This window comes from Pelodiscus sinensis, chromosome 6, assembly GCF_049634645.1.
Source record: "Pelodiscus sinensis isolate JC-2024 chromosome 6, ASM4963464v1, whole genome shotgun sequence".
Taxonomy (NCBI): domain Eukaryota; kingdom Metazoa; phylum Chordata; order Testudines; family Trionychidae; genus Pelodiscus; species Pelodiscus sinensis.
The window spans coordinates 60,343,806-61,497,238 of NC_134716.1; the positions used below are offsets into that span (position 1 = coordinate 60,343,806).

A 1,153,433-nucleotide genomic window follows, 5' to 3' on the forward strand; every position below is an offset into this window, starting at 1 on the left:
AAAGGGTAGAAGGTCCTGAGCTTCAAAACCACCAGAGCCTCTGACAAACTTAGTATAGACTGTTTCATGTACCTATTCTATCTTCTATTATATCAGTGGGTGAGGGGTTGGTTAATTTGTTCAGTGTTTATAATCCATGATTTAATTTACCTATTACCTGTTGTACTTTACAATATATTCTTAAATTTGACATTCATGTCTGTGCTTCATTTTGGAGCTGAGAAATCTGCTGGTGATTAGATACGGTAGTTTTCAGGGAGGACCATCTTCTGGGACAAAGGCATTTAACGTTATTTAAGATCGGGCACATTAAATTTAGTTTGCTAGTATCACATACACTCCGAAAGGTAGAGACCCTTTGCAGCGTGAGTATTCTAGTGTTCATGTTTGCACCAGCAGGATTTGAGGAGATTATTATATAGCTGTGACCTAAAGCAGTGGAGTAGACAAAGATGACCAGACAGTCCACTTCCTGCTACTGTCCAATGCTGCAAAAGATTGCAGCAATTCAGTTTAGACTCAGACTCAGACTTTAAGGTCAGAAGGGACCATTATGATCATCTAGTCTGACCCCCTGCACAGTGCAGGCCACAGAATCTCACCCACCCCTCTTAGAATAATCCTCTCAAAGACTAATGATTTGAAGTCATCACAAAGCTAAAACTGAAACAACTTTATTCCAGAAATTCCTTTCTTCTAATTTCAAAACATTAAATGGCTAAAGACAAAATATGAAACTAAGGTCATTTTTAGTAAAATTTAACAAGGGAACATGTAATTACAATCATGTACAGTGGAATCTAATTGCAGGTGATCTAGAAGCAGGTGTGTCAAATTCATACAAGAAAAATTTAAGTTAAATAATAAAAATCTATGCAGAAGTCAGTTGGCATAGAGAATAGCTTTAATCTTAGTTGATGTATATATCAATGTTCCCACAGGTAACAGAAGGCTTTTCTTATTTCACTCTTTTTCCCCGCTGCAAAGGCCACTCATGATTTTTTTCCTCTTGTGAATGTTGTATAGAAGTACAGTCCTTTCCAAAGTTTTAAGATTACATATCTTCCCTAAACAATAATGAGCATAGAAAGGGAAAGTATGCTATCTGTTCAACTTAAAGTTCAGTGAAAGATATTGTTAAACTGCTAGCCTTCTATCTTGCCCATCAAAGAAGTGCACGAACTTCATGTATATCCTTAAGTCAAGTAATACAGTATGGGTCCCTATTTACATGTACAGCAATACAAAAAGCGTATGAGCAGGTCAGGGAAGAGAGCAATTAGAAAATCAGGTCTTGATCAAAAGATGCTACTTGTTGGAAACCAAAGATTTTGCATTTGGCTTCAGCCTTTGAAAAAAAAACTGATCAACTTGCTGTCCAGATGAAAAGCAAGCAGCAAGGAAGGGAGTATCCATTTTATGAAGACAGAATTATGGGTACACAGGTTACAAAGATAGTGGTGACTGGAAACTCCCTGGAACAAGCTTCATGCAAGGGAGAACCTTCTTTTTCTGTTCATGCTACACATTTAAATGCAATTTTTATTTAGCTAGGAGGTATACCATCAGTCCAATCACTTGTCAGCATATATTTGCTGTACCTCAAAAATAATGATGACCCTTGAGCATCATTGAGAAATCTTCAACAACTATGTCTATTTTTTCTATATCTGGAAAATTTTGTCCTAAAAAACTAAACGATAAAATGTTAAATTCTAAAACTGATTAATATTACCGGTACATTAGTTGCTCCAAAACCATCTTTAGCTTGAGCTGCTATGAAAAAATAGGGTCTATTTAATTGCTTACTGTAATATTTAAAATCCACCAGCAACTTCAGTCTGCTCCATTGTTGTAAACTTAATATTTGAAGTTTCAAAATTAAGTGTTTAGAAATAAATTGCACGCTGAATGTTACAAGTAACACATACATCATTTTTCACTTGGTCAAAACCACACTAGCAAAATGCGTTTACTGAAAACCTGTTCTTTTTTATTATGCTAATTTTAGAGAAATAGTATCAGTTCCGACAGTCCATTTCATTACATGGCTTTTCCCTCTTCTATTTGTGCAGGTGCTGAGCAGTGTTGGTTCTAGTGGTTATAAAACAGATGTTTCTCAGCATCCAAAGCTATAAATTCCAGGAAAAACAAAATTAAAATAATCTATACTCTGGTAGTTACCTTTGAAACTGGGGAAAAGACATACTATAAAGACCAGGAAAAGATTACTGATGATTAATCACCAGAAAAATATGACTTTACGTGTTAGTATACTACCTCAAATGTATTACTGTATACTGTCAATCAGTTGTGTTTTTCTCTCCCAAAGGAATACGATCCCAAAGTTGTAGCAACTGCTCACCAACCTGTGGCTCCAATTCCTGCAGACCAGAAAAAAAAATTAAGTGACCAACTGATGGCATTTTATGCTACAATACATTACAGGATGACCACAACACAAAGACACCAATTACAGCAATGGAGGTAAAGACAAAATTAGCAGTATTTGTTTTTCTGTTTTGTTTGGAAGAGTGAATCCCATTTGCTATGAATACAATCTAAGTTCAATCATTTACAGATGTTCAATAGCTATTTTACAGACATTATCTTGTTAAACACTCAAATATAATGACAAACGTGATATAAGTATATTTAGAGTACAATTAAAAATAGAAAAATTCAGTGTACAACCTAGCCTGGCTCTGCCATTAAGCAAAAGTAAAATGTTAATGTGTTCATCTAATAAATTTCTAACAAAACTGGAAGTGGTAATCCAAGTCAATCCCCACAGTTCATGAAGCAGTCAAACTGCCTGCCAGTTCCTTTTTGGCATCATCATTTAAAACATTACAGTCAAGCATATAGCAGAAAGTGTTCAAAAGACATATATTTTATGATTTCCTTCCATTTCATGAATATTCAGTAAAAAAAGGATTTATAATTCTACTTCATGCAGATTTGATTGGTTTAGAGACTAATTTCTTTTAACAACATAAAAGGAGGCTTTACAGTAGGTATAATTCACTATGACATGTACTCCATGTGTTTAAATATATGTGTTAAACACATTGGCTACGTCTAGACTGGCCACAAATTCCGGAAAAGGGATGCAAATCAGGTAAGTCAGCATAGGGAAATCCGCGGGGGATTTAAATATCACCCGTGGATTTAAATAAACATGTCCGCCGCTTTTTTTCCGGCTTGGGGAAAAGCTGGAACAAAAGCGTCTAGACTGGCACGATCCTCCGGAATAAAGCCCTTTTCCGGAGGATCTCTTTCAAGTAGGAATAAGAGATCCTCCGGAAAAGGGCTTTATTCCGGAGGATCGTGCCAGTCTAGACGCTTTTGTTCCAGCTTTTCCCCAAGCCGGAAAAAAAGCGGCGGACATGTTTATTTAAATCCGCAGGGGATATTTAAATCCCCCGCGGATTTCCCTATGCTGACTTACCTGATTTGCATCCCTTTTCCAGAATTTGTGGCCAGTCTAGACGTAGCCATTGGGAATAATAAATTAGTATGGTTTCTGCAATACAGGTTGAACCTCCCAAATCTGGGACTCTCAGTTCCAGCAACATCCATGGTCCAGAAGGAAGGACCATGGATGTTTCTGGACAAGATAGCCCCAGAGGTGGGGAACACAATCCAGCTTGGAGTCCCACAGATGCTAGGGAACCCCAGCTGGTCTGGTCCTGCAGTGGGTGGGGAGTCCAGCCCTGGGGAATCCCAGACTGGGAAGCCCCTCAAGCAGCTGAAAGGAATCCCCAGCTCCGGCTGGGAATCCTGGCGCCGTAGCTGGTGCAGGGAATACCCAGCCAGGAATCCCAGCCAACAGCGGCCATAGGCAATACCCAGCCTGGAACCCCGGTGGCAGTGGGTTCAGCAGGAAGCCCCAGCTCAACTGTGGACCCTGGCAGAGAGGGGCTGGCATGGCTGGGGGAAAATTCCAGCCCGAGGAGACTGACCCGGGGGCAGCAGTGGGGAGGGAAGCCCAGGCTCTGGGGATACCCACAGCCCAGAGAGAAGCCTTGACCTTCCTTGGTCCAGCAAATTCCATGGTTCAGGACCACTCAGGTCCCGAGGGTGCCGGACCAGGTGGTCCAACCTGTACTAGATCATCTGCTTTATACTGAATATCTCAAACTTCTTTTGAAAACAGGCTCCTTTTTCTTCCTAAAAGCTTGGCTGTAGGGTTTGTTAGGTAAGTTAATGGTAGTACAACCCAGTGTGACAATAACCTGAATTAATGTTTACCAGATCAGACAGGTTCAAGTGAGAGAAACTTAATAGTAAAAAAACTCCCACCATGCATTAAGATGGTTATATAAAATGGAGAATAAGGAAATCACAAAAACCACCACAGCAATATCCTTTTACATACACTGTATATTAAACACTGAGCAGTATAAAAATATTTTAAATAAGAATAAATGCTACCTGGCCATCTCTGCTTATTTGTACTTTCTTGTTATCATTCCAAGGGTTGAGTAAGTGGTGTGCAAACTGAAAGGGAAGACTTTCTTTCCGGATCCACTCCACCTTAAACACTCCTCCCAAGCCTGTAGAGCCCCAGTCCTGACTTTTTTCACGTCCTATCTCTGAAGACATTCTAGCAAAACCCTGTTGGAAAATGTGTGTTTTTTTTTTAAAGGAAATGCATATTTAAAAGACAAAGTTAATGAGATTATATATGATCACATACTATCCTTCCATGCTGGAATAAAATAGTCATTTGACATTCTTGAATTAAAGGTGCAAAGTGCTTCATTCGAACATCAATCCATTACCTCACCCCTAGGAGATGCCTATGTATATTTTATTCCTTTTCACTCTATCCCTTCATCCAGTTCATTAATGTAGATGTTGAACAAAACCAGCTCCAGGACCAGCCTCTGGATCGTTCCACTGATACTGGCTACCAACTAGACATTGAACTGTTTATCACTACTCATTGACTGACAATCTAGCCAGCTTTTTATCCACCTTATAGTCCATTCATCCAATCCATAACACTTCAGCTTACTGATGTGAATATTATATATCAAAAGCTTTGCTAAAATCAAGTTTATCATGTCCATCACTTTTTCCATATTCACAGAGCCAGTTTCATCATAAAAGACAATTAGGTTGGGTCAGGCATAACTTGTCCTTGGTGAATCCATGTTGAGCGTGTCTGATCCATTTTGAAATACTTGGAGGAGAGGAAGGTGATTTCTTGAGGACCTGCTCCATAATTTTTCCAGGGACTGAGATGAGGCTGTCCAGTCTATATGGCTTCTCTGCCTTCCCATTTTAAAAGATGGGCACTATATTTGCCTTTTTCTAATCATCTAGGCCCTCCCTTGGATTCCCATATTTTCTCAAAGATAATAGCCAATGGTTCTGCAATCACGAGCCAACTCTCTCAGTATCCTCAAATGCATTAGATCTGACCCTATGGAGTAGTGCATGTCCAGCTTTTCTAAGTAGTTCTTACTGTTCTTTTGCCACAGAGGTTTGTTCACCTTCTCTCCATACTCGGTGTAGAAGTCTGGTATATGACCCTCTCTTTGGGTCAGAAAAAGGATTGAGTACTTGAGGTTTTTTCACATCAGTCCCTAGATACCCTTACTAAATGAGGAAGGCATCCACACTTTCCCTAACCTCCTTCTTATTGCTAACATACTTGTAGAAACCCACATTATCCTTCACAACTCTTGCGACTTCAACGCCAAGTACTCTTTGGCCTTCCCGATTACATCTCTGCATGCTCAAGCCATATATTCATATTCCTGCCTAATCATCTGACTATGTTTCCACTTCTTGTAAGCTTTGTTTTTGTGTTTTAAAATTTTTCAAAGATTTCTCTGTTAAGACTAATTGGTTGCTCGCAATATTTGCTATTATTTCTACATAGTGGGAGTAGTCTTTGTAATCCATACAGAAAATGTCATGGTGACAAATGAAACTAATTGCAATTTTGCTTTAGTTTTTTTCACCTAAATGCCTGAATTAATATATTGATCAGGGAGTCCAACACTGATGTGAATTTTCCCCCAAAGTCTTGATAATTTAAACAAGAAAAAATGACTAGTATTTTATTATTTTCTATACTGAAATGCAAACAACGTTAAAAGTATGGTAAAGCAACAAAGCACATGGCAATAATATTTCCATTTTCCAGTTGGTCTATATTTATATCTAGAACATCTGACCACTGAACCAAACATCAATTGTGTAGGGGCAAGAGATCACAATCTAAATATATTTGTCATGTACAAAGAAAACAGTCTCAACTACTGCTTTTTTTGTAAGAAAAAAAGGTGCCGGTACTCAAGGCTCAAATTTGTTTGGGGGGGGGGGGGGGGGGGGAGTTTGCGCTGGGGATTGAAATGCGGTCACAGCCCCTTTAAGAGCCGAAACGCCACACTGAGAGCAGGAAAAAAACCCGCCTCTTGTCCCGAACAGGCTTCTGAGCCACCCCAAGAACACAAGTGCCAGTATGCACGGGGGAAATACCATTCCTTTTCTGTGTGCTGGGAAAATAGGTGACAGTACACCATTCCGGACAGTACCATCACAAAAAAAGCACTGGTCCTGACCAAGAAGTTAAATGTATTTAGTTTAAGATTAAAATGTTACTTGATCCTGGTGTACAAATACCTGCATGAGTAAATTTCTAACCACTGGAGGCTCTAATCTAGCAGAGCCATAACAAAAGCCAGTAGCTAGAGAGTGAAGTTAGACAAATTCAGACTAGAAATAAGGCACCAAGCTTTTAAGATCCATGCTAAATATCCCTGGAACAACTAGAGATGTGGTGGATTCTATATCACTTACCGTGTTTCAAACACAATTTCATATACTTTAGGAAAATAGATTCCAGCTCAACTACAGGTTTAAACTTTCTAGTCCAGCACTCTCTGGTCTGGCATGATCCAGTTAGTTGGATGTCCACTTATGGGTGTGGCCAAGTTTCCTGTGGTTCTATAAAGTTTGTTTACAGCTACCAGTCTTGATTCTCAGTGTTCTGCACTGTTATTTAGCTCTAATTTACCTCTAAGGCTGCGTCTAGACTGGCAAGTTTTTCCCGCAAAATCATCTGCTTTTGTGGAAAAAACTTGCCAGCTGTCTACACTGGCCGCTTGAATTTCCGGAAAAGCACTGACGATCCCATGTTGCTCCCATTCGGGCAAAAGTCTTTTTCCGAAAGACTTTTGCGCAAAAGGGCCAGTGTAGACAGCACAGTACTGTTTTCCGCAAAAAAGCCCTGATCGCGAAAATGGCGATCGGGGCTTTTTTGCGGAAAAACGCGTCTAGATTGGCCACGGACGCTTTTGCAGAAAAGCGTCCTGCCAATCTAGACGCGCTTTTCTGAAAATGCTTTTAACGGACAACTTTTCCGTTAAAAGCATTTCCGGAAAATCATGCCAGTGTAGACATAGCCTAATGTCCTCTAGTGGCCCAGTACACAGAGGAAGTGTTGGTAATGCTGCTAGAAAATATTGACCTCCTGTGGTCTGCCAAACTTTCTGGTTCAGCACCAGCCAGATTCCGTGGGTGCCAGATTAAAGAGGTTCAACCTGTAGAAGTTGTGGACCTGATGCAGAAGTTTCAGGGTGAAATTACACGGCCTGTATTATGTGGAAGATCAGACTAGCTGATCATAAGATGGCCACACCTTCCAGCCTTAAGATCTAACGATCTAGGACAAATATTCAGCAGAGTCCCTTTATCATTACAAATTGCCAAAATAAGACCACAAATGTACATTATTACATATATGTTTTCAGCAATCAGAAAAAGAAAAGAATGATGATACTCTTAATTATTCCCCCCTTTTGTTTTAAATTGAATTTTAATTGTTTTTTGTTTATTTCCAGAGAAATCATGGAGGACACAAACATTCTAAGACTGAATTGCATCCAGATTTCCTCAGCTTTTCTGTGGACTCAGACTTTTCTATGTTAGGAGAGATCCCAGAGAGATGAAATGTTCTCTCTATATATTATATCAGTTGTAAAGTTTTAAAATTATAAGCAAAACTCCCATTCTATGCATTGGTATTTTATTGCACAGCTATGAGACCCACCAGACTCAGCTAATTTTAAATGTTCATTTAAAACTCACCTGAAAGTGTCCTGATCCTTGAACTGAAAATACCAAATAAACCATGCTGCTTTCCCAAAAAGCTCTATTTAGTTTTCGCTCATTACTTGGAGTTGTAGACCAGATACCTTTTTGTTGAGAAATATCAAGATTTCTCAAGTTGCTACTCTTCATAATGAAGTACCGAACTGGCATATTTGGTCTAGGTGAAGGAGACTTCGATCCCTGCAAAAAAAATAGAGCAAATTACATTTCTAGTATTTAAAATTATCAGAAATTCCTTGCTTAGTCATCTTTTCACTAAGTTCTAGCAGAACTATAGACTTGCAGAAACAGGAATTTCTTACTACACCAGTACAGACTGGATAGATTTGGTTCCCATCATGTTAAAAAAAAAAAGAAAAGCACAACGAGTAACACCTGTAACTCTGTCAGCCACAGACATGCTTCTGTTGATAGAAATGTCAAGTGGTAATGTATTAACTTTCAATTTCAACAAGCCAAGTGACAAGACATGCCAACTGAAACTAGGTATTTGACTAATAGTGACTGAAGGACAAGTGTTGACACAAATCTGCAGACAGGGACTGACATGTAAGAAATTCCCATTTCTGCAGATCAACTGCCACCGCATCAGATTATGAGATAGAAGTACCACTATCCAAAATAACAAGGAGGAAGAAATTATAATAACTAGCTAAACATCCCACTTGAGATGAACCAATTAATCTTTGGCTATTGACTTAGGGAACATTAACAACGTGGGTAGGAGAATAATTCATAGGATAGCCCTAAGTATTCTGCAGCAATCAGAAACTGATAGACCTTTCATTAAAGCAGATGATCAGGCAGGCTACACATTATAAGATTAAGATAATTTATGAATGTCCTTCTCATTTCCAAGAATTGCAGTTTTTGCCCCCTCTGTATTTCAGGGTTAGGACAAAAATACCTCCTAAAAATAAAAAATCTGCCAGAGACAGAACTTGGGGATGGGGGGAGGGGGGGGTTGATATATTGCTATAAACAAGGAGCAAACAGAGCAGATCTAGTCAAAATTGCCTCCTGCCCTAAACATACTTACTGAAATGCAAGAAGCAGACTGGATCAGTATCTATGGGGATACTATGAGAAAGGGGAAGTATCAGTGACTGAAGGCATACTCTCTACAGATGTCAGGGGAGCAGGACTCAACCAGTCCATTGACATATTTGTTCTTGTGGAGTACACATACCTACCACAATGAAGCTACAAGACATAATGAAAGTTCCACAAAATTCAAATGAGAACCAGAGTGTGTCCTTGATGCACTCCATTAAAGGAAGTGGAAAGGAAAAGACACTCATTAAAGAAAGGCCACAATAGCAAGAGAAACCAGGTGCTCAAACTCAATCTACTAAGAAATTGCACACCAACTTCACTGGCAACCTGATACTTTTACTAACAATATCAGCTACAGAAGTTATTAAAATATCTTTTTACCTGACAAAATGTTTGAGTAGAGTGGCTAAATTCTGATTTAGAAAAAATTTTGTAATTAAGAAGTTTAAATTTTTCAGTTACATTAAACAGATAATCAAAGAATACAGTGTAATTCTGGTGGAAAGACCTATTTCCTATAATAGCAAGCCAGAAAGAGAGGCTGATGAACACAAAGGAAGTCAAAGTGGAAGTCACTCAAAGAAAAGGGGAGAATGAGTAACAGGTATTCAAATGCAGCAAAAGAAAATTTCAGTTAAGACAAAGTTGTTAAATTGATTGGCAATTTTACATCCAAAAATATTAATGCCCATTCACAGACACTTACCTTCCTTCCTTCCCCCCCCCCCCCCCCCCCGCATCCCCCTCCTGTTCTGAAATGTGATTTGTCCTTTTCATATGTGTTCACTTTTTTTTAATTGTATCCTTTGGTATATATGGTTGTGACTATTTTCTTCCACTATTTGATCTGAGGAAGTGGGTCTGGCCCACGAAAGCTCATCATCTAATAAACCATCTTGTTAGTCTTTAAAGTGCTACATTGTCCTGCATTTTGCTTCAGCTACCCCAGACTAACATGGCTACATTTCTATCACTATAGCACTAAGGTAATTTATTCTAGAGTGTAAGCTCTTAAATGCATTAAATCCCTTTATATTCTTATATCACTTTATGCATCAAGACCAGAACCTTGAATAGGGTCCACAGATGCCTTTTCAAAACAAATAATAAGATGCTCTTTTTACCGCTGAAGAATATAGGCATGATTACTTTAGATTTTCTACAGTTTTTGACACTTATGAATAAGAGGACACTTTACCTTTCCAGATGATGGAGGAGAAGGACTGGCACATGGACTAGGATAACTACTACTGTCTGTGGACTTCACCGATGACTGATCTGACCTATCATCTGAATTTCGTTTAGAGTGCAAGATACCTCTTTCTTTGTATTTCTGTGGCGGATGAAATGCTGGAGACGTAGATTTCATTAGGACTCTGAGGGAGGACAGTGAAGCTATAAAACTATTCAATATAACAAATGGTTGGTACAAACAGCAATCATAGCAGAAACTTTAAAAAAGCTTCAGCTAAAGTTCCAAAAGCCTGAAGAATGACTACGTGCATTATATTACTTACACAGGTTAAACAATTTTCAGTTAACTTTAAATACCAGTTATTTGTTTTGGATGATAGAGATTCTGCTGCTTCTTTCCAGAAACAAATATGGTGGAAAGGGTGCACTGCTTGCATGCTACCCCCTCAGAGGGCAGACATGTTTAGAAATATATAGTATTCTGTCACACACCGCCATACTTAAGACAGCAAGATCTTTCAGTTGGTCATCCTTCCTAATGATGCATGAGATAAAAATCATGCCCTTCTCTACCCCTCAATTAATCTGGTTCTGAATTTAACTGACTCAGAGTATCACTATTTGATAATTAAAAAATATATTCTTTTTATTTTTAAGAAAAGTTAGAACATTTTACTTTTGAAGAAACTTAACATCATAAACACATACAAGAAAGGGGAGAGACCACTGCAGGAAGCAACATTTAACATAGCAGTGGGAAACCTCAGGCTCGGGGACCAGATGCAGCCCCCAGCTTATCTGGATCCGGCCCTTAGGGCTGTGAAAGTAGAAAGAATTATACTGTAAGAGAAAGATGAATTGTGCTGTAATAATTGAATAAGTTGAAGGAATTCTGTTTGTCTTTTAAAAGGAAGAAGAAAAGTACAGGAAGTCCCCGGGTTACGTACAAGATAGGGACTGCAGGTTTGTTCTTAAGTTGAATCTGTATGTAAGTCGGAACTGGCGTCCAGATTCAGACACTGCTGAAACTGACCGCCAGTTCTGACTTACATACAGAATCAACTTAAGAACCCCAGGCGTCCCCAAGTCAGCTGCTGCTGAAACTGATCAGCAGCTGATTCCAGGAAGCCCGGGGTAGAGCAACTCTGTCTGGGGCTTCCTGTAGTCAGCGCTGGTCAGTTTCAGCAGAAGCTGACTTGGGACACCTGGGGCAGAGCAGCTGGGGTGCTGCTGGGTTGCTCCAGTAGCACCGCTCGGTGCTACTGGACCAACCCAGCAGCACCCCATCTGCTCTGCCCCAGGCGTCCTGATTCAGCCGCTGCTGAAACTGACCAGCAACGGCTGAATCAGGACCTGGGGCAGAGCAGCTGGGGTGCTGCTGGGTTGGTCCAGTAGTGCCCAGAGCGGCGCTGCAGGACCAATCGGCAGCGCCCCAGTTGCTCTGCCCCAGAGTCCAAAACAAAAAAGCCTGGTCTGCTGGGGGGGGGGGGGGGGGAAGCACACTAGCTGCGTTCCCCCCCCCCCCAGCAGACCAGGGACACAGGGAGCAGAGCTGCAGCGGCAGAGGGGTGCCGCGCCTCTGAGGCTTTGCTCTGGCAAAGCCTCAGAGGCGTGGGACCCCCCCGCGGCTGCGGCTTCAGTCCGGGTGCCTGTGGTCTGCTGGGGACCGTCCCCAGCAGACCACAGGCACCCAGACTGAAGCCACAGCCGCGGGGGGGTCCCGCGCCTCTGAGGCTTTGCCAGAGCAAAGCCTCAGAGGCGCGGGGAACCGCCGCTGCTGCCGCTTCAGTCTGGGTGCCTGTGGTCTGCTGGGGACGGTCCCTAGCAGACCACAGGCACCCGGACTGAAGCGGCAGCAGCGGCGGTTCCCCGCGCTTCTGAGGCTTTGCTCTGGCAAAGCCTCAGAAGCGCGGGAGCCCGCCCGGTGCCCCTGGTCTGCTGGAGACGGTCTCCAGCAGACCAGGGGCACCGGAGCAGCTTACGAACGGGGCTTTCTCGCCCCGACCTCCGGGGTGAGAAAGCCCCGTTCGTAAGTGCGGATCCGACATAAGTCGGATCCGCGTAAGTCGGGGACTGCCTGTATGTTAATGTTGATTGTAGGTATGCAGATCAAGGTGCTAGTCAGATGGGCCTAAGTTTAACAGGAAAAGGAACATTAGGTGTTAGGCAGAAAGCAATTCCAGATAATCAGGGAGATATAGACAAGAGATTGCTGTGTGCTTGATATTGAAATGAAGATACTTAACCACACTGATAATGTGAAGTTTTGCCCCTCTTTTGATCCTGTTAACTTGGCCTTTTGACTGTATAAATCAAGGGGTTTGAACCTTGTATGGGGCTCACATTTTCTGGATGCATTTTAGCAGAGCTTTGCTGAAATAAACAGAGCGGTCTGACAAATCTGTGAGTCCTGTCTGACTTTGACAGGGCTCAGATTCCCTTCAGCATTGGGAAGCCCATGCAGGCACTCCAGCTCCCCCACAATCCTCCCACAGGGCTGGAGCACACAAGATCTACTAACATGGGTCCCCCTAAGTTCTAGTATGCAAGAGTGCCTTCCTCTCTCAGTCAATTTTTGTTTTTCCTTTGCTTCTCACTTGTATGCGGCCCCCAACTGATTTTCCTGTGGGTCAGCAGCCCCCAAACCAAAAAAGGTTCCCTACCCCAGTTTAACGCCATCACAATATACCATGTATAAGATGTCTAACAAACACGCATGTATCACGCAGCAAAGTTTGGTGTTTTACTATTAAAGTATACATTTCTCTTAGTATTAGACTTATACAGACACTAAACCTCAGACCAACTATTTTCAAAAAGGCAATTTGAAAAGAGAAGTGTTTGTTTCTCACGACAAACCTATGTTTAGCATCATGATCCACAGGCACTGTGCAACGTTTAAGCAACTGTAAGACAAATTTGAAATTTACCCTTGTATAATTAAAACACTTTTCTACACAGATCTTTGAAGAATCCTTTACAAGAACCAAACCTATAGCACAGCCATAAACGTACCACTACAACAATAAAAATTATACATCTGCTTCAGGCATGACTGATTTCAAATGTGATCGTCTTTGTAAAAGTTACTATAAAAATAGCTGTTAGTCAGTTTTCTCAACCATGCCCTCTAAAAGAATATGGCACTTTAGGTAACATTTTATTTGAAATATAAAAATGGTTACACCAGTAAATTTGATAAGTTGTTCCTGTCTCAACAAAGCACCAGCTTTTCATAGTGCTATTTATGAGTAGATGTGGAGGAAAGAGAAACAAAAACAAAGTGGAGACTGAAGAATTAAAATGGAATAGGGAGAAGTGTGAGGACAGAAAGATGAATGAGCACAAGTGGAATAAGAAAGTAAGGCCTACACAGAATGACTTAATGTTTACTTTGTGAATCGTTGTACTGCAAAAAGTAACATTTTCTGTTTAATACATACATTTGAGCCAGACTTGCTTTCAGTTTGTGCTATTGAAAACTACTATTTCACTCTACTCCCACAATCACCATCATGACTGAGACACAGGTAAACATATTTCCACCTACCAAAACTTGACTCTGCAAGGTTTCTACCAACTTACTTTTCAGCATTAGAAGAGTCATCAGAGAATTCAGTTTCTGCTGAACTTTTCCTACTGCTGTTTGATCTCCAAGAAGAGGCTAAGGGAAGTTCCTCAGAAGACATAGGCCTTGGTCTTTGCCCAATACCTGAAGGTTGCTGTAAGCCTGCAGACTGCTCTTCGGTACTTAAAACAGCTATAATTGCTCTTATAGTTGCTTCATCAACTTGAGACCAAGGTTTAGAAGGAGCTCGCATACGACGCAGAAACAAACTATGCCATTTCTGTCTGAGTTGTAGCAGCAGACTGGCAGCCTGTAATGAATTTCACCTCTGTTAATAAAGGACTGATTGCAGTTAGAAGAGTCCCCTCACTAAGCAGACAATGTGTGACAGTCTAGAGAGAAATGTGTCCAAAATGTAACATATCTTAGTTTTAAAATTGATTTTTCAGTTTTACTCAATCAAATAGTTTTATTTTCTGGATATTCTTCTCCAAGTTTTCTTCTGAAATAATTTTAAACCACTTATTTTGCTTCTCTATTTAATCATTCCTATGAGTTTTTGCTTATGGAATTCAATTTCCTGAGATTTATTTTTTTTAAATAACATTTTTAATGTAAAATATAAACAAAACATAATATTTCCTGAGTTTTTCTTGTTCCACTTTCTTGGCAGTTCTCTAGTTTTTTTTATTTAGAACCTAGTTTTCATTATTCATCTGTTTTACTCTTATCTTATGCCTTTTTTCTGTTAGCTTCTTTCTTTCCAAATACATGCACTCTTCTGTAACAGTTCGATAAAAGAAAGTTTTAATTGAATGCCTTTCCTTAAAATAGATTTATAACTAGAATGGATGGTGTAAGTAGGAGCTGAGTGTGGACATTAAGTGGAATCAAAGTCTTCCAAGCTGATTTTAAAAGCCTTCTGCACACCTCTACATTCATCAGTATTGGGTCTGGGGTCTTATAAGCTTTTTGCCTTGCAGCCCACACTCCTCATTCTGTTTTAGGTAGAATACAATTTTAAGAGAGCATTACGCTAAAATGCCTAGCTCTTTAGTGTATTTTCACCTGCTCCCTAAACAATTTCTTCCCTCTTCCCCTAAACTCCATATCTCACTATTTTCTATTTTTCCTTCCAACAATCTTTGCCTTTTCCTTCTCCTGCCACTCCAAATTGCAGCCAAACATCTCCTCCCTACAGAACTGGTGCCCGGCTTTGCCAAGAGTGCCTAGTAAGATTCTTTTACTCAGATTTGCCCAAGATTGGCACTTCCCAATCATCATTATTACCACTACCACTCGTTCCCCACCTTCTGCATACTCTAGAATCACCCATGGTAGTTCTCATATTTAGCTCTCTCCACTTTCCCTCTTCAACTCCAGAAATAATCAATTTGCCTCCAAGCTTGCTCTAGCTTCTACTACCACCTTTCCTCAGGCTGTCTACCCTGAGCTGCTGTGCAGCACCACCTAGGGAAGTGGAAGTAGCATACCGTCGGAGTCTGATGCTCAATAAGATTCACTTAATGGTCATGTGTAGATAAAACAGGAAAACATGAAAAGAAGTTTCCTTTATGGAAATGTAGCAGCTACCAGAAGAAAACAGCTAAGACTGTGCATTTTCATAATGTTTTGTTGAACTGCCACACATACACTGCATGAGAACCAACATTTATTTACTGAACAAGTTAAGGGAATTCCTCAAATGTAAGACTCATTAACTTCTGTTCCTTATTTTGCCTTAAAGAAAACTCTGATGTATACATCTACCAGGCTGTTACTTTTATAAAAGATTCTGGTGTAAAGAAGGTGGGTAAACAGATTTTGAAAAGTGACACACACTGGAAAAAAATATAACCCCCACACCGAATCCCAGATTTATAGGGAAAATAATATCCAGTGTTTCTGTATTCCATCCATTTATAATAATTTTTTCCTTACCATCTTACTTTTCAGTTACCTGTATTATTATAAACCAGTTTACAACATCAGGTTCTCATCCTGTATTTGAAAATGTACATCCTTGTACCTATGAAACTCCAAGTGACTGATGTTAATGGGACTCATTCATACAAGTATCTGGCATTAATGGCAGCATAAGGCCATTAATTTGTTGCAACAGGAGAAGCGCATTACATTATATTTATTATTTCAGTTAATTAAGGAGAATGAATGTGGTACAAAAGCCCTTCTATCTTATACAAATATGTGATTTGCAAAAGACATTTAAAAAGTGGTGGGAAAGTTAGCATATTTATCTTTATCTAGGATATGCCTTCACCACAGTTACTCAATCCTTTTAAAAAAATAAAATAAAATAAAAATCTTCCTGTTCATTTCAACCAAGTGTTTCTGTTTAGGTCTCCTACAGATGAGTGGCTTGGTATTTGTGTGTGTTTTAAAGAAAGATGCACTACATTTTTCGACTGCTCAAAATTCTGGAAAAACATTTAAAGACGACAGTAAAGGGAGGAAATTCAAAAAGCAAACTGCACTTTCTCCTTGAAAAGGGGTACTAACTGAATAATTCTACATTACCTACCTCAGGATCCAGTTTGAAATGTAGCCATTCATCTAGCTTCAACGCAGCCAGATTAGCAGTAGTTCTGTCTTCCATCTCGCTATCGCTACTATCATTAGGAACACCATCCACTAAATTAATATAATTCAAAAAATAAAAGTCAGCATTTGTATTAAAATAGTGTACTTGGATTTTAAATATGAAAATTAAATTTCTTCCCCTACAAGTCCGGAAACTTTCCTGTTTAACATTTTCTCTTTTTCCCTTGTACTTCGAATTAAGGTGAAAGTTAATATATAACTGTGTAATGTAGGACTAATGCAACTTCTCACAAGAGTGTGTTAATTTAGAGTATCTACATCTACATCAGTATTAGAGTAGAAAATACACTTTTATTCCTCAAGTCCTATGTGGATCTAATGCTGCTAATCCTGGACAAAAGGCATTCATTTTCCTTCTATTTTCTGTTATTCTTTTATTTACTTTTTAAATAGTATATTTTATTAAAAGTCTAGGATGTTTGATATGGAACAATTAACACATTTTAGATGGCTCCAAGAACCATGGTTTTGGCTTAGACCTGACAACTTATCAAAAATTCATTAAATATTCCTGTATATGCAGCACCGAAGTTCCAATATGTCAGACTATTGTTTGGTATTTGAAAATGTCTAATTCCAAGAATGCTGTACCTCTAAATGAGGAGGGCTCCTGTAAAGCATTACTTGGCAACCGAGCTGGACCACAGAAGAGGGACACAGTGACAGGTGTCACAGTTGAACAGCACCTGATGTTCGCTATTCTGTGTGCTCTAGTCATTTCATCATATATAAGCCAGTCTGTGGGGAGTGCTTGAATTGCTGCAGCTTGACCGTTTGCTGGAGGAATCTGTTAGCAAAAGCAAACAAGGCTCTCATACCATTTATTTGTTAGAGAAGGATCAATTTAAAATAAATTGTTAGAGTTGCAGGGTTGTCCCAGCTGTAAGACTGTGATACAATCCACAAATTAAAAACAATGATACTCCGATTTTTCCGTAAGTCCACAACAAATTCACTTTTCAGTGGTGGCTCATGTCCCACAGAGTTGCAATCTAGGGCACGGGGTCATAGGACCACTTACCATGGACAGACCAAAACTGAGCAGCACCATGAGACCCCCATACAGCAAGGAGAGGCGCTAAATACCATGGGATAGGATTAACTGCTGCAGGGCCCTACAGTCCCCTACTGCAGTCCCTCCCCATGGGCAGATCCCATTTCCCCATCCCTACCCATAACTTCCCCTTACACTCTTTAATGGTATTCCCATTACTACACACACAGCATTTCCTCCCAGGCCTGTGACTTTTAATAAATTTAATGACTGTTGGAATTTTTTTTTTTTAAATAAATATGACAAAACTACAGCCCAAAGAACAAAGACAGTTCAGGATTATAAAACAAGGTACAGTAAAAATTAAAATGTATTATAGTTTTATATTATCATTTTATGGCCAAGTTAAAAACACAAATATCCAAAGAAAATCTAGGGTAATGCTTCAGAGTAGAAATCCTTGTTGCTACAGGTTGATACATCCTGACTGGTCCTGGATGAGAAAATTTGCTAGACCAAGGGAGGTCATTTCTGGCTTCCATACCAGCAGTCTCCCCAGACCTGGCCCAGCCACCAGCCGGAGCTTGCTGGCAGCCCTGCTGCCCTGTCAACTGCACCGGGCTTCCTGGCCTCTCCAGGCAGCCTAGTTGCTGGCAGCCCATTGCACCTGCCGGCCACAAAGCTCCCAGCTGCCAGCTCTCTTCCAGGACTCTCTGGTCTGGACCACTGATGATGTCAGACTAAAGAATCTCAGTTTAGAGAGGTTCAACCTGTATTATTTAATGAGTTTTGAATGCCAGTAAACACCAATAAACCTTCAAAACAACTCCATGACATTTTTGTTTGGTAATCTTGTCTCATTCCCCAAGGTAAGACTACTGTGGTTCTGGTCCAGGTGAAGGTGATTAAACATATACTGGAAAAAACTTTAAAAAAACAACAACAACCACCACCACCACCACGCCACCACCACCACCACTAGTCTAGCAACACCTTAAAGACTAGCAAAGCATGTAGATGGTATCATGAGCTTTCGTGGGTACAACCCACTTCACAAAAGCTCATGATACCATCTACATGTTTTGTTAGTCTTTAAGATGCTGCTAAACTATTCGGTGTTTTTTGAGTTTTTCCAATTACAGACTAACTCGGCTACCCCTCTGAAGCTTTTAAATATATAATCTTTTTAAAACCTAAGCTGGCTCCAACCCATTCAGTCAATTTACAACAACATTTTATTTTCCGGATATTGGTAAATTGTGCACACTTTTTAAAGGAATCAGAACCAAGAGGAAGTCTTTTTTAAATTTTTCACAAACGTAATGAAATCTGTTCTTTCTTGTGGGCTATTCATTCAGAAATGTTACCTTTTTATACTGAGGTTGGCTAAGAACAGAGGTAGGATGAAATCTCACTTTCTTCTCCTTCGGGCCAGTCAATACAAGGTTTTCTCTATCCACATGCACTAAATTAGGGTACATCCCAGCCACTAAAGCACCTTTCACTACAGCCCAATTTTCAGAGTTGGTGTTTACATCTCGAATATCACCACCACCTCTGGCTCTAACAAAACCTAAATGGAGGGGGGGAAAGAAAAAAAAAAAAAAAAAAAAAAAAGATTACTGCATGTTTTTACAGATTACACATTTTTAAATTTCCATTTTGAGTGAAAATTATTTGTGCTTTATTTTATGAAATCCCACACCACTTATTATAATTTTCATACTCTGTAACCTATATGTATTATTTTCATATTTAATACATGAATTTGGTTGAGAACCTTCAGTTTAGTACTAAACTGCATAAAGAAGTATTGAGAATAAAGACATTGTACAAGTAAGTTATTTAATGAAACAGAAATCCCAAAGAAATATCAAGCCAGATCCTGGACCATTTTAGCCAGAATAATTTAGAATAGCCATTAGGTCACTTCAAGTTACACCATAGAAGCCAAGTCAGTCCACCAGTTAGGCCCAGAAAAGGAAAGACAGATCAGAGCCATCTTCGACTTCTTCTTAAGATCTGTCCCATTCAAAACTCAACCCGATTTAAGAATCAGACTCACTGTGTGTTAGCTCATTTCAAGCTAAACAAGTTTATTTTGCATAATTCAGTCATCAAACTTGGCTTTCTGAATGACAGAATTAATAACTACTACACAAGTAAGAAGTTAGGATGTCCCTGAATTTCATTCTAGTTAAAATTTGAATAATTTACTTCATAATAAATATAGTTTCAGAAAAAAAAAATTGATTTTTAAAAATAATTAGTTACCTGATGCTCTGAGCTGACCAAGCAACTGTGTTCTCATTCCTATGATAATTTCCATAGTAGCTTGAGAGAGAAAGTTCTTCTCACAGAAGGCTCTCTCCCAGCCATCACTTCGTGCCTTCTGCCATGCCTGCAGGAAAATATTTTTTTCAAATATCTACAAATGTGTTTAAACTCAAAACTTATATGTGTTTTGTTTTATTTTTAGTATAGCGCAATGTACTTCAATTGAAAACAGAAACAAAAGTCTAAAAGCATTAAGCCTTCTGGACTTTTTTCCTGTTAACAAGCAAAATTCTCTCTATTTCCTCAAATCAATATATCATCTCTCAAAATTATTACTTTCTGGTAATATAAATGTAATTTAAATTTAGAAATAAAAACATCTAGAGTAGAATTAGGTCAGCAAAATCATGCTTTAGAGATTAAAAAATTTTATCACATAACATTACTAATGGGTTCAATGCAGAGAGTCTCTTAGGAAATACTGAAACTCTTTAAAGTTATAGCTGGATGACAAGTCCTTTGTAAAGTGCAACATTACTTTTATATTTAATCTAACTATTGCCATTAATATTCCTTCTGTAGATGAAATAATACCTGGAATGCCCTGAGAAGTGCCATATGGTCACTAAATGTTCCTGCAGTAAAACGTTTTCTACACAGCATGGCTGCACGTTTTTGTGAGGCCTGTGTAGGTAGCACAAAAGGATCTCGATATGCAAGAGTACAAGCAATGGTAAGAATAGGATCCAGGCACTTCAAAACAACAGCACACAACACCATTTTACCAAGGTGTGGCTCTACAGGCAAGTCAGCCAGATGATAACCAAGTTCCGTGAGATCTTCCCAGGTATCCATAGCATCTATTGTCTGATTTAAAAAAAGGGAGAGAGAGAAGCAAGGAAATTTAGCACAGTAGCAGGAAGAGAACACCATTTGAGTAACAGGATTAGCAAAACACTATATCCTAAGCAACATGATCAGACCTGCGTTTGGAATGACTTCTTTATTCCTCCTCCCACTTCCTTCAACCAGAAGGTCAAAAAGGCTACTCTCTCTACAAGTAAGCAGTAGTAACAAGACCAAAAAAAAGTGTCTGAAAACAAAGATGTTGCAGCTATGTATTTGTTTATGTCCCTATTTGCCTGTATAACATGGATAAAGGCTTCAGATAAATTATTGTTAAGTTTGGTGAAGAATAAATCAATCTCTTCCCCTTACGCCAGGTACAGTGTTAGCTCAGTCAGCACAAAGTGAAAGCCTGAACAAGACAACTTTCATTAAGCCACTACCAAGATAAAGCCTCCATTTGGGAACAGTGATCCTCTTGAACTTATTGCCTCCCACCTACAGTAAGGTGTGTGCCAACAATAACAGAAGCAACAACCAAAATATTAACGTATAAATCTATTTAATTTACTCACCTTAAGCATCTGAACAGCATTTCTCACAATTAAGGCTGGTGGAGGATCTGGGGCTTTCATCAAGAAGTCAGCAATTGGACAGTTAATTGGTGCTAGCAATTTTGTGTGCAAACAAAGTTCCTATAAATTAAAAATAAAACTATCTAAGAAAACCTCCAATAGATCAGTTTCTTATACTGAATGTGGACTTTACCTATGGCATGAAATATAGGTCATAAGAGAAAATGTGTAATCAACAAAGCAAATGGATAAAATATTATACCTTTTCGCCACAGAACAATCATCATTAGACATACAGTGAATGCAAAATGTGACAGAGTAACTCTGCATCAAAAATAACGGAATATTCTTTCCAATACTTAAGCACCTACACATTGTGCAAGCAAAACAATTTTGGCCACTTTAGAAGTTTGTTGACAATAGGATCAGTTTCATGGTTGTAGCTGTTATATTACTGTATGGTACAATATATCAATTTAGGAAGCTGATGAAATGAAGCCTCAACTTTAAATTTTAACTATAGGCTCAGATCTTGTAGTTTATTTTCTGTATTATAGCACTGATATTGTTTACAGCCACATTAAAGATCCCTGGAAAAAATATAGTAATTTTGACTTGCTGTCTGAACTATCCACCTACATCTAATACTACACTTGTGCTCCTCCAGACGCACTCCAACTGTCCATCTTGTTTTCTCCTCCCATCCTCCACTTTATATTTCAACTATGAATGATTTGGCTTAAGCTGTTTCCCCAACTGACAGATATCAAGCACACATCTATGTTTTTATATTACTTCTGGAACCCATCTCTGCTCCCACGACACCTTTACATTTTCATGGAACCTATTGAATTACCCCATATAAATATTTTTACATCCCTAATGATGTACTCCAGGCTTTAAATATTCAAGACATGGATCTTTTTTTCAGCACTTGTTTTATAAAGCAATATTCAGACTTAAGGTAAAACAACAGAAAAAAATAATAATTCTCAAGTGAAAATCCACCTGGAGTGGCATTCTTAGAAGTTCTGGAGTCTGAAATTCCAACATATTCTGAAATCGCAGCCTGCTGAAGAGTCGGAAACAAATTCCAGGTCGACAGCGTCCAGCCCTTAGAAACAAAATATTACTTGAAATACAGCTGAGAATTAAATACAAGATGTATAAAAAGAAACTGCAAAGAAATGCTCAGAAAGCAACTCAAAAGATCTACAATCAAATCCATTTAACACTAAGATAAATATGCTCCTTTATTTAAACAAGAAAACTGAAATTTTCCAGGAAAATGAAAATCAAATCACTAAACTGGACAATTATGACTCCACTGCCAGTCCAAAAGAGCAGATAGAAATTCTCCAGGACTACCTGATTTAAATACAAATGGATGTGTCACTCACTTATATTAAAGGTCAGTTCTCATGACTCTGGCAGCAGTCGTGATGGTTTGTGATATACAGGTCAGATTAAATGGTCTGGTAGTTTTTTCTGGCCTTTAACTCTATATTATTCTTTGAGTAAGAAGAGGCTTTGAAGTAGGTAAATGTAATTTTCACTCTCTAAAGTCCCTCTACATTCCCAGAGTAGAACGAAGTGATGCTTGTAATATGAATGAAAACAAGGCCCAAACATTAAAAAAAAAAAAAAAAAAAACCAGCAAGGCCGGGTCTACAACAAAAACTTAGATCAATCTTGCTGCATCACTCAGGGATGTGAAAAATTCAAACCCCTCACAAAAAATAGTTCAGCTAACGTAAGCCCTGAGACAGTGCTAGGTCAACAGAAGAATTCTTCCATCTGCAATGTGGATGAGCCCTAAGAACAAAGCAAATAAGTGAATTTCTGTTTTCATCAGACTTGTATATTAGAACAATTTCCCCCAATACAGAACTCTGGTTAGGTGAAATCTTCTAACATTATTCAAGCCTGATTAGAGCCTCAATGTTTTCCGTGTAGTAGTAATTTCAATATAACAGAGATACAAAGTTTTTAAATTATTTTAATTACATTTGGATGAAAGGAATACATTGATAGGTCACAAGATGGATCATTCACATCATAATACTTCCTATTATAAAGGTAATGGTCTGTCTCCTTGCTACATATATAAAGCATGCAAAGTTGATGTTTGTGAAATAAGATGGCATGTGAAATGTACATTACCTGCCTTTTCTCTGGATGGCACTTGCTTTTGAAATCCACACCATTTTTAGCATGGTAACACAGTTCAGCGCATCAAAGGACTTCTACAATATTAAAGCAGAGTTTATATCACAAGAGCAAGGACTGGATTTAATAGGGTACATTAAAGAAAAACAACAATGAGCAAATCTTAACAAGCTTAATTTAACTACAATAATTAAAGCAATTGGACCTGGTCATGTTTAAAATTAGTCAACTATAATCAAAAGTCAAAACCAAAATCTGTTAAATTTTCTTGCTATCTGTAAGATTATTTTCATTTATAATGTATAGTGTAGCACAGAAAGTGATTTGCATTTCCTCTTGCTTTATCATAGGGTAAAGCATAAACATCTTGTTATTGCACTTTGATCAAATGTTTTTTCTTTGACATTTGTAATTTACAATATTTTCCTAAATTTGACATAAAAGTGCTAAATAGAATTTTACTACATGTTGTGACAACTTAAAGAATGTTATAAAGATTTGCACTCAAGACTCTTCAATAAGTTCAGTTACATGAAACGTATTTGATAACGTGCCAGCAATAACCTTGCCAATAAAGGTTTCCTACAGGTTAACATCTTTCTTAAAATATGCACCACTTCACACTTCCCTGCACTATCTATTTCAGCAATATTAGTCCAAAGTTTATACAACCATACCTCTTTCATCTTGCCAGAATCAATAACAAAAACAACATCATTGACTGTGATGCTAGTTTCCGCAATATTAGTAGAAAGAATCTGCAACAATAAAGTTATTTTGTAGTTACTATAGAAGTAAAGACAGCATGAATCAAAAGTGAACAGCTGAAAAAGTAATTTGATACTTGCTATTTTGCGAATGCCCAGTGGTGGAGTTTTTAGCACCTTCTTCTGATCTGATGTTTGCATATTTGAATGCAGCATAAAAACTTGGTATCTAATGGTAAAACAGAAGTGAAATTGTTTCAGAATGAAAACTTTTTTTAAAATGTTGGGGGAAAAGTATCAGGAATAGAAACCAAAGAATTTACCTGTGAGCATTATCAGCAAACCTCTTGTCATCAAAGAGAATTCGATCCCTCAAGCCAACTATCTCATCATATCCAGGAAGAAAAATTAAAACTGCTCCTTTTAAAAAAAAAAAAAAAAAAAAAAAAAAAAAGGAGGATACAGACGTTACATAGGAAACTCATTTTAATCACAGGAAAAAGGTGCACCAATAATATGTATTTGTAATACACAAAGGACTTACATGTAATACATCAGTGTATTTAGTTACTACACAAAGGCTGTGCGTTTGTCTGAGTCTTCTGCAGTGGCTGGCTCCAGGGATGCCTAAACAAATCAGTGGCCCCAGGGTCAGCCACATGGGCTGTTGCTGGGGCAGTTTGGGTGTGGGAGTCTGGGGTGAGCTCAGAGGAGTGTTTAACACTCCGGGGGAGGGGAGCGCTCCTCAGAAGCTGCTGGGATGTCTCTGAAGCTCCAAACCAGAGGCTATGTTGGGGGCTCCTCCCTATGCTGTCCCCAGAGCTCTCATTGGTTGTAGTTCCCAGACAATGGGAGCTGCAGAGCCAGCGCTTGTGATGGGGCAGTGTATGGAGGAGCTTCCCCAGACTCCCATCCCTTCCCATAGGAGCTGCAGGGCATGCGGATTGCTTCTGCGGAACTGTGGAAAGCCAGGCGGGTAGCCTGCCACCAGCCCTCCTCCTCCTACACCTCCACCCCACCCATACATCCTTGTGCCCCAGGATTGTGCACCCCTCGACACCCACGTCCCAATTTTTAGTTAGGTGTATAAGCACATCATAGACAGATCACAGGCCATGAATTTCTCTTTACTGCCTCTGATCTGCCCATGACTTTTATTAAATACTTTTGACTAAAACTTAGCCTTACTTATTACTATTCACAAAAAGGGTGGTCATTGATATATCTGAAACAAACTTTATCCACAGTAACTCATTAAAACAAAAATATTTTAATTTGTGCTTACCTGCATCACAACTATGACAGATGTTGTAAAGTAAGTGCATAATCAGATCCAGATCCACTTTTTCATCATCAAAACTGTGATGATAAGCTTTCAATAGTTCTCTGTCTTCTGCACTAAGGTCACCACCATTTGCTTGCACTAGAGAACTTTCATCCAGATTTCCAAACTCTAATGAAGCACTGAAACACACACATATAAAATAAGCTTAATCCTCAAGCAGCAAGAGTGGAAGCGTGCATTATACTACCAGGCTTTACTGCAGCAATGAATTTAAAAATCAGATAAAAACTAGCAAGTTATCCAGGTCTTATTTAATACTAAAATATTTGAGATGGTTTAGGTAATAACAGAATATTCACAACAGTGGATTAATGTAAAGATTTTAATTATTTAAGTGACAATTCAACTCATACTTAATGAACTGAAATACTGTTTTATTAGGGCCTTAGATGGTTTTAAAAACAAGTGAAATAACCAGACACCCAATTTATCTTTTAAACAATAGTTACAAAATACATTTTTCCACCAACATGTAACTTTAGCCAGTCAAACACTCACAACCACGTTTCTTTGAGTAAGTGGGAAACCAGTTTAACAGTTCTATGATTCTATAGGTGGTGAAGGCCATCAACATCATCCTGATGCAGAGGGTCATCCTCGGTGACGGACTTCATTGTCACTGGTTTTACCATTACAGGCTTCCCCAACTGCAGGGGAGCAATTGACGGTACCCACATCCCCATCCTGACCCCTGATCAACGGGCCCGGACTATATCAATAGGAGGAGATACTTTTCAATGGTGCTACAGGTTGTCATGGACCATCTGGGCCAGTTCACAGACATTTACATCGGGTAATCGGGAAAGGCGCACAATGCCCATGTGTTCAGGAACTCCAGCCTCTTCCACAGGATGCATGCTGGCACATTTTTCCCTGTTTGCACCATCAGGGTTGGGGAAGTGGACATGCCCATGTGCATCATAACCAACGCAGCCTACCCCTTGCTCCACTGGCTAATGAAGCACTACACAGGACAGCTGGACCCCACAAAAGAATAGTTCAACAAAAGGCTCAGCAGGTGCCATATCGTTGTTTGTAGAGGATGCCTTCAGCCACCTTGAGAGGAAGTTCCAGAGTCTCCTCTCTTACCTGGATCTCGGCAACCAGAACATCCCCCAGATGGTGGCAGCCTGCTGTGTGCTCCACAATATACGTGAAAACAATAGAGAGACTTTCCTGCCAGGGGCAGGGGCAGGGGCAGGGGTAGAGCGGCTGAGCCAGGGCTTTGAAGCAGCTGGGCACTGCTGCCATTTGGCAAACTCATCAGGGGGCTGTGCTCATCAGGGAGGTTCTAAGAGTTGCTGAGAGACTCTCCCTCAGGCCTTTCCACAAGGGGCCTCTGCATTGCCGATGTGTGCCTTTCCTCCCACACCCTTCCCTTCCCCTGCCCACCCTTCCCACCTTTCCCCCTTGGTCTGCAGAAAAAAGGACTTTTTGTTTTGAAAAGCAACTGTTATTTTTATATGGGGAATATGTAACAGGGGAGGGATTGGAGAAAGAATCTCAGAGGAGGGAGGGGACACCAATGCCTGCATCAGGTATCTTGGGATACCTCAGCTGCAGGTCCCACTGCCACATGTCTGCAGGCCTCAGAGGCCCCTGGGGGGGCTACGACGAGAAGCCAAAAGGTGGATGCTGGTGCTGGGAGTTGAGGGATGGCAGGTGTGGGGCATGACTGATGGACTAATTGATAGCCACGACCAGGCTCTCCACTGCGGTGGTGATGGAAGAGCACATGGTGTCATGCTGGCGGGGCAGCTGCTGCCAGATCATCCTTCTCAGCTCCTGGTCAGCCTGGCACACCTGGAGCCCATCCTAAAAGTTCCTGTTCAAGGAACAGAGGTCTTTTACTTGTGGCTCTCACGGAGTTAGAAGAATGGTGTGGGAGGTGGTGGATGCGCCACGCTGACAGCTCGTTCAGCTGTGAAGAAAAGTGACAAAGGCAGTCATCCCAGAAGTACATGAAGCCTAGTCCTAATCTCTGAGCCAATACAGAAGGTCTTAGTTCAGATGATGGCAACGTTCTTCAAGCAATGCCATCTGTTGCCTAGACAGCAGACACTTTCCTACAGGGCTACAGAAGTCCCAGGGGAGCCTCACTATCCCCACATCCCGGGGACAAGCAGACATGTGTAGGTGCCAGCCAGGCCAGGAACCTGTGGGTGAGAGGAGGGGACAGGGCGGCTCAGCTTCCTTCTGAATCCCGCACATGCCAGACCAAAAACTAGCAGCATCTTGCAGAGGGACAACTTCTATCCCTGACCACTGGAGAAGGTGGGGAGGATGCTGAGGGAGAGGTGTGTGAGCAGCAGATGCGCCTTGCTGGAGAGCGTGTTAGTGGAGTCCCCTCCTTTTTCTCCCCCCACAAGGTTCCGATGCAGGGGATCGGTGTCCGCTGCATCTCTGAGGTTGAGCGGGAGCAGATGCTGCCCAAGAGTGCAGGCATGAACCTGTAACATGTGCAGCACTACTGTGTTTCCGAGACCCCAGCCTCCTTAGTGGTGGCTTGCGGTGGGAAGGTGTCCTACCACAAAGGCTGGAGTAAGGCAGGTCTGTGCAGGAAGCTTGTGAGAAGGACTGAGGGGTTCCTCTGTGAAAGTGTCATGGGGCTGAGAGTTCCTGTCTGGTGCTCCACATGCACGGGCTGCTTTGCGAGCCCCAGGCCAAGGCGGCCAACTGAGAAATACGCAGTCCCTCGCCGCCCACCCCTGCATGTGTATAGGGAAAGTGACAGAACTCACCTGAACTGCCTCCTCCAGCTTTGCCCGAACCCTGGGAGACATCCTGGGAGGGGGGGAAGATGGGCTCCAGGCTGATGACAACCTCATAGCTAGCAGGCATAATGTCCAGGCTGGCCTGTCCTCTTCCTCATCCTGGCTGACCTCCTCCTCCACAGCCCCACCCTCTTGGAGACTGACAGTGGGCATGCCTTGGCCTGAGTCCACAATAAAGGAGGGGGGGAAGAAGTGGCTGGCCCCCCTCCCAGGATGGCATCCAGATGCTCGTAAAAGTGGCAGGTCTGAGGTGCCGCTCCAGAATGGAAACTCTGGTTCCCTGCCTTTGTGTAGCCCTGCCGCAGTTCTTTAATTTTCATCTGCACCTGGTCCTGGATGTGACTGTGCTACCCTCTGGGTCTGGCTCATGTGGTGCCACAAGCCCTTTCCCTTCTGCCTGAAGCTTTAAAGACTGCAGGAGAAGGGAAGGATTAGAGTTGTCAGGGCTGTGACCAGAGTGGTCACAAATGCAGTAGTGGGAGGCCTCTGGAGACCAATTATTTCAAAACAGCATTTGAGCGTCCACACTAACCCTATTTCAAAATAACAATTTCAAAGTAGGCATTATTTGAAATAATTTCAAAATAATGGGCTTGCTATGTGGGCTCACCTTGTTATTCTGAAATAAGGATAGTTATTTCAAAATAACTCCCCAGTGTAGACATTCCCCTGGAGACATTGTAATAAACGCTGAACCCAAGGGGAATTGACTTATTCCAGAAATTCAATATCTGCACCTGTCTGTTCTGAACTATAAAGGCATGGCATGCAGCTCACAAATTCTCTCAAGTGCAAGAATTGGTTTTGTAACCTCTAATGTGAGAATACTTATCTTGAATCATTTGTGGTTTTTATTGGCTAACTGATTATAACAGCTGGATGAAGAATTATAGGGGGAATGCTTTTGCATTTCAATTCCAATATTTCCTTTTGAAGTATTTGGAATTTTCCATTAAGGTCTGTATTGGGATGAAAAAACTGGATATCATCTGTCTTATAGAAAGTGTTAGGCAAGAAATACCTAGATATCTCACATGATCATGTAAAAAGGCTATTTCAGCAATGAATGGTCCTGTTGTACCTTAAGAGACTTTGGGAAATTCCATTGGATTCAGGCTTAAAAATCTTAGCATCCTGGAAAATTCTGAAATATCTACAAGTCTCAGAGGGGTAGCTATGTTAGTCTGTAACTAAAAAAACCCAACCTTAGAGACTAACAACAAAATACAGATAATATCAAGAACTTTCGTGGGCAAAACTCACATCTTCAGATGAATGGCGCAAGGAGAAAAGTGGGTTGTGCCCACAAGCTCATGATACTATCTATATTTTGTTGTTAGTCTCTACAGTTTGTTGTTTTTGGTAGGTTTTTTTATTTTGCTTTTTTTTTTTTTTTTTTTTTTTTTTTAAAGTTACAGACTAACACAGCTACCCCTCTGAGACTTTTAAATATTTCAGCATTTTCCAGGATGCTACGATTTTTAAGCCTGAATCCAATGGAATTTCTTAATTTTGTAGTTGAACAATTTACTTTCACCCCCATCGAGACCTTTATTAACTTAGGCAAGATTGGGCAAAATTGTCTAAAATTCAGCTCCTATGGCCATGTTTAGGCATCTTGGGTATTGGTCTGATTTTTTTCAAAAGCACTGAGTACCCAGGAACTCTTTTAAAGAGCTAGCACTTCTTCAATTCTGAGAAATCCTTAGGATGCCATAAAATTCTTAAGTAAAAACTTTAATCTTCCTGCTTGCTCTTCTACCAGTTCACTCATGAGGCTGCTCATAGTCCCAATCAGATTATTCAGGTCACATTCAGGCAATATTCTTTCTTGAGTTATTTTGACATCATGCAAGAGAATGAATTGAACTCTTAACATTTTTGCCAATCTTGGTCTTTCTCTACATTGAAAACAAGGACTGACAAGGAGTTTTTCTGTAAGGGGGCTCACTGATGCCATACGGGATAAAAATAATGGATTCCTGAGCTGCGTCAGCTGTTCCATCACTGAAGGACTCAGTGAGTGTTTAATGGGTGATCCTTATGGGTTTCAAACCATCAGTTTAACAAGTAAATTAAAAAAACCTCCCCCACCTGAAAGCAAAAGGGAAGGAAAAGCAAAACAAGAGACTTAAACAGAAAGAGAAGAACTTTAACATGCTATCCAAGCAGAAAAGCAAAGACTGAGTATGTCTTACAGTTTCAGGGCTTTCAAACCAAGCGTTTGAACTGCTCTTGGTTTCTACACAGAGTCACCCAGCAATGGGGAATGCTACAGTGTACGTATTTGAAATACATATTAAGCCACCTTGTACTATTACAGGAGGTATATTTTTTTTTAAGTGAGAATATCTTCTGGAGTTATACATGATTTTGCTAATTGGCTCTTTGTGCCAGATTTTAGAAGCTAGAGAACTAACAATGTTGTATCCATTAAAGATATGCATTAATATAAAGGGCATTTACATGTTGAATAACTGTTTCAGCAAAGCAGGAATATCTTACCTGTAAGATTCCAGAAGATCTACAATCTCAGTCTGTCCAAAGTGTTTAGCCCAATCTAAAGCCATCCTGAAATAGTTATAAATCTTTACTGTCTCATTTTAGAACTAAAAATACTAACGTGACCTTATAATAAATCAACTACAGTTTCAATACACCCCTTTATTGAACACTTGTTAACATCTTGCGCTCTCATCAATGTAGTATTCACTGGATATATGTTTTCACACTTGGAAGCATATGATATCCAAAGAATTCCCCACAAAGTAAATTTGACAGCTCTGTGCAAGAGAAAATACCAACAAGCTATAATACAAAATAATTTTACTTCTTCAGCTGAAAGACAAACCCATGTGGAAGACTAAGTTAAACTTAGTATGTTCAGTGCATATGGAAGCCCTGGTCTACACTAGGGAGTTATTTTGAAATAACTCCTTTTATTTCAAAACAACAAGCAGAGCGTCCACACATTTTTAAATAATGGGCTGGTTATTTCAAAATAATAATTCCTGTTTTCCATGAGGAATACTTCTTACTTTGAAATAGTTATTTCAAATAGCAATAATGTGGACACTCCACTGCTGCTATTTCAAAATACAGTAAACTTCTGATAATCCGGCACCTTTAGGACCCAGGGGGTGCTGGATTATCAGATATGCCGTACTATCAGAAGGGGGGGCTATGAGGAGTCTGGGGTGGGAGGAATGCCACTCCAGACCCCTCTTAGCCCGATAGTCCAGCTCTGCCCCAGGCATCCCCGATTTGGCCGATGCTGGTCAGTTTCAGCAGTGGCTGAATCGGGGACACCTGTGGCAGAGCAGCTGGGGTGCTGCCAGGTTGGTCCGGTAGCGTCGCCCCTCGGCGCTGCGGGACCAACCTGGCAGCACCCCTGCTCTGCCCCAACCCAGCAGCACTCTGGCTGCTCTGTCCCAGGCATCCCCAAGAGCAGCTAGGGTGCTGCCGGGTTGGTCCCGCAGTGCCGAGGGGTGACGCTACCGGACCAACCTGGCAGCACCCCAGCTGCTCTGCCCCTGGCTTCCCCGATTCAGCTGCTGGTCAGTTTCAGCAGCGGCTGAATCGGGGAAGCCAGGCGCAGAGCAGCTCCAATTGTCCGGCTGCCCCAAGCACTTCAGGGTTTCTGATGATGCCGGACCATCAGGAGTTCCGGAGCATTGGATGACTGACTAATGGAGTTTTACTGTAACTACTCCCCAGAGTGATTCAAAGTAATTATTCCCCAGAGCTTCCTGGGGCTCTAAGTTGCGATAGTGTGTCCACATTAAGGGAGCCTGCCTCCGACTAATTTCAAGGCTTCCCTGTAGCGTGGACACATTATTTTGAAATAGTTATTTGGAAGTTATTATTTCAAAATAAATTAAGAGATTCATATGTACAAAAATTTGGTTTTTACAATTAAGATCTTTGTTTTTTACCTCCTCATAAGGCCAACTATATTGTTTCTGATATCAGTATCAGTATCTGCCTGATATAAATCCACTGGTAGACCAAGTCCTACTTCAATTTGTATTACAATGATCTACCATCATCTTAAGTTATCTTTCCTAATAACTAGAACAATGAATTAATGGCTACAGATGGCTGAAAAAAATCAAGGTTATTCTATTTCAGCGGTCACCAATCAGTAGATTAGGATCCACCAATTGGGATCTTGCAGCCTCTGACAGGTGATCCTGACTGGTTTGGCCAGGTAGCTATCAAGTGCTGGCACTTCAGTTGCTCCTCCATCCACTGTCATGTTGCTCCTGTCCCCTGCCTTGGAGCTACCCAGCAGGAGCCTCCAACTTGCTGTGCAGGGTGTGGGAGGGAGAAAAGGGGGGCACTGATGTCAGGGTGACCCTCCTCCCCCCACCTCTGTACCCTTTCTCTACCCAGAGAGAAGGGGATGGAGGAAGCTTGACAATGCAAATCTTTGTGTGTGTGTGTCACACTCACACTCACAGTGAGAGAGTGAGTCATTCTCACAAACACACAGTCCTTCCTTCTAATCTCCTGACACGACAACACACGAGGGGGGTTGTTGTTACTTCTGTTACTGCTTGCAAAGTGTTATGTTTGTTTTTTTACTGGTCTGAACATTTCATCATTTTCATTTCTTTTACACTTAAATTTATTCTTTGAGTAGTGAGTTCTAAAATGCTTAACCTATCCTGGCTAGAGTAATTATCCCTGTGGTAATTGCTGATCCTGGAAGTGGCTGGCATGTCTCACCAGCCTCTGAGAAAGGCAGAGCAGGGGGGTCTCCAGATGTGTCCTGACCTGCAGACACCACTACTGCAGCTCTCACTGATCAATAATGGGGAACTGTGGCCAGTAGAAGCGGGGCAAGGGTATTTGGGTTTGGTCTTACATTGCACTTAAATTGAAAAAGTGATCTTGTGGTTAAAAAGGCTGTACCACAAATCATTCCTGAAGAGAAAGAAGGTCAGAATAGTGTGTAATCTCTTTTCAGTCATGAATACAAAACTCCCCTTTAATACAAATGGAAAGCATTTTGGTCCTGGTCCACTGCCTATTGAAATAAATGGAAATAACTATGTTTACTTCAATGGGTTCTGCTTTAACTCTTAGAAACAGAAGCCATATGCCAGTGCACTTAAAAACCATTCCAAAGCAAAGATTCTACAAGTAAATATTTTGAAAAAGTTTTGAAATTAAGAAATGACACTAGGCAGATAGAGTAAAGAAAACAGGGCAGAATAAAAAAACTACAGTTTGTCAAGATTAAGATAATACCAAAATACACAATTATTTCTGGTTGTAAACAAAAAGCTTGCCTACTTAGAAAATGTAAACAAATTATATGTTGAAAAAATGCAAGTGATTTTTTACCAGCCATTAGATGATTTGCTGTGGACATTCGCTCCCATTCCAATCAGCTGTTCTACCTGACTTAAGAAACCTCTCCCTGAAGCAACCATTAGTGTAGTTGCACTGGTATCACTGTGTCTGTAATCAACTAATAAGGAAAAATTAGAACATTAGTGTTCTGGGCAAAATGGAAATTCTTTAAGCAATGCTACTGACTCCTCCAAACATTATGTTTACCAGTCTTGCTAAATTCCACCCACTGAGGGAGAGATTAGTTTTTTGGATAAAGGAGAAAAAATATTTATTTTTCCATCATTAAGTTTATGAGGATTAACAACGTACTACACAAACCAATTCTATTAAAAAATGTGTATACTTCAAGAAGACTATAATAATAACCAATAAGGATAAAAATATTAATTGTACAGATCTTAAATCAATTCTCAAAGAGGTATTTTAATGTAAAAATAAACAAAATTGAAAAACCGGTCGATGCAGAATTCACAATACTTTTAACTTGTTTCATTATTTTGTAAAGCCTATGTAAGAAACTCTGCATCCCAGTAAGAAAGATAAGTTCACTAAGGTAAGAGAAACCTACCACTGACATTTTCAGTTAAGATAAGGTGAAACACCTGAGCAAAGGCATCGACATCTTTATGCAACCATATATCAGAGAGACAAGAATCCATTTCTTTTATTAGCCATGGTTCCAGGCAATTCACATCTTTTTCAGTCTGAAAAAAGATAACGGACTTGAAAAACAAAATGTATTTGAATCTTCTCTAAATCTACTAATCTAATGTTTTACATTCTACACACACACACACACACACACACACACACACACACACACACACACACACACACACACACACACACACCCTCCAACTCACCCACCTCTCACTATTTTAATAATATGGTACTAGAAGAATCCACTACATTATCACAGAAATTGGAATTGTGGCATACAAAAGTCACATTTCCTCAAATAAAATTATTATTAAAGAGAAAAGAATAGTAAATGTGGGCGCTTTGTGTAAAATAGGGTAAGATCTAATAGAGTTAAATCATTTTCACTAATCTGTAAAAGAATGGAAGAAAATATTTTAAGTAACAACTGAAATAAAAGCTTTTCATTTAAAAGCATTTTTGTTATTCTAAAAAACCTCCATATCAACAATTTCACTATTAACCCATTTTCTACACTTACTAAACACAAAACTGTAAACATCACTACCTCTAAACATGCAAATATATAATCTTACATGTAAACATATACTTGTAGTTTATGTTCAATTCAGTTCTTTCCTAAATATCACACAGGAAAATCTGTCACAAACACGTTTCGGAGCTGAAAGTTTCTCAGATGATCACACACAGAATATTATGACCAGAACTCAATTTCACTTTATCACTCAAGACTGAGACACACACCCATTAAGACTAAACTACAAACAATTCCATCTAAATTAAACTAATTTGGAACTGCAAAGATGTTGTAAACAAAGGTGCCTTCACTTTGCAGCAGTTGCCTGAACAAGACATTCGTTCCCTCCCTACTACTGCTTATAAAGGAACAGTCCCTTATCTATCTATATATTTTAGAAATGTGCATCTGTCTGTCTGAGTCTGTTTATTCAAGAACTTCTAAATGGTAAGAGCTAGGACCAGCAAATTTGATATACAGCTTCCTCTTCTTTTATCTTAAAGTAAGATCAAGATTTGGCTGTGCCAGGAAAATGCAATCTGCCTGGAATGAGCCTGCACTCTCCACCCCTCTACCTCCTGGGCCAGGACCTTCCGCCCCAGTCCAGCGCCCCCTAGGACAAGCTAGCAGGCAGGGTGCACAGTCCCCCTTTCCTACCGCATGGCCAAGCTAGCAGGCAGGGTGTGAACTCCACCATCCCAAGCCCAGGAGAAGCCAGAAGGCCGGTTGGATAACCCCTGTAGCCGGGGGAAAAGTCAGCAGGCGAGGTGCGAGGTCCCCACTGCTTCTCCACCTCTACCCCCCGAGCCCTTCCTCACCTCCCCTCACTCTTGCACATCCCCCAATCCCCTGCCATGAGCTCAACCCCCCACTCTGACTCCTGACCCCCATGCTTCCAGCCTCCTGGCCTGATCCCTCCACATCCTGAGGCCCTGTCCTGACTCCTGCACCCCCACACTGCCAGCCCCCTGCCCTGAAGGACCCAGGTAACTCTGGATCAGTCTTCTATTTTTTTATATATACAGAAGTGTAAGACTTCTGTGATATTAACTAATCAAATGCTTTGGTGATAAGCATTCCCGCTTGTCTACTATATATTAAGCAAAAATGATAATTGCATGATAGGTGCAAATTTTTAATCAAAAATATCTTTAATTGGTACTTTAATACATTTGTCAAGACGGTCTTAAATTTGAACTTATTGCATTTTTCATCAAATAAATTCTGTTAAACATTTAGATAAGTAATATTATTTAAGAAGATTAGCTAAATATGAACATGAAAGATTATCAGTAAATGGTTCTTACGGACCATTGTTTCAAGGACTTCCATATCAGCTTAGCTTAGTTTACAACAAAGAGAAGATATTTTCCAGTACTGACAGTTCTGCTTGAACTCTGAAAGGGATGGGTCATTGCCCAGTATAATTGTTCTGTCACTGAAACAAGTATGACTTAGAAGAAAAAGAAGAAAGCCTGTTGAGTAAAGATTTTTACAGTCACTTTTGAGACCATAATATTTTAATATTCATTTACTGTTCATAGCAATCTGAGGTCTTCTGGAAAATATTCACTCATTCCTGCAACCAACAGATTAAAAAACTCAGACTACCAATATAGATACCAGATATTTGATCATTCAGTTCTGACTAAAAGAAAAGCATACCAGTTGACTGAATACTGTGTCACCACCATCATCAAGCAAGTCATACTCTTCAGCCACACTTGGAACAGTTCTCTGTCTCTGAGATTCTGGTTTGCTAGTGTCATCTTGAGCGGAATACCATTCTGTAAGAGTTGTTTGCTGTTTCTCTTCTAAAATATCGATAATTTTAATAAAGCACTAATAAGTAACCGTTTTATTACCTAATACTTTCATATATTAATAAGTTTAAAATTGTGTTGGGAACATTACCATACATACTGACCAAAACGCATAAATAGAAACAAATATTGTACAGGCAGTCCCCGAGTTACACGGATCCGACTTATGTCGGATCCGCAGTTACGAACGGGGCTTGCTGCCCGTCTCCCTGGTCTGCTGGAGACCAGCAGACCAGGGAGACGGGAAGCAAAGCCTCTGAGGACACCGGCAGCGGGACAGCCGCGGCGCGTCTGGGCTGTCCGCTGTCCGCGTGCTCCGCGGCTTTCTCCACGCCTCCCCAGACCAGGGAGACGGGGAGCAAAGCCATGGAGCACGCGGGCAGCAGACTGCCCAGTCGCGCCGCGGCTGTCCCGCTGCCGGCGTGTTCTGCAGCTTTGCTCCCCGTCTCCCTGGTCTGCTGGAGACCAACAGACCAGGGAGACGGGGAGCAAAGCAGAGCAAAGCCGCGGAGCACGCGGGCAGCAGGACAGCCGCGGCGCGTCTGGGCTGTCCCGCTGCCCCCGTGCTCCGCGGCTTTGCTCCGGACGCCTGTGGTACAGCAGCTGGGGCGCTGCCGGTTGGTCCCGTAGTGCCGCTCTGGGCGCTACTGGACCAACCCGGCAGCACCCCAGCTGCTCTGCCCCAGGAGTCCTGATTCAACCTTGAAGAAGGTTCAAGCCAGAAATGATCAGGACAAAGTACTATTAACTGTAATGGAACAGGAGTTCCAAGGAGGGATGTTAAATAGCAAGTAATTGAATAGTCGTATCAGAGGCAGCAACGCAACGTGGCAGGCGGGAGCCAGTCTGCGAGGGATCTGTCCTCAGGGAGCTCAGAGGTTGCTGCCGTGGAGCAGCCTCTGTCCAAGGCAGGCCCGCGCTTGCTGCAGACAGAAGCGACTCAGTGGGATGCCAGAGAAGCCTCTGTCTGCAGCGAGCTTGGACCCCTCGTGGACGGGGCTGCTGCCGCAGAGCAATCTCTGTCTGAGGTGAGCCCAGGCTCTCCATGAACAGAGGCTCCCCTGCCCCCCTTCACACTGCTGCAACTGATAGAGGCTTTTAAGCCTCCTTCCCCCATCCCTGGCTCCTCTCCCCATCCCCGCCATCTGCCTCTGTAGGAGCCAGTGGGGTGGGGGGAAGGGAGAGGGAGGTCTGTGGAGCCAGCACACATGGAAAGCCAGCTTAAAAGTTGGCTCTCTGCATCAGCTCCTGCCTGCCCTCCTCACACTCAACGCTGCTGCCTCTCTATTAGATAATGCTTATCGGTTAATTGTGTAGTCGTCTACACATTGATATCCCTAGTTCCAAGTAAGGAATTACTACAAAAAGTTTCTTGAAAACTTTTGAAATGATCAAGCAAAAGGAATTAAATGGCTCCTAGCTCAGGTGTCAGCAATAATTTTAGATTGGGGGGGGAGGGAAGGAGGGCCCCACTTCAGAAATTTTTGAAGTTGCCCTGGGCCTCCCCGGAAGGGGCGGGACCTCAGGCAGAAGGGGTGGGACCAGGACACTTCCATGCTTTCCCACCCACAGACCTCGATTAGCCTGGAAGTGTGGGGAGCACATGAAGTCTTTGCCCCAGCTCAGAGAGAACTGCTTGCTGTTCTGAACTGCTGGCAGGTCCCTCTAGGCACCCATGCCCCTGGCAACTGGAGGAGACTTTGCACGCTCCCTCCTCCTCTCCACCCACCAATCAATCAGGGCCTGGGGATGGGGCGAGCACAGGAAGTCTCTTGCTCCCTGCCTCTGCCTTACAAGGAGGCACCATGCTTAGCGTCAGCTGCCAGTACCTCCTAGTATTACTGATGATGAATTATCTGGGGTTCTGCTCCATTAGAAACAGAAAAAAGGGGAGGGGGGGAAACGGAAAAACATTCACCAAGTGGGAAAAAAAAGTTTATTAAAAAAAAAATCAGGAAATTATTTCAAGTTATTACAAAGTGTAAAACAAAAAAGTAAATAATTTAGGGATTATATGGGATCCACTGAAGTTTGTAATGGAAACAAAACAGATTTCTGAACAAAAATGTTGTCATGTTTTGCTACTAAAAACAGTTGCTATCAATGTCTCCTTTCTCCCCATCACAAAATAAGTACACCAACCTCGCAGTTTTTCTTTTTTGTATTTTACCATCTCTTTATTTGAATATCCTGTACTTCGTAAGAGGTCTTCAAGAAACATCTCCTTAACTTCATATGGTCTTCCTTGTACTGAAATTATAAATTGTTCATCTTTAGAATTTTTAGATTTTCCTTGCCTCCATTAGTTATCCTTACATGATGGAAATAAATGCATCTGCTTTTGGTATGGAGAAGAAAACGATTTCTACAGAATTCTAAAGGCTATTTTAAATATTCAATAATAATTTTTATTTAACTTTGGTAAGAGTACTGAGTCAACGGATGTGCATTTTACAAAAATAATTAAAATACCAATTGGGTGCTTTGTCTTTTTAATCTCTTTAAATTTACAGGGCGTTTGTGTGAAGAAGAAATGTGCATAGATAGAGAATAGTTCATTTTCATAAAGCTTCAAAAATTAACTCAGTCATGGTCAGGCTAGCCAGATGAACTTTGATGCTAATTGCCGTTGTCAGACTGATAAACAATGATACTCACGCATCTTAAAAAACCAAACAAACCAACCCAGTGAATTAACTTTTAAATGAAAGTGTAATAGCTCACCAGAGCTCTTAAAAAAAACATTGGAAATTCTAAGCCTGTTTCTCAACAATCTAAAATGAACCTATTTTGACAGGAAGAAAACTAGCTCTAAAACTTCATCCCTTAACTTCTAAGCCACTCTTCCTAAAATTAGAACTGAAAGTCAAGTGTGGAAAAGCAGAGTTGACCACTGTGAGCCAAAGAATGTTTTCAGCCACTATCAGTCTGAGATTCCCTTATGAAGAGCCTCCTGCTTATGAATACAACAAGGAGTCCTGTAGCACCTTATAGGCCAACAGATGTATTGGAGCATAAGCTTTTGTGGGCAAAGACCCACTTCATCAGATGCATGTAGTAGAAATTTCCAGAGGCAGGGAAGAATCAGGTTAGAGATAACAAGGTAAATTCAATCAGCGAGGATGAGGCCCACTTCTATCAGCTGATCTGGAGGTGTGAACACCGAGAGAGAAACTGTTTTTGTAACTGGCTAGCCATTCACAGTCTTTGTTTAATCCTGAGCTGATGGTGTCAAATTTGCAGATGAACTGTAGCTCAGCAGTTTCTCTCTGAAGTCTGGTCCTGAAGCTTTAAATCTGCTATTGTGTGTCCAGGGAGATTGAAGTGTTTTCCTACAGGTTTTTGTACCGTATTTTCCGGCGTATAAGACGACTTTTGATGCTAAAAAAACATCCCCCAAAAATCGGGGCTCGTCTTATACGCCGGGTATACAGGCGGCGGGGCCTGAGCCCCTCCGCGGCTTTGCAAAGCCTCGGAGGGGCTCGGGCTGCCCCGCCGCCGGCTTCCCCCGAGGCTTTGCAAAGCCGCGGAGGGGCTCCGGTCGGGCAGGGCAGCCCAGGCGCGCCGGGGCTTTCCCGCTGCCGGGGCGTCCTCAGAGGCTTTGCTCCCGGTGTCCCTGGTCTGCTGGAGACGGTCCCCAGCAGACCAGAGGCACCGGGAGCAAAGCCTCAGAGGCGCGGGACCCCGCCGCTGCTGCGGCTTTGCTCCCGGTGCCTCTGGTCTGCTGGGGACCGTCTCCAGCAGACCAGGGACACCGGGAGCAAAGCCGGGGAGGCGGAGGGGTGCTGGGGTATAAGACGAAAACCTATCTTTTAACTAAAAAATTAGGGGGTCGTCTTATACGCCCAGTAACCTTATACGCCGGAAAATACGTTATATTGCTATTCCTAATATCTGATTAGGACACAGGCCTTGGGAGGCAGGCCAGTCCTCGCCCACAGACAACCCGAAGCATAGTCTCACCAGCAACTATGCACCACACCACAGTAATTAACTCAGGAACCAATCCCTGCAACAAACCTTGGTGCCAACTCTGCCCACATATCTACACCAGCGACACCATCACAGGACCTCACTAGATAAGCCACACTATCACTGGCTCATTCACCTGCACATCTACCAATGTAATATTCGCCATCATGTGCCAGCAATACTCCTCTGCTATATACACTGGCCAAACTGGACAGTCCCTACGCAAAAGAATAAACCGACAGAAATCCGATATTAGGAATGGAAATATACAAAAACCTGTAGGAGAACGCTTCAATCTCCCTGGACACACAATAGCAGATTTAAAGGTAGCCATCCTGCAGCAAAAAAACTTCAAGACCAAACTTCAGAGAGAAACTGCTGAGCTGCAGTTCATCTGCAAATTTGACACCATCAGCTCAGGATTAAACAAAGACTGTGAATGGCTAGCCAATTACAAAAGCAGTTTCTCCTCTCTTGGTGTTCACACCACCAGATCAGCTGATAGAAGTGGGCCTCATCCTCCCTGACTGAATTTACCTCGTTATCTCTAGCCTGATTCTTCCCTGCATTTTTATACCTGCCTCTGGAAATTTCCAGTACATGCATCTGACAAAGAGGGTCTTTGCCCACAAAAACTTATGCTCCAATACATCTGTTAGCCTACAATGTGCTATAGGACTCCTTGTCGCTTTTGCACGGCTAACACGGCTACCTCTCTGACACCTGCTTATGAATGCAAATAAACTGGGGTTAGCTCAAACATTTTTTGATTCAGGAAGCAGTTCAATTTTTCTGACTGCTTTTATTGTTCAATGATACCTTTATATGCGTTGTATTGATGAAGGATAATATGGTTACTGTTTCCCCTTCTAACTGAGTTTATCCCTCCATAAATCAGGCCTAACACATTCTCTTCCTACTCTAATAACCAGGGCTCGCCGAACCGCGGCGAGCCCCACCCGCCAGCCGCACTGTCCAGCGATCTGCACATGTGCAGATCGCCCGAACCCAGCTCTTCCGGGTTGTAATCTACTCGCCACGGGCTTGTAGATTACATAGTTTGTCGAGCCCTGCTAATAACGTGTAGTAACAATTTATAAGCCCACTATGATAAATATGAGATCTTGCAAGAATGGGAACTTTCAAAGAATAGTATACAGGCAGTCCCCGGGTTACGTACAAGATAGGAACTGTAGGTTTGTTCTTAAGTTGAATTTGTATGTAAGTCGGAACTGGTACATATTGTAGGGGAAACTCTAGCCAAACATTTCTCCAGAGCTCAGTTTTATTCTCACTTCCCTCAGTCCTTTATTCTCAAGCTGAGGTGTCTGCTGAGAAAAGCCGCTCCACGTCTCCCTGGTCTGCTGGGAGGCACGCTAGCTTCGCTTCTCCATGGTCTGCTGGGGGAAAGCAGCTAGTGCGGGGCTGCCTCACCCAGTTTGTAAGTAGGGATCCGATGTAAGTCGGATCCATGTAACCCGGGGACTGCCTGTATTAAGAAGTAGTGGCCTCATGGGATAGTCCTAGTTTGAGGGCAAGATACGGTCTGCGGGCCAGATCCAACCCATGGGCTGCCTCGCTGGAAGCCTCAGGCACAGAGCAGCCAGCTGCTTCAGAGCAACTCCACATTGCTTTAAGATGCTGGCTGCTTCACATGCCACTTTACTCTGGGTGCCGGGGAAAACCGGCCAATGGAAACTGAGAGATTTCATGCAAAGCCTCCCTCTCCCCCAAACACCTGGAGATGAAAGCCACAGGAAGCAGCATGGAGCTGCAGCAGGCAGGGAGCCTGCCTTAGGGCTACTGGCTGGGAGCCATCTAAGTAAGCACCTCCTGGCCACAGCTTGCCTCTAGCACCCCAGGCCGTTCTTCCCCTGCAACTCCCTTCCCCAGATCACCACCCTCTCCTTCCCCAAACCCTCTATACTCCCCTCCTTTAGGTCACCACTCCTTCCCAGATCCTGCACCCCCTCCTACACCTCCTTCCCCGGGCCATAAATTACATAGAAAAATAAAACTATGGGATTTCCTCTCAAAAACCAGCTAAATTTTTTACACTTGGAAGTCTGGATTAAAACCTTATCAATACAACATGGCAGGAATTACCCACTCAAAGTTGCTTCTAATTTTCTCTGCATAAAGCTGGACTTGTTTTCTTGTCTTTTATATCCTGCTTTATTCCTTTACCACTAAACTACACAAAAAAATATAAAAATTTTCCGTAAAATACACTAATCTGGAATGGTTATAGAAATGTTTCAAAATCCAGCAATTTAAGGAATGCAGATCAGAATACCATTTCAACTCTGATTTACTTAAGTATCCTTGATTAAATAAACCTTTATTCAATTACATTATGTTTTAATGTGATACTTTTATTTTCCTAACTAGAATTTGTCTTTAAAATTTGTGAGATTTAATACTTGTGCATACACAATTATTTGACTTACTGTGTATCACTGGGCAGCTTCCAAAATATCTGATAAATAGATTCACATCGAGGGCAGCACTAGAAAGAATCAATTTCAGAGTTGTCTGTTTTTGCAATATGTCTCTTAACTTTGTTAGCAAGAAATCACTGAATCGATCCCTCTCATGTACTTCATCCTGTAATAAGCAGAAAAAAGGACAAATCCCAGATTCAGGATGAAAGTTTGGGAAAACTGTACCTTTCCTAATCTGTACAGTTGGCCAATAAGTTACACAAGTATTTGACAAAAAGGGAATACCTTTTTAATAGCGTTAAGCAAAAAAAAGCTGTAAAAAAAGGCTTTTCCACAGCTTTCAGACCAGAAATTCAGCTGCTAAATCTCATTATTAAAGATAACGCATGATTCACAAAACACAGCTAGATTTTCAGATCTTCAATTACATGTTCAGACTGGCAGTTGCAAAACATCTCCTTCTCCCTAAAGGAATCTGATCTGGAAATCACTGAGACAAACTAGGATCCCCATAATTTTATTTTTGTAAAATAACTTTTCAGAGTTTATCAGTATTTACCTTAAGAACATACAAACAAAAGTCACACAATCTTCAATGAAAGATAATTTAGTCACAGATAGCTGACCTGTACAAAGTATATATACTGTGTAACTTTTTCTAAGAAGTCAAATAAATCAGAACTACTAAATTCTGAACATATCTTGCTCTATGTAACCATGTGTCCTTATGATTGTTACCTCTGTTGTTCTCTTTTATAATATGAAGCAAGACACAAATAATTAGTTTAAGCTCCTTAGCTCAGGGACTTTTCTATATGTTTGTGCAGTAATTCGCACAAATAGGGCCATGGTCCTGAATGAAGTCCTTTAAGTACTACTGTAGTGCTACTACAATTACTTCTACTAATACCAACTCCTGCTTACAGATTCCAACAACCCAAAATAATGAATTTAAGAGATCCACAAGCATTTAACACAATGTTCTACTTAACTCTGTTCTTGCAAGTGAGAAGGATGCTAAAATTATCACAAATCCTGAGCTCTTTAAGGGTACAGCTACACTGCATTGCTATTTCGGGATACCGGAAGTATCCCAAAATAGCAACGCTGTGTCCAAGGAACGCGTCCACTATTTTGAATTTTTTTTTTAATTAACGGACATTCTTTCGCCATCCCTGTAAATCTCATTCTATGAGAAATAAGGGATGGCTTGAAAGAGCACTTTATTTCGAAATTTGGCGCCATGTAGCTGTGCCAAATTTCGAAATAGCCTCTTTCGAAATGAAATTAAAAAATACGCAATTTGTGTAGCGCAAATTGCATATCTTTTTTCAATTTTACAGTGCAGTCTAGACGTAACCTAAATGACTAAGAACTTAGTTCTGAGCTCTCTGGCCTCTAGGAAGAAAAGCTCTTAAATACATACTTAACCGTAAGCATACAAATATCTCACTATCACCACACACAAATTGCAATGGGACAAATCACACGCTTAAGTGATTTGCAGAATAAAGACCAGAATGCTCATCATTTTGAAGTACAGAATACTTATAGAAGTGTTGCTTTGATTTAGACTGCAAATAGAAACACAAGACATGGAATTCAGATATAGATTCATCAGACTCCACAGTTACTATATAAGCTGTCCTAAGACTTACTGTATTTAGCCCCAAAGGATGTTGCAAACAATTCAGGATTCTATCCTCCCTGCAATACATCTGTGTACTCCTATTAATTTCAAACACCACCTGAGCTCAAACTGGCAGGCAGCATTTTTAATGCAGAAAAACATAAGTATACATACTACAAATGCAGCAAATACAGTATTCATTGTTTATATTCTGTTCAGCTGACATGAATATTTGAGGCTAGTATAATATAAAGACAATTAATGAGAAAAAATAAAGCCTGATTTCAAGTTGTCAAGGACTCTGTAATGTCACTCTGTATGAATACCTAAGGGTTCTTACCACAATAACATGCGTCACAGTTGATAGTGTGCTGTCTCCTGCCATTAGCGTGCGAAGTAGTACACCATTAGTGCAAAATGTTAGCAGCGTCTTCGGGGAAACCCTAATTAAATAGTTATGAAACAGACATGTTCTAATTCTCTGAAATATTATAATTTATACATAATTTAAAATACGCATTATTTCATATTCTTATTAAAAATGAATGCAACTTGCTCACTAAGAAATGACTCCTTAACTTGGGTCAGATTCAAAGTAAAAAAGCCTAAGATTAGAACCTGGACAATGTACAAATATGTCAACCTGTTTAGTTATATGGAAAAAATCTACAGAATGGTCTAGTTTGTTAAAAAAATGCTCTTGAACTTTCCAGCTTTTCACGGAATAATATTTTCAACTATCAGTGCTTGAAATCAGATACGTCACACCAGCCTGGCTGGCAAGCCAGTCTTTTTTAGGCTACAACTGCACCAGAGAGCGTACAGTGTGGAGCTGCAGTAATGCAGGTGTACTGCTATAAGCTCTCAATGCGACCACTCTAAGCAGATGGGAGAGAGCTCTCCTGTCAGCTTAACTAACCCAGTCCTACACTGGTGATTAGGTCGGTGCAACTTACATCGCTTGGACAACATAAGTTATGCCACAGTAAGTGATTGTGTAGACATAGCCAAAGGGGGGCTGTATCTTATTCTCCAGAATCTCAGCTCCATGTCATCAGTTCCCATGTGATTATATTATTATTATCTGCAAAACTGAATTGCACTCAGATGTTATTTTGGTGTCCCCAATAGGCAGAGCTAGCTGTGTGAGGAGATTGCACTACTTTTTCTCCCCACCAATTCAAGGCCCAACAAATGCCTGACTAACATCCACCTCTAGCAATATACACAAAGCGCAGCAGCAAAGGGAGACACACAGGATAACAGAGCTGAGAATTCATTCAGCCTCTCAAAAGGAAGACAGCTCATGAAACCAGCCGAAAGGTATATTCTCTCCATCCCTAATCTACTTCTGTTCAGATTCCAAATCTGAAACAGCCTCTTTAACTTCTGATTCTGGGTAGTCCCTAGTCACATACTACCTAACAGAACTTTTAAAAAATTACTTTTCATCTCCAATACTCCCTTGTCTTGTCATTATTGTTGGAAATTCCACTATCCTCTCTGTCTCTTTCCCATTCAAGCTCCTTCTAGAAAACAGTTAGGCTGTGTCTACACTGGCACCCTTTTCCGTAAAAGGGATGCTAATGAAACACTTCGGAATTGCAAATTCCGCGGGGGATTTAAATATCTCCCGCGGCATTTGCATGAACATGGCTGCCACTTTTTTCCAGCTCGGGGTTTTGCCGGAGAAAAGCGCCAGTCTAGACGGGATCTTGCGGAAAATAAGCCCTTTTCCGGAAGATCCCTTATTCCTACTTGAAAGTTTATATTCTGTTTATATTCTACTTGAATTTGCAATTCCGAAGTGTCTCATTAGCATCCCTTTTACGGAAAAGGGTGCCAGTGTAGACAAAGCCTTATTGTTTTAGGAGATATTTCCTAGGAAAACATGTGCTCCTATCTATCCCTGCCACCAAACCCTACAGAAACTAATTGTCCCTCCTCTCAGGTACCGCAACCGCCTCTTTTCTGGCCTGCCAGAAACTAATCTTGCCCAAGCCCTCTTCAGACTGTTAAAACACTAATGCAAGTCAATCATCCATTGTACTTGCTATTTTCATAATCATCAGCCCTTCTTAAAAACCCTTCATCAGCTGCCTGTGACTTTCTGCACCAAATGTATGCCTCAGTATTCACCTTCAAGGTCACCTAGCTCCTTTATTCCTCTACTTTTGTTGCTTTCTGCACTTACCTTAGCACCTCCACTACACTCATGCTGTAAAAAGCCCATAGTGTCCTCGTCCCACTTGATTCCTCACTACCTTCTGTAGGACACCATATACCTGGAACCACCCCATTCTCTGTTCACCATACATCCAAACACTCTTTTTCCCCATTTGAAAAAAACACACACACACGTCGCATAACAGTCTAATAAACCTCCTGCTGAAAAGTACTAGGTAATTAAAATAAAAATAAAAATGAACAAAACATAAAAAAACCACAAGGCAAGGTCTCAACTGATTTTTGTTTCCCCACTGTTTTCTACACTTTTAAATATTATTCAGTATATATTACATAAAATTATTTAGGACAACGCCCTGTCTTCGGCAGAGCTCCTAAAACTTTTAGAACTATACAAATAATGAATAAAATATGTTTTTATTTTCACTAAAATAGATTGAGTTTTGTGCTTGAGAAAAAACTTAGGTCTTCATTTCATCAAATGTTTATTTCCAGATCAAACTAAGGCTCACTTTTTGTGTCAGCAGAGATGTTTATTCTACCACCAGAAAGTGCAATCTATGCAAACAAAATTCTGTGTTTTGCACCTTCATGGTGTCTGATCAGAAGGAACTTGATGTTTTACACTTTACACAATATCTGTGTTTAATCGATCATTTATTATGCAGCATCACATATAAGAATGTTGCTTATGTCACTTAAATTACCTAAGATTAGCCGCCAGGAGGAACTTAAAATCTAACTTTTCTTCAAAGAGTTAGATTCAGGCATAGAAAAATGAAGGAAAGGGTTTGTTTAACATAATGATTAATAATTTTTTACCTGCTTTCTAATCGGATCTGATAGCCAATAGTCTGGCCAATTTTTTCTCTTCTTTCTGCAGCAACCCTTTCAGCCACAGCAATAGCTGCTAAACGTCTTGGCTGAGTGCAAAATATGCGACAAGGAATTCCATTTTTGTAGCAATCATCAAGAAGAAACTGAGGAATCTAAAAGAAAAAGGGTGTTTTTTAATTTGATAATATTGCAACCTTCCTATCTTTGCAAACACAATATATAACTGTGCAGCATTATTGATTAAAGCAGTTTATATTGACCCTCATGTTATAAAGAGGAAGATTCAGTGTGTAATAACTCATTGCAACTCTCTTTTAATTATTTATGTTAGTGTATTTGGGTGTTTAATACGGGTACTCCGCATAGAGGCAGATCGCTATAAACCACTAAAGAGAAGGACAAGTGGTGAAAGGTATAGGAACTCATGGCTGTCTGCTCTCTCCTCTGTCATGTATTATTGAGGGGAAGTTCACAACTCTATATTATAAACCAGGTGTTTATATTAAATAGATAATATTTCAACTGTAGTAGATAGAAAACGTGATTTCTTTTAATGGAGAACATTTCCACATTTATTTTAAATGGAGAACAGGCCAATGAACAGCCGATAGCGTAATAAGAAGAGACCCCAGTTAAATATTGTTCAGGAATTCATTTTGACACACAGAGAACACATACGCTTAGTCCAGCAGTATACACAACTAATTCTGTCCTTTTAATTTCATTAAGCAAAAAGACATACCTGAGTTGTTTTTCCTGATCCAGTTTCTCCCACAATCAGAACAACTTTATTTTCTTTAATAATTCTGACAATTTCTTCCTGTTTTTCAAAAACTGGCAGAGATTGCCTAAAGGAATCAAATTCAGATTCCCCCCTTTTCACGGGAATCTGAGGGATGCCATTGTTAAGTCGCCCACTTGTCTTACTCATTTCTCTGTTCTCTGAGAAAAAACAGAATTAATGGCATAGTGTTAAAGGTGTCCCCAAAAATGCTATAGCTCAATGCAAAGCTGAATACGGACAATTTTAGAATCCTCTGTATTAATAAAATAACACCACATACTGCACTAACATGATCCATTTTGGTCAATTTCATGAGCAAAGGATTTTAAAATCATAACTTTCATGTCTTCAGCTATTTAAATATGAAATTTCAGAGTGTTATAACTATAGCGATCTGGATACAAAAAGGAGCTGTGAAGTGGGCTGCAAGGTTATTGGGGGAAGTTGTGATATTGCTATACCTACTTCTAAGCTGCTGCCGGCAACAACACTGCATTCAAAGCAGGGCAGATGGACAGCAGTGGCTGCTGGCTGGAAGCTCAGCTCTGAAGGCAGAACTGCTGCCAGCAGCACTGCAGATGTAAAGATGGTATGGTCATCCTTATTTCTGTGCTGCTGCTGGCAGGATGCTGCCTTCCGAGCTAGGCCTCAGGCTAACAGCCGCTGATGTCTGATACCTGGATCTGATAACAATGCAGAAGTACCGTAAATTAGCAAATATAACCCGCATCTATGTATAACATGCACTCGTGTATTACCCGCGGGTTTTTTTTCATGAGTAAAAAAAGTCTTAGATTACCCGCGAACGTACATAACCCGCAGGTAATGAAGGTAATAAACTGCTAATGAACCACAGCTGAGGCCGCTGAGCAATAAGTACTACCCTATTACTGGTATGTAAGCCCTATGAACCACACTGTTTTAAAACCTCTTCAGTTTATAACAAAATATTTGTAAGGATGCCTAAACGCAAATCATATACATCCAATATTAAATTATCTGTTTTGACATATGCAAAAGAAAATGGCAATAGAGTAGCAGGGAGAAAATTTTCCGTCAACGAAAAGTCTGTTCGGGAGTAGAGAAAAGAAGAAGCAGAGATTGAGAAATTAAATCCTCAGAAAAAAGTGCGCCAAGGAAAGAAAGCCAAATTGCCAAAACTAGAAGAAAATCTGGTGAAGTGGGTTCTTACATAGAGAGATAGCCAACGTGCGGTGTCAACGGTAGCCATAAAGCTCAAGGCTCAACTTATTGCTGTGGAGATGAAAATCAATGTTTTTAAAGGGAGCTCAGGTAACTGGGTTTACAAATTTATGAAAAGAAACAACCTTTCAGTTCGAGCACGGACATCTGTTGGGCAACGGCTTCCTGATGAATGGAAGAAGATGGGTGATTTTAAATATTTTGTCCATAAAGAAATTAACCAGCTGGGCTTGAAACCAAATAACATCAGTAATATGGACAACATGCCCATGTTCTTTGATATACCCGCAACTCGGTCTGTTGCAGCAACTGGAGTGAAGACAGTCAGTTTAGCAACCACAGGTCATGAACGCACCTGTTTTACGGTTGTCTTGGCATGCACGGCAAGTGGTGAGAAATTAAAACCCACGGTAATTTTTAAGAGGGTGACGATGCCTCGAGAAAAACTACAAGCCGGAGTTTCAGGGGTCTGTAACAAAAAGGGCTGGATGAACACAGATGTGATGAAGACGTGGACAGACAGCTGCTTTTGTGCATTAAAAGACAGTTTTTTTAATCCAAAATCTCTGCTACTTTTAGATGCCTTGGCCGCCCATAAAGAAACTTTGGTTCAAAAACATATCAACACCGTGGGAGCACATATCGCCGTAATTCCAAGTGGACTGACCTGCAAGTTGCTACCGCTTGATGAGGCGGTCAACTACCCATTCAAGTGCTTCATCCATGAGGAATGGGACAATTGGATGACAAATGGGGAGCACACCTTCACTCTGGCAGATTGACAGCACCGTGCAATTTATGTGGAAGTTTGCAAATGGGTATTGGCAGCTTGGGAAAGAATAAAACCGGCTACTGTTCTCAATGGATTTCGTAAATGTAAAATTCTTCCAGAAGTCGACTTGTCTAGCTCTGAATGTGACTACGATAGCGATTCTGACACAGCACCACAGACCTCAACCATCACCGAAGCACGACTAGCCGAGGTTATGGAAGTTTTTCAAGACAGCGAGTATGATGAAAGTTTTGACGGTTTTGAAAACTCAGACGCTGAGGAGGAGGACGCTAGTTCTGACTCAAGTGATACAGAATAAACTTATTCAGCACGCAGCATGTACTATTTATTTTATGACAATGCGTAGATGGATTTTTTTTAAACTTTAATTTTTTAAAATTGTATTATAAATTTATTTATTTTTTAGTAGCTTCACAGTAAGTAATGTTTTAACTTTTAGGCTGTTTCTAGACTGACATGATTTTCCGGAAATGCTTTTAACAGAAAAGTTTTCCGTTAAAAGCATTTTTGGAAAAGAGCGTCTAGATTGGCACGGACGCTTTTCCGCAAAAGCACTTTTTGCGGAAAAGCGTCCGTGGCCAATCTAGACGCGCTTTTGCGCAAAAAAAGCCCCGATCGCCATTTTTACGATCGGGGCTTTTTTGCGCAAAACAAATCTCAGCTGTCTACACTGGCCCTTTTGAGCAAAAGTTTTGCGCAAAAGGGACTTTTGCCCGAACGGGAGCAGCATAGGATTTCCGCAAAAAGCACTGATTTCTTACAGTAGGAAGTCAGTGCTTTTGTGGAAATTCAAGTGGCCAGTGTAGACAGCTGGCAAGTTTTTCCAGAAAAGCACCTGATTTTCTGGAAAAACTGGCCAGTCTAGACACAGCCTTAATGTATTTTAGTACTCACAACAACACTGCCGCTCTTATTAAATTGAAGATGCTGATTTTATCATGTTGGTCTGGTATTCTTTTAATTTGAGTAAAAATCAGCTTGTATAAGATGCAGACATGTATACCCCGCGGTGGAGGGCGGGGGGTGTTGCAAAAATGTGTATAACCCGCAGGTTATATTCGCTAATTCACGGTAATAGTAGCAACCCTCTTAAAATAATGCCCTCCCCCCCCCTTTACAAACTCCTTTTTCGGTTAGATCCCCTGTTCAAGAAACACTTGTCTCCCCTGGGAAGTCTATATACTAAAAGACAAGATTTCACTGAGGGATAGATGAGTTTTCATGCTCTATGATGCATTTTTCATAACTGTGAAACTGGTAGGGCTCTAACCATAAACATGCAAGGATCACAAAAATGTTTCACACAAAAGGTTATTCTGCAAGAGTGCCTAAAACCAATTTATATTGATTACTATTGAATAAACTTAATTCTATGATGGTTTTCATGCATCCTGCAAAACATCAGTTTTAGTATAAGATTACTATGACTGTCACATCTAACTTTTAAGAAACACCCTCATACTAGGAAAAAGTCAGAAGATGCAAATTCAGTACAAACTTGAGCCCTTTATTTCCACTTCTTGACACAGGCCACCAGGTTGACCTGGACAGGAACAAACAATTGGGTAAGCAGGTTCAATAGGTAAATACACTTACTGTTTGTGTACTATTGTATCAAGGCATACACACCCATCCTCATAAAGGACTGCCACCCAGCTATTGAACCATGACTTCCAACCACATAAAACTCATGTCTTATTAACCTTATTATAATATGACCTTAAGACTATCAAAAGACATGCAGTATTTAGAACATAATCCTCATAAAAGCTGAAATGCAAAGGAAGAAGAATTTTCTGTGCACTAGACCAAACCTCCTACACAGAAAACCACCTAAGGCCTCATAGCTGAATACATGTTCAAGTAACAAATCTTTTAAAAAGTCAGTGTTCTGGCATAAGTAATTTATCAAATGTGTGTTTTAACTCGTTCTCTCAGTTAGAGATTTAAGAAGTCTGAATTGTAAACTCTGTATGTTACAGACCATGTCTACAATGGGAATATTTTCAATGGAACACAAATATTCCTTCTTATTTTAATAGGAAACTGTCAATAATAGAAAACAACATTTTTCACATTATGGATTAAGAAACTCTTATCAGATTATACTACACATACCAGCTTCAACAGCAAAAACATTTCCTCGTTCTGTTTTTGGTAGAAGTTCAGTGCGTTCTTTATTGGTCACAGGAAATCTCTGAATTAGGCTTCTAATTGCATGCTTTGTATTGGGTGTCAAACTACATGCCATTACAGTACGAGCCAATTCTGATCCATCTTTCTTCTTAATGGTTAAATATCTATTTGCTCCTTTGCTGAAAGAGATAGGAATTTTTTCATTTAGCTAAGCAGCAATCATTTTACCTATACTTACAGATCTTCTGACAATTTACTCCTAAATTGCATTAAGGTAATCTACAAAAAATGTAAGTCTAATAACATATCAAACACCACAAAAAATACAGAATAAGAAAAACACCCAGCACATTATTAATTTAAGAGATCCAAAAGGATGTCTAACAAAAACATCAACCTGGTTTTATGACCTGTTATTATCTCAGTGGCATATTTCCAAAGGGGTTTTTCAGTTATTATGTGTTGTATTTTGATTCTCAAAGAAACTGCTGTTCTATTTGCTTCTTAATACAAGTTATAAATTCCATATCCTGCCACCTCCCACCCCCAGTGCCCACAAAAATCGTTAGATTTCTGTTTCAAAGGGTTTTTTAATTTTAATGAGTAAAAATATCTTTAATAGTACTCCATATTTTCATGAATCAAAGATCATGATAAAATGTTTAAAACTGATATTATTTCTACTGCAAAATAAATCAAATTCCATCTAATCATTTACATTACTTGAACAGCACATCATACTTACCTCAGAAGGCTAAAACTTACTCAAATTTTATCTAAAAAAGTGGTTAAAAAGCATGTGTCAAGTGAATGTCTAAGTAGCAGTTTAAAATTAAAATAAATGGCACATTTCAAGAAGAAAAGTTAATAAACCTAGTGACTTCACTTTCTCACTGGCATAAATTCTACCATCCACATCTATTTATGAAATACATGATTGCTACTACTACAATTATTTATATAGATACTCCTGTTCAAGGAATTGCTGTGTACAGAATTTTAAGTAATACCAAAAGATACTATAAGTGAATTTTATAAAAATGTTGATCTCCTGTTCTGAAGTATCAATTTTACTGTCAGGATTCAGGAAGACATTTTAAACTCAGCAAAAGCAGTTAAGAGTGATGATTAAGCAGTCGTGATGAGGCTTTTGGACCTTGACGGTTCACCTTCAGAAGTTATTTCAAGAATCGTAGGAAGAAAAAAGACTGAGTTTGAGCAAAACATTTCTTAGGATACTTCCAACAGAACTATCAGCAAATCCAGATTTTTATATCCCTTATATATACTTTGATCTGTTTTTCTTCTATTGGGTGACCCTACAACTTCTGGACCTTGATCAGCTTCTGTTTATCTCTATGTCAAAGGGGTTCTCTGAATGAAGATCTCTCCTTTTCTACTTACAAGGTTGGCATGTGGAACAACTGGGGGAGTAAATCCATCCCTGCAGTACCTACTTCCTCCATTACTCTGTACAGATGCTCTTCTGTAGATACTCCCACAAATTTCTAGGAGGAAAAGAGGTGCTGCTCTCAATAATACTGTCCCTTATCAAGCTCCCAGATTCCATCCAGAATCTTGGTCAGGAGGTAATATAGTTCAGAAAAGAATGACTCCTGGCTGTGTGTGCAGAGTCCTTACTTCGTAAATTTCATGGATCCATAAGGTAGAGAATGGGGGCAAGGCTTCCTAAACCGTACAGGTTACAAATTTCTTTGACTACAGAAATAGCACTCAAAGAGCCCTGCAAGGAATCTCAGTATCTCCTCCCTAACTAGATACTCCTCAAAAGTTGTTCCCTGGAAAAGAATAAATGATCTGGTCCTCCACCCAGGTACAATAAAAATCAGAAGTATAAATTGCCTTTTAAAGAGACTCTTGGACCATCATTTTCAGTAATTAAAATGACTAACTTCACAGTAACTTACCCTTTACTTTTCGAAATCAGACCAAGAGACTGACTGAGTCGGTGAATAAATGCTCTTTCAGTACTAGTCAAAGAAGAAGGAAATTCCATTTCTAGAAACAAAAACAAATCAGCAGATATAACATCACATAACTAACATACTACTTCTTTCCTATTTCAAACAAAATGAAAATATTTGCTTGTTTTCACATGGAAATACGCAATCTCACCAAGAAATCATATGCACAGATCTCTAATCTGCAGAGTTGATAAAAATTGATTTTTTTAAATTTAAATCAGATTTACTGATTTTTTAAAAATAATCATTAAAATACTAAATTTCTAATTTAAAACTAACAGTTACAATTAAATCTTATCACAATCATGCTATACATATGCTTGCAGTCTTATAAAAGTGAATTAATGGCTCTACTGTATCCAGCCTAACTACTAGCTCTTGCTTCTTGAAACTTACGTGCTGTCGATTTCTGTTTCTCAACAGATTAGAAAGTAACATGTTCAAAGAAAGCTACAACCTAGACAGGACTGATTTAGATCTGTGCTTATTTGGTGGAGTTCCCTGGCCACGTATGGTAGAGATTAGTTAAGACATTGTCTTACAGACAATATGAAGGAAAGGACGGAAGCAACGTAGACAGGAACAGGGGAGTGGACCAAAATGAAAAAGGGAAGACATTATTCAACACACCCACAGCTTCTCATATTCCCCCACATTTTTGCCACAGAAAAACTGACACACTATTTGGGAATACTTTGAAGAAATTAATTCCCTGTGGGAAAAAGGATAAAGTATAAGCAGTGCAAGAAGATGATCCAAGGCCTAGCTGCAAGAATTAAAATATCATACGGTAGACTGCATGTTGGGAGAAAACTAAGTGAAGATGTGGATATGGCTGAGTGAATCAGCTGGTTAGTAACGTAAATAATTCACTTTGCAATGCATCATTCTTCAAGAAACTCCCTATGCCTTTTAGAAGAAGGGTGATATGACAAGTAAATTCCCAAGCTGTTTACTGTGTTGGATGTTGCTAGAAAACAAGTTTAGTTAACTAAACAAGCTATAAGGATTAGCTAAACTAGGTTTAGAACCATGGAGTGTCATTTTCTTATTTTGTATTACATAATACATGCCCTTTATGTTGGAATATCATAGCCACAAACCCATAATGGTGATGCCATATGTTTATTCCTATTTTACTTCAGCCTAATTCAGCTTTTCTAAAGGAACCCCATTCTATATTTGTATTCTCAAAAAACAGAAATTGGGCTTACTCCACAATTAAGTGTATTCTAAGCAGTCAGTCTTAGGTTTTTTGGTAACTTGACTTAAATCAATGATTTAAATAAATTCCATTCTGCTAAACTACAACAAATTAATCTAAACCTCCCAAAAGGGGAGGCAAATCTGTACATGTCACTAACGAAATATAACTATATTCCGCTTACATATATAAAATCCATGCTACTACTTCCAGTAGGGATTCTTAGCTTTTTCCAAGCATCTAGTCATTTGCCAGGCCCAGGTCAGATCTTAGCAAAACCAGTGCCAGGGAACCATGTCCATCATTCACCCTTGAATGCTTTGGCCAATATGGCAGTTAGGCAATTCAAGGACTGGGTATAGGAGGCTCATAAACTGGGCTAGAGCTCACACAACTGACTGGGATAAAAGATGCAGTAAGCATCCATGGCACTTCAAAAGGTAACAGGGTGGCACTGAGCTTCATTAAATGGGCAGTGTCTGCCAGTCAAAAACGCATAAAAGCACTTGAGACACATATAGCGCAAACGTGACTCGCTACCAGACCCATCACACTAAATTCACCTCAATAGCGACTCCTGTCAGCGTCAATAGCTACAGCCGGCTTCCCAAAATAAGAGCCCCAGGGTGTCCTCAGAGCGCTTCAGCCACGTGAACGGGGGCAGCAGTGTGTTGTAACATACCTCCCCCGCCACCTCTCACCCGGCCCCCACTCCCCACTCCCCTGCCCAGGTCAACTCACATCCCCAGCCCTACCCCGCCCCCTCAAGCCCTGACCGGGAATCCCTCCCAGGGGCCTCCCCATCAGCCCGGCCGCGGTCACCTCTCTGGTCCCCGTAGCGGAACCGCTCCAGGGCGATGTTCACCGCGATCTTCACCTCCTCGTCGATGCGAATGTCCTTCAGCCCCCTGGCCCGGCCGCTGCCCGAGCCGCAGGCAGAGGCCGGGCCCCCGCCGGACAGGGCGGTGCTGGGCGGCCGGGGGGACACGCTGCTGGGCCGGGACATCTCCCCGGGAGACGCGGGGCCCCTCTGGCGGCCGGGGCGAGACGCGCGCGCACGGGACAGCCGGTGCCGGCGGCGCGGGTCTCAGAGGGAAAGTGAAAGGGGGGGGGCCAGCCGCGCAACAATGACGTACTTGCGGGCCGGGGGCGGGACCAAAGCGGGGGAACAGAGCACCAGGCGCCTGGCAGGCTGCATGGGCGAGGTTACTTGGTAACAGGGGGAGGGGGGGAAAGGAGCGTCAATTCAATAAGCCAATCACAGTCGTAGGGGCGGCGCGCGGACGGGACTATAAAATAAGGCCACCCCTCCCCCCATCCGTAGCCGTGTGTTCCTCCTGCGGGGCGCTCGCTTGTCGCAAGTGATTTCCCAGGGACTGCCTGTGGCTGGCTCCTCCCCACGTGCGCGGGTAGAAGCGCTGCTGCTGTTGTCTCTCGCTGTCTCCGGCGCAGGCGGGGTTAGCTTTATCCGCAGCAAATAGTCCTTGGGCTAGTTTCCTGGAGGGCCCCTTTGATGTACGACCCTTGCCACATCTATAGGCCAGTGGGGTATAGGCGCCTGTGTCACTCTTTAAATTATTCCCCTGGAACGGATTCTTACCACCTTTCTCTGTCCATATACTGCACTGTGGGCCATGGGTCCTGAGAGGGCTGCTACATACTTGTCCCTTTGCTTCCCCCTCCCACGCCCACTTAATGTGGTTTTCATTATATCCAGGTGTTAAAAGTCAGTGGGTCTCAGTAACTGTCATGGACCAGAGGAAGCTAGCTAACATCCACTATTTTCCACTAGCCTTTGCACTTTTCAGTCTACTCTACAGAGTATCGTCAGAAAAACAGCTGTTTGTCTGACAAAACTTGAGGAACCTACATTATGCATTTTTCTGCAAGAAAATCAGAAGAACAGAGGGGGTTTTCTGGCATTGGTAATCCTCATTCTACCAGGAAGACGCCTTTTTGCAAAAGAACTCTCACAAAAAGGCATGTGTGGATGGGGAAGAGGGAGTTCTTTTGACAGAGGAGGAAAAAGCACAGGTGCCTTAGTGGCCATTCTGTCCATTGCAATCACAGCTTACATGTGAGAGAGCATCCATTCAGTCTGGACACACTGGCTACGTCTAGACTACATGCCTCTGGCGACAGAGGCATGTAGATGAGGCCACCAGGCATAAGAAAATGAAGCGGCAATTTAAATAATCGCCGCTTCATTTAAATTTACATGGCTGCTGTGCTGAGCCGATCAGCTGTTTGATGGTTCAACGGGGTAGTCTAGACACGCGGGTGTCGACATCAAAGGCATTTGTCGACCACCTAGGTAAACCTCATTCCAGGAGGCATACCTGGGTGGTCGACAAATGCCTTTGATGTCGACACCCGCGCGTCCAGACTACCGCGCTGAGCCGACAAACAGCTGATCGGCTCAGAGCTGCAGCCATGTAAATTTAAATAAAGCGTCGATTATTTAAATCGCCGCTTCATTTTCCTATGCCTGGTAGCCTCATCTACATGCCTCTGTCGCCAGAGGCATGTAGTCTAGACGTAGCCACTCTTTTGAAAAAGCAGATCACTTTTTCAATGTACTTTGGTTGTGTGGATGCTCTTTTTCAGAAGAAGTATTTTCAGAAGATCTCTTCTGAAAAAAGCTTCTTCTGAAAGAATCCTGTTGTCTAGATGTAGCCCCTACTAAGCCCATCCAAGCCCTTTACAATTAATTATTGGGAGAAGTTTTACAAAATGCTATATTTACTGACAACAAAATAGTGTGACTGCTTTGTTCCCTCTTGCAGATAATTGGTTAATTTTAAGAAAAGAAATATTAAGTTTTATCTGATTTGCTCAAACATCTGTCTGCTTGCTATTTATTGGGCTCATTTTCCTCTAAGTTTTACTTCATTAAATATAGGCTACGTCTACACTGGTATGATTTTCCGGAAATGCTTCTAACGGAAAAATTTTCCATTAAAAGCATTTTTGGAAAAGCACGTCTAGATTGGCAGGACACTTTTCCGCAAAAGCACTTTTTGCGGAAAAGTGTCCATGCCCAATCTAGACGCGCTTTTCCACAAAAAAGCCCCGATCGCCATTTTCGCTGTCTACACTGGCCCTTTTGCAAAAGATTTTCGGAAAAAGACTTTTGCCCGAACGGGAGCAGCATAGTATTTTCACAAAAGCACTGACAATCTTACATGAGATCGTCAGTGCTTTTGCGGAAATTCAAGTGGCCAGTGTAGACAGCTGCCAAGTTTTTCCAGAAAAGCGACTGCTTTTCCAGAAAAAGTAGCCAGTCTAGACACAGCCTATAATGTATAGTAAAATAATAAATTACTAGGATTGCTCATTTTTATTTAAATTGTGCTACCTGCTTCATACCCCTTCTCAGCTCCCCATATTTCATTTGTTCTATTTCAGTTCTAGTCATGTTTTTAGACTGTCATCCGGGTCTAACAAATTCACAGACATGAAAAATGTGTCACTGTTATGAAATCTGGTCTTTTGTGTGCTTTTTACCCTATATTATAGATTTGATAGGGGGTGACAGCATTTCTCAATTTCAGGGTCCCTACCCATAATGGAGTTGTAAGAGGATCACAGAATTATTTTAGGGAATCATGATATTAACATCCTTTCTTCTGTGCTGATTTCAGTACTTGGCAGCAAGAGCTGGGCTTGCAGCCAGCAGCCACTATTGTCTAGCTGCTCATCTTTGAAGGCAATGCTTCCTCCTGCAACTGCACAGAAATAAGGGTAGCAGTACCATATCTCCCTACAATAACCTTGTGATCTCACACGACTCCTTTTTTGGAGCCTTTTTGGGACTCCTGCAAATACAACACAGAAATTTCAGATTTAAATTGCTGAAATAGTAACATTTGCCATTTAAAAAAAATCCTGACCATGAAATTGACCAAAATGGACCATGACCATAAGAACGGCCATACTAGGTCAGACCAAAGGTCCATCTAGCCCAGTATCCTGTCTGCCAACAGTGGCTAATACCAAATGCCCTAGAAGGAGGGATCACATCAGGTAATCCTCATGTGATCCTCCCCTGTCACCCACCTCCAGAGAAACAGAGGCCAGGGACACCATTCATAGACTCATAGACTTATAGACTTTAAGGTCAGAAGGGACCATCATGATCATCTAGTCTGACCCCCTGCACAGTGCAGGCCACAGAATCTCACCCACCCCTCCCAGAATAATCCTCTCACTTACATCTCAGATATTGAAGCCTTCAAATACTTTGAAGACCCCAAGATGCAGAGAATCCTCTAGCTGTGATCTGTACCCCATGCTACAGAGGAAGGCGAAAAACCTCCAGGATCTAATCTCCATGAATCTATCTAGCTCTTTTTTGAATCCTGTTAAAGTCCTAGCCTTCACATCTGACATGGAGTTCCACAGGTTGACTGTGCGCTGAGTGAAGAAAAATTTCTTTTTGTTTATTTTAAACCTGCTGCCTATTAATTTTATTTTGTGACCCCTAGTTCTTTTATTGTGGGAATAAGTAAATAACTTTTCCTTATTCACTTTTTCCACAAAGTCATGATTTTATAGACCTCTATCATATCTCCCCTTAGTCTCCTCTTTTCTAAGATGAAAAGTCCAAGTTGTTTTAATCTCTCTTCATATGGGATCCATTCCAAACCCCTAATCATTCTTGTTGCCCTTTTCTGAACCCTTTCCAATGCCAAGATATCTTTTCTTGAAATGAAGCGACCACATCTGTATGCAGTATTCAAGATGTGTGTGTACGATGGTTTTATACAGAGGCAATAACATATTTTCTGTCTTATTCTCTATCACTTTTTTAATGACTCCTAACATGCTATTTGCTTTTTTGACTGTCGCTTCACACTGAGTGGATGTTTTCAGAGAACTCTCCACAATGACTCCAAGATCTTTCTCTTGAGTAGTTGTAGCCAAATTAGTTCTCATCATATTGTATATATAGTTGGGATTATTTTTTCCAGTGTGCATTACTTTACATTTATCAACATTAAATTTCATTTGCCATTTTGATCCCCAATCACTTAGTTGGATGAGATCTTTTTGAAACTCTTCACAGTTTTCTTTGGTCTTAACAATCTTGAGCAGTTTGGTATCATCTGCAATTTTTCCACCTCACTGTTTACCCCTTTCTCTAGATCATTTATAAATAAGTGGAATAGGATAGGTCCCAGGATGGACCCTTGGGGGACCCCACTAGTTACCTCTCTTCACTCAGAAAACTTACCATTTATTCCTACTCTTTGTTTCCTGTCTTTTAAGCAGTTATCAATCCACGAAAGGACTTCCCTCTCATCCCATGACAACTTACTTTACTTAAGAGCCTTTGGTGAGGGACCTTGTCAAAGGCTTTCTGGAAATCTAAGTATACTATATCCACTGGATCCCCCTTGAACACGTTTGTAGACCCCCTGAAAGAACTCTAGCAGCTTTAAAAAACAGGACTATGTAGCAATTTAAAGACTAACAAGATGGTTTATTAGGCGATAAGCTTTCGTGGGCCAGACCCACTTCCTCAGATCAAATTGTGAAAGAAAATAGGCATGACCACATATACCAAAGGGATACAATCAAAAAAAGTGAACACGTAAAAAGGACAAATCAAATTTCAGAACAGAGGCGGGATGGGGTGGGGGCGGGAGGTAAATGTCTGTGAGCTAATGATATTAGAGGTGATAATTGGGGAAACTATCTTTGTAATTGGTAAGGTAATTATCGTCTTTGTTAAGACCCCTGCGTAAAGTGTCAAATTTAAGCATGAATGACAGTTCAGAGGTTTCTCGTTCAAGTCTGGTGTGAAAATGCCTTTGAAGCAGTATGCAGGTAATCAAGTCATTGAGACAATGCCCTTTCTGGTTGAAATGGCAAGAAGCACTGGAGACATTCCACAGAGATTTTAACAACCTACACCCCACCATCAATCTCAGCTTGGACCATTCTACACAAGAGATCCATTTCCTGGATACCACAGTACAAATCACCAATGGTAAATTAGACACCACTTTCTACAGAAAACCCACTGACTCATACAGTTACCTTCATGCCTCCAGCTCCCATCCAGAACACACCATACGATCCATCGTCTATAGCCAAGCCCGTCGATACAACCGCATCTGCTCTAATCCCACTGACAGAGACCAGAAACTTCAGGATCTCTACCAAGCATTTATAAACCTCAATTACCCACCTGGAGAAATAAAAAAACAAATTGAAAGAGCCAGACGAATACCCAGAAACCATCTACTTCAAGACAGACCCAAGAAAAACAATAGAACACCACTTGTCATCACCTATAGCCCTCAACTTAAACCCGTCCCACACATTATCAATAAACTACAACCTGTACTAGAACACGATACTACACTCTGAGAGGCTCTGGGAGACAGACCCATAGTCTCCTACAGACAACCACCTAACCTCAGGATGATTCTTACCAACAACCACAGGATATACCACACTAATACCAACCCTGGAACTTTTCCTTGCAACAAACCCCATTGCCAGCTTTGTCCACATATTTACTCTGCTGACACCATTATTGGACCTAACCAAGTGAGTTATAAGATCAAGAATACATATTCCTACTCATCTAGACTACCCTGGACTATTGTAAGGCACGGTAGCGCAGTGGGACAGGCGTATCGCCCGCTGTACCGGAGGCAGAGGAACTGCCTCCTGAAGGCCTACCGGCCCTTCCCTGACCCGACGGCAGGTGGCGCTGTGGCGGAGTGGGTAGCGCGCTACAAGAAGCCTCTGCTGATTGGCTGAGCCTTGGTAGGGGGAGGGACTTTTAGGCACTCCAGGGCTTTATAAGGCAGTGAGGAAGCAACCAAGAAGCTTATGAACAGGTGAGTGCTAACAGGGAGTTTAGAGAGGGAGTTGGGAAGGGGGTGAGGTTCTCTTGCCTTTCTTTTTGAATCCCTTTTCCAGGACAGCAGCGATGGATGCTGTTATTACCTGCACGGAGTGTGCCATGTTTGTCTTCCTCCCAGAAGAAAGAATGGATTTCACACAGTGGATTGTTTTTCCACTAACCTGAATCCAGTGCTTGTGGTTGGGTCTCATCTGGTTTGGATGAGGTCGCAAGGCTCTAATACAAAAGCCTTTAAATGCAGTATAATTCTGTGCTGCAAACTGAAATAAAACCTGGATCAAGGTTTTCATATAAACTGGTTGCTTTTCCAGCTATTACAATGCAGTTAATTAATTGGTTCAAATGTACAATGAAACTCTATAAGATGGCAAAGTAAGAATTCAACTTCAATGCTAAGAGTAGGGAACTTAGGGCTATGTTTTGCAGACCTTCCTCACTTTCGTGAGAACTTACACAGATAGTTCCACCGAAGTCAGTAAATGGTCATTAACAGGAGAAATGATAGACAGATATAGATTTTTATAGGATTAGACTAACAACTATGTCTGACTCAGCTGCTCTGTCATTCTAATTTGTTCGAAACTAGAAATGGAGACATTCATTTTGACTTATATTAAACTGACTAAACCAGTGCAAGTTTTAAAAGTTCATCTCAAACTCTAGGTTATTGATTGTGCTTTCCACTGGGGGGAGCAAATACATAAAATAAACAGAATGAAACAATCATTATAAACACAGGTGAAAAATTAAGTAGTGAGCACTATGACAAAGAGAGACCATTAAAAGGGGGGGGCAGGACTTGAGAAAAATTCGAATCAAAATGATATACGCAAAGAATATAGACACTCACTTGTTTCTGCGGGGTTGTTCGTCTTTCTAAAATATATAGCTCAGGCCCCTCATCAGCTAGAAGCTCATCTCATTGCAGGCATTTGCCTGAGGATGTCTATTGCATATCTGTATGAATGTAGGAAGTGTTATACAGCATGGGCCAGTATTCCATCCTGTGTGGCATTCTATCTCCAACAGAGACCAAGTCCCCTCCCCCTCATCAGATGCTAAACAGGAAAATGCAAGAAACAGAACATTCTGGACAACCCGTATTTTCCTAACCCCAGCAATTAATGTTCTCCATCCCAAGGCCTTAGGCCACGTCTTCACTTGCTGTGCCAGAAACTGATCATCTGGAGTTCGATTTAGCAGGCCTAGTTAAAACCCGGTAAATCGAACAGTGAGGGTGGCTCCAATTGGTACCGGTACTCCTCGCAGTCACGAGGAGTAAGGGAAGCCAACGAGAGCATTTGCTCCCATTGGCCTCCCTCTGTGAAGACGGTGACAAGCTCGGCTTAAGGTAAGCCAACTCCAGCTATACATTTTACATAGCTGGAGTTGCATACCTTAACCTGACCTTCCAGCTCTAGTGTAAATCTGGCATATGGCAGGTCAGGGGAAGTTGGGTGGGGACATGGTGTGGGCTTTTGGCATTCTAGACACCCCCAAAATTTCTACAAATGTTGCCACTCCTTGAAATATTGTATAGAAAAGTACTGAAAATGGGCCTCATAATAAATAGAACAATAAACAATAATACATTGAAGTTCTTTAAATTGGTCACTGGGCTGGCCCCTCCATTTCCAGGCAATTAAAATTCTTTGGAGAATATGGTCTAAGCCCAAGGGCACATTCTACCCTCATTCATGCATCTGGTGCTCATTAACTTAAAGATGACCTGCAAAGAAGAAAAAGTTGGCACTGTGCTCTTTAAAATTACTTATAAAGAAGATCAGAAACTTGTTTTAATTTTGCAACCTCAGATCCTTCCTAGACATAAAGATGGTGTGATGATGGAAGAACTAGTGTACAATGGTGAGATCACAAAAGACAAAACAATGAAAATTAAGCTATTACAAGAGAAAAGAATTTTTAGGTAGGCAGTTTAAAACTCTGTTTTCTTGTAAAACCTTTTAATTTGAATGAATAACATTTTGAACTAAGAAAATGTTTCTTAGACAATTTGCTTCTTCAATTAAAATAAGTGCTTGCAATAAACTCCTCTATACATTCAGCTTGATGACTCACAAAATCAGATATGACCACGTTCCTAATATTTCTAACGTACTACACTAAGGTGATTGCTGCCTTTTGCTGTAATGAATCTGTTCAAAACCAGCCATTTTAAATACTCAAGTCTTCAGTACTATGAACTATTAATATCTTTCACTTTTTGCTGTTATATTTTGGTGGTGACAAAACAGGTTAATATGCACAAACGTGCAACAGTTTGTAAAATTACAAGGCGGTATTGTTACATAAATTATATGTAACTAGGACCCCCAAAACTTTCACCAGATTTAATACTTTGTTTTGCACTGTGATAGTTGCTCAATTCATTCGTGGAATATTAGCATTCTAAATGATTAGCACTGTAAAGTAAAGCAAATCTTTGCACAGAAATTATTTAACAGTTTCCACATTCATAAGGAGATTTTCCAGGCTTCCAGTTGTCATGCTAACAAGTTTCAAAGCTAGAGAGATGTTGTGTTTAATATAATGTGTTTAGGATAGTCTCTCTCCTATAACTATGATTTCTCGTTTACTTTCACATCCCCCATATTACTCTTCTCTATGTATTTCTAAAAATTGCTTGTATGTCTGTTCTATGTTTGGGGTTTATCATTTCAATACAAAGGGCTTGTCCACAGCTTTGATACTTGGGGTCAATGATTAGCAGGAAATTTGAGCTTCAGATTGAACCAACAGGATTGGAAAAGCAGTTAAGAATTTCAGGCTTTTATAGAGATGTGCATAGAATTGCAGCAAATTATTGGCTAAAGTGAAGATGTGAATTTATGAGACTTGTGTACCAAGTATCATCTTTGCTTATGGTTCAGAAAAATGGACTATAAATGCTAGGCACATCAAGACACCAAACAGCTTCCATGTGAGATGGTTGTGTATGATTTTGAAAATAAAGTAGCAAGACAAAATACTAAACATAGAGATTCTGGAGTGCACTGGGCTGATCCACTATCAAAAAGAGAAATTAGAAACCACTATGAAAAAGAAATTTGCAACAGCTTAGTTGTGTCAGGGAAGAGACCTTATCCCAAAGAATAATGTGCACAACAATATTTCAGGACATCTCTAGAAAGCAGGGTCATACTTTATGGCAGTACCACATGTGCAAAAATGATACAAAGTTATTTATCATTTATGTACGGAAGAGCATTAAAAATGCTGTCCAATTTGGAAGGGATTTCTGGCACGGAGTATAGCTCTACATCATTATTTCTTAAACTGTGTTCCACAGCATACTGGTGCGCCGCGGAGAACAACAGAGTTCAAAATGGCCACCCTTAAAGGGGCAGGTGACCTTTCCCCCCCCTCAATAACTTTACCCCTGACTTTTTTTTGTTTGCTCAATGTCTTCCCCCCCCAAACCTCCCAACCTTTTTTTTTTTCTCAGCAAAAAGTCCTTGGTGTTCCTCATAAAAAAAAAATATTGTTTGGTGTTTCTCGATCTTAAAAAGTTCAAGAAACACTTCTCTACATGATCAACATGGCTTTGATGCAAGCAGAGTGAGAAAGAAGCAGTATGCTGCGACTTTGGACTCCAACTCAGAGAACACATGGATCTATGAAATTTGTAATAAGCTGTGTCACTCTTCGATTGTCTTGCCAGCCATAAGTGGATTCATCAGGTACCTCATTAGAGCTCTTACATATATACCATGATCCAGTTTGGATGGCTGCCAATAACAAGGTGAAATTGAGAGGCATATCTACAGCAAAATAACTGTTCTGATATAGCTGCTGCACAATAACTATGTGGACACTCTTATGCCTAAACAAAAGTGACTTTATTTAAAAAAAAATTAATTGACTTCAGGAGTGGAGTAATTATTCTGGTATAAACTCATTTTTATTTTGGTCTGGCGTTCAAACAGGGAAGTTATTCCAGAATAGCTAAACTATACTTGAAGATCTATAGTCAAATATCTATGCTGGGAAATTTCCCTCGTAGACAAACCTATAAAAAAGATTATGCAAAGAGCAAAAAGTATATACAGTAAACTTCCGATAATCCGGCACCTTTAGGACCCAGGGGGTGCCGGATTATCAAATATGCCAGACTATCAGAAGGGGGAGGTTATGAGGGGTCTGGAGTGGGGTGGGAGGGGATGCCACCCCAGACCCCTCATAGCCCCCCCCTTACGATAGTCCGGCTCTGCCCCAGGCGTCCCTGATTCAGCTGCTGCTGGTCAGTTTCAGCAGCAGCTGAATCGGGGATGCCTGCAATAGAGCAGCTGGGGTGCTGCCGGGTTGGTCCAACAGCGCTGAGGGGCAGCGCTACGGCACCAACCCAGCAGCATTCCAGCTGCTCTTGGGGACGCCTGGGACAGAGCAGCTGGGGTACTGCCCAGTTGGTCCCGTAGCACTGCCCCTCGGGGCTGCGAGACCAACCCGGCAGCACCCCAGCTGCTCTTGGGGACGCCTGGGGCAGAGCAGCTGGAGTGCTGCCAGGTTGGTCCCGCAGCGCCAAAGGACGGCGCTGCAGGACCAACCCGGCAGGACCCCAGCTGCTCTGCCCGGGGCTTCCTGGAATCAGCCGCTGATCTGTTTCAGCAGCGGCTGACTTGGGAACCCCTGGGGCAGAGCAGCTGGGGTCCTGCCGGGTTGGTCCCACAGCACCATCCTTTGGCGCTGCGGGACCAACGCGGCAGCACTCCAGCTGCTCTGCCCCAGACGTCCCCAAGAGCAGCTGGGGTGCTGCCGGGTTGGTCCCGCAGCCCCGAGGGGCAGTGCTACGAGACCAACCCGGCAGCACCCCAGCTGCTCTGCTCCCAGCTTCCCCAATTCAGCTGCTGGTCAGTTTCAGCAGCAACTGAATGGGGGAAGCCTGTCCGGCTGCCCCAGCACTTCCGGGCTCCTGATGGTGCCAGACCATCAGGAGTCCCGGAGCATTGGATGCCAGACTAATGGAGTTTTACTGTACTCTGTATTCAGATCATTGCTCATCTCCTGGTTGTTATGTTTTGATTTAATTGTTAGAAATACTCAAAAGGCCTGATCTGGCAAAACTTTATTTAAGTAATCTTTAGATCCCCGTGCAGATACAAACTTTGTTTCTGTCTCCACATCCATATCTGCAAAACCGAGCCATGGATGGATGTCATGGATATAAAGTGGACATCCACAAATCTGCAAGATTCTACATACAAAATGTGTATCTATATACACATCTGTATCTGCAAAAATGGGCCATGGATATCTGCATCCACATCTGAAAGCAGTTATCCGTGGATTTGCAGGGCTCTATTCAAGTGACTTTCTCTGTGTGACTATACCTCTTACCCTGCATGTAGGACCAAAGTGCATATTTCCTTGTAACCATTACATTTACTTTTCTAAATCATATCAGAGAAGTAATAATTGGTACCTACATACAGGGCATATGCAGCGTAGCAAAAGAGTTGAAACTCAATTATGATATAAAAACTTATCTACAAGTGGATTTTGATCGCAAGTTTGAGTAGGCATGAGTTTAAAATACGCTTCAGATATTCACAAATCCTACATGTTAAATAATTTAGTCTGAATCCTAGTTTGAGAAGTAGCTGATAATAAAGCTGGTTGAAAACATATTTTCCCCTATAAAATATTGATAAAAATGAAAAAAAAAAAAAAGGATTTTGGACTAGAAAGGCAGGCAGCTGCTTACAGCAGGATCTTGTTGCTGTGTTACATAATGTTTTAAATTAAACAATAATGTTAATACAAGCTATCTGCGCCTTAACTATCAGAACAATATAAGCACCTTTGTGCTCTGACTTATGTTAACTTCTGCAATGTCCACTTGCAAATATAGGCAGCTTATTTAAGTTAAGGCAGCCCCTGAGCCAAAGAAATTACCAGCTGGTAACAGGATAAGTAAGCACAGAGAAGGCAAAAAGCAATCTTCACCATCACCCTAAGTTTTATGCCAAGTTCAGCAACACAGAGTGGCTGACACTCCATAGGATTTGCAATCCCCTTCTTTGTGGATGCTGAAGATCTCACAAAGTTGAAATGCAGGTCTCTGCTGTCAAACCACTCCCACATGAGGTGACTAGTTTAGATTGACATGAAGTAAATATGCCTTTGTTCCCAATGGTCTGCAGCCAGGAAATCTGACACAAAACCTGCAATAGTTAATATTTCATATGCATGAAGAGTAGAAATTAAAAGCTTCCATAACATTTGTAACTTGGCCACATTACACATCATGAAATTGTTAGTAGAGATTATATATTTAAGATAGCAGAAGGTTTTTCATTCTGAGTATCCATTTTGGTTTAACATCCAATTGGCTAAATTACTGTTGCTGCTGAAAATACAACTTTTAAAATTTTTAACTGAGTCTTCAAAAGACAAGTCCAGAAAGATCCAACAAGGATGATTTGGCTTCTTTTAATTTAGCATATAATTCACATCTTCTTCTTGGGCTTCTTTGTTCCTAAAAACATGAAATTGACAGGAATTTTAGTCTTTACAAAAATAAATATTAATTCTGTTATGACTGAGACAACAATGTGAGAAGTTGTCAGCCGACGGTCAGGGCAGTATGTGTGTGTGTTACCGGGAAAAGGTTTAACGTCCGTGACTTTACCACTAGGACCGGGGTCCCGTCGCGGAGGGCAGCCAACAGGCTGACAGACGCCCCAGAGTTTATAGGAAGAGCTTATTACATCTCAGATTTCAGCTGCTAGGATACAGGATCCCTTCGCAGTGGGCAGTCTAGGGAAGACTGAGAGATGCCCCAATGGATCTGTCACCTGGGAGTGACACGATCCAAAATGCCCAAGCTCTTCAGACCGGCTGAAGTTCTTGTAAATTGTGCTTGGTTCTGTTACAGCAACTGAAGGACTCAGGTCACAGCTTAAACAGTTACTATTTTATTGTTACAGGGTAAACTTAGCTGTTAAATGCTACTACTGTGTTACAGATAACACAGCCACTACAAAGAACAGGACAGAAATTACACTAATAAGTCACTTACAGGTACCATGAAACCCTTTTGGTTCTCTGAACTCTTATTAAATGCATTCAAAATAGACACCTAGCAGGTATATATTCTCACCCCTGCATTCCAGACTTGGAGTGGCCAGGGTCTTTCTCTCAATCCCTCAGGAAGAAGTAGGGCGAGGTTGGGCGTCCCACAGACCTCGGGAGACAATCAATACCTGCCAGCAGGTGTAGATGATTGGAGCTCAAATGGGGTGGGCTACTAAACCCCTCTTTATACCCCTTGGGTCACGTAGGCTTCTTCCTGGTCTCAAGTGGCCAATTAGGAAAAATGGCTTTGAACACCAACTTTCCCACGAAGGGTGCAAAGCATAATTCACACCTGGGAAAATGCAGATAATGCGCACCTCTGGTATGTGATGGGCGAAGATTCCTCTCCTGGGACAGTGCAGGCATGTCAATTACTGGTACTAGCCATCAGGGCGGCGGGAGGCCCCAGGGTCGTCAGCTAGCCCATTTACTGTCTAGTTTCTGTTTATGGTAGAGTCAAGGACAGGCAGCACACCTGCGTTCCCAGAGCATCAAAGGCTGACTGCCTTTCTCTTGCTCTCGGGGGAGGGGGGGCAGAAACAAGATGGGGTTCATGTCTGGCTACAGAAGTACAGGTGGGTATGCTGCATTAACTGTTTTAATAACAACTATTTTTCACATTATTGTTAATATGTCCTTAGAGCATCTCTCTCCCTTTTCTTACTCAGGTTCTAAATTATTTTGTGTATTTGACAAAACAAACTGTACCTCAAGCATACAAATCTCTAATTCAGGGATTTCCAAACTTTTTGGACAACTGTGCCAAGTTTGTCAGACTATACCGTACTTTGTGAGTAAAAACAGCCTATAGGTATGTACTCATTTTTGGTGGTGCTTGTGTGGGTATCTTTCAATATGTACTGGATTCTGTTCACAGAATCTCCTACACATTCTGTTTGGTTTTTTATTGCTGCTGCACATTGAGGATGTTTTGAGAGAGGTATCCACAATTACTCAAAAATGTCTCTCTTAGGTGGTAATGACTAATTTAATCCCCATAATTTTTATATGTAGTTGGGATTGTTTTCCAGTATGCATTACTTTGCATTTATCAACATTACAATTCACCTGTCATTTTCTTGCTCAGTCACCTAATTTCTGAGATCTTTTTGAAGCTCTTGAGTCTGATTTGGGGACTTAACCATCTTGAGCAGTTTAGTATCATCTGCAAATTTTGCCACCTCACTGTTTAACCCATTCTCCAGATCATTTATGAATATGTTGAATCGGGTTGGTCCCAGTATAGACTGTGGCGGATACTAGACACCATCTCTCTCCATTGTGAAAACTGACCATTTATTCCTACCCTTTGTTTTCTTTCTTTTATCCAGTTATCAGTTCATGAGGGCTACGTCTACACTGGCCCCTTTTCCGAAAGGGGCATGGTAATTTCAGAGATCGTAATAGGGAAATCCGTGGGGGATTTAAATATCCCCCGCGGCATTTAAATAAAAATGTCCGCCGCTTTTTTCCGGCTTTTAGAAAAGCCGGAAAAGAGCGTCTACACTGGCCCCGATCCTCCGGAAAAAGCGCCCTTTTCCGGAGGATCTTATTCCTACTTCAAAGTAGGATTTCCCTATTACGATCTCTGAAATTACCATGCCCCTTTCGGAAAAGGGGCCAGTGTAGACGAGCCCGAGAGGATCTTCCCTTTTATCCCGTGACAGCTTAATTTACTTAAGAGCCTTTGGTGAGACTTGTTAAAGACTTTATCTGGAAATCTAAGTACACTATATTCCCTCTTGTCCCAAACTTATTGACAACCCCCCTCCAAAGAACTCAAGTAGATTAGTAAGGCATGATTTCCCAAATTATGTTGACTTTTCCTCAACAAATTATGTTCATCTATTTGTCTGACAATTCTGTTCTTTGCCCAGTACTGAAATTAGACTTACTCATCTGTAATTGCCAGGATCACCTCTAGAGCCTTTTTTGAAAATTGGTGTCACATTAGCTATCTTGCAGTCATTTGATACAGAAGCTGATTTAAAGGATAGATTATAAACCAGGTTGTTAGCTCCACAATTTCACATTAGAGTTCTAAAAGAACTCTTGGGTAAATGTCATCTGATCCTGGTGGCTTGTTACTGTTTAGTTTATCAAATTCTTACAAAATCTCCTCTAATTACACCTTAATCTGGGACAGTTCCTCAGATGTGTCACCTAAAAAGAATGGCTCAGGTTTGGGAATATCTCTCTAACACCGTGGTCACCAATCCGTCGATTGTGATCGACTAGTCGATCGCGAGGTGTTTGCGCACCCCCACCTCCCATTTGCCCCCCTACCTACCTCTAGTGTAGTGCCAGCTTCCTGCGGGGTGGACAGAAGTCCTGGGTGAAGCCCGCATCACGTCTGGGGGCTCTGGAAGTGCGCAGGCTGCTCCCCTCCCACAGCTCTGTCATGTGCTGGGAGAGGGGGCATCGGCTCCAGAAGAGGAGTACAGTGGCTTCCCTGGGAGGGGTGAGTTGAGCGCAGGGATTTCCCTGCACCATGGGAGCGGGGGTCGGCCCCGGGGTTTGGCCTGGGGAGGCTTCCGCGGGGGTTTGTCCGTGTGGTGGGAGGGGAGTTTGGCCCCGCCGGAGAGGCAGCTCTGCCCCGGGGCAGGCACCCGCAGGGGTTGGCCGCAATGTGAGAGGGGGCTGTCTTGGTTAGACCGCGCTGCGGGAGGGGAGTTTGGCCCCAGGGCAGGTGCCCGCGGGGGGTTTGGCCCCACCGCAGGAACAGGGGGTTGGCCCCAGGGCAGGCACACGCGGGGTTTCCCTTCACCGCGGGGAGGGAGGGGAGAGTCAGGCCCGGAGAAGGCACGTGCTGGCTTCCCTCGGGGGGGGGGGGAGAGAGGGGAGAATCCTGGGAGGAGGTAGATGCAGGGGACTCTCTGCTGCCACTGGCACTCCGACCCCCGTCTGCACTCCGCGCTCCCCAGACCTCACTCCCCTGTCCCCAGCTACAGAACTCTGTCCCCATTCCCATCCCCACTCCCCAAACTCTGTCCCCATTGGCACTCTGTCCCCTGCTGCAGAACCCTGTCCTCTGTCCCCCTAGGACTCTGCCCCCTCTCCTCTGCCCCCTGCCACAGAACTCTGTCCCCACAAAATGTATAATTATAAATACTTCATTTTAGATTTAAATAGCATGAATAAAAACCAGATAATTTATTTCATAACTATAAACACGTGATTTTAATTTTATATATCAAATACTTTAAAAATAAACTGTTTATCAGAGTGTGTAAGTAAGGGCTATGGATAGCAAGTGATGGACAGGAGGAGAATAGAGAGGGTGGGGCTTCAAGGAATGGGCGGGGCGTTAGATCTTCCCCTGTTCTGCAATTTAAAAAGTGATCTTGGGTGTAAAAAGGTTGGAGACCACTGCTCTAACACCATCAGCTGTGAAGACCAATGCAAAGAATGAATTTAGTTTCTCCACAATGAACTTATCATCCTTGAATGCTCCGTTAGCATCTTGATTGCCAAGTAGCCCCACTGGTTCTTTAGCAGGCTTCCTACTTCTGGGCTGTGTCTAGACTGGCAAGTTTTTCCGCAAAATCATCTGCTTTTGCGGAAAAACTTGCCAGCTGTCTAAACTGGCCGCTTGAATTTCTGCAAAAGCACTGACAATCTCATGTAAGATTGTCAGTGCTTTTGCGGAAATACTATGCTGCTCCCGTTCGGGCAAAAGTCTTTTTCCGAAAAACTTTTGCGCAAAAGGGCCAGTGTAGACAGCAGACATTTGTTTTCTGCAAAAAAGCCCCGATCGCGAAAATGGCGATCGGGGTTTTTTTGCGGAAAAGCGCGTCTAGATTGGCCACGGACGCTTTTCCGCAAAAAGTGCTTTTGCGGAAAAGCGTCCTGCCAATCTAGACGTGATTTTCTGAAAATGCTTTTAATGGAAAACTTTTCAGTTAAAAGCATTTCTGGAAAATCATGCCAGTGTAGACGTAGCCCTGATGTACTTTTTTTTCTATTACATTTTGAATTTTTGGTTAGTTGTTCTTCAGATTCCTTTTTGACCTTCCTAATTATATTTTTACACTTCATTTGATATAGTTTATGATCCTTTCTATTTTCCTTAATAGGACTTACCTTTCATTTTCTAAATTATGCCTTTTTATCTCTCACTTTGTTAAGACACAGTGGCAGTTTTTTTTTCTGTTACTATTTTTTTTTATAATTTGGGGTATACGTTGAGCCTCTAGTATGGTGTCTTTGAAAAGCTTCTGTGCAGCTTGCAGGGATTTTACTTTTGACACTACCTTTCATTTCTGTTTAATTAACCTTCTCATTTTTGTGTAGTTACCCTTCCTGAAATTAAATGCCACAGTGTTGGGCTGCTGTGATGTTTTTCCCACCACAGGGATTTCCAAGCAGTCCAGCTATAGTCAACTCTTGTACCAGAGTTTGAGATCCATTTAGGATTTAGGATTGCGGAAAGATGTGTGTGGAGGGGAGATGGAGGTAAGAGGTGGGGTTTAGGTGGAGAGGATCCATCATGTGGCAGGTGCCCCCTTTTTTGTCCTTCCACAGCAGTAGCCTATGGGCTGGACCAAACCTGAGCAGCACTCAGGTTGCAATGCCTGCCCAGCCCTGTATGAAGGCTCACTGCAGGATGAGTGCTAGGCAGACTTGTCTGAAACTCACACCCAAGGGCTTCCATTTTGTGGAGACTGAAACGCAATAAAACACTCTCTCCACCCCCCACAAAAAAAATTGTCATGGGGCTCTACAAATGCCTATTGGTGGCAAAAGGTTGCAGCAACCTCTGAACATCAGGACTATTGAGCGATCCAGAAAAGAACAGCCTTACAAGGTCAGTCCAATGCTCCCTCCAGCCGCACCTGGCCTTCCACACCCCCGCCCCTTCGCAGGGAGTGAGCAGAACAGGACAGTTTATGGACACAGACCCCTCTTGTGCCCCGGATCCGAACTTCTGGCAACCCCTCCCGGGACACCCGCTAAGCTCCACACAGCTGGGCAACAGGCTGGGCCGCTCCATGACTCGGCAAGGGAAGCGGGCTGGGGTGCGGGAGAGAGTTGGCCTCCGGGCGCCAGCTCCCCAGCAGGCTGCGGCAGGCACAGCTGCAGGGGCACAGCGCCCGGCCGGCGCCCAGAGCATGCGTGGGCAGCGCGCCAGACTCAGGCGTGCGGCAGCGGCTCCGCTTCCCCCCGAGCGGTCCCGGGTTCCCAGGACCGGGTCCCACCGGCAGCGAAGCCGCACCCACGGCCCGGGGCAGCTCTGCCGGGCGCTCCTCCCCACCCGCTCCCCCAGCAGCGGCCCCGGCTCCGGCGCATTCCTCCCTCTGGCGGACGCGCCGGAGCCGAGCTGGGAAGTGTGAGCGGGCGCGCGCTCCCCCGGCGCCTTCCAGGCTAGAACGCGAATCCTGGGCCCAGGAAGCGGGGCGCGTGCGCGAGCGCTGAGCTCGTGCGCGCGGAGCGCCGGGGCTCGCCACCCCTGCGCCGCTGCTCGCGAGCCGCGCTCTGCCTGCACGGCGGGGAGGGCTCGTGCGGACAGAGGGTCCCGAGCACCGCGGGCTGCGCTGCCTGCTCCTGAGCAGAGCCGCATGATGGCGGCAGCGGTGGTGGAGGTGAGCGCCAGCAGCACCGGGAGCAGCAGCAGCGACACGTCCAGCACCGGCGAGGAGGAGAGGATGAGGCGCCTCTTCCAGACCTGCGATGGCGACGGGGACGGCTACATCAGCAGGTAACAGCCGCGAGGGGAGGCAAGGGCTTGTGCAGCGGGGATCCTCGCCCCTCAAAAAGTGAAACCGCAAGTTCTCAGCAAGTTTCTCGGGGAGAGTTTGCGGCCAGTGGCGCTGTGCATTCGGGGCTGCCTCTCCCGTGAGCAATAGGGGCAGCCTGGAGAGTAGGACCATCCTTTCTCAGCTCAGCTTGCGGGACCTTCTTGGCTAGTAGTTCTCATCTTTCGTTTGGGTAGATCTGGGCACCACGTTTAGTATTTACAAGAATCCTTGGCTCAAGCGATGCTTCTGTTTTGCCTCAACTACTTCAGATGATGTAAAATGAGATTGAGCCCTTTTTAGCATAAAAGGAGGTGAGAGCTCCTTTAGGGGGCAACATTCTTGCACTGTCCTGCTACTGTGGGCAGCAGCTAGGAAGGTGAATTCACATCAACTTCTGGAAGTTAGCCCTGTGCAAGTCTAGCTTGTACATCTATAGTCCCACCCACTCAGTCATTCTGCTGGTGCCGTTTCCCAAAGGAACAGCATGATGCTGTCTCACTAGTATTCAAACTTTACAGCACAATATTTGGATGAATCATTTGCCTCAGATTTACAGCTATGCAGCCATATCCGACATTCTCTTCTGAAATGTGTCTTATTTGGTGTTTTCTTCCAAACTTCTGGGTTGGAAAAGTGATATTGGCTCAGCCTGCCTTGCTTCCTTTCTGGATAACTTTCCTTTTCTTTAGAGTAGTGGGGATTAGCCAAAAGTTTAGTGTACTGTATATATCACATCAGTACTATCAAATGGGTGTTTAGGAATCAAGGCGGGTTTTGTACAGACATCATACAGCGCTAATTGCCCAGGGCCAACATCTTTTTACAATATTTTAACAGATTTGATTGTTATTGACATTTCTATTAACACAGACAAGGTAACTTCCAAAAGGCCCACAAAGACTAACCCCTATGAGTCAGATGTCTTCACTCTAACACAGGAGTGGGGAACCCTTTTTGGGTCGGGGGCCTCTGACCCACAGAAAAAATCAGTCAGGAGCTGTACACAAGTGTGAAGTGAAGTGAGAAGCCCCTGAGTGAGAAGGAGAAAGACTCCCCACCTTCCCCTTGCACACCAGAGCCTAGGGGGGCCCAGCCTACTAAAGTTTGTGTGCTCCAGCCCTGTGCGCAGGTGGTAGAGGGGCTGGAGTGCCAGTACAGGCTCCTCAATGTGGAGCCTCAGAGGGACGGATCCAGGCAGGCTGGATCCCCCGGGCCTGAGCTTCTCCACCCCAGCTCTAACATATTAGTTGTAAGTGGTGTACAGGCAGTCCCCGACTTACGCGGATCCGACTTATGTCGGATCCGCACTTACGAACGGGGCTTTCTCGCCCCGGAGCTCACAGGCAGCGATCCGCCACCTCGACCTCCGGGGCGAGAAAAGCTGCTCCCGGTGCCCCTGGTCTGCTGGAGACCGTCTCTGGCGGACGCGCTGGAGCCGAGCTGGGAAGTGTGAGCGGGCACGCGCTCCCCCGGCGCCTTCCAGGCTAGAACGCGAATCCTGGGCCCAGGAAGTGGGGCGCGAGCGCTGAGCTCGTGCGCGCGGAGCGCCCGGGCTCGCCACCTTCCCCTTCTGAGGCCAGAGCAAAGCCTCAGAAACGCGGGAACTCGCCGCTGCTGCGGCTTCGCTCACGGTGCCCCTGGTCTGCTGGGGACCGTCTCCAGCAGACCAGGGGCACCGGGAGCGAAGCCCCAGCCGCGGTGTGGTCCCGTGCCTCTGAGGCTTTGCCAGAGCAAAGCCTCAGAGGCGCGGCACCCCGCTGCCACTGCGGCTTTGCTCCCCGTGTCCCTGGTCTGCTGCGGGAGGGGGGGGTGCAGCTAGTGTGCCCCCCCCCCCAGCAGACCAGGCTTTTGTTGCTGGACCCTGGGGCAGAGCAGCTGGGGCGCTGCCGGTTGGTCCTGCAGCTCCGCTCTGGGCACTACTGGACCAACCCGGCAGCATCCCAGCTGCTCTGCCCCAGGAGTCCTGATTCAGCTGCTGCTGGTCAGTTTCAGCAGCGGCTGAATCAGGACGCCTGGGGCAGAGCAGCTGGGGTGCTGCTGGGTTGGTCCAGTAGCGCCGAGGAGCGGTGCTACTGGAGCAACCCAGCAGCACCCCAGCTGCTCTGCCCCAGGCGTCCCCAAGTCAGCCGCTGCGCGCTGACTACAGGAAGCCCGAGGCAGAGTTGCTCCGCCCCAGGCTTCCTGGAATCAGCGCTGATCAGTTTCAGCAGCAGCTGACTTGGGGACACTTGGGGTTCTTAAATTGAATCTGTATGTAAGTCAGAACTGGCGGTCAGTTTCAGCAGCGGCTGAATCTGGACGCCAGTTCCGACTTACATACAGATTCAACTTAAGAACAAACCTACAGTCCCTATCTTGTACGTAACCCGGGGACTGCCTGTACAATGCTTTAAAACTTCCTTTGCTATTCTAGTGCATGCATATAACTGTAGCTGTGTCTTTGTTGAGATGATATGCTTGCAATTGTGTGGGCATGTGTGGACTCTTGTATCCACACAAAATCAGTTTCAGGATCAGATAAAATCTTCGTGGCAGTGATGGGCGTTAAATGTCTTGTGTGCAGTACTGTGCATGTTGTTGGAAATACATATCACACCCTAGATATTTGTACATCCGTAGCTAGCAGAAATCTGTTTTAAGCAGGAGAGGACTAGTGGCAGGATTTTTTCTGTAAAAGGCCTTCAAATTTTTTTATAAGCTTTCAGAGTCAGAATAGGATTTTCAAGGGTGTTTGGTACCTGTAGCTGCAAATTAATTCAGTAAAAGTGCTCTGCACTTTTGAAAAATTGAGGTGTGAGAGATAGTTACTAATCTATCCTAAGACCTCCTTTGAAACCTAAGAACATGACGCTGAATAGAGGTCAAGTGAGTATAATTCTTGACACAGTTTGAAATTAGACAATTACTGAAAATCTCAAATTCTATGCATCAGTAAATAATGGGACTTTATATCTGTAGGTTATTTAAAAAAGAGCCATTTTATGTTAGCCATTTTGCGGTTTGTTTTTTAATAGACATTCTGAGTATTTTTTCCAAATAGGGAGCTATTTTTAATGATTATTCTGAAATGAAAATAATTAAAATGTACACTTGTATATACCAGTGTATCAATCCAGTATGGCATTTGCCTTTCAGTTTTGTATATCATACAAATTATTTTGCCTGTCAGAAAACTTGAAACACTTGTTTACAATATATGTTGTCTGATTATAATAACTTGCTGATATACCACTGCTACTTTTTTTTTCTATGTAAACTGAAGTGCAGTTTAATCAACTACTGTAGTTAGTGTACTCAAAACTTGCTAATGAAATGTTAATATATTGCTTTATGTGGACAATTAGGGGACAGTAATGAGCCATCAAACCAGAGTGCTGTATTTTAAATTAGCTTTGCTCCTATTTATCTCAAAAGCTGGGAAACAGTTTAATTAAAAAGGAAAAAAATGACACTATGAAGAAGTATTGCAAGTAACATGAAAGAGAGAACTATAAAAAAGATAAAACTTCTAAAGTGGATATCTTCCAGAAAAACAGAATCTCACTGCAGACAGCAATAGCTAAATGGAAATGTAAAGGAGACCAAATTGACATTCTTCACAGAACCCCCGCCCCCCCCTACCAGAAGAGCTAGAAAATAGTTCTCTAAGTTTAGGATTATCAATCTTTCAAGATGAGAGTTGCAAAGAATGATAACTTCATTTATAAGAAACCCACTTAAAAATGTTAAATGAAAGTGCATTTCTAGGCCATTCAAGAGATAATCAGTGAATTGTATATTACTGTCACAGCTCATTCTAAATCTCACCCAAAAATTCTGCGGGCTGAGCTTCTAAAATTCCAAACTGGTGTAGGAGGGGCACTGGAATACATCAGGAAACAAATATAACACAAAAGAAAGGGGTTGAAAGCCAGAGCAAAGGTATCGGGTGACTTTGGGTCCATTATTGATGGTTAATAACCTACTTTGGAAAGGGAAATGTATTTTCAGTTGAGCAATGGTATATGCACTTGGTCCAAAAAAAAGTAATATAGATCTTTTAAACTTAATATTTTTAGGAAAATGATCAAGGTATTTTGTGTATCATTAATTTTTCTGAAGCCTATCAGTTAGGTTTTAGTCCTAAGCAAAAGGCACAGATAATATGTTGATTTCCTTGGACATGGATCTTGGAAATGGAATGTATCCCTCTCTTGGCATTGCATACTGCTCTTTTTTTCTTCTAATGTACTTTACCTAAATTCTGTATGCAGAAGTGGGTATGCTCAATGGTTCTCGTGCATTTTCATAGTATGGGTCATCTGCAGTGAGGTGGTTGTGTTTCAGACATTTCCTTCCCATTCACAATAACACAACATTCATGTGGCACTCTGTTTACATGGAAAAATAATTTTAGGAAAGTGCTTTTGAATTGTATCTCCTTTTAATGTAATGCGTTTGTCCTTTTTGAAATGTTAATTGTACTATCTGCTTTTGCTTTTTTATTTAATCTTAACCTGCTATCTATACTTTCTTTTTGTTGCTGCATCTTTCTCTTCTCTTTCTCTCTACTCTGCTAGACATGCTGCCTGGCTTCCTCTCTTGTCCTACTTCTCTGGATTTTTCTTTACTTTCTTTGTCCACTGTGACTCTAGTTCCCATTGTTAATTCCTGTTTCCTTTGCCTTCTCTCCTATACCTCTAATAGATACAGGTCCTTCCTTGTTCATTGCTCCTTTTGCAGGCCTGCAGTTCAGCTTTGTAATAAAGATTGTGGACATCTGTAGAAGAAGCTAGAAACAAACAAAAAAACAAAGACAGAACCCTGTCATCCGCAGAGAGCTGGTTTGGGGCCACTGATTGTCACAGAGTAGATTCAGAACTGCTAGACTTTTTGAGTATGTCTACACTGCATTCCTCTTTCGAGAGAGGAATTGCAAATGAAGCGCGGATTTGAATTTCCCGCTCTTCACTTGTATAATCGCATCCGGCTGCTATTTCGAAATAAAAAACGCCATGTAGACACAGTTATTTTGAAATAAACCCCTTCTTTCGAAATAAACCCTTACTCCTTAAAAAATGAGGTTTAATGGATGGAATATAGTGGTCAGTTTATTTGCAGGCTCTTTAGAGAGTCTGCTTCAGAATCTACATATTCAGGATGATCTAGGAGACCCAGTAGAACAGTCCACACATTGTTTACATGACAGGGCAAAATAGTCATCTACTGATGTGGCACAACAAGGGTAGTTTAATTGGCAGCTGGAACTACTTGTTCAGCTCGTTTGCATGTTTAAAATAGCCCCAAATTCAAGATGCTAGATTTCACATCTTTCATTCTTCTATAGCAGTATCTGCTGACAATGCAAAATAATCAGGCGTAGGACAGGTAATATATACTATTTCTGGTTTCTGATTGCGTTTAACCTCCCATGCCAACTTAGCCATGCAGGAAGCAGAAGAATCTGTATTAGTTGTGCTCACATTTTCCAAATTAGTTGGTACATCTTACACATGTCAGTTATTGCTGCATTGATAAATGGCTGTCAGCAGAGGGGGTGAACATCATATTGGCACAAAACAAGATGAGTTTATTCACTTTGAAATAAAAATTATACAAAAGACCAAGAGTCAGATGATTGAAGCTTCAAGAGCTTTATCAAAAATTAGACTAGACAACATATTTCCAATTGTTAATTCCATTAGTTGCTAGAGCATCTTATGAGTGAGATTTCTGCATTAGGGAGGACAGTATTGTGGCACAAAGACATCGATAAGACACTGCAATTAACAGCAGTGTCTAGTGAAACCCGCAGCACATACAAATTCATTGACACAGTCATGCTAGGTCCTCTCTTTCATTAAAGCCCTAGTGAAAGCTCCTGATAGTGACTCATTATCCTGAAGTCTCTTTCTTCTTTAAGCTTCGTGTCACTTGCTTTCAACATGCTCTTTTATTCTGCCAGCACAAGTACTGATCTCAGTGCTGCAGCACTTGCAGCTAAGTGCATCGTCTTCACTCCTGCCTTTACTTTTCATGAAAATATCTAAGCACTGATTTTCTTGTTGGTACAGGCAGTCCCCGGGTTACATACAAGATAGGGACTATAGGTTTGTTCTTAAGTTGAATTTGTATGTAAGTCGGAACTGGCTCCAGATTCAGCTGCTGCCACTGAAACTGACCAGGGGCTGACTACAGGAAGCCAGAGGCAGAGTTGCTCTGCCCCCAGCTTCCTGGAATCAGCCTGATCAGTTTCAACAGCTGCTGAATCAGGAGACTGGGACAGAACAGATGGGGGGCTGCCCGGTAGGTTCCCACAGGACCAACCCGGCAGCACCCCAGCTGCTCTACCCCAGGCGTCCCGCAACAAAAGCCTGGTCTGCTGGGGGGAGGAGGGGCGCACTAGCAGACCAGGGAGACCGGGAGAAGCTTTTCTCGCCCCGGAGGACACGGGCAGCGATCCGCCGCCCGTGAGCTCCGGGGCAAGAAAAGCCCCGTTCGCAAGTGCGGATCCGACATATGTCAGATCCGCGTAAGTCGGGGACTGCCTGTATTTGTGCATAGATTTGCATTTTTACCTCATTTTATCTTTGTCTAGCTGTAGCAGTAAGCTCCAAGGAGTTAGGTTCCTGGAGCTCTGTCCCGGGTAGGAAGGGGAAGGCAAGGTCTGATGCAGAGTCTGCTAGACATACCAGACACTAGAGGAGAGAAACCGTGTAGAAAAATAGAGTCCCCTGCTGGTTTGGGGAAGGATTGAAGGCATGCATGTTCAGAGGAAGTGGCAGAGTAAAGTGATTCACATGGGAAACCCCGGGAAGAAATGCTTGCCTGATCAGTAGGGAGTGAGATGCCCTTCCTGGGAGCCCTTGGGGGAGAGAAGCGATTTTGGGGGTAGTCTGGAGCCAGCTATGGACATGGCAGGACTGGTTGTGTGGGCATCCAGAAGAACCATGGGCACTAATGGAAGTAATCAGTGAATAGAGGACATTACATCTCTGTGGAGGGTTGGTTATTTAAATGCAGTGCTATACTAAATGGACTCAAAACCAGGCAAGCAACCTCTCCTTGTGAGTCCGTCATAGTGCAATATTAACATTATTTGATTTTTCCACCATGTGTGTTCTGTATGTTGCACCCTGGAACTGCCTCAGTCTTAAAGTTGCAGGACACAACTGTGTAAAGCTTTAACCTGAAAAAATACTGAGTGATAGATATTTGCGTGTAAATCAGTAAAAACTAAATTTTAATTAAAATAATCTGGTAATTTATCTGTGAAATTCAGTAAAAACTGAAAACAAGGAACACTAGTGATCTGTAAGAGGTAATGAAACCTGCCTATCTGATACATACAGGCAGTCCCCGGGTTACATGGATCCGACTTACATCGGATCCCTACTTACAAATGGGGTGAGGCAACCCCCACTAGCTGCTTCCCCCCAGCAAACCAGGGAGACGCGGAGCGGCTTTTCTCAGCAGACACCTCAGCTTGAGAATAAAGGACTGAGGGAAGTGAGGTGTGGGAGAATAAAACTGAGCTCTGGAGAAATGTTTGGCTAGAGTTTCCCCTACAATATGTACCAGTTCCGACTTACATACAAATTCAACTTAAGAACAAACCTACAGTCCCTATCTTGTACGTAACCTGGGGACTGCCTGTAGTTGGTAAAGCTCATTAAAACCTATGTTGAAAGCTTCTTTTGATAGTGATTCTCAGGATTGCCTTAGGAAACTTGCCTCACTTGTCACATTACAAGAATGGCATTAATAGATCTGTGAACACTCACTGGCCCTTCAATCAGACTGTTACTTAAGTATTTCATGGGCCACAGGAGTCCTGTCTCTTCATTTTGACCCTCATCTGAGTCCCCATAATCACTTGGTAGCTCTGCAAAATCTGTGGTGATGGGCCACATGTACAGTTTAAAAAAGTCTTAAGGGCACTTTGTGACATTCTTAAAATGTTTTAGCTTACTAAAAATTTGGAAATGTGTGTTATCTGGGTTTCTTAACTTGTATGTTAATTTTATTACATATTTACAACTTGTAGCTTAATAACATTTTTATCATGAGATAAAGGTTTAGGGCGAAATTCTACCTGCTCTGAGGTCTATGGGAGTTTGTCAGTGACTTCAGTTGAACCAGAACTTCATCTATAGTGTTCCTTAGTTCTCATGTGTTTGAGGCAAGTAAAAGGTATAGTCAGGCTTGAAAAAGTTCACCAGACAGATGCTGTCTGGAAGGCTAAACCTACTTTACTTGCCTGAGAGAGAGAGAAAATTGGAGGATGGGTGGCTGCCATAAATGATGTCATAAATCCCTACTCTCTCTCCTCAGTGCAACTGGGAAGGTCAAGGGGAGGGGGATTTCTGTTAGGATGGTGTCTCTAGTTATTTTTTAGGGGGCTCCATCTTTTATGACAGCCTCTTAGATAATTTTTAAAATCATCTTCCGCTAATTGCTAGACAATAGACAGAGCTCTGGTCCTATCCAGAGCCACCGCTTTGTTGAGAAGGGAAGGGTCTCCATTACAGTATTCCTAGAATTGCAGTTTTAACTCATCATCATTAGCAGGCAAATTGGCACTAGTTCAAGGAGATCTATTGCTGATCGTAGTTCTTCATAGATTTCCTAGACAACCTTTTTTTTTTTTTTTTTTTTTTTTAAACTGTAATTGGCATCTCTCCATAGAACTGGGGTGGGCAATAATTTTGGAAGGAGGGCCACTTAACAAATTTTGGACGTGGCTGCGGGCTGACTTTGAAGGGGCTGGGCCTTGGGCGTAAGGTGCAGGGTTGAGAACTACCCTGCTTGTTACAGTGACCTTATTTTCTGAACCAGTTGCAGCTAGTAAGAACAGTTTAAATTATGAAACAGATCAAGCGTTTTAACTTTCTCATGTTAGTTTATCAAGCTTCATTTTAAATACAGTAAAATATTATGGCCAACACAATGTTTTCTTTATTTATGGCAGGGGCGGGGAACCCTTTCAGGTCTGGGGTCACTGACCCACAAAAAAATCAGTTGGGGATCACACAAGTGAGAAGCAAAATCTGCTCCAACCCCTCCTCCCCAAACCACATTGATGTGGCCCCAACTGAGACACCTCACTCCTCTGGTGCCCCAGCCTCACGGGGTAAGGGGAAGGGAAGGGAGAAACTGAGGTTCAGGGCTTCCCAGAAACCAGATTTACTTTTCTGGGGTTCTGGAGTTAGTGGATTTTATGGACCTCCTTAGGCTCTGGGGTAGGGACAAAAATGAGGGGTACAGTGCGTGAGACAGGGCTACTAGTAAGTAGTATAGAGATGGGATGCAGGATCTGGGAGGGAGTTGGGGTGCAGAAACAGGCTGGGAATATGGTTTCTGGCCAGGTGGTAAGAGTAGAAACAAGGGAGGATGCAGCATGTGGCCAGGAGACAGGGTGCAAGAATAAGGGAGGATGTCGGAGCAAGCCGGAAGTGCTGGGTCTTGAGGGGGAGGGAAGTGATGGGATTTGGGTGAGAGTTTCTGGACATGAGGAGGAACCTTATCTGGCTTTGTGCTCCCTTGCAGCAGCGGCTGCAGCCACACTGTCTCAGCCACCCCGGAGGGAGGTCCTGCTGCCACGACCACGTGGTCCTGGAAGCCCGAGATACCACTGCTGTGGCCATGTGGTCCAGGGCTGGCCCTGAGGCACCTTGGTCACAGGCCAGACCAGAGGCTGGAGGTACTGCTACCACAGCCACAAGGCCTGTCTCCAGGGACAGTAGCCACAAGCTGCCCCGGAGGCGCTGCCATTCTGGGCTGGCCCCGCAGGCGCCAGTGACATATCTACATGGGTTGGGGCAGGCTCTGGAGGTGCTGCGGCCACATGCTGCCCCCGGAGATGCCGTGGCCATGAGCCCTGCCTCTGTGGACAGCAGCCACAGGCCTTCCTGGAGGCGCTGAAGCCACACGCCCCGGAGGTGCCACTGCTGTGGCCTGGCACTGGCCCTGGAGGCTCCCGGGACTGGCCCCGGAGGCGCTGTGGCCAGATGCCTGGGGTTGGCCTGGAGATGCTGCTGCCACGACTTGGGGCCAGTCCCAGAGGCGACGCTACCATGGCCAGATGGCCTGGGGCTGGCTCCAGAGGCATCGCAGCTGCAGCTTGGGACCAGCCCAGACTACTTGGCTGTGGAAACGGTGCCTTCGAGGCTCTGTTGAGGAGCCTCAGTGCTGCTTCCTCTGCAGCGGACTCTGGGGGATGGAGGGTGGGGCTGAGTTCCCCCCCAACACATACCCATTGGGGGCGGAGCCTGTTATTGCCTCGCGAGGCCAATCAAATCCTAAGGCGGGCCGGATCTGAAAGGCTTTTGCCCACCCTTGCCATAGAGGTTTGTCTCTCTAGCTGTCATCTTGGCTTCTCTCTTATCTCAATCTGGATGGTCATCTTTTTAAATTCAGTCATTAGTATATCTTCTGTGGAGATAAAAGAACCCCACTCTTACCTGTTTTGGTTCTCTCCTCACTTTCTGGCTTTTTTTAGTTTAATTAGATCATGTGCCTGCAATAACTTTACCCGCTGTATCCTCAACTGACAGTTTTAGTACTTGGTTTGCTTAGTGAGAATCCTTCTGTCAATATTCTGTCACCATCCTTTCTCTTCTACTCAAATTTTATACTCACTCTTACTGTCAGGAAGTCCTGAACTCTATTGCCTTTTGGAGGTCTGTAACTCTGATTGTGGAACCCTTCCTTTGCTGAAACTCCTATTTCTGCATTTATGTCTCCTCATCCTGAATGCAATAATTTCTCCTTATAAACTTTTTAGGGCTGTCAAATAATTAAAAACAATAATTGCAGTACTTACAAAAGTCGCAATTAACCACAGTTTAAATTTCACTGTTAAACAATAACAGAATACCAAATGTACAATGCTCACTTTGTTGTTTTTATTATAAATATTTGCATTATAAAAAAGACCAGAGTATTTTTCAGTTTGCCTCATACAAGTACTGTAGTTCAGTCTTTTTATTGTGAAAGTGCAGTTTACAAATGTATAATTTTTTTTTACATACCTGCACTCAAAACAAAAACAATGTCAAACGTTAGAGCCTACAAGTCAGACATGAAGAGGCATATGAATGCTTATGTATCTGCTATGTGAATACTTTGAAATGTGGGCCATAGATGTGCCCAGTGAATGCTTTTTCTCACTTTCAGGTGACATTGAAGATAGAAGAGACTGCATTATTTCCCATAAATGTAAACAGACTTGTTTGTCTTAGTGACTGACTGAACAAGAAGTAGGACTCAGTGGATTTGTATGAGATGAATTGAAAAATACTATTTCTTTCATTTCTTTTTATAGTATAAATATTTGGAATAATAATGTAAGCACTGTACACTTTGTATTCTGTGTAGTAATTGAAATCAACATACACATGAACCTCTTTAATCCAGCAACCCTGGGAAACAGGATATGTTGGATTAAAGAATTTGCCGGGCCAGTGAGGGTGCTGCAGGGTCTGGGCCTGAAGGGGATTGGGGTGGGCACTTACCTGGCACCCTATTCCCAGGGGCACCCGTGGTTCCATGCTGTGTGGCACTGCCCCCTGCTGCTATGAGAGCCGTGAGGAAAAGGCTCAGGGGAAGCACGTCGTTGCGCTGCCATTCCCCCAGTTGAGGGGGAAGGGAAGTAGCAGTGCATGGAGCCACTTCCCCTTCCGCCTGCTAGTACCATACTGTTCCCAGATTAGGTGTATTTGAAAAGGTAGAAAAACATCCAAAAATCTTTATAATAAATTCAAATTGGTGTTCCATTATTGTTTCATGGTGCTATTAAAACTGTGATTAATCACAACTTTTTTTTTAACCTAGTTAATTTGTTTTGTGTAAATGCATGCATTTACTTTGATTAATTGAAATCCCTAATTATTTTTGTAAGCCCCACCTCCATTTATTTCTTTAGTCTACATTTGATGTCCTTTTCATCCCTACTTCTCCTCTGTGCTTTATATGTTGTTGAACATATAGATTAAAACATTTCATTGTATCATTCAGGTTTACAAACATTCAATACTAATGTGCCTATTTTTGATAATATGCTTCAATAGCCCTAGCTCTGAGCTCCTTCCTGCACCCAAATTCACTCCCAGAGCTGAACTCTCTTTGCCATCCCAACCCCATGTCCTAGGCTCAGCACGGAGCCTCCTCCCACACTCAGAACTTCTCAGCCCTAGCCCAGAGCCTACACCCCAACTGGCTGCCTCAGCAGTGTGAAAGTGAGTGAGGGTTGGAGAGAGTAAGTGACAGAGGTTTGGGGGGGATTGAGTGCGTGGGGTGGAACCTCGGAGGGGGGCCAGGAGGCCTTGGAGAGGGGATGGGTTGGGGCAGGGCAAGGGTGTTTGTGTGATTTGACAGTTGGCAGCTTAACTGCAACTTTATTAAAATGGTCCAAATTCATCTGTGTAACTTCCTGTGGTTTGTGGACTTATTCCAGGGATAAAGTTGGCCATTGTATTTAAAACTATTTGAAGTACATTAGATTCAGATTTGTGTTTGATCTCACATACCAATATAGCATGTCAAAGTGACATCCAGTTACAGTTTTTGGGAGATAAATAAATGACTCATGTCTTTGTAGTCCACTGGGAAAAAAAATGAAAAAGTATTTATTTGGGTTTCATGCTGTAATTCATGTAAACCCATGAACTTGATCTATTTATAGGACTGTTGAATTTATTAAGAATTTCTGTAGATAAAAAATATTATAGTATCTTTTCATTTAAACCCTAATATTAATCTGTCCAAAATTGGTGTGGGGATTGTACTTCTAATCTAATAGATGAATTTTTAAATAAAATAATTTTCAAAAATGTGTGCATATTTGTGTATGTGTTTAAATAGCTGTTCTTATTGTGCAGAACCTACAATATTTTCTCTATTGCCAGCAAAGAAGCAAAGGGTTCAGCAGATTTGAGTGGAAAGCCAGCTCTCTCGAGCACCAGCTCCTGCCTGTCTCCCTCCCTGCTGTCTCTGTGGGAAGAAGCAAGCTGTGGGGCAGGCATCTGGGACTGACCCAGCTCCAAGCCTCCAACACCCTAGGTGCCCTTTACGGAGAGTAGGGGAGGAGGAGTTGAAGCTCCTCTCTCCATCACAATTTGTATGGGAACCTTGCTTGCTGTTCTCCTTAATCAAGGAGATGGGGAAAGCGTGCTGTTTGTTGCATTCCTCACTCTAGCTGAGTAGTGTAGGGGGTCAAATGAAACTAGAACTGCTCCAGCTGGAAGACATGCACCCCTCTCCCAGCTGCACCCATTGGAGCCGTAGCAGCCATGGAGAGCTGTTTCTCACTTGGCCCCAAGGTGCTGCAGTGAGAGAGGGCTGGGGTAGTCCTCTCTCCCCAGGGCAGACTGCATACTGCTCCCCTCATCCTCAACCCCATCCCAGACCAATTTAAATGATTTAAATGAAGCATGCACATTTTCATTTTATTTTCCAAAAAAAAATATTAATTGAGTTAAGCACACAAGCAACACCAGGTAAATATTCTAGTTAATAAATAAAATAACACTTCAATGGCAGTGAGAGCAGTCAAGTGGGCTGCATCTATGCTGACAAAAATGGGACCTGGAGTATACCACCTGTGCTTGTCAATGCAGGTCCGCCAGTGGTGGGAAGAAGGCAAGCTGTGGAGTAGACAAGACTCATATGGGCTCTATTGTTACTGTAACTTTATTCCCTTCCTCAGTTTTTGGCCATTATCCAGCAGCTTGGTATATTTAAGTGGGTAGCTGTTCCTACTGCTGTTTGATGGATTGCTGCTGAGAAGATTCCCATGAGAGAGACAGCTAGATCTTTTTCTTGAAAACTTAGTGGTTCACCAGTGCAACAATTTCAGACTCTTGTTGTTCTTTGTGTATGAACACTAATTTTTTGTGTGTACGCATTTGTATTAAACTCTATTCCCAGCTGTCTGTCTGTCGTTAGTTCAGTTCAAGATCTTGAATGATACCTCTCAGATTGTAGTATAAATGTTCAATAGCATTTCTTAAAGCTACTGTAATCAAGCTGCCAAGACATGTTTGCAGTGCAGCATAGGTTACACTCTTTCCAACAATCCCTGAAAACTAACATTTTATGAGAGGGACAAGGTGGATGAGGTAATATCTTTTTCATTGGTCCACCCTCTGTTGGTGGAAAGTACAAGTTTTTGAGCTTTGCAGACTCTGGGGAAGGAAACCAGTTTCTACAAGTTAAGATGTAATAACCCCTTATGCTTAACAACAGAGATATAAAAGTTTAACTGGTTACCTGGTAAGCATTAGTCTTACCAGCATGCTTACCTAGGAACCGGTTAACCTGAGAGCCAGATTGACAGGAGCAGCCCTCCCCATGGCAGCCTGGCTGGCAGGACCCTATCAGCAGCAGGTTTGGTGGGGCCAGAACAGTCCCCCTACTCATGATGTGCTAGCCAGCAAGACCCCTGCCACTGGAGCCCCCCAGCCCTCCACGGTTTACTGGTTAAATGATTAAAAATATATTGTTTAATCGGTTACCTTTTTTTACTAGATATTTACATCCCTACTTAATATCTCCAACTTGTCTTTAGCTCAGTCACTTTCGTATCTTTGGACCAACATGGGTACATCACCTCTGCAAACTACTGTAATTCAGTTATTGTTTTTTCATGAAATAGAAGGGGTAGAGGGCTCATATATTAAAGCAGCTCAACACTCTTAAGACAGTCTACTTAACTTTGGACTCCCCAGGGGCCACAATGATACTCACAGCACATGCTGGGCAACTTAAGTGTGGTTGCATATACATTCAAGTATATATGCAGTTGTATGCAAATAGCTTCTTTCACACTGACGGGCATGAATACAAAGATTAAGGCAAGACTATACAACATGCAGGCCTCATGTAAGTCAGTTTTGCTGATAATTAATAAAATGCAATATTTAACTGTTTTTCACCCATATGACAGCACTTTTAATGAGCAATGACAGACCAGGAATTTAACTACTAGAATGCATTTCAACTCAGGAATATTATGTTGACTTGCTGTTGTGGAGCGTGTTCCCAGTAGAGGCCATGTTCAGGGGATCCTACGCATGGGCAGGGCCGCGTGTTGAGCCTCATGTAAACCCAAACCGCATCACGGGCCACAAACAAGCAGGCTGCATGTGGCTGCATGTTGAGTAGCCCTGCTCTAAGATAATGCCTCTCTTTGCAATAAGCCCACAGGCTTTGCAAATGGATCTAAGATATCTTGATGAAGGAATCCTTCTCCTGCAAATCAGCAGCTGGTTGCACAGCTACTGTGCCTCTTCAGTTGTAGTTTTTATTGATACCTTTGAGATAACTGTGGCCTGTTTCCAAGGCATCTACCATCTGCACTAAGTTGCTGTTCAGTCCAAAGCATGGGATGCAATTATTAAAAAAATGATCATTTGGCTGCTGTCTGTAGCAGTTTAGTTAGAGACTGATGAAGCCCCAGTTGGGGGGCATCTTTAAGGGGATCAAGACAAGCGTTTACCTAATATATTTGATCATAAGCTGAGTTGTTTTGATAAAAAATCATGCTGTGAAGAGCGGGGGTCGGCTTATGATCAGGTCATTGTGCTTCACATTTTTTTTCCCCACTGTAGGGTGTGATTAGCAAACTTCAATTCCAGACCAGCTGGGCAAACCACTGGTATGCCAGGATGTTTTATGTACCTGGAGCATCTGCAGGCATGGAGTCTGTCACCTCCCAGTTGCTGTGATTCACCATTCTGGGTAAACAGGAGCAGCAGGAAGTGGTAGCCAGCACGTCCCTTGACCCACACTGCTTCCTCTGCTCCCATTGGCTGGGAACAGCAAACAGCAGCCAGTGGAAGCTGAAAGGCTCCATGCCGATAGCCAGCATGTTCCTCAGCCTGCGCTGACACTGACGAGCTAGAACTGGAAGTTTGTACACTGCCAATGTAGGGTAGGAGGAGGAGGACAGTAGGGATGTAAAATCCCATTTAATTGGTTAACTGGTTAAACGTATTGTTTAACCAGTTAACCAATTAATGGGTGGGTGGGCTGGAGCAGCCCCTGCCTGTGGGATGCCCGGGGACAGAAGGTGCTCTGGATGTCTGGAGCAGCCTCGACCTACAGCACACCCAGGCCCACCGCAGACAGGGGCTGCTGCAGGGCAGGAGCAGCCCCCCATCCTCAGTGGACCCCGCTGGGCTGGATCAGCCCCTGGCCCACAGCAGGTGAGGAGCTGCTCCAGCGCCCACTAGTTAACCAGAATTGGTAAGCATCACTCATTGAGGGTGATGCTTACTAGTTAACTGGTTAACCTTTCACATCCCTAGGGTACAGTGCAGAAAAAAACCCAACCGATTTATATCTTCAAAGCTTCCATTGAACACCCAGGTGCCAAATATACCAGGTGACAGCAGCAATGAACATTCATGTGGTATTAGTGCTTTTCCAACACAGTGATATAGTGATTTTATTTTTTTTAAAGCCATTAGAGCACTGTGTGAATTGATAATCATCTGGAGAGTGCCTCACCTCAGTGTCTGCCTCCAAAATGACGCTAAAACATCATCAGATCCTCAGTATGCACATGCATGTTTAACAAAGCTTTTAATTTTCAAGCTCATCTGTCTTTCAGGATATACTGCAGTTGCTGTTGGAACATGGGTTTTCCATAATACATCATCATACCAACAGCTTATATTCATATAAACCCATGGTGTCCAATTGGCTAGTCACTAGCCATATGTGACTATTTGGCCAATTGAGTGTGGCTAATTCGCTACTGCTTCAGAATTGGTTGGACACCATGTATATAAACAGTGAAGCACTCTTGAGATTTGACACACATACGAGTTAACGTCCCAAGTGCAGGTATTTTCTAACCCTTTCATGCTATTCTCTGTTGGCTGATAGTGACCAAAACCAAAACCTGTCAGTGGACACAGTCACTCCAAGTACAGCAGTTAGTACTAGTGAGAAACCAAGTGAGCGACAGACACAATGCAAGGAAGAGTCAGCTGTAAACAAACTTTATTGGATTGTGGGAAAATTAGCTGGATGGCCACTCATCATGGGTTTGGTCAACTAAAATCATGCTGGACCACAAATGTTGCCAGAGTAGAGAGATTCAATTTGTATTAGTGTTTTTCTGTATAGGTGTGTGGTATATGAAAAAAAAAAGGAACCCAGAAGTTAAGTGAATGAAGTGCATGGTTGTTGTGTGCATGAGCACAGTCCAGTTTGCAGCATATGTTTCTCTTGGGATTTGCTTCAGTTAGCTGCTCCTCATCCAGGAGCTTTATGAATGAAGGTGACATAATTCCACACATTTGTTCTCTGCAGGTCCTTTCAGACCATTTTAGCCACAAGAAAAAATAAGGGGAAGAGATGGGAGAAGGTAGGCAGGCTAAAGACAACTCTGCTTGGTTTGGGAAGGAAAAAATAATCCTTTTGTCTAATACTGTGACTAGCATTCATACCGGGAATTAACATTTATTTCATTCATTTCGAAATCTGTACTTGTCAGAATTAATGCACAGTCATGGAGAGGATATTTGAACTGACATTTTCAGAATCTTTAATAATTAAATCTAGCGATCTATTCAATTTCTATGTAAACATCAGGATGGTCTTTGAAAACAGCAATATTTCTTTTTAACTGAAGTCATTCATAATTGAAAATTAGTACATATCTATGTGTTTTACCTAGCTTGTTTTATTCCTCTTTCTTCTGAGTGTTATTAATCCAAGAAGAAATTACTTAAATATAAATCTTGGATTTAGGATATTAAGTTTTTTCACTGTTATGGAGAGGCCTTAATATTCACACAGACTGTAATATGAAATTGTACCTCTTTTCCCTGTAAAAAAATCCAATTTACTGAAACAAAAACAATTAACTAACTTTCTACTACTGAAGCTGTTTCTTGTCTTTTAAAATTTGTGATTACTTATTAATAAGGCTGGAAAACAGAACAATATTTTATGTTATTGGTTATTATAGTGTGAGATCCAAACCTATGTGGTTCTTAAGGGACTTTAACTATTCATGGGAAGACAGAGCTGTTCAGCTGAAAATTTTCTCTAATGATCTTGTAGAATGGGTCATCTAGAAAAGCTAAATAATTTTCAGAAGATGCTCAGTTTCGTTTTTTACTTTGGTTATAATGTACAAAGTGAGCCAAGCCATCATTTTGGCTGCAAAAGTAAGACTCTGATACTGCAGTTAACTTGGCACGAGGGTTCTGTGTGGGTGGGTGTGGAGTTTTGTCTGCTTAGAACCAAGTGCAAGATCAGGACGTAAGTAAATTACATGGTTTAGCACAGTGACGTGCAACATAGGCTAGTGAGTGGGCCACATGAGTAGCCGTTCTTCATTTAAGTGGGCTGCAGGATTATTGTAACCAAGACACTCTTCCAGGATAGGATAATTTTGATATCAATGCTTACATACCTAGAATTTGCAATGTACCAATGAACCATAGCAGTGCTTTGATTGCATGCAGGTTTGTGGTCAGTATTGTGTGCAATCAACATGCACCTTGTGTGCGTGTCATGTTAGTAAAATACTAGTAGGAAAAACCCTATGTGGACGGAAACCATTGGAATCTGACAAACTTGTACATGGCAACAGTAAACAAAATGTCTTGTGGGCCATCTATAGATCCCCAATGGGCCCCATGTGGCATGTGGACTGCTGGTTTACCACAATTGCTTTAGCACAAGTTACTGAAGAAATACCAGACTTTTAGGTGGATTCAGAATTTTAACAAACAAACACACGCTGCAATTAAAAATCATCATAATAAAAAAGTGCATTGCCTGTACTGGGAGATACTTAGCTAAGGGAAAAGTCCCACCACTTGGGCAGTTAATTCATTGTATTATATTTTTCTCCCTTATCTTGCCAGATTGTGGTGGGCCACTGGATAACTAAATAGTTTTAAGCAGTTGAGTTGGCTATGGTGGCTGGAAACGAGTCACATTGTTTTAAAAATCAGCATACAGGATGAAGTAACTACTGTTTAAAATAGTTTAGGAAATAGTTCAGGGTCATTGTGGATACAAACTGTGTCTCCTGAGAGAGGCTTTTTTAAGGATGTTCTTAGGCTTTGTCTACACTTAAAAGTTTAAAGCGCAGCGGTGGCATTGCTTTAAACTGAAAGTGTGGCCATGGCACGATCCTTTCCCAACGCTCGATGTAAACTACCCCTTTGAGGGGTGTAACTAACAGCATTGGGAGTGTGGCTCACTGGTTCACACTGGTGCTTTACAGTGCTGTAACTTGCTGCACTTGAGGTGTCTGTGTGTTTTCACACCCCTGAGACAGAAATTTATAGCACTGTAAAGTGCCAGTGTAGACTTAGCCTTAAAGTTATCCAGTCTCCTGAGAGATAATGTCCTTACAAATGCCTTTGTTATCCCACACGTTGACTTCCAGAAGCAGCAGCCTCACTGGAGTTTATTTATCCCTATCCAAATCACTGAACACGTTATAACACAGTGCCCAAATATGAATTCAAAGGTGAATTGGACGATATTTATAGAGTCATAGAAGAGTCTTTGAAATGGCTAATGCACCTACAACTGCATCTACACTTAAGAGTGTTGCTCTGTAGATGCCATGTGCACACAGGAGATTCCTATCTTGTTGGCTAGAAGTGCCTTGCTGGTTTAGTAGTTGTTTTAGATGTAGGACAGCCTACAGCAGGTGAAGACTCAGTTACCTTTCTGACCCTTCACTTTGGAATATCAGTTGCCAACTTCTGAATGTTGAAACTGTTCTAAATTATAAAAAAAACTCACTGAAACATCTTATGTTTCATTAAGTATGGGGTAGGGAATAATGAAGTCAGTGGAGCATTTAATTGAGCCTTATCAACAGGATGGGTTTGTGAGAGAGTTGTTCAGACAAGTCTGGAAATTGGTGTGGAAAAGCTAATTTCCCCATAAGTATATGTGGCTTTTGAAATCTTCTTTATATCTTTAGTGAGAGTGTTCACATGCATCTGCTAGAGTTAGCAGTGTAAGTATGCAATATATCTACTATTCAATTGCTGTTCCCTAGCATTGTGGTGTTAATTAGCATTGGTATCTTTAAAGAGCACATTTAACACATCATTCCTGCTGAGAATTTTATTGAGAACTAAGTTCTTAAATGTAATAATGCAAAATTTAGTTATACTAGCATTGGTACGCTACATCTGGAGTGTGACAATTGAATTCTTTGTACTTTCTGTCCTGCAGTGAATTTGGTGGGCCATGTCAAATATACTATTTTAATATATTTTTAATAATTTGCTGTATTTTAAATAGCAGAATTCAAAACTAGAAAATTAAAACAAAGGGAAAGCACAGAACATCAACAGGTTTTATTGATAAACAGATCTTTGTTTCCCCACAATTAATAAATTACAGTAGTAGTAGTCCTATCACCTTACACAAGATGCAACTAGAGAAGACAAAATACAGGACTATGTAGCACTTTAAAGACTAACAAGATGGTTTATTAGATGATGAGCTTTTGTGGGCCAGAAAGCTCATCATCTAATAAACCATCTTGTTAGTCTTTAAAGTGCTACTTAGTCCTGTATTTTGCTTCAGCTATACCAGACTAACACGGCTACATTTCTATTACTAGAGAAGACAGTGTGTCTTTCCTTTTCCCTTTCCTTAGGCTAAGAGAAGCAGTTTGTATCATTATTCTGAGACAAAGGGTCAGAATACATTTGAAAGGGACATTTATTTTATTTCTAAGAAGTTAATTTTACAAATGTTGGTTTGTACTTACTCTCAAGGAAGCAATTCACTTAACAGGCCTGAAGTCTTTTCCTGAAACACCTTGTTAAGAGATATTGATCTTGCTGGAAAAGGTTAAGCTGTTGACCTACAGGGACAAATGGCTTTCTTCTCCCCCAGAGGTGGGAGTGGCTTTCTAGGGAGAGCTGAGAAGTCCAACAGTAGTGGTACCCTAGCATTAACTGAGCTTGGGCAGAAGGTAATGAGGGGAATTTTTATGCTACTTACAATGTTGTAGAAATATTGGTCTCAGGATATAACAGTGAGACATGTGTGAGATAGTATCTTTTATTGGAGTTCTGTTGATGGAAGAGACAAGCTTTCAAGCTACACCAAGTTCTTCAGGTCTGGGAGGGTAGTCAGGGTCACAGTCAAATAACAAGGTGAAACAGATTGTACAGAATAAGATGTTAACATGGTATAAGAGGATATTTAAAATGAAGTAGGCCGGGGTGGGCAAGAGACTTGGTGCGCTCTCCCGGCCCCCAGGTCCTGATTGGCCTGGGGGTGAGGGGAGTGTGCAAGGTGTCCTTCTGCTGCGCCCCTAGAGGCAACTGTCAGCTGTTTTAAAACAACTGGTGATTCTCTCTTGGGGGTGGGGACAGGAAAGACTTAACACACTCTCCCACACCCAGGCCAATCAGGGTCTGTGGGTGGGAGCATGAAAAGTCTCCTGTCCCCGTTCCTTCCACCCAAGGCCCCGCCTCTTCTGGGGCAGCCTGGAGCCATTTCAGAAATTTATGAAGTGACCCCCTTTTAAAAATCATTGCCCACCCTGGAAGCAGGCAGTTAACTCCTGCATTTGCAGGACAAAAGAGTTAGTGGTTGGTTATTGATTGTTGTATAGAGGAAACATTTCTGGACAATTGCACCACAGAAAACAATGATATTGCTGAGCTACATTGACATGTTCATGCTGTGGACCGATGACCAAAACTCACTCATAGATTTCTACTACAAAGTCAACAACCACAGCCCATCCATCAATCTCTCCCCAGGACATTTCTGCACCGGTATCAACTTCCTATGATTGTTGTTGTACAGTAAACTTCCGATAATACGGCACCTTTAGGACCCAGGGGGTGCTGGATTATCAGATATGCCGGACTATCAGAAGGGGGGGCTATGAGGGGGGTGAGGTGGAGGGGATGCCACCCCAGACCCCTCATAGCCTGCCCTTCCGATAGTCTGGCTCTGCCCCAGGCATCCCTAATTCAGCCGCTGCTGAAACTGACCAGCAGCGGCTGAATCGGGGACATCTGGGTCAGAGCAGCTGGAGTGCTGCTGAGTTGGTCCGGTAGCGCCAACCCGTGGCGCTGCAAGACCAACCCGGCAGCACCCCAGCTGCTCTTGGGGATGCCTGGGGCAGAGCAGCTGGGGTGCTGCTGGGTTGGTCCCGCAGCGCCGCTCTTTGGCGCTACTGGACCAACCCGGCAGCCCCCCAGCTGCTCTGCCCCAGGTGTCCCCAAGTCAGCCGCTGCTGATACTGATCAGCGGCTGACTCCAGGAAGCCCGAGGCAGAGCTGCTCTGCCCCGGGCTTCCTGGAGTCAGCCGCTGGTCAGTTTCAGCAGCGGCTGAATCAGGACGCCTGGGGCAGAGCAGCTGGGGGGCTGCCGGGTTGGTCCCACAGCGCCGAGGTGCGGCGCTACTGGACCAACCTGGCAGCACCCCAGCTGTCCCTGATTCAGCCCCTGCTGAAACTGACCAACGGCTGACTCCAGGAAGCCTGAGGCAGAGCTGCTCTGCTCCAGCTTCCTTGAGTCAACCGCTGGTCAGTTTCAACAGCAGCTGAATCGGGACGCCTGGGACAGAGCAGTTGGGGCGCTGCCGGGTTGGTCCAGTAGCGCTGCACCTTGGCGCTGCGGGGACCAACCCGGCAGCGCCCCAGCTGCTCTGTCCCAGGCGTCCCGATTCAGCTGCTGTTGAAACTGACCAGCGGTTGACTCAAGGAAGCTGGAGCAGAGCAGCTCTGCCTCGGGCTTCCTGGAGTCAGCTGCTGGTCAGTTTCAGCAGCGGCTGAATCGGGGACAGCTGGCGTGCTGCCGGGTTGGTCCCGCAGCCCCGAGGGGCAGCGCTACGGGACCTACCCAGCAGCACTCCAGCTGCTCTGCCCCCGGCTTCCCTGATTCAGCTTCTGGTCAGTTTTAGTAGTGGCTGAATCGGGGACGCCTGCAGCAGAGCAGCTCCAATGGTCCGGCGGCCCGGAGCACTTCTGGATTCCTGATGGTGCCGGACCATCAGATACCGGACCATCGGAGTTTTACTGTATTTAAAATTGTTTGTGTAAATTAGTTTTGGGACTGATAGCTAATTGATTATGGAAGCGAACCTATGAACTGATTCTACATGAAGGGCTATCAAAAGCATTACAAATTTCAGGAATTAGAGAAAAATATTTTATTTTGATAAATTACATTATAAGAATTTATCTTAGGTTTTACAAAATGTTCAGGAAGAATGGAATCTTCAGTATTATTTGAAATAGATCACTAGCTGTCTACAGATTGAGAAATGTATTTTATGCATTAAATATCTGGGAAAGGATTTTTTTTTACACTGCTTTTAGGAAATTTTTTGTGGAAAAACTTTCTTATGAAGCAGAAAGTTGAAAATTAAAGATGCACTTAGTCACTGTCAACACAATAGTCATCTAACTAATTTCCTAGCAAAATAGCATTTTCAGCTGTTAAAAAAGTTTAAGTGGCTCATAATTGCTGTTGATTTTATATAATCCAATAATTTATTGTTCATTATATAAATGACAGGAAAGATGCGTCAGCATACATGCAAGTGACACAAACATTCTTGTGCAGTTAGTTCTTTTCATTCCCCAAATCAATGAGTAAAATAAAGTACAACTGAAGATTGCTTTAAAAATATAAATTGTAGGGAAGATAGTTTTACATAGTTGATGAATGCACTTTATGTATCACGCTACAAAAACTTGCAGTTTTGGCAATTCCATTTATGAATAAAAGGGTTAGTAATGTATATATTTTCCCCAATAATAATTTCTAAAATGAGCCTATAATTTACCCACTCAGTTGTACAATAGTGTTGTCATTCATACCATGTAGTTGGTACACTTACATACATTTTTATGTTTACATTTTCTCAGTGAAGAGAAAAAGAATCTAAATAGTTCAAATTCCTTCTGTATATCAAGTATTAATTATTACAATTAAACCATTTTATAATTATTCATATTTGCATAAATCCTGTACTTGCTAATCTGAATGGCTAAGATTTGGAAAGTTGAGAAACTTACTCCTGTTCTGAGTAGAAAGGCCAAAAAGAACAGCCGAATCATTTAAAAAAAAAAAAAAAAACCACACACGCACACACAACTTGACAGAATAACAACCTGCACACTGATATAATCCTGTTAAGAACTGTTCACCATTTCCTGTGTGTCAGCAGGGGCTCAAACTAGGTTTTTTTTTAACTCTCTTACTAATTGTCCACAAGACGGCCACGTATACACTGGCACCTTTTTCCGGAAATGCTTAAAATGGAATACTATTCCGTGTTCAGTTTTTCCGGAAAAGGAGCGTCTACATTGGCAGGCTGCTTTTCCGGAAAAGCCCTTTTTCCGGAAAAGCGTCTGTGGCCAATGTAGACGCGCTTTTCCGGAAAAGAGCCCCGAGCGTCATTTTCACGATCGGGGCTTTTTTCCAGAAAAGATTACTGGGCTGTTTACACTGGCCCTTTTCCGGAACAGTGTTCCAGAATAAGGACTTATGCCCGAGCGGGAGCAGAATAGTTTTTCCAGAATAGCGGCTGATTTTGTACAGTAGATCGTCGTTGCTTTTCCGGAAAAGCAAGCGGCCAGTGTAGACAGCTCGCAGCTTATTCCGGAAAAGCGGCTGCTTTTCCGGAATAAGTGGCCCAGTGTAGACACAGCCGACATGTGTTACATATCTTGGTTCTGATTGCCAAAGTATCATTTAAACATATTATTTAGTACATTTAAGCAGTTATGGGTCATGAATTTTAAAAAGTGTCTATTGAGGCAGAGGGTTTTTATCTTGCAACTTATGAACTCCGCAATAAATGTAAGTGAGTAGTTGACTACCCGATAAACCTAAGTAGTCAAATCACTATCAGAGGCAGCAAGGGGAGGAGCAGGAGTCAGTGCTGGGGGGTAGGGAGGGAGCTGTCTTAAAAGCACTATCTTTGTGGGGAGGCAGAGGCGTAGCAGGGGACCAGGCGTGAGCGGGACTCAGCTGTCCTGGCTCATGCCCAGTCCCAGACACTGTGCTTCTGCCTTTTAAATGTAGGAAGAGCTGGGTGGCTCTTACTACATTTAAAAGGCAGAGCCACAGCGGGGTCAGCTCCCAGGGCCAGTAGCTAACCCTCCTGTGACTCTTCAGTTTCCCCGTTTATTGACTAATAAAGTAGTTGATGGAAATTTCATCGACTAATCAATTGGCTGATTAAACGCAATTTAATCCTTAATTCTAAAATGGATGCAGTATAGAGCGAAGATATAATTGTTACAATACAGCAATATTTTAAAGTAGAAAATACTTCCCATGGTCTTGGAGGGGGGAAATGACTATAGAGCCAGAGACAAGGGAGTTCCTGCTGGAAGCTGGAGAAGAAGCTATTGCTCCTGGCTGTCTGCAGAAACTGAAAGGGCCCGAATAGTTCATTCTGCTACCTGAGACAGAATGCAAGAGGTGCTCCTTTCTGGTTGTATTGTGAAGGTGGATTGTTGCTTGCAGGGATCAGGGAAGCCATGGAATAGCTGCTGGCTGGCTGCCATTGAAGACATGCCCATAGAAGGGATGTCCATTGCCACTTACCTGCCCCTCCCATGAAGCGGCTGATCTAGATTGACCCAGCTGGAAAGCTGGAGTCAGAGCCCTAAAGGGAAGTCAAAGAGGCCTCAGGGAGGAAGGTGCCATTCCATCCCAGAGAAGAAATCTTCATATGTAATCTGTCCAACAAGGGTAATGGAGCCTGGTAAGGGCTACAGGGTCAGTGTACGTGGGTCAGCCCGAGGACTGAGTCACTTAATATCTATGGGTATGTCTACACTACCATCCTAGTTCGAACTAGGGTGGTAATGTAGGCAACCGGAGTTGCAAATGAAGCCCGGGATTTGAATTTCCCAGGCTTCATTTGCATAAAGCCGGGCGCTGCCATTTTTAAATGTCCACTAGTGCGGGACTCCGTGCCGCGCGGCTACACACGGCACGGACTAGGTAGTTCGGACTAGGCTTCACGAGGAGTAACGGTAGTTCGGACTAGGAAGCCTAGTCCGAACTACCTAGTCTGTGCCACGTGTAGCCGCGCGGCATGGAGTCAGACTAGCGGACATTTAAAAATGGCGGTGCCCGGCTTTATGCAAATGAAGCCCGGGAAATTCAAATCCCGGGCTTCATTTGCAACTCCGGTTGCCTACATTACCACCCTAGTTCGAACTAGGGTGGTAGTGTAGACATACCCTGTCTGTTGAGAGATTCATCTGCCAGAGGGGGCTGCTGAAGAGAGGTGAGTGCTGCCCTGTTGAAAAAAACCTGAAAGGATGGAGATACCTCCAACCAGAGGAGTTGTTACAAGAGGCCTGTGCCAACCTTTTTCAAAGCCAAATCCTGGTCCTTGACATCAAAGCTGCTTGAAATGCCAAGAAGCATTAATTTGGTCTTTATTTCTTTTCTATTCGTAAATAATTATGGTCCCCTTCTCCTTGTGCTTGGTGTCTTTTATGTCCAGATTGCCCTAAAAAGCTAAAATTTTTGAAAGAATATTTTAAAGAATGAAGATGATGGGCCTGTATGATCTCACACTGGCATAAATCAGGATTATCTTCAGAAAAGCCAGAGTTCAGTCGATGTAAAACCAGGTTACAGGTCCTCAAAGTACAAAGTATTTTTTTGTTATATATGGGAAAATGCAATTAAATCCAAAATTGTTTTGGCTCCTTTCTTTTAAGACTCAGTCCTTATCCCTGAGCAACTTAGTTATACCAACTGAATTCCTGGTGTAGACAACACTATGTCACTGAGACAGCTTCTCCCTTCAATTCAGCTACCTCCTGTTGGGGAGGTGAAATACTTATGCTGATGGAAGAAACTGTCCCAAAGCATAGGTAACATTTTTACTAAGCACCATAGTGTCTCAGCTGCAGCACAAGAAGTGTAGACAAGCCCTCAGTTTATTCTGACTAGATACTTAACTTGAATTTTTCTCTAATGCCTATCAACATAGTGTCTAATCAGTGATTAAAATACTTAGTGATTCGAGTATCATAGCAAAATTGTCATGCTAGCATACCAATACATCTCCTCTAAATAGTTTGTACATAATTTATTGCTAAATATTTTTGTATGGTTGTGTTACAGCTGGGATTTTCAAAGAGCCCTAAGGAGTTTAGGCTGCCCACGCTGTTACGCCTCTTTGAAATCCTAGCCCGCATACAGATGCATTTTGTTATGCATGGAGGGAATGATCATATCCTCCAGCATATGCTGTTGATGTTGCCAGTTGATCCTAGTGTGTTCCATCAAAATAAAGGCCTGATGCAAATCACGTTGAAGTCAAAGATTTTCATTGACTTCAGTGAGTTTTGGATTATGCTCGAGAGGAAAGATGATGATAATACCTAGTTCTTAAACTGAACTTTTGTTAAAGACCTAATGACATTTTCAGTCCAGCATATGCATATCTTAGGCTCCAGTCCAGCAAAAATTAAAACATGTTATTGACTTTCCAGAATGTGAGTAGATATGTCTGTCATAGGGCAATTACTGTGCATAGACATTTAGCATTTGCTTTATGTATTTATTTGCCGGATTGAAGCCTGAGAGAAGATCTTAAGCCTTTTTGGAAAATTTGAGTCATCTTAACTATCAATCAGTAATTCAGCTATGTCCTATTTTTATGACTTCCTACTCCAGTAATTGTATTGCTAAGGATATTTTATGACTACAGGAATCTTTATTTCTTTAGTTAAGATGATCTTACTGCTTATTCCACACTTGAAATCATAAGCCTCTTATGTCCCAATTGGTAGCTGTGGAAATTGCAATTTTTATATCATTAAATGTTGTGCTTCAGGGTATCTTTGAGTGGGAATTAATCAGGAATTTAATGGAAAGGAAGCATATATTACCTTTTAGATGTTAATTTCCATGTGCGGGTATTTAAATGAATAAATTCCTATATGTTTTTTAGATAAGGTTTGTGTATCTTAAAAGTACTTCACTGTACTAAAGAAAAAATTTATTATTCTGATGATCATGTAATAATACAGGGAAATGGATAAATGTAATTCCAGGATGGTTGATATGGTGAGGTGTGAACTGGATCAATAATTTCAGTAACATTAGATGTCATCAGCTAATTGATGTGATAATCATAGCATAAAAACAGTTTCTTATAACCGTTTTCACTGACCTCCCGCACTCTTCAGACTTCATTTGGGGCACAGTCTCCAGATTGCAACGAACTAAAAATTATAGATATTGTCTAATCTCTGTATTTAGAGGACAGCTAAGAAAATCACAAGGAGTATATATAAAAATAAGATCATCTCATGATTGCTTACTTTTTAATCCTTGTCTTCCTGTGGGGGATACTCCCACACCTGGTTTATCTTTCTGATCTCTTATTTCTATCATAAGCCTAGATCCAAAAAACAACAAACGCACACTAAAAGCACATGAGTAGGAATTCTGTCTTCTTTATCTTAGGGACTTATATGGCCCAATTTTCTAGTGTCTAAGAACCTTGCAATATTTAATGTGTTTATCCACAAACCCTCCCCCCCCCCCCCCATGTGAGGGTAAGGTTATGGTATTATCCCCATTTCACAGATGGGGAACTGAGCCATGACTTGCCCAAAGTCACACAGAAAGCTTGTAGCGGTGTAAGGGTTTAAACCTGGGACTGTTCAGCACTAACCTACCATCTTAACTCCTAGATCCCATGAAAGACTGGCCAAAAGTCTCCTTTTTAGAGGGAGTGGAATCTGGTGCACCTGTGGCTTATCAGCTGCCTCCCATTGGGGCATTAAAAGAGTGTAGGAGGCATAAAAGTGGGGAGATACTGAGAGGAGAGGAAGTCAGGAAAGGAATAGGTGAGAGCTGCCTCAGGAGGGAAGGAGAGACCTAGGGAAAAATAGGAGCAGCAGAGAAGAACAGGAATATAGTGCCAGGAGTGGGTTTTTTGACAAGGGCAAAAAGTCTGAAAACACACTGCCTATGAATTCTCAGGAGGCTGATCTGGAAATAATGTCTTGGGAGCGAGAAGTGTGGAAAACTGCCATGAATTTGTGGTACTTTGGGGTTTTGGGGAGAGCTGTTTTATCATGAAAGTTCTGTGGATTATCATGTGAATAAATTATATCTAAATATGGCATTTTGAAATGGAGAGATTTTGTTTCTTTCTACTGACAAATGAAGGGGAAACAGAGGTGGTGTGCCATCGTCGGCTGCAGAAGTGTGCTTGAGGAATGGCTACTATGTCACAGCGTTGATATGAATAGTTCTGAGGATAATACTAAAGGGCTATCATATATCAAATATAATTAATGCCCATTTTTGTTCTCTTTAAAATAAATAAAAATATGCCTAAAATCTATAATGAATAATCAGTTATTTATAGTCAATATACATCCTGTGATTTACATCTTCTGTGATAAACTCGTTCTTAAACTAAGTGGGAAAATTGTTGGCTAAAATATACTGTCATCAAGAATGTGTTTTACTATTGTTTTTATATTCTAGTTTGACTGTAAATGCCTGCGCCAGGAGGCCTAGTCAGGCAGTTGTTCTGGAATTACTGATTTATAAAGCTCTAGGCAATCTATAACTTGTTTCTATAGAACAGATGGACATTGACTGTAATATCAAATGGCTGTAGTGTAACACGTGCTGTACATTTATTATATAAAGAATTTCAGGTACTTATGTCATACACATAAGCTTCCTGCACACTATTCAGAATACTATTGGTTTCCTAAGTAATATTAATTTAAATTGAGAGTCTTGTATTTGTACTATATGAGCAAGAAATTTACTTTTTAATCACAAAAACTAGAAATTGATGGCATAGGTCTTTTGCCAGTCAGAGAATTTTCCACAAGTGAATTTTTTGAGCTCTGCTCTAGGGTTGAGTCAGCAAATCATGTATTTTAATATCACTTAACAGAAGCATAGATCATTAATTGGAATATTAGATATTTGAACTGTGTAATTTTTTTCTGGTTAGTGCTAAGCCATCTTTTGCCCCTTGTGACTTATCCTACCTGTCTTTTCAACTGTTAGTGTAACTGCCACTGAGAGGATTTGAACCTGGGACCTTGGGAGCTGACTATAGGTGCCTCTACCCTCTGAGCTAAAAGCTGGCTGGCTCCCAGCCCATGCTGTAGAGGTTACTTGATCTTAACTGTTGCTCTGGTCTAGGTACCACTTGCATTGCTCAGTAACCACACTAGGGCTATGTCTACACTGGCGTGATCTTGCGCCAGAGCTATGCAAATGAGGCTAAGCGTGAAATATCACTGAGCCTCATTTGCATATCTAATGAGACACCATTTTTGCAGAAGAGACCCTTGTGCAAGAAGGAGCTGTCTACACTGCCCTTTCTTGCGCAAGAAAAACCCTTTGCGCAATGCTGTTAAGCTGGTTATTTCCAGGAATAACGACATTGCTCAAGAGGGTTTTTCTTGTGCAAGAAGGGGCAGTGTAGACAGCTCCTTCTTGCTCAAGAGCTTCTTCTGCAAAAATGACAGGGGTTACATACTTCCCCTAGGTGAGGAAGCATGTCCCGAGCTTCTGAGACCCTGTTGAGATCCTGGACAAGCCCCCACTTGTAATCGCCACCGGGCGGGTTTGAACCTGGGACCTTGGAAGCTGAGTACAGGAGCCTCTACCCTCTGAGTGAAAAGCCAGTGGCTTTTCACTCAGAGGGTAGAGGCTCCTGTGCTCAGCTTCCGAGGTCCTAGGTTCAAATCTGCCCAGTGGCGGTTACACTAGCATTTATTATTCTTTTATAAATTGTGTTATGTCTCCTTTTGGAGAAAAAGCAAAAGAAGGGTCTTCAGGATAGGAGACATTTGTGAAAGTTTTCTTCCTCATCACCTCTCATTGACTCAAGGGACTCTCCAATGGCCCTTCTCTCTCTGACAAAACAGGGGCTAATACTAGTGTCCTTGAATGATTTTTCTTTAGCAGAAACAAAATACAGGACTATGTAGCACTTTAAAGACTAACAAGATGGTTTATTAGATGATGAGCTTTTGTGGGCCAGACCCACTTCCTCAGATCAAATAGTGGAAGAAAATAGTCACAACCATGTGTTCTGTAATGTGATTTGTCCTTTTCATGTGTGTTCATTTTTTAAATTGTATCCTTTGGTATATATGGTTGTGACTATTTTCTTCCACTATTTGATCTGAGGAAGTGGGTCTGGCCCACGAAAGCTCATCATCTAATAAACCATCTTGTTAGTCTTTAAAGTGCTACATAGTCCTGTATTTTGTTTCAGCTACACCAGACTAACACGGCTACATCTCTATCACTTTTCTTTAGCAGTGTGTTTAGTTTAATTTACATGCATCGATCTTAATTACATTTCATACCAAAAGATATATACAGTTATACTACCTTTAGAATTGATTTTGTTGCAACTTTCTTACTGCTTTTTTAGATTTGTTAGAATATGTGGATCTGAATTCAGAGTTTTCCTTCCTTATTGTCACTTTCATTGAACAGTTGGAAGAATTAAGATTTGAAAAGGTAGTCAGACTGGGAACAGGCTTGAAACCAGCTATTCAAATTAATATTTCTCCTTTTATTTTTTCTTCCCTCCTTGGGTTTTTAACTTACTGCTTTACCGCTCCTGAGTGTAATGGAAACCAGAGTACTCACCCATTTTCTGATAAATTAGTTATTTAAATATATATTCCTGATACCTACCTCTTAGAACTATCTTACAGGATACTATAATGCAGGGTTTCCCAACATTTTGCTGTCATTTTGAAACTTACTATTTCTTGTGACCCCAGACAACAACATAGCAATCATACATTAAGTATTTTATTTAAAAACGAGAAGTCCTGTAGCATCTTATAGACTAACAGATATAAGATGCCACAGGACTTCTCGTTGTTTATGCAGATTCATACTAACATGGCTACACATCTGATATTTTATTTAATGCTCTCTAATGTGAAATAGAATCATAGAGCTGGAAGAGACCTCAGGAGGTCGTCAAGTCCAGCCCCCTGCCCAAGGCAGGACCAATTCTAACTAAATCAACCCAGCCAGGGCTTTGTTAAACTGAGACATGGGCTTGTATGTTGCAGCACAGGTTCCTGAAATCTGGCAGTATGCTAGAAATTTGAACATCTAATCAGTAGATTGGTACCAAGACTTGATGGACATAAGTGTGCTGTGAATCTAGCTTCACATGAATATGGACTTGCAAATGGAACTATCAGTTTCAAGTCAAGTGTTGAAAGTTCAGAGTACTCATTCCTGACAGTGAACCAGAACTCTGGGAGAATATGTTTGGTCTGGGCATATATTCCTTGCAAGAATCAATCGTTAAGAAATTTTGATGAGCTGTTCAATTTCAGCTGCTGGTAGAGCTATGCTTGCACTGAAAGGCTTGCCCCCCAGCCATACTTTGGCATGTCCATAGTGGGGAAAAAAGGATGCAATGTGTTCAACTATCTGGCTGAGATGCTCAGTCATCACCTGTGGCTATGAGGGATTTGCAGCACAGAGCAAGCGACGAGTGCTAACAGGGTATTTGGCATAAAATCATGGGCCTTGACTTAAAGTACTTACAAGCCTATGCAGATTCATATCTCAGAAAAGGTTAACACAGGTCCTACCAGCATAAGTCACTCTGTTGCGAAGGCTGGCGCCCACAAAAAACTTGATTCAAGTCTCTCACCTGGATGCTTGCACAGCCAGATACACAAATGGCAAAATGGTGTCTGCACAGCTACCTCCTCACAATGAACATGCCTGCACCTACTTCCCAAGTTCCATGAAGCTGCTTTTTTTTTTAATGGACTGTATATGTGCGATCATGCTGTATGGATGCCACCATTTTGTAGATTAAAATGGTAGCTTCTGGCTTGGTGTTTGGGGGCAGATAGCAGTATCTCATGGGCTAAGTCTGACTCATTAGACCTACAATCCCATTTGGGGTATGACCCAGAGTTGCGGGACCATTGGTGTAATGGCACAAGTTTCAGTTCTCATTAGTTCTGTGCATCTCTGGGAGTAGAAATGTTAATATAACTGCAAGTCTGGAGATTTATACAGTAATAAAATTGTTGTTTAATATTTTTCCCCTTTTCTGCTCTTTCTGGGGTGAATTTGCTTCATCATAATGGAATAGGAGTCTAAATCTTTCTGGTAAATATTGTTAAAATCTGGACATACAGCTTCATCAGGGGTTGTCCTGTTCAGCTTTGTTAAGAAGCAATGGGAGTTCATAACTTTATTTTGTTCAGGCATTATTCCTGTGATTGAAATCTGCCAACATCACAATTCCCTTATTGGAGTCACAAAATTCACAGTTGCTGTATTAGATGTAAATGTCTGTGAAAAATAAATGGATTTCCAGATTAGACAGGGTTATCATTATTTTATAAACTAAATTGCTTTTTTTCTTGCCTCCTTCTACCCCCCAGGAATGACTTGCTGATGGTGTGCCGTCAGTTGAATATGGAGGAGTCTGTTGCTGAGATCATGCACCAACTGGGAGCAGATGAAAATGGGAAGATTTCCTTTCAGGATTTTACTCGGTGTCGCATGCAGCTTGTGCGGGAAATCAGGAAAGAGGAAGTGGAGCTTTCTGTGAAATCAGATGACTCTTGTAAAAAGAAGTTAAGGGACAGAATAGCCTCCTGGCCAACGAGTAGTGATAACAGTTTGGGTAGGTACATTTTCAAATACTTCTCCAGGGATAAATAATGAAGGCAGAAATCCTGGCTTTGCTAAAGTCAATGGGATTTCTAAGAGTTGTGCAAATATGTTGTGGCATAAGATCATCAGATAACAGATTGTAATCATTAATGAATAATAGCCCATCATCCATCATCATGGTATTGGGTCAACTTATATGTATCATAGAAAAAGTACAGAACAGCCTTTTCCTAAAAAATTATGGGCACACCGATTATGAGCCTACTGCCGGAACAGGTTCACTTCCCTGAAAAGACATGAGGCACAGAGCTCAGCTGATGACTAAAATGAGAGGAAATGTTGTGACTACATTCAGAGCCGGCTTTAGGACGTGCAGGGCCCAATTCGAACAGTTTCGATGGGGCCCTGGCAGCCAGGATTTTTTGTTGAGCAAAAAAAACCCCACCATACACACACAAAAAGAGTCACAGCCCCTTCAAATCTCCAGCTCTAGGGCAGAGTCATGTCCCGCCAAACCCCAGGGCCGACCCCCTCCCCTCCCCGCTGTGCAGGGAAACCCCTGCGCTTGACTCACCCCTCCTGCAGCAGATGCCCCCTCCCGCAGCGCGCCCGGCACACCAGCACACTTCCAGCTTTAGGGCGTGGGGCTCGATTCGGGGGAATCAGTCGAATCGGCCTAAAGCCTGCCCTGACTACATTGACTGGAAAGCCTGAACTAATATATAGCTAGAAATGTTAAAGACAAGAAGAACATAGTACTGTCTTCTCTGTCTTTCTTATCAAGCAAATCTGACCCTGTTTTAGTTGGTGTCAAATTCTGATTTCCTTTTAATTTAGTATATTTCTGTAGTAACGTGAGAGTTGCCAGCCTGAGTAAAAAATTACTTCATCTAATCCAGTATGTTATGATTGAGGAGAATACAAAATCCTGTCCTTTACTTTCCCATCCTGTCTCAGAATAAACCAAATGAAACAAAATAACACGCAAACATAACACTTGACAAGTTTACCAGTTTTCTACATAAAGTTTATTTAATGCATTTTCCTACGTGGACAATTGAATTAATATCATTCTTATATTGTTGAGATATTTTCACAGCTTTTTAAGTATGTCAGTCAGATGGTAGAAGCAGACTGAATATCTAAATTCCCTGCCCATGGTATTATTTTCCATTCTATTCTGATAAAATCTAGGTTTATATCTTTCACTTTGCTTACATTTTGGTTATATTTTTAGGCCTTTTGGAAACTTCATGATTTCTATACAGTTATCCTGCTTTGATTTTTCTTCCTGTGCTCCAGAGAAGTTCAGTGATCATGTTGCTTTTAAAAACACTTCACTGGGCACAAACATAATATGACCTGGAGCATGCTAGCAGTCCTGACTAATGAGCTGCAATAAGTTTCACTGCCTTTCAGCTCTTCAGGGGCACATATCCTCTTTTTATTTAGTCAGGACTTGAAGAGCTAGTGATGTTATTTGAACCTGCTCCCTATTGCTTTGTAAACATTACTTAAGACAGGAGACATCAAAATGTGCTAATTAATACAAATAAACTTAATGGATGCTAGTTTTTTTGAGGGGGGTACACTGTTTTTAATAACCGGTGTCTTCAAAGACTGTTTATAGGCCTTTCCTCAAGATTTATTTTTATGTGATGTGTCAGCCACTGTTACCCCTTGAAAGTTTCTATCCAACATCCATATGAAGTGCATACATTACAAAAACTCCAAATTCATTTAGCTGCCACTGAGCAGCAGGGGTCCTGTGACCTGCAGCAAAGGAATCTGCCTTCTTTGAAAGGACTTTTACGTTGAGGAGAGTGTTTGGAGATTGTACAAAGAGCACATAGTTCAGGCCTTGTGAAATATAAGGACTTGCAGCTATCTTCTTCTCAAAGAGGTACAAAAATACCTCTTTAAAGTAAAGCTACACACTTGTATTAACAATGCTCAGTGTAAAGCTACACACTTGTATTTACTATACTCACTGTATCCCATTACAAAACAAGGTAAAAGAAAGAGAAAAGTAAAATTTCATAATAAATCATTCTAAAAACAAGTAGTAGTCATGTGGCACTTTAGAGACTAACAAAAATCTGATGAAGTGGGTTTTTACCCACAAAAGCTCCTGATCTTACATATTTTTGTTCATCTCTGAGGTGCCACATGACTACTTGGTTTTAAAGTTACAGATTAACATGGCCCTCAAATTAATTCTGATTGTTTTTCACTCATTGCAGTCATTGAGAATTGTCTTAACATCGCTGCCAATAAGTATTGTTATCCCCATTTTACAGATGGGGGATGTAGCTCAAGTTAGGGAGAAGACTATCTTGAGTCCAGGGAAGAAGAAGTGTTAATCATGATTAGAACTTAGAAATTTCTTGACACTTCCCACGCCCCACGTTCTGTGTTCAATATACTAGACCACAATATTGGTGAGAGTAATTAACCATTAGAACAGCTTACTATGGGCCTGGTGGAGTCTCCATCACTGACTATTTTTAAATCAAGATTGAATGTTTTTCTAAAAGATCTGCTCTGGAAATTATTTTGGGGAGGTTCTCTGGCCTAAGTAATACAGGAGGGTCAGACTAGATGGTGGGAGTGGTCCCTTTTGGCCATAGAATCTATGAAACCTGTTTCTACCATTTCACTTAAATGACACAGAGTATGACAGTGGACTGACGCTTCCATTTGAATACATGACAAAACAGAACACTTTTGAAGTCTCTAGAAAAACATTTTTTATTTAATTAATGTCCTAGTTCCAGAGTTCTCAAAATGCATGTTGGGTTCAGTCCTACACCATTAAAGTCAGTGAGTGTTTTAACAATGTCTTCCAAGTCAGTAGGGCCTAACCCTATGCACACATGAATAGTAAGGTAAGTTGTGTTGCTTAAATATTGTGTGGTGTTGTTTTAACACAGTAAAAGTAATAAAACACAGGTAAAATGAACTTAGAAAGTCAGCTATTGGGAGCTGCAGTATCTGTGTCCAGTCTCAGTCACTAGAATTAATCTTCAGAAGGAAATACTGAGAGAATTTCAAGTGTTTCCTGAGAGACCTGGTGACATCATTCAGTAACCTGTTTTAAATGACCACTCAAGAGATTGACAAATGGATTGCTTAACAAAAGGGACTGTGTAATAATCTAGCAGAGTAATTGTGTGTTTGAGGCTACTTTCTTGTGATTTCTTAAAACAGAAAAGTTACCTAGTACAAGTGGAGTGTCTCATATGTGGTACTGTATTTCTTAAAATTTTGAAAGGTGATTCATATTTTATGGGAAAAGTGATAATAAATGCATGATAGAGTCAGCATCCATCTCTCATGAGCGCTCTCTCTGGTTACATGTGTTTGCACTCGTTTTCCTCTGGTCACCCCTTTCAGAGGTTCTCAGGTGGTTTCTGTAGTCCCACCTGTACTCTGTCTTTAACCAGTCTCTGCCCTAGTATGGAGATATGTATCCCCAGGGCTTCCCCCTTGGAGACACTAGTTTCCTGGGGCCCTCCCACATCCCTGCCCCCTCTCCCTTATCTGTGTTGTGTTGTAATCCTTCTTTAGCTCCCAGTAGCAGCTCAACCTAACAACTCTTTCTCTCTCTCTGTTCTGCAACTCCTTTTCATATGGCCCTTCTGGGCCCTGATTGGCCGTTTCAGGTGCCGCCACTCTAGCTTGCTCGGAGGACCTTTCCTTTGCTCCCATCCTGGGATGGATGTGGCAAAGTGCTACAATCTCCAGCAGGGAGCATTTGGACATAGTCCACTCTTCACACAGTGCTTTACGATTTATTTAAATATATAGGTATGCCTATCATTTTTAAGAAAACCAGTGCATTTACTGGATCTTCAGTGGTAAAGGTATTCTACTAAAAATACAACTAACAGGCACAGCATAATTTTTGAGAGAACAGGTATTATATAAAATTGTTTTATCAGTAAAATCTTAATTCAGTGAGACAAGTGAGTGGTTTTGCTGTCCAACTGGGAGCACTATGGCTACTAAGATGATTCTACAGACCAGATGCTCAGATGGGGGGGGGGGAGGGGGGGAAACCAGACCATAAGCAATTCTGAGCTGTTCTACTTTAGCAGATCATAACTAATTAATTCGTAACCAGTTCTCCTTGTCTCCCTCCAAAAATGAAACTCCCGGGCTTATGATATAATGATGATTTATTTAGATTACACATCAATTATGAGAAAAAATGTAAGGAATAACCAGCATTTCAAACCCAAATTAATCTTATGGATAAGAAAAGAGGGTCATTTGGGTCTGAGAAATCATTGCTTTTTGTTCTGCTGTTCCGCATTTGATCTCCCTGTAAATAAATTGTGTTCAGAAGTTGATGCAGTGATAATTAAAAGTTATTTATTCTATGTTTAATTAAAATCTGTGGAGTGATCGTTCAGATGTACAGTACTATGAAGTAGTGCGGCTTTTTTCTCAGATTTACCCGTAAATTTTCACCCAGGATTTATTTGACTTTTACAGCTATTGTGAATATCTAGCTTATGTACATACACATTTGGGGTAATTAAATTTATAATAATGGATCTGTTTGTTGACTTTGTATACACACACACACCTGTCCTGGAAGAGAGGTGGTCACAGATGACATGCAGGCTAACCTCACTGACCGGGGTTTTCAACTCTGGCACAAATTCCCAGTTCCCAGAAAGGAAATTCATCCCTCTGTTTTTGAGGGAGATACTGCTTCCTAAGGGGTGCATCTAGACTGGAAAGATTTTGTGCAAAACTTGCCAGCTGTCTACACTGGCCGCTTGAATTTGCGCAAGAGCACTGACTTTGTAATGTACAAAATCAGTGCTTCTTGCGCAAATACTTTGACGCTCCCGCTCAGGGATAAGCCCTCGTGTGCAAGAATACTTGTGCAAAAGGGCCAGTGTAGACAGGCACCTTAATTTTTTGCGCAAGAAAGCCCGATGGCTAAAATGGCCATTGGAGCTTTCTTGTGCAAAAGCGTGTCTATACTGGGCATGGATGCTTTTGCGCAAAAGCATCCGTGCCAATCTAGACGCTCTTTTGCAGAAATACTTTTAACGGAAAAACTTTTCCGTTAAAAGTATTTCCGCAAAATCATGACCATCTAGACGCAGCCAAGATGCTCAGGAATAAGTGACTCTGTTTCCATAGGCTTTCAGATTGGACAAAGCCTTGCAATGAGCACCCCTCTGGATATTTCCGTATGTCGTGCACCTGCTTTCTTGACGCTCTGTTCTCTGCAGCCATGTTCAACTGAGGCTGGCTACATACAAGTTGAAAGATGTTATTTAAGGGATATCTTTTTTTCTGACCTGTTAGGTTGTCTGGGGAGTAATGGAAAGTCCCTTTAATCCTCTCTCTCCCGTGATCTGGAATTGTTCTGTGGCCTCTTGTGGCAATAGGGGCATTATTGCTTACCTTGTTGGCTCTAGTTGGTGTTGTGGAGTTCCTTCAGTCAGTGTTCAAGAGGGGTCTTGAGTATTAATTTTTTATCTGATGTGCCATCACTGGGACTTGATCTTTATTCTGCAGATTCAGATGTGACCTTCCATTTGACCCCTTAAGACAGACTTTCATTTATACTGGCCTTTCTATTGTGCTGATATTGGACAGTTGAGGAAGTTAATTCATTTTCATTTTCTCTCCTTAGTACTTTTCAGAAAGCTGATTTTTAACTTTCATTTTGAACTTGTTTGCAAGGTGAATACAGGTTGTACCTCCCTGGTCCAGCACCCTTGGGGACCTAACCAGTTCTGAATGAGGGAATTGGCTGGACCAGGGGAGGTCAATTCTGGCACCTCTGCTGCCAGCCTCCATGCTTTCCTTAGGGGCTGCCAACCTCCTAGCTGGGCTCCCCTCCTGGGCACCAGCCCTGGCTGCTGAACCAGCTGCCAGTTCTGGCCATCAAGCTCCACTCCTGGCCCTGGATGGGCTCTTTGTCCCTGGGCTTCTAGCCTGTCTCTGCTCCCAGCCCTAGGCACGTTCCTGACCATTGATCCCTTGGCCACCAGACCAGTTCTGTTCCTGGCAGCTGGTCCCCTGACAGGGCTTCTGGCCACCGGACTTAGCCATTCTCCATTCACAGTCGTCAGGGCTCTCTGTTCCAGCAACATCCATGGTTCTGCCAGACCTCAAATGTTGCTGGACCAGAGAGTCCCGGAACAGAGAGTTTCAACCTATACCAAATCCACCTGGCAAACCCCTTCTCATCTTCCTTCCTCTGTGCCAAGAGGATGTGTTAGTGCATGGTAAGAATACTATCAAGTTTTACCTTCCCCAGTCTCAAAAATATAAATGGTCAAAGCTGCTGTTGATTTGGTTTGGGAGGTACACCAGGGGCACAAGGCAGTGACAAAACCACCATAGCTTGGGGTTTTTTAGGCTGCATTCTCACAGCACATGACCAGATTGTTGGTTGTGTTCTGAACTTCAGACTCCATTTTGCTAGAGTAGTGCCCTCTTCATTGGAGAATAGTAATAGAGATGTAGCCGTGTTAGTCTGGTCTAGCTGAAACAGACTAAGTTCTTGCCCCCACAGATAGTCTCTTCATTGGAATGACTGCTAAAGCATCCAGTTCCAAGGTTTGCTAGATGGCAGCATGGTCATCTGCTGACTCCTGAATATGGAGTTTAAACTGGACCTCGCTATTTCTCAGTGTGGCTGTCGGGCCATTCTAGTCCCACAGTAAGAGTATCTTGCCTCCTGGACTCCCATTTGAGGTACAACTGCATATGCTCCAACCCCTCAGACAGAGACCTACACCTACAAGATCTTCAACAAGCATTCTGTAAACTACGATACCCACACGAGGAAGTGAGGAGACAGATTGACAGAGCCAGACGTGTACCCAGAAGCCTCCTGCTATGGGACAAGCCCAAGAAAGAAACCAACAGAACACCACTGGCCATCACCTACAGTACTCAGCTAAAACCTCTCCAATGCATCATTAGTGATCTACAGCCCATCCTGGACAATGATCCTTCGCTTTCACAGGCCTTGGGAGGTAGGCCAGTCCTTGCCCACAGACAGCCCACCAACCTGAAGCATATTCTCACCAGCAACTATACACCGCACCATAATAACTCTAACTCAGGAACCAATCCATGCAACAAACCTCGGTGCCAACTCTGCCCACATATATACACCAGCAACACCATCACAAGACCTAACCAGATCAGCCATACTGTCACTGGTTCATTCTCCTGCACATCTACTAACGTAATATATGCCATCATGTGCCAACAATGCCCCACTGCTATATACATCGGCCAAACTGGACAGTCCCTACGTAAAAGAATCAATGGACACAAATCAGATATTAGGAATGGCAACATACAAAAACCTGTAGGGGAACACTTCAATCTTCCTGGACACACAATTGCAGATCTAAAGGTAGCCATCCTGCAGCAAAAAAAACTTCAGGACCAGACTTCAAAGAGAAACTGCTGAGCTACAGTTCATCTTCAAGTTTGATACAATCAACTCTGGATTAAACAAAGACTGTGAATGGCTCGCTAACTACAAAAGCAGCTTCTCCTCTCTTGGAATTCACACCTCCAGATCAGCTACTAGAAGTGGGCCTCATCCTCCTTGATTGGATCTATCTCGTCATCTCCAGCCTGATCCTGGCCTGCATATTTTTACCTGCCTCTGGAAATTTCCACTACATGCATCTGACGAAGCGGGTCTTTGCCCACGAAAGCTTATGCTCCTACACTTCAGTTCATCTATAAGGTACCACAGGACTCCTCGCTGCTTTTGCAGATTCAGACTAACATGGCTACCCCTCTGATACTTGCCTCCTGGAGTTAGTACTTCCCACATCTGCTGTAATTTACAGTGATAGTTTTGAAGAAGAGACATACATGGCAAGGCAGAATTATTCGGCAGTAATCTTTCTTTTCACACTCTTCATCTTAGCCTCCTCCTCACCAAGTGATGTGCTGCTGCTCGTTTTTTCTCTCTCCCTAACTTAGTTTTTTCTTCTCTGAAGGTCTGGAAGGTGCTGTGATGGGTGGGAAAGCTGCTGTTATTGAGGTTTAGTTAATCCTTGGTATTGAAGGGGTTCAGAACTTTTTGCATTCATGTTTCCAGTAGATGTTGTTATAACCTGTCCATCCATTAAGCCACTATTGTTGGATTATAGAAGTAGAGATTATGTCCGTAGAACCTAGCTGTAAGTAAATTTGTTTACACCATACAGACTCTAACTCTCTCTGAAAAGAAACATGTTTTTGAAGCTTCTTTTAGATTTGGGGAACCATTATTGCCACATTCAAACTGAATCTTCATTCTGCCATTCATTTCTCAGAGCACAAAAAAGTCACCACCATCCCTATCTATTCTGGACCCTTCTTTGCATATCCTCTGTATTGCAAAATCCCATATGTTTTCCTTCTCTTTGTACTGTTTAGTGGAGGGATTATTTTGATTGTCTCCTTTTACATATTCCTACAGCTGCCCAATCGCATGTGGGCAAATGATCTGGTTTAATTTTGAACACTTGTCTAGATATTGCCATCTTCTTTTCCACATAACTTTGGAGATAAATAGTTGTTAAACTCTAATCAATCTGAACATTGGCTATAAATTCTATCCAGTTAATTCTTAATGGTTTTGGAGACATTTGTTTTTGAAGTCATTTGCCTATCTGTTGTACCTTTGATAAATTTCAGGTTGTATGTTAAAGTGGAATTAACGTTTCAGTTGAAGACTTGTAGTTGGGGTTTAAAGTTGTAGATTTTCAGTGACTAACTTTTATTTAAGCTGGTGATTATAGAAGATGCCTTGCCAATTCCTTCTGGATAGCACCACTAACATGCATTGCTAAGCAGTGGAAATTCTGCGAGAAAAGTGCTTATGGTAGAGCACAGTTCCCACAATCCTGCCCTCTCTCTGTAGTTTTTTGCTGTGGATAGGAGTGCTTAGAGTGTCTTGGCACTCTGCATATTTGTTACTGTTACAGGATATTTGTAAATTTCAACTCAGAGCTGGGATAGCATTGCTTTTCACTGTTGCTTTTTTTTTTTTTAACAAGAGAAAAATATTAACTTACACAGGTCACTTATTATCATCTTTTCCTCCATTTCCACCTTCCTGAATGGTGTGCACCCTCCTTGGTGTAATTGTCAATGTGTCAGACTTACTGTAGATGGTTTTGGTCACTGAAATGGCATGCCCACATAATGATGACTTCATTTAGTTCTGATGAAAATCCAAACTATATGTAGTGTAAAAAAGGCAGATTATAGCTGTTTAGTTTTATGCATGGGATTTTTTTGTAATGTAAGAGAAAATATTGTTGTCTGTCCAACCATATATAAATATTTGTATTCTATGGTTCACCTATATAGTTTGGAGGGCACATTTGAACTTCATCTAACCTTTGTGTTGTTTCAAGATAAATGCACATCTTTCTTTTATAAACTTTTTAGTAGAGCTAATTAATTTCTGGAGAAAAATATTATTGACCTTTTCAATATAGACTACAGCTGTAATTTTAAACTGAGCTAACGATTCATAGTCATGAGATAGAAATACACTTTTTGCAAGTATATGGGTATTTTGGTCAAGTATGATTGGTTACATAAATATTACTTACCTAATATTTCCTCTGTAATTCCATTCTAAGTTCCTTCTAAGCTGTGTGGCTGGGCGGCCGCCCAGCAGGCTATCAAGTGCCCTGTTCACTTTTCCATTCAACTGAAGCGTTGTCCTGGTTGCACCTTCCCTCTGCTTTGAAGCCTCTGGCCAGCTGTTCCCGAGAGCCTCTAGCTTGTGGTGCAGGGTTTGGGGGGAGAGGGTATCCTGACGTCAAGGTGTCTATGCCCCCTCCATAGAGCAGGTGTCTGTGGGGAGGGAATGACACAATAGGGCTTAGTGGGATTTAGGGGTCTTGTTGGCAGCTGCTGTTGTGTCTGAAGAAGCAGCCTTCAAACTGCTGACTGCAGCATTGGATGTTGTGTTTTTAATGTTTCATCCTGAAGGTGGTGCTTGGTATAACAGTGCACAGCAAAGGAGCTATGGCCTTGTACTCCAGAACATAAGAATAGCCATACTGGGTCAGACAAAAGGTCCATCTAACCCACTATCTTGTCTTCCAAGAGTGGCCAATGCCAGGTACCCCACAGGGAATGAACAGAAGACATTTCTTTCTGAACACTGTGATGATCAATATACTCCTGTAGGAGTTGAATGCTCCTATTTTAGCATACATAAATCTAGCTCCATTTCCAATCCTGCTTTTTGTGACTGAACAAGATCTTTTCCCCAGTTAGTCTTTCTGCATGATCTTGCAGTGAAGTCTTAGTCTTTTGTCTGACATAATTTTTGTTTTTTTCACCAGTTGGCTGAAACCAAAATTGCAGCTCTGAAGGCCCTCAACTTTGGAACAGTTTAGATTTTATGCTAATTTTTGCGATACACAACTGAATCAAAACCTTTGGTACAAACACACCTGCATTTTGGACGTTTTCACTTCTAAATTCGAATTTTTCAGTTCAGGCTTATCTCTAGGTTCATGTTCTTTACTAAGGAAATGACTGTGATGTTCCAAAGTCAACATTAGTAATTGCAGACTCCAGTAGAAGGAGAAAATGAGGTATCAGTGATAAGAAGCCGTTTTTGATGTATCTGATCTCTTAGTTGGGAAAAGAGTCACAGTAACATGCGAAAAGCTTAAATACTTTGTGATATACATTTAGATTTTCATTGTTTGAAAGAACATCTTTAAGGATTTTATTGTCAAGGGGCACGGTAGTATTTCAAAATTCCAGGTTTAAATATCTATGCTACCACAGATTGTGTTTGCCTACAATAACATACCAGTTTATAGTATCCTCTTGTTCTTGCCTGTATACTGTATATGTTGTAGACACTCTTTCACATAGTAGTTTTAAATAATATATTTAATGAAATTCTCTTGTAGCAATCACTTCATGTCAGTCAAGATTAATTAAAGAATACATAAAAATTAGGTTTTGTTTGTTAATCTGATGCCCAGGTCTTAATGTGGTTAAGGCGCAACATGTCACTGCTGACAATATTCTTGGGATCATAAACCAAGTAAAACTACCCAAAAATAAATGTAAAAACATCTCTCAGTACTATCTAACTCAAGCCAGACATATGGTAGTGCTTGCTCTGTGGTGTCCTGAACCAGTTCCAATTTTCAGTGATACTGTTTAGCCAGCTTTTTAGATGTTTGTGCAATAAAAATTGTTGGTTAGCTGGTAAGAAAAGGATTCTCCATTCATTAAGTGATGTTTAATTAGGCATGAGTATCTCATTATCCCTTTTGATCTTTTAAGATATTCACTTGTAGCATTAAAGAATTTCCTAGAGATTTATTTTGTTTACTGCTTTATTACTTATTATACATGTGCAAACCTGTAGCTGTGCATTAAAAGAGGAGAGGTCAAACATTTGTTTTTAGAGTAATTTTAAAAGCTTTTAAGATAGCAATTTAAAAATATTGTTTAATTGAAATAAATCTGAATGCTTCAGACTGAAAACTGATCATCTTCACAGATTTAGAAAGAAACTTTCCCATCCATGAAACTGCATTGGACAGATGGCCAGTACATCGTAGGAAATTTTCCATTCAACTGAAGCATTGTCAAGCAAGGTCACTGCCGGAGTCAGGATACTTTTTTTCTAGGCCAATTATCTGATTTTTGTTTTATGGCAATCTTATGTTTTAAACTCATGAGGCTGAATAGATAACATGACACTTGACTTTGCATGATTACATCATGGTTTTGTTCTTGGCACACCATGTTTATTTTCTTCTGGTTTTCATGTAAGCACTCTGTGTATTTACTTTTCTAAGATATCAGATTAATTTTGCTTTTTGAATATACTAAAGAACTTTTGGATAGTGTGTCTCCCATGCAGACCATCAGCATTACAAAGACCCCAGCTTGTTCCTAGAGAGTGAAAATAAAGATTAATCCTCCCAAAATTGTTGCATACTTTTTAAAAACTGCAATTAGTGTAAGAGTTTTACAAAAGTATATTTCCCTAATTTTAGGATTTAGCAAAAAGAATCTGAAGTGACACAGAATTACAGCAATTGGACAGTTTATCTCAGATTATAGAAATGCTAAGCTCTGGGATGGTAGATTTAGGAGACTTTAGGAGAGTTCAGTGCCAGAATATGAACATTGTCATAATTTGGATAAATATACTTAAAAAAAATTTTTTTTGCATCTACCTGATACCTAGTGTAAAACTTAATATATATAAAAATGCAAGATTTAAAGAGAGAGAAGGTAATATTATTTAAATTTGTTATGAGACTTAATCATAGATATGTATGGCTGCAATGGACCGTGAGAGGTCACTTGGTCCAACCTCACATTCTGAAGTGTGACTAAGTTTACTTAGATCATTTGTGACAATCAGGGTCCCAACATCCCAAGTGGAGAAATGGGGTCTGAACTTCAAAGAAGAAACAATTGAATCAGTGCTGTTGTGTTTAAAAATGTTGGATGAGGTTATGAAGTTCTACACATGATGGTCATTATGAAAGATGTATACAGACTGTTTATAAGTATATGTATTTATGTCTAGAGAATATTGTGATGATGACCGGTGCTCCCATTTCAAATAAATCTCCCACTTGGGAGAGTTTTTTTCCAAGCCAGTTGTTTGCACAAAACTAAATGCAAGTGCTTATCCTTTGTCAAACTAGAAAAAAGCATATGGGCCATTACAGTTAATGAGGAAACTTTGAAACATCTTGAACTGATAGTATGCTTACACTGCACAACTTTTAGTGACAGGGCTCTGTCAACACATCTGTGTCGCTAAAAGTCAGGCGGTTTAAACACTGTCCGCACTTTTGTCCCCTCTCCTGCTTGAGTGGAATTTGCTTTATCAGCACTCTTGCCCGCAAAGCCATATTTACACTAGTACTTGTTGCTGCAAAGCTGCTGAGGTTGGGAGGCAGGGTTAAGCACTGGTCAACGACAAGAGCTTTGTCACTCAATTGCAAACGTAGACAAAGAGAGAAAGGAGTTTTCTTGACTCTGAATCACCATAGTTTGTATGCCTACACGACCAAGTTTTATGGACGTAACTTATGTCCACAACCAAAAGTCGACAAAACAAAATCCCCAAAGGGTGTTCACACTTGTTCCTTCTGTTAACAGATCAGGTCTCCACAGGGTGCACCATCATTGACTGTCTGAGTAGTGCACTGTGGGTACGTATCCCACAGTGCAGTGTTGTGGGAAGGCGGAGCTGATCCCTGCACATCTTAGGATTCTTTTCAGGTTTTTCCACAGCATGCACAGCTACTGGGAATGGCATCATGAGTAGCTCTGTGAACTCTCCATGCCGAGGAAAGTCAAAGCAGCACAGCTGCCTGTCCCCCTCTGTCTGCAGCAGCAGTCTGCATACCACTATGGGTACATCTAGACTGCATTGCTTTTTCGAGATACCGGAAATATCCCAAAATAGCAACACCACATCTTTACAAATGCCTGCTATTTCCCGAAATAGCGGGTGTGCTATTCCGGCATCCCTGTAGCCCTCGCTCCATGAGGGTTAAGGAATTTGTCGGAATAGTGCCTTATTTTGAAATTTTATACAGTCAGATTTCAAAATGAGCTCTTTCGATTTAGACTCGTAATAAGCTATGCAATTTGCATAGGGCAAATTGTGTAGCTTATTCTGACAGAAGGGTGCTGTCTAGACGCACCCACTCTGTTCCTAGTGCAGGGCAAACAGGAACAGTCCAATTATTTGATCTTTGTTTCTTTCCCCAAATTGAGCAGCATACTCAGCTGTCAGATACATTCTGGAACTTGCAAAGGGGAGGGATGGATGCCTGCAGCGTAGCAGAGATCAAAACACTAGGCAGAGTGATCAGGGAAGGCATTGTGGGATATTGGCAAAAGCTATTTCTGTTGACAAAACAAACAGCAGAGTCTACACTGGCTTTTTGTCAACAATAGAGAGCGGGAGGGGACAAGTCAAGAAAGACAATAGTCCCAATTCCCAGTCTTTTCTGGATAGCTGCTTCTGAGATGGAACTGTGTCCATAGGCGGTAGGAAGCCCAGTGCTGGCAGAGATGGCCCACACTTCCTGGGATTCTCTGAGCCCTGCTACTAAGCTACCTACAAACTCTGCCACACTTTGGGGTGGATCTCGTGGGTTTTTCCTGTCGTAAAGCAAATTGCTTTCCCCAATGAAACAATTTTTTCACCAGTAGGTGCTTATGAAGAATTCTTCCCCATACTGAATGGAGAAGGTGTTTTTAAAATAGTTTATTTTCTTTTTTCTACTGTACAGGAACAATTTTTATGACAGTCTTTTGGAGATGGATGTGTATATTTATAATATTTATATTATATTTGTTTATATATATATATTATATTTAAGAACAAACTTTCAAAGTACTGTACAGTAAAACTCCAATGGTCTGGCATCTGATGGTCTGGCACTCCTGATGGTCCGGCACCATCAGGAACCCGGAAGTGCTCCTGGTAGCCGGACCATTGGAGCTGCTCTGCTGCAGGGGTCCCCGATTCAGCCGCTGCTGAAACTGACCAGCAGCGGCTGAATCAGGGACGCCTCGGGCAGAGCCGGACTATTGGAAGGGGGGGACTATGAGGGGTCTGCCCCCCCCTTCCGATAGTCTGGCATATCTGATAATCCGGCACCCCCTGGGTCCTAATGGTGCCGGATTATCGGAAGTTTACTGTAGCTGCAAAAATGCCTTCATGAAAATGGAATGCAGCTTTTGCATTCCCCGTGACATATTTACATGCCTAAATGTTCTTTATGTACATAGTTACCTAGTCTTTATGCATAAGTGCCTATTTTCAGATACCTGGTATAGGCACATTTTGAAGGTCCCTTTGAAAATGGGGCCATTTAAGTATGAGGAAATCAGCTTCTAGTAAATTTGGAGTGCATTATGTTCAAGCTAAACTTCCTGCAAGGCGATGTCTGCAAAAGGTCTCTTTCCTTATCCCCAATTAGTTTGATAATAAATCAATGCAAATGTTGCCTCTTCTTATGTTATATTAACATTCAGCCTAAATTAATTTAACTGTTTAATCAGGTTGTCAGTCCTGCATAAATCTGGCCTTCTGCAGCTGTTATTTTTAGTGATAATCTTGCTCTGAAAGAATGTTGCAGTTAAAAGTTCTCTTTTCAGCCCAAGAGTCAAAGCTTTGTCAGATCAATCCTTTAACAATTAATGATGTGTATGCAGTCCTGACACACTTTACAATATAATAAAATGAATGGTACTGAAGAATTTGATACAGCTTTTCTAAATATATTGTTTTGAGTAACAGTCAGGGAATATGTACAGTGCCTCCATGGAATAAAACAGTCAATTTATAGCCTGGTATTCTAGTGAATTTCTTAATTTTAGGCACATTTTGGTAATCTCTCTTTATATATTTTAGACAGTTTGTGTGTCTGTCTGTCTGAGAGTCCATTGTTCAAGAACTCCTCCTAAATGGTAAGAGCTAAGGCCACCAAATTTGGTATGCAGCTTCCTCTTGTCTTAACTTAAAACAAAGTCAGGTTTTGGTTGTTCCAGGAAAATGGGAAGTGCCTGGAATAGGATTGTTTTCCATAACACAGAAAGGGAGGGAGACGAGAGCATGGACAGTTATGCTCTGCAGTGACCATTGGGGGCAATAAGCATGGGAGATAGTTGTACTTCATAGTGATCACAGGCGGGCAGCTGCACCAGGGAGAGAGTGGCCAGCTCAGGACAGAGCTCTCCGTATTGTTAGCCATTGGCCATGGGTAAGTGGTACCCTGCCCCAAACCCCTCATCCCGGCCCTCGGCCACAGCACCAAATGTGAGAGTACCCCGGCCAGCAGTCCCACCTCTGCAGCACCATCAGAAGTACCACTGAGGTTGGGCAACGCAGCCCCGTGCCAGGAGCCCTGGGCTGGGCAGTGGAGCCCTGGCCCCTCTCTCTAAAGGAACCCCCCCCCCCGCCTTTCCCCTCTGGACTGCACAGACTGGGGCCAGACAGCGCAGCTGCCCTTCCACGTACACCCCGCCCCAGAGGTGCCACCAGGCGGGCAGCATGGCCCTGGTCACCCCAGGGAGCTGCCTTTGCTGGAGCAGTGCCACCCATGCTGCCGTGGTTGGCTCCAGTGAGCCCTCCTAGCCCCAATTCCTGCACCCCCATCCTCTGTCCTGAGCTCCCACAAGGACCAAAGCAACATGGGCTAAATCCTCTAATTTAGAAATAAATTTTGGTGGCATCAGAATTTTTTCACTTGAGTGCACATGCTACCAGCAGGTGGGAAATGTTTTTGAACCACAATGTTTGTGTCTCTCTTTCTAATGCTTTCTCAATTATCTGTTTGTTTTTTTTAATGTTTATAAATAAAGCTAGGTAAAACAAGGACAAGTCCATGCAAAACAAGTGCCTAACTCCAATTCAATTCTCAAGGTACTTGTGGACCTTAGTAGCAGGGCTCAAAGAAGGTTGCTGAATATTTTGTCACAGAGCAGGAGTCTGCGTGCTCTTAAATAGATAAATGCGAGTTTGTTTCCCATGAGATTTGAAAACCTGTTTACCATGTATCTGATCAGAGATTCTTTTTTTAGTAATGACAAGATATCTGAACAGTTAGGGACCAAATCTTCTGGTTTTTATTAAAAAGCTTAAAAAACAAGTGGTCCTATAGCACCCAAGAGACTAACAAAAAGTATAGATGGTGTCATGAGCTTTTGTGCGCATAACCCACTTCTTCAGATGACAAATGTGGAGCAAGGGGCACAGAGATACAAATATAAAGCAGAGAAAGAGGGGGGAAGGGGAGCAGAAAAAACAAACCTGTCAATTAAAATGTCTGTGCTAAATGAGGCATATAGAGTGGGCTGTAAGTATCTGATACTTAGATTTTGATGTCAGCTGGGTGTTGAATATAATGGCCCATCCAAGAAATGTCTTTGTTCAATCCGTGGCTAAATGTATCTAATTTGCATATAAAGGCCAATTCTGTAGTTTCTCTCTCTAGTTGGTTCCTTTAATTATTCTGTGAGGGTATGTCTACACATCAAAGTTAATTCGAAATAACAGCCATTATTTCGAATTAACTTTCCTAGAATCTACACAGGCAAACCACTATTTCGAAATAAAATCAAAATAGCGGGGCGCTTATTTCTATTTGGTAAACCTCATTCTACGAGGAATAACGCCAAATTCGAAATAAACGCTGTGTAGACGCTTATTCCAAAATAGGGCCTCCAGCCCTTCCCAGTTTCCCCTGGTGGCCACTGTGGACCAGACCAGGAAAACTCTTCTTTCTCCCCAGGCCTGGAGTCCTTTAAGGGGTAGACTCTGGCCACACTGTATGTCAGACCCAGGCCTGCCAGCAGTCGCTGCCCTTCACCCAGTGGTCAGAGAATGAGCTGGGCAGCCAGTGCCAGCCAGCTGTCCCCACCCAGTCCCCCAGCTCCCAGAAGCCAGCCAAAGGCTGGAGACGGCGGGCGCCCTCCTGGACTAGTGCGGAGATCATGGATCTCAATGAGGTTTGGGGGGAGGCCTCCAATGTCCATGATCTCCGCACTAGATAGAGGAATGCCGCCGTCTCCGGACGCATAGCTCACACCATGGCCACCAAAGGCCACATGCACACACAAGAACAGGTGTGCATGAAGATCAAGGAGCTGCGGCAGGCATATGCCAGAGCCACTCAAGGCAGCTCCTCAGCAGGGGCAGACACCTGCCCCTACTTCAACACCCTGGGCCACATCATGGGGGGCAGGACGGTCTGTGCCACCCCGGGGGGCAGCGATCCAGGACCGGAGGGCCCTGACCAGGGCGCAGAGGAGGAGCCGCCATGGAGGGTGCCACGCTGGCCGGACCCCCGAGCTGTCTCAGCAGCGGAGTCACCAGGGTCGTCTGGGGAGGCCACACCATGTAAGTGCCATCACTGTCCCCTTCCTGGGGGGGAGGGAAGGAGAGAAGGCGGAGACCAGGGACCGCGTGCGTGGGCCTTGCTTACCACGGATCATGCAGCAACCTGTGCACGTACAAGCACATGCCATGCTACCCCTGGGCAGGTGACTCCAGCCGCGTGCCACACAGGGGCCATGGCCTGATAGCCGTGACGAGACCTGACATGCTCCTGACTTCGGGGCGGGACACAGCAGGATATCCTCCCTTCACAAGCCCCCTCTACATAGAGGCAGGGGGCATCTCCCCCCCACCTCGGCCGTACTATACACAGCACAGGGGCATGGGTGCGGTCTCCGGGCAACTCCCACTTCCGGGGATAGCCAGACATTCCGACCATGGCCTCTGAGCAAGCACAGAGGCTCTGACAGTGCTGGGCATGGTCATCCTCACCTCGCAGAGGGGGGCTGGGCTTCACCCACTGTGTCCCCAGGGAGAACTGACCACTTCTCTTCTTTCTCCACAGCCGCACCAGCTGCGCGTGCAGGGCGCACCACCCCGCCCGGGACATTCTCATGCACCCGAGGGCTCAGCAGGTCCACCGCAACACTGCAGGGGTACCGAGACCAGCACCTGGGGGCCCTGCAAGCCCTGCACCACACCATGGAGCAGTGGGTGCAGGACGAATGGGAGTTCCGGTAGGAGCTGCTTGCCCAGGGTCGTGCCACCTGTGCGCATCTGCAGATCCTGGTGCAGAGTGTGATGCCTCGTGCTGCTCCAGTGCCTGCTGCCTCCCCAGCTCCCACCCCTCCTCCCACTCCTTCTCCCCCTCCCACCTCTCCCTCCACACCCTCCTCCCCATCCCCCTGGGGACGCCGAGGCCCCCGCACCTGCCGTGCTGGGAGACATTTGGCCCAGCGAGACCCCCACTCCTGAGCCCTGAGCTTCCCCTCTCCCTTCTTCCCCTTGCTTCCCCCTTCCACCTCCCTCATCCCAGGTTTCCCCCTCCCCTCTAACACCCTCTCTCCTTTCCTCTCCCGCCTCCTTTCCCCAGTCTCCCTAAACTTTCATATCCCCTCCCAGTTTTGTTAAATAAACAGAGTTTATATTTTTGAAAATACGTGTATTTTATTTGGCATCAGGAAGGGGGGTTAAGGAGGGGTAAGTGGAAGGGCGTGAGGGAGGAATGAGGCACAAGCCCCCAGTGGGGCAGACCAGGGAGGCTCTGAGTGCTCCTCAAGGTGGAAGCTCTCCCGCAGGACCTCCTGGATACTGACAGCCCCCCGATGGACCTCCCGGATGGCAGCCTGTAGAAAGTGCAGCCAGGCCTGCAGCAACGCATCCACGAGAAGCACCAGAGTGCCCAGGGGCAGCTCTGGCTCCATGTTGCAGAGTGCTGTGGTTTCCCGAGTGAGGTCAACCAGAGCACACAGAGACAAAATACTTTGCTGTCCCTCATCGAGGTAAACAAGCAAGCAGGGAAACCTGCCAACTGGCTGTCCGGTAGGGCAGGTCCCTTTAAGCCCAGACCTCAGAGAGCCTCAGGCAGCAGCCCCACACAGTAAGTCTTGACCTGGTGCCCTGCTGGAACTGGTTCCGGCCAGCCTTAAATGCGATTCAGTGTCCACTCAGTGTTGACATGCTATTTCGAAATAGAAAAATGCTATTTCGAAATGCATTTTGTGTGTAGACGTGTTATTTCTAAATAAGATACTTTGAAATAACACTGTAGTGTAGGCATACCCTAAGAAAATGGCCACTTTTAGATCCATTAGTGAGTGTCCGAGCAAGATAAAATATTCCCCAGCAGGTTTCTGTATGTTACCATTTTGAATATCTGATTTGTGCCTGTTAATCCTTTGTTGTAGAGACTGTCCAGTTTGGCCAATATACATGGCAGAGGGGCATTGTTGGCACTTGATGGCATAGATCACATTGGTAGATGTGCAATTGTATGAGCCTCCGATGTGGTGGCTTATGTGTTTTGGTCCTTTGATGTCACTTGTTTAGATGTGTGGACAGAGTTGGCACCGGAGTTTATTGCAGGGGTGGGTTCCTGGGTGAGTATGTTTGAGGTGTGATGTGGTTGCTGTAAGAATTTGTTTGAGGTTGGGGGTTGTCCGTAGGTGAGGATTGGCTTGTCTCCCAACGCCTTTAAGAGTGAGAGATCATTTTCCAGATTAGGTTGTAGATTGTTAATGATGCGCTGGAGGGGTTTAAGTTGGGGGCTGTTGGTGATGACCAGCGGTGTTCTGTTGTTTTGTTTGTTGGGCCTGTCTTGAAGATGCTGGTACCTGAGTACTTGTCTGTCTCCGTCAATCTGCTTTTTTCAAATCTCCGGATGGGCATTTTAGTTTTAAGAATGCCTGATAGAGACCCTGTAGATGTTTGTCTCTGCCTGTGGAATTGGAGTAAATCTGGTTGTATCTTAGGGCCTGGCTGTAAATAATTGATCAGGTAATGTGTCCAGGATGGAAGCCAGACGCATGTAGGTAAGTATAACAGTCAGTAGGTTTCTGGTATAACATAGTGGAAATATGGCCATCATTTAATTGCATTGTAGTGTCAAGGAAGTAGATCTCTTGTTTGGACTGGTCCAAATTAAGGTTGATGGTGAGGTGGAAATCCCTGTGGAATTCTTTAAGGGTCTACTTCCCGTGCATCCCATGCTTCACATATGGTGAAGATGTCATGACTGTAATATAAGTAGAGGAAGGGTACTAGGGGATGAGAGCTGAGGAAGCGTTGTTTGAAGTCAGCCATAAAGTTCTTGGCATATTGAGGGGCCATACGGGTGCCCATAGCTGTGCTGCTGACTTGAAGATATAAATTGTCCCCAAAATGGAAATAGTGGTGGGTGAGGAAAAAAGTCATGAAGCTCAGTAACCAGGTGTGCAGTGGTATCACGGGGATAGTGTTCCTGACAGCCAGATCTGTCATCAAGTAGAGTGTTGGTGTAAAGAGCTTCTATATGCATGGTGGCCCGGATGGTGTTTTTAGGAATATTACTGATGTTCTGTAGCTTCCTCAGGAAGTCAGTGGTTTCTCAAAGGTAGCTAGGAGTGTTGGTAGCATAGGGTATGAGGAGAGAGTCAACATAACAGTATAATCCTGCTGTAAGTGTGCCAATGCCTGCGAAGATGGGATGTCCAGAATTTCCAGGTTTGTGGATCTTGGGTAGCAGAGAGAAAGCCCTTAGTTGGAGATATGGGGGAGTGTTTGTATAGATTTGGTCCTGAGTTGTAGCAGGGAATTTCATGAGCAGATGGTGTCATTTCTTTTGGTATTCTTTAGGGGTCTCAGAGGAAAGAAGCCTGTAGAATCTGGTGTTGGCGAGTTGTCTGGCAGCCTCTTGTTTGTAATCTGTTCTGTTCATGTTGACTACAGCACCCGATGTAGTGTGCTGCTTATTCCAGTGATCTTGGATTAGATTTCTCCATGTGTTCTCTTGACAGTGCAAAATATGTTTTCTGCACCACTGAGTTACATTTCTTCATCTGCGGATAGGTGGAAGGAAGCATTGCCACTTTGTGAAAAGTACTTTGGGCAAACAAGCTCCCAGTCATCCCTGGTTCTGTTATCAAGTTAGTTTTGAAAATCTTGATAGAGACAGGGATAAATAGGAATATTTTAGCTCCATTGCTGCAATTTTGTTAAATAAGTTCCAAGCAACATGTTTCTGTGCAAAACAGCCGTTAGCCTAGATGCTGAAGAGGAGAGTCTGGCAACTGCACTTTCCATCCAACTGCCCGTCTCCCTGTAGCAGCTTCTCCCAGTGTTCTGACCTCAATGCTGAAAGCTTTACTTGTTGGGTTGGTTCATTTTTAAACAGCACAAATATACATTTGGATTGGTGTAGTGAGTGCTGGGCATTAATCTCTAGGTCAGTTGTTTTCAAACTTTTTTTTCTAGTGATCCAGTTGAAGAAAATTGTTGATGCCCACAACCCAACATAATTGTGTTTGTCTAGAGTGCAGGCTTCAAAGTGGAGCTGGTGATGAGAAGTTTGGAGTGCAGGAGGGGGCTCCGGGTGGGGGAGGGCTCAGGGCAGCGGACTGGGGCTTTGTCTTACCTCTGGCAACTCCTGGTCAGCAGCACAGTGGGGACATTCCATAACCTGGTACTGGGTCGTGACTCATACTTTGAAAATCACTGCTCCAGATGAACTTTAATGTGCTGGAGGGAAGTCGCCAGGCTCCTCAAAAACAGGTTGGTATTTAAGTAGTGTTTGATTTGGTTATATGGAAGTGGGTGTTGATCAAACTGTTGCTGCTGCTTCTCAAAGATTTAACAAGTTTTTTTACATGAATTTCTTGCTGTTGGATTTTTTGCAACTATATTAGAAAAACAAATGAGTTCTAATAACATGACGGTGATATGATGCCATGTTATTGTTATATGGTGTCTGTCTCCTTTCAGAAGAAATGGCTAACTGCACAGATACCATAAGTAATTACCTGAGGGCTGGAACCAATAGGATCCGGTGTTATGATGAACAGGTGGGCCTCAATAAGATTTGAATGTGTCTGGGAAGATGAAGCTGTGGCAGGGGTTACAGAAAGGAAGCGTGGGATCTAGGCAGGTGGAAGCATAGGAAGCAAACTGGGCTCTGGCGAGAGCCCTGAAAAACGTCTGCTATAAGCTGGGAGGTCTCCAGGATTCCTTCAACTTCTCCCTGCAGGGGAGGGAGTAGAAACCTGTTAGGAAGAAGAGTCTCTATGGGAAAAGTCTCAGCTCCCACTGCACAGGTATAGGAGTAAAGAAAGGGGAACTTCATTGTGTGGTAGGTCGTGAGAGTTTTGTTACTCTGGAAGGGTCTGAATGAGAAGAGTTAGCTGGCCAGAAGGCTGGCCATAGAAGATGCAGACTGGTGTAGAAGTAACAGCCACCGTTTCCCTTCTTGTCCCCTTTATTCGGTTAACTGGTTAAGCAATATGTTTAACCAGTTACCAATTAAACGGGTTTTTACATCTCTATCCTCCACCCACAGACAATCCCCAGCGATTTTCTTTTTCCCCACCTGCTCTTCTCCCTCATGCCCCTCCAGGTGCTGGTTGAGCCCGAGGATGATGGGGCAGCTAGAAGTCTGTCTCCACATACACCCCAGGTGTGGGGACATGAAAAGGGGGGGGTGCTATCATGCCCCCAGCCTGAAAGAGGCAGCACTGTCACTGGGGGAGGGGGTGCTGTTGAGCCAGCTGGGGAGCAGCAGGGCTGAATACTCCCAGGTTAAGAAAGGGATGAAGGAGTTCTGCCCCTCCTGTATATTAAAAAGGGGGCAGAAGTTCTTTCATAGATGGAATAGGCATAATAGGCTGCACCTTCCTAAAATATGGGGGAAGTAGGGATTGAGAGTCAATCAGAGAGGTGTTTGCGGTAGACTGGCAGGTTTTCTCCATTGACCTGTTGGCAGATTTGAAGATCTATGGAGTTAGCAGTCACAGAATTGGTAGATGAAGTTGTGTGATTTATTCCAGAACTTGAGCAAACCATTTTCGTGTGTGCTTTGAACGAATGACAACTTACAGAGCAAGGTACCTTTTACTGCTCCAACCTTGATATGATTATGTGGAACACTTCTGACCTGTCAGAGATAAAATCAGCTCTGTTGCCATCTGCATTCACTGTTGTAGCAATAGGGGAGGAGACTGGAGGAGGAAATAGAGTTCTAATTTGCATATGCAAATTGTCTTTGTATGTGGATCGCCTGAGATGTTTATTGAAGGGCAGGAGTTATAATCCCAAAGAGAAAAGGGTTTACAATAGTGCAAGAACACACTTGGTTAATGGGTGCATCAGTGTGCTTGAACACAACAAGCTGTGGGAGGCTGGTGCCTTCTTGGTGATTGAAACTAATGCTTAAAATCAACATACTACAATCAATTTTTGAAAAGCTTTTTCTGTTGTCACTGCTGAGAAGAGGTTTCTCTTGAACAAAACATAGCCATATGTTTCAGTTGCCCTTTATTTGCATATTACAAAGAAACTATAGGTTCTTGATGCAAACCATTTACAATCCTTTATTGCTTCCATGCTATTGCAGAGAACGTTATGTAGTCCATTGTAAATATGTCTTTGAATAAATTCACATTCACTGAGGTAACATTGCCACTATAGTCAAGTGCTTTAGATTATGCGCAGCATAATAACCATTGACGATGAAGTTCCATGAAGGCTTTGGCCTTTGACTCCTGCGCTAGAGCTGTTTCCTGATTTGCACAGAGACCATTGTGATCATCTGCTCCTCATTTTCAGTAGGTTTTATTTCCATTACTAGCATGGTTTAGTCAGAAAACCCTTTCAAGAACAACAAGAACATTTATTCTTTCTTTTCCCCTCCTCATTGTATTTTTATAGCTCTTCTGGGAACAGTATTGCAGACAGCAGGATGTGAGAGAGGTTATGTTCCATTATGAAAAGACAATAGAAATAAAGAGTCCTCAAAAGCCCTAAACATGACTGTCTAGGTTTTACTGTCTGAGCCAAATTGGCTGCTTGTAAACTTGACCCCACTTGTTCTTTGCCTGACTTTGGAACACATCTGACCTTCAATGAGCTTTAGTGCTTTAAACAATCAGAAGTCTAGTCTGAATTTAATTTTCTTAAAGTACTTTTGATCATATCAATCTTTGCATATGCAAAATGACAATAGAGGAATTGGGATATTAGAATCATTCTTCTCCTTTCCTTTTTTCTTCTGTTTTTAAAAGGTTAGCCTTGTAGCTTGCTAATCCTTTGTAAATATATATTTTGTTATGGATGGGAGCAGGGGTGAAAATAACTTAATTTTCTTACAGGTATTGTCACATCGCGCCGTCCTGGGGAGAGAGCAGGGCAGAGGGATAGGGTGTGCGATACAACAGTACCTTATGAAATGTAAGTGTGGGAGCTCAGGGCAGGGGTTGGGGATGTGGGGGGTACAGGAGTCAGGGCAGGAGTTTGGAAGTGTAGGGTGTCCAGAGGTCTGGGGGTGTGCAAGAGTCTGGTTTGAGGAGGGGCTCAGAGCAGAGGGTTGGGGTGTGTGGGGGTGCAGGAGTCAGGGTTGAGGGGTGTGAACAAAGGGTTGGGGTGTGAGGAAGGACTTGGGACAGGGGGCTGGGTGGTGTGGAGGGTTCAGGAGTCAGGATTGGAAGCTCAGAGCAGGGGGCTGTGGAGATGGAGTCAGGATAGGGGACTTGAGGGTATGTTCAGAGGTCACTGCGGGCACGGGAGAGGAAGGGAGGGTGCCATTTGTTGAGGGCGGGGTAAGAGAGGCTCTGCAGCTGCACATACTGGGATACTGCTGCTCTTCTTCCTCTTTCCTTGGGTGCAAAAGGAAACTGGCCTTTTCTGTTTCATTTTGGAAGCCTTTCCCTTCATGCTGATAGTGCCTCTGTCATGAGCACTCTAGGGGTGTGGCTAGACTACTTGGCTCCATCGACAGAGCCATGTAGATGAGTTTACTCGGCAAAGGGAAATGAAGCAGCGATTTAAATAATCACTGCTTCATTTACATCAAAATGGCCGTCACGCTGTGCCGATCAGCTGACTGTTCGCACAGCGTGGTAGTGTAGACGAGGATCTGCTGACCCCAGAACCCTTTGTCATCAGATCCTGTAAACACTTTCTTCTGAGTTATACCAGCCTTGTCTTCATCTTGTAGGTTAACAATGGGTACACCCCAGTTCCAAGTCCCTTCAGATCATTCCGTTGTGATATGCAGCCCCTAACACTACCTACTCATACAAAATCTAGATCTTCTGCTCCCAAAGATGCAGTGCACTCCAGTTAGCCTTTTACCTTTAATTCAACACTATTGTAAACCACACAACACTTGTGAGCACTTACAATAAAACAAAAGTATGTTTATTTAAGAAAGGATAATGATTTAAGTAGAAATGAGAAAGTTATGGAAACAAATGGGGTTAAAATATAAAACAAAGTCATAAAACACAAACCTGGGTCCCACTTTCTAATAGCTGCCTTTCCTTTCTAATTAATGTAGGTTTCTCCCCAAAATGCAGTCTATTATAGAGTTGGGTAGTTTCACAAAAACAAAATCATACCATTCATAAAAACATCTCTGCTCCACAAGAGGTTTGAATGAATCCAGAGGCTATCTCCCTCCATTGTGTTGTACTGGAAACAGACTTTTGTTCCTGTTCATAGACAAGCTGAATCCCTTGTCTTATTGTAGTGTTCTTCCCCCGTCCCCTTTTTTTAATCTGTAAGTGGTTTTGATTGCTTGTAGTCGCCTCTGAGAGTTTTCCGTTGAAAGTCAGCATTGTGTAAAGCTAAACAATTGAGCCTTGCTTTGTTTTGCTGGCTAAATAGGGTGGGCTAATAACTCCCTCCTGCCTAAATGGGCCATCTCCAAGACATTGTCTCCTGGTAACTAATTTTTACTCCAAGTCTATAAATCATACTTACAATATAAATACATTGTTCCTTAAATATTACCTGTAGATACATCCCACAATGATTATTAATCTTGATAAGTTAAAACTTTTTGTAGATATCTCGTGTTATAGTCGCCATTGTCATTTTGCTGACCTTTGAAGATTATTAAAAATTGTATTAATTTTCAGTAGTCATACCTTGCCTATTAAATAAAGAATCACCAATGAGCACATTGGCATCTGAAAATAGTCATTTTTACAGTCAGATTATCCACTGGAGGGAGACATGTTCATGAGTCAGCCCAAAATCTCGGTAGGGAAGGACATGTAAGCAACAAATAGGTAAATAAAGGGCAGACTAGATGGCTCAGTTGTTTCTTGATATGATGTGGAGCCTTTTATCTCCCAGCTGCCAGTCTGAACACTATGAATTCACTAATAAGCTAAAGTTGACCCTGACAGACTACAGCACAAGGAATTAATACATTCCTATGTTATAGCCACAAGGGGGGGACAAAAATATATTAATTTGTGCACACAGATTTATTTGTGCCATGACTTACTGAAATATTCTATATTGTGAATTCATATGACAAATGGGACTGCCTTTCCACATTCTCAGCCCTTTCCCCAACACAGCAAGGAATTCTCTGCCTGCTGTACAGATTGCATTCCTAGGATCTGGGCTTCATTCTGGCTCCCAGAAATTGAGAGCTGTATATTATGTCCATTTCTTACCCAAGAATGCAATGCTATTTTCTCCCCCCATCAAGACAGCATAGCATCATGAACCACACTTTTACCATGGAAAATGTAATTGTGCCTGCCCCGTAGAGGGTGGCGGGGCTAGTCTGTATATAAGCATTACAGATATGGGACTATTGAACCAATAAAAAATTGGGGATGTATTGTAATTTGTGTTTGTTTTTCTTAACTTTCATTTATTTAGTTGTTCTTCTACAGAACAAAACAGTCTAAACAATAGTCTGAATTCATATATAAATACAGTACAGAGAATAGGTCATTTTAACTCCATGCAAGCAAGAATATTAATATTATAAAGTCTGCTCTATTAATTGCATGGTCATGTACATGCCCACATGATGGACTTTTTCATATGTTCAGTACATGTGGATCCTGGGAGAAGGAGGGTATGACTACACTATAGAGTTTTTTCAGAAAAACTTAAGTTACGTCCACACTGCAATTGCATTCTTTCAAAAGAAAATCGAAAACAGATGGTTTTTTCTGACATTGGTAATCCTCATTCTACGAGGAAGAAGCCTTTTTCCGAAAGAGTACTTGTGTGGATGGGGAAGAGGGAGTTCTTTTGAAAGAAGAGGAAAGAGCAAAAACAGATGTGCTCTGGTGGCCACTCTGTCCATAGTAATCACAGCTTAAATGCGAGATAACATCAATTCAGTGTGGATGCTATCTTTTGAAAAAGGAGATGGCTTTTTCGATATGCTTTTGCAGTGTGGACGCTCTCTTTTGGAAGAAGTTTTTCTGGAAGATCTCTTCCGCAAAAGCTTCTTCCGAAAGAAGCTTGCAATCTAGACAAAGAAGGATAGAACACAGCCTCTTGCTTGTAAGACAAGGCCTTTACTGCTCAGCTGTAGTCCAGCCACTAGAGGGCAATGGTACCCACGTCTATTACTGTGTGCACACTTTGCATTACCAGAAGATTTATTTTTTGGACTTAGTCTGATGGACAAACGTTTTAGGGCTTGTCTGTTTTGGACAACTTGCACTAGTGTATTATTGAACCCATTACACTGGAGCAAACTTCTAATATATATGCAGTTAAATAAGTGTAAAGCATTCTTAAACTGCATTATCTTAAAGTAGTATCTAAACCTTTTGGTTTCACCTGCACTTTTTCTGTGGAATAGAACAGACCTCACTCCTCTCTTGTGATTTCTTGTTTGGGAGAGTACCATTTGTTTTGATGAGTTAATTTCATTTAATTCTGTTTCCTTTTTTGATGGGATTATTATATATTAACTTTATGGTATATTCCCTTTTGGTGAGTTGAGTAGAAAAATATGTAAATATTTTTAATCAACTCACCATTTATTTCTGCTCCGTGCAAACACCAATATAAAGCTTTTTGTTAACAAGATTGTCACTATCAAACTGCTATTTTACCCACTTTGTACTAACTCTTTATAAGCCCCTTGGTTTTTTTTCCCATCTGATCTATTAACTCCATGGTCATGCATATGCCCACATGATGAACTTTTTCATATTTTCAGTACATGTGGATCCTGAGACAACATAGCCTCTTGCTTGCTTGATTTATTGTTGCTAACTGGCATTTTATTGAGTGAGTAATTCATTATCATGTATTGATATACAGGCAGTCCCCAGGTTACATGGATCCGACTTACATCGGATCCCTACTTACAAACAGGGTGAGGCAACCCCGCACTAGCTGCTTCCCCCCAGCAGACCAGGGAGACGCGAAGCTAGCGCCCCCCGCAGCAGACCAGGGAGACGCGGAGCGGCTTTTCTCAGCAGACACTTCAGCTTGAGAATAAAGGACTGAGGGAAGTGAGGTGTGGGAGAATAAAGCTGAGCTCTGGAGAAATGTTTGGCTAGAGTTTCCCCTACAATATGTACCAGTTCCGACTTACATACAAATTCAACTTAAGAACAAACCTACAGTCCCTATCTTGTACGTAACCCGGGGACTGCCTGTATACCCACTTTGAATGTAAATGGATATTTTGAATGAACACAGTCCATTGAGTTAATCTGACAGAATAATTTATTATTGTGTATGGGCTGCTGTGGCCTAGTGGGTTGAAAATCGCGTCCAAAAGTCAGTAGATTCTGATGTTTACTTTGCCACTTCTTTTTGGGTATGCTCGGGCAAGTCACTTAATGTCTTAATTACCTTAGATGCAAAACAGAATAGCGATACCCACCATTATGAAATGTTTGGGGATCTAGGGATTAAAAGTGTTATGGAAGATGAACAGCTGCTTTTAAAAGGCTTACATGAAAGGTATTGCTTGTAAAGAGCTTAGATTGGTAGGTCTCATTTTCTAAAATAAGTCCATTTGGCACCACTGGAAGGTTGTGCTCTTACTGTGGCAGACTTTGCAAGAGTTTTGCAAAGCATTCAGTCTTGAAGATATTACAGGAAGATCCATTTACTTCCTGGAATTCCCTAAAGCTTTCTCTGTGAGATGTCTCAAATGAGAGTTGTAACTTATTTCTGTTCTCATGGGAAAATTGATTAAATTTAGGTTAGTTCTTTGCAAGTAGTTAGCATCAAGTTATTTCCTAACAGGCTAGTCTTCAGTATTTCCCTGAGGGCTGAAATCACATGAACTGAGATTTTACAGAAATCTATAACTTGGCCAGGTTTGAGCAGGGACACCATGGTAACCCTCCACCAAATTTAAAATTGCTGCTGAAAGCATGGAGACTCTAGCACTTCTAAATAAAACAGTTTACGCAGTTTACATCTTTTTTTATATTACCAAAATAATGTATTTTTCTGCAATAAACAGAAATGGCTAACTTTTATTTGCAATTTACAAAAAATATTGACTCTGAAGCAGATACCCATCATGAAAAAGAGCATGCCCAAACCATTTAAGAACATAAGAATGGCCATATTGAGTCAGACCAAAGGTCTGTCTAGTCCAGTATCCTGTCCTTCTGTCAGTGACCAATGCCAGGTGCTTTGTAAGGAATGATCAAAACAGGTAATCTTCAAGTGATCCATCGAGAAGAGGCAGCAGTGTAGAGTGGGGAGGGACCACGGGAGGCTGCCGGGAAAGCCTCTGTCTGCAGAAGCCCAGGCTCACTGCAGACAGAGGCTGGTCTGCGGCAGCAGCTCCTGTCTGTGGGGTGTCTGAGCTTCCTCTGAACAGAGACTGCTCCAGCATCCCACAGAGCAGCCTCTATCCGTGGCAAGCTTGGGCCCACCGCAGACAGAGGCTGGTCTGGGGAGAGCTCAGACTCCCATGGACAGGTGCTGCTGCTACCCCGCGCTTCTGCCTCTGTATCAGAGGCAACAGCGTGGGTTGGCAGGGAGCGCCCTGGGAGTGGGGCCAGGAGTGCACTAGCTGCCGGCCCCACCCTTGAGGACTATCGAATAGTTGTGTAACTGCTAAGATTTCATGTGGTTACACATAGGATGTTAAATTTAGATAAATTAACTAATCGAATAGTCTATGGGATTTCCATCAACTATTCGATTAGTCTGTAAGGGCACATCCCATACCCTGCCCTGAATCCTGCACCCCTACTCCTGCCCTGAGCATCCTCCACAGCCAACTTCCTGCCCTGACTCCCTGCACTCCCCACACCACCAGCCCCCTGCCTTGAAGGACTGGGCAACTAAGTCTTCTAGTGATTCTGTATAGCAGGGCTACTTGGGGGACACAATGATACTCCCAGCATATGCCAAGGGCAGCAACTTTATGAGTGGTTGCAGATCCATGAAAATATATATGCAAATAGCTTCTTTCACACTGACGGGCATAAATACAAAGATTAAGGCAAGACCACACAACACACAGTCACACCATTTAAGTCAGTTCTGCTATTATTAATAACATGCAGTATTTACCTGATTTCCACCTATATGACAGCACTTTTAATGAGCAATAACTGTCCATGAATTTAACTACTAAAACGCATATCAAGTAGGGCTGTCAAATGATGTGTGTTAACGCCTGCGATCAATGCAGGGAAGGATGAATGCGTTAATTTTTTTAAAATGCATTAATTGCTGGTGTTAATGCTGTGCTGCCCCTTTGAAGTGCTGCTCCGGCGCTTGAAAGGGTCAGCACATTAGGAACCTGGAATCAACTGGAGGCCCCAGCAGACCCCAGGCTCCGTGCAGCGCTTCCCTTTTGAAGCGCTGGTTCGACGCTTCAAAGGGGCAGTGCAACGTGAAGCTGGGGATCAGCTGGGCACTCCAGCTGATCCCCGGCTCTGCATTGCACTGCCTCTTTGAAGTGCTGCTCTGGAGTTTCAAAGGGGCAGCACATTGGAGCTGGGGATCAACTGGAGTGCCCAGATGATCCCCCAGCTCTGCATTACGCTTCCCCTTTGGAGCGGCGGTCTGGAGCTTCAAAGGGGCAGCGCTGCACTGAGCTAGGGTCTGCTGGGGACTTCAGCTGATCCTAGGCTTCCGCGGTGCTGCCCCTTTGAAATGCCGCCACAGTGTTTCAAAGGGGCAGTACGCGCGATTAATCGCGATTCAGGTTTTTAATCGCTTGACAGCCCTAATATCAACAGAAGACCATTATATTGACCACTTATTTTGTTTTGGCTCCCACCTGTGGGCCGTGTGTTGAGCCCGCATAAACCCAAACTGCACTGTGGGCCGCAAACAAACAGACCGTGGGCCACATGCGACCCATGGGCCACGTGTTGGGTAGCCCTGCTATAAGGTAAGGAATACTGTGGTGGATATATGATAAATTACACAGGTGTATAATAAAACTTATCTCTGAATATTTTTTCTGTTTTTGTTATGTTGTGTATTTGGATTTATTTCCACCATCATACTAATAGATAGTATTTTTCTTCTGTTATTAAGAGATGTAAGTAATATTTCTAAATATTGTATGAAAAGCTGTTTTTTTCTGTGACCCATGGGTCTTGAAAATCCCTACCATGTCCCATAAACACTCTTTTTTATTTTTGTTTTCTTTTTGGGGGGGGGGGAATGTTACCCCTTGTATATTTGCCAAGGGATTACAGCTGGATCTCTTTTTTGTTTCTGTGCTTCAGGTGCTTTGTCAGGTGCTAGAGAAAGCTGGGAATATGATTCTGGAGCTAGAGACCTTCAGAGTCCTGATTTGCAGAGTCATTGTACCCTACAGAAGCTCTTGGAGTATGGAGGTAGCAGTATGAATCAACAAGCTGCTTTGCAGAAATTGCTAAGTCAGGCCTCCAGTCGTAGCAACTCAGTTGGAGGAAGCTATTTAGAGCTTGCCAACACTGTAAGTACCCTTTATCTTCACTGTAAAGTTCTTTGGGGTTCCCCCCCAGCTTGAATATAATAAACTTTTGAATCATGATCCACATGGGAACTATTAGGCTACTGTAGTTTTCATCTACCACGTCATTAAATTTTCAGCTTTGCAAATAATGAGAAGTATTTAGAAATTACTTGTATAATTAAGGATGTGCTTTGAACAAAAAGGATTTGGTACACTGCATAATGCATTTAGCTGAAGTTTTTAACTTATGCAGATTTAATTATAAAACATAGCCAGTTTTTAAAAACATTTATTTATTTAAAAAAAAAATGGTTTGGTAGCCCAGTGGCTGACAGTGCAAGTAAACATCTCTCTGCTCATTAAATCAATTTGTGTCATGCAGGAAAACATTTCCCCTTATATTTCAGGATTTTCCACTTCATTTGTTGAGATTTCTGTGTGGAACTCTTTGTGTAGCCCCGTGTTTTACTATTCTCATAGGGAAGCCACATAAGAAAGGTATTCACCACATTATTCTCTGCAGTAAAAATCCAATGTCTTTGTGAAGTGAGTGGGTTTTTTTTGTTTTCAATTAGACATTGATTCATTTGTTTAAGGGCATGCCTACACTGCAATAGGACACCACTGATTGGCCTGTGGCAACTGACACTGGAATGTAAAGCCCAGGGTCACCTTGCAGCGTCCTAGAGCCTGGGCCACAGCCTGATCCTGAAGGTTTGCACCACAATTAAACAACCCTTTAATGACAGGCACAGTAAAGCTAAGTCATCTGGCAGAGGCCAGCTGCATATTTTTAACTGCAGTGTAGACATATTCTAAGTAAATTTAGACCAGGTGTGTTATACTTTTATAGCCATTTTGTAGCTCATTTCTGGTGGTCAAAGGGTCATGCTCCTAAACTGAAAAGAGGGAGCAAGAGCTCAAAATGGCCCAAACTAAAAGCTGTGGGGAAAAATTGAGGAAGCCATTTTAGAATGCTGTGACCGTAACTAGCTTTGTACTGGTGAAGCCAATACTGTTAGTTAATGCTTACTGAGAGTGAAGGGTGGGCATTCAGAAGAAAATGGAAATGTAGTCAGCTGATATGAGTGACAGCAACACGTCACTGTGCCACGTTCCATGGGGTGCAACCTGAAACTTGGACGCCACTGAACCCCATCTTACCAACCCGAGTGCCTGCTCACACTGATAAAATGACAAGCTGCAAACCCCTTCAGGTACTGCACTCACACAAATATTCACAGGCAGGGACACACCCAGCTGAGTTACATGAATGCTTTTGCCAGCTACTCATGAACCAACATAGAGAAGTTCTGTCCAACCACCCAGTTTCTCACCCTAGGACTCCAGAGCTGTACTTGCCTTGTCAGAAGCCTGACCAGCATAAATTCTTTACCCAGTCCACCCCTCTTCAGTGTGATGAGGACAGCACACTGGCCCCTTTCTCCAAGCAGATTTCCCTTTACATGTAAAACAACAAATTGTATTGGGTACACAATATAAAGCAGATATATTAACTGCAGAAAGATAGCTTTTAAGTGATTATAAATAAGTGTACAGATCAAAGTTGGTTACCCAAGAAATAAAAGAAATTCACAATTTGAGTTCTATAAACTTGGAAGGATTGATTCAAGCTGTGCCGCACCCTGATCGCTAGAGTCTTGCAAATCTGTGGATATCTACTTTATATCCATGGGTATCCTCATCTGTGGATGTGAATGTGGATATCTGTGGCTCATTTTTGTGGCTACAGATGTGGCTACAAAATTTTCTATCCATGAAGAGCTTTACTGATGGCACAAACTGTTCACCAATATTCCATATATAGACTGGGATTACTTCTTTCACAACTCTTTGTTTTCTGGCATGTTGAGTTATAAAGGAAGTGAAGCCAAGTGATAGTCACTTCCCCCTTTTATAGCTTCTGCCATGGGGAGGGAACTTCATTGTGACAAAAAAAAGATTTAGCACATTTAATAGAAAAGTATAGGCATGGGATAGAGTTCACGTGAGCTGGTCACATGCCCTTCCATGCTTTGATGAGTTATAGCAGGTGCCATTGCCCATATTCCAGCTAGAATGTCTACAGGATAGTTGATCAAATGGGGATAAGCTTCTTCTACGTGTTCACTGATAGATCATCTTGAATAGTCGATTCACAATATGCTGGCTAGATTGTATGTAAACGTGGGAGTTATGACTAGAGCAAACGCATTTGAAACGTAGGTATATAGTCAATATTCATAACTTCAGATACAAAAATGATACATGTGTACAAATATAATGATAATATGCCGCAAACCATAACATTTCCATTGACATTTCACATTTTGTACAAGATAGATCATAATTTTAACACCATAGTACATGTGGGAGTTCCAACGTGTTGCCTGAGGGTTCAAAGCATCACAATCACGTAATTTTGTGCACTGTTTTAAAATCTGGTTGGTAGCTCCTTAACACCCATATAGAGTGAGCATTGCTTCATTAATCTTTTATTAACATAACTCAACTATGCCTTAAAGAAAAATGGGTGAACAAATATTATCCCAGTATTCTTACTGTCTAGGAAAAATATCTTCCCATCTAGTTTTGGGTTCCAGTGGAGCTTATTTCCATTAAGCTAATTTTTTAGAGATGTTATAGCTGCTGGCTTAAAAGTCCTTGGTGCACATCCTATGCCAGGATGGGTCCACAGTTCTTCCCGGCTCGTGAATCCCCGCAAGGCCACATCTGGGGTCAGGGCAGATCTGGAGACCCACATGGAGTCGACCACATGGCATATTTATACCTCCTTCCTGGTCTCTTCTTGGCTGCAGCAGGTCACCTGGCCCGTGGCCTATCCCTGTGTCCCCTGCTGGTAGTCCTTAGGTATCGGTCACCATTCTTGAGGTGTGTCCTTGGCCTATAGAGGGCTATTGTTCCAGAGCTTTGCTCATTAGCATGTCCATGGGCAAACATTCCTGGCCCGTTACTCAACCCCATACAGAGAAAATTCCAGTCTCCATACATAGTACCTATTCATAACTCCACACACAGACATTATACAGCTATATGAAGAGCATATAGAGAATCAGTAGAAAGTAAGCTTTTGTTTGACACCTCACATGGCCCCCTTTGTACCAACTTTTAGGGCAAGCACCCCACCATGGGTGCAGCAGTGATATGGCTGCTCCCCTCAGAATCTAGTAACATGACACAAGCAAGCAGGGAAACCTGAGAACTGGCTGTCGGCGGGGAGGGGCGGGGTTCCTTTAAGCACAGGCCTCAGATAGCCTCAGGCAGCAGCCACACAAACACACAAAATAACTCCTGACCCGATGCCCTGCTGGACCTGGTTCCGGCTGGCCTCAAATGCGATTCAGCGTCCACTCAGTGTGGACGTGCTATTTCGAAATAGCAAAAAGCTATGTCAAAATGCATTTTGTGTGTAGATGCATTATTTTGAAATAACTATTTCAAAATAAGATATGTAGGGTAGACATACTCCTAGAGAAGGATCTGGGTTAAGAACCTTGCATACCAACTATGATTACTTCAGTAGGCCTGACTTAGAGTAAGTCTACAATACACAGCTTTTAGCAACATGGCCTGCATCATCTGAAGAAGTGGTATGTGCCCACAAAAGCTCATACCATCTTACATGTTTTGTTAGTCTTTAAAGAGATACCAGATCATTTGTTTTTTTAAGTCTAAATACTATTTGTCTGCACTTTTGCCCACCAAAAACTTCCGCCCCCTACCGAGTGGCATTTGTCGGCACTCCTGTTGACAAAGCACTGTTTGTTTACACTAGTACTTGCCTAGGCAAAGCTTTTGTCTTCAGGGTCTTTTTAAGCACCTGTGAACAACAAAAGCTTTGTCTCTCAATTGCCAAGGTTCAGACCTTCAAATTTGCCCTTTGTGAACTGTGAACTTTTCTAAACAACACATTGTTTACTTTTAACAGTAGGAACATCAAAAACATACATCAAAGAGAACAAGGTTTTTGAAAGAAACAGTCAATTTGTATGAATGCATATAACCCTGCCCTCCCATGTTAGCTAAGTGTGTCTAGCATCTTCAGACTGCTTCAGTAGAGGTTCTCTTTGTCAGCCTATATATCTCCTGACTTCTGCCCCTCTGACTTTTTAACTGTTTAGTGTTCTTTTAATCTTAGGTTCCCAGCCTTGGCAAGACAAGCCTTGTAATTTTGCTGGAGCCGAGACAGGTAGGCTCTTCCAACTTAATAGCCCAGTCATTATTCTCTTAAAGACCTTGAACTGTTTTCCCAGGGGTCTTATCTCTAGTCATTGTTTTATATCCTGCTTATTTTTCCTGATAGCGCCTTTAAATAAATTCCTCAGACAGAAAATATTTCTTGCAGCAACTGGATGCCCGTATGGCATACATAACATTCCTAAATTAATGCAGAGCAACCCCATGTCCTTCACAACATTGAAATCAAAGGTTTTCAGAGATGTAAAAGCATAAACAGGCAGCAGTCCTTTGTCCAATGTTTAACTGTTTCTACCAAGTAGAAAAATCCATATGCATTTTTAAAACAGCATGAATGTACAACTCTGCTTTGTGAAGATATAATACCTGCTGTACAGCACAATATCTCTTGTTTATCTCTCGGAGAGGCGGCAGTGTTAGTTTGTAATTTTCAAAACCACAAGTAGGTTTTTTGTTAGTCTCTAAGGTGACGTGACATTACTCGTTATTTATCTCTGTTACGTTTGTCCCCTGGTGCAGTGTGAATTGATTTTTCCCAGTGTGTACAAGTGTCCCTGCAAAAACTTGAAGCTACTATTAGAAGTATGGAGTTTTAATGACTTTTTAAAAAAGGCATACTTCTAAGTGGAAATTGTATGTAAAGTGAGGATGATCCTTTCTTTAGAGACATATTATTCTGGTCTCTTGGAATGATTTGATTAATAAATATCTTCACATTCTGATATCCAACAACAGTTACTGACTACTCACCCCAGAATGTGTGTGTTTTATCTGTTTTGCCTTGATTTATTAACATGTTCATATTTAGCTCTTTGTTTTGAGAGACAAAATCTGTAATTTTATAGGGACAAATCTTGTGGCATTTTCTCCCTGTTCTATCATTAGTTTTCATATGGAGAGCATATTTCTCTTTGACCCTTTTCACCTGGTTGGTAAAATTTATACCTAATATATTGATTCTTTGGTTGACACCATAACCATTTATTATTGGTGCACCTGCTAGAGTCAATAGGTTAAATACTGCTATAAATATTGTATACAGGAGCCATTATATAGGCTCTAAATTTAATCATTGGCAAAGTTTAATTTAACCATACTTGGGTGTAAATAATACAATTTCCTCTTTGCAGATAGCAAAAAATTCCAGCTTTGTCAGGAATTTGGTGTACATATGTCATTGTATTTTAAACATCAGAGTCAGACCACAGTTCTAAATGTGTGTATTCTTACTTGAGTAGTGAAAAAGTTAATTGATTTATGGGCTACCACCTGCATGCCTCCGTCAGGGGCTAATGGAGATGCAAATAGTCTTGGTTCTCCTTTTATCCTTCCTTGTACAACTGATGCAGGATGGGAGAGTTGGTGTTAGGAGTTGAGTGTCCTCCACATGGCAACAGATGTGATATGTAGCCTTTTCTCTGGAATTTTAGCACTTGATAGGTGGAAGTAATTAGGGGTGTGAACTGGTGATGCTTTCTAGGAAGTGGTTCTCAAACTTTTTGGCCCACAGCCTCCCATGCTCAATGCAGACCTTTTTGTGGACCATTGGCCAACCTACCATGATGACGGGGGGGCAGAGGACGGGGGTGTTGGGTCTGGCTGGGAGGTAGGCTGCAGGAGCAGCCTGAAAGTAGAGGGGTTGCGTAGGAGGGAAGGTGCAGGAGCAGCCTGGGGGCCTCGGTGGGAGGGAAGTGCATGAGGGAGATATGGTGTGGGGTCTGGACATGAGGATGATGGTGGGGGGCACTTACCTGGCAACATGTCTCCTGCTGCTCCGAAGCACTGCCTCCCGCTTCTCCCATTGGCCGTGATTCTGGCCATTGGGAGCAGCAGGAAAAGCCTCCAGATGAATAGTTTCCTGTTCTGAAGTTCCCCTAGCTGGGAGAAGGCGGAGTGGCAGCATGCAGAGTCACTTTCTTCCCCCTCAAGCCCTATCTGGACCGTGAGGCTTACCCTCTTTCTCCTCCCTGCAGTGGGTTAGCTGGTATTGACACTATGACCTTGCAGTGGGAGAGGCGGGGCTGGAGCACCAGTGCAGGCTCCTGACTGTAGGGGAGGGGCAAGCTCCAAGCGTGCAGACCACCTGCAAGATAGTCACGGACCACTAGTGGTCTATGGACCACACTTTGAGAACCACTATTTCCAGGTAATGGTTAACCAGTTCTCCAGGAGCAGCTCTCTGACTGCAGCCTGCTGTGAGTGGAGGGCTGCACCAGCCCCACGTGGGGTAGGGAGCATGAGCCCTGCAGGCCTGGGGCTGCTGCAGCTAGCCTGGAGTGGTCCTGCGACTGGGACCCCGTTTAGTCAAATAACCGGTTAAATGTTAGGTTACCCTAACATTTAACCAGCTAACTGATTAATTTGGATTTTTACATCCCTAGAAATAATGGGATTTGGATCAATGTGCTCCTCTTTACCATACTTCTCTCCACAAGTGACTACTCTGGAATAAGGCTTTCGTATGTTTCTACATCGTGCCTTATTTTCAAATCTAGCACCTCTGTATGCACATATATGTATTTTTTGTGCACAAACACCTATGTGCTCACTTTTTTCACCTCTCTCGTCTGCTTGCACTGTCAATAAGACTGTAGAGCACATTTGTGAGCACAATGATAGAACTTACGGACACAACTCATTTGGATAATTTTCTGCTTCTGTATTATTTCATGTGCGCACACATGTCTTAATGTTAAAAAAAGCACATGCACACACAGATGCTACATTTTGAAAATTTGGCTTAAAATATTTTTTAAACTGCTTTCTAAGTTGGTGATGACCAGTGATCCTTTTACTGCTATCATGTAAATGGACATTATCTAATAAAGTTGATATATTTTACACAGTGTTTTCCCTTCAAAGGTCTCTCCATACATATTACAAACTGATACAAAAGCTTTAAACTTAAGACCATTCCATCTGCCACTTAAATCCAGGTACGTCTATGGTGAAATAACAGTTGTTTAACAAGAACACTAACAGACGAGGAGAAGAAATTGTAAATGCGTTTTTTCTTTTAAACATCTGATGATGAAATTTAGCTAGCTAGGATGTAGTTACCAGAGTTAGAGGTTAACTTAGGTGCCAGAACTTCATGCTGACCATTGTAAAAAGCATACTGTGGTGTTTTTCTTGACCACTTGCAATCAGGACTCTGTGTTTACATCTGATCTCAAAGACAACAACTCCAATATACAATATTGCCCGATTGAACATAAGGGTATTAGTTCTTAGCTAACTCAGAGGGGAAAATACTATTTATTGTCACTTTACACAGCATTCTTTGGAGGTTTCCCAGCCAGAGCAAGAGAAAATAATACTGAGAAAAGAGGGGTTATAAAACCCTGTCTATATAAGCTAAGAGACAAGAACTTGGTCTGCTTTCTGTCTGGTTAAATGGTAACTTCTTAGAAAGTGTTCTAGCATACACCTGTCCAAAAGACATAGTTTGTGTAATATTCTTTTCTTAGACCCTGGTAATACAGCTTCATTTTGCTAATTTACTCACCTGTAAGGGCACAGAATTGCTATGATGGAACAGCTGATTTCAGGATGGGAAGAAGTTTATTTTGTTTTTGCTGAAATAGCTTATTCAAGTGACAGTTATCTAGCAGCCAGTATCTCTTGTATTTTTCCTTCTCACCATGAAATCATGTCCCTTACAATCAAAACCAGATTGTAAAATTGCTCATTGTAGTGTGTTCCATTTATATAAATAGATTTTATCTACATAACAACAAATTCAAGATTATCACTGAAGATTTAATTTATTTTTGTCTGCAATGCAGTAGATTCTGGATGGCTGCCCAAAACAGCATTAATGGTCTCTTTTCACTGAATAATGGGTAACCATTTGCCTACTGTGGCATATATATAGCTATAAATTAAGTAGTGAATGGTCAACACTTACAGTGAGTATTGCTTTTAATATAGCAGATGGGGATATGGTATAAAATGACTGTCTGCAAGATCTTAATATTTCAGAACTTCTTTATTACTTTCAAACAGCGCACTGCAGGCCTTCTCAGTCTCAGGTTTTAACTCACACATCACATGCTGTACTGGAAGTAAAGTGCCAGATACAACCCTGGTATTTTTTCCCATTGTACCATGGGAGTCTTTAGTGCTCAAAAATATACAGCGTTTCTGTGCCTACTTTTCCATCTCCTTTTTCCTTTCCATTGTAAGGCATCAAGCGTGTATGCCTGATTTAGTCTCCAAATGACTGATAGGGGAAAAGCTCAACCTATGAACTGGCCTTTTTCTCTTTTACCTCCTCCTGCCTAGTGCAAATGTAGTGGAACAAGGCTGATTGTATCCATTGGTTCCCATTAGCTCTGTGTTGGGTTGCTACACTCCATCACACTAGGTGATTTCTTATTATTAATGTAAGGCTAGGCCCCCAAGTCATTGTTGCTGCAGGAGCAGATAGTCTTCTCTGAATCTCAAGAGCAGGCAGCCTCTTCAGGAGTGAGTGGGAAGTGTATTGGAAGCCTATCCCCTAAAGATCCGGTACATGGCTCATCCCCCTTCTGACACATTTTTCCAAGTGGTTTTCACAGCTATTAGGTAGACAGCAGAGGAATGTTGGGACTAAGGTATACAGGTTTCTGCTCCTGCTCCTGGAATGGCATGTGTTCTAATAGCTACAGGTCCTTCTGTCCATTTTCTCCTCACTAGTCTGTCGTCTTCTGTGTCTCATGCATACAATCCCAACATTAGGGTTGCCAGATGGTTTCAGCAAAAATACCGGACACACTTGACATTACATCACAACCTACATTACATCTTACAGTATTTCGAAAATACAGGACATTTATATTTTCTCAATTTGTTTCTCAAACAGAAAGCTCAAATACTGGACTGTCCAGTTCAAACCCGGACACCTGGCAACCCTACCCAACATTTGTCATATAGCTAGTATTTAAAAATGCAATCTAATGATCTCTGCCAGTGAAACCTGTCTAAAATAGGGCATCTGGACGATGAAATCCACTTGTATAAAATACCTCAGCTTGAGATGAAACTCTCATTTGCTCTTTCATTTCTATCCTATCATCATTTCCATTCTATCAGCCTTAAATTAGAAAATGATTCTATTGAAATGGAAATTGATTATAGGAATATGGATTTAGCAAGTGTGGCTTATCTGAAAGCAGGCTGAAAGTTGTTTTGTTTGACAGACGTTCACGTGTTTGTTTGGGGGTGGGGGAAGCCGTTTGGTTTTTCAGGCTTTGATTCCATGCCAGCATTTGTAATGGAGTTTATTTGTTAGAAGCTGGGCATCAGGTGTAATAGGATTATGTATTGTGTTTATATGACCCTTGCTTTTATATCCCTATAGCACTGCTCAGTCATTCATTTTCTCATATAAATTAAAAGTGGAGATTGTAGATTAGATGTGCCAAGACTCATCTGTGTTATGTGAAATATAGTGTTTCTGCCTCTTGAACGTACTGGATCATGACAGAAATATAGATGAGCAAGAGGAAAATATTGAACTCTTACAAAAGCTTGCCTCTCTGGCAGATGGGTGCCATTTTTGCTTCAATAGTAGATTACTAAATCAAAGCCCCTTTTACATTTTTTAATACTGTATTTGTGTTGTATTTAAAAGGTTACCCCAGCATTTTACCACTGCCTTCGGAGCCCCAACTGGCAGGTTTTGAGCATAGTACAAGGCACATTTGTTCAGTTAGCCTTTTAATAAATGCTCTTACTGGAGGCTTTTAATTGGATCTTTTATATGGCAGTGAGAGGATTTCCCTTATAGGCAAACATCCATGCAGCAAAATGGTGTGTTGTGGCCGCCTTTTGCAGATGGCGCCAGTTGTGTATTGAAAATGGTGTAAGTGGCCAGGTGTTAGAGCAGCGTGTGCTGTATATAAATGTGTGTGTAAATAAAAATAGAGTGTGAAGATTTGGGGCACAGATTCAAGCCTTCTAATTTAATGTAATTAAAAAGGCTTATGACCCTCCCTCCCTCCTCCTCCTGCCATGCCCTATACTGTTTAGAAAGTGTTTCACAAATCTCATTTCTTTCCTCCTAATTAGGAGGCGGGTGCTGGCTCAGATCCAGACTTTCAGATCTGATTTTTTTTTTCAGAACTTTTTTTTCCAGTTGACTAAAATCAAGGGCAATTGGCCGCCTAGACTAAGCCAATCCAGATAGTTAAATAGAATTTTGTATCGATGTTGTGCGAAATACAGTGGTGGTAAGTGGAGCCTGAGGGCCTGGACAAGAACCTTGTAGTACTGTTAACCTGGTGATTTCCAGCCTGCCAAAAACACTGCAGAAAAGCCGTAGCAGCAGGGGCTTCTATGAGCAGAGTTTGATATTTCTTATTCCCAAAGGAATTCTCTGCCTAGCAAGTAAAATGTTTGCACATAATATTTTAAAATTCTGTACATTTTATTTATCAATAAATGAGGAAATGTGGAGGCTCCAGCTTGGCAGTGAGGGGCACAAGCCACTTGCTGCCCTCGTGTGGGAGATGCCTGTCCTACCCCCCCGGCAACTCTGGGACAGAGACTCGGTGGACAGGCTGCACCCACCCTGATAGAGCTGTCAGCCGACGGTCAGGGCAGTATGTGTGTGTATGTTTCCGAGAAAAGGTTTAACGTCCGTGCCTTTACTGCTAGGACCGGGGTCCCATCGCAGAGGGTGGCCAGCAGGCCAACAGACGCCCCGTTATATAGGAAGAGCTTATTACACCTTAGATTTTAGCTGCTAGAACACAGGGGGTTCCTTCGCAGAGGGCAGCCTTGGGGAAAGGCTGAAAGGTGCCCCAGTGGATTGTGCCACCTGGGTGTGACACAAATCCAAACGCCCAAGCTCTCCCTATATCTGTCCCTTTATGACCAGCTGAAGTTCTTTTAAATTGTGCTTGGTTCTGTTACAGCAACTGAAGGAGTCAGGTTAAAGCTTAAACAGTTACAGGTTTATTGAGGAAGCTTATAAATCATATGGTTGCAATGGCTATTCTATTTCTTAACTATTAGCAAAATATAGGTCTTAAAAATGGTTACAAAGAAGATAAAGATAGAAAAATAGAAATAATGGTACCAAGTAACAGCTTACTCTTTCTATGTGTACACTTAAGACAGAGGACCACATCCAGGTACCATTTTTACCCCCTTCTGTGCCTCTCAACTCCAGCATGTCAGGCCAGGGCCGGTCCCTCAATTCCTAGGAAAGACGAAAATACGAGGTGGGCGTCCCCATAGAACCTCGGGAGGTCAAACACCTAACCCGACCAGCAGGTAGTGGGTAGAATGACACTCAAAGTGAGTGTATGCTGGGCCCATCTTATATACCCATTGGGTCACGTATTTTCTCTTTCTTATCTGTAATGCCAATTGATGCTGGTCTGTCTGCTGTGAGACCAGTTCTTACAAGGAAGTTGTGAACTTAATTTACACTTGTAAGAGAGAATTGAGATGATTAAAGTGGAAGTACAGGACATTGTTTTCTCAGTGGGAAATTCCTCTCAGGGACTGTGTGTGTGTTCGAATCAACATAGGTGCCAGCCGGTGGCAGTCTCACATATCCTGATCTCTCCTCATATCTATGTTTCAGCTTCTCAGGATCAGATGAGCCAGCATAGACTATGCTGATTTTATTGCTCCTTCTCTGTCCTGTATGCTTCAGGAAGGCAAATAAGATGGATGATATGGAGGCGGGCTGTCTGGCCACAAGAGCACAAGGGAAAGGGCTAAGCTTGCCCTAGTAGCACCCTGGGCCCTGCCTTCCATGTCAAGTACACCAGGTATGAGAAGCAGACTCAGCCTGTCATGATCCAAGTGTGGGGGATCCAGTTGTGGGGTGGGAGAGTACTAGGTGTGGCAGCCTGGCCCCGGACAGCTCATGGTGGGGTCCCAGTGCAGCAGAGGATGGAATCTGGATGCACCAAGGTGGCTCATTGGGTAGGTTCTGTGTGCACTGACAATGGGACTTTGCAAGGGGTTCAGATGAAGGTGAACATAAGAACGGCCATACTGGATCAGACCAATGGTCCATTCAGCCCGGTATCCTGTCTGCTGACAGTGGCCAATGCCAGATATCCCAGTGGGAGGGAACTCAACTGGTAAGCCTCACGAGATTCCTCCCTTGTCACCCACGTCCAGAAAAACAGAGGCTAGAGCCACCATTCCTACCCATCCTGGCTAATAGCCATTGATGGACCCAACCTCCATGAATCTATCTAGCTCTATTTTGAACCATATTAAAGTCCTTGCCTTTACCACATCTGGTGAGGAGTTCCACAGGTTGACTGTGCGCTGAGTGGGGAAAAAAAAACCTTCCTTTTGTTTGTTTTAAACCTACTGCCTATTAATTTTATTTGGTGACCCCTAGTTCTTATATTGTGGAAATAAATAAATAACTTTTCCTTATTCACCTTTTCTACACCAGTCATGATTTTATAGACCTCTATCATATCTCCCCTTAGTCTCCTCTTTTCTAAGCTGAGAAGTCCAAGTCTTTGTAATCTCTCCTCATATGGGACCCATTCCAAACCCCTAATTATTTTTGTTGCCCTTTTCTGAACCTTTTCCAGTGCCAATACAGGCAGTCCCTGGGTTACGTACAAGATAGGGACTGTAGGTTTGTTCTTAAGTTGAATTTGTATGCCAGTCAGAACTGGTACATATTATAGGGGAAACTCTAGCCAAACATTTCTCCAGAGCTCAGTTTTATTCTCCCACACCTCACTTCCCTCAGTCCTTTATTCTCAAGCTGAGGTGTCTGCTGAGAAAAGCCGCTCCGCGTCTCCCTGGTCTGCTGGGGGAAAGCAGCTAGTGCGGGGTAGCCTCACCCCGTTTGTAAGTAGGGATCTGTTGTAAGTCGGATCCATGTAACCTGGGGACTGCCTGTATATCTTTTTTGAGATGAGGTGACCACATCTGTATGCAGTATTCAAGATGTGGGCATACCATGGTTTCAAATTGAGGCATCAAGATATTTTCTGTCTTATTCTCTATCCTTTTTTAATGATTCCTAACATTGTTTGCTTTTTTGACTGCCACTGCACACTGAGTGGATGTTTTCAGAGAACTAGCCACAGTGACTCCAAGATTTCTCTCTTGAGTAGTTGTAGCTAAATTAGTCCCCATCAGATTGTACGAATAGTTGGGATTATTTCTTCCAATGTGTATTACTTTACATTTATCAACGTTAAATTTCATTTGCCATTTTGTTGCCCAATTACTCAGTTTGGTGAGATCTTTTTGAAGCTCTTCACAATCTGCTGTGAAGACTGTGGCTAGGGCTCAGCAGGGGCTCAGGTCTAGTTGTAAGGGTCAGGGGCTTGGCAGGGTCCAGACACAGAGGGGGCTTGCTGTGGAGGATCTAGGCTCAGTGGTAGGGGCCAGGTGCATGGGCTGAGGCTTGGCAGGATGGGAATTCAGCGGCAGGGAGATTTTAGGGGGATTCTGGGTGAAGAGGGGTGAGGCTTGGCGGGGGGAGGTCTGGGTATGGGAATGTATGAATTTATGGGGGTTAAGCAGACAAGGGAGAAAGAAATTGGAGGACGGGGAGAAGTGTAAACAAGCCCATCAATGGGGGAGGTAAAGGGGCATTTGCTCTGGGGTCTGGTGATTCAAAGGGGCCCACGTCTCCGGCTTCCACTGGTGCCAAAGAAATTGGGAGAACATGCATTCTGTGCACGTGCAGTGGTACAGAATTTCCCCTGGAGTAATTTCCTGGCCCTAGATATTTGCAGCAGCCTCTGTTTACAAGGCCAGAGACTTCTGTTTGTTCTCAGAGCACAAAGGCTAACCCAACACATGTTTAGCCTAGGTGAATTCTCATCCACTTAAATAACTTAATAAAGCTGTGTGCCGTGGCTGGTCTAGGTATGTAATTCCAGGAATAAAATTAAAAGCTCGATGTTCGCAGGGGAAACCACAGTCTAATAATGCTTTCAAAAGCTCCATCATAATGGAGCAGCAACCTTTATGGCACCTTCAGTGCCCCAGTTCTGTGTCTTGCCATCATCCTCCTGGCCAAGGTTTACTGGATAGTGCTTCTGTAGGAACACATCAGTAGTACCACTGCTAACTTGGCCAGAGAGCCCTTGCTGTCCAGGGGCTGAGATTTCTGCTTCTTACACTTAGCCCTGGGAAATCAACTTGAAGGAGCCCTGTGCCAACCCTATGCTTATTTTCGATTATGAGTATTTGTTAATGAATGACTGGTTGGCAATACTGTGTGATTTTCAGAACAGTTTTGGTATCATTGCACGAAAGAAGTCTGTGGAGATGAGTGCTTCTGCACACATCTTTCTTTTTGTGGAGAAACACTTCAGTATGATTTCTTCTTTTCAAAATACAAATTCACATTATGATATCCATAGCAGGGAGACTGATTATAACAGCCATATTTCAATGTATTGGTAAATTCTACTTTTCTTCTTTGTAGGAAGCAAGCAAAATAAACTATTTTAATTTCAGAAAGGGCCATTTCTGTTCTATGAAGAGTTCATAATGGAATAAGAAGCGTACTGATGTGCCTCAGTGAGGGCTGTGCCCTAAGGCTAAAAGCCCAGCTCCAATTTCCTACCCTTTGCATTTTCTATTACTTTTTGCTGCCTACTTTAAGTTATAATCTTAGGAAAGTCATGGCGTGGGAGTATTATATGCCATGTATTTTTTAAGAAATGTTAAGTATTTTTATTAGATGAATCTGATTTTTATATGGAAACTGTATATGTGTGTGTGTTGTGGTAGAAAGAGAGAGAAAAAAATATTATTTGTTTTAACAGCACCCAAAATTACCTTGGGGGATTCCTGAACCAGGTAAAAGGACTTTGCCCCAGGAACCTATAAATTACCTTGGACATAATGTAACTCAGGGTATGTCTACACTACCACCCTAGTTCGAAGTAGGGTGGTTAATGTAGTCATACGAACTTGCAAATGAAGCCCGGGATTTGAATTTCCCGGGCTTCATTTGCATGTTGCCGGGCGCCGCCATTTTTAAATGTCCGGTAGTGCGGACTCCGTGCCCGCGGCTACACGCGGCATGAACTAGATTGTTCGGACTAGGCTTCCTATTCCGAACGAGGCGTACAGATAGTTTGGAATAGGAAGCCTAGTCCGAACTATCTAGTTCGTGCCATGTGTAGCTGTGGGCACTGAGTCCGCACTAGCGGACATTTAAAAATGGCGGCGCCCGGCAACATGCAAATGAAGCCTGGGAAATTCAAATCCTGGGCTTCATTTGCAAGTTCGTATGACTACATTAACCACCCTAGTTTGAACTAGGGTGGTAGTGTAGACATACCCTCAGTAGGAGTTATGCAGCCATACTGAAGGGAGAGACAGAGGAGCAGTACTTGAGATGCCTCTACCCAGATCCTGGTGTGGTTTTACAGGGACTGTGGCTTGCAATTCCCACTTACTGAAATCCAGGCTGGGGGGACCATCCAATGTGAAAGGTGCTTACTGGTGGAATTTCTCAGGAAGCAGGTGGGAGAGCTACAGGAGGAAGTGGCTAGGCTGAGCATCCAAATCCACAAGGAATTCCTATAGAAATGTAGCCATGTTAGTCTAGGGTAGCTGAAACAAAATACAGGACTATGTAGCACTTTAAAGACTAACAAGATGGTTTATTAGATGATGAGCTTTCGTGGGCCAGACCCACTTCCTCAGATCAAAAAGGAATCTGATCTGAGGAAGTGGGTCTGGCCCACGAAAGCTCATCATCTAATAAACCATCTTGTTAGTCTTTAAAGTGCTACATAGTCCTGTAAGGTATTCCTAGAGAGTATTCATGTGGAGACTGCTGAGGTTGAGGAAGCTACTCCATTACAAAAGACTGCTGACACACCACTGGTGTAGGAGGAGATGGCCCTGTCTCGGTGGGGACATTGGCAGCTGGTCACTTCTGGCAACAGGCAGTGCTCCACCCCTGCTCCCAACCCTCCCACGGTGGTACTGGTGAACCATTATGCTGTTCTGGATATGGGAGATAGTCACCCTCTAAAGCAGAAGAGGAAAAGCCTCATACCCCTAAGGCTGGGAGGTCTGCAGCCACCACTGCAAGGAGGAAACATAGGGTCGAGGTGGTTGGAGACTCACTTCTGAGGGGGATGGAGACACCCATCTCTCATCTTAACGTATCATCTTGGGAGGTATGCTGCCTGCCAGGGGCCCACATCAGAGATGTTACGGAGGCTTTGTCAAGGATTATCTGGCTCTCTGACTACTACCCCATGCTACTCATCCATGTGGGCACAAATGATACTGCAAGGTGTGACTTTGAGCAGATCAAGAGTGACTACAAGGCTCTGGGAGCACAGGTGAAGGAGTTTGGAGCGCAGGTGGTATTCTCTTCAGTCCTTCCTGTCAAAGGTAGGGGGCCAGGCAGAGACAGGTGCATCCTGGAGATGAATGCCTGGCTGTAAAGATGGTGTGGCCAGAAGGGCTTTGGCTTCCTTGACCATGGGATGCTGTTCCAAGAAGAACTGCTAAGTAGGGATGGGATTCACTTTTTGAGGCAGGGGAAGAGAGTATTTGGACACAGATTGGCTAACCTAGCGAGGAGGGCTTTAAACTAGGTTCGACGGTGGCAAGTGACCAAAGCCCACAGATAAGTGAAAAACATGGAGACCTTGGAGATAGGTGAGAAATGGGAAGGTGCATCGGCTATAATAGCAGAGATATAGGAGGGAGAGGGCAGAACTGGGAGGCAAAATCGAATCAGTATCTTAGATACCTATATACAAATACAAGAAGTATGGGGAATAAGCAGGAAGAACTTGAAGTGCTAATAAATTAATACAACTATAACATAGTTGGTATCACAGAGACTTGGTGGGATAATACACACAATTGAATATTGGTATAGAAGGGTATACCTTGTCAGGAAGAATAGGTAAGGAAAAAAGGGAGGAGGTGTTGCCTTGTATATTAAAAATGAATACACTTGGACTGAGGTGGAGATGGATATAAGAGATAGACTTGTTAAGAGTCTCTGGGTTAGGCTAAAAGGGGTAAAAATAAGGGTGATGTCATGCCTAGGAGTCTACGACAGACCACCTACCCAGGCAGAAGAGGTGGATGAGGCTTTTTTTAAACAACTAACAAAATAATTCAAAGCGCAGGATTTGGTGGTGATGTGGGACTTCAACTATTCAGACGTATGTTAGGAAACTAACACAGCAGGACACAGATTATCCAGTAAGTTCTTGGACTGAATTGGAGACAATTTTTTATTTCAGAAGGTTGAGAAAGCTACTAGGGGTAAGCTGTTCTTGATTTGATTTTAACAAATAGGGGAGGAACTGGTTGAAAATTTGGAAGTGGAAGGCAGCTTGGGAGAAAGTGACCATGAAATCACCAAATGATTTCATTTAGGGGTTACCAAATGAAATTGATAGGAAGCAGGTTTAAAACAAACAAAAGGAATTTTTTCTTCACTCAGTGCAAAGTCAACCTCTGGAACTCCTTGCCAGGGGATGTGGTGAAGGCTAGGACTTTACCAGGGTTAAAAAAAGAGCTAGATAGATTCATGGAGATTAGGTCCATCAATAGCTATTAGCCAGGATGGGTGGGAATGGTGTCCGTAGCCTCTGTTTGTCTGGATATGGGAAGAATCACGTGAGGATTATCTGTTGTGTTCCCTCTCTTTGGGGCATCTGGTATTGACCACTCTCGGCTGACAGGATACTGGGCTAGATGGACTGTTGGTTGGACCCAGTTTGGATGTTCTTAAGTTCTTAAATCATAGAGTTCATGATTCTAAGGAATGGGAAAAGGGAGAATAGTAAAATAGAGACAATGGATTTCAGGAAAGCAGATTTTAGTAAACTCAGAGAGCTGGTAGGTAAGGTCCCATGGGAATCAAGATTAGGAGGAAAAACAACTGAAGAGAGTTGGCAGTTTTTTAAAGGGACATTGCTAAGAGCCCAAAAGCAAACTATTCCACTGCGTAGGAAAGATTAAAAAATATGGCAAGAGACCACCTTGGATCAACTGGAAGATCTTACGTGATCTAAAAATCAAAAAGGAGTCATATAAAAAGTAGAAACTAGGTCAAATTACGAAGAATGAATATAAGCAAACAATACAGGTATGCAGGGGCAAGACCAGAAAGGCAAAGGCACAAAAAGAACTAAAACTAGCCAGAGACATAAAGGGTAACAAGAAGGTGTTCTACAAGTATATTAGAAGCAAGAGGAAGGCCAAGGATAGAGTAGGCCCATTGCTCAGTGAGGAAGGAGAAACAATAACAGGAAACTTGGAAATGGCAGAGGTGCTTAATTACTTATTTGTTTCCGTTTTTGTCAAGAACAATGATTGTGACGGGATGCCTAACATAGTGAATGCTAGTGGGAAGGGGGTAGGTTTAGAAGATAAAATTAAAAAAGAACAAGTTAAAAAATACTTAGAAAAGTTAGATGTCTGCAAGTTGCCAGGGCCTGATGAAATGCATCCTAGAATACTCAAGGAGCTGATAGAGGACATATCTGAGCCTTTAGCTGCCATCTTTGAAAAATCACGGAAGTTGGGAGAGATTCCAGAAGATTGGAAAAGGGCAAATATAGTGTCCATCTATAAAAAGGGAAATAAGAACATCCCTGGCACAGAAGTTAAACAGACTTGTCTGTAGTTTCCTGGGAAGATAATGGAGCAAGTAATTAAGGAATTCATCTGCAAACATCTGGAAGAAAATAAATTGATAGATAATAGCCAGCATGGATTTGTAAAGAACAAATCATGTCCAACCAAAACAATAGCTTTCTTTGACAGGATCACAAGTCTTGTGGATAAGGGAGAAGCAGTGGATGTGATATACCTAGACTTTAGTAAAGCATTTGACACGGTCTCAAATGACCTTCTTTTCAATAAACTAGGCAAATATAATCTAGATGGGGCTACTATAAGGTGGGTGTATAATTGGCTGGATAATAGCTATCATCTGAGAATGGTTAACAGTTCACAATCATGCTGGAAGGGCATAACAAGTAGAGTTCTGCAGGGGTCTGTTTTGGGGCTGGTTCTGTTTAATATCTTCATCAATGATTTAGATGGTGGCATAGAGAGCATGCTTATTACGTTTGCAGATGATACGAAGCTGGGAGGGGTTGCAAGTGCTTTGGAGGATAGGATCAAAATTCGAAATGGTCTGAAGTAAATAGGATGAAGTTTAATAAGGACAAATGCAAAGTACTCCACTTAGGAAGGAACAATCAGTTTCACACATACAGAATAGTAAGTGATTGTCTAGGAAGGAGTATTGCTGAAAGGGATTTAGGGGTCAGAGTGGAAGCCAAGTTAAACATGAGTCAACAGTGTGACACTTGCAAAAAAAGCAAACATGATTCTGGGATGCAGTAATAGTAGTGTGGTGAGCAAGACATAAGAAGTGATTCTTCTGCTCTACTCTGCGCTGATTAGGCCTCAACTGGAGTATTGTGTTCAGTTCTGGGCATCACATTTCACCGAAATAACTGGTAAACCTCATTGTAGGAAGAATAAGGGTTATTTCAGAAGAAGTGTTTTCTTTCGAAATAACCGCATCTAGACAATGTTTCTTTTTTCGAAATAGCGCTATTTTGAAATAGCACCATAACGCAAATATGCAAATGAAACACGGGATAGTTAAATCCCGGCTTCATTTGCAATTTCGAATGTCTACATTTGCATCCTCTCTCGAAAGAGGGTGCAAGAGTAGACATACTCTATGATTATGTAGTTATTCTGTTGAGGCTACTACACAACTTGATAGAGCAAAGAAAGTATTTTAAGAGGTTTTGTGTGTGTGGAGGGGCGTTTGTTTGTTTTTTGGATGAGAGAAATTAAACAAATGAATAAGCAGTAGATTTATTCAGCAACGTTCTTGTAGATTGTGTAGAAGAAATGGTTCAGGGGGAGAAGGGGCTTAAAAAGAGAAAATGAGTAGCTTTGCAGTCAGGCTTAAGAAAGACATTCCATGCTTAGGCAGATGCATAAAAAAAAAAAGAATGCAGACAAGCACTGTTCCCTGTAAGCTGTACACTTGTGCAGCAGCCTGGGAGAGATTCAAATGGTAATTAACAGAGTGCCCACAGCTAGGGCTTTTTTTCTAACAGTGGTGCACATTCACACATGCCTCAGTACATTTTAAAATTTATTCAGCACATGAATGAAAAAGTTTAGAGGGAACATGGAGAGGAGGACTTGACAAAACATACACTGGAAGAATGGCAAAAGGAGGAGGAGAGCCAGAACAAGACAGTGTTGTGAAAGTTATGGAAGGGCAAGATGTCAAGTAGGATCAGCAATGCTGAAAGCAGGGGAGAAGTCCCAGGATGGTTCTGTTGAATTCAGATTAACCTATCATGCCATCACCAAGCACCTGAGTACAAGGGCCAAGGAGGTGATATTTATAATGTTTTGTATTGACTGAAGGGGTTATGTGGATCTCAGTATCTACCCAACCATTAAACACCCCACTGGCCTGGTGAGATTACTATTGTTGAGAAGTTTATTGAATATACTGGAGATGCTGGAAATCAGAGCAGAGTTAAAGGCAAGGAACGTCAGGCTATGGTTATAGATGTCTTGCTTGATGAGTATGGAGGCGAAGAGAAGAAGGGAAATGGGTGACAGCTGGGTGGGGTTGAAGGAGTCTTGGAGACAGGAGAGGGGACCACAGCATGCTCTTTTTGTGAAGGAAAGGAGCCAGAGGGAAGGGCGGAGAGAGTCAGAGTAAGGGACTTCAGGTAGCGGGATGGAATGGTGACGAGGAATAGGTTAGGCAAGAAACTCCAGTATCAGTGACAGGAAGAAGGAGGAGAAAGTGCTGGAGTGGGGAAAGATGGATGTCATGGCAGTTCTCGTAGCTCAATTCTTGGAAGAAGCTAGTACAATATTGTGCACCAAGAAAGGAAGATGCAAATGGGGAGGGCTTTGGAAGGAATTTAAGGTATAAAGAAACAGGTGTTGGGGACATTGCTGTCTCTTATGGTGGAAAGTAGAGATGTTTGGCGAGAAATTTAGCCAAAGTGAAGGAGGATAGGACCAAATTTTAGTTAAATAAGTATGCAAGATCTCAGGACTGTTTCCAGAGCATGGGAACTCGTGCAATGATATGAGATTAGAAGCTGCTAATTGGGGGCAACTTTGAACTGGGATGAAAGAGCATGTCAGGTGAGGAACGGAGAACTCAGCTAAAGAGAGAGTAGAGAAGAGAAGCAGAAAAGTACAGGCAGTCCCCGACTTACGTGGATCCGACTTACGTCGGATCCCTAGATACGAACGGGGTGAGGCAACTCCCGCACATGCGCAGCAGCATTCCCGGGGCTCGCTCACCTGGGTCCTAGGATCCTCCTCCTCCTCGGGCCGGCTCCGACTGGGGTCCCGCAGAGCTGCCGGGCAGAGGAAAAGTGCCTCCCCACGCCCGCTGCCCCCCCCCCCACACCCCCCTGCCAGCAACAGGCTGCCCCCTCCCCTGAGCAACAGGCTGCCGAACAGCAGACAAAAGCAGCCTCTCTGCCCCTCCTCCCCTCTATACATGCTGGGCTCCGGGAGCGCAGCAGCATCCCGGGGCTCGCTCACCTGGGTCCTAGAATCCACCTCCTCCTCCTCTTCGGCCGGCTCCAACTGGCCTCTGCCTGCAACAGCTGGCCACAGGGACAGGGATCCCACAGAGCTGCCGGGCAGAGGAAAAGTGCCTCCCCACGCCTGCTGCCCCCCCCCCCCCCCCGCGGCCTCGCATCCTGCACGCCTCCCCCCTCCCCCCCTGCCAGCAACAGGCTGCCCCCTCCCCTGAGCAACAGGCTGCCGAACAGCAGACAAAAGCAGCCTCTGCGCCCCTCCTCCCCCTATACCTGCTGGGCTCCCTGGGCAAACAAAGACTCCACCAAAACAAACAAAGTGCTGGCCTCATTGTGTTAGCAAAAAAAGGACCCTCCTCCTAGAACCCTGGGTGGTGTGTGGAAATAAAGCTATTAGCTCAAAGCATGGTGCAGAGCTGTTTGGTATTTGATGAGTTACTCCTTTAGTCCTGAGTTTGTCACAGGGACAGAAATAGATGTGAAATCTTCTGAACAGGGGAACAGACAGCAAAACAAACATTAGAGGGGAGTTAACCTTTCCCTATGCTATCCAAAACTAAAAAAAATGTTTGGCTAGAGTTTCCCCTACAATATGTACCAGTTCCGACTTACATACAAATTCAGCTTAAGAACAAACCTACAGTCCCTATCTTGTACGTAACCCGGGGACTGCCTGTAGTGAATATGAAAGATTGTAGCCCACAGCATGGCCAAATTTATAGAGAAGCAGAAGGTAAGCTGCTGATAGTGAGTAAGATGAGGTGGTTGTGAGGGAAATGGAACTTCAAAATTACCAGCATCTCTCTCTGCTGTATGGTCAGAATAACAGGCATGTGTTTATTTTCTGGTGCCTTGTTTATCATTCTGCCTGTTTCTGACGTACTGCAAGGTTAGGTGGAATCACTGTGAATACATAATAGTGGTGGATGCAAAGACAGTAATTAGGGTTGCTGGTTTTGACAGATTAGTGAGTGGTTTGGTGACATGAAATGTTGAAGGATGATTAAAGAGATCAAATGTAAACTGCAAAGAAAATTTGTCTGGTCAAGGACGTGACATTTTATATAGATTTAGAATCTGGAGAGGGGCAAAGGGGTAAGTAACTGATTGAAGTGATGTTTGGAAATCCCATTACTCTAGATCTACTATCCATTTTAGAATAATCAAGATAGTGTAATTGAAGGGACAGAGACATGAAGTCAACTCACGTTTTTCAGATTTAGTACTTTTTCAGGGCAGGGTTACTTTCCGTTGTTTCAGATGAACTGGACATTCTTATCTTGACACAAGTAGATAACCTTCAGTATCACTGATGGGAATCATTTCCATCAAGAATAGCAGACCATCTTTAAATCAGAATGCATTGGTGCTATTGAATAAGAATTGTCTGAAAACTTTATCCAAGTATTGTATTGAATTTCCTTTTAAGAACTCCACATTAACCTTCTCAGTACTAGTATTCTGTCCCTGGAAATAAAACCACTGATACTAGGACCCCTGTATATTTTGTGTTAAAGTGAAAACAGGAATCTGCTCTAACAATACTGCATAGTGTTCAGAATGAGCTGGAGTTTACAATACATTAGAGATGATCTGTTTGTGCTTGTGACTGTGAAGGGTGCAGCCTTAATTGCAGTAGTTATGTGAGCATTACATTGATAAAATATTTAAGAAATTTCAGTAGTGACATTTAGTAATTTAACTGGAGAGAACGAACCAAAGAAGCCTCATTTCATGCATGCTGAAGTTGTGAAGGGCTAATCATTCATTATCTATATGAAGTGGAATCACTTGCCTAAGCATCCTTTTTTTTACTTGTATATATTATGTACCAATCTGTATATTTATATTTAAGAAATAGCTGCTTTTTGTAGTGCAGTTTTCACTCTGCAGCTAACAAGAATGATAGAAAATCACTTCATGAGTTGTGATTGGGCCAGTTATGGTTAGAAAGTGGAAGACTATTCCCTACTAGTTTTAAAATTATCACAGTGAGGCTACGTCTACACTGGCCCCTTTTCCGGAAGGGGCATGTAAATTTCACTAGTCGTCGTAGGGAAATCCGCGGGGGATTTAAATATCCCCCGCGGCATTTAAATAAAAATGTCCGCCGCTTTTTTCCGGCTTTTAAAAAAGCCGGAAAAGAGCGTCTAGACTGGCCCCGATCCTCCGGAAAAAGTGCCCTTTTCCTATTCGAAGTAGGAATAAGAGCCTCCGGAAAAGGGCACTTTTTCCGGAGGATCGGGGCCAGTCTAGACGCTCTTTTCCGGCTTTTTTAAAAGCCGGAAAAAAGCGGCGGACATTTTTATTTAAATGCCGCGGGGGATATTTAAATCCCCCGCGGATTTCCCTACGACGACTAGTGAAATTTACATGCCCCTTCCGGAAAAGGGGCCAGTGTAGACGTAGCCGAAGACTGTGTCAGTGAAACTATACTTGACTACAAGCCATAGACAACCTCAGTAGTTAGTCAGGGTTATAAAAAACACTCATTGATAGGAATGCATTGTATACATGGAGTAGCTCACCCTTTTGTCTTTGGTTTGAAAGAACATACTTTTTATTATCTGTTTTCTTTCCCTATCAGCTTCAATGACAATGAATCATGTCCAGTCTATTATTATGTATTTGTTTTATGGTAGTAACTACAGGCCTCAACTGAGATAAAGGCCCCACTGAGCTAGATCGTGTACAAACACTTATTAAGTTTATATTTACACTAGGATCTGGGCCGTGATTCCCAGATTGGAGTGCTGAAAGTAGTAGCATTGCCTCCATAGCATTGACTGCAGTGACCAGGTGGGTTTGTACTCAGCACAGCCAGCCCTCATGTCACCATGCTTGCTGCATATGCCACCACTATCATGGCTACATTGCTATTTTTAACACATTAGCTTCTTCAAGCTAGTACAAGTATATCTAACATGAGGAATCATCCTTAGTTCTAATATAGACATATACCTTAAGAGAAAGTCCTGGCCCCAAAGAGCTTACAGTCTAAATAGAGAAGATAGACAAAGGCTAAGAGAAGGGGAACATTTATTATCCCTGGTTTACAGATGAGGAACAGAGACAGTAAGTTTACAGATGAGGAATGGCCTGTGTGATCATGCAGGAAAACCGTGGCAGAACCAAAAATTGAACCCTGATGTGTGAGTACCACTGCAATTCATTAGCCACAACAAGCGTAGGTGCCAACTTCATGGGTGCTCCGTGGCTGGAGCACCCACAAGGAAAAATTAATGGGTGCTGAGCACCCATTGACAGCCCAGCCTTCCCTCCTCCCCCGCCTCTCACCTGCTAGTGGCCCTGCTGATCAACTTCCACAATTCCAGTGCTTTCAGAACACCGCAAACAGCTGATTCGTGGTGTTAGGAAGCCCTAAAAGGGAAGGGGAGGAGGCAGGGGAGAGGTGGAATGGGAGCTTGGGTGCAGGATTGTATTGGGGGTGGAGCACAGGCAGGTCTTGGGGAAAAGGGTAAAAAGGGGGTGGGTTGGGTCAGAGCAGGGGCAAGAAGAGGCAGGAACTTGGGGAAAGGGGTGGGGCACTCCCTGGTTACAGGGGAAATCAGCGTCTGTGGCCACAAGACTACTTCTTCCCTTTGGCAATAAAAAATTCCTTTTTTTTGAAAGTTTTGACTCTTCTTGCCCTTGAAAGCTGCCCGTGGCACAAGACATTGTAAAAATGCACCTAATCTATCAACTAGGGATGCAAGCAACTAGTCAGCTATGGCTATCAGTTGACTAGTCCCTCAACTAGTCGCTTTCGCCCCCCCCCCACTGCTTTTATCAGAGGCAGCAAGGTGGGGGAGCTGGAGCGGGAGCTGGGAGGAGCAGACTTAAATGTCAGTTCCCTCCAGCACTGTCTCTGCTGGGTGCAGGGTAGGCTGAGGGGTAGATGATGATCCCAGACACTGCGCCTCTGCTTTTTAAATGTATTAAGAGCCTGCCAGCAGTAAGGGGGGCAGAGCTGCAGCTGGGGGACCCAGTGTGAGCCGGTACAGCTGATTCCCAGCTTACGCCGGGGCCTCCACAGTGCACCAGCCTTTTCAGTGTATTAAAAGCCAGCAGGCTCAGAGGGGCAGCATTTGGGACCAGGCGAAGGATGTTAAATTTCAATTAATCAGCTAATTGAGTAGTCAATGGAATTTCCATCGATTACTCGATTAGTTGATAAGGGGGGCGCACACTATCCCACTGCGCCTTTCCCTTTGAAATGTATATTTCAAAGGGTGAAACACAGGCCTTCCCCCTGCCTCTCTCCCTTTTCTCTCTCTGAAATGTACAAGAGCCGTGGCAGCTCCTGTATATTTCAAAGGGAAAGAAGTAGTGGGAGCCAGAGCCAGCACCAGCAGAGAGCAAAGCAGTCCCCACTGGCACGGGTTCCCTTCTGTGCCTCTTCCTTTGAAATGTACAAGAGTTGCAAGTGGCGCATGCACATTCCAAAGGGAGAGGAGCAGCGGTGGGATGGACGTGAGTGGGACTGTTTCAATCCCTGCTCTTGCTGTTTCCCCACTGCCCCCTTCTTCCTCATGGAGATGGTGCTGGGGAAGGGGGGGAAACACACTGGGTTTTAAGCCAGGTCCCCCCAACACCGGCTTGTGCTCCACCCCTTGCTGCCTTTCTCGGATAGAAGCAGCAAGGGTTGGGGGGAAGCAACTAGGTGAGTTCCTACTTGACTACCCGATAAGCATTTGCTTATATCCCTAGACCAGGCACAAGCCGGGAATTAGCGAATACATTTAAAAGGCAGAGCTGCAGCGGGGTTAGCTCCCCAGGGCTCCCCCCCCCCCCCCCCCCGCTTATCGACTAATTGACTAGTCAATGGAAATTCCATCGATTAGTTGATTAAACTAAATTTAACATCCCTACTATCAACTGGCATTTATACTGTTCTTATCAACATGGTATTATACTTGGCTTCTCTACATAAATTTATAAACAGGGAGGCTGTCTGGAGGTTTTCAGTTAGCTCTGCCCGTGTGTTGATTTTTGTGCTGTGCCTTACTAATCTACTAGAGTTCTTTGAGGGGGTCAGCAAACATATGGACAAGAGGGATCTGGTAGATATAGGATACTTAGATTACCAGAAAGCCTTTGACAAGGTCCCTCACCAAAGACTCTTATGCAAAGGAAACTGTCACATTATTAGGCTGTCAGAGCTACTCTATCCGATCACACTAATCTTTTTCCAGTTACATTCATCTACTGTATGTATAGTCTGCAAAGTGGCCACATACTGTATGTGAATCTAAAGCATTTCCACAGTGGATAAAATAAATCTCTATATTTAGGACCAACTGATGAGACGATATTATGGGACAACCACATGCTGCAACTGCCTACTATGTAATCTACTTGTTTTCCCTCTCTCTTTTCTGATATGAAATACCTTGCCATATGAAGAGAGATTAAAAAGATTGGGACTTTTCAGTTTAGAAAAGAGGAGACTAAGAGGAGACATGTTAGAGGTCTATAAAATCATGACTGGTGTGGAAAAAATGAATAAGGAAAAATTATTTACTTGTTCCCAAAACATAAGAATTAGAGGTCACCAAATAAAATTAATAGGTAGCAGGTTTGAAACAAACAAAATAGGGTTGTCAGTTAGTGGGAGTTAATGCCCGCGATTAACGCAGGGCAGAATTAATGTTTAAAAAAAAATAACTCTCGTTAATCCCAGGTCAGCAAACCAGCATGAGTTGCTTCCGAGACCCTCTCTGGTGAGGCGCAGTAATGCAAACTGCCACCAGAGGGTGCACGGAAAAACAAAGCAGCCAGAAAGGAGGAAAAAAACCTGAAGCCTTTGTTCCAGCTCCAGTGGAGAAGTAAACAAGAAAAGTAAAGACCCTGAACCCTCGTCCCTCTCTCCTGGGGGAAGGGGGGGGGGGGGGGAGAAGAGCAAGAGAGAAGAACTTTCCCTTCTCTTCCCCCCCATCCTCTGGGCAGGGTTCACCCAAGCCACCCTCTCTTTGCCGCCTGGGGCTGGGACTGATCCTCCCCCCCAATCTGATTCTGGGGCTGAGTCCCCCCTCCCAAACTCTGCACTGCCCATGGTGGGGTATACCCCCCCCAGGCTGGGGGATAACCCCCACCCCTGAGCCCTATGCCACCTGCAGTTGGGGGATGAGCCCCCCCAAACTTTGCACTGCCCATGGCAGAGTCTACCCCCCTCTGGCCCTGTGCCGCCCACAGCTGGGGCTGAGCTAAAAACGAACTCTTTTGAATAGGACACAAATATATTGATTATATAGATGAATTTAAGTTCAGCTTTCATGATAGAATTTGCACTTCAATACTTCAGTGTGGTGAACTGAAGGGTTTTTTTTTTTTACAATGTAAATGTTTTGTAATAAAAAATAAATATAAAGTGAGCACTATACACTTTGTATTTTGTGTTGCTGTAATTGAAATCAATATATAGCTGGTCCCCGACTTACAAATGGGTTACGTACCAAACACCTGGTCGTAACTCAATTTGTTCGTAAGTTGGGTATACATGCTTTTAAATACAGCTGTGCCATTCGTAAGTGTGGACGGTGCGTTCGTAAGTTGGGGACCGGCTGTAATGGGGTTAATGGGAGATTGGTCATAAGTGCGAACGGTCATAAGTCGACGCGTTCGTAACTCGGGGACCAGCTATATTAGAAGATTCAGGGTACGTCTAGACTACATGCCTCTGTCGCCAGAGGCATGTAGATTAGGCTACCAGACATAGGAAAATGAAGCAGCGATTTAAATAATCGCCGCTTCATTTAAATTTACATGGCTGCCACGCTGAGCCAACAAACAGCTGATTAGCTGTTTGTCGGCTCAGCGCGATAGTCTGGACGCGCGGGTGTCGACATCAAAGGTATTTGTCGACCACCCAGGTGTGCCTCCTGGGATGAGGTTTACCTGGGTGGTCGACAAATACCTTTGATGTCGCCACCCGCGCGTCCAGACTATCGCGCTGAGCCGACAAACAGCTGATTAGCTGTTTGTCGGCTCAGCGCGGCAGCCATGTAAATTTAAATGAAGCGGCGATTATTTAAATCGCCGCTTCATTTTCCTATGTCTGGTAGCCTAATCTACATGCCTCTGGCGACAGAGGCATGTAGTCTAGACGTACCCATAGAAAACATCCAAAAATATTTAAATAGATAGTATTCTTATTATTTTTTTACAGTCTGATTAATTTTTTAATTGCGTGATTAATCGCGATTAATTTTTTAAATCGCTTGACAGCCCTAAAACAAAAGGATGTTTATCTTCATGCAGCATACAGTCAACCTGTGGAACTGCTTGCCAGATGATGTTGTAAAGACCAGGAACAGGGTTCAAGAGGGATAAATTCATAGAGGTTAGGTCCATCAATGGCTGCTCCAGCCTTTATGTTGTGGTTTTGGGGGCCTGGCAGTGACAGCCCCCATGCAGCTAGGGGGGCAGTCTCCATGCAGCTGGAAGAGGGGTAGCTGAAGCAATCTCCCACCGAGATCTCGGTGTAATCAGTTAACTAGTTTAACTGGTTAAACCTAGCATTTAACTAGTTAACTAATTAACCAAGATTTTACATCCCTAATTTCAGTGGGTACCTCCACATAATGGGGGTGCATGAACTAAAGGGCAGGTTAGTCTCACATGTTCTGTCCTCCCTGTGCCCAGCACCAGGGCCACTGTGCTCTCTCTGCTGCATGGTACTTGCAGAGGGTGGGAAACCCTATGTCCTCCCGCCATGCTTGTTTCTCTTCTCAGCTGCACCTCACTTCCCATTCTGCAACTCCAGTCAGGTAGCAGGAGCGAGCTGATTTTAATGCTGGCCGCTCCCAGTTGCTGCTCTACAGCCTTGCCCGGTGGCTGCTTGAGAGAGCCTGGCTGGTGAGGAGGCAGCTGTCGAGAACCCCAGCACCCAAGCTTCAGCAGGGAGTGGCAGTCACCTCCCAAGCCAGGCTCTTGCAGGCAACCACTGAGCAGGGCTGCAGAGCAGTTTCAGCCTTTGGAACAGGGGTGGGCAATAACTGTTAATGGGGGGGGGCACTCCAAGATTTTGGTAAGTGGTCAAGTGTTGCACTTTTCTATGGAGAGGCTATGGGATCTGGGATGGAGGTTGGGTACAGAAGGGAGCTTGGGGTAGAGGACTGGGAAGCAGAAGGGGTGTGGGTCTGAGAGGGAGTTTGAATGAAGGGGGGGATTGAAAACTTGGATTAGGGAGGGCGGGAGGTACAGAGAGTTTGAATTGTGACTTGGGGCAGGCGATTGGGGTGCAGGAGAGGATTCTGACTTGGAGGAGGGGTATAGGAGAGGGCGCAGGATCTGGGAGGGAGATGTGATGTGGGGCACGGGGGAGTTTGGGTGGTGACCTGGGGGAGAGGTGCAGGAGGGGTTCAGGGTCTGGGAGGGAGTTGAGAGTTGGGGGAGGGTGGGGTGCCAGAGACAGGCTGTGGCTGGGAGGTGCTCACCTAAACAGCTCCCAGTCATCAGCCCAGAAGGGCCCTCAGGCAGGCTCCCTGCCTGCCTGCAGCCCAGGCTGCTCAAAGCAGCTGGCTTTTTACATGTGTCTCTCTGTTCTGAGAAGCAGAGAGGAAAGGCTTTGCCTGCTGCCTCTGCCCTCCCAGCACCAATCTCTCAGCTCCTATTGGCGGAAACTGGTCAATAGGAGCTGAAAGATTGTGCTGTGGGTGGGGGCAGTGTACGAAGCCTCCCCCCGGCATGGTCCGGAGAGCCAGTTGCTTTGAATGGTGTGAAGCTGCTCTGTATCCCAGGGATGGGGGCTGCAGGCTGCATTAAAAGGCTTGGCAGGCCCCGGGCCATATCTTGCCCGCCACTGGTTTGGAAGGTGCTGGTCCCGCCCCTTCCCCTCCCATTATCTGAGCCATGTATCATCCAGGCCCATCTCCTTTTCTCCACCTCCCATCAGCTGCCATTAGCTCATCTGTTTAGCGACATGATGAGCACAGAGACAAGCTGATCAGTGGAGCCCATCAGTGGCAGGAGGTACTGGGTAAACAGGGGAGAAGAGGCCTGCCAGGAAGTGCTGAGTGCCCAATACTACCATTTAATGTGAGTGCTCCAACCCCAGAGCACCCATGGAGGGTGCGCCTGGACATAAAATAACTCAAGGTTTACACTGTATCAAAATGTTTTATGATAATTCACCATCAGGTGTCTCTGCATTCACAAGAGAAAACATGGGTCTTCTCATTTTAGTGAGTAACTACTCCGCATGTGAAAATAAGGACACATATTCCTCAACACTTGGACTCCCAACCTGTCTGGCACATCAGACTTTACAGAGGAGTGGGGATGTCCATCTTTCTGTCTTCTTCTGGAGAGCTACTGGGATGGAATGGCCCTCCTGCCCGGCCGTGCCCACTACACCGCACTGCGAGTCCCCATTAACCAGTTACACGTAACATTTAACTTTTTAAATGGGGTTTTACATCCCTAGCGTGTACTCTGGCCCTGTCGCTCTGTTTAGTGCTGTTCCCTGCATTAGTCACAGCAGCGTTCTACCAGGAGAGAGCAGCACAGTACGTTGCCAGCAGCTGGGGGAAGGTGAGGAGAGTACACTGGTAGGGGACAAAGGAGATAAACAGGCAAGAATGTAAGAGAGCACTGAGGGAGGAGGAGATGGGAAAGGGAAGGAAATATAAGAAAATTGGGTGCAGAAAATTGAGTGAAAAATATTAGACAAGGAAGAATCTAGGTGAGGAAAACAAATAAGTGAGTATAGAAAGCAAAATCAGGAAGGAAAAGAAAGGATGGAAAATGGATCCACGGCGGGTAGGAAAAGAGAATGTATTTAACAGGGAGACTGCAGCATCTATACCCGCCAGCTATTGGCATGACTGGGGTGGCAAGTGACCCACAGATCCTGATATTATAGCAGGATGTGCTGCAACCCAAAAGGTTTAGTTGCTATTATGTTAATATTTTTCCCTCTGAGGTCTGAATAGACTTTGTGATTGAGAAGAATTATCCTTATCTGCATTAATCAAAGGGTCAGTAATCACTATTTAGAAGTGGGTTTTGCCCACGAAAGCTCATGATACCATATACCTGTTTTGTTAGTCTTTAAGGTGCTGCTAGACTATTTGTTGGGTTTTATAAAGTTTTTCCTGTTACAGACTAACTCAGCTAGCCCTCTGACACTATTCAGAGGGTCTTTTGTAGAATGCTACTCTTGGTAAACATTTTTTCCTGTGTAAATGGATTTGCCAAGTTTTGAGGTTATGTCCTATTTGTCCTCATTTTTATTTTTGCTCTTTATAAAAACTCTTCCCAGGATTTGATAATTTAGAAGTAGGTTGTGAGCAGATACACTTTAGTCACCAGCTGTGCAAAGCAGTATACATTTTTTTCTCTGAGTGGAGTACTTACAGTAGGCAAGGACTGAGGGGAAAAGGTTGTCACTAAATCTTCTGTTGTCTGTTTTGTTGAAATCAGCACATTCTTTATAAAAAAAAACCTATACTCCTAGGAATTTCCTGGGCTACTAGTTAGATGCTGACATGATTTTTAAAAAATGCATCTAGTCATATCTGGCCTAAATTTTGTAAAATTTTCATGTACCATGTAAAATCCCTGGCTTTTAAATATAACTTCAGGTTCAGTTAAAACTTTTTTAAATCATAAAAAGAACCTCATTTAATTGCACATGGAAATAGGGGAAATAAGAATCTAACTACGTGGCTATGCAGGTAACTTTTACTGTTGCATGCTTACCTTGTAGTTTTGGTTGCAGTAATCAGTAATTAGCTACAGAAAGCTGGACAGAAGCCTACAATTCCAAAATGAACTCTGTGTAGCTCTCCTTCCCCCTCCCTTTCTGCTTTGGCACCGCCCCTTCCATGCACCCTTTCGCTCGAAGGAAGACAGCTGTGTTTGATCATAAACCACTTACAACTCCGGGCTTAGTCGAGGGGGAAACTTTAGCGTGAAGTGCAGCATCAGTTTGTCTCGGTTTTTTTTTTCCTTCCTAAGACCTTAGCAGTACTTGATTGTGTTCTCGCTGTGAATTCATGTGAAGCTCACCAAATAGTTGCCAGGTTATGGAACTCTTATGGGAGATTCGCTCAAACCTAGCTTGGAAAAGGGCAGTGTAAAACTAGAGGCAAAGCTGAAACAGATTTCACATGGACTTGGGCAGTTTTAGTATCCAGGAGATCATGACTGACTGTCTGCATTCTCTGTGACCCTGCAATCTGCAGCTTTAATGAGTCTCTTGCAGCAATGGATTGTTTGTGAAATGAAAACCAATTTGGCTCCTTTAGAAGACCTTGCATCATTAATTTAGGCTCTATAAATGTTAAGTGAAAATGGCTGTCTAGAGCAAAATGTGTAGGACAGAAAAATCTTAGAGAAGAAAGGAGTGTTGAATCAATCAAGCAAAGCTTGGAAGCATTATAATCTGTAGAAATACCTGAGCTCTGAAAAGACTAATCTAATCATGAATTCTGGAGTTGCTATGAAATATGGAAATGACTCCTCTGCGGAACCCGGCGAGGTAAGCAGTTTCAATATCATTGGGTTGTTTTTTCCAGTTTTTTAAATACAGTACCATTCCCTTTTTGCTTATAGTTTGGGGGCACTTCAATCAAAGATAGTGTGTATCTTTTTTCTAACTTGCAGTACTAGTCAGAAAATGACCTGAACTTGCTTCAGTCAGAAATAAGTGGCAAATGGTTATAACTATGCAGAGACATTTTATTTTCTGTCGTCCTGCAGCAAGGATTCCCCCACCTTCCCAAGTGCTGCATTTATACACAGCATTCCTCTTTGCAGTAGGTAAAATACACAGCAATCCCAATTGAGCTTAAACAGATGGTTACTAATTTGGAGTGGAGGGTGAAAAGCAAACAGCATTATTCAGCCAACAACTTTGGTAGAATCACATGATGTATTTGATTATGTTCAGCCAACGGAATGTTTCTTCAGATTAGATTAATATTATTTTAAGTGGGGGGGGAAGGGAGAGAAAATAAGCAACTGGGAACTTTTTCTTCTTCTGCAGCACAGGGTAAAAGCCTGTAATATTCAATACTTACAGTTGTAGATGTGTCTGTCCTTTTATGCTCTGACAGCATTATGTTTTTAAGCAGATTTTAAATTAAAGCCACATCCAGTATTATGAACATATTTAAACAGTTTTTCTAAGCTGCATGTTTTTACAGTTATTGAAGTGCCTTGGGCACATCATTTGGGTAGCTTTGATTGGACTGGAAATTGCTGATATTGGTCACCACATACACCCCAGAGTATCTTATTGGGCTTAAAACCTGGGTTTGATGTTCCACAGAGCATACTGTCTTGGTTTTTAAAAAATCATTTTTTCCTCCTTTGGCACACATTTTATGCGCCATACAGTTTATTTCTTTTTTCCTATCTCTCATGAAAAGCATCATACAATGTTTCACAGAAGGAAGGAGACAAGAGTAAATGGTTTACAGAGTTAGGTATGATCACTGTCGTACAGCTAGGGAAAAAACCGATATATCAAGATAAAGAGTGGAAATATAAAATTAATAAGGAAACAAATTGGCATTCTAGCAGACCAGTGAGAGTGAGGGGCTATGGAACACTGTGGAAAAGGCACAAGTGAGGAGTAAAGGTCCATGTCAGTGCAGAATCATGCAGTTCAGGGTAGGAATCCATACAGTATTTTTATTTAAATTCTCTTCCATAATACAATTGTGTCTTTTACTACTCATTCAAATAGTAGGCGTTCCATTTCATTAACTGTGTGTGGATCTTTCAAAGGGGAACTTAAGAATGTAGGTCTTGTTTTCTCAGCATAAAAACTAAAGCTATCTTGATCATTTTTGTAGGGTGGGAGACAACCTTGGTGTCTCTGATCCAAACTAACACACTTCTAGGTTGTATGCAGTGTTCTGTGTTCTTGCTGGTTAATGGAGTCCCTCCTACAGAAGTTGTATTTTAGGGGTTCTCTCTCTCTCTCTGTGTGTGTGTGTGTGGTATATATTTGGGATGAACACTATTATAATTTGATTTTTAAAATGAGAGCGTACTCTTTTTTTGCCTTATCTGTGTTGGTGCAACAGCAGTTTGAATAGCACTTCACCTCTGACCATGCTACTTTTAAGTAGGATCATGCAGTAGGGATGTAAGGCTACTTCTACGTAGCAGCATTATTTTGGAATAACTGACATTATTTCAAAATAACAGTGGGTGTCTACACTACATGCCATTATTTCAAAATAATGGTGAGCTGGAGGACTTCTTACTTGACTCCTGTAACTCTCATTTATGGGAAGTGAGGGAAGTTGAAGGAAGAGTGTTACTTTAAGTCAGTTCCCCAGCACCATCTTTGCAGTGCCTCCTCCCCCATGCTACTGCTGTCAGAGGCAGCAGCGTGGTGGGTGGCGGGAGTTTGGGGAGGCTGCTGCAGGTGGCAGCAGTTTGGGGAGGCTGCTGTGAACAGGGGTTGCTGCTGGAGCAGCCTCTGACGGTGGCCAGCCCTTATTGTGCAGTTCTTACTGGACAGTACTAGAAGCTAGTTTTGTTCCCACTGAAGTGAAGGTGTGTGTTGCCATTGACATCTATGCGAACTGGATTATGTCCCCTTTGTTTTTCAAACTACATCTCAAATGCTTCCTAATTTTTGTGTGTGTTTTTTGGTGTGTGTCTCTTTCAGCAATAAAAGTTTCAAACCAGTGCAGCATCTTGGGAGGGTGACTCTTGGACAGTCATCAAGAGCACACCATTTTTCAATAGCATTTGCATCTTGGTATATTGCTTTGGAATGTTATTACTGATGTGAAGTGCTGTGTAGTGTATTTGGTTGTTTCCCTATGTTTTGTACTTATTCGTAAGAGTCCTGCACACATAGAAATTTGGTATCTGCATCCACATCTGCAAAAATGAGCCATGGATATCCACAGATGCAAAGTGGATATATGTGGATTTGCAGGGCACCTGTTTCTTGGTCTTCCTGTCTCCCTTTCTCTTTTTAGACTCTTCAGGCTTTCTGTCCTGCTTATGGCTTTTGTCTTTGCCCAGTAGAAGAGCGTAGCAAATAATTTAAAGGAAACAAGCAGAATTGGCTGCAGTGGGAATTTTCCAGTCTTAGTGAGTTTTTCATTCTGTAGCTGTCTCCCTGTTGGCAAGACCTGGTGCATCTGGTTTGGTGTAAAACATGGCAGTGGGTCAGTAATGCACATTATTATTTAGGGGAGTTATATCCTCACTTCAGTGCACAAAGTTCCAATGAAGGAACAGTGATCATTAAAATTAATGGGAAATATATATATCACTGAACTTATTGTCTCTAACTCCTCAAAGGGATGTGAATGTTTAACTGGTTAACTGGGGAGGCTTACTGGTTAAGGCTAACTGGTGGAGGCTGGTGCAGCCCCCTGCCTGCTGTCGGCAGGAAGTGCTCAAGGCCTCCTGGGGGTCTGCAGTGGACAGGGACTGCTCTGGCTGTGGTGGAGCAGCCCCTGCCTGTGAAGCACCTGGCCCTACTGCAGGCAGGGGCTGCTCCAGCATCCCAGCTGGAGCAGCCTCTGTCTACAGCAGGCACAGGTGTCCCGCAGGCACAAGATGCTCCAGACTGGCTGGTGCTCCACCTGCCTGCAGCAGGGGAACAGCTTCAGCCCAGTGGAAGGCGGGGGGGCTGCTCTAGCCAGGCTGGAGCCACGCCTTCCTCTCCCCCCACTCCTGTTTAATCAGTTAACTGGTTAAACAATAAAAGGGGATTTTGCATCTCTACCTCATCCCCCGCCATTTATACAAATGTGTGGGGCGTGTTTTGGTTTTGATTTGGGGGAAGAAAAAAAGTTGATCTAATCTCTGATTTATTATAGAAGTAAACAAAATCTTGGTACCTAGTTAGTACGTTCTTTTCCTTTGCGTATTTTCCCCTATGAAGTTCACACAGAAACCACGGAAAACTGATTTCCATGGTAAGCCAGTCATATTTTCATCAGAGCAGTTTGATTTCGGTGGTTGCTGAACTCCAGAGTTGAAGATTGTCATTCTTGGTGTAAGTATCAGCAGTTTCTCTTGTTGACCTCCTCCCTCTACTCTCCCTCCAAAAAACCAAGAGATTCATTCCTTTACTTAATATATATGCTTTAACCATATGACATACTCAGCCTGAGGTAACTTCAGTGAGAAATTAAAAAGATACTGTTCGGATTGCAAAGTAACAAGGCATACTGTACAAAAGATGCTGAATTCAGGGGGGAAAGACATATTAAGAGAGGCTGGTCAGAAAAATCTGGAAATTGCTGACTGCAATGTTGCTGCCACTTATCAGAATGTAGGATTGACTTTGTTAACATTGTAAATAATTAATAAGGTCCCACAAGGCCTGGTTGTAGTGTTGTGAAACAGGCTAGCTGCTGCTAGTGCTGTGATGATGGAGATGTTTGAGGTTTGATCAGTCTGGGATTGGACACCCAGAATTAGATAATCACTGTTCAGGCCTGTGTCATTAGTCCAATGCTACCATTAACTATGGAGAGTGTAAGTTAACACAATGTGTTCTTACAAACGGACATCATTAATACCACCTAAGCAGTTTGTTACAGGCAACAATATGTAGAAAAAGTATTTGCAGTTACAAAGGTAACAGCCATACCCCTCCCCAGTTTTCCCACAGTGTTCCAACTATGTCTACTGCAGAATATTCCCACTTTTTTGCAGCATACTTGAGTGAATGTTCACAATGAGGTGTCCTTATTACAGTTTATTTCCATAGTACATCCTAGAGATGTACTAGGATATCCGTTCAAATGGTTAACCAATAAACAGGCTTATTGGTTACTGCTAAGGGTTACATGCAGGCTCCCAGCTCTGCTCCTGTGGAGCTGGCTGCCACCCCAGACCGATGGCTCTGTATGAGAGCCTGCCACGTGGAGCAGCAGCCAGGGAGCTGGGAGCTGGCTTAAAATCTGGTTTCCGTCACATGCCGGCTCCTGGATCTGGCTGCTGCCCCATACTGCTGCCTACAGTACAGAGGTAGCAGCGCCAGCGCTGAGAGGCAGTTGGCTCCCAAGGAGTGCTGTTGGCAGGCGGGAGCTGTTGTGCGCCAGGTTAAAAGCCAGCCTCCGGCTTGCGCTAGCTTCCTGAGGGCCTGCTGCCGCCCTGAGTTGCAAGCTCTGCAGTATGAAGCGTATACTGCAGAGCCCGCAGTGTGTAACCACTGAGAATTTTCAGCGGTTATGTGGTTACCTAATTAACCGCTTTTTAACATCCCTAATATATATGGTTATTGTTTATCCATGTGCTTAATTGTAATTCCCCACTGAGTAGTCTACAAAGGCTACTCACTGTAAAATTAAGCACAGGCTAAATATTTGCAGGATTGGGGCCTTATCAGGTATATACTTAAGGGCCCAATTTTGCCCTTGGTTATGCATAAATGATTCTTGTCAAAGTCAATGGAAGCTGTGCACATCTGCCAAGAACAGAATTAGGCCCTAAGAAAGGTTTCTGCAGACTCAGGGCTGCAATTTGTGCAAAACATTTATTATTTTAATTGTGGTTTGTTTTGTATGATGCTTTTCTTTTACTCTTTGCAGTGTACGCTGTGATAGGGACATCATTTTTCTAATGGGTATTAGTATCTTTCCAATGCAGCAAATTAAAAATATCCCTTCTTCTCAGGTGCCTAATTTCGTTCCTTTGCTTTTCATTATCTCTGCTTGGATCTCAGCAGTTCTGAAAATTAACATAGTTGCTTTCACTCTTAGATACAGTTGTCCATTTTTTTAACCACTTTTAATGCCAGGAACAAAGTATTTAATATACAGCAATCTATTTAAAGGAGAGAGAGAAATGTCACCAAAGTGGTGTATGAATATTATGTCACCTTAGTCCCCCTCTCCCCCCCCCAAAAAAAAAATATCAAGGCTTTGTTGTTGTTTGGTTTTGTTTTGGTGGGAGGAGGTTGAGGAGTGAAGTCTCTGGAGGAGTGAAGTACATGAGAAGAGGAATGATATAATTCTGTGCATAGTGTAAGGTATGAAGAATTAAAGGGTCAGTGCCAAGTTTGAGAGGTGCAAAACAGGAACCTATGACCTAGTGATGTCCTTCAGAATTTCAGATTTGTATTTCCACCTAACTGCCATCGCTACCCTGATTGCTCCCATTACAAGAAAGTAATGAAGAGGAACAAAATGCAAAGGACGAGACTGCTTGAGTCACATACGGTACCCAGCACAAAGACATTTTGCTGTCTCAGGTGGACCAGAATGTGGGGCAGATACAAGTGAGGGAGCCTGACAGTCATACAAGCCCAGTGTGCAATCCCCACTCTTCTGTATGTGTTCTGGTTTTTTTAGCACATGATTCTGCTTGTGCTAGTGTTGCAATCTACATGTGGGGAACTGAGAACAGGTCTGTACATGATTCAGGTTGGAAATAAATCTTATGGCCTTATTTTTGTCGTCTGAGTTTTAACATCTTGAATTTGATGCAGTGCTGTTATGGGACAGTCAGAAAGAGCAGTGTGAAGCCCTCGCTGGCCAAGCTGCAGTGGGGTTGTTGCAGTCATGCAGTACTCATTTACAGGCATAGTGACTCCATCTCGCATGGGTATCCCTCTCTCACTCCACTGTATAGGTTTACAAGACATGTGCCTGACCTCCTGGAAAGAAAAACAACATTAAAGGTACACAGAGATTGCTATTAAAAGGTGACACATACTGCATATTGGTAAATAGGAGAGATTACAGTTTCCCCCTATACTTTGAAGATCAGCGTTCTGGCACTTGTTGAAAAATTGGTGATAACTGTATATATTCAAGTTGAAAAGGCCTTGGTTTTTTGTTTGTTAATGACATTCCATTGTTGGGCAGTGGCAGACCTGGCAGTATTGAGAGCACTTTAAGCATTGAAGAATTGATTCATACCTGACCTAAAGGGTAATAATAAGCAAACAGCTCATATGGATCACATCAATCCAAGCTAACTGTGCTGCTTTTTGTTGCAATTTAATGTCACTAACGGGCATGTCTGGTAAAAATGACTTTCTCACATCAGAAAGTACCTAATGTAAGATGAGATACTTGTAAGGCAAGGCAGGTACACTGTGTAACCACCAAACTTCAGAGCGTTGTTTTAGTAGATCTGGCCTGTGTTTCTTTGGTTCCCATTGCTCTACAGTAGGGGTGGGGAACTTTTTTGGGGTCAGTGGCAGCTGACCCACAGGAAAATCTGTCGGGGTTGTGCTAAAGTGAGAAGCAAAGAAAGAAAGAAAAAAGCCCTCCTGCTCCCTTGACTGAGAAGCAGAAAGATGCTCTCCACATTCACCTTGCACACTAGGGGGGCCCTAAGCTTCCTTCCCCCTGCCAGGCAGGGCCTGTGGGTCGGATTAGGCTCTGGCTTGCTCGCAAAGGTTGGGGCTCCTCTCCAGCAGTGGGGAGCTGACGCTGGGTGCTCCAAGACTGCTGGGGCTGTGGAGCTGGAGTATCAGCATGGGCTCCCCAATGCTAGAGTGGGAGCCCCACCTCGGGGTCCATGTTCAGGCAAGCCAGGGGCCACATCCAGCCCCCAAACCTTAGATTCCCCACCCTGATCTCTAGTATACACTAGCAATGGGGGGTGCAAATTTTATTCAGATAATCAATAGGGCAGGGGCAGCAGTGTAGTGAGCCCGCTACAGCTCTGCTGCCTACACGTATGTAGGAGACTCATGGCATGGCCATGACAAGCCTGGGTCAGCTGACGTGAGCTACAGTGCTAAAAATTTCTGTGTAGATGCTCTCACTCAGCTGGAGCCTTGCAGCATCCTGCAGCTTGGGCTCCAGCTTGAGCCCAAACATCTACGCAGCAGTTTTTCATCCCTGGATCTCCTGCAAGTGCAAGTGAAATGACCTGGGCCAGCCTTAAGGTGTGTTTGTTTTTTTTAAATAATTCCTGTGTGGACACATCCTCACTCCCATCACAGCTGGGCTTCAGTGGGCTCCATGCAACACCACAAGAGCCATTCAGCAGCGAAGTGTTGTGTCTGGGAGATTCTGTTGCAGCTGCAGGGGCCATGTGCCCTCTCGGAGGTCTGTGAACCTGAGGAAAGGGGAGGGGGAGGGGATATTTCACATACTCCCTGTCCTGCAAAAAAGGCGGCTCCCATTGGCCAAGCTGCAAGACTGTGCTGGCGGTAGGGGTAGTGCACAAAACCTCTCCCCACCGACCCCCCCAAGACACATGGCCACCGCAGATGGCTGCTCTGAGCCATGTGGGGTTGAAGGGCAGAGAGGGAGCCTGGCTGAAGTGTCTATTGGGCCGCAGGCTGGATCCGGTGGCTTGGTGGGCCAGCTTTTACCTACTCCCACAGTTGACAGATGGTATAACTATAGCACCTAAAGAGTTATAGTAGATTTCACATTGTTGCAGATATTTAATTTAAGGAGGGGATTTGAATGGAGAATCTTAATGATAAAGCTCAGGGATGGTAGCCAGGAAGTCTGCATGTAACTTCTAAATCAGATAAACTTTAATCCTGGTTATTCATAATTTTGCTAAATCTAATTTATTTTTATGCTTTTTTTGTGATCATTTATGATGAATTGCAAAGATGAGTCAGTACCCGTTAAAAGAGGGGGAGATGAGACATTCTTGAGATACTGTGCGCGCACACGGGTATTAACAGATTGGCTTTGTCAGGCTGGCTTGATGGCATGTTATCAGGGTGCTGTGCTGCCAATTTAGTAATGTGGGTTAGAACATGAGCTCAGATACTTCTGTCTTGGGGGTTGCATTTTTGGCATGACCTGTGCATGTCATTTCCAGTGTGACTGATGCATGGCATTTCCGGTGTAAAAAACCATACGAACTTCAAAGAACATTTATTTTCTGGATTTGTGTGAGCTGCTTATCAGGCACACAGTGTTTCAGGCTTGGATGTTATTAAATTGAAGTACTATAAAAAGATTACTCAAACGCCCAGACACTGTCAGTGCAGATAATGCCGTTCTCCAGACTCCTAATGAAAAAATGGCAAAGATTATGTAACTTATCTGCCTGATACTGAAATATTTCCAGCTATTAAGACAGAACATTGGAAAAATGCCCCATGACCTGGAGATTTAATAAGGACAAATGTATATTGGGAGAGTAGCATTCACAACATATTGCATTCCCTAAATGTTTTTACAGAGGTTTAATGCTTTTATTCCGAGAGCTATAGTGCCAGTAACTCAATACTTGGAAAAGGTTTTTTAGCTAAAGATCAAGAGATCCCCTCAACCTGGGGTGGGGAATCTCAGGCCCAAGGGCTGAATGCAACCCCCCGGTTTGCCTGGATCTGGCACCTGAGGTTCAAGGCTGCCCCCCAGCATTGGAGAGCTCACGGGGCTGGAGAACACAAAATCTACAAGTCTTGGCCCTACTAGGCTCTGGTGTGCCAGTGGATTGTGAGGGGTGTCTTTTTTCCTCTTCAGTCAGGGGGCCACAAAAGCTAGGATTTTGGGGAGGGAAGTATTGTTTTCCATTGTTTTTCACTTGTGTGCTGCCCCTGACAGATTTTTCTATGGGTCATTGGCCCCGACCCAAAAAAGGTTCCCCACCCCTGCGGCCTCAACCTTAGTGGGAAGAGAAGAAAATCACGGTTTTAAGTGATCAGCCTTCAAGCTATCAAGGCCCAAACCAAAGCTGGAGGATGTTGTGTGTCTTTCAGAAGCTGTTTTTTGTTGCTCTGAGTTGAATGTGGATTTCAGAGTTACCAGTTTGCAGACAGAACTGTGGAGGGGAAGAGTAAGGGTTTGGAGATGGAAATTGTCAGGTTATTATAAGGGTGTCAGTGAGATGTTGATTCTGACATGGAACTGTAAGTAGATGTATGTATTATTAAGATGCAGAATATGTTCCTGCTATTGTTTTCAGTCAGTTAAGAAGTATTATTAAGTATGCGACACTGTGTTTCAGCAAAATGTTGTTTACACTTATGTGCTGGTAACTGTTGATTTCTAAACACAACAGGAAAACCTGTGGAAGCTCCCCTTTAACATACAGTAATAATGTCAGTGCAAACACACACTGTGGGGAGATGTAGTGATCTCTGAATTTGAGGATTCTTGGGGAAGAGGGAGGTAGATTTGGATAGTGTTGGTGAATTACCAGTTGTTCCTGAGACCTAGGGCACAGTGCATCAGTCCTATGTTAAGGTTTGCCATATAAATGAGTCTTCTGTCTGCATGAATTATTTAGATATTGTTTTAAACAAACCCGTGTAAATGTGTTAAGATAACATATTAAGAGATCAATTCTATTGCTGACTTCTAGGATTAAAATTTTGTAGTTAAAATGAAAATAATTGTTTTTTTAATGACTGAAGTAAATCTAGTTCAATCTCACCAAATTAAAAATAATTGAACTAATATTCTGTACATATATCTATATAGAAAAAATTCAGAGTTATGTATGTAGATGCAATGAATTGTGTACTGTAAACCTGAATAATTTGTATCAGCAATTTAAAGTGTATGTGCTACTGAAAATACATAACTTTTTTAACCTAAGAGTTGTAAGGTTGTTCTGTTTCTAGTTCCCAAACAGTGTCTCTGGCTTGAGGTCAGGGCTTACTCAAAATAAGCTACACAAATTGAGCTACATCAATTGCGTAGCTTATGTCGAAATAGCGTATTTCGAGTTTTGGTGCTGTCTACACAGCGATTATTTTGAAATAGAGCACTCCTCCTCCAACTTCCCTTACTCCTTGTACAATGAGGGTTATGGGAGTTGGAGTAAGAGGTCCTCCAGTTTGGCTGTGTAGACATGAACTATGTTATTTTGAAATAATGTTGCTGTGTAGACATAGCCCAAGAGACCTGGGTACTATTTCCTGCTCTCTGCTAGTCTATGTCTGTGAGTATGGATGACTTATTTCCCTTTTCTGTGTCTCTAATTCCTTCTCACCCTTTTTCTTGAACACCCTTAAATTCTTCTGTTGGTATTTCTTACATTTTCCAATATCTTGTATTGGTGATGTTTTCTAAAACAATAATCACTTTGAAGACATTTGTCAGTACATATTTCTGTTTCATGGTTGTATTTTTATTTACTACTGATAAGTTTGTTGGTAAGAGTAACATTTGTTATAAAGAACAGTTAATGTAGTCTTTCCATTGCATTATAGAAAGTGGGGATGTGGGGAGGAAAGTAGAACCAGCTTATTTATACCTATTAGAGATCAGTTTTGTCCTGGTGAATTAATTATTTATAAACATTTAATACCATGTCAAAAACTTGAGAAACTGTATTAATCTTTACAATAGTTTTTCAAAATCTAAAATAAGCAGATTTGGGTATGTATAGTCTGCTATCAACAATTAGCTGTAGTTGGAGTGATAAAAATCTATAAACACTACAGCATTAGGGGCTAGAAACACCATGTATTCTTAAGATTACCTATCACTTCCCATTAGAAGATACTGGTTTCAGTTGCTTGTAACGTTTCTTTAGTTAAATTATTCGGGTTAAAATTTTTCAAGCCAAGTGTCTGCATGAAGCTAAAATTGGAAAATTATAGCCAAAATGGTTCTGATGATTCCAAGAATAAGGCTAGTGAATAATACCTTGTTTTGATCAACTTAACATTCATGTGATCTTTAGTTTTGGAAAGCTCTGTCATCCCAAAGTTTTGGAGCAGGGACTTGAAATCTGTCAGGAGCGTAGCCTTTGTGTCAGGGATGTGCCTTTTGCCAGAAGAGTTCACAAATGGACACTAGAGACTTGCGAGAGCTTAAGAGCTCTGAAAAGAGTCCCATCTGCACTTAGCATACTAGCTTGTGGTTTAACAAGAGTTACTTGTAGTTGTTGCTCTGAGCCAGGTGGAGTCTAGGTACAGGAAATGAAAGCAGGGAGCCTGAGGTGACTCCCCTGGGCCCAGGTGACTCCCCTGGGCCCGGCCAGTGTGTGAGGGCTAGGGATGTTAAATTGCATGTAATCAGCTTATTCAGTAGTGGTTGGAGTTTCCATTGAATAGTCAATTAGTTGATAAGGAGGGAAACTGCACAGCCACAGTGGGGTTTTCTCCTGGCCTTGAAAGTTAACCCCATTGCAGCTCTGCCTTTTAAATGTACTAAGAGCCTAGTGATTCTTAATACAGTTAAAAGGCAGAGGTGGAGTGAGGCACGGGAGGAGGGAACACCAGGTCTGAGCCAGGAATCAGCTGACAGGCTCTTAATACATTTTAAAAAAGCGCAGAGGTGCAGAATCTGGGACTGGGTGTGAACCAGGAATTAGGTGATTCCTGACTCTCATTAGGTCCCAGCTATGCCTCTGCCTCCCCCAGACAGTGCTGGGAGGAACCAGTTTGTAAGCTGGCTCCCACTGGCTCCTCCCCCCCCATTGTCTCTGTCTGATTGAGGCAGCAGGGGGTGGGGGGAGTGACTAGTTGAGTCACTACTCAATTACTGGATAAGCATATGTTTATCAGGTAGTCGACTAGTCGCTTACATACCTAGGGCAGAAACTGTCTGATTCAAATACAGATGGGGTCAGAAAAGGACCTGGAGTGTGTGGAGAACTTGGCTGTGCAAGACACTTTATTAATCTTTATAATAGTTTTTGAAAATACAAAATAAGCAGATTTGGGTATGTATAGTCTATCAACAATTAGCTGTAGTTGGAATGATAAAGTAGTATATGATCATGTAATTAAAGACTGTCACATACCTCATGTACACAGTGAATTAAGGTGGCCCGAGCTCTGGCATTTCCTAATATTTGAGTGCTCCCACCTTGCCCAAGCTGCAAAGTCTGTACTGTTGTTTTTAGTGGGATAGCTTGAGCCTCACTAGCATGAGTTTATTTGTTTGGGCTGGGAGACTCATGCCCAGCTGTGATGTAGACATACCAAGCAGAATCCTCTGCATTATCTTGCCACCATGCTAACTTGTACAGCATGATTAGTAATAGAATATGGTCAGTTGTCAGTACCAATCTGGAGCCTTTTATATAGCCTTTTGTTGCTGCTTCTACAAATATTGGCTCTCCTGTATCACATTTAGCAAAGGTTATGCTAATTAGCGATGCTGCTATTATTGTGATGTGCAGATTTGTTTAACTCTTGTTCAAACAAACTTTTATTGGTCCATCTTTGTGTATCAGGCAGTTCTTTACAAATAAAGCCTTTCCGTTCCCCCAGCATCTGTCTAATATTGTGGTCTCTGCAAGAGCAGTTTATTTACTTCCAGAGACCTAAATTTATGGGGGCTGAAGATATAACACAATCACATAACAATGTTTTTCACTGTGATGTTTCATTGGTGTGAAATTGTTCTACCTGATCTAACACCATTCCTTGCAGTAAAGATGTTCCAAGAAAGCCTCTGGCCCTTTTTCAGTAAAGTATGCTGTTGCTTTCAATATAATGAAATGATTAGGCCATTTTGATCTGTTCCAGTAAATGATACTTCAGGAATGTATGTGTTGTTCCTATCCAGTGATGTTATTAATCTCTTGTGTATGGCAATCATCTGACTTACTATTATCATCTATAGGCAAAATAATATTTAAATAGAAGTAATTTTCAATTTGGCTTCTGTCTTGACAAAATGTTGTTTAAAATGTGAATTGAGTCTCTTTGTTTCTTACCCAAGATAATTTACACATGTAAGTTTAGATACCAAAGCGTCAAAGGTACCTTTCAGCTTCGCTTTATAGAGACCTTTCTTTCCTGAAAGCATACTGTTCCATACAGAGATCGCCTTCCACATTCTGCAGGCATAGCTTCCTGGTTTTGTGCATATCGGTAATTATGTTTGTTTAAGAACTATGAAAGTCTATGCAATTGAGTTTCAATACCTATTCATTTTGCAAATGAAAGAATTATTATAATCACCTTCATAGATTAATTATTCTCTTAATCCTGTGGAAATTGCTTTAAAATCCTGTATTCTCTACTGTTATGTTTCATGCTAAATCCATTTTCTTGTGTATCATAGTATAAAAGTTAAAAATTGATTCTGATCAGGAAAGGGTAGCCATCATTCAGAATGTGACGTAGTAATACTCCCGAGTAATAAGATTTCAGTTTTCATCAGCATGTCTCTAGACACTTGAACTACTGTCCCAACATGTAATGAGCATAGTATACCATTGTGCATGTTAGACCAAAAAGGTGTGATACAGTTTCAGCGAAGAAATAGTGTCAAAAGGGTTACTTGAGACAGCAGTAAGAAGGTTAATTCTGCTAGAAGCATTTCAGTCACAAGGGACTATTGTCATATATGAGACTGAAACTGACAACATAAGAAGTTAAAAATGGAATTTTTAATCTGTTTTAATATTTCCTTTTAACTTAGACTGGTACAATCAGAATCGAATGTGGTTTGCATATGACTTTTTAAACTAATTTTGTCTGCAGTGTAGCACATGACATTTATTGTAGGGATGTTACAACAGTTAACTGCTTTAACTCCAGGCCTGCCACCCAGCTGTGGCCATCGGGTTTTGCCACCATCTCAAAAGGAACCTAAAGCACTCTGCAAACTAGTCTTTTCGTGCATACATATTTAATAATAATAAATATCCACATAAGGCAACCTCTGTTCCCCGCTTCACTTATTCATGTCCTGCAGGTTCTCTGGGAGATCCTAACCCTTCTAGCAGGAGTTACAGTCTGACAAGGCCATTCAAAACTATCAGTCTGACAGAACTCCCCTATGATGAAAGAAAACAATGAATTTTTCCAGAGGGAGAGAGTGACTCAAGACCAGAGTTTCCTTCTGTGGAATCAACTGGTCTTTCCAACAAACCTTTTATGGGTGACTAGCAATGTTTCCTCTAATTTTACCTAACCCGTGTGCTGAATAAATTTTATGTGCACCAAGGCATGTGCAGATGCGCACCATCAGAAACACATGCTGCCAGTTGTGGCACTCTGATAGTCAGTTGGACAGCATTTGAATCTCTCCTGAGTGGCTGTTCAAATGCTCAATTTACAGGGAACACTGGTAAATAGTCTGCATTAAAACATGCTTTTCTAGCTTTTGCTGTATGGTTTGTTTTAAAGACACTCACGGTGTTTAACAAACACCAGTCAGCATCTCCAAACCAAAAGTGGTGATAAAAAAGGGATGAGATTGGATTGAGCCTTCCTGGTGTTTGCTAGCTCCGTTCTGTGGATTCTGTGCTTGTGGCAACAGAAGCGCATTAAGACAGGAATTTCTAGTTACTGTGATCTTACTGCTAATCCATTGTCCAGGAAACCTCCCAGGAGAGGTTTCAGCAATAAATCCAGTCAAAGGATATCTGTACAATTTCTGGTTTGGTTAGGAGAGATCTTTACAATTTAACATTATTTGTTAGAGAGTGCCCCATATTTGAGAAATTGCTGCCTTGACTCTGTCTGTGTAAATATGGGATGGAGCAAAAGGCTCCAAAAAAGGGAATCAGTCACATTATAACATGGGGCAATTTTCTTGATCAAAGAATTTTCCTAACTCTTACATTGCTAAAATGTAATTCAGTTATCAAAGTGACATCAAACCAATGTTTAGATTAGCGGTATACATACCTCACTCTGTACTATAAAACTAAAATGTGGTAATAGATGTCTTGGGAAAAGCATGTACTTCAGTTTGAATTTACCAGACGATGAAAACACAACTCTTTGTTTAAGATGAATGTAGCAAAAATTTGTTTAATTTGAAGAAATCTTCCCCAACCTTTTGAAATACTATTTAACTCTAAAGTACTGGACTAACAGTAAGCTACTGTACTAGTGTTCTGGTAACCAGTTGAGCTCCTTCTTGTCCTGTCATCTCATTCTCTCCTGGGTTTATGAATGAGGCTGTGGGAAAATGGGTTACTAATAATATACTCAAAGCAAGTCCCTCAGAACCAGATTTTTTTGAATGAGTGACAGCTATGCTTTTCTCAATAGTGGGAGTTCAGGCAGACTTTTTTTGGTACAGTACAATAACTCTGCAAAGTTACTAGAAAAATGGCATTATAGGATGTCTATATTGTGTCCCAGTCATCACTAAATCAGATATGCTTATTTTGTAAGTCCTACATTGTTTATTTTTTTTACCTGTCAAACTTCCCAACTCGGTCTATTGTCTGAGAATCAAAATGGACTCTCTTCTTCTCATGCATCATCACCTGAACTCCATTTTATTTATAAACTAATCAAATTCTATATCAAGTCAGAGACATAATAAGCATAGGCATTTATTGTAAAAATGACATTGTGACATTTAAAATAGAACTGTATTTGAAATGCAAGTAATTTAAATCACACATAGGAATTCCGAGATTTTAAATTTTGATTAAAAAAAAAAGTTTGAGACCTTTTTCTTCTCACAAATTAAGAATACAGAATGAGTGCGTAACTGCATTTCTGATCATATGTGCTCATAATTCATAAACATGGAAGGAAGGCCCAGAGCAGAAAATCAGATCTTGTGTGCATAGACAGAACTTAAATGAGTTTCTTATCAAGGATGACAAAGACATTATGAAAAGAGGAATCCTTCATCGAGTAGTGTCCCCGTGGGTGCTCCACTAAAGGTGTCGGGCTCGTCCTGGCGCCGCAGTCCGGAGGGCTTTCATTAGCAGTAGCCCCTCCCTTTTCACCCCACCCCCGCCCCCCGGCCAGAGCGCACATGCGCAGACGCCGTCTCGCGTCGTTCACGCCCTTTCTGCGACGCGTGGTCTGGGCCACCAGTTCCTCCTAACCGTCCACGGCTGCAGACAGAATTGGGCCGAGCTCCTTCCTCCGTCCTGAGGAGAAAGATAGAAAAGCTGTTAGAGAGTAGAAAGTTTGTTTTTCATCCCAGTTTGCCCCCCTCCCTATAGTTTAGTTAGTTCACTTGGTTCCAGTTTAAAAAAAAAAAGAAAAGAAAAGAACAGTTCTTATGTACATAGTTCTTCAGTCTCTTGACTGACTTTATAGAGACTGTACTGGACTTTGCTAGCATCATGCCTGGATCCCCCGAGGTTAAAAAGTGTGCCTCGTGCTGGGACGCCATGCCAACGTCGGACGGCCATTCCCATTGTATAAAGTGCTTGGGGGAAGGCCACCCCCAAAAGTGCGCACATTGTTCAAAATTAATGGCCTGCGCAAGGCAGGACGGGAAAATGCGGCTAAAAATGCTGTTGTTTAACAAGGCATTACAGCCGTCATCAGCAGGCCATTCGACAGACAAAATTGCTGTGGCGCATAAGTCCTATGACAAGAAGAGTTCTGCTCCCGCCAGGAGTGTTAGTGCAGAAGACGCACCGAGCATGTCTGGGTTGCTGCCCAAGCATGCGGCAGTCAAGGCATCCAAAGGCCATAGTACCTTCGTGCTGAGTCCTGCTAATACATCTATGCCGGTGCCAGTGGCACGCACAGCACCGCGACCTGAATCGGCACTGGCGACGGCACCGACTCAAACACGTGCCTCTCTGATATCGGAGGCCCCGGCACCAAAGTGCATGGCACTGCCTCTGTCTCCATCGATACGGGCCTCGTCTGCAGCGGGTCCAGCTTTGCTATCAGCGCCGGCATTACCGAGACCGGAACCGCTAACACCACCTCCGTGCCGAGAGGGGTCAAAACCAAGATCCTTCGACTCCACACCTAATAGTCCCGTAGTCATGGCTTCGCCTCCTTCGCATGCCTCCACAGTACCAACTAAGGCACAGTGGAAAACTAGGCATGCGTGCACACCAACGCCGAGCCCTGAGATGGCTATTTTTTCTCCAGAGCCTTCTCCTCCACCTCCCCATCACTCAGGAAGTCACTGCCATGCACACTACATCTCACCTCCACGACGACATTTCACATCCGCATGTCGGCCCCGCACCCCTCCTCGTCATTACAGGTCCTATCGCTCTTGTTCACCCTCGCACTACACAGTACGATCCAGGTCACCGGTGTCTCCAACTCCCTTCATGGTACTCTCGCTACTACAGGAGGCACTCCCCTGACAATTATCACCATCGTAGCCGGCATTACACTGAACGTCTAGGCTTGCGTACTACAGTTCACTCACCATCCAGATCACCACACCGTTCGGCTTGGAGCATTCCACCTCCTCAACAAGCTCCTCCGACACCCACAGGTACTACACCCTCTGCTTCTATGCACCATGAGGGGGGTGACAGTCTACCCCCCACTCGAGAGCAACAGCACGTGGACTCCCCCACAGATCAATCGTCGTCCTCACCGGACAATGCAGTTTTTCAGGGCGACTCTTCCCCTGCAGACGAGTATAAAAAGTTCCAGGAGCTGTTTAAAAGGGTAGCCCAGTCTCAGAAACTACACACAACGGATATGCCACAGAAGCAACACCATCTCCTGAAAAATTTACAGCCGTCCCAGAAATCTAAATTGGCTCTTCCCTTTGACAAAGCCATCCTGGAAATTGCCAATGATATCTGGCAAACTCCAGCTTCTGCGCCACCTACCAATAAGCATACAGACAAGAAGTATTTTGTTGCCACTAAAGACACAGAATTCTTATTTATGCATCCTCAGCCAAATTCCATAGTTACGGATGATACACAACAAAGGTCAAAGATGGCACAGGGCAGGAATGCAGCTCCTGATAAGGATGCCAAACGCTTGGACTTGTTGGGCAGAAAAGTCTATTCTTTTGCCACGGTAATGCTAGGATGGCTAATTATGCAGCTCAACTTGCCAATCGATTTTAACAATTACTCCAAGCTTGTTGCCCTCATGGAGTACTTGCCTAATGCTAAGAGCCAAATCTTGAAAGCCATGGTGCAGGAAGGCTACGCAGCTGCCCGTACAGGGCTGTAAATCGCCCTCAACATTGCTGATACGACCTCTCGGGCTATAGCTACATCAGTAGTCATGTGCTGTGCTTCCTGGCTCCACCCAGCATCCATTCCAAAAGACCTCCAACCAAAGGACGAGGACTTACCCTTTGATCATCAGTTGCTGTTTGCTCAGAACACTGATCAGGTATTTCATTCTAGCAAAGATTCTCGCACCACTCTGAGGACGCTTGGAATGTATACTCCACCATTCAGACACAAGAGATTTAGCTCCTATATAAACAAAGACCATTCTCCTATGCTGTGCCCCGCTTCAGACCATATGATCAGCCGAGACAGACACAGCGACCTCAGTGACACCACCAACCACCCAGTAAGACATCCAACCAACAACACATTTGGCAGCAGGTTTGACGTGTCCATCGAGGGACTTCGTACTGTCCCCCTTACAGAGGCTCCACATAATGTGACCAAATTATTTCATCATCAGTTGTGACCATACCATCTCTGCTGGTTTGCTATAACCACAGACAGTTGGTTCAGGAACATCGTCACATCTGGCCTCATCATTCCATTTTCTACCCGGCCCCGGCCCACCTCTTCCTCCCCGTCCCTCGTCAGGGACCCCTCTCACGAACCTCTTCTACAGCAAGAGCTCTCTCACCTATTTACCATCGGGGCTGTGGAGAGGATACTGTATCAGTTCAGAGGAAAAGGCTTCTATTCCTGGTACTTCCTCACTCAAAAGAAGTCTGGAGGATGGAGGCCTATCCTGGACCTCTGCAGGCTCAACCGCCACCTTCGAAAACAAAAATTCAAGATGGTCACACAAGCCTCTATCATTTCAGTCGTAAACAAAGGAGATTGGTTCACGTTCCTCGATCTCCAGGACACGTATTTCCACATAACGGTTCACTCAGCCCACAGGAGGTTCTTCCATTTCATACTGGGCGACTGTCATTATCAGTACAGGGTGCTACTGTTCGGTCTCTCGGCAGCACCGAGAGTGTTCTCCAAAACCCTAGCCGTTGTAGCTGCCTCCTTCGACATTGAGGCATCACCATTCTCTCCTATTTGGATCGCTGCCTACTGAAGGCCGTCTAAAAGAAGCTATAGCGGCGGTCAATGCAACCAGAGCAACATTCGAAGCCCTAAGGCTTATCAACCTACCAAAGTCTTCCCTAGCTCCTTCTCAGTCTCCTGAGTTCATCGAGGCAAGATTGGATTCCACAACCGAGACCGCGTACTTACCTCTCCACAGGTCGCTTACCATCCAAGACCTAGGGAATACTCGACTCACCGCCCCCAAAACACCCATACTCATCTGCCTGAAACTTCTGGGGCACATGGCGGCCTCCATGCGAGACTCCATTTGAGGTGCCTTCAGCATTGGGTGCTCACAATATATATGCCGGGCACCAAGAGTACACACAAGGTCTGTGGCTGTTCCCAAACGTGAGAGACTCTATACCGTGGTGGCTCAACTCGAGGAATACCCTAGCAGGTATCCCCTTCCACGGCCAAAAACCAGCGGTACAAATCACCACGGACGCGTCTTTAATCGGTTGGGGAGCCCATATGCACAATTATTGTGCTCAGGAACTGTGGACGCATCAGGAATCCCTCCTGCACATAAACTTTTTAGAGTTACGGGAGGTATTCAACGCCTGCAAATATTTCCTGCGCGCAATAACAGGAATCACAGTGCAGATCCTCACCAACAACATTTGCACCGTCTACTACATCAGCTGGCAGGGCGGTGCCAGATCCTGATCTCTCTGTGCTAAATCCGTCTGTCTGTGGCACTGGGTTATCCGGCATGGAATCATGCTAACTGCTGCATAACTCCCCAACAAGAACAATACTATTGCCAATGCTCAGCAGGTCCTTCCCTCTACAGGACGAGTGGGAATTGCTAGACCAAGTAGCCCGCAGCCTCTTTGAGCACTGGGGATACCCCACCGTAGACCTTTTTGCCACTCGAGACAACAGAAAGTGCTGCCTTTACTGCTCGAGAGCAGGCATGGGCACAGCTTCTCAGGGGGATGCCTTCCTTATCGATTGGGGAATGCACCGCTTTTCCTCCGATCCCACTTATTCCACGCGTACTAGAGAAAATAGATACGGATGGGGCGACCGTGATAATGATAGCACCATTTTGGCCCTGACAGACGTAGCTAACCCAGTTAATGCGGATGTCTGTATCACAGCCGTGACGGCTGCCGCAGTTACGCAATTTACTGTCGCGGCACCACGGCTCCTTCACCCTCACATAGACTGATTTCATCTAATGGCCTGGCTCCTAGCTGGCTCCAAGGTGCTGAAATGACTTGCTCTCAGGCAGCGAAAGACACTTTTATCCATAGTAGGCGTCAGACACCCAAAAGACCTACCTTCGTAAATGACATTGGTTCCAGTCGTGGTGTGAGACGAGGTATTGACCCTCTTTCTGTATCTATCCACAGATTCTCGATTCTATCCTTCACCTGAAGTCAGAGGATCTGGCGATGTCCTCACTTAAAGTCCACTTGGCAGCAATCGTCGCCTTCCGTCCTCCCATCAAAAGCAGCTCAGTTTTTGTGCATCCGCTGACCAAAAGGTTTCCGAAAGGTGTCGCAAACCTATATCCTCCTCACAGACCACCTACAGAGCCTGGGGACCTAGCCCTAGTCCTGGACACGCTGACTCGCACCCCTTTCAAGCCCCTAGCGACATGCAACCTGTACACGGTCACCATGAAAGTGACATTCCTGCTTGCCATCACTTCTGCACGACGCATGAGTGATCTGGCTGCACTCTCCGCTGATTTCTCCCCTCCCCCCCATACCTTATTTACTGAGCGGGGAGTGACATTTCACATTCACCCAGCCTTTATGCCAAAGGTGAATTTGCCCTTCCATATAAATGCGAACCTATAAGTTTACCTACCTTTTACCCAAAACCACATTCCACCGCTGAGGAGATGTGCCTACATACGCTGGACGTGAGGAGAGCACTGGCCTTTTATCTATAGAGAACATGCCCTTTTCGAAAATTGCAGTATCTCTTATTGTCTGTAGTGGACTGTTCTAAGGGCCAGCAACTCTCCTCACAACATATTTCTACTCAGTTGCCTGTATCACTTGCTGTTACTCTTTGCGTAACAGATCGTTACCTTACAGGCAGAAAGCACATTCTGCTAGAAGCATTGCTACTTCCATGGCCTTCGTCAAGGGTGTGCCATTACGTGACACATGCGGTGCCACTACCTGGTCCTCTACCTTGACCTTTGCCAGACATTATGGCCTTGCAAACATGCTAAAGACAGACGCTACAGTGGCTCAGGCAGTCCTTTCCACGGTGCAGAGACCTTGATTCCAAAGCACCATACTACTACCGAACCACTGCTTCATATACTCACCTTTAGTGGAGCACCCACGGGGATACTACTCGATGAAGAAGAAAGAGTTACTCACCTGTGCAGTAACCTCTGTTCTTCGAGATGTGTCCCCCTCTGGATGCTCCATGACCCGCCCTCCTCCCTGCTTCAGAACTACTGTCTTTGTGTTTTTCAGATGCTTCCGGCTAGGAGGAACTGGCAGGCCAGAAAGGGCGTGAACGGCGCGAGACGCATCTGTGCATGCGTGCTCCAGCGGGGTGGGGCTATTGCTAATGAAAACTCTCTGGACTGTGGTGCCAGGACGAGCCCAACACCTTTAGTGGAGCACCCACGGGGGGGGGGACATCTCGAAGAACAGAGGTTACTGCATAGGTGAGTAACTCTTTCATCTGGCTGATGAAAGCTTCAGTTTTGTGTATGTATTCAGCATAATTAATGCACAAGATTCAAGTACTTTTTCATCTAGTCTCTGAAATCAAGTTAAAAACGTAATTTATGTGTCTCAGTATATTTGAGACCGATTTGGTAATATCTCCATTTTACAGATGGTGTAAATGAGGCACACAGAAATTAAGCAGTTTATTTAAAGTCATACAAAATCTGTGTGAAAAGCAGGACAAATCGTTTACCTGATTCTTCTTCTCATGCTTTAAAATTAGCAGAAACACAGATTGCAGGTTTTCCCATACACTGACCTTTCCAGTTCTAATCATCTTCCCTTCCTCCATAGCCTGAAGTCAGTTGGCAGATTGTGGTGCCAGAAACACTGGACTGTATTGTCAAAAGAACTGAGAAATAGGAGACTAAGAAAACAGTATGTCTTAGAAAAGTAAATGAATACACTATAGCTGGAGTATTTTGTTGAAATTCTAACATAATATAAAATATATTGTTAAAAAGATGAGGCTCATACATTCCAAGTTGTTAATTATATTTTATTACAGTCACTGTCAGAAATCTTATTAGCCAATCTGATAACTCAATTCTTGTTGCCTGGTTTGGCATTGTAAAGGCGAGCCCATCTTATCTGGGCATAAAAGTCTAGACTATTAGAAGTTATGGAGATGGAAGAGGGAAATTGATTTGAAATACAGTTAAAGGAATTCTACAAAATCCATTAAATGGTGGATTGAATTTGGACCTTCTTACATCTTAAAAAAAATAATATTGTAAATCCTAAGGAGATTTGATGGTATTGAGTGGTAGAGTTGGAAGCATTGTGGTTTAGTAATTTTGAAACAACAGATAAAATAATGCTTGATTTGCAGGATTTATGGATTTAAAAAGGTATAGTGACTCCCACTAGTATGTTTAAAGAAGAATTACTAGTAAAACCATTACACAATGTAGTGGAACTATTGGTATGAACACTTATCTGCCGTTTGAACAAAAAGTAACAGAAAAAATTTCATTGTACCGAAGTGGAAATTTTTCACCAAGCAATCATAACCCTGTTTTAAATCAACAAAACTATTAAATCCTGAGACATTTGCTCCCCAAATCCTCCCCTTTCCTTAAATATTAAGGTAGAGAGGCAGATCAGAAGCAAGTGTGAAGGCAGAGAACTTCCTGTGGTGGAAGCCAGGGCAGATGGTCGTCATCATCAGTAGTCAGAACTCCTAAGCTCAAGTAACATCAGCATTCTTTTGTTTCCTGATTTGTTGGTGCTGTCAGCCTGTGTTACGTTGGAGGGCAGAGATAGGGTCCAGAGTAACCGAGACAAATTGGAGGAGTGGGCCAGAAGAAATCTGATGAGGTTCAACAAGGAAAAGTGCAGAGTCCTGCTTTTGGGATGGAAAAAGCCCATGCACTGTTACAGGCTGGGGACCATCTGGCTAAGTAACAATTGAGCAAAAAATGACCTGGGGATTACAGAGGATAGGAATCTGGATATAAGTCAACAGTTTGCCCTGGTAGCCAAGAAGGCTAATGGCATATTAGGGTGCATTAGGAGGAGCACTACCAGCAGACCTAGAAAAGTTGTTATTCCCTTTTATTTGGAATTGCTGAGGCCACATCTGGAGTATTTTGTCCAATTCTGGGCTCCCCACTACAGAAAGGATGTGGATACATTGGAGAGCAAAGGGCAACCAAATAGATTAGGGGGCTGGAGCACATGACCTACGAGGAGAGGCTGAGAGATTTGGGCTTATTTAGTCTTCAGAAGAGAAGAGTGAGAGGGGATTTGATAGCAGCCTTCAACTTCCTGGAGGGTGGCTCTAAAGAGGATGGAGAGAGACTGTTCTCAGTAGACACAGAAGGCGCAACAAGGAGCAATGGTCTCAAGTTGCAGTGAGGGAGGCCTAAATTGGATATTAGGAAAAACTATTTCATTAGAAGGGTGGTGGGGCACTGGAATGGGTTACCTAGGGAGGTGGTAGAATCGTCATCCCTAGAGATTTTAAAGTCCTGGCTTGATACAGTACTGGCTAGGATGATTTAGTTTATGTTGGTTCTGCTTTGGGCAGGGGGCTGGACTCCACCTCCTGAGGTCTCTTCCAGCCCTAGGATTCTATGTTTTCTTTTCTTTTCTCTCTCAGCCCCTTTATCACCAACTACATTGTCTATGGTTGTGTTTTTCAATGCTCCCATGTCCTTCACCCCTTTCCGTTTCCTCCATCCCTTCCTCCTGTTTCTGCTTTATACTTGTTAATTCATTGCCCTTCCCTTGCTTTACCTGTTTTTGCATGATAGCTCAAAAACCCCAGTGTGCACCTTACACAACGTTTGACAATCATTGCTGATCATTTTGTTTGCATGTATGTGCCGTTCTCATACCTTTGCCTGCCTTTTCTAATTAAGCCTTAATCATGTGAAATGCTGGGTGTATTCTGTTCAGGCTTAAATTAATTTTTTAAAAAGATTGTAGAATGGGAATGCTAGGCATTTGTACTGGATAAAGCTTTAGATTGTAAACTCTTTGAGATATAATATCTTCCTATGTGTTTGTATGGTGCCTAACACAATCGAACACTTTCAGTTTAAATAATAATTACACAAACTTATGTATAGGTCAAAAATATATGTCTAATAATTAAATTAGCATGGAGGAAATACTCAGATTTTGTTTGAACAAAAATGCATGTTGTTTTGTGTTCGTTCTAGCCAGATTATTTAATCAATCCTTTTTATTACTTTTAATCAGTTAAATGTAGGGCAAGTAAGCAACACCATTTTTAAAACTGAGTATTGATGCCTGAGGCCAGGTCTACACTGGGAGAGAAAGTCAAACTAAGATCCGCAACTCCAGCTACATGAATCATATAATTGGAGTTGACGTACCTTAGCTTGACTTGCCATGGTTTCCCCACTATGCCAGGGTTGATGGGGGAGCCATCAGCAACCAATTCAGCAGATCTTTACTAAGCCCACTAAATCAAACCCTGGAAGATCAATCTCTGGGTAAGTATAGACAAAGCCTGAGGATTTTGTTGGAGGACTTTGCGTGCATGATTGCTGGGAGAATAGATCACTGTTAAATCTCTCCTTACGCATTTACTCTTCTCTCTTCAGTTTGTGTTCTCTGCATCATAGCATGCAACATGTCGTTATGGGAGGGGCCCAGATGGGATAGGGGAAGAGTGCTGTCAGAGATCCTGTCTGCATGGATCTTCCATTTCTCTTTACCTCCCTACTAAGGGGATTTTCTAGGGTCCATTCCTTGCTCTGGCCTTTAAGTGTAAGTTGTGTCCACAGAGCAGCTCTGCAGCTTCTTTTTGCCTTTAACGGGGTGGGCAATAATTTTTTGCTGGGGGCCACTTCAAAAATTTCTGAAGTGGCCCCGGTTGCACCAGAAGGGGCAGGGCCTTGAACGGAAGGGGTGGGGACGGGATACTTCTGGGTTCCCCACCCCCATTGTTGCATGCTCCCCCACCTCCAGGCCCTAATTGGAGGCCCTTTTGTCCACCCCTGCCTTAGGAGGAGGAGGAGTCCTTTCTCCTCCCACTTGTACTTCTCCATAGCACCCAGGCTAGCTACTTGGATTGGGTACGTACTGGGAAGTGAATTACCTCTGAACTACAATATAAGAACAAAGGTGTTAAGGGGAGAAATGAAAATGGAAAATTACTCATTAACATAGTTGTGACTTTGCAGTTGCTAGTTCTCCCATAGTGACTGGTCGTCTCCTGATTTTTAGATACCTTCTGTACTGCTCTCCACCAGGAGCGTTAGTCTCTTGATTTGGAGAGCTTCAGACTGATGACACAGGAACTTTAGGCCACATTTCTAGAGATATGGTTAGAGTGGGTTGGAAAATGGAGGTTTTTCCCATCCCTTCCCCCTCCCCCTCAAATGTGGATACAACCAATTTTATTTATTTAGTGTTTTTGTCAAAATCTTCTGCTGCAAATGTCGACTTTTTGGCCGTATGTTGAAAACCAAACTTTTTAGGTTTTAGGACACTTTTTCAACAGAATTCAATTTCCCATGGAAAAGAGACACTTTTGAGAAAATGTTCTTTAGTCAAACCTCCATATTCAGTGGAAGATTTAAATGAAAAATGTTTGACCAGCCTAAAAAGGGACTGCTCTTGGTACTTTTCCTGTGATCAGAATTCTCCAGCTCCCTACATACAGAAACCCAGCCATCAAATCTTTAACCACAGATCATAATTGGACCATAGTTCCTCTGTGTGACTGTGGAGATACTATAGCTGAAACAGGTCTGGGCAATGTGATGATGCTCTAGTCATATCACTGTGCCCATGGATCCTGTTGAGAATGATGCTCTAGATGTGGTGTCTGTGGTCGTGGAGTTCTGGAGCTGTGCTCAGGAGATGGCCAGAGAGCACCTCCTGTACGCAGTGACTAGAGAGGTGCTAGTTGCAATGGGGCCTGTATAGCAAGAGAGGGCTTTCTAAAAAGTCAGAAGCCGACCTGGCATTTTGTTGGCCTTGTTATATTCTTTTGTTTTTCAGATTTAAATATTTTCAGATTAGACTCTTGGGTCATTATTCTTTTGAACAATAGAGAGAAAACAGTACTGGGTTGGAAACCCTCTTCAAGATCTTTCTTCTATCCTCCTTGTTTGACCACTTTTCAAAAATGGACAAAATCTTCCTTTTTGGTAAATCTTTCACACTATAACTAACATTTGGGAACTGTCAAATGGTAATGAATTTTGGTTCCAGTTGACCTGGACTATACTTCAACAAGTGATATGAGTGTATCTGGTGCCTCTCAAACTCTTCTCCCTCTTTGCCCCTTGAGTCATCCATGTGAGTTAAGTTGGAGGGGAGGAAAATAAATTAGAGAACACTGAAATTTTTTTATCTAAAACTAAAGGAAAATTAACACAATTAATAAATATTAGAAGACTAAAAATGATACTAGACTATAACATAGTTGAGTCCAATCTAGTAGTCAGCTAATTTGTGCTTTGACATTTTACTAAAAATTACAAAAAGCAGTTGAACTGAATAAACTGAGACCTTTATGATCAGAGAACCACTGACATTTTGGCAGTGCTAAACTCATTAACAGTATTAACCCAGGGTATTGCTTTCAGCACTGCTGCATTTTGTGCATAAAATTGTATATACAAAAAGATAAAGACCCTGCAGCTCCTAATTAGCAAATGTAATAAATGGTACACAGTTTATGGATGTACATCAAAAGCACTAATTACAAAGTCACTGCAATTTAATAACTTAATTTGTCAATATCAATAAAAAAAATCCAGCTAGTGATAAGACAGGACATTTTTACAAGGATAAAGAAAAAAAGGTTGTTTCTCATTTTACCACTATAAAATGGATGTCAAAATAAAGGGACAATGTAAAGGAAAATTAAATACAGATTTTTGGTATGGCCGGATTCCAAGCAATTTATTTTGTAAGCCTGACTGTATTGTACAGGCAGTCCCCGGGTTACATCAATCCGACTTACGTCGGATCCCTAGTTACAAATGGGGGGGGGGGGCGCAGCTAGTGCGGGGTGCCTCCCCCACTGTCGCCGCCTCTGGCGGCGCGGGGGGCACTTCCCCCCAGCAGACCAGGGAGACGCGAAGCTAGCACACCCCCCCCCCAGCAGACCAGGGAGACGCAGAGCGGCTTTTCTCACCGCAGAGGACGCTGGCCTGCTGGGGGGAACAAGACACCAGCCAAAAGGGGGCACCCCAGAGCGGAAAAATTAATTTCCTAGGGAGCAGCAGGCAGTGAGACCCATTGTGTTACAATCCCCACCTTGGAAGCAACAGCTCTTTCCCTCTTCAGCACTAGAGCTGCAAGTATCTTGTTAGCATCACATGAAATTAACAAGTCCCTTCCAGCCTGGCAGAGGTGAAGCTGAAAAATTACCCAATGGTGTGGGTGGGCAAGAATGGGGAGGAGCAGGACAGAAGGAAAGAGGGCTGAAGTAGAGGAGGGTGTAAGCCCCGAGGGGATGGGTCTGGTTGCAAAGTGGGTGTGTGGACAATGAGAACCCACATGTGACTAAACTCCTGTTCCCAACACAGAATTTTTCTTTAAAATTAATCCTGTGGATAAATTCACACACACGCTTCACAGGAAGGGATTTCCATTTTCTGCTCAGCAGAATACAACAACAGCTTTGATTGTATCAATATTTCACTGTGCTCTCCAATGACTATTGATTACACTTAATACCCATTTCACTGAACCATCTGCAGCAAATTCTATTTGGAACAGTAATATGCATTGAATAAACTTTTTTTTAGTTATAAAAAACAAAGATTCTGACTATTAAATGAATAACTGGGATCTTTCAGGTACCCCAAAAGGAAGATTTGGATATAGCATGAAACACTGAAACTTATGATCAATTTTTAATTAAAATATCAACCAAAAAAACCTTCATATCAAAACAGTATGTGTTTTTCTTAGAATAAGGAAGTTGTATGAGAATCAGGGTCTTTTCCACCTAACTCCAGCTCCTTCCCCCTTCCCCAAAAATATATGTACCAGTTCCGACTTGCATACAAATTCAACTTAAGAACAAACCTACAGTCCCTATCTTGTACGTAACCCGGGGACTGCCTCTATATGACATATTATGTTCAAAATATGTTTGTTTACAGTAAACTCGGACAACCTGCAATTTCATTTTTCCTCTTGACTTATGTCTCTCTTTGTCAGTGTGTGGTGGTGTTTTTTTTTTTTTTTTTAAGATAAAGCACATACCTAACATGCCTGACAACTACTACTTTTACTGCACTGCTGGGGTAGCTGTATTTGTGTGTTACATACTTTAATGAAAGGGTCAAGGTGAGTGAGGAAATATGGAACCAACTTTTATTGGTGGAAGCTACAAGCATTCAAGCTCCTACAGAGTTCTTTTTCACGTCTGGGGAAGGATGCAAAGGATCTGAGCTAAATGTAAATTGAGACAGATTGTGAAGCAGGAGGGATGAGCATGTTGGCATGTCCCTAGAAATGAAGTGGACAATTGGGGTTAGACTGTTACACATGAAGCGTTTGAATTGGGCAATTCAGGGTAGGAGGCAGTATAGCGTGTTACGAATCCTTGTAATGAGCCATAAAACCAGTATTCTTGTTATGTCCATGGCTTTTTGTGTCTGCAGAGTTATGAAAGTACGTTACCAGGGTCCCATTTTGAAAGTATTATGCAGGTTTCCTTTAATAGTCAAGCATAGTTGTTTAGATGAGATGATATCACATGACTAAAATAATTTTGCAGAATTGATCAATCGTTATAGGTGGCAGCAGCACCTTATTAGCTTAGTGATAGGCTAAATAAGATCATGACTTTGTATTAGCCAACCGGATTGTGTTTTACTACCTTTCCTCTGGGCCAACTTTTGTTAGTCTTTAAGGTGCTGCTAGACTATTCATTGTTTTTTAATTTTTTCCAATTACAGACTAACACGGCTACCCCTCTGAATCTCTTCCCCTTGTGTGTCTCTTTAAAAAAAATTCATTTAATAATGGCTAACATGTTCCCATCTGGCCTTGCATACTTTTATATTACAGTTGGAACAGTTTCCTGATGGCATCTGTCTTAGCCCTATACTTATACAACACCTACAGATTTATACATTGGGGTAGTCTTAGGCAGAAACCAGAGCTCAAATCTGGACCACGAGATGCTTCTGAATGGACCCCAAAATAATTACTGTTATTTGTTAAAATGATCTCTGGAATGTGGACCTTGAATGTAGCTTGATCAAGAAATTTGGACCTTGACAAAAAATTTGTCTACCACTGGTATACGTGAAGGAGGCAATGCAGGCACTAGCTTTTTAAGAATAGTTCTGTGTGATTTCCTTCACTTTAGCACCAAGCAAAACGAATCCTAGGGTTCCCCAAAGCTTCTCATTTCCTGTTACACGTAGTTGTGGTTTTGGAAGTGCCATGGCTGGCAGCACAGAGGGCCATAGGTCCTAGAAGAGCCCATAACATGACAATTGCTGTGTCTTAGTATTGAAATTAACTCTAAGTTGAGTATGCGACGGCCTTCTGGCATTTATAGCATACAGGCAGCCAGAGGCAAAAGGAAGAAAACCGTTAATCTCAGTCTGAAACCTTTTTTGCCTCTCTTTATTGATGCATTTTTTCATGTATCATTTCACTCTTGCCAACAGAAAATTATCAGATTTTCAACATCTCATTGTGGTATTTATACAAAGGTGACTGCAGTTATTTAAGTTCTTCAACCACAGCACTTGTACTTAAGCTACACAATGCAGATGTTCCCTTCAAAAGCATGTAGCATTCATGAAAATATAAATGGCTCTTGACTCTGACTGACTTGGCTCAGCATATTCTGATGTGGTTACATCATCTGCCATTCAGAAACTTGCTGCTTACTCCACTGAACTAATTAATCCTTGTCTGGAGCAGATTTTTAAGGGTTGGAACTTAAAAAATGAGTAATTTTTATTATTTTATATTCTGCGTGTAGTATATTAATTTGCTGAGAAGAGAAGTAGGAAGTTGGATAATATTGTCCCAGTGAAAAACTTGTCAGAACAGCATCACAGTGAAGAACTTGTCAGAACAGTCTATTACAACATTAGTCTGTTGTTTGTTCTTTTGAAAGCAAATTGTGATTTAAGCTATATGAACACTTATAAGTTGTTGTTTTTTAAGATTGGAATGCCTCATGGAGCCCAGGGCCAGCGGGAACCCGCTGACTCCAGGCTCCATGGGGCGCTTTTGCTTTGAAATGTACAAGAGCCTCCGCTGTGCCCCTGTCCTGTCCCACAGACCTCCTCCTCCCCCCCCTTGCTGCCTCTTTATGATAGAGGCAGCAAGGGGGAGGAGGGATGACTAGTCAACTACTGTGTCGACTATCCAATAAGCTTTTGCTTATCAGATAGTTGACTAGTTGATTAGTCACTGACTCTGCATTACAATTATGTTAAATATGGAGTGTTACCATTTTTATTACCATACCATAGTGCATGGATGGGCCACTGGTTCATTGCTGGTGGACCACCAGTTACTGCAGTTATGATGCTTGCAGCTCCTGTTGGCCACTATTCGCCATAGCTCCCATTGACTGGGAACAGCAAACTGTAGCCATACCTGTGGCCACTCAAGTAAATAAAATGATTGGCAGCCTGCCAACGGCGAACTGTGGCAAACGGTATCAAGGCTGCTTGCCCCTGCCGTAGTACCTAGGACCCAGCTTTGCTGATATTTAGCAGAGATCCAAAGTGCTCAAATTGAAAACCACGTTGTCTAGACCAGCTTCTAGCTCAGCCTCAACCCTTTAGGATCACATGTGGACCGAAGTAACTATTAAGTTTGTAGTGAACTAGCTGCTCTTTCTTGACGTAATAGCTTTGAAGCCAATGATTAAAAGAGAGGGCATTAATTGAAGCTTTTTTTTCTTAATATAAGTTTTTTAAAAACATGTTTCTTTACTCCTTTGAAGACACAGCTGAGTGAAATCACTTCCTCTAATAGTAGAATATGCATTTTCGGCATTTCCTTTTGTTTCCTTCCTGGTTGAGACAGACAAATAATTCTTCATAGCTTCAAGGTTCCTTGATTATGTAGAAAATATTTTCAGCTATAAACAGTACACATTGGAGATGGAGAAGACCTATTAAATCATTCACTCTTTTTCTCTGCCAGTCCAAGATTGTTTTTTGTAGTATGTTATCCAGTCTAGTTTTAAATGTTTCCCTTACACAGTCCTCAGAGTTTTGTCACAGATCTCTTATAGTTCTTCATTCTAAACATCTGTTTTATACTATACTTAATTATCTAACTTTTAAAATTTTTAGAGACTTTGATTTAAAATAAAAATGACAAAATATTATGTATTTTTGTTTGCATGAACAGATGTTTGTTTTAGATGAGAGAAAGTAGCAAAGTTCCTGACCATGTATTCTTTGTACAAGTAAGGGTCTTAATCTCAGTGTGCTGGCCAAATTTCAATTTAGTTAATTACAGTCAGCCATCAGGAAATTCCTTCTGGATGATCATATTAATTTTCCATCTTAAACTGTTGCTCTTTCTGGCCACTGCATTCCTCCCCGGATAGGATTGAATTTCATTGTTGCACGTAGAGGTACTATGTAGCAGAACTGGACAACCATGAATTAGGACATAATGGATTTTGGCTTAGTGAAGATGCATTCTACTGTATTTCAGTGCAAATTCATTCTTTTCATACTTAAGGAAAATTAAGCTTAGGGTGATGTTTAACTTCATCTACAAGCAGGTTCTCTTGTTAAGTGTGGTACTAAAAGGGAAATAATACCTTCCTTTAGACTTGACAGCATTGGTCAGAGAGTGAAGATGCTTCTCCAATCACAAACATGAAAGGACATTGAGATTTTTTTCAGCCTGTGTGTAGAGACACTGTACTGAAGGTGCCCTCCCTGTTTAGGAAGACAGGAGCAGGGCCCAAGGATTCTACACTTGGCAAGGCTTTGAATCACAGCAAATATTTTCTTTTGCACAAAAGTTACCATAAAACTTTTCTATCTGTCTGTATAAAAAAAGTACATTGGTTAAACACTCTTGCAATTCCCCCGATTACAATATAAATTGCTAGGGAAGTTAATCATGACTTAAATTCTTATTCTAGTCACTTCTCCCAGCCTCTAAATATAGCAACCTCAGACTCCCATTTTCCGGCTTGAGTTGTTAGCCCCCAAGATTAAAGAAGTCTCTGAGTGAAGGTTGAGAAACAATTTATTTGCTTGGCCTTTTCAAGAAAGTAACACTGCAGGTTAATGTGTTGCGGAGTATTCTGTTTGAATGAAACATTTTCCTCTGGGATAATTACAAAACTACAAGGAAGGGGGAAAACAGATACAAGTACATATTTCATTTTAAGCAGGAGCGTCTTAACTGTTGTCCATCAGAGAATCAAATTAGCAACATACTAGAACCGCTTCTCAGTGTGAATGGATCTTTTTGGAGTGCCTCTCATTTTGGTGCAGAGATGTGGCTATAGAATCTAGGGAGCTATTTTAATCCAGGTGGGTTAGAATTGCATATTAAAGAGGAGGGCAACCTTGGGTTGCATTGTACAACTCTGCAGTTGGCTGGTGTTAGTTAGCTATGATATACTGTAATCCTAAATTTTTTTAAATATAATTTCCCCCACTTTCATAACCTGTTAATGTGTCATATTAGTTTAAAGGTTTTTTTGTTGTTGTGTGTGGGGGGGTTTTTTTTTTTTAATTAAATCTTAGGAGCATCTGTTTGTTGTTTGGCAACTAATGTATTAACTTTCTGAATTAATCTGCCTACTTTTCATTATTCTGCTGAAGCTAGACGACTGGAGGTGGGGAAACTACAATTTGTGTAAACTATCTGAGGGAGAAGCATCAGACAGTTTTAATGAAGCTACTTGATTATAATTTTAGCATTCAAATATATAGCATTGTTATAAAATGGGATATATTAGAAGAGATGAAGAACTATTAAACTGTCTGTGAACACTTAAAATATTTAAAGTGATTTGGCCTCAGTCAGGCAAACACTTATGCAGATTCTTAACCTTGCTCGTATGAGTAGTTCTGCTATAGCCATAGGGGTTCTGTTGATATGCCTAAAATGAAGTGAGTACATAAGCGCTTACAGGACTAGTGTGCAATGTTCTTCATGTATTGTTTTGCTCAGGGCTAAATTCCACCCTTTGAAATAGGAGTGTAGGGCTCCTGTTGCCATCGCTGAGAACTGCTTGCAGCTTGCATACATCCAAAGGCAGGGCTTGGTCTTGACCTTTACTGTGTTTTCTTTATTTTTTTTAATGTATTTACTTATAAAAAACCATTGGACACTTAGAATTTAAGAAATACTTTTACAGTAGAAGCTTCTTTCTGTGAGACAGAGCACACAACAATAGATTTAAAACATAAATATAATAGCTGACTTGTGATTTGCTAATACAAGCCACAGTTTATCCCATTTAAAGTTTCAAATGTTCCTAAAAAAAAAAAGGAAAAATAATCTCTACCGTTGTTAAAATGTAGAGTATAATGCAATTTTATGTGCAGAAGCATTTTTGATTCTGTAACTTCAGGGCACATACATATGGTGCTTTAATTAATGAGGATTCCACACAGTGCATATGTGAACATAACTTTTCTTTCTTGACGCCTGATAAATATTTTTAGCAGCTAGAAATATTTTAACTGTGGTTACATTGGAAGGGAGAAAAGACAGGAAATACTGGGAAATGCATTTATTGTCTCAATCCATTTGATTTGTTGATGTTGCTGAAGGATGTAATTCAGATAATATTGGCAGCACAGGACAGCTGCAGAAGAAGTTATATTTCACTTACCTAAGAATATTTCAGTCTTCTCTTCAATATGGCATACACAGCAAGTGCTATTTCACTCTGTCCGCTCATGACTGATTCATGCATGTTTAAAATGCTGCAGATAAGAAACATTGCATGTGTAAGGATTGATCAGGTGAGATTAAATTATGATGTTGTTCATGGAATTTGTGTGTATGGATCTGGCATTTTGTGTATGTATATGTATGTAAATATATATGTCCTCATAGAGTGTATGATTATATTACTCTGTTGTTTGGTCTCCTTGTCAGATTAGAAACTTCATCATTTTTTTTTCTGCCACTAGTTCCTATTTTGCTATGAAACTGTTCAGTAATATAACACAAAAGCAGTTAGTTATATGTGCAGCAGTCAGAATCTTGTAAGCCTACCATATTCTTGATAGTTCAGTGGCATATAGGATAATTTAAAGACCAGAGGATATAGACAAATGGCACAAATTCTTCTACCCTTTTTTATCTACTGTGAATTAAGAGCAACACAGAGAAATAGATTCACTTTGTAAGGTAATATCTCTCAATAGATAAGTCTTATCTGCTATTTTTCAAAAACGTCTGGATCGAACAACACCATCTAGAACCCATTAAAGCCATCCATAACAAAAGGAAGTTGACACAAATATCTATTACAAAACAGGATTTTTTTTCTCATTGTCATTTCCTTTTAAAATGAACTCAATAATTTATGACCGTGAAATATTTCAGTTGTGTTGGGTAGAACATATAAACAATTGAGTTTGAAGGATAAGGTGCTCCAGTAGAATTAAGTGGAAAGAGAATATTAGTTGCCATTGGTGATGAGCCAGAGGTAAAAGCAACAAAAAACAATGTGGAAGTGCATTTTTTTGGGACTGGAATGCTCATATTTGGTTTATCTGTATGTTTTTTCTGTCTCGTATGGTTTTTGTCTGTATGGAGACATACTGCATGTCAAGCTGGTGTGTAGAAATCTCCAGCATGCACTAAAATACTGTGTGGATTCTGCTGCTGTGTTTTACAAGTTCCCTAGTGTGGTTTGATGGACTTCTCTTTGGAACCATGCTGTGTCAGAGCACGCCACAGAGCTTTTAGTATGCAGGAGCAGGATCCACATGAGCAGTTGGTGTGCTGTTAAATATTGGCTGTAGTCCTTACAACTGCGGAAGTAGCTTTTTGGAAAAATGCAGAGATGTAGCAATTTGAACATCCCTTTCTCCATTTGAAATGAAGATGAAGTCCATAAGCCCTGTGAATGAAGAGGAGGTATTTGAAGCGCCAAACTGTGGGCTTTGTGCTGCTACAGATGTTTGAATGTGAGCATATACAGCTGTGGACTGTAAGGATCTGCAACCTATCTTAACAGGCAGGCCTTTGTAAGAAGTCCAGCCTGACTTGAGCTTGAGAGCTGCTTCTGTCTACCCTGTGCAGTTATGGGAAAGCCCATTCTGCACAGCCAGTAAGGAAGTTAATGCTGCTCTGTTCCAACTTTGCATCCTGGCCAGAGAGGCAGCTTATGCCCTGGGTCAGTGGTCTCCAGCCTTTTTAAACATACAATCACTTTTTGAGTTTAAGTGCAATCCAAGATCTACCTCAAACCCAAATACCTTTGCCCCACCTCCTTTGTACTCCTGTGAGGCCCCCACCCCTGCTCATTCCATCCTCCCTCCCGCCACCTTCCCTTACTTTCATCAGGCTGGGGTTGGGATGCAGGCTTTAGTCTTGGATTAAGGAATTTGGAGTGCGAGGGGGACTCTGAGATGAGCTTGGGACAGGCAGTTGAGGTGCAGGCATGGGTTTTAGGTGCAGGTTGTGTTTGGATGCGGGGTGCTCAGAGCTGGGGAGGGGACTTGGGGTGCAGGAGGGGGTTCATGACTGGGACAGGGCTTTGGAATGTGGGCACCAGCTGGGCACTGCTTACCTCAGGTGGCTCTTGGGTGGTAGTGCAGTGGGACTGAGGTAGGTTCACCCCTGTCCTAGTCCTGCACAACTCCCATAAGCAGCCAGGAAACTCCATCCCAAGTCCTGTTGTGCCCCCTTTCTGCTCTATGGAGATAGGATACAGAGTGGGAGGGGGAGCACCTTGACATCACCACCACTTCTTCCTTCCCTGCCCCGCCTAGCAAGCAGAGACTCCTGAGGGGACAGCTCCCAGGCAAAGGGCAGGAGATGCTCAGCAGTTGGGGGAGAGGAAGAGCAGCTGAAGTGCTGGGATTGATAACTTCTTGGCCAAACCTGTCAGGATCACCTGTCAGAGGCTCCAAGATCTACCTGTAGATCCCGATCTACTGGTTGGTGACCACTGCCCTAGGTTGAGTTCAATCAAGGAACAGGACAGCATGCCTTTCGCTACCTTCTATCTGCTACAAAGAGAAGGCCTGAGAAGGAAGCACATAGGAGTGCAGTTATGGCACCTATATCACGCTTGCTTATTGCAGTATGATTGCACCAGACTGTCCAGACACTGTTACCAGAAATTATGGAATGGGTTGTGTTGAACTCTGGGGGAGGGAGGAAAGTTCAGTCCCAGAGACAGCAGGATTTTTTTAAGGGGGAGTCCAGAGCTAATTTAATGCTGCTGCACTTCTGATTCATTTGGTGCCCTGCCTTATAAAATTATGCCTCTGGATTAGCATAAAAAGGGCATGGTAAAAGGTGCTCTTGATTTAAAAAAAAAACAAAAAAACCCCAGAAGACAAGTCCAAGCAAGCCAAAGGACCATTATAAAATAATTGAAATAACGCTGAGCATATTTCCGTAGTTTGTTTATTAAGATAGTTAGTTGCTTCACAATTAATTTATATAGTTCAAATGGCTGATGGAACTTTCAGATTTTTAAAAATTATAAGATATATTGACTATTCATTTAAGGAAAAAAAGCAAATTAGCTTTAAAAATTCAAAGATGTGAGGCATAAAGAATTAAATAAAAAGCATGTGAAAAATTAGCCAGTTTCATTAAAAAGGACACCACTAGTTAGGTTGACATTAGCTGTTCACTGTCATTTCAATGTAATTATTTATTTACAAAAGAAATCTCTCACAGGATTTGTTTTTATAAGTATATTTGATAGTCATGTAAACCATTCTATTCAAATATGTTCTTGAAACTGATTTGCACACAGAATTTCTGTCCTACAAAACAAAGCTTGATTTATTAATTATACTGGTTTATTTCAGGAAATATTTTCTTTTGGTGGCATGACCCATCTAGATTAAATAAAAAACTTTACAGGGACACTGTTGAGATAAAAATCAAGTAGGTGAAATTCACTGTTCTCCAACAAGACCTGAGTTATCAGGCTTTATGTGGGTACAATGGGGACATCAAAAGCAACTCCTTAATTTGAGATCAGAGCATGGGATTACAGGGAGGTCTTCCTCCATCATGCATCCTGTGAACTGGAATGATGCATACACCTCTCACACAGAGCTTTAGGACCACTGGATCTATGGGTATGTCTACACAGAAAAGTTATTTCGAAATAACAGCCGTTATTTTGAAACAACTTTACTAGCATCTACAAAGCCAATCTGCTATTTCGAAATTAATTCAAAATAGCGGAGTGCTTATTTTGAATTTGGTAAACCTCATTCCACGAGGAATAAGACCAAATTCGAAATAGCTATTTCGAAATAAGTGCTGTGTACACTTATATCGAAATAGGGGGCCTCCGGCCTTCCCAGGGTGCCCTGGTGGCCACTCCAGCCTCAACCAAGAACACTCCTCTCCCTCCCCTCTCCCTGGAGCCCTTAAAGGGATTGACTCTGGCCACAGTGCCTGTGCCAGCTCCAAGCCTGCCAACCCAGAGCCAGCAGTCACTGCCCCTGACCCAGTGGCCCCAAAACATGAGCCCCCAACACTTCTGCACTAGACGGAGGAATGCGGCCATCTATGGCAGAATAGCGGCCAGCCTGGCCACCAAAGGCCACATGTGAACCCAGGAGCAGGTTCGCATGAAAATCAAGTTGGTCTGGCGAGACGCTGAGCTTCCCCTCTCCCTTCTTCCCCTTGCTTCCCCCTCCCCTCCCCCATCCTCTCTTTTCCCCTCTCCTGCCTCCTTCCCCCAGTCTCACCAGAGTTTCATCCCCCTTCCCCCCAGTTTTGTTAAATAAAGAGAGTTTATGTTCATAGAATACTAGGACTGGAAGGGACCTTGAGAGGTCATCGAGTCCAGTCCCCTGCCCTCATGGCAGGATCAAATACTGTCTAGACCATCCCTGATGGACATTTATCTAACGTACTCTTAAATATCTCCAGAGATGGGGATTCCACAACCTCCCTGGGCAATTTATTCCAGTGTTTGACCACCCTGACAGTTAGGAACTTTTTCCTAATGTCCAACCTAAACCTCCCTTGCTGCAGTTTAAGCCCATTGCTTCTTGTTCTATCCTCAGAGGCCAAGATGAACAAGTTTTCTCCCTCCTCCTTATGACATCCTTTTAGATACCTGAAAACTGCTATCATGTCCCCCCTCAGTCTTCTCTTTTCTAAACTAAACAAACCCAGTTCCTTCAGCCTTCCCTCATAGGTCATGTTCTCTAGACCTTTAATCATTCTCGTTGCTCTTCTCTGGACCCTCTCAAATTTTTCCACATCTTTCTTGAAATGCGGTGCCCAGAATACATGTATTATATTTGACATCAGGAAGTGGGATTAGGGAGCAGTAAGGTGGAGTACTGTGTCTTTGTTTCGGTCTTCACCGAGAAGTCTGGAGGTGTGCCTAACGTAGTGAATACAAGCAGAGAGAGAGTAAGTTTAGAAGATAGGATACACAAAGAACAAGTTAAAAATCACTTAGGAAAGTTAGATGTCAGCAAGTCACCAGGTCCTGATGAAATGCATCCCAGGATACTCAAGGAGCTGATAGAGGAGGTATCTGAGCGTTTAGCTATGATCTTTGAAAAATCATGGCAGACGGGAGATTCCAGAAGACTGGAAAAGGGCAAATATTGTGCCCATCTATAAAAAGGGGAATAAGAACAACCCAGGAAACTACAGACGGGTCAGTTTAACGTCTGTCCCAGGGAAGATAATGGAGCAGGTAATTAAGGAAATCATATGCAAACACTTGAAAGGTAATAAAGTGATAGGGAATAGCCAGCATGGGTTTGTGAAGAACAAGTCATGCCAAACTAATCTGATAGCTTTCTTTGATAGGATAACGAGCATCGTGGATAAGGGAGAAGCGGTGGATGTCATATACCTAGACTTTAGTAAGGCATTTGATACGGTCTCGCATGATATTCTTATTGATAAACTAGGCAAATATAACTTAGATAGGGCCACGATAAGGTGGGTGCATAATTGGCTGGATAACCGTAATCAGAGAGTTGTTGTTAACGGTGCTAAATCCTGCTGGAAAGGGATAACAAGTGGAGTTCTGCAAGGGTCTGTTTTGGGACCCGTACTGTTCAATATCTTCATCAATGACGTAGATATTGGGATAGAGAGTACGCTTATTAAGTTTGCAGATGATACCAAACTGGGTGGGGTTGCAACTTCTTTGGAGGATAGGGACATAATTCAAAATGACCTTAGCAAGTTAGAGAAATGGTCAGAGGTAAACAGGATGAGGTTTAATAAAGAGAAATGCAAAGTGCTCCACTTAGGAAGGAACAATCAGTTCCATACATACAAGATGGGAAGCGACTGTCTAGGAAGGAGCATGGCGGAAAGGGATCTAGGGGTCATAGTGGACCACAAGTTGAATATGAGTCAACAGTGTGATGCTGTTGCAAAAAAAGCAAATATGATTCTCAGTTGTATCAACAGGTGTGTTGTAAGCAAAACTCGTGAAGTCATTCTGCCGCTCTACTCTGCACTAGTTAGGCCTCAGCTGGAGTACTGTGTCCAGTTCTGGGCGCCACATTTCAAGAAAGATGTGGAGAAATTGGAAAGGGTACAGAGAAGAGCGACAAAAACGATTAAAGGTCTAGAGAACATGACCTATGAAGCCAGGCTTCATGAACTGGGCTTGTTTAGTTTGGAAAAAAGAAGATTAAGGGGGGACATGATAGCGGTTTTCAAATATCTAAAAGGGTGTCACAAGGAGGAAGGAGAAAATTTGTTCCTCCTGGTTTCTGCGGACAGGACAAGGAGTAATGGGCTTAAAGTGCAGCAAGGGAGGTTTAGATTGGACATTAGGAAAAAATTCCTAACTGTCAGGGTGGTCAAATATTGGAATAAATTGCCAAGGGAGGTGGTGGAATCTCCCTCTCTGGAGATATTTAAGAACAGGTTAGACAGACATTTGTCAGGGATGGTGTAGACGGAGCTTGGTCCTGCCTGGAGGGCGGGGGGGCGGGACTCGACCTCTCAAGGTCCCTTCCAGTCCTATAATTCTATGATTCTATGAGGCACAAGTCCCCAGTGGGGCAGACCAGGGAGACTCTTAGTGCTTCTCAGGGTGGAAGCCCTCCCACAGGGCCTCCTGGATACTGACAGCCAATGGATGGCAGCCTGCAGAAAGTGCAGCCAGGCTCGCAGCAACGCATCCACAAGAAGCACCAGCGTGCCCAGGGGCAGCTCCGGCTCCATGTTACAGAGAGCTGTGGTGTCCCTAGTGAGGGCAACCAGAGCATGAAGAGACAAAATGCTTTGCTGTCCCTCATCAAGGTAGTCAAGCAAGCAGAGAAACCTGAGAACTGGCTGTTTGGCGGGGAGGCGTGTCTCTTTAAGCACAGGCCTCAGATAGCCTCAGGCAGCAGCCACCCAAAGCAACTCCTGAGCTGATGCCTTTCCAGACCTGGTTCCAGCCGGCCTTAAATGCGATTCAGCATCCACTCAGTGTGGACGTGCTATTTTGAAATAGCAAAAAGCTATTTTGAAATGCATTTTGTGTGTAGAAGTGTTATTTCGAAATAACTATTTAGAAATAAAATATATGTAGTGTAGACGTACCCTATGTGATCAGGGCAGCCCTAGACTAGCTGCCAGCAACTGGCGCCCTAGGCGATCCATGCAATCGGTGCCCCCTCCCACAACCCCAAGAGCAGATATAGGCTGAGGTTTTTGGTAAACTGGGAAACATTTTGCCCCTATTTTCCATTTTATGTTTTTTTAAGCATATTTATTTGAACAGACATAATTATTCAGTTTGCCCATCCGTCCAACCACTGTTTCTGAGATCAGATTAAAATAGACACAGGAAATTTTCAGAATAGATTTGTACACGACCGCTAGACGATATTTCAGTACGATTTCAAATAAAAATGCATTATACATTTTAATTTATAGTTTTTATTATTACAAATCCAAAATAGTCCATTACGCTATCCTGCTTTAACTGCCATTACCACCACATCACTGGGGGTGGGTGGGCTAGGGATAGAGTTCTGTGGCTGAGGAGTGGGGAGAGGAAACAGGGTGCCAGTGGGGGTAGAGAGTCCCCGGCACCCACCTCCTCCCAGGATTCTCTCCCTCCCCCCCCCCGAGGGAAGCTGGCGTGCACCTCTCCTGGGGCAACCTCCCCCTTCCTGCGGCGCAGGGAACCCCCGCGCGTGCCCCTCCCGGGGCAGACCCCCTCTCCCGTGGCGCAGGGGAAGCTGGTGCGTGCCTCTTCGGGGCTGACCCCGCCCTCCCGCAGCACAGAGAACCCCTGTGAGCGCTTCTCCCGGGGCTGCCCCTCCCCCCCAGCGTAGGGGAAGCCAGCGCATGCCTCCCCCCAGGCTAACCCGCTCCTCCTGCGGCATGTGGAAACTCCCCTGCGCGTCTCCTCCCCCAGGGCTGACCCTCCCTCCCACGGTGCAGGGAAGCTGCTGCGCTCCTCCTCCGGGGCTGACGCCAGGCGTTATGGGAAGGGGAAGTGGCAAGGAATTTAACTTGATGCCCTAGGCAGCTGCCAAGTTTGTCTATAGGCACGGGCCGCCCCTGCATGTGATTGTGAAACCAAGCCAGTAGTCCCATACTGCTCCATTCCCAGTGTAACCCTTACTGCCAGTTGGGATGCAGTGTTCAGAAGAAGCAGAACATTAATTACAAGGCTCACCAGGAGTCTGTATACTTCGATTTATAAAACAGGTAGGCTTATAAAACATGTCCTTTATGGAAGCTTAATTCTGAGCCTCCAGCAGTTGATGGCATTTCTTTGAAGAAGTGCTGGTTTGATTTGGCTTCTTTGGAAGATTGTTTTGTATTAGTGTTCTTTCAAACGGCCGTTGGAGGAGCCCTTTGCTGTGGTCCAAGAAATGAAGCCTTTTGAGAACCAAGCTGGAGTGGGGAGATGAGGTAAGAAAAAAGGTCAAGAAAGTGACCTCTTAACTTACAAAGTAGTTCACAGGATAAAGCCATGAGAATTTGTCCTGCATATTTTTTTAAAATTTTGTTTAAATATCAATATTTTACTAACAAAATAAAACCTATTACATTTTCACTGTGTTAGTATGTCAGGGTATGTCTACACTACAAAGTTAGTTCGAACTAACGGACGTTAGTTCGAACTAACTTTAATAGGCGCTACACTAGCGCTCCGCTAGTTCGAATTTGAATCGAACTAGCGAAGCGCTTAGTTTGAACTAGGTAAACCTCATTTTACGAGGATTAAGCCTAGTTCGAACTAGCTAGTTCGAATTAAGGGGTGTGTAGCCCCTTAATTCGAACTAGTGGGAGGCTAGCCCTCCCCAGGTTTCCCTGGTGGCCACTCTGGCCAACACCAGGGAAACTCTATGCCCCCCTCCCGGCCCCGGACCCCTTAAAGGGGCACGGGCTGGCTACGGTGCCCGTGCCAGGTGCAAGCCTGCCAGCACCCAGCCAGCAGACCCACGGCACAGAGCCACCCACCCAATGTCCCCCAGCCCACCCCCTCTTCCCGTGACCAGGCTGGCGGCTCCCAGTAGCTTGCCCTGGACCGCAAGAGGCGGGCACCTTCCTGGGCTAGTGCGGACATCGTGGACCTCGTCCACGATCTCCACACTAGGCACAGGAAAGTGGCCGTCTAGGGCAGGAGAGCTGCCAGCCTGGCCACCCAAGAGCAGGTGTGCATGAAAATCAAGGGGGTCCACTGAGACCCCCGACCCTGAGCCCTGAGCTTACAATGGCCGTCCTGGGTCAGACCAAAGGTCCATCTAGCCCAGTAGCCTGTCTGCCGACAGCGGCCAACCCTAGGGACCCTGGAGGGGATGGACCGAAGACAGTGACCAAGCCATTTGTCTCGTGCCATCCCTCTCCAGCCTTCCACAAACTTTGGGCAGGGACACCACTCCTACCCCCTGGCTAAGACTACTCCATGGACCCAACCTCCATGACTTGATCTCACTTCCCTTTCAACTCTGTTCTAGTTGTAGCCTTCACAGCCTCCTGCAGCAAGGAGTTCCACAGGTTAACTATTTGCTTTGTGAAGAACAACTTTCTCTTACTAGTTTGAAGCCTGCTACCCATTCCTTTCCTTTGGTGTCCTCTAGTCCTTCTTTATGGGAACTCAGGAAGAACTTTTATGAATGCACCCTCTCCACTCAACCCCTGATTTTAGAGACCTCTATCCTGTCCCCCCTCCGTCTCCTCTTTTCTAAGCTGAACAGTCCCAGTCTCTGTAGCCTTTCTTCATCTGGGACCTGTTCCCAACCCCTGATCATGTTAGTTGCCCTCCCCTCTCCCAGCCTTTCTCTTCCCCTCTCCCACCTCCTTTTCCCAGTCTCCCCCAGTTTTGTTCAATAAAGACAGAGTCAATGTTGGAAGAAATGTTATCTTTATTTTGTACATCAATAAGAAGGGGGGCTAGGGAAGGGTAAGTGGAAGGAGGTGAGGGAGGAATGGGGTACGAGCCCCCGATGGGGAGGACTGGGCTGGCTCTGCGGGCTTCTCAGGGTGGAAGCTCTCCTGCAGCCCCCCGATTGCCCCCTCTCCCCAGATGGCAGCCTGCGGCAAGTGCCGAGTGGTGTGATGTGCCCAGTGTGGGTACTCCGGGCACTCCAAGCCAGAACTTCTTTGCAAGCGGGGCACCCCTTAGAACTGTCTGTCCGGGGTGGGGGTCGGGACCCTTTAAGCGCAGCCCGCGGCTAGCCTGAGACAGCATCTCCACGCTCTAAGTCCTCCTCTGATGCCCTGCCGGCACTGCTTCCGGCCATCCTTAAGCCCTGTTCAGAGTCCACTCAATGTGGACTTGCTAGTTCGAATTAGCAAAACACTAATTCGAACTAGTTTTTAGTTCTAGACGCGTTAGTTCGAATTATCTTAGTTCGAATTAACTAATTCGAACTAAGTTAGTTCGAATTAACGTTGTAGTGTAGACGTACCCTCAGTAATGATATGAGTTATATTTTAGTGCATTTCATCAAGAATTTTGTTTTTTATAGACTGACATAAAATTAAACATGTAAGAATACTACTCCCACCCAATAAAATGCAGCCACTTCAGTGTGCAACACTGCAGCACTATAGCATATATTGCAACCACATATAGTAAATTTGCACGGAAGTGAATAATGTCATATCCAATTTGAAAATAGAAAGGGAGCATTCCACAAGCAGAATATAGTCACCCAAACTGGAATTTTGGTTGGGACTCTAGAGATGTTAAAATGCATTTAAGTAAGTAACTCTGTAATGCTGACATTTTCAGCAGTTAACTGTTACATGGGGGGAGGGAGGCCGTTAGCTCCATGGGAGCCAGCTTAAAAGCTGTCTCCCTGTGCATAATAGGTCCCACCTGATTGACTGATACAGAAGCAGCAGTGCAAGGGGGAGGGGTCAGGCAGCTCCCTGGGAGCCGAATTTTCAGCTGGCTCCCTGCATGTACTGGGACCCTGTGTGTAACTGTGAAGGTTAATGGATGAGCCCAATGAAGCAATGCTGATTAAATCACCTGAGGATCTGACCCATTGCCTCAAGTAATCTTGGGGGCAATTATGTCAACTCTTGCTACTGAGTAATGAATCTTGGATGGATACTTGGGATGTTAGTTAATGTTTATTTTAGTAATTGTGTAAGTGCAAAAAACATTTAGTTACGTGGTTACTAAAATACTTCTCGTGGGCAGAGCTGGTAGCCAGTGCACTCCCAGCCGAACTCCTTGCCACCCCGCTCTGCTGCCTCTGTAGGTTTAAAAATCTGAGCTCCCCACAGATGGAGGCTGCTCCAGCAATCCTGCCTGCTCTCTCTACTCACCCCCCCCCCGCTGCCCCTGCTTCACAGAGCCAGTGCTCATGGGGAGCCAGCTTAAAAGCTGTAGCTCCATGATAGAGGTAGCAGCGAGGGGAGTGGGGGAAGGCAGGCAGCTCCCTGTGAGCTGATATGTGCAGGGACCCAGCTTGAAAGCTTGCTTCCCGTGTGTATTGACTCCCACCTGCTCCCCTCACTGTCCATGCTGCTGCCTCTCTATCAAAGGCAGGTGCGTGGGAGTAGGGGAGCCAGGCAACTCTGCCGGATCCAGCACCGCCTCCCTTGTTGCTGCCTCTGTGTGTAGTCTTTAGGATTAACCAATTAACCCAGGTGTATCGATTAATTGTTTAAAAGGCTATATGCTGACATCTCTGTTGGATACTACGGTAAATGAGGGGTGTGTGTGTGTGTGTGTGCGTGCGCGCGCTTGTGGAACATTTGCTGTTGGCAGAGTCAGCTTCTTTTTTGTTTTCAGCCAACATGCATTATACATGAAGTAATATACTGTTTGGTAAGAGGCTGGGTGGGGATGTCCTGAATTTCCCAATGGAAGTGGGCAGGAAGACGACTTGACTATTAACTCTAAATGCGCTCTCTACACACGTATTAGAGAAGCATTATTTAGTTCCTGCCTTCCCTGTCTGAAGTAGAAATTCAAGAAATATAGAAAGTTAGAGAAATAATAACTCTGGAGAGTGCAGAGTTTCTTTAGAAACATCTCCTATCAATTGTAAAACACCAAATTCTACAGCTTCTCACTTTATTTTAGTTTGCCTCATAGTGCACTTTCAAGAGCACACATCAGAACTCAGAAGACTGATAACCTTTTAAGGATAATTAATTCTTAAGAAATGCTGCAGGAAATCTTTCACCTTAAAGAGGCATTACATTTTTTAATTGAACCTTAAGGTAAAGCAACATCAAAACTTTTTGTTTTCTTTGACCAGTGTAAATATAAGATTTAGTGGAAAAAGTACCTGCCTGGTTGGCATTGGAGAAGGAAATCTTTTCTTACAGTTAATGCATTCACAAAATAGTTCAAAAACTGTTTTTATTTTGGGATTACTTCTGCAATGCTATTTAGATCAGTTGGACAGTTATTGACCACATAAGTATTGGTTCCACAAGTTTTTATTGTATATTTGTGGGGTGTTTGTTTTTCTGTGAGGGGCTTATTCAGGTTTTTGCTTTTAGGGATAATTTAATTTAGAATAAAACATCCTTCCTCTTCTTCCTTATTCTCTACCCCTTTTTGAATTTCTCCTCCTCCTCCTCCTCCTTTCCTTTTCCTCCTGATCCCCTAAAGAGAATGTATTGGACCTTTGTTCTCTTATGTTGTGATTTATGCTTGTGAACAGCAATTTTGTGTAAATGCCACAGAAGTTAAGTGAATTTTCTTTGTATTTTCATAACTGATGCACTTTGTTTCAATCCCTGGTTTCATTATTATTTCTCATTTTGTCTATTTTAGTGTAGCACTAATGTACTGTTGCCTTGCCACTAACCTCTGTGGGTATGCAGGTGTAAGGTGGCTCACTGTGTGGTCCTGGGCAAGTATCTCACAGTATTTCTGCTTCAGTTTGTCCACCTGTATAAACAGAGTTGTGAACATTAATTGGCTAATATTTGTACACTACTTTTCATAATGGAAATTACTCTGTAAACTCTTAGTCTGGTTGTCATTATTACTACCCACCATTTTTTAATCGTCTGCTGGTCATGGGGTGGGAAGGAAAGATTTAAATTCCAAGCATTTCCAGAACAAAAAGTGCAATGCCAGTTTTATATTAGGTTGATATAAGACCCTTCCTTTGAGTCTTCAATACATCCCATTGTGGATTGACTGTGATAGGGTACATTAATAACCAGGGCTTGCCGAGCGGCAGCGAGCCCCACTCGCCAGCCACGCAGTTCTGTGCTCTGCGCATGCGCAGATCACTCCACACGAGCTCTTCCGGGGTGTAATCTACTCGTCACGCACAAGTAGATTACACTATTTGTCGAGCCCTGTTAATAACCATATGATTCATTCCTTTTCCTGTCACTTCTCTGGCTAGTGGAAAGTGTCTCTTGCCATATTTTTCAGCTTCCTTGGCCAGGATAGACACTATGTCCTGGTCTGCGTTACATAGTGGTGTTAGGAAGAGGTGTGTGATCCCTGGCAAACAGCTGTGCTGGCAAAAAGGCCCTGTGTAGATGCACTTAGGCCACCAAAACAGTTTTTGTTGGTGTAGCTTATTTTTTTCAGTAGGCTGGTATTAGCAATGCGGGCAAAAGTGCAATATTATGGTTAGGGATGTGAATGAGGACCTGTGTATCTGTATCAGAGGCAAAGGGGGGAGAGAGGTGAGAATTGGTACGTGTGGGGAACTGGCTCCTGCAGAGCTGCCTGGCCCTCTTCCCCTGTGCTTCTGTCTCCCACAGAGACAGCAGTGCAGGGGGGCAGGCAAACAGGAGCCAGTGTGTGTGGGGAGCCGGCTTTTAACCTGGGTCACTGCACATGCTGCCTCCCACAGAGCCTCTTGCACCTCCCCCTTCCTGTTGCCTCTCTCAGAAGTAGCAGTGCGGGGAGGGCAGACGGGAGCTGGTGTTTGTGGGGAGCTGGCTTAAAACTGGATCCAACCTACCCCCGCATATAAATGTGTAATGGCTGAAAAATTCAGGGGTTACACGTTTACAAAAAGGTACACATTTTAACATTCCTAATCCCCAGTAGGGTGGCTACCATCAACTTTGAGAGTCATGAACTATAGGTAGCTATCCCACAATTCCTGCTGTCCCTTTGCATTCTGGGTTATGCTGCCAGTGCATCCTGGGACCATTACTGTGCTGTAGGTGGTTCTGGGTACATGTCATCGGTGTCCTATAATGAACCCTCCTCCCCCCGCCCTGGCTTGAAAGCAATGGCAAACAGTCTTTTCGTGCCTTTTTTCCCTGTCTATCTGTGCAGACACCATAGCAGGGTAAACATGGAACTCATCGTGGAACCTGTTCAGCAGAAAAGTATTATGGCGGTCATATTAACCATGCTGTATCTTATACTGAAGTATATTCAGAGCATCTCCGGGGTCCACTGGAATAAGGAAGAATCTCAGGAGGCCATGTTCATGCTCTTCTGTGAAGTACTTGAGTTGAGCAACTGGCAAATGCCACTGGCATTGGATCCCATGGACTCAGTGGAACGTTGGTTCTGGTGCTGTCAGAAGCACAGACGGCTGAGGATGCAGCTATGGGATGGTCAGCAGTGGCTGCAAAACGTTTGCCTACGTAAGGCCACTTTCACGGAAATTTTCAAATTGCTTCCTCCCCCCTCCTGAAGCGCAATACCAGAACGAGACCTGCTCTGACAGTGGAGAAGGGAGCGGCAGTAGCCCTGTGGAAGCTTGCGAGGCCAGACAGCTATTGGTCAGTTTGGAATCAATTTGGAGTGGGGGCTGTTGTGATCCAAGTAGCCAAGGCAATCTGAACCCTTTTCTTAGGGAGAGTAGTGACTCTGGGAAACATGCAAGACCTAGGGGAGTGCTTTGCTGTGATGGGGTTCGCTAACTGTGGTGGGAAGACAGAACACACATCCCTATCTTCGCATGCAGCCACCTTGCCAAAGAGTACATAAACTACAAGGGGTACTTCTTGATGGTGCTGCAGAAGCTTGTGGATCATAAGGGCCATTTCACTGACATCGTCGTCGGGAATGATGGATGACTCATGCATTTTAGGACCTCCTGCCTCTTCAGAAAGCTGTAAACTGAAACTTTCTTCCCAGACTGGAAAAATAACATTATAAGTGTTGAAATGTCAATAGTGATCCTTGGAGGCCTAGGCTTCCCCTGGCTCTCATGGCTCAGGAAGCCATACACAGGCATCCTGGACCACTGTGAAGAGCAGTTCAGCTACAGGCTGAGCAAGTGCAGAGTAGTGGTAGAATGTGTTTTTGGGCATTTAAAGGGAAGGTTTTGCAGTCTGACTAGGTTTGACCTCAGGAAAGGCAATATTCCCATTGTGGTGGTAGCATGCTGTGTGCTCCATAATATTTGAGTTAAGGGGAAAGTTATATGGCAGGATGGTAGAGGGGCAAGCACAGTGCCTAGCCAATATTTTATAAGCAGCCATACATCAGGGCAATAAGGAGAGTACAGCAAGTGGGGCTGTAAATCAGAGAGGCTTTGAAAAATAGCTTTTCATTCTTTTTTATTTTGTATTTGTCAAACATTAGAATTAAGAAAAAAACAAAATAAAGACTGGTAAGGAAGAGGAATGAAAGGGTGCAGAGAAGGAAAAGTGACAATTTTATTTTCATATGCTAGGAATCTAAGATTTCTTAAAAGTCAGACCAAATATTTTCAAATTGTACGGGGTCTGTCTTCTCAGAAACATTACTTGTTGTTTAGCAGCCAGGTCAGCCTGATTACTGTTCAGGTCTAGAGGCAATCTGCTCTTCAATCTAAACAATGCTTTTTGGCTACAAGTCCTGTATTAGAGAACCATGCTTTCTGTGAGTTGGAGAGATTCCAAAATGATGGGATATATCCCAAAACAGAAGTTCTATCAAGTAATTTTAAGGAGGTCTCAATTTATCATATTAAACTTCCTGTTTACAAAAGGATTGTACCCTAGGACAGTCCCAAAGTGAATAAACCCATTTGCTTTTGGGTTTGGGTGCCTGTATGTGAGGTGATAGAAATGTAGCCGTGTTAGTCTGGGGTAGTTGAATCAAAATGCAGGACAATGTAGCACTTTAAAGACTAACAAGATGGTTTATTAGATGATGAGCTTTCGTGGGCCAGACCCACTTCCTCAGATCAAATAGTGGAAGAAAGTAGTCACAACCATATATACCAAAGGATACAATTAAAAAAATGAACAAATATGAAAAGGACAAATCACATTGCAGAACAGAAGGGGGATGCGGGGGGGGGGGGGGGGAGGGGGAGGAAGGAAGGTAAGTGTCTGTGAATTGATGATATTAAAGGTAGGGAGAGTGGGATGTTTGTGAGTTAATGGTATTACAGGTGATAATTGGGGAAACTGTCTTGGTAATGGGTGAGATAGTTCAAATTCTTGTTAAGTCCTTGTTGGCAAGTGTTGAATTTTAACATAAATGACAGTTCAGAGGATTCCCTTTCAAGTGCAGATGTAAAAGGTCTTTGTAGCAGAATGCAGGTGGCTAAGTCATTTAGAGAGTGTCCTTTCTGGTTAAAGTGGCAAGAAACTGTTTTCTCTTTGTGATCTTGTCTGATATCTGTTTTGTGGGCATTAATCCTTTGGCGAAGTGTCTGAGATGTTTGTCCAATGTACATAGGAGCCACTGCTGTACATACCAGTTGCTTTCAGGAGTGGGCCTGCCTTGACTGTCTGGTTGCTCCCAGGGTGGGTGGGACTTGAACCCACAGCCCTGCACTCCCCAGGCAAAGAGTGCTAGGAGTCTAAAGCAGACCTGGCATTCTGGTCACCTAAGGCAGTGGTTCCTAACTGCCGGTCCGCGGACTGGTGCTGGTCTGCGGTAGCTCAGGGGACCAGGGTTGGGATACACAACCCAGCATCTCCCCTCGCTCTGTGGCTGTTGGGAGAGGCATGTCTTGCCCTGCCTCTCAGCCAGCCAGCACCAGGCAGGGGCAGGGTCTCCTCCCAGATGCAGAAGAGTGCTTTGCTGTGTGGAGCTCTGCACAGCAGCCTAGACCAGCTATGACCTAGGCTGCAGCTCTCAGCTGGCGGCTGGGAGGCAGTGCAGGGCTAGGTGAGGGGGTTGGGGCAGGTTCTGGGGGCGGTGCTAGTGCTGGAGGGCTCTAAAGAGGTGGGAGCTCACTCTGAGGGGGCTCTGGGAGCAAAGCTAATACTGGGGGGGGGGATGGGATCTAATATTGGGGACTGGGGGAGGTCCTGGGGGGTGCACTGGTGTTCTGGAAGTAGGAGACTGGCATTGAGGGGCATCTGGCATTTTGTAAGGGGGGCTGGCACTGTAGGTCTTGGAGGGAGGCTGGCACTGGGGGGATTGGGTTCAGGGGACTCTGGGGCTACTGTGAACTAAACATAATTTTCTGTAGAATCAGCCTTAACTGTAGATCAGTTGTAGAGTTTTACAGTTTTGCAAGGCCTTTCCCCATTGGCTAGGATCTAAGTATATACACAGATCTTTGTTCTAGACCTGTGGTCACCAACAGGTCAATCGCGATCAACTGGTCAGTCGCGAGGCCTCGACCAGTCGATCACGAGGCGTCCTGTCCTCCCCGCCCCTATTTCCCTCCCTCCCCTGAGAAGCCCCACTACCTACCTCCAGTGAAAATGGAGGTAGTGTATGCTTCCTGAGAATGGACAGAAGTCGTGCAGCTTAGCGCCAATTCCGGCGATTCTGGAAGTAGCGCTAGCTGCTCTGCCGGGTGTACTGCGGGAGGGAGCATCGGCTCCCTGCACCGCACGGGAGGGGTAAGTCAGCCCCGGCAGAGGCACGCACGGGCTTTCCTTGCGCCGGGGGGGTCGGCCCTGGGGCAGGCACGCGCTGGTTTCCCTCTGGGGGTGGGGGAATCCTGGGAGGAGGCAATACAGGGGACTCTCTGCCCCCACTGGCCCCCCACTCCCCAGCCACAGAACTCTGTCCCCACTCTCCTGTCCCCACTGGCACTTTGTCCCCTGCTGCAGAACCCTGTCCTCTGCCCTCCCAGCACCCTGCCCCCTCTCTCCTGCCCCCAGTCACAGAACTCTGTCCCCACAAAATGTATAATTATAAATGCTTCATTTTAGATTTAAATAGCATGAATAAAAAACAGACCATTTATTTCATAACTATAAACACGTGATTTTAATTTTATACATTGTATAATTTAAAAATAAATTGTTTATCAGAGTGTGTAAGTAAGGGCTGGGGATAGCAAATGATGGACAGGAGGAGAATAGAGAAGGCAGGGCTTCAAGAAAGGGGCGGGGCGGTAGATCTTTGCCTGTTCGAAGATTTAAAAAGTGATCTTGGGTGTAAAAGGTTGGAGACCACTGTTCTAGACCTAGAGAAGGCTGGCTAAATTAGGGAAGGTCTTTGGGGCCAGGAGGTCATAACAAACTCTAGCTGGTTGGGTGAACCTATGAAGCTCTCTGCAAATCATCAATAATTGTTTAAAAAATACAGAAGGGAAAAACCTCAGAATATTGATTTCAAAGAATGTGGTTTAGCTTTTGATCTATTAAGCAACTGATTTTTCCTCTTCTGTTTTTGAGAGGAAAGAACAACGGCTTCTTGCCTCGGACAGCTGGACTGACAAGTTCCCTTTTAATGTTAGGTCCATTGCATTGCAGTTTTAGAAGATGCAACACTGCTCCAGAATAACATTGCATTTTATCAAACATTTTCATGTGCTGAATTTAAACTGAAAAGGCTCTTAAGTATTACACGTCCAGCGTGTGTGTATCAGAGTTAAAGTAGAACACTGTGGGATACAATTCTCTACAACTGTTGTCCTCTTTGACAGATGACACAGACACCTGGAAAAGGCCAGCCTTTTTGGCAGCCAGCTCCACAATCTCACGAGAGTAGACAGCTGGATCGCCTAAAATCTCTCTTGAGAAGCAGAGTCAGCCAACCCATTATCTCCATAGGAGGAGGAGCACACTAGCTGGTGTTACCTTGCTAGTAAAAAGAACTGTTAGGCTAGTGGCTAGTCTGGAATAGAAGTAGAGGGAACTGGTTAGCTAGTGTAGTTTTTATGCACTATATGGTCTATATGGACATAAAAACTTCAGCACATAAATTGAAGGGGCAACAGTGGTTTAGAGAAGGAAAATTTTCCTTGGGTAAAAATAATGGAAATATTTTCCCCTTTAAGGCAGTCAATATTCCATAACTGTGTGTATATTACTCTTGTAACCATAATTACATCTGTTCTTATTTGGCTCTTAAAGGAAGATTGTTTAACAATTTATTTGAAATGAAGTTGCACGTTAATATTAATGTTTTTATGTGTATGTTGTCTCGTTCTATATGACTCATGTTTCAATCTGCATTTTGCAGATTTCTATTTCAAGAATGGACAGCGCAGGATTTTCATGATAAAGGTTCTTTTCATAACAGGATGCCATTTTAATTGTTACTAAAAAAGAACTTAGGCTTTCTTTCTTAAAGGGCATGATCCTGAAAATGCTTATCGCAAGGAATAGTGCTCATGGTGGATGCACTCTTCCAATATCCATCTACATAATAGGTTCTCTCCGTGTGAATTGTCAGAATGAAATGTGCCTCCAAGTAGATAATGGAGATACTCAAAACATGAGCATGTATGCCTCTGGACTCCATTGGCCTCTTGGATATTGGCTTCCCTCGGTAGGCTTGAATATGCCATTTGGCTCCTCCTTTAAAAATATGCCATCATATTTCTGAAATGCTACTTACTTTGTGGCACCAAGGTAAGCTGTCACTTATAGTATTGTATGCAAATCTATAATCTTTTTCCTTCTTTCTAGTGAGGAATGAAATAGTTAACTATCTTCATATTTAAATTATCATGACTGAGCATCTGAGTTAACCCTTCTCTGAGATGAATGGGGCACTACACATTGATCTCCCACAGTTGTTGTTCCAGTCTCTCTGTAGACTACTCATCTCTCTACCTCAGTTAATTTAAAAAATATGAATTGAAAGCTTTTCTGCAACAGTAACAGCTAGAAACTTACTTTTTAAAACAACAAAAGACGTAAATCTGGAGAACAAGCAAGTAGCTTCAGACTGATGCTGGTATGCTGTATGGGATCATACCATATGTTTGAGTCCTTGTGCTCTATTCCATGAATACTCTGTTGAAATTAGCATTGTCCTCTCTGTACAATATTGACTGTAGGATCAAGCTATTAAAGAGCTTTTCTAAGCTTCCCATTACCTATAATCCCCATACATTGTATTTTATGCATTTTTATAAGTTAGTTTAATTTTATTGGAAGTAGTAGTGCTGGACAAACTAAAGCAAATGCCATTTCAGAGAATCAATAAAGTCTACTTGCAGCATCTTTATAGTTCTAGCTGAAACGAGCATGCCACAACTCTTTTTAGCAACAAGTTAAAATGAAGAGATTTTGGGAATAATAGATATCTGAAGACATGAGTTAAAATGTAGCCAGCTGAAGAAAGCAAAGCAGAGGACAATATTCCATTCCTGGCAAAATATAGTATGAAATGCTTTTAATACTGTATTAAGTCAGGAAGGTTCTGAATCGATTTTCTGCAACACAGGAAAAATGAGTTACATATACATTTGCAGAGGAAAATAGACCTCGATTGAGTGGGTTTAAAAAACAAACAAAAAAACTGTGCCCAGCAAAGAAGCAGTAGCCTGTGGGTTGGAATTTCACTTATTGAGTAAAACTGTATCCTCTCCAGGGTCAGCTGTAACGTTTAATTTTTTTCCTATGATACAGATTTTCTTCTCCTTGGCATGCTATTAAAAATGACAAAAAAATCTAAACAATAGATTTGTACCAATGGTACCGTTCAAGTATATGCAGTATCATTTGCACAATCGAATGATTCTGTTTATGTAACTTTGTGTCTCAGAGAATCCCTTGGTGCAACATAAATCTATTGTAATTTCATGGTGAAAATGTGGGCATCTGGCTTCCAATTAAATGTGCTTGTGAAGAACCTTTGACTAAAGATAACTTTTTTCCTGAGGTACAACTCTCATAAACATTGATGGAAATTGTTAACCAAGGGTGGCTTCTGCTGATATTGGGGATGCAGTGTAATAACGTGAGCTTTGTATTTGTTTACTAAATACATTATCGTCTCTTTCTAGCCCTTAGCCCGCTGTATTATAAGAATTGTTGTTAACTGCACTGTTGAGGCATGTGTTTGATTTTCCTTAAAAGCAGCAGAAAGGGTCTTTGTTGATTCATTTATTACTGTAAATACTCAAGCGACCTTTCCTAATCTTCCTCTGATGATTGGTGGACAAGCAAAGTGGTGCTTTCAGTTAAACCAGACTAACTCTATTAACTGGATGTAGAATTTAGCCCAGTGTATGTTGTCAATCCATTCAGGTAATTCTACTACTTTAGTGTTTTTAATGGAATTTCTGGTTACTGTGACAGTAAGTGGAATTTTTAAAATAAAAATTAAAAAGAAATCTAACAGGGTCTACAAGTACAAGATTCTAGGCCATGGGAAAGTTCTTTTCTCTTTCAAAATGCTTATTGTAGTACAGTGGTAGAAATGTAGCTGTGTTAGTCTCTTGCAGCTGAAACAAAAAACAGGACTGTGTAGCACTTTAAAGACTAACAAGATGGTTTAATATGTGATGAGCTTTCGTGGGCCAGACCCACTTCCTCAGATCAAATAGTGGAAGAGTTGTGACAATTTTCTTCCACTATTTGATCTGAGGAATTGGGTCTGGCCCACGAAAGCTCATCACATATTAAACCATCTTGTTAGTCTTTAAAGTGCTACACAATCCCGTTTATTGTAGTACAGAGCACAGTGTTTTCATTCCTTCCCTATGAAGCATTTCTCACTCAACGCGTCACTATAAATACGGTTACCCTGAAAGAAAGGAAAAAGGAATTAGTTAGGAGGAGGAGATCGTACCAGATTCTTCTGTTAGAGGAAAAAAAACTTCAGTTTGTTTTTTTTCTCATATATTCCATGTAGAATTACCAATATTTGGAATTGTGTGTGTATGAGAGCGGAACAAATATATCACTACCCCTTTTGATCTGAGGGGCTAGTCCAGGCCTGGGCAAAATATGGCCCACGAGCTAAATATGGCCCGCCAAGCCAACAGGCCTGGCCCGCGGACACAGCAGGGAGCCCCAGGCAGGCTTCTCCTGCTTGCCCCTCAGGCCCTCAGAAAAGTGGTTGCAGGGCTATTTCTCTTTCAAAACTGTGAGTCCGGAGGGGAGGGTTTCGTGAACTCTCCCTGCTCCCAGCATAATCCCATAGGCTGGTTTCTGGCCAGAAACCAGCCAGTTGGATCTGCCTGTTTGAATAACAGGCAGCAATCGAAGCACCACATCCCCCCTCTCCTCCGGCTGTTATTCACACAAGCACATGGCTGTGCAGGCACGGGGCAGGCAGGCAGAGAAATGTTTTAAGCTCTGCAAGCATTTAGCTCTGCAGGCTGGTTGGGCTTCTGGTAGTCAGTCTCCTGGTCAGAGCCTCCCTCTGGCACCCCAGACCCTCCCTTCCCCAACCCTCTGCTCCCCCCTACTCAACATCTCCACACCCTCTGCCCCCCTCTTACACCCATACCTCCTTCCAGATCTGGCACCCCAATTCCCTGCCCCAAATCTCAGTCCCCCCTGCACTCCAGTCCCCTGCCTTAGCTCACAATCCCTTCCTGCCCTAGATCACATCCCAAACCCCTGCAACCCAGTCCCCTGCCCTAGGTCACAACCACCTCCTTCATCCAAACTCTCTCCCAGACCCCAGTCTCCCTCCTGCTCCCCAATCCCTTACCCCAAGCTCCCTTCTGCACCCAACTTCCATCCCAGACCCCCTGCACCTCCTTCATTAATACCACAGGAGAGTGCAGCCCTCGACCACTTTCCAAAATTTTTGCGTGGCTCACCATCAAAAATTATTGCCCACCCTCGGGTTAGTCTAAATTTAGGTCCATAAGGGTGTTCCAGTTGAAAGTAAAAATTGATAGTCTGGTATTTTCTTTGAGCAGACTTATTTACGAGGCACGTGCAAAGCTGTGTTTCTCTGAACTCCTTTTGTTTGTTCTGGTTTCCTTCTGAGAAGTGTTTTAATTTACATCTCAAGCTTCCTTATACAACAACAGTTCCAAAAGCTTACTTTAGTTTATTCCAGGGTAACACTGTCTACAGGCTCCTGTCCTGCTTGGCTTTTCTTGCCTCTTTTCTCCTGCATTTCTGTGTTCTTGTCTGCGACCTCAGTATCTGCATTCTTTCACACTCCCACACATACCTGTCCAAAAGCTCCTGGGCTAGATTCATGTACTCCTTTTGTCTTTGGGCTTATGTTTCCACTTATGTGAAATGTGAACTCATACTTAAGTTATTCACCTCAATGGCATTTCGGCCAAACCGTAGCAAGGTTTTATGCAGCTCCTAATATTTTGCTGTTTGCTGTATCCCATTCAATATAAAATCATTCACCATTCCTGTTTCTTCAAGAAGTGTTTTCAGTGTCAAATGTTTGCTGGCTGAAGGCTGCATTGTTATAGATTCAAAAGATTTTAAGAATGCAAGGCAAATGATTTGTGAGTGTTCATTGATTATCATTTAAGAAAATATCTTCTATTACCTTTGATGCCCTCCTATGTTTTTCCCCTCAAGTTCTCTCCATTCTAGATGCAGAATACTAATGAATGAGCAAATTTTGCAAAAGCTGAATTTCTAGTTGGTTCTTCTGAGTATATTTCAGTAGATGGTTTTGTATGCTGTATGGTAATGCAATTAGCCTGAGTGACTGAAAATGATCACAGATATGTTAGCTGTGTCATTTAAGGACTGACTAAACCTGAAAGGGGTCAGGTGTTCTTAAAGTTATAAAAATAGATTCCAAGCATTAGCAAGAGCATGTAACTGGATTCAGTAATGGAAGAAGGTAGAAATTGAACTATATATGGTCTAATCAACTGATGCCAGGTTAATTCTAGTTCTGTTACTGATTTCCTTCGTGGCTGTGAATAAATCATTTAAGCCGATCTATGCCAGTTTGCCCATGTTGTAAAATGGAAATAAATATAATTTTCCCTCTTTTTAAGAAGGGGAAATGTTGGCAGTGATGTTTGTCACTCAGTGTGCTCAGATTGAGGGCTTGTCAACCCTTGAAATACTACAGCAATGCATCTGTAGCACTTTCATGTATACTCTACCAAAGCCGATGGGAGGGGCTCCCCCATCAGGATAGGTAATCCACTTTTCTGAGAGCAATAGCTATGTTGACAGAAGAATTCTGTCTTCAGTGTTGTGCTGCCTACAGCAGGGGTTAGGTTAGCTTAACTACACTGCTCAGGGGTGTGGATTTTTCACATCTCAAGTGACATAATTAAGCTGACTTATGTTCTAGTATAGATCAGTCTAATAGATTTCACCTCTTATCAGTAATAATTACAATATTTAGCTCTTGCATAGTGTTTTGTTTTCTGGGTATATAAATGTTAATGGCTGTTCTTAATATGCTAAGAGGTAGAGGCACTGCGAGTAACAATGTTGTGTAGTATTATACAGTACCATGCTAATTATTAATAATTTGGAAGAGGCAAGAATTTATTTATATTAAATTAACATATAGAGCCTAATTTTCAGTGGAGCCTTACGCCATTCTTCATTGGAGTGCTTGCTGGATTCAGTAATACAAGAGGGTAGAAATTGAACCATATATGGTCTAATTAACTGATGCCAGGTTGCTGTCACCTTTTGGACAGTTCATGCGCATACTGTAAACAAGATGTGTACATGTCATTGGATTTGCAGATGTCTTCTCAAATGTCTTTTAGCTTTCTCTTATACCTCATCTATAAAATGTAAGGAATATAGCTCTTGAATCAATGCTCTGCATACAGAACCAGTTCTCTCAAAACCCTTATTATCAACAAAGTAGTGTGGCTACAAGTGCCGTGTAATCATCTGTGCAATTCGCCTATTCAGTTTGAGCATCGGATGAATGCTGGGCAGAGCCTTCTTCTCTTGTGAACTTTTCAGATGCTGTCATTTGCCTTTTTTGTTTACCTTGAACAATATTGGAAGATGATCAGACTGTCATGTTTATTACTCTGCCTCATGCTGCTGCTCTTTCATTAAAAGATCCTTTCCCCTTTTCTATCCTGTTTAATTTGTCTTTAAACATTAGCATCCTGTTCCAGCTGCCGATAGGTGACACATTTTTGGAGATGCAGTGTTCTTATGTCTTTGGCTTACTCTCTTGCTGAGGGATGCTTCTTGTGCCTGCACACATTTTAAGAAAATATTAACACTGGATTTTTTTCAACACACCAATTACATTGCCTGGTGAGTTTAATAGAGTTGTGATTGGCTTTCAATTGGTCCATTTTCTGTTGAATTTTGACAGAAATAAAACTTTCCAAGAAAGTCATCTCTTTCACTGCTGGGAGCACTCTTGTGTGCTAGTCCCATCTTCCACCTTCTGTGCCAATCATATCTTATGCGAGAGTAGTCAGTTGAATACTTGCACTCCCACTCCCTTGCACTCCCTTGCTGCCTCAAGGGGGCGGAGAGCAGGAGCCAGTGCTGGGGGGAGCCGGCTTAAAAGCTGATTTTCCCCCCAGCATTGTCTCCGCTCTCCCCTTCTCCCACCGCTGCTGCCTCTATCGGAGGCAGCAGTGGAGGGAGGGCAGGGGAGGCTGCTCTGGCAACAGGTTCCAGCAGGAAGTTGGGATTGCCCATGGACAGTGGCTGATGCTGCAAAGCAGCCCCTCTCTGCAGCCAGGCGCCACCGGCAGTGGCTGCTATGGGCTGGGCAGACAACCTGTCTCAGTCCCAGCTCATGCCAAGACCAAATAGTGCTGCAGTTCTGCAATTTAAAATGCAGTAGGAGCTGGGGGGTAGGCTGCCCAGCTCCTACTGCCTTTTAAATTGCAAGAGGTGCAGCAGGGTTTGGACCCAGTGCTAGCAGATTCTGGGCTGGCTGCCTTGACTACTCAATTACTAAAATAACCTAATTTTAACATCCCTAGTACCAAGTTCACCACAGTCTTCTGCAGGGGACTTCTTAGGGCTTGTCTACCCTGGCACGCTCTGTTGCCAAAAAATGCACCTGATTTTAGAAGTTAAACAAAAATGCCTTAGGGCACAGTATCTAACACTTAGGAGGGATAAGCAATCCTAATATTTCACACACATAACCATGGTGCTGAAGTGTTGCATGAAAAGATACTTGAACAAATCCCAATGTTTAGAGAGTAGCATGAAGCTTGATGGCATAGGAGCTATAAACCAAATATTTTGTTCTACTCAGAGTGCTCACACGGTGGCATAAAGTTGCTTTCTAAAGACAGAATGTGCAAAACTCTGCCTGATTCTCACCAAATAACAAAAACCATAAAGTAGAGGAATCTGGGAAACCTAAAGAACAGGCCAAACACAGTGTGACAGTGAAATCACTGACAGTCTGGAGGTCCAAGACACATTCTACTCTACTGTCCAAAATGGGAATACATGCCACATTGAATCAAGGTAGCAGAAATGATAAATTATTGAGGACATGATGAGGAAAAATTGAGTAAAATCCTGGGATACAGAGAGAAGAGCGGGGTGGGCAGAGGTATATTTTAGTTACCTCTCACAGAGCAGCCTCTCTCTTTCTCTACTTTAGCAATACTTAAAGACAGACATATAGCATCTCTCCATATTTGGATAGAAAAAAGGTGTTTTTAAATGTTAGCATTAGCTAACTAAAATTACATAGGGTGTAATCCAAAATTCCTAGCACCATAAATACAACCCTGCCACCCTTGCCTTATCTCTGCTCCTGGTTTTTTTTTTTTCATGCTTCTCCTCCCAGAATTTGGGTCACTGGCAGTGTCTCCCCTACCACACTGTTCATGGGGCAGTTCACCCCTCCCCCCCCTGCCATGGGGCAACAACAGAAAAGTGAGGAGGAGGAGTTGTGCTAGTGCTCATAAGGGTTGAGGGAAGCCACTCTAAACTCTGCGATCTTTAGCTCTTCCCCTCTTGTGAAAATGGCTTAGGGCTTGTGTGGACTATAACAGAATTTAAAGAGAAGCTAGATAATTTCATGGAGGCTAGGTCCATAAAAGGCTATTAGCCAGGGGATAGAAATGGTGCCCCTGGCCTCTGTTTGTCAGAAGCTGGAGAAGGATGGCAGGAGACAAATTGCTTGATCATTGTCTTCGGTCCACCCTCTCTGGGGCACCTGGTGCTGGCCACTGTCGGCAGACAGGCTACTGGGCTAGATGGACCTTTGGTCTGACCCAGTACAGCCATTCTTATGGGGTATCTCAGAGTTTTTCCTGAAGCTCTGGTTGCTTAGCCCAATAGTGCAGGTAGCCTAACAGAGAGGGTCTCTCCTTCTCCCCTTCCCCCAACCTCTAGCTATTTACTCAAATGTAAACTGCAAACAGGCTTATTAAAAAATGTAAGCTTTGAGGTTCATCCTGATTCAACTTCATTTAGTAGACAGTGCTTCAAGCCAACTTTCTTCCATGCAAGTCAAGTGTGTGTGTGTGTGTGTGTGTGTGTGTGTGTGTGTGTCAGTCAGTGTCATTTAGCAAATTGTGTTGGACTTTTTTCCCTTCCTTCTGCTTTTCATGCAGAAGGTGGATGAGCTATCACCTAATATTGGATTACGTGCTTTCCAAATTGCTTATTTTTTAACAAAGTCATGGGAGGGGTAGAGCAATGAAGCAGAAGTGACACCTTCACACTGGGCTGGGAAATGATTTTTAATTGGGGGGGTCACTCTAAGATTTTGGGAAATGGTCAATGGGCTGCATTTCTACTGATGGGCTGCGGGGTCTGGGACAGAGTTGGGTGCAGAAGGAGGTGTGGAGTCTGAGAGGGAGTTTGGGTGAAGGAGGGGGTTGTGATCAGGGCAGAATCTTGTGGTGCAAGGTGCAGGTGAAGGTATGAGTGCAGGAGAGGATTCTGGACTGGGGGTGGGGCGTAGGAGGAGGTGCAGGGTCTGGGCAGGAGTTGTGACGTGGGGAAAGGGGTACAGAGGGTTTGTTGGTGGCCTGGGGAAGTTAGTTGGGCGGAAAAAAGGGGGTGGGTGCCAGAGGCAGGCTCTGGCTGGGAGGTGCTTACCTAGGCAACTCCCAGCCAGCAGCTCTGAAGGAACCTTAGTTGCAATCACAGTCAGCTCCTTTTGGCTCTGCTCTGAATGGGGTGGAAGGGAGCAGGCTTCATTGGGTGCCCCTGTCTTCAGCAAAATTTCTCAGCTCCCATTGGTCAGAAATTGACCAATTGAGCTGAGTGATTTTGCTGGGGGCTGGGACAGAGCGCAGAGCCACCCTCCTTACTCCCCAGTATCCAGAGCATAGAGTAGCCACCTTTAAAGCAGCTGCGGATACACTGGGTGAAGCAGCCGTGGGCCAGATTCAGTGGCTTGGTGGGCCGGATCTGAGTCACTAGCCACCTCTTGCCCACCCCTGTCTTAACACATCCTCATATATTTTAGTACAACAAAGAGCATCTAATGCAATATAAGGGAATTATCAAAAGTCAGGAAACAAAAAACTATCTTTCTTGATGAATTATGAATTGAAATTTTGATTAAGCATAAGAACAAGGTACAAATACTTAACATTTTTTCTCAAAGTCTGTCACCCAAATGCAGTTTCTCACTTATTACATTTTCAATACTATTTAGGTTTTTGTATATATCATAAGAGGAATTAATTTATGAGCATTAAATGAAATTATTGTAGTATTAGCCCCCATGTTTAATTTACTTGATCACTTTTGTGTTTTCCTGTGTTGGAATGCTTCAGAAAATTGGAGGGGGGAAAGGGGGCTCACCTATATATGCCCCTCTTATTGTATAAAACATAGGAACCTCATGTAACAAGTATGCAGGAATTTGTGTTTGCTGGAGTAGAAAATCTACATGCAACTGAAGGCCTGTGGATCTACAAGGAACAAATAAAGTCCCACTCGTGTAACTCTCAAGCTCAAGGAAAATATTATGTCAGTGCAGTGGTAAGCTCTGCCTCCTCATTTCAAGGTTCTACTGCAGTCTGCCCTCCCCACCCAGAAAAAAAAAGTGATCTCAGAAAGCAAGAAAAAAATGAAACTTGCTACATTTCAGGTCAGTTAATTCCAAAACTCATGAAAGTATGCAATTAAAATCACACATTAAACGGAATAATAGCAACTTTACTGAAACATAGAATAAACTTCATTAAGTAAATTACAATAATGGATAATGAGTTACAGAAAGTGAAATAAAGCTATATCATTACGACAGCTGAAGCTAAATCACAGAGTTCAACAAATAGCAATAATCAAGCTTTGTTAAATCGTTTCACATTCTTATCACAAAATTGTGATTTAAGAGCTGAGGTAACCTAGATCCCAGTTGATCTTAAAATTTTAATGTTGCTATTTTCAAGCACCCATTTTGTGTTAATGTTCACACCATCCAAACAGCACCATGCAAGCAACCTCAACTTGCCCTCTTTGCTACATCTAATAATGTACACATACAGAAACATCTATAATTTTCAACAATTCACAGCACTCTTTGAGGCTAGGCCTCAAAAAGAGTTATCACAAGACGCTACCTTTACACCAACAACTTTGATAGCTAACGTTTTACAGAAATGTCTACATAATTTCCACAAGTTTCTACAGCTCACATTGTTCTTCATACCAGACCTCAAAAACAGTAATCACAAAACTGCCCTTTTACCCTAACATTGACTGCTAACATTTGAAATAAATTCCTACAAAAACTTTCCATAACATCATTCCATAAGCTTTCTTTAAAAATATGAAAAAACCTGAAAAACACCACTACCACCATTCAACTCAAGATGCCAACTGTCAAAAATACACTAACCCAAGAGCTGCAAAGTTAAAATTGAATACGTGGCATAGTTTGGTTGGTGTGTCAATTAAAACAGAGTAAGTACTTAAAAGTTGCAAAGAGGGAAACCCTACCTCTTAATTTACTAGGTTTGTTTGATTTTACAAGTATAATAAGGAGCTTTAAAATATTAGCTGAGGCATTATCTGGAGTAAGAGTTAACAACTTTTTCAATTTTAAATGATCTTAGAGGTTTTTTTGATGGTAGAACACAAATACATCCCTTCTTTCCAGATAATCTTTGCACTGCTAGTGAGAGAGTGTTTTGTTTCATTTTTATTTAAATCAAGAATAGTGACAACAATAGATACAGCATTTGTATTTAGGATGTTTACTTCATAGAGTCACAATTGTTCCTCTGTACCTAGGAAAAACCGGTTAGTAAATACAGAAGTACAAATTATGTAGCTTGGCAACTAATATTTTAAATAACATTCAGAACACATTGTCTAAAAAGGGATTATTTATTTAATCTAAAACCAGCTAGTCAACTAAAACCAGCTAGTCATCTAGACAAAACATGCATTTTAAATGTTGCTACTTATCAAGGTGAAATCAACATTTAAATGGAAATTCTTTAGTTCCATTGATTATTTTAATTGGCTTCCTCAAAATAGGTAGGAATTTAGTTTAATTCTATATCACATAACTAGCACTGCTGAATATTAAAAGAGGAGTTTATTAAGGTCCTGAGAGAAGGAAGTAGTATAAATAAGTAGCACAAGGGCAACGTAGGTGGTTCAACCTCTTGAGGTTGGCCACAAGAAATCTTGCTGCTTTCTTACATCCTTTCCGGATAGTTCTTGAGCTTGGAACAAGTTGTTGTAGCCAACAAACTAAGAATGTCGAAGTGACTTGTTTACTAAACATAATGCCTAGATTCCTAAATAACTATCAAAATGGCTATTAAGAAATGATAACAGTTAATTTTCATACATTAAACTCAAAAGCCCCCATCTTGTATTTTCCCAGAATGTGAACGTATGAACCACAAAGCATGCTACAAAGGCTGAATGCTGTTTTCTTGGGAGGATACACATGCTATTTATATAAAATGTATTATCTGTGTACTCTCATTACAAAAGCAGTTAGAGAAAAAACCAAAAGGAAGCAGCAGTAAACTGTTGAATCATTGGTGTCATAGTTCACTAAAAATTCTTTTTTACGATGACTAATAAATTGATTGAGATACTACTGCTTTTAAAAAAACTTGTAATAGATGAGAGTAGTCATTCTATTACATTTATTCTTTCAGTGCTTTCTGGTGCAATAGTGATGGAAATAAACCTGCAGAGAACAAAAAAAAAAAAAAAAAATTAAATGCAATCTTTATTATGAAGTTCAAAAGGAATAATTAATATTGCTTTAGTGAACAAAAATAGTTCAACTTTTATTTCCTGTGAGAGATTATTGTATGATTGAATAAATCATACAATAAAGTATTCCATAATTACAGGGATTTCCAAATGCTATTTGCTTTCAGTATGTGGTTCCCCTTTGCTTTTCATACCTCCTTAAAAATAGTTCTTCCTTATTCATTGGGGGCTTGCTTCTTCTCAAGTTGTCCCTACGGCTGGAAACGGTATACAAGAGCTTTAGCAAAACTCTAAAGAAGGTCGAAATTCTGAAAACAAAACCTAGAAACAAATTATTAAAAGCAGCACCAAATTAATTTAAAAATCAAATGACAAAAATATTGTATAAAGACTAATTTAGTCTAATCAAGTCAAGAATTTTCAAATTAAATGAAATACGTATGAGCTGGGAAATGTAAAACTTGAACAAAAGCAATCACCTCTGATACAAAAACCACAAGAAACATAAAAAGTAATAAAAAAAAAGCCATACTTTTAAAAGTCAAGATACCAGAATTTTGCTATGACACCTCACATAGAAAATACTTCATACATTTTAGTACAGAACTCAACAAGAACACTTACAGCAGCATAAACAAAGTGACATATATTACAATATGAATGACAATTTACCGTAACTCATACTAAATTTACCAAACAAATCTCACTTTTTGAAAAGAAATGGAGTGCTCTGGTACTTCAACCATGAACAAATTTATTTGGGCATTACTGTTCATGGGAAAAACCAAGTTAGATAAAGGACTTGATAAACTGGATTTTCCCAAAAAGCGTATGCAAAAAAGAAATCTGTGTGTGCTTGAAGTGCCACATACAGACTAATAATTACACTTTTAGTAATTTTTCTTCAGAATTTAGAAACTCCTGTGGAAGATATCTCTTGGAACAAACTGGGCTGTCAGGAACAGAGCGGTCAAGCCTTCTGTGATTGACAGCACTATAAAGAGATGATTACAAATGAATCAGGCTACTCAAGATGCCAGCTCACAGGACTAGCCAAATGACTAAAAGATGGAGAAATTAGCACACAATCCCTCCTTAGAGGGCTGTCCAGCTGACCAGACTGCCAACAGGCCATGATGCCGAAAGGGCAAGAGGGCAGAGACCTGACCCTGAGTTACAGGGAGGTCACGCTGCTCGGAGTTCCAAGGAGCTCAGTATCCCCCGTAAGCGACAGGATGGTGACTTGGGCCCTAATTGCAGGGGAGTCCTTCTCGCTGGCCGGTTAGAGGAGCATGAGGCCAAGCGGCCAAGAGAGCACGGACCTGCACCCCAGTTACAGGGCGGTCCCGCTGCTCAAGGTGTGAAAGAGCTCCGTAGCCCCTGTGACCCGAGCTTTAATTGTGGGGTGCTCACTCTGTCCACAGTCCCTGTCCTTCTCCTCTGCCTTCCGTGACTTGCTTCCTTTCCTCCTGTTTGCTTGCCGGCTCCTAGAGGCTTCCTTCTTCTCCTCCTCCTCTTCCTCTTCGTCTTCCTCGGTGGTGCTGCAAACGGAGGGAGGGAGAGAGTGAGAGGAGATATAAAGGCGGCCCGAGGACAGAGCTGAGGCCCCGCCCCGCCCCGCCGCCAACGCAAACGGAGCCCGAGCGAGCGAGGCGGAGCGGCTTTCCTCCGCCTGCCCAGCCTTCCCCGGCTGACCATGCTGCCACCAAAATCCTGTTTCTAAGCCAGCATCTCCACATTGCCCCTCAACACTTAGTGCACACCGCAGGTCACGATTCTTAACACAACGGCATCAAGAGTTAGACGATTAAGGGCAGTGGGAAATTACTTGACACCACTGACTTTGTGTGCCCGACAGCGGTACCGGGTTCTGATCCGTCGTCTTTCAAACAAGCAAGGGAACCTCTCTTTGGGAACTTACCAGCAGCTGCTGCACGATGTCTTGTCCCCGGCAGGGAAGCGGGGTAGAGGCTGCGGAATTCCAGATGAGCCGGCAAGGCGGTGCGAGGGGCCGGGACTCTGGACAGAGTTGCTCGGGTAGAGTTGTGAGGGGCGGGGGCACGAGGAATAGTGACTGATGAGGCTTGTGCCCTGCTTACAGGGCCCTCGTTCGGACCAGCGGGCTACGGCAGCGGAATGTCAAGCGACTAACGGGCAGGGGCTCGAACCCTGGTTACAGGGAGACCACGCTGCCCACGTTACCAAAAAGGCCCCTGCGCCCGCCTCCGTAGGTCAAGGAGGGAGGCAGCCTAGACCCTGAGTTACAGGGTGGCCAGTCTTAAGTCACCAGCTAAAGGCGCATGGACGCCGAATGAGGAGGGGCAGAGACCTTGCCCTCAGTTACAGGGTGGCCAGTCTTAAGTCACCAGCTAAAGGCGCATGGACGCCGAATGAGGAGGGGCAGAGACCTTGTCCTCAGTTACAGGGAGGTCTCGCTGGCCCAGGCAGCCAAAGACTCAGTGTGCCCCACAGAAAAAGCGGTGGGGGGGGGGGCCAGGCAGGGAGGAGGGAGCTCGTGACGTGTGCACCGTACTTACGGGGCTGTCACGCCGGCTAGACTGCCAACAGAGACCCGAGCCCTCGTTACAGGGAGGTCTCAGTGCTCAGGGTTCCAAAGAGCTCGATGTCCCCCCAGGAGCCGCGGCCACGGGACTTGCACCCTCATTACAGGGGAGTCCTTTTCGCTAGTCAGCCACGAGCGCATAATAGCAGGAGGCCAAAAGGGCCGACCAGAGCCCTCGCTTACAGGGTGGTCAAAGAGTTCAAGCTACCAGAAAGTTGAATGAGCCTCAGCACTCAGGGACAAGCGACATGCACCCTCATTACAGGGCAGTCGCTCTCACTTGGCAGTCACTAGAGCGTCACAGTATGGAGGCCGCAAGGGCCGACCTGAACCCTCGGTACAGGGAGGTCACACAGTTCAAAGATCCTTCCCCCGCAGAAGCAAGGGGCTGGAGAAGCTCTCTGGTTACAGCCGGATACGAAAGCATTATTGTGAGCGCCAAAAGGGGAGAGACCGGAACCCTGCTTACAGGGTGGTCAGCCAGGCCACGGTGGAAAACGGGCTCTAAGCCCTCGCTACTGGCGACCCACACCCCGCTTACAGGGAGGGTCACGCGGGCTGGACTGCCAACAGCCCACCAAGCCAAAAGGGCAAGGGAGCAGAGACCTGAACCCAAGTTACAGGCAGGCCACGGGATCAGCGGCACCAAAGTTAGTCCTAATCCCGTCTCAACCAGAGGGATTCCACCTGCACCTCAATTAGAGGGCGGCCCGTTCAGACCGGCTGCTTCCTGGGGCCTAGTGCCAAGGACCTAAAGGGCAGAGGCCTCATCCCGAATTACCGGTAGGCCACGCTGCCCAGGAGTCCAGAGAGCTCAGTCTGTCCCCACAAAGGAGAGAGAGAGGGAGGCTCGAGACATGAACCCTCCTTACAGGGCTGTCCAGCTGACCAGACTGCCAACAGGCCATGATGCCGAAAGGGCAAGAGGGCAGAGACCTGACCCTGAGTTACAGGGAGGTCACGCTGCTCGGAGTTCCAAGGAGCTCAGTATCCCCCGTAAGCGACAGGATGGTGACTTGGGCCCTAATTGCAGGGGAGTCCTTCTCGCTGGCCGGTTAGAGGAGCATGAGGCCAAGCGGCCAAGAGAGCACGGACCTGCACCCCAGTTACAGGGCGGTCCCGCTGCTCAAGGTGTGAAAGAGCTCCGTAGCCCCTGTGACCCGAGCTTTAATTGTGGGGTGCTCACTCTGTCCACAGTCCCTGTCCTTCTCCTCTGCCTTCCGTGACTTGCTTCCTTTCCTCCTGTTTGCTTGCCGGCTCCTAGAGGCTTCCTTCTTCTCCTCCTCCTCTTCCTCTTCGTCTTCCTCGGTGGTGCTGCAAACGGAGGGAGGGAGAGAGTGAGAGGAGATATAAAGGCGGCCCGAGGACAGAGCTGAGGCCCCGCCCCGCCCCGCCGCCAACGCAAACGGAGCCCGAGCGAGCGAGGCGGAGCGGCTTTCCTCCGCCTGCCCAGCCTTCCCCGGCTGACCATGCTGCCACCAAAATCCTGTTTCTAAGCCAGCATCTCCACATTGCCCCTCAACACTTAGTGCACACCGCAGGTCACGATTCTTAACACAACGGCATCAAGAGTTAGACGATTAAGGGCAGTGAGAAATTACTTGACACCACTGACTTTGTGTGCCCGACAGCGGTACCGGGTTCTGATCCGTCGTCTTTCAAACAAGCAAGGGAACCTCTCTTTGGGAACTTACCAGCAGCTGCTGCACGATGTCTTGTCCCTGGCAGGGAAGCGGGGTAGACGCTGCGGAATTCCAGATGAGCCGGCAAGGCGGTGCGAGGGGCCGGGACTCTGGACAGAGTTGCTCGGGTAGAGTTGTGAGGGGCGGGGGCACGAGGAATAGTGACTGATGAGGCTTGTGCCCTGCTTACAGGGCCCTCGTTCGGACCAGCGGGCTACGGCAGCGGAATGTCAAGCGACTAACGGGCAGGGGCTCGAACCCTGGTTACAGGGAGACCACGCTGCCCACGTTACCAAAAAGGCCCCTGCGCCCGCCTCCGTAGGTCAAGGAGGGAGGCAGCCTAGACCCTGAGTTACAGGGTGGCCAGTCTTAAGTCACCAGCTAAAGGCGCATGGACGCCGAATGAGGAGGGGCAGAGACCTTGCCCTCAGTTACAGGGTGGCCAGTCTTAAGTCACCAGCTAAAGGCGCATGGACGCCGAATGAGGAGGGGCAGAGACCTTGTCCTCAGTTACAGGGAGGTCTCGCTGGCCCAGGCAGCCAAAGACTCAGTGTGCCCCACAGAAAAAGCGGTGGGGGGGGCGGGGGGCCAGGCAGGGAGGAGGGAGCTCGTGACGTGTGCACCGTACTTACGGGGCTGTCACGCCGGCTAGACTGCCAACAGAGACCCGAGCCCTCGTTACAGGGAGGTCTCAGTGCTCAGGGTTCCAAAGAGCTCGATGTCCCCCCAGGAGCCGCGGCCACGGGACTTGCACCCTCATTACAGGGGAGTCCTTTTCGCTAGTCAGCCACGAGCGCATAATAGCAGGAGGCCAAAAGGGCCGACCAGAGCCCTCGCTTACAGGGTGGTCAAAGAGTTCAAGCTACCAGAAAGTTGAATGAGCCTCAGCACTCAGGGACAAGCGACATGCACCCTCATTACAGGGCAGTCGCTCTCACTTGGCAGTCACTAGAGCGTCACAGTATGGAGGCCGCAAGGGCCGACCTGAACCCTCGGTACAGGGAGGTCACACAGTTCAAAGATCCTTCCCCCGCAGAAGCAAGGGGCTGGAGAAGCTCTCTGGTTACAGCCGGATACGAAAGCATTATTGTGAGCGCCAAAAGGGGAGAGACCGGAACCCTGCTTACAGGGTGGTCAGCCAGGCCACGGTGGAAAACGGGCTCTAAGCCCTCGCTACTGGCGACCCACACCCCGCTTACAGGGAGGGTCACGCGGGCTGGACTGCCAACAGCCCACCAAGCCAAAAGGGCAAGGGAGCAGAGACCTGAACCCAAGTTACAGGCAGGCCACGGGATCAGCGGCACCAAAGTTAGTCCTAATCCCGTCTCAACCAGAGGGATTCCACCTGCACCTCAATTAGAGGGCGGCCCGTTCAGACCGGCTGCTTCCTGGGGCCTAGTGCCAAGGACCTAAAGGGCAGAGGCCTCATCCCGAATTACCGGTAGGCCACGCTGCCCAGGAGTCCAGAGAGCTCAGTCTGTCCCCACAAAGGAGAGAGAGAGGGAGGCTCGAGACATGAACCCTCCTTACAGGGCTGTCCAGCTGACCAGACTGCCAACAGGCCATGATGCCGAAAGGGCAAGAGGGCAGAGACCTGACCCTGAGTTACAGGGAGGTCACGCTGCTCGGAGTTCCAAGGAGCTCAGTATCCCCCGTAAGCGACAGGATGGTGACTTGGGCCCTAATTGCAGGGGAGTCCTTCTCGCTGGCCGGTTAGAGGAGCATGAGGCCAAGCGGCCAAGAGAGCACGGACCTGCACCCCAGTTACAGGGCGGTCCCGCTGCTCAAGGTGTGAAAGAGCTCCGTAGCCCCTGTGACCCGAGCTTTAATTGTGGGGTGCTCACTCTGTCCACAGTCCCTGTCCTTCTCCTCTGCCTTCCGTGACTTGCTTCCTTTCCTCCTGTTTGCTTGCCGGCTCCTAGAGGCTTCCTTCTTCTCCTCCTCCTCTTCCTCTTCGTCTTCCTCGGTGGTGCTGCAAACGGAGGGAGGGAGAGAGTGAGAGGAGATATAAAGGCGGCCCGAGGACAGAGCTGAGGCCCCGCCCCGCCCCGCCCCGCCGCCAACGCAAACGGAGCCCGAGCGAGCGAGGCGGAGCGGCTTTCCTCCGCCTGCCCAGCCTTCCCCGGCTGACCATGCTGCCACCAAAATCCTGTTTCTAAGCCAGCATCTCCACATTGCCCCTCAACACTTAGTGCACACCGCAGGTCACGATTCTTAACACAACGGCATCAAGAGTTAGACGATTAAGGGCAGTGGGAAATTACTTGACACCACTGACTTTGTGTGCCCGACAGCGGTACCGGGTTCTGATCCGTCGTCTTTCAAACAAGCAAGGGAACCTCTCTTTGGGAACTTACCAGCAGCTGCTGCACGATGTCTTGTCCCCGGCAGGGAAGCGGGGTAGACGCTGCGGAATTCCAGATGAGCCGGCAAGGCGGTGCGAGGGGCCGGGACTCTGGACAGAGTTGCTCGGGTAGAGTTGTGAGGGGCGGGGGCACGAGGAATAGTGACTGATGAGGCTTGTGCCCTGCTTACAGGGCCCTCGTTCGGACCAGCGGGCTACGGCAGCGGAATGTCAAGCGACTAACGGGCAGGGGCTCGAACCCTGGTTACAGGGAGACCACGCTGCCCACGTTACCAAAAAGGCCCCTGCGCCCGCCTCCGTAGGTCAAGGAGGGAGGCAGCCTAGACCCTGAGTTACAGGGTGGCCAGTCTTAAGTCACCAGCTAAAGGCGCATGGACGCCGAATGAGGAGGGGCAGAGACCTTGTCCTCAGTTACAGGGAGGTCTCGCTGGCCCAGGCAGCCAAAGACTCAGTGTGCCCCACAGAAAAAGCGGTGGGGGGGGGCCAGGCAGGGAGGAGGGAGCTCGTGACGTGTGCACCGTACTTACGGGGCTGTCACGCCGGCTAGACTGCCAACAGAGACCCGAGCCCTCGTTACAGGGAGGTCTCAGTGCTCAGGGTTCCAAAGAGCTCGATGTCCCCCCAGGAGCCGCGGCCACGGGACTTGCACCCTCATTACAGGGGAGTCCTTTTCGCTAGTCAGCCACGAGCGCATAATAGCAGGAGGCCAAAAGGGCCGACCAGAGCCCTCGCTTACAGGGTGGTCAAAGAGTTCAAGCTACCAGAAAGTTGAATGAGCCTCAGCACTCAGGGACAAGCGACATGCACCCTCATTACAGGGCAGTCGCTCTCACTTGGCAGTCACTAGAGCGTCACAGTATGGAGGCCGCAAGGGCCGACCTGAACCCTCGGTACAGGGAGGTCACACAGTTCAAAGATCCTTCCCCCGCAGAAGCAAGGGGCTGGAGAAGCTCTCTGGTTACAGCCGGATACGAAAGCATTATTGTGAGCGCCAAAAGGGGAGAGACCGGAACCCTGCTTACAGGGTGGTCAGCCAGGCCACGGTGGAAAACGGGCTCTAAGCCCTCGCTACTGGCGACCCACACCCCGCTTACAGGGAGGGTCACGCGGGCTGGACTGCCAACAGCCCACCAAGCCAAAAGGGCAAGGGAGCAGAGACCTGAACCCAAGTTACAGGCAGGCCACGGGATCAGCGGCACCAAAGTTAGTCCTAATCCCGTCTCAACCAGAGGGATTCCACCTGCACCTCAATTAGAGGGCGGCCCGTTCAGACCGGCTGCTTCCTGGGGCCTAGTGCCAAGGACCTAAAGGGCAGAGGCCTCATCCCGAATTACCGGTAGGCCACGCTGCCCAGGAGTCCAGAGAGCTCAGTCTGTCCCCACAAAGGAGAGAGAGAGGGAGGCTCGAGACATGAACCCTCCTTACAGGGCTGTCCAGCTGACCAGACTGCCAACAGGCCATGATGCCGAAAGGGCAAGAGGGCAGAGACCTGACCCTGAGTTACAGGGAGGTCACGCTGCTCGGAGTTCCAAGGAGCTCAGTATCCCCCGTAAGCGACAGGATGGTGACTTGGGCCCTAATTGCAGGGGAGTCCTTCTCGCTGGCCGGTTAGAGGAGCATGAGGCCAAGCGGCCAAGAGAGCACGGACCTGCACCCCAGTTACAGGGCGGTCCCGCTGCTCAAGGTGTGAAAGAGCTCCGTAGCCCCTGTGACCCGAGCTTTAATTGTGGGGTGCTCACTCTGTCCACAGTCCCTGTCCTTCTCCTCTGCCTTCCGTGACTTGCTTCCTTTCCTCCTGTTTGCTTGCCGGCTCCTAGAGGCTTCCTTCTTCTCCTCCTCCTCTTCCTCTTCGTCTTCCTCGGTGGTGCTGCAAACGGAGGGAGGGAGAGAGTGAGAGGAGATATAAAGGCGGCCCGAGGACAGAGCTGAGGCCCCGCCCCGCCCCGCCGCCAACGCAAACGGAGCCCGAGCGAGCGAGGCGGAGCGGCTTTCCTCCGCCTGCCCAGCCTTCCCCGGCTGACCATGCTGCCACCAAAATCCTGTTTCTAAGCCAGCATCTCCACATTGCCCCTCAACACTTAGTGCACACCGCAGGTCACGATTCTTAACACAACGGCATCAAGAGTTAGACGATTAAGGGCAGTGGGAAATTACTTGACACCACTGACTTTGTGTGCCCGACAGCGGTACCGGGTTCTGATCCGTCGTCTTTCAAACAAGCAAGGGAACCTCTCTTTGGGAACTTACCAGCAGCTGCTGCACGATGTCTTGTCCCCGGCAGGGAAGCGGGGTAGAGGCTGCGGAATTCCAGATGAGCCGGCAAGGCGGTGCGAGGGGCCGGGACTCTGGACAGAGTTGCTCGGGTAGAGTTGTGAGGGGCGGGGGCACGAGGAATAGTGACTGATGAGGCTTGTGCCCTGCTTACAGGGCCCTCGTTCGGACCAGCGGGCTACGGCAGCGGAATGTCAAGCGACTAACGGGCAGGGGCTCGAACCCTGGTTACAGGGAGACCACGCTGCCCACGTTACCAAAAAGGCCCCTGCGCCCGCCTCCGTAGGTCAAGGAGGGAGGCAGCCTAGACCCTGAGTTACAGGGTGGCCAGTCTTAAGTCACCAGCTAAAGGCGCATGGACGCCGAATGAGGAGGGGCAGAGACCTTGCCCTCAGTTACAGGGTGGCCAGTCTTAAGTCACCAGCTAAAGGCGCATGGACGCCGAATGAGGAGGGGCAGAGACCTTGTCCTCAGTTACAGGGAGGTCTCGCTGGCCCAGGCAGCCAAAGACTCAGTGTGCCCCACAGAAAAAGCGGTGGGGGGGGGGGGGGCAAGCAGGGAGGAGGGAGCTCGTGACGTGTGCACCGTACTTACGGGGCTGTCACGCCGGCTAGACTGCCAACAGAGACCCGAGCCCTCGTTACAGGGAGGTCTCAGTGCTCAGGGTTCCAAAGAGCTCGATGTCCCCCCAGGAGCCGCGGCCACGGGACTTGCACCCTCATTACAGGGGAGTCCTTTTCGCTAGTCAGCCACGAGCGCATAATAGCAGGAGGCCAAAAGGGCCGACCAGAGCCCTCGCTTACAGGGTGGTCAAAGAGTTCAAGCTACCAGAAAGTTGAATGAGCCTCAGCACTCAGGGACAAGCGACATGCACCCTCATTACAGGGCAGTCGCTCTCACTTGGCAGTCACTAGAGCGTCACAGTATGGAGGCCGCAAGGGCCGACCTGAACCCTCGGTACAGGGAGGTCACACAGTTCAAAGATCCTTCCCCCGCAGAAGCAAGGGGCTGGAGAAGCTCTCTGGTTACAGCCGGATACGAAAGCATTATTGTGAGCGCCAAAAGGGGAGAGACCGGAACCCTGCTTACAGGGTGGTCAGCCAGGCCACGGTGGAAAACGGGCTCTAAGCCCTCGCTACTGGCGACCCACACCCCGCTTACAGGGAGGGTCACGCGGGCTGGACTGCCAACAGCCCACCAAGCCAAAAGGGCAAGGGAGCAGAGACCTGAACCCAAGTTACAGGCAGGCCACGGGATCAGCGGCACCAAAGTTAGTCCTAATCCCGTCTCAACCAGAGGGATTCCACCTGCACCTCAATTAGAGGGCGGCCCGTTCAGACCGGCTGCTTCCTGGGGCCTAGTGCCAAGGACCTAAAGGGCAGAGGCCTCATCCCGAATTACCGGTAGGCCACGCTGCCCAGGAGTCCAGAGAGCTCAGTCTGTCCCCACAAAGGAGAGAGAGAGGGAGGCTCGAGACATGAACCCTCCTTACAGGGCTGTCCAGCTGACCAGACTGCCAACAGGCCATGATGCCGAAAGGGCAAGAGGGCAGAGACCTGACCCTGAGTTACAGGGAGGTCACGCTGCTCGGAGTTCCAAGGAGCTCAGTATCCCCCGTAAGCGACAGGATGGTGACTTGGGCCCTAATTGCAGGGGAGTCCTTCTCGCTGGCCGGTTAGAGGAGCATGAGGCCAAGCGGCCAAGAGAGCACGGACCTGCACCCCAGTTACAGGGCGGTCCCGCTGCTCAAGGTGTGAAAGAGCTCCGTAGCCCCTGTGACCCGAGCTTTAATTGTGGGGTGCTCACTCTGTCCACAGTCCCTGTCCTTCTCCTCTGCCTTCCGTGACTTGCTTCCTTTCCTCCTGTTTGCTTGCCGGCTCCTAGAGGCTTCCTTCTTCTCCTCCTCCTCTTCCTCTTCGTCTTCCTCGGTGGTGCTGCAAACGGAGGGAGGGAGAGAGTGAGAGGAGATATAAAGGCAGCCCGAGGACAGAGCTGAGGCCCCGCCCCGCCGCCAACGCAAACGGAGCCCGAGCGAGCGAGGCGGAGCGGCTTTCCTCCGCCTGCCCAGCCTTCCCCGGCTGACCATGCTGCCACCAAAATCCTGTTTCTAAGCCAGCATCTCCACATTGCCCCTCAACACTTAGTGCACACCGCAGGTCACGATTCTTAACACAACGGCATCAAGAGTTAGACGATTAAGGGCAGTGGGAAATTACTTGACACCACTGACTTTGTGTGCCCGACAGCGGTACCGGGTTCTGATCCGTCGTCTTTCAAACAAGCAAGGGAACCTCTCTTTGGGAACTTACCAGCAGCTGCTGCACGATGTCTTGTCCCCGGCAGGGAAGCGGGGTAGACGCTGCGGAATTCCAGATGAGCCGGCAAGGCGGTGCGAGGGGCCGGGACTCTGGACAGAGTTGCTCGGGTAGAGTTGTGAGGGGCGGGGGCACGAGGAATAGTGACTGATGAGGCTTGTGCCCTGCTTACAGGGCCCTCGTTCGGACCAGCGGGCTACGGCAGCGGAATGTCAAGCGACTAACGGGCAGGGGCTCGAACCCTGGTTACAGGGAGACCACGCTGCCCACGTTACCAAAAAGGCCCCTGCGCCCGCCTCCGTAGGTCAAGGAGGGAGGCAGCCTAGACCCTGAGTTACAGGGTGGCCAGTCTTAAGTCACCAGCTAAAGGCGCATGGACGCCGAATGAGGAGGGGCAGAGACCTTGTCCTCAGTTACAGGGAGGTCTCGCTGGCCCAGGCAGCCAAAGACTCAGTGTGCCCCACAGAAAAAGCGGTGGGGGGGGGCCAGGCAGGGAGGAGGGAGCTCGTGACGTGTGCACCGTACTTACGGGGCTGTCACGCCGGCTAGACTGCCAACAGAGACCCGAGCCCTCGTTACAGGGAGGTCTCAGTGCTCAGGGTTCCAAAGAGCTCGATGTCCCCCCAGGAGCCGCGGCCACGGGACTTGCACCCTCATTACAGGGGAGTCCTTTTCGCTAGTCAGCCACGAGCGCATAATAGCAGGAGGCCAAAAGGGCCGACCAGAGCCCTCGCTTACAGGGTGGTCAAAGAGTTCAAGCTACCAGAAAGTTGAATGAGCCTCAGCACTCAGGGACAAGCGACATGCACCCTCATTACAGGGCAGTCGCTCTCACTTGGCAGTCACTAGAGCGTCACAGTATGGAGGCCGCAAGGGCCGACCTGAACCCTCGGTACAGGGAGGTCACACAGTTCAAAGATCCTTCCCCCGCAGAAGCAAGGGGCTGGAGAAGCTCTCTGGTTACAGCCGGATACGAAAGCATTATTGTGAGCGCCAAAAGGGGAGAGACCGGAACCCTGCTTACAGGGTGGTCAGCCAGGCCACGGTGGAAAACGGGCTCTAAGCCCTCGCTACTGGCGACCCACACCCCGCTTACAGGGAGGGTCACGCGGGCTGGACTGCCAACAGCCCACCAAGCCAAAAGGGCAAGGGAGCAGAGACCTGAACCCAAGTTACAGGCAGGCCACGGGATCAGCGGCACCAAAGTTAGTCCTAATCCCGTCTCAACCAGAGGGATTCCACCTGCACCTCAATTAGAGGGCGGCCCGTTCAGACCGGCTGCTTCCTGGGGCCTAGTGCCAAGGACCTAAAGGGCAGAGGCCTCATCCCGAATTACCGGTAGGCCACGCTGCCCAGGAGTCCAGAGAGCTCAGTCTGTCCCCACAAAGGAGAGAGAGAGGGAGGCTCGAGACATGAACCCTCCTTACAGGGCTGTCCAGCTGACCAGACTGCCAACAGGCCATGATGCCGAAAGGGCAAGAGGGCAGAGACCTGACCCTGAGTTACAGGGAGGTCACGCTGCTCGGAGTTCCAAGGAGCTCAGTATCCCCCGTAAGCGACAGGATGGTGACTTGGGCCCTAATTGCAGGGGAGTCCTTCTCGCTGGCCGGTTAGAGGAGCATGAGGCCAAGCGGCCAAGAGAGCACGGACCTGCACCCCAGTTACAGGGCGGTCCCGCTGCTCAAGGTGTGAAAGAGCTCCGTAGCCCCTGTGACCCGAGCTTTAATTGTGGGGTGCTCACTCTGTCCACAGTCCCTGTCCTTCTCCTCTGCCTTCCGTGACTTGCTTCCTTTCCTCCTGTTTGCTTGCCGGCTCCTAGAGGCTTCCTTCTTCTCCTCCTCCTCTTCCTCTTCGTCTTCCTCGGTGGTGCTGCAAACGGAGGGAGGGAGAGAGTGAGAGGAGATATAAAGGCGGCCCGAGGACAGAGCTGAGGCCCCGCCCCGCCCCGCCCCGCCGCCAACGCAAACGGAGCCCGAGCGAGCGAGGCGGAGCGGCTTTCCTCCGCCTGCCCAGCCTTCCCCGGCTGACCATGCTGCCACCAAAATCCTGTTTCTAAGCCAGCATCTCCACATTGCCCCTCAACACTTAGTGCACACCGCAGGTCACGATTCTTAACACAACGGCATCAAGAGTTAGACGATTAAGGGCAGTGGGAAATTACTTGACACCACTGACTTTGTGTGCCCGACAGCGGTACCGGGTTCTGATCCGTCGTCTTTCAAACAAGCAAGGGAACCTCTCTTTGGGAACTTACCAGCAGCTGCTGCACGATGTCTTGTCCCCGGCAGGGAAGCGGGGTAGAGGCTGCGGAATTCCAGATGAGCCGGCAAGGCGGTGCGAGGGGCCGGGACTCTGGACAGAGTTGCTCGGGTAGAGTTGTGAGGGGCGGGGGCACGAGGAATAGTGACTGATGAGGCTTGTGCCCTGCTTACAGGGCCCTCGTTCGGACCAGCGGGCTACGGCAGCGGAATGTCAAGCGACTAACGGGCAGGGGCTCGAACCCTGGTTACAGGGAGACCACGCTGCCCACGTTACCAAAAAGGCCCCTGCGCCCGCCTCCGTAGGTCAAGGAGGGAGGCAGCCTAGACCCTGAGTTACAGGGTGGCCAGTCTTAAGTCACCAGCTAAAGGCGCATGGACGCCGAATGAGGAGGGGCAGAGACCTTGCCCTCAGTTACAGGGTGGCCAGTCTTAAGTCACCAGCTAAAGGCGCATGGACGCCGAATGAGGAGGGGCAGAGACCTTGTCCTCAGTTACAGGGAGGTCTCGCTGGCCCAGGCAGCCAAAGACTCAGTGTGCCCCACAGAAAAAGCGGTGGGGGGGGGGGGGGGGCCAGGCAGGGAGGAGGGAGCTCGTGACGTGTGCACCGTACTTACGGGGCTGTCACGCCGGCTAGACTGCCAACAGAGACCCGAGCCCTCGTTACAGGGAGGTCTCAGTGCTCAGGGTTCCAAAGAGCTCGATGTCCCCCCAGGAGCCGCGGCCACGGGACTTGCACCCTCATTACAGGGGAGTCCTTTTCGCTAGTCAGCCACGAGCGCATAATAGCAGGAGGCCAAAAGGGCCGACCAGAGCCCTCGCTTACAGGGTGGTCAAAGAGTTCAAGCTACCAGAAAGTTGAATGAGCCTCAGCACTCAGGGACAAGCGACATGCACCCTCATTACAGGGCAGTCGCTCTCACTTGGCAGTCACTAGAGCGTCACAGTATGGAGGCCGCAAGGGCCGACCTGAACCCTCGGTACAGGGAGGTCACACAGTTCAAAGATCCTTCCCCCGCAGAAGCAAGGGGCTGGAGAAGCTCTCTGGTTACAGCCGGATACGAAAGCATTATTGTGAGCGCCAAAAGGGGAGAGACCGGAACCCTGCTTACAGGGTGGTCAGCCAGGCCACGGTGGAAAACGGGCTCTAAGCCCTCGCTACTGGCGACCCACACCCCGCTTACAGGGAGGGTCACGCGGGCTGGACTGCCAACAGCCCACCAAGCCAAAAGGGCAAGGGAGCAGAGACCTGAACCCAAGTTACAGGCAGGCCACGGGATCAGCGGCACCAAAGTTAGTCCTAATCCCGTCTCAACCAGAGGGATTCCACCTGCACCTCAATTAGAGGGCGGCCCGTTCAGACCGGCTGCTTCCTGGGGCCTAGTGCCAAGGACCTAAAGGGCAGAGGCCTCATCCCGAATTACCGGTAGGCCACGCTGCCCAGGAGTCCAGAGAGCTCAGTCTGTCCCCACAAAGGAGAGAGAGAGGGAGGCTCGAGACATGAACCCTCCTTACAGGGCTGTCCAGCTGACCAGACTGCCAACAGGCCATGATGCCGAAAGGGCAAGAGGGCAGAGACCTGACCCTGAGTTACAGGGAGGTCACGCTGCTCGGAGTTCCAAGGAGCTCAGTATCCCCCGTAAGCGACAGGATGGTGACTTGGGCCCTAATTGCAGGGGAGTCCTTCTCGCTGGCCGGTTAGAGGAGCATGAGGCCAAGCGGCCAAGAGAGCACGGACCTGCACCCCAGTTACAGGGCGGTCCCGCTGCTCAAGGTGTGAAAGAGCTCCGTAGCCCCTGTGACCCGAGCTTTAATTGTGGGGTGCTCACTCTGTCCACAGTCCCTGTCCTTCTCCTCTGCCTTCCGTGACTTGCTTCCTTTCCTCCTGTTTGCTTGCCGGCTCCTAGAGGCTTCCTTCTTCTCCTCCTCCTCTTCCTCTTCGTCTTCCTCGGTGGTGCTGCAAACGGAGGGAGGGAGAGAGTGAGAGGAGATATAAAGGCGGCCCGAGGACAGAGCTGAGGCCCCGCCCCGCCCCGCCCCGCCGCCAACGCAAACGGAGCCCGAGCGAGCGAGGCGGAGCGGCTTTCCTCCGCCTGCCCAGCCTTCCCCGGCTGACCATGCTGCCACCAAAATCCTGTTTCTAAGCCAGCATCTCCACATTGCCCCTCAACACTTAGTGCACACCGCAGGTCACGATTCTTAACACAACGGCATCAAGAGTTAGACGATTAAGGGCAGTGGGAAATTACTTGACACCACTGACTTTGTGTGCCCGACAGCGGTACCGGGTTCTGATCCGTCGTCTTTCAAACAAGCAAGGGAACCTCTCTTTGGGAACTTACCAGCAGCTGCTGCACGATGTCTTGTCCCCGGCAGGGAAGCGGGGTAGACGCTGCGGAATTCCAGATGAGCCGGCAAGGCGGTGCGAGGGGCCGGGACTCTGGACAGAGTTGCTCGGGTAGAGTTGTGAGGGGCGGGGGCACGAGGAATAGTGACTGATGAGGCTTGTGCCCTGCTTACAGGGCCCTCGTTCGGACCAGCGGGCTACGGCAGCGGAATGTCAAGCGACTAACGGGCAGGGGCTCGAACCCTGGTTACAGGGAGACCACGCTGCCCACGTTACCAAAAAGGCCCCTGCGCCCGCCTCCGTAGGTCAAGGAGGGAGGCAGCCTAGACCCTGAGTTACAGGGTGGCCAGTCTTAAGTCACCAGCTAAAGGCGCATGGACGCCGAATGAGGAGGGGCAGAGACCTTGTCCTCAGTTACAGGGAGGTCTCGCTGGCCCAGGCAGCCAAAGACTCAGTGTGCCCCACAGAAAAAGCGGTGGGGGGGGGGGGGGGCAAGCAGGGAGGAAGGAGCTCGTGACGTGTGCACCGTACTTACGGGGCTGTCACGCCGGCTAGACTGCCAACAGAGACCCGAGCCCTCGTTACAGGGAGGTCTCAGTGCTCAGGGTTCCAAAGAGCTCGATGTCCCCCCAGGAGCCGCGGCCACGGGACTTGCACCCTCATTACAGGGGAGTCCTTTTCGCTAGTCAGCCACGAGCGCATAATAGCAGGAGGCCAAAAGGGCCGACCAGAGCCCTCGCTTACAGGGTGGTCAAAGAGTTCAAGCTACCAGAAAGTTGAATGAGCCTCAGCACTCAGGGACAAGCGACATGCACCCTCATTACAGGGCAGTCGCTCTCACTTGGCAGTCACTAGAGCGTCACAGTATGGAGGCCGCAAGGGCCGACCTGAACCCTCGGTACAGGGAGGTCACACAGTTCAAAGATCCTTCCCCCGCAGAAGCAAGGGGCTGGAGAAGCTCTCTGGTTACAGCCGGATACGAAAGCATTATTGTGAGCGCCAAAAGGGGAGAGACCGGAACCCTGCTTACAGGGTGGTCAGCCAGGCCACGGTGGAAAACGGGCTCTAAGCCCTCGCTACTGGCGACCCACACCCCGCTTACAGGGAGGGTCACGCGGGCTGGACTGCCAACAGCCCACCAAGCCAAAAGGGCAAGGGAGCAGAGACCTGAACCCAAGTTACAGGCAGGCCACGGGATCAGCGGCACCAAAGTTAGTCCTAATCCCGTCTCAACCAGAGGGATTCCACCTGCACCTCAATTAGAGGGCGGCCCGTTCAGACCGGCTGCTTCCTGGGGCCTAGTGCCAAGGACCTAAAGGGCAGAGGCCTCATCCCGAATTACCGGTAGGCCACGCTGCCCAGGAGTCCAGAGAGCTCAGTCTGTCCCCACAAAGGAGAGAGAGAGGGAGGCTCGAGACATGAACCCTCCTTACAGGGCTGTCCAGCTGACCAGACTGCCAACAGGCCATGATGCCGAAAGGGCAAGAGGGCAGAGACCTGACCCTGAGTTACAGGGAGGTCACGCTGCTCGGAGTTCCAAGGAGCTCAGTATCCCCCGTAAGCGACAGGATGGTGACTTGGGCCCTAATTGCAGGGGAGTCCTTCTCGCTGGCCGGTTAGAGGAGCATGAGGCCAAGCGGCCAAGAGAGCACGGACCTGCACCCCAGTTACAGGGCGGTCCCGCTGCTCAAGGTGTGAAAGAGCTCCGTAGCCCCTGTGACCCGAGCTTTAATTGTGGGGTGCTCACTCTGTCCACAGTCCCTGTCCTTCTCCTCTGCCTTCCGTGACTTGCTTCCTTTCCTCCTGTTTGCTTGCCGGCTCCTAGAGGCTTCCTTCTTCTCCTCCTCCTCTTCCTCTTCGTCTTCCTCGGTGGTGCTGCAAACGGAGGGAGGGAGAGAGTGAGAGGAGATATAAAGGCGGCCCGAGGACAGAGCTGAGGCCCCGCCCCGCCCCGCCGCCAACGCAAACGGAGCCCGAGCGAGCGAGGCGGAGCGGCTTTCCTCCGCCTGCCCAGCCTTCCCCGGCTGACCATGCTGCCACCAAAATCCTGTTTCTAAGCCAGCATCTCCACATTGCCCCTCAACACTTAGTGCACACCGCAGGTCACGATTCTTAACACAACGGCATCAAGAGTTAGACGATTAAGGGCAGTGGGAAATTACTTGACACCACTGACTTTGTGTGCCCGACAGCGGTACCGGGTTCTGATCCGTCGTCTTTCAAACAAGCAAGGGAACCTCTCTTTGGGAACTTACCAGCAGCTGCTGCACGATGTCTTGTCCCCGGCAGGGAAGCGGGGTAGACGCTGCGGAATTCCAGATGAGCCGGCAAGGCGGTGCGAGGGGCCGGGACTCTGGACAGAGTTGCTCGGGTAGAGTTGTGAGGGGCGGGGGCACGAGGAATAGTGACTGATGAGGCTTGTGCCCTGCTTACAGGGCCCTCGTTCGGACCAGCGGGCTACGGCAGCGGAATGTCAAGCGACTAACGGGCAGGGGCTCGAACCCTGGTTACAGGGAGACCACGCTGCCCACGTTACCAAAAAGGCCCCTGCGCCCGCCTCCGTAGGTCAAGGAGGGAGGCAGCCTAGACCCTGAGTTACAGGGTGGCCAGTCTTAAGTCACCAGCTAAAGGCGCATGGACGCCGAATGAGGAGGGGCAGAGACCTTGCCCTCAGTTACAGGGTGGCCAGTCTTAAGTCACCAGCTAAAGGCGCATGGACGCCGAATGAGGAGGGGCAGAGACCTTGTCCTCAGTTACAGGGAGGTCTCGCTGGCCCAGGCAGCCAAAGACTCAGTGTGCCCCACAGAAAAAGCGGTGGGGGGCGGGGGGGGCCAGGCAGGGAGGAGGGAGCTCGTGACGTGTGCACCGTACTTACGGGGCTGTCACGCCGGCTAGACTGCCAACAGAGACCCGAGCCCTCGTTACAGGGAGGTCTCAGTGCTCAGGGTTCCAAAGAGCTCGATGTCCCCCCAGGAGCCGCGGCCACGGGACTTGCACCCTCATTACAGGGGAGTCCTTTTCGCTAGTCAGCCACGAGCGCATAATAGCAGGAGGCCAAAAGGGCCGACCAGAGCCCTCGCTTACAGGGTGGTCAAAGAGTTCAAGCTACCAGAAAGTTGAATGAGCCTCAGCACTCAGGGACAAGCGACATGCACCCTCATTACAGGGCAGTCGCTCTCACTTGGCAGTCACTAGAGCGTCACAGTATGGAGGCCGCAAGGGCCGACCTGAACCCTCGGTACAGGGAGGTCACACAGTTCAAAGATCCTTCCCCCGCAGAAGCAAGGGGCTGGAGAAGCTCTCTGGTTACAGCCGGATACGAAAGCATTATTGTGAGCGCCAAAAGGGGAGAGACCGGAACCCTGCTTACAGGGTGGTCAGCCAGGCCACGGTGGAAAACGGGCTCTAAGCCCTCGCTACTGGCGACCCACACCCCGCTTACAGGGAGGGTCACGCGGGCTGGACTGCCAACAGCCCACCAAGCCAAAAGGGCAAGGGAGCAGAGACCTGAACCCAAGTTACAGGCAGGCCACGGGATCAGCGGCACCAAAGTTAGTCCTAATCCCGTCTCAACCAGAGGGATTCCACCTGCACCTCAATTAGAGGGCGGCCCGTTCAGACCGGCTGCTTCCTGGGGCCTAGTGCCAAGGACCTAAAGGGCAGAGGCCTCATCCCGAATTACCGGTAGGCCACGCTGCCCAGGAGTCCAGAGAGCTCAGTCTGTCCCCACAAAGGAGAGAGAGAGGGAGGCTCGAGACATGAACCCTCCTTACAGGGCTGTCCAGCTGACCAGACTGCCAACAGGCCATGATGCCGAAAGGGCAAGAGGGCAGAGACCTGACCCTGAGTTACAGGGAGGTCACGCTGCTCGGAGTTCCAAGGAGCTCAGTATCCCCCGTAAGCGACAGGATGGTGACTTGGGCCCTAATTGCAGGGGAGTCCTTCTCGCTGGCCGGTTAGAGGAGCATGAGGCCAAGCGGCCAAGAGAGCACGGACCTGCACCCCAGTTACAGGGCGGTCCCGCTGCTCAAGGTGTGAAAGAGCTCCGTAGCCCCTGTGACCCGAGCTTTAATTGTGGGGTGCTCACTCTGTCCACAGTCCCTGTCCTTCTCCTCTGCCTTCCGTGACTTGCTTCCTTTCCTCCTGTTTGCTTGCCGGCTCCTAGAGGCTTCCTTCTTCTCCTCCTCCTCTTCCTCTTCGTCTTCCTCGGTGGTGCTGCAAACGGAGGGAGGGAGAGAGTGAGAGGAGATATAAAGGCGGCCCGAGGACAGAGCTGAGGCCCCGCCCCGCCCCGCCGCCAACGCAAACGGAGCCCGAGCGAGCGAGGCGGAGCGGCTTTCCTCCGCCTGCCCAGCCTTCCCCGGCTGACCATGCTGCCACCAAAATCCTGTTTCTAAGCCAGCATCTCCACATTGCCCCTCAACACTTAGTGCACACCGCAGGTCACGATTCTTAACACAACGGCATCAAGAGTTAGACGATTAAGGGCAGTGGGAAATTACTTGACACCACTGACTTTGTGTGCCCGACAGCGGTACCGGGTTCTGATCCGTCGTCTTTCAAACAAGCAAGGGAACCTCTCTTTGGGAACTTACCAGCAGCTGCTGCACGATGTCTTGTCCCCGGCAGGGAAGCGGGGTAGACGCTGCGGAATTCCAGATGAGCCGGCAAGGCGGTGCGAGGGGCCGGGACTCTGGACAGAGTTGCTCGGGTAGAGTTGTGAGGGGCGGGGGCACGAGGAATAGTGACTGATGAGGCTTGTGCCCTGCTTACAGGGCCCTCGTTCGGACCAGCGGGCTACGGCAGCGGAATGTCAAGCGACTAACGGGCAGGGGCTCGAACCCTGGTTACAGGGAGACCACGCTGCCCACGTTACCAAAAAGGCCCCTGCGCCCGCCTCCGTAGGTCAAGGAGGGAGGCAGCCTAGACCCTGAGTTACAGGGTGGCCAGTCTTAAGTCACCAGCTAAAGGCGCATGGACGCCGAATGAGGAGGGGCAGAGACCTTGCCCTCAGTTACAGGGTGGCCAGTCTTAAGTCACCAGCTAAAGGCGCATGGACGCCGAATGAGGAGGGGCAGAGACCTTGTCCTCAGTTACAGGGAGGTCTCGCTGGCCCAGGCAGCCAAAGACTCAGTGTGCCCCACAGAAAAAGCGGTGGGGGGGGGGGGGGGCAAGCAGGGAGGAGGGAGCTCGTGACGTGTGCACCGTACTTACGGGGCTGTCACGCCGGCTAGACTGCCAACAGAGACCCGAGCCCTCGTTACAGGGAGGTCTCAGTGCTCAGGGTTCCAAAGAGCTCGATGTCCCCCCAGGAGCCGCGGCCACGGGACTTGCACCCTCATTACAGGGGAGTCCTTTTCGCTAGTCAGCCACGAGCGCATAATAGCAGGAGGCCAAAAGGGCCGACCAGAGCCCTCGCTTACAGGGTGGTCAAAGAGTTCAAGCTACCAGAAAGTTGAATGAGCCTCAGCACTCAGGGACAAGCGACATGCACCCTCATTACAGGGCAGTCGCTCTCACTTGGCAGTCACTAGAGCGTCACAGTATGGAGGCCGCAAGGGCCGACCTGAACCCTCGGTACAGGGAGGTCACACAGTTCAAAGATCCTTCCCCCGCAGAAGCAAGGGGCTGGAGAAGCTCTCTGGTTACAGCCGGATACGAAAGCATTATTGTGAGCGCCAAAAGGGGAGAGACCGGAACCCTGCTTACAGGGTGGTCAGCCAGGCCACGGTGGAAAACGGGCTCTAAGCCCTCGCTACTGGCGACCCACACCCCGCTTACAGGGAGGGTCACGCGGGCTGGACTGCCAACAGCCCACCAAGCCAAAAGGGCAAGGGAGCAGAGACCTGAACCCAAGTTACAGGCAGGCCACGGGATCAGCGGCACCAAAGTTAGTCCTAATCCCGTCTCAACCAGAGGGATTCCACCTGCACCTCAATTAGAGGGCGGCCCGTTCAGACCGGCTGCTTCCTGGGGCCTAGTGCCAAGGACCTAAAGGGCAGAGGCCTCATCCCGAATTACCGGTAGGCCACGCTGCCCAGGAGTCCAGAGAGCTCAGTCTGTCCCCACAAAGGAGAGAGAGAGGGAGGCTCGAGACATGAACCCTCCTTACAGGGCTGTCCAGCTGACCAGACTGCCAACAGGCCATGATGCCGAAAGGGCAAGAGGGCAGAGACCTGACCCTGAGTTACAGGGAGGTCACGCTGCTCGGAGTTCCAAGGAGCTCAGTATCCCCCGTAAGCGACAGGATGGTGACTTGGGCCCTAATTGCAGGGGAGTCCTTCTCGCTGGCCGGTTAGAGGAGCATGAGGCCAAGCGGCCAAGAGAGCACGGACCTGCACCCCAGTTACAGGGCGGTCCCGCTGCTCAAGGTGTGAAAGAGCTCCGTAGCCCCTGTGACCCGAGCTTTAATTGTGGGGTGCTCACTCTGTCCACAGTCCCTGTCCTTCTCCTCTGCCTTCCGTGACTTGCTTCCTTTCCTCCTGTTTGCTTGCCGGCTCCTAGAGGCTTCCTTCTTCTCCTCCTCCTCTTCCTCTTCGTCTTCCTCGGTGGTGCTGCAAACGGAGGGAGGGAGAGAGTGAGAGGAGATATAAAGGCGGCCCGAGGACAGAGCTGAGGCCCCGCCCCGCCCCGCCCCGCCGCCAACGCAAACGGAGCCCGAGCGAGCGAGGCGGAGCGGCTTTCCTCCGCCTGCCCAGCCTTCCCCGGCTGACCATGCTGCCACCAAAATCCTGTTTCTAAGCCAGCATCTCCACATTGCCCCTCAACACTTAGTGCACACCGCAGGTCACGATTCTTAACACAACGGCATCAAGAGTTAGACGATTAAGGGCAGTGGGAAATTACTTGACACCACTGACTTTGTGTGCCCGACAGCGGTACCGGGTTCTGATCCGTCGTCTTTCAAACAAGCAAGGGAACCTCTCTTTGGGAACTTACCAGCAGCTGCTGCACGATGTCTTGTCCCCGGCAGGGAAGCGGGGTAGACGCTGCGGAATTCCAGATGAGCCGGCAAGGCGGTGCGAGGGGCCGGGACTCTGGACAGAGTTGCTCGGGTAGAGTTGTGAGGGGCGGGGGCACGAGGAATAGTGACTGATGAGGCTTGTGCCCTGCTTACAGGGCCCTCGTTCGGACCAGCGGGCTACGGCAGCGGAATGTCAAGCGACTAACGGGCAGGGGCTCGAACCCTGGTTACAGGGAGACCACGCTGCCCACGTTACCAAAAAGGCCCCTGCGCCCGCCTCCGTAGGTCAAGGAGGGAGGCAGCCTAGACCCTGAGTTACAGGGTGGCCAGTCTTAAGTCACCAGCTAAAGGCGCATGGACGCCGAATGAGGAGGGGCAGAGACCTTGTCCTCAGTTACAGGGAGGTCTCGCTGGCCCAGGCAGCCAAAGACTCAGTGTGCCCCACAGAAAAAGCGGTGGGGGGGGGGGGGGGCAAGCAGGGAGGAAGGAGCTCGTGACGTGTGCACCGTACTTACGGGGCTGTCACGCCGGCTAGACTGCCAACAGAGACCCGAGCCCTCGTTACAGGGAGGTCTCAGTGCTCAGGGTTCCAAAGAGCTCGATGTCCCCCCAGGAGCCGCGGCCACGGGACTTGCACCCTCATTACAGGGGAGTCCTTTTCGCTAGTCAGCCACGAGCGCATAATAGCAGGAGGCCAAAAGGGCCGACCAGAGCCCTCGCTTACAGGGTGGTCAAAGAGTTCAAGCTACCAGAAAGTTGAATGAGCCTCAGCACTCAGGGACAAGCGACATGCACCCTCATTACAGGGCAGTCGCTCTCACTTGGCAGTCACTAGAGCGTCACAGTATGGAGGCCGCAAGGGCCGACCTGAACCCTCGGTACAGGGAGGTCACACAGTTCAAAGATCCTTCCCCCGCAGAAGCAAGGGGCTGGAGAAGCTCTCTGGTTACAGCCGGATACGAAAGCATTATTGTGAGCGCCAAAAGGGGAGAGACCGGAACCCTGCTTACAGGGTGGTCAGCCAGGCCACGGTGGAAAACGGGCTCTAAGCCCTCGCTACTGGCGACCCACACCCCGCTTACAGGGAGGGTCACGCGGGCTGGACTGCCAACAGCCCACCAAGCCAAAAGGGCAAGGGAGCAGAGACCTGAACCCAAGTTACAGGCAGGCCACGGGATCAGCGGCACCAAAGTTAGTCCTAATCCCGTCTCAACCAGAGGGATTCCACCTGCACCTCAATTAGAGGGCGGCCCGTTCAGACCGGCTGCTTCCTGGGGCCTAGTGCCAAGGACCTAAAGGGCAGAGGCCTCATCCCGAATTACCGGTAGGCCACGCTGCCCAGGAGTCCAGAGAGCTCAGTCTGTCCCCACAAAGGAGAGAGAGAGGGAGGCTCGAGACATGAACCCTCCTTACAGGGCTGTCCAGCTGACCAGACTGCCAACAGGCCATGATGCCGAAAGGGCAAGAGGGCAGAGACCTGACCCTGAGTTACAGGGAGGTCACGCTGCTCGGAGTTCCAAGGAGCTCAGTATCCCCCGTAAGCGACAGGATGGTGACTTGGGCCCTAATTGCAGGGGAGTCCTTCTCGCTGGCCGGTTAGAGGAGCATGAGGCCAAGCGGCCAAGAGAGCACGGACCTGCACCCCAGTTACAGGGCGGTCCCGCTGCTCAAGGTGTGAAAGAGCTCCGTAGCCCCTGTGACCCGAGCTTTAATTGTGGGGTGCTCACTCTGTCCACAGTCCCTGTCCTTCTCCTCTGCCTTCCGTGACTTGCTTCCTTTCCTCCTGTTTGCTTGCCGGCTCCTAGAGGCTTCCTTCTTCTCCTCCTCCTCTTCCTCTTCGTCTTCCTCGGTGGTGCTGCAAACGGAGGGAGGGAGAGAGTGAGAGGAGATATAAAGGCGGCCCGAGGACAGAGCTGAGGCCCCGCCCCGCCCCGCCCCGCCGCCAACGCAAACGGAGCCCGAGCGAGCGAGGCGGAGCGGCTTTCCTCCGCCTGCCCAGCCTTCCCCGGCTGACCATGCTGCCACCAAAATCCTGTTTCTAAGCCAGCATCTCCACATTGCCCCTCAACACTTAGTGCACACCGCAGGTCACGATTCTTAACACAACGGCATCAAGAGTTAGACGATTAAGGGCAGTGGGAAATTACTTGACACCACTGACTTTGTGTGCCCGACAGCGGTACCGGGTTCTGATCCGTCGTCTTTCAAACAAGCAAGGGAACCTCTCTTTGGGAACTTACCAGCAGCTGCTGCACGATGTCTTGTCCCCGGCAGGGAAGCGGGGTAGAGGCTGCGGAATTCCAGATGAGCCGGCAAGGCGGTGCGAGGGGCCGGGACTCTGGACAGAGTTGCTCGGGTAGAGTTGTGAGGGGCGGGGGCACGAGGAATAGTGACTGATGAGGCTTGTGCCCTGCTTACAGGGCCCTCGTTCGGACCAGCGGGCTACGGCAGCGGAATGTCAAGCGACTAACGGGCAGGGGCTCGAACCCTGGTTATAGGGAGACCACGCTGCCCACGTTACCAAAAAGGCCCCTGCGCCCGCCTCCGTAGGTCAAGGAGGGAGGCAGCCTAGACCCTGAGTTACAGGGTGGCCAGTCTTAAGTCACCAGCTAAAGGCGCATGGACGCCGAATGAGGAGGGGCAGAGACCTTGCCCTCAGTTACAGGGTGGCCAGTCTTAAGTCACCAGCTAAAGGCGCATGGACGCCGAATGAGGAGGGGCAGAGACCTTGTCCTCAGTTACAGGGAGGTCTCGCTGGCCCAGGCAGCCAAAGACTCAGTGTGCCCCACAGAAAAAGCGGTGGGGGGGGGGGGAGCTCGTGACGTGTGCACCGTACTTACGGGGCTGTCACGCCGGCTAGACTGCCAACAGAGACCCGAGCCCTCGTTACAGGGAGGTCTCAGTGCTCAGGGTTCCAAAGAGCTCGATGTCCCCCCAGGAGCCGCGGCCACGGGACTTGCACCCTCATTACAGGGGAGTCCTTTTCGCTAGTCAGCCACGAGCGCATAATAGCAGGAGGCCAAAAGGGCCGACCAGAGCCCTCGCTTACAGGGTGGTCAAAGAGTTCAAGCTACCAGAAAGTTGAATGAGCCTCAGCACTCAGGGACAAGCGACATGCACCCTCATTACAGGGCAGTCGCTCTCACTTGGCAGTCACTAGAGCGTCACAGTATGGAGGCCGCAAGGGCCGACCTGAACCCTCGGTACAGGGAGGTCACACAGTTCAAAGATCCTTCCCCCGCAGAAGCAAGGGGCTGGAGAAGCTCTCTGGTTACAGCCGGATACGAAAGCATTATTGTGAGCGCCAAAAGGGGAGAGACCGGAACCCTGCTTACAGGGTGGTCAGCCAGGCCACGGTGGAAAACGGGCTCTAAGCCCTCGCTACTGGCGACCCACACCCCGCTTACAGGGAGGGTCACGCGGGCTGGACTGCCAACAGCCCACCAAGCCAAAAGGGCAAGGGAGCAGAGACCTGAACCCAAGTTACAGGCAGGCCACGGGATCAGCGGCACCAAAGTTAGTCCTAATCCCGTCTCAACCAGAGGGATTCCACCTGCACCTCAATTAGAGGGCGGCCCGTTCAGACCGGCTGCTTCCTGGGGCCTAGTGCCAAGGACCTAAAGGGCAGAGGCCTCATCCCGAATTACCGGTAGGCCACGCTGCCCAGGAGTCCAGAGAGCTCAGTCTGTCCCCACAAAGGAGAGAGAGAGGGAGGCTCGAGACATGAACCCTCCTTACAGGGCTGTCCAGCTGACCAGACTGCCAACAGGCCATGATGCCGAAAGGGCAAGAGGGCAGAGACCTGACCCTGAGTTACAGGGAGGTCACGCTGAGTTACAGGGAGGTCACGCTGCTCGGAGTTCCAAGGAGCTCAGTATCCCCCGTAAGCGACAGGATGGTGACTTGGGCCCTAATTGCAGGGGAGTCCTTCTCGCTGGCCGGTTAGAGGAGCATGAGGCCAAGCGGCCAAGAGAGCACGGACCTGCACCCCAGTTACAGGGCGGTCCCGCTGCTCAAGGTGTGAAAGAGCTCCGTAGCCCCTGTGACCCGAGCTTTAATTGTGGGGTGCTCACTCTGTCCACAGTCCCTGTCCTTCTCCTCTGCCTTCCGTGACTTGCTTCCTTTCCTCCTGTTTGCTTGCCGGCTCCTAGAGGCTTCCTTCTTCTCCTCCTCCTCTTCCTCTTCGTCTTCCTCGGTGGTGCTGCAAACGGAGGGAGGGAGAGAGTGAGAGGAGATATAAAGGCGGCCCGAGGACAGAGCTGAGGCCCCGCCCCGCCCAGCCGCCAACGCAAACGGAGCCCGAGCGAGCGAGGCGGAGCGGCTTTCCTCCGCCTGCCCAGCCTTCCCCGGCTGACCATGCTGCCACCAAAATCCTGTTTCTAAGCCAGCATCTCCACATTGCCCCTCAACACTTAGTGCACACCGCAGGTCACGATTCTTAACACAACGGCATCAAGAGTTAGACGATTAAGGGCAGTGGGAAATTACTTGACACCACTGACTTTGTGTGCCCGACAGCGGTACCGGGTTCTGATCCGTCGTCTTTCAAACAAGCAAGGGAACCTCTCTTTGGGAACTTACCAGCAGCTGCTGCACGATGTCTTGTCCCCGGCAGGGAAGCGGGGTAGAGGCTGCGGAATTCCAGATGAGCCGGCAAGGCGGTGCGAGGGGCCGGGACTCTGGACAGAGTTGCTCGGGTAGAGTTGTGAGGGGCGGGGGCACGAGGAATAGTGACTGATGAGGCTTGTGCCCTGCTTACAGGGCCCTCGTTCGGACCAGCGGGCTACGGCAGCGGAATGTCAAGCGACTAACGGGCAGGGGCTCGAACCCTGGTTACAGGGAGACCACGCTGCCCACGTTACCAAAAAGGCCCCTGCGCCCGCCTCCGTAGGTCAAGGAGGGAGGCAGCCTAGACCCTGAGTTACAGGGTGGCCAGTCTTAAGTCACCAGCTAAAGGCGCATGGACGCCGAATGAGGAGGGGCAGAGACCTTGCCCTCAGTTACAGGGTGGCCAGTCTTAAGTCACCAGCTAAAGGCGCATGGACGCCGAATGAGGAGGGGCAGAGACCTTGTCCTCAGTTACAGGGAGGTCTCGCTGGCCCAGGCAGCCAAAGACTCAGTGTGCCCCACAGAAAAAGCGGTGGGGGGGGGGGGGGGGGCCAGGCAGGGAGGAGGGAGCTCGTGACGTGTGCACCGTACTTACGGGGCTGTCACGCCGGCTAGACTGCCAACAGAGACCCGAGCCCTCGTTACAGGGAGGTCTCAGTGCTCAGGGTTCCAAAGAGCTCGATGTCCCCCCAGGAGCCGCGGCCACGGGACTTGCACCCTCATTACAGGGGAGTCCTTTTCGCTAGTCAGCCACGAGCGCATAATAGCAGGAGGCCAAAAGGGCCGACCAGAGCCCTCGCTTACAGGGTGGTCAAAGAGTTCAAGCTACCAGAAAGTTGAATGAGCCTCAGCACTCAGGGACAAGCGACATGCACCCTCATTACAGGGCAGTCGCTCTCACTTGGCAGTCACTAGAGCGTCACAGTATGGAGGCCGCAAGGGCCGACCTGAACCCTCGGTACAGGGAGGTCACACAGTTCAAAGATCCTTCCCCCGCAGAAGCAAGGGGCTGGAGAAGCTCTCTGGTTACAGCCGGATACGAAAGCATTATTGTGAGCGCCAAAAGGGGAGAGACCGGAACCCTGCTTACAGGGTGGTCAGCCAGGCCACGGTGGAAAACGGGCTCTAAGCCCTCGCTACTGGCGACCCACACCCCGCTTACAGGGAGGGTCACGCGGGCTGGACTGCCAACAGCCCACCAAGCCAAAAGGGCAAGGGAGCAGAGACCTGAACCCAAGTTACAGGCAGGCCACGGGATCAGCGGCACCAAAGTTAGTCCTAATCCCGTCTCAACCAGAGGGATTCCACCTGCACCTCAATTAGAGGGCGGCCCGTTCAGACCGGCTGCTTCCTGGGGCCTAGTGCCAAGGACCTAAAGGGCAGAGGCCTCATCCCGAATTACCGGTAGGCCACGCTGCCCAGGAGTCCAGAGAGCTCAGTCTGTCCCCACAAAGGAGAGAGAGAGGGAGGCTCGAGACATGAACCCTCCTTACAGGGCTGTCCAGCTGACCAGACTGCCAACAGGCCATGATGCCGAAAGGGCAAGAGGGCAGAGACCTGACCCTGAGTTACAGGGAGGTCACGCTGCTCGGAGTTCCAAGGAGCTCAGTATCCCCCGTAAGCGACAGGATGGTGACTTGGGCCCTAATTGCAGGGGAGTCCTTCTCGCTGGCCGGTTAGAGGAGCATGAGGCCAAGCGGCCAAGAGAGCACGGACCTGCACCCCAGTTACAGGGCGGTCTCGCTGCTCAAGGTGTGAAAGAGCTCCGTAGCCCCTGTGACCCGAGCTTTAATTGTGGGGTGCTCACTCTGTCCACAGTCCCTGTCCTTCTCCTCTGCCTTCCGTGACTTGCTTCCTTTCCTCCTGTTTGCTTGCCGGCTCCTAGAGGCTTCCTTCTTCTCCTCCTCCTCTTCCTCTTCGTCTTCCTCGGTGGTGCTGCAAACGGAGGGAGGGAGAGAGTGAGAGGAGATATAAAGGCGGCCCGAGGACAGAGCTGAGGCCCCGCCCCGCCCCGCCGCCAACGCAAACGGAGCCCGAGCGAGCGAGGCGGAGCGGCTTTCCTCCGCCTGCCCAGCCTTCCCCGGCTGACCATGCTGCCACCAAAATCCTGTTTCTAAGCCAGCATCTCCACATTGCCCCTCAACACTTAGTGCACACCGCAGGTCACGATTCTTAACACAACGGCATCAAGAGTTAGACGATTAAGGGCAGTGGGAAATTACTTGACACCACTGACTTTGTGTGCCCGACAGCGGTACCGGGTTCTGATCCGTCGTCTTTCAAACAAGCAAGGGAACCTCTCTTTGGGAACTTACCAGCAGCTGCTGCACGATGTCTTGTCCCCGGCAGGGAAGCGGGGTAGAGGCTGCGGAATTCCAGATGAGCCGGCAAGGCGGTGCGAGGGGCCGGGACTCTGGACAGAGTTGCTCGGGTAGAGTTGTGAGGGGCGGGGGCACGAGGAATAGTGACTGATGAGGCTTGTGCCCTGCTTACAGGGCCCTCGTTCGGACCAGCGGGCTACGGCAGCGGAATGTCAAGCGACTAACGGGCAGGGGCTCGAACCCTGGTTACAGGGAGACCACGCTGCCCACGTTACCAAAAAGGCCCCTGCGCCCGCCTCCGTAGGTCAAGGAGGGAGGCAGCCTAGACCCTGAGTTACAGGGTGGCCAGTCTTAAGTCACCAGCTAAAGGCGCATGGACGCCGAATGAGGAGGGGCAGAGACCTTGCCCTCAGTTACAGGGTGGCCAGTCTTAAGTCACCAGCTAAAGGCGCATGGACGCCGAATGAGGAGGGGCAGAGACCTTGTCCTCAGTTACAGGGAGGTCTCGCTGGCCCAGGCAGCCAAAGACTCAGTGTGCCCCACAGAAAAAGCGGTGGGGGGGGGGGGGGGGCCAGGCAGGGAGGAGGGAGCTCGTGACGTGTGCACCGTACTTACGGGGCTGTCACGCCGGCTAGACTGCCAACAGAGACCCGAGCCCTCGTTACAGGGAGGTCTCAGTGCTCAGGGTTCCAAAGAGCTCGATGTCCCCCCAGGAGCCGCGGCCACGGGACTTGCACCCTCATTACAGGGGAGTCCTTTTCGCTAGTCAGCCACGAGCGCATAATAGCAGGAGGCCAAAAGGGCCGACCAGAGCCCTCGCTTACAGGGTGGTCAAAGAGTTCAAGCTACCAGAAAGTTGAATGAGCCTCAGCACTCAGGGACAAGCGACATGCACCCTCATTACAGGGCAGTCGCTCTCACTTGGCAGTCACTAGAGCGTCACAGTATGGAGGCCGCAAGGGCCGACCTGAACCCTCGGTACAGGGAGGTCACACAGTTCAAAGATCCTTCCCCCGCAGAAGCAAGGGGCTGGAGAAGCTCTCTGGTTACAGCCGGATACGAAAGCATTATTGTGAGCGCCAAAAGGGGAGAGACCGGAACCCTGCTTACAGGGTGGTCAGCCAGGCCACGGTGGAAAACGGGCTCTAAGCCCTCGCTACTGGCGACCCACACCCCGCTTACAGGGAGGGTCACGCGGGCTGGACTGCCAACAGCCCACCAAGCCAAAAGGGCAAGGGAGCAGAGACCTGAACCCAAGTTACAGGCAGGCCACGGGATCAGCGGCACCAAAGTTAGTCCTAATCCCGTCTCAACCAGAGGGATTCCACCTGCACCTCAATTAGAGGGCGGCCCGTTCAGACCGGCTGCTTCCTGGGGCCTAGTGCCAAGGACCTAAAGGGCAGAGGCCTCATCCCGAATTACCGGTAGGCCACGCTGCCCAGGAGTCCAGAGAGCTCAGTCTGTCCCCACAAAGGAGAGAGAGAGGGAGGCTCGAGACATGAACCCTCCTTACAGGGCTGTCCAGCTGACCAGACTGCCAACAGGCCATGATGCCGAAAGGGCAAGAGGGCAGAGACCTGACCCTGAGTTACAGGGAGGTCACGCTGCTCGGAGTTCCAAGGAGCTCAGTATCCCCCGTAAGCGACAGGATGGTGACTTGGGCCCTAATTGCAGGGGAGTCCTTCTCGCTGGCCGGTTAGAGGAGCATGAGGCCAAGCGGCCAAGAGAGCACGGACCTGCACCCCAGTTACAGGGCGGTCTCGCTGCTCAAGGTGTGAAAGAGCTCCGTAGCCCCTGTGACCCGAGCTTTAATTGTGGGGTGCTCACTCTGTCCACAGTCCCTGTCCTTCTCCTCTGCCTTCCGTGACTTGCTTCCTTTCCTCCTGTTTGCTTGCCGGCTCCTAGAGGCTTCCTTCTTCTCCTCCTCCTCTTCCTCTTCGTCTTCCTCGGTGGTGCTGCAAACGGAGGGAGGGAGAGAGTGAGAGGAGATATAAAGGCGGCCCGAGGACAGAGCTGAGGCCCCGCCCCGCCCCGCCGCCAACGCAAACGGAGCCCGAGCGAGCGAGGCGGAGCGGCTTTCCTCCGCCTGCCCAGCCTTCCCCGGCTGACCATGCTGCCACCAAAATCCTGTTTCTAAGCCAGCATCTCCACATTGCCCCTCAACACTTAGTGCACACCGCAGGTCACGATTCTTAACACAACGGCATCAAGAGTTAGACGATTAAGGGCAGTGGGAAATTACTTGACACCACTGACTTTGTGTGCCCGACAGCGGTACCGGGTTCTGATCCGTCGTCTTTCAAACAAGCAAGGGAACCTCTCTTTGGGAACTTACCAGCAGCTGCTGCACGATGTCTTGTCCCCGGCAGGGAAGCGGGGTAGAGGCTGCGGAATTCCAGATGAGCCGGCAAGGCGGTGCGAGGGGCCGGGACTCTGGACAGAGTTGCTCGGGTAGAGTTGTGAGGGGCGGGGGCACGAGGAATAGTGACTGATGAGGCTTGTGCCCTGCTTACAGGGCCCTCGTTCGGACCAGCGGGCTACGGCAGCGGAATGTCAAGCGACTAACGGGCAGGGGCTCGAACCCTGGTTACAGGGAGACCACGCTGCCCACGTTACCAAAAAGGCCCCTGCGCCCGCCTCCGTAGGTCAAGGAGGGAGGCAGCCTAGACCCTGAGTTACAGGGTGGCCAGTCTTAAGTCACCAGCTAAAGGCGCATGGACGCCGAATGAGGAGGGGCAGAGACCTTGCCCTCAGTTACAGGGTGGCCAGTCTTAAGTCACCAGCTAAAGGCGCATGGACGCCGAATGAGGAGGGGCAGAGACCTTGTCCTCAGTTACAGGGAGGTCTCGCTGGCCCAGGCAGCCAAAGACTCAGTGTGCCCCACAGAAAAAGCGGTGGGGGGGGGGGGGGGGGCCAGGCAGGGAGGAGGGAGCTCGTGACGTGTGCACCGTACTTACGGGGCTGTCACGCCGGCTAGACTGCCAACAGAGACCCGAGCCCTCGTTACAGGGAGGTCTCAGTGCTCAGGGTTCCAAAGAGCTCGATGTCCCCCCAGGAGCCGCGGCCACGGGACTTGCACCCTCATTACAGGGGAGTCCTTTTCGCTAGTCAGCCACGAGCGCATAATAGCAGGAGGCCAAAAGGGCCGACCAGAGCCCTCGCTTACAGGGTGGTCAAAGAGTTCAAGCTACCAGAAAGTTGAATGAGCCTCAGCACTCAGGGACAAGCGACATGCACCCTCATTACAGGGCAGTCGCTCTCACTTGGCAGTCACTAGAGCGTCACAGTATGGAGGCCGCAAGGGCCGACCTGAACCCTCGGTACAGGGAGGTCACACAGTTCAAAGATCCTTCCCCCGCAGAAGCAAGGGGCTGGAGAAGCTCTCTGGTTACAGCCGGATACGAAAGCATTATTGTGAGCGCCAAAAGGGGAGAGACCGGAACCCTGCTTACAGGGTGGTCAGCCAGGCCACGGTGGAAAACGGGCTCTAAGCCCTCGCTACTGGCGACCCACACCCCGCTTACAGGGAGGGTCACGCGGGCTGGACTGCCAACAGCCCACCAAGCCAAAAGGGCAAGGGAGCAGAGACCTGAACCCAAGTTACAGGCAGGCCACGGGATCAGCGGCACCAAAGTTAGTCCTAATCCCGTCTCAACCAGAGGGATTCCACCTGCACCTCAATTAGAGGGCGGCCCGTTCAGACCGGCTGCTTCCTGGGGCCTAGTGCCAAGGACCTAAAGGGCAGAGGCCTCATCCCGAATTACCGGTAGGCCACGCTGCCCAGGAGTCCAGAGAGCTCAGTCTGTCCCCACAAAGGAGAGAGAGAGGGAGGCTCGAGACATGAACCCTCCTTACAGGGCTGTCCAGCTGACCAGACTGCCAACAGGCCATGATGCCGAAAGGGCAAGAGGGCAGAGACCTGACCCTGAGTTACAGGGAGGTCACGCTGCTCGGAGTTCCAAGGAGCTCAGTATCCCCCGTAAGCGACAGGATGGTGACTTGGGCCCTAATTGCAGGGGAGTCCTTCTCGCTGGCCGGTTAGAGGAGCATGAGGCCAAGCGGCCAAGAGAGCACGGACCTGCACCCCAGTTACAGGGCGGTCCCGCTGCTCAAGGTGTGAAAGAGCTCCGTAGCCCCTGTGACCCGAGCTTTAATTGTGGGGTGCTCACTCTGTCCACAGTCCCTGTCCTTCTCCTCTGCCTTCCGTGACTTGCTTCCTTTCCTCCTGTTTGCTTGCCGGCTCCTAGAGGCTTCCTTCTTCTCCTCCTCCTCTTCCTCTTCGTCTTCCTCGGTGGTGCTGCAAACGGAGGGAGGGAGAGAGTGAGAGGAGATATAAAGGCGGCCCGAGGACAGAGCTGAGGCCCCGCCCCGCCCCGCCCCGCCGCCAACGCAAACGGAGCCCGAGCGAGCGAGGCGGAGCGGCTTTCCTCCGCCTGCCCAGCCTTCCCCGGCTGACCATGCTGCCACCAAAATCCTGTTTCTAAGCCAGCATCTCCACATTGCCCCTCAACACTTAGTGCACACCGCAGGTCACGATTCTTAACACAACGGCATCAAGAGTTAGACGATTAAGGGCAGTGGGAAATTACTTGACACCACTGACTTTGTGTGCCCGACAGCGGTACCGGGTTCTGATCCGTCGTCTTTCAAACAAGCAAGGGAACCTCTCTTTGGGAACTTACCAGCAGCTGCTGCACGATGTCTTGTCCCCGGCAGGGAAGCGGGGTAGAGGCTGCGGAATTCCAGATGAGCCGGCAAGGCGGTGCGAGGGGCCGGGACTCTGGACAGAGTTGCTCGGGTAGAGTTGTGAGGGGCGGGGGCACGAGGAATAGTGACTGATGAGGCTTGTGCCCTGCTTACAGGGCCCTCGTTCGGACCAGCGGGCTACGGCAGCGGAATGTCAAGCGACTAACGGGCAGGGGCTCGAACCCTGGTTACAGGGAGACCACGCTGCCCACGTTACCAAAAAGGCCCCTGCGCCCGCCTCCGTAGGTCAAGGAGGGAGGCAGCCTAGACCCTGAGTTACAGGGTGGCCAGTCTTAAGTCACCAGCTAAAGGCGCATGGACGCCGAATGAGGAGGGGCAGAGACCTTGCCCTCAGTTACAGGGTGGCCAGTCTTAAGTCACCAGCTAAAGGCGCATGGACGCCGAATGAGGAGGGGCAGAGACCTTGTCCTCAGTTACAGGGAGGTCTCGCTGGCCCAGGCAGCCAAAGACTCAGTGTGCCCCACAGAAAAAGCGGTGGGGGGCGGGGGGGGCCAGGCAGGGAGGAGGGAGCTCGTGACGTGTGCACCGTACTTACGGGGCTGTCACGCCGGCTAGACTGCCAACAGAGACCCGAGCCCTCGTTACAGGGAGGTCTCAGTGCTCAGGGTTCCAAAGAGCTCGATGTCCCCCCAGGAGCCGCGGCCACGGGACTTGCACCCTCATTACAGGGGAGTCCTTTTCGCTAGTCAGCCACGAGCGCATAATAGCAGGAGGCCAAAAGGGCCGACCAGAGCCCTCGCTTACAGGGTGGTCAAAGAGTTCAAGCTACCAGAAAGTTGAATGAGCCTCAGCACTCAGGGACAAGCGACATGCACCCTCATTACAGGGCAGTCGCTCTCACTTGGCAGTCACTAGAGCGTCACAGTATGGAGGCCGCAAGGGCCGACCTGAACCCTCGGTACAGGGAGGTCACACAGTTCAAAGATCCTTCCCCCGCAGAAGCAAGGGGCTGGAGAAGCTCTCTGGTTACAGCCGGATACGAAAGCATTATTGTGAGCGCCAAAAGGGGAGAGACCGGAACCCTGCTTACAGGGTGGTCAGCCAGGCCACGGTGGAAAACGGGCTCTAAGCCCTCGCTACTGGCGACCCACACCCCGCTTACAGGGAGGGTCACGCGGGCTGGACTGCCAACAGCCCACCAAGCCAAAAGGGCAAGGGAGCAGAGACCTGAACCCAAGTTACAGGCAGGCCACGGGATCAGCGGCACCAAAGTTAGTCCTAATCCCGTCTCAACCAGAGGGATTCCACCTGCACCTCAATTAGAGGGCGGCCCGTTCAGACCGGCTGCTTCCTGGGGCCTAGTGCCAAGGACCTAAAGGGCAGAGGCCTCATCCCGAATTACCGGTAGGCCACGCTGCCCAGGAGTCCAGAGAGCTCAGTCTGTCCCCACAAAGGAGAGAGAGAGGGAGGCTCGAGACATGAACCCTCCTTACAGGGCTGTCCAGCTGACCAGACTGCCAACAGGCCATGATGCCGAAAGGGCAAGAGGGCAGAGACCTGACCCTGAGTTACAGGGAGGTCACGCTGCTCGGAGTTCCAAGGAGCTCAGTATCCCCCGTAAGCGACAGGATGGTGACTTGGGCCCTAATTGCAGGGGAGTCCTTCTCGCTGGCCGGTTAGAGGAGCATGAGGCCAAGCGGCCAAGAGAGCACGGACCTGCACCCCAGTTACAGGGCGGTCCCGCTGCTCAAGGTGTGAAAGAGCTCCGTAGCCCCTGTGACCCGAGCTTTAATTGTGGGGTGCTCACTCTGTCCACAGTCCCTGTCCTTCTCCTCTGCCTTCCGTGACTTGCTTCCTTTCCTCCTGTTTGCTTGCCGGCTCCTAGAGGCTTCCTTCTTCTCCTCCTCCTCTTCCTCTTCGTCTTCCTCGGTGGTGCTGCAAACGGAGGGAGGGAGAGAGTGAGAGGAGATATAAAGGCGGCCCGAGGACAGAGCTGAGGCCCCGCCCCGCCCCGCCGCCAACGCAAACGGAGCCCGAGCGAGCGAGGCGGAGCGGCTTTCCTCCGCCTGCCCAGCCTTCCCCGGCTGACCATGCTGCCACCAAAATCCTGTTTCTAAGCCAGCATCTCCACATTGCCCCTCAACACTTAGTGCACACCGCAGGTCACGATTCTTAACACAACGGCATCAAGAGTTAGACGATTAAGGGCAGTGGGAAATTACTTGACACCACTGACTTTGTGTGCCCGACAGCGGTACCGGGTTCTGATCCGTCGTCTTTCAAACAAGCAAGGGAACCTCTCTTTGGGAACTTACCAGCAGCTGCTGCACGATGTCTTGTCCCCGGCAGGGAAGCGGGGTAGACGCTGCGGAATTCCAGATGAGCCGGCAAGGCGGTGCGAGGGGCCGGGACTCTGGACAGAGTTGCTCGGGTAGAGTTGTGAGGGGCGGGGGCACGAGGAATAGTGACTGATGAGGCTTGTGCCCTGCTTACAGGGCCCTCGTTCGGACCAGCGGGCTACGGCAGCGGAATGTCAAGCGACTAACGGGCAGGGGCTCGAACCCTGGTTACAGGGAGACCACGCTGCCCACGTTACCAAAAAGGCCCCTGCGCCCGCCTCCGTAGGTCAAGGAGGGAGGCAGCCTAGACCCTGAGTTACAGGGTGGCCAGTCTTAAGTCACCAGCTAAAGGCGCATGGACGCCGAATGAGGAGGGGCAGAGACCTTGCCCTCAGTTACAGGGTGGCCAGTCTTAAGTCACCAGCTAAAGGCGCATGGACGCCGAATGAGGAGGGGCAGAGACCTTGTCCTCAGTTACAGGGAGGTCTCGCTGGCCCAGGCAGCCAAAGACTCAGTGTGCCCCACAGAAAAAGCGGTGGGGGGGGGGGGGGGCAAGCAGGGAGGAGGGAGCTCGTGACGTGTGCACCGTACTTACGGGGCTGTCACGCCGGCTAGACTGCCAACAGAGACCCGAGCCCTCGTTACAGGGAGGTCTCAGTGCTCAGGGTTCCAAAGAGCTCGATGTCCCCCCAGGAGCCGCGGCCACGGGACTTGCACCCTCATTACAGGGGAGTCCTTTTCGCTAGTCAGCCACGAGCGCATAATAGCAGGAGGCCAAAAGGGCCGACCAGAGCCCTCGCTTACAGGGTGGTCAAAGAGTTCAAGCTACCAGAAAGTTGAATGAGCCTCAGCACTCAGGGACAAGCGACATGCACCCTCATTACAGGGCAGTCGCTCTCACTTGGCAGTCACTAGAGCGTCACAGTATGGAGGCCGCAAGGGCCGACCTGAACCCTCGGTACAGGGAGGTCACACAGTTCAAAGATCCTTCCCCCGCAGAAGCAAGGGGCTGGAGAAGCTCTCTGGTTACAGCCGGATACGAAAGCATTATTGTGAGCGCCAAAAGGGGAGAGACCGGAACCCTGCTTACAGGGTGGTCAGCCAGGCCACGGTGGAAAACGGGCTCTAAGCCCTCGCTACTGGCGACCCACACCCCGCTTACAGGGAGGGTCACGCGGGCTGGACTGCCAACAGCCCACCAAGCCAAAAGGGCAAGGGAGCAGAGACCTGAACCCAAGTTACAGGCAGGCCACGGGATCAGCGGCACCAAAGTTAGTCCTAATCCCGTCTCAACCAGAGGGATTCCACCTGCACCTCAATTAGAGGGCGGCCCGTTCAGACCGGCTGCTTCCTGGGGCCTAGTGCCAAGGACCTAAAGGGCAGAGGCCTCATCCCGAATTACCGGTAGGCCACGCTGCCCAGGAGTCCAGAGAGCTCAGTCTGTCCCCACAAAGGAGAGAGAGAGGGAGGCTCGAGACATGAACCCTCCTTACAGGGCTGTCCAGCTGACCAGACTGCCAACAGGCCATGATGCCGAAAGGGCAAGAGGGCAGAGACCTGACCCTGAGTTACAGGGAGGTCACGCTGCTCGGAGTTCCAAGGAGCTCAGTATCCCCCGTAAGCGACAGGATGGTGACTTGGGCCCTAATTGCAGGGGAGTCCTTCTCGCTGGCCGGTTAGAGGAGCATGAGGCCAAGCGGCCAAGAGAGCACGGACCTGCACCCCAGTTACAGGGCGGTCCCGCTGCTCAAGGTGTGAAAGAGCTCCGTAGCCCCTGTGACCCGAGCTTTAATTGTGGGGTGCTCACTCTGTCCACAGTCCCTGTCCTTCTCCTCTGCCTTCCGTGACTTGCTTCCTTTCCTCCTGTTTGCTTGCCGGCTCCTAGAGGCTTCCTTCTTCTCCTCCTCCTCTTCCTCTTCGTCTTCCTCGGTGGTGCTGCAAACGGAGGGAGGGAGAGAGTGAGAGGAGATATAAAGGCGGCCCGAGGACAGAGCTGAGGCCCCGCCCCGCCCCGCCCCGCCGCCAACGCAAACGGAGCCCGAGCGAGCGAGGCGGAGCGGCTTTCCTCCGCCTGCCCAGCCTTCCCCGGCTGACCATGCTGCCACCAAAATCCTGTTTCTAAGCCAGCATCTCCACATTGCCCCTCAACACTTAGTGCACACCGCAGGTCACGATTCTTAACACAACGGCATCAAGAGTTAGACGATTAAGGGCAGTGGGAAATTACTTGACACCACTGACTTTGTGTGCCCGACAGCGGTACCGGGTTCTGATCCGTCGTCTTTCAAACAAGCAAGGGAACCTCTCTTTGGGAACTTACCAGCAGCTGCTGCACGATGTCTTGTCCCCGGCAGGGAAGCGGGGTAGACGCTGCGGAATTCCAGATGAGCCGGCAAGGCGGTGCGAGGGGCCGGGACTCTGGACAGAGTTGCTCGGGTAGAGTTGTGAGGGGCGGGGGCACGAGGAATAGTGACTGATGAGGCTTGTGCCCTGCTTACAGGGCCCTCGTTCGGACCAGCGGGCTACGGCAGCGGAATGTCAAGCGACTAACGGGCAGGGGCTCGAACCCTGGTTACAGGGAGACCACGCTGCCCACGTTACCAAAAAGGCCCCTGCGCCCGCCTCCGTAGGTCAAGGAGGGAGGCAGCCTAGACCCTGAGTTACAGGGTGGCCAGTCTTAAGTCACCAGCTAAAGGCGCATGGACGCCGAATGAGGAGGGGCAGAGACCTTGTCCTCAGTTACAGGGAGGTCTCGCTGGCCCAGGCAGCCAAAGACTCAGTGTGCCCCACAGAAAAAGCGGTGGGGGGGGGGGGGGGCAAGCAGGGAGGAAGGAGCTCGTGACGTGTGCACCGTACTTACGGGGCTGTCACGCCGGCTAGACTGCCAACAGAGACCCGAGCCCTCGTTACAGGGAGGTCTCAGTGCTCAGGGTTCCAAAGAGCTCGATGTCCCCCCAGGAGCCGCGGCCACGGGACTTGCACCCTCATTACAGGGGAGTCCTTTTCGCTAGTCAGCCACGAGCGCATAATAGCAGGAGGCCAAAAGGGCCGACCAGAGCCCTCGCTTACAGGGTGGTCAAAGAGTTCAAGCTACCAGAAAGTTGAATGAGCCTCAGCACTCAGGGACAAGCGACATGCACCCTCATTACAGGGCAGTCGCTCTCACTTGGCAGTCACTAGAGCGTCACAGTATGGAGGCCGCAAGGGCCGACCTGAACCCTCGGTACAGGGAGGTCACACAGTTCAAAGATCCTTCCCCCGCAGAAGCAAGGGGCTGGAGAAGCTCTCTGGTTACAGCCGGATACGAAAGCATTATTGTGAGCGCCAAAAGGGGAGAGACCGGAACCCTGCTTACAGGGTGGTCAGCCAGGCCACGGTGGAAAACGGGCTCTAAGCCCTCGCTACTGGCGACCCACACCCCGCTTACAGGGAGGGTCACGCGGGCTGGACTGCCAACAGCCCACCAAGCCAAAAGGGCAAGGGAGCAGAGACCTGAACCCAAGTTACAGGCAGGCCACGGGATCAGCGGCACCAAAGTTAGTCCTAATCCCGTCTCAACCAGAGGGATTCCACCTGCACCTCAATTAGAGGGCGGCCCGTTCAGACCGGCTGCTTCCTGGGGCCTAGTGCCAAGGACCTAAAGGGCAGAGGCCTCATCCCGAATTACCGGTAGGCCACGCTGCCCAGGAGTCCAGAGAGCTCAGTCTGTCCCCACAAAGGAGAGAGAGAGGGAGGCTCGAGACATGAACCCTCCTTACAGGGCTGTCCAGCTGACCAGACTGCCAACAGGCCATGATGCCGAAAGGGCAAGAGGGCAGAGACCTGACCCTGAGTTACAGGGAGGTCACGCTGCTCGGAGTTCCAAGGAGCTCAGTATCCCCCGTAAGCGACAGGATGGTGACTTGGGCCCTAATTGCAGGGGAGTCCTTCTCGCTGGCCGGTTAGAGGAGCATGAGGCCAAGCGGCCAAGAGAGCACGGACCTGCACCCCAGTTACAGGGCGGTCCCGCTGCTCAAGGTGTGAAAGAGCTCCGTAGCCCCTGTGACCCGAGCTTTAATTGTGGGGTGCTCACTCTGTCCACAGTCCCTGTCCTTCTCCTCTGCCTTCCGTGACTTGCTTCCTTTCCTCCTGTTTGCTTGCCGGCTCCTAGAGGCTTCCTTCTTCTCCTCCTCCTCTTCCTCTTCGTCTTCCTCGGTGGTGCTGCAAACGGAGGGAGGGAGAGAGTGAGAGGAGATATAAAGGCGGCCCGAGGACAGAGCTGAGGCCCCGCCCCGCCCCGCCCCGCCGCCAACGCAAACGGAGCCCGAGCGAGCGAGGCGGAGCGGCTTTCCTCCGCCTGCCCAGCCTTCCCCGGCTGACCATGCTGCCACCAAAATCCTGTTTCTAAGCCAGCATCTCCACATTGCCCCTCAACACTTAGTGCACACCGCAGGTCACGATTCTTAACACAACGGCATCAAGAGTTAGACGATTAAGGGCAGTGGGAAATTACTTGACACCACTGACTTTGTGTGCCCGACAGCGGTACCGGGTTCTGATCCGTCGTCTTTCAAACAAGCAAGGGAACCTCTCTTTGGGAACTTACCAGCAGCTGCTGCACGATGTCTTGTCCCCGGCAGGGAAGCGGGGTAGAGGCTGCGGAATTCCAGATGAGCCGGCAAGGCGGTGCGAGGGGCCGGGACTCTGGACAGAGTTGCTCGGGTAGAGTTGTGAGGGGCGGGGGCACGAGGAATAGTGACTGATGAGGCTTGTGCCCTGCTTACAGGGCCCTCGTTCGGACCAGCGGGCTACGGCAGCGGAATGTCAAGCGACTAACGGGCAGGGGCTCGAACCCTGGTTATAGGGAGACCACGCTGCCCACGTTACCAAAAAGGCCCCTGCGCCCGCCTCCGTAGGTCAAGGAGGGAGGCAGCCTAGACCCTGAGTTACAGGGTGGCCAGTCTTAAGTCACCAGCTAAAGGCGCATGGACGCCGAATGAGGAGGGGCAGAGACCTTGCCCTCAGTTACAGGGTGGCCAGTCTTAAGTCACCAGCTAAAGGCGCATGGACGCCGAATGAGGAGGGGCAGAGACCTTGTCCTCAGTTACAGGGAGGTCTCGCTGGCCCAGGCAGCCAAAGACTCAGTGTGCCCCACAGAAAAAGCGGTGGGGGGGGGGGGGGGGGGGGCCAGGCAGGGAGGAGGGAGCTCGTGACGTGTGCACCGTACTTACGGGGCTGTCACGCCGGCTAGACTGCCAACAGAGACCCGAGCCCTCGTTACAGGGAGGTCTCAGTGCTCAGGGTTCCAAAGAGCTCGATGTCCCCCCAGGAGCCGCGGCCACGGGACTTGCACCCTCATTACAGGGGAGTCCTTTTCGCTAGTCAGCCACGAGCGCATAATAGCAGGAGGCCAAAAGGGCCGACCAGAGCCCTCGCTTACAGGGTGGTCAAAGAGTTCAAGCTACCAGAAAGTTGAATGAGCCTCAGCACTCAGGGACAAGCGACATGCACCCTCATTACAGGGCAGTCGCTCTCACTTGGCAGTCACTAGAGCGTCACAGTATGGAGGCCGCAAGGGCCGACCTGAACCCTCGGTACAGGGAGGTCACACAGTTCAAAGATCCTTCCCCCGCAGAAGCAAGGGGCTGGAGAAGCTCTCTGGTTACAGCCGGATACGAAAGCATTATTGTGAGCGCCAAAAGGGGAGAGACCGGAACCCTGCTTACAGGGTGGTCAGCCAGGCCACGGTGGAAAACGGGCTCTAAGCCCTCGCTACTGGCGACCCACACCCCGCTTACAGGGAGGGTCACGCGGGCTGGACTGCCAACAGCCCACCAAGCCAAAAGGGCAAGGGAGCAGAGACCTGAACCCAAGTTACAGGCAGGCCACGGGATCAGCGGCACCAAAGTTAGTCCTAATCCCGTCTCAACCAGAGGGATTCCACCTGCACCTCAATTAGAGGGCGGCCCGTTCAGACCGGCTGCTTCCTGGGGCCTAGTGCCAAGGACCTAAAGGGCAGAGGCCTCATCCCGAATTACCGGTAGGCCACGCTGCCCAGGAGTCCAGAGAGCTCAGTCTGTCCCCACAAAGGAGAGAGAGAGGGAGGCTCGAGACATGAACCCTCCTTACAGGGCTGTCCAGCTGACCAGACTGCCAACAGGCCATGATGCCGAAAGGGCAAGAGGGCAGAGACCTGACCCTGAGTTACAGGGAGGTCACGCTGAGTTACAGGGAGGTCACGCTGCTCGGAGTTCCAAGGAGCTCAGTATCCCCCGTAAGCGACAGGATGGTGACTTGGGCCCTAATTGCAGGGGAGTCCTTCTCGCTGGCCGGTTAGAGGAGCATGAGGCCAAGCGGCCAAGAGAGCACGGACCTGCACCCCAGTTACAGGGCGGTCCCGCTGCTCAAGGTGTGAAAGAGCTCCGTAGCCCCTGTGACCCGAGCTTTAATTGTGGGGTGCTCACTCTGTCCACAGTCCCTGTCCTTCTCCTCTGCCTTCCGTGACTTGCTTCCTTTCCTCCTGTTTGCTTGCCGGCTCCTAGAGGCTTCCTTCTTCTCCTCCTCCTCTTCCTCTTCGTCTTCCTCGGTGGTGCTGCAAACGGAGGGAGGGAGAGAGTGAGAGGAGATATAAAGGCGGCCCGAGGACAGAGCTGAGGCCCCGCCCCGCCCAGCCGCCAACGCAAACGGAGCCCGAGCGAGCGAGGCGGAGCGGCTTTCCTCCGCCTGCCCAGCCTTCCCCGGCTGACCATGCTGCCACCAAAATCCTGTTTCTAAGCCAGCATCTCCACATTGCCCCTCAACACTTAGTGCACACCGCAGGTCACGATTCTTAACACAACGGCATCAAGAGTTAGACGATTAAGGGCAGTGGGAAATTACTTGACACCACTGACTTTGTGTGCCCGACAGCGGTACCGGGTTCTGATCCGTCGTCTTTCAAACAAGCAAGGGAACCTCTCTTTGGGAACTTACCAGCAGCTGCTGCACGATGTCTTGTCCCCGGCAGGGAAGCGGGGTAGAGGCTGCGGAATTCCAGATGAGCCGGCAAGGCGGTGCGAGGGGCCGGGACTCTGGACAGAGTTGCTCGGGTAGAGTTGTGAGGGGCGGGGGCACGAGGAATAGTGACTGATGAGGCTTGTGCCCTGCTTACAGGGCCCTCGTTCGGACCAGCGGGCTACGGCAGCGGAATGTCAAGCGACTAACGGGCAGGGGCTCGAACCCTGGTTACAGGGAGACCACGCTGCCCACGTTACCAAAAAGGCCCCTGCGCCCGCCTCCGTAGGTCAAGGAGGGAGGCAGCCTAGACCCTGAGTTACAGGGTGGCCAGTCTTAAGTCACCAGCTAAAGGCGCATGGACGCCGAATGAGGAGGGGCAGAGACCTTGCCCTCAGTTACAGGGTGGCCAGTCTTAAGTCACCAGCTAAAGGCGCATGGACGCCGAATGAGGAGGGGCAGAGACCTTGTCCTCAGTTACAGGGAGGTCTCGCTGGCCCAGGCAGCCAAAGACTCAGTGTGCCCCACAGAAAAAGCGGTGGGGGGGGGGGGGGGGGCCAGGCAGGGAGGAGGGAGCTCGTGACGTGTGCACCGTACTTACGGGGCTGTCACGCCGGCTAGACTGCCAACAGAGACCCGAGCCCTCGTTACAGGGAGGTCTCAGTGCTCAGGGTTCCAAAGAGCTCGATGTCCCCCCAGGAGCCGCGGCCACGGGACTTGCACCCTCATTACAGGGGAGTCCTTTTCGCTAGTCAGCCACGAGCGCATAATAGCAGGAGGCCAAAAGGGCCGACCAGAGCCCTCGCTTACAGGGTGGTCAAAGAGTTCAAGCTACCAGAAAGTTGAATGAGCCTCAGCACTCAGGGACAAGCGACATGCACCCTCATTACAGGGCAGTCGCTCTCACTTGGCAGTCACTAGAGCGTCACAGTATGGAGGCCGCAAGGGCCGACCTGAACCCTCGGTACAGGGAGGTCACACAGTTCAAAGATCCTTCCCCCGCAGAAGCAAGGGGCTGGAGAAGCTCTCTGGTTACAGCCGGATACGAAAGCATTATTGTGAGCGCCAAAAGGGGAGAGACCGGAACCCTGCTTACAGGGTGGTCAGCCAGGCCACGGTGGAAAACGGGCTCTAAGCCCTCGCTACTGGCGACCCACACCCCGCTTACAGGGAGGGTCACGCGGGCTGGACTGCCAACAGCCCACCAAGCCAAAAGGGCAAGGGAGCAGAGACCTGAACCCAAGTTACAGGCAGGCCACGGGATCAGCGGCACCAAAGTTAGTCCTAATCCCGTCTCAACCAGAGGGATTCCACCTGCACCTCAATTAGAGGGCGGCCCGTTCAGACCGGCTGCTTCCTGGGGCCTAGTGCCAAGGACCTAAAGGGCAGAGGCCTCATCCCGAATTACCGGTAGGCCACGCTGCCCAGGAGTCCAGAGAGCTCAGTCTGTCCCCACAAAGGAGAGAGAGAGGGAGGCTCGAGACATGAACCCTCCTTACAGGGCTGTCCAGCTGACCAGACTGCCAACAGGCCATGATGCCGAAAGGGCAAGAGGGCAGAGACCTGACCCTGAGTTACAGGGAGGTCACGCTGCTCGGAGTTCCAAGGAGCTCAGTATCCCCCGTAAGCGACAGGATGGTGACTTGGGCCCTAATTGCAGGGGAGTCCTTCTCGCTGGCCGGTTAGAGGAGCATGAGGCCAAGCGGCCAAGAGAGCACGGACCTGCACCCCAGTTACAGGGCGGTCTCGCTGCTCAAGGTGTGAAAGAGCTCCGTAGCCCCTGTGACCCGAGCTTTAATTGTGGGGTGCTCACTCTGTCCACAGTCCCTGTCCTTCTCCTCTGCCTTCCGTGACTTGCTTCCTTTCCTCCTGTTTGCTTGCCGGCTCCTAGAGGCTTCCTTCTTCTCCTCCTCCTCTTCCTCTTCGTCTTCCTCGGTGGTGCTGCAAACGGAGGGAGGGAGAGAGTGAGAGGAGATATAAAGGCGGCCCGAGGACAGAGCTGAGGCCCCGCCCCGCCCCGCCGCCAACGCAAACGGAGCCCGAGCGAGCGAGGCGGAGCGGCTTTCCTCCGCCTGCCCAGCCTTCCCCGGCTGACCATGCTGCCACCAAAATCCTGTTTCTAAGCCAGCATCTCCACATTGCCCCTCAACACTTAGTGCACACCGCAGGTCACGATTCTTAACACAACGGCATCAAGAGTTAGACGATTAAGGGCAGTGGGAAATTACTTGACACCACTGACTTTGTGTGCCCGACAGCGGTACCGGGTTCTGATCCGTCGTCTTTCAAACAAGCAAGGGAACCTCTCTTTGGGAACTTACCAGCAGCTGCTGCACGATGTCTTGTCCCCGGCAGGGAAGCGGGGTAGAGGCTGCGGAATTCCAGATGAGCCGGCAAGGCGGTGCGAGGGGCCGGGACTCTGGACAGAGTTGCTCGGGTAGAGTTGTGAGGGGCGGGGGCACGAGGAATAGTGACTGATGAGGCTTGTGCCCTGCTTACAGGGCCCTCGTTCGGACCAGCGGGCTACGGCAGCGGAATGTCAAGCGACTAACGGGCAGGGGCTCGAACCCTGGTTACAGGGAGACCACGCTGCCCACGTTACCAAAAAGGCCCCTGCGCCCGCCTCCGTAGGTCAAGGAGGGAGGCAGCCTAGACCCTGAGTTACAGGGTGGCCAGTCTTAAGTCACCAGCTAAAGGCGCATGGACGCCGAATGAGGAGGGGCAGAGACCTTGCCCTCAGTTACAGGGTGGCCAGTCTTAAGTCACCAGCTAAAGGCGCATGGACGCCGAATGAGGAGGGGCAGAGACCTTGTCCTCAGTTACAGGGAGGTCTCGCTGGCCCAGGCAGCCAAAGACTCAGTGTGCCCCACAGAAAAAGCGGTGGGGGGGGGGGGGGGGGCCAGGCAGGGAGGAGGGAGCTCGTGACGTGTGCACCGTACTTACGGGGCTGTCACGCCGGCTAGACTGCCAACAGAGACCCGAGCCCTCGTTACAGGGAGGTCTCAGTGCTCAGGGTTCCAAAGAGCTCGATGTCCCCCCAGGAGCCGCGGCCACGGGACTTGCACCCTCATTACAGGGGAGTCCTTTTCGCTAGTCAGCCACGAGCGCATAATAGCAGGAGGCCAAAAGGGCCGACCAGAGCCCTCGCTTACAGGGTGGTCAAAGAGTTCAAGCTACCAGAAAGTTGAATGAGCCTCAGCACTCAGGGACAAGCGACATGCACCCTCATTACAGGGCAGTCGCTCTCACTTGGCAGTCACTAGAGCGTCACAGTATGGAGGCCGCAAGGGCCGACCTGAACCCTCGGTACAGGGAGGTCACACAGTTCAAAGATCCTTCCCCCGCAGAAGCAAGGGGCTGGAGAAGCTCTCTGGTTACAGCCGGATACGAAAGCATTATTGTGAGCGCCAAAAGGGGAGAGACCGGAACCCTGCTTACAGGGTGGTCAGCCAGGCCACGGTGGAAAACGGGCTCTAAGCCCTCGCTACTGGCGACCCACACCCCGCTTACAGGGAGGGTCACGCGGGCTGGACTGCCAACAGCCCACCAAGCCAAAAGGGCAAGGGAGCAGAGACCTGAACCCAAGTTACAGGCAGGCCACGGGATCAGCGGCACCAAAGTTAGTCCTAATCCCGTCTCAACCAGAGGGATTCCACCTGCACCTCAATTAGAGGGCGGCCCGTTCAGACCGGCTGCTTCCTGGGGCCTAGTGCCAAGGACCTAAAGGGCAGAGGCCTCATCCCGAATTACCGGTAGGCCACGCTGCCCAGGAGTCCAGAGAGCTCAGTCTGTCCCCACAAAGGAGAGAGAGAGGGAGGCTCGAGACATGAACCCTCCTTACAGGGCTGTCCAGCTGACCAGACTGCCAACAGGCCATGATGCCGAAAGGGCAAGAGGGCAGAGACCTGACCCTGAGTTACAGGGAGGTCACGCTGCTCGGAGTTCCAAGGAGCTCAGTATCCCCCGTAAGCGACAGGATGGTGACTTGGGCCCTAATTGCAGGGGAGTCCTTCTCGCTGGCCGGTTAGAGGAGCATGAGGCCAAGCGGCCAAGAGAGCACGGACCTGCACCCCAGTTACAGGGCGGTCCCGCTGCTCAAGGTGTGAAAGAGCTCCGTAGCCCCTGTGACCCGAGCTTTAATTGTGGGGTGCTCACTCTGTCCACAGTCCCTGTCCTTCTCCTCTGCCTTCCGTGACTTGCTTCCTTTCCTCCTGTTTGCTTGCCGGCTCCTAGAGGCTTCCTTCTTCTCCTCCTCCTCTTCCTCTTCGTCTTCCTCGGTGGTGCTGCAAACGGAGGGAGGGAGAGAGTGAGAGGAGATATAAAGGCGGCCCGAGGACAGAGCTGAGGCCCCGCCCCGCCCCGCCCCGCCGCCAACGCAAACGGAGCCCGAGCGAGCGAGGCGGAGCGGCTTTCCTCCGCCTGCCCAGCATTCCCCGGCTGACCATGCTGCCACCAAAATCCTGTTTCTAAGCCAGCATCTCCACATTGCCCCTCAACACTTAGTGCACACCGCAGGTCACGATTCTTAACACAACGGCATCAAGAGTTAGACGATTAAGGGCAGTGGGAAATTACTTGACACCACTGACTTTGTGTGCCCGACAGCGGTACCGGGTTCTGATCCGTCGTCTTTCAAACAAGCAAGGGAACCTCTCTTTGGGAACTTACCAGCAGCTGCTGCACGATGTCTTGTCCCCGGCAGGGAAGCGGGGTAGAGGCTGCGGAATTCCAGATGAGCCGGCAAGGCGGTGCGAGGGGCCGGGACTCTGGACAGAGTTGCTCGGGTAGAGTTGTGAGGGGCGGGGGCACGAGGAATAGTGACTGATGAGGCTTGTGCCCTGCTTACAGGGCCCTCGTTCGGACCAGCGGGCTACGGCAGCGGAATGTCAAGCGACTAACGGGCAGGGGCTCGAACCCTGGTTACAGGGAGACCACGCTGCCCACGTTACCAAAAAGGCCCCTGCGCCCGCCTCCGTAGGTCAAGGAGGGAGGCAGCCTAGACCCTGAGTTACAGGGTGGCCAGTCTTAAGTCACCAGCTAAAGGCGCATGGACGCCGAATGAGGAGGGGCAGAGACCTTGCCCTCAGTTACAGGGTGGCCAGTCTTAAGTCACCAGCTAAAGGCGCATGGACGCCGAATGAGGAGGGGCAGAGACCTTGTCCTCAGTTACAGGGAGGTCTCGCTGGCCCAGGCAGCCAAAGACTCAGTGTGCCCCACAGAAAAAGCGGTGGGGGGGGGGGGGGGGGCCAGGCAGGGAGGAGGGAGCTCGTGACGTGTGCACCGTACTTACGGGGCTGTCACGCCGGCTAGACTGCCAACAGAGACCCGAGCCCTCGTTACAGGGAGGTCTCAGTGCTCAGGGTTCCAAAGAGCTCGATGTCCCCCCAGGAGCCGCGGCCACGGGACTTGCACCCTCATTACAGGGGAGTCCTTTTCGCTAGTCAGCCACGAGCGCATAATAGCAGGAGGCCAAAAGGGCCGACCAGAGCCCTCGCTTACAGGGTGGTCAAAGAGTTCAAGCTACCAGAAAGTTGAATGAGCCTCAGCACTCAGGGACAAGCGACATGCACCCTCATTACAGGGCAGTCGCTCTCACTTGGCAGTCACTAGAGCGTCACAGTATGGAGGCCGCAAGGGCCGACCTGAACCCTCGGTACAGGGAGGTCACACAGTTCAAAGATCCTTCCCCCGCAGAAGCAAGGGGCTGGAGAAGCTCTCTGGTTACAGCCGGATACGAAAGCATTATTGTGAGCGCCAAAAGGGGAGAGACCGGAACCCTGCTTACAGGGTGGTCAGCCAGGCCACGGTGGAAAACGGGCTCTAAGCCCTCGCTACTGGCGACCCACACCCCGCTTACAGGGAGGGTCACGCGGGCTGGACTGCCAACAGCCCACCAAGCCAAAAGGGCAAGGGAGCAGAGACCTGAACCCAAGTTACAGGCAGGCCACGGGATCAGCGGCACCAAAGTTAGTCCTAATCCCGTCTCAACCAGAGGGATTCCACCTGCACCTCAATTAGAGGGCGGCCCGTTCAGACCGGCTGCTTCCTGGGGCCTAGTGCCAAGGACCTAAAGGGCAGAGGCCTCATCCCGAATTACCGGTAGGCCACGCTGCCCAGGAGTCCAGAGAGCTCAGTCTGTCCCCACAAAGGAGAGAGAGAGGGAGGCTCGAGACATGAACCCTCCTTACAGGGCTGTCCAGCTGACCAGACTGCCAACAGGCCATGATGCCGAAAGGGCAAGAGGGCAGAGACCTGACCCTGAGTTACAGGGAGGTCACGCTGCTCGGAGTTCCAAGGAGCTCAGTATCCCCCGTAAGCGACAGGATGGTGACTTGGGCCCTAATTGCAGGGGAGTCCTTCTCGCTGGCCGGTTAGAGGAGCATGAGGCCAAGCGGCCAAGAGAGCACGGACCTGCACCCCAGTTACAGGGCGGTCCCGCTGCTCAAGGTGTGAAAGAGCTCCGTAGCCCCTGTGACCCGAGCTTTAATTGTGGGGTGCTCACTCTGTCCACAGTCCCTGTCCTTCTCCTCTGCCTTCCGTGACTTGCTTCCTTTCCTCCTGTTTGCTTGCCGGCTCCTAGAGGCTTCCTTCTTCTCCTCCTCCTCTTCCTCTTCGTCTTCCTCGGTGGTGCTGCAAACGGAGGGAGGGAGAGAGTGAGAGGAGATATAAAGGCGGCCCGAGGACAGAGCTGAGGCCCCGCCCCGCCCCGCCGCCAACGCAAACGGAGCCCGAGCGAGCGAGGCGGAGCGGCTTTCCTCCGCCTGCCCAGCCTTCCCCGGCTGACCATGCTGCCACCAAAATCCTGTTTCTAAGCCAGCATCTCCACATTGCCCCTCAACACTTAGTGCACACCGCAGGTCACGATTCTTAACACAACGGCATCAAGAGTTAGACGATTAAGGGCAGTGGGAAATTACTTGACACCACTGACTTTGTGTGCCCGACAGCGGTACCGGGTTCTGATCCGTCGTCTTTCAAACAAGCAAGGGAACCTCTCTTTGGGAACTTACCAGCAGCTGCTGCACGATGTCTTGTCCCCGGCAGGGAAGCGGGGTAGAGGCTGCGGAATTCCAGATGAGCCGGCAAGGCGGTGCGAGGGGCCGGGACTCTGGACAGAGTTGCTCGGGTAGAGTTGTGAGGGGCGGGGGCACGAGGAATAGTGACTGATGAGGCTTGTGCCCTGCTTACAGGGCCCTCGTTCGGACCAGCGGGCTACGGCAGCGGAATGTCAAGCGACTAACGGGCAGGGGCTCGAACCCTGGTTACAGGGAGACCACGCTGCCCACGTTACCAAAAAGGCCCCTGCGCCCGCCTCCGTAGGTCAAGGAGGGAGGCAGCCTAGACCCTGAGTTACAGGGTGGCCAGTCTTAAGTCACCAGCTAAAGGCGCATGGACGCCGAATGAGGAGGGGCAGAGACCTTGCCCTCAGTTACAGGGTGGCCAGTCTTAAGTCACCAGCTAAAGGCGCATGGACGCCGAATGAGGAGGGGCAGAGACCTTGTCCTCAGTTACAGGGAGGTCTCGCTGGCCCAGGCAGCCAAAGACTCAGTGTGCCCCACAGAAAAAGCGGTGGGGGGGGGGGGGGGCAAGCAGGGAGGAGGGAGCTCGTGACGTGTGCACCGTACTTACGGGGCTGTCACGCCGGCTAGACTGCCAACAGAGACCCGAGCCCTCGTTACAGGGAGGTCTCAGTGCTCAGGGTTCCAAAGAGCTCGATGTCCCCCCAGGAGCCGCGGCCACAGGGAGGTCTCGCTGGTCCAGGCAGCCAAAGCCTCAGTATGCCCCAAGAAAAAGGGGTTTGGCATGCTCGTGACGTGCACCGTATTCACGGGCTTGTCACGCTAAGATAGACCTGAGCCCTTGTTACAGGGAGGTCTGACTGGTCTGGGTTCCAAAGAGCTCACTTTCCCCTCATTACAGCAGTATAGGTCTCACTGGGTAGAAATGGGTATGTATATTATTCAGTTTCTACAAATAGAAGAATTCCTGTGGGATATTAATACTAATGGTATTATTTTAGCATTTGCTTTCATGGGTGAAAATCACTGCATGATACTGATGGATTTGAAATCCTCAAGTTTAGGATATATTTTCGTACCTGCAGTTGAAAAGAAGGTAGTTACTTAGGAAGAGTAGGACCTATGTCAAGAAGGACACTTAAGTCCAGGTGGATGTGGCCCATTCTCTGTGCAGGATGGGTAGGTATTAGTAAAAAGAGAGGGAAAATTACCTTTTTGCAGGTTAACTGTTCTAAGTCCTTATTCACATCTTATTTGATCATGTTAAATACTTACTCCTAGCCTCACAGCACACGATTGAAACGCTAACCCAGGAAGCTATCTCTGCAACACACCTGATTGCCAACTCTGTCCTCATATCTATACAAGAAACTCCATCACAGGCCTAATCAAATCAACCACACCATCAGGGGCTCAACCACCTGTTTATCTACTACATGAAATACGCCATCATGTGTCAGCAATGCCCCTCTGCCATGCGTACTGTCCTAACTGGACAGTCTGTGTGTCAGAGGCTAAATGGACACAAATCAGATACAAAATATGTAACATAGAAAAACCACTTTGAGAACACTTAACTAACCTGGACACATGGTAAGTGATTTAAAAGTAGTAATTCTTTTACAAAAAAACCAATCTTCAAATCCAGACCTCAGAGACAAACAGATGAGTTGAAATTCATTTGCAAATTTAACATGATTAAATTAGGTCTGAATAAGGCCATTTTCCGTGTCTTAGTATTCTTATCTCCGCATAACTGCTTAGCGTGAGCCACATCCGCTCTGACTGAATTGGCCTCGAAAACACTGGTACTACACTTAAGAAGTAATTCCCTTTTTTGATATGCTAATACATATATATATATATATATATATCCCAACTTCGTACCCAGTGAGAAGGGCCAAGAGACTTTACCCTAAATCATAGGAACATTACTTGTGCCCTAATTACAGGGGAGTCACTCTCAGTAGCCAATTAAAGGAGCATTATGGAAAGCTGCCAAGAGAGCACAGACCTGAACCCCAGTTATAGGGGGGTCACACTGCTCAAGATGTTAAAATGCTCAATATCCACTTTAACTTGAGCCTTAATTATGGGGTGCTCACTCTGTCCACAGTTCCTTTCCTTCTCCTCTGCCTTAAGGGACTTGCTTTCTTTCTTACTATTTGCTTGCTGGTTCTTAGAGGTTTTCTGCTGTCTTCTTTGTAGGTACTGCAAAGAGAAAAAGGAAGAAGTTAAGACAACTTTTTGACAGAGCTTAGTCCATTCCACATCCGCAGTGAAAACATAGTATGAGCAAGAGAGGCCCCTGTAATTCCAGATGCAAAAAATTTCTATTGGATCCTTATATTTTTACAGGGATTCTGCTTTCTAACAAAACTTTATAATAAAATTATACTTCGAAGAGAAAACCTCTAATCTTTCCTTGACAGCTATTTTACTGTGCTCCTCCAAATTCTTAATACAAATTGAATAGACAGTTCATGGTTATCTTTTTGATCCCTATCTCCTCTCCTTCAGTATTTTCTATATTTTCCTCATTCTTTATTCCTCTCCCATGTGAGTATTTTCTCTCACAGTCCTCACTCCTCAGCTGCTTTCCACTTCAGCCTCTGATCCCACTTTAGCCCTTCCCTTCTTAATCCCTCCCTTCCCCACTTCAGAATTTTCTACTTCGCCTGGTCCCCATCTCATCACTCAGCCTCAGCCCCTGGGGGCCCCCACCTTAACACTTCCTACCTCCTCTAACTGAGCCCCTCCCCCATCAACACTTCCTGCCACTTGAGCCTGAGTCCCTTGCCTCAGAATTTTCTACCTCCTTAGCCTGAGCTCCTGCCTTAGTTTCCTGCCACTTCAGTTTAGCATCCTGCCTCAGTGCTCCCCTCAATTCAGCCTGAATTTACCTTGCCTCAGTGCTCCCTGCCACCTCAGGGCTTCCTACCCCCCTACCATAACACTTCCCTCCACCTCAGCCTGAGCCTCTTGCCTCACCTCTTTCAACCACCTCAGCCTTAGACCCTTCCCTCAGCAATTCCAGCCACCTCAAACTGACTCCCATCTCAATTCTTCCCACTTCTTCACCCGGAGGCCCCCCACCTCAGCACTTCCCCATTGTAATCCTGAGTGCCCCCTGCCTCAGCAATTCCCCCATCTCAACTGGAGACCTTTGCCTCACCGCTTTTGTCTTCATCCTGCGTGCCCTCACCTCAGCACTTCCATCCATCTCAGCCTGAACTCCCTCACCTCAGTGTTTCCCCCTCCTCAGCCTGAGCCACCTCACCTCAGTGCTTCCTGCCTCCTCAGCTCTTTCCACAATCTGAGTCTTACCCCTCTTTGCTCTTCCTGCCACCTCAGCCTGAGTGCCTCAACTCAGCACTTCCCACCTCTTCAAATCGACCCTTCTGCACCTCAGAACTTTCCCATCCTCATCCTAAGTGTCTCCCGCCTCAACACTTTTCCCCGCCTCACCGTGAGCCCCTCGTCTCATTGCTTCTCCCCAGGTCAGCCTGAGCCCCTTCCTTCAGTGCTTCCCTCTTCCTCAGCTTGAGCTCCCCACCTCACATATTCTCCCAGCTCAGACAGACCCCCTACCTCAGCACTTCCAATCCCCACACTAGCACTTCCCACCTCTTGAATTTGAGCCCTCCACTTCAGTGCTTCCTGCCCCTCAGCCTGAGCCCCTCTCTTCAGCTCTTCCCCCACCTTGGCCTGAGCTCCCCTGCCTCAGCAATTCCCACCTCAGGCTAAGCTCCTCAGCACTTCCCGCCTGACCCTGAATCTGCTTGCCTCCCTTTGTAATCTCCCACCACTGACCGCTCCACCTTTGTCTAAGCTTCCCGATTTCCTGCCCGAGCCTTCACACCACCCCAGAGCTTGAATCCCTCACCTCAGTGCTTCCTGCACCCTCTGCCTGACCCCCTCTCCTCATCCCTTCCTACCACTTCAGAAATACCCCTTACCTCAGATTTCCTTTCATCTCAGACTCAGTCCCTTTCCCTTAGCACTTCCTCCCGTCTCCACCTGGGTTCACCATACCTCTGTGCTTCTTGTTACCTCAGTGCTTCCCACGAAAACAGCCTGACCCCCCATATCAGCACTTTCCACCCCCTCAGCCTGAGCCCTTAACCTCAGCACTTATTACCTCCTCATCCTGAAGACCCCAACATCAGCACTTCCCTCTCAAAATCCTGAGTACCCCCTGCATCAATACTTCCTCATCTCAATCTGAGCCTCCCCACCTCAGTGCTTCTACCTCAGCCTGAGCCCGTTACCCTTCGCTCACAAGAGCCCCCATCTCTCACTGCTCATCTCAGCACATCCCACCTCAACCTGAGCTCACCACAAGCACTTTCTGTCTCAGCCTGAGCAGCCTTGCCTCAGTGCTTCCCGCCAAAACAGCCTGCCTCCCTCCCACCTCAGCTCTTCCTGGCACCTCAGCCTGTCCCTCCCACTTCAGCACTTCCCGCCTTCTCAAACTGACTCCTGCCTAAGTATTTCCCACCTCCTAAGCCTGAGCCCTTCCGCTTCAGCGCTTCTCCCCACTTCAACCTTTTCCCCCAGCTCAGCCTAACCCTCCACCTCAGCACTTCATATCCCCTCAGTGTGAGCCCCCCACATTAGCACTGCCCATCTCCTGAGCCCCCCACCTCAGTGATTCCTGCCTCCTCAGCCCGAGCCCCTCTCTTCAGGCCTTCCTGCCTCCTCAATCTTACTCCTTACCTCAGCTTTCTGCCATTTTAGGCTCAGGCCCTCCTCATTCCACCTCAACCTGAGCTCACCACAAGCACTTTCTGTCTCAGCCTGAGCAGCCTCACCTCAGTGCTTCCCGCCAAAACAGCCTGCCTCCCTCCCCTATCAGTTCTTCCTGGCACCTCAGCCTGTCCCTCCCACTTCAGCACTTCCCGCCTCCTCAAACTGATTCCTGCCTAAGTGTTTCCCACCTCCTAAGCCTGAGCCCTTCCGCTTCAGTGCTTCCCCCCCCTCAGCGCTTCCTGCCATCTCAACCCAAGGCCCCTCCAGTAGCGTTTCTCAATACCTCAGCCTGAGCCCCTTACTCTTGAGTCGGCAAGAACCCCCTTCTCTCAGCAAATCCCACCTCAGCATGAGTCCCTTCCCTCAGCACTTCCCCGTCTTCATCCTGCCTGCCCCCACCTCGGCACTTCCACTCACCTCAGCCTAAACTCCCTCACCTCAGTGTTCCCCTCTTCCCAGTTTGAGCTGCTTCACCAGAGCACTTCTTGCCTCCTCAGCTCTTTTCACCATCTGAGTCTGACCCCTCCCACCTCTTCTCAGCACCTCAGCCTGAGCCCCTCCTCTCATTGCTTCTCCCCAGCTCAGCCTGAGCCCCTTGTGCTTCCCCCTGCCTCAGCCTGAGCTCCGCACCTTAGCTCTTTCCCCCAGCTCAGCCTAACCCTCCACTCAGCACTTCACATCCCCTCAGCGTGAACCCCCACATTAGCACTGCCCATCTCCTGAGCCCCCCACCTCAGTGATTCCTGCCTCCTCAGCCTGAGCCCCTCTCTTCAGGCCTTCCTGCCTCCTCAATCTTACTCCATACCTCAGCTTTCCTGCCATTTTAGGCTCAGGCCCTCTCCCTCAATGCTTGCCCCCACCTCCGCCTGAGCTCACTTTGCCTCAGTGGCTCCTGCTGCCTCAGAACTTCCTGCCCCCTCACCTCAGCACTTTCCACCACCTCAGCCTGAAGCTGCAACCTAGGTGCTTCCCACCCCTCATCTTGAAGCCCCCCATCCCAGCACTTCCCCATCATAATCTTGAGTTTCCCCTACTTCAACACTTCCCCCGATCTCATCCTGAGCCCCCCACCTCAGTGCTTCCACAACCTCAGCCTGAGCCCCTTACTCTTGACTCAGCAAGAGCCCCCATTTCTCACTGCTCATCTCAGCACATCCCACCTGAACCTGAGCTCACCACAAGCACTTTCTGTCTCAGCCTGAGCAGCCTCACCTCAGTGCTTCCCGCCAAAACAGCCTGCCTCCCTCCCCTATCAGTTCTTCCTGGCACCTCAGCCTGTCCCTCCCACTTCAGCACTTCCCGCCTCCTCAAACTGATTCCTGCCTAAGTGTTTCCCACCTCCCAAGCCTGAACCCTTCCGCTTCAGTGCTTCCCCCCCTCAGCGCTTCCTGCCATCTCAACCCAAGGCCCCTCCAGTAGCGTTTCTCAATACCTCAGCCTGAGCCCCTTACTCTTGAGTCGGCAAGAACCCCCTTCTCTCAGCAAATCCCACCTCAGCATGAGTCCCTTCCCTCAGCGCTTCCCCGTCTTCATCCTGCCTGCCCCCACCTCGGCACTTCCACTCACCTCAGCCTAAACTCCCTCACCTCAGTGTTCCCCTCTTCCCAGTTTGAGCTGCCTCACCAGAGCGCTTCTTGCCTCCTCAGCTCTGTCCACCATCTGAGTCTGACCCCTCCCACCTCTTCTCACCACCTCAGCCTGAGCCCCTCCTCTCATTGCTTCTCCCCAGCTCAGCCTGAGCTCCCCACCTCAGCTCTTTCCCCCAGCTCCGCCTAACCCTCCACCACAGCACTTCACATCCCCTCAGTGTGAGCCCCCCACATTAGCACTGCCCATCTCCTGAGCCCCCCACCTCAGTGATTCCTGCCTCCTCAGCCCGAGCCCCTCTCTTCAGGCCTTCCTGCCTCCTCAATCTTACTCCTTACCTCAGCTTTCTGCCATTTTAGGCTCAGGCCCTCTCCCTCAATGCTTTCCCCCACCTCCGCCTGAGCTCACTTTGCCTCAGTGGCTCCTGCTGCCTCAGAACTTCCTGCCCCCTCACCTCAGCACTTTCCACCACCTCAGCCTGAAGCTGCAACCTAGGTGCTTCCCACCCCTCATCTTGAAGCCCCCCATCCCAGCACTTCCCCATCATAATTTTGAGTTTCCCCTACTTCAACACTTCCCCCGATCTCATCCTGAGCCCCCCACCTCAGTGCTTCCACAACCTCAGCCTGAGCCCCTTCCTCTTGACTCAGCAAGAGCCCCCATTTCTCACTGCTCATCTCAGCTCATCCCACCTGAACCTGAGCTCACCACAAGCACTTTCTGTCTCAGCCTGAGCAGCCTCACCTCAGTGCTTCCCGCCAAAACAGCCTGTCTCCCTCCCCTATCAGTTCTTCCTGGCACCTCAGCCTGTCCCTCCCACTTCAGCACTTCCCGCCTCCTCAAACTGATTCCTTCCTAAGTGTTTCCCACCTCCTAAGCCTGAACCCTTCCGCTTCAGTGCTTCCCCCCCCTCAGCGCTTCCTGCCATCTCAACCCGAGGCCCCTCCAGCAGCGTTTCTCAATACCTCAGCCTGAGCCCCTTACTCTTGAGTCAGCAAGAACCCCCTTCTCTCAGCAAATCCCACCTCAGCATGAGTCCCTTCCCTCAGCGCTTCCCCGTCTTCATCCTGCCTGCCCCCACCTCAGCACTTCCACTCACCTCAGCCTAAACTCCCTCACCTCAGTGTTCCCCTCTTCCCAGTTTGAGGTGCTTCACCAGAGCGCTTCTTGCCTCCTCAGCTCTTTCCACCATCTGAGTCTGACCCCTCCCACCTCTTCTCACCACCTCAGCCTGAGCCCCTCCTCTCATTGCTTCTCCCCAGCTCAGCCTGAGCTCCCCACCTCAGCTCTTTCCCCCAGCTCAGCCTAACCCACCACCTCAGCACTTCACATCCCCTCAGTGTGAGCCCCCCACATTAGCACTGCCCATCTCCTGAGACCCCCACCTCAGTGCTTCCTGCCTCCTCAGCCCGAGCCCCTCTCTTCAGGCCTTCCTGCCTCCTCAATCTTACTCCTTACCTCAGCTTTCTGCCATTTTAGGCTCAGGCCCTCTCCCTCAATACTTTCCCCCACCTCCGCCTGAGCTCACTTTGCCTCAGTGGCTCCTGCTGCCTCAGAACTTCCTGCCCCCTCACCTCAGCACTTTCCACCACCTCAGCCTGAAGCTGCAACCTAGGTGCTTCCCACCCCTCATCTTGAAGCCCCCCATCCCAGCACTTCCCCATCATAATCTTGAGTTTCCCCTACTTCAACACTTCCCCCGATCTCATCCTGAGCCCCCCACCTCAGTGCTTCCACAACCTCAGCCTGAGCCCCTTCCTCTTGACTCAGCAAGAGCCCCCATTTCTCACTGCTCATCTCAGCTCATCCCACCTGAACCTGAGCTCACCACAAGCACTTTCTGTCTCAGCCTGAGCAGCCTCACCTCAGTGCTTCCCGCCAAAACAGCCTGCCTCCCTCCCCTATCAGTTCTTCCTGGCACCTCAGCCTGTCCCTCCCACTTCAGCACTTCCCGCCTCCTCAAACTGATTCCTTCCTAAGTGTTTCCCACCTCCTAAGCCTGAACCCTTCCGCTTCAGTGCTTCCCCCCCCTCAGCGCTTCCTGCCATCTCAACCCGAGGCCCCTCCAGCAGCGTTTCTCAATACCTCAGCCTGAGCCCCTTACTCTTGAGTCAGCAAGAACCCCCTTCTCTCAGCAAATCCCACCTCAGCATGAGTCCCTTCCCTCAGCGCTTCCCCGTCTTCATCCTGCCTGCCCCCACCTCAGCACTTCCACTCACCTCAGCCTAAACTCCCTCACCTCAGTGTTCCCCTCTTCCCAGTTTGAGCTGCTTCACCAGAGCACTTCTTGCCTCCTCAGCTCTTTCCACCATCTGAGTCTGACCCCTCCCACCTCTTTTCACCACCTCAGCCTGAGCCCCTCCTCTCATTGCTTCTCCCCAGCTCAGCCTGAGCTCCCCACCTCAGCTCTTTCCCCCAGCTCAGCCTAACCCACCACCTCAGCACTTCACATCCCCTCAGTGTGAGCCCCCCACATTAGCACTGCCCATCTCCTGAGACCCCCACCTCAGTGCTTCCTGCCTCCTCAGCCCGAGCCCCTCTCTTCAGGCCTTCCTGCCGCCTCAACCTTACCCCTTACCTCAGCTTTCTGCCACTTCAGGCTCAGCCCCTCTCCCTTAGCTCCTCCCTCTACCTCAGCTAGAGCCCCCTCTTCCCCGCCAGTGTTTCCCACCACATCAAGCTGAGCTTATCTGCCTCGGCTCTTCCCCTCTCCTCACCACTTACCACCCTCCCACCTCAGCCTGAGGATGCCTGCATTCTCTTGAAATCCTCAGGACTAACTACTCCACCTTAGTCTAACCGTCCCCATTTCCTGCCTGAGCCTCCACACCAACTCTTGAGCCCCCCCACCTCAGTGTTTCCTGTCCCCTCATCCTGACCCCTTCTCCTCACTCTTCCTGCCATCTCAGCCTTACCCTTTACTTCAGCTATCCTGCCACCTTAGGCTCAGCCCCTCTCCCTCAGAGCTTCCCCCCACCTCCGCCTGTGTTCGCCTTGCGTCAGTGCTTCCTGCCCCCTCAGCCTGAGACTTCTGGGTCAGGGCTTCTCCCCTCCTCAACCTTCAATCCCTCCTCATTTCTTCTTTACACCTCACTGCTTCCTGATACTCCAGCCCATGTCGTGCACCCCTCAACACCCTGTGCCTGCTCTTCATGCCTCAGCCTTGTCCCATCTCTTGTCTTTACCCTCAGCCTGAGTCCTCCTGTCGCAGCATTTTCCACTTCAGTGTATCCTGCAATTTCAACCTGAGCCCACCTGCCTCAGCCTGAATACCACACTGCTTGGTACCCATCTCAGCTTAAGCCTCCCTGCTTCCTGCTTCAGTCCTGTCTCTCATACCAATCAGTACTTTCCTGAGCCCTACACCACTCATTTCTCGCCTTACACTGAGGCTACGTCTAGACTGGCATGATTTTACGCAAATGCTTTTAAAGGAAAAGTTTTCCGTTAAAAGCATTTGCAGAAAAGAGCATCTAGATTGGCAGGGACGCTTTTCTTCAAAAGCACTTTTTGCGGAAAAGTGTCCGTGCCAATCTAGATGCACTTTTGTGCAAAAAGCCCCGATCGCCATTTTCGCTATTGGGGCTTTTTTGCGGAAAACAAATCTGACCTGTCTACGCTGGTCCTTTTGCGCAAAAGCTTTTGCACAAAAGGACTTTTGCCTGAATGTGAGCAGCATAGTATTTCTGCAAGAAACATTGATTTCTTACATGAGATCGTCAGTGTTCTTGCGTAAATTCAAGCGGCCAGTGTAGACAGCTGGCAAGTTTTTCCGCAAAAGCAGCTGTTTTTGAGAAAAACTTGCCAGTCTAGACACAGTCTGAGTGTCCTGCTGCTCACCACCTCAGCCTCAGCCCACCATAGTTCAGAACCCTTTCTCTGCCTTATTCCCATCTCTCATCTGTCACTTGAGCTCCCACTTCTCTTACCCTGTCTTATAGGACTTCTCCTCTCATCTGAGCTTCCCTGTATTATCAGCTGGGCCTCCACACCACCTCGTGAGCTTGAGCCCCCCACCTCTGTGTTTCCTGCCCCCTCATCCTGAGCCCCTCTCCTCAGCTCTTCCTGCCACCTCAGCCTTACCCCTTACCTCATCTTTTCTGCCATCTTAGGCTCATGCCCTGTCCCTCAATGCTTTCCCCCACCTCCTCCTCAGCTCTGTCCACCATCTGAGTCTGACCCCTCCCGCCTCTTCTCACCACATCAGCCTGAGCTCCTCCTCTCATTGCTTCTCTCCAGCTCAGCCTGAGCCCCTTGTGCTGCCCCTTTCCTCAGCCTGAGCTCCCCACCTCAGCTCTTTCCCCCAGCTCCGCCTAACCCTCCACCACAGCACTTCACATCCCCTCAGTGTGAGCCCCCCACATTAGCACTGCCCATCTCCTGAGCCCCCCACCTCAGTGATTCCTGCCTCCTCAGCCTGAGCCCCTCTCTTCAGGCCTTCCTGCCTCCTCAACCTTACTCCTTACCTCAGCTTTCTGCCATTTTAGGCTCAGGCCCTCTCCCTCAATGCTTTCCCCCACCTCCGCCTGAGCTCACTTTGCCTCAGTGGCTCCTGCTGCCTCAGAAATTCCTGCCCCCTCACCTCAGCACTTTCCACCAGCTCAGCCTGAAGCTGCAGCCTCGGTGCTTCCCACTCCTCATCTTGAAGCCCCCCATCCCAGCACTTCCCCATCATAATCTTGAGTTTCCCCTACTTCAACACTTCCCCCGATCTCATCCTGAGCCCCCCACCTCAGTGCTTCCACAACCTCAGCCTGAGCCCCTTACTCTTGACTCAGCAAGAGCCCCCATTTCTCACTGCTCATCTCAGCACATCCCACCTGAACCTGAGCTCACCACAAGCACTTTCTGTCTCAGCCTGAGCAGCCTCACCTCAGTGCTTCCCGCCAAAACAGCCTGCCTCCCTCCCCTATCAGTTCTTCCTGGCACCTCAGCCTGTCCCTCCCACTTCAGCACTTCCCGCCTCCTCAAACTGATTCCTGCCTAAGTGTTTCCCACCTCCTAAGCCTGAGCCCTTCCGCTTCAGTGCTTCCCCCCCTCAGCGCTTCCTGCCATCTCAACCCGAGGCCCCTCCAGCAGCGTTTCTCAATACCTCAGCCTGAGCCCCTTACTCTTGAGTCAGCAAGAACCCCCTTCTCTCAGCAAATCCCACCTCAGCATGAGTCCCTTCCCTCAGCGCTTCCCCGTCTTCATCCTGCCTGCCCCCACCTCAGCACTTCCACTCACCTCAGCCTAAACTCCCTCACCTCAGTGTTCCCCTCTTCCCAGTTTGAGCTGCCTCACCAGAGCGCTTCTTGCCTCCTCAGCTCTGTCCACCATCTGAGTCTGACCCCTCCCACCTCTTCTCAGCACCTCAGCCTGAGCCCCTCCTCTCATTGCTTCTCCCCAGCTCAGCCTGAGCTCCCCACCTCAGCTCTTTCCCCCAGCTCCGCCTAACCCACCACCTCAGCACTTCACATCCCCTCAGTGTGAGCCCCCCACATTAGCACTGCCCATCTCCTGAGCCCCCCACCTCAGTGGAGAGGGGTAACTAGTGGTGTACCCCAAGGGTCAGTCCTGGGACCAATCCTTTTCAACTTATTCATAAATGATCTGGAGAAAGGGGTAAGCAGTGAGGTGGTAAAGTTTGCAGATGATACCAAACTGTTTAGGATAGTCAAGACAGAAGCAGACTGTGAGGGACTCCCAAGAAGATCTCACCAAACTGAGTGATTGGGCAACAAAATGGCAAATGAAATTTAATGTGGATAAGTGTAAAGTAATGCACATCGGGAAAAATAACCCCAACTATACGTACAGTATGATGGGGGCTAATTTGGCTACGACAAATCAGGAAAGAGATCTTGGAGTTATCGTGGACAGTTCTCTGAAAACTTCCACACAGTGTGCAGCGGCGGTCAAAAAGGCAAATAGGATGCTAGGAATTATTAGGAAAGGGATAGAAAATAAGACCCAGAACATCTTACTGCCCCTGTATAAAACTATGGTACGCCCACATCTTAAATACTGTGTACAGATGTGGTCTCCTCACCTCAAAAAAGATATTTTGGCCTTGGAAAGGGTTCAGAAAAGGGCAACTAAAATGATCAGGTGTTTGGAACGGGTCCCATATGAGGAGAGGCTAAAGAGACTGGGACTTTTCAGTTTAGAAAAGAGGAGACTGAGGGGGGATATGATAGAGGTCTATAAAATCATGAGTGGTGTGGAGAGGGCTGATAAAGAAAAGTTATTTATTAGTTCCCATAATAGAAGAACTAGAGGACACCAAATGAAATTAATGGGTAGCAGGTTTAAAACTAATAAAAGGAAGTTCTTCTTCACACAGCGTGTTGTCAACCTGTGGAACTCCTTGCCAGAGGAGGCGGTGAAGGCTAGGACTATAATAGAGTTTAAAGAGAAGCTGGATAAATTCATGGAGGTTAGGTCCATAAAAGGCTATTAGCCAGGGGATAAAATGGTGTCCTTGGCCTCTGTTTGTCAGAGGCTGGAGAGGGATGGCAGGAGACAAATCGCTTGATCATTGTCTTCGGTCAACCCTCTCTGGGGTACCTGGTGCTGGCCACTGTCGGTAGACAGGATACTGGGCTAGATGGACCTTTGGTCTGACCCAGTACGGCCGTTCTTATGTTCTTATGTTCAGTGCATCCTGCCTCATCAGCCTGAGCCCCTCTCTTCAGGCCTTCCTGCCTCTTCAACCTTACCCCTTACCTCAGCTTTCTGCCACTTCAGGCTCAGCCCCTCTCCCTTAGCTCTTCCCTCTACCTCAGCTTGAGCCCCCTCCTCCCCGCCAGTGTTTCCCACCACATCACGCTGAGCTTATCTGCCTCCGCTCTTCCCCTCTCCTCACCACTTACCACCCTCCCACCTCAGCCTGAGGATGCCTGCATTCTCTTGAAATCCTCAGGACTAACTACTCCACCTTAGTCTAAGCCTCCCCATTTCCCGCCTGAGCCTCCACACCAACTCTTGAGCTTGAGCCCCCCCACCTCAGTGTTTCCTGTCCCCTCATCCTGACCCCTTCTCCTCACTCTTCCTGCCATCTCAGCCTTACCCTTTACTTCAGCTATCCTGCCACCTTAGGCTCAGCCCCTCTCCCTTAGTGCTTCCCCCCACCTCCGCCTGTGTTCGCCTTGCGTCAGTGCTTCCTGCCCCCTCAGCCTGAGACTTCTGGGTCAGGGCTTCTCCCCTCCTCAACCTTCAATCCCTCCTCATTTCTTCTTTACACCTCACTGCTTCCTGATACTCCAGCCCATGTCGTGCACCCCTCAAAACGCTGTGCCTGCTCTTCATGCCTCAGCCTTGTCCCATCTCTTGTCTTTACCCTCAGCCTGAGTCCTCCTGTCGCAGCATTTTCCACTTCAGTGTATCCCGCAATTTCAACCTGAGCCCACCTGCCTCAGCCTGAATACCACACTGCTTGGTACCCATCTCAGCCTAAGCCTCCCTGCTTCCTGCTTCAGCCCCATCTCTCATCCCCGTCACTACTTTCCATCTCAGCCTGAGCCCTACACCACTCATTTCTCGCCTTACACTGAGGCTACGTCTAGACTGGCATGATTTTCCGCAAATGCTTTTAAAGGAAAAGTTTTGCGGAAAAGAGCATCTAGATTGGCAGGGACGCTTTTCTTCAAAAGCCCTTTTTGCGGAAAGCATCCATGCCAATCTAGACACGCTCTTGCGCAAAAAAGCCCCGATCGCCATTTTTGCGATTGGGGCTTTTTTGCAGAAAACAAATCTGAGCTGTCTACACTGGCCCTTTTGCGCAAAAGGATTTTGCTCGAATGGGAGCAGCATAGTATTTCTGCAAGAAGCACTGATTTCTTAGGGTATGTCTACACTACAGCACTAATTCGAACTAACTTAATTTGAATTAGTTAATTCGAACTAAGCTAATTTGAACTAGTGCATCTAGACCTAAAATCAAGTTCCAATTAGCAATTCGAACTAGTTTTTTAGTCTGGATCCGTTAGTTCGAATTAGCTTAGTTCGAATTAACTAATTCGAACTAAGTTAGTTCGAATTAACGTTGTAGTGTAGACGTACCCTGGGAGATTCTTCTCCCAGGGACTATGTGTGATCGTATCAACATGGGTGCCAGCTGGGGCAGTTCTCGCAGCCTCGAGGTCAGCTTATTGCCTTAATCGCTCTTTCCTCATATCTATGTTTTCAGCTTCTCAGGATCAGATGAGCCAGCATAGACTATGCTGATTTTATTGCTCCTTCTCTGCCCTGTATGCTTCAGGAACCTCAAAGAGGCAAATAAGATGGATGAGATGGGGGGGGGGGGTCTGTCTGGCTACAGTATTTGCAAGGAGAGCATGACTATTTCTAGTTGACTCATAGATTTGTTTAGCATCTTAAAGCTAAGCTGTGTGTAGATAATGTGCATTTTGGTGTGTTTACTAGCTTGAGTTTTTAGAAATGATGATGATACATATATTCTAATGGCAGTTTCTCCTTGTTAATTATGCCTCATTTAAATATATTTTCTTCCACACCTATGGACTGTTTAAAAATATATATGTTTTTTGTTTGTATTGGTGGTGTACATCTGCACACCACCTCAATATTGGTATTGCACATAAGAAATTTCAAACTGCCTATAAGAAAATTCAACCTGCCCAAGGATAGAAAAGGTTAGAGGGAACAGTGCTTGCAACATGTGTATGAACTTGTACCCACTCAGAAAAACTACACTGGTTGTTCCATGAGTGTTCATTGTACCAAACTGGTTTCAACAACTGGGATGAGATCTTAAGCTCAAATGTGACTGAAACAGTACAACCTACAGTTGTTTCTTCCCACTGTGGATCGGAAGCCAATAGCATTGTTGCTGCACCAATTCTCCATGTCCTCTCCCATAATGCAGTCTTTTGAGTTTAGATATTACACAGAAGTCCCGACTTCCAGCAGCAATACTGAGCTCCTTGTGCTGAAAGTGGTTCTGGAGATTCAGGATGGACTGGTACAGCCAAGATGGTAAGGCATGTGCTTGTTCCCTCCAGAAGAGTTCTATCAAAACATTGTTGCTAAATAGCCACATTAAGCTTGTTACAGGGACAGGTAATTGCTGGGTGAGGTTCTGTTGCCTGTGTGAAGCATGAGATCAGTCTAGATTATTGAGGTTCCTTCTGGCCTTTAATTCTGTCAATTGAGTGCAACTAATCATTACACAAAATCTGTGTCCATTCAGAGTCTTTTTCACTTATCATTGACACTCTTAGAAGCCACTTAAGTCCATGTCTGGCTCACAGTATTGTAGGCAGAAATCTAATTTCTTGTGCTTGAAGGGAACTAACATGGACTATTGTAATAAGCAATAGAATAGCTATTGATGTGAAATAAAGACTTCTTGAAATGACTCTGAAAAGCATAAGTTAAAGGATATAAAACATTTTAAAATCAATTTAAGAGTTACCTGTCCAAGTATCAGTTTAACTGAATCATATAAAAATATATCCCAAGTTAAGCCAGTTCAATTTGTGTGCTTGTCTGCTTTCCTGCGCCATTCCCAGTGCCTGCATTGAGAGTTGGCTCCCCCAACTAGGGTTGCCAGATGGTTTCAACAAAAATACCGGACACACTTGACATTATATCACAATCTACATTACATCTTATTTAGAAAATACTGGACATTTATATTTTTCAATTTATTTCCCGAACAGAAAGCTCAAATACTGGACTGTCTGGTTCAAAACCAAACACCTGGCAACCCATCAGTTCATAAACCCACCCCAGTTGCATACACCCCTGCACCTATTCCTGGATTCAACCTCCTCCTGATAGCATCCCAGAACAGTCTCTGCTAATAATGCAGAATGTGTTATGGGACTTTGTCAGTCAGAGTTAAGTTCTTCCATTGTAAAATAGAGCAGAATTTTGTCTATAGAAAATGAAAAATGTTTTGGGGCAGTGGAATAGCTCCTTATGGCTTATTTCTTAATTATGATAGTTCCTTATTACTGAAATAAATATTAAATTTAATGCATACAAACTGGTGCTTTGTGTGTAATTTTGCTTAAAAACTAAAAATTGTGCAAATGGACACAGTAAAAAAATAATACATTATGTTTTGTTGGAATGGAAGACTATAAAACCCATACTTTCCTCTCCCACTCATAATTTGGTGCAAGAGGGAAACTTATGTACTACTTTATAAAGGAAACAAAATTAAGTCCTTTCATAGCAAAGTTTTTCTTGCAATACAGATTTCTGGGATAACATGAAATGAAATTATATTAACAATTTCCTAACTAATTACAAATATATTCAACAATTCTGTTGCTTATCAAAACTACATGTATTAAGTGGAAATATAAATTGTTGTACGGGGAAGAATCTGTGTCAGTTTTAGTCCTTTGGATGAGTTGATAATTCAAGCTGAGTTACCAGAGTACTACGTTTTCAGTCAGCGTTCCAATACCACAGGAGAGAGATTCAACAACAGCCTTGATAGATATGCATGGACTGTGTTCAGGTTTGGAGTGTACCATATTTTTTTCTACTTAAGGCATTCTGGAGGTTGAGCTACTGCTGGACACAATGCTAGCAACTGACATTCACATTCTTTACACATTTTATTCACATGCACAAGGCACAGTTGACACTGATGCATTGTTGAACTAAGTGAACTTGATTAAAACAAAAGAAAAAAACCCCACCTACATCAAACTTGCAATTCAGGTCTGTCTTATAGCTACACAAGTGAGGTAATTGGGTATTAAGACTGAAGTCACAGGTCAGTTTGCAGGAAATCAGCTCTAGAAGAAAGGGTGTTATATTTCACTCTTTGGGGGCTCAATCCATCCCAGCATGCAGGGAGTTTACGGGATGAGTCAGGAGTTGGCCAAGGGATTGCACAGGAGACTGTTGTTGCTCAACTCCTTTGAAAGCATATTGTTGATTCTTTATATTCTGGTACAGCCTAATGACTCCATATTACTAGGTGCTGAGCAAACACCGAACAAAAAGACAGTTCTAGCCCCAAAGAGCTTAGTCGAAGTTTACTCTGTGTGTGTGTGTGTAAATAATATCACATATTGTTTGTCACCACTGCAAAATCTATCCTCATTTGGTTGAATTTAAACTTTAATTTAGGAATGTCAATGTGTAGTCGACTATGCAATTAAATGATACGCCTGGGCTTATCAGTTAATCCTGTTGACTACATGCACTCCCCCCGCCTTGCTTCCAGAGCGGGGGGAGGCGGGAGCTGGTGCCTATGAGGAGCCAGATCTTAAGCTAGCTCCCCACAAACACTGGATCCCCTGGAGCCACCTAAGCCCTCCCCCATCCCTGTGTTGCTGCTGCTTCTTATAGAGAGGGAGCAGCCTAGAGGGTGAGGGGGAGCAGGCAGGAGCCAATATACATGGAGAGCTATCTGCCCCCCCTTGTTGCCTCCCACAGAGACGGGGCGAGGCAGGCAGAAGCCAGTGCTTGTGGGGAGGCAGCTTTTAAGGGAGCACTGGCTCTGTCCTCTTTTCCCCGCGCTGCTGTCTCTATCAGAGGCAGTGGGGAGGACAGGAGAGGCTGCCATGGCACAGCCTCTGTCTGCGGCGGGCCCAAGCTCACAGCAGACAAAGGCTGCTCTGTGGAATTCCACCACAGTCTCTGTCCTCAGGGAGCTTGGACTTCACAGAAACAAGGACTGCTGCTGCCCCAAAAGGGCAGCAAGCCGGAGTTGGTGTGTGGGGGGACCCAGTTTCAGCAGCGTGAGGTGGCAAGGGCTCCCTGGGAGAGGGGCTGGGAGCGCACTGGCTGCCAGCCCCGTCCCTGGGGACTATCGAATACAGGCAGTCCCCGGGTTACGTACAAGATAGGGACTGTAGGTTTGTTCTTAAGTTGAATCTGTATGTAAGTCGGAACTGGCGTCCAGATTCAGACACTGCTGAAACTGACCGCCAGTTCTGACTTACATACAGAATCAACTTAAGAACCCCAGGCGTCCCCAAGTCAGCTGCTGCTGAAACTGATCAGCAGCTGATTCCAGGAAGCCCGGGGCAGAGCAACTCTGCCTGGGGCTTCCTGTAGTCAGCGCTGGTCAGTTTCAGCAGCAGCTGACTTGGGGACGCCTGGGGCAGAGCAGCTGGGGTGCTGCTGGGTTGCTCCAGTAGCGCCGCTCCTGGGTGCTACTGGACCAACCTAGCAGCACCCCATCTGCTCTGCCCCAGGCGTCCTGATTCAGCCGCTGCTGAAACTGACCAGCAGCGGCTGAATCAGGACCTGGGGCAGAGCAGCTGGGGTGCTGCCGGGTTGGTCCAGTAGTGCCCAGAGCGGGCGCTGCAGGACCAATCGGCAGCACCCCAGCTGCTCTGCCCCAGAGTCCAAAACAAAAGCCTGGTCTGCTGGGGGGGGGGGAGCACACTAGCTGCCCCCCCCTCCCCAGCAGACCAGGGACACGGGGAGCAGAGCCTCTGAGGCTTTGCTCTAGCAAAGCCTCAGAGGCGCGGGGAACCGCCGCTGCTGCCGCTTCAATCTGGGTGCCTGTGGTCTGCTGGGGACCGTCCCCAGCAGACCACAGGCTCCCGGACTGAAGCCGCAGCCGCGGGGGGGTCCCCAGCAGACCACAGGCACCCAGATTGAAGCGGCAGCAGCGGCGGTTCCCCACGCCTCTGAGGCTTTGCTCTGGCAAAGCCTCAGAGGCGCGGGACCCCCCCCCGCGGCTGCGGCTTCAGTCCGGGAGCCTGTGGTCTGCTGGGGACGGTCCCCAGCAGACCACAGGCACCCAGATTGAAGCGGCAGCAGCGGCGGTTCCCCGCGCCTCTGAGGCTTTGCTCTGGCAAAGCCTCAGAAGCGCGGGAACCCGCCCGGTGCCCCTGGTCTGCTGGAGACGGTCTCCAGCAGACCAGGGGCACGGGAGCAGCTTACGAACGGGGCTTTCTCGCCCCGACTTCCGGGGCGAGAAAGCCCCGTTCGTAAGTGCGGATCCGACGTAAGTTATGGAACCGTTAAATTTTGATGTGGTTACATGATTATTCCGTTACACAATATCAGATATCCCTAGTTTGTGAGTTTTCAGTATTTATTGTTTAAAAATCAGAGGCAGGATGTTACTTCAGTGTCAGGAATTAGGACTTGCAGCTGAGCCAAGGACCAAGTGGCTCCACCTCTTTAGTGAGCCACAGAGAATGTGGAGCTGAATCAGGGTTGACTTGCAGCAAAATCACCTGATTGGCCAGACTGTCCAGAAGATGGTTGGAAAAGTCACACTAGTTGTTAAACCCAGCCACAGAAGCAATTCAGTGTCTGCTCAAAGCCCTTAGATGCAATCACTCCTGTGCCGGCTTTATCCCCCCGCCCACCATCAATTTCTGCAGAATCCTTTGTTCAGATATGAAAATACACCTGAGAACTAGGGGCAACAAGTTCCAGCCTTGTTCCTGTCATGTTTCAGCCCTACTCCTTGCCCGATTTCTGACTCTGGCTCCCTATTAGCAACTAGGGTTTAATAGAAGTTTTCATGGGTAGAATTTATATTATTATTTATCTGTGTATATCAATTTAAGAGATTATGTATACTAGTGAAATAAGCTGTTCTTTTGTTTAATATACATATATATGTGTTGGTAATTTTTAATTCCCAGAAACTGCAGTCTTTTAGTCATTGCTGCCTCCACCACATATACCTCTTCTTCCCCCATGGGCAGTCACTATTACTTCAACACTGTCTGCTGGTTTTCTGAGATATAATGCTCTTCCTTGAGTCCACTGCTACTCCAAAAGAGTTCCTTTGTCTGGAGTATTGATGTTCTGGAAGCAAAAATTTATTTTGAATGGAGAGAAAGATTGGGAAACATGTCACAGCTTTGTTCACATTTTAATAACGGTTGGAATCATCACTAGGGAGGTAAGCGACTAGTCACTTGACTAGTTGCTCCTCCTCCCCTCATTGCTGACTCTGTCAGAAGCTGATCCCCCCCCAGCACCATCTCCATGGGGGGCAAGGGAGACAGAGGCATAGTGGGGTACCAGGCGCAAGCTGGGAAACAGCTGATTCCCATCTTGCACCCGTCCTCCCTACTGCACTTGTGCTTTTTAAATGTATTAAGAGCCTAGTGGCTCTTAATACATTTAAAAGGCAGAGCTACAGTGGCGATAGCTCCTGGGGCCAGGAGCTCACCCCGCTACAGCTCTGCGGTTTCCCCCCCTTATCAACTAATTGATTAGTCGATACAAATTACATCGACTAATCAATTAGCTGATTAAATGCCATTAAATGCTGATTAAATGCCATTAGCTGATTAAATGTCATCACCACTGTAAACCTTGCTGCCTTGCCCTAATTTATTCTTCTGTTAATTCTTAGCTTTCTGCAGAGTGATCCAAATGAATTCACAGAAGAATGTAGAGATACAATAGATACAAAAAGAAGAAATTACGTATTGAGTGATTTTAAATAATACATTTATTGTTGACTATGTTCTCTAGACTTCTCCCTTCCTTCCATTACAAATGTCTTGGCTAGCTTGACAAGTCTGTAGGGATTTTCTTTCACTAAAATAAATAATTCAGATTAGACAGTACATAAACTTACTTCATCTAATGACCTTTCAGTGTCTTTTGCTGGCTTACTTTTCATATCTTATTGAACCCACTCTTGCCTTTGGCTGATATGTTCCAACCAAATTTTTGTGTCATGCAAACAGATGGTCTAGCATAGCTCTTCAGTAGAATCAGCCATGTCCATAAGTAGGTCAGCTGGAGCTGCTAACATTGCTTTAATGTATGAAAGCAGAACATCACCTCTTTTAGAGTGCTGGGCAAGGCAGAGGCTTTTAATAAAACAACACATCTTTCTCACTATTGTCTGAGGGAAAGGGACAGAACAATTCCTAATGGTCGTTATTTTTACTGTATTATACTTCAGACACTCCATGATTTTTTGGGAAGGGAGGGAAATATAGTTGATTTATTTTACTTTTTTTAAAGTACTGCTTTTACGGTATTAAAGAACATTTTATCTCCTTAGTAATCTGACCCTAAAGTTTCTTCCACTGGAAGACAAGAAAGGGATTTTGTTGCTGAAACTGAAGGATGAGCTCTGCTACAGAAGCCATTTTTGTGCTTCCAGTCATGCAGGGATCACCATGGTGGTGTTATGTTATTTTTTTTTTTTTTTAGCAATAGGCATCTTATCTTTTGGACCATTTTTTCCTATAACTAATCATGGTTGCCATTATTGGTTGGTAAGCTTCTTGCCCGGCTCTCATGTTGGATATCATCCACTTGAGAGTACCCCCATCAGTAGGGCTGCCTTGCAGTGGACATCAGTGTGATGCTCTGATCAGCATATCTAGTCCTTTCACAGTTCTGGAAGCCCAGTGTTCTTTGGAAGCTGTGCACTTGTGTGGACACTCTGGAGAGATTCAAGTGTGGTCCAGCTGATTAGCGGAGCGCACACAGCTAGGTTTTTTCTCTACTGAGGTGTACATTCACACGTCTCAGTGCACACAAAATTATTCCACACATGGATGGAAACAATTTGAAGAAAAGATTAGAGGGAACTGTGAGTTTGCTTCATTTATGCTCAGTAATTCCTGGAGATAATGAAAAGACCTTGCTATTGTCTTAAACTATATGAAGAAACAGCCAGCTCTAATTATAAACAGGGTGATTGTAGCCATGTTGGTTCCAGGATATTAGACAGACAAGGCAGGTGAGGTAATACCTTTTACTGAACCAAATTCTGTTAGTGAGAGAGATAAGCTTTCGATTCTTCTAAGTTAGCTTTGATGCTTTTGACTTGCAGAGCAGAACCTTGTGGCTGCGTCTAGACTGGCATGATTTTGCAGAAATACTTTTAACGGAAAAGTTTTTCCGCAAAAAGCGCATCTAGATTGGCACGGATGCTTTTGCACAAAAGCATCTGTGGCCAGTCTAGACGCGATTTTGCGCAAGAAAGCCCTGATTGCCATTTTAGTCATCGGAGCTTTTTTGCGCAAAACATTTCTTCCCTGTCTGCACTGGCCCTCTTGCGCAAGTATTCTTGCGCAAGAGGGCTTTTTCCCGAGTGGGAACGGGAAAGTATTTGCGCAAGAAGCACTGATTTTGTACAAATTCAAGCGGCCAGTGTAGAAAGCTGGCAAGTTTTTGCTTTTGCGCAAAATCTTGCCAGTCTAGACGCACCCTGTGTGTGTTATTTGGATCTTTTTTTAGTACAATAATAGCAGAGAGAATTGTTATCTTAAAGTGTATTTGGGGCAGTTTGTGTCATTCTATTGATTTGAGACAGATCTGTTTGTTTAAAATAGCAAAGAAAGAGGCTTCAGAGCATGCAAGTTTCTAGAACTTTTAGAATATCTTGCAGAACTCATACATTATTTAACTCTCTTTTAAAATTTTAGCAAGAGCCTTAGCAAAGTAACTCCACTGGGCTACTGAGAATTGACAACACCAACTGTGGAGGTACAGGCAGTCCCCGAGTTATGCGGATCCGACTTATGTCGGATGTGCACTTACAAACGGGGCTTTTCTCACCCCGGAACTTGCGGGCAGCGGGACCACCCAGACGCGCAGTGGTCCCGCCACCGTGTCCTCCGGGGCAAGAAAAGCTGCTCCGGGTGTCCCGCACCTCTGCGGCTTTGCTCGGGGTGTTCCTGGTCTGCTGGGGACAGCAGACCAGGGACACCCCGAGCAGACCAGGGACACCCGGAGCAAAGCCGCAGAGGCGCCTCTGCGGCTTTGCTCCGGGTCTCCCTAGTCTGCTGGGGACCCCCCCCCCCCCAGCGGACCAGGGAGACCCGGAGCAGAGGCGCGGGACCCCGCCGCCTCCACGGCTTTGCTCCGGGTCTACCTGGTCTGCTGGGGGGGAGGGGGGGCGCGAAGCTAGTGCACCCCCCCCAGAAGACCAGGCTTTAGTTGTGGACGCCTGGGGTAGAGCAGCTGGGGTGCTGCCGGGTTGGTCCTGGGGGGACCTACCCGGCAGTGCCCCAGCTGTTCTGTCCCAGGATCCAGATTCAGCCACTGTTGAAACTGATCAGTGGCTGATTCCAGGAAGCTGGGGGCAGAGCAACTCTGCCTCAGGCTTCCTGTAGTCAGCCCCTGGTCAGTTTCAGCAGCAGCGGCTGAATCTGGAGCCAGTTCTGAGTTACGTACAAATTCAACTTAAGAACAAACCGATAGTCCCTATCTTGTACGTAACCCGGGGACTGCCTGTATTAGGAGCAAAGTTTTGGTAGCTATAATTTAATTTCCCATCACCAGTGTAGGATAGAACAATTTTGCGTACCAACAACCAGAAAGCGTGCTTCCTCGAGCAGTGATGGGCAACCTAAGCTAGTGAGTAGGCTTCATGAATGGTCCACCTTCATCTCAGTGGACAGCAAGATTATTGTAACCAAGACCATCTCCCAGGATCGGGTAGTTGTGCTAATCATGTTTGCGTACCTAGAATTTTCAGGGTGTGCCAATTGAACTGTATGGCAGTGGTCTCCAAACAGTGGGGCATGCCCCACCAAGAAGGAAAAGAGAAACCCATCCATGGGGGGTGGATTGGAACGTAGGGTTGCCAGGTGTCCAGTATTTACCCAGACAGTCCAGTATTTTCTCCTCCGGTCTATTAAAAAAATTCAGAGAATACCAGACACCTAAGATGTCTGGTATTTTCTGAATTTTTCCCCAGCCAGAAGACGAAAATGCCAGGCACCTGGCAACCCTACAAACACTCAGTGCCTGGCCTCCCCACCCCCACTGGCCCCCAACAGCCCACCCTTAGTCCCCATGCTTACCTGGTTCCCCAAGGCTGCCAGCACAAAATGGCTGCCAGCCAAAAGACCTAGGGGACTGCTTCCCCTGGGTCTTAGTGCTGAACCACTCCCCTGTTCCTATCCCTGCACTCAGTATTAAAGGGGACATGCTGTTTTGATGCTGTTTTATTTTAATTTTTTTTTTTTGTGGCTTAAGTCCTTGGAGTCCTTTTTTCCCCCCTTCCCCCTCAATAACTTTGGTCTCCCTCCCCCTTTTTTCCCCTTCAACAGAATTTTTTCCCATGGGGGGAGAAAGGGGGTGTTAAGTATTTTTGATTCAGCCATCTAGCAACCCTAATTGGAAGTTACACCCAGTCCCCTGCTCTGAAAAAGTTTTGGATCCATTGCTTGATAGTCCAGTCATCATAGCACCTGTCAGAGAGGTGGCAGTTCACAGTTCAAATCCTGTCTCAGTAAGTGGAGGTAAGATTTGAAGTCGGGCTCACCCACATCACAGGTGACTATCCTAGCTGCTGGGTTAAAGGTTAGAAAGAAAGGTCTTCTCTATTTCTCTCCCCCAGCTGTTTTGACTGAGGTTAGGTGGCCTCTGAACATGCCTACCAGACTGGACCCCTATGCAAGATAGGTGCTACTCTGTTTATCTCATTTTCCCCTAGTCCTGTGATACTTAGTCCATGGCTTGTGAGCCACATGTTGCTCATTGCCATGGAACCGATGGCTCTTCAAAATGCCATCAGGAGCACCATGAACAGCTGATTCACTGGGAGCACTCTGGGAAGGAGCAGGGCTGGATTAATGCAGGGATATTAGGGACTGCAGCCAAAGGGCCCACAAAAACATCTCGAGGCCACCAAAAGTCCAGATGATTTTATGGGAGCCTCTTTGCCTGGGGCCCTGTGCTGCTGCTCTTAAAGCCCCTGGCTGTGTCTAGACTGGCAAGTTTTTCCTCAAAAACAGCTGCTTTTGTGGAAAAACTTGCCAGCTGTCTACACTGGCCGCTTGAATTTACGCAAGAGCACTGACAATCTCATGTAAGAAATCAGTGCTTCTTGCGGAAATACTATGCTGCTCCCATTCGGGCAAAAGTCCTTTTGCGCAAAAAAGCCCCGATCGCGAAAATGGCAATCGGGGCTTTTTTGTACAAAAGCGCATCTAGATTGGCCATGGATGCTTTTGCACAAAAGTGCTTTTGCGGAAAAGCATCCGTGCCAATCTAGATGCTCTTTTCTGCAAATGCTTTTAACGGAAAAGTTTTCTGTTAAAAGCATTTGCAGAAAATCATGCCAGTCTAGACGTAGCCCTTATGTTAATCCAGCTAGTGAGTGGGCAGGCCTATGCTGCTGTCCCTATGCTGCTGTTCCCTATCCACCCCCTCCAGATGGGCTGGAGCTGTGTAGCAATCAGGGGAAGTGCTGACACTGTCTAATCATTGATCTCACCTGCAGGCATTGCACCTGCAGTTTCTATTGCCAGGAATCCTGGCAAATGAGTGTTGTGAGGGGGATGCCCAAACATGAGAGCAGTGCATAGAGCCACCTGACTAGGGTAATTAGGGATCCTGCTTTGCCCTCGAATGGGAGCTCTCTGAGGTAAGCATCCTGTACTCCAGCTCCCTGCTCTAGGCCTGAGCCCTTTCCCACACCCTAACTTCCTATCCTGAGCCCTCTCCTGCACCACAAACCCCTCATGCCCATACCCTTAGTCAGAGCTCTCCCACACCCTGAAACCTTCTCCTGCATTCTTAACCCCTCTATGCAATGTTAGTTAAATGTGGGGGGGGCGGAAGTATGTGCATGCTTGTGGGGGCTGTAGGACATTCCGTAGTTATGTGGTTTTTTAGGTTAATGGTGGTTGCAAAAATGTGGCTCTCTAATCATATAAATGTGTGTACTGCTGCTCTAGTCTGTAGATGGATCACTGGCAGAGATAGGTACTTATCTGAAGCCCAGACTTAGGCACCTTAAGTGTATGTCTCCACTACTCAGCTTTCAGCAACAAGGCTGTGTCAACACAGCCCTGTCACTAAAAGTCAGTATGTGAAAATACTGTTGGCACTTCTGCTGACAAAATACTTCTACCTCCAATGAATGTATTTTGCCTTGTTGGTGTGAGAGTGCTCCTGCTGACAAAGCAGCATTCACATTTGCACTTGTGGCAGCTGAGGATGTTAAGTATCAACTAACTGAATAATCGAGTAGCTGATGCATTTTTTAATTGACTATTTGATTAGTCAATAGGGCACCTCTGCCTTCGAAGTGTATCAACAGCCCTAGGACTGTTGCTACACATCAAAGGTGAAAGCCCCTCATGGAGCCCAGGATCAGCTGGGGACTCAGCTGACCCCAGGCTCCACGCTGTGCTACCTCTTTGAAATGCCTGGAGGAGCCCAACGCCAGACTTCCCACAGCATTTGAAAGCAGCAGCAGTGCTGCACGGGGTCAGCAATGAAGTCCCCAGCTGCTCCTGGGCTCCACGCGGGGACACCCCAGCTGGCCCCAGGCTGCATGTGGCATTTCAAAGCAGTGGTTGCTGCTTTTAAGTATTGCCTCCTCTTCCACCCCCCCCCCCCATAACTCTTTCTGATAGAGGCAGCAAGGTGGGGGAAGCGATTAGTCAACTATCCTGTTCACTATCCAATAAGCATTTGCTCATCGCGGCGTTTCCCAAACTGTGGTCCGTGGCCCGCCCAGTACAGGTCCTTAGGAAAAAAATACCAGGCCTCAGAAATTTTTTTGCGAGAGATCCCACCCCTCTGCCCGCAACTCCCAAGATGAACGCCGCACTGAACTCCCAGGGTCAATGGAGGTAGCGTGGGCTTCCTGCAGGGTCGGGGGGCAGTTCTGCAGCTGTGCGCCAGGTCCCAGAAGTGCGCAGGCTGCTCTCCCCCCTGCCTCAACAGCTGGCGCGGTACCTAAAACGCTGATCGGTCGCGTGCTGGGGACTTTATTCCCCTGCTGCCTTCCTGTACATGGGGGAGGGGTGGAGATCCGGGACTGCGCCGGCTCCAACTGCTCAGGCAATTAGTCAATAGGGCACCTCTGACCCCAGGCTCCACACTGTGCTGCCGTGGGGAGCGGAGAAGCAAGGTGCGCACTGCCCAAGCAGTTGGGGCTGGCGTGGTCTGGGACTCCCCTCTCCCCCCGAGCAGGAAGGCATCAGGTGTGCAACAGACCAGTGTGTCAGGTACCTTGCTGCTTTTTGGGGGACAGGAGAACAGCCTACACGCTTCCTGGGTCTTGGCAGCTACAGGATCCCCAGGTATTAGTACCTGTCCCCTCCCCCTGCCAAGCCCCCACAAGTACCCTGCCCCAGCACCCACAAGCACCCTGTCCCCTGCCCCAGCACTCATTGGCACCGTTCCCCAGAACTCTGTCCCAGCACCCACAAACACAATTGGGAGCCACATTAGTGAGGTTTGAGGGGTTGGAGAGGTTGTGTTTTTGTATCTCACTTGTGTGGGCCCTGATTGACTTTTCTGTGGGCTAAAGTTGGCACTGGGGGCTTTGGGAGGATGAGAAACATTTTATTTGCATATTCATCATTTGCTTAATGAATATGCAAATAAACATTACAGGTCCTCCAGAAGCTTGTGAAAGGATTTACTGGTCCCCAGTATCAACAAGTTGGGGAACCCCTGGCTTATTGGATAGTCCTTCACCTCCCTATTGGCAGCAAAACTGTAGTTCATGGTGGGGAGGAGTTTAAGTATCTATGAATGACACAAATTCTGTTGGTAAAGTGCAAGTGTAGACCTACCTTCAATAGGATGCACCCCACTTATCAGCATCACTCTCTGATTAGATTAGGTGGCTCTGGTTGTCATTTGTGGTTGTGACTTGTAGGCACTCTTGCACACTATTCAGGGGAGCCTAGGCATCTTACTCAAGCTTTGTGGATTGCAGGGTTATTTCTCTGTTATTCTAGGTGCCTAAAGTTTAGACATTGCAATGATCATCATCACAATGCCTAAATCCTTTGTGCATCCAGGCCTGATTATTCTATAATTATTTGCAGACCATTAAATTGTATATTGATCTTAATCTGTAAATTTCTCAAGGCATGAAACAATAATGACAATAACAATCATTTTTGATGTCTGTACTGTTGATTGAACTACCTTCACTCTCTCTCAGAACTTATCAAAAGAATGGTTTCCTGCTACCATACTTTGGAGGATTTAATGGCATATTAGTTTATCTCCTTGAGCGTGCATTAGTTGAATATTGGTTCCTCCTGTTTGTCATTTTTCTCAGCAAAGGTGTGCATGTGAGACAGGCATTCTTCTGTAACTGCTCTACTCTTGTAGGAGTGGATTTCTTCCTTAGCAAAATGCTTTGTAGTGTGCATATAGCAAAAGAGAGAGAGAGAGAAATATTAGTCTGTGCCAGCAATTATTTACCTTTTTAGTGGGGTTTGACCGTAAAGGTGACAACTGACATCTATCTCTGGACAGGCAGCCTTGTGTGCATATGTCAACATATTGTAAGCATCTGTACTGTGATACACCAATAAATACTTGATACACCAATAAATACTAGGTGTGCTTTGGTGCCATGAAACTCAGAACTATGTTTAGATTCTGTGAAGTATCATTTGAATGGATTTCGGAAGGTGACTCTTGTCAGCAGGGTGCTAATAATGTGTTACATGCTTATGGCATATCTTTGCTTTTGTGTTTATGGCACAGCTACACCAGGAAATAGGTCAGTATAATTATATCACTCATACTGCTGCCCTGATCCAGGCTGTGAAACCGACCTAACCCCCTGTGTAGACCGTGCTATGTATATGAGGGAATTCTCATATTAATGTGGCTACTGCGTCTACTGACAAGCCCGCCAGTGAAAACACTACTTATGCAGACAGAAGTGCTACTGCAACGCAACTGCTGCAGTGTAGCATGACTACAGCATTTCAAGTGTAGACTAGTCCTTAGTCCCTCCTATACAGTAAATGCTCATCCTCTCTTATGCTGTTGTAGAGGCAATTGGCTATCCTTAGATTTCAAGTACAGTATATTTGCACTGAACCTAGCATATTTTGGGTGCTGCTATAATTCTTATACTAAATAACATTCAGTCCTTATTAAACAGAATATGGAAGTTGTTAGTGGTCATACTTTTAATATACACATGCATTGTTATAGGTTAAAATATTTTATAGTGATCACTACTAGCCTATTTAGATTTATATGATTGCCTTGTGAAACCTTTCCCTAAGACTGAAATCTTGGTGTGGTTTTTTTTTTCCCCCAATTAACTTCTAAACCTGTGTCAGGCTTCATATCCCTTTATACTCCATTTCAGAGTGTATAAATTTCATATTGCATATGGTAGTAAATCTGCATAGTAACCAATCTGGGCTACCTAATCAGGAATCTCCTGTACTGCCTGGAAATGAGACATACAAAAGGAAATGCTCTTCAGCCTCCTGGGAAGGTCAACAAGGTGGTGTTGAGACTTAAAGTAATCTCTGGTCTGGATCAAATTGAAAGCTCTAATTGATAAGAGATTAGTCTTGATAAATATGACCTCCTGTCTCACGTGATTAAAAGCAGTGAGATCCACTTACAGTGAATTGTGCTGGAGGGAAGGAAAACTAAAGTGGAGTCTCTTTGAGTTCATTACAAGATATTGTAGAGACTGAGGGTGCAGAAAGATATATGGATTGAACAGTTGTAGGATTTGAGAGGCAAAAATCACTCTTTTCACCACTTATGTGAGGAAGAAACCCTTAAGGTAAGGGCATTGTATTTTAGAAGTAAATATTGGAAGTTTGACTTAAAAGTTACTACAAGGCTATTTTAAAGTGCACATGGCTGTGTTGTGCTGCACTAAAATCGGCTGCTTTGTAACTGGGCATTGTCTGAGAAGCAACTAGAATGAAAGTGCTTTTGAACTCAGGACTGATCTGTTTTTGCTTCATGGTCAGTCAGCATCAATGTTTTTGAACAAAAGGGAGGAGGTTGATTACCCAAAGGTTTCCTGATAATGCGGATAAGAAGCTCTTAAAGGGAAACAGGAAGACAGCGATTTTCAGTAATAATTAGCCATCTTCTGCATTTTGTGATATTATGTATTAACTGTAAAAGAAGTAGAATTAAATATTTGCAGTATGCAGGAGTCTGGTTAGGATGTCTAGCAGCACTGCTGTGGTGGGGGGGGCGGAACATGGACTATAATGCTGAAGTATGCAAAATGCTTTCTTTTATTGGACTCCGGTGCTAAAGAATAATTAGCATGACACACATTAAAAGCCAGACAACTTCCATGCTGGCCCATTATTAACTTTAGCTGTGGATGTGAGGAGGGTGTGGATTTATTTACAAACAATCTCCTGAGTTAAACGTTCTGCATTTTTTTTCCTGTTTGAAGAATGCAGCTTTATTCCTGTTCTGGAAAACAAGCAGGGCATGGCTTGAGACTGGATATAAAGCACTAGTCTCTTCTCTTAAGGACCCCTCCCCCTCCAACAAACAGACACACGTACACACGAGAAGGGCTTGTATCACGGAAGCAGCTGTGAACACAGGCAGATCATATAACTCATAGCTGTGGCTAGAAACGGACTTGAAAGGATTACAAAAGGGAAAAGATCTAGAAGAAGGACACATGAGACTGAAAGGGTAGCTCTGCTGGTTAGTAGGTTAGTAGATTACTACTTGCTTCCCTTGAGACTTAACTTAGGTCATTCAACTCTCCCTCTCGCGCAGTGTGTGTGGAGGGGAGGGGACTAGAAAACCTGCAATCAGAAGTACATATCTGGGTCAAGAACAAACTATCAGGTGAGTTTGATTTTTTTTTTTTCCTGGATGTAGCGACGAACAGTCATTATTTCCTCTTATGTCTCTGTATGCACCAAGACAGACTAATAAAGCTTCTTAATATTTAATCATCCCTCTCCCACCCACGCTTTTATTTTGCTTCTGCTGAATACTGTAGTCAGATAATCATGACTTGCCATGTTTTTCATGACTGTTGCTCCCTTGAATTTCTGGTGTTAAAAAGTTTGGCAAGACTGGCGAAGGGGCTGGGAATGGGGGAAGAGAGTGAGTCGGCCAAGGAGGAGGGGGCTGGGAGGGACAGCCTAGCAGAGGAAAGTCTTAGTATTTACATTTGCTGGCTGCAGTTGGAGGTTCTGAAAAGTCATGTGCTGTGATAGCAGTGATAGATGTTGCCTAAATTGCGGAAGCTGCAAGGAAGATCCAGGAGAGCAGTGAAATAGCAAGTGATAGCCAGCTCCAGATACTTCAGTGTGTTATGTCCTTTTTTATTTTGCATCTTTTCTTTTCTGTGACTAAGGTCATGTCTACACTTGAGAGCTTACAGCAGCACATTTATACTGATGCACCTGCACCCCGTGTAAGATCTGCTGCTATAATTAAATCACCCTCAGCAAGCACTCCCCTGGCATAATGCTATCCATACTGGTGCTTCTGCTGGTGTAACTTATGCTCTTAGCACCACTGTGAGGAAAGGCAGTATTTGTATGCTTTCATGTACCTCTGAGCAACATAAGTTGTATACAGAAAAAAGTGCTAGAATAGACTTAACCTAATGTTTAGTTCTCATCTCTGCTACCTAATGGACTATGCCCAGAAACTTTTACAGATGTGTCAGAGGAGTGCCACCGTGGATGGACAAGACATACCTTTTTAAACAAAGGTTGCTGAAAACTATTCTTGGGACTGCGTGGATTATAAATTTTCCCATCCTGTTTTTTGTGGCTCTATATGTTACATAATATTGCTGGAAGGAGTGACAAGTTAAATTGCTCTCCTGACTCTTTTTTTTTTTTTTTTTTTTTTTTATCCACATTGTAATTACTCTGTTTTATAGATACTGAGGTAGAGTGGCTAAGTGACATATTTAACGCCATAAAAGAGGCAGGATTGTGCCAAAATTATAACTCTTGACTTGGTTCCAAATCCTGTGCCCAGACCACTAGATTGTATTTATGGGTTGATTGTGGCCTAAAATAATAGGTTTCAAGGCTTTTTGGAAAACAAGAAATAACTCATTGGCTTGGAGGGAAAGATTTTCAGCAAAGAACCTGAAATAAGGACAATGCAAAGATGTAGTAAGGGAGCAGAATACGTTGATGTAGCCTTTCAATTCACATATGTAATTATAGTAATAGGAAATGTATGGAGAGAACACTGAGTTGCTGTTAGCATTACTATTGGATCTTTAATTTCTGCATTTCCTTAGCTAGCCTTAGAGTAAAAATCTTTAAGGCAGGGACTGTGCTCATATGGTGCTGAGCACAATAAGGTCCTGGTTCTTTTCTGGGGCTCATAGCTGCTACTGCAATACAAATAATAATGATTCTGAATCCCAGCATGACTTTTTTTCGTGTTGCAGTAGTTATTTTCCCCTTATGATACCACATGTCCTGTAGCAGCTGCTCTGATAGCCTTTTGCCTGCATCCAAAGCTTGTTTACAGTGTTTTTGTGACTCTTTTTTTAACAAAATTTTCCACAGATTCAGCTCAGAGGGCATCATGCTATTGTTGAGAACAGCTAGCAGACATCAGTGCTTTAATCACCATGGCATGTATGCTTGCTTTCAATAGGAACACATTTGAGCTCCAGCACCCTCCTGGAACCTTGTGTAAACAAGAACTTCTACCAGTGTGGTGGAGCTGATGAGAAATTGGCAAAACATACTATTGCTGACAAGGTTCAAAGTTAGAGAAGTGCCTGTCTCTAGGCAGGTTCTATCAAGACCAGATACAAAAGGATGGGAATATGCAATTCACACGTCCCTCTTCCGCAGCCAGGCATTGAAAGAATTAAATCTTCCATGAAGCTTCCAAGGTTGCTTTTAAACCTAAGCACTTTGGTTTGGGCCAGCTTATCTGAGAAATCTTGAAAATACAGGCTGTATTATCCTACTATCTAGTCTCTGCTTGTTTTGGCATGCTGAGATGGGTCATACGGGATTTCTGCCTGATCCTCTTACATATCCTTGGCCCTGTAGCCTAGCAACCCTCCTGAAGACAAGGAAGTTGGATGAGTCTCCCTCTCATCCCCACTAGTGAACCTCAGAGAGTGTAAATTATCTTTTTAACAAATTCTGTTATAAAAAACAACTTCTATGAAAGTCATTGAGGTCTAGTCTGCAGAACAAATGACTTTATTAACAGTAATGACTGGGAGGATGGTTTTGCAGCTTTTTGACATCTTTTAATTTAAAGTAACACTGTGGGCTGGGGGTAGGGGTGCTCCAGTTTGGCTGGGCTGGAGCAGCCCCCCACCTGTGGTGCAGAGCAGGAAGCCCAGCTGGTTGGAGCAGCCTCCCCTGCCTGCTTTGGGTTAGGCGCTGCTCCAGTTCCCCTGGGCTGCAGGGTAATCACTTACCGGTAATTGGTTAACCCTTTACATCCCTAGCCACAGCCAGTCCTTTCCTTTTTCTTGCAAAGGAAGGTTCCTACCATCCTTTCCTAACTTTGAATAACAATTTGAGGGAGGGGGGTAGTAAAAATACCGAACATGCAGGCTAAAAATTTGTCAAGTTAAAAAAAAAAAAAAAAACACACACTGCCATGAACACACATGCTATGCTTAACTTTATTATAAACAGTCTTCATCCTACACCATCTCTATGTAAAGAGATTTAGAAGTAATTGTGCATGCTATTTTCATTGTTTTCTATTCCGCTAAGGCTATAGAAGAATTTAGAGGAACTCCTTTTTATCCTGCAGCTGAAATGATTGTAGAGGACTCCCAGTGCTGATCAGGCCCCGGCTCCCAGCCACTCCCCAACTGGGCTTCTGACGTGCCCAGAGTGGAGATTGCAGCCCCGCCTCCCAGCTGGGACTCCCAGGCTGGGAGGCAGGGCCACGATCCGTGCTGGAAGCCTGTGATTGCGCAGACAGCTGGCGGGAGGAGTGGCTGGGAGTTCCAGCCATTCCCCCCGCCCCTGCCAGGTGTCTGCGCAATCACAGGCTTCCAGCACGGATCGTGGCCCTGCCTTCCAGCTGCTCCCCATGCCAGGCTTCTGTCTGGTGCGCAGCCAGAAAAATCAGAAAATTACATCGCATGTGTCCAGTATTTTCTGACTTCTTTTTGCTGGACAGAGCGCAAATACCAGACTGTCCGGTACACCTGGGAACCCTAATTTCCCCACACTGTCAGATCTCCTATCTGTAGTTGCATTTGCAGTGTATATTGCTATTTTTTTTTGTGAAGCACTAGAAGTGATGCATTAAACACTTCATTAGGGTTGTATCTGCACTGGTAGACGAGAGCAGCAGTGGTGGTGGTGTAAATAAGGCTCAGGGTGGGTTTTTTTTAACCATCTTTTATGCAACTCAGGGCAGTTAGAAGACTGTTAAAATCACCTCAGCCTGATTTCCCTATGGAGTTAGGAAGGAATTTATCTGCCATGTAGAGTATCGCATTGGCTATGCAATTTTTTCCCCCTCTAAATATCAGATACTGCTCAATGTTAGAGACAACATACTGCACCTGACAGACTGTCCTGATCTATTATGGCAAATTTGGTGTTCCCAGTCAGCACATTACCCTGTCATTCTGTAATAGTATGTAGTACACAGGACAGTGTGAACTGACCCACATTTTGTTCATATGTGTCTACTGGTTTTGTAGAAATAACATTTATATTTTCATTTGTACTCATTGTATATTCCACATCTGTTGCTGGGGCACCTTGCCTCTAGCTGGGGAAGCAGATACAAGCATGTTCATGCTCTCTCATCTTTTCTTTAGTTATCTTTCTGTCTTTTGTTCTCACACATATGCTCATAGAGAAGAGAGATTTCTTCTTCCTCACACCTCCTTATAGACTGGATGTTTAAGGTCCCCCAAAACACTCAGAAGATCAGAGTGTGAAATATCAAGTGTACTTCTGGGCTGCTAGTATTCTGCTAGGCTACCAGCCTCTTTTTCAGAATTTTGATGTTCCAGTTTATTTTGCCACATTAATTTTCAAGATAAAATTTAGAAAATTGACAAGCCTGCCAGATTGACAGCTTCTTCCCTGTCAGTAGCAACCCAGCCATAGCTTTTGCAGTGTAGCAGACAAAAATGTCCAGTTAGTAATTGTTCACAGAGCTCTGTAAATGTGCTCAGCACTAAACAAAATTCGGAAACATAAGCTCAGTCCTGCAGTTTATGAACTGACAAAACTGTGACAAAAATAATACGAGACATTTCAAATACAAGAGACTTCATTAAGAAGGTCGCTGTAGGAAAACTTGGCAAAGGAAGTGGGACTTGGAGGATGATAGGTAAGAGAGAGAACACACTTTACTCAGAAAATAGGGAGACAGTTGCAAGTATATAGGGGTCTGCAAAAATACAGTATCTAAGAACAAGACTGGGGGAAGGAGACACGAAGTGTAATCCAGGAAGAGCGTGATGGGGAAAAGTGAAGTCGGTTTGGCAGGTGAAAGGAGAGAGATAGGCATGTTCAGTGTTGTACAGGGGCTTGATGGTCAGGACAAGGAGCCTGTATTTAATGCAGAAGGAGCAATTAAGCCAGTGAAGATATTTGAGAAGAGGGCGAGAAGAGAAACTGGAAAGGTTCCAGAGGTGAATAACAAAGATGATCAAAGCTGTATGAGCAAAGGCTATTTAATTTGGGAAGAAAAGGAGATTAAAGGGGGAGATATGATAGACTTTCAAGTATTTGAAGACCACTGCCATACATTTTTTTTTTTCCCTCTTGCCCCACAGGACAGAAGGTTCCCCATTACTGGTGACGGTACTTGCCCACTTCACCCCATTCCAGAACTGCTCACAAAAACAAATTTGAATAAAAATGGGGGATGGTGTTGCTGCTGTTAGTAGGATGGGGGAGCTTGCTCCATATTTTGGCAACTCCCCAGGGCAGATTAAAGATACTAACTGCATTCATTCTCTTCAGGTTATTGGGTATATAGTACTGATCTCCTTGTATATAGAACAGCAGCAGCAATGGCCTTCACCCTTCTGTCACCATTTTGTTTGAATGTGTGCATGCATAGCACCTATTCTCCAAGGTGATTAGACCTTTCAAACATGTGTGTACATAGCTTTTTTTATAGGAAAATAGGACATGAGGGAGTCTTCTTTCCCTAGAAGTGTTCTAGCTTTGCAGATGTGAGCCTTTCTGTCAGCAGTAGGTACCTGAGTGCAACTGCTGATTTGTCCTTGCCACAGGCTTTCTGGTTAATAGACGAGGGGAAGGGCCTGTTCTCAATCAAGGAATAGGGTTTGTTTTTAAAAACAAACTTGATGTAAAATATTTGTTTTTATATTTAAATGCCACAAACCTATTTTATGCTAGTTTTAAAAGGGTAGGCTAGATGGTGTCATGAGAGCTACACTTTAAACTACAGTCATTGCTATTTTGTTGTATCTTCTGGTGAGAGGATTAAGTAAATTTGGTGCAGTTGGGATTTTGTTGACTTGCTGGAATCCAAATGGCAATTTTCAGTTGCCTTCAGAAGGCTCAGTGTAGTCAAAACATTGGAGGTACTAAGGGTGCATCTACACTGCACCTGGAGCTTGAAATAAACTAAGCAATTTGATCTACACAAATTGCATAACTTATTTAGATTTAATTTTGAAATAGCACCAAATTTCTAAATCAGCTGTCTACACAGCACTTATTTCAAAATAAATCAGTATTCTGAAACAGGCACGCTCAAAAGATACAGTATAGCTATTTCGAGATACTTCTGATATCCCAAAATAGCGGTGCAGTGTAGACGTAGTCTAATTGACCTAGTGGGAAGTGCTTCAGCACTGGGTGGTTTCTCAGGACTTTGCAGCTTGAGGCCTTTGGTGGTGCTCGGGGTGGGGGTGGGAATCCTGATAATTGGCTGGAATTTCTGTATTGGACCAGGCCCTCTCTGAAACTCTGGCTTCAGTTTCACTGTAGCTTTTAACAGTTATAACTGCCTTTGTAATTGTTGTTACTATTAACTCCTGATATAAATTATTTAAGAACTTAAACTCTCATCTGACATTTGTAGTTTTATCTGGGGGTTGTATTCACAGAACTGCTTAGATTTGCTTCCTCAATAGAGTTGGTTTCTTCCTCTGTGGTTCAGCAGCTAGCTCTGCTGTTCTTTGCCCAAATCCTCTTTCCCTTGGCGCGCACATTAGATGCAGAAGTTTTGTCTTTTTGAAGCTGGAAGGAATTTTACAGTAGAGATCTTTCAGTCAGTTTCTGCACCAGTGGGAGGAACATTTTAGCTACACTAAAAATGGTTCCAGATGAATTCTGAAAGGCGACAGTACATCTGGTCCCTTGTGTAGTTATACCTGAAAATCATAAGTATTCATGCCGTAGTAATTGCATATGCAGAATAGAGAGCGGCTTAATATGTGATGATTTTGCAAGTTCCTTTCCGAATCTAGTTGCAAATCCAGACTTGCACACAATCAGAGCAGGGTGGATCCCCCTCTCACTCTCTAGGAGAGAGGCCATCCTGAGAGCAGTCATAAGCAATCCATTCTTTTAAATTTATTTTTAGACACTTTTAAAGTCAGTTCTTCTAGCTTTGCAGGATTTTACTGTATGTTTCAGTTAGATATAGAAATGTAGGGCTGAAAAGGCCTTCAAGAAGTCTAGTCCAGCTCCCTTCACCTTGGCAGGACCAGCTAAACCTAGATGACAAGTGTGTGTCCAACCTATTTTAACTTGTTTTAAAACCTCCAGTGATGGGGATTCTACAGCCTCCTGGAAGCTTATTCTAGAGCAGTGTTTCTCAACCTTTTTTTATAAAGTACCCCTTTAAAAAATGTATAAGTACCCCCAGTACCTATGGTTTTCAGACCCACACAATTTTTTTCTACCATTGCAACACATTTGTTTAAACAACTTAATCGTAGCCGGGCGGGCAATAGAATTTTGGGGTGTAAAAAGTACAAAAAGCGCTCAAACTTAAAACAAAAATTCATTTTTCTCCAAATTTCAGTTTTTGATGTACCTCCCAGACTTCTCTCGAGTAGTTGAGAAATGTTGCCCTACGCAGCCCAGCACTGGTGTCCCCCAGCCTCGGGGGAGGGGTGAAGCTGTGGTGGAAAGTGGTTGCCAACTCTCCTGGACCAGACAGACCAGGCCCCATTTACTGCAGTGATGTCCAGTCTAGGAAAGGACTCTGGAATAGCAGCAGGGAGCTGGCCAGAGAGACGTGGCCCTTTTAAGGGGAAAGCACCACTTCTCTCCAGCTGTCAGCTGCTCCCTGCTCCATCTGAGTCCTTCAACCCATGATGGCTGCTCACCGCCACCTGGGGAGCAGGGGCTGGATGCTGAGCTTGGGGTTGGGGGAGGGCTGTGGCTAGACCAGTGCTGGGCTGGGGGATGATGAGGAGAGGCAACTGGGGGATGGGACTGGCAGCTGCTGACCTGGCGTTAAGTTGGGGGATAGGGATGGGGGTGGCTGGAGCCCCAAATTTTGTGGTATGCTATGCAGCTGCATGTTTTGCGTGTGAGTATGGACTGCCCTGCCTGTAGACTCCAGCCCTGATTGCTAAATCTGGCTTCCCGTTACTGGGTCTTGATCTGCATCCTATTGTTGGATCGCTAATTACATGAGACAGTATAACCTCCCAAATTCTTTTCAGCTGTTGTTACCCAGGCATTTATTTTCCATTAGTATTTATGTGTTTGGTTTTTTTCTCTCTAATTGAAGTAATTTACACTTGCCTCTATTGCATTTCAGCTTGTTGAAACCAGAACCATTCTTCAATTTGTCATGCTCTAATTCTAATTCTGTCCTCCAAAGTGTTTGCAGCCACTCCTAGTATGGTGCCATCCACAGATTTTATGTGCATAACCTCCACTCCATTATGGAAGTCATTAATGAAAATATTGAATGGTACCAAACACAGAACTGATCCCTCCTGTGCTCTCCCAGTTTGCCAGCAAATCACTGATAACTACTTGCAGTGCAGTTTTTCAAACAGTTTTGCACCCACAATGCAGTCATAATTTCATCTAGACCACATTGCCCTAGTTTGCTTATGAGAGTGTCATGTGGGACTGTCATAAGCCTTACTAAAATAAAAATGTCACATCTACTCGTCTCCCTATCTACTAGGCTAGTAACTGTCAAAAAAGGAAATTAGGTTGGTTTGCCATGATTTGTTCTTGACAAGTCCATGCTGGCTCTTCTTTATAACTCTAGTATCAACGAGGGATCATCTAGTTTATTGCCAGAAGATGAGATACTGAGGTAGACTGACTGTTGGTTTGACCCAGTTTGGCCATTCGTTATGTGCTTACATAGATACACTAATAAATTATTAAACAATCAATTTTAAGTATCTTTACAAGTATTGAAATAAGTCTCTGGATCCTCCCTCATTGTTTCCTTTTAAAAGATGGGCACTAGTCTTCTTTCATCCTACATCCTCCAGTATTTCTTAAAGATAATTGCTAATGGTTCTGAGATTTCCTAGGTGGTTCCTTAAGTATGTGAAGATGAATTGCATCAGGTTCTGCTGACTTGAGTACATCTAATTTATCTAAATATTCTTTAACCTGTGTATTCCCTATTTTGGCTTGTATTCCTTCCCTATTTAATATTGTGTTTAGTGACTAATTACCCTTAAACTTTTTCAGTAAATACTGAAGCAAAATAGGTATTGAAGAGCACAGCTTTTTAGATTCTATAAGCTGTGAGCTCTCCTTTCCTCCTAATTAGATGACATGCGCTTACTACCTTTTTGTGTTTTCTAGAAGTAACTAATTTTGCACCTTAGTGGTTTGGGTTTTTTTTTTTTTGCTTGCTACATGCTTGTGGCATTCGTTGGTACTCCTCTTTAGCAAATTGTCTATTTTTTTCACTTTTTATAGATCATTAGCATTCCTGATGGAGCCATATTGTCCTTTTGATATTCTTCCTATATTTCCCTTGTATTGGGTTAGTTTGGAGTTATGACTTTAATTTTGTCTCCTGGAAGTCCTCCTGGAGTTGGTTAACATATGCTTTTTTTTGAAGCCCATTGTCTGTATTCTATCCCTCTTGTTCCTTCCTTTCCTTAAAATCCTGAAACCTTTCTGGATTTCACCCAGACTGCCTTCAGGTTCCACAAATTCCTTTCTGTTGGTCAGAATCAAGTTTAAAATGTCTGTTCCTATGATTACTTCCATTGCTTCATGCAACAAAAAATTGTTCCCAATACATTTCAAGAACTTACTTGACACTTTGTGTTTTGCCTTTTAACTTCTCTAACAGATGTCTGGATAGTTAAAATCCTCCATTACTACATTTTGTGTTTCATCTATTTCTATTTGTTCTAGAAGTATGTCATCTACCTCCCTCTTCCTAATTTGATAGACCTCCTCCCATGGTCCACTACCATTCCTCCCCCTTTATCTTTACTTAGCTGAAAGTCTCTGGTCTCCCACCACCTCCTTTTGGACCTCAGAAGAAACTTACGTATTGTTGATCATCATCTCTGTTTTTACCCTTCTTGTCCTTCCTGGGCAAGCTTCCTGCTATGCCAGCGTTCCAGTTCTGACTTACTCCTACAAGTCTCTGAGGTGCCACTCAAGTAATAATTGATCTTATTTTGCTTCCAAATCTTCTTGTTTATTCCCTACATTCCTCACATTTGTATAGAGATGTATTAGATGTTGATCAGATTTCCTCTTGTTGCTCCTATGACACTATTGTAACTTTCCATGCCCCCCTCAAAAAAAAAAGGGCTAAATCCTTTGTTCAAATCCCCTTTTGTTACACTTACCTGCGACTTTTTTTTACCTGCCCCCCCTTTGACTCTAGTTTAAAGCTCTTCTCACCCAGATTGAGTTGGTGTGTGAAGTGACTGTTACCTTTCTTGGTCAGATGGACCCATGTCTTCCCAGCAGAACTTCTTCCTGGAAAAGCATCCCATGATCAAGGAAGTTAAAGCCTTCCCATTGATACCATCTGTGCAGCAAGTCATTCATCTCCAGGATGCATATGTCCCTGCCTGGGCCCACACCTGCAATCCTGCAACCAGATGGATGAGAACATAATCTGCACCCCTCACCTCTTCACCCTACCTCTAATGCCCTATGGTCTCTGCTGATCTGACCAGGTCAATAATCTGTCAGTATTATTAATGCCCACATTAATGTGTGGAGCAGCAGTGTGGAGTAGTGGTGAGAGGGATGGATGAGCCTCAGTAACCTTTGTGTCAGGTGCAGGCCTCTGGTAGCTTCTAGATCATCATGTCAGATAGATGCTTCAGAAGGGACTCCCCAACCATTAGTATTTTACATCTCCATCTCTCAGGAGTGGTGATTAGGAGCTGACCAGACATTGGAGCAAATGGCTGCTCCTCCTTGGCTATTGGGATCTACTCCTCACCACCTGTTGCCAGTGCTTCATAATGGTTCTTTACTTTAGTGGATAAATAACCTGTAGGGTCATGAGCAATCTTCTTCTCCCAGAGCAACTGATTCTGTTTCCTCTGGTGCTGCTGTAGTTATCTCTGGTTGGCCAGCATTCACCACCCCACATGTCTCCACTTGCATCCTGTTGGTGACATCTCAGCACTCCTGGATGCTATGAAAACAAGCTGCCACTTTTTGTACCTGTGTTACCTGCTTCTTGAGGGTCTCTTATCAATAGACACTTCTCAAACCTGGTGGATCCCCCTGCCAAATTTGTATAGGCAGGAATATGCAGGCCACGTTCCCAACAAGTCAAAACCAGTGTGTCTGTGTACAACTGTCTCCTAGGGGGTCTCTCAGTATAGGCAGAGGAAGAGCTAGCAGTGGTGTTGGGGACACATCATTTTCCTCTCACAGCAGCATCTTCCTTGTAGAGTACCTGAAAATTAAGGAAACAAAAAACAACATACAACCCTGTTTCACTGACTCCTTCCACTGGCAAACTCTGTCGGCTTGTTCCCTTATGGCTTGTCTGCATTGCAATTAAAAACCCGTGGTCGACTCATGCCATTTAACTTGGGTTCAGGACACTCTGGCTCAGGGACTGTTCAATTCCATTGAAAATGAGTAGCTCTATAGCATCTTAGAGGCTAACCTATCTATCTATCTAGGATGTTAAAATGGGGTTAATCTACTAGTCAATAAGCACTTCCGCATTCCTCCTTTGAAAGGTTAGTCGACTAGTCAAAAAACTATCCTATAAGCAAATGCTTATTGGATAGTCGACTAGTCTTTAACATCCTTATATTATCATTACCTCAGATGAGCAGAGTGGAGAGAAAAGGGGGGACCCTCATAATTTATAACAGAAAAAGGGGGAGGGGGGAGAAAAGTACTCAACATGTAACATTCAACACCCAGCTGACATAAAAAATTAAGTATGGGACACTTCCAGTCCACTCAGCCTCATTAGCACTGGCACTACAATTGGCAGGTATTTCTCTCCTCTCCCATCTCCCCCCACCTTGGAGGAGGTTTTGCCCATAAAAGTTTATGATTTAAAAAAAAAAAACTTTGGTTCATTTCTAAGGTGCCATAGGACTTCTTATTTTTGAAGTTACAGACTAAGGCTACGTCTATACTACCATACTCTTGCGGAAGAGGAAATGCAAATGGAGTGCTCATTTGCATATGTCACTCATTTGCATTTCCTCTTCCTTTCCCTTTTGCGCAAGATATTTTTGCACAAAAAAGCACTGTGGAGATGGCACCTTTTTGCACAAAAAAACCCTTTTGCGCAAGAGCTGTTCTTCCTCATCTCTTTCCTCATTTCCTCTTTTGCAAGAGGATCGTAGTATAGACGTAGCCTAACACAGATACGCTTCTGGGACACTCCCACTATGCAGATCCTAGAGCCCAGGCTACTGCCCGAGCATCTGAATTACCACCCAAGTAATTAAATGGCCCCTTAGTTTCAGCTCTGTGAGCCTAAGTCAGCTGGCACAAGCCAGCCATGTGTTTTTAATTGCAGGATACCAGAGACCTTGGTCTCTGTGGTTCCTTTGTCTCAGCAGCCATGTCATTCTTTCAGAAACTTTCTTTGCCCCACTTTAATAAACTGGACTAAAGTAGCTTTTTTGTATTTGATAGGGGCCATAATGTGTTAGTTTTATTATTCCTCTCATGTTCTCATTTGGGGTTTTTGTTGTGCAAGTCTGTGATGTGTTCATTGTAAACAAAAATAATTGGCTCTTAAAAGTGTATCTGGGAAGAATTGTAGTCAGCACTCTGCAATGTAATGTGATGTCCCTTACCAAGAAAGACATCAGCTGTTGTAATTGCTAAGTGCTGTAGGGGATTATGATTGAGTCCGCTTTGACGTGCAAGATGTAATATCGACCAAAGGAAAGATCAGAACTGGACCGAGCTACCCAGTTAATGATTTTAGATGCATTCCTGAAGTGTAATCATTCAATGCTGTGATTAAATCAGTTTCCTAAGGAATCCAGGCACACTCCTTATGCTACTATAAAGACAGGTATTTTAAAAGAGCTAGTAGCCTGTTTGTGAGGTGAGGATATAACATAGTCCTGTGGGGCAAGCGTAGTAGTAATGCTGGCTTAAGTGACATTTCCTAAGGCAAATTAACATTTTGCAAAACTGAAAACACTTTTTTCATTTTCTCTCAAATTTTTTGCCTTTTTGTTTTACTCCTATTTCCCATTTTTCTAAAGAAAGGCGATAAAGGATATAAAACCCAGAGAGATTCTAAATGAATCATTCGAGATTAGCTATGGAGAAGGTGTATCAAGTGGATAGCTTACATGTCTTTTAGTACCTTATCCTGCTTTCTAAAATTCGCAAGTACTGTAATGGGGTTTCCACAACCTCCAATGAGGGCTGTTCACTGTTGAATAGATCTGTCTTAATTCCATCCATTACTCCTAGCTATGTTACTGTGCACCACAAGTCCTATTCCTCACTGGGTTCTATATCCTTTCAAAATGTAGTCTGTTGTTCTTTCTCCTGTTATCCTGTTCCTTAGCCAAAATATGCATCTTGCATGTTAACTTCACAGGTGCTCAGATCTGATATGATGGACATCATATTCAACCCCCTGTACTATAGATACATTAATCACTTCCTTGCTTTAAATATTTTTGTTGTGAATTTCCTCCAGTGCATGAATATCTTCCTGGTATTGAATTTCCCAGAATGGAATGAATTATTGCAGATGACTTCTTACAAGAGTCACGTAGACAATAGTCACTTCCATGCTCCATGACATGATTTCTTTGCCTGTGCAGCCTCAAGGACTGCCAGCCCTTTTTGGTGCCATTTCATTTTCCTCTTTACCTGTCTCAACTTTACTGCTCTCCAGGATTCTTCCTCCCATTGACTCTCTCTCTAATTATTTTTCCCCGGCTATAGTAGCTGGTATTTTTCAAAGTTCACTCTAATTTTCAAACCATCTGAGTCCCTTTGTATTATTTCCATTTTCACTGGCATTTGCAGCAGTTCCCAGTTAAGTATCATTTGCAGATGTTGTTGTCCCATTGTTTAATCCCTCTTCCACACAATAAAAAGACATTAAGACTAGGACTATCAGGAAATGCTTCTGCACCGCTCCTGTGCATGGCTTGTAATCATTCCTGTCAGTTTACTTCACTGGGTCACTATTCTTGTATAAGACCATATTATGTAAATTTGGGATCAAAATTTCTTTAAGACTATATTGGAGGCTTTACTTTAATCCAAATATATTACATGTAACATGTTTCCAGCATTCACTGGTTTCATAATTTTAAAATAAGTCACTTAGCTGTGCCCTGCTCCAGTTCATTCATTCATGAAAAAATAAGTAGTTTGAATTCCAGATGCCTATGAAGGTTTTTCTTTTAGTTATCCATTATTGGTGATGTTCTTAAGCTAAAAAAATAAACCTACACTGCTTTCAATATATGATGCCTTTTCACAGTACTGTTTATCTAACACGTAATTTTTCAAACTGTGAAGTCCCCAATATTTGTTCCTTGTTAAAATAAAAAGTAATGTAGATTGGTGCAGCTTCATAACAGACTTGTAAAAATTGATACTGCTATCTGAGGTTATGTTTAGACTGCAGAATTTTTCTGGGATACCAGGAAACGCATCTGCTCTTCCAACTTTTTTTGTGGAAGAGCAGACGTGCTCTTTCGGAAGCCCTGTATTCCTCCAAAAGAGGAGGTTTTTCCAAATTTTGGCCTAGTGTAGACTCTTTGGAGAAAAGCCTCTTCTGAAAAAACAATTTGCGTATCTTTTTCCGAAAAAAGCAGCAGCCTAGACGTAGCCTGAATGGGTGTTTCTCTGTCTGCTGATACTTGCTTTGTGAAGAACTAATTTGCTTTTGTTTTAAAATGATGAGAAGACTTCTCAGCTGCCTCTGTGTTTTACGGTGCTTGACAACAGACTTCACTGCTATGATTAATGTATAATGGGGAAACAAGGCATTCTGATACGAGTACAGACCTTGCATCAAATGTGAACAAGCTGGAACTAACACGAGCTGTATCTTTTATTTCAATTCCCATCCTATGTGCCTGCTTCTTAACTATAAATAATGTACAGCCCTTTTTTATATCCACTATACTTAACATTGGAACTCAGCCTGGCTTTATATCTTGTTTACTCTGGGTCCCTTTCCTCATGTCCCTAGATAATGGGATCTAACTCAAGCTTGGCTGCAGGTCTGATTTATTTATTTTTTTCCATTTTCTTAAGTTTTTGGCTGCTGAATTACAGTAATCTTAAGGTATACAATGAGCTGTAAAAGCTGGACTTTCTGCTATAGCCTGCAAATCTCAGAGGGGTAGTAGCCTTGTTAGTCTATAACTTACAGAAACTAAAAAAACAAGCAGTCCTGTAGCACCTTAGGGTACATCTACACAGCAGCATTATTTAGGAATAACAGACATTTCAAAACAACGAAATGTGCTCTACACAGCAAGCCATTATTTCAAAATAATGTCGAGATGGAGGATAACTTATTCTGATTCCTGTAACCCTCATTTCATGAGGAGTAAGGGAAGTCAAAGGAAGAGTATTCTTCCTTCAACTTCTTGCTGAGTAGGCAGCGCCAAAAGTCAAGTTAAGCTATTTCGACTTTAGCTAAGCAATTGATGTAGCTGAAGTTATGTATCTTTGACTTTTGCCCTGCAGTGTAGATGTGCCTTGAGGCTACGTCTACATTGTAGGCTTCTTGCACAAAAACTTCTTGAGCAAGAGCACGTCCACACCTCAAAGTGCATCGCAAAAGTGATGTGCTTTTGCGCAAGAGACCATACACACTCCATGGCTGGTCTTGTTCAAGAAAGCTCTGATTGTCTATCAATCGATCAGAGCACTTGGGGTACGTCTAGACTACATGGCTCCGTCGACGGACCCATGTGTGACGGGACGGGTCTGGGCATAGCTGAGGGCATCCACTCAGGGCAAATTGCTCAAATGCGGGGCTCCTTACAGCCTGGAGACCTTTCCAAACAGGCCGCCCACCAGTCCCACAGAACGCTTCAGCTGCCTGCCTGAAGCCTCACAAGCGAAACCCCTTTGACACCCCAGCAATATCCGTGCCTCAGATGGCCCCAGGCTTCATACACAGGTGAGGGGCCTTAGAACCCAATCTCACCTATCCCGAACAAGTTCTGTCTGGTTCCAAGAAACCAGCCACAGTTTCCCAGGTCAATTTACCCTCTGAATCTTACCTACAAATCACACTGGGCCAATCCTTTAGAATCTACAATCTAAAGGTTTATTACTACAAGAAAGAAAAGCATGAGAGTAAGGTTGTTAAAGAATCATACATTACATGCATTGAATCTCTCAGTTCTCGCTGCAGGCTCTAGCAGAAATGTTATAGCTGCTGGCTTAAAAGTCCTTGTTGCACATCTTATGTCCGGATGGGTCCGCAGTTCTTCCTGGCTCGTGATTCCCTGCCAGGCCGCATCTGGGGTCAGAAACTGATCTGAAGACAACATGGAGTCAGTCACATGGCCTACTTATACTCCCCCCCCTGGCTTCTTCCAAGCTGGAGGGAGTCACATGGCCAGTGACCAGGTGTGTCTTTGGCCATCAGAGGCCCATTGTTCCCTGGAGCTTTGCTCATTAGCATGTCCATAGGCAAACATTCCTAGCCCATTACTCAAGCACATTCAGAGAGACTCCCAGTCTCCACACACAGACATTATATGGATACATGAAGAGCAGACACAGAATCAGAAGAAAATAAGCTCTTGTCTGACCCCTCACGTGGCCCCCTTTTGTACCACCCTTGGGGCGAACACCCCCTCCCGTGGGTGCAGCAGTGACCCTTCTGCTCCCCTCACAATCCAGTAACGTGACACCATGTAAACTAGTTTACCCGGCATAGGCAAAGAAGCGGGGATTTAAATAATCCCCACTTCATTAAAATAAACATGGCCGCTGCGCTGTGCCGACGATCAGCTGATCCGGCACAGCACGGTAGTCTAGATGCGGATCAGTCGGCTGGGGAAGCCTTTGCCAACTGATCCCTTATGCCTCGTGAAATGAGGCTTACAGGGTCGGTTGGCAAAGGCTTCCCCAGCCGACCAACCAGTGTCTAGGCTACTGCGCTGTGCTAGATCAGCTGATCGTCGGCACAGCGCGGCAGCCATGTTTATTTTAATGAAGCGGGGATTTTTTTAAATCCCCGCTTCTTTGCCTATGCCAAGTAAACTAGTTTACATTACTCCGTCAATGGAGCCATGTAGTCTAGACATAACCCTATGCTTTTTCCCATAGGGGTTTCTTGCGCGAGATACCCCTCTGAAGCGTCCACACTTGCCTTTTTGCATAATAGCTATAGCGCAAAAGGGAGTTATGCCTCGTAGAAGGAGGTTTACCTACATTGGCAAAAGCCCTGTGTTCTGCCGTTCTACTGTTGATTTACTTGCGCTAAAGCACATTTTGAGGTATGGACACTGCACAGTTTTTTGTGGGAAAATGGCCATTTTTGTTCTCTCAGGCTTGCAGTGTAGATGTAGCCTGAGAGAATAACAAAATAATATAGATAGTACCAAGAGCTTTTGTGGGCACAACCCACCTGCATTAACTCTGACTTGATGTCTCCACAGTTAGCACAGAGACTAGAACATATTAATTTAACATGTCAAGTATAGATTAATCAAAACTACAGGTCCCTTATGATAACTACAGTGGAAACTCTCTAATTTCCATATTCATAGTATTGTAGGAATAAGTGCCCTCTCTTTTTCCATTGGACAGATATAATTGTATTCACTAGCATACTCGTGGTTTTACTTGAAATGATTTTTTTTTTTAAATTAGTACTGCAGGAAAACTTTCTTCGTTCTCTGTATTCTTAAACCACAAATTTAGTAATTGGCACCAAAAAATGTGTTGGCAGTCCCTGGGTTACGTACAAGATAGGGACTGTAGGTTTGTTCTTTAGTTGAATCTGTATGTAAGTCGGAACTGGCGTCAGCCGCTGCTGAAACTGATCAGTTTCAACCACGGCTGAATCTGGACGCCAGTTCTGACTTACATACAGATTCAACTTAAGAAACCCAGGTGTCCCCAAGTCAGCCGCTGCTGAAACTGATCAGCGGCTGATTCCAGGAAGCCTGGGGCAGAGCAACTCTGCCTCGGGCTTCCTGTAGTCAGCCGCTGGTCAGTTTCAGCAGTGGCTGACTTGGGGACGCCTGGGGCAGAGCAGGTGGGGTGCTGCTGGGTTGCTCCAGTAGCACGGCTCCTCGGCGCTACTGGAGCAACCCAGCAGCACCCCAGCTGCTCTGCCCCAGGCGTCCCCAAGTCAGCCGCTGCTGAAACTGACCAGCAGCGGCTGAATCAGGACGCCTGGGGCAGAGCAGCTGGGGTGCTGCCAGGTTGGTCCGGAGCGGCGCTGCGGGACCAACCCGGCAGCCCCCAGCTGCTCTACCCCAGGGGTAGGCAAGAAAAGCCTGATCTGCTGGGGGGGGTACTAGCTGCACACCCCCCTCCCCAGCAGACCAGGGAGACGGGGGTGGCGGGACCGCCCAAGTCCTCCACGGCTTTGCTCCGTCTCCCTGGTCTGCTGACCTGGGAGACGCGGAGCAAAGCCGCAGAGCACGCGGGCAGCGGGACAGTCCAGGCGCGCTGCGGCTGTCCCACTGCTGGTGTGCTCCGAGGCTTTGCTCCCCATCTCCCTGGTCTCCTGGTCAGACCAGGGAGACGGGGAGCAGCTTTTCTCACCCCCGCAGGATGGGGCGGCGGACTGCGGCGCATCTGGGCGTCCTGCCGCTCCCGTCCTCCGGGGCAAGAAAAGCCCCGTTCGTAACTGCGGATCCGACATAAGTTGGATCCGCGTAACTCGGGGACTGCCTGTATTTAATAATAGAATACCAATGTGAGTTGTCCATATATTTGTAAGATTTTAATTACTTACACAATAATAAAATACTACACAATAATATCCTTGGAAACATGTGAATTGGAGATCCAAGCCTTGCTAGCCCTTCAGCACAAGAGCTGCCAATGTGCGGGAAGTGTCTAATCACAATGGATACAGAACCTGACCAAAATCATCCCAGCACTTCAAACATAATACAGGAAGCTGTCAGAACCTTTGCAATCACATACTGTGTTTGCATGTTCTCTGATTCACACAAATTGGTTGTTGGTAATGAATTGCCAAACTATCGGTACAAATTTGGTGCAGGTATTACTGGGCACAGGTCTCTGGCCAGTTTTCTACAATAGTTTGGTCTACATCCGTGGTTCTCAGACTGCAGTCCACAGTGGTCCACCACCGCATATCGGACAGTCGACTAGTCACTTACATCCCTACCTCCTCCTCCTCCCCGCCCCTCCCTCCCCCCCCCCCCCCCGGCAAGACAACCTCTCCAGCCTGCTCCTGCACCCTACCTCCCATCTAGACCTTGCACCCGCATCCCTCCTGCACTAGGGATGTAAAGTGACTAACAGACTAGTGTCTCAGCTATCCAACAAGCTTTTGCTTCTCAGCTGACTAGTCAATCGGAGGCAGCAAGGGGGGGAAAGAGGAAGAGGTGCTGGAGGGAGCCAGCTTAAAAGCCTCTCCATGGGAGGGAGCGGGGTACAGCAGCTGCGTTTCACGTTTGAGTTGTACAAGAGTTCCTGCTGGGGCTCTTGTGCATTTCAAAGGCGGAACACCTTTGAAATGTAGCAGCAGCTGGGCAGGCTCTTGCTGCATTTCAAAGCCAAAGTGCCCTTATTGATGACTCAAATGATCACCTTTCTGTTATCCTCTGTCTTGTCTCGTTATGCAGCACAGAAATTGCATCAGGTAAATGCCATAAACATGTCTTGTTTTGTCACGCTTAGAAGCTTGGGTAAAGGGTGGCTGAGTAAACTGTTTTGTCTCCTTTATTTTAGAACACAGTACATTTCATTATGACCAGTCTGCATGGGTCCTATACTGGTTCCCTGAGCACTTTTTTTCCCAATTTGAGTGGTGAAGTAGGATGGGATAGATAGATAATAAGTAGGGTGTTTGTGGATCTGTTCAGCTAGGAATAAAACCTGCACTTCCTCTGCCTGTTGAGAGTGCAAAAAGATGGTGTGTTGTTTTTTTCTGTGTACATGCTGCATATGGCTGTTAGGATGTTAATTTTTTATTACCTGGGTTTGTGATTCTCACAAGCTATACAATTCTTGTCTTCTACTTTCAATCTTAATATAAATCTCCTCTAATCATCCAGCTGAACATGTAAACCAAAACTTGATTTCCAATTGGCTGATACTGGTACACTTGAATCTGATGCAGTGTATAATCACAAATCTGAGGCATAGGCTAAGATTTAAATAAATACCTGTCTATGCAACCCATACACCTTTTTCTGACTCTCCTCTCAGAGGTTACTATAATGGATCGTATAGTTTCAATGTCCCTTTGTCACGGTGTCAGCTCGCTTATGCTGTCCTTGAATTGTTCTTTAGATCACTATTAATTTCTGATATTTTTTTGAGTGCAAGAGAATATTTGTTAATTAACACAAACAGATTCTTCATTTGTTTTCTGAAGTAAACTTAAAACTGCAGGAAATCGAAAGTGAATCCTTAATTCACAGGAAGCCATCAGCTCTTGCTGGCTGGGCTCCTGGGAAGGAGGCTTCGCTGCACTGCCCTGCTAGGAGCCAGCTGAGTTTAACCGATAAGCATCAGCTTGTTTAAACTCTAACATCCCTAGTGTGTGTGCTGGAGGAGGCTTAAGAGCCTGGCTCAGCAAGACAGGGTTCAAGGATTCCCATGCTGGCAGAAAAGTCAGGCTCGATAGTATCTTGACTCATCAGGTGACATCCTAAAGCAGGGCTACTCAACTGTGGAAGCACTGGGGGCTACAATGATACTCCCAGCACTTAAGTGTGGTTGCGTATACATGCAAATAGCTTCTTTCACACTGACGGGCATGAATACAAAGCACTTCCCGCAATGACCTGGTGCTTCCGGCACCACCTCCTTGGGGGCCAGCACACTGTACACACCTGTTTCAGCCATCCTGTCCACTTGCATCTTTCATTGCTCACCCCACCTGGGAGATGCCTCGCCGTTGTGGAGCATGTTCCCAGTGGAGGCCATGTTCAAAGGATCTTACCTGCGGGCCACGTGTTGAGCCCCATGTAAACCCAAACCGCACCGTAGGCTGCAAACCAACAGGCTGTGGGCCACATGTTGGGTAGCCCTGTCCACTCATCATGCTTGCAGTAGAGTAAAATTTGTTATCCAAGTTTTTGTGGAGGGTTCATCTACCTTCCAAGGATCAGTGTGTCCTCATGAGTAACAGTCACTCAATAATAGAATTCAAGAGTATGGCCTTGTGACTAAGGATGGAGCTGAGAACCAGGGACTCCTGCTACCAGTGCTATTTGCTTAGGCATGTAACTAAGGGCATGTCTACACTGGGGAGTTATTTCAAAATAACTCCTCTTATTTTGAAATCGCGAGCATCCACACTACCAAACCTGTTTTGAAATGATGGGCTTGTTATTTTGAAATAACTCCTGCTTGTGAAGAGGAATACGCTTATCTTGCAATAGTTACTTCAGGAATTATTTTGAAATAAATAACCTGCTAGTGTAGACATAGCCTTAGAGACAAATATTTGAAAATGTGCATTACTTTTTGGTTGTCAGTTATTTGACGCTTGGCTTGAAACACTTTTTGACCGATCTTCAGAGGTGCTGAGTGTGTCCAGATTGCATCCCTCTGTTGGCAGAGGGATGCAGATTAGGCAGGTCGACATTGCAAATGAGGCAGGGATTTAAATATCCCGTGCCTAATTTGCATAGAAATGGCCACCACGTTTTGCCAACTCAGCACTTTGTCAGCAAAATGCAGCAGTCTATAGGAGGACCTGTTGAGAAAGAAAGCCTTTTTTGACAGATCCCTTATGCCTCCCAGACTTTTTTTCTCGACAGATGGGGGAGGGATAGCTCAGTGGTCTGAGCATTGGCTTGCTAAACCTAGGGTTGTGAGTTCAATCCTTGTGGAGGCCATTTAGGGATTTGGGGCAAAAATTGTCAGGGATGGTACTTGGTCCTGCTGTGAAGGCAGGGGACTGGACTCGATGACCTTCAAGGTCCCTTCTAGTTCTAGGAGATAGGCAATCTCCATTAATTTTTTTTTATTTAAATCCCTCTCTCACTTGCAATGTCGACCTGCCTAATCTGCATCCCTCTGTGGACAGAGGGATGCAGTCTAGACATTCCCTTATTGTTCACGTCAGCTGGACTGGCGGGTACTTAGCTTCTCTAAAAATGGGAGAAGACTACACACCTGAGGCACCACAAATTAGCAGGTGTAGGATTTAATGTCCTTCTCTGAGCTTCCTCATGAGTGAATAGGAATGATACCTGCCTGTCTTCTTCACAGAACTGTTTTATATTGATTGATAAAGCTTAGCATTAACTAGATAATGTGTGTGAAGAGCTGAAATTTCTCAAATATGTTGAGCCCGTTTAGTTAGGACAATTAACATGAATCCAATATCTGCTCTACTTCAAGCAGAAAATGGACTACTGTATTGTGCTCCTCTCGGTAAGAGGAATATTCCTATATTGGCAGCAGAGAGCACAAGATTTAGTTCCTGAACATTATGTGGATTTACAGCTATATCAATTACTGTTGAAAGCACAGAACCATGTTCATAAAGGCTATGTCTAAACTACATTCCTCTTCCAAAAGAGGAATGTAAATGAGCCCGATCGAAAATGCAAATGAAGCACAGATTTACAAATCTCGTGCTTCATTTGCATAATCGCATGAGTTCACTTTTTTTGAAAAAGAAACCGCAGTCTAAACGGGGTTCTTTCGGGGGGGAGGGGACCCTTTTTTGAAAAAACCCATACAACTGTTGGAGAAGCTTTTTTTTTTTTATTACTTCATCTGTGACTGAAAGTATTAAACTTAGGCTAAGCTTTTTATCAATATTTTGAAGATGTGAATGCACCACGTACAGTGAAGGTTTGTTGTTCATTAAACAATGTTTCAGAAACATTTTAATCTTGAGTGAGTTTTTTTGACCAAAACACCTGGAAGTATCATCATGAATTGCAGAGAGTCCCAATTAAGATGTACCCTGCAGAGATTAGAGATGACTTTGAATTGGCGAGTAAATTATTTTCTCTGTCTAAAACAGCTAGTACACACTTTTATGGGAGTACCCAAAGACTGTCTTGGGATCAGGGATATGTTGTAGGAAGTACTCTACAAAAAAGGAAGATGTAGTCTCCTCGCTCAGCAGTATTATTATTTAAAATGGCAAAATCAGATCTAAGGTGGGAGAAAGGGATATGATGACCTACAGGGGAAGATCTTAGCATCAGGATCTACCAACCAGGCCTTAGCTTCAAGTTTGCTTTTTAATTAATTGTACCTTCATATGATTATTGGTTGTTTACCAAGTCTTGCCATCAATGTTTACCAAGTATTGCCATCAATCAGTTGGAATGCTATCAGGGGACTTGGTTATAAGTATTTTCCATAGTGCACAGGACTTGGTTCTAGGCTTGGAGAAGCACCCAGAAAAAGTATCCAGATAACAATTCACTAAGGCCATGTCTTACACTACAAGCTAAGGGTGATTCCCGCTTACATACATATACTTTGCATGATGAGATTTAGTGTGTATTAATAGTCATACCTATGGTATTGTGGGTGGCAGTTGTGACAGCACTGTTTAGCCATGCCCAATACCTACTCACCAGTCTCAGGTGTGTCTGCTGCTGCTGCCTGTATTGCTGCAGCTACCTTGCTATGAATACTCCATACTGGCATGATGAGAGCTAGCTCGAGTCTATATATGTGGGCTTAGAATCACATCCCTAGTTTCAGTGTGGAGATGACTTAGAGTATTCCTGCCATTTGTAACTCTGCTCTGCACGCAGGTGGTGTTTGATACCTGCTTCTGGCTCCAAAGGTTCTAAATTATGCCCACACTTGGTTCTAGGTAAACTTGCCTTCACCAGAGCAACAGATCTTAATGCTGCTTGTCACTTTTTGCTGGTAAGATTTTGACTTTTTCAGTGGGGTAGGGAACTTATCACAGTTACTTCAGAGTTGTGGTGTTCTTAACGCTATGACATGGGGTCATGCTAGAAGATGAAAAATATCTGAGGATTGCAGCAAGTGCAGCACTAAACAATGTTTTGCATAGATGGCAAATTGCCCCTGTGTGTTCTATTCAACACATGATGCCAGTTGATTTCTACATGAATTTTAAAGCATTAGTTTTGATCTATAAAGCTCTAAATGGGTATGTCTAGACTGTGGTTCTATTCCGCATCTTTTGAACTAGCTCGTTATTTTAAAATGTGTTTTTGAAATAACTGGCTCGCTATTCAGGTGTCCCTGTAACCCTCGTTCCACGAGGGTTAAGGGACGTTTCAGAATAGCGGTTTAATTTTAAATAAGATTTTGAAAATAGATCGAAATAAGATATGCAATTTGCATAGTTCAAATTGCATATCTTATTTCGACCTACGGGTGCAGTGTTAGATGCACCCTTAGATACTTCCCGCTCCTATGCGCGTTACCCATTGTAGCTGTGAATATCGGAAGTGCTCAAGCTAATAGACCCTTTGGTTTAGTAATAGGGGGCAGAGTGAGAAGGGCATTTTCAGTGAGAGGCCCTGAAACGCTACAACTCGTTTGCTGTCTTTCGTCTGAGACAGCCCAACGTAATGACTCTCACTATACGATGTAAGGCTCTATTTATTATTCCAGACTTTCTTGGGAGGTAAAGAGACTTTGAATGAATTCCTTAAAGAAAGAAATACAGGAATGTATTTGGACAGAGTTATGCAATAGGGTGGAGAAACTTATTTGACTAGGATTGTGGCCTGGAAAAAGTAGAGAGGAAGTTTGTGTAGATCTTGGGAATTTTCTTTGAGAAGGTTATTCTAGCATGTTTTTGACTGTACTTTTTGAGCTGAGGATAAGTATACATCTGAATATAACATACTTTTTCTGCCAAAAAAGCCTGTTCAAGAATGACATTGTATTATTGTATCATAAACAAGCCCTCAAAATAATTCCAGTTGTTTCCGCTTTAGCGCTTCTCTTTCTCAAATGCATACCTTTAACGCTGAGTCACAATCATGACTACCCATGTTAAACAATTATCTTTGTTACACAATATACCTGATTGATTAAAAAGCATATTGCACTAGTATCCTCCAGTTAATAGAAATATAAAGTCATCAGGAAAGAGCACTAGTCTGCCACTGTTCTTCCCCCTAAATGTAAGTTATTAAATGTTTAAGGAAAACTGATGATTCCCTCCTTTTGTATGTTATCTCATTACGTGAGAAAAAGCAGTTAATTTTTAATGTAGTTTATTTATATTAATCTTTTTCAAACTTGTGTGCAGACAGCCGGTGGATTTTGCTATAGCAAGTGATGAGATAGTCAAATCCTTTATTTGTATTTAAGAAACTGTTTGTTAATATTAAGACTATTTAAAATTGTAGTTGTGGAAGCTAAGAATGGGAAGTAATGCTGCGGAGGCATTAGTCAGCCACTGTGTGTGTGTGTGTGTGTGTGTGTGTGTGTTTGATCAATTAGATTAGATAGATACATACATACAACATTGCATGGTTGCCCAGGTACAGTATAGGGTTTTTTTCGTTGTTTTCAGTTTTGTCTGAAGTATCAGATTCTGCCAAAAGCAGGATGCTGGATTGATTGACCACTGGCTTAGCTTACCAAGACAAACTCTGTGTATTTAAATATAGTGTGTTAGCAGATCATACAGGTCATTCTAAAAGACAGTGAACCTTTATGATACAGTGAATGCAGTTTTTTGTAAAATCCCCAGTTGTGCTTTGGGAATAAGAATTAATTTTTATTGCCGAGAGATCTTGAAAAGAGCAGGAGAATTTTTGAATTAGGGATGTTAAATTGAATAGTTGACGAAGCGAATAGTCGATGCATTTTGTATTGACTATTTCATTAGTCGATAGGGCACGTCAGCCTTTGAAGTGTAGCAACAATCCTAGAGAACCCAGCATCAGGCTCCACATGGTGTTTCAAAGTGTCAGTGCCGCCCTGAGCCCAGGGTCAGCTGGGGAATCCCAGGCTGATCCCGGACTCCAAGCGGCGCTGCCACTTTGAAATGCCACGTGCAGCCTGGAGATAACCTAGCTGGCCCCGTGCTGCATGTGGCGCTGCTGCTTTAAAGTACCTCCTCTTGCTGCCTCTATCTGATAGAGGCAGCAAGGTGGGGAGCGACAAGTTGACTAGCCTGTCAACTATCCGATAAACATTTGCTTATCAGATAGTCGACTAGTCGTTCACATCCATATTTTGAATCCATTATTACAAGTAATAGTAATTTGGATTTCACAAGTGGCTCTTAGATCTACAGTTAGTGGTGCAATGGGGGCCTTAAAGAGCCTCTTAGCTCTATCTGTCCTGTCTCTGCCCTGCTTCTGGAAGTGGACATCAGGTCCCTGCAGCCGCTTGGGTGGCCGCATACTAGGAGGCTTTGCACACTGCCACTGACCCCCAATGCCAGCTTTGTAGTTCCCATTGGCTGCAGGGTATACGCAGCTGCAGGGTATACGCAGAGCTGTGTTGGTTATGGCTGCCCATGCGCCTAAAGGGTGTAGGGACCTGGTAACCACTTCCTGTAAGTGCCACTGAGACCCCCTCACCACAAACACCTTATCCACAGCCCCACCCCAGAATCTGCACCCCCCCCCATCCAGAGTTTACCCCCCCCATCCAGAGTTTACCCCCCCATCCAGAGTTTACACCCTCCCTCTCACATGCACACAAACTCCCTGCTTCAGCCTAGAACCCTCTCCTATATTATGAACCCCTAATTTCTGGCCCCACCTGGAACCTGCAATCCAAATCCCTGCCCCACCCCAGTGAAAGTAAATGAGGGTGGGAAAGAGCAAGTGATCGAGGAGTGGGGGGAGGGAGCAAGTGACGGGTGGGACCTTGGAGAAGGGGCGGGATATTGGGCGTAGGTGAGGCCTCGGAGAAGGAAGGGCCAGACATGAGTGTTCTGTTTTGTGTGATTTAGAAAGTTGGCAACCCTACTCCTGTCCCCTTTCTTTATTCATGTTTTGTTCTGGTATTCAGCTTCAGTCAGAGTTCAATGGCTCCTCCCCTTCAAATGAGGGGGTGGGCCTCTAACTATGGGAGGGTCTAGACCTGCTTGTTTCCAGTACTTACAAATAGTTCACATCTTCCAACTTTTAGGGTAAATAAAGGAATTCTGGAAACATCAGAATCCTGAACAATCCTGACTGAGTCCTTGAGCGCCCTTCACCAACTGACTGAGGCAAGAATCCTGGGGAAAAAACAATATGTAATTTAAGTCTGTCAGTGTCATAATACATATGCATAAGGAGGCCAAATGGAGGCAGCCTTAATTCTGGCTCCTAGACTTCACAACCTCAGTAAAATTTTTCTAATGCGGTGTTTTTGTATGTTTTCTCCTAGGAGCATTTTTAAAGGGAAAAGGTTTTAAAACCGTTTCTGTTAAGTGTAGTTGTAACAATCCCAGTAAATTATTCCTCATCTTGGGTGGAGGGCCCCTGAGCCTTCACTACAGTGTGAGCATAAGGACTAACCACATTATCTGTGGAGAGGAGATGGACCATTTTGGACATGAGCTGAGTCTGGGGGCAGGAAAAGGGACAGTTTCCTGTGAAGGTCTTAATCAAAAGTAACCATGGAGGCTAAAAGGAAGGAAGACAGTGTGGAGATAAGAGCTCTCTCTCCCAGGCTGAGCACTGCTAAGCAGGTACTTACAGTACTTGGACATAATGAGTGTTATCTTCCATCACTCTTGAGTTCCATTTAGCTGCTTCAGGGAAACAAAGGCAAGTAATGATACTTAAAACTTTCTTCAGGCTGCTTGGGCTTTTCTTTGATTGTTGAAAACGAACTGTGCCCTAAGCAGATAAAGGCCACACATTCAGTACCACCTTTCAGCTAAACTACACATGGGAGACCAAAGAGCCAAGGACAGTTTATAAAATGAGACAATCATTTGATTTTTTTTAACTGAACTGTAGTTTTTTTAGTAGAGAGACTCAAGCTGTGGAAAAGTGAAATCACTTCTGCTATCTTGAAATGACTCTGTGCTTTTTAGCGCTCATATCTTCAGTCTTGGCTCTTCAGCATGAATAACCACTGTTATAAAAATAAGGTATTTGTCCATTCATTACAATCATGCAGGACAGTGCGTGGACATAATTTTCATTCCCTCCTCCCCCACAACAGTTCAGAAGGTGATTGCTTAGAGGAAAAGAGGTCAAAGACATGCATTGTAAGACTGACCTTCTGTTTACAAATACCCTGCATTTGACCCACAATGAACTTCTTTTGCATCTTTAACAATTACACTTCTGAGCGAATCCAGCTGGGAGCATCAGGTTTTGAAACTGTTGCACAAAACAGTGAACATACCTTAAGTTATACACAACCAGTGAACGATCCACATAACACATTCACAATCTATTGACCCTTCTTGAAAATATATAAGAAGTGGGGGAGCCAAATATTATTGGCTATTAGAGACTGAAAAATATACCAGACATCTACCATTAGTAGAACACAGGCCAGATGTAGAAAGCCACAAGAGAGGGGGCCTCCCAGTGACACCTGGCAGTGGAATGTATGTGGGTGTGCGCCCCGGTGAGAAGCTCAGCCCTCTCCATCAGCTGTGGAAACAGGATCATACCAGCGGATGATCTCTGATTGGAAGAGCAATCCTTTATGGAAGGTGAAGCAAAATGCAGGACAATGTAGCACTTTAAAGACTAACAAGATGGTTTATTAGATGATGAGCTTTTGTGGGCCAGACCCACTTCCTCAGATCAAGTAGTGGAAGAAAATGGCCTATAGGTATCCTATAACAGTGAAACTTCCTATACATGGTTGCTGGAAGGGAAAGAGAAGTTTGTCTCGTCTCTTCCTTCCAGAGCCATCTACCTATATTTGGCCAGTCAACAGCACAGTATCTGGAGCACCTAACAAATATGAATAATTTAATTCTTACCAAATTCTTGAACTTATGGAGTGAGTATGATCTCCATTTTACAGACGGGGGGGAATCTGAAACCCTGAGAAACTGTATAGCCCAAACTTACAGGAAAGTTTGCAGCATAGTCTGGGGAGATCTTCTGAGTCCCAAACTAGAGTCCAAGCCTCCAAGCCACAGGACAACTTTTCCTCACTTCTAACTGCTGTGAGTAGATGAATCTCCACTACTCTGACATGTCAAAGAACCTTCTGGCGAGGGTCACTAGAGAATTCTGTACATCCTTCCCCCCATCCTTTTTGAGCTCTTCACCCCATGAATAGGACTCGTGTGTGTATGTAGAGGGAGAGAAGATCAGCAGCAAAATCTCTAATTTCCTGTAGCAATAATATAAAAATGATGTGATTCTTGATGTGATTCTTGACTGTAGCTCACAGGGTTCTTGATAGCAGTAAAACTGAACAGAGTCATTTTAATTTGCTTGGCACACTTAAACAGTAGGCTTGGTACTGAAGTGATTTCAGAATACTCAAGACGACAGTGCAAGTAGTTTTGATTTTTAGTCAATATGGTAATATCTGTCCCGTGACATGCGTTTTGTGAAAGTAATGACGTTTTAACAATGTGAATTCATAGCAAAGTTCTCATATCAAATCTTTGCTGATAATTGGGGAGAAGACTCCATTTTGCGAGTGCAATTAATAGGTATGACGGGGTTGAATTAAGACAATCTGCATGCTATAAGACCCTTTATAACTCGACTCTTGCTCTGTGAACTCAACCCTTACTTGAGGTGGCAATCAGTGTTCCCTCTTATGTTTTCCATCCATGTACAGACTTTTTCCATTCATGTGCAAAATAATTTTTTGTGGGTACTGAGGTATGTGTGAATGTGCACCACCAGTAGAAACACAAAAGGCAGCTGTGGATGCTCTGCTAATTAGCTGGGTGGCTTTTGAATTTCTCCTGAGTGGCCGCACAAGTGCACAGCTCACAGTGAACACTGTTAAAGTGCTGCACCTCTTCCCCTACTCCTCATTTCCAGTCAGGCAGTGAGACTAGTAGTTAACCCATCAGTCAGGGTGTGTGCGCCTGGCTGGGTGGGCCAGGCCTGTGGTGGATATTGGTATTGAGATTCATGAAGACCATTAATTGTTGTAGTCTGTCTGCAGACACAGGCAAATATTGCTGTGTGGGTTATTCTTGGATCACATTTTCAAGCTTTTATTCACAATTATGGTGGATAGAAACTTTTATTATTAAAGCTGAGATGGTTATATAATCTCACAACCCTTAAAGCTGTTGCACTATGTGCCTATGGTTGAATCTAGCTCTGGTGCAGATTAGTAATGTATACATTAGCTGTTTGCCATTATACTCCATTTGTCCTATGCAAGTTTTAAAAGGGAGATATTTTCCCTTCCTTTATAGTATGTATTTGTTTTATATTGTTCTGATCCTGACCCTACTCTCATTAGCGCCTGAGGCTGCAGCACTGAAAATGTACGTTGATCAGTATTTCAATCCTTTAGGGATTTTGCTGTGTAGTATTTTTTTTCTAATCTCTACCTACTATGACTAGATCAGCAAGAGTAGTCTGGAATTATTTCAAAGTATTTTTAGGAAGATTCACAGGCATATTAAATGTATTAGAAAATGTTAATGTGCATGGAAAAGTGATATTTTTTTTTTCTAAAATGTTATTTTAAAAGTACCATGAACAGATTGCTTTGATTCAAAAAATCTGCAGAAGATGTGTTCAAAGAGCACACATGCATAATAAATTCTTTGTTTTGCTACAATTTGGCTGGCTCCATCCTGGCTTGTTTTGGCATGCCATTTGTTTAATATCGAAAAAACCATATGAAATGACTATGGAATGCCTAATATGACCTAATTACTTCAACTGGAAAGTCACAGCCTGTGTGTTTCATAAGTCATTACAGGTTAAACCTCTAAAATATGGGCCTCTCGGGTCCGACAACATCCATGGCTGGCCAGGTGCAGGGGCTAGCCTGGTGGTGGAGAGTGTAGCCCTGGCCACAGTGGGTAAGCATGGTGGAGAGTACTAGCCCCAGCTGAGGCTGGTGTCAGGGAGCATAAGCCTGCCCAGGCCACAGGCAGCGGAGCTGGCACCTGGGAGGGCAGCCCAAGCAGAGCGGGAAGCACAGCCTCAGCCAGGCTGGAGGCAGTGGGGCCTGGCGCTCCTAGCACAGGAAAGCACAACTCTGTCCCTAAGTGGGAGCACAGCCCTGGCAAGGCTAGGGGCAGTGGAGCCAGTGGGGGATCAGGGCCAACAGCCAGGAGGGAAGCCTTGACCTTCCATGGTCCAGCAAACTTTGTGGTTCAGGACCACTCAGGCCCTGACGGTGCCGGACCATGGAAGCCCTACCTGTAGTAGCAGTTTTTGCGCCTTTGGGGTCTAACATAAAACAATTATTTATTGGGATGTTTTTCTAGAAACCTGCATCAATAATAATGGAAGCATTTTTGAGTGATTTTTGGCTTTTCCTAAGATAATTACTTACAAGGGCAATTGGCTGTGGTATTTCAGGTTTATGCCCTAGAGATTATACAACATATTGTTTTAGGGAATGTTGAGCCGTCCTCTTTTTAATTCTAGACAGTGATTGCTCTTGTAGGATTTTCCATTCCAGCCTTGTCAGTGCACTTGCTGAAATGGACTTTGATTACATTCATCTTACCACTTGGGCGGTAAAATGCATCTTTGCAGAGTATCGGGTAGAAAAACAGCTATTGAAAATAAGTGTAAAAGAATGAAAACTGTTGAGAGAGCTATTCGTTTATATGTCAATCACTTTAAACGAACGTTGATGGGCAAGAAATTCTGTAGCCTCTTGTAAAACTGCTGAAATGTGAATAACAACGCAAATGTCGCGATTTTTACATACAACAAATGGCTACACACAAACTGCAGATCATAAAAGAAATTGTTTTTTAAAAAAATCCCTACTTTTATGATGGACTTTTTGGTTTTCAAAATGTTTCCCTCAGTTGTGACTAAGTTGTATGTATCCTAGCTGCAATTTGTCTTAAATACTTGCTGTTTACTTTAATGTCCTGTCCAGCTGTGTATTAATGTTCAAGGTAATCAAACACGAGCATGGACTAGTGTCCTCCCTTCTGAAGCCTTATCCCCATTTTCCCAATCCCTGCACACACATGCAGAGCGGGATTTGGGCTGGGGAGAAGGCAAGGTGGATGTACTGTTATAGTCTTTTATGTGCATTTCACTATAAAATGCAGATAAATGACAAAATTCTAAACACTAAAATCTCTAAATTTAAAACTAAAAATACCAATGAAAGGAATCTTTGTGTCAATGTTCTTTTTATTATACCAGTGACGTGTCTCGCACAATTCTGCATACTAGTTCACATTGCAAACTGCTTTTCCCATATTGGTAAGTCTTGTTTTTAGCCATTTTTGACAGGCAGTTTGTATCCTCTTTGAAGGGAAGCAGGATAAGCTACCCAAATGTTTTAACCATCATTTATTGTCCTCTTGCCATCACTTCAATTCCTAAATGGTATTCCAACTACATTTTGCATGTCTCTGTAATCAACACCATCTTCACTGCCATGCCTCATAAACTTCCTGGGATTTCAGATTTGTTCTGTAGAAATGTAGCATGGACACTTGCTGGGATTTTTGGAGTGGAGATGTATTTTTATTTGAACATCTTGATCAGAGAGAATATATTAGTTATTTGTAGTGCCTATAATATGCTAGATGTTGTAAAATGGAAAAGAAAACACAGTGCTTGCCCTGAAGAGCTTACATTTTTAAGAGAGACAAGGCAGATCAAGAGATGGAGGTAGGGAAAAGGAAACAGCAAATAATTAAGGTGATCAGGTGGTAATTGGTTATGTCCAGATAATACAAAGTTTTAATGACATCATGGAGTACTTTTTTTACTATATGAAGATACAGTCTGCACATTTCTCATCCAGATCCTGACGCATCTGTGGTTTGTTTGACATGTCACTGGTTTAAAAATTGTAAGAAACAATTATTTCAAAATGAATAAAATGACAGATTATACTACACTATTACATAGTTGGATAGGTTTCCATAGGGCATTCTTAAGAACATAAGAACAGCCATACTGGTTCAGACCAAAGGTCCACCTAGCCCAGTATCCTGTCTTCCGACAGTGTCCAATGCCAGATGTCCCAGGGGAAGTGAACACAACATGTAATCATCATGTGATCCCTCTCCTGTCCTCCATTTCCAGACAAACAGGCTAAAGACACCATTCCTACCCATCCTGGCTAATAGTTATGGATCTAACTTGTATGAATTTATCTAGCTTTTTTTTTTTTTTTTTTGGAGGGGGGGAACCCTATTAAAGTCCTAGTCTTCTCAACGTCCTCTGGCAAGGAGTTCCACAGGTTGACTGTGTGCACTGCATGAAGAAAAGCTTCCTTTTATGTGTTTTTAAACCTGCTACTAATTAATGTTGTTTGGTGACCCCTAATTCTTATATTATGAGAGCAAGTAAATAGCTTTTCCTTATTCATTTTTTCCACACTAGTCATAATATTATAGGCCTCTAACACTCCTTCTCCCCCCACCGCTCGCCTTAGTCTCCTCTTTTCTTAGCTGAAAAGTCCCAGTCTTTTTAATCTCTCTTCATATGGGATCTGATCCAAACCCCTAACAATTTTTGTTGCCCTTTTCTGAACCTTTTCCAATGCCAAGATATCTCTTTTGAGATTAGGCGACTGCATCTGTACGCAGTATTCAAAATGCGGGTGTACCATTGTTTTATATAGAACCAATATGATATTCTGTCTTATTTTCAATGCTTCTTTAATGATTCCTAACAGTCTGTTTGCTTTGTTGACTGGTGCTGCACACTGAGTGGATGTTTTCAGAGAACTCTCCACAATGACTCCAAAATCTCTCTTGAATAGTTGTAGCTAAATTAGTCCCCATCATATTGTATGTATAGTTGGGATTATTTTTTTCTAATGTGTATTACTTTACATTTATCAACATTAAATTTCATTTGCCATTTTGTTGCCCAATCACTTAGTTTTGTGAGATCTTTTTGAAACTCTTCACAGTCTGCTTTGGTCTTTAACTATCTTAAGCAGTTTGGTATCATCTGCAAATTTTGCCACCTCAGTGTTTACCCCTTTCTCTAGATTATTTATAAATAAATTGAATAGGATTGGTCCCAGGAGATACCCTTGGGGGATAACGCTAGTTACCTTTCTCCATTCTGAAAACCTGCCATTTATTCCTACCCTTTGTTTCCTGTCTTTTAACCAGTTATCCGTCCATGAAAGGACCTTCCCTCTTATCCAATGACAGCTTCCTTTACTTAAGAGCTTTTGGTGAGGGACCTTGTCAAAGGTTTTCTGGAATATCCACTGGATCCCCCTTGTCCACATCTTGACCTGCTTAAAGAACTCTAGTAGATTACTAAGGCATGATTTCCCTTTGCAGAACAAATTCTATTCATCTGTGTGTCTGACAATTTTATTCTTTACTATAGTTTCAACTAATTTGCCCCGTACTGACGGTTAGACTTACCGGTCTGTAATGGCCAGGATCACCTCTAGAGCCCTTTTTAAATATTGGCATCACGTTCATTATCTTCTGGGCATTCTTGTATTTGTTTTCTATAAAAGTAACAAGGAGTCCTCTAACACTTCAAAGCCTGACATTTATTTGAGCTAGAACCCACTTTCAAAGCTTATGTCCAAATAAATGTTAGTCTTTAAGGTGTCACTGGACTCCTAGTGGTTTTTGCTGAAATGAATTAACATTGACAATGTTTTTTGTAGTTCATGGTATTCACTCTAACAGGCTATAGATCGTGGCTTTCAGTGGCAAAGTCAACAGAAGTCTGTATTTGCTAAAACTCATCCTGGAACTTACCAGGTGTCAGCACCCATACAACTTACTTATCACACGCACAGTGAAGACTTCCTGTTTTCAACATCAGTGGCTCCATTTTTATCCAGTCCAGATTGACATCCCATCTGTCTTTGTTGTGTGAATTTTGTTTTCAGTAATCCTTAAATATTTTTAAACCTGCGTATCTGCAGATCTAATAAAGCTAATAATACTTTCAGAGAGTAGTAGTTCACAAAGCACAATGCAAACAATATGTTTTGAACACTGTGCAAACAAGAAGTCATTAACTGTTTACCTCACCTCTTGACAGGCAAGTAGGTATTCTCTATCCACATTTTTACTAATGGGGAAGTTAGGGCAGAGACAATGAAGTCTTTATAACCTGAGGTAAATTAAGTCTGGATTAGAAGTCAAGGGCTGGTCTCTCCCAGGTTGGTTCTTGTTCTTTATCAGGGGTTCTAAAACATATTTGATCACCTCCCCCTTTTTGTGTCTGTATTAGTGTATGCTCCTCAGCCATACAAGTACGTATACTGACTATAAAAAAGCGTGATTTTTTTAACTAAATATTTTAAAAAAGTGAGGCATTGATTCAGAGCCAACAACCCAAGGTAACGAGCAAAACTGAGATTGTGATGAATGCTTACAATTAAATGTACTCACTGTGTTGTAGCAAATGGATTAATGTAAGAGTCCTGTGCTTTGGTGAGTGCAGTGGGAGGCTGAACCATGCTGTCTGCCAGATCCCTCTTCTCCTCAGTAATCCCCCAAGTTGCATTGCTTGGGGGAGGGAGCTATGGTAAGGATTGGGGCAGGGGCAGTGCTTAGGGGTGGGCAAAAGGGCCTCCACTGGCTGGATCTGGCCTGCCAAGAGAGTTGATTCTGCCTGGGGAGGCCCTGCCACTCTTCCTATCCCCAGGCCAAGGAAGCAGGAAGCACGCAAAGTCTCCTCTTACCCTGAAAGGAGTGTGCGATGCTTAGAAGTGCCACATGCTCCTGGCAGGGAAGGAAGAAACTTCATACATGCTCCCCTGCCCCCAAGCCCTGGTTGGCTGGGGTGGGGGAAAGCGTGCAAAGTCTCTTCCTACCCTGCGTGGGGTGTGGCGCTTCTAAGCACCACATGCTCCTTGCAGGGTGGGAGGAGACTTTGTGTGCTCCCCACACCTCCAGGCCAGTCAGCTGGTGGTTGACTCCAGTGTGGTGTTCCCTTGCAGGGTGGGGGCAGGGAGCAAGATACTTCACGTGCTCCCCCTCCCCAGGCCCTGATTGATTGACCTAGAGGCAGCAGTGGGGAGCGCACACAGTCTCCTACCTCCAGGGGCATGGCTACCTAGAGGGAAGTGACAGCTGTTCAGAACAGCTGGCGGCTCTCTTAGCGGGCAGTACAAAGACTTTGCATGTTCCCCCACCCCCAGACCAATCAGGGGTCTGTGGGTGGGGAAGCAGGAAGTGTCCTGGCCTAGCCCTTTCCACCTGAAGCCACGCGGAAGTGGCCCCTGGTCAAAAATAATTACCCACCCCTGGCTTAGCAGAAGGGGATTGAGTAGGGGCAGAGCAAGGGCAGAAAGAGGTGGGGAGCGGTGGGGCCTGAGGTGGGAATGTGCAGCGGGCTGCCCCTTTAAAATGCCACCTCTGTGTGATTCAAAGGAGCAGCTGCCGTTGAACCCAGGGTCAGCTGGGGACTCCCCAGCTGAGCCCGAGCTCCCCTGCCTCCCCTCTGAATTGCACAGAGGTGGCAGCCGCTGCACAGCTGTGCAATTCAAAGGGGTAGGGGAGTCCATAGCATGGAGCCCAGGGTCAGCGGGGACTGAGTGTCCCCTGCTGCCCCTTTCCTCCATGGCTTTGAAATGCACAAGAACACCTGCTGGGGACCCTTGTGCATTTCAAAGCAGGCACCTGCATGCAGCCTGGAGTCAGCGGGACTTCCCGCTGGCCCTGGGCTGAATGCGGAGTTCTGCATACAGCTGGGGCTCTTGTAGGTTTCAAAGGAGGAATGCGGAAGTGTCTATTAACTAGTCGGTGGAAATTCCATCAATTAGTCAATTAACCACATTTTAACATCCTTAAAATGTGCAGTTCCATCTTAGGAGATATGATGTCAGGAGGAGTCAGTGTTGCTAGTTATTCCTTGCTGTGGGTAAAATGTGTGCAGTGTGCTTTCCTTCCCCCACTTTCCCCTTTAAAAAAAAAAAAAAAAAAATTCATATCTCTTCCTCCTCCCCAGCTTGAGAACCTCTGTTCTAGATCACATTAACTCTCTAAGTTATGATGTGCTGTGGTCACCATTAATAAGCAGATATCTGCCAGCAGTAATCTCAGAGTAATATTTAACATGTTGCAGTTTTCCCCTATACTAAGGAACCAGTATACAGGCAGTCCCCGACTTATGTGGATCCGACTTATGTCGGATCCGCACTTACAAACGGGGCTTTCTCGCCCCGGAGGTCGAGGTAGCGGATTGCTACCTGCGAGCTCCGGGGCGAGAGAGCCCCATTGGTAAGCTGTTCCGGTGCCCCTGGTCTGCTGGAGACCAGAGGCACCGGGCGGGTTCCCGCGCTTCTGAGGCTTTGCCAGAGCAGGGAACCGCTGCTGCTGCCGCTTGAGACCCGGTGCCTGTGGTCTGCTGGGGACCGTCCCCAGCAGACCACAGGCACCGGGTCTCAAGCAGCAGCAGCGGCGGTTCCCCGCGCTTCTTAGGCTTTGCACTGGCAAAGCCTCAGAAGCGCGGGAACCCGCCTGCTGCTGCCGCTTGGGTCCCGGTGCCTGTGGTCTGCTGGGGACGGTCCCCAGCAGACCACAGGCACCGGGACTGAAGCCGCAGCCGCGGGGGGGAGGGGTCCCGCGCCTCTTGAGACTTTGCCAGAGCAAAGCCTCAGAGGCGCGGCACCCTGCTGCTGCTGCTGCTCTGCTCCCCGTGTCCCTGGTCTGCTGGGGGGGGGGGGGGGGCGCGGATAGTGTGCCCCCCCCGCAGCAGACCAGGCTTTTGTTTTGGACCCTGGAGCAGAGCAGCTAGGGCGCTGCGGATTGGTCCTGCAGCACCCGCTCTGGGCACTACTGGACCAACCCGGCAGCATCCCAGCTGCTCTGCCCCAGGTCCTGATTCAGCCGCTGCTGGTCAGTTTCAGCAGTGGCTGAATCAGGACGCCTGGGGCAGAGCAGCTGGGGTGCTGCTGGGTTGGTCCAGTAGCGCCGACGGGTGCTACTGGAGCAACCCAGCAGCACCCCAGTTGCTCTGCCCCAGGCGTCCCCAAGTCAGCCGCTGCTGAAACTGACCAGCGCTGACTACAGGAAGCCCGAGGCAGAGTTGCTCTGCCCCAGGCTTCCTGGAATCAGCGCTCATCAGTTTCAGCAGCAGCTGACTTGGAGAAGCTTGGGGTTCTTAAGTTGAATCTGTATGTAAGTCAGAACTGGCGGTCAGTTTCAGCAGCGGCTGAATCTGGACACAAGTTCTGACTTGCATACAGATTCAACTTAAGAACAAACCTACAGTCCCTATCTTGTACGTAACCCGGGGACTGCCTGTACTACATTCACAGAAACCACCTTTTCAATGGTGAATACTGCCACTTAAACACTTTCAGTCCAGGCTTGGCGCACAGAGTTAGATTTACATGGAGCCAGCAGATGCCTTGCACATATGCAACAAAATTGTTACTTTTAAAGTTGGCAACAATTTAATAGGGGGGAAGGAATGCTCTGTTCTTCCTGGACCTTGGCAGGCAGAAGAGTCATTGTGTAGCTAGGAGCCTACCAGCCTGAAGAGAGGATAGTAGATCTGAAATTATGGTAGATCTCCCAGCTTTCTTGCTCCATTCTCGTGAGCTAGTGGCACATTGAAACTTATGAGAGTCCTGTACATTACCCTTCAGGCACTTAAGCACAGAGCTGATTGGAAGAATAGAAGAGCATTGTGTGTGGTTTTTGTAGGCGTGAGTCACGTGCTTGTGCATATGTAATCACATTTAAAATGAACCATGGCTTCTAATTGTAAAATGTACAGTATAGCACATTTATCCTCTGCCTCTAATTCTTAATTCACAGGAAGAATTTTGCTTTCCTTGAGCACTCACTGAGAAAAAAGCAAGGGGTCTTCTGAACCTTTTCATTTGTTGTTGTAAAATACATTGGCCTTGCTTACTGTTTTGTATTGATTGGGTGCATTAAATGCACTAGTTTCTGTTCAATAGGAGAAGCCAACACCTACTAAATTGGATCAGTTTAAAAATTTATGAACAATGAAGGCCTTGTCAGAGAACTTTTTTTTTTTTTTTGTGCTCATATAATTCTCCCTGGGAGTTACAGCCTGAGGACTCAAATCAGTATTTACTGCACACTAAAAGATTCACAATGTCTGATTATACAGACTTAATCATCATAAACTGCTGTGTCTTTAATATGTTTTCTAATTTTGTATCATTAAGATGCAGCCCACCTTGAGCATTAAGTGTGAGATTTCAGTCCTGTATATCAGTGATGCTGCCTTCGCTGTCATTGTTTACCAGTGAGAAAGCAGTATAATCCCACTTGACTGCCTCCATTCTCTTCTCTCTAGGTCTCCAGTTTTCATATTCTGCAACTCCTGGATACCAAAAAAATCACAACTATAAATTTCTTGAGTAATAAATTGTCTTTTATTTATAGAAAATCAGTTTCTCTTAAAGGGACACTGTAAAGATAATTACTTGGATTATTTAAACTGAAGATTCTAAAAATACAAATGTTTTTTACCATTTATCCTTTTTGTCCGTTTTATCTTTTCAGCTGCTGCTTGTTTATAATTTGAATTATAGCCGCTTCTAGAGGCCCCATTGTGGCTATGTTTTGCTAAGTATTACACAAGCAGAGTGTGAAACTCAGTCTCTGCCTAAAACAGCAGTCTGAGAAAAGATGGGCAAGTATATGTTACAGACAGTAATAAGGAAAGGGAAGACAAGAGAAACTGTAGAAAAAACATGCGTTTATACTGACCATTTTCACTTGGATGATGAATGCTGCTGCTTCTAGATGTTGCAGGAGTATCTAGGCCTCAGTGTGGATCAGGATCCACTAGATACTTTTCAAATGTATACAGGCAGTCCCCGGGTTACGTACAAGATAGGGACTGTAGGTTTGTTCTTAAGTTGAATCTGTATGTAAGTCGGAACTGGCATCCAGATTCAGCCGCTGAATCTGGACACCAGTTCTGACTTACATACAGATTCAACTTAAGAACCCCAGGCGTCCCCAAGTCAGCTGCTGCTGAAACTAATCAGCAGCTGATTCCAGGAAGCCTGGGGCAGAGCAACTCTGCCTCCGGCTTCCTGTAGTCAGCCGCTGGTCAGTTTCAGCAGCGGCTAACTTGGGGACGCCTGGGGTAGAGCAGCTTGGGTGCTGCTGGGTTGGTCCAGTAGCGTGGCCGCTCCTCGGCGCTACTGGACCAACCCAGCAGCACCCTAGCTGCTCTGCCCCAGGCGTCCTGATTCAGCCACTGCTGAAACTGATCAGCAGCGGCTGAATCAGGACTCCTGGGGCTGAGCAGCTGGGGTGCTGCCGGGTTGGTCCAGTAGCGCCAAGGAGCGGTGCTGCGGGACCAACCGGCAGCGCCCCACCTGCTCGACCACAGGCCCCGGGCTTTGCTCCACATCTCCCTGGTCTGCTGGGGGGGGGGGGGCACTAGCTGCGTTCCCCCCCCCCCCTCAGCAGACCAGGGAGACGCGGAGCAAAGCCGCGGAGGACCCGGGGCCGGACCCGGGGCGCTTCCAGATCAGGCCCGGGTCCTGTGCGGCTTTGCTCAGCGTCTCCCTGGTCTGCAGACTAGGGAGGCGCTGAGCAAAGCGGCGCAGGACCCGGGGCCGGACCCGCGGCCGCTTCCAGATCAGCTGGAAGCGCCGTGGGTCTGGCCCGGGTCCTGCGCGGCTTTGCTCAGCGTCTCCCTGGTCTGCTGGCTCCCGCAGCAGACCAGGGAGACGGGGAGCAGCTTTTCTCGCCCCGGAGGAGGCGGGCGGCGGGACCAGGTGTCCCGCCGCTCGAGTCCTCCGGGGCGAGAAAATCCCCATTCGTAACTGCGGATCCAACATAAGTCGGATCCGCGTAACTCGGGGACTACCTGTAATGGAAAAACTGTCCTGTAACACCATTCAAATAAAGCTTACAATTTGGAGGCTAAACTATTAGAACTTGTTCCTTTTAAATGTTGAGAGGTATAGATCTGAGGTTGAAAACACTGTCGAAATCTCTTGCACTGAAACAGGACATGACATAGTCAGTCAGAGCAAGTTTAGTCTGTGTGTGACTAAAGGTCAAAAATGTTAAATGTTTTGTTTATATTAGGAGTGGGGAACCTCAGGCCCTGGGAGCCGCATGCAGCCCAGCCCTCATTTTGCCTGGGTCTGGGCCCCAAGTCTCAAGGCTTTCCCCAGCATTGGGAAGTCCACAGTGGCACTCCAACCCCTCTGCTACCCCACCCACTGTGGCGCTGGAGCTCACAAGATCTAATAGGCTGGGTCCCCCTACGCTCTGGGGTGGGAAGGGAATGTGGGATGTATTGTCTTCTCAGTTAGGGGGCCATGTCAGCGAGGGTGTGTGTTTGCTTCTCACTTGTGTGTGGACCCTGACTGATTTTTTTTTTTCCTGTGTGTTTCTGGCCCCCCCCTACCCAAAAAAGGTTCTCTACCCCTGGTTTATATGATGTATTACCTCTGTCTATAGAGCACTTGAACATTGGGATTTAAGAGCACTTGGGAACTCCACTCACTGCTTCTCCTTTTTTTCCTAACTAGAATTTTAATTTGTAGCCTCGACCCTGATACAGTACTGTGCTGAAACTTGTGTTTGTGGACCTGCGAGACTGCCAGTGAGCTGGCTGGATTTTAAGGGGAGCAAAATTAGCAGTGATCTTTCTCAAAATCATGAGAATTTCAACTTTCCTTCCACAGCCCTTGCTTCCAGTACAGCAGTTTTTAAAGATATGAATCATTGTGGAGATGGAGAGAAGCTGATTCCTGCCATTGAATATGACAAACTGCTTGTTTACTGTGACTGTTTCCTCTTACATTAAGCAATGTGAAGTAAATGCTGGGGATGTAAAAACCACCCAGAATAGTTAACCAGTTAAAAGATTTATTTCACAGGTTAACTGCCAACTTGCTGTTGCCCCACATGGCAGGGGCAGCTCCATCTGTGGCCTCAAGCAGCGGGGGTAGCTTTGGCAGTAGCCCCAGGTGATAAGGGTCACCATGGGTGAGGACCTTCTAGTTAGCCAGTAAGCATTCCGGTAAGGTATATGCTTACAGTTAACCTTTACCATCCCTAGATGCAGACCCACAATATGAACGTGTATGTAAGTTCTAATAGGCAGGGCTCACTGAGCCGCAGCGAGCCCCGCTCGCCAGCTGTGCTGTCCGGTCATCTGCGCATGCGCAGATTGCCTAAACCCGGCTCTTCCGGGTTGTAATCTACTCGCCACGGGCGATTAGATTACATAGATTGTCCAGCCCTGCTAATAGGTGTTCAACCTTGTGTCCTGTTTTGGCTTGATGTAATATTTTCTAGCAGAGCACTTCAGTATCTTGGGGTTTTTCCTTCCTTATTTGGTATACATTTGGCTTTGTATGATACTAAAGTGTCAATAAAATTAAATTTTATAAGGGAAAGGGGGGTTCTTTGGTTAAAGGAAGCCCAAAATTTAAGTTTTATAAACAGAATAATAAATATAAGGTTTTACAGAATAATAAACATATGTTTTTTAAACTAGTATTAATAGAAATTTAGAACAATCATAACTTTGCAGCATTGTGATACAAATTGACTAAGAAATATGAAACTATTTTTGTTGGTCACAGTGAATTACATCTAAAAAGTAAACAGTATAAATGGTGAAATATGTAATATGCTTTCAATATTGGTACTCTTAGATGTTAACACTGATAAGGAAGCCTGGGGAGTTTAAATGTAAAATTTGAAATGAACAGTGTCTTTTTATGCTGCCATTCAGTATGTGAGCATTGTTGGCCTGTTACTTAATTAGGACCACAGCTGGTAGTCATTGAAGAATTATGTGCGAAGGGGAAGAGATATTTACTTGGCTGACACACACTGATTTTATACAATTTAGGGAATTGTAGCTTGGGAGAGGGGTATGTGTTAAATAGTTTTGTGAGACAGATGCACTTTCTTGTACTCAGTAGTAGTGCTAGTAAAAAACTAAAGATTTTTCCCTGATTTTTTTTTTTAAAGAAGTATGTGTGGTATTACTTTGTTTGAGCACTAATTAGAACAGCCAATAACCTAATACTAAGGGAAAAAAGTCATAAGATAAGAAATGTATAGATGTGACCATTTCTATAGCAAGAGTGTCCAAAGTGCATAGTGTAAAAAGTGTAACCCAGTGCTTGAAAAATCAATTCTCCTGTGTCCAACTGGGCAAGTAAGAAGATTTCCATACTGCATGAAGGGACCCAATTTCTACAGCATAATTAGGCTTTGTGTGTGTGTGTGTGTGTGTGTGTGTGTGTGTGTGTGTGTGTGTGTGTGTGTGTGTGTACACACATACCAAAATTGTGTTTAAAGAAACATTATTAGGGTTGCACAATGCTGGGATTTTCTCTAAGGCTATGTTTACACTACAAGGTTTTTGCGCAAAAAATAGCAGAGCATCCACACCTCAAAACATGTGTGTTGCGCAAGAAAATCGACAAAACAGAGGGCTTTTGCCGGTAGAGTTATTCCTCTCCCCACGAGGAATAACTCCTTTTTGCTCTACAGCTCTTGTGCAAAAAGACAGGTATGGACGCTCCGGAGGAGTTTTTGCACAAGAAACCCCTATGGGGGAAAAAGCACAGGTGCTCTGATGGCCATTCTGTGAATGGCCATCAGAGCTTTCCTGGACAAGATTATCCATGAAGTGTGGACACTCTCTTGCAAAAGCACATCACTTTTGTGATGCCTTTTGAGGTCTGGGTGCATTTTTGTGCAAGAACTCTGGCACAAAAGGCTTCTTGAGCAAAAACCATGCAGTGTAGACAAAGCTTAAGAATTTTTCTACTCATCTTATCCAGAACACTTTGCCCAGTCCTCTGGAATCCAAGAAATCAGTTCAACTCTGGACTCATCACTGGGTGTTCCTCATTGTCATACAATCGAACACTTGAGTTGATCAGGCTCAAGCATAGGAGGTGGGCTCAGGGAATACCACACGTCCAACATACATAATTATGAATTGGCTTATATAGACACTTAACACCATACATCTTGCCCTTTATGGTTGGTCTGCTAATTTTTTGAACCAATCCCTGTACAGATCATGAGCTGCAAAGTGTACTAATAAGTAGACCTGTAGCTGCAACTTATCACCCATTACTCTTATTACTATTTCTTTATCTACTAACGACATGTTATTTACAAGGCTGTTTATGAATTTATGCTTTTTTCATTGTTAACCCGTTTCCTTACTACTATTCTTTCATTGTTCATGCAAGGCCTACATGAAGTCACACACTTAGTTAGGAAATAGCAAACTTAAGGTTGCCTGCACAGCCTTATTTAACCTCCTAGTGCATGTGCATAATGATAGTATTTAACTACAAGATCACATTGTTTTAGTCTACAAGAATTTTAGCTCTACCACACAGACCTCTCTGCCACTTGAGCTACCAGAGTAACTGATAGCAATAGTAAGTTGTCACCATCTACGGCATGGGTGGGCAATAATTTTGGATGAGGGGGCCATTCCAAGATTTTTGGTAAGTGGTCAAGGGCTGCAATTTTCTATGGAAGGGGTGCGGGGTCTGTTATAGAGGCTGGGTGGAGAAGAGAGCTTGGGGTAGGGGTTTGGAGTGCAGGAGAGGGTGTGAGGTTTGAGAGGGAGTTTGGGTGAAGGAGTGGGTTATGGGCTGGAGCTGGGGATTTGGATACAGGAAGAGGGTATGGATGCAGGAGTGGATTTTGACCTGGGGTAGAGGTGTAAGCGGGGATGCAGGGTCTGGGAGAAGAGGTGCACAGGGTTTGGGTGGTGACCTGGGGCAGGGGATTGAGGTGCAGGGTGTGCAGAGGATTCTGGCCTGGGGGAGGATGTAGGAGGGAATCCGGGTCTGGGAGGGAGGCAGAGGGTTTGGGTGGTGACTTGAAGCAGGAGAGGGTGGTAACCAATGTTCCCTCTAAACTTTGCAGCAGCACAGCTTCACAGGTGATTAATCAGCCCCACCCAGTCAGTCAGCTGCATGCTCTGAGCCTCTGACTGGGCAGGGCTGATGAATCAACTGTGAAGCTGTGCTGCTGGGCAGTTTACAGGGAACACTGGTGGTGACCTGGGGCGCAGAGTTGGGAAGCAGGAAGAGATGGGGTATTAGAGGCAGGCTTTGTTCGGGAGGCCCTTACTAAGGTGACTCCTGACTCAACCCAACAGAGACCCAGAGGCAGGTTGCCTGCCTGCTACAGCCCCAGGCTGCTCAAAACAGTTGAGGTTCCCTCTATGTAACACATTGCACAGAGCACCCCTGGTGGGGAGGGGAGAGATTTTGTGTGCTGTCTGTCCCCTTCCTTCCGCCAGCCAATCAATGTAGCACCCATTGGCTGTTTCTTCCCCCCAAAATAAAAAAAAATAAAAGAAAGAGGCGCGTGGCTGTCCAACATTTTGAACAGACTTGAGCTACAGCAGGCGGGCTGCCTACCATGGAGTCTCGGTGGGGCAGGCCGGATCAAAAGACTTGGCAGACCACATGCGGCCTGTGTGCCTGATCTTGCTTTCCCCTGCTCTGAGGACCAGAACTAGAGGGGATGGAATACTCTGCCATTGGCTGCCATAGATATTTCATAGAATCATAGAATAATAGGACTGGAAGGGACCTCGAGAGGTCATCGAGTCCAGCCCCCCACCCTCAAGGCAGGACCAAGCTTCACCTACACCATCCCTGACAGATGTCTATCTAACCTGTTCTTAAATATCTCCAGAGAGGGAGATTCCACCACCTCCCTTGGCAATTTATTCCAATATTTGACCAACCTGACAGTTAGGAATTTTTTCCTAATGTCCAATCTAAACCTCCCCTGCTGCACTTTAAGCCCATTACTCCTTGTCCTGTCCTCAGAAACCAAGAGGAACATGTTTTCTCCTTCCTCCTTGTGACACCCTTTTAGATATTTGAAAACCGCTATCATGTCCCCCCTTAATCTTCTTTTTTCCAAACTAAACATGCCCAGTTCATGAAGCCTGGCTTCATAGGTCATGTTCTCTAAACCTTTAATCATTCTTGTCGCTCTTCTCTGTACCCTTTCCAATTTCTCCACATCTTTCTTGAAATGTGGCGCCCAGAACTGGACACAATACTCCAGCTGAGGCCTAACTAGTGCAGAGTAGAGCGGCAGAATGACTTCACGAGTTTTGCTTACAACACACCTGTTGATACAACCTAGAATCATATTTGCTTTTTTTGCAACAGCATCACACTGTTGACTCATATTCAACTTGTGGTCCACTATGACCCCTAGATCCCTTTCCGCCTTGCTCCTTCCTAGACAGTCGCTTCCCATCTTGTATGTATGGAACTGATTGTTCCTTCCTAAGTGGAGCACTTTGCATTTCTCTTTATTAAACCTCATCCTGTTTACCTCTGACCATTTCTCTAACTTGCTAAGGTCATTTTGAATTATGTCCCTATCCTCCAAAGAAGTTGCAACCCCACCCAGTTTGGTATCATCTGCAAACTTAATAAGCGTACTCTCTATCCCAATATCTACATCATTGATGAAGATATTGAACAGTACGGGTCCCAAAACAGACCCTTGAGGAACTCCACTTGTTATCCCTTTCCAGCAGGATTTAGCACCGTTAACAACAACTCTCTGACGACGGCTATCCAGCCAATTATGCACCCACCTTATCGTGGCCCTATCTAAGATGTATTTGCCTAGTTTATCAATAAGAATATCATGCGAGACTGTATCAAATGCCTTACTAAAGTTTAGGTATATGACATCCACCGCTTCTCCCTTATCCACAAGGCTCGTTATCCTATCAAAGAAAGCTATCAGATTAATTTGGCATGACTTGTTCTTCACAAACCCATGCTGGCTATTCCCTATCACTTTATTACCTTCCAAGTGTTTGCATATGATTTCCTTAATTACCTGCTCCATTATCTTCCCTGGGACAGACATTAAACTGACCGGTCTGTAGTTTCCTGGGTTGTTCTTATTCCCCTTTTTATAGATGGGCACAATATTTGCCCTTTTCCAGTCTTCTGGAATCTCCCCTGTCTGCCATGATTTTTCAAAGATCATAGCTCAAGGCTCAGATACCTCCTCTATCAGCTCCTTGAGTATCCTGGGATGCATTTCATCAGGACCTGGTGACTTGCTGACATCTAACTTTCCTAAGTGATTTTTAACTTGTTCTTTGTGTATCCTATCTTCTAAACTTACCCTCTCTCTGCTTGTATTCACTACGTTAGGCACACCTCCAGACTTCTCGGTGAAGACCGAAACAAGGAAGTCATTGAGCATCTCCGCCATTTCCAAGTTCCCTGTTACTGCTTCTCCCTCCTCACTAAGCAGTGGGCCTACCCTGTCCTTGGTCTTCCTCTTGCTTTTAATGTATTTATAAAAGGTCTTCTTGTTTCCCTTTATGCCTGTAGCTAGTTTGATCTCATTTTGTGCCTTTGCCTTTCTAATCTTACCCCTGCATTCCCGTGTTGCTTGCCTATATTCATCCTTTGTTAGTTGTCCTAGTTTCCATTTTTTATATGACTCCTTTTTTATTTTGAGTTCGTGCAAGATCTCCTTGTTAAGCCAAGCTGGTCTTTTGCCATATTTTCTATCTTTCCTACACAGCGGAATTGTTTGCTTTTGGGCCCTTAACACGTCCCTTTGAAATACTTCCAACTCTCCTCAGTTGTTTTTCCCTTCAGTTTTGCTTCCCATGGGACCTTACCTACAAGTTCTCTGAGCTTATCAAAATCTGCCTTCCTGAAATCCATTACCTCAATTGTGCTGGTCTCCCTTCTACCTTTCCTTAAGATCATGAACTCTATTATTTCGTGATCACTGTCCCCTCTACTGTCTTCCACTTTCAATTTCTCAACTAGTTCCTCCCTATTTGTTAAAACCAAATCCAGAACAGCTTCTCCTCTGGTAGCTTTTTCAACCTTCTGAAACAGAAAGTTGTCTCCAATGCAGTCCAGAAACTTATTGGATAGCCTGTGCCTCGCTGTGTTAGTTTCCCAACATATGTCTGGATAGTTGAAGTCCCCCATCACCACCAAATCTTGGGCTTTGGATAGTTTTGTTAATTGTTTAAAAAAGGCCTCATCCACCTCTTCCACCTGGCTAGGTGGCCTGTAGTAGACTCCTAGCATGATATCACCCTCGTTTTTTACCCCTTTTAGCTTAGCTGTGTAGAGAGTCTCTGGGTTATCTCCTACGTTCATCTCCGCTTCAGTCCAAGTGTGTACATTTTTAATATACAAGGCAACCCCTCCTCCCTTTTTTCCCTGTCTGTCCTTCCTGAGCAAGCCGTACCCTTCCATACCAACATTCCAATCATGCGTCCCATCCCACCAGGTTTCTGTAATACCAATGATATCATAGTTGTATTTATTGGTTAGCAATTCCAGTTCTTCCTGCTTATTACCCATACTTCTCGCATTTGTATATAGGCATCTAAGATAATGATTTGATCTTGCCTCCCTGTTGTGCCCTGACCCTCCTTTCTCCTTGCCATTATAGGCCGTAGTCCCCCCCATTTCCAACCCATCTCCCAGTCCCGCACATTCAGCACTTACCTGTGGGCTTTGCTCACCTGCCCCCGTCGAACCTAGTTTAAAGCCCTCCTCACAAGGTTAGCCAGTCTGTGTCCAAACAAGGCCTTCCCGCTCCTGGAAAGGTGAACTCCATCTCCGCCAAGCAGTCCTTCCTGGAAGAGCACCCCGTGATCAAGGAAGCCGAATCCCTCCTGGCGACACCATCATCACAGCCAGGCATTCACCTCCAGGATGCACCTCTCTCTGCCCGGGCCCCTACCTTTGACAGGAAGGATAGAAGAGAATACCACCTGCGCTCCAAACTCCTTCACCCGTACTCCCAAAGCCCTGTAGTCACACTTGATCCGCTCAGTGTCACACCTGGCAGTATCATTTGTGCCCACGTGGATGAGTAGCATGGGGTAGTAGTCAGAGGGCCGGATAATCCTCGACAATGCCTCCGTAACATCTCGGATACGGGCCCCTGGCAGACAGCATACCTCTCGAGATGAACTGTCAGGGCGACAGATGGGTGCCTCCGTTCCCCTCAGAAGAGAGTCTCCAACCACCGCTACCCTACGTTTCCTCCTCGCAGTGGTGGCAGGAGACTGCTCAACCTTGGTGGTGCAAGGCCTGGTCTCCTCCACTGTGGGGGGTGACTCCTTGTCTCCTGCAGAAAGTAAAGTGTAACGGTTATGTAACAACACAGTGGGAGGGTTAGGAGCAGGGGTGGAACACTGCCTGCTGCCGGAAGTAACCAGCTGCCAGTGCTCACCCTGCACCACCGCCTCCTCCCTAAGTGGCTGGTCAACAGTCCCACATCCTAGGACAGTGACCTCAGTGGACTCCACAGGAATACTGTCCAGGAATTCCTCATGGCTTCGAATGCTCCTCAGCCTGGCCACCTCCTCCTGTAGCTCTCCCACCTGCTGCCTGAGAGATTCCACCAGCAGGCACCTTTCACAATGGTTGTCTCCCCCAGCCTGGAGATCACTCAGTGGGAATTGCAAGCCACAAATACAGCAAGACCACACCAGGACCTGGGTAGAGGCATCCATGCTCAGGTTCTCTGTCTGGATACAGGCACAGGTGGAGGAGACAGGAGAAGTACTGGCACAAGCGCTTCGGGTCTTCATCACCATCAGTCACTCCCTCTGCTCAACTCCCTCTTCAACTCCCCTGTCTGCAGTCCCCTGTCCGCTTCGCTCCCCTGGTCGCACTGCTCTGGCTTTTTAAAGCCTGCTTGCCTAGGTCAGGCAGCAGACTAAGGGTACGTCTAGACTACATGCCTCTGGGGACAGAGGCATGTAGATTAAATCACCGCTTCATTTTCCTATGCCGGGTAGTCTAAATAATCACCGCTTCATTTAAATTTACATGGCTGCCGCGCTGAGCCGATCAGCTGTTTGTCGGCTCAGCGCGGTAGTCTGGACGTTCCGCGGTCGACAAAGGCATTTGTCGACCTCCCAGGTATGCCTCTTGAACTATGAATGGGGTAACTAAATGCAGGAAAGGGGGGAGGATTTTTCAATCTAATTTTTTTAAAGTAGAAATTGAAGTTGATTGCTCATTTGCCACAATTTTCCTAGTAATCGTAAATGTGCACATGACATCAAATAAATTGGGGATATTGCCTTGTATTCCATCTGCATCCAGTTTTTTGTTCTGTTTTTATTGTTTTCTATTCTGGGTGTCTTCTCCATTCTTCAATTTAGTTATTAGTAGCATGTTCTCTATAGCTGGATGTGCTTAATTTTAATTTTCAATATTAAGTTAGGAATTGCATATTTATTTGGGGGGGGGGGGGGGAATGCAAAGAGTCCTTAATACTGATACACAGAAGACATACACGGAAGATTGAAAAGCATTAAAAGAGTATTGGAATTCACACTTTGAAATTGTAAAATATCTCTGGGACCTACCAAATAGCTACGAATTGTAAGGATAGGACTTTGCCTTTAGTATGATCACTCAAGCTAGATAAACTATCTAGAATTGTAATGTAATGCAGGTTAGGTCCTTCAGTTACAATTTCAGTAAAGCTTTGTTTAATGATTTTAAACAACAAAGTGAGTTTTTAGGAAAAAATTCTCAGACAACTGCAAAATAGTAGCTCTGTAAGTGGAATTTGTATTTCTCAAAGTAAAATTATGAACTCTTGAATGCCATATCTGCATTGTTCTCTATAGGAGGGTTACATAGGCTCTTATCAGGGCTGGCCTTACCATGAGGCAAACAGAGGCGGCCGCCAGACTGGGGGTGGGGGCGCCACTAGGACCCAGAGTGTAGAAAATATCTGCTGCTGGTGCATATGTATTCTCTCTGCCCTAGATGCACAGAGATGGAGTGCCATGAGAGGAGTAGAACAGGAAGAAATCAGAATTGAGACCTTTCAAAGTTTTGGCCCAAGCGAGGGGGTGTCGTTTGAGCTCCCTGCCTCAGGTGCCAAAATGTTGTGGGCTGGCCCTGGCTCTTATGTCTGTAATCATTCAAGTGGATGAAAGAACGCTGCACTTTCTTTTATAACACAGGTCTCTGGGCTAGTATCTTCTGGGATAGCTTTTATTCCAACTTATACTACATTATATTTACTTATGTCATATGTGTTCTTTCTCAGTACAGCATATGCTCCTTGTTGGAGTGTTTGCAGGAAAAGGCATTCAGCGGCATGTGGATTACTATATTCCATTTTGTGTTTTAGAAGTTCTCAAATGTGAAAGTTTGCACTAGGCATCACACTGATGCCTCCCAGTAGATTACGGTAGTGCTACATTAAAAGTGGTACATTGGTAGACAAGTTTAACCTGGATCCATTTTGATTGTTTTACAGCTCCATTTAGCAGCCCTGGCATCGCTAAAGGGAGATATAGTAGAGCTTAATAAACGTCTACAGCAAACAGAAAGGGAACGGGACCTGCTGGAAAAAAAATTGGCAAAGGCACAGGTGAGTGTTTAAATATCCTGAAGAAACCATAACAAATATTGTTGCCAAAGATGTTAATTGTTTGTTTTGATGGCATGGGTTAAACTTTTAACTGGTTTCCTTGGTAGCCAGAATAAATAACCAGTTATAATAAGGAACGTTTGGCAATGAACGTTTGGCAATATACTGTATCAGGAAATATAAATTACTGATGGATATATGTGGCTTAGATGATAGAATAAAGGTGTGGGTTTTTTTTTTTTGTGTTTTTTAAATTTCTGTGGCAGGTTTAGATCCAGTTCCGATTAATACGGGGTTGAACCTCTCTAGTCCAGCACACTGTGATCCAGCAATATCCGTGGCTTCCTAAGAGTCCAGTAAGCAGTGGAAATGTTGGTAATGCTGTTAGACAAAATTGACCTCCCGTGGTCCAGCAAATTCTCTGGTTCAGCACCACTCAGGTCCCAGAAGTGATGAATTAGAGAGGTTCAACCTGTTGTGGTCTTTGACCTATTATATGCTGATCTCAGTCCAGTTTCTAGTGAACAAATGTCCATATATCTACAGTTGTCATCACAATGAATGTTAAGTAGAGAAGATCAGTATTAGATTCTTTTACCCTTAGAAATGTTGCTTTCATGCCAGAATAAAAACAAGCAGGAAGGCAGATGTGGAAAACTTGTGATGTTTAAGTGCCTGGAATTACATTACATACACAAATTCAATTCACATGCTACTGGGCTTAATCGAGATTTCGGATGGTGGGGACTTTATCACTGAGGTGCTAACAGCTTTCTGAATGGTATCCTTCCTGCCTTAGCAATCTGTCTACTGACTCTGTTTTTTATCTGCTTTGGTCTAACACCCATTCTCCAGTAAAAAGGAAGGGGGGGTGGGAGACAGAGCATCTTTCTCTACCCTCTCCCCCTTCTTTCCTCCCCTCCGCTTCTCTTCTATTTATTTTGAGTTTTCATATCCCCTACTCATAACATCTGAAGAAGTGGGTTGTGCCCACGAAAGCTCATGATACCATCTACGTGTTTTGTTAGTCTATAAAGTGCTACCACACCATTTGTTGTTTTTTTTGTCCTATATTGTAGTCGTCTTTAGACACAAAACCTTTTCTTTTTCAAATGTCACTCTGGCACCTTTTATATGCCTTACATTTCTAAAATGGCTCAAAATATTGTTCATGTGTTCATAAAGTGTGAAACCAGAACGGATCGTTACCTCATCTAGTTTACCTGTACATCACAAGTCCATTAAGTTTCAGCCAGTTATCTGTGTATTGAGTTTGTTTGGCTAAACCATATCTTCTAGAAAGGCATCCAGTCTGAGTCTCCCACTGGCCCCAGTCTCCATGTGGTGCTTCCACTTTGAAATGTACAAGAACCCCAGCAGGACTCCCTGCTAGCACCAGCCTCCATGCAGCATTTCAGTCTTTGAAATGCACAAGAGCGCCTGCTGGGCTCTTGAACATTTCAAAGGTGAACCTCTGCGCAGCACTTTTGCCTTTGAAATGTGGCAACAGTTAGGTGGCTCTTGCTACATTTCAAAGCAGAAGTGCCCTTATCGACTAAACAAATAGTCAATTTAGTCAAATTTTAACATCCCAAAACGAGCTGTGATTCTTCGATACCTATGGAGGCACAGTTAAACATGGAGGTGGGGGGCCAGCCACGGACAACCCTGTGGACAAGATCTGGCACATGGGCTGGAATTTGCCCACTCCTGCCCTAAATCCATTTGAGTCATTGCCCTAAATCAATTTCAGAGTCATTGCTTTTCAAGGTGCTTTCTATAGGCATGACATGTGTTCCTTGATCATAGGTATGTATCTTTCCATGTGGCTGTTTTGAATGGGACCCAGTTTATCAAATGATCCAGATTGCTCTGTATGACAGCTGTATTGTCGTCATTATTTATCAGTCTGCTGGTCTTGGGGTCATCCATTAATTTTATCAACAGTGATTTTCTATTTACTTCCAGATCATTACTGAAAACATGAAATAGCACTGAGCTTTATACCAATCCCGGGGGAACCCTGCTAGAATCACTACCATTTGATGCTGAATTCCCATTGAAAGCTACAGTTTGTCACCTAGTTCACAATCTATTCAGTGTGTGATCTATCAGTATTATATAAACCTAATTTTAATCTTTACACATGATCTATGTGTTTGCCCCTCCCCAAAGCCCAGCTTCTTATATTTTTGTCCCTCAGTGAAATCAGAGTTCTCAATTGACAATATCACAATTATTTCTGTGGCCACAAACTGTAAAGTCATAGACCGGGTTATAACTGGAGATTTGTGAACCACAAACATGAAATTTTTCAAGTTCAGCATCACCCATGGAAATGGTAGTACAGCTGCAATTCACACACATTTTTAGGTTCCTAAATCTGTAGGCAAAACTGAAACAAAATACATCTTTCTACCCAGACACATATGAGTGGCAGAGTTTCAGGAGTTTGTTGCAAACCCTCATTCCACATGTCAGTGACAGTTTTTTCTGTGTGTAGCTGAGTTCCATAATGTGCAAAGTAGCAAAAGTTTCATATGTTTTCACTATGAAACTTTCTATTTTTGTGTAGGGAAAGGAGGACAGAACTGAGGAAAGGGGAGGGGAAAATAATCTAGAATTACTCCGAGATTTATGTAAAAGGAAGTAATCAATTGTTTGATGCAAAGAAGGGAATAGGAGCCTGATTGAAGAGGTTAATCAAAGCAAAGGTTACAGGGTGAATAAATATTATGAGTATTTTGGAGATGGGCAATAGATACCACAGTAATAGGTCTGATATTAGAACCAGAATAGAATAGGAATTGTAATGGAAAGTTGATTTTTGCAATGTAGAGGAAATAACATGCTTGAAAGTAGAGGGAAATGAGCCAGAAGAAGAAGCAGTTGAAGATAACGGGGAGAGGAAACAGAGTTTTATGAAATAGAACACTGACAGGTGATTGCTCCCATATCCTGTTATGTTTACAGACTGAGGTGATGCCTCTCTTATTTTTTCATTTGAAATTGTGTTTGCAAGGCCTTTTGTCAAGAATGCAGAGTAGCTGCACCACCCCATACCAACACAGGGATTGCCCTAATGGATCAGATGCCAAAGGGCCACCCAGTCCTGTATCATATCTCTGGCCTCGAACAGCACCAGCTGCTTCAAAGAAAGACATAAGAAATCTTGCAGTGTCACTTGGGGGACTTACCATCTAGACTAAGTGAGTTTCCTACTTATTTCTGTTACATAGAGGCTGGTTTGTGCTCTGATGCATGAGGGTTTATAACCCTTCAAAAACATTGGCTTTATTTTTTACTAGCTGGAGATACCCGGCGTTGCTTGGGAAACTGGAGGAACAAAATGTAGAAAAACAGTAGACCGTTATCTTTTTTTGAATGGTAGGAAAGTTGTGCTGATTTCTATAGGGATTAAAATATAGGTCCACGTCATCCCTGGGGAGGGGCTGCAACCTCGGGTGGAGGGGAGGTTACATGTGGGAGGGATGCTCCAGCTCGCGCCCGGGGCTGCAGGGGCAGAGCGGGTGCCCAAGCCGTTGTGCGCAGGGGGTCAGGGCACTGCGTGCCAGCGCGGGGGAGGAGGGGAGGAGGGAAGAGGGTCGCTTATGTAACCTCGTGGGAGGGGGCGAGTCCTGGATGGCGCTGGGGAGCGCAGGCGGTGGGCACAGGGACCTAGGGTGGGCGAGGCGGCCCCTGCAGCGCCGCGGGTTACTTTTTTGTTTTTGTAGCTTGAGCTCGAGCCCGATCGGGTCCTAAATTACCTTAAAACCTTCTCCTGGATGAAAGGTTATCCCATGTAAAGTTTGGTTGTGGTAGCTCTTATAGTGTTCAAGTTATTAGCACACAAATTTACGAACATTCTCCTTTATATATTAGATTATCTGTGATGACCACTCTGCATGTTCCTGTAATCCAGATAAATATTTAAATCTTTTCTTTTTAACTCCTATTAAGCTCCTCTTGATTTCAATGGTATTTTGTGGCTATAAACTCAAGCTAATCGTGTGTTTGAATGTTTCCAAATCTCCATTGCTCCTAATAAAAGTCAGATTGAGGTCAGTAATTAATTGCACTACCTCAGACAATTCTGAGTGAGACTTTCTCAATAAAACACTACTAGTGGTTTATTGCCCTTTTTATTCAGAGAAGGAGAAGCTCTAGGACGAGGTGCTGCTGACAAATAGTACTAAGTCATGAGTGTTCCTCCATACAAACTGTCCCATAACTATTCCAGCAAACATGCAGTGTCCCTTGAGCAGTTCTGGGAGCATGACTGTTTATCTGAACACACACCTTAGTCAGAGGTCTGACACAATTTACAAGTGTCAAAAGCACTCCCTAAGTCTGCTTTGGAAGCAAACTTTGAACTTCCGTTTGTCTTCAGGAACTCGCATTGAATCAGCCCAGGTGTGCATGTTGAAGAAGGTGATCTCTGAGTGACTTCATAGCTCATCTCCTTATTTTGATTCATACTAGGGATGTTAACGTGCACTCGTCTACATAGTTAACCAATAAACCTGGGCTCATTGGTTAACCCACATGGTTAGAGGCAGTGTGTGTGTGAGGGGGGGAGCAGGCTTTTAAGCTGGCTTCCTCCATGTGCCAGCTCCCACAGATACAAAGGCACCAGCACTGGAGGGGGGCAGGCGGGAGCCCATATACGTGGGGAGCCAGCACATGCTCATGCATGTATCCGAGGCAGCAGCGGGGGCAGGGGAAAACAGGCAAGAGCTGGATTTGTCCCCTGTGTATTAACATATTTTAACATCTCTAACTCGTACTGTCAAACTTTGGGGCCAGTGGGGTATGGTACACATTGTGTATGTTGGCAGTTTGTGCCAGTCCACTGTTTTGCCCTCTGAACAAATTTTGCCACAGTTCTTGAAAAGTATCGAGCAGGAGGATAATAGGGCATGAAATTTGTGGCCACTTCAGCATGTACATACACATCATCTTCTAAAAGCACTGCATGTGCAGAATTTCAGTTGTTGTCCAGAGCGTTCTACAGTATGCACCAGGAGTCATCTTGACACAGAACATATCTGTTTACTTATATTTTGACTTTCCTTCAATTTTATGCAGTGCGGGGGAGGGAGAACCTTCAGAAACAGACTGGAAAGAGAGTTCAGCTCCCTTGCGTATTTGTCAGCTGCTTGTGGCTGTAATATGTAGGCCAGGGCTACTCAACTTTAGAAGCCCAGAGGGCCACGATTCTCACAGCACATGCTGAGGGCCGCAGCTTAGGTGTGGTTGCATATACATGCAACCACATCTGTGCAAATCTATGCAAATAGCTTGTTTCACACTGGCGGGCATGAATACAAAGATTAAGGCAAGACTACTCAACATGCAGACCCCATTTAAGTCAGTTCTTCTGATTATTAATAAAATGCAATATATACCCGACTTCCACTCATATGACAGCACTTTTAATGAGCAATTCCGGAATTTAACTACTACAACACATATCAACAGAAGACCATATATCAACATCCTTTTTTGTTTTGGCTTCACAATTTTAACAAATCAAACAAAAACTGCAGATACAGTACTGGAATTTACTGTAATATAAGTACAATCAATGTGAAGATTGTGTCTGCAAACTTTTCACCGGCTGTTTCATATCAGGCTTGTATTCTATTGTAGCAGCATGGAGACAGTGGACCAGATGTCGGTTGTAAGAGAAGCGCGCAGTTTTGACTTGATGATTCCCGTGGAGGAGAATGAACTTTCATAGACACATGTAGACCCAAAGCAAGTTAGCACTTTTTTTTGGCACATTTCAGTAATGCAAGGTACATGTCTTCCTGTGCATAGATCATCCAAAATATTTCAGTGTCCTCATCCATGTGCCTAGCTTTTAGAATACTAATGTTTTGCAATTCTATCATCTCGTCTTTAAATGTGGCCCTTTTAACACCAAATCTCGCTGCTGAAGGTGAGACTGCCTTTACCTCAACTGAAAATGGATTTTCAGTAAATTCAAGAACGGTCTTCAGGGATTTGACATCTGGAAAACGAGAAGAAAATTCAGTCTTCAGATCTGAGATGTACTCCGTAAAAGAAATCCGGTAAAAAAGATGTATGTTCACTCAGCTGTGTCACTTGAGTTGAGGATGGGAAAGTGAGTTAAGTCTTTCTCATGAAGTTGATCTGCAAAAAGGGCCAATTTTGTTTCAAATGCAGAAACATTGCACATCAGAGAAGGCAGGCTTTTTTCCTTTGCCTTGAAGTTTAAGATTGAGTGCATTTAAGTGGCGTGTCATATCAGTGAGAAGCCACGTTTACCAGGAATGTCTCTTGTCTAAACACGACAGTAAATCCTGGCAATCCTTTGCCTCCAAAAACATTTGTACAGCAGGCAGTAGATCCATAAAACTATCTAACACTTTGCTTTGACTCAGCCATCTAACTTCTGCAAGCATTGCCAAGTCACCATACTGTGTTTCGCACTCCTCAACAAAAGCTCAAAATTGTCTGTTTCAAGGCATTTGCAGCAATGAAGGAGATGGTTTTTGTGACACTATCCATTGTGCTCTTGAGAAATCCTCTTTGGTTTGCTGCAGATTGCAATGATATGAAAAAAAATCTGGAAACGGGCTTTTTCTTCAGAAAAGAAAATAGCCCTTTCTCTTTTCCAACCATGGAGGGAGTGCCATCAGTTGTTGTTGAAGTAAGCTTATTCAAATCAGTGCATTTTCCTGGTTCTTCAAAAAATGCCATTAACATAGAATAAATGACCTCTCCCCTAGTTTGACATGTCAAAAGTAGCAGAGTAAGCATTTCTTCTACATACTTTTTGCCATGGAAAAAACGCACCCAAATCATGAGTTGTCTTGAACGACCAGTAGATTTGTCCATTGCCAGACTGAAATACTCAGTGCTTTCAATGTCTTTTAGTAATTTAGAAAACAGATCGCCCAAAATGCTTTCAATTTGTCTTACTACAGTTGAATTGGACACTTGCAGTTTTGATATTTATTTAACTATATCCTCTTGGCTTTTAAATTCTGCAGAAAGTGATTCGCTGCAGTCCAAGAAGCACTGCTTCATCAGTTCTCCTTCAGTAAAAGGTCTTTTTGATTTAGCTATGTGCCAAGCCACTTTGAAGGAAGCTACTGTAACGGCATCGCTGCCTTTAACTTGCGAACGGAGCATATCTTGTTGAGTCTGGTAACCTTCCAATAAGGAATTTTTCTCAAATTGCTGTCAGGTGGATACGAATCTTTGAACTCAGGGTGACAAGATTCATGGTGCCATTGCAGGTTTGTTTTCTTTAACACAGCGATAGTCTTTTGACAAAGAAGACACATTGATTTTCCATTGATCTCCACAAAACCGAATTCCATTATCCAAACAGGATTGAAGACCCTCTGATCATTCAACAAGCCATTTGTTGCCATTTTTAATGCTTCTTATTAAAAAATAAAATTGTATACAAGTGTTTGGATGTTTAGTTTGAGGCCTAAGGTTGTGCATTTCTAGGAGTGATTTTTACTGTAAAAAGAAGTTTCCAAGCCAGAGCGCTCCAACCTGCAGTGGGTGGGGAGCTGGGTGAGTCAGTCTGGAGACAAGAGGCAAAAAAGAATGGTGTCTGGGAGTCCTGTCCTGGATTCCCAGAAAGGCTGATGTCCCCATGCGAGAGTCCATTGCTCCATGCGGAATGGAGGCAGGGTTTCCCAGCCGCAGAGCTGGACCTAAACATAGCCAGTGTGACCAGTCAGCACCTCTCAGGCTCTGCCCACAATGCTAAGCCGCCAGCACTTCCCACAATGCCCTGGCGCTCCCAGCACCTCCTCTCTCTTCCAACACATCTTTCAATGCTCACCCTGCTTGGGAGATGCCTTGCCGTTGTGGAGCGTGCTCCCAGTGGAGATGACGTTCAAAGGACCCCACCTGCAGGCAACATGTTGAGCCCTGCATTAACCCAAAACACACCACAGGCTGCATGTTGAGTAGCCCTGATGCAGACCTTTTGTTTGTCCTTTCTCTCGCCAGTTTTTCCTTCACTTCTTGTTACTTATTTTTTTGTTTTGTTCTGGACTGTAATTCATACTCTAAAATACCTGAGAGATTGGGACCTGGGAGGATTCTCTGTGTCTGGCTGTATTCTCTCTTATCTACACTCTGCTACTGCTTCTTCTAATACTAGTATGATTCTACTTTCTCATCACCATTTCATTGTGTACAATAGGCCCTTAAATGGAGGCATGCACAAATTCTCATCTACTACAGGTTTTTTTTTTTTTTTTTTTTTTTTAAAGGGGAGGGAGAGACTGACTGACTAGCAGATGCTGCATATTCCTTTTTCCCCCACCAGTGATTGATTTTGTATGCCACACAGGATAGTACTGCTGCTTATATAAGTGTAGGAAATTGGGGCACCAGTGCTGGGCATGCCTACTGAAATCAGCACACGCTAGGGAACTCTGGATTTCTGGTTGTGGTGTGCTGGTTAGAGCCAATTGCAGGCCTGGCAACAGGTTTCACCATGTCCCGGCCAGTGTAGGTGCAGAGGGTAGGGATGACATCTGGGGCAACTTCCCCATCTCCCATCAGCAGCCCTGGATAGTTGCCTAAAGCTCCCTTTGTCTTTAATGTATATGAATCCTGTTGGGATTAACCTATGCTTTTTCACCACTCTGCTGTTAGCAAAAAGTCTGTTGGTCAGCATACAGTGTCTTCTGAAGAGCTGCAGTTGTTCCACCTGTCCTCCCCACTCTAAAAACCAGCTCACCTTTGTGCCACAATGGAAGCATTTGCATCTAGTGCCTTGTATCAGACTTATTTTTATGCATTGGTTTCATCAGAGACCACTGGAATGGGTCCTTTAAACATTATATATACATGTGCTGGCACCTCCTCTGACTTACAACTCTGAATAACTTCCTACAAATCAGCATATTGCTGCAAGGACAAACTAAAATCAAAACCACTGTTCTCCCATATTTCTAAAGTGACTTCCCATCTCCCTCAAGTGCAGTCCACTATGTGTCATTCAAAGATAAATAGAGGTCCACTTCTGGGTTTGATTTAAACCAAACTGTAATCCAGGGACAGTGCATGGAATTTAAGTAAAACATAGAGTGAGAAGATAGTTGTGTTATTTGGGGTTCAAATTAATTTGAAACTTCAAGCAAACTTTAAAAGGGGATAAAAAGCCATTTAAGTCAGCACTGAAGAAAGTTTGTTGAGACCTGTGTGAACAGAAACAGCCAATATTTGAAGCTCTAGTTCTTGTTTTAAGTGATGGATCAGGCAAAAAGAGAAATGCGGGAACAGAAAAATACAGCCTGTGTAAAGCTTTTTGTATAAATGTTTCTTTTTCCAAGGTTGATTCAAGGTAGTCTCCTCCTTCTCAGTAGGACTTTTCAGGGACTACAAACCTACAGGACTATAGTCCCAAGATGTGCCATTTGTGAATGTCTGTCTGTTTCTTTCTTCTATAAAACATTTTCCTGTGGGTGACAGAGTAACGCTATCACTTCATCTGCATCTTCATGCCGCTGCTGCCGCAGCCCGCCTCCATCCTCAGCTGCTTGCTGTGGCCAGCCTCAGCATCGTCCCCTCTGGGCATGGGCTGCTCCAGCCCCGGCTCCCGCTTCACACCCTGGAGGTCTGTGCCACCGAGGAGGAGCTGCTGGGGCTGGGTCCCTTCTGCCATCCAATCTGCCCTCCTCCACTCCTGGGCCGTGCCGGGTCCCTTCTGCCATCCGAGCCCGATTCCCTCCAAACACCTTATTCCTTTTGCTGAGATCCCTTCACCCCCTGCCTACTCCTGCTCCTCTCCTGCTCTTGCACCCTCCCCCCTGGCCAAATACCTACTCCCAGAGAGGTGACTGTTGGTGACCATAGCGAGCAGGGAGCGCAGTCCCCTAGGTCGCTTTAAAAAACCCCAAAGAAAACACCACAATAGATGCGATGCTATGATGATTTTGGAAACTAGGGATTTTGCAATTAGGAATTTATCTTAAATTAGTTACTGCTGCTTCCTTTCCCCTATGTTATGGCAGGGGTGGGAAACCTAAGGTCTAGGCCCCGGCTTGCCTGGATCCAACCCCTAAAGCTCAGGAGCCCCCCGCCCTCTCACATGCCCGCGCTGGCACTCCTGTTGGGGCTTGAGTGCACACAATCTTCTAGGCTGGGTGAGTGTCTTTCTCCTCCTCAGTTGTCTTTCTCCTCCTCAGTTGCGGGCCATGTCAGTGAGGTGTCAGTATTGGGGGTTTTTTCGCTTCTGATCTGTATGGCCCCCAGCTGATTTTTTCTGTGGGTCAGCAGCCCCTGACCCCAAAAAGGTTCCCCACCACTGCCTTATAGAATACTATAGCAGTGTGTCTGCACCACATATAATTACACATTTCCATCAGGACTATAATAATCTATTACTCTGATCTGCAGTGATGCAAAGTGGAAGACAAAAGTCTGAAATCCTAGATGAGACAATTCCAAAAGTCAAGCTCTGATCCGCGGGAAAATCAGTTGGGGACCACACACAAGTGAGAAGGGGGAAAAAAAGCCTCAAAACCCCTCCCTGATATGACCCCCCAACCGAAGAGAAGAAAGCCACTCCCCACATTCCGACTGCATGCCGGAGAGCGCCCTGGAGGGGCCCAGACGAGTGTTGCCAGATGGTTTCAACAAAAATACCGGACACACTTGACATTACATCACAATTTACATTACATCTTCTTTAGAAAAGACCAGACGTTTATATTTTCTCAATTTTTCCCGAACAGAGAGCTCAAATACTGGACTGTCTGGTTCAAAACCGGGCACCTGGCAACCCTAGCCCAGGCTAGTAGATTTTGTGTGCTCTCGCACTGTGTGGAGGATGGCTGGGGAGCCTGCACTGGCTCGCCAGCACCCCCGTGCCAGGGAGGAGCCCCTAGCCTCAGCAGGCTGGATCTGGGCAAGCCAGGAGCTGCATCTGGTCTCCTGGCTTTAAGTTTCCCACCCTTGCTCTATGTTCTAGTTACAAGATTCATCTTTGCCATTCTTCTTGTGCTCTTTTGGCTTGCTGGATGACAGGAAATCAAGATCTGAGCTAAGTAAATACTTAGAAATACTGCTTAGAGTTTAAATGGATAGAAAATAGAGGAGGTGGTTTACCCATACTCTCATATAGCCTGAAACATGACACAGATTGCACCACCAAAAACAATTCATTCTTATCCATGTGGGTTGTTAGGAAGGGACTCGGGCCAACAGAAAGCATATAAAAGATACAGGAATTAATTGATGGCATCCTACGAGCTTCCACTTGCCGTAAATTAAAATACAATATTGTTTAACCAAAAATTTTAGCTCCTAATAAACTTGTCTAACAAGTTCTTGTAGCAGATTCAGATAATGACTTATATTCTTCCTGAAATAATGTGTTACTAGGATTACTTCCACCTCATGCAGATGCTTGAGGCTCTGGGGATTTTGTTATTGTAGCACTGAGATTAGATTTTGATCTTATCCTCTAGCTGAGTACAATAAGTGTAATGCACATGTATCTCCTGGTGGTTCTTGTATTGCAAGTTGCTACACGTAGATTATAGGCAGCTACACCTACTTGTGCGAACATCCTGAGGCTGAAGTATTTTCTCTTCCCTCACTTCACAATTTGTATTGGCCTGATGATTGTTTCCTAGCACTTCCCTTTATTGAGGGGATCAGACTAGAACGAGCCAAAGGTGTTCCCAAGCATGGTAACTTGGTTCTGTAACCTCTGCAGTCTTCTCCCAGAAACCCTGGGTCACTTAGGCAAAAAAATTTGTTGGAAACACTTTCTTTTTTCTGGCAGCTGCTCTTGATGTGCAATCCCCTCCAGGAATCTGTGGCTTGTTCTTGTACCTTCCTTCTCTGCCAAATGGTGCCTTTAATAATTCTAGTTAATATGAGACCAAAACAAGGCTGAGAAGAAAGCAAGTATCTGAGGCATTTATTTCGTAACAAGAAGTAATTGATATGTGAGAACAGATTGTAAGAGCTATGTACATACATCTTAGTTAAGAAACAACTATGAGGTACAAGGAAGGAACCCAATTAAATGGGATATAAATAATAATGTGATGACATTTAATGGAAGGAAACTTTAGGTTGCATATTGAGAAACATTTTATCAGTGACCACTAGTGTCAAATTTAAACTCCGAATGTTAAAATTCGGTTAAATAGGTAACCGTGTAATAGGGATGTCAATGTATAGACGACTACATGGTAAACCAATAAGCCTGGGTTTATCGGTTAATCTTGTTGTCTACGTGCCCCCACCTTTCCTCCCCTTGCTGCCTCTGTATCGGAGCAGGAGTTAGTGCCCATGAGGGGGTGGCTTGAAAGCCATCTCCCTTCAAGCACTAGATCTGCCTCTCTCTCCCCTTCTTCTCCCCCCCCCCCTCCTCCCAACCCTGCTCTACTGCCTCTGATAGAGAGGCAGCAGCAGGGAGGGATGTGGGCAGGGGAGGCTGCCGCAAAACTGCCTCTGTCCACGGTGGCCCTGGCTCTCTTTGGACAGAGGCTGCTCCATGGCAGCAGCCCCTTGTTCGCAGGGGGTCCAAGCTCCCGCAGACAGGAATTGCTGCCATGAAGCAGCCTCTGTCTGCCGGGAGCTTGGACCACCCAAGGATAAGGACTGCTGCTGGGGAAGCCACCAGTGTCCATGAGGGGCTTGGGCAGCAGGCAGGAGCCAGTACGCACTGGAAGCTCATTTTTAAAGTGGTTCCCCTCGCGGACAGGCTCCCACCTGCCACCCTGAGCTCCTGTCTCCAATAGAGAGAAAGCAACGCAGGGTAGCAGGGGGCTTCCTGTGAGCGGGCTCAGAAGGACACTGGCTGCCAGCCATGCCCCGGGGACTATCGGAGAGTTGTGTAACCACTAATGTTTCATGCAGTTACACGGCTATCGAACATCCCTACCCTGTAACCGCTGAAGAAATCTTCAGCAGTTACGTGGTTACACGTTGCAGGCTTTAACGTTTAAATGAGCTTTTATACTACAGAGCCCGCAGCAAAGCCTCCCTGGGATTTGGGGCCACCAGCCTCTGCTCTTGGGGAGGCAGCTTCCCTTCCCTGTTGCAGCAAAGCCACCTCCCCACTGACTAATCAGCACCATTAAACAGTTATACAACCGCACTCTAACGTCCCTAATTTAAACCTAAGGATAAAAATTGGCCAATAGAGAGGCAGTCCTCTGTTGAGATGGTTCTTCCATAGAGCCTAAGTTGCATAATAGGTTATATTGTCTCCTTTCACATAAGAACAGCCATGGTGGTCAGACCAAGGGTCCACCTAGCCCAGTATCCTGTCTTCTGTCAGTGGCCAGTGCCAGGTGCCCCAGAGGGAGTGAACAGAACAGGTAGTCATCAAGGGATGATCCCTCTCCTGTCGTCTATTGCTCATACATTTACACTTAGATTATACTCATTAATGCCTGACCGGGCTCGCCAAGTTGTACAAGTTGTCCTTGAAATCATTTGCATTATACCAAGGCAAAGGAGGATGGATCCCCACCTTCTGGCCTCCCTTTTCCTCCCGTTTACTGTTGCCCCCGTGAAGCCAAATACCATTTTAAACAAATACTTGAAGCTGGTTCCAGGGCGCACACTTTTCCTCTGTCTGTAAAACATCCTTTCCTCTGTTAGTCACTACGTGTCTGTCACCAAGTAAAGATTATTGTGAAGAATGGTGGCTGTGCAATGACTTGAGAGTGTGAGGGAGAGAAAGTAACCCTGATGCTGTCACTGAAGTGCATTAGCAAGAGTCAGTATATCTTCAGCCAAGATAAACAACATTTTAGCTTTTCTGTGGTCCACTAAGAGAGATGAAATCTGGTGTGGTAGGCTTTTTATTTATTGTCAAATAGTTATACACTCTGTCTGAATAGCCTTTCAGAAACAGAAAATAATAAAAAAACCCAACCCCTCCCACACTGAGCAGCTAACTCCCTGGGCTGGAGAACGCTGAGACAGTGTTTGTGGGCATCAAAGTGTGTCACAGGAAATTTGCTTTAGAAAAGTGCAGTTAAGCCACTTTCTTTCCATTTTTCCCAGCATTTAATCTGTCTAGCATTTTTGTTAAGCTGATACTTTATTCCCTGTGTTGTTACACTCTGGAGGAGGGAGTAGTTATTTGGTGAAGTATTGAGGCATGGAGGAGGCAGAGGGAACAGAGAAATTAATCCTTTTCTGGGTAGCATATGAGAAGTAAGGCGATACATTGATGTCTGCCTGCAGTAGCTGTGTCAGGTAGACTGTGTGGCCTGCAGGAGTTCAAGAATTTGGCCCTCAGCTTCCGTCATCGCCAGTATGGAGATAATGTACAGGGGGACACTCTTCATCCAAATGGAATTCCACCCTGCAAAAGTTGGAACCTTTTATCTCACAATATAATGGGATCTGTAGTGTCAGCATCCTGTACCTCTATGTTGAAAACAAAGGTAGCTCCATTGTCTGATCATCATACTTCTGGCAAGAAGCTAGTTCAGTCTTCTGGCAAGAAGCTAGTTCAGTCTTCATTTGGACAGAGAACACTGTAGAGTTCTGCACAATTAAATTGTAACATAATCTTGTCAAAGGGAGATTTATAATGTGAAAGTCATTGTACATTTTACAGCAGTTAGAATGAAAATCAACACAACTCTTTGTACGCCTGGAATTTAAAAATATTAAAATGGATTTCTGTTTGTATTATCTGTATTTAAAAAAAAAAAAAAGTCAACTTAACATCATGTTTCAGTTTGGAGGAAGTTTATTCTCATATAGATGATGATGATCCTAAGTCATATTTTATGAACATAAGGGGATACTATGAAAATCTTGTCACACCCCTAACTGTAGATAGGAATTTTTTATGTGTTGTGTATTACATTACTGTATTATAATTCATATAAAGTGATATACAGGACAAGTGACTTTTGATGAAATAATGCAGGAGAATTCATGCAGTAGTTTCTGATATTTTTGTATTTAGAAATGGTTTTAGTAGAAGGCATTGGATATGTTCAGTTGATGTACCAATGCTTAGATCAGTGTTAAGCTGAGATTTTATTTTAACAGGAGCACAATCCCTATTGTGTGGCTGCAGGAGGGGGAGGGGCCTAGCTGATTCCTTCATGGGGACAGAAGCAGATTGGAAAGGGCAAGACTTCTAATCTGCTACTAAACCTAATTAATGTTTACCATAACTAGTGCTATAAATAGAATGCATGTGGCTTCTAGCTCTGGAACCATAATGAGGCCGAACTGAAATGCTGTTGGAGGGAAAGTTAGCCAGGGTTGTGTGGATCATACAGGAATACAAGTAATAGGCTTGTTGTTTCAGCACTCAGTGACAAACTTTTTATTGTGTTGTAAATAATTGAATTGTACAACATCCTTTTTAGACCAAAAAACTAAAATCCTAATGGGAAGGAAAAAGACTTACAGATACTCTAGGATTTGTCTATTTTAAACATGTTTACCTCACTGCATCCTTTCAACCAGAATGATGGAGGAGTATCAGCCACATTTGTTGTCTTGTGCTAAAGTATCTCCTTGATCTATCGTGAAACACTTGGATGCACCTGAAATGTTTGGGAGGCCTAAGACATACATGATAGTGTTAAAATATGCTGCTTGTGTCTGGAATTGGCTATAGTTCTGTCTAATGGAACATATTTGACAGTCACAACTTCATGACATGGTGTCTAGCATATCACCACAGTATGTCTTAAGGTTTTGGAAGCTGCTTTTTTATTATTATTATTATTATTATTGCATTATATCATAATATCTGATGCTACAAAACAGTATCATAATGGGATGACTTAGTGGGCACCAAAAATAATATATTTTTGTAGGGTATGGGAAGGAATGGCAAACCTGGGAGGAGTCCAGGCAATTGCTGTCCGGATGACAATCTTCACGGACTGTAAGTTCCAGGTTATGATATTCCAGGCTTTTCTGAGCAATGGTGAGACTGTATATTCAAGATGAGGGCAGCTGAAATATGGTTTATTTTTATCAAACTTAGATGAAATCCTTAGTCATTTGGCATGTTTCCTGTAAAGTCCCTGGTTTGTACCAAGTTCGAAGGCCACTTGAAAATTGGTGAGAGGACTGGTAGGCTATTAGACATTAGGCAACGCTTTGTTATGTGCATTAATGTCAATATGTTTAGCCTTAAAATCCATCCTCTTCCTTTTTTATTTTGTTTTCTTCTTGCGTTAGTGTGAACAGTCTCATCTAATGAGAGAGCATGAAGACGTACAGGAGCGAACAACACTACGCTATGAGGAACGAATCACAGAACTCCACAGCATTATTGCTGAGTTAAATAAGAAGATTGACCGACTACAGGGCACAACAATAAGGTATGTCAACTCCTGTGGAAGTTTGGGCCCAATTCAGAACTGGAATGCAAGGTGGTGTGTAATAATTGATCGTAAAAATGGTATAACTAGATTTGCTATGACAGAGATTCAGTGAGTGTGCAAAAATGAGTGTAGTGTATATACTAGGGAGTTGGGAACAAGGTACGTGTAGCAAGAAAAGTAATTTATAGAAGTATGTAAGGCAAAGCAACCCATTCCCCATCTCCCTTTATCTTTCTCCTATGCCATCCAAAACTCAACCAAGACTGAATTAATCCCATAATAGAGGCGAAACTAAAATTGGCTCGAAGACTTGCACCTTCTTGCCTCAGCAGTCCCCATGAAATGCAAAGTAAAGCAAATCAAGCTAATGTTGCATACTCAGTGAATGTCAGCATTTGGACACCTCTCTTTTAATACATTACTCAATTAGTACTAGCTAATTCTTCATGCAAGTTCTAGATTTCACCAAAAAGAAACATTCTTTTCATCCATCTGTCCATATCGGCTATTCTTAGCTTATTGTGGCCTTTTGCCATTACTTTTGCCATTACTTTGTGAAGGAGTTTGCTGTGACCTCACAAGCTGTCAAGTTTATTGGGAACTTATCTTAGATTCTTGGCAAGTTAGGAATTTTAAACCTAAATACCCACTTGGAAAATAAAGAGTTCACATCTCTCTACAGCTTATACTTAAAATTTTCCCCATGTAGTAGTATGCAGTTTTTCTTGCTTATTTTCCTGCATGTTTTTCATTAATGACTTTTTTATTTTTGTCTCATATGTACTGGCTATTAAGCCAGGAGCCCTTTTGTTTAAATTGTATGTCCAGGAAAATATATGTGTGTAAAAGAGCAAACTGATGGATCTTAAATTATAGAAGGTAACAATATCCATAATTACAGCATAAAAATATAGTCACATTGTCCAGGTTGAAATTCCCTGATACGGGATTCTCTGGTACGGCAGCATCCTGAGAGCCCAGTGGCAGGGAGTGAAGCTGGGAGCGTGGTGGTTCAGGGCTGGCTGTGGAGTCAGAAGTTTTGCTTCCCAGAGGGCAGAGGATCCCGGCAGCCAGGAAGGGAGCCCGTCTGGGAGTGCCCAGACTCCATCAGCAGAGGGGCAAACTCACTCCTTCAGAACTGCTCCGGTCCTGCAGGTGCCGGACCAGGGAGGTTCAACCTGTATTAATATTGTTTGAAAGGGTAATATTGCAAATTCTGCAGTAGGTAAAGATGATGATAGGGTGCTAAATAATCTCATATTCAGTTTTCCAGAAGGTATGCCCTATTTTGAGAATGAAACTGCCCAAACTGTGTCCCACTCTGTAAATGGGCAAAGACAGGCTAAATAGTAAAGCATGGGAAGAGTCAGAGTTGCCAGGCTTTTCCCATCAAAGAAGGTTGATCGTGTATCAGAAAATGAAGGAAAAGAGTATAAAACTCATCACAGAAATGTTTGGACTGAGACCTTGAAACCACTAAACTAGAAAACATATTGAAATTATGGGATATTTTTCTTTGACAGATGCTGTAGAAGGTTAAAAGCATACATCTCCACACAAGATCAGCTTCAACATCCAGGGCAAAGTGAGACACAGATTTGAATCTGAAATGAGATGTACACTGCATCTTTGAAAGGATGCAAAGTGTGCATGTCCCTGAAGGCCTAAGTGTCTTCAGGGTCTGCCACTGTGACAAAGAACCTAGGCACAACCTCCATCCACTTGGCATCCTGTGTTAGTCCTTTGTGCTCAGATCCCTAGACAATGTTTCTTGCCACTTTTATTTGAATTGATTCTCCTGTTGTGGCAGTGATAAATATTTTGTAAGCAAAGAATTCTTTCTTTTTGCTTTTCTTTAATGCTCACATTGTAGCTAAGGTTTTCTGACAGAGAATACATTTTTTTTAAAAAATTGTGAACAACATGAGCTTAGAGAACTTCTGTTCCACTTCTAAAGATAGTGGGAAGAAAAAATTAATTCTTCACTCCTGTCATTTTCATATTTTCCTGTAACAACATATCAGGCTTCTTCTCTTGCCTTGCTTTATTGGAATCCTGCAGAAATGTAGGTTAATTAATGCCACGTACATTGGGACATGTGTGCCTTATTCTACTTTAACATGAACATGAGAGAGATTCTAAGAGAGGTCCTAGGAGCAACCTAAGGGTATGTCTACACCACACAACTTTTAGTGACAAGACTTTGTTGACACAGCCCTGTTGCTAAAATTCAGCATGTGTAAATGCTGTTTGTTGGCACCTTTGACAACAAAATACTTATCCCAGTGAACTGCTTTCATTTTGTTGGCAGCAGAGTATTCCTGCCAAAAAAGCAGAGTTCATCCTTGCCACAGCAAAACTTTCTCATTCACAAAGGGGAGGGTTTTAAGCACTCATGAGCGACAATAGTTTTGTTGATCATGTACAACTGTAGAGGTAGCCTAAGTCTGGGGAAAAGATTTAGGCCTTCTCTACATTACATCGTTTTGTTGACAAAAGTTGCCTTTTGCCAACAAAAGTGTATATAGAGTGCTCTACCAAAGCATCTTTACCTGCAAAACTCTGCTGTTTTGCTGACAAAATAAAACCACCTCGATGAGAGGCATAAACCTTTTTGTGGCAAAGTTAAGGTGACACAATGTCAGTGTACACTGTCGTTTATTATGTTGACATAACTGGCCTGCCCCCAGCATCCCACAATGCTGGCCACAAGTGCTCTGCTCGCTGTTTTGAACTTTGCTGCCCTGCATCCAGCTATGCAGGCCTGAGTCCGTCTCAAAGCTCCAGGAAGCTTTGACATTGCTCACTGAAGAGCTCTATGAGCTGCTCAGGCTGCTGCTCCTGATAGCTGAGGAGGCTGTGGTATAATTCAGTGCGAATCAGAACTATTAATGTGGAATGTTGCTCTCCCCGGCAGGCAGGCAGAGCAGGCTACTACTACATTGGGGAGAGGGAGTGGAGAGATTGCTCAAGCTTCTGTCTGATCTTAAATAGACAGAATGCTGACACCCGCTCTCCCCCAACATTCACACTTCCCAGCACACACTTTCCCTTTTTTGCACGCGTGCACACACAGTCACACAATTCCCCTTCACGCCTTCACATCCCTTGCTTCAATTGAAAAGCAGCTGACAATCTAGTAGGATGCCCATGAAGTGATGCTATTGAGAAACCTGCATCAGGTGACTCTGTAGTTGCTTCATGAGGCATTGCAAACCCTTCTCAAAACACTCTGCAGCCAGTTGCACATTGGAATAGCTACCCACAGGAAACTGTGCCAATACAAGAGCTACTTGTGAGGATGCAACAGCATAGTGTGGATATACAACAGCCCTTTAATTAGTGAATAACTTTTGATAAAGCTCGGTGTTGTCAAGAGAGACTTAGTTTATGCAGTTCTATTTTGCTATTATTTTTCGAGTAATAAAAATACTCAGGAGCAGGGAATCTTTTTATCACACACGCACACGCACACGCGCGCGCACACACACACACACAATATTAAAGTATTCCTAATGCTTCCAAATTCCACACAGAACAATGATACATTCCTTGTGAAATTACATGGTTGTCCGGCCATCATTCTTAAAGAAGTTACTTCATTCTGCTGAATTGCAGGGCAAATAAATGCATATTCTTGGTGCTGACATGGAAAAGTTGTAATCTGCACTTTTGGCTGATGTAGTATAGAAAGACTTGATTTACTGCTGTTTATGCCACTCTTAATGCTTCCTTTTAAATAAACCATCATATTATGTAGATTGTCAAGAGAGAGCCAAAGTTACACAGTAAATTTGATTGTCTAGAATCTTTAAATTATCCTTTTTTTGAGATTAGCAGTGCATGAGCAGCACAAGGTTTCAGTCTAAAACAAACAATTGCAACAGATTTACGGGAGTTAAGAGGATTGCAAAAGCTAATTTATATTTTCCATTTAGAGAGGGTTTTTTTCCAAACACTTTAAAAGAAAAGGGCAAATGGGATCAGGAAGCTGCCGTTAAGGCTCACATGGTTCAGCAAGCCCAGCTGCAGAGATGTCAAATCAAGTGCCATGGCTGCACCTCTTCTCAGACATACCCAAGTGTTGTTCTTAGTACTTACTACTCCCCCTATTAAATATTTTTAGATGTTTCCAATAAACTTCTGGATTTAACAGGGCGTCCTAGGGTACCGCAGGGTCTATTTGCATGGCCACATGAAGCTAGCTGTTGGTATTGCATTATGTTCTGCCAACACTTGTGATGGAAATGAAATCACAATGGTTATGGGATCAAGCCAACAATCATTCTTAATTGTCTCATCTCACTGATGTTGCTGTAGTTCGAGGCAGCTCATCTGGCTTGGGAATTCAACCAAAAAAAAGAGGAAACTATGAAATACAGCTGCAACCAATTTGGTCTTTGGTCTGGAAGAGCGATGTCTGAATTCATCTAATGTTGAGCTCTGCTTAGTTTCTGAAAGGTGGCTGATGTATCATTTGTCCCGCACTAGATCATAAGAAATAGTTTGTAATTTGAGAGAAGTAGAGCAGAAGAAGGTAACTTGCAGAGAGATGGTAAATTTCTTTCTTATATAGTAAAGAATAGAAATGTTGGCTTTTTGTGTTATCTAAGAGTTTCTCAAATAGGGATCCTAATAAGTTTCACTAAGAAATACAAAGCTCAGATGGGCAGCTACCCCATTTAAAACTTTGCTAAGACACAAGAGCAGTGTTTCAAACACTCATCTTTCTTTTTTTGTAGATGAATGCATTTTGGTTAAATTCATAAAATTTGAGTCACAGCTTTAAGCCAAATTCAGAATAAGATTGTTTAAACTGGAACTGTTATGCAGGAAAGGGGCAGAACATGCTTTCCATACTCTTTTCAATGTAAATTTTCTTCATTGCAGCATCAGAGCTCTGAGCCCCTGTTACCAGTCATTTGGAAGTGGGCAAGTAAAATTGTCACCAGCCTCTATTCCTTCCATTCTCAGAAGACTTTGATACATTAATTAACTGTCTTTTCCTGAACTGCTTTCCATCCACTGGCTTGAACCAAAATCACAAAAGGGCAAAGCCAGTCAAATGGGTAGGTCCAAATGAAGCAACAGTGTGAGTGTATTAAAAATACATGCATATTAGGGTGTGTCTGTTATACCCTGACAAGATCAAACTCTGAGGAATAAAGAAGGTCCCAAACCAAATAAGACATTAGATAATACTGTGTCTGTTTTGAAAGTGAGAATTGTTGGCCAAGAAAAGTTCATCGTAATGCAATATTTTGTTTGTTTTTAGTCATGGCTTCAGTAAGAAAATGCATTTGTCATGCAGTGATTTTAAAAAAAAGTAAACCTCGCCATGTGATTGAGAACAGGATCAGCTACATAGTCATGTCTGAGAGCCCAGCAAAAGAAGGGGAGGGGAGAAGAGGAGAGAGAGAGAGGTTTGTCTTTCAGCTTAGTGCTGAAATAGGTCTATGCAGCTTATGGACTTTCTTGTCTGCTGGTATCTACGAAGGATTCTTAGCAGCTGTCAAAAGACATACAATCTAACCAGTCAACCATTTGTAACTAAATGCTGTGTAGCCATGAACTCTAGGGCATTACTCAACAGAATATTAATCTAGAAATATGGGTTATGTAGAAACCCAGGAAGAAAAGGGGGAAAGAGAATAATGGACATCATCATAAAAAACTAATAATGGTTAGCACTCATACAGTGCCTTTTATCGAGGCTCTCAAAGTGTTTTACAAAGCATTCATTAAAATATAACAAAAGTTGAAAAATGGCCAACACCTACTGTGATGAAACCAATCTCTGCTTGAAACTGAGAGAATCTGTGTGTACACACCTTGGCAACACCCCACCAGAATGCTGTAATGCGGAAGAGGAGGTGCTGAGAATTTGCCATTTTGAGCATTATTAAGCAGGCTTTAAAATAGTTTTGAACCACCTCAACCACACAACTGCTTCATTGTACAGGAGGATCTGGCCCAGTACCCCTTTGTTACTTTTCAATCCATTTTTAAACATTCTGTGTTGGTGTATAACCATTTCACTTCAAAATCCTATTGAAATCAGCACACATCAGTGTTCTAAAAGGGAAGGGAAAAGGATAGAAGAGTGGGATTTTGCATTGCCTTTGAACAGCTGCTAAACTAGAAAGCCCCTATGTTCAAAAATCAGCACCTTAGTTGCATACACAAAATATAAGCATGTATAAAAGTGAATGGTGCAGCTTGGTGTTCTTCAAATACCTACGGTAGAAAAGATAAATTGCACGTGTGAAATATGCTGTTGTGAACACTGTCGTACCTCGGTACCTTAGGTGGTCTGAACTGTCAGTGTCGTCTGGTCAGGGTCGTCCTGGCGCGCTGCTGACAGGACCTCTACTCCATCGGTGATGATAAACTTTCAGCTGCATCTGTAACAATCGGTATCTTTATCTAGAGTGTTAGACCCCGTGCACTTGGGTCAACACAGGAGATCTCTGAGAGGCCCCGGAAATGACCGATGCAGGCAAGGTTTGAAATCAGTCGAGCAGGTTTATTGTCAAATGTGAAGCTCTACCAGTTGGTAACAGAGATCAATCCAATGTTACACCACTGGGCACTATGGCCCGTGTTGACAAGGTACCGACACCAGGCAGGCCTATTGCCATATAACAGATATTAACAGCAGTTAGTCAAAGTTAAGCTACTGTGCATTCTGTTAAGTTTAGGCAATGACACCTGCCGTTCATGTGCCTAGTGTGCCGCCGCCCCCCTCCTTCTCCCCAAGACTGGCCGGAGAGCACCCTTTGTGGTGTCCTTTTATAGACAGGTACAAACAACTTACATTATTTCTTTACGTACTCGGTTGCCACCCTCTGTTGCCTAGATACCACCCCTCACCTTATGCAAGGGGGGCTCTTCTATTTGTCATCCTGTCAGTTCCGACCTGGTCCTGAACCTAGGTTGGTATGTGCCTAACTCCTAGGGAGTTCTTGTACCAGGACATTCCTTAAGATGTTCCGTTACTCCCTTTTGGCTTACAGTGTGTACTTAGTGCTTCCCTGTGACCTTCCATGCTTTAACTTACCCAGTTACAGTTATCAGTAGGGCCTCTTTCTTGGCTCCTGTGTTCCTGAACCAAAGTCTTGCTCGCTAGATTGCAGGCCTGTTGCTGTTTTCATGCTACAGGCCTCTATTTAGGCCTGCTGACTCCACGTTACTGACCCTCAACTTACTACAAACATAAAGTGGATAATATACCATTTGCATTCATTTTTAATGTGCAGTTACATCAGTATAAAGAGGTGTGTTTTCCATGCATATTTCAAGGCAAACTTTGAAAAATTTGTCTGACAACCAAACGTCAATTTGACAATCTTAGCTATTGTCATTTAACCAAGAAAGCCAGTCTCTTCCAGAAAGTGGAACAAGTCAGAGCTGATTAGCGTGTGTGTACAACAATCATCATTTTTATGATCAGGTCAGCCGTTCATGGAAGTGATTCACATTTTAAAATGAATCACTAATTGCAAAGCAGGTTGATGGATAAATTAACAAATAAATTACCCTTTAGACCAAAAGAAAAGAACTCTGAGCATTTAGTAATTTGTTTTTGTCTAAAGCTAATTATCATTGGCTTATGCTATGTCTAATAATTAACTTATACACAGAACATTAACTCACATTTATGTGTCTTCAGTAGCCTGTATTTTAATTCATGCTGTTTGTGGTTTGGTTCTCTCACTTTTATATTGCCTATCACCTATAAAGACCTTGATTTAATCTAAATCCTAATTTGAACCTTACAATCTTAATTTTTGTATAATAATTACTAAGTGCTTATGATAAAGATATAGCTTTCTGTGGTGGTCTGAGTTGCCTCTCGGGGTTAGAAGTGTGCGATCATTCCTATTAAAATGACAGTGGGGTAGTGTTACTACATCCTGCTTGGCAAACAAGAAATTTTTCTTATGGATTGGACTGTTTTTTACAGACTGTAGTGTTTCCCTGTCTATCTTCCTTTCAGCTATTTTTCCCAACAGACATTAACCTTAGGGGCTAATTCCTGCAAGGTATTGAGCTCTCAACTCCCACTGACGTGAATAGAAGTGGAAAGTGCTCATTACTGTACCAAACTACCCTCTTAGACCACAGGCGCCTCCTGCCCAGCTGGAGGTGCCCTCAAAGCTCTTTGCTTTCCCTCCCTCACTAAAGAACTCTATTCCCGCTGGCTTCTTCCTCACCCTAAAATCATCTGCCTCTGCTGAAACAGCAGCAAAATAAACCTCTACAAAATACTTCACTTAATGAGTACCCAAATGAGCGAACAGTTAATTCGTCAGAGGTTTCTGATTTGTTGTTTCTGTACCTATACTGCTGATGTTTTTCTTCTTGTTTAAAATGTACATATCTGAAAGTGACAAAATAATAATTACAAAAAACTGAAGATGGTTTTTCTCATGTTAAAACAGGTCTTTCTAAAGGTCATTTTTAGTTGGGTTAGCAAATTCATTAAAACAGAAAAGAAACATTTTAAAGTGTTTCATTGGGCGCCAATTTCATATTCCACCACTGTCCTTATCTCCATCTCCAATTCCTTGAATTTTAAGTGCAAAAACAGGGAAAGGAGACAACTTTTATAAATCTTGCTGTTGCAGGTAATATCCAATATAGTGCAAACATTTTTGAAGAAGCACACTTGACAAATAACAGTGAAAGCATGTACAGTGATATTCAAGGGGCCCTTTTGTCCAACAGTTCACTGCCATTCTAATTTAATCTGATTAATAGATTTCAAACGAAAACACACTTGACAACAGGAGAGTTTAGAGAGTGACACACAGACACAAATACACTGTTAATCTGGCAGTACATTTTCTAATGGTGAACAATGGTCTGGAAGGATCACAAGAACTTCAGTGACACTTCAGATACAGAAATGCACACTATACGCTACCACCACATAAATGGCAGTTGGGAGTACAATGCAGGAAGTCAGTTTGTTTTATGGAAAGCATACTCTGGTCCATGTAATAGTCTAGTTAAGCTGGAGAAAGTTTGTTGTCAAGTGTGTACCCTACTTACTGTTAGTACAGGACTGAAATGCATTCTATAGAATTGCTTATTCCTTCAGTAATATTTTTTTTTCTTGTGGCTTTCCTTCAGGGAGGAAGATGAATATTCTGAACTACGATCAGAGCTCAGCCACAGCCAGCATGAGGCTAATGAAGATTCACGCAGCATGGACCAGGATCAGACTTCTGTTTCAGTGCCAGAGAACCAGTCCACTATGGTCACTGCTGACATGGGTTAGTGAGTTTCTGAATAGACAGGATGTCTCCTGCTAGTAGGAAGCCATTGTAGCCTTTAAATACTAATCAGAATGCCCAGAGACACAAGAATATAAATCATTCCAGATCTCCTTAATCAAACCAAAAGTGTTGAGAATTTCCAGGAGAATAAATTATAGCCTTTAAAAAAATCTCAGTACCTTGGTCCCAGGCCATCAGAACTAGAATAGCCATATAGAGAGAGAACAGAAAATGAGCTTGTCAGGAAGAACTGAAGAGCCTGACTGAGCGCCCTTTGGGGGGGAGGGGAAATTATGGAGGGGGGAAGCACACTCACCACCTTTAAAATAAGGTGTGTGTGTGTGTGTGTGTGTGTGTATACACACACACACACACACACACACACACACACACACACACACACACACACACACACACACACACCAACTTGACCATATAGTTGACTGATTAGTTGGAAAGATTTTTTTAATCCCATTCCTGATTTATTTTATCAAATACCAAAAGTATGTTATTTATAAATGAATGAAGGTTGTTTTAAATGCTGCTAGTTTATTTAACTATAAAATGTAAATGGTTGGAAATTGCAGAGGTGAAATAAAGGCATCTAGAGACATTCAGTAAGAGGCAGAGCCATGTGCTGTATACTTCTGTCGCCAGGCCATGACTTTTAAGACTTGTTGCTTTCAGAGAGCCGTTAATTTATATACAGGTAGCAAGTTTCTAAATGACACTTACCTATGCTGTGGAGTGTTAAGGATAACGATGTTAACCAGTTACCCAGTAAGCATTAGCTTTACTAGCATGCTTACCTGGCAATTGGTTAACTGAAGGCCGGGGGTGGGTGGATTGCAACCCCTGTTTCTCTGCAGCACAGTCAACAGGACCCACTCAACTGGAGCAGTTCCACTACCGAAAGAGGGCTGGGCTGTAGAGGACCCCCACCATGGGGGGGCCCCATGCTATCCAGATGCTGGTTAAACAATTAAAATTATAGGTGTATTTACAACCCTAGTTAAGGAAGGTTTTTTATGGCAAAGAGTCCAGTAATTTTATTATTTTTCAGTTGTGCTTAGGTTGGGGTTTTCAAACTTAAAAAGTAAAGTATAGTTAGTACTAGCTGTAGAAATCTGGTTCTAAGATCCCAGCAATAAAGATATCAGTATTGGGATAGCTAGAGAGATTACTGCATACTGGCTTGGAGCATCAGTGATGTTAATGGAGGGGAAACGTCTGTCTTACTGGGTCAGATTCTGTTCTCATTCACATTAGGGATATGAAAGACTAGTCGACTCGTCGCTTCCCCTCCCCCCGGTGCTGTCTCTTTCACATAGAAGCAGCAAGGGGGGGAAGAGAAGAAGGGGTACTTCAAAGCAGCAACTCTTGAATCCTAGGGCCAGACCCTGGGCTCCACACAGCACTGCCACTTTGAAAAGCCACGTGCAGCCTGGGGCCAGCTGGAGTGTTCCAAGGCTGCATGTGGCATTTCAAAGTGGCAGTGCCATGTGGAGCCAGGGATCTGCTCGGGACTGCAGTGCTGCCTCTTTGAAACACTGCAGGGAGCCCAAAGAGGCAGCACTGCGGGGAGCCTGGGATCAGCTGGGGAGTCCCCAGCTACCTCTGAGCTTCATGCCGCCCTTTCACCTTTGAAGTGTAGCAACAGCTAGTGCTGTTGCTACACTTCAAAGGCGGAGGTGCCCTACCAACTATCAATCGAATAGTTGATGCAAAATGCATTGACTATTCAATTAGTCAATTACCCAATACTTAACATCCTTAATTCACATCAGTGTAAATCAGGGATATATCCTTGGCTGTAGTTTAGTTCCCCCTTCCTTCTATCATAGGTGTTTATTAGATGCTGGCTACCACAGTGTCCAGATGCCAGCATGCCTTGGTGAAAAAGTTGGACTAAATCCTAAGTCTGGTGTGATTTATCCAAGAAGAGACAAAGATGAAAATATCAGATGTTTTTTAATTATTTCCTTACACTCATACAGAGGGTCAAATTCTGTTTTCAGATAAATGTGCATCAGTCTCACTGACGTCATAGACATTCAGCTGATTTTTAATGTCAGTTGGATGTGTCCATCTGAAAATGCTTGTGTCCCGGTGTAGATTCAATTAATACTATACTTTTTGATTTCACTCTTTTTGTTTGCAATAGCTTATCTGCCACCCTCCAGTTATGCCCTTATCTCAGGCCAAAGATTCTGTTTCAGAGAGAGGCACGCTCTTCCCCATTATAACTTTAAGATTTATCTTGGAAGGGGGAATCTTGTTTGCCATCCCCAAAAAGAATGAGGATCCCTCTTATACCCAGAAGGATTCTGTGACACATCACCTGTCGTACAGTGATTGGGTTGTTGTCGGTATAAGAATTCCTGTGAATAATCCACCCCAGGAAAGTAAAGGATAGTTAGTGCAGGGTGGACCTCCCAGGTCCTGATTGGTCCCGGATGAGGGATTTTGCCAAACCAGAGGAGGTCATTTCTGGATCTTCCTGCTGCTGCCCCCCCTCCCTAGTCCATTGGCCTCCCAGCTGATTCCTCATCTCTTGCTAGCCCAGCTGATACGCAGGGCAGCTGTGCATGCCGCACAGGGGTGCTCCAGGTTCTGCAGGGAAGCTGCACACACGGCACTGGGGCTCTGGGACACCTCCTCCCCCCTCCCCCTCCCCTCCCCCCCGGGCAGCTGCACGCCACAGATCATGCTGGGCAGCCGTGTGTGTCTCCCAAACCCGCTAGGCAGACCTGTACTAGCTATTTAGATCCGATTCTAAGACCCACCACAATAAAGATGTTCAGTATTAGGATAGGCAGACTTACTAAGGGAGGAAAATATGCAGATTTAGTAAGAAAAAGGGGTGATGTCTTCCAGTCTCCCTTCCAAAGAAAGGCTTAATTTAGGGAGTCTGAGAACTGCTCTCGTTAATGTTAGACAGAAGGAGATTAATTTCAGGGAGGTACTCCAGTAATTAATTTGACCCAAGCAGTTGAGGCCTTAATACATGAGGGTATGTCTACACTACCCCGCTAGTTCGAACTAGCAGGGTAATGTAGGCATACCACACTTGCAAATGAAGCCCGGGATTTGAATTTCCTGGGCTTCATTTGCATAAGCGGGGAGCTGCCATTTTTAAAACCCCGCTGGTTCGAACCCCGTGCAGCGCGGCTACACGGGGCACGAACTAGGTGTAGTTGAAATGAGGAGTAACGGTAGTTCGAACTTCGAAGCCTAGTTCGAACTACCTAGTTCGTGCCCCGTGTAGCAGCGGGGTTTTTAAAATGGCGGCTCCCCGCTTATGCAAATGAAGCCCGGGAAATTCAAATCCCGGGCTTCATTTGCAAGTGCGGTATGCCTACATTATCCTCCTAGTTCGAACTAGGAGGGTAGTGTAGACATACCCTGAGTTCCCCAAGACAAGTTCATAGTTTCTGGCTGAAAACCAGGGGTGGGAAATAATTTTTGATGGTGGGGGAGCACTCCAAGATTTTGATAAGTGATGAAGGGTTGCACTTCTCTATAGAGCGGGTGTGAGGTCTAGAATGGAAATTGGGTGCAGAAGGGAGATTGGGGTAACCGATTGGGGTGCAAGAAAGGGTGTGGGATCTGAGGAGTTTGGGTGAAGAAGGGGCTTGTGACCTAGGACAGGTGATTGGGGTGCAAGGTCCAGGAGAAGATAGGAGAGCAGGAGAGGATTTTGACCTGGGCTAGGGATATAGGAGGTCTTTTTCAACTCTGATATTAGGAGGGGGTGTAGAGCCTGGCAGGGAGTTGTGAGCTGGAGGAGGAGGGGTGTAGGGTTAGGGATGGGGGTATGAGTGCAGGAGAGGATTCGGGCCTGGGGAAGGGGCATAGGAGGAGGTGCAGAGTCTGGGAGGGAGTTGTGACCTGGGCGTGGGGGGTGCTGACAATTGGATTAGGGATGTTGTTTACTCAACTAAACAATTAACCTGGGATTATCAGTTAATCTTATTGACTACATGCATTTGCCCCTCCCTCCCTTCCTTTACTGCCTCTGTATCAGAGACAGTAAGACGCGGGGGAGGCGGAAGGCAGTGCTTTTGGGAATCTGGCTTTTAAGCAGGCTCCTCATGAGCACCTGATCCCACAGAGCTGCCAGCCCCTTGCAGACAGGCTGCTGCCACCCCATGCTGTTGGCAGGAACCGGTCTACATACGGAGCCAATTTTTAAACCAAGGCAGCAGTGCGGGATGGTAAGGGGGCTCCCTGGGAATGGGGCTGGGAGTGCACTGGCTGCTGGTCCTGCCTTTGGGGACTATTGAGTAATCGTGTAACCACTTAGATTTTGTGTGGTTACATGTTTATTGAATTATTGATATCTAACATCCCTAGTTTGTGTAGTGACCTGGGCTAGGGAGTTGGGGGGCGCAGTGGGGTGCCAGAGGTGGGGGGAGAGGTGCCAGAGGCAGGCTCTGGCCAGGACGTGCTTACCTTAGGTGGTTCTTGGCCAGGAGCTCTGAGGCAAGCTCCCTGCCTACCGTAGCCCCAAGCGGCTCAAAATGGAAGAGGCTCCCTCCATGTGCTGCTCAGAGCAGCATGCCCCTGGCAGAGGCAGAGGGGAGACTTTGTGTGCTGCCCCTTCCCCCAGACCAGTCATCACTGCTGAACTGGCCAAAGGGAGTTGTGATGATTGGCATGAGCACGAGGGCTGCACATGAAGTATCTCGCTCTCCTCCCTCGGCATAGAGGGAGCCACCAGTCATTTTGAAAAGCCTCGGGTTTCAGCAAGCAGAGAGCCTATCTTGGGATCTTGACAGGATGGGCCACAGGCTGGATCAAAAGGCTTGGCAGGCTAGAAACTGAGGGCCAAAAGAACATGTGGCTTTTCTTGTGAGAGGGACTCCATATTTGTGGGTTTATTTTTTTAATGGTTGAGTTTTTTTATTTTCAATAATTCATGTGCTAGACTGAAGAATATATGTTTTTGGATACGTGCCTGAATGCCACATTTATTTTTTCAATTAAGAATAAAACCTACTAAGGCAAAAGGCTTCAACTCTAAACCTGGAATTTTTTTTGAAACCCATGAAGTCAGACACTTTGATTTGACACCAAAACCTAGAGTCAGGATTTACACAACCATATTGACTTCAGAAGGATTATATGAAGTGAAAACCAGCATTGAATCTGTCCCTGAGTATAAAAACATTTGGTTTCTTTTATAGTGGGATTCCTATTATGTTCAGGCTGTCGTTTCTCTCATTCACTCAGTGAAAACAAAAATTCTGTCCTACTTGTTCATCAATACTCTATTGTAGACTGGCTGCCATTTCTGCCAATCAGGACTATAGATTAGGAGACTAGTATTATCAGAGTGATCCTTATTATGATTTTCTTTCCACGTTAGCTCTTTTAAAAGATTTCTCTTAAGTTTTGTCCCCCCATGGCCGATGCTCAAAAATATTGTATATTTATTAAATACTGGGGCTGTCAATTGACCTGTGTTAATGCCTGTGATTAACGCAGGACAGGATTAACATGTTAAAAAAAATTAACTCCAGCTTGTGCTGTTGCCCCTTTGAAGTGCCGCTTCAGTGCCTTAAAGGGGCAGTGTTGCATGGAGCACAGGGTCAACTGGGGACTCCCATCTGATCACAGGCTCCATGTAGCGCTGCTCTGTTGAAATGCCACCATGGTGTTTCAAGGGAGAATTGTGCACAATTCAAATTTTTAATCGCTTGACAGCCCTTATAAATGCATAACACTTTCTCCCTTCCCCTGCCGCTTGTCTATTAAGTAAATTGGATCTGTGTAACAGAGATAGGTGTACCATATATAAGCACCAATATAGTAAATCATTAAAACATCAGTCTTTTTAAATTCTTGTTGCCAAATTTCAAGCCTGAATCTTTCCATTTGCTTATATAAGTGTTAATCAATGTACAGTATTTGCTTCTCTGTGTATGGTAAACTGTTTAAAAAAAAAAAAATTCAGTGTACTAGGCCTATGCATCTCATTTGTAAGAACATTTCCAAACAAATAATTTGGTGCAATTCTTCTCTGAGGTAAGCTGACCTTTGGACATAGTAATCAGTTGTGAATTCAAATTTAATAATATAAAAAATACTTGGCTCTTGTAAACAGCCGGGAGGGGAAAAATGGTTGTTTTATGTCATTTTACATGTCAGGCTGAATTCATTATTCTAGCTTTAGAGTTAAGGTAGAGCTGATCACAAATACAAGAGTGACTATAAAAGTCTCATGTTTCAATTATCACAGTAGTATTAATAGTAATAAAATAACAATGTAATGCATGTGAAGTATCTCTTACCCAAGGATTTCAAAGTGCTGTAAAATTTTTAATAACACTGAAGTACAGAAACATTACTAGAAAAATTCTGTATTTTAAAAACAATAGGCAAACTTTTCAAATTTGGGTTGTTAATGCCTATTAATTTGTTGCCTGGGTTCAGGTACCCACATTTGAAAAGTTTGAGCTGTATTCTTTATCTGTGTTACTAATAATATTTAATCATAATTTTTGCAATGCAATTTACTTTTCAGTGTTTGTTATTTCTTTAGTTTTACCACTTCATTGGTTGTGGTAAAAGCAAGGATATGAGACATTTAAATTCTTCAAGTGATTGCTCATGTGCATTCCAATTAGGCTGTCGAAACAGCCCAAGACCTCTGCACCGGAGGCCCGGGCCCACTGCCCTCCCCTCCTGGCTCCACCGGCACCACCCGCAGCACCGACCAGCAGCGCATCCCTACCCGCGGTGCCCCATAAGGACGTGGCACCGGATGCACCGCAGTACCGTACCCCGGCACCAGCTCACACAGTTCCAGCACCTACCTCTGCACCAATTTTTGTACCACTGTGCCACCACCATTGCCTCGGCATCTTGGGAAGCCGGAATCTGTGGCCAGGCACGTAGCCAATCTCCAGGTATCTGCTTCGGCTACTCCCTGGTCCACCTTGGAGTACACGTCTGACTCCAAGGTGGAATCTACCTGGTCTTCTCGGGGCTCCCTGTCCCAGTCATGGCACCGCTTCCAGCACCATAATCCACCTCGTCCAGACCAGCAGCAATGGACACAATCAGTCCCGGTACCGGTGCTCCGGCAATCGTGGCCTCCTCAACCTCAGGCCCAGTGGCCATTTTGGATTCCTTGGGCATATCACTAAGCCTAGGGAAATTCTCTTTCCAGGTCGGCTTCGGTTGCATCAGGTCTTTGGGCCCTTCCCTCGGCGACCCCCCCTGTTCAGAATACCAACCTCTGGCCAATCACTGCCTCCCAGCCAGAAGTCTCCTGGTCCTTCAGGGAGTGCAACTCCAGCACTTTCGGGGTTATCTGCCAGAGAAGTCTGAAAGAGATTATCATCCTCCTCCCCTGACGAGGCTCTGGGAGACCCTGGACCATCCATGGCCTCTATGGACACCAGGGCCCACCAGGACCTCCTCCGACATCTGGTCCAATGTTTGGGAGTCCAGACGGATAGGGTATCGGATGACTGCGATCTCATGATGGACATCCTTCACACGGGAGCCCCTCTAGAATGGCCCTCCCGATTAACAAAACGGTGGCCAAGATCTCCAGAGCCTTGTGGCAGACTCCTGCGTCCATCCCTCTTACAGATAAGGGGGCCGAATGGAGATACTTTGTCCCCCAGGAGGGTAATGAGCATCTTTTTTCCCACCCTCCATCGGGCTCTCTTGTGGTACAAGCTGTGAATCAAAGAGAAAAAGGTCAGCTCGCCATTGTCCCTAAGAACAGAGAGGCTAAGAAAACTGATCTGCTAGGCTGGAAGGTCTACACGTCCGGTAGTATCCAGTATCACATTGCAAACCAGCAGGTCCTCTTGTCCCGGTATGCGTTTAATACCTGGGCCTCGATGGACAAATTCACAGACCTACTTCCCCGAGACTTCTGCGCAGAATTCAAAGCTCTCCATGAGGAGGAGAGAATGATTTCCAGGGCAGCTCTCCAGGAGGCTCTAGACAAGGTGGAAGCTGCTGCCCAAGTAATGACCTCTGGGGTGGTCTTACACCGCAGTTCCTGGCTACAGGGTTCTGGGGTTCCCGTAGAGCTCCAGAACTCCATACAAGACCTCCCTTTTGAAGGCCCCTCACTCTTTTCTGAGTAAACTGAGCAGAGGCTCCATGGCCTGAAAGACACCCCTGCTATCCTAAAATCATTGGGCATGGACACCCCGGCTATCCTGATTAGGAATATTCCTAGAGCACCTCCCCAGGGTCCATGTACCGACTTCTCCCGCCGTAGGAGGCCTTCTCCCGCCAAAGGAGGCCTGCATCCTATCCTGGATCTAAGAGCCATCAACTCCTTCATCGCCAAAGCAAAGTTAAAAATGGTAACATTGGTGTCCATAATTCCCTCACTAGCCCCTGGAGACTGGTACACTGCCCTTGACTTAAAAGACACTTTCTTTCACATTTCCATTGCTCCCCACCACCACAAATTCCTCAGATTTACTGTGGGCCCGGACCACTACAAATTCATTGCCCTCCCATTTGGTATTTCCATTGCCCCTTGGGTCTTCACCAAGTGCATGGTGGTGGTAGCTGCTGCACTCAGAATAATGGGTTTCTGGGTGTTCCCCTTTCTAGACGACTGGCTCCTGGGGGGGGGGGGGGGGGGGCTTGCAGTCACAGGTGCGAACTCACATCATTGTGGTGCACGCACTCTTCAACGATCTAGGTCTTTTGTTAAACCTGGACAAGTCCCTAATGCCCACTCTGATAATAGAGTTTGTGGGAGCCACCCTGGAGTCTACCTTGACGAGAGCCTCCCTACCCAGCTCCTGGTTTCTCATGATACACGTGGCAGTCAGGGAGCTCCAGAACTTTCCAGTGTCTACCGCTCGGATTTGCATGCGCCTCCTGGGTCTCATGGCCACATGCACTTATGTAGTGCAACGTGCCAGGTTGTGCATGTGCCTGCTAGAGATGTGGCTATCACAAGCCCACAACCCGGTCGTCCATTCGTGGGACAGGGTGGTGATGGTCCCTGCTCCTGTCTTCTCGTGCTGAACTGGTGGACCAACCAGGCAGAAGTCTCTGCGGGGTACCTTTTTACAGGCAGTACCATCCACCCGACTGTCTTAGATGTGTCGGACACCGGCTGGGGAGCCCACCTGGGAGACCTTCACGCACAAGGTATGTGGTCTGCGGATGAGATCTCCCTGCATATCAACATCAGGGCGCTCCAGGCAGTCCGACTGGCTTGTGCAGTTTTCCTTCCCCACCTCAGGGGCAAGTCTGTCCTCCATCCTATTGGATAACACGACAGTAGTGGTGTATTTAAACAAGCAAGGCAGGTCTTATTCCCCTCGCCTGCGCTTGGAGGCGATTCACCTATGGGAACTTTGTGTCGGGGTGGATATCCACCTGACGGCCTCGTACCTCCCGGGCTCCCAAAACATCCTGGTGGACAAACTGAGCAGGTCCTTTGCAGGATACGAATGGTCTTTGAGGTGGGATGTAGCCCAATCTATCTTCCGTGCATGGGGATCTTCCCATCTGGACCTCTTTGCTAAAGGGCAGAACAGGAATGCCACCGATTCTGCTCCCTCATGGGACAGGGACAGATGTTCTCCTTCTCACCTGGCCTACTATATGCCTACTATATGCCTTCCCACCAATCCCGCTGATCCACAAGGTCTTACTCAGGGATGCCCTGAACACCCTGATTTTAATCGCCTGGCCTGACCCAGGCAACACTGGTTCTCAGCCCTCCTCAACCTGTCATGCAAGAGACCTATGACCCTCCCGCTGCTCCCGGACCTGATTACCCAGGACACGGGCAGGCTCCGCCACCCAGACCTGCACTTGTTGTATTTGACAGCGTGGAAGCTCCATGGCTAATGGCCGAGGAACTTCAGTGCTCAGAACGGGTCCAGGAAATCCTACTGAGCAGCAGGAAGCCCTGCACTAGGACCACATACCTGGCTAAGTGGAAACGGTTCTGTATCTGGGCTGCCCAGAAGGGGGTACACTCAAGGTAAACTGTGATCCCCTTGTTCCTGGATTACCTGTTAGACCTCAGGCTCCAGGACCTCTCTTCCTCTTCCATCAAGGTTCACTTGGCGGCCATTTCAGCCTTCCACCCGAGGGAAGGGGGGAAAACTGTTTGCTAACCCAGTGGTCAACAGGTTTCTGAAAGGGTTGAACGGGCTCTACCCACATGTCTACCAGCCCATTCCCCAGTGGGACCTAAACCTGGTCCTTTCCAAACTTATGAGACCCCTGTTCAAACCATTAGCGACATGTTCCCTTCTGTACTTGTCGTATAAGGTGTCTCTCCTAGTGGCTCTCTCATCTGCCAGGCGGGTATCCGAACTCAGGGCACTCACCTCGGATTCCCCCCTACACGGTGTTTTTTAAAGACCAGGTTAGGCTCTGCTCCCACCTGACCTTTCTTCCTAAGGTGGTGTCTTCCTTTCACACCTCCCAGGACATTTTTCTGCCAGTTTTTTACCCCAATCCACATGTGTCTGGGAAAGAACAGCCGTTACACACTTTAGATGTGCGCAGGGCGTTTGGTTTTGTCCTTTCTAAGTAAAAAGCTTTCAGGAAGTCACTGCAACTCTTTGTGGCCATTGCCGAATGGGCAAGGGGTCAACCCATGTCCTCACAGCGGATTGCCTCCTGGATAACCACTTTTATCAAGGAGTGCTATGCCCTAGTGGGGGGGTATCAGCTCCCCCCATTAGAGCGCAGTCCACGAGAGCTGTGGCAGCTTCCACCACTTTCATGGTGCAGGTTCCCATCCTGGACATCTGGAGAGCCATGACATGGTCCTCTGTCCATACCTTCGCCAATCACTATGTGCTAACACATCAGGCCAGGGAAGATGCTGCTCCAGGCAGGGCGGTCCTCCACTCCTCTGTAGCTTCAACATCCAGCCCTCCTCCATAGGTTCTCCTTTGGAGTCACCGAATTGGAATGCACATGAGCAATCACTCGAAGAAGAAAGAACGGTTACTTACCTCGTAACTGTGATTCTTCGAGATGTGTTGCTCATGCCCATTCCAAATCCCCGCCTGCCGCCCTTTCTCCGGATTATTCCGGTAAGAAGGAACTGAGTGGGTGAGGGGGTCAGCAGGAGTATATGTGGGCCGAAATACTGGCGCCCTCCGGAGGGCTCCCCGCTGGTCCAAAGGGTAATGCTGAGGGAAAATTTTCTGATGACGCATGCATGCTGCGTGCACACACCTAATTGGAATGGACATGAGCAACGCATCTCGAAGAATCACAGTTACATGGTAAGTAACCGTTCTTTTCCAGCACGGCAGGCAAATGTAGAAATACAAAGAAACATTGCTACACAAAACTACCTATTTTCATAATAGGCTTATAAGGTATTCTTCTTTCTTCCCCACACAAGCATCCTTCTGTCCTTCCTTGTTTGGTTTAGGTTTAGTATCTCTTAAAAATAATCGTTGTTTTAGTTATTCACATCAAGTGAATTCACCATGACCTGATAACAACATGGCACTGCATACTGCACTAATGCAGCAAGCTCATTGACTGACCAACTACATCAATGTGTCATGATACACTAATGCTTTTAGATATGCTGCTCTTCAGCTGTAGGCAACAAAAACATCAAGAGCTAACATTGTTAATCTGCTCTGCTATATCTCGTAAATCCTGTGATTGGGTTTACGCTGGCTTCCCTTTGAAATGTGGGGGTCTCTGACATTGTGTTAAAGTCTTATTTTCTGGGAGAAACATTCCTTCAGGGCTAGAGCTTAGCATATAAGGTCTTATTTTGTGAGGGAAATTTGTTATAAAATGAGGCAAAATATATATACAAACATATTACTGAGTTTCAGGAGCAGAAGCAAAACAGGTAGATTTTACAATTAAGCATTCTTGGTGGGGCATCTGTGATTCATAAATGCATGTTATTAATAAATAAGCTTCCGTACAGATTATTAACACTAAAGCTTATTAGAGTAAAACTCCAATAGTCCGGCATCCGATAGTCCGGCACTCCTGATAGTCCAGCTTCAAAATGGCAAGAGCCTAGTGAGTGAGCTTCGGCAAAAAATGAGTCACAAGGTAACAGCGGCAGCAGCTGAACTGAGCAAAAAGGGTAAAAAAGGCTTAAAAAACTAAAACATTACAGTATACTGTATACAGTATATACAATAAAATGGGTTTAGAACACTTTATATACAGTATATAATGTATTCTGTGTGTGTGTGTGTGTATAGATATAGATATAGATATAGATATAGATATAGATATAGATATAGATATAGATATATAAAAAAATAAATAAAATAACCAATTTAGTCCGGCATATCTGATAATCTGGAACCTAGGGGGTGCCGGATTATCAGATATGCCGGACTAAATTGGTTATTTTATTTATTTATTTATTTATTTATTTATCGGAAGTCTACTGTAGTTGTTTTGGTGGGAGAGCTGAGTTTGTGGGAAGTTCTTGCACATATATCTTCAGTAGGAGTTTGCATGCATACAGCTTGCAGGATCTCAGACCCTGCTTTGCCTATCCATATTTATCATGCCATTAATATGTTGATGGATTTGTTTTTAACATGAATTCCTGTTAGCCAGAAGTAATTTCACATTTACTCTGCTTAAAATCTATTCCTACACAAAGAGAATTTTAGAACACTTTTGTTAGTCTCCATATGCAAGGTTGAAAATACTGCATAAAGACAAGGGTCCACGATATTGCTACTGTAACTTAAACAAGGAACAAATTCTGCATTTTGATTTTGAGATAACATGATGATGCTGTTCTGTTCTGTATCATCTTTTATATTATGCTTATCACTGATGAAGACAAACGGAATATGTTAAGCAGTGGTCACCAACCAGTAGATCGGGATCTACTGGTTGGTGACCACTGCTTAACATATTCCGTTTGTCTTCATCAGTAGATTGGGATCTTTTGGTAGATCTTGGAGCCTCTGATAGGTGATCCTGACTGGTTTGGCCAAGAGGCTATCAAGTGCTGGTACTTCAGCTCTCCCTCCCCCCACTGCTGCGCACCTCTTGCCCTTTGCCTGGGAGCTTCCTCCCACCCCTTGGAGCCTCCTGCTTGTGGTACAGAGCAGGAAAGGAAGAGGAGGGGTGCTGATGTCAGGGTGCCCTTTCTTCCACTCTGTATTCTATCTCCACAGAATGGAGAGGGGGACAACAGGGCCTGGGATGGAGGGAGTTTGCTGGCTGCTTTTGAGAGTGGCGCAGGGCCATGGCAGGGGTGAACCTGCCTTAGCCCCACTGCGCCACCACCCAGGAGCCACCTGTGGTAAGCAGTGTCTAGCTGGAGCCAGCTCCAAGCCCCTGACCTATCCCTGAGCCCCCCCCCCGACCCAAACTCCCTTACAGAGCTTGCACCCCCTCCTGAACCCCAAGTCCCTGGCTCAGCTCAGAGCCCCCTCACACTTCAGATCCCTTAGCCCAAGACCAGAACCTGTGTCCCAACCCTCTGCCCCTGCCTGGTGAAAGGGAAGGAGAATGGGAGAACGGAGTGAGCAGAGGCAGGGCCTCGGAGAAGGGGCATGAATGAGGCGGGGCCAGGATATTTGGGTTTGAGGTAGATCCTGGATTGCACTTAAATTCAAAAAGTGATCTTTTGCTTAAAAAGGTTGGAACCCCCTGTAATAAGGGCTTGGGATAGGAAGTGATGGAGAGGAGGGGAACAGAGAGGGTGAGGCCTCAAGGAAGGTATGGGGTCTTAGGGAAGAGATGGGGTAGATCTTGGCTTGTCCTGACATTTAAAAAGTGATCTTGGTTGTAAAAAGGTTGGAGACCACTGTTTTAAAGAGTCCGTTGTGCCAGTGGAGCATAGTTGTTGGCCGTGGTTTTCTCGTGGGGCTTTAGGGGGTCATTTAAATAGGCCATGGATCCATCTTGAAGATAAGGACAGAGACCTTGAGCTTGATATGAAATTCTATGTGTTTCGCCTGTGTAACTGAATGAGAGCATCACTGGCACATTGTAGGACGTACTTGTTTTGATTTTAAGGTTGCTTTTATTTTTCCCTAAACTATGGGGAACGGTCAAAAGAAGATATGCAAATTCTGTGGGAATTTGTGTATCTTCTTCTGATCGTGCTTTCAAAACTAAAAGTAGTTAAGATACGGCTTTTTTTCAGCGAAACCCTCCCCTCCCTCCCCATCTTGTGTAAACCTCCTTTTTTGAGGAAGAGCAGCTTTTCAATGGGGGGGGTGGGGCACTGAAAAAGCCGCATCTTAACTACTTTCACTACTTTAATTCCCGCAGAATTTGCATATCTTCTTTCGACCGTTCCGCATAGTCTAGATACGCCCTATATGTTAATTAGGCCTTTTTTAAAATAGCTGCCTAAACTGCAGACATAAAATGTGTACATTGTAACATAAGAATGGCCATACTGGGTCAGACCAAAAATCCACGTAGCCCAGCATCCTGTCTTCCAATAGTGGCCAATGCTTCATGCCCCAGAGGGAGTGAAGGAAACAGGGAATTATCAAAGGAGTTCCTCTCCTGTCATACATTTCCAGCCTCTAACAAACAGAGGCTAGGAACACCATTCCTACCCATCCTGGCTAATAACCATTGATGGACCTAACCTCCATAAATTTATCTAGTTCTTTTTTTGCATACTGTTGTCTGGGTTTTGCACATGTGTGAATGCAGTTTAAGTGATCAGGTTTGGCAATTTGTGTGGTATTAATCAAAGTGTTAGATGAGAATTTGGTTGTGAAATCAAAGTTTTATTTCATAGTTTCCTTGCATCTCACTCTTTCATAATCAGCTGTTATCCTTCGTTTTAAACTCCGGTTTTCAAAGTGAACTAAGGGACTTAGGTGCTGAACTCCCATTGAATTTCAGTGAGACTTGACTGCCTACCTCCCTTATGCTCCTTTGAAAACATCAGCCTTATGTTTTATATTTGATTGCAAAGTCTAACTTTTATGAGGTCTTACCAGTAGCAATACCATAGGAATAACACCTCATGAATGGATACCGTCCTTTTAAATGTTTGTATCCCCTGTGAAAGTAATGCGCTGTCATGAAATATAAATCTATTCTGTGCTGTATAATGCAATAACTGATTATTGCACAATGCCTTGCTAATTAGTGGCCCATAAATGAACACATCCAAGAAGCATCTGAACCCAAGCATGAGTTCAATGATATGGTGCACATCAGGAACTACTGCTGATGTTTATCACTGAATGTGCGTTGGAGGTAATGCATTTGTGAAGTTAGTTCACAAAGCAATAGGGATCATTTTTTATTTTCACAGAATCAGGGTGAGTGGATGACACCCCGAAACAGAGTGTTCTTCAGTGTGTAGTGGGGGGAAGGGTCCTCTGACCCTTACCTTGTTAGAATTATGGTGATGCTTTCATCCTAAAGGATCTTGTGAATATGATCATGATGTAGAGCCTCAAAAACAAGGGCACAAATATTCCCAGTCTTCTCTTTAGCTTCATGCAAAGAAGAAACAGCTGTGAAAATGAAACTATAGCTCTGTAAAATAATCTCTCTGGGGACTTTTGTGTAAGCTTTTGGAGACTTGGCAGTAGTTTGAGCACAAATCCCCAAAGTCCTTTCTTTTAAAGGAGCATTGGATTATATCATCACTGAGTGAACTGGGCAAAGGACCAATTTGATTCTGACAAAGTTTTGCTGGGCACAAAAATCAGGAGAAGCTGCAGCGATGAAAGAATGATATTCTCCCCCCCCCCCCCCCCCCCAAAAAAATTGGAACAGTGACATAGGAATGTGCTTAAACATGATATCTTTTAAAATGTGGAGAAGGTTTTTCAAACAACAATGGCCACACCAAATATGTGGATGAGAAGATTATTTGTGTGATTTTGAGTAATTTGAGATTTTAGTACAGGAGTGGCCAACCAATTAGAGACTACGAGCCAAAATAGCTATGGATAGTAGTGCAAAGAGCCACGTATTATATCTTTATTTTTATATATCTATAAGGCATGTATTGAATGGTAACTTTCTAGCTTGCGATACCCAGTGTATGTCTAATGTGTTCTTTCTGTTTCATAGATAACTGCAGTGACTTGAACTCAGAACTGCAGAGAGTGCTGACGGGGCTGGAGAGTGTAGTCTGTGGAAGGAAGAAGAGCAGTTGCAGTCTGTCTGTAGCAGAAGTGGACAGACACATTGAACAGCTCACCACTGCCAGTGAACATTGTGACCTAGCTATTAAGGTGCAACATCATTAACTAGTCACTAAATGCATTGTGTACGTACTGGGATACATGATATGTCGTATTCATAGCACTCTTCATTTGAGAGTTTCAGACTACTTCACAAAGATTTACTGTGTTTCAAAACATCGTGTGAGGCAGGTACAGTAGTAGTATACCTACACTGCATATGAGTGCATTGTCACAGAAAAATTACCTGTAGATCTTGTGTATAGTTTTTCATCCATAGATTTCAAAGCACTTTGCAAATACAGGTAAGCCTCACCTTATTTTAAAGATGCACAGACTATGGTACAGATAGGTGAACTGACTTAGAGAAGTTCACACAGTCCATTGTCAGTTGTCTAAGGTCACACTGCTAGTTGGTGGGTGTGGCTGGTAGCTGCATCTTAAAGAATCTTGTATATTGCTTTCCTGAATGTAAACATTGTAAGCCTTTTGCTTTTTATTACAACATAAAACTAGTAGTTTAATACAGACATAGCTTGTACTTTCTATTATTTCTGACAAGATAAACTAAATTTGCTTACAATTTAGCTAGTCCTTCTAAAATTAGATCTTGGTCTTATTTATTATCCATATCACAAAACAATAAATAGTGTCCAAAAGCACAAGTGATAGGTAACATGCAACAAAGAGCCTGGAAGCAAGGGAATAATAGTCTCTCTCCCGTATGTGAGGAAACAGGTGAGACAAGTTGTGTTTTATAACAGATGGAAAATCAAAGAGATAATGTATAAGCATTCAGTTTCCGGAGACAGACTACAGATCACAATATAAATCATACCAACCAGTTTCTTTACCATTTCATTTCAGAGTCCATATATCTTTTTTTCCCATTAAAAACCTTCATTGGAAGTTGTTTTGTGGGAGACATATTTCAGAACAGATAAGTCTAGGTAGATTGTGCTATTTGAATTTTCCAGAAAGAAAATGGATGTTGAGATGTTTTCCTCAATAACATCTTTTAAAGTATTTTCCCTGCTTTGTTTAGCTGAAAGACTCTGATCAGGAAAAGTTAATAAAATGTACTTTATTTAATTTTTTTAATGGACTGCCTCTGGAAAATGTTGTCTGACCTAAGAATCAATAAGAGAGCAATTACAGTTTCCTCGGACAACAGAATTGCCTGTGTCAGGAGGTTTTTTCTGAGAGATTGGGAAAATGTATTGCCATAAAGAGGATTGTGTGTTTGTTCCTACTCTGTCTGTATTTAATTGTCTACATATACCCCAGATATGCAAAACCTTTTCCCTCTGAGAATTGAAAGATTCTGAGTTTTAGACCTTACTTGATTCCCAAATTATTTTATACTCTGCTTGGCTTGCAGTCCTTGTGTTAGCAGAGACCTTTTCAATTCCTGAGCCATCTTCTCAATCGTGTCTTTCATTTTATTCTTCTGCTGTCTTCTTTCTAAGCCTGCCTCCCAAACATGCTATAAAAACTCCACAGACAGAACACCTACCTCACAACAACTGCTTTTCTGCATATAAAAGCCAGGGTTGGTATTCGAAGGTAGCAGGCCCCTGTGAAGCTGTTTTTAATTGAGATTTTGGCTTCATCTCCAGGCGGGGGCGCTTTGGCTTTTTAACTTTGGCCTTAGCAAATCAAATACTGTCCCTGCATGGCAGGCCCCCTGAAACTTGTTCATGGCCCCTCTGGAGGTCCTAGAGCCCTGGTTGAGAACCATTGCTGTAGATGGCCAGTTGGTTGTTAACTGTGGAGCGTTAAGTGACCAAACTCATACTTCATTATCAAACATGTAGGAATTTGCTATTGAGGGAAGCTTGAGTTTTATTTTTTATATATTGTAAAGCTTTTTCCAGTTTTCTACCTAATCCATCTCCTGTACTCTGATCACCCTGATATTTGAGACCTCTCATCATCATCTTAGCCAGAATATAAAGAGAGGGGCTAGTTGCTTTGCGACAAAGACAAGAAAACCAGGCAATATTTTTTCATCTACTTTCCTGCTTATTTCTCCCTACCCCCGTTTGTTTTGTTGTTTGTTTGTTTGTTGTGGCAGTGGGAAAGCTAAACTGTGAAGTGAGCATTACACTTAACGCTCTGAAAGGAGTGAGGTCTGACCTTCTCTACATAAGTTCCAGAGCCTTTAGCCTGCTGCTAGGAAAACTTGATGTCTCCCTCTGAGTTTCATCCTTCAGACTGAGAGTTCCTTAGTTCCTGAGGAATGTAGCTCTCTGGGGGACTGTCATCATGGGGAGAGAGAGAGAGAGAGATCTTAGGCTATTCTACACTGGTGCGATCTTGCGCCAGAGCTATGCAAGTGAGGCTAAGTGTGGAATATCGCCGAGCCTCATTTGCATATCTAATGAGCCGCCATTTTTGTGGCTCTTGCGCAAGAAGGAGCTGACTATACTGCCCCTTCTTGCGCAAGGAAAAACCCTCTTGCCGTTATTCCTGAAAATAATCAGCGTAGCGGCATTGTGCAAGAGGTTTTTTCTTCTTGCACAAGAGCCTTTTCCACAAAAATGGTGGCTCATTAAATATGCAAATGAGGCTCAGCAATATTCCACGCTTAGCCTCATTTGCATAGCTCTGGCGCAAGATCGCGCCAGTGTAGACATAGCCCTAGAGTGTTCCTTGTGGGCTATGTGGTTGTGCAACCGCTCAGGAGAGATTCAAATGCCACCCAGCTGATTAACAGAGCACCCACAACTAGGTTTTATTTTTCCTGATGATGCACGTGCACACTTGCCTTAGTGCACGACAAAATTTATCGTGCACATGGATGGGAAAAAAATCAGCAGTTGAATAGAAAAGATTATAGAGGAACATTGTTTGGAGTGCCCTGAAAAATTGGGATCTAGACTTTGAATGTGATCCAGTATTTTATGGCACATTAAAATGAAGCGCTCACAGTAACTATCATTGTCCAAACAAGGCCTTGATGCATTGTAGATTTGTTGGTGTGCTTGTCCTTGGCTGTATTGAATCACTGAGAGAGCCCTCCTGCTCCTAAGATAGGGTAGGACCTAGAGCTCCTGTAGAAAGTCAACTCAGTGGGATAGCAGAGTAGGAAACAGAAGTTTCATTTTTAATACTTTGTATTTTGTTTTTGTTTAAATGTGTTCTCGTTTGTATAACCAGTGACCGGATGTTTACAACATGAGCAGCAGCAGTTTGTTCTCTTGTCAGTAAGATCTTTCCTCCACCACACTATCTGTAGGCATAATCAATTTGAGGAGACCTATACCCATCACTTGTTTACCTTAGTCTGGGATTGTTGATGTGAGAATAGTAACAGCACCAGGGGTCATGGGCTCTCTGAAAAGAACATTTCAAAGAGTTTCTTTATTATCATGCAAATGCAGGAACAACTGAAGAGTGTGTATGTTTAATGGACAAATCTTGAATCCCAGTGCTGTGTGTTAACCGTCGGCCATATTCCTGGCTGCTCAGAACTTCGATCACATGACATGCAAGACTGGAGTCTGGATTTACCCTTGATGCATCAGCATGCATTATCAAACGGAACTGTAACACTGTAAAATCAAGAATGAAGAAAAACTCAATAACTCATTAGTTCCCACAGGAAATAGTTCCCTGTATGTAGCAATTGCCTTCTATTCATGTGTTAGCCAACGAACCAGTGCTGAAGCAGAGCACGCCACATCCAGAGAAATGCAGATCGTTCAGTTAGCAAATGGATGTTTTCATGTCACTTTTTGAGAGCATAAGGGTAGAATGATAACTTGGGTTCAGTTAATTTTGTACATGGTGGTTATCAACATGCTTGTCAGAGCAGTAAGGTGATTAGGTGCATTTACCATGTTATGCAGCTTTTCCAAAAGGAAGCACTGGAAAAAGGGGCTGGTATCCTTTTACCTTTTCTGCAGGCCATTTTTTATTTTGTTTTTACCTTTGTTTATTTGTAGTGGTAATATAGTGTAAGCAGATTAGCAGTGCTGACACAGGCTATATGTTAGGTGGAAGTTTTCATTGCATGTGAAATGGCTGTTAAAAAGATTTAATTATAAATACAAAACTTCTTATTCCAAATAAGATTTGACTGCTTGAGTAGCTTTCCAGTATGTTGTCTCCATTACCAAGAGAATCTTCAACAATATCCTGTTTTTTCTTTTTACCATATCTCAGGAATTTTTATTTCTTCCTCCTTCTTCTCCCACCCCCACATTTTAAGAATGAAACTCATTCATGCAATGAGAATGTTATATGCTCCTGGAAGCATTATATTATCTTGAAGTGACATGTCTTGTTTTCTGAATCTGATTATTGGAGATCTGTAGATTTAGGTGGAAGGTTCATTCTTTATGAAGGATAGCAACTTGTTCTGTGTTGTGTATTATAAGTAATTGCTAATCAGAAAAAGAGGATAGGAACCTCTGAATGAATAGTGTATTTTTGGTACTTGCTCTAGAGCCTAACTGTGTGAATCATTATATTTATATTTACAACTGTAAACCAATTATAAACCTGATGAGGGAGAAACATGGCAGTGTTTGTTTACAGAAGGAAATTGATAGAATATGCAGGTTCTCTTTCTACTTCTCCATAGACTTGCAGCATAACTTTGAGCAAATCGCTTAACTTCTTTGTGCACAGACTTTGTGTAGGCGTTAGTGTGGCTCTGCACCATCTTGGGTGGAAGCTCTGGAAGGGATTGTGCCTGAGAGAATCCTATCTTCCCTGAGCTCTGAGGTGCACAGAAGGAACACATAGGTTGCACCATCCTAAGTCATAGTGTGCCCCATCCCACTCACTCAGTGTGCCTGGCCAAGACTCTTGCTCCTCCATCTCCCCATGCCCTTCCAGGGAACCCTATGGAAAGAACCATCCTTGGGGTCCCTCAAAGGTGGGATTGCACTTGTTCCTGTCATGCTAATATGTGAGGGTTCCTTGCATCCTTCCCAGCCCAACATGCCCATTGATAGGCCAGGCACAATCTGGCACTGGTGAGTATATCTACAGTGCAACTGGGAGGGTGCTTCCCAGCACTAGTTCTGCTTTGAGCATGCTAAAAATAGCAGTGTAACACAGATGATAAATCAGGTTAGGTTTCTGACAAGCCTGCCTGGATGCACTGGGTATGTATGCATGTGGCTAGACTGAGTTGTCACTTCTGCTTGCCCCCTCCCCCCCTCCCCCAAGCTGGCTTGAACTATCATGAGTCTGGGTACTTGTGCTGGGATGCACAATTCCTGCAGCTGTGCAAATGTACCCTCTCAGTACTCAGTTAAATCATTTGCAAAAGAGGCACAACACTTATCCATTGTGAGGCATAGTGAATGTGCTATACTTTGAGGCCTTCTGAGGAAAGGTGCTGTATAAATGCCAACTGCACACTGTTGTTAGTGTTCAGTAATTCCTCATTGAACACTATAGATGTGTTTCTGAAAATGTTTGTGCTAAGCGAAAACGTTCTATCCTGGGTCAATTTTCCCATTAAAAATAATGGAAAAGGTGGGGGTTGCGTTACAAGTGGTGGTAACAAAGTCAGTTTTTTGTTGGTGCTCTGTCGTCAACGTCAACATTAGATATCTAGCAACACAAGCTATTTAGCAACTCAAGTTACTGCGATTTTCAAAACACAAAGATAAACACATGAGTGAGCATAGGAGCACTGTGACCACGTGTATTCATCCACTCATGCATATTACCACTGTTTTCACCAACTTATACCTCCGCGTGAAGTAGTCCACCACTTGATTATTTTCGTGTTATTTTGGGAACAGTCATGTTGTTTGAAAAAGTTCCCTTAAAAAATTGTGCTATTGAGAAAATGTGTTAAGCGGGCACGTGTTAAATGAGTAATTATTGTATATCTCAGTGGGGTGATTTTCTCTTTATTTATAAAGCACCCATCTTCTGCCCATGAGCTCTTAGTGCTGAAGAGTATAAAGGTTACAAACTATTGTAGTGAAAACAGCTTTCATTGAACTTCAAATAAAAAGTAAATTGTGTGTGTGTGTGTGTGTGTGTGTGTGTGTGTGTGTGTGTGTGTGTGTGTGTATTCCCCTTGTATCCTTTTGTGATGGCAGTATTATTATCATTATTCCTTTTTAATATTCTCCTCTTTTGCTCCTTTCTGTCTGACCATGACTGTGTGTTTTTGCAGACAGTAGAGGAGATTGAAGGTGTGCTGGGACGGGATCTTTATCCAAACCTGTCTGAAGAGAGATCTCGGTGGGAAAAAGAGCTGGCTGGTCTGAGGGAAGAAAATGAGAGCCTCACTGCTATGCTGTGCAGCAAAGAGGAGGAGCTGAACAGGACCAAGGCCACCATGAATGCTATCCGGGAAGAAAGGGACAGATTGCGCAGAAGGGTAAGACTGCCAGTTGTCTGCAGAGTACATACAGGAGCCTTTCTAGTAAAAGGGATCTGATCTGCTCGTTCTAGACCACATAACTGTGGAGAGGTGATACCCTGCACCTTCTTTCTTGCACCTTTTTGTCTTTCTTTTCTTCTTCAGGTAATATGAGTTGTAAAGAGGTAGGAGTGAATGGAAAGAAATTGCAAGGAGTTTCTATGTGATGAGCAGTCGAGGTATACAGAAGCCTCATATCATAGAACATATGTTAACTGAAAGGATGTTATTCGTGGGTGGGAAAGTATGTGTAAGTTTATAGATAAAGCAGATGTTCATTTAGTGGATTTTCCTATGAATACCAAGTAGATCTTTGTCTCTGAGAATTCAATTTGTGATTCAGAGAAAGAAAAAGAGCAGGACTCCTGTCACTGGGAAATAATTCTTTGTGAACTGAACTTTAAGTAGTCCCAGACATGCCCAGTATCTGTCTCTCTATTTTCTAGCTTTTTTTATATCTGGCGATATGATTGCTCTTTATGAAGACTCTGAATTAAGAAAGGAAATGAAATAAAGGAAAATATGAAAGCTTAAAAAATACATTGTTAGTCTCTAGTATTCTTCTACATTATTTGCTGCCTCTCCTTACAAGACAAGATAGGAAGTTTTACAGTGTTCCACGAAACATCTGCATGTGACTAATTTTGGTTTTGAAGAATGTATATGATTTTTCTTCCAAACCTTATGCTGTAAGTGAGTGAAAATTTAGAGATCCGTATTCTTTGTAAATTGTTGAAATTGTTGTTTTTTACCTACTGGCAGCAGAGCAACCTTTTCCTCCAATGCAATCTTTTGAATAAATCAGTGCGCTTCACCATGGCATTAGACTTTATCGTTTGCCATTTCTAGTCTTTGAGTATCCAGCCATAGATCATCTCACTCAACAAAGCTTCCTCTCCACCACAATATAAAGAGTTTATTTGATGCTCAGGCCAATTATAGATTTAATCTTCCATAGTGCTTACTAGATTTTTTTTTTGTCTGAGGCACTGTTTAAAAGTGTGTGTGTGTGTGTGTGTGTGTGTGTGTGTGTGTGTGTGTGTGTGTGTGTGTGTATACATGCATGTATGTATGCCTAAATTTGCGTTTGAGCATTTTCTTTTCCCTTGCAAAATGTTTGTCTCCAGTGTAATCTTATACAGCCTCTCTCAGAGTTACAAACGAGTTAGGGACCAAACACTTGGCCGTAACTCGAGCTGTTTGTAACTCTGACCCCATTGAGTTACACGCGACCACACTGTTCATAAGCGCGGGTTGCATTCGTAACTCGGGGACCGCCTTTACGACTGCTCCATGGGAGCTTTGGTCATAAGTGCGAACAGTCGTAACTTGACTGTTCGCAACTTGGGGAGCGGCTGTACCATATGGTATAAGTAGTTCTCAGCCTTGTGATGTTCAGACTGAGTGAATATTTGACACTGTATTTTCACTTTCACCAGAACTATTGCCACATTTTGAGCTACAGACAAAGTACATAAAAGTGTTTGCTGGTTTCTCACAATAACGAAGATTATAATATTTACTTTTTTTTCCTCTTCAGCTGTGCAAATATACCTCAGCTATGCATAATATAAGGTTGTGTTTCATAAGACTTATTGGGAGAATGTTCTTATTCAGGATGTCTGTTTATGTCAGCCTTTAGGAGGTTTTGGAAAGTACAGTCCTCATGGACATTTGCAATAACTAAACCCAGGCCTACATTTTCTGGTAATAAAAACTAGGAACTACAAGAGGTTGATGTGTTTAAAGAGGCAGCACTGGAACACACTGACAAATTAAAGGGCAGTGAAACTAGTTGGCAAGCATCCAAATGTGTTAAGGAATGAATTTGCTGAGCAGCCACAATAGGCACCAGAGTACTGGAGGATAGCAAATGTTGCATCTCTTTTTTTTAAAAAAAAGTCTGGGGAATTACAGATCGTTAAGGCTGTGCTTATATTAGAGACCTTATAGCAGCACAACGTACCAAGGTAGCTGTGCAACTGTAATATCTCTTGTGTAACCACTCTATGCTGGAGGGGGGAAGAGTGCTTCCATTGACATAATTAAACTAGTGGAAGTTGGTATGTCAGGAAGAGAGAGAGTGTGTGTTTTTTCACACCGTTGAGTGACATACGTGGTATTGTAAACGTGGTCTAAGTCTTAATTGTTTACCTGATAAATTAATGTAAATGATGATTTAATAATAAACGATAAAACATATTTTTTTGTAATATAATAGAACGGTAAAACATTTTTTTGCTAATATAATAGGGTCTAACAGGAACAGTTCTACAAAGGAAAATTGTATCTCACAAATTTATTAAAATTCTTTGAACATGTTCAGTATAATAATGGGCAAAGAAAAACAAGCTGAGCTTTCAAAAAGATTTCTAGAATTGCTTTACAGGACATCATTAAGGAATTTGAGAAATCATGGCGTGAAAGGCCATACAGTCATGGGTCAGAAAACAGATAAATGACAGAAAACAAAGAACAGCTCTAAACGGTCAATTTTCAGCATGGCAAAAGTGCAGTGAATGTGCCTTATGGACCAGGACCATATATATTGTGTTTAATATACTTGCTGCTTACCTGCAAAAGCAGGTGCATTGAGATGGAAAAACTTGCAGATAATATGAATGTCAGAACTGAAACAGTCTTCCACGTAGCTGAAGAGACATATTTGAGATGGCTCAGAAGAAATGGACTAGGGATTAAGAAGTAGGTGAGAACTAGTGGAGGTTCAGAACATGAGATCTGAGAAGAAAAGAGGTAAGTAAGTGAAAAAGGTGAGACAGTGAAAAAGCAAGCAAACTAATAGAGAATTCAGAAGCCAAACCTAGAAGGAAGGAAGAATTTTCAGACCGGAGAAAAAGGATGTGGCTGGGGTGGAATCTGCGGGAACAAGGTAGAATTTGTTTAAGAAAATAAGGCAAATGATTTTTTGCAGTATGAATGTAATGCTTGTGAAAGGCCCACGAGAACACGAAAGGTCACCTCAGTTGTAACCCGAAAGATTTTCATCTAGGCAACTGTGTATGAAAGAAAATATTTGCCACTGTTGCTGACACTGGTTAAGTTCCAAAAAGGGTCAACGACACTGGTAGCCCTAATGTTCATTGCTGCTAGTGTGTTAATGCCATGTTTTATAACCCTACTCAGAGCAGGCCTAATCAGTTAGGAGTTGAAAATGCTGCTGGTGTTGACATTAGGACCTCTAATATCATGAACACCCATGGAGCTGAGCTTGTGTTAGCACTAGTGGGAAATGTATTGAAAATTTTGCTATTGTAGACCCAGATTAGGAATGAGAGCATAGCTCAGTCATCCTATCAGTTCATTTGTGGGGCCTCTCTGCTGGGCATTCTAATAAAGATGCTGCATAGAGCAGCAATTTTTGTGCATGTGTGGAAACCTCTCGGATAGGAACTGAAGATGATCACCTCATTTCACATGAGCCATCATAAAAGTTAATGGATGGTGACAGTATTAAGTTATTTATTGAACTGAATTGGATTCAGATCAGTGACTCTACAGGTGAAAAGCCCTGAATCTCTCAATCCTGTGATCCTTATACCATACTGAACAAGCCAGTTTAAATTCTTTTTTAAAAAAAGCTAAGAAAACTCCTCTTAATATAAATGTAATGGATGTATCACTTGTAAGCTCCCAAATGCAACTAAGTCACTAACTATCCTGTGCGTTAAGTCACAACATAAGAAAATCAAAGACAGACTATAGATTATACACACAACTAAAAATAATTTTCTGCCTCTTTCATTAATTCAATTTTATTAAATATGTTTTGAATTCCACACTTAATATGCAGAATAATTACTTTAATTCTCCTGGAGGAATCTATTTATTATATGTGACCGTGTCAACAACACAATGTAATTGTTGCACTAGAAAGCATGTTTGCATTTATAATGTAACCTATGTCCATAGCTGCCACACAATAAATGTTTTCTTTGACCTGTTAAATATTTTATATATGTAACCCTGAACCCAGAGTCACTTCATATTATTTCCCCAGGGAAGTGGGGGGAGGAGACACTGCCAAAACTTAGTTTTTGTTCTGCACAAATTAAATTGGATAGATAAAATAGTTGGAGCTGAGCTGATCAATATGTCTGGTACTTTAGCCCAATGCCTGTAATCAAACAAAGTGCTCTCAATAGGTTTTCTGAGGCTTGTTAGAGTTTTAATTAAATTAGATATTTAATGCATTCAGTGAACAGTTTGTACCACTTTGCAGAGCAGTAGTTAAGAAATGACATGCAATACGGATTTTTGTTTCTCACCAGTCATTAGTAAATGACACAATTACTTATTGCTATAGGATGGCCATAATATAACTGCTAATTTCACAATGCAGAACTCTACCCTGCCTCTGTGTGATATAGATGTCCTAAAAGAAAATTGTTTAAAGTCTGGAGACAGCTATTGCAGGTAAAAAGTGGTTTTTGCGCACACATACAGCCTCTTTCTAATCCCATTCACACTGGGCAACTCTGTAGCAATACGTGGAGTTGACACGAATAAATCAGATCAGAATCAGGCAAGTGCCATTTACAATTGCTCAGAGGAGCCAGTGGCTTGACATCAGCAGAAAAGCTATTTAGCAAAGTCAAGTTAGTGAAACGGATGGAACACGTACTCTACATGCTTGTTGTTACCTGGCAAGATATTTTAACATACAACATATTAAACATTTCTCTGCTTTACGGGGCATGTCACTATGTAACTGTAACATTTGATACAGGGGAGACTTAAAATTGTTTATTTTTTTGTGAATACTTGTCCACTGTGAACTGAACTGGGTCTGCCAACTCAGCCACCGAGGCCAACGAACCAGGTATCAAATGGTGATTTACTAGCCATATTGCCCAAGACCATATTGAACCAGTGACCTAGACTAGCACGAAGAAACTTTGTGTGTCAGCGTGAATTCCTTTGAGCTGACCAGTTTTCCTGTTCCCTAAAAATAAGTCATTTTAGAAAAGGGACATTTAGAACTTGCTTCCAAACTCCTCTCCTCTGAAAACCCAGGTGGACCTCACAAGTGGCCAGATTCTTGATCCCACTAGCACCAGACCTTAAACGCTCCGCTGGCATATGAGAGTGCTCATTTTTCCTGAATCTCTGTTCCAACCCCCTCCTGTTAGTCCAATGTCAGGGATAGGAGAAGACATTCCAGATGCTGAAAAGACAAAGGAGTAGTGGCCTCTTGGGGACCATTACGTGGTAGCTCCAGTTAAAACAGTTTTTAGGCTGCTTTAATTCTTACAGGGGTTCATTTGTCTCTCAGCCTGCCCCATGAACAGAGGAGAGGGAAAGACAAGTTAAGAGCCACCATTGTTTGCTTATAGAGAAATATCAAGTTAACAATAAAGGACTCTCCTTTTGTTTTCAAGTCAATAGTCAAAGGTTCCAGAATTATTCTGGAAAATGTGGGGAATCAGGAAAACCTTTGGACTTCATACTAGGACAGAGGAAATATAAAAAATATAAGCCTGATATATCATACTCAGCAGTGTCACAACTAGCTAATTTTGCACCAGAGGCAAGAATATAAAATTGCACTCCCTCGTGTATATATTCATAGTAGTTATTTTGTAGAAAAAGGGAAAATACACAATAATAACAACATTTATTTTAGTTGAGATCTGCAGAAACAATCAATTAATACATATATACATATAATTTTAAAATATCACCATGTCAGGTACTATTAGGTATTTGTTTATAATTGTACTTTGCACGTTTTTAATGAGGCAAACTCATCAATAATCACGTTGACATTAATATTATGCGCTACATTGTGTTCTATTGGTAAGTTAGATATCTTTGATGATCTCTCCTGACCTGATGAGCTCTAAGGTAGTTCTTAATTCATTTTAGTTTACTAAAATTATTTTTGCAAGAAGCCACAATCACTGCCTTGTCCTCTTGGTTTGTGTAGCACATTCAAAGCACTTGGCACAGGTGGCTCAGCAGCATGAGCTCCAGTTTTTGGAGGGGAAACCATGACTCCAGTAGGCTAAGGGCCTGGACCCTGACCCATACAACCCAGGGATCATAACTCTCAGGCCCTCAGCTCTAATCACATACTGCTAAGACCTAGAGCCACTCCTCTGGCACAGGTGAGACAAGACCCAGGAGTCCTGGCTCCCAGCCTGACACTTGCACCTCACCCCCTGCACCTCTGCCCCCTGTGCAGGGAAATTTGAGCCCCTTCTCCCCTTGCCCCGTGCCCCACTCCTGGGAGCTGCACTAGGGCACCTTATGGTGGCGCTTGGCGCAGCTGAGCTGTTGCCCGGCCTCCTGTGCTGTTTGGAAACAGATGATGAGTTGGGCAGCCGCCAAGGCTGGTGACTGCTGGATCATGGAGTGGCAACGTGCAGCCTGACATGTAAACTGCAGGCTGGCCGACGCTAATGGGTGGGGGAAGGAAGTGGCGCTGTCTGAAAATAAGTAGCTGTTTTCAAATAGCTAGTTTTCTATATTTTGTCTATGCCCCCTCAGCTATGCGCCCGAGGCAAGTGCCTCGCTCGCCTTGCCCTTGTTACGGCCCTGATGCTCAGCACATTCATGATTCCACATGCTACCTCTCTCTGCTGGCACCTCCTCCTCAACTCTGATTCACACAATCCCCATCCCAGCCAGTGGGCTCTACAGGAGGTGGTGCTTGAAGGCAGGAGCAGCACATAGACGCGTTCCTCTCCCCACTCCACACATGGGGGCTTGAAGCCACACTAGCCACTTCCAGGAGTGAACTGGCAGTATGGAGCCAGGGCAAGCAGGAAGCCTGCCTTAGCGGCTGCCCTGCCCCACCACTGGAGAGCATGATTTACTAGGAGAATGTTCGGGATCAACCAGTCAATTGCTATTGACCAGGTGATGATCAGTGGTTTAAGGGTTCTGCAGATTTGTCAGTAACCTGAAGGATACACACAATTTGCATTTTGCATAAAATTAATCGTTCTCTTCATTATCTTCCTTCTGCAAGGAAGAGACATGCCCCAACACTGGTCTGCAAGGATCAGTATGAAGCATTGTGGGCTGGGACTTGTAGACTTGTATCCAGGATTACAAGAACTACAGAATGCTTAGAAGAAAGCTGCAGCTAGCCTTGTGCACTTGGGCCTCCCTAAGTTTAGAGTCAGTATGTACAATGTTGTATGTATATTTCTGTTCTGAAACTGTTGAGAATATGTTGGCACCTTCATTAAATAACACAGAAGGGTTTTTTTCATTGTATAAAAACATAATTGTGCTGTTCCTGATCCACATATTCAGTCCCTGCTCACACCAGTGCTCCTTCCGCATCCCACTGAAAATTACTAGGACTGGATGTGTCTGAAAAGTCATAAAGACCCAGAGACTAGAAAAGGCACTGACTGCTCAAGATACCTTTAATGGTCAGAAGACTGAGTCATACACTAATGTTGCGTTCTTCCATCCTACCACCTTCAAGACTTGTGTTCTGCATGAATAAATCAGGTGGGGAAATGGTATGCAATTTTTTTGCATGTTTTGCAATTTGCAATTTTGCTTATAGCAGAAAAATAATAATAAAGTATTAAAATTGTAAAATTTCCATTTCTTAGGGAAGTATTGAATGACTAAATAATTAGTCACAAATCAAGGAAGAGGTAGAAATGATTTTGCACCTGACGCACTTTTTATTGAAATAGAATTGGGAATTAATCCACTAATTATCTCTTCATCAAAATAGAGTTTTGTCATATTTTATATTGAGTGTAAATTCATAAATAGTTTATAAAGAGTTAAATGTTTGACTACATGGATAATTAATTGTTACAGAAATCAACAAGTCAATATGTTCACTAGAGCATATGCTACTAATGTACTTGTAATCATCTATGACCCATACTACTCATGTCTCCAACATACTTATGTGTCTAGCAATCATTTTTCTATGCTTTATAAATGATAAATGCAATCTTAATATAAAGTATGACAAGGTTCTCTGTTTCCTATCCTGTTTCCATTTTTTTCATTCAGTGGTTCATAATTTTGGGGGTTTTTTTTTCCTTTGCTAGTCCAATCCTCTGCATTCTAAGGAAAAATATTAGACACGCAATTAAACATATACTGGTTTCATTTTCACTTGTGTTACTAAGGATTACTTAATTTTAATAAACCTAATTAGAAATAAATTAAATTTGTATTCCGATAAGACTAGTAACAACAGTGTGTACTAGCAGAGAATACAACATATAAAACCAGTTTCTCTGTAAATTATTTAGTATTCTTAATACATCCATCAGCCTTGGGATACACAGTTGGGTTGCCTTGTCTTCTGTGTATCATGGAGTAAACTCAGTTAACGTTTTCTTAGGCTACAGCTAGATTACATTCCTCTGTCGACAGAGGGATGTAAATGAGGCACTTCGGAAAAAATGAGGTTTATAGGATCTTTTGAGAGAGCCTGCCATTTTTGAAAGAACTGCGTCTAGCCTGCCATTTTTGAAAGAACTGCGTCTAGACCGCGGTTTTACTTTAGATATGTTGCTTGTTCGAAAGAGCATCATGATGCAATTTTGCAAATGAAGCGCGGGATATTTAAATTGCCACTTCATTTGCACTTTCAAAGTGCCTCATTTGCATCCCTCTCTTGACAGAGGGATATAATCTAGACATAGCCTTAGTGTGGAAACTTCTCCCATAATTTGTGCTGTGTGCACAGTACTTGCCCAGTTTACTGTCTCCATCGATAAATGTGGTGACAGTGCTTCCTGCTTAAATTACTGCTTTATTCAAGCTATCTCATGTCTGATTTCTCCTTGAAGAATGGTGTACAAGATTCTCAACACAGAAAATGAAAAACAGATTTCTTCTACAGACAGTCTCACGTAAGCCACCTGGCATTGAGAGGATACTCAATAGACTTCTGAAGTCAAAGAATGCTACCTCATGCTGTGAGAGAGCATACTTACTACTCCTCAGAGGTCAGAAGCCTTTCCTAAGCTGTTACTTTCTTTCTAAGAGAATGCTTAGTAGGGCCCACCTGCTGCCACTGGAATTCTGTACCTCAGTCAGTAATATTGAAGAATCTCTAAATGGAGAATTCCCAGATGTCATGAACCAGCCTTTGAACAGGAAGACTGCTTCTTGGCCCTTGCCTCTGCCAGGGAAAAGATGGATTGCTGCTTCACAATGGAGTCAGTCATGTTAGACATGTTGCTCATAGCACTGGATTTTAGACCGCACCAGCAAGTACAGCTTCATCTACTCTGCTTTTTAGAAGTAGCTTGAACACACAAGACTGTTGGCTCAGATATTAGAGCCTTTTCTTCAGGATGACAGAAGATATATCAGGATACAGTGTATTTCAGCAATACTGACATCCAGCTGCATGGTATATGCAGTTCCTATCCTATGTCATGCCTTTTATGTAGCCATTCTTATTTCACATGAGGATATCATCAATATATTATCCTAGGCAAAAGGGACTCCTGGTGTGGTTAATGGACATCTTCATTTCCTTAGTGAGTTTCCACTTATGCACATTCTCTCTTCTCTTGATTACCAGAAGAGCTGGGGAAATATACAGGATAATAGTAAATTATCCAAGTACAGATGAACTGGCCTCACAGTCTCTGAATTGCAAACCATGAAAGTGTCAAACTCTGTGAGCCTTTTAATTTTCCCAATTCACAGTACTTTTACCTTAGACCAGGGGTGGCCAATAATTTTTTGCCATGGGCCACTTTGGAAATTTTTGAAGTGGCCCCAAGCTGCACAGGAAGGGGCGGTTCATGGAGCAGAAGGGGCAGGGCCAAGCGATTTCCCACCCCCAGTCAACAATTGGTCTGGGGATGAAGGGAGTGCCTTTGTCCCACCCCACATTCCCCCAAGATACCTATCCGCCTGGCATGGGAGGAGACTTCCCCCGCTCCCCTGCCAATTAGGATCTGGGGGTGGGGGAGCACGTGAAGCTTCCTCTGCTCTCCCCCGTCCTGTGAGCAGTGTCTGGCACTTCAAAGCGCCCTGTGCTCCTGGCAGTGTGGGAGGAGGCTTTTATTATTTCTCTTACCCATTACCTGTTACTTGGATATTTACTTTCTGAGGAGATGGTGAATTCGTCTCTATTAAGAAAGTATTAGTGACCAGGAATAGTTGAGTTGCTTCTGTGCTCTCCAGTAAGTGGGGCAGCTCAGTAATCAGATTTTGGATTGGTGATGTATTTATTATGGGTGTGTCTACACTTCACTACATTACACCGTAGGTTGAAATAAGATACTCTGGTATCCTGAAATAACTCTGTAGTATAGATGTAGCCTTTGAGATCAGCTTGCAAGAGAAATTTGTTATATTTAACGTCTCAAAATTACTGTATTCAATATTACTATACATTCACTCTACTTTACTATAAATTCACTGCAGAATGGAAGCATTCTTCATTTCATTTACACATTTTTTTAAAATAATTCAGCCTGTAATCTACTCACTAAGTTTCTAGATTTGTATATTAAAGGGACATCACAGTCTACGTTTGTTACTGCTCTCTGTTTTCACTTCCTTGTAAAACAGAGTATTGAAGCAGAGGACAGTGTACATTGATAAGACTGTGCTCTTTTTTGACTATGCACTTTCCTTAGTAAAAACTTTTTTCCTGACTCTGTTCTTAAACTTGATTCATTTTTTTTCTATTACAAATAATGCTTTTCAAGCTCTTCAGTTGATTTGGTAATCATTGTCAGTAATTGTTGCTCAATAATAAAGTGTAGAGCAGAGAACATGTCTCTTGGTCAGTGTTTGATTGCACTGAGAACATTGGAACATTCTGTGGAAGGTGGCTTTAAAAATGTATGTGTGAGACTGTGTAAAGAGCATCCTGGGTACAATAGTGTTCACATGGTTAATATTTCAGACCCTTTTCACTTTAACGGGTGTTTTTAAAAGTTGTACATAACTTTGCAAAACTTTCAGCTTTGGGACTGAAATTTCCAGGTTTGATCTCTGGTCAAAGATGTGGCGCACATGCGTGTGCGGGGGGGGGGGGGGGGAATATGCAGAATAAGGCAAAGGAGAGAGATAATTTTCTCATAAATACAGTCATTGTGGAGTTGGTGGGGTTTTTTTGTTTTGGGGGATTTGTGTGTGGGGGGGGGGTTGTTTCGGTTTTTTTGGCACAGCTTTCCGGTCTAAACAATTGGGAAATGAAAGCCAGAGTTTAGTATAGAGATAGCCTTGTGAAGAGAAATACTCTTGCATATGTTGGTAAAATTTGATGGGGATTTAACTGAGGTCTTGTCTGTATGGTAGTTTTTTCCCTCAATATATCTGCATTAGTGTAAAAGTGACATGGGTGACCATGGTTTACCTGAGTGTAACCGAGCCTGAGTTACCAACTGTGCATGACAGCACACGCCCATTATTTCAAAATGTAATCAAAATAACGGGCACACTATTCCAACATCCCGGTAAACCTCGTTCCACAAGGGACTTGTTGGAATAGCACTCTATTTTGAAATAAGGTACAGTTTTTTCACAGCTCAAACTGAGTACTTTATTTGATCTAGTGCCACAGTGTATAACGCACCCTTTGAGAGCTGTGGAGCTTGGGGAATGCCCAAAACCTTAATGCAACAACTAACTTTGGCATTTACTGACTGAGGGCTTCTGCATGAAATCTTAAACCTATTTTGATGCTACTGTAAATGTATGTATAAAATCATAATTGTACAATGGTCTAGAAATTGTAATATGAATTTTACAAGTGGCTGTGAAACAGGTCATATGCAATTTAGGGTTCTTTTGGCCAAATATCATCAATTGTACGTTTGCTGTTCATTGTTCTATCAGAATCCACACACAGTTAAATATATGTTAAAAATAAACTGTCATTCAGGGAATTTTCCCCTTCAAACTGGAGATGATGGTTTTTTCCCTTTTCCTTTGATGCCATGCAGCTAGTTCGGCAGAAAAATGAGCTCTGCTAATTTCCCATGTGGTTTAATTGCTGTGTTCAAGCAGGCCATTTATTCTGTTTAAGTATTATTCTAAAATAAACCCTATAATCTTACACAGCAATTCCATTTGGCTTCTTTAAACCTTTTTTTTTTCTTAGCCCTAAAACTATTTTGAGGTTGATTCTGTATTTATCTGGCATGTAATGAGGACAGTGCAGCTTTTACAAAATATGTGGTTATTGAGAACTTCTCCAAACTGTTGATTGGATTTTTTTCTAGAAGTTTCCATTCTTGACATTACTCACTCCATGGTGCTCTATTTAATTGTAGTTTTGAAAGTATTAATAAATTATTTACATTTCAATTACTTTGGCCTTTTAATGCAGTGAAGTCATTCAGGGATATTTATGCATGAGAAGTATTTCATCAGCTTTAGCGTCTCTCTCAGCCATTGAAGACTCCAGCAATAGGATCTTTATCTACTTGCCATGTTCTTTACACGCGCTAATTTAAGTCTGAAGCATTATCTTAATTTCATTTCAAAGAAGGAGATTCTTATACATGTAATGTTGCATTTAAGGGATTATATGAAACAAGCTGGAAGTAAAACTTGCTGTGTAGCAGCGGATTTGTGTATTTCCACACTGAACAAGTTAGAAGGGGCTGGCGGTGGGAGAGAGTTCTGAATCAGTGTCCAGCCCTCTTGGATCCCTCTTTGTATTAATCACAGGCCAAAGCAGAACTTCCCTGATCTTGCCAGGAATCATCAGCTGGATGCTATAGAAGAGGGGGAAGACCTAGCTGATTATCAAAGTAATGAAAGAATGTTACACTTGATTTTAGGTTCGGGAACTGCAGACACGTTTACAAAGCATCCAGGCAACAGGCCCATCCAGCCCCAGTCGTCTCACTTCCACAAACCGACCTGTGAACCCCAGTACTGGCGAGCTGAGCACGAGCAGTAGCAGCAATGACGTTCCCATTGCCAAGGTGAGCTGTTGTGTGCTGCAGTAATGCCTCTCATTATCTGGAAGACACAGACTTCATTGTGCACAGCTGCTGTGCAGGCATGCGATTAACTGGGAAATATCTAGAATCCCAGGGGTGTTTTCTAGGGCCCTAAGCGGGCCTGTGAACTTGAGCTGCAGGAAGAGATAGAGTGCTAATAATTTTAAGTCTCTCGTAGTCACAACACAGATGCCAGCTTTCGTTTGTCAACTTCACGTGTGATTTCCAAGCATGATGTGTGAACGATGCTGCATTTTGCATAATTGTGCAGAACATGGGAAAAGCGATGCCTGTCTGTAACTTGTGTAGCTTTGTGGCTTTTAGATTGCTGAACGGGTGAAGCTCTCAAAGACCAGGTCAGAGTCTTCATCATCTGACCGACCTGTCCTAGGATCAGAAATCAGCAGCATAGGGGTGAGTGTTAATAATACATCAAAATAATAAACTGCACACACAGCTCATACTAACATGAGTATTGCAGGAAAGAGCCATGGTTGACTGTTATGTTGTTAAAAACAAAAACAGTTTATTACTATTTCAAAGCTAATTTCATGGAAAATATTTAACAGGAAAGACAGAATAAAGTAATACTAATCTCCCAGTTTTACATTAATGTTATCCATGCATTTGTCATCCATTGGTGGCAGAGGACCAGACCTTTGAACTCTTGCTCACCTGAGTAATCCTATTGACTTCAAGGGGACAAGATGAGTGAGGATTACTCACATAAGTAAGGGTTAGGCAGCTGCACCCCGAGGAGGTCAGACATCTCTAGGGCTATGTCTACACCACAGAGTTTTTTCTGGGATACCAGAGGTATCCTGGAAAAACTCTATGTCCAGGGAATGGGTCTGCTCTTCTGAAATCTTTTTTGGAAGAGCAGACATGCTTTTTTGGCATCCCTGTAAACCTCATTTTACGAGGAAGAAGCGATGTTCCGAAATATTTTTTTCTCTGACATTTGGCCCAGTGTAGATGGGCCAAATGTCGGAAAAGCCTCTTCCAAAAAAAGAAGTGGAAAAAGTGACACAAATTGCAAACTTCAATTTGCATAGCTTTTTCCGGAAGAACAGTATAGTGTAGACATAGCCTAGAAGAGAATAGTATACCAAATTCTGCTCTGATAACGCCAATATAAATCCAGGAGAATGCTACTCCTGATTTATACCTGTGTAACTTAGAGCAGTTTTTGGCCTGGAGCCTCTTGCTAGGCTTTCTTAAGTGTAGATGCTCTGCAGAGAGCCTGATTATTTTTTTAAAATCTATAGTATTTTTAAAAACTAGCTGTCCACTCACCGCAGGTTTATTAATCACTCTGTGCAGGTGTCCAGCAGTGTGGCTGAACACTTGGCCCATTCTCTCCAAGACTGCTCCAACATCCAAGAAATCTTCCAGACACTCTATTCACATGGATCTGCTATCTCTGAAAACAAAATCCGAGAGTTTGAAGTGGAAACAGAGAGATTAAATAGGTAAGATGGAAGTTTAGAACCACTTGTAGTGTTTTGCCTACAATTTATTTTGTTTTTGTTTTCATTATTGCCTGTCACATATCTCCTATATTTGACTCCCAGTTCATGGTTGGCAGCTGTAATCTAGTCTAGTCAGTCTAGTATGCCTTTTATTTGTTGACAGATAAAGTGTTAGAGCATGTTTATGAAAATACGTGCTTGGCAGCAAGCTGGGATAAACATCTACTTCACCCCAGCCTGCCTTGCACTAATTGTCCATGTGGATCTTAGTGGGGCACACTAACATTTCTGTAGTGCACTTTGAAGCAGGGTAGATCAGTGCACACTATGGAACTTTTGTTCTTCAACTGCTCGTTCAAGTTCATTCCACTTTAGGCATGCCCCACTGCCAGAGATTTTTCTCTCAGTGGTATCCATTGAGCCATTTATAGTGCTTCTGGTGCCATGCACTTATGCACCTGTATTTTAGTAACACGGTTCACAATCATGCTGGAAGGGCATAACAAGTGCAGTTCTGCAGGGGTCTCTTTTGGGACTGGTTCTGTTCAATATCTTCATCAACAATTTAGATATTGGCATAGAAAGTACGCTTATTAAGTTTGCAGATTATACAAAGCTGGGAGGTGTTGCAAGTGCTTTGGAGGATAGGGTCATAATTCAAAATGATCTGGACAAACTGGAGAAATGGTCTGAGGTAAATAGGATGATGTTTAACAAGGACAAATGCAAAGTACTCCATTTAGGAAGGAACAATCAGTTTCACACATACAGAATTGGAAGCAACTGTCTTGGAAGGAGTACTGCAGAAAGGTATCCTAGGAGTCATAGTGGACCACAAGCTAAATATGAGTCAACCAAAAAAGCTAACATGATTCTGGGATGCATTAACAGGAGTGTTGTGAGCAAGACATGAGAAGTCTTTCTTCCTCTCTACTCTGTGCTGATTAGGCCTCAGAGTATTGTGTCCAGTTCTGGCACCACATTTCAAGAAAGATGTGGAGAAATTGAAGAAGGCCCAGAGAAGAACAACAAGAATGACTAAAGTTCTAGAGAACATGAGTTATGAGGGAAGATTGAAAGAATTGGGCTTGTTTAGTTTGGAAAGGAGAAGACTGAGAAGGGACTCAGGTATCTAAAAGGGTGTCACAAGGAGGAGGGAGAAAAACTTTTCTCCTTAGCGTCTAAGGATAAGACAAGCAATGGACTTAAACTGCAGCAAGGGAGGTTTAGGTTGGACATTAGGAAAAATTTGAGAACCGTCAGGGTGGTTAAACACTGGAATAAGTTGCCTCGGGAGGGTGTGGAATCTCTATCTTTGGAGATATTTAAGAGCAGGTTAGACAGACATCTATTGGGGATGGTCAGTCGGTACTGGTCAGTCGGTACTGGGCCCTGCCGTAAGGGCAGGGAGGACTGGACTCCATGACCTCTCGAGGTCCCTTCCAGTTCTAGTGTTCTATGGTTGTCTGTTGTAAATAGTGTTAGTATAAATATTTAGTGCCATCTCCCCTTATCATTAAGGGAACTTCTTTACTTAGGCAGCTCATCGCCACAAGATGATCTTCAGTAGGGATGTTAGACAGCATGTAATTGAATAGTCACGTAACTGCATCAAATTTTAGTGGTTATATGACTATTCGATAGTCCCCAGGGGCATGGCCTGTGGCCAATGTGTGCTCAGTCCCTCTCCGAGGGAGCCCCTTTACACCCTGTGCTGCTCCCTCTCTATCAGAGGCATCAGTGTGGAGTGGCAGGCTGGAGACAGTCCATGAGGAGAGCTGGTTTAAAAAACAGTTCCCTGTGCAGACAGGCTCCTGTCTGCCACCCTGCACTGCTGCCTCTGATGCAACAGCGCGGGGTGACAGCAGCCCCAGTCTGCAGGGGACCCAAGTTCCCCACAGACAGAAGCTGCTCTGGCCTCTCCCAGCACCAGCTCCTACCTGCCCCTGCCCCCACTGCCTCTGTAGGAGGCAGCAGGGGAGGGGCAGGCACTTCTGAAGAGCCAGCATGTGCAAAGAGCTGGCTTAAAAGCCATCTTCCCTGTGCATATTGGCTCCCGCCTGTCCCTCCAATCAGCACCGCTGACTCTATCAGTGGGGAGCTGGCTTAAAAGTCCGCTCCTCACGGGCCCCAGCTTCCATCTTCCCTCCTCCTTGCTGCCTTTAGAAGCAGCAAGGAGGGGGGAATGCATGTAGACTACAGGATTAATTGATAAACCCAGGCTTATTGGTTAATTGTGTAGTTGTCTACACAGTGACATCCCTAATTTTCAGGCTCTCCACATACAGGCAGTCCCCGAGTTACGCGGATCCGACTTATGTCGGATCCGCAGTTACGAACGGGGCTTTTCTTGCCCCAGAGGACGGGAGCGGCAGGACGCCCAGATGCGCCGCGGTCCGCCGCCCCCGTCCTCCGGGGCGAGAAAAGCTGCTCCCCGTCTCCCTGGTCTGCAGGGAGATGGGGAGCAAAGCCTTGGAGCATGCCCGCAGCGGGACAGCCCGGGCGCGCATGAGCTGTCCCCCTGCGGGCGTGCTCCAAGGCTTTGCTCCCCGTCTCCCGACCAGCAGACCAGGGAGATGGGGAGCGAAGCCTCGGAGCATGCCAGCAGTGGGACAGCCCAGGCGCGCTTGGGCTGTCCCGCTGTGGGCGTGCTCCGTGGCTTTGCTCCCCGTCTCCCAGGTCAGCAGACCAGGGAGACGGAGCAAAGCCGTGAAGGACTTGGGCGGTCCCGCCACCCCCGTCTCCCTGGTCTGCTGGGGGGGGGGGGGGGTACAGCTAGTGCCCCCCCAGTAGACCAGGCTTTTCTTGCCTACCCCTAGGGTAGAGCAGCTGGGGGGCTGCCGGGTTGGTCCCGCAGCGCCGCTCCGGACCAACCCGGCGGCACCCCAGCTGCTCTGCCCCAGGCGTCCTGATTCAGCCGCTGCTGGTCAGTTTCAGCAGCAGCTGAATCAGGACGTCTGGGGCTGAGCAGCTGGGGTGCTGCTGGGTTGCTCCAGTAGCGCCATGGAGCCGCGCTACTGGAGCAACCCAGCAGCACCCCAGCTGCTCTGCCCCAGGCGTCCCCAAGTCAGCCGCTGCTGAAACTGACCAGCGGCTGACTACAGGAAGCCCGAGGCAGAGTTGCTCTGCCCCGGGCTTCCTGGAATCAGCCGCTGATCAGTTTCAGCAGCAGCTGACTTGGGGACGCCTGGGTTTCTTAAGTTGAATCTGTATGTAAGTCAGAACTGGCATCCAGATTCAGCCGCGGTTGAAACTGATCAGTTTCAGCAGCGGGCTGACGCCAGTTCCGACTTACATACAGATTTAACTTAAGAACAAACCTACAGTCCCTGTCTTGTACGTAACCCGGGGACTGCCTGTACTCCTAAAGTGGATGGCAGATCCCAGCTTCTCTGATGCCCACTTTGAAAAGGGCGGAGAAGAAATATTATGTGTCAGGCAGTGAGCATTCGTATGTGTGTACTCCCTTCTGGATCCCTTGTTGTATCAACGGCTAAGGAAAGGGATAGGCAAGGCTGATGGAACTTGACCCTCAAACAGAAGGATTCAAATAAATTTGTCCTGTTAAGGAGGAAACAGGTGGTTTTTCAACTTCATATGTCAAATAATGCGTCTTATTGGGGAGATACAAGTACAATTTGTGGGACTCCTTGGCCAAATTTCAGGATTCTAGGCAGGAGTTCTTAGGTCTCGTACAAGGGGAATAATGATATCAGAGCCTCTCTCCAGGTGGCATTAGATTCAACAGACATTGCGGCGAGGGACACTGGCTTCTGCTGTAACCATGAGGTGATGCTTTTGGCTTCAGTCTTGGGGACTGCCTCACAAGGTCTAGCAATCAATCCAGGATCTTCCTCTTCCAAGTCTCCTTGCTATTTTAGGAGCAGAAGGAAGAACTCGAGGGCACCACTCAGGTCCTTGGGCACCACTCAGGTCCTCAATGCTTTATTTGCTTCTAAGAAGAATTATGGCCACCACCACCAGCACGGCTCTCAGCTCCGCCTCTGAGTCAGGAAGCCTATAAAAGAAAAGGGAGAGGTTACTTGCAGTGTCATCAACTTCTGTCCACCTCAACCTCCCAGTTGATGTCCGATAGGTACCCTGGTGAATCCAGCAGGCCTTTTGAAGGTGTGCCCACAGGCACTATATCAGTTTCTGTCCCATTTATTTTTGGACTGACTGTCACACTTCTGCCCGATATGGCCCTGTATAATAACACTGGCTCACTGCGTGCAGGTACAGTACCAATCAGTTGTGTCCTAGAGTTTTAGGCATTGCCTGTGCCCTCGGAGAACTTCCACCCTGGCTGGAGCAGCCCCTGCCCGCGGTTGGCCGAGGTGCTAGGAAGGAAGGGGGCACTCCAGCATGGCCACAGTAGCACCCGCCCACTCCACATTCAACTGGTTTACCAATTAAACAAGATTTTACATCCCTAGTGCAAGTGTGACCAAAGATAGGAAGGCAAGGTAGATGGAAGATAAGGCTAATAGTGATAAGACCACACTGTTACATAGGCTTGCTGCAAAGAGAAAGCAACAGAGAATTCCAAAAGGGATGTTTTATTCTTTGATTGGTTCTTCAGTTGTTGTTTTAGTGGGTGGAGATGGCTCCAGATCCAAGTAAACATCCTCCAAGATTCTCATCACACTACATGGAACTGAGCAATGTAGCTGTAGTATTTTAAAATACTACTGGCCACATGTTCTTTAGTATTCTAAACTGGGATCGGTTTAGTATTTTCAATACAAATAGACTTCTGGCTAACAATTATTTCCTTCTCCACAGCCGTATTGAGCACTTAAAATCCCAGAATGACTTGTTGACAATAACGCTGGAAGAGTGCAAGAGCAATGCCGAGAGGATGAGCATGCTGGTTGGAAAATATGAATCCAATGCCACTGCACTCAGACTTGCACTGCAGTACAGGTATATAAATACTTGCAGCCTGGGAATTTCAGCCTGGAAAGTGAGGGGACATGACATGCTACAAAAGTTTAGGAGATAAAGCTGCTGTTCTGCAGTTGTAAACCTGCTTCTGTTCCATTATGGTGTAAGTAATGATGCACTGGTTAGATAACTTCCATGAAGCAGTTACGTTTGTTTATAGTCCGGTATGTAGCTCAAATATATGCAGAGGTGTTTCATCAAGAATGTGTTTAACCCAGCCACACTAAAGAGTTTTTTCCTCTTCCTTTTGTTAATACAGCATGCAGGTTAGAATTAGTGAAGATTGTAGTTTTTCTCCCTCTTTCTTATATGTACATGAAAAAAGAAAAAAGTGATGTTAATGTGATAGGTGTTGCTGGGAATATTTTTCTATTTTTTTTTATTTTCTTTAGTTAGACTAAATTAATGTAAAGTCTGTGCCTTGCCCTAGTTGAAGTGCATTGGGTGCTTGCAGTCTAGTGTCCTCATCGCATAGGTAGCCATGATCATTCGATGTCCCAACAAGAAATTAAAGATTCAGTAGATAAAATTACTGAACTCCCCTCTTACACACTTGCAGTTATCCCCCAGGTAAAGTCTGGGGGATATTGGCTCAATGCTGCTCCAGAGTTGTCTGTGATTTAGCTGTCCAGTGGATAAATAGGAGACTTCAGTTTCTCTTACTGTCAGTCTGGCATCGTTCACAAGCGTGGTTGTATAAAGAAAGAATTCACAACTCCCATTGGCTTGTGTGATTTAAGTTGAGCTCCATAGGAACAGTGAGGTACAGTTCTCAGGATTTGGTCCCAGATAACTATATTTACTTTAAAATATTTGTAAAAAATGTCTCCAGAGGGCCACGCGCATGTGTCAAGAACTAGGACCTGGAGGGAGGCATGATGCTGCATGTGCTGCCTATTATTCACACAGGCAGCCCCCATTGGCTGGTTTCCCCCCCCTTGCCTCCAAGCTCACGAGTTTTAAAAAGAAACGGCGCCGCAGCTGCTTTTCTGAGCAGTGTGCAGGTGGCAGCTGTGCAGGCAGGAAGCCTGCCTTGGGCTGCCTGCCACATTCACGGGCTGGATCTGGTAGTACGGTGGGCTGGATCCGGTAATACGGTGGGCTGGATCCGGTAATACGGTGGGCCGGGCTGTATTTTGCCCAGGCCTTACTTAGCTAGTCAGTGAACCAGAGAAGGAGAGAGTGACTCTGTAGCTTGGCATATTCTTGTGGGAATGAAAAGACCCCAGGTTCAAGTGGAAAACATTTCATTTGACCCAAAACAGGCTTTTTATCAATTTATTCTATTCTCCGAATATTTCCAAAACGTTCAGATCTGTCCTGACTAGAACCAGGTTTTTTTTCTGATTTTTAGAACTGCCATCAAATTTTTAAAAAATCAATTACTGGCAGAGCTATAGTCCTGTAATGTCCCTGTTATCTTACAAGTAGAAGGGAATAATCTAGTTCTTCAACTGCCACTTGTCCAGTGTTGATTGCTGATATTGATTCTGCTGTCTAAGTTGCAAATATTGTGTGTGTGTGTATTTTTATTTCAGTGAACAGTGCATAGAAGCATATGAGCTGTTGCTGGCTTTGGCAGAAAGTGAACAGAATCTCATTCTTGGTCAATTCAGAGCTGCAGGCGTTGGGTCTGTTGGTAAGATCTCAATGAGTCGCTCTCTCAATCCCATTCGGCATTTTAGTTAACATTAATCTAGTTGCAACAATGAATCATCTCCTGACTGCATGCTCCCCACCAGTCACGTATTTGCTTATTTTTATGTTTTTAATTGAATAAATAAAATGTTTGACACACACATTAGGACCGGAACTGAAACAAAATATTACAAGCAAGTTTAAAAAAAAAAGTATGGTATTACAAGAGATGCATCTTCTGGGCTTGCGGGGTTACTTTTAATGGGCAATAACTATATACCAGGCACAGTGATTAAACTGATACCTCTGAGCATGCACTTCACATACTACATGCAGTGATTTGGGTTACATAATTTGCGCTTGGCATTACCACAGTTGTGCACATAGCCACAGTATTTGCCCACAAAATTAGTATGTTACCAAATAAATAAATAAATTAAATAAATAAAATCTGGTCTTAAATCAGTGCACTCGGCTATACCATAATGCTGATAAAATACCACATGCAGTCTTTACCTCCAATCTCCCATAATACTCTGTGTTTTAATATCTTAATTCTCATTTTTTACTGACTGGGCTCAGCCTCTGTTTTCTTTCTTCCATTTCATTTTGATACTCAGGAGCAACCACTGACACTAGTTAAAACTGCTTTTGAAAATGTTCTTTGGGGCATAGTGCTATCTTAATGACAGTGTGAGCCTGTTTATTGATCCATTTTCAGCATGGTATATGTGAGTTCCATGCACACAAAGGTCATATTTATTTCCAGAAGATATGTGTTTACACTGTGAAACTAATTCTTAGTTTTACAGAGACTCCGTTTTCTTACTGATGGGAAAAGGTGGTAGTAAGAATCTTGGATCTTGCTGGGGATGGGGGAAGGGATATGAAATTTTCAGACAGAAAAATAGCTTTCCATTCTGTGCTGAGACCTAGACACTGCCTTGATGGTAATTTATAGTGCTGGGTTCTTGAGAATCACTGAAATGTAAACTGAGAGCTTTTAAGGACTAAATGACCAGCTGGTTTCAAAGCCACAAGATAAATGAGTTCAAACTCTTGCATCTGCAGGCTAGACACAGGGATCCACAGTTACTGTGCTGTTTCCAGGCAGTTTACTTTGCATCTCTCCTAGTGGTTTGGGCAAGCCTTTGTGTAGGTGAGTTTCTCTTTGCAGTGTGTGTCATGCAGGAAAGGCCATAGCAAATTTTTTTTTAGTGTTCCCCCCCCCCCCCCCTTTTTCTCTAGAGTCTAGCTCTTCCTTTTAGCAGTCTGGTATTGAATTTGTACTGCTGTTCCTTTATGAAAGGATATTAGGGTATTAGATCTTAGATTTTGCTTAGATAGCTGGTCAAGAAGTAAATCCAAAAGGATAGTGTTAGTTTTCCTCTCCATGTTCAGGTTATAAAAGAGAGGGTGTAACTGACGATAGCTATCTGTTGCCAACTTTGTTTTTAATGTGGCATTACCATTCACACCTTTGCTTTTGTTCAGGAGGTTATAGCTTGTCTGTGAAACTTTACTTCACTATGAAATTTAGTCAGTCTTGGCCTGACAAAAGTTATTGTTTTGCATTAGTTTAAAAATTAGTTTAGTGTTATTTAAAGTTATACACAGAACAACCCCTCTCCCCAGCCCTGGGACCATCTTCTCATATTGGGAAAAAAATGTACATTTTCCAAATTCACACAAATTCCAGGATACATCTTTATTAAAGATTTGTATAGCACCACAAATCTGGTTGTGATGTTCTGTTAATTAAAATAGGATTTGGCACCAAATGTGTTAATGCCCTTACTCGGTCCTTTTCACGTAAAACTGACATAGGCTTCAGTGGGAAATTTGCCTGAGAACTGACCAAAAAAAGTCTGAATAAGCACCTCAGGAGTTGGCTTCTGAATAAAAATGTAGACTAAGATACTGAAGCCATATTTACTAAGTCTTGGATTTACTCTACATCCTGGTATTTGAGAGAATAACTGTGACAGTCTCTGGTGTCGCCCGAAAACCCAGAAAAGGGATGAAGGGGTTGGGATAATATGTTGTTGTTTAAATTTGTTGCGTGGTTGTTTTATTGGGTGTGTGTATAGTGTTAAAGGTTCGATAGCTGTGGAGAAAAGCCAGGAAGTATAGCATGAAATCTTTCATTATTCCTCCTGCAGCTTCCATGACCAACAGTTTGGTTAAAAGAGGGATGTTGCGCAATTCCCCACATTGAATTTTCTGGCATTTTCTTTTTTTTGTTTCTTTTGATATTACATTAGCACCCAAAGCCCAACTCAGAGGCTATGTCTAAACTACATCCCTTTCTCGAAAAAGGGATGTAAATTAGACTCTTCGAAATTGCAATAGAAGCCAGGATTTAAATTTCCCGTGCTTCATTTGCATAATTGCGGCTGCATTTTTTCCCCCGAAAGGGGGCTTTTTGAAAGGAAAACAGCTATTTAGACGGGGATGTAATTTAGAGACTGCCAGACTGTGGGTGTGCAATGCTTGGCTTAAATGAGGATAAAGCACAGTCTTGCACAGAGCAAACTGTCTCTTACTTGTCCTGTCTGATGGTAGCATTGTATGTTTACCTCTAGTACAAACCACATGAATACATGTCATCCTTGTGCTCTTTTTCACTGTATGAGTCTCACTTAAGTCACAAATTTGCTGGCTAGGTGTTAATGTCACAGCAAAAGTGAATATATCTTTGAGTCTGTTTTCTTGTGTTAATTTTTATTATGCTCTTTGATGCTCTGACACTGATTGTTTGCTTCAAACTAGGGGACCAAATAGGTGATGAGAACATTACCCAGATGCTCAAGAGAGCCCATGACTGCAGGAAGACTGCTGAGAATGCAGCAAAAGCCCTGCTGATGAAATTAGACGGCAGCTGCGGGGGAGCCTATGCAATCACTGGCTGTAACGTACAGCCCTGGGAGAGCCTGTCATCCAACAGCCACACCAGGTAACTGCAACTCATCGAACCTATTAATCCCCAGGCCTTTGGTTGCAGACCTAAGTAGATTGTTGTTTTCCATTTATTCAGCTATCCATCCTCACGTCAGTCTGCTATGTTCTTTTTGTTTCTATTTTTTAAATCACTACTACCATGCTTCAGTGAGCTTATTCTCAGACATTGAGCAAGCTCCATCCAAGAAGGGTTTTGTATAGATTTGTTGCAAGCGGGTGATTCTGAACTTTGATCTCTCTCATAAAAGGCAAAACCATAACATTTATTTTACTTCAGCAATTCTGTTTCTAACCCCTTTCCCCTCCTTTCTGTCTCATTGAAACTTGAAGTATGTACTTCTTTTTCACCTCTATTATATGAATATATCACAGATTTCCAGGGAACTGGAAACCAAAAAAATACTCCCATCAAGGTGTTCCTAAGCATTTAGAGCATTTCAACTATTGTTGGTTTTAAATGTCACAGCTATAACCATTTCACTTCTTACAAAAACAGAGTAAGAAGCAAAGAATTATTTTGCCACCAGTTATGATTTTTCATAACAACCCTGCTATCCCAAAAACTTCCCTTTAGCATTTGACACTCTAGACAAATATTGACTAGTGGACACATTTTTTGCAGGTTGTAGGGGATTTTTCCAGAAGGAAAAAATCAGGATATTGGACTTTCTTAGACCTTAGAAATAATAAAACTTAAATGGAAAAAAAATCTAGAAAAAACGTAAACAATGAATAGTCTAGCACAGGGATAAGCAATAATTTTTGATGGGGGCAGCTACTCTAAAAATTTGGGAAGTGGTTGAGGGCTGCACTCTTCCATATTAATGGAGGGGGTTTGGGGTCTGGAATGGAGCTTGGGTGTAGAAGGGAGCTTGGGGTAAGGGAGGGAGTTTGGGTGAAGGAGGCAGCTGTGACCTGGGGCACTGGACTGGGGTGTAGGGGTTGGATTGTGACCTAGGTCAGGGATTTGGGTTGTGAACAAAGGCATGAAGGGACTGTGATCTGGGGCAGGGAGTTTGAGGTGCCAGATCTGGAAGGGGATATGGGTACAGGAGAAGGGCAGAGGATTTCGGTATGTGGAGTAGGGGGCAGGAGTTGGGGGCAGAAGGTTGGGGAAGGGAGAGACTGGGGTGCCAGAGGTAGGCTCTGCCAGGAAACTTACCAACCAGCAGTGGTTCCTGAATCAGCCTCCCACCCAGAAACCAGCCAATGGGATTGTACTGGGGTCAGGAGCAGCTCCTAAAGCTTCCCCGCCCCTCTGGACTTAGACTTTTTAAAGAAAAACTGCCCCACAGCTGCATTTCTGAGTGGTGTGCAGGTGGGGCAAGGCAAGCAGGGAGCTGGCCTGGGGCTCCCCGCAGGGTCCGGGGGCTGGATCTGGTGGCTTGGTAAGCCACATCCGGCCCGTAGGCTGCATTTTTCCTAGGCCTGATCTAGCAGCACCTTAAAGACTAACACAACATGTAGAGATGGTATCATGAGCTTTTGTGGGTACAACCCACTTCTTCAGTTGGAGTATTAAAAATCCAGTTCCAAAATAAATAGGGGATAATGGGGAGGAGAAGGAAGGGAAAAATAGTGAATTAGAGTGTTCATGTTACATGAAGCTGATAGAGAAGGTGCAAATTGTTCTTAAGTATCCCTTGTTTGGTTGGCTGAGTCATTAGGATGTGGAAGGTAGTTGCGCTAGCCACATAATGTCTTCATAGCTTTGTGATGGGTCCCAAAAAGAGCTGACTGGCTGGGTGGGGCTGATTAATCACTTGTGCAGCTACGCAGCTTAGAGGTAACACTAATGGGGGGGCTACTCCAAGAAGCTGGAAAGTGGTCAAGGGCCGCACTCTTTCATTTTATTAATGGAGATGTGCATTCTGGGATGGAAATTGGGTGCATGGAAATTGGGTGCAGAAGGGAGCTTGGGGTGAGGGACTGGGGTGCAGGAGGAGGTTTGGGAGCTGGGAGGGAGTTTGGGTGAAGGAGGTGGTTGTGACCTAGGGCAGGGGCCTAGGGTACAAAAGGCAGTGCTGTGGTTTGGGCTGTGATTTTAGGCAGGAGGGGGGTGGGACCTGGAGTAGGGACTGGTGTGCTGGAGGGGTTGCAGGGATTCATGACCTAAGGCAGGTGCAGGGCTTGGGAGGGGGCAGTGCTTTTTTTGTAATGGTACTGCCCAGTATGCAGTACCGGCACTTCCAGATGCAGTACCAGCACCTCCAGTCAGAGCTCAACAACTTTTCCCCTGGAGTACTGGCACCTTTGCTTTTTTTTGTTTAAAAAAAAAAAAAACCTGGGAGGGAGTATGGTGCAGGAGGAGGAGCAGAAGGTTTGGGTTATGTGGGATGGGGGCAGGAGTTGGAGGGGCAGACGATTGGGGCAGAAGGGGGCTGGAGTGTCAAGAGGCAAGCTGTGGCTGGGAGACTTACCTGGGTGACTCCCAGCCAGTAGCTAAGCACGTTTCTCAGACAGGCTGCTTGCACGACTGCCCTTCCCTTGCACAGGCTGCAGGAGCTGTGTGTTTCTGTGAACAGCTACGAGCCTGAGGGGAGGGGTACTTTGCATACTGCCTGTGCTTCAGGCAGGCAGCCAATGGGATTGTGCTGGGAATGGAGATAGCACAAGAAGCCCCTTCTCCTTCTCCTCCTCCTCCTCCCCCGCCCCCGGGCTTGCAGCTGTTGAAAGACAAATGGCCCTGCAACCGCTTTTCTAAGCAGCATGCGGGTGCTGGGCAGGCAGGAAGCCACCTGAAGCTCCCTGCTGTGTCTCCGGGCCGAATCCCAGTGGCTTGGTGGGTCGGATTTTTCCGAACTTTGTTCTATAGTATAACTGTCCCTGCTAGCAGACCCCTCCCTTACCATTCTATGAGAGAAAATCATATTCCAGGCACATCCTATTGCCCTGGCACAACCATACTCTTACCAAGCTACATACCAAATTTGGTGGTCTTAGATTTTTACCATTCAGGAGGTATTCTTGAACACAGACATGCACACACACACTCAAATATATAGCAGAAGACAGGTGAAAATTTTCTTGATTAATTTACAGTTTCTATCCCTCAGATTCACTTAAAATTATGTACTCAGTTTCTTAAGCAAATTCGTCCTTTGTTTTTATATAGAATTGGTTAGCTATCATTTTTTCCTACAATTCCTATATTGTCGCTGACAAGTCTAAAAAGCAGGAAAAGACTAAGAAATGTGGCCAAATTCTACATCAAATATGAGGATAAATGTAAATGTCTAAAACCAAAACATTTTGATTTAAAAATAACCCACAGTTTCAGAGTTACTCTGAAGAGGAGATGATGTTTGAGTTCATAAATTCATGTAACACCATGTTACTTACTAGCAAATCAATAGCTTTTGATGATGAAAATATTGACTTGCTTAGAAGTGCAATATACAAAACTATTTCAGGTCATTTGACCCTTTCTTTCATAGTCTGGGTGCAAAAATATGTATACATGTGCATTTGTGTGTGTTTGGGTATATGCTAGTATATTTGGCGCACATAGCAACACACCTGTAATTGCTTAAGCATTTATATTCTACACAGTTATTTTTGGTTGTTTATAATCTCAAAGTTTTGTCTTTGAGCAACCAATTAGTCACAGAATCAGGGAATGGTCTCCCCCCCCCCCCCCTTGCGCTCACTGAAAACAATTGAACTGATTTCCAGGAAAGAAGAGAGAGGTGTTTTTTTTTTTTTTTTGGCTACCTTGCTTTGTTGTTGAAAATTTGACAGGGACATTTCCCTAGTTTCATTAGTCTGGTGAAAATCAGATTTCACTTAGTTGAGTGAAAGAGCTGAAAAAAAATCATTCTACAAACATGCACTCTGGGTTTGTGGAGCAAAGCAACTAATGATCTCAGTGTTCCACTGACTGCATGTGTGTGCAAAATTTGCTTTGGTTGGCTAGATGTCTCTGCATGTACACATGCTTAGAATAGAGTGAAATTTCAGATTTAACAGGTAGAAGATTGTAGAATATGATCTGTGAAGGTAAAGGTGCAAGGAGTTTGTATAAATGTCTATCTATACATTTTATGCATATATGTAAATTTGTGTGAGACCTGTTAGCTTGAGTCTGTTCCTCTATCATTAAATGATAAATTCCTTTGATATTGATATCAAATAGTAATATCAGTTCACCTGATAGTGTACTCCTGTTACAGTTGAATGGTTATACACACACACACACACGAGAGTACAACTGATGTTATAGCTGTAATGTCATATACATTCAGTGTTGGGACTGAATCCTTGCAATTTCCTTACAGAGAAAAGTTAACTAAATATTAACTCCTTTTTATAGACTAGAGAGTCTGAGACAAACAGATGTTACTGTCAGTGGCCACCTAAGGGCATATGGCCAGTCAGGTGCAGTCAGAGTCTCAGAATATTTTGATTCCACCAGACCACTCTGCTTTTCCTTATTTAAATCCACATCTATCAAGAGAATACATGCAACATTTGCCCAGTTTAGGGATGTTAAATATTGGTTAATTGAATAGTCGATTAACCTCATGAATTCTTATCGGTTACTTGACTATTCTATAGTCCCTGGGGGTGAGGCTGGCCGCCAGTGCACTTGCCACTCCTCACTGCTGCCTCTGTATTAGAGGCAACAGCACGGGATAGCAGGTGGGAGCTGGCCCACAAGGGGGCGGAGGGCAGTTAAAAAATCAGTTCCCTTCGTGGACCAGTTTCCTGTCATCCCGCTGGTGCCTCTTATACAGAGGCAGCAGTATGGAGTGGCAGCAGCTCCTGTCCACTGTGAGTCGGAACTGAGTTGGGTTGCCTGTCTGCCTGGCTCTTAATGCACTTTAAATGCAGAGTCTCAGCAGGGGTACGTCTTGGACCTGGCACAAGTTAGAACTGAGCCAGGCTGCTGGCCAACCCGCTAAAAAATATACTGACCAGGAGGGCGGGGGAAATGTGTGTAGTCTATTGCATCAACCTATAAGCTTTTTCTTATTGGTTAATCGACTACACTATTACATAGCCCAGTTAAACACAAAATCTCCCCTTTTTCCCATTTTTTACATCCAGAGAACAAAGGCAGTTAGATGATGTAACATAGACGTTCTCAGACTTCTCCAAAATGTGGATCACATCTCAATAAATAGAGAGAATCTTATGAGCACCCTTTCCTATTCATATTCACCTAACATCTTTGTGGCAATTACAGTGTTTGCATAGATGTTAGAAAAATAGGTATATATTTCTGATTAATGCAGTATGCATTTTGTCCTTTATAAAGGAAATTGACACTCGCTCTTTTTGTTCTTCATTTCATCATATGGACATCCGTTCTCGTCCTTTCTCTTTCCTGCTACCTTTCTGCATATGCTTCTGTGCTGCCTTTTTCATCTCATCTTACATGTGCTACCTGCTCCTCCTTTCCACTTGCACACACCTCCCTGCCACTTGGCGTCCTTCTTTTGCTTTCATCCTTCCATGCTGCCCTGGACTTGCTACCCTTCCATACTCCATGGTTCTTTCCATCTGGTGGCTGGCAGCAGCCGCGGCCCCACCCACTATGGGTTGCAATCACTGAAGATGGATTCTGTCTCCTCTCTATTGTGACAGTAACCACTAGCAGAGGCTGTAAGGCTCGAGTCCAGCTGCTTCTGCAGGCTTTTTCTTTGTTGTGGAAGAACATGAGGGCCTGTAGAAGTAGGCACAACTGAGGAGAGGGTTCAATAAGACCAGCAGGTGCTCTGTGGACCACAGTTTGGGAATAGTTCATGGTAATGGACAAATTCCTCACTTGATTACACTTAACCTCTGTAACAAAAACATTTGTCTATTATACTTGAAGATTCACCCGGTGTTGCTCAGGTCCTTAACTCAATTAATTGTTGGTTTTTGGAAAATAAAATGAAAATGTGCATGCTTCATTTAAATCAGGGCTACTCAACTGTGCAAGCCCCGGGGGCCACAATGACACTTACTGCACATGCCGAGGGCCGCAACTTTTAAGTGCGGTTGCATATAATTGTAAATATATATATGCAAATAGCTTCTTTCACCCTGACGGGTATGAATACAAAGCACCTCCCACAGTGATCCAGTGCTCCCAGCACACCCCCTCACTCGGGACTAGAAACACCAACAGCCTGTTCCAGCCAGCCCATCCACTTGCGTCTTTCAATGCTCACTCCACATGGGAGACGCCTCGTTGTTGTAGAACGTGTTCTAGTGGAGGCCATGTTCAAAGGATCCCATCCGCAGGCCATGTGCTGAGCCCTACCTGCACCCAAACTGCACCGTGGGCCACAAACGAACAGGCCTCAGGCCGCATGTTGAGTAGCCCTGATTTAAATCATTGATCTGTGGTGAGGCTGGGGATGAGGTGATCAGTATTCAGGCTGCCCTGGGGAGAGAGAACTACCCTAGCCCCCTCTCACTGCAGCAGCTTGAGGCCAAGTGAGAAGTGCCTCTCCATGGCCGTTGCAGTCCAGCAGGTGCAGCTGGGGGGAGGGGCGCATGTCCCATCTGCCCCCTGCAATCTCCAGCCAGAGTGAGGAATGCAGCAAACTGTGCCCTTTCCCCATGCCCCCTGATGAAGGGGAACAGCCAGCAGTGTCCCTGTATAAATCAGGGAAGGTGGGCTCTAGCCGCTCCCCCCACCTAAAGGGTGCTTGGGGCTGGGGCAATCCTGGATGGGGAGGGAGAATGCCCCAGCCACCCCCTTTCACCTGCCTGGTGAGTTTATCTTATTTTGTATGGTTTTATGACAAGCAATCCGATTCCAGGCACATCCCATTTTCCTGGCACAACACTGACCTTGCTTTAAGTTGTGATAAGAGGGAGCTGTATACTGAATTTGGTGGTCCTGGCTCTTACTGTTTAGGAGTTCTTGGACAGACTGACACACACAGACAAACTCTCCCAAATTATATAGTAGATATAACTGCAAAATAATATACCAGCCTGATCCATGCAAGGAAAAATAGTAATAAGGAAGATCTTCTAACTCAAAACTGCAAGGCACATTTTTCTTTAAATCTTTGTAAAGAGGGAAGGAAAAAAAAACTCCTCTCTTTGGCTAAGTCGTTGTCAATAAAATGAATAATTCTCCCTGCAGTTTGATACCCCACAAAACAGGTTTATAATGGAAGTGCTGACCCAGCCTTAATTTTGGCATCATGAATGAAATGCTGAATGTCAAATCACTGAACACAAGCACAGGCAACCCCTGGTGACAAGGGGGTTAAAGATTGTAAAAGGGAGCATCTGAGATGAAATGAAAAACCAGCATAGAGGTTGTTACCAGCGAAGTGAATAAAATAATAGCTATCATCTCAATGTATTTGGTTGGCAGCCACCCAACTATATTGCCAATTTATTTTTGAAAATAAAAATAGCTTTTTGGAAGTCGTAATTGTTTTAATGGATAGAGGAGCATTCATTTCTAAGAAGATCCAACTGATTGCACCTGTAAAAAGAATTAAACAAAAGAGAGAGATGGAGATTGCTGCTGTGGAATGACTAAGACTGCTGTTTTGTATTCATCGCACTGCTAGTAACTGCAACCTTCCACAAAGGTGCAGGAGGGACAGTATGTCCCATTGCGTGCAAAGGGAATGCATTTCTACATGTTTTACTGCTTACCATCTGAACTTATCCAAACCGAGTGCTAAATCTGCCTATCAGAACCACCTCATGGATTTTGGATAAGTAGCTGAAATAAAGGATTATGTTGGCTGAAAGGTGGAAATGTTGATAAGGAATCATGTTAATGCTTCCAAATCCCGAAGTGTGCGGCATGCTCTCAGTATCACAGTTCAACATAGAGCAAACAGATTTCCTAAGGAGGGAGGTGGTTTTTGCCAATGTGTTTGAAATTATAGCCCAATATACTGTTTGTTCAAATTCTACTGGTCTGAGTGAAGGTGCTGCCCAGCCAGAGTGAGGAAGGGAACACACTGTACGCTTTCCCCTTGCTCACTGACGAAGGGGAACGGCTAGCAATGTTACTGTACTAATTGGGTGGGGGAAAATCTTCAGGCCCCCGTTCCTGCCCTCCCTAAAGAGCATCAGGAGGTTGGGAGGCTTGTGCCTGGGGTAGTCCCGGATAGAGTGGGGGGGGCCACATACCCAGCCAGCCCTTTTCACCTGCCTGGTGATTCTGTCTCTTTTCTGTGTGGTTTATGAGAAGCAATCTCATTCCAGGCACATCCCATTTTCCTGGCACAATCAAACCCTGACCTTGCTTTAAGTTATAAGTGGAAGCTGTATACCAAATTTGGTGGTCCTATCTCTTACCATTTAGGAGGACAAACAGAGAAATGGACAGACAGACTCACAAACTTTCTCTCAAATATAGGTGTGTATATACACGTGTAGTGTGTGTGCAGATATATGTGTACACCTTTTAATATTACACCATGTAACCTCTACAGAAAATGTATATACAAATTAATTGGGCATCATTCAGAAATCTTTCAGATGTCAATGATGAAGGGAGCGGGCTCAAGAGTTATGAGGGAGTTTCATATTTTCCTCCTACCTGTATGTTAGAGAAATGAAAGACATATCATGTATCTGGTTATTTTTTCTGTTTGTGACATGCTGCCTGTTCAGTTCACCTAGGAAGCCTCATGCATATTATCCTGATTTTTCCATCAGAAAACATAGAGGGGCAATGTCTACACTGCAGGCTTCTTGTGCAAGAACTGTTTTGCGCAAGAGTTCTTGTGCAAAAATTCTTGCCCAAGAGCACGTCTATACTGGCATGAGCTTTTGCACAAGAGATGCGCTTTTGCGCAAGAGCATCTATGGCAGTGTGGACGCTCTCTTGTGCAAGAAAGCTCTGATGGACATTTTAGCCATAAGGATTTCTTGCTCAAGCAACCCCTGTTGCCCATCCACACTGCCTTCTTGTGCAAGAGGGCTTATTCCTCGTGGGGAGAGGAATAACTCTTGTGTAAGAAGCCCTCTTTTCCGACACTCTACTGTAAGTTTACTTGCGTAAGAACACACATGCAGTGTAGACGCTTCGCAAGTTTTTGCGCAAGAACAGCTGTAGACATAGCCAGAAGAGTCTGGCAAATTCAGCATTACACAGTATCTCTAGCCTGAGATGTTTCTCTCTGAGGAAGTAGGTCTGGCCTGAAGATTTTTGTGAGAGCCATCAAAGTGTGTTTGGAGGAGCCTCATGTGGCATCATAATCCAGTATCACAAATGTATCACGGCATTGTTTCAGCACTTAGCCATGCCATCTCACACACTGAATGTCTTCTCCACAATTCAGGAGGGGGAAAGGTAGGCATTGGGGCCTGTCTATGCCTCTTGAGTAGGGGAAAAGGCTATATATCCTTTTCCTCTGCTGCCCATATATTGCCTCTGCCTCATCTCTCTCAGTGGGTGGGAGGGATTCAGGCACCAAGATTGGGGGACAAAGGGCAGTTCTCTTTCTCTTCTGTCCTCTTTGTACTTGCTGCCTGTAATTCAGACAGCTCCTCCATTAATTCCTCACCTTGTAACCAGAGGCCTCACTAGTACTTCAGCAGAGGAGCCAGCTCAGTTGCAAGCAAGCAGCCAGGGCTGAACTAAAGACAGCTCTAGCACCATTGGCAGAAACCTGAGTTGCTGTTGCTTTCCACAGCTGTGGCTTAGTTGCCAAAAACTGGAGAGACCTACAGCTGTGGACCTGAAAGGTCAGTTCTGTGCAGCTGTGGCTGGTATGGTAAATACTTGGGGCTCTTGAGGAATAGTCCTCCTAGCAGATTTACAGGGCAGTGCTCAGTTTTCATTCTGAGGGCTCTCTTTCTTTCTAGCAAAGAGAGCAAGGAGCATATTTTTCTCTGTAAACAAAAGTGAAGGTTAACATTGACTAAAATTGTGAGGATGTGCAGGTTGTGTGAACCCTAAATGCTGTCCGAGGGAGGGAGGAGTGTGTGTGTGTGTGTGTGTGTGTGTGTGTGTGTGTGTGTGTGTGTGCGCCGAGGGAGGGAGGAGTGTGTGTGTGTGTGTGTGTGTGTGTGTGTGTGTGTGTGTCTCCCCCGTAAGTTTGGAGATCTTTTTATTTTGCAAGTCTTAGAGATCTACAGCATCACTCGAATATAGAATTGAATACTAATTTTGTTGTATTTCCTGATGTTCACATCCATAGCTGTCTAGTGAGACCTCATTAAATAACAAGCTTTGAGATCTTCTGATGAAAAGCAGAGTATTATGGAGACCTCATTAAAACCTGCATGTATTTTTACCTAAGATGGGCCAGCTGATTTCTGATTTACTGCAGATGGGAATTAGTAGCTGAAAAAAGTGGTTTTCACTTCTAGTAAACACGGCGCCTGTTATCCCTAAGAGAGAGACGAAATCATATGAAATTAGCAGAATGCTGTAGTAAAGCCATGTAACGTGATATTTCATGAGGGGAAAAGACTTAAGGAAGTCTTTGTAGCCCTGCCAATTCTCTGTTTCCTCTCAGGCTGCCCTGGGCTTGGAATCCACTGAAAGATCCACTGGCAATTATCTGATGCAACTTAAAATCAACAGAGTGAGCACAAGCACAATTGAGAAAAAACAGAGAAAACCAACCTGTTTTCCCCTCCTTCTCTTTCTGCAGTGCATAAGTGTGCAAGCCAAGTGTATTTCCATTACATTAGTCTGGCTCCAGCAGGAGTCCACAGAGTGGGGTTTTTTCCTTCTAAAAAAAATGCTGAAAAATAATGCTACTCAATACAGAATGTGATTTATTCCCCTGCTGATAACTGAGATCATCCAGCATTCCAGACAGGCACAGTTAATGGATGACTTAACCCTCACCCAGCAGCTGATTACAGGTCCTCAGGAGACAGCAGGCAGCTTTGTCTGCGTAGGGTTGTAGAAAAGGCAGTGCTATTTCTTTTCCTTTTACTGTTATTGCAATTATATTCAGCAGTGGAATGTTAAGGAACTAAAGCAGCATTGCAATTAACCTCCATAAATCTCTGCTCCCTAGAACACTGAAATGAACATAGATGGAGATGGGGCATTGAGGCGCCCTCCTTATCTAGAAATTGTTTTCCCTTTATGAAAGCTCTTCATTATGTGACGTGTGGAGCGAATACAATTGTCTGGCAGTTTTTCTTTTGAAACGACCTTTGGAAAAAGAATGCTGCCAAGAAGTCAGGTGATGGTGTTCTAGCAGAAGTGCTGTAAAACATGACTTAGCTACCGCCAAGTTGAGGGATTTGGATGTCTTGTGGAAATGAGCATTGGGGTAGCTGGTCATTGTTTCAAATTCAGTCCCAATAGTTGAAAGACAGTGCCATGACATGCAGACACTTTCTGTGTTGCTGCCTGTGCTATATCAGCTCTGTAGATACAGGATTTTAGTTTGTGTTGCTCCCAGCATGACATATTCAACAAGCACTTAATTATAAGTCTAGTGCCAAAAGCAGGTATTCTAACAAAACTAATTACTTGGCTCTGCTATGAAGAAATATTTGACTCGGTATTGTGATATTTTCTATTGTTTGTTTGAAGAACAATCTATTTTATTCTTCTTTGTATTTTAAAGTTGCAGATGTCTGTGTCTGTGTTCTGCATATTGCAACACATGGTCCAGACTAAACTGAAAATGGACTGTCTAATATAGGAGTTTCCAAGGTGCTAATTCCTATAGTATATTTCTGTAAAACTGTTAATACACAACGGATCCTGCTGGCCATTTTAGCCTTCCTTCTGTTGCTCATTATATTCAAAAGTGTTTTCATACTCCTCAGCCATGTCAAAAGAAGGACAAAAACATATGAGCACATAGTGCTCTTAATCTCTCCATCAACATGAAAAGGGGGTACATGCCTCAGCCCTGCCTAACACCCCCTGCAAAGTCACCTGAAAAATGCATGGATTTATGGGATTGAGCATTACGTGGTGCAGTACCATCAACCCTGGTAAAGAAAAGGAGTATGTCAAGAAAGTCATTGATTCCGTGACTTGCAGACATCTCTGTGATATTTTCTGCTTCAGCCCCGGGATAGTAGGGCTGGAGCTGTCAGCTGGTGGGGTGTCCTGGAGCGCCAAACCACTGCAGGTCACAGACAAGTCACCATGGTCATTCACGCTAGCACTACAGTCCTCTGTAAATGTTTGATGATGATGCTGATACAATTATACTCTATGGTAACTGAGAGTGTAAACATGCATGAGTGAATTAGATGTGTAGTGTTAATAAAACAAAGTTGAAATGAGGATTGGAAAGAGGAGGAGGAGGAGGCTAGAGACCTGAACTTTCTCCCCATGAGTGATGCTGTTTTTGATCTTCCCAGCACTACCAGCTCAACTGCAAGTAGCTGTGATACAGAGTTCACAAAGGAGGATGAGCAGAGGTTGAAGGATTACATCCAGCAGCTGAAGAATGACAGGGCAGCAGTCAAGCTGACCATGTTGGAACTGGAGAGCATCCATATTGATCCCCTTAGTTATGATGTCAAACCTCGTGGAGACAGCCAGAGGCTAGATCTGGAAAATGCAGTATTGATGCAAGAACTCATGGCAATGAAGGTATTTTATAACATGCTGTCTGTGCCCCTTATTTCTTCATGGTATCAGAGAAGTAACTAACAGTGATGCTCAGGACCACTGTAAAACTTACACCTCCCAAAGGATATTGTGACAGTAGCAAGAGCGTGCACAGCTTACCCGTCTCTGTCAGGTTATGGCATAGCCTAGCCTTGTTGTATGCCCTGTGCTGTCTCTGAAAGGTGGGAGCATACCCACTACCCTGTATCCTGTGCACCTTATTAGACCTAACTATTTGTTAGGAACCCTAGTACAGTAGACTTCCGATAATCCGGAACCTATGGGACCTAGGTGGTGCCAGATTATCAGATATGCCGGACTATCAGGAGATACTATAAACTGGTTATATATATATATATATATATATATATATATATATATATATTATATATATATATATATATATTATATATATATATATATATATTATATATATATATATATATAATATATATATATATATATATTATATATATATACTGTATATAAAGTGTTCTTAACCCTTTTTATTGTACATACTGTATACAGTATACTGTGATGTTTTAATTTTTTAAACCCTTTTTTACCCTTTTTGCTCGGTTCAGCTGCTGCCGCTGTTACCTTGTGACTCATTTTTTGCCGAAGCTCATTCACTAGGCTCTTGCCATTTTGATGCCGGACTATCAGGAGTGCCGGACTATTGGGTGCCGGACTATTGGAGTTTTACTGTATATACATAGCACTGTGATCCCATTGCTTTCCCCTACCACATCCAATGCAATCAGTTCAGCGTCCTTTGTGATTGTTTATTTTTATATTAAGTTGTTGTGCTGCCCCCACATTTTTCTCTGCTGCTAGGTGTTTGAATTGCAGGACAGAACTGCATTATGGAAGGTGCTAGTGGGGAACTGGGAAGTTATATGACAAGGGGGAGTTTACATCTAGGAGATAGTTGAGTTTTTCCTTCCCCCTTTTTCCCACCCAACTCATCAAACCACTCTTGGCAGCAATCTGTCACTACATTCAAGAGCAAACAAGAAGCATGTTCACTTGACGTTTCTGCTGAAAAGATCAACAACAAAATAGTTAGAGTTGCTATTTTAAGTTGTCATCAGACTTTCCTGGTAACACGCCTGGGCCATGAATAAGAACTACATGAATGAGGGCTGTAGAATCAGCATGCCTGCAAACTCAGTCAGGCCCCACTGTACCTCTTCGTATTTTGATGCAACCCAGATAAGGGAAGAGACTTTTTTTTTCTTTTTTAAAGAATGCTATGATTCTGGAGCATAATTAGCTATATAGCAACTGAACAGCAATTGATGGACAATCCTGCTTTATTTACACACGTTTGCATTAAACATGGAGCCCTTGGCATACTTGCCACTCTCACTATCAGGGCATAGCATGCCTAGTCCCCTTGCTCTCTGAAAGATTGTTTGTTAGGATCACAGTTCTGGAGTGTTGATCAAGACACTTGGGGGTTGGAGGTCACATTCCTCTGGCCCAGGTAGGTAGAGAGGGCATTAGCAGTGCCCATGTCTATGTGCATTAAGCAAGGTCTTCAGTCCATAGGTCTAATTTAAGACACAGTAATCAACAAGCCACATGCTTGCAATAAGGAGATAGCAGCAGCGGTGCTCAAGGGAGACCGAAAGCATGAGACAGCACGTCTAATGTAATGTTTCATTACTTCACTCACAAGCTTGTGCATGTACCACTCTGAGAAAATACTCTAAGGTTTGTGCACTGAGGCAGAACAAAGTCACCTCCGTTTCACATTGCTTCAGAATAGAAGGGCCTGTTAAAAGCTATCATTCTTAAGGCACTCAAATAGTCACCAATTCAGAGCAATTCCTTAACACTGTGCTGCAACATAGAATTGGGGTGGGAGCAGAGGATGGAGATTTTCAGTAGCAGGGCTAAGAATCTCATTCCGTAATTTCTTTGTCAAGCTCATTTTTGTTTGAGCTATAGCCTATTTTTTAGAAAGGTATCTAGTCTTAATGTAAAAACAAGTAGTCCAGTGGCACCTTAGAGACAAAACAGGGTGCCACAGGACTACTCATTGTTAGAGGGGTAGTGTTAATCTGTAATTTTAAGTCCTAATGCAATGATTTCAGGTGATGTAGAATCCACCATGTCCCTAAATAAATCGTTCCTGTGGCTAATTATTACCCTCGTAAAAAAATGTTTACCTTATTACTAGTCTGAATTTGTCTAGCATCAGCTTCCAACTTTTTCTGCTAGATTTAAAGAGAGCAAAAATTTTCTCCATGTAGGTTCTTACTGGCCATGATCAAATCATCTCTTAAACTTTGCTGGTATAAATTAAATAGATGGAGCTTTTAAAGTCTTTCATTATTAGGCCAGACCTCAAATAATTCTTGCAGCCCCTTTCTGGTCCCTTTCTAATTTTCCAACATTCTTTTTGAAATGTGAACTCCATTTTCCAGTAATGGTCACACACATGCTTTGTACATGACTTCCCTACTCCTCCTTGATATTGCCCTCTTTTAAGTATCCGAGGTGGTGTATGAGAGCAGAGCTAGCTTGTGGGTGTAGGAAATGGACACTCTGACACTATATACATGCAACAAGGAGTTTGCCATGAGAGAGATTGCAGCACGATTGTAACAATCTGACTGGTAGGAGAATTATCTGCAGCAGTAAACTTCTAAAATTAATCTTCTTTCATGTCAACAATAGGTATTTCTCGTCTGTGTATCAGATTCAGAGGGGAGACTAAACTAGAACCTATTTGCCGAACTTTTCCAACATATAGGATAAGTTATACTAAAAGACTGTCTTAGATTTTCTCACCTGTTTTCGGCATATTGTTACCGAGCAGCTCTGTGTTCTTAGGGAAACAGGACATAGTATTCAGCTTGACTGACTCATGAAAGACCTTTCCCCCTTCCGTGTCTTCTTGAACCAGAGCTGAACAGAAGACTTACAAAATGCAATGAAAAGGCCAGAGAAGACACATCTAAACCCATCTGCAAACTTCTCTACCCACATGAGAATCAAAGATGCAAAAGGCATCTGTTAGCATACAGAATAGAAAACAAAGTCCAAAGCAAGAATTGTTCTGAATTCTGGGACCCAAAAGGAAGGAAAGCATTGCCTGATAAGAAATCTCTGCTCCAGATGTTAATGAACCTACACCTGCACACTCTCATCAGTCATTATCAGACCAATTCTAGTAATAAATCCTCTAGTAATAAATTCTTCAGTATCCAAATTACTGAAATTGCCCACTTGTGTTGTGAGCTCTCTCAAAGGAATACCACCCATAGCTAGGAATGATCAGTTATTATTGTCCAGCCTGAACAGAACAATTTTGGAATATTCTCTTGAATCGTCAGTTTACCCATAAACAAATCTTGTGTTCCCTTTTGAACCATTTCGTTTCCCTACAAAACCCCTATCCATGCTCAACTAAGGGTTCTAATGCCTGGATCTAAATACTGCATTAGTTCCAATGGGGACTTCGTCTTTTCCTGGTTGATTGTGCTGGGGGCTCTGCTTGCCTGCAGCCCTCTGGACCCACAGCCACCTGGGAACCCTGACTGATTGAAGCGTCACAGATTGGTGAGCTCCAGTGCGTGTGGGCGCTCGCTTGCGCTCTCTTTTTTAGATATAGCCTCCTGGCCCTGCTGTATGTGATCAGTTATGGCTTGCTAGCTCTAACTTTTGTGCATCAGATTTAAGTTAGATTTAATATTGTAACGGTTTTGGTTTTTGGCTCCCCTTGTATGATTACTACCTGGAAATAAATAGTTTTCATGGTTAATTTGGTTGCTTCTCTGTCTCTCTTCATCCCCTCCTCTTGGGGGTGGGTTGTTGATTTTGGGGGGGGATTGGGTTTTTGGCTTCCCCATTTGCTCTGCAGCAGTGGTCCTTGTACCTTAAACTAAAGATTGCTGCAGCACCCACAAATCCTGTGGGATTTGCTCATCAAGTGCGTTACTAGCAGGATGGTTGTGTAATAAAAGTGGGGATTGAGAAGTGCTGAACCTGGGGATATATGAAAGTGGCATCTTAAGTGTTGTTCAGCCTAGCCCGTTGAGTCCAAAGGCACATGAGGGTCAGAGCCTGATACTGCGGTCCAACCCAGTCTGAGTCCAGGGTATAAGGGATCAGCTTGTGAATGCTGATGAGCTGGTCTTCAGACATGGTGTGCGCGCGCGGGTACGTGCTTGTGTGCGTCTGCGTGCATCTGTTTCTAGGGTTGAAAGAATTCAGCTCTGGAAAATTTAGGTTGCTGCAGAATAGCTCCATTGGGAGGAGGGAGAAGTAAAACTCTGTTTGAGAACTCAAGTGACACAAGCAGCACATAGATAGAATTATTGAACCCCTCTCCCTCTGAGGAGTGACCCTAATAAATGAGCATACTCCAAAGTAAGGAGCAAATCTAGTAATAATATCACTTACCCCTTTACATATCCCTGTGAATTTGGTCCTGGGAGTCTTAGCGCAAGCTGGTGTGGCTAAAAGTAAATATATATTATATCAGTTCAGACTTCTCTGTGCCTGGGACCTTTTATGGCTCAAGGGTATAGCTTTTCAAACATTTCCTTGGTTGTTTTTATATAATTACATTCAATAACAATAATGTATTTACACTTGGAAATTCCTTTCTGCTGCCTATGTCTGCAAATGTTCTTTGTTTAGATAATACATTTGAATAATACGAGCAGTTCCTAAATGAAAAATTTATTCAAGCACCATGCTGGCAAGCAGCACATATGTGATTTCATTCACTAAAAACTCCATTTGTGCACAGTGTGTGAAGTGGTATCTTGATGTGATCTGTCTCTCCTAAACAGGAAGAGATGGCAGAGCTAAAGGCACAACTGTACCTGTTAGAGAAAGAGAAGAAAGCCCTGGAACTGAAACTCAGTACTCGAGAAGCCCAAGAACAGGCTTACCTAGTACACATTGAGCACCTGAAGTCTGAAGTAGAAGAGCAAAAAGAACAGAAAATGAGATCCCTCAGCTCCACCAGTAGTGGCAGCAAAGACAAATTGGGCAAGGTCAGGAATTAATGGAAGTCTCCTTAATCAGTGTAAACCTAACTAAAGACATTTCATTTCCCTGTTTTAAGCATGTTAACCTGGCCTGCTTTCTCCCTTCCCATGTGCAAAGCCTTTCTCCCTCTTCCAGATGGCATGTAATAATATATAAGGTTAAGATTTTGACATGGATATTTTTAGTAAAAGTTATGGGCAATAAACAAAAACTCTCAGAAGTCGTTCCATGACTTTTAGTAAAAGTAACTGAGACAGAATGGATGAGAAACCACAAAATGGGGGAAGGGCTGCTCAGCAACCATTGCTGCAGTTCAAGTCCTCCTGTGGTGGCTCCAAGATCCAGGGTCCCCACCACATATGGTGGCTGAGAATGCCAGAGTCCCCATCGCTGCCCCACAGCAGCTCAAAGCTATGGGAACTGCCCAGGGCCAGAGCTCCAAGGTCTCCCCTGCAACCTGCAACTAAGAGTTCTGAGACACATGCTGGCCTCCAGCTCCAGCCCTACCGCCCTGGGGCTGAAGAGGAAAATGTCACAGAGGTGTCTGGAAATCACGGATTCTGGCCATGACATATTTTAGCATTAGTTACATGGCATCTTCCATCTTGGGCTCTCTAGGCACTTCACAGACACTCAAAGTTAAGCCCATGTCCCCTGAGCAAAATGCAGAGTTATTAATTCTGGGAAGATGACAATCGTTCGGCACTAGCACACTAGCTGCTATTGCCAACTTTATTGTCACCTGACTGTTGAATCTCTTTGAAAGTCAACAGTGATGTGATCTGTGCATCCAGAAATAAACCAAGATAAGTGTTAATTTCATTAGGAAATGCCTGGAGGTTTTATGATAAAATCCACTTGCAGTGCAGATAGGTACCAATCAATAGCTGGGGCAGGGGGAATAAGCGTTCCTTAGATAAACACAAAATCTATGCATTACTATAGGTAGGTTTATAATTTTTCTGAGGAAATAGGGGTACCCTAGAAATTCCATAATCCAATGTCTATGCTGCTGTGTCCCTTTGTTCCTATGGTCCTACAAAGCCTCAGCAGCAAACAAAATTACAGAATAGTGTCCTCCTGTGTGTGTGTGTTGTTTTTTTTTGAATACACATCATTTGAATTTTTGCTTCAAACCTGTTGTCAAAAGTGAAATAAGAGAATGTATAGTAGAATTTGGCAAATTATTTACTATTGTGGGATGATTTATAAAACGTTGAATGACTCTGTGGATTTTAATGCATTGACCCATCTCTATGTGCATTGATGTACCTTGATGTTTCTACATGATGCCTGTGTTGTTTTTACTTACTTGATTTTTGGTTCAGTTTTAAAAGCAGTTGTGAGTTTAAAAGTGCTTGGAGTCATCCGCCCCTCCTCTCCGCAAAGATGAGTAACTCTGAGTAAGATGATCTTGTTCATTTCTCAGGAGTGCACAGATGGGACCACACCACCATTAACCCTAGCTGAGCTGAGACCATACAATGAGAGTGAATTAGCTGCTGAACTAACAAATTCACTCAGACGGTAAGCAACCTCTTCCACTTCCTGGAGACCTGATTTATTCCACAATCCTAGGATAAGATTTCATTTTGGGTTGTATCTTTTAATCTGGCACATTTTTAGTGATCATCAGAAGTTTGCCTATGAGAAGGAACCAGGACTAAGGTTTTATAACAATTCCTTTTCTTCTTATTGCTCTTTACTTGTTAGTTTGTCTATTCCTAAATTAGAGAGGAGCTCAAAAAGCGAACATCTCAGAAATGTGAATGAATTATAGCCTCACAAAACCTTTGAGAGGTAGGGAAATAACTATTATTCCTAATTTATTCATGAGGAATCTGAGGCATAAACAGTTTGTGTGATTTGCCCTAGGTCACACAGGAAACCTATTATAGTGCTGGGATTAGAATCCAGAGCTCCAGCTAAACAGGTTTGGCCTCAGGTCAGTAATTGGATGGGAAACCACTGAAGAACTCCTAGCTGCTGCAGGGAATAGTTTTTCTGATTCAAAAACAGCATTCACCATCTGATTGAGTACCACAACAGTGTCCTCTCATGATACGGTTGCTATTTTATACAAAGTTTTGGCTTTCAGATGCTTTACAAACTAAAGTCTTGATAACATTTTTTTCCATGAATAACCAAACTTGTAAAATGAGGGCTATTGCATACCTACTGTATTTTCCCATATGTAGTCGTAGCAATTGTGTGGTGCATGTGGTGACTTAAAGTGAAAATGTTTATTTAGATCCCTTAATGTAATTTGTATGCATCAGGGGACAGCAATCTTTGGTGCACAGCCCATCAGGATAATCAGCTGGCAGGCTGCAAGACATTTTGTGTGCAATGAACGACTGCAAGCACGGCCCCCCCCATAGCTCTCAGTGGCTGCAATTCACCATTCCTGTCCAATGGTGGGCTATCTTGCAGCTCACACTACTTCCCAAACTGCAGCCACTGGGAATTGCGAGGTGCTGTGCGCGTGCAGACAGCCAACGTAAACTAAATGTCTCTTGGCTTGCTGGCACGTTACACAGATGGGCTGTGGGCTGAAGGTTGCCAACCCCTGCTATATATGTTCCACTAGCCTGCAGTTGTAAAGATTTAGCCTTTATCAATCCTGTAGAACTTTTTTGGGGGGCAAGAGACCAGCAGTCTGGCTGCTCCCTATGCTGATTACATGCTACCTACCTAAAATTACACTAACCATTCCCATTTTAAAAGTATATTTATTTGTCTTTCTGGCCAAAAAGCTGCATATAGTGTTGGTGTGGTCTGTCAGATAGTTGCTCTGTTTCATATCCGAGGCCATTTCATTTCAGTTTAAGTATGTAATGTACATAGGGATCCCTGAGGATGAAAGGCATTATATACAAGTAAGGTCATTACTACAATAAAATCAATACAGCTCACATTATTTGCCTCCTACTCTAGAAATTGGAGTTGCTGAATATTTAGCTTGGATGTAAAAACAAAAACATGTAGTAGTTAAAAAATTGTAATGTATTCAGTCCTGCACGCAGGAATTTCTGTGTGGGGAGCCTCGTTACTAGGTGAAGGGGGGGATGGGGGATCAGCCCAAGCCTTCCCCCACTGCCTGGAGCCATGGGGGAGGGAGGCCGGGGCAATGCACCACCCCTATCTTCCCTAGGTCAGCCGGAATCAGCCCCATGTGTACCATGAAAGACTATGGGCGGGGGGGGGGGGGGCATGTTCACACTCTTCTCTTTCCCTCCTCCCCTCCCAGGCCTGTTATTTGTGAGTGTGTGTTCCATTGGGTAAGTGAGTTGAGTAATCATTATCCAAGGCTTTTTTGGCCTCAGCTGAATGGAAACCAGTCCTAGCACACAGAGCTAGGTCAGCATTTTGTGTCTTCTTTCTAGCTGTAGCTTTTGGATTTTATTGCCTTCTGCTTCAAGGACGATTTCCATGATCAGTGGGGAGAAGAATTTGGGCTGAGAACCATGTCAGCCAAACCAAGCCATAGGCTAATCTCCCTATGTAGTCTGGTTTTTAAGAGAGTTCTTAGTCAAAAAGTCTGTCTCCAGAGATGGTAGAAACTATGCTAAACCCTGATGAGTAATGGCTGTTTAAAAATGTATAATTTTTGTTAACTTGGTTTTCCTCTCAATGTAGATAGAAGCTTTGTGATCTAAATAAGATGTATATAGCTGCAAAGCCACAAAAGGACCCTTTTGTTATTAATGCAACTATAAAGATGTTTGTGTGCGCACAACAGCAAATGCCACTGTGAGCTGAATTATGACATTTTGCTGGGGAAGAGATGACTGATGCTGTGAGAGCTGGTATGCAGATTTCTCAGTCCTGCTCCCACTTGCATGTCAGAAGGATGTATTTTCAATGTCTGGTATACTCCCTGAGTCCTATCAATGAAATTTGCGAAGACCCCCCCTCCTCTGAAAAAGCATTGTGCATTAGAATGTAAGCGCTCATTTACAAGGATGTGCTCTGCTGTTAGGTTTGCAAAGATAACCTTCCAAATGTGAGCTGAAAGTGAACTGAAGCAGCATTCTCTTCCTCTGTCTGTGAACATGGGAGGGAAAAGCTCTTGAAAGTTATCTCTGGAACCTAAGAGACATTTCTCAGTGCTGCTTCTATTAGCAGAAACATCCAGTCATTGTGCTGGTTAGACATAATGGTGAATACTGAGGCACCAAGATAACTGGTAAAAGGAGGTCACATTCCTCAAAAATGCACTCACCTCCAAACCTGCCCGCAAGTGAGAGGGAAAGAGGAGGTGCAGCTCTTCCCTTTGGCAAAAAGCCACAAATCCCTTCAGAGTACTATAGGCCCAAACCACCTCCTCCACCTTCCTAGTTGCCAAAAGCACCAACTGTCTCCTGTTGGCTGTCAAAACCTACAGCTTTCCCCTACATGATTTTATGCAGTTGCTGCAGAGCATATGGGAGCCTTCTCTATTGAAGTAATGCTCATTATATTTTAAAATGGTGTATAGCTGTGAAAAAGCAGAAGGAGATCGCCTTGTGCAGGAAAAAAATAGACATTGACGTAATAATTTGGAAGCATTTACTTTTTCATGCCCTGTAGCTGGTTTTGCAGCAGCATCACCAAGGGTGCTGATTGCTGCAGTGTGTGTTTAACGTCTTCCTGCATTCAGACAACTTTGACCCTTGACTTAGCTTCTGAAGTTCACCCAACTGGTCTAGGTGTTCCCTAGAATGTCAGTATAGTGCTCGTAAATGAATGATTTGGGGAGATCCAACAAAAAGATTATATTCTTACCTTACTGTTTTGATGCATATTTGTATTTGTGCCAGTTATTCAGGTTCTCTCATCGCAATTGCTTTGGAACCAACTTGAGAGTTTCTCTTGGCTTTGTACACTGTGAAACTCTGTTAATGTGCTTCCACCGTAGACCTCTTTCCTCTTCTCTTCTATAAACAAGCCACACGCAAAGTAGTAATTATCTGAAAGTTGCATGCTATCAAGTGGTGGTGGCAGCCTGTGGCCCGAGGGCTGCATGTGGCCCATTGGGGTTCACTGTGTGGCCCACAAGACGTTTTGTTTACTGTTGCCCATGCACAGGGTTGCCAGGTTCTGTTTTTCACCCACAGAGTATTTTTTCTACTGTTGTTATGAAAGTGACATGCACATAAAGCAAGGGCATGTGAAGTGAGGTTTGTGCTGATTGCACACAACATTGAGAGAGCTGTGCACCTCCTCTGCATCCAGTTGAAGCACTGCTGTGGTTCAATCCGCACATCCCACAAACTGTAGGAATGTAAGGGCAGTTGGCAGAACTATCCTGTGTTGGGAGACTGTCTTGCTTGTGAATCTTGCGGCCCACTAAGATGGAAGGCCACTCATGTGGTCCACTCGCTAGCGCAGATTGCTCCTCACTTCTATAAAGTCATATTTGGGCTACCAGGTTTCCACTATTGTAGACTTGACTGGCTTGCTTGCTTTGTTTATGCCAAGTTCTGGCCGAATGTAAATCTGCCCCATTTTCCAAAACACATGTTTTGCAATGTATTTCTCTTCTCTCTGTGGTCTCATAGAATACTTTGATGGGTGTCCAAAGTTTGACAGTCTCAAGACAATGAATAATTGTACAAATTGTTGGAAGGCAATGTCTTATGTTTGGGATGAAGTGAAAAAATATTCCCAGCAGCGTGGTGGCATAGCATTGGCACTGTGTGCTGTCTCACCAGAGATGGTGGCTGTAAGAGAGGATTTGTTGGAATTCCCAGTTGCCAGGAATAATGGAGGCTCAGCATAGCAGTGACTGTTGACAGTCTCATAAGTAGTATATGCCTTCCTGCTGTGCTCTTCTTTCAAGCTGTAGGAGAGGGGACTGTAGCTTTGTCCATTTTACTTCATCTTTGATACATGTATTTATTAGCTCATGGATGCTTATGGCAGCAACTCTGCAAAGAGGAGGAAATGAGAAAAATGTCCTGTAGGGAATGAACTTTCCTGAAGGGAGATGGATAAGATGATGTAACTGGGTCTTATTCAGTCTCTAATTCCTATAATTCTGTGAAAAATGGTTGGTTGCGTCCCCTCAGGACCATATATCAATATTCTGATTCTTTAGGCCCTCTCACTTTCTTTAACCATCTGCAACGAAACTGAAGCTATAATACTTTTGGTGTCTGCACAGATTTTTTTTTTTTTTTTTGTAATTCTTTATATTTATTAAAATGCTTGGCCAGAAGGACTGATACTCCAGGGACTAGTAATGGGACACACAGTCCTTCACCTGAGGGTCACCACTTCAAATCCAGACCAGGTCAATGTTGGCCAAAACTCATTATATCTGATGATCATTCAGGGCCCATGTGAAATGAGTCAGTGATCTCAGTCCAGAGGATTGGTGCTCACATCCGAAAAGCTCCCATTCCGCTTTGTGCCCATGGTGACAGCGTTGGCAGAGAAGCCCAGGGTTGAATGGGCATGGAGACTCACCGAGTAGAATGGTGTTGAATTAGTGCAGTGAAGTGGGCAGTGCACTGCATATGCCGAGCTAGTTCTATGCATCATGAGGCTATGGTGTACAGTTTGCCAGTCACTCACCCCTCCTCCAGTGCTTAATGCACTAACAAAAATGTTCTCGACAGAGCTTACTTCTCCTTGCTCAGGATTTATCATTCTTTCACCTGCCTTGAAACAAGGGCTATAGACACTTCTATTAGCATGTTGAAAAGTTGTCTGGTTTCGCTATAGCTTCTGTAATTTCCTTTGTGTCCTCAAGTGTAGTCTTCATAGATGTACCAAAGAGCTCCCTATGCTTGTCGCAGCATCAGCACCCTGGAAATAGGTCTCTCTGATATTTGGAAATTAGCAGTGTCACAGAAAGCTGTGCTGAATCATGAAGGTGGCCATTTCTTCACATACTACCAATTGCATTTAGATCAAATGGCAAAATTTGCATTTAGTCTTCTGCATAGCTCAGGGCTGTTTGGATCTGAGGTTTTAGTTCAGCTCTTGAAGGCAGTTATTTCAAGCCGTCACGTTAGGATCCTGATCTGGACATAAGTGCCTCCAAAATTCAGGCCTATTTTAAACACAAATTAAGCCATCTCTTGCAGACCAAGAAAGGAAAACGAAATTATAGCATATTGTAATGATCAAAAAGAACAGAGACAACTAAAAAAGTGCCACAGTGAAATGTCCCTGGGTGCTATACTGCAGCCCAAAGCATACATGCAGATGTCAATAAAGCTTTTTAGTGTTAAAAAGCAACCTATCACATTTCTTTCCAGAACCAAATTTTGTGGCAGATTGCAATGAAGTCACAATAACACAGCCATCTGCAAAATCCAAGGATCCCTGACTTTTCATGCCTTGACCATTATCCAGTCTCTCACATGTCGAAGAGTTTTCCTATGTCCATTCAGGGATTTGGGAAGTACATCACAGGGTTATGGGAATGTGTCTATGCTATGTAATACAATAAATCACGGCCGACAGAGAAATCCTGAGTGGTAAAGTGTAGTGGCATGCTGGTGCAGACTCCTCAGAAGTGTGAGGGGAGAGATTGCTATTTTGTCATTTTCCACAAATAACCATTATCACTTTCATCTGTTTTTAATTAGAATGAGTAGCTCTGCTGACGACAGGTTAGTCACCCAAGTAGCTAAGCTACTCTCCATCTTGACAGAATTGTCAGTGTGTTCTCTGAGGAGGCCTAGAACTGGAAAAGCTCCAGGTGAGGAACAAAGCTGTGCAGGGAAGTTTGACTAGAGAGTGTCTCCGCTGTGCCTCTCTAATTATTGTGCAGAACCCCTTGCATCCATAAGCATCACTTCTTTGATTTTCAAGGTGCCATACCCCCACAGCTCCCATGGGTTTCTGAGAGCTGTGACTTCTGAACCACTGATAATCAGGCCACAGGGTAGAAGAGTGCAGTACTCCTGCACACAACAGCAAGGCGAGCTTTGAAGCATTTCACACCTTTCCTCCTCTGCATAGCCAAACTTGTGGCAGGAAACAACACTACAGGGGTCTGTTGGTCCAAACACACATGTGACTTGGACAGATGTCAATTCAAAAAGGCTTTTTCTCCCCTCTAGCTTTTTATGGATGTTTCATTGCTGTTGCTATTAGGAAACAAATATTTGTGTGGCCTCCTCTTCTTTTGTGTTCCATATTACCAGTTCCATCTTGCATGGCCTATGTCGCTGTGTTTGATTGGTTTAGGGATGTTGCATGCAGTGCTGGCATTGGTTATTAGTTTAAAATGCTAATGGGAAGAGGATTCAGCTGCATTGGTGTCTGAATCAGAAATGACAAGTGTGTGTCACACTGCCTTCCAGGATGATGTGATACATGCCCTCATAAGAGGAGATTCAGGCATTAGGAGTAGGGTCAGACACCATGGGCCAAACCTACAGCAAGTATGGGGAAACCAAACTGACACACAACTTCAAAAAGTTTGCTGTTTTGTGTGGGGCCAAGGTTTGGGATTTTTCTGCCCAAATTGGATTCACATCATTTGGTGTGGCTAGATGTATGAAAGTAGACACACATTGGGGCCTTGTTAACTACCCTTGCTTCTGAAACCATTTCATAAGCCTGAGCCAAAGCTCTTTAAAGCAACTCAGCAGTTGTCCCCTTTACTTCAACTCCGCAATTGTTTTAGTCTTAAAAAGGAAAGCAAGAGTCTCCAGTAATACTAATTTCAATGAATAAGTGGTACCGTTTTTCAGAGCCTGCACATACTCAGAGAGTAGTTTTTCCCTTCAGAACAAAATGTGCTTTGGGATTTCCCCAAATGACTTGTTTAGTTTCCTGCTGACTCTTCACTGGAGCAGGAAGTTATTAACTGATCAAAACAGAACCACAATTTCTTGTTGGATCTGCTTGCAGGCCTGTTTCTGATCACAGGCTCACTCCTGCAAGTGCACACATGCCCCATTTTTCTCTGCGTACAGTTCACACAAGACGTGAGGTGCTTCTGCTATGTTTTTCTCAACTCCCTCTTGCTGCAGGATCAATTGGAAAAAGGAAGGTGTGGGAGGTGAGAGCACAAAGGCGCTGCTGCTCTTCATCAAGCTAAACAAAAACAAGTTGTAAGGTTGAAACAGCTTCTGAATGTAGGGTGTGTAGAAGTTGTCAGTGTTCCTTTTAAAATAGATAATTCTCTCATTTAAGTTTAAATACAGACACAACAGCCAACATAGATGTGTTCTGAAGAGATGCTGTGTTATAAATAGCACTTATTTTTACATGTGCTATTTCTGTATTTGCTGAGTCTTCATATCCTGCTGATTTATAATAGCAATCAGGAGAGTGAAGCTGTGCTCAAAATTCCATCAATGCACATAGTCCTTTAGTGCATTAATGAAATACACAGTGCACATTCAAGTTCCTTATCTGTCAGATATAAACTACAGAACAATGCCTGGAAGGGCATAAATGTCAGAAGAATTTTCATATGCCAAAATAGCATCTCTTTGCTAATTGGGGAACAGTGGATAGTAAGGAGGCTCTGACGACACAGAGAATATTCTCACAAGATTATAAAAAGGAATAGAGACTGCTAATATACTAGCAGTTTGCAGCTGTGATGAAATATCTAGCATTCTGGTAAAACTGGAAAAAACAACACTTGGGGAGGAGAGAACTTGAGTTCATGTGTTTTGGTTATTCTGCCAGTCTTCAAACAAATCTCAGTTTAACAAATTCCAAAACAAATTAGATGTTGGATGAATAACTCTTTGCTTTTGCTGCTGCTTCAGTGTTTCATATGCCTGAGTAATGCTTTTCGGTAGAGGGCCCATTTAACTCAGTGGAATGTAATAATAATCGAGTACATAGCAGGAACTCAAAATTCAGAAGTGTTGGATCTCTCTGGATACTTGCTTCACTCCATCTAATTGCTGTGAATGTCTTTCATGAGAAGTCTTGCAACAATTCACTGAAAAAAGCATCAAACTAACAGAACTACCTGAATCTGGCTACTACAAATTAGATTTATTTCAGCAGTGTGATCCACATTGAAGGATCCTAGTAAGTGTGGAAGAAGAAGGGGTACAGTACACATTGCATAAAGCCTCAAGAGTCTCCAAGCTGCACCTGAAAAGAATTTGACCAATCTAGGAGGTACTGAGGACTGATCAGGCAGGAAATGTAACAATTCAGTTCCTCTCCCAGGCAGCCTGTCTGTAATAACCTGGAAATGGGGAAGAAAAGGTAGAGGTAGAGAGATTTAATCCATAGAGTGCATTGGTTGAGAACTTCCTTCACTGGCAAAGTGGAGTTTATAAAAACAACCTCACCATGTAACAGAAGCAAGTCAGTTGCTTGTTTGCTCTTAGTGCAAGGAAAGCACTTAAACATCTTTAAAAAACAAAGCAAGCTCCCTTTTATCATTCCTTCCCTAGCACTTTAGTAGCTGTACACTGGGCCTTTGTCACAAGTGATGTATTGAGAACTTTTTAAAAATGAATTACTGCCTTGAGGTGTTCCTCATTGTGTAAGTTGCCGCAGTCTTGTCTTTGTTTCAGTGCAGTGTTTTCTAGCTTATACTTTATTTTAAATGGACCTTCTTTTTAAAAAAAAAAAAAATTTACTTACTGTGTATATGCATCGTAGCTCACTTACTACTCATACTGTGTCACAGGCCAGTATAAATATATCTTCTCCTCTCCCCATCCAAGTCCCCAACCACCCACTTTCTTAATGCAGGCAAGCACTCAATCTCTGTGCTACTCTGTTCAGGTTCTTAAATGGCTCTTTAAGAGTAGTAGTATCAGGGCACCTGTCAGAAGTGCATTAAAGCAATGTGACTAACTTCTGGAATGTCTAGTTCATTCATCTCTGATTCGCTCACAAAGGGGGGGTTGTTTTGGTTAACTAAGGTCAATTATCTGTACACTGCTGTTTGTTCATATTGGCTAAAGCAGGGGCAAAGAAATGCACCTTGCACTTGGAAGCAGAGCCTCACCTCCCCCAAAAAAGGGAGAAAAAGACTAGAAATATAAGAACAGGCATGAGTCTATTCAGCAAAAGAATTAAGACTTTCCTTTAAAAAAGATTCTTTCCACTCTCTCATTTTAATATAACCAGGGTATCTTGACAATAGTACATAGGTATAAGTAACTAGCATGCCGGTTTTCCCTGATTTTTGGTTTGGGAAAATCCTTCTGTTACTGAAGAAGGATTTGAAATTTGTTAAACTAGCATGTTAGATGGCTTTTTCTGTAGTTATAAAATACTGCCACTTTCAGGCCAGCACTGGAATTGTGGTCTGATTGAGCAACAACTCCAAAGAATCTCAGCATACTGAGGAATTCAAAAGGTTTCACACACTGCAATGTGATAACTTGGGATACGTCTACACAGCACCATTATTTTGGAATAACCGACATCATTCTGAAATAACATAGTGCACATCTACACTGCAAGCCTTTATTTTGAAATAATGTCAGGCTCGAGGACTTCTTACTCCGACTCCTGTAACCCTCAAGTTACAAGGAGTGAGGGAAGTTGAAGGAAAAGTGTTCTTCCTTCAGCTTCCTGCTGTAGACAGCCAAAAGCCAAATTAAGCTATTTTGACTTAAGCTATGCAATTGTAGCTTAATTTGATTTTACCCCTGCTGTGTAGATGTACTCTTGGTGTCCAGTAGTTTTTAATAGGGATGTTGGAGTGTTACTGTTTAACTGATAAGCTGATGTTTAGCAGTTAATGATATTGGTTAAACTCAGCCACTTCCCTGTCAGCCGATGGTCAGGGCAGTGCGTGGTACGTGTGTGTTATACACCCGAGTCTTCAACTGCTAGGATCAGGGTCCCTTCGCAGCAGGCAGCCTAGGGAAGGCTGATGGACGCCCCCGAGAATTTGCAGGCAGAGTGTGTCACATCTGAGTCTTCAACTGCTAGGACTGTGGTCCCTACGCAGCGGGCAGCCCAGAGAAGGCTGATGGATGCCCCAAGGGTGTGCAGGGAGAGCTTATTTCATCCGTGTCTTTAGCTGCTAGGACCAGGGTCCCTTTGCAGAGGGCAGCCTAGGGAAGGGTGACGGATGCCCCCAAAGGATGTGTCCTGTGGAGGCGACACGATACAAACACCCAGCTCTCCCTCACTTTGTCTGCCCTATGACCGGATGGAGTTCTTTTAAATTGTGCTTGTTTCTGTTACAGCAACGGTGAAGGAGTCAGGTTAAAGCTTAAACAGTTGCAGGTTTATTAAAGAAGCTTATAAATCATATGGTTACAATGGCTATTGCTCTATTAATTGCTAGCAAATATAGATCTTAAAAATGGTTACAAAGAAAATAAAGATAGAAAATAGAAATAATGGTACTAAGTGACAGCTTAATCTTTAAAGAGCTCTAAGTCTATGTGTATACTTAAGGCAAAGAACACATCCAGGTACAATTTTTACCCCCTTCTGTGCCTCTCAACTCCAGTGTATAAGGCCAGGTCCGGTCCCTCAATTCCTAGGAAAGACGAATACGAGGTAGGCGTCCCCATGGAACCTCGGGAGCCCAATCACCTAATCCAACCAGCAGATAAATGGTAGACTGTTGCTCAGAGTGAGTGTGCTGCTGGACCCATCTTTATACCCATAGGGGCCCGTATCCTCTTTCTTATCTAAGATGCCAAATTGTGTTGGTCTGTCTTTGTGACGCCAGTTCTTACACGGGAGTTTCAACTTAATTTACACTTGTAAGAGAGAGAACTAAATTGTGAGTACTGGACATTCTTTACTGGGCGGGCGATTCCTCCCCCTCCCTTCCCCCCGGACGAGTGTGTGATATCAATATGGGTTTCAGTCAAGGGCACTCCTCTGCTGCCTCTTGGTCAGCGATTAGCTCAATCACCCTCATATCTATGCTTACAGTTGTCCAGGGTCACTGTGAGCTAGCATATCCGGGCCTCCTGTCAAGGCTTCAAAGACTGTGCTGATTTTACTGCTCTGTGTGTGCCCTGTGTGCTCCAGGCATCTAGAAGAGGCAAGCAAGATGGATGTTACAGGGGGGTTCCTGTCTGGCTAGACTCCCCAGGAACCAGGGTGGCAGGGGCTTGCAGCCATGCACCCAGAGAAGCTTTGCTGTGGACTGCACAGTATAAACATAAGCTTTACACTGCAGAGTCCACAGCACGCGTAACCATGTAACTGGTAAGATTTTTACTGTATTAAATTATTTTTAACATCCCTAGTCTTTAAAGTGCGTCGTTCCTCAACTCTAATAGAGTGCAGATTTAGACTAGCCAGGCACCATACAGAAATGCTGTTCTTTGACAAGCCTCGGTTATTATGTATCAAATTTAAAACCATGATGTCCAGTACCGCATGTGGCTATTTGGCCGGTTGAGTGTGGCTAGTTGGCTTGAACAATAAAAATCTCAAATAGATGCATTCAAAACATTTTTCAAATCAAACTACATTTTTCAGAGAATTTAAAAAAAAGTTTAGAAGATCTTTCTAAACTCTAAAGCCACTCACTATCCATTAATTTGACCCATCTGCTGGATGGAGACTTCCGCCAGTTCGCAGAACAGCTTAAATATGCCACTTAGGGCAGAAATCCTCATGCATCATCGTAAGCCACAGCTGGTATTCCCGGGTACTAGTTTTCTACTGGTATGTATCATCGAAGCCTTTCTGAAAGTACTACTGAGTTCTCTGTGTGAAATTATTCTTGTATGAAGCAGCACAGTTTTTAAGCTGGCCAGGCTTGTCCTGGCATTCATTTAAATGGGTTTCTCAAGTGAGTATCTTTCTTTTTAAATTTTCACTGTGCAAGTACAGTACTGTTTATGCTACCTTTGAGATCTGTTTTTGTTTTGAATGGGTGTTTGTGTGCTGGACTCTGGTGATTAGAACAGCTACAATCGGTTGTCAAAAAACTTTTGAAAATACCTTACTTTTTGCCTTAGCCATTAAGCTATTCATTATTAAAATGAAGGCAGGTGAATTCACCCACTTCCTAAAATTGCAGAAAATTGCTGGAGATAGTGACTTTGTGTGTGATGACCTAGATTGTCAGCATTATGTGAGATTAACTTGAAAACCTGGCAATGAAATTCAGCCAATATTTTGCAAATTTTGAAAGCTTCATGATGTTGTTTTTATTCATGAAAAAACCATTTCAGTTCAACATTGCTAATTCTCAAGAACTTGTCAATTTGCTTGGCCTGGACAAACATTTGTTTGAAGAAGATATACTCAAACTTCAAAGTCAGCTCCATCAGTCAAAAAATGAACCTGTTTTGACAATGTGGGGTGCACTTTTGTGACAGAATCAGTTAGCTATTTTGAAAACTGCAGTTTCCAAATCTTTTTCCATATTTAGTTCAACATGGCTTTGTGAATCGTCATTTTCTGTCATGTTGTACATCAAGTCAAAGTATCGGTCATAGTTACTGGATGAAAATATGGAGTCCAAGTTGAGGGGTGCTGCAGTGAAAGATTTGATTTTGAAGGTTTAGCAATGAAACAAAATTGTCCCATTGATTGAATTTCTGCAAAATGTGGTGATCTCTGTTGATTAAAACCCGTGTTGAAGACTTCTGTTGACATTGAGACAAGAATTAATCTTTCCGGAGTCTCACAAAATTATTTGCATTTTCAGATTAAATGTGGCTAGTTTGCTATAGTAGTAGCCACTATAGTGGTTACTGCTTCAGAACTGCTTGGATACCATGGGTTTAAAATTTAAAAAATGCTTGTTTCCTAACTGAACCTTGCAAACCCAGCTTAGGGCCAGAAAGTCAAACTAGGTACTTCTCTTCTGGCACATACATTCCAGCAATAACAGTTCTGCTAGCCAAATTATGCCTTCAGTAACACCTGTTTTAGTGAACATTATCTTCCTGTTAAGCACCTGTGCAACCATATCATAATGAGATTCTGCCATAACTGCAACCTCCAGAGCACTCAGTCGACTTGTACAGGTGTTACTGATTAACTTTATAAATGAAATGTAGTAAACAATTTTGTCGACAATTAGACTAAATTCTGTCTAAACTAAAGTGAACCAAAATCTAGCTTTCGCTCACTTTTCTGTTGGCTCTGCAGGGCTAACAGGAGGAAATATTTATTTTTAGTCACTATAACAGGGATATGTAGAGTAAAGTGGTATTTGCAGTGACCTTCAGAGAGGTAATAACATGGTTCAAATTCAAGCTCTTCTGTATTTTACAGTTGTGTAGGAGAAAGTGTAATCACTAATGTGGGAGGTTGAGTGTACATTTGGTACATAGCATACACTATTCTGTTAAAAAGACTTATATCATGTGTACAATGGAGTTAAAGCAGACAGGCTGTTAAATTGGGTTGTTTGTATCATAGATGCACAAATTGTGGAATATTTTTTTTGGCTAACATAGTAAACAAAAGCATTCTGTTTAAAATTAGATTTACATTGCATGGGGAGCCGTGCCAAACAGTCTTGAGAGTCTAATAACCACTGTCCAATGACCACATTCAGATAGGTGGTACTGGGATCAGTACTGTCTTGTTTGCAGCCATAACTTTTGGATTTCCCTTATGGACTGCATATCAGGATGATGCCTCTAGCATAAATAGCAGCAATTTATAACGAAGTGTGGTTTGTTGATTAAACCCATAACCTTAATTTATGCTATAAATTGCCCACCATGGATTTCCAGCTAAGGACCTCGGAATCATGGACCAGTACAGCCATCCAGAGGGGAAACAAGAGAAGCTTAAATCAAACAACAGATGTGTAAATAAAGTTTAATGGCTGAAAGAAGCTAAGTAGAGTCAAGTTAATGGAATTCATAATAAAGCTCAAAATGTCAGCACAGTTAAAAAATACTGTTGATTAATTTGGGTTGGGAAAAAAGGACATTTACAGCAAATGGAGACTATTTTAGCAGATCCCACATTAAGAGGCAGGCCGGCCCCCGATTAAACACATTCATTACAGTGGCTTTACTAGACGGCATACCCAATCTCTAACCTTGAGTAGGTTTTCTAATATGCATCTGAGTATTAGTGCACTTTATGAATTCAGGATTCCAATCCACACCTTGGCAGCAAAGCTATCTTAATGCAATCCTGAAACTGCTTCAGACGGCTCTTGTGGCTTTTATTCAGAAAAATACCTGTGCACCCTCTAGAAATCACTATAGTGCGTAACTGTGCAGTTTCATTGGTAGCATTATACGTTTATTACACACACACACAGTTATGTTAAAAGAAAAATAAGGTTGCATACGGCTCAGAAGGAAATGCTAGAGTTTTTGCTAATAATGAGTTCTTAATAATGTTTGATTAGCACATTCTCTAGTTCTCCTGCCATGACTGCATTTCAGTTAATTTTTCGCTACATATTAGCTTTAGGTTTAATTTCCCTTTACAGTGTTTTCTTTACTATCTGAGTTGCCCACTTAAGTAATTATAATATATAAAAAACCTGCCGTATGTTAAAGACTTTCTTCCATGCATCTCTTTGTCTAACTCTGTAGATACTGCACATTATTCTGTGCTTCTGTGAGAGAGACGTAGGGTGGACAAGACCATACTAAGTGACAATCTGATTGACCATGTTTCTTTTTTATCCTACAGTCCTGTGTAAATTGTTACTGTTTTGCTTTTTTTTAAAAAATTAATGTAATATAAATTTAACTTCATAAAATGAAATCTTTGCTTACCAAAGAAGCATAAAACAATATTCTCCTCTTTTTAAATCTAACACAGACAGAAGCTTCCTGAATGCTGTTTATACACTGGAAAATACAAATTGTATGGATAACTAATTTCCTCACTCCTTGTGTCCTGGTGCAGAGAGAAGAAACTGAAAGCAAGAGTGCAAGAGTTAGTGAGTGCCTTAGAGAGACTCACAAAGAGCAGCGAAATCAGACATCAGCAGTCTGCAGAGTTTGTTAATGACCTGAAAAGGGCAAATAGGTAAGGAATCTTAGTGAATGGATGCACACATTGACTTCTGCTGCATTACCTATGAGCAATTGCTACATCCTCCTCTACTTTCCAGTAGAGTGTCTTATAGGATGCAATGTTAGGGTTGAGAGCGTAATCTTGGTCACTGAGGGAGGGGAGGCAGGGCAGGGGTAGATTTTATTGTGGTTAAAAATAGCATGTGTTATAAAACAGTTCTGTTTAGTCATGGTTGTGAATTATTACTGTGTTCACTCCTCCCTGGACTAGCTCATGTATCTCTTATTCCTTCAAACTCTATTATCAAGTTTCCTTCCACGCTCCCACTCAGTCCTAGTGCTGACAGTACAGGCAGTCCCCGACTTACGTCGGATCCGCACTTACGAACGGGGCTTTTCTCGCCCCGGAGCTCACGGACGGCAGGACCGCCCAGAGCGCAGCGGTCCCGCCACCGCGTCCTCCGGGGCGAAAAAAGCTGCTCCGGGTCTCCCTGGTGTGCTGGGGGGTGACTCCCCAGCACAGATGGGAGACAGGAGCAAAGCCGCAGAGGCAGCGGGACCTCTGCGCCTCCACGGCTTTGCTCGGGTCTCCCTGGTCTGCTAGGGGAGGAGGGGGCGCAGCTAGTGCCCCCCCCCCCCCCCCCCCCAGCTGACCAGGCTTTTGTTGCGGGACACCTGGGGTAGAGCAGCTGGGGTGCTGCCGGGTTGGTCCTGCGGGGACCTACCCGGCAGTGCCCTAGCTGTTCTGTCCCAGGAGTCCAGATTCAGCTGCTGTTGAAACTGATCAGCGGCTGATTCCAGGAAGCCGGGGGCAGAGCTACTCTGCCTAGGGCTTCCTGTAGTCAGCCGCTGATCAGTTTCAGCAGCGGCTGAATCTGGAGCCAGTTCCGACTTGCATACAAATTCAACTTAAGAACAAACCTATAGTCCCTATCTTGTTCGTAACCCGGGGACTGCCTGTAATATGGACTGTGCCCCAGGTGATGATGTGCATCAATTGGACTGATAGTGAATGGTTGAGTCCTTGAAGAAAAGGCACCAACAATTGTAACTATGTCATTTATCACTCATGAACCGTTAAAGGAAGTCTTGGCAATTGAGGTGATGGGCAAGACTTGATCTACCAGCATCCATTTAGTGTCTTCTGTTGAGTGAAAGGGGAGGCAACAGGTGTTGGAGAGAGGGCATTTGGAAACTAAAATGTCCATTGTTGGACTTCAAAGAAGAACTCTCAAGATCTATCTCGGCACTTATACATCTTCCTTATTATAATACCTGATCATCTCAAGCTCATCAGTGCATTATCTTACTGGGAAGTACAATTATCCCCATTTTACAGGTGGAGAAGCACAGAGAGATTAAATTATTTGTCCAGGTTTATACTTGGTGGGATTTGAACCCAGGTTTCCCAAGTCCCTGTCCCCTTTGTCCCTCCTTCAGAGCTCACCTGCCTTATTATAAATGTGCACACACTCCCCAACTTCCTTTTTGTACTCCATTCACCACAGCCAAATGAGATGCAGCTGTGTCACCTACTAGTTTCAGGCACTCACACCTCTTTATTTATTCCTATTCTTTTTTTGGCATAGGCTTAGGAGGGGGACTAAAACAGTTTAAAAATAATTCAGTGGATGAGGAGTTTTATTATTTACTTAAAGCTTTCATGTTTTATAAATCTTAATTACGTCTAACTTTTGATCATAAACCTATCTGACAGTGCCCCCTTATCACAAAGTGTTTTGGTATGCATGTAGGGTCCAATCCTGTGAGATACTGAGCAGCCTCTACTCATATTCACACCAGAGGGGAGAGGAAGGTGTTCAGCACCTCCACTGATCAGGCCCACAATGCTCAAACATTGTACGATAACCTGGAACTGTGTAGTACATTTGTGCAGCAAGCATAGAGTAATTGATCACAATAAATGATCAGTTAGTGTTTTATAGTGCTTGTGGCATTAAAGCAACATAGCTAAGAGCTCTCCAACAAAGATATTTTCATTCACTAATTAGATCCAGTTCTTGCAGCTTTGTGATATGGATCCCTTGGGCTTTCATTTGATAACTCTTTTTCTGGGAGGATCATTAGTTCCTTTATGGCTGATACTTTAAAAACAAGATCTTGTATTGAGAGAATCATTTTGTAAAGCTTGAAAAAACATGCTCGATGTGATAGTCACATTGAGAGAGGAATCATTTTGCCACATTTTCAAAAGTGGCCACTTATTTTAGGTGAGTCAGTTTCTAGGTGCTTAACTTGAGCATGCTGTGTTGAATGATTTTGTACTGCTGTCTGTTTCTAACAGTAATCTTGTAGCTGCTTATGAAAAAGCAAAGAAGAAGCATCAAAACAAACTGAAGAAATTGGAGTCACAAATGATGGCCATGGTTGAGAGGCATGAGACTCAAGTGAGGATGCTCAAGCAAAGAATAGCATTGCTGGAGGAGGAGAACTCAAGACCTCACACCAATGAAACTTCTCTTTAATTTTTTTTAAATATAAATGACATCTAGTGCCAATTTTTTGGCCTGATTTTAGGTAATGAACTCTATAAAGGATATGAAACCTAATACAGGCATAGATCAACCTTGTAGCTTTGTCAAATCAAGCCAGGAGGAATGGAGACACTATTTTAAGCTTAAGCAAAGGATTGTTTATTGATGACTGCTCGAAATGGACAGTGCCTGAAGGTAAAGTTTCCCTTCACACTAGTTACATTCATGGTATATTTAATTGTGTGTGTATATACACACACATGCAGAATTATCTTCCATCCTCACTAACAGGTGGCAGTCTCACCATACTTTCATTTTGATCGTGATATGTTACATTACTTTTAATATACTCTATGCCCAAACATACACAAGTATTTATCTTAAAGCAGTTTGATAGCTCTCCCAGTTCCAAGCTCTCTTTGTCCTGGAATCTTGCAGTAAGAGCTGCTGTTGCTGTTACATCCATCATATGTGCATACATTTGGTGGAGAAAGGTATCCAAGACAGAAGCCTGGTTTGTACCTTACACCAAACTTGTATTTGTCCACACTGCACCCAGCTCAACAGATGGAGGAGAACTGCTGCTAATTCAGAGTAGTTTTAGCAGGCAAGATTCCTGGTCATAGCAACTAGAAACCCAATAATGCTACTTTTTTATTTCTTATGCTCTTACCACAGGGGTGGGCAAAATACAGTCAGCAGGTCAAATGCAGCCTGACATTTCTGTCCAGCCTACTGGCATGTGTCTGTGCCCCCTTGGTGGAAAAGGGAGGTGGTTCTGCACATTGCACCTGTCTCCCAGCACCTTCCTCCCAGCTCTGACTGGAAACAGGCCCATAGGAGCAGTCCTTGTGGGTGCAGGCAGTGCATGGAGACCCACTACCTTCATCTCCTCCTCCCATGGGACATAGCCTTCCACACTACTTCCAGAAGCATGGGTCTGTATGTCAGGTAGCCTGCATGATCACCCTGCTATGCTGCCACCTGTGGTAAGTGCCTCCTGAACCAAGCCTGCACCTTACACCTCTGCCCCAGGTCAGAATCCTTTCCTGCACCTAAACTCCCTCCCCAACTCCTCATCCCATCAGTTAATATATGGGGGGGAAAAGCATGGCCTAAGATGACTTACCAAATTTGTGGCATGGCCCCCTGCAAAAATTGCCTACCCCTACCTTGCAGGCTGTGTAGGGCATATGCTTTCAGTTTACAGTGAAGGTGGTATGGGCCAACTTTGGGTAGGAAGTTACAAGGAAGTTTTTGTTCATGTTATATGTTAGCACCAAATGTCAATTTTGAAGAAAACCTTGTTTAAAATGTATTTTAGAAAAGGCTGGATTTTGTTTTTCTAAGAGGCTCGAAAGCCTGTATTAGATGCAGAGTATTAGACCAGCACAGGGTTCCATTATACTTGTGTGAGAGCAAGAGCAGAAACCCCCCTCTGCACTTACACTGTCTTGACCAAAAGGGTACGTACTTATCAGGAACATGCCTATTCATTATTAAAACATATGCATGGGATTGGGTGTATACATGTAGATAGAGATGTAGACAAACAAAATGAGTGAGCAAATAGCTGGCTCTTAGTTCAATGTGAGTAGTTCTATGAATATAGCCTGCTGATGGCTGATGTAAAATTACATTTATAGGCTATTTTTAATAAGTTGCAGTTCTGATGTGCGGACTTACCAGTTCAAGCCAGTCTGTCTTTCGTGACTGCAAGTTGCATACAGTAAGGCTGAATGAGTCTTTTTTTTTTTTTTAAGTAAAGGCTGAGTGAAGCACAAAGATCAGCTTGCCACCTGTAGAAAGCAAAAGGTGTAGTTGCAGACATGGCTCACATCCAGCTCTGCAGTGCCTTGATCACAGGATTCTTTAGTTTTCACTATTACTGAGATTGTCTGAGCACTTAACTGACGTTTTATTTTAACTGTATCAGCCAAGTAATGTTACTATCACTATTCAGCCACGTAATGTTATTAATATGTATTACTACAACACTGTTTCATACTGGTCAAGCTTGAAGTGCTTTCCTTGGAAAATTGCTTTTCGGAAGTCTTCTCTCATTCCCACCTGTCTCACAGCATTTAGTTTTTGAAGTATTATAAAGGGCTGTGGCTATGGTTTTATATGCCTAGTAATCCTTGCCTAAATTAAGCCTTTGGCACTTCTAATCAGGGGCAATGAGGGGATTTAGGCTTTCAGGTTTTTAGGATGCAGGTTCAACACAGCCAGCCATGGATAGGATTTAAACTTCTCATCTACGTCTACACTGCAGGCTTCTTGTGCAAGAATGGCTGGTCTTGCGCAAAACTCGCAGAGCATCTACACTGCACGTGCGCTCTTAGGCAAGTAAATTTACAGTATGGTGTTGGAACAGAGAGCTTCTTGCACAAGTTATTCCTCTCCCCCTGAGGAGTAAGCCCTCTTGCGTAAGAGTGTCCACACTGCCAAGGGTGCTCTTATGCAAGAACTTTTGCGCAAGATATCTTCCACAAAAAGCTTCTTGTGCAAGAAACCCAGTGTAGATGTAGCCCAGTGGCTCCTAATGCTAGTTTCCAGCTCTAGCCCTTTCCTTTGACAATTGCTGTTCTTTCCTTAAAAAAGCAGTGAAAGCTGAGTAGCTAGTCTGCATAAATGAAAAAGACTAACATTACTTAGATGCATGATTTGAAAACAAAAGGACCTCAATTACAACTGTTGAATCTGGGTTAGATGGAAAAGCAAGCAGACCTTTAGGGAGTTAAATCCAGCATGCTATACTGCATGTGTTGTATAGTCTGAGTGCTGAGGGGCTAGAGCATCTCACTCCACTGCATAGTAAGAGAGAAGCAGATGGTAAGACCAGAGCATGAAGCCTGCCCTGGATGAACCCCCCAGGCAGAAGGAGTGTGGGCCTGATGGACTACTAACTCCAGTTCTGGAAGTAAGGTCAGAAAACAACTTGAGCTGGGACTTAAAACTTAGGCCCAAGCCAGCCTGTACCCACCTTGTAGTTTGGGTGGGAACCAATCCTCTTTACCCACAGAATTGTAAGCTTTCCTACTTTTAGGCTGCAAAAGATGATTTTTGCAAACCCCATCTGAACAATATTCACATGGATTGTGTATGAGTGCAGCTTTCTCCACTCTAAACTCAGCACGTTTTGTCATGGGACTTTAGTGCAAGCAGGATCAGACCATGTGCCTTTTGTACATTATCCTAGAGAAATCTTTGCTGGTACTAAAAGAATGTGTGCACAACTCAGTGCATATCCCCCTCCCCCCCATATCATTTCTAAGCCAGTTCCCCCAGGTTCAAGGACTCTGTTCCTTATGTCATCAACTACATTACCTCCTTGAGATCAGCCTACAGCTTAAGCAGGATTCAAGTCCTTAGACTTAAACCTCTCCATCAAACCTAAGTAAGTGGCTAGATAATGGGTCAAGAGTTATATTCTGTTTAATAGTCTATGGTTTTGAGTTGAGATTTCAAAGTCTCGTTCTTCAAAATAGGACAGGTTCTATTAGCTCCATATTCTTTCACTGTGCAGGAAGATCAAGCCAACACTGTACACAGCTGTCCACTAGATAAGAAATGTTTTCCAACTAATTTAAAATCATAAATTATATTGTGATTATGCTAATAATAACTTGCCTTTGAGTTTTTCAGCAGATTTGTTTTAAATACGTTAAGACTACTGTAAAGATGTGAATTTACAGCAAATATCAATGATTAAAAAGTGACTGACCAAACACTTCTTCCATAATGTTGGTAGAGATGAGCAAGGCAGTACTATTTACTACAGCCTCTGCAATGTTAAGTTACAAGGGAGAGGTGTGTACCTACACAGTACTGGTTCAGTTTGTTAGTACACTAGAAAAGGGAGTAGGGATAGGATTAATAGAAAATAGTAGTGAAAATAGTTTTAAAACAAACTTTTGATTGGTTTTAATGTTCTAGTGCTTCTTGTAATAGGTTTTCAGTAGCAGTAGCCTTAGTACACCGTTAGTCATGAAAACAGTGACCACCTTAAACAATTTCCAAAAACTTGTTATGCAACAATCGGAAATACCAGCTCGAAGTAGTATGTAGCCTTTATCTGAACTGACAAATGTGCAGTCTAACTTCTTTAGAAGTAACGCACATCAACTGCAACCCAACTCCCAAAATTTAAACAAATACTCCAGCATTGAATAACTTAAGTGGAAGAAGATATAGGTTCTATTTAAGAACCTAGTAAATTCTCATTGTCTAACAGACACATGCAACCATGTTAAATTTGTATCTCAGTCTGACTTTTTTAAAATGTCTGAGTCTTATATAGTGCATGGAAACTTTATATTTCATATTGTTCTGAAAAAGTAATTTTCTAATTAAGGTATAAAACCTTTACACCAGCTTGAATGTATTAGTTATTACAAAGCACATGTGACTAAGTTTGCATTGTCAGTATTCCACTGTTTATACTGGAAGTTTTTCATTTTAAAATGTCATTTAACATTGTACTATACATTGTAATTTGAGACTTCACTTAAATGGATTCACATTAAATGTGTTTTTAGTTCCTTAGCTGCTGTCAAATAGCTATTTTGTGTTTGATATATAATTGTAAAAACGGCATTTATTTATACAGAGACATTTATAATACTTTTTATTTTACAAATGTTCTTATATTCTGAATAAATATTTCTAATGCTACTGTGTCACTTGTTAACCTGACATCGTTGTCATAGTCTAAGTTAATTTAGTCTTATCAGCTTTTCTGACAATCATGAAAAAAAAAAAAAAACTTAGACTGAGTAGAAAACAAAACTCCACTAGAGAATATCACCTTTTTATATTCCACCTACTTTGGAATTTTTTAAAAATAACTTGGACAACCCAGGATGAAGCCTGCAAAGTTCTCAGAACTCCTTGTACAACAACTCTACAAATTTATTTATAAATTAGGCTCTTCATTATACATTAAAGGAAAACAATTTAAATGGAAGAGCACGTACAGTTGCACACATTTTGTGAATACTTTGAGAGGATTTATTGTCAGTGCTTTTAATGTACCACACTGTCAGAAGAACACCCATATATCCTGCTCACATAAATAATTCAGAATCCAGCTCAGTTTGTTTCCTTTACCAATACTTGCAAGAATGTAATGCTCCCATAAGTGGCACTTGAAGAAACAGTGCTACTAATATGCATTTAAGGCAACCTAAGTCAAAATGTTCTACAGTATAAGAAAGTAAGATACCCTGGGCAGCAGAGATGTGAAATTTCAAACCAACCACAGTTATGTTCGTGCTCATTACAATATGAATTTTATCCAGAAGGTCAAATCCTTTAGAGCACTTTTTACTGCTAAAATTACAAAAACATTTAGTCATGGGCTGTTTCTAACTAACAATGTTTCACTTTCTAGATCAGTAATTACACTCAAAAATGCTTCAAACACACACGTAGCCTGTTAGTGCAGTTACAGATCTTACCTATATTTGGAAGTTGAATGGCACACTTCAGGATTAGCTCAGAGAAACTGAACAAAAGAGTCATTTTGCATACTACTACAAAAACTTTAAGCTAGTATGAGCATTTACACCTATCAAAGATGGAGCACATGCTTAAAAGTACCACTCATTCCTGGCCTACTCAATAGAATACTTCCACATCCCAGAACAAATTCTTGTCTTGCAGAAATTTAAGCAATGATAATCAGGAAAAAAACTGTACAGTATGGAATCATTTCCTTTGGATATTGTATGTCACTGTTAAGACTGAGAAATATACTTGTTCTCTAAAAACAAAGTAACTGTTCAAATTTATTAGCATATAAGTTCACCTAAAATAGTTCTCTATGTAACAGGAAAGTTCCCAACTGGCAAGAATAAAAAGATTATCCAAGTGTCCTCATGAGAGTTTACCAGATTCATATTCTTACCACACTCAGAATTAAGTTTTTAATTATAGCATTTTATTTACACAGTCTCTTTGAAAAGAGTGGAGCATCTCTCAATGTGGCACTTCCAACATTTAGAATGTGATTTCTATATCTTATTAAAAAGGTGTGTAACAAACTTCATAGTAGTATGAGAAACTAGCACATTTAAACACTGGTGAAACTAACTTTTAAACAGTGATATGCTGGCTTTGTTTAAAAGTAAGTTTTATATTTAATAGCCAAATTTACCATGAAATTATAAGTTATTTCTACACATTTTCCTGAATTACAAAATAGTATGGTTTTTTTCCCCTATCCATTCAGAAATCATATAATACCTTCAGAAGTAGTTGAGTAAAGCTCTTTAAATCCCATTCTGTTCCTTCCCCAAATACCCTGCATGTTGGTAGCTGGCAAGCTACCTAGAGCACAGGCCATTCTGCAATATAGAGCATGCCACCATTTTGGTTTATGTTTCTCAGATTGTTCTACAACAGAGTCACGTTACAGACCATGAAAATCAATGTTTGTGTTTTTACTTTATTCTAAAAGCTGCCACTGTTAGAGTTAAACACAAGCATTAGGCCAGCAGAAATGCATTTAAGACTGACATTTGTTCTTGCATCATCCTGAATGTGACCATGAAGTAAGGAATTGCTAATAGGCAATGTCACACTCTCAGTAAAGTTCAAAACCTACTTAGAACAGTAGTAAAATGCACACTTGGGAAAGAACACACTGCATTTCTTATCAGTGCTCATCTACAGTGTAGATACAGTACAAATACTAGCTTTTAGCCTTTTTTGTTCTTTCCATTATTGAAGAACATTGCTACATGTATTAAAAGAAAAAAAGCATGACCAGAGCTTACTCATGTTCAGCAGTAGTTAGCTTTCCAAACATTTTACCATAAGAGCCTTTATAGTGCACTACTGTGGGTGAATTAGTTTCATGTATACATTTCACATCTTAAATATTTTGGCTGCTTCAGTACTTTAATGCTGAAGTGGACTCAACTTGGACCAGGCACAGAGTAGTTTTCAACCTGGAGGTTCCACAGACTATGCCTAAGATTTCCAAAAGGATTTGCACCTGCATTTGAAATATTTCTGGATCCATACAATTTAAGAACAAAAATGGTTTTGTCTAGGGTAATTCCAAAAGCTGTGTGTTTTAGCTTCATTGATATAGGTTTAAAAATCTTGTGCCTACATTTAAACTGCAAACTAGTCTGAAAAAGTGAGCTTGAGGAATAACGTCTAACTCCTTCATAAAGTGTTTGGTTTAAAGTGCATCATAAGTTAGAATAAATTCCAGTAAATTTAGTTTTACAAGATTAACATACCTTGGAGTTACCTAGTGAAAAGACACCAGAATACAAGACATTTCAGATTCTAGCCTGAAGTAGTCAGTATGGGTATGTCTACACTACAACGTTAATTCGAACTAACTTAGTTTGAACTAGTTAATTCGAACTAAGCTAATTCGAACTAACAGATCCAGACTAAAAAACTAGTTCGAATTAGCGTTTTGCTAATTCGAACTAGCATGTCCACATTAAGTGGACCCTGAACCGGGCTTAAGGATGGCCGGAAGCAGTGCCGGCAGGGCATCAGATGAGGACTTAGAGCATGGAGATGCTTTCTCAGGCTAGCCGAGGGCTGTGCTTAAAGGGTCCCGACCCCCACCCCGGACAGACAGGTCTCAGGGGTGCCCCGCTTGCAAAGCAGTCCTGGCTTGGATTACCCAGACTACCCACACTGGGCATATCACACCACTCGGCCATGAGCCCGGCTGCACTTGCTGCAGGCTGCCATCTGGGGAGAGGGGGCAATTGGGGGGCTGCAGGAGAGCTTCCACCCCCAGAAGCCCGCAGAGCCAGCACAGTCCTCCCCATCGGGGACTCGTACCCCATTCCTCCCTCACCTCCTTCCCCTCCCTCACCGCCTTCCCTAGCCCCTCTTCTTGATGTGCAAAATAAAGAAAACGTGCCTTCCAAAATGGAATCTGTCTTTATTGAACAAAACTGGGGGAGATTGGGAAAAGGAGGTGGGAGAGGAAAAGAGAAAGGCTGGGAGAGGGGAGGGCAACTAAAATGATCAGGGGTTGGGAACAAGTCCCATATGAAGAGAGACTGGGACTTTTCAGCTTGGAAAAGAGGAGACTGAGGGGGGACAGGATAAAGGTCTCTAAAAGCATGAGTGGGGTGGAGAGGGTGCATACAGAAAAGTTCTTCATTAGTTCCCATAAAGAAGGACTAGAGGACACCAAAGGAAAGGAATGGGTAGCAGGCTTCAAACTAGTAACAGAAAGTTGTTCTTCACAAAGCAAAGAGTCAACCTGTGGAACTCCTTGCTGCAGGAGGCTGTGAAGGCTACAACTAGAACAGAGTTTAAAGGGAAGTGAGATCAAGTCATGGAGGCTGGGTCCATGGAGTAGTATTAGCCAGGGGGTAGGAGTTGTGTCCCTGCCCAAGGTTTGTGGAAGGCTGGAAAGGGATGGCACGAGACAAATGGCTTGGTCACTATCTTCGGTCCATCCCCTCCAGGGTCCCTATGGTTGGCCGCTGTCGGCAGACAGGCTACTGGGCTAGATGGACTTTTGGTCTGACCCAGGACGGCCATTGTGGGCTCAGGGTCGGGGGGTCTCACTGGACCCCCTTGATTCTCTTGCACACCTGCTCCTGGGTGGCCAGGCTGGCAGCTCTCCTGCCCTAGACAGCCACTTTCCTGTGCCTACTGCGGAGATTGTGGACGAGGTCCACGATGTCTGCACTAGCCCAAGCAGGTGCCCGCCTCTTGCAGTCCTGGGCAAGCTCCCAGGAGCCACCAGCCTGGTCCCAGGAAAAGGGGGAGGGCTGGGGGGCATCAGGTGGGTGGCTCGATCCGTGCCAGGTGCAGGGTCTGCTGGCTGGGTGCTGGCAGGCTTGCACCTGGCACGGGCACCGTAGCAGCCCGTGCCCCTTTAAGGGGTCCGGGCCCGGGGCCAGGAGGGGAGCATACGAGTTTCCCTGGTGTTGGCCAGAGTGGCCACCAGGGAAACCTGGGGAGAGCTAGCCTCCCACTAGTTCAAATTAAGGGGCTACATATCCCTTAATTCGAACTAGCTAGTTCGAACTAGGCTTAATCCTCGTAAAATGAGGTTTTCCTAGTTCGAACTAAGCGCTCCGTTAGTTTGAATTTAATTCAAACTAACGGAGCGCTAGTGTAGCGCCTATGAAAGTTAGTTCGAACTAACATCCGTTAGTTCGAACTAACTTTGTAGTGTAGACATACCCTAGGATGTTAAATCAGAATTTGAACCAGGAGTCTGAAAATGAAAAGCTTACTGAGATAAAACACCATACAATTGGCCATATGGCTCAACAGTAACATCTCATGTTCCAACACAGGTACAAAAGTATCCAGGCCAGTCAGAGATGAAGGCAGTGGAGAACAGAGGGCAAATCAAAGTGGAAAAAATCCACACACTTCAGGTCAATGATCACAGCAGAAAATACACTCTTCTTATTAAATGAAACTTATTAGAAACAGCCAGCGTGCACAGTGTGCCTTAATGCTAAAACGCAATAGTTTTTATATATATGGAGCATTTTAAGAGTCAAAGAATAAATACAGTAAAGACTGTTCTTGTAGATCTCAAAAGTAAACTATCATCAATCACACCATGGTATGCAAGCCTGTAGTTTAAGAGAAACTTACTACAAACGAAACATACAGAAAGAGAAGCTTTCAATAGTGAGATAAAACCTTTTCCTCCTCTGTACCAAGACCACCAAGATACAAAACATGCTAAGGAAGTCTGTGGTCACAAAATCCTCAAATTAAAAACCAAAACCCAGTACACTGCATAAAAAAATATGGGAGGAGTGGGTAAAGAAATGCACACAACTGCACTAACAACCTGAAGCTATCAAGAGATTTAAAAAAAGTCATCACAAGATTAATCACACTGTTAAACAATAAGAATACTATTTAAATAATTGTGGATGTTTTCTATATCTGGCATATAAATACCTAACAGTGGCATGTGAATGCCTGTTCCCACTTTTAGGTGACACTAAACAAGAAGTGTCTTATTTGTCTGAGCAAATGGTTGAACAGGACTGAGTGGACTTGCAGACTCTAAAGTTTTACATAGTTTTAATGTAGTTATGTAAAACTAAATTTGTAAGTTGCACTTATATGATTAAAGAGATTTACTACAGTACTTATAAGGTGAACTGCAAAACACTATCATTTTACAGTGCAAATATTTGTAGTAAAAATATAAAGTGAGCATGGTACACTTTGTATTCTGTACTGCAATTGAAATCAATACATCTGAAAATGTAGAACATCCAATATACAGTAAGTTTCAATTGATATTCTATTGTTTAAGTGCAATTGAGATTTTTTCATCGCAATTGAGTTAATCATGTTAACTGCAGTTAACTGACAGCCCTATTAAAAAACTGAAATAAATTGTTTATCTAGTACTAGAGACTTACGTGAATTCCAGATTTCCAGTACCTATACTGATCTTAGTCTGTTAAACAGTCTTCCTCAATTTCAGGAATCTTAACGTCAAGGATAAGAGATAAGCAAGAGTCACAATTTGATTAGTAATGCAGGTGAGTGTTAAAATGGGTTTTATTCAAAGTACAAAAGACGGACATGCTCGTTTTTCAAGCATCTTCATGCTAAACTCCTAGATCTCCGAAGTCCATTTGCAACCAAGTTTGACTAGATTATCTTGCCTCTCTTCAAATACCCACCCACTCTCTTAATGAACAAAAAGCCAGTGGATAAAACTCAATCATTTGCTGCTTCTACAGTCTTACACAGACATTCCAGTAAAATGTACTCCTACACTTTGGAATACAAGTATAAAATTATTAATTCATTCAGCCAACGTTTTGAGCATAAAACACATAACAAGGACATAAAAGACCTCTTAAGATTAAACAATCTGAAATGTTCACAGTGCAGGGTACCTTGAAATCCATAGATAGCAGACTAAATGTGTTGGCATATAACCTGTTTGAGACCTTGAGAAAGTAGAAACTATGACAACACAAATAGGATTTTGAATTCAGATTTCTGAAACAGTACCCTTATAAGAGACAAAGACAGAAATTATTGCATATTTATCACATTTATTTTCAACTCACTTTGATGCTAATTTTCATAAAATCAGGCTGGTTTTCTATACCCTTTTTTGGGGGGTGGGGAGGAAGATTCCTCACAATAACCTCCTCCCCCCCCCCCACACACCCCACTTTACTCAGCGATGCCAGCAAGTAAAGCACCTACATATCCTATTTATACCACTTCTGCTTTTACAATTTCACATCCCAAACTGTCATCAAGTAGAAGTTTAAAATTGACATTGCTCTCTATCAGTCTCCCTTTATTTAATCCATGGTGCATTAAGTGAAGAGGCATACAAAGAACATATTGGAACCCACCTATTAGAAATAAAGGTTTCCTGGAGCCACCTGGAGGTCTGACAACTAACTTTGATTCCTTATGAGCTAGACACAAACGAAAAAGACTGAACAAAGCTTTGCTTCCATTTGGATTTGAATAGGTAAATTCACACATTCATCCCACCCCTGCTTTATTATCTAGCCCTCTCAATTAAATGATAGGACTTTTGCATTTAGGCACAGATCTTCAAAATGTACTAGTACCTAACTCCCACTGATTTTAGGAGAATTTAGGCAACACGAATAGCTTTAAGGTAGGCTATGGGGCTTATTGATTTAAGCAACCATTGAACATTATTTTGGGATGCCAAGCCACCACCACGAGGTGGAAGTAAAATGGTCACAGGTAAGATACCAGCAAGTGAAGAATAATTATTTTAAAAATAAAACTGACCAATTCTAGGACTTATTTTCTAATGGAAAAACTAGAGTCTATTTCTCCTGTTAACTGATATAGTAGTTCAGCTTTCCTAGTGGGAAATATTTTAACTAAAAATTCGTAGATTCCTTGAGCCAAAGGGAGGAAGAGACTAAAGGATAAAAATAAGCTAAATCTTATTTATTGAGAGCAAATATAATACCTATTATAGGGGGCTTGCAAGAAGACAGGGACAGAGTTTTGAGAGATACCATGCCAAAGATATAAGAAGTTGTCTGTGGATGACATACATTCTTGGACCACAGAAGAGATGCTGCTTTGGAACAGCAACTGATAGACAACTGTATAATTTAGAGGACTGAATGACTACATCACACCTACCTAGCTTAATCTGAAAGAACATTCCACTTATTTAAAAAGAGACACACAAAATATAGTTACTGGCTGCTGAGACGAGAGAGAAAGACAAAAAGACAGAGAAAGAAAAAACACATTACAGTAGATGCCTCCAAGGACAACCGTATAGAACACTATAATGGACATTTAGAAAATTATTGCAAACTTGATTATGCCACTAAGTGGCACATGACATTCTCTGGTCATCCATGCATCTACCTCAATTCTCCTCTTTCCTCAGAAGGGCCTTATTTATATTTAGAGACCAGAAACTTATTTATATCCAGCACAATACAAATATTTAGTATATGTAATAATCCTCTTGCCCACAAAATTTACTTTTCCTTCCTCCATCTTAAAGTAGCTGCAAGTGAAAGGTTTTGCATCCTATTTTCTCCTGTTGGAGAACAGTTCTAATCGACACAAAGGAAGAACAGAAAACAAGTTAATGTGAAAAGCCAAATCACTGCAGCAAGTGTATCTCCACAGAAGAGGAAAAAGATGCAAGTCAGGACAGAATGGGGACCCTGTGGATTTAGTTTTGGGCGCTACTGACCATAAGTCATTCTGAAAGGAGTTCAAGCATGACAGAGAGGCAAGAACATAACGTAGATGACAGGAAAGGAGAACTGCAAAACTTGAGGTCAAACTAGAAGACTTGAAATGTATAACTTAAAATAAATGCTCCAATATTTCAACATTGCTAGGCTAGAGAAAATGGGTGTCCTCTGAGAATTACTTTAATTGCTATACTACAGCAAAGTCTAGAAAATAAGCAAACAACTTTACATCTGAGAAGGTTCAAAGTTGTGTGTTAGTACACAGCCAACACTAAAATATTTCAGTTATATTATTAAAAAAAAAGAATGCCCTCTACTGCAAAAGCAGGAACTAGTGAATCAAACACTGGAAAGGTACTTTTTAAATGCAGTTCCGCCTTTATCCACAAAAGCGAGACACTTCACTATGCCACTTCCATACTGTAAAGAGAATAAACCCTTCCAAACCAATCAGTCCCTGCATTGCTTTAAAAACAAAAAAACACCTGAGAAAGAGTAAGGCTGGATTAGAAACCCACTCAGCTGCAACAGGTAAGTCTCTGATCTTTTTTCTTCCACAAAAGGCTTGCTAACAGAGGTCAAAACTTTTCATTATGGCATCATGGTCAAATTTGAAGTTCAAAAACGCTCTTGATGAGAAAGTGACTTTGTAATGACCATTACATGCCACAGAGTGTCCCTCAGTATGTTCCAGCAGGTCTTCAAAGGAGAAACACACATCATATGCTGCATCTGCTTTAAAAAAAAAAGGGGGGGGGTGGGGTGGGGAACAGAAACCTTTACCCATAGAACATTTATTTTAACTGGTAATGTTCAATGAAACAGCCATTGAAAACATGCTACTATTTAAGCCATTGAAAACATGCTACTATTTAAGTTTTAAAAGCTGTATATTAAACTTAATTTAAAATTTACTCACGGGCAATTTTATCAATATGGTGATTTCAAACAAGCAGCATAGCAAGCAATTCCTTATCTTTATTGGCCATCTAGTGGTCAAAACAATTTTTGTAGGAGCTACATTAACAGCAGTTTTCACCCAGTTAATTCTCTTCTACAAAACATACGTCCAACTTTCTTGGTGAAGGTATAGTCAAGATCCAGAGAAGACAACATACGTAAATAATAAGATTTTGCAGTCCATTCAAAAGCATTTGGTGGTCTCGAGTTGGCCCACAATCTGCTTATTGACTACCCTTGAGTTAAAATGACAAACTGCTTGGACACTCTCCCAAAGAAGAGACTGGAGAAGTGGAGGGGGCCGGAGAGCCCCTTGGGGTCTAAGTCAGGTAGTGGCAATTTCAGAATAGTCCTTGCACCTTCAGCAACCTCAGATGCTTCAATTGCCACACTACCATGAGCAGGGCTCGCCAAACCGCGGCGAGCTCTGCTCGCCAGCCGTACTGTCCAGCGATCTGCACATGCGCAGATCGCCCGAACCCAGCTCTACTCGCCACAGATAGATTGAATCAATTTTTTTTAATCAATTGTCAACTATAAGCAATTGCATATTCTACCATCCTACAGATTTCACAGCTAAAGAAAGGGATCTTAAATCTTCATTTAATAAAAGCTCTCTCTTTTTAGAATGAACTGTAATAAGTTGTAGTCTCAAAAAGTTATTTCAAGTGAAAGACAAATGTTTGTGAACACATTAATATTAATATACTTGCCTGTTTCAAAGTTATCCTGAAGTCTTCTTGGATTAAGCTTTTTTTCACATTTCTGATTAAAAAAATTTACATATATTATATTCATAATATGTGCCTTAATTTTAACAGTTCTCACAAGGAATAAAAAAGGTTACTTACCTCATAACTATTGTTCTTTGAGATGGGTTGGTTATGTCCATTCCACTAAGGTGTGCACGAGTTCTGGAAGCTTTTTACTCTTAGCAGTACCCGTTGGGCCAGCCAGGGTGCCGCCCCCCTGGAGTGGCGCCAGCATACTGGCCCATACATACCCCTGCTGGCCCTCGACTCCCTCAGTTCCTTCTTGCTGAATGTTCCAACGAAGAGGAGGTGGGTGGGATTGGAATAAGTATAAGCAACATATCTCAAAGAACAACAGTTATGAGGTAAGTAACCATTTTTTCTTCGAGTGTTTGCTTATGTCCATTCCACTTAGGTGATTCCCAAGCCATACCTACAGGTCGGAACCTAAGGACAAATAGACTGCAGCACTGCTCTGCCAACAGCTGCATCCTGTCTAGCCTGCTGCTTAATAGCATAACGGTTAGTAAAAAGTACGGATCAATGATCACGTAGCTACTCTACAGATGTCTAGGATCAGCACCTGCGCTAGGAATGCTGTTGAGGAGGCCTGGGCTCTGGTGGAATGGGCCACTTCTTGTTGACCTGTGATGTGAAAAGGTCAGAGGAGTGGGGGGGAGGGGGGGGGGGCAGAGTCCTCCTACTGCGGAAAAGAAGGTTTACTACCTCCGACCTAGAGAGACCATTTGTGGGCCGAGAATGCCCTGCTGTGTTGAGGGCCCCCGGGAGGTAGGTAGTCTGCAGGTGAATCCCCTGCACGATGTCAACGTCCCAAAGATAAGAGGTGCTAAGGGCGCACTTGCATAAAGCAAGCCAGACATTCCAGCAACCATCATGGGCGGTAAGAATGAACTGAGGGGGTGGAGGGTCAGCAGGGGTATATATATTCGCCGATATGTTGGTGCCACTCCAGGGGGCTCCCTGGCTGGCCCAGTGGGTACAGGTTAAAAGCTTCAGGACCTCGTGCAAGCGGCACAGGCACATTTAAGTGCAATGGACATAAGCAAGCATTCAAAGATGAATAGATGTAACTGCTAATAAATACCAACAACTGTTCTTTAATTAGGCATCAAATATACATTTTAAATCAAAGCATCTAGCTTATTATCTTTAAAAAGTGAATTCTGTGATACTGTTATAAAGAATTATCTAGCAAGATTACTCATTAATCTTCTGCACGTGTGAAACAGGGCCATTTACATACATACTAGCTCTCTCTCAAGGTTTTAAGCAAATCAAAAAGCTTCTTTGCCTCTAAGTATCCGCTATTACAGCCTGCTGAGAGCTTGAAGACAAGCTATTGAGAGTATAGATATCACATCAATATTTGATAGGTGGAAATTTGATTCACAGACATGCTTATTTGCTTAAAGAAAAAGGGGCAGATTGAAATACATTAAAAAAGCAGAGTCAGAAGTGCACTCTCCAAGAAATTAACTGCTAACCATAATGAGATGTACATGTACTCCTACAGTGAACAAAAGCAGGACCCAGATATTCCATGGAAATTGATGCAAGCAAAAAAACAAAAAACAAAAACAAACAAACAAAAAAAAAAACACACACCACACCACACCCTCTCTGAACCCTAAAGTCAGAACTGTATTTCAAAATCTAAGTTTTCATTTTTTACAAGATTTTTTTTTCCTAACCTAATGGCTGTGAAAACATTTAAAGCCTAAAGCCAAGCATAAATTGAGGCAGAAATACATACCCAAGTTTACACAATGCCTGTAACAATAGCTACAAGGTGTAAAGTGCCCCACGTATCAAGATCCCATGTACTCTTATGCTTCCAAGGTTTTGGAATACAGAATTTTCTCAAAGTTTGCGGAAGTCCACATTTCTTCTCCCACCAACCTCCTGACATTTTGCTCTCTCCCCTTGCCTCACCAGGATCCAGGCTGCAGAAGCCTGTTTTCACTCCCTTGTTTTCCCAAGAGTACATGCTCCCTGAACTGTTTAATGGAATCAACTAGCAGAGAATTAGGAAGTCAGAGTTGAAGTCTGATTTTCAGCAAAGAAGGAAGAGAACCAAAAGTGTATGCTTGACAAACTGAGGCGCCTGGAGATCAGTGCAGCAATTGATCTCTAGGAAGCCATGAAGATGAGCCAGAGAAGATGGCTAAAAATCCCCTCTAGTTCCTGACACACTGGTATTGGGAAGATGGTGCAGTTTTCTGAGCTTGGCCAAATGGAGAATACTGCAAAAGCCAAGAGAGTGTAGAACCAGGCCACCTGGAGAGCACAAGTGAAAAAACCTATTCACAGAAAAATGCCCGTCAAAAACAAATAAAATACATGTTTAACAAGATTTTCCCTGATCAATGTATTGGGGGGGGGGGGGGGTTATGGTGGTAAGGAGATGGGAATTAGTAGTATTTTATGTGACAGAATAAGTTAATGTATTAGGATTTAGGGTTTGCAGAGGTAGAACTTGATCCCACTGTGCCATGAAAATAGTAGGTTTGAAGCCTACACCTCTGATTGTAGCCAGGCAAAAAAGATGGGAGTGACAGGCATATACTTTACATTTTCAAGAATTCAATGGTTTTGCCGTACCACAGTAAAATATCTGTATATTCATTTTAAAGCGGAAGGTATTCTAACATTGCAATGTACAACACTAGACTGTTTTATCAAGCACCTGGAATATTGCAGGAAACCATCTATTGAAGGCTTACTTTAAAATGCACTGGAATTCAGTTAAAAATGCTAATTGGATAAATTATTCAATGCTTTGCAAGTGTACATGTGAGAGAAATGTCAATTTTCTGCAGCAGCGCATATATTGAACACTAGCATTTAGACCTGTTTTCATGGACATACAAATCTAACATTCCATCATCAAAACCTTAGTCCACACATTAACAGATTTTAGTAAAATTTAACAATATGAGAACTATTGCTATCAATCTTACCAATGTATTGTTCTGTTTTGCTGGCTGGCTGTGGACCCCATTTGTCCTCTTCTTTTGGCTAGAAGTATCTTGATATTGCTTTCTACCATTACCCCTCATGTTCTGAGTCTGCCACATCCGGGAAAAAGGTAATACAAATAAAAGCGCTAGTGTCATACCTTATATCACTTATATAGCTACTGTCATTCAAGTACCTCAAATCATTTTAAAGGAAGTTAAAGCTATCATTCAAGGTTACTTAGCAAGCCAGTAGCAGGAAAAGCACTCTTTGCCTGTTGATACCCACTCCCCAGTCTAATTACAAGATTTTCCAGAATATAATGAAGTCCCAACACTTAAAGCAGTAGTATCCCACGTTTTCACATCCAAGATCACTTTTTCACTGCCAGGGAAAGCCAGGATCTACCCCATCCCTTCCCCAAGATCCCACACCTTTCTTGAGGCTTTGCCCTCTCCAAACTTTTCCGTGGACTACCCATTGCTAGTGGAAACTCAGTTACATAATTACACCAGAGCCATCTTGCTAGTGCTGCAGCTGGGGAGAATGGTTTAATTTAAATTATTACACAGATTAAATGTTTTGACTATGTTAGTTTATCAACCTTCATTTTAAATAAAGTAAAATAGTTTGTGTCCAACACAAAAGGTTCCCATGTTTTCTTTATTTATTTAAGGGTGGAGAACCTTTTTTGGATCAACACTGACCCACAGAAAATTCAGCTGGGGACCATACAAGAGAGAAGCAAAAAACCCCCTCTTCCCTCACTGATGTGGTCCCCAACTGAGACACCTCATTCTTGTGGCACTAAAGCCCCCAAAGGGCGAGGGGAAGGGATTGGGAAGACCGAGGTTTAGGGTTTCCCATAGGCCAGATTTTACTTTTCTGGAGTTACAGAGTTAGTGGATTTTGTGGACACAATTAGGTTCTGGGGTGGGAACAAAAATGAGGAGCTCAATGTGTGGGCCAGAATTGCCATAGAGTGGGACAAGAATGCAGGATCTGGGTGGGAGGTTGGGTTCAGGATGGAGTGAGGAGGGCAGGGTCTGGGAGAAAGTTTGGAGGCTGGAGAAATTATGGAAGCAGAATGGAGCTAGGGGAGTAACAAAAAAGGTGAAAGGGTGAGAATGCAGCCGAATAGCTAGTTGGGGAGAGAGGCAAAGAAGTGGGGAGCAAAGGAAAGTGCAGCTTCTGCAAAGTAAAATTATATCTCCAGCCTCACTCCCCTCAGCCCCCTGATTCCCCCCATCATCCCTTAGTGCAACCTCTGCCTCCCCACCGCCACAGGGCATCATTGCTGTGACTTGCAGCCTCCCAAGAATAGCACTGGTGCAAGGAGGGGGCAAGTCTCTTCCCTGTCTGACCCAGCCCTTTGTCCGCTGGCAGCAGGTCCGGGGCTGCGGCAGGCAGAGCCCAGGACTGGCTCCAGCCTGGCTGGACACAGTGGGGTGTTGGGGAAGGGGCTCCCCAACCCCGCACACAGCCCACAGGGAACAGCATGGCATGGCCCAGTCCCCAGCACACTACATCACATATGCCGGCTCTGCGGAACAGGCCCAGCCCCGCCCCCTCCTGGAGCGAGAGACAAGAGCCAGGGATGCACGTATGTCTCTTCCCACCCCACCCCACGCTGGAAAGTTAACAAGTTAACTGCTAGAGCACAGCACAACCTTGGCAGGTTGAATCCGTGGCCAGTTGGCTCGGCAGCTACCCCTCTACGTTTCAGCCCAGCTGGCCATGGCGTTCAGCCCACCATGGTTGTGCCACGCTCCAGCTGGGCTGCATCAAAAGAGGCAGCCACACAGTCAATTGGCCATGGTGATCTACTCCTAGGGGCACCACGATCCACCACTGACAGAGCAATAAACCCAAGAATCTATCCCCATACAACAAAAAGTTAAAAGTGAACAAAGCTACCACTGATTTTAAGAGCTCCAAACAAATCTAATGGATTGGAAAATGAAACCTACCTTTATTTTTAAAGCTTCAGATATCTCAGAATGATTATTGTTATATGGCTTCTGTTGCTGTGGTTGTCTGTATTTTGTCCACTGGTCTCCTGGAGAGCCATCTGGAAACATCTGCTGGCTATAACGAAGTTTGGATCTAACCCATTAAAAAAAAGTTATCTGCAAAAGAACTTTGATTCAAGACTATGATGACTGAACAGAAAACACACATACTGCTCTGCTTCTTCAATCTTACAAGGTAAACTAAAGCTGACACACAATGGATCTTAATATTTTCTCCACTCACTAAACTGGTTATTGGGAAGAGCTATGCACAAAGGCAAAAATAGGACATCATAAGACAACAGTATGTGGCAAAAAATAAAAGATTTATTATATTTAGAATCCTTTCACCTCTAGGGTTGTGTAGATAACAAGATAACACCTAGATACTTAAATGTAAACAGGAGGGTTTCTTAGCAGTTGTGACTTGTCAACTTGGATTGGTTTGAGAAGTTGCTAATTCAGCACCCAACACTGCTGTCGTGTTAAATTTAAGATCCCCTACTTCCAATTTTGTTAGATCATCTCCCAGTGGTTTAACATGTTACAAGATTGTTTTTTCACCCAATTCCCTCTCTATCACCATAACATTGGTTTTACATAAGAACAGCCATACTGGGTCAGACCACAGGTGCTTCTAGCACAGTATCCAGTCTTCTGACAGTGGTTAATAACAGGTGTCCCAGAGGGAATGAACAAAACAGGTAATCAAGTCCATTTCCAGCTTCTGTCAAACAAGATAGGGACACCATTCCTGCCCATCCTGGCTAACAGCCATTGATGGCCCTACCCTCCATGAACTTATCAAGCTTCTTTTGAACCTTGTTACAGTCTTAGACTTCAAAACACCCTCTGGCAAGGAGTTCCACAGATTGAAACCGTGCATTGTGTGACAAAACACTTTTTTGTTTTAAGCTTGCTACCTACTAATTTCATTTGGTGACCCCCTAGGTCTTGCGTTATGGAGGGGGAAAAAAACAACCACAAACACGCCTCTATTCACTTTTTCCACTACCTTAGTCATCTCTTTTCCCAGCTGAGAAGTCTGTCTTATTAATCTCTCCTCAAATGGCAGCCATTCCAAACCCCTATTAATTTATGCCCTTTTCTGAATTTTCAATGCAAGATATCTTTTTTTGATTGAGGCAGCCACATCTACATGTAGTATTCACAATATGGGCATTAATATATGTCCTATCACTTTCTTAATGATACCTAATACAGTAGACTTCCAATAATCCAGAACCTATGGGACCTAGATGGTGCCAGACTATCAGGAGGTACTATAAGCTGCTTTTATTCATTTATATATACACATATACATATACACACGCGCACACACACACACACACACACACACACACACTATACTGTATATAAAGTGTTCTTAACCCTTTTTATTATACATACTGTATACTGTAATATTTTCTTTTAAAAGCCTTTTTACCCTTTTTGCTCAGTTCAGCTGCTGTCGCTGTTACCTTGTGACTCATTTTTTGCTGAAGCTCACTCACTAGGCTCTTGCCATTTTGATGCTGGACTATCAGGAGTGCTGGACTATCAGATTGTTACTGTATTGTATACTTTGACTACTGCTGCACATTAAGTGAATGTTTTCAGAGAATGCACCATGACTCCAATACCTCTCAAGTGAAAACAGCTAATTTAGTCCCCCATCATACTATATTTTTTATTTATTCTCTCTGTTTTCCAATATTCATTACTCTGCATTTATCAGTTAAAATTCATCTGCCACTTTTATCTAACTTTCTTTAAAACTGAAATTAAGTACCATAGCTATTACTGCTTCTCTCTTTGTTCCATCATTTTGGGCACCTCTCCATCCTTTCTGTACTGATTATTTTAGAAAACATATCTATCCATTTTACCTTCTGATAAAAAAAAATTCAGCTTTTATAAAAAAGTTTCTCACTTGATTTTCATATTCCCATATAGGAACTCTGGACATTATCTGTTTTGCCATATTCTAAAGTTTTCTATAGCTTCAAGCACATCAGGGCACTATTAACCTCTCCATTCTACTAACAGTCCTATGAAGTTCTCTTTAACCTATTATAAGACCAATCTGAAAGAGAATGGACATTCTTCAGCTTTGTATAGCCAATGATTTATAAAAATGTCGAGACATGTCATACTCATCTTGTTTCTCACCTTGTTTTCTCCAAGTTGAGCTTGGATGGCGTGCTCCCAGTAGATGAAAAACCATTGTCACTATCAGAGGAGTCTCCATACCTTCGAGAAAGCCACTCTCTCAATGGTCTGTGAACAAGTTTAGATTTTGTTGACAAAAAACTGTGTCCTGAAAACAAGAGGCTAGACTTTGGCTTATCCTGAACATACCTGATGAAGGGAATGGCCATGAAAAACTTGTTAGGCGCCAAACCTAGCTTGGACTTTGGGGTCATGTCATTTTTATGGCATGGTAATTTGTCAATTGAGAACCATTCAATGTTCTGAAACACAGAAAAAAGTAATTACTTTAGTGAAGCCATCAAGGGACTTAAGCTAATGCACATCATGCACAATTTTTTTTTTAATTTTTAAAGAACTACAGCAAAGATCTGAATTACTTAAAATGTTAGGATCACTTTTCTGGCCACAAGCACAAAGTAATGGACACTCTCTCAAATTTGCAGAGTTGTTGTAGCTGTGCTGGTTGCAGAATGAAAGACACCTGCACAGCACTCTGTGCAACTCAAAAGCCTATCTTTTACACCAATGAAGGTGATCCATTAAAAGATATACCACCACATGTGTGTTACAATGCATAAACACTGAGATGACAAAGATCCCTAAAATGTGGAATGCAGTATGCAATCTCTCATACTGAAAGTCAGCCCATTTAAAATAAGGTTGCAACAACATAGTTCTTGATTGTACACAATGAAACAATGGTAATTAGAAAATACAAATAACTTTCAAAGCCTGTTTCCCTGCTCCTCCCCCAACTCTAGCCCATCTTATTTTATGTCTAAACAGAATTAGATCAGCAGCAATCACTCAAGAGTATACCTCAGCATACATTATGTTGAGGTCAACAGAACTGAAAAACACCATTAAGGGTATTGATTCCAGGGTATGGTAGAGGACAAAGAAATGGAAACAAACAAAAGCAAAGAGACAGGCAAGAGGAGGGGGCAGGGCAAATGCCTTTTATATAATGTTGTGAAGATGCTTTTGGCTATCATAATGTGTGTTGCTTACAAAGATGGTTTTGGCTATCATGATTTTAAATTATATGCGAAATAGAACTAAGAAAAAATAATGTGCAAAGACCAGTTAACCCCTCACACTAATCAGTTCAGCTCTAGCATGATTCTGCAATTCATATGACACGCTCAGAGTTTAGCATACTGGAAGGCAGACTGAAGGGCCTTTACCCAAAACATAAAAATGCAAATCAAGGTTTTAACTAGATCAAGTCAATAGGGTGCTTAAACAAGGAGCTAGTAATTTATACCTCTAGGGAGCCAACCTAAGGAGAAAAAAGGAATGTTTAATAAAGGGCTGTCGTCCCTATTACACTCAGTAGTCAAAAGGTATAGCTAAAGAGGGAGTTAATTCTAGTTTTAAAACAAAATAGATATAAAAAGTTAAAACGTTATCTGCTCGAAGACTCAAATTCAAGTTTCAGGAGGCAATGAATGTCACAGGCAGTGACAAGAACTTCACACATTAGGTGCTTTAATTTCCTCTCCATCACAACAGTGTCTAGAAGTCCACTTGAGTTCAGATCACCCACACACTGGCTGGCTCCCAGTAAGTCCCACAACCAAATCTACTCCTGCTCTCAGTCATACACTACATCTGGTTTATACTGTTTACAGAATGAAAGCAAGCCCATTTTACTCTTCCAATATGAAGGTTTACATAGTGTCCAGAAATATTTATAACCTTATAAAAAATAAAGACTTAAGAGGGTTTTTTCATTTCAGTTAGCTTTTCCATATTTACAGGAAGAGAAAGTGGGATGTGCTTTATTGTTAAGAGTCAGCCTGTATACTACAGTGCCAATTTATGATAAATCCAGATGTCATAATGTGCAGTTGACCAGCAGTCTCTGTTAGAGAAGAAACAGGAGATGCAGGAGCAGATGAGGTACACAAAACTGCTTTATTGCCAATGCATGTTAACCTTGGACCCCCAACACATTGTTCTGAGTGGCCATAATTTGGCACCAGTTACACCCTTTTATCTATTTTCGTATGTTAATTTCACACATCTTATCACTGCTTTCCCTAAAAATCTTATTTGGTATTAACTCTACACAATGAATATTAATAAGCAGGTGACAAATACAATTATATCCACCCCTGTTTGATTACTGGTTTGCAGTTGATTCAGCATTACATATTGTCTTAATCAGCAGCTTATAAGGAGGGAGAAAAGCCCTTTGATCCTGAAAATATTTTTACAGAACAAGTGCGAAAACAAAACAAGACACTGTTCAATGCAACCATCTCCCAAGGCTGCCAGGACAAAGGGGAAAAACATGTTTAAAGGGCAATAGCTCCTTAACCACTAACGTATAGCCACCCCAGACTCCTAATACATTTTACATAACCCAACACTCTTCATGCTGCATTCACCACCTTTTGTTTAATATTAAACCTTAATCAATCTTTACTGAGGTAATAGAAATCTGAAAAAAAAAAAAAAGTCTATTGAACATAACTATGTGTACCCGAATTTCTCTTCTGGTTTTGGGGTTGAATTGTGTGTCCTTTGGAATTCCTGGAATGATGTACAAACGTGCCAGTTGATCACTGATTCGTAGTTCAATGAAGTCATCTTTGCAGATGTAATCTTTAATATCAAAACCAGTTTCTTCAAACACCTGAGAATCAGACAGGTCAAATTAAAATTGTGCCTTACAAAAATGTATTTGAAGGTACATCAGAACTTTATACTAGTTCTTTGATAGCAACTGTAATATTTTCACAAATGCATAGACATTTGATTGCTAATGGGAGAAGTTAACCGCTGTACCCTCAGATTTTGTACATTATAGCTATAGAGCATGCAGTGGAAAATAATTTAGACAATCTGTGAAAGAGCAAGGGTTTTTCTGGGAATGCTGAGAAATTAATTTACCCCAATTTATCTTTGCTCTAAGATGCTTCTCCACACTGGCAAGCAAATACAAGGAAAAACAGTGTAGCTGCTTGTTGATGATGCTGGACACTGTGGATGTAAAATCTCAGTTAATCAGCTAAAGGATTAAACTTTAGGTTAACTGGTTAGGTGTTGGTTAAAATCAACTGAAGTGGGATCTGGGTTGGGGACCACTCCAGACCATCTGGAGCAGCCCTTCGCCTACAGAGCTCCTGCCCCCAGCCCTGCGCTAAGGCTTGCTGCCAGCTCCCATCAGAGCAGCCCCTGCCTGCAGGTTGCCTGGGCCCACCGTGGACAGAGGCTGCTCCAGGCGAGAGCTGGGGAGCTGCTCCAGCATCCGCAAGTTAACTGGTTAACCTTTCAGATCCCCATTGGATATGTGGAAAAAAAAAAAAAAAAAAAAAAAAAGTATGTTGCATCAGATAAACGTTAAACACATTGGCTCTAAAGAGTTTAGACATCCAGAGAGTTACAAAAAAATTTAAAAGTTCCTAACTTGATTGCTATATTTTAATTCTCTCCTATCTTTAGTACTATTACTACCATGTGAACCCCCACATAATATTCATTCTTATGTCTATTCTGTATCAAAAAGGCAACAGTACCATAAATTACTCTGAATAACCTGTAGGTTAGCAAAAATATAATATTACTAAATTAAAACTAAGCATTCAAGCTGAAAAAAGGGAAACAGAATTTAGAATTACTCTGTCTGCTGACATACTATAACAACCTTTTGCTCAGAAGGAATCAAAGTGTTAAGTCTTGACACACACACACAAAATAATGGAACAACATTTTACTGGAATATTTCACAATTCACCATTGGAAAATACAAACCTGCCCCTTCAATATGAGCACAAACCAAGTTTAGATGCAGAATTCTTTAAACAAAAAAATGGTTTCATCCACTTCATAATACAGTATTTATACTGTTACCAGGTATCATTACTGAGAAGATTAGAACAATAAGTAATCATCTTGACATTTAAGGCTCTTTGGCTACATCTAGACTGCCCCCTCTTACTCCAGAGACTATGCAAATGAGGCGAAGCAGTGAATATTGCCACACCTTATTTGCATACTTAATGAGCAGCCATTTTCTGCAAGGGGCTTTTGCACAAGACAGCTTTTTTGCGCAAAAGCCCCTTGTGCAAAATGGTGGCTCATTAAGTATGCAAATGAGGCACAGCATATTCACCACTTCACCTTATTTGCATATTCTCTTGAATAAGAGGGGGCAGTCTAGACATAGCCTTTATGTTTTGCAAAGTAATATGTGAGGTGAGGGGACTCCAATATCTCCTCATTCACCAAATAAGTCACTTTAGAAACTAAAAACAGCTATCATTACTGGAAGCTTTTGATCAAAGCTCTGGACAGAAAATATTGTAAACATCTTACCAAAAAACAGCCCTGAGGAATCTTACTGAAGACAAATTATATCCTTTGCACATGTACATCTGTGAACCAAGGTACACACCAAACTGGTTGGAAGCAAAGTCTGTTCAGCATATGACATTTCACTGACATCTGTGCCAACCTTTACATATACACTTCTTGATTAAACAGTTTTCACAGTCCAACTTGTCTCTATGGAGTTAGCATTGTTCCCTCACTTATGATCTTGACAAATACATAAGAAAAATAAATAATTTGTAAAAAAAAAAATCTGTAAATAAGATTTCTGCAGTTGTGGGTAGACCATTCAGAGTACAGATTTTAGGAAGCAACACACCTTCTACTGCTTCATATACCGTGAGAAATTTTCCAAGATTAATAAAAAGGGACCAAAATAAAATGCAGCTGGATGTCTAAATTCCCCTTGTGTGGTAAGACCATATTCACAAAAACAAGCCATTCAGGGAGGCTGTTTCATAATGAGGAGCAGGGTTAGATAATCTCACATAAAAGCCTTTAAAAAGACTATTTTTCCTATGTCCTGATAACTTAGTATTTAATCCATGAAATGAACGACACAGAAAAGTTCTGTGTGTTTCACCAAAAGAAAGTCAACTTGTTTTATAGTCTGGAGACAAATCCAAGAGCTCTGTCTTTTTTCCCTTGTTTGCCTAATGCTTTTAACGTGAACTAGTCTCCTACGTAAAAGGCAAGTGCTGGGTTAGAACAGAAGATAGGGAGGAAATATGAAAGTTTTGCTGAATGCTGTTAAACTAAAAAGACATTAAGGAATGGGTATTTTGCTAATCATGTAGTCGATACAATTTGTACTGACCACACAATTAGTTGATAAGGGGAGGCTTGTTCTGGGACCATTGTGCTTCTGCATTTTAAATGTAATAAGAGCCGGGTGGCTTGTACTACATTTAAAATGCAGAGGCACAGCAGTCACAGAGGCTCAGCAGTCCCAGACCCATGCAAGCTGAGACTGTTCAGTGCTGGCTTATGCCAGGTCTAGCTGCCCTTGTTCGCGGCTTCCCAGCTGGCCACAGGCAGGAGCTACTGCCAGAGCAGTCTCTGGTCGCAGCCAGCCCAGGCTGCTGTGAACAGGGGCTGCTTCACAGCAGCAGCCCCTGTCCACAGGGGTGGGGTAGGGTGTGTGTGTGTGTGTGTGGAGGGACAGGTTCCCATTGGGACCCCTGCAGACAGGAGTTGCTGCCAGAGTAACCCTATTTCCTTAACATATCTCCAAGCAAAAAGAACAAAGATTAAATGGCAAACAAAAACCACCTTTGTTAACCCAGAGTTAAAGGTAGTGATAATAATAGCTTGTGCCCTTTTAGAATGTTAAGTTCAGTAATGCCCCAATTCGTAAAAAACTAGGAAATACAGAGTTACGGTATATGCCTGGATCAATGTTCCCTTCAATTTTTTCCATCTGTGTATGGAAAACATTGTGTTATGTGCAGATGTGCATCACCAGTTGAAACATGCTGCTGGCTGTGGGTGCTCTGCTCGGCATTCCAATCTCTCCTGCATAGCCACCCAACCACACAGCTTTCAGGGAACTCTGCCCTAGATCAATCAATAGCAACTGGGAATTATCTACATATGCTCCAGCTGCATTCACTGTTAACTGTATTAAACAGTGTAGAAATAACTTGAGTATCTGCAAAGACTCAACACCAGTATTCCCTATAACCTGAGAATTTGGGCAACCACCCAAGAGAGATTCAAATGTTCCCCAACTGGTTAGCAGAGCACCCACTGCCAGCAGCACGTGTTTCTACTGGTGATGCACATTCACATATGCCTTGGTTCATATAGCAAAAATTTATTTCACATATGGATGGAAAAAATTAAAGGTAACACTGCTCAAAAGTGGGATGAAAGAAAATCTGATGAGCTGTAGCCTCTTTCTAATCTATCCAAGGGAAGAGGTGCATGGGCACCTCTGGACTTTGCCTTATTTCAGCTGCAGAATACAGTCAGGGCACAAGGCTCTTTTTTCTATGTAAACTGTCAGTTAGGTGAACACAGTCTGTTAATGAAAGATAAGTGGCAAGTATGGTATTTGATGGGATTGTCCAGGGACAATACTATGTGAACTAGTATTTGCATACCTCTCAAATGGGCAACTTTTTTGACAGGGTCACAACCTGAATAAACTTGCCTAATCAGCCCGTGTCATTGAAAGTATTTTCATGGGAAGGGTAAATAGAACAATCTCACAGTAGCAGTACACAACTTCATTTTCAATAGTAAACTCCAAGGATGTTAAAACTAACTCAGAGGTTTTATTCAGCTTCATAAAATTGAATGAAGGTATTGCAGGCTGCATCATAACTGTCAGTCAGTCACAAAATCTTTGTCAAAAATTCGATAGCATTGTACAATCTTGTCACCTGGTGATAGGTATACTTTTTAAAATATAAAAGTAAATGAATGCAGTTTGTACAGTGGCCTTTTCCAGTATGCACTCCCAGGAGAACTCTGCCAAAATGTTAAAATTTCTGCACATAAATAAAAAATGCCAAATTTTAAAATACTGTCAAAGCAACAAATATTATGCCAGTTTCAATTATTTTGGCAATTTATTTCAAAATAAATATCAGCAAGTATGTCTGACAACAAAATAGATTAAGGAACTCTTTGACAAAGATTCCTTACTAGACATATTAAAACAGAATGTAGTTTAAATAAATTATTACTCAAACTACACCTATTTCCCACACTCCCCAAAAGCAATACAGCAGCTTGGGGTAGTCAGCGTAATGAAGAAGCTGAAGGACAGGAAAGAAGCCTGGAATTGGACCTGAAGGGCTACTGGATCTGGGGTGGAAGAATATTACTGGGGTTTATTTGTTTGGGGTGGGGAGTCAGGAGCTGGAGAGTCTTCCCCATGCAGACCCTGGACTGATCTCTAGCATCTCTCTGTCAGGTACATCTACCATTCCTGTCCCTATGTGTTCCTTCACTCCCCCAACATGTGTTTCTGCATCCCCACTTCCATTAGCCAATGGCTCAACCCTGTCACCTCACTACCTCCTCTGCCCTCTCCATAATTTGCTCCCCTAAAAGCACTAGCCCTTCTGAACCACAGTTGTGACCTCCCAGCAGCCTCATGTGTCCCTGTCTGTCCCCTAAACAGGTCCTGTTTTTCCCCACCTGGCCCCTCAAGCAGAGCACTGTGAGGAAGGCAGCCACTGGCCCCTCTCTCCACAGATGGCTACCCTAACCCTCAGCCTCCTGCCCTCTCTTCTGGTGCCACAGCAGATCGGGGATGAGAGGGGAGTGTAGGGAGACATAAGATGTATAACTGCAGCGCCTCCCCGACAATCTATTTTCGGTTGGGGGCGGGGAACAAAATCTGTGAGGGAAATGCATTCTGCGCGTGCACAGTGGCGCAGAACTTCCCCAGGAGTAAGTATTTAGTGCATATTTCCACAGACCCAACGAAAGGGTACACCGCCTGGCTCAGGACTCAGACCTGATGCAATCTGAGGTCTACTCTGAACAGTTATGGAGTGCTTTTTTTTTAAAAAGAGGAAATGCATGGTTTCAAGATTTCTCCAACAGCCAGCTTAGCTGGTGTCTCACACAGAGTCTAAGTCGGGCTTACACTCATCTCCCACATACTTGTATTATTGTTATTTCTTAGTACTTCCTGCAATGCACATATATTTTCTGTAATTTTATTCTTTCAAAGGGAGTTATTTTAATATTTTGACTAGTCTATGCATTTCATAATTTTACTTCATTTACACTTACATGCAATACCGGGATTTTTTGTTTCTACTGGTGGTGCACATCCATACACCTCAGCACACAACATTTATTCCACACATGGGCAGAAAACCAATGTTCATTCTGACATTTTTTAAGTAGGCCTAGATACACTAGTCCGGATTGCTGTTTTTCACATTCCTAACAAATGTAGCTGTGTCATTTGAACTTAATAGCATTGTCTATGCTTATTAGCTGGCTTGACCCTTTAGCTTTGTAAGTTAAAACTCAATTTTAAATTTTTCTTGCACAGGAATTGACTTAAAATGTATAATGCATGTCCCATTTACATATGTTTGGCACTGTAACCAGTGACTGAATTCTGAGCTATGTAGTTTACAGTTTAAAGGAAACCACCAAGTTACAGACTTTGCACCATCTTTATGACAATCTTTATATGGGTCTTGTGGCTTTTTATCTAAATTTAGTTTGATTTACAGCTTTAAGGTATTTTATGATATTCAATGTGATTCTCCATATCCATCGTTTTATCTATGAGCAAAACTGTCTTATACACTCCCTGAGCATTCTTGTAGATTAGAGGCGGTCTAGATGGCATTACTGTGGACTGCTCAGTCCGCTACAGTTAAGATCAAGACCAGTACCCCATGTAAAAAATTCACCTCTTCTAATTATTGGGGATATTAAATTTTGTTTAACTAGTTAACTGATTGGGGGGGGGGGGGGGGGGAGAATAAAGGGGAGTGCTCCAGCTCAGATGGGCTGGAGCACCTTCCCCCTCCATGGCTGCCAGAGCAGCCTCTGTCCACTGCAGGCCCCGTGTGGCTGAAGCAGCCCCTTGCACATGGTGAGCTGAGAGCAGCTCCCGCTCACACTGGTTAACTGGAATATTAAGCAGCATACCAGTTAAGCTTTCACATCCCTAGCTGAAATAGCAGGAAAACTAACATTTCCTCTTCTAGTCTTAAAAAACCCCCCACTACCAAGGAGTTCTAAAATCTTGAAGAACATGAGTCAGTTCAATTAAATACAGATCATAATTTCTGTGATAAATTTTGATAAAATTTCCCATTATGTATCAAGCACTTAAGGTAGTTGTATTTATTAAAAAATGAAAATGCTGTTTGAGTAAACTGAATCTGAATGTCCAAACAGAGCTTGACAAAGAGTGAAATAAAAAAAATCTAGCAGTTAAGAAATGCATGAAGGGGTCTCAATCTCCCAGCCTGTGGGATTTGTGGCAATTGCACAATCTGGCTCAGGACTCTCAGCAGACTCGAGGGGTTAGTCCCACCCTCTTCTCCCCACTGGCACCTCATTCCTGAGGATGCAGCCTCGGAGATTACCAGGAGCGGGGGTCTGGTACTGCATGGTGGTAGCGGTCTCTCACACAGCACAACCTGAGGCAACAGGAGCAGTGGTGAAATGGAACAAGTGCACTTTTCCAGTGTGCTCTGCTTCCCTCCATAGCTCCAGCCACCACTGGGAGTGCAGGGGCTCACGACCACTGCTGCCACATGGCACAGGCAATCCCCAAACTTGCGTCTGTGGAGACAGGATGCCATGTTGGGGGGGGGGGGGGGAGAGAGAGAGAGAAAAGGCAGGGTTTGGAGGCCAGTAATGGACAGCTTCCCTTTCCTCTTGGCCTGCTGGTAGTCCAGGCCAGATTCTATAGTTACTCCTAGTCGGTAGGACATCCCCAACCAGAGCTTGAGACCCCTAATGTACAGACTACGTTTAGTTTCAAATAACATGCTTTAATGGTAACAGCTACTTAAAGCCACCTTCTTTAGGAAAATAATAAAAAGTAGAAATGTAAAACAATTAAAATCGGATTTAATTTAATATGCCCTACTGTGCAGACTTAAGCAACTTTATCTTGAGTGAAAAGTGACCTCTTTCATGCACCACCTTCTTATTTACGGGACCAAATGCTGTAGTGGTAGACACTAAGAATAAGAATAATTTAAGAGGCGCTTTCTGTAGAAAGACACCATGAGATTGCTAGAATTTCCTACTCTCAACATGTGAGAAACTACTTTGTCAAAGAATTTTTTTTTTTTAAATTGTAGGATGAAAATTTCTGAGGCAGACTAAAATATTCTAGACAGGAATAGATGTTCTTGATCATAACTCAATTGATTAGGTCCACTAATGGTATCAGCAGAATGAATATGTGGACAAAGCTGGCAACGGGTTGCTGTAAGGGAAAGTTCCAGGGTTGGTGTTAGTGGGGTATGACTACAAGAACACATATTCCTGCTCATCCAGAAATATAATTTATGCTATCATGTGTGACAATGTCCGTTTGCTATGTACACTGGACAAACGTCTCAGACACTTCGCCAAAGAATCAATGCCCACAAAACAGATATTAGACAGGATCACAAAGAAAAAACAGTTTCCTGCCATTTCAACCAGAAAGGGAATTGTCTCAACAATCTGATTTCCTGCATCAAAAACCTTTTAACACCAGACTTGAAAGAGAATCCTCTGAACTGTCATTGATGCTTAAATTTGACACTTTACACCTAGGTCTTAACAAGGACGTTAGTTATCTTACCCATTACAAAGATAGCTTCCGCATTTATCACCTCTAATATCATTAGCTCACAGGCATTTACCTCCCCCCCCACCCTCCTTCTGTTCTGAAATTTGATTTGTCCTTTTCACATGTGTTCATTTTTTTTTTATTGTATCCTTTGGCATATATGGTCCTGCCAATTTTCTTCCAAATTTGATCTGAGGAAGTGGGTCTGGCCCACGAAAGCTCATCACCTAATAAACCATCTTGTTAGTCTTTTAAGTGTTACATAGTCCTGTTTTTTGTTACAGTACATGATAGTTACCGTCCAGCTCCCTACCCCGCACACCTAGCCCAGGGTGGGAGACAGGACATGACACTCAGTGGTGCTAGGCACAACTGTACCATTGTTAAGTACTCCTAATGGTCTCTGCTTTAATCCCCAGATGGACCACATCCTGAAGAGGAACCTTCTTGAAGCTGACAGACATATCACCACTTAACTGATGATTGATAATTGATGTCTGCTTTGTTTAAATACTTGTTTTACTGGAAATACTATGTAACTTTATATTATTGCTCTTATCTTGCCTTAATATTAGCATCTATCCAGGGAGTCCAAGATCTCCCCACTCTTCCCCCCATCACTTTGATCTGCCCATTGAGCATCCTATATAACTAGTCGTAACCTACTGTTTAGCAGTGTTCACTGAGCTTAACAAGTGACACTCCACCCAGTGCTGTGTATGTAATAACTCTCCTGCTTGCTTGACATAGTGTCCAGATTCTGTTCCTTCAAAATTCAGGGTTAAGCAATTTTTAAACATTCATCAATGGAACTTACCTCTCTAGCAGCACAATCATGTGGAGCCTCTTCTTTATTTACTTTCCCTTTTGGAAATCCCCAGCCAGACTTTGCTAAATATCCTTGAACCAGCAGTACCTGAAGAATCCAAGCAATGCAGTAGTGAATACCCATTCATAGAACCATAGAGCTGGAAGAGACCTCAGAAGGTCATCAAGTCCAGCCCCCTGCTTTAAGCAGGACCAATCCCAACTAAATCAACCTGGCCAGGGCTTTGTCAAGTTGAGACTTAAACACCTCTAGGGATAGAGACTCCACTATTTCCCTAGGTAACCCATTCCAGTGCTTCACCACTCTCCTAGTGAAATAGTTTTTCCTAATATCCAACCTGAACCTCTCCCACCACAACTTGAGACCACTGCTCTTTGTTCTGCCATCTGTCACTACTGAGAACAGCCTTTCTCCATCCTCTTTGGAACCTCCCTTCAGAAAGTTGAAGCTGTTATCAAATCCCCCCTCACTCTTCGCTTCTGCTGACTAAATACACCCAACTCCCTCAACCCCTCCTTGTAGGTCATATGCTCCAGCACCGTAATCATTTTGGTTGCCCTCCGCTGGACCCTCTCCAATGTGTCCACATCCTTCCTATAGTCGGGGGCCCAGAACTGGACAATACTCCAGATGTGGCCTCACCGGCACCAAATAAAGGGGAATAATCACATCTCTGGATCTGCTGGCAATGCTCCTCTTAATGCAACCTAATATGCCATCTGCCTTCTTGGCTACAAAGGCACACTGTTGACTCATATCCAGCTTCTCATCCACGGTAATCCCCAGGTCCTTTCTGCAGAACTACTACTTAGCTGGTTGGTCCCCAGCTTGTAACTATGCTTGGGATTCTTCCGTCCCAAGTGCAGGACTCTGCACTTGTCCTTGTTGAACCTCATCAGATTTCTTGTGGCCCAAACCTCCAATTTGTCTAAGTCCCTCTGGACCCTATCTCTGCCCTCAAGCACATCTACCTCTCCCCCTAGCTTAGTGTCATCTGCAAACTTGCTGAGGGTGCAATCCAACCCCTCATCCAGGTAATTAATAAAGATATTTAACAAATCCAGTCCTAGAACCCAACCTTGGGGCACTCCGCTAGAAACCGACCGCCATCCTGACACCGAGCTGTTGATCACTACCCACTGGGCCCGGCCTTCTAGCCATCTTTCTATCCATCTTACCATCCATTCATCCAATCCACATTCCCTTAACTTGCTGGCAAGAATATTGATCTCATAGATTTGTCGTAGTTCTCAAAGTGACATTTTTGCCTGGCCTTATCATATGCTCCATTAGCATTACAGATTACCAGATTTATCAAAGTTACTAACTCTGTTATAGGATTATATTTTTTAATTAAGCAATAAAATGTGGTGTAAAGACAAAGAAAATACACAACTGCCTTTGGTATAATAGTAATAAAGATAACACCTACAGCCTACCTAACAACCAAGGGATGTACAGAAACTCAACAGAAGTGTGAAGTGGTAATGTTTAAAAACCACATCTTCAGACAAAAGATCATAAAGTACAAAAAATTGCTGGGGCTGTTAAAGCTAGTTAACATCCTTTCTACTCAGCCCTCTTGTTGTACAAATGTTCCCAAATTAATTTTATACTTACATTTTCAAGCATCTCATCAAGAATAATTGCACCATAGGTTGGTACTCCCATTTTATACTCCTTCCACTCATCCAAAACCCTTTGCACATCTTCACCTTGAGGCAGTAAAAAAGGGCAATGCCCAAAAAGTATAGAAACATGTTAAGGAAACTAACTGCACAGAGACCCACCCAAAACAAATGTTTACAAGCACCACTTTCTGTACAGAATAGCATTTTGCTTTTGTTTATCTGGAGCCAAAAATTAAGATATCATGAATAATCCATTTAAGGAGTTACTTTCTGCAGACTCAGAGACCAAATGGTGATTTATCAACTTCTATGCAAGCAATGTATACAATGATTCCTCTTTAAAGTTAGAGAAGCCTTTGTTCAGTGTAGAATACCCCAAATGAAATATTGCTTAAGCCATGTATTCAGGTATAAGAATCTTCATGAAAATTATAAAAATCCACCATAAGAGAGGCTATAAATAATTTGAATTACTAAATAAACACATCATGAAAGAACCATATAGCAAGTAGCATAACCCCTCACAGTTGCATGCCATGTAAAACCCAGAGACTTTATTCTATTTCTAGCAAAATTAACACCCATTTCACTATCTCCACAGAAATCCATTAAGTTAGTGGAAGGAATATGCCACAGAGAGAGAACCCTTATATTTAGCCCCTCCTGGGCTTGACCACGCTGGACACAAAAGGAACTCCTGACTTAACTCTCAATTACGGGATAAAGTAATGACAGGCCCCAAATCAAGCAATAAGCTAATGAATTCTCAAGGCTCTTTGGAAACTGGGGAAAGATAGCAAGTGTTTTTTTTTTTAAAGCTCTTATATTGTAGCAGCAATAACTATTAAGACCTTCTAATTAAGCTAGTTTTGTTTCACTCAAACAAAGGGACTGTTATGCAAACACTTACGTAGAAAAACAAGATTTCACTACCATACCGGAGTACACAGTTTATCCACAAGCACTGAACAAACAATAGTGTACCAATAAAACGGATATCAGCTTTAGCAAAGTCTCTTATCCCACACGGAGGTAATCCTGGTGTGTTCTGCATGTAGAAATCCAAGTAAAACCAATGGGCAAGTTCAATCTGAAAACACACTCTGATTGCATTGTCTCTTTCTTCACTGGGAATGTGTAAAATAAATCGACTGTCAGAGGAAAAAAGGGACAGAGGTTAGATGGTTTAACATTACATTTTCAAAACTTCTAACATTGACAAGGCATTATTAGAGCACGAAGTTTCAAACTATAATGTAGGGACCCCACTAGCAGTGATCTTCCTAGCAGTCTGCACAATTAAAAAGATTTTGAGACTCACATAACAGGGACTTGTAATATTTAGAGGAAAAGCAGATAATTAGATGCTCTCTCTTACAAAGTGGTCTACACAATGAAAAATGGAGGATACTAAGAGCATGAGGTAAAAAAAAGATCACTATTTTAAACCCAACCTTTGAGCTTTGCCAGATTAACTCCACAGGTGAGCATGGCTAAGAGACAGAATTTTTTTTTAAATACGTTTTCATGGTACTGAATAATGAATTATCCCAAATAGAAGATAAATTTTGCCAGCCCGTTGCATGATGGCTTGTCTGCCATAGCATACAACTATTCTGGTACATAACATTTCCAAGATTATTACTCAAAGCACAGGATGTACTTTTGTTACTAACTAGAGAAAAATAATTTCTCTCTAATAAAATAGTTTACTTTGTGGATTTTGCTGTTTGATAGTAAATGTTCTTCCCAAGAGGTTACTTTCTAGAGAAAAAAGCAATAAACAGGAACATCAAAATGAAAAGATAAGACACAGAAGAAGCAGGTAAGGTCAGAAAATGGTCTGTTCAAGTCAACCGTTCAAATCCCTAGTTCTTATAGATAAACCAGGCAGGGGAGTAAAGGTGAAGCAAAGACCAGAAGACAGCCACCATGCCTGCACAGGGGTCAGGGGCCTGCCTAAACAGTTAAACCTTAGCTTTAACTGGTTAACTAATTAACTGGAATTTTACATCCTTAGCTTATAACCAAGCTTCCTACCCCACAAAAACTGAACTGTAACATTATAACTGCAACTTGACAAATCACAGAGGATTTAATGTAAAACAAACATGCCTCAATTCTCTCCAGGAATTTTGAATACTCATGAAAGGATGGCTCTTAGTGAGGCTGAGCAGCAGCTGAAGGTGCAGTTTTAATTCCTCCTAAGAATTGCCACCAGATCTTTCAACAGAAACCGCCGCCCCTCCACCCCCATGTCACAGGCCAGGTCACATAACCTACTTCGGGTCCGAACTCGCTGCCAGACCACTCACCCACCGGCAGGAGCACTCAAGCAGCACGTGAACCGCTCGCCATCCCAAGCCCCCTACTGACTGAGCCCCATTTGAGCTCCTCGCAGGGCGGGCGGGCGGGCGGCAGCGCTCCCCTCCCCGAGGCCAGGCTGAGAAAGTTATAACGGTTTCCTCATTCCTAGCGCCGCCATCGCTTCGTTAGCCAATCGACGTCACCTGGCCCGCGCGCGTAGTGACTCGCTCGGAGCTACCGCAACGGGCATCACCGGGCTAGCCTGGCGCGCGCCCTTTGTCCGCCCCAGTTTCACTTGCAACTTCCCCATCCGGAGCGGGCGGTACCGGCTCCGACACAAAGCGGGGGGAGCGGCGGGGGCGGGAAAGCGGCTCCAGGCGCCCGGGTGCTGGGGAAGCGGCCGCTGTTACCTGCACAGATCGTCCAGGACGCTGCTGGGAATCTCGGCCCGTTTGCTCTCCATGGGGAAACGCGGCTCATCCCGACGCCACAGGGCCCGAGCAGCGCAGGGGGGCGGGGAGGCCTAGCACACGAACCCACCGAGCGAGGGGGCGGGACCAATCGCTTCCGTCCCGCTCCCGCTAGGGTTGGGGGGGCGGGCCCTACCGTGGAACAGGCCAACCAGAGCTCGCAAGTGAGCGTCGCCAGCTTCCCTTCAAACGTCACCTCCCGTCAAGCCAATCATCGGCGGCGTTAATGTGAGCAGTTCACCAATCGTCGGTGGGATTCTGTAGAAAGGCCGGAGTAAACGCTGAGCATGCGCACTTTCAAACGCCTCGGCGTGAGGAAGGTTTGTGTCGCTCTAGTTTCTCGCGGGGTAGGAGATGCGAGGTCTCTCCACGGGCCCCGCCCCCTTGCTCCTAGCGCTCGAGATCGCTGCGCGTGCCCGCCCCCCGCCCGCACTCGGCCTTCCCACGGGCCACGCCCGGGCGCGGTCAGGACAGGACTCAGCTGAGGGTCCCTGCATTGGCGGGCGCGACCGCGTGGAGCAGAGGAATGTTTTAACATAATCTCCCCATGCACGCACGTGTGGTGCCTCTCGCTCCCCTGCCTGGCCATGATGACCCACAGGAAAAGAAACAAAGACTCCCTAAAATATTGCCCCAAGGCATTACACCTGCTGTCATTGCAGTGCTGAGACACTGAGGCTGGGTCTACAGTCTGGGTGCGTCTAGACTGGCAAGATTTTGTGCAAAAACTTGCCACCTGTCTACACTGGCTGTGAGAATTTACGCAAGAGTACTGACGTTCTAATGTAAGAATTCAGTGCTTGCGCAAATACTTTGACGTGCCTGCTCAGGAATAAGCCCTCTTGTGCAAGAGGGCCAGTGTAGACAGGCATCTTAATTTTTTGCGCAAGAAAGCCCGATGGCTAAAATGACCATTGGAGCTTTCTTGCGCAAAAGCACATCTATACTGGGCATGGATGCTTTTGTGCAAAAGCATCTGTACCAATCTAGACGCTTTTTTGCAGAAATAAGTATTTCCGCAAAATCATGCGAGTCTAGAGGCAGCCCCTATGTCTACAGTGGCGGGTTATTGCACAAGAAGGGCCTTTCTTCTGCAAAGCATCCACACTGCCTACCCACTCTTGTGCAAGAAGATTTACAGTAAAGCATGGTAGGAGAGGGCTTCTTGCGCAAGAGCTATGCTCTTTTCTAACAGGTGTAAGCTCTCTTACGCAAGAGGGCAGTGTGGATGGCGGCAAGGATTTCTTGTGCAAGAAAGCCCTATGGCTAAAATGGCCATCAGAGCTTTCTTGCGCTAGAGAGCGTCCACGCTGCCATGGATGCTCTTACGCAAAAGCACATCTCGCACATGGCCGTGTAGACGTGTTTTTGCACAAGAGTTCTTGCGCAAGAAGCCGCAAGTGTAGACATAGCCTGAGAGAACCAAAACCAGGGTAGGGCAGCAGGCAGGACTTAATTTCTGTCTGCACCACTAGTAGCCCGGTCTCTCTCATCAAGTACTTCCTTCAGAGAGAGCTCAGGGTTCCTACACATGACGCTAGTCATACTATAATACCCCCTTCTGGGACCTCTGCATCCCTTGTCAGTCCAGAACACAAATTCAATGCTGCGGATATCTGCAGATACCAATTTTGTATTACAGGGCTCTATACTGATTGTGCTCCTTTAAAAATATATGGCTATGTCTACACTGCAGGAATGGTTGTTCTTGTGCAAAAACTTGCGGAGTGTCTACACTGCACGCGCATTCTTATGCAAGTAAATTTACTGTACAGCATCAGAAAACAGGGCTTCTTCCAGAAGAGTTATTCCTCTTTCCACGAGGAATAAGACCTCTTGCGCAAGAGCTCTTCCACAAGAAGGCAGTGTAGACAGGCAACATGAATATTTTGCACAAGAAACCCTTATGGCTAAAATGGCAATCAAAGCTTTCTTGTGCAAGAGAGTGTCCACACTGCCATGAACACTTGCGCAAAAGCATATCTCTTGTGCAAAAGCACATGGCAGTGTGGATGCTCTCTTGTGGAAGACCTTTTGCATAAGGACTCTTGCGCAAAAGTGGGTTTTACCCATACAAGCTTAGGCCGGAATAAATGTTACTCTTTACGTGATTTTTTAAAACCAGGAATCCTTTGGCACCTTTTAATTTACTTGGTAACAACAGTGTTTTCCTCCAGCCTTAAGAAGACAGATCTTTCACAATTCTCTTGTACCTTCCTGGGGTTTGATGTTGTTGGAGCAAGTTCAAATCTTTATGATAGCAGCATTTGGTTCTCTTAACCCTGTGGCATTTTGACACTTCACTCCTACCATGACAGCAACCATCATGTATCTTGACATCAAGTTTTCTACAAGGCTGGATAATGCCTGTTTTGGAAGTGTTTCTTCTATTCAAGATGGCTTTCTATGTATATTTTCTTTGCGTATTGCAGCTGCCTTTAATAAGACGTAGCCATTTTAAAAAACAATTTAATGCAACCAACTTACTATGGAATATGATTCTAAATCCTTGTTCTCAGCTCCCTGCATGTAAACTAGGTTTCACTGTTAAAAATGACACAGTTTGGGATACTGTGCCTGCTGAAATACTTCCTTGACAGTCACTGCAGTAGTATCTAACAGTTTGCCTAATTTCCCGAAGTTTGACTAGAAGTCTACAACAAGGTAGTTTTTGTGCTTTGTATAGTAAAGGAACATTTGCTCTAGAGACTGTTGAGAATGTTTTGTATTTTCACTCTTTTTTACTACTTGGCCTGTATTCCCCCCAAGGTGTTGAAAATCCTTGGTGATGTTTGGCTAGCACACATCATCTCTTGCTTTCCAGGTAAACACTTCTACTCCAACCTGCTTCTGAAGTATTTGTTAGAGAATTTCTATTAAGTGATCTGGAAATTATGTATCAACTGCCTTTACATACAATGCTATCTTATATGTTCAGACTGCCTCAATAATTCCAGTATTCTTGAGAAGCTGGTGGGGCTTCTCCTCTAGAGTCTAGCCATGGTGACAGAACTATTTGACTTTGTAGCACATCCTGAAAATGCTGTTCTGTTTCTCCACACTGCATTCCTCTGTCTACTGTGAGGAATTCTTACTTAGCTGCTAGGAATCCACTAGTACAACATACATCTAGCTTTTGAATTACCTTTGCTCAGCCTCTCTAGACCACCCATAGGATTCACCTTGAGGAAAAACATTTGATACTTCATTTGCTGTCTTTAAAATAAATATTACACTTCTAATGATTTATTTGTTACTTAAGTTTCAAAATATTTATGGTAAAGAAAACGAAGTTCTGTCCAACTTATGCTACAGATTCAATAAATGTTTAATCCTGGCATTTTAATTAATTGTGAAAATGGAAATATGTATATAATAAATGTAGTCAGGAAAACAAAAACGTTTCAATGCCAAAAGTTCTAAGTCACACAAAACAATTTTTACAACTGCAGCCAATAGAGGGTGTCCATTGCACTTTTTTTAAAAAAACTGTTTACAGATTTTACAAAACAAAACAGGCCACAGTCATGCTTCAATAGCAGGAGTGGGCCCGTAATCATGATCCCCTTGATTTAGAGTAAAAGCCCCTCTCAGCCTGCTTTCTCGGGATTTCTTTTTCAACATTCCGAAGAACTGTGGATTTTCTGTTTGATCTCAAAGCAGCTTGGATAGGTGTGTCTACTTTAATGTTTGCCTGATCTCCCTCAGAGCCCCTACACATCCAAAGCTCATCTGACTATCTCTGAAAAGTTCAAGATTTCTGGCTTTACAAGCTTGTCTTTATTTTAAATGCTATAGCTATGCTGCTGTAGTGCTTCTTTGAAGACACACCCTGCACTAATGGGAGGGATTCTCCCATCATTGAATGTACTCCTTACTGGGATTAGGTAAATTTAGCTTTTTGCTTCCAGGGCATGGCTTGATCACACCCCTGACAACAAAATGTACAGCTACACTGTGTTGTTGTTTTTTTGAAGAAGGTATACAAATTGCACTTGAATTTCCATATCTTCTTCCAATTCTTTTTCTGGAAGAGGCTTTTCCAATATTTGGCCCATCTACACGGGGCCAAATATCGGAAAAAACCCTCTTTCGGAAGCCCCTGTACACCTAACTTTACGAGGAATATGGGGGCTTCCGAAAGGGTGGGGTTTTTTCCGACATTTGGCCCCATGTAGATGGGCCAAATAGCGGGAAAGTCTCTTCCGGAAAAAGAATCGGAAGATGATATCCAAATGTGAGCGTAATTTTCATACCTTCAGAAAAAAAAAACCACAGTGTAGCCGTACCCATACTTAATATTGGCCTAATTTCCTTGTGTAGACAAAGATGTTTGAAGAATTGCCTTTTAGATGAAGAGAGACTGGGTTTACAAAGCCTATAGTAGTGTTGTGATGGGGACAGTTACATTGGACTAACACCTCAACTCATTTCACAGAGCCCTCCAAATAGCCTTCAGATGGTCATAATCTTCTCAGACTACTAAAATAAAATGAATTGGCAGTTAAAATAAGATTTAAAAAAATAGATCAGCACAACCCACATACAAGTCCCTTCCCAAGCTCGCACCAGTGTTTGCTCAATGCATGGTTCACAGGCTCTGGGATTTTTCAAACACTTTTCACTGCCACAATATGATCTATTCATACCTTCACTTGAGAGGGGTGGAGCTCAAGTAAGGTGTGGGAGTAGTGTTTCCCTGCTAAGTGCAGAGAGTTGTCCTTGCCCAGCTTGCACATAATTTAAAATGCTTCATTCTCAGGGACACATACTCCTGCTCCAAGGGGAGGAGCAGAGATGAAGAGGAGACAAGCCCACCATCTTTTCTGAGGGGATGAAGGGAAAAAGAAGCAGCTTTTATAACTCTATCTAATAAGTGTTATGGGTAGGACCCTCCACAATTCATGATCCATTTTGATCAATTTCATAGTCATAGTTTTGTGCATCATCAAGTTCATGATTTCAACTATTTAAATCTGAATTTTCACAGTAGTGTAAATATAGGGGTTCTGACTGAAAGGAGAGTATTGGAAAGATTGTGGCACTACTGCTTGCAACTGAGCTATCTTCAATTTTGGGCACCTGGAGAGCACTAGCTGCAAGTCCAGTGCCAAAGGCAGTGCAACTGCCAGGAGCAGCATAGAAGTAAGCATGGTATTGTATAGTATTGCGGCTGCCCTACTTCTACACAGCAGCATGCAGAGCTGGGCTTTTAGTCAGCAACTGCTAAGTCTCCAGCCACCCAGTTCTGAAGGCAGTGCAGAAGTAAGGATGGCAATATCATCACCCCCCAGCAAGTCCCTTTTGGGTCAGGATCCCCCTAACTTGAGAAATGCTTGTCCTCTGTGAAATCTATATAGCATAGGGTAAAAGTACACAGAAGACCAGATTTCACAGCCTGAAATGCATTTTTCATGGCTGTGAATTTGGGAGGGCCCTATGGGATTTAGACTACATCTATGCTTAAAACACTACAGTGGCACAGCTGCCTTTTTGTTTGCTTTTATAACATTTAATCTTATTTGCATAGTGCCATAACATGGTCAAGCAATATATAGAAACTAAAATTACATCTGCTGTTCTGGTTATATATTGGTCTACCCAAGGGGGAATATGACAGATGTCAAGAAAATCATGAAGAAAGTGTCAGTATATATCAGAGTAGTCAATAGTCAGACCACAGGGCAAATCTGGACTGCCAGAGACTTTTAACCAAACCTCAAAATTGAATGGTAAAGGAGGGACTGGCCACATATCAGGGCAAGCTAGAGCTGCATAGTAAAGTGGTTGGCATCAACACACACCCTGTACCTGCGGACACCTCCAACATCCTCAGGCTCAAGTGAGGAGCAGCAGGAGTGAAAGTGCCTGACTGGTTGCTCCACGAGGGGCACAGCACATGCAAGTGGCCAGAAGGTGCAATTGCAGCTCACTCCCACCCACAATTTAAACCAGTGGTTCCCAAACTTTTTGGCATTAGTCCCCCTTTGGATTTTTGAGAAACCCTCACACCTCCCCACCTCTTCTTTACCATCATCCAACCCCCCTTTTAACAAAAAATTCAATTCGTAGTTTAAAAATAAACACAAAATCTTGGTATAAAATTATTGAAAGCTAAAAATATGCACAAATAGTTTTTCTTGGTACAAAAATTTAATAAAAATGTAATTTAACATAAGAAATAGCAGAAACAAATCAAATTTAATGTGAAGGATGCTGCTGCATCCTAGGTTTGAAATAAGGGAATGAGGGATTTGGGTGTGGGATGAAGGGGTGAAAGGTACAAGCTCTGGGAGGGAATTTGGGTGCAGGAGGAAGTGGAGAAGAGGCTGGTGGCTCAGGGAGGGGTCTCCAGGCTGGAGAGTGTTGGGGTCAGGTGGAGGGTTGGGATACTGAGCAAGCCACATGCTTGTGGATGTGAGGGTGCGGGAGTTTAGGTTGGGGTATATGAGGGGCTCAGGACAGGGGGGTAGGAAGTATGATGGGCTCAGGACACAGATTTGCAGTGAGTGGATTGTACAGTAGTGTTGCGGCAGAAGACTAGGGATGTGCGAGGCTCAGGATGGGGGGGTTCCAGTGTATGATAGGCTCAGGGTTGAGGGGTGTGTGGGAATACAGGGGTGTTATAATGCTGTAGCCAGATGGGGGCTTGGCCCCAATTGGGGGCTTGTTGGCCAGGCTTCATTTTTAAATAAAATATGCCCAACACAAATGTTTCAGCATTGTCTTTATTTATGGGAGGGGCAGGGCATCTGTTTTGGATCAGGGGTCATTGACCCACAGAAAAATCAGTCAGGGACCACACAAGTGAGATGCAAAAAAACAACCCCTCCAAGCACCTCTGAGATGGCCCCAACTGAGACACCTCCTTCCCCTGGCACCCTAGCACCATGGGGGGAGGGGAGGTAGGACTAAGGTTTAAGGCCTCAGGCCAGATTAACTCTTCTGGGGTTCCAGAGTAAGTAGAATTTGTGAGCCCCTCTACACTCTGAGGTGGGGCCAAAAATGAGGGTTCCAGTGTGTGGGACAGGGGATCCAATGTGCCAGTGAGTGGGATAGGGATGCGGTGCAAAATCTGGGTGGAAAATAGGGCACAGGAGCAAGCTGGGGTGGGTGTCTGGCCATTAGGGAGAGGGCAGGAGCAGGGTGCTGGTGGGTGTCTAGCTAGGAGGCTGTCAGCCGACGGTCAGGGCAGTGAGTGGTGTGTGTGTGTGTGTGTACTATACACCCGAGACTTCAACTGCTGAGACCGGGGTCCCTTGCAGTGGGCAACCTGGAAGAGGTTGAAGGGCGCCCCAATAAGTGTATAGAAAGAGCTTATTACGCTTCAGATTTCAGCTGCTAGAATTCATAATTCCTTCGCAGCGGGCAGCCTCGGGGAGGCTGAGAAGCGCCCCAACAGAATTTGCCACCTGGGTGTGACACAAATCCAAACGCCCAAGCTCTCCCTATATCTGTCCCTTTATGACCGGCTGAAGTTCTTTTAAATTGTGCTTGGTTCTATTGCAGCAACTGAAGGAGTCAGGTTAAAGCTTAAACAGTTACAGGTTTATTTGAGGAAGCTTATAAATCATGTGGTTGCAATGGCTATTATTCTATTTCTTAACTGCTGGCAAAGATAGATAGATAGATAGATAGATAGATAGATAGATAGATAGATAGATAGATAGATAGATAGATAGATAGATAGATAGATAGATAGATAGATAGATCTTTAAAAAAATGGTTACAAGGGAAATAAAGATAGAAAATAGAAAATAATGGTACCAAATGACAGCTTAATCTTTAAAGAGCTCTATTCTATGCATACACTAAAACAAAAGGACACATACAGGTACAATTTTTACCCCTTTCTGCATCACTCGGTCCCAGCGTGTCAGGCCAGGATCGGTCCCTCAATTCCTCGGAAAGACGAAAATATGAGGTGGGCGTCCCCGTGGACCTCGGGAGGTCAACCACCTAACCCGACCAGCAGGTAAATGGTAGATTGACACTCAAAGTGAGTGTATGCTGGGCCCATCTTATATACCCATTGGGTCACGTATTTTCTCTTTCTTATCTGTAATGCCAATTGATGCTGGTCTGTCCACTGTGAGACCAGTTGTTACAAGGGAGTTGTGAACTTAATTTACACTTGTAAGAGAGAATTGAGATGATTAAATTGGAAGTACGGGACATTGTTTTCTTGCAGCCTCGAGCTTAGCTTATTTCCTTAATCGTTACTCAGAGTCAGAAACTTGCATATCCTGGTCAAAGCAGATCAAAGCTTAATGGCTATGCTGATCTTCTTATTGTTCCTTCTCTGCTCTGTATACAGACATCTTAGAGGGCAAGCAAGATTGTTTGAGATGGGGCAGTCTGTCTGGCTACAGAGGCAGAGTGCTGGTGGGTGTCTGGCTCCAAGGCACAGGCAGGGTGCAGGTGGGTGTCTGGATGCGGTCTGGGCAGGGAGCAGGGTGCTGGTGGGGCCCTGAGCAGAAGGCAGGGGAGGGCCGGGGGAGAAGGGAGGGGTCCGGGGCAGGATATTCATGAGGGTCTGGGTAGGGTACTCGTGGGGGTCTGGGCAAGGGGAGGGGACATCTAGGCTGGTACCTGGGGGTCCCACAGCGCCAGGTCTGGAGTTTCAGGAAGTGCATGTGCTTCCCTTCCCCAACCAGCCAGTGTGCTTCTTGAAAAGCCAAGTCTGTTGTGTACTGGTGACTTCCTTCCACCTGCTGCCTTCCTGGGTGGGGTGGGAGGGAATCCTGGGTCCACGCTAGCTCCAACTGTTCAAGCAGCATGCAAGGAGCAAGGCACGCGCTGTCTGAGCAGTTGGAACTGGCGCGGACCCAAGACTCCCACTCCTCACCCGCCCCCCACGCAGGAAGGCAGCATGTGGAAAGAAGTCGTTGGTACACAACAGACCCAGCTTTTCAGGAAGCACGCCGGCTGTTTGGGGAAGGGAAGCAGAGCATGCGCTTCCTGAGACGCCAGCTCTGTCGTGCAGCTGCGGGACACTCCCCCCACAACCACCATGCCGCAGGAAGCTGGAGCTACCTCCATTTTTGCAGGAGGTAACACCAGCGCAGGTTCTTTCTTGGGGGGGGGGGAAGGGTAGTTGATGGAGGGGCTGGTTTGCCTCGTGCACCCCAGTTTGGGAATCTATGGTTTAAACCAACTGTGGCAACCCAGCTTTGCATGTCCCTGGTCAAAGGTGATCAAAGCAGGGAGTTGCCACGGTCTCCCACTGTAAGCCCCACATGGAGTTAACAGTGTGAGCCCCCAATGCTTGGTGTTGACACATAACACGGCAGGGCAGGTGCCTCCCTCCAACCTTTCCTAAATGGAGCTGCACAAGGCTGAACCCCTCCCACAGGAGTCCAGACTTTGACTATACCTTGGCCAAGAAATTTTGAACCCCACTGACAGAATGTGGGTCAGCCTCCTCTAGTGACCAGTTCACTTAGAAAATGCTAGCCTAGCTACTGTTACCAATTACTCCTTCTGCTCAAGTGACAGAGATCTCTGCGGTGGATCTAGAGATTCCAACCATGTGTGTCTATGTAGTTTCACATGATGGAATTTGTTTTTTTCAGTTGGCTTTTTTAAAACTTAGATAGCAAAAATAGTTAAAAGAATGCTTAACACTCTAAAGTTATGATATGCCAGAATTAAAGTTGCTTGTAAAATGTTAGTCCCCACTCCTCTTTGTGGTATACATTATGATAGCCTTTAATAATAATCACATTTTTCCACTGGTTATTCCCTTCCTCATTTAATACACAAGGTTTATTTCCTGAGACTCATCTATCTAGCTTGCATGAAGGCAGCTACTGCCTATAAGTTCCTTGCTCATCAGTTGCAAAAGAAGAAAGATGTATAGTGAAAGAGGCAGGGAATTGCAACAAGAACAGGGTTGTACGCTCTATAGGAAGAAAGAGTTAGTAATCACAGGACAAAGACCTCAAGAATATCTAGAAACATGGGGAAAAAACTTCAAAGTAACAATGGACATGAAGAAGGTTAGTGTCAGCTTGAAAATGCACTTGATGAGAATGCTTGGTGACAAAGATCAACCCCACCAATCCCAACTGACAGGGCAAAGAAGGATTGTAGGAAGAATATAGATTTCACACGTCCTATACATGCTAGATGCAGTCTTTGGTTTGCTGCAACACACTTCCTTCCTGTTGGCACAGAAAGGAGGAAACCCAGAAAGGAGGACAAAGCAGTCATAGGCTGTAGCTACACAGAGCAATAGTAAGTCTTGTTACATCATTTCTGTACTCTTTTGATCAGGTATGGAAGCCTTCAATGTATACTATGCATTCTATACAACTGGTGGGGAAAAAGAAAAAAGCTTTGAAAAAATAAAAAGTTTGAGGATCATTGTGTGTTCTCTCCAAAAAATCTTGTTTATGAGAGATACATATTCAGGATGGAAATACAGAAAGAGGAGGAAACAGTAGAGGAGTTTCTCATATAACAAACTAAAAAGCCAATGTAAAATATTAAATGACTTAAAGACTAATTTGTTCTTGGGTGTAAATAATAAAAAGGAGCTCATGAATGGTTATTAATGGAGATGGATGAGAAATTAGAAAGGTTAATATGTATACACCAAGCAGCAGGATAGACAGACACAAAAAGTCCAGAGAAAGACATAGAGCAAGATGACTGAGAAAACATTCACAGAAATTAAATTGGCCATAGACAGGTACTGTAAATTAACGTACATAACCTGCGGGTTATACACGTTTTTACGAACTCTGCCCGCCTGCCCGCACCCGCCCGCCCCTCCTGCCCCGTGGGATATACATGTCCGCAGGGTATACACGTTTATTTTTACTCACAAGGCTGCGGCTGCGCGGGACCTGGGGAGCGAGTGTGGCTCCCCTCCTGCAGGCCAGCCCGTGTGCCTGCACTGTGCTCTCCATTCCCGCATCCGGAGGAGCGTGGATTGCTCCTGGCTGCAGCTGCACGGGGCCTAAGGGTGAATGTGCAGGCCAGCGCGCCTGCACTATGCTCTCCATTCCCTCCACTGGCAGCTGGTATGTGCAATCACCGTGAATTAGCGTATAGAACACGCGGGTTATACTCGTCCCCAGGTTACTTTTCTACACAATCAGGAAAAGCCGCAGGTTATACATGAGTGCGGGTTATACTCGAGTGTAGGTTATATATGCTAATTCAAGGTACACAGAAAGCAGGAAACAATGCCAACAATAGGGCAACCATTATGTGTTGAGGACGTGTCCAGCTTTCAGTCAAATATATAGAAACTGTAATAAGTCTAACCCTTATTGCTAAAATATGCAGGGAAAGCAGGAAATCCATGTATTAGCAGCAAAAATGGATTCTCAAATGAAAAAGGCAGAGCAATTCTTAAAGCACAAGAATAAAAGAAGCTGAAAATTCAAAAGTTACTTAGTTAAAATGTGTAGTGGGGTCACTCACCACTGAGTTATTTCTTCCTGGCTGCTCTGGGGATTAGGTTTTTCCAGGTCTGACTCCAAGTTGTTTGTTTGCATGCTCTACCATTTCTCTTTTTACTTGTGACTTGGGTTTCTCTTGATATGCAGTTTGGTCCTCCAGCCAGATGTTTCCCCTCTTCCAAGGTAAAAAATTCAGGAATTCAAACGTGTTCTGTACTCTGGATTCTAGCTAATGGACCCTCCAGTCACTAGCCAAGTTCTAAAACATGTCAGCTGTACTATCTCAGGTAGTCTTCATCACTAATACAGGGTTATTTGTGCCATCTAATTCCTCTCACATGTTCTCTATCTGGTTAACTGACTCCTTCCCAACCTCAATAATGCTTTCCATGGTAGCCTGGGAGTACATACCCCATCATCACATACACATATAGCATTTGTGTGATTTACAAGATTATAGCATGACACAGTAATAATATAAACTGAAATAGAGAGCTATAAGAAGCAGCTTAAAATGGATGAGTCTAGTATCTGGGAAAGACTATAATGGAGGAACAATTCCAGTGTTGGGAGCATGCACTCTAGTATTTATAGGCCAAGGGAAAATGATAAAACAAGAGCTTGCAATGATACACTGAGACAAGCAATCATCTACACTCATATGAGATGCTTGTCCCTTAAAAGAGAATATATGCTATAGAGCAGTGGTTCTCAACTCTTCCAGACTACTGCACCACTTTCAGGTCTCTGATTTGTCTTGATTTTTCACAAGTTCTACCTCGCTGAAAAAGTACTTGCTTATAAAATCAAACATACAAAAATGCCACGGCATACTATGGCTGAAAAACTTTACTTTCTCATTGTGTTTGCATGAAATGTTAGTTTGTATTGATTTTGCTAGTGTTTTTATGTAGCCTGTTGTAAAACTAGACATATATCTAGATAAATTGATGTACCCCCTGGAAGATCTGCATATCCCCAGAAGTACACATACGCCTAGAAGAAAACTACTGCTACAGAAACACAGAACCAGATATGTAAATATTAATAGTATCACATGAAGATGTATTTGTAAAACACAAGTGCTTCTTAGTAACATATATGATCAAAAGAAGCTGCAGAACCTGTAGTACATGCTACACAAGTTCTACAAAGCCTTAAAAGAAGCTATAAGTGCTCTAAGAAATGGCAGCAAATGATGTTATTCAGAGAAGAACTAACAAATTGGGTTCGTTCCTTAATAATTGTAGAAATAAAAAGGAGGGGAACTATAACTTTCTCCCTGGATTTCTTCCTACATTAGCTAGCCTTCAAACCCATTCCCACAACTCCTATTTGGGACTATTATAGATTTACCTCTCTATAGACATTTAATAAGCCAACAAAAACTAAAAAATTCTTTTCATCTCACTCCTTATATGGGCTTCCTCAGCTTTTGCTCAGCTACCATCTGGGCCTGGCCCAGGCTCAAGGTGCAACCAGGTGCCTTAATCAAACTCTCTAGCTTCAATTATTTTAGTACCAATGTGGGCTACGTAACTCACAGAGACATATTTTAAATATTTTGTACTCTGAACAGCTAACATAACTACAACTACATAAATATCCTAGTCCATATCTAGACTAGGATATTTACATGTTCATATTATTATTGACATATACAAACACACTTTTCTTAGTGTAGATGAGGCCTGTATGTTTCCATCTCTGACTCTACCTTCTTTTGTCCTTTTTTTTTTTTTAATTATTTGTTTTCTCTGCCTTCTGCTGTCTCTGGCTGATCAAGAGTGCATATGTCAATGATCCTACCTTTTAAAATCCAATTAGGTCTTGTTAGTGTGCGCAATTGTCTGGATTTAAACTTAAGGTATGACTTTAACCCATTTAATTAAACCAGGACATTCTTCATTTGGTTTAGCTAAATTGAGTATACACAGGTTAAAGGTAAACTTAAGCAAAGCCTTTTTACATCAAAATAAGTGTTCACACTATGGTTTGCACCATTTTAATTAAACTGGCTTAATTATATTGATGTAAGTTTGAAGATGTGCAATGCCTCAGAAACTGATTGTGGTGACTTGGTACAAACCCCATATACAGGCACTTATTTTAGTTCAATAATATATAATAATGACTTAATTTACATTGTTATTTTATGAGTTGAAATGTATCATAGAAAAGGTAAAGGTAGGTGAGGCAATATATAGAACCCTACACAGATACAAATTTCTATGTGCAGATAGAAATTGGTATCCACTGATCCACTAGGCAAGGCTCTACTCCTAAGAGTCTCAACAGCCAAATGAGAACATGGTGCCGTCATAGCCAGGGCCTTACACCAGCAGTTTCTTCTGGCCATGTGACTGTACCCACCCTAGCCCCACACCCAGCCATTTTTCTTGTTTGGGGTTGAACAGCACCACTGGAGTGGTATAGGTGAAGCTGCGGGTGTGGGATGCTGGCTATGGCGGCACTATGTTATTCTCATTTGACCATTGCAGTTCCTGAAAACAGAGTAATGTAGATCAGCAGATACCAGTTTGTATCTGTGAATATCTAAATCTGTGGTTAGAAATTTGTATCTGTGCTGGGCTCTAGAAATATCTTTAATTGAATCAACTTCTGCTGGTGAAAGAGACCCACTTTTGAGTTTATACAGAGCTCTTCATTGGGTTAGCTTAGTGTAAATTTGAAAGCTTGTCTGTCACCATAAGAAATTGTCCATTAAAATATATTATCTCACCTACCTTGACTCTCTAAAATCCTGGGATCGGCAGCTACAACAGCACTTCATATGTAACATAAAAGGCACTAGAGCAAGTAATTTGTGCCATTCTGTGGTTAATTTTGATCCTATTTTCAGATGGCAATTGGATCCAGAACAGGATTTGATCACTAAAGAGAGAAGATAAAGTTGGAGAAAAAAAAAGGAAGTTACGCACCTTGTGCAGTAATGACTGTTCTTCGAAGTGCTTAAATATATTAGGTTTTGGTTTAGTTAACAGTTGAATCGTGTTAATTTCACTGTGTAATTTTGTAAAGTGTAACTGAGTTCTATTAACTACACCGTGTAAATTGTATAATCTTGCGTTGCGTAGTGGTGTTGTATTTAGGCTAAGTATAAGTGTTAAAAATAGTAACCCAGGAGTTGTTAAGTTGTAGAGGTAGATTAATGACTAACTCCACCAGCTGCCTAAAATAACCATAGAGGGGCTGGCTGTGGACGAAGTTTATATTATCATTATATTGGCTTTGTTTTTGTATTTTTTGCTTGCATGCTGCGCTGCCTTAAGAGAATTAGAAACAAGTAATTTGGTATAGTTAAATTGTAATCAAAGAAGTTTGTAATTAGTTAAGTATAGCTAAGTTTATGTTTTTCCACCCTGTATAAGCATTAGGTAATTGCTTGTTTTTTAAATTCATTTGAAAGCTATTTGGTTTTGATAAAAGAATCATTCCATTTAATAAAAAATCATTTGTTTCACCATCATCCAGTAGTTTTCACTGGGTAGTTGGCTTTAACCCTTGAGGCTCCCACCACATCACTGAATCAAGGTGTAACATCAAGAAGCTTCTGGTACAGGACAAGGGCTAAAACAAAGAGATTTACTAGTCAGCAAGCCAAGAAAGGTTCCAAGATTGCATCATATTTTGTAAATTACATATTGTTGGCAGAGAAACTATTCTAAACCTATGACAGAATTGACTTCCATGGTAAAGTTACAAACTTTTAGTACTACTCTGATGCTGTTGTAACCCACATACCTAAGGGGAAGGGGGGACTGTTCAATGTAGTGGCACTTAGACTGCTTACAGTGAGAGATAAGAATGAATGACCTCTACAGTTTAAAGTGAGAACCAGATGGCTTTATAGCTCAAGCTGGGAAGATGCAGGGGCCACAATAATACTCACAGCACATGCTGAGGGCTGCAACACATGCAAATATATATGCAAATAGCTTATTTCACACTGACGGGCATGAATACAAAGCACTTCCCACAATGCCCCAGCACTCCCCGTACTTCCTCCCTGGAGGCTAGAAATGCCATCACCTATACCTGTCTGTTCCAGCCAGCACATCTGTTTGCATCTTTCAGTGCTTACCCTGCCTGGGAGATGCCTCTGTTGTGGAGCATGTTCTCAGAGGAAGCCATATTCAAAGGATCCCACCTGCAGGCCATGTGTTGAGCCCCACATAAACCCAAACTGCACCATGGGCTGCAAACAAATGGTCAGTCCATGGGCTGCACGCGGCCCAGGAGCCACGTGTTGAGTAGCCCTGTCCTACACGAAGCTCTAGAGGTCCCAGGTTTAGTTCTGCCTGTAGATGGTCACACAGTCATACATATTCCCAGTATTTTTGATCTGAGGAAGTGGGTCTGGCCCACGAAAGCTCATCATCTAATAAACCATCTTGTTAGTCTTTAAAGTGCTATATTGTCCTGCATTTTGCTTCATATTCCCAGTAAAAGTGCATAACATTTGTTCTTCCTCATTTCATCCTTTCTCTAGTGTGTTACCCTGACTCTGTCTCAAATTTATAATTAGATAGTCTGTACTCCCAAGTACTGACAGTCTTCTTTTTAACCTATGAAATCATACACAATGTTGGGTACTGAAAATCCTGTTCAAAGTAAACAAATATAAAATAAGAATGGATTCCAACCAAGAATTAAGATGTAGATCTATTTGCACATAATATCACTAACATTCAAAAAAATTCAAGGCCTCCCTAGTGACAGGTCTTTTGTGCCTTTCAGCTAAGTATCCATTAGTACCAGTTTAGTGATTTGATAGCGCATATACATATATATATGCACATACAGAGAAAGAGAGAGACTGTTAGGGGACACTGTATGCTGCGTTGGGGAGAGAAGGAGGAAAATTGAAGGGGATAATCTCTAGGTCTCTGCCGCCCGGCAGCGCATGCTCACAACACGGTGAGAGCTCTTGGCTGTTTACTGAGGGGTTGACGTCCTGGAAAATGTCTCCCCAACCCCGCCCCGAACTCCCGTCGCCTTTCAGCCCACAGCCTGGCCCTTTTGCCTGTTTTATCCTCCCCAAACACCGCCCTCCGCCTCTTGCCATAGTAACAGTGCAGTCGCCGGCCGGCAGCTCGCCAGAGCCTGCAGCACCCAGCCCGCTGCAGCAGCTGCCGCCGGGGCTGGGCGTGGTGTTTGCAGTGATCTGGAGGGGGAGGGCAGCGAGGCCGGGCTGACGCTCCGCTCACATATCCCATGATGCTGCCGCCTCCTCCTCTCGGCGGCCAGGGTGTTGCAGCCAGCAGAGCCACTGCAGCCCCTGCCGCGTAGTGCCAAGGCTGGGCTGCAGGATCCGGGCGCGGCGCGCTCTCCAGCCACAGGCAGCCGAGCGGTATCGCCATGACGGCCTCCATGAGGCAGCGGTTTGAGAAGTTCCTCCACGAGAAGAACTGCATGACCAGCCTGCTGGAGAAGATCGAGAGCAAGACGGGGGTGAGCAGATCCTACATCGCCATCGGTGAGTGCTTGCCGCGGGCTTGCCGCCGCTGCGGGTCCGTGGGGGAAGCCCGGCCCTAGGGCGGGAGCTGGGATCGGTGCCGTGCTCTGGGTTATGTAACGGGGTTTGGGGGAGGCGGCGGTATGTCCGGGATTGGGTGTCTCTGGCAGCTGAGGAGCGACAGCAATGTTGTGCTCTCCAGTTACACCAGCCCAACTCCTCCTCTTCCCCCCGTTACTGCTCCCCGGCCTTCGTCTTGTGGCCATTTCTGCTGCAGGGACGCTCCTGAGCCGCACTGTGCATTGCCCTGCCCCTCCCCGCAGATCGCCGAGAGAGAGACCCTTCCCCCCCTTCCCTCGTGCATGGCATCTGATCCCGGGCGTGTGCAGGGGAGGAAAGAGGAGAGCGAGCGAGTTACTCTCGGGAGGTGGAAATTGACTAGCCAGCGAGGCTGACGTGTCGGGTTTGCTTCCTGCCCTGATGTACCCCTTCAGTGTCACAGGTGGGGAGCGGCCCCACCGGCTGGCTTTTTTTTGGGGGGGGGGGAAGGGAGGAGGGCTGGTAATAGGCGATTGGGGCTTCGGGGAGCGAGGAGCTGACTCGTTAGTTTGGTTTCCTTTCCACCACAACCGTCAAGGACACGCCCCATCTATCTATAGCTGGTCTCTTTCCCCTTTCTAATGCGCTCTCTGCTTTCTCCCTGGGTAGCTATCATTGGCGTGCTGGCCGTGTACCTTGTGATCGGCTATGGAGCATCGCTACTGTGCAACCTGATTGGATTCGGTTATCCTGCCTACATCTCGTAAGTGCTTCAAACGCACCCTACCGGCACAGTGCTCTCCCCGCACAAACCATCTGAAAGGGGAGGCCTGGAGCACCTTTCTGGAGTGAGATGTGTTCCATTCTTGTTATTCCTTCTGTGGGATAATTCGCATGCAATTCAGTGTTTGTAGCATTTCAAGCTTATGGTGGTTTGGAGATGGTCATTGTTTTCTCCTAATTGAGTTTGAGACAGTCTGTTGGATGAATGTGTGCTAGTGAAATGTGCAGATGGTGAAGCTTCCCAAGGGCCTTATGTTCACAGCTTGCCAAAACATTGCCTGTGGGGCTCTTTTAAAAACAAACAAACAAACAAAAAAAGTGTTTATGGATTTTTGCCTATGAGAATAGAGTTCCTCCCTACAAGGTGAAAAGTTAGTCATTAGATGCTTATATTTGTAGAACTGTGTTAAAGCTAGCCCTTGGTATAGATTCATTATAGCTGGTATAAATTATGATTCTTAAGTTTTAATTAAGTTAAAGACTCACCACTTTGGAACCAAAGTGGGCAGATGTTGTTGCAAAACAAATGAACAATGCGGAGTAAGACTGGTGACTACTGCACAGTTTAGGCTCTGCCCAGAAAGCTAATAAAGGGTTGGAATTCCGGAAACATACATGGGATCAAATATCAGTTGGACAGGGAGGCTAGTGCCTGTGGCTTTAAATATAATTCCATGACTTCTTGTCTTTTCTGTCGTGAATGTTAGCTGATTTTATTTTATCTTTTTTGTATTATTGAAAAGTTATGATAAAACATTAACATACTACCTTATACATTACTTGTTCAGGATCAGTATAATAGTCAAAGAGTGTGGCTTAAAAATTCTAGCTTGCTGGCTAGGAGGATTTCCTCTTGAACATGCTAGAAAAGGTGGCCAAATTTCTAAATGTCTATCCCTCTTTTTGGTGCTTCTCTTGTGTGAGCTGTTCCGTTATAAGAACAATCTGTCTTACTAGTTATCCCTCAATTCCACAGAAGGAAGGAGGTACATTTTTTCCAATTTTAGTGGGTATTTTAAAATATTTTTGTAAATGACCATTGTGAAATTACACTATTAGGATTAAGCTCTTCATAGTGCCTCTGATTGGCATACTCTTGAATTGTATCGTTCCTCTGAATATTTTTAGTTTATGGTAATGGGTTAACTCAATTGAGTTTACATGATTAAAATGGAAATATGAAAATTTGTCATTCTCTACCCTCCGCCCCCTCCATTCCTGAAGATTTTTTTTTTTTTTGCATGTACTAGATGGCAAAGTATTAAGATGTTAGGAAACCTTAATGCTTAAAATCCTGTTCTTATTATGTTCCAGCTTTTGGTTTTGGAAGTCTGATGCCTTTATGAAAGGTTGAATCATATGTTGCATTTGTTTCTAGTGATGAGAAAAATATCCAATATTGTAACAATAGGAATTAAGTCTGATACGGATATTTTAGTTTAGGATACACTTCGAGATATTCATTAGGGCAGTGATCTAGTATAACCATATAACCTAGGCCATGATAAAATAGCAATGTATAAACGATCTGAGAATAGATCCCCGTTTAAGGAGGCTTCCTTGCTTTAAAATGACTTTGCTGTGGAAGATGCTAGAAAAAAGAAGTAGGAATAGCAACTGGAAGTAAATGAGAGGGAGAGAGGGAGGGGGGGTTAAAATATTTTGAAAAATCCACAAGACAATATGGGGAGGCAGTCTGACTGCCTTTGCTGCAGAGCAAGTTCAATCTGTTACCTTTTACAAGCAATATATTAGCTTTAAAAATAGAAAAAATAAAACCTATTTCCTGTTAGGGACAGAATACAAATATTGTGAAAGTTCTTGGAAATGTATGCAAAAACTTCCAAATCTGTTCATAAAATGGCAGTTTTTCTAACAGTATTTATGTGCTTTCAAAAATCTGCTGTTTGCCTTTCACGCAATAGTGCTTGTGTTTTTAAATATAGTGAACAGCATTTGTAAGTGTGCTGTCCATGGCCAGCATATGGCCTGCACCTCACTGGTTTGCAAGAGAAAATGCAAATTATATTGCAATGTTTGTTTTTTCTCTTGACTATTCTGACATCTTGAAAGTTAGCTCAGTTTCACACTATTAGTGGTTTAATGCTACATTCTTGAAACAATGTATGGCCATTATTCTTATGAAAAAGCCTAACTGAATTACAAAATTATTAGGTAAGTTCATAGATGATAGGTCCTATTAAGGCAAGACAGTCAAGGATGCAACCCCATGCTCTGGGTCTCTCTAAACCTGAGGGTATATCTGCACTGCAGTTAGATACCCACAGCTGGCCTATTCCAGCTGACTCAGGCATGTTAGGCTAAGGAACCCTGTAATTGTGGTGTAAACATTTGGATTCTCCCAACTTACGGGGTTCCTAGAGCCCTGGCTCCAACCCAAGCCCAAACATCTGCAACACAATTAAATATCCCTTTAGCCTAAGCCCTGCACGCCTAAAGCAGAACAACTACAGTAAAACTCCATTGTCCGGCATCCAATGCTCCAGCACTCCTGATGGTCCAGCACCAGCAGGAACCCGGAAGTGCTCTGGGCAGCTGGACAACTGGAGCTGCTCTTCGCCCTGCTTCCCTGATTCAGCCGCTACTGAAACTGAGTCAGCCTGGAGTCAGCCGCTGATCAGTTTCAGCAGCGTCTGACTTGGGGACACCTGGGGCAGAGCAGCTGGGGTGCTGCCAGGTTGGTCCCGTAGTGCTGCTCCTCGGTGCTGTGGGACCAACCCGGCAGCACCAAGCTGCTCTGTCCCAGGCGTCCCCAAGAGCAGCTGGGGTGCTGCCGGATTGTTGGTCTTGCAGCGCCGAGGGGTGGCGCTACTGGACCAACTGGACATCACCCCAGCTGCTCTGCCTCAGGCGTCCCCGATTCAGCCGCTGCTGAAAATGACCAGCAGCGGCTGAATTGGGGACGCCTGAGGCAGAGCCGGACTATCAGAAGGGGGGGCTATGAGGGTCTGGGGTGGCATCCCCCTACCCCATCCCAGACCCCTCATAGCCCCCCCTTCCGATAGTCTGGCATATCTGATAATCCGGCACCCCCTGGGTCCTAACAGTGCCGGATTATCGGAAGCTTACTGTACTTTACAACTGAAGTACACCAATACATTAAGGCTACGTCTACACTGCGCATTCTTGTGCAAGAAGATGTGCAAATGAGGCACGGCGATGAATATCACCTTTCCTCTTTGCAGACCTAATGAGCCACCATTTTTGTGCAAGGGGCTTTTGCGCAAGAAGGAGCTGTCTACACTGCTCCTTGCGCAAAAATCCTCTCTTGTGCAGGAGCCATTCTGCCGCTTATTTCAGGAAGAACGGCTCCTGTGCAAGAGGGGTAGACTGCTCCTTCTTGTGCAAAAGCCCATTGTGCAAAATGGTGGCTCATTAGGTACGCAAATTAGGCGCAGCGATATGGGAAGCGACTGTCTAGAAAGGAGTACAGCAGAAAGGGATCTGGGGGTTATAGTGGACCACAAACTGAATATGAGTCAGCAGTGTGACGCTGTTGCAAAAAAAGCAAACGTAATTCTGGGATGCATTAACAGGTGTGTTGTGAGCAAGGCACAAAAAGTCATTCTTCTGCTCTACTCTGCACTAGTTAGGCCTCAGTTGGAGTATTATGTCCAGTTCTGGGCACCGCATTTCAAGAAACATATGGAGAAATTGGAGAGTGCCCAGAGAAGAGCCACAAGAATGATTAAAGGTCTAGACAACATGACCTATGAAGGAAGGCTGAAAAAATTGGGTTTGTTTAGTTTAGAAAAGAGAAGATTGAGGGGGACATAATAGCATTTTCAGGTATCTAAAAGGGTGTCATAAGGAGGAGGGAGAAAACTTGTTTATCTTGGCCTCTGAGGATAGAACAAGAATCAATGGGCTTAAACTGCAGCAAGGGAGGTTTAGGTTGGACATTAAGAAAAAGTTCCTAACTGTCAGGGTAGTCAAACACTGGAATAAGTTGCCCAGGGAGGTTGTAGAATCTCCATCTCTGGAGATATTTAAGAGTAGGTTAGATAAATGTCTATCAGGGATGGTCTAGACAGTATTTGGTCCTGCCATGAGGGCAAGAGACTGGGCTCGATGACCTCTTGAGGTCCCTTTCAGTCCTAATATTCTATGATTATATGATATTCATTGCTGCGCCTCATTTGCATATCTTCTTCTGCAAGAATGCGCAGTACAGATGTAGCTTAAGAGAAATATAATGTAGCTAAAAGGCATTTTAGATTGTAAGCTCTTTGGGACAGGTACCTTCTTTTTTTGTTCGGTTTGTGCAGCACTTAGCACAGTAAGGTCACTGTAATTATTCAGCATTTTTGTAACACAAATATATGCTTGATATTCATTCTCTAAGATCTCTTGGTGAAAAAGTAGATTTTTTTTCTCTTGGAACTCAATTCATAACAAATATCCACATGGGAGTTGTGACTGGCACGTTTTCTAAGATTAGTTGTCACATTGTATATGTCAGAATCAAATCATTTTATGCATGTGAGCAGCATTTGTTTTTATGGACACTTTTTAACAGCATTCATCACTATAGAATGTAAGTTTTTTTGAATGCATCTTTTGGTATGTAAGTATTCAGATATGAGTGCATGGAGAATTACTGCAGGCTGATATCCGAAAACTGATGCTGAGCTTTGTTCAGTGACTCAGAAGAAAGACCTCTTTTCACATTCTTTCAGAGGCAAATAGTGGCAAATCAGATGTGTTCAGTGGCTTGGGGGTTTATTGTTTATTTCCTTCCCTTCTGAATGTAACTTACCCTCTTTTGCTTTCTTCTAGGTAAAGTGAATACAGCTATTTATTTGTGGGGAGAGGGGAGTACAAAAATTCCCAATTCATTGGGCTAAGATCAGGGATGGGCAATAATTTTTGGTGGGAGGCCACTCCAAGATTTTGGTAAGTGGTCAAGGGCCACACTTTTCTGTGGGTTTAGGATCTAGGTTGGAGGTGGGGTGCACAGGGTAAGGGACTGAGGTACAGGAGATTGGGTTGAGGAGGGGGTTGTGACCTGAGTCAGGGGATTGTGGTGTAGGGTCAAGGAGGGAGTATGGATACAGGAAAGGATTCTGGCCTGGGGAAGGCATGAAGGAGGGGGTACAGGATCTGTGAGGGAGCTATCACTTGGTGTAGGGGGTACAGAGAGTTTGGATGGTGATCTGGGGGAGAGAGTTGGAGTGCAGGAAGGGTTGGGGTACCAGAGGCAGACACTGGCTGGGACGAGTTTACCTAAGTGTCTCCTTGCCAGCAGGCTGCAGCACCTCCAAGGCAAGCAGGGCTCCCTGCCTGCTGCAGCCCTAGCCTGCTCCCTCCATGTGGCTCTCCGCTTCAGGTGAGGGAAGAGACTGTGCAGCCCCAGTCTCTCAGGCCAATCTCTCAGCTTCAATTGGCTGGCTGTTTCCAGCCATCTGAGAGATTGGCTGAAGTCACTTCTTCTTGGCCGGTTGTTTCTGGCCAATAGGAGTTGAGGATTGTGCTGGGGATGGGGAGATGCTCTGCAGGGAGGGGGAGACTTTGTACAGAGAGCCACAGGGATTGTGTTTTTAAACTGCGGCAGCTGCATGTGCCTAGGCTTCTGGCAGGGTGGCTGGATCCAGTGTAGTAGCAGGCCGGATCTGGCCCCTGGGCCATATTTTGCTTAGCCCTGGCTAAGGTGGTCCCTTGGATGATGTCGATGCTTTGAAAAGTATCTTATGGCTAACCTGTCCACTATCTTGTGTTTTCAGTAAACTGTGTTGAATATACAAACATCCCTGATCAGGGGGCTACATGCCAAAGCTTAATGTTTTAAAAATTAACTGTCCATGAATGTATATATTGCAGTATACTTATCTGTTACCAGAGTCTTATTTCTTGGACGCTAAAAAGATATTCTGTGGAACAACCTACATCATTGTATGTTAAAAACACACTTTAACATGTACGTCTATAAGTTAGACTTTGTTTCATGTTGAATAGGTACTTACAATTTCATGCTACAGGGTCTTTCTGATCATAAGAAATTTCTGTAAGGATAAACTGCTTCTTGCTAATTTAATGTTGATTAATTTTACTGCATAACTAATTGGACCTTCTTGAGAGCAATGCACATATTAATTTGAGTATGCTGAATAGTATAATAATACTAGCGAAATCTACCTTACAGGGGTTGGATAGAAAAATCCTGCTGTTCACTAAAAACATCTCTTGTGACACTAACTACATTTTTTAAGTAAGACTGAAAGCTGTGGCTCACATGTGAGATGAGAGAATAAAGTGAACTAAATTCAGCATATTGTCACATGGTCTTCATGTGACTGTTATCAAAGCAGTTATCTACATCGGAAAAATGGTTCAGATCTTAGAAGGTGAAGAGGAAAAACAAACTTTTCCCCGTTAGTTTTTTTTCTAGGCCAAAGTGGGTCTGAGTTTAATTTTCATGGGTTGTCTAGTTTTCTCATTTAAAATTACATTTAACAAGGTATTTACGCAAACTGTTTCAAAACCATGCTTTCTTCCTCGGCTGTTCGTTCATGGGATGAGCATGTTGGCCATGTGTATTGCTAGCCATTTGGACCAGAGACCATGTGAGGTTCTCATCTCCAACCCAGTCTACAGCAAGCAAATTGAGAAGTTAACGATTAAGTATATTCCATCTCTAACTTCTGAGATAGTTGATCTTAATGTTGGGTTGCTTCCTGTGACAACCACAGTTCTTCCTCTTTCTTAAAAGCAAACAGCAGACACACGCACACATTGACTGCCTAAAATTAGTCAGTTTCAAAATGCAAGTTTGAAAGTAGCTGTGCATCATTACACAATCCCCCTACCAATTTGTATGGTTTTACAATTAATTGTATTTTTCTGTTAAGTTTTCTCTTTCTTGTTTGTGTTGGCCTTTCATTTTCACTCTATATCTCATTTCTCCTTTTACATGAATGTCACAAAGTAAACTAAGGGATAGAAGAAGGAGAATCTGTTTTTTTCCAGTTAATCTAAAATCACTGTAATGGAAAAGTAGTATAGTTTTGTAATAATAGCAAGTAACAATTTTCAAGGAGTCTGATTTTTTTTTTAATTTTAAGTTAGTGACATCCCTATATGTGTATGTTTATGTAAGCTATGGTGCCATCAGCAACCTGTTTTATTTTATGTTTTTGCTACCTGAGGAAGATTATTTTGTGTAAACTTTATTCCTTTTATGTGTTATGATCAAGGACCCAAATCCTGCTGGTTTTTGTGGCATAACTAAGGGCATGTCTACACTGGCAAGTTTTGTCATTAAAAAAAACCCTTTTTGTGACACAAAATCAATAGCGTTCACACTGCAACACAACAAAAATAATGAAAAACACCCAGTTTTGGCGACAAACTTCCACTTATGTGAGGGACTCTTTTTCTGTCCCCTCTCCTGTTGATAATCTTGCACTGTGTACTACAAAAGGAAGCTTTTTTTGCCTTTATTTAACTCCAGGATTTTTCTCACAATGCCCAAGTAGCCACTCTGGACAGCACTTTGAGATCTGCTGCCAGGTAAATAGCAGTTTGCTCCTCCTTCATGCAAACCCCAGGAACTTCAAATTCCATTTTCTGCTGGTTGGCTTGGCACTGAGTGCTCTAATGGCTTCTTCCAAGCTGATAATGGCTGGCTGTCATTCCAAATGCTCTTGTGCTTGGACCACTACCACGGAGCTTTTGGATCGCAGCAGTGTATAAGGAGAGAAGTCTTTGCAATCCGAGCTGAAAGTGACCCATAGGAAACAGAATACCGATGGCCACGTTTCTCAATTCTTGTGGGTGATCAGGACACACCAAAGTGCAGAGAAAAGATAAAGTAGCTGAGGCAGTCATACTATAAACAATGTCGTTCTGGTGCTGCACTCAAGACATGCCGTTTTTATAAAAAGCTGGATGCAATCTTTGGTGGAAACCCCACTTCCACCACTTAGAGCCCTGTGGATTCTTTGGAGGCATGGATTCATCAGAAAGAGGACTTAACCTGGAAGAAGAAATTATAGATGAAGAGATGGGGCTCACAGCAATGTCGCCTGATGTGGCAGGAAGCCAAGAACTGTTTTCAAGTGCATGGTGAGTCTCAGCAACAGCTTGAGGTGGAGCAGGAACAAGGGAAGAGAGGCAGAGTAAGAGGCTCTACCTTAGGGATTGCAGTACGTGAGAGGTCACAAACGAAGGGCGGTAGCTGTGTTTCTGTGAGCTGGCATAGTTAGACATTATGTCCAATCAGGCTGTTGATGCACCAAGATGTCAATTGAATCCTAAAGAGAGATGCTCTAGAAACTTTTGGCTGAGGTATTTATTTTCTCTCACAGATTCTGTGGCAGTGCTGCTGTGTCCTGTCTCTCCTTACCCCCTGCTATGATATTCTCCCATATCGTTCTTCAGTCAGTACTGAAGGAACCAAAGCGGCATGTAAAGAGCAAAGCAACTACTGTTAGCATCCAGAAACAGAGCCCAAGTTTCTCTGCTTGCCCTCGGGAGTGAGATATCAGAGTGATGCCAGCCTGTGGACAAGTGGGGCATCATTACAATTATTTCCATGCATATCTGCTGCACAAGACAGGGGTGTATTTTCTTATGTGCCAGTATACACCCTTAATTTCCTCCTTTACCTTTCCTAAAACTCACCGGCTGTGTCTACATTGGCATCCCTTTCCGGAAAAGGGATGCTAATGAGACACTTCGGAATTGCAAATCCGCGGGGGATTTAAATATCCCCCGCGGCACTTGCATTTACATGGCTGCCGCTTTTTTCCAGCTCGGGATTTTTGCCAGAGAAAAGTGCCAGTCTAGACGCGATTCTCCGGAAAATAAACCCTTTTCCGGAGGATCCCTTATTCCTACTAGGGATCCTCCGGAAAAGGGCTTATTTTCCGGAGAATCGCGTCTAGACTGGCGCTTTTCTCCGGCAAAAACCCCGAGCCGGAAAAAAGCGGCAGCCATGTAAATGCAAGTGCCGCAGGGGATATTTAAATACCCCGCGGATTTGCAATTCCAAAGTGTCTCATTAGCATCCCTTTTCCGGAAAGGGATGCCAGTGTAGATACAGCCACCGTGTTTACAGTGCCTGCAAAGATGTGTGTCTCTCGTGGGTCACTGGAAAGTGGCAGCGTATGTTGAAAGGTGCTTTTGAGTGAAATGTTTCAACCTGAAGCAGGAATTTTCCAGTCCCTCTTTCATTACATTCTGTGTTGCAGAGGAGGCCTTGAGAACTCAGAAAAACTTCTCCCACTGACAGACTGTGTCAACTGAGGAGGAGACAGAGGCAGAATAGGTAGGAAATTGTGAGGGAGGTTTTGATCCATTCCAGAAAGGGAGGAGAGATGGGAAACAGAAAGGAGATGCCACTGACCAGATGATCAAAGTTATGGAGGAGCAAACAGAGATGCTGAAGTGTTTAACCAAAATGCAGAGTGACCAGAAGTGGCATCAACCTCCCTTGCAACAAATATAAAATTCTTTGTCCAGCAACCCACCCTCTACATTCTCTCACTCTTCACAGTCTGGGAATGCACAATTTCCACCGCACTTGATTCCCTATCAGAATTGTGACTCTGCCAATTGTGAGACTTTACCCTAACCTAAATTCTCCTTTACCAGTAAACAGTCATCCTTGGTGTATGACTGTCATTTGCAGTGATTGATAAAGGTAAACATTATTAATGGAACACTGATTTTATTTTCTGATTCACAACTGAAACCAATTGCTCAGGCCATAGTGAAGGCTGTTACATCTCTTTCTTTCATAGGAATGTGTTACTCTGAATGAAGAGTAGGATGCAGCTGAGAATCCATCCCAAAAGAAACATTTAAGAACTCCTCATTGGCAGAGTGGTTCCTCAAAGCTTCCTTGATGTTAATGGCAGCCCTGTGAGTTCCTCTGATAGCCCTAGAGTCTGGCCGCTCAAATTGAGCGCTCAAGTGCTATGCCTCAGTGCTCCACACATTAACAAACATTTCACCCTTATTTTCATGCAGATTATGGAAACAACATGGGGCTATAATCATGGGGATATGATCCTCCATCAGGTCCAGCCTGCCGTAGACACACCTCTATTTCCCTTTCAGTCTACCAAAGGCACAATCCACTACCATGGAGCATAGGCTCAGACTATTGTTGAACTGCTCCTTGATACTATCCAGATGCCTCCTGTAAGGCTGCATGACACAGGGCTGTAAGGGGTGAGCCAGGTCAATCAGGATCACTATGGGCATTTCCACATCCCACACTGTAATTTTGTGGGTTGGAAAGAAAGCCCCTGCCTGCAGCTTTCTGTACAGTTCAGTGTTTGTGAAGATGCGTCTTCATTCTTTCCAGACCATCACGCATTTATATCTGTGAAATGCCTATGGTGATACACAAACATCTGAAGCACCATTGAGAAGTATCCCTTCTGGTTGATGATGCATTCTGTGGCAAGGTGGGCTGATGCTACAATTGAACGTGTGTGCCATCAATTGCCCCACTTGGTTAGGTAAACCCATTTCTGCAAAGGTCCAATCGTGGTTATCCACATTTCCCAGAATCACAGTCCTCTGCAGCAAAATGTGACCTCCCCTTCCCAAACTGATTTGAAACAGAATTGTAGCAATCAGGAGTTGCCAATTTCCAGACAGCAATTGCCACGGGTGTCCTTGTGCCACAATTCAAGGGCCAGCTCAGCACACAGCTCCAGGAAGGTGGCTTTGCACTTCCTAAAATTGTGGCCACTGGTCTTCATCCCACACTCACATGAGAGTGCAATCACACCATTCAGTGCTGGTTTCCCTAGCCCGAAAGCAACGATCTGTCCTGCACAGATGCTCTGTGACAGACAAATGCAATGCCAGGTTGCTGCTGTGCATGTCACTCAGTGTTGCAGGCAGACAACCCTTCTTCCTCTGTCCTGTAATTTCAACAGTAGCTCTGCTGCAGTGTGTGATGGCCTTACAACATTCAACTCAGCATAGGAGAGAAATGTGGCATGCATGATTTCTCATAGCTGATACTGGAGTGCACAGCAAAGACTGGCAGTTTAATAAATAGCGTGAAGGAGCCAGAAGCCGCTGGAGGGCTAGGAAACAAAGTGCCCGATGAGACACTTTTCACATTCCCAAGATGCTCTGCGTTCCATTCCACATACCTACTGTTCCTAGTGAAAGATGTCGGTAGGCACTGTGGGATGCATATCCACATTGCGTTGTACAGTCTGTTGATGAAGGAGCTAGACATGTGGTTATGCTCTGTTGACAGAGGGAGCTAGCATAAACGTGCTTTGGGAACTTTTTTTGTGACTTTTATGTGTTAACATTAATTGTTAAAACTTTGCAGTGTAGACATGTCCTTAGAAACAAACCTTTTATTTCCAACCGGCTTTAAGTGTACAGAATGGAATATACAGACTACTAAAAGAGGGGGCAAAAGTCAATATTAGAAAACCTGTTTGTTGGCAGTGATTAAATAATGCTGTTAATATTTTCTATGCTCTCCTATGCATTCCAGAACATTAGCCTGTTAAATGTACCCACTCTCATAACCATTGATAGAGAACCACCTACCAAAAAAAAATGTATACTTAAAAAATTGCTAGCTGTGCATGTGTCTTAAAATATAGATATACTTAATAATGGAACAGACAATGTCTTCAGTGATTAAGAAAAGCATCTGAAACATTTTTTAATATGCTTGCTGCTTTTTGTAATTGCTAAAAAAATAAGGTCACTTAGGCAGTTGCACTGCTTCAACTCTTAGGGTGTGTCAAGACTACAGGGCTTTGTCAACGGAGCCATGTAAACTAGTTTACTCAACATAGTCAATGAAGCGGGAATCTAAATAATCCCCGCTTCATTAAAATAAAAATGGCCGCCGCGCTGTGCCAACAATCAGCTGATCCAGCTCAGCGCGGCAGTCTAGACGCAGATCAGTCGACAAGGGAAGCCTTTGTTGACTGCTCGCTTATGCCTCGTGAAACTGCTCCCTTATGCCTCGACAAGGCTTCCCTTGTTGACCGATCCGTGTCTAGACTGCCGCGCTCTGCAGGATCAGCTGATTGTCAGTGTGGCGGCCATTTTTATTTTAATGAAGTGGGGATTATTTAAATCCCTGCTTCATTGACTGTCGGGTAAACTAGTTTACAGGGCTCTGTTGACGGAGCCATGTAGTGTAGACACACCCTTAGTGGTAATGTCAAAAAGCAGAAACAGTTAAGCTAAAGCAGAGTTTAATTATTAATTTATGCTGTTAATATTTTGATCAAACAACATTTTTGCTACATAGGAAGAACACTAACAGAATCAATACTCATGTAATGAGAGGCAGCATAGTGGATTGTGTTTAGAGATTGGGAACCATAAATTGAGTTCTAATTCCAGCACTGTCACTTGAGCATGGAGCATATCATTTAAGCTCCTTTGACTCTATTTCCCATTTCTAAAAGGGGATGATACTTTTCCTAAATTCATTGGTATTGTGGCAACCATTCAGCATTTTGAAAACATAAAGCATTTAGATAATAGGGACGTGAACAGTAGTTGGCAGCTTTGCAAGGAGGAGGGGGAGGCTGCCAGCTCCTCAGATAACCATTAGGACAAGTTGGCTATAACTTGGTGAGAATAGCTTATTTTTTCAAATGCTAAAGCAGCCGTGGCCAACCCGAGGCTTGGGAGTCGCATGTGGCTCTTCTTCCCCTCACCCCCCGGGTGTGTCTTGTGATCCCCCCGTGGCTTGAAAGCCGCCCCCCCCAAAAACACCCCTCTCTTCCCAGCTCCCTGTGCTGACCTGGGCAGGGGAGCCGTCTGGCGCAGCCATGAAAGCTGCAAAAATAAAGATGGTGACAGGCGGTGGAAGCCTGCTGTGGCCAAAAAGCCTCAAAACGCATTTAAATGCAGTTTTTTAAAGGGGCAGAACCTTTTTTAGAGGGTGTTGTGTTGGGTTTTTTTGCTTTGCCAAACGCTCCTTTAGGGGCAGTCTTCCCCCCCCCCCCCCTTTTTTTTTTAAACAACTTTGCCCCGGCTCTTTGCACTGGATCCATTGCTATCTTGGCTCTTTGCCCAGAATGGGTTGGCCACCCCTGGGCTAAAGCCTGAGATATAAAAAGATCCAAAAGCTCAAAAGACCCTAGAAAAGGGAAGGGTATATTGCATGAGCTGAGAGAATGGGGTGGTCTGGATGTTCAGAGAAAGAAGACATACAGAACAAACTTTTTCTCCCTGCCACAGATGGAATTAGCTGCTGAAGTGAACTGAGACTGTGCAAGTGGGCCTCTCTTTACCCCTTGCTTGAATAAAATATATGCTTTGTTTTGAGGAAGCTATTCATGTTGCTGCAAATGTGCTGCCACAGGTAGTATTTTATACCAGTAACAGCTGCCAGACTGATCAATGGCCAAGAATTTTGTCTTTAGGTTTTTTAATAACTATAATGTGCTTGCTGATTTTTGAATGTGAAGCTTTTTGTGAGCTCTCTCATAGTGGAGTGTATTTTAAAATGGTGGAAAATCTTGTGCCAAAAATGGATCTACACTTGAGATTTGTCTTGGCAGATGGGGTGTTTAGAGTTTGCCTGTATGGCAGGTCACAACTCCAAATATTTGCCCCTTCTAACCACCCTAGCTTGCAGCTATAAATTGACATCAGCGGAGATGATACATTTCATCCATTTCCCTCACAACAGTATATTAATAAAGAATAATACTATATACATATTAGAGACAAATGTATTTGGTACTTACTCTCAGCTGGCGTGTTGCACGATACCTTAGAAAGGGTGACAGGTATCTCTAAAATGATGGCAGATGCCATCTTTTTTTTTTTTCTTCCTCAGTGGACTTCGTCCCATAGCATCTAAATAGGACAGCTTCAGAACAGGGTTGTTATGGTTTTTGCTGTGCATATAACTCTACCTGTGAACTGAATGTTGTCAGCTGATCAATAGACAAATACTAAGGATTCACAGTTAATCTCTGTAACTAGCACATGGTTCTGGGCATCTAGGTTAGTCCAGAGCTGTTGGATACATTCACACAGCCTTATTTTGCTTACTGTATTTGCACTTGCCTGTGTATCTGGGGACATATCCCAGGGCTCCTAGTAATGAGAAACAGCCTAAGATTCTCTCCTCCCCCCCCCCCCCCCAGTCTGTTTTGAATTAAGGGAAAAGTTGTGCGTCCTTTAGTAGGGAATTGTAGGAAGGCTATGGGAGGATTACTTACACTAGAGTGATTTTTTTGTTGTTGCTTGCATCCTTTCTGCAAAGTGGGTCGGTTTTAGCTCAAGTTAAAGCAGAGTCTGAGGAAATTAAGCTAACTTTGGGGTTAACTCACTTCCAGACCTAGGGGAGAGGTAATTTTGCTGCCCTGCTTGGACAGTAACTGGAGAGGGGAAGAGTTAAGGTTAAATCTGAGTAAGAGCTCAGGTTAACTGCACAATGTAGATACACCAGAAAGTTGGGTAACAAACCCCTCCTTTGATTGTACATAACCATAAAAAGTTGTCTTGTTTTATAAAGCCAAATATCCCACTTATTACTCATAATTGTGGGGTTTATCTATATGCCTCTATTTCATGTTCATCGTTGCCAATGTACAGCACAGGCATTAACACAAAACATTTGTTCTTAGGAACAAGTGCTTGCTTTCAGCTTTGGTGCAAGGTTGGTGTGGTGGGAAGTACTCTTCTCCCATCAACACCATTTTCAAAGGATTCCTACATTTGTAGTACAGTTTGGGAGAGACTGAGTTTCTCAATACTCCCATCTTCAAGCATTCTAGTTGAGGTTAGCTTAAAAACATAATTTAAAAAAACCCGTTGGATAAAATTTTATTTTCCATATAGTTTGAGTTTTTGTAAAGGTTCATGTTTTTCATGCTCTTATTTGAAAGCAGCAGGGCTAGAATTTTACTCTTTCCTCTCCCTGCCTTAAAAATAAATGCCTTAATTTCTCATATGATCGATTGCATAATTCCAGGATCTCAGGCTTTAAGAGAAATACCTGGATATCTCAAGACTCATGATATAAAATCACGGTGTTGGCAACGCTGTGCTAACGTCCAAGAAAATCAACTGCTTTATTGAGAGTCTGAGCTCCTTGGAGCAAGGACTGCCTCATCCTGTTTGTTTGTGAAGCACCTAGCACCTCATGGTTGCTACCCAAAAACAAATGTTTAGAGAAAAGTGGCCCCCCAGCTTTGTGGCCTAGGCCGTGGTCTGAACTCTTTCTGGCCCTTGAGCTGGGGACTGGCTCCGTTATGTGCAGACTCGTTCTTCCACACATACCGTGTGTACTCCTCCCACTTCAAATGGCACTTGGCAGCCCCTTTGTTTAACTCTTGCTATTTGACCAAACTAGAGCTAATCCAAATATAATTTCGCTTTGTCAGCTATTCATTCATTTTTGGTGTCTCCCTCACTTCTTGGATTTCACATTTCTGTTCTGTTCTCTTCTATTCCTTCAGCTTTCTGTGTGCAATAGTTTCTTCCTGAGCCTGTAGCATGCCTCAAAATTGCTAACAATTAAACAGTTGATTGCTTTAGCACAAATATCCAGTTGGTGTGCTTATCCCACAATCTCAAATGTCCATTTCTAATGTAAATGCAACTATAGAAGAATTTCCAGACTGCAACACTAAAGTGGTGCAAAAACTTTGCCACGATTTTAGGTCCCTTTTTGGCATTAAACTTGCGGAAGGCTTTGCCCTTAGACCGTCCATCAATGCAGTTCTTTTCTCCTCCCTCTCCTATCTGTCACTGCTCCACATCCCCTCCACTCCAAGGAGTGTAATTATGGTGCAGCAGTGGAGTGGAAATGCAATCCTTAACAGCACTCTTTGACAAACCTGTTCTTCCAGTTGCTTTGCCTGCATAGTGGCTTGAGCACCACAACTGTGCTGGGTGGGTCATGGCAGGCATATTCTGTTAATAGCCAATTGTAGGATCTCAGAAAAGTTGAGGATGTTTATTCTGTCCAGATAATGAACAAGTTAAATCGATATCTTTGTGCCATACTGTGCTTCAAGATAATTTGGTTAAACAGTTAAGTCAACCGGGGAGGGTTTTTCCATTGTTTATTCTAACCCGTAAACCCTGTCACATTATTGATTTTTTTTTTTTAAACTTGTAGAACCAGGATCTGAAGCACTATAAGGCATTTAGCATTTCATAAAACAGAGGTGGTATTCAAAGGCAGAACTGTCAATAGCCATGAATTACAGGGGTCAGTAAGCATTACAGACGTTTAAGAGAAAACCTCATGCAACTGATTCTCCTCTCACTCTCAGCTCAATAACAAACAATAGTAGGAATTGTATATGGAAAATTACAAACCAAATTGGGTAAGTACTAGGGGGGTAAGAGTGTAGCCATTTAAACAGGTAATCAGTTACCCAAACTGTTACATGCATCTCCCAAGAAACCAGCTGCTGCTTAAAAGCCAGCTACAGGTGCATACCAGCTCCTAGTAAGCTGATTGCTCCCCTATGCTGTTGCCTCTGATACAGAGGCAGCAGGTGGGAGCCAGAACATGTGGGAGCTGTCTTAAAACCACCTTCACAAATTGTGTATCTGTTAACCTGGGTTATCTAATAACAACTCCGTCTTTGGAACTTCCCTCTAACTTGCCTGAAATAATAACACTTCATAGGAGTTCTCTGTAACACATAGGATTCTTGGATCGCCACACTCTCCTCAGTAGCTGACCCTCTGATGTAAAGACATAAACTCCAGGTTATTATGGTTTGGGTCAAACTGCATATCCAGTTTCTCAAGCACTGTGTAGTAGTTGCTTGCCCTCCATCTAGAACTTCTTTCCACATATTACAGAAACTCTAGATTGCACTCTCTAGAAAATTCAAGGCCTATAAGATTCAATATTTACAACACTTAGGGTGCATCTACACTGCAGGGCTTAACTTGAAATAAGCTTCGCAAATTGAGCTACGTCAATTGCGTATCTTATTTCGAAATACCTTATTTTGAAATAGGGAGCACCTGCACAGCACTCATTTCAAAATAGAGCACTCTTCCTCCTACTTCTCTTACTCCTTGTACAGTGTGGGTTACGGGAGCTGGAGTAAAGTTCTCAGGGTGCCAGTATTTCGACATTATTTTGAAAAACTGCCTGCTGTGTAGATGCGGAATAACTTATTTCAAAATAACACTAATTATTCCAAAATAATGTTGCTGTGTAGAAGAACCCTTAGATGCTCAGATCCAATTTAAAATAAAGGTGATTAACTTTCTTCTCGGCCACAGAATAACAAGAGTGAGTTTCAGAGGGGTAGCCATGTTAGTCTGCATCTGCAAAAAACAGCAAGGAGTCCTATGGCACCTTAAAAACTAACAGACTTATTTGGGCATAAACTTGCATCTGACAAAGTGGTTTTTACCCATGAAAGCCTATGCCCAAATAAATCTTATTATTTTTTAAGTTATTTTTTGAAGAGTGCATTAGTTTATTTTATAGTCAGGCTGTTGTAAGACTTTCTTGAATCTACATGCTAATTTTCTAATGATAGCTAGTTTGTTTAAACCTTTATATTGCATTTCACTAGTAAATGGTGGGTTTTGATATAACATGAAGGTCAACAACATAACTTCATGATTTTGCCTCTAGTTATGTGAAATTTGGGTTTTGCTCATGCAGAATCATTGTATAGAAGAGTGCTAAAGTAATCATTGCACTTTAAAACTGTTAGGCCAGAGAGTTGGGCTTTGGTCTAGGGAACTAGTACAATAACATCAGTAAGCTTTGCACAGATCTGCATTTTGGTTCTACTGTTTACACAAGGGATATGAAAGGCTAACCAGTAAATATCACCCTTAATGGGTGATGATTTCCGGTTCTCATTAACTGGTGGGGCCTGGAGCAGCTCCCTGCCTGCCGGGCAAGGGGCTGCTCCAATCCTGCGGAGGGCCCGCTATGGGCAGGAGGTGGCTCCAGTGTCTGGATCCTGGGTGCCCAACAGGGGAGCAGTCCTTACCTGTGGCAGGGGCGCTCCAGCCCCCTTTAATCAGTTAACCGGTTAATCATAAGGTTTAAGTGGTTAAGCAGTTAAAAGGGATTTTACATCCCTGGTTTAGACTGTAATATTTAGTATGCAGAGGAACTAGGTGCATTCCAATTGAGGGGGGCTAATCCCTGTGCTGCTTTATATGGAACCTGTGAGTAATTTACAGTGACAGGACACTGGGCTAGATGGACCTTTGGTCTGACACAGTGTGGCTGTTCTTGTGTTCCTATCTGGGCAAGTCCTCAGTGTGGAAAAAATTATTCATCTCATCCTCCCATGTAAATATTCACAGGCAAATCAAAGCGATCAGTCTCTCCACTATATCCTAACACATTTGGTACAGATCAGTGTATTTTGTAAATGAGGTGCTATTGCTGACCTACTCACCTATTATGCTTTCCTTTTCAGAATCAAGGCTATTGAAAGCCCCAACAAAGAAGACGACACACAGTGGCTGACCTATTGGGTTGTGTATGGCATCTTCAGCATAGCAGAATTCTTCTCTGACATCTTTCTGTCCTGGTTCCCTTTCTACTACATGCTGAAGGTTTGTTAGTTCAACCCTTTACCTTAAAATAAGAATTTCAGTATATTAGTGTAATATCTACTAAATAAGTAAATGGCAGTAAGATTCTCCATTACTGGGTCATAGTTAACTTTTAGACCAGGGGTTCCCAAACTTTGACACGGGGATCAGTAAATCCATTCACGAACTTTTGGGGGACTGGTAATGTTCATTTGCATATTCATTAGTCAAATGATGAATATTCAAAAGTTGTTTCTGGTCCTCCCAAAACCCCCAGTGCCAGCTTTAGCAAAGCTTTTGATATGGTCACCCACAATATTCTTGCCAGCAAGTTAAGGAATATGGATTGGATAAATGGACTGTAAGACAGACAGAAAGCTGGTTAGACCAGGGTTTCCCAAACTTTTTACTTTAGTTGGAACCCTTTTTTTTTCAGTACTGCTTTTTGCAGCCCAAAAATATAAACACATAAAAAACAAACTGAGAAAATACCAGACATATAACATGTCTGGTATTTTCTCATTAGGTAAGTTGTATTATTACTAGATGTATCAGTTTGTAGTTTCAAACTGCCTGGCTGGTAAATGTGCTCAGGCTGCATGAGTGTGTCTACCAGCCAGACAGTTTGCAACTACTTGAGGGGTGTGTGTTTGGGGGGGGGGGGGGGGGGGGGGGGGGGATGACGGACGACAATAGAATCCCCAGGCTGGACTGATGCTTTGTGGCGGGGGCAACGGGGGCAGTGTCCCAAGATCTACATATGGCTGGGTCAGTTCCACTCCCCGCAGGCTGATTCATTCCTTCCCCCTGCTCTCCCCGCTGCGCCTCTGGCCAGTCCCACTTCCCCCAGCCCCCTCCTGGGCAGTCAATTCTCCCCCGCTTAGCCCCGCTGCCCGCGTCCAGCCCTCCTTCCGGCAGCCGCTTCTCTCTCCCCCCCCCCCATCTTCCCCGGCCAGAACCCTGCCCCCAACCTCGCACCTCCCGGCAGCCCTGCTTCCACCGGCCCCCCAATCTCTCCAGCCTGCCCTGATTCCCCCATCCAGTGCTGCTTCCGGTGGCTAGCTCTCCCCTCCTCCTCACCCCCAGAATCCCCTGGCACCTGCACCCTCCTGGTGCCTCCCCCTTCCCTTACTGCACCTGCCACCTTTTCCCTTTTTCCCTGATACCCACCCCCTCACTGCTCTCTGCCCCATTCCCCTCCTGCTACTCTGTGCCCTCACACATGACTTGCTCCATCCTGGCCTTCCTCATGCCCACCCCTTCTTTCAAGCCTTCTCCTAGCACCTCGTCCTCCAGCCCCCAATGCCCTTCCCCTCTCCTCTCCCAGCATCACCATGTGTCCCCTCCCACTGACACCTCCCTTCCTACCCTTTCCCTCATTGTCTGCACTTGTCTCTCTGGCATTTCTCTCTCTCTACTGCACCCTGTCCATTGGTGCCTTCTCCTTCCACCCCTCCCCCCCCCGCCGCCGTCGCCGCTGCTGCCTCCTTGCCTCCGCCCAAGCCCGCCGCCACCGCCTCCCCCCTCCCCGCCGCCCAAGCCCCTTCCCTACCTTCTGCCTTCTACATTGCAGGGCTGGAGGCCGCGCTGAGGCCAAACCCGGAGCCAGCGTGGCCCCATCACGTGCCTCCGAAGAGTTTTAAAATTCTGGGCCGTGACATCACGTCATGCCCGGGCGTCCTCCCCGCCCACGTGCAATGCCGCACATAGGCAGCAGTAGGCGGTGAGGAGGAGCTGTACACGGTGGGGATGCTCTGGGGGCAGGGTGGGAGGACGCACGGGGGGGGGGGGGGCACGGTGCCGCTCCAGGCAGAGCTGGGGGAGAGACCCAGCTCCACATATTGGTGGAGCAGGGCCCCTAGCTCTGTAACTCACTGGCACTTCTGGGTTCAGGGGTCCGGGGCCCGAATCGGCCTAAGGCCGGCCCAGCCGGTAGCCACCAGACATGCTGAGGCCTGGTATTTTTTTTCCCGTGGCCAAGTACCGGGCCGCAGCCCGTAGTTTGGGAAATGCTGTTTTAGACTGATTAGTATAGCGATTTTCATTTTAACACACTGAGAGCAAACTGCAACGGTGACAGTTTCTTGAGGTTAGCGGGAGATGGAGGAAATTGGCAAGAGTTACTGTGAGGATGAGCACACAGCATGTGTAGCACAGGAAATCTGATTCTCTAACCAAAATTTAGCTAGACAAGGGGACTGTATACCGTGCTGTCAAGGGACTCAAGGCATTGGTCTCCACTTAAGGGATTAGCAGAAGTAACTCCAAAGACAGCAATAAAAAGTATAAATCCGGGGGGGAGAGGGAGGCGCTGGGATGAGAAGGAGAAGATACAGATTTGGAATATATGTGTCTTGTCTTTCTGAAAGAGCAGATCTGGAGCTACAGTACCTTGCCACTGAATTGTAGCACCTTGAATACTCAGCAGGCTGTAAATAATCAGCTACACTTTAACTACAGACTATAACTTCCCTAATATGCTTAAGGTTGTCTTTGCCAACAAAAATGTCATATATTTTTAGACTCTCAAACTGAATTTGTGTGTGTTCATTTCAATAGGCCATTTTTAAAAACACTTCTGGGTGGAGGAAGCTCTACTGGGCAATTGACTGCTATGTACTTTCTGTAGAGCCCTCATATAGGTGCTGGTGGGCAGGCAGTCCTGCTCAATCTTGGCTCCCGAACACTACCCCTGCTATGGTTCTGCAAGGAAAGTATTATTGCAGAGCTGCAGCTAGGATAGCTCCCAGGAGCCAGCTCGAGTTGGGACTGAGCCAGGCTGCCTTGACTGCTGGCTCCTAAAATACTCTTCATGCAGAGCTGCAATGGAGGGTAGTTGCTGGACGTGGTCCAAGCCAGGACTGAGTGCTTGCAGTGCTAACCCTTGTTAATTAATCATGTATTCAACAATTCTTTTGTCAAATACATGATTAACTTCTTTTCTTAACATCCCTAGACTGCAGAAAGATACAAGGTTTGATATTCTTTCCCAGAAAACACCTTATTTTAAAGACAAGTTTCTACACAAATCCCTCAGCTGAACTGTTCAGTTGATCCTGGCTAAAGATTCACAAGGAAACTGTTGTCCCTCTCTAAAAGGGCTATGCTTTTTCCTCGCAAGGAAGTTCATTTATGTAATGTTATGACTGTGCATTCATTGTAAAAAAAAACTTTGGGGAGGGGATGTTGTGGGTTTTTTTTTAAAAATATACCAAGTTAACCATCCATGTAAAGTCCTTGTGGATATAAGACAATTAGTTTTTAATCTGTATGTCCCTAGTTGAAAAACTCCAGATGTAAGATATAGAGTGGATCTTGGTGTGTGGGTAAGGTGCAAGGTGGTGTGGGGTTTTGTGCAGTAAAGTCTAAACCAAAGCCTCAAAAGATCAGGTTGTTCATTAGAAACATGGGAATTGGGAGAGCTTTGAAACTCTACTATAATTTTTTTTTACCTGAAGAAAAAGATTAAAGTTGTCTTATAACCCCTTTGATACTTTCCTAAGGATTATGTCACCATGACAACTTGATTATGAAGACTACAACAGAAGATTTACTCCCTCAAAATAACTGAAAAATTGATTAAAATGTACTTGGTTTCCTTGCCTTGTAATGATCAAACTCTTTTAGGCACTATCATGAAGAGAGCCATGTAACTACCAAAATGATAATTAGGTGTTTTTCCCTAATGGCCATTTCTTCACCAACCTCAGTAAATAACAGCTATAACCATGTGATCTGTTGGAAAATTCAAAAGGAAATCTGAAGCGTAGCAAAGAAAATGGAGATGTGGCACAATCCTTTTATAAAGGACAAGATAAGCGCACAGTTAACTTGAAGCAATGTGTCAGTGTGATTTGGGTTTTGATATGGCTAGAGACCTCTTCAGTGTTTTTAAAGAAATAAATAATACTGGGGATTGTGTGACTTTTTTTAAATAGTCTTTAACTTCGCAGATACAGATTAGAGGACAAGTGCTACTAATAATAGTAGAACCCAGAATTTCCTGGATGTGGTAAGATGACAGATTTTCTTCACTGAATAATTGATGAACCATCAAGAATTGATGCCATTTTAGATTTGATGTTGGTGAGCAGTGAGGATCTCCTAAAAGAACTGGTTGTAGAGGACAGCCTTGCTTTAAGGGAGCATGAGAACATTTATTTTAAACTAAAAGTGGAAGGATAAGCAAAGATAGATCTGCAGCTAGGGTCCTTGATTTTAAGAGAGCTAACTTGGGGGGGGGGGGATTAATTAGGGAAGTAAAGTTAACTGAACTCAAGGATCTGAATGTTCAGGAGGCTTTCACAAGCAAGGGGGAAAATCATAGGGAAGAGTTACAGAGCAATCTTTTCAAACAGGTGATTTTTTTTTTTAAGACAGACATTTTGCTATCCTTTTAAGAATGGAAGATGAGAGGGATTATCAAGGAAGGCTACCTCTTGAAGGTCAGAAAGTGTAGAGATAAAATGAAAAACTTCCAAAAGCCAAACAGAATTGGGCCTTGCAAAGGGAATTAAAACAAAATAGTAAAAATTGCAGGTTTAAGTTAGTATAGATGGTGAATTCTCTGTAACTTGAAGTCTTTAAACCACGATTTGAGGACTTCAGTAACCCAGCCCGAGGTTATGGAACAATAGAGGTTCTGTGGCCTGTGATGTGCAAGAGGTCAGACTAGATGATCATGATGGACCCTTTTGACAAAGTCTGAGTACACCGAAAACCTGTTTGTGAACAGTTAAAGAATATGATCTATCCCTCTTGTTCAGGAGTTTTCTAAAGCTCACTACCCTCCAGGTGTGCTGCTATAAAAAGATCTGTATTTGGCCCAGTTTGTGAATTCTAACCCCTTAATATCAGAGTTTCTATAATCTAGATAGGGTTGTTCCAACCACCAATTAAAATTGCCTGACACTTCCCATTAGAAAGCCCTACTTTGAGTTGGTTTATAACTTTACAAAATTTCAACTCTTGAGGCTGAAATTTCCCACACTGTGTGTCTGCCTCAAACTGAAATAAATAACCTTAAATTATAGCAAGGGAGGTTTAGGTTGGACATTAAGAAAAACTTTTAAACTCTCAGTCTAGTGAAGCACAGGAGTAACTTTCCTAGGGATGTTGGGGAATCTCCATCATTAGAGTTATTTAAGAGCAGGTTAGATAGACATGATCTAGATGGTGCTTGGGCTTGTCGTGAGTGAGGGGACTGGACTTGATTGTTTCTCAAGGTTCCTTCCAGTTCTGTGATTCTCCTGAATCTTATCCTTCCTCTCTTAATGCCAATCTTGATTTTGTTTTTTCTGTGCAGTGTGGTTTTCTGGTGTGGTGCATGGCTCCAAGCCCTTCCAATGGGGCAGAGTTGCTCTACAACCGAATTATCCGTCCTTTCTTCTTGAAGCATGAGGCTCAACTGGACAATGTAGTGAAGGATCTGAAAGATAAAGCTGCAGAAACTGCGGATGTCATTACTAAAGAAGGTGAGACCAAGAATGTAAACTTGACCTCAAGGACTGGGAATTTACCTTGACAATTTCAGGGCTGACACCTTTCAAACCATTTTTTTTTTGTCTTAAAAGATGCTGATTTGGCAGGGGTTTGTTGGGGTGTGTATTGCTTTGGTTCTTGTAGTGAACTTCACTTAAGGCGAAAGTAACGGGGAGAGAGGACTTAGATGTAGAGAATACTTCTTTCATGTGTGTCCATGCTAAGCAACAGAACCCTTGAAGGACATTGCTTGTATGAAATGGTCCAGTTGTTTTGCTTGTCCATACAACTGCTTAGCATGCCCATAAAGTTGTGGTGTTAGGATAGAACACCACAGGGATAAACACTTCATTCAGCACATTGCACAAGGCAATCACTACAACTACAGGTATTGTAATGAATTCTGGGTCACCTGAAGTACTTAAGAATGTGGTGCTGTGGAAAAACTGGCAGATGTTTAATATGACGAATTGTTATTACTTGGAATTCAGCCCTTGAGGTGAAATAAGTGCCTGCATTTTTCCTCTCCCAGAAACCCCATATGCTCAATCCAACATTTTCTTTAATTAAACAGTGATTTACATCTCTGGAGAAAAGTGAAACCCCCATAGTGACTAGATGTACAATTGCTTGAGCTAAATGGTTTGGAGAGGCTGGCATGGAGGGAAGAAGGCTGGTGGCTGTTCAGTCCTTACTTAGCTCCCAAGAAAGCCAGGCAGGAAAACTGCTCTGTCAATGTCTCATGTAAAATACGGATAAATGGGGATGTAGCTGAACTTGGAGTGTTAGCGCCTTTCTCCCTTCAGATTTAGAATTTATTGAATAATTTTTGGAATTTTCTGAAAATTTGAAACACTTTATTTAGTATTAAAATATCTTTGATTTCCTCGTTATTCTCTAATCCTTCAGTTGCCCTACCTGAATGTAAATGACTCATTCCTTATCTGTCGTTCCTATCCTTCCTGAGACAAACACCTCCCATTTGGTAAACTAGGTTTAAAGCACAGTAACTTCTTTCTAGGGATATAAGAATGTAGCCATTTAAATGGATAACTGATAAGCATTACCTTACCAGTTTACCAAATGGTTACATATGGCTCCAGGAGCAAGGTGACCGGTGGGAGCCAGTACATGCTGGGAGCCAGCTGGCTCCCAGGCCTGGCCAAAGAGTTTGTGGGGCTCAAGGTGGCATGTTGTGGTTGGCTGCATCCCATGGCCAGGCGGCTTCCAGCCAGGGCAGCAAGCGAGCAGCCAGGCAAGCGGGGGTAGGCGGGTGCCGGGCAGCGCAAGGCTCTGAAGGTGTGGGGCCCAATGCAACATCCTTGCTCGCCTTATCATAAGCCCAAGTCTGTTGGCTCCTGACATGCACTGGCTCCCAGGGAGCCAGCTGCCACTTCACTCTGCTGCCTCTGTACCAGAAGCAGCAGCATGGGGTGGCAGGCAGGGGCACCGGTATGTGTGGGGAGCCTGCTTAAAAGCCAGTTCCCAGCATGCACTAGACCCCCCTGGTAGATTTTTATATCTCATCTGCAGTATATAGTGATTACCCAGGGTACTTATTTGTAACAGTATAGAAATTTAACACTTTTCCTCCCCTCCCTCTTCCAGCCAAGAAAGCTACAGTGAACTTACTGGGCGATGAGAAGAAAGGAATGTAAATGTTAGCAGGATGAAGAAAGATTCCCCCCCCCCCCCCCCCCATCTCCTTTATACAGCTTCATGTTACTGGAGACTGTGGTATAATAATTTTAATAATGTTGCCTTGGAAACATTTTTGATATATTAAAGGAACGTGCTGTAAGTGTGCTTATTTGATGTTGTCTGTATAGAAAGTAAGCACTTCCACTTAAATGCAGTGCAATGGGCATCATCTAAAGCTTACTGAAAACTTTTATCTTATTCATCTCCATGCAGGGGAAAGACCTTTCAGTAGTCTCTCATCTTGCCATGAACACAAATTTAAATAAAATATCTATCCCACAGACTCGGCACTTTAAAGTTTATTTGTGCATGCATTATCTGTATTTACCATTAACATTTAACTGGTTCTTCCTGTAATGTATCATTTTTGTATGCAAAAGTAATGTGTTTTACATGGATTTTCATGCTTGCATACATAAGAAATAATTATCAGAGGGAAGTGGCTTGATATATGTTCCTCACTGGTGAAGCCAACTGCACTATGCATCTGGTCAGTCATGAAGATTCTATGTTGTTGCATGTACCACTTGTAACCTGAAGTATTTAGTACAAAGTGTGTGTGTTGAATATTAAATGGTAGTTCTTAAACAGAAAAGAGCTCAATAGTGCGAATGATCAGGCTTATACTGGTGGGAAGTTATTTGCCCCAGAAATGACCGTACTGAATAGTTAGTACAAATAGACTACAAAAGATTAACCCCTGCCATGTTTGATAAATGTTATTTGGCATGTGAAATGGTTCAGGAATGGAGTGCCTTACAATTAAAATTACACTAAGAAGAAATCAACTGTAAATGAATCAGCTCTACTGCAATGATTTCTAGAAGTAGCTGATGAAGTTAGTTACAATTTATACTAATCATAGAGCTTACCTCTTTACCTTCTTTGTTCCCAACCCCTTGCTTTCTCTACATGCAAAATGCATTGTCTGCTCTGAATCTGTAAGAAGGATATGGGTGGTCTTCCTGTTAATAATCAAATCAGTCTCCATGAAATGTATGGGCATCCGAAAACCTGTTACAGGGGCAGTACAACATGTAGGTTACTTGATTTGGACAGTAACAGAACAATGCAAATGTGCAAATCAAAATATTCTGGTCCTTCAGAATCTATGCTTGCATCTGTTAGCGTTGCTGTTTTATTATTTGAATGTTGAGGTATATTCACATTGTGCACAACAAAATTCTGTTTTACATCATGTTCTCTTAATTGACCTTGTGTCCAGTGATGTTTTCTTAGCGCTTGCATGCTTTGCAGTATTTTTAAAATATAAATAACTCTTCCATATTTATAATTGTGATCCAGACCACATACTTCAAGGAAAACACATTTCAATTAATGTAGAGAAATCAGTAAAACCTATGAAGGTTTCTAGTTTTCCACAAAACATGTTGAATTCTCCAACTTGAGAATTAGATAGCAAGGGTTAATTCATCAGGATCTCTCAATGGATGAAATAATACAAAAGTATAATACAGCCACTTTGGGGCCATATCTGGAATGGGTTTTTAAATCAAAGCTAGACTAATGAAGAGGTATAATTTCCTCCCTTCCCAATCTGTAATCAAGAGAACAACTTAAAATGGGATGGAGCAAGGCTGCATTGCTAGTAAGTAATGCTAAGTGACTCAGGTGTATTTCTTCTCTGCAGGCCAGGTTTACAAGCTGAATGGAGAACTTGAAATAACACAGCTTGCAGACAAGTATATATATAGTGTGTGTGTTTGGCTGGTAGAACTCGCCATTGCTTTGTGACCACTTTTTGCTATAAGCTGGACTCCTGTGTAGAACAGCAGATAAAGAAAACTGTGCAAGTGGAGCAGTCCCACAGTCCACACTAACTATGACCGACCCTTAAATAACTGCTGGGTTCTGTCATAGCAGGCCCTGCCGCCTTAGTCCTCTAGAATTGTAATAGGAAGGGCTGTTGTAATTTTCAGTTCAAACTGAGTTTCCTGCCCTATTTGAATGCCTCAGAGCAAAGATTCTAGGTAGAAGAGCTCAAAGGATTGGTATTTAACTATTCAAAGTTCTACAGTCTTCTTTCAACTCTTCCAATGCAGAGTGTAAGTTTTTCCTTGAACTCTAAGGACATTGGGCAAAGGAGGCGTAAGATGTGACTGCGGATTAGCTAAAGTTGGGAGGGTTGCAACTGTTTCCTACAAACTATTTTAGCTGATAAAGAAATTCAGAGCATCAAATCACTTAATCCCTGGTGCTACGCATTGGATAGATGTAACTTTGGCTAATTTACAGCACTCATGCAGCTTACAAAAGTGCTTAATGTGAACAGCACACTTAAAAACTTCCTGAGAACTAGAATATCAGTGTGATAGTAACAAAATACTCTGCAGGGTTTCACTTTAACTGCAACATATAGTCTGAGGAAAAGCTTTAGTTACCACCATGAGTGCTAAATTTGAGTGGAAATCTACTAAAATGGATTTGGTGGAATTCGAGGGGGGCCAAAACCTATTTTGTTTTAAGTATTTTAAATCAGCTCTGCACAAGCCTGTCAGCTTATGCCACTAACATTACTACCAGCTTCCTTTTTAGAAGCTGTTACACTTAAATTCTCAAATGTTTACTTCATGGGTATTGCTGCTGTTTAGTACTTGGAAATCTAAATACTGTATAAATAAACAAACTATTCCTGATAGGCCCATTAACTACTGTCCCTATTTTAAAGAGATTGGGAAAACAAGAGTTTATAGATTTTTTTTTTCCAAGGCCCACCAGCCTCCTTGAAGGGACACAATGAAATAGCCTATGTCCTCAACCCAGTTCATTTTTTACTCTCAAGAGTACATCTCTTAAATTTCATCTTAGTTAGAGGCACGAAGCCCTTTAGACAGTTGTAAAGGGAAATTTAGTAGTATTCTTTAAGTACAGGACCTAATAGTTGAATATTTTGTGTTTACAACAACATCTACTTGATCAGACTAAAATGCTATGTTTTAGTGCAACACAACCCTCAATTTTTTTCAACAATTCTTTGTCCAAGTGCACATCATTTGGAACAAACATTAAGTGGCTTTGTGCTGCTTAAGTTATGTGGATTCCTACTAATAAAAGTTGCTGTATGGGGAATTCAAATGGTACAATAACAAAACATTCCCTTAAATTCTTTGAGGCTTAATCAGTTGAATCTTTAGGTGACTGGAAAGATTCTTCAAAGGTGTGCAGATTAAGAGGACCTGTTCACTCCAGTAGCCTTAAAAGGGAAGGGAAGGATTCCTGCAGCAAAAATAACTCCTGTCAGTTCAGTACCATTCTGTAAGCTTTCTCACAGCAGTTTGGAAAATTAGTATACCGTACGTAGCTAGTTTGTCTGTGCTGCAGATGTAATGTACTGAATAGAAAGATATAAATAAAGAGCAGTATCTTATACTACTGAAATAATGTTTTTCAATATGTCTGTCCTCAACTATATGGAAAACTACTGCGTTAAAAGAGCAAAGCATCTTCACAATATACACACTTGTCATCTTTCCCCCATTTTAGCAGGATCTTGCAGAAGGTATTTAATACTTCATGGTTGGGACTCTTAGTTAGTGTGCCTGTGTGTTAGAGGCAGTTTTGAAGCTCTAAAGAGCAGGTATTGGACAGAGGGATAGCAATGGAAGACCACATTTCCTGACTTTTGATCTCCTCTGCTCCCTACTAGTGACCATCAAGCCCTGTGGGATAAAAGAGGCTATGTAGAGAAGAAACAAGGGATTCAAATTGCCTTTTCCTTTCCTATAGGTTGTTCAGCCTTTGGAAGCACACATGCTCAAGTGACATCATGCAGTAATGCAGGGGGCCTTAAATGGCAGATAAGAGCAATCAAACCCTCCCTTCTCTGCTTGCATATACATATTCCATCACTTCCACCTCATCTCCTGTAACTGCAAACACACTATAGCAATCTCTTAAAGAAGGAAATGTGACAATGCTGTAACCATTAAAAGAATTTTTCACACTAACTGATTAAACTGTGATCACTCAGTGGAAGCAAAACTGCTATATCAAGAATCCTAAGAAGCCATTTCTGTTTCTATCCTTTTACCAAATGGCACCTTTTGAAATGAAAACCATAGCTTTGAGAACCCAGCATTTGTTTTTAGGCCTCAACTGGAGTATTGTGCCCAATTCAGGACACCACATTTCAGGAAAGATGTGGAGAAACTGGAGATGGTCCAGAGAAGAGCAACAAGAATTAATAAAGATCTGGAAAATATGACCTATAAGGGAAGAATGAATTGGGTTTGTTTAGTTTGAAAAAGAGAAGGCAGAGGGAAATAATAGCTTTAAAGTACCTAAAATGGCATAACAAGGAGGGGGAGAGAAAATTATTCACCTTAACCTCTGATGATAGAACCAGAAGCAATGGGCTTAAATTGCAGCAAGGGGGGTTAAGGTTGGACATTAGGAAAAACTTCCTATTTGTGATTAAGCACTGGAATAAATTGCCTAAGGAGGTTGTGGAATCTCCATCATTTGCGATTTTTTAAGAGCAGATAGATAAACATCTGTCGGGATGATGTAGGTGGTGCTTAGTTTTGCATGAGTGCAGAGGACTGGACTTGACATCCTCTTGAGCACCTCTTTAGGGCCCTGCCAGTGCTACTATTCTATAAAAACCTCACTTAAGAGGAGTATCAAATGAAAAAAAAGTTAAGTCTGCATTCCAGTCTAAGTTGGTACCTTTGTGCAACTTTTTCATTAATTATTCTGCAAATTCAAGGAAAAATGTTGTACAAATATAACCCATGCACATTCTGGATGTGGAATGCTGTTCCATGTAGTGACACTTAGTCCACTTACAGACAGAAAGAGTGAGTTTCCTCTACACAACCTTAGCTGAGAGTCAGCAGGCTTTATAGCTCAAGCTGTAAAGGCCCATTCACTAAGCTCCATTGGTGCTAGGTTTTGTTTTGCCCGTTGGGGATACTGCAAAGTTAAACTTCTGTGGATCTAGCTCTCTAGTAACCAGTCTCTCCTGAGCAAAAAGGAAGCTACAGTCAGAAGAAATGCATTATATCATAGAACACTAGAACCGGACAGGACCTTGAGAAGTCATTGAGTCCAGTCCCCTAGACCATCCCTGATAGATGTCTGTCTAACCTGCTTCTAAATATCTCCAGAGATGGAGATTCTTCTTTGATGGTCCCCGTGGGTGCTCCACTTAGGTGCTTCAGCCCCACTGTGCTCATGGCCCTAGAGATCTTTCAGTAGCAGTCCCCCAGCTGCCGGCATGTGCTGCACAATTGCTCGGAATGACAGTTAGGCATGCACCGACAGCAGTTCCTTCTCAACTGCCACCAGCATCGGTTGCGTGTAGTACAGTCTCCTGAGAAGCTTTTGAAAAAAAGAGCATGAGGATTAACAAAAGTGCCGCAGAACATAAACAACAAACAGAGTGGGCACCGGCGTTGCTGCTGCGTTCCATTCACCCGCAGTATCTTTAAAAAAATAATTTTTTAAAAAGTCTTTCATGCCTGCATCTTATGATCTCAAAACAGGCGCAGGGTGGGGTGTCTTTATTTTGGCATATGGGTATGCTGAGTCAGTGCCTGTTGCCTAGGGCAGGACCATCTGAGGAGCTCTGGCTGTTAGAGACTCGCCCCTAGCTCTAAAAGGGGCAAGAAACTCACTGCAGCCTGGTTCAATCCGTCCCAGAGACAAGTTACCTGGGATGGAGTATAATGGAGCACTTCCTCAGTGGAACGTGCTGAAGAAAGCTGGACCAGGAGTGCAGAACAAAATGCACCAGGTCCCCCCGCTGACACTGTCACCGAGTGATTAAAGTACTCCAGGCTAGGAGGCAGATGGTGCTTGTCCCGAACAGAGTAGCATCAAGCAGGTGAAGGAATCCTGCTCAGAAAGAGCAAATGATCCCAAAGGAAGCACTGAGCCACTGGCCACGCTTCACGCTCTCCTCAGAACGCTTCAGCGTGTACAGGCCTGCACCTATTCGGACATGTGGCTGTGCCCCATGTGGCTGTGCCCCATGCTCGACTACATATGAGGCTCTTCCAGGCATGGCTCAACTCTGTGTATTGGTAGACACCAACTGTTCCACAAGGCACTCCATGTACCAGGTCAGGTCAAGGCCACCCTAGACTGGCAGACAGGTATACACAATATATGCGGGGGAGCTTCCATTTCGGCCGGCAATGCCATCCGTCATTATCACACTGGATGCCTCACTTCTGGCACTGGGTTAGCTGGGTAACCAGACTACCCTGGGCTCCAAAATAGGGAAGGCACAGCTCGGAAGCAGTCAGCACACACAAGCTCCTGACAACCCTTTAGCCTTAGCCTAAGCCTAAGCCGCTGTTCCGGTATAGGCCAGGCAAACAAATAGGGGAAACGGGCAAAGCTGGGGAAAACACCGCCCGTTACCAGGTGGCAAGTGTGGCGGTCGGACGTCCCCAGGCTTACCAACACTGCTCACCACCGGATTTCAAGCAGAGTGTGCTCAAAAATCTCTGACCCGGAAAAGGATTCTCCCTCCCTGAGCCGCTAGGCCAACATTCAACTGGTGTACTTAAAATCATATGCTATGTATGGCACAGTTCATACAAGTCTGAACTGGGCCCCGGACCCAAGCAAGGCCAAAAATCCTTGTCAGGTCCTGCCATGGTCACCAATTCTGTTACCCAGGAACTCAGTAACAAAATGAAACTGATACAATTTGAACTAGGATCTGATCTCGATTTTGATTTTGTTCCTGACACCAGAAGCACAGGTCCCCTGACAACTGTATCTATCACCAGTGGATTCTTATGGCCCCAATAAAAACACAACTCAGATATAAATTTAGCGAGTCTATTAAAGAATTTGAACAGTACAACACAAACATGTCAGCATGTGACAACACAAAACAAATCAACCCCAGTACAACCAGTAAACCAACCCCACACCTTCAAACCAAAAGAGAGAAGAAGATAGTAAAGGATTCCCCAGTACAACAGGTAAGTTAATATACTTTATAGGTATCTGGCTCAGATGGAAGATGACACTTAGGCTGTATCTACATTGGCAAGGTTTTGCGCAAAAGTAGGAATAAGAGCCTCCGGAAAAGGGCGCTTTTTCCGGAGGATCGGTGCCAGTGTAGACGCTCTTTTCCGGCTTTTTTAAAAGCCGGAAAAAAGCGGCGGACATTTTTATTTAAATGCCGTGGGGGATATTTAAATCCCCCGCGGATTTCCCTACTACGATAGGTGAAATTAACATGCCCCTTCTGGAAAAGGGGCCAGTGTAGACGTAGCCTAGGTGATCCCATGGAGATGTTGGGCTAATCACGGATTCTTTAGGTTTCAGAGGGCTTTCATCGTAAGGACCAGGATTCTGGAATGAGGCAAAGGAACCTAAGAGCTCTGCTGCATGTCTCCTAGACACAAATCCCCACATCCTTTGGTGGAGGCTGTGAAGGGAGGCGCCCACAGCAGCTCAGAGATTCCAGTCCTCAGGCAGCTTCTATCCTGTAGCCGGATGGTAGGCCTCACCTGAGCCTTTGCCATAGAGTGACAGCAGGATGACCAGAAGCAGCAACAAACCAAGGATCAGAGGACCGAGCAGCAAAGTGTTCAGGAAGAGAAGAGCAAGAGCCGCTCAGGTTACAGTTCTTTTAAAGTTCCTTAGGCGGGAAAAGCAGTAAGGGTGCTGAGTGCACTGTCTCTGTGCAGTGTGCAAAATGTCCCATGCTGTGTGCACCGTAGTGCACCCCTGAGGTGATTTCAGCTTTGGTGGGAAAAACCAGATGGTGCTGGTTTTCCAGTGCAGGGCACAATCCAAGATGGAATTTAGTAAGACAAAATGGAGTCCCTTGTCCAAGATGGAGTTTGTTAAAACAACAAGGAGTCCATCATAATAATAAAGAGTTTTAAGTCCTTACACCACACAGATGTCAATAAACTAACAGTTGTAGTTAATTACACACGTCAATAAGAACATAATGTTGCAAAGTCTAGCGCTCATTTTGTCCCCTTGTGGGCATGTATTATGATAGTCTATGCTAATTAGTGTATTTTGTCTAAAAATCCTTAACTCATTTGGTTCTCCATTTATGGTGCTGAATCACAATTGTGTAGGGAAGAACTATTATCTGTAATTATTATCAGTTTCACAGACAACCTTAATTCTGGGCCTTTCTGAACTTTTGCATGTTTGAATAAAAGTTCCTAACTTAGTTTTGTGCATTTACAAGATTTAAACAGTGTTGTCTACATGTGGTATAATACACTCACATGCATCACTACCAACGTTGGACTGCCCTTTGACCAAAGGGGTAACTGCATAATAGTAAGTTGTCATCTGTTATGTGGATCAGCGCTAAAGGAAGATGGGGCACACTGCAGGAGTCATTCATGGTTATTTGCTGACAGCACAGGGATGCTGCGACTCAGGAATCTCTGGATACACTGCAAGCACAGGGAGAGGAAGTAAGGGTGAAGAGGGTGCTGCAGCATCACCAGGTTTTGCACTGGGCATCCCAGCTACTGACACAGTGTACCTGTCGCCAGCTCTGTGCCAGGGTCCCAAGTGCTGTGCTTCCTGGGGGCTCCATGACCAGCCTTAGATTCCACTCGGCCCTAAGTTCTCCCCATCCGCTGGGTCCCAACTGTTGGTGTAACTCTAGGGGATGGGGAGGTGCATGGAGTGGACATGGGGTGCAGGTCAGCATCCACATGCTAAAAACTGTTCTAGCAACACTGGAGAGGAGCGTTCTCTAGCGGGCAGAAACTTCTGGCCCTTTTCTTGACTCTTTCAGCCCCCCTGCTTAATCTGTGCCATGGCTCTGCCCCCACACCTCTTCTGTCAGTGGCATTTAAGGTATGACCTTGCATGCATCATATCTATGCTGAGGACACCCTTGTTATTTCGAGCTCCTGCCCCTCCTCTTTCTTTTGAAATTAAGCACTAGTCAGCCCCACCTCCTCCAACCCATTCCTCTCTCCATCCTGCCTCTTCCCATTCCTAGTCATAGTCCCAATCACACCTCATTAGTCTCCCTACTTCACGCTTCTCATTCCCATTCCCACCCCATGTTTCTTGTCCAGCCATTTCCAGTTTCCCTCCAAATAAAGTGTCTTTGCTAAATCAGTCCCTCATTCCCTTCATCCAGTCTTTCTCTCCCCCTTCTTCCATGTAAACTGACTCAATTCCCCTCCTGAGACCACTCATCCACTCTTTCCTCCACTCCAGCTCCATTTCCAGTCTTTCCCCAGCCAATGCTTCTCCACTCCAGCTCAGATTTGTCTCCTGTCTCCCACTCTTCCCCCCCACTCACCCAACTAGTCTGTCTCATTGTCCAATCAGTTGCTCTCTCTCTTCCTGTACCTCAGCTCTCAGTTTCTCCTGTCTCGCAAGTCTTCACTCCAAATTTCCACATCTAGGCTCCTTGTCCCAATCTGTTCCCCCTGTCTCCCATGGGCCAGCACTTGTCACTTCTGCATTCAGATCACCCAGCTTCCTCCTGTACTCTGCTTAGAACTAGCAGGAGGCACTGATAATACAGGCTCCCCGCTCTCAAGTTACATGTTTGCATCTGATATAGCCCACATCAGCTAGACTTACAGTTGCAAGGAAAGTCATCCTTATCTCCAGCTGGAACTTGATGTGACAATACACCCCATATTCTTCATAGTTATATTATGATGATTATGGCATAATCATGATGTATTTTGTACAAGATGGGTCACATGAGGTGTCACTGGAAAAGTTATGCTTTGCTCAATATGATTATGCCATTTTTCATGCATGTATCGTTTTTGTTACATACCCACTAGATATGTTTTCAGTCTAGCTAGCAAGTTGGGAATGGCCTGTTCTGGGCAATGAGCCATTAGGGAAAATAATAGGCCTTAGGAGAAGCTTTTTTACCACCTGGTGAGCCTTCCTGGGAACACACCAGCCTGTAATGGCTACCATAGCTCTACAAGGGCATGTGACCAGGCCACATGATTCTGGACTCCATCTTGGGATGTCGATATTTTTCCACAAACTGGTCTAGGAACCACGTTGAAACAACGGGTTCCCGCCTTATGCTAAAGCTATATACGGCAGGGAGCAACATCTCCTGGTGTTCAACCCTCACACAAGAAGACTCCTAGAAGTAGCTTTGGAACAAAGACTGAAGTGGGAGAAGTGCTGGATTCAGGCAAAAGGATGATGTATAAAAGACCCAAGGATTCTGAGCTGCACAGCAAGTGATTTGCCTATTAAGAATCTGCATCCAGTTTGTACAATCATTAAGGGTGACAGACTTAATTCAAATCTGCTCTTTCTAGTATCTAAGACTCAGTTTGCATTTTATTTGGTAGGCAATCTGCTTTAATTTGCTTACTATCACTTATCACCTAAAATCTATCTTTTGTAGTTAATAAACTTGGTTACACTATCTAAATCAGTGAGTTAGAGTGAAGTGTTTGAGAATTTTAGCTCAGACAGACTTTTACATATTATCCTTCCACATTGAGAGGGAAGCCTACTGGACAACAAATTCATACTGGTTGAAGTATGGACCAGGGCACGACCATACGACTTTGGGATCCTAGGCTGGAAAACTGGGGATCATTTCGGCTACAGCCTCTTAATTGTTGGTTCTCATGCAATGGCTGCACAGAGAGCCTGTGTGTAATGGCAACTGGGTGTGTCCCTATCTTGTGTATGCTAGTCAAAGTGTAAGTCCAGGAGGGGGTCTGCAGCTTGTCACAGCAGCACAGTGTGAGAGGGAGTCAAAGCTGGCAGGACAGAGAGCTCAGTGGTACCCTACTTCTAGCTGAAACCCCAGGGGAGAATTCATCACATTTCACAAGTGTGGAGTGAATCTTTGGGAATGTAACTGCTAAAATCTCAGAAATCCTTACTGAGCATGTGTCAACTGCTATTTTTCAGAGTTACATTAGTTGGCCTAATTGACATCATCACAGGAGTAGCGAAAGATATATTCTAACACAAAAGTCAAATTCCAAGTCCCTTTTTTAAATCCTGGGACTGATAGCAGGGGCGGCCCGTGAGCCTAGGCGGACTAAGCAGTTGCCTAGAGCGCCGCTGGCTCGGGCGCCTGATGATGACGTCACAGCCATTGATGGCCATGCAGGCCGGGGCGCAGATTGTGGCGCCTGCCTAGGGCGCCAGCTGCCACAGCTGGCCTTGAACCACTCCTGACTGCTAGAACTTTAGACAGACAAGGTCGCAAGGGGTTGTTTTTTTAAATGGTCAAAACAAGCTATTTCCCCCTCTAGAATCAGTTTCCAAAGCATCTGAATTATTCTGGGTAATTTTTTTTTTTTTTTTTTAAACGCACACACCTAGCATGGAAAATTTAATCTCAAACTGTTAAAGGTTGGCAAAGTTACAAGCTACTAAAGACAAGGTCTTGTAATGGAAATGTTAGGTAACCATACTAATAAGCTGTGCTAACAATCCAGCCTGTAACAATGGGATATTTTATGTAAAATGCTTGGATTGGCTTACTTAAAGGAAAAAAGTATCTTGAAGCAGTAAATGTTAATAAATAGCATATTCTTCTTAAGTTTTAGGTATACAAACTTTCAGGTATTCATGGTAATATAGAGTGATAGTTTTAATAAAAAATACCTACAGCTTAGATATTGCTTTTTACCAGAAGATCTCAAAGTATTTTACAAAGTAGTGTGTATCATCCTACTTTTACAGATGACAAAACTAAAGCAGACATGACTTTTAAACCTCTTCACATAGGTACTATGAAAAAGTTGTTTTCTTAAAGTGTGTCTTCTGTGGTATGGATGGAAAGCAATATGTGGGAATTTTTAATTCCCCAAATCAAATGTACATTTTTAAATAAAATATTTGAAACTCACTTACTTTTTTTACATTAAGAGCTCACTGCAAGGTTCTGCATTTCAATTGCAGCAGATTCTGCCTTCAAATCTGAAAAAAGTTAATGAAGTTCCTGTTTAATCTATTAGACTGCTGAATTGTTTTATTGTTAATTTCTTTTCTTTTCTTGTGTGACTTCATTTTTTCAAAGCATTCTTTGCTCTGTGTAATATCAATCATCTGGTCTAAAGAAAATGTTACAGGGACACTGTCAGGTTGGGGAAAAAAAAAATCACACTGTCAGAAATTTTCATTCTCATTCTACTTTAAAGTAACATAAAAGTATTGTTATATCAAACAAGTTATATCCCTTGTAGTCCCCCAAATTGGTTTTTAAAAGTTTGATATATTTTTTTGTAGCTAGATTTCTTTCTGGTCAAAAAGTTTATAATGTTGACATAGGAGCTAGAGTTCTTAAAGAGCACACTAGAAAAACTGCAGCATTAAAAAAAGTTATTTTTAAAAAATAATCAACTGACAGCATTCCTAGCATTCCTAGAACATTAAACAATTAATTAGCACTCAGAGTTCCTCCCTCCCCCAGTATATTTCTTTTACTACTAAAATTCCCATTACTTTACATATACTAAAATAGATTATAGTGTTTATCATGTATATTTTTATATATAAAATGTTGCTAGGAACTGGCTATAACTTAGCGTCATTTTCAAATACAATAGAAGAGAACTTGAGACTTCTAAAGCAGAATAAAGATGATTCATAAGAGTCAGGATATGAAAAGCTTTTAAATGGTACAACTTGTAATTTGAAATATTTAAACAAAATAAAGGCATTGTTATGCTATGGCATCAAAAACTATGTACATATATCAAACCCCTAAAGGCACATGTGTTTTGAACAAACATACAACCGTTTATTTAAAATTCCCTAAAGTAAAATATGTTAGAGAAACTGATTGAACTAGCCTTACATAATGCTTTTAAAAATAAAAGCCAATGAAGGAGAAACTTTGAACTGTTACAGTTGCCTACCTCTAAAATTTTCTATCATTAAACAAATCAATTCAGTAGCTGATTTCCATAAGCACTGAGCATCTTTAGTGCTCATTGAAAATATGAATTTAGGAACTTAACTTCAAGCGACCCTTTTTAACAATCTTGGCTATTCTTCTCAAGAGAAACATTATCTTTAAAATATTCTACATTTGCATGGGACAGAGCCTCAGGCCTTGTCTACAATTGCCAGAAAATTAATGCTGTGGAGCTCAATCTCCCAGGCGTCAATTTAGTGGGTCTAGTAAAGACCCATTAAATTGACTGCTGATCACACTCCAGTTAATTCCAGTACTCCAACTGGTTTGCAAGGAGTTAGGGGAGTTGATGGGAGAGTTTCTTCAGTATACTGCTGCTTATTTTCAGGGAGAACGGCTCCTGCGCAAGAGGGGTATTTTGTGCAAGAAGGACCAGTGTAGACAGCTCCTTCTTGTGCAAAAGCCCCTTCCCCCAAAATGGTGGCTCATTAGGTATGCAAATGAGGCACAGCCTCATTTGCATGTCTTGTGCAACAATGCACGAAGTAGACATAGCCGAGGTGTTTTGATCGATTTTTACCATACTTTTTTGTAGCATCTGACATTTCATTCTAAATATTAAGTTGTTGAAGGCCCAGTCAGATTCTATTATACATGAGTGGTCCATGTTTATTGAAAATTCCATTCTCCCTGAGAAGGATGTCATGGGAGAGAAGACAGCCAGCCAGCCAGGTTTTAGGATCAGTATCTATCACCTCACATAGATAACACTATTGGGTTTTAGAGCTTGCTGTAGTTGAAAAGTTCAGAACAGACGCCTTAGGAGGCCAGAAAATTACAAGCCAACCTTTTTCAACTCACTCTCAGAAAGAAGGGTCAAAGTTGAGATGCTCCTGAATCAATTTATGGAGTTTGAGTTACATATATTAAACTTGTCTTTGCATACAGCAGTGCTATTAAGCTAGTGTACAAAAACACATTCCTGGATGTATTTGGGATTGAAGAATAGCTTCTCTTTTTAAGGCCTTCAACATTGTGAATTTAATTCTCTAACTACCAGCTGTTAGTTACAAGGTGCAGTCAGTTTTGTACTCAGCAACTTTGACCATTTTGGTAGTTTCATTTAATCAAATCAGTTTAGGGAGTTAAGACGGCCAATCACCCCTGTCAAGCATTTCAGCTCCTTTTCAAAACAAATGCATTACAGTGAAAACAAACTACAGGTTGAACCTTGCTGGTCGGGCACTCTCGGGACCTGGGTGGCCCAGAAGGAGGGAATTTGCCAAATCAGGAAAGATCCCTCCTCTCCTGACCCAGGTTGTCACCAGATTAGGGCCCCAGGCCTCTCTGGATGCCTCTGGCCCTGCAGCTGCCAGAGCACAATGGCCAGAGCTCCACTGCTGGGGTTACCTTCTCCCCCTCCCACATACACACGGGGGCTCTCGGCTGAGTCACGGGTGCCCCCTATGGCGCTGCAACCCCACTGCTAGACCTCCCTGTTCCTAGGCTCTGTGCTTCAGGATTGTAATCGCCAGACCATGGATGTTGCAGGACCTGGGAGTCCATTAAGGGATGAACAACCTGTAATACTATTTACTGCATTTAATAACTGAAGTGGCAATATAATTAAAATGCTGTTATTTAATCCAGACAGTACACCAATAGAGGCTATCAAAAACTGTACTCTTGGCCATTTTAAACTGTAGCTTCACATCCCATCGGTATGTAACTTCACATACATACTTTAAAATATCAATTGCCTAAATGTGAACATTCAATTTTTGTTCACAAGGATCAGTCTCTCAAGTCTCACATTGCCTTTGCTTATATCAAAAGCATGGTGCCAGGTTGTCCTCTCTGCACACAACTTTGCAAGGGAAAAAGAAATGTGCCTGGGGCTTTTGTTTTGCTGAAAACCAAAGTCACTCCCTCCTCAACAGTGGACAGGAGTTAGCAAGTGAGAGTGAGGAAGGTATAGCAGTGTGTTGAGCCTAGGTATTTTGGACACAAGTGCTGTGTTTCTCTTTTTCCTAGTATGCCTTGCAATTACACTGTCATTCATTGCCCCTTATAAGTGCACAATCCCACCCTTTTTGGAGGCATATCAAAGGTATGGAATGCAAGTCACTGGTCAGGGTGACTAAAATAATTTCTGCCTCATTTGCCACTTCTCAGGAGACTTGCCACTGACTACACCTCATTCTTGCCATTCATGCTGTTCTGCCAGACATCTCCTACAAGCCCTGCTGTTTAACTTTAACCAATAAGTATTACGCACTAAGGGTGATGCTAACCATTCACATCCTTAGTTAAAAAAAAAAAAGTGGTTCTGTAGCATCTCAGTGACTAACAAAAACAATATATATAGTATCATGAGCTTTCATGGGCACAACTCACTTTTTCATATGAATGGAGCCAAAAAACAAACCACCACCTTTATATTGGAAAAGCTCATAATACTATATACAGGGCTCGACAAACAATACAATCTACTTACACCTTCCTGTGTGCACTCGCTCTCGCAGAGCCACCTCCTCCCCACCCCATGTGTAACATGTAACCACTGAAAATTCCAACAGTTACAGGTTTACCAAAAAACCTGCATTAAAATTAGGGATGTTACAATGAGCCAAATAGCAGACATGTTGTTTTACATGGTGTATCAACCATTAGCTATGTTCTAATATTAGTTGAAGATCAACCTCTGAAATTCTTGTGAGGCTCGTTTTTATGCAGTCAAGAATTAAAACTGCTGCCATCTGTAAAGCCAAGTGTTTGGATTCCTCACAGTGGTATATAAATAGATGTTAGTAACTCTGGCTGAAATGGACTGCGAGATCAGTAAGGTAGAACTGAAATTAAGCAGTATATCTTTGTTTGTGCTTTCATAATCCACCATAGTCAAATCTAATTCAGGTTAAACCCCTCTAGTTTGGCACCCTGAGCACCTGACCAGTGCCAAACCACCAATTTTGCTGAACTATGGTAGATCAATATTGTCTAGCAGCATTACCAACATTGCCACTACTTACTGAGCTCTTAGAAGCCATTTAGGAGTAAATTAGAGCTAAACAGCACAGGGCCAGTAGAACTTTGAGGCTACAGGAAACTTGGCCATAGCTCATTGTCCACTTATCATGGATAACTAAAAATCATGGCAGACCAAGGATGCTGCCAGCCCACAGTGCCGGACTAGACAGGTTCAACATTTAGTCCATACATTTGAACACTGTTTAAACAACTACCACACAAAAGTCGTACGTCAGGGAAGACATCCAGGACAGGAGAAAAATATCATCCTTAGGCAGAGGGCCTGAACCATCACTCGCATACAGGTGTATGGATAAAACTGAGTAGTTTCTAGTATCTGTAAACACAAATTAACAAGTACTAGCATGATTTAATAAGCACTAAGGATGTTAAAAATGTAATTATCTGGCTAATCATATAGTCAATTAGTCATTAAGAACTGCTCTACGGATCCGCAGAAGGGCTAGCAGCTCCAGGAGCCAACTGGAGCAGTCCCGGATTGTCCTTATTGCTGCACCTATGCATTTTAAAGGTAGTAAGAACCATTGGGCTCTTTCTATGTTTAAAATGCAGAGGCACAGAGATCAGCATGAGCCGGGACTGCTCAGTCCTGACTCACACTGAGTCCATCAGCCCCTGTTCATGCCAGACCAGCCTCTGACAGCCCGCATTGACCACCATGAACAGAAAATGCTCTGGCACCAGCCCCTGTTCGGGAAGGGGCGGGGGGAGAGACAGCTCCCCACTGGGACCCCTGTGGACAGGGACTGCTTCACAACAGCGTCCGCTATTCCCTCCCTGCTGCCTCTGATAGAAGCAGCAGGGGATGCAGGAGGCACCCTGGAGATGGTGCTGGGGGGAGCCAGTTTTAAGCAGGCTTCCCCCAGTATTGGCTCCTATCCCCCCCCCCCCATCATTGCTGCCTCTCAGAGGTGGTGGTGGTGGGTGGGTGGCGTGGCTGCAGAGAGCACAGGACAAGCAGGGACTGCTTGAGTCCCTGATAGCCCTGTGCTCCCTGTGGCACTTTCTTTTTTGAAAAGCAGAAGCACCTGCAGTAGGAACCAGCGCTAGCTTCAGTCCCCGCTTGTGCCATTTCCCCACTGTGCCTCTGCCCCCCGTGGAGATGCAGCATAAGAGAAACCTGTGACCTTCTACCTGATAAGGGAAGGCAGACAGTCACAAGCTTTTAATACGAGTGAGATGTAGAAAATATCTTCTCTTCAAATAGGCCTCTTAAGGAAAAAAGAACAAAGTAAGTTCTCACTGAAATATTTTATACAATTAGCTTTTCAAAATGTGTTTTTTCCACCTTTATTACACTTAACATTCGTGAATGATTATGATAACTTCATTTTGAATTTTCCTCGTACAGTGATATATAGGCTCCAGACTTAAGAAATTTTTTTTATCAGCACACATGCATTTTGTACTGAGGCAATGAACTTCAAATATCCTGTCCACATAAAATAAGCTTTTTTTTTTTTAAGCCAAACAACTTCATATTTATCCATGAAAAGGATCATGTTTCCATTTCCAAATTGTCTATGTGGTTTGTAACTTCTAAAACTGATTGCTATTTTAAGATTCGGGCTTTTTTTGAATACCGTTACACAATGTGAGGCACATGCATTCCAGTTCAGTAAAAAATTGAAGACAACTCTGTACAATTTTGCCAGTTTTCTCTTTCAGTATCTCAGTTCAAATTCATGAATAGTAATGTCCCATCCACACCGGTCATAAAGTGCCAGTGACAGGCTCACTTTTTCTTCTTTCCTTTGCCTTTTTTGCCTCCCTCTCCTGGCTGGAGATTTTGGTCACTACCTGCCATTTTTTGTGTCCTTGTTTTCAGTTTTGGAATTGTTTCTGCTGCATATAGCATCACTGATTTACCTAGAAACAAAAGGCAAGGGTTAATTAGCATGAATGTTTGTAAAACTTTTAACAGACTCCCTACCTAATGTTAGGGCCTACCTGGAACCCCCAGTAAGTTGGATACACAAGCTCTGCTTCTTTTCCCTGTACTGGTGGGAAACCAGGTGCTCTATGGAAGTAGGGCACTCACTGTTTGCTGGGGGAACTTGTGCAGAGCAGTTTTAAACTGAATCATTAGAACTAATGGAATAGAACAAAGTCACAATAATTTGGGACCTAATCAAGGAATTGAGTTGCTCTTTATCAATCAGATCATGATCAAGTTTGCAGATACATAAGAGGTGCCCTAGACCTCCCTCTCCGCCTTACTTCTCCCACAGCAGTTACTTGCTTCACAAGTAACACCAGAGAGGAAGATCACGCCTCCAAAAGGCATAATGTCATCTTTATATAGGCTTGGTGTGCTAATATTGTAAATAGCTGGGGCTAGTCTGGACCTCAAAAGGACAAGCGAATGGACAACCAGAACATGTTGCAAGGAGGCAAGATACTGACCTAACTATTTGCTCCCTCCAGAAGACTCCATGACTCTAGCTTCCCCTTTTGATCAGTGGAACTCATGGGGCCATCATACCATCAATGACACTTTCTAGTTTCCAGCAGTTTCATTCTTCCACCCTGTGGATTGATCTTTGCCCTTATCCTTTCTGCACACTAGTCCCTTACTTATCTGTCAACATTAATAAGGCTTCTTTAGTTAGGCCAGTTTTTTAGATTTCCTATGAGCATTCTAGGCAGAAAATTGCAATGTCAAACAGGATTACTAGAGTCAACTGCACTGAAATTTAACTGAGGTATGACAACAGTTTACACAAGAAAAAACAATTTGGAAGCAAAAAAAGTGGTTTTGGAGAGAAACTTTCTACCTCAACACGGTACTTTAAAATAGCGCTGCTGCTTTGTTGGAGATAATGGTCACCCAGTGTGCCAAAACAACGTTCAAGTCCCAATTTTTAAAAGGAGAATGAAGCCAAGTGAGGAAAAACAGGACTAAAGACTAATCTCTAAAATAGAATCATGTTTTCACTAAGGTTCACAACATTTAGCTACCAGTTTCTATGGTTTACAGTGGCCAAACATGTCAAATGGTAGATCTAAAATGCATAACGACAAGGTTCTCTATTAATATTTTAACAGACTGGTCACAATAACATTAGTGTGGGAGACACAAACACAGCTTGACACAGAAAAAGCTAATGCCTGTTACAAGTAGATAAAATGCATAGTTACTCAAGTTTTCTGCACATATGCCCTCAACAAATACTCCACTCACGTGTTGGAAACTGAGGTAAACATGGGTTGCCATCCTCCTGCTTGAGCTGAATTCTCACTCTGCCCCTATATTGCATATCACGGTTCCACTCTCTAGGGTACAACTTGTTCTTCTAGCATGTAGAAAAAAGAAAAACAGTTAAACTAGAGATTGACAGCCAGAAAGTAATTTCATAATATAAGCAGACATTAAAGAAATATGAATTTAAAATTGCTCTGTACTAAAATGTCCATAACCAGTGGACCCTGCTCATAGATGTACAACTTTTTGAGGGAGGGGTCATAGGCACGTGGACCCCAGGTGCATGCTTTGAAAATGAACTGTCTCATATGTTTATTGAGAAAATATGTTCACATGCTAGACTTGTAACTAGCTCAGTTGTATGTATACTAAATTTCCTAAAATTTTGTTCCAAAGTTAAGGCAATCTAGGTATGAGCTGGATTAGTGAGGATAAAGTGAATACTGTTAAAACAGCAGAAAACATTATTTCAAAGGAAAGAATAGCTATCCTTGCCCAGATTTCTCTTGGGGGTGGGGGAAGGAGGAAGAGAACTCAAAAAGCAGGGAGATGCTTGAAGACATACTGATAAAAGTAATTACACATGATACAAAGATTGGTGAAGAAATGAACAAATGATGTGGACAGGACCATCAAAGCCACCTGTATCACTTGATAACCTGAGCCCATTTGCTCAGAAGGCATTTTAAAATACCCAAATGCAACGTTATACATGCAAGAACAGGAACACAGGGCACACATACAAAATGGAGGGGGAACTGCTTCGTGAAAAGCAGCTACTGAAAAAACTTAAGTCAGAACAAAAGAACAACTGAACAAGAGCACCTATTCGGATTCTGTATTAAAGAGTCAATGGGAACCTTGGATGCATAAAAAGGGGACCAGTGAGTACAAAGGTGATTTTAGCATTGGTGAGTCAGATACTGGAATGCCATGTTAGTTTGGCTGTCCATACGACAGTAAAACTCCATTAGTCCGGCATCCAATGCTCCGGCACCATCAGGAACCCGGAAGTGCTGGGGCAGCCGGACAGGCTTCCCCCATTCAGCTGCTGCAGAAACTGACCAGCAGCTGAATCGGGGACCCCTGGGGCAGAGCAGCTCGGGTCCTGCCAGGTTGGTCCCGCAGCGCCATCCTTTGGCGCTGCGAGACCAACCCGGCAGCATTCCAGCTGCTCTGCCCCAGGCGTCCCCAAGAGCAGCTGGGGTGCTGCCGGGTTGGTGCCGTAGCGCCGCCCGTCGGCGCTGCGGGACCAACCCAGCAGCACCCCAGCTGCTCTATTGCAAGCATCCCCGATTCAGCTGCTGCTGAAACTGACCAGCAGCGGCTGAATCAGGGATGCCTGGGGCAGAGCCGGACTATCGTAATGGGGGGCTATGAGGGGTCTGGGGTGGAATCCCCTCCCACCCCACTCCAGACTCCATAGCCCCCCCTTCTGATAGTCCGACATATCTGATAATCCAGAACCCCCGGGTCCTAAAGGTGCCGGATTATCGGAAGTTTACTGTATAAAGATATGGAAAAACTGTCGAGGGTGAAGAAAAAGCTACAGAAATTATTCAAGAACTGGAAAAAAAAATCCCTTCTGTGAAATCTCAATCTATTTAGCTCAACGGCTCTCACCCTGTTCGAACTACTGCATCCTTTTCAAGAATCTGATTTTAGTTTATCCAAAAAAATTGAAAGGTGACTTGATTATAGTAAGTAAGAAAAAGTACTGTGTAATAAAAAGCTCCTTAATCTAGTGGAGAAAAACATAAGAACAAATGGCTAGAAATTAAAGCCAGACATACTCAAATTAGGAAAAAAAAACCCTTGAGGGCGATTTACTACAGTAACATACCACCAGAGAGAAGTGGGGGATTCCTTTCTTGTAGACTTCAAATCAAGATATGTTTAAACCAAACCCATATTATCAGTCTCAACTCAGGGTAACTGGATGTAATGAAGTGACCTGTGACATACAGAAGGTCAGACTAGACAATCTAATGGACCCTTCTGACCTTAAAACAAAAAGCCTTGGTTTAGACATATGGAAACCATACATGGGACTTAAAATTCTAAGTATTGTGAATTACTATACTTACTGAAGAATCTCAATAATATTTTCATCTTTAAATAGATATATTACCATCAGGTAACTATGGTTTTCTATTTTGTGCAAATTTTGTTTAGGATTTTTAAAATGCATTTTAATGATGGTTAATTGTGCCATGTATGTAATAGCAGTTATGAAAGGAAAATTAATTACATGCAACTTAGCTGCATACTAGGGATGTGAAATGATTAAACAGGCTCATCAGTTACATGTGCACCATTCCCCCATGCTGCTGCCTCTGTTAAAATGAATTCATTTAGGTAAGTGTGTAACCACTGAAGATTTAAGTGGTTAAACATTTACATGGGGCAGAGAGGCCAGCTCCCCATGTGTACTGGCTCCTGAGCTTGTAGCCCCTTTCCTCCCATGCTAAATAAATGCATTCTGCATACCTATTTGTGTTAAACATACTGGTAAAGTCAATGCTCCCAAAGTTCCAGAGATGAGCCACATGCCCTGATGGAAGTTATTTGAAAGGAGTATGAAACATTACATCTCAGTACTCTATCAGCACTGCATTTTGATAAATCTGATTAAAGTTTAGTCAATTTTATGTTTGAAGCTTGTAACTTAGAAATGAAGGTGGCATCATGAGAGCAATCCACACACAACACAAAGGAAAGAGTCTCATCTAGAAAAAAGGGAAAGATATAAATCTTTGACATTCTTAAAGACAGAGAACATTGCATGTTGCACCTCTAGTGCATGAGGGGAAAGGTATCTTTAAAAGCCCTGGGATTCTAGATAGCTCAAGAGTGACCTAGTATAATTTAGGCAGATAAAGTTACAACACATGGATGCCTCTCAGCAGCTCAACACCACAGTGTTAAGGCCTTATATCTCCATCATACTTCCCATGCTTAGAGAGCCATAGGCTGTGTTAAGCAGAAATCACAGCTGAAGAACTCTTCCTCAGGTGGCTAAGGGGCTTTTATAGCTTCCATACAGCATACTAGGGGCAGGCCAATGAATGTTGATATGCATCAGAGATTCAGAAGGCTATAAAGGGACTACTGAAATCATAAGACAGAAGTACTTGAAAGTCCCTTTCAAACAACCAATGTTCTAAAATTTTCCTTGACATGCTGATGAAACCAATTTAATGATCTACTTCTTAAACTGTTATCAATACAAAATGCGAGGCTCATTTGAAAGTTATGAAACCCTTTGCAATGCTTAGTAAAAAGTTCTTCTTCTCTTTCATTTGGCTCTGCTTCCATTTCACAAGTCACGACTGCTATTTATGTTTCAAAGGGACAAGAAAAAAATAGAGCCAGCTCTCTGAAAGCATAGTAATAAAGGTATATATGCTTGGAAATAAATCAAGGTCCTTAAATATAAATTTTTCAATTTTAATTACGATATTATAGACTATTACAACTGATTGTACGTAAAAAAAAAAATCTGATTTTTGAACATTTAAGATGGTGTGTTTGAAATCTGTATCCAAATGGTCAAGTTTTAGGTATTATTTTATACTATTAGGCATTTCATGCACCAGAGAACAGCTGAAGTGTTCTTTACCTCTCAAAAAAAATCTATTTAAATTCTTTACATTACAAGGATAATCATATTGATGAAAATCTAAATGCTTTTGTGAAGATAGAAGCTTTACACTATTCACTTTTAGGTTAAATGTAAGGTAATTACTCTTTTCTGCTGTCAAAATGCACTGTGTGACAATGCAGTTAAACAATTTTAAAGCAAAAAGATGACACACATTCAGGAGGTAAAACTAGAATTTCACCCTGTTACTCCTACACGAAGCTCAATAACTTGTATTTGGCCAACACATCTGCAAGAAAGGCACCCAGTTCTGATGTGAAGATGCCAAGAGAAGAACAACTTCTCTTGCTAGTTAGTCCTAAATGCAAATTACTTTTAATGTTAACAAAATTTAAATTAGAAATTAGGCACAATTGTCTGGCTTCATCTTGCAGAGACTGTTTTTTGTTTCTCCAATAGGTTAACGAGCCCTTCGGTACCTATATTTTCTCATCACAGCAGTTAAACACTAAAAGACACCTGTTGTACTCTGATAAGCTAAAAAGACTGAGCTCAGTAAATCTACTATAAGATGCTCTCTAGCCCTCATACTTCAAAATTTTTGTACTCAATTGTGCCAACATCCACTTAACTTGTAAGTTTACTTACAGTCAAAGAAATCAAAGGACTTGGTTAATAAGTTTGCATGACAATGTTTTTTCTACATCACATTTTCTTGAATATGTGAAAAATTAAGTCTTTATCCAAATGTATTTCATATTACCTCTATAAGCACATTGAGTCCAACTGCTGCACATACATCTTGGATTTCTGTAGATGTGGGATTTTCAACAGCCTATTAAAAAAATTAAATTACTATATTTTCTTTTAAAAATTACTTACTGCTGAGAAACAAATGCATACTAATTAGGTTTTGACTGGATGGGTTCCTGACATCCCTCAGGGGAAGAACCAGTTAGGGAGAGGGAGGGCATAAAGAACAGAGAAAACAGATCTGCTTGCTTCTCCATTTATGAAAGTTATTTGTGAACCAGAACCTGTACATTTCCTGGAATATATAAAAAAGAAAGGAACCAAAGGAAAGCAGCAGCATGGATTGAAATATTAGCTCTAGAGAGGCCTGAGTAGGAACTCAGGAAGGATGGGGACAGATTTAGTACTTTCATGGGCTTATGCAACAGTCTCACTTGGGCTGACACCTGGGCTCTAAGACAAAAGGCAATGTCTACTCTGTTATTATTAGCTCATAGCACAAGCCCAGTCTGAGACCCAGGTGCAGAAACTTGCTATTGCAGGTGTGCATGGGTGTTTGCCTGTGTCAGAGATTGAAGAGAAAGGAACAGAAGACCAGGAAATCAGTTATTGGAGAGGTAGGGGCCTAATCACTCAAATGACAGACTCAGCTACTAGTTCAAGTTAAAATTGCCTTTTTGCTATCACAGAAAAAAAAATCTAACAAAGCATATGGAGAATATGGATGTTTTAGTAGCCATTGTTTAATCTATGGCACTTCTCAGTAAGTTATATAGTGTATGTCTATTCCATTATCAGCAGGTTTCCTATTGGATCCTGAGCACTAGTTGTGGACACAGAACAAACAAGAAATAGTACATTTAGTTATGTAAATGTGTTCTATTGTCAGACAGCCTTGATATCACAGAGGCCTCTACAGTCAAAACAAGAGTGAAAAATACTGATATCTAAACTACTTAGATCACCAAATTACAAGCAAATTATTAAGGTAGCCTTATTAAATCCTTCTTGTCCAGGTGATCAGTATTTGTTCCCCTCATCACTGCAAGATTTTGTCCTGGGCTAGTAAGCTTTCCAGTTTTTTGAGGTTGCATCCAGTCTTGCTGTGTTTGAGCCTTGTTCATGTGAAAACAAGAAGCTGCAAACCCAGTCTTTCCCATGTTGAATTCACATTTTAACACCAATGCCCAGTCTTCATATAGGTTACAGAATTCAATTTTCTCCCCTTCTCATCAAAAAAAGCAGCGGTGTCCTCAATTGTTAGTTCCTTCCCAAACTCCCTCCAAGCTATTGTGATGCATCTTAGTTTTCCCAGGCCACCCACAAATTACTTTGTCCACAGGTATTCTTCTTCCTTCTGCTATTGTCTTCTTGTTATTTAAGTAAGCTGGATAGATGCAGATGAATCTAAAAAAAAGTAATACAAATTTATTGGAAAATACTGGCTTATAGTATCTTCTAAAGTACATAAAACCCCCTAAAGGAGGGGTGGGCAATAATTTTTTGCCAGGGACCACTTAGGAAATTTTTGAAGTGGCCCCGGGCAACACAGGAAGTGGCGGGGCATCAAGCAGAAGGGGTGGGCCCCAGATACTTCCGGTTCCCCACCCCCAGACAATGATTGGTCTGTGGGTGAGGGAGTACCTTTTCCCCCCACCATGTTCTCCCTAGGTGCCCATGCCCCTGGCGTGGGAGGAGACTTCCTGCACTTCCCTGCCCCATGGCCAATCATGGCCTGGGGGCGGGGCAGCGTGCAAAGCCTCCTCTGCTCTGCCCTGGCCCTGTGAGCAGCACATGGCACTTCAAAGCAGCATGTGCTCCTGTCAGGGAGGGAAGACCCTTCGCACGCTCCCCCACAGGCTGGATCCACCTGCTTGGCAGGCTGAATCCAGCCCACAGGAGGTCCTTTTGCCCACCCCTGCCCTAAAGGAATACCCATTTCTAAAACTTAGAAACTGTTACACCAAATCATATCACGGTTTTACTTCATAATAGCCAGACTGTGCAAGTACCAAACAATTCAGGAGAAAATGCAAAAAATAAATCAAACAAAAAAAAAAACCCACCCACCCACCATACTGTGGATAATGATGTAATGATCATAGTGAGAGCTTTTCCCTCCAGTATAAAATTAGTGCATAGTTAAAGCCCAGAAATATGAATTTTTTATATCCCTTACAATTTTGTCCTATTTTAAGCAGATATAAAAGCTATTAACTTACAAGGTTTGAAATCTTGCAACAGAACTCCATTAGCTAATTATGCAGCTTTAATTAGTCATCTTCCAATTTCATTTGGAAACAAATTCTAGTTTTATTAGAATAAGCAGGACTTTCTTACTAACCTTCACTACATTGACGATTATACTAGGGATGTTAAAATTTGTTTAAATAAATGAGTAACTTCTGAAATGTTTAGTGGTTACATGCAAGGGGTTGGGAGGGTGACAGTTGGCTTCCACCTGACCCCCCGCCCTCATGCTGCTGCCTGTCATACAGAGGTAGCAGCATGAGGAGGTTGAGGAGGGGTAGCTCCTCTTGCGAACCGAGTGCGCCTACATGTAGCCGTGAAGGTTACTGAACAGTGTACAGGCAGTCCCCGAGTTACGTGGATCCGACTTATGTCGGATCCCTACATACGAACGGGGCTTTTCTCGCCGCGGAGAACGGGGGCGGCGGGACCGCCCAGATGTACCGTGGTCCCGCCACCCGCGGCCTCCACGGCGAGAAAAGCTGCTCCACGTCTCCCTGGTCTGCTGGGGGGGGGGGGGGGGAAGCTAGTGCTCCCCCCCCCCCCAGCAGACCAGGCTTTTCTCACTGCAGAGGACACGGGCGGTCCTGCCACCCGCGTCCTCCGCGGCAAGAAAAGCCGCTCCGCATCTCCCTGGTCTGCTGCCCCCCCCAGCAGACTAGGGAGACACGGAGCCAAGCCACGGAGGACGCGGGCAGCGGAGAACATGTGCTGCTTCTATTTGCAAGCACTCTCACTGATGATAGCCTAGCTCCTGGAAATGAGAAGAGGAATGTCAACTACATGATTAACCAATAAATTTGGGCTTATCGGTTAATCCTATTGACTATAAAAGCACTCCACCCTTCCCCACCCCCAGGTGCCTCTGTATCAAAGGCAGAGAGAAGGAAGAAGAGGGAGGCAGGCAGCAGCATGGGGTAGAAGGTGGGAGCCAGTTTTTAAAACCAGCTCCCCTTGTAGGCTGCTGCCATCTCTGATACAGAGGGGCAGCAGCGCTGACTGGCAAGGGGCTCCCCAGGAGCCAGGCTAGGAGCACACTGGTTGCCATCCCTATTGGTAACCACTAAAATTGTATGTGGTTACACAATTATTCAATTACACAGTATCTAACATCCTTAGCTGAGAAGAAGATCTGGCCTGTGGAGGCCTTGCTGCTCCACCCCCACCCTGCGAGCAGCACACAGTGCTTCAAATCACCATGTGCAGGGCAGGGGCAGAGTGGAGAAGACTTCATGCAACCTGTCTCCAGACCTTAATTGGCCTGGAGAAAGGGGAGCACATGAAGCCTCCTCTCACCCTGACAGGTGCATGTGGCACTTTGAAGCACCACGCCTGCTCCCAGAGTGGGAGGAGAGGCGAGGCTTCGCACACTCTCCCGCCCCCAAGCCAATCAAGGCCTGGGGAGCTGTGTGAAGCTTCCTTCACCCTGCCCTAGCCCTGCAAAGAGCCCTTGGCACATCAAAGTGCCACATGCTCCTCGGAGGGTAGGAGAAGGAGTACCGCACTCCCCCACCCCCAGACCCTGAATGGCCTGGGGGTTGGGAGCATGCCAAGCCTCTTCCAGGGCATGGGTGCCTAGTGGGGGGTGGGGTGGAGAGAAGGGGCTCTCCCACCCTCCAGCCAATTGTAGCCCAGGGCTACTTCACAAATTTTTGAAGGGGCCCCTGGGCAAAAATGATTGCCCACCTCTGTTCTACAGGCACAGGGACAGCACCTGAAGCTGCCAGACTCTCAGCATCAACTCTCACTCTGCCTCCCGACCTCCCTTAATGTTGCACCCTCTCCCCCCAGCCCAAAGGCTTTTTCCCACCCTCTCCGTCTACAGGGTCAGGACTCAGAGGACAGTAGATAATTAGTTCAGGCACCCTGAGCAGCTCCGCAAGCGAGGTGGGCAGGTATAAACTCTTCCTTAATTTCTTTACAGGAAATCATTCCCTACCCCCAGCTCCCTTCCGCAGCAGCCTCCATCCCAGACCCCGCAGCCCCTCCATCAATATCAGGGCCCCTGACTTCTTACCAAGCTCTCGGAGCGGCCCCCTCCGTCCAAAGTTACTGCCCGCCCCCGGCTTAGGGCCGCACGCTGAAGTGCAGGCCCCCGAACGGGCACAGCCCCTCCTGCAGCCTGAGCGAGGCACCGCCAGGTCACCCGGCGCTTCGCTCGCTGCCCCTGGAGCAGCCTGCGCGGCCCCACGCGCCTTTGCACCGGGCCGGGACCACTGCGCCAGGGAGCGCGGGGCAGCGCCGAGGCGTCCCGGGAACTTGCGAGAGCAGCTCAGGGGCCCCCCAAGCCCGGCGGCGCCACGGGACCGAGCAGCCGGAGCCTCCCGGGGCGGGCGCTGCCCCCGGGGCTCCCCTTACCTCTCCTTGTCCGCCGGGGAGGTGGCGGCCCAGGCCATAGCGGTTGGGGGGGGAGGGGCAGCACCACCTCCCCCTTCCAGTCCACCCGCTCGCGCTGCTCGCTCCCCACAGCAGCCGAGCGCCGTCCTGCCAGAGCTGCAGCGAACTCGAGAGGCAAGCCCGCCCACAGACTCGCGCAAGCTCTCGCTGCCACATTGCTATTGGACGGTAGCCCTGTCGCTCAGGCAAGACGCTACACGGGGCGTCGCGTGTGTTGTGCTCCAACTCTCGCGGGAGTTGAATTGGGCTTGCCAGCCGGGCGGCCAGTTGCCGTTTAGCTTCGTTCTGTAGCGGTCTAGGGTGCTCGTCACCCTTTTACGTCGTGACTAGCGGCCCCCGCGCGTGGCGGATAGTGCGCAGCTGCGAGGCCGGTGTAACCGCAGCGTCGTAAGGCAGGGCTGGGAGAACTAGAAGGGCTGTAAAACCAGCCCCCTGGTGGCACCTTACGGACTAACAAAGGCTGGGGCACTAGTGGAAAAAGTACCCAAAAAGTGACTTGAGTAAAAGTGCTGCTACTTTGAAAAAACTGTATTTAAGAAAAAGCCAAAGTATCCTTCTGGATACTTGAGTACAAGTACAAAAGGAACACATTGTACTCAAGTACCCACAAGGAAAAAGTAGCTGCCCTGTGGAAATCTATGTGATACACATAATAGGGAAGAGCAAGGCCCTTGCCAGATTACCAAATTCTTAGAGTGCTCCCCCCCCCCCCCTTCATCAAAAGTTACTGGCCACCCTGGCTTAGGGCCCTATGCTGAAGAGCAGGCCCCCAAACAGGCACAGCCCCTCCGCCAGCCTGAATGAGGCACCACCAGATCACCCTGCCTCTCACTCCCTGCTCCTGGAGCAGCCTAAGCCGCCCCACATGCCTTTCTAGCAGCCTAGAATCACTGCCATCATAAGTCTTGCTAAAACAAAAGGAAAAACTATGTAGCACTTTAAAGACTAACAAGATGGTTTAATAGCGCTTTCCTGAGCCTGACCCACTTCCTCAGATCATATTCTGAAAGAGAATCGCAAGACCATACATACCAAAGGAATACAATGAAAAAAGTGAACACATTATTAAACTGACAAATCAGATTTAGAACAGAAGGTGGAGGGGAGGGAAGGAATAGTTGTTTATAAGTCAATGAATGGCTAATTAGAGGTGATAAGTAGGGAAGCTGTTTTTATAATGTGTAAAGTAATTAGCATCTTTGTTAAAGCCCATTCATAAAATGTCAAATTTAAGCATGAATGAAAGTTCTGAAGTTTCTCTTTGTAATCTGGTGTAAAAGTCTCTTTGAAGCCCTGATTAGCCATTCATTGATTTATAAACAGTTATTCCCTCCCTCCCTCTCTCTGGCCCCACTCTCTGTTCTAAATTGGATTTGTCAGTTTAATGACGTGTTCACTTTTTTCATTGTATTCCTTTGGTATATATGGTCATGCCAATTCTCTTTCAGAATATGAGCTGGGTCTGGCCCACAAAAGCTCATCACCTATTAAACCAACTTGTTAGTCTTTAAAGTGCTACATAGGTTTTCTTTTTGTTTTAGAAAGATCAGACTAACACAGCTACCTCTCTACTATTATCATAGGACTTGTCATGGTGTAAAGCTTGAGCTGCTTGCTTGTGGAACCAGAAGTGTAGTCTGGCTTCCTCATTCTCTTTTGCACAGTAGAAGTAAACCTTGTATATTTCTCCATCTTACTGGGGTGTTTTCTTTGCAAAGAAAATACAATCCAATACATTTTCATTTAATATTTCAATTAATGACTTCTACTTAGAGATTTAATGGCTAATTTAGCAACAGTAAGAGGGGAACACGTGTAATGCTAAAGGCATGAAAAAAGCTGTAGCTTTTTAAATCTGAGATATTAGCTCTGTTTTGTTCCAGATTCCTAGTAAAGAAAAAAGTTTTCAAAACTATAACAAGCTACTTAAATATGAAACCTAAATAATTAAAACAAACCCAAAACAGGGCTTGGTTTATTAGTGCAGGGTATGCAGTGGGGCGAGTCTTGCACGCACACTATCCATTTCATTTAGGGTCCTCATACCACACTCAGGAAGGTGTGTCAAGAGCAGAAGAAAGAAGATCGAAGTTCCAGGGAGAGGACCACTCACTTACTGAACCTTGAGGTCCATTCCTGCCTCCGCCACAGTTTTCCAGATTGAAGGCATCCACTTACCTTCCAGTTCCAGACGTCGGGATGGTGGTTGGATTGTTCTGTTGTGGGGTTTAGGGTTTTGTCAATTTTAACTTATGACAACCGGATTTATTTTATGTTTGTTCCTTAGATTTGTAAATAAACCAGTTATTGTTTAATCTCCCCTTGTCGGACTTGACTAAATACACAGTGATACAGATACGAAGCAGGTGGAGGACCTGTATTTAGCAATCAGGGCCCAGTCCTGGTCTAACAGTAGGGCATTGAAAAGTATGAAGTAGTAACTTTGAAATATATAAAATATTATTTCAGTTGAGGGTTCTGTCAAATTAGCTTGTAGTACCTACATATGTCAGCATAGAGATAGCCTCCCACTCAGCCAGGAATGTACTGTTTTGTCACTATGAAAGAATGTCACTATTAAAGACAACAGGAAGGAAAATATACTACAGTGCAATCAAGATTCTAGAGAGTTGTTAAAGAACTTCTAATTTCTGTTCCATTTTAAATGCTTACAGAATTTAGAACAATTACATTATTTAAAAAGAGGTAATATTTTCAGCATGCTAGAGCTTGAGCTTCTCCAAAAGTATATATAATGCAAATCACACAGGAGTGATATGTTGAGAGAAATACTTGCTCTGCTGAAGTTTTGCCATTAATTTCAATTGGGCCAGGATTTCACCCATGATCTTGAGAGCTGTAATTTTTCACAGAATGGAGTGAAGGGAAGGCCAAAAGAAAAGAGGTAGATATTAACTGAGTAACTGTTCCTAATGCTGTATTAAATAATGAAGTTAGAAGTGGACATAGGAGTTAAATGGAGATTTTAGAAAATCGTGCGTGTTAAGGAGAAAAATGCTCATGAAGATCTAGGCAGAATTGAGCAGAAGCTTTAACTTTATACAAGAAATGAGGGTAAGATAATGCAGAAATTGAAGATAGGAGATACAGTCAAAGCTTAAGTATTGTCATTTTAGAAATGCAAGGTGACAGGACTGAAACCCTCAGTACAGAATATGCAGGCATAGATGGATATGTAAACAGGATGATGTTCAATAAGGACAAATGTAAAGTACTCCACTTAGAGAGGAACAATCAGTTTCACACATACAAAATGAGAAGTGACTGTTTAGGAAGGAGTACCGCAGAAAGGGATTTAGGGATTATAGTGGACCACAAGCTAAATATAACTCCACAGTGTGATATAGTTACAAAAAAGCAAACATCATTCTGCAATGCAGTAATAGAATGTTGTAAGACAGACATGAGAAGTAATTCTTCCACTCTACTCTGTGCTAATTAGGCCTCACCTGGAATACTGTGTCCAGTTCTGGGCATTACATTTCAGGAAAGATGGGGAGAAATTGTAGAAGGTCCAGAGAAAAGCAACAAAAAGTATTAAAGGTCTAGAAAACATGACCTATCAGGAAAGATTTTAAAAACTGGACAAGTTTAGTCTTGAGAAAAGAAGACCGCGAGGAGACTTAACAAGGACAGTGATAAATTCTCTGTTTCCACTGAAAGCAGGACAAGAAGTAATAGGCTTCATCTGCAGCAAGGGAGACTTACAGCAGATAGTTAGGATTTCTAACTATAGGGGTAGTTAATCTCTGGAACAGGCTTCCAAGGGTGACTGTGGAATCCCCCATCATTGGAAGTTTTAAAAACATGTCAGGGATATGACCTAGGTTTTCTTGGTCCTGCCACAATGCAGGCAGCTGGACTTGATGACTTTCTAATCCTACATTTCTGATTCTGTGTTTGAACTAGGGATGTGAATGACTAGTCACTCCCCTCCCACCCTTGATGTTTCTATCAGAAAGAGGCAGCAAGGGGAGGAGAAGAGAATGGGGTGCTTCAAAGCAGCAGTGCCGCGTGAAACTTGTGACCAGCTACACGCTGCGTTTCAAAGCAGCAGCTCCGTATGGAACCCAGGGTCAACTGTGGACTCCCCTGCTGACTGCAGGCGCCATGCTGTGCTACCGCTTTGAAATGCCGCAGGGAGCACTGGGCCAGTGGAGGACTGCTTGTTCCCTGCAGTGCTTTCGCCTTTGAAGTGTATTAACAGTTCTCAGGCTGTTGCTACACTTCAAAGGCGGAAGCGCTCTTATTAACTAATCAAATAGTTGATGCAAATTGCATTGACTATTCGATTAGCCAATTAATCTAAATTTAGTTTGAACTAGATATAAATAGCCACAAATGAAACCACATAGCCTTTTTAAAGCATCAATTCAGGTATCCTTTGGCATCTTCCAAGTGCCTCCCCAGCAACTGCCTTTGCAATTAAATCATAATACTGACAAAGGAGACAGATACCTGGACCTAAGTAAATGCTAACAGAAAAAAGTTCTGCTCTGACAAAATGTAATAAAAATAAATTTTATATAGCACCGCAAGTAGTAAATAGTTTTGCATAGCAAGACTAAATCCAGAATTTGAATGTTAAACAAAATATGCGCAAATACTGTTGAAAGAAGGGTACATTAGAGTTAGGACATCAACATCAAAAGCAAGTCTCAAGCAGAAGCAAAAAACAAAAAATGAAGGGAAAGGTTGTGGCTAGAACTTGTTAAAGAGTAATAGAATTTATAGATGGAGAAATGTTCTCTGAAGTTGAAACTTGTTCCTGTGCAGAGAGCCAGCACAAAGCTTATGAAGCACTTAATTCCTACTAAAAATCTCAAAATAGGATTTTAGAGATAGTTAATTGGTGTTTAAGCCTTGTACCGGCCCTCTGCACTGGAGCAAATTTCACAAGCTCTCAGTGGGATCTTTATAGCAGTCCCCCAAGGGATATAAATAACATGTAAAAACAATAGCAATGTAACCAATTAAAATTCTGCCAGTTACATGGTTAAATATCTAACCAGGGAACTAGGGATAGAGAGGGCGCTGTAGCACCCCATTTTATCCAGGGATCCCTGCTGCCAGTCCTGTGTGCCCAGCATGGTGCCCTGACAGCTGGTCCCAGTTCTGACACCAGTGATCCCAGCATCCTGATGCTTGCCAGCACCGTGGACAGAGTTTTATAGTTACAGGAAACCAAAAAAGCATCAAGTTTATCAGTTAAATTCTCAACCAATTACCCTTTTACATCCCTAAATCCCACAGCTACAAGCAAAAGGATTCTTTGTCAAGCAAGGAACAGTTCCTCTGAATGCTGCAGAAGCCTAAGTACCTATAATGCTTGGAAATTATAACATATCAACTAGATTTTTGCAAACCTGTTCCAGACGGGGATTACCAATTTTAGATGTGGTCTCCTGGTAGGGAATAAAAAACGCAGACAGTTCAATTAAAGCCCTGGATGAGAACAAACAGTAGATGAATGACATCATGTAATGAGAACTTATCAGATGACCTTTCACCATCAGAATGTCCATCCAGTGAAGCAAAATGCAGGACAATATAGCACTTTAAAGACTAGCAAGATGGTTTATTAGATGATGAGCTTTCATGGGCCAGACCCACTTCCTCAGATCAAATAGTGGAAGAAAATAGTCACAACCATATATACCAAAGGATACAATTAAAAAAAAAAAGTGAACACATATGAAAAGGACAAATCACATTTTAGAACAGGAGAGGGATGCGGGGGGCGGGGAAAGGAAGGAAACATCCCACTCTTCCCACCTCTAATATCATCACTTCACAGACACTTACCTTCCTTCCTTTCCCCCCCCCCCCCCCGCATCCCCCTCCTGTTCTGAAATGTGATTTGTCCTTTTCATATGTGTTCACTTTTTTTTTTAATTGTATCCTTTGGTATATATGGTTGTGACTATTTTCTTCCACTGTTTGATCTGAGGAAGTGGGTCTGGCCCACGAAAGCTCATCATCTAATAAACCATCTTGCTAGTCTTTAAAGTGCTACATTGTCCTGCATTTTGCTTCAGCTACCCCAGACTAACACGGCTACATTTCTATCTCTATCCAGTGAGTAATATTGTTTTTACAAGGGAAAGAATTTTTTCTCTGAAAAGCTGGCTTGAAATGAATCCACACCAGGGCACACAAGCTAAAGTTCCTTTACTAGCAGGGCAGAGAACATTTTTACTATGTTTTTTTTTCTTACTATATATTTTTAAAAATGTGCATCTGTCTATGAGTCCATTTGTTCAAGAACTCCACCTAACTGGTAAGAGCTAGGACCACCCAATTTGGTACGCAGCTTCCTCTAATCATAACTTAAAGCAAGGTCAGGATTTGGTTGTGCCAAAACAATAGAACATGCCTGGAATTAGATTGTTTCTCATAAAATGGAAAGGAAAGGATCTAGTAGGAGGGACTTTGTACTGTAGAATTACCATAGGGGGGCAGCAGGAAGGGGCCAGATATGGGGAATGCGACAGCTATAACCCCATGGGGCCAGCAGGGAGCATGGATAAAGAAAGGGACTGCTATTTACTATATATTTCAGAGAGTGAGTTTGTCTGTCTGTCCCCCAGCTGGGGTACATGAAACCCTCCCCTGGTTATGCCTGCTGTAGCAGCCATGAACAGGTGCTTCTCAACTGGCCCCAAGCTCCTTCAGTGACAGAGGTCTAGGGTTGTCCTCTCTCCCCAGGGTAGCCTGCATACTGAACCCCTGATCCCCTGTCCCACCCCAGAAAAATGATTTAAATGAAAAAAAAAACTAATGTAAGGAGCAGAGCAATGGTGGGTAAATCTTCTAGTTATAAATAAGAAGCATTGCTAGTAGGATACAACCCTCCAGCTCAGCTCTGACCATGACAAAGGCTTTTGCTCACAGGACAGCAAGAAATAGGGAAGAGAAACAGGTACACAATAATTCTTATATTCTTAGTTTTCATTCTTCCAACTTGAATTTTGGACTGTTTACCTCTGGAAGACTTCCTTTCATCAGCTGAGGATGACTGCAAAACCTGATTTTTTTTTTGCTGTCTCAAAATCTATGGCAGATAAGCCTGAAACTTCTCATATGGAGACACTAGTTAATATGGAGATACTAGTTAATAAAGTCTCTTCACAAGAAACATATGTTCAATATCCTCTTGGCTGCCTTCATTTTCCTTTCCCTCATCTGGGAAAAACTAGCTAGGAAAATTCTAGAATGAGTAAGAAAGGAACTCAGCAGTCAGTTTAGCAGACCATGGGTGCATCTACACAGCACCCTAAACTTTAAATAAGATACGCAAATTGTGTATTTTATTTCAAAACTATTTCAAAATAGCTTATTTTGAAATTTGGCATATCTACACAGTACCAAATTTCAAAATAACGTGCTATTTCATGCCATCCCTTATCCCTCGTGCAACAAAATATTTTTTGAATTAACACGTAACCTAAATATTCTACAGTTTCATGGCTCATGTGTTAACAAGCAAATGTTCGTTAATTTGTGGACTAACTTTGTTCTTCCTTGTGTGTAGTTTATAAAATCTATAGGCGAAGGTGAAAAATTCTCAAATCCCATTCACTACACAAGTTTGGCTATGAAGTTTAATTTTCTAATACCACCTTTGAACTTCTTAAATTCTGGCAAACCTGGGGTTCATTGTTTAAATCACTGGTAAGCTGGTGGAAAGGCTCAGTAGAAATAAAACAATGGTAACAAGCAAAAATAAACCTATAGCAACATACCTCAAAACAGATTACGAAACATACATACATAAAAGAATTCTCCATTCTGGGGTTTATGTTGCATATGAATATGCTCCCCACAGCTTTACTCCTGATTTTCTCTCTCTCCAATAGCTTTTACAGTTGAGCTATAAGAGGAACTGAAGCTAGGGTTAATCCCTTGTGTACCAGAAAAGAGTGTTTGCTTGAATCCTTCATGGGTCCATAATGGATGCTGATCATAATCTATATTTAATTACACATATATTTAAAGTTAATTATTTTCATAAAATGCATAAGAGTTAATTTAACATTGGACTGGTGTAAACTGAACATCTCATACAACTGTGGCATACCTTGAAAGAGCTTACTTCATTAAAAGGCTCAGACACAGAAATTGCATCCTTGATATGAAAAGTGGTCTTGCACCTAAAATTCTAGACTGGAAAGTCTAGGTTTTATTCTAAGGCTTCCTGAGTGACCTTGAGAAAGTCATTTAACCTCTCTGTGTACCTCCATTTCTTTATCTGTAAAATGAGAATACTACTTACTTATGTCACAGAGGTGTTGTGAGAATAGTATTTTAAGATCCTTACATTAAGAGTATTAGCAGAAACACTTCTATATAGATGACATCTCTAGAAATGTTACAGCAAACAAACGGGATGAGAAAGTACAAAATAGTGAATTAAAACATTACCTCTATCATAGAGGGCTTTTGGAGTCTGCATTCAGTGTAGCCCAGATTGACTTTAATAGCAATACTTTGTTTGCAGTGGCTCGTATGCTTTGAAATGGTACAGGAAATAAGTAATACAAAATTGAAGATAAAAATGGATTAATTTCAACATTAGACCAAGTGCAACAGCTGTAGATACCATATACTCAATACAAAATTCCCATATACTGTTAAGCTGCATGTTTGTACGAATGCCTCACTGCTAGGCACTTGATGTCAGGAGATCCTGAATCCTGGTACCAAGTAGTTAGATTGATGACTCTGTAGTAACAAAAACCAGTTACATTTCAGAAAAGGAGAGTTGTTATTTCTGGTTTGATCAATTGTGCATAAACATGTTGCTGTAGTTGTAGAGAGGCATTTAACTGTTATTTTATCAGTGTTTCCCTCAGAAACAGTTTAATAAGTGTCTTTTCAAAAGTCTTCAGGCAGCAAGTATCACAGTTCAGGAACAAATCTGATTATTTATTATGGCACTGAAGATTTAATCTCCTAGAGCTTATCTTTCTCTGCCCCCTTTTTTCAAATGTATCCAAAATGTATGGAAGTTTGACAGCTTTTTATTCTGATTTCAGATTCCCAATTTCATATTTCTTAATTCTTAAAAAAACATATATATCATAAAACGATTTTTAAAAATCTCAATTTTATACACACAATATTCCAGGCTATGCAACTGTGAAACAGCTACACTTGGGTCTTCTAGATATACTCTGCCTTTAGCCTTCTTTACACACCTGCGATGCGTGAAAGTCTCACAACTGCAAATATAGTAGAGAAGACCTGTGGCCCAATTCAGAAACCCTTAAATGAATTTGTAACAAGCCATTGATCAATGATGGATAAAAGCCAGAGAGCATGAGGCATGTCTAAGATATGCTAGGTGAGGCCTTAAGTCTAAGTGCATTATACAACACATTTTAAGGTAACATTTCAAAATGAAATATTGATTTCTTCAGCAATGCAGAAGTAACACACAACAAGATTTACGTACAGTAATAATTTATTCTGAAATGTTCATTTTAGTTTCTTTTGAGACATCACCCACGTCTCATTAATAAAAGAGCAGCCATCTCACCTCAAGTAACAGAATATACAACAAGTTACAGCATAGCAAAAATTCTACCTACTTTCAGATAAAATCTAGTCCAGGTAAAATAATTCTGTTCAAAGTTTTACAGTTACACAGATTTCCTTTTTTGCAGAACACAAAGTGTAAATTGTTACATCATAGCTATCTATGCACATTATGTGACCACAGAAATGTTAATCATTACTTCAGAACATGAACCATCATTTCCATTCATGCAGAAAAGCAGGCTAGGAAAGCTTGTTCAGCAGAAACCATATTACTGTGAATTTCACAGCCACATGATTAATTACAGGGTTAGATGGAGTCACAATACAGAGCATATTTTTTGCATAAATAATACCAATTTTTCCCTGATGTAGTTAGTCAGTTTGTAATCTAGAAATGATTGAAACAGCAATTCAATTTTATCACCTCTATCTGTAAATGTTCATTATTTCAAGACAAGCAATATTTAAAGGATCATGGGATGGGATGCTAATTAAATACATGTAAAACATACTGTACAAATATACTTGCTTGTAGCGATTTTATTCCAAATTATCAATCAAGTATCCCTCCAAAATATTACCAGTGAAGACAAAGTATACTATCAAATATGGCTTCCAGAACAAGAACCCTCTACAAGAATCAAACCTATTTACAAAAACAAAAAACCCAACCCCCAGTCTTTTAAAGTTTCATTTGAAACAAAATTTCTACATAGAACTTGTAAATAATACATCAGTTTTTTAAAAAAAATATTTAAACAGAAGTCACTAGGTAAGACCCAGAATGACGTTTAGGACTTTGAGTTCCACTAGAGTCTGTATTTTCAGTCTTTGAATCTCGCTTCTTTGTGCTGTTATTTACTGGTGTTGGTATCTGTGATGGCCGAGCAGAACCGTTATCAGCACTGCTCTTTCGTGGACTTGGATTGTAGTTGAAAGGAGTCACTCTTGCTGCAACAGCTCCACTAGGTGAGCTGTGTTTGCTTGAACTGCTGGAACTGAAGGGTGTACGTTCATTAACAATGCTTTCATTAGTCTCCGGTGCAGAAACCGGATTGCTTAGCACAGGTTTTGTTTCAGGTCCCTTCTTATCGGGACTATCTATCTGAATGAATGAATTCAGGCGATTTTCTAAACCCATTGTGCGAACAGGAACATTTCCATTTCCTGCATTTTGTTTTCCCGGAATATCTTTAGACTCTTTACCATTCACATTCCCCTTCTCTAAAATACTGTCAATAACTGGAGGAGTATTTCCAGTAGGTGATCGTCCAGATCTAGGATTATTAATAGGGCAATCCTCAATCCTCACCCACACGTCCTCAGTCTTAGAGACAGCAGGTGCCATCTGGTAAATTAAAGTTTTTGAATCAGCACCATTTGTAGCACTTGAAGAGGAATTATGAGCAGGATTACTCATCATCTGAGGAATTTCATTTTCCTTTATCTTTCTCCAAGTCCCTTTTGCTTGTACTTGACTTTCTTTAGTTTGTATGTGTCCAGAAAAAGAACTTCCATGTTGCTTTTCATCTTCACTTTTTGCCTTTTCACTGGATTCTGAAGAAGCAGACAGAATTGAGGAAGAACTTCCAGTTCTGCGCCAAGTGCTAACACGAGGAAGTGATGAAGAATGTTTACTGTGCTCACGCTTCCATGTTCCTGATCTATTGATTGGAAGTCTAGATGGACTTTCAGAATGAGAGCGAGCTATATCATGACGTTTTGCTGGTCTTCCATCATTATAGTCTACAGAAGGGTTAAGATTAGGAGGTAATTTTCGCCAACTACTGCCCTGTACAGTTGAATGAGATAAGGACATATCAGGAAGTGATGGGCTTAAAACTGGGGTCTGTATTTGGGATCTAGTGGGAGAATCAGGTCTAGAAGGAGACAACGATTCAAATGAAGCAGACTCTTCTAATTTCCTTCGTAGAGTTGGACTTGGAGCTTCTTTAATAAAAGTTGACTGACGCACTAGAACAGGTCTCTCTGATCTGTCAGATTCACTTCCACTGGATTTTGTGGATGACATTCTAGATAGGTCAACCTTTTTGTTTGAGCCACTGCTACTAAGAATTTGGTTCAAACCTTTGGAGGCAGACTCACTTCTGGGAATACCACTGGCACTTTTGGGTAACCCTGTTTGTTTTGCAAGGTTTTGCTGGCTCATCTGTCTGCCTGGTGATGTGTATGACATTCGTCCTGAACCTGAGGACTTAGTTGAAGCTGTACTGGGAGATGAAGTCCTGGGCAGTTGAGAAAGTTTGTTAGGAGGGCTTATACCATTTCTGCCTGGGGAAATTGAGCTTCGACCCGGAGACTGCAGAGGTCTACTTAATGGCTGCTGTTGAGGTCTAGAAGGAGTGGAATCTCTAGATCCTGACCTAGAAGGTCCTTTACTTGACCCACCCTGTTGAGATGGTTGTCTGCTTACAGGACTTGACTCTGATTTCACTAATGATTTGGCACCTCTTGGGGAACTTGTGGAATTCTGGCCTTCACTGGGACTTTTGGAGGTTGGGTTTTTGAGCGTTGGCCCTTTTTTTGAAACTGGACTTGTACTGGAAGAGCTATTTCGAACTCCGGGAATATGAATCATTGTTCTACCTCGTGAGATGGAAGGCATATTTGTTTGCTGGGGCTGCTTCAACTGACTTGAAACTTCTGAATTAGAGCGAACTTTTCCTGTAATCATACTTTTATACACTTTCTTTCCTCCTTTGATTCCTTTATTTTCGGACTCTACCTTTTTGGTTTCCAATGTACTTTTCTCCCCTGGCTTAATAATTCTTGGACCTTTATTATTAGTAAAGGGTTTTTCTTCTTGGTCTGGAGTAAGATGAAATGGCGATCCCAAAGAAATTCCAGATTTTAGTGACAAGATGGAATCAGAGTCTGATGAAGCTTGTCTAGACAGTGAAGCAGCAGCAGCAGCTTGGTGTAAGCTACTAACTATAGAATTTGCACCTTCTTGAATAGCTTTCCAATCAAAGTTCTCTGAATCAGGTGAGAAACCATGCTCTGAATCAGGCCTCTGTATATCTCGCAAATCTAGTGTCAGGTCTTCTGCCAATATACTGCCCATGTTTCTGGAACTATTTTTTTCACTTTCACTCTTGACTCGTGTGGGCTTTTTCTTTTTAGGCATGGCAGAACTAATGCATTCCTGCAAAAGGTCATCTTCTGAATCAATACTCAGCGAGCTAAGAGAACTGTTTCTAGAAAAACACACAGGCGTATCTTCAACATGAAATGATTTGGGTGCGTAACCACAAGTCTGTGGTCTACTTGATTCTATCTGTGAATCAGGAGGTTCAGTTTGTTTTGCAGGTTCATTTTCTTTGTTGTTGTTTTCTTGATCAATATCACTGAGAGAACTCAAAGATGAATTGCGAGAAAAACAAACAGGGGTATTTTCGATAGCAAAATTCTGCATTTTTTCATCTGTAGCTGCACCTCTGTCCGGGATATCTTTGGATGGTTGAGCAAATGGGGTTTGCTTCTGCATCAAAGTTTTAGGCTGACTTCTGCCTGTTGGATGTTTCTGACAACCTTGTGTCCTACTAGTTGACTGCTGATTTGAAGTGCGTTCTGTATTAGTGCAAGCTTTGGTTTCTGTTTCCTTAGTCTCTTTTCCTTTTCTTAGTTCAGCCTTTTCCCTAGAAAGGTCAACATCATCATCATCAAAGTCTAGTGAACTTAGTGAGTCATTCCGTGAAAAACAATAAGGAGTCCCCTCAATAGGTGTGTAATGGTGAGGGGAATCAAAAGCAAAGCTTCCTCTTACACGTTCCTCGTTATTTGGAAGTTTATCATTGACGTCTCTTGAGTTATTTTTGAAATTCTGTTTCTTTGTATCTTTGTTATCTGAATAGGTTCTTTCACTACTAAGATTATTTTTTGGCTCTGTGTTTTTTCTTAAGCGTGCTCTGTACTCATTACTTTGAGGCATAGGCTTTACTGGAGAGGTTAACTTCTTTTTCTCGCCTTCTGGTTGGTTTTTACTACTTACAGATGAAGATGCTGATGCTTGTTGAATCTGATCCATTATCTTTTTTACCCTGAAAGGCTTGTGGCTTTTTCCTTTTGGCATAGCAGAATTAATGCATTCTGCAAGAATGTCACCTTCTTCTGTTTTATCATCCAATCCTGAGGCAGACACAGTTGAGTCTTTCCCTCTTTGAGTATCATCGTTGCTTCTACCTTCAGTAGGAATGGTATCTCTTTTTTCAAATTCACATGCTTCTGCCCTTGTATTCACATTCTCCACATTGGCCAATTCATTTGGTGGTGATTCTATTGTGAGATCACTCAAAGATGTAGCTGTTGAAAAATTTATTGGAGTACCTTCAACACAATACACACGTGGCATATCATCTCCATGTGTAAAACTAACATGCTTTTGAGACTGCAATCTGTTTTGTGAAGGAAGGAGTTTGTACACTGGCAAATGGCTTGGCTTCCTGGCTACAGGTGGAGGTATTTTTGAAGCAGTTGTTTGAGAAAGCTTTTTGGCTTTGCGTGAAGATTTTGTTGGCATAGCAGAAATAATACATTCTTCTAATATTTCAATATCATCATCATCAGAATCATCTAATATATCTTTTTCTGTTTCAGTAGGCTTCTCTGCTTTCTTCTCTTTGTTATCTTTTGTATCTTCTGGCTGTTCAGGTTCTGCTTCATTTCCATGGTCATTTTCATGAACAGGAGGCATTATTCTTAACTCTACATCTTTTTGTATAAATGGCTCATCAAGACTCAGAGCACTTAGGCTGGAGGAACAAGAAAATCCATCTGGTGTACTTTCTGTAGCAAAATGTAACAATGTATCAGCATCTGGCAATACCTGAACTCTTTGAACAGCTGCATTTACTGCTGCTTGTCTAGATCCAGATTCCCTCTTTTCAACATTAGATACTTTACCTTTAGCCGCTTCTCTCTTTATCGGAACTGCTTGAGCAGGGGGTGGGGTTTTACTTCTACTTGGTGGCATTGTTTGTCCAGGGCTATCTGGAAGATCACTGGGGCTTATAATACCACTTACCATTCCACTGCAAGGCTCACTTTGAACAGAACTAGCAATGGAACGGCTCTCAAAACTATCCAATGAACTTACAGAAGTACATCTGCTAAACATGAGTGGTGTCTCCTGTACATAATGTTCTGGTGGGCTTTTAGGAGTCTGAGCTCCACTTTTTGAAGGAGATTTGGCACCTGAAGAAAATTCAACAGCTTTATGTCTAGATGAATCAGAAGGGGATAAACTAGAAGCCTGAAGTCTATTGGATTTTGTTCTAATATGTTGTGATGTTGATGGGACTTCACTAACTGAACCTTCAGTTGACAGAGTCACACTGTTGTCTTTCAGTTCCGCGATCTGCAAAGTATTACTAGCATCTGTTACACGGGTGGCTTGATCACGCCCTATTTCATCTTCAGCTGAGGACAAAGATGACAAAGAGCTACATCTTGAAAAACATATTGGTGTATCTTCCACACAATAAGTCTGTATAGTTTCCTGGTTGATGGAGGGAGTCTTACATGAGGCAGGCTTTTGAGCAGAACTTGGATGAAGCTGGTTCTGTCTCTTTGAGCTAGATGAAGGGGTTGATGTGTTCCCACTACTTGATGAAATATGATCAGTTTTAGTACTTTGTACAGATGAACTCTTTGAAAAAGAAAAAGATGGCTTTTGAGAAGACGGAGGAATTTCTGTTGAGTATTTCAGACTATAATCAATAGGCTGATCTACATGGTGCTCCTCTTCATTGTACTTAATACTATAATTAGTTGGTCTGTCTTCTTCATCTTCATGTTGTTCTTCCTCAGAGTAACGCTCACTGTAATTGGTTGGCTTATCGTCATCATAATCATCAACCTGGCACAAGGACTGGTTTACTTTCTGATTCATTCCATGAGTAGTACCTACTCTGTTTTGTTCTGAACTGTTGGATCCTCTTGATCTGAAAGGATCTTGCTGTCCAAAAGGTGATGGGTATTTTATGTGATTATCATCACCACCTTCAGTATATCCAGGATAAGTTGTACTTTGATTTCTTGACTGCCTTTGTTCATTTTGTTTTATTTCATCTTCTATTATATGTTTAGGTCTTGCCCATCTTTCATTCTGTGAGGGGCTTTGCCTTCCAGAGTTCAACTGTTCATCTGAATATTTAAGACTGTAATTGATTGGAGTGTCTAGTTCTCCTTCATTGTCATCCATATGATTTGCACTATGTATTTTGTGGGCTAAATCAGCAGGATACTGTCCATAACTGCAAAATTTACTTTCATCATCTTCAGAGTAAGATTCAATGGAAGGTTTCATTTGACCTCTTTTACCATAGCCATCACTACTACTGACACTATTTAAGCTATCATTTGAAGCTCTCTTATATTCCATTTTTGCATAAGGCACAGGACAGGCCCTGTTTGAATTCTCAGATTTAGGAAAGCTATAAGTGTTTGAATGGGCATGGGCAGTAGATGTTCTTCTTAATGCATTCCTGTCTTCTGTCATACAGTGAATTTCAGCTGTGGGTCCAGAACTTCTATCTTCTTGTGGAATATGCATGTTTGTTACTTCTTCCATTACTTTGGCAATCTGAGCTGCAGCAGTAGAGATCTGAATTCCCATTCGCTTAGAGGTATTCCCAGCATTTTCTGTAGCTGGGTGATAGCCACCTAGTCCCATTGTTCGCTCTCGGTCCACACTTCTGTCCTTTTCAGATCGAGAGTTTTCTATATTTCCTCTGCTGGAGGAAGAGGAGCTAGGCAACACTGTAGTATTTAAATATGGCGAAAGTACAGTCACATTACTCGTATTAAAACTCTCTGTCCTGCAAATTCCATCATCGTGTCGACTTGAATCCAAAACATATTCACTATACAGATTTTGCTTATGTCTCTGTTTATTACGATGAGATGTTTTGGGGCTTAAATTATCAATGTTGTCAAAAGTCTCAGACAAATGCTGAGCATCTAACTCTGCTTCCAGTGCCTTTTGCTTTCTAACATGAAGTGAAGGTAAGCTTGAACCTGGAGACATAATATTAGCATCCTTATACTTTGCAGGCCGATTTGCCATCAGGTTCCTTAAAGCTGCAGCACTGCCCATAGCTATCATTTTGTGCTTTGAATGAATGAGGTTTTTGAGCATGCTAACTGCTCCCATGTCCCACAATGCTTCCTGGTCCTTTGCATTTCGTGCAGAGAGGTTCCACAGGGTCCCACATGCATTACTAACTATCGTCAAGCTGTGTGACTTCAAGTGCTGTAACAAGGTTTGTAAGCAGCTGTTCTCTCTCAAGATTTGCCTGCAGTTAAGAAGTTGAAAGCAAAAAATCAATAAGTACCATTTAAACAAGACAAGCAAAAACCTATCAAGGCTGTAACTAAATTTTGTCCTCAATCATGATAACTAATATTATGATTTCTTGATTTCTGCAGCACAAAAGTATGTTACTTTTCCTAAATTACAATCTGAATATCAAACCATTTCTATTTCAGTTATCACTTTTTTGTTGTTTCCTTTCTTCCACTACCAGCTTGTTCTGTGTTAACAATCTTTCCCAGGTAATTTCCTCTATCTGACTAGATGACTGAAAAACTCTTTCCAAGAGAAGCTAACATTACTATTCAGCATTTAATAAGCAAAACTGACACTGCATTTACCCTTTCATAGACTATTACTGTGTAAATAGATGGTTTTCCTCACCAAAGCCCTTATAAATAAAATTAGCCTTTTTATCTGGTACATATAATCATATTTGAAAACTTCTTTATGAATTCTCTTTTAAATACATTTTTTCTACAGAATTCAAATTTTCTGAAAAACATGATGTTTGTTTCTTTTAAAACTAGACTGTGTATTTACCTGTGGTCCTCATTTGTAGCAATCAAGCTAGAAACATTCCGTAGTATTCCTCCTCCACTTTCAATGATGGCTAAAGTATTTGTTTGGCTTCGGTAAGTCAGTGTGCCAACCAAAAAGGCAAGTGCACCATCCACAGCACATATATCAGCTTTATTCTCAGTGCAATGAGCTGATAAATTCCATAAGGCACTCAATACACTTTTTAGGGTGGATTCCTATGATAAATGTAAAAATTACAAAATTAGGCCAGGGACTTTTATCTTGTTGGTCATGAACCTCTCAGAGATTCACCAAACAGGTTTCAGGGATGCATACCTGAGTCTGTAGCTAGCCTGTAACAAAAGCCTTAAGAGGTGTGAACTGCCTTACTAATCTAAATTAAGGCCTGTGGAATCTGGCATGTTTCCAATTTGCTACAGGATTTGGAATTTTTGCCATGGAATTCATCATTTTGCTACATTTGGGTGCCTAGTGTTCTGTTTTCCTCTAGTTATCTCTGTTTCTTCAGCTTTTCACTAAAAGCTGGAAATTAACTGATTACTGTGTATAGTGCCTGCACTGTTACATGGAGCTAGAGCACAGTGTAGTTACAACTACCTTCTCTTTTTAACCTGTTCCTCTTTTACATATCTTCTGCTAGCAATATACTTTTTTTACTACAAAATTAAATTTTCTGAAAAACACGATGCTTGTTTCTTTTAAAACTAGACAATGCATTTACCTGTGGTTCTCATTTGCAGCAATCAAGCTAGAAACATCCCATAATACTCTTAAACATCTTATTTAGAGTGTAGGGATAACATATTAATGTATTGAAAATGATTCCCCAAATGGAAGTGACCCCCCATAATTTGTTCCCCACAACTTAAAGTGTTTAGATTTATTATTAATTCTTCTTATTATTATTATTATTTGTTAAGATTGTTAAATGTTTAGATTTATTATTATTATTATTGTTCCTTTAGAATATAATGTATTAGGTAATGTAACTTAGAACTGTTAAAAATATAATCCTATGTAACCAGAAACAGCCCCCCCCCCTCTCTCTGTGCTCCAGGGCATGCTCAAGCTTGTGCAAGGGGCTGCTTGAAATTGACATTGCAGAGATACATTGTAACAATGCATTGTCAAGCCACTAACTCTGCTATGGGAGCCAAGCCCTGTAATTGACTAAGGCCATTGTTACTTAATTGAGGCCTGTTCTCTTTAAAACATTGTAACTTTATTCAGCACTCAGAGAATGTTTTAAGCAATACCACCCAGAAACTTTCTGTAACTACAACTCTGATATATGTAAAGTTATTATTATACAAAAACATTGTATGGGAAACATTGAGGAATGTATGTAAGAGAGAGAGAGTGCTTGGATGATGAGTGAATGGTTCTAAGAGGTGCCAGCCTGAGAATACAGCAACAAAGAGCTGAAGAAGGCGTCAGGTGCCAGTGCAACCAAAAGGTGTCAAGTGGAGAAACTGGAGGTCCACCCGATGAGATCACTGATGAGCACCTGGCAGCCACCCTGGAGACATCAGCATGATACAGCAATTTCCATAGACTGGCATAGGAAGAAATTCCTATAAGAACTGGACTAAAAAACAATGGAATCAGAGTCCAAGGTTCTGCTGCCAGCCTACCAGGAGCTTCAGATGCGCATCTGATCAGGACTTCGCTCCCCACTACCATCACTTGTGTACAGAGTACCTGGCCAGTATTCTGTCACAAGCAACTTCCAGGCTGGTAACTATACACAGAACTTGAATGAATGGATGTATGAATGAATGGTTATATATATGTATATATATATATATATATAAGTGTATAAGGGTTAAGTAGTGTTAGGAATAAGTAGTTAAACAACGTTGTTTGCTTCTATCTTTTCTTTATTTTTTATTATTATCTTTACAATAAATGTGGCTTTTTGCCTTATCCCCCTCATAAGATCCTGCTTGCTTTTATTTGGTACAACATTTTGGTGGAGAATGCGAAAGGGGGAATATTGGTAAAAGAGCCTCAGGTATTGTGGACATTGGTGTGCACACAGCTGACTCTACAGAGAGCAGTTCCATTTTTTTTTTCTTTCTTTTTCTTTTTCTTTCTTTTTATTTTTGGTTAACCAAAGCCTGCTGACCTCCAGAGGGTAGAGGCTTCACAAAAGAGCTCATAGTAAAAAGAAGCTACAATTATTGAAATAATTTAGGCTGTAAATAGAAGCTATGGTTATTCATTGAAATAATCTAGGCTGTGTAAGAAGCTACAATTATTCATTGGAATAATCTAGGCTGTGTAACTAGAAGCTACAATTATTGATATAATTTAGGCTGTAAATAGAAGCTACGACTATTATTGGAATAATCTAGGCTGTGTAAGAAGCTACGATTATTCATTGGAATAATCTAGGCTGTGTAACTAGAAGCTACAATTATTAAAATAATTTAGGCTGTAAAAAGAAGCTACGATTATTAATTAATAGTCTAGGCTGTGTCACTCGCTGCAAGGGTTCAGGGGTGATAAAGGAAACTACACAAGTATTAAAGATGTTTAAGAAAAGTCCAGGAAAAGCAGTCTCAGAGGGAGGAATAGAGTTTGAAGGAGCTCTAACCTTACCTTTCATAAAAAAATAACACCCTTTAAACAAATCCTTCAGAGATATGGGTACAAGTCCTTGGACAAGCCCTTGAAGATGTTTGTAATATTTTGGACCTAGAGGATAGATTGGCACAGTATATCCTCATGTACAAACTTTCTAATGCTGCCAAAGGATATGCAGCAGCAATTTGGCTATTATGGGAGGCATGCAATAACAGTTACCTCCACTTAGCTACCTGCAAAGAAGAAAAAAAAATCTCTCTCTGCAGGAAAAGCTAAACCCAAAAGAAAAAGGGAAAAGAAAACACAGATTCAGTTTGGCTCCTATGAAACCTGTAAGGAGGTGTTCCTCAAATTAACTGAATATAAGAATTCAGATATGAAACTGCAAAATGTAAAAGCCTCTGCTGCAGAAGCAAAAAGGTGGAAATGTCTGTCCCTCAGTACCCAGACACAGCTAGATTCCCTTAAGGATGGGTACTGAGAGTTAAAGTAGCACTCTCAAAGTTTTCAGGAATATGCTTAAGAAAAAGAACCAGAAGGTGTGGGGTTTAGTGAACAAGGCCACCCTCCTTGCTAAACTGGTAATGGGACAAAGCCTGTGTCCATGGAAAAGGGCCATTCAGCAAGAAAAACAGGATCAGGCCCAAACAAGCAGGCAGGCAAAAGATAAATTAAAGGCCTTGTGGTAAAACTGGGAAAAAGCAGTAAGTACAGGCACTGAAAATCTAAATTCTTAAAACAATACTTACAAGAAGTAATATCTGAAGCAAGGCCAGTTTTCATTTTAAGAAATAAGAAAGTGTTTTAAGAAAAAAAAAAACACAAAAAAGTTAACTCTACAGAGTATGGAAGAAATTGAGCAGTTGTAAAAATGCTAAAATGTTATAGGAAAAAAATTCTTGGTTTCTTTGCAGCCATTCTGAAGGAAAAAGGGGCCCTTTTCCAAAAGAGTGTCTGTAAATAATCCAGGCAAATTTAACTAAAAAACTTCAAGGGGGTTCTATTGGGAACTTAAGTACCCCCAAATGAATAAAAGTGAATGTAATCTTTGTACAGGTATGTAAAAATAGTGTTAGAAATATTCAGAGAATATATGCATGTATCTGTGTGTAAATACAGTGTAAATAGTAGGTAAGGTTTTTAAGATCCAGAACTCCTGTTTTGTAGGTTAGTAAACTGTTTTGTATGCTTAAAACAAATTGGTTTGTTTTGTTTTTAGTAAAGCCATTTCATACCAAGTTGTTTAATAAAAGTATAGGAAAACTCAGTGAGCATAAAAGAAATAGTTACACCCGATGCAAAAATTAATATGGCTAAATAACATTATAAACAAAGAATGCACATTTTCCTGTGACATGCAATGTATATTGTAGAAGGAGGTAAAAACTGGAAACAAATCAAAATCCTGTGAAGGCTCCAGGAGCCACAACAGGTTGTAATTTCCTTTTCAGGTTGCTGTGTGAGAAAGCAGAACTTAAAGTAAAAACTCAAAACTGTAAATCTCTGGCAAAAGTTATTGTGTCCCTTTTTAAGACAAAGCTACAAACAGCTTTTAATCTAAAAGCAAGCCAGAAAGTGTCTGTGGTGCAAATGCCCTAGCTGGCAGCACAAACAAACAAACAAAAAAATGTTTGCAGGTAAATAAATAGTTTGATTAGCAAACTACCTGAGACCAGAACAAAAAGGGGTCTGCATATGGAAAAATTTCAAGATGGTTTTAAACACACTGGTCTCAAAGCTAAGTTGTCTAAATAAAAGGCATGCTATCACAGGATACTTAAACACCTATTGGTAAGATCCACAGGGCTACTTGTTATTTAATGCTAATGTTCATAATTAACCCTGTAATATGTACATGATTTTCTTTTTTTAAAAAAAAGAAAAACCTTTAAAATGTTAAAATAATCATTGGAAACACATCTCACACTTAAAACCCTCCCAGCATTATAGTAATAATGCTTCTTGGCTACTCTCTATTCATAAACCTAACACAGCAGAAACTTACTAACTTAGTCTGCTGTATAAGAGGAAAACTAAAGTACACCTCCTAAATTTAATAATTACACAGTGGGGTAATTCACCCACAAGAAGGGGTAAAAACCATTGAAACCTGTTTTGCCTACAAAACAAAAATATTTAACTATAGGAGTATGTGTAAGCAGAGAGGAATGAAAACATATTTGTAAAAGAAAAAGTATGTAAATAATAATGCCACCCCCAAAGGGGTAGAAGTATGTTCTTGTTTTGTCTTTCAGAAAATCAGGACAAGCTGGTACCAGCTAATACCCTACAACACCATGGATGTATTGTTGCAACAAAGATTGTTTTATGTTTTGTGTTTGTCTCATGTCTGTCTGTCTGTCTAACTAGTATACTGTGTTAAAAATAATCTGCCCTAGGCAGGAAAGGTTCAATAAGCATTAAACATGTTAACTGCATTTAGAAAAACCCAGTGTAAATGGCTGTGGAGAAATCTCAGAGGAACTGATAGTTGTTTCAGAAGAGGCAGAATCAGCCAGGGAATTGGAGCAGTCTGGCAACCAAGTAACTGAGTTTGACCAGCTTGCTGGGAAGTCAGTGTATTTGGGACAGGAGTGTTCCCAGGGGAGGCACACCCAGTCAGGCCTTTTGTGTTTGAAAGAGGGAGCTTTGCATTTAAAACAACAGGGCAATGGGGCAAGACCTATGTGGCCAAGGAAGGCTGCAGATTTTTCAACCTAAAAACCCAAAATTGTCAGCGTACACTTGGGATGAATTTGTTCCTGCTACTTATGCTAACTTTCATAACCACTGTACTGCAGTTACTAAGAATGTAACAATGTTCAATGTGCAGGATTTTGTACCAAAACCCTGGAAATGGTTAAAAAAATGTACCCAAGAGCACATTGTATGTTCAAAAGCCTTGTAACACTGGTATTTTACTGTTAGTACTTGTAATTAGTGTTGAAGCTTCTCACCTGAGAAAGGGGAATTCCAAAATTGGTGTGTGATGTGAAAAGGGAAACTGAGGCACACCACCAATTTTGTTTTCAGGGCTAAATGCAAGGATGCCTACACTATATGGGATGAGAGCACATAAATTCATGCACTGTTAATTGGGTTTCAAACTGTTGCCCAAGCTGCCCTGGATAAAATCACTATTTTTTCTCTCGCTCTGGGCAAAGTCACCTAACCTGGATAAAGAGAATATTTGTTACATTACAATCACAAACACATGTTGCCTCACAATACCTTCTCTTAAACAGATTAAATACAAAGTGACACTACGAGTATACCAGATATCGTAGTGTCAAAAGGGGGAGTATGTAGGGATAACATATTAATGTATTGAAAATGATTCCCCAAATGGAAGTGACCCCCCATAATTTGTTCCCCACAACTTAAAGTGTTTAGATTTATTATTAATTCTTCTTATTATTATTATTATTTGTTAAGATTGTTAAATGTTTAGATTTATTATTATTATTATTGTTCCTTTAGAATATAATGTATTAGGTAATGTAACTTAGAACTGTTAAAAATATAATCCTATGTAACCAGAAACAGCCCCCCCCCCCTCTCTCTGTGCTCCAGGGCATGCTCAAGCTTGTGCAAGGGGCTGCTTGAAATTGACATTGCAGAGATACATTGTAACAATGCATTGTCAAGCCACTAACTCTGCTATGGGAGCCAAGCCCTGTAATTGACTAAGGCCATTGTTACTTAATTGAGGCCTGTTCTCTTTAAAACATTGTAACTTTATTCAGCACTCAGAGAATGTTTTAAGCAATACCACCCAGAAACTTTCTGTAACTACAACTCTGATATATGTAAAGTTATTATTATACAAAAACATTGTATGGGAAACATTGAGGAATGTATGTAAGAGAGAGAGAGTGCTTGGATGATGAGTGAATGGTTCTAAGAGGTGCCAGCCTGAGAATACAGCAACAAAGGGCTGAAGAAGGCGTCAGGTGCCAGTGCAACCAAAAGGTGTCAAGTGGAGAAACTGGAGGTCCACCCGATGAGATCACTGATGAGCACCTGGCAGCCACCCTGGAGACATCAGCATGATACAGCAATTTCCATAGACTGGCATAGGAAGAAATTCCTATAAGAACTGGACTAAAAAACAATGGAATCAGAGTCCAAGGTTCTGCTGCCAGCCTACCAGGAGCTTCAGATGCGCATCTGATCAGGACTTCGCTCCCCACTACCATCACTTGTGTACAGAGTACCTGGCCAGTATTCTGTCACAAGCAACTTCCAGGCTGGTAACTATACACAGAACTTGAATGAATGGATGTATGAATGAATGGTTATATATATGTATATATATATATATATATAAGTGTATAAGGGTTAAGTAGTGTTAGGAATAAGTAGTTAAACAACGTTGTTTGCTTCTATCTTTTCTTTATTTTTTATTATTATCTTTACAATAAATGTGGCTTTTTGCCTTATCCCCCTCATAAGATCCTGCTTGCTTTTATTTGGTACAACAAGAGTACTAAATAGTGAAAACTGCCAAGCCTCATAAATAGAGAAGCAGTGACTGTATTTTGTGTTTGTGTATTCAGTTGCTGCCAATTAGTCCCATTCCCTTCTCCAATGAGCTAGTCAGCTGATATATCCATGATATGTCTGAAAATATTTGGGAACTGCCACTTTGATATGTTTAGGAGACTCTATACTAGGGATGTAAAAACGCGGTTAAAAATGTAACCAAGCAACCACTAAAAATCATAGTGGTTATACAGTTACACATGCTGCGGGCTCTGCAGCATAAAAGCAGAGCCTGTAGTGAAGCCTCCCCCGGAAGCAGGGCCGGCAAGGGCTGCTGCTGGTCCTATACCCCGGAAGGAGGCTTTGCTGCAGCAGTGAAGCCTCCTCCGCGGGAGCATGCCAGGGTTGCTGTGAATAGGCTTTGCTGCAGCAGCAAAGCTGCTGGCCCCACTCCCTTGGAGGCTTTGCTGTGGGCTCAGCAGCCGGCTTCCCGAGAATGGGGCTGACAGCCCTGGTCTTGGGGAGTCAGTGTGTAACCTGCTCCAGTCCCTATCAGCTAATCGGAACCAGTAAGCCTCATCCATTAACAGTTATCCAGTTAATGTTTTACCTCCCTACCCTGACCTTCCCGATACAACTGGAAGAAATTACCGATGGGATGTGTCTTCTTGTGCACAACTTTAATATCTGTCCCAGCATGCATAGACAGGATTCCTACACAAGGACTTCCTGTTTTGCTGTCCAACTCAGTACATAATATAAAGGAAGAAAAATCTTTGAAGTCTTCCTACAATTCTCACAACTGGGTTGAATTGGCTTTGCTTTTTTGTTCTTTGCACTGAATGTCTCTGGGAAATGACAGGAAAACACATGCATAGACTAATGAGTAAACTCTTATTTATTGCACCACAAGCCATTCAGACACTTTGTGTAATTAGTAATGAAACTCTGATGGCAAAGGAGATTGCCAGAAGAAATGAGTAATGTACTAGATGAGGCTGTACAAGCTGTGAACTTTATTAAAGGTAAGCCCAACAATGCACACATTTCATTATTTTACGTGAGGAAATGAACACTCAAGATCAGAGGTTCCACTTCCACAATAAGGGTTTCATGGTAACAAAGTTTTAGATCACATGTTTGAGTTCAGAGAAGAGATAAATATGTCCCTTGACAAATAAGTCTCTGATCAGCATCAGCTTGCCCTGCATGATTCTCTTCAAGGGAAAAATACAACATGGATTCTTAGCCCTAGAAGTCAAAACTCCTATCATATGTCACAACCACCCTGTTCTTCTCACACTATAAAATGGGAGAGGGCCTTTGCAAGGTCCTGGTATGGAAAAAGGCAGAGAACTACTGGATGAGACTGAGACGGGGTACGGTCACAGACGACCCCAGGGGGTGCCTCCCGGGGTGCTGACACGGCCACTGCCACTTGCCTTCTGGCTCTCTGGGGCTCCTCACTGCCCAGTCCTGCTGGGCCAGCTCCACTGGTCTCCCCCAGCCAAGGTCCTGAGCTGAGGTCCCAGTCGCCACTGAGAAGCAGTACAGAGACTGAATCTCTTCAGGTCCAAGGAGAGTGTGGTTTAGGGTCCAGCCTCCTGGGATAACACTCCCCAAATGGGATCAAACCCCAAAGAATTAGGTAAGCCACCTTTAACAATGAAAGGGGGAATGTGCACACTGGTTGCCCCCCCTCCCCGGTAACAATCACTTACACTGGGTTTGATAGAGATAAAAATGGTTTTATTAAGTTGAAGCAGTAGGATTTAAGTAGTAATAAGTGAAAACAGGCAGAGTAAAAAGTAGGTTACAAATCAAAAGAAACAAAACCGCTTGGCTAAATCTACGCCGAAACCTCAGTACAAACTTAAACTCACCCTAAAACCTCTTTTACAGCTGCCCCCCCAAACCAGGGCTGTCTCCCCACCCTGGGGTCTCCTGTCCCTTCCTTCAGATGCAGCCCTGCCAAAAGACCCAGACCTCTCTTCTTCTATTCTTTTTGTTAAAGGATTGAGGCCGCTCCCTACCAACCACTGCTCAGACTGAAGGACAAAAGAGATAATTTAACAGTTGAGGGTAACACCCTCCATGTCTCTTATTCACACATTTGAAACCTACGGGCTACGTCTAGACTGGCATGATTTTCCGCAAATACTTTTAAAGGAAAAGTTTTTCTGTTAAAAGCATTTGCGGAAAAGAGCATCTAGATTGGTATGGACGCTTTTCCGCAAAAGCACTTTTTGCGGAAAAGCGTCCGTGCCAATCTAGACGCGGTTTTGCGCAAGAAAACCCCGATCACCATTTTCTCCATCGGGGCTTTTTTGCGCAAAACAGTTTTTAGCTGTCTACACTGGCCCTCTTGCGCAAAAACATTTCCGGAAAAGGGCTTTTGCCCGAATGGGAACGTCAAAGCATTTGCGCAAGCAGCACTGATTTCGGACAGTAGAACGTCAGTGCTTTTGTGCAAAATCAAGCGGCCAGTGTAGACAGCTGGCAAGTTTTTGCGCAAAAGCACCTGCTTTTGCGGAAAAACTTGCCGGTCTAGATGCAGCCACAAAGTATTCCCCACTCCACGTGTCTAATTTTACACACACAAATGATACATAAAACAGAGTAAGATAAAGAGAACCAGTGGATCGTGACATGAAGATCAATGGGTTACACGAAATAATTTGCTCAAAACACTCTTGAGATATGTATATTCATGTCCATAAGTCCATTTCAAAAACCATGGGAGGGTCCATCACAGAGACTATTTTAGACAGCCATTTGCTCCTAATAGCCTTACAAGTAATGATGAATTTGAGATGAATTTGTAGTTCAGCAAGAGAAGTAATCAAATTTTCATCAAACTAGCCTTCCTCCTAGCTGTTAAATAGTTATGGTATTCCTGACAGAACATTAACAATTATTTTTATGTGACCAGTGATTTTTTTAAACTAGATAATATCTCCTTCTGGTGATTTAAGGTCTAAATTACAGTTAACTGATAAATATACAGTATTTATGCCATATTTTAGTAGTAGGGCAGACACTAGTAGTAACTTTAAGGGAACATCAAATGTTTATTTTAGCTTCTCTTTTTAACTCAAAAGAAAGAAATGGCATACTACTTTGACAGAGGTTGGCTGAAGCTTTTATGAATCCTGCAGGCATGACAATCGCCTTTTATTTGGGATAAATGTTAGAAACAGCTAAGCTCCTTTTTGGAGTACGATAGCTGAAACAATCACTGCTCAAAACACCAGCTACATGCGAAGCCAGTTGAAAACTGAGCTATGTGGTTGGAGGAGGTTTACTGAGTATCAGTTAATGGACACGTGTGTGCCTGTGAACAGAAGTTCCTAAAAGAATCCAGAGAGCAGGCAGAGAGAAGAGCCCAGTACTCCAAGGACTCTGCAAGAGAGGAGTTGGGAATGTGGTCCCGAGAGAAAGTGAAGAAAGGGAGCTTTTTCAGTAATGGTGCTGGCTTGAAAGACACCTGAAAACATGAGCAAAGGAACCATTTCCTGTCTAATTCTAACTGTGCTTGAGGAAACAGGATTTTTTTTGTAGAATTTTTGGGGAAACTGGAATTTTTGTATAGTGTGTGTGTAAATAATTAAGATTGCATTAATGTAGTACTTCACTTCACCATCAACTCTTCTTCCTAATGGAAACAACCCACAATACCTCAAATATTGGATATCCCCTTGGGTCAAAAAGAATAATAATACTGTTTCTGTTGCATATGAAGGAACAGGAAACATTCATACAGCCTCTTGAAAATATATCACACAATAGTACTTTAAAATCTTTACCTTTTTAACTTCCAAAGCACATTCCATCAATGCTTTCACACTTCCAACTTCACGCAAAGTCTTTTTACTGTTTACATCTGCTCGCCAGGACAAATTCCTCAAAACACTTGCAATAACCTGAAAAATGTAAAAGGAAAATAAGATATCAATATATTTAATTCTTTATCAGATAATCATCACTATCTTAATAGCCTCTAAATGCCAAGGACAAGAATGTATTGCATTAACAATCACACTTTCTCTAAACACTGGACTAGGGGGGGTCCTAGGGATGTTAAAAATGTTTATCTAGGTAAATGTGTAATACATTTACAAGTGGAAGGGGGGGCTGAGAGAAAGGGTAGCTCCTGTAAAGCTGCCTTTCTCCTCCCTATGCTGCTACCTCTGTATCAGAGGCAGCGGCTTGAAAGCTGGCTCCCCGTGCATACCAGCTCCTGCTTGTCTCCCCACCCCCCAAGTTGTTGCTTCCAATACAGAGTGAAGTGAGGTGCATGCTGACTGCACACATTGACTGTGAGAACTGTGTGTTGCCTTTGGGTCCTGCTGCTACAGTTCAGCTGGTACACCTCGCCAATTTTAGATATGCAAGCACAATTAGCAACATTTGACTATCCTAAGAGACCTTCTTCATTATGATAATCTTGCAGCCCCTCTGAGCTGAAGGAGTGTCACTTATGTGGCCTACTCACTAGCCTACGTTGCCCATCACTTATCTAGCTGGTTTATAATTTTTTTTAATTAACCAATAGTTTTCACCATGGATCCGATACTTTGGTGCAGCATGGCCACTTTATAGCACATTATTATCTGGTTCTGGCTACAGAACCTGTATATCTGATACTGGGAGAATCACCCAGTCTTGTATAAGGTGAATTTCTTCTTTGGAGTACAGACTTTTGTACCATTGTGCACTTGCTGTGGGTCTAGGGGAAATCTAAGAGGACAAAAGGATGACCACGATGTCCCCAATACTGTATGGATCCCTAGCTGCGATTTCAGTCCTGTAGTGCCATGAGCAGCCAAGATAAGAGCATAAAAACAGATACACTGGGTCAGACCAAAGATCCTTCTAGCCCAGTGGGCTGTTTTGATTGTTGCTGGACACTGAGTGGATGTTTTTAAGAGAACAATTCAAAATGACTCCAAGTTCTTGCTCTTGAATGATAACAGATAATTTAGTTACCATCATTTTATCCATTTAGTTGGGATTATATTTTCTAATATGCATTACACTTTGAATTTATCAACATTAAAATTAATCTGCTATTTTGTTTCCCAGTAACCTAGTTTCGTGAGATTCTTTTTAAGTGCTTCACAGTCTGCTTTGACTTAATTATTTTGAACTGTTTATTATCATCTGCAAATTCTGCTCTCTCACTGTTTACCCCATCCTCCAGATAATTTATGAATACACTGAACAGGATTAGTCCCATTACAGACCCCTGAGGGACACCACTAGTTACCATTCTGAGAACAGACCATTTATTCCTACTCTTTGTTTCCCATCTTTTACCCAGTTATCAATCCATGAGAGGACCTTCCGTCTTATCACATGACAGCTTACTTTACTTAAGAGCCTTTGGTGAGGGATCTTGTTAAAGGCTTTCTGGAAATCTATGTACACTATATTAACAGAATCCCCCTTCTCCACATACTTGTTGACATTCCTCCCTCAAAGAATTCTAGTAGATTAGTGAGGTGTGATTTCCCTTTACAGAAACCATGTTGACTTTTCTAAAAACAAATTATGTTCATCTATGTGTCTGACAAGTCTGTTATTTACTATAGTTTCAACCAATTTGCTAGATACTGAAGTTAGATGCACCAGTCTATAATTGCCAAGATTACCTTTAGAGCCCTTCTTGAAAATTGGTGTCATAATAACTATCTTCTGGTCATTTGGTACCGAAGTTGACTTAAAGGATAGGTTATAAACTGTAGTTGTGTAGTTTCGCAATTTCACATTTGAATTCTTTTAGAGCTTTTGAGTGAATGCCATCTGGTTGTGGTGACTTTTTACTGTTTAGTTTATCAATTTGTTCCAGAACCACCTCTAATGACACCTCAATCTGGGACAGTTCCTAAGATTTGTCATTTAAAAAGAATGGCTCAGGATTGGAAATCTCCTTAACATCCTCAACCATGAAGACTGATGCAAAGAATTCATTTGGTTTCTTCACAATGATCTTATCTTTAAGTGCTCCTTTAGCATTTCGATCATCCAGTAGTCCCACTACTTTAGCAAGCTTTCTGTTTCTGATGTGCTTAAAATTTTTTTTTTTGCTATTACTTTGTGAATTTTTGGCTAGATGTTCTTCAAATTCCTTTTTGGCCTTTTTAAACTTCATTTGACAGAGTTTATGCTTCTTTCTATTTTCCTCACTAGGATTTAACTTCCACTTTTTAAACAATGCCTTTTTTCTATCTCTAATTGCTTCTTTTACTTAGTTAAGCCATGATGGCATTCTTTTGGTTTTCTATGTTTTTTAATTTGGGGTATACATTTAAGTCGAGCCTCTATTATGGTGTCTGAAAAGTTTCCATTCAATTTGCAGTGATTTTACTTTTGGCACTGTAACTTTAAATTTCTGTTTAACTAACCTCCTCATTTTTGTGTAGTTCCCCTTTCTGAAATTAAATGCCAGAGTTGGGATGCTGTGGAGTTTTTTAACAGTGATGTTACATTTAATTATGTTGTGATCACTATTTCCAAGCAGTCCACCTATAGTCACTTCTTGGACCAAATCCTGTGCTCCACTTAGGACTAAACAAGTATTGCCTGTCCTGTAGTGAGTTCCAGAACCAACTGCTCCAAGAAACAAGTCATTTAAGGTGTCAAGAAACTTTATCTCTGAATCCAACTTGAGGTGACGTGTACCACATCAGTATGGGGATAGTTGAAATCCCCCATTATTACTGAGTTATTTATTTTTATAGCCTCTCTAATCTTCCTTAGCATTTCACAGTTACTATCACTATCCGGGTCAGGTGGTTAGTAATATATTCCTACTGCTATATTCATATTATTGCAGCATGGAATTACTATCCATGAAGATTCTATGGAATAGTTTGAGTCATTTAAAATTTTTACTTCATTTTATTCTATATTTTCTTTCACATATATTACCACTCCCCCATCAGGATGACCTGTTCTGTCCTTTGGATATATTTTGTACCCTGATATTTCTATGTCTCATTGGTTATCTTCATTCCACCAAGTTTCTGTGATGCCTATTATATCAATATCCGCATTCAATATGAGGCACTCTAGTTATTTAACCATTTAGCATTTGTATGTAAGCACTTTAAAAACATGTCACCAGTCAGCTGTCTGCCATTACTGATGTGATTAAACGGGATTGTTTCATTTAACTTTTTCTCATCTAATGTTACCCATATATCTTCCATCCTTTCTTCTTTAGTAGGATATAGGGAATATTTATTAATCGACTCTCTCCTAAAGGATCTCTCTGTCCAATCCATGTGCTCCAAAGTTTTCCCAAAGTTTTTAGTTTAAAAACTGTTCTACAACCTTTTAAATTTTAAATGCCAGCAGTCTGGTTCTATTTTGGTTTAGGTGAAGCCCATCTAAACTAAACAAGCAGTTAGGCAGCTGTAACATATCCCCAGAAATGAGACTTTTATTCAATGGAACCAAGATAAGAAAAACATACAAGTACTATATATTACTAGTACTACATATAATTTTGCCAGACCAGCATTTAGTTCATGATTATTAGGCTTGTAGATGATAACAAAGATGTACACAGCACTTTATAGAAGACCAACATAAATCCCTGTACCAAAAGGCATCTAATTTAATACAGGCAAGATAACTAAACAAACATAGAACAGCAAATGAGGCCAGAGAGAAAAGTATTTTTGAAGGAAAAGATAGAGGGATCTTGGTGTACAAGTCATGGGACATCTTCATGAAATCAAGCATAGAAGGAGGGAATGCAGAGACCATTAAGTACGATTGGGATGAAATGTGAGAAGCAAGAATAGAAGGAAACCACAGAAGAGGCAGGGCTGCTAACAGAGGTGGGAGGGTGGCAAAGGGGGCAGTTGCCCTGGGACTGGGTGATTTAAAAGCAGCAATGGTCAAAGCCTGGGACCCTAAAAACTGCCATCAGTATCCCACTTAATTTTGTTTTGGCAGCACTGTGGACTGAGTGGGGGGAAGCACAGAGTGATTTAGGTGGCACTGAGGTCTGGCTGCTCCTAGCCCTATTCTTTCCACCTGAAGACCCACCCTTTCCACAGGGCTTGGAGCTGAGTGCACCCCCTGCCCCCCGTGCCCAGGGCTCAGTGAAGTCTGTCACAGCCTTGAGCAGAGATGAAGAGTTCAATATGATGTGATGGAAGATACAGCAAGTTGCAGTGAAAGGATCAAAGATGAGGCAACTTCTTCTCAATGGAGAATTACCTGCTGCAAGTCTTCACTTTCAGACTTTAATTGTGCTACAAGCGCTCTCATGCAGCCCTTCATAGAACACAATGTAGCCTGTTTAAAAAAAAGTGAGAGAGAGAAAGAGAGAGAGGAAAACTATTAAATGAAAGATTAGGCAGCTTGATGGTGTGGTGGCGTAGCACATTAAACTATTCACCTGTGGCAATCTGGGTTCCAAAATTATTAATTATTTCAGTCTTGTAGCAGTAGATATTTGATCCACATCATAAACCACTAAAAAGTTTTGTAAACCACTATACTGTCAATCTTTATTCTGGGGAGATCTGCAAATGACATGGCTGTCCTAATCATGGATTCAAGTCCTCCGCCATTGATAACAGGACTTAGACTAGACCCAGAAGAGGTTTCTAATCCTAAAGACATTCGCAAAGTGTTCCCCAAAACTACTGCATATTTTATTTGCTGCATAGGCCTGGTAATGCACCATTATCTGTTGACTATATAAATAGGGGTATGTCTACACTAGCCCCTAGTTCAAACTAGGGAGGCTAAGGTAGGCATTCGAAGTTGCAAATGAAGCCCGGGATTTAAATATCCCGGGTTTTATTTTCATCTTCCCGTCCAGGCACCATTTTTAAATCCCCTTAGTCCGAACTAACTGCCCGCGGCTACACATGGCAGTCAAACGTTAACTTGAACTAAGTCCATGGAATGAGGTGTAACAGTTAACTCGAACTAAGGATTTAGTTTGAGTTAACGTTTGACTGCCGTGTGTAGCCGCGGGCAGTTAGTTCAGACTAAGGGGATTTAAAAATGGTGCCCGGATGGGAAGATGCAAATAAAGCCCAGGATATTTAAATTCCCTAGTTCGAACTAGGGGGGTCTAGTGTAGACATACCCTTAGAGATGTTAACTAGCAATTGATTTATTAGTTGAGTAGCTGATAGAATTTCCATCAACTACTTGACTAGTCAATAAGTACTTCTGTGTTCCACCTTTGAAATATACAAGAGCCCAGCAAGGGCTCTTGTGCATTTCAAAGTTGGTAAGCCACATGGAGCCCAGGACCAGCTGGAAGTCCCGTTGACTCTGGGCTCCACAGGGGCACTTCTGCTTTGAAATGCACAAGAGCCTGCCTGGAGCCTGGGGTCAGCAGGCGACTCAGAGTCCCACGCTGGTCCCAGACTCCATGCTGCACTTCCTCTTTGAAATGCACAAAAGCTCCCACTGGGGACTCTTGTACATTTCAAAGCTGGACGTCACATGGAGCCCAGGGTCAGATGGAAAGTCCCCGACTGATCCTGGGCTCCACCCAGCATTTCAAAGGGGCAATGCCATACTGAACCTGAGGTCAGCTGGGGATTCCTCACCTGATTCCAGGCTCCAAGCAGTGCTGCTGCTTTGAAGTACAGAAAGCCCCCGACTTGCGACGCGATCCATTTCTGGGGAAGTGTCGCAAGTCGGACGTCATAACTTGAGCCCTCATTTACGATAGGCACTGTGCGCTGTTGTAAATGCGGGCCGAGGATGTAAGTCGGGGGTTTCCAGCCCCTTCCACACTTACAAAACTGGTTTTAAGTGTGGGGAGGTTGGAACTCGGGCAGTCGCATGTCGGGCGGCCTCCTGTACCGCTCTTCTCCCCCCTTGCTGCTTCTATCTGATAGAGGCAGCAAGGGGTGGGCAACTAGTTGACTATCCTGTTGACTAGTCCTTTACATCCCTAATATAAATTCTACCTACATGTTTTCTCTTGATGATACTCCTCCACCCCCATCTCCTGCAGCACAGAATACTTTGAAACACCCGTGATTGATCTGAGAAAAAAAACACTTTTTAAAACTAGCAACTAAAAATTGTGCAACTTGTACCAGAAATTAATTTAATATGCCAAGAAGCAGGAGGCCGATATGCATTTCTTAAAACAGAAACAAGAATAAAAATAATAGTATATCTTGTACAGGAAAACAATCCAATCTAAATCAGAGGTTTCAAACTCATGGTCTGCAGGCCATCTATGGTCCGAGTATTTTTGCAGTCCATACTCGTCCCCAAATCCCATCCCTTCTTGCCCCTGCCTCACTCTTTCTTCCCCATTACACTAACTGCAGCGATGGGAAAGTGGAGCAGCGACAGGAAAGTGGAGGGATGAGGAGGGGAGACTAAATTCTTCATTTTCCAATTTCATTAAAAAAAATGAACATTTCTAAAAATATTTATTACCTATTTTGAAAATAAAAAGTCATCTCATCCAAAAGGAAAAATTTTTGGTTAACCCTCCCGCTCCCCGAAAGCTAACAAAGCTGTATAGCTCATTGAGCAGACATCAGAGCAGAAGCCTGGCAACTTCTACTGAAAGGGTGGCTTGAGGCAAATAGAAAAGTGTGTCAGAGTTGCCTCGCCTGGCATGTCCCTTTGCCATGTTGCAGCATGACATGCACATCTACCTCAATTTCCCCCATCAATATCCAGAATATATCCACTTCAGGCTGTTTTGCCTGAATAATATTCCTCCTTGGGGTCGGTTAATCACCAAAATAAATTTCACTGAATTCCCAACAGAAGTTCCAAACTTAGTCCAGTTCCCTCCTCCAGGGACTACAGTCCTTAAACCCCCTCCTAGACTGCACTTCCACTACCTTCTCTGCTTGGAGATTTTCTATACCACACTCCAGTATCTTTCACCACACCCAGGCTCCTTTTGACCAGAAATAAATATAAATGTATATAATTTAAATTATGAGAGTGGTTGCCAAGCTGGGTAGTTTTCAGGGCAGGTAGGTGCAGGGTCATGCACCTTGTTAATTATCCCTTGTTTTAGTATTATTCTTACATAACAATTTAAATTTTATCTATCTATCTATATATATATCTATATTTATATAGATATATATAAAATGTTGTTAGTAACTGGTGGGTGCCACAGTGGCACACATCCAAACAAGTACACATGACATCAATATTGGTGTACAAGACAAAACTCACTCCGTATATGGATGGAAAATCTTAGCAGGAACACTGGTTAGGAGTGAAGTACAATGGCAGAGTAGTTTTTAAATTCTGCTTTCAGCCTAGCTTCAGGATGCTACCCCTGACAGCAGGGGTTTCAAACTCATTACCGCAGGCCATTCCCAACTGGACAAGTTGCACAAACTGGCTCAGGAATCCCGAGAGGTAGGAGGAAGGGGAAGTTGCCCATTACTGTCCCCCCAAGCTCCACCCCTGCTCCTAAGAACTAAAATTTAAACTCAACTCTGGAAAAAAAAACACATAGAATTAAAACTAGATCCAAATCTAATTTATAAACCTACCTTGTTCGCTACATCTCCAAAAGTCAAATTTGTCAGAGCCATCCCAGCATACCGTCTTAATGTAACACTATAGTGGTCATTTGTAAGCCCATACATTTCACAATCCACTTGCAACAGTTCTGCAATGGCTTGCAACCCCCCTACATAAAGAATATAATTGAAGCCAATGTTAGAAGTATAGTATTTTTCTCTTCTTTCTCTTAAATTGAGAGATAACAGTACTAGCATGATAATTAAAAAAAATTAATACCACATGCAATCTAATGTAAATTTCTAAGATACAGTCTCAATTAAAAATGTATTTTAGGTAGCACTCAATGTATTGTCTACTGCTGAGGTTGCCAAACACTTTCTATTACAAGACACTGTTTTCAGTTTATCATAATTTTGCTAGAAGTTTACCATTTAGGCTGAAATTTACCATGGTAAATGCATGGGTTAGCCACAGATTAAATATTTTTGGGAAACTTTCACATAAAACAGCAATTCTGAAAATGAGGCTAGGGAAATAATACATCATTCCCCCCTCCCCCATATTAAAAATTTCTTACAACCATTTAATTAAGCGCTCTCGTACCTTCATGCTCTGGAGCAGAGATTTCAAATTGGTCTGAGGAACCTGTTACTCTGGTATGAAGGACATGCTTTTTGCTATCCTCATGAAAATCAATGCAAATTAGGCCAGTGTGTAAGCTCCTCAAAACTGCTGCTTGCACATAGTAGAGACTTATTAGAGACAGGCAGCTAAATTCTCTGAAGAGTCCATTCAAGTGCCTTTTATCCCCATAAAGTGCCTATGTGCCAATTAGACTGAGCACGTGACATCCTCACAGCATGACTGAGCTAGCTTCAACCTATGGAAGCAAGGGCTAGCAGGGCTTGTGATGTAATTGCTCTTCCCAGTTGCCAGGGGCTACCTATTTTGCTCAGGCATTTGAAGGAAAAAGGGGACACATCCAGACTCGAATCCTGAGGAGCAAGGAGCTAGAGGGAGGTAAGGGTAAAAAGAAATGTGGACAAGAAGTAGAGGAGCAGAGGGGGACAGAGACAGGAGCTGGACAGGGGCAAGGAGTGGTGGTAGGGGTGCAGAAAGATCTAACACCACTTGAGAACACTCTCTTCCAAAACACAGAATTGAACCTAGGCTTTACCATTCCTCCACTGTCAGCAAACAGCTCCAAGAATCATTGGAAAGCATGCATCTAATCTCCCTCTAGTTGTTGATTCACAGAGAGGATAATTAATATCTACTACTGTTACCACCTCTCCTTCCATTCAGGTGGCAGAGGTCTGCATTGTGAACCTAGAAGTTCCAGTCCTGTTAATGACTTATATGGAGGGATCAATATCTTCAATTGATGTGTCTTCTTGTTTCAATACTTTTTTAAAAAAAATGTAGGCATTACACATAAAATTACATTAAATGTTAAGCTTGCAAAGGCAACCATTCAAAAGTTAGGAAATGCCTGAATTCATAACTTCTGCAACCTTAATTCAGTCCCCTTGTGCTTATCATACTATCTTTACATCACATTATTCCACAGGATCCCTGACTCATTCTGTGCCCAAGATAAACCACGCTCTAGAAATGAATCAGGGTTGTTTAGTGAAGGAGGCTATTTACCTGCTTGTCCTTGCCTCATGTGTTGCAGAAGCTGGACAGTGAATAGTGAATGAGGCAGAGGATTGCAGGAAAAGTAAAGATGGTCTCATGGTTAAAGTAGTTGAATGCCACCCTGGAAAACTGAATTTTATCCCTACCTCTGGTCACAGAGTTCCCATGTTATGCTGGTCATTGAAACCAGATTTGTAAAGGTGAGCACTAATTGTGCTCCTCATTTTCTGGGTGCCTAAATTAAGACAGGGGCCAGATTTGCAGAAGTGTTGACCAATGACTTTGATCAATCTGAGCTAGTGACAGAGAAACATACTCGATTTCAATTAAGTGTACCAGAAAGGAATGTTAAAATAAATGTCTATCAATCGCTTCAATATTTCATCTTACCAAGCTCATTCATTGCATGCCTGTGTTCTTCATCAAATGAAAGTTTCATTAGAACACACACTGCAGGGCAGATCTGATGTTCAACAGGAGCTGGCCCTGTCGTCCCCCCCCCCCAAAAAAGGGCAACAATTAATATTGACTTGATCTATCAAAAAGGCATTGTCAAAATAATAAATATTACCAAAAGATTCAAAGTTTAAGGTAAATGTTTAGATCACTTTTTCAGGATATGGATTACTGCAAAAATGCAAGAAAAGACAAACATCACTGAACATTCTAACAATTTCCATACCCACAGACTTACCAGGGACAAAATTTAACTCCAATTACTTTCCTAATTATCTTAACATTGTTTTGGCGTATATGGAGTGGGATAGTTTAGGTTTTCTGGTTGTGTCTAATAATGCAATATCAAAAGTAAAACTGTCTTGTTCCTTCTTTCTGAAGGATAATCAGTATTCTCTCATACTGTAACATCTGTATTCTCAACATTTTTGCACCAGATTTTTGCTAGGCTATAGATTTGTGTTAGGATGTCATCATTAGCTCTGATTCTGCAATCTAATCACTTAAGGATCAGATTGCATCCTGCACCTATACCAAATTCCACTGATTTCATGAAGATCCACCAACACAGAACATACTCAAGGATCAGGGCCTGTTTTTGTAATTTTCCTTTAAATCATAAATGCAGATAAGGAAGTTAAAGGGTTATGTAAATTTTCAAAGCTATCTGAAAAAACTTCATTTTATATTGACAAAGCTGTGCTTGTGTGTCAGAAATATCAAACAAATATCAAACTGTTTTAATAGTTGTTTGCATTGTACTGAACTGATTGGAGCAAGATTCCTCTTTTGTGCCTACCTTGACCTCACACCAACACACAAACCAACCAATACAAAATGGGATGTGCATCTTATTCCAGTGAGAAAAAAGTAGGTTTAAAAACACCAACTACAAGTTGGTGTGTTCAGTGTTAGAACATACATTAAAACAAGACGTAACAGCAGTGAGCATGAATACAAATGTGTATAAAACAGGGTGGCTTACTGGCACTCTGAGCCACAAACAACAATCTTCAGAAATTCGAGAGCTGGGATACCCCTGCTGGAAGCCCCAAGACTCCCTGCCCACTAGAAAGAAGCCCCTATACTACAGCATCACCTTTATGCAACACAGAAATTCTGAACTTTCCCTCCTCTCTCTTATTCTGGTAGCTAAAGAATAGGGAGGAGGAATAGTGGGAGCTTCATAAGAGATACTTTAATGATAAAAGAGCCAAATGTGGCTTGTGAACCACAGTTTGGTCACCACTTGGTATAAAACATACAAACAAATAACTAGGATTATACCTTTTATGAGATGCAAAGCCTATGATTTAAAGAACAATCTTCCATAGAACATTTGCAGACAGGATTATTACAGATGAGACATCCTGTTTGCAGGTATTACATAAACATTTGTTTAAAAAATTGCATGTGAAAAAGGATCCTTAATTCAGGTATATTACTACCATGTCAAAAATTCATTTTAAAATGGAACTCACTTTTAATTTTTTTTTGTATAATATATTGCTAGCCATTTTAAAGAATTATGACAGACATACTTGGATTTTTGTCTTGGTCCATGCCTTGCTCATGTGCCTCCTGCCATTCCCAACATGTTTCACAGTAAGCTCGGATCTGTTCCAGAAGATGGAGTACACGGATTTCCCGTCTGCCTCGCTTATCGTCAGGCTGTGAGTGAATGATGTTATGCAGTGCTGCACTGGCTCTGGCACGGGCCTCCTTACTGCCCCGAGAGTTCCCTAATAACACAGAGTCTTTATCGTTGCCATGTAAAAGCTGGATGAGGAGAGGAAGACATCCAGACTGACGCATGGCTATGCAGCTGTCTTGGGAGCTAGACATAGCTAGCAAAGTTCGTGACATGTCATCCTTATCATGAGTACCAAGCATTGACAACAAAGAATACACCATTTCCACCTGTAGGCCAAATGATTTTAAAAACAGTTAGATTTTCTTAAAAAATATATATATATATATAGATTATATATATAAAAATAAACTGAAATGAAGTGATGGCTGGTATATAAAGCAAGGAAGAAAATCTCTCCCTCCCCCAGTTGTGCAGGAATTGGTATCATTTAGAAAAATAATGACATAATTATTATTGATTCTTTGCTGTTTATAACATTAATTATAATTAATCCACTGGTAGTAATGAAAATGAAATAAGTTATATCTGATTTATATTTTCATTCACCTAGACCTCTAATGAGCAGTTTTGGATTTTCATTGTATCAAGGATGAAAACAATGTCCTATTAATGACAATTAGCATACCCAATAATGTTTTAACTGGAGCAAACTAGGGTATCTACTCTGAATCTACTACAGTAAACTTCTGATAATCCGGCACCTTTAGGACCCAGGGGGTGCCGGATTATCAGATATGCCGGACTATCAGAAGGGGGGGCTATGAGGGGTCTGGAGTGGGGTGGGAGGGGATGCCACCCCAGGCCCGTCATAGCCCCCCCCTTACGATAGTCCAGCTCTGCTCCTAGCGTCTCTGATTCAGCCGCTGCTGGTCAGTTTCAGCAGCAGCTGAATCGGGGATGCCTGCAATAGAGCAGCTGGGGTGCTGCCGGGTTGGTCCCGCAGTGCTGAGGGGCAGCGCTACGGCACCAACCCAGCAGCACTCCAGCTGCTCTTGGGGACGCCTGGGCCAGAGCAGCTGGGGTACTGCTCCTCGGGGCTGCGGGACCAACCCGGCAGCACCCCAGCTGCTCTTGGGGACCCCTGGCGCAGAGAAGCTGGGGTGCTGCCGGGTTGGTCCCGCAGTGCCGAGGGGTGGCGCTACAAGACCAACCCTGCAGCACCCCAGCTGCTCTGCCCCAGACGTCCGGATTCAGCCTGCTTGTGAAACTGACGCTGCTGGTCAGTTTCAGCAGCGGCTGAATCCCGATGCCTGGGGCAAAGCAGCTGGGGTGCTGCGGGGTTGGTCTTGTAGCGCCACCCCTCTATTTAAAATAGAGAGGCGCAGCATCCTGAACCAGCGTGAGCTGGGACTTCTAGGTCCCAGCTCACAAGTCCAGCAGCCCCAGTTCGCAGCACACAGCACCAGGCCCTGTTCATAGCAGCCAGGACTGGCTGTGGATAGGGGTTGCTGCCAGAGCAGCTCCTGCCTATGGCCAGCCCTGGCTGCTGCAAACAGGGGCCTTTCCGGCATCAGTCCCTGTTCATGGCCAGCCCCAGTGGAGCTCTTGTCCATTTCAGAAAAGCAGAATCACAGCAGAACAGGTGTGAGCAGACTGCTTCCCGCTGTGCCGCTGACTCCCCCCTCCCCCCGCGGAGACGGTGTTGGGGGGAACCGGCTTTTAAGCCAGCTCTCCCCAGCACCAGCTCCCCCTGCCTTGCTGCCTCTCTCTGATAGAGACAGCCAGGGAGGGAGGGGAACAACTAGTCGCATCACTAGTCGACTAGTCGCTTACATTCCTAAGCAGTCATGCTGGTTCCCACTGCAGTGCTTCAGCTTTTGAAATGTAGCAAGAGCCCATGGGGCTCTATGTATAATACAGGCCACAGAACTTCATCAAAATAAATCCTAGGGCAGACCTTTTAGAAAACACATCGAATCTTGATTTTAAAATGGTCAGTGATGGATAGGGCTCCATGTCAGTCATGGAGGTTGTGGAAATAATGGCTTTCCACAACCTCTGAGATTTTCACAGGGGCCAGCGTAGCTGAGTCCAGGGCTGTCCAAGCAGCTGGCTCTAGGGCCAGGCTGTCAGGTAGCCCCCAGCACAGTCAACAACTGCTACTCCATATTATTGAGTCCCATATCTGCTGCTCCATTAAAGTGAACAGGATCAATCTCAGACCTATAATTATAGAAGTTGTTCCATTTCCTTTTTTTAAAAAATTGACACAAATGTTAGCTCTCCCTCTCCTCCCTCCATTTTCTGGAACTTTCCCAGTGTGAAGACTTACTGAAAAGTCAACATTAATGAATCAGTGAGCTTCTGAACCATCTCTTTTAAAATTCTGGGATGCAAGATATCTGCACATGCTGATTTAAAAATATCTAAGTTCAGTAGTTTTTGTTTAACAAAACTAGAGATACTAGTGGAATGAGGGCATAGACTACATCAACTATTTTTTCCCAAATATAGAACAGAAATATAGAACACTTCTGCCTTTCCTGCATTATTAATAATTCTAACATTTCTATATAGTAATGGACTGTTAACATTGTCACTGTTATCATCTTAAAAGCCAATATGAAGTCACGCAGCATATCTCTCAATGATCTGGAAACACTAGTTCAGGACAGATTGTCCTGGCAACAAACCATTGTACAGGCTCTTAGTTGCTTTGAGAGTCAGCGTATCCAGGCATTCCAGGAAAAGCACAGGATCCGAAAAGAACATACAGCGCCTGCAGTTGGTGGCTTTTTATGTGACATCTGTAATCAGGTCTGCCAATCAAGGACTGGTTTAGTCGCTCACCAACGGTGTTATAGAAGATGAGATCTGTCAATCGATGGCTCAGTTCAAGTATCATAGGATTCTTTATTCCTAATATATTAAATTCCTAATACTCCTTCTTAGCCTATGTCTACACTACCTCAGAAAGGCAATCTAAGGTACGCAACTTCAGCTACGTGAATAATGTAGCTGGAGTCTATGTATTTTAGGTCAAGTTACTGTAGGGTCTACAGTATAGAGGGAGGGTCTGCAGGAGAAATTCTACCCCAATGAGAAGAGTAAGGTAAACTGATGGGAAAGTAAAAAGGTCGAATACAAAGCGATCTGTGGTTGATTTGTGGGGTCTTCACCAGACATGCTAAATTTACCAGTGGATCAATCTCAGAGTGTCAATCCCCACTGTAGTGTAGATGTAGCCTAAGTGTTCTAAATTCTGTTGGTCACAGATTTCTTCTTGTATCCCTTGGCTTCGTTTATCAATTTTCTACAGTTACTAACTTCTGATTTATATTCACTACAGTCAATTTCTCCTTTCTCCATTTCTTTTTTTTTAACAGCTCCTTTCACTTCCTCTGTAGATCAGGCTGGTGTTGGGTGTGTGTGTGTGGTGTTATTTTTTTTTTAAACCAGAATAGCCTTCTTCTTCACTTGCAGCTTTTGGGGCATCTAGTAAGGTGCTCTTAAATGATTACCAATTATCATTCACATTTTTCTGTTTAAGTTCTCTCCCCCATATGATCTGGCTCAATTATTTTCAGCTTTGTGAAATTGGTCTATTAAAGTATTAAATATATATGTATATTACTGAGATACCAAATGTAGAGCACCCTTATGGATTTCAAATTGAAATATTAATTTAGGAGGGATTATTGAGGCAGTTCACATAATGTAGCAGAAGCAGTGGAAGCAGCTCTGCTCTCCTGTTCCTTTTCCCAGGAGTAATTATTTTAAACTAGTACATCTGTTTGATTTTGTTTATAATAGAACAAAATGACATACAATATGGCATTACAATCCTACTGGATAACCCACAAACTCTCAAAGCCAAGAAAAACATTAAAAGCCCATAATTTAAGAAGCTACTCATAAGCAGGCTACCCAAGTTGGGAAAGGGAAAAAGCAGCTGATGAGCCTCTGCAGAGTGATACATCCCATATGTATCAGCTAGACAAGAAATTAAACTTGTCAAATACTATGTTCAGTCAGATTCTCTAATACTAGCTAAATTGCTGCAAATGGTCACAAGTTCAAAAAAGTATCCTAAGACATAATGGATAAAATCTAACATCACTGAAGATAAAATTAACCACTGTATTGTAGAATATTTTAAAAGTTTGAGTGTATCTAGGTAATTTATAGTAGATTGAGTAGTCAGAAAACTCATGTATTTTTACTAATACTATAATAATTAAATAACGGTAACAGTAGAAGTATTAAACAGTGTAGCATTATATGATCATATGAATCCACACATTATTTAATATTAAATATAAAAATGATAGAATCAAAACATGATAGATCCCATGAGCCAGCTTTGTGACAGTATAATGGCAGATGTCTGACAAATGAGGTTTAGAGAGCCTCACTCCCTGAACTGGGAACAATCAAATATGTTATGAAGATGGCATACTTGTACTCTCAAAAGAGAATGAAAGCCATCTGCTTAATGTATGCTTCTGGGCAGACACCTGAGGAAGCTGCTTTATAGCCTGTCTACACAGAGACATCAGCAAGCTACAGTAGATTGTGAATTTACAGCATATTAGTTAGTCTGCATTAACTTACTTGGCACTTTGCTATGCGGTAAGTGTCCATGCAGGGAATTAGCATGTAGTACCTTATGTGCTATACATTCGCACCCTAACTTGCTGTGCACTAATTTTCCTTATAGACAAGCCCTTATTGTTTACCTCAGAGACGAGGTACACTAGTGACTGTGGTCTAGAAGAAAAGAAATATGCAGGTTTGTACAGACTCTGGGTCTCAACCTATTTACCACTGTGGACCATTTGTTATGTCCTACAATGTGTTATGTGGGCTACATCCGATACCACCTGTATGGCCTTGAGGATGCCACATGGGCTGCATCTCTGCACTGACTGGGCCACAAGAGGCCCATGGGCTACAGGTTAAGAAGCACTGCTCTAGATTTTAAGTTCTTATGGCCAGTGATCTGTCACTAGCACAGTTTAGTTAATGGACAATATACAGGCAGTCCCTGAGTTACGCGGATCCGACATTTAAGAGACCAGGGAGACGCTGAGCAGAGCGGCGGAGGACCCGGGCCGGACCCGCAGCGCTTTCAGCTGATCTGGAAGCCGCGGGTCCGCCCGGGTCCTCCGCGGCTTTGCTCAGCGTCTCCCTGGTCTGCAGACCAGGGAGACGCTGAGCAAAGCCGCGGAGGACCCGGGCCGGACCGCAGCGCTGATCTGGAAGCACCACTGTCCGGCCCGGGTCCTCCGCAGCTTTGCTCCACATCTCCCTGGTCTGCTGGGGGGGGGGGAGGAACGCAGCTAGTGCCCCCCCAGCAGACCAGGGAGATGCTGAGCAAAGCCGCGGAGGACCCGGGCCGGACCGCGGCACTGATCTAGAAGTGCCACGGTTCGGCCCGGGTCCTCCGCAGCTTTGCTCCACATCTCCCTGGTCTGCTGGGGGGGGGGGGGGGGGAACGCAGCTAGTGCCCCCCCCAGCAGACCAGGGAGACATGGAGCAAAGCCAGGGCCTGTGGTAGAGCAGGTGGGGCACTGCCGGTTGGTCCCGCAGCACCGCTCCTTGGCGCTACTGGACCAACCCGGCAGCACCCCAGCTGCTCTGCCCCAGGCGTCCCAAAGACAGCCGCAGCTGAAACTGACCAGCGGCTGACTACAGGAAGCCCGAGGCAGAGTTGCTCTGCCCTGGGCTTCCTGGAATCAGCTGCTGATCAGTTTCAGCAGCAGCTGACTTGAGGACGCCTAGGGTTCTTACCTTGAATCTGTATGTAAGTGGAACTGGTGTCCAGATTCAGCGGCTGTTGAAACTGATCAGTTTCAGCAGCAGCTGATGCCAGTTCTGACTTACATACAGATTCAACTTAAGAACAAACCTACAGTCCCTATCTTGTACGTAACCCGGGGACTGCCTGTAATCTGCAATAACTGCATCAAACAAATAATAAAGTATTAACCGTCAGGTAAGCACTGTAAAAGGCCCCTGCACAAGTCCTCTGAAACTATGTTCTTAACATACTATGGATTTATTTTGGGAAAATCTCCTGCTGATATGGAAGCAATTTCTAGCTACACTAGAAAAAAAACTGAAGGATTCAAGCCTTCTCCACATCTGCTACCTTACCTTCTCCCTTAAAAAAAATTATTCTATATTGATTGCACTTAATATTTCTAAAACCATCCTCTGTCAATACTTCACAAAATGTTTGATGTAATCAATATATCTTTGCTACCCCTTTGGTACACAAATTGTATGATTGATAATAATGTTATAAATGTTTGCTCTTTTAAATAAGGAATATTTAATACAGAACTTGGATTCTAAACAACATACAAGTCACAAAAAAGCAACTCCTTAAATCACTGCATGTATGTGTCCCATATACCTGTGCTGCTAAGAACAAATGCATGCTTGAAGTCTACTTTTGGAACAAAATGAGAGGTTCACTTGAACCTATCTTTCCATTTAAAAATGGAAGTGAGATTATGAAATTATACTGCAATGCTAAATTCTTAGTTTCACTTTAACACCTCCTTACTCAAATGAGATTGTTTCTTTCACATACTGTAAATATGTTAGTGACACAACACTGATTTAGCAGCATCAATGACTCAGGTCACATTTAAAAAGGTTTTTCAATAATGACATTTATTTCAATAAATTAGTATTGTATGAGCACTTCAAATACCAAAAAATTGGTCTTTAGAATAGGTTAATTTTCACCAATCATCTGGATCATTTAACAACAATATATGGTTTTAAGGCGCTCCGACAATTTCCTGAATCAATTTTTATTCATTTTAAATAATTCTACTAATGGGAACTCATATTTTCTTCTAATAATCAAATCATTTAATGCATAGTTTTCAAAGCCTGAAAAAGCTATTTAAAAATTAAATTCCATGAAATTAGTATGTGTGGAAAGATCATTCAGTGAATACTGTAGTACGGATAGAAACAATGAAGTTATTGTATTAGTAAAAATGTAGCATTAGCGACCTGTGGTTTGTAATCTTCGGTTACCTTGGTACCCAGATGACTTGTCAGTCTTCGAGGAACGGAATAGGTACTACTAGAGCTCATAACACTGGCTGTTTCATGGTCCATTCGAGCGGCTGAACCCTACAAGTTTAAGAACAATTAGGTAGCATCCAAAAGTCTTTTACTGAAGGGACAGCTTGACTACTTTATTTTCAGCGTTTGACTATTTAGTTATGTTTACAACCATAAATTGTCATCCTGTGCTTTAGTTTATATGTATCTGCATACAAATTGGAAATTATTTAAATAAAATTCATAAAGATGGTTTATTCCTCATTTGTCCCTTAGTTCTCTCTCAAAGCAGTTCCATATTCCTACAAAATTAATTCTAATTACTGAGTGAGTTTTAAAATATCTACTGTTATCAGGAGAAAGGAGAACTGAAATAAACAATAAACTGAACTAAGTTTGCAACAGATAAAAGCAAAAACAAGAGACAATAAACCAGATTCAGATTTTAGATCATTTTTTACAGAACAAGTAGGAATTCTGCATCAGTGACATTGTAGATCTACTTTTGTTTCCAGAATAATTCTGCAGAATTCCAGGAGACCCTGTTTTTCACAACCTCTTAGTTGAAAAACTTAAACCACTTCAGAATACAACGGGGTCATACAAAAATTGACATGAAAAAGATTCTGTGGGTCAAAAAGGAATGCTTTTAGACAGTGTCACAAACAAGGCAAATATGTGGAGAAAACAGTATTGGTTTGTTGAGCAAAAAGAGGTTAAATTTTTAATCTTTTTATTTACTGGAGACCCCCTAGAAAAATATTGTGGATGGGTGCCCCCATTGGCTATAGTTTGACGCAGTTGTCAAGTTGTCACATTTACTTTTTGGTCCCCTTTGTCTCTTTCCTATTCTTTAATCTTCTCCTTTCTCCTTCTTGCCCACATTTTTCCTCTTATGTACCTTTATTTCTCTCTTTTTTAGCTTTATGTGTATAATTTGTTAGAAGCCCATGCGAATTGTTTGCTTCTGATATCTGATAGCTCCTTTCTCACTTATTTAATGGAAGGTTATATGCTGTTTGGAGCATCTAAGAATAGCTATACTGAGCTGGACTAAATGTTATCCAAAATCATGCAGCTTCCTTGTTTTGGCCAAACAAAATAGAAACTCCTAGTTCTTCCAAAAGTGAAAAAGATTGCTTTGCCTCTAGAAACTTCCCCCACTATTTTCGGAGCTCCTTCTCCCTAAGGCACAAATGCTTTTCTTGAAATTCATCAAAGGAAATTCATCTTATACTGACTACAGGAGCCACTGCAGAGAGATGTTAGACACTCTCACTCCTCTGGGGTTGAATGCTCTGCTTCCACAGAAATCTCACCTCCCTGCTAGCCTGAAAGTCAGCAGGCTGAGATCTTGGACAGTTGTTGAAATTTGCTTCTGTAACACCAGTGAAAATATTAACCTAACCAGTCAGTGTCAGATGTCATTGGTAAGATCAAAGGACAATAATCAGTTTTATTTTTTTAAGATAACAGGTTTTTAGCAGCTTAAAAATTATGGCTAGTTATATAGATTCAAATATTCTACAGTGGATATTAACTTTATAACTGAATTTTCACTTATACTGCTACTAAATAATTATTTTTAACTGGTACCTAAAACTAGATTAGGGAATTAAAATCTTAAACCCAAATCCTACCACCAAGTTAACTGTTTAATAGCATTATACTCTATCAACCTCAAGTTTTTATTCTATTTGAGCACCTCTTTAGCTTTTTCTGTTCTCATGTGGTTCCATTCCTTCTCAGTGAACAAGTGAGTGTGTCTAAAGAGAGTCTATTTAATAGAACAGAGACATATCAAAGATACACTGCATACTTGTATAGTGGGTACAGGCAGTCCCCGGGTTACGTACAAGATAGGGACTGTAGGTTTGTTCTTAAGTTGAATTTGTATGTAAGTCAGAACTGGTACATATTTGGGGGGGGGGGGGAATGGGGAGCTGGAGTTAGGTGGAAAAGACCCTGATTCTTATACAACTTCCTTATTCTAAGAAAAACACATACTGTTTTGATATGAAGGATTTTTTGGTTGATATTTTAATTAAAAATTGATCATAAGTTTCAGTGTTTCATGCTATATCCAAATCTTCCTTTTGGGGTACCTGAAAGATCCCAGTTATTCATTTAATAGTCAGAATCTTTGTTTTTTATAACTAAAAAAAGTTTATTCAATGCATATTACTGTTCCAAATAGAATTTGCTACAGATGGTTCAGTGAAATGGGTATTAAGTGTAATCAATAGTCATTGGAGAGCACAGTGAAATATTGATACAATCAAAGCTGTTGTTGTATTCTGCTGAGCAGAAAATGGAAATCCCTTCCTGTGAAGCATGTGTGTGAATTTATCCACAGGATTAATTTTAAAGAAAAATTCTGTGTTGGGAACAGGAGTTTAGCCACAGGTGGGTCCTCATTGTCCACTCACCCACTTTGCAACCAGACCCATTCCCTCGGGGCTTACCCTGCTCCGTTCCAGCCAGGGTGTGGGGTTGGGGCTTATCCCCTCTTCCCTTCTGTCCTGCTCCTCCCCATTCTTGCCCACCCACACCACTGGGTAATTTTTCAGCTTCACGTCTGCCAGGCTGGAAGGGACTTGTTAATTTCACGTGACGCTAACAAGATACTTGCAGCTCTAGTGCTAAAGAGGGAAAGAGCTGTTGTTCCCAAGGTGGGAACTCTAACACAATGGGTCTCACTGCCTGCTGCTCCTGCTGTTCCCTAGGAAATTAATTTTTCCGCTCTGGAGTGCCCCCTTTTGGCTGGTGTCTTGTTTCATAGTGAAATTAACTACAGTATGTCAGGCGGCGCGTCCTCCGCAGCGAGAAAAGCCGCTCCGCGTCTCCCTGGTCTGCTGGGGGGAAGTACCCCCCGTGCCGCCGGAGGCGGCGACAGTGGGAGAGGCACCCCGCACTAGCTGCGCTCTCCCCCCCCCCGTTTGTAACTAGGGATCCGATGTAAGTCGGATTGACGTAACCCGGGGACTGCCTGTACTGAGATAGATACTTAAGGTTTGTCTATACTAGCACTTTTGTTGGTCAGGAGTAGGAAAAAACCCACATCCCTGGCCGACAGAAGTTTCACCAACAAAAGCACTGGTGAGAACAATGCTATGTTAATGGGAGATGCTTTTCCACCAACATAGACACCACTGCTCTTAGGGGGTAGTTTAATTATGCTGGTGGGAGAGCTCTCCCCCCATCAACACAGAGTGGCTTTATAGGAGTGGCGCAGCTGTGGCAGTATACCTATACTGCTGTAAGGTCTGTAAGTGAAATCATACAGCCTAATACCATAACCATAATAGTATACTGTTCATCTAACTAATGCTACCCTTTAGTTATCTAAAACTTAAATTTAGAATCAACTGACTGTTATAATAAAGATTTGTAGTTAAAGAGCCGTAACATTTTGAGAAAAAAAACCCCACACCCCAAAACCTTAAACGTGGTGGAATCCTAGATCCCCTGCTCCTCCACAAGAAACATGTTATTTGTCCAGGTTAAGTCACATTTAACAGTCTATACCAGAGTAATGTAAAATGTTTTAAATGTAGTTTATTTTAATATGCAGGTTTTAAAAGAGGATTCATATTAGAAATAGAGAATGAGTTAGAGGTTCTTGAATAAGATCTTAGGACAAAATTTTCAAAAATAAGTGACTAATGTTATTTACCTAAATTCTTATTTATACAACAAAGATATTCAGAGGTGTTGAGCACCCACAACTCTGCTGGCATTAAGGAGAGCTATGGTGCTCAGCTGCTCTGAATCTGACTGGCTGGCAAGGTGACCCCTATGCTGCAACTGATGGTGCAAAAAATAAAAATATATTTATAAAATTATTAGCTTGATTTTAAAATTAAATAATTTTCAAACTATTTCATTCACTTTGTATCAGGGGTCAGCAGCCTATGGCTCACTAGGCAGCCGGATATGGCTCTTTCGCAGCTCAAGCACAGCCCCCATCCTCCACCCAGTAATGGGCTCACACTAGTGCTCCAGCCTCATGGCCCCCCGCAAGATTGGAGCACCAGTACTGGCTTCCTGCGGGGGAAAAAGGGGGGGAGTGCCTGAGCCTCCCCGCCGGATCTGGCTCGTGGGGAAGAAGCCAGAGTCCAAAGCGGCTGCATGCTGTTGCCCTCCTCCTCTTCCTCCCCAGGCTGCAAGTACAGCAGCGCATGGACATGCTTCCTAGAGGCTTTCCCGGCTGTTCCCATTGGAGCTTGGGAGCAGCACGCAGGAAGAAAGTAAGTGCTCCCACAACCCTTCATGCCCAGACCACCACTCCCCTGTAACATCTGCCATTCAAACATGAAAGAACTTTGAATATGAATGGGGAACTGACTAAAAAAAGTTTCAGTAGGGGCTTGTCTACACTAGAAATCTTTTCAGTTACACTGAAATAAGAGTGGCCAAAGCAACATAAACTAAGTGAGAAAAAAGTCATTCTTATTATTGTGGAATAAGTGTCTATATGGGCAATTATACTGGTATAATTATAGCAGTTTTGTTATATTGTTGATTAATTGTAATATGTGCATTCTACCTAAGAAGATAAGGGAGTGGCAAATTGGGAACACTAGATATTAAGAACCATTATGGTGTAGACATTTATATAGCACATAAAACACACATTTTTCTATTCTGTCCCAACAATTTTATGAATCCTGACCAGGACTGGCTATTTTCTTCATAGCTTAGAGATAGTTAACATGCTGAGTCATTGGGCCTCTTCTACTCTGAGGCTGCCAAGAAGCCCAAATCAAACTTAATTACCTTTATTACCGGTGCATTAAAGACTGAACTGAAATCACTACCACCAAAAGTATGTAGCAATTGGTCTGACAAACTGGCAAGTGAGCAAAATTGATAACTTACATGCTTCTTGTGCTGATTCTCTTCTCTCCCCGATTCTTAGTACTCGCCTGTGCTATGCTTCCACCCACCCTTGCTTCAATTCTGTTCTTGTGTAGTATCTTCCCCTACAATTTTCCTTTTTGTTCTCCTTCCTTCCTTTTAATCTTATATTCTTTCAGGCCCTTGTTCTTGTCTCATCTGTGCTTTATTTTTTCTTCCTTTATATTGTTTTCCTGTATTTTGAAGTAGTTTACTAATAAAGCAGCAAAATTCATTAAAATCTTTCAGACAGCTTACACAACTAAAATTTTAGTAAAGTTCATTTTGCTGTCAGCATAACAGCAGAGCAGAGTATGTTAGGTGGTACAGAAGAGAAAATGGTTGAGTCCCGAAAAAGACTGTTCCCAATGGGCAAACCTTCAATTCACATTGCTCATCTTACTGCAAAACTAGCTAGCCCCAAACAATTAGGTTGATTTTTTTGCACTCTATTTAATCCTCATTGCTCAAGGATACAAGGTGGATTGATCTGGGTTCCCAGAAATAAAACACTAGTGCCCAATCCATTAAGCCTCCTTTCTCTGTCCTTGCACTAAAAGTAAATAATCCCCTTATGTCTCACAGTATTTTCCTCTGTAGCTTGATATTAACTCAAAAATGTTCAAATGTTATGTCCTAAACTTCAAAGAGCTATTTCTTCACTGATATGATTATTCCTGGATACAAGACACACGCTCTTTTCCTCCCCCTCCAAAAAATCTCTCTTGTCCAAAATAACTTCCCATTCACATGAGAAAGAACATGTGGCCACAATGCATGAATTATTTAAATACATTATGCTTTCAGCTAAAAAGCATTGCTGAACTATTTTTTCTCCTTTAGAATAATGCTGTCATCTGGATTAAAGTAGGAGCCTCAGGCAAATGCTCAGATGTAGCAAAGAGAATTGGGTTCCAAACTGTGATCAAATATATCTTAATAGAAAAATTAGGGACCGTGTTTAATGTTTAATCTAATGAAATATTTTAGCCATACTGTAGACATAATCCTTCTAAAAAATCATTGTGTGAGATGCTTTAAAGGGGATTGAAATTAATCCACAAACACTAAATAACCAACAGAAAAGCTTACATATGAATTGCGCTGTCGTATTGTTTGAGGTTATGAGAATCTGAATTACTAAAATGAAAGCCTGAGCAACACTTGGAGATAATGAAGCAAGTGGTATAACAGCACATTAAAATAAACAAAATATTAAATTCTTAATACATATTCTTGATAAATATTAAAGAAATGTGTATGTAAATAATTTAGTTTAAAACTACATTTCACCCAGTAATATATTTCAGTGTTAAAAAATAGCAATGGACAATGTGAAATGATCATGTACATCACCCTTTAGCGCACATGCAGGAGATTATTTCTGATGAGATGTCTGGTTCTAAAGGTTTATGTAATGCATTTAACTAAGAAACAGGAATTATTTGTAATTACAATAATATTTGTCATTATTTGTGATGAGAAACTTGTCACTGAATTTTTTTCAATAGTGGTGCTTCAGTGACCATTTCTGAACTGGAATTCTTTTGAATAAATTCCATCATTAAATCATAACACAAATAGATACAAATAGGAACACAATATTTGTGTCTACAAACTACTTGCTTATCCCTGCTTAAATGTATCCGTGTAACCATTTTAAACAAAAGAAAACAGATTCTTGTTATGGAATATTTAAATTTCATTTAATTAAAATATCCTTTGTAACAGCTTTCTTCCCTCCCAATGGACATAAAGAAAAATGTCAGCCTTTTCAGAATTAATACATCTGAAGAAATCCACTGATGCACAATTAAATAGCTACAGCAGAATTTCCAGATCACACTCATAAAATGACACATTTTATATTTAAAAATGTTATAAAATAAAATATTTACGTTACCTGACCACTACCAGCAGTTGCCATGCTAATTTCTGCTGCTCCTTGACCTTCATTCTGCCTCTCTGCTTCATGTGAGCCTGCATCATGCTTGCTTTGAGGTGCCCTCTGTTAATGTAAGAGTTTATGGGATAACATATAAAAATGGAGTACACTTTATCAGTCAAAGCTTTCTAAGCTGTGAATGCATCAATGTCGTAGCTCCAATGAACTGTGCTTTGTATTTCATAACCTCTAGCCTCAATAATTAGCAGCTGAGACTGACTGTCTTAGCAAAATTGCAAGATGAAAGTGAAGTATGTCCTCTGAGGATTATAGCTCTGTAAGACAAAGGATTTGCTGTGAGACACAGAAACACCATCCTCCACCAGCTGTGCTCACATCACTATCAGAAATTTAACAGAATTGGAGCAAACAACTGTCTCCTCTGCAATGTCACACAATCTGTGCATTCACTAGAGACTAAGCTTAGCACCATCACATTATTATAAAGCCTCACAACAAATTCAAATGCTTTCTGGGTGAATAGAATGATACACATGTAGTGTATTTATATCATATTAGAGGAATCTTTCCACATTTTATTGGTAATGTGAGCCACACAAGTGAACAAAGCTTTAACAATATGCTCAAACCAAATCTAATTATTATATACCAAAATAAATACAATTAATACAGAAAACCTGGTGAACAGATATTTCAGTTCTGTATGGAAGTAAAATCCTTCCCTGTTTAACTGAATGAAAACTAGATTTTTGTCATTACCATTCAAAGTGATCATAACATGATCATCAAAATCAGAATTGTACATATAGCTCTTTGAATACATTAAGCAAAATAAAATATTAGAACACTATATAAAATGCTTTTTGTTATCCACCAATTGGTTAGAAATGATTAAGCCTTTAAATATCAGCAAGTGTAAATGTTCTTCACACTAGCTAGAGTTTAGAAGTAGAAATTATGGACATTTATCTCCCTGCCAATGCAGGATTGTTCCACAGTACTGTTTTCAATATGAAACCTCAGTTTTCTTGTTTTCATGCTGTTACTCTTAGTTATGCACTCTGGTATCACCCAAAAAACTCCTTTCATTCCTTTAAAATATACATAGTTGATAGATTTCCAGTCCACTGAAGTGCTGACCTGTGGAACTCCTTACCAGAGATGTTGTGAAGGCCAAGATATAACAGGATTCAAAAAAGAGCTAGATAAGTTAATGGAGGATGTCCTGTCAATGGCATGGGTAGGAATGGTTTTCTTAGTTGGTTTGTCAAAAGGTGGGAATGAGTGACAGGGCATGGATCACTTGATTACTTCTATTCATTCCCTTTGGGGCACCTGGCATTGGCCACTGTCAGAAGAGACAATACTGGGCTACATGTACCTTAGGTCTGATCCAATATTTTCATACTTATGTTCTTATGCACTGTTTCCCTTATGAGACTATCACTGTCCAGTAGATCATATGGAAATGTCTCAACATTTTGCATGAACGTATTTCTCTTCTTTGAACTTATTCAAATTGTTCTATAGCTTTTCTGTAAAACAGTGGTCAAAAATATAAAAACTAACCCACATGTGACCTTAGTTCCTCAATGGGCCTGTCTACATGTTGCTTTAATTTGCACCAGTCGGCTGTACATTTTAGTCCACATTAGAGTGTCACAAATTAACTGATTTGCAAGAACCCTGCTGGTGCATACTAAAAGTTCCTTAAAGCATGTTGCATACAGTATATTTATTAAATACTAAAGAAATCTTTCCACATTTTTTAATAATGTGAGCAATACAATTGTATTCATCTTCATGTGGACAAAGTTTTAATAATATGCTCATGTTGAACCTAATTACTGTATTCCAAAATAAATTTACAGCGCTGTTACACACTTAATGTTCAGTAGAGAACTTTCAGTGTACAACAGCAGGATCCATATGAACCACTTAGTTTGTGACACACTAATGTGGACTAAAATTTCTACAGCCCTTTGGTGTGGGCTAAGCATTACACAGACAAATCCTTATAAAACACTAGTGAAATCATACCTAGAATACTGTGTTCAGTTAGAAAATAGCAATTAAAATAATTATATAAAAGAAAGAAAATGATTAGGAATAATGATTAAAAATGAAATGCACATAGTTTAAAGACAGAAGATGAAATGTCTAGGAGAAACAAAGGCATTTAACCTCCACCCTCCTTGCCCACAAGGTTCTATACCAGAATTAGTTTTCTTATGATAAGAACCTCAAAGTTCTCTGGGACAGTATATTTTAGGAAGATACAACAGAAATCCAAGTATATTTACATAAAAATAAAACTCTTTTTCAAAAGTTCCTGCACTCCTGAAAAAATGAGGAGTACAGGATCTTTTGAAAAAGGGTTTTATTTTTGATTGATCCCCATCCTACCAGCCGTTTTTCTTTCGGAACCCCCCCCCCCCCCGCGGCCACCATTATGCAAATGAAGTGCAGGAAATTTAAATCCCAGCTTAATTTGCAATTTCAAAGTGTCTAATTTGCATCCCTTTTTCGAGAAAAAGGATGTAGTTTACACACAGCTCAGGCTGTCAAGTCTGCAAAACCCAACTGTCTTCCACCTGGCTCACTGCAATTTAAAACAAAACAAAACCAAAAACAAACCAAACAGGAAACCAACTTTCTGTTGGACCTTCTCCTTTCTATGACTGTTACCATTGATCTTCCCACAGTAGATTCTCTCTCTTATGGCATACCTTTTGTTTTTGGAAGCAGACCCTTAAAATTTGGAAAGAAGAAGCTACTAAAGCCTATGAGTAGCCATTTTACATGTGACCATTGGAGGCTGTTCCTGGGTTAAAATCAGTATTATCATCCCCAAACAATGAAAAAAAAAATCAGAAGTCAACCTCCAAAAATCATGAAAAAATGATTAATCATTTTAATCTGATTCCTGAACTTCTCCTGACCACCTGTGTGTGTTTGTGAGAGCATGCGAGCGAGCGAGCGAGCATCACAATCTCTCCAGTTTATAGCAAGTAAAATAATTCTGGCACCCAGTATAATAGCCAATCACGAATCCAACCAAGACTGGGGTCCCATTCTGCTAGGCACTGTAGAAATACAGAGAAAGAAATAGTTCCTGTAGTACTGTCTAAAACAGAGCATGGTAAAAACAACAGTAAAAAGGACCTAAACAGCAGAGTAAAAGTGGTGATTAGAAGCAAGGCTGTACCTAGGCAGGTCTAGGGCCAGGGACAACCCCCCACCTCCACTCGAGGACATGCCCCTCCCCCCCAGCCTACCCTTTCCCACCTCTTCCCTCAAGCCCCAACCCTGCCTCTTCCCACTCCTGTTTGTCCCAACCCCTATGGCCAGTTACCAGCCCTCCAGGAAATCCTCAAGCTAACTTCAATATGAGGGACTGTCCCTTCCATAGGACAGTTGGGGCAGTCACGGCATGTACTCGCAAAGTCCAAGGCCTGGGACAGCCACCCTGAACCATCCTATGGATGGGATAGTTCTGGTTAGAGGCAAAAAGACATCCTTTAAAAACTGAGCCAAATCCTACTGAGGAAAAGAGAAGGCATCATAAATTCTGGCAAGTCATGTATAATTAGGCAGGCCAAAAGAGAATTTGAAAAGCCACTATCAAATGAGACAAAAACTAATAGCAAAACTTTTTTAAGTACATCAAAAACAGAAAGTCTACCAGAAAGTAAGTAGGGCCGCTGGATGATCAGGATGTTCAAGGAACTAAGTTTAAAAAATTGTGAGAATTACTGGACTAAAGAACTCAAGAATGTGAATGTGGAAGAAGCTTGAAATTACTTTCAAGTTACTTTCAAGTCAAAGTTGCAGATGCTATCTGAAGTCTGCATTCCAGAAAAAAATCATAGGGATGGGCTTTAAACTGGATGAAGATGAGCAAGCATCTCAAAGAAGTGATTAAGAGAGAGCAGACCACCTACAAGGGAGGGAAGATGGGAGAGATTAGCAAGGAAAGTTATGTTTTGGAAATAAGAAAGTGTAAAAAGAAAGTGAGAGCTGCCAAAACCTAACCAGAGTTGAATTTTACAAAGGAAAATAAAACCAGTAGTAAAAGGTTTTATAGATAGATATATTTACAAAAAGAAAACAAGGAAAGAAGTGGGACAGCTAGCCAGTGAGGATTGGATGGAGATTAAAGATTATTTAGGCATGGCCCAACACCTAAACAAAAACTTTGCCTCAGTTTTTAATTAGATCAATGAAGAGTTTAGGGGTAGAACAGAGTAACTAAAGGCAATGATGTGAAGGTAGAAATTACCACATCTGAGGTGGAAGTCAAACTCAAAATGGGACTCAATAGGGGGGCTTGGATAATCTCCATCCAAGGATAATAAAGAAAATGGCACATGAAATTGCAAGCTCAATAGCAAGGATTTAATGAATCTGTAAACTTGGAGGTCATACCCTATAATTGGAGAATTGATAATACAGTTCCTATTTTTAAGAAAGGGAAAAAAAGGTAATTCAGGAAAGTGCAGGATTATTTGTTTGATCTCAGTTGTATGCAAGGTCTTGGAACAAACTTTGAAAGAGAAAGTAGCTAAGGATATAGTGGTAAATGGTAATTGGGATGAAACACAGCATGGTTTTACAAAAGATAGATCATGCTAGACAAACTCATGTTCCTGAGAAGATAACTGATTTTCTAAAACAAAGGAAATGCGGATGACTTAATCTATCTGGAGTTCAGTAAGACATTTGGTACAGTTCCACATGAGAAATTATTAGTTAAATTGGAGAAGTTGTGGATTAATATGAGCACTGAAAGATAGATAAGGAACTGGTTAAAGTGGAGAATACAATTGGTCACAGTGAATGGTTTGAGGGTGCTTACAAGTGAAGTTCCTCAGATTGGTCTTGGTCTTGGTCTTATTTAATGTTTTTATTATTAACTTGGCACAAAAAGTGGGTGTATCCTAACAAAATCTGCAGATGACACAAAATTGGACAGTATTGCTGAAACAGAGGGGGACTGGAATATCATACAAAATCTGGATGACCTTGTAAACTAGAGAAATGGAAACGGGATGAAATTTAACAGCGCAAAGTCATGCATTTAGGGACTAACAACAACAAGAATGTTTGCTACTGGAGACTTATAAATTGGAAGAGGAAGACCTGAGTGTATTGCTTGATCACACGATGACTATGAACCACCAATGTGATGTGGCTATGAAAAAAGGCTAATGCAGTCCAGGATGCATAAGGTAAGGTATTTACAGTATGGACATGAAAGTGTTAATACAATCATAAAAGGCACTGCTAAAACCACACCTGGAACACTATGTGCGATTCTAGACACCCATGTTTAAGAAAGATGAATGCAGACTGATAAAGGTGCAGAGAAGGACTACTATAACTATTCAAGGAATGGAAACCCTACCATATGAAAGGAGACTCAAGAAGCTTGTCTTGTTTAGTCTAACATAAAGGAGGTTGAGGGGAGATATGATTATTTTCTATAGATACAGAATAATAAATACCGGGGTACGATCAATACATTTAGGCTCAAAATTAATCAAAGGTTTCCAACCATTAGAGTGAAGTTCTAGAATAGCCTTCCAAGGGAAGGAGTGGGGACAAAAATCTTAACTAATTTGAATACTGAGCTGGTTATGTTTTTGGTGAGGATGGTCTGATATGACTGCCAATAGCAAAATAGCTATTGCGACTCCCAATAGCAAAAATTCCCAACGGCTGGAGATGGAACTCTAGATAGGGAGGTGTAACAGGGCGTATTCCCCCCCACACTGAGCAGGAGGGGGTTAACTCAGTCCTGAGAGCAGGAGGTGGCCACACACCCCTGTATCTTAAGGGGCACGTTCTGGCTGCACTACTATAAAAGGGAGCAGCTCAGCTCAGTCAGGGCTGGCAGCCGAAGGGAGAAGACATGCTAAGTCAGCTCCCTGCAAGCCCCATCGACTACCTAAAGAGTGTGTGTTCCTCTATCTGGAAATGCTAGCTTGAAGTTGCTGCTAAGTACCAACTTCAACTAAGGAGTTTGAGAGGCTCTGCTTCTTCAAGGAAGGAGGTAGTCTAGCACTCTCAGTAGAGGTGCTGAGTGAAGTGATAGTGAATTGTAAAGAATGAAACATTGCCATTTTTGAGCATAGGTTTTCCTGGTAGTCAACTTGTGACTGTTCATGATTAAGTATCAGACCTCTTCTGAGTAGGCAAAGTTGGATTTGATCAGCCTTGAAAGAGCTAGGCTTTGAGGTGTAACCTCTGGATGTCTGGGTGGAGAATATGGCCCTCATCCTGTGACAAGAGGTTTGAGACTTGTGGAAAATGAAGTGGTAGAGCAATGGATATCTGTGACTGGTAAGGAAACCAGGTTTGCTTGGGCCATACCGGTGCTACTAATATGACTAGGGCCCTGTCCTGCTTCACTTTTTTGATGATTTTGTTGAGTAGTGGTATAGGTAGAAAAGCACATGCTAATCTGTCCACCCAGGTGAATAACAGGGCATCACCTAGGGAATTCTTTGTGAACAAGTTTATGTCTGGGAAGTCCCACTTCTGGAATACAGTATGCAAGATTTGTGGGTGGATTTCTCACTCGTATTTCTGACGAAAGTTTCAGCTGTCATGGTCTGCCGTCACATTTTGCTTTTCTGGGAGATAGACTGCCAGAATGCTCATGTGATGCACCAGTGCCACAGAGCCGTGGCTTCTTTGCAAAGATGGCAAGCTCTGGCTCCTGCTTGTCGGTTTATATAAAATATGCAAGCTGTGTGGTTTGTAAGTATTCTTACTGATTCACTGTGAATCAAAGGGAGGAAATATTTCCATGTTTGTCTGACCACTCTAGAATACTGATGGGGAGTGTTGATTCTGTTGGAGATCATCTTCCCTGAACGTTGTGTTTGTCCAGGTATGCACCCCATCTTTCTAAGAAAACGTCTGTGGTTATTGTGACGGAGGAAGGGGTGAACTGGAATGGCACTCCCTTGCAAAAGTTGTCAAGCTGCAACCTCCAATGTAGGGATTCTTTTACCCTTTTTGAAGGTCTCGGGAGCTTGTGCAGATAGTGCTTGTGCGGCTGAAAACCGGCGCAGAGCCATGCCTGAACACAGCACATGTGTAACTGGGCATATGGGACCATGTATGTTGCAGCTGACATGTAGCTGAGCAACTGAAAGCATTGTCTGGCTGACACTGTGGGTCTATTGATAATGGCTTGAGCCAACAGAACTAGTGACTGAAAATGTTGACGTGGAAACCTGATTGTACTCAGATGCAATCCACTCTCAACTGAGAGTGTTGTGCCTCTCAATTACAACTCCTGAATAGGAGTCAGGTTGGAACCTGCTTATCCCCTTAAGCCTGTGCCATCAGTGTCAAGGAAGGCTTCTGTTGAGAGGATACCTTTTTTGTAGGCCTTTCTAAGATAAGAGAGGATGTATACTTCCTCTTTGATGTCTTCTTAGCTGGAGGTTCCCAAGATACCATTGTCCCCTGGTCCAAAACTGCTGTGGGAGACATTTGGGGTGAAAAGGCTTGTGATACCCATTCCAACGCTGGTCTCACCATCTTCCCCGTCATTAGAAGTTTGAGTTGCAGATTCCTGGCTGTGACAAGGCAGGCCGCCTCCACCCCGCAGAGGCAGACCCGCCCTGCACTGACCCCGTGGTCGCACTCACGCTCCTGGGGGCAGCCCAGGAAGTGCGAGCGGCATGCGGTCCCTGCACCACTGCCGCCGCTGCTCAGCTGAGAGTCAGGGGCGGGGTCAGAACAGGACCCCAGCCGACGCGCCGGAGCCGGGAGGGCGGGGTGGCAGACGTGACGTGCGCAGCAGCTGACATCACGCTGTGAGGACGCCGGCACGGGACACCTACAGTGCATCGCCCACAGAGACACTCCCCAAAGAAGAAATTCATACCATCCGGGCTTGCAGGTTAGGGAATGTTCCACTAAATGACAGGGCATTGGATGGGCAGAAATACACACTAAGGATGTTAGGAGGCGGACAACTGACTAATCATGTACTCAATACAATTTGTCACAATTAGTCGATAAGGGATGGCACTCTGTCTTGGCTTGCGCTGGTCCAAGAGCTAGCCCAGCTCCTACTACATTTAAATTGCAGGGGTAGGTTCCAGACCACTGCGGCTCTGCATTATAAATTAAACACCCCCGCAGCTAGGGGAAGCTGCCAGAGCAGCCTCTGCTTACAGAGCAGCCTTATACAGAGGCAGCAAGGGAGGGAGCAAGTAGTCAACTACTCACATCTCTCTCCCTACCTTCCTTCCTTCAATCTGTTCCAATAGTAGAACTTTTATCGTCAATGAGCAGAGTGCCTTCAGTAGGGACTAAAATTATAAGGATATGGGGCACTTTGATTTTTCTACTATGTTTCACTTCTTAGGTTGACAGATTTCTAAAGTTTAATACTGACAAAATCAATAGTCTGTTTTGGTGCCTGAAAACAAAATTCCATAGTCCTTTTTTATTAAATTAAAAGAGGGTTTGTCTAAACAAACAGTGCATGGCAAGCTAGAGTTCATGTTGTGCAACAGCTGTGTGCAGGAAACCTGCCACAGGCCAGAAGTGCCCTAGTGTATTTTGATCTACCCTTGTTTCCAAATGGGATTGATCATAGCACACTATGGAACTTATTGTACATGGTTGAAGGTGCATGACAGATTTATGTCCCACCTTGCTGTGCACTAAGTTAGACGAGCCCAGAGACATCACTTGCTACTTTGTGAAGTTTAAAAGCTTCTAGAAAACTTGATACTTTCTGTCAGGGTAGCAAATGGCAGGTACTTTTATGTAGCAATTTGTATTTGACTTCCTGTTTAGTTCACAGAATTGAATGAAAGCTAGCAATAGCTCTAATTTTAAACAAGTGACTAATCATTTGCAAAGATAATCCTCTGTTCACTGCAAATGATAGTTTTTCTGGACATAAATGAATGTTACATCACTTTTTTTGAATGTTAAACACTACAGATACACCCCCATTCTGAAGATACCAAAAGGATAAAATGTTTTTCAGTAATTCCACAGATACGAAATAGAATAGAAATATAAAACAAAGGGTGCTGGATGAACAGAAAAATAGGGTCCAATCACTAGAATAAAACAAATGAAGCTGAATTTTGCTGTTGCTGAATCACAAAGAAAAAATGCTAGCCTGCCAAATCCGTAACAGCTGTAATTACTCTGACTGCACAAGAGAGTTTAAATCTTGACGAAATTAATCTATGTTAAATAAATCCTTTTATCTTTTGTCTACAGGAATTGATATTATCCAATGAAAATACACTTCTACTATACATTATGAATATTATGTTGGCAGTGCTTGTACCTGAAAAGTAAATTAAAACAATAAAGTAAAATAGCTAAGGCAGTCAGTTACAGCAAAATGGCTTTCTAAAAAAAATATCTATTTTTGGAGCTGTCAGCCAAAACTGCTTATATTTTGAGGTGCCCTCACTTAAAGATGTACTGCAAACATATTAGGTGGATGGGTCCTAAATTCAGCATAAACATTTCATTCCATAGAATGAATTTATATATAAATCATGAGTCTTAAAGGCAGAGTGGGAAGCACCATCTTTGTGTATAAAGTTTTCAGACATTTTTCATTATAAGACCCCATTTTCAGTTGCTTATAAAACTTTGCCAAACTTTAACCTTTTGGACAGAAATTTTCTACTCTGTAGGTCTCGTTCAGGTTTTTACATATATATATATATATATATATATATATATATATATATATATATATATATATATATATATATATATATATAATGTTATTATACCAAAACATCCTATGCTACTAGTATCTATTGGTCCTAGATTCCAAAGATAGGTGCCTCGTTTATAAAAAAGATGTCAATCTAAATCAATGGAGCAAATCATTGCTTATTTATAATGTAGCATCCAAAGACCACTACAAAATTGGGCCCCACTATAATAGGCACTGTAAAAAAAACCCAACATAATATGTTCCAAAGAGCTTAACATTTTATAACTTTCAGTAAATACAATAATGATTTTATTGTTGCTGGCATTCTCATCACTACTAGTTAGTCACATATATTTCTTGTCCCCCCAAAAAATCACTCCATTCTGAAGCTGCATTGATGTAAATATGCTTCTATGACCTATTTGTATATTAAAGCATCTCCAAATACTCTCTGGCAAGATAACTTAAGATAAAAATAGTCCTTAATTCTGTAATTGTGTCCAAGTGCTAGTAGGGTCTCTAATGGGGGGTTATTACATAATGTACTAAAATTCTCCAGCAGAACACGGGGAGGCCTTAATTACGTAAAACATATCAACCGGTTGGTACAGAAGTTGGCTGTTCTGGATCAAGTGAACCCATAGTGCCTACATAGCTAAATGTGTGTAATATTTCCATGTTCACACTGCCTTACACCAGCTCTGGTAAGGGGGCTATAATACTTGAGAGCAAGATATCATCTCCCTCAACTAGTGACATTCCTTAGTCTGTCGGCAAAGACTCCCCTCTCTTTCCCCTTCCATGTCCTTTTTAGTTCTCCAGTGTCTGAAATACTACGCCAGGGTTTCCATACTATGCCTGTGCCCCAGCTCTGCAGATCCTCAACTGATGATCCAGCTGTGACTTATATGTCTACCCTCTTGGAATAACTTCCTGTTCCAGCCTTGTTCTCCCACACATGCTGCTCTCCAGTAGCATCCCCACAGAGCTGGAGATGAGCTGTTACTGGCAAGTGGATATTATGGAGGCGTTGTTGCATGCCAGAAGCCTTCTGGAAGGGGACCACAGTAGGTGCAGGGACTAGGCCTGCCTGTTGAACAGCCTACTTGGCCTGCTGCGGGAGCTTTCAGCTCTGACAATTGCAGATAAGATTGCAGTGAATGTGCTTGTGTGCTGCATTCACATTTTCAGAAAAAAAATCATTTAAGCCTCAGTTATCCAAGGCTTTAACCCTACAAGCTATCAAGGTAACATTAACTGACTGTGGTCTCCCTTTGGATTAAAGCATTTTTGGATGCATACACAAACTGTATTTCAGTCATCTGAGGAACAGTTCTACTGATTACTCTCCCACTGTCATTGATCCCCTGACAGAGTTAAGAACAGATTTTCAGACATAAATTTACTGTAAAAATTGGATCTTTAAAATAAAGCTCGCTCATTTTGTTCAACACAACATTCTGAAAATTGGTGCAGCAAGGAATATGGTTTTCTAATTAAAAAAAGACAGGAAAAGAAAGGTAATTTCTGAATTTCCCTCCCATCACTAGTAAGCATCTTATTAGAAAAGTAGTATCATTTGTGACATGGAAGATGGTAGTGTGAGGGACTGTAAACTAATTTTCCACTTGAAATAAAAATGAATTGCAATGATTTTTTCCATACCCAAAGTGGGGGGAGGGGGGAAACACCTCTCTAAAGCATCACACAACAAGAGTAACACCTAGTTGAAAGAAAGGTTTAAAACAAAAGTCACACCAAAAACAGTGAAATAGTGATAGAAATGTAGCCGTGTTAGTCTGGTGTAGCTGAAACAAAATACAGGACTATGTAGCACTTTAAAGACTAACAAGATGGTTTATTAGATGATAAGCTTTCGTGGGCCAGACCCACTTCCTCAGATCAAGTAGTGGAAGAAAATAGTCACAACCATATATACCAAAGATACAATTAAAAAAAGCGAACACCTATGAAAAGGACAAATCACATTTCAGAACAGAAGGAGGATGCGGGGGCGGAGGGGGAAGGGAGGTAAATGCCTGTGAGTTAATGATATTAGAGGTGGGGAAGGGTAGATGTCTGTGAGTTAATGGTATTGGAGGTGATAATTGGGGAAGCTATCTTTGTAATGGGTAAGGTAGTTGGGGTCTTTGTTCAGCCCCCTGCGGAGAGTGTCGAATTTTAGCATGAATGCCAGTATAAATAAATATAAAAATATAACAAAAACAGTGAAGTTGTATAATAGAAAGAACCAGACATTTCAAACAAATTAAAGATTTATGGTGCTGTTTAAAAAAACCAAACCAAACCAAACCAAACCTGTTTTTAGTTTACATAAGCTCTTCTGTTCTCTATGCATATCTGAACTGACTTCCATTACGGCAATGCTGCTGTATTGTTTCCTCCTTGCCTAAGACAAGGTTAATTAACAGTAAATAAAAGATATATTTTACATTATATCGAAGGAATCAGTGGTTCAAGCCAATGTCAAAGCAACAAAAGAAGAGGAAAGAAACCATAATTCAATATTGAGAATTCTCAAGCTATTAGCTTTTCAATTTGCAAGGCCAACCATGCAAGAGCTAGGAAATGACAAAATTAAGGTTGCTTTGCAACTTTAATTCATTGCCCTTGCCTGTTTGCATTCTGGTAGTCTTGCCCAAAAACATAACATGGAAAGTCTATGGCAGAACATGGAACATCATTCTGTGCCTTACATGCTCAAAGAAAATCCTCTCTTCTTACAACTCCCTAACCTCATTCTCTGTCCATCTAGTGTGCTAAAGAAGGCAGGGGTCCTGTAGAACAAATAGTAAAGAACTAATTAAAACAGCATTATAATATTTATACACAGGAAGAAGACGGGAATTAAGCTTGTACAGGTACCATTCTGGCTTCTTCTAACTACTCAACCTCAACATTCAGCTGAGAAAAGAGAAGTTCCATCAAAGGGAACCTACTACTCCACCACATGGGTCATCAGTGGAGTTGGAACCCAAGACTTTTAAAGCAGAAATCTCTAGCATTTGAGCTAAATAAGTAGTAGCAGAAGGAGGTGGTTGTTCTCTATGTCAGAGATTCCCAACCAGAGGTACATTTACCCCTGGGGATACGCGGATGTCTTCCAAAGGGCACATCAACTCTTCTAGGTATTTCCCTAATTTTCAATACAACAGGCTACATAAAAAGCACTAGCGAGGTCAGTACAAACTAAAAATTTACAATTACAGTGACTTATACTTCTGTATATACTATATACTGAAATGTAAGTACAATATTTATATTCCAATTGATTTATTTTATAATTATGTGGTAAAATGAGAAAGCAAGCAATTTTTCCCCGTCAGTGTGCTGTGACACTTTTCTATTTTTAGATCTGAGTTTGTAACCAACTATTTTTAAGTGAGGTGAAACTTGGCGTATTCAACACAAACTAGACTTCTGAAAGGGGTAGGCAGTAATTCATCATTTAACACGGTAGATACATTTCAGAAAATGATCGTGCTATGCGAAAACGTGTTATGCGGTGTCAATTTTCCCATTGAAAATAATGGAAAAGGTTAGGGTTGCATTTCAAGTGATGGCGTTGAAGTCAATTTTCTGTTGGTGCTGAGTTGTCAACATCAACATTAGACAATGTACTGTACAATAAAACTCCAACTGTCCAGCATCCAGTTGTCTGGCATCAATTGGAATCCGGAAGTGCTCTGGTCAGCCGCTCTCTCGGCCGGGCTGCTGTGAGCCGCATGTACGCTCACGGCTCCAGCCTGAACTTGGTAGCAGCTGGCCACTGAGCACAGGCAGCTGATTTGGGACTGGCACATAAGGTTGGGAGAGAAAGGGAACTGGGTTACTGCAGGGCAGGGAGATGTTTGGCTCTGGGGAAGGGAAGGGAAGGGAAGAGAAGGGAAGGGAAGGGGGATCGGGTTGGGAGTATGCCCCTGTGACGGGTCTGCCAGGACCCGTGCACTGCATCCCGTGAGGGGGGGGAGAAGAGGTCGGCGGGGAACGGACGCCTCACCCTCTCTCCTCTGCCCCTGCTTGCATGCCAGCAGCTGTGTTTCCTCAGCCGGCCTGTTACCAGCAGCTGCGCGGGGCTCCCCTGGCCTCCCTACAAAGTGGTGGAGGGTTTCCGGTTCGCCGCGCCATTCCCCGCCGACCCACCCCTCACTGGATGCAATGCGGGTCCCAGCAGACCCGTCACAGCCGCCTTATAGTACCTCCTGGTACGCCAGATTATCAGAAGTCTACTGTATTACTGCTGTTTTCACAATTTATGCCGCTGCACAAAGTAGTCCGCCACTTGATTTTTTTCGTGTTATTTTGGGGACGGCAGTGTTATTCAAAAAACGTTCCCTAAAAAAAAATCGTACTATCGCAAAAACGTGTTAAGCGGGCATGTGTTAAACGAGTAATTACTGTAGTGGTCTGGAAAAATTCAGATTCATTGCTGTATGCAGGGGGCTGACAGAATTGCCGGGTTCCTGGGCAAGGTGCGTGTGTGGGCCAGTGCCATGCTCCCAGAAGTGGCTAAGCCTTGGCAACAAGGGTGAGGCTGGGGGCAGTTAACACTCAGTGCCACCTAAAATACACCATTCCTGCCCCTCCAAACTCCAGCCAGCTTTGAGAGCCACCTGGAATGAGTGTTCAGTGTGACACTCCAGTGTCGATCTAAAGGACCCACGGCTCCAGCTGCTGCCACTCCTGAGATAGCAGGGCCAGAAGCCTTAGGCTCTTTTGAATCACTGGACCCCAGGGCAACTGCCTCCTCTGCTTCACTGTGAAGAAAACAAATGTTAGAAATTAAGAAGAACTAGTTACTCAACTTGTACAGTAACAATGGTTCTATGAGATGTGTCCCCCTGTGAGTGCTCTACTCAGGCGTCGGTGTGTCTTTCCGCTGGCGATCAGAGATTTTTACCATAGGAGAGCTTTCCCATGCCGTGCATGCACAGTTGCCATCTCATGCTGTTTTGTTTGTTAGCTGTACATGTGGCACAAGTCCCGCCATTCCTTTTCTACCGAGAAATCCAAATGGACTCCCAAGTAGAGGGAGGAAGGGAGGGTAGTGGAGCAGCCCTAGGGGGACACATCTTGAACAACCATCATTACTGCCCAAGGTGAGTAACTTCTTCTACTTCGAGTGATGTCCCTGTGGGTGCTCCACTCAGGTGACTATAGAGCAGTACCCGCATTAGGCAGAAGTGGGCTTTGAAGTTGTGACCAAGAGATGGCAAGGACAGCAGTGCCCATGGTGGTAGATGGAACTGGTCCCTGTTGCAATGCATAGTGCTGCGTGAAGGTATGATGGGAGGACCAGATAGCCACCCTGCAGATGTTGCCATTGCTTATGTGGAATGAGCAGTGATCCCCTGGGAGGGGGGGCACTTATTGTGGCGTTAGTAGGTCTGTATACAAGCAGATTTCCATTTTGATATCCACTGAGTGGAGATGGCTTTTCTCTTGGAGAGACCAGAGGTAGATATAAAAAGTCTATTAGACATTCAAAATTGTGTTGTTCTGTCCAAATTGAATGCCACAACTCAAGGTACATCTAGGGTTTGCAGGATCAAGTCCCTAGGGGAGTTATGAGGCTTCGGTTAAGGTGGGTAAATATATGGGTTCATTAATATGAAAAGAGAAAGCTACCTTACACAGAAATTTTGGATGTGGATGTAAAGTTATCTTGTCTTTAGAGAAGACCATGTAAGGCAGATCTGCCATCAAGGCTGCAATCTCTTACTTGTTGGGTTGACATGATTGCAACTAAAATGCTACTTTCATAGCCATATGGTGGAAAGAGGATGTTGCTAGAGGTTTGAAGGGAGGCTTTGTCAGGGTGTTTAGGACAAATAATAGGTCCCATGGTGGTAGTGACGGCTGTATATCTTGTACAGGTCACAAAGAAAACATTTTGTAATTGGGTGAGCAAACACAAAAGTGTCATCCACTAGATCATGAAAGACTGTGATGGCCACTAAGTGAATTTCTATGGAGCTGATGAAAAACCCTGCCTCACTCAAATTATTTCCTTACACAAAAGAAGACAGAAGGTTGAAGATCTCAAAAAACTGAACAAATTAATCCACAATCAGAAATTCAAGACAGTGACATGAGATATCCGAGGACGGTAGATATATAAGTGATGGTAGGTTGGAATTGATGCTATAGGCACCATTCCTGGAATTGTCACCCTTTGTTCTGGTAAGTATCTCGCGTAGAGGGGCAACAGCTATTCAACAGGACCTGCTTCACCCTCTCAGAACAGGTAAGTTCTTCATATGGAACCATGAAGGAAACATGCAGTGAGCCCGAGAACTCAGGGACTGAGTGGCAGAATCGTACCTGATGTTAGGACAGAATGTTGGGGAAGACTGGGAGAGGTATTGTTTCATGGCTTGAGAGGTACTGTAGATAAGAGTTGTCTGGGCCAGGATAGGGTGATCATAATCACCGTTGCATGATCTGTGCATAACTTGTGAATTACCCTGGGAACCAGGGGAATTGGTGGAAGGAGTATAGAAGTGGAGCTGTCCATGGTAGGAGAGAGGCATCTCTCAGAGTGCTCCTGTCCTCACCCACCTTGGAGCAGAAGTATGGGCATTTGCAGCTGGCTCTGGTAGCAAAGAGAACTATTATTGGGAACCCCTACTGATGGAATATGCTGTGGAGAATCATGGGGTTGAGCACCCATTCGAGTTGTTCCAAAAAATGTCAGCTCAGAGTATCTGCTATGATGTTCAATGGCCTGGTTAGGTACATCACTCTTAGCGTTATGTCATTTGTTATGCACCCGTTCCAAAACCTGATCACTTTGGCACACAACAACATTGAGCAGGCACCCGCCTCTTGGTTGATATAGAACATGAAGGGTGTGTTGTCCATGAGGACACAAATGATTTTGCCATGAATCGGACAGAAATGGAGATAGGCATTGAGAACCACTCTGAGCTCCAGCATGTTGATATGCAGGCTGGTCTCATGATATGGCTACCTGCTCTGGACTGCCTGGTGACTGCAATAAGCATCCCTGCCTGTGAGGGATGTGCTGGTAGTTATCATGTAGGATGGATCTCACTGCTGAAAGGGTATTCTGCTGAGAAGATTGCACCATCAGAGAGAGGAGAATTCTAACGGGGGAAGCATCACTCATTTGCTTAGACTGCATTGACTGGGAATGTACACTGTTGTTAGCCATGCCTCTAAGCCAGTGGTCCCCAACCTTTTGGGGTTGCTGGGCGCCCGGGGGCGGGGCCGCGCACCTGGGGGCGACACCGCGCATGCGCGGTGCGCCCAGGGCTGCACATGCACCACGCATCCAGGGTGGGGGCCACGCATGCACCGGGCACCTGGGGCGCAAGAATGGCTCTGTCCGGCCCTGGTCACTAGGCGGGCGCACATAAATGCCCCAGCGGGCGCCGCGATGGGGACCACTGCTGTAAGCCATTCATATGTAGTCTTGCAAACATATGTGGTGGCTGCTATGTGCCCTAGAATTAGAACGCATGCACAAACGTTCCAGAAGGGGGTGTGTAGCATTGTGTTGATGAGGTTGTGTAGTGTATTAAACTAGTGGATGGAAAGGGTAGCCCTGGCTCTGATGGAATCCAATCATGCCCCGATGAATTCTGTCATCCTGATAGGTTCTAGACTAAATTTTTAGAGATTTATTAGGAGGCCAAGGCAGTACAACAAATCCTGAGTGATGTTTGTCATAGTTAACGTTTGTTATGAGAAGTACCTTTGATTAGACCATCATGTAAATAGGCAAATATGATGACCTCTTGATGTCTCAAGAATGGGTTTACTACTGCTAACATCTTGGAGAACATGTGTGGTGCGGTCGACAGGCTGAGGGGCAGAACACGGTACTTATAATGATTCTTTCCTACTGTGAATCTGAGGAACCTCCTATGAGAAGAATGGATAGATATATGGAAATAGGCATCCTGAAGGTTGAGGGGCTGAGAACCAGTCCCCCTCATTCAGCAGCAGTATGATAGCTCTCAATGTCACCATTTAGAATTTCTGATTGCAGATGAATTTGTTCAGGGAGAGGGGGCGGCTGCTAGCTTTGCGTCTCCCTGGTCTGCTGGGGGGAAGCAGCTAGTGCGGGGTTGTCTCACCCCGTTTGTAAGTAGGGATCTGATGTAAGTCGGATCCATGTAACCCGGGGACTGCCTGTATTTTCAGCTCTGCCAGAAGGGAGCTAGTCTCTCAATTAACATTATTTGTAAAATAGAAGAAAGATGCTTGCCTGAACTCCTAAGGTAGTACAATGAAGGTTTGCTCAGTAATAAAGGTTGTGAAGTGCACAGAATTAATATTAGTTATTGGAACAGCTGAGACTAAAACATTGTCGCCTCATCTTGGGTTCTCACTCAGTACACCTTTCCATGTGGCTTCTGCGTTTCTCCTATCAATATCTGGGGCTTTGTGCATAATACACTTGAGATTTAGTGTGACTGGGAGAATGCTCAATACATTTTCCATGAAGACAGATCAGTGAAATATCAGGGGTGTGCAAACTTTTTGGGCCGAGGGCCACATCAAGGTATGGAAATTGTAGGCAAGGCCACAAATGCTCAAAACAAAAAATCGGGACTGGGATGTGGAATGGGCTGAGGGCTTTGGATGGGGCCAGAAATGAGTTCAAGGTGCAGGAGTGAGCTTCTGGCTGGCGCAAAGGGCTAGAATACGAGGGTTGGGGGAAGTGAGGGCTCTGGCTGAGGGTTCAGCATTGGGCTGGGGTTGGGGATGAGGGTTTGGGGTGCAGGAGGAGACTCTGGGCTGGGACCTAGGGGTTTAGAGGACAGGAGGGAGATCAGAGCTGGGGCAGGGAGCTGGGGTATGGAGAGGTGGGTCTCCAGAGTGTAGGCTCTAGGCTGTGCTTACCTCCTCAAGCAGCTCCAGGAAGCAGTGACATATCCCCCTTCCAGCCAGCTTCTATGTGGAGATGAGCCCAGGCACATCTGTGTGCTGCCCCCCAGTGGAAGCTGAGGGGACAGTGCTTTGCAGAAGTAGCACACGGAGCTCTCTGGGAGCTGACCAGAAGGGGCACATGCTGTTGCTTCCAGGAGCCACATGGAGCAAGGCAAGCCCCAGACCCTACTTCCCAGTGGGAGCTCAAGGACTGGATTAAAATGTCTGGTGGGCCAGATGTTGTCCACAGGCCCTAGTTTGTCACCTGCTCTGAGGTAGAACATGCCCAATGCAGTGATGTTTGAAGATTTTAGCAACAAGCTTGTAACAATCTCTACTGTGCATGTGCAAATAGTCATTTTCAGAACTTCTAACAAGTCATCCAAATCTGGGAAGAGATTCATGGGGACACCAAGAGACACCTTGCCCCACCACTACCCCTGTCAAATTTCTAGTTCCTGTTCCAAAATAAGAAGGTGCTGGAAGCACTGAAAAAATATATGGGAATTTAAAAAACACCCCTGCATATTTGCACCAAAAATCCCTTGCCACTAGAAAAAAATGACTGAAATATCGCCATTGAAACTCAAAGTTAGTCTAAGACATTAAGCAAGCATAGAAAATTTTAAGGTATGTGACATTATGAGCAACTGTAAACAGAGGGCTCACAATGGAAAGTGTTTCATAGCCTTAATTATAGTAATTGCTTTTAGCTCCTCCTAGAACATCAAATTTCAAGGCTCTGTTAATTATTCTCTGAAAAACAATCAGAACAACTATTTTAAATTATGAAAAAGTTAGCTTTTAATCCTCTCAGTTTAAAAAAAAGGCTGAAAATTTTCTTGCAAAAAAACCTCCTCAAACCAATCAATTTTGGACACAGGCCAGCTATAGAAAATTTCAGCTCCAGTGATGAATGTTTTTGGTTACAAAGTACAGAAAGTGGAATAGACATAGAAACTATTTTACAGGGCTAACAAAACCAGTTTACAAAACTATTTTACAGTGCTAACAAAACCAGTGGCTACTGGTGACCATTATAATAGATGTTGGCATATCAGAGCACAGGAATCCCATTATCTTTATTTGTTTATCAGTATTTTCTGACACAAACTGGATGAACATTCACCCTCTTCCCATCTGTATTTCTCAAAAGATTAACAAACCAGGCAGCACCTCATCAGATCTCTAAATTTAGAAAGAGAATTACTGTACTCCAACTTGCCAGATATATTAGGAAAACAACATGATAAATCCTTTAAACCAAACAGTTGGCTACAATAGTTATTTTCTAAATTAAGTTCAAACCTTTCAAAGGCATTGCAGTTTTGTCCCTTTATTGAATTCTTCAGCATGGATTTTTAACTGAAATATCAGTATCACCAGACCTGTTGAGTAGTAACCTAGGCTGCTCTCTGTGCATCTCTAGCATCATCTCATTTGAAGTACATTGAAGTAATGTGATTAAAATTTACTGCCAAGGAAGATAGACGACTATAGCAGGAATTCTCATGGATTAAAATGACTGAGAAACCAAGAAGCATCTATTTTCTTGGCTGAAGCAATATGACAATAGAATAGCTGTAAAGCATAATATTTCTTCCTCACCTGCAAAGACTCGGGGGGGGGGGGGGGGGGAGGACTGTAGCAGAGGAACCAACATCAAGATATATTATATTTATAGCATGTAATTTATTGAGCCAAAATATTCTAGACCACACAGTTAATTCTATTAAGTGCTGTAGGGTTTACTTTTTGCTTTGTTTTAAGTATGCACACCTGTGCAAAAGCAAAAAAAAAAAGCGCCACACACTCACTAACCTCTGCTTCAGCTGCTTGTGACTGCAAGAGCTGTCGTATACGAAGTATGTCCTTCTCTATTTGCTGAATTCTTGCCACTCTTACCTGAAAATGAATACATTTTCAATTTTATAATTAAAAAAATATTTACTGTAGAAAAGGAGAATGTGAAAAACGTTCATGGCAAAAACTGATGACTAGAAAACAGAACTACTTAATTAGCATGATTATTTCAGTAACTGAGCATAGCCATGAAACGAGCCATATGTAAAAATACTTTACACAATGTAATGGTCAGCTGGGTTTTTAACCACAACTGACACGAATTTGGATCTAATATTAAACTAACACACAGTATCAAGACATGAAGAGACATGAACCAGAATATACTCCCATTCTCCATCCCCCCCCCAAAAAAAATGTTAACCGTCTCTTTGTCATTGATAGGGTAGTCTTGAGAAAGTTATTTTACCTCTTTGTCTCAGTGCTCTGTTTGTAAAATATGGGTAAAACTAAATATCCTACACAGAAATTTTGTGGAGATTTACATTTGCAGAGTGGTTTCAGCTTGTAAAACATTGAATAACTTTCATATCTTACTTATTAGTTGTTCTTTGGACAAACTATACGTACTACTACATTCCTCTGGTAGCCCAATCACATTTATTTCCACATTACTGAGAACTGACTTCAGATATATCAATCTGCATAATCAAAGTGTTATATACAAAGATCGTGCTTAGTAATGATAATAGGAAACTAAGCAAAAAAAAAAATTACACATAAACATCAAAAGAACTCAGGAGTAACAGGAGTAATCTGATATTAAAGGACACTAAAACCTTTCAGTGTCCTTTCTTTGTACAGTGCCTAGCACAATGTGGTCAAGGTCCTTGAGGGTTCTTGGGAGCAACTTCTGTGGTGGTGGCTGTGGTGCTAGCAGAAATACATTAGCGAGGCAGTTTGGGTGGTAATACTATACCAATGTCTATTCTGAATTGTAAAATATTGTGGGATATTTATCAGGATCTCAGTGATAGTAATCTGGATCAGCAATCAGCAATTTATAATTTCCATTTCTAGTGCCCCACTGTTCTATTTTGGGTTCTGCTTTCAAATATGGGTGAAAGGGTCTGCTTGCAAAATTATGTAAGCATTCATGAAGTCAAAACCATCCTTTGCTGGTACAAGTAGATTTATGGGTATAAATATATTTTTGTTGGTTCGTCTGGATATAATGCTTATTCCTTTATATCTATTCTTTGGTGACAACATTTTATAGCATTTTTATTTTAAACTCAATAATGCAAAGTAAAAGAAGACAGTGTACCAAAATAGGGAAAAAAAGATGTTTCAGACACATGCTATTTAAAATAACTGTTATAACAACTTCAGTTTTAATACTCATTAACCAGGATTCAAAAATACTTCCCTTTTGGATCATTTTATACCTAACAATTTCTCAAAACTGCTCCTAAATCTTCTACTAATTCAGTAGAAGTATACTTGTTCATTTATTGCAGAGAGAAGGGATTCTGTCCAATATGTGTTTTGATTCCCATTTTTATATTTAAAAAGTTCTGCAAATGGACAAACAACACTGCTATGTTCATAAACAATTTAAAGACACAATCACCAACAATTTAATAAAATCAAAAGGATAACCCATTTTATTCAGTTTAACTATAAAAGTAAAACCTAGGTTTTCTTTTTTAAAGTACATTACCTGTGCCCGCTTTTCCATGTCCTGACAAGTACCTAATTGTTCTTCCATGGCAGCTCTGATTTGCCTAGCCTCATATTCTAACTGCCTTCTTGTCATGTCTGTTTGCAAGGAGAACTGGAATCCAAACATGGAAAAGACATTTTAGCAAACCAGTCCCGGTAAAAAACTATCCTGAACAAATCCAAAACAATTAATTTCATACTAGAATTTCATAAATTTAGACAAAACCTGAACACTGGGCCAAAAATAAAATTGTATTGATTATCAACAAGGATACATAATACTATACAATGGCTAGTTTTTTTCCCTGTAAATCATATAAGTTATCTAAACAAAATGTGTCAAGATGAAAAAACCACACCACAAGTGAGGATTCAGACACCAAAATTTGTAAATCTGCATACCACTAAAAGATTTTTTTTTGCTACCTCTCTAAGTAGTAGGGAAATAGTGTACACATCAAACACTGCTAGTGCAGATACTTCTACAGTATTGTTAGATGCAGTAGATTATCAAGTTCATACCTCAAGAATAAAAGATATTAAGTAGACTTAGTATCTAGAGGTGACATACAAGTATAAACTGATGTTGTAACACAGGGCCTTACAGGCCTGTAATATATTCAGCTTAGCCACACAATGCCTTAGGCCTGAAACAGGTTGGCAAAAAGCTGACTGAAAGGTAACTTTGTACAAGTAAAAAAATAGGTAAGTGCTGATGTTCTAGAAACTGTAAAGCAATAGACCTGAAAATAGGCTGTAATGTGCCACTTAATATCAAACAGTAACATTTTTGGGGGGGGGGGGGGGGGGGGGATTTTGTAATAATCTCAAGTTGCTATGGTAACTTTCTGACACAGATGTCAATGAGAATAAGGGAAACTAAGGAGATAGCCACTGAGAAATGGAGTGCCTCTAAATTAGTGGGATGTGGAAATATGGATAAGAGAACTTACTTTTTGGATGATGATGACAACTATGACAAAGATGAGGAGTAATAGAATCACTGCCATGACCCAGTCCCCCACACCAGGAAATGAGAATAATGCTGATAGAGCTCAATACTTTGCACTATCTTCCTGTCTGCTATTGTGTTTCAGTGTGTAGGATTATTTGCTTAACGGAGTCACCGATAAAGGGATCTGTGTGAAAAATTGCAATGGTTTCTTGTGTGCTTCTATGCTCTCTTCTTCTAATAATACTGATACTAATATTCCTAATGCTGTAGTCATTGGGTGACTACTGTGCTCTAAAAGATTAATTCATAATTTATACTAATTGATCAACCAATCACCAATCTATTAATCAATACTGCTTCCATAGAGTATAATCTCTAAAGCATCAAGCAAGTTTAATTTTAAACATTTTAATGTAGACTTAAAAGTGCAGTTCTTCTGAAAATTAATAGACAAAAAATAAAAGCCTTCAAGAAAGTCAATTTAAACACCCCTTCTACTAGGGCAGTGTTTCCCAAATGGTGTTCCGCGGAACCCCGGGGTTCCGCAAAGTGAAAATAAAGGTTAACTGAGAAAATTCCATTATAATAACATTTTATGATTTTTTAATAATTAATGTTTAAGCATTTATGAATTTTATTGAAAACAATTTTCATTTGTGTCTGCCACCATAAGTGTCCCTGTGTAATGCCAGCTTAGCCAAAGAGTGGAGACGATGATGTCACTACTCAGCACTGAGCGTGCAGTCAGTCAATAATACTATCGCCTGTTATATACCACCATAAATACCCGTACTCAGGGAGCGTGGATCATGTGGGTGACTGAATACGAATATACTAGCACATATTAGTTTTCGAGCTTTATTTTTTGTACACATTAAATGTGATTTTTGTTTTTAAATGTGTGCAATTAAACTAAATGTTGATCTCATGACCTAGTTTAGCATTTGTTTATTATTATCTTTACTTATCTGTGGTCTACTTTTTCAGCTCCATATACAAGACTGTTATTAGGGGTTCTGCAAAATTCTTTCGAGTTTAAAAGGGTTCTGTGGCCAAATAAAATTGGGAAACACTGTACAAGGGAAAATAATCCTTGAAGAGGGATCATGGGTATGTGGAACAAAAGGTTTGCATGTCCACGATTAGAGTAAATCAGGATTCTAAGGGGTGCACTACTGGTGACTAGAGTCAGCATCCTGGCCTTTGGTGGATCCCCCAGAACCTTTGGTTTCTGGGTGCAACCCTAGAGCATTAAGCATGGTAGAAAATGGATGCAAACTCTACTTGATGGGATAATCACCCCACAACCTCCACAATATGAAGGGGCCCTAGAGTTCTCTGTCCCACTAACTACCTGCAGTGAATGTTTCTGTGGGAAATCCCCAAGGTCCTGACTTTAGCATTTGAATACATTGCTTTTCAAAAAAATTGAACTGGGCAGGAACTTGGTATATGATCTGCCTATTTACAGATTATAAAAAACTAAAAAGAGCTTTTTGCTCAAAGTGCATCTCAAAACTTTATATTTGCCCAGTTTAAGTTGACATTCCATCGTATACACTGCACATACACTTTGGCCTCTCTTCAATTTGTTTCTGCAGGGCATCTCAGATTTATCTAAACTCTAGTGTGTTGAAATTCTTTACCCTGGGGCATTCATACAGTTTCTATTGATAATTACATAACCACATTTAAAATGTCCTTTCTAATCCATTATACAATGTAATCTATTATTATGTGATACATATGTTATTTACTTGCCTGTAGGGACATCATAATTTTTTCAGTGTGTCAGATTTCCTTCCCCCAAGCTTTATGTAATAGACTTATGGACACAAATACACATAACTCAAGGATGTTGGGACAAATTGCCCCATGTAACCCTATCAATCTTAATGTCATAAACCACTGTGTTTGTATATCTTATTTTGGTGTATATATCACTCTTCTATGTAAAGTTAGATGTATGGAATTCTTTATGGTTTTAAATGTTCAAATGAAAGCCATCAAGGATATTACCCTCAGTGTCTAGATGACCAACTGTAAACAATCTCCTTTGTCCTCTAAATGTTAGCAGTGGTTGGTCTGAAGGCCGTGGTCACCAACCGGTAGACTGCGATCTACCGGTCGCTCTCAGAGGCTCTAAGAGTAGCTCTTGAGCCCTCTCTGAACTGCGCGCATGTGCAGTACCTTTACATTAGATTTCCTCATTTGAGGAGCAGCTACTCACCGAGCAACACCAGCGGTGAGTAGCTGCGAGGAATGGTGGGAGGTCGGGAGGGCTGAAAAACCCCAGCCACCTGGCTGTGGGTTCAGCCCAGAGGAGGCTGCCCTGCGCTCCAGCTGGCCGGGCAGCTTCCCTTGTGCACCAGCCCTCGTGGAGCGTGGTGCACCCTGGCTGAGCGCCATGGCCAGCTGGCCGGGCAGCCGCTTCTGTTCCCGCCCGCCGGCTGTCCTGCGCTCAGCCCAGGGAGGCTGCACCTAGCTCCAGCTGTGCTGGAGCAAACTTCCCGGGCAGAGCACAGGGCAGCCGGTCGTGCGGGAACAGAAGCGGCTGCCTGGCCAGCTGGCCATGGCGCTCAGCCAGGGTGCACCACGCTCCACGAGGGCTGGTGCATAGGGGAAGCTGCTTGGCCAGCTGGCCATGGTGCTCAGCCAGGGTGCACCGTGCTCCACGTGGGCTGGTGCACAAGGGAAGCTGCCTGGCCAAGGCACTCAGCCAGGGATTTCCCTAACCCTCTCCCTATGGGGGGTGTATATCCCCCTGAATTTCCCCAGCACCCTGCAGTTTTGTGAGCTATGATGCCATACAGCCCACCTTCACCCTCACGGTCTCACCCCTCTTCTGTCCTGATCCGCTCCCCTTGTAAATTTGAACAATCCCCTTAATTTCAATTCGTGGGGAGGCTACTGTGTTCAGCCCAGGTGCACCATGTTCCACATTGGCTGACAGAGGAGAAGCCACCCCATCAGGTGGAGTGGGGCAGCTGAATGCCACAGCCAAGTGGCCAGGCAGCTTCCTCTCTGTGCCATATTCTAGGAGCCTCAGTCTCTCCTTAGACATAGACCTGCCCGGCCCTGCCTTCTGGGGAGTTTTCCTCAGTGCCTGGTAATGAGAATAGAACCTCTGCTGCTTTTCCTTTCCCTGTCCTCTCCCAGGCCAGGTGTAGCTGGTCCCGTTCAGCCCAGTGACAGTAAAGCCTGGAGAGGCCCTCCTATTGACCTGTGCTGTTTTGAGTGTATCCATCACTGACAGCAGCTATGATTCTAACTGGGTCCGGCGGGGTCCTATGAAAGGCCTGGGGCCTGGTGAAGCTGTCCCTGCTGGGTTCCAGATCTAGCAGACCACACTGACTAGCATGCACAAATAAATCATTAAAATTTTAAATTCTAAATCCAAACAGCTGTAAAAGCTGTGTTCGGTCTGTCCATGACAATAATATCACCACACTGTACCAAAACACAAATATCACACATTTGGTAGTTTAGTGCTATCTTGCTTTTTATTTTAGCTCTACCTCCCTGGCTGGCGATAAACATGAATGGCAAACCTAGGCCACCTAAGAAATAAAAAATGTACAACTCCCACGTGGAATGGGAAAATGAATTTCTGTTCACAAATATAAAAGATAATAGCATATGCTTGATATGTCATCAAAGTTTATCATTAAGTAAAAGGAGCAATTTGGAACGACACCACACAACAGTACATAGTAAATTCAAGGATAGTTTTCCCTTGAACAGCATGCTACGTACAAAGAAAGTTAATGAACTGAAGGCCATTTTGAAAGCTCAACAGTCATTATTTTTTAAACCAGCAGCAAAAGGCAAGGCCTGCACTGAAGCATCATTTCGTATTTGCCATTTGCTGGCAAAACATAAGAAATCATTCACAGATGGCGAAATAATTAAAGAAGCAATGATTGCAGCAGCTGACTCTTTATTAAAAGATTTTAAAAGCAAAGAAGAAGTAATGATAGCGATCCAGGGCATGTCACTTGGTGCTTCCACAGTAGCAAGAAGAATGGAATCTTTGTCAGAAGAAGTCTTTCAGCAACTACAGCAGGACCTAAAGGACTGCAAATGCTTCTCACTGCAGTTTGATGAATCTATTGACATGACCGACAATGCCCAGCTGATTGTTTTTATGTGTATGGTTTTTAAGGATATGACAATTAAAGAGGATCTTCTCACCCTTTTGCCCCTTAAAGAGAGAACAAGAGGTGAGGATATATACACAACACATTCAAAAGGTATGTGCTTGAGAAAAACATTCCAATCAAGAAATTGGTTTCCATCACAACAGATGGAGTACCAGCCATGCTTGACGCAAATGCGGGCTTTGCTGCATTTTGCAGGAATGATCCTGATTTTCCTTCTTTTGTCAATTATCACTGTATAATCCACCAGCAATTATTAGCAAGTAAAGTTATGGACTTCTCTCATATAATGAAAGTAGTTGTTAAGATTGTAAACTCAATTCGAGCAAGACCCCTTCAGCATCACCTGTTTAAATCCTTACTCAACGAACTGGATGCTACCTATGGTGAACTAATCCTCCATGCTGATGTGAGGTGGTTAAGTCGAGGAAAGGTCCTGCAAAGATTTTTAGAGCTGATGCCTGAAATTAACACTTTTCTTAAATCAAGGATGTGTACAGTGAGCTGTCAGATAGTGCATGGTTGCTAGACTTTGGGTTCCTTACAGATATGACATCAAAACTGAATGAGCTGAACTGTGAACTTCAGGGAAAGGACAGAGACTTAGCACATATGCTCAGTGCTGTGAATGCATTCAAATTGAAACTGGGCCTATGGGCCTCCGAATTAGAGAATAAAACACTGCATGACTTCCCAAGTTTGGGGAGACTACTAGAAAAAATTAATGAGAAAGAAAAATGGTTCCACCCAAAAAACTTCTGTGCACACCTGAAGAAATTAGCAGACGCATTCAACAGAAGATTTCAGGAATTAGATGTGATGGAACCAATTGTCATGTTTGTCTTAAATCCATTCCTTCAAGTAGAAGACATTCGCGGCTTGGCTACAAAATTTCATCAGGTGTTTCATTTACAAAGCAATGGACTTAATATGGAGATTATTACTATGCAAAATGATATTGAGCTGAAAGTCAGAGCAAAGGACAGTGATTTTTGGAGAATGGTAAACAGAGAAAAATATCCACTTCTGTCATCTTGTGCTTTCAAAGTGAAGGCTTACTTTGGCTCCACATACCTCTGTGAGACAGCATTTTCCCAATTAAAGATAATCAAGTCCAAGTATCGCACCCGCCTCACAGATGCCCATCTGATGGACTGTATACGACTAGCAATCTCAGACTACAACCCAGACTTCAAGACACTGGCAGATACTGTTCAGTCACAGGTGTCACACTGAGACTTTGTTATTGGAGGAAAAAATATATAATTATCAATATTTGATTTTAGATTTACAAAATAGCAGAGAACAAAACGTATAATTGTAAATGCTTCATTTGACATTTAAATAGCATAAATTAAACACAGACCATTTCTTTCATAACTATAAACATGTGATTTTCATTTTATATATTGCATAATTTAAAAATAAACTGTTTAATAGAGTATATAAGGGCTGGGGATAGCAAGTGATGGACAGGGGAATAGAGAGGGCGGGGCTTCAAGGGAGGGGCGGGGCGATAGATCTTCGCCTGTTCTGAGACTTAAAAGGTGATCTTGGGTGTAAAAAGGTTGGAGACCACTGGTCTGAAGGAGTCTTCTGTGGTCACAGTGGACCCCTTGGGGGTGCTTTCCGTGGTGCTGACAAGGCCACTGCCAATCTCCTTCCTGGTCTCTGTGGCTTCTCCCTACCCTTTCCTGCTGAGCCAGCTCCCTAGTCTCCCCCAGCCAAGGCATAGAGCTGAGATCACTACCCCTCCTGAGGAGCAGTACAGACACTGAAACTCTTCTGGTCCAAGGAAAATGCTGTTTTGGGCCCAGCATCCCGGGATGCTGTTCCTCAAATGAGATCAGAACCCCAAATGAATTATTTAGTTAAGCCCCTTTTAGCAATGAAACACTAAAACCTCTGTACAAACTTATTACAAACTCACCCTAAAATTATTCTTTTTCCAGCTAAGCTTTCAAAACCAGGGAAGTCTCCTTTTCCCTGGGGTCTTTAGTTATCCTCCTGGGTGTGCCAAGCCACCTAAACACAAAGAACGGCTAGCTTCCTATTGTTTTATAGATATCACTTAGGGCAGGAATTCTGTTTCTACATTCCACCCTTCCATTACTTGGTCAGCCCCTACCAATTGGGGTGGACATGTGACTCCCTCAGACCAACCACTGCTAAAATTTAGAGGACAAAAGAGATGGTTTACAGTTGGTGATCTAGACACTGAGGAAAACATACTTGATGGCTTTCATTTGAACATTTAAAACCATAAAGAATTCCATACATCTAATTTTACATAGAAGAGTGATACATATACTAAAATAAAGATATACAAACCCAGTGGATTATGACATACAGATTGATAGGGTTACATGAGGCAGTTTGTCCCAAGAATCTTTGAGTTATATATATTTGTATCCATAAGTCTATTTTATAAAGCCTGGGAGGGGAATCTGTCACACACAGAACAAACTTCACTATACATGAAGTTTCATTAAAAAAAAATCAGACTACGTAGAGGTTCAACCTTACACCAACATATCATGTATGACAATGTATATAGTTTTAATATTTTCCTTGCATTTATGCAATGCCATACTTAGACTGTAATGTCTATAATACAGTTTAAGAATCTGGAGCACAGACTAAATCTTCTAAGTTTTGCATAGTGCCAGGCAGCTTGTTGGAATATATCCGAGTTCTATTGCAAGAGTTCCACTGTGCCAGGTGCTTGACCCAAAGAGATAATCTAACTAATAGGTAACAACGGAGTTTTGACTGCTAGCACTTGCATGAGGTATTTCTTCCACTTATGTACTTAAATCTGGTATATTATGTACATGATAACTATAGTCATGGGTACCCTGCACAAACATTCCAGATCTCCAATGAACAATGATAAATAAGAAATGACATCATTCAGAAATGAACACTGACAAGACTGCCAACATCTTAGGCATAGGCTTTTGAGACAGCAAATAAAAAGATGATTTGAAATATTAAAGGATGCAATATAAAAATGAAGAAAGCACAGAGAACCAGCTGTGAGTTTGGCATGTAAGATTGTTCGATTAAAGTCAAATTAACAAAGAAAGATTCAGAAACAGTAAAGCCGGATGTACAATTTTGTAACTCTCTGACTTATCTGACCTTCAACACAAAAAGTAGTGTATTTTTTTCCAGCTGAGCAGCAGGTATTAGAAGATGGTCAGAGAAAGGGAATAGTGATTTTAATGTGTTCTAAAGAGATTAAGCACAATAAGAAGAAAAAAATATTATGGTGAACAAGACTTACATACTATAGTGATTTAAAAATCCTGTTTAGTTAGTTAGAAGGTTAAATGTTATGTTTTAACTGGTTACCGGATTAAACAGGGGCTGGAGTGTCTGCCCCCCACAGATGGGGGCTGCTCCAGCCAGGCTGGAGCACCCTTGCTTGCAGGATGCTGAGCCAGGCCCGCTGTGGGTGGGAGCTGCTCTGGTTGAGCTGGAGTGCCCCCACCCATTATAAGTGGATAGCCAGCTAACTAAAATCACACCAGACCATGGATGTTGCCAGGTCAGAGTGCACCAGACTAGAGAGGTTCAACCTGTACATCTCCCTGATTGTACTGACATCTATTTCTGCTAGATGAGTTCCTGCAATAAAGGTACCTAGTACTTTTTTTATCTGTGGTGTACCAATTTTTTAATTTTCCAACAGAAATGCATGGGAGAAATATGAGGATGTCTGGTCAAACATGAAGCTATTGCATACTTTTGCAATGTAATATATGTTAGTCTCTGATACTCAAAAGTTATATCCTCATCAGGTCCACCAATGGGGAAGGAGTGGGAAACGGGCAACTTCTCTGGTACCTGGCAATTCAAGAGGGCCCAGGGCTCCCCACTCCCAGCACTGCTACTGTGGCAGTGGCCAGAATACTGGGCCCTTTAACTCACTGTCAGAGCCCCAGGAGGTGCACTCCAGGAAGCCCTGAAGGGCTGGTGGGGTGAGGTTATTCCCCAGTCCTGTCCTTTCCACCCAAGGCCCTTCCTCCCTCTTCTGGAGTTCAGAGCCCGCCCCATCTTGCCCAGGGGCCCAACAATTCTGTTGGCCCTTCTGATTCTTGCTTACATATCTACTTAGGCACTTAAACAATTAATGCCCTGCATGACCTCTATGGGTTCAGGGTTTTTTGTTTATTATTGTTTTGTCTATGTTTTATAAACAATGAATGCTGCAGTTGGTTATTTATAGGCTATTTCCACTCTGTACATGTGTTTATATTTTATAGAAAAATTAAAATAGCGTCTTTATCAATGATACCACTGTCAAACTGAGAAGACACACCTAGTGAGATCCTAGAGGGGCCTGGTACTATTCAATACTTTCATTGATGACTTGGCTAATAGAATGAAAAGTCTGTGTTTAAATCAGGGGTGGGCAATAACTTTTGATGGGAGGGGGGCTACTCCAAGATTTTGGGAAGTGGTTGAGGGCTGCAATCTTTATTAATGGAGGAGGTGTGGGGTCTGGAATGGAGGTTGGGTGTAGAAGGGAGCTTGGGGTAAGGGATTGGGGTGCAGAGGAAGAGTGGGGTCTGGGAGGGGGGTTGGGTGAAGGAGGCAGTTTTGGTCTAGGGCATGGGACTGGGATGCAGGGATTTGGAATGTGACCTAGGCCAGGAGAGGGTTGTGACCTAGGGAAGGGAACTGGACTGCAGAGGTTTGGGTTGTAACCTAGGGTAGGAGGGGACTGTGATCTGAGGCAGGGGATTAGGATGCCAGATCCGGGAGGGGGTACGGGTGCAAGATGGGGGCAGAATGGTTTGGGCAGGTTGAGTGGAAGGCAGAGGGTTGGGGAAGGGAGGGGCTGCTGTGCCAGAGGCAGGCTCTGGCCAGGAGATTGACCAGCCAGCAGCCCAGCCAGCCTGCCTGCTGAGCTAAATACTTGCAGAGCTTCCTGCACTTGGGATGGAAGAATCCCAAGCATTTTTACAGGCTGGGGACCGACCGGCTAAGTAGCAGGTCAGCAGAAAAGGACCTGGGGATTACAGTGGATGAGAAGCTGGATATGAGTCAACAGTGGCTAATAGCATTTTAGGTTGCATTAGGAGGAACACTCCTAGCAGATCTAGAGAAGTAATTATTCCCCTTTATTTGGCTATGGTGAGGCCACATCTGGAGTACTGTGTCCAGTTCTGGGCCCCCAACTATAGAAAGGATGTGGACGCATTGGAGAGGGTCCAGCAGAGGGCGACCAACATTATTAGGGGGCTGGAGCGCATGACCTATGAGAAGAGACTGTGAGATTTGGGTTTGGTTAGTCTGCAGAGGAGAAGAGTGGGGGGAGGGGGGGTGTATTTGATAGCAGCCTTCAACTTCCTGAAGGGAGGTTCCAAAGAGGATGGAGAGAGGCTGTTCTCAGTAGTGACGGATGGCAGAACAAGGAGCCATGGTCTCAAGTTACATTTGGGGGAGGTCTAGGTTGAAAATTAGGAAAAACTATTTCACGAGGAGGGTGGTGAAGTACTGGAATGGGTTACCTAGGGAGGTGGTGGAATCTCCATCCCTAGAGGTTTTTAAGTCTCGGCTTGACAAAGCCCTGGCTGGGTTGATTTAGTTGGGATTGGTCCTGCCTTAGGCAGGGGGCTGGACTTGATGACCTCCTAAGGTCTCTTCCAGCTCTATGATTATACGATTCTATGTTTCTCTGCTAGTCTGTCTGCCCCGTGCCTACACAGTCACATGCTTGTGTTAATAACAGCGGAAGGGGAAGGGGACATGGTGCTTCGTGTGCTGCCTGTTATTCAAATATGCAGCTCCCATTGGCTGGTTTCTGTGTTGGGGGCACAGGGAGCTCATGAAGCCTTCCCCACTAGCCTCCAGGCTCACAGTTTTGAAAGAGAAGTGGCCCTGCAACTGCTTTTCTGAGTGGTCTGCAGGGCAAGCAGGAGGAGCCTGTCTGGGGCTACCCACTGCATCCACAGGCTGGATCCGGTGGCTTGGCAGGCTGAATTTGGCCTTATTTTTCCCAGGCATGGTTTAAACTACTGTGCATGACATCAAGAAGCAGGTTGCAAGCACTCTGGAGGGCAGTATTAGAATTCAAGAAAACCTTGAAAAATAGGCCTGAAATCAATAAAATTAAGATCAGAAAAGGTCAAAGTATTACACTTTGGAAGGAAAAACAAAATTGGGAATAACTGGCTATGTCAGTGGTCCCCAAACTTTTTCTGTCATGGCTATCCTTACTTATAATGGAAACTCTCTGTGCTCCACTGAAAAACATGGTTTGGAACTGGGGCCAGGGACCACAGTCAAAGCTGCAGCTGTGGCTGTGGCTGTGGCCGGGAGTGTGGCTGCAGCTGCGGCCATTTCTAGAAATAGACCCACAGCGGGGGTCTAACACTGTGGCCAGGACAGAACTGAGGGCAGAGCAGGGTTGAGTGGTTGTAGTCAGACAGAGGGCCCCCCTGTCTCATCCATCTTGCTTGCCCCTCCAAGATGCCTCAGAGCACACAGGACACAGAAAGCAATAAAAACAGCATAGTCTTTGATGCCTTGACAGAGGCCCGGATATGCTGGCTCATTGTGACCCTGGACAACTGTAAACATAGATAAGAGGGTGACCAAGCTAACCGTTGACCAAGAGGCTACAGAAAACTGCCCTTGGCTAGCACTGATATTGATATGATCACACAACCGTCCCGGGAGAGGAATCTCCCGCTGAGTAAAGAATGTCCAATACTCCCAATTTAGTTATCTCTCTTACAAGTGTAAATTAAGTTCACAACTCCCTTGTAAGAACTGGTGTCACAAAGACGAACAAGCACAATTTGGCACCATAGATAAAGAGAATATGTGACCCCACAGGTATAAAGATGGGCCCAGCAGCACACACACTCTGAGCGTCAATCTACCATCTATCTGCTGGTCGGGTTAGGTAATTACCTCCCGAGGTCCACATGGGGACGCCCAGCCTCATTTTCGTCTTTCCCGGGGAATTGAGTGGCTGGTCCTGGCCTGACACGCTGGAATCGAGAGACGCAGAAGGGGATAAAAATGGCACCCGTATGTGTCTTTTTGTTTTTTTAGTGCACGCATAGAATAGAGCTCTTTAAAGATTACGCTGTCACTTGGTACCGTTATTTCTATCTTCCATTTCCTTTGTAACCACTTTAAGACCTGTATTTCCTAGCAGTTAAGAAGTAGAACAATAGCCATTGTAACCATATGCTTTATAAGTCTCTTTTAATAAACCTGTAACTGTTTAAGCTTTAACCTGACTCCTCCTGTTGCTGTAACAGAACCAGACACAATTAAAAGGACTCCAGCCAGTCATAGCGGCAGACGCAGGCAGAGCTGGGCGTTTGGGTCCTATCACCTCCATGGGATAGACTCCTGGGGCACCCATCAGCCTTTCCATAGGCTGCCCGCTGCAAAGGGATCTTGCGTCCTACCAGTCAAAGACTCAGGTGTAATAAGCTCCCCCTGCAGACTTTTGGGGCACCCATCAGCCTTTTAGGCTGCCCGCTGCAAAGGGACCGTGTCCTAGCAGTTCAAGACTCGTGTATGACACACACACTGCCCTGGCCATCGGCTGACAGTGGTGCTCCCTTTCTGCACCCCATGAGGGTTGTCCCAAGTCCTGCTGCACCCTCTGTGCCTCCCCCAACATGGGTGCACCTCATAGTTGGGGTCCACTGGGCTATGCAGCAGTACCGCTGAAAGGGATCTGGGCATTGTAGTGGATCACAAATTGAATAGGAGACAATATGAGAAGCTGTAAAACAGGCTAACATTGTAGGATGCATCATCAGTAGCGTCAAATGTGACAAGGAGGAGGTAAATGCCCTGGTCTATTTAACCCTGGTAAAGCCTCAGTTGCAGTACTATCTCCAATTTTGGATTTTGTACGTTAACAAAGGTGTGAAATAATTGGAGAAAGTCTAGAGGAGAGCTACAGAAATGATAAAATATTTAGAAATCATGACCTATGAAGAAAGATTAAAAAATAAAAAACTTGGTATGATTAATATTGAGAAAAAAGGACTGATGGGGGACCTGATAATCTTCAAATATTGTAAGAGCTCTTATAAGGACTGTGATGAACTGTTCTCCATGTCCACTGATGGTAGAACAAGAAGTAATGCACTTATTCTGCAATAAGGGAAATTTTCATTAGATATAAGGAAAAACTTTCTATCTGTAAAGATAGCTGAACACTGGAACAAGCTTCCAAGAGAGGTTGTGGAATTCCTGTAATTGGAGATTTTTTAGGTTAGATAAACACCTGTCAGAAATGGTCTAGATCAGTCTCAAACGCTGGCCCACAGGCCATGCCCAGCTGGAGCAATTGCACAAGCAACTGTACATGCCTGGTGGGCCTGTCCATTACCAGCTCACAAGTCCCACCCCTTCCCACCACGCCCTCAAACTTTCTCCCCTGAAGATGCAACTTCAGCTGTGGCACTAGGCCCTAAGGCTGGGATGCTACGGGGGAGGGGAAGAATAGAGTGATGGCAGGAAGGGGCGAGATTTGTGGGCCAGTAACAGACAGGCCTCCCTGGCCCACTGGGGGTGTGTCTAGACTACAGGATTTGTCAACAAAAGTGAACTTTTGTTGACAAAACTATACCTGCATCTACACTGCCGCTGAGTTTGGTCGACATAACGTCGACAGAACTCAGCAGTTTTGTCGACAGCTGTAAACCTCATTCTACGAGGAATAACGCCTTTTGTCGACAGAGTTCTGGCAACAGAAGGCATTATTGCATCTACACTGTCCTTTTCGTCTACACTGTCATGTTGACAAAGCAGCTTGCTTTGTCGACAGAACTGGATGTAGTCTAGATGCTCTTTGTCGACAGAAGCTTTATCAACAGTATCTGTCGACAAAACTTCTGTCAACAAAAACCTGTAGTCTAGACATACCCTGGGAGTCCCAGGCTGGATTATGCAATCACTCTGGCCAGAGATGGCCTGCAGGTTTGGAGTTTGAGACCTTTGGTGTAAATATACTTGGTCCTGCCTCAGTTGCAGGAGTCTGCACTAGGTGACTTCTTGAGGCTCTTTTTAGACCTACATATTTATGATTCTATAACTTCAAATTTGATACAGTTGGCATGATAGAATATGTATGCCTTTGCCATATTTACTGTAAGAACCATTTCAGAACAGTTTATGAATCCAGTATATGTTTCCTGCTGAAGTCTTCAACCTTAATTATACATAGTAAAAAAATCAGTGTTGCTATGGATTTTTTTCCTTCCCATTTATGATTTTGCAGGTGGCAAAGCAAAGGTCCAGAGGGTCAACTTTCACAATCGATACCTATATTTCACTCAATCTGCCAGGCTACGTCTACACTGGCATCCCTTTCCGGAAAAGGGATGCTAATGAGACGAGTCGGAATTGCAAATCCATGGGGGATTTAAATATCCCCCGCGGCATTTGCCTTTACATGGCTGCCGCTTTTTTCCGGCTTGGGGATAAGCCGGAGAAAAGCGCCAGTCTAGACGCGATTCTCCGGAAAAAAAGCCCTTTTCCGGAGGATTTCTTATTCCTTATTGAAAGTAGGAATAAGAAATCCTCCGAAAATGGCTTATTTTCCGGAGAATCGCGTCTAGACTGGCGCTTTTCTCCGGCTTATCCCCAAGCCGGAAAAAAGCGGCAGCCATGTAAAGGCAAATGCCGCGGGGGATATTTAAATCCCCCATGGATTTGCAATTCCGACTCGTCTCATTAGCATCCCTTTTCCGGAAAGGGATGCCAGTGTAGACGTAGCCTGGTGTATAACACTGCCCTGAATTAAGAGCTCTTACTGAAGTTAGTATAATACTACTTCTCAAAGTTCAAGGAAATGATGAAGCAACTAGAAATTAAGGACTTTGATGTAAAATGTCAAAAGAGTAAAAATAACATTTAATTAACCCTGCATGAGATTTTAATCATGTTCCTCCATATGAGAGGTACTTCTTGTATGGATTTTTTCCTTGTAAAATGACAACTGAAAGCAGTCAATTGCAGGTACTGGTTCAATTATATTATTTAGACACAATATTTTTATTTATTTGGAACCTAGGATACATTTTTCACACACATTTTTAACTAGTTTATAAAATATATACAACATCCAAATGCACATCATAGCACCAGTTACAAATAAGAAAATAAGCTGCTATTGCAGTTACTTACATTTTCAGTAAGAGGGAGACTGTCTATCCGCTTAGTTAGGTTCTGAAGCTGAGCATAATACCAGTCCTTCTCTTTCTCTTCCTTTTCAAGCTCAGCCAGCAATAGAGATCTATTTTAAAAAAACAAAAATCAGGAAGTGTCCCATCAGTAAGTTTCCATTAGCAATTATAAATATGGCAACAAATACATAAAGTGTCAAAAGGAAAAGATTGGACTTGGTGATCAAGGAACGGAACAAGAATTTCAGAGACCCGTGTTCTGTTCCTTCTTTTACCTACCTTTGCTCTCAACCTGCTGTGTGACCTTTAGCAAATCATTGGAAATAATCTGTGACTTAGTTTCACTGTAAAATCAAAGTATAGTATCTCCCTTTCTTTATAAAATCACTGAAATCCACAGATGAGAAACACTATATGAAAGCTAACTATTATTATTTCTGTGCTAATTTACATCCAGGACAAACTATTTGAGACCATTTTATTTTCTCTTTTTAGTGATATACTTCTCCCAGTGTAGCAAACTAATGATCTTATTTTTTTTTAAAAGATATTAGCACTACAGAAAAATCTATTATTTTTATGAAATACAACTTTATTCTAATATAAAGGGACTATTTTTTCTTTACTGCAATTCCATACAGTTAAACAGGTATAGACATAAAAAATTAATTTCAAGGCCCTGACTGCAACTCGATCCATACAGGCAGACTCTACTTATACAAACATCCACTGAGATCAGTGTCCTAAAAATCTACTAGTTTCTTCTAAAAGTATCTTCGGTTAATACTTTTTCTTTCTTAAATGCTCATATTGCTCTTTGGCTGATATTAAAGAAAAGGAAAAAGATAATTGTATGTCTAAGTTGATCTGTTTAGTAGACATTTCAGATTGCTGCAGTAGATAGGGTTTTCTCAATCTAAGCTCCTATAACTGTATTGTTAATGCTATCCCCATAAATAATGAATACAATCTTCTCTAAGATAGTAGCTGTTCAGAATTCACTACCAATGTTTTAATATAGCTATACAATTGTACAACTGTACAAAAACCTCTCCGTATGATTTATTTTAAAGTGGTAAGTGAATACAGTATTCATAAAAAGTAATGGACTGAAAAGCCTGAAAACCGAAGGCTGCTATTTAGCAATAGGTTGGGATGTTAATACATAAAATTACCTGATGTTTCCCTTTCCCTGTCTCATCTCTCTGTCCTTAAACTGTGAGCTCTCTGAACATCCCTTTCTGAATCTTTGTCAAGCACAGCATGTGCACTACCATAAATATTTTAACAAAAAAGATAGCACTACCTACCAGTGTTTCCACTCTGGCCTGCATCTGAATGAGTTCCAAGCCTAAGTATTAACCTGGAGCAGTTTTCAACCTATGTTTTAAAATAGTCATCACACTGGAAAACTGTTTAAAACTCGCTTTGCTGACAAACTCAATATTAATTATAGAAAGCATCTTAGCTGCAGGTTACTTGAACTTGACTCAGAATGATTGCTTTATGTTGGGTTCTACATCACATTTTTAATTCCCTAATCTATCCCTTGAGGTTGTTTTCTAATTCACAGATACTTTGGTGGAACTGAGAACAATATCTACTATGGAAATGGCAAGCTTTAAAATATCAGAGAAAACAGGAGCCTAGTTATTCTAGATCTTGTTTGATAGCCTAGAGAAAAAGAATGATCTGGAATTCCCAAATCTAGCATAAAGGCATACCAAAAATATTAATGACAACTAGTCTAAAAATAGATTAACAAGCAGCAGCACTCTGATCTACTAACCTCATATTCACCTAGCTATTTTCCCTTTACTTGAGACCCAAAAGCCTGGGGTGCTGACTGTATTTAAACATGAACCTAACAAAATCTCCTTCTATATTAGACTGCTGTAATTTCAGTAAGGCTGAACCAGAACTGTTCACACAATTATATTAAGAGACACAAGACCCCATATTAAGACAGACAGGTCTGAAACTCGTATTAGTGAGGAAAAGGCAAACAGCAATACTTATTCTAGTGTTGCATAAAAGAATAGCGTTCATAGCTGTGAACTAAGATCTACAAAGGTGCAATTAATTCAGCCTTTAAAAGAAATTTTTATTTGTAAAATATTTTTCTGCAAATGGGATTCAGATACTGCCGACTATAGATACATTGGTGATGCCAACAAAAAGATTACCTAATCATATATATAGTAGCCCAGTATGTAACGCTGACGTACACGGCCACGCCCTCTGGCTGTGTACATCAACGCCCCGCCCCCCTTCCCCTTCCGCCATGGGGAACGCGGACCCCAAACGGCGGCTTGCCGCCGCTTTCTCCTCTGCCGGGGCCCAGCTGAGTGGCGCTCGCGCTGCGCCTCTTAGCCAGGCCCTGGTCGGAGGAGAAGGGGGATGGGGCGCTGACGTACACGGCCAGGGGGCGTGGTCGTGTATGTCACCGCCCCTCCTTCCTCTCCCCCACCAGGGCCCAGCTGAGGTGCGCAGCACTCAGCCCAGCCGCCACGGCGGGAGGGGAAAGGGATGGGGCAGTGACGTACATGGCCGGGGGCGGGGCCGGGGCCATGTACATCACCGCTCTCCCTTCCCCTCTCGCTGTGGTGCTCAACCGAGTGCTGGGCCCCTCCTCCAGGGGAGCCAGCAGCGTAAGGGGCCGTTTGGGCTCCCCCATGGCATGAATGGAAGGGGGCGGGGTGGTGATGTACATGGCCCCGCCCCCTGGCCATGTACATCACTGCACCGCCCCCCTCCCTCGTGGCAGCCGGACTGAGCAGGCAGCACTCAGCCGACAGCCATGATAGAAGGGAAGGGGAAAAGGAAGGGGGGAAGGGAGAGACGGAGGGGAGAGAGAGGCAGGAGGAGAAGAGAAAGGGAGAGTGAGAGGCAGGAGGGGGAGAACAGAAAGAAAGAGACGGAGAGAGAGGCAGGAGGAGAGCTGAGAACGAGAGGGGGAGGCAGTAGGAGGACACCCCCCCTCCCCCGAAAGAGCTCAGGAGAGAAGACCTGAAAATCCTGTCTTATGACAGGCTAATAGGCTAGTTCTGTCTATAGACATCAAAGTATTTGCCTTAAAAATGTGGATATAGAAAAGATACTATTTTTCTTTCTTTCTGATGTTTCTTCTTGACAAGAAGGATTAACAAAACGAATCGTGGAAGGCAAAAAATGGATGCTAACGTACAAACAAAAATAAAGGAGAGTTTAAATAAGATCTACTGGGGGAAAATGCAGCCCTTACACAAGTAGTAGCTGTGACACTTAAATCCTACAAGATAGTTCCAACACAATTTGGAATTCTATATGTTAAAATGCAGACATCAAATATTGCACACAGCTTATTAAAACAGCAAGTCAGCTGACATGACTTCTAGTATTTGCATCACATTATGAAGGTTTTGATGTACTGAAGCATTTTGGAATGTCTTACCAAGTAATCTTTTGAAATCCCAAAATTTTATTTCAGAAAACAACAGTTAAGAGAAATCTCTAAAAATATTTCAAATACTAATAACTGTTTTATTCCCCCTTTATCGTTCTCTCTAAAAAATGATAAAATAATTGCATTAATGTTTTTGATTCTGAGGCAAAAATTAATGTGACTACTAATAATACTTTGCATGGTCTATGAGGCAAGCAGCATGTAATACTATAGAACAGCAGTTCCCAACCGCCAGGCCACGGACTGCTGCTGGGCTGCAACCCACTCGCTGCCAGGCTGTGGTGGTTGCTGAAGTTCACGGTGTCTTAGCTCTGGCAACTGTGGTGACGGAGGCATGGCAGGAGGCAGAGGAGCAGGAGGCGCCTCCCTCCCTCCTCTGCATTTGGGGAGGGAGGAGGCATGAAGGAGGAAGGAGTGCACGTGCTGCCAAAGGCCACACTCCCTTTGCCCACATGACCGCTTTTGCTGGCAGCGACACTAGGGCTGAGATGGCAGCAGGAGGAGATACCCCCCTCCCTTCATGGTAATGGTGGCCTGCCACGGCTCTGCACTGCTTTTGCAAGCAGCGGCAGGAGGTGGCAGAGCAGAAGGTACCTCCCTCCCTCCCCCCTCAGTAACTGCAGCCCCACTGGGGCTCTGCGCTCCCAATCACCCATGGGGGCACAAGACACAATGTGGAGGGAGGGAGTGTGAAGGAGGAGGGAGTGCGCACCGCCAACAGCCACTCCCCCTTTCCAAGCAGCAGTAACAACCATGCTCCCTAAGGGGACAGCCAGGGCTGAATTAAGACCGTTAGAGGCCCTAAGCACTGAAAAGATTATGGAGCCCGCCCATATGTAATTCAAAATAAAAACTATACTATACCGTAAGATCTCATTTTTTTGGTGCCCCTGTTTTGCTGGTCCCCTAAGCACGTGCTTAGTCTGCCTATTGGGTAATCCAGCCCTGGAAACAGCCTTGCTCTGGGGAGTGTTGGGGTAGACAAAGGGGTTTTGGCATGGGCTATAGGGGCCAGAGTTTAAAGGGTCCATGGGCAGAGGACATAGGGTTCAGGGTCAAAGGGTGTTAGGCACTGGGAAGCAAGGGACTGGGGTTGGGCTAGGCAGTCAGGCAACATTGTATTTACATATTTGTTTATATAATGAATATGCAAATACAATGTTGCCAGTCCACCAAAGGTTTGTGAATGGGTTTGCTGGTCCCTGGCATAAAAAAGGTTAGGAATCACCGAGGGTGTGTCTAGACTACATGCCTCCGTCGACGGAGGCATGTAGATTAGCCAGATTGGCAGAGGGAAATGAAGCCGCGATTAAAATAATCGCGGCTTCATTTAAATTTAAATGGCTGCCCCGCTCTGCCGATCAGCTGTTTGTCGGCAGATCGGGGCAGCCTGGACGCGACGCGCCGACAAAGAAGCCTTTCTTGATCGGCACAGGTAAACCTGGTTTCACGAGGCATACCTGTGCCGATCAAGAAAGGCTTCTTTGTCGGCGCATCGCGTCCAGACTGCCCCGATCTGCCGACAAACAGCTGATCGGCAGAGCGGGGCTGCCATTTAAATTTAAATGAAGCCGCGATTATTTTAATCGCGGCTTCATTTCCCTCTGCCGATCTGGCTAATCTACATGCCTCCGTCGACGGAGGCATGTAGTTTAGACGTACCCTAAGATATAGAAGATACAGAACAGATGCATGCACATATTATTTGTCTATATATCTAATCTCTGCAAAAACAGGTCAAAGCCTAGGACTCATTATATATGCCAACAGGCTGCCATCAAGTTAACTTTATATTTTAAATAATGTCTTGCTATTATTTGGATGGGATCTTCTGAGCAAAAAAAAAAAAATCGTTGTCAAAATTAACCCTCATACATGATCTCCAACAGATTGTAACAGTTACATATTATTAGGAGAAACCTCTCATTCTCATTCAGTGTAGAAGAGATTGTGAACCAGCACAGAAAACAAATTGCAACAGTGACATTGAGCTTGAGATGAGTTTGAGAGGTCTGTTTTGTTCAAAACTCATATTCTTCTTCATTACACCTCCGCCTGTACTTGGAGTTCTGCTGTTGTAGTAGATTTTGAGTGAGGCTAAAGAAACAGATCCTTAGTCAAGTTGGAAGAGTTGCTCCATATAATATTGTACATGTGTTAGGGATGTTAAATATCGTGTAACTGAATAAATGTGTAACTGCATAAAATATTATTTGTTACACAACTATTCAGTAGTCCCCATGGGTGAGGCCAGCAAGCTAGTGCGCCCAGTTTAAAAACCAGCTACCCTCTCAGACTGGCTGCCTGACGCCCTGCAGTGCTGCCTCTGATACAGAGGCAGTGCGGGGGGGAGGGATAACAGCAGCCCTTGTCCATGGAGGGGTCCAAGCTCCCCACAGACAGGGACTGCTTCGCAGCATCTTCTCTTGCCTTCCCTCCACCATGCTGTTGCCTGTATCAGCAGTGGGCAGGGGCAGGAGACACTTTGGAACTGATGTGTGTGTGTGGGTGTGAGTATGTGTGTGGGTGAGAGAGAGAGAGAGGCTGGGGGCTAGCAAAGCAGTCAGCCTGTGAGGGCTGGAGATTGGTGGGACTGGTAGCCTGTGGGAGCCAGAGAGGGCCAGAGGCCAGTGGCCCATGAGGCCATGGTCCCATGGAACTCATTTAACTGTGTAACAGATTTAAATTTTAATCAGTTACATGGTTAATATTTTAAAGTTTTTTACATTCCATGTGTAGGTGTGGCAAACCATTTTTGGATTGAATATATATGGATTATAAATCACTGTTGTGTTCTTAGAGATGGTTCCTCTAAGTGTTGAGGAACGCTGGCAGGGTGCTGTGTAGGTTGATGCTATATGTATTTTGGGAAAAACACATTCCAGTCTCCAGGGCTCTTTAATCCGGCATCTTGCATGAGCTTTACACATTATTAATGAAGGTAGAGGCGGAGACTTGGAAGTAAGTTCAACCACTCTTCTCATACGGACAGGCAAATTATAGTTAAAACCCTCATACTTCATGTATCAAATTTACCAATGCACTTGACATTGTTATTTATGCTTGTGACACCACTGAAAAAAAGATAAAAAAGATTTTCTTCTATCTTTGCACCTTCTGTATTTAAATTGGTGTCTGGTATATTTTTCATGTTTCATAGGACTATTTTGTTCTTCCTTTAGTTAAAGCTCCACGTAATTTTTAAAGGAGTATATTACTACTGCAATATTTTTTCTGATACGCAGATTGAACCTCTCTAGTCTGGCACCCTCAGGACCTGACTGGTGCTGAACCAGAGAATTTGCCAGACCATGGGAGGTCAATATTGTCTAGCAGCATTACCAACACTTCCATTGCTTACTGGGCTCTTATAAGACATTTAGAAGTAAATTAGAGCTAAATAACAGCACAGAACACTGAGAACCAGGACTGGTGGCTGTAAACAAACTTGATGGGGCCACAGGAACCTTGACCACACCCATAATAAGCAGACATACAGCTAACTAAAATCATGCCAGATCATGGATGTTGCCAATATAGAGACTGTTGAACTGAAGAGGTTAAACCTATACTAGTTCTGTTTTTTTCATTGACATGAATAAAATATTGAAAAGAATTTTATTTCATAGGCTTGAAGTTTGTTTTATGTCAATAGAAGTGTTTGTAGGGATTAATATTTATGATGTTCAAAGCTTCTCATTTCAAATGTGTAGTTAGCGGTGCAAATGTAATGTAGAAAGCACAAAGAAAAGTACCTTATGTTGTGTTTTTCTATTCAGATGTACTTTTTGTTCCCCTTCTCTCCATCAGTGTGTGAATGGTGCAAGAGTGGCAGAAGACTGGGGGAGGTGGGGTGCAGGAGTTTGGGGATGTGAGCGGCTCAAAACAGGGTTCCAGTCTATGATTGGCTCAGATTTGGGGTCGAGATGGGGGGAGTACAGGAATGTTATTCTGCTGTGGCTAAATGAGGGCTTGACCCCAATTGGGGGCTTGTTGGTCAGGCTTCATTTTTAAATAAAATATTATGTAAAACATAAAGGCTGTGTCTACACTGGGCCGCTTTTCCGGAATAACCTGCCAGCTGTCTACACTGGCCGCTTGCTTTTCCAGAAAAGAATGACTATCTACTGTAAAATTGTCGGTGTTTTTTCGGAAAAACTATGCTGCTCCCGTTCGGGCAGAAGTCCTTTTCCGGAAAAACTGTTCCGGAAAAGGGCCAATGTAGACAGCACAGTAGTCTTTTCCACAAAAAAGCCTACTGCGAAAATGACGATCGGGGCTTTTTTCTGGAAAAGCGCATCTACATTGGCCACGGACGCTTTTCCGGAAAAGCATCCTGCCAATGTAGACGCGCTTTTTCCGGAAATACTTATAACGGAAAACTGTTCCGTTTTAAGCATTTCCGGAAAAGGGTGCCAGTGTAGACGTAGCCAAAAGGTTTCAGCTTTGTCTTTATTTATGATAGGGGCGGGGAACCTGTTTTGAGTCAGGGGTCACTGACCCACAGAAAAGTCAGTTGGGGCCACACAAGTGAGATTTTCAACCCATCCAAAACCCCTCAAGCCTCACTAATGTGGCCCTAATTATGCTGGTGGAGGCAGGGGACAGGATGCTGAGGCAGAGTGCCCATGGGTGCTGAGGCAGGGGACAGGGCACCAGTGGGTGACAGGGCAGGAGGCTGGGGCAGGGTAAAGGGTGCCAGCAGGTGCTGGAGCAGGAGACAGGGTGCTGGGACAGGAGACAGGGCAGGGGCCTGGGGTAGGGAACAAGGTGCTAGGACAGGGGACAGGATGCCAGTGGGTGCCAGGGCAGTGGCCTGGGACAGGGTGCAGGGGCAGGGGGCCAATGGGTGCTGGGGCAAGGGACAGGGTGCCGGTGGGTGCTGGGGTAGGGGAGAAGGTTCTGGGGTAGGGAATAGGGTGCTGGGACAGGGTGCTAATGAGTGCTGGGGCATGGGAGAGGGTGCTGGGGTAGGGGAGAGGGTACTGGGACAGGATGCCGATGGGTGCCAGGGCATGGGACTGGGTGCTGGGGCAAGAGACAGGGTACTTGTGGGGTCTGGGCAGGGGGAGTGAACAGGGACCGGTACCTGGGGATCCTGCAGCTGCGTGCCAAGGCTCAGGAAGTGCGCAGGCTACTCTCCCATCCCCCAAACAGCCGGCGCAGTACCTGAAATGCCAGTCCATCATGCGCCGGGGACCTTTCCCCCCTGCTGCCTTCCTGTGTGGGGAGAGGGGGAGAGTGGGAGTCCCAGACCACGCCAGCTCCAACTGTTCAGGCATCATGTGCCTTGCTCCTCTGCTCCCCACGGCAGCACGTGCTACCTGAGCAGTTTGAGCTGGAGCAGTCCCAGACTCCTCCTTCCTCCCAGGCATGCAGGAAGACAGCAGAGGAAGTAAGTCCCCAGTGTGCAACGGACCAGGGTTTTAGGTACCGCGTCGGCTATTTGAGGAGAGGGGAAAAGCAGCCTGCTCACTTCCAGGACCTGGTGTGCAGCTGCAGAACTCCACCCCACCCCTCAGGAAGCCCGCGCTACCTCTGTTGTCGCTGGAGGTAGCATCAGCGTGGGGTTCTTCTTGAGGTTGGGGGCAGAAAGGGAGCCCCCTGAAAGCCTCATGATCGACCAGTCGAGCCCCCGGGATCAACCAGTCGATTGTGATCAACGGGTTGGTGACCACGGCTATAGAGTCTTGTGTTGCTAGAATATGTGTAGCCACATCCGATCTGCAAACATGGTCCACAGATACCTGCAGATATGTAGGGCTCTAATAAGCTATCATTTTAAAATACAGAAATAAGCATCTTTAACACTGGTAAATACAAACTCTCGTGGTTCAAATGCTGCATTTAGATCCCAAAGAACATCTATCTTTAATTCCTTATGTATCATCTAAGCCAGGGCTACTCAAATTTGGAAGCCCTGGGGGCCACAATGATACTCACAGCACATGCTGAGGACTGCAACTTAAGTGTGGTTGCATGTACATGAAAATATATATGCAAATAGTTTCTTTCACACTGACAGGCATGAATACAAAGATTAAGCCTTAAGCCGTGGCACTGGACCCAAATGTGCCCAATGTGAGCCAGTCAGCACCTTTTAGCAGGGCTCGACAAATCCACTGGCCCACTCACCCATGGCGAGTAGATTTTGGCAGCTGGTGAGCTGTGATGGTGCTGACCCCCGTGCTGCACGGGGAGCACGGCGTTCTGACAGCGGTCTGCGCCACTTGCTCCCGTGTGGTCACCCAGCTGAGCGGTGTGCAGGAGGCTAGAAATGACGACACCCTATACCTGTCTGTTCCAGCCCATCTGCTCACTTCTCACCTACAGGCCACATGTTGAACCCTGCGTAAACCCAAACTGCACCGCAGGCCGCAAATAAATGGGCCGCGGGCTGCACGCATTTTAAGTAGCCCTGATCTAAGCCAAATTAGATCAAATTCTAGAGGAGCTGCCTCCAGGTAATCAGGAGCAATAAGTATGAAATATATACTAAATTTTTAATGATCTGGAATCAGAGAAATTCCCCAGATTAGGTGTAGATTGCTGATAGTTGTAACTACTTCCCCTCCATTTCCTGGGATTCCTGGGAAATTAACAAAGTTAGCTCTTGGCTAGGTTTAATTCTATGTGGTACCCTGATGAAATGTAACAGGTTTTCGTGTTTCGCAGTACTTGAAAAATCAGTGACATCTATTCTCTAAAGAATCCAAAGATATGGCTCTCAGCTTTGGTGTCCAAAAGATCCTTTGTTAGCCTTGACAGAGCCTGGCCTCCTGATTCAGCCTCCCACTGGATCTGTCTGGCGAAGCCCCTGGATCTGAACTCTACCTGAATATGGACTTCAACAATGGACAAAGCATGGACCATTCCTCAAAGAGGAGCACGGCTGTTTGTTATCTGACAGAAATCCTTCTTGATTTGCATTCCTGATATCTCACCAGGGAGCACAAGATGGGCCTACTTGAACAGCGAAATACTGTGTGAGGAGTGGCTACGTGAGCTGGGCAAGGCGGATCCCTTAGTGACAGTTCCTCCAAAGCTGCGCAGGGTAAAGAAAGCAATGACTAACAAACCTTCAGGCGTGTTTCTTCCTTTTATCATACCTCATCCACTCAGTCAAACAGAAGAGGGACAAGGTATAATCAGCAACAATCCTGATTTGCCACGCAGAGAGCTCTAGCAAGCGCTGTACTAGCTAATTCTGTGTGACAAAGACGTTAGCTTGGAACCTTCCCTCCACCATGTGGCAAAATGTCTGTCTATGCTCTTACAGAGCACACAAGAGGCAGCTAGTAGCAAACAAAGCAAAACCACCTCATTTCCTCAAAGTACCATTCCTCTAATTGTATCTGTGATATTTAAATTTATTTTCTTTAAGAAAAAGCATTTTGATAGTCCAAGCAAGATCAGAGCTCCCTAAACTGTGTGTTGTACAAATTGTGGAAGCACAAAGAACACATCATCTCTCAGGTAATTTCAGGAATTCTTCTGTAAAATGTCATGATTTGACTGCATAATAATTTAAAAAATCCAGATTATTTAATTGTATACAATGACTGATGTGACTTCAATAATAATTTTTTAAAAATCAACAACTAATCAAAAGCAAACAAACCCACCACTGTCTTTTACTTTAGAAATAATCTAATTTGGCTGACGTCTCAAGCTATGAATTAGATTAGACCTCCATTAAAAAGCAATTTCCGCTTTCTACTCTAATTATACAGTGGTACATTTTTTGTCATTAGAGAGCAATGGAACATGTACACTCACTATCAATGCATACAGAAAATACTATTTTCCAAGAAACACTAGCTATATAATCCAAATGTCCAGTTTAAACAAATTGATTTTATGGTAAACTTCCAATTTCAAATAAAAATCTATTAACACACAATATAGATGTACTTTTACAAAAGTCTTTCATATCTAAATCTCCAGAGAAAAGATTTTCAAAATTGATATTAAACAACTCTAAACAACCAGAATCTATTCACAGAATATAAAAATGAACACAAATGATTGCTATTCTTCTAGAAGATGCAGAGTACTTAGTCTGAGGAGTTAGAAATTCTGGGGGAAGTACAATGTGCTTTGTGAAATGGAAGCAGAAAAGGATGGTGGAAACAAGGATGAAAAAAAATAAAGGAAGCAACAGGGTTCCATAAACAATGTAATAGATGCCCTGAGGGAATGCCTCCAATTTAGTAATGGCAACATGGGTGAGGTCAACCTGAAGAAGAGCTCTGCATAGCTCAAAACTAGTCTCTCACAAACACAAGTTGGTCCTACTACAAAAAAAAAAAGATATTACCTCACCCACCCTATTGCTCTAATATCTTGGGACTAACATGGCTGCAACCACACTGCAGACAACAAAGGAAGATACTTAATAATAATCACAAACTGCTTTTCTGACAAGTTAGCATTTCACATGGGCTCTTTCTTGAAGCACCTGGATTTAACTAAAAGTTGGCTAGTAAAGAGCTAGGTAGGAAGATAAAAACTGCCTTACTTTTGGGAATCAATAATATTCCTCTGTTAAAAGGATGGACAGAAACAAAACATCTACTACACTATTTATACTCTATAACTACATGTATACTAAATATTTTCATTGATATTCTTAGCCTATAAAATGAGAAAACATTAAAACAAATAAAAAAATCCTAACAAATAATTTCCTATAAAAATGACTGATTTTTATAACCTTTTTTAAATTCCAAAAGGCAAACCATGTACAGTTGTCCCTTCTAAGCAGTTAATGCAAAAACATGCATGAACATGAGAAATCTTCGAAGCTAAGTGACTTAGATAAGCAACTTAATTTATTAGGCAGTGATCCTTGAACTGGCAAAAACTGGGAAATGCTATTAGTTTCTACTGAAAATACCATCAGAAAGTTTCAATTTCGTATGAATGAAAACTGGCATTAAGTTAGTGAAAATTCAGAAATATTGTAGCAGAGATAATACTTAGACTGAACACAAACTTGGTACCTTTCAAAAATCTGAAGTTTCATTAAAATCCCCCAGGACTAGCAAACATTACCGGTAGCCACTAAAAATGCCTAAGAAAGAGGCAACAAAAGTGAGCTAGCATCAAGAGGTAAGCAGTAGACACACAAAAAGAGTGAGAAAAGGTCAGAATCAACAGAGGAAACATACATATAGAAGGGAAGACAAAGCAGAAGAAATACAAATATTTTATTAGACTATATCCCAATATCTCGTCAGTTCCAGACAAGTTGTCCAATCCAGTTCTCTGCTCATGTATTACAGGGGTGAGAAAGACCACAATACTAAGCTAACTAAACTAGAAAAACAAACAGGGCTTGACCCTTACTCAACAGTTGGACATCTGCCATTAGGGATACTGTTTCACTCTAACTTCTGAAATGAGCTTTGGAGAAACAGACAACAGGTTACAAAATGAATTCTAAACATGTGAAATCACAGATTAAAATGTATTAACAGCTGTAGCAGAGTAACTTACCTGAGAGTAAATTTTCATATATTTTATTTCTATTTAGTAAAATGTGTGGAGTATAATGGGGTAAATTTCATGGCTGTAATACATCAGAAAACTGTTCTAAAGGTTAAACCTCTGTGGTCTGGTCTCTCTTATCTGGCAACAACTATAGTCTGGCAGGTCTATGGATTTTGTGGGACCAGAGAGCCCCAGCAGCAGAGGTTGCTTGTAGCCCAGAACAGAGTCAGCCAGCAGGGCTAGCGGGGCAGAGGATCCCGTGGGGCACCAGAGCCCACAGTCAGCAAGGCAAGGAAGCCGGTGGGAGTGCTGGAGATCGCAGGGCGAGGCCACTAGGGCCTCCAGCAGAGCAGTGAGGCTGTCACGAGGTCCAGCAGTGCTGCTATGAGGCTGGTGGGGCCACTGGGAGCTCTGGCAAGTCCACTGTTAGACCAGCGGGACTGCTGAGAGCTCCAGCGGCGCTGCCGGAGCTCGCTGGGAAGAGGAGCCCAGAAGGGAGGCTGGCGATTCCACCAACTTCCCTGGTCCAGCAAGCTCCCCTGTCCAGGACCAGTCAGATCCCGAGAATGCCAAATCAGGGAGGTCCAATTATTCTTTGTTTTAAACTTTTAGGCTATGGCTACACTCGCGGCTTCATGTGCAAGTAATATGTAAATGAGGCTAAGTGTGGAATATCGCCGAGCCTCATTTGCATACCTAATGAGCCACCATTTTTTTTTAGAAGAGGCTCTTGCGCAAGAACGAGCGTCTACACTGCCCCTTCTTGCGCAAGAAAAACCCTCTTGCGTAATGCCGTTATACCTATTACTTTTCAGGAAGAATGGCGTTGCGCAAGAGGGTTTTTCTTGCACAAGAAGGGGCAGTGTAGACGCTCCTTCTTGCGCAAGAGCCTCTTCTGAAAAAATGGTGGCTCATTAGGTATGCAAATAAGGCTCGGCGATATTCCACGCTTAGCCTCATTTGCATATTACTTGCGCAAGAAGCCGCGAGTGTAGACATAGCCTCAATGTATGTCAAAAATCCATTGAACTTTCAAAAAGGTTAGGGGGTTTTAAAAATAAAATAAAATACATACCTGATAAATATTTCTATATTTAAGAATACAAAGTTAGCATGCAAACATGTCAAACAAATTTAAACACAAAACATAGGAAATGACATTAAAATACTATAAAACAAGTTTCCTTATAGTAACTGGTTCTTCAAGATGTGTTATCTATACATAGTACACTTTTGTTGCGCATTTACCCTAGGCACTCGAATTTGGATTCTTCAAGCCAGCAGCATCCACTGGGGGCTGTACTTTTATTCTGAGGGTCATTGTGCCTGTGAACCCAAGAAGAGCAATGGCAAGGTGACCCCAATCATCCCTCCCGCCCAGTCCTTTCAACTATATAGGTGTTCTCTAATATACACACACACACACACACACACACACACACACACACACACTTACTTACTTACTTTTTGGTCACTGAAAGCAGGAACTTAGATCACAGTATATAGGTACTAGGAATCTATTTGAATGATTATAAGAAGGCTCTACCAAAATTAGCATCAAATTTTGATGTTTCTATTATGAAGCAATGTTGTGTAAGCATGTGAATAATTTCAAACGTATTTCTATTATTGGAACATTTTTAATAGAAACTACTGAAGCTGCTTAACCCCAGTGGGGTGAGTGGGCTATCGTGCTCGAAAGTGGATTTCAATTATCCATTTGATAACCCAATTTAACACAAGCAGAAATCCAGTTCAAAAGTTTATGTCAATACACACTGACCTTGCATGCTCATCCATACCTACATAAGCAACAAGTAAGTAAGAGGATGCCCTAAATGACTTAATTCTATCTAGATAGAAGGATAATACTGGTGTGAACTTTACTTTTGCCTTTGTTGGAATGTGGCATAGGAAAAATACAGACAAGTATACTACAGTACTTGGATGAAATGGAAGTCTAAGACTAGCTTTGGAAAAACAAGATCATCCTGCTGTCCCTATGAAATACCATGAATAGAAGTTCCATCATACTACTGCCCTTACAGTCAATATTATAGTCACTACAAAGGCTATTTTGATGGACAAGTGGAAGAGGAAATATGTAGGTAGGGACTCTAAGGATAAAACCATCAGCAATAGGTCAAAATCCCATGGTAGGAGGGATTTGCTGGCTAGGGAGAAACCTGAATAAGGACCTTCAAGAATCTAGCTACTGCAGGTCATGAGCGTGTTCAATGGCCCTGAATAGGAGCATGTCAAGATCAAATGACTGCTAGGTGAACCTTAAGGGAATTTTCAATCTTCAGTTCTTTAAGGACATGAGATAATCTAGTATATCAGGTATGTGAGTTTGAGACAGAACCAATATTGGTGAGATTTACTGAATAAACCACCTAGAAGAGTCCTTTCTGCTGAGAAAAAGGATATTTTATACTTCTGCAGAGTAGCTTTTCTCTCTACTGATATTAGTCGGGAGGCTTCATGGTATGAGGTGCATGGAAGATCTGAAGGAAACATCTGCTTCTTCCTTTTGATATTACATCTGGCTGAAGAACTACAGTAAAACTCCAATACAGTCCGGCATCCAATAGTCCGGCACTCCTGATAGTCCAGCATCAAAATGGCAAGAGCCTAGTGAGTGACCTTTGGCAAAAAATGAGTCACAAGGTAACAGCGGCAGCAGCTGAACTGAGCAAAAAGGGTAAAAAAGGCTTAAAAAAACTAAAACATTACAGTATACTGTATACAGTATGTACAATAAAAAGGGTTTAGAAGACTTTATATACAGTATATAATATATACAGTATATATATATATATAACCAGCTTATAGTACCTCCTGATAGTCCGGCATATCTGATAATCCAGCACCACCTAGGTCCCATAGGTTCCGGATTATCGGAAGTCTACTGTAATTAGATGGGAGGACAAACAGAGATTTATCAGGTTTAAAAATCTGAACTGCCTTGGTCCGACGAGTGCCAGCATGATCATCTTAGCTCATTAGTGATGATTCTTGGGAGTAGTGGAATCAGAGGATATGTATACATTAGATTTGGAGTCCAGACAGAGATCTCTGATCCTGGCTATCTCTGGAACTCAACTTGTAACATTTTTTATTCCCCTTCGTCACACATAGTTCTGTAGCAAATGGACCTAGCTTTTTGAAAATGATTGCCTACCTCACTGACTGTTAGTAGTAGCTTGAAAACTGCCTGCTGAGGAAGTCCATCACAACATTCTGCAAACATGGTACATGAAGTGCAATTTTCATGCCTACACACCAATTCCCAACATGTATAACCTCTTGAAAGAGAAGTTCAGATCTTGCTCTCTGCTGTTTGCAAATATAAATCATCACTGTAGTGTCGTGTTATGAAGCAAATGACTAAGATTTTTAGAATCATTAGGGGAAAAAAAATCACCCTTTGCTCTAAATTTTTTGTTTATAACCAAAATCTGTGAGATTCTGAAGGTCTTACATCTGAAGTCCTGTTCTTTAAAAAGAGCTTCAGGTAAACTTCTTGCCTTTTGTGTTCTGTTCAAGAAAATCTTGCAAATGGATCATCTCTCTAGAATGTGCCTTGAAATATGCTGAGGCATAAGTACCTTGAATGTCCATTATTAAAGGGCATTATTGACTCACAAGGACACATCTTAAACCCAGTACCAGATGAAGTCCTTTTTTCTGCCTTTTTTTTTAAAGCAAAAGAAAACACTGAGTAACAAACATGCTAACACTATCTCAGACACGGCTGACCTAAAGAATCCACAGTCAGCTGCCTCAACTGCAACTGTGGATCATATAAGGACAAACACTGTACATGTTTTAATTGCTACTTTCTTCTTCTTTATTTAATGGAACCAGAAATCTACAACAGATGTAAGTATTCATCTACTTCTAATTACTTGTTGTCCAAAATAAATACAAGTGATGCCTGAATGATATTAGAATGTGGGGATTTTTTCATTTTATTTTAAAAATATCATCAAGTTTATATTTATAAAATTAAAACAAGGTCAAAGCACAATGAACACCAATTAAAAATTACCTTTCTTTTTCTAGTTCTTCTAAATAACCAGTGCTCTCTCTGCTTCCGTTCATAAACCCTCTTCTTGGAAATGATCCCATTGGAACAGGGCTGCATTCTCCAGAACGACTTGACACAGATCCTTCCCTACTTCCATATGAACGCAAGGACATCTTTGGCCTTAGCTTCACTCCAGGAAAGTTACTGCTATCCAAATTCAGTTCTGAATGAAAAATAAAGAACAAATCTTTGAAGAGCAGAATCTTAACAACAAACCTAAAAGATTATTTGCACTTTAATTTTATATTTTGTGTGTGTTTTTGTGTATATATTTGGCTTCAGGATGGTGGAAACTAGGGATGTTAAAATGCAGATAATTAGGTACCTATGTAACTGTTAAATATCTTTGCAGCTACACACGGCAGGTTCTGCAATATAAAGCTTATACTTCAGAGCCTACAGCACAGCCAGCTCATTGGGAGCCAGCTCCCAGCTGCCAGCCCTACTTCCAGGGAAACAATTGTGCTGTGGGCCCTGCAGTATAAGCTTTATACTTCAGAGCCTGCAACCAGGGGAGGCAGATGGCTCCCACCTGCCACCCTGCTGGCTGTCACCCTGTTCTTCTGTCTCTATCACAGGGAGCAGTGCAGGGTGCGTGCCAGCTCCCTGGGAGCCAGCTTTTAAGTTGACTCCCGGCTCCGTTCCCAAGGAGTTGGCTGCCTGTCCCCACACTGTGGGCTCTTACAGAGCCAGAAGCACAGTATGGGAGCTGGCTCCCTGAATGCAGAGCAAGGAGCCGACACGTAACCTTTATGGTAACCAATAAGCTCATGCTTATCAGTTAATCATCTAAATAGTTAACTATTACATTCCTAGTGGAAACAAACAAGTTCTTCTACAAATCCCAAAGCAAATATTGTGTAAACCAACCAACCTTGATTGTACATTTGGAGGATCATGTTATTAAGCTAAACAAAAAGATAATAAATCATTATTGTGCAATAAAAGTCAAAAGTAGTTTTACTGAAGTTCAATAAAATGTAGCTTGTTTATCAGTAGTATTTTGCATGGAGACTTAGGTACTTCAGAGAATTCTATTCTAAGGGATTTAGGATCTTTAGTCCCATTTTCAAAAGTGACAAGGTTTTTAAGGGTCAGAGAAAGTCAATGGGACTTGGTATCCTTCGAAAATTACACCTTGGCAACTAAGATTGGCAAGCAAGTAAACCTACTTTAAAAAAATCTTCAAATTTACCTTTAAGCCGCTCCAACAAATCAATTTGTCCAGAAGAAGCCATTGCCTCATCTTCAATGCTTCCTTGTAGTTGCTTCAGCACCTCCTGGGAAAAAAATGGAGCACAACTAAAAAAAGATCCAGACAACAACTGAAACAGGTGTCTCTTCTTCCCCAAATATCAGATTTTATTATAATAAATAATGCAATATTGGCTCAAGCCCATTACAACATTTAATCTGAACAGCAATCAACTGTCATTACAACGATTTTATTTGATTTGATTACAACATTATTTCAAACATGATTGCATTCAGGAGTTTGTTCCCTTAAAACAACAAATGATCTTTTACAGCATAATTCCTATCTGTATTTCAAGGAGTTGGGTGTTACCTTTGTGTTACACATGGCAAAATCAAGATGTGCAAAAGTGAAGGCCAAGATTTGCAAACTTTGTGTGCCTACAATTAATCTTGCAAATCGATTATTTATGAACCAAAATAAAAGCAGCTTAATATTCAGAGGTACTTGTAATGACTTCAAATAGAAGCATAGATGCTCAGTTGCCAAAGTTTTTCCATAGAGACTCATCACTTCAGTGACTAAATATTAAAGGTCGTAACATATTACTTCTGCTATCACCTGCCTATCAGAAAAAAACTTAATACTCTAACACAGGGTTGGAAACCTAGGCATGTGAGCTGATTTTAGTGGCATGTGCGGTGGGAACTCAGCCCCCTCTCCCCCATATGCACTGCCTCTGGAACCTCGCAACCAGCATGCAGCTGCAGCACCAGCTCTAGGGGGAAGGCGGGGACACTGCAGATTGGGCCATGCATGAGCAGCCAGTGCTCCCCCTTTCTCCGCCCACCCAATTCCATTCCTAAGTCACGCAGCAGTGAGCTGGTGGAAGCAGGTGAGCTGCCGCGGCTGGTGGTGGGTGCATGGGGGCTCAGCCAGGCAATCTCCTTTGGCAGACGAGCTGGGACTTGGGCCAGGACTGGAGCCACTCTGACTGCTTCTTGGTGGCTGGGGCCGGAATTTGGGCAACATGGCCCAATGGCTGCTCCTCTGGCAGCTGGGGCCAGGGCCACATGGTAGCAGTGGCTTCTCAGGCTGCTGGGGCAGGGACTAGGGCCACTGCAGCTGCTCCTCAGCAGCCAGGGCCAGGACTTGGGCCACATGGTCTGGCGGCTGCTCATCCAGCATCTAGGGCCAGGGCTGCGTGGCGGGAGTGGCTGCTCCATGGGCCGGGGCCACATCTCACTACTGCAATTGTGATAAACAGGTACAGTAGTGGATGGTGGACAAATGAATTAAATATATGAAACTAAATATAAATATCATACTAATTTACAGGATACATAAGTGATACAGGGTTAAAAATGCATCAAGGACATTTTAAGACTAAATCAGGCAATCAGATTCCCTAGGAACAATCTGAGATGAAAAGGAATGAATTTAAATACAAAACTTCATAAACCTTGAGTGACTAGCTTATGTAGGAATGTAAGTGGGCTGGGGAGTTTAAATTCACCTTTCCACACACAACCAGAGTGTTAGGCTGCAAAACAGACCCTTCCTGTCCCAGGGCTACTGTTCCAGTCTGTGCTCCAGTAAGTGGCTACTTCACCCCACTTATACTACAGCCAACACATTTACTTAAATATGGATCTGATGATCCCTCCTCTGTTCACCCAGATATGTGCAGAGCTCCTGGCAAAGTGGTTACTGTGCACATATTTCCCCCCGTATGGCCTCCAACTCAGAGCTTAAATATTGAATGTGGTTGATGGCCACATCACTGGTGCATTTCATTCTTAATGAATATTATTGACTGGAAAAATCAATTGCATATGTAATATGACTGAAAAAAACTATTGGGGTATGTCTACACTACCCCGCTAGTTCGAACTAGCGGGGTAATGTAGGCATACCGCACTTGCAAATGAAGCCCGGGATTTGAATTTCCCGGGCTTCATTTGCATAAGAGGGGAGCCGCCATTTTTAAATCCCCGCTGGTTCGAACCCCGTGTAGCGCGGCTACACGGGGCTCAAACTAGGTAGTTCGGAATAGGAACCTAGTCCGAACTACCTAGTTCGAGCCCCGTGTAGCCGCGCTACACGGAGTTCGAACCAGCGGGGATTTAAAGGTGTACCGGTAGTTCGGAATAGGAACCTAGTCCGAACTACCTAGTTCGAGCCCCGTGTAGCCACGCTACACGGGGTTCGAACCAGCGGGGATTTAAAAATGGCGGCTCCCCGCTTATGCAAATGAAGCCCGGGAAATTCAAATCCCGGGCTTCATTTGCAAGTGCGGTATGCCGACATTACCCCGCTAGTTCGAACTAGCGGGGTAGTGTAGACATACCCTTGCTCTTTGCATACATGCATAGTACTGACTGGAAAAACTATTGCTCTTTGACCGTCTCTAGCTTCTCCCATATGCATTGGCCTGGTGTTATTATGAGGCACCCAAAGCCGGAGGGAAGAAGAAAAGCCATCAAAATAGCGTATTTTTTAAAAAACAAAAACAAAAACAGAGACCCTGGCAGCAGAAAGAATTGGTTCTCAGCCACTAATGGTGGTTCCTAAGAAAGCAAAGTCAGATGTTCACTCATTTCAGCCTTCTTGGAGAGATGAATACGGATTTGTTCAACATAAAGACTGTGCTGTTTGTGCTCTTTGTTGTGAGAGTATTGTTTGCCCACACATCAACGACATTTTCAGACAAAGCATGAGAAACATTTCAAGATGAGGCAGACAAGGCTGAGTCAATCAAATTGGCCATCACAAGGTACTGAAAGCAAAGCAGTATCTTTAACTTTAATGACTAACTTCTGTGTCATTAAAAATAAAGTCACAGAGGGAAGTTACAAAATCGCACATTTGATTGCAAAACATGGAAAGCCATTTACAGACAGAAAATATATGAGAAGTGCTTTTCTCAATTGTTTGTTCAATAAAGACACAATCATCTCCAGAATAAAAGACTTACCCGTGCTTGCCAGATCAGTTGAGAGGCGCATAAGTAAAATGGCAGAAAACATTAACAAATAATAGACGGTGGCATTAAAAGATGCAGTGGTATTTAGTGTTGCACTTGATGAACGTGTGGATATGAATGACGTACTGTGATTAACAGTTCTTGCAAGATACTGTGACTCAGATGAAGTTCGAGAAGAGCTATGCTGCCTAAAATCCATGCATGGCACAAGAACAGGGGGTGATCTAGTGAAGATGCTTGTTAATCATTTTGAGGAAAGGGGACTTGATATGTGAAATATTTTCAGTGCCCCTGCTATGGTCAGAAAATGGAAGGGATTTGTAAAGATCACTGAGGATCAAATTGGCCACCTGATGGTAAATTTTCATTGCATTATTCATCAAGAAAATCTTTGCCAAGATTTCTAACTCTCAGCTTAATGATGATAACTAAGGTGGTGAAGATCATGAATTTACTTGTTGCTCAATCTGACTTGATGCATTGGCAGTTTCAAGCTCTGTTTGAGGAGATGGACAGTGCATACAAGGACATTCCGCTTCACGGCAGTGTTTGTTGGTTAAGCCATGGGAAGGTTTTGCCACACTTTCGGACTGTCTTGATGCAATCAAGATCTTTTTGTCAGAAAGAGATCAAAACTATCCTGAACTCGATGATGACAAATGAATCACGCAACTAATGTTTCTAACTGACATCACTGCGCTTCTAAATGAACTCAACCTTCCTCTGCAGGGTGCAGGCCAAACTGTTATGGGTCTTTTTGAAACATGAAAAGTTAGCATTTGTTGCAAAACTCGCCATTTTTTTTCAGGACATTGACACCTCGACTTCCCGCTGTTTCCAACATCTAAAAGAACTATTGAAACATTGCACCATCAGTGTTGTTGAGATTAGAATGTACATACATGCAAGAACTTGCATCAGAATTTTCTGACAGTTTTCAAGATTTCCAATGTTTTGGCCTGATGTTTTCCTTTCTAATCAACTCAGACAACTCTGATACCAGCTACATGGATTTGACAGTGTTTCAGTGAATGGGTGTTGAGGATTTCAAAGCTCATTGAATTACAATGCTCAGACTTACAGGCTTTGAAGTTTAGGGATCTGTGGCACACACTTGAGGCTACAGAGAGAGATCGCAGGGTCTCTATCATGACCTGTTGGAATTCCCTGCCTGTGCAATTTGACTGTTTGAAGAAAGTGGCATTTTCATGGGTCTTAGCATTTGAATCTACATACTTCTGTGAACAGATATTTTCACATATGAAGTCACTTCTTTTTCCCTCCTGGAGCCAATTAATGACTGAACACTCAGAGGCTTGTTTGCTGTCTAAAGTATCAAACTATGAGCCTGAGATCAGAGAACAAAGCAAGGCAAAGCAAGACCAAGGATCACACTAAATGGTAAGATCTGCATCTTAATTTATTTAGAATGAAGCTGCTGTAAGATAGGACTTTGTTGATTTTAAAAACCATCAATGGCACGCAGACCCGTAAATAGAAGTGAATAAGTTAAATCTCAGCATGCCACTTCTGAAAGGTTGCTGACCCCTGCTCTAGGATTTGAAGAAAACCTCTTTCCACTCTATATCACAAAAGCAATGTTTGATCAAATTATTCAACCGAGCAAGACAAAAAAAACAAACAAACCATGATGCAGAACAGAGTCACAATAAAAACACTGATTACTGAATTAAAATGGGCTTCTAAGCCTCTAGGCTCCTAATGCTCAATGGCCTAAATTCAGGTGGACTAATCAGATGTGAGTTAGGTCTGAAAGATTTTGCTATTATAATGAAAGCTCCATCAATAACAAAAATGAATGGAAAGGCATGGCCACAAGGCAACCTCCACAAAGGAATAAAAAATTCTTTGTCTTGTCTCATGGTTTAGAAACTGCTTTTACAAGAAGCAGTAGTCACAGAGACAGACTATGTCCAAACAGCTCATGTCCACTTAACTATTATATACCGATAACTGCTCAGACATCAAGAATTGTGCATATTTTTGGTTACTGTTAGAAACTTAAATTCTAGACAATTACAATTTTGTTCTTTCTATTTTAAGGAAATGCCTACTGAGACACTCTTCCTTAATGCTAACTATTTCTGGAACACACAGAGCAGATACCAGATAGATTGTGTTCCACTAAGGGGGTTGGGGCAGAGGAAGAGAAAGACTGGAGTCCCTTAGAAGCCAAACTGTTCTTTATTGTGACAGGGATGTGATCTTGAAGTGTCTCTCAGACCCTAATTATTGTCCTCTAGGCAAATTTCAAATATAAAGGTGTTGTGGAGACACCTCCATACTGTAGGGTGATATAATTTTCCCTATACCAACTAAGGGCCAGAGCACAGTGCAACTACACAGCCACTCCAGTCTCTGATCTGCATCAGTAGTTGTGGTCTGCTGTTCAATTATAGGCCAGTCAATATCAGCCAGTGAAACTGTGTAATTCAGACACAATAACCTGACCTCCATGGTTCCCATGCTACAGAGAGCTATATATGAGGGGTGAGAGAGTCTTTGAAATGAGTTATACATTTTTGAAACTCACGGAGAACATGATAGAATATATACTAAAATAACACTCATGTTTCTCTAGACCAGTCAAATTATTTCTTAAACTACATTTTAACTGTTTTCATTAAATAGTCATGTAGCAATTTTCTATCCTTACAAATTTAAGAGTTGTCACACATGGTATAAAATATTTTACACCACAGCGATGAAAATTAATTTTTTTCACATAAGTCCAGGGCCCAATCATGCAAGTGTTTCTTCTGCTGTAATTCCACTGATTTCTGCAGAACTAGTGAATGATTTTGAAATGATCTCTTTACTCAGAACTGAGGTACAGTTTTGGAAGCATTATTTTTGTTACATATGTATGGCCTTATCTATATACAAATTTGCAGCATTTTAACTAGAAGTTTGTTTTTAAACTAGTGCAAGTTTGAACGCACACATTTCTACTTCAACATGTCACTCTCTAGTTAGCTTAAGTCACTTTTTTACTGAAGTAAATAAACCAAAATCACCCAAGCCAAAACAAAAATATCTACAAAGGGGTTTGCAGTATTTTAACTAAACTGTTTTTTAAACATTTTCAAAAGCTATGAATTGGACACATCCAGCCCAACTAATTAGCTTAATTAACATGGGTCCTATAGTTGGCAAGTACTTACCCGTATATTCCGGCGTACAAGACGACCTCTGATGTTAAAAAACATCCCCCAAAAATCGGGGGTCGTCTTGTACACCGGATGCCCCGCCGCCGGAGCCCCTCCGCGGCATTGAAAGCCTCGGGGGAAGCCGGCGGGGGGGCATCCCAGGCGCACATGGGCTGCCCCCCCCCGCGGGAGCCCCTCCGCGGCTTTGAAAGCCTCGGGGGAAGCCGGCGGGGGGGCATCCCAGGCGCACATGGGCTGCCCCCCCGCCGGAGCCCCTCCGCGGCTTTGAAAGCCTCGGGGGAAGCCGGCGGGGGGGCATCCCAGGCGCGCATGGGCTGCCCCCCCGCCGGAGCCCCTCCGCGGCTTTGAAAGCCTCGGGGGAAGCCGGCGGGGGGGCATCCCAGGCGCGCATGGGCTGCCCCCCCGCCGGAGCCCCTCCGCGGCTTTGAAAGCCTCGGGGGAAGCCGGCGGGGGGGCATCCCAGGCGCGCATGGGCTGCCCCCCCGCCGGAGCCCCTCCGCGGCATTGAAAGCCTCGGGGGAAGCCGGCGGGGGGGCATCCCAGGCGCACATGGGCTGCCCCCCCCGCCGGAGCCCCTCCGCGGCTTTGAAAGCCTCGGGGGAAGCCGGCGGGGGGGCATCCCAGGCGCGCATGGGCTGCCCCCCCGCCGGAGCCCCTCCGCGGCATTGAAAGCCTCGGGGGAAGCCGGCGGGGGGGCATCCCAGGCGCGCATGGGCTGCCCCCCCGCCGGAGCCCCTCCGCGGCTTTGAAAGCCTCGGGGGAAGCCGGCGGGGGGGCATCCCAGGCGCACATGGGCTGCCCCCCCGCCGGAGCCCCTCCGCGGCTTTGAAAGCCTCGGGGGAAGCCGGCGGGGGGGCATCCCAGGCGCGCATGGGCTGCCCCCCCGCCGGAGCCCCTCCGCGGCTTTGAAAGCCTCGGGGGAAGCCGGCGGGGGGGCATCCCAGGCGCGCATGGGCTGCCCCCCCGCCGGAGCCCCTCCGCGGCATTGAAAGCCTCGGGGGAAGCCGGCGGGGGGGCATCCCAGGCGCACATGGGCTGCCCCCCTGCCGGAGCCCCTCCGCGGCTTTGAAAGCCTCGGGGGAAGCCGGCGGGGGGGCATCCCAGGCGCGCCTGGGATGCCCCGCCGCCGGCTTCCCCCGAGGCTTTCAAAGCCGCGGAGGGGCTCCGGCGGGGGGGGGGGGGCAGCCCAGGCGCTCCTGGCGGCTTTGCTCCCGGTGCCTCTGGTCTGCTGGGGACCATCTCCAGCAGACCAGGGACACAGGGAGCAAAGGAGGCGGAGGGGCGCTGGGGTATAAGATGAAACCCTATCTTTTAATTAAAAAGATAGGGGGTCGTCTTATACACCCAGTCGCCCTATACACCGGAAAATACGGTATTCTGTTGTTAGATAGATATATTTCCACACCAACTCATGATGAAGTGGGTTTTAGTCACAAAAGCTCATGATACTATAGATTTCTGTTAGTTTCTAAGGTGCCATAGGACTACTCATTGTTTTTAAAGTTACAAACTAACATAGCTGCCCCCTGTGGTTTTTAAACAATAAAACAATACTTTTGCATATAGAGATGGCCTAATTTAACACTATTTTCCTTATTCTGGGTATCTAGCAGAGAGAGATCTTAAGCATGAATGCTCCAGCAGATCTGAATCTATCTGTATGAAGTGGAGTTGTTCTGATGTTGTATCTACACTGTAAGTGCTACAGCATCACAACTATGCTACTTAAGCACCCTCATGTAGATGCTTCCTCCAGGGATGGAAGGGGTTATCCTTCCATCACAGCAGGTAATCTGCCTCTCAGAATTGGTTGGTAAGTAAACTCAATGAAAATATTCTTCCATTCTAGCTGTATCTACACAGGAACTTAGGAAGATATAGACATAGCTATGCTCAGGTGGAGTGACATAGCTATACCCAAGTGCAGACCAGGTCTCATTGATAAAATGTCCAAACATGGAGAAGTTTATACTGATATAAGCAAAGGAATCACTTAAAGATAGCAATGGAAGGTAGAGCACCATGGAAACATCAATTTATAGTAAACTTACTGGTTAACCTTGTGAAGACCTTACACTCAATTCAAAAAGCATTTCTGCACTTATCACAACTGATCATTTCCAAAATTTCAAGAAATGTTTTAGCCAGCAATCTCTGGAATCATACTGATTTGTCAACAATGAAGAATCAAAAAAATTAAGAGAGAGGAGACATGGGGGATAAATTACTCACTAGGAATTCTACACGAAAAAACTAAAAATGCTATGCATAATACTTTCTACATATTCTACATATTTTATTTCTTAAAATAATGCAATATAATCACATTGGTTTTAATTATTTTGATAATTTTATTTGAATTACAGTCCAACGGATGGAGAATAGAATTGGCAAGCATTGAAGTAAATCCCCAAACTCCTTTTAACAGTAATGCAGCTAGTATTGACCCTGTATTTCTAGTTATTAGTTAACAAATATATACAGCCAATGCTACATCATGGGCAACTGAAGAGCAAGTGCGGGTTGGGGATTCAAACTCACAATTTATATGATTACTGACGATGTCCAGAAAAGTCTGTAACAAACGGTTCATGGACCACATTTTGATAGGAAATTTTTTCAGTCCAAAAATTTAAACCTGTTCTAATCACTAAAGTACCATAAGCATTTATAAGGCCATAAAACAAGGCTTCTTGACATCACTATGACAATGTAAAGAAGCCTTAACATTTTTACATTTGTATTATACTCCCTGGGGAATTCATTAAGAACAATGGAAACACTTCACTAAGCAGACAAGCTGCTACGTTCTGCTTTGCCTGAAGGGACAGAGCCTGCCCCACAATGACCAACTTGGAAAGACCCCAAAGCCTTGCCCCTCCATGATGTGAAAGCTGCAATCAGAGTCTCTCTCTCTCTCTGTCACATACACACCCACAAACATACAAGACTGCCCAGCACCCCCTACATGGCAGTAATTTTATGTCTCTACCAGCTCCTCTGGGCACCCAAACGGACCTGCCTGCACTGCTGGGGAGGAACTTGAGATTAATCTTGTGGCTTTCCTTTACTTTCCCATTAGAAGTCATTTTTCTGCAGATAAGCAAAGAAATCTGGGGGGTCATGAATTCTCTGCAAATGCAGTGACACACAATTCCCCCAAGAGTAATAAATAGTCCCTACTATTTGGTTAGCACAGTCATAACTTCAGGCACCCATGGAATTGTCTCTAGATCAAACACCGGGTTCATGCCTTCCTATTTAACTAACCTCACCCAAACTTCCAATAGTTTTTAATATGTTGACACCCTTAATTATTTATTTCCCAGACAGAAGCAAAATAATGATGAAAGAGGGGAAATGGAGGTCATGGGGAAAAGGGGACATGCACACAGCCTTAATTCAATCTCACTAAATACAGGTAAGAATATGCATTCTGGGTCAAATTAACGGTCAATCTAGCATAGTAACCTGCCTTCAGATATGGGCAGGTGTCAGATACTTCAGACAACCAACAGAACAGGGCAATTTATCAAATGTTCCATCTCCTTTCATCTAGTCCCAGCTTCTGGGAGTCTGTTAGATCTGGGTTTATGATGACATAACTGTCCCTCTTTTTTACATGTTTTGTTTAATTATAGTGAGCTTCTGTTTGTTACATACTTCATTTATCTGAAACTTTAAATTTATTCAGAGTGTAGCAATATCAACTGATATGTTTCCTAAAATAAAATTGCTGAGGTAGGTATAAACAGCTGCCATAGATATTCCTATATCAGCATCAGGTTGGGTTGATGTGCAAGATGTATTGAATTTGCTTGGCTATTTAAATGTAAGCTCTTGTTTTTAAGTGGGTCAGTACTTAAATTCAAGTGAGCTTTCCTTTGAGATGCAAGGGAGATGCAGATTCTTGTCAATGCCAAGACAAAAATCTAGTTATGGAATGGCTTTAAAAAAGACAGTCAGCTGTCTATATTGTTGATTTTGACTGACAGTTCTGGGTACCTAGAATTCAAAAACAATTTAAAGCCTGATTTTGCATATTTAGTGACATGGTTTTCACATCTGAAGTTCCCAGTATTATCTACAAATGTACCTGACATTGACTAAAGTGACATTCATTTTCACACTACATCATACTTCATTATGTGTGTCTTGCCATGTTCATAAACAGAAGCAAGGATTAATTACCTATTAATTTTAGGTTTATGGAAACAAACTGGTGATTTTTTTTGTTGAATTTATTACACAAACTTTATTTATTTATTTGATTTAGGGTACAAAATAGGTTTAAATGTGTGTGTGTGTAAAAACAACTGTTTCTGATTAAGAGATTGCACACAGGGATTTCTCTCAAACTGTACAACTCGAGAGTGTAACTAGTACATATTCTACGTAATTTTGAATGACAAGATTTAGAACTGCAACCTAATTTAAAAAACAAATTTTTGCTTCTTGCACTTCTGTCAACAAAAAGGACCAATAGTTAGTTGTTTATACCTTTAAACCAAAAATGCTCAAAGTTTCTTAAAATTTTGTAACTGCACACAAAAGTGCAGCCCCAGTTTTGTGCACCTCTCCTAACACAGGTTTTACAAAAAGCAGGGCTATAAAAGATAAATATAAAAAAACCTCAAGCTGGTCCATCAGGCTAGTGTACAGAGCAATGTTAAAAGATATTGAAATAATGCAAAAAAAAAAATCCTCATGAATAATTTGTTATGCATTTGTAGAAGTATGACCCAAGGACCTCTTAGTATCAGCTAGCAGAGGATACATGTATACATAAAGGTTCCAGGATCTGGTTTCTATAAAACTGATTTGCCAAAGAATGCAATGTAAGGTTCCTACTGAAAGTTTGTCACACACCGGTACTCAATCATCAGTAAAAGTACGGATGGATAATATGTAAGGCATATATGTGAACACACACACAAATATTATGTTCTTCACATCAATGACTTGGAGCGGGTCACCAGAAAGTAGTAAGTTCCTTTCAAGTAGGAGACACTTATCTACCTGCCTAGCTATCTGGAGGTTAAGCTCATCTATTTACAGTCTGAGCAAAATGTTAATCAAACGATTGCAAAGTCTTCAATGCAGATTCTAGACAAGAAAAAACAAGCAGTAGGACTATCCTTTTAAAAAAAAAAGTGAAGACAACTGATCATTGGAATTTAATTGAGGGTGCAGAGATAAAACCAGTTATCCTTCATCTGGGAGACAAGCTGTCAGCTGACTTGTCTTGTGAATAAAAACATTATAGTGGATCCAGCTAGCTGATGCTGGGAGAGAAATTTCATGGGACTCAACCTTTTTGAGACCGGAGAAGGATTTGTTTAGGCTCTAGAAAACATGCTATGATTTTTTTTTATATGTACTCACGTCTCCACAAATTCTACTTACTTCTTCTTAAATCTCTGTTAAATAAACTTGTTTTACAAGTGCAGTGTGCAGAGCAGAGCGGTGATCCTAATAACTGATAAGCCAGTGTACACTATTCCTTTGGGAATAACTGATCTGTGAATTGTGTGTGTGTCCAGAGGAAGAGGGGACACACTAAGGGCTCGTCTACACTGGCCCCTTTTCCGGAAGGGGCATGTAAATTTCACCAGTCGTCGTAGGGAAATCCGCGGGGGATTTAAATATCCCCCGCGGCATTTAAATAAAAATGTCCGCCGCTTTTTTCCGGCTTTTAAAAAAGCCGGAAAAGAGCGTCTACACTGGCCCCGATCCTCCGGAAAAAGTGCCCTTTTCCGGAGGGTCTTACTTTGAAGTAGGAATAAGACCCTCCGGAAAAGGGTGCTTTTTCCGGAGGATCGGGGCCAGTGTAGACGCTCTTTTCCGGCTTTTTTAAAAGCCGGAAAAAAGCGGCGGACATTTTTATTTAAATGCCGCGGGGGATATTTAAATCCCCCGCGGATTTCCCTATGACGACTGGTGAAATTTACATGCCCCTTCCGGAAAAGGGGCCAGTGTAGACGTAGCCTAAGTGCTTGGGAGTTGGAGTACCCCTATCATTAACCTCTGAAGAGTGAGTGAGACCTGTAGAAGCCTAAAAGACACTGTGTGTGTTGCCAAAGGCTGGAGAGTTGCAGAACTGGCTCCTGATTGACAGCAGGCACAGATCAGGTTTCCCCACAATTAAGGTAGATGATAGCAAGTTGCTTCACAAATCCTGTGTACTCCTAGGAAGCATCACTAGAGCTTTCTTCAATATTACTATAACCTCCATAAAAATCTGAATTTGACACCTAGGTAGCAGTACTAATTATAGTAATAGCCAATCGCTTATTATTGCCTGTTGAAATATTATGATAGCTCAACTTTTCACTTTAGAACTGTGGTCACCAACAAATAGATTGGGATCTACTGGTAGATCTTGGCACCTCTGACAGGTGATCCTGACTAGTTTGGCCCAGAGGCTATCAAGCGCAGCACTTCAGCTGCTCCCTCCCCCGAATGCTGCGCATCTCCTGCCCTTTGCGTTGGAGCTGCCTCCCCCTCCAGAGGCCTTCCTGCTTGCTGTGCAGAGCAGGGAAAAGAGAGGAGGGGGGCACTGATGTCAGGGTGCCTCCCCCAACCTGTATTCTATCTCCACAGAATGAAAGAGGAGCACAACAGGGTTTGGGATGGAGTTTTCTGGCTGGTTTTGAGAGTGGTGCAGGGCCAAGGCAGGGGTCAACCTGCCTCAGCATCACTCTACCACCACCCAGGAGCCACCTAAGTATCCAGCTGAAGCCAGCTCCAAACCCCTGCCTCAGTCATGTACCCCCTCCTATACCCAAAGCTCTTGCCCTAGTCTGAGGTCCCTGGACCCAAACTCCCTTACAGAGTCTGTACCCTCTCCTGCACCCCAACCCTCAGCCCCAGGCTTAATTCAGAGCCCTTCTCACACTCTAAATCCCTCAGCCCAAGACCAGATCCTGTGCCCCAACCCTCTGCCTATGCCTGGTGAAAGGAGGGAGGATGGACGAGGGAAGAAGAATGGAGTGAATAGAGGCAGGGCCTCAGAGAAGAGGCACGAAAGAGGAGGGACAAGGGTATTTGGGTTTGAGGTAGATCCTGGGTTGCATTTAAATTCAAATTCCAAAAGTGATATTGTGCTTAAAAAGGTTGGAGACCACTGATTTAGGAAGATATCTGAAATGAAGTTAACAAATGGTATTAAGTATTAACTTATCAGTTTTTTGGCTGGTGATATTTTCAGTAAGAAAACTAGTAGCTATTTTCATCTGATGGCACTGTGCTCCAGAGCTGTCATTTTCTATAGCTATATATTTAATTCTGTTCAGTTTTTATAGTGCAAGTCCAATGTCAGATCATCTTAAATATCCTATTTTGTGCTTAGTGAGAATAGTATGTCCAAAGTCATGTCACTGACTATAAACATCACCAGCTCAATGTTGCCTAATATTATTCTCACAAAATAAATGTTTTTATTTGATTACCAATCAGTTGGTATTCTGTATGCAACCTTTAGAACTGTCTGCAAAGCCTATCTTCAAAAGGCAATGTGTCTGGAAATACAGTAACTGGAAATCACTAAGGATCCTGCAAAGACATAAAACTCAGTCATAGAAAGGTCATCTCTTCCCACTTTTTTAAAATGCAGATATTCATTGATAACTGGAACTGAAATACAGTTTGCAAAATGAAGAATAAGAGAATATGTTTTCAAGGTAATTCAGTATATATATTTTGGGAAAAAAATCCAAATTTATGTAATTTGACAAATTTACAAGCTGTATAATTGATTACTTTTAGCATGTGTAAACAGACTAAACCGTCAATCAGATATCTGGTGCTTTAAGAGGGCCAGTTTTGCAAAGCTGAAAACAACTGAGCCAAATCACCTAGCAGAAAACTTTAAAATGAACAATTGTAAACAGTTTTTAAAAGGTTTTACTAGATGTACTAGATATACTTGATTGTCCACAATCAAGAAAAAAGGCTACAGTTGATAATAAAAAATTCTGGGGAAGTGAGTGCAGCATCTCTCAATTTTTTTCATAACATTTTTTTTCATAAAATAACTATATAAGTTAACCCTTTTACAAAGCTCTTCCCCTCAACAACTTTCTGAGATTGAATTCCAGTCTAATTACATATGTATTTTTTATTCACTTATTTCCCACCTTTTAATGGAACACTTGTTCTCCCATTAGGATACAGCGAGAAGAGAAAAGGCCAATCTACCTTTTCTAAACAATTCATGATTATCAATATTTTTATCATGTCCGCTCTTCTTCATCTCCTAAGGTAACCATACCATTATTTCCAATCTTTCTCCATAAGAAAATGTTTAATCTCTTTCTAGTTCTTCTTGGAACCTCTTCGTTTCTTCCTTAGTTCTTTTTGAAATGTGGTGCCTAGTATTGCACACCGCATTCCAGATAAGACTGTAATTCTTTTTTATATAAAAGGCATTATCACGTGTCCAAGTCTGGAAACCTTTCAGGAAAGATGTGGACAGACTGGAGAGAATCCACTGACTCATCAAAAAAGACAAAACTTCCAGGTGTTGAACAATGCCAATGTAGAATTCATCAAAATAGGCAGCTAAAATAGGCAGAGTTCAGGAAGAGGAAAAAAGAACTCAGCAAAACCTGTGGAACACAGTGAAACATAAAAAATAACCTCAGCAAAGCTAAAGAGCACAAAAAGAGCTCACCACTGGCCATATAACCCAGAATGCTGAAAAAACAGAAATTGGAATTGGCAGGAAGGTAAATAACAGCAATATTATACATTAATCCAGCCATTGCTTCTAGGGCTATGTCTAGACTGCAAGCCTCTTTCGAAAGAGGCTCTTTCGAAAAATACTTTCGAAAGAGCCTCTTTCGAAAGAGAGCGTCTAGACTGCACGTTGAACTTTTGAAAAAGTGGCTTGCTTTTTCGAAAGAAAGCATCCAGTGAGTCTGGATGCTCTCTTTCGAAGAAGCCCTATTTACATTGAAGAACGCCTTCTTTCGAAAGAAGAACTTTCGAAAGAAGGCGTTCTTCCTCGTGAAATGAGGTTTACCGCCATCGAAAGAAAAGCCGCGTTCTTTCGATTTAATTTCGAAAGAATGCGGCTTGAGTCTGGACGCAGGTGAAGTTTTTTCGAATCATGAAGCAATTTGATGGAAACTATTAAAGTTGAAAGTATAACAAGGACAGTTGGTGGCACACAACTTACGGTGTGAGGGAAGTGAGGTATTTGTGCTAAACAACCATTAACTCAATTGGCCAAAACCAAAATAGTTTAACTGAATGAAGTTGCACTCACACGCTGTAACAATATACTGAAGACTGTGGGTTAGTGGGGCTGGGTCGTTGGTGGCTGAGTAGGTAGGTGCAAAGGGGGCAGGCACTGCCCCTATCTCCCAATTTTGCTCCTGGCCCAGAAACTCCAAACCATTCCTTACAGGCCATCCTTGCTATAAGTCCAAGATACGTTCCAAAAAAAACTTATAGCGAAACAACTTAAAGCAGAGTTTTTTTTTTCCTGAGGCTGACTTCCATTGTCACAAATTGGGGGGGGGGGGGGGGGGGGGGGGGGTGGCTGTGCAAATTAAGAGCAGGGAAAGGGAGGACTTATAACACATCAGTTCCTACAAGCATCAATGACTTGAATATGGAACAGATGTATACCAGAGCAATTTATAGGAGGGACGCCCTGTATTCAAGTCCTTAAGTTTGGGTCATGGCCCCAAGAATCGACAATCCTTCTAGTTGAGACTTCTCAATAGGTTCCCCCCTTTTCCCAGAGGGGTGGGGTTAAGGGCTTACTTGCTCCCTGACTGCTGACTAGACAGGCTCTGGTCCATACCCATAGACTGCTAAACCAGGCTCCTCCCTCCTTGCTTGTCAGCCCCAAATTGAACCAGGCTCCTTCCTCTTCTCCTCCCTCCAAGCCTGGTATTGGCTGTAGATAAAGCAGGTTGGGGCTAGCTGGGCCTAAAGGCTTTCTTTAACCCATGTGATACTAGGTCTTCCTTACTCCACTCATCCCTCCACTTACAACCCCCTCCAACTGCATTCCAACCTCCCAGGAGAAGAAGTCAGCATTTACATGGGCCCTCCTAGCTCATTGTTGGACCCAGGAGAAGGATTAGAGGGAGCGGTACCACCACGTGATTCCGCAGCCAGCGGAAGGGGGCATGGTCAGTGATTAGGGTAAAGTGTATGTTCAGGCTGTAATAGCAGAGTGAGTCCCCCACCCACTTCACTGCTAGTGCTTCCTTTTTGATTGCAGAGAAGGCCTTCTCCCTCAGGAACAACTTCCTAATGATGTATAGGATAGGGTGTTCATCACCTCCTACTATCTGGGAAAGAATGGCTCCTAGGTCCATGTCAGAGGCATCAGTTTGTAACAAGAACTCCTTTGCAAAGTTGGGGCTATATAAGACTGACTCTCAACAGAGCTGAGCCTTTAGGGCTTGAAAAGCTATCTCACAAGCCTTGGTCCACTGGATCCTGTTTAGACTCTCATTTTTTAGAAGAATGGGGAGGGGGCCACAATGGAGGAGAACCCAAGGATGGAGCAGTTATAGTAACTGGGTAGCCCCAGAAACTGGCATACTTGTTTTTTGGAAGACAGAGAGGCATACCGCTGGAGGGCTTGGACCTTTCTGGTGATGCATTGGATAGTGCCCTTTCCCAAAGTGTACCTAAAATAGGTGGTTTCTTCCCTCCTGAGGTGGGATTTAGCAGTGTTCGCTGGCAGGCTGTCCTCTGAGTGACTATAGCACAGCAGCCACATGTTGCAGTGTCAGTGACGGCTATAGCTGACCATGTCCTCTAAATAAGTAGCCATATACTGGCCATGGGGGAGAAAAACATGGTCCATTAGCTGCTGAAATGTGGTGACTGAGATGTACAACTCAAAGGCCATGGTTTGGAACTGGAAGAGTGTAAAGGGGGTGGAGAATGCCATCTTCTCCTTGTACTCTGGTGTTATGTGTGGTGGTAGATGGGGGTCTGCCAGTACACTTTAGTTAAGTGCAGAGTGCTGATATACTCTGCCTCTCCAAGATGATCAAGCAGTTTATCCACCCAGGTCATTGGGTACACACTGAATTTTGACATTGCAATCACCTTACGGAAATCAATGCAAAAATGGGTGCTCCCATGAGGCTTGGGCACTAGTACCCTGGGGTTTTCCATTCGCTGAAGGATTCCTCAATTACCCTCAATACCAGCACTGACTGGCATTCCTGTTTTATTGTTTCCCTTAACTTCCGGGGAAGGAGCCAAAGGTTCTCCTGTACCCTAGCTCCTGGATCTGTCTGGATGTGATGGGCCGCCAGATGAGTTTGGCCTGGTTTAATCTAAAAGACTGATGAGAAGGTAGCAATCAGTTGTTGTGCCTCATGTTTCTGTTTAGGAATGCTCTCTTCCACATCACCAGTACATTTTACTATTACCAAATCTAAAGGTTACTCTACTTAAAAAGTAGATTTCCCTTTCTTCATGCCCTGCCAAAGCCTTCCACTGTAAACAAAAATATTTGCTCTACAGTTTTAAGAAAAAAGGGGGGCATCACAAACTGCACATGCACTCAAAAGGGCGATGGTTGCATTAATTTCTCCAGCTTTGGGGCACAGACCTTTTTCATTGAAAGGACTCCACTGCAGGAGGGTAAGTGGGTTTCCACTGCATATACTGCATCCTACATGGGAATTATCTCCAAGAAGTTTCCAAAGAAATGTCTGCTCCCATAGGAGAAAAAAATGCTTTTGGACTCCACTGTAATTTTCCTTATCTATTGGGGTGGATGAGAAGATAGGATCTGTGATGGAGTTTCTTCTAACCCTGGTCTACCACAGCAGGAATATGAATATGGATACAAATATGAATGTGGATACAAATGAGGATATGAATGTGGATACAAATTTTGTATCTAGAACCCTGCAAATTTGCAAATATCCATGGGCATTTTTATCTGCACATGTCCAAACGCAGATATCTGTGGCTCATTTTTGCCAATACAAAATTTCTATCTTCATCTGCATCGGTACCCACACAGGGCTGTGCCAATCACCAATAAGAAGGCCCAATAGTAGAGCTTCAAACACGGGAGGTCTCTCCTCTTCGGGACTGGTCTTCTTGGTAGTCTTCCCTGGGAGAAGGTTCTGCTAGCAATGTATCAAAGGTCTTATTGCTAAGATTAAAGTTTTTTTCATGGGTAGTTTTAGTAATAGCCAGACTCGTTGCATGCAATAAACAAAAATTCACAGAAGCCCACAACCTGTCATTGACTTTTACTAAGAATACCCTGGTGAAAGAGGGAGAGACTAACATTTGGAGCTCCACCTGCTGGCTGCTGTTCCAGCCCCTTGCCACTTCTGTGGCACTGACCCAGGCCCAGGGACTACTCCTGCCACTCCACTGGCCCTGGGGGCTCTTGACTCACCAGGTGATGCTCTGGGATGTGAGCTAACACTACTCCTGTGGCAAACTGAAGCCAAAGATGTCAGTCTATTTAAGTCAAAGAATCCAGGACCTCCGTGACAGAATCAGATAGTTACTTATTGCATTAGGAGAACAGGCAAATAGCCCCCCTTAAAGTCATCCCATTTTCGGTGCAAGCAAAAAGTTTGTCTACCCTAGGAAAACTTTACAAGATTAGATCAGGATTACTTAAAAGATCATAGAGTCCCATCCTATGCGTAACCATTTTTCTTAGGTTAGCGGTAACTTTCATTAAAACTGTCTTGATGTTAAAATTCAAAGACAGCTCAAAGTTAACATGCTGGAATGAATCTCAGTTGTGCTCAGAAATAGAGCAAGAAATGAACTGGATGCATTATCTAAAAGGATATCAAGTTAGTTATTTTGAATTTGTGTTAAGGATTGCACCATAAAACATGTCACTTTCTCAATCACAATGGCAGAATTTTATGTAAAATATAGCTATTATAAGAAATACATATATTTAATGTGGTTTTTATGCATTATGTTAACATTTACTGACTCTCTTCCCTGTGGATTCTTGTAAAATGCATTAAGTATTTCTTATTCTTTTAACACTTGAGAGTTGTATGGCAAGTATATATAATACAATGGACAATAAAATACCCTCTTTCCCATCACTAATTATCAGAACATATGGTATGCTAAATCTCTTCTTGAGGATTTTCAGTTAGATCAAGATGAATGTTAATATTCTGTATTTAATTTTTATTGAAATAAACAACATTAACAAAAGAGCAGAACTACTGATGCCAAATTTTTTTTGCACTCTACTGCTTCCGCTAGCTCCCTTTTAATCAACTATGTTATCATGTGTATATTTTTTCTATTCTTAAGGTATTTATCAGGGATAGTGCTAAAATGAAAAAGTAACCAAAGGTTTTCTGGCTAACCAGAGTTTAATAGATATTTACATAGAAATTCTGCATAACAAACATCACCTACAATTTTTTCAACTTACTTTTTTATTAATTTTGTCAGGCATTTCTGTTCTGATCCAACATATAATGTACTAAAAGAGCTTTGCTCTCTAGTGCTTCTATTTTTAACATAGGAATATAATTTCCATTTACCACTATGAAGAAAGTGAAAAAGCAACTTTTGGATTCACAGCAAAGGAAAATAATGTGCACATATTTTTGGAGACTACTCCAAATCATCACTTTAAATCAGAAGAACAATAGATCACCCTTAAAACATAACCACAATTCTGCATGAGCAGCAATAAAAGATTCATCCTCAAGGTTATGCTCCATAGTAAGAAATGCAGTCACAGTAAATATGGGCCAGATTCTGCTCTTAGTGGAGTTACTCCAGATATACATCAGTAAGGGAAAAATCTAATCTTGTATATTAACTCTTATCAAGGAAATATTCCAAGGGTAAGAAGAGATGGGAGAATTAAACGTATAACCTTCTTATGTACTGAGAAAGAATTCAGCTTGCATTTTTACCTCTGTTTTTAACCCCTACAGAGGACTCATTAGATAGCTGCTCACATGTGGACAGAGGAGAAAGAAAATGGAAACTGAGTTTCTATAAGAGTTATGCAGAATATTACAAGCTGAAAAGTATGGCAAAATCTATTCATACACAGAACATTAAGGCAAGGTGCCACTTCAGATTTCGGTTGGGGGAGGGAAACTTTAATCACAACTCCGGGGGCTATTAAGGCATTAGAGAACTCTAGTTTTCTGACATAATTTAGCAGTTAGCTGTCAGAAGCCCTGTATCTAATTCCTATACAAGAGAAAGACGAATGGTAGACCCACTCAGTTCTAATAATATGCTTGACATCTTGTGGCAAGTCACTTAAGGGACATTGTTAGGTTTAAAATAATAATGTATATTCTAACTTTGTTACTAACCGTGGAAAAAGCGAGCAACCTTGTCAGAATTCCTGAGTTCTATTTCAGCTCTGGGAGAAGAGTGGGTTCTACTGCATTTCAGCAGGGGCAGATACATCTGCATTCTACGTAAGAACATAGAATGTCCATGCTTGGAAAGACCAAAGAACCATCTAGTCCAATATCCTGTCTTTTAACAGTAGCAAATACCAGATATTTCAGAAGGAATGGACGCAACATGCAATCACTGAGCGATTCGTATTGTCATCCATTCCAGGCTGGCAAATAGAGGTCAGGGACATATAGAATGTGTTGTTGGATTTCTGTCCATACTGGCTAATAGCCATTGAAGGACTTATTCTCAATGATCTTATCTAGTTTCCTTTTGAATCCTGTTTCAGTCTTGGCGTTCACAATATCCTCTGGCAAAAAGTCCTAAAGGCTGATTGAAGAAATACCTGCTTTTGTTGGTTTTAAATCTTCTGCCTATTAATTTCATTGAGTTACTCCTACTTCTTGTGTCATTTAAAGGAGTAAATAACACTTCCTTGTTCAATTTTTCCACATCATTCATGATTTCACAGACCTGTCATACTTCCCCCTTAATCATCTCTTTTCCAAACTGAAAAATCCCAGTCTTCTTAATCTTTCCTCATATGGAATGTGTTCAGTATTCCTAATTTCTGTTGCCCTTCTTTGTACCTTTCCAAATCCAATATACAGGCAGTCCCCGAGTTACACGGATCCGACTTATGTCGGATCCGCAGTTACTAACGGGGATTTTCTTGCCCCGGAGGACTGGAGCGGCGGGACGCCTGGTCCCGCCGCCCGCCTCCTCCAGGGTGAGAAAAGCTGCTCCCCGTCTCCCTGGTCTGCTGGAGGAGCCAGCAGACCAGGGAGACGGGGAACAAAGCGGCGGAGGACCCAGGCCGGACCCGCGACACTTCCAGCTGATCTGGAAGCGCCGCGGGTCTGGCCCCGGGTCTTCCGCCGCTTTGCTCAGCGTCTCCCTGGTGGGCAGACGAGGGAGACGCTGAGCAAAGCCGCAGAGGACCCGGGCCGGACCGCGGCGCTGATCTGGAAGCGCCGCGGTCCGGCCCGGGTCCTCCGCCGCTTTGCTCCGCGGCTCCCTGGTCTGCTGGGGGGGGGGGGGGGGAGACGAGCTGCTCTGCCCCAGGCGTCCCCAAGTCAGCCGCTGCTGAAACTGACCAGCGGCTGACTACAGGAAGCCTGAGGCAGAGTTGCTCTGCCCCGGGCTTCCTGGAATCAGCTGCTGGTCAGTTTCAGCAGCAGCTGACTTGGGGACGCCTGGGGTTCTTAAGCTGAATCTGTATGTAAGTCGGAACTGGTGTCCAGATTCAGCCACTGTTGAAACTGATCAGTTTCAGCAGCGGCTGAATCTGGATGCCAGTTCCGACTTACATACAGATTCAACTTAAGAACAAACCTACAGTCCCTATCTTGTACGTAACCCGGGGACTGCCTGTATCTTTTTGAGATGGGGGGGAGGGGTGAGATCAATCATGAACACAGTATTTGATATATAGGCATGTCATTGATTTACATGAGATTTATTTGTATAGGAGACAATGATATTTTCTGTCTTATCTATCCCTTTCTTAGTGAATTCCAGTATTCTGTTAGAGGTTTTTTAATTGTGTTAATAATTAGTCATGGAGCAGATATTTTCAGACTACTATCCACAATGACACCAATATCTCTTTACTGATGGGTTCAGCAGTTTTAAACCCCATCATTTTATGAGTGCCAGCAATCTGGTTCCATTTTGGTTTAGGCAGAGCCCATCATTCTTCTATAAGCTCCCTCTTGCCCAAAAGTTTCCCCAGTTCCTCGTAATCAAAACCTTTCCTGCCTACACTATCATCTCATTCTTTATCAGAGGCAGCAGCATAGGGTGACAGACAGCTGGTCCATGAGGGGAGCTGGGTTTTAATACAGAGGCAGCAGCGCAGAGTGACAGAGGGCTCTCCAGGAGTGGGGCTGGAGTGCACTGCCTGCTGGCCCCACCCCAAGGGACTATAGAATAGTCGACTGATAAGAAATCATAAGGTCTCTCGACTATTCAATTAACCGATACTTAATATCCTTAGATGTTAGTCAAGTAAATGACTACTTGTGAAGCCTGGGCTTATCGGTTAATCCTGTTGACTACACGCACTCCCCCCTTGCTGACTCTGTATCAGGCTCTTTAAGCAGGCTCCCCACAATCATTGGATCTACCTGCCCCCTCCCCATGCTGCTGCCTGCTTCTGATGGAGGGGAGTAAAGATGGGGGGGCAGGCTGGAGCCGACATGCATGAGGAACTGGCTTTCAAGCCAGGTCCCCCACGTGTATTGACTCCCATGGACCCGCCTGCCCCCTACAGAGGCAGCGGGAAAGGGAGGGGGGGAAGAGGAGGCAGGATCTGGTAATGGGAGCTTAAAAGTCAGTTCCCACAAGCATCAGCTCTGCAGTGCTACCTGCTCTCCCCCCGCACTGCTGCTTCCGATATCAGAGGCAGCAGCATGGGATAGGGGGTAGGGGAAGCTGCCACGAAGCAACCCCTGTCAGCAGGGTGGTCTGAGCTCCCTGCAGACAGACACACTCCACATCCCATGGAGCAGCCTTTATCCGTGGCAAACCTGGGGTAGAGGCTGCTTTGCAGCAGCAGCCCCTGTCCATGGAGTGTCCAAGCTCTCCATGGACAGAGGCTGTTCAACATCCTGCAGAACACTCTGTCAGTAGGGAGCTTGAACCCCACAAAGACAGGGGATGTTGCTAGCCCCCACTGCTGCCTCTATATCAGGGGCGGCAGCACAAGACAGCAAGTATCCGGTTCGCAAGGGCAGCTGGTTTTTAAGCTTGCTCCCCACGCAGACCAGGTCCCAACTTACACCCCACACCGCTGCCTCTCTAATAGAGAGACAGCAGCGCGGGATAGCAGAGGTCCGCTGGGAGTGGAGCCAGAGGGCAGTGGCTGACTGTACCCCCCACCCCCCGGGACTATTTAATAGTGGTGTAATTGCTAACATTTCAATTACACAGTATCTAACATCCCTAATTCAAAATATGAGCTGAGTAAACAAGTGAATATATAACGGATATCTGCAGGTTTGCAGGGCTCTAAATGTAAGCCATGTGTTGATCCTTGCATAACAGCATATTTGCTCATTTATAGAACAATCTACCTTCTTGCTCTGTTGCATCTCAGCTGACACACAGTTAATGGTAGTACACTATAACTCATTTAAGGAAGGGTTTGTATTGTTTTAAGAGCTGTTAATCCCTGAAATGTCACTAAAGTTTGAAAATCAAGTTGGGCATGATTTTCTTGACAATTTGTACCATTCTTTATGAATACTGCACATCCAGCCTCATTTACATTGTAACACTATATAGAAACATTTACTCTTTCTGCCTTTATATCTAGCTTTAAACGAAGAATAGTCAAACACATCTCTATATTTTACTGTGAGCTACATTGTGATAGTGCACTTCCATATTCTTTAAGGAAATATACTTCTGAATATGAATGTGCCTAACTCAAATATGCTTTATGAAAATGTTGCATGTAACCTGTCATTGAAAAGCTTGTAATCTGCTGAATTTGTATACTCTATTTGTATGCATATATCATTCCTGTATTTGAAGTTAGACATATGATGTATAAACCTGTTTATGTAGCTAGATATGCTAATGAAGGCCCTTTAGCAGTACTCAAGGAACTTAGTGGCCTGGTACTCAATACAGTGGTCTATGAATAATAGTCTTGTTCTTCCTGTAAGCCTGGACTAGGTTGGTCCTGCCAAGACATGTAGCCAGGTCACCTGATGCTGGAATCCATTTTGGATGTGGTATTTTTCCAAGGGGGAGTGAAAAGGTTGAAACTGAACACAAAGTATTCCCACCATAGGCCAAACCTATTTATAGGCAGAAAGCCACATAACAGGTGCAGTAGCCAGACACCAGGATCTCCCCCTGCTTACCATCCAGATGACTGCTATAAGCATCTAAGACTGGAGAGTGGGAAGGATCATGTCAAAGCTAGGAGTCTTCCTCGCTTATAAGAAGAGATCATTAAAACTACCGATAGGGTAAGAAATTGTATGTATCAAGTTTCTTAGGATTATTAAACTTAGCTGGTATATTTTGTTTTAGTTTGCTTAGTAGCTGATTTTGATCTGCTTGTTATCACTTTCAACCACTTACATTCTACTTTTTATTTTTAAGATGATAATGTTTGTTTATTATTAAACTTAATGTAAATAATTGCTACGGGGGAGGGAGGGGAAGGAGTGATGACAACAGCTATGGATCTCTCTCTCTAATTGATAAAGAGGGTAAACAACTTATGCGCTTGCTTTGTATAAAACTTTTATGCACAACAACGGGGATTTATCTGGGGTTCTGGTGTGACAGTTTTCCCAGAGCCGAGCCGCTCTCAGTATCTGTGTTGCTCTGCTGTGGGCTGTCACAACACTGTGCCATCTCTGAGGGAGACCAGAGGTGCTGGCTCAGCAGGACAGTGTGATGGGGTACCCCAGATGATAGGTAGGCAGGCTCAGTGATAAAATCAGCCCATCAAGTGACAGTTAAGGGAATCTCTGTAACTGACCATGCAATACAGGCAGTCCCCAGGTTACGTACAAGATAGGGACTGTAGGTTTGTTCTTAAGTTGAATCTGTATGTAAGTCGGAACTGGCGTCAGCCGCTGCTGAAACTGATCAGTTTCAACCACGGCTGAATCTGGATGCCAGTTCTGACTTACATACAGATTCAACTTAAGAAACCCAGGCGTCCCCAAGTCAGCTGCTGCTGAAACTGATCAGCGGCTGATTCCAGGAAGCCTGGGGCAGAGCAAAGCGGCTTTGCTGGACCCCCCCAGCAGACCAGGGAGACCGGGAGAAGCTTTTCTCGCCCCGGAGGAAACGGGTGGCGACCCGCCGCCCGTGAGCTCCGGGACGAGAAAAGCCCCGTTCGTAAGTGCGGATCCGACGTAAGTCGGATCCGCGTAAGTCGGGGACTGCCTGTACATGCATTTACAACAAATATATCTAAAATTAGCTGATTATAAACTCTTAATTCTAATATTAAACCTTGCATTTCTTAAACTGTCAAAGTATTAAGACATCTGCATCAATTTTTCTCTCAGCTATCAATTACATAAATTAACAATTTCTTAAAAATATTAACTTTTGAAAAGGCTCATAAACATGTGATAAATATCTTTCCCCTGCATCTGCTAATATTAAAAGTTTATGTACAAAACTTTTGATCCCAGTGATAAATTTAATAAAGATTTTAACAATCAAGATAATAATCACAATCAGTTTTTAACTATTCTAATATGGGTCAGATAGAGGGTGTAAGACAATGACCGTTTCTGTAAAAATTCCATATACCAAGTAGATCTCAACAATTTTTCCCTTTGGTATTTTTTCCTCTTTTGGGTTTTATTTGGTGTTGGGTCTGCTAAAGCTCAATATCAACTCATGAACAATAGTAGTGTATGTCCCAAAGTAGAGATTAATCTTTCAAAGACAGACTATTTGGAGTTTCACTTGTTCATATGGTGTTTACAGGACTTTCATCTATTCCATTCCTGTCTCTCATTCTGCTACTTATTTTTCTTCATAAACATCTCATCCATTGTTCATCGTGGCATTTGTGCTATACAAACACTGACTTTAGCTGTGAAGGAAAGTAGCTTCTTATAAGTGAACAAAAGCCATCGTCCTATAGTTACTACTGAAAGAAAAAAGTAAGAAAAAAATGTACGTACAGTGAAACCTTTGTTATCCGGCACTCTTTTAACCAGAAAGCTTTGTTAACCGGAATTTCCCCCAAGCCACAATACTGTCACATCTTCAGGCACACAGGCCTGGCTTGGTTTATCATGATTGGCTTAACAATTTTTTATTTAATTAGTACTAATCATCTTTAACTCAAAATAGAAATGTGAGACCAACTGCCTCACACTACAAAACTACCAATATTAAAAACTTGAGTTTTACTATTATTGTCCGTTGGTTTTTCCTAGGTTGATGGGACTCTCAGATAACCGGAATATTTAGATAACCGGAATGCCCTAATCCCTGAGCGTGCCAGATAACACAGGTTTTACTGTATATCTATGGTGCATGTAGCCCATGCTTACTCCAAGTTTGTGAATCCCAAAGCCATTCCTGCTCCCAGGTTTACTGCATAAGAGCAACCAAATACTACCAATAAGCCTTTAAGATAAATCAAAGCAAGGCTTCGAAACTTTCAAGTCACATATAAGCTGGAGCCAAGATGAAAAATAAAGATGGAGAAGACAGAACACAAGATGAGGTCCAAGGTAACACTAGTGAGAAACGTGGTAAATCTGAAACATTTTCTCACCTCTACATGTTCTTTTCCCCCTATTTCATTCCAGACTCTTAAGGAAAGTAGATACCAGCTACTTCCTAGTCCTCATTCCTGACCATAGTAAAAGAAGCAGGCGATGGTACATCTGAGGAAGTGGGTTGTGTCCACAAAAGCTCATGATATCATCTATATTTTTTGTTAGTCTCTAAGGCGCTGCAAGACTGTTTGATGTGTTTTAAGTGTTTCCAGTTACAGACTTACACAGCTACCCCTCTGAAAATCTTGTGATATTGTCCTTGATATTTTAATATAGTTTTCCTGATGCATATTAATTAAAAACATGAAATGAAATGTAGGGTCAAGCAGCTGGTATAGAAGACTGTACCTTCATCCCAAACTGAGGCAACAGAAATATTTTTATAATATACTGTAAAAGGGCAATGCAAGGATCAATAATATCTGTATTGGCAAAAATGCAATTCTTTGAAGAGCTATCATATTTGATGGCAGTTATTTAGAACAGAACAGGAAAAAATAGCCTTGCTCTAATGATGCTGTAGTTTACAAGCTAAGCACTGGAAGGGCAGCATTCAATAAAAAGTACCTTTTTAAAAATATTACTGAAAAAAATAAGTACCAAATTTTGCATAGCTATATAATTAAACAAAATATTACCTAACAAACGAAGATGCCATCTTAGCTGTGATCAACTGAGATCGTAGGCAAGCCAATATTATTCAGCATTGTAGTGCCTGAGAGAGGCTGGAGACTTCCTAGTGTCCCCTTCTTCCCACTCCCTATTCACCTGTCTCCTCCCAACCTTCGCTTCCCATCTATCTCCATGTATACGCCTGTCCTTATTTATACCCCTCCTCATTAACCCCCCTCACTACACTCTAATGCCCCCTCTCTATTTCCACCTACTCTTCCCTAACGGTATACATATTTTCTTTTCAAAAATAGTTTCAGTGCTTTCTGAATAGTCACTTGTACTCACATTACATTTCCCCAAAATAAAAATGCTCCTTTGAAAGAGGCAGATTGGAGCAACATGCCATTATTATTATTATTATTATTATTTCAAATTTCTGCTCTGGGTTGGATTTCAAATGACAATGATTATGGGGAATGCAGATGCATTGGATAGAACATTTCCTGAGACACACATAGGCCCTGTGATTCTTAGGGGCCTTACAACACTGAGCTTTCCAGCTCTCTGAATATGTGTAATATAATCCATTAGGTCCTCAAGCTTTGCTTGCCAGAATGCTTAGCTGGAGAAGCAAACTGTTTTGCTAATAATTTAATTTGATTAACCCAAACAGGTTAATAGATGTTATGCATTTATTATAGTAATGAGAGATGTGAATGGTTCACCGATTATGGTTTACCAGCAGGGGGTAGAGCAGTCCCCATGCCTGCTGCGGGCAGGAGGCTGCTCTAGCTCTCTGGGCCTGCTATGGATGAGGTGGAGGGGGCACTCCAGACCAGCCAAAGCAGTCCCTGCCTGCCCTAGTTTAATCAGTTAACTAATTAAAGGGAATTTTACATCCCTAAGAGTAATCCTCCATCACTGTGAGAATCTGGTACAATTTCAGCCCTTACATCTTCATATCTTTCTGTGTACAAAAATTGGTTACCAGAGTAAGTGAACTTTAAGTAAAGCTGTTTTTTTCCTAGCAGCTGAATCTCAGGAACCTTTTGTTCAAATGGCCACAAATTTAGTTCACTGACCCAAACTATGTGCTCTTCTGAGGCACACAATTTCAGGACAATCCAATTACCCCTACAGATTTTAGACACTTTGAACAATAGCACTATAAACAGAAATCTGGTCTTAACCTTAACTATATTTATCAAACTATGTCATCAGACTAGACTTCCTGCTAGGAAATACAGTCAGGAAAAAAGGCAATAATCATTAACACACACCAGAACATGAGAAAATAGCAAAAACAGGAAGATGGCTCTAAAAACAGTTTGTAAATTTCTTTTATTTTCTTAATGAAAGCTTTCTGGAAAGTAATTCGACTTGATAAATACACTTATTTACAGACATTGAATGATGATTTTTGTTGGAATCTAAAAGCACATAAGACTCCTAAGCATCTAATAAACCCTGAAGTGCTCATACAGAAATATTCCAACACAAAAGGTTACATCGAAGCCTCCATGTATATTGGAACACACACTCTTTTGATACCTTCATATTAGATGCCTCTGTTTCCAGTTTTGTAAGATGATTTGAGTTGTCCTCTAGTTCTTGTCGAAGGTTTGAGTTCTCCATCTTTAGCGCCTCAACTTGCTTTAACAACTGATCATATGAAGCTGCAGCCATCCTGGGCTACCCCTGAACCTAAAAAATATAACACAATATTTTTCATCCAAGTGTTTCAAAAAAAATCAGTGTGAATTTTGAGGCAATGCTACCTCTCTTCTTCCTCAGTTCTCATGTTTTCCATTACAGTCACTATGACAAATTCAAGGAAGAAAGACTTAAAAGTTGTTGGAAGCTTTATTTTTGCTAAACTTTATATATATATATAATTGATTAGATTTCAGCTAGGAAACATTTATTTAGATACATGATGCAATATCCATCGCCATGGCTGCTGTACAAGAAGTTAAACACAAACATGGAAGAGACACGAAGTAGGGGAAAATTCTGTTTCATCTAAAAAGCTTTGTCTGCTATGCAATGCAGCTTTTAGCCTCAGTGCTGTGTTGCTAAAGTCAGTGTAAATGCTGTTTGTCAGCACTTTTGCCAACAAAAAACTTCCACCTCCCATGAGTGATGTTTGCTTTGTTGGCAGGAGAGCACTCCTATGGACAAAGCACTGTTTACAATAGCCCTTGACATTGCAAAGCTTTTGTTGTTGGGGGGCGGAGAGGATTGATTTTTTAAGCACCTGTGAATGAGAAAAGCTTTGCAGCTCAATTGCCAGTATAGAACAAAGCCTTAGTTTTGTGAGGATAAAAAAATAGCCTAAGTGGAAAGAAAAACACTCTAGGTCAGTGGTTCTCAAAGTGTAGTCCATGGACCACTAGTAGTCCACCGCTTGTGCTCAGCCCACCTCCATCCTCCCGCACAGCAGGGAGCCTGCGCTGCAGTTTCAGCCATGCAGTTGCCACACAACCACAGGGCTGGAGCATCAGATCCGGCTTCCCACTTGGAGGGTGCAGGCTGTGAAAAAAAGCCCCAACCTTCCCCACCAGATTGGCTCCCAGAAAGAGAGAGAGATAGCAGCTCCACATGCTGCTGCTTCCCCCCTCCCCACACAGCTGGGGGAATGGCAGTACAGTGCCCTGCTGTCTGGAATAGTAATAGAAATGTAGCCGTGTTAGTCTGGTGTAGCTGAAGCAAAATACAGGACTATGTAGCACTTTAAAGACTAACAAGATGGTTTATTAGATGATGAGCTTTCTTGGGCCAGACCCACTTCCTCAGATCAAGTAGTGGAAGAAAATAATCTCAACCACATATACCAAAGGATACAATTAAAAAAAATGAACACATATGAAAACGACAAATGAAATTTTTTTAAGTTGTATCCTTTGGTATATATGGTTGTGATTATTTTCTTCCACTATTTGATCTGAGGAAGTGGATCTGCCCCACGAAAGCTCATCATCTAATAAACCATCTTGTTAGTCTTTAAAGTGCTACATAGTCCTGTATTTTGCTTCTGCTGTCTGGAGACTTTGCCTGCCATTCCCATTGGCCGAACAATGGGAACAGCAGGAGCTCATGCTTGGGAGTGCAAAGCCAGGTAAGAACCCCCTCTCATGCCCAGACCCTGCACCACAACCCCACCCCCCCAAAGCCCCATATTCTCAGCTTACTCCTGCACCCACCCCATGGTCAGACACCCTACTCCCTGCCTGTTCCTGCACCCTACCTCCCACAGAGACCTCGCACCCTCACCCCCTCTTGCACGCAACCTTCCACCCAGATCCTGCACCCGCACCCTATCCCACTCACTGGCAGCCCTGTCCTACACACTCAACTCCTCATTTTTGTCCCCACCCCAGAGCGTAAGGTGGTACACAAAATCCACTAACTCTAGAACCCAAGAAAAGTAAATTTGGACTATGGGAAGTGCTGAACCTCAGTCCTCCTGTCCTTTCCCCTCGCCCCATGAGGCTGGAGCACCAGAGGAGTTAGCTGTCTCAGTTGGGGACATCAGTGAGGGTTGGGAGGATTGGGGGGAGTTTTTTTGCTTCTCATTTGTGTGGTCTCCAACTGACTTTTCCATGGGCCACTGGTTAATTTAAAACTTGTCCTTCTACTTTTCTCTCAGATTTACTTAACTAAGCCAGCAATCCTCAGAGCTGAACTTAAAAAATGACTTGTGCTGTCCAAGTTTAACTGCCTCAAATTACTACTGTTAACCAGAAAGCCAATAAAAATATTCAAGTGGATTCTCAAAACACTGAAGATTCACTGAAAGCTAAGTGTGTTGTGGAAGTAGAGTTTTCATTTAGGTGGGAAAGCATTTGATAAGTCTCAAGATTGTTTTGATCTTTTGGAACAAACATTCCAATTTTTCCATTTTAAAATGACTTCATTTAGAAATTTATTTTATATTATTTTTAATTAAAGTAAAAAACAGAACAAATAATTATGATAGACATGAAGTCACCTTATACATATTTTCTTTCATTGTTTCAGGCTTCAGCTATTGCATTGTTCTCTGTCCTATGGTTCTGGTTACCAATACTCTATTCCCTGATTGCAAGATGGCCTGTACATCAAAACTCCAGCTGCCTAGCACCTACCTCCAGTGCATAATATAAGGAGCAAGTAGAAATCCAATTAATTCCTTTTGTGAGGAAAGCTGGAGACCAACAGGTGGTTACAGCCTGGTTCTAGAACGGTAGGCCAACAATTCAGGGTCTAAGTAACACCACATTCCCCGGTGAATTCTGTAGCACCTTGGAAAAAATTCTGAATTCTGTAGCACCTTGGAAAAAATGCCAAATTTCTCAGTCACAGAGGTAAACCACGACTTGAGGCTGGCTGCAAATTCAGGCAGGTAATACACTGGTTCATATTTTGAAGAATGCCTCCACAACCCCTGTAAGGTACCAAGACCAGACTTTAGACAAGTTATAAAGCTCTATTACCAAGTATAAATTCATAGAATACTAGGACTGGAAGGGACCTCGAGAGGTCATCGAGTCCAGTCCCCAGCCCCCATGGCAGGACCAAATACTGTCTAGACCATCCCTGATAGACATTTATCTAACCTACTCTTAAATATCTCCAGAGATGGAGATTCCACAACCTCCCTGGGCAATTTATTCTAGTGTCTGACTACCCTGACAGTTAGGAACTTTTTCCTAATGTCTAACCTAAACCTCCCTTGCTGCAGTTTAAGCCTATTGCTTCTTGTTCTATCCTCAGAAGCCAAGATGAACAAGTTTTCTCCCTCCTCCTTATGACACCCTTTTAGATACCTGAAAACTGCTATCATGTCCCCCCTCAATCTTCTCTTTTCCAAACTAAACAAACCCAATTCTTTTAGCCTTCCTTCATAGATCATGTTCTCTAGACCTTTAATCATTCTTGTTGCTCTTCTCTGGACCCTCTCCAATTTCTCCACATCTTGCTTGAAATGCGGTGCCCAGAACTAGACACAATACTCCAACTGAGGCCTAACTAGCGCAGAGTAGAGCGGAAGAATGACTTCTCGTGTCTTGCTCACAACACACCTGTTAATGCATCCCAGAATCATGTTTGCTTTTTTTGCAACAGCATCACGCTGCTGACTCGTATTCAGCCTATGGTCCACTATAACCCCTAGATCCCTTTCTGCCATACTCCTTCCTAGACAGTCACTTCCCATTCTGTAGGTGTGAAACTGATTGTTCCCTCCTAAGTGGAGCACTTTGCATTTGTCTTTATTAAACTTCATCCTGTTTACCTCAGATCATTTCTCTAATTTGTCTAGATTATTTTGAATTATAACCCTATCCTTCAGATTAGTCACAACCCCTCCCAGCTTGGTATCATCTGCAAACTTCAAAAGCGTACTTTCTATGCCAATATCTAAATCGTTGATGAAGATATTGAACAGAGCCAGTCCCAAAACAAACCCCTGCGGAACCCCACTTGTTATACCTTTCCAGCAGGATTGTGAACCATTGATAACTACTCTCTGAGTACAGTTATCCAGCCAGTTATGCACCTACCTTATAGTAGCCCCATCTAAGTTGTATTTGCAAGACGGGATCAAACGCCTTGCTAAAGTCTAGATATACCACATCCACCCCTTCTCCCTTAGCCACAAGACTCGTTATCTTATCAAAGAAAGCTATCAGATTGGTTTGACAGGATTTGTTCTTTACAAATCCATGCTGGCTGTTCCCTGTCACCTTGCCACCTTCCAAGTGTTTACAGATGATTTCCTTAATTATTTGCTCCATTATCTTCCCTGGCACAGAAGTTAAACTAACTGGTCTATAGTTTCCTGGGTTGTTCTTATTTTCCTTTTTATAAATGGGCACTATATTTGCCTTTTTCCAGTCTTCTGGAATCTCTCCTGTCTCCCATGATTTTCCAAAGATGATAGCTAGAGGCTCCAATACCTCCTCTATCAGCTCCTTGAGCATTCTAGGATGCATTTAATCAGGCCCTGGTGACTTACAGGCATCTCACTTGTCTAGCTGATTTTTAACTTGTTATTTTTTTTTAAATCTTCTAAACCTACCCCCTTCCCACTAGCATTCACTATGGTAGGCTTTCCCTCAGACTTCTCGGTGAAGACCAAAACAAAGAAGTCATTAAGCAGCTCTGCCATTTCCAAGTTTCCTGTTACTGTTTCTCCCTCCTCACTGACCAGTGGGCCTACCCTGTCCTTTAACTTCTTCCTCTTGCTTCTAATGTATTTATAAAAAGCCTTCCTGTTTCCCTTTATTCCCGTAGCTAGTTTGAGCTCATTTTGTGCCTTTGCCTTTCTCCTCTTGCCCCTGCATTCCTGTGTTGTTTGCCTATATTCATCCTTTGTAATCTCTCCTACTTTCCATTTTTTATATGACTCCTTTTTTTATTTTTGGATCATGAAAGATCTCGTGGTCAAGCCAAGGCGGTCTTTTGCCATATCTTCTATCTTTCCGACACAGCGGAATAGCTTGCTTATGGGCCCTCTATAATGTCCCTTTGAAAAACTGCCAACTCTCCTCAGCTGTTTTTCCCCTCAGTCTTGATTTCCATGTGACCTTACCTATCAGCTCTCTGAGCTTACCAAAATCCGCTTTTCTGAAATCCATTTTCTCTATTTTGCTGTTCTCCCTTCTACCCTTCCTTAGGATTGTGAACACTATGATTTCATGATCACTTTCACCCAAGGAGCTAGCTGTTCTTACTGTTAAGTAGTAGTCTTGCAGCTGGACTCTCTAAATAGAAACAGAAACAGAAGTTTGGTTCACAGCCCTAATTTTATAAGAAAGAATCCAAAAGCTGTATGAAGGAAGAAGTTATGTCGTTTTCTGCTCCCTGAAGTACTTCAAAAAAGCAAAATCAATTTAACTGAATGTTGCCTCTCTCTATATTGACTATGTCAATATTCATCTGTTTCTCTAAGCTACCTGAACCGAGGAACACATTTTCATTACAAATTAACTTTTCTTTCAGTTACAGAAACCATTTTGTTAAAAAGCAACATAAATAATGAATCTTCACATAGAAATGCAAACAAACAATGTAAGGTTACAGCATTTCAGGCAAAAACATCTGTTTTGGCTTTAATTCTTATAATTCAAAACACTGTACAATGAGCATGAATATTAAATAAACAGGGCCCTACCAAATTCATGGCCATGAAAAACACAACATGGACCATGAAATCTGCTTTCCCCTCCCATGAAATCTGATCTTGGGTGTGCTTTTACCCTGTACCAGTGTTTCTTAAACTGTGTTGCGTGGCACACAGTTAAAGGTGTACTATGGAGAATATAATTAAAAATGGCCACCCTTAAAGGGGCAGGCGACCTTTTTTTGGGTTCAATAACTTCCCCCAGCCCTTCTCCCCCCCCCCCATAAAAAAATTGTTTGGTGTTTCTCGGTTTAAGAAACATTGCCCTACACACTATACAATTTCTATCAATTTTATGAGGGAGAAGAGTATTTCTAAAAAATGTCAAGTTTATTTTAGGGGGGAGTTGCAATATTGTCACCTTTACTTGTGAGCTGCCTTTATAGTGCAGTAGCCAGAGAGTGGCAGCTGTTAGCCAGGCACTCAGTTGTGTAGGTAGCACCCCACCAGCAGCAGCTCTCCCTTCAGAGTTGGGCTTCTGGTCAGCAGTTGCTGCTCTCCAGCTCCCTCTGCTCTGAAGGCAGCACTGCTGCCATCAGCACTGCAGAAGTAAGGGCAGCAGCACTGCAAACCCTCTCCCAATAAGCTTGCAAGCCGCCTCCCAACTCCTTTTTGGGTCAGGTTCCCTGTAATTACATGACTGTGAAATTTTAAACTTAAATAGCCAAAATCACAAAATTTACGATTTTTAAAAATCCCATGACTGTGACATTGACCAAAATGGACTGTGAATTTGGTAGGGCCCTATAAGTAAATCTTAGATTTAAAATCAAAAGTGTTAACTAGGATGCATAAACTACATATTAATCCTATGTGAACAGCAAATGTATGCTTTTACAGCATAAAAGCAACTAGACTATGTACATTTTTACTGTATTCTTAAATACCAGAGTTTAAATTAGCCCAACTGTTAAATACACAATAAAAAAGCTGTGTTTTCATTACTTGGTGTTCTTGAGAGAGTGTCAGCCCTAACAAAGGAGAGGGAGGAGGGAAGAAAGGGTAGGAAAAGTGTGGCACAATGGAAAGGGATTTCCTCTGTTTAATATCATGCTATGGTTTCTAAGGCATTTTAAATTGGCCGCAGAAAAAAATGAGTGGATATGACCTTTGTGAGGTGACATTTAGGTAAAGGATGTGAGAATCCACTGCTGGCAGGTTAAATTACTTAATGAGTAATCAATCTGAGTAGTTTACAATGATTAAAATGATGCAAGTGAAAGACTCATTGTTTTGGTTAGGGATGTTAAGTAGCAATTAATTTGCTAGTCAAAGGAATATCGATATTCGATGGAATATTGATATTGGAATATTAATTTGCTAGTTGAATAGTTGATGGATATTGTTAGGGAAAGGCAGTTACAGCGATCACTTATAGGTCTCAGCACAATAGTCTTCCACCTCCACTCTGCACTCTTAAAGGGACAGAGGAGCTTGCGCGCAAAGATGCTGGTTCAATCTCTGGTCCCCTGCCAGGTCTCAGGACAACCCCCCTGCTGCCACTCTGCATTCTGAAAGGGACAGATCAGCGGCAGCCAGTCCCATGGGTCTCTCTCAGCACAAGCCCGCCCCCTGCTGCCGCTCTGCATTTTTTAAAGGGACAGAGCAGTGACAGCTGCTTAAGCTGTTGTTGCTCTGTCACTTTAAAAATGCAGTGTGAGAGTTGTGCTGAGACACCCATGGGAGTGGCTGTCGCTGATCTGTCCCTTTCAGAATACAGAATGGCAGCAGGGGGGTTGTCCTGAGACCCGGCAGGGGACCAGAGATTGAGCCAGCGTCTTTGTGCACCAGCTCCTCTGTCCCTTTAAGAGTGCAGAGAAGTGGCCGGGATGGGGAGGGGGAGGAGGAGAAGAGTGACTGAGTAGTCAATAGTGCTTACCTGACAAGTAGGAGCTCCTGCTTATCGGGTAGTCAGCTATTCAACTGCTCATTCACATCCCTAGTTTTGGATTTTAGTAAAAATAAGAAATAATTTAAAAAATTCTAGTGTGTTTTAAAATTCAGTGTTAATGTGTTCCCAGCCAACCCAGCTTTTTGTGTAAAATGGCATTTTCATACAGAGTCCTCTACTTTAGTCTCTCAATCATTCCTAAAAACACACACACTTTAAAATGTTATAAAAAATGAGTGTCCATATTTCAAATTTTAATACAACAAACCAATCTATTCTCTTGCACTATGGCATACAAGAATGTGCACCATCAGCAGAAACAAAAAAAACTAGTTGTGGGCACTTTGTTAATCAGCATCTGGGTCACTTCTGAGTGGCCGCACAAGTGCACTGCTTACAGGGAACACTGCACCAAACCCTTATGCCACCAAAAATATATATTCTAATCTGAGGCCAATTCATAATCCCCATAACCCGTGTATTCAGTTTTATATCTTGTTAAAGAGACGACAATTCTGCATGTTTACAATGTTTAATTACGACTTCGTTTAAATTGGAGGGGGGGAAAACCACAAAATCACAGCATACATGTTATTATAGAACTCTTTTAAACAAAATTTGTAACATTCTAACACTTAAGTTGTAACATATCTCCCAGATCTCAATTATTTCCAAATTTAGGCATTTAAAAATGACAAGCATGCTAATAATGTTAAATTGCTATGTGCAGAACAGAACTATCAGGAGTTACTGGAGTGTTTCAAATTTTCATGAGCTTTAATTTAGGAAGTGAAGCAACATTAGTGGAACAGCTGTGAGATACTGGACAGATTTCTCAATTTAGTATAAACTGGAAAAAATTCTTATTGATTCAGAGGTCAGTAAAAAAAATTAAACTTGAAATTAAGCAATTTTAGCTAAGTATATTTATTAGGAAAGCCTGGGTCAACCAAAAATAAGAGAAGTTATTTTTGCAGACTCTTTAAATCTTAATCCATTACAATACAAATCCATAATCCACAGAGTCTTTCGATGCACTAGTCTCAGCCCTCTAATATTAAGGAGCTGAAACCGAAAAATATTACCACCTTCTGATCCATCTGCAGTTTAATAGTACTCCTGGTTTGCTCTCTGACACTAAGCTCTCATATAGTAGCACCCATGAGTAATGCTTTCTACCATCTCCGGTTGGGAGGGAAAGCATTCCAATCTGGCGGATGATGACATGGCCTCAGTAATACACAACTTTGTCACCTCCATTCTAACTACAGCAATTCCTGGGCATGCAGCCATCAATTCTTAGGAAATTACAACTAGTACAGGCAGTCCCTGAGTTACGCGGATCCGACTTATGTCGGATCCGCAGTTACGAATGGGGTTTGCTGCCTGTCTCCCTGGTCTGCTGGTTTCCAGACGCGCCGCGGCTGTCCCGCTGCCGGCGTGCTCCCCGGCTTTGCTCCCCGTCTCCCTGGTCTGCTGGAAAGACGTGGAGCAAAGCCGCGGAGCACGCAGGCAGCGGACAGCCCAGACGCGCCGCGGCTGTCCCGCTGCCGGCGTCCTCAGAGGTTTCCAGTAGACCAGGGAGACAGGGAGCAAAGCCGAGGAGCACGCGGGCAGCGGACAGCCCAGACCTGCCGCGGCTGTCCCGCTGCCGGCATCCTCAGAGGTTTCCAGAAGACCAGGGAGACGGGGAGCAAAGCCGCGGAGCACGCTGGCAGCAGGACAGTTGCTCTGCCCCGGGCTTCCTGGAATCAGCTGCTGATCAGTTTCAGCAGCAGCTGACTTGGGGACTCCTGGGGTTCTTAAGTTTAATCTGTATGTAAGAACTGGGATCCAGATTCAGCCTGTTGAAACTGATCAGCCGCTGATTCCAGGAAGCCCGGGGTAGAGCAACTCAGCCTCAAGCTTCCTGTAGTCAGCCGCTGGTCAGTTTCAGCAGCGGCTGAATCTGGATGCCAGTTCCGACTTACATACAGATTCAACTTAAGAACAAACCTACAGTCCCTATCTTGTACGTAACCCGGGGACTGCCTGTACAGAAAAGCTCTTCAACAATACCAGCTACGGTGAGGCTAGAAACCTTGTCCTATGCATTTTCTACACTGGCTTCCCAGAGAACACAGTCAAGTTCAAGATCTTGATCCTCATCATCAAGATGCTCAGTGGCCAGAGGCCAGGATATCTAAAAAACAAAATCTAAAGCTCAGATGAAACTGTAGTTGCCCAAACTGCTCCTCAGACAAAACACAACTAAATGCTACAAGAGTAAAAACTCATAGCCAAATACCAGAGCCTTCCTGAGGACTGATCCAGATGTTGGAACAAACTCTCACAGGAACTAAGGACTATCACAGACCTACTAGTGTGTGTCTATTAAAAAAAATTACATACTACATTAATCCCCTTCCCATGGCAGAAACTGTGAAAGAATGAACCCCATGTGACAGATGTTTGTCGTGTCACTTAATGCACTGCTGGAAGACTTCTAGGTATTACAGTAATCAAGACAATATACAACCCAAAATGAAATACCACACTCTGCCCTATCCCCATAAATTTTTTCAACAATGAACTCCTATTCCTGCTTTCTCTATCTTAGTAAGTCTGATCTTTTAATCAAATTTTCAGTAACATTTTCTCTAGTACCATTTCAACCATGTGTTATTTACCACATGCTCTGGAAATGGGCATTCTACTCTATCATAAATTTATCTTCTTCCATCACATCAATTTCTGCCAGAACAATCTATTCAAGATGTAATAGATAAGGCCCTGGATTGGGAGTCAGGAAACCTACATATTATTCATGGCTCTGACGATGACCTGATGTGTGAGCTCAGTCAAACCATTTCACATCTTGGATTCTCAGTCTGTTGATGCTCATCCTTTGTGGAACACTTTTGTGATCTAGGGATGATGCACTAAGAACATATTATTTTCCATCTGCTCAATATTATTCATGCCTTCATTCTCTCTACTTTAATCAGCAGATTTTCCTTCCAACTCTTCTCCTGTGAGCTACTTTTTTATTTTACTCCCAGCTTGCCTTTTGGTCATTTTGCGACCACACTATTTCCCAATGTTGTATCTCTGTACAATTAACAAAAAACAGTACAGGGAGACTGTATACAATTTTTCATACACAAACTAAACAGTGATTAGCATCACATCTCTCTTTCCATCAAAATGTCTCATTTCCTTAATATTTAGGAAACAGCAGTCCCCCATTTTACTGCTGTATTCTCCTAGGAAGATAAAACCACTAGTGTTCTTTCTGACAATCTGCTTCTATGCAAAATGACCACTTTGCATAATTCAGACAGCTAAACAAAGGTCTTCAAAATCAATCTTTTTGTCCAGCACTAAACTGAAGATTCTTCAGCATCACTGCTTTATATGTATTCAGCATTAGATCACAATAAGGGCTTGTACAACTGTCAGTGTAAATATAGTAAAAGAATTGCCAAAGAAAAATACAACCTTGAATTTACAGGGCTTTTTAGATGGAAACACTAATAGACACAAATAATTGACTTCTATGAAATCTTATGAGCCTGCAATAGTCTAGTTTTGTTGGAAATCCACTAAAACATTCAATATAATTTGAATAGGTGTTGTTTAAGTAGGGCAGTCATGACGTTTGGGATATACCTGATGTTCTGAATTCTGGCTTCATAAAAATATTTCATTACAGTTCTTAAGTGATTTATCAGCCAAAACAACTACTTCTATTACCAAAGGCTTCACTTTTTTTAATATAACATGTTAAGAATACATAAGTCTTGATCTTGTTGCCTCAAGAGTCTGACAAAACATTACAGAATGTCAAATTAAAAATCTAAATTTATTTTTAAAGTATGGAAATTTCATCTGACATCATAATAGATGGAATAGTAATAATACTTATAGTTAAAGGTAGCAGTATCTTCCATAATCCTTTGTTTTCAATTTCTTATAACCTGGATGAATTAATTGTTCAATTTAAAATTTTCTTATTTGGATCAAATTTTGAGAAAGTTAGAACTAAAATAGGTCAGCTATTTCAGAGAACAATATTGGTAAAATACAGTTCTTCTAAATTACGATTTGTACAGTTCTAAAACCTCAAGATTTGCAGTAGAAAACAGAAATTTGACAGAAATTCCTGAAGTTCACAGCAGTGCCTTTTGCTGTCCCCCAGAAAATCTGACCAGATTGTAAAGTACAGAAAGTCAGTATTTGCATAAGCACAACTTTTTAGAGGTTCTTTTAGTTTTAATTCAAAATGCACAACTCATTCTCTTAAGCCCTTTGATTTCTATTTGCTATAAACATGAGCTATAGTGCCAGAAGGAAAGTAGTCCAAACCACCTTCCCTTTCTTTTTCCTCCATCAAAACATCCTATAACCCTGTGAGTTAGAAGGAATCTGTGGGTTAGAAGTCACAAGTCTACCCATTTAATTCTAATTTCAACCCCTTTCTATATGAGCAAAGATTCCTTAATTTCACAGATGAAAAAACAGATGACCTCAAGTGTTGTCAAGGTAACCTTTGACAGAACCCAGGCCTCCACTATTGTGGACGTAAGCCTCAGCAACTTATATACAGTTACACTGTGGCTTGCCTAAGGTGTCTCATAAAATGGGACTATTACTCTATGCCCAGCAGAGGACGTGGGATTTGGTAAGCTGTCAGGTGACAGAACTGCTTTACTTTTCAGGGGGGAAAGGGGAGCTAATTAAAAAAAAAGCTGATTTCTACACAAAAAAGTCTCTTGATATGCCATAGGAATTGTGAAATAAAAGTTACATTATCACATGCAATTTCATGCCATAGTGAACAGCAGCACAGTGTGGAGGGATCTACCTTGACAAGGGAGCTAAAATTTGTAACCCTTTTTCAGATGAATGAAGAATATGGTCAAGGGAACCAGTCTTCCCTATTTAGAGGGCTACATATAAAAACCTATTAGATTAATCTTGACACCCAGATTGTGAACTTAAAATGAATGAGGATAGTGACATAGTCAAGAGCAACAGAAGAATGAGACAGTGGGTAGGACTTAGGAAAAAAGGGTTTAATTTTATCCATGTTCCTGTTGTCTCGCCCAAGTGTAAGTGTCAAAAACATAGCCTGGGATGCAGGATTTGAGTAAGACAGCCAGGCAGCAGTGGAGAAGTAGATTTGAGAGACATCTGCACAAAGACATTAGTTGAAATCATGCAAGTGAATGAGATTATCAATAGAAAGGGTTGAGAGAAAAAAGGAGGAGATCTGAGACTACTGAGGGATTGCCCACAGAAAATAGAATGTGCAGTGAAGAAACACTAGGAGAGCTAAGAGAACTAAAAGGTCAGTCATGAAAGATGGAAGGACAAGACAGCAAGAAGGAGCAGTTTCAAAAGCAACAGAAAGTTAAAAAAATATGACAATGAAGTATGGGGTTCTTATACCAGAGACCTATGCGCAGGTAATTCAATAGAATAGAAAGGGTAGAAGATAGATTAGATGAGATGAAATCCATGATGAAATTGTAGAATCTTGAAGCAGCCTTTGCAAAAAGCACGTGAGGAGTGTAAAAATGAAAGAAGAATATAAGTATTTGAAAAAGGAGGGGGACTACAAAAATACAAGGATAGAATGACTGAGGTATGCTTGTATTGTGATTGGCACGGACTAAAGAAGAAAAAAAAACTTAAAAGGGGAAGGAAGGAAGGCAGAGAATAAGGGTAGAGGCTAGGGAAGCCAGCAACTGGAAAAGAATGAAGTCACCAGGGCAAAGAGCCAGCATACAGGAGAGCAGGAAACAGTAACAGAAGAGGAAAAGTGAAAGAGCAAAGGGTAGAGGAAGGAAAAGGGGGAAAAAGAAATAATGGTGAAAAGTATGTCAATTATTGCAGTTTTACTGGTCTAAAACATATAGCATGCATTCCCAGTATTTTATTTCTGTTAAAGATTTTCCCCTATTCCATTAGTTTGAGGATGGAGAAATTGAATAGAAGAGGTCAGTAAAATATTCGTAAGATTGAGGTCAAATAGCTCTATGCTAATGGACATGTAACTATCAGCTTATTAAAAACAAACCATTATCATGGGTTTTCCCCTTGCATTTTAGGTCATAGCTATATTTTAGAACACTACATTTCAAAGGTTGAAAATCTATCTATGAAGTAATATTATATTGTCAAATACAATTTCCATCTTACCATCAATAAGAAGGGAAGACAACTGGCTATTAGATTAGAATTTTTTTTAAAGAGTAAGCATTTAATGAACTTATTAGTTTAATACAAATTGTAGGCTGTGTGTCTGATCTGAGAAGAAAACTTTTTTCATCTGGTAAACACAAGAAGGGGCATGGAAATTGCTACATGCAGGGTCAGTGTTAGGACACCAAAAAGTTTATGTTAACCTAAAATGCTGATTTTGGTATTTAAAGTTGGTGATTGAAAGAATTTTCAGTCAGCCACTTGCTCCATTTTTCCCCTCAAAGCAGCTTCACATTGCAAATGTAACACACTTTTCTAAGTATACTTAGCCCTCATCAACACAATATCTATTGGGAGTGCCTCCAAAATATTTAAAAATAAAGAAAATACAGGCCATGAGAAATATTTTATTAGTCTTTTTGTTTGGCTGGTTATGTGTGTGGAATTTGCCAAAGCAAAGTCTTCTCCCCCCAAAAAAGTGCTTTATAGTTTGATCCTGTAAGCTGTTCAGTCCCTTCTGAAAGAAAATACTGAATGTACTTAACACCCACTTGAATCAGGCCCTTTATTTTAATGTGGGCACACATTATTCCCTGCAGGGGTAAATCCCATATTCTAGGTCCAATCCTTATAAAAATGGTATTTATCAACTTCATAGAATCATAGAATACTAGGACTGGAAGGGACCTCGAGAGGTCATCGAGTCCAGTCCCCAGCCCCCATGGCAGGACCAAATACTGTCTAGACCATCCCTGATGGACATTTATCTAACCTACTCTTAAATATCTCCAGAGATGGGGATTCTACAACCTCCCTGGGCAATTTATTCCAGTGTTTGACTACCCTGACAGTTAGGAACTTTTTCCTAATCTCCAACCTAAACCTCCCTTGCTGCAGGTTAAGCCCATTGCTTCTTGTTCTATCCTCAGAGGCCAAGATGAACAAGTTTTCTCCCTCCTCCTTATGACACCCTTTTAGATACCTGAAAACTGCTATCATGTCCCCCCTCAGTCTTCTCTTTTCCAAACTAAACAAACCCAATTCTTTCAGCCTTCCTTCATAGGTCATGTTCTCTAGACCTTTAATCATTCTTGTTGCTCTTCTCTGAACCCTCTCCAATTTCTCCACATCTTTCTTGAAATGCGGTGCCCAGAACTGGACACAATACTCCAACTGAGGCCTCACCAGTGTAGAGTAGAGTGGAAGAATGACTTCTCGTGTCTTGCTCACAACACACCTGTTAATGCATCCCAGAATCATGTTTGCTTTTTTTGCAACAGCATTACACTGCTGACTCCTATTCAGCTTGTGGTCCACTATAAGCCCTAGATCCCTTTCTGCCTTAGAAGAACTTAGAAGTCTTCTCCCTATTGTTCAACAATTTAATTGTTCTGGTGGGAAAAAAAGCTGTCATAGCTATGGGGGAAAACATACTCTCAAGAAGCCAAGGCTAATTCCATGGAAGGCTTTAAATATCAGGACATATACTTTGAACTAGACTTTGGTAAATCCAACACTTAATTTCTGTGGACTTTGGATCAATGCCCGGGTTGGCAGTTCAGAAAGTAATATGTCAAGTGAAGTATTATTAGGAACCCAGGCTGATAAAAAAGATGTGTTGATAGTAGTTGAAGCTTTAGTGGCATGTGGCTTCTTTCCTAGATAAAATAAACTGCAATAATGAAGCATGAAGTTCATGAATGCATACAGTAATATGACTTCTTCAGGAGAGAGAAGAGTTCTCCAAAGTACTTCCCTCGGTCTTGTCTGGGTTCAGTGCTCTGTTTATATCTGATGTAAAGGATATGTATGACTAGCATTTCACAATTTTTCTCATGAAAAATATGCAAGACGACATATCTGAGCCACTTCAGAATATATCTGTTAATTCCCAAAGACTACTGGAAGACGAACAGGAATATTGGACTATCAATGGTGTCAAATGGCAAAATAGTTCTGTAAAGCCAATAGACACTTGCATTGTATGTGGAAAGGAGGTGGTTATTACCAAAGCAACAAGTGCTGTGTTTGTCTTGTACCTTGATCTGAAGCCTCAGAGAGGAATTCAAGATAATGGCAACCAACAGGTGGGAGTGGAGACTCAATTAGCTTGTGTAAAAAAAAAAAAAAAAAGACCCTAACAAACAAAAAACAGACACTGAGCAGAAACTCATAAGGTCTCTAACATCAAGAAGTGCTTTTGAAAGTATTGTTTGGATTACAAGCTGAACCTTCCTGGTCCTGAACAAGGGAATTTGCCAGACCAGGGGAGATCAGGTGTCCAGGATCTCCCAATGCTCTCCTCCTGGCTCCCAGGGGTTCCCCACCCCCGCAGGTGTAGCAGCAGCAGCTGCCCCTGATAGTTCCCCAGCCCCATGTACGTGGTGATGGCGGCTGCAGCTACTCCCAGGAGTCCCCAGCTGCTGTGTTGCTGCAGCAGCAGCTGCTGCTGCTCCCAGCAGTTCCCCAGCCCCTGTGTGCATGGCAGTGACAGCAGCTGCTGGGGCTCCAAGGAATTCCTTGACCCCTGCGCACAAAGCGGTGAGAGCTTCTCCCTAGGGTCCCCCATGCGTGCAACAGCAGCAGCTGCTCCTGGGGGGTTCACTGGCTCCTGCGTGAGCAGCAGGCGCTTCTAAAGCTATTTGCCCCCAGGTCACTGGCCCCAGACATGTTCTGCTCCCATCCACTCTGGGGCCAGGGCTCTCTAGTCTAGCAGCATCTCTGGTCCTACCGGACCACAGATGTTGCCGGAACAGAGAGTTACAGATGACAGATTCAAGCTGTACAAGAATGTGGGAGGGGACGATTTCCAATGTCAAAAGAAGTGCTGACAATCTCATTACTGAGGGTTTTTTTGTTTTTAAAGGAACACAGAGGAAGGAAGGAACATAGTCAGACTTAGAGGTAGCCCTGACTTCCATGAGCTTCTTTGACTTCTACCTGCAAATGAACCACATCATTGGAAAGAAAGCACTGTTTCTGGTCTCAATCCCATCCCCAACTCCATTCTTGGTAAACCACAAAATGAGATAATTCCTAACAGCAAGGGCTGCTACATTTGAAGTTTGAGTGGAAACTGTATAGAATGAGCTTACTGTCCACAAAATTTCTGCAGGATACTCATTGCTGCCTTTAGAAAGGGCTAAGCTTATGGAATTGTGTCCTCTGTCTCAGACTATTCTTCCTTTCTGGGTTTTTTAAGGGGGCGGGGAGATCATAGTTAGGAACAGAATTAATGCAATTCATGTGAACTGTGGAGTTTGGGAGAGCATTTCAGTGCTGAAGTTAAATAGAGCACAAATGAAGAACTGCTTGCTAAGACTTCTGCTCTTTGGTCTCTTGGCTGCATACAGTCTTCTATTATTACATTTTGGAATTTAGCGAAAACCAAGAGTTTTAGGGAGCACATCATGACAATGGTTTCTTCTTGTCTTGTAAAGACAAAAGTCATTTCTGCTTGCAGAATAAAGTAGTCTGACCCTTATAAAGAGTAGCTTCCTATATTTATAATTACATCCAGAAAAGATCCAGTGCAGGGTATGGACTGCCTCATACCAGTGACTCTGACCATAATTCCAGATCATTGACATATGAGTACTTACTACATCAAAATTACCAACTATCATTATTTAAAGATGGCCTTTATTTAAGCCAATCCCAAAAGTTAGCATGTAAGATCTTGGAAAGTATCCTACTGTAGGCTAGAACTCCACACACTATCCCCTAGCAGCAACTGTCTTTGAAGCAGCTACTCCTGACCACACCTTACCTACAGCAAAACAGCAAAATCAGTCTTCAGGGCAGTTCCTCTTAGTCAAAACTTTTTTCCTCAGCAAGGTCTCATAAAAATGAGACTATGTGCACTGTGCTCTTCAAATACTTGAGCAGGAGTCCACCAAGGGCAGTACAGATGGAGATTTGGTCTTAACCCTGAATTCCCTTGTTCATTGTGGGTAGGAAGGATCTTATTATAAGATCTGGTCTTAGAAGAAGAAAGAACAATGCTGATTCTTACAACATAATTAGCAATTGATCTTGAAATAGTCAGACTACTAGCAAAAAAGTGGGGAAATTAAAAAGTCATGAATTTGAACAAGTTATATACAGACATGTTAACTTCAGCTTTAATTATTAGCTAAAGGGGAAAATATATCACTTGCTTTAGAATTTTGAGTTGAGAAGTTCCATAGTTTGTTAGCCTTGCTGCAGTCAAAATAAATCCTTGAAAATAAGAAACAAACACACAATCTGCCCTTAGATGAGACTACATTTAACACAAAGTACTTCGGACATCATATGAATCATAAGTTATACTAGACCAAGGGTGATTCACAAATATGTACACTCATTCTTAATCATCATTTTGGCTAAATTACTCCTGGCCCATTAGCCTTCTCCATGTATGCCTTTCTATTTTATTTATTTATTGCATCCTCTTGCTTACATAACTTTTCAAAAAATAATTCTTTATAAGTCCTAGACACGAATATCCATAAAGGCTCATTTGTAACTGAAAACATCAATTTCAGTCACAAACAGTACAAAATTGGACAATATTTTAAAATAAAAATGGTTTTATATTATTGAGGGTTAGTACTGTATCACCCTTAATCTTTTTTCACACTGTGGTGATCCATCAGTATCATCTTCAGCCAATACCTAAAGAGAATAGGAAACCATTATTCTTCAAGAAAGTACATTAACATCTGCTTGCACACAATACTATGAATCTTAAACACAATCTGCTGGAAGTCAGTCTTTTTTAGAGAGACAAGGTAGTACAGGTAATATCTTTTATTGGACCAACTTCCAAGGGTGAAAGAGACAAGCTTTCGAGCTTAAGTTTCTTCGATCAGACAATATTAATCTCCCAGTTTCCTACCAGCATGACCTACTAACAGCTACATCCCTAAGGATGAACAAGTTTCGTTTTCACTAAATTAATGAAAAAATCAAATCAACTTGATTAAAATATTAATACACTTGGGTTGATGAAACATTTAACAGAAACAAACTCCACAATTAGGAGTCACAGACCAAAGAGGTTAGATCTATTTATTTCCAGGAATGCACTACAATATATTGAAATTACACCATTAGTTATTAATCATCCTTTTTTTTTTTTTTACTATAAATATGAAGGTTTGCCTTGAATTTACACTTGTCCTACAATATGTAGGCATCCTTTTATAAATATGATTCACAAATATGACCCATCACTCCGTGCAAAGAGTCATCATTTGTGCAATTGGGGCATAAATTTGATGCTACCAGAAACTGTCCTGCTGTTAGAAATAGAAACTACTTATCCAGGTGTACAAAACAGTTCTCTTGTATGGTTTAAAAAAAATAATTCAAGAATGAAACATCTCCATACTGTTCTCTCTCTCTCCCGGGAACAAAAAGTGAAAGTGCCTTTGACTCATTAGGATTACTAGTATCTTTTGATAAATTAACTAAAATTGACATTCCATTTTGTACTCCACACATCTTTAGTACAGTGTTTAGCTTCTGATCTCAATTACAGTACTGATTCATAAAACCTCAGCTCATGTTTTAACATATTAATCTAGCCAAATATACCCATTATCTAATAGGCTAATTTACAGTGTGTAAAAAAAAATAAAGTTTATGCTTTTTGTTCTTCTTATAGGGGTTCATTAAGTTAAAAACTTTCTACCAGACCCCATTATTATTATGCTTTCATTCTGTGTGTCATTCAGAATTGGTGTTAGAACCTTACATTTAACAAAAAGTACAAGTAAAATTAGCAAGCACTTCAGGAGGTTTTTAGGAGTCTAACTAATAATATTGAAAATTCCTCTTCCATCTAACTACTTTTAGTATGTATATTATAAACAGTTAAAGGAAAGGAAAATTAAGTGCTTCATGAGACTCCCATTACTCTAATGAAATAGTAAGAAGTCTACTGATTATTGGATTTGACAGAAAACGTCATTAGCTATTAATATATTAAAGAGAAAGAACATGATTGGGCATTTTCAACTATGAAAACTCATCTAAAAGCAGCAGAACAAATAGTATATCTGCTTATGGAGATGAGGGAAAGAAAATGCTGTTCAAAATATAAAGTTAAGGCACTCTAAAACCACACTATCCACATACGCATAACAGTTTACTGTAAATATTTCTATATGAACTGGAAGAGCACACAAAAATACATTTTTAAAAATGACTTTCAATGTATAAATACCCAAATTAAATATCATACATTTTGTCTTGCTGATCCCTTATGAAAAATGCTGTCTATGGCTTATATTTAAAGTCCAAAGATGACAGATGAAATTAAAATTTAACTAGGTTAAACACCGTACATTTTAAATACTGATTCAAGTTATTCAGCATCTTGTTAACCTTCTAGAAACTATTTTACATTTTTGCAAAACTAAAAATAGTGATTTGCTTGTGGATGACCTAAGTATTAGAATAAAAGCAGTGTCTGACAAAGAGAGAAAGGGCTACTGCTTCATACATAATTTATTAAGATTTCCAAGAGAATTCGGGTTAAATCACATATTTGACCATCTCTCTGTAACATGAAATAAATTAATAAATCAATATATTAGTGTTCAAGTATACATTTTTTATTTTTCTTTTTTTAAAACTATTTCTGCAGCTACATGTCTTGCAATTGGTCGCTGAACATTAGCCTTTAAATGCTTTTCTGGGCATAGCAGTGCAACACAGCCTCTCATTACTCTGCAGCTCTCTCACCAGAGGAGCAAAAAGGCTGCTGCAGTCAACTGCAGAATAAACCACAACCACGTCCTGTCACTAACAAAGGCACCGGTATCTCTAATGCCTAAAGAGGTGGCTTTTGCGGTTTCATAGCGGCATGCATATCGCCCAAAGCAAAATTTTAACATTTAAAAAGTGCAAGAGAATGTCATGCTCTGAAATACCTGCCTCATCCTCCCTCCAGAATGCCTTCATTGTGTAGCTGTTATATTAACATTAAGGCACCTCCTTCCCTGCTTTGCGGCCCTTTCTCTGGAAACCGCGGCTGCTGCCGCTGCGGCAGGAGGGAGTAGGAGGAGGGCGACGACTTCAGTGGGCTCAGGCTCTCATTTCTCGCAATGAATCTGCTACATTCTTTGTTGCCCTTTGCCCGTTCCCTTAGATACTGTTTTTTCCTCTTTTGTATGTCAATAAACCTTTAAAAACACCCCATTTTCTAGCTACAAAAGCAGCTTTCTTCTCCCTCCCCCAGCTCGCCGCCGCCGCCGCCTCCTTTTCTGTCAAACAGGCTCATGAGAACCACAGGAAATCCATCCCGAGCTCCACGCTGCAGCAGCAGGGGGAAAACAGGTTCGTCTCCCCGCAGCAGCAGCCTGGAGAGGCGCACGCATTGCAAATCGCAGTAGTGTCACTGAATGTTACAGCCCTCCCGGTTTCACCTACCCCATTTCCGAAGCCAGTTGTTCCTCCATTCTGTCTCCAGCGCCCAGTCCCCGCCCGCACCCACCGGCTGCACTAGAGCCGGAGCCACATTCCAGTCACGCGTGCGCCCAGCCTAGTCCAGTGCAACCGATGGACCAGCTCGCATTAAAGTATATGAGGCGCCCGGGTCCGCATCCAGAGGATTGAACAGCTGCTCCCCCCAGACTCTGGTTAGTTAGCTGTCTGGGAGATCCGAGGGAGCGGAAGGGGAGGGCTCCTGTCAATGATCATCACAAAACACAGCAACATGGAGAATATGAAGCAATGGGAGTGGGAACTGAAGGTGGGTGGGGAGAGTAACTGGAAAGACATCCTCCCAATAAAAATGCAAATCTTGCTCTAGTTACTATTTGCCAAAACGATCCCAAACTATTATTTACTATCAGCATTTAGGGCAGTATGACAGATTAATAGATGTTGTCAAAATTTATGTCAGGTATCTGGGATGCAAAATCACATTTTACAACAATGAAAGTGAATGTAGATACTGTCCATGCCTATTATTATCTATGATGTAAAAATGAGAGTTATTTATAACAGTAACTGTGCTTTAAATTTACAATCCACCTTAATTCAAATTAACTTTCAAATGTAAACAAGTACTAAGACACCCAAACAATTTCAACAATTCAACTTAACGGGATGAACATACCTTTTTAAAGAGGGGAAATATGTACTGGTCTACACAGGAAGTTAGTGCAGAATAAGGTCGTGTGAGAATTTGAAGTGCAAGAGCTATTCCTAAGGTGGACTATGTTAAACTAGTGCCAAATAAGAGTGTCCACAAGGGAAGTCAATATACCATAGCTAGTGTGCTTTAAGTTCACAACCTAACTTTCCCGAATATTGCATGTATTAGGACTTGCCTTCACTTGAGTTTGAGGTGCAAGAGCTGTTCCCAGAGAACTCCACATGTTATCCAAAAACAAGTTAAGACAAACAAGAAAAAGGCACTCTTATTCTAGAATAAGAGCATCCTTCCATAATGAGCATGATCACATGTGTAATTAATCTGGAACAACTCCAAGTGCAGACAAGATCTTACAAGCTAGACTTGCATGCCATAACAGCAGTATTTTAAAAATTAACATTTATAACGCACCATAAGTGTACGTTGACCGGAATAGAAGAAAATGCACAGCTCCTTACTCAAAGAGTTTACAGTTCCTAAGGATAATTTTGATAACCAAACAGTTAGTATCTACTGTTCCACTTACAAAGAGGATGCATTCTCAGTATGTGATGTCCATATAAAGAATGCTATGCATATGTTGTATAGTTTAGCAATGGTACTATACTTAAAATCCAAACCATACCACTGTAACAATCACATGGATAATAGTGCTACTATACGTGCACACATAGTATCATGTACTGAATAGGATTTACATGCATGCATACACAAACGCTTCCATTAAGATGGATAAGGGCAAAAATCATGATACTGCTGTAGTTAAAAGCTTGCCAGGGTGTGATGGGACATTGGGTGGTATCAGATGCTCTGACTAAAAGTCACAAGTGCCCAATGACAATGTTGTGACATGGCAAGTGTAGCCCACCATTAAATAAGGCTGCCTGACACCTTCCCTCTGTTGGCTGAGAGTCTGGGATACATGGGTCCCTGGTTTACTTTGGATAATCTGACTGGCGTATGAACCATGGTTGGTCACTGGCATCCAAGGGATAGTGACTCCATACATCACCCCAGGGAAGAGAACCCTGACAAAGTTCCCCACTGCCTTGTGGGTAGGTTTGGGAGATCCAAAGGCTATGGGAGTAAACCCAGACAGAAATCCGGAGTGGAGACCCTAAGGTGGTTAACAGTGAGGTTTCATCCAATCTGTTTTTCCGGCATCTTTTGCAGTCACCTCAGTTCCTAACATACTGGCTTTTGTCTTTCCTTCGGATCTAACTGGGGCGACAGAGGGGGATAGCGCTGCTTGGGCACTTTCCTCAAACACTAGCCCAGGCAATGCAGCGCGCAGAAGGAGACACTTACCCTCACACGGCTATACACAGCTACTACAGTCGATACAATAAGCCAACTTGCCTCTGACTTGGTAGCTGGAATGTGTGGACAATGTGTCCTGGACTTGAACCTTATCATGATCTTACAAACACGGATTCAATACATAAAACAGCAGTCATAGGCCAACAGTTACATAAATTGAATGTTGACATTGCTGCTCTCCAGGAGACCAGACTGGCAGATGCTGGATTAGTAAAAGAAACCAACTACACATTCTTCTGGAAGGGTTTGAGTTCAGGGAAATGCAGTCTTTACCGAGTTTGCTTTGCTGTTCGAAACAATCTGATGAACTTTATCGATACACCCATAGCTGAATCAGAACGCGTATGTCCCTAAAGCTCAGCACCAAGTCAGGCTATGTTAACATCATAAGTACTTATGCACTCCCACGAACATCGTGCACTGAAGACAAAGACTGCTTCTATGATAATCTTCAGAAAGTTGTCGATTCCTGTTTGTCCAGTGAACAACAGTATATCCTTGGTCATTTTAATGCAAGAGTGGGACGCGATCACCAGTCCTGGCCCACTTGCCTAGGTCATCATGGCATTGGGAAAAGGAATGAAAATGGTCAAAGGCTTCTTGAATTCAGTTCTCAGAATCATCTCTCCATCACTAATACAGTCTTTTAAGTTGGAAAAAAAAGTAACAAGGTCTCATGGTGCCACCCCAGATCCAGTCACTGGTATCAACTCGACCTTGTACTGGTCCTCAGAAAACATCTCAACTCCATTAAATTTACACATGCGTATCACAGTGCAGATTGTGACACTGATCACTCATTGATTATCAGTAGAGTGAAAATTGCTCCAAAGAAACTCCATACGTCATAGGCAGGGCTCGACAAATAATGCAATCTACTTGCCCGGGGCGAGTAGATGGCAACCCGGAAGAGCTGGGTTCGGGCGATCTGCACATGCGCAGAATGCCGGATAGCGCGGCTGGCAAGCAGGACTTGCCACAGTTCGGCGAGCTCTGGTAATAGGACCACAGAAAAACAAAGAGATGCACTAAAATACTAGAAATGCATTGAAATGCTGTCTTTGCAGAAGAATTCACTCACAAAATGGAAGACAAACCTGTCCAGCAGTCTGTTGACAAGACATGGTCCATGCTGAGTGCTGTAATACATGAATGTGCCACATCTGCCTTTGGAACACAGAAATTTTCCAACAAAGACTGGATTGATGAAAACGTTGACACTCTCAGGCCTCTTCTTGAAGAAAAAACAAGTCTTTTCTGAATAACAAAGAATCTATCTCAAAGTTCAAGAGATCAGCTCCACCATACAAAATCTGTTCTTCAGAGAGAATCTAGGTGGTGTGCAAACAAGTATTGGGCTGATCTGTGTTCTGGAGTTCAGAAAGCATTTGATATGGGCGACCTGAAAACCATGTATGATGGACTGAAGAAAGCACTTGGACCAAATGTTACCAAAGTTTCTCCACTGAAACATCTAAATAGATAGGTGATTTCAGATAAAAAACAACAGATGTCCCAATGGGTGGAACACTACTCAAGTCTTTACTCCCATGAGCGTACAATACATCCTGAACTTGATAAACTTATTCAAACTCTTCCAGAAATGTTAGAGCTAGATGTAGAGCCTACGGTGGAAGAGCTTTCCCAAGTACTTGATGTTCTCTCCAGTGGAAAAGCACCAGGTAACGATGGGATTCCAGCTGAAGTCCTGAAGGGTAACAAGGCTGTCCTCATCCCCTTCCTCTATGGCTTACTTATAAAATGTTGGCGAGCGGGAGTGGTCCCTCATAATATGAGGGACGCAAACATCATTACTCTCTATAAAAACAAAGGCAATAAGGGGGACTGTAACAACTACAGAGGCATCTCTTTGCTAAGCATTACAGGTAAAGCATTCGCCCATGTCATTTTTAATCGTCTGCAAAAAAAACTAGCAGATCGAGTCTATCCAGAAACACAGTGTGGCTTCAAGGCTGGCAAGTCAACAATGGACATGATTTTTTCTCTTTGACAACTACAAGAAAAATGCAGAGAGCTGTTTATAGCATTTGTGCACTTAGCAAAGGCGTTTGATACAGTCAGTAGATCAGGACTGTACAAAGTGTTAACTAAAATTGGCTGTCCAGCAACTCTACTCAAGCTCATAATATCTTTTCATGAAGATATGAAAGCAACAGTGTACTATGATGGATCTACATCTGAACCCTTTGTGGTGAAGAGTGGAGTCAAACAGAAATGTGTCCTTGCTCCTACCCTCTTTGGTATATTCTTCTCAGTCATATTAAATTGTGCATTTTTAAACTTACACAGTGATGTATTTCTCCACACAAGGTTAGATGGTTCTCTTTACAATCTAACATGACTCAAGGCTAAAACTAAGGTCAAGAAAGTCCTCATTAGAGAACTCCTATTCACAGATGATGCAGTGCTTATCGCACATAATGAAGACGCGCTAAAGGAACTGATGGATTCTCTGTCCAGAGTTAGTAAACTATTCTCTCTCAACATAAGTGTGAAGAAAACTGTTGTATTTGCCTATGGTGTATCTCAACCATCCGAGGTCATTTTGAATGACAGTCCATTAGATGGTTCAACAATTCTGTTACCTTGGGTCTACTATCACCGCAAATCTCTCCATGGTAAAAGAACTGAACATCAGAATTGGAAAGACAGCCACAACATTTACAGACTTACAAAACGAGCATGGAACAATCCCTAACTAACATTGAAAACAAAGATACAGCTATACCAAGCATGCGTATTAAGTGTCTTGCTTTATGGATCTTATGGATCTGAGACCTGGACTACCTACTCATGCCAAGAGAAAAAATTGAGCAGTTTCCACCTTCGCTGCTTTCGCAGAATCATGAATATTAAGTGGCAAGACAAAGTTTCAAATGTAGATGTCCTATCAAGAACTGGCACACAGTCTCACAGCGATCCTTAACAACAGAAGTCTCCGGTGGCTTGGCCATATGAGGAGAATGAGTGATAAATACCTTCCCAAAGAAATCCTCTTTGGAGCAAGAGCAAGAGGTAGGCCAAAGTTAAGATTCAAGGATATATGTAAAAATACTATGAAAAGGTTTAACATCAATCCAAGCTCTTAGTAATCTATGTCATCAGATTGCAACACCTGGCAACAATTATTACAACAGGGCACATCATTTTTCGATAGGACCTGTGCAAGTCACGCAAAAGAACTCCATCTCAGAAGGAAAACATCTCAGACTCATGAAAACCGAAGTAGACTGGCATATAGCTATTGTATTCAACTGTGCAAATCCAATATTGGACACAAGCCATGAAAGAAGTTGCAGTTCCAGGCACAACTCAGATTGTCACTACCGCTGCTTACCACAGTCTCTTGAGACGAATGGGCCATATTTTTTATTTATTTTTATATATATATATATATATATATGAGAAAGCTTATGGAGAGTCTTACAAACTATGGTTTCTACAAATATTATGCTAAATCATTTCTCTTTCAAATGCCAATGGGCATTCAACAGGGAGCAGCAATTTTGAAAAGGCAACCAGAATCAGACTGTGCATAGATATACGTGCACAATGAGTAAGCTACCTTTTGCAGACTAGTTTCCTTGCTTTTGAATTGAAAAAACAAAACAAAACCACACACACACACACACTTTTAGACACACAAAAAGGCAGTTACTTAGGACAAGATGTAAGGACAGAAATTGCAGTTCTGAATCCTGTGTTACACACTTAATTTCTCTCTATTTGTAAAAATTGAGACCGCATTTGCCTGCAAACACAAGATGTTCAGAGGATTATTCTATGATTCTCATTTTCAGTAAAAATTTTCAAATAAATGAAAAATTACTCCAATCCATAAAAAAACTATTATACTTAAAAAGCATCTAATCATGGATAAATTATGGACTTTATTTTAAAACTTTAAAAACCTAAGGGACTAATGAACATTCACCTCTTGGAAATTAAGATTCTGATCCTGCCAACGGCTCTATGGGAAAGTAAGGAAACAAGTTAATCCTATAACAAAAAAGGCTAAGGTATACACCTAACACTTCAGTTAATTATTTTTGAAACCCAAAACAAAGTACTTTCCCTTCCCCAATATTATTTCTGAAATTGGTTACAATTCAGCAAAATGCAATGCTTTCACATCTTTCATCAAGCTAGCGCTTTGATCATATAACCCATAAATTACTTTTATTATAAAAAGTATTTAATACTCACACAATTCTAATTCACAACATCACAGTCTGATATAGGCGTACAACAATTCTCAAAAAATGTAAGCATTTATTTTTGGAGTTTAGTGTACCCAACACCATTTGAAAGTTTATTTTATGTACATTTAGATGACGAATAATGTGGAACTGTCTGGAGATATTGTAAGCTTGTAGGCAAGATGAAAATATGGTACCCAAAATGAAAGTATTTTTTGCATAGTTCCAGAAATATTGCATTAAAAACTATTATAGTTTTTACTATTCACTTTAATTTCACCATCTTGCTGTGGGGTTAAAAAAAAAAGTTATTTGGTAGCTTTGACCTATAATTAGTTTTGCATGGACAGGGTTTTTTTTCAGAACAACAAAGCTGTTTATTATGTGGCAAAAATGATCAATATCAACATTTTGCAATACATTAAAATGGAATGTTTTTATACCCCATATTCTTAATACCTGAGATGCATTAAATGAAAATAGTTTTCTATATTTTTAATTGATTTGTGACCTGATCAGTCTCTCACTAAAGGTCATGAACCCATAGCTGTTGATTCCCTCCCCACAAGTTTGTATTGCATAATGGGTAGACAAATGTATGTGCTTCTGCATTCATAATCTTTGTACATAATAGCATCCAGTCTATCTAGAAAAATTAAATTTGTAAATGCCTATGTATGCAGTACTATCCTTAGATATATTGTAGAGTCTAGCATTTGAATTCAGTGACATTAGTGTTGACAATATACAGCTTCATACTGGGTTTCAATCAAAAATGGCAATTTTGATACTAACAAATGTAATCTAGCACACGTCTGAATACTTGTACAAATAAAAATGGAACAATAGTGGTGGTGTTAATATACTTTGAGAATTTTAACTTTATAAAGGAAGTTACAGTACATGAAGACTTGGAGAATAAAAGCCCCTTAAAACTTAAAAAGACTCCACAAATTTTGAAAAAGAGGGTTTATTCAAGAAAATCAACAGAAGGCCAAAAAATACCTTCTAAAAGTCAACAGGATTCTGTGATGCTGGCAGCAGAAGCCAGGAGGGATTAATTGTATGGGCAGATATTGAATTAATTTTCCAGTTTAGATTGACAAATACTCTTTCAGGGTTGCTTTAAGAAACTCAAGCAAGTCCAATTTGGCATGTCTGTTCTATTGAATGGAAGTGGGGGGGACCAGACTGACTCTGACCAGGGAGCATCATGTTCACCTACTTCTATAGCCAACAGAGCAAGCATTTCCTCCAGCAACTGATCCTGTTGCCTTGTTTACTTCATACATACATACATACATACATACACACACACACACCAAGAAACTCCATAGAACAGAAATATTTGAGAGATGACTAAATCTAAGGGAGGCGGCAAGTCAAAGATAATGACATTGTGCAATCCTGTAGGTTTAAACGCTAAGGCTGTGTCTACACTGGGCCACTTATTCCGGAAAAGCAGCCGCTTTTCCGGAATAACTTGCCAGCTGTCTACACTGGCCGCTTGCTTTTCAGGAAAAGCAATGACGATCTACTGTAAAATTGTCAGTGTTTTTCCGGAAAAACTATGCTGCTCCCGTTCAGGCAAAAGTCCTTTTCCAGAAAAACTGTTCCGGAAAAGGGCCAGTGTAGACAGCACAGTAGTCTTTTCCGCAAAAAAGCCCTGATCACGAAAATGACGATCGGGGCTTTTTTCCGGAAAAGCGCGTCTACATTGGCCACGGACGCTTTTCCGGAAAAAGGGCTTTTCTGGTAAGGCATCCTGCCAATGTAGATGCGCTTTTTCCGGAAATACTTACAACAGAAAACTGTTCCGTTTTAAGCATTTCCGGAAAAGGGTGCCAGTGTAGACATAGCCTAAGGGTATGTCCAAATTCTTTTAACCAACTCCAGTAAAATGAATCAAAGCAAAATATTACACTGGAACAAGTGACCTATAGACTTTTTTTTTTTTTTTTTTTTTTTTAAGTCAGCATAGGTGCTACTACTGGGGAATTTCAGGTATCATGGTATGCCCAGTCTCCAACATTCATGTTCTGAGATTTTCTTCAGATATGCAGATACTATTTCAAGATGTTCACGGCGGGTAACAGCAGAATGGAAATTTCACTAAGAAACAGAATGTGCCATATTTCCATACTACTTTGTCACAAAACAAGCTCAACTATGCCAATTAGGTATCAATCTACATTCTTTAGATATTAAATCTGACTATAGTACATAATGTCTTTCAGTCTAGGAAATTTGCTGTGCATCAGACTCCTGGGTCTTTCTGGGGGAATTTGGAGTGTCGTGGGAACAGAGAAAACTGTCAGACTCAATCTAAGAATGGCCATAGTGGGTCAGACCAAAGATCCACCTTGCCCAGTATTCGGTCTTATGACAGTGGCCAATGCCAGATGCTTGAAAGGGAGTGAACAGAACAGGTAATCATCAAGCGTCACCCATTCCCAGCTTCTGACGGCAATTGGGGCACCATCCCAACCCATCCTGGCCAATAGCCATTGATGAACATATCAATTCATTCATCAATTCATCTAGCTCTTTACTGAACCTTGTTATAGTCTTGGCCTTTACAACTTCCTCTGGCAAAGCATTCCACAGATTGACTTTACAAGAACTTCCTTTTGTTTTAAACCTTCTACCCATTAATTTTATTTGGTGTTCTTGTGTTATGGGAAGGAGTAAATAATTCTTTATGCATTTTTTCTGCACTAGTCATTTTATAGATCTCTATTGTTTCCCTCTTCCTTGTCTTTTTCTAAGCTGAAAAGTCTGTCTTTTTATATAGCAGCTATTCCATACCCCTACTCATTTGTGTTGCACTTTTCTGAACCTTTTCCAATGCCAACATATCTTTTTTGAGATGAAGTAACCACATCTGCATGCAGTATTCAAGACGTGGGTATACCACAATAAGATATTCTGTCTTATTCTCTACACCTTTCTTAATGGTTCCTAACATTGTTTGCTTTGACTGCTCCTGCACCTTGAAATGTTTTCAGAGAACTATCCACAATGATGCCAAGATCTCTCTCTTCAGTGGTAACAGCTAATTTAGTCCCCATCATTTTGTGTGTGTATTTGGGAAGATGTTTTCCAATATGAACTACTTTGCATTTATCAAAATTTAATTTCTTCTGATATTTTGTTGCCCATCTGCCCAATTTTGCTAGTTCCTTTTGAAGCCCTTCACAGTCCGCACGGGACTTAATCTTGAGCAGTTTTATATTATCTGCAAATTTTGCTACCTCACTTTTTACCCCTCTCTTCACAAAATTTATGAGTAAGTTGAATGGGATTGGTCTCAGTACAAGTACCTGGGGGACACCACCTCTCTCCATGTTGAAAACTGACCATTCATTCACACCCTATGTTTACATGTTTTAATCAGTTATCAGTCCATGAGAGGACCTTCTCTCTTATGACAGCTTACTCTGCTTTGCACAGGGACCTTGTCAAAGGCATTCTGGAAATTTAAGTACACTCTATCCACTAGATCCACCTTGTTCACATGCTTGTTGAGACCCTCAAAGAATTCTAGTCGATTAGTGAAACATGATTTCCCTTTACAAAAACAATGTTGATTCTTCCCTAACAAATTCTGTTTGCTACAATTTCAACCAGTTTTCCTAATACTGAAGTTAGACTTACCAGCCTGTAATTCCCAGATTGACTCTAGAGCTCTTTTTAAAAACAGGTGTCACATTAGTTATCCTCGAGTCATCTGGTATAAAAATTGATTTAAATGATAGGTAATAGACTATAGTCAGTAGTTCTGCAATTTCACATTTGAGTTCGGGACTCTTGAGTGAATACCAACTAGTCCTAGTGACTTATTACTGTTTATCAATTAGTTTCAAAACCTCCTCTAATGATACCTCAATCTGGGACAGTTCCTCAGATGTGTTACCTAAAAATAAAGACTCAGGTTTGGGAATCTCCCTTCACATCCTATTCTGTGAATAGCTATGCAAAGAATTCATTTAGTTGCTCGATATATATCGAGCATCTCAATTGTCCAGCTGCCCCCCTGGTTGTTTAGGAAGCTTTCTGCTTCTGATGTACTTTAAAAAATGCGACTATTACTTTGAGTCTTTAAGTTAGCAGTTATTCAAATTCTTTTTTGGACTTTGACTTATTTAAATCTGATTTTTTAAATGAATAAAATACTATATTACTCATGTAAAAATAATTACAATTAAATCTCATCACAAACATGCTACACTTACCCTTACAGTCTCATAAAAAATGAGTTAATGGCTCTACTCTGTTCACCCTAACTACTAGCTCTCGCTTCTTGAAAGTTCTGAGCTTTTAATGTATGTTTCTCAGGAGGCTAAAAAGTAACATATAAAAAAAAGACACAAGCTGGATAGTATTACTTATGTTCTATGTTTATGTGTTGGTGGACCTTACAGAGAGGGTTGGGGGTCCCCTGGGAGGGAGGACCCTATAGCAAGGGGCAGTACCCAGAAGGGAGGATGCCATAGTCTGGGAGGGACGTGGGTCCTAACACAGAGATGGAGGAAAAATAGGTAACAGTGGGCAAGACACCAGCTGAAAGGGGGCACTCCAGAGCTGATTCCCTGAATAACCAGCAGGAGACGTTATGGCAGTGAGTCCCCCACCATGTTACACATCCTATCTGTGAATATTTTGAAGAAATTCATTCCCTGGGTAAAAATGGAAAACGTTTCATGTATAAGCAATGCAAGAAGAATATGTAGGGCCTAGATGCAAGAATGAAAAAACATAAGGAAAAACAAGGAGTCCAAGTGGCACTTCAAAGACTAACAAATTTATTAGGGAACTAAAGAAAAAGCTTTTGAGAGTTACTGCTTATTGGAAGAATTATGTGGATGAAGATGTAGATATGGCTGAGTGAATCAATTGGTTAGTATTTAAGTATCTCACTTCGTAATGCATGTATCATTCTTCTAGACTCTCTCTCTCTATGCCTTTTATTATCAGTGTGATTTGACAAGTACATTCCCAGTTTGCTATGTTGGATGTTACTAGAAAAAAAAGTTCAATTTAGCTAATCCTTATGGCTTGTGTAATTATTTAATTAGGTTTAGAATCTGAAGTATAATACAGAATGTTGCAATAAGAGAAATCTAGAGTTGCCAGTCGCTACTGAGTGTCATTTTCTTATTACATAATACATGACCCTTATTTTGGATCATCACAGCCAAAAACCATAATGGTGATGCCATAAATCTATTCCCTATTATGCTTCAGATTAACTCAGCTTTTCCAAGGGAAACCCATTCTATACTTGTTTTCTCAAAACATCGAAGTGCCAGTGAGTTCAACAGGGCTTACCTGAAAATTAAGTGCACTCTAAGCACAATCAGTCAGTCTTGATTTTTTGATAACTTGATTTACATTTAAATTGCCTTGTTTTAAACCCATCCACCTATGAGCCTCTATTATGGTATATTTGAAATTACATCTTGCAGGGATTTCGTTTTTGGAACTGTACCTTTTAATTTCTGTTTAACCTCATTTTTGTGTCATTTCCCTTTCTGAAATGAAATTCTACTATGTTTGCCAGCAGTAGCATTTTGCACACCACAGATTTTTTAATTTAATTATGGTCACTATTTCCAAGTGGTCCAGCTATAGCCACCTCTTGGACCAAAACCTGCACTCCACTTAGGGCAGTAATGGGCTTGAACTGGCAAGAAAGAAGCCAGCTCTTGTAAGATGGACCCTCACAAGACATATCTTAAGAAAGATGCAAAAGATATACAAGAAAGAACTGTCCTAGCAAGAGAAGACAAAAGTCCACAAACAAATGCTTGCTCTACACTGAAGAGGTATGAAGAGTATTTTACAGCATTTACAAAATACATCAAACAATCACAAACCCCTTTATCCCTGAATTACTTTCAGAGGTGCTTAACAACATACCTACTCGACTACATGAAACATCATATGTACAAGAAGAGCATCTGCTCAGAAGAGCAGGTGCTGAAGAACAAATATTTAAGAGAGGTGCACTTGATTCTGATGGGACACAACTGGACTGATAAAGCTAAAAATCTTCCAATCAAAATATTTTACAGACATGGCCAAGATTATAAAGTGTAAATTTAGTGAAAGAGAGAATCTAAGCAGCTATAAATCCAGAAATGTCTTCCAGAGAATCCTGTCATGAGCAAGACAGGGATGTCTAGATGGCAATTGTTTTTAGATACCTGATGGATATAGGACCTGTTCCTCTCTTCCATTCTGTTCCGTCAATAAGAACAGGGAAAAAAAGCTCAATTAGGGCATCACCTGCAAGCTCAAAAATTCCATTAGCTAAGAACTTCTAACAAACCATAAATGCCATCACTGCCATATAAATAATGGCTAAAGAAATTCCACCAAATTCATTCAATTGGCTGCTGAGTAATTGAGGCAAAGCATATGACAGAGCTAATTCCATAACTGAAATCTTCGACAGATAAAACAACAGCAACTCTTAAGAACTGAAGAAAGGCCACACAAGACAGGATTTATGTCTAGATGAAGTATTAGTGGATGGTGGACACATTGTACCTCCATTGAAAAATTTCTCAACATAGCATCTAACAAGTCAACTGTAAAATACCTTTGTAAATACATAGTTCAAAAAATATCTGAGGCTACGTCTACGCTGGCATGATTTTGTGCAAGAACTCTTTTGCGGAAGAGTTCTTGTGCAAAATCTCTTCCAGAAGACAGTATCTACACTGGCATGTGCCTTTGCACAAGAGATGTGCTTTTGCGCAAAAGCATCTGTGCCAATGTAGACACTCTCTTGCGGAAGAAAGCTCTGATGGCCATTTTAACCATAGGGCTTTTTTGCGCAAGAAATTCATGTTGCCTGTCTATGCTGGCCTCTTGGGCAAGAAGAGTTGCGCAAGAGAGCTTATTCCTGAGCAGGAGCATCATAGTTCTTGCGCAAGAAGCGCTGATTTCATACATTAGAACGTCAGTGCTCTTGCGCAAGAACTCGCAGCCAGTGTAGACAGGAAGCAAATTTTGGCGCAAAAGCGGCCACTTTTGCGCAAGATCGCACCAATGTAGACACAGCCTGAGGGTGTAGGAGCAAACTCAGTACAAACACTCTTCCTTGCTGGAGGATTTTCCAATAGAGAAGTAACAAAGTCTATTACCAGTAGAGGTGCAGAAGCCCACAGTTTGTACAGTACTCAAGAGCAGGGGTGTGCAAATCATGGGTCGCGACCCCTTTGGTGATCACAGTTGTCTTCCTGGGTGGGGGTCGCAGCACCATGCCAGCTGCCATTTTGTTTTCTCAGCTCGCCCAACATATACACGGTGAGGGGAGTGTGGCAGGGGAGCGACCAGCACTTTAAATTAAAGGAGCCACAACAAAATGTTCCCAGTGCCTCCCCCCTCCCCCCCCCCCCAGCTCTTGGGGTCGCAAATTAAAAAAGCTTGAGCACCACTGCACAAGAGGCAGCAGACACAAGGATTCTCCTTGTTATACAACACCAATATAGATATGGAATTCACAGCATCAAAGCAAAGGCAGTAATTAGAGATCATCTGATGCAAATGTTTTGTCCTCGCTGTTCCTTGCTTTCTAGAAATGGACACAGATAACATGCAAATTGCAACAGGCACCATTACTAGTACAACTTACAAGTGTTGCTTCATACCTGTGCATGCAATTTGTGACGTTCCTAACTTTTCTGATTGTGTCATCTCTAGTTTGTATTGAGGTGAAGAATCTGTAGTCAAAACAAAGGGAGTTTACTGTTTCAAAGATCTTGCTGAACTTGGAGAGCGACGGACAAGCTGCAATATATTCAGCAAGGAAACTGGTAACAGTGCTGTATGACCAAAGTAAGGGGGGGGGGGGGACGGGAAGACCCAAAGACCTGAATGATTTTGGTGGCTAGACTGAAGCACAGTGCATAAATTACTGGCCAAACTCCCATGTGAGGATAGTTGTGAAAGGCATATCAAAAGAGCACATAGCTAACAAGAACTGCATGTCTTCCCACACAGATAAACTAGATATGTTCACATGGCAATGGTGATGCAGTAAGACAAAGATGAACTACTTGCTGTATTCTTCAGTCTAATGGGAGCTTCTATAAGATCTTACTTGAGCACGTAACCATATGAGTCACTGTATAACAAACAGAGCTCAGTTAAAACAATCTTCCTTGCACAGAATTACATACATGCCTGGGAAAGCTGGCTTATCCTGTTTCCATGTCTAATGAAAAAATACTGACAGAATAAAGAAACAGATTAACTGTTGCCTCAGGAGTTACAAAATGAGTGGAGCGGGTATTTGGCTATTTGAAAGTGAGGTCATAGAGGCAGTAGACCAATATTTGCCTAGGATTATAGCTGCACATTATATTTTTCACAATATTTGTGTAGGCTGAGGTATAGAGAGCTGCTCAGCAGTATGTGCACCCAGAAGGGCACCTATTATAAAATGTAAACCAAAAAAGCCAATACTATTATCAGGGGTACATTTTGTTCTTTCTTTGAGACTGGTGCCTGAAAACTTACAGCTGTCTCACCAGGGTAGATGGATTTGGGGCATGCAATTGACTTAACAGGTGTTAGAATTGGCACATAATTGTATTTGTTTTGTTGTGCAGTGAAAACTTTGGGGAATGATGATTGTTGATTAATTCAATGTGTTGGATCCTCGAGCTTATTGCTCTGCCCCTGCAACCTATCCGGATGGAACTGTGACAAACAACCCCCACCACTGTTGGGAACTCCTGGAAACCCCTACCCATCTCCCCGAGTCACAGAGCCATCCTAAACAGCAGGCAGATGAGCAGTCTAGCTGCCTGGGAGCCCTCTGGCAGATCTAGCTCCTGACATCTCTAAGCAGGCTGAGGAAGAAAGAGGTGTTTGATGATGACAGCAGCTGGCAGTGCCAGCTGCCGGAAGCCCCACAATGGCCAGAGGCATCAGACCAGCCCGCTGGACAGGCAGGAGTCAGATACATGCGCCTGAAGTCACGGGGGTTTAGTGGAAGTGGGCAATGATGGTTCACAAAGTTTTCTGGATATTCAAATGCCAGATAACAAAGCTTTCACTGTAATACATATGCTTTAAAAACTTAAGTAATGATGCTGCTACTATGGGTGAAAATTAGTTAGACTCTGTATGACACACACAATGCTTTAGGACTTCACAGTAGTTTTAAATGAACAAATTATTCCAGTAAACAACTACAGATTGAACCTCTCTAGTTCAGCAACATACTAGTTAGCCAGATGTCCACTTATCATGGATGTGGCCAAGTTTCCAGTCCCATAAATTTGTTTACAACCACCAGTCCTGGATCTCAGTATTCTGTACTACTATGTAGCTCTAATTTATCCCTACATTTCATCTAAGAGTCCAGTAAGCAGAGGAAGTGTCAATAGTGCCACTAGACAATACTGACCTCCTGTGGCTTGGCAAATTCTTTTGCTTTGGACCGGTCAAGTACCAAGGGTGCCAGACTAGAAAGGTTCAACCTGTACCAAAAATAAAATGGAAAACATTACAAGTTTTTCTCATAGTAATTAAAACATGAAACAGCTCTCAAGTCAACATTCACATGCACTGCAGTTGAGGGGTGGGGTGGGAAGGTTCTTGTTCCCACTGCTTTTAGTCTTTCTGCCTTCCGAGGATCACCATCAGGGCTCAGATTTGTCAGGTTCATAGGCTGACTCTAATTTCCTGGTCTCCCCTGTGATGATGTTCTTGCTGCCCTGTGAGGGGGATATCAGTGTTATTTCCAGTTCTCTGTATTTTCCAGGGATGAAACAGCTGGATCCTAGTGTTCTGACTGTACATCGCCTCCAGGATGCTTTTCTATGTCCCTGTCTTTCTCCACAGTGTTTTTAGCCATATGACATTGCTGTCCTGGGCCAATTCAATGATGTTTGTGATAGTTGCCTGTATACCTTTCTCATATACATCAAAAACACCATCCTGTTCTTATTAAGCGTGTGGGAAGAAGACTATCCTTTTTAGTAAGTCTGTAAGCAGAACTCCAAAATGCTCCTTTTTGGACTTCCATTTCTTCCCTCTCAGGTTTCCAGCCATTGAGCAGCTGATGAAGACTGTTCTTGAAAGTTTCTCTGCCACAGATACCATGACTGGGGAAGTGTAGGGAAGAAAAAATAGTTTTTGTTCATGTTAGTACTGTTTCGACAGAAGCACTGACAGCACTTTTCTTATTCTCTATATCTGAATTCTATTCCCTGAGATTTATCCCAGTCTCAGGAGGATTGAGGCGGTAAGTGATGAATGTACAGGGACTAAATAAAATGCTGGGATTTGTGTTCCTGGTTTGGGGCTTGCAATAAATGTTATGCCCTGAAGATACTCCTATGGGTACAAGTTATTCCTCATTGGGACACCGAGGATGGGTAGGGGTGAATCAAGAGGGAGCTGGATAATAGTTCCCTCTGTGTCCCCTTTAGGCTTATGACTTACGCTGAGAAAGGTGAGTAGGAGCAGAAAAAGGACTTAATCAAAGAGGCAGAGGGTACACTAGAAAGACATTCTGTGAATTAGTCAAAGATGTTTCTTCCAGAAGTGCAATGGAGCTGCAAGTTGTTTCAGGAACAATGACAGTTCTGCTGAATGCCCATACTAAAACTTCAGGGGACAGCTGAGTTTAGTCCGTACAGGATAAACTTAAAACACAACAAATGGTCTGGTAGCACTTTAAAGACTAACAAAACATGTAGATGGTATCATGAGCTTTCGCGTCATCTGAAGAAGTGGGCTGTGCCCATGAAAGCTTATGATACCAGACATGTTTTGTTAGTCTTTAATTCCTACCAGACTATTTGTTGTTTTTTAAGTTCATACTAAAATTGAGCACTTTCTTGGTCTTAAGCCTGCTTTAAAATGCAAAGGAAAAGAGACTAAGTTCTACATTGATTGTTTAAGCCCTTAACTGCTCCCAATCTTTTCCTATTAAATATAACACTTGTGAAAGGCTCATATGTCATTTTAGTCTGCTTTAATGAAATAAAGTATTTGATATCTCAGCCAATTGTCTTAAGAACTAGTCATACAACTCCTAACCTAATCTTTTCCTGTATATAACATTGTTACAGGCTATATACATTTTTGCAGGGATTTATTAGACCATACGAGCATGCAATGCTTATACCCATGTAAACTAAAAGCAGACCTTTTTTCCCCCTCCTGAATAACTGTATTAGAAAACTGTTGAATTTCACATACAACATAGATTCAAGTGAAACTAGCAAAACAAGAGAAGGGAAAGTTGTAGCTGTGCCATGTAGCCACCATTTTAAGTATGCAAATAGAAGGAAGAGACAATATTTGCTAGGTAATTAGCAGGTGGGTATACACCCATCATGACAATGGTTTGTAAATAGTTGATGGTCAGGTCATAAGCACAAGAGAGGAGATGATTACCTGGATCTGCTACTATTATGAAAATATGTTTAGGGAAAGCAGAATCAAGTGTTGGAAGAGAGCTGGAGGCTTAGGCCGTGTCCAGACTCAGGGGTTTTTTCGGGAAAAGTAGCCTTTTCCCGAAAAAACTTCCCCTGCGTCCAGACTCAAGCCGCGTTCTTTCGAAATTATTTCAAAAGAACGCGGCTTTTCTTTTGATGGCGGTAAACCTCGTTTCACGAGGAAGAACGCCTTCCTTCGAAAGTGCCTCTTTCGAAGAAAGGCGTTCTTCAATGTAAAGAGGCCGTCTTCGAAAGAGAGCATCCAGACTCGCTGGGTGCTCTCTTTCGAAAAAGCGGATTTCCTCTATCGAAAGATCCGCCTGCAGTCTAGACGTGATCTTTCGAAAGAGGCTCTTTCGAAAGATGCTTTCGAAAGAGCCTCTTTCGAAAGAAGCCTGCAGTCTAGACATAGCCTCAGATAGGCAGGTAGTTCGCATACATCTCTCCAATGGCAGTGGCGATTGGGCACCTAGAACAGAAGCTAGCACAGCTACACAGCCTAATAATAAATTGTGAAGATAGATACTTACGTGCAAAACTGTCCTGGAGAAAGCTTCCTGCTGTAGCCTCGGCTGGGAATTGGGCCTCTTTCAGGGTGTTGAGTGCAGAAGAGATTCCGGTTTTATCAGATCACTGTTTTCCACCAATGAATCGCGGCCATCTAAGAGGGCCAGAGTCTTCTTGGCAGGCACATCACTTTGGGGGTTAGGTTCTAATGGCATGTCAGCAAGAATATCCTCTCCAAATCTTCAGAATAGATTGGGAACATAGGACCACTGGATCTATTTCTGGCTTCTCTGCCTTTTTTTTTTTTTAAAATATACATTTTTTGAGTTGTTCTTTATATAGGCAGTCCCCGAGTTACGCGGATCCGACTTATGTCGGATCTGCACTTACGAACGGGGCCCTCTCCCTGGTCTCCAGCAGACCAGGGAGAGGAAGCAAAGCGGCGGAACACACGGGCAGCCCAGAGGCGTCTGGGCTGTCCGCCGCCCGCGTGCTCCGCCACTTTGCTCCCCGTCCCCCTGGTCTGCAGACCAGGGGGACGGGGAGCAAAGCACAGCAAAGCCCCGGAGCACGCGGGCGGCGGACAGCCCGGCTGCCCGCTGCCCGCATGTTCCGCCGCTTTGCTCCCCGTCCCCCTGGTCTGCAGACCAGGGGGACGGGGAGCAAAGCAGAACAAAGCTGGGGAGCCCGAGGGCAGCAGGACAGCCACGGCGCGTCTGGGCTGTCCCGCTGCCCCCGTGCTCCGCGGCTTTGCTCCGGGTGCCTGTGGTACAGCAGCTGGGGCGCTGCCAGTTGGTCCCGTAGTGCCGCTCTGGGCGCTATGGGACCAGCCCGGCAGCACCCCAGCTGCTCTGCCCCAGGCGTCCTGATTCAGCCACTGCTGGTCAGTTTCAGCAGCAGCTGAATCAGGACGCCTGGGGTAGAGCAGCTTGGGTGCTGCTGGGTTGGTCCAGCGGCAGCGCTACTGGACCAACCCAGCAGCACCCCAGCAGCTCTGCCCCAGGCGTCCCCAAGTCAGCCACTGCTAAAACTGACCAGTGGCTGACTACAGGAAGCCCCTGCCCGGGGCTTCCTGGAATCAGCTGCTGATCAGTTTCAGCAGCGGCTGACTTGGGGACGCCTGGGGTTCTTAAGTTACATACAGATTCAAGTCACAACTGGCATCCAGATTCAGCCACTGTTGAAACTGATCAGTTTCAGCAGCGGCTGAATCTGGACGCCAGTTCCGACTTACATACAAATTCAATTTAAGAACAAACCTATAGTCCCTATCTTGTACGTAACCCGGGGACTGCCTGTATTGCACTTCTCAGCATTTAGGATGTGTCCATTCTTGGCCATCTGTTTAATGTTGTTCTCAAGAAGATTATAGTGATATTTGGTTGCAAAAAACTTCCTGTACTGTCATTTGTCCCCAGATTACAAGACTGAGAAATCCCATTCCAGCTACTTTTCGCTGCATAAATATTGCTCTAATATTATTGTAATGCTGCTATACTGAAATCCAGAAGCAAAAAGGTCAATCCTGGCTTCTCACCAGTTTTTAAAGGGTGAAAGAGACTGTCACGACTCCACCCCTCCCCTCCCCGCATGGTTTTATGAAAATTGGCTTATGAAAATGAATATGCATAACTCAAAGATGCTTTAGACAAAATGTAACATTTTTAAAGAAATATGAAGTGTACCTCTGTTTATAATTCTAAATATGCTAATGAGTGCCATTACTGATACTTGGGAAACTTAATGGCCTGGGTGCTCAAGGTAACAATTTGTAAAAGGTTTTGTTTTTCTTTTAAGTCTGGATTGTGGTTGTTCATGCCAGGAACTGAGTCCAGGCAACCAGATTTTAGAACAAATTTTTTTTTTTTTAAACTGGCTCCCCTTGCAGACCAGTTCCCTACCTACCACTAGAGATGTAAAGTATCAGGTAAGTGAATAGTTGAGTAACCTCATGAATTCTTAACACTTAGTCAACTATTCTATAGTCCCTGGGGGCGGGGCTGGCAGCCAGTGCACTCCAACCTCATTCCTGCCGACCCCCCTGCCATTCCACACTGCGGCCCTCATATTAGAGTATCAGGCCTAGGTGCCAGGCGGCAGCTGGTCCATGAGGGGAGCCAGTTTAAAAACTAGCTCCCATCGTGGACCAGCTGCCTGCTACCCTGTGCTGCTGCCTCTGATACAGACTCCAGAAACCACTGAGGAGCGACTCAGCTATGGATATCCTCACCTCCTCCAGGATCTCACTGCAGTTTTTTATTTCCTTCCCAAAATAAGATCTAGAACTCATAAAACACTGGCTTACAAAAAATTCCTCTTGAACAATGCAATAACCTGATGTTTCAGAGAGATCCAAATGAATTTCTGAAGTACCAGATTGGTGTGATTAAATACATGTGTTTAGAAATGGTTCGCTAATGCAGGAATATGAACAAAAATAAATCTATGATTCACCTTCAATTAGAAACAAACATATCACGTAATTGGAAGACATTAAAACAATACAAATTGCACTAGATCTTACAGCAACAATGAGAACACATTCCTCTGCCAGAGAATCTACCTAAATCTGTACTATAAATATTTACATATACAGTAGACTTCCGATAATCCAGCACCTATGGGTCCTAGGTGGTGCCGGATTATCAAATATGCCGGACTATCAGGAGGTACTATAAACTGCTTATAATGTATACAGTGTGTATGTATATATACATACATACACACACACATACTGTATATAAAGTGTTCTTAATCCTTTTTATTATACATACTGTATACAGTATACTGTAATATTTTAGGGTTTTTTAAGCCTTTTTACCCTTTTTGCTCAGTTCAGCTGCTGCCGCTGTTACCTTATGACTCATTTTTTGCTGAAGCACACTCATTAGGCTCTTGCCATTTTGATGCCGGACTATTGGATGCCGGACTATTGGAGTTTTACTGTACCTCTGTCTCTCCAGCAGTTAACTTTAACTGATCTTTCTTGATGCAGATAAAAAAATGTCATGTCTATCTGAGTGACTAATCAGTCAAAGAAAACAATGAAAAATGTCCCTAAAATATTTTTAAATAGTCAGATGCAATTAGAGGCAACAGATTTATGAAGATGACACAGGAGATTAAGCTAGAAGACCCTACTTTATTTCTGGCTGAGTTCTGATCTTTATTACTGCATATATAGCTGTTTCAAATGCGTCTTTAGTACCTTTATATCATTCTGGGCACCAATTCAAAGCTAGAGAAAGGAACTGGACATTTTGTTCTCTTGTAAAATTGAAATGGATTTGGAACAGTATAAAGACAATCATGTACAGAAATCTACTTTTTCATGCAAATAAGCAGTTCACAAATCTACTGGTTAAAGAAGTAGACAAGGATTCTTTCTCTCCATTCAACTCACTCTTTTCAATTTCTTGCACTTGAAACATTTTTTTGGAAAAAGCTTCATGAATCGAGTTCAGTTCTCAAAGTCCCAACAATGACATTCAGACATTTAATTAGTAGGACATCACTTGAGCTGGCATCTAAACCTTTTGTCAAAGGCCTAATTCCATACCAATTCAAACACCCTATTAGTCTAATATTAACAGGAAACCATATGACATCTTAGTTTGCAGATTCGTTGTATTCATTGACTGCTAGTGCAATGTTATATTCATGTATGCAGTGCATACAAACTTATGTACACATCTTTTGATGCTAGTAACAGTATTCCATGTTTCTGTGAAAGAAAATAAGACTTACCTGTGTACTTAAAAAGTATCTTAGTGTTTGATATAAGACTCAAGACAGATCTGTGCTTCTGAGGCTCTAGCAGGCCAGGTACAAGCCTTTATCTGGATGTAACCCCGATCTGTGAAGATTTTGTATTTTGTTGATTGAAACTTTATCAGTCAGCCACTACCGATTTCAGGAAGGATGCTATTTACCTCCTGGACTGGACATTATCCCAAGACCCTTCCTAGCTATTATATAGAAGTTTGGCAGCATGCTCTGAAGCCTCAGACCCTAGAGTCAGCATCTTCCAAACTAACAGCACAAGCACACAAAGCTGCCAGTATTAAAAAGAAGCCTGACAAACCCAGATATTAACTACGCAGCATTTTATTCTTATTGAATACCATCCAGTTGCCAGTGGTTGACAGCTTTGATATTTCCCGTTACTCCACAGCTAAGGACAACTTTAAAACGAGGAGCAATTAAACCTTAAAACAATAATGAAACTCCAAATTTCACAATTGTATGGGTCTAATCTTACTTCAGAGAATTTGACAGATGCACAAAACAGAGACAAAATTACTGTTTGAAAGAAGTGCTCATTAATATTGTTGTAGTTAAAGGTTTGATAGGCTTCTTATCTTTCAGAAATGTCAGTACATCAGTTGGCAATGAAAGGACTGTCACAAAAGTCAAAGAAAGAAGTTTGGAAATTTCAGTTCTAGGAACCCTAAAAGAATATTAGAATCCCTTTTCCTATTTTAAGCATCCTAAAAGCAAATATCTGTAAAAATAAAAAATTAAGTCAAAGGATACATAAAATGATTAAGGCATTAATTTTAAATATACATCTAAAACAAGTCATCTGATCTTCTCCCTAGCTCACCCACCATCAAGTATCAAACACCACTTGTTAAAAGAACGTGAAATAGAATATCACACTCAGCTCCTATTTATGACTGGTAGCATAGAAGGAAGTTTTAAGTGACCACTTTTTAGAATACTACAACCATGGCCAAGATAGAGATCATGTATTTGGAGTTTTCATCTCATGACATCAACTTTACATGTCAAGACAAAAAATAAGCTGTAACTTTGCTCCGCCATCTATCCCAGTTTGAAGATGACTAACAGACTAAGACCTAGAACAACCTGATGGACAAAAATAAGCAAATTGATGAAGTGATTATTCCATTCTTTAGTATTTTGTGCTATCATGTTCAAAAGCTTAAAACCTTATCTTAAAAAAAAAAAAAAAAAAAAGAACACACACACCAGAGGACCCCTATGGTACCTTAAAGACTAAAAGACTCATTTGGGCATAAGCTTTCATGGGCAAAAACCCACTTTGCCAGATGCATATTTGTTTCTATGTGCTCCAGTCACCTTTTGTATAATTTATATATACACAATTTACATGCAAAATTGTATTAAATGTAAGTGTTAGTATGTATCCACAAAAACAACAAGGAGTCCCGTGGCACCTTAAAGGCTAACAGATTTATTTGGACATAAGCTATTATGGGTAAAAAAAAAAAAAAACCCCCTTCATGAGGCAATATTCAACTGGACGTCAATATTGTACCTCAAATACTAATTAGGGATTAGTGAGTGAGCCACGACAGCTAACTTCTGGCTTCTGCCCAGTCCCAGAAGCTGCGGCTCTGCTTTTTAAAATGTAGTAAGAGCAGTGTAGATACATGAGGAGGAAGTAACCGTATGACTCATAGCCTAGGCTTATCGGGTAGCCAATGAGTCGCCAACATCCCTGATACCATAATCCGTATCTAGAGATGATCTGCAGTACAAAAAGTTACATATTTCTCAATCTAGTATTTCCAGAAGTAGTTTTTTGTTTTCCAAGTACTCTAGTAATTATTCCCTCATTGATGATGGTAATAGTAGCATGGATAAATGATAATGGGAGTCATATGCATTCTTAACCAACATAGTTTAAATGTCTGGTCATTCTAGGCTGTGGCAATATAGTAGGAGAAAGGGCTGTCAAAAGGCTTCTAGAGGAGAGACATACACTTCTTTCTGCCAGAGTGTACACACACAGAAAAGTTAAATTTAAAAAAATCATCTGTTGGCAAAAGAAAGAATGAGATTAGAAGATTTTAAACTTGGTTTTTTTAAAGTTGCTGCTTTGATCCTCGTCCATGAGAGGATATTCAAGATGGCAGCTTCAATAAAGTCAACTGAAGCCACTTTAAAGCCTTAACCTTTGACTGAAAAAAAAAAATTTGTGGGTAAGCCAATGAAATTCAAAATTATCTGTCACCTTCACTAGAGAACCTTACATGTTACTACTATATTATTCCAGAGATTATTTGAAGGCAAGCATATATAGCCTGATCTGATCTTGATTCACAGATCTCTTTGATCTGTGTGCTCTTTTAGTTGTTTCTATTTCCCCCAACAGTCTCATAGTGTAGCCATTTAAACTACTACATTTAATCCAAACTTTTATCAGACTCAATAGATTCAATAAAGCTGAGCACAAACTGCAAAAACTTGGGTCCTCAAATATTCACTCAAATTCAAAAACTAATTTGCTTTGGCCATGTTTGTGCTCTTTCCCTATTAGATTTTACCCAGGTAAGAAATGGAAACAATACCATATCAAATGGTAAACCATTTGTGACCCATCTGTAAAAGTGAAAAAAAATTATGAAGACTAATCAAATTTGATTAAGGAAAATTAATGTAGATCACAACCTGCTTTTGAATATTATTTAAACAGAAATAGGTTCCATTCAAATAAATAGTGTCAAATTTCCCTCTTCTAATACTGAGTATACAGTGTTTAGAAACACTCTATTATCTTCATTGATCATTTGGAAGCAAAATGCCAAAACTTCAACAGAAAGGTATGTGTATGTTTTCAGGCACTGTAATTCCAATTTCCCGTAAGTTTGTAGACCATCAATTGGGAGATTTGAGTTTAATGTGCAGCCCTTGGATCTTACTTCAAGACAACCAGAGCTAAGTTTGACAAAAGTGTAAAACTCCAAAAAGCAATATATTTACCCTAGAGTGAAAGAATACCATCTATATACAATTCAACTGTGACCTCTGTAACGATTACAGAATAGCACGTCAAATTGATACTTACATAATATTTTACTCAAATGACTTTGACTGTAATCTGGTGTCTCAACAATGAAGACTTTGAAATGGGGAAGAAACAATATGAACCTGAGAATTTTTGGCATCCAAAAATTAAGGGAGAATCATCTCACCTAAATTGTATTTACTGTAGTCGTAATTTCTTTACATTCTTATAATGCACTAATGAAACATGTTTCTTCTCTTCCATTTCCTCTCTCTTGCCAATTCTTGAAAAATAGGGCAACCCAACTTTCACCTAAGAGGTAAGTACAGATCTACATGATTACTATCCTTATGAATCTATACTAAGCAAACACCAGTAATAACATTAAGTACACAAAAATAATTATAAATACTACATTTAGTTACCAGAATAAGTACGTTAGCATCATATTTACTGAAATAGTGAATTCCTGTGTAACTAACCTGCAATGGCATCACAACAGTCTTTCATTTCCAATTCTGTATTTTGTAAAGGATTGAAGTAATTTGTATCCTTGACACTCCTTCATATTTTATGCATCGGTCTGATTCCATCTTCACACTAAACTATGAGACCACTCTTAATAAAGTGATTAGTTCCCTGCTATTGTCTAGCAGCACTGATTTAAAAATGTGTTAAGGAATTATTCTGCTCCTAGAAAAAATGATACATATACACTCATTTTAAAATGTGATATTTTCCAAGTAAAGCATAATCAGTGCAACTCCTTTGCTGCTATAGCCACTGTAAAAGTAATCTGAAATAAGATCCTGTGAGTTTTATAAAATGGCCCATGCCAAGGCACAGTACAAGCAGAACCCATCTCTTCCCCTTTCCTAAAATACCAATAGTATTTGCAAATCCTTCGGTTCCCACTAGCGACAACTATTATTAAAGCAGTCATCCTCCAGTTAGGACATAAAAACAGACAGTCTTGTGATATGTCTGCTAATATTCCCCCAACAAGTTAAACTAATGCACTATTACCCCACATCCAATACTCGATACCGGAAGTATTACAAGCAAATTAGGGATGTTAGATATTGTGAAATTGAATAGTTGTGTAACCGCATGAAATCTTAGTGGTTACACAACTATTCAATAGTCCTCAGAAGCCAGTGCACTCCCGGCCCCATGCCCAGGGAGTCCCCTGCACTCCCACATTGCTGCCTCTGATACAGAGGCAGCAGTGTGGAATGGCAGCAGCCTCTGTCCATGGGGGTCCGTGGGATGATGGAGCAGCTTCTACCTGTGAGGAGCTCAGACTATCCTTCTCCACCCACACTCCCCCATGGACAAAGGCTGCTGCTGTTGCAGTCGCCTCTGTACACGGACAGAGGATGCTTTGTGGCAGCCTTCCCCCACCCCCACACTGATGCCTCTGAAAGAGGTAACAGCACAGAGGTGTGGACAGGCAGCACCACGGAGCTGGTGTTGGGGGAGGGGGGGAACCGGCTTTTAAGCTCCTACCTGCTCCCCCTTGCTGCCTCTGTAGGCAGCAGCAAGGGGGAGGGGTAGGTGGGTCCGCAGAGCCAGCATGCACAGGGAGTCTGCTTGAAAGCCAGCTCCCCACATGTACTGGCTCCATCCTGCCCTGCTCACCTTCTGTCTACTGCCTATCACAGGCAGCAGCACGGAGGCAGGGGGCAGATGGATCTGGTGCTCATGGGGAGCCTGCTTAACACCAGCTCCCAGGGCTGGCCCAAGCCATTCTGGCACCCCGAACGGGCGGCGCAGTCCCGGACGCATGACGCATGCGTGGGCCCACCTCCAGGCATGCAGTGCATGTGCGAACCTATCCCCGTGGCACGCGGGCCCGCCTCCAGGAGCACAGCGCATGCATGAGCCTGCCCCCGTGGTGCGCGGGCCTGTCTCCGGGCACATGGCACATGAGCGAGCCCACCCTCGGGGTGTGCGGGCGGGCGCACGACACCTGCTCTTCCTGGCCCTCACCGCTGGCATGCAGCCCGGGGCCGCCCAGGCGGGTGATACCTGGCCGTGCAACGCCCCACAGCTGCGGGGGTAAGGGCACTGTGGGGGTTAATGTGGCCCACACCCTGGGCGGCCACTGCAGCCCTCCGGGAGCCAGGCACGCAGCGCCTGATGGCAGCTATAAGGGGTGCCGCGTGCCCCTTACAGCTGCCATCATGCGCCCCGGGAAGGTGCCCGGCTCGCCCACCCCTTAGTCCGGCCCTGCCAGCTCCTCACAAGCTCTGAGGCAGCAAGGTGAGGGAGGGAAGTATATGTAGTTGATAAGATTCACGGATAAAAGCCTATGCTACACATTGACACCCCTACAGGAAATGTGCTCCTAAGTAGTCCAGTCAACTACCTCTCTCCCCTTTTATTTTTAGTTCTAACTTCCTCTTTTTTCTCCTTTACATGTGTCTCCCCACAATACCATGTCCATTACATACATTTTTCTGGCATCTGGAGTTAACATTTCTCCTCAACAACAGAAGAATAGCTTCCACAAATGCAATTAAGCAAGACAAAGATTGTCAACTCAGTTAAGGTAGTAGTAAACAAGTAGTATCCAGCCCAACATAAAAACGCTTTTCATAAGAACAGCCATACTGAATCAGACCAAAGGTCCATGTAGCCGAGTGCTGTCTTCCTATAGTGGCCAATGCCAGATGCCCCAGAGATAATGAACAGAAACAGGTAATTTTCAAGTGATCGCTCTCCTGTCATCCATTTCCAGCCCCTGACAAACACAGGTTAGGGTCCTCATTCCTACCCATTCTGGTTAATAAGTATTGATGGTCCTAACCTTCATGAATTTATCTAGTTCTTTTTTGAACCCTGTTAAAGTCCTGGTCTTCACAACATTCTCTTGCAAGGATTTCTACAGGTCGATTATGCACTGTGTGAAGTTGAGTAAAGACTAAATCCTATCCAGTTATAACAGAGGCTTATTAACCTATTTTAGAGCTTCTGTGACATGATGCATGTCTATAATTAAAATAGTTAGACATATGATCAAAAAGCTCCAGCATGGTTGATAGTTATATCATTATCATAAATTTGTATTCCTTTATCATGCCCATCTTAGGCTACGTCTAGACTGTAGCTCTTTTCCAGGATACCAAAAAGCTAAGCCGTGTCCAAGGAATATGTCCACTTTTACAAAAAAAAATTGGAAAAGCAGACATGCTCTTTCGCTATCTCTGTAAACCTGTGTCAAAAGAGGAGGATTTCCTGAAATTTGGCACCGCATAGATGTGCCAAATTTCGGAAAAGCCTCTTCCAAAAGAAAAGCAGAAAAATATATGCAAATTGCAGTTCGCAATTTGAGTATCTTTTTCTGACTTTTTTTTGTAGTGTAGACATATGATTATAATGTCTCTCTATATAAAGACATTTTTCCTGCTGTATGATTGAATGATATCATCACATCATCAGCGTCAAGAGGCTCTCTCACCAAAGCAAAAACAGCGGGGATGGGAGATAGGCAAGTGTAACAAGCAGAAGGGTGCATCCCCCCACTTTCAATATAATTCATAATTACAGTCTGGATTTAACATGACCAAAAATCCAGGCAAAACTTTTAGTGTTTTGCTACTATATAGTACAAATTATACTAAACATACAATCAGCAGGGGTCAAAGGTAAGCTATAGATTAATTGTGTATCTGTTGCTATTAATAAAGCAAATGGAATCTTGTTTTATGAGCATAATGTGCAAACACTGCAGACATATTGCTAAAATGACCAGCTATTTCAGCCGTTAAACAGGTCAATTTTAATCCTTCATTGGCCATTTCTAAAGTGAAATCTTATATATTCATGTACGCCAAAGTCAGTCTGTTTTTTTAAAAACCTCCCACTGAAAGTTTAGTACCAACTAAACTTGCAAAATAAAAATAAAAAGCCTATTCTTGCATTAAGAGCCAAGTATCAGTATCACTATTAGACTGTTCATTTTAGTAATCAATCTATCGGCTAGCAAGCTTTGGGCCATTCATTCATTGCTTATCCCATCATCATCCTCCTCCTCCTCCAGGCTACTAAAAGCAGATTCTTACAATATAAAGACTCAAAGTAAGAAACAAAACATTTACAGTGGCCTTCATTGTGCAATAGACTTGGAGTTAGAAGTATTTAAGATTTACCACCTTTCCTCATAAAGGTTTCAGATGTGTGCACAGGCCATTGGAGTTTATTATTTCTATTAAACAGCATTACTGAACTAAATATTTTGAAAATTAAAGTGAGTGTAAAATGCACTCTATGATAAACCAAAGTCTATTAGACTATCATTCATCACACTTTCATAACAACCTGGTATTTAATGCACAGCAAAAAGCTCTGAAAACAAGCATTTAATAATCCAGTGAAAAATTACTCATTTTTACAAGAGGGGTGCACTAATCTGTTTAACACGGGGGAAAAAGTTAACTAGCATAAGCCAATTTGGATGTTTCACTTAGGCTACCAATGTATTTTCAGTTTGTTAACCAACACTAAATGAAGTACATCTAATCTTGTTCAATTTGATCATTTCTGCATGAATTCAAAAATTTTATGCTGATCCAACCGGAAAAAGACAATTCAAGACATAAGTTACCATTTATTTTTAGTTACTGATGGTCTACCGAAAGAAACATCTGAAGGTGAGTTATATGAGCAAGCACATCTTACAAACAACCCACCAAGAGTATCTACAAACAGAAAAAGAAACAACATTCATTCAATGAGTTCTACTTCAGTAATAACACACAAACTTCTGTAAATGCAAAATACAGTTGCCCTTTGGGATAAGCAGCTAACACCATAGCATTGCTCCTAAATGAAACGATATGAAATGTCACATGTGATTCTTTAGAAGAATAATAAAGTTCAGGAAAAATTGGGGTAAATTAGACAAGTTAAAAATGAAAAGTGATTTTGTTTAAACTTTTTTTCACTTTTAGTTTTGAAGTGGTTTAGACTACATACAAATGTGTTTTGATCTGTTGGTTTCTGGCAAGGACTAGTACCTCTGACCAACTTTGCAGAGATTCTTTAGAGAAGTTAGTTATTAAAAGATGATGCATACAAGCCAAACCCAACACTGAAAAACTGTATTGAGTATTTAGTCTTCCACCAGTAAATTTTCCTCTCAAATAACTGAGCTCTCTTTTAGCAAGACTCATTTTCTAGTAAAAAGTTTGATTAGTGTATCTTTCAATAAGGGGAAATTTAACACACACACACACACACACACACACACACACACACAGTTTATGGCCTATACTTTGTGTTTGATATTTTAAATAAAATGAAACAACCGCAGTTTTTACACAGTTAAAACATATCAAAATACAAAAGATACCTGAACCTAAACTGACTCTTAGATTTGAGCATGTAGTATTGTTTTTTCCTGTGGGTTTTTTATGTGTGTTTGGTTTTTTTGCCTACCATATATTATATTATGCATATGAAAGAAAAACAGGAACAAAAAATTACATACCCATACCATCCCATCACAAGGAGAGGCAAAATTAAATAAAATCTGAAGAAAAAGTGCATAGTATACCACTAATTATAGCCCTTCTTTTGTAGGTAATTCATTCATGTTCTTTGTGCAAAATACCCCCATACTAGATCATAGCTATTATCTTTCCATCAGAAGGTCGCTCTTTCAGTTGCAAAGGATTGGTCTACGCTAGACCTGGAAGGTCAGGTTAAGGTATTCAACTCCAGCCACATAAAATACGTAGTTGGAGTTGTCTTATCTTAAGCCGAGCTTGGCACTGTCTTCACAGATGGAGGCTAATGGGAGCAGATACTCCTGTCGGCTTCCCTTATTCCTCACTAGTGCAAGGAGTACCGGTGCCAACTCAAGCCTTCCTCAGCATTCAGTTTCTGGTGCTGTCCTCTCCCTTGGGCTGAACACAACTGCATGTGTGATTGAGCCTTTTACAGAGTGCAAAGAAAAGAGCTGTAGCAAAGAAACAAAAAAAGTAAAGGATTTTATGATCTCCATTTTAACTTGATTAACATTTCCTAGATCAGTAGGACTGGCAAGAACCACTTTGCATAACTTCATCAAACTTCATTTTAAAAAAAAAAGGAAAGCCTTCATACCATAATTCTTGAAGCCCATGGTAACGAATCAGCTAATATTCCTTTGCAATTTAAATCAGAGTATAAATAATCAAACCAGGACCACTGCAAGAACTACAATTAGACCAACTACTATTTCAAATGTGTAACACCACCTAAGCAGGGCCTTCAAAAAAAAAAATCAACCCCCAATCCCATGCCCCCAAAACAAGAAGCACAAAAATACCTCCTTCCCCTAATCATCATGAGTTAGTGTCAGTGAGTCTAAATTATCAATTTCTGCAGAATTCCTTTTTCCTCCAACAAGTCTTAAGGGTTTCTAGCTCTATGATTGCAAGGTTAAGCTTTTCAAATGGCAACATATTTAGAATCTCTTACTACCATTCGTAAAATCAATGATACTGAAAGCTAACAAGACAGTGATAAAATTTTAGAGTTTTTAATCAGAACACCTTGTCACTCAGGCTATGTTTACACTGCAGCTCTATTTCGGGATACCGGAGGTATCCCGAAACAGCTATCCCATGTCTTAACAGTAAGCCCGTTATTTTGAAATATAACAGGCTCACTATTCTAACATCCCTGTAAACCTCACTCCATGATGAGGTAAGGGATTTTTCGGAATAGCAGGTTATTTCAAAATTTGGCGCTATATAGACAGTGCCAAATTACAAAATAAGCTATTTTGAAATTGACTTGAAATAAGCTATACAATTTGTATAGCTCAAATTGCCTAGCTTATTTTGAGTTCTGGGTGCAATGTAGCACTCTCAGTGAAGTTGGGAAGTGAAACAGAGGAGTCATGTAAGTGTCCTATTTAATCTACACACAAAGAGAAAGGCTAAGAACCCCTCAAATACAGAGGCCATGGTCAAAAGGTGGAGTTATGTTACACTGACCCATAAGAAGCAGAAGAAATAATCCCCAATAGCCATCAGAAGGCTTTGGAGTCAGGGATAGGGATAGGCAAGGGGGTGGACAGGATTTTTTATTTTTAAGCTTCATCTCACACTTCAGATAACGCTGTCAGGCTCCACTACATACACATTTGGCCCATGGCTATCATATACTTGGGAATTTTCTCAAACCCCATAATAAAGCACTAAGTTTCTATTGTTATATTACAAGATGAAAGTAGTATATTACAGCGGAGCGGATAACTAGAGACAAGTTCCAATCTCAGCCAAAACATCACCTTTTCTCTCCTTTCCAAGAGATAACCCACAGGGCAGACTCTGGGGGAAATCTCTATTAGCCTACTGGCCATCAGGGAAAGGGTTATTTAATCAAACCCTGAAGCAGAGTCAGTATCGGTGGGAAGTCTGGCTCAGCAGCTCCCAGAAGCTGGGGGTCAGGATGTCTGGGCTCCGCGGGTGGCTGTACCCCAGAGGGGGGCACGCAGGGCTTTCCCAGCGGGGGAGTGTCACGGGCAGCACATGCGTGGCCGGGGTGCCGGCTGCCCGGGAGGGGGGGCGGGGTTTGCGCGGATGACCCCGGGTCTCTCACTCACCTGCCCGCTCTCTCCCCACCCAGCCGCGCCGCCACCGCGGCGACTCCTCCGACTCCAGCTCGGCTCCAGGCAGCGGGCGGAAGCGGCGGCCGGGTCCGGGCTCGGCCCCACATACGGGGCGCTGGGCCCGGCAGACACTCCCCCTTCTCACAGGCACGGGCCGAGCCCTGGCCCGCTGCGCCAGCTCCTCATCCCCGCGGCACAGGCCGGGCAGCCTCGGCCCCTCCGAGCCTCCCTGCGGCCTCAGGCACCAGCCGGCCCCGCACACCCTCACACCCCCTCAAAGACTAGTCTCCCCGCCGCCATCTTGCCTGGGGAGCGTGCAGTGCGCAGGCGCAGCCGGGAGGGAATCCCGGCTCCAGCCGCTGGCCTTGCCAGACGCGATCGGCGCGTGGAGCCAATGCGCCTGCGCGAAGGAAGGAGCAACGTCCCCCTCCCTTCTACACACACCTGCTGCGAGCTACTGCTTTCTCCGAGTGGGGAGTGTGCTGCTCCCGTCCCGCGCGGCCCCTACTGTGGGCCGGGTGGATGATTCCAAATAGACTAAGAAAGGCAGCAGCGGCAAAGCAATGAACACGCTCTCTAGCCAGGCTCCCAGAGAGGGATGCCAGCGCAGGCACCTTCCCCCCACTGCAAGTTTAGCGACCCAGCATAGACCCAGAGTGGGGGACAAAGAACACAGGCAAACCCACAGGCAAAGGGGGAGAAACAAATACTTTCTGTGTTAGCACGCATAATACAGAGGTTGCAGCACAAGAGCTCAGTTTGATGGACTAATTAGGGAAAAAAACGAGAGGCGTGACAGTATCAAGGTGCCAATGGGTTGGTTAACCTAGCACAGAAAGAAGAAGCACCAGTGGCTGAAAGTTAAAGCCAAATTAACTCAAAAATAAGGCTCGTGTTTTTTACAGTAAGGGTGATTAATCATTAGAACAAACTACCAAGAGAAGGGGTGGATTTTCCATCCCATGCTGTCTTCTTATTTCTGCAAGTTATGCAGTCAAATACCTGCTATTGGGTTCTATGGAGGGGTAAGGAGGTGAAACTCTGACTTATGTTAAACAGGAGGCAGGAGCACCAGGTTTGCAGAAATGTTAATGATGCCCAGCCCCCACTCAAACTCCCTTTCCTCTACCTGCCTAAGGCTCTAGGAGGGAGTTTGAGTGATGGGTGCAGGATCTTGGATGGAGTTTGGGTGGAGGAGAGGTGGGGGGTGCAAGTTATAAGAATATGGGTGCAGTTTCTGAAGGAGATTGGAGTGAACATGGGGGGCAGGTCCTGGGATGGAGGGCTGCGTGTGGGCTCTGGGAGGAAGTTTGGGTGCAGAAGGAGTGAGGGGCTGGGCTCTGCAAGAGATTTTGGGTGCAGGAGAAAGTCGGGTGCAGGCTCTAGGATGGATTCTAAGTGCAGGCTCTAGATTGAGAGGCTTGGGGTACAAGTTCTGAGATGGGGCAGAGGATTAGGGTGCAGGGGGTGAAGGCTGCAGGTGCTGGGATGGGTTTTTGGTACAGGAAAGGGTCTGGAAGGTCTGCTGTCAGAGGCAGTTGCACAGGGTAACAGGCAGGAACTGCTCCGCAAGCTGAGCCAGTTTAAAACAATGGCTTTCTGCACAGACCAGCTGCCTGCTGCCCCACACTGCTTCCTCTGATACAGAGGCAGCAGCGCAGGGTGCAGCACAGGGGTCTGAGTTCCTCATCTACAGAGGCTGCTCTATGGCAGGGAGCAATCTCTGTCCACTGGGAGCTTTGATCCCCTGGGGACAAGGGTTGCTGCCCGCGCCCACCCTCACCCCCAACTCCACCCCCATAGAGTGCTAATAGAGGCAGCAGTACAGGAGGGGACAGGCTGCACCATGGAGCCAGTGCTGGGGGGAACAAACTTATAAGCTGACTCTCCCCAGCACGGGCTCTTGCCTGCTCCCCACTCACCTCTGTAGGAAGCAGCAAGGGGGGCATGCAGGTCCGCATTGCTGGCATGCATGGCGAACCAGCTTGAAAGCCGACTTCCCTTGTATATCAGAGGCAGCAGTGTGGAGGTTGGGGTGGGAGGTGGATCTGGTGCTCATGGGGAGCTGGCTTAAAAGCTGGCTCCCCAGAGGCACTGGCTCCTGCCTTGCCCCCATGCTGCCCTGATACAGGAGAGGAGGGGGAAATGTAGTCAACAGGATTAACTGATAAGCCTAGGTTTATCAGAGAATCATGTAGTCACGTACACGTTGACATCCCTATTTCATACATGTTAACAAAATAATTTCCATGGCAAAAGTCTAATGCATAAACAGAGGAAGACAATTTCTCTGCAGAATTAAGCTGATAGAGAAGCTGACTGTGAAAAGCAAAATAGTTTTTAAAACAATATATTAAATGTAGTAATTGGTAAAGCTAGTTCATATCTCAGCATATTTCATAGTGTGACACATTTTCAGTGCTCTGGTAATTATAGTGGGAGGCTTATAACTACATATTGTCAGAGTAGTTTGTTTATATCTTAGGTTTTCTTTTCTTTGTTTAAATGTTGGCACCAATTTGAAAACTTCCCTTTAAAGATTCCTTAAAGAGCCGCTGAGTCCTTCTGCCAAAATATAACATTTTAAAACTATGTCTTCTCAAACCAAATACTTTACTTCTTCCAGTTTAGAACTTAATCCTGATATTAGATACATGAGAATACATTGGTTACCTGAAGTGTTTGTACACTAATGCGAGAAGCCTGGGCAACAAACAGGAAGAACTGGAGGCCCTGGCCCAGACCAAGAAATATGATTTAATTGGGATAACAGAGACTTGGTGGGATGACTCGCATGACTGGAGCGCTGTCATGGAAGGGTATAGACTGTTCAGGAACAACAGGCAGGGGAGAAAAGGAGGAGGAGTTGCACTATATGTAAGAGAGCACTACGATTGCTCTGAACTCCAGTATAAAGAGGGAGAAAAACCTGTTGAGAGTCTATGGATTAAGTTTAAAGGAGCAAACAACAGCATTGATGTTGTGGTTGGTGTTTGCTACAGGCCACCGAATCAGGTGGATGAGGTAGATGAGGCTTTCTTCGGACAACTGAGCGAAGCTTCCAGATCGCAGGCCCTGGTTCTCGTGGGGGACTTTAATCACCCTGACATCTGCTGGGAAACCTATACGGCTGTACACAGGCAATCCAGGAAGTTTTTGGAGAATGTTGGGGATAACTTCTTGACACAGGTGCTGAAGGATCCGACCAGGGTTCGCGCACAGCTTGACCTTCTGCTCACAAACAGGGAGGAAGTAATAGGGGAAGTGGAGGTGGGTGACAACCTGGGAAGCAGTGATCATGAGATGGTAGATTTTAGGATCCTGACCAAAGGAAGAAAAGAGAGTAGTAAAGTACACACCTTGGACTTCAAAAAAGCAGATTTTGACTCCCTCCGAGATCTGATGGGCAGAATCCCCTGGGACGTTAACATGAAGGGGAAAAGAGTCCAGGATAGCTGGCAGTATTTTAAAGAAGCCTTATTGAAGGCACAGAAAGAAACCATCCCGACGCGTAGCAAGAGAGGCAAACATGGTAGGAGACCGGACTGGCTTACAGGGGAAATCCTTGGTGAACTTAAGCACAAAAAGTAAGCTTACAAAGAATGGAAACTTGGACAAATGACCAGGGAGGAGTTTAAAGGTATAGCTCGAGAATGCCGGGGGGATATCAGGAAGGCGAAAGCGCAAATGGAATTGCGACTGGCTAAGGATGTGAAGGATAACAAGAAAGGTTTCTACAGGCATGTTAACAAGAAGAAGGTGATCAGAGAGGGTGTGCGGCCCCTAATGGATGAAGGAGGTAACCTAGTGACAGATGATGTGGGGAAAGCTGAAGTACTCAATGCTTTCTTTGCCTCTGTATTCACGGACAAGGTCGGCTCCTGGTCTGCGCTAAGTGACGCAAGATGGGATGAAGATGGACAGCCCGTGGTGGGTAAAGAACAGGTTAGGAACTATTTAGAAAAGCTAAACGTACACAAATCCATGGGTCTGGACTTAGTGCATCCGAGGGTACTGAGGGAGTTGGCAAATGTCATTGTGGAGCCTTTGGCTATTATCTTTGAAAAGTCGTGGAGATCGGGAGAAATCCCTGATGACTGGAAAAAGGCAAATGTAGTGCCCATCTTCAAAAAAGAGAAGTAGGATGATCCAGGGAACTATAGGCTGGTCAGTCTTACCTCGGTTCCTGGAAAAATCATGGAAGGGATCCTTAAGGAATCCATATTGAGGCACTTGGATGAGAGGAAAGTGATTAGGAATAGTCAGCATGGATTCACAAAGGGCAAGTCGTGCCTGACCAATCTGATTAGCTTCTATGATGAAGTAACTGGCTCGGTGGACATGGGGAAGTCAGTGGATGTTATATACCTTGACTTTAGCAAGGCTTTTGATACGGTCTCCCACAATATTCTTGCCAGCAAGTTAAGGGATTGTGGATTGGATAAATGGACGGTAAGATGGATAGAAAGATGGCTAGAAGGCCGGGCCCAGCGGGTAGTGATCAATGGCTCGATGTCAGGATGGCGGTCGGTTTCTAGCGGAGTGCCCCAAGGTTCGGTTCTAGGACCGGTTTTGTTCAATATCTTTATTAATGATCTGGATGAGGGGATGGATTGTACCCTCAGCAAGTTTGCTGATGACACTAAGCTGGGGGGAGAGGTAGATACCCTTAAGGGCAGAGATAGGGTACAGAATGACTTAGACAAATTGGAGGATTGGGCCACAAGAAATCTGATGAGGTTCAACAAGGACAAGTGTAGAGTCCTGCACTTGGGACGGAAGAATCCCAAGCATAGTTACAAGCTGGGGACCAACCGGTTAAGTAGTAGTTCTGCAGAAAAGGACTTGGGGGTTACAGTGGATGAGAAGCTAGATATGAGTCAACAGTGTGCCCTTGTAGCCAAGAAGGCTAATGGCATATTAGGTTGCATTAAGAGGCGCATTGCCAGCAGATCCAGAGATGTCATCATTCCACTTTATTCGGCTTTGGTGAGGCCGCATCTGGAGTATTGTGTCCAGTTCTGGGCCCCCCACTACAAAAAGGATGTGGACGCATTGGAGAGGGTCCAGCGGAGGGCAACCAAAATGATTAGGGGGCTGGAGCATATGACTTATGAGGAGAGGCTGAGAGACTTGGGTCTGTTTAGTCTGCAGAAGCGAAGAGTGAGGGGGGATTTGATAGTAGCCTTCAACTTCCTGAAGGAGGTTCCAAAGAGGATGGAGAGAGGCTGTTCTCAGTGGTGACAGATGGCAGAACAAGGAGCAATGGTCTCAAGTTGTGGTGGGAGAGGTCCAGGTTGGATATCAGGAAAAACTATTTCACTAGGAGGGTGGTGAAGCACTGGAATGGGTTACCTAGGGAAGTAGTGGAGTCTCCCTAGAGGTGTTTAAGTCTCGGCTTGACAAAGCCCTGGCCGGGTTGATTTATTTGGAATTGGTCCTGCCTAGAGCAGGGGGCTGGACTTGATGACGTTCTGAGGTCTCTTCCACTTCTATGATTCTATGATTCTATGATTGCTACACACTGTAAGATCCCTTTTACAATCAAAATAGAAGGATGGACCGAAATAACATAGTATCATTATTGTAAGCCCTTTTTGACCACTGCAGTACACTACTGTCATATTCTGAATAAGAAACGAACTAGTGATGCTCTTACTGCATGAAATTCTACTTACTTCAATGTCTTATTTTATATATTTGGATAATGATGATGAGAGATATTGAAAATCCATCATTCCTGTTTAAGTCAATGGGAATATAACACTCAGCATTTTGCAGGATCAAAAAATTTAGTTTCATATGTTAGCCATAACCATAGAATACTAGAACTGGAAGGGATCTCAAGAGCCCATCAAGTCTAGTCTCCTACCCTCACTGCAGGACCAAGTACCATCAGATTATCCCTAATGGATGTCCATAAAATCTGCTTTTAAGTATCTCCAATGATGGAGATTCCACAACCTCTCTAAATAATTTATTCCAATGCTTAACCACTCTGACAGTTAGGAAGTTTTTCCAAATGTCCAACCTAAATTTCCCTTGCTGCAATTTAAGTCCATTGCTTCTTGTCCTATCTTGAGAGCTTAAGGGAGTCATTTTTCTCCCTTCTGCTTGTAACACCTTTTTAGAAACTTAAAATCTGCTATCATGTCCCCTCTCAATCTTCTCTTTTCCAAACTAAACAAACCCAGTTCTTTAAGTCTTCCATCACAGGTCATGTATTAGAGATTTTAAAGCATTTTTGTTGCTCTTCTCTGGACCTTCTCTAATTTCTTCACATCTTTCCTGAAATGTCGTGCCCAGAACTGGACATAATACTCCATTTGAGGCCTAATCAGCACAGAGTACAGTGGATGTCTTACTCACAACACTCCTGTTAATGCATCCCAGAATCACATTTGCTTTTTTTTTTTCAACAGTGTCATACTGTTGACTCATGATTAACTTGTGGTCCATTATGACCCCTAGATCCCTTTCTCCTATACTCCTTCCTAAACAGTCACTTCCCATAGGCTATGTCTACACTGCCCTCTCTTGCACAAAAAATATGCAAATGAGGTAAAGCGTGGAATATTGCTGCACCTCATTTGCATAATTAATGAGGCTCCGTTTTTGCACACGAGGCTTTTGTGCAAAAACCCCCTCTTGAGCAAGAGCCATTCTTCTGCTTTTTTTCAGGAATAACGGCTCTTGCGCAAGGGGGGAGTTGTGCAAAAAGGAGCCGTGTAGACGGCTTCTTTTTGCGCAAAAGTCTCTTGTGCAAAAACGGAGCCTCATTAATTATGCAAATGAGGTGCGGCAATATTCCACACTTCTCCTCATTTGCATATTTTTTGTGCAAGCGAGGGCAGTGTAGACGCAACCATACTGTATATGTGAGGCTACGTCTACACTGCCGGCTTTGCTTGCAGTGCCTATGCAAATAAAGTGTGGATTAGGAGAGGCATAAGGATCTTGTGCAAAACAGGGGTTTTGCACACAAAAAAGTCCTCACTGCTTCTTTTTGCACAAAAACCCCTGGGCAAAAACGGCTTAAATAAATTATGCAAATGACATGGTGATATGCTAATCCACTCTTCATTTGCATAGGCTCTTGTGGCAAAAGCTGCAGTATAGACAAAGCCTCTGAGAACTGTTATGCAACAAGTTATGCTCCCACATTACAGAAGCCCCATTTTATTTCCCTAGTTTATTAATAAGGTCATTCGAAATTGTATCAAATGCTTTAATAAAATCTATCATACCATGTTTACTGCTTTCCCCTTATCCAAAGTCTTGTTACCCTATCACAGAAAGCTATCATGTCGGTTTGACATGATTTGTATTTTACAAATCCATGTTGACTGTTACTTATCACTTTAATATCCTCCAGATGTTTGCAGATGGATTTCTTAATTATTTGCTCCATTACCTTTCCTGGCACAGAAGTTAAGCTGACTGGTCTGTCATTTCCTGGGTTGTCCTTATTTCCCTTTTTATAGTTGGGAACTATATTTGCCCTTTTCCAGTCATCTAGAATCACTCCCATCTTCCATGTCTTTTCAAAGCTAATGGCTCAGATACCACCTCAATCAGCTCCTTGAATATTCTAGGATGCCCTTGTGACTTGAAGATATCTAACTTTTCTAAGTAATAATAATTTTCTATCTTACTTGGATATTTTTATCATGCGGACATTAAAGGAACGGAAAACAAGCTATAAGCTTATAGTATGGGAAAGCCATGTTTTGATAGCCATATACTATATGAGTGTTTTGTTTTGAGGTTCTTTTTTACCATGTTGAAATAAAAACCTTAAAAAATATATTGGATTTATTCAGCCCAGAAATTGATTAGGTTAACTAAAAACTACAGGGATGCTGACTACTTTGTATTATCCAAACTGCAGAGCTACAATTCATTTGCAAATTTGACACTATCAATTTGGGATTAAATAAAGACTCTGAATGGGTAGCCAACTACAAAAGCAGTTTCTCCTCTCTGGGTCTATGTCTACACTGGCAGGTTCTTGCGCGGGTTCTGCAGAGCATCCACACAGTCCGCAAGAAGATTTACAGTAAACCATGGGAAGAGAGGACTTCTTGTGCAAGAGCTACACTCTTTTCTAACAGGTGTAAGCCCTCTTGCGCAGGAGCTCTTGTGAAAGAGGGCAGTGTGGACGTTCGGCAGGGATTTCTTGTGCAAGAAAGCCCTATGGCTAAAAAGGCCATCAGAGCTTTCTTGCGCTAGAGAGCATCCACACTGCCATGGGCGCTCTTGCGCAAAAGCACAGCTCACACATGGCAGTGTGGACGTTTTCTTGTGCAAGATTTCTTGCACAAGAACCCTTGCGCAAGATGTTCTTGCGTAAGAAGCCGCCAGTGTAGACAAAGCCTTGGTGTTCACACCTCCACATTAGCTGCTAGAAGTGGACCTCATCCTCCCTAACTGAATTGACTTCATTATCTCTAGCCTTAGTCTTGATTGGTACTCTTTTCATATGCCTGCATATTTATATCTGCCTCTGGAATTTCCACTAAATGCATCTGATGAAGTGGGTCTTTGCCCCTGAAAGCTTATGTTCTAATAAATCTGTTAGTCTACAAGGTGCCACAGGACTTCTCGTTGGTTACTTTGTATGATTTCTCAATGCAGTTCAGTTTCTTCTTACTGTAATTTGGGAAGTTGTCTGTGCAGTTTTTTTAACATTCCAGTGAGTTCTTTAGGGATCCAGCCAAACTGCTTAAAGAATGACACTTCAGTGCAGAAAAAAATAGCATTGACAGGCAATTTTTACAAAAGCTAAAGAAAAAAAATAGCATCAGCAGGCAACTTTTACAATCGCTAATATAATGTTCTGGACTCATAAAGTAGAGGTGCAGTAGTTTGCTGACTTAATCACTTCTGAGACAAGAAGCAGTACTGCCAGGTTAGGAAAGCCTTTGCCCTCCAGTGATCTGAGTACAGCAAAAGCGAATGATTATAAACAGTGGGAATAACATAGGCTTCAGCCATAACTAAAAGCAAAAAAAAAAAAGTGTTTACCATAGGCTTCTATGAATTGTTCCAAGTGAAGTCATGCGCTCCCCCCAACCCTCTCAATCTTTTGCTTCTGATGAAATGCAATATCTTACATGTCCTTTATAAGGGAAGTACATGCAGAACTTGCAGTAGTGTGGACTCAATGTTCTAACAGGTATTTTCCATTTGTAACTGTTGCAATTCAGTCCTATTGAATCAATACTGCTGTTGTTTGTGTTTTGAATATCCTAACAGAAAAAAATTAGATAGGGAATGGGGCATTTCTATAGTCAGCTCTCTAGAATACAACTTTATTGTGTAAATTAAAATATATTCAAATTTCATCCTATTTTTATAGTCAGGTATGTAACATGAAATTTTGTCCTTTAATAATCCCTCAGTTCTGTGAAATTTGAATGAACATCAGTAGTCAGCACAGTATGTTGATTAGCAGAATGTGTTTTGTCACCATCTGAATAGCCAGGAGATAATGCCTCAGTACAATAAAACAGTCAAGAGATTCTTCTAGCAAGCTCCATACTGGTTTATAATTTCATGTAAAGGTCATATAAACCACATTCTTGGCCATTAACTATACCAGACATATTTTCTTAAAATTTCCCACCATTGTTACCGCTGGATAGCTGCACTCATGGGAGACTTAGTTTAGATAGGCTTCCAATCATTTATTCTATGGTGTCATGTAAATCTGTAGTATGCAATTAGATGACACAGTAGTTAAAATACCAGGAGGTAGTTTATATCAAAATTCCCAGTGATGCCATTACCAAGAGCTAAATCACAGCTGTACATCATTCTATGTCTACGTTGGCCAGAGACACTGTGTTAGCACTTCTGTAGTGAACTACAACAACAAGGCTCCACCAGTCCCTGTAGGGTTTATTTATAAACTCATGCTCCATCGTAGTTTGGAATTCCTGCCACACAACTTTATGCATCTTCATGGGTATAGGTCGAGGTGTTACTTGGTCTCAGTTCTGTGCTTCTGCTCTCTCTGGATACAGTGGTAAGCTAAGTGACTTTGCGTGGGCAGGGCTGAAAACTCTGTTGAAAGGGAGACCACCAGCTGCTGTATCTAAGCTTTTTGCTCTGGTGAGTGATTCTCCCTAACCTGTATGGTCCCCAGAGTCTTGCCATAGGGCACATGGTTTCCCAGTTCTGGCTGGTAAGGGTATGAAGCTATAACAATCCTTATTGTGCTTCCCAGAGTTATAAAAGGTTTACACATTTCATTTTTCTTGTATAAGGTTCCTAATTTCATAATTAACTAGTGCTACCTGTCTTATTACTTCATAGGGGCCCTGTCAACAGGCCAAAAGTTTAGAATCTGTATTAGGGAGTAATAAAACCACATGGTTTCTTTCCATGCTTAAACATGCAAAGACAAGTTTCCCTATTATAAGCACATTCTTGAAACCACTGGGCATTAAGCGCACTTTCTTAGTGCCAAAGGTCCTGAGCTTTTTGTGAAGTTTAACATGCAGGAGTAATCTGGATAATCTCCTGCACCACAAATGGAGTGATGCGGGGATGAGAGCTGTTGGTCCCAATGGTGCAATTATGTGATGACAAATTTTTGTAGCATTTGTTTCAGATTCTGGTTGAAATACTCCATCAGTCTATTTGGGGATGATATACAGAGTGCAAATGGCCTTGATTTTTAACAGATTGCACAATTTTTTCATCACCTCTGATGTGATTCTCTGGACTGCTAAGATCTTTCCTGCACCCCTACCCTGGCAAAGAATTTTATCAATTCTGTAGCAATGGCTTTAGAGTTAAGTGAGTATACAGGAATAGCCTGTGAGTATTTTCATGACATAATCTACTATTACCATGATATATTTATACTCCAGTGCACTCTTTTTGAGGAGCCCAACAGGTCCATCCCTATATTCTCAAAGAGAGTGTCTGGTAGGAGGGAGACTAAAGAAGCTATCCATGTTCTCTAAGGAGCAACTAGCTATCATTCCAGATTCAAGGCACAGAAGTCAGTGACAGATCTATACATTCCTAGCCAGTAAAGCAGGTCATAATTCGATGATGGTGTTCCCTTTGCCCAGATGTCCTGCATAAGGCATTGTGTGATCCAACCATGCTACTTTGTGCAAATGTGGCCATGGACCCAGCCAGAGTCCTCTCCAGACCCACTCTCCCCACTACCACCTATCTTTTTCTAAGTGGTAAACTTGATCCATATGGAACTCAAATGACAGATGTAGGATTAGCTTTTTAAGGAATCACTCCTTCCCCTTTCACTGTGGCCGCCTGATTATATGCTCCATTCAGGTTTTAATCATCTTGTTGATCCTCAGTGAAGTTGGAAAAACTCATCAATATACACCCCGACAAACAAACACACACAATCAGAAGGGTTTCTTCTAGCTTCTTGTGAAGGCAGGACACTTTGTTCTGTGGGACCCACTTCTCCAGGGTCCATCTCCTCACCTACACTTATGAGACTCATTGGGTTCAAATCCCCCTCATCTGGAATATTTGGGTCTAAATATATTGTGTTTCTGAGGACCCTGCATACTTCTTCTTTAGGTCTCTGAAATGCTTTCAGTTGTTACCCATAGCAGGATATGTACGGGTTAGGGCTGTCAAACAATTAAAAAAATTAATCACAATTAATTGTGCGATTAAAAAATTTAATCGCAATTTATCATGTGCACTGCCCCTTTGAAACTCTGGGGAGGTGCTTCAAAGGAGCAGCACTACAGAAACCTGGAATCAGCTGGAGTCCTCAGCTGACCCCAGGCTCAGTGAGGCAGGCTCAGTTTGCCCCTTGGAAAAGCTGCCCCGGCGTTTCCAAGGGGCAGCAACATGGGAGCCAGGGATCAGCTGGAGTCCCCAGCTGACCCCAGGCTCCACATTGCACTGCCCCTATGAAGTGCCATAGCACTGCATGGAGCCCGTGATCATCTGGGGACTCCTAATGAACTGCCTCTTTGAAGCGCTGGAGTGGCATTTCAAAGGGGCAGTGCAAACTGGAGCCCAGGATCAGCTGGAGTCCCCAGATGACCCTGGGCTCTGTGCAGTGGTGCTCCTTTGAAGCTCTGGGTCAGCATTTCCAAGGGGTAGTGCAATGTGGAGCCAGTGATTAGCTGGGCACTCCAGCTGATCCTGGGCTCCACGTCTTGCTGCCCCTTGGATACTCCGCCCGAGGGCCTCAAAGGGGCAGTGCATTAGGAGCCTGGGATCAGCTGGAGTGCCCAGCTGATCCCCAGATCTGCGTTACGCTGCCCCTTTGAAGTGCTGCTCCGGTGCTTCAGAGAGGCGGCACTGCACGGAGCCCAGGGTCATCTGAGCACTCCAGCTGATCCCAGGTTCCTAACGTGCTGCCTCTTTGATGCGCCACAGCAGCACTTCAAAGGGGCAGCGCAGCATTAATGTTAAAAAAATTAATGCGTTGATCCTACCCTGTGTTAATCGTACATCAATTGACAGCCCGAGTATGGGTGGATGTATTTCACTACCAGAAATACAGTCTACTTCTGAGTTGGACCTATATGCCAGGATATATCTTAACATCTCAGTGAATGTACAGCAAATAAACAGTCTCAGTGGGGCCCCAGTGACATGTGTTAAGTGATCTCTCACCAGGGTTTGGCTGCCTTGAGTTGACCAATCCTACTATCTCATTTCCATATTTTTCCCAGTCAGCTTGAGGTAGCTCTGCTTACATGCCAGGCTTTCTGCTTCCATACACACCCATATGACTCTGTGGATATGGAAAAGTCGGTGGATGTGATACACCTTGACTTTAGCAAAGCTTTTGATATGGTCTCTGTGACAGGGTGGAGCAACCCCGCACCCAAATGGGGCCCCGCGAACCATGGGAATCTGGGCAGGACAAGACGAATCACCCCGAGACGGCTGCCGGAGAAGTTGCGCAGGACCCAGGAGAGAGGCCAATTGGGGCTGAGAGGGGGACCAACAGTGCAGGCCGGCAAAAGAGACAGGCGCCAGTTGATGACGTCACCTGCTCATGTGGTGGAGAAGTTACTGCCCACTCGCTGAAACCTCGGGGGGAGGGGCGGGCGTAAGCTGGGCAGAACATTCAAAAGGGGTGCCCGCCACCCTGGAAGGGGAGGCTGGGTGGATCACCGGAGGAACATGGAGGTAGGCAGAGGAGGTGGGAAGGAAGTGGCTCAGGGCAGGGTCATGGAGCCCGTGGACTGGCACGTTTAGGGGCAATTTCCCCGTCAGTCAGGCAAGGGATATGGATATCTCTGCCTTAGGGCCCTGGGCCAGGACCCAAGAGTGAGGGAGGGCCCGGGTCCTCTTATCCCGCCAATGCTCCCCCAACTAAGCTTCAGTTACCGGAAAAATAGCAACATTAGGAATGGAAGCTAAAAGAAACTGCAGGTCATGGAGGGTGACCTCTGACCATGACTTTTACTAGTGCCCTTCTAATGGTAATGTGTAACAGTCTCCCACAATATTCTTGCCATCAAGTTATGGGAGTATGGATTGGATAAATGGACTGTAAGATGGATAGAAAGCTGGCTAGACTGTCTGGCCCAACGGGTAGTGATCAACGGCTCGATGTCAGGTTGGCGGTCAGTTTCTAGTGGAGTGCCCCAAGGAACAGTTCTTGGACCAGTTTTGTTCAACATCTTTATTAATGACCTGGATAAGGGGATGGGTTGCATCCTCAGCAAGTTTGTAGATGACACTAAGGTAGGGGGGGAGAGGTAGATATGCTGGAGGGCAGGGATAGGGTCCAGAGTGACCTGGGCAGATTAGAGGATTGGGCCAAAAGAAATCTGATGAGGTTCAACAAGGATAGGTGCAGAGTCCTGCACTTGGGATGAAAGAATCCCAAGCATTGTTACAGGCTGGGGGCTGAATGGCTAAGTAGCAGTTCTGCAGAAAAGGACCCGGGGATTACAGTGGATGAGAAGCTGGATATGAATCAACACTGTGCCCTTGTAGCCAAGAAGGCTAATGGCATATTAGGATGCATTAGGAGGAGCATTGCCAGCAGATCCAGAGAAGTGATTATTCCCCTTTATTCGGCTCTGGTGAGACCACATCTAGAATATTGTGTCCAGTTCTGAGCTCCCCCCCCCCCCCCCCCACTATAGAAAGGATGTGGTTGTATTGGAGAGGGTCCAGTGGAGAGTGACCAAAATGATTAGGGGCCTGAAGTGCATGACGTATGAGGAGAGACTGGGGGATTTGGATTTGTTTAGTCTGCAGAAGCGAAGAGTGAGGGGGGATTTGATAGCAGCCTTAAACTTCCTGAAGGTAGGTTCCAAAGAGGATGGAGAAAGGCTATTCACAGTAGTAATGGATGGCAGAACAGGGAGCAATGGTCTCAAGGAGGGAGGTCTAGGTTAGTATTTGGAAAAACTATTTCACCAAGAGGGTGGTGAAGCACTGGAATGGGTTACCGAGGGAGATGGTGGAATTTCCATCCCTAGAGGTTTTTAAGTCTCGGCTTGTCAACGCCCTGGCTGCGTTGATTTAGTTGGGATTGGTCCTGCCTTGGGCAGGGGGCTGGATTTGATGACCTGAGGTCTCTTCCAGCTCTATGATTATATAATAATCAGATTTCTTTAGAGGATGCCAAATAAACCAAATTTGCTGCAGTGATTGAACAGTTAGGTCCTGAACCAACTACTGCTGCTTGGCTGCCTTTCCTAGCCACTTTGATACATATTAGTGGCTCATGGTAGTATAATATTGTCAGTCTCCCTACCTCTTGCCCAGGGACTAGTGAAAAGGGAGTCAAGGCCTGACTACATAAATCCCTTTTGGACTGCCTGGACCACTTTCCTACCTTGCCAGTCTTATTTTCTCAGCCTCTTCCCCAATTCTGGGCATATTAGCTCTTCTCCCACTAAGCCTCTTCCTTGGGCTCAATGCAAAGCTTCTTAGTCTTTCAGACTCTCATCCTGACACTTCACCACAACTGTCTTAGGCTTCCTGTTGCAGGTCTAGTTTTCTTCAGGAAAGCTGTATCTGCCAGCAGTGCAACTCAGCCCGGCTTTTCTCCCTACGTAAGAATCAGAGATCTACTCTTCTTCCTAGTGGTCAGGGCCTACCTGAGTAAGATTCAGCCCTTTCAACTCCTATCTCCAGGTTTGACATTGGTGTAGTGCAGTGAGGCTGACTGTCTCCATAGATGCTCATTATCCCCTTCTGATACAGTGTGGAGTTGGTGTATCTCATCACAAATGCATATTATGAAATACCCTGAATAGTTTCCAGAAAAAAAAAGTACTTGGAAAAGTTTGAATCACTGTGCAACAGAGCTAGTATGGGGAAAAAGAATATGTGCTTTATGGATTCCTCACAGGTCTCTCTGTTTTGGAATATAAAGTAGACTTTTAGTCCCACTACCGCCTATAAAATAGAAAATAGCCAGCACAAAGGAAAGACAAATCCAGCATGGCCTTTTCAATACCAAGCAGACAGATCTAGAAGCCTCAGGCTTCCAAATACTGCTGATAGACCTAAATTCAAGAGGCAGCACAAGCTACACTTAGCCTATAAAGGAAAATGAGACTCATGCATTCAGGAATATGTTGCCTGAAATTAATGGAAACTTTTGCAAGTACATGTTCTGCAATAGCAGTGATTGATGGGAAACTGCATGAGCAAAGTGCTGATCTTGAGAAAATGCTTTGAAAGCCAAGTTATGAGAGCAGAATCCACAAATAAGTACAGGCAGTCCCCGGGTTAAATACAAGATAGGGACTGTAGATTTGTTCTTAAGTTGAATTTGTATGTAAGTCGGAACTGGTACATATTGTAGGGGAAACTCTAGCCAAACATTTCTCCAGAGCTCAGTTTTATTCTCCCACACCTCACTTCCCTCAGTCCTTTATTCTCAAGCTGAGGTGTTTGCTGAGAAAAGCAGCTCCGAGTCTCCCTGGTCTGCTGGGGGGGGGGGGGGGGGGGGCACTAGCTTCGCATCTCCCTGGTCTGCTGGGGGGAAGCAGCTAGTGCGGGGTTGCCTCACCCCGTTTGTAAGTAGGGATCCAATGTAAGTCGGATCCATGTAACTCGGGGACTGCCTGTACTGCAAGGAAGAAACAGAGCAATTTCTAATATGCCCATACCTCCCCAAAATATAGGAAGGTGTGTAATAAGAATGACATTTGAAAAAATCCAACAGGGCAAAGAATATCAGACTAAGATATTCTTGTTGTAACACAAATCAGTATGACAAAATTTATGGATAAATGCGTTTCCCATGTTTGCACCTTGTGACGGGGGTCTATGAACTCCACACTGGGATAAAGAAGTTAAGGGATAGTTCTGTGTGCAGGTGGCTTGGTCCTGCTGCATCAACTGGGGCAGCATCTGCAGGAGGAGGAAGTTAAGAGAGTCAGATAAGATAGGAGAAACCTATCTTGGGAATTCCTGGGTACGGGTATAGCTAGAGTCTTGGCTGAAGGGGAGATATCTGCAAGGAACAGTTACCACAGTCCGACCCTTCAGGAGAAACTATTCTTTCCCTTGGAAGAGAAAACATTAGACTTCTATGGGCTTTGTGACACACACTGGACTGGGAAGGTAAGCAGTAGGAAGTGGCTTAGGAAGGCAGCTCAGAAGCACTTGTGGGTATTTGATATCACTGCCTCTCATAGGGCCCTGGGCTGGAGCCAAGTGGAAAGGGAAGACCTAGGTTCCCCTACCCAACTCCCTCCTGTGAAGGGGGCACAATCTCATTTTCCCCACTGGAGACCAGGGGGATAGAGACACTTAAACATGAACTTACCTAGCATAAAACTTTATACAGAGTAAAATGGATTTTTCTCAGGGTTAGCTCCTAATATGGCTGTGTGTTTAGGTGTTGAGCCTTCCCAGAGATAAGCTGATCTCAGAGTCTGTAGCATACTGAAGAGGACTTTGACCCTATCTCTGTGTCAGTACTGGACGGGCCTGAGGGTCTGGATCAGCAGGACAGAGTTGAGAGTTACTCACGAGAGCAGGAAGGTGAGCTCAGTGCTAATTCAGCACATCAAGTGTCAGTTCCAAGAGAGTCCCAGTGACTGAACCCATCACAAACTGAACCATTTTTGCTGAAGCTTTTCAAAACAAATTTAGCCCGAGGCAGTCTATAGCTTAGAACACTTCAGTTCTAATGGCTAAAGTTTGCTAAAGTTGTCATCAATGAGAAACAGGGATTCCTAATGGGAAGTGTCAGATAACCTTCACTTCTAGGTAGCACTGCCAGTACCACCTACAATAATTAGAGCTGAGCAAAAATTGGACTTTCCATATCACCAGACATTTGTGTATTTTGAAGTTTGATTTTGTCCTGAATTGTGACAAAAAGTCAAATATCAAAATTAAGCACGATGCAAATTCCACAAAACATTGAATTAGAAATGTCAAAGAATTTAGTTTTGTAGAAATGTAGGGCTGACAAGATCCTTGAGAAGTCATCAATTCCCGTCCTTCTTCCTGAGGCAGGACCAAGAAGAATTTCCATTTTGTTGAAACTACATATTCAGTAAAAGCAATGAATTTAATGGAAACCTTTACTAGTGCTATAACTATAAATCTCACAACACATAGGGTACGTCTAGACTACATGCCTCTGTCGCCAGAGGCATGTAGATTAGGCTACCAGACATAGGAAAATGAAGCTGCGATTTAAATAATCGCCGCTTCATTTATATTTACATGGCTGCCGCACTGAGCCGACAAACAGCTGATCAGCTGTTTGTTGGCTCAGCGCGATAGTCTGGACATGCGGGTGGTGACATCAAAGGTATTTGTCGACCATCCAGGTATACCTCATCCCAGGAGGCATACCTGGGTGGTCGACAAATACCTTTGATGTCGACACCCGCGCGTCCAGACTATCGCGCTGAGCCGACAAACAGCGGATCAGCTGTTTGTCAGCTCAGCACGGCAGCCATGTAAATTTAAATGAAGCGGTGATTATTTAAATCGCAGCTTCATTTTCCTATGTCTGGTAGCCTAATCTACATGCCTCTGGCGACAGAGGCATGTAGTCTAGACGTACCCATAGCAACTTCTGTCAAATAATCTCTAAGGGTGTGTCTAGATTACAGGTTTTTGTCTCCAAAAGTGGCCTTTTGTCAACAAAACTATACCTGTGCCTACACTACCGCCGTGTTCTGCTGTGTTATGCAAGTTGACAGAACGCGTCAGTTTTGTCAACAGCAGTAAACCTCCTTTTACGAGGAAGAATATGTTTGTCAACAGAGAGATATGTTTGTTTGAGGCAGCAGGGAACCAGACCCTAGAGGCCTCCCATGGGTCCGTGGACATTGGGGAGGGAATATCAGGTGTGTGCTTTAAGGGGTCACCACACATGGGTGGGCTGGCAGTGTGGGGGGCCAGCTAGCCCCTTTGCCACTGTAAGGCCCCTGTGAGGCTTTCAGGCTGCTGCACAACTTACATGTGGTGTCACGTGTAATACCCCTGAGTCTCCTGTCCAAAGGAGAGCCCCTGACAGCCACGGCATGACCTCGGGGACAGCAGGGGTGCACACAGACAATAATTGTCTCCTCCTCTTTTCCTCCACAGCCAGACCCTCTACCCAACAGGGGAGCACCACACCCGCCCTACCACCATCCTGGACCTGTGGTACCCACAGGCACTGGTGTGCGCACACAGACCTGCTGAGGGAGCATGTAGTGGCCCTGCAGGACCTCAACAGCACCCTCCAGCAGAGGACACAGGCAGAGGCCGAGTGGTGCACCAGGCTTCTGGATGAGCTGGTCCAGCAGCGCACTGACATCTGTGCCACAATGTGGGAGCTCTTCACTTTGCCTGCCCCTGTCATGGGCACTGCTCCTCCTGTACGCCAGGCCCCTGCTCCTCCAGCCCCCCAAATCCCTCTCCTTTCCCTCAGCCACCCCTTCCCCTCCTGTTCACAAGCCCTCACAGGGCCAACAGCTGCCCAGGCCAGGACTAGGTCTCGCTCCCCCTGATCCCAAGGCTGTGGCGATGCCAGGAGACAGGAAGGTGGCAGGACCCTGCGATCAGGGAAGCAGCGGCCTACTTGAGCCCCCTCCAGGTTTTCAGTCCCCTACCACCTCAGTTAAAGGTCATTTCAGTTATATAACAAAATCTTTATTTTTGAGTGAAAGATTTACCTTTACATATTTGAACAGTACACAGAGATTTTTTTTTAAACAGTTAGCACATTTTCTTTACTGATAGTGTTTCTAATAAAAAAACTAATGTCTGTGTACAAAGAAACCCGGGTGTGTATGTATTCTTTATGGGAAGAGGGTGAGGGTAGTGGAGGGACCAGTGGGGTGGGCCAGGCCAAATCCCCCATGGGGGAGGCCCTGGGGAGAGTCAGTGGGCTCCTTCTGAGAATCTCTCCCTCAGGGCCTCTCATATTGGGACACCAGCCTGGTGAGCCTGGAGGATGGCAGCCGTCTGGGGCTGCTGAAATGGCCTGTCCTCGCCATCAGCACCTGTCCCCCTCCCCAGCAGGAAGGCCTCCCCTTTCCTCTCCACCAGGTTATGTAGGGCGCAACATGTGGCCACCACCTCCGGGATGTTGTGTTCGCCCATTTCCAGGCATGTGAGGAGGCAACGGAACCTCCCTTTCAGCCAGCCGAAGGCAAATTCCACCTGGATGTAAGCCTGGTTAAGATGCGTGTTGAAAAGCTCCTTGCTCGCATCCAGGTGGCTGGTGTAGGGCTTCATGAGCCACAGCATCAGGGGGTAGGCTGCGTCGGCCACTATACACACCGGCATCTGCACGTCCCCAAGTGCAAGGTGCTGCTGGGGGAAAAATGCTCCTGCCTGCAACCTGCGGTATAGGTAGGAGTTCCAGAATATACGGGCATCATGTGTTTGCCCTGACCACTTGACACAAATGTCCGTAAAATATCTCCGGTGGTCCGTAAAGTGTCCCTGTGCAGCACCATCAAATAGTAGCCCTTCCGGTTTATAAATTGGGCTGTTTGATGGTGTGGTAAGCGGATTGCGATGTGTGTCCCATCGAGGGCTCTTCCGTGGTTTGGGAATCCAAGGGCGGCAAACCCAGCATTGATGTTGTCCAGGTCCCCGAGATGGATGAGCCTTTTCAGCAGCTCTGCATTGATGGCCCTCATCACCTGCAGCACGAGACAATTAGACAGACAGAAACCAGGGAGTTAGACAGGTTACCTAAGCGCTTCCCCTTGTCAGGATGTCCCCCTCCCCCACGTCAGTGCAGGGGTGGCCGAGGAGCGGCCTCCAAGTGCCACTCCATCCCTCACCCCTCCTTGCCTGGCAGTCCCCCTTTCTCAACCCCTTCACTCAGCAGGGCCTGTCCTCCAAAAGTGACTTACCTCCATCAAGACGGCCCTGATGGTAGCCCTTCCCACACCAAACTGGTGTCCCACGGAGCGGTAGTTGTCGGGGGTGGCCAGCTTCCACAGGACGATTGTGACCCGCTTCTGCAGGGGGATGGAGGTCTGCAGGCGAGTGTCCTGGAGTTCCAGAGGAGGGGCGAGCCAGGCACACAGCTCCAGGAATGCGTCCTTCCGCATCCAGAAGTTGTGGAGCCAGTGGTCGTGGTCCCAGAGCTGCATGATGAGCCAGTCCCACCAGTCCGAACTTGTCTCGTGCCCCCAAATCTGCCTGTCCCCAAAAAAGTTTGGGGGCAAGGGAAGAGCTCCTGCATCCCAGAGGAGGGTCTCTTTGGTGTGGTCTGGATTCCTAGGGGGCAGGAGATTCATGACAGAGTCATGCAGATGCAGCAGAAGCTGCAGTATGGCAGCATGGGGCCATTGCCTGCCCAGGGGCAGCTCAGGCTCCATGGCCAAATAAAAGGTGAAAAGCAGAATAAAAACCTGCAAATAAACTGCTGTGGTGTCCGAGGAAGCAGGGCAACCAGAGCAAGCACTGCAGCAGCTTTGCTTTCCTTCTAGGAGGTAGGCAAGTCAGAAGCAAGAGCAGAGCAGCGCCTGTCCAGGGAGATCCCTTTAAGCACGTGTCTCTGCAAAAGGCAGGCAGCAGCATCTGGAAATAAAGGCTGTGCCCATGCCCTGCCAGAAGCACTTCTGGGTGCCTTTTTTTGTTGACAGAGCGTCCGGCAGTCTGGATACTCTTTTTTCTTTCTAAATAACCACGTCTACACAGCATTTTTTATCTTGAAATAGGGTATTTCTAAATAGCGGCCGGACACAATTATGCAAATGAAGCACGGGAAATTCAAATCTGTGCTTCATTTGCAATTTCGCTCGTCTGCATTTGTATTCCTCTCTCGAAAGAGGAATGCAGTATAGACATACCCTAAGAGTTGTACATATAACAGATAGAAAAAGCAAACAAAGCACTGGAAAATTAACCAGAATTGACAACAGGACTCTCGTTAGCTTTATAGTTCCAGTTACAAAGAAAAAAAGAGAGCAGCCAGAGCACAGTAAAATGAAATAAACTTCTGCAAGGACTCCAGAATATATATTTCTTCCTGGACCTGAGCCCAGGTACTCAACCAACGAAGAAAAGTCTGGATCAACAATGGAGATGCAAAATTCAAGAAAGGCAAGCAGCAGCCTGTGAACCCAATGTGACCCTGGAAAAAGCTACAGAAAGCTGTTGGTCTTTTAGCTAAAGAACTTTGGAGCTGTTAGCTAAGAAATAGCTCCTTTTGTTTTTTGTTCTGGCATCCAGAAGAAGATTTCGTGCATTCTTTGTAAATAAACAAGATTGCATCAAAGAAAATGCCAGACTCCATCAATTTCTACTTCCAACTGGAACAGCCCCAAGACCTGGCACTTTGACTAGTTGCTCTGGTCAAAAAGAAGCAACACTGTATTTCAGGAAAGCTCCACATTAGATACGCAGGAGACATAGTCTACACAGCATCTTCAGGTTAAAATAAACCTCAGAAAACCAGATCCAGACGCTTAACCCTGATTCTCAGTATCCCAGGATTGAGGAATTTTCTTTTTTTCCTTGGGTCTATTTGTCTTACAGGTTAATGTTAATAATAAGTATTATAAAGGTCACATTTCAGACATATTGCTAGAATCCTGTGAGGAGTTATGTTGCAGAAGTAATGTTATATAATGCAAAGGCATACTATTCTGTATTAATGTAGACAGATTGGGTTTAATGAGCATCACTATTAATTGGATGAGTCATTTTTAAATGCAAGGGTTCAGTCATTTCCTTGGTTTTTGTTTTGCATTTTTCAAAGGAAAGAAATTGTTAAGGATTTCAGGAAGCCATGTGAACTGCAGATTAAACAAGATGCATAGCAATATGCTTTGAAATGATATGAAGATAAAATGATGAGCCTGTTTGAACTCTCATTTACTAATGTAATTGAACCTAAGATCAATTTTTTTCTGTCTTCTTTTTGAATAGCTAGCCCTCAATAAAGAAATTGCCTATTTGTAACATTTGTGATCCTTCATTATGGTTCAGTTCTTTTAGTGTTCAGACAAAACTCCCAGTGAAGTCAATGGACATTTTTTGATTTAAATACTGCAGAATTTGCCCCTAAAACACGAACCTGTACATAGATAACTAATAAATAAAAGATCAAAACATGTAGTGGATGAGCTGGATTCTTTTCCTTCTTATGCTCGCAGCAGATTACTAAAATCTGATCAAGTGACAGTGGTGTAGCTAAGCATCTGCAGGTCTTTGCAGGATCTTGGCCAGGCCAGTAGAATGTTTGTGCCTAATGACTAAGGATAAAATGAACTCACAGAGGTCACAAATTGTGTGCATTTCAGAGAGCTCTGTGACATTTGCTGCTACAGCTGGGCAGAAGGGCCAAAACTATTAACCGGTGGAGGAACCCTGCAGTGCTGAGATCTTTTGGGTGTCAGGGAGATCCTGGGGCTGTGCAGGGACCCTAGAGCTCTGAGAAGTTGTGCAGCAGACCAAACACTATCTTGTTCATCCTCATTGGTAAGGTTAAGATTTTGTCATGGTTATTTTTAGCAAAAGTCTGTACAGGCTGCAGACAATAAACAAAAATTCATAGAATCCAGTGACCTGTCTGTGAGCTTTGCTAAAAATAATTGGACGGGGAGGAACTGATTGAAGCTCAAGTGGGGATGGGGGCAATCAGCTCTGCTGCACAATACTACAGGGCAGGGGTTGTCAAACATTTTCATCTTCTGTTCATTTCCATTTACTCTTATAATTCAATAAAATTCCCGTGGCAACTTCAATTGTCTTAACTAAAGATAATATGCTGAAAGTATTTATATTTAGCTGTCTTTTAATAAAGTTTAGCAGCTGAAGAGGGCACTATATAAGCCAGCACTCTTTCCCTTTACCACTCTTTGGGTACTACTGCTATAGGCCTGGGATTTTCATCTTTTGGCTGGGAAAAAATCAGAAAGTACTGGACATTTTAGGTGCAAGAGTGCATTCCCACTGCCATGTGCTTTTGCACAAGAGTGTCCATGGCAGTGTGGATGCTCTTTTGCGCAAGAAAGCTCCAATGGCCATTTTAGCCATAGGGGTTTCTTGAGCAAGAAGCCCCTGCTGCCTGTCCACACATACCTTTTTGCACAAAAGCTCTTGTGCAAGAGGGCTTATTGCTTGTGGGAAGAGGCATAACTCTTGCGCAAGAAGCCCTCTGTTCCGATGCCTTACTGTAAATTTACTCACACAAGAACACATGTGCAGTGTAGATGCTCTGCAAGTGTAGACGTAGCCTGTAGGTTTTACTTTGGGGCAGGGAAGAGGTGAGAGAAGCTTTTTGTCCATTGTGTTCATTAAATTCATGGTATTTAGATCTGTAACTGAGAATAATCAAACAATATTTGAGATCATAAGGTTCAACACATGAGAGTACAAGAGGACATTGCCACCTTCATTTGAGATTGTTGTATGCAGTGCAGTTCTAGTCATGTCAGTCCCAGGACAGTAGAGAGAGGAGGTAGGCGAGGTCATGTCTTTTATTGGCCAACTACAGTTGGTGAGAGTCAATCATTAACGCATAAAAGTACTGTGAACATCTGCATTTCAACACAACTGGAGAGATGAGCTTTTAGGCACCACTCCCTCTCAATCAGTCCCCTCCATATGTCATTTATATGTTAGCACTGTATTTCAGGCTAGGTCTATGCTGCAAAGATAAATCGAAAAAAGAAACACAATTTGCTGTAAATTTCAGTAGGGCGTTGTTTTGTAATACAAATGTTTGTCAGCTACACCAATCAAATAAGATCAAATTTATGATGTACTATAGCATCCTTTCCAATCTTCAGCAAAAAGTGCCCTGGAGGATGCCTGGAAGAGAAAATAATCTTCTGGTGTCTTTTCTATAACAATATACCTTTCTACTTGCTTCCAGCTGAACATGTTTAACACAACATGTGAAAAATGTGGATGTGGCCATAGGAACAGTAGACGGAAGAGTCAGGTATGTCATGTTCAGTCTAAAAGCATGTTTCCTTTTGAGTCCATGCTTAAATTTGCCATGGAAAAATAATATTGTTTGCATACCCTCACTGCATTCCTTGTGAAACCTGTTGCCTTTAAGGGGCCAATGGCAGCACAGCAATGCAGCTGTGCTGCTATTTCTGGGGTGCTGCTGATTGCTGTGTACATGCATATGTCCTGAGATCAGAGGCATCCTGTATTTGTTCTGGACGGGACTTCTATCCTATCAATGGCTATTAGGCCATGCCTCCTGAGCATGCTGCACTGCCACTCATTCTGAATGTTTCCAGAGATGAACTAAATTCCTTCAGGAGTGGTTGAGTTCTCACAGGAAGTTCTTTTCTCTTTAAAGCTATTTAACACAGATGGAGACAGTATGCTCCTTAAACACTGACCTTCAGATTTTCAAATTTCTGTGTATCTATTACTGACTTTAACAAGTGATAGAAATGTAGCCGTGTTAATCTGGTGTAGCTGAAACAAAATACAGGACTATGTAGCACTTTAAAGACTAACAAGATGGTTTATTAGGTGATGAGCTTTCATGGGCCAGACCCACTTCCTATGTAACTCACTATGCAACACTTTCAGGCTGTAAAGGCACCAAGCTAATACCAGTGTAAGTGCTGCTACATTATGGGCTACTGGATATGTAACCTTGCTTGGGGAGTGATTGCTGGCTGCGTATGTTAGCTGAGGAGTGAGGACAGTGTATGGAAAGACTTACCAGAGGTTCTTTTTCTTCAGAGATAAAGTGTATATGCATCATGCCTAACAGCTTGCAGTGTTGCTGAAGTGTAAGAAAGTAGCATAATTCTCTATGGAGGCTTTTTTTTACTTAAATAACGAAAGTGGCATAATTCTATATGTGAATGCAGCATTTGCCACCTTTGCTATGAAGAAGAAGGGGAGGAAACAATATCCCTCCCAAAAATTAGAGGGAAACTCAGAACAACTTTGAAATAGACAAAACCTTCAGCCTTAGCCATGAGTTAGGGACACCATTGCTCTGGATGGGATGCTACTCAGAGTCACAATTCCTTCTCTGCATCACTCTTTTCTGTGTGTGTGTGTGTGTGTGTGTGTGTGTGTGTGAATTTATAACAGCTTTGAAAATGGGGCAGATCACTTCCTGCTTTGTGTCTGGTAAGCTGTATAGGCCAATGTGGACAGGTGATGATGGCAGTGGAGGTCAAATAAGGCTCTGCCTGCTCAACGGTTCTTCCTGCCACACCCACATACTTGCAGGAATGCATATGTGAGAGCAGCAGCAACTCTAAACCTACACTCTGCACAGACCCAGAACTGGCATGGGACTGGCAATAATATAGCAACCTGAGAGAAGGAAGAGCCTTATTCACTTGTTTGGTGATGTTAGGACTAGTCAGAACCTAACTCTTCCTGATTACACCCATCCCCAAGGAAGCTGAGGGGGAGGTTATCTTTTGAGGATATATCCTTATTGGAGTTGACGAAGTAAGGAAAAGCCCATGTTAGAATGCTATTTTCAGAAAAAAATAACATTGAAAAAAGAGGATAGAAAAAAGAAAAAGGAGGGGGGAATAGGAAAAAGGACAAAAAGGGAGAGACACAAGTGATGGAAATTCTGAAAAAATACACAAGTGCAGTATTTTTATCTTGCATTTATGTCAGTGTCTGTAATAACTATAGGGGTAAACGGAGGCAGACAATGGTATTTTGCTAAGAATCCCTGTTAAAATCCTAAATTTGAGGCAAGGCCTGGAAACACACAGAACAAGCAGATAACATGACCGTGGTCGCCCTGGCAACCACATTCCAAGAGGGCCTCACTCCAATAAGATGCTGGCTGGTACCAAAACAAACTTTACGGAAGTCGTTCTCACTGTCTCCTTTAATCCTAGATAAGCCTGAGACCCAAGGACTATGCCAACGCGAGGTGGTATTATGTCGCAGTAGACGCATCATAATTTCAACAAAGTTGCCATTAAAATGCTTGTCTTGATTATGTTGGCTTATTTAGCTTGTTAGGAATAACTACCTGTATTATTGATAAGATGTTTAATTGGCAATGGGAGGAAATACTGTGTAACCTTCATAGTTTATTGGCATATGTGCTCATTACATCTTGCCGCCAGACCCTATCAAATCGCTTCCACTCCGCCCATCTGCTGCCTTTATAATCTACTGTAATGTTTTGATTAACTAGTGTTCACCAGGTTAACCACCAGCTGTAATCAATAAATCCTCTGCTTGTTTTCACCTGCATCCAGAGTGTCCAGAATTATTCCCTACAGGCACAATCATTATAATGCTCTTCAGTGTCACTAACACACTGCCGCATCTACACATAGACCAGTGAACTCAGTTGTATTTTACATGAGGAAAGAAAACTAAAATGTGAGCTATCTAGATCTGCATTATTAGTAAAATTATATTAACCAGCAAGAGAGCAAAAGGGAATGGCAACAGACACTTCATGGCTTTTCATTCGCACTCTGTGAGCTATATCTCCTTGGTAATTTTCTCTTGAATTTCTCTTGCAACTTGAAAGTAGTGGCAAAGGGAGATAGAGTCCCTCTAGTAAAGATGACTAGATTTCCTCTAAGGAGACACTGTGATCTATTTTTAAAAATCATGATAGAAATATTTTCTTTTATGTGTATTCCACAAATACTATAGATAAGGTTACATGTGGATTTCTATTATAATCTTTTCTGTTCACTGGTTTGTCACTTTCTCAGTTATTCTTCTTTTGGGTTGACTATTTCCATTCATAGTTTCTGCCCAAAGTGGACCAGAGGCTCCAGGAGAGGCTGGAGGGGATGCAGAGGCAAGCTGGTGTGACCCAGGGATGGACTGACTGACTGACTGACTGACTGCCAAGGAGACCCTGGCCTGGAGGTCACAGCAAGCTGGGTGAGGACAGGGAAAGGAGCCCCTGGGAACCAGGTAAGAAGTGGCCCAGGGCAGGAGTGGGAGCCGCCTCTCCTGCCCAGAGAACCCTGGTGCGTTTTGGCCGGATTGTCCTGCCGAGGGAGTGACCTGCTACCTGGTCGCTTGCAGGGCCCTGGGCTGGAACCTGGTGGAGGAGGGTGGGCCTGGGTCCCCCTACCTGGGGTGTGTTTCTGCTACAACCCTGAACAGTGTTATGGACTCAGGCCAGAGGGCCTAGGCCTTGTCTTAAAGGGCCAGCTCTGAACTGTTATAGACTCAGGCCTGAGGGCCTTAGATTTAAGAGGGCAGGTGGGAGGGGCCTGCCACAGTTCTGATAAAAATATGTTAAATGAAAATGGCATTTATTGAACCTATGTTTAACAGCAGGTCTGTTATTGATAGTTGCCAGCAAACTATTTCCACATATCTTGAGTGATTAAGGCAACCAAAACGTGTGATCTTTGGGATGCTAAAAAGTGGTTTGTTTGTAGCAATGGCATAATTCATAGTTTTAAGTGTCTGAATTGCAATCACACATGCTGTCACACTTGTTCATTACTGTCTTCCAAAATTAACATCTTTCCCTTTGCTTCCCTCTTCATCAGTCTCATTGGTTTCTGTTTTGTCAGCTGAGTTTGCTAGTTAGGGTTAACAACCCTCCAGGATTGTCCTGGAGTCTCCAGGAATTACAGATTTAGTCTGTAATTAAAGATTATGTCATGTGATGAACCTGCCAGAGATATGCCAAACCAAAATTGGCAACACAATGTTGTTCCAGTCTTATTCTCTTGGTTTAGTTTTTTGCTGGATTTTCTTCTAGGGTACGCCTAGACTGCAAGGATCTAGTGGAAAAAGATGCAAAATGAGCTCTGCATTTTGCGAATCTTTTTCTGATACTTTTGTTGGAAGAGACTTTTCTGAAATGTGGCCTGTCTAGACTGGGCCAAATTTTGGAAAAAGCCCTCTTTTGAAAGCCCCCTTCTTCCTCATGGAATGAGGAATATGAGGGCTTCCAAAAGAGCAGGTTGTCTCTTCCATGCAAAAAAAAAAAGCGGAAGAGCAGATGCAGTCCCTGGACTCAGTGGAGTTTTTTTGAGATCCCTCCAGTATCCTGAAAAACCCCCGCAGTGTGTCTGTACCCTTAGTTTAGGTCTAATGAGCATTGTTAGCAATTTGCATCCTTTTCCTTGTCCTTTCTTCTACCCTGTGGTAGCCCTTGATTCATGCACTTTTGAGAATAACAGATACATTCAAACCAATACAAGCACATTGAGCACTAACTATCTCAGACCATGACTGATCATCTCGATGATGGTGTCACATCCACATAGGCAACTACAATTGGGATGCCAAAGTGTAATCAGAAAACACACCTAGATGACTAACGTGGGCTGATCTGAAGCCGTATGATGAATTTATTACTAAACAGTACTTGGCTTCCTTGAGATGGTCATCCCAGAGGGCCCTAAAGTTCCAAGAAACATGCAAAAACTGCATGGTGCAGTTCCCTGTAGTATGGTTAGATGAAAAGTGCTCTTTTAAATAATAAAGGAAAACATTTTAATTTAACTCTCTTTTTAAAAAATCCTTGATTTGAAGGCTTTGAGTTTTGGGGGGGCTGATAAATAAATCTGTCATTATAACCTGTGTTGGGTTTGAACTCTTAGAAATGTCTTTCTTCAGAGGCTCATATTGATTAGTAACTCTCTAAACTTTAGCTATTCAAAATCTTGTGGTCACATTTACAATATAAAGAGTCATTTTTTTATTCTGTAGAACATATATTTATACCACTAATGTATCCTAACTCTCTTTTGCCAAATATTTCTCTGCCAAGTGACTTTGCACAAATCATGTTAAGTCATCACAAATTCATATGGATTTCTTGGTAATATTTTTCTGACTTTACTACACCTGTCCATAAAAGCTGCTTTTTAATATCACTGTTCCAAGTGAATCAGGCTGTTCTCGCTATGAGTCCAAGATATGTTCCAAAAAACTTGGACTTATAGCGAAACAGCTTAAAGCGGGGACATTTTTTCCTGCAGGTGACTTGCATTTGTGCAAATTGGGAGTTCTTTTGTGTGACTTAAGAGTGGGGAATGGGAGGACTTCTAACACATCAGTTTGTACAAGCGTCAATGACTTTAGTGCAGAATGGATGTATACCGGGGCAACTTATAGCGGGTACGCCATGTAGTTGCTACAGGGACATTATATGATTGTAAATATGAGAGACATGTTCTACAGGTTTTTAATGAGAAGGGGGATGTTCATGAAACAACTTCTATTAAAACATGATCTGCAATAAAAAGTGAATAGGAGTGAGACTATGTTGGGTATTTTCAGCACATTGACATGTCTGGGTCCACACTCATTGCCCATTGCCCAATCTCCATTCCTTCCAGCTATTGCAAAGTTAATACTCCTGTTAATGTGAAACACTGCATCTGTCATGTTGTTTAATACTGCCCTGAGAAATGTTGCCAACTATGACAGGATATACCCCTATGTACACTATTGCAATAATCATAGTACAAAGTATGCTTTATGACATTGTTTGAAAACCCATAATTTTTGGGTCATTATTATCATGGTAAATTATGTGTGGCAAATTGAATGTAAATTGATAAGATTCCAGTGCACAGTGTTACTAAAACCTGGAAGTTTAAACGCAGCTGCAGCAGTGCTTAACACGGCGGTGTGGCCAGGATACCAGAACCATGAGAGGAGTAGCCAACAATGTTGAGAGCCTGATTACACTAACGCTTTACAGTGCTGTAACTTGCTACGCTCAATGTTTTTTTTTTTTTTTTTCATATCCCTAAGGGAGGAAGTTACAGCACAGGAAAGTGTCAGTGCAAAAAAGCCCTAAGGCATGTTCTAAGTCTGGGGAGTGGCTAAACCTATCAGTTCCTCAGAGAAAGAGCAAACTGACACCTCAGTGAGGTGTAAACAAGATCACTGGACAATTACCTATTGCATGTTTATTCTTTGGCAGGAAGTGAGGTGTGGGCTGGCCCACTGATGTGGGAGAGGCAAAGAAAGCAACTTCCCCAAGGCCCAGCAATTGAAAAGGGCCCAGGGCTCCTATCAGCAGCTACTGTGGCATCAGCAGCAGCCAGAACTGCCGGCCCTTTGGGCAATGCTGAAGGGCTGGCAGGGGAAAGCTAGCCCTCTGCCCAGCGACTTTTGCCTCAGTCCCTACCCCTTCTGGAGATGGGAGATGCCTTTCAAAGGAGAGGACTATAAAAAGAAAGGAGAGAGATCCCAAGAACACATAACCCCTCCACCTCACTCTCTGTTCATTAATGCACTGCATCAGAAGGAACAAAAGAGGCAGCCATTATACAAAAAGGGTTTGGCCAGAAAACTCTGAAGAACATATGGTGAGAGAAACACTCCATTTTGAATTTAGCATAGTTTGTTAAATTGCGCATTAGTTGTGTTCTCTCTTTGTCTTTCAACCATTTCTGACATTTGTGCATCATTTATTTGTATTCATTTAAAAACTTGTGTCTTTATAGTTAATACTCTTGTTCAGCTGATTCAGCTAAACTAGTGTATTTGAATTGAAGTGTTTGGGCAACGTCATTTGAGCTGACATACACAAATTTTGTTCATTTTCTTAATAAATGATGGACTTGATATGAGCTTGTATTGTCTAGGAGTAGGCTGGGTAATACAAAGCACGCTTCTGGAGAAGAATCTGGGACTGGGAGGGTGTTGGGATCACCCTGCAGTGTAATTCAGGCTGGTAAAAGCCTGGGTGTGACTGGAAGGTTGCAAATGTACACAGATATAGATGGGGATGACTTAAGTGTGAGCGGCTGTTTTTTGAGCAGTCCAGGTGTGGAGGCAAAAACAACCCTAATCACTGTACTACAGAGTCTCTCTCTCTCTCTCTCATTCTCTTTCTGCTCTGGTGACTCTTTTGTTCTCTACCACAGTGTAATAGCTTCAAAAGTAGAGATTGAGGGAGCCCCGCGTCCAAATATTCCATATCCATGGTTAGTGCTTGCTCTCTCTGGAGAGGTGGAAACCTGAGTTCAAACCCTTTCTAAGCACTCTGGCAAAGAGGAGGGAATTGAACCTGGGTAAATCCCAGACAACTACTATGCCAACTGTGTTAAAAATTGTAAAGCGAGCATCATCTTCTCCTGCAGCTGGTTTATGAATGGGACCCCATGTGGTAGGCATGCTCAGAAGCTGCCTACAAGATCAGGCCCTGAATGCCGCTAGATAGCCAGATGACTATCTTCTTCCAGACAGTTTGTGATCACTCTTGGGATTAGGTGTGAGATCATCATCCAGATATGCAAACTGCTGTCCTATTCTAGCCTGTCCAGATGCAGAAATATAGGTGGCTAGTGAAATTTTAATTAATAACCCTTAATAACACTGAAAACAAGCACCAAGTGAGTTTAGGTACCTACATTGTTCACAGGACATTTTGTTCATCATAATGGAGCCAAAAGTGGGACTTAGGCACTCAAATGTGAGATGTAGGAGCTGAAATCTGGGGTTTAGGCACTTTATCTATGTAGACCTGGGCCAAAAGAATCAACTTTTTACATTACATTAGGGAGGTTGAAAACATGAGACTACTCTTTAAGGTCCAATATGGTTTTTGCCACAAACTTTCATGGTCAGTAAAATGATCACATACTACTCTTTTAAAATAACTAACTTTCTGAATTTGCAAGTAATATATACAGACCAAATTTACAGGCTTAGGCCCAGATCCAGCAAGGTTTTTAGGCTGCTAATCTCCATTGATTTCAGTGGCAGATAGGAAACTAAATATATGGGATCTAGATCTTATTGCTTTGTTAGCTACCAAGTGAGCAATGTATTTGTAAAGAAGAGGTACTTATTCTCTTTCTTTCAGGTAGCTAATGAATTGTAACAGAAATTTTTGAGATTTAAAGTAGAAACAAGATAACTTATTCAACAGTGAATTAATAAGCTAACTGAATTTCTCTTTACCCTTAATAACAGTCCACTTAGGAGACAAACACTGCTGGACTGAATTGGTCACAATGTCTTAAAAATAGCAACTGAATCAATATTAATGTAAGAGCCACAAGATAAATATCAATACCATACAATTACTGCTAACAATGAAACATATAACCAGTTTAGAGACAAAGCAGAATTACTGCATTATGAGTATGCTTGCAATATTTTGCAATCTGTAAATAGCTGAGAATAAAAACAAAGATGGCCACAATTTTGCAATGGGTTCTGCCAATGCAGACACTTATACCCACAAAACATCCATATCACACACTAGACTCTTATGGGCCCTTTGTAGATGAAAGACCTGTGATTGCTCCAAATGGGGTAAAAATATCATGTGAAACTTAAAGGCCTTTCGGGTTGAAAGGAAGCTCAGTAGTTAAGCTCAGCATTGCATAGTGCAACAGAACTCCTAGACTCAAGAGTACTTGGTTTAAGTAAAACTCAATGCATTAATATTAAGATGATGATCTGTTTTCTTGGTCTTCTTGTAACCCGTAATTTGTCTTCAACTTCTAAAACAATAGAGAAATCTTGTGTGTAGACAGGGTTTTGGGAGGGGGGGGGTATTTGTCTTTTGAGCCTTATGTTGAGGCTCATTTGAGTTCTGTTTTCCTAGCAGCAAGGGAATTGTTCAGAAGGTCATAATGTAAACAAATTAACAAGATAAATGCAAATGACAGGAACATATTGGAGGACCTGACTGTAGACACCTGTTTTACACTAGTGTTTCTACTCTTGCTGCTACTATTGCAGATTCAAGAGGGTACCACAGTAGCTATTTTAAGAAAAGGCACATGTAGATGCTGTTATAGAGGATATGGTCCCTGCTAGAGTTGTGCATTCTGATTTCATAAGAACCCGAGTATCTCACCATGTGTTTTTTTTTTTTCACTAGCCTTTTTAGTTTTTGATTCTCCTCCGGGAACTATTCTCCTCAGGGAACTATTTATGTGGAAATATAAAATTGAAATTTTAGTCTTCTCATTATACTTCTGCCATCAGGGAATGGACATTCTATGAGAAGATCATAACTTGCATTATTTCAACCCCATAACTGGCTTTTTAAGATATCAAAAGAGCTTATAAACCACAAGGACAAATCCTTGAATCACAAAGGACAACTAGGACTTCTGGCCAAGCTTGCTTGCTCAGCATTTTTTGGTGATCACTAAATATGCTTTAAATACAATCCCTAAATAAGAAATTAGATTTATTAGGGACTGTAGAATGGCTTCAACCAAATATCCAAAGCTAAGCAGTACAGTTTTAAAATCAATACATCATAAAATATATATATTGAGTCAGTTAAGTTCACAGGAAACTGGGGGGAGATTAGTTTTTAAACCACCTAGGAGGAAAGCAGTTGTGTTTTGTTTCTAGCTGAAGGGAACAGAGGAAAAGAATGTGGCAGCACAGCAAGAGAAATTACAGCAGTCAAAATGTGACAAAAACAGCTGAATCAGAAGCTTAATATGTTGATACATGACTGCTAAATATCTAGGGTATTCCACAAAGGGAGCATTGCCTCTCAGAGTAAAATCTTTATAGTCTCTTATGCCCAAATGTTTCAAAGCTGCTTTTGGTCTTTCAAAGGAACAAAATTTATCATGTTATAGATAATCTGAAAATGAAACTTTCTTCTTGATGTCTAATTCTCTGTTCTTTCCCTTTTAGTTCCCGCCTTGTGGGTGGTATACAGTACGATATTAGCATACTTTAAACCACACACTTTTGGCTATGTTTTGTTGGTACATTTGATTTTCTAAAACTTAGTGGGATTTTTTTCTTCATTTTTTTAAATTAAAAATATTCCAGCTTACAACCCACACATCAGAAAGAAAAGAAAAGAGAAGACAAAATTATCCTGCTGCCTATTCACTAATTAAATGGGATGACGCATGGTCCATCTTCACAATACAAGATTTGCACAAAGGGCATTTCTGCTGCTCCTCTGACTTCAAAAGCCCTTCCCTGCATCTTAGGAACTGCTTTGTGGAAGCAGAACTTCATACATTTTAACAACCACGGGAAGGGGCACGTGAGAAGACCACCATTTAGCTTCTGGCAAAGGTCTGTGTAGCCTGTGGGGACTGAAACTAAGTCATAGCAGTCCATTTCCAGCTACTATGATGGAGAAAGTTTGTTATATTCTGGTATTCCATATTCAGTAGATCTTTCCAGAAAGCTGCTGTCTGCCTGTAGCAGATTACTGATGAGGGTGCTTTTCTCTTATGAACTCAGCAGATCCCTCCAAATTCTTTGGGCAGGGTGCTGTGAAATTTCTTTTTTCTTTCTTTTTCTTGTTATACCTGATGTCTTCATCCTGCCATACTTTATTTTATTTCTTCAGTCTTGTACTATGAGTCCATTGTCTTGGCTTCTGGGAGGATTTCATGTTTAAAATACAAGTCATCTATCAGTGGTGCCCACACTAGAGAGCAATAACACCACAACTCACCAGTTGGAGCAAACTTCTAAAGTACTAGCCAATGTCAGTACTGTATGCTTGCCTGAAAATGTAAATCTTGCATCACACTATGCTGCCAACAATCTCAGGCTGTGGTATACCTCCACAGGAAACACACTGCACAGGGTGCAACTCTCCCCTGAACATGCCCTTCCTCCTGATCTCATAGGTTCAAATCTAAGGACTTTTCCAAGAGGAAAGCCTCAGCTTATCTACCTTTGTCATGGTGCCCACACAGAAAGGCAAGGTCATGAAACTTTCTTCTTGATGTCTAATTCTCTGTTCTTTCCCTTTTAGTTCCCGCCTTGTGGGTGGTATACAGTACGATATTAGCATACTTTAAACCACACACTTTTGGCTATGTTTTGTTGGTACATTTGATTTTCTAAAACTTAGTGGGATTTTTTTCTTCATTTTTATTGCTGTCATTAGTTTGTATATATTAAAGCCTACATGTTAAGTTTCTCACAAAGACAAATGAAAAGTCAACGTAATTAAAAAATAACTGATTATTACATGTGCTTCACTGAGAAGATTGGCCACATCACCGGTGATTCCTAGTAGCAAATATCCCCAATTGGCAGAAAAGGACAGCAGCTGGGGAGGGCTCTGAGTTACTACAGTGAATATTTCCCCAGGTGTTTGACTGGTGGGTCTTGTCAATATGCTTAGGGTCTAACTGACTGCCAAATTTGGGGTTGGGAAAATTTTCCCCCCAGATCAGCAGCAACCTTGGGATTATTTTTACTTTTCCTCTCTAGCCTGGACTGTGGGTCAGGAGCTGCTATGAACCAGAGTTAATGGTGATTTCTCTGTGAGTTAAAGTCTTTACATCATAGACTTCAGGGCTTGGATGCAGCCTGAGCTCAGGGACCTCCCACCTCACAGGGGAATAGATGCTCCAACCTTCATTGAATTGTTAATTGTTTTTACCTGCAAACCAGCATCACTTCCATTCCACTTAGAGTGAGCTCCTGTCAGTTTCTTCCCCTTATGTCTTTATCTTGTTTGCCTAGGAAAGAAAGCAATTGCATAAGTTGGATTTGATGAAAAGGAGAAGTTGAAGTTTGGCTTCCTAAAGTAGCCACCCTCTTCCTAATTATTTATGGAGAAGATAAAATTTTGGTGAATTTTAGTTGATCAATTAATTCAAGTTAATATTACAATTAAAGCTAATAGAATATGGATTTTAAATGTAACAAAATACATGTAATTTGTATCAAAGATTGACCATTTTGATGAATGACCTGGAGGTAGATGAAGATATTTACCTTAAACCTGAGATTTTCCTATGCACTCACTTTAGCTTCTTGCTGCTCTGTAATTACCAACTCATAAGTGTTTAAATAAGCTCTTACATATTTCCACTGAAATCCACAGTTTAAGCTAGACAGTCATTATGATGCTATGGATTTTTCTCTAATTTAAATGTTATGTTTTAGCTCAATGAATAGCTGCAAGGAGACTGTTCAATTTCAGATCGGAAGCAGGAATTAGCCCATGCAATTCCCTTTTTATCTTTAAAATTAAAAGGGGGAAGGGAGTTAGATTCGAACTGATCGCCCAGGGAGAAAGATCTACAAGAAGATTTGGATTATATTTCATTTCCTCTTTCCTAATTAAGTAATGTAATGATGGACCAGTTAAGCATGAAGATAATGGAAATAGTCTAAACAGGGCAATGCTGGTCCAAAATGAATTTTCTTTTAGTTAATTGTAAAACCATGATATGCATAGGAAACATTTATCAGGAAACATATTAACTTGGTCAAATTTTAGAACAGTCACATGACATTTTCTACCTTCACAAATACGAGAGCATTTGCATCTGGAATTTGTTTTCAGCAGAAAAATGATTATGACTACAGAAAAGAATTTAACCAAATAGATCAGATTAAAGATGAACCAAACAGATTCATAAGAAAATATGGCAGAGATTCAATTGTTTGTATATTTCATTTGATTAGTGCCTCTGTTAAGATAATGAAAAAAGTAAAATGAAAAACTGAGGCTATTAGCTAAATTACTACACACCTCTCTTCTATGTCACTGGTCTTCTATCAGAACTAGTTTATCTTTCAGGGCCTGGTATGAAGTAGTGGTGGGATAGTCAACTAGCCAGGAAGGAAAAATTGCAGCATTTTGAAGAAAACACTATTTTAAAAGCATAGGCAATAAGAGACCGCAAGACACTACCACCATGACAAGAAAAACGAAAACCCAACCTCCCCGAATCTCATGATAGTGAAAATCATCTGATTGTGCAGCCCTAACACATGTATTTTAATAAACTTTGGCGCTTACAATCTTGTCTTGCAGTTCTTTCTTTCCTCTAGTAATGGCCTTGATCCTACCTGTAGGTGAATCCCATTGATAGCATTAGAGAGAGGATCAAGCTTAAATTGTCAGCATGTTTTTTTTACCTGTGTTAATCTCTGCAATGTAAATTGAAAAGAATGTTCCTGTCAGACAGCTCATTATGCGATTGGCTCCCATCCCAGATATAGCTGGTCCCGTGTAAAGTGCAGTTCTGTTCCAAAAAGCATACTGAAAAAGGATTCATGAGTTCCATATTCATCCTCTATATTTCTGTATCAAATTGACCAGATGTGCAAATATAAATATCTGAGAATTACTTAAGCATTGTTTTTGCACAGGAATCTATGCCTCTGAGCCCTTAATTCCAGGCATGGGATTTTACAGGAGTGGGGGTTTAGATTATAAAATCCTTGGGGTGAAGGCCTGTATCTCCTCTGTTTTATGCAGGGCCAACCACACTATGGGCACTCAAATAAGAAATGTGCATATGTAATGCTGCCAGGTTGTCACAGGGCATTCCTATGCTTTATGAAAATGTGCTAATGAATATTACACAACCAGAATATGCTTTATGCAAGATACATCATATGATATATCAATGGGATTGTTATAAATGCATATATCATTAGAAATATAAATCTGTTATTAATGTAGACCTACTAAGCAAGGGCCATTAGCAGTACTCAAGGAACTTAATGGCTCAGAATAATCTGTAAATAGACTTGTTTGTCAAGTAAGCACAGGAGGAGGGGCTATGGTTGATCCTACCAACACCTCTGTCCATGTTACCTGATACTGGGACCCATCCTGGATGTTGTGTTTTTCCACTGAAAGTGAGGAAGAAATTTAAACTCAGAACAAACAATTCCCACCTTTTGCAAAACCTAACAATAGAGGTTACAGCCAGTCATCAGTTCTCCCTGGCTACCCCCACCCAAGAAAACTCCTGGAAACATCTAAGACTGAACTGGGCTGGTGGGGAGGATTGAGACCAGACTGGGAAGCTTATAAGAGCAACTCTGAGGGGATTCTAGTTCAGTTTACATTGTTCTGTCTGCTATCTTATGACCATTTAAATATATTATACTTAATAAAATCACTTTGGTTATTAATAAACACAGTGTAAGCAATTGGTACATGGGGGCAAGAAGTCTGTGCATATCTTTCTTCTCCCTGAGAAGGAGGGAGAACATGAGCTTACCTTGTATCAACCTTTATACAGAGTAAGATGGATTTATTTGGAATTCAGGTCCCATTAAGAATGCGCATTTGAGTGCTGAAGCAAGTCCCTTTAGTTGAGCCTTCCCAGAGCTGCACTGATCTCAATCTGTATTATACTATAACAGGCTATGACCCAAAATCTGTATTATGCTATGACCCAAACTCTGTGTCAGAGCTGGAGAAACTGGTTCAGCAGATGAGAGTTGAGGGGTACCCAGAAGGGCCGGTAAATGGGCTCAGTGATATTTCAGCACATCAAGTGACAGTCCCCAGGGGCTGTCTATAACCAAACCCATCACAAATGTCCTGTTATTTTCAGAGTTCTCTAAGAACAACAACAGAGCAAGAGGGCTGAAGGTCATAGTGCCATGTAATTTGAGGAAGTGTATATTAGTTAACTCAGTGGTTCATGAGATGCATTGGCTACTCAGTTAAAAGACTTTGCTAAAGCTGTTTTTAAAAATCAACCAATTTATTTCAGACAGTTATCAATTACCCACACAAATTCACAAATGAGATGAGACAGATTTGGTCAGGAAGACTGGAAAGAATCTACACTCAATGTATATTTTTAATGTCTGATCCAACTCCTATTAACTCCAGTGGGTGCCTATCTACTGACTCGGAGGCTACGTCTAGACTGCACGCCTTTTTCAACAGAGGCTTTGTCGACAGATACTGTCGACAAAGCCTCTATTGAAAGAGTGTCTAGACTATGATCAAAACTGTCGAAAAAGCAAGCCACTTTTTCAAAAGTCTAGATGCTCTCTTTCGAAAAAGCACAGTTTGCATGCAATAGCGCCTTTTTTCAACAGATCTCTGACACAGGCGTTCTTCCTCATAAAAGGAGGTTTACCGCTAGTGACAAAACTGCCACGTTCTGTCAACTTACTGTGTCAACAAAAGGCCACTTTTGTCAACGAAACCCTGTAGTCTAGACACACCCAGAGTCTTCGGCTAGGTCTAAACAGAAGTGTTATTTAGGAATAACTGACGGTATCCTGAAACAACAAAGAGTGTGACTGCTCTACAAGCCTTTATTTCAAAATACTGTCGAGCTGGAGGACTTCTTACTGACTCATGCTGATCCTCCTTTCACGAGGAGTAAGGGAAGTCAAAGAAAGTGTTCCTTCCACTTCCTGCTGTGTAGGCAGTGCCAAAAGCCGAATTAAGTTATTTCAACCTCAGCTACAAATTGATGTAGCTGAAGTTTCATAGCTTAATTCAACTGTAGCCCTGCTGTGTAGATGTGTCCTTCAAGACTTGGATCAGGCTTTGATACAGCAGACCTATGGAAGAGTGCAATTATGAGATCTTAGTTTAATTTATATTGCATCCATATCCTCCCTAATAAGACTAACTTCTGTTGCCATCTGACCCACACATTTTCCATATGCTCCACTCTGATTTCTATACCACAAAGATTTACTGTAGCTACATAAAAATGTATTTACATAATATGTGAAGTGTATGCATGCACTCATAATGGGGAATGAAAATCCCAGATTTCCTAAAAATAATTGTTAACATTACATTGCAGCTAGACAGATTGTCATGCATTCTTCACTTAATGAATTCACAATATTGTTAAGTCTTTTCTAGAAAAAGAGAGAGCTGCACTGATTAAAGACAGAAAAATGGAAATCCCTAGAGAATACATGTTTGGAATTAATTCGTTGGCCGCAGATTACAAGTAATAGTATAGGTTAATTATTATTTAAAAATGTCATACAGCAAAAGAAAATGATACAGAAAATCTCTTTTGCAGTAACTGGTATTTATAATATATAAGTTCCGTATTGTTCCCATTTGCATTAAATGCTGCTCTACAGATTGTAATAGAATGGCTACTTTGCTTTTGCAAATGAAGCTCTTTATTTCTTGCTTTTTTAAAAAATTGTTAACCAGTTTTCTGATTAACATTACAAAATGGCTTGGATGAAAGTAGTGATCTTTGTGTTTAAAGAAAATAATGAAGTAATTGAATCTTCTCTCCATAAATTCACAAGTTTTAGGATTAAATGGCCTCTTTGTCAAAGAGATCACTATACTACTTTCCAAAAAACTTAAAGAGCAGATTACTATAATTTCAAATGGTATTATTTTATAAAGAACAGAATTGTCAGACACATAGACAAACTTAATTTGTTGGAAAAAAGTCAGCATGGTTTCTGTAAAGGGAAATGCCTCACTAAACTACTAGAATTCTTTTAGGGGTCAACAAGCATGTGGACAAGGGGGATCCAATGGATATAGTGTGCATAGAGAAAGCTTTTGACCATTCCTTCACCAAAGTAAGTTGTCATGGGATAAAAGGGAAGGTTCTCTCGTAGATTGATAACTAGATAAAAGATAGGAAAAAAGGGGTAGGAATAAATGGTCAGTTCTCAGAATGGAGAGAGGTAAATAGTGCTGTCCTGCAGGAGTCAGTACTGGGACCATATCCTATTCAACATATTCATAAATGATCTGGAGAAAGGGGTTGTCACGGGACAGGCCGCCCCTCAGGCTTACAGCCCTGTCATCATCGGGGTTACCTGCCTGCGAACCTTCCCCCCCCCCCCATGTCCCCTTAACATATTCCCACGGTTCAGCACGACAACACAAGGTCCGGGGCCCGTTTAAGAGCTCCCTGAGTCTGTCTCTTGGGGCGCTATGGGATGAGCATGAGGAAGGAGGGGGACCCAGGTCCCGACCCAGGACCCTAAAGGCAGCGGCACACGGTCGCTGCCTGGTTCGTGGGGGTTCCCCCATAACTCACCAATCCTCTGGATCTGGTCAAGGTGCTGTCGCCGCTTGCTGCCCCCATTCTGGGTCACTTCCTCCTCCTTGCCGGGCTGCTCGCTTTGGCGATGGTCTTCTTCGTTTCTGTGGATGCCACTCGCCGCTACCTCCGCACCAAGCTCCTCTCTCCCGGCCAGAGTGTCTCCTCCCCTCCCCCCTTCCTGGGTGTCCTTTAAAATGCCCGCCCTCTATGGCCTCGCCCTCCTCGGCCGAGCGCTGCCTGATGACGTCACCCGGGGAGGGGAATCCCCTCTGGGTGACGTCCGCGTCCCCGGCTATCCCTGTGCAGATGGGGCACGTAAGCTGGGGTGCCGCCCGCGAGCATCCATGCTCCTGGTTTCCAGGGCCACCAGATGCCTCGGCAGCCCTGCCAGCATCCCTTTTGCCCCCCCGCGGGCTCAGGAGTGCGGGGTGCCTTAGGTTGCGGGGCGGCAGGGACCCGCGCCCCGTCACAGGGGTAAACAGTGAAGTTGCAAAATTTGCAGATGATAGAAAACTGCTCAAGATAGTTAAGACCAAAGCTGACTGAAGACTTTCAAAAGGATCTAGGTGACTGGGCAACAAAATGGCAAATGCATTTATCAATATTGAAATTCAAAGGAATGTATATTGGAAAACATAATCCCAACTATACATACAAAAGGATGGGGACTAAATTAGCTGTTACCCCTCGAGAGATCTTGGTGTCATTGTGGATAGTTCTCTGAAAACATTAACTTAAAGTGCAGTAGCAGCTAAAAAAGAAGGGATAGAAAATAAGACAGAGAACATCTTATTGCCATTATATTAAACCATGGTATGCCCACATCTTGACTATGTATGCATATGTGGCTGCCTCATCTTCAAAAACAAAAAACAAAAAAAATCTTGGCATTGGAAAAAGTTCAGAAAAGAGCAACAAAAATGATTAGGGGTTTGGAATGGCTGTCATAGGAGGAGAGATTAATAAGACTGGCACTTTCCATCTTAGAAAACAGGAGAATAAGGGGAGATATGATAGAGTTCTATAAAATCATACGGAAATGTTATTTATTTGTTCCCATAACACAAGAACTAGGGATCACCAAATGAAATTGAAAGGTAGCAGGTTTAAAACAAACAAAAGGAAGTACTGGGCATGCCTCTGGTTCCTCTGGGTAGGCCGGTCAGCAGGCCCAGCCAGGTCTCAACCTCTCCAGCAGGGAGTTCTATGTAAACCTCGGTATCAGAGTCAGTTGGAGGCCCGAATCACGTTTCAGCCTACCAGGCAGGGAGCTCTCTGCAGGCTTCTGGATTCCAGTCAGGTGACATGAAAGGGTTGGACCATGCCCAAAATGGCTCCCGGAGGGGTTGCTCCACCTCAGGGTCAGTGGGTGGCCAGTCTGCCCCACTACAGCCAGGATGGGTAGAAATGGTGTCCCCAGCCTCTGTTTGTCTGAATCTGGGAATGAGTGACAGAGGAGGTGTGGCTTGGGCTATGTCTAGACTGCAGAGCTTTTCCAGAATACTGGTATCCCGAAAAAGCTATGCTGCATCCAAGAAATGTGTTCTGCTTTCGGAACAATTTCTGAAAATGCAGACGCGTTCTTTCACCATCACCGTAATCCTCATTCTAGAAGATGAGGCCTAACACCTCGGACTGTTCTAGATGGAGTGGTATGAGTATATGGTATGGAAATATAGATATACATTCCCTATTTATCTTATAAAATTGGGGTGTTTGTGACTGCTAAATGTATTAATAAACTATAAACATGTAAATATACACGAGTTCTTATAGTGTGAGTGTTGAATCTGGGCACATCAGGGTTACCAACCATAGAATAATTGAATACTAGGCCTGATCCTGGGACAAAGGATCTGCCAGCCCTAAAGGTGGTAACTGCAAATTCATAAGCAATCTTAGATCAAGCAACAATGGACAATGAACTCTTGCTAGTTAGGTGCGATATAAATATTACAAAGATGGTGCCTATTATAAAGAGCTTAGGGTAGTCTAATTAGATTTCATAGTCTAATTAGATTTCACCTTTTCTATGAGGTTAGATAAGGCCCCAGTGCAGATGATGTAGGCTACCAGCTGCCAACACTTTTTTAAAAGCTATGCCATCTAAATTTACTCCATACTGGTCTTTTTGACACAGTACTTAAAATGGGGGTAGCACAAGAGCAGAATGTATAAGGGGCCAGTGGAAGCTAAGCCTTCCCAGGCAGCCTGCCACCTTTGGAATGAGCTGCTACGAAAAGGGGGCCTTCACCATGGCCCCATCTTCACTACACTACGAGTAGCAGCCATTGGCATAGCTATATCAGGGCTCGCTTAGTTGCTAACATGGGTGGAACTGTTCTAGATCTAATGATGGGAAATATTTGAGAGTTCCCTTTCTTGCTTTCCTATTTATCGCCATATCTTTTCTTCCTTGAACCTGTATACGTGTAAAGGTTTTTTTTTAACTTGAGTCTAATATTCACATAGATTTTTAGGAATCATAGGCCTTATTTTCAGTCCCCAGCATCCATCTGAATTTGAGAGCGTGAGCAAACTTCACACATTTCAATACACTTATGTGGTTTTTATGTGCCTACAGAAAATGCGGTCTCCATTCTTTGTAGTGTACAAATCAGAGCTGGCCTCTCCTGCCAATGCATTTTCATTGCTTCCATCATGACATGAACAATGGGCTTTTGTTATTCCTTTAGCTCTTTTGAAGCAGCAGTGATAAAGTATGTGCTTTAAAAAGGACTATATTTTTAAACAGTATACATATTTATCAAACTTATTTTTCCTCTAAGAGCATAATTTTCACTTTCCTCAGCTACTCTACAGATTGGTTCTATTTTATACACTCTATCACACAGTGCAGGTGTACGTTTTTCAGCCACATGTGCATTGACTCCGTGGGTGCTCCAGGGCTGGAGCATTCATGTAGAAAAATAGTGGGTGCTTAGGCACCCTCTGGCAACCAGCTTCTCCTCCCCCCCGCCCATAGCACCTCCAGCCTGCCAGTGGCCCACCCAATTAACTTCTCTCCTTTCCTATCAGTGCTTACCACCACCTGCCGCAATCACCTGTTTTGCAGCATGTGGAAGCTCTGTGAGGAAATGGGCGGGGAGAGGAAATGGGGCACATTCAGGGGAGGGGTCAGGAAGAAATGGGGTGGGGACTTGAGGGAAGGGATTGGGTGCAGGGGAGAGGGGTTGAGCACCCCTTGGGTCCCGAGGAGTCTGGCATTTAGGTTCAGTAATACCAAGAGAACATCTGGTACTTCAACATACTAGAAGTATGGCACTACTGACTGCTACACACATTCTGCAGTATGATATTGTCTGCATATTTTGGTAAAAGATTTCTATGGCATTCATCAACACAGTAGCTGAGCCTCTCCCATAAGTTAATTTATCCCAGCAGCAAGCCTGTGAATTAGAGTAGTATTATTATAAAATTGCAGATGTGGGAACAAGACGTGAAGAGACTGGATATGTTTATACTGCAAAGAATAATCTCGGGTGCTGAGTCTCAGAGCTGGGGTCAATTGATTTAGTATTGTGAATCTAAAAATAGCAGTGTAGACATTCCTATTCAGACTGCAGGCTGGGCTCTGAAATCTGTTGTGTGGGGAAAGATCTTTGAGCTTGGACCCAAGTCTAGCCTGAGTCAGAGGACCTGCTGTCTGAGACATACCTAAGGCCCAGATCTGCAAAAGTGTCTGGGTGCCTAATTCCTATTGAAATCAATTTTTTTTTGAGAATCTGGGCCTAAGTGACATCAAGTTCACATGTAACCTTGAGTTAGAGCTTGGAACCACAAGACCATCCTTGCTTCTTCTCACTATGTTGTCCTGTTAGGAACATTTCCTACATAAATGCTTCAGCCCTTCATGTCTACAAAAGCACTTCTGTGTTATATCACAGTATTTGAAACATGTCTCCCCCCATGAAAGGGCTAGCCAAGTTTGTGAGGGTTCCATGTAACAGGCAGTCAACTGTCCAAGCTATTTCAGCCAGTGAAAGCTGCTTTGCTTCAGTTTGGTTTTCATGAGTTGAGGGTGGTGTTTTCAGACAGACAAAACCTCTTGTTTGACTTTCCTTTTTTGTCCTTTCCCCCTGTGCCTACTGTGAAGTGGACTTGTCTTCCTAGAACCCTCTTCCTGATTCTATCCACCCTTATCCCTCCTTCTTGCTCTTTAAGGATTTGTCTGCACATTAGAGAGAAAAACACAGCTGGGCCATGCTAGTCAACTTAAGCTCACGGGCTAAGATTGCATTTTTCAAGGCCATTTCATTAACATGTAGATGTTCTGGGCTTGGGCTGAAGCCCAAGCTCTGGAATCATCTTACCTTAGATGGTCCTAGAGCCCAGGCACCAACTTGAGCCCACAAGTACGTACTGCAGTGAAACAGTTCCCACAGCCCAAGCTCTGAAAGCCTAAATCAGCTGGCACAAGCCAACAGTGTTTTATTCTTTGCTGCGTAGCAAGGGTGAAAGTAACCTACATTTCTACAGGTACTGTCATATCACAACCCCCTCTTGGGGGAGAATGAGAGTGGGGGAGGGGAAGGTTGTTCTATGGCAGCACCTGTAACAAATTTAAGCTTGGGATGGAGTTCTGGGGACTCAGGGCAGGGGTTGATGATGGGTGGTCTTAGGGTGAGGAGTGCAGAGTCAAGGCAGTGGTGGGAAATGGGAGGACTCAGGACAGAGTTGTGGGTGTGTGGGGAGAGCTCAGACCTAGCTGGGGCATGACAACTGTGCTACTCAGCTGGTGAATCCCTGGGGCTGCCTGGATGCTGGATCCCCCCAGGAGCTGTTTGGGATAGCAGGGATCAACCTGCATAGCTGCCAGATCCCCTAGTGTGGCAAGGACTACACTACCAGTTGCCTGAACATTGGTGTTAGCTGGAATCAGGGGGGTGGGCGAGAGACTGCACTGCTGGGCCACCCAAGCGCCAGGGCTGGAGCTGGCGTGCACTGTGGTCATGCAGTCCAGGGGCCACCCCCAGAGGCCATTCTCTTTCTGGTTTGTCCCACTGGGACACACCGGCTTACTTTCACCTTTGCTGTGTAGACATGTCCTCAATCTCTCCTCAAAACTCATTCTTCAAGAAAATTCAAACTAGAGTGGCATATAAAACATTGGGGGTATGTCTAGACTACAGGCTTCTTTCGACAGAAGTTTTGTCGACAGATACTGTCGACAAAACTTCTGTCGACAAAGAGCGTCTAGACTACATTGAGTTCTGTCGACAAAGCAAGCTGCTTTGTCGACATGGTAGTGTGGACTCAAAGGACAGTTTACATGCAATAACACCTTCTGTCGACAGAAGGTGTTATGCCTCGTAAAATGAGGTTTACCAGCGTCGACAAAACTGCTGAGTTCTGTCGACGTTATGTCGACAGAACTCAGCGGTAGTGTGGACGCAGGTATAGTTTTGTCAACAAAAGTCCACTTTTGTCGACAAAACCCTGTAGTCTAGACGCACCCTAATAGAGATGTAGCCGTGTTAGTCTGGTCTTGCTGAAACAAAAATCAGGACTATGCAGCACTTTAAAGACTAACAAGATGGCTTATTAGGTGGTGAGCTTTTGTGGGCCAGACCCACTTCCTCAGATCAAATTGTGGAAGAAAATAAAAAAGCAAATTGAAAGAGCCAGACGAATACCTAGAAACCATCTACTTCAAGACAGACCCAAGAAAACCAACAATAGAACACCACTTGTCATCACTTATAGCCCCCAACTTAAACCCATCCAACACATTATCAATAAACCACAACCTATCCTGGAACAGGATACTACACTCTGAGAAGCTCTGGGAGACAGACCCATAGTCTCCTATAGACAACCACCTAACCTCATGATGATTCTCACCAACAACCACAGAACATACCCCACTAATACCAACCCCAGTACCTTCCCTTGCAACAAACCCCATTGCCAGCTTTGTCCACATATTTACTGTGCTGACATCACTAGACCTAACCATTTCAGTTATAAGATCAAGAACACATATTCCTGCTCATCCAGAAACATAATTTATGCCATCATGTGCCAACAGTGTCTGTCTGCTACATATATTGAACAAACTTCTCAGACACTTCGCCAAAGGATCAATGCACACAAAACAGACATCAGACAATTTCACAAAGAAAAAACAGTTTCTTGCCATTTCAACCAGATTGGGCATTGTCTCAACTACCTGCATCCTGCTTCAAAGAGACGTTAACACAAGAATTGAAAGAAGCCTCTGAACTGTCATTCATGCTTAAATTTGACACTTTACGAATGGGCCTTAACAAAGATGCTAATTATCTTACCCATTACAAAGATAGCTTCCCCAATTATCACCTTTAATATCTCATAGACATTAAACTCTCCCCCCTCCCCCCCCGCCAAACCTCTTCTCTGTTCTAAAATCTGATTTGTCTATTTTATGTCTTCACTTTTTTTGATTGTATCCCTTTGGTATATACGGTCATGCCAGTTTTCTTCCACAATTTGATCTGAGGAAGTGGGTCTGACCACAAAAGCTCATCACCTAATCATAGAATCATAGAATACTAGGACTGGAAGGGACCTCGAGAGGTCATTGAGTCCAGCCCCCTGCTCTCATGGCAGGACCAAATACTGTCTAGACCAGTGTTTCCCAACCATTTGAGGCTGCCCTCCATGGGGCGTGGCCGTTCGCCCGCTGGGCGCCAGAGGGTGGGGACACTTGTGGGCCCCCCCATAGCCACGTGCCCGGGGGCGGCCCCCCCCATAGCGGTGTGCCCGGGGCCGGCACACCCCCTCCAAGCGCTGCGCAACCGGGGCCGGCACTCACTGTGCGCCATGAGCCTGGGGCCGGCTTCGGCACCAGGCATGCGCCACATGCCTGGGGCCAGTCCAGCCCCGAGCACTTGGCGGGCACACACAAATGTCCCCGTGGGCACAGTGTTTGGGACCACTGGTCTAGACCATCCCTGATAGACATTTATCTAACCTACTCTTAAATATCTCCAGAGATGGAGATTCCATAACCTCCCTGGGCAATTTATTCCAGTGTTTGACTACCCTGACAGTTAGGAACTTTTTCCTAATCTCCAACCTAAACCTCCCTTGCTGCAGTTTAAGCCTATTGCTTCTTGTTCTATCCTAAGAGGCCAAGATGAACAAGTTTTCTCCCTCCTCCTTATGACACCCTTTTAGATACCTGAAAACTGCTATCATGTCCCCCTTCAATCTTCTCTTTTCCAAACTAACCAAACCCAGTTCTTTCAGCCTTCCTTCATAGGTCATGTTCTCTAGACCTTTAATCATTCTTGTTGCTCTTCTCTGAACCTCCCCAATTTCTCCACATCCTTCCTGAAATGCGGTGCCCAGAACTGGACACAATACTCTAACTGAGCCCTAGCTAGCGCAGAGTAGAGAGGAAGAATGACTTCTCATGTCTTGCTCACAACACACCTGTTAATGCATCCCAGAATCATGTTTGCTTTTTTTGCAACAGCATCACACTGCTGACTCATATTCAGCTTCTGGTCCACTATAACCCCTAGATCCCTTTCTGCCATACTCCTTCCTAGACAGTCGCTTCCCATTCTGTAGGTGTAGGATTGTTCCTTCCAAAATGGAGCACTTTGCATTTGTCTTTATTAAACTTCATCCTGTTTATCTCAGACCATTTCTCCAATTTGTCCAGATCATTTTGAATTATGATTCTATCTTTCAGATTAGTCGCAACCCCTCCCAGCTTGGTATCATCTGCAAACTTAATAAGCGTACTTTCTATGCTAATATCTAAATCGTTGATGAAGATATTAAACAGACCCCTGTGAAACCCCACTTGTTATATCTTTCCATCAGGATTCTGAACCATTAATAACTACTCTCTGAGTACAGTTATCCAGCCAGTTATGCATCCACCTTATAGTAGTCCCGTCTAAGCTGTATTGCCTAGTTTATTGATAATATCATGTGAGACTGTATCAAACGCCTTACTAAAGTCTAGGTATACCACATCCACCCTGTGACGGGTTTTAAGGGTGCGAGCTCCACACCCCGTGGCTTCCGCCCGCACCCCGGGCCGGGGCCGGCGGAGTGGGGTGGGGCTCCGCGAACCCACCGCCTTTGAGAGTTCAGTTATCCCGTTATCCGGGGTCCATGAGTGAGTCTGGTCCCGGGTGCGATCACCCCTTGCCCTGTATGAGGCCGAGGGGGCTCGGCGCACCCAGTCCGGTACCTTCCTGGGCGGCCCCCGGCCGGGGCCCGGCCGGGGCTCTTGAGCCGTCCCTCTAGTCCTACTCCCTTCCTCTCGGTCCCTCTCGGCGTGGGGGGGGGGAGGGAGGTTGGGTAGTGTGTTCGGTTATTGCCGCCTGGAGGACCTACGCTGAAGTTGGGGTGCGGGGAGTGGGGGACCCGGGCCCGCCCTCACCACCGGGTCCCAGCCCGAGGCCCTAAGTGGGGTGTGCTTTAGAGCGATCCCCCCACGGCAGGCGGGGCAGCCGCCCGAAACTCGCCTGCCCACGGGCGCCAAAACGGTCCCGCCTCGGGCTTCTTCCACTCCCCCGCTGCCGGCCCCCTGGGCCGGCGCAAGGGTAAATCACTTACCCCGTCGCACCCGCCATGCCCGTCCCAGGGCGAGTCGCCAGCTGCCGGCGTCGTCTCCTCGCGTTGCCCGGAAGGCCGGGTGCTTGGGGTGCCGGGAAGCCAGGGTGGCTGCCCTCTCGCTCCCCCCCTTCGGAGCGTCTCCCTGCCCCTCTTATGGGCGCGGGCGGGTAACATCAGGGGTGCAAGCCCCGCCCCCTCCGGGGCTCTCCAGGCCGGCTCCCGCTGGAGCGCGCCCGTGGCTCCGCCCCGGGACACAAACCGTGGTGCCCTAAGCAGGCGTTTCGTGGCTGCCCGGGGCTTCAACCACTTCCCCCGGCGCGCGCCCGCCCCCGCTTTCTGCTGCAGCAGGGCTGGTGGCGCTGCGCCGAGCGGCTTTCGGCCGTCCGCGGCCGCTGCTTCCCGCTCGGGAGGGGGGCCTCCCCCGCTCCCAGTGCGGACCCTGCTGGGTCCGTCACACACCCCTTCTCCCTTATTCACAAGACTCATTATCCTATCAAAGAAAGCTATCGGATTGGTTTGACATGATTTGTTCTTTACAAATCCATGCTGGCTGTTCCCTGTCACCTTACTACCTTCCAAGTGTTTACAGATGATTTCCTTAATTACATGCTCCATTATCTTCCCTGGCACAGAAGTTAAACTAACTGGTCTGTAGTTTCCTGGGTTGTTCTTATTTCCCTTTTTATAAATGGGCACTATATTTGCCCTTTTCCAGTCTTCTAGAATCTCTCCTGTCTCCCCTGATTTTCCAAAGATGATAGCTAGAGGCTCAGATACCTCCTCTATCAGCTCTTTGAGCATTCTAGGATGCATTTCATCAGGCCCTGGTGACTTGCAGGCATCTAACTTTTCTAGCTGATTTTTAACTTTTTACCTTCTAAACCTACCCCCTTACTACTAGCATTCACTATGTTAGCCTTTCCTTCAGACTTCTCTGTGAAGACCGAAACAAAGAAGTCATTAAGCATCTCTGCCATTTCCAAGTTTCCTGTTACTGTTTCTCCCTCCTCACTGACCATTGGGCCTACCCTGTCCTTTGTCTTCCTCTTGCTTCTAATGTATTTATAAAAAGTCATCTTCTTTTCCTTTATTCCCGTAGCTAGTTTGAGCTCATTTTGTGCCTTTGCCTTTCTCATCTTGCCCCTGCATTCCTGTGCTGTTTGCTTATATTCATCCTTTGTAATTTGTCCTACTTTCCATTTTTATGACTCCTTTTTTATTTTTAGATCATGAAAGATCTCGTGGTCAAGCCAAGGCGGTCTTTTGCCATATTTTCTATCTTTCCGAAGCAGTGGAATAGCTTGCTTATGGGCCCTTAATGTCCCTTTGAAAAACTGCCAACTCTTCTCAGCCATTTTTCCCTCAGTCTTGATTCCCATGGGTCCTTACCTATCAGCTCTCTGAGCTTACCAAAATATACGTTTCTGAAATCTATTGTCTCTATTTTGCTGTTCTCCCTTCTACCCTTCCTTAGGATTGTGAACGTTACGATTTTATGATCACTTTCACCCAAGCTGCTTTCCACTTTTGAATTCTGAACCAGTTCCTTCCTATTTGTTAGGATCAAATCTAGAACAGCTTCTCCCCTGGTAGCTTTTTCAACCTTCTGAAATAAAAGGTTGTCTCCAATGCAGTCCAAGAACTTATTTGATAGTTTGTGCCCCGCTGTGTTATTTTCCCAACATATATCTGGATAGTTGAAGTCCCCTATCACCACAAAATCTTGGGCGTTCGATGATATTGTTAGTTGTTTAAAAAAAAGCGTCATTCACTTCTTCCACCTGGGTAGGTGGCCTCTAGTAGACTCCTAGCATGACATTACCCTTGTTTTTAATCCCTTTTAGCCTAACCCAGAGACTCTCAACACTTCCATCTCCTATGTCCATCTCCACCTCACTTCAAGTGTGTTAATTTTTAATGTATAAAGCAACACCTCCTTCTTTTTTTCCCTGTCTATCCTTCCTGAGCAAGCTGTACCCTTCCATACAAACATTCCAATCATGTGTATTATCCCACCAAAGAAACCATCTTGTTAGTCTTGAAAGTGCTGCATAGTCCTGTCTTTTGTTTCATATAAAACATTGTAACCCTCAAGACTTCAGCACTACTATCCTCCTCCCCCCATGAAAGATGGGAACCTTATTCAACTGAGTAGTCCTCATAAGAACTACCTACTACAGGTTTGAAAGTGTGGTTGGGGCCCATAGAATGTGTGTTCTTTGAGACAGGAAGTTAAGCAAGGAGATCGGCATGGCTCATTGCTGAACTTAAGCCACTTTACATGAACTGAGCATCTGCCCCATAGTCTTTATTTGTGTTATTTGTATTTCTAAGGTACTATATTAATAATAAAATAGCAGCACAATGTCCTCCTGGGAGTAATGTGTGAGTGAAGATGGAAATAAACCAGGACATCTCTTTACCATTTGTGCAGATTAATTTAATCTCATACTAAAGATAGTTAATTTTCAAGCCAGCTTTTGAAATCTAACAGATTTCTAGAGCTACCAGTGGATTCTTATTTCTTTGATGTAAAATATGTTTGCATATGCTTCTTTCTGAAGAAGTCAATTTTCAGAAATCATGTGCAGAAACCAAAACATCTGTCTGTATACACTTAAAGTTGACTTTAATCTCAGGAGGCTACCACAGAAAGATACAGAAAGGAATTAAACACTATGCACATCTGTTTCTCTTTCTAGGAAACTGCCTCCTCAAAGGCTTTATTTTAAGTAGGAAGAAAGAAAGATTAAGAAACAACAACACAATCTCTTCAAGTGGATTGGCAACAAAAAAATGCCACATGCCAAAATATCCACAGAACAAGTCATAATCAGGCCAAGACTGAAGATATGAAACCAGAAAGTCTGCTGCTGGATTTATTGATGCATCAGTGAAATACATAGCATGCTGCCCATGAGACACATAATGGTATACAATAGAAATATAAACGTTGGGACTCTTATTATACTCACCTTAGCAACTAAGTAACAAAGACAAAACCTAGAAAATCTCCAGCAAGGTGAAAAATACCTTCAGCTCCATGAGTGGGCCCTCTCTTCCTGGCAGTGCCTTACCTGGTGGGATGAATTGTGCGACTGCAGATTTAGGAGGTCATGCCACTTCCATACCAATGAATCTTGGAGGTGCCTAGTTAACAAGTCTCTCCCCCTTTTACACTGAATGAGAAACTACCCTGCAGGTGTGGCTACTCTTCTGCTGGCCTCTTTCCTTCTGGGAGCTTAAGTCCAGAAGCAGTTTTGCTGTTATAGTTTATGGCACCCAGCATTGCTAAGTCCTGAGAGGAAGGTAATATTTTCATGTGGAATTCTAATTATAGAGTAGAGAAAGGTGCTGTGGGGGATAGATCTTTCTTCTCTTCTGGCAATACAATGGCCCTTCTGTACAGAGTGCTTGTGCAAGGGCATCTACACGGTCCAGGATGGAAGAGATGGTGCTACAGAGGAGGTACTCCTACCTTTCCGTGCTAATATATGAACATCAATCTCTAGAACAGCGGTTCTCAAACTTTTTGGGCTCTGGAGCCCTTTACATGTGTAAAAATGTATGCAGAGCCCCAGCGGTCCACTGATTGTATGGGTTGTACCTATCGATGTTTCAGTTTGTCAACCTTGCGGAGCCCCTGGAGATGTCTCGTGGAGCCCTGGGGCTCCGCGGAGCACAGTTTGAGAAACACTGCTCTAGAAGATTATATAAATCATCAGGATTCAATAACACACTTTATGACTGGAGAGATGTTAACAGGCTACTTCACCTTGAAAGGTCCCTTGAAATATGTGTTAACATTTATGCTTAGCCATCTGCTCCAGAGATGAAAACTAGCTATGTGTAAATTTGAAAGCTTGTCTTTCTCCCCAATAGAAGTTAGTCTAATGAAAGATATTACGTCACCCACCTTGTCTCTCTAGTCTCCTGGAACCAACATAGCTACAACACCACTTTATTCTAAATAGTAATATTAAAAACTAGATGCACAGACAGCTGCATCTACAGAAGTGGAATAATCAAAGTGGGGTCCTCTCTGACAGCTAGAAAAAAATTACATTTCCCCTTTAAGGGATAAAATTGCATAGATTTTTAATTTGTGCCTGTCTTTTTTTTTTCTGTTCAAAGCACTTTAACTCTCTTCCTCTTATCATTCAATTTAACACACCATCTGCTCATTCAGGATTTAGAGTGTTCAGCTGAGATATTGAAAAGAAGAACACATTAATCAAACATTAGCACTTTTGAAGCAAGCATGATCTAGAAGCAGCAGACATATAAATCGTGATGCTTAATTATTTCTCACATCTTTCTAGAGTGCCTTCTGCAGGAATGTGTGCACCTCAGGCTTGCAGCTTTATCCTTATGTTAGAGTACCCAGTTTAAAATGCCAGGCAAATTAGATTTTCTTAATGATATTATAGAACATTAGAATACAGTCCTACTTAATACACTAGACACAACTTATGCCTGTTCAATATATTTGCAGCAAACCAAAATATGGTTAATAAAACTAGACACAGGAATGCCAAAATAAGGTCAGAAAAGACAGCAATAAATATCTAGCTCTGGAACAAAGTGACAAAATGTAAGTAATTTGGGAGAGTTTAGAACAAAGTGAATTATTGGCTGGGAGAGACATTGTAGCAGAAATGAGTAGGTAAGAACAGATATAGGATAAGAAATTCTATACCGCAGTTAAGAGAGATGAGATTGCATCTAGACTAATTGTTTTCCATTTCACTTCACACAATCATAACATCTGTAACCTTCATCTTTTGTTCTTCACCAAGCAATTCAGCATTTTGTTTGCAGAATACCAAATCTGCAGTTATAGCCATTTTGTTTTTTTAACTGATTTTTATGATTTAATTCATTTCTCTAAGGGTATGTCTACACTTGCACCCTAGTTTGAACTAGGGATGCAAATGCAGGCATTTGAAATAGTCAATGAAGCGGGGATTTAAATATCTCATGCTTCATTAGCATGATAACGCGTTACTCTGAATGCCAGCTGTTTCAAAAGTGAAAGTGCGCACTGGGACATGTTAGTTCGAACCAAGGGGTTTGGTTCAAACTAACGTTACTCCTCAGAAAATTAGGAGCTGTGCCATGCAGCAGCCTACCTCCCTGGCGGCTGGGGAAGACTAGAGCCATGCTGCATGGCTCCCAGCTTCCCAATGGCTGAGGAAGGCTGGGGCCATGCCATGTGGCAACCCCATCCTTCAGCTGGGGTTGGGTGGGGCTTGGCTGGGAGAATGGGGGAAAGGTTGTGAAGGTGCATGGTCTTGGGGAAGGCGTGTGACTTTGGGCAGAAGGGGGCAGGGCTTCATCTGCCTTCCCTAGCTGGGCCTACACCTGCCACCCATGCCCAATAACTTCAAATTGCATAAACTTCTGCAAGTTAATAAAGCTCCAAAGACACAAAGAACACAATATTGTTGTAGCTAGGTTTGTCCCAGGATAGAAAGTAGGTGAAGTAATATCTATTGAGCCAATTTCTGTTAGAACAAACAAGCTTTTAAACTTCATAGAGCATATCTTCAGGTCTGGAAAAGCTAAATACAAGGTATCACAGATTATTAAGCCTAAGGGCACAAGGCAACTTAAAATGAAGCAGGCAATTAACACTTCCACATTCAGAGGACACATGAGTATAGGTAGGTTACAAATTGTTGCAATGAGCCATAAAACCAGTGTCTGAGTCCCTGATTTTTAGTGTTTAGCAAAATTATGAATTTAAATTCCCAGATTGAACTTTTGACAGTATTGTGCAGGTTTCTTTTGTGAAAAGAGTTAATGTAATTTTTACCATTTTTCTGTACAAATTAATTTAAGAGCACAGTGATTATCTTGTTTCACCCACATACTTATTATGGGGCATTTAATACAGTGCCATGGGTGAGGTATGTCACATGTGTAGGACCCATGGATCATGAAAGGTCTGATATGGTGTGTATTGATCATCATAGCAGGGGAAATATGTCAGCAGGGATTGCATTTTTGTTCTGGCAGGGTCTGGTTTTGGTCTGTGGAGGAGTTGCTTTTGTTGATGAATTTGGAGAGGCTGAGAATGCCATAAGACAGGTTTTGGTTCTTTCTTCTCAGAACATATTCTGTGGTATTTGAGTGCCTAACTGTAACTTACAGCTCTCTGGTGTGACTGCTGTAGTTACTGGATTTATGAAGATAAGTGTGATAATCCATGGGTCTGTTTTATAGAGTTGTTGACTGAGTTCCATTATTGAAACTGAGTATGACATCTAGAAAATTGGTGCTACAGTGTTCTAGAGGAGTTTGACGGACAGACGGTAGTTGTTGAAGTCATGGCAGAAATGTATGATGAAGTATAAGTTGTCCATCTGAAGGATGAAGCTATCATGATTGTATCTCTGGCATGTAACCTTACAAGATACATTTTTCTAGAAATTCTTTCTCAAGTTGGCCCATGATGAGCATACTGGGCCATGTGATGGGGATGTTCACCCTACAGCTCCCGTAAGTGGTTATAATGGCTTGGAAGGGGATACTTGGCAGAATGGGCTTAAGTGAAATGTAAGCTGATTATACAGTCCTAATTGAACCGAAAGCCTAGCTGGGCAGGAAGAAGAGTAGCTTGTATAAAGTCAGGAAGAGGAGACCAGAAAGGAGGCTGCAGGGAGAGTGTCAGTCACTTCTGAGGTTGAAAAAAGGAAGCAGAAATAAGCCTAGAGAAGACAGCAACAAGGGTGAGGCCACATGGACCTGAACAGCTGATTGTTGGGTTGCTACAATGGAAACCCACTGTAGAGGGTGGGCCTGGGTTCCCCTACCAGCCACTGGTGGAGTGGCATAGACAAGGTAGTAAACGTTGAAAACTTCCTGAGGTAGTTTTGTTTAGAAAGACTTTGATATTTCAAAAAGGGAGGAAATTATAGTGACTTAGCTAAAGGGGTAAGACATAAAGAGGAAGCATTGCAGCTCAAGGAGCATGAGAGAGGCAACAGAATTAGCTATTGGGACAAGGGACTGAAAAAGTGCAAAAGGAAGAGTCAAACCACTTGTGAGCTAATCCCCAGATGAGCTACTAGGAGATGCCCTAGCAGTGAGAGGAGTGCCATGTACTGATCTGTTCAACAGTAAGGATCTTTAGAACATGACACAGTGTGTAACAAGACATGTGCAACTTTAAGAGAGTGGCTGTGCAACCCTATAATCCATCTTATTTTGTATTGCTTAGGTTTGCGGAGGTCAGATGTGGTCCATCTATAACTTAAATTATGAAAATATCAGCTCCTCTTCTTCCACTGCAGCCGGAAACATGTTTGTGAAAGCAGGCAAATAATTGCAAATACCTCAAAGTTGTACTTACTGCATGTGGTACCTATTAACAGGTTAATCTCTAAAAGCCACAGCTCTCTGTAGTTGCTAGGTAACAGTCTTCTTATTTCAGACTGAGCTAACCCATTGAATTTGTTCTGATGATATGCTTGTAACGTGATACTTTGCTGTGAAATCCTGGGTGGAGTGGACTTACTGTGAAATTGCTCAAAAATAGAATTAATTGACTTTCTTGAGTTTTCTCATACAATATTTTAATGACTCTAAATTGAATTTATTCTCTTAATGAAGTCAGTTGTTATAACTCAGATTTTATGTACATGTACCATTTTGCATTGCTAGTACAGGGTAACTTGCATTCTTTAAAATAGACACAAGAAGTCTTTAATGATTTCTGTGATGCCCAAAGCCTTGAATTTCTTGACTTCAATCAATGTGGCAAGTGGACAAAACACTGGATTGGGAACCAGGAGAAGTAGGGTTCAATTTCCAGCTCTGCCTCTCAGCTGTGCGGATGACATAGGGCAAGTCATTTTGCCTCTTCATGCCTCAGTTTCCCCACCTGTGAAATCAGAATAATCATAGTGACCTTCTTTGTAGAGTGCTTTGAGAGCTACTGATGAAAACTATTATATTAACTGGTAGTATTAAGCATATACAATCTCAAGGTAATGTTATATTAATGTATTTTTCCATTAAATTTTCTAGGCAGTAGAAAGGAAGGTATGGGCTATCCTCCCAGTTTGTTCTTCTGGGATCCTTAAAAAAAAAGACTCCAAGTGGGAAATCAATATGGCTGAATGAGTGGATTAAAAGGGGAAAACAAGCTTCACCTGTATGGCTGCCACACCCACAATTTTCTTGGCACCTCCCAGGATGCCACTGTGACACCACTGGGACTTTGTTGTCCTGATTATGAGACGTCCTGATCAGGCTGGGCCAAAGAGAGGGAGCCAGTGATATCATCACCTCCAGCAGCTTTGTGTAAATTCTGAGCACCACTGTAATGTGAGTTTTGGGTTCCTGGTCTCACCCTCACCTTTGTGTGTCAGTTTCTTTCCCCACCTCATTTGTTCTTTTTCCTCTCTCTCACCTTTTGCAGTCTGCCTGCCACTGTGTTCCTAGTGTATGGCAGAACAGAAGCATTCTAATCATTTGCTCTTCATTCCCCAAAGAGAGCAGTACACTCAGCTGTCAGATACTTACTGGAGCTTTGAAAGGGAAGGGGTACATGCCTGTGGTGTAGACATAACCCTTAAAGGAATGAAGCCACCTATTGCTCTATTAACTGCTGCCCTGCTGCAAGCATGAGATTTCCTGCCACACTGTGAAAATTAGGAAATATTATAATATTAGATAAATGCTTCACAAAAATTGAATTTGAACTGGTGTTAAATATTAAAAGAGTTTCACATCATGTCAAAGTTGAGCAGTTCCCTGAATGTTTTATGCATTATTAAAGCAAGCCAATGTGTCTCAGGAAATCTGTCAAGTTAGCTCATGTGTGAATTATTGCCTGTCTTGCATATAGAATCTTATCCATCTAAATCCACAGAATCCATACTGAAAAAGGGAGCTGCTGTCTACTAGAACAACAAAAAAAATGCTTTAATACAAAGAGACACTATTTGTGGCATAAAAGGTCACAGTGCTAGTGTAACAACATATTTTCCAGAAGCAGTTCTGGGTTCCCTGTCCTCTCTTGGTTCTCTTTTCTTGTAAAAGGTTGCCTCAGTCTATCAAGCATAGGATGCAGTGCCTCTTTGATTGTATTTCTATTTACGTACATTTAGGATTCAATTACCAGAGGAATCCAAGGTGACATTCATTTGGGTGGAAGCTGAAAATCAGATTGTATTGTATATAAGATTCGATAACTGGATAATCTGAAATAGGATTATCCCGTGCTGCAATATTAGGGTTTTGTTGTGAAGGAGCAGACTGAGGCATTCATTTATAAGCATTTCTATTCAGCAAGATAGAAAATGGGACTAAAAGTTTAAGGTAACATAGTTGCTCCTTGTTTAGATATCAAGGCTGTCAGAAGTTTTTTACTTTGGGATTTTGGCTGCAAAAAAACATGTATTTGAGACCTCATAGACATGTATAATTTCCATTATTAGGAAAATTCCAACATTGTGAAATTCATTTTTGTTTCAAATTAGAACAAATCCATCAAATATGATGTTGGCCACAAAATGAAATAAAAATTGAATCAGTCAAAATATTCCATTCCAATAAAATCAAAACATTTGTTCTGATTTTTTTCTAAAATATATTTAAAAATTCATTCTCATTCTCATTTTTCATTCTGATGGGGTCAACAAGGAATATTTTTGATAAGGTTAAATATTCTTTCAATTTTTTGGTCAAAACAAAATTTTGTCAAAATCAATACATTCCCATAGAACGTTTCAATTTAGAGAAAGTGACATTTTCTGACAGAAAAATATTCCATTAGAAATTTGTCAGTCCAAATTTTTTTCTGTAAACTTTTCCTTTTGGGTCACTGGTTATGGAAACATGTCTATATAAGCCATGTCTGTTCAGCACCTGGAAGAAAACTCAGTTGGACAAGTCATTTTCCTTCCAATTATGTCTGTCTGTAACTGCCCTGGCTAGCTTGTCAAAGGTACTGATATGGAAGGAGGAAGATTACAATGATGTTTGAATTTGGTGTTACAGTTGAGGGTTGCCATTACATACAGATATATTTGTATTTCTTGAATGTTTTTTTTATTTTGGGTAATGAGTGTAAAGAAAATCTTCAATGCAGTTTGTCATTGCATATGTGAATTTTGTACTTTTAATAAAGTGCTAGACTAGCGGGGATAGAGACCCAAATTCTCTTGTGCCTACAGAAAAGGTGTGGAACAGATAGAAGCAGTTCTACTCGATGTACCTAATTCTCTTTTGACCTGCATCTTATGGAGTCATTACGCCCTGTGGGTTTGTCTACACTTAAAATTTTACAGTAACATGTTTGTTGTATTAGCACATCAGTGTAGACGGGGGTGGGCAAGAGGCAACCAGTAGGCCGGATTCAGCCCACGAAGCCACCAGATCCAGCCTGCAGCTAGCTGCCTTGCCAAAACTCTTAGGCCGAGAGCAACTGCAGTTACTTTAAAGGCTTGGGTCTCTATGCTGTGTATTCTGGTGAGGGAGGAGGCTTCGTGTGGTGCCCTGCCCCCCAGCAAAATCTGTCAGCTCCCATTGGCCAGTTTTCCGCCAATAGGAGCTGAGATTTTGCTGAGGGCAGGGGAAGTGTGTGAATCCTCCCTCCCTCCCTCCTCTCCCCATGCCTGGATCAGAGCCACCTGCAGCTCAGATTCCTGCAGGGCTACTGGCTGGGAGCCACCTAGGTCATAGAACCATAGAGCTGGAAGAGACCTCAGAAGGTCATAAAGTCCAGCTCCCTGCTCTAGGCAGGACCAATCTCACCTAAATCAACCCAGCCAGGGCTTTGTCAAGCCAAGACTTAAACACCTCTAGGGATGGAGACTCCACTACTTCCCTAGGTAACCCAATCCAGTGCTTCACTACCCTCCTACTGAAATAGTTTTTTCCTAATATTCAACCTGGAACTCTCCCACCACAACTTGAGACCATCTGTCACTACTGAGAACAGCCTCTCTCCATCCTCTTTGGAACCTCCCTTCAGGAAGTTGAAGGCTGCTATCAAATCCCCCCTCACTCTTCGCTTCTGCAGACTAAACAGACCCAACTCCCTCAGCCTCTCCTCATAGGTCATATGCTCCAGCCCCCTAATCATTTTGGTTGCCCTCCACTGGACCCTCTCCAATGCGTCCACATCCTTTTTGTAGTGGGGGGCCCAGAACTGGACACAATACTCCAGATGTGGCCTCACCAAAGCCAAATAAAGGGGAATAATGACATCTCTGGATCTGCCAGCAATGCTCCTCTTAATGCAGGTAAGAGCCTCCCAGCCAGAACCTGCCTCTGACACCCACCCTCTTTGCCCCCACAACTACCTGTCCATGTCACCACCCAAGCCCTCTGTACTCCTTTCTCCTGGGTCACAACTCCCCTCCCAGACCCTGCACCACCTCCTACACTCCTCCTCTGGGCAAGAATCCTTTCCTGCACCCATAACCCCTCTTTTGACCCTGCACCGCATTCCCCTGCCCCAGGTCACCACCCAAACCCTCTACACCCTCTTCTCCCAGGTCACAACTCCCTCCCAAATCCCCCGCCCCCAGGCCAGAATATTCCCCTGCATTCCATGTAAACTCTGCCCTCAAGCCTGTGCCCCATATCACAACCCCCTGCTTCACCTAAACTCCCTGTCAGACTCCACACCCCCTCCTGAATTGTTCTCTACCCCAAGCTCCCTTCTGCATCCAACTTCTGTTCCAGACCTCACATCCCCTCCATAGAAATGTTACCCTTGACCACTTGCCAAAAACTTGGAGTTCCCCCCATTTAAATTACTGCCCACTGCTGGTGTAGACACTACCTATATTGACAGGATTTTCATTGACAGTCCACTGCCTTAAAAGGCGATCGCTATGTTGACAGAAGAATTCTTTTGTCAACTTGGAGATGTCTACATGAGGTTTTAAATCAGCTTAATCATACTGCTCAGGGGCATGATTTTTTCACTCCTTCAACTCACATAGTTAATCAATTTAATTTTCTTGTCTAGATTAGGCCTGAGAACTATCTGAAGTTAGCTGAGCCTAGACTCAGCACCAACAAAGAATCAGCCATCACTGACTCTTCTTCGTTTCTCCTAGGGACAAACGGGGAGCAGTAAAGAATCTAGTTCTAAGGCTTTGTCTACTCAACCAAGTTTTGTTGATCAAACTTATGTCAGTTTCCAAAACTTGACATCATAAAAATTGGAAAAGATTTTTCACAGTAGCCCCTCAGGTGACAGATCACATACATACTGGGGCACCATCATTGACAGTGTGAGCAATGAGTTGTAGGTATGTATATCACAGTGCAGGACGCCACCTTTCCAGATCACCCTGCATTTATATATGTGAAATGCCTATGGTGAACCAGAAGTGCTTGAAGCACCATTGAAAGGTACCTCTTCTGATAGATGTACTCTGTGGCAAGATGGGGTGTCACTATAATGGGAATGTGTGCCATCGATTGCCCACCGCAGTTTGGAAAGCCCATTTCAGCAAAGCCAGCCACTATGTCATCCACATTTCCCAGAGTCACAGTCTTATGCAGCAAAATGTGTTTAATTGCCCTGCACACTTGCATAAGTGCTGCCCCGGCAGTAGACTTCCCCCCTCCATACTGATTTACAACTGAACTGTAGCAAGTTGGAGTAACCAGCTTCCACAAAGCAATCACAACATAATTCTCTACCGAGAGAGCAGCTCTTATTCGGGTGCCCTTGTGCTGCAGTTCAGGGGCCAACTAAGCTCACAGTTCCAGGGAAGTTGCTTTACGCATCCAAATGTTCTGTAGCCACTGGTCCCATACCTTCAGGACAATGCGATCCTACCACTCGTTGGTTTCCTTAGCCCAAAAGTGACAACATTGTGCACACAGCTGCTCTGTTACAGTCCAATGGAATGCCACTTTGCTGCTGTCCCTGTCACAGTGTTATCCGCATTCGAGTCTTCTTCCTCTATTAAATGCATAAGTAGCTCTGTTGCAGTGCGTGCTGTCCTAAGCACATTGAACACAACTTGGGAAACATGTCTGAGATCCATGATTTTTCATAGCAGATGCTGGAGTTTTCAGCAAGCACTGTCATTCAAGTGGCCTGAAAGTAAGGGCATATCTAAACTACATCCTTCTTTCAAAAGAAAGATGTAAATTTGACTGATCGAAATGGCAAATGAAGCCGGGATTTGAATTTCCCATGCTTCATTTGCATAATGGTGGCTGCGTGTTCTTTCGATAAAGGGTATTTTGAAAGTGAACCTGCTGTCCTGACGGGGTTCTTTCGGGGGGGGGGGGGGGGGGAACCAACTCTTTTTCGAAAGCTCCTGTACTTCTCAAAAAATGAGGTGTACAGGACCTTTTGAAAAAAGGTGGTTTTTTTTTCAAAAGAATTGCATCTAGACAGCGGTTTCACTTTCAGAATACCCTTTTTTGAATGTGCAGCCACCATTATGCAAATGAAGCACGGGAAATTCAAATCCCGGCTTTATTTGCAATTTCGATCTAGCCAATTTACATCCTTCTTTTGAAAGAAGGATGTAGTTTAGACATGCCTTAAGCCAGAAGCCCAGGAAGGGCTTAAAAGCAAAGAGGTGGCTGATGGGACGTTTTTCACGTTCCCAAAATGCCTAGGGCTACATTGTGCATTTCCATGGTGCTTAGCAACTGAATGTAATGCCAAGCATTGTGGGATGCAGACCCACATTGCTTGGCTCTTTCTTTCAATGGGAGAGCTAACAATGTGGCCAGAATATGCCGACAGAGGGTAGCAATGTACACGTGATTTGTCCACTTTCTTTTTGGTGACTTATGTTAACAGTACTTTTGTTGCCAAATATTTCCAGTGTAGAAATAGCCTTAGGTTCCTCAGTGTCTAAATCACTTTTGAAAATGGGAGTTAGGACAATAAGTTACTTAGGCGCTTTTGAAAATTTTACCCAATCTGTTTAAGATCTGCTCTTGAAGCCTTGTTTTTCTTATAAATTTAGGATTCCTTCTCTGTACAGTATGATTTGTCATATTCCTAATAGGCAGTGTCAGAGAATTAAATGGTATCTTTGCTCCGTGATTGATAATCTAGACAAGATCCCTAACTTTAATATTCTGGTTTATTCTGCCAAATGAAATGAATATCCTTCATTAGGAAAGTACTTATTTACAAGGAATTGTACACAAAGATTAAATGCCATTTGACTGTAAGATGAGACCCAGCCATATATAACTGTTCAGTAATGTCCCTTTACATCTCTTTGTTTCCTGAAGTGTTGTCACTTCACATATTTGGAATAAAAATTAATGTCCTATGCAAGTGAAGCCTCTTGAGTTTGGGATCCTTTGGTAATATTTCCTTTCACTCATAGGTGTGGGAAGTATGGTTCCAGGGGCTGCTGTAGCATTCCTCAGTTTTTTTTCACCCCATGTTGGTGTTCCAACCACCAGCCTGCATCCAGGGAGTCCGATCTGCCAGCCCCACAGCTTTTGGGAGTCCCGGCTGAAGGCTCTGCTGCTGCCCAAAGTCCCAGTCGCCGGGTCCTGAGTTTCTGCTGCAGATCTTGGGGCTCTGACTGTCAGCCCTGCGTAGCTGCTCCCAGCAGTGACGCCAGAGTGGAGCAATAGGAGCAAGGACAGGATAAGGCAGGAGGCTGCAGCTCAGTATCCACACCCTAAAAATTGTTCCAGAGTCACTTCACCTGGCAATTCTAGGTTGCCATAGTAACTAGCATATGTGAACAATGTTTTAGAAAAAATGTTTGCTCACTAGGGATAAACTGTTTTTATGCTGCCTAGAAAACACTGAATGGAATGTAGTTGGATAATAGCAGCTATAATGTGAGTTATTTAGCTGCCTCTTTCCCCCTTCGGGTCACCAGCCATAGAGAGCAGCCCTGCACTTCACCTTTAGTCTTCATTTTGCAGTTACTGCTAAGGAGAATCACTATTTTTTTTTAAGGTTACAAGTAAACCATATAGAATTCAGTAGCTTGAGCAAAGATGGAGGGAGGACAAGAATAAGGATGTTTCAGAACAAATTGGGTTGCTCATTTTGGCTGTAATAATGATCAGATACTGCCACAGGTTGATGGCCTGCAAATTGCATTGGAATTAAGGATGCTGAGCACCTCAGAAGATAAGGCCCTAATGCCCTAAGCAGCTTCTTACTTGTTTAAAATTAAATGCAGAAATATCTATAAGCTTTTGCAAGTTTGTGACCATAGCTTATATTTCTTTTCTTATTCGCAGAAAAGGTATTTGAGAGTGTTTTAGAACTGTTACATTAAGTGACCAGGACTGTTGCTTTGTATTATGCAATCTGTTTAATTTAAAATGTTAACATACTAGAAATAGGAAAGATATCAAGATAAATGACGTATCTGTACCATATGACTTTGTGTCCATCTGATATTATTCAGTAAATACTGCAACCTTTGCTTAGATAAGTGGTTCTCAAACGTTTTGGCCCATGGCCCACCTGGACTCAATGGACCACTAGTGGCTAATGGAAACTCACTGTTAATTACATAATTATATCTGAGCCATTTTGCTAGTGCTACAGCTACGAGAATGGTTCAATTTAACCAGTAAGAAAGGAAACATTAAATTATTAAACAGATTAAGAGCTTTAATTTTCTCATGAAACAAAAGACAGGACTATGCAGCACTTTAAAGACTAACAAGATGGTTTATTAGGTGATGAAATTTCATGGGCCAGACCACTTCCTCAGATCAAATTGTGGAAGAAAATTGGCATGACCATAGATACCAAAGGGATACAAGTGAAAAAAGTGAACATATATAAAATTGACAAATCAGATTTTAGAACGGAGGGGAGGTTTGTGGGGGAGGTTAGTGTCCGAGATAATGATATTAAGGGTGATAACTGGGGAAGCTATCTTTGCAATGGGTAAGGTAGTTAGCATCTTTAAGGCTCATTTGTAAAGTGTCAAATTTAAGCATGAATGACAGTTCAGAGGTTTCCCTTTGTAGTCTGGTATTAAAGTTTCTTCAGAGTAAGATACATGTAGTGAGGTCGTTGAGACCATACCCAGTCTGGTTGAAATGACAAGAAACTGTTTTTTCTTTGTGAAACGTCTGATGTCTAATTTGTGGGCATTAATTCTTTGGCGAAGTGTCAGAAGTTTGTCCTATATATATATATATATATATATATAAAATCAGACGGACACTGTTGGCACATGATGGCATAAATTATATTTCTGGATGAACAGGAATATGTATTCCACTTATCTATAAATGATCTAGAGAAAGGGGTAAACAGTGAGGTGGCAAAATTTGCAGATGATATCAGACTGCTCAAGGTAGTTAAGACCAAAGCAGACTGGGAAGAGCTTCAAAAAGATCTCACAAAACTAAGTGATTGGGCAACAAAATGGCAAATGAAATTTAATGTTGATAAATGTAAAGTAATGCACATTGGAAAACATAATCCCAACTATATATACAATATGATGGGAACTAATTTGGCTACAACTGCCCAAGAGAGAGATCGTGGAGTCATTGTGGATATTTCTCCGAAAACATCCACAGAGTGAGCAGGAGGGGTCAAAAAGGCAAATAGAATGTTAGTAGTCAACCCATGGAACTCCTTGCCAGAGGATGTGGTGAAGGCTAGAACTTTAACAGGGTTCAAAAGAGCTAGCTAAATTCATGGAGGTTAGGTCCATCAATGGCTATTAGCCAGGATGGATAGGAATAGTGCCCCTAGCCTCTGTTTCTCTGGAAGTGAGTGATGGGAGGGATCATGTGAGGATTACCTGTTGTGATCCTTCCCTCTGGGGCACCTGGTGCTGGCCACTGTCGGCAGACAGGATATTGGGCTAGATGGACTTTTGGTCTGACCCAGTATGGCCATTCTTATGTTCTTGTGTTCCTTTTAAATAAAGTAAAATATTAATTTATGTCCAATACAAAAGGTTTCAATGTTTTCTTTCTTTATGGCAGGGATGAGGAATCTTTTTTGGATCAGCGGCCACTGACCCCACAGTTGGAGACCACACAAATGAGAAAAAAAAAACCTCTCCAAACTCCCCTAAGTGAGACACCTCATTCCTCTGGCGCTCCAGCCCCATGGGGCAAAGGAGAGAGACAGGTAGGACTGAGGTTCAGGGCTTCCCATGGGCTGGATTTACTCTTTTGGGGTTCTGAAGTTAGTGGATTTTGTGGACCCACCTAGGCTCTGGGGTGGAGACAAATTAGGAGTTCAATGCGTGGGACAGGCCTGCCAGTAATGGGATAGGGACGGGGGTTGTAAGGTCTGGGTGGGAGATAGGGTGCAGGAGCAGGCTGGGAGCAGAGTGTGTAGTCAGGAAGGAGGGGGCAAGAGTAAGGGAAGATGCAGGAGCAAGGGTGGGTTCCAGAGTGGGGGTGGGGAGGGAGTCTGGGCATGAGGAAGGGTGCAGGAGGGAGCTGGGGGAAGGGTGTCTGACCAGGGAGGAAGGTGCAGGGGCAAGGGAGAGTGCTGGAGAAGGCTGCGGGGGGGGGGTGCCTCTCGACTCCAGCATGTCAGGCCAGGGCCGGTCCCTCAATTCCTAGGAAAGACGAAAATAAGAGGTGGGCGTCCCCATAGAACCTCGGGAGGTCAAACACCTAACCCGACCAGCAGGTAGAGGGTAGAATGACACTCAAAGTGAGTGTGTGCTGGGCCCATCTTTTATAATCATGGGGTCACGTATTTCTCTTTCTTATCTGTAATGCCAATTGATGCTGGTCTGTCTGCTGTGAGACCAGTTCTTACAAGGGAGTTGTGAACTTAATTTACACTTGTAAGAGAGATTTGAGATGATTAAATTGGAAGTACAGGACATTGTTTTCTCAGTGGGAAATTCCTCTCAGGGACTGTGTGTGTGTTCGAATCAACATAGGTGCCAGCCGGTGGCAGTCTCACATATCCTGATCTCTCCTCATATCTATGTTTCAGCTTCTCAGGATCAGATGAGCCAGCATAGACTATGCTGATTTTATTGCTCCTTCTCTGTTCTGTATGCTTCAGGAAGGCAAATAAGATGGACGATATGGAGGCGGGCTGTCTGGCCACACACTGGTGCTCCAACCTTGCGAGGTGGTAGTGGTGGTGGTGAGGCTGGAGTGCCTATACAGGCTTCCTGCTGCAAGGGAGGGAATGTGGAAGCAGGAGACTGAGCTAAAGCTGCAGATCTCCTGTAAGGCGGCCCCAGACCACTAGTGGTCTGCGGACCACAGTTTGAGAACCACTGTCTTAGATTCAGGCCTATTAATGGGGGGGGGGGGAGTCTTTATTTTGTCACATGCTTAAGTAGATGATTAACCTATATGATGCAAAATAGTTCTAAAAGACGGACATCTTTTAATATTTATCTGATTAATTTCTGCCATTGGAGTTGGGTGCTTTAATTACAAAATGTAAAAACACAGTTATTACCACCACAGTCCATGTCAACTGTGACATAACTACCAAAATGGTCTCTTTTAAGCTTAGCTGGATCATCTGTTAGACAAAATATAAAATACAGCCAAAAACAATTAACCAGTTGATCCAATGCATTTTGCTTAGAGGACTGCCAGTCTCAAGCTCTGCTATACCCCCATAGGAGGAGATTATAAAACTGGAGAGCCACATCTGAGAACAACTAGCCACCCACCCTTGAGAGTTCATACCTAGACAATGACAGTACAAGCATCTCAGCTACCATGAATGGGTAAGAGCTGGTCTCTGAGATGAGAAGTGACTTCACAGATTACTACAGGCTTTGAATCAGAGCTGTGAAACGACTAAAAAATTAATTGCAATCATTCACAAGATAAAAATAATCATGATTAATTGCATTTTAAAAAACAAAATTCCATTTATTTAAATATTTTGGAAGTTTTCTACATTTTCAAATATATTGATATCAAAGTATGCACTATATGCTTTTTTTATTACTAATATCTATAAAAAGATACAAGAAATAATATATTTCAATTGACCTTGTACAAGTGCGATATGCAATCTCTTTACCATGAATGTGCATTTCTACAGGGCTGTCCAACTTTGGAAGCTCTGTGGGCCACAATGATACTCACAGCACATGCTGAGGGTTGCAACTTAAGTGTGGTTGCATGCACGTGCAAATATATATGCAAAGAGCTTCTTTCACACTGCTGGGCATGATTACAAAGATTAAGGCAGACTACACAACACAGGCCCCATGTAAGTCAGTTCTGCTGATAGTAATAAAATGTAATATTTTCCTGATTTCCACCATATGACAGCACTTTTAATGAGCAATGACAGTCCAGGAATTTAACTACTTAAACACATATCAACCTTCTTGTACAAGGTGAATTGAAAAATACTATTTCTTTTGTTCATTTGTATTACAGTGCAAGTGCTTGTAATAAAAATATTATAAAGTGAGCACTGTATTTTCATAGTCTGTGTTACAATGGAAATCAATATATTTAAAAATGTAGAAAAACATCCACAAATATCTAAAATAAATTTAAATTGGTATTCTATTATTACAGTGCATTAAAAACTGTGATTAATTCTAATTAATTTTAATTGAGTTAATTTAAGAGATTAACTCAAAACAAATTAACTGCAATTAATTGACAGCGTTTCTCACAAGGCATACTTTGTACAAAATTTATCATATTATGGTAAAAGGGATGAACATAGAGTACAGACTGTCACAGTTAGATATCTGGGTGACTTGAAATTTGGTTGATTCTCTGAGATGTGCATGTGTATGCCCACACACACTGAAGCTTATTCATTGGGATCTCCAGGAAAGTTATTGTCTAATGAGCTGTGTTTATGAACCATATCTTTGCATTGATATGGGATATAGATATAAGGATTATCATTTTTTGTAACAGACAAATTAAATTTTCAGTTTAAATATTTTTAAAGGACATTTTTGTTTGCCTTGCAGCAGTCTTGAATCAACCAGAGATGAGTCAAGAGTGACATCTAGTGTTGGGGAGCTTCAGGGGGTAGCCGAATTAGTCTGTTACAGGAAAAAAAACAACAAATGGTCTGGTAGCATTTTATAGACTAACAAAACGGAACGTCAGATCTTTTGCATTTTTTCTTTCTGTTTTTGAGCATCTCAAAGACAGTATGTTATAAATATGATGCACATAATATTTTAGCTACTCATAAATATGGCCAGAATATAAATAAAGCTACTGTAATATTCTTCATGCAGAAGCAGGCATACTCTCTAAAAGGTTTGCATGGAATATCTCCTCAAGACCATCATCTTATATTGTAGGTCCCCAGCATTTTTTAGATTTAATTTCTTTCCTCTCCTCACACTTTTGTTAATTGCAAAGAAGAAAATCTTGGTCATGTGTTTAAAAAAAAAAATCTGAGAAAAGGGGCTTGCTTATGAAGGGAATTTCCAGTGAGGTTGAAGAGAAGAAAACCTTCCCTATCCTCCAAGCTGTAGCAGCTGCACAGCAACTGCCACTGAAACCCAAGGGTTGTACTAATGGGTGTTGCTCCTGCTGTCCTCCTACTTCAGGCATGGGCAATAATTTTTGGTGGGGGGACCACTCCAAGATTTTGGAAGTGGTCAAAAGCCACACTTTTCTGTGGAGCGGGTGTGGGGTCTAGACTGGAGGTTGGGTGCAGAAGGGTGCATGGGGTAAGACACTGGGGTGCAGGAGACACTGTGGGATCTGAGAGGGTGTTTGGATGGAGGCGGGGGTTGTGACCTGGGTCAGAGGATTGGGGTGTAGGGTCAGGGAGGGAGTGTGGGTGCAGAAAGGATTCTGGCCTGGGGAAGAGGTGTAGGAGGAGGTACAGGATCTGGGAGGGAGTTGTCACCTGGTGCAGAGGGTTTGTCTATTGCAGCCCCAGCCCACTGGAAAATACAGGCTGCTCCTTCCACTTGGCTCTCAACTCCAGGTGGTAGAAGTTGCTTGCACTGCCCTACTCTCTCAGGCCAATCTCTCAGTTCTGATTAGCTGGCTGTTTCAAGTCAATAGGAGCTGACCAATTGGCTGAGGTCAGTTCTTATTGGCCCATAGGAGCTGAGAATTGAGCTCCTGTGAAGAGATTGCATGAAGACATTGCTGCTCTGAGACCTGAATTAAGGGAGGTCTGGGCATGCTCCCTGGTGACGAATGTGGATGAGTCACATGAGTTGTGCAGAGGCAATAAAAGGAGAGAGCATGTGGCAGAAGCTCTTTCTGTGAAGCCCCTTTTTCTGCAGCCAGAAGCTCTCTCTTTTTTTTTTCCTGCCCAGCTCCTCAGCCATGATCAGCTGACAGACCTCCAGAAAACCGGAACCAACATGCAGTGACTCTTTCTGCAACCCATATACCTGTGTAAGTATGTGAGTGCCTGAGGGCAGGAATGAATGTGTGTGAATGAATGAAGCTGTGTGTGTGGGGAGGGTGGGGGTGGGGAAGAGAGAGAGAGCGAGAGATGAATCACAAAGAAAAAACAGTTTCTTGCCATTTCAACCAGAAAGGACGCTGTCTTAACTACCTGCATCCTGCTCCAGAAGCCTTTAAAATCTGCACTTGAAAGGGAATCCTCTGAACTGTCATTCATGCTAAAATTCGACACTCTACCTTTCGGTCTCAACGAAGACACTAACTATCTTACCCATTACAAAGATAGCTTCCCCAATTATCACCTCTAATACCATTAGCTCACAGACATTTACCTTCCTTCCCCCCCCCCCCCCCCCCCCCCGCATCCCTCTTCTGTTCTGAAATGTGATTTGTCCTTTTCATGTGTGTTCACTTTTTTTCAATTGTATCCTTTGGTATATATGATTGTGACTATTTTCTTCCACTATTTGATCTGAGGAAGTGGGTCTGGCCCACGAAAGCTCATCATCTAATAAACCATCTTGTTAGTCTTTAAAGTGCTACATAGTCCTGTATTTTGTTTCAGCTACACCAGACTAACACAGCTACATTTCTGTCACTAGAGTAACCTTGGGTTGTCTCCAGTATTTGGATAACAATCTCATCAACTTGTAGAAAGAGCGAACTTAGTGATGTCTTCACCATCAAGCCTCAGAGGACTTGCCCCAGAGCAGGACATAGAAATTATCCTCAGTGCTAATGTACAGAAAAATCTTTTGGATCCCTGAACAAATGTGGGAGATGCTCAAGAGAGATCTAGAAAATATGTAGGAAGTAGGCAAAGTCAAGGATTCACAAAGAGAACATTGCAGTCTAGTTTTTCTAATACCCAAAGCAGCCAACTGTCTATTTGTGTATTAATTTTAGAAAAATCCCATGCCCTGAATAGCTAAAACTCAGATTCTAGGTAGAGCCTGGGTCATAGCCCTTAAGGTCTAGCTCCATTATTAGCAAAGACCCTTGATGCCATCATCCACAGATGGATTTTGCCTCCCTTTTAGCCTATATCTATAGCCTACCAAATTCACAGCCATGAAAATGCATTATAGACCATGAAATTTAGTCTCCTGGTGTGAATTCTGGTTTCTTGTATGCTTTAACTCAATGCTATACTGATGTTTGCAGGAGATGAGTGTTTCTCAAATTGGGGATCCTAACCCAAAAGCGATTTGCAGAGGATTGCAAGGTTATTTAAGGGGTGGGGGTCACAGTTTTGCCACTCTTGTTTCGGCACTGCCTTAAGAGTTAGGTGGCAGCTGTTGGCCTCGCACCCAGCTTTGAAGGTAGCACAGAAGTACGAATTATAGTACTACGGAATGCCATCCTTATTTCTGTGCTGCTGCTGGTGGCAGTTCTGGCTTCAGACCTGGGCTCCCAACCAGTGGCAGCTGCTGCTGCTCTCTGGTCACCCAGCTCTGAAAGCAGAACAGCTGCTAGCAACAGTGCAGAAAAAAGGGTAGCAGTATCACAACTTCCCCTTGTGGCTCCCCAACTCCTTTTTGAGTGAGAATCCCTACAATTACAACACTGTCACATTTCAGATTTAAATAGCAGAAGTCATGAAACTTATGACAAACTATGACCAAGAAATTGACCCAAATGGACTGTGAATTTGATAGGACCCTATAACTATATCAGTTTCAAACCCTCCCATTTGATCTCCATGTTGCACCTGCCATTTTCCAGCAGGTAATGGATAGTGCATTATGGCTGCATCACAAGCACATTGCTGCCTATTTCCCATGATGTTGCCTGTTGTAGCACCTGGAAACTGTATTACGAAAGCATCATCACCATTCTCAATCTCTAAAGGAAGCAGGTCTAATGGCTAACCCTGCAAAGTGGGTTGTGCTGAGCCTAAATACTTGACATTATGCTTTATGCCCTCATATGGGATCAGGAGTAACTAGAATATTTTCTAGTGACTAACAATCACAAAGACAAGCTTACATGGGTGGCATGATAGATTGCAGAACCCAAGGGAACTGTCTGTGGCTCCATGTTGAGGCTGTTATTGTGTCTCTGGGGCATTAACACTTAATTCTTAGTTGGCAAATTCTAAGTATAGAATTTTCAAACATTCTGGGGTATGTTGCTGCTTCTGAAGTCTGCCCTGATTTTGATATTCATGCTTGTGAGCCATTCAGTACTCCTTGATTAGAGAATTAACACATTCAGCACTGTAATTTAAAAATCTATACATTTTGAAAATGGTATTTCAATTATGCAGATCTGGCAAGGAACTAAAATACTCAAAATCCAAGCTCTATTGGTACTATGTATGCACTATACAAAATACATGCACAAGCAAACTGGGAATTCAATGCAACATTTCCGAAGTATTATTAGGTACCTTACATATAGGAGTCAAATGAGCACTAGCATGAATGTAGCAAAATGGCAAGCAACAAAGAATGGGTTTTGCATTATAGGTGATGGCAGAAAAAGAAAATGGTTTTATTTCAATGCTGACTATCCACAGTGTACAACATCTGTGAAGAGATCTTATAATTCAAAATGCTACTAAATCAATAGCTAGCAATTTGCTCTACCCTGCTAAGTGTGCAATTAGGCATATAGTAGCCAAGACACATCTAGATCTTAGCATTCTATAAAACGTATAGATTTGCTTTCCTATAGTAAGTTTATTCTAATTTACTGGCACTGTATATCTCTGCTATCTGTTAGCACATAGGATTCATTGTTATAAAAATGACAAAATTACATAGAAATACCCATAAAGTTGTAGCTCCTCAACATAACAGCAAAACAATGAAGTAAAATAGGGTCCTTCTCAGTTACTTTATTTTGTATTGTTTAGAATAAAGAGTTATTTAGGGTTTCAAGAGAAAATATGACGTGGCATTTGCTTTAACCAACATTTTAAAATTTTCACTAGGAGTTGAAATGGGAATGAAGCAGGTTGCACTATCCACACAAGCATCATTTGCCTGGCACATAAGTGCCACACTTCCTTTGGGTTGGATGGGAGTAACCAGATTTTCAAAGTAAAAAAGCTAGGTGGCTTCTGGTGGGAGAGGAGCAAAGGAAAGAATTATATTGGTGAGAATCAAGTCTCTTGGAATAGGTATTACTAGAGCTTAATTTGTGACAGGGCTTGTCAAGGTTGAGCCCAACACTTCTGGGCTTGCTGTATCAGTTATGAATGGGGGAAAATATTGCTTAAGCCCTGGCACCACTTTAATTATAAATGTAAGCACTGGGTATAGCAGCAGGTCTTTGATCATGAAAGTTTTGGGACAACACTGCTTCTGAACACGGGCAAGCGGAATGATACTGTAGTGTTGGCACTCCTTCACCCCTTTCACTTGTAGCATGGATCCACCCATCTGGCTCCATTCCACTCTCAGAAACAGGGGACAGTCTGGTCTTTTATTTAGTTGCACTCATAGAATAAATGGGCTTCCTTTTGAGGCAAAACCATTACTTCTAAATTTTCCTGGATCTTATGCAAAGTCTGTTTATACTAGTGGAGAAGAGATTTGTCTGACATTTCAAAAGCAACTAAGTCAAATCCCATAGAGGTAATTTCAATAAAAATCTTCACCTATCTTTTTCTCAATGTCAGATGGTTCACTACATTTAAACATTTGTCTTTACTATCTGAAAATATTCACACACTTTGCTAAAGAAGCTGAACATCAAGATCATCTCGTTCTTCTCTTTTTCATAAAGGATGGTCTATGTCTATGTTCAAAACAGCTGGTGGCTCTCTCTAAGAGCCTCACAAACCTGGCAGGGCAAAGGTGGGGGAGAAAGAGCCTGGGGACAGAACACCACATGAAGTCTGATTGGCCTGGGAGTGAGGGGAGCGCATGAAGTCTCCTCCCACCATCAGGGGCACTCAGCACTTAGAGGGAACCTCCAGCTGTTCAAAACAGTTGGCAGTTCTCTTTAGGTGCTGTGTGCCCCTGGCAGGGTGGGGGCAGAGGTCAAAGACTTCACAGGCTCCCCCAATCCCAAGCCAATCAGGGTCTGTGGGCAGGGGAGCATGCAAAGTCTCCTAGCCTTGCTGCTCCCGTCCAAAACTCCGCCCGTTCCAGGGCAGCCCGTGACCACTTCTGAAATTCGCAAAGTAGCCCTGCCTTCAAAAATTATTGCCCACCCCTGCATTCCATAGTAACAGAATGTATGGGCCAAAACCTTTTTAAGATAAAATCTTTATCTTATCTATATTTTAAACAATTGCAGATTTCATTGAAAGATGTAATGAATTGTGTATTCAAGTAGGAATAATTGCTAATACAGTAGAGTCCCTATCATCCAACATAAATGGGACCGACACATGGTCGGATTACCAAATATGTCGGATGAGAGGGACTGCTGTTGGGGAAGAAGCGGGGCCCTGGCAGGAGCCCCATCAGCTGCTCCTAGAGAGCACGTGGACAGCTGCTGCTGCTGCCGCCGCAGGGGAAGAAGCGACCCCGTCAGGAGCTGCATCAGTGGCTCCAGGGCACGGGGTGGGAGAACGGCCCCACTCGCTGCCCCATTGTCCTGGGCAGGAGCGGCAGCAGCTGCTCCAAGAGAGCGATGGGGCAGCAAGGGGGGCCATTGTCCCCGCCTGCGCTGTATCCGACCCTGCAGCTCCTGGGGACAAAGTCAGAAGAACGAGTAATTGCATACCTCTGATATATTTACCTTCAGACTCTGCACATTATAAATCAGTGTGATGAATCTTGTTCTCTTTCCCATTTCAGTTCTCTATGGGGATGGGAGGGCTAACTAGGTATAGCTCTCAAGGGGTAATTAAATGCCATCTGTAGATTCTCTTTGAAGACTATAAATGGCTGGGGGCTGACAGACAGGCAGGTGAGGGCATGCTGAAGCAGAGCAGCATAATTATGAAGGAACAAACTTTTACTTCATTTTCCATGTGAGGGCCAAACCTCTAATGGGCTGTAACTGTTGTAGCATTCTGGAAAGTCTTTTGGTGGAACACACAAAATACTCTAGATTGTCTGCTTGATTTAAATCCAGTACAGCTAGGACTCCACATTGGGAGGACGGTGACATGATAGTTCCAAAGCATGTTCTGATCCTCCCACTAATTTTATAGCAGTCCCTCTGCAAGCATACCAAAGAGTTGTGTCTCTGCTGATTGGGAGAAGATGATCATGAACCTCATTAACAGTATTTCTCTCACTCTCCCTCCACATATTCAACCAGAAGTGTTGACCATATGGAAGCAAAGCTGTTGAGGAATCCATGCTGTCTAGAAAGAAACAAAGTATTATAACTGGGATTTTCCTTCTTCTCTAAGGATAGCCAATGATTTTTCTATGGGCCTTTAGATTGGAGAGCCTTATATTTATAATCTTAATACTTTCAGGCCATAGATAACCAACTCTTAAGGCAATTTTTTCACTTATTAGTTTTTCAAAACATTTCTAACAGGTGCACTTGTGCTGGTTACAGACACAAAATACCAGGTCTAGGCTATGTCTAGACTATGTTCTATTTTCAAAAGAGGATATGCAAATTCTGCAGTTATTTGCATATCTTCTTCCGATCTCACTTTTGAAAGAGGATCTTTCGAAAGTAGTCCGGACGTGGTTTTTTTGGGGGAAAAAACCCCTTTTTTGAAAAAACTGCTCTTCCTTAAAAAATGAGGTTTATGCGGTTTTTTCGAAAAAGGGTTTTTTCCCCCAAAAAAACATGTCCCGACTACTTTCCCATGAATTCCCATGAATTTGCATATCCTTTCAAAAAAAAACAACGTAGTTTAGACGTACCCCTAATATCCTACAGATGCATGTTTCTTAGTACTTAAGTGAAATTTACTATATGTACTTAAAGTGCTAATATTAAAATATTGTGAAAGGTAGTATTGAAAAATAATAGGAAGAAATTGCCTATTGCACATTTACCTATATTGATGAGAATATCCAGTCCTGGATTCTTTCTTAAATTCTAGGGATTATCTCTATACTGAGGCTATAGAGGCTATAAAGCCTAATACAATACAGTTAAGGTACTGGAGATTCTTGATTAGCTTAAATGCTAAAAGCCCATGTCTGTACAAAAGAAATGCAATCTTCTGACAACATCTGAGTCTGTGCACACCATATAAACTTCATAGTTGAGGTCAAAGGACCACTTGATCATCTAGTCTGGCCTCCTGACCATTGATTTTCATTCACTTAATGCAGTACTGAACTTAATTTGTTTTATGGAAGCACATCTTCCAGAAAGGGATCCAGGCTTGACTTGAAGATTCCAAGAGATGGAAAACCTATTGCTTCCTTTAGTAGTTTGGTTCAGTGGTTAGTGTGGAATACCTGATACTGTAACTATAATCTCTGAAATCATTGTTATTACAACTGGTGACCAAATGTTACACATGAACAGCCCACCTGTTCGAGATAAAGCGTTGCTTCAGTGTATAATGTCTGTATAATACTTTCTTCTCCTGGATGAAATATCAGATGCACTTGGTTGATCATTAACCAAAATATATAGAATCATGAGCATTCGTGAATAAAACCTACAGCACCTAGGGTTACCAGGTGGCTTCAAAAAAATACCGGACACGCTTGATCTCAGATGGGGGCGGGACACTGGCCAGGAGGGGAGTGGGGCTGGCTTGGGGAGATCTGGGGGAAACCGGCTGGTGGGAATCAGGTCTGGCCAGGAGGGGGTTAGGGGGAGCAGAGCTGGCCAGGGGAGATCAGGAGAAGGGGGGGAAGGGGGAGAGCCAGCCAACGGGAAGTGGAGCTGGTCAGTAGGTGGTCGAGGGGAGCGAAGTTGTCTGTGGGGGAGGAAGCGGGGAGAGAGACTGACCTGGGCGCATGCAGATGCCGGGGCGCTGCCTGTCCTGCGCATGGTCCTGGTGGAGCACAAGCGAGTTCGGGCCCGACGATTCCCTCATGCTCTGGCCCTCTCCTGCCCCCCTGTCCCCTCCCTCATGTAGTTGCATTCTGCTTGGCTGGTAGACACGCTCGCACAGCGTGAGCGTGTCTTCTAGCCAGGCAGTTCAATTAGGTACTGATACTCCTAATAATAATAAAACGTTCCTAATTAGAAAATACTGGACATTTTATACGTCTGGTATTTTCTTAATTTTTTTCCCGGACAGAACCCTCAAATACCGGACTGTCCGGTTCAAAACCGGACACCTGGCAAATCTAATGTCATCAGATGAACTGCAGTAGAAACCAAGAGACAGCAATTGTCTGTAACTTAATGATCGCGGAGATTATAGTTACAGTATCAGGTCTTCTGCACTAATCATTGGACCAAACTACTAAAGAAAGTGCTGGGATCTCCAGCTTTTGGAATCTTCAAGTCAAGCTTGGATCCCTTTCTGGAAGATGTGCTTCAGCAGAGCCCTACAATTGTCAGGTACTTCTTCTGTTATATATATCTTGGTTTCTGTTATTTCTACTTCAATTTGTCTGATGAAGTGGGTTTTACCCACAAAAGCTCATGATTCCATATATTTTAATTAGTCTCTAAGGTGCCACAGGACTACTCATTGATAAAGTTACAGACTAACACAGCTACCCCTTGGAGATTGGTTGATCATGTCACTGTAAGCAGTTGCTCTTACTGTCAAGGGTGCCATTTCAGGAGGGTAGGGGGGATAGCAGCCATGTGCTCTGGGATTCGGCTTGCTTTTCTACCCTTAAACAGCCAGCTAGTCTGGTACAGGATACATTTAAAAAACAACAGTCTGGTAGCACTTTAAAGACTAACAAACCATGTAGATGGTAGTCACTCTTTGGGTGATGGCCTGCTGGAGATCATGGGGGGTGGCAATCCATAAAACCAAAGGAGTTAATAGAGATTTTTTTAGCAGAGGTGGTAGGAGTAGGCTTTAAAGGTGAGGTATTTCTTTGACAATATTTTAGACAACCTTAAAAATTTGAATTTAGATTTTTTTCTTGAACCTTTATGAGATTAAAATTCTAGGACAAAATTTTGCAATTTGCAAAATAGTATTTTAGACAGTCTGGTAGCTGGGACGATAGTCATGAAACAAAAGCACACTGAATTTTTTTCTTTCTGCTTGCACCATTCACAGCACAAGAAATGCTAACAGCAAAACAAAGTCAACCAAAAGTAAAAAATGCTACACCATATGTGTAACTCTCAATGTACATAATCTTCTTCTTGTGGGGTAAGAGGGCGAGCAGTCTAGTGATTTTTGAAAATATGATGAATAGCGTAAGGTTCTTTTGATGCAGAAACTATTGTTAGTGACTTTGGGACTTCTTAGTAGGTGGGTTGTGATCTGCAAATCAATAATCAGAGTTGCACTTTGAGGGTTTAAAAAACTAATATTTAGTTCATTGAACCACCTGGCTTATTCATCAATCGCTGACAGCTGATATGGGAATAAATACATATAGTAATTAAAACTAGCCCTTAGATGATTAGATAACATGGAGATGAACCTGATGAAAATACCTGGAGATGGACTGAGCAGAATGGACAGAAAAAAGATATCCCTGTATTGGAAATCTGCCCATTACCAGAATATACCAAGAACTGCAGCGGCAGTGGACTATCTGTGATTTATAGGAATCTAAAATAAATTGCTGCTCCCCACCTATGTTAAGAATAACTCATCCAGGTTACATGTTTTGTACTGTTTAGTACAGGTTCAGCAAAGTTTAGGAATGTTCTGAGTTTGTTTCAACTTTTTTCACATCTTCAGTGTTTGTAACCTATTCAGAAGGTTTCGGGTGACTGAAAATAATACAGTGACAGGATAAGTAGCACTCTGTCTAGCTTATATGGGCTGTGACAGTGTCTGGATCTTGCACAATGTTTATCCTCACAACACTCCTGTGAAGTATTACTCTTCTTACAGGTGGGAATTGATACTCACCGATTTGCCCAAGCAGAGAATCATAGAATCATATAACTGGAAGAGACCTCAGAAGGTCATCAAGTCCAGCCCCCTGCTCTAGGCAGGACCAATTCCAACTAAATCAACCCGGCCAGGGCTTTGTCAAGCCAAGACTTAAACACCTCTAGGGATGGAGACTCCTCTACTTCCCTAGGTAACCCATTCCAGTGCTTCACCACCCTCCTAGTGAAATAGTTTTTCCTAATATCCAACCTGGACCTCTCCCACCACAACTTGAGACCATTGCTCCTTGTTCTGCCATCTGTCACTACTGAGAACAGCCTCTCTCCATCCTCTTTGGAACCTCCCTTCAGGAAGTTGAAGGCTGCTATCAAATCCCCCCTCACTTTTCGCTTCTGCAGACTAAACAGACCCAAGTCCCTCAGCCTCTCCTCATAAGTCATATGCTCCAGCCCCCTAATCATTTTGGTTGCCCTCCGCTGGACCCTCTCCAATGCGTCCACATCCTTTTTGTAGTGGGGGGCCCAGAACTGGACACAATACTCCAGATGCGGCCTCACCAAAGCCGAATAAAGGGGAATGATGACATCTCTGGATATGCTGGCAATGCTCCTCTTAATGCAACCTAATATGCCATTAGCCTTCTTGGCTACAAGGGCACACTGTTGACTCATATCTAGCTTCTCATCCACTGTAACCCCCAGGTCCTTTTCTGCAGAACTACTACTTAACCGGTTGGTCCCCAGCTTGTAACTATGCTTGGGATTCTTCCGTCCCAAGTGCAGGACTCTACACTTGTCCTTGTTGAACCTCATCAGATTTCTTGTGGCCCAATCCTCCAATTTGTCTAAGTCACTCTGTACCCTATCTCTGCCCGTAAGCGTATCTACCTCTCCCCCTACCTTAGTGTCATCCGCAAACTTGCTGAGGGTGCAATCCATCCCCTCATCCAGATCATTAATAAAGATATTGAACAAAACCGGTCCTAGAACCGAACCTTGGGTCACTACTCTGCTAGAAACCGACTGCCATCCTGACATCGAGCCATTGATCACTACCCGCTGGGCCCGGCCTTCTATCCATCTTACCATCCATTTATCCAATCCACATTCCCTTAACTTGCTGGCAAGAATATTGTGGGAGACCATATCAAAAGCCTTGCTAAAGTCAAGGTATATAACATCCATTGACTTCCCCACATCCACAGAGCCAGTTACCTCATCATAGAAGCTAATCAGATTGGTCAGGCACGACTTGCCCTTTGTGAATCCATGCTGACTATTCCTAATCACTTTCCTTTCATCCAAGTGCCTCAATATGGATTCCTTAAGGATCCCTTCCATGATTTTTCCAGGAACCGAGGTAAGACTGACCGGCCTATAGTTCCCTGGATCATCCTTCTTCCCTTTTTTGAAGATGGGCACTACATTTGCCTTTTTCCAGTCATCCAGGATTTCTCCTGATCTCCACGACTTTCCAAAGATAATAGCTAAAGGCTCCACAATGACATTTGCCAACTCCCTCAGTACCCTCGGATGCACTAAGTCCGGACCCATGGATTTATGTACGTTTAGCTTTTCTAAATAGTTCCTAACCTGTTCTTTACCCACCACGGGCTGTCCATCTTCATCCCATCTTGCGTCACGTGGCGCAGAAGTCCAGGAGTCGACCTTGTCTGTGAATACAGAGGCAAAGAAAGCATTGAGTACTTCAGCTTTCCCCACATCATCTGTCACTAGGTTACCTCCTTCATCCATTAGGGGCCACACACCCTCTCTGATCACCTTCTTCTTGTTAACATGCCTGTAGAAACCTTTCTTGTTATCCTTCACATCCTTAGTCAGTCGCAATTCCATTTGTGCTTTCGCCTTCCTGATATGGTGCTCAAGACAATCTGCTCAAGATGTTAAAAATCTGTCTTGAGAGGCTGCTCAAGACAATCTGCTGCCATAGGCACAATTCCAGTGTATTTCCCCACATCTCCACCTCACTTCTTTAGAAGTTTGGGGCAGGTACCTGCTTGTTGCTTCCCATCTGCCCCCTGCAAACCTCCCCGAGCATCCTCCACACCTAGAACCAGCTGCTCAGCCCAAACACAACCAGAAGCGGGCATCTCTCATTTCATCCCTTCTGCCTGACCTCTGATGCTCCACAGCCTAAATCTAACCCACCCACAATATGTAGCCCTTGCCTAGTTCTAGCAACTTCCATAACTAGTGCTTTTTTTGTTTAAAAAAAAAAGTGCCAGTACTCCAGGGGGAAAGTTGTTGAGCTCTGACTGGAAGTGCTGGTACTGCATACCAGGCAGTACTGTCACAAAAAAAGCACTGCCCACAACCTAAATGTCCCCCACCATTTTTGGATGCTCCTGCAGTTGGAAACTTAGCATGGAGCAGCCACGGTGTGAATCTAAAGTAGTGGCAAGTGACAGAGGCAGTAGCAGGGCCCCTGAGGATAGGCACAGAGCAGCAGATTTAGGCTGTGTGTGGAGCTGGCTGGATAACTCTACTTGTGGTCAAAGCCCTAACCCCACTCATCTGCCAGGAGTAGCCATGAGCTGCTTAGAACCTGAGTTATGGTTGTGATCTTACCAGATGGGGGCAGGACTGCTTTCTAAGCAGCCCCGCTAAGGGCAGTTTCCTACCCCTCAAAGCCGCAGTTGATGGTAGGTAGGGATGTTAAAAATTGTGTATTAGTGTAACCATGTAACTGCTGAAAATCTCAGTGCCATGGTTATCCATGCTGAGAGCTCTGCAGTATAAAGCCAAGCTTAAGCTAAGCTTGGCTTTATACAGCAGAACCTGCACTGAAGTCTTCCCGGGAGCACAGCCGCCAACCCAACTCCCAGGGAGCTGGCTATGTGTAACTGAGACCATTAACCAATAAGCAACATCTTATCGATTAAGCAGTTATACTCTAAGGCTACATCTACACTACAAGATTTTTGCACAAAAACTGTTTTTGCACAGAAATTTAGGGAGTGTCCGCACCACAAATGAGCTCTTGTGCAATTAAATGGGCAGTTAAATGGCAGAGCAGAGGGCTTCTTCCGCCGTAGGTAAACCCTATAGAAGCCTGTAGCATAGATGTAGCATAACATTCCTAATGGTAGTCCTATCAACCTCATTCCCAAGCACCACCACTGCTCTTGGAAAGTTCCAAAATTTGCTCTAAGCAGCAACCTAAGCTTGCTAATACCTTGAGCGGGCTCTGTTCAAGGTCATACACAGGAAGGTTGTGGCAAAATGGGGGATGGCACTTGGTTCTCCTGAACTCTGGTTAGCATTCTTACTATTGGACAATCCTCCTCTGTGCATGATATGGATCTAACTAGTAGAGCTTGTCAACTGAAAAACCTCCTCCTGTAAGACCACAATCACTTCATGTGAACCTGTCACTCTGGAGGTTACACACATGCTCATGTGAATACTTAACTTTTACACTGCCCTTTCATTTCAGTTGAAGTGCTTAGGTTTGCAAAAAAGTCAGCACATACGTAGGTGCTTGCAGCATCAAATCCATAGGCTTCTGCTCCAGTATAAAAGAACAAAGGGATTACAAATGTGAGACAATTAAAACACTAGACTTTCCTCCCAATTTTTTCCTCCTACTAAATATTGCAATAAAATCTCTAATTTCTATTAGCTTATATGTCTCTGCTATGAACAGCTTTTAACTAAAGGCCAGCACACACCATCACTCCCACTTGATAAAAAATATCTTTAAATTCATACCTCTCCAGGCAGTGCCATGTGGTAGGAGCTGTATTTTTATTTCGTATTTCATATTCTGCAATCAGTGGAAACCCGGGCGCTCTAAGATAGCCTGCCCCCAGGCAAGATGGGCCAACACGGGTACTTTTTATTCATCCCCCTCCGAGCGCGTCACCCCTTGGACGCACCGGCTACGTTTAGACTGGCATGATTTTCCAAAAATGCTTTTAACGGAAAAGTTTTCCGTTAAAAGCATTTGTGGAAAAGAGCATCTAGATTAGCACAGATGCTTTTCCGCAAAAGCACTTTTTGCGGAAAAGTGTCTGTGCCAATCTAGATGCGCTTTTGCGCAAAAACGCCTCGATCGCCATTTTAGCCATCAGGGCTTTTTTGTGCAAAACAGTACTGTGCTGTCTACACTGGCCCTCTTGCGCAAATCATTTGCGCAAGAGGGCTTTTGCCCGAATGGGAGCAGCACAGTATTTCAGCACGAACACTGACAATCTTACATGAGATATCAGTGTTCTTGCAGAAATTCAAGGGGGCAGTGTAGACAGCTGGCAAGTTTTTCTGCAAAAGCAGCTGATTTTGTGGAAAAACTGGCCAGTCTAGACACAGCCACCCTGCTTGGCCAAGGCGCAGGCCACCCTGCTCCCCTCACAGTCCCAACGGGCCCTCCCTCTGGCTGGTTTCGCAAAGCCGCTGCAATCCCAGCCCTGCCCCGGTTCGCTGGTGCCGGCCGGCAGGGGCCGAGCTTGCCCTGCACCTGCAGGCGAGCGGCGCTAGGCGCTGGCCCAGCAGGGGTCACTGCTGCCTCAGCGCCAGGTGGAGGGAGGCTGAGCCGCTAGCGCAGGGGCCAGAGCAGCCTCCCCTTCCGTCCCGGCACCATCGCCCCGGGAGACGGACGCAGCTGAGCGGCGGCAGCCAGGAGGTGCCCGGGCAGAAGGGCAGAGACAGCGGCAGCTGCCGGCGGGCCTGGCCACAACGTGGCTGCGCTCGCTGCCCCCCGCCGGCAGCCCCCGGCCCCGGCGCTGCGGCTGGAGGCGTGAGGCGCCGCCGGGCCATGCTGCAGCTGGGGCGCGCGCCGAGGGGAAGAGGCGACCCCCCAGGCGCTTTGCAGGATCCCAGCGCGGGCAACAGTCGGGGGCAGGTGGAGTCGCGCCCGTCGGGTCGCAGCCCGGCGCCCGCACGGTGAGTGTGGGGGAAGGGGAGGGGGAGATGCGCGCTCTGGCCCGGGGAGGTCACATCTCGGGGGGCTAAGGACACAGCTGCTCACCCGCCCCCAGCTCATCCTAGGGGGCAGGGCGCGCGGGACGCGGGGGAGCAGCCGTAGCGCGGTGCCTGAGCGCTGAGCCGCTCCGCGGGAGGAGGGGCGGGAAGGTGCGGCGAGGCGAGGCGAGGCGAGGCGAGGCTGGGCGGGGAAGCGGTGCTTCTGCTGCACATGGCCCAGCGACGCCAGCAGCCCGCCGCCCAGCCAGCGGCTCTCCTCTCCGCCTAGGTAACTCGCCCCCCTTCTCTGGCCCCGGTGAGGCGGGGGAGTGGGTGGGGCTGGGGCTCTCCCTGCCTCGCTCCGCTCTCGCTGCACACAAAAGAGCAGCCTCAGACGGGGGGTGGGAGTGGGAATGTGGCAAATGATTAACCCGGAGACACGGGCGGAAGGGGCGCGGAGGCCGGTGGGTGCTAATCCAGTCTGTGCACAGAGCTTTGAAGAACAGGGGAGACTGGCCGCCTGCTCTGCCTTGGGCCAGTGGGACCTCGGCAGGGACTGCACGCTCCTGGCTCGTTGCAATGTGATTGTTCTTTCCCGTAGGGCAGCGGAAGGAGCGTCTACCCGCTTTGCTGAAGACTTTTGCAGGATGCATGGGGAGGAGTTGTTCCTTGTGTAGCTAACCCTCTTTACTGCAACTGGATACGCGGCTTTTCAAGATCCAAGAAGTACCTGCACGCCTTCATCTCGCGGGATCCTTGTATTGCATTGGGACTGTTGAACTGAATACGTTTCTTGTTCATTAGCGGCGGCGTTAATTACACGGCTGCTTCTTCCAGTTCTCGAGCTTAGGGTCGCCTTTATCTCTATTCCCATTTCCATCTGATATCAAAGCAGTGATGGGTTGTTTCTGTGCTGTCCCAGAGGAATTTTACTGTGAGATTTTGCTTCTGGATGAGTCCAAGTTGACCCTAACCACCCAACAGCAGGGGATAAAGGTAAGCACAGGCTGTGTTGTTTTCATTAGGGTTACAGAGGCACTTGTCAGTAACGTTTGAAATGCTTTGTCTAAAGCCCAGCTGTAGGGGGTAAATCCTGCTTGGGAACATGCTGTTTAGAGAGAGTGGTTATCAAAACATGCTCACTGCTAATTACTGTGAAATTGAGGGGTTATGTACTCTTAACATTTGGCTAACTGAAAACACATTTGTAAGGTGATTACTGTTTCAAAAGCCCTCGAACGTGAAAACTATTCCATAACTTCAATTCTCAGTCACTCCATTGACAAAAATTCATCACTTAAACATGTGTTAGCAGCATGAGGTCTTTTAAAACATTTGTTAGAATTCGTTTCCTATAGGCAGCTTTTTTAGGCTAAGTAGGTTATTCTGAAGGTCTTATGCTATCAAAAACATCTTGCACTAAGATATGTATTATATCTAAAACCCAAGAGCACAAAGTCCATTGTTCAAGAGTTAGGAAATACCAGAATTAAGGCATTCTGCAACCTTAATATGTGCCTTGTGCACATACACTATGATATAATGTAACTATGAGCATATACTATTTCTTTCACAGTGCCTTAGTGTGCAGAATAGTTGGTGCTCTGGGAATTAATGAAAAGTGAGTGGTCAATAAGTCTGTTAGATCTCTGCCTCAGTTGTTGCAGGAAAGGTATTCAGGGAGTAGGGCTGAAGGGGTTTTCAGGGAGTAGGGCTGAAGGGGTGCCTAGCATCTCCTTCTCACCCCAGAAAGAACAGGTGTTGTGGGAGTTAATGAACTGAGCCAGGTTCATGCCTGTGTTCACAGCTCCATAGGTAGATCGCCAACTGATACCCCTGGGCTATGTCTAGACTGCAAGCCTCTTTCGAAAGAGGCTCTTTCGAAAGATACTTTCGAAAGAGCCTCTTTCAAAAGAGAGCGTCTAGACTGCACGTGGAATTTCAAAGAAGCAAGCCGCTTTTTCGAAAGAAAGCACCCAGTGAGTCTGGATGCTCTCTTTCTAAAAAGCCTGTTTGCTTTCAAGAACGCCTTCTTTCGAAAGAGCACTTTCGAAAGAAGGCGTTCTTCCTCGTGGAATTAGGTTTACCACCGTCGAAAGAAAAGCCGCATTCTTTCGATTTAATTTCGAAAGAACGCGGCTGCAGTCTAGACGCAGGTGAAGTTTTTTCGGAAAAAGGCTACTTTTCCCGAAAAAACCCCTGAGTCTGGACACAGCCCTGGTGAGCCATGGGACCAGAATGGAGTAGTGATTGGCTTAGTGGGGTTCTTGCTCTTCTCAGGTGGCAGCAGGTCTTGTCACTTCACATGGTGTATTTGTGGGGGTGCATGTAACAGTGCAGGCTTATTGGTTAACTGTATACACAGGTACACTGTCACATCCCTATTATTTACTCCTTAATGTAACCCAAGAGCCAGGGGACACTCAGTGAAATTAATAAGAAGGTTAAAACAAACATAAGAAAGTTCTTCATACAGACTACTGTCATAGTGTGGATCTTGTTACCAGAGGATGTTGGTAAGGCCAAAAGGATAACTGGTTTAAAAAAAGATTTACCTAGATCAGTTCACAAAGGATCGTTCAATCAACAGCTATTAGTCAAGATGGTCAGGGACGCATCTTGGTGCTTTGGTTGTCCCTGACATTTGACTACTGGAAGCTGGGACTGGACAACTGGGGAGGGATCACTTGATAATTGCCCTGTTCTGTTCCTTCCCATTCCCAGCCAACAGGAGCTGAGGAAAGCGGTATCCTGGTCTGCTCTGCTTTGTGCTGCTCCCCTTGGCCGGGAATGGTGATTTGCAGCCAACAGGAGCCTCAATTACCAGTACTATGGAGGTGCAAGTAAATATAGCAGCAGCAGCCCACCAGGGTCTAACCCTTGTGAACTGCTGTCATTTTATTGCCTACCCCTAACTTAGAGGGACCATTGACCTGACCAAGTATGCTCATTTTTATGTTCTTACCTACTGTTTCAAGCAAGACCCTTTATTTTGTACAGGCTGCAGGTTTATTATATATGACAAGGACTATCAGCAATAAAGGATGATAGTCATGGAAACTGAGGTTGTGTATTTTTTCACTTCAAGAATGGATTTGAGATTGTACTCCAGATTACCAAAATGAGCAGAGATTCACAAGATCACAGTTCTGAATCTCAGTTTAATAATATTTAACCTTTTCCAACTTTAGGCCTGGAAGTATTTAACAAAGAATGGGCAGCATCATCCCATTTTACATATAGGGAAACAGAGTCACAGAAAGGTAAGGTGGCTTGGTCAAGATCACGCAGCAAGTCAATGGCAGAGTCAGGAACAGAATCCTGACTTTCCCTCTTTTAGTCACATGTCCCTATCCACAGGACTCCACTCAAATTATTAGTGTCGATAATGTCATTTCTCTTCTTGCAACTTTATTTTTAAGAAAACAGTTTAGTCATGTGAAAATGAAAATATTGGCTGTCTAGCTCTAAGGATTACAATTTCATATACACACAGAGGCAAAATAACCAGGAGAAGGCATTGAATGGAGCCAGCCTTTGATTTTTATGTTTTGCCAAAGATACAATTCAGAGAATAAATATAGAGAGATCATAAAACAATGTATTCTTAATCCAGTACAAGTATTTACAGGGTAAGCTTTGTGAATATGATCCCTATATCTATGTATTTAGCTCTATTTGTATATTAAACTCCTAGGATACTGTCACAGAGAACTCATTCTTCCTTGTTTAGAATTAAAGAGATGAATTAAGAAACAGGTGGTTAGAAACCTTGTACTATAAATTAATTAGAAATTAGTTATTAATTGCTGTTATTTTGGCTAGTTTCCATATCTGTAAACAGTAATTTAAGCAGGTTTTATGGTGGAGATAATTCACAAAACATGTCATCAGTGTTTTGGGTAATTTACAGAGATATTTCCAAATGTTACAAATTCATATATGATTCTTCTGTTAAGAATTAGTCATTTTCCTATGCACAGCTTCAGTTATTTCAGATCTGGTTTTGCCATGCTACATTTAATTGCTTGCTGATTTATGAATCAAAGCTATGATTATGTAGCTCATTATAAAATACTAAAAATGTGCTTTGTAGTAGATAAATCATTAGATTTCAGAAAGAACTGGTAACTTGTAATACAAAATATCAAGAATCTCAGAAATTCTTCTGTATTATTTTTCTTGGAAATGAAATTGAAGTACTGCAGAAGAAAGCAGGTTTATTTGTTCGGAATAACATCAAACTATTTTGGAACAGGTCTATTTTGTATTTCCATCTTCTTTGTAATAAGGTTAGTGATCATAGAAAACATTAGTCACGTTTCTAAAGAAGTTATTCTAATTTAGGTATAGGGAACCTTTTGGCCTGAGGGCTGGTTGTGGTTCATCAGGGTTAGTTGCTGCCAGATGTTTTGCTTACCTGAGTGTCCACAGGCATGGCTGTTCGCAGTTCCCAGGGGCCTCGGTTTGATGTTTCTGGCCAGTGGGAGCTGTGGCCAATGGGAGCCAATTGCTTGGCTAACCCCGATGAACTGTGTCCTGTTGTCCAGAGCAACCTCTGTCCACGGAGAGCCAGTAGCCCCTGCCTGTCATAGAGGGCTTGTGGGGCTGGAGTGTCCCCCCTCCCTGTACCCCATTAGTTGCTTTATTGGTTAAACATAATGTTTAACCAATTAAATGGGATTTTACATCCCTATTATCGGCCAGATCCTGTTTAATTTACACTGAACTTCCAGTTAAGTTACTTGGTTATTTTGTAAATTAAAACCAGAGTAAATCTGTTGCATATTAGATTAATAAGCAGGTTTAGGCTTCATATTTCTAACTTCACATACAAGACTGCTACATACACACAAATAGAATATACACATTCAGGAGAACATCTATTTTGAATGATAGGGTAGTTGATCTGTTTTGTATAAAGTGTATTTTAGTTACACATATTCAAAACATATCCTCATAAAAATATGGGGGCACAGTGTCATGTGGTGTATGGAGATGAAATGCAGGGACTCCATTGTGATAGTAATTTTTGCTATTTGCTGTATTTCTTAACTCTTGAAAATCCAAAATATAACTTTTGTGATAAGAAATTAACTTAATTATGAAAGTATGCTTTTAAAAAAAATCCTGCAAATTCTGTAAACTGCAGAGTTAACTAAACAAATTCTGTTAACTGCAAAGATTTTATACCAGTGATAATTATGGAAGGTGTAACTTCTCCCTGGGAGATACATAATTGTAATTTTATGTCAATGCTCATTGTGGAAATTAGTCTGCTTTTTGTTTTCCTTACCCTGTCTGGTTTAGAATTAAAAGGCCTACTCTGGATAGAGAAATTATTGAGAAATGCAGAATTATATCATTGTCTAACAATGATAAACAAAAAATAAACGTAGGTTAAAGGGAAATCAACTTGAAATTTACTTTTGATTCAGTTAACAACATCACGAAAAATAGCTTAAAAATACAGCACATGTCTCAAGTTACTCTTGGAATCTTTTTGGTTTTACCTACTTGTACGCCTCCTCCCAAAACAACGAACAAACAAAAAGGATACATGACCTATTGTGGTGTGAAGGATTCACACAAACAAAAGATGTAAATGACCCTATACAAAATACTGTCTAATGTACAATGTAAACTGGAAAAATAGTGAGATTTTTTTTCTTTGGTCTCACTTGTATAGTACTCCTAAGGGTTATTTGTAACAATTGTATAGAAAACGTTTAAATTGATGATCTATTTTATATAACCATGATAGGAAAAATTTCTATTCTGCTGGGAAGTTTTAACAATGTTGATTTAAAATAAGTGAGAAATCAGAGTTCCCAGCATACAAATAAACTTAAAAAACAACAAATGGTCTGATAGCACTTTATAGACTAACAAAATATGTATATGGTGGTATGAGCTTTCTTGGGCATAGCCCACTTTTTCAGATGACCGGAGAAGTGGGCTGAGCCCACGAAAGCTCAAGATTTCATCTATATGTTTTGTTAGTCTATAAAGTGCTATCAGACCGTGTTGTTGTTTTTTAAGTTTATCCTGTACAGACACACTCAGCAACCCCCTGAAGCTTCTGAGCGTACAAATAGTTAGATATGTAAGCAGCCCTTTCTCTTTTGTCATCCAGTTAGGAACAAAGGATTTCACAAACCTTGCTATAAATTAACCATTCTTCACAATTACTGTCATATATTTGAAATAGATTAGTAATTTCTTCAGTGTCTTTACAGATGAGACCAGCAATTTTTGAATCCCCCAAGGAATAACCATGTAATGAATGAACACTAAAACTCGTTCCTTTTCCCTAGGTGCACTTAACTAAATTAATGAAACCAGTCTGACAGCAAGACAAAAACCCATTAACTTTTAAATGAAGTTACCTCTTAATTATTTCTGAGGTTTGAGTAACATTATTGTCAGATGGATCTGTTTTGGTGGTTTTAATAAGCAATGTTCCTAGTACAGTCAGGAAAAAAAATATAAACACACGTCATATTTTTATTATGTCTATATCTTTTGGATTTCGGTAGCTTTGACATTTAAAGAGTCACATATATTTGACTGTGTGAGGAAAAACAAAATGTAAATACTCTTAGAATACCAAAAATGGCATCTAATCATAAAACTTATTTTGTTTAGCCTATTAAAAATGCTATTACAGCAGTTCTGAAATGCAGTGTCATGAAGTTAGAGAAAAATCCTTTAAAGGGATCATATCATTCAGGAAGTACCTGAGAGAATCAAATAGAAATGATGAAAACTATAACTGACATCCCTTTGTGAAATTTCTTTTGCCCAGACAATATTGGAATTGTATCAGAAATAAAAACTAAGCAGTATGCTTGAATAATACATACTGTATCACTAACAGCTGTTAGAAAGATGAGAAGCCACCAATAACTTTACTTTCTTGGTCACATTCTCACATATTTTATTTGAATCTTTTATTTCCCCTTAAGGGCATTTACTTTTCTCTCCTTTTCTCCTCCTTTTTTCATAATGGTAGGGCATATGTATTAGCTATGTTTTTCTCAACAACAAGATCTTCCAAAGTGAGTAATCATGCACCAACATCTGGGTGGGGTTTGGCAGACTACATTTAGCAGTGCATGTTTCAAATATCTACAGATGTTTTCTCCCTTTGTATCTGGTCCAAAAGTTTAACACTGACTGCATGTTTTGTACTTGATGTATTAAACAATTCTTTGAATAACTTGAGGGAAGATGACAGCCTAAATATAATCTGCTTGTACTCTATGTTCCTGTTACTGCCTTCACATCCTTGTTGGTGCTGTTAGACATAGCAGTCCAAAAGACACACTTTAAACTGGTGTTTCTCAACCTTTGTGATCTCAGGGACTCGTGCCTGTCCATGGATTGATAGTTCAGAAATACTGCTTTAGAACATTCCAAATTATAGCATAGAAGTAGATAACCCATAGTAGTATCCAAAAGATAGAACTACTAATGCAGAAGGTTACAAAATGCTGTTGTTTTTTATTGCAGTATTGGAGGAGAGTCTTTGTAATTTTCTGAAATGTGGTACATATTACTATACCTGGTCAAGAGGAAGATATTACTCCACTTTTCAAAATAAATTTTGATTTTTGGTAGAATGTTGGATAAAATGAGGTCATTCATTTTTTTTTAAATTTGGTGCCTGTAAACAAGGCATTGTTTTAGCTGGTGTTCCATTTAGACTTAAGTTTTCTGTGTTCAAGTGGTGCTTTTGGAGGCAGAATACATCCTTCCTGTCCATAAAATAGGAAGAGCCAGTACAGCACAGCTTGGTATGGACGGAGACTAATGGTCACAATATCAAGTGGATTTAAAATCAGTAATTGAAAAGGAGAAGAGAAATGGTAGAACTGGAAATGTGGGGGCAAGAGGATCTGAAGTCAGAAGGCAGAATAGAGAAGAAAAGATGGTCGATGGTGGCAGGGAGGAAGAGAAAATTCCTGTTGTGAAATGTGAATGCTGAAAGAGTTTTTTAGAAATGGCATCTAAAATCTCACTGAAAAATGGTTTCTTTGAATTAGTAATACATAGTATTATGGATAAGAAGTGGCAGAATCTGACACTTGTCTGTTTTTAAGAGAGAAGCCTGTTTATGTTTACTGTATAAATAGGGTTGCCAGATGGTTGAAACAAAAATATCGAACACCCCTCCCTGTCTCCCCCCCCCCAAAAAAAAACCACTGGGAAAAAATTCTGTTAAAAGGAAAAAAAAAGGGGGGGAGGAGGAGAGACCAAAGTTGTTGAGCCAAAAAAAAAAAAAAAAAGCATGTCCCCTTTAAGAGTGAGTGCAGGGATAGGAACAGGGGAGCAGTTGAGCACTAAGACCCCTTGATCGGCAGCCATTTTGTGCCGGCAGCCTTGAGGAACCAGGTGAGCATGGTGTCGGGGGGCTGAGGGTGTTGGGAGCCAGGGGGAAATTGAGGGGGGGAGGCCAGGTGCTGAGTGTTTGTAGGGTTGCCAGGTGCCTGGCATTTTCGCCTCCTAACTGGGGAAAAAATCAGAAAATAATGGACATTTTAGGTGTCCGGTATTCTCTGAATATTTTTACCGGACAGGAGGTGAAAATACTGGACTGTCCAGGTGAATACTGGACACCTGGCAATCCTATGCATAAATGAGGGTCATCCCTTAGCAAAAATTAGTCTTGTAATGCTATAAAGGGAAGTGTTCAGTGAAATACTTGGGTTAACTGCATCATTAACAAATGCTCCCAGATTTCGTAAGATTTTTCGAAGGATTACTTTTTACATTTTGAATTGTTTGGAATAATGACTCTTATTCTCTTTTCCTTCTTTCCTTCTTCTCATTCTTGTGAAACTGTTGTCTTAACCTCTTATAGTGTACTGAAGTATGTGTACATATAAGCATCCACATATGGCAAGTAATCAACCCACTGAGATGTTGATACTGAGTTTATATATTTAATAACAGGGCCTTCCATGTTGAGACACATTTCAAAACAGTTATTGCTACATAATATTCCAGGATCATAACGTGTTGAATTTGATACAGTTTTTAATGTGACATAGAAAAAAGGCAGGCAGACTTTTTTTTTTAAGCTGATGATGTTTGCCTTCCCTTTTGAAGAAGGCGATGAATGACTCTTTGTTTATAAGCCAGAAACAAGAAAGTAATCTGTCTTCCTGTTTATGAAGTTTCAGATGGGTGGGTAAAATTAGCAGGAGGCTTGTGGCTGGATTGTACAGTTTGAAAATAAATACCTACCCCCGTACTTTACGAATCTCAGTGTATACCTGGTAAATAAGAACTAAAAGATCTCAAGGAGGATTTCTTTTGCTGCATCAATCTCTTAGCAATGGTAAAAGAGAAGGTCTTTTATGTTTTGCATGCAATATAAAAAGGTGGAGGTCAGAGGTCTGCCCTATCTGTGGGTAACTTGTAATAAACTTCAGTGCAACTACTAATGTGCTATAACATGTTTTATGTGCTTCACTGGATTGGGGTCTGAGTGCTTAGAATATGGCAGGCATAAACCAGAAGGGAGATTATCAAATTAAAAATCCAATGAGCTAGGTTCTTGACCTCCCTTATTTCAATTAATGTTACTGAGACTGTTGATTTCAGCGTAGTTACTGCTATTGGTCTAAGTGGATATGTGTATGCTGCATTGTAAATCTGTGTGTGTGGGACACATGCATATATGGGCTTTCTTGAGCATCCCCATGGCATGATAAACCTGGGTTTACAATTGCTGGACCTACATGTCGCAACTGTGGTATTGTGTGTCTACTGCACTACACAGGTTTTAGGACTTGGATCTGCAGCTTGAGCTGCATCTGCACTGCAAAAAGACAGGTCTTGTACCTGAGTCTCAGTGGGAGTTGGTCTCAGAACCACTCCTTCAGGTGGGTCCTTGGATTTGGGCTTGAGTGATTGCTGACCCAAGTCAGAGAGATTTTTTTGTGTGGAGGATAGGAGGTGTGGGCTCAAACCTATGACTGAGACCAGGTTTATAACACAGAGTGGTCATATCCAGTGATATCTGAATCCGGTGTATACATATTGTAAACAAAATAATTTCCTTGTATGTGCTGATATCACCTTTTTCAGACAATTAGAACTGAAAGAATATTAAATATCCCAGGGTATGTCTACACTACAAAGTTAGTTCGAACTAACGGATGTTAGTTCGAACTAACTTTAATAGGCGCTACACTAGCGCTCTGCTAGTTCGAATTTGAATCAAACTAGCGGAGCGCTTAGTTCGAACTAGGTAAACCTCATTTTACGAGGATTAAGCCTAGTTCGAACTAGCTAGTTTGAATTAAGGGGTGTGTAGCCCCTTAATTCGAACTAGTGGGAGGCTAGCCCTCCCCCGCTTTCCCTGGTGGCCACTCTGGCCAACACCAGGGAAACTCTATGCACCCTTCCCGGCCCCGGACCCCTTAAAGGGGCACGGGCTGGCTACGGTGCCCGTGCCAGGTGCAAGCCTGCCAGCACCCAGCCAGCAGACCCTGCACCTGGCACGGCTCGAGCCACCCACCCGACGTCCCCCAGCCCACCCCCTCTTCCCGGGACCAGGCTGGCGGCTCCCGGGAGCTTGCCCTGGACCGCAAGAGGCAGGCACCTGCCTGGGCTAGTGCGGACATCGTGGACCTCGTCCACGATCTCCGCACTAGACACAGGAAAGTGGCCGTCTAGGGCAGGAGAGCTGCCAGCCTGGCCACCCAGGAGCAGGTGTGCATGAAAATCAAGGGGGTCCACTGAGACCCCTGACCCTGAGCCCTGAGCTTACAATGGCCGTCCTGGGTCAGACCAAAGGTCCATCTAGCCCAGTAGCCTGTCTGCCGTCAGCGGCCAACCCTAGGGACCCTGGAGGGGATGGACCGAAGACAGTGACCAAGCCATTTGTCTCGTGCCATCCCTCTCCAGCCTTCCACAAACTTTGGGCAGGGACGCCACTCCTACCCCCTGGCTAAGACTACTCCATGGACCCAACCTCCATGACTTGATCTCACTTCCCTTTCAACTCTGTTCTAGTTGTAGCCTTCACAGCCTCCTGCAGCAAGGAGTTCCGCAGGTTAACTATTTGCTTTGTGAAGAACAACTTTCTCTTACTAGTTTGAAGCCTGCTACCCATTCCTTTCCTTTGGTGTCCTCTAGTCCTTCTTTATGGGAACTCATGAAGAACTTTTCTGAATGCACCCTCTCCACCCAACCCCTGCTTTTAGAGACCTCTATTCTGTCCCCGCTCCATCTCCTCTTTTCTAAGCTGAACAGTCCCAGTCTCTGTAGCCTCTCTTCATCTGGGACCTGTTCCCAACCCCTGATCATGTTAGTTGCCCTCCCCTCTCCCAGCCTTTCTCTTCCCCTCTCCCACCTCCTTTTCCCAGTCTCCCCCAGTTTTGTTCAATAAAGACAGAGTCAATGTTGGAAGAAACGTTATCTTTATTTTGTACATCAATAAGAAGGGGGGCTAGGGAAGGGTGAGTGGAAGGAGGTGAGGGAGGAATGGGGCACGAGCCCCCGATGGGGAGGACTGGGCTGGCTCTGCGGGCTTCTGGGGGTGGAAGCTCTCCTGCAGCCCCCCAATTGCCCCCTCTCCCCAGATGGCAGCCTGCGGCAAGTGCAGCCGGGCTGATGGCCGAGTGGTGTGATGTGCCCAGTGTGGGTACTCCGGGCACTCCAAGCCAGAACTTCTTTGCAAGTGGGGCACCCCTTAGAACTGTGTGTCCGGGGTGGGGGTCGGGACCCTTTAAGCGCAGCCCTCGGCTAGCCTGAGACAGCATCTCCACGCTCTAAGTCCTCCTTTTATGCCCTGCCGGCACTGCTTCCGGCCATCCTTAAGCCCTGTTCAGAGTCCACTCAATGTGGACTTGCTAGTTCGAATTAGCAAAACGCTAATTCGAACTAGTTTTTAGTTCTAGACGCGTTAGTTCGAATTAGCTTAGTTCGAATTAACTAATTCGAACTAAGTTAGTTCGAACTAGCGCTGTAGTGTAGACATACCCCCATTTACTTTTTGCAATTGATGCTGTTTATTTTTGCATTGCACTCATTTTAGACAAGGAAAATTGTCAGTTTCCTATTTGGTTAGTAAGTATAATTCAGACTCTGTGTTGCAGTGTGACAGATTGTTGAAGCATTTCAACAGAAGTTTTTTTTAATGACATCTGTATTTCCTATTTTTTCCATAGAAAATAAAATTTCTGTACAATCAAATTTACTTACTTTATCCCCTCAGGAAAAGTGAAACAGAATATTTTGTTTTGGGTTAGGTTAACCTGAAGGTAAACTTTTTGGTTTGTCAAAATGAGTTGCAATATTATACTTTGCCTTAGTTTGATGATAGACTAATTCATGAGCACTTACGTCAGTAGGAGATGCAAGGTGCTCAGTATTTTTGAAAATAATGTTCCTTATTTAGGAGCCTTACATTAGACACCCATTTTTGAAAATCTTATTCCTAAAATAGATCTTAGAAATGATATAGATTGTTTAGTTTGTCAACTTTTCAGTGCACTTATCTATTTGTACAATATATACCATGTGTTGGACGGTGCTCCAATAATAGTAATAATAATAATTAAGTACTGGCATGGTGCTCAAACACGTCATAGTGTGTGTTACTGTCCCCTCCATAGCCAAAGGGATTAAAGTATCAGTAAGTCTAGACAGGAGGAAGCATGTAAGGAGGTGTATGCTGCTTCCATCATGTCATTTCTAACACAACTGCCCCCCTCAATGAAGCCTCTTCATAAGGGGTTGGGGAAGTTTTGTCTCCTATGGAAGAAGAGGCAGAGCAGAAGCAATGAGTTCATCAGTTTTCTCCAATAACATCATTTGTCCCATCTCAAGAGGACTTTGGGCTAATGTAATGCTAAAAAGGTCAGCATAAAACTGAGCCACTTCTTCTGTGGTGAGGGACCTGGGGCAACAGTTGCTCAGAAGCCAGACGGGACTGGCAGGAGGATTCAGGATACTTCATGTCCTGGTTTTCAAGGACATTGCCTCTTTTTTGAGTCTCTGTTCTTTATCCTGACAGATTTTTTAAATAACAGGAAAGGTCCTGCATTTTTGTAGAGAACATGCTATAGCTCAGAAAAAGCCTAATTGGGTTGCTTCCTGATTGGTCCCTCCCCTGAAACCACTGCTGATTAGTCCATTCCCTTGCAGCTACCAGAACTGTCCACACAGGCCCTGGCTTTCTTCCCCAGAGAAGGAGGTCCCATAGGAAGGTGCCAAAAGATCACTGATGCTGTGTCCTGGGCTTGTGCCAGTCGCCCTGCCTCTGTATCAGGGAGCAACACAGTTCTCCAACCTCTAGTGAGTTTCCTCACTGTAGGTACCCACTTCCATACCCCCAATTGTATCCCTTCCAGATTCTCTCTTCCCTCTCCCCCCGTTATCCTTCCTAGCAGTGTCCTCTTTTGGGGAACCTGAATTATGGTAACCTTAACAGAACCCAGAGCAGAGGCACAGTTAATTATGTTCTCATACAGGTGTCCCAAAAAAGAGATGTTGCCTTTTTCCCATTTTAAAAAAAGAGTGAAGAGACACTCAGTCCTTTAGCTACTGGTTTCTGTTACTGATTTAAGATTTGCCCAATGAGAAATGGTCAAGCAAGAACAAAACAGTTGGAGAGCTGTTGGAGAACTTTTCGAATGTAGTAAATGTGAACTATATAATGAGACAAGTCAATAAACAGAAGTGCCTCAAAATATTTGTCTGTTTTGTAAGTAGATTTGAATATGTTATACTTGGACAGACCTACCTGGGGATTTTAAACACATAAGTATCCCTTCATTTAAAATCTCTGTCCAGCAAAGTATTGAAGAACTTCCCTTTAAATATAATGATATTACCTTTGGAGAAAGTCATGGAGTCTTTTGCCCTGTGAAATGTGGAAAAAACAGTTGGATGTGACAGTGTCATGGCAACGGAGATATTGACATATGCTGGAAACTTGATCAAAGAGCAAATATGCCCACAGTAGACTTGAATATCAATCCTAGCAAGTTAAAAATCTGCTTATGCCTGTCTTAGTCAAATTTTTCCTATGTGTATTGAGGTTAAACAAAATCCCTGAGTTCTGTTTGAATGCATTTACAGTCTTGAGTCTGTACTTCGCACTCATCTCTTGTGGCTTCTAAGAAATTTTGTGTGAGGTTTAGTTACATTAGAAAGTTCTTCTGAAATTCTGAATTATTTTAGACAGCAGCCAGTATTTGTCATGTAAGGGGACTACTCATACATTTTTTCCCTCCTTGTATTGTGATTTATATTACAGTAGAATCTTGAGGCTTGAACTGAGATCATGGCTAGAGGCTGTATCTACACAGTAAAAGTCAGTCTGTATACCTTGCATAATCTACACTCTAAATAAACAAGTGAAAGTTGAGAGATGAAATATGATTGTACCTGTTTTGCAGATTGGGAATTGAGGGATAGAGAGCTTAAATGACTTGCTAAAGGTCCCACAGGAAGTGTGTGTCAGAGCCAGGAATTGCACCCCGATTTTCTGAGTATCAATTCAATACGTTAATCAGAAGACCATTCTTACTTTCTTTCAGGCTCGCCACCCAGCTCTTACATGTTTCTTGACTTTCTGCTGGACCCCAGCCTTAGTGAACTCAGATATATCCTGGAATACATAATGCTGAAAAGACTGGCCTCGAGCGTTGGTAATTTCAGGGGCTGAACCTAATGATAGGAATCAGAAGTCGATGTTGTGGGTTGAGAGGGAGGAAGCCAAGATCTGTTGGAGTGTCACAAGGTTAGAGTGTGTGCGCATAGTGGGAGGCTCAAAACGTTCAGATAACCCTCTGACCTTTCAATAATATATCCAAAGGTATCTCCAATCCACTGGAGGTTAACCCATTGTTTTATCATATGGCCTTAGGTACAAGTATTTTGTTGATGAAAACTCAATGACCTTTGGGAAGAATTTTAATTTATTTTCTTAAACAGACAGACTAATTTAGCAGGTGAAAAGTTGTTCAAGTCTCCTCTTGCTTCTTTGGGCTCTCATCTTTTCTTCTATCCTATCTTGCTTGGGAGGTGAGGGTGTGAGGGCTGGTGTACATACCCACATGCTGTGTCTGCATTTACGTATGCTCTCTACAGGTTAATGCCTGATCCATTGTTGGATGGAGACCCTGTATTAACATTTCTCTTCAGCACTCCGTATCTCGATGGTAACATGAAAGAGGAAGTAGTGTAGAGAGAAGTACTGGAAAGGAAAGGTTTTCTTGGGCTGAATTCTCATCGGTCTCATAAGCCAGTGGTTCTCAAACTTCATGACCCCCTTCTGATAGCAAAAATTACTGCATGATCCTAGGAAGGGGGACAGTATCTGGAGCCCTGTCTCCCCGGGCAGGGGGCCCAACCCAAGCCCCATGGCCCAGGATGGGGGAAGCCTAAGGGCTACATTCCTGGATAAGGAGCCTGTAACCTGAGCCATGCCTTTGGCTCCGGGTGGTGGGGCTCAGGCTTTGTTCCCTGTTTAATGCCAGCCCTGGTGACCTTGTTAAATTGGGGTTGTGACCCATAGTTTGAGACTGCTGTCATAAGCACATAATGCAGAGTAAACACTGTCAGTGTTTGAATAGGAGAGAATGAAGAGAAAATCGAGGGACCACCGCATGTGGCATTGGTGGTTCTGTATCTGGCGCTTTTTTCCTTTTGGGTTAGTGCTAATCACAATTTCAGAATGTAGTAGGGGAACTGGATGCATGTGTGGTGGGTGAACCCCTGGCTTGGGAAGGCAAGCTCCAAGATCTGTCCCTTCCATACTCAGTCCACTGTGACTGCTGCTGGTCTCTGCTCAGGGCCCTCCCTCCCCTGTGGCTGCTGGCTTCTGCCCCAGGCTAGTGCCCTCAACTCCGGAGAGCTGAGCAGCATGGCCTCATCCTCTTTCCCCCTCCAACCTGTGAGTTCCAGGGAGCCAGGCAGCATGGCCTAAGCCTCTTCTGGACCACTGGGTGGCTGGGAAACCCTGTCTGTCCTGCCAGAGCCCACCCGCAGCCACCCTCTCCCCTTTGAGCCACTAGGCCAAGAGCAGCTTATTGCACGCATGTAGGAGGAACCTGATCTAGAGTGGTACATGGGTGGGGCCAATCATGTCTGGGCATGTAATGCCTTCCCTTGTCTTCAGTATCCACCACCTATGATTGGATGTGACTGAGCACCCAGTCGGTTCATGGTACTTTGATGAGAGCAGGAACTTTAAACCCAGTATCTTATATAGTCAGAAAGTAATTACAAGGAAATTTTTCTACGGTTCCAGTTAGCTGTATTATTTATTTTTATGCTTCACTGCTACTTGCTACAGTTGTGTACTGTTTAGTACACAACATGTTCCATGCAGAGTAGGGATGTTAAAATTAAATTAATCAACTAATCAAGTAGTTGATAGAATTTCCATCGACTGCTCGATCAGTTGATAAGGGGGTGCTCTCCATTCTGCTGCAACTCTGCCTTTGAAAGAGGTCCCCGCTCCTGCGCCTCTCCTTCTGAAATGTATGAGTCGCTCATGGGTTGAGTTGTCTACTAGTTGAGTGACTACTCGATAAGCATATGCTGATTGGGTAGTCGACTAGTCGCTTACATCCCTAATGCAGAGTGTAGTGATTCTTATCTGTCATTGATGTCTTTCGGAAATTTACTTTTGGTTGCAAGCAATAGATTTTGGAGGATTCTTTTTTATATGCACAACCATTGATGTTTGGTAATCTCTTTGAAGAGAGTGGAATCCCTTGATTACTATCCTGTATTTGTTTTTCCAATGGAGTATGTCTTGAGTTAACACCTGAATAGGCTATTTAAGAAACAGCACTCAGAATAAAACACCAAAAAGCATAACAAAGGTACAGACAATATATGTATGGGAAATACCAAAATGAATCAAATAAGCCAAATACACAAACTTTACTGTAATGTTAAATGATTACACGACAGAATTGTCTTTTCCAGAATCCATTACTTACTTGTGCTTTTGGAAATGCGAACTTTCCAGGGATTACTTAGTCCTCTGCTTTTTCTCTGAGATTTTTTTTTTTTTTTTTTTTTTTTTTAACCTCACCAGGATTCAGCTGGAAGTATCTGATGCAAAAGATCACAAATTCCTTTCTTCTGATTTTACTCTCTGACTTGAAGGCTACAGTAAATATAGCTTGTATATAATCTATTTTAAACTGTCGCCTATCTTCCTACAGCTTGGACCTCACTGGTCCGGTATCATTGGGACCGGACCAGTTCTGAATGAAAGAATATGCGGGAACAAGGGAGGTGTCCCTGTCACCTGCCACACCAGCTGGCCTCCTGCCTCTGGCCCCATCTACTACTCTCTCCCCAGCCAGGCTGTGTGTCGTGCTGCCACCCTCCCTCCATCCCTCCCCCTACCACCTGGCTCCATGCTGCCATGGGCAGCTGGAATTCTCCAGCCCCTGCCTCCACGCTGCTGCAGGTGGCTGGGCTTCTTTGCCCACTGCCCTACAGTGCGCAGGCAGTTAAGCTTCCCAGCCCCGCACTGCTGTGTGCTGCCGGGCTTCTTTGGCACCCAGCCCAATGCTGCCGTGGGTGGATGTGGTTCTCCAGCCCCTAGGTCTGTGCTGCTGCGGATGGTCTGAGTTCCCCAACCACATATTGTTGTGAGCTGCTGGAGTTCTATGGCCCTGGTGCCAGCCTTAGCACTGTTGTGGGGCTCCTCTGGCCACACTGCCCCCAGCCCTGGCTGGGCTGCTGATCCTCCTCACATTAGACACCCGGGCTCTCTGGTCCTGCCGGACAACAGATGTTGCTGGACCAGAGAGTGTCAGATTTTTCATTCCTACCAGTGTAAATTATAGCTATTCTACTCACTAACCTCCTCATTTTAGAACTTCCTCTCCTAAAAGCATAGAAGACAATATCTTGGTGTAGCTCGCTTTTGTGATTATTTTTTTATTGTGGATCACAAAATGTTGTTTTAAAGCCTCAGCTCCAGGAGTCATATGACTCTGATAACCTTAGCTTTCATTTTAAAAAAGTAAACCTGTAGTCCTCAGGATTGTGGAGAAAAGCTTGTAAGTGTGAATCATAAAAACTCAAACATTAGAAAGCTAATACACTAACAAATCTTGTCTCATGATTTTTGACGGCTTGGGAGTACTGTACCTTGGAGATGTCTTTGATGGTACTTGATACCAGCTCTGCAATACTTTAAGGTCATAGCACCTGAGCTTTACCCTAGTATATGCTGTATTCAGAGCATACCGTGATAAATAATAAATAGCATCATGTCTGGATGTATAGACCAGAGAAGGGAGAGTTAAAGGGCAAGGAAGAAGAGAAAGACAATCTTCCAAGATATCAATATTTCAAACATGTGACCTACTGATTTACTTGGGAAGTTAACCTACAGTTAAGGTTGCCTGATGCTTCCCATTATAGGAAACAGTTATTCATTGTTTATAAGTTTTTGTGAAACACCAATATCATGACACTTGCATTAAAATTGTGAGGACTGACAACATTGCAGTTGGGAAGCCTACTTGTTATGGGTAGAACAAGAGCCTTGCTGGAAGTTTAAGCAAGAGCCTTGCAACCTGGAAGTTTAAGCTACATAGTGGATTTCTATAGCCCAGGATGATATAGTTCACTAGAAGAAGAATGGTTTTAGAAAGAGATCTATAGATGAAAAGATTTTGTTTACTCTGGACAAAGATTTATTCTGTTTTTTGCTTTTGTGTTTTGTTTTGCTTTAGCTAGGAATCACAGTGCTAATCATAGTGTATGGGAATCTTTGTATCCTATATGATTTCATTTTATATGACAACTAAAATTTATGAAAGTATATTTCTCCCTATAGCTTAATGATCAGGAGTCTTTTTTTCTGCCTTCCCTGCAAGGTATCTGAGTCTACGATCCACAGTTCACAAACATTAGAATGCTGTAACAGTGATAAACTTATAAATGCAATGCATGGCTTTGTCAAATCCTCTTTTTAAAAACAGATTTTAATTAGTTCCTATGTAAAGTATTATAGTGTAGCTTAGAGGAGGACATTTCTTTGTATCAACAACAGCAGCTGTTCCTTAAAACAATTCATTTTCACTTTATATTTAATTATTTGATTTGATTTCTTTTTTAAAAATCCCAGACACTATTCAGTGTCTAATCCTTGGTATCCTGTTTCTCTTGTTGATTAAAAAAACAATGTCTAGTTGCTGCATGCTGTTATGTATGAGCCTGATTCTCATTTAGGTGATAGTAGGGGTCCCCAAACTTTTTCTGTTGCTGCCACCCTCAGCAAATATGGAATCCATCTCTGCTCCCCCAGGCTGATAGTTGGATCTGATAGCAGGTGGCTGAGGCCTGGAGCAAGGTTGTGGGTGAGGCTGGGAGAATGGTGGGGGCTGTTGGGGCTGGAAGCTGGGGTCCGAGAGCTGACAGTGAGGCTGGGAATGGGGCTATGGTTGGAGCGGGGGGCCGCAATCAGGAGCAGAGTCGGGAGCTTGAGCTGTGGCTGTGGTCAAAGTGGAGATGGGTAGCACTCCTTCCCCACTCGAAATGGGGCTGACTGACTGGGGCCCCCACCAAATGTTCTGGCGCATCACCAGTTTGGTGATAGGTGCATTAAAGCAGTGTTCTGGCACTGTAAAGGACTTAAATTGGATGTAAATTATATTTGTCCATTCACATTCACTTTGTAACAGAATTCAGGATGATTAATGTAGTCACTTGCATATTTTTGAGACTTCCACTGGGCAACTGTGCATGTTTAGGCACATTAATTCCTTTGAAAGTTTGTCCCTACGTCTTTTAGGCCTGATTCTGGTCTTGCTTTCACTGGTTTAACACCACAGTAATACCATTCGCTCTAGTGGGCAAGAAGGGAATTGAGTCCTTTGCATCCTTCCTTTTTCATATTTTTTTTTCAATTTCACTTTTTTCCTTTATACAGTAGAGTCCCGATTATCCGACGTAAACAGGACCAAGAGGTGGTCGGATTAATGAGAATGTCGGATAAAACAAACTGGTTTATTACTCATTATTGTACAGAACAACTAACATACTGTAATATTATTGTACAGAACAACTAACACACTGTAATATGTAACTACCGTAACTAACAACTGACATACTGTAATACTGTAACAGAATATTATTCTACAGAACAACAGACATAACAGAATAACTATTATTCTACAGAACAACTAACAGAATACTGTAGAGCAAAACTCTAAAGTTATTGTTTAAAAAAATTAGTGATTGAAGTTTGTTTCCCAGCTTTGTTTCTCTTCCTTGCGGCGAGGTCGTGCCAGCGTCTCAATAGCATAACATCACTAGCAGTTGTCTCCCCTTGTTGTTCATTGTCATTGTCATCCCGATTCACCTGAGCTATTATGTCCGGTCAGTCAGTTCCTGTTGCTCGTCTTTCTCCATCCACTACTTGCATGATAATCCTTCATTTTCAATGAGACAGTGAAAATTTGCTTTAAATTTCAGAAACCCTTTCTGATTTGCTGATGATTTTTTGCCACATATACTGAGCTGCCTTAACCTGTATCATTTTTTCCAGTGATCAAGCCAGCCAACACTAGCCGTGAAATCAGGTTCCCCTTCATTAAATTCCTTTTGGAAACTCAGAACTTTCTCTTGCAGTATCGGGCCTGGGATAGGCATGCCCTTATCCCTTTGCTGTGTGAACCATAAGAACAAAGCTTCACTCACTTTTTCATATTCACATTTTTTCATTGTTTTTCTGTCCTTCAGTCCTGCAATTGAGGGTCGATCAGAGCACCACTTTTCTAACTTACTTCTTTTCCTCTTCCAGTCACCAACTGTAACTCGCCCCACACCAAGTGTCATGATTATGAGGGTTATCCAGCAACCTGGGGATTAAGGGGTTAACTACACCTAGCCAGGTGGAGTGACCAGTAGGAATGTAGGTGGAACTTTCAAACTGGGACAAAGGAATTGGGGTTTTTTCCTTTCTCCCTTTTTTTCTCTCGAGGGTGAGTTCTCTGCAGCTACAGAGAAGGACAAGCATGTCTCTCTCTCTCTCTCAATCTCTCTCCAAGACACCATTCTTCATTTTCTGTAAGTAGGGTAAAGTTTAGGTAGTTTTGTTAGGCTTTATTGTTTTAAGGGTTGGGTATGGGATCTGATGTCTGGCACTGCTTAAAAGATGTTTTGGCTTTTCTTTGTAACTAAGTTCGAGGCCCATGGAGCTTCTCCATGAGTAAATTTTGTTACCTTCCTATCTAGTCATTATGCTTGCAACAGGAATATTGTTGTAATAATAAAAGTTCTTTCTTTTCTTTTTATTAATCTGGCAGTGGTTAATTGTGTACCCTGATTTTTTATTTTAGGGGTGAGATTTCCCAAATGATCTTTCCCCTGGTTTCTTTATCAACATTTGGGTGGTGGCAGCAGAAGTTTTATTCCCAAGATCTAGGTTTTTAGGATTTTGGGGGAAGTTTTATACCAAAGCCTGGTAGATAAGGCTTTGGGGTACACTTGCTGGCCCCCACTTCTGCATTTATCATGCCAGAGTGGGGAAGGAGCCATGACACCAAGTTCAGATGCAATTTTTTGCATGGACTCACCTTTGTCTATTCTCGTTAACGCTGCAAGTTTCTGTTCAATGGAAAGAACCACTTTTTTCCTCTTTCCACATGCCATGTTCCTCAAACAATAAAATTATATTATACGGTATTGCACTAAGGGGAAAATGGAATTGGAAAAATGAAACACAATCACAGCAGAAACATAAATCACTGGCGCAAAGAAGGAAACGAAGCTACGGCCATGGCGGTATGTGACGCATGGATGCGTAAAGAGCACGTCGAATGGCTATGTCGGATAAACCGGAAGGTCAGATGAGTGAAGTTCGGATAACCCAGACTTAACTGTAATTGGTTGTGAACCAAATGATTCTTCAAGCAGGTTTATCATCTACTAGAAGATTTATTCAGCTTTGCTCAGGTTCTTAGCTTAGTGAATTTTTGTTTTGTGGAAACAGACAGACAAACTCTCTTAAATATAGAGTAGATATACTTGAGAGTCTGTCCATCTGTATTCAAGAACTCCTAAATCGTAAGAGCTAGGAATACCAAATTGGTTATACAGCTTCCTCTTACCAAACTTAAAGCAAGGGAAGGGGTTGGTTGTGCCAAGAAAACAGGATGTGCCTGGCATGGAACTCCTTCTCAAAACCGTACAGAAAAGACGCAGAATTGCCTTCCAGATGAAAGGGGCCCCTTCTGGGACTGCCCCAGTCCTGAGCCCGCCAAACCCTGATTCTTATGGGAACATTGCTGGCTGTTCCCCTTGAACAGGAAGCGTGAGGAAAGTGCACAGTTTCTGCATTCCTCACTCTGGCTGGGGAACTCGAGGCAGACAAACCTGGACCTGCCCCAGCTGTATAACATGCACCCTCCCCCAACTGTGCCTGCTGGAGCTTCAGTGGCCATGGAAAGGCACTTCTCACCTGGCCCAAATTGCTGTGGTGAGAGAGGGCTGAGGTAGTCCCCTTTCCCCAGGGAGGCCTGCATACTGCACCCTTCATCCCCATCCGTGAGCAATGATTTAAATGAAGGATAAACATTCATTGAGTTATGGACCCGAGTAACACCTCATAAATCTTCTAATACAGGCAGTCCCTGGGTTACGTACAAGATAGGGACTGTAGGTTTGTACTTAAGTCGAATTTGTACTTAAGTTGGAACTGGCGTCCAGATTCAGCCGCTGCTGAAACTGACCAGCGGCTGACTACAGGAAGCCCGAGGCAGAGTTTCTCTGCCCTGGGCTTCCTGGAATCAGCCGCTGATCAGTTTCAACAGCAGCTGAATCTGAACGCCTAGGACAGAGCAGCTGGAGTGCTGCCGGGTAGGTCCCCGCAGTGCCGCACCTCGGCGCTGTGGGGATCAACCCGGCAGCACCCCAACTAGTCTACCCCAGGTATCCCCAAGTCAGCTGCTGCTGAAACTGATCAGTGGCTGATTCCAGGAAGCCCAGGGCAGAGCAACTCTGCCTCGGGCTTCCTGTAGTCAGCCGCTGGTCAGTTTCAGCAGCCGCTGACTTGGGGACGCCTGGGGCAGAGCAGCTGGGGTGCTGCTGGGTTGGTCCAGTAGCGCCGCTCCTAGGGGCTACTGGACCAACCCAGCAGCACCCCAGCTGCTCTGCCCCAGGCGTCCTGATTCAGCCGCTGTTAAAAGATGTGTACGCTAGGGGTTGTACTAGAATACTTATTTTTAAAGTCACACCCCTATACAAAATAATTATATTAGTAGAAAAACTGCATGTAGATCAGGACTTAGGTGCTCTATGTATATTTGCATAGGAAAATACATTATCTATTGCTAATCACTTGTAAGAAAAAAGTCTATTACATAAATTTTGTGTATATGATCAATATAAGACCACCTTCTTCTTTTCTTTCATCTCCTTCTCCTGTTTGTAATTTTTTCACTTTTTTACTTTGTACATTCTACCTTTTAAATTCTCTTGGGCAGGGTCTGTCTTTGTGTTGCTTATTTGTACAATGCTCTAATTCCTGATGTGTGTTCTTAGGCATTGACACAATAGAAACAACAGTTATAATAAGTGTAATGTATATTCTGGATTTGTATGAAAATATTTGTTCTACTGTTTCATTTTGAATAGGAGGAAACTGCTGTATATTTTAAAAATAATCCAAATGTCTTGTTTTGGTTGAAGGAGAACAAACCAGTGAAATCAAATGTATTGTTTTATGACTGTTCAGAACCTTCTTGCTGCTTAATATGGCTTTAGTGTTCATGAGAGGTAGAATACAAAACTTTATTTGTTTACACTTTAAAAGAAAATCACAAGAGCAAGTGTTGATTAAACAGTCCTTTATGGTTTTTCTCTCTGTGGGTTGAACAGAAGAGTTGAGGAGAATGCATGTTTTCCCTGTATTGTGAATCCTTTGCAAGCCTGTACTGAATACAAAAAAACCTGTCAGACAGATCAGGTTTCCTACTCCTGGTAACCATTCATAATGATCTAAGCTGACTTCAAACTGCAAGCGTGTTTGTGTGCATGCTGAACTTCAACATTATATACTTGCTGATTACAGACACTTTGCTGGTTCCTGTTATTTTATTGGTTCAGTACATTTTTGCTTTGGGGTATTCAGAAGATAATCTCTACTTTGCTACCCATTTGAGTAATTTATTTATCCTTCATTTCTTCTGTGAGTAAGAAAAAGGATATGAATCAGAGTAAGCTGAGAAATTGAATAATAGGCTGCAGTCTGTTAGAGGTCTCTCTTTCTTTTTATTGGGAACAATACTGGGTCTACTTCTTTCTATGTACTGAAAATTGTGCAGGAAGAAATACATATTAAGATGAGGCAAATCCACACCTGGCAAAGCCATGAGCAATTGAAGAAGAGTCATTGGATTTGCATACACTTACTTAAGTGGTAAATTAGCTCCAAAATGTATCATCATTCTAATTTGAGTATTAAAAGGAATTGGGAAGTGGGGCATACTTCTAACAGACTCTGTTAAAATGGAGAGAATGAGAGAATGGAAGAATAACATACTTTAGAATGCTTTCACAGATTCTTTATGCACCTGTGCAGTAAAGTTTTAACTTGGCTGTTTTGGAATGTTAGCGACGAAACACATTGGATCAGATGTAAATAAAATAAGGATGTTAAATACCATTTAATTTACTAGTCGAGTAGTTGATGGAATTTCCATCAACTACTCAATAGGCACTTTTGCATTCCTCCTTTGAAATGTACAACAGTCCCTACAGGGGAAGTCCCGCTGACTAGGATGCTTACCCTTTGAAATACACAAGAGCCCCTGAGGACTCTCGTGCACTCCAAAGTGGAAGCACCCATATGGAGCTCGGAGTCGGTGGGACTTTCTGCTGGCCCTGGGCTGTACACGGATGCCAGCTTTGAAATGTACAAGAGTCCGCAGTGGGGGTTCTTGTGCATTTCAAAGTGGAAGTGCCTGCATGGAACCTGGGGTCAGTGCCACTTTGAAATGCTGTGTGGAGCCGGGACCAGCTCGGGACTCTTCAGCTGATCCTGGGCTCCATGTGGCATTTCCAAGGAACCTGAGATCAGCTTTCCGTGGAAATGCAGCATGGAGTCTGGGGTCAGCTAGGAGTGCCCACCTGACCCTAGGCTCCATGTGGTGCTGCTGCTTTGAAACGCTGCAGTGGTGTTTCAAACTGGCAGTGCCGCACTGAGCCTGGGATCAGATGTGCAGTGCTGCCCCTTTGAAACACTGCAATGGTGTTTCAAAGGGGCAGTTCCACACGGAGCCCAGGGTCAGCTCCAAGCAACGCTGCCCCTTTGAAATGCTGCCATGGACTCCATGTGGTGCATTTGTTATTAGGATTGTCGATTAGTCCTTAACATCCTTAAAATAAAACACAACAGAGTTTCAATATATTTATTTCATTTTGTAATTTATTAAAATGCTACTATTTTTTATGAAGGTTCTCAGATTGAGAACCTCTGAACATGAAGCCTCTTTGTCCATAATACATCTAAATCCTGGGCATCAGCAAATGAGATTCCTTATACTGCAAAGGAGAAGCCTTATATTGCCCTATCAGTGTGCTTCAACTCTGACCTAAATACCATCCATGAACAGCAAAAATGAAAAGGGAATATAAATGTCATTGGCTCAGCCTGTCATGAGCTAATCTATATGAACTGATCTGTAATGAAAAAAAGTACTATTGTCTCGTTTACCTTAGGTAAACAAGTCAGCTTGTTTAAATCCCTAAACCAACCTTTTCTTCTTGACAAAGAAAAAGTGGGAGGGAGAAGAGAGTCAAATAATTCTTTGTGTCTCTGCATGATTTCTGTGTGTTCCAGGAATCTTTATATGTTGTGTTAACAATCATAAATTACAGAGCTGGTGGAAATTGTGGGTTTTTTTTATTAAAAAGGCCATGTTAGTGAATAATGCTTATTACCATGGAAATACACATTTTTTTTCTATTGAACAAACCTGTTCTTTCATCAACAATGCAGAAAATGTTTGTCAGCATTGTTTAAAAAACAAAAAAAAATCTGCATTTCCACCAAAAAATAATATAAAAACAAAATAAAATACCATTTTCCAACCATCACTATTAAAAAGAGAAACTTTTAACTTTGGGATAGTTCCCACACTGCCTTCATGCTGGAGTTTGGAATCTTCTTTATCCATTCCAGTAATTACTACAGAAAAGGTCTCCTTGCCCCAAATGAGAGGAGAGTGAATTCTTGAACCCTAGTTTCCTTTCCAGCTGATGGCAAGGAGAGATGAAGCTCAGATTGTGGGTTTGTGTGACATCATGTTTATATCCTTAAATTGTCTTGATAAATACCACCAGCATAAAGAAGGAATCAAGAAGCTGCTATTTTTTTTTTAAGTAGTGATGATAAAAATGAATAGCTGGGAAGAAGAAAGAACTTTGAGGTTGACTTCATAAGATTTATAACAAAGCAGTAAACGGCACAAACACAAATACAGTTTTGCCTGGCAGTTCATTGTGGGGACAGACTTGAAGTAGCAGGACTTGCACTCTTTAATTTAAAAAAAAAAAAAGTTGTGGACTGTGCTTTTAGGTTGCAGCTCAAGCTGTTAAGCCCATCCCTTTCCTATGGTTCAGTGCCCAAGCTCCAGTGTGAGATGAAAGTTTCAAAACACTGTCTTTATACAGCTATATTTAAAGAGCTAGAACCAGCCATGCTGGCTCTGGTGTCTCAACCTGGACTGGAAGACTTGTTCCCACTTATTCCAAAATGCAGTGTAGATGCAACCTAATAATCTTCACTTAAGTCAGTAAGTTTACAAACTTTTTCCATATGAACAAGATCTGAAATTTCAGAGCACAATATAACAAATATTTCCTTGATTTCATGACTTAAGTGAGCTTTATTGTACAAATAACTGAGCCCTATTTGTTCCCATTGAAGGTCTAACTATTATTGATTTCAAGTGGGAATGGAACTGGGTTCACTGTTCCTAAAGTTTGCTGGTAGTTGGTGGTATTTTATCCGCAGTTCTGGAAGAATGTGTTACCAAAGAACAGGAGGTGTTATCTGTTACGCTTATTAGTCTGACAGAGAGGATTTATTTTGTCAGAAAAAGAAAGAGTCCAGAGACACTTTAAAGATTAGCAAATTTATTAGAGTATAACTTTCGTGAGCTTGTTAGTCTTTAAAGTGCTGCTGAACTCTTTGTTTTTGCTGAAACAGATACTAATATGGTTACCTCTGTAATTTGTCAGAGAAATAGCTCCTAGAAATTGTTTTGGTATGGCTGAGGGAGAGACTAACACCAGAAGGGAATAGATAGGCAGGGCAAGAGCAATTTAATATTTTCTTACAAGTATTGTAATGCATCATGTCTGCTGGCACTGCTGTTTAAAGCCAGTCAATAAAGAAGATGTTAAAAATGCTATAATCTGTGATGTCTCCTATGTAAGAGATGGGAAAGAGTACTCAGTGATCCAGAATAAGGGTGATCTGTTTAGGAAGGGTTGAATGCTTTTGTTTCCAAACCTATGCTTTCAGACACAGATGAAAAGCCATGCTGTGCTCCATCTGAGGAAGGTTATTGTTGAAAAGAAAATTGAAGCAAGTATTCTGTATTTAGCCAAGCAAAAGATTATACTTGAAAAGAAAATTTACATATTTTGCAACTTTCATTCTGCTGCTGAACCTTTGGAATGGAAGAAGAAATAGATAACGTCTGACGTTTCTGACACCACTGAAAAACAGAAGCAGAATATGGAACCTTGTGAACTTTGTGTGCTTTATCCTCTTTTGGGAAATATTATTTAATAATTTTTAAATTAAACTCTCAGAGCCATGGACACCAGTTACAGCCAAAGGTGCTGGGGCAAATCAGGTTGTTCTAACCCCTTCTCTAGAAAGAACCACTTTGGCCACTGGGCCCAGTGGCTTTCTTTCCTTACTCTGCATTGTTAATAGCAACCGCAGCAGCTGAAAAGAGCTTCCTGGGGCAAATGGGGAAATCTCTTGAGGTTACTTTTCCAAAGAAATCAGCACCAGAGAAAGCGGAGAGTGAAAGTGGTAACTAGGGTCTTCTAGTCCTGAAAGAGATGCAGGTCTCCCTCTCCCATTCACTGGGATTAGGGAGAGCATATGTTCTTTCGTGAGCAGCAAATCATTTTAACAGTGTAGACAAGTTTGTAATGCCAGGAATTTCCATACTGGATCAGGCTGGAGTCCATCTGGTACAAGATCCTATCTGACAACAGTCAGCACCAGATGCTTCAGAGGAAGGTATTGCAGGGTTCAAAATATTGCAGTCTTCAGGGGCTACTGCATTAAGAAGGACATTTGGATTTGATCAAGAATAGAAAATGAGTTCCCTGAGCTGCATGCTAGGTTTTGAATTGAAACTGAAGTGTTTGAATCCGGCCCTCCCAGTTGGGAGTGGAAGAAGAGTCCAGTTGCTTCCTTGCAGATACAAACCCAGCATGGTCCTATAGAACTCAGTTTAGCCAACCTCAAGAATTGTTTCAAGCTTTCATCTGCAAACATGAGTCCTGGAAACTTTTTTTTAATCATTTAACTAAATCAGAGTCTTACATAATCATGAATACCCAAGTTTAAAAAAAAAAAAAATCCCGACCAAATGCAACACTGGAGTTACCGTCCTTTCCCCCTTATATAGCTGCTCAGTAGCCCCATTGTTGGCTGTGTACTTCATCGCAAATGAGTGGGGAGGATAGCTATGGCACTGGAACAATGCCTGCTTCCTTGCCAGGCTGTGGGATAGGAGCTTGGCTGGCTCTGCCTCAACCTAGGGAAATGCCAGCAGATATTGGCTCTGTTTCCTACACAACCACCTAGGGCAGCTCAGGAGAAGAAAAAATGAGATGCTGAGGAACAAGAACTTGTTATGGCTCTATTCCTGATTGGGTCCCAGCCGAGATCAAAGCAGCCAGTGGGTTGCTCTAATTTGCTTTAGTTGCTGTGATCCCTAAGGAACTATTCTGGCATCTGGCTGTAGCTGGAGCTCAGCATTCCTGCTGCTCCCTTTCTCCACCACTAGAAAATCATTGAGGGGAGAGAGACATGGGAGCATGCTATGCTAGCTCTGCGCCTACAATGTTTCACCTGGGGCTAGGGGAATTGTCACTAGGGGGCTAAGTTTCCACTTCCTTTACTGCTCAAATTGTGTAAAAGGGAGCGGAATCAAAAATATTCATTACAGGCCCTTCGGGGTTTTTTTTGTTGTTGAAATAATATGTTAAATTCTCAGCCTTTTCAGCAGTGATATAATAAGCTTGACTTCAGTATAGGAAAATTTGGTTGAAACTATAGCAAAGAACAAAATTGTCAGACATGCAGATGAACTTAATTTGTTGGGGAAGAGTCAATATTATTTTTGTAAAAGGAAATTATGCCTAATCAATCAATTATAATTCTTTGAGGAGGTCAACACGCATGTGGACGGGGGGATCCAGTGGATCCAGTGTACTTAGATATAGTGTACTTCCTTTCTCAAAGGCTCTCCCCAAGGGCCTGTAAACAAAATAAGTTCTCATGGGATAAGAGGGAAGGTCCTCTCATGGACTGTTAACTGTCAAAAGATAGAAAACAAAGGGTAGGAATAAATTATTAGTTTTCAGAATAGAGTAAGGAAAATAGTGGTGTCCCATAGGACTCTGTACTGGGACCAATCCTATCCAACATCTTTATAAATTATCTGGAAAAAGGTTAACAATGATGTGGTAAAATTTGTAGGTGATAGAAAACTGCTCAAGATAGTTAAGTCCTAGAAAGACTGTGAAGAGTACAAAAGGATCTCTTAAAACAGGGTGACTGAGCATCAAAATGGCAGATGCAATTTAATGCTGATAAATGTAAAGTAAAGCACATTGGAAAATATAATCCCAAATCTACATATAAAATGATGGGATCTAAGTTAATTGTTACCACTCTAGAAAGGGATATTGGAGTCACTGAGAATAGTTCTCTTAAAAAATCCACTCAATGTGTAGCAACTGTCAAAAAGGAGAACAGGATATTGAGAATCCTTAACAAAAGGATAGGTAACACAGAAAGTATATTGCCTCCGTATAAATCCATTGTATGCCCACATCTTGAATACTTCATGCAAACTTGGTTGCCCCTTCTCAAAAAAGATATATTGGAAGTGGAAAAGGTTCAGAAAAGGGCAACAAAAATATTCAGAGGTATGGAACGTTTCTGCATGAGGACAGATTAATAAAACTGACTTTTCAGCTTGGAAAATTGACGATTAAGGGGATATGTTTGAGGTCCATAAAAGCATGAGTGGTGTAGAGAAAACCGATAAAGAAGGCCCCAGCAGGCCAGTAGAGCAGTAGTGGAACAGGCGAGTGCTGTCCCCAGGGAGTCCTAGGTGGCCAGAGACTGGAGCCCAGTCGCATTGTACTAGAGCAGAGCCAGCTGCAAGGAGGGGAAGCATCCTGGGAGGCCAGTGGCCTGGGACCTCCCCGATCAGGCAAATTTCCTTTTTTGGGATGGGTCAGATTCTGAGGGTGCCAGATCAGGGAGATCCAACCTGTACTATTTACTCTTTCTCATAACACAAGAAGTAGGGGTCCTCAAGTGAAATCAGTAGGCAGTATGTTTAAAACAAACAAAAGGAAGTATTTCTTTACACAGTGCACAGTCAACCTGTGGAATGCTTTTGCTGGAGGATGTTGTGAAGGCCAAAACATTAGCAGGGTTCAAAAAAGAACTAGTTGTGTTCATAGAGGATTGGCCAAAAAGTGGTTGTTAGCTAGGATGGATCCCTAGGCTCTGTTTGCCAGAAGCTGGGAATAAGTGATAGGGGATGGATCACTTGATGATTACCTGTTCATTTCCTCTGGGATACTTGCCATTGACCACTTTTGGAAGACACGATACTAGGTAGATGGACCTTTCATCTGATTCTATACAGGCATTCTTATGACACCACTGTTGAAGACTATCCAGCATTGCACTTTCTGTTGTGTACAAATCATGAATGCACTTCTGTAGTGCCCACACTGTCTAGGACAGATTCATTCCTGATGTGTAACTCACCAGGGATGAATCTGAGATAATGCCCTATTTCATGAGTAGGAGATACATTATTACTTTAATAATGCTCTGTTCTGAATAGCATGGCAGAGTATCAAATGCAGGGCATAAAAGACAACAAAGGCAGCAGTATTAAAATGCTGTCTAGTGGGAAAGTGGATTATTTTAATCATTTGGTACTTCGTTGTCTGTCTTAGAGCCCTTTTAGTAAAATGTCTGAGCCCAGTATACTTTTCCGACTTCACCAGTGATAAAGTTTGTACCTCCCACAACTGGAACTTTTTGGTTGGGCTACATCCATGGTCCTTCTGGCTGAAGCCCATGGCAGTGTGATCTGTATTGCAGCCTGTAGCAGCGGGACTGGGGCTGGAGCCTCTGGCAGCTCACTGCAGCCTACAGCCAAGGCCAGCGGCATCCTGTAGCAGTCTGCAGCTGTGTGGCCTGAGCCCATGGCAGCCCAGCAAGCAGTCCAGCTGGGGTCACAGGTCGGTGGCAGTGGGGCACTCACCCTAGAAGGACCAGCAGTAGTGAGGGCTGGAGGCAGCGGTGCCAGCTGCTGCAACAGAGCCTGCAGCACTGAGAGCCAACAGGCTGGGGAGTGGGAGGGCTGGTGGCAGGGGACTTCTTCAGGTCTGGCAAATTCCCTTGTTTGGGGCCAGTCAGTTGCCTGACCAGGGAGCTCCCACTTCTACCACTTGTGGAGTTTCACCCTTTGGGAATTCATGTTCTGAAAATCCTGGAGTAGACACAGTCTTAAAGTGTTATAATGGCATTGCTGCAAAGATCAATGCAAACAAAGTATCTTCTGAATATGAATGCAGTTTCGCAGTTTCTGATTCAGATTATTGCATGGAACTTCAGACTGAGTTTGCACCGCTGTTTTAGGTTTAAAATGCTTCGTTTGTATGCATTAAGAAAAGCTTTTTCTCTGTCTTCTCAATTTGTTCTTCATACTACAAGACTTCCTCTTGCAAATATTGGGTAATTCCATATTGCCTTAGGTTCAGTTGGCTCACAGAAGGTGTGGCTCCCTGTCTTTCCTCATCTGAACCTATCCTTTTCATATTGCCTCATACAATAGAAGCCTGTTGTCAGCAAGAAGATATTTTTATAATCCAGTTAATCAAAGTAGTTAATTTGTGGATTATGTAGGTCTTCATCCAAATGGTTCTCAAAAGGTGTTGCCAGAAACTGGGCTGGTTTAAAATTGTACTGACACCACCTATATAATCTCCCAACCAATTTTGAAGTCTGGTGTTTTAAACAATGTAATAGTAGATCTAGAACTTTGTTTTAAACATAGCCTGTCCGAATGAATTTTCAGAATTTTCAGCATTTAAGACATTCTTTGCAAGTTTTCTAATTGGTTTGACATGAATGACTACTCATTGAAAACAATGCGCTGAAAGTGAACAGAAATTATACTGTAATTATACCTTTCATAATCTTTTTATTTCTTCCCTGTGATGGGAGGTGCAAGGAAAATGTGGAAATATTAATAAATCTATTAATTATAAACATGCACAGTAAAAATAACATTTTTTTGCTGAGTAAATTTGCTGTGGGTAAATAGTATAAAGTAAAAATGTAGTATTTATGCTGATGTGATTTTGGTAATGTAAAAGTAGAAATAATGTTTAGTGTTATTTTGAAGATGTTTACCTGATTGTTTTGTGTTGTTGGAATTATGTCCAGAGTACATGTTTTCTCAATTTAGACTAAGGATGCAAATGGGTAACCAGTTAACTAGTTACCAGGTCAGTCAGAGCAGCCATGATGCAGTGGGATCTGACTAGCCTGGACTGGCCAGAGCAGCATCCCTGTTCTCTGCGCCTGCCTGGCTGGGCTCACTGCTAGCAGCATGCCATGGCAGGTTGGATAACCAGTTTAGTTTATCTAGTTAACATTTAAAAAGGGATTTTACATTTCTAATTTAGACAAGGATTCTGTGTGTACAAAGAAGGTGTAAACTTTTTATGGTTATGCATAAAATTATTGAATTGTATGTCTCTATCTTTCTTTATTGTTGTTCCTTTGATCTGATAAGATCAGTGGCTAGTAGTAGCTGAAAAATTGTCTTGCAATGTAAACCAATTGTATTTTGGCAATCTCAGATTTGATGGACTCTGGTCAGTTTTAGACAGGCCAACCTCATTTATTTTTCTTTTTATCTTGTAAGGAATTATTATGCCTGTGAGATAGACACTTATCATCGAGAAGATTGCTGAGGAAGTGGGTCTGGCCCACGAAAGCTCATCACCTATTAAACCATCTTGTTAGTCTTTAAAGTGGTACATAGTCCTGTTTTTTGTTTCAGCTACACCGGACTAACACAGCTACATTTCTATTGCTATAAATCAGACATCTTAGAAACAACAGCACCTCTCAGACAAAAGGATCACTAACTTTTGTGGGTAATTAGAGAGTCTGAACTTTCTTCCAAAGGAGTTCCATTCCATTCAAAGAAATGCAGTTTGAAGAATTACTACTGGACCAATGCTGTTTCTTTTATGCTTCAATTAATAGTTAAATTAGCTGGAGACTGGATAAGTTAAATACATATTTTAACTTTTGTACCTGTAAAAGGCTATTATTGCCTTGAGATTAACATGTAGGACTTTAATTACAGGGACAAAGTCAGTTTGAAACATTTTCTGTTTGAAAATGTATGGTTGCTATATACGCATAAACACCTAAGGTTGTAATAGCTGAAAGAATTAGCAAAAATACTTGTTTTTACCTGTTTCTTTACTTTGTACATGGCAGCATTTTTACACATAGCCAATTCTTACTGGTTTTCTTTTATACAAGTCAGGTAGGGCCTGATCCAAAACCTGTTGAAGTTAATGGAAATCTGTCACTTGACTTCAGTAGGTTTTGGATCAGGCCCATTGTCAATTACTTCTTTTTCAAAACTTTTAGAAGCGCCAGCAAGAGAGCAAAAAACCTTTTGTTACAAACTCTTCAAAGGAATTAAAAAAACCTCAGGCTATAGTATGTAAAAGTAACTCTATCAGAAATTGGAATTTAAAAAAAATTAGTTTCCAAAAGTTCAGATTGTCAGAGTCCTTTTAATTTCAATGGAAATAATGCATGTGCATTAAAAGGAGATATAGATATAGATATTTATATAATCCTCCTCCCCCCTCCACAAAAAAAATTGTGTTAATTATTGTGGATAAAAGGCTAATGAAGTTGTAATAAATTGTATTTCATAGGAAAAGGCAACATTGAATACTATGTTAGGTTATACTTTAGAACAGGGATGGGCAAATACTAGTCTGCCAGGATTAGTCCCTGGTGGGCCCCCACACCATCGTATTTACCTGCGTCTCCACAGGTATGGGGGAATCATAGATCCAGTTGGCTGCAGATCCCTGTTCCTTGCCAGGGAGAGGGTACCAACTAAGGATGTAAAAGACTAGTTGACTAGTCAACTATCCAATAAGCGTTTACGCCCAGTAGGGGCTTTTGTACATTTCAAAGGAGGAATGCGGAAGTACTTACCCACTAGTGACTACTCAATGGAAATTCCGTTGACTAGTTAATTAACTGCATTTTAACATCCTTAGTACCAACATCTGTACCAGTGGAGGTGCAGGTAAATATAGCAGCAGCTGCCCACCAGAAGCTAACTCTGGTGAACCGCCACCATTTTATTGCCCTGCTTTAGAATGTATTAAAGCCAAGAAAAATTCCATTGTTGGTGTTTAAATCTGAAAAAAACCTTAGAATTAGAGTTTTAAGAGAGAAGAAAAAATACCACATTTTAGAGTCTTTATCAGACAATGTAAATCAAGTCTTTCCAGAGAGTAAATGTTCTGATTTTAATGGCTTATATTCTTCTTTTGTGTTGCTTTTCAGTTTTTGCACTGAACTTGTAATTTAAATCATGGAGATTTTAAGTGGCCCAGAATTAGCAGTCTTCATAAAGTTTGATTTATAAGTTTATTTTCCTTAGCTATATTTCGTCTTTGTCAAACATTTCATTTTTCTGTTTAGTGATTTTTGTTATAAAAATGGTATTTTTATGGGTTTTTTTTATACTGGGTATTAGCATAAGCAGGGCTCGCTGAACCGCTGCGAGCCCCGCTCGCCAGCTGCGCTGTCCGGCGATCTGCGCATGCGCAGATCGCCCAAACCCGGCTCTTCCGGGTTACAATCTACTCAACACAGGCGAGTAGATTGTATTATTTGTCGAGCCCTGGAGCATAAGGACAGAATTGGTTAGCCTAGATTTGTTTTAGTAATCTAATAGGTATTCCAAATATTCCCCCTTTTGTGAAAAGAAATAAGGCACACATTTTTAAAGGTATTTAGTCACTGTGGCACTCAGTTTTGTAACACCTGAATTAGTTGTTACATCTTGGACCTCTCTGGTCCGGCACCTTTGGGACCTGACTGGTCCTGAATGAAGGAATTTGTTGGACCAGAGGAGGTCCGCTGCTACCAGGTCCCCAGACCACCTTTCCTCCCCACTGTCAGCCCCAGCTGGTTTTCCTGCTGGGCTGCCATGCTGCTGCAGCCCTGGAAGTCTGTTTTGCCTTGGCTCCAGCCCTGATACTGCGCCTGTCGCATCTCTGGCCCTGGCCCCACTGCTGCGACTCCTGGCCCTGCTACTGGGGCTGCTGTGACCTCTGCCAGACCACGGATGTTGCTGGATGAGGGAGTCCTGGTTTTGGGAGGTCCCAACCTGTACAATGATTAGCACTTTAAAAAATATCTTTAAAAATCTGGGCTTAAGGGCTCCAGGTGGGAGTTGACAGTTCAGATACTGGACTGGGTTTTCTTCCTGCCAAAATAAACTTACATGAAGTGTGTGTGTGTCCGTGTGTCCTCTCAGAGAGCCCTATTCTACTCCCATTGGCTTCCTGATTGGAGTTTCCAACTAATCGTTCCAGGGGGGAGTAGGAAAGCCAGGTTGTTTTGTGCTGTGCTCATTCACGTGCACACACACATCTTGACTAGAAAGATTCTGAGTTGCAAAGTTTGGATATAGATCAGAACTTTCCAAAAGTTCCAGGGACTTGGGGAGGGTGATGTATCTTAGATTTGATTTTTTTTTGTTTCATTCACGTTTTACAAGAGTAATAATGGCTGTGTGAAGTCAGAAGATGAAATGTGTTACAGCCCCATATTCTTGACAGATTTGGTTGAGCATCATAATGATGGAAATAATCTGTCTTGACATGACCTGCAGGGTGCCTGGTTTGGCTCAGTAGAATTTGATAGTTTGCTGATGGAGCCATAAATTAATAAAATGCTTTGTCAGTTTTAAAAGTGAAAAGACTATAGTGCAAAAATTAATTTTTAAATAAAACTCAACAGCACAACTAGAGTTCAGTTTCAAAGCATTCCTTGTTTCTGTAGGCCATGCTTCCACTTATCAACATGCCAGTAATTCTCTTTAAATTCTTTCTTCCACCCCTTATTTGGCAACACGAGCTGCCAGAGAATGTTCACTTCTATTCTGAAAATCAATTCTTACAAATTGCTTTGCCCCGTGCTCTGGATGTGAAATCCCATCCATTTTATCCTCCCATTGCCCTGTTTGCTACTTGTATGGAGGAAGATAAGATCTGAGGGAGATCTTGCCTCATACAAGAAATTTGAGTGAATATGATGGGGGATATAAAACCAAGGCAGCTTGTATTTCTTGGATTTAATAATAATGGGAATATATTCTTAATCAGAGTTAGGCTCTTACTTAGAGGAAAATATATCCATAATGTTTAAGCCATTATTCCAGTGCTTGTCAACGTTTTATTTTTGGACCTCCCTCTGTGATAAATTGATGCCGGGGGAGATTCTTCCCCATTTCTCCTAATATCATGCCCTAATGCAGTTACTTCGCTCTTTTTATTCCATGTCTCCCAACCTTTTTTTCCCCCCTGTTTTTACCTACTTTTGTTTGTTTGTTTGATTTTGCTCCTCCCTCCCCACTGGTTGCTCTTGCTCCATAACCTCATTCAGCAGAAGGTTACATGTTTCTCAAAATCATCCATTTGTGTTCTGCAGGGCTGGGGATCCATCATTTCACAGCTGAAATAAATGCTGTAAGGTCAGACCAAAGGTCGGGCTGCTGGGCTGCTTCCTGAATCTGTATGCACAAGCAGCAATAAACAAAAGTTGCCTTAAAAACCCAACTGCACAGTTGAAATCACTTTCTTTTGCTGGCTCAGTAGCATTGTAAATAAGTAGCAGTTACTATGCATTTATTTTTATTATGTAATATATCTGCAACTGAGACACACTGCAGGGTTGGCTATAAGTTCAAGCAATTGCTTGGGGCTTTGTGCATCTGGGAAACTGATGTTTTGGAACATCTTGGTCTTCGCTGCTTGACCGGGGAACCATCCAAGAGGCATCTGTAGCTTATTTTAAGAGCCCTGCAAATCTGGGGGTACGTGCTTCATATCTTTGGACCATTTGTGCAGATGGTGGATTGGGTACAGATACAACTGCCAGGGCTGTACTCACCAGTGGCCTCTGGCCCTTGGCGTTCAGCTTGGACAGACCCCGATGTGCGGGGTACTCTGGATCGATGGTCAGCAGCCAGTGTCTTAGGCTGGTCAGAGTCTGGTCTATCCAGCAGTTTAGACCCCTCAGGCAGTCCCATCGTCCCCACCATGGCCCAGCCCAGCAGCACTGGGCATACTCCCAATTCTGGGCCCCGTCTATAAGCTCTTAGGTAGCAGGACCTGCCCTTGTCTATGGAGATTGGAGTGGCCGGGGTACCCTATCCCGCTGTTGCATTGTGTGCTGTCATTTGCGAGCCCTTAGGAGCAGCATGTGCATTGCTCCTTCCCCCAGCCCTTCCCTCCATGCCACTCTTCTCCATGAGACTTCACCCCTACACCGGCCTTTACTCCAAAGTCTCCACCATTATACTGTTTCCTCCCTCCCAGCAAGATCTTGCATCCCACGTGCTCCCTCATCCCATCACTATTGTTGGCCCTTGTGAGAGAGGTAAAAGACAACTAACAGATCATGGTTTGGATTATGGATTGATACTGATGGATGTGGATCAATGCAGATACACATTTTTTGTATCCATGTAGGGCTCTACTTGTTTCCCTCCCCTTTCTAGCAGCTGGTATCTCACTGGTAGAGTTGGGGACTTGGCTTTTTGTGCATACTAGGGATGTTAGAAAGCAGTTATTTTTATAAATGTGTAATCGCTAAATTTCTTAACAGTTAAACAGTTACTCAATGCCTCCCCTGGGGCTGGCAGCCAGTGTGCTTCCAGCTCCACTCCCGGGGAGCCCTCTGCCACCCTGCATGGCTGCTTCTGATACAGAGTAAGGATGTTAACTACTGAGTAATTTACTAGGTGAGCAGTTGATGGAATTTCAAAGCGTTCAAAGGGACAGCACTGTATGGAGCCCAGGGTCAGCTTCATACGGCACTGCCACTTTGAAGTACCCTCTCTCCTCCCCTCTTGCTGCTGCTATTGACTAGTCGATTCAACTGTCTGATAAGCATTTGTTTATTGGATAGTCGACTAGTCCTTAACATCCTTAATACAGAGTCAGCAGCGCGGGGTGACAGATGGGCCCCCTGTATAGACTGGCTCTCATCTGCCGCACTGTGCTGTTGCCTCTGTATCAGGGGTGACATACTGCTCTCCGTATGTTATTCATTGAAAACTCGGACCAGAGGCTGGCTGTGAGCCAGCCTGTCGGTTCAGTTTTTAAATGCAGAATGTGCGTTGTGTGGTGTTGCGGTGAACTGGGGCTGTTAACAGATAAGCAAATATTTATTGGTTAAAAGGTTAGATGACTAGCCCTAGTGCATAGTCTGAATCTTAGGCTCTTCATAACACTCAATACCAATTTATTCAGAACAATAATAAAAGTGTTTTGCACACCAGTCTTGCAGCCCAAAGTGTTCAGCAGTGACAGAATCAACAAATGAACATATGTCTGAACTGCTGCTTGTCACCCTCTGCATCTGTTTTTGCTGTGTTACAGCAAATTACATCACTTTTTTTTTATTAGGAATTTTAATTGTTTGAAAGTAATTCAGAACTGATGCCAACTTTAAAAAATGGATAAATCTGTTTGGAACTGTGCAACTGTAAAATCTATCTCCATTATTAAAATATATAAATGAATAAACTCACTGTAATGTAGTCTTTAGAGGGCCAGGTTATCTAGTGGGTACAACACCCAGGAACCGGCCTTGGTTCCCAATGGGAAAGCCTTTCAGTCCAGTTCCTCACCTGTGTTCAGGCTTTGGGAACCCAAGGTGAACCTATATCCTTGCCCTGTTCCTATCAGAGAGATATATGGGTTATGAATAGAAAACTAACATTGTAACTGTTCCATGACTCACAACAAACTTTTCAAACCTGTCAAGGAATACTGTGATCTTAACCCTTTTGTGGGCAGCATTCCTTGATGCTATTTCCTTTTAGTTTGTCAGCAAATCTTGACTCTTGACAACAAAGCTTGAGAGCAGATAATGGTTATACACAGGGCTTAAATTTGGGGACCCATCCAGAGCGGAGCTCTCTGGTTAATATTTTTAACCCCTCTGGAATTTTTACAGCATGCTGGGATGTGGGGGAGCATGAAGTTTTGGGGAAATACTCTAAAAGTTCAAGCCCTGCTTATGTATTTTCATCCAGATTTGCCGCCTTCTACAATTTTCCAAGGCAGAGTATCAGAATTATTCTAATTAGTGAGGACAAAACCATGAATCTCAAAATCTTCCATGGATGGGGATGAAACTTTTGTCCCTCCTACTGTAGATGGCTGCTGGGCCAAGTATTGTTTGTTAACCCCTTTGGGCTCGTTGTGGGATTCGCATACCCTGTCATTCTCACCTTGAAGATATTTTTCATAATTATATTTTTAAAAATATAAATAAACTTTTAATGAATTGATGCTCAACACAAATATACTCTGGATCTCACAGTGCAGCTACCACCACGGATTCATGTGGGAACAGTGGCATTAGCAGCAAGGGAGCCCCTCAAAATACAGTGCCTCAGAATGAAGACATTAGGATCCCCATTAGTCCTGGATCCCAGCTCAGCTCTATGCCCCCTGTGTGGGAATCCACACACACCCCTTTTGCTCTTGGGCCCCATTGCACCTCTCCACTCAACCCTGCATGTCCTCCAAAGTGCTGCTCAGCCCCCCTGCCTCTCTTTGCCACTCCCAGTTCCTTAGTAGCATATAAAGCTACCAAAACTCAGTTTCTCACGTAGTACTCTTACCCCTCATAACCCTTGCAGTTCCTCCTGAATGGCTCTGGTTTCTTTGAAAAGGGAAGCTGGTAAGCTGACTTTTGATATCCATCATCTACTCCTGAAATAGATCAAATCATTCATGACAGATAATAAGAATAACTCTTTGAACTCTGTCTTAAAAGCTCAGAAGTGCTCGCTCCATGTCTGACTTGGGGTGTGTGTATGCGTGTAGTTTGTGAGGTCTATGGTTCTTCACCTACACAGAACCAAAAAATATGAGTCAAAGAGGATAAAATTTCAGAATGGGACCATTTTTCATCTGCAGAAGTTAGTATTTTTCTGAGGGAGGAGAAAGGAAAATTAAACTATCCCCTGAAGTTTACTGTGCCAAATTTTGACATAAAATTAATTAGCAAAGTGTAATGGGTGTTACTCCTGCTCTGATAAATAATTTCAACACAACCTTAAACTGCCAGCTGGAAACACTGCTACTGCTTACATCAATAAATCTTCTTAACTACAGGCTGACTTTTGCTAGCTTATTCCATATCTATAAACCTAAAAGGGCCCTTCGAAAGCTAAGTACTTAAGGATTGTCAGTCATCTATTTTCAGAGGGAGCTATATTGGAATGCTCTTTTATACTTGAAATGAAATTACTCTTCTGCTGCTGTCAGCTTGGTTTAGCTATTTTATCTTTATTTCTTTTTATATATAATGAAGTCAAGGGCCTCCAGTTATCTACTGACATCACAGTTGCAACTGAATAAAAAAATCACTTCCCCAGCCCTGTAAAGTTTTTCCTTGCTCATTAGAAGGCAGGGCAGTCTTTTTATCCAGCAACATTACTTTCTTGCTATAAACATAACCATTTTTATAAATAACTGGGGAATGAGGTACAGGCAGTCCCCGAGTTACGTGGATCCGACTTATGTCGGATCTGCAGTTACGAACAGGGATTTTCTCGCCCCGGAGGACTGGAGTGGTGGGACACCTGGTCCCGCCGCCCACCTCCTCCGGGGCGAGACAAGCTGCTCCCCGTCTCCCTGGTCTGCTGGGGGAGCTAGCAGACCAGGGAGACAGGGAGAAAAGCGGCGGAAGACCCGGGGCCGGACCTGCGGCACTTCCAGCTGATCTGCAGACCAGGGAGACGCTGAGCAAAGCAGCGGAGGACCCGGGGCTGGACCATGGCGCTGATCTGGAAGCGCCGCGGGTCCGGCCCCGGGTCCTCCGCCGCTTTGCTCAGTGTCTCCCTGGTCTACAAACCAGGGAGACGCTGAGCAAAGCGGCGGAGGACCCGGGGCCGGACCACGGCGCTGATCTGGAAGCGCCACGGTCCGGCCCGGGTCCTCTGCCGCTTTGCTCCGCGTCTCCCTGGTCTGCTGGGGGAGGGGAGAACGCAGCTAGTGCCCCCCCCAGCAGACCAGGGAGACGTGGAGCAAAGCCTGGGGCCTGTGGTAGAGCAGGTGGGGCGCTGCTGGTTGGTCCAGTAGCACCGCTCGTTGGCGCTACTGGACCAACCTGGCAGCACCCCATCTGCTCTGCCCCAGGTGTCCCCAAGTCAGCCGCTGCTGAAACTGACCAGCGCTGACTACAGGAAGCCCAAGGCAGAGTTGCTCTGCCCTGGGCTTCCTGGAATCAGCTACTGATCAGTTTCAGCAGCAGCTGACTTGGGGACGCCTGGGGTTCTTAAGTTGAATCTGTATGTAAGTCGGAACTGGTGTCCAGATTCAGCTGCTGTTGAAACTGATCAGTTTCAGCAGCGGCTGAATCTGGATGCCAGTTCCGACTTGCATACAGATTCAACTTAAGAACAAACCTACAGTCCCTATCTTGTACATAACCCGGGGACTGCCTGTACATTATATCAGTGGTTCTCAAACTTTTTTACCCAAGGAGCACTAAACCTAAACAGAAATCTGTGGACTTTCAAGTCATGCTCCTTGTTATGTTTTATTTATTTGACATTACTTTGCCACAGGTATTACAAGAGAGAAATTATTATTTGGAGAGGTCAATCCCCTTCCGGCCCCCTCTCCCTGCAGCAAATTAAAATATTGACTCATTACGTGATACTAATGCAATCCTTGAGCTTGTTTGGCAGCACACAACTTGTTCAGCTGAGGAGCAATTTCAGTAGGCAGGTGTAAGGGTCATCTTCAGCATTCATTCTTGAATGATGTTTGCTGAGTATCCATTTTCAAAAAGGAAAGTCGTAGGAAATAGAGGGAGGTCTTGCAGAGTGGGGTTAGCCAGTTGAGGAAATTCAGCAGATACTTGCAGCCAGAGTTGAGCAATTGGCATGGTTTCATGGGCACATTTCATATCAATGTGGTTTTTCAGCTCAATACAATTATCCTCCTCTTTAGGAATCATGTCAAGTGATCCACATCATTTCAGTATTACTTACCATGTCATTGAAGCATATTCCTACCTTGTAAACAAGGTAATGCATGCATTCTGTCATAAAAGCACATAAAGTGAGGTGGTCCACCTAGACTTTGTTAAAGTTCAAAAATTCCTGATGGAGCAGAAACATTCTCACATTCCCTTTGTGCTCTCCTTTCTGCCACACATCCAATTTCTCCACAAATGCAATCACTTTGACAGCATAACAAGAGTAGACTAGTGCTCTGGTATGCTAATATTAAGTTGATTCAGGTGATCAAACATATCAGCAGCAATGTAAGCAAACCAGTGCACCTCTGAGAATCCACCTGCTGATTTGTATGTTTTCTCTTCGAAAAATATTGTCAGAGACTCAAAAAGTTCAAAAATGTGATTGAAAACATTTCCCTTGGAAAGCTGCTGACCTCAATTTGCAGGAGAAGGTTATGATGCAATTCATCCATTTCTATACACATTGCAGAAAAATATGTGCATTCAAAATGGGTGTGCTTTGATAAAGCTAACAAGTTTCATTGTCCTGTGAAATACGCTTTTCAGGACATCTGATATCTTCCTCATGACTAAATTCTCTCTGCGAAGCGCACAGATGAATTACTTTTGTGAATGATGTAACGTGTGTGTGGGGTTTTTCAACATCGTTATGCCTCCCCCTCGTTGCAGCAGCACTGCCCATGCATACACTATAATACTGTGTAGCCAACAAACTCTTATCTGCCTTATTTCAGCCTACTAACATGATATTCGCTTTGTTTTAGTTAATTAACAGCTTTCTTATTTCATTTTTGTTTTTCCTTTATATAGATTTAAATATGCTGGTAATGCAAGGGGCCTGCAGAATTCATTTTCTGTAAAATGGCTTGAAGCAGTAGATGATCAGTGAAATTCTTGTTTTTAATTTTCCATAAAGGGGAGAAGCAAGAGTTTGTGGTTGGCGCAAGAGTTTATTTTTTGAATCCTGCCTGGAATTTAATGTATAATTCTGCTAACATGTCAGTAATGGCCATTTCGAATTTTCTGTGTAATCACAATAGATGGAGGCCTGTAGACCGCAACCTCCCGTGCTTTCTCTGTGGTTTTGGGAAATTATCCAAGAAAACATCAGTCATTCGTAATAAATATTCATAAGCAGGGCTCGACAATCTATTGAATCTACTCGCCCATGGTGAGTAGATTTCAGCCCGGCCCCCTGTTTACTGGTGGCGCACGTATGCGCAATGCGGCTCTTGTGCATGTGCACTGCGGGGCTGGCGACCGGCTTTCGCCGCAGTTCAAGTCCTGTTTATAAGATACCCAAAGATTTCTTCCGATCAAAGATGGTACTCTCAGAAATCTTAAGGTGCTAGGCCAAGTTATGGAAAAGGGGTGGTATACAGAACACTTTGGCGCCGAAAGGAGTATTTAAGCCTAGGAATTTGGGAGATCAGGGCTGCTGGACCAACATCGCTGAAAAGCAGTTCACTCTGGAGTGTTATTTTGTCAGGTCAGAGGAAACTGAATACAGGCAGTCCCCGGGTTACATTGATCCGACTTGCATCAGATCCCTACTTACAAATGGGGTGAGGCAACCCCGCACTAGCTGCTTCCCCCCAGCAGACCAGGGAGACGCGAAGCTAGTGCCCCCCCCCCCCCAGCAGACCAGGGAGACGTGGAGCGGCTTTTCTCAGCAGACACCTCAGCTTGAGAATAAAGGACTGAGGGAAGTGAGGTGTTGGAGAATAAAACTGAGCTCTGGAAAAATGTTTGGCTAGAGTTTCCCCTACAATATGTACCAGTTCCGACTTACATACAAATTCAACTTAAGAACAAACCTACAGTCCTTATCTTGTACGTAACCCGGGGACTGCCTGTACTTACATCTATCTCTTTTTTATAACTGCTTTCTCATTTTCTTAATTTTGCTTAAGTTTGCTCCCAAGTCTTCCAGGGGAAGGGAAGCCACCCTTCTCCATCCAATCTTGGGGTCCTTGTGTGTGTAGGAATTATTATTACTCTTTGTACACTTAGATAAGTTTTAATTTGATTGTGTTAATGACATCTTGGGAAGGAATTCAAGTGATTTGTGTTCTTATTGCTGTTTTTGTCGTGGTAAGCATTATCGTTATTCCATTTTCAATAAAGCTGTTTTCTGTTTCATTCCCTGAAATAGTATGGTTGCTATCGGTCACCTGCCGGCCCTCAAGAGAGGGAACCTTGCGGTTCCACTGAACTGTAACGTGGGATAGAGTACAAACCTAGATCTCTTCTTGATCCCATTGGCGAGCCTTACCCAACCAAATTTTACTGAAACTCTTTCTCAGGCTACAATTGCTTAGATGGTTGCTCATTATGACATTATCCGGACACTTAAAAATCTTATCACTTGTTGTTTTTGTCAGGATTGATCTGCAAAACTCTGTTTCTTCTGATGCAGATGTATCAAACATAAACCAACAGTTTGAAACTTTGAATTTATTAGCAGCTTCATCCCCTAACATTTCACTGCATGTCAATTGCAGCTAGCATCAATAAAATTTCAGCGGTTGTATGTGATTTTCTGTTTTTGCCAATTCTAATTTCACCTCTCTATGGGGATGTAAGTGACTAGTGACTCGACTATTTGCTTCCCCCACCCCTTGTTGCCTCTATCAGAGAGAGGTAGCAAAGGGGGAGGAGCACGTGCCAATCCTGGTGGGAGCCAGCTTCCCCCCAGCGCCATCTCTGTGGGGGGAAGGGGAGGCAGAGGTGTAGCGGGGACCTGTTGGCTCTTAATATATTTTAAAAGCACAAATACAGCAAGGGGGACCAGGCATGAGCCAAGACTCAGCTGTCCTAGCTTGCGCCTGGTCTCCCTCCCCCCCCCCCACTCTTCAGCATTTTACATGTGTTAAGAGCCTAGTGGCTCTTAATACATTTAAAAGGCAGAGTCACAGCAAGGTTAGCTCCTGAGGCCAGGAGCTAACCCCCTGAGACTCTGCAGTTCCCCCCCCTTATCAACTAATGGACAAGTTGATGGAAATTCCATTGACCAGTTGATTAGCTGATTAAATGCGATTTAACATCTCTACCTCTCTAGGAGGCTTTGAGAGCCTTCTCTTCTACAGCTGACACTGTTTGTATAGTATTTTTTTTTTAATTAAGGAATTCTGCTTCCTTTCAAAACACTCCACTGTCTTGCCAATGCTTTCTGTATGCAGAGACCTTATAGATTGATCTTCCCTGTAAGTCATGTTTTCCAAACTCCTAATCATTCTTGTAGTCTCTTCCAATTTTCAACATCTTTTTTTAAATATGGACAGTGAAACTGGACACATTTCATTAATGGCCTAATGTGTATATTTTCTGCTTTTATCTCCATTACGTTAACTCTTTTAGGGAGCTCATATTCAGTGATTACCTGCCAGGACTTCTAAGTCCTTTTCAGTGTCCCCTCTTTCCAGAATAGAAACCCCTATCTTGCAAGTGTAATCTGCATTCTTTGTTTCTAGTTGTATAATCTTGCATTTTGCCAGGATTGAAACATGAGTTAATATGAGCCCACTTTACTAAACAGTACAGTTTACCTGTGTCCATTGTTATTTACCAATCCAGCAATTTTTGTCATCTGCAAACTTTTCCAGCGGTGGTTTTATATATTTTTTCCACATTGTTCTAGATATTGAATAGCATAAAGTCAAGAACAGATTCCTGCAGGTTCCCTCTAGAAATATCCTCTTTGTATGGCATTTCCCCACTTCTTATTACCTCTGTTAGTCTATCAATCGACCAACTTTTCATGCATGTAATGTGGGCTATGTTTATTTTATATAGTGCTAATTTTTAATCTTGATTAGGAGCAGCCTCACTTTTTCAGGGCAAGAAGAACTACAAGTGTATCTCATTTCAGCTGAACCAAGTACACAGTTTGGGGCAGCAAAGAAGGAATTAGATCATCTCAAAATGCCCTTTAGCCTGGTTAAATCAAGCTAGTGATTCCTACCACCTCTAATAAATCAAAGAGGGGGAGAGAGACAGCAGTGAAAATAACTTAAAATTTCTTGCAGGTACTTTCCTTTTGCAACCCGGTCCCTGCTAGCTCTTTAAATAGCCCCTGCTGGCTTTTGTCAGAGTTCAGCCAGCTCTTGCCAGAGCTGTGCACCATGGCGCACCCACCCACTTACATTCATCTCTGGAGAGAGAGAAATGTGTGGTGCATTGAGCTGAACCATAATGAAGTACCTTACCAAGCCCTTCCCAGCAACTCATTGTTGGTGAGGTACAATGGACAGGAGTCCATTATGTACTTATGTAATAATTACTTTTGAGGAAAAAAGTTGTCTTTTATTGCCTTGAATAAAAATATCATTTTTCAGTTGCACAGTACTTATCCAATTCAAAAGTATAACATTTAGTGAGTATATAGTAAAATGAATTAAAAAAACCCTTTAATTTGAATAAATGCTTTACAAAATCATGCTGGAAGTTGACAGTACTAGAGAGAAGACACAAATATTCATTTTATTTTTTCAGTCTATATATCTTAGAATACTTATTTTTCAGATATAAACTAGGTAACTATAAAAGATGCTGAAACTCCTTCAGTCTCTGTCACTTTTTTTTTCTGTTGCACTCTTTTCTGTGCTGGTTTCAACACAGTTTCTAATGAAAATCCCTTTTTTGTACACAATGTCCATGTTAAAGGTCTGAGATATTTCCTGGCCTTTGAGCATTGGAGATTTGATGAAAATATTTTATATCCTATGTATGTGCAGATGCTGGAATATAATTCCTTATTTATCACATATTTTAGAAAATTACAGAGATCTGGGGGCTGCGCTCCCTGCTCGCTACCCTCCCCCCCCGGCTGCCAAGGTCGCGCCATCTTGGCTCTTCGCCCTGCCCACCGGGGATGGCTGAATCGAGGCTGTACCGTAGCAGCTCCGGCTCTTCACCTGGCCGCTGCAAGGGGAAGGCTGGGCTGGGGTCACAGCGTGAACAACCCGATCCTCTACATGGCTCCTGGGATGGCCAGGTTTGGAGTAGGTGGGGCTTGGCTCCTGTGGATGCAGATGACGTGATGATGTCATTCTGTCATCCCTCAGGAATGTCTTTTTATGTATAGAGAGAGAGATTAGAAACAAGAGCTAATGTCCTTATTTGAGTTCTATAATTGTTTCTCATGGCTATCTCATAGCCAGTGTGTGGACTAACTTTATAGTGTGAGAAGTCTGTTCAGACTGACTTACACTTTCAGTACATAAGTGAGTGGTGCAGTTATGTTGACTATTCAGGTTTCTTCTGTGTTTGCATTTTTAATTTGAAGTATTTAAAACTTTGTGCATGTGCTTAATTTTTTTTAGTGTGGAAAATGTCTGTGTAAACTTGAAATATTATCCAACAGAGCTGCTCTTTGTGTACACTCCCAGTTAAATATGCTAAAGGCCTGTTTCAATTCCCATTGTTTTAAAAGTGAGCAAAATTAAGTCCATGACATGATTTTACATTAAGATTTGTTCACATGGCTGCCTGCATGTGTGTGAAGTTCCAGTTAAATCAATAGTTCTTTGCAGGGAATTACGGATCTGTGCTAGTGCATCCTGTTGGAGGATCAAGGCCTGAAATTTTGACTTTACTTTTTCTTGTTAGTCTTGGAGAGACAAGAGAGTACATTGGGAGAGGACTGTACTCACTTCCTTACTGTTAATCATCACCAGATATATTCCTAAATTCCAGTCAATTACACCTGTGTAAACCAGTGACTGAAATGGGACTATCTAGGTGTAACTAAAGACACCGTTTGGCCTAGTGAGCCTGTGTTACTGGTGACAAAGGATAAGGAAAGAACCCAGTTTCACAGTCAGGGTGTCCCAACACTGCAAAAAAAAAAAAAAAAAAAAAAAAAAAACACAACCCCAACCCCCTTCCCCCCCAAAAAAAACAAACCCCTTGGCTGGCTGTTTCCAGCTGACTCAGGAACACAGGGCTGGTGCTGTGGGTTGTTTCATTTCAGTGTACAATTGTAGGCTTGGGCTACAGCCCACACTTTGGGACCCTCCCACCTCACAGGGTCCTAGACTCCAGGCTCTAGCACAAGCTGAGAAGTGTACACGGCAGTTAAACTCTCTTTGCACCAAATTTCACAAATGTGAGTCTGTTGGTATTAGGGATGTTGATGTATAGTCGAGTAAATGATTAACTGATAAGCTTGGGTTTACACACACTCTATTTCCCCTCCGCTGCCACTGTATCAGAGGCAGCAAGGAGGGGGGAGCGGGAGTTGGTGCCAATGAGGAGCTGCCTCTCCACTCCCCTGCACTGCTGTCTCTGATAGAGAGGCAGCAGTGAGCAGGGCGAGGAAGGTAGTCTGGAGCCAATATATGTGGGGAAACTGGCTTTCAAACAGGCTCCCCCAATTGCCGGCTCCATGGACCCACCTGTCCCTCCCTTGCTGCCTCCTACAGAGATAGCAGGGGGTTGTAGGCAGGAGTTGGTGCTGTGGAGGAAGCCGGCTGAAACTGGCTCCTCTCGCAGACTAGGTCCCACCTGTCCCCCTGTGCTGCTGCTTCTGATAGCACAGGGTGGCAGGGAGCTCCCCAGGATTGGGGCTTGAACACACTGGCTGTGCCAGCCCCACCCCCAGGGACTATTGAATAGTCATGTCATCACTAAGATTTCATACGGTTACTATTCAGTTATACGATATCTAACATCCCTAGTTGGTATTGACCAGCAATAGGTGTCAAACTACAGCACAGACATACCCTCAGAGGTCAGTTTCAATGTGCGGGGCTGGCGATAAAGAAAAAATGATACTTTTTATTATGGAAATTATTAAGACATAATAACCATGGAACCTATTCTGTGAGACTCTACAGATTCCCTTTTCAGAGTAGAACCATACTTTTTTAAAATTTGAATGTACATTCTATCGTCATGTTCACATTTTTTGAAGCACCATTTTGAAAAACCTCCAAGCTCTACTGTGCTGATAAACATTAAAAAGGTTTCTTTATAACTTGATCTTTAATGCAAAATTCAGTTTGTCTTATGTGTAAATTTGAGAATTCCATAAAACCATGTTTTATTTTTCTAAATTCTGGATTTTTTTATATCTTCCATTTTGTGGTATCTAGTAACTTCTTTTTCTAGCTGGAAATGATAAATAAGCCTTTCTTTTTGGCCAGCTGGGAAAGGAACATGCTGATTAAACATGTAAAACATGTAAAAATCTAATGTAAGCTTTGATTGCTCATAGAGAGGGCTATTTCCTTAATTAGTGGATGGATTATTAAAGCAGGAAGCCTTCGTTGTTATAAACTCTTGAACTCTCAAACTATAGTTTGTCATTTTTGTCTCTCTCGTACATTTGATTAAAAAACTTACCAACGTTTCCTGCAAAAGGTAGCAGTGTAGCACATTGTTGACCTAACCAGGCCTTGAATATTTAAGATGTTTTTTAAAAGCAATTTTTTTGCTAGTTCTTCAAACACGTTTTCACAATGTAAAGTGATACAATCTAATGCAGAAATGTTTACCTGAGTTTGCAAATAGCATAGTCACTTTGCTGATGCTCTTTTGAGATACTGTAAATTCCATTGCCATATATGAATGATGAATGAGGCAGGAGAGTGGCCTATTGGAATAGTCAGCAACAATACATTCAAGCTAAAAAAAAATCTATATGTGAAATCTATTTTTACTTGTGAACCGAAAAACTGCATTTAAGAATTTGTTTTTTCACTGCACAGTACAGTGTTTGGTAAAAAAAGATGCCTGCAGCCTGCACCTGTAGCATATTAGTGGTTAATGCTGGACTCTGGTCTAAGTGCTATGTTTATGCTAAGAACTTAATAGAACAATCTCTTTATCTGTGTTTAAGGCATTAGTAATATTATTATATCAGGATGACATAATTCTAATGTACTTCTTGCAAGATAGGTTGTGAGATATCATTGGAAAGGTTATGACCTAATAAATATGATTATCCTATTTGTATGCACGTCATGTTTATATCTTAAATTGAGAATGCTGACCATGTTGGTATTACAAACGTGTTTACACATGGGGAATGCCCACTAGGTAGAATGCAGTCAGTCTAGATGGCTGGCTGGGAAGGGCCATTAGAGAAAACAATATGCCTTAGAAAAAATGTATTTCCCCTGGGGCAGGTGGGCTTCCTGAAGATGTTACAAACAGCCTCTGAGTCATGGCTGATATGACTCTACAGGGACATCTGACGAGGTCACAAGTACTGGACCCCATCATGGAATGCCAGAGTTTTTTCACTGAAAGGCATGGGAACCAAGGTTGGAGACAAAAGGTACCTGCCATATGTAAAAGCTATTTAAGGCAGGGGAGTAGCATCATGGAGATTCTTCACTGACTCCTCACCCAAAGAGACGCCTGGAAACCCCTTGGGAACAAAGGCTGACCTGGGGGAGAGGGGGAGAGTGTTGGACCCAGGCAAGAAAGACTTTTAGCCTGTGAATTAAGTATCTGGGGTTTAAACATTACAAGCCAGTGTAACTTCCCATTAAAAATCTACAGACTATGCTTACATCATCATTTTTAGGGTGAGAATTTGCTACTCATATCCAGTCTTTTTAGTATGGTAAGCTCATGTTTTTGTTTATTTTTAAGTAACTTGCTATGATCTGTTTGCTATCCCTTTTCATTACTTAAAATCTGTCTTTTGTAGTTGTTACAGCTGATTTTGCTTTACCTAAGACCAGTGTATGAGAATAATAGCTTGGGTCAGAAAGCTCTGGCATATATCTCCTCACATTTAGGGAGAGGTACAATTTAATGATCATATGCTGTACAGTACTTTGTTCAGCAAAAGATGGCACCATTTTGGGTTTTCCCCTGCAGAGGGGGTGAACACATGAAAAGCTGGTAAGTGCTCTAGCTGTATAGCCTTCCCTTGCACAGGCTGGTCAGTAATCCTATTGGCATGTTACCGCAGCTGGGGCTGTCCCAGCCTGTGTGCTTGTGAAAGTGTGAGATTGGGAGCATGTCTGCAGCTAGTCACAGTATTACATGGTGAGTAGGAGCCCAGACTCAAGGCCTTTCCTATCAATATGCAAAATACGCAGTCATGAAATTTGGTGATGGTTATGCAGTGTTGCCAGTTCCTGTGGCCAGCCCTTGCCTGGCCCCCCTGTGGGCTGAATCCAACATGGTCATCCCTACAGAGGTGCAGGGCCAAGACTAACTCCCCTGCTCCTGCCTCTTTCCATCCCTACTCCACACATTCCCCACCGTCATTCCACCCCTTCCCCAAGTGACATGGCCTGGGGGATTAGTAGGTGGACTGATACTAACAGCAGCAATCAGGCCCACCTCTACACTCACCGCAGAAGGGAGCAACCCAGCCCCAGCCTGCTTTGTTGGCTCCTTTCTGCAAGCCCTCTTCCCCGAGCAATGCAACGTGGAGCCAGGGGAGTAAAGTGGGCTTGGAGCTCAGTTACTTTGCTCAGTTACTGACTCCTGCTGCCTGGCTGCCCTGCTCCTACCCCAACAACTTCTGCCCCTGCAACTCTTGTGTATAGCCCTTCTTCCCCCATGGAGGATCTTCCTCTTTGAAGGACTTTGTAGGGCACCAAATGTGCTAGGGAAAGCACTGCCCAAGCTGATGGGTCTGGGGGCACAGTGGTACCCTAGTTCCAAGCAGTTCTCTGGGGGGACTTTGTCACATCTATCTTTGTAAGTTTTATGATTAATTTAATGCTTACTGAAAAATAAGGGACTGAAGGTAGTTGGACTGCCTTTCATTCTTCACACACATATAATAAGTGTAAACAAGTTCAGCATTGGCTTGTTTGTAAAAAAAATCTGTAGCATCACTCTGATTCAGAGAGGTGTCTATAGCAAGAGCAACTTAGTCTGTTCAGTTCTTTTTCATAGCAATAGTAATCCAGAGTAGCACCTACAGATAAATTATTAAAGTGAAAAACATGAAATATAAGCATTGCAAAATCAATTGTATATATTGTACATAATGCTCAGGTATCAAATCACATTGCTTTTTAAAAGAATGGCTTTGATATAAGAATCATTATCCTGTGTGCATTATTGTTTCAAAATGGAGCTGTTAACAACTGAGTAATTTATTGAATGGTAGGGAGTTTGAGTTAAGAAACTTCTGTTAATAATTAGTGAAAGGAATTTCAGATGTGTTTTGTTGGCCTATACCTTTCTAAACATTCCGTTTAAAAAATCATTGATGTTAACATTTGTGAAAACCTTGCTAAAAGTAAACAGAAATTAGTGCTACCTATGATTGACTTTATGTATACTTATTTTGTAAGGTTAAAAAGGCTTGCTAGTTAATACTAGAATATCTCGCTATGGTTAAGTATTATTAATTGAAAAGCTCCAAATAATTTTATCGACTCATGCTTTGGTAATTTATTTTAGCACAATATTTTCACTAATGTGCACTCTGAATTTATCATGTTCAAATAAAAATACTATTTGTTCTTGGATATGTATTCTCTCAAAATTTAACTTTTTCAGTAGACAAGAGTGTTTGTAAGTGTACAATGTAAAAATACATTTTACATTATCAGTAAAAGTACGTAAGTATTTTGAATGCCTAAGTCTGTTGGCATTTGGATGCTTGAATCATTTAGGTGCTTTAGAAAATTGTATATAATTTAAATTGTAAAATTGATTATGTAATTATATATAATTATAATTATTATTTTATTATATAATTTACATTGTAACATTGATATTGTAAGCATGATTTACCAAATTTTATAATCTCTGATTATACAGATAGATTAGGCTTTGAGCCACAAAAAGACTTAGGCATTTGTTGCTTAGTGTCACAATGCCTACTTTTAGGTGCCTTGAAAATTACTGAAAGCCATAAAGTCTGAGTTAAGCATCCTTGGCTCCCTAGACAGTTGTTACTCTCTCAAATGGATGATTAAAAGTCTAGAAAACATGACCTATGAGGAAAGATCGAAAAAAATAGTTTAGTCGGGAAAAGAGAAGACTGAGAGGGGATATACTGTAACAGCTTTCAAGTATCTTAAAGGTTTGTTAGAAGAAGGAGGGAGAAAAATTATTCTCCATAATCTTTGATGATTGGACAAGAAGCAATAGGTTTAAATTGCAGCAAGGGAGGTTTAGATTGGACATTAGTAAGAACTTTCTAACTGTCAGGGTGGGTAATCACTGTAATAAATTGTCTAGAGAGGTTGTAAAATCTCCATAATTGTAGATATTTAAGTGCAGGTTAGAGAAACACTTGTCAAAGATGGTCTAGGTGGTGCTTGGTCCTGGACTCAATGACCTCTTGAGGTTCTTTCCAGTTCTGTTATCCTATGGTTCTACTTCTTTATGGAAACCTAATGTGCTCATTACTTTCCTGATAGGTTCTTTTCAGAACTGAATGGCTTTTGGAGTTGGAGAGCAAAGCAGTCTTTTCCAGCCTAACTTACATTGGCATATATAGCTGCTGCAGTAATTGCATTGCTTGTGCTTGTTTCCACTCTGCTCCTTATGTTGGCAGTGCACATCCTCACCAGGAGTGCTTGGGCTGATTGTACTGTCAGTGTGGGGCATTGTGGGATGGCTTCTGAAAGCCAGTAACAGTAGATGAAAGCAATGCAGTGTCTTCGTTGAGCTAACTATTTCAACATTGACTCAATTCCACCTCCATGAGATCCTTGAAGTTGGAGCACTGGGGCAGTTATGTTGGCAGCAGTGAAATTTTAGTGTAGACACTTACATTGTTAGATTGATATAAGATGCCTGGTGTTGACCTAATTCTGTAGATTAGATATTACACTCACAACCAGGAAAAGAACAAGAACAATACACAAGACAGTCTGTTTTGTGGTAAGGAGATAAAATTGTAGCTGATATGAGCCAATGCATGATGAAATCATAAAGGGGGCAGGTTTAGATTAAAAAATATGAACACATCTAAAAAATATGAACAAATAGGCTAATTAACAAAGCTGCTCACATTTTGACAAAATGTGATAGATTTGTTTAGGAACAATAGGCCAAATTATCCTCTGGCATAATTACATTGCCTTCAATGGAGGTACTCCAGAAAAGAACTTGCCCAGCCACTGTTGCTGAAATTATGTCAGTGAATATGCTAATGAACATTTTGTGTGTAGTGTTTTGTTGCTTTGGTTGTTGCATGTTCTCACTAGATACAGGAGTAGTGATATTGCTTGTAAACCCTTAGATGAAAAATCCTTTGATTCTTGTTAAAGTACTAAGGGGGAAAATCTGGATAAAGCTTTCGTGTCAAATAATGAAGAATATGATGACTATTTCTTTTTTGCTAAAGATGCTGAAGATCAAAAGGAAGGAAGTACAAGTAGAGAGGCAGCTCAAGCTCTTTGAATATTAACATATTACTTGCTTCTCACCTTTGAGGTTAGGTGCTCAATACACTGCTGTAGGAATATGCAGACATTTTCTGCTTAATAGATGCTTAATAGATGTTTCTCTGTAAAATGCAAAGCTCTCTATCTAAAGCAGTAGCCATTTTCTTAAAGTAGGTGTTAAAATAATAATGGAAACCTAAAGTACATTTTATATATATATATATGGGCTCATATTACAGGAGATGATTACCCTGGCATAGGGAAGGATAGGCAGGGAAAAAAGGGAGGAGGCGTTGCCTTATATTAAGGATGTTAAATTTAGATTAATCAACTAATTGAATAGTCGATGTAATCTGCATCCACTGTTTGATTAGTTCAGGGCTACTCAACATGTGGCCTGTGGCCCCTTTGCATGTGGCCCGCAGCACCTTGAGCTGCTTCCCAGGGGGGCGGCGGCCGACGGGGGGGAAGGGGCTGGCGGCAAGAGGCAGCGGCAGAGCACGCCTGCCACATCTGCCACAGTGGCAGAATCTCCCCACGAACCGAGCCGCATGGCACGTGCGTGGGAGCTGCCAGCCGGGGGAGTGGAGTGGCAAAAGGCGGCGGTAAAGCACGCTTGCTGCGTCTGCCACAGTGGCAGTGCCTCTCTGGACCAGGCCACATCATCGCGTGTGCAAGAGCTGCTGGGGGCGGCAAGAGGCACGTGGCAAGGCAATGGCAGAGCTGGGCAGCGAGGCCAGAGTGAGAGAGGTCTGGGCTGGGGCTTGGGTAGTAATCAATATAATGGTCTTCTGTTGATAATGTCTTTTAGTACTTATATTGCTGAATTGTTATTGCTCATTAAAAGTGCTGTCAGATGGGTGGAACTTGGGTAAATATTGCATTTTATTAGTATCAGCAGATCTGAGTTAAATGGAGCCTGTGTGTTGTGTAGTCTTGCCTTAATCTTCGTATTCATGCCTGTCAGTGTGAAAGAAGCTATTTGCATATATTTGCAACCACGCTTAAGTTGTGGCCCTCGGCATGTGCTGTGGGTATCATTGTGGCCCTCAGGGCTTCCGAAGTTGAGTAGCTTTGGATTAGTTGATAAGGGTGCCTCTGCAATGTAGCAAGAGCCCTGCCAGCTCTAGTTACATTTCAAAGGTGGAAGCGCCACCAGTTCCCCCTTAAGCCCCCATGGAGACTGAAGTGAAGTCTGCACTTGGACTGAGATGGAGATGGACATAGGAGACAGTCTTGTTTTAAGTCTCTGGATTAGGTTAAAAGGGGTAAAAAATAAGAGTGATGTCGTTCTAAGTGTCTACTACAGATCACCTATCCAGGCAGAAGAGGTGGATGAGGCTTTTTTAAAACAACTAACAAAATCATCCAAAGTGCAGGTTTTGGTAGTGATGGGATATTTCAACTATTCAGACATATGTTGGGAAACTTAACACAGCAGGGCACAGATTATCCAATAGGTTCTTGGATTGCATTGGAGACAGTTTTTTTTATTTCAGAAGATCGAGAAAGCTACTGGGGGGGAGCTGTTCTAGATTTGATTTTTAACAAATAGGGAAGAACTGGTTGAAAACTTGAAAGTGGAAGGTAGCTTGGATGAAAATGGGCATGAAATCATAGAGTTCCTCATGCTAAGGAATGGTAGAAGGGAGAACCGCAAAATAGAGATAATGGATTTCAGGTAGGCAGATTTTAGTACACTCAGAGAACTGGTAGGTAAGGTCCCATAGGCTATGTCTACGCAGCAGTGTTATTTCGGAATAATGTCATTTATTCCGAAATAATGTAGTGCATGTCTACACAGAAAACCCATTATTTCAAATTTATTTTGAAATAAACAGGCTTCTTACTCTGATTCCTGTAACCCTCATTGTATGAGGAGTAAGGGAAGTTGGGGGAAGAGTGCTCTATTTTGAAATAACTTTATCCGATAGAGGCAGCAAGTGGGGGAATTGACTAGTCAACTGACTATTCGATAAGCATTTGCTTATTGGATCATCGACTAGTTCTTAACATCCTTACTTTGGGCACACAATTATATCAAGCACGCTATATCTCATGGTGGAGACTGCAATTGCAAGAAACTAATTACTACTTTTTTAAAATAATGTTCCAATGTGGAGATCTTAAATTTCCAGTTTGGTGACATATTGGTCCTATTGATGGTAAAGCTGCTATTGCCTTTAATGGAATCAAGATTTCACTTGAAGCATTTAAAATGAGATAGAATTTACTGGAAATATTTGTTCAATTGATTCTATTAAATATCTTTGTGTGAAGAAGTCATTTGTATGGATCTCAGTGTTTTCCAATTATATAGACAGGCGTTTTTGCCCTTTGGTATTAATTAGCCTTTATTTCTAATGCAAAATATCATTATGATTTGAGTATTATATGCATTTAAAAAAATTTCTTAAAACCTGTTTTCCACTAAAGCTGTTGCATGGGAAAAGTAATATAAATCAACAAAATTATGTAATAAAATACACGCAGACTGCTTTAGCAAAGGGTAGTGTGCCAGGAGCATTTTATTAATTAACCCCTTGGGTCTGGTGCTCAGGATGCTGGAGGATAATGTATTTTTCATTAGTAATGGGAATTAAAAAAGCTAGATTATGGGCACTGAAGAGTTAACCATTCAACAACCTGTGTGAACAGAGATCCATATTGAGGAATAGATTTAATTCTTCAGTTTTGAAAAGAAGGGCTCTATCCTGTGATGTACTGAGCATCTACACCTTCCTCTGAAGCCAATGGAGGATAAGGTGCTCTGCACCTTTTGAGCCCAAAAAGAGAAGAGTTTTTAGAAGAAGCTTTAAGAATAAGGTGAGGAAGTACTTGGATAGGTATAATTCTTGATACATTTTTTTCTAGTATATCAAGAACTAACTTTAAAAAAATCATTGGCAGCTTTATTATATTTCCCAGAGTGGTTGTGTTGCATAAATTGCTAGTTTCGTCCCCTGGAGGCTAGTCCAATTTGCCTCAAGAAGAGAGTTACACTTTCAGGCTGGGTCCAACTCCATTTATTGTTTGCAAACAAGGTTGACAAAGGAGCTCAGTGCTCAAAGCAAGGTCGACCTCGGGCAGCGCCCGAGATGAAACTTTTATAGATTTCACATTCTTTCTGGTCAGCGTGTCGCAACGTGATTGGTCACGGCAAGTTTACTTAGTTCCCTGGCAGAAAGTTTAGCAGCTTCTAAGGCATGTGCAATCAGCTAAATGATACGTGCTGTTTCGAGCTTAAACAATGAAGGGGAAGAAGCACACTTAGGTTTTACTATAGTTGTTTGCTATTAAATTATAAGAGCCTGTACCGAAAATCACAGAGTAGTCACTATAGGAAATTATTAAGAGATAGATTTGTAAGATATGAGTACACTTATCTCTCCACTTTGAAGGGTAAAATTATTTGTATATCTGAGATTTATTTAATTCAGTATCAGGATTTTCAAAAGATAGCCTCTAATTCTTATCTAGTGTAAGTTTTCATATTTCGTTTGTGTAATACACAGTGGTCAGATTGCTATTTTATGACCAGGGAGATGAGTAACAACTTTGACAATCTTACATATAGACAACTTTAAATTATCTCGTAGTTATGTAGCAGAAGAATCTAAAAGCATAAATGTGCAGCTGCAGTTGTAAAGTGAAGTGTAATAGCTTTTTAATAAAAATGACATGATTTTGGACAGGAAATTAAAACTATTCTCTGATAATAGAGGGGGAATTTTAGGTAAATTATACATTCAAATTTGTGTTGGTCCAGGACTCTGGGATTATCATCAAGTTAATGCAAGTGCCTCAAGAGATTTAATTACTAGAAGTGGACAAGACCTTGATTTTAATTGTTGGCTGAAATACACCGGTGTTCCTTAATACCAGGAAGGCTATTTAGCTCCATACTGATTCAGAGAGAAGGGTGGTAGCTATTGAATCACCAGCACCATTTCCTGTGAAAGGTGAGTCATCATTGGCTTTTCTCACCCAAGTCCTAATTCAATCTAACCTGCTTATTTTATAAAATCTGAGTTCACAGTTGCAAATTCAGTTTGCAAAGCACTTTGGAGATTCTCTGGATGAGAAAGGTATTGTAAGCAGGGCTGGCAGAACCACTTGTTAAGGTTGCTCAGAATATCCTTATAAGATCCTGTTCACAGTTGATAACTTTGCCAAACACTGACTCTGTGGGCAGATTTTTGTGTGCTGGTATTCTTCCTCCAGCTGAATATTTTTGGGAATATTTTAGTCAAAATGCTCCAGGTTTTTCAGAGAACTAGGCTACAGAAAAAATGTGTTTTTTTGCCATTTTAAAAAATCGTGGTGGCCTTTCCTTTGAGAGGATATGGTGCATTGATAGAGATTTGAGATTAGCCAGGGAGTGGGCTTTGTGTTGGATGCCTTTTGCTGCTCCTTTTAAAATCTACCCTCATTTGACAAAGTTATAAGCCTTTAAAAAATATGCTCAGTGGAGGCCTCTTAAAGTTTCACAGCTAAAATCTCTGAAGATTGCACCTTTACTAAGCTTTCTTGAACCATAGGAATGGTGTCCTTAGCCTCTGTTTGTCTGGAAATGGGTGACAGGAAGGGATCACATGAGGACTACCTGTTGTGTTCCCTCCCTCTGCAGCATCTGGTATTGGCCTTTGTTGGCAGACAGGATACTGGGCTAGATGGACCTTTGGTCTTACCCAGTATGGCCGTTCTTTCTAGTGGTGACCACAGTGTGTGTGTTCCATCCCCACAGTCCCTGTGTGTGACTAGTCTGCCCATTAATTGCTTTATTGGGTATGGCCTGGGAACAGAGAGCAAATAATTTCTCTCCTGTGCTCTCATCAATCCCTCTAGGTGGTGCCCAGGAGGTGTAGCAGAGGTAGTCACCTTATTTGATTGCAGAAGAGACAAGAGCTGCATTTCGGGTGGGGAGAAAAAGGACTAGATTGAGACAAGGAGCCTGATGACACTAGGAATGTAAATTCCCATTTATTTCCACTCATTAGACTGGGACTGGTGGGGGCAGTTACAGCCTGCTGGGCTGGAGCAGCCCCCCTCCCCCTCTGCCTTCCACGGCTGGGCTGTTTCAGCTGGGCTGCTTCTGGCCCTGTGCTGGTCTGCCAGTTCCCATTTCGTGTGGGGCTGGAAACAGCATCTTCCCTCTCCAGCTGCCATTTCTGGCCTGCACAAGGCTGCCAACTCCCAGCCCATGGGGCTGGAGCAGCCCTCCACCTGCAGCCACTCCTGGTTAATGGTTAACCAGTTACCCGTTCACATCCCTAGTTGATACTAGGACTGAAGGTGGGGAAGGGATGGAAATAGAGTGACCATATTTTCCCAAAGGGAGAATGGGACATCTCATGAGACTGGACTGGCTCCATCTGCTCTCCCCAAACCTCCCTCCCTTCCAGGGCTGGAATTGCCCCTCATCTTCCCCCCCATCCTTTCACATTTCTAGAAAATTGTGGGTGTGCACTGTAGGTCCCCTCTTTTTCATTTGTTTCAGAAATTGGAAGGTGCATACTTAATGAGGCATGAGGCCGCTTATTGAAAATCAAGGAGAAAACAAAACACTGCACATCTGCTCATTAAGTGAATACTGTTCATCCATCAATGCTCTGAATATGACTGGGATATTGTAGAAAAAAGTCTTTGATTACATCATCACACACGCACAAGAGAGCCAAATTAGAGTTGCACAGGCAACCTGAATGTGGGTATTACTTGAGTGCTTGTCTCTGAAACTTAATAATGTCCTTTTAATGTAATTTTGTGTGTATAATCAGATAAAGTGGTTGTAGTGCAGCCATATATACCAAAGGATACAATTAAAAAAAATGAACACATATGAAAAGGAGGAATCAAATTTCAGAACAGAAGGGGGATACAACTTATACTGGAACAGGATACTAAACTCCAAGAGACTCTGGGAGACAGACCCATAGTCTCCTATAGACAACCACCTAACCTCAAGATGATTTTTACCAATAACCACGGGGCATACCACACTAATACCAACCCTGGTACCTTCCCTTGCAACAAACCCCGTTGCCAGCTTTGTCCACATATTCACTCTGCTGATACCATTATTGGACCTAACAAAGTGAGTTATAAGATCAAGAACACACATTCCTGTGCATCCAGAAATATAATTTATGCTATCATGTGCCGAAAGTGTCCGTCTGCTATGTACATTGGACAGACGTCTCAGACACTTTGCCAAAGGATCAATGCCCACAAGACAGATATTAGACAGGATCACAAAGAAAAAACAGTTTCTTGCCATTTCAATGAGAAAGAACATTGTCTCAACAACTTAATTACCTGCATCCTGCTTCAAAAGCCTTTTAAGACTGCACTTGAAAGAGAATCCTCTGAACTGTTATTCATGCTTAAATTCAACACTTCTGAGTCTGAATAAGGAATTTAATTACCTTACCCATTACAAAGATAGCTTCCCCAATTATCACCTCTAATATCATTAGCTCACAGACATTTACCTTCCCCTCCCATCCCCCTTCTGTTTTGAAAGTTGAATTGTCCTTTTCATATGTGTTCATTTTTTTAAATTGTATCCTTTGGTATATATGGATGTGACAATTTTCTTCCACTATTTGATCTGAGGAAGTGGGTCTGACCCACGAAAGGTTATCACCTAATAAACCATCTTGTTAGTCTTTAAAGTGCTACATAGTCCTGTATTTTGTTTCAGCTACACCAGACTAACACGGCTACATTTCTATCACTATTCAACAATGTGAATGTCTTCCTGTTCTGGGTAGGCAGAAGTTGGCTAAAATTATTGATTGGAGAAGAGTTTTTTCCATATTAGGATGATCGGCTGTAATGTCACAGCTGAAGATACAAGCAGAAACTTGGAATCCTATGCCTCCATGCAAGCAAGAACAAAAAACAAACCTCACTCTCCCTGGTCCTAATTGTTTTTAGTTTCATTTAACCCTCCCCATTACCTAATCTCTCCATTTGGGTGTCATTGTCAACTTCTCTCTCTTCTCCAATATTCGGGCACTAAATGTTATTTCTTCCCCCCCCCCCCCCCCATGCTTAAATCAATCTTTTCTATGAAACCCTGATCCATATCTTGGTAATCCTACATTTCATAGAATCATAGAATACTAGGAATGGAAGGGACCTTGAGAGGTCATCGAGTCCAGTCCCCTGACCTCATGGCAGGACCAAATACTGTCTAGACCATCCCTGATAGACATTTATCTAACCTGCTCTTAAATATCACCAGAGATGGAAATTCCACAACCTCCTTAGGCAACTTATTCCAGTGTTTAACCACCCTGATACTTATGAACTTTTTCCTAATGTCCAACCTAAACCTCCCTTGCTGCGGTTTAAGCCCATTGCTTCTTGTTCTATCCTCAAAGGCCAGGAAGAACAAATTTTCTTCCTCCTCCTTGTGATACCCTTTTGGATACCTAAAAACCACTTTCATGTCTCCTCTGTCTTCTCTTTTCTAAACTAAACAAACCCAATTCTTTCAGTCTTCCTTCATAGGTCATGTTTTCTAGACCTTTAATCATTCTTGTTACTCTTCTTTGGACCTTCTCTAATTTCTCCCAATCTTCCTTGAAATGTGGTGCCCAGAACTGGATGCAGTACTCCAACTGAGGCCTAATCAGTGCAGAGTAGAGCAGAAGAATGACTTCTCATGTCTTGCTCACAACACACCTGTTAATGCATCCTAGAATCATGTTTGCTTTTTTTTGCAACAGCATCGCACTGTTGACTCATATTTAGTTTGTGGACCACTATAACCCCTAGATCCCTTTCTGCCATACTCCTTCCTAGACAGTTGCTTTCCATTCTGTATGTGTGAAACTGATTTTTCCTTCCTAAGTGGAGCACTTTGCATTTGTCCTTATTAAACTTCATCCTGTTTACCTCAGACCATTTATCCAATTTATCCAGATCATTTTGAATTATGACCCTGTCCTCCAAAGCAGTTGCAACCCCTCTCAGCTTGGTATCATCTGCGAACTTAATAAGTGTACTCTCTATGCCAATACCTAAATCGTCGATGAAGATATTGAACAGAACCGGTCCCAAAACAGACCCCTGTGGAATCCCATTTGTTTTACCTTTCCAGCAGGATTGTGAACTTCTACTCCTCTGTAATCTTCCCAATTCTCACTACTTCTTCATGCACCAGTCCATTCAAAACACTGATGGAATGAAATCATCTTACTCTGTGTCTGTTGCAAATGCATCACACCATTCCTAGAATTCATTCTGTCCTTCTGCTCGTTTCAAGCTCCACATCTTATTTTTAAGACTATGCAACTCTTTTCCTGATTACATTGCTATTTACACTTCCTCCCATGCTCACCTCATCCATCCTCTCTTTCCTAATTGCACCCTTTGTCTCATTCATGGCTTCATGCCTTCCTTCAGGGCTGGAACTATACCTGTATTGTTTCATCATGAAACCTTATGCACGGAAAGCCTTCCACTTCTTGTTCTTCAAAGTGCAAGTTTTCAACTTTTTCTTTAGGGTTCCTTTCTTTTTCAAAGCCTGCAAATGTCGATCTTCTTACTGACATTCTCTTTCCACAGTCTGTCATTTAAAATTAGTTACCCAAAATATTATGTATTTACATGGAAAGTTATGTTAAAAGAATGATTAGGCTGATAAATCAAGCATGTTAGTTAGGAAATACCTGACTAACCTAATAATTAAGGTTGCCTGTGAATCCCTAATTCAGCTTCTTATTGCATATGCCCATTGTTACAGAACCAGGAATAGAAACAAAAAGCTTAATAGACAAGTTATGTGATAAATATAAGGGGGTGTAGCAAGCATATGCTTTGGAAAATATAATATTAGGAACATAGCCCAAGTGAACAAATCTAAAAGTTTAGACTTCACTCAAATTGAGAAACTACAGGAGAAATTGTTACAGTAAATTGTTACAAAATAACTATAAACGATATAGAGGAGCAGTAAATCTGGAGTAATTTTGTTGACAGTAGTAGAAATGGGCCAAGTCATTTAAAAAGGTAACCATGTAACCAGTAAAAAATCTTAGCGGTTACACAAGTTGCAGGCTCTCTAATATGCTCAGCTTTATACTGCAGAGAGCCTGCAGGAAAGCCTCCCTGGGAACAGAGCTGCCAGCCCCATTCCCAGGAAGCCACTGTGTGTAACTTGCAGTGGGGATAGCTGGCTGGAGCAGCCCCTGCCTGTGGTGGGCCCCATAAAGCTGAAGCAGCCCCCTGCCCCTGGCAGATGGGGAGCTGCTCCAGCCCCTGCTGGATAACTGGAACGAGGAAGCCTCACCTGTTATGGGTGAGACTTACTGGTTAACCTTTTACATCCCTAGAGAATGTAGCATTATTTTGGATTTATGCTGGCATAATAGATACATCTGGCAAAATGATCACGGGACCGCAATTAGCAGGAGGGACAAAGATGGTTCTTAGAATAGCAAATTGAAAAGCTTCAAAGGGCATGTCTACACTAGGAAATTATTTTGAAATAATAACCCCTGAAATAACTTGTTTCAAACTAGCATGCCACCACTACAGGGAAGCCTTGAAATTAGCCCAAGGCAGGCTTCCTAAATGTGGATGTGCTACTTTGACTTAGAGCCTCAAGCATTGGGGAGTAATTACTTTGAATGTCTTGGGGGAGTAGTATGAGGAGTGTCCACACTACTGCTATTTGGAAATAACTATATCAAAATAAGTGTTATTCCTCATGGAAAGCAGAAGGAGTTATTTCAAAATAACCAGCCTGTTACTGCAAAATAACAGGTTTGGTAGTCTGGATGCGCCACTTGTTGTTTTGAAATAACTCCCTCGTGTAGACCAGGGCCAAGAGAAAAGTACAAGACTTCTGGGGAGCCTTGCCACACATGGAACAATCTGTGATCTTCAGTAAAGACAATCATAGTTTTGTCTGGATTTAAAAAGAAGATTCTAGATTCCCTTAAACATCAAGAAATGTTACAGGAATTCCTTAATGAAAGGCAATCAGAAGAACAGTGGTATAGTGTAACCCTTCTTGTGGAGTAGATGATTATGACAAAGCAAGTTCATTTTATCTGAAAGACAAAGGGTCTTTTTCTTGCTGTGAAACTAGCAATGTAGGCAAGTAAAAGGAAATTCTTTCAGTGAAACAAGCCTTTCAAACCACAAGCATCCTGAAGTTCTTCTGTATCCCACAGAATTACAAGTGCCATATGCTGTCATAATGTATTATTGTTTTAGAGGAATGGACTCTGTAGATATTTAATAAATGAAATCAAACTGGTGATTTGGGGTTGACTTTGGGGTTGACATAAATAGTACTTTAGCAGATACAGGATAGAATTGTGGTGGTGGTGGTTGCAACTAGGTTGTTAAGACTGCCTTGTTTTGCATGTTTGGCTGGTCTAAAATCCTTTTGCTTCAAACTTTAATGATTTAATTTATTCTTCTAATTTGGCACAGTAATTCTTTGGAAGACAAATGACTTGACCACATAATATTATAGCAAATATTACATTTCTGAAGCCCAGTTGTTTTTCCACTCCCATTAATTATTTACATAATATAATTATCTTTTTTTCTCATCACTGGCTTTTCAGTCCACTTTGGGAGGAGGTCTCTCACACCAATGTGTATGCATTGCAAGCGTGTTAACTTGATTTACTAAAGCAATACACATCGTTAGTTGCACATATTGATAGGAGACTCTACATCAGTGTTGTTTTGTTCAGTTTATGTATCTCATGTCATGTTCCTAACCGTATTTACAAAAGGAACATGGTTCTGAAGAGTGAGTTGAACCAGATTATGGTAACTATGAAGTCTAGAAAGGAGTTGGTACAACATATGGCTCACAAATTTGGGGAAAATACCAAGGAGATAGGTAGTTAAGAAATTGTTGGCTTTTAGAACCTTTTATATTTATGCTTTGTAAAGCTTGTGCAATAAGTTGAACCAGATTCATAGAATTTCTGAACATTTGTCTAGGAGGCAGATTTTAGAGCTCATATGTGAAAATTAGGGCTGTTAAGTGATTAAAAATTAACTAAAAATTAATCATATTCTTAATAATAGGATATAATTTATTTAAATATTTTTGAATGTTTTCTACATTTTCAAATGTATTCATTTCAATTATAACACAAAATACAAAGTGTACAGGCCTCATTTTATAGTTATTTTAAATAAAAATACTTGCAATATAAAAAAACACCAAAAGAAATCGTATCTTTCAGGTTACTTATAAGTACTGTAGTACAGTCTCTTCATCATCATGAAAGTTGTTCTTACAAATATAGAATAATGTAACCCCCACATTCAAAAATAAAACATAAAACTTTTGAGCTTGCAAGTCCACTCAGTCCTACTTCTTGTTCAGCCAATTGCTCAGGTAAACAAGTTTGGTTATAATTTGCAGGAGATAATGCTGCCTGCTTCTTGTTGTCAGTTTAAGGTGACACTGAAAACAGGCATTCTCATGGCAATGTTGTAGCTAGGATCTCAAAATGTATATGTACCAGCTGTGCTAAAGATTCATATGTCCCTTCATACTTCAACTGCTATTCCAGAGAACATGCGTCCATGTTGATGATAGGTTCTGCTCAATAAAAATTCAAAGCAAAACAGACCCCAACACATTTGTTTTCAGCATCTGAGTCAGATGCTATCAGCCCAAGGTTGATTTTATTTTTTGGTGGTTTGGGATCTGTAGTTTATGCATCGGAGTGTTGCTCTTTTAAGATTTCTTGAAAGCATGCTCCACATTTTGTCCCTTTCAGATTTTGGAAGGCACTTCAGAGTCATAAACCTTGGATCAAATGGTGCAGCTGACTTTAAAATTTCACTTTGGTACCTTCTTTGAGTTTTGTGACATCTGCAGTGAAAGTATTCTTACAACAAACAACATGTACTGGGTCATCATTTGAAACTGCTATAGCATGAAATAAATGGCAGAATGTAGGTAAACAGAACATGACATGTACAATTCTCCTCCACCCAGTTTAGTCAGACATGTAATTAAAGCATTATTTTTTTCTTCGAGCATCGTTGGCCTGGAAGCATGTCCTCTGCAATGGTGGCTGAAGCTAAACATTTGTATGCTCTTTGTACTTATCTGGCATGTAAATACCTTGCAATGCTAACTGCAAAAGTGCCATGTGGACACCTGTTCTTACTTTCATGTGACATTGTAAATATGAAGCAGGCAGCAGTATCTCCTGTAAATGTAAACAATATGTTTGTCTTAGCAATTGGCTGCACAAGAAATAAGACTGAGTGCGCTTATAGATGCTAGTTTTACATTGTTTTGATTTTGAGTGGTTATGTAAAAAAAATCTACATTTGTAAGTTACAGTTTCACAGTCAAAAGATTGCATTACACTGCTTGTAAGAGGTGAACTGAAAAATACTATTTCTTCTGTTTACAAATATTTGCACTCTAAAATGTAAGCAAAAGTAATAATATAAAGTGAGCACTGTATACTCTGTATTCCATGTTATAATTGAAATTAATATATTTGAAAACATAGAAAAACATCCAAAATATTTAATACATTTCAATTGGTAATCTACTGTTTAATAGTACAATTAATTATGATTACTTTTTGAGTTAATCATGTAAGTTATGAATGGGTTGGCTAATGGACAGCTTCTAACATTACAGAGGCCTCCCTGCTATTAGAATTTTATTTGTATTAAGAGAATGTTTTAAAAATAGCAGGTAAATAGAAAACAGTCAAAACTGTTCAAAAATAGTTCAGCTTAGTAACATTTTCCAACACTCATTGAAAATCATTTTGCCTAAGCCACTGTAACCAGGCAGAATGTGTTTAATCTGCATTTGCAGAAACCATTACAAATTCATTTTTAAATTCAGTGCTTGAACCTGGATAAAACTACATTGGGATAAGGAAAGAACTAAGTGAGCACAATGTTCTCCCTTTGAACAGTGTTTGAGATGGAGAGGTATATGCACCATACCACTTCTTCACAAAGATCTCAGTGACTGAAAACTTAAAAGCAGGTTGTCATGTTGGTTGTCAGAGAACTAAGAGTGACAGAGGAATGGATTTGGGACATTCCAATGCTATATTCACTTATGTTAAACTCTCTAGTTTCTGTTAGTATTTACTTATGCTTTGTGATTGTCTTGGGGAATGTCTCTAAATATTAAATATGATCAGAGTTCTCTGTTTGAACATGTTGCCTGCAAATCAAGGCCTACCTATTTGTTTAGGTGAATATTTGTAAATATTAAACAATGTTAAAGATCTTCTCTGCTTGAACATGCACTGTGCAAATTAAAAGCTTCAGGGGGTAGTTGAGTTAATCTGTAACAGGAAAAACTTAAAAAACAACAAATAGTCTCGTAGCACCGTGGTTTTGCCCACGGAAGCTCATGATACCATCTACATATTTTGTTAGTCTTTAAGGTGCTACGAGACTATTTGCTGTTTTTTAAGTTTTGTGAAAATTGAGACTTGGCTGGTTATCAGTCTCTTGGAAAAGCAGCACTGCCTATAAATATAAAGACCATCAAGGGATTCTGTGCTACTTTAGCTCAGTTTTGCACAGGTAGAGGGAGTGCACGTGAGGATATGTGTGTTACAGCCTCTCTCCGAGTTACAAACGAGTTACGGACCAAACATTTGGCTGTAACTCGAGCTGTTCGTAACTCGGACCCCATTGAGTTACACTCGACCATACTGTTCGTAACCGTGGGTCATGTTCGTAACTCGGGAACAGCCTTTACGACTGCTCCATGCGAGCTTTGGTCGTAAGTGTGAACGGTCGTAAATCGACAGTTCGCAACACGGGGAGCGGCTGTATTTCTAAGCTTGGAAGAAGGAGAATACTTTAGAATGATGCTCCATAGTGCATGGAGGGACGGAGAGAGAAAGCTTGTGGAAAACTGTTTTCATTATTCTAATAAAGTTATTTATTCAATGTCAGAAAAAAGCGTAATTCTACCCATTGTTATGCAGCAGTCTGTGAACAGAATTCTATGAGGGCTGAGTATGAGGTGTGAATTTGACAGACTCAGACCAATGACAAAAATCAGAAGGCTGATAAAAAATAGAAATTTAAATTTTTCAATTTATTTGAAATCTCATAATTCCTAAAACCATGATTATGAGCTTTGGTGTCTGAATTATTATTTTTGAGTGCTTGGGGTTAGCAATGCTGTGTATGGAGTGAGAGAGGCAGCCATTAGCTGAAATAGCTTCTGTAGAGGGGCTCTGCAGTTACTGCTTAGCCCGAGAGAGAAGATTCTTTTTTGTTCTCTTCTCTCCCCTGCTTCCCTTATTTGTCCCCAGAGATACATACACTGTGTCTGCTTGTGCAGTGGGCTAAATCCCTTGTTTTGCTGATTTGAATGTTTCATCTGACTTTGTTAGTACAAACAAAATACCCAAACCAGCAACAGCAACCTTTCTGGAGCTAGTAAACAATGTATTAAGTGGAAATGTAGTATTATTGTATTTTAAAGGAGCAATTTCATTTCTGTTAAAAAAAATAAAATAAGTTATTTTCTGAATGTTCCTGTTGTCATTTTGCTTAGCTAGTAGAAACCTGCCTTTGGGGTTTTGAAAATCATGTTGCTAAAATATAAAACAAGATGTTCTGACTCATTTGAACAGTTATTTGTTCTATCTTGAAAGCATTGCTGATGGTATTTTGAAGTAAACTTATTCTACTGTGAGTTTCTCTCTAAGAATATAGGCCCCTAGCAAGTCTTATCTTAATGGTATGTAGATAGTGTAATTTTTGCAGTTTCACATGCTGTGTGTGTAATCCTGCTGACACTTTGACGGAGATTTTTTGCTTTTTGGAGATTGTTGCACTGACAATTTTATCAGCAACAGCTGTTGCCTCACATCTTGTGAAGTGGCTTGCATGCATTGTAGCATTCCCTACAAACTAAGTTTACCTATCTGGTGGTATAGTGCCATTAAGGCTGCTTGGTTTAGGTCACAGGGTCAAGTGCCCCTTTCAGCTACTCTCTATCACCACGTTCAGACATTTAAAAATGGAGTCTGGTCTCAAAATATCCTGAGATTGACTTACAGTGGCATGCAATTTAAACAGAAACATTTTGGATTCTTTTTATTATCTTGTGGTTGCTAACGCTTTAATGGAAACTCACTTCAGATTTTTAAGATTTCCTCCTAAACCCCAGGGGTTAGATACTTTTAGTTTGAATGAAAACTGAGATTCTCACAAAATCACTTGACAGCAAGTCAAGTCACCAACATATTGTGAGACTCAGGATAAAATAACAAGACTGAATAATGCAAACGACTGATCATACAATTCATATGCAACTCCTGAATCATAAATCTATAAATATTCCCCTGACTTTGCCTTATTGATTTCACTAATATCTTCAATGCTGTTCTTTTTGAGGGTTGACAAACAAAAGGTTTGAAAAGCTTATTGTCTGAATTTTTAGTGCAATTGAGTGGGCACTTAAAATATGGTTTTGTTCTGAAAAATGTTTATGTAAAAGTGGCATCATTAACAACTGAGCTCATACCATTAAGGGTTGTAAGTCAGACCTGCTGACGAATGACAAAAATGTGTTTGCTCTGCTTTTTACATTTGTTGGCTAGACATCACTTTCACTGGGCTCTCTTCCTCTTGGTGCATCATCAGCAGAATGACTAGCTAAAGACCAGCAACAGAGACAGTCACTTACACTTGTGCAACCCCAGACCCATATGCAGGGGAGAGGGTGTGAAGAGTGTGAGCACACCGCACCCATGGTCCCCCAAGTAAGTGTGGGGGGGGGGGGCTCCGCAGCTCGAGCTCAGACCTCCTTCATCCCCCCCATAGCAGAGAACCTGTGCTGGTGCTCTAGCCTTTCCCTCCCTCCTCCCCCTCCTGCAAGGTTGGAGTGCCAGTGTTGGCTTCCTTCTGTCAGGGGCGGGGAGGGGGGGGGGAAGGAGCTCACTGCGCAATCTGGCTCATGGGGAAGAAGCGTTTCCTCTCCCCCAGCTGGGGGAAAGGCAGTGCACATGCCTGGGGGCTGGAATTGGCTGGAATCTGAGAGCAGTGGGAGGTAGTGCTTGAGACTGGCATGGGGCGTGGAGGCAAGTAAGTGCCTCCCCACCCCATCATGCCCAGACCCCTAAAATCCCAGCCTCTTCATGCACATACAACCCCTCTGAGACCGTTCACCCCCAGTGCACTCCTTCACCCTCCCCCTGGCCAGACACCCTACTTCCCAGCCTGGTCCTGCATCCTCCCCTCTGGCCAGGCACCCTACCCCACAGCCTGCTCCTGCTCCTGCCCCCTCCCCACTGGCCAGATGCTTATCCCCACCCCGTTCCTCCACCTGCCCCCCCAATCTGCTCCTACATCCTCTCCCCGGCCTGACATCTTACCCCAGTCCACTCCTGCACCCACCCTTGCTCCTGCACCCTCCTTCGTGGCCACACACTGCACCTTCCCTTGCTCTTGCTCTAGCCCCCTCCCTCTAGCCAGACACCCTACTCTCAGACTACTCCTGTATCCTACCTTCCATCCATACCTTGTACCTTCATCCCTTCCTGCACCCCACCTCCTGCCCAGATCATGTATGCCCCATTCTTCTCTCTGGAAGCCCTGTCCCACACAGTGACCCCCCCCATTTTTGTCCCAACCCCAGAGTCTGGGGGGGTCCAGAAAATCCACTAACCCTGGAACCCCAAAAGAATAAATCTGGGGTTGGACCTGTTTTGGGCAGGGGTTTGGACTCAATGACCTCTTGAGATCTCTTCTAACCCTATGATTCTATGGGAAACCCTGAACCTTAGTCCTCCCTGTCTCCGCCCCCCTCCCTTGGTGGGGCTGGAGCACTGGAGGAGAGGTGGGGTTTGGAGGTTGAGAAATTTTTTTCTTCTTCTCACTTATATGGTTCCCGACTGATTTTTCTGTGGGTCAGTGGCCCCTGACACAAAGAAGGTTCCCCACTCCACCATAAATAAAGAAAACATGGGAACCTTTTTTGTTGGACATAAATTAATATTTTACTTTATTTAAAATGAAGTTTGATAAACTAACATGAGAAAGTTAAAGGGCTTAGTCTGTTTAATAATTTAAATTAATATTTCCTTTCTTAACTGGTTAAATTAAACTGTTCTCCCTAGCTGCAGCACTAGCAAAATGGCTTGAGCATAATTACGTAATGAAGGAAGAGTTTCCATTAGCGACTGGTGGTCCACAGAAAGGTTTCCATTGAGCTGGTATGCCTTGGACCAAAAAGTTTGAGAACCACTGTGTTAGGTAGATGGGAGAGTTCTGTGTTGTGGGGGGCATGAGTGGCCAGGGCTGGTGGCCATGCTGCCAAGCTGGGGGAATAGCACATCCTACCCACAAGGAGTGGTTCGGTCCCAGCCTCACTGGCTGCACTCACCCAAACTGGCCTTGCTGAGCTGGTAGCGCAGCAACAGGCAGTGGCGGCCGAGGGAATAAGGGGCCTTGGCAGCTACGCTGCCCACCATGATCCAGAAGGTAATTTCTCTAAGACCTTTATTACTGCATACATTTTTAGTGTGTTATAACAAAATCATTTTACCAATTACTGTTTCCACTCACATTTTTCATTAACCTCTCTTATGCGCACTCAATGCGTGTCTATTTTGAACTCTTCCATAGTTAACAAAATTGTAGCCCACGTTTACAAAAAAAAAAAAGTGCACCTCTCCTCCCACAGAAATTCCTGCATACGGGCCTGAATCCTCTGAAGACAGGTTGCATTGGGGGCATAGTTTATGGGAAATGGGGTTGTGTAGGAGTCACTGAAGCTGTGATTTGGCCCACAGAACTTTTATTACTGCTGAGCTTGTGTGGTACTGAGAAAAGCTAGCTGCTTGTTTCAAGCCCAGGATGAGGAGTTGCTGTACATTCCTTCAATCAGCTTCAGTCCCCCTGCTGACTACTCCCTATATACAGGCAGTCCCCGGGTTACATGGATCCGACTTACATCAGATCCCTACTTACAAACGGGGTGAGGCAACCCCGCACTAGCTGCTTCCCCCCAGCAGACCAGGGAGACGCGAAGCTAGCGCCTCCCCTCCCCCAGCAGACCAGGGAGATGCGGAGCAGCTTTTCTCAGCAGACACCTCAGCTTGAGAATAAAGGACTGAGGGAAGTGAGGTGTGGGAGAATAAAACTGAGCTCTGGAGAAATGTTTGGCTAGAGTTTCCCCTACAATATGACCAGTTCCGACTTACATACAAATTCAACTTAAGAACAAACCTACAGTCCCTATCTTGTACGTAACCCGGGGACTGCCTGTATATATTCATCTTTGGAAAACATTGAAGGGTTTGCTGCAGGATCCGAAGTTGTGCAGCAGGACAGTGCTACTAAGGCTGTTGTCCCACCTCTGTTTGGAAGGAGGAGACGTGCATATTGAGCATCCTTCGTGCAGACTCTACACTGCAGATCCTGGGGGAATGATTCCCCGTCCCCACCTAATGGGTAAGGGGAGGAGAACTCTCAATCTCTGCAGCTGGGGCAGCTTTATGCAGGATTACGCCATGACTTGCCATCTGTCAGCTGGTAGGGAGAGACTCACTGCTCTGTCCTCAGCGGGAAGCACTAGTCACTAGTCCTGAGCCCCTGGCTGGGCAGGGCTCATTAAGCAGCTGCGGGGCTGTGTTGCCATGCAGTTTAGGGGGAAGACTGTTCAAAACTCACCAGTTTTCAGACGATGGATAATCTCATTTACGCATCCCAAATCTTTCTGGACAGATTGCTGCTGATGTTGCACTTCTGACCAATCAATAATTGAAATCTTCAGCACAAGCTGTGAGACAGCACGGAAATAAAGGCCTTTAAATAGCAATGAGCATCTGTCATGCCAACACCACAACAATGAAGGAGCAATTTGAGCCACCTCACCAGTGTTGTGTTTAAGTAATAGTGTGGACATTAAATGATGCAACAACACTCACTTGATGGAGTTATGTAGATTCAGAACATTGGTTTGGGTCCATCTAGACTTATACAAATATTTTAAAATGAAAGGAATAAAAAGCAGCCTTCTTCGTAAAGAATAGTAATGGAGCATTTTATGGTTCATTGTTTACACTTTAATGGCAACATTTTCCTCAGATATGCAATGGCAGAGCTTGACTGAGAGATCCACGCTTGGAGGGAGCACAAGATCTTAGAAATGAAATCTGTCATGTGGATCAGAGAACAGATTTTTGCCATGAATACAAATGTCTTAAGAAAACTTATGGGTTTATTAACAGACATATTTTTAGGATGCATGTTTTTAACAATTACCAAATGTTCAGTATTGTTTACAAAATAATTGATTCTCTGTATGTAAGGAGATTCTGAAATTTGTCTGGTTTTAATTGAGGCTTTGGTTAAAGGCAACCTGAATTGTTTCTAATCAATAAAACTGCCTCCTCTTTTAGACATTTAACTGAATGCATGAATACCACTGTGCATAGCTGACAAAGGCCGAACACTTTGTGAAAAGACTCTGTAAATTCTTTCCCACAGAAGTCAACGAAAGGGTCTGTTGTCCTGGGCTACGTATTCCGTCATTTAAACCTTGTGGAGATAGATTACTTTGGACTACGCTACTGTGACAGAAGTCATCAGACGGTGAGTAACATACACAGCATATTGGATTTCATAGTTGTAAACTTTACCCTGTTGGTGACCTTTCTCAGTTGTATGCTTGGCTGTCGTATCTTAAACACCTCATGAAAGAATAAGATTTTCAGTAGCAGTTTCTTTAATTTGCCTGATGAAATGAACTATTTTTGTGTTTTGGCAGAAAGGTCATTCTTCTACTCTCACTGAAGTTAGCAAATTTTTATTGTTGTCTTAATTAGGAGCAGAAATGTGGTGATAGAAAATAAAATAAAAAACATGTTGCAAGTGATGAGTAGTAAAATGTTGTATATAAAAAGTACTATTACAATTCGTCCTGTTAAATTAAACCAATCAAATATTTAGCCTAGGGGTGGGCAATAATTTTTGAAGGGGAACCACCTTGGGAATTTCTGAAGTGGTCGCAGGCGGCCCCAGAAGGGGCAGGGCCTCAGGTGGAAGGGCAGGGCCAGGAGACTTCACTGCTCACAAATCCTGATTGGTCTGGGGGTGGAGGAGCACGTGAAGTCTTAGCCCCTTCCCCCGCCAGGATAGGGTTGTCAGGGGTCCGGTTTTCTACTGGACAGTCCGGTATTTGCACCGTCTGTCAGAAATATTCAGAAAGTACCAGACATGTGCAGTGTGTGGTATTTTCTGAATGCCTGGCGGGGCGCTGGATGGAAGCCTGGCGGGGGTGGGGAAGCAACTGGGAGGTGGGACTATGATTGGCGCTAGGAGCCTCTGGTCCTGTGCAAAAGAGGAGGGGAGGGAGGGAGAACTGGGACTCCCAGCCACTCCCCCCACCGGACTTCTGCATGGGACCAGAAGCTCCCAGCACCAATCGCAGCCCCACCTCTCAGCTGGGAGCCTCTGGGTGCATGCAGAAGCCGGGCGGGGGAGCGGCTTCTAGCCCCTCCCCCCACCCCGCTCGGCTTCTATGAGCAACTCGAGGGAGTGCCTGCTGGGGGCGCGGCCCCTTGGACTCCGACTGTGCCACTCCCCCCTCCCCCGCCAGAGCTGCTTCCTGCCCCCCTTCCTCCGGCCTACCCCATTCCTCCCGGCCAGCCTCATGGCTTCCCCCCACCCCCAGATCTGCTTCCCATCACCGCTCTTCCTTCCAGCTAGCCCCGTGGCCCCCAGACCTCCCCCCCCGCCAGCTCTGTTTCCTGGCCAGCCCTGCCTCCCTCCTGGCCAGCCCTGCCCCTCTCCCGGCTGGTCCCTCCCCCGTCCCCCACCCACGATCAAGTGTGTCCGGTTTTTTGGCGGGGGTCTACCTGGTAACCCTAGTCTGGGATACACAGTGCCTAGAGAAAACTGCTAGATGGTTTGAACAGCACGTGGTTCCCTCTGGTGCCGTGTGCCCTTGGCGGGGCAAAGAGATTTCACCCACTGCCCTGCTCCCAGGTTTCGACTAGCCTGGGGGTGGGGGAGAGGCAGGGCAGCGGGGGGGCCAGAACACTTTCATTTGCTGCTATGTAAAGGGCTCCTGGCTCTAGCTCCAGGAGTTACCAGCCCTTTAAATAGCAGCAATTAAAAGGGCTTGTGCCTGCTGGGCAGCTGCTGCCATGTTGCCTGGCAGCCGCCCAGCAGGCGCGAGTCCTTTAAATAGAAGCAATTGAAAGGGCTCAGGCCTCCCAGGCTTTGCTGCTAAGTGTTGCCTGGGAGCCCCCCCACCCTGAGGCTGGGTGGCTGCTACCATGTTGCCTGGCAGCCTCCCGGAAGGCAAGAGCCTCTTTAATAGCAGCAATTGAAAGGGCTCAGGCCTCCCAAGCAATGCATTAGTGGCAGAGCCGGGAGCTGCTGCGGGCCGGATCAGAGTGCTCGGCGGGCCGAATGCGGCCCTCTGACAGTCTTTTGCCTGGCCCTGATTTAGCCCATTACATTTCCTTGAATTGGAATTCTATTTGGAAGTGAGCCTATTGTGACTAATTCCTGCTTTGGCTGGGGTTGGGGGAAGGGTTGGCATAGAAGCAGTGTTTTCAGGCTTGGCACAGATTGTTTGATTCAGGGCCACTTCCTGGATCACTGTTTTAGAGTGATGTTATTGATTTGCAGATGGCTTTTGGCTGCCAGTATATATTGAACTGTAGCTGTTTATATCCTGAGAAGAAGGGTGTGTGTTAATGACTTTTTAACTCCACATGAACTGGTTCTGTTTTGAGGTGGAAAGGGGTTGGTACTTGACAGGTATTCTGCATATACACAGTAGACACGCCCTTCTCCCAAAAAGCTTGCAATCTGAATAGACCAGTCAAGAGAGAGGCTTTGTATTAGCTTCATTTTACAAAGAGATTAAGGACTGATCTCCATTTCATAGTTTTGCTAGCATAACTGTGTTGATAAGAAGTGTGACAAAAATCATACCATTAAATGACAGTCATGCCGGCTTAAGCCCTGGGTTGGATGCAGTTATACTGCTCCCCCCCAAAATATAATTTTGACAGTATGGCTTATAATGGTTTCCTGAATTAAATAAATTATATTAACAACAGTAAATTTTTGTCCGTAAGTAGAAAGGAGTTGTTTTAGTGTAATTGAGACATAAGCAGATTGTCCTAAATAACAGAGAAAGTCTGTAATAGGGCTGGGAATTGAGCCCAAGTGATCCTAACTGAGTGCCTTAATGGTAAGACCAGCCTTCCTCTCTATGAATGACTATCTAGTTAATTTAGAATGTTAAAAATTAACTGTTTTATGGACAGAGGAAATCTCTGTTAAATGAGCAATTTCAGAACCTTATCAGCTTTCCTCAGAATAACCAGGGCAGATTTTTCTTGCTTACGTTAGTGTAAATGCAGAGTAACTCCAGTGAGCTCATTACAGTACTTACACCTGCATGAAACCTGTGGAGGTGAGAAGGAAAATCAGGCTCTCATGTAATTTGCTAATTTGTGATTAATAGTGAAATCCTGTTCAGTGAATGGCCAATATAAAGGAAAAATTTCATGCAATAAGTGAGACTTTGCATAAAACAGTACAATAAACGAAAAATTATTTTTTCACAGGACTGTTAAAGGTGTAAAGCTAGGGACTGGCACAAAGTATGTGTGATAAGTTCTGCACTGCCATGCAGGAGACCTGGATTTGCGTTGTTCTGGTACTTCTAGGGGTACGTCTACACAGCAACATTATTTCAAAATAACTTAGTCCGCGTCTACACAGCAGGCTGTTATTTCATATTAATGTTGAAATACCCTCAGGCTGGAGGTCTTCTTACTCCGACTCCTGTAACCCTCATTGTACGAGGAGTAAGGAAGTCAGAGAAAGAGCGCTCTATTTCGAAATAAGTGCTGTGTAGACGCTCCCAATTTTGAAATAAGCTATTCAATTGACATAGCTCAATTTGCGTAACTTATTTTGAGTTAAGCGCTGCTGTGTAGATATATTAAAGTCCCTGAGGTCAAATAAATGTATTTACTAATTTTTCTGAAAGCTGTACTTCATGGAGAAATGTGGCAAAATAAAATATCTGGTAGAAAAAATGTGTGCTTCATGTTAACATGTTACTAACAGAAAGGAATATTCAAAATGCAACATTTATGGTTACTCATGCAGTCTTTAAACTGCAACCTCGTGTATCCATCCTATGAACTGATTAAGGCAGACATCTTGTGGATGTGTAATTGAAGACTGTATCATAATGCAGACACATGAGGGGACTGAAGTAAGGCTTCACAGACAACTGCAGATCTGGAATTCCCCAAATTTTGTGTGGTTGACTTTGCATTCTAAGTAATGTTCTTTTAATATAGTTTTAATGCAGATTTCTTATGTATTTCCTGCTTCCTTGGGTAAATTGATTTAAATTAATGGAGATTGCCTATCTCCTAGAACTGGAAGGGACCTTGAAAGGTCATCGAGTCCAGTCCCCTGCCCTCACAGCAGGACCAAGTACCATCCCTGATGAATTTTTGCCCCAAATCCCTAAATGGCCTCTGCAAGGATTGAACTCACAACCCTGGGTTTAGCAGGCCGATGCTCAAACCACTGAGCTATCCTTACGTGATGCCATAATAATTCTGTCATCATACGTTATCAGCAGAATTTAAATCCTGAACCATTTCTGTTGCAGTACAAACTGTTACCACTGAAGCTACAGGAGCGTTATTAGATGATAACAGATGTCTGTTATCCAGGGAGTGAGTCCAAGTGGTAGGTCTGAGGGATAGTCAGGTGGAAGGTGAGCCTGCACCAGCTTGGATAGGCTTTCTCTCTTCTCATTCACCCCTCATGAATTGGGGAGCTCCTGCTCTTTGAGATGTCCTCAGATGGGGAGTGATTTGCTGGGGCCATGCACTGGATCTAGAGCCGGGGTGGGCAATAATTTTTGTTGGGGGGGCCACTCCAAGAATTTGGTAGGTAGTCGAGGGCTGCACTTTTAATGGAGGCAGGGTTTGGGGCAGAAGTTGGGGTGGTACAGGATCTGGGAGGGAGTAGTCTCCAGAGTTGGGAGTTCAGAGGGATTAGGTTGTGACCAGGAGCAGGGAGTTGAAGTGCAGAAGGGGGTGGGTGCCAGGTGCAGGCTCTGGCAGGGAGGCGCTTACCAGAGGAGGCTCCTAGCCAGTAGCCCAGCAGGAGCCTTGGACAGGCTCTGTGCCTGCAGCACCCCCACACACTGCTCAAAGCGGCTGGGTGTTGGGGCTAGCATGTGTGTGTCTGCACAGCACACCCCTTTGGAGCGGGGTGGGGTCTGTGTGTTGCATGTGCACACAAGCACGGCCCAGGTAGCTTCCATTGGTCAGTTTCCCAGACCCTGCCTGAGGATCCTACTGGGCTGGCTGCTGACTGTAAGCCACTGACAGTACAGGCAGTCCCCGGGTTACATGGATCCGACTTACATCGGATCCCTACTTACAAACGGGGTGAGGCAACCCCGCACTAGCTGCTTCCCCTCAGCAGACCAGGGAGACGCGAAGCTAGCGCCCTCCTCCCCCCCAGCAGACCAGGGAGACGCGGAGCGGCTTTCCTCAGCAGACACCTCAGCTTGAGAATAAAGGACTGAGGGAAGTGAGGTGTGGGAGAATAAAACTGAGCTCTGGAGAAATGTTTGGCTAGACTTTCCCCTACAATATGTACCAGTTCCGACTTACATACAAATTCAACTTAAGAACAAACCTACAGTCCCTATCTTGTACGTAACCCGGGGACTGCCTGTATGTGTGTGGGAATGAGCTGCTAGGCTAAGTGCTTATACTGGGAGTCAGAGAAAACTCAGCCAGATGCTGTCTCCCCATACCCCCATACTCGTATGGCTTCCTCAGTAGCTTGCAGTTGTTCCTAGCGTAGACCCTGTTGCTTCTGCTGCTGTTTGGTGGTATCATCAGCTAGCCCTGTGATGTTTATATTAGTTGTTGTTTTGTAAGGCAACAACATTTTTTCTGAGACGCACAAGAAAGAGCAGGGAAATGGCAATTTTTCACAAGTTACATCTCAATAAAAGCTGAATAGCATGTCACAAGACAAAGTAAGGATTTCCCCCTACCAAATAGCAAAGGTCTACTGCGAACTGGGACATAAGAGCTTCTCAAAGAAAAGGTAGAATGAAAAGTGCTAAACAACCGAACATAGGAAGTATTTTTAATTTCCCCCATAATAAAAAGTCCTTTTACCAAAAGAAACCTATCAGTGCTTTACATTTGGCCAGATTGTACCCCTCAGCACCTCATGTACTGTACCTACCATTACTAATGATGACTCAATATTAAGGTAAGCACTTTTCTCTTCTGTTGTGAAGTCACTCTTAGAACATGTACTAGCAGCATAGGCCCAGGTAGCATGGCTCTTCTTGTGCCGTATAGCGCAGAGGGGACACAGATCTGCAGTTGTGGGGTTGAACTCTCTCTATACTAAATGGTCTAGCCACAGTCATGCAGCAAGTCAGCAAAAGCAATAGGAATAAAAGCCAGGAACCCTGTGTCCTAGTCCCCTGCTGTATGTGCTTGTATATATGAGTAAAGTTGTATTTCTTGATGTATTCTCCATAGATAATGAAGCAGCTGTAATACCCCCAAATTACAAGGATATTAATAGACTCTATTGAACAGATAAAACAAAAGAGACGTAAAGAACTTAGCATGTTTAAATGGTATTTTTCTCTTTCTAAGTAACAAAATTTTGCTTAGAATGGAAAATCTGTGTTTTAGGGTATTACTGTCACACAGTACAATGTGTATTTTGATCTCAAATTCTTGGGAAAACAGCTGAGCTATACTTCTTTCCTAATTCATTTTTAATGTGGTTATGGCATGATAAATATTTTCATAGGAGCTAGATTGTTCAGTCTACATGTGATGTTGGATATCAATGATTTTCACCTTACAATGATTGATAGCCAAATCCTTTATGTTGCAAATGCTTATGCACATGAGTAAAATGATTGGAAAAAGTGGATGGATTTTAAAATGCCATATAGAATAGTTATATGCATGTTTGATATGCATGCATGAACCTGATAAGCAATCATATGTCAATAAAGGATAGAGTAGTGAATCAGCTGCTGTTCTGTCTCCTTTAAGGAAAGGTCTTAGGTCAACAAGAGGTGCTGACTGGAGTATCATGATTGTGAGAAAAACAACAAATGATCTGGTAGCACTTTATAGACCAACAAAACATGTAGATGGTATCATGAGCTTTCGTGGGCCCAGCCCACTTCTTCAGATGACCGGAGTTATGAGTTTGGGATGTGAACACTCAAAATAAATATGAGAGGGGAAGGGGGGAGGCGGGGAGACAGAGCATAAGTAAGTATCTGGAGAATGGGTACTTAAACCTAAGCAGATACAAATCAAACTCAATAGATAGATTGTGAAAGCCATTCTTGGAGCATTTATGGAAAATGACCAGGTTTTAGAAGCTTTAGGGCTAGCAGCTTGAGCCCCCTGAGTCATGGTACACACAGGACACACAGTGAGGGCAAGTGTACACTTAAGTGGTACACTAGTGCAGTTGTGCATCTGGTGAAGATGCAATATGCCCATGCTCTCTTCTGTCAGCATAATTATTCTACCTTCATGAATGGTGGGAGCTATATCAACAATATAATATTAGCTAATATAGCACTGGAGTGGATTAGGGATGTAAGCAACTAATCGACTTCCCGTTAAGCATATGCTTATCGGGTAGTCAAGTAGTGACTCGACCAGTCACTCCCTTTGATGCCTTGATCAGGGAGAGGCAGCAAGGGAAGGTAGGAGCTGGTGCTGGGCGGAACTGGCTTAAAAGCTGGTTCCCCCTGGCTCCGTCTGGAGGGGCAGGGGAGGCAGAAGCGTAGCAGGGGACTGGGCACGAGCCGGGAATCAGCTGATTCCTAGATTGTGCCTTGTCCCAGACACTGTACCTCTTGGTTTTAAATGAGAGGCGCAGCTGGTGGGACTGGGAGTGAGCCGGAAATCAACTGTCCGGGCTCACTTTCTGTCCCCCCAGCTGCACCTCTGCTTTCTCTGCTTTTTAAATGTATTAAGATCCTGATGGTGCTTAATACATTTAAAAAGCAAAGGTGCAGCTTCTGGGACTGTGTGCAAGCCGGCAATCAGCTGATTCCTGGCTCACGCCTGTTCCCCCTCGCCCTCCACGCCTCTTCCTTTTAAATGTATGACAAGCCATTGACTATTTAATTAGCTGATTACACAAAATTTAACATCCCCAGTGTGGATGCACTTTGGTGCATGTAACTTACATTGCTCAAGGGGGTGTCTTTTTCAGATAAGTTTAAACCAGCCCTGAAAAAGAAGGTTATGATGGTTAAAAAACTAACCTGGCTTAGAAGGGAAGTGAAAACAGATTTTAAAATGCCTCAGTATAACATACATGGAGAAAAGAGGAAGTTGATAGTAATGAATACAAAATAGAAGCTAGAATTTCTAGAAAATTGATAAGGGAAGCAAAAGGGGACACACGATGTAATCTATTGCCAGCAGAGTTACAGATAAAACTTTTTTAAAGTCTACTAGGAACAAAAGTAATACTGGCAGTGTAAATAGTAGAAATATCAATAATAATGCAGGAAATACATAATTACTCATTAAATATTGCTTTTTTGTACTTGTGGGAGAAAGCTAGGTATATTATTTATATCATACGTTGATGATGAAATTGTCTCCATTGCAACAATAATTAAGGAAAATGTTAAAGAATAACTGCTAAAGTTAGACATTAATGCAGTATGTTCAGATAACTTTTATTCAAGAGCTTTAAAAGGGCAATGATCTTTTTGGATCGTTAATGTTTAGTAAGTCTTGGAATACTGTGGAAGTTTCTAGGGTTACCAACCCTTCAGGATTGTCCAGGAGTCTCTATGAATTAAATGGTTGGAGCAGGAAAAGTGCAAGGGCTGGAGTAGACCCAGGGCTAAAGGGGTGAACCTGGATGCTAGGTGGGTGGGCTCCTGGTGTATAATGATGGATAACCTGATGAACATGAGATCCTGGAGTCACATTGTGGGCAATCCTTGGATGTTTATATGTGGGACTATTGAGCAAGAGTAGGGAGGTTTTATTACCTCTGCATTTGGCATTGGTGCCACTGCTTCTGGTATAGTGTCGTGAGTTCCAATGTCTACACCTGAAGTGAGAAACTCCAAGAGCTCAATTTGATAAGTCGGTAAATATCTACTTGGGGGACAGAAACTCAGTAATAAAGGGCTCTTCAGTCTAGTAAACTAAGGTATAACTTGAGCCAGTTGCTAAAAGTTGAAGCTAGACAAATTTAGAGTAGAAGTAACATGCAGTTTTTTGCAATGGGTTTAATTAACCATTGGAATAATTTGCCAAGGATTGTGCTGGCGTTTCTATCACTGGATATTTTAAAATAAGATTGGATATGTTTCTAAAAGATATGCTCTAGCTGAATCACAGCTCTTGGACATGAAGCAGGATTTAATTTAGGGAAGCCTTGGGGCTTGTGTTATGCAGCAAGTCAGACTGGATGATCACAATGGTCTCTTCTGGCTTCAAAAGCTCTGACTCTCTGAATTGGAACAAAAAATTGTGTGCCCCAGTACTGCAGAGACTGCATGTGAAGCAAATATTTCAATTTCATAGTAATCTGAGCTGCACGATTAGAGCTCCAGATGCTTTGTGTACTGGCAGGGGACAAGTCTACTGATTCCAGTCACTTCAGTGATTGACACCACAGCAAATGAGAAAATTTCAATCTAGTTAATGTTTTGTTTCAAATAGATTTTGAGAATTTGACCAAGATTTGACCCTACATAGAAACCTGGCATGAAGCTTTAAAACATATTTTTACATTAGTTTAAAGAAAGGTAGTTAGGAAATAACATGCACTGCACAGATGGAATTTATTGCACACTCTCCACATTGCTTTGCATGAGTTTAACCTGGTGTAGCTTTAAATATATATAGTGGAGCCAAATTTTTAAATCCAAGCTAAGAATCAGTAGTACATGCACCAGACCTCCAGTGGTTCAAAAGAAGGTGTGAGGGTTTGGGTTTTTTAAAGATGACAATCCCCTGCTCTCACAGACCTTGGAGATTAGAAAAAAGTTGTTAACCATCAGAGGAACAAGATTCTGGAACAAAGTTCCAGGAAGAAAGTTATGGGGGACAAACTAACTAATTTTCAGATGGGGTTTGATACATTTGTGAATGAGATTGCCTGCAATAGCAGGGGATTGGACTTGATGGCCCAGGAAATCACTTCTAGTCCTATGCCCCTAATTAACCTGAAAACTAAACTCATAGAGGAATATAGAGTTTGCTGAAATAAGAGAACTCTTATAATTGTTCTGTGACTGGATTTTGAATCTACTGAAACTGTAGATTGTCTGTTACAGTATAACATAGAGCTGTCCATGCTGAACAAACCAGTGGGGCAATATGTGTGTGGTGTTATGGCTCAGAGTACTAATTTTGGTATGAGAAGAGTTCTGAAGTCAAAGTGCAGTGTATTCTGTTTTATACAGTCTTTATTGCCTAGTTTTTCTGTCTGAATGATTGGTTTGCAATCTATTTGTTATTTTATCAGTAGTTTATTTATTCAGATTGGTGTTTGTTTATGGTGCAAGAGCTCTAACAGGATATTTGCACAAATCTATCAAGTGATTTGTTCATTTTTCTTCCCTCTCGCTGTAAACTTATGAAGGTTTTATTTTTGGAGGGTTATGGAGTCACTGCAAGGTTTCTTTTATTTTGTTCAGGAAGTTTTGTCATGGAGTCAAATGAGTTAACCCTTTCCCCCTAAAGCTGTCAGTTTTGATTGAACAGGGTTTACTTGGACTTGTTTACATTGCTCTGTAGCCTGTTCCAGTTGGGGTATAGATTTGAATGCACACCAGCATTTTTCCATATTGACCTTGCTGGAGTGCACTTAAAGTTCCCTAGTATGAACTACTGTAGTCCTCACTTCAGACAATACTACAGTAACATGCATGTGGGCCAATAAGTGCTGCACACTGGTGTTCATTAACCACTGGTAAGTGCCAGTAAGTGCAAACAGCTGGTGTGATCTAAAGCACCATGTGGACAAGCTCTATGAGCAGTAAGAGTCAAGCTGAAGGCTGCCAGCTTTAGCTGAGATTCCTAGTTAGCATCTGTAATAGAGTACAGCAGATTGAATGGATTTAGTGGCTCTTGGAAATCTTGCTGACTGTGAAAGTGACTGTGTCATTCCACTACTAGGACGCCTTCCCCAGGGTGTCAATACAGTGTTTTTCCTCTACTCTGAGTTATAGATTTTCATTTACAGATTGCAGACTGCAACACTTCAGATTTTTATAGTAATACACAGGGTTCGCCGAACTGTCCAGCATGCGCACATCAACCCGGCTCTTCTGGGTTGCAATCTACTTGCCACAGGCGAGTAGATTGCATTATTTGTCAAGCCTTGGTAATACACATAACCACCACCAAAAAATTACTCAAGCTCCAGTAGCTTCAGGTAGTAGCCGAGTTAGTCTGTACAGGATAAACTTAAAAAAACCCAAATGGTCTTGTAACACTTTATAGACTAACAAAACATGTAGACGGTGGTATGAGCTTTCGTGGGCACAGCCCTCTTTTACAGATGACCGGAGTTTTGAGTTTAGGATGTGCAGACACAAAATAAATAGGAGAGAAGGGGCGGGGGTGAACGAGGAGCAGAGGGTATGGAAATATGAAAGGGAAAAACAGAAAGGGAGAACTGGGAATCAGTAACCACATGAAGATTGGGTACTTAAAACGAAGCAGATAAGAATCAAAGGCAATAGATAGGAAGGGTACTAACACAGGAATCTACACAAAGAGCTGTTTGTACCTTCATTGAATGTTAGGTTGATAGTGTCCCAACCATCTCTCATCGCGATTGAGGCCATTAGCATGAGAATTGAACTTGACGATGAATTGTAATTCCAACACCTCTCTGTGTGTTTGGCTAGTATAAATGGGTTGGGACAAGACAGTCACTTGAAAATCTTTTAAACAGTAATTAGGAAGATTAAAGTGTTCCCCAGCAGGTTTCTGTATGTTCCCTTTACCTATATCTTATTTGTGTCCACGTTTCTTTCCCATAGGGACTGTCCATTTTGTCCAGTATATTTAGCAGTGCGGCATTCCTGGCATTTGATGGCATCGATCAAATTACTGAATGTGCAGTCAAATGATCTTTTGATTTGGTAGCTTATATTGTTGGCTCTGGTGATGAATTTGCTTGTATAGATACGTGGACAGAGTTGGCACCGCGGCTGGTTGCAGGGCTGGGTTCCTGGATGCTTATGATATGGTTGTGTGGCATGGTTACCGGAAAGAATTTGTTTCAGGTTGTGGGGTTGTCTGTATGTAGAATAGGCTTTTCTCCCAAGGTCTCTGAGAGGGAGGGATCATTTTCCAAGATGGGTTATAGATTGTGTATAATGCATTAGATGGGTTTGAGTTGTGGACTCTAGGTAATAACAAGTGGAATTCTGTTGTTTTCTCTTTTGGGTGAGTCTTGAAGTACAGGTAGTCCCCAAGGTACAAATGCATTGATTTATGACCGTTCGTCCCTACGACCAATCTCCCATTAAGCGTGGCCCCGAGTTATGAATGCGATCTGCACTTACGAACAGTGCGGTCCCATTGAAATGAATGGGGTCCGACATACAAACAGATTGAGTTACGACCAAGTGCTTGGTACGTAACTCGTTCATAAGTTGGGGACTATCTGTAGTTCATGTTTGGGTACTTCTTTGGCTCTGTCAATCTGTTTTTTCACTTCTCCAGGTGGGAATTACAGTTTTAGGAATACTTCTGTGTTTTACCAATATAAAGACAAAAGGTCTATTCTTTTTTAATTCAGTTGGCCTTGGGTTAAGCCCTAAATTCATTGTGCCTCATAGTTAACACAATTATTTGTATTTCACTTGTAGTATATTTGGGGGGAAATCATTAATATATAAATGTATAATTTGAAGTTAATCTTTAATAGAGTTCAGTGGTAAATGACTTAATTTCCCTATTTATTCTCACAGTACTGGCTGGATCCTGCAAAGACCCTTGCAGAACATAAGGAATTGATAAACAGTATGTATTTCACTTGAACCTCATAAACAGTTACTTGAAGATGAAGAGACAGAGGACACCATATGCGCGGAGTAATGGGCCTTCATTTTTGAGGCATGATAGATTCATAGTTTCCTGAGCTGTATCAACATTGCAATTAATAGCCATATCAAACATATATGCATTTGAATGTAATTTCTTTCATTTACTTAAGGTTTAACTTTTCCGTGATTAACCTTTGCTTTAGAATAATTGAAGGACTGGTACATGGCATAGTTCTTGTTTAATTTCTGCCTTTCTAAATGAAATGACTGAATTTTTTCCCTTCCACAAGTGGAAAAAATATTGTCTATTAGGTCCATATTCACAAATTTGCCTGTTCTTTTTATGTGTTGGTATCACTCTTTAGATACCAAAGATAAAGATTCTATAATTTAAAATGTTATTTGAAAAGGTTAATAATATAACTTTACTTGATTGGAAAACTGGAAATGTCTTGTAAAAATATTTATAATTAATATAATAAAATCCTAAATAATACAGCCAGATTTTAAAAAGTGCTCTGCACCAAGCATTACCCATTGAGTTATGGATGCTGGGTACTTTTGGAAATCTGGGATTATATGTGCAGGACTTCAGGTTACAAAAATACATTCATATTTTAAAACAAAATGTTTGATAAGCAGCAATTTTGTTGATCTACCACAGTGTGCATTTAGGATTTGCTTGCAACAGATAATACCTTCATAACTACCTAACACAGGCTTGCCTGCAGAGTTTTAAATTATCATCAGAGACGGAAAAGTCTTATAGCTGTTTTACGGAAAATATAGACATCTGAATTATAGGCTTGGCAGCAAAAGCTGCTTTTCAATTTGTTTTGTAAAAAAGTGTAAATATACTTATTTCCAAGTATCTGAGAGGTCAGTGGGACTATACATCATCATAAACATAATTCCTAGTGTCAAGTATTTGCAGAATTGAGCACAATTCTGCAGTTTGTTGCTACCATGTCTCTTTTTAATATCACACATTGTCCTTCTGAAGTCACTTGGACACTGATTAAAGTCAGTGGATGTATGTGTGGGAATAAATACGATCATAACAGGAATTGTAAGATTGAATTACTGGATCTTCTTGGAGAGCTAAAACTTTAAAAAGTAAATTACAAAATTCAAAATATTTTACTAGGTAAATAATGCAAAATTATACATTCAGTTATTTATCATGCAGAATGTCTCACATTGGACACAGTGTTCTATTCACAAACAAATAGAAAAAAAAGCAATAACCATAAAAAATGTTCCTGTTCCAACAAACTTTTTATATTCTGAAAAGGGAAAAGAGATTCCGTGAGAAGTCCATTTGGAACTTCACTCTGGGGTTATGTGGAGAGGTGGGGATTGGTGTATAAGTCCGTAGAACTGATTAATAGCTCTCCTGTAATCCATGATTCTTTTAATAAATATACAATGCAAAAATGAATTCTTCTCTCTTTCCCTTAGCTGGGCCACCATATACTCTATATTTTGGTGTTAAATTCTATGCAGAAGATCCATGCAAACTTAAGGAAGAAATAACCAGGTATACTATTTCGTGTTGTTTAAATACTGGTGATATGCGTATGAGGCACTGATGTGAAATCATAATTAGTAAAATTAAGATTGTAATCACATATCTGCAGGTGCATGCTGCTGCTTTGGGTTTTTTATTTTGTTTTTTGCTCACATACCTGTGTGTGTAAGAAAACTGAAATGAAGCACATAATCAGCCTCTGGAACTCCTTGCCAGAGGATGTGGTGAAGGCTAGGACTTTAACAGGGCTCAAAGAGCAAGATAGCTTCATGTCAGGATGGGTAGGAATGGTATCCCTAGCCTCTGTTCTCTGGAGGTAGGTGACAGGGGAGGGATCACGTGAGGATTACTTGTTGAGTTCCCTCCCTCTGGAGCATCTGGTATTGGCAGACAGGATACTGGGCTCGATGGACTGTTGGTCTGACCAAGTATGGCTGTTCTTATGTTCATTGTTCAATACCATCCTCTGTTTGAAAGAATCAGATTAAACTGGCAGGTGTCAGAGTTTTATATGGATTGTTAAGAATTTTTCTTTTTTTAAGCAATGTATTGTCACATTTGGCTTTATAGTTGTGATGGATATGCTTTTAGAAAGAGGTTTTAGATTACCTCTCCCCATATTGTATATCCAAATACGTCTGTAGAAAATATGTGCTTTCCATTTAATTGGCCATAGCTTAAATTGCCAAACTATTTTTAAAGAGGTGTTTCTTCTTATCCCTTGAAAAATATGCAAAGATGTGGAAAAGTGAAATAACATTTGATTCATTTAAATAACAGTTCACACTTTACCCAGTGTAGAAGTATGCACACATAAACATACACACACAAGCTTATCTATTGTATAAAAGATCTCAGGCAGTTTATTTCTGATTTACAAAGACCTTTGGTATTCAAGTGACTACAGTAATTTAGGTGGATATAGTGCATTGACTTGCATGAAAATGTTCCTCTCTTCCTGTCCACATTTGTGCTCAAGTGGAACATGACATGGAAAACTTCATTGCAATATGCACACAAATTTTCACATCCTAGGCTGAGGTAGTAAATAGTGAAAAATAAGGAAAAATATTTTTCCTGTACTACTATATTAAGAATGTTTTACCATATTTGCATTACTTTCCCCTCATAATAACAGGCATTCCCAATTTAACAAGATTTATCTTGAACTAGGAATAACTAATCCTATGAAGACCCTATGCAGTGAAAAAGCACAAATTAGTTGCAGTGTAATGCCCCGTCTGCCCCGAAAGTTTGATATAGTTTTCCTGTACTTTTCCAGAACCACTTTCAACCCTGCTCACAGGGGGAAAAGATGGCCCTGGGAAGAGAACTCCAGCAACAGAGCCTGCTGTGATTCCTACTCTGGAGGCAGGTTGGATTCATATCTATGAAATGACAATTGAGGCTAATTTTTTCAAAAAGTGCATTAATTTTGCTTACATTAAGGTCAGTTAATGATTTGCACTGCTTATTACATTCAAAAATCTATGCAAAAAGCTTTTTGGCATGTACGGTGCATTTGTAGTGAGTCTCTGTTGTGTGTGCAATATGTTTGCTCACACAAATTTGTACTTTTTAAAAGTAAGAGGGGAGGCGGGCATAGGACAGTATTAAGCTTGTAATTTCAATCTTCAGTAGTACACATCCAAGAATCTGCATAATCAAGTGTCATCAAACTATTTGAGCCTTTATTGCTCTGGGCTCTTTACCTTAAACCTTGTAGGAAATAGATACATTTCCAAAAAGAATACTTATGCTAGAATCACATTCTACCTAGAAGCAAATAATGCAATTTTATTTTCTTTATTGTGATAATTTTCAAACATAGGTACGTGATTCCAGTGTTTTGCCACTGTTACCTATATTATTTGTGGAATATGGATCACTGACTTTTCCCTTTTATGTACAGTTGTATGTACCCTATTGCTATCTTATGCTAATACTTCTGTTTCATTATACTATTCTGTTTTGAATAGTAAAACCCTATCAGATTAATAATCTCTCTAGACCAGAAATTGATGTGGTCTATAGATGCTGAATGGTTGTTACTAATCTCTCCTGGGTGTATTTTCTCAAGCAATGTTTAGACACTGTTATCTATGCATAAACAATTTAGCAGACCATATGGTGAGTAGTTGAGATACAAGTTAGGACTAGTGGCCTGATCTTGAAAAGAACTAAGTACTGCTATTGTTCACTGACTTCAGTGGGAGTTAGGAGCATCATCACTTCATAGGAGGCAGAGGTGCTAATGATGGCAAATTGCACCATTAAACTATTTCTCTCTCAAACCCACATACGTATACATATAAGGACACTAAGATGCAACCTCCAGTTTTTCCTTTTGTATTAGTTTATATCTCAGTAATTATTCAAAATATATTATTTTTCCATCACACTAGCTTTGCATCTGAACAAAATAATTGGTATTTATTGCCCCCCTACTTTTAGACCTACATTTCTTTTTATAGAGAATATGATGTCTAGTTTTAAATAATTTTTCTCTGATGATATGTAACCATACATTGTCAGATCTAGTTCCAAAATCTATCACCTTTGTAAATACTGTCCCCAGACTGAATGGTATCTATCATATGCTGGCAATAACATGCAGTGTTAAATTGTATGTATATTATACTGTATGTAGAGCCAGGGAGTTAACATTTTGAAGTGAAGGATGGAGGCAAATCAATGGTGCCAACATGTACTTAAATATGAGTGTTTTTATGCTAACATTGAGGATAGAGATGTATAAAGAAAATGTGAGGTAGTTAAAATTATGCTTTTCAGAACTCAGGGTCTGAAAATATCCATATCCTGGCAAGCTGTAGAATCTAGACACTGGTTGTGCAGCAAGCTACACATTCAGTCTTGTACAACTTCTGGAAATGCTGAGAGGAGGAGATGTATATTGGAAGTGAACTTCATCTCCAGTATGTCAGCCAAGAGATATGTTGTGAGCTCCGAGACATTTTACATTTCTCCTCCATAATTCATCCAAATAAGAGTCTGCCTGCTAGTTAGAATGCTAAGGCGCAACCATGAGCTTGCTCACTGTTCCCTGTTACCGTTGCAGTGAGTCTTCTCACGATATAAGGCATTTGGCTCTGGGAAGGAGAAGCTGTGTTTTTTCGTGGATGGACAGCACTGTTGAAATAGGGTGCAAATGGCATAGCTGTATATCCTGGAATGCCAATGGTGTTTGTGGGGATTATCAGCAAAAGAAGCTCATTGCGGCTGGATGGATCCCAAATTAAATAGTACTGAAATGTTGTTCAATACGGCCACTTTTTATTTGAGCTTAACAAAGTAATGCAAAGACTATTTGCCATGTAATTTGCAATTTCTAGATTGCCCCTAGACAAACATATTTCATTAATTTGCTATGAACACACAGAAAGTACCAAATATTTACAAAAAGAATAATAAGGCAATAATAAATACAACATAAATTTAGCAACACCGTATAATGCAGTTATTTGGCTGTGTAAAATAAATGAGTTCCTGAATAAGGGAAGTTTGGTTTATACATATGACCATTTGTGCTTGTATAAAAGTTCTTTTAACAGTTGTTCTTGTAAGAACTCTCTCATATTCTTTCAGTATGATGTGATATGGAATGATGTATATCTGGTTTGTATAAATCACATTTTAAAATATTTCCTTTAAATGAATTAGAGTAACTGAAAAAACAAAGTAGATAACTTATTTTCTTACCTGCTGTTACTTTTATCCTCTCTCTTGTTCTTGTTGTTTCACAAGGAATTCAGTATTCATATCCTAAACAGGGCCCAAGGTATCAAATACTCTCATTTAATTTATACCTACCTGTGTGAGCAGTTTATCATATGTATACTTGATGTGTGCAGTTGTGATTAAGGAAGTTGTATACAATATATTTTGTGACTCTAGGGCAATATCAAAGTTTAAAAGGACGCATCTTAAAATTATGTCAATTTAAAAATATTCTTAAAAGTTGTTTCTATTACTGCCCTTCCCCCCGACTCTTGTTCATTTTGTGCTCAGTTTTGGCTTTACCATGGGTCCTGTGAGGGAAAGTACATTGTGCTGCCCTGCAGGCAAATTTGGAAGCAGATTGACAGTCACAATCTACCTTCCTGGTTTGCTCCTGCCCTGGTGGGGAAGTACTGTGTATTAACACAGTTATGTAATCCATCTGGTTGGAGCATTAGGAGACAGCCATGCCTTACTTCTTGCCCGCCTGCAAGTAGAGGAAGGGGATATAGTGACCTGGTGGTGTCTGCTTTTCCTCCCATGCTTGGTAGCTGTGGTATGTATAGTCCTGTCAACGCCTTTTGGGCTTTTCCTGACTTACCCTCCTTTGCTTGCTCTTGGGCCCTCTCCTTCAGTTGAGTCTGTCAGACCTTCACTTCTTGACCTTGCCATCTCATTCACTCTCCTGGCTATTTTCTTGGAGGCAGCCTGGAGCAAAGCTGTCACCACCTTGCTGTTGCAGGCCTTAGCACCTCCCTTTCCTTCTCTCTGCACTCTTCCTCTTACAGCAGGCTCTGTTTCCTTTATTGGTTATGGCTGTGAATGTCTGACTCTGTGACTTGCAGCTGCTTGGGGTTGTGATCAAGCTGCTTGCTGGTCAGTGGGAGAGACTAACCTCCTCACTCTGTCTGTGATAGGTATGGGGTTTATAGACCCCATTACAAGCCCACACCAGACAGTGAGGGAGTATCTTATGGTTGTGCCCTGTCTCTCCTTTGTTCTGCTCCATTAGTTAACAATTTGTCCCTTGCTTGGATTTACAATAATAATTTCCTGTTTGATTTTAAAATGTTTTCTCTCTCCTACCTGAAAATCCCACACTCCTCTTTCTAGGGAAATTAGTGAACCACAATGTGCTATCAAATGCACAAAGTAAACAAATTAGAAAACTAGAGTTTTTTTCCTCCTCCAAGATTTCAGTGATGATAATCGTAGATGTTACTTGAACATTAATAATAAAAAATTGCAGAAGATGCAAATGTGATTTTTGAGTTGACCATGTCACTTTAAGTTAAGCTAGAGGCCTTAAAAAAAACCAAAACCCTGAAAGCAGAATCCTTAATGTTGAATTAACAACTTCGTTTTCTCTCTCTGTTTCAGATATCAATTTTTTTTGCAGGTAAAGCAAGATGTTTTACAAGGTCGCATGCCCTGTCCCATCAACATTGCAGCTCAGCTGGGTGCATATGCAATTCAGTGTGAGTTCTTCTATTGAACCGATAACTTGTTTATTTTGATATTATGATTTATTCCAGGTACTGCCAGTAAATAGAGACTTTAATCTAAGTGTTTGTAAATTAGTTTAGAAAATTAAATTGCAATCACTAACAGGAAAATTATAAATAGATGACACTTCAGGACAGATTATATAGAACCAATTTCATGCATTTTAAATGACAATACTATGGACTCTCTTCTGAAATGTCTGACAGTTATTGATGGTTGAGTTACTGAGAGTGTCCACAAGAGAATTTTCAATTAGTGCTTGAAAATATTATGTCAGGGTATCTCTACAACTCAATATTATTTATAGCATATCTTCTATTTTATCAAACAATATGTAGATATGAAGGGCTGGCAGCAGTCTCCACACAAACCCGTTGATCATCCAAATGATGCAGTCCTGCAAAAAGCCACAGTATGTCAATTAAAGAGAATGAAGAGGACAGATATGTTTAGACTTGAAGCATAAAAATCCTACATTTTCACTTATTGGCATGCACATGAGAAGCCTATTTTATGAGTGGTAGTATATCCCATAGATCTGCTAGAGCAAGCATTGACTACTTGACATTACACTGTAACCTCTGTACTCTGGGTGTCCCGAATTCAGGAACACCCATGGTATGGACCCTGGCAGGGGGTCTGTGCTGCTACTCCCCTCCCTCTCAGCTGGGGTTCTGACAGCGCAGTGATGCACTCTGCTGTAGGCTTTTCTCTGCTCCTCTCATAGTGATGGGTTTGTGTGTGTCTTGGAGTAGTGGGGACGTGGAGTGCTAGGTAAGGGTCCCATGCCCACCCTCCTCATGCCCTCATGTTTCCCAGGGTTGCTGGATTAAAGAGGTTCAAGAGTAATTGAAAGTAAGAAAAAAATAAGAGTTTGCTCATTAGATATCCAAATGTAAAATTTGTCTGTCAGGGATATCATATGGATTTATGATATTTTCCTTGGGAACTTTGCATAGAAAACTCATAATTTAGGGGAAGGGAATTCTTTTATATCTGCTGGTCAGAACAAGCATTTGTTTTGGAGACAAGACTAATACATAAAAAAATAAAATCCCAAAACAAAACAAAAATGATCTGATATTTTATGAGATTTTTTCATTATGATTTATGGCACTGACATCATGGCATATGAAGAGGCATAGTAGTGTCCATGGCTTCAGTGGATTTGTCTGGGAACCTCCAATAAGGCTGGCCATCTGAGGAGTCTGTCTCATTGAGGGTCTAATGGTACTGCATTTACACATGTTAAGTAGCACTTACAAAAAGCCCCATTAATTTCAGAGGGGTTACTCACTGAGGGTATGTCTACACTACAGACGTTAGTTTGAATTAACTTTGATGGGCGCTACACTAGCGCTCCGCTAGTTCGAACTTAATTCAAACTAGCGGAGCGCTTAGTTTGAACTAGGTAAACCTCATTCTACGAGGACCAAGCCTAGTTCGAACTTACTAGTTCGAATTAAGGGGTGTGTAGCCCCTTAATTCGAACTAGTGGGAGGATAGCCCTCCCCAGGTTTCCCTGGTGGCCACTCTGGCCAACACCAGGGAAACTCTATTGCCCACCTCCCGGCCCCGGACCCCTTAAAGGGGCATGGGCTGGCTACGGTGTCTGTGCCAGGTGAAGCCTGCCAGCACCCAGCCAGCAGACCCTGCACCTGGCACGGCTCGAGCCAGCCACCCGATGCCCCCCAGCCTTCCCCCTCTTCCCGGGATCAGGCTGGCGGCTCCCGGGAGCTTGCCCGGGACCGCAAGAGGCGGACACCTGCCTGGTCTAGTGCGGACATCGTGGACCTCGTCCACGACCTCCGCACTAGGCACAGGAAAGTGGCCATCTAGGGCAGGAGAGCTGCCAGCCTGGCCACCGAGGAGCAGGTGTGCATGAAAATCAAGGTGGTCTACTGAGACCCCCGACCCTGAGCCCTGAGCTTACAATGGCTGTACTGGGTCAGATCAAAGGTCCATCTAGCCCAGAAGCCTGTCTGCCGACAGAGGCCAACCCTAGGGACCCTGGAGGGGATGGACCGAAGACAGTGACCAAGCCATTTGTCTCGTGCCATCCCCCTCCAGCCTTCCACAAAGTTTGGGCAGGGACACCACTCCTACCTCCTTGCTAATACCACTCCATGGACCCAACCTCCATGACTTGATCTCACTTCTCTTTAAACTCTGTTCTAGTTGTAGCCTTCACAGCCTCCTGCAGCAAGGAGTTCCACAGGTTGACTCTTTGCTTTGTGAAGAACAACTTTCTGTTATTAGTTTGAAGCCTGCTACCCATTCCTTTCCTTTGGTGTCCTCTAGTCCTTCTATTATGGGAACTAATGAAGAACTTTTCTTGATGCACCCTCTCCACCCCACTCATGCTTTTATAGACTTCTATCCTATCCCCCCTCAGTCTCCTCTTTTCTAAACTGAAAAGTCCCAGTCTCATTAGCCTCTCTTCATATGGGACCTGTTCCAAACCTCTGATCATTTTAGTTGCCCTCCCCTCTCCCAGCCTTTCTCTTCCCCTCTCCCACCTCCTTTTCCCAGTCTCCCCGAGTTTTGTTCAATAAAGAGAGATTCTGTTTTTGACCACACGGTTTCTTTATTTTGTACATCAGGAAGGGGGGCTAGGGAAGGGTAAGTGGAAGGAAGTGAGGGAGGAATGGGGTACGAGCTCCCGATGGGGAGGACTGGGCTGGCTCTGCGGGCTTCTGGGGGTGGAAGCTCTCCTGCAGCCCCCCAATTGCCCCCTCTCCCCAGATGGCAGCCTGCGGCAAGTGCAGCCGGTCTGATGGCCGAGTGGTGTGATGTTCCCAGTGTGGGCACTCCAAGCCAGGACTGCTTTGCAAGCAGGGCACCCCTGAGAACTGTCTGTCCGGGGTGGGGTCGGGTCCCTTTAAGCACAGCCCTTGGCTAGCCTGAGGCAGCAGCTCCATGCTCTAAGTCCTCATTTGGTTTCCTGCCGGCACTGCTTCCGGCCATCCTTAACCCTGGTTCAGGGTCCACTTAATGTGGACATGTTTTTTAGTCTGGATGCGTTAGTTCGAATTAGCTTAGTTCGAATTAACTAATTCGAACTAAGTTAGTTCGAATTAGCGCTGTAGTGTAGACATACCCTAAATGTTATGCAGTGTAAATTAGAATTGTACAATTGAGGCCTGATTAAAATATGCACTTGATATACAGCTGTTTGCCAGAATAAAAATATGATTTTGGCTCATCAGACAAATAATTTGTCTCGTCTTGCCACTTTTGCTTGTATGTGCAAATTCCTGAGGACTCCAAAACAATTACGTTACGACGCATAATCATTTAAATTTTAAAATAAAGTCCCCACACTTCTTTTAAATAAATTATATTGATTTTTAAAGTGAATTTAGTGTTCAAGAAGTGTTTTGAAATTAACTGGAAATGGAAATCTTCTATTTACCCAGAGGTATTCCAGCTTTTTTCTGAAAGGACTGCCTCTAACCTTGACAGGATAATTACATCTCCATTCTCATTGAGTCCTTGACTTCTCTGCTATGATTCTCAATAAGGGTGCCAGTTAATGCTCATTTTAATGTTTGTTTTTATTATATGGTTACACATCTTCTAAGAACTGGTCTCAGCACACCTTTTCATTTCAGATGCATCATAAACTAAATTAATTTCAGTTCTGCAGAGATGATTAACTTCATATATTGCTTAGCTTTTGAACCTTCCATTCGTCTTAAAACAGCATGTTACTAAGGAAAATGCTCCTCTAGTGTTGCATGAATTTGTCTATGTTGCTTTTTTCATAAACTAAAATCAAGGTCAAACATTGTCATGGATTTTTCCTTTCCAATAAGAAAAAGTAGTTCTCTTTTACATATTGAGTGCTGAGCTCATCGTTGAGAAAAGGTGCAGACACATATGCAAGCGGGTAAGACAGTATCTCTTTTGAGTAAAGTGAAAATGTTTGAAACTTCTGACAATTGTTTTTCTTTCGTGTAATAGCTGAGCTGGGAGACTATGATCCATATAAGCACACTGCAGGTTATGTTTCAGAATACCGATTTGTTCCAGACCAGAAGGAAGAACTGGAAGATGCAATAGAACGGATACACAAAACTCTGATGTAAGAATTTAGTTTTGTTATTTTGCATGTGAAATCATAGGTAGTAAGTAGAAAGAAAAAAGGAACTGGTATAGTATATTGTCACTTAAGTTTATCATAGCAAAATGAAGATCTGCAGAAACTGCTAGTGACATGAAACACCTTTTTATGCTCGTCAGAAATCTAAAATAGAGATAATTAGAATAGTATGGTACTTTGGATACCTTTTGGTAAAAAAAAAAAAAAAAATCCAAAAATAAAAAGAAATGTTCAGATTATCCATTCTGAATTTTGCAATGGGAGGATTTAAAAGTAGTATTTTATGGTTAAGAAAACTGGGCTGGGATCCAAGAAATTTGGATTCAGTTCTCAGCTTTATTATAGACAACTTGCGTAATTTTGGGCTAATCACTTAATTTCCCTGTACCTTTGTTACCCTTCTTCCTTTGACCTGTGTACGTACAGCACTTAATACAATGGACTTCCTTTTCCTTGCCAAATCATTTGCTACTGTAATAGAATCACGCATGTAGCAACGTCCATGGAATACAGAGGAAGATTGCACGAGGGAAGAGTTTGGAGAAGACACAGGAAGTTAGACTATGTACATATGTTGAATGCTAAACACTTTTCTTAATGAAGTGCCTTTTTATATTTGTAAGCATGCAGTTCTCTGATGTTATTACCCAATACACAGTACATGAAATGCCACTTACCTATTGAGTAAGATCTGATCAGCAAGGTGCTTTTATGACTGTTCCGCTGGGTCTCCTTCTTAATGTTGTTTGAGGTATTAAAGGGTCATCTGAAAAGAGTAACATTCTTGTATGTAGGTATTGATACCATGATGCTTTTGTTGTATTAAAAATACATAATTTGATACATTCCAGGTAGGGCCTTACAACTAGTGGTTTCTGCTGGTTGGCATTTTTAGTGTCTTGCTTAATAGGAGAAGGTTTTAACCTCCTTCAGATATATAGAGGCGAGCCCTTCCCCCAACATTTGTCCTTTGATAATGGGGTGCTTGCCAGTTTGCTGAACCTTCCTTTTTAAGGGGAGGGTAACTATTATTATTTGTTGAGGACTATGTATGTAGTCCTCAACATGGGATGCAAAATGGAGAGACAGTGCTTGGTAAAAAGACAGCTGAACTGGAATTCATTTGCAAATTCAAGACAATTTAGGATTGAATAAGGATCTCAAATGGTTAACACATTACAAAGGCAACTTCTCTTCTCTGGAAATTTACATCTCCATACCAGATGCTGTGGATGACCCACTGCCACCTGACTTGATTAGCTTCATTAACACAAAAAACTTCTCCCTTATATATACATTCCTGCTTCTGTAACTTTCACTCCAATTCATCTGATGAAGTGAGTTTTACCCATGAAAGCTTATGCCCTAATAAATCTGTTAGTCTCCAGAGTGCCATAGGACTCCTCATTGTTTTTGCAGATACAGATTAACATAGCTACCTCTCTAAGCCTTACAGTGAAGAGCCTTATTGAGTATATTGACTCTATGTGGATATTAAAGGAAGAGTACAAATAAACATTGAGGTTGTATACATTATTTAGGGGTTTGACTCATATTTTTATGCAAAGTAATAAATCCCTGCTCCCTGGTGTCAGATACATACCTAGGATTCTATTTTTCTCCATTAATTTTTCCATGGTATATAACTAGTGAAAATAGCTGGTTGCTGCTGTGATATTTGCATGGAGAAGGACAATTGGTTTCCTACAGATGATTTGTGGTATGATCATACAGCCAACTCCAAACTGAGCTTTTGCAGGAGAAAGTTAAGGTTTCCAGAGTGCCTGACTTTCTTTTGGGAGATCTTTATTGACAAGTGAGTATCTTATCTGACCTCATGAGATCCTTGATTTCTTCTTCATGGTATTTGCCAGCTTTTGCACTGCTATAAGGAAGTCATTCCCTAAATGGTGTGTCTCTTGCTAATTTATTAGTAATGATATAGTTATTTAAAATAAGACCTTTTTTTTTAGACCTGATGATGAATGCTGTGAAGCATTTTTGGGACAACAGCAGGAATATTTTTGAGAGCTCACAGCAGGTGTACAGGGAAAGGTTTTGCCACTGTAGTTAACATAAATTTAAAATTTAATATAGAAGGTAACGTACACAAGTGAAAGCTGGACCCCATTTTATGTGGAGCAAGTAGGAGCACAGTGCCATGGAGAGAATGAAGGTCTAAGTCAATACCAAGGAAGCACTGCATACTTATTCAACAATCTTTGTTAATATGATTTATTTTAACAACTACTGTAGCATTGGCTTGAGAAGCAATGTTCTTATTCATTATTCTGTTTACAGGGGTCAGGTGCCTGCTGAGGCAGAACTGAATTACTTAGGAGTGGCCAAATCGCTGGAAATGTATGGTGTAGATCTCCATCCTGTCTATGTAAGTACTTAATTGTATGTAAGTATGTAAGTTTTAATTGAAGCTAAGTAGTTTAAATTTGATGGCATTACAAAAAATCTTTTAAACTGAAATGGAAAGCTGTTGTTATACTACTTAGTAAACAAGTGGTATTTTTTTTTAAAAAAGCAAATTTAAAAAGTCCAAGAAAAAAGTACTTATGAACAATATGAACTAACTCAGTTTATATCTAAGGAAGCCTAATGGGTTTTGAATGAAAGAATGTGATTTTATTTCCCTCTGAAAGACAGTTAACTGTGCTGAGCTAACAATATGGGTTACAAATTTAAGAGCGTTAATATAATTGTCAGAAGAAGATAAAAGAGAGTTATAATTGCTGTGTTCAGACAGGAATATGAAAATAATGCAATAAACTGAGAGAGCACTGAAAAGGCTTCAAAGTCACCGCCAAAAAAAAAAAAGATAATGAATACCTGATTTGGGGTAGGAGTGCGTGAGACTTCAGAGGTTTATTTTAGTATTTAGTGTGAAGGTTATTAAAGAGCCAGGGCATGTTTTAAAAATCTCTCTGCAAAAACATGCAACATTTCATATTTTTCATGCCCTCAGAAGATTCTTCCATCTGTATTATGAAATAGTATGTATGCCAGGATTCAAGCTTTTACCTGAAGGCTACAGTGCTCAGTTTACTTGGCAATTAAAATTATTTTGTTTCAATAATTGAACATATGGCATTTTTAAAACAAAAGAATATCTCAAACTATGAAAATAAGTTAAATTGTGGAACTTTAATAGAAACATTTTGCTAATTTAAAGTTAGCTGATTTAAATTTCAGTACTGTACTGTGAAAAGTTGTTCAAAAGAAAATTCTACGAAACTCTTCAAAGATTAATTATGTAATTTGCTGAAAATTGCATAGCTTACTGGATGAAGTATTTCTCTGTTACTAAATCACAGATTGTGCCACTATTTTTGGAATCAATGCCTATGAGGTATCATGGCCCCTTCTGCTAAAGGAAGCTGAGACACTTAATGGAACAGTTTTCTATGCACTGCCAAGTTAAGCGTATCAAAATTGCCTAGCCTGGGAAGCTTGTTTTGGCTCAGTCTTGTTGAGTTGTACACAAAGATCCACAAATGAGTAGGGAGAACGCATTGTAATGTGTCTTTGCAATCTGTACTCTGGCCATCTGAATCTAGCCATTGATTAATATTACTACTATTTAATATTTATATTACAACAGTGCCAAAAGCTCTCATTCAGAATTGAAACTCCATTGTACTAAATGCTAACCTATCCAAGGACATTGTCCCTACCCTAAGGTATCTACACTATAAATAAGCTCCCTATGAATAGTCTTGAAGGTTAGTTAACTCAGTGAAATTACAGTGGTACAGAAATTCAGGGAGGACATGCATCTGCATGTTCCCAATTCAGAATTTTACTTCGTTAAATTCACTTTCTGCAGTCATTTGATCTTGTGACTGACATCTTTATGATGCAGACTTTGCTGGTCTGGGACTAATGTGGCTACTCCATATTCTGCTAAAAAGGTAAATTAACTAATTTCTCTTGTATTTTTGCTGCATAGCCTGTCTCTGTGAGCAGCTGTGTGCTCTAAGATGTCTAGTCTTTATAGAGCCTTCAGTATAGTGGGATATACCAGGACAATAGTGACAATTTATAGAGACAAAATTTAGGAGGACCGTGCCTGGATAGTGGCACAGTCTTTGCCCTACTGAGGCAGGATGTTTTTACTCTTCTGTTTCCAATCCTCTTCACATTGTGGAAGTGGAGACCTGCCACAATGTTATCATAGAAGGGAATGAGTAGGAAGCTTAGCCAACAGTGGAGCCACTGGACTAGAGGGTCATGGCTGAATTCTCTGCTGCTGGTGGACAGAGGACGGGGCGGGAAGCAATTTTAGTTCATCTGCATCATCTGGAATAGTCCATCTGGCCTGTTTCCACTCCCAGCCTTGCTCATTGAGCTCAGTAGCTGCAAAGGCGTTTCTTTGATAGTGAGAAGAAAAGAGGACAACTAGCTGCAGTCACTGCTAACTGGGAATGGGCAGGCATCACAGGGGTGGAGTAACTTTTGCTCATTCTGCAACAAAATTTGAATTCAGATAAAAATGTCATTACATTTTCCTTAGCAAATGCTTCCAAAAGTAGAACCCAACATAAAGGAGCTCCCTGAAGAAACAAAGGGTTATAATGCTAGAAATGTACATGAGCCCTGTAACTCAAAGGGACACAAGTTCATGTGTTGTTGAAAACTGAGAGAACATATGGCTGGCGTCTGTCCAGCATCACAACTGGATGCCGTACAGAACTTTACTGGGTCACTCCTAGCAGTCATTTTAACTCTTGTCCAGTTCTGATTGACCCAAGAAAATTATGGTGCGAATTCATAGTGAGATTTCTAAGTTTTTACCGTATATTCCGGCGTACAAGACGACCTCTGATGTTAAAAAACATCCCCCAAAAATCGGGGGTCGTCTTGTACGCCGGATGCCCCGCCGCCGGAGCCCCTCCGCGGCTTTGAAAGCCTCGGGGGAAGCCGGCGGCGGGGCATCCCAGGCGCGCATGGGCTGCCCCCCCGCCGGAGCCCCTCCGCGGCTTTGAAAGCCTCGGGGGAAGCCGGCGGGGGGGCATCCCAGGCGCGCATGGGCTGCCCCCCCGCCGGAGCCCCTCCGCGGCTTTGAAAGCCTCGGGGGAAGCCGGCGGGGGGGCATCCCAGGCGCGCATGGGCTGCCCCCCCGCCGGAGCCCCTCCGCGGCTTTGAAAGCCTCGGGGGAAGCCGGCGGGGGGGCATCCCAGGCGCGCATGGGCTGCCCCCCCGCCGGAGCCCCTCCGCGCCGCCGCGGAGGGGCTCCGGCGGGGGGGCAGCCCATGCGCGCCTGGGATGCCCCGCCGCCGGCTTCCCCCGAGGCTTTCAAAGCCGCGGAGGGGCTCCGGCGGGAGGGGGGGGCAGCCCAGGCGCTCCTGGCGGCTTTGCTCCCGGTGCCTCTGGTCTGCTGGGGACCATCTCCAGCAGACCAGGGACACCGGGAGCAAAGGAGGCGGAGGGGCGCTGGGGTATAAGATGAAACCCTATCTTTTAATTAAAAAGATAGGGGGTCGTCTTATACACCCAGTCGCCCTATACGCCGGAAAATACGGTACTCAATGTAACCGAACAAAGGTTTCAGAGAGTATTCTTTCCCTTAGGTGCCCTGCTCAAAAAATCAGGGGGTGTTAAATCTCTTAAGACTCAAATTCTTTGGCTTATAAATGCTTTGAAACTGAAACACTAAGGAACAGCCTTGTTAGAGATAGGAGGCTATACTGTGTTAATAAAGGATGCTTTCCTATTTATTCCAGTCAGAGAGTCTCACCACAAATGCCTTGGCTTGACATAGAGAAAATTCCTTGTCAATTCTAATCTCTTCTTTCCAGAATTTCATTCTGCGTGATTTTGAATATTTACCATGAATTGTCAAAGCAGTTGCAATTTTTCATAAGAATTTCCATGTTATCTTGCACCAAGGTGATGACTATATAGACCCCAGCAACCCAAGACATATTTCATATGGGGAAGGAATCGGGTCCTTCCTTGTCATGGACTCTATTATTCATTTTGAGAAAAGTGCTCTGAATCTCTTATTGTAGTTGGTTTGTTTGGGAACCCTCCACAGCAGCACCAGGGTAACAGTGTTTCAATAAGGAAAAGGTGTTTTCAATCCTGTTATGAGGAAGTAAGCCAGGCTAACATTATACATCTTTGCTCAAGAGTTTGGACTATTGTTAGGGAATTTATTCTCTGGGTTTTATGCCTCTCACCCTCCCTCATGGCCCAAATCTTCCTGAAAGTGCATGTTCATTAGACCCAGGCATGATGGGAAGTCCATGTTCTTATTCAAAAAACTTTGGACTTTGTGGCTAGGCTGCACACAAGGGGTGGACTAGGTGACAAATCTAACTCAGCAAGCTTTAGAGGGGTAGCTGAGTAAGTCTATAACTGGAAAAATTTAAAAAACAACAAATAGTCTAGCAGTACCTTAAAGACTACCAAAACATGTAGATGGTATCATGAGCTTTTGTGGGCACAACCCACTTCTTCAGATAAATGCAGTATTAAAAGTCCAGATCCAAGAATAAATAGGGGAAGAGGAAGAAGGGAAATTAGTGAATTAGTGTATTCAAGTTACAAGAAACTGATAAGAACAATTTGCACTTTCTCTAAGTACCCATTGTTTAGTTGGTTAAGTCATTAGGATGTGGAAGGTAGTGTACTAGACAGCCAGTGTCTTTATTCAGACCTCTATGATAGGATCAAACTTGTAAATGAAGTTAAGTTCCAACCCTTCCCTGTGTATTTGGCTTGTGGAATTGGCCTGAAACAACACGGTGATTTGAGATCCATTAATGAGTGCCTGGGCAGGTTAAAGTGTTCTCTAACAGGTTTTTGTGTCTTGCCTTTTTGGATATCTGATTTGTGTCCATTAATTCTTTCTTGTAGAGACTGTCCAGTTTGGCCAATATACATGGCAGAAGGGCATTGCTGGCATACATCACATTTGTGGATGTGCAGTTAAACGAGCCCCTGATGTAGTTGTTGATGTGGTTGGGTCCAGTAATGAAATCTCTTGTGTAGATGTATGGACAGAATTGGCACCGGGGCTGATTTCAGGGGTGGGTTCCTGGATGATTATGATGGAGGTATGCTGCGTGGATGCTGGAAATAATTTGTTTGAGGTTAGGGTGGTGTCTGTAGGCGAGGATTGGCCTTTCCCCCAAGGCCTGTGAGAGTGAGGGGTCATTTTCCAGGGTAAGTTGTAGATTGTTGATAATGCGTTAGAGAGGTTTAAGTTTTGGACTATAGGTGATGACGCATGGAATTCTGTTGTTTTCTCTTCTTGGCCTGTCTAGAAGTAGTTCATGTCCGGGTACTCTTCTGGCTCTGTCGAGCTGTTTTTTCACTTCTCCAGGTGGGCATTTCAGTTTTAAGAATGCTCTATATAGATCCTGCAGGTGTTTGTCTCTGTCTGTGGGATTGGAACAGATCCGGTTGTATTTTAGGGCTTGGCTGTATAATAGATTGGGAAATGTGTCTGGGATAGAAGCTAGAGGCATGAAGGTAAGTGTAGCGGGCGGTAGGTTGGGGTGGTAGAAATGTGTCCGTCATGTAATTGTACTGTAGTGTCAAGGAAGTGGGTCTTTCGTGTGGACTGATTCAAGCTAAGGTTGATGGTGTGGTGGAAGTTGTTGAAATCTTTGTGAAATTCTTCGAGTCTCTTTCCTGTGAGTCCATATGATGAAGTTGTCATCAATGTAGCATAAGTAGAGCAAGCGTGTTAGAGGGTGAGAGCTGAGGAAACATTGTTCAAGGTCAGCCATAAAAATGTTGGTATATTGTGGTACCATGTGGGTGCCCATGGCTGTGCCACTGACTTGAAGATAAAAGTGATCTCTGAATCGGAAGTAGTTGTGGGTGAGGACAAAGTCGCAGAGCTCTGTAATCGGGTGTGCAGTGGTGTCATCAGGGATGGTATTCCTAAGTCATCAAATCAGTCTTTGGGAGACAAAGGAGCAGATTGGTGGAGCCTCTTCAGAAATACAATTTTAAGATAGGAAATAATTTTGAGGAGTGGCTTGGCATAATGCTTGCTCAAAAATTAGTTGGACATTTGTCTGAAAGAAAGTACCAAGAAAGTGTGGGTTAGAAGAACAGCCTGTAGAATGTTTTGAGAGACCTCTCTTCTGCTGGAAGTCCCTCCCTTGTGCCTTGCCACACTGGCAGCTCCTATCTCCATACGCATGGTGGGATTAACTCGTAATTTTAAAATAGTTTTTATTTCAGGGGTGGAGATCTTTTTTTTGGATCGGGTGCCACTGACCCACAGACAAGTCATTTGGGAGCCACACACAAGTGACACGCAAAAAAAATAACCCCAAACAAAAAAACACCTCAGTGATGTAGATTGTATGTGCTCCAGCCCAGCAGTGAGGCAGCAGGCGGCTGGAGTACCAATACGGGCTCCCCAATGTGAGGGGGCCCTTGGGAGCCTGATCCAGGCAAGCCTGGGGCTGCATCCTGCCCCAGGCCTAAGATTCCCCACCCCTGTTTTATTGAATTTGGTACATGTATGCTGATTAGATCAGGGAGATGACTAGTTACGTCATTTTCTGTCTCTCCCTTTGATTGCAGTTTTTGTTGATCAGTCTCATGGTTCATGTGTCTTGCTAGAATAGGTCCATTCTACTGTAGCAACCACTGAGGAATGTATACATTATGGGTGCCTCTAGACTGGCAACTGCTTTTGTGCAAAAACTTACCAGCTGTCTACACTGTCCGCTTGAATTTGCACAAGAGCACTGACTTTGTAATGTACAAAATCAGTGCTTCTTGCACAAATACTTTCATGCTCCCGCTTGGGAAAAAGCCCTCTTGGGCCAGTGTAGACAGGGAAGAACTGTTTTGCGCAAAAAAGCGCCGATGGCTAAAATGGTGATCGGGGCTTTCTTGCGCAAAATCATATCTAGACTGGCCATGGATGCTTTTGCGCAAAAGCAAATATTTTGCGCAAAGGCACTTGCCAATCTAGACGCGCTTTTGCGGAAATATTTTAACGGAAAAACTTTTCCAATAAAAGTATTTCCGCAAAGTCATGCTAGTCTAGACACAGCCTATGAGTAAATACTATATCTGATGAAATGTGAAATTGTGACTGGAATTACTTTCTTTAGATTTTTAAATAAGAGAAATAATAGCAATTTTGTTAATTTTCTCACTCTTACCTGATTCATTTAAGTATTCCTTTCTTATGAGAGCAACCCCATTAAAGCTTATAGAATTACTCCCATGAGTAAAGATTACTCTTGGAAGAAAGAATTTTGTGGGATTAGGTGGCTACCTTACTAAGGTGATGATAACCTCTTATAGAGAGGTTTTCATGAGCAGATTATCCCCATTTTACAGATGAGCAGACTTAATTAAGATCAGAGAAGTTAAAGTGACTTGCCCAAAGTTACCCAGCACAGTGTTCTATACACCAGACTATACTGCTTTTAGGTTACATCTATAAAAATAAAATTGTGGTTGTCAGTAATAAAATGACACATGTTCTTTTTTTCCAGGGTGAAAACAAGTCTGAATATTTTTTAGGATTAACACCAGTAGGAGTTGTTGTTTACAAGAATAAAAAACAAGTAGGGAAGTATTTCTGGTATGTACAATGTAATATTGCAGACTGTATTAATATAACGTGGCTATAAGAGAAATGAGTATTGAATATATGTACATTATTTCTGGTTGGTTTTATAAAAACTAAATCAATGTACTTGTCAGAATCACTTTCTGTTTAGAACTTTATTCTATTCTTAATATTGCAAGAGATCGTTTTAACTTTCCCTGCTCACATTAAAGTGTTTGTTAGTATCACTTTTTTTCTTGTTGTAATATATTCAGACATATTGGAGCACTAGTAAAAGTTGTTGTGTGTGAACTGCTTACTGGAACTCTTCTTTCAAGTTTTTTGTTTCTTCGTTGTGTATTTCTGATGGGTTGGATTTAAGTACTTCTCTATCTTTTTCTTCAATATTTAGGCCTAGAATTACAAAGGTTCACTTCAAGGAAACGCAGTTTGAACTTAGAGTGCTGGGAAAAGATGTAAGTTTTCATTTTAAGTCTGAAAGAAGAAATAATCAAGTTAACTGTTTAGTGTGTATAGTGAAATGAAACTATTATTGCCAGTTTTGCTTTTAATCTCCATCACAAAAACTCTTATACTGCAGAATGCCTATTCATGTACAAACAAGTCTTAGTTCTACTTTAAAATAAATTACATACAGCAGTAGTTGCTGTCTGATGGTATATGTATATAGTATTTGTATGAAATACCTGGAATTATTTTAGATGTTTAACAAGGTGAATGGGAAATCTGGAAGCTTGAGAAAGGAGACATAGATTTATGGAGTGGCTGACTCATAAACTTGTTGAAAGTTGTATATTGCGCTCATAATAGGCAATCTTCCTAGTACCATTTGGCAGTTTCAAGCCCTGACAGGTAATTTTAGAAAAGCGAGAACAAAAGGTGTGAAAGATCATGAAAATCTGGACCGTGAATTATTCGTCTTTGAAGTTGTATAGCAATACCCTCTATTTTGACAGTACTGGGAGATGCTAGAAAAGTCCAAGCATATCCATCTTTCTGTTTTTTATACCTGTTTTTTTATTACTACAAAGGCGGTTGGTTAATGAAATAAGTAATTGTGTCAGTTGTCTTATTTTTTCTGATTCTTTATCATCATAATGCTCGTTTATGCAGATAAATACACAAATGAGCAGTGTGGCTGGCCTGCTTCTGAATTCCAACATCAGCATGCTACAGGATAGCCCCAGATTTCTTTTATTCTCTTTATATCATGGAATAAATGCCAGCCCCTTGTCATTTCACAGGGGAACTGAGACAAGAATTAACAATAGGATATGGGTGCCAAAAGGCCACTTCTACATTGTGCTTCATTCTGTGAGACATCCTACCATGGAAGAGGTAGGGACTATCCTTTCTCCCTACAGATATAATGTGACCACACTTGGAGTATTGCATTCATTTCCAGGCACCTCAGTTACCAGAAAGATACTGACAGGTAGCATTAGCATTATAGGAACAGTAATTTCAAGCCACCTTTCTAAAACTTTCAAGAAAATTGATCATATGAACTCTAGGTTAGTATTCTGACCACTGCTTTTTCTTTTATGTATGGGTGTGTGCATGGTCGTGTCTGAAGGTGTTCATACTGGATCCTTGAAACACAGATTGAAGTGATGTGCCTAAAACCCAAACATGAAAAAGGCATGGTGATAGTTGGGTTTTATTATGCTCTTACACAGTCTAAGAAATTATATACAGGACAATGTAGCACTTTAAAGACTAACAAGATGGTTTATTAGATGATGAGCTTTTGTGGGCCAGACCCACTTCCTCAGATCAAATAGTGGAAGAAAGTAGTCACAACCATATATATCAAAGGATACAATTAAAAAAATGAACACACATGAAAAGGACAAATCAAATTTCAGAACAGAAGGCAGATGCGGGGGGGGGGGAGGTAAATGTCTGTGAGCTAATGGTATCAGAGGTGATAATTGGGGAAGCTATCTTTGTAATGGGTAAGATAGCTAGGGTCTTTGTTGAGACCCACGCGTAGAACGTCGAATTTTAGCATGAATGACAGTTGACAGTTCAGAGGATTCCCTTTCAAGTGCAGATTTAAAAGGCTTCTGAAGCAGGATGCAGGTAATTAAGTCATTGAGACAGTGTCCTTTCTGGTTGAAATTATGACATTTTACAGCCAAATACTGAGGTGTATGAAATAATAACATATTCTACATTAGAATAGAATCCTGAAAACCCTTACTCATAAAAGTAGTTCTTACTCACTTGAGTATCAGTTCCTTGTGGCTATTTACATGAACAAGGATTCACCACATGAATAAAGGTTTGGCAGGGAGAGCTCTCATTTGTCAGTCATGAATTATTGTGAAAGTGAACAAAAGGGCTGAGAATGTGGTTAGTACAGAATGATAAAGGAAATCGCGAACACATATGGTGCAATTGTAAGACCTAATAAACTGACTATTTGAGTCAATGGAAAGACTTCCATTGGATTCACTGGGCTTTGGATCAGGTCTATTGGGTCAATTCAGCAACAAACAGATGCCTGTTTTTAAACATCTGAATGATCATACACAATATTTCTAGCTTATTTAGATTTTGTATTTGGTCTGTTTACTTCTCAGATGATACTATCAATGCTGTGCATCAGTGTATCAGCACATTTAATCATGCATATCTCATTGGAATTCTTGCATGCTTAATTGGACATTTGCTTAAATACCTTGCTTGCTGAATGGCTGCCTTGGATTTTTTTTTAAAAGCAGCTGTGCTCATCTGTTTTGTGACAGACAAATAAAGTCTGGGGACTGTCAGTTTAGCGCCTTTCATAAATAGTATGTTAATTTTTTCATTAAAAATAGAGGAAAAAATCAAACTGTAGCCAGAATATTTAAATAAATACAGAGTTTAAAATAAAATTGTGCTGAATATTTGTCTGTAGAGTTTGTGTAGGTGGGTTTTTTTTTTTTTTTTTGAGAGAGAGAAAGAGATGGATGTTAACTAAAATGGAACACTCCTAATTTGCCTTCACAGATTGATGATGATAGTGAAATTCTACAAATCAGATTTCAGAATTTCCTGCCTTTTAGGTAGGACTTTTACAGCATAGGAGAGTCTCATAGACTTCATGGACAGAAGGGACCATTGTGATCATCTTGTTTATCTCCTGCACGTTCCAGGACACAGGACCTCGTCCACTCCTGTGTGGCATAGAAGAGATGAAACTGAGGCAGATGATCTAGCTGCAAATTTAAGTTAAATCCCATCCCGCCCCCCAAAAGAGTAATTTGTTCCTGTTACTTAAGAATTACAAACAGTGATTCAGTTTTTTATTTTTTTAAAAACTTTTTCTTTTTTTGCGTTTACATTAATTGAAATCAATGGGGTAGTATGAGTGAAAGGAAATGCAGAGATTTGATCCACTAGCTCTGGTGATTTGTACTAATTTTTTTCCTCCCTGCTTACCCGCTCAACCCTCTGCTACTTGTACAAGTAAGAGTTGTGTCATGGTTAATAGGTGAGTCACCACTAATCAGCCTTCTGTTTAACGTACAGTGGAATAAAATTCTTGGCAAACCAGCGGTGGTGGCTTAATTTTCAGGTTTATTTTTTGGCCTTTTGTGAGTGATTGCTTAGTAAAGTTTTTATATTGTTGTTATTTTATGAGGGTAAGATATTTCAAATCTTAAAGACTTTATGCAGTAATAGTGCAGATTTATTATTCTGATATTTGACTTGTGTGATGTACTTTAAGATAATTATCTTTTTGACTGTAGAGTTGAGGTGACCTTGTGTAACCTGTACATTCTTAATTGCATAAGCTAGGATTGGTATGCATTAGGTAAATGTATTAAAAAAAAAAAACCCTTAAGAACATTTTCTGCTGGAGGAAACAAATGGCAATCTCCAGTTATGTATATGACTTGGCAAAGAATAATATGTGGAAGCAGTAGCTCAGAGCAAAAATTGTATACAGCCAGTCCCCGAGTTGCAAACAGTCGAGTTATGGCTGTTCGCATTTACGACCAAAGCTCCCATGGAGCTTACAAACAGCATGGTCGCTATGTAACTCAATGGGGTCCGAGTTACGAACAGATCGAGTTATGGCCAAGTGTTTGGTCTGTAACTCGTTCGTAACTCGGGGAGAGGCGGTATTCGGCAATGCTTCATCTTACTGAAGCAAAGTAGAAACGTATATGAAATCACATCTCTACCTGCACTGATTTACACTCAACTCAGCTGACAGGAGTAAGGAGAGGGAGAAGTCACATTTTTGCTTCTATAAATCTGGTCTGGCTGGAGACCAGAATAGGCCCTTTCATAAATTAGTGTAGTTTATGGTTACTTTATGTTGTGTTGACTACCACATCCTCATAGGATCCGTCCAGTCTGGCTCCTTTTGCAGTTGCATACTCCTAACATACCATCTAACCACTCCTGACATGCTTCTATGTAGGTGGAGGAAGTAGATGGCATAGTGCCATATGCAAGACCAATCAACTCTTAGGAGAAACCTCAACTGTCTCTGTCAGCTTGCAACTCTTTTGGACTACTGAAGCAGCACAAAACATTCAAAGATGGAGCTGAGGATCTATCCTGTAGCATTTAGTAGGTGCACGATGCTCTGCTTTCCTTATTCAACTCTTGTTTTGTCTTTTGATAGTTTGCTGCTCTACTCTCTGCAAGTAGGCACTCTAATAGCAATTGGATAAGCAATGTAAAGCTGCTTGAAAAACTCAAACTAATACCAAATGAGCCTGTAATTAATTATTTCTAACAAAATGATAAACTACACAAGCTCTTTGTTTCCTTTGGAACAAATATGTTAAAATAATGGCGGGGGGGGGGGGGGGGGGGGAGGGAAGTGAATTCTCACTTTAAAATATTATTGTTACTCAAGATAAAGTGCTATTGCTTAATGGAAATAAATGCTGCTCGTGTCCCGTCCCCCCTCAGGCACTCAGTTCTGCTCACTTAACCCATGTGAGCAACTTGCTTGCAAAATAAGATCAATAATAGCGATTCCACAAGGGTATAATGATTAACCTTGGAAGACATTATCCCATTAAGTTAGGTCTTATATTCATATGCACACTCATGTTTACAGATTGTGCAGATAGTCCCAGAGCTGTTGCGGTTTGTTTCTATGTGGTTACCATCTTAAAACATAAATAGAAAAATATTGAAAACCTAGATATGCTTGGGATATGGTGTTGGTGAGAATTTTAATGATGAGGCTGAATCCTCCAAAGTGAAAAATGGTAGAAGAAATTACCAACTATATAATCCTAAATTAGCTGAACACCTCGCGAGTTGACATCTCAGTGAGATAAAGGATTTCTTTCTTTGGTTTTCTGTGAAATTCACTATGTGATATGACTGAATACAAGTATCTAATTCAGTGACCTTCCTGAGTTTTTAAAGCATGCATTTTTTTTGTTTTCATTAATTTGAGCTAAATAAGACATATCATAAAAGGCTTGCATTTTTAAAAGGTGTTGTATTATCCCCATATTCTGAGCTCTATAATACTTTCAGTGGGCAGATGTGATCATGTGCAAAAGAATCATCAGTACCACTCTAGTTTGCTATATTTTAAATGTATGCAGTCAAACTCCCTTCTTGTTACCGGTACTCTTTTTGTCAGTGGAGGTGTGCTTTTATCTCATTAAATAATCCTACAAAGGCTCGAATTATTAGCATTTTCTTATTTACAGTTGAGATTTTTCATCCATAAGAAATATTCTTTATATATACAAGCAGAATACCTGTTTCTAATAATAAATTTTATGTAATACCAAAAGGATAACATGTAATTGGTTTGCATCAGAGATTTCAATAAATGATACCACAAGACTAGCAGACTCATATAGGGCTACTTCAATGGGAATTATTCCAATGATTTCAGTGGGCTTTGGATCAAAATGAGGAATGGCAAATTTTGGGGAATACACTAGATTAGTTCATGATTTGCAGGTTTGTTTACAAATCGTAGTTGCAGTTTAAATGAAAAATATGAGAAACCTGAATGAACATGCACATGCACGTACACACACATCATGCTGTATGTGCAGGCATCCATTTTGTAAAACCAGCTACAGATTGAACCACTCTGGTCTGGCAACATTCGTGGTCTGGCATGTTTTTAATTAGCAGGATATCTACTTTTCTTGGGTATGACCAAGTTTCCCGCAGTCCCCAAAAGTTTGTTTACAATCACCAGTCCTGGCTCTCAGTATTCTGTGCTGTTATTTAGCTCTAATTTACCTTTAAATGTCTTATAAGAGCCCACTAAGCAGTAGAAGTGTTGGAAATGCTGCTAGACAATATTGACCCCCATGATTTGGCAAATTCTTTAGTTTGGCACCAACAGTGCTGGATTAGAGAGGGTCAGCCTGTACTAAAAATGAGAAAAGTTCCGTTTATTTTTTGGATTGAGGAAACTCTTTTAGGACCTGAGTCTGTCGCTCATACTGAGGAGTATTCATTACATGAATAATCCAGTGGAAATCAGTGGGACTATGTGGTAGTAAACTACTATGTGCTCAGTGTAACAGTGACAGAACTAGGTGACTGGATGACTAATAGAGTTTAAGGTTATTCATGTTGCATCTTGAAATTTATAATTTGTTGAGAAAGTTTAGTATAATCCTGAAAGACTTAATGTCAGTAGACAAAATGTTCAAACATGGGTTTCTTAAAAGATAGGCTTCTGAGTTTAGAGAGACAGGGTAAGTGAGGTAATAGCTTTTATTGGACTAGCTTGTGTTAAAAAGCTTCAGAGGGGTAGCCAAGTGAGTCTATAACTGGAAAAATTTAAAAAACAATGAATAGTCTAGCTGCACCTTAAAGACTAACAAAACATGTAGATGGTATCATGAGCTTTTGTGGGCATAACCCACTTCTTCAGATGAATTATTAGACTTCCCCAAGTCAGCCGCTGCTGAAACTGACCAGCGGCTGACTCCGAGGGGCGGCGCTACGGGACCAGTCCGGCAGCACCCCAGCTGCTCTGCCCCAGGCGTCCCCAAGTCAGCTGCTGCTGAAACTGACCAGCGGCTGACTTGAGGAAGCCCGGGACAGAGCAGCTCCAATTGTCCGGCTGCCTGGAGCACTTCCGGGTTCCAGGTGGTGCCAGACTATCAGGAGTGCCAGACCACTGGATGCCGGACAACTGGAGTTTTACTGTACTATGAATACCAATTTATTTCATAAGCTGGGTTTTGAATGCAATCTATCAGAAAGGAAATGTATAGCTCTGTTTAGAATCACTGTATGCGTAATGAAGGTTGTTGTTTTCTGTAACCTATACAAGACAGGATCTACACAGATGGCACAGAGTGAAAATGTACATGCTTTATTTAAAGCAAGTTGTACTGGGAAATGCAGACACTTAAACTCACATGGGTAATCTGGTGATATCAATGAAATTCATGGTATAAACATATCCACATCCTCTCCTTTAAAACTTCTAGTTGGTTCATCCTATTTCTGGGTAACCTTGGTTCAGTCTCTTCCAACATTTGTTCACTTATGTCAGTTTTGAGGACTGTACTTGTTTTGGTGAGTCTGTCTCTTATCTGTTGGGTTTTATGAGAAGCAATCCCATTCTGGGCACATCCCATTTTCCTGGCACAACAAAACCCTTACCTTGCTTTAACTTATGATAAGAGGAAGCTGCATACTGAAAGTTGTGGTCCTAGTTCTTACTGTTTAGGAGTTATTGAATAGATAGACAGATGAACTCTCTCAAATATTTATTAGATATGGCAGTGATCGTAGAAACTGATAGATGGAAATCAGTCAGATGGCAGATAGCTATCTCTTGCTACTGTTTAAGTTTTGAGCATTCATTTTTCATCTTTCAGCCTGTAGAAGCATTCCCAACATTACTATCTTTAAAAATGTTTTGTTTCCTGCTCCCTTTCCCACATATTTCAAATCATTGCATTCTATAGTTAGTTAATTTTCTTCCTATTCTCTTTCTTCTTCCAGCTGCCATCTTGATTTCCAGTTTTACTGTTTTCCACTTTTTGTGTATTTTTTCCTTGCTTTTACTTACCTCAGTTGCCTTATTCTTACCTTCATTTGTGTTTTTTCTCTTCTTCCTGTTGTCCTTTCCTGTGCATTAGTAAATAAAGCCTTTACAAGATCCCAGTCACAGACTTGCACATACTTTTACTAAAGTTATTTGTCCAAGACCTGGTTATTTTTAAGTATTAAGTTATTAATACCATTATTTGTGCTCACTGAAGTTTCAAATAAATGGATTTTTGTAATCTCATGCAAATTTTAATGAAATAAAATGAAAAAAATGAGGGGAAATGTATGTTTTTTATTGGGTTTTTGAGATATGGTTTGAGAAAACATGACCAATAGAAGAGTATATTATATTCTTTGGCTAGGAAAATACTTGTCAGTAATATAATACATAAAACAAGAAGTGACTAAGTATTTTAATGATCTACTGTTCTTTTCTTCTTTCAGTTTAACTTTGCTTCTGTTTTAAACAGTTTTATGCAGTTCTAGGCCTGCTTCTCTCACACATACCAGTATGTCTGTGTTGACCTCAGTGATGTTCCTTCTGATTTATGGTGACACAAGGGAGAGAAGATTCAGGCCTCACGTGTAGTTTAGCAAGAGAAAATCCATTCCATAGGAAGAATCTTTTATAGTAACTTTGTCTCTTTTTATTTTAGTGCAATGAAACATCCTTCTTTTTTGAAGCACGTAACAAAACCACGTGCAAACATCTTTGGAAATGCTGTGTGGAGCACCATACGTTCTTCAGGTGAGTGGAGATAAAGTTATTAAGGTTTTGCTATGTTATAACAACAAAAAGTAACCATGCTGGCTGAAATTCTTGCTGCACCTCTCAGAAGCATAGTGCAGACCCACAGCACAGGGGGTGAGGTATTAGGGTGGCCTTCTATTCTTGTGCTCTGCTGATTCTGGTCGTCTCTGTAAGACACAGGCCAGGCCAAAGTCTCTTTCCAGGCATAGTTTTATTTTTCAGCAATAGAATGCAGGCAAAAAAATCAACAAAAAGCATTTCCTCTGCTCAGATTGGGCTCCAACGCCCAGAGGCTTTGTGCTTGACTCTTGCAGTGCTGAAAAGGGGTTATTCCCTTCCTATTAATCTCCTTTCTTCAGGACCTACTGCAGAAACCCACCTCCCTCCCCAATTCCCACACTGCTGATCTCTCTCAGCGTTTTATAAGGCTCACCTGAATCCCAGGCTCTTTTCCCATTTGTGTCTGATAAATTGAACAGGGCAGTTTGACCCCGGGTATCCTGGCCCTCAGGAAAAAGCTTCCCTGTTGCATCTCATAAACATAAGAACAGCCATACTGAGTCAGACCCAAGGTTCATCTAGCCCGGTATCCTGTCTTCCAACAGTGGCCAATGCCAGATGCCCCAGAGGGAGTGAACAGGAGCAGGTAATCATCACATGATACCTCTCCTGTCACCCATTCCCAGCCCCTGACAAACAGAGGCTAGGGACATCATTCTTACCCATTTTGGCTAATAAGTATTGATGGACCTAACCTCCATGAATGTATCTAGTTCTTTCTTGAATCCTGTTCAAGTCCTGGTCTTCACAAAAGCATAAGGCAAACCCTGAGATGTATGTATGCATCTCCAAATGATTTTGATATGTCCCGGTGCGAAGCAAATTTGTTCATTTGTGTTACAAACTCCTGTAATAGTTCTGTACTCAGGCCTGCCAAGAAGGAGGGGAAGGAGTGGCAAAAGGGGCAACTGCCCTCGGGCTCGGTGATACAAAAGGACCTGGAGCTCTTGGATGTCACTTCTGCTACTGTGGCATGGTGGCAGCTGGAGCTCCGATTCCTTTAAATTGCTGCCTGGAGCAGGTGCAGTGTTTTCTCAGCGGCACTGAGGGCTTCCTAGACCCAGCCCTGCCCCCTCCTTGGGCACAGAGCAGCCTCCCTGCCATTTGCCCAGGGGCCCAGAAAGGATGTTGGCTCTGATGCCTACACTGATAATATTGCAACAGTGATGTGTCCATTATTAAGGGCACAATACTTGCTTAGATGCATTCTCCCAAAGTAAGAGCTAAGATACTCCATTACTTCATTCACTCAGGGTATGTCTACACTACCCCGCTAGTTCAAACTAGCGGGGTAATGTAGGCATACCGCACTTGCAAATGAAGCCCGGGATTTGAATTTCCCGGGCTTCATTTGCATAAGCGGGGAGCCGCCATTTTTAAAACCCCGCTGGTTCGAACCCCGTGCAGCGCGGCTACACGGGGCACGAACTAGGTAGTTCGAACTAGGCTTCCTAGTTCGAACTATCGTTACTCCTCGTGAAATGAGGAGTAACGGTAGTTCGAACTAGGAAGCCTAGTTCGAACTACCTAGTTCGTGCCCCGTGTAGCCGCACTGCACGGGGTTCGAACCAGCGGGGTTTTAAAAATGGCGGCTCCCCGCTTATGCAAATGAAGCCCGGGAAATTCAAATCCCGGGCTTCATTTGCAAGTGCGGTATGCCTACATTACCCTCCTACTTCGAACTAGGAGGGTAGTGTAGACATACCCTCAGAATTTATTCACCGTTCTTTCATGGGAAAGAAGTTTGCAAGGTTTGTCCTCCCACCGAAGAAGTGACAAGTTCTTTGGACCTCTAAAACTGTAGCTCTTGCAGGAGTAGCAGGAGGCAAGGGCCATTCAAGACCCTGTAGCTTTGCAGGGTGCCCTGTTTCCAGTTGGGAGCCGGTTGTTAAAGAAGCCTCCTGTTCCTTGGTTCCCCCAGAATGCATGCAGCACGGCTATGGGAGCTGTGTTGGTAGCCCCTTGCCCCATCAGCTGCTGATCCCAGTGCATCACTCAAGGATAGTTCATGTTACAAAGATGGAACTTGCACAAGTTTACACCCTGGGAAGGCTGGAGGCCTCCTATTTCAATATAAGTGTATACACAGCACTTATTTCAAAATAGCTATTTCGAATTTGGCATTATTCCTCATGGAATGAGGTTGACCAAATTTGAAATAAGCGCTCCGCTATTTCGAATTAATTTCGAAATAGCAGTTTGGCTGTGTAGACACTAGTAAAGTTATTTGGAAATAACAGCTGTTATTTCTAAATAACTTTGCTGTGTAGACATACCTTTAGAGAGGAGCCATGCTTCCCCTTTTTGGATGTGCAAATTTGTGCTAACAACTTCTATTACAAGTAGAGGAAATTATTTGTCTTATAACAGCATTGCATCATCCTCAAACCATTCTACATGTACTTGATTAACTATGTATATGAGTGTATGTAAGTTTACTGTGTCTTTTTGTTCTTAAAATAATGTAGAATGCCAGAACATGAGTCAAACTCTCTATCAAGAAAATTCAGCAAGTTTGGATCCATAGGTTATAAACATCGGTACAGGTAAATTATTTCACCTTAAAATCTTTATATTCAGATAATTTCTTCCACCCTCCCCCCCCAAAAAAATGTTAATCAAAACATGCTAGTTCACAGATTATATACAGTGCGAGCCGCAAGGACAGATTTCTTGGTCTGACTGAACTGGGAACAGGAACTGGGAAGGGGCCACATCTGCTTTGCGGCTTCCTGATCCATGAGGCTAGCTGGGGACCAGTAGAGCCCATAGCACAACATAGAGGAGCCTCAGGGATGTTCTAAATTACGTCCAACCCATGGCCTGATGGAGATGGTCTAATAATTGTGGATCGCATGCAGAGATCTAGCAATAGGGATGGTGCAGAACTATATGAAACTCCGCCGACTATGGGCATCCCTCAGATCTGTTAAACTGGCTTTACAGCCCTTAGTGATGCCAGAGCAATACAAATGAACTATAGGATCTAGTCCTTTTTGGCTGAGGGAAGGGGTAGATCAAACCAATCTGCTAAATTAAAGGTTTTGTTGTTTAATGGTTGGGGCACAAGATTTGGAGTCAAAAGGCATGTGCTTTAGAACCAGGTTTGCCATATGTATCCTGTGTGACCTTGTGTTAACTTCCATGTGAACTGCAGATGTTCACCGCCTCTGGGAATCAGGCCACTTACTGGCTCAGGCCAGCAGTCAGGAGTGTGAATTATTTGTCAGTTTAAATCTGAAAATGTTTAATATCTTTCCTGAGTTTGGTAAACACAGGAATGCTTAGGTTTTAATTTTTTTTCCCATAATGTCTAAAAGAAAAAAGAAAAATGTGAGAGCTGCACTGGGTATTCAGGACAGTATGCTTTTCAGGAAGAAGTACATATATTTACAGACTATGGCCTAATTCACATTTACACACATTTACTGTAGTCATGTGTGTCAGAGTTTTAAAAGGGGTGTAAATATAAATGCTCACACCGCTATGTTCCTTTTACATTGCTTTTGCAAAGAAAAGGGGCCTTGGCATAAATGAAAATCATGATATTTTGATGCTGACAGTGGCTTGTTGAAACCTTGCATCGCACTGAGTTTGGTGTCCCTTTATCATTCCCAGTGTGATGCTGTGAAATATTAGAGCAACTATTTGTTGCCTCAAACAGAGAAACATTAAAGGTGTATTTTAGTAAGACAAATGACTGTAAAAATTAATTCAGGACATTAAAATGAGAGCAATCAAATTACTTAACCTTCAAGCATCCAGTTTTCTTTTTTATCATGAGGCTCCCAAAAAAGGCCATGCTGTGTTGGCTACTGTCTTAGTTCTTAATAAAGCAGCATTTTGTGAGGATTCTGGGATTGCTTCCTTACACTCAGTTGGAAAAATACCAAATGCAGAAGAGATTGGCATGATCTGTTGACAGTTGCGCCAAGGTTTGATTTGAAACAAGATCACAATGAATAGCATTGCCATTAATACCACACAGCCTGCTGTGTGAACAGGAACATTAGAATTTGAATGAAGGTTCCATGGGTAGCGGATGGATGACTAATTCACTGTGCTTTCCCAATTCAGCACAATTTCTCTAAGTAAAAATGTTAAGTGGCTTTAAGGTTCAGTTTGCAATATTCTACTTATCCATCGTATTGATTTTCAAGTGGCAGGACAGCTTTGCAGATGAGTAGAGAACTTTCTGTCCAGCTTCCTCGGCCTGACCAAAATGTTGAAAGAAGTCGTAGTAAAACTTATCCAAAAAGAATGGCCCAAACTCAACAGCCTGGTAAGCCCTGTTTGAACTTTTCTGTTTATTTTGTCAAAAGAGAGGCTTTTTGTTTGACCAAAGATGTTTCACTCTATTTTCAGGAAGCCAAGCAGTTATGACAGTAGCCTGGAGTTTCTCTTGAAATGTGTATTCTATTCTATTTTTTTACCCTGACATAAACATACCAGTATTACCTAGAGCTAAGAATCCAACTTTATGAATAAGTAATAAAGGAGTGTGGATTAGTGATAGAAGTGCATTTTTCTAGACTCAGATATACAGTGTTGTAGAGTAGCATGAAAATGTAATCAAAAGGCTGTTTTCCCAAAGGCTATGTTTGTAGCACATTGCAGTTTGTACAGTGGGTGTGAATTGCTGCTCACACTAGCATGCTGTAGTGTAACTTTCTCCTGTGGACACTGCAGTACACATAAAAAGGTACCTAGTTCTAAGTCCTATTTTAAAGAGCATGTCATTAGTCTAAACTTCTATTTTGTGCTTGCAATATCCACATGGGGGAGTTACAGTGCAGCATGCTAGTGTACACTGCAATTCACATTCCTGCGACCTGAAATGTAGACCAGTCCAAAGACTTTCTGTGAACAAAGAACATTAGACCTACATAATTTTTCTGGGATCCCAGAATCATGCAGCAGCACTGCTTCACCCAACCATTCTTCTCCTCACTGCTTTTCTCCAGTATAGTACAACTATTCTAATATCACTTGTGTTTATTTTGCTGTTAGATTTAAGTTGCCACCCTCTCTCAGATTTTCAGTCTGCTTTAGATTTGTATGTTGAAAACTAATAACTGCATTGTCAAAATGTCACAGGGAAGCTGGTTGGGGATATTTAGGACTGCAGGAGTTGTCATCAACATAATAAACAGTTCATGATTTTAAGATTTTTAGGCCTTTATCCCTACAAGTATTTATGCATGTACTTAACTGTACACCAGGGGTTGGCAACCCTTCTGAAGTGGCATTCCAAAATTTAAACCTCCTGCTCTGGGCCGTGCCACTCTCCCAGGAGAGGGGGAGGGGTTCTCTCCACTTGGTCTCCTGCCCTGGGCTCCTCACCGGCTTTCCCTGTGGGGAGGGAAGGAGCAGTGTGCGCTTCCCTGGAAGCTGGATACAGTGCAGAGCCTTGGGGCTTTCCCCTCCCCCCCCTACAGGAAGCCGGCACTGGCTCCAGTCCTGTGGGGGCGTGATGCTGGATCGCCAACATGGGTTGGGGTCAGGATGGCTTGGGGGGAGGATCAGGGAAATTGGTGAGGTGTGGTCTGTGGGTGACCCTGGGGCATCCAGCCCTGTTTGGGGGTGGGGTCTCATGGAGGTTCAGTCCATGGCGCCCTCACTTTTCTGCCAGGGACTCAGATGCCCAGGGGCCAATGCGGCTTTGGGGGAGGGGAACCACCCACATATTTTTCTCTACCCTCAGCCACCTCCGCCACCACCCAGCCCTGGGGCCAGAGCCCGGGCAGCGCTCACCCTGTAGGCCAGTGGTTCTCAAACTTTTTGGTCCATGGACTACCTGGCTCAATGAAAACCTTTCTGTGGACCACCAGTTGCTAATGGACACTCACCGTTAATTACATAATTAGCCCAAGCCATTTTGCTAGTGTTACAGCTAAGAAGAATGGTTTAATTTACATTATTAAACAGATTAAGCATTTAACTTACTCGTGTTAGTTTATCAAACGTCATTTTAAATAAAGTAAAATATTAATTTATGTCTAACACAAAAAGTGTCAATGTTTTCTTTACTTATGGCAGGGGTGGGGAACTATCAGTTGGAGACCACACAAGTGAGAAGCAAAAAAACTACTCCAAAACCCCTGAGTCCTCTGAGCCTGACCCCATCACACCCCAGTCCCCAATTCCCCCGTAATATCCTCATCCCGGCCCCCACTTTACCTGGCCCTTACGACCATACCCCTCCCATGGGGGAGGGGAGGTCCCGGCTCTGTTCAGGGTCCCTGTGCTGCCTGGTGGAAGCAGGTGTGGAGTTGGGGCAACTCTCAGGAGTACTGGCGGGAAGACTCCCCCAACCCATTGCTTCTTTTTCATCCAGACCCCGACTGCCATATCACCCCCTAGCCCTCAACACCCCAGATCCCCCCTGCCCATCTCACACGGTGGCAGCTGCTTAGGGATGGTCCTGGCCAGGTCCCGGGGGCAGGGCAGTCTGTTCCCACCCCCCATAGCTGCGGGTCCCCACATGCCAATGGGGCTGGGGCGGGTGGAGCAGCAGCGAGCATGCTGGTGTGGGATCTCAATCCTGCAGCTCTGGACAGGGTCCCTGGGCCTCCCAGTGGAAGCAGGTGGGGAGCCAAGGCAGCTCTCGGGAGCACCGGGGGCGGACTCTCCCACCCCACTGCTTCCTTCTCCCTGTCCTATGTCAGAGGCTGGGCCACCCAGACTCTGCTCTCAGGTTTGGAGGGTAACCAAGAAGACACAAATCACTTAATGTGAATAAATGCATGGTTTATTAGATATTACAGGTGATATAAAAAGAAAACAACAGAAGGCTTACAACATTCCTTGGCTTGCTAGGGACTCCGACTCAGCAAAGAATGGACTCCTGGCCAGGTTCGAAAGGCACTTCTGGACAGTTCCAAGTCCTTCAGGAAGTCCAAAGGGCGCTGGCAACAGTAAACAATATATAGTCTGTACACAAAATTCTAGAAGCAGCAACTATGTGCAGAGAAAAAAACCTCCAAAACCAAACACCTACCTCCGTGAGAAGATTCCCACAGACAGGCTTGTTTACCCCAAAGCTTATCTAAACTATGCGGTGAGCCTATCTCGCTAACAACCTAGCTAGCTGGGAATTTTCCTTGCTAACAGCAGGCCAAAGCCTGTTTTCTAGTTTGCAGACGTGAGAACTGGGAAGATTGACTACTCCTCGAAATACAATGGTTTTTCAACCACAACACTTCCCCAGTTCCCCTGCATGTTGTCGGGGTTGGGATGGGCGGAGCAGTAGCAGCTCATATGTGGGGGTGAGGTTGCAGTCCTGTGGGGTAGGCTGTCCTGGCTCTGTGTGGGTTCCCTGTGCTTCCCGGTGGAGGCTGGTGAGGAGCTGGGGTGGCTCTTGGGAATATGGGGGTGGTGGATGTGAATTGGGGCTTTCTTTATCTTCCCCCCTTCTGTGCCTGGAAACTAGAGCTGGTTCTCCAAGCCTCACAGCTGTGCAGGCCCTGGAGAGGTGGGAGCTGAGCTCATGCCACGGATTTCATGTTGCATTGAATATCAGCTCAAGTGCCATTTATGGCACACGTGCCATAGGTTGCTGACCCCTGCCTTACACAAATGAGTAGATGTATTGATTTCAGTAGCATTACCCAGGTGCATAAAATTAAACAAGTGCACAAGTGTTTGCAGGTCTGAGGATTTAGTCCACAATATTTGAAAATTTAGCAAGTTTTTCTTCATACTAAAAGTTGAAATATTAGAGGTATTCAAAAGCACCAATTTTTTGTACGTAGTCTATACTGATACTTACATAGTGAAACAATAGATTTTTACTTTTTAATCTTAATGTTGTCTTCAGTGTTCCTGGAAGCTGCGGGGCAGCACAGCTTCACAGGTGAATAATCAGCCCTGCCCAGTCAGAGGTTCAGAGCTCTGTGCATGCTGCTGACTGAGTGGGGCTGATTAATCACCTGTGAAGCTGTGCTGCTCCTCAGTTTAGAGGGAACATTTTGGTTGTCTTTAATATTTTTTTTTGTTATATTTTCTGATATTTGTACCTTCATCTTTGACAAAATTTTTATGGAATAAATAAGGAACGCTAAAGTAAGAAATTTACTCAGAACAAATATTAAAGAGAACAAAAAACAACCCCCCCCAAAACAAACAAGCAAATCTGAATCCTAACAACATTGAAAGCCAACTTCTTGAACATGGAATAAATGCCAGTGAGTCGTTATCTTAATTTATTCCTGAATCATTTGCAGTTGTAGAATGGTAATGTTTTATGAGAACACTGTTTAATCATCTGTTCCACCTTAAGTTGAGAGCTTTTGAAAATCCTATCAGTATAGTTGTTGTTGTTATGATTTATTTATTTCCTAGTTTATTTACTATTACTATTTACTATTACTACCTAAATAGTTATCTAGGGTTTAGAGCAGGGCTACTCAACACAAGGCCTGGCCCACAGCCCGTTTGTTTGCAGCCTGCAGGGCAGTTTGGGTTTATGTGGGGCTCAACGTTCAGCCCTTGGGTTTATGTGGGGCTCAACAAAAAAGTAGTCAATGTAATGGTCTTCTGTTGATATGTGTTTTAGTAGTTACATTCCTGGACTGTCATTGCTCATTAAAAGTGCTGTCATGTGGGTGGAAACTGGGGTAAATATTGCATTTTATTAATATCAGCAGAACTGACATAAATGGGGCCTTTGTGTTGTGTAGTCTTGTCTTAATCTTTGTATTCATGCCTGTCAGTATGAAAAAAGCTATTTGCATGTATATGTAACCACATGTAAGTTGCAGCCCTTGGCATGTGCTATGAGTATCATTGTGGCCCCCGGAGCTTCCAAAGTTGAGTAGCCCTGGTTTAGAGCCTGGATTGGGAACTAGGAGGGCTGGATTTTAATCCTAGCTCTGCCACCAGGTCTTGTGGACTTGAGTTAATCAATCAATCTCTCTGCCTCAAGTACCCCAACTGGAAACATTGAGATGATAATGGCCACTACTGTACCCACTTTGCATGGGGGGGTTATGAGTTTTAATTAGTTAATGTTTAAATGCTTAATACCTATAGAGTGAGATTTTTAAAAGCACTCAGCATTGGTCTTACTTTGCTCCCATTAAAGTCTGTAATAGATTTAAGAGCGGAGTGAAGCCAACATGGAGAGCTTTTGAAAATCCTACTAATATAGTGCCCTATAAAATACAGCTGTTTGTTCTCATCATTATGATGTGATTATTTCCTAGTTTGTTTACATAGCTATTCATATCACGGGGCAGATGTTCCTCTACTGTATAAACAACAGTGAGAGGGGAAAACTGCACTGGAGACCCTGATAGATTTTCTTTGTGTTTTTTCTCATCTTTTCCACCCAATGAAGAAGCTTATAGTCGTCTGGATCCAGGAATGTTCTGTGCTGGTTACAAGTCCCACTTGTTTGACATGTAAGCAACAGTTAGTGCTTCCAACAGTAGCATTACTTCCCCCTCTGTGCTTATTAGTGGCAGCCCTCAAGAGGGCGTAAAACTGCTTTACCACTCTCAGAAAGGTGAGCAATTTACAATATGTGATGGTGTATATTAGGGGTGGGGAACCTTTTGGGGGCTGAGGGCTGCTGACCCACAGAAAAATCAGTCTAGCCGAGGGGAGGGCGAACAGTGGGGACTGGAGTGCTACGGTGGTCTCCGCAGTGCTGAGGGGGAGGAACCCTGAGCCCCAAGGGGCCAGATCCAGGCAAACTGGAGACTGCCTCTGGACCCTGGCCTTAGGTTCGCTGCCCCTGGTGTATACATGGAGAGCGACTCCTTCGTTTACAGGCTACTTCACAGTTCTGCTTGATGATGTAGAGGTGTGTAGGTGCATAAATATGTGACAGATAGCTTCCTCTTGCAGCTAAGACAATGCCTACACTATGAGCTAGGGCTGGGGCTCCCCAGCTCATGCACATGCTTGTACTAGCTCTCATCAAGCTAGCATGTAGCCATGGTAGCACTGCTTGTGGCAGCAGAGGCATGGCTGAGCTGTGCCAAGTACAAACTCACTGCAAACTGGTGGGCGTGTACTTGGCATAGTTCAGACGTGTCTGCTGTCACAATCAGCACTACCATGGCTACACTACTATTCATACACATGATAGCTTGGTGAGAGCTAGCGTGAATGTGTGTACGTGAGCAGAACAGTGCATCCCTAGCTCACGCTGCTGGTCCTACGCTCCCTGCAGGGCTTTCTTTTGAAATGTGCAGGAGCCCCTGTACGTTTCAAAGGCTCAGGTGCCACAGGGAGTGTAGGGCCAGTCCCCTGCTGGGCCCCTGCAGGGCTCTTGCTACAGTTGAAAGTTGGAGGTGCCCTAATAGACTAATTGGATAGTCAATAGAAATCCCATCGATTATTTGATTAGTTAATCTAAATTTAACATTCCTAGCAGAGACATGTATTCAGTTGCACTCTTCTTTGTTTCTGATGATAGTTTGTAATAGATTTCATTTCCCTCTTCATCTCTCTCCAGTTTTGCAGAAAAATGCATGGCTACTTAGTGATCCTGTCTTCTGTAACAACTCTCCAGTATCCATTGAGTATGGGCACTTGAGTGCCTTCTTTTCCACTCTTTTTGTTGTTGCAGTGGCAGATGTTCTATGCTCATTGATAGTTGGTGTCATTTTTCTATGGTTGTGAGGAAATAGACATGTTCTGTGTCCATGATTGCCTGTAATGGTGTGCAAAATCCCCCAACTAGTGCAGATCTATGTTTTGTTGACTTACAAAATTTGGTAGCACTATTTTTAATAAAAATGTTTTCCCCATGGCCATGTACAAATGCGCATATCTGTAGCCTCTTTCTCTGTGTAGATTATTTGATTTTTAATTTAACTTATGTACTTAGTAAACCATTTATTATCAAATGAGTCCAGAAGTGTAGCCACGTTCTGTTAGCGGGTGTGCTTTACCTGTAAATGACTGTCCTCAAAAATGAATAAATGCTGCATATATCACTTAGCCTCTTAGGGAAGATGAAAGAGCAAGAACATTCTCCATGGAGAGCAAGAAGCATTACAAAAGAAAGACATGCATGTTCTTCTCACAGGCAGTCCTGACAGTTGTAACATTCTTGCATATAAATTATCATGTTTGAAACCTTTTTTTAGGGGGGTCATGGACACTGATAAACAAGGTTACCCCCTTTCTCTGCTTAAAAAAAGTCTGCCAATGCCTGAGGGCAGGTTAATAGTTCTCTTTAATTCTGGATTATAATGGGATGCCTCATGTGACAGGCTCTGCTACATCTCATTGGTATAAAACCCACACTTTTCAAATAGATTCTTTCTTCAATGCAATTGTGTTGAGTCCAGTTAGCCTAGTAAATTAATTCAGCCTCACTTGATTAATATTATGCATCATTTGATAAAAGTATGGGCTCATAGCACACTTTAAATCCCACATGATCATTCTGATTTAGGAGATGAGCCTGGTAGGATGAAGCAGTGTTATGAGTTATTTAAAGCTTTCCCTGCTTAATGTATCTGGGGGAGTAATATGACATAGCTTATTAAAGTAAATACAGTTCTTTAGGATAGTTAGAATTATACCAGTTGTTGTCATGAACACTAACTATTCATAGTGTTATAATATTTTCTGATGTGGCATAATAGAACTAAACATGCATTGTTCACCATTTTACACTGATTTATTTGGCTTGATTTTGGCTTGATTTTGCCTATCTCATCATGTGAATTATACATTCCTTGAAGTGATTTATGCCTAGCACCATTTATGTTAGCAGCATGCTGGGAAGGGTTTGACCTTTTATAAAGGAAAACAGAATTATATTTACAAAAATGGTTCTCCAAGTCATTTTTACACATAGTTCTTACCCAATACAAGATGATAACCTCTTGTATTTTCCCTCTTTCTCCCTCCTGGCTCTATAAAAAACATAACAGTATCCTTTCTGCATCCTGCTCAGTTAGCTGAGTTTAGGGCTAGATTTGTGCCTGGTGTTTGTGTCCCTCTATACAAGGGATGGCACAGTCAGAGTTCCCATAGTGGTGGGGATTCTAGGAGGGAATGAGGATGGAGAGCCATGGCTATGGATAGTGCATTATGCACATTCCTCCACACACCTAGGCATTCTGGAGGGAACTGTGCTTCCTGAGTCACCTATTCCAGAGTTCCCCTTGGGGTCGATCTGCTCCACATTCCCTTCCACTTGGGACTGTGTGTAAATCTCACAATCTAGCCTGTAAAATTCCTGCTCCCTCCCTTATTTCAGAAAAATAAAATTTCCTCCCTCCACCCTCAATATTTTTAATGGTCATGACTGGCTGTCATTGCTGATTATATATAAACATTGAATTTACCATGTGTTGTCCATTTCCTGTTGTTTTGTAATGGCAGAGTTAGGTATCCTGTGTAGCACTGAGTAGTACTTGCCTGTCACATGGCCCATTATCACTTAGTAAACTCATTAGCATGTAAGCCAGCAATTGAACCCCATGTTAGTGGGAACAGGTGCTAAGAGGATAATGATGGAAGCCTTTATTTTTGTGTGTGCTTGTTGAATATATTTGGGGTTTAAAATAGAGATCAGAGTGGAGAGTGAACATAGTAAACAGAGGGAAACTTCAGGTTTATTCCTAAAAATATTCATTAACAATTATCAGGTTCTCTGGATGGGATAGACCGTTAGATTTTTTTCTCAGGAACCAGATTAGTGTAGTACAAAATAATTCCTCTTCTTATCCCTTAATTAAAACATCACATATGTTAGCCATACAGGTATTAGAGAAAAATCAGACAAGGAAGCTTTAATTTCTGTGTATTTGACATGTATCTGTTCCATTAAAAGGAATGACAACTGGCTTTTTAGTGATCTATTTTATTGCAACACACAAAAAGATAGCAGCCAAGGCCCATTAAGAGATTTGTGGACTCTAAACATATGCTAGATACTTGTAATCTGTGAACCAAATATAAAAAACCTATTTAGATCTCCTATTACACTGGTTTCTTCCTGGTGTGTCTTCATTGTCTCCACCAGGGTGTTACTCTGATTTTCATCGGTTTAAATGAGATCAGAATCAAGGCCTCATTTTCTTTTTATATTTTTTTCTATAAAACTTTTAAGTCAGAGGGTTTTAGAGCAATAAATGGGCCATGTTTGATCACATAAGTTAATGTTTAGCACTAACCAATGTTTATTTACTAAGTAGATTTTCTATTAGATTTTTTTCTTCTTTGGAATTTGGTGCCATATCACTGCAGTAAAATTCCAAAGGGTATAACATAAACATTAAACACCATACTTTAATTTAAAGAGAGAGAGAGAGAACACATTTTGTCTTTATCCTGATTCTGCAAATCTGCTTTTCTCCATGCCAAATACGCATACAAAATATTGATAATTATCTTTAGGCATTTCAGGCTGCTAACAGGCCAGGTTATAGGTTTGGAGAGTTTCCTTCATAGGCTCAAGTCTGGGGTATGACTATCTCACTGCTCTGTGCTCTCATTCATTTCCTGGTTTAATTCAGTTGGGTAAGGGTTACAGTTAACTTCTGCATTGGTCATAAATCCTAAAAGCAATTAGTGGAGCAGTAATTAGGATTGTTCTTCCTTTTGTGATCAGAATGGCATTTGGTGCGGCTTTCAAAATGCAGGAGACTAGATTTTCTGATGAAAAGGTTATTTGTCCTTTTTAAAAAAAAAATGTTTCATAGTAAGAGCTCCTTATTTTCCTATGGATAGTATTTATGTGACTTCATCTACTGCTACTCAAAGATTTCTATTTTACTCCATAATGAAAATGCAAAGTAGTAGATGCAAAATACTATTGTTATGATGTAGGAGAAGTCCAGTTTAGGTGCTGACTGGAAAATCAGGCTATGAATATTTACACTGCTGTAGCGCGCACACCTTGTCTGACCAGGATTAGACCCTGATCTACTAGGCACTGTGCAACACAGTCCCTCACCTGAGAATATTATATACCATCATATGATACTACAAGGCACATCTCATTTGTTGTAGGTGGTATTGTCACATTTTTATCATTATCTCAGAATAATCACTGTGTCCAGATCTAGAGTTCAGACAGCTTCCCAATTCAGATAAGTATTTAGCAAAAAAAGGCCTTATTATCCTCTCACATGCAACCATGAAAATTAAGAGAAACTCCAGTGGAGTTATGATGGTGTGATTTTGATAGGTGAGTCAGAATCATAACAAAAATCTTCATCTTGCAACAATAGAACTAGTTTTACCAGACTCTCTTTTTTGTGCCATGGAAGTTCTCTGATTATAGTTGCAATCCTGGTACAAGTAGGACAGTCCTCTTTGATTTGATGTCCCAGTTTCCAGGGAAATTCTTTTGTGATGACCGATGTGGGTTTTTTCATTTAATCAGTCAAAAAAATTTAATAACTACAAAATATTTGTTCAAGATATGATGCTATGGGATAGAAGTGGCTCTGTGCTTGCCAGGAACAAACAGTCCAGTGGAATGAGTGTTCAGTGTAATGAACACTGTTGGGAATAAAGAGAAAAATTTAATGAGGATGAAAAATATTAAACTTAAAGTGAAGGTTAACAAAACTTGCTCGGTGTTGTATTTAGAAAAGATTGTTACTGGACTATCCTTCTCTCTGAAAAATATGCAATTATTGAGTAACCAGCATACCAGAAGTAATTAAAAAGTATTTTGTATGATTAGATTTTGACCCTAAGAAATGTTGCCATAGAAAGGTGCTAGTTCTTGATTTTGAAAATATAATCATCTTATAACTGTTACTTCTATAAACTGTAACATCTTTACCTTTTATAGAATGACACTAAAGGATGTGAAAGTCTTTCCTAACTTTGCTTTTTTTGTTTTATTACAATGTTGATTTTGCCTTTTTTACACGAGAGAGAGAGAGAGAGAGAGAGAGATCTCGTTGAGGGAAAATATAAACTCCAGAGACTACTGGTTTGGGAAAAAATTTAATGTTTTATTTAACAGTTCCAATTTAAAAATTAAACTTGTGAAGCAGTTGTCTAGACTATGTTCTAATTATCTTAGGTATTTTTAAAACATCCACATACAAAAATCCATCAAGTTTCAATATTTCTGGCTAATAACATATAGCACAGTGCACAAAGTATCCAAGAAAGTTTTTTTTCCCTTTTGGTATCACTATGCTCTCTTCTCATTAGTGGGTTTAAATACAAACACCGTATTTGGATAATGTGAAGGGACTGAATTTGATAAAAAACAGACATGAGTCTAAAAGACTCCAAAAGTTATTTAAATTTAGAGTTCTTAAAACTGAATAATCTATTTAAATTCCACAGCAGAAGTTGCCATAATAAGGATTACTGTAAAAGGAAATCAAACCATGTACACCAATCCTGTGGGAAAGTTCAGATAATGCTAAAAAAGTTCAGAATTGAATGGACAAAGATACCTATTACATGGTCTTTAGTAATAGCAGATAAATCAAAGCAATAGGATTAGAGTTAGAACTGTTTAAGAGTCTACTCTGAATCCAGAACCACAACACAGTTTCTACCACCAGTCACAGAATCATCAAAGGCTGCAAAGGGCAAAGCATGCAGGCCCATCCACCTCAAAAGTAGCCATCCAACTTCCATCCGCTAGGTAACAGTTCCTTTTGACAGGACACTTGAAAGTTGTGGTGACAAAAGAGCCATCCCTGCCCATTTTGAAATTATTTTTGGTGGTGATTCTATGAACAAGAAGTTCAACATATTGTTTCAGAACAGCACAAGGGCAGGGCTCAAGGCACAGTGCCATCCTACTGTTCTAGACAGGCCACTAGAGGTATGTCTTCCCTCCCATGCCTCTAGTATCCCAGGTTCTATGGAAGATTTGTCACAACAAAGCACAAGTCATTCTTATCTCACCCTATTGGGCCAGACAGTTCAAATGTGCAAACCTCCCACAAATGTTAGTCTGTCAACCCAACAGCATTCAGTCCTTCCCAAAACTGTTAACTCAGGAGAATGGCAGGATTAGACATCCTAAACCATACACTCTTTACCTTGCGCCGTGGTATTTTGATGGGTGTCAGACCTAGAGTGTTTCTGCTTGGAGGCTGCTCAAATTATTTTTAATTACAGTGGGAAAGATTTTACCAGAAAATGTTATGTAGCCAGATGGAGACATTTCTCTATTTGGGGTGCACCAGAACAAGTTATCATAAGGGCTTGCAAGTATTCCTGCTGTTTTTGCCTGTTTCCTAACACTTAAGACATTGGGTCTGTCTTTTAGCTTGTTGTGGGTCCATTTAGCACAGTTCTGTAGAAGATGGCTATTCTGTTTTTACTCACCTAGTAACAATTAATTGTCGAAGTGTCTATGAAGTAGTGAAGCCATCACCACGGTGGAACCTCAATCTCCTACTTTCAGCGCTTACTGGGCCTATTTTGAACCATTGCTCATGTGCTTTATGTCCCATCTGTCTATTAAAGTCATCTTCTTTGTAGACATTAGGTCAGTCAGGAGGAGTGGTGAGCTGGGGGCCCTCATGGCCAAATTCTATACATTACATTTCATAAAGAGAACATATCTCTTTGCCTCCACCTGAAATTTATCCTAAAGGTAATTTTCAAATTCCCAAATAAACCAGTTGATTCACTTAATGGTGTTCTTCTCAAAACCTCATGCCTCCAGTGAAAAGAGTAAATTTCACTCTCCTGATGTCAGAGGAGCACTGATGTTCTACCTGCAAAGAATGGAACAATTTAAAAATTGCCCAGACTATTTGTTGCAGTAGCAGAATGAGCATGCAGACAAAATATATCCGCTCAGAGAGTCCATGAGTGGGTTTCTGACTGTAGCCTTCTTTACTATTAGTTGATGCATTTCATTCCCCTCTGTGGGATGAGGGCCCATTCTACTAGAGCACAGGTAACCTGAGTAGCATTTCTTTGAAAAGTGTCTACGTTGGACATATCTCATGCACCACGGGAGCCCACCCCACCTGATTGAGCCCCACACAACCCATCCTGAAGCCCTGCACATGCAGGAGGCAGGTGGGGGAAGGACACCATGGACTGGACCCCTGTGGGACACCCTGGGGTCACCTACCCACCCACCTCCACCTTGGTGAGCTGTGCCCAGCCTCCCTGCCTCTCCATTTCTCTGACCTCCCCTCCCCAGCCACCTTGAACCTAGCCCTGTTCCCAGGGGCATCTGCCTTCCCCCATCTCCCTGCCCCTGGTCAGACATCCTACCCCCAATCTGCTCCTGCACCCTCCTCCTTGGCCAGACATCCTACCCCCAGTCGTCTTCTGCACCCTACCTCCCACCCAGACCTTTCCCCCTTCTGTACCTCACCTCCCTCCCAGATCCTGTACCCCATCCCTATCCCACCTACTGGCAGCCCTGTCCCACACATTAAACCCCTCATTTTTGTCCCCACCCCAGAGCAGAAGGGTCCATTAAAATCCACTAACTCCAGAACCCCAGAAAATTATATCTGGCCTATGGGAAGCCCTAAACCTCAGTCCTCCCTGTCCCTTCCCCTCACACTGTGGGGCTGGAACACAAGAGGAGTGAGGTGTCTCAGGTGGGGGTTTTTGGAGGAGTTTTTTTGCTTCTCACTTGTGTCATCGCCAACTGATTTTTCTTTTCTGTGGGTCAGTGGTCCCTGACACAAGAAAGGTTCCCCGCACCTGCCATAAATAAAGAAAACATTGACATCTTTTGTGTTGGACATAAATTAATATTTTATTTTATTTAAAATGAAATTTGATAAACTAACATGAGAAATTAAACAGATTAAGTGCTTTAACTATTTTAAATCAAACTAGTCTCGCTAGCTGCAGCAGTAGCAAAATGGCTCAGGTGTAATTATGTAATTAACTGTGAGTTTCCATTAGCAACTGGTGGTCCATGGAAAGGTTTACACTAAGCCAAGTTGTTCATGGGCCAAAAAGTTTGAGAACCACTGGCCTAGATTAACACAGACACTACTTGCAAGATTTTCTGGTCTCTGTTGAAGTCACACATGTGGAATATCAATAGGGACCATACATCTTGAAGAACTTCTTGTTACAAGTATATAACCTCCATTTACCACACATTCTATCTGAGCGAGTGCATTTATTTCCTTGGACTCAGAAAAAGAATTAACTACAGTAACTTTGATATCATAGTGTGCTAGCTTTGAATGATGATCTTTTTTTATCTTATATACTTCTATTGGCAAGAGCAGCCTAATTACCTCTCCCACAAAACGAATAAAGCCAAACACCATAACTCCCTATAACATACTACCCTGACCTGCTTCCTCCTCATGTGGCTGACAGAGAGGAGATTGCCTTTTACTATTCTTATTATGTGTCATCTTTTAAATTTTGACCTTGAACATTTTGATCTATTGCTGCACCTTCAAAGAGGGAATGTTTGCAGTATTATTTGTTCTTTTAATAAGGTTGGGTTTTTTTTCCTGTAGTTTTCATATTCAGACTTAGTCAGGAAGAGTCTTTGGTTTTCCTACCTCCATTATTCTCCTTTTCCTTCCCCCCATTCTTTCACACTCCTGGTGCTGTTGTAGCATAATAGCTCTTAACCTGTACTAGAAAATAGAAACAAAGCTGTATTGATGAATGTCCATTGCTTCAAACAGATTACAGTCTCAGTTCTCTCTGATTATTCAATGAAGCATACTCAGAATCCCTAAATGCTGTCTTGAATTTTGTTTTTACAAATGGCTTCAAACGTAAATTGAACCTATCCAATATCATACAGTTTAGGGCCTGAGTCTACCTAATAATTATGCTTGTGTGACCAAAATAAAGAGCAGACAGAATCAGTCTTTGCCCTCAGAAAAATGCAAGGACTGCCCTCTCCTCACTTCCCTCTAAGATGCAGAGGACGGGGGTGGAGAAAGTGCCATAACTTGATCTTCCATATGCACCAGGCAGTAAAGTCATATGGAAAATAGTAAGCTGTGACCCTGAAAAAGGTGTATACTTAGCCTTTGCACATCCAGAAGCTCTGGGAGTCCGAATTCCTTCCACAGCTCCCTCTGTGATGGTTTTTCTGTGCATTGACCCTTACTGTGGGGTGTGCTTACAAGGCACAAATGAGCCTTTTCTAAATTTTAAACATTACTTCTAGTTATTACAACCCTCAAAAAGCTATTATTTCATACTATGACACTATAGAAGCTGTTCTTTTCAACTACAAAGCCTTGTGTTTTCTTCTGAGTAGTTTTATAGATGTCAGTCAATCTATAGCAGTGTGGAGAATTCTAAATTGACATCTTGCATTATCTTCGATATACAATACAAGTGCCCTGCCTAGATCTGCTTTACAAAATGGTTTGTGTATTCTGTCTCAGGCATTGAGAACAATTTTGAAGATAAGCTTTGTAGGAGGTGACTAAAACTGTCAGTGAGATGTAAAAAGGGAGTGTGAGTGGAAAGGAATGTTATTTTATAAAACCTGTGTGCAGCGGACAGAAACAGAAATCTCACCCAGATTATTTTTAGTGCATTGCTAATACCCTGGCTTAGGTTTAAAATGATTAATCTTACAGGGTGTACCATAGGTCTGACAACTTCTTAACTAGTTGCAAGTATCTTGCATTGTGATAGTACAATATCTTAATGCTATCCATTTTTTTTAAAAAGTATTGGAATAATTTTACTTTGCTCTGGCATCCACAAAAAAGTATTGGAATAATTTTACTTTGCTCTGGCATCCACATACTTCACTCTGTTAGATATTTACTCAATAGTCAAAATAGTTTTTCCTTGGTAGTTCTACAAAAAAAGCAAGACACCAGAAATATATATTGCACAGTATAGAAGCCAAACAAATCTTGATGATGGTAACAAATCTCAGGGTGTACTAGGTTAAATAGTTTTTCCTTTAATGACTTTGAAATGTGGACATTTATATACAGTGTAACATTTTTATATCACGTTGAGTTTGTGCCTTAACCTAGTGTGTTATATGTAAGTAAATCTGAGTTTAAAGTCTTTGTGCTCCTCAAAGTATAAATGCATGAACCTATTTCTTTGGATCCTGGAAGAGAGCTATGAAAAGAGAGACTGCTGCATTTTCCTCCCATTCAGTGGAAGTGTCTTCAGAGATTCCTCAGAATATTCCAGCCCTGCAGATGTGGGATGGATGGAACCAAAATGGGGAGGGTACCTGTCAGATTGTTAGGAATAAAGTGTTGCCAAGTGTCCTCTGGACACATGCCCCAGTCTCTGGCTGAACCCCTGTGATCCACGAGTATTGGGGTGTGTGTGTGGAACTAGCAGCTTGTGCTTCCTCAAATATGAAAGTAGCAAATGAACTATGAGTGCAGTTCAGAGTGCCCAATCCCCTCGGTGGTTTACATTCCCATTGATCAACATTGGGTCCTAACTTCCTGAGGGTGGGGATTGTGTCAGCAGAAATAAATAACTAATACATTAAAAATCTAGCTAATCCACACTCCACTAAAACTAAACTACACAAAATAAATGAACACAAAATAAAGTTTCATGAGCATTATGAAGTTTCACTCGTCACTTCTGCAGACTAAACAGACCCAACTCCCTCAGCCTCTCCTCGTAAGTCATATGCTCCAGCCCCCTAATCATTTTGGTTGCCCTCCGCTGGACCCTCTCCAATGCGTCCACATCTTTTTTGTAGTGGGGCCCCAGAACTGGACACAATACTCCAGATGTGGCCTCACCAAAGCCAAATAAAGGGGAATGATGACATCTCTGGATCTGCTGGCAATGCTCCTCTTAATGCAACCTAATATGCCATTAGCCTTCTTGGCTACAAGGGACTCATCCAGCTTCTCATCCACTGTAATCCCCAGGTCCCTTTCTGCAGAACTGCTACTTAACTGGTTGGTCCCCAGCCTGTAACTATGCTTGGGATTCTTCTGTCCCAAGTGCAGGACTCTGCACTTGTCCTTGTTGAACCTCATCAGATTTCTTGTGGCCCAATCCTCCAATTTTTCTAAGTCACTCTGGACCCTATCTCTGCCCTCAAGCATATCTACCTCTCCCCCTTAGCTTAGTGTCATCCTCAAACTTGCTGAGGGTACAATCCATCCCCTCATCCAGGTCATTAATAAAGATATTGAACAAAACCGGTCCTAGAACCGAACCTTGGGGCACTCCGCTAGAAACCAACCACCATCCTGACACTGAGCCGTTGATCACTACCCACTGGGCCCAGCCTTCTAGCTATCTTTCTATCCATCTTACCATCCATTTATCCAATCCACATTCCCTTAACTTGCTGGCAAGAATACTGTGGGAGACTGTATTAAAAGCCTTGCTAAAGTCAAGGTATATCACATCCACTGACTTTCCCATGTCCACAGAGCCAGTTACCTCATCATAGAAGCTAATCAGATTGGTCAGGCACTACTTGCCCTTTGTGAATCCATGCTGACTATTCCTAATCACTTTCCTCTCTTCCAAGTGCCTCAAAATGGATTCCTTAATGATCCCTTCCATGATTTTTCCAGTAACCAAGGTAAGACTGACTGGCCTATAGTTCCCTGGATCATCCTTCTTCCCTTTTTTGAAGATGGGCACTACATTTGCCTTTTTCCAATCATCCGGGATTTCTCCCGATCTTCACGACTTTTCAAAGATAATGGCCAAAGGCTCCTCAATGACATTTGCCAGCTCCTTCAGTACCCTCGGATGCATTAAGTCCGGACCCATGGATTTGTGTACGTTTAGCTTTTCTAAATAGTTCCTAACCTGTTGTTCTCCTCTAGGTTAAGGAGCTAGTATCTCTTGACTAGTTGCTTTATGGACTGCAGTCTGGGAACCAATATGATAGTAATTGTTTGTTTTTGTATTTCATAATATTGTAGGATATTCAATAGGAACATGTAAAGTTCTGCAAAGTAGCCAAAATATGTAGAAGAGCCACTAAAAGTTGGTTTGGGGTTTTGTTTTTTCTACAGGACCCAAAAGCATAAATCAGGTTCCAGGAAATATGGAAAATGGGGAAGAAGGAACCACTAAAATTATTGCACCTTCCCCTATAAAAAGGTACGTATAATGAGACCAGTAAGGTTTTATCATGACTTACTGATGAAGAGCTGTCCCAAAGTGTTGGATAGAAAAACAATTATACTAAATATTAGTAGTTTTTAAAGGCCAGGAAGAACCTTCATGGTCTCCTAGTTTGAACTTCTGCCTAACATGTTCAATTACTGAGTGACATCAGTAATTCCTGTATCAATCTTCTGGCTGCACCAAAGTGTATTGTTTAGAAAGACACACAGTCTCGATTTAAACAAAACCCACCAGATTATGGCATGAAAGACACTGCCAGGGTTGGTGTGAAGGTTCACTGCCCCCATAGGAGCTTCAGAAGGCAGGGTCAGTGCAGTAAAAAATGCAGAGGAAGAATGAACCCTGAGAAATCTTTTGAAAGGGTGCAGCATGTGTTCCTATTCGGTGTGTGGGTGTGGGAGGGGGAGGGGGAGAGAAAAGGTGGGCATGGTCCCATCTCACCCAAGCTGGCACTTTGGGAAATCTGGCACTGCTGTCAGTCCTTGCAGCTTCTGATAAGGCCAGGCATAATACTGACTAAAGTTTAAATACCTTTTGGACCAGATCATGAGTAAGTAATGATTAATTTACTAGTTGAGTAGTTGACTACTCCATTAGTTGATAAGCACTTCTGCATTCCTCCCCCTCCCCCCCCACTTCCACTGAGGCTCTTGTACATTTCAAAGGAGGAATGTGGAATTTCGTGTGTAGCCCAGGCTCCATGCTGCGAGGCCCCCACTGACCCTGGGCTCTGTGCTGTGCTGCTGATTTGAAATGTCACGCGAAGCTGGGGTCAGCTGGGGACACCTGGTCTCTACGTGTGGCAGCGCTACACAGCTGATCCTGGGCTCAGCTGTGTGCCGCTGTTGCTTTGAAAGCCGAGGTGGCATTTCAAAGGGGCGGTGCTGCCCCTTTGAATGCTGCCTCCACGTTCAAGTCCCCTCTCTTCTCCACCCTTTGCTGCCTCTATAAGAGGTAGAGGAGGGAGCAAAAGAAGGGGAATTGACTACTCAACTAGTTGACTGACTATCAAATAAGCATTTGCTTATCAGATAGTTGACTAATCCTTAACATCCCTAATCAAGAGCTGATATAAATGAGCAACACTTTCTGTTGAATAAAATGGTCCATTATCTTTGCTTTTCTCTTTCTCTTTACTTTTCAAAACTGAAATATACTTCTCCAGATATTCTTGAGAGAGAGAAAACCCATGTCTGAACATAACAAAACTGAAAGTCTAAAAAATGTTGCAGCAGACTCCCGTTGAAGTATATTTTTGAACAGTGCTAATAATTTGAAATTAAAAGAACTGGTTAAAACAATGACATACTATATTTTCTATTCCTTGCACTTTTTATATCTTGTGTCTTGTAGGCACTTATCAGTATAGAGGCTTGTTTCACATTTAGAAAAGATACTGAGAGAAGTTCCTCTAGCACGAGAGTTAAATAACAAAATTCGTAAAGTTCCTTGATTTTTTTCTTCCTCTCTGTATCAGCACTGAGAATTATGGGGACCAGACAGCATGCTTCCTCTGTGAGGCATTTACAGTTTGGGGCTTCATTCTAGTAATGGCCCCTTAAGAATGCTTATAAGGCATCTTTTATCAACTCTTCTCAGCTGAGTCTTCATAGCTTAGCATTTCATTCACTGCTGAAATAGATAGCTGGTCACCTGTGCATGAATGGTATAAAATCAAGATAAACCAGAAAAAAAACATCCAGGACTCCCTCATGAAATTCCAATGGTAACCTTTTCAAAGATAGTGAACAAGCTCAATCCCTTTTGCAACTGCATTCCTGAAGATAATGCCAGTATCTGAAGAGCTGTCATGCGCTAGCACTCTAGCTCTAAAATGTATATCTGCTCTGAATGAGAAGTGATTTAGAAATCTAATACTGTTAATTCAGCACGCAGGATTATTTCTCTCCCTCTCTCTCACCTTCTCAGGCTGTGTTGGACATGCATTTAAAGTCACGCCATCTTTCTAATAATCACCTCATTGTGTAATTGTAATGCTATGCTATGCAAAAAAACCAAAAAAAGTGGGGGAAGAGATTCCCCCAAAACACGATAGCGCCTGTTCATTAGGTTTATTTGCACCAACTGTAGTGAGTTGGGGTGAGAAATAGATTCTCTGCAAACATCTGAATTGAGAGCTAAATGGGTACAATATTAAGAAAAATATGATTAATCTTCTGAAGTGACCTTGTTTAAATGTTTGAGGTTTTTTTTCTGCTGCCTTGCTGGTAGCTTTGCAATTTTTACACTATATGAGAATGTAATGCTTAACTCAATGACCTGGAGTAACAAAAGGCCAAGGTTAAAAGTGAGTCTGTTAAGGGAATGACAAACCTTACCCTTCAAGTGAAGCAAGCTGACTTGTGTTTCTATGCAGAAGTCGCTGTTGATAGTTTGTATTTTGGAAGTGTCTGCAGCATTTATATTTGCAATCTGATGCTGTGCCAGTTATGAGGAGCTTAGTGACAGCTAGTGTGGTTATCCAGCAGTATGCTGAACTGGGAGTCTAAGTATTCTGAGTTTACTGGCAAAAACTGCAGGTGCTGCAATAAAGGCTTGATCGGCTAATGTAGAGGAAGAGAGCATTCTCCAACCAGAAACCAGCTTTTGGAGTGACAAAACCTGACCAAGGAGCCTTAGTCATTGGCTGGAATAAGAGATGTACAACCTATCAATGGGGGAGGAAAAAAAAAAAGAATGAAGAAGATATTTCAGATGATCCTGTGAAGATTCAGGTGTTTTAGAACAGTGGTTCTCAGTCAGGGGTGCAGGAACCCCGGGAAAATACAAGGAGTTCTTCTCAGGGGTATATCAGTTCATCTTCTAGATATTTGTCTAGTTTTACAGCAGGCTACGTAAAGTGCACTAGCAAAGTCAGTACAAACTACAATTTCATATAGACAATGACTTGCGTATACAGCTTTATATACTATGCACTGAAATGTAAGTAAAGTATTTATAATTCCAATTGATTTATTTTATAATTATGTGGCAAAATGAGAAAGTGAACAATTTTTCAGTCATAGTGTGCTTTGCAGGAGTGGCCCTAGACGAGCTGCCGGCAACTGGCGTCCTAGGTGAAACGCGCGATTGGCGCGCGATCAGCGCCCCCGCCTTCAAAGCCCTCAACGGACATTTATCTTGGGGCCCTATGCGACTGCCTAGTTCACCTGTATTGATGGGCCGCCACTGCACCTTTTGTAGTTTTTAAGTGAGGTGAAATTTGGGGTTATAAGACAAATCAGAGTTCTAAAATGTACAGTAGTCTGGAAATTTTGAGAGTCACTGTTTTAGAACATACTGATGGCTTCTTCTCCATAGCTAGGGTAAGAGTTCAATCACTTGCTCATTGCTAACTATGTGTGCGCCCATCTCTGACTGTCTTGGAGCACTTCTTTTTCCAGGGTTAGTCAGAAATGATATTTAATAGCTAATTTGCAGGTGCTCAGTACAACTTCCATAGGTGACATTTCTGTTAGGAATTCTTCAGGATGGAGGTTCAACGGCTTTGTCTGAGAAATGGGTTTTCTAAGAACTGCATGTTCTTAGAATGAGCATTAGTGAGGTTCATGTGCAAAAAAATGTGTTTTAAATCCTCATCGTGATGGTTTTTATTTGTATATGTATTTTTACTTAGCTTTAAAAAGGCAAAAAGTGAAAATAGTCCAGAAACCCAAAGAAGTAAAACAAGTGCACCGTGGGAGGAAAATGGCCATCCGAGGTAAGGTAAACATCATGCAATGGCAGAGATTTTGCTCCGTTGATGATGCAAGAGAAGTTGATGTAATACATTAATGAGTAGCAACATCAGAATAAACACATAGCATGCATTCCACAAGCCAGACCAGTATGTGTAGCACATTACCTGGCACTTCTACATGCATTCCTGAGTTCAGTTTGTATATTTTGGATATCATGATGTCTTATTCTGATTAGTGCCTTTTCAGGATAAGAACAAAACAACTATAGGGCAAAGTGGTTCTTTATTACAAAAATCTTCCTATGCCAAAAAGTAGTGTATGGATCTGTTCTTCTTTGTGGCTTCCCACAACTATTGAATCAGTGGCTGTGCTCTGTAATGTCAGTCTCTGAAGGGTTCTGTGTAATTGTCCCTTGTTTTCAAGATACAGGGTAATATATGTAATTATGTGTTTCTGGAAAACAATAACATCCTCAATCTCAGCTTGACCAAATCTTATTATGTATACTCTATTCAGTATAGAGAAATGTGTTACTTCTTTACATGGACATTATAGCTATTTAAAAAAAAAATCTATGTCTGTGCCTGTGCGGTAATTCTGTACAGTGAGGCGGGAGTATCTAAATCGTTTGATATTTTTTAGATCAATTGTTTACTCTTGCTGTTTAACTCTAGTGGACTCTATAATTCTCCCAGTGACCACAATAAATCACCAAAGTTTCCTAACTCTCGACGACGGAACCCATCAGGTGGCAGTGAAAATGAATATGGGCAACATGCTAGAAGAAGGTAAGAATGTGGAAAGCAATATTAGTTTCTGCTTACAACAGAAGTGTTTTTTGTGGTTCTCCTTGCTTTGGGCTTAGTAAAGACTCCTTAATCCAGAGCTGTGTCAGAGCAGAGAAGTTGCGCCAGTAATCAATGAGTGAACAACAATTCCAGAATTATTGTGTAAGGAGGAGGGTGTGTCCACTGTGTCCTGTCACCTGGCAAAACTTTCTGAGTCATGGGGGACATAGAAAGCCTTGAGTTAGCCCATTTGCCTGCTATGGTTTCTGGTGCCAGCTTAATTGGGGATTTCAGTGATCTGCTCCTATGTTCTCCCAGTTGTTGCTGCTCACTATGTGGAGCAGGGAGGGGGAGGCTGTTTGGCTATGTGATTTTAAAAATATCAGAATTGCAACATTGTTTTCAATGAAAAGGCTAAAGTGGTGAAGCCATTAAGAGCACTGGACAGTATGTCTGCAAAAGCAAAGTGGTGAACTATTTGAGATGTTCCTTTAATTGTACAGATGTTTGAGTAACACATTAATACAATCAAATAGCATGGGGTGAGATTCCGTGCTGTGCCAATTAGAGGCCCAGATGTGCAATCCAGGCAGAAATGGGGCTAATGAAATGGAACTCCCCCTTTGCAGCTGCAATCCTGGTCTGTGCAGTGGGTTGGGGAGACCCCTGGGATGCTTTAGATAGGTCCCCAGAGTCATCTACATTACGTCATCCACAGCAGTTTTGGCAATCTCCAAAGTGTTGTGCGCTGCAGCCCTGTCACGGACATCCTGAGCACTGTCCTCAGCCTGCCTCCTGCATCAGGGTTTTCATGGGAGTCCTCAGGGACCAGCCCTGCGGCAGAGGGAATCCTCTCCCAGCAGTGTGATAGGATTTTTAGGGCCATTTATGCTGCTGCAGCCCTTTTAACCAGTGTGAATGGGTGAGCAGTGATGAGAATCTCACACATTAAATCTACTCGATAGCCTCATGCTAGATCCTCTGGACCAGATCCTGAACTGTTATAAACTAGCATAGCTCTAGTGAAAGCACTGTGTTATGTTGATTTCCACCTGCTGGCTATATTTTATTTTCCTGAGACCATTTTTCTCATTCCGTTCAGTTTTAGCCATCTGAATGCCCATTGGCATCAATTAAAAAAGGAATTTAGATGTGCAGTGTATAACAGTGTCTAACAACGTGTAACAGTTGTATGCTATGCAGTAAAAAAAAAAAAATTTCTGAGTGGGGATGTTCGATATCAATTAATTTAATAATCATGTAACTGCATAAAATCTCAGTGGTTACGTGATTATTTGATAGTCCCCAGGGGCAGGGCCGGCAGCCTAGGCTTATCGGTTAATCATGTAGTCGACTGCACAGTGACATTCCTATTTCTGAGATGTGTAGCATGCATCACCCAGAACAGGTACCTGTAATATCTACAATATTGCTAGGTGGTCAAGCCAATAACCTATTTTCTCTTGGCTCCAACAGGATTATAGACGTGTTTTTCAAAGTCTTCTTCATAGATGATATTGTGGACACAGATGCTAATCTAATAATATCTTCTGAGTTTTGAATTCCATTAAGTGGTGTTTGGTTTTTCATCTGCTTTATAAGGGTATGTCTACACTACCACCCTAGTTCGAACTAGGGTGGTAATGTAGGCAACCGGAGTTGCAAATGAAGCCCGGGATTTGAATTTCCCAGGCTTCATTTGCAACTCCGGTTGCCTACATTACCACCCTAGTTCAAACTAGGGTGGTAGTGTAGACATACCCTAACAGAATAATCGTGGGGTTTGAGTGCTGTTTACTAGCCTTAGTAGAAAAAAGTCAGACTTTACCACACTGCATGCACTCTATTGGCTAACTTGCAGAGCTCTACCCTGCCCTCACTGAAGTCAGTGTGAGAGCTTTGTCATTTATTTCAAAAGGAAATTGTAGCAATCCAGCAGTGCCTAGTTAAAGATGACCTGCAAAATTCAAGTGGCAAAAAAAAAAAAAAAAAAAAGGTATGTCAATATATTGCTTTATACTAATGTGTAAAGAAGACCTAAACGTTTTAATTTTCTAAATAGCTAAATATTCAGAACTTGTCTGCTTTGAAAGACTTTCTGATGACTGGAGAACTAGTGAAACTGACATTACAATAAGTGGGAGAGGAAAGTATCTTTTGTCAGTTGCTTACAGCCTTCAGGCTTGCTCCTTAGCAGGTGCAGATCAGCTTAGCTCCATCAACTTCACTGGTTCACAGCAGGATCTGGTCCCAACTGAGCTATTTAACTTCAGTGATTTTGGAAAGGGACCTCCTTTTTGAAGATTGAACACCATATCTCCTCATTGGTTAAGAGGCAAGCACTCAAAATATACATTCCTGCTTCCCCTAGCAGGGCCTTGAAATAAACCAGAGAGAATCAAACTTGACATTCCTTATATTTTGAATGAAAAAAATCAGCCCTTAATCCTTTCTTTATACATCATACAGAAGCAAAAGTGGACACAAGATCAATGAAAAAATATTTTGGGTCACTTTTAAAGAACACTGTAGATTCTTAACTTAGTAGATTCACTACTGGATCAGTCTCTTTTTTTCCTTTTGTTTATTTGCAAAGACCATTTCATTCATTCGAAGTTTTTTAAGTCCTTCAATGCGCTTTAGAAAATGAATTTCAGATCTCACAAAAAACTCACCAGTTTTCATTGAGCATAAAGTAGTTATTAAAATGATATAATAATTCTTTGATCCTTCTAATGCTTTACAAACATCAGCTATTTTCTCTGAAGGCTTTGTTGGAGACGATGTTATATATTAATATTAGACTTCAAGGTGGCCCATAAATGTGTCATTCAAAACTTCCTTAATTATCTTTGTCATAGGAAAGCGCAGAACAGCGGTGAAGATTCAGATCTAAAGCATAGGAGAAGGTAACTATTATTTGACAAGGAGAGGTTTGAAAGAGAGTATTGGAGACTTTTGTATATCTTCTAACACAATACAGCATAGTATTCTTTAAGTGCAATATTTTAATGATCTACAGTAGCACAGAATTGTCTATTTTTTAGTTTTTCATCTGTGCAAATTACTTCATTTAGAGTTGCTATTAGTTTTTTTCACTGGATCATTTAAAATTTTGTTGAATCCCACCCATATAACATTTTATAAGTTTCCTTTGTCTGCTGAAAAGATTCCTAGCATGGCCTTAGTTCAGTGGTCACCAACCAGTAACTTGGGATCTACTGGTAGATCTTGGAGCCCCTGACAGGTGATACTGACTGGTTGGGCCAAGAGGCTATCAAGTGCCGACAATTCAGCTGCCCCTTCCCCCACTGCTGCACATCTCCTGCCCTTTGCCTTACAGCAGCGGTCACCAACCAGTAGATTGAGATCTACCAGTAGATCTTCGAACCTCTGACAGGTGATCCTGACTGGTTTGGCCAGGAAGCTATCAAGGGCTGGCATATTAGTTACCCCTCCACCCACTGTTATGCTGCTCCTGCCCTCTGCTTTAGAGATGCCCTCAGGAGCCTCCTGTTTGCTGTGCAGGATGTGTGGGGGTGGCGCTGATGTCAGGGTGTGCCTCCTCCCCCCACTTCCGTACCTCGTCTCCACACAGAGAGAAGGGGATGGAGGGAGCTTGGCAATGCAAATCTCTGTCACTCTCACACTGTGTGTGTCTCTGTCATTCTCACAAACACGCACTGTCCTTCCTTCTCATCTCCTGACCCAACACATACATGGGGGGTTGTAACTTCTGTTATTGCTTGCAAAGTGTGTTATTTTTGGTTTGTGACTGGTGTGTGCATTTTAACATTTTCATTTCTCTCATGTTTAAACTGAATTCTTTGAGTAGTGAGTTCTAAAATGCCAACCTGTCATGACTGGAGTAATTATCCCCATGGTAATTGCTGCTCCTGGACATGGCTGGCAAGTCCCTGCAGCCCCTGAGAGAGGCAGAGCAGGGGATCTCCATATGCTGTTCTTGCCTGCAGACACCCTCCTGCAGCTCCCATTGATCAATAACAGGGAACCAAACCATGGCCAGTAGGAGCTGTGGGCTCAGTGCTTGTAGATGAGGGGCAGCACATGGCACCAGGGAGCCTTGCTGTAAATGCCAGCTGCTTTCAGGAGTGGTGCAGGGCTGGGGCACTTCCCAGTTAAATGGAGCCTAGCCAGAGCCTGAACTCCTGTCTCAGCCCTGAACCTCCTCCTGCACCCAACCTCCTGCCCCAGATGTGAGTCATCCTGCTCCCAAACTCCTTCCCAAGGCTTGCACCTGAACCCCCTCCTGGATCCCAATGCCTTGCCCTGGGCTAAGCCCTGAGCGTCTCCCACACTCCAAACCGGTTGGCCCAAGGCCAGAGCCTCCACCCCAACCCCTACCCCAGCCTGGTGAAAGTGACTGAGGATGGGTGAGGAAAGGGGATGGAGTGAGAGGAGTGGGGCCTCAGAGAAGGGGCAGGAAGGAAGTGTGGGAAGGGTATTTGGGTTTGAGGTAGATCTTACATTCACTTAAATTGAAAAAGTGATCTTGTGGTTAAAAAGGTTGGAGACCTCTGCCTTACAGCTTGCTCCTCCCCCACCCCAGGAGCCTCCCATTTGCTGTGCAGAGCAGGGAAGGGATTAGGAGGGTGCACTGATGTCAGGGTGCCCCCTTTCCTACCCTGTACTCTGTCTCCAATGAATGGAGTGGGGGGTACAACAGAGCTTGGGATGGATGGAGTTTGCTGGCTGCTTTTGAGAGTGGTGCAGGGTCAGGGCTGGGGTCAGTCTGCCTTAGCCCCATTGCACCTCCTGAGCCAGCCTTAGTTAATGCTTGTAGACATACCATGACGAAATTCTCTGGAGGCTACTCTATCCTACCTTGCCACCTGGTGAAGGTTTACTAAGAGCTTGTCTACACTTGAAAGTTATTTTGGATCAACATGAGATTTCCAGGATAATTTCATTGCCTCCACATACACATTTTTGTTTAGCATTATCTGGTGTTTCAACCTACTGTAATTAACTCACATTGGAAGCAAGTTTAGCAACTTCCAGGATGAATTTTCTCATAAGTTGGGTGTGAACACATCCCTATTTCAGTATAACTGCCATTGCAGTCCCACACTATTTTGCTACACACTGAGGTCATCATGTCTGTTTACTTGTATGCCCTCTACTGTTTGGTGTTCATCTAGACTGGCTGTCACCTTGCTGTTGAAATACTGGTACAAGCCAGATGCAGCCCTGTGCAAGCCAGGTCCTGGTAAATTCACACACCTGGAGTTACATACTGTATTGTTACTAACAGTTTATAGCAGCCATGCTCTGTACTTAATTGCCACCTAGTATCCCTTCCCCTCTCTCACCACTTAGCATCCTGACAAATCGTGCCCGCCCCCTCCCGCCCCTACAGGGCCATTATCAGTGCCTAAACATCTGGTAAATCTGCAGGGGGGGGGGAAGAGGATGCGTTTGCTGACCTGTGCCTGCATCCCAGCAAGAGCAGAATGCTTCATACTGGAAGCAATCCTTCACTTTCACCTTCAACTCCAAGGAACAGGCCCTTCCATTACTAGCTGATACCCCAGGACAAGGAAAATAGTGAATACTAGGAAACTCTTTCCTGCAAATTACACAATTGCAAGGGAGAAGATCCATTTACTGCCAGCCAACACCCAGGATACATAGAACTTTGATCCTCCCTCTCCCGCCACCAGCTGTATTACTTAATAGAGATCACTTCTCTAGCTGTTCATAACATCCAAAAAAATCTCTTCACCTTTCCACCCATCCATGATGGCTTGCTTGCTATCTCAGAGGTTGTACAAAATGCAGCAAACCTGGGATATAGTCAAACAGCTCCTTTCTGCTACCCAAGTGCCTGCATCATCATGACACTACTCTTTCTCTCTCTAAGGCCGTGGTCACCAACAGGTCAATCGCGAGCTACTGGTCGATCGCGAGGCCTCGACCAGTCTCTCGCGAGGCGTCCTGTCTGCCCCGCCCCCATTTCCCTCCCACCTCCCAGAAGCCCCACTACTTACCTCAAGATAAAACGGAGGTAGTGTCGGCTTCAGAAGTCCCGCAGCTTAGCGCCACTTCCGGTGATTCCAGAAGTGCACTAGCTGCTTTGCACAGGATGGGTGCATCAGCTCCGCGGGAGGCACGCAGGGGGGTTGGCGCCGGGACAAGCGCACGCGGGGCACGCACTGGTTTCTTGGGGGGGGGGGGAGAATCCTGGGAGGAGGCAGATGCAGGGGACTCTCTGCCTCCACTGGCACTCCACTCCCCAGTCCCTACTCCCCAGCCACAGAATGCTGTCCCCACTCCCTTGTCCTCAACTACAGAATGCTGTCCCCTGTCCCCAGCTACAGAACTCTGTCCCCACTGTCCTGTCCCCAGCTACAGAACTCTGTCCCTATTCCCGTCCCCACTCCCCGAACTCTGTCCCCACTGGCACCCTGTCCCCAGCTGCAGAAACCTGTCCCCACTGGCACTCTGTCCCCTGCTGCAGAATCCTGCCCTCTGCCCTCCCAGCACCCTGTTCCCTCTAGCCTGCCCTCTGCCGCAGAACTCTGTCCCCACAAAATGTATAATTATAAATGCTTCATTTTAGATTTAAATAGCATGAATAAAAAACAGACCATTTATTTCATAACTATAAACACGTGATTTTAATTGTATGTATCGCATAATTTAAAAATAAACTGTTTATCAGAGTGTGTAAGTAAGGATTGGGGATAGCAAGTGATGGACAGGAGGAGAATAGAGAGGGCAGGGCTTTAAGGAAGGGGCGGGGCTTTAAGGAAGGGGCGGGGCTTTAAGGAAGGGGCGGGGCGGTAGATCTTCGCCTGTTCTGAGATTTAAAAAGAGATCTTGGGTGTAAAAAGGTTGGAGACCACTGCTCTAAGGCATCCAAAACTATCTTGCTGCAAACCTGCCTATTCATATAGTGACTGTCAAAATTACAATGCTCAGAAGCATTTCCTCCATGCTGCTTTATACCAGTTTGAAAGTCATTCAGTTCTCAAAAAGCTAGAGGAATTATGGGAAATCTTTGGTTTGACCCTCCCCCCGCCCACCCCCCCGAAGTCCCAGACTTGCAGTGAGTTCTGGTAGGTGTCAGGGATGTACAGTGAGAAGAAGCTCAGAATGCATAGAGTCTAGCAGAAGAACGTTCAGTAGATTTCTTAATGATTTGGGTAATGGAGTGAAGTCTACTTATAAAATTTGTTGATGACACCAAACTGGGAGGGGTTGCAAGCCCTTTAGAAGACATGATCAGAATTCAAAACGGGGACCTTGACAAATCAGTGAGTTTGTCTGAAATAAAAAAGATGAAATTCAGTAAAGACTAGTGCAAACTAGGGAGTCTTAGAAAGGAAAAATCAAAAGCACAGCTACAAAATTAGGAATAACTGGCTAGGTGGTAGTACTGATGAAAAGGATGTAGAGGTTACAGTGGACCATGAATTCAATAAGGATAAAATTGTAATGCAGTTGTAAATAAAAGCTAATATCATTCTGGAATATATTAACAGGACTGTCATATTGTAAGACATGGAAGATAATTATGCCACTCTCCTTTTCAGTGGTGAGCCCTCAGTTGGAGTAGTATGTCCAGTTCTGGGCACCACACTTTAGGGAAGATGTGGACAAAAAGAGAGTCCAGGGGAGAGCAACAAAAATGATAAAGGATTAGAAAACTTGACCTACAAGGAAAGGTTAAAAACTCGGCATGTTAGTCTTGAGAAAAGAAGATGGGAAGGAGGGTCCTAATAACACTCTTCAAATATGTTAAGGGTTGCTATAGACTGTAAAGAGTGACATTATCAATTGTTCTCCCTGTCCTCTGATGATGGGACAAAAAAGAAATTGACTTAACCTGCAATAAGGGAAATGTGGATTAGATATCTTTCTAACTGTAAAGGTAATTAAGCACTAGAATAGGATACCAGAGGGGGTTGTGGAATCACCGTCAGGTTAGATAAACTCTTGTCAGGGATGGCCTAGGTTTACTTGGTCCTGCATCAGCCCGGGAGGCGCTGGACTAAATGACCTCTTGAGGTCTCTTCCAGTCCTACATTCCGATTCTGTGACTACACAGTGGGATGCCCATCCTGAATGGTGTGCACTGATTTTGAAAAATAAAGCATTCCGTGGACTCAGTGGTCCGAAAGGGAAGTAGCTAAAGCCCAGACAACACAGCAGTGTGGACATCTGCTTTCAAAACAGTTGTTTCTGATATTTAACACAGAAAAAACACTGTGAAATCACTAGGAAGTGTAGATAAGGTTTTCCATTCTCTCTGCATCTCTGCTGTTTCCTACTTCTTACTTTTTGGATATTGCTCATTGATTTGTACAGACTTTACAGTATTATGGAAATTCTAATAATAGGAAACGAATAAACACAAGCTGCAAAATCTTACATAGTTAACATTGAGCGTGGACTAATTGATAATTCTTGTTCTTAGTTTCTGACTCACTGTTCCCTTCCTTAGGTCACGATCTCGTTGTAATACCAGCAGTGGTAGTGAGTCAGAAAATTCTAACCGGGAGCATCGGAAGAAGAGAAACAGGTAAACTTTAATGACTGCAGGGATTGAAGTAGTGGTGTAGCCAGAAGGGCCCACTTGCCTGGGCCCCAACTTCAGGTGGATGGGCAAGAATGGAGGGTGAGGGAGTGGGACAAGAGGAATGGGGGGCAATAAGCACCGCCCCGGCTCCCTGGCCAGAGCGCCAAGGTGGAGAGGAGCAAACGCTGGTCCATTCCCTGGCCAGAGTGCCAGGGTGGGGTGGGACAAGCCCTGGCCCTGCTGCTCAGCCCTGGCGCTCCAGCCCCTTTCCCTGACTGGCTTGCTTCGTGGAGCAGGGTAAGCCCTGGCTCCCCAGCTGGAGCACCGAAGCAGAGGGGAGCAAACCCTGGCCCCGTTCCCTGGCCAGAGCTCTGGGGGGGAGCCCTGATGCCCTGGTCCCTTTCCCTTGGCTGGCTCCCTCAGTGGGCTTGAGGGAGGTGGGCCTGGATGCAAAGTGAGTGGACCACAGCTCACTCAGGCCCACCCATGGCTACACCCTGGATTGAAGTGCAAAACCATGATTGATAGTTAATATCTCTGCCACAGTTATGCTTTTCTGCTTATCTTTCTATAGACTGTATTAACTGCTCTAGTATTATAGTTTTACTGCGATGCAGTGTTGAAAATTAAATCTCCAATTTAATGAGATTTAATTTAATGAGAGAAGCATATTTACATATATGTATGCAATCAGTTCTAGACCTCCTACTAGTTATTAGGGAAGAATTCATTATTAACGCAATCAATGCAATCAATAACATGAAGATGTTTACAACAGATTTTCATTTTTATTATATATCATATGAGCAATAAAATGAACTGTTGCAATGACTATTGATGCATCCCATCTCTGGCAGTACTAGATGTGACAGTCACGTATAATTGTGAATTGTCAGCATCTCAAAATGTGATTAAAATAGAAAGTAAACAACCCACTCTGCCATTCAAACTTGTGAAAGAAAAGTGTGTCAGGAGGCTGTCATGACTCCAGCACATTGTCAGCCGTCTCTCCACAGAAGGGAACGGAACCATGTTGTTAGATCTGAAGGACCCCATTTCCATTTCTTCTTAAAGAAAATTTAGTTCAACTTTCCCATCACTATATTGAACCTGAATATTTGTTGGCTCCAGTCAAATCACATTTCTTATTCATTGTACACTGATTACTTGGTTGCAGCCAGTGTATTCAGAGTGTAAAGGGATGTTTCAAGGTGTTGGGCACCAAATACTGATGTCCAAATATATATTTTTAAAGTATGGCCTAGAGAAACAAGAAATTGTAGTTTGGGTTTTAATACCTACTTCTCTTAATGCCAGTTCAAGGATGTGACTTCCACAATTGTAGTTACATCAGTTGCCTTGCCATACCTGAAGGGATACTATAATTGAAGACAAGCAAAATAATCATTGTTATTAACTATGACTTTTTATTATTAAAGAAAAAGGAAATAAAGACAAAACAAATTGGAATACAAAGTAGCAGTAAATAGTTATTAATATCTCTGTGGAGAGCTCTTCACAGAGGCATTGTGCATTGGAGAGTAGGTTCACCCTGTTGGTGGGACACTTTTTTTCTAGGTAAGATAAGACCAACATATATTATTCCTGAAATCAGTAGTTAAAATCTGTTTTAGTATGCTGTCAGTAACTAACACAGTTTATACATGAACAAAGGAATTTTGTTTAAGGGTTGGTGAATCCAGTTTGGTTTATCATGGATAACATAAATAGTTTATACCATCTAAGGTATAATTTACTGATATGTGAGCACTGTTTGAGTATATTCAAATTGTTTCTTATATTAGTAACCAGTTATAGCAAGATCACTTGATTTACTTGTTGGTACATTAAAACAGGGCTCACCCTTACTCAAATGGTAGTATTTGTCATTCAAGTAAAGGTAAACCCTAAACTTGCCCATACTACATTGTGTTTTAATTTGCAGTATTTTAGCAGAAAATACACAGATTTCTTGAGAAATGGATAAACTATTTTTGATAGATATATAATCAAAGTAGTAGTATGTCTTACCCTGTGCTTTACAAACAATAAATTTATGGCACTGTATAATGTATGTACAATAATAATCCGTGTATGACTTGCAGTAGTTAGATATATTAGAAAATTACTGTGGTTTTCCAATATACTGGTAGGAGAGATATTTTATCAATGACCTTTCTTTAGGGTATACTTAAATCAGAGAGAGGTCTTGTGATATGCTTAGCTAACTATAAGCTAGTGCAAATCCCACCATCAACCTTAGTCTAAACTAGTCCGCATAAGAGATCCACTTCCTTGACACCACAATACAATTACATGACACTCACATTTCCACCATCTTATACCAGAAACCTACCGACCATTACACTTACCTACATGCCTATAGCTTCCATCCAAGACACATTTCCCAATCTATTGTTTACAGCCAGGCCCTAAGATGCAATCAGATTTGCTCCAATCCCACAGACAGAGACAAACACCTACAGGATTTATAGCAGGCGTTCTTAAAACCGAAGAAGTGAAAAAACAGATTGACAGAGTCAGACGAGTACCCAGGCATCAGCTTTTTCAAGATAGGCCCAACAAAGAAAACAACAGAGCACCATGGTCATCACAATTTAAACCCCTCCAATCAACAATCTACAACCAATCCTAGAAAATGACCCCTGACTCTCGCCGGCCTTGGGGGACCAGCCAAGCCTCACCTACAGATAATCCCATAACCTCAAACAAATTCTTTCCAGCAGCCACGCGGCACACATCCATCATACCCCTCCAGGAACCCACCCCTGCAATCAGTCCCAGTGCCAACTCTGTCCACACATCTATACAAGCGACATCATCACAGGACCTAACTACATAAACCACCACATCAGAGGCCCATATAACTGCACATCCACCAATGCACTCTATGACATCAAGTGCCAGCAATGCCCTTCTGCCATGTATATTGACCAAACTGGATAGTCACTACAACAAAGGATTGATGGACACAAATCAGATATTCAAAATGGTAACAAAGAGAAACCTGTTGAACATCTCAGCTTGCCCAGGCAGTCACTAATCTAAAAGTGACTATTATTTCAAAGCAATTTCAAAAGTCCTCTGGAGAGAGAAACTACAGAACTGGGTTTCATTTACAAGTTTGACATGTTGAAAGAGATTTAAAAAAAGACTTACCCTGCATGGGCCTCATTTAGCATGGACACACTAACTGTCAACATTTTTTCCTCTATTTTTTTCTCTTCCCATTCCCTCCCCATTTTCTCTCTTCCTTTGCTATTTATTTGCAACCTGGACCCCTTTACTCCATTCTCTGAAGAAGTGGGCTGTGTCCACGAAAGTTCATGATGCCATCCACATGTTTTGTTAGTCTCTAAGGTGCTGCAGGACTGTTCGCTGTTGTTTAAGTTTTTTCAGTTACAAACTAACACAGCTACCCCTTTGAATCTTATAAGCTAGTGTGTATGGATGTGACTGGTTTCCATTCAAATCTGGAATGGAGTGCCAATGATCACTGGGTTTTTAACTATTTTTTATTATCTTCTTCTCTTAGAAGGATAAAGTCAGTTTTGTGCTCAAAATATTATTGTTCAGAGAGGTCCACTAGAACAATGGTTCCCAAACTTCTTTATATCGCAAACCCATTCACAAACCTTTGGCGGACTGCTAACATTTTATTTGCTTATTCATTGTGCAAATAATGAATATGCAAATGAAATGTCACCAGTCTGCCGAAAGCCCCGGTCCCCAAAACCTCCCAGTGCCAGCCCTAACCCCTAAAGACCCCACTCCTCCATTTCTCCCCCCCCCCAGCACCAGCCACTGACCCCAGAATCCCCTGCCCACCAGTGTCTGCCTCCCACCCTCAGAGGCCCCCAGTACCAGCCCCCCATCCCAAACACCTCAGTGCCAGGCCTCTTCCCCTTACAGCCCCCCACTACTAGACCCCCCCCAGTGTCAACCCTTCCAGAGCCTCCCTTCCCACTTGCTGCCTCTGTATCAGAAGGTCCCGGTCCTATTCCCGCTGTGGCTCTGCATTTTAAATGTAGTAAGAGTCACTCAGCTCTTACTACATTTAAAATGCAGAGGTGCTGTGATCCGGGACCTAGCGCAAGGTGGGACTGCTCAGCCTACCCCTGCTGCTGAGGCTCTTCAGTTTAAATGTCTAAACTCCTACTACATTTAAACTGCAGAGCCACAGTTGGCCCCTTATCAACTAATTGTGTAGTAGATACAAATTGTATCGACTGTACAGTTAGTCCATTACCCACTTCTTAACATCCTTAATGCACACACACTGAATTTTTTTTTACTGTATTTTCTTACTACCATAGTTAATCCAGCCAGATGAGGGAAAAATCAGCAGGATGACATGGGGAAAATTGTTCTGCCCCTGCCCATGAGTTCATTTTCCAGTTGCTGTGGATCAGACATACAGCAGAAATGAGAACTAAATTGTACTCTTTTTGGTCTTGACTAAATTAATCTGCTTTCTAATTCTGGTCATAGAACAGATGGAATCAGTATTCACAAGTATCAGATGCTAGCAAATCTAGTATAGGCATGCAAAGAAAAATCAAGAATAAATGTGAGGCCTTATAAAAACAGTGAAAATGATAAAGGTTGGGACTGAAAGAAGATGGAAATATTCAAGGATTCTTAACAAGCACATTAGATTTAAATAAAACCTGTGTATATTCTATTTTAGGCAAAATTATGTAAGTAAATTACAGCAAAAGATTTAATGAATATATTAAAAGTGCATTTCTTATATTTTCATGCTATGGTCTAAGGAAAATGCAAGTTATTAGGTATTATTTATAGAACCATTGCCGTGTAGTTGGTTATAGTAATAAAAAACTCATCACATCTTTAGAATATAGCACAAAAAGTATTAAGCAGATATATTCTCAAATGTGTTTGAGATGGAATTTTGGCAGTGAGATAAACCTTCATATTCTTAAGGTATTTACCTAAGAGCATGCATCATTTGCATAAATATAGTTTGCTATCCTATCACCTCTATAGACTCCAAGTCACTTGTCATGTAAAAAAAAACCCTGAAAAGTCGACATGTGAATGATTGCAGTTCCCCATTTCATCATCATGTCCAGTTTCTTCATAGATGATAGCCAGTAGGGATGTAAAATCCCATTTAATTAGTTAACTGGTTAAACATTGAGTTTAGCTGATTGACCAATTAAATGGGAGGTGGACAGGGAAGCTGCTTCAGCCCCGCTGGGTAGGAGTGGCCTTTCCTGCATGCTGTGGCTGGGCTGGAGCTGCTCCCACCACCATGGGTGGTGGCTGCTCCTGCTAGGCTGGAGCACCCCTGCCCACAAAGGACTCCATGGGTTGGAGCTGCCCCCCTGCCTGCTGTGAGTGGGGGGCTGCTCCAGCTCTCACTGGCTAACTGTAACCGGTTAACTATTCACATCCCTAATGGCCACTTTTTTCTGTCTGCGTTTCCCTGTTTGTTTCCTCTGGAGCATTCTTTGGGCCTTGGTCAGCATCCTCTGGGGTATCTGGGATCACCTTCCTGCACATTGCTTCTTTTCCTAATCTTGGATTCTGTCTCTTTCTCCCTGACCCCTGCAGTCAGTTCCCTTCTGTTCTCTCTCTCTCTCTTTGAAATGGTCAGAAAGAGACCCTCTTTTCTAACCTTCAGCCCTATTTTGTCAGGTGACTACCTGATTGGCCTCATCAGTGATCTCTCACCAGGTGATTACTTGCCTAGTTACCCCTCCCCCGTGTTCAGACTCATTTTACCTTGGGTAACAGTTATCTCTTTAGCCTAGAACTAGAAGACTTGCCCATCTTTGCTTGGATCCTTCAGGGCAGGGGTCTGGCTGTGTGGAGAGTGCAGGAGTGAGGGCAGGGACTTGGGGATGTGGAAAGCTCAGGGCTGGAGACTGGGAGCTTGGAAGGGTGTGAGAGGGAGAGTTGGGAGTGAGGAGGGACTCAAGGCAGGAGGTGGGGGTGGCTGCTGGCTTCTCCTTAGGGGCAGTCCAGGGCAGTGGGGATGTGCACCCCATCCACCAGATTGTCCCCGGGGGCCAGTTGAGGCTCTTTCCTTCCCCCTGGTCCCTCCTGAGGTGAGGAAAGTGTCTCTCCTCCTTCTCTGGCACCTCATGGGACGGGGATGGGGCTCTCTCCCTGTGCCCAACACCTCCCGAGGTAGAGGAGCTTTCTCCCTCCGCCCCCTTTCCCAGGCTTCCGGTTTTCCTTGGCACAACCAAACCCTGACCTTGTTTTAAGTTAGTAGAAGAAAAAGGCGCATGCCAAATTTGGTGGCCCTAGCTTTTGCCATTGAGGAGGAGTTCTTGAACAAACAAACTCATAGACAGACACACAGATGGACACACTCTGAAATATATAGAGAGACTAGATGATGCTTTTGAATGGATGATCATTACAGTTTAATGACCATTGCTAGCCCTGTGCCAAGTGGAAGAATTTCTCCTGTGGGTTTTAGTTCAATATGGAGGCCAAAGACCGTGGGGAAGGCAAGCGCCACATTCATAATGGAGCTGACTGTCTGTGATAGATACACAGAAAATATCCAGTATCTACCAGAATTTAAAATTAATAAGCTTTACATGGACAGATTCCCCCAAATGGTCACAGCTTCTTAACCATACCTAATCCAAATTCTTCAGAGATACAACACTGGTGTTTTTAGTTTGCTGATATTGCTTATTTTGTTACCTGCTTTGGTACTTTATATTGACATTGTTATACTATATATGCTGCAAGTTAAACAGAAAAGTAAACACAGTGATTATTGGTGGGTGAAATTGTATTGAAGCAAAAGTAAGAAAGGAGACCGCAGAAATATGAAGTATTCAGAGATAAGTTAATGCATGCCCAAGGATTTGCTTGCCATCCAGAAATACATACATTAGAATTTTAAAAAGGCCAATATATATTAATTAGGATATGCAAAAAATAGTAAAGGTTAACAAAGAAGCATAGAAGGACGAAAGCCTCAGGAGTAGAGGAAGGCTGGCAGAATGCCATCTTGAGGGCAAGAACATGTAAAAATTATAGAAAAGCAAAGATGAAGAATAAAAAAAAATTGTAAAAGAGGTGATGCTGGATAAGATATCTTTACAGCAAATGTGGAACAAGAAATCATCGTAGGTGACAATGCCACTTCTAGGTGCTAGTAAAGGCAATTTATGGACAGACAAGTTCTAAAAAAATGGAGAGGTGCTGAAAAATTCAATGAGTTTTTTGCAACACTGTTCTCAACCCAATGCCTGAAGCAGACACACATATTTTCTAGTAGAGAGAATAAATGCTGATTGCATCAGAACAAGCAATACAAAATTAGAGCATCTGAAGACTGATAAATACAGAGCCACATGGAAAATGCAAGTTTGATTTCAACAGAAGAAAGTTGATAGAAATTCTAATCCAATTCTTTGCTTTCCTGAATCCAACATTTATGCCATCATGCTCTTAACATCTAATATATGAAAAGAGTTTGCAGAGATTTGTTACAAAAGGTAGACTCAGGCTCAGGTTTAATTTCCAATTTTTACACAGAGATTACAAAAACTGACATGGAAAATAAATGTGGCCATGACAAAAAAGGAGGAAAGCTTCAAGGCAATAAAATCTTATTTTAGCAGTGGTCCCAAATTTGGAAGAGTTACTATCTCCTCTGTATTTCAGTCAAAGGGCAGTATCTCACTATGAGGTGCTGTTCTATAGCATAACATGTAGAATAGCACTTCATCCATTCTCAGATCAAGAAGATTTTAAAGTATGAAACTTTTCATTAAAGTTGTTTCAGGATACTACCATTGGAAATATTCTATCTATGGATGTGTTTACTTACACAGTTCTGATCCTGGCATGGACAATACTTAGTGCAATGATTGTAACACACTACTGTCACACCAAGTTTGAAAATTATTCTTGTTTATCACATTGTATTTGCTTAAGCAAACATTATAGCTTGAAATACCACTGAAGTTTGTTGTTTTAATCTTTGCTAGTTCAGAAACCAGCAGTAGTTTCAAGGTAGGTCCAGTTTGCAAGATCTTTTCTTGCTTTTTTATTTTATCATTCTTTGCCTTTAAAATTGTCAGACTTTCAGTTATAGAAAAGTGCTTTCCTGCTTTAGTTGTAATTTCATTCCCTACTACCCCCATGGGTTTCCAATAGTAGACTAGGCTGCAGAAGAAAGGGTTTGTTTACTTTGTTAAAGAGAGCTCATTAATCAGAAGCCCGTTGACAAAGTGGATGTCAGTGCAGAAGTATAATTTCAAAAACTGTCATCAAGGTGTATAATTTCATTCTCATGCATACAGTAGGTGCATACACCATGCTCTGCTGTAGTCTGTAGTGTATTGCAGCTGGGTTTTAATTTTTCATGCCAGACAACTAAATATTTATGAAATCATACCTCCAGTAGAGGTCACATGCTTCCTCAGCTGACTAGATGCTGTCTATTAATAGATATTGGTCTTGAGCAAAATGGATGTCATTCTGATTTGGTAGCCTTTTGCACAGGTTTGAACGACTGTATTATGTCAAGCCATTTGGCACTGTTTATGCCATGTTATAAGCCACCCTTTCCACAAGCTGTCTGGTTTTGAATGAAAAGCCCAATTAATTCCCTGTTGGTATGTGAGTTCCTGTATTACTGCTCTCTATTTATATTTCGGCTAATTTTTGCCACTGAAAATTAACAGGTTTAAAGTGACTTGTTTAGAGATGAAGACCTGATTCGCCAGGGTGTTCTAGCTGCTTTGTGGTGTGCAACAGAGCTTTGCTGATTTTAACAAGCTGAGGATCCAACCCAAGAGTCATTAAGCATAGAGAAAATCAGATGAAAGAAACAGAAACAGTTTTCATAACATCACTAACCTGAAATAATAAAAAACTCATATGAATAAAGCTTGTTACTTGCAACAAAAATACCTCATATTTCCAAGGGAGTGATACTTCTTTTCTGACCACCTTGATCAGCCAGACTGTCAGAGAACTCTTTTTCTGGCATCTTTCCCAGTCCTGTTTTCAAGTTTCTTTAATATGCTTGGTTTGTTGTCATATCAGACATCCTCCTTCCTCAGAGTGGCATCTCACATGGTTAAAGCCCAATTTGTATCCACATCTGGATCTATAGCTGCAGAAATGAGCCATGGATATCTGCACTGACATCCGTGGATGTGGATGCTTGTAGATATAAAGCAAATAGCCACAAATTTGCAGGGTTCTAAATACACAATTTATAGCTACATCCATATCTGCAAAAATGAGTTGTGGATATCTGCACTCACATTCACAGGTGCAGATATCTGTGGATATCCACAGATTTGCAGGGTTCTACAAAGGGTGTGTCTCTAAATTCATGCATGATTGTATTCAGTGCTGTGGCTAAACAGTTTCATATCCTATTTGCCAGTTCTACCTGTGCATCCAATCACCCCCAATAAATATCTCCACCTCCAAGACTGGTTAACTTTTGGCTAGGTCTGGAAGACCTTTGTCTTAACATATTGATTATCTTGGCTGGCGGCACCATCCTGAAATAAATCAATTTGTTATTGGAGATGCAGAGCTTATAATTCATTGCTGACATTCATTTTAATCTGCACTAGCTATGAAACATGGACTGATTAACAGATTCCATCATTAAAAAAAACCCTATTTGAAAATAAGTGGGTTGAACAGGCACTGAACCTCTTCAGAGAAGAATTTGGACATTTGTAGGGATATAGAAGGATAACAAGGTTTTGTTTTAAATCCTATCAAAAGATATAGAGACTAATTATGCTAGTGCTCTGTATATGCTTTTAAATACATTCTCATTGGTACATTTCTCATTTAATATATTAGATTATACCTGATTTTACACTGATCTGTTTTGGGCATTATTCGAATAAGCATTAGACGTTAGAGATCAGTGACATTATTTGGAAAGAACTATTACAATTGATTTTAAACCGATATTTAAATTTCCAAATAGCATTTATTCTCAAATACTGTTCTGATTGGATACTTCCATGTGCCTGAACTGGTTTTGGCCCCTTCAGAGCAATCCAGTGCATCTATCTCCCCTCCCTACCTCTCCACCCTCCCAGTAGTATTGATATTCTAAACCTCTTAAGCACTGTTCTTATAATTAACAAGCACTGGATTTCAGTGTCATTATTTAGGGAAACCCTCAGGTCATTTACTAGACATTTGTTTTCCATTTTTGTCCCCTGGTGCCAAACATGGAGGTGACCCTCTGTGAATAGATCTGCCTTCAGCATGCAAGGGAGACTCGGCAGCCTCTGTGACCGTGTTCCTCAAACTTCTGGATCCAAGGGCCTTGCAGGGGAGCAGGGACTTGGCAGGGTTGGGGTGAAATGGATGGGTTGGAGAGGTCACAATACAACTGTGGGCAAGGGAGGCCAACTGCCAGGCACTGCAGCCATAAACCATTGTGAGCCTCATGGAGCGGGTGAAGATAGTCCTGGACTACTCATCCTCCTCTCTGGAATCCAGGAGCAGGGAACTTTTTTTGCATCGGGGGGCCGCATACCCACATGGTCCTGACAAAGAAACAGAAGCACTCCTCACATTCCCCTTGCACACCAGAGCCTAGGGAGGTCCAGGCTAATAGATTTTGTGTACTCCAGCACCATGATGGAAGGGGGGGAGGGGTCTGGAGCATCAGCGCAGGCTCCCCAATGCTGGGGGAGAGGTCTCGAGCCTCAAAGTCTGGATCCAGCAAAACCGGGGGCCGGATGCAACCCTGGGGCTGTAGGTTCCCCACCCTGCTCCTGTTTCTGAGGGGGCTGCGGGCTTTAGAGTTTGATCCTGCAGACTGTCTTTGAGCATGCACTTTGATACCAGCTTTTGTTTTTGTAATGGTTTTAGGAAATAAGAGAAGTAGCAGTAAAGGTTATAAATCTTATGTAAATGTAGTTGTAACCAAGTTTGCTGTTCACCTCTTTTTAAGAGAGCAGCAGGGCAAGCACAGGACTAAAAAAATAGGAGCTTTCAAAGTGGCACTTCACTCTCTCTCCTTCCCCCATCCACGGCCTTGGTGTTGGAAAAGCTCTCTCCCCACTGGGACCCCAGGGTAAAAGGCATCCTGTGCCCATGCCGATTATTGGGGGACCTGTGCCCCTGCTTGCCCTGCCCAGATAACAGTTTAAGTAACATCAGAATTTCCTCCTCAGAAAATAAAGCATTGATTCGCCGGATGTTTACGCTAGATGTGTTGCTCTTTATGCAGGTTACGGCAGGAGAATGACATGGTGGATTCAGCTCCTCAGTGGGAAGCAGTACTGAGGCAACAAAAAGAGAAAAACCAGGCTGATCCGAATCACAGGCGATCCAGGCACAGATCTCGATCGTACGTGAACATTTCCATACTTTGACATGAAATCAAAGACCACTGTAATGTATTTTGGACCAGGACAAAGAGTTCTGACCTGCTTATTATTACTTTGTAGGTTGTTCAGGAATAGCAACTTTATATGCGGTTTTATTTTGTTTAATCAAGCATTAACATGAGCTTGAGCAAGTCACCATACCTTTTTATGTCCCTGATTCTTGAATGGGCATAATAGCATTGCCCACCTGTGTGCAGAGAGTTAAGATCTATAAGTGACATAGTATTTTACTGTAGTGTGCGAGAGTTGTTCTTTGTGAAATTTCCACACATTTTAATTGTCAAAAAAATAAAATACTATTCCAGATTATACCTTCACTTCAGATTACCATTTGTAAGCAGCAATCGTGATTTATTACAACCTGCTATCAAGATTTCCGTGATAGAGTGGTGTTGCTAGGCAATGCCATGAATATGCTCATCCATCCGCTGAACACTGACGTTGCCAGTTTCTAAAATTAATTTTCTTGTGAATTAATGAAAATATTATATTGATTATTTTTAATCTGTGCATGGTCAGGGTTGAAAGAGTTTTCAAGAATATTATTCTTGGTAAAATAAATGTCTAGCATAACGTGCCTAGACTTTGAGAAACCATCAAAGGCTTGATAGGGGTTCCAGATCTCTAAAGGAGAGTGGCAGAGGATCTGTGGCAGAGGAGATGGGTTGAGATGCATGTTGAAAAGTGCCAGGAGACCAGCTGGGAGGTTTGGGAGAGTAGTCAAGAGAGTAGCTTTTATACTATTACCATACCCTATTTGCCATGCTAAAATTGATGAATTATCCATCCCAGGGTGCCTATGGTTTAACATGGGAGCAAGGTAATGTGCTCTAAACACTTGCAGTCTTATAATATAAGTTTTACTTACCTTCCATATTAAGCCAGACCTACAGAAAATCTGTAAAGCTTCAAATTGCTCAGTGTATTTTACCTCATAATGATTTATAGAATTATACCATAGAAACAAAACCATGTTTTTAATGCAGAATTGGGGTACAGATGCAGGTCTTCACTGGGATATTGTACCTTCATGTCACCAATAGAAGCAGTCCAAGCTCTGGCACCCAAGAGGCTGGCAATAAACACAACATGTGTTTACTAAGTTAACACAATATTAACTATTGATTTCAAAATGTAAACTAATAAAATGGTCACTCAGACTCTTCTACCAGGAGCTCCCCTACTTTACAAAGCTTGTGTGTGTATGCAGAGAAAACCAATTGAAATGTGATGAATACATACAATATACAAATGTGCAACTATTTCAGTATAAGGAACAAATCAAACTGTTATATAAAGCTGCATATCTGTGTTGACATTTCATGGTTTTGATATTCAAGCCACTGGAGCTTGCTTGTCATGGCTACCAGTGTTATCAGAACCCATTTTTATCTCTAGCATCATACATCACACTTTTTCTTCCTTTATGAGACATGGGATGTGCCGTTAAAATTCCAAATGTTGTCTTTTGCAGTCTTTGCACAGATGTTTGCTTTCAACATCACTTAAGCCTACCTCTTAACATTTGATTTTTTATTATAGAAAAATACAAAGCTAAAAAGTGTCAATATAAATAATTTCTTAGAATTGTAAAACATAAAATAAGTGTGGTTTCCATTATTTTTGTTGTTTCTTATGTAGAGATCATGTTTTAAACCAGGAAATGCACCCTGAGTTTCTAACCATTTTATAAAATTTGTAACAACTAACTTTTTCTTTGCCAAATACGTTTATATTGCATTAATGAGACATCAGAGTCTCCCTCTTGTGGCTAGTTTAACTCTTGCAATGAAGAAACGCAGAATTAGCTCTGTTGTGTAAAAGGCTTTGATGGGTTATATTTTCATTAAATGGGGATATAGCAGTATACATGTACACAGCACTTTACAGAAAAGGTAAGATCCTAGATGGTGAGGAGACTCTTAAGATATTATGTGTTTTTTCTCTTCATTGTGATAGGGATAAATATATTTGCATCATATATTTATTTATTTATTTAGGAAAAGCAGAACAAAAGAAATAGACAATAAAACATTTAATATGGACAAAAACAATCTGGAAAAAGAAAACATTAGCTCTTTAAAGATGTTTCTGACAAAAATGACCAAATAAAAGCTTTTTAACCATTTGAAGGGCAAAATTAAATGAGACACACAAGGCAGGTGAGGGTTCAATAAAAGATAGTACCTTACCCACCTTGGCTCTCTAGTATCTTGAGACCCACACAGCTGCAGCTATCCTACTTACAAAATTAAACAAGATCGAAAGATCCAAAATACAGCATGGTGTTATAGCACTTATTAAACTTGGTTGTGTCTCAGCCTGAGTGATTACGTGGTTTTGTTAAGTTAAGAGAAAAATCAGGTCCGTAGTGCAGGGTGTAGGGTTCTTTTTTGTTTGTTAATTCTGTAAAGTGAAATATATCACATTATTACTAGACTAAAAACAAGCAATCAGCTTTGAACGCTATAATTTTAATAATATAGACACGGTCTTTGTGTAAATTACTATCTACTCTGCATTCAGCTATACATTTGGTTTACTTTAGGAGTTTGAGGTAGAAGGACAAATTAGATTTTATTGTATTTGGTTTAGCTTGGCTCATCACTTTTCATTTCTTTGATAAAGAATAACATTTTTCAGTGGTAGTTTTTTTGCTACATTTTTTCTTGAAAAAAAATTGACAAGCATTTGACCCTTGTTTCTTTCTATGGCAAAAGCAATTAAAAAAGCTTCAAATTCTAGTTCTGCCAGCTTATTTTCAAGAGTTCAGGTAAAACATCTGTATAGCCAAAGGGGATTTTTTCATTGAGAAGAATGGCCATTTAAATTCCTTGGCTATTTAAATCCACTAAATGCTGCCTAGTTGCAAATCATGAATTCAAAATGAATTGTTAATAAGAGTACAGATATAGGCATAAAATTAATGTAGATGTTAGTAGCATCTAGGGCTATCTGAGCTTGTAAAAACAAACAAAATTTAAAAAATCTTGAAGACAGCATTTAATGAAAATTCCCATTAGATTAATTGAGCTTTGATCTAGTTAGTTCAGGAACAGTCCAGAAGTACTGTCCATTCAGAACTCAGTTCAGATTTTTATATATATATATATATATATATATATATATATATATATATATATATATATATATATATATAACACAGTAGTAGTCAAACTCTTCTCTGAGATTGTAAAATATGGGGAGAGGAGAGGGAGAGAGAGAGAAAAAACCTGTTGTTTGGTATTAATGATCAAGGATGCCTTTGATTTAATGGAAAAGTCCCTTGCCCCTTGATGTTGAAGGCTGATGTGCATTAAAGATGAAAGCTCAGAAATGCAGGGGAATTGTTTACAAGTTCAGGATATGTGGCTTCTAGAAAATGGTGAAAAGTCTAATTAGCTTCTTATTTTTCCTGGTCTTGAGACTTTACACCCAAAGTCAGGATTTCTCAAAGTAAATCAGGCTGCTGACAATGATGGGTGATACTAGGATACCCAGGGCCAAGTAATGAACAGTTTTATTTACATACAGAAGTAACACTGTGCTCAAATTCAATGGTTTAGTGGATTGCACAATACGTTGTCTTGTGGGGGCACTGGGTTCAGGAGTGATGTGGTTGCTCTCCTATCTCAGGCTAGCTAGGATGTCTTTGCATCATAAAAGCAAGATGCTAGCCTAAGCCTCCCTTGGGGAGCTAGGGTGCATCTTGCATTCATCTTTCACATTCCCTAGAGGCTGATTATTCAGATTCAGAAGAGCCCCAGGGCAGTGCAGAGTTCACAGCTGCTGCTTTGTAGTCTGGGATTGAAGGAAAAGACAACATTGGTTCAAAATTATGAGGTGAAAGATGCCACTAAAATCTCCACTCCTAAACCTAACTATTACCTTACTTAGGGAGGTGAAAGCAGCATGGCATGAAGGAGGAAGAAGAGGAAAAGGAGGTGAAGGCAGAAGAGAGAGGAAGAGAAGTGGGGGAATAGAAAAATAGAAATACATTGATATACACAAAAAAACCCACCATCAAATTTTATGACAAAATCTACAATAGTGTAAAAAGATTTACTTTGAATGCCATTGGAAAAACATAGATGCAAAGGGTTATTTCCACCTTTCTGATTTCTTTGGTATTTATATCATGCCAGTCACTAACACTATCATGTCTTTTAATGCTTGAGCACTTGTAAAATCTCAAAAGTAAAACAGTTCTTGCACCTATCTCTAGATCATCTCTAAAACATTTAATAACTCAAAACAAATGTTACTAAATGTTATTCTGCTCAGCTAGAAATAACTCAGTGACGTGAAAGGTGAGACAAAAGTATCTGTTTTTTCTTTCATGGAAAAAACAATGTGCAGTGCAGGGGAGCTTTAAACTATCTTGATTAGGCTCAGCCATTAAGATGTCTAATACCAATTCAGCAGAGGCTACTTTACATTTAATACACATGCAGAACTCTGCCATGCCCTCCGTTCCCCACTCTTCTTTCACTTCTCTGGATCCTTTCAATTCACAACATTTCTGGCCATCATCTAATGTACAGTCAGTTTTTTTTTTTTAAAAAAACCCTAACTCTGCACCTACTGAAATCAATAAAGCCCAATGATTTCAGAGGAAGCAGAGTTAGGCCAGCGCTGAGTGCTTTTAAAAATTGTCTAGAAATGTGAGAAAACAGGTTAGCTGTATAAATATGGGACCTTTGGGGAAGAAAAGCACTATGTAAATGTAACATAATTAATTATTCTTACTATTAGTCAGAGGGATGTACGGCCAAAGGGGAACCCCAGCACAATGCAGGCCATATCAATTCACTCAGTAATTTCAGCATCCAGCCTGTAACTTGTGGGTCAGCTAGGTACGTCTACACTACGAGTTTCCTCGGCAAAATGTATGCTAATGAGGAACTGATTTGCATGAGTCGCAATCTCATTTGCATATTTTCTGCTGATCCTTTTTTGCGCTGGGATCTTGTGGAAAAGGTTTTTTTTTCACAAAAAGAAAACGTCCACACTGCTTGTTTTTGTACAAAAACCCCAGTGCAAAAACGGATTTGCAGAAAATATGCAAATGAAATTGTGACTCATGCAAATGAGTCCCTCTTTAGCATATTTTTTGCTGGGAAAAATCGTAGTGTAAACATAGCCCTAGAGTAATAGTTACTCCTCACTCATTTATAAATAGTCACATTAGAAAAGGCATACCCAGTTTAAATGGTCAAGCTAAACAATACATAGCTGGACTTAATGCTAGCTCTTCCTTCCTAGTTAAGTATCTCCCAAAAGTGGGACCCACTTTCATCCTAGTTCTTTTTTTCCTCCAATAAGGTTAGAGTTTGTGAAAGGTGCCAACCTATTTCAGTTGCGGGAAGACGTGGACCTACACCCAGTGTGAACTAAAGACTTGGCCTTCAAATGAGGGTAGAACCAGAAGCCAAGTAAATGGGACAAAAAAATGAAGAAGGAAAAAAAAAAACATTGGTGAGGATGTAACGTTTAAAGCAAAGGAACCAGATGGGAATGCTGAGTAGAGAGCCCTGGATAGCACCCACCACTCTGCAAAGGAGTACTGGGATTTGGTGGATGCTGCACTCAAGAACTGTGTGAAACAACTAGGAAATGGAAGTAGGCTTCATAGTTGCTGGTCACCATCTAGTGCAGCTTCCTCCTCCTGAACTGAAGGATGGCCAATTTGGCCAGTGCCAGAAGGAGATTGATAAAGAATGAGTGGAGGCAGATTATCGGCCCTGCAGACTGAAAACCTCTACCTGTAGAACAGGTCTAACATGAGGAGCAGTGGAAGCTCCTAAACACTAACCTGTTGGGATGTCTGGTCCTTGACTTGGAGAGGTTCCTCCTCATAATGGTGGGAAGGTGGTTCATTCTGCATTCCCATTCAGTCCTGGGCACCTTACGTGGTACCTACTCCTGCTTCCACTGAAGTCATCTGTTGAGCTGTGTGCGCCAATAAAAGTGCCACTTGTGATGGTGGTTTATTGTTACCTAGTTATTAGGTTGGACTGACCAGTTCATTTTAACAAAGGTCATTGTTCATTTCTTCCTTGAACGCACTGCTTCTTGTAGGAGAATCTCCGCACAGGCTGCTCTGAGAGGCATTGTGCTGTCCAGAGCTGTTCTAAGTGTAAGGCTATAATACCCTTTTAGAGAATGTTGTATAGGATTGGCCAGTGCAGGGGCCAGGCCGCAGCCCCTTCTTACCTTTTGGAGAGGCTAGTGCCACTGTGCACTCTATAACCTTGTGTTATATTTGTGCTCAGTGAGAGTGCAATCAACAATTGTGACAGTCTCTCTTTTCCATTGTGCATCCTTGCAGGGCTGAACACATCTTGGTCTTTTGAATGGATATGAACCAATGTCAAAATCAAAGTGTTTTGTATCCCATTTACCAAGTCTCTTGAGCTATTCTGTATCCCAGATCCTTCTTGCTTAACTTGACTGTTTAATTAGATGATTCTTTGCTGACATGTCTTTCTCTATATTATCACATCTTTCTATGGCTGAGTGCAAAGAGGCATAGAATTTAAGGCTTTAATTCTTACCAATTTTGTTAGCAACGATGATAATAAAAAGACTTATGTGAAATGTTACTACAACTACAGCCTTTGCCCACTCTCTGTTGTGTAAAGCATACATTTTATCCATTAGGCTGCATAGCCTTTGGTGATTATGAATGGGAATTTAAAAATGTTACTTAAGCTACAAGAGTGTTTCACTGTTATCTCTAAAATGAAATACAAACTTCTGTAATTCGAAGAAAAATATCTGTGCCCATGACTCATTCTTTACTTTGATTGAAAAGTGGGGTGAAATTTCCGTGTTCTGGCAATATATTTCACCATGAGCAGAATCTATTCATTGTGTGTAGCATTAGTAATCATGATAAAATATTTTCATTGTATGTGGCATTAGTAATCATGTACAAAATCATACTGGCTGAAATTTACCACTCACCACACAAAGCCAGAGGAACTAAGCTTTGTACAGTGAACTCCGTGGTAATTCTGCTCCCAAATTGCTGTGGTCTAGGGACTCCAGCATATCTTGTCTCTGGCTGTTTGTTCCAGTTTTATAGAGCAGAATAGTGACCAAAATTGCTCAAGGAATCTCATCATTAGACCCACATAATCTACTGGGACTGGATATGTTATATCCCCCTGCATGGTCACTCTCTGCTCCTTCCTTTCTCTACCCAGGCCTTAAGTGCCTAGAGGGCTTGTGTAGGCTCTCTGCAAGTGAGTGAATTAAACTTCAAAACAAAGGGTATACAAAGGGTATGTCTACACTGCAGCTGGCAGCAACCTTTCCAGTGCAAGTAAGCAGACTCATGCTATTGGGGCTTGTGCTGATGGTCTAAAAATAACTGTGTGGACATTATGGCACTGGTTCAGGTTAGCCACTCAAGCTCCAGATCAGCTTTGCCCATAAACTGGAGTGCTGCCTAGTCTGCTGCAGGAAACTCTTAAGGCTGCCTGGGGAGGCAGGGGCACTGCAGGCAAGGCAGTGCTGAAGGGTAGGAGCAGGGGCATGCCGCAGTGCAGACAGCACTGAAGACTGGTTGCACTGGCCCTGCCCTTTCTGCCTGAGGCACTGCTCCTTTTGGGCATGTTCCCAGCTGCCATGTAGACACAACCTAAGAGACAGACCTCAGTCCTTAGCTGTACCAAGTTTATGCAGAATACAGTCTGACTCCAGCTTTCTTGAACTTGTAATGAAGAGCACTTCTGTTTTGAACATTTTATGCATACTTTTACTGAAGGCAAGAAGAAAAGAAATTGTGGTTTAACCCATAGACTTTCATACCAGATACAACTTATCATTTTGAGTAAAGTTTAATTCTTTTCCCAGATAGCAAATGTTACCATTCAAGTCAGTGTGAGATTACACTTAGCATAAGTTCTATGCTTGATATGCGCTATTAAAGGTCATAATTCTACCACAGCATATTAAGTAATATGACATTTTCATAAATCTGTCTTGTGTGTGTGTGTGTGTTGGTGTTTATAGGAGAAGCCCAGATGTACAAGCAAAGGAAGAGTTATGGAAACATATCCAGTAAGTTTTGTTACTCTGAAACTTTTAGTTCCTTTATATACATTATAAAACCAATGTGTGGCTACAGCATTTTGCTAGAATGAAATTAGCCTTTAGGAATGTACAGCATTTAGATTTAATACAGAATAATAGAACAGGACATAGCTGGAACTAGTGACGCTTGAAGGGACAGTGTATGGTGCTTCTGTTTAGAAAGGACAGCTATTGGGACAGATTCACTATTGCTCTGCACCTTATTTAATCAGTTTGTCATGCAACATGGATGTGAAACATTATCCTTCTGATTTGGTATTGTGCTAGAGCCACTCTGCTCAGGGCAGAGAAGAATCAAGCCCCTCTGCCTTTTAGAGTACAGGCAGTCCCCGGGTTACGTACAAGATAGGGACTGTAGGTTTGTTCTTAAGTTGAATCTGTATGTAAGTCGGAACTGGCGTCCAGATTCAGCCGCTGCTGAAACTGACCGCCAGTTCTGACTTACATACAGATTCAACTTAAGAACCCCAAGCGTCCCCAAGTCAGCTGCTGCTGAAACTGATCAGCAGCTGATTCCAGGAAGCCCGGGCAGAGCAACTCTGCCTCGGGCTTCCTGTAGTCAGCGCTGGTCAGTTTCAGCAGCGGCTAAATCAGGACGCCTGGGGCAGAGCAGCTGGGGTGCTGCTGGGTTGCTCCAGCAGCGCCGCTCCTCGGCACTACTGGATCAACCCAGCAGCACCCCAGCTGCTCTGCCCCAGGCGTCCTGATTCAGGCTTTGCAAAGCCTCGGGGAAGCCGGCAGCGGGACAGCCCAGACGCGCCTGGGGTGCCCCGCTGCCCGAGCCCCCCCCCTCGGCTTTGCAAAGCCTCGGGGAAGCCAGCAGCGGAGCAGTCCAGGCGCGCCTGGGCTGCCTCGCTGCCTGAGCCCCCCCGCAGCTTTGCAAAGCCGCGGGGAAGCCGGCGCTCCTGGGCTGCCCGAGCCCTTCCATGGCTTTGCTCTCCGTCTTCCTGGTCTGCAGACCAGGGAGACGCAGAGAAAGCCCCAGAGTACACGGGCGGCAGGACTGCGAGGTCCCGCAGTCCGTGTACTCTGGGGCAGCCCCGTTCGTAACTGCGGATCCGACATAAGTCGGATCCGCGTAAGTCGGGGACTGCCTGTACATCAGTATTTTTTTTCTTTCTATCATCTATGAAAACAGTGCATTTCACTTTCATTAAGGTTAAGATGTGTTCCTACCTAGACTCCAAAATGTTCTTATTTTTATTATTTTTCAGTACATCACCAGTTAGGATCAGAGCCTCTTCTACTAGTTGCCAGCATTTATGAAGATACAGTGCCTGACCTTCAGATCACAGAGACTGAAATGAACAGATAGAGTGTGGAGAAATAGGGTACAAAAGGGAAGGGATCAAGATTTAGACACACTTCTTAATAGGTTTCCTGTGTCGGCATCTAGATAGCCTTTATGTTGAATACAGCTGATTTCAGAAAAGCTTTGTGGTCTAATACAATGAAAATAAATTGTTTTGGATTTGTTAGCTTCTGGAATTTCATCTTCCTTGTCTAATCCTTTCAGGAAGGAACTTGTGGATCCATCTGGCCTGTCTGAGGAGCAGCTGAAAGAGATTCCATACACAAAAATAGAGTGAGCTTATTTGTTATGAAATATGGATTTTTCTGTATGTATGCTTAATCGCCTGTTTTTCATCCTCTCATCAGAGCCTCTCTCTGTGGAATAGCTTGTCTGAGACTAGAACAGCATCCTGATAATCTCTGATCTTTTGAACTCCTCAGAAAATGTTGATCCAGAAAAGAGTAGCTCAAATAGGTAGAGACACGTGAATAATTTTTAAACTAGGTACATAAATGTAAACTTCACATAAATGCTAACAAAATCATCATCCTCTCCTAAACTGCCATGTCAGTCTCTGATTACACTCACAAAAGCCTTGTAAACATTTATTTTCTAATTTTTTTCATTTTTTTAAATTTATCTTTTTAGTCGGATTCTTTTTTAAAGCGTATGCTTTACCTGTGTGACCCCTCTAATCACAGGCAGCTACCAATGCAGATCCCTTCAGGGCATACATCCATTTCACTTGACAACTGGCCATCCAGGAGGCTGTGTAGTATTGGCAACTGCTTTTGACAGAAGTGGATTTCTAGTTTGCTTCTCTGCTGTACCCTTGAGCAAAAAGTATGGTGATGACTAAAATTCCACAGATTTGATTTTTTTTTAAGTCCATGCTTTAATTAAACAATTTCATTCTCCAACATACACATGCTAGTATCATTTAGAATGCAGTTTGAAATACAAGTTTAAATGTAAAGTTTGAAATACAAACTCATAAAGAAAGGATCACTCCTTTGAATTCAGTGAGCACAGAAAGCCACCTGTTATTCTTAACGGGAAAAGGGAGGATTTTACAAATCAAAGTTAAATTTCCTTTTCCGGTGCAAAGTCTCAGATGTATTAGTTTGATACTATGAATTTTTTTCTCATTCAGGACTCAAGGTGACCCAATCCGCATTAGACATTCCCATTCCCCCCGAAGCTACCGGCAGTACCGGCGGTCCCAGTGTTCTGATGGCGAGAGATCTGTTCTGTCCGAAATGAAGTATGTGGAATGTGAAGGTTTTAATATTACACAGATGCTCCTCTGAACTCACAGATAAATTAGTAATAGCATATATGTGACTATTTCGTTGACATAATGCTCAGGTAACACTGTAAGAGCTAAGCACTCAGTGAAGCAGGAAACATTCATTGCCTTTTGGAACTTGAATGTTTGCTTTGCTCAATGGTGGTGACCTGTTTAGAAATAATTACAGTCTAGTCCAGAAACCTAAATGAATATACCCAGCTCTTCAGCAGTAGGTTGTGAAGGTGCCTGAGAGAAAAGAAGAGAGTTCTTGTAAATTTGCTTCCAACTATATATGCCCTTGATTCACTTTCTTCATTTGCTGCAGTGCAGATCTTAAGTTCCAGTAGACATCTACTCATCTGTTGATAGCTAAAAACAGACTGATAGAGATTAACTAGAGACCATTTATGAAGTGAGTAAAACAATAAAGGGCATGATGCAGTAAGATCTTAAGCTGGCAGAAGCAGCTTCCTGAGAATGTCCCTGGCAGAGTGTATAGCTGGTACAAAGTAGGGCTGTTAAATTGAGAGTAATTGACTAATCAAATAGTTGATGCATTTTGCATCGACTATTCGATTAGTTGATAGGGTGGCTACACTTCAAAGGCGAAAGCGCTGTGTGGAACCTGAGGTCAGCTGGGGACTCCCCCGCTGACCCTGGGCTCCATACAGCATTTCAAAGTGGCAGTGCCACACAGAACCCAGGGTCAGCGGGGGAGTCCCCAGCTGATCCTGGGCTCCATGTGGCGCTGCCGCTTTGAAAGGCTGCGTGCAGCCTGGGGACACCCCAGCTGCTCCTGGGCTGCACGTGGTGTTTCAAAGTGGCAGCACTGAGTTGAGCCCAGGATCTGGCCCCAGGCTTCATGCAGCACAGCTGCTTTCAAGTTCCCCCTCCTCTTTCCCGCCCTTTGCTGTCTCTTTCTGATAGAGGCAGCAAGAGCGGGAAGCGACTAGTCAACTAGCGTGTTGACTATCCGATAAACATTTGCTTATCGGATAGTCGACTATTCCTTCACATCCCTAGTACGAAGGCTCTACACCAGCCGTGCTCCCATCCCTAAGTATTTAAAAATGAGCAAAGGTGAGCAGCTACCTCCTACCCTCTAAATGTTGAAGGGGAGGGGAGTAGGACTCCTGACTCTGATTATCTGTGATGGACAGGAGGAAAATAGAGAGGGCGGGGCTTCAAGAAAGGGGTGGGGCTTCAAGGAAGGGGCGGGGCGGTAGATCTTCGCCTGTTCGGAGATTTAAAAAGTGATCTTGGGTGTAAAAAGGTTGGAAACCATTGCCTTAGCAAATCACAGAATTTATCCTTAAAATATTTTTTTTAAAAGAGAGAGAAAAAGCAACAGGTTTCTTTTTCCGATCTATAACTGTTGATTGTTCTAATATGAAAGTGTTATTGTTAGGACCATTTTCATTTTTACCCTTTGAGGAAAAAATGCAAATAGTAGGTTTTTAAACTGCAGATTTATTCAGTGCATTTTTTTTCTTCCACAGTAGTCATTGAACTAGTGCAATCTCATGTTTTTTTCCAGTGCAAAAGCAGATCTTGTGCCTCCGTTGCCTGTGACACATTCCTCAGATGCTCAGGGTCCCAGCATCCCAGCTTCACAACAGGTTGGTAATTGTGCAACTTCTCTACCAGGTATCTGGCTGGTGGGTCTTGCCTACATGCTCAGAGTTTAACTGGCTGCTGTATTTGGTTTGGGAAGGATTTTTTCTTGGTTTGTGCGGGGGGAGTGGGTTGCCTTCCTCTGCAGCATGGGACCTGGGTCAACTGCAGATTTAAATGAGTATAAATGGTGAATTTCTGTAATTTGAAGTTTTTAAATCATGATTTCAGGACTTTGGAAACTCAGCCAAAGGCTAGGGATTTATTACAGGAATGGCTGGGGGAGGTTTAGTGACCTGCGATACACAGGAAGTCAGACTAGATGATCATGATGGTGCTTCTGGATTTAAAGTCTATGCCCTTAGGCTGTTTTCCTGATGGAATTATCAATAAGAAATATTTAATGGGGAAAATATATCTAATACTTGATCTTTTGTTTTCACTTAGTAGTAGAGCTTACTGAGTCCCTCCAACCAATATGGAATAAGCTTTAAATTATGTAGAAGTAACTGCTTAAAGATAAACTTCAGTTTTATAATGTAGATATATTGAATTTTATAATTTACCATACTGCCATTTCTGACTCTCTGGTGTTTGGAAGATATTTCCTCCTTTTGGGGCCTATTCCTCTTTTAATACAAGTGGGATCAACTAGGGCAATTCATTTGCCAGATGCCCTCTAGAAAAATCAACTTTTGAACTAACATCTTCCCTCCACTCCACAGTGCCTTGCTGCTGTCCAAGGTTTGTAATTCTCATTTTCTAACCATTCAGAGGGGAACAATCCTCTTTCAACTGATTGGCTGAGAAGTCTGGTGGACTCAGCAGGGAAAAACATAGTAATTAAAAAAACAAGTAGTCATAAAATAGGACTGCACAGATATCAGCTGTGAAATAATGGTAATAAACTTTAGGCACAGTAGGTGATCTAAAAATACAGAATTATATTATAAAAACATAATGTTAAAAGAAAACCAGATATATTTAATTCAAGCACACAATGGAAAATGCCACACAGGATTCTATCTAGCTTCCTAGTCCTTAGAAAGTTGGGACTTATTCCCGTGATTTCCACTGAACTCTCTGGTGTTGGTTCACCTTCAGAGGCTACAAAAAAGGTTTCTTACATTGCGGTAGGTAACTCAGTGTAAAATCTTAATGGAGAGAAGGCACTGTAGTTTTTACCTCTTTGAAGCTAGTCAAGATCTGCTGATCAGAGGTTGTTCTTGACTAGTTCTACAGGAAGGTAAAATTACAATGCCTTCTCTCCACTAGGATTTTACAGATTTAGAGGGCTAGTTAAGATTTACTGGTTCAACTCTAAGGTAACCATTTTGATTCTGCTACACATCCCTCATTTCTAGCCAGTAAATACTCTTTGCTCCTGTTGTTTTCATTTTGTCCTGGAAAGGTGACACATCCTCACTTCACTAGTTGCCCTCTTTCTGGAATGAAGAATTTCAACATATTTTATTAAATATTCAGCTCTTCGTGCAAGTCAAAACTCTCAATATGGAGACATTAGTTGCTTTCAGAGAAAGGTCCATTCGTGAGTGTTTGTGATATAAGTATTTTAAATACACTATAAAAGGTTAGAATCTTTTCATTTCCTGAATAAATTGGGATTGGTCCTGCCTTGCGCTGGGGGCTGGACTTGATGACCTCCTGAGGTCTCTTCCAGCTCTGTTTCTATGAATGCCCAGAACAAACTCTTATCACAGGGAGAACTTGTGTGCTTTGGTTTCTTTCTGTTTTTCCTCATGAGAAGTGAATTGGCAGACTTGGAGCAGTAATGATTGGAGACCGCTCTCACGCTGCACACAAAAATACTAAAACTTCCTGGCCAATGTACCCCAACACAGTTGTGCACTGAAGGCACTCTCAAGACCCCCAAAATGACATTGGTTATATGATAACAAGTGAGACTGAGGCGTACAGTTTGTCCCACCAGATCAGTGTTTTTTCTTCTTGATTTCAAAATGTTGGTACTTCTAAAAGTAATATGTAGCTCAAAAGTAGTTTGCTTTGATAGTGTTGGTTGTATCTGTGTAACCCTGAACAATGTAATCACTGTAAGAGGAAGTATTGCCTAATGCTTAAAATGCCAGAGTAAAAACAATTGTGGTTTCTTTTCTTTGCCAAAGACTTGCTATGTGACATGAACATGACTTTTAGCCTCCCTTTCCAGATTTAAAATGGGGCTAATTCCCTTCTTTACTAGAATTTTGAGATTTATTTCATAATTTTTAAACCATTTTGAGAATTTGCTGGAGAATTGGAAAGTTGTTTTGTGTGTCATGTTATCCCAGTGTTCTTTTCAGAAATAACAGCTGATGTCCAAAAAAAATTTAGATTTTTATTTATAAAAATCTAATATTAAAGGATTATCAAAATATATAATTAAGTGGACAAGGGAAAAATATCAGGTGGGTTTCTACATAAATTCCTGGTCCTGAGAAAAGTAGGTGCCACTTCCTCTGTGATTGCCACTAACAACTGCTGTCTGTCTCAATGTCAGTTTGCTGCGAGTTTTTTTTCAGCAATGTGAAGATTTCTAGGAACCTTTGGAAAGCTCTGCTTGTCTGATTGCATATATTAGAAAATAGGGTCCGCTCATGTGCATGTAGTCAGCTTGATTATTTAGAGGATTACTAAGTCATTTGCTTCTGTGGCAAACCCTTTCTTACCTGACATTTGTTTCAGTTTTTTTGCTGCTGTTAGAAGTGATGAAGCTGTGGACCCAGCATGTTCAGTGAACAGTAACAGTGTTTTTGACTTCTAACTTCTTGCCCTTTTTAGAACTTAAGACATTTATAGCAAGAAAAAATAAATTATCTTCACCATCAAATGGATGTTTTGGTTATGAAAATGAAATTATTAGAAAGCTAAGAGCACTTGTATATATAATAGACTTTCTCCAAGATTCTGAGTCATGCTTAATGAGAAGAGCAGCTCTTCACATTAATCAATCTCCCTCTGCTGTATGACAATTAATACGATCACAGAGGCTCCCACTACATTCGCTCCAATATTACAATATGGAATAAAGATATTACAAGTAAGATTAATGCATGCAGCAATTTACAAGCATTCAAACACTAAATGCCAAACAAATTCCAGATAGGTATGTTTTCAGTAACTGGCCAAGTACCAAATAATTTAGTGTTGGTATTTGCTGGATATAGAATATGAGTCCAAACATGGCAATGGAAAACAGACAGGGGGAAGAGGAACGGGCCAGGCCAGCAGGAACAAGCATGTAATGGGTTTGCCACAGAGAGGATGGCAAAAGTATGTGGGCCTGGGCCAATTAAGAGAAATGGGAATGTAGTTTTGGTATGTGATCAAATGCACTTTTGTTCCATAAGGCTGGTATAGGGAAGCAAATCAGATAGTTGTCACATCTTTAGCCTATATTTCACCTGTCTTTGAAATAAGCAAATACCCATCACATTCTGCTAAATATTTATGGATCATTTATATCATTTACCACTACTGTAACAATTAATTTTGTATTCTTAGTGTTTCTGTACAAAGAAACATAGCATTTTTGAAAGGAACACTATCAATAATTCAACCAGGTCTCTTTAATATATAAGCCCCAGTCATGCATAAGGAGCCAGTGCTTGGTCAATGTGCTTGTGAGGAGTTCCATTGACTCCACTAGGACTCTGTACAGCTCTAAAGTAGATGATCACAATATGGGATTAAGGCTAAGCCTGCACCAAAGGAAGTAATATCTTAATTCGTCATTGTATTTTCACCAGTGTATTTTTGTCTTTGTTCCATTCAGAGGCAAAATGGGTCCAAAGATAGCCTGATAGAAGAAAAATCTCAGATATCTTCTAGCAGCCTGGATGGAAGACACCGTGCAAAAACAATAAAAACTGTACATGCATCACGCCTCAAGATAGAGACTTAATTGCCATAACTAAGAATAATAAATGGACTCTGTTCCTTTGAACTTGGAAATTACACAAGTTAATATATACTTTAGCTGGAAAATGTTTATCTGGCATAAGAAGAAAAATGTGAACTGGAATGGTGGTAATTTCCTTAAATATAAAATTCCAGTGTGCTTGTTGCTCTGAAGGGCAATCACTGTTTTCATCACTGGTTCCACATACCATTGCTTAGGTGATTGCAAATAAGTTGACTGGTTAGACTGTTCAAAGGTAAAGTCTTAATAAAATTCAGCAATCTTCAGATTCTGTATTTCCAAAAGAGGAACAGAAGAATGGCAGATGAGACTTTGATCTAATTAATTTAGTTGCCTGTTTCCAACAGGCATTTGGAGGAAGGGGTAAAACCATAATACAACACTTGGCCAATTGTGCAATACTAGTGAGGAGATGTCTTCCTGATGTCATCTGATGATGAACTTATACTCTGAAGCATGTTATGTTTATTTCAGTCTAATACAACTGCAAGCACTGTTCTTGTTCATATAAATGTTAAATCTAAGTTTAGATTTTTCTAAGGTAATTGCCACAATTATATCTTGTGGCATTGAGTATCATGTACAAAGGGATTTCCTTTCACCATTTTTAAATGTTGTCTTTTAATTTTAGATATCCTCTTGTAACGAGACAGTACTTGATTAGCCTTCTCTGTACTATTATTTTATATACTCCTACCATATCTCCTCTTAACCTTAATCTTGTCCCTTAAAAACTAAAATGAAAAACTTCTTGAATGGCCCAGGGCCAGTGTAATAAGATTGCCTGGTACACACACAGATTTGGAACACTGGCTGGACAAATTTGTACTATAAACTTTGGAAACACTTCAAAGTGGCTACGTAAGATGGGGCTGGGTAAGGACATGTCTAAACTAGGAAATTATTTAGAAATAACTATTTCAAAATAATAACTCCCAAAATAATTTCAAAATAGCATATCCATACTATGAGGAAGCCTTGAAATTAGTCCGAAGCAGGCTCCCTTAATGTGGATGTGCTACCTCAACTTAGAGCCTCAGGAAACACTTGGAAGTAATTATTTTGAATTACTCTGGGGAGTAGTTATTTTGAAATAGCAGCAGTGGAGCATCCACAATAACACTATTTCGAAATAAGTATTATTCCTCATGACAAGCAGGAGTTACTACTTTGAAATAACCAGCCCCTCTTATTTCAAAATAACAGGCTTGGCAGTTTAGACACTTCGCTTGTTATTTTGAAATAAGGAGAGTTATTTCACAATAACTCCCTAGTGTAGACCAGGGCTAACAGAGTTGGCTCTTTGATACCTGCTTCACTAATCTAGTCTTTTTAAGCTCTTATATGAAATCCCCCAATAACAATCTAATAATTTGTAGCACCCTTCTCTGGACCAGTTCTTTTTCTCACTCATTTCTGAGATGATGACCAAAACTGAATGCAATATGCACAATGAAGACAGTATCTTTGAATTATATAGTGGTATCTTTTCTCTACCCTTTGTAAAACAGAGTAACATCTTACTTGCTTTTTTAACTGCTGTTACATGCTAAGCATATTATCTTCAATGAGTTTTTTGTACTGATGCCCGGATCTTTTGCTGAGCGGTTATATTGAATTTGGAACCCATCACTGCTTCTTTGAATGTGCTTTACCTTGCACTTATCTACACTGGATTTCATCTACTACTTTGCTAACCAGTTTTCTATGACAGATAAGCTTTTACAGAATCAAGCAAAATTCTTCCCAGACCCGTAATTTTGTACTGAGTATAGTTTGCCATCCCACTAACAGTCTAGAAGTTGACTAACATTATACACTACTTATTTTACTACTGATTGCTCAGTCTGTTCTTCCCTACTGATGTAGCTGTTTAGCCATACTTTTCTATGCTGTTGTTTAAATCTGTTTTTTAATCTATAACAGGCCTTTGCCTCTTACCCTGCATGCATCAAGTTTCCTCAAACAGCTCTGGAGAGAGATTCCATCAGAAGGTTTAGGTAAAACTAATGAATTTGTCAAGCGAAAAGATGGGTTAGGCATTATCTTTTACTGGCTACTTCGGATGGTGAAAGAAATGAGATTTCGAGGTACACAAAGCTCACCTTGTTTTCAGCGGTGTTTCCATTAGCTGCTATTTTGATAGAGTTCCAGTTGGTTAAAGAGGCAAATTACTGTTAAAGAAGTCATGTTAGTTTTTGTCTGTTAGCTTAGACTTGATTATTTTACTTCTAAAACCTCACCCAACACTGCAAGTAGCTCTTTACATATAACCCTTGATGGGCTCCCATATGGGCATAGGGGACCAACCATGCAGAATCACTTGTGGAATTAGATCCCATGTTTTTTCATGTTAATGCGGTGATGCTCACTGATCTATAATTATTGGGAGCACAATTAATCTCTTTAAAAAAGGACACACAAATTTGTTATGGACGTGAAAATAGGGCCGATTAACGTTTTTCATCTAAACTGTTTTTCAATGAAAAATTGTTTTTAAACAACTATTTTTATGACAATTATCTGCGTTCCATAAAAATAGCAATGGTTTGCAGGAAAACAAAATAAAAGGATTCATAATGGCACCACAGTACCTCATGATGATGTGGTTCAGGGGCCATAGTTCTATTCTCATTTGTGAAATGGGCTTTCTGGCCAGACTATAGCTCCCAGTGAGCCACCTAATCAAAGACTCCCATAGCATATCATCTCTGTTAATTAAAATGAGTGGTGCATCATGGGAAATATAATCCAACCAGAAAGTTTGAATAGAAACATTATCCAGTTTGGCCAAAATATTTTGCTGAAAGATGTAAACTTTTGGGGTAGGGTAGAGAAGATCATCTTTTCTGGCCAGATTTAATATTTGTAGATTCTTCATTCTTAGTTCCTTTAGAATGCTCTGATGAATGCCATCCAGTGCAGTATTGTATCAATCCTAATGAAGATTCACTGTTATACAGTCCCACTCCCTAACCCATAGAATTCCAATCAAATCTGCTACTAGTTTTTCCCACAATACTTCTATTTTTGACCTTGTTTTACCTTCTCTACAAGTGAACAGAGATCCTGAAGTAAATGGCAAGTGTGAACAGAGAAATTAAGCATAAAACAACCTGTAAAATTAAAATAGAAACCCTTGCAGTAGTGGTAACTATCCTGTGGGACTGGACTTAGCTCCCCACTCCAAGGTGGGCTTACTCTGCAATTCTTTCCCCTATCCTCCACACTTTCCAGGCCTCTCAAGTAAATTGAAATACAATGAATCCCCCGCCCTCCCCAAAGCTGTAAAATAATTTCACAGGACTCTAATTGTTCTTTCTTCCTTTGTGGTGAAAACTAATATAAAAGCAATATTTGGTTTCCCTCCAGTTTCCTTATGAGCTCTTTGATGCTCATTTAGATAGGCACAGACATGGGCAAAAACATTTTTAAACATGGCTGTTTCTGTACAGTGCTTGGTCACACTATTTTTAAATGATTGCCATCTACCTCTTTGGTAATACAAATGAAGACAGTCATTTTTCTGTTTTGCACTCTGAGCTATGTAGGAACCAACACCTCTGTCAGCATACAACTTTGCTGGTGAAACTAAAGTACTGCATTACAAAAAAAATCCCCCTCACTCAAGTTGTCATAGTACCACCTCTTGCCATGCTCCCAAAGATATCAAAAGTATGTTTTGACTAACTGTGAGTAAGACACAGGAATGTATTTTAAATTTGGATACACCTGGACTTGTTTAAGAATAAACTATTCCAAGTAGCAATTCTCCACATATTTGCTGTGATGTTCATCCAAACTGGTATTTTGTTACTTCTCTGACATTTCTCAATATTCTGACTTTTACTGAGATAGAGGAATGTGTGGCAAAAACTTTTACTTGTACTTTTATTACCTGAATTTTGTATATGCAGATTCCACATCCTAGCACTCTTTCACAGTACACTGAATTTCATGTGTACAAAGCTATTCTCACGCATTTACCTGGCTCTTATCTTTCCTATCTAGTTGTGGGGTTTGTATAGTATCAAAGCACTCACAACAAGAAACTGTGGTATTTCATTTATTTGCACTATGTGTAAGAAATGCTATGCTTTGTCATTTTTTCATTTGTGTCTTGATGTATCCTCATTTGTAAAATGTGCATATTATTGTGTACCTCATCTTTGACTGAAGGTTATTTCTACTGTACTTCTAATATACCTAGCAGGTTTTAATGTATACCCTGTTTATTTCTCATTAGCTGCCATCATACTCAGCTCATTTAAATAATCCTTTAAAATCTTGCTAACTTCATGTGCTGGCAGTCTTTTTCCCTTTTGATAAAGAGGAAATTATCCATTCCCCCAAGGACTAATGTACTTATCCTATTCTCAACCTTATTTTCTCATTTACACATTGAAACACATTCCACATTATAACAGCTCAGAAAATAGAATAAGCATTTCGAAGAGAACTAATGTAGAGGTCCAGGATTTAAACTACATGGGCTCACTGACAGGGAGAAGGGGGCAACTGATCCAGGGGCTTGGCAATTCAAGAGGACCTCGGGTACCCAGCCACCACTACTGCAGCAGTGGCCAGAGCCCCACATCCTTTAAATCACTGTTGAAGCACCATGCAGCGTGCTCCAGGAGGCTTAGAGCTGCACAGGGAAGCACCAATGCTGCACACTGAACTCCAGGCAGCACTGAGGGCTTGGAGAAAAGGAGGTGCTGCAATCTGGGATGGAACTGAGGGCAGAACTACCCCTCCCCTCTGCTATTATGATTGTATTTCCAATGATAAGTTTCAATTATTTATGACATGACTTTTTCCCTAGAATTAGCATGAGTAGACAGTGCAATTTTATCTGCATATTGTGGGGAAAAGAATTGTATACTAATGATGGTCAAACTGAAAATGTTTTTTCAACGCTGACTAAAAAAACATCAGACAGTGTCAGAAGCAACTAGAGACCATAGGAGTAACACTGTATCCTTTATATAACACAAGGTAAAAATTCTCCATATTAAGGAGTAAACTAGACACTTTGATTTAAGTTTTTACATCTGATCATTTGAAGAAAATGCCCATTGAGTTGCATTCCTTCCTTTAACAAATGGTACCTTTCAAAGATGCTAAACTACTTACTGTATTACTGCTATATATTTAAGTTTGGCAAAAATTATTTTTATAACTACAGCAGATATTTTATGCATGAGAGATCAGACTGGGAAGTATATATTCTATGTACACAGTTAAATTATCTATGAAACAGCTGTTTGCTTTATTTTAAATTGAATTGGAAGTAGCAAAATTTGCATCTAGGTATTTAAAAATCAAATATTTGCACTACACAAGAAGAAAATCACCAACTACAGTAGATGTCTAATAATCGTCACCTTTTGAAAGATGCAACATTGGAGCATCTAGGTTCCAAAGTAGCAACCCTTAAAAACAAGGGGAGTCCCACTAGTCTTGCACAGATATTCATCTCTGGAAAATTAACAATCCCCCAGCTTTCCATTAGATCTAATAGTTACATCTTGCTTCTCTAGAAGTTTAGTGTTTTGTCTAAACCTTTGCTTGAGGCAAATTTGGAAATCAGACACGCAGTTCACTATTACATACTTGCCTGATCAAGAATGAGATTTTTGATTTCACAGCATTGAGAACTTGGAATTATCACTTGATACAATGAACACAAGTCAGAACCTGACTAGAGGTAGAAATTCCTAGCACTAACTGCTTTGGTTCTAATTTTTTAATAGGTGAGGTATAGTTTACAGTTTCTGAAGCTGTAAGATACACTGGTTTACCAAACTGAAGTAAAGCTTGAACATGCATGATTCATAGGCAGAGCAACTTGAAAGGTGAGGCTTTTCAAATGGAACAGCTGAATAAATTTATATTTCCTCACACTATCAAAACCAAGTTATTTATAATCACTTGTAGTGTTACAAAGTTTCCCATATTATGCTGGCAATAATATTTATTCTGGTTCAATATTAATGGACTGATTTTAGCTGAGAAGGTGGTACATAGAAAAAGTCAACAAATGCAGCAATTAAAAAATATAGTCTTTATTTTTTAGTACATGAGACATTCCTCCTATTGGTGCCACACACAGTTAAAAGCTACCTGAATCATCTTGTGAACATACTACAGATTGAAACTCTCTAAACTGGGACCAGGGAATCTTGGCAGAGGGCCAGAGGCAGGAGCCCTGCCACAGGAGTCTGGGCTAGCGGCACAGGATCCGGAGCTGCTTTGGGGCTAGGAGCCCCAGCAGCAGGGCAGTGGCAAGGAAGGGAGCTGGCAGCCATCAGGAGGAGTAGGCTTGGGGGACGGGCAGAAATAACCTCTCCTGGTCTGGCAAAATCCCTCCTTCCACACGAGTCAGGTTCCAAGGGTGCTGGACCAGGGAGGTCCAACCTAATACGTTACCATGATTTTCATGATTCATGAAAACATATCTACCTGTATATTTCTTATAGAACTTTCTTCTGGTGGAGGAAATGCTGAATTTGAGCTGATCATGTAGAAATTTTTCCTGAATAAAAAAATAAATAAATACCAAATATCAGATGTAGATTAATATCCAGCATGTTTATAAATTAGCGAACCACAAGATCCTCAAGGGTAGCATAAAGTAGTTTCATAAAATCTGGTTTTGTTTCAGCTTGGAAACAGTTAAGTCTGCAAAGACATTTTCAAAAATACCTACACATTATAGGCTACATCTAGCCTGGCATGATTTTCTGGAAATGCTTTTAACGGAAACTTATTCCGTTAAAAGGATTTTCGGAAAAGAGTGTCTAGATTGGCACGGACGCTTTTCCGCAAAAGCACTTTTTGCGGAAAAGCGTCCGTGCCAATCTAGACGTGCTTTTCCGCAAAAAAGCTCCGATCGCCATTTTCGCGATTGGGGCTTTTTTGCAGAAGAAAAATCTGAGCTGTCTACACTGGCCCTTTTGTGCAAAAGTTTTGCACAAAAGGACTTTTGCCTGAATGGGAGCAGCATAGTATTTCTGTAAGAAGCACTGATTTCTTACAGTAGGAAGTCAGTGCTTTTGCGGAAATTCAAGCAGCCAGTGTAGACAGCTGGCAAGTTTTTCCGGAAAAACTGGCCAGTCTAGACACAGCCATAGGGACATCTTAGTTCCTGGCTTAATTAAGCAGGACTTCAGATCCCATTTCAATTACAAGCACTATTCTAAGTTTAGTCACAATAGAAGTTAAAGTCATACAACTGTCCCTTATTCAGCAGAATCAGGGGAGAGATTAATCCCCAGTATCAAATAATACTGCAGAAGGACTTTCTTTATGCCTTTCTTGACACCACAATCATTAGTAACAAAAATGAGCGGGCAACACAAAGGCACGAATGCTACACATTCTTAAAAATGTCTAGCTGTAAAGTTTGCTGTAAACAGCCTTATCCAGGAAACATCAATGTTATGCTAGAAGCTATTGAAAGAGACTACTTTTTAATTTTTGTGTAAGAGTCCTTAAAATATATAGTGTTTTGCATTATCATGCTTGTATGCATTAAGAACAAATGAACTAAAACATTCAGTTCCAGTGGAAACTAGAAAAATCTATTATGATTCACTTCCAACTGCTACAATTTAGCTCTGAGGCAACAAGACAGACCACTGCCTGAATTCTGAATATGAGGCAACAAGACAGACCACTGCCTGAATTCTGAATAGTTTGATAGGGTAGGGGCCAGAGCCAGTCTGTGAGAATCAATGCTCCCCTCCCACCATAAGGGCATGAGCCGTGCTGCGGTTCAAGTGCCAGCTCCTTACTGCAGGGGAGAACATACAGCCTCACAGACCTGATCCAGGCAAGATGGGGTTGGATCTGGTACCCAGACTCTGCATGTTACATGGAAGTTCTCTGTGCAAGCACCCCTCATTGTTCCCATTGGCTGTACTGTGGCCAATGGGAGAAGTGTGGGTGGTGCCCTGCAGGTCTCTTCCCATTCCCACACTCCCCCATCCAAATCCTCCAGCCCACTTCTGCACCCTCTTCCATACCTCACACTCCTACTTCTCAAACCACTCCTGCGCCCTAACTCCTGCTCAGATCCCACATCCTAACCCTATTCCTGCATCCTAACTCCTGTCCAGACCCCACATCCTCAACCTGCTCCTCAGTAGTTCCCTCCCATATACTGATTGCTCATTTTTAGCCCTACGGAAAGCCTAGAGGTCCCACACAAGATCTACTAGCCCCAGTTCCCATAGGATCTGGGGAGGAGCTTAAGGGAAGTGAAGTGAATCTTTCTCTCTCTTCTGGTCCTCATTTGTGGCCCTGACTGATTTTTCTGTGGCTCATTAGTCCCTCACCTCCAAAAGGTTCCCCAGCCCTGGTTTGTGACATTTTGCACCAATATTCTGCAATTCATTTCAGCTTTAGAAGACTTATGAATATTTAATCAATAATAAGTTAGAACATCTTTGCCCACCTTACAAACAAGACTTAAGAGTTCTACACAATAACTGCTCCCAAACTATGACAAACTGCTAGAAAATAATCACTGTTTATGGAAAATGACCTAAAGATAGGTTCCAACTGCATATGGAACAGTTTCACTAACCAATATAGACAATGAATGAAAAAAAACAAACCTCACCACATTTCTTTCTTACCATAGTATACAAAGCCATGTGTACAGAAACCGTAGTCTTCTATTTATTCAGACTCATTTTCTATACTGAACACAAACAAATACAAGTTAATACAATGAATAGGTGGTATTCCAACCTGCAGGGCACCACCCACACTTCTCCCATTGGCCACCCATGACCATATTCTTGAAATTTTTTGTTTTAAGAACTGACCTAAACACTGGAATCACAGTGCAGAGTTGGTGCAGCACCAACTCAAGCCAGCAAATGTATAGCAATTATGATAAATTTTGTAGCTCTATAATTATATCTGGATAGGAACCTCCCCTGAACTCTACTAAGAAGCAATTAGCAAAAGAGGGAGGGTGTTCTATGGCCTGCAATGTGCAAAAGGTCAGGCTACTAAGTAATTATGGCCCCTTCTATCCATAAAGTCTATGCATGTGAAGACTGCTCATACCTATTATCAAAATACCAATTTTTCTACAAAGATTCTGTCCTTGCAGAATTGTGGAGGGAAAAGGTACATAACCATGTCCCAAAACCTTTTCAGCAAGAGTTCTTGTATGCCTTTTTTGACACCACATTCACTGTGGGAGATAGTGATTGGGTAACACAAAGGCAAATATTTAAATGTGTGAAGTGATCATTTCGTTTCTCAGTGCAAAAACTAGCTTAGCCACATATAAATAAGGGATCACCTTCAAAAAAAGAACAATTAGTAGACATGTTAAGTTGCGATTAATTAGCTAATTGAGTAATCAATGGAATTTCCATCCACTACTTGATTAGTTGATAAAGGGAGGGCACTTGCTATCCCTGCTATGGCCAGCTTTGGGACTGCTGCAACTTTACGTCCTCTACCCACCTCCCATACTGCACACAGTGCTGGGAGGAACCAGCTTTTACGCTGTCTCCCCTCCCCCCCACCCCCAGCACCAGCATCCTTCACCTCTCCTCCACCCCCCCTCCCACTGCCTCTGATAGAGGCAGCAAGGGGGGGGAAGGGGAAGCAAGTAGTTGACTCAGCTACCCAATAAGCATCCCTTACCATTCCTATTGATTAGTTAAGTAATTTTTTAAAATTATCTACAAGTGTCAGATATTCCATTAAAAATAACCATACCATTCACAAACTGTCATACCAACCTCTTGTAAAGTGAGACGTGTTAAATACATAATGTGTGCCAATGGGTACTGTCTGTATCTGAAAAACAGGAGAAAAGCGATAAAAATATGATTTGTCTAAACAGATCACTTTAAGTAGTGTGATTCTAATTTGTATATAAATATTGTCCTCAAAATAACTTTCAGTACATGTCCCCAAATGCAGCCCAGGAGCATGCAGTGCAACTCAGAAGAGTTGAATGTACAGAGATGGTTTCTATGCCTAAAGGCTGTTCTAGATTACACTGGCTGCCACTAGCTTCACAAGGCTCTTTTGGCAGCCAGTGATTATGCAGAAGACCCAGCCACTCTCCAAACGCACCTGAGGGTGAAACTGCTCTACAAGGCAGAAAGGATTCCTCCCTCCCAACGGCGAGGCTGCCTGTGGCTGGCCACGCCGATTTTAAGGCTGCGCTGTGCGTTAAAATAAAAGCCCCCAAGCGGGTTAGTGTGAGATCTGCACGTGCCAGACAGGCTGCCGCTGCAGAGTGAACACGAGCAACAGCTTCGTCCCCTGCTGGGATTTACACACAAGCGCGGGTGGGTGGGTCCTCCCCGGATCCCAACTTCGTTAGCTACGCACGTGTGCGCGCAACACCGGCCGAACCGCCCCCGGCAGCGCTACCCGGACCCATCCGAGCTCCCACCCCCCACATCCGCCTGCGCCTCGGGAACGGGCGGGGGGGGGGGGGCCGAGCGCCTCCGGGTCCAGGCAGTCACAGCGTAGGCGAGCGGGCGCGAGCCCCGCGCAACTTCCTTTCTTAACGGCCGCCAGGCGCGGTCTCGCCAGGGCCACAGCGGACTGGGTAGCGCGCGAGCCGGACGCACCGAGCGTTGCGTGTTACGGGGGGGGAGGCTCGTGCCCAGCCTCAGGCGATGCTGCAGCACGTGGCACTGCAGCCTGAACCGCCTACCCGCCCCGGCCGCTGTGGGCCCGGCTCGCGAGCCACGGAGCTTGTGGCTCTGGCCGGGCCTACTCACCATGAGGCTGTCGCTGCTCCCAAAGCAACTGGCCCAGAGGCCGAGCAGCAGCCCCCCGCCATGTCCGCCCGCTTGCTCCAGAGCGAGAGAGAGAGAGAGAGAGCGAGAGAGCTCCGCCCCTGCTCCTATCCCAGCATGCCCCGAGCTGGACAAACCACTCTAGCCCTAGGGGGAGGGGCGGGTTGTACCAACTGCTCATGTGGCCTGGACGGGGAGGGGGGGGGAAATGTACCAATTCCTCACGCATTCAGGCAAGCGGGGGGGAGGGGGGTTATACCAAGTGTTCTCGCACGCAGGGAGGGGGAGTAATAGAGAGGTAGCCCTGTTAGTCTGATCCTGCTACAGCAAAAGGAAAAACGATGCCGCACTTTAAAGACTAACAAGCTGGTTTAATAGGCGATGAGCTTTCCTGGGCCAGACCCACTTCCTCAGCTCATATTCTGGGAGAGAACTGGCAGGACCCTACATACCAAAGGAATTCTCGTTTTTCACCGTATCCCTTTGGGGGAGGCGGAAGAGGGGGAGCGGGATGTACCAGCTTCTCACGCCGGCCGGAGCAATGTGCTGGGGGGAGAGGGGGCAGGTCGTGGGGTGGAGTGAAGGTTGCGGAACTCACAGGAAATGCTCCTCTTGCCAGTGGATCGCTATCACCATGAAGAAGGCACAGTCATTACTTGGATAAACTTAAAAAACCCACAAATAGTCTGTAGATCTTTATAGGCGGGCATCATCTGAAGAAGTGGGCTGTGCCCATGAAAGCTCGTGATGACAGCTACATGTTTTGTTAGACTATAAAGTGCTACCAGACCATTTGTTGTTTTTTAAGTTTATCCTGTACACACTAACTTGGCTACCCCCTAAAGCTTCCAAGTCATTACTAGGCTGACCCAGCGCCCCCGTGTGTGCCCACCACCCAGAGACCAGTGCACCAACCCCCCAGCTGCTGGCACCAGACTGGTGCAGTTACGTAACCCCAGCAGCACAGGCCAAGTTACAAAGATTCTATTCCGTGTTATACTTGGAAGGCACCTTTATGCCATTGTAACTGCACCCCCCACCAAAGATTGTGTCAGTGTAACCATGTCAGTACAAAACTGCACATGTCCAACTCAGAAATAGTCCAAGGCTCTAACCTGCAGTAAGCTCCATTCCCTATCTCCCATTACTGCAACAGGCAGATATAAGAGTCCTCCTGGGATGAGCTCATTGCTGAATCAGGAGGTTAAAGCACTAAAGAACTTCACCCTCAGTGCTGCAGGTCATGGGTTATTTCTGCCCAGCTTCATTCAGGACCTGGGTGTTGTGATCCATCTTTGCGATACCTTCATCACCAGCAGGAGGGCTGTGCCAACAGAGACTCTAATCCTGCTACTTAAAGTATCCAGGCAAGGCTCTCCAATTGTAGGCTTTGCGTGTGAGTTATCATCTGCAGGAAGATATAGAGGTCCAAATGTTTAGGGCCATAAAAATCCCCTTAATGGACAAGTTTTGTACAGCTTTGACATACGAATTATCTAATGAGGAGCAAGACAATCCAAATACATACAAATAATCTGCAGTCAGAGACCCATACTCTGGGGATATGGTGAGACACAGACAAATCCTCCGTCCTGGGAGAAAGGGACTATGGAAACCTTACCAGTTCTTCTGTTCATCCTGGTTGCCAGAAATCAGCAAATAGGAAGTGGCTGCGGCCAAGGGCTCCTATCTCGGCTTGAAATCTCAAAAACCCACAAGCTCTCAGACCAACCAGATATCAAAGGAGGGCTGGAAATCTCTCAGGACTCAGCCCAAAAGTCTGTAAATTAGAGAGATTTGAACTGGTTTTATTGCAAAACCCTGTGTACATTGGTGCTAGTCCCTATCTAAAGAGTGTCAGTGATCTGAATGAATTTATCATGAGACTAGCTAGTGTTAGCATTCATTTTGAGGGAAATAAGAGATTTTATAATGTTTACACTCATTCAATGTTTCTATTAATTCTGAACACAGTTTATCAAACAAAGGGTTTACCTCCACTGTTGTGTTAGCGCAAGGTAGAAGCCGAGTGTTGCCCCTTTGTTGACACCCATACACACAGACACAAAAGTCTCTGGCTCAAGGGACGTGGTGCTTTAAGCTCCACTGATAGTTGCCATGCTCCACTGATAATGCAGCTACTCCAGGGTACATCTTCACTACAAACACTCACCAGCACAGCTGCAACACTTCAGCCAGGTTGCTATAATGCAGGCACTTACTACAGGGCAGAAGGGATTCTTCTGTTAATGTAAAATACCCCCTTGAGAGGCAGAAGCTAGGTCAATGAAAGAATTCTTCCACTTACCTAACTGACTCTATAGTGAGAGTTAAGTCAATCTAACTATGTCATACAGGGCATGAGCTTTTTTTCAGTCTGAGCAATATAGCTGGGTGGATCTAAATTTTAGGTATGTAGACTAATGTGCTGCTAATACAAATGCTCAGTGCTAATAAAACACACACACTGTGCAGCTCAGGTATTGTTTTGCAGTGTAAGCACTCCAACTCAAGCTAGAATAACTTGAGAGGAGTTAATCGTAGTGTAGATAATTCAAGTTTGCACTGCAGTGAAGACTCATGCTCAGTCCTTGGTCCACTGAACTATTTGTTCCTCGCAAGCACAAAATAACTTCCACTCAGGATAGCAATACATCTTGAGCATGCATTTTGTAGTTATTATAAAAAACACTGGTTAAATAAAAAATAGACATTATTGGGTCAACAGCACAGCACATGAAAAACCAGGACAGTCCCCGTTAAACCAAGATGTATAACCACATTAGCTCTAGTGCAGAAATGGCTTTTCTGCTGTAGAATTTATCTACTCTGAAGTCTCTCTTTTGTGAGTTTATAAACTTTGCAGATGACCAGTTCAAGCAATGATTCATTTCACAGAAACCCTGAGTATTAATTAATAGTAATTATTATTAAACATTTCTATATATCTTCACTTGTTTACATTATGCTGTGCAAAAGAGTAACATGATCTCTGCACAAGGACTTATGGACCAGATTAAAGTCAGCAATGTGCCATGTGGGCATATGGTTGCTAGGGTGACCAGCTGTCCCGTTTTCTACCGGAAAGCATGGTTGAAAAGGGACCCTGCTGACTCTGGTCAGCACCACTGACCAGGCCATTAAAAGTCCAATCAGTGGTGCTGCAGGGCTAAGTCAGGCTAGTTCCCCATGATCCTGTCACTATACTACACTGGAAAACCATCCAGCAGACTCAGTTCCTGGACAGGGGGGTCATAGGGCTCTGTGCACTGCCCTCACGCTAAGCACTGCCTCTGCATTTCCATTGGCCGGGAACAAGGGACTGGCCAGGAGAAGCTGGGGGAGGTATTGCCTGTGGGTGAAAGTAGTGCACAGAGTCCTGTAGCCCTTCCCCCATGCCTAAGCACCAGACCTGCTGGATGCTTCCAGGGCACAGCACAGAGACACAACAAGCAGGGATCCTGCCTTAGCCTTGTTGCACAACTAGCCGGGTAGCTGGGAACCACCCAAGGTTAGCCTGCACCCCAATTCTGAGTCCCAGCTCCCTGCCCCACCCCTTCCCCCCAAACCAAAGCTCCCTCCTGCACGCCAAGCGCCTCATCTCTGGCCCCACCACAGAGCCAGCACCCCAGCCCAGAGCCCTCATCCCTTCCCACACACCAATCTCCTGCTTCAATCCACAGCCCCCTCCCACATTTCAAATCCTGTGGCCCCAACCCGCAGTCTGGATCCCCCTCCTGCACCCTGAACCTTCATTTCTGGCCTAACCCAGAGCCTGGAATCCCAATTAAAGCCCTTACTCCCTTTCATACCCCAACCACCTATCCCAGCCCAGTGAAAGTGAGTGAGGGTGGGAGAGAGGAAGCCACCAAGAGAGGGTGCAGTGAATAGGGGGGGGGGGGCAGGGTTTCAGGGAAGTGGTGAGGAAGGGGAACTAAGGTGTTTGGTTTTGTGCTATTAGAAATTTGGAAACCCTAAGGATCAGCCAATGCAGAACAGTTTGCAGGTGGTCTAAGTTAGATATGATATGAAACAGGGACAGTAAACTCAGGTGAGCAGGAAGGAGGATCTCACAAATACACACACAAAACTCGAGTAATGAGATATATTGTTTTATTAGTGAAAACAAGCAAAGCAAATAATGTTATGACTGGGCAAAGCAAGAGATCCATTTCTAATTAGGCACCAAAATACGTGGCTTAGATTTTCTTAAAAATTACCATATTTGGTGCTGCGTTCTCTTCAAGATCTGTCCATAAGCATCCCAAAGGGAGTTCAGGGATACATTACAACACTGGGGTGTATGGGGTGTTCAGGGAGGGGTAGCACCTCTGATGTACGGGCATGTCGTGTCCTTTTAGGGCAGCTCGTCCACCTTTGGTCCCCACTTGTCACTCAACTCTCACCTGTGGCTCCTAGTAGCTGTAGCATGTGCAGCGGCCACACCCCGGGCAACAGCTTCGACAGGCTGGCTAAACCAGGTTGAGAGTAGCCGTCGGGTCATCGACCTTCGGTGAGATAGGGACTTGTCTATCCCGAGCATGTGAAGACAGACTCCGGCGGATCGAGCGGATGAGACCTACTAGAATAGGACCAACGGTCATGAAGGTGGTTTCTGCAAGCGTTGTGGTACGCTAAGAGCACGGCAAGACATGAAAGATGCCCTGGTCAACCACTGCGCCCAGCCCATCTCCAACCGTCTCGACTTTCGTCCTGCCATTGGAGTAAGATGGAATCTGGGAAGAGAGAGTGAGGCTGACTATGCGCACCTCTCCCTCACTTTAATCCAATTCACGCGCAAGTCTTGACATCTCGACATCTCCTAAGTCCTGTGGCGACGGGCGAGCGACGAAGCAGCAGGTGTGGATACACTGGGAGCTGTAGCCGCGGACCTGCACACAGGCGGCTCAGGTCTAATGGTCGTCTTCTTGCTGGTGGAAGCAACAGCTGGATTCGGCGTCTACCTGAGTGACTGAGCAGCCCTCTTTAGGATTGCACTGCTCACCTCCGTAGTAAGAGGAAGGGGCTAGAAAAGGTGCCCTAAACATTGTTTGCTTCACAGAACCCTGGCCAGCTTACCGCGGCTGGAGGGGATCCCATCTCATGCGGTCGAACAATAAAATTTCGAACAAAATGCAAGGTGACACCACTCACTATTGGCACATGGAACGTACGCACGCTTCAGGACAACCCTTTAGCAGACCGCCCAGAAAGAAGAACAGCCCTGGTCGCCAGAGAGCTCACAAGATTTAACATCGATATTGCGGCACTGTGTGAAACTCGTCTAGCAAATGAAGGTCAGCTCATGGAAACAGGAGGTGGTTACACATTCTTCTGGCGTGGACGCAGCAGTGACGAACGTCGTGAATCTGGAGTTGGCTTTGCGGTTAAGAATCATCTTGTCCGCAAACTTGCCAGTCTTCCCAAGGGCGTGAATGACCGACTCATGACACTGCATCTTCCACTACCGAGAGGAAAGCAAGCCACACTGATCAGCGCTTACGCGCCCACAATGACGAATCCGGATGAAGTAAAGGACAAGTTTTATGAAGATCTCGATGCCCTACTCTCATCCGTGAAGCGCACTGACAGGCTGATTCTACTTGGCGATTTCAACACGCGAGTAGGATCTGATCACACTGCCTGGGATGGCGTCATTGGAAAAAATGGAATCGGTAAATGTAACAGTAATGGCCTACTATTACTGAAGACATGTGCGGCTCATGATTTGATCATCACCAATACCATCTTCCGCCTGCCCACTCGCAAAAAGACGTCCTGGATGCACCCACGCTCTAAGCACTGGCATCTCATTGATTATGTCATTGTGCGGAGGAAAGACAGACAGGATGTAAGGGTGACCAAGGCCATGCCGAGTGCTGACTGTTGGACTGACCACAGACTTATCATCTCCAAATTAAGCTTTCGCATCAAGCCAAAGAGACGTCCGCAGGGAAACAAAGCTGTGATGAAAAAGATCAATGTCAGTAGACTGAGGAACCCCAACACAGCAACTTTACTAGCAGAAGATCTTGGCAACCAACTTTTAGAGCTGCAATTAGAGGAAAATGCTGAGAAGGACTGGGAACGCTTCCGGGATATTGTGCACTCTTCTGCACTAAAGGTTCTTGGACCCTCACACAGGAAACAGCAGGACTGGTTTGATGAAAACGATGAAGAGATCAAGGCCATACTTGCTGAAAAGCATCGCCTTCACCGTGCTCACCAGAATGACCCATCGTCAACAGCTAAGAAAAATGCCTTCAACAACATTCGCAGGATCGTACAGAACAAGCTTCGTAAGATGCAGGACTCCTGGTTGAGTGCCAAAGCAGATGAAATCCAGAAGTTTTCTGATAGAAACGATGCCAAACGGTTCTACGAAGCCCTTAGATCCTTGTATGGACCTCAGCCCTCAGGGAGTTCCCCTCTACTGGACTCAGATGGTGCAACTCTCATTACTGAGAAGGCTCTGATTTTACAGCGTTGGGCTGAGCACTTCCAATCCGTACTGAACCGCCCATCTTCCATCAATAACGAGGCGATTGATAGAATGCCCCAGGCGGATATCAACCACAGCCTGGATGTCTCACCATCAGAGACTGAAACCTTACAGGCCATCAGCCAGCTGTCCAGTGGCAAGGCCCCAGGATCTGATGCGATTCCAGCGGAAGTCTATAAGGGTGGTGGTGCAGTGCTTGTCAACAAACTCACTCAGCTGTTCCAGTCCTTCTGGAATCAAGGATCTATTCCTCAGGAACTGAAAGACGCGTCTATCGTACACCTCTACAAGAGGAAAGGAAATCGACAAGTTTGCGATAATCATAGAGGAATATCACTGCTTTCCATCGCAGGTAAGATCCTTGCACGAGTGTTGCTGAATCGTCTGATTAACCACCTGGAACAGGGTTTATTACCCGAGACACAGTGCGGCTTCCGCAAAGAGCGTGGCACGGTGGATATGATCTTCGCAGCCCGACAGCTTCAAGAGAAGTGTCAAGAGCAGAATCGTGAACTGTACACCACCTTCGTGGATCTCACCAAGGCTTTTGACACTGTCAGTCGCGAAGGTCTGTGGCGCATCATGTCGAAGTTTGGGTGCCCTGACAGATTCATCTTGATGGTACGTCAGTTCCACGACGGCATGACGGCTCGTGTTTTGGATGATGGAGAAGCTTCAGAGGCCTTTCCCGTCACAAACGGCGTCAAGCAAGGGTGTGTGCTGGCACCGACCCTGTTCAGCATAATGTTTTCAGCCATGCTGTCAGACGCCTTTCAGAACAGTTCCTTGGGAATCAGACTGAGATACAGGACCGATGGGAAATTGTTTAACCTGCGAAGACTCCAGGCTGTCACCAAGATAAAAGAGACTGTGTTACGAGATCTCCTTTTTGCTGATGACTGCGCCCTGAATGCTGGATCAGAGCAGGAAATGCAAGCCAGCATGGACAAATTTGCAGCAGCATGCGACAACTTCGGCCTTCTCATCAACACAAAGAAAACCGAAGTGATGCACCAGCCAGCTCCAAAAGCTCAGCATCAAGTGCCCACCATCACAGTGAAGGGACAAAAGCTGCAAGCAGTGGACCAATTTACATATCTTGGCAGCACCCTCTCCCGCTCAGTGACAATTGACATCGAGGTCAACTGCAGAGTCGGCAAGGCAAGCTCTGCGTTCGGCAGACTGTTGACCAAAGTGTGGGACCGCCGTGGAATAAGTCTTGCTACAAAGCTTAAAGTCTATCGAGCAGTAGTGTTAACTACCCTGATGTACGCCAGTGAGACTTGGACTGTATACAGGAGGCACGCTAGGCAACTGAACCACTTCCACACGATTTGCCTCCGCAGACTTCTGAGGATCCGGTGGCAGGATAAGGTGCCAGACACAGAAGTCCTTTCTAGAGCAGGTCTGCCGTCAGTTTACACCCTGCTGATGAAAGCTCAGACACGCTGGGCAGGCCATGTTGCAAGGATGCCAGATCATCGCATCCCTAAACAGCTCTTCTATGGTGAGCTGTTTCAAGGGAAGCGATCGCACGGGGGACAAAAGAAGCGATACAAAGATACGCTTAAAGCCTCTCTCAAGTCCCTGGATATTGACACCACCTGCTGGGAGACCCTGGCACAAGACCGATCAACATGGCACACGCTGATCTACCAAGGCTGTCAAACATCTGAAGCCAGAAGGACAACCATAGCACAAGAGAAGCGAGCACTCCGTAAAGCCAGAGTTGCAAAAGCTGCAACAGTGGTGCCCACACATGTCTGCCCGACCTGTGGTAGAACATTCCGTGCCCGTATCGGCCTTATCAGCCATTTGCGGACACACCATGAACAGTCCATAACCTGTTAGATGTCAAGGTCCTCTTCGAATACGATGGACGAACAACAACAACAACAACAACACTTTTGATAATCTGTCCCTTATTTAGATACCTAAATGGGAGTTCAGCTAGATTTTTCAAAACATCTCAAGATGTGGTAGCTGAACATTTATACAGGCAGTCCCCGACTTACGCGGATCCGACTTATGTCGGATCCGCACTTACGAACGGGGCTCTCTCGCCCCGGAGCTCACAGGCAGCGGTAAGCCACCTCGAGCTCCGGGGCGAGAAAAGCTGCTCCTGGTGCCCCTGGTCTGCTGGGAACCGTCTCCAGCAGACCAGGGGCACCGCGAGCAAACCCGCAGCAGCGGCGGGGTCCCGTGCTTCTGAGGCTTTGCTCTGGCAAAGCCTCAGAAGCGCGGGGACCCCGCAGCGGCTGCGGATTTGCTCCCGGTGCTCCTGGTCTGCTGGGGACCGTCTCCAGCAAACCAGGGGCACCGGGAGCAAAGCGGTCCCGCGCCAGAGCAAAACCTCAGAGGCGAGGCACCCCCCGTTGCCGCTTTGCTCCCTGTGTCCCTGGTCTGCTGGGGGGGGGGGCGCAGCTAGTGTGCCCCCCCCAGCAGACCAGGCTTTTGTTGTGGACCCTGGGGCAGAGCAGCTGGGGCGCTGCCGGTTGGTCCCGCAGCGCTGCTCTGGGCACTACTGGACCAACCCGGCAGCACCCCAGCTGCTCTGCCCCAGGCGTCCTGATTCAGCCGCTGCTGGTCAGTTTCGGCAGTGGCTGAATCAGGACTCCTGGGGCAGAGCAGCTGGGGTGCTGCTGGGTTGGTCCAGTAGCGCCGAGGAGCGGTGCTACTGGAGCAACCCAGCAGCACCCCAGCTGCTCTGCCCCAGACGTCCCCAAGTCAGCCGTTGCTGAAATTGACCAGCGCTGACTACAGGAAGCCCGAGGCACAGTTGCTCTGCCCCGGGCTTCCTGGAATCAGCTGCTGATCAGTTTCAGCAGCAGCTGACTTGGGGTTCTTAAGTTGAATCTGTATGTAAGTCAGAACTGGCGGTCAGTTTCAGCAGCGGCTGAATCAGGACGCCTGGGGCAGAGCACCTGGGGTGCTGCTGGGTTGGTCCAGTAGCACCGGATCGGCGCTACTGGAGCAACCCAGCAGCACCCCAGGTGCTCTGCCCCAGGCGTCCCCAAGTCAGCTGCTGCTGAAACTGACCAGCGCTGACTACAGGAAGCCCGAGGCAGAGTTGCTCTGCCCTGGGCTTCCTGGAATCAGCCGCTGATCAGTTTCAGCAGCAGCTGACTTGGGGACGCTTGGGGTTCTTAAGTTGATTCTGTATTTAAGTTGGAACTGGCGGTCAGTTTCAGCAGCGGCTGAATCTGGACGCCAGTTCCCACTTACATACAGATTCAACTTAAGAACAAACCTACAGTCCCTATCTTGTACGTAACCCGAGGACTGCCTGTATTACAAATAACCACACAGCATATGTTTGTGCATAGCACCTTCTGAAATAACAGCATACACTCAGCTGAAGGAAATATCAGTTCTATTCTTTGCCTTTCTATAAAGCACTTGTTGCCTAAAGGTGAAATGGTTGTTGTTTTTAGCCTAACACCTCTGAATGGTTGGAAAGATTTTGTTTGTTTAATTAAAAAGAACTTGTTTACCCTTTTAAGGTCTAGTGAGGTTAGATCTGTTCTATAAAAAGTGTTCTTCTGAACTGGTGTTTGATTTTAATGTTAGTTCTCAACTAGGGAAGATTCAGGAGAGACAGGATTTTTTTAACCAAACTATCTGTCTAATTTCTCCTGAGAGTTAGGGAAGTTTCTTACTAGAGGAAGAGCCACAGTTTGGCTTTTTCCCTCCATGTTGGTATTTTTCTCTTCTGCCATTGGCCTTTTATTTTGATAATTGTTGGGATCTTTTCGGGCATATTGTAAATGTCCTTTCTCTAGGAGTGAAATCTCTTTAACAGAGAGTTTCCCACAAGCTAACACATAAAGAACCTTTCACACTAATTAATCCTATTTAGGCCTTTGTAGATATGCACAGATGCAGACTTCAGCTGTGGAAAGAACTGCATAGTGTCCCATGGCCATGGTGCTCCTTTGCCCTCCTATTTTACTTATATTATCAAAGTATAAACATTTTCGAGTCAGCAGGTTTACTTTTTTCCAGAGATAAATTAGGTTCAAATTGTATAACTTTAACAGAGATGTACCCGAGGGGCCAAAGAGAATGATGTGGCCCTATCTCTGCCTTTTCCCTTTCTCTTGAATATCAATGCTGTAAAAGCAGTTTATATTCTTCACTCCCCACAGTGGTGATTTAGAAGGAAGAGCAAGACCTCCAATCATTGTTTGATACGACTATACTCAGTTAAAACTCTTCTAAGTTATAGCAAATATTCTGTTTTGTTCCATTACGTCTGGGTGTTTCCTTATTTCTGAGTTGTAGGATCCATGAGTTCTAACACTGATATAAATTGCAAGCCACTTTAACTACCATAGGTAACACTGAGTAGCAGAATGTGTATGAAAGCAAAAAAGGTAAATGGTAGAAATGTGGAGCCAGGAATGCTAAAGCACTAAACCAGATTTTAGCATGTATTCTTCAGGCAAGGTCCTTTGTGCTAGTTCTTGGTGTTCCTTGTAGACAGAGCTTGCAGGGTCAGCCATTTAACTTCCTTGCTTTCACTTCCTCATGCAAAGTTGACTTAACATGTAGTTAGATATTATGGTGATGTTGCTGTAGGAAACCCTAACACAGAATGATAGCTAATATCTCACACCAGTAGTGTGAGTAGTAATTGAAATGTTTTATAATGTGCTTTGAAAACTAAGTCCAGTAAACCCTTGGTGCAGTATTAGTTAACTTTGCTGTCTTGAGTTGTTTTAAACTCTTTCAAGGTGAGGACTTCCTGTAGTGACTTCACTGAAAAAAGATCAGGCACCAAATGAATGAGTTATTATTGCCAATCCACTGTATTTCAAAGCTGGTTTCAATTTTTGTTAAAAACCCACCAGATGTCAGTATAAGGCTAATAATTCCAAGGAATAGGGAATGGTCCACACTGCCAAATTACTAATGGCTCTTAGGAACATAGGAATGACCATACAGTACTAGACCAGACTCAGGTCGATCTAGTCCAGAATCCTGTCTCTGACAGTGGACAACTCCAAATGCTCCAGAGGGAGATGTACCAACCCAGCAGTAGGCAAATGTGAGATAATCTCTCTCTCCCTACCCCCATTAACTTTCATCCTGGTCTCTAATAGATAGAGGTTGATGTAAACCCTGAAGTATGAGGTTTAATATTCCTTCCAAAATGTACTAGCATCAGCTATAATAAATATGAATATTGTTAATATCCTAATAAATGTTCAACATCTGTGAGCTGGCACTGAAGCGTGTGCGCAGAGCGGCCGGCTGAGAGCAAGCACTGAGGCACTTGCGCAGAGCGGCCAGCAGTGAGTAGGTGCTGGAGTGCATGCACAGAGCAGCAAGGCAGTGAGCAGTCTGGGCCCGCGGCTCTGAACTAGAACAAGAGTCGCATTTCTTTAAGCAAAGAGCCACACGTGGCTTAAGAGCCCTAGGTTGGCTACCCCTGACTTAGATCATTCTCATTATCTGAACCCTTTTAGTTCTGAAATGACTTTTTTGAGATGGCATGTTCAATACCGCACACAATATTCCAGAAGAGGCTGCAACATTGATTGATTAAAACATTCTCTGGATTAGCGACAAGCTTATGCTCCAATACATCTGTTAGTCTACAAGATGCCACAGGACTCCTTGTCGCTTTTGCAGATCCAGACTAACACGGCTACCCTTCTGATACTATTCTCTGGATTATTCATCATCCCATTTACTGTGCATTTGAATACTGTGACCAGAGTTCCAGGGGAGCCAACTGAGGTTATTCAATTAGGGCCAAACTGCAAAGAATGGAGGAGCCATCCCTCAAAGATGGAGTTATTCCAATACTTAGATTTACCAAGCCAGCATAAAATATCATCTGTAACACCTTACTGGTTACCTGGAAACCAACAACTCAGGTCCCTTGATGTAACCCAGCCTTAGACCTCCACCCATACAACCCAAGTCAAATACAAAAGGATCACTAAAGATCTTATTCTTATATAAGAAATTTCTACCAATCCCAAAGGGTCGGACAGATTACCTCCTACCTTAATGAATATTTCAGATCTTATCCAAATACATGCTTACAGACAATTCTTATTCACTAAACTAAACTGTATTAACAAAGAAAAGAGAGTGTATTGGTTAAAAGATCAATATATATACAGACCTGGGTACATTTCTGAGATCAGATCCATAGTAGGGAGTTCATTTACAATTTAGTCCATAAATTATAGTCCAGTGTCCAACATTATAGTCAGGGTGTCCCAGCTTAGGACTCAGCTCTCACTACTTATGGTTTAGGCTTCCCCTGCATGAAACATTAAGCAGATCTGAGATTAAAAGGATTAGGTTCAAAGGGTCTTTTATACAGTCTTCTAGCAGCTTCTTGGTCATTCAGTCCAGCGCAAATCATGGAGACTTCCAAATGGACCTGTCTCCCAAGCTTCACTGGTAATTAGTCATATGGATTAACATAAAACAATTTCCTTCTACTATTCACAAACGATTTGTTATACACTTCAGAGAGAGAAGAGATTAATACAGTTTAGACAGAAACAATCCCCCCTTAATTACATTGTTAACCTATGACAATTTATATGTAAATAAAACAAATACACAAACGTTATGTCCCTAAAGGTTGAATTTAGGTCATTTATCCTGCAGAATGGTTCTCTCTTTCTTGCCATGTGTCAAATACATATTTGCTTTTTTTGACAAAGTGTACATTAATGATTGAGCAGAGCTCTTCACTGAGCTGTCTACAATGATGCCTTAGTCCCTTTTCAGAGGTGATGCATTTAATTAAGAACCCTGTAAGGTATATGAATAATTTAAATGTTTCCCGCTAATGTGTACTACTTTGCAGTGATTGATATTGAATTTCATTACTCATTCAGCTAGCTTATTAGGCCTCTGAGTTCCTCACAATTCTTTCTGTTCTTGACTAACCAAAACATCTTCATACTAAAAAAGCAAATTAGCAGTGGAATTGTACATGGAGAAATATTGTTAAATGTGTCAGTGTTTGATGTCAAGAGCATACCAGCTCTCAGTACAATATGATTCTCCTTTCAGCCTTTTCCTCAGCTACTTCATAGCTCAAGCCTGCAACTGGTGGACTCTACTTTCAGCCTGCTTGCTCAGGTTTACAATTTTTGTCATTTTATCACTCTTCCACCTTTTCTTTCATTACAGACAAGGCAGTGGACTTGTGCACTGTTTGCACTGACTAGGTCACTGGTTGAGCTTGCAAAGAAAAGAACAGTTCTTTCCCCCCCGCAAATATGAAACCACTAATTTGCTCTTTCATTTGTAGTGTCCCAGGAACTTTGTTGTCTTGTCCATAAAGCCCTTTCGTAATGAGCCTGAAGTTTGGCAACTAAATCTATTGTTAGTAATGCTAATACTCATGGCCAGATTTTGAGAGGATGAGCAACACTCAGGTCACATTTATTTTGGTTTAGGACAATGGATTTCCGTGCCAAACTTTAGGAACCCAAGTTTGAATATTTTGGCCCTAATGCACTTGCATTTATGAATATAAATAAACAACATACTGAGTAATATTCTATAGAATACTGAAAAGAATGACAGTAGAAAAATCAATGTGGGAATTACTCACTGCAACAAATCTCCCCATTAACATGTATCTCCCGCTGTTCTCAAGTAACTAGAAAATTGAACTTGGTGCATATGAACAGCATGTTAGTCATTGGCTTGGAATGTCAGCAATTCTGTTTAAGATTGAATTTCTGACTGTCAACTGCTCTATGGGAGAAACAGCTGAAGTTGCCCTAGCTTTGGTTAACTATAATATGACTTATGCAAGAGCAACACTTTTGTCCCTGGTATGGCTCTTTATTACATATGTATTACTTCTGTCTGGAAAATGTTGCTCTACAACACACACACACACACACACACACACACACACACACACGTTATCATCATAAATTGCTTACTTGTTGCACACAAACTCAGTCAAAGGCTGGCACAGATGAAACAATTTTTTTTTGTATTTTGAAATTGAGTTATGTTTTAATGTTCACAAAAAGATGACTTATACCTGCCTGGTCTAACCAGGTCATAGAGCAGCTTATTCTAGGCCAGCTGTAGGCCCAGCTATGTCATGACAGCACTTTGTCTTGCTCTGCTACTGACTTGCTTTCCCAGTCTTGATCTGCTCTTAGTCAACTTGATCTGCTTTTAGTACAGTATATGTGATCAACATTACTAGTTAATTTTAGCAACTCTTACAAGTCTGACTAGAAACCTGAAGACTGAAATAATATTTTTGCCTGTAAAGTGGGTAACACAAAGAGGGAGAAAGAAAACAAGTTGTACTCTATCAATGTACCCTGCTATCATCGGGTATGTCTACACATCAGTGTTAATTCTAAATAACTGTTATTTCGAATTAATTTTAATAGCGCTACACAGGCAAACCGAAATAGTGGGGCGCTTAATTCAAATTAGCCCTTCCCATTCTGGGCCAAACCAGGAAAACTCCTCTCCTCTCCCTTAGCCCCGGGGCCCTTAAAGGGGTAGACTCTGGCCACACTGCACGTGCCAGCTACAGGCCTGCCCGCACAGAGCCAGCAGTCACTGATCCTGACCCAGTGGCTTCAATATGAGCCAGGCAGCCAGATCCAGACAGTCCTCCACCGCCCAGTCCCCAGGAGCCAGCCAGGGGCTGGAGAAGGCGGGCGCCTTCCTGGACTAGTGCGGAGATCATGGACCTCATTGAGGTTTGGAGCGAAGCCTCCAACGTCCATGAGCTCCACTCTAGATGGAGGAACACGGCTGTCTACAGCCGCATAGCTGCCACCATTGCCACAAAAGGCCACATGCGTACCCAAGAACAGGTGTGCATGAAAATTAAAGAATTGCGGCAGGGATATTCCAGGGCCACATGGGGCAGCTCCCCGACAGGGGCACACATTTGCCCCTATTTTGAGGCCCTGGACTGCATCTTGGGGGTGGGACAGTCCATGCCAGCCCGGGGGCAGCGAGCTGGGAGCAGAGGGTCCTGACCAGGGCATGGAGGAGGAGCCTTCACGGAGCATGCCACGCCGCAAGGACCCCTGAGCCATCCCAGCAGCCAAGTCACCAGGGTCATCCGGGGAGGCCACAACATGTAAATGTCATCACTGTCCCCTTATGGGGGGAAGGGGAGGCATGGCGGGGAGGGAGACCAGGTACCACGCACATGGACCTTGCTTACCACGGATCACACAACAACCTATGCATGTGTGAGCACATGCTATGCCACCTCTGGGCAGGGGCCTTGGCGTGTTAGCCACACATGTGGCTAACGGGGTGGGACACAGCAGGACACCCTCCTTTCACAAGCCCCCTCTACACAGAGGCAGGGGACATCTCCCTCCTACCTCAGCCGCACTGTACACAGCACAGGGACATGGGTGTGGTCTCGGGGCAGCTCCCACTCTCAGGGATAGCCGGACAATCTGACCATGACCTCTGTGCAAGCACATCAGCTATGACGGTGCAGGGAATGGTCATCCTCACCTTGCAGAGGGGGGCTGGGCTTCACCCACTGTGTCCCCAGGGAGAACTGACCACTTCTCTTCTTTCTCCACAGCCGCACCAGCTGCACGTGCAGGGCGCACCACCCCACCTGGGACATGCTTCCGCACGAGGGCTCTGCAGGAGGACCAGCCGAACAGTGCAGGGGTACCGAGAGCAGCCCCTGGGGGCATTGTGAGCCCTGCACTGCACCCTTGACCGCTGGGTGGAACTAGATTTGGAGCTCCGGCGGGAGCAGCTTGCCCAGGGTCGTGCCATCTGTGCCCATCTGCAGACCCTGGTGCAGAGCGTGCTGCCTCCTGCTGCTCCAGCACCTGCTGCCTCCCCAGCTCCCACTCCTTCTCCCCCTCCCGCTTCTCCCTCCTCAACCTTCACACCCTCCTCCTCAATCTCCTCACCTCCCGCTTCACCCTCCACACCCTCCTCCCCATCCCCCTGTGGATGCAGAGGCCCTCACATCTGCAGTGCTGGGAGAAAGTTGGCCCGGCGAGACCCCCCACCGCTGAGGTGCCCCTACCCCTTCTTCCTCTAGCTTCCCCCTTCCAACTCCCTTCTCCCAGGTTTACCCCTCCCCTCTCCTGCCTCCTTTCCCCAGTCTCCCCAGAGTTTCATCCCCCCCCCCAGTTTTGTTAAATAAAGACAGTTTAAGAAAAAACATGGTTTTTTATTTTACATTAGAAAGAGGGGTGGAGGGAGGGGGCGTTAGTAGAAGGTCGTGAGGGTGAAGCCTCTAATGGGGAAGACCGGGGAGGTTCTTAGTGCTCCTCAGGGTGGAAGCTCTCCTGCAAGGCCTCCCGTATCCTGATAGTGCCCCGATAGACCTCCCGGCTGGCAGCCGTGCAGGGATGTGAGTACAGGCCAGCTAAGTGGTCGGTCTCTGCCATCCAGGCTGGCAGGAAAGCCTCTTCCTTCCATTCACACAAGTTGTGCAGCACACAGCACATTGCCACCACGTGTGGAATATTCCGCTTGGTGAGGTGGATGACTCTGCAGAGCAGCACTCTATTGATGGCCTTGACCACCTACAGAGGGACACAGAAAACCACCGAAAGTCACTGGGGTTCCAGGGTGGCTGTGAGAGTGCTCCTTCTGCACCACTGCCCCGTGCCCCCACTCCCTAGGAGCAAACCTCTCTTCCCCCGCAATCCTGGCCACTGCGGGCAGTCCGAAGTGCGGCTGGGACAGAACAAACCCTCCCATGGAGGGGACTTGCACCCCTTCCCCCCCTTTTCCCTGGGGCAGCCCATCCATTCCTTGTCCCCCTGCAATCCAGCACAATGGTCGGAGACTGCCATTCCTGGATGAGCACTGCTCCGATGGTGGATTTTCCCACGCCGAACTGGTTGCTGACAGATCAGTAGCTATCTGGCGTGGAAAGCTTCCATAGGGAGATGGCCACATGCTTGTGGAGGGGAATGGCAGGCCTCATGTGCATGTCCCGTCGTTGCAGAGCAGGGGTGAGCCACTCGCAGAGCTCAAGGAAGGTGCCCTTCTTCATCCTGAAGTTCTGGGTCCACTGTTGGTCTCCCCAGCGCTCCAGGACGATGTGGTCCCACCAGCAGATGCAGCGGGGTACGCTGGCATCCAGGTGCTGCTCCTTCACGGCCCCCAGGAGGTTCTGGAATAGGACCTGGGGGTTGGGCTGCTGCAGATGGTGCCAGGCAGTCTCCAGCACTTGCTGCCAGGCTTGCAGCAAAATATCCAAAAGAAGCACCAGAGTGCCCAGGAGTGGCTCTGGCTCCATGGTGCTGAGTGCTGTAGTGTCCCGAGTGAGGGCAACGAAGCAGACAGAGAGAAAAGTGATTTGCTGGCCCTCAGCGAGGTAGGCAAGCAAGCAGGGAAATCTGAGAACTGGCTGTCCAGAGGGGGTCCCTTTAAGCACAAGCCTCAGATAGCCTCAGACAGCAGCCACACAAAGCAACTACTGACCTGATGCCCTGCCGGAACCAGTTTCAGCTGGCCTTAAATGCAATTCAGCATCCATTCAGTGTGGAAGTGCTATTTTGATTTAGCAAAAAGCTATTTCAAATTGCATTTTGTGTATAGACACATTATTTTGAAATAATTCAAAATTGTTAATTCGAAATAAGTTAAGATATTTCGAAATAACGCTGTAGTGTAGACATACCCTCCTTATAAAAAGAGGTTTTAGAGTAATTTCGAAAGAAGGGTTTTCTTTCAAAATAACCGTGTCTAGACAGCATTTCTTTTTTTGAAATAGAGTATTTCCAAATAGCGCCTGGACACAATTATGCAAATGAAGCATGGGAAATTCAAATCCGAGCTTCATTTGCAATTTCGTTCCTCTGCATTTGCATTCCTCTCTCGAAAGAGAAATGCAGTTTAGACATAGGATGCCAGTTGTTGTGATGGCTTTGCTAAAAATGGATACGTTAATTAAGAACTGATTAATCACAGGCCAAACTCATTTTACATACCAAGAGATGACACCTACTTCAATCCCTACTTGTTATGAATGGTATTTTTTCTGGGCCATCATAGTGTTGCCATATTTTAAGTTCCGCAAAAGAGGATACTGCTGAAGGTGTGGGGAAGCTGGGGGGAAAGGCTGAGATGGTGGTGTACTCACTGGAGGTTCACAGGGGCACATTTAGATGGGGCTAGGCTAGCTCCTCCTGAAGTTTGAAACTCTGAATATCATACTTGATGTCTGCTGCACCTGGGGCTCAGGTGTGTGCTGTAACTGCAACAGCTTTGCCTTTGGGGGAATGCAATTTGTTTATAAATAGAGGGAGGTAAGAGTAATTAAGATAAGTAAGTGAGGGATCTTAGATAATCAAGAACACATTGTTAGATACTGCATTTGAAAGATAGGAAACAAAGAGTAGAAATACATGGTATTCTTTAAGGGTAGGTATTGGGATCAGTGCTGTTCAACTTATTTGTAAATGATCTCGAAAAGGGGATAGATAGTGAGGTGGCAAAATTAATAGATGATGCAAAATTATAGTTAAGTCCAAAGCTGATTGCTAGGAGTTAAAGGGATCTCAAAAATCTGAGGCTATGTCTAGACCATGGGGTTTTACCGGGATACCATCAGTATCCTGCAAAAACTCCACCCCATCCAGGGAACGCGCCTGCTCTTCTCCACCCCCCCCCCTTTTTTTTTTGCAGAAGAGTAGACGTGCTCTGTCGGAAGCCCTTTCTTCCTCCTCCCACAAGAAAGAAGGGCTTTTCCAAAAGAGGGGTTTTTCTGAAATTTGGTCTAGTGTAGATGGGCCAAATTTCAGAAAAATCTCTTCCAAAAAAACTATTGGGACTATTTGTGTACCTTTTTTCGATAAAGCCCCATAGTATAGACATAGCCTGTGTGATTGGGCAACATAATAGCAGGTGGATTTTAATGTTAATGCAAAGAATTGCGCCTGGAAAAATATAATCCCAACTACACATGCAAAAATGATGTGGGTATAAATTAGCTGCTACCAGTCAAAAAAGAGAATTTGGAATCATTGTGGATAGTTTCCTGGATACAATGAGCAAATGTGTTGAGCAGATGTAAGACAGAAAGTATCATATTGCCTCTACATAAAGTCATAGTATGCCCACATCTTGAATATTGCATGCATGTCTAGTTACCCTATCTAAAAGAAAGATGTATTGGATTTGGAAAAGGTACAGAAAAGGGCAACAGAAATGATTAAGAGTAAGGAACACCTTCCATATGAAGAGAGATTAAAGAGACTGAGACTTTTCATCTTTAAAAAGAAAAGATTAAAGGGTGGGGGATATGCTAAAGGTGTAGAAAATTATGAATGGTATAGAAAAACTGAATAAGGAAATGTTATTTACTCAGTCACCAATATAACACAAGAAAATAACCAGTGAAGTTTATAAATAGCAATTTGAAAATAAACAAAAGAGTTTTCTTCACGGTCAACCTATGGAAGTCTTTGCCAGGGAGTGGTAGAAAGGCCCAAACCATAACAGAGTTCCAATAAGAACAAAATAAGTTCAAGAACCGATAGGTTTATCAATTGATGCTAGCCAGGATGGGCAGAGACGGTGTCCCTATCCTTTTTTTTGCCAGAAGCTGGGAAAGGACTACAGAGGTTGGATCACCTGATTATTGCCTCTTCTGTTCATTCCTTCTGAAGCACCTAGTATTGGCCACTGTTGGAAGACAGGATACTGTGCTAGATGGACCATTGGTCTGACTCAGTATGGGCATTTTGACATTCTTATATAGAACTCAGATGTATCTGCTCCCTGTTGTAAACCACTAGGCCCCATTCACCTCCCAGAGCTGAGACAGAGCCCAGGAGTCCTGTTTCTGTGTCTCTCTGAAGTTAGTATCAAAGTAAGAATATACATTAACATTTTAAGCATAACCAGTGTCCCTTAAGTGACTTGCTACAAGATATCAGAATGTGTTGGTATTAGAGCTAAATGGATCTAACCTAATATTTATTCTTGTATCTAGGAAATAGCTACATTGCTCCTGTCAGCTAATTGCGAAGTTACCTCCACCCCTCCCCCAAATAAAATAAATAAATAAATAAATAATAGAGTTTTCAAGTACCTTAGTAGCCCCGGGAAAGTGGTGATGTTTGTGTGTGGGAGGGTGGACAGGACTGGTCCTCCTTGCCACTGATTTGCTGCTTGGTTTGTACTGAGCATTCTCAGTAACACTGCTAAAGCTACTGTCTGTACTTTGCCCCCCCTCCCCATGCCTTTTTTCTGCCCCCTACCCAACTATCAGGGTATGCACAGGTCACCTCCCTCCCAAAATCTGAAATGGAGCTTCTGGAGGTTAGGGCAATGTCATTTCCTGTCAGGGTGGCACGGAAACTGGTGCAAGCCAGGATGCAACAATAGCTATCAATCAGCACCTCCTGTGGGACCTCCTGCCAGGTCTGAAAGCCAGGATCTGGGTGGATGGGGTCTGGCAGCTGTAGCTTGCAGGAAAAATGGATCAATCAGCTGCAGATGCAGGAGAAGGCTCAGTCCAGGTGCAAACCAATCAGGACTCTTTCTGAGTTGCAGTTTTTTTGGGCTACAAAAACCTAAGACATTTTCTGTTATTTTTAAAATCTCACCCCAACAGAGCCTCAAAAAATCTGGCACTTGTGCATATTTGGAGTTTGCCTTTCAAGCCGAATTTGATTCCCTATTCAGTTTTTTCTTCACTTGGGTTAGGAATTGCTCTCCCTCCTGCCTTGTGGAGTTTGGCAAGATTAAAGGAAGGCAATCAACAGTTGTTCACCTTTCTTCAGGGAGAGGTTCTATGCTCTTAGTTCCCTGGTAAGTCTGGAAGCTGACACTAATGTTCTGTCCCTTTCAAATGAAAGCCAGAAAGGTGGTGGTGGAAGGAGGGAAGGAGTTAGTATTTTTCTTCTTGCCCGTGTGATCAGGAGAGGACATCTGTATGCTCAGATACCACTGAGTCTTGCAGACAATTACTGCACGTTCTGTAATTAGTGCTTTTCTAGCTTAGAAGTAGACCCTACTCAGCTTGCAGAGCAATTAATGCACTCATCAGCATTCCATCTGTTGCTTTAGTACAGCTTTGAAAGGTTGTCATGTTTTCCTAAGCAGTCACTACACTATCAAGCTACGTCTACACTTCAGGCTTTTTGCGCAAGAACAGCCATTTTTGTTCAAAAACTTGCGGAGTGTCTACACTGCAGGTGTGTTCTTGTGCAAGTAAGTTTACAGTAAAGCGCCAGAACAGAGGGCTTTTTGTGCAAGAGTTATTCTTCTCCCCACAAGGAATAAGCCCTCTTGCGCAAAAAAGCCAGTGTAGACGGGAACGGGTTTCTTGCACAAGAAACCCCCATGGCTAAAATGGCCATCAGAGCTTTCTTTTGTAAGAGAGCGTCCACACTGCCATGGATGCTCTTGCGCAAAAGCACATGGCAGTGTGGATGCGCTCTTGCACAAGACCTTTTGCGCAAGAACTCTTGTGCAAAACAGTTCTTGTGCAAAAAGCCTGCAGTGTAGACGTAGCCTCAGGGTTTTACAACTTATTGCAAAGTGTGTCTAAGTTATTGTAATTACAAAAGTGCTGTATATGTCCAAATAATATTATATTATAATTTGATTTTTCTGTAAGTAGTGAGGGCAAGGGAGAGGGAATATAGTATTAGTTAATTATTTAGAAAATAACTAGAGATGATGGGCAGACATTTAAAGCTTCTGTTTAAAGAAGAAGTCAATACTGTCGGCCTCCTAAATTGACAAAATTAGTCTGGAAGTCTTGCAGCTCTCCTTTTCTGTGATGTTTTGGCATTTCCAATTCAAGTCCTAGTAGGGGGAACCAGGCATTGTTACAGCAGGTGAAGATGGACAAATAAGGAAAAAGTTAAACTTACTTGAATTTCGGTCTACTTTGACTTGAGTTTATTTTTGTTATCACAATTGTTTTCCTGCATCTTCCTTCCCTCCATGATAATCTTTACTGATCATTGATCCTCTGGGTGGTTTGATGCCATGGATCATTTCACAACACCACTCTACAGCAAGGGTTCTGCACCATGCGTAAGATCCCTCAAGATCTCTGAAAACAATAAAAGTGTTAAGTAAATATCCATCACTGCATCTTGCAAGAGGCAAAATAATGATATGAAGCCGTGATAAAATGCTCATTAAATTGCCACTGGAAAATGTCTTGGCCTGACTGAGAGATAATCAGAGCTTCTCTTTCACTCTATGATTGCACATCCATTTTAATTAAGAAATTATAGATGAGATGTTTCCTCCAGCCTACAATAAGAAAAAACTTCTATATTAATCTTCAATGTTTGTCCAATTCACGAGGAACAATTATGAACTATGAATTATGAATAAATTATATACCACAAAATTAATCTTTGTATTCTAATATCAATATGCACAATATTCTTGATCTATATATACACATGCAAACTCCAAAGCTTCCCCCCAAGAAATGGGGAAGAGGAGGAGGGAAGTTCACATGTACCGGAAAAATTATTGGATTTTGTTGATAATATCTGTTGGTGATATTATCAGATTAAAATATGACCATAAAGATCACTATGGCAACCACTTTTATATATTTACAACAAATCTTGTACAAAGTGTGTTAAATGAGATGTCTATGAAAAGCTTATAATTTGCTGGTTGTGATTATGCCATGTGTGTATCTGTATCTTTTTTGTATTTGAACTGATGAGTACTGGCTATGTACTTGTATTTCAATGTTTGCTTCTGAGAAACACCAACAGGAGGCTTGGCCAATATATTGTGAAGGGTCAATTCAAGCTGAACAGCAGAACTTGACTGACAATGGGCTCTGGATGATGCCAATCCACAGCTGATAACCCTTCCTGTGAACATTCAGACTAACATAGGAGTAATGGCTTCTACCTGCAAAGAACCGAGTCATGCTTGGACAGGTGACTTGCCCGTGTGACTCCACACACCATCTTGGGATATACTTTTCCACAGCAAGAACAATGGGATTCCCTCCACATGGCAGAAGATATAAAAGGCCCTTGAAATTCCTCCATTTTGTCTTCAATCCTGCTTCTTACCTCTGGAGAATCTGTGCTACAAACTGAAGCTCTAACTAAAAGTGTGAATGACCCATCCAAGCTGCAGATGTACTCCAGAGACTTGACTTAAGCTAGCACTTTATTCCATTACTGCTACAAATCTGAACCAAGAACTTTGCAATGGTTGGATGTATTTGATTCCTTTAACAATTTCAACTTTTGTCCTTTTTCTCTTTCTCTCTGGTAAGCTGCAGCATCCAAGTGACATCTGTGAATTGCTCTTTGTTGGATGTCTGGCCTGGCTTACCCTGGAAGAGGTGGGACTATATGAAAACTAGCCATAGGGCTGAGTCACAAGAATAGGTGAATCACCAGCAGGCCTTGTGGCTGTTTGGTGGAGATGACTGGGGCAAAAGCTCTGTCACACCCCATCAGGCTAGAACGGGCTTTCTGAAGTTACTATATAATAATGACACTTGTACTCAACAGAGTTGCTCCATGTGTGTATTTATAATCCTACCTTAGTTGGGGGTGAAAAAGAAGTTAGACTACTTCAGCTAACTCTCAAGCCAGCTCAGCTAAGGAATATTTTAAATTTTTTCCTCTTAGACATCAGCCAAATTACACACTAATGTTCAATCATTTACACCTGTGCAAGTCCACTGAAAATTGGATTACACAGATGTACTAAAGGCAGAATCTGGCTTACAAAACCTTTATTACTGGTGATCATGTGCAAGCAGGAAAGAACTCAGCTTGCCTTTCAAATCCCAAATTGAGGTTTTTGGGCCTGCCACTTAGAAAAAGAAAATATGTACACTATTGTAATCTGAACTTATTTATATGGAAACAGCTGCGACAGGAAAACACAGAACTCCACAACACTTTAAAGTATTTTGGTAATATTTTGTGCTGTGTTGTGACTAGAATACCTTACTTTACCTTGTCACTTTCCTGTACTGCACGGTGCTGGACCTGAGACCAATATTACATTACCTTTACACAATGTGCAGGTCACTTGAACTCCTTTAAACCAACATAGCGAATCCAAACCTATTATAATGTATTTCCAGTTTCCCACTGCTATGCGATCTGTCCTCTTGGCAGCTATGAATCCACTGCCTTCTTTTCCTGTACTCCAGAAGTCTGGCACAAGTGTAACTTGATGTGTGCAAAAGAGCTATATGACATTGTTGTGAGAGTGGAGGGATTCCTTACAGAGGAGGCTGCTTGAAGTGTTATGTAAGCATGAGGGGTTTTTTTTTTACATTGGTATTATGCCTTATTGAAACTGACATGTCAACTCGCAAGTAGGCACTTTGCCACTGCAGCAGATAGTCAGGAATGTAAGTAGCCAAGCGACTAGCTCAGCCTAGGCATCAAACATGCTGAGGATCTAATTCCCAGGAAGCACGCTCACAATAGCTGTCCATCTGGAACTTCCTTGGCATATGGTTATGAGTGATGCATTATGTCATCATTCCTTGAACTTGCATTACCTTAAAAATAGGTCACCAAAATATTTCTGCGCTAATGTAAAGTTTGGGATTTGGGGCTCTGATGAATGATTGGCTCTTCACAGAGGAGAAGAGGTAACAGAGAGCACTATCATAAAATCGCCACATTGTTTGTCCCAGGAAAGGCCCCGATGGGAGGAAAAAAGATATAAAAGGAGGAACTGCATAATGAGCGAATTTCAACTGAATAGGTGGGAAAGATGAAGAGCTCTTTAATACAGTGTTGGTTGTTTCTTTTTTATTATTTAAATTTATAGCTGGTAGTGCATAAAGGCACTATGAAGTCGAAGACCCATTGTACCAGGTACTGTAAAAATATATAGTAAATGACATCCCCGGTCCCCACCCAAGGAGCTTAACAGTATAAAAACACAAGATGTAACAGATGGACGAAACAAACAACCATGCCATGAGGGGAGAGGGAGAAGGTGGGATCATGAAAATAGTAGCATAGGACTAATTAGGTGAGACAATAGCCTTGCTGGGCTCCTTGGTTAGGTGAGGGGGTGCCAGCTCTGAGCTCCTGGAAGGGGTGGGGCCTTGGGTGGAAGGGGCATAGCCAGGGCCAGCCCTCAGCATCACCCAGATTGTGGTGTGCCCCTCCAGCTATCAGTGCTGCCTGTAGTGGCTGCACTGTGCTCCTGTGGCAATTTAAAGGCCCGGGAGCTATTGGCCTTTTTGAATTGCCGAGCCCCAGGGCAGTTGCCTCCTCCCCATAAGCCCTGTGGTGGGCCTCTGCCTAGTTCTTAGCCTGTCAGGACGAGTGATCACAACTTGCCACCTACCCATTAGCAGATGACAGTTTTCTGTATTGATGAATCATAAGGCAGTCTTTACATTGTATGCAAAAGGTAAAAAACCTCATTAATGTATAGTTGGTAGAAAGCTCTGATTTCAAAGGACTTTTTCTGTTTTCCTTAAACATGGTGAATTTTACAGACATGTTGGAAATTTCAAACTACTAGTTGAACCTCCCTAGTCCGGCACTCTCTAGCCTAGCAATATCCGTGGTCTGGCATGAATTTAGTTTGCTGGATGTCCACTTACCATAAGAGTGGCCAAGTTTCCCGTGGCCTCAAAGTTTGTTTACAGCCACCAGTCCTGACTCTCGGTGTTCTGTGCTGTTATTTGTCTCTAATTTATACCTAGATGTCTTCTAAGAGCCCAGTAAGCTCTTAGACAATACTGACTTCCCATAAGTCAGCAAAATTTCTGGTTTGGCACCAGTCAAGTCACAAGGGTGCTGGACTAAAGAGGTTCAACCTGTATTTTTGTTGGATCTGTCAGCTTTATCAGAAATGGTTTAGGCTGCACAGGGCAGTTTTACCAATTCCAAACACTATAAAAGGAAAATACAGTAACCTTCTATGATCAAATAATGGGTTAAATCATTCATCTCTCTCCTCTCTCTCCAAAAGCTCTCACAGGGACATTAGATGCAGGAATGGTTTTTAAGAGAAACAGTAGGGTCATATTATATATAATTTTATGTATTTATTTTTCTTCTTAAATTAGACAAAAAGAAAATATTTTCAAAAGTGAAATTGATCCAAGGTAATTTTTTTTAAATCCTTTATTTAGGGCCATTTAAATAGTCATGTAAGTTAAGCTCATTTGGTTGTGAGGGGAATTTGAAAGTGAGTGTCTAAGCAGGAAAAATACTGTCATTATTCACTTGTGTTCTCCAGAACTTGTGTTGGAGAATAGCCAAATATTTACCCTGGCACCGTGTAACATGCATTCTGGACATTTCCCAAAGTCTAAATTACTCCTGAATAAATGCTTTTAGATTCTTTGGCGATAACATCTCTTCTTTTTTATCATTTGTTGCAAGGTGCAAGCCAAGAAACACCCAGACTGTCAAAACTAAAGTATCTATTTAATATCCCATTTGTTTTAAAGTATAACTGTGTAATAGCATAGCCAGTTCCAAAGTGTTGTTGCTGCTTTATATTGATATTTTTGCAGTAAGGACTAGAGCTTCTAGTTAGGATGAGCTACATGTTTAACACATTTGGAAAGAGTCACTGGCCCAAAGAATTTACAGTCTAAAGGGCTGATCCTGCAACAGGTTCTGTATCGGTAAATCCAGCCACCCTCATGGCACCCCATATGAAGTAACTGACTTCAGTGTGTTGGGACTGAAAGCTTTGTTGTTTTTTTATATTTGTATTTTAGGTTTGGTAAGATAGTAATGTAGTTTAATGATGTAGCAATAATATAGCAATATAAGGTGTATGTTAATACACATTTAATATTTCATTAAATTAAGTCCTTTTAGTTAAATGTTTATTTCTTTGTCCTAAAGTTTAGTGAGTTTAGTAAATGGGCCTAAGATAGTTTTTGATATTGTGTCTGTGTTGAGACTAAAAGGACGTTGAAGGCCGAGGCCTTAATTGCTTGATTTACAATGCCTCTTTGTCTTGCCAATGCAGATGTTGCTGTTGCACCGCATAACCTTGAGAGCCCTTGTAACATTGCTTATGTGTGTGAAAAAGGGTATGAATGTGTTGAGATAAGGTGCAAAAGTTATTGCTCAGAACCAGATGGCCAAAGAGGGAGGTTGAGTGTGGGCGAAGACCAGACTACAGATGACCTGGTGTCAAAAATGTGTACCCATAATAAGGCGTGATTGGACTATTGGCAGAGTGGCAGATTGATGGAGCCTTGAAGCGAAGTTGGCATGCCCAAAAGACAATTGATTACAGCATGAGCCTTCAAGAGATGTTTGGGAACGACTGACATCAACAAGATAACATTCCGGTCACAGGCTGACAGAGCAGAATCCATTGATTTCAACAGAGAAAAGGATTATAAAAGCAGAGTGCTTTGCTATGGAACTTTGGGTTCGTCTTGCCACCAACTCCAGAGGAGCATCGAATCGATCGACTGACAAAAGCCCTGCTCTCCCTCTGTTCAATCTAGTTGGCCACTAGACTGATACAGAATCTGGACTGGTAACTATAACATCGTCTGGCAGGACTGTGTGTGTGTGTATGCTGTTTGTGTGTGAATGATTGAGAAGCATATGCAACTGTTGTATTCTCAATAAATGTGGCGTACTGCCTTTTCCCCTATAAAAGATCTCATGTGCTTCGTTTAAGCAGATAACAAGTGGAGCTACCTACATGTTTAAATTTAAACACATGCAAGTGCACTAGCAAGTCTGAGACCTAAGTGCCAGATAGAAAGCAAATGAGAAGCAAAACAATCAATATCATGTATATTAAAAACTATACCCCCTACACATGCATCCATTTAAACTTCTCACGTTGTTATAAAACAGCTGTTCAAAAACTCAAAAAGCAAAATTGTAGTAGTTTAGGTAAAAGAGACCTGTTGCTGCAAAAATAAAAACACCTTACCGATGCAGAGTTTTAAAGTTATATGAAAATATAAAAACCCCAAAATTACATTGAGGTGTGATACATGCCTTTCCTGGACAGAATCTGGAATACAGCATAAGAGGATACCCCTAAGCAAGCCCAAACTAGCACATCAGGGACAATAGCTCAACACAGATACAAAACAGTTTCACATTTTGACAGAATCATATCCTACTCCAGTGGTTTTCAGCCAGGGATAGGTGTACCCCTCGGGGTATGCAGAGGACTTCTTCATCAGCTCATTTAGATATTTGCCTAGCTTCACAACAGGCAACATGAAAAGCCCTAGCAAAATCATTACAAACTAAAATTTCATAACAACCATGACCGATTAATACTATTTTATATAGTATACACTGAAATGCAAGTACATTTATATTCCAACATATTTTTTTAAATAATTATATGGTAAAAATGAGAATTTAAGTAATTTTTCTATAATAGTGTGCGTTGATACTTTTACAGTTTAAATCTGATATTGTAAATAAGTAGTTTTTAAGTGAGATGAAACTTGGGGTAACCAAGCCAAATCAAACTCTTGAAAGGTGTACAATAGTCTAGAAAAGTTAAGAACCACTGTTCCACTCCAACACACAGACCACTGACTATTTGGAACTCCTTGGTGTCTGATTTCATGTGGATTGAGTGTGGATAAAAATGTATACAATGCTGTATGTAAGTGCAAAAAACCCCAAACAAATAACCCACATATCCACATCAGCGTTAATGAAACAGAAACAAGAACTGAATGAGCTATGTAGTGCAATCTGTAAAAGCCAGATCAGCCCTCTCCCCTGTTATACCTTCGGTGACATCATATTCCATATTCTTTATGGAAATATGCTTGATATGAATATGCCATAACTGTGATATACCTTATGCAAGTTAATTCATGTCAGATATCATTGGAAAGGTTATGATTTACTGAATGTAATTATCCAGTTTGTAGATCTGTATCATGTTTGTAGCTGAGGTTACAAATAGTGGCCTGTATATCTGTTTTACATATATGCTACTTTGGGTGACTTTCACTGCTAACACTTCGGGCTCGACTAGACTACGCCAAAGTTCTGAAAGTGGAGTTTTTGAAAGTGAAAGTAGTTGGGGCGCGGTTTTTTTGGCACCCCCCCTTTTTTCAAAAAGCTGCGTAAACCTTATTTTTTGAGGAAGAGCGGCTTTTTGAAAAAGGGGGGAGTGCCAAAAAAAAAAATGTGTCGACTACTTTCACTTTCAAAAGTGAGATCGGAAGATCCGTGAGAATTTGCATATCCTCTTTTGGAACTTTGGCGTAGTCTAGACATAGACTTCAATAAAAGTGCTACAATGGAAAAGCCACACAGGGCTGATGGCCCATTCTGCAAGGACAATAAACTGTGAAAAGACGTGCTCATTCTATACTGCTACTGATTCATAGCTGCCGGGATGCTACAGTGTCAGGTGACCTTGTCTACCCACCATCGGGCACTAACCACCATCTTAGGATATGTCTACACTTCCAAGTTTTGTCAACAAAAGTTATATTGAAACCTAAAAGTCAACAAAACATAAATGACCAGAGATTTTCACACTTGCTCCTTCTGTTGACAGATCATGTCCACACAAGGGACATCATCAGCAATAGCGTGAGCAGTGCACGGTGGGTATTTGTCCCACGGTGCAGTGTTGTGGGACGGTGGAGCTGATCCCTGCGCATCTTGGGCTTCCCTCTGAGTTCTCTCACAGCCTCCTTAGCTGCTGGGAGTGGTATCATGAGTAGCTCTGTGAGCTCTCCATGTTGAGGAATGTCAAAGCAGCACAGCAGCCTATCCCCTCTCCCCTTCCCCAAAATAGCAGCAGTCTGCCTGCTACTGTGTTCCTGGTACAGGGCAGAAGAAGAGAATTCCAATGATTTGCTCTTTGTGTATTTCCCAAATGGAGCAGCTCACTCAACTGTCAGATGCTTTCCTAGAGCTTTGAAAGGGGAGGGAAGCATGCCTGCAGGGCAGCAAAGATCAAAACACTGAGCAGAGTGATTGGGACAGGCATTGTGGGCTACTGGTGGAAGCCAGTTCTGACAACAAAACAAACAGCAGTGTCTACACCTGGCTCCCTACTCAAAGAAGCCTTAAAAAAACTTGGCAACAAAAGGATTTGAACTGAAAGTATGGGCAGAAGAAGTATGGGAACCTAAGCTTAGAAGAGGCACCTCTAGTCTGTGAAGAACGCTACCTGGAACCCTACAGAAGTAACAGTTTCTTTGTAACCAGTTTCTTTAATGAATCTAGCTTAGATTGTGTGTATTATATTATTTTCTTAGTAATCTGCTTTGTTCTCTTTGCTACCTCTTGAACCACTTAAAAGCTACCTTATCATAGTTAATAAACTTATTTCTGGTTTAAAATGTAATCCAGGCTATGTAATTTCTAATGGGGTGGGGGAAGCTATACATATTTTCCTCCACATTGAGAGAGGAGATGATTTTCATATACCTTTGGGTTTGTACCCCACGGGAACTGAATACTTGAGCATTGGGTTATTTCCCTTAAATTGAATCTTCCCAGAGCTGATCTCAGTGTCTGTTTCTGCAGCTGGCTGTGGCCCTGCTTGTGTGCTTGGCTGGAAGAGGCTGGTGAGCCTAGCATAGAAACACCAGATAAAGGAGACTGAGGCTGGCAGAAAAAGCGGGTTCAAGGATAACTTTGGTATAGCAGGTGCCATCCCAAGGGTTCCAAACTGTCATACCCTCATCCTTCCCAATGAAAATATAAGCCTATCCAGGTTACTTTCTAGACTACATATTGACCAAATTACTGCAAACACAAATGGGACCTGATCAGAGTGGGCTGAAACTTGTCCAGTTTTTAAATTCTGTTTTTTTAAACTCTTGGAGACCACTCTTGGAGCATCTGTGCACCTTATGGAAAGAGACTGTTGTATTGCTAAGGGGATGGGTAGGAGTTATAGTTAGAGAAGTTTAATGAAAAAGATATAATTCTGTTAGAATATTATGTTGGATAATGTATTACTTTTTAAGTTGCAGGACCATATTCACATCCCAGCTACACTGCTGTCAATCTTAGATAATTCCAATGAATTCAATTGAGATACACTGTTACAAGTTTATGTCAATGTTGCTTATCTGGACAACAAAAAAAATCAACAGTTTTGTTAAAAGGAGATAGATTCAATGCGTTCTCTGAGCATCGTGGTATGCTATAGTAGAAGGCTGGATTAATTCAACTGAAAGAGCAGATGACTGGCCAGTTACATGACTCATATGGCTCTTTGCACAGCAGAATTTCATGTTTTAGAACTAAAGGTCAGATTAACTCCAGAGCTGTGATATTAGGCAAAAAGTCAAGCCTGTCATAGCAAAGGGAGAGGAGTTTAGGAACGGGAGGAGGGAGAGGGAGGAAGGAAGAGGGTTAGATAAAATGAGAAATTGGCCACCTTTTATCCTCCTCTTAAAATGAACTAGGAAGAGAAGCCAACAGATGACAAAGTAACAGTAAGAAGGCAGCAGGATTGCTACTTGCGCCTAATGTTGCAGGATCATCTCAGTTTTACTTAGGCAGACAGGTCTTTCAACTGACCTAAACATTATTTTAGGCCCAGAAAACATCGCAGTGTTCCATCATGACATGATGTTTTTTTGTGATACACTCACATTGTGTCTTTGCATGGCTTTTTTATGCAATGTCACTGAATTTTGCCACAGCTTTATAAAAGCAAGTTTGTCCTGAGAAGCAAACTGGAAAAGGTGACCACTGTCTAAGAAACATTAAAGGCTCTCATGTTGCTCAACAAGGTTCACACTGGGGGTGCAACCTATGGGGCTCCAAAGAAATTCTAAGCATGGGAGATTAAAATGGGGAAGCACCAGATATTACTTTGGCAATGTAGTCACTTTATATAGGTAATTAGTATAGTTTTTATGCACAATATTAAAAAGGCAACAAGGTTACAACAGGGCCTTAATTTATTAATTAGGGTTGTGCTTTATGTTGCAACCTTGTTATAAATGAAAATATTTGATTCCTCATAGCGTTTAATGAATACTAGCCATGCATTCACACATCCAGAAAGGAGGAAGACTACATGTACAATTTGTTGAGGCAAATGATGTATAATGTTGATTGTATAATCAAGACATTTATTACGTGTTGGGCTGATAATGATATTCACTGATTCATTGCTGTGGGCTGAGGAATGTCAAACTATTGTCAGCAAATGGAGCTGACTGAGCACTTACAACATTCTTCTGTAGACTGATCATTTGTTATACAGATAACCTAATAAACTAATATGTGGCCTTCATTTAAAAAAATTACCATAAGCTTATATCAAATATTGAATTAAAAAGTCAATTATAAGAATTTAGATCTGGAATATGACCCACTTGAATCTTGATTCTAACTATTTACTTGCATTTTTTAAAATCAGTCAGTGGGATAAGAAACAATCAAAAACATTGTTAGTTCCATTATTTGTGTAAGACCTTTCTTGTTTTGCATGGTGCTGAAATAGAAACTACATTCCACATAAAATAACAATGGGTGGATTGATGTATGCCAGTGTGGCTGTATATGTCCATAAGTACATAGATAGGTCTACAATGGACATTCCTTTTGATGGCATATAAGGAACATACACTGCACCCCCCTCCCACAGAATGATTATAAATAGTAGTGTAGCCAATGAGGTGCTGCTTTGGCAACTAAAGACATGCCTAAATCCTATGGATAGGTACCTTGCATGGCTTGCTATGCATTAAACAGTGCCTCCCTCACCTACACCGCTAGCTTTTGCAGTGTATTTTCCTACTGCTTCTCTGCTGCTTTAGTCTTTCCCTTCTCTGTTGCCAAGTTTTACCCTCAGCACCATCCCCAGAGGGGTGTGGGGCCTGGGACCCTCCCTCCACTCTATGCCCTGTCCTTGCTCCACCTCTTCCTGCCCCTTCTCCACCTCTTCCCCCAAGCTGCTCCGCTGCTACCCTACTTCTTCCCATCCCCATTACAACCCTTCCCCTAAGATCTCTCCCCCAAGTGCCCCAGGGCTTTATTGGGGATCCTGGCACACACAGTAGGGGTCAGGTCCCCTCACATTCACTGTGGTGGCAGGAAACAGAGCAACCCAGCACCAGCCCACTGTGATCCCCCAAACCCAGCTCCTGGCCACATCACTTCAGGGAGTAGAGTGGGCTGGGTCCAAGTCACTCTGCTTCCTGCTGCCATAGTGAAGCAAAGTGACCCAGCTGGGCAATGGTGTAGTGGAGTGGGCTAGGGCTGGGTTACTCCGCTTCCCATGGCTCCCGCCACCACTGGTGAGTGCAGGGACTGGTGAGCCCCTGCTGCCAGCACCAGCCTCCTGGTAGCCACCAGGTCTCCTGGCCCGGGACCCAGGGTGGTTGCCCCAAACCCTCCATGCATGGGATGGCTTTGCTTATCCTGCTGCCTCCCCTTCTGCCAGCGTTTTTCACTGATGCATGTCGCTACCCATACCTATGTGCCGTCACAAGAGATGTGTTGTGTAGACTTAGCATATGACTATGTGCAGGTATTATTTGTGTGATAAATAAATAAATACATTTTGTTCACAGCACACACACACACAGAGAGAAGTAAGATACAAACCCAACATGTTCTTGGGGGAAGACTGCAGCATATTACTACTTTATTTCTCAGAATTCAGATAAACATGCAAGAACCTCTGAACAGAGAAGCACAAAGTAGGCTGCTTCCTAAAACAGAGAGAAAAAAAAAACTAACTCCAACTTGCTCTAGGCTGTTTTTCTGCAGACAGTTGTTAGTCCCTTTCCTACAGAGCTCCTTAGACTGCTAGCAGGACTAGGAAAACCCCTAGGATTTTTAAGTGACAACGCACAATTCCAGTAGTTTTCAACACACCACATTTATATGGTCCTGCTATTTATCTCGCAGCTTGGATTGTGTTACTTGCCCATTGATCACTAAGGGTATGTCTATACTACAGCACTAATTCGAACTAACTTAATTCGAATTAGTTAATTCGAACTAAGCTAATTCGAACTAGTGCATCTAGACCTAAAAACTAGTTTGAATTAACATTTTGCTAATTCGAACTAGCATGTCCACATTGAGTGGACCCTGAACAGAGGTTAAGGATGGCCGGAAGCAGTGCCGGCAGGGCATCAGATTAGGACTTAGAGCGTGGAGCTGCTGTCTCAGGCTAGCCGAGGGCTGTGCTTAAAGGGACCCGACCCCCAACCCGGACAGAGAGTTCTCAGGGGTTCCCCGCTCGCTTGTCTAACTCGATGGAGGACAGCAAAGCAGTCCTGGCTTGGAGTGCTGAGTGTGGGCACTCAGGGCACATCACCGCACTCAGCCAGCAGCCCGGCTGCACTTGCTGCAGGCTGCCATCTGGGGAAGGTCAATTGGGGGGCTAAAGGAGAGCTTCCACCCCGAGGAGCCCGCAGAGCCACCCCAGTCCTCCCCACTGGGGGCTCATACCCCATTCCTCCCTCAACTCCTTCTACTTACCCCTCCCTAGCCCCCCTTCCCGATGTATAATATAAAGGACACGTGTGTTCAAAAATAGAAACTCTTTATTTAACAAAATGGGGATGGGAGGTTAACCTCTGGGGAGACTGGGAAAAGGAGGTGGGAGAGGGGAAGAGAGAGGGTGGGAGAGAGGAGGGCAAATAAAATGATCAAGGGTTTGGAACAGGTCCCATATGAAGAGAGGCTAAAGAGACTGGGACTTTTCAGCTTAGAAAAGACGACACCGAGGGGGGATATGATAGAGATCTATAAAAGCATGAGTGGTGTGGAGAGGGTGCATAAAGACAAGGTCTTCATTAGTTCCCATAATAGAAGGACTAGAGGACACCAAATGAAATAAATGGGTAGCAGGCTTCAACTAATAAAAGAAAGTTCTTCTTCACAAAGCAAATAGTCAACCTGTGGAACTCCTTGCTGCAGGAGGCTGTGAAGGCTAGACAGAGCTTGGTCCTGCCTTGAGGGCAGGGGGCTGGACACGATGACCTCTTGAGGTCCCTTCCAGTCCTATGATTCTATGATTCTATAACAGAGTTTAAAGAGAATTTAGATAAAGTCATGGAGGCTGGGTCCATGGAGTGGTATTAGCCAGGGGGTAGAAATGGTGTCCCTGGCCTCTGTTTGTGGAAGGCTGGAGAGGGATGGCTGGAGAGGGATGGCACAAGACAAATGGCTTGGTCATTGTTTCGGTCCATCCCCTCCAGGGTCCCTGGTGTTGGCCGCTGTCGGCAGACAGGCTACTGGGCTAGATGGACCTTTGGTCTGACCCATTACGGCTATTCTAAGCTCAGGGTCGGGGGTCTCACTGGACCACCCTGATTTTCATGCACACCTGCTCCTGGGTGGCCAGGCTGGCAGCTATCGTGCCCTAGATGGCCACTTTCCTGTGCCTAGTGCGGAGGTCGTGGACAAGGTCCACGATGTCCGCACTAGACCAGGTGGGCGCCTGCCTCTTGCGGGCCTGGGCAGGCTCCCGGGAGCTGCCAGCCTGGTCCCGGGAAGAGGCGGAGGGCTGGGTGGCAGCAGGTGGCTGGCTTGAGCCGTGCCAGGTGCAGGGTCTGCTGGCTAGGTGCTGGCAGGCTTGCACCTGGCATGGGCACCGTAGCCAGCCCGTGCCCCTTTAAGGGCTCTGGGGCCGGGAGGGGGGCAGAAGAGTTTCCCTGGTGGTGCCCAGAGTGGCCACCAGGGAAAGCTGGGGAGGGCTAGCCTCCCACTAGTTCGAATTAAGTGGCTACACAGCCCTTAGTTCGAACTACTTAATTCAAACTAGGCATTAGTCCTTGTGGAATGAGGTTTACCTAGTTCGAATTAAGCGCTCCGCTAGTTCGAATTAAGTTCGAACTAGCGGTTTGTATGTGTAGCGCCTATTAAAGTTAATTCGAACTAACGTCTGTTAGTTCGAATTAACTTTGTAGTGTAGACATACCCTAAATCAGCACCCTTTGAATTTATTCTAACATTACAAACCTCCAAACAGCTAACATTTAAAAATAAAAGATACCTGCCAAATGTTTCCACCTTTTGTATTCAAATGTAGGAGTTTCTCCCCAAAAATTTGATTCAATCCAGCATTTGCTTCCAGCTTTGGAAGGAACTGAGAAAAGACTTTGAAACTGTAAATGTTTACGTCTTGAAAAGCTAGTTTAGGTCATTCATAGATGTTTTTATGGCTCCCTCATAACCCATTTGGACTCATGATATTTAAGGCACGATATCCTGAACAGCGGAAGAGGGAGAAGGTTTACTCTCAATAAAATGTTTAAAAGCTCTAAACGTTAATAAAATAGCTTTTATATAACATCTGAGACATATCCATCATGGCAATGTGTACAGGAATTAGTTACTATCCCCTTAAATAGTTTTTAGCTTTCTAGCCATGCTCACTGCTCTATGTTTCAGAAACCACCCCAACCAGTCAGATCAGCTGAAGGGTAGCTGTATATACATGCAGCTTTTCATGTTTGTGTATATTTAGTAAACATGTTCATATGGGCCCAACTACATTCTTGTTGTTTTGCTATGTAAAGATCAATAGATGCAACAATTAGTAAAAAGGTTGTATTAGCACTTAACCAGTATGTCCTTCATCTCTTTCTTGTGGCTTTTACACTTGCGAGGAAATTAGTAATCCAAAATAGATCCCAATAAAGACTTTGTACCATACAACACCTTCATGTATTTCAGATCTATCTGATGAGAGAGGGGATGCATAGTAGTGTGGTGCGATATAAATGTAGAATTCTGTGTTTCATTCCATTGCCTTTGCATTACACTTAATTAGAAAAAAAAAGACTGAGCTTGTGTAATTCTCATTGCACCAGACTGATCAAGACAAACCTGGTTCCCTTTACCTGCACAGGTTAGTGGTAGGGGGTCCTCACACCTTTCTTCTATAATGCAATCACCTCACTCAACATCACAGCAGCATTGAGTGATGGGCCCTATTTATAATTCATTTAGAGGACTGATATTAATGTATTTTTAAAAATTAGTACTACTGTATTAACAAACTTTGATGCTGTTTTTAATAACCACATGTTCCAATATGTCTTATGATTGTGACATTGACCAAAATGGACTGTGAATTTGGTAGGGCCATAATTATAAATGATGATCTTGAATATATAATATTTTACTTATTTTAAAGAAATATCTTTCTACATTACCATCCTTTCCTATCAAGCAAAAGAATTTGGTCAGAAATAAGAAGAGGAATACGATTTGCTTACACATAAATAAATAAGTGAATAATCTAAAATATCAGGCATCAGGATAACATTGTTTTCAGGCAATGGTTTTTCAAATTCTATCTAGGCACAAGCTGTGTTTTAAAAAAGTTAACTGATAATTCACCAGGCCACGCATCTCAAAAGATTAGTGAAAAATCAATAAGTAATTACCTATATGATTTAGAATCCAAAATCCACATTCTCAGAGATGTATACAGGGATGAGAAAGGAACAACAATAAGATGGAGGATTGCAGGCCATTTTTTACATTATCAAGACAAATCTTATTTATGTCAAATAATATTAACTGACTCACAACAGGAAGAGATAAAGTAAGCAGGGAAACCATTGCATATTGAAATAAAGGTACGTCAGCGAAAAGGGAAACCAGAGCAGGGATATTTTACCAGGCCCCAGGCATGTTTTCCTTATCTGCCATTTTGCATCTTCATCTACAACAGTGAGTCTCAAAGGGTGTTCTGAGGATCACTAGTGATCCGCGACTGTCTTGAAGGTGGGCCATGGGCTTGGGACTCAGCGCACCCCCTGATTTGGGGAGCCCACTCTGCAGTTTCAGCTTTGTGCACACACACAACACAGACACAAGGCTAGAGTGCCAGTGCTGGCTCCCTGCCGCGGGGAAGGAAGGGGAGCCCTGAGTCTGGTAGGCCGGATGCAGTTTATGAAGAAGGGAGGAAGCGACTCCACACACTGCTGCTCCCCCTCCTTCCAGCTGGGAGAACAGCAATGCAGGAAACAGCTCGCCTAGAGACTTTCCCTTCTGTTCCCATTGGCCGGAAGCCAGAAAAGTGACACCCCCCCCCCCAATCACCCTCTCACACACCCCCTTCCACCAAGAGCTTGCATCCCTACTTTGCTCCTGCAGCCTCCCTTCTGACCAGACCCCCACCCTTAGCCTGTTTCTGCATCCAACCTCCCAGCCAGATCCCCCTGCCTGAGCCCACTCCTTCACCTTCCTCCATCCAGACCACCGCCCTCAGTCTGCTCCTGCACCCTCCTTCTCATGCAGATTTTGCATCCTTACTAGGGATGTAATAGCGTAGTTGATTAACCAATTAACTGATAAGCAAAAGCTTATAGGTTAATGCTATAGACTACTTGTATTTCCCTTCTCCTGCTCCGGCCAATAAATTTTTTAGAGGCTGGCCAGCAGCCCAGGTCACTCCTGGCTTGCAACGGGTCTGGGACCTACCCCGCTGCAGCTCTGCATTTAAAGTGTATTAGGAGCTGGGCAGGCAGACAGCCTGGCTCATGCTGGGTCCAGGACCTACCTCCGCTGTGGCTCTACATTTGAAGGTCATTAGGAGCTGCATGGACTTGCAGCCAAACTCAGTTCCGGCTTGCACTGGGTCTGGGAGCTCAGACATCCCCTGCTGCCACCCCGGGCTGCTGCCTCTTTATCAGAGGCAGCAGCACTGAGAGACAGGCAGCCAGTCTGTGAGGGGAGCTGGATTTTAAACTGGCTCCCCCTGCAGATCAGCTCCCATCTGGGACCCTACGCTGCTGCCTCTGATAAAGAGGCAGCAGTGCGGAGCAGCAGAGGGCTCCTCAAGAGTGAGGCTGGAGCGCACTAGCTGCCATATGCGCCCCTGGGAACTATAGAATAGTCAAGTAATCGATAAGAATTCATGAGGTTACTCGACTATTCAATTAACCGATATTTAACATCTCTATTCCCTATCCCCTACTGCACCCATTTTGTCATCATAGGTGGTCATCTGGTGGTCCACAAAAATATTTATGCTGAGCTGGGCGGGCCATGGGCCAAAAAATGTAAGAACCACTGATCTGCAAATAACTTCAAAACCCTGTTTAGTAGGCTATGGCTAGATCTACTAGAAACTTCAGATGGTATAATAATCTTAGTTGGGAGTATGTTTTTCATATAATCTTTAAAACATCTAAACATCCTAGTATAGACACAGTTGTACTATCAAAAAGTGCTTTTGCCAGTAAAGCTTCTTATGCTCATGGAACAAACCTTTCCAGTGTAAGCTGCATCCCAACTATAAAGAATTGTCAGTATAACTACATCAGTATATCTATTGTGATTAACCCTTTTTAATGTAGATTAGCCAAACTTTGGAGGTGTTTTACTCTGTGCAGTTTGGTGTTGGAACTAATAAAATCAATAGGATTAATTCAATGTTCTGGTTTTAAAATCCTGACAGCATTTGCACGGTAGTCAAACTGCTGGTGATCAAAGGCAATTTAACTACTATTGCCTCTAACCCTCCTTTGAGCTGGTTTGGTCTATAATAAGGCTTCAACAGTTGCTAACATGCAGGGAGCAAAACGAATGAGAGATTTGTGTAAAAGTCAAGTGTAGATAGTGTCCATGTATGATGCACCCAGAATAGCAGATCTGAAAAAAAAAACAAGTACAACTAGAGGAAAAAATATACCACAAGATCATATGAAAAATGGAACATGGGGAACTAATCTATTGCATAGTTCCAGGAATGGACACAAGCAGTTCCCTTTCAAAACACACAAGAGAATTCTCTGGTTAAAAATAATTCAAACCTTATTATACAAATAATTCAAACCTAATTCATTCAGCCTAAGTTAGAAGTGTAAATACATGGAAAAGTTCCATTTCTGGAGTTTGCAATCCAATGCATTTAATGATCACTAATAATTCCCACACAATAATAATTTAAAATATTATCTTAATCAAAGGGGTAAGGATATCATGTAGGGGGGGGGGGGGGGAAATCTCATTTTAGGGAAAATATTACGGTACAAAATCAAGATGATTTAATTTTCCACCATTTGATTAGTCTTCTAAAAGCATCTGACTGTACTTCAGAACTGCAGATTTATAAAAATAAGCCCTTAGAGCAATTGATTGTTTATCCATTAGAATAACTTTGTGACCACCCTTGACAACTGACCAACCAAAAAGTCTTCTAATACTTATAGTTGCTTGGTTACATCTTAAATAAGCAATTATTTTTTTAAAGTTATTTATTAAACAGTTCTCACTAATCCACCCTTGACAGAAGTTTCCTTCATTAAGAACAGCCTCTTTAAACCACCTAATTTAAATGTTCTTATCTTTCAATATGAGTTCTTTACTAATCAACAGCACTGGATAATTATCTAAAAAATTCAGTTACAATTTGCTCAGATAAATTGAATTCACTCTGGCTGTGTTCATGTTTCTTTTGTGTTTGCATTCCATAAACATTCCAGCTATCTAGTTTATTGGCAAGAATGCTTGCAGAAATACCACATTTTATGTAAATATCTGACACTTTAAATATTCCCCTCCCCCCCCCCCCCCCCCCCCCCCCCCCGAAAAAAATAAATCTGAGAGAAAGAAAGAAAGAAAGACTCAGGTAGTTTGTGATCAGACATATACCATGTCACTTCTGTGTCCAATCAGAACTAAGCAACATTTCAAATACTTGCAAAGTACTCAGAAATATGCAACAGACCATGAAATAGTCATAGAAATTATTTAGTAACACGTTCCAAATTGCCAATGCATGTGAGCAAATCATACATTATTCACAATTAATATAAAGTGGCTATATACATCAAACTATTTGAAACAAATCAACTCAGCTTCACGATTTTTTTTTCCATGACAGCTTTCTTTGCTTATAGTGATATTGGATCAAATAATTCAAAATGCGTTTTAAATTATGTTTGAATTTATATAGTGGAACCCCCAGTAAAGGAATATTAAAAGGCATAATAAAACACAAGTCTTGAATATAATGTCATGCACAATAATGTTCCTCTAATCTTTTCCATCCCTGTGTGGATTTTTTCCATCCATGTGCAGAATAAATTGTGTACCAAGGCATGCGCGAATGTGCACCACCAACAGAAATTTAAAATCTAGCTATGGACATGAGCTGGGCAGCATTTGAATCTCTCCTGAGCAGTCACACAAGGAACTTACAAGGAACACTGGTGCACACTAAAGAAGACAATGCAACTACCATCACAATTTTTCCCTGTAAATTTTTACTGCAAGCTTTGCTGTGAGGTTTTTAAAGGGTAATATTGTTAGATCAATGTCGGGTCATAATATCAAAGCAGACCTTATATTTACAAAAACTAACATAATTGGAAATGTTCCAATTTTTAAAAACATTCCAAATAAACAGGATTTATTTGGGATTTAAATATTCCAACGTAGTGAATCTAATCATGAGCGGCACAAAGCTCCCAAAACTCACATCTGCTTTGATGGGTTAGTATTTGCAATCAACAAGAACCAAAGACTGAATAGTCTATTCCCATTGTCTGAGCTGCATAAAAGGTGAAAAACAAACAACATGAATGGAAAAAAGTGTGTTAGACTCTTTAAATTCCAGCAATGTCATTATTTTAAGAGGACATGAATAATGAAGGAAAGGAAGACAGTTATTATCATAGAAGTGTATATATAAATACTTACCAGCATTGATATAAAACAAAATACAAATTATGGACAATGAAAGAATTAAAAAAGTGACGAGGTAAGCACTGCACAAGTCAAAGCATGAACATTCTTGCAGCTGTATAATAGAATCTACAGGTGCAAGTAACTGGATGGGGCTTCTGCTAAGAATCAATCTTTATCCTCTAATTCAGTGTTTTAACCTTTCCATTTGTGGATCCCTAAAAATTTTGAATGGAAGTGCAGACTCTTTTGAAAACCTTGAACATAGTCTGTGACTCTTGGGGTCTGCAGACCACAGGTTGAAAAGAACTGTTCTTCTATAGCAACAGTGGGATTTTTATTTGGAAACAACATTTATCTTCCTAACTAAAAAACCCTGTTTAGAGTGCTGCCTAGCATCTGTTTCCGATCCCAATGCTAACCAATGCTTACTTACAGAAGACTGTCACGAGCCACCACCTCAGTGTGTTCCAGAGAAATGCTCATCTTAAGTGGCACAGGGTATGTCTACACTACCCTGCTAGTTCGAACTAGTGGGGTAGTGTAGACATACCCACAGACAGTTTAGTGGACCATTTTGGTCAATGCCATTTCTTTTACTAGCCACGGACATACCTTTAACTGCACTTATAACCAGTCTTTGATTTAAAAAACAAATAAAAAAATCCAAGGGCTGTTGCTACACTTCAAAGGTGAAAGTGTTGCGGGGAGCAGAGGGCCAGTGGGGAACTCAAGCAGTTCTTCAATGGCCATGTGCTCCCTGTGGCATTTCAAAGCAGCAGCGTCGCATGGAGGCCAGGGTCTGTGGGGAGTCCTCAGCTGATCCTGGGTTCCACGCAGTGCTACCACTTTGAAATGCCACGTGCAGCCCGGGGCCAGCTGGGAGTTCATTCCTCAGCTGGCCCTGGGCTGTACGCAAAGCTTCAAAGCGTCAGACCGCAGGCTCCATGTGACGCTGGCACTTTGAAATGCCATGTGCAGACCAGGCCAGCTGCCTGGGTTGCACACGGCGTTTCAAAGCAGCCCAGGTACTGCTGCTTTGAAGTTCCCCCTTCTCTTTTCCTCTCCTTGCTGCCTCTTTTCTGATAGAGGCAGTGGGGGAGAGGAAGAGCGACTAGTCGACTAGCATGTCAACTATCTGATAAGTATTTGCTTATTGGATAGTTGATTAATCAACTAGTCACTCATATCCTTACTTTTGATAGTTTATGTGGAACCTGAGGTTGAGTAAGAGAGAGATGGTTACATTGACCATGTTGTGAGTTTCCTGACATGATGTATCCTTTACAAGGCAGTCGTGGAGGTATGGAAATATTATTACTCCCAGACAGCAGAGATGTGCTATTACTACTGCTAGAGTCTGAGAACTTTGGGGGCTGTTGAGAGGCCGAATGGGAGGACGTTACAGATAGTGTTTTTGGCAACCGTGAAATGTAAGAAATGTTGGTGTGCAGGATGTATCATTATGTGGGGAATATGCATCTTGAAGGTCGAGAGCCAAGAGCCAATCTCCATGATCCAGTGCAGGTATGATTGTTGCTAGTGTCACCAACTTGAACTTTCTTGACATTATGTACTTGTTGAGTTTGCTTAGATCTAAAATGGGTCTCCATCTGCAAGTTCTCTTTTGTGTTAGGAAGTAATGTGAGTAAAAGTCCTTTCCCCAAAAGGCTGATGGCACTGGCTCTATCACTCCTATTTGTAGGTGTTGAACCTCTTGTTGGAACAGGATTTCATGAGAAGGGACGGGAAGGGAAAATGAAAATGATCAGAATGGAGTAGCCCAATTTGGTGACCTCTAGTACCTATCAGTCTGACGTTATCTGTGCCAATTGATGGTGGAAGGGCTGAATGCAGTGGGTAAACTGAAGGTGTATAGATGAAGGTGTTACAACAGTAGGGATTTCTCTCTGGTTTTCAACCAAACCTTCACATTTGTTGTTTGGAGGATGGAGGTTGGATTGTTGTTGTATCTGAACCTCTTGTTAGGCAGCGTATACATGCTTAGAGTTTGTAATGTCAATCAGGAATCCTTCACAGAACGTAGGAGTTCGTCAGTTTGTGGTGACGGGTGAATAGATTCCTTTTATGGAATGGGAGATTCTCTACCTTCTGTTGTGGCTCTCTAGGTATGCCTGATATTGGAGCCATGAGGCTCTACGCATGATGATGGCTGTTGCACAGGTGTGGGCTCCCATGTCCACCAAGTCCTTTGCCAACTGTAAAGCGGTTCAGGTGACAGTGTGTCCCACCTGGATAATACACTGGATCTGTGGTTTTTTCTGCTCTGGCAGGAACTGGGAGAGCTCTTGTAGCTTAGAGTAGTTGGTGTAATCATAGACAGCCAGCATGGCAGAATAGTTTGCCAATCTCAGCTGTAGCGTTACTGATGCATACACCTTCCTGCCCAGGATATTGAGGAGCTTATGGTCTGTGTCATGGGGAGTGGATCGCATATTGGGCTGTTTCGCCTTATAGCGGACAGAGTCCACTACCAAAGAGTTAGGTAGTGGATGTGAAAACAGAAAGTCCATCCCTTTTGCTGGGACAAAGTATTTATGGTCAGCCCTTTTGTTGGTGGGCACGACCAATGCTGGAATCTGCCAAATGTTGTTGGCAGGATCCATATAACCTCGTTCATCCAGAGGGCAATTCTGGAGGAGGTGGGAGGATGTAGTATATGCAAGAGCCTGTACTGTTTCTCTTGCACCTTCTGAAGATCATGTTCCTGGGTTAGAGCCACCATCTTAAACAGTTCTTGAAACAGCTTAGTATAATCTCTCAGGGGTGGAGAGGTGGGAATGATGACCTCATCAGGTGATGGAGAAGAATTATGGAGTGGGGATCTCGCCTCCCCTTTGGAGAGGGAATTCTCCTCCTCTGACTGCTGATTTGGAGAACACGATGGTGGGTGTAGGCTGAACTGAATGTGGTGGTTTCCTGGCCAGTGTAAAAGGGGCAATCTGGTGGTTCCTGTGAGTGGACTAAGTGTCCCAGGAGTTTGGGTAAGGAGGTGGTGAATAAGGTCAATGGTGGAAGTACCAGGGAGGTGAAGGAGGAGCATGTGATCATTTGGTAAAGAAGGGCTCCCACAGTAGATGTTGCTGAGTGGGCTGGAGTGTTGATGTTGAGAGGAAAAACAGCTGTGTTGACTGCTGCCAGTCTCACGTAGAGAGAGTTAGGGAGCCAGTAACCTAGGCAAGTGTATTGAGCGCACTGATGATGCTGGTGAGGACAGTGCCAAGGAAGCATGGGCTGACGATGGCAGAGGGTGCCTAGCAGAGTTATGCAATGGTACTGAGTGATTAAATGCCATGGGTGGTGCTGAGGATGGTGTCGAGGTTGGTGCCTGAGATGGGGGCATCTCCAGTGCTGTCTTTTATGCTGACTTATGATGTTTAGTCAGCAGAGTGGAAGGTGGTGCTGGCGGTGCTTTTGACTTGTGTTGGCTCAAAATGTGCTCTCTTATGCAGCACCAATGCTTAGGTGGTGCTGTGCCAGGGGTGCCAGGTTTGTTGCCTATGCTCACTCTAGATGAGTTCGGTGCTGGAGGCAGCGATTTCACCGGGGAAACCCAGGTTTACCTTTGCGTTCTCGGATGAGGTAGAGGGACAACCTTTGCCCATACTTCTTGGGTTGCCTGTGCTTTTCTTAATGGATCAAGTTGTCTCGCAAAGGTTGAAGTGACTTATCGTACAGATAGGTCTTTAGCCTTTCAGCACAGCCTCACTGTGCTCTAGCACTAAGATTTGAGGAGTGTGAGCATTTCTGCATCATATGTGCCTCTCCAAGGCACTTTATGCAGGAGACATGTCCATCTGAGGCTGGCATGGCCTCTCTGCAGGAGTCACAGTGCTTAAAGCCTGGGGAACCAGGCACAGGGAACCTTTTTTAGAGGAAAAAAATATATATATATTTTTAAAAGACCGGGTGGGGTAGGAATTAAAAAATTGGAAGTGAGGAAAAAGAGGAAATTTAACAGATATTTATATTGGTGTAGATGAAGAGAGGGTGAGTCAACGGAGCTCTGTTTGCTGCCGAGGACGGTAAAGAAGGAACTGAAGACCCGCACCACACGTGCACCTAACAGACACCAAAGACATGAGGAAATGCTGTGGGGCATACGTGGTGTGGCATAATTTGGCTAGAAAAAATCTCCAGTCACCAGTATGAGAATGCACCAGCACCCAGAGTGGAGCACCCATGGGGACATCACTTGAAGAAGAACTAAAAATGTGTAAATGGTACAGGGTAGTGATGTCATCAAAGCGTTTTAAACATAAAGAGCCGGTGGCTTGGCTTGGCACTAGGTATATATTGTTAGGTACGTGTGACCTACAATTGCACTGAGGAAGTGGGTCTGGCCCACGAAAGCTCATCACCTAATAAACCATCTTGTTAGTCTTTAAAGTGCTACATAGTCCTGTTTTTTGTTTCAGCTACACCAGACTAACACGGCTACATATCTATTACAATTGCATATAGTGATCTCTGTCTTCCTCTCATAGCTGACTTGCACAGGGGGTTGAGCCTGAATCAGATATTGAGCTAGTAGCCCTGGCTCATGCTTTTAGATCCAAAGGTACCAGATTTACTCCACTTTCCTGACTACTTATGCAGGGTCACTGTATAACATAGGAATAAGTTTGCTCTTGAAAAGAGAATTGCAGGATTGAGCCATATGTGCCTAAAGAAATGTGAACAAGATGAGGAGACATGACAAGTTTTATAATGTTCATGCTGAATTTTCTAAAGCATCTTCATGAGTTAAGCACATAGGACTGATTGGTACAGGTCCCATTGACTTTCAGTGGGACTTCTACTCCTGACTCACTTGTTTATTTTCTCAGATAAACAAGAGATTTTAAAGTTAAGCTTAAAATTAATTGCTGAAATCTAACCAGTAACATTTCTTGTCCTGTTGTTCAGAGCATCTGTTTCTTGTACTTCAGACCATATACTGCAGTTACCATAACACTTGAATCTTGGAACATTAGCTATAAACAATTAAGCGTCTTATTAGCTAGATAGCTCTGAAAATAAAACTTCCTTATGTCCTTATTGGTATTCACAAAAACAGTAAAATGAATCCCACTTCTATTTTTCTGTGATGCTCGGGGTGAAAGTAGAGGCCAGGACTTACTGGTGTACCCTGCACTGGGCCTGGCATCCTTCGAAAGGATGGGCGGGCTGGTCCGGCAGCTGGCTCTTATCAGTACACCACACCAGCTCACATTGGCCAACTTTTACCTCTGACTATGTTTCTCTCTTGGAATGGGCAAACAGTAAAACAACCTGAAAGAATAAAGGATCACACAGACTATTATACAACGAGGGTGTGTCGACACGAAAGTGTTATTTTGGAATAATGGCCATTACTCCGAAATAACAATGCAAACGTTTACACAGCAGTTCGATTATTTTGAAATAAATTCGAAAAAACGGATAGCTTATTCTGACTTCTGTAAACCTCATTCCACGAGGAATAATGCCTATTCCAAAATAGCTATGTTGGTGGACGCTCCACTTCTGCTATTTCAAAATAACTCCTCCCCAGGGCAATTCAGAGTAATTACTCCCCAGTGCTTCCTGGGGCTCTAAATTGAGTTAGCACGTCCACATTAGGGAAGCCTGCCTTGGACTAATTTTGAGGCGTCTCTGTAGTGTAGACGTGCTATTTCAAAATAGCTATTTTGGAGTATTTCTTCTAGAATAGCTTATTTTGAAATAAGCGTGCAGTGTAGACGTACCCTGAGTTTTAAAGTGGAAGGTATAACACTGCTATAAGGGGTATTCCATGTACAATGGCTATTCAGTTTGAAGCTGTATCTACACTTTCCTTTTTGATGGTTATTTAATGTGGGGGTTTAATTGCACTTATTTTATAGAAATGCTCTGTCTCTTTTCTGTGGAAATGAGGAAGACATTAAAATTAGCTCTAAACACATAGCTAAGCTGTTGTGGGAGAAGAACGGCATAATAGATTCATAGAATCATAGGACTGGAAGGATCCTTAAGAGGTCATCAAGGCAAGTCTGCTGCACTCACAGCAAGACCAAACAACATATGGAGTGTTATAGACCATCCCTGACAGGTTTTTTTCTAATCTGCTCTTAAATATCTTCAATTATGGAGATTTTATGACCTCCCTAGGCAATTCATTCCAGTGCTTAACCATCCTGATAGTTAGGAAGTTTTACCTAATGTCCAACCTAAACCTCCCAGACTTCAATTTAAGCTTCTTGTCCTATCAGAGGTTAAAGAGAATACTTTTCTTCCCTCCTCCTTGTAACAACCTTATCATGTCCCCTGTCAATATTCTCTTTCCCAGACTAAACAAACCCAGTTTTCAGTCCTCCCTCACAGCTCATATTTTCTAGATCTGTAATAATTTTTGTTGCTCTTCCCTGGACCTTGTCCGGTTTGTCCACATCTTTCCTGGAATATGGCGCCCATAACTGGACACAATACTTCAGTTGACAGCTAATAAGTGCAGAGTAGCATGGAAGAATTACTTCTAGTGTCTTGCTTACATTACTCTCGCTAACACATCCCAGAATGACGTTTGCTTTGTTTGTAACAGTATAACACTGACGACTCATATTTAGTTTATAATCCTTTATGATTCCCAGATCCCTTTTAGAAGTACTTCTTTTTAGGCCATCATTTTTCCATTTTGTACATGTGCAACTGATTGTTCCTTTCTAAGTGGAATATTTTGCATTTTTCCTTATTGAATTTCATTCTTTTTATCACAGACCCTTTCTCCAGTTTGTTCAGATCATTTTGAATTACAATCCTGTCCTTCAAAGCACTTGCAACTCACCTCAGTTTGGTATCATCTGCAAACTTTAGAAGTGAGCTCTCTATGCCATTATCTACATCATTGATGAAGATGTTGAACAGACTCAGACACAGAATTGACCCTTGCAGCTCCCCTACATACTTGTGTTGTTTATTTATATTCTCCTTTGTAATTTGACCTAGTTTCAACTTTTTGTAGATTTATTTTAGATCATTCAAGATCTCATGGTTAAGCCAGGGTGGTCTCTTGCCATACTTCCCACCTTTCCTATTCAGTGCAATAGTTTGCTCTTGTGTTCTTAAGAATGTCTTGTTGAAAAACTGCCAACTGTTTTCAGTTTTTTCCCCCTCTACACTTGCTTCCCATGGGATCTTACCTACCAGTTCCCTGAGTCTGCCTTCTTGATATTCATTGTCTTTATTTTACTGTTCTCTCCTACCATTTCTTAGAATCATCATTTCTATTATTTCATGATCACTTGCACCCAAACTGTCTTGCACTTTCAAATTCTCAACCAGATCCTCCCTATTTTTCAAAATCAAATCTAGAGGAACCTCTCCTCTTGTAGCACTCTCCATCTTCTGGCATAAAAAAATCTCCAATACATTCCATGAACTTGTTGGATAATCTGTGCCCTGCTGTGTTATTTTCTTAACAGATGTCTGGGTAGTTGAAATCCCTTCTCATTGCAAAGTCTTGTGGGATGAATAATTTTGTTCATAATTTTAAAAAAGTGTCATCCTAGTTAGATGGTCTATAGTTGACCCTTATGATATCACCCTTGTTTTAACCCTTTTATCTTTACCCAGAGACTTTCAACAAGTCTGTCTCCTATTTCCATCTCAACCTCAGTTCACATGTATGCATTTTTAATATATAAGGCAACACCTCATCACTTTTTTTCCCTGAGCAAGCTGTACCCTTCTATTGAAATAAGGTTGGGGAACCAAAGACTTTTCTGATATTAAGGAATACATTTTAAATTATTATTAATTATTTTTAAACATGCTCTTCTATAAATTAGCTAAATAGCAACAGAAAGTTTAGATTAATTAAAAGAACTAAAAAGAATCAAAGGAGCTTCTCTCTCTCCTGGGTGCATTAGAAGGCCTTCTTTCTTCTCCATTAACATTTCTACCTGTCCACAAGAAATTACTTGATGCTAGTTATCTATGAAGTTGTAGGTGGAGGGAATAAAAAGGTAGATATATGAAGTAATGGTACAGGTTGGACTCCCTTATCCAGCACCGTTGGGACCTGACCTGTCCCAAATGAGAGAATTTGCCAGCTATGGGGAAGTCCCCTTCCACCGGCCTCCCAGGATACTCCCCTCCCTGCAGCTGGCTCTGCTCCGGCCCCACTGCCACCAGGCTCTAGCCTGCAGGGCTTGGACCTGGGTTCTGGCCTGCTGGGACTACCTGGGGCTGGAGCTCCTCAGTCACTGTGGCCCCGCTTCTCCCCCGCCTGAGCAGGAATTCCCGGAGACAAGGCTTACAGGCTGTCCCTCTTCTACCATGTCCTGCTTCTGCTGCACTCTGCTGGGGATCCCCAGAATGGGGCTTGCTGGCTACCCCGCCTTTGCTGCGCTATGCCAGGATCCTCAGGGACAAGGCTTTCCGGCTGCCCTTCCTTTGCGGCCATCTGCCCTGCTGCTACCCCACCCAGCTGGGGCTCCAGCTCACCGATGCCACTGCTGCCTTGCTGGCTGGGGCTCCTTGGGGATGGGGGCTTATCATTGCTCTGCCGCCATGCTGGCCAGGGCTCTTGGGGGCTCCCAGATGGTTTGCATTCCCAAGCTCCGGGACTCTCTGACCCAGCAACATCCATGGTTCTACCAGACCACGGATGTTGCCGGACCAGTGTCACAGATTTCAGAGGTTCAACCTGTACTATACTGGAGTAGTGGAGTTTCAGCTCCAGAGGGGACACAGAGGGTATGTCTACACTAAGCTAGTTCGAACTAACGCGTCTAGAACTAAAAACTAGTTCGAACTAGCGTTTTGCTAGTTCGAACTAGCAAGTCCACATTGAGTGGACTCTGAACAGGGCTTAAGGATGGCCGGAAGCAGTGCCGGCAGGGCATAAAAGGAGGACTTAGAGCATGGAGATGCTGTCTCAGGCTAGGCGAGGGCTGCGCTTAAAGGGTCCCGACCCCCACCCCGGACACACAGTTCTAAGGGGTGCCCCGCTTGCAAAGAAGTTCTGGCTTGGAGTGCCCTGAGTGCCCACACTGGGCACATCACACCACTCGGCCATCAGCCCGGCTGCACTTGCCGCAGGCTGCCATCTGGGGAGAGGGAGTAATTGGGGGGCTGCAGGAGAGCTTCCACCCCCAGAAGCCCGCAGAGCCAGCCCAGTCCTCCCCATCGGGGGCTCGTACCCCATTCCTCCCTCACCTCCTTCCACTTACCCTTCCCTAGCCCCCCTTCTTATTGATGTACAAAATAAAGATAACGTTTCTTCCAACATTGACTCTGTCTTTATTGAAAAAAACTGGGGGAGACTGGGAAAAGGAGGTGGGAGAGGGGAAGAGAAAGGCTGGGAGAGGGGAGGGCAACTAACATGATCAGGGGTTGGGAACAGGTCCCAGATGAAGAAAGGCTACAGAGACTGGGACTGTTCAGCTTAGAAAAGAGGAGACGGAGGGGGGACAGGATAGAGGTCTCTAAAAGCAGGAGTTGGGTGGAGAGGGTGCATTCAGAAAAGTTCTTCCTGAGTTCCCATAAAGAAGGACTAGAGGACACCAAAGGAAAGGAATGGGTAGCAGGCTTGAAACTAGTAAGAGAAAGTTGTTCTTCTTCCCAAAGCAAATAGTTAACCTGTGGAACTCCTTGCTGCAGGAGGCTGTGAAGGCTACAACTAGAACAGAGTTTAAAGGGAAGTGAGATCAAGTGATGGAGGTTGGGTCCATGGAGTCCTATTAGCCAGAGGGTAGGAGTGGTGTCCCTGCCCAAAGTTTGTGGAAGTCTGGAGAGGGATGGCACGAGACAAATGGCTTGGTCACTGTCTTCGGTCCATCCCCTCCAGGGTCCCTAGGGTTGGCCGCTGTTGGCAGACAGGCTACTGGGCTAGATGGACCTTTGGTCTGACCCAGGACGGCCATTCTAAGCTCAGGGCTCAGTGGCGGGGGTCTCAGTGGACCCCCTTGATTTTCATGCACACCTGGTCCTGGGTGGCCAGGCTGGCAGCTCTCCTGCCCTAGACGGCCACTTTCCTGTGCCTAGTGCAGAGATCGTGGATGAGGTCCACGATGTCCGCACTAGCCCAGGAAGGTGCCTGCCTCTTGTGGTCCAGGGGAAGCTCCCGGGAGCCGCCAGCCTGGTCCCGGCAAGAGGGGGTGGGCTGGGGGGCATCGGGTGGGTGGCTCTGTGCTGTGCCAGGTGCAGGGTCTGCTAGCTGGGTGCTGGCAGGCTTGCACCTGGCACGGGCACCATAGCCAGCCCGTGCCCCTTTAAGGGGTCCGGGGCCGGGAGGGGGGCATAGAGTTTCCCTGGTGTTGGCCAGAGTGGCCACCAGGGAAACCTGGGGAGGGCTAGCCTCCCACTAGTTCGAACTAAAGGGCTACACAGCCCTTAGTTCGAACTAGCTAGTTCGAACTAGGCGTTAGTCCTCGTAAAATGAGGTTTACCTAGTTCGAACTAAGCGCTCCGCTAGTTCGATTCAAATTCGAACTAGCGGAGCGCTAGTGTAGCATCTATTAAAGTTAGTTCGAACTAACGTCCGTTAGTTCGAACTAACTTTGTAGTGTAGACATACCCAGAGAGACTAAGTTCACTGGAGAGTAATTGGTGATGAGCAATAAAGGAAAATTCTCCTCTGAAGTTGCCTCACTTGAAGATTTGTTATGTATTTATTTCAACTGAAATACAAAGAGGACACCTGTTTCAAGATCCAGATACTCTATCAAATAGCTAAACAAATTATACAAAGAATAGTGATGCAGAAATGTAACAGTCTCTTCACAAAAATTAAATGGAGATAACCAAATCGAACCAGAAATGTAAACAGCAAAGAATATACCATCTCACATAAAGCCCTTACTTCCCCCCAAAGCCTTAGCACATAGATTTTCTTTCCAGCATACTCAAAAGATCAACAAATTCAGGATAATTTGTTGTAAAACTCCAGTCATGTGAAGAAGTGGGCTGTACCCACAAAAGCTCATGATACCATCTACATGTTTTCTTAGTCTATAAAGTGCTACCAGACCATTTGTTGTTTTTTTCTGTACAGACTAACTCGGCTATCCCCTCATAGTTTGGTCCAAGCAGGGAGGAAGTTCAAAAGCCAAGACCCTCAAAGAACACACCCCGTCATCAGCTCCCTCTCTTTTATATATGGGGTTTCTGACAGAAGCTGTGGCTATTTCATGAGAAGGACAGTCTTTTAAATGGTTTGGTCTTAGTCCATTTAGACTTGTATCCAGGTCTGCCAGCAGAAGGGGGACAATGAGGGCAGTTGCTTCAGGGCACGGTGGTGGCCAGAGCCCCAGGTCTTTTAAATCACTGCAGGAGCATTGTGCTGCACACACTGTCCAGTGCTAAGAGCTAGGCCGTGAGGGGCGGGGGGGGGGGGAGGGGGAGAGGAGAGAGCAGGAGCTCATCCCTTTCAGGGACGCGGAGCCACCCTCCTCCCTTGCAAAGGGGCCTGTGGAGGCTGTCGGCTCCACTGCTTGTATTGGGTCATAAGCAACACCTTTAAATTTCATCTAGAATCTAGCAGGATAACACAAGATATACTGTACTGGTGTCATAGGCTCCTGCTAAAATGTACTGCTTAACAAGCAAACTCCTACTACCCTTCACCAACTTGGAAGAAGACTCCAAATGAGGCACATTGCAGGAGTGTCATCTTGAGGTGACAAAAGCATAGATACCAGTTGTGAGGTCTGCACCTAAAAGAAAAGGTTTCAGGATCCAAAGCAGACACAGATAGAAAAAAAGCTATTCTAGTCACTGATGCCATAGGAGTGTATAAAACCAGCTGGCAATCTAACAATGCTCTAAGGTCTCAATGAGCAAGACACTGAAGTACATGTCTAATTTTTAGTATGCAACTAGTCCAACTGACTTCAAAGGGATGACTCCCATGCTTCACGTTAGGCATGTGCTTCAGCACTTCGCTGAATCTGGCTTGAGATGTGCAAGAGAACTCAGGAGACCAACAGCTAATGAAAACCCTAAGTTAAAGGGAATAATTTTTGCCATCGCCTTTGGTTGCTTTCCATATTATCACCTCAGGCTTGTCTGGGTTGAATTCCAGACAGACTCTCTTTCATCACTTCCCCACATTGACTAATGCTCCTCATCTCATAAGCTGAATTTGAGATAACAGAGGTTCAGAGCAGGGTGCCACCTGCATACTGAAAATACCATAACTCTTGCCTCCTTACTAACTAATGCTCAGAGGTGGATGAATGCACCTTAAAATCCTCGGTTGGGCATATTATAATTTAATTGCCATTATTAAATAGCAGGAGAGACTTAGTCAGGACAGTTGAGCACTCCACATGCTCATATCTGCAAAATAGCCCTTGAGGAGCTGCTTAGAACTCCAAAGCAATTTCTCTCCCTGGACCACATCAAAGACACTGCTCCCAGGTTTCAGTCCTGATGCTGAGTCTCAGATGAGGCAGGAAGCTTATGCTTCAAATTCTTACCCAGCTCAGCTGGGGTGTTGGTAGATGTAGGTAGTGCAGAAGTGTGGTGGCTTGAGATGTGAGGGAGCCATGTTAGTTCTATCAGATGTTTATCTGGAAAGCCAAAGTAGGTACCTGCTAAGACTAAACTTACAGAGAAGCCTACAGGCTTGGGAACCCAGAATTATTTGTTTTTAAAACCTCCTGATTCATTTGGCAGGTTTCTGCACATTATTCGGAGCTAGAGAGCTCTCTCTCAATACTCTGACTCATATGGAAACCTTTTGTTGCTCTTTTCTGCACCTTCTCCAATTTCTCTACATCTTTCTTGAAAATGACTCCCCCCCACCCCATCCCACAAGCCAGGCTTAGCAATAGTGAGGGCTGCAGCCCAAAGGCCATAGCAGATCGCGCCACAGATGCAGACCTATTCTTCACAAGGTAATGGGTGGAGGGTCCCCATTCTTGCTCCTTGCTGTCTGAATCTTGGATGCCCTCCAAATGCCATTCTAGAGGAGGTGAATGGACTCTGCAGAGGATGCAGTATGATTTAAATTGCTGTTTGACTGGTACTTAGACAATGTTCAAGACGACATTTAAACCCCACAATCACAATAATTGTATAGTACTCAAAACATTTATAGGGTTGTTCAAACATTAACTAACCCTCACATTGACCCAGAGATGTAGATAAGTATTTTTATCTCCATTTTTGAGATGTGGAAATTGAAGCAGGGTGAATATATTGTTTAGGGATCACACAAGAAGTCAGAATCAAAGCTCAGGAGTTCCTGATCTGAAGTTACAGTATTAGCTAAACTTCAAGTGAAAATGAGTGACTGTTCTCTCTAGAGAAGAAAATCCAAATTGGTGTCCTCTAAGGCTAGATCTGAGAAATGCTACAGAATACAGACTTTCATAGTTTGTCCTGCAGGCTAATCACCAGCTTTTAAATAACTCCACTATAATACTGGAAAAACAGAATTGCCATTACCAACTCAAATAATAGCTTGCACATAGCCTTTGAAATTACAGCTTTCTTGAATGAGAGAGGGATTGCTAGCTAGTATATTAAGGTTGTTCTTTATTCCTTTTAAAATGTCATAGACATGCACTCAGACAGCTACCGTATCTTATTAAAGATCAACCCCAGTTTAATGTCCCTGCTTAAAAATGGTAGATTTGTAATATACTAATAAACTATGCAAAAAAATCCCAAAATTGATTTTTCTTACAAGCATCTTTGATAGAACAATGTTCTCTCTGACTTTTTAGTTTAATTTTTTTTCTATCTGTCATGCTCCTCTATCACCATCCTTTCCCAGCTGATGGTAGAAGCATGCCTGACAGTTACCATGCATTGAGAGAAGCCCCTAAATAACCTGTCACAAGTATTCAGAATATGCATGCTGAGCAATTTTATGAACATTTTCAATAGGTGGTCTCATTACTTGAAACAGGATAAGCTGGTTACCACCACCAATGATCTTTCATTTAAACTATGAATTGATTAAAAAAAAAAATCTATAGCTTTAAAAAGTCTATAATGCCTGTGGCAGGCCCCTCCCACCTGCCCTCTTAAGTCCAAGGCCCTCTGGCCTGAGTCCACAACACAGTTCAAAGCTGGCCCTCTAAAACAAGGCCAAGGCCTTTCGGCCTGAGTCCATAACACTGTTCAGGGTTGTAGCAGGGACAAACCCCAGGAAGGGGGACTCAGGCCCACCCTACTCCACCGGGTCCCAGCCCAGGGCCCTGTGAGCAAGCGGGTAGCAGGTCACTCCCTCAGCGGGGCAATCCGGCCAAAATGCACCGAGGTTCTCTGGGCAGGAGAGGCGGCTCCCCCTTCTGCCCTGGGCCACTTCCTACCTGGTTCCCTGGGACTCCTTCCCCTGTCCTCACCCAGCTTGCTGCGACCTCTGGGCTGGCATCTCCTCGGCAGGCAGTTCCTGGGTCGCACCAGCTCGCCTCCGCGTCCCCTCCGGCCTTTCCTAGAGTCTCTGGCAGCCACTGTGCAGGAACCCCCTTCGCAGGTCCTTCCCCTCTGGCTGTCTCCCCAGACTGGGTCCTTCTCCAGGCTTTTATAATGGAGCTACAGCCCGGGCATGCTTGGTAGGGTTGTGGGGGAGGGGCCTCTGCAGCCAGGTAACCCCGGCTGGGCCCTGCAGGTTCAGTGCGGGGCTGCTTCGCCCCGTCACAGTGTCTAACATGTGTGCAGTGTTATATTTTATCTTGTGGACTTTACAACAGTAAAGGAATAACAATGATACAGAACAAAACAGCTTTTGGTCTCTTTCTTAGTGCAAGAATGATACCACAAAACTATGTAGATTGATGGAGACTAATTATGTTGGTTTAGAAAAAACAAGGAGTCATGTGGCACCTTAAAGACTAGTAGATTTATTTGGGCTGTGGCCCACAAAAATAATTACATTTATTAATCTTTAAAGGTACTATAGGACTTTTTGTTGGTTTTGCTGAAACAACTAATATGGCTACCCCTCTGAAACTGTGTAGACTTAGATTCTGCAGGGGCAACTGCAATGCAAAGTATGAATGCACGCTTCAGAAGAATTTGCCTACCTGAAAATAAAAAGTTTGTGTAAAAGTAGGCCATTAGCATTTTTTTTTCATTTGAGAGGCACAGAATGCACAAGAAGTTTCTAATTACTTCACAGACTTCTTATCTGTATATGAGAAACAATTGAGGTCAGTTGGCTTTTCTGGATGTCCTTCCATAGTTCAACTGCTAGATACTGTACCTAGTGGAGATAATCCTGTGTGTAATATATTCCATCTGTTGCAAGACTGAAATGAACATTTGGTTCTCTGGCCTGCCAAGTGAGCTGCTATTAGCTGCCAACGTGTAATTGTAATATGTTAAAAAGGAGAAAAAGCTTGCTGAATTTCATGACTCTCACATGAAAATGTGACTTTGGAAAACAATTGCTAGAGTGGCATAAGGTAGAAGAGAAGTGAATTATTCATACCCACTTTTTTCTTTTTCCCCTTTTTCCCCTTTCAGGTATTTCAAGCCTCCGTCTGCTTGTACCAGTGTTCCCAGCAGCATCTATCAACAGCGAGTAGATTGTGACAGTGCTACTGCATGACTTTTGCAGCTGCCAAGAACTGGAATCCAAGTGCTTAGCAGCACATGGACATATTCAGGTATCCTGATTTTCTCTTGATTTCCTTTCCTCCTAGATAAAGCATGTCAAGGAGGATAGAATGTCTTTAGTAGTCTTCAGTGCTGTCAATTTGATTAGGTCTAAGGAAATTTTAGATTCCAGTCACTGGGGGCAATAGCAGTTCATGTGGACATATGTGAGCTAGGTTTAATCTTGCTAGCTCAGCTCCCAGGACAGTGAATCTGTGTCAGAGTGTGCTTTGGTGCAAGCTAGCCCTATGGATCATTAACCAGGATTCCAAGTAAGTTTGTACAGTAGACTTCCGATAATCCAGAACCTATGGGACCTAGATGGTGCCGGATTATCAAATATGCTGGACTATCAGGAGGTACTATAAGCTGTTTATATATATACTGTATACATTATATACTGTATATAAAGTGTTCTTAACCCTTTTTATTATACATACTGCATACAGTATACTGTAATATTTTAGGTTTTTTAAGCCTTTTTTACCCTTTTTGCTCAGTTCAGCTGCTGCCGCTGTTACCTTGTGACTCATTTTTTGCTGAAGCTCACTCACTAGGCTCTTGCCATTTTGATGCCGGACTATCAGGAGTGCCGGACTATTGGATGCCGGACTATTGGAGTTTTACTGTATATAGCCTGTGCTATGGCATTTTTGTACTTCATTTCTCTGGTACCTGAGCTAGAGATATTCAGTCCCATCCCTTGACTGCAGGGTAGAAACATAGAAGCTACATCTACACTACACATTTATTTTGGAATAAGCTATTCTGGAATAGTTATTCTGAAATAGCTTATTTCAAAATGGCACATCTATACTGCAGGGAAGCCTCAAAATTAGTCTGAGGCAGGCTTCCCTAATGTAGACTTGCTAATTCTGTTTTGAGCCCCAGTAGGCACTGGGGAGGAATAAGTTAGAATGGCCCTGGTGAGGGGCTATTTCGAAATAGCAGAAGTGGAGCGTCTACACAGCCCCTATTCCAAAATAACTATTTTGGAATAGGCATTATTCTTCATAGAATGAGGTTTACAAAAGTCAGAATAAGCCTCCCGTTATTTCAAAATGATTTTGAAATAATGCTATTGCTGCATAGACACTCGCATAGTTATTTCAGAATAACAGCCATTATTCCGAAATAACTTTGCTGTGTAGATGAACTGAGAGAGAACCAGATTAGGGCAAGATATTGCACAAAGGTGTGGCTCATTTGTACATCAGTGAAGCAGGAGGACTTAAAACGGCCCCTGAAAGAGGAGCTAGGGATTTTCCTGATCAATGTAAAGGAATTATCTGGTGACATAAAGCCCCCTAGCTAGAGGGTCTGAGGCAAGGCTCCAGTACATGGTCTGACTGTTTTGGGTTAGTAGAACTCATGAATGTCTGATTCTCTGAGGAGCTAGTGTGGCAAAGGACATATAGTACAGGATGTAAATGCAAAAAAGAGTGAACCATACTGATGTTAATCAAAACCAAGAAGACGCAAGTGTCTGTATAGTACAGCAGTGTGCAACCTTTTTTCATTCATGACCCCCAGATCTCCTCCATCCAAAAAAAGCGCCGGGAACATTTTATTGAGCAAAAAAAAAAAAAAATACTGGGCGGCCGAAATGGAGTCGCGGCCCCTTTAATTGCCGCTCTCCTGCCACTCGCCCCAACCCCATGTGTGTACGGCTGCTGAGCCAGGAAAAGCAGAAAATACCTGCCGGCCAAATCTCAGCACTGCAACCCACCATGAGTTGCGCACCGCTGGTATAATACAATCTATAACAATCAGCCCAGTGCTCTCCTCACTCTCCAGGAAATACGAAATAGCCTGTCCAGGCAATTTTCTAGATTATTCTCCAGAAGAAATCTCTGCAAAAGCAAACAGTACCCCTGGACAGATTGGGCTGTAACACAAACAGTGTGTGAATTCTGTCTTCTTTTTTAGGAGGTGCCTAAATACCTTAGAGGATCTGGTCCTGAGTGATCACTGATCACCATATCACCAAGAACTCCTATTCAGCCAGCAGCTCTCTCTAGAACATTGACAAAAATGTAGTAGAACAAAGTCCAGAGCTAGATTTTGTGCATATAAATCTTGTTGAAAAACAACAAACAATATCGTTTGGTAAGCATAGGGAAAGTCTTGGATTAACTAACATGGATAACTAGAATCTTTGTAGGTGTGTCTTCTGCAGGTTAAATCCTGCTTCACTGTGAACCTCTCTTGCCCCCATGGCTGTTTTGTGGCAGTCTGCCATTTTAGTTGGTGACATGAGATTTCCTGCTGGACTTCCTACTCCTGATGGGGAGCTGGGAAAGAGCTGTGGCTGAGGTACTGCTGCACTCCTGCAATTCCTAGTTGCCAGTACAGCCCCTTAGGTTGTGTCTACACTGCACCTGGAGCTCAAAATAAGCAACACAATTTGAGCTACGCAAATTGGGTGGCTTATTTCAAGTTAATTTTGAAATAGCTTATTTTGAAATTTGGCACTATCTACACAGCACTTGTTTTGAAATAAATCTCTATTCCAAAACATCCCTTACTCCTCATGGAATGAGGTTTACAGGGACGTCGGAATAGCGAGCCCATTATATTTCAATATAACAGACGCACTCAAAAGACGGGGAATAGCTATTTCGGACAAGTGTACAAATAGGAAGACTTCTCTCCTCCCGCTGCCAAAAAAGCCATACAACGATCCATTTGCATATTAACATATCTAGATAAATGGCTCTCTTTCTAATTTCTATTAAGTAGTCCACACTTGAAATGCTATTTGTGGACAGTACACGTAGGCACTGGGATGGCTGGCAAATGAAAAACTTTTGGAAATACCACTAATAAAAATAAGGGTGGAAGGCAGGTTATCACAGAAATATCTTTACTAAAATATTTTAAGATTAACAAGGAGTTTAAGGTCTCAGGCAATGCAGGTGCCCAGAATGACAGGCTTTCCCCGTGCAAGATGATCCCACCTACAGACCTAGGCTCAGAGTAAAAAAAGAAATGGCAGAAATAGATTGTAGTTGTGAACAATGTCATGACTGTTGATGTGTAGAAATCACCTCAGGCAGAAGCAGGGCATAAACCCCTGGAAGTCAGGTTATCTTAGACTAATTAAAAAGAGCACTCACTCGGTCAGAACTTAATGTTCAGTATGGCTTGCTTCTTCCAGCCCACTCCCTTTCCCCCAGGACAATGAGCTCAGGCAGGATGCTCTTCACCTTGGCTGAATGCCACATTTTGAAGTGCACTCAGAATGCAAACTATATTAGCAACACATTCTTGCCTTCAGAAGAGGCTTTTTTAACTTTATGCCTTTCCCTTCTACTATTGCTGGGATAATTGTGAGCTAAATGCAATACAGGACTTCATAATTACACATATGTGGTTTGCCATATGTGTGGCTTTATTTATGTGGGAAGCCTTTTTGTCCCTGATGAACAACATTCAATGGAAGGATTATGCCTTCCAGTGTTTATAAATGTATTCTAACCAGATAATGCAGCTTTACAGGAGGTTTACACAAGGTCATATTAGACATTCTGCCCTGCTTTTTCTGTAATGTTACCTGCTTCCATCTGCCAGCAGAGCTGAAATGCCTACCTATCTCTGATACCTGAAAGCTATTTAGCTGCACTGTGTTTCCATAAATCAGTTTTTTCCCTGCTAATACATGTGAATTCTCTTCACCGTGTGGTACAGGGCAACATACATAAAACCAAAACTCAAGAGCACTTTAAGTGTGAGACCAATATTCAACCACAGCATTGTTACACAGTATTCCTTATGAAATAAAAAATACAGCCCTTGTGAAAAGGCCTGGTCTGTGATCCTCCTAAGGGAGAGCTGCAGAGCAATCTCCTGCTCTAGAGGCCCAGAAACACAAACATTGTCAATGCCTATACCTGTGTTTCCCCAGGCACAGTAATTTCAGAGGCTGAAATGCTCTGCAGGATGTCTGAACAGAAGCTCATTAGAACACTCTAGGATATGGCTACTGCCACAAAGGTACTTAAGAACACTTTTTGAAAGCACCTTTTCTCTGAGTTTCAGTGTATTACCTCAGTAATAATCATTCCACATGACCAAGAGACATGTCATGTTTCTGTTTGGTGCTATGAAGGGGAGTGTGGATGCTGACAAACCTGATTGCCTTCTGAGGCAATGTATCTGGCTCTGTGGATATAGGGAAGGGGGTGGATGTGATATACCTTGACTTTAGCAAAGCTTTAGATACAGTCACCCACAGTATTCTTGCCAGAAAGTTAAAAAAGTATGAATGGGATAAATTAATAATGGACTGTACAGTGGATAGAAAGCTGGCTAGATCATCGGGCTCAATGGGTAGTGATCAACAGCTTGATGTCTGGTTGACAGTCAGTATCAGGTGGAGTGCCCCAAGGGCTGGTTCTGGGGTCAGTTTTGTTTAACATCTTTATTAAGGACGTGGATAAGGAGGTGGATTGCACCCTCATCAACTTTGCGGATGACACTAAGATAGGGAGAGATAGGCAGGAGGGCAGGGCTAGGGTCCAGAGTAATCTAAACAAATTGGAGATTTCAGGCAAAAGAAATCTGATGAGGTTCAACAAGGACAAGTACAAAATCCTGCACTTGGGATGAAAGAATCCCAAGCATTGATACAGACCGGAACTGATTGGCTAAGCAGCAATTCTGCAGAAAAGGACCTAGGGATTATAGTGGATTAGAGACTGGATATGAGTCAACGGTGTACCCTTGTAACCAAGAAGGCTAATGACATAGTGGAGTGCATTAGTAGAAGCATTGCCAGCAGATCTAGGGAAGTGATTATTCCCTTTTATTTGGCACTGGTGAGGCCACAGCCAGAGTACTGCATCCAATTCAGGACCTGCCCCTCATTACAGAAATAATGTGGATACATTGGAGAGAGTCCAGCAGAGGGCAACAAAAATGATTAGGGGGCCAGAACACATGACTTATGAGGAGGGGCTGAGGAATTTGGGTTTATTTAGTCTACAGAAGAGTGAGGGGGCATTTGATAGCACCCTTCAACTACTTGAAGGGGGGTTTCAAAGAGGATGAAGAGATGCTGTTCTCAGTGATAGATGACAAAATGAGGAGCAATGGGCTCAAGTTACAGTGGGGGAGGTCTAGGTTGGATATTAGGCAAAACTATTTCACTAGGAGGATGATGAAGTACTGGAATGGGTTACCTAGGGAAGTGGTAGGATCTACATCTTTAGAGATTTTTCAGTCCCAGCTTGACAAAGCCCTGGTTGGGATGATTTAATTGGGATTGGTCTTACTTTTAGCAGAGGATTGGACTTGAAGACCTCCCGAGGTCTCTTTCAACCCTTTGATTCCATGAAACGGGCTTAGATTCCTTCCTCCTGGCTTCCTCCTCCCCTAGCTGATCCCCTTTTGTTGCTAGTAGAGAGCCAGCTTTGCATCACCTGGGGATTCTCCTACCCAAGGGAAATCCCTAGCTTCCCGCTTCTGACAATTTTCTTGCTACTTAACACTGCTTGATCTTGTCCTTGAAGTCAATAATTTTCCAACAGCAGTCTGATACATGCCTTTAGTGAACTCTTGATCCAAGATCGCATTCAGTTGTTACTTTCAGCAATAGTTAGTTACGTTAAATTCAATTTGTGCTTATGTGTGAGAATGAATTTTACTAATTTGTAAGTGGAAAACATCAAATTAGTACATTCATAATCAAGATGTTTATGTAAACTTGATTAGAAAGAGTGGTTACAAAATGCAAATATTAGTTTGGAAATCTCATAACATCAGGTTAATATACTTTTGAATTATTCACTGGGATACTACAGTATTAGTAGATGGTATTTAAATTATTAATAGCATTGCTTTCCATTTCACATGGAGGCAAGTTTTTACAGGAACCTTTCAAGTGAATGTGATCAGACTGAATCTATTTATTATTCAGGGTTTTAATCTGCACACTACAACAGACTCATGCACAACAGAACAAGCATCATTTCCACCGTTAACAAAGCATGAACTATTTCCCAAGCAATTTCTTTTTTTACCATGAAAAAAACCCAACCAAGCCATACTTACAGAACTTTGGTTTTACTGTTGGTGATTTCTTAAAATGATTATTTATACATTACTCTAAATGTGTATGGTGCTTTACAGATAGATGTGACATAATCCCTGCTGTCCAACTATAACTGATGGAAGAGAATGTTTTCCCATTTCTAAATCCAAATTCCAGTCTATGAGCCTCTGTTTATTTATCTAACCTACCAGACTCATATCTAAGATACCTATTGTTTTAATATGTAAGCACTCTATAAATATATTGGGAAACTTCATTTATGTGATGAAGCTTTATTTCTTTCTATTGATTTACACTCAAATTAGGTCATTCTTTGTGTCTCTATTGAGGATCAATGGTGGATTACTAGTGAAAGACCTATTTACCAGTATGGGCTTCATCATAGTTTTGAGGTGTTTAGATTTGGGCACATTCTGAATTATAGTGATAGCAAATTCCATTGCCAAGGGCGCATTAAGATTGCTCTGTCCCAGTTTCTAGAAAACTTTCCAGCTTTGGTGTCATTGTTGTTCACTACAATGGGCTGCCGAAAGACATGGGTTCTGAGACAGCTGGGTCCTCATCTGTCATGGACCTGGAATCCAGAAGAAGATAGGCAGACAGGGGAACAGAGAGTCCCAATGTGATCTGCGGCTGTTATTTTTTCCTACCTAGAAAATGTGCCATTGGAGTTTGAGCTAATTGGAGCAAACAACTACATGAACACTGGGGAGAGAAGGGATACCAGTTTGCAGTTTTTCTTACTGAACCCCAAGCTACATGAAACTCGCCTTGTTTCAGATTCTATCAGAAAGTCAAACTAATTCTGAATCGCTAAACCAAACTTAAGTATGAATGTACATCAAAACCAAGTGAAAGAGCACCTGAAATTACTACTAAACTATGTTCTGAGCTGGTAGGTTTGTTTTAACTTTAAATTCAAACAAACCAAACCTCATTCACACATCTCAAAATCAAATAGTTTGTTTAACAGGTGCTTGCTAATGAAAAACCAATGAATTCTGTACAGCTGTAGTAAAGGAATTTTAAAAATCTGAGTTATGGCTTCAAGTGACCAAAAGTGATTAGTATCTGACAGCTGTTTGGTGACCATGTCTAACTGGCAGGTGTCAAACTCATAACACCCACCAATTTTACTTAATCGGATGTTGTGTCAGAATTAATCAAGCAAAGAGGTCAAGAATTAAAGCCTGATCCTGAAAACTCTGATTCGTCCAAGTAGCCCTACTCAGCCTGTCACTGAATGAGGGTTTAGAGGACCCATATGGACACAGACACTGAAATACCTTTTTCTCTGAGATATGGTTCCTCCAATTCAAGCCTAAAGTGTATTTATGGGGCAAGATGGAAAAGATGCACTTTTAGTATTCTTGAATACTGGACAAATGGGACAGTCCCTATGCAAAAGAATAAATGGACACAAATCAGATATTAGGAATGGCAATATACAAAAACCTGTAGGAGAACACTTTAATCTCCCTGGACACACAATAGCAGATTTAAAGGTAGCCATCCTGCAGCAAAAAAACTTTCAGGACCAGACTTCAGAGAGAAACTGCTGAGCTGCAGTTCATCTGCAAATTTGACACCATCAGCTCAGGATTAAACAAAGACTATGAATGGATAGCCAATTACAAAAGCAGTTTCTCCTCTCTTGGGGTATGTCTACACTACAGCGCTAATTCGAACTAACTTAGTTTGAATTAGTTAATTCGAACTAAGCTAATTCGAACTAACGCGTCTAGAACTAAAAACTAGTTCGAATTAGCGTTTTGCTAATTCGAACTAGCATGTCCACATTAAGTGGACCCTGAACAGGGCTTAAGGATGGCCGGAAGCAGTGCCGGCAGGGCATCAGAGGAGGACTTAGAGCATGGAGATGCTGTTTCAGGCTAGCCGAGGGCTGTGCTTAAAGGGTTCCGACCCCCATCCCGGACAGACAGTTCTCAGGGGTGCCCCGCTTGAAAACCAGTCCTGGCTTGGAGTGCCCGGAGTGCCCACACTGGGCACATCACACCACTCGGCCATCAGCCCGGCTGCACTTGCCGCAGGCTGCCATCTAGGGAGAGGGGGCAATTGGGGGGCTGCAGGAGAGCTTCCACCCCCAGAAGCCCACAGAGCCAGCCCAATCCTCCCCATCGGGGGCTGGTGCCCCATTCCTCCCTCACCTCCTTCCACTTACCCTTCCCTAGCCCCTTTTCTTGATGTACAAAATAAAGGACAATTGTGTTCAAAAATGGAATCTGTCTTTATTGAACAAAACTGGGGGAGACTGGGAAAAGGAGGTGGGAGAGAGGAAGAGAGAGGCTGGGAGAGGGGAGGGCAACTACAATGATCAGGGGTTGGGAACAGGTCCCATATGAAGAGAGGCTAAAGAGACTGGGACTTTTCAGCTTAGAAAAGAGGAGACGGAGGGGGGACAGGATAGAGGTCTCTAAAAGCAGGAGTTGGGTGGAGAGGGTGCATACAGAAAAGTTCTTCATTAGTTCCCATAAAGAAGGACTAGAGGACACCAAAGGAAAGGAATGGGTAGCAGGCTTCAAACTAGTAACAGAAAGTTCTTCTTCACAAAGCAAAGAGTCAACCTGTGGAACTCCTTGCTGCAGGAGGCTGTGAAGGCTACAACTAGAACAGAGTTTAAAGGGAAGTGAGATCAAGTGATGGAGGTTGGGTCCATGGAGTGGTATTAGCCAGGGGGTAGGAGTGGTGTCCCTGCCCAAGGTTTGTGGAAGGCTGGAGAGGGATGGCACGAGACAAATGGCTTGGTCACTGTCTCCGGTCCATCCCCTCCAGGGTCCCTAGGGTTGGCCGCTGTCGGCAGACAGGCTACTGGGCTAGATGGACCTTTGGTCTGACCCAGGACAGCTATTGTAAGCTCAGGGCTCAGGGTCGGGGGTCTCAGTGGACCACCTTGATTTTCATGCACTCCTGCTCCTGGGTGGCCAGGCTGGCAGCTCTCCTGCCCTAGACGGCCACCTTCCTGTGCCTAGTGCGGAGATCGTGGACGAGGTCCACGATGTCCGCACTAGCCCAGGAGGGTGCCCGCCTCTTGCGGTCCCGGGCAAGCTCCCGGGAGCCGCCAGACTGGTCCCGGGAAGAGAGGGAGGGCTGGGGGGCATCGGGTGGCTGGCTCGATCCGTGCCAGGTGCAGGGTCTGCTGGCTGGGTGCTGGCAGGCTTGCACCTGGCACGGGCACCGTAGCCAGTCCGTGCCCCTTTAAGGGGTCCGGGGCCGGGAGGGGGGCATAGAGTTTCCCTGGTGTTGGCCAGAGTGGCCACCAGGGAAACCTGGGAAGCCTTAGCCTCCCACTAGTTCAAATTAAGGGTCTACACAGCCCTTAATTCGAACTAGCTAGTTCCAACTAGGCTTAATCCTCGTAAAATGAGGTTTACCTAGTTCGAACTAAGCGCTCCGCTAGTTCGAATTAAATTCGAACTAGCGGAGCGCTAGTGTAGCGCCTATTAAAGTTAGTTCGAACTAATGTCCGTTAGTTCGAACTAACTCTGTAGTGTAGACATACCCTTGGTGTTCATACCTCCAGATCAGCTGCTAGAAGTGGGCCTCATCCACCCTGATTGAATTTATCTCTAGCCTGATTCTTGCTTGCCTATTTATACCTGCCTCTGGAAATTTCTGCTACATGCATCTGACGAAGTGGGTCTTTGCCCACGAAAGCTTATGCTCCAATACCTCTGTTAGTCTATAAGATGCTACAGGACTCCTTGTTGCTTTTGCAGATCCAGACTAACACGGCTACCCCTCTGATACTTTTAGCATTCTTGTCATTCTGGGCCTAAAGAAAGAATTTCAGCCTCTCTGGTTATCAATCAGAAGTACTATTTTCATTGGAAAATAAACCTCTTGGTCTGATCACATGAATTAATTGTGCTTTTAACAAAAATAAACTCACTATGCCAAGTTGTTTGGTGTAAAAAAAAATCCATGACAGCTGAGAAACAAAAGCTTGCCAGAACAGTCTATCGCAGAGATCACTGGGAAGTGCGTAGGGGAAACACTGTGTAAAAATAACATTGTTTAAGGGAAGTTATTTTTTAAACCAATTAATAATTTTAAATGTATTTGCATCTGTGCATTTTCTTAACTGGAAAATCTTGACTAATTTAAAACAAAACATGTTTGTATGAGTTGATCAAAGGGGTTTCAAATCATATTCCTCTAACTAAACACTACCCCCATTTTGGGGAGGTAAAAGGCACAGGGCAGTCCTCAGGGCCAGATATCACACTTTACAATTGGATAATACCTTTTTCCAGGTGGGATTGAACTCTCAGGGGATCACAGGAAGACGCACTAATAGGAGTTATCCATAAACCTTCCCCAACAATACTGCAATTTATTCTGTCTCTAACACCCTAGATATGTAGTCAGATTTATGCTCTGACCCACTTGAGAGTCCAAACAGCCCCATCTCCCCCTTTATGCCTATCTTGAACTAAGCTACCTTCCAATTTTGTTGTGTGATCTGAAGCCATGCTGTGGCATGAGCTCAGAATTAGGAGTCCTTGATCTTATTGCATAGACTTGTTCCAGCTGCTCTGGCTCCTGTATTAGTCCAGGCCATCCTGCTGGATCCAAGCTTCTTTCTCTCTTAATCCCACATCTGCTGCTTCCCCTATTTCTTCTTCCCAGCAGAAAGTGGAAGTTAGATTCTTTTAGTACAATAGATTCTTTCCAGCCCCCAGCTCCAAAGGGCAACTGACTGTCCAAAGTCATCCATGTCACCCACAAGCAAGCCTTCCTCTTAGTTTGGGAGTGACATTCCTCCACGCCAGTGAAACTCTTGTCACTGACAACTAGCCCTGCTCTTTGTTCACGAGTGACACTCATCCTCCTCAGTGAAAGTCCATCAGGTTGTTAACCCACCTCCCACTACCAGCTTATCCCCATAAGGGTATGTCTACACTACCACCCTAGTTTGAACTAGGGTGGTAATGTAGTCAACCGGAGTTGCAAATGAAGCCCGGGATTTGAATTTCCCGGGCTTCATTTGCATGTTGCCGGGCGCCACCATTTTTAAATGTCCGCTAGTTCGGACTCTGTGCCCCGCGGCTACACGCAGCACGAACTAGGTAGTTCGGACTAGGCTTCCTATTCCGAACTACCGTTACTCCTCGTGGGGCACGGAGTCCGAACTAGCGGACATTTAAAAATGGCGGCGCCCGGCAACATGCAAATGAAGCCCGGGAAATTCAAATCCCGGGCTTCATTTGCAACTCCGGTTGACTACATTACCACCCTAGTTCGAACTAGGGTGGTAGTGTAGACATACCCTAACAGAACAACCACAATAGAGTTCCCCACAATAGAGATCTCTGTGCAGTTTGATTCAAACAGCCTTCTGTGCGCTGAATTGTTGTACAAGCTCATTTTCTTGCCATTGACATGTCCAGAAGCACTGTGAATCTCAGCAAAAAGAGAATTGTATTTATGTAACACTTACAACTCCATTTCATGTATAATGTAACTCTTAAAACTCGCAGCCTGGAAGCTGATGAGCAGCATCTGTGTGGGGCTCAGTGCAGCCAATTCTCCTTGCAATACTGATCATTTGTATTGAAATAGGACCATATGTCAATAATTGTTTAGCATTCTGCAATCTCCATTGTGACACTTATTCCCAGACTTGGAGAAATTCAGCAAAGGGCTGAGCATTTTCAAAATCTGCCTTTAATTATGAGAGCTAATGAGTCTTAAAATCTGGCCTTTATTTAGGTACTTTAATGGGAGTTGAGCACTTCAGAAAATCTGGCTCATAATTAAACACAAGTGTGTAAGAAGATATGTATGGAGCGCTTTATTAAAACAAGAATTGTGGATTTTTTCCACACCTATCATCTTCTCTATGGAATAATTCCTAGAGTAAATATAAAAAAAAGAAAATATTTGCTAGAGACCATTGGCTAGTGATGAACCAGAAAAGGAAGTTACTCGCCCTGTGCAGTAACGACTGTTCTTTGAGGTGGGTGTCCCTGTGGGTGCTCCACCGTTGGTGACAGGTTATTCCCGGAGCCGCAGTTTGGAGCTTTTTCTTAGCAATTGTCAGTTGTGCTGCACATGCATGAAAGGTGCCTTGCGCCATTAGCGATATGACACCTCACACACGCAGCCTGATCCTAACCTTCAGTTCATCATCTACACCTGAGTAACTAAGACTCTGAGTAGAGGGGAGAAAGGGAGGGGCATGGAGCACCCATGGGGACACACACCTCGAAAACAGTTGTTACTGCACAGGGTGAATAACTTCCACTTCTTCTTCAGGTGATGTCCCCAAGGGTGCTTCACTGTTGGTGACTACAAGCAGTATTCAATGTGGATGGTGGGACTCAGAGTTACTGCTTAGTGACAGAGGATAGTATCGCTGTAACCACTTCTGTATTAGCAGGGCTGGACCAAGCCATTCTGGCGCCCAGGGCTGACAGTTTAATTGCGCCCCGGGTTGGGGGAGGGTGCATGCACGGCTCAGCCCCCATGCCAGCACGTGGGAGAGGGCGCATGCGCGGCCCCGCCCCTGCGCCGGCACATGGGGGAGGTGCGCAGAGCTGGCGGTGGCAGGACACACGTGCCCGGCCCAGCCCAGCCCCACTACCGAGCCCCATTGCCGAGCCTGACCGTGCAGGGCCCCGCAGCCACAGGGGGAAGGGCGCTGCTGGCCGGTGCTGTGGGGGTTAATGCGGCCGCCACTCCAGGCAGCTGCTGCAGGGTGGCCGCTGAGAGCTGCTGCAGCCTGCGATCTGGGAGCGCGGCACCTGATGGCAGCTGTAAGGGGCACTGCGCGCCCCTTACAGCTGCCATCAGGTGCTCCCCATTGGTTGGCTCCCTGGGGAGCTGCTTGGCTAGCCCATGCCTTAATCCGGCCCTGTGTATCAGCTGCTAGCTGAAGCATGACAGCGTAATGTCTGGTGAAGGTATGGTCAGATGGCCAAGTGGCTGCCCGGTGTATGTCTTTAAGGGGCACGCTATTTAGGAAAGCCATAGATGTTGTTCTGGCACGAGTGGAGTGTGCTCTCGGTGGAGCTGTCAATGGCTTATTGCGAAGAGAGTGGCATTGCAGTATACAGGATTATATCAATTTGGAAATACATTGTGCTGAAATTGGCATGCCCTTGGAGTGCTTTGCAAAGGACACAAAGAGGTGTGGGGACTCGTGGAACACCTGTGTTCTGTCTATATAAAATGCTATAGCCCATCTAATGTCCAAAGTGTGAAGCATGGCATCATCTCTGGGGGATGCATGGGGTTTTAGGAAAAATGTAAGTAGGACTATGGGCTCATTTATATGCAAGTCGGTACTGACTGTGGGTAGAAATGATGGATGTGGTCTTAAAGTCACTTTGTCCTTGGCAAATATAGTGTAAGGAGGGCCCACCATCAAGACACCTAACTCATTAACCCTCCTTGCCGAGGTAATGGCCACTAAAAATAGCACCTGCATTGTAAGGAGCGGGAGTGGGCAAGTGGCCATAGGTTGAAAGGGGGGAGGTCTCATAAGGCAATCTAAAACTGGGTTTACATCCCATGAGGGCGCTGGGGTCCTGTGAGGAGGATAGAGGTTCCGGAGACTTTTGAGGAAACTTCTGGTGACAGGATGTACAAAAGCTGTTCATGGAAGGCTGTAATTGCTGCCAGGTGTACCTTGATGGAGGAGATGGATAGGCCCTCACTATTCAAGTGATATATGTAGTCAAGGACAGAATGAAGTGGAGCCCTGTGGGGATCGACATGCATCTGCTGGCACTAGGATATAAACCATTTCCATTTTTGAAGGTAAGGGTGCTGACAGGATTTCTCTGGTGCCGATGATGAGCATATCGGCCCTGGGTTGGCCCCAGATTGGCGCAGGGTGCCGCTACAGTGGTGCCTGCTGAGGATCTCAGCACCAAGTTGCCAGAGGTGCCGCGAGCATCTCCACTGCTCAGTCTAGGTTAAAGGGTAGCAATGTCACCTGGAGACCCTTTTCTTTTGGTGTTTGTGAGGAGAGGAAGAAACAGATTTCTGCTTAGGTGGGTCTCTCAAGGGTGGAATGGGCTGTGGCTCTTCCGTAGGCTGTAGCGACTTTGGAAAAGTATCATATGGAGCCAAATCTCCTGGCCCTTTCTGGCTTTTGCTGTGAAGCTGCAGCAGTGGTCACATTTTTGGGGTGCACGTGACTCCCCCAAGCAGTGTATACAGGAATTATGTCCATCAGAAGTAGGCATGGAGTCATTGCACTGCAGACACTTTTTTATCCCCTGAGCGCCCGGCATGGTAGTGTATGGTAGCCACTTGCTGAGTGCTGATAAGCTTCTTTTAAAGATCTCCTTTTCATTTGTGTTTGTCTCTGGTCATTCTGGGGGTTTTTTTAAACAGGGGAAACGAGGGGAGGAAGGGTGAAGAACAAGTGTGGCAGGGTGTGAGGAAAAGAATGGAGCTGTTGCTGCTGAGGTGGTCCCTCAGGACCAACGCTAAAAACGTTTTGTTTGTTTGTTTGTTTGTTTGTTTGTTTGTTTTTAAATATATAATGATGAACCAGCAAGGAATAACTAACTAGTAACACTAAAATGCTAGGAAAGCAGGAATAAAACTGAAATTGTGCATGAGGCGAATAGAAGCCTGAGGTGAGAGAGGAGCTTTGTCCACGACTGAAGGTGATAAGTGAGGAACTGAAGGTGGGGGTCAGGCTGCGTGCACAAGGCGTCAAACCTGCCAATGTTTGCTTTCCGCACATGTGCAGCCCAGCTGACAACTGCTAAGAAAAACCTCTGAACTGCAGCTCTGGGGATGACTCGTCACCAACAATGGAGCTCCCACAGGGACATTACCTGAAGAAGAACACCACAGTTCAGGTCTGGAATCTGTTCTACAGCTGAATGTAGCTACAACTTTGGAGTGTTTTGATTTAAGGTTAGTATACACTTAAAATGCTACAACAGCATTCAACCACACTTCTGCAGCAACACTTCTGTAGCGCTTCAGTGAAGACACTACCTGTACCGATTTGAGGGCTCCTCCCGTCAGTGATAGTAGCTAGGTAGGAAAGTAGATTTCTCTCACCTCCCTCATGCTATCTAGGGTTAGATTGGTTTGACTTTGTTGCTCAGGGGTATGGTTTAAGGCTCACTATTAGACTTTTCAACCATGTTTGACAACAGGTTCCTAACACCCTCACTTGGTATTGAACTAGGTTGTCTTCACAGAATTATAGGACTGGAGGGAAGCTCAAGAGGTCATCAAGTCATTTTAGCAAAGTGTGATCACCTGTTCATTCTAAGATGGGTCAAATTATATTTTGTTAACACTAGTGATAAATTTGTCTGACATCTGGGATAATCAAGTACAATTCCAGTTGAGGGCTTCTGTAGGGAGCCCTGTCTGATACCTTAAAGGCTTAAAATGTTAATGTGAATTCACCTTAAACTCTCCTCCCCCTCCCTGAAATTAGCATAGAAACATGAACTCAATCTGAGTATTACCATGGAGATATGAAACTGGATATATAATATGATGAAAATTTCCACTCTGAATCCAACTGAATTTAAGGCAAGTCAATATTTAAATAATAGGATCTGCTTGTAAAATGGAAGAAGTGGACATAAAAATAGCGGATAAGATATTCAGAAGTGATCAGTGATTTTGGGCTCCTCATGTTTTGGGTGCCCAACTCAGACACCTTTAAAAAATCCTGATGTTCAAATGGCAGACGCTCAGCATGTTTTACAGAGCTGGTCTTTTTAAGGTCTCTCAAGTTGGATATCTAAGTCACTAGTCAAACTGGAAAATCTTGGTCCACCGAATGTGTTAAAACAATGCTCTAGATGTGTTGGGAATGAAAATAGTAAAGTATTCTGAAAAATATTACACGTAAAATTATTCTGTTAAACTACTCACCTACCATTTATAAGCCTGTAAACCCTCTGATAATATGAAAATGCTCTAAAGGGCACTGCAAAGGCTATTCCAAAATTTTACTTCAGGCATTCAATGTTGCAGCGAGACTGATCTTACAGCATTGGAAATCAATGTCTCCGTTGGATATATCATGCTGGTGTACAGAGATAAGTTAGTTCCGGGAAAGGTTAATGTAAGAGTGCAATCATAATTTAAAATGATTTCCAGATACATGATCAATTTTCTTGATGTTTACAATGAATTCATTACAAATAATTTACTTAAATTCATTATGGCAACTTCTGCTCCCAGTTACACTGGGATGTTAATGGGATTGGAAGGTGTAATTGAGAGCAGAATTTGGCCCTGGGTTTGTAATGGAATAATTTTGATTTTCTTCTGTGTGTGTGAAAACCTTGAGTCTGAATTTATTATTACACAGCTGTAAGGTGTGGATAAAACTTGCATGAAGAATTCAGGATGAGAAGACTGCTGCACCTGTACAGAGCCCCACTGAAGTCATCAGGGGTAGTTGGGTGCAGCAGTTAGCTCAGGGACTTAGTACTGTAATGAAGTTGTAAGGAATGTATCAGTCTGTAGTCAAAGGGTGAAAGCCCTGTTCTGTGGACCGAAGTGGTAGGTAGACCTTGGCTTAGACCATCCCTCTGCAAAGGAGTGAATTCCACCCAAAGTGAGCTGGAGCTCACAAAACCCAAGCACCTTCACAACTTCTTTTATAACAAAAGCTGAGTGTGACCTTCCGTGAGTTATACAAAAAAATAAGCCTGTTTCAAATGAAACAGAAAATATATAATGCTAAGAGTACAAGAATCAAGTAGAAGTTTAATGGAGTTTTACATTTGAAATTAAGGAGCTGGGAGAAGTTAGAGGTTTCAGATCAACTCTGCAGTCTAGCATTCTAGCATTTAATCTATCACATTTGCTCTCCAGTCTAAATCTTTATCTCTGCCTCAGTAACAGGCTATGCACAGAGTTGATCTAGGGTCAGGAAAAAAGGAATTCTTCCCCCCACCAACTCCCATGATGTGAAGCTGCAGTGGAGACTCTCTGTGCTCTTTACCATAGTCTGAACATGTCAGTAGCCATGCTGGTTTCCATAGGCCCTTATGTAGATCTGCTTAATCATAGCTCCTTTAGCCACACTCCAACTCTTCTTCAGCCTACTTCCCAGAAATATTTGTGGGTTTCTGAAGTGCTCCAGGAGGTCAGAGCCCCTCTTTAGGCTTCCTGCCTCCTATGCTGCCATGCACAGATCTGTTGCCTCTTGGGCGCTGTGCACCTTTAGGTGGAGGAGAATGATTTGTAATTCACTACCGAATGGTGGCAGTGTCTTAAGTCTCCTGCTTTGCACACAGCCATAGTTTATAAGATCATTTATATAATAAAATGGTGCAGACAAAGGGTGGATCAGAGTTTCATTTGAAATTGAAATAGCTTGTAGCTGCAAAATTTTAAAGCTTGTAAAGATTGTTTTCAGTTCCTTGGGTGATGCAAAGAAATCTGAATCTAATAAGAAAAGCAGATGCAACCAAATATTTTTTCAAGATGCTCCACAACTATCCTGCAGCATGCAAATGCATTCTTTACACTTTCCTTTTGGTTTTCTCCCACTTTGTTACAGTGCTTAGTTGTGTCTTGGCTCAGAAGAATTATTTCCAGTACATCCAGAACTGCATATTTGCAGGATATAAGTACAAAAAATGTACAATGTGTTCTTTATAATTTGGCTACCTCTGTGATTTTCGCTCATAACCCCCACATAAATAAAATAACACATATCTGGCAGAAATATACAACTCTTTCCGTGCTGTCTGATTACTTCATTATTGCAGGCTCCTCTTCCAATCCCTTCCAGTTCTGTTTCATGAGTATAAACCTATTTTTATTTTACTTCATTTCTAGCAGATTGTTAAAGGTGACTGCCAAATAAACTTTGTCACCACTTTGGGAATCGATGATGGAATTGCTACCTGGCATTCCCTATTGTGCCAAGCACAAGTTATGCCAAAATAAATCTTGCTCCAGTTCAGCACATGTTCAGTGGCGTGACTGAAAAGAGTTTAATCTTTTACATGACACACTCCTGATAGGTAAGCAAAAAAATGCTTTGCTGAATTTTTATTAATGTATACAAAAGGTGCTGAGCAGGGAGCCCAGGAGTAATCCATGTTAGTTTGTGCAGATAGCCTCGCGTAATTATCAGGGTAGGAAAATGCAGAACCAGCATAAAGCACTCTGGTGGTAGGCACCTCCAAGAGCACTAATGTGTACCAGTGTTGGGGTTATTTTTGTTCTCAGATATATGGTCACTATTAAGCTTTTCCATGAAAAGTGACTCAATGTTGTTTGCCAAAAGGACATATGGTCAATTTGCTTCTTATAATTTTTATTTTATATATATAAACCCTAAGCTGCAGAGAGCAACATCTGTTCCTTATACAACTTATCTTTTTCCCTTTGGCAAATAACTTCTTGCAATCTGTTTTGAAAGAAAAGTGAAATGGACGTTACTGCTCTGTAACATCACTTTCCTTAGGCATAATGGCTTGTCCATGCTCAAACACTGTTGTTTGTGCAGCAGCTGTATAGCTGTGCACACAGCTTTGGAAATAACACGCGTTAGCTAATTGCAGTGTTGTTGTATCTGTGTTGGTCCCAGGATACGAGAGAAACAATGTCTGTGAGATAATATCTTTTATTGGACCAACTTCTGTTGGTGGAAGGGACAAACTTGTGATCTTCACAGAGCTCTTCCTAGAAGGTAACTATAGAGTCAAAGCAAAATACAATGTGGGACAGATTGTTAGATATATGGGGTTCATACATGCTGAAGGAAACTACTAAAAAATTAAGGGTTAAAATCAGGGCCATCCTTAGGCACATGTGCATACACAATTGCATAGGACACTATGCTACATGTACTTAGGGATGGTATGTTAAGCAGTCATGGGCAGGTATAGCTGCCTGTAATATTTTATGACAGTTATATGTCCTCTCTACCTTTGCAATTATTACTATTGTGTTTCTTGCTATATGATTACAAAGAGATTAATTCCAGCAGGAGCTGACTCCATGTAGGCAGAAAAATGGACAACCACTACTAATGGCTCCATTCACTGACACTTGAAGGACAATGCAGGTGTTACGTACTGTGAAGTTTCATTTCTGACCAAACTGGGTTCAATTCTGTGACCAGCACAGGGAAAGGGAAATCCTGCTGGGGAACAAAAAGTGGTGGGACTGATAAATAAGTGGGCCCCAAAGAGCAGGGAAGAGAGATGGAGAGAATCTTGGGGAGCAGACTGAAACTAAGTCTGGATAAACTAAAACTTGGATAAACTAAGTCTATCTTGACTATAGGTAAGAAAGATCTGTGTTACTTTGTGTTAAAACCCCTTTTTCCTTGCCATGCTATGTTCCTACCGTTGCAGTTAAACAATACTTTGTTTAAATAAAAAAACTGCATTCACTGCTGGCCCTAATTCCTGAAGAGAAGATGTGCAGGTAGGCTTGCCATTTGTCCAGGTTCCCAGAATCACCATTTTTTCAGGTAACCATTCACAGGCGTGTAAAAATGCTCAGTATAGACTGCCAGCTACCTATCTTTATGGCCTGAGGAGTCATCCCAGAGGCCGTGTGTTTTTGTACCTCAGAGGTGTCAATCCAATGTGCAGGTAACTGGTTCCAATTGGGTGTGCTGAGTTATCACAGTTTATACACAATCACCTGTAGCCCAGGGACTCAGTCTAAAGAGATGCAGAATGGGGGATCCCACACCAGCACAGGTGAAGGTACAGGACCTTAAACCTGAGGGGAGTGCACTGAAAGAGGTGGAGAAGTGTCAAAGGTGCAACCAGTGTTGAACCATGATACACATAGACCCCGTCTATGCTTTCACTGATGTCAGCAAAACTTATATTGCTTAGGGGTATGAAAAAACCCACTGTTTTGAGTGACATAAGTTTTGCCTGTGTCAGTGATAGAAAGCACAGTGTAATGTCAGTGGGAGAGTTCTCTGCCAACAGCACAGACTGGCTACAGGAGAATGCAGCTGTGTCATTGGAAGGTCCCTAGGTGTAGCTGTACTTGAAATTTCAGATGTACAGCTTTTACTTTGCTAAAAGTTGGTGTGTGCATGCACATGCATGTATTTGTGTGTGGGTGTGAAAATCAGGCTTAAAACGGGAAGCTAGCTATTTAGAGAGACATTTCTACATAATATAGTGTTAGCTTATTTTAATGAGTGTAATAGCTACACTGTTTATTTTGGTTAATCTAATCGTTTCCATAATGTGGTTCATATCTGCCTTTTTAAAGTAAGAGCAGATTTTTGCTATTAAATTGATCAATAGCGCTAGTCAACAGAACTCGTACTGTCACCAGACTAGTATATAGTTTCATACCTCCAGTTTAAGTAATAAGTATTTAAAACAAATAGTATCTCATAACATTCTCTACTGATGTCTAATGAACATTTCTTTGTTGCAAACACACTATAGATTTTTAGTTCCAGCAGTGAAGTGACCTATTTTAAAATGACAGGCTAAATTATTATTTTAAGATAACATTGCACTGTAGAAAGGTTGCTGGTTTAGCATCCATTTGTTATGAGTCTTTTATGCTCTCTGCAGTTCCATGGGCATTATGAGGTGTCAGAAGCATGTCAGGGCAGAAATAGGGGGCAGGTCCAGGGATCAGATGCTTTGTGATTGCCACATAACTTGGTGGTAGATTGTTCTGCTGCCCCCAAGAGAGAGTGGAACTATGGAGTTGCAAGAATACCTCTCCTAAAGTGTGCTGCCTGATATCCTCACAAGAAGGAAGGAGGAGGTTGCCAGAAATACAGAGCACCTGGCATTATATAGAGAAGGAATCTCCTTTTTGCCCAGGATGTACTGAATTTGTGTCTGCTTCCCTCATTTGTTCCATAACTCCAAGCCCATTCCCTGTAACAAAAGCATCAGAAAGAAATGGTTTGCTTTTAAATGTCCTAAACCCTCTACCCATCTCTTGAAGGGGCTATTGCAGGAACTTACAATATGTCCTTTTAGTATTAAGTACATTTGAAAATTACTTTTAGTTTTCTGACAGAAAGAGAAACTCCTTCACAATGAAGTCATTGCTTCATTGATAATTCTTGTTATAACCACAAGGGAGGAAGAACAGCTTTCTCAGTATAGCAGCTGCTGTCAAATGATGATACTGAGTTCCTCTATAAAGTATTCTAGAATCTACTGATGAAAAATGCAATAAGAGCTAGGAATTAATTATTATTCCACCAAGTTATGTGGAGAATAGACAGAATTAAAGTATAATTCCTTGTTTAATAGTATGGGATTGAATTAGATCAATATTTCCTTACAGAAATAAATTAATAAATGTCTGGCATATAGAACCTACAAAAATGATGGGCAAATAGTGATGTACAGGTGTAGCCAAGGGGAAAAATGTAGTCTCACATTTCACATGGGGCAGAAGGGCAGCCGGGAGCTGATACACGTGGGGAGCCAGCTTTTAAGCCGGCTCTCCATGGAGCCACCTACTCCCCTTGCTGCTTCCCACATAGGCAAGGGCAGGCAGGAGCTGGTGCTCGGGGGGAGCCAGATTAAAAGCCAGGTCGCCATGAGCACCAGCTCAGCCTACCATCCCACTCCTGCTCTGCTGCCTCTATCAGAGGCAGCAGCACGGGGCAGGGAGGGGGTGGGGGAGGCTGCCATGGAGCAGCCTCTGTCTGCAGCGGGCTCAGGTTCACCGTGGACAGAGGTTGCTCTGTGGATGCTGACAGCCTCTGTCTGTAAGGAGCTTGGTCCCCCCATAAACAGGGGCTACTGCTGCCCTGCACTGTTGCCTCTGTAGTAAAGGCAGCAGCATAGGGTGGCAGGTGGGAGCTGGTCTGTATGGGAAGCAGGGGGGCTCCCATGGAGTGGGGCTGGGAGCACACTGGCTGCTAGCCCTGCCCCCAGGGACTATCGAATAGTCATGTAACTGCTAAAATTTGATGCGGTTACACAATTATTGAATTACATGATATTTAACATTGCTAGTTAAAATGTGCCACAACTTAGCTGGTAACATGACATTTACATTAAACTTTATGCACTGCTGGTTACTCAGTCTGAGAGACTTAGGGGAGAAACTTCATGGTTTCTTGGATCTTAGTCAGCTCCCAATTAAGTCATATTCAAAAAAGTTTGCTGGGCCAGGGGGAGGGAGTAGTCAGCCTGACTGAGACTGAGGGTAGGTCTACACTAAAACACCCTCAGCTGGCCCATGTCAGCTGACCTGGGCTTGAGCTAAGGCAGTGGTCCCCAACCTTTTGGGGCTGCCGCGCACCTGGGGGCGCGGCTGCGCATGCACCACGCGCCCGGGGCAGGGGCTGCACATGCTCTGCATCCCTGGGGCCCCGGGCCTGGGGTGCAACAATGGCTTGGGTTGGCCCTGGTCACTCAGCGGGTGCACATAAATGCCCCGGTGGGTGCCATGGCACCCGCAGGCACAGCGTTGGGGACCACTGAGCTGAGGAGTTGTTTAGTTGTGATGTAGATGTTCAAGCTTGGATTCTAAAGTTTCAGGTTCAACCTTTGGAACTATGAGAGAAGCAGAATAGCTCAGAGAGTCTGGTTAATTCCTCCTGCATCCCTATAGAGGGAGTCTTTGAACTGCTGTGGAATCTAGTCCATGAGTTCCAGACCTGCATAGACCAGTAGCCAATTTCCAGAGTGGCAGAGTTTAGGCCTGGTGCCAGCCACTGTGAGCCAACTAAGACCACCACAGAGTCAGGAGAGGATCTGCTCCATCCAAGGATAAAGGCCCTTTTTTTTTGTTTAATCATCTAAGCCATCATATGTTCCTAGCACTGCAGCACTCTTCTCTAGCCTCAGCATATCTCTTGCCTGGGAAGGTGCCCTGGAGGGAGCTGGGGGTTGGGAAGAGTCATGAGGTGTGGGATTGACTGATTTAGTATTTATTAGTTAACCATAAACCAGTCCTTCCCCAAATCCTATTCTCCTGCTTCCAACAAAGTCCCCCTTTGTCTTATTGTTATTTCTGGGTGAGTCGTGTCTTTGCTCGAGCTTGTGCTGATGTAAATTGTCTTGTTACTACACTTTATACTCCTTACTGCCGTGGTAGCACTATTTATTTTCCAAGGACAGCACCCCTTCTGTCCCAGGCACAGTGAGGAGTCATATTGGCACCAGGCTTCAAAGCCAGGATCTATTCCAAGTAGCAAACACCAGGGAAGAGGTTTGCGTCATACCTAGAGGGAGGGTCTACACTTAATAAATGATTTATTCTTAATTGTTCCTTCCAGGAAACAGACATTTTCTAAGAATATGAATGACATTTGCAGGCAGCAAATAATGTGATTTCAAAACTCATGCTCCAAAGGGAAGTACATATTTGGATTAATAGGATATTGTAATCCTTTGCCAGTGGTTCTGTGATTTTGGCAAGAAGTCTTGTCTGTTGGTAACTTACAACTGCAAATGGTCTGGAACTGGAGAAAAGCTAAAATCGATGATTTTTGAACTTTGTTGTGAGTAACTCTCCTGTAATAAACTAAGAAAAACCTAGTAGGCCATGATAACAGATATTCTTCAAAGATTCTCTTAGGCCACATATCTTTAGAAAGGAAATATACAGCTGTACAAATGATACCTGTTATTTTGAGAATTATTACTCACCTACGGTAATATGAAGGTCTCTTTATAGGAAAATTAGTAGTGTTAAGTGTTTTAGCGTCAGAGTGTAGTATAAATTGAAAGATTTATCGATCGTTCTAAAAGAGAGCACTCTCCTTCATTCTCCTTTTATTTTTATATATCATTTAAGTATTTATAGCATAATTACCCTAGCATAAGAGGCCATTTTTATGTAGGTTAGATGTTGGTAGTTTATCATTTGTTTGGGAAAATGCTTCTTGTTTTTTCATAATCTACATCATGTAGAGAGGGAGTAGGTGGAGGTGAGTGGAAGCGGAGTCTGGAAGAGCCATACATTAAAAGGGAGAGAGCTTTTGACAGCACAAAGTGGGATTGCAGCAAGGGTATGGGATTGGCTTCCTGTCTCCTTAAGTAGGGCTCAGCTTCTCAGAGTGTGGGAAACATTAAGAGAAGTTATTTGAGATGATAAACTCCACTAATAGTGGCACACAGCACATTCCTTTTACAAATGGACTGTTGTCCTCATTTATCATAATCAAATCAAAACTCTTCCCCATCCCACTCAAACCTAACATCTTCTATCGGCTCAGATGAAAACGTGTTCAGTTTTCCAACCAAGTTTCTACTCTCTTAGGTCAAATAAATCAATGGGGGAGCACGCGCATGTGTGTGTGGGGGGGGGGAAGGGGGGAGGGAGGGGAGAGGATTCTGATGCCAGTGCCTGGTACTAGCACACAGTGGTGATTAAAAGGGTAACTGATTAAATACCTATCACAAAACAAAGTTTCTTGCCTGCAGCTGTAGGCATTGCTCATAAACATTAGGACTTTGTATTTTTAGTTTATTCTGGAAGTTTTGAGAGAAGTTTTATTGTTTTTCTCAAGGGAAACAATAACAATCTCCCAAAAGCACATATGGATTCTAGATTTGCCCTTTTGCAAAATGTGTTTAGGACATTTTCATTTTAAAACACTGCTGAAAGTCAGGATGCCTAAGAACCACTAGTCCTAAAAATGAGTGTTGCTAAAAAGAACTGAATACGTTTATCTTAAAGCAAAAGATGAATGTCATATTTTTGCAGCTTTTTAATCCTTCACTTATTGCAGTGTTAGCAATGAAAAGCACTCAAGTGAATTAAGCTATTTTTTTTGATGAGTTCCCTGGCTAATGCTAGAATATTGATGCTCCTTTTAGCCAGAATTTGGGAGTTTGCTGGGCTGTTTCTCTTAAGAGGAGGAATTGATGATAGGAGTCAGGTATATTCTTTTGTGCAAACCTGCTTATTTACAAAGAACGTACATAAAGGGTAGATGAATACTGCTGCAGGATAGATGCACCCAAACGAAGCTTTGATGGCATATTAAAAATAGCAGTGTAAATGTGGATATTTGAGCAGTGGCTCAGTTCAATACTGCCTAAGTATGTTCTTGGACACCTAGCCAACCCCCCGACCATCCTGCCACACTGCTAATTTTTAGTAAGATAATCCAAGCAGAAACAGCAGACATACATCTGTGCTGCATCTGTGAGGTGAAGTTTGCTAGTCGGATCCACATCCTGTGTCCCTGAATACAGTATAAACAACAGGAGGCAGTTTCCTTGTTCAGCAAGTCTGCCTTTTCAGTGACTACTCTGCCCTAAAAAAGCTGTCTTGTGGCTTCTTCCCAGACCACATACCACTTTTTCCTTTCCCCATCAGCTGATTTACTCCTGACTTTCTGGTTCCTTTCACAGACACAGAGACATGTCCCAGCACATGCATTTGTAATCAGTCTCTAGGGAAACCCACTGGCAATATGTCTTTGCTTGGGGTCAGGCTGGCACATGTCCTGAGCAGTGTCTTCTGTTGTTTCATCTATAGCTAAACAAAAGGGGCATTAATGACTTCCTTACGTAGCCTGAAGGAAGGGTGCTTTGAACACTCATCAATTATTATCAGGTCTGGGATTGATGGCTTTCAGTAATATCTAATGACATAACAATAGAATGGTGTAGGGACTGCAATATTGATCAGACCATTGATCCAACTTGTACATCATGTGCCAACAATGCCCCACTGCTATATACATCGGCCAAACTGGACAGTCCCTACGTAAAAGAATCAATGGACACAAATCAGATATTAGGAAAGGCAACATACAAAAACCTGTAGGGGAACACTTCAATCTCCCTGGACACACAATTGCAGATCTAAAGGTAGCCATCCTGCAGAAAAAAAACTTCAGGACCAGACTTCAAAGAGAAACTGCTGAGCTACAGTTCATCTTCAAGTTTGACACCATCAACTCTGGATTAAACAAAGACTGTGAATGGCTCGCTAACTACAAAAGCAGCTTCTCCTCTCTTGGAATTCACACTTCCAGATCAGCTACTAGAAGTGGGCCTCATCCTCCTTGATTGGATCCATCTCGTCATCTCCAGCCTGATTCTGGCCTGCATATTTATACCTGCCTCTGGAAATTTCCACTACATGCATCTGAGGAAGTGGGTCTTTGCCCATGAAAGCTTATGTTCCAACACTTCAGTTAGTCTATAAGGTGCCACAGGACTCCTCGTCGCTTTTGCAGATCCAGACTAACACGGCTACTCCTCTGAAACTTGTACAGTGGGTCTCAAACTTTTTGGCCTGCAACCTACACTGCTCAACGCAGACCTTTCCACTGACCACCAGCCGATCATCCATTATGACAAAATGGGTGCAGGCAGGGGTGCTGATGTGGGATCTGGATGGGAAGTAAGGTGCAGGCAGGCCTACCAACAGGTGAGCAAAGGGGGCAATTGCCCCCAGAGGCCAAGAAATTCAAAGGAGCTCCTCTGAACCTCTGCAGGAACACCAGAGTGTCACTGTGCATGGCTTTGAGGGCTGGGGGGAGTGCTGGGCATTGCTAAGGTCTGACTGCTTCTCACCTTGCCTCTTCCGGGGTGTGTTGAGCCACTACTCCCCACACCTTGCCCTTAGGCCCTGCGGTGGCTGTTGGCCCTACTGGGTGCAGAAACGAAGTGGGAGTGGGAGTTCTGGGGGGGAGGTAGGGTGCAGGAGCATTTGAGGGTGAGAGGTTTGGGTGGGAGGGCTGGTGCAGGAGCAAGGGAGGATGCAGGAGCAGGGATGGGGAGTACTCACAGGGGAATGCATGAGGTGGGTGGGGTGCAGGGTTTGAGCATGAGGGAGCACTTACCTGGCTTTGAATCCCCCCAGATGCTCCCAGGCACCACCTCCCACTGCTCCCGCAGACTGTAATTCCAGCCAGAGGGCGCAGTGGGGAAAGCCCCTAGGTGAACGGTTTCCTCACTGCCATTCCCACAGCCAATCAGAGGAGGAGCGGTAGTGTCCTCATAGGTCATGTGCTCCAGCCCCCTAATCATTTTGGTTGCCCTCCATTGGACCCTCACAAGTGTGTCCACATCCTTTCTGTAGTGAGGGGCCCAGAACTGGACACCATACTCTAGATGTGGCCTCACCAGTGCTGAATAAAGGGGAATAATCACTTCTCTAGATCTGCTGGCAATGATCCTCCTAATGCAACCTAATATGTCATTAGCCTTCTTGGCTACAAGGACACACTGTTGACTCATATCCAGCTTCTCACCCACTGTAATCCCCAGGTCCTTTTCTGCCAAACTGCTACTCAGCCAGTTGGTCCCCAGCCTGTAACAATGCTTGGGATTCTTCTGTCCCAAGTGCAGGGCTCTATATTTGTCCTTGATGAACCTCATCAGATTTCTTTTGGCCCAATCTCTAATCTGTCTAGGTCACTCTGGACCCTATGCCTGCCCTCCAATGTATCTACCTTTCCCCCTAGCTTAGTGTCATCCGCAAACTTGCTAAGGGTGCAATACATCCCCTCATTCAAGTCAATAAGAAAGATGTTGACCAAAACCAGCCCTAGAACTGATTCTTGAGGCACTCCACTTGAAACCGACCGCCAACCTGATATTGAGCCATTGATCACTACCAGTTGGGCCCGACTATCTAGCCAGCTTTCTATCCACCTTACAGTCCATTTATCCAATCCATACTTCCTTAACTTGCTGGGAAGAATATTGTGGGAGACCATATCAAAAGCTTTGCTAAAGTCAATATATATCACATCCACTGACTTCCCCATGTCGACAGAGCCAGTTTCCTCATCATAGAAGATAATCAGATTGGTCAGGTATGAATCCACAGGAGCGGCCTGAGGCCGGCTGCGGCATCTGGCGCCCCAGGCAGAACGCACAATCGGGGCCCCCACCTGTAGGGCTGTCAATGGACTGATGTCAACGATGGGTGCCCCGGGCGCCCCTGTAATGTTATCATTGGGCGCCCCGAACGGCGGTGCCCTAGGCAGCGGCCGAGTCCACCTATAGCCACGGGCCGCCCCTGTGAATCCATGTTAACTATTCCTGATCACTTTCCCCTCTTCCAAGTTCTTCAAAATGGATTCCTTGAGGATCCCCTCCATGATTTTTCTGGGGACTGAGGTAAGGCTGACTGGTCTGTAGTTCCCTGGATTGTCCTTCCTTTTTTAAAAAACAGGCACTACATTTACCTTTTTCCAATCATCTGGGATCTCTCCTGATCTCCACGAATTTTCAAAGATAATGGCCAAAGGTTCTGCAATGACATTTGCCAACTCCCTCAGTATCCACGGAAGCATTAAATCCAGACCCATGGATTTGTGTATGTCTAGCTTTTCTAAATAGTTCTTAATCTGTTTTTTCTCAGTCGAGGGCTGCCCACCTCCTTGCCATACTATGTTGCCTAGTGCAGTAGTCTGGGAGCTGACCTTGCCTGTGAAAACAAAGGGAAAAAAAGCATTGAGTACTTCAGCTTTTCCTACATCATCTGTCACTAGGGGTATGTCTAGACTACATCCCTCTGTCGCCAGAGGAATGTAAATTAGACATACCAAAATTGCTAATGAAGTGAGGATTTAAATCTCCCACGCTTCATTAGCATAAAAATGGCTGCCGCTTTTTGTCGCCACGGAGCTTTTTGTCACTACGGAGCGATTCTATTGCTCACTAAAGCCTTTGGCAACAGATCCCTTATGCAAGGTATACAGGAACTGTCGCCAAAGGCTTTAGTGAGCGATAGAACTGCGGCTAGACTGCCACTTTTCGTGGTGACAAAAAGCGGTGGCCATTTTTATGCTAATGAAGCACGGGAGATTTAAATCCTCACTTCATTAGCAATTTTGGTATGTCTAATTTACATCCCTCTGTCATCAGAGGGATGTAGTCTAGACATACCCTCGGTTACCTCCCTCATACAGTAAGGGCCCCACACCCTCTCTAATCACCCTCTTATTGCTAAGATGCCTGTAGAAACCTTTTTTGTTACCCTTCACATCCCTTGCTAGCTGCAGAACTACACCCTTGAGCTGGTATAAATCAATTAATTGATTTAATTAATTAATTGAGATGATATAATCAGTTAACACACTACAAGTCTTGAGCTGTAATTTTAATGTACAGCACCTGAAGAACCAATCCCCAGTGTTAGAGTGTAGTTCTGAACCAAGTCATACAACAAGGTCATTTTTCAGATACAAGTAAGGTGTCAATTAGAATTTCCTACCTATTAACTAGTGGGAATTTGCCTTTTTGGGTGCATTTGAAACCTGAACAATTTTAAGTATAGGTGCAGGAACTAATGGTACTGGAGCACTCCCTGGCTTGAAGTAATTTCCATTACATCCAGGGTTTGCAATTTGATGCAAAGGCTCTCAGCATCACTACTGCACAAATTGTTCCAGTCCCCCTGATTTTAAGAACTAGTAAATGTCCCGGAATAGTATGTACAACTACTGTTTTTGTTAAAATGCAATCTCTCCATCAACTGACACAAACAGAAAAGCCTTTAAAGTAATTCTAGTCCAATTTCCTGAGTTGACATTGGCTTCCAATGGTGTTAAATGTAAAAACCATATATTTGACTGCAGTAAATCCAGGATTTGTACCTTTATTTCAGATTGGGAAAGTCACACCATTTATATTCCCTTCCACTAGGCAGTATGGTTACTCATCATAATACAGCTACAGACAGTTCTTTTGTGTCTATTCTGCTCATTTAACAGACAACACCTGCATCTGTGCAGAGCATTCATGAGTAATAAAAGAGCAATACTTAAGAGTATAACTTATGTAGCCAATTAAACTGTAATTTAAATCGAGTTTTTCCATCATTGTTATGTCACAACCCACCCTTGGGAAGTGGAAAAGTGATACACGGTTGCAGAAGGGCTATCAGCATGACATGGCTTTTAGACCAGTCAAGCTGCTACCAGGTAAGGAGACCCAGGGTTGCAGAATAAGGGCTCTGATCCAGCAGAGTGTGGAGAGTTTTCAGGATTGGGATTAGGATTCCCTGTGGCTCCTTGGGCTCTAGGTTTTATCAAAGCCAAATTCTCCTATCCCTTCACTAACCCTTTGCCACCCCTCCTCCCACAGGTGAAAAGCTACACAGTTTGTGTTGTCAGGCACAGAATTCTTCACTGGCTTCCCCATCTTCATTAATTATTTTTCCTGCAGACTAGACAGATTGGCTTTTGAGGGGTCAACCAGTAGTATTTACTCAGTATGAGCAAAGGTAACAGAGCCAGGACCTATGATTAGGTTTATGGAATATCAACCATAAGATCTCACAGTGCAATTATATTTGGAAATTAAGGAGTTGAATGATATGCTCATGATATTTTGATGTCCCTGAGCTAAAATGCTTTTAAATTCACAGCAGTTTCCAATGGAAGAGGCTAGGTCATCTAGTCCCTTCCTCTGCCAATGCAGGGTTATTCAGAGTGGTACAGATTTCTAGTATTTTGCCTAGCCAATTGTGTAAGGTTCATGTTTGAATACTTCAAAAATTTTCAATACAGGCTAAAAAGTGCTGCCAGATTTCAAGGGTAGCAGTAGGCATCATAATATTGGACCTTCTTACATTGGTCTGAACATTACAATTCTGGTCATAAAGTTTTATACAATGCAATCGGGTTAGTGGCAGTGAACAGACCAATATACAATTTATCTTCTGCAATCACAGTTTGAACATTGAGATCACTCTGAGGTCATTCGCTCCTATATCATAAAGAAACCCTTTATTGTTTAATTGGAGATGCCCTTTGCAACAGCGGAAGTGGGATGTAGAGCAATGTGCCTGATATTTTTAGATTGGTTAGTGATCTATCATCTGATTTAATCCATGGTGTGTGATTTTTGTACAGTTTGCATTATTGAAAGAGTCCATTAGTGGATAACTCTATCCTAAAGACTGAAACACCTTGTATTCTTTGATGGACAGAAAAATAATCATTTCAATGAATAAGTATTGCTATCTCATCAGCCCAAGTAAAAGGTAGTTGTTACAGGTTACTGTATGCCCCAGTGCAAGCAATTTATTTCTCAAGGAAAGATTTATTACAGTGCTCTCTGAAAAGAATCTTAGATTGGGAATCTTTTAAATCTGTGGTGTCCAACCAGTTCTGAAGCAGTAGCTGCTACAGTGGTTACCGCAATAGTGAACTAGCCATACTCAATTGGCCAAATAGCCACATTGTTCAAGCCAAATATCACACTCAATCACCCAAATAGCCACATGTGGCTAGTGCACGGGTGGGCAAATTCCAGCTCATGGGATAGATTCAGTTTGCCGAGTTAGTCCCTGGCAGGCCCACACCTCCATGTTTACCTGCGCCTCCACAGGTATTGGAGAATCACAGCTCTCATTGGCTGTGAATCGCCATTGGCGGCCAATGTGAGCAGCTGGAAGTGCCATCCTGGTCCACGACACTTCCTGCCACTTGTATTGGCTGCTAATGGTGATTCACAACCAAGCAAAGTTGCGATCCTCTGATATCTGTGGAGATGCAGGTAAACATAGCGGTGGCAGCCCACCCAGGGACTGACCCTATGGGCTGCTGTTTTTTTATTGCCCATCCCAGGGCCAGTGGCTAATGTATGTGTTGGATATCACGATTTTAAATGAATCTTTATGAGATTCCTTCCTTTGTAGGATGCATTATGTTTAATAAGCTATGCTTATCAGGAATTATTAGAATCTATTATTCAGCTAGTTGGGATTGCATCATATCAAATATAAACAATGCATTAAAAAAGCTATAAATACTCTTTACTGGCTGGGTTGTGATTCAAAGCTAAAGAGTACCTTGAATCCTTTAAGAACCATACTGATGAACATAGCTTGAGCTCGTGTATATTTTTAATGCAAGAAAGCTTCAAATCACTGACACATGAGAGCAAACTTTCAAAATATGGTTAACTAAAACCTTATTAAAATGGTCATATACTCTTTTGCATTTCTTTTACTTTATTATTTAGATGACAGTTAATTATAAGGGCATCCCATATAGTCATTCACTGCCACTTCCCGAGAGGCATGAAAAGTGCCACTGGGACCCCACACCCTGAGCCTCCTCCCACACCACAAACTCTAGCCCCAGGCTAGAGCACTCTTCTGCACTCCAAAATGCTCATCACTGGCCAAACCAGTCTACACTCCCAGCCAGAATTCTCACCCCCCCCTTGTGCACCCCAAATCTCTGCTGCAGCCCAATGATAGTGAATATGTGTGGGAGAGTGTAAAAGAGGGAGAAGGGTTGGAGCAACCCAGGCCTCTAAGTGGTGAGGGAGGGGCAGGGCCTTAGTGAAGAGGTGGGGCAGAGGGGCCCTAAAAACTGTCCTCAGGTTGCTAAAGTTTGAGAACTGCTGCACTAGAGGGACCTCAGTCAGGGCTTAATAAAATCATTCTGTTAGTGGCTTGGAGGCTTTATAATGAGTTTATAATACAAATCATTCTTGAATGGTATGGTCATTTCTTTGAGAGGTTCTACAAGATAGTATTAGTTAACAGTTGATATACCCTGATGTCTTTCTCCTGCTGGCTACCCAGGGTCCTTATTTGTATCCCTCCTGTTCAACATGTATGGTATAGGTCAGGAGGCCACTGAGAGGTTAACCTTGGAGAAGAGCTGATATGGTACATTCAGTAGTCATTCAGTAGACACCCATCCGCTTTCCTTTCACCTGAACTTGCTGACAGTTACTGGATGAGGTTGTGTGGTGGATGAGAGATTGCCAGATGAAGCCAGGGCTGCCAATAGAATTGCTGGGCTCCTGGATAATGTATATGTGTGTATGGGGGGGAGGAAGGGGACGGAGTCGAGTCACCTCTCAGGCCCTGGAAGGGGTAGAGCTTCAGGTTGAAGGGAGTGGGGCTGGGTCTAACCAGCCCTTCAGTACTGCCCAGCCTGTACCTCCTGGGCCTCCAGTGACAATTTAAGGGACTCCAGCTGCTGTTACAGTAGTAGGTTGGAGCTCTGGGCCTTTTTAAATTGCTAGGGCCGGGGACAATTGCCCCTTTTGCTCCCTTTCCTGTTGGCAGACCTGGGTGAAGCTCAATGTGAGGTAAGTGTGGGAGAAGTGTTCATAGGTTTGGTGGAAGGAAGTGGAAAAATGACAGATTATAGCCCTCTACTGAGAGAATGTATACTTATTATGTCTCTGTGCAACTGGAAAGCCGGCACAGCCTCAGCTGCTTCTGGAGGCTCAGCTAGTGTCACTAGCCAAGACTGCTTGTTTACATCTGTGCTTGAAAAAAAAGCAGTGTCTTAGTCCAGATGCAGACATTGCTAATGGTACCCATACCTTTGTCATTTCATGATTAGAAACTGGTTTGTTTGGGTTTTTTTTTACCTTCCTCTGCAGCATGGGGGACAGGTCACTTGCAGGTTTAAAGTAGTGTAAATGGTAAATTCTCTACAATGTTAAGTCTTTTAAACTATGATTTGAGGACTTCAGTAACTCAGCCACAGTTAGGGGTTTATTTACAGGAGTGGGTGAGGTTCTGTGGCCTGCAACATGCAGCAGATTAGACTAGATGATTCCAGTCATCCCTTCTGATGTTAAGTCTATGAGAACTGCTGAACATAAAGGTTCTTAAGTTCAAATTCAAGGTACTGTTTCATTTCAGAGCCAAAGCTTTGAAGCATCACATTCCAGACTCTCACTGTCTCAGTCAGCATTCTTTTTGTCCTGCTTTTATGGCTTCCCTGGTGAGGCTTTCATTCTATACCTGGCAGCCCATGAGACATTTTTAGTCAGTAGAAAACTAGTGAAAAAAAAACCCCTTTTGGATTCTTTGCTCTAGTTTGAGCATCCCAAGCCTTGGTAACATAAGGAAATTGACCCTTTAAAATTATGAAATAAAACATTCACCTGTCTCATTGTAGTGTACTATAAGAAGATCCTTAAGAAAGCTTTCATACTCAACCTCCTTACACTAGAGTGAAAACCATTTTATCTGCTCTGAATTTTAATTGTGGCTTGAAACTGGTTCTGGCTAGATCTATTTAAAAAACAGTGTAACCTGTCAGTACAGAGAAGACTCTGCCATAAAATCAGTTTACAAATCATATACTATGCTAAAAATGCATAAGAACATAGAAAACTCACATGTCCTCATCCTTGCTGTCCTCTAAAGCTATATTTAAACAATTAGCATGAGGTGGTTTATAAACTAATAATAATTGCTGTGTTTATAAAGCACTGGGTCCTCCCACTGAAACTACTGTGGCATTGATCAGAATAAAACTGTTATGTTTAAAATATTTTATAAAGATCAGCATCAAAAATAAAAATCAAGGAGGAGGTGAAAGAGGAGGTGGAGAGAAAGGGTGAAATAACAATATATCAACAGTGGTCACATTAAAAACATTTTTCAGTGGTGCCAACATTCATGTTTTTTTTTCACAAGTATTGCTATCTTTGGTATATATTGAAAGCTCAGCTGCTAGTGTCAATGATTATTTGAGAAACTTGTCTTTTTTTAAAGTAGCAAGTTTCTGGTTATCATAATTGCGCAAAAAAGATTGAAAATGTAAACTTGAGTGTACATTGCTGAAACAGTCATGGATGTTTAGGGTAGCAATTAGTTGTGTTGGGAGAGGAAACTTAAGCCAGCCTCCACCAATAGATTTGTGTGCGCACAGCTCTTTTTAGAACCCTAAAGCTAACATCTTAAGGAGAAGAATCTCTGCTGCATCAGTTCTCCTTAGGGTCTGCATCTCTGCCAAGCTCTGTGTAGACCAGGAGTAGGAAATCTAAGGCCCGTGAGCTGGATGCAGCCCCTGACTTCTCTGGATCTGGCCCCAAAGGCTCAGGGCATTGGGGAGCCAGTGCCAGCACTCCAGCCCCCCCGGCGCCCCACACAAAATCTACTATCCTGGCCCCCACTCGACTCAGGGAATATGCAGAGTGTCTTTTAGCTTCTCAGTCGGAGGCCACAACAGTGAGGGTTTGTGTGTGGGTTTGTTTGGGGTGTCTTTTGCTTCTTACTTGTATGTGGCCCCCGACTGATTTTTCTGTGGATCACTGGCCCCCAACCTAAAAAATGGTTTGCGACCCTTTTTGTCAGAAAAATGCATTTTTCAGTGCATCAATATATATATATATTTACAAAATCTGGTGTTATTCAGAGAATAGTTTCATCTGAAAAAAAGAGGAAAACTTTCAGTATAGTTTGTTTTTCATTTCCGTTCTAAACCAACTGAATTTTTTCCTCGGATTTTTTGGTTCAGCCACCAAAACAAAAGAAAAAAAATGAGTTATTCACTCAGTTCTAGGAGTGAACCATATTAAAATAAACTACAATTGATATTTATTTGGTAACTACTTCAAACCCTATGTCAAACTGGGCCCTCACCCTACGAGGTAGGACTTTTTAGTCCTGATAGTCAGGATCTATCACTGTAAGCAGGTTGTCTTGCTAGAACTTTTTAGAGTTTGTTTAATTCTAACTGGAAGAGCGGTCAGATGGCAAGATCGTTTGTTCCTGACAACATTTGAAAAGTCAATTTATGTCTCTGCATTTCATTGTGTTTCTTCTCATTTTCAACAGAAGCAGTTAAATAAAAGGTTGGGGGGCAAATTTATCCCTAGTGTAATTCCGTCTAAGTCAAAGAATTACATTAAAGATTAATCTAGCCCTTTATGGTTTTCTTATATGTGGTGTTTTTTTAATGTTAGCAATAGTAAACTAAATTTGGCATGAACTGGGATGCAATAGGAATTTGCCTTGTCATGAAAGCACTACAATATTTGGCTTCTATAGTAACTTTAGTACATTATTTAGCTTTTTTTTTTTTTTTTTTTTTAAATAAAGAACACTGACATCTTGGTATAGTAGTCATGAGCAAAGATATGCAACAGTAATTCCAGTATGTCTCTGAATGCTTATTGTAATAGAAGTAAAGAAATTAGAGATGGAAAAGATGAAACACTACATAAGGCAGGAGTGGACAATAATTTTTAATGAGGGCCACTCCAAGATTTTGAGAAGTGGTCAAGTGGCACTTCTATGGATGGGGTGCAGGGTCTGGGATGGCAGGTGGGGTGTAGGAAGCAGGTTGGGATAGGAGACTGGGTGCAGGAGAGGGTGTGGAGTTGATAGGGACTTTGGGTGAAGGAGGGGGTTGTGATCTGGGGCAGGTGTTTGGGGTGAAGGATCTGGGAGGGGGTATGGATGCAGGAGAGAATTCTGGCCTGGGGGAGTATAGGAGGGAGTGCAGGGTCTGGGAGGGAGTTGTGACCTGGAGGAGGCGGAGATAGGGGATACAGAGGGTTTGGGGAGTGACTTCGGGGGGAGGGTGGCCTGGGGCAGGAAATTGGGAGGAGAGAAGAGGCAGGCTCTGGCTGGGAGGCGCGTACCTAGGCAGCTCCCAGTCAACAGCCCTGCAGGAACCTGAGATAGGCTCCATGCCTGCTCCATGCGGATGTGCTCCAGTGTTGGGAGGGAGGATGGATGGAGGAGGCTTTGCTTGCTGCCCATGCCTCCAGCAAAATTTCTCAGTGCCTATTGGCCAGAAACTGGAATTTGCCAGTGGCTGGGGACAGCGCACAAAACCTCCCAGTCTCTTCCCAGCATGCAGAGCACGGAGATCCAGCCTTTAAAGCAGCAGTTGCTATGTAATGAGGGTAACAGCAAGGTGGCCGTGGGCCAAAACTGGCAGGTTCATGGGCCAGACTCAGCCCACTAGCTGCCTCTTGCCCACCTCTGACCTAAGGGCATTCTGACTCCTATAAATGAAGGATAATTCCTACATCAGTAGCATCTGCTACCTGTCAGCAAGATGTCAAATTTTTACCACAATATCAATAGGGCAACATGTTAAAATGTAAATTAATCCAGTTGCTATCATATGCAGTTGTTTATTGACAAATTACTTAAACATTAATATATCAGTAAGCAAGAATTTAGTATAATTTTCAGCAATGAAAACTGAAATTCATCTATAGTTGATTCACTTCAAAATCATGAGTCCTTTGTTCATATTAGCAGGGTATTTAATAAATGAAAAGAATATTTTATTGTCTCGTCAAACCAGATGTTGCTATAGCTCTTTATGGCTTCATGAATAAGCATTCAAGATTTCACTAAAAAGGTTCTAATTATTCCATCTGCACTTACACTTATATAACCTTCATTTGTAATTAAAATCTATTTTTATTCTAATTGTGGGCTTGATTTTCTTAACTGGTAATATCAATGCAAATGCCATTTTACGAAGTCATAACCACATGTTGTTATAATTACACATGCATACATGACTAAGCACTCATAACCACAAATAAGTATTAGTTTTACCAGGAATTCCCCAAAGAAAAAAAAGTCACACAGAACTTTTGGTAAATCTAACAGGAACTTTTGTGTCATCTCTTTACACATTCTGGGAGAATATTTGATACTGCAAGCTTCAAAAATTTATCCAACATCAAATTAGTGAGCTTGCTTTAACACTTGGTTGTCAAAAATAATTCGCTGTGCAAATTGAGTATTCATAAACATATGCTGAAGCAGACATACTGATATTTTTCTGTGCCACTTCAAACAAAAAAGCATAATCTGAGCTCAGAATAATTTCCCAGAGTTTTGCATGGATTAAGTTAGCCACTTTTGCCAAAAGTTTAAGCATTTTATTATGTTCACCATTTTGCAGTTTTAAGGAGTGGAGCAGGAGGTGCAAACAAATCCTGCCACCTTCTTGCATTGGTACCAATGCAATGTAGAGTCTCCTCCACCTAGGAAGCAGGACAAGACTAACCTTACATTATCCTGTGGTACATACAGTTGAATCTCAATGTGTGAGCAGTGTCAGGAATGTGCTATTTCCACAATGGCTTGACCTCTGCTAGCTGTAAGCACGTTTGAAAACTGAACAGTGCTTGGTAACCATTCTATTAATATTCCGTGCAGTTTGGCTGAAGCATGACTAAACAAAAACAACCAAACCTATGTAGCTGAAACCATGCACATGCAATTATAGTATAGCCAATGTAGCTGAGCTACACTGAGCAAGGAATAGCAGGTTAAGACCATTGCCCCAAAAAGCACTGTCACTCTGTAGTAAAATTCCTTTCCTGCTCTTTGAAGCACAATTCCCTTTTCCTTTTCCAATGTTCCAGTGGGAAAGTAATTTTACTGCTGGCATCTGTCAGTCAAAATAAGACAAGCCCTGTGCCTGCTCAGCAGTACTGGCCAGTTTGTTGGAAAGGTGTGGAGCACCTTGCTTCTGGGGAGGAGGAGAAGTAGGGGGTGTTCAATGTTCATTTGGATCTGGGTACCAGCCCAAGATCAGCATTCTAGGTAGACTATGCAGGGCTTTAAGGGTGCATCTACACTGTACCCTTAACTCGAAAAAAGCTACACATTTTGCGCTATGCAAATTGCGTAGCTTATTTCGAGGTAAATTTGAAATAGCTTATTTCGAAATTATTAAAGCACTATTCTGAAATGTCCCTTAACTCTCATGGAATGAGCGTTATAGGGATGCTGGAATAGCAA

General features: G+C 43.4%; 7 protein-coding genes, 2 long non-coding RNA genes and 2 other non-coding genes across 40 annotated transcripts; 3 read left to right on the top strand and 8 right to left on the bottom strand.

Annotated features, from left to right (window-relative positions):
• Positions 1-658: 658 nt before the first annotated feature.
• Positions 659-56,931, bottom strand: YTHDC2 (YTH N6-methyladenosine RNA binding protein C2). Of its 3 annotated transcripts, none has more exons than XM_075931998.1 (30): positions 56,622-56,931; positions 54,539-54,629; positions 52,593-52,789; positions 48,437-48,636; positions 47,680-47,846; positions 45,011-45,113; positions 43,047-43,203; positions 38,767-38,874; positions 36,467-36,615; positions 34,193-34,328; positions 33,613-33,739; positions 30,766-30,831; positions 25,427-25,605; positions 24,465-24,561; positions 24,283-24,370; positions 24,112-24,192; positions 23,429-23,511; positions 22,274-22,379; positions 21,266-21,385; positions 20,439-20,711; positions 19,842-19,968; positions 18,935-19,140; positions 17,165-17,360; positions 16,494-16,603; positions 13,969-14,261; positions 10,388-10,565; positions 8,110-8,313; positions 4,438-4,620; positions 2,281-2,384; positions 659-1,067 (listed from the first exon to the last, which is right to left on the bottom strand). In XM_075931998.1, the coding sequence occupies exons 1-29, from the start codon at positions 56,803-56,805 to the stop codon at positions 2,304-2,306; spliced, it is 4,290 nt and encodes a 1,429-aa protein (XP_075788113.1). In that variant the 5' UTR covers positions 56,806-56,931; the 3' UTR covers positions 659-1,067; positions 2,281-2,303. The 3 variants fall into 3 exon arrangements, with proteins under 3 accessions (XP_075788113.1, XP_075788112.1, XP_075788111.1); XM_075931997.1 differs by having other exon boundaries at positions 659-2,132; XM_075931996.1 differs by having other exon boundaries at positions 659-2,384.
• Positions 56,932-74,862: 17,931 nt separating this feature from the next.
• Positions 74,863-486,274, top strand: MCC (MCC regulator of Wnt signaling pathway). 3 transcript variants are annotated; one of them, XM_006134467.4, is made up of 20 exons: positions 74,863-75,475; positions 108,935-109,179; positions 141,210-141,421; positions 145,581-145,631; positions 372,472-372,585; positions 388,783-388,925; positions 398,067-398,209; positions 414,245-414,408; positions 420,509-420,715; positions 433,528-433,674; positions 434,017-434,106; positions 435,016-435,164; positions 439,950-440,090; positions 441,650-441,750; positions 444,522-444,705; positions 456,978-457,212; positions 462,042-462,248; positions 463,673-463,770; positions 478,993-479,115; positions 481,408-486,274. In XM_006134467.4, the coding sequence occupies exons 1-20, from the start codon at positions 75,336-75,338 to the stop codon at positions 481,586-481,588; spliced, it is 3,075 nt and encodes a 1,024-aa protein (XP_006134529.2). In that variant the 5' UTR covers positions 74,863-75,335; the 3' UTR covers positions 481,589-486,274. The 3 variants fall into 3 exon arrangements, with proteins under 3 accessions (XP_006134529.2, XP_025046187.2, XP_006134530.1); XM_025190402.2 differs by lacking the exon at positions 145,581-145,631 and having other exon boundaries at positions 74,865-75,475; XM_006134468.4 differs by lacking the exons at positions 74,863-75,475; positions 108,935-109,179; positions 141,210-141,421; positions 145,581-145,631 and adding an exon at positions 173,847-174,667.
• Positions 353,779-360,497, bottom strand: LOC142829884 (uncharacterized). The gene is made up of 3 exons (XR_012904773.1): positions 360,362-360,497; positions 355,603-355,691; positions 353,779-354,045 (listed from the first exon to the last, which is right to left on the bottom strand). It is a non-coding gene; the product is annotated as an uncharacterized LOC142829884 (long non-coding RNA).
• A 308-nt stretch (positions 486,275-486,582) lies between the features above and the next one.
• On the bottom strand, positions 486,583-531,004 carry DCP2 (decapping mRNA 2). 6 transcript variants are annotated; one of them, XM_075932000.1, is made up of 11 exons: positions 530,525-531,004; positions 517,311-517,462; positions 516,301-516,428; positions 514,669-514,767; positions 505,722-505,874; positions 503,378-503,490; positions 503,189-503,296; positions 500,975-501,110; positions 499,007-499,114; positions 495,987-496,038; positions 486,583-495,048 (listed from the first exon to the last, which is right to left on the bottom strand). In XM_075932000.1, the coding sequence occupies exons 1-11, from the start codon at positions 530,596-530,598 to the stop codon at positions 494,882-494,884; spliced, it is 1,290 nt and encodes a 429-aa protein (XP_075788115.1). In that variant the 5' UTR covers positions 530,599-531,004; the 3' UTR covers positions 486,583-494,881. The 6 variants fall into 6 exon arrangements, with proteins under 6 accessions (XP_075788115.1, XP_075788116.1, XP_075788118.1 ...); XM_075932001.1 differs by having other exon boundaries at positions 486,583-495,045; positions 530,525-530,990; XM_075932003.1 differs by lacking the exon at positions 530,525-531,004 and adding an exon at positions 519,225-519,346.
• Positions 531,005-535,610: 4,606 nt separating this feature from the next.
• Positions 535,611-562,793, top strand: REEP5 (receptor accessory protein 5). 2 transcript variants are annotated; one of them, XM_075932004.1, is made up of 5 exons: positions 535,611-536,002; positions 536,690-536,783; positions 555,211-555,349; positions 560,634-560,802; positions 562,418-562,793. In XM_075932004.1, the coding sequence occupies exons 1-5, from the start codon at positions 535,885-535,887 to the stop codon at positions 562,465-562,467; spliced, it is 570 nt and encodes a 189-aa protein (XP_075788119.1). In that variant the 5' UTR covers positions 535,611-535,884; the 3' UTR covers positions 562,468-562,793. The 2 variants fall into 2 exon arrangements, with proteins under 2 accessions (XP_075788119.1, XP_075788120.1); XM_075932005.1 differs by lacking the exon at positions 535,611-536,002 and adding an exon at positions 536,228-536,483.
• A 16,889-nt stretch (positions 562,794-579,682) lies between these two features.
• SRP19 (signal recognition particle 19) lies at positions 579,683-590,759 on the bottom strand. The gene is made up of 5 exons (XM_075932006.1): positions 590,579-590,759; positions 587,302-587,377; positions 585,981-586,052; positions 581,593-581,704; positions 579,683-580,277 (listed from the first exon to the last, which is right to left on the bottom strand). The coding sequence occupies exons 1-5, from the start codon at positions 590,614-590,616 to the stop codon at positions 580,144-580,146; spliced, it is 432 nt and encodes a 143-aa protein (XP_075788121.1). The 5' UTR covers positions 590,617-590,759; the 3' UTR covers positions 579,683-580,143.
• A 9,327-nt stretch (positions 590,760-600,086) lies between these two features.
• On the bottom strand, positions 600,087-783,011 carry APC (APC regulator of Wnt signaling pathway). Of its 11 annotated transcripts, none has more exons than XM_075932012.1 (18): positions 782,689-783,011; positions 765,763-765,835; positions 763,997-764,068; positions 728,950-729,102; positions 699,911-699,995; positions 698,677-698,878; positions 681,684-681,792; positions 666,391-666,504; positions 664,686-664,769; positions 644,216-644,320; positions 637,360-637,482; positions 630,272-630,650; positions 628,665-628,760; positions 626,660-626,799; positions 623,367-623,444; positions 618,938-619,054; positions 608,058-608,272; positions 600,087-607,497 (listed from the first exon to the last, which is right to left on the bottom strand). In XM_075932012.1, the coding sequence occupies exons 4-18, from the start codon at positions 729,082-729,084 to the stop codon at positions 600,936-600,938; spliced, it is 8,544 nt and encodes a 2,847-aa protein (XP_075788127.1). In that variant the 5' UTR covers positions 729,085-729,102; positions 763,997-764,068; positions 765,763-765,835; positions 782,689-783,011; the 3' UTR covers positions 600,087-600,935. The 11 variants fall into 11 exon arrangements, with proteins under 11 accessions (XP_075788127.1, XP_075788125.1, XP_075788124.1 ...); XM_075932010.1 differs by lacking the exon at positions 782,689-783,011 and adding an exon at positions 768,334-768,703 and having other exon boundaries at positions 765,763-766,462; XM_075932009.1 differs by lacking the exon at positions 782,689-783,011 and having other exon boundaries at positions 765,763-768,057.
• Positions 783,012-867,115: 84,104 nt separating this feature from the next.
• Positions 867,116-1,048,627, top strand: EPB41L4A (erythrocyte membrane protein band 4.1 like 4A). 5 transcript variants are annotated; one of them, XM_075932021.1, is made up of 25 exons: positions 867,116-867,455; positions 868,075-868,469; positions 870,665-870,736; positions 941,943-942,047; positions 954,484-954,535; positions 956,020-956,098; positions 961,208-961,305; positions 965,300-965,420; positions 967,740-967,827; positions 974,930-975,018; positions 975,398-975,461; positions 983,670-983,761; positions 986,293-986,370; positions 987,985-988,106; positions 1,005,721-1,005,808; positions 1,009,473-1,009,556; positions 1,010,232-1,010,324; positions 1,013,186-1,013,233; positions 1,018,795-1,018,872; positions 1,030,115-1,030,234; positions 1,038,297-1,038,344; positions 1,039,894-1,039,962; positions 1,040,825-1,040,935; positions 1,042,500-1,042,581; positions 1,046,370-1,048,627. In XM_075932021.1, the coding sequence occupies exons 2-25, from the start codon at positions 868,371-868,373 to the stop codon at positions 1,046,496-1,046,498; spliced, it is 2,109 nt and encodes a 702-aa protein (XP_075788136.1). In that variant the 5' UTR covers positions 867,116-867,455; positions 868,075-868,370; the 3' UTR covers positions 1,046,499-1,048,627. The 5 variants fall into 5 exon arrangements, with proteins under 5 accessions (XP_075788136.1, XP_075788134.1, XP_075788138.1 ...); XM_075932019.1 differs by having other exon boundaries at positions 867,117-867,455; positions 1,010,211-1,010,324; XM_075932020.1 differs by lacking the exon at positions 867,116-867,455 and adding an exon at positions 867,621-867,762 and having other exon boundaries at positions 1,010,211-1,010,324.
• On the bottom strand, positions 1,039,081-1,057,429 carry LOC102462225 (uncharacterized). 6 transcript variants are annotated; one of them, XR_012904778.1, is made up of 7 exons: positions 1,057,289-1,057,429; positions 1,056,290-1,056,347; positions 1,055,162-1,055,226; positions 1,052,982-1,053,054; positions 1,048,622-1,048,690; positions 1,040,350-1,040,502; positions 1,039,099-1,039,933 (listed from the first exon to the last, which is right to left on the bottom strand). It is a non-coding gene; the product is annotated as an uncharacterized LOC102462225 (long non-coding RNA). The 6 variants fall into 6 exon arrangements; XR_012904774.1 differs by having other exon boundaries at positions 1,039,081-1,039,933; positions 1,048,622-1,053,054; XR_012904775.1 differs by lacking the exon at positions 1,048,622-1,048,690 and having other exon boundaries at positions 1,039,106-1,039,933.
• On the bottom strand, positions 1,053,752-1,053,885 carry LOC112547660 (small nucleolar RNA SNORA13). The gene has a single exon (XR_003091458.1). It is a non-coding gene; the product is annotated as a small nucleolar RNA SNORA13 (small nucleolar RNA).
• LOC112547661 (small nucleolar RNA SNORA13) lies at positions 1,055,633-1,055,764 on the bottom strand. The gene has a single exon (XR_003091459.1). It is a non-coding gene; the product is annotated as a small nucleolar RNA SNORA13 (small nucleolar RNA).
• Positions 1,057,430-1,153,433: the final 96,004 nt, after the last annotated feature.

Excerpts from the sequence above, each read along its gene's own strand:
- YTHDC2 (XM_075931998.1), bottom strand. The coding sequence starts at position 56,805 with ATGTCCCGGCCCAGCAGCGTGTCCCCCCGGCCGCCCAGCACCGCCCTG. Across the intron at positions 24,193-24,282 it reads CACTGGGCATTCGCAAAATA|ATTCTTTCTACTAATATTGC; the intron begins GCAAGTATCAAA and ends TTATTGTTGCAG. Across the intron at positions 2,385-4,437 it reads AAATAAGCAGAGATGGCCAG|GAATTGGAGCCACAGGTTGG; the intron begins GTAGCATTTATT and ends TCTGGTCTGCAG.
- MCC (XM_006134467.4), top strand. The coding sequence starts at position 75,336 with ATGATGGCGGCAGCGGTGGTGGAGGTGAGCGCCAGCAGCACCGGGAGC. Across the intron at positions 141,422-145,580 it reads ATTTAGAGCTTGCCAACACT|GTTCCCAGCCTTGGCAAGAC; the intron begins GTAAGTACCCTT and ends TTTTAATCTTAG. Across the intron at positions 414,409-420,508 it reads ATTGTGACCTAGCTATTAAG|ACAGTAGAGGAGATTGAAGG; the intron begins GTGCAACATCAT and ends GTGTTTTTGCAG.
- DCP2 (XM_075932000.1), bottom strand. The coding sequence starts at position 530,598 with ATGCAAACAAACAACTTGGAGTCAGACCTGGAAAAACCTAATCCCCAG. Across the intron at positions 514,768-516,300 it reads TTGATGAGATGCTTGAAAAT|GTACTGCTGGTTCAAGGATA; the intron begins GTAAGTATAAAA and ends TGGATTCTTCAG. Across the intron at positions 501,111-503,188 it reads CTCAACTTGGAGAAAACAAG|ATCCAAACTTCGTTATAGCC; the intron begins GTGAGAAACAAG and ends TTAATGGGTTAG.
- REEP5 (XM_075932004.1), top strand. The coding sequence starts at position 535,885 with ATGACGGCCTCCATGAGGCAGCGGTTTGAGAAGTTCCTCCACGAGAAG. Across the intron at positions 536,003-536,689 it reads CAGATCCTACATCGCCATCG|CTATCATTGGCGTGCTGGCC; the intron begins GTGAGTGCTTGC and ends CTCCCTGGGTAG. Across the intron at positions 536,784-555,210 it reads GGTTATCCTGCCTACATCTC|AATCAAGGCTATTGAAAGCC; the intron begins GTAAGTGCTTCA and ends TTTCCTTTTCAG.
- SRP19 (XM_075932006.1), bottom strand. The coding sequence starts at position 590,616 with ATGGCCTGGGCCGCCACCTCCCCGGCGGACAAGGAGAG. Across the intron at positions 586,053-587,301 it reads GAAGAATACCTGTGGACAAA|GCTGTTGAAAATCCCACATC; the intron begins GTAATTTGTGGG and ends TTTTTTTAATAG. Across the intron at positions 580,278-581,592 it reads TTTACCTCAGTTTCCAACAC|GTAAATCAGTGATGCTATAT; the intron begins GTGAGTGGAGTA and ends TTTTGTTTCTAG.
- APC (XM_075932008.1), bottom strand. The coding sequence starts at position 729,084 with ATGGCTGCAGCTTCATATGATCAGTTGTTAAAGCAAGTTGAGGCGCTA. Across the intron at positions 664,770-666,390 it reads ACATGGAAAAGCGGGCACAG|GTAAGAGTGGCAAGAATTCA; the intron begins GTAATGTACTTT and ends ATTCATTTTCAG. Across the intron at positions 644,321-664,685 it reads CACAAGCAGCTGAAGCAGAG|AGGGCACCTCAAAGCAAGCA; the intron begins GTTAGTGAGTGT and ends TTACATTAACAG.
- EPB41L4A (XM_075932019.1), top strand. The coding sequence starts at position 868,371 with ATGGGTTGTTTCTGTGCTGTCCCAGAGGAATTTTACTGTGAGATTTTG. Across the intron at positions 961,306-965,299 it reads GGGTGCATATGCAATTCAGT|CTGAGCTGGGAGACTATGAT; the intron begins GTGAGTTCTTCT and ends TTCGTGTAATAG. Across the intron at positions 1,039,963-1,040,824 it reads ATTCCATACACAAAAATAGA|GACTCAAGGTGACCCAATCC; the intron begins GTGAGCTTATTT and ends TTTCTCATTCAG.